The following is a 1,101,923-nucleotide window of genomic DNA, read 5'->3' as shown; positions in this document are numbered from 1 at the left end:
AGCTTTATTTTTTTCTCGTCTCCGTTTCTGAAATGAGCATTATGATTAATCTGGCCTCTAACATTTCAGTTGTGCTTGGATGTCTGTTTTGCTTGATGCCACACCTTCTATGTGAGGTTGACTGAAGAGCACTATGCCCATGTGGCAGGTAATGGTTCTAAGGGGGTTCAGCTAGACCAGCAGCCTCGTTTCTCAGCTTATTTTCCAAAACCCAAGAGATTTAGTTAGGGAAGCTATTCCACAGAAGAGAGGACCGACCCTGTAATGCTCCTGCAGGGTTGGAGCTGGAAGATAATTTCTGTCTCATTCTGAGGAATAGAAGCCACAAACTGGCAGGCAAGATCTCACAGAATTCTCAGGTCAACCTCTGCGAAAGCATCTCTGCCCGAGGACTTGTAGTCTGTACCCAGTCTCTCTCTCGTGGAACTTCAAAACGTGGAGGCCTTGGGTCTACAATGACCAACTGATTCCATATTTCAGGGGAAAACCCCAGGCCTCTGTATTTTAAGAGTTTGATTTAGATTCTGATAGATACCAGGTTTAGGAACTAAGCGCTAAGTTTCCTTCTTTCTAAATCACAGCTCTGATGATATCATTTCCTTGCTCAAAAAATCTTTAACAGCTTCCTATTGCCCCAGGAATTAGGTACTGACTGTTTAGGTTGCCATTTGCCTTCCACAATATCATCTAGAAAGCTCTGTTTCCCTGTCTCATATCCTATAGCCTTGTGACAGAAGCCCAAGGGCACAAACTGAACATACTCTAATCTTTCCAAACGCCTGTCTCCAAATCAATGGCATGAGATCACCTGGAGCGCTTGTTACAATGGCAGTTTCCCGTTGCTGCTGCCACCCTTCCTCAACTCAGTGGGTGTAGGGATCCGCCTTTCTAACAAGCAACTGAGGTGAGCCTGGAGAAGGTCTTGTTACTTACTCCTCATGCTGATTTTGGTCCTGCTGTTTTCAACCCAGGTATGCCCTGCTCCACCTGTCAGACTCTTAAGGCTCAGCTCAGATTCACCATCAACTGTTTGACCACCCCTCTGACTAAGTAAATTTCTTTGACACAAGACCCTAATATATAGCATCTTTGGTCTTTTATTTAATGTCTCTTGTGCTCTCCCTGCTCATATATCCCTGAGGACAGAATCTGTCTTCCCATTTTTATAGTCTCCATAATGCTTATTATAGTGCATGCTTCAAGATGAGTGTTCAATCAGTTTCTCTGGAATTGAATAGAATACCAAAATGGGATGGAGCCTGGCCTGGTAGAGTGTGGCAGAGCTAAAACGGGTGCCGGGGAAGGGGTACAGAAGGAGTCGGATTCTCAGGCGGTGGACGGGGGCAAGGCATTTGGCAGAGCTAGAACTTCTCTAAAAAAGTTGACATTGTCTATTGTCCAGGAAAGTGGGAAACATACACATACATAATGGTGGTGAAAATAACTTCAATTACGTATTCAGTCTGCATTAAAGGAGAGAAATATGCCCAGCCTCAACAGTGGTTATCATCTCTAGAACTATGGTGGCTTTTGTTTTTCCAGCTCTGATTTTATATTTTTTCACAAGTTTTCTTCAATAAGAAACATTTTATTTTTACAATCATATGAAAAGTGGTTTTTTTTGTTTTTTTGGTTTTTTTAGTTAATCATTGGATAATTTTCCATTTTGTCCCAAAGTTACTCTTTTAACTGGGGGAAGATTACCTACAGCTTACAGCAGTTTAACATTCAGTCAGCAAACATTTACTAAACAACATCAGTTGCCAGGAACTTCGCTAGACCCTGAGAACACCGCGATGGCTAACACAAGGTCCCTGTTCTCATAGAGGTAACAGGCTGGTTGGGCGCAATCACAAGGGTAGAGCAGTTCAATATTATGTGTTAAACACAGCAACAGAGAAAGGCACAGGGTTCTAGGAATCACCTAGCTGTGCCACCTAATCCTGGCCCCCCTGGTGGAGGCTTCATGGATGCGGAGGACTTGAGGGGTTCCAAGGACAAATAGGAGTTAGTCAGCTCTAGAAGTAAAGAATAGGAATTCCAGGTAAAGGAAAGCATGAAATGGGTAGAGGCAAGAAGCAGCATTCCAGCTCTGGGGATGCTTCTATTCAATTGGGTTTTGAGGAGGAAACAGTGAGCGATGAGGTAGAAAAGCAAATGGGTGTCGGCCACCAGAGAATGCTGGCAGTCATAAGAAGGAGGTTGCATATTAGTTATCTATTTTATATATAGTAGTGTGTATATGTCAATCCTAATCTCCCTGTTAATCCCTCCCCCTGCCATTACCCCCCGGTAACCATAAATTTGTTTTCTACATCTGTAACTCTGTTTCTGCTTTGTAGATAAGTTCATTTGTACCCTTTTTTTAGATTCCACATATGAGCGATATCATATGATATTTGTCTTTTCTGTCTGACTTACTTCACTCAGTATGGCAATCTCAAGGTCCATCCATGTTGCTGCAAATGGTATTATTTTTTCTTTTTTATGGCTGAGTAATATTCCATTGTATACATGTACCACATCTTCTTTATCCATTCCTCTGTATAGCACAGGGAACTCTACTCAATACTCTGTAATGGCCTATGTGGGAAAAGAATCTAAAACAGAGTGTATATATATATATATATATATATATATATATATATATATATATATATATATCTGATTCACTTTGCTGTATACCTGAAACTAACACAAAATTGTAAATCAACTATACTCCAGTAAAAATTAAAAAATAAAAAGAAGGAGGTTGCAAACACATTTCTCTATTTTTGTTTCAAAATCTCATTAAATCTCATTTTGCTTTTTGTAGTGGTCTGGTATTTAAAACATCACAGAATAACTACACCACAAAGCTCCTGTATAAAGTCTTCTTTATGTAGCAGATAATTGAGAGAGAAACTCTAAGTTGTTTCTGAACCTGACTGATAATCAGAATCACTGTGAGTTCTTGAAAAAACACAGATTCCCTGCCCACCCCAGACAAGATATTTAAATTCTCAGTTAATTCTAATAATAAATCCTGTTTGGGAACTATTCTTCTAGATGCTCTGTTGTTTTCAACCCTTTCTGCCGTTAGAATCACCTGGAGAACTTCTTAAACCTGTAGATGTCCAGGCAGGTCCATCACCAAAGGTTCTGGTTCATTGATCCCAGGCGAGGCCAGCCATCTGCATTTAACAAAAAATTCCCAGATAACACTAGTGTGCAGTCCGGCTAAGAACCACTGCTGAGTCTCAACTCTACTGCTGCACCAGATAAGATGTACTGGCAGAAAGGCGGGGGAGAGGAGATGGACATATAGAAACAGGCAGGTGGTGGGCAGGATGGCATCCTGGTTAAGAGCACTAGCTTTGGAATCAGGTACACAGGGCTTGGGCTTCACCAGTTATGAGACAATCATCAGGCTACTTAATCTCTCTGAGCCTCAGTTTCCTCACCTGTAAATGAAGTTGATTATGTGGCTGTAAAGTTCTTAGCATCATGTATGTTATATGTGAGCTATTAGTATTAAGAAAGTATTTTAGGCAGAAGGAAGTATTAAGTGTTGCTGGAGGATGCGATGAGATTAGTCCTAAAGATTTTCAATGAAATTAGCAACATGAAAGTCATGGTAATCTCATCGAGAGCAATTTGGGTACAGTGATAGGGAGGAAATCCAAAATTTATTCTGAGCTCTATTTCTATAATCATTTAGATCTCCAGAAAACTACAGACTTGGACTCTGTAACTTTACTGTCTGGTAGAAAGCCCTTCACATACTTTAATATTGTCCTCATTTTTATTAAGAACTCATAAATGAAATGACTGTATTAAAACATTTAACATTGTGCCCTCCATTTTCAAAACGAACCTTTATTTTTAAATGGTTACATGTGTAAGACTTGTGCTTTTTTTGTACATCTGCTATCAAGTACATCATTATAACGTTGTATAATCACCCCTCAATTTTTTTTCTCCTTAGAGCTCAGAGCCAGGATGGTTCCCCTGTAGAAGAGCACACCAAGTCCTGAGAAGCAGTGCAGGCAAGGCAGGTATTAGCACTGGATCTCAACTCTATCCAGACCCCCCAGTACATTTCCAGTCTTGCCTCTTCCCTGTAGCAGGTCCTTCCTTTACGTTGCATTTTGTTTCCTCAAACCTGGCATTTGCACTTTCCTCTGCCTTCCAAGGCATGGATACAGGCTTCCCTTTGCTCCCTGAGCCAATCAGGGCAGCTGAGGTCCCCCACACACAGATTACAATAGTGATCAAGCCAAGATGTGTCTAGAAAGTACCATTTCCCAAGATGTAAAATTGACAACAGCCCAGATGACTAATGTTAAGGGAATAACTAAAAACAAAGTAAAACAGAAACAAAAAGCAAAAACCTTAGTCTTAACACACTAAAAATACATTTAAAATGGCAAGTATTCTGATACCTACAAAATATGTATGTCGCAATATTGCAATACATGGCAAAGGGTTCAGTTTAACATATGTACACTGATTATTAATATGTAGACTGAAGTCCATATACATTAACAAAGTAGGAAGGTAATTTAAAAAGAGGTAAAAAGTTAGAGTTTAATATGTGTCAAACTTCCTTACTCTGCAAAAATGGCCTGCCTATGTGAAGAGAAATCAAGCTGGAAACTGCTTGACCTGTTTATGTTAAATCAGCCTTCCTAAGACTCTTACTAAAGAAAGCAATTTGTCCATCAAATCTTTCACCAAGAGCTCAATTACTTTTTAGGATATGCAATGAATAAACATTGTTTTCATCTCTTAAATCAGTTTCACTCTTCTAAATAAGCGACATTTTTGACTTCTGCCATTTGCTAATCAGAACCATAAAAATTAAACCTCAGCAGGTCAAGCAGATTTGTAGATGGGAATTCAAAGACAGGTTCTCTATCTCAATGAAACATAGAATCGGCTGCCTTATAAAATTAAACATTTGACATGGAAAATAAATTTTAAAGGAATTATAAACCACTCTGTATTTGCCATGTATGCTTGTACTAAATAAGAAGGTAAATAAATTGACCCTAATTATCATTTTCCATTTAACTAAAAATAAACACACTGACTTGCCTTGAAAATTCAACCACTTATTCAACTGGACACTCTCTAGAAAGCAAATGGTTTTTGCTACATATTTGTATGTCTCCAAACCTTAAAGATCAAACTTAATACTTCCATTTCACTTGTTGGCCTGACCATGGGCATGACTGCCCATGCCCTGTAGAAGGGGCCTGACTCTGCATATAAACTCCTTGGAGGTCTTACTCCAGGCTTGGTACCCCATATCCATTCCAGAATATGTTTACTCTCTTCTGAGCTTAAAGCCTGACAGACTTTTACCCAGAGACCCAGTTTTTGCCCTCTGCCTGTGCCCTTTGAATTGGATGAGTCTTTTGGACTACTTGCTTCATTCCATACTCCTGCTCTGCCTCTGGATGGTGTGCTTAGTTTTCTCTTTGCTCTTTCTTGGCAATCAAAGGCTAGACTCACTGCACTTCTGTACCTCCATCAGCTCCTGGCATCAAAACGTAAGGATCCCTGCTCAATTTGGTTTAAGTTGAGTATATATCGAACTCCTCAACTGGGTGAGCAAGTGGGCCTTATAATTTTTTACATTCTTACACACACACACACACACACACACACCCCAAAGGATGAGAAAAATATATAATACCCTAGCATAACAAGTTCTTGAAATCCAACTTCCTTTCCAATACTTATCCCCACCCTCTCCCCTTAAACTTGATTTCTCCCTCTCTTCTCCTTTAGGATTTTACACCATCAATTAATTGTTCTTTTTTTTATCTTCAATAATTTCTTCTTTACTATCTCCCTAATTTGTTATCATTACATTATTACTGTCAATAGTACCAGTTGCATGACCCAAATCTTAATGTCATCTTTACCTTCTATACCATTCTTCTCCTCCCCTATGTGTAGACCAAGCCTCTCTTTGTTCCTAACTGCACAGCTGAAATAACGCACTGACTTTCAGTGAGGCTTTAGTGAGAGGTCAGAATTATGGAAGTGGGGTCTTTTCACCTACTAGACACTGTGGGGATGACACCTGTCAACCAAAAAGCAATATAGGAGGCTGCAAATAAGAAAAGTGTTTGAAGTCTTAGGAATTGCAATTTGGGAGACAGATTTGGCTAAAGCCTAAAGTGTTCTGGGGAAGGGAGAGTCAGAGGTTTATAAAGACAAAAAGCCAGGAGGTTGTTAAAAGTTGCCTGGTGAGAACTGTGATTGACTCTGACTCCAGCCAGGAAATATTTGTCCTTAAGGAATCATGAGTTATTTTAGGATAGGTGGTCCAATAGGTATCTTGAGCTTCTGGCAGATATTCTGGATGACTTCATTAGGACAATAAGTAGTCAAAAGGTCATATTCCATCCAGGCTGAGATGTGCATAAGTCACACTTCCTTAATGGCCTACCAGCTCCATTTTAGAGAGCTCTCAGTATTTCTCAAAGTGTGAAGTATTAGATAAACAACAAAACAACTCTATTAACTGGGTGGACTCCCTCTCCCCTTCAAAAATTTTTTGAGTACTAAGTCATACAACTCTCATTTACTTAGGCAGAGAAGTGGGGGTTCTGTTTGTATGTTTGCAGAGCAGTATTCTAGAAGACAGAGTGCTACACTAACCCTTGATGAAAGCAGCTCTTTTGCCCCTTTCCTGTTTGCCCATTTTTGTCCCCCTCTAGCCTTGAAAGAACCTAATTATAAGAATGAGATCACTAGGCAGTTTAAACTAACTCCTGACTTGTGCTCTCCTGAGTGTACACGATGTCTTGCCTAACCTGTTGATTCTTTTCCTATGTTAAAAGAAGTAGAATGAAGAATTAAGTAGTTAAAGAATAACTAGCTCTACCCACAAAAGCCCCCTTAGCCATCCTGTAGGCAGATCACACAGGAAAGAAATCATGTGAAGAGAGAGTCAGCCAGCCTGCATGCAATGGAGCAGGATGCACAATCCAACCTCCTGCTTCCATGATTCACTGAGATTCTTCACACTTTTTTCCCTTTAAAAACTGTCAAAGCTGAGCAGAATCCACCAGAGGGCAGACAGCAGTAGCAAGAAGAACTACAATCCTGCAGCCTGTGGAACAAAAACTACATTCACAGAAAGATAGACAAGATGAAAAGGCAGAAAGCTATGTACCAGATGAAGGAACAAGATAAAACCCCAGGAAAACAACTAAATGAAGTGGAGATAGGCAACCTTCCAGAAAAAGAATTCAGAATAATGATAGTGAAGATGATCCAAGACCTCAGAAAAAGAATGGAGGCAAAGATCGAGAAAATGCAAGAAGCGTTTAACAAAGATCTAGAAGAATTAAAGAACAAACAAACAGAGATGACCAACACAATAACTGAAATGAAAACTACACTAGAAGGAATCAATAGCAGAATAACTGAGGCAGAGGAACAGATAAGTGACCTGGAAGACAGAATGGTGGAATTCACTGCTGTGGAACAGAATAAAGAACAAAGAATGAAAAGAAATGAAGACAGCCTAAGAGACCTCTGGGACAACATTAAACGCAACAACATTTGCATTATAGGGGTCCCAGAAGGAGAAGAGAGAGAGAAAGGACCCAAGAAAATATTTGAAGAGATTATAGTCGAAAACTTCCCTAACATGGGAAAGGAAATAACCACCCAAGTGCAGGAAGCACAGAGAGTCCCATACAGGATAAACCCAAGGAGAAACATGCCAAGACACATAGTAATCAAATTGGCAAAAATTAAAGACAAAGAAAAATTATTGAAAGCAGCAAGGGAAAAACAACAAATAACATACAAGGGAACTCCCATAAGGTTAACAGCGGATTTCTCAGAAGAAACTCTACAAGCCAGAAGGGAGTGGCATGATATAATTAAAATGATGAAAGAGGAGAACCTACAACCAAGATTACTCTACCCGGCAAGGATCTCATTCAGATTTGATGGAGAAATCAAAAGCTTTACAGACAAGCAAAAGCTAAGAGAATTCAGCACCACCAAACCAGCTATACAACAAATGCTAAAGGAACTTCTCTAAGTGGGAAACACAAGAGAAGAAAAGGACCTATGAAAACAAACCCAAAACAATTAAGAAAATGGTCATAGGAACATACATATCGATAATTACCTTAAACGTGAATGGATTAAATGCTCCAACCAAAAGACACAGGCTTGCTGAATGGATACAAAAGAAGACCCATATATATGCTGTCTACAAGAGACCCACTTCAGACCTAGGGACAAATACAGACTGAAAGTGAAGGGATGGAAAAAGATATTCCATGCAAATGGAAATCAAAAGAAAGCTGGAGTAGCTATACTCATATCAGATAAAATAGACTTTAAAATAAAGAATGTTACAATAGACAAGGAAGGACACTACATAATGATCAAGGGATCAATCCAAGAAGAAGATATACAATTATAAATATATATGCACCCGACATAGGAGCACCTCAATACATAAGGCAACTACTAACAGCTATAAAAGAGGAAATCAACAGTAACACAATAATAGTGGGAGACTTTAACACCTCACTTACACCAATGAACAGATCATCCAAAATGAAAATAAATAAGGAAACAGAAGCTTTAAATGACACAATAGACCAGATAGATTTAATTGATATTTATAGGACATTCCATCCAAAAACAGCAGATTACATTTTCTTCTGAAGTGTGCATGGAACATTCTCCAGGATAGATCACATCTTGGGTCACAAATCAAGCCTCAGTAAATTTAAGAAAATGGAAATCATATCAAGCATCTTTTCTGACCACAACGCTATGAGATTAGAAATCAATTACAAGGAAAAAAATGTAAAAAACACAAACACATGGAGGCTAAACAATACGTTACTAAATAACCAAGAGATCACTGAAGAAATCAAAGAGGAAATCAAAAAATACCTAGAGACAAATGACAATGAAAACACGACGATCCAAAACCTATGGGATGCAGCAAAAGCAGTTCAAAGAGGGAAGTGTATAGCTGTACAAGCCTACCTCAAGAAACAAGAAAAATCTCAAATAAACAATCTAACCTTACACCTGAAGGAACTAGAGAAAGAGGAAGAAACAAAACCCAAAGTTAGCAGAAGGAAAGAAATCATAAAGATCAGCACAGAAGTAAATGAAATAGAAACAAAGAAAACAATAGCAAAGATCAATAAAACTAAAAGCTGGTGCTTTGAAAAGATAAACAAAATTGATAAACCATTAGCCAGACTCATCAAGAAAAAGAAGGAGAGGACTCAAATAAAAAAAATTAGAAATGAAAAAGGAGAAGTTACAACAGACACTACAGAAATACAAAGCATCCTCAGAGACTACTACAAGCAACTCTATGCCAATAAAATGGACAACCTGGAAGAAATGGACAAATTCTTAGAAAGGTATAACCTTCCAAGACTGAACCAGGAAGAAAGAGAAAATATGAACAGACCAATCACAAGTAATGAAATTGAAACTGTGATTAAAAATCTTCCAACAAACAAAAGTCCAGGACCGGATGGCTTCACAGGTGAATTCTATCAAACATTTAGAGAAGAGCTAACACCCATCCTCCTCAAACTCTTCCAAAAAATTGCAGAGGAAGGAACACTCCCAAACTCATTCTATGAGGCCACCATCACCCTGATACCAAAACCAGACAAAGATACTACAAAAAAAGAAAATTACAGACCAATATCACTGATGAACATAGATGCAAAAATCCTCAACAAAATACTAGCAAACAGAATCCAACAACACATTAAAAGGATCATACACCGCGATCAAGTGGGATTTATCCCAGGGATGCAAGGATTCTTCAATATATGCAAATCAATCAACGTGATACACCATATTAACAAATTGAAGAACAAAAACCATATGATCATCTCAATAGATGCAGAAAAAGCTTTTGACAAAATTCAACACCCATTTATGATAAAAACTCTCCAGAAAGTGGGCATAGAGGGAACCTACTTCAACATAATAAAGGCCATATACAACAAACCCACAGCAAACATCATTCTCAGTGGTGAAAAACTGAAAACATTTCCTCTAAGATCAGGAACAAGACAAGGATGTCCATTCTCACCCCTATTATTCAACATAGTTTTGGAAGTCCTAGCCATGGCAATCAGAGAAGAAAAAGAAATAAAAGGAATACAACTTGGAAAAGAAGAAGTAAAACTGTCACTGTTTGCAGATAACATGATACTATACATAGAGAATCCTAAAGATACCACCAGAAAACTACTAGAGCTAATCAATGAATTTGGTAAAATTGCAGGATACAAAATTAATGCACAGAAATCTCTTGCATTCCTATACACTAATGATGAAAAATCTGAAAGAGAAATTAAGGAAACACTCCCATTTACCATTGCAACAAAAAGAATAAAATACCTAGGAATAAACCTACCTAGGGAGACAAAAGACCTGTATGCAGAAAATTATAAGACACTGATGAAAGAAATTAAAGGTGATACCAACAGATGGAGAGATATACCATGTTCTTGGATTGGAAGAATCAATATTGTGAAAATGACTCTACTACCCAAAGCAATCTACAGATTCAATGCAATCCGAATCAAATTGCCAATGGCATTTTTTACGGAACTAGAACAAAAAAATCTTAAAATTTGTATGGAAACACAAAAGACCCCAAATAGCCAAAGCAGTCTTGTGGGAAAAAAACAGAGCTGGAGGAATCAGACTCCCTGACTTCAGACTATAGTACAAAGCTACAGTAATCAAGACAATATGGTACTGGCACAAAAACAGAAACATAGATCAATGGAACAAGATAGAAAGCCCAGAGAAAAACCCACGCACCTATGGCCAAGTAATCTATGACAAAGGAGGCAACGATATACAATGGAGAAAAGACAGTCTCTTCAATAAGTGGTGCTGGGAAAACTGGACAGCTACATGTAAAAGAATGAAATTAGAACATTCCCTAACACCATACACAAAAATAAACTCAAAATGGATTAGAGACCTAAATGTAAGACCGGACACTATAAAACTCTTAGAGGAAAACATATGAAGAACACTCTTTGAAATAAATCACAGCAAGATCTTTTTTGATCCCCTCCTAGAATAATGGAAATAAAAACAAAAATAAACAAATGGGACCTAATGAAACTTCAAACTTTTGCACAGCAAAGGAAACCATAAACAATTAGAAAAGACAACCCTCAGAACGGGAGAAAATATTTGCAAATGAATCAATGGACAAAGGATTAATCTCCAAAATACATAAACAGCTCATGCAGCTCAATATTAAAAAAAGCAAACAACGCAATCAAAAAATGGGCAGAAGACCTAAATAGACATTTCTCCAAAGAAGACATACAGATGGCCAAGAAGCACATGAAAAGCTGCTCAACATCACTAATTATTAGAGAAATGCAAATCAAAACTACAATGAGGTACCACCTCACACCAGTTAGAATGGGCGTCATCAGAAAATCTACGAACAACAAATGCTGGAGAGGGTGTGGAGAAAAGGGAACCCTCTTGCACTGTTGGTGGGAATGTAAATTGATACAGCCACTATGGAAAACAGTATGGAGGTTCCTTAAAAAACTAAAAATAGAATTACCGTATGATCCAGCAATCCCACTACTGGGCATATACCCTGAGAAAACCATAATTCAAAAAGACACATGCACCCCAATGTTCATTGCAGCACTATTTACAATAGCCAGGTCATGGAAGCAACGTTAATGCCCATCGACAGATGAATGGATAAAGAAGATGTGGTACATATATGCAATGGAATATTACTCAGCCATAAAAAGGAACGAAATTGGGTCATTTGTAGAGACGTGGATGGATCTAGAGACTGTCATACAGAGTGAAGTAAGTCAGAAAGAGAAAAACAAATATCGTATATTAACTCATATATATGGAACCTAGAAAAATGGTACAGATGAAGCGATTTGCAGGGCAGAAATTGAGACACAGATGTAGAGAACAACTGTATGGACACCAAGTTGGGAAAGCGGTGGGGGAGTGTGGGTGGTGGTGTGATGAATTGGGCGATTGGGATTGACATGTATACACTGATGTGTATAAAATTGATGACTAATAAGGACCTGCTGTATAAAAAATAAATTAAAAAAAAAAAAAAAACCTGAGCAGAATCTTTGGAGTTCATTTTGGGACATGAGTCATCCTTCTCCCCAGATTGCCAGCTTTTCTGATTAAAGCAACTTCCCTTTCTATTGACAGTTGCCTCTTGATTACTGGCTTTTGAGCAGCGAGCAGCCAAACCTGAGTTTGGTAACGTTGAGTGTTGGGAGCTGATTTACCTATAGAGAGTTTTCAGATTTTGCTTTTTCGGCTCTGTTGGAAAGGCTTTGATCATTTGCAAAGGAGGAGAAAGTGCATTGACATCATTATATCAATTAAAAAAATACTGTCAAGGGAAAGCCTTTAAGGGATTCCCTTTCACAGATGGCCTTAACAGATTGAAAGGTTACATTAAACTTTATTAAAATCATGGCCTTAGGCCTATCTAAAGGAAACATCCCCAAATTTAGCCCTGTCAGTATTCCCATCCCACCGAGGCACTTGTGCCCAGTTTACTGACGGATAAAACTGACTCCAGAGAGTTTTAGCATTGGAATGACTCAGGAAATTGGACTAATTTCTCCCAGTGTTGCTAGAAGGTTCCAAACATTACTTAATGAAAGTTGCTTTAAAATGTGACCAATGGGCTTCCCTGGTGACACAGTGGTTGAGAATCTGCCTGCCAATGCAGGGCACACGGGTTCGAGCCCTGGTCTGGGAAGATCCCACATGCCGCGGAGCAACTCGGCCCGTGAGCCACAACTACTGAGCCTGTGCGTCTGGAGCCTGTGCCCCGCAACAAGAGAGGCCGTGACAGTGAAAGGCCCGCGCACCGCGATGAAGAGTGGCCCCCACTTGCCACAACTAGAGAAAGCCCTCGCAGAGAAACGAAGACCCAACACAGCCATAAATAAATAAATAAATAATTTAAAAGAAAATGTGACCAACATACACACGCTGAGGCATTCTTCTCTTGACAATTCTCAGAAGCTTTTATTATAATGCAGAGTCAGAGCAAACACAGGAGGTCAGATGTCTGCTGTAGGGATTTCTTAAAAGAGCTCTTTTGAGCCATTTTCAAAAGGAAAATAAGACCAGGAAATGCCTCAGGGTAAATACTACTTGTTAAGTCTTATTGTCACCACAGGAATGAGTCACATTTTTAGAATTGTCCTCTATAATTGAAACCCTTGTCTTTCAACTGACAAGATATCTCAGTCTGTGATGATTATAACAGTCAGTGGAACAATCTGTTTGCCTTAGAAAAGTGTCTTCCAGTTTTTATCAAGTATGTTTATTACACAGTTTTATTTGGATACTGAGAATTGGAAAATTAGTATTTTAATATAGTTACATAGAAAGTATTTGCCACACTGCAGCACCCTCCCAACATTTTTTTTCTCTCATTAAAAACTTCTACTACTTCATTAGTGTTTTATGTATTCATTGTCAAAAACAATAGAGTATAGAAATAAGCAAAAAGAAAAATATCATCTATGGAAACACTACCCTGTTATCCTGGCTAATATTTTGGTGTATAATATTTTGTTGTATGTTATTTTACTATAAAACATTCTAATCCTTGTTTATGCAATACATGTGTGTAAATTTGCATTAAATATGTTAAATAAGACCATTTTTTTCAGTAACATATTGTAACAATCTCTTCAAAATATAGTCTGACGTTAAAATTCTTATTGACTACACAGTGTTCCAAGGTATGTTATATCACTAATTATTTAACTAATTCTCTACTGTGTAATATTTTGGTTAGTTACAGTTAAGATAGGCTGGGTTACGCTATGGTAACAAATAACTCCTGAAGTGCAGTAGCTTTAAACAGCAAAGTTTATTTCTTGTCATGATGCATGTCCATTGCGGGTTAACCGGGGGCTCTGCTTCACAAGGACTGCACCCCAGGACCCAGGCTGATAAAACAGCCACTATCGGTTTTCTGCTTGCAATGAGAGAGGCAAAGAGAGCTCAGGGGAAGTTGCACTAGTAAGGAATATTCTGCTTCTCACGACTGATTGGCCAGGACTTGTCACATGACTCCACTCAGCTACAAAGAGGTGAGGAAGTACAATCTTACCATACTTTCAAAACTCTCAGATTGAATTGCATTACACTGTTGAAAAATAAATTAAAAATGAATAAGGAACTGGAAAAAGAGTGCAGCATTTATGACACACATTTTAAGAGACTCAAGCCCAGAAATGCTTGGAAGCTGGTCCAAGGAAATCAGCTGCTGAATGGCTGAGTCAAGACTCAGTGTGGTGGGGGCTGAGAGGGTGGAGTCAGTCACAGTGCTGCTTGGGGAAGAAAAACTGATCAGCCCTGTCTGTATTTCCTTTTAAATTTTTATTTATTTATGTCTGTGTTGGGTCTTCGTTTCTGTGCGAGGGCTTTCTCTAGTTGTGGCAAGCGGGGGCCACTCTTCATCGCGGTGCGCGGGCCTCTCACTATCACGGCCTCTCTTGTTGTGGAGCACACGCTCCAGACGCGCAAGCTCAGTAGTTGTGGCTCACGGGCCCAGTTGCTCCGCTGCATGTGGGATCTTCCCAGACCAGGGCTCGAACCCGTGTCCCCTGCATTGGCAGGCAGATTCTCAACCACTGCGCCACCAGGGAAGCCCTGTATTTCCTTTTAAAACTCTTTTTCCATATACTTAAATTTTCTCATTGCTCCAATTGTTTAGAAACTATTATCACCAGAGAAAATTACTTAATTCATAAATCACAGCCTGAGCTTTGTTTCATGAGTATTTAATCAGCTCTCAATCTCTAGGTGCATAATTTTCAACTTTTTGATTACATTTAATTACAGCAATAAAAATACTCTTCCTTTAGGGTTTTAAATTTAGCATATTTTCTTTCTTCTTGAAAAATTCTATTTTAAAAGGCAGAATGATAAAAAGTTAATATTTATCAAAAATCCTCAAATTGAGCTGCATTCTGAGCATTCCAAGACAGTCGGCTTCTGGTTTTTGAGCTAATTTATTAAGACTTAGCTCTCTTCTGTTCTCAGTAAATTTATTGAAAATTTTTATCTTGTTCTATGAAATGTTTTTATTTTGACTGACTTTTTAACTTTTTTTATCTTCATATTTTCCCATGTGGAATTTTAGGCTTTTTCCTTATATCTTGTTTTATTATCAACTTTCTAGCTCAGTAGTAAATATTTTTACTAAAGCAAAATCAAGAGAGTTAAGTTCAAATTTGGGCCCTTCTCATTATTCAGATTTTTAAATATGTATACTACATACACAATTTCTTTTTTGTGATTACAAAAGATAATTTGGAAAGCACAAAAAAATATTTTAAAAGAACAAAAATATTATCCATGATGTTATTAAAAACCAGAAAAAAAATGCAGTTAATATTTGGTATATATTTTCAGGACTTAAAGAAATTTTTTAAATAGTTGAGATTATATCATCAATTAAAATGTATTATTCATTGTTTACTTACAGCATTACCTCATATTATAAACATTATTGTAAATATAAACTTAATGGCGGTATGATATTCTGTTACATGACCAGGCCTAATGTTGAGTATTACCTAATGTTGAGGCCTAATGTTGAGTATTACCTAATGTTGAGTATTTAGGATATTTTTAGATTTAAATTAAAAAAACAAGTATTTTAAAAAAATAATATTTTACACATACATTGTTGAATATCTTTCTGATTATTTTCTTACAAAAGTCTTAAATGTGTGAATCAGAGGGTATACATATTCTTAAGGCTCCTGATCCTTGTTTGCAAACCTTTTCTCTAAATAGATTACACTGCCAGATGAGAATACCTATATCACTCTATCAGAACAACACTGAATACTGTTCTTTAATTATGCAAACGAGATTAATAAATAATGAAATAACTGGCTTTAATTTCCATTTCTTTGATTATTATTTAGGTTAATCAATTGTTACATGCTTTTATGCAATTCGTATTTCATCTTTTATGAATTATTGCTTCTATCCTTTGCCCATTAGCAATGGAACACTAAGATTCGCACATTTTCCCTTTAGAATTGTGTGACTGCTTTATACTGAATAATGCTAACCAGGTGTCATAATGGTGGTAAGCATATTTTCCTAGATTGTTGATTGTTTTTAATTTTGTTTTAAAAATGCTATTCATGTCACCGCTTCCATGGAAAGGGAAGATGGCGGTAGGGCTCCACATTATAGATGCAAAAAGTGCTTTGGACAAAACTCAACATCCATTTAACACCCATTTCATACTAAAAACTCTCATAACTAGGAAGTGAAGTAACTTTCCCCAATCTGATAAAAGGCATCTATCAAAAACTACAACTAACATCATACTTGCTGGTGAAATATTGAAACTTTTTCCTGAGATTAGAAACATGGCAAAGATGTCCATGCTCACACTTCTTCTTGATATTTACTAGAGGTCTTACTTATTTACTAGTAGGAAACCCCATGAAATCTACCAAAAAGCAATCCTTTACAAGAACTAAAATTTAAAAGATTGACAACACCAAATGTTGACAAGGATATAGAACAACTGAGACTCTTTGCACATTGTTGGTAGTAATGTAAAATGATGCAACTTATTTGGAGAATTGTTTGGCAGCTCTTAAAAAATTTAAATATGCCTCTACTCCATGACCCAACAATTCCACTTCCAGATGCTTACCCAAGAGAAACAAGAACATGTGTCCACATAAAAACTTGTACATGGGGACTTCCCTGGTGGTCCAGTGGTTGGGACTCCATGCTTCCATTGCAGGAGACACAGTTCGATCCCTGGCCAGAGAACCAAGATCCCACATGCCTCACAGTGTGGCCAAAATAAATAAATAAAAAAAAAAAAAAAAAAAAAAAAAAACTTGTACATGAATGTTTACAGCAGCTTAATTCATAAGGGCCAAAAACAATCTAAATATTCACCAAAAGGAGATGGGATGAGCAAATTTTGGTACATTCATCTAACACAATACCATTCAACAATGAAAAGGAATGAACTACTGATACACCAGCATGGATGATTTTCAAAAATATTGTTTTGAACCAAAAAAGCAGTCACAAAAGAGTACTTACTGGATGATTCCATGTAGATAATGTGTAAGAAAAAAACAAAACTTATCTATGGAGATGGAAGTCAGAAATCGGATGGCTTTGTTCATGTGGAATTGACTGAAAAATGGAATGAGCTAAATTCCTGGGATGATGACAATATTCTCTATCTTGTTTTGGTGTGCTGGTTATACAAGTATATACTACTGCTAAAACTCATTGAACTGAACACTTAAGATTAAGTGTATTCAAAAATAAACTCAAAATGGATTAAAAACCTAAATGTAAGGCCAGACACTATAAAACTCTTAGAGGAATACATAGGCAGAACACTCTATGAAATAAATCACAGCAAGATCCTTTTTGACCCACCTCCTAGAGAAATGGAAATAAAAACAAAAATAAACGAATGGGACCTAATGAAACTTAAAAGCTTTTGCACAGCAAAGGAAACCATAAACAAGACCAAAAGACAACCCTCAGAATGGGAGAAAATATTTGCAAATGAAGCAACTGACAAAGGATTAATCTCCAAAATATACAAGCAGCTCATGCAGCTCAATATCAAAAAAACAAACAACCCAATCCAAAAATGGGCAGAAGACCTAAATAGACATTTCTCCAAAGAAGATATACAGATTGCCAACAGACACATGAAAGGATGCTAAACATCACTAATCATTAGAGAAATGCAAATCAAAACTACAATGAGATATCATCTCACACCAGTCAGAATGGCCATCATCAAAAAATCTAAAAACAATAAATGCTGGAGAGGGTGTGAATAAAAGGTTACCCTCTTGCACTGTTGGTGGGAACGTAAATTGGTACAGCCACTATGGAGAACAGTATGGAGGTTCCTTAAAAAACTAAAAATAGAACTACCATATGACCCAGCAATCCCACTATTGGGCATATACCCTGAGAAAACCATAATTCAAAAAGACACATGTACCACAATGTTCATTGCAGCACTATTTACAATAGCCAGGACATGGAAGCAACCTAAGTGTCCATCGACAGACGAATGGATAAAGAAGATGTGGCATATATATACAATGGAATATTACTCAGCCATAATAAGAAATGAAATTGAGTTATTTGTAGTGAGGTGGGTGGACCTAAAGACTGTCATACAGAGTGAAGTAAGTCAGAAAGAGAAAAACAAATACTGTATGCTAACACATATATATGGAATCTAAAAAAAAAAAAAGGTTCTGAAGAACCTAGGGGCAGGAGAGGAATAAAGACGCAGACGTAGAGAATGGACTTGAGTACATGAGGAGGGGGAAGGGTAAGCTGGGACGAAGTGGGAGAGTGGCATGGACATATATACACTACCAAATGTAAAATAGGTAGCTAGTGAGAAGAAGCTGCATAGCACATGGAGATCAGCTCGGTGCTTTGTGACCACCTAGAGGGGTGGGATAGGGAGGGTGGGAGGGAGACGCAAGAGGGAGGAGATATGGGGATATATGTATATGTATAGCTGATTCACTTTGTTATACAGAAGAAACTAACACAACGTTGTAAAGCAATTATACTCCACTAAAGATGTTAAAAAAAAGTTTAAGTGTATTTTACTGTATAAATCTTACATCCCAATTTAAAAAATTAATAGAGATACCAAATCCATATATTCAAAAAGAAATTTTTTTGGTAAACACTGAATCCATCTACAAATATCTGCAATTGTTATACTTCCTCAATACTTTATGTTCTACTGAATCATGTTTATTGGAATTTTGCCCAAATAAATAGCATCCATCAGTTCAATAGAGTACATCATGACAGAGTACCATACATATATTTGGATCCCCCAAATTTTAAAGGACATTTTCCTTCATTCACAAAATAGCTTACAAATGTGCTAGCAAGTTGCTCTACCTATTGGTTTTCATCTCACCTGGAGAGATTTTATCTATGTACATCATATCTGTTTGGGTTTTTTTTTTCAGTTATAAAATAATTTATCCCAGATAAGAACAGTTTTATTAAATTGGATGAAGATATCATGTAAATATTTGTTCAAAAAGAGAACTCCCTTTCCTGCAAAATAATCCAAAGGAGGGTTTTTTTTCCTTTTAGTTAAAATTGTTTTATTACAAAATATAGTGCGATGATATGGGACATAATTAATTAAGAATGCACATTACAAAAGATAGTTAACAAAATAAATCAGTGATATCTCCTGCTTTGTGCTTGCCCCAGTGGTTGCATATTTTAGATTAAGAACTGTTCAAGTTTGAACCTAAGAGAGAATGGAAACTCCGAGAAATACAATTTTCTTAGATTTTCTTCAGTACAATTTAGGAGGTTAACTTTTCTAGATAGCAATTCACCTAAAATACTTTTTTTTTAGCATAAATATTTGACTTGAGCTTGAATGTAGATGCCATCTGCCAAGAGGACTAGTTTTCTTTGGCAAGGAAGAGTATCTGAGAAAACCTTTCAGAGGAGAACCATTGAGAAATAGATGTGCATGTATGAGATTTTTAGTTTTAGTTAAAAACAAAGCTGTCTCTAGACATTCCCACTTATAAAATATTTCTATTTTGTAAGAGAAAATATTTCTATTTTGTAGGGAAAAAGTGGACTTGGAGGTTGAAGACTGGGTAGGGTAATAATACAAGTGTTTTTGAATTGCTGTCTTGAAAGTGATAAAAGAAGTTGAAGTGAACCTTGGAACTTCATTCTGATACTTCTGGATGGTTAAAAGCAGGAACAAATGAAGCAGGTAAAAAGTATCTTGCTTTATTCTGATGTACTGTGGCATAAAATCATAAGCAAAAATACAGCAATATAACGTCAGGTGCTGCTTCAGAGATAAGGTTATATGCATTTACCTCTGTGGTGAATAAGAAGGTACAACTGAGAAATTCTCTCTTAGCTATCCCGAACACTACATATGAAGAAAAGGATACTGGAAGCTATTTGTTTTTTCTTTTTAAATGTTTTATTGTTTTAGTTAAATGACATATTTATTGTAATTAGTGTAACCATGCAAAAATGTCTAAATAACCAATGATGCACTCCTTATCCCCCTGAGGTAACCAAAGTTAGCCTAGTGTCTTAGGTCGAATTCTCCCAGAAGCAAATGCTGAGACAACAATTTGGGTGGAAGTGATTTACCAAGGATTTACTCCCAGGAGAAGCCAGTAAGGAAATGGAAGATACAGGATAGAAATAAGGAAGGAGCCAGGCAAGGGTAGAAGTTCAGAAGAAGTGCCAAACTCCACCTGCTCTCTCAGAAAGCTCTGGAGTGTAAATTATGCCTTGAGAGTCTGTCTGCCTGGAGACAAAACCTTTGTACTCAGCCCAGTACAAAAGCCCATGGAGGGATGGGGGTGAGACAGTGGTTCTAACTCCCAAGTGTTTCTAGCTCTCTTAGGAATGAGTTAGCCCCTGTGTCCAAAGCAATCTTTTCAATGTCATAGGTAAGTCTTAGCAGCAGAACATGCCAAAGCTGGGATGCGTGCACAGAGCTGATGCAAAGACAAGGGCATCTAGGTGGGGAATGGACATTGCCTTCCACACCTTTCTCCATATGAGTATATATACACTTATATATTTGCACATACAAACATATACTTCCAAATACATGTATATATGTATATGTGTTTTTAAAATACTTGTGTGTATATACAAACACACACACTTGTGCTTTTGCTAAGAAATGAAATATATTTTTCACTATTCCTCAGCCTGCTTTACTCACTAGCTAATTCATAAGAACAGATGTATTTGTCCAGTTCAATAGATATAGCACTAACTTGTTTATTAATAGCTGCATAATATTCCATAATTTAGATGGGCTATAATTAATCTAACCTTTCCCCAACTAATGGACATTTAGTTTTGCTGTTCTTGCCACCACGAAGAATTGAAACATAAAAAAAAAAACAAAACCTTGTTTCTACAGGCTGCCGTTTCAAAAGTGGGACTGCTAAATCAAAGATATGTATGTGCCTTTATAATTTGCAGATAGTGCCATATTTCTTTTTCAATGGTTAGATAGCTCAAACACTTCCTATCTCTAGCATCCAAAATGTCCTGATTCTGAAGTGCTGACAGGAATTGAGGTTGTTGTTCATAATATCCATAGCACTGGTCCTCTTTGTATGTCTGTCCTTGCCTGCTATCTTCCTCCTTCTAGGATCTAGTCTGAAAAAAAAAGAGTCTTGGGACTATTTTTCTATATATCTGTAGGAGACATTAAGTAAATAGTCAATAATGACGTCTAAGTATCCAATTCATGATGGAAAACGACAAATCCTGAATTTTCTTCTTTCACTTAAGTGCATCTTGGAAAAATGTAAATGCTAACACAAAAGGCACTTAAAAGCTATGTTAAGAGCATTTCAAGAAAGAGGTGTACTCTGCTTCAGAAAGATCACTGTGGTAGTTTGGATTCCTGGGAAAGCAGTCTCTGAGATGGCAGTTTGTCATTAGCAAGTAATCTTGATATCAACACGTGCTGGAGAGTAGAAGTAAGCAGGATTGGACGGAGGGAAAATTGGGGTTAGGAGATTCCATGTCAATAAAGGCATGAGCTGACGTCACGGGAAGCTTGAAAGCTGGGTCAGCCTACCGAGTGGTCAGTTGCAGCAAGGAGGCTGGGCTTTATCCCCCCTCACTGACCTGGCGTTGGCTGCAGGCTGCCTCAGGGGAGCTGGGGACAGAGAGAGTGGCTCTCCAGCAGAGAGCAATCACAAAGGAGTGTTGTCAGTAAACAGCACGCTGAGAAGTTGGCGAGCAAGTCTTTCAGTCCTGAAGGGGGCTCTAGGTGGTGCACCTGAGTACCCACCATAATTAACAGAAGCCAAAAAAGCAGTTCTCCTTGTATCTTCACATGGTGGAGAGACTGGGAGAGCTCTTGGGGTTCCCTTTTATAAAAGCACAAATCCTATTCATGAGAGCTTTATCCTCATGACCTAATCACCTCCCAAAGCATGACCTTCTCATACCATCACGTCGTGGGCTAGGATTTCAATATATGAATTCTGGGGTGACACAAATATTCAGTCCATAACAGAAAGTTCAGATAAACTTCTTGAGGAAAAAGTTGAAGAGATAAGTGAAGAGATTAAGGGAACAAGCAAAAGTCTCCCTAGAAACATAAATCTTATTTGGAGGAACTAAGAATACAGACACAGGAATAATGGACCACTATCAATAATATTTTAAATATCAAGAAAAATATATATGATATGAATAAATGTTTTTCAAATTTTTTAATGAAATAAAAAATGGATTTAGAAACCTACAAAATGGTAAGAGTTTTTTTTTTTTTTTTTTTTTTAAGAATTTCAGAATGGATTAAACTCATTTTTACCCATCTAGAAAATCATGTGGAGATGATTAGGAAGTAGTGTATGGCTTCAAGAACAAATGACACCTTTTTTTCAGAGAGTTACTAAGGATAGAGAAAACCTTGCCTTTGAATAGCTTCCTGTGTAATAAGATGATCACTTTTTTTTTTTTTTTTTTGACTGAATAAACTCAAACCATGTATTTGGTTTGGGATCTTGTATTTATTCCTACCTTAAAAATAAAGCTAACTGTGAATGAGAAAAGCTTTGAATATTCTGGTGATTACATAGTAAACTGAAGCTGTTTACTGAGTTTTTGTTTCATACAAACATTCAAAGTTACTGAATCTGGGTGGGATTGATTTTGTTTTTTGCTACATTGCAAATAGCAGCAACCTCATAGAAGAATGCATTGTATTTACATGACATTGGATGCAGTGTTTTCATACTTCAAAATTTTTTCCAGGCAAGAATTGGGCATAATAAAAAATATCAGTTGATGAAACCCCCTGTCACCAACACCCCCATCTTATAAACCTTCACAATATTTAGGACAGTGACATTTTTGTAATAATCCATTGTTTGCTATATATGAATCTAATTTTTTAATTTTTATTATTCCATGTCATACATTTCTTGTCTATTGGTTTTTCTCACTCAGTATTTCTTCATATTCTCTCAATCTTCTTTTAGCTTGAAATCAGGAATATAAAATTCACTGTGAATTTCAGACTTTTGTAAACAGAACTACACCCCAGGGAGGTTTCGTTCAGATCGCTAATGCTCTTCAATTTCTGTTACTTTATTGGTTACTAAATTAATGAACAAAATGGCTCAGGAGTACTTTAGTACTACATTCAATACTGTATTCTTGAAAATATAAACAAGATTTAAGGGAAAGGTATAATCTATAGCGAACTATATTCAATTACTAAATAGCGTAAAATCCAAGGTTATTATAATTATCTTAATATAATCACAGAGCCTAGCTCAGAATTTTGTGCCCTCAAAAGCTATGTTGAACAAATAAATGAATTCATTAAACAGTTCCTGCAGCTACTTCTTGAACACTATTGATTTTAGTCTTCACTATGTTGTAACAAAAATTGTATTGAAAACAAATAGAAGGCCTTTGGATAACACAAAATGATGCTCTAAGTAATTTGAATTATTAAAGTTTTTCTATATGTAGGAAACTTGCCAACCATTTTACACAGTTCTCAAACCTTTGAAACTGAGAATTTCAATTATGTAATACAGACTTCACTAAATATTCCCCTGTGACTATGGCCCTGTCAACTATGGCACTACTTTTCCTCAGAGAAGCAAAAGGATGCATTCTTTACCCATGTTTATTTATCCCTGGTGTTCTTTTTCCTTCTCTCTCTTTTCCATGGTAAAAATCTATTCTTGCATTTTGCTCTGTCTGGTTTTTACTCTATTGCTGACTTGCTTTTGTTCATGTGTGCTGCATTTGCATATCACCTTTTCTCTTCTCGAGACCAGATTTCTCTGCTTGCCCCTCAAATACACAAGGTGTATTGTGTCTGACCAGCCTCGGCCTTAAGTATCCTCACCTATAGGTAACTTTCTACATTTTTTGTATCTGAATACACAATTCCTAGGAAGCACTCAGATTGGTTCAGCTTGGTCATGTTGTCCAATTGTACTTGGTCAAATTGTCTATTTGTCTTTGGCCAGAAGGATTGGTGATGTGTGGGTTACTGTCTGCTTGACGGAGCTTTGGAAGTAGTCTGAGACAGGCCTGGGGCAGATTGCTAAGAAAGAGTGTTTCTGCAGAAAGAAAAACCATTAAATTAAGAAATATCAAATAAAGTACTTTTGACTTTGCTAAAGGGTTTAATAATTTAATACAGCACTTAATATAGTACTTAATACAATATTATAATAGTGTACCAGCAACTTAATCGAACAAAGACATTTCTATTATTTTTGTTTCATTCGTCTTTTTTGATTGTAATCAAGTCTATGAGACTAGGTAGAGGAAAAAAAAACCTAAGGTCCAACATGACAAAAAAAATTTTAAGTAACACATTAATGGGAAAATGAAAACTCCTGTTATTTATGGAGCATTTGGCATGTGCATACTTGTGCCCATCTTGACATATGTTTTTTATTAAAAGTATCCTATTTTCCTGATCTTTTCAACTGAATGTGCTCTAACCTTATCAAGATCTTTGATCTCTGTTTTAAGGTCTGGTGACCAGAAGGGCAAAGAACATCCCTTGCATATAAATGTATCATTTTAAGGAAGAATAATAATTTATATCTTACTTCTAGCCACTCCTCTTGTTGATGCCTAGAATGTATTTGACTTTTGGGTCTACCATGTGTCAGGCACAATGTGAAGGCCTTTACATGAATGGTCTTATTAAATTCTACCCCAAAAAACTGTGAGCTAATATGAGGATTAAAGAAGTTTAATAACTGGTCTGACATTATACAGTTAGAAAGGATTAAGGTAAAAGTTAAACCCAAGTCTTTTGACTTCATGGGCTGAAGTCTCCATTAAGATATGGGGAGGGGGAAGGGTAAGCTGTGACAAAGTGAGAGAGTGACATGGACATATATACACTACCAAACGTAAAATAGATAGCTAGTGGGAAGCAACCGCATAGCACAGGGAGATCAGCTCTGTGATTTGTGACCACCTAGAGGGGTGGGATAGGGAGGGTGTGAGGGAGGGAGATGCAAGAGGGAAGAGATATGGGAACATATGTATATGTATAACTGATTCACTTTGTTATAAAGCAGAAACTAACACACCATTGTAAAGCAATTATACTCCAATAGATGTTAAAAAAAAAAAGAAACTCTATTGCCTCTCAAGTACTTTGTTAATCGGCATTGCTTTAAATGCCTAAGGTCTGTCAGTTTACTACTAAACATTTTTCTTGCGCCAGAAAGTAAGGCAGTGCTTAAACTACAGTAGAGTCCATTCAGAAGGACACAGGAGCTGGTTTTTCAGTGGTCAAATCTGGAAAAATTTGAACATAAAATAATGATAGTAAAGATTATAAACTGTTGAATAAAATAAGAATTAGTGAGTCAATGCTAATATAATTAATGAATAAATAAGAGAGAGAGAAGGGAAAACTCTTCCTAGATTAGAAAGCCAAATAATACATGTGGAAAGAATGGCAAAATTAGAAAAGCACCATTTGACAGTCATCAGAAAAATTATATATTTAGGTAACAATTATCAATAGATATAAAAGCTAGCAGGAGAAATTTCAGGGAATAATAGGATATTTACACAGTCTCAAAATATCTCCCTCCAAATTACTTCTTAATTACAAAGAGAAAGACGGTAACTTGGAAATGGAGAAAACTGGCAAATACATTTTAATCCAAATGATTGAGATAAATGACACTGTAATGGAACAAACTGGCATCATGCAACTACTGATAGATGCACTGAGAACAGAGCATCACATCCTGTGGTGTTCCTGCCAAAAACACACAAACTGAATCTAATCATGAGGAAATTTGGATACATTTAAACTGAGGGAATTTCCACAAAATAGCTGGCTTGTTACCCTTCCAAAGTGTCAAATGTCATGAAAGAGTAAAACTGAGAAAATCCTCAGGAAATCCTCCAGATTAAAGGAAACTACAGAGACATGACTTTTGAATGGAATATTTGAGCTGGAATTTTCTTATACTATAAAGAATAAGTTTGGGACAATTGATGAAATTTCAATAGGTCTGTAAATTAAGTAATAATATGGAATAAATATTAATTTCCTGATTTAAATAATTATATTCTGATTAAGTGAGAGAATGTTCTTTTTTTTAGGAAACATACACTAACATACACCTAAAAGGTGATGAAACATTATATTAGATAATTTTTCTCAAGTCATTCAGAAAAATAATTTAGTATAGATAAACAGTGTGAGAGAACAGGCAAATGAGTTACCATTTGGAATATCTGGGTGAATTATTTGAATTATTCTTGAAAATTCTGTGTTAGTTTGAACTTATATTAAAATATAAAACTAAAAGGAAAAAAGTTCACTATAGAGAAGTAAATCTACTTTATACTCACATACATATCTGAGTTATTTTCTACGGTATAAACCTAAATTTGAGAGTTCTGTTTAAAAGACATGTAGATTTTCTATTTTAATGCCAAATTACTCTCCAGAGTTGTTTCATCAATTTATATTTCCAGCAGTGTAGAGAGTTCCTAAAATTCTGTAACTTTCCCCAAACCTGATACTATTACACTTAAATGTTTGCCACTCTGATAATTATGAACTTATTTTGATTTACACTTCTCTGATCAGTCTTATGTTTCAACATATTTTCATGTGTTTTTAGACATTTGAATTTTTACTTCCATGGATTGTCTATTAATATCTTTTGCCCATTCTTAATGTTTTCACTGTCTTCTTATTGATGCCTGTTTCTTTCTATACTATCTTTATTTCATATGTAAACTGTTTTTTTAAAAATATATACATGTTTGTCTAAACATTTTTACCTTTAAGTGTCAGAATAAGGGTGTATAGGCTGAAAATATCAATTAAAGCTCACCATTCATGAGTCATGTGCTGTGTGGATGCATGGGGGAAGCTGAGGTATTGCCATGGTTACTCTGCAGCTCATTTCAATAGTAGCACTCCTCAGTAGATTTTTTTTTTTTAATTATCTTCAAAGTGTCCTATTCCCTGATTCTAAATTTTGTGGTAAAAAAGTCTCAACATTATCAATTCTGAAAATCCAGCAGAATAATTCATTTCTAATTCAACCTATTGCCTCCTGGAAGACATGTTTAAATAACACTCCTAGCAGTTTGTGATTTGCTCTGGGATTTTGTTTTAAAGTGTATGTCCCCCTCCTCACATCTTCATGACAGGTTAGTACAGAAAACTGGTTTAAACGTGGTGATTTGATTGTTATGGATTTAAAGGGATGTAAAAACCCAACACAGTTGTTTTGGAATACAAGCCAATCGATTTTCATTTTTCCTAAAAGATTTAAATATAATTTATAAAGCTTGATGTCCACAAGCTGAATGAAGATTTGCAGAGGGCAGTAATGAACACCTTCAACACTGTACTTCTAAATTAAATATGACATTAATGGGAACCATTTAATGCAGTTCAGCTCTGCTCTGATGGTCATTTTAATTGGATTGCTGCTGCTGTGAATAGAAAAGCTGCTGACAATGTTAGAAAAACTGGGCTTACACTATAGTACCACCTATGAAGATGTTGGATTTGAATTTGCATGTATAATCAGTCAAATTCACTCATCGTATCCCTCTTTCAGAAGTGCAATTTGATTCAGTGGTCCGCCAAAAACACAGTAGCTCATTGTCAATTCTATGGCTTACATTCTGATAACAAAAGTCCTTTTCCTGAACCAAACTTCATATCTGCTTGCCTGCTGTGGCTTCTAGTTACATCACATAATTACCAGACAGTTATTTCATCCTAAGGTGAGACTTTTTATTGTTGACTATGAGTATTAAATGAGACCAGAGTTAAACACAAAATTGAAAAAAGATGAAGTTCATGCCAGAGCAGAAATGACTGTATTAAGCTTTTCCTGATAAAACACTGTCCTATGTAGATCATTCTTTCTTTTCTTTTAAAAATTTTGTTAAAAATTATTTTTCAGTTTTACTGAGATATAACTGACGTATAACATTGCAGAAGTTTAAGGTATGTACACATAAATATTGTAAAATGATTACCACAATAAAGTTAGTTAACAGATCCATTACCTCACATAATTACTTTTTTTTTTCTTTTGATGAGAATATTTAAGATCTACTCTCTCAGCAGCTTTCAAGTATATGATACAGTATTGTTAACTGTAGTTACCATGCTGTATATTAGATCCCCTGAACTCATTCATCTTATAGCAGAGTGTTGTACCTTTGACCAACATCTCCCCATTTCCCACCCTCCCTCCAGCCCTTGGCTACCACTATTCTACTCCTTATTTCTGTAAGTTTGGATAAATGAGAACAAACAGTATCTGTCTTTCTCTGTCTGACATTTCATTTAGCATAATGCTCTCAAGGTCCTTCCATTTGCAAAAATTGTAGGATTTCCTTCCTTTTTAAGGCTGAATAATATTCTATTGTACATGTATGTACCATATCTTTATCTTCATCCATTCATCCACTGATGGACATTTAGGTTGTTTTCATGTCTTGGCTATTGTGAATAAGGCTGCAATGAACGTAAAAGTGTAGTTATCTCTTCATGATAGTGATTTTATTTCCTTTGGATATATACTCAGAAATGGGATTGCTAGATCATATGATAGTTCTATTTTTAATTTTTTGAGGAACCTCCATACTGTTTTCCATAGTAGTTGTACCAATTTACATTCCTACTAACAGTGCCCGAGAATTCTCTTTTCTCCACATCCTTTCCAACATTTGCTATGTCTTTCTGTTGATGCCATTCTGACAAGTGTGAGGAGATATCTCTTTGTGGTTTTGATTTGCAGTTCCCTGATGATTAGTGTTGTTAAGCATTTTTTTCATATATCCATTGGGCATTTGTATGTCTTCTTGGAAAAAAATTGGTTCATGTCCTCTGCCCACTTTTTAATTAGATTAATTTGGGAGATTTTGCTACTAAGTGATATGAGTTCCTTATATATTGTGGATATTAACCCCTTATCAGATCTACAGTTTGCAAATATTTTCTCCTATTCCACTGGTTGCCTCTTCATTCTGTTCATCATTTCTTTTACTGTGTAGAAGGTTTTTAGTTTGAGGTAGTCCCACTTGTTTATTTTTGCTTTGTTGCTTGTGTTCTTGGTATTATATCCAAAAAATCATTGCAAAGACCAATAACAAGGAGCTTTCCCTCTATGTTTTCTTCTAGGATTTTTACAGTTTCAGGTCTTATATTTAAATCTTTAATCCATTTTGAGTTAATTTTTGTGAGTAGTGTAAGATAGGGGTTCATTTTCATTCTTTTGCATGTGAATATCAGTTTTCCCAACACCATTTATGGAAGACACTATCTTTTCCCCACTGAGTATTCTTAACTCCCTAGTCAAATATTAGTTGACCATATATCTGTGACTTTATCTCTGGGTTCTCTATTCTATTCGGTTGGTCTATGTGTCTGCATTTATGCCAGTACCATACTGTTTTGACTACTACAGCTTTGTATCAGAAAAATCAGAAAATTGATGCCTCAAACTTTATTCTTCTCTCTTAAGATTGCTTTGGCTATTTGGGGTTTTCTGTGGTCTATATGAATTTTAGAATTATTTGCTCTATGACTGTGAAAAACGCCATTGGAATTTTGAAGAACTCCTTTTAGCATTTCTTGTAAGTCATATCTTGTGGTAATGAACTGCCTTAGCTTTTGTTTGTCTGGGAATGTCTTTATCTCTCCTTCATTTCTGAAGGACAGTTTTTCTAGGTATACTATTCTGGTTTGGCAGTTTTTCTTTCAGTACTTTGAATCTATCATTCCACTCCCTCCTGGTCTGCAAGTTTTCTGCAGAGAAATCCACTGATAGCCTGATGGAGTTCCCTTGTATGTAATGAGTCATTTTTCTCTTGTTGCTCTCAAAATTCTTTGCTTGTCTTTTACTTTTAACATTATAGTGTGCCTTGAAGTGATCTTCTTTGGATTGATCTTGCTTGGAGTTTGAGCTTCCTGTACCTGGATATCCATAATCTCTTCCAAGATTTGGGAAGTTTTCAGATATTATTACTTTAAATAAACCTTCTGCCCCTTCTTTCTCTCTTCTCCCTCTGGGATTTCCATGACTCAAATGTTTTGTCATTTGATGGTGTCCCATAATTTGCATAAGTTTTCTTCACTCTTTTTCATTCTTTTTCTTTATGTTCCTCTAAACTAGCTAATTTCAAATGGCCTGTCTTTGAGTTTGCTGATTCTTTTTTCCTACGTGATTAAATCTGTTGTTAAAACTATTGAATTTTTCAGTTCTGTCATTGTATTGTTCACCTCATGGGTTTTAGTTTGGTTCTTTATCATGACTTCTATTTCTTTATTAAACTTATCATTTTGTTCATGCACTGTTTTGTTTAGTTGTCTCTCCACAGTCTCTTGCATTTCATTCAGTTTCTTTAAGATGAATATTTTGAATTCTTTGTCAGGTAAATTGTAGATTTCCACTTCTTTGGGGTCATTTACTGGAGCTTTATAAATTTCCTTTGGTGGTACCATATTTGCCTGATTCTTTGTGATTTATGTAACCTTGCTTTGAGTCTACACATTTGAAAGGGCTAACTCCTCTTCCAATCTGTATAGACTGGTTTTAGCAGACAAAGACCTTTTCTTGGGATTACCTCTGGAATCATAGTCATGCTGGGTTAGAGCCAGTTATGTTGCAGGATCTGCAGTGTGATCTGAAGTTGAAGAGCTTGGTACCAGGGACTTGGATGGGCATGGATCCTGTCTGGTGCCTGGGTAGATGGGATTGCCTCCAGTACCTTGTTCAGTGGGGTGGCACTGGGACATGGATCTACTTCAGGATCCACAGTCGGGTCCTCAGACAGCAGGCTTATTACCAGGTGTGTAGTCTATGTGACTCCCACCAAGTCCCTGGGAAGGCTGCTGCCTGGTCACTGGATGGGTCCCTGTATGGGCAGGACTAACCCTGGATCATGGCTGAGTAAGCCTGGGTCCAAGCCCCAGGGCCATTGTAGGTTCCACAGCTAAGATTAAGTTCTGCAGACATGGCTCTAGAGGCATAGATGGGTGTGTCTCCCGCCAGGTTCCTGAATGAGCTGGCCTGGTCCCTGACCATGGCTGGAGCCAAGTATAGGGCCCTTTCAGGATCTCCTGAGTTGCAGACATGAGTGTCTCCCACCTGCAGACCATCCTTTCAAAGTCAGTTTTGAACTCTCCTTTCTAAATCTGAAAAAATAAAGCACCAGAAATAAAAAATTATTTCTTTAATTCCAAAGAATAAGGATCAGGACTATTATTTTATCTAGTTTGCCTCCGAAAGAAGTTGTTGAATTTAATGTCAACTTATAAACTTGGGGCTATATGCAAATGGCAGAACTACGAGGTTAGAGAGGATTCAGGTCAGAAATAATCATTCTAGAGACTGCTGAAAAGCTGTTTTCTAGTATACCACCATTTTTTTGTGTTAAATTTATTTTATTGTAAGCTACATGAGTGGTTATTACCAGTTTACAACTTTTCCTCAGTCTAATTATTCCTTCAGTATTATTTGAAATTGACTACCCACGAACATTAATTGTTTGTTAAAAATTCTTGGGGGGAATATTTAATAATGGAGAAACCTCTGCACACACACACACACACACACAAAACCATTGTATATTTAAATTCTGTTTATATTTAACACCATGAAATATTCAAATAATTTTCTTTCTTCTTTTTCAGATTATTAATGCAGGCCTCTTTACTGTTGAAATAATATTTGTAGCCAGAAGCCAAAGGCTGTTGCTGACAAAGGCTGCTGCTTTTTTTTTTTTAAATTAATTAATTAATTAATTAATTTTGGCTGTGTTGGGTCTTCGTTTTCTGTGCGAGGGCTTTCTCTAGTTGTGGCAAGCGGGGGCCACTCTTCATCGCGGTGTGCGGGCCTCTCACTATCGCAGCCTCTCTTGTTGCGGAGCACAGGCTCCAGTCGCGCAGGCTGAGTAGTTGTGGCTCACGGGCCCAGTTGCTCCGCGGCATGTGGGATCTTCCCAGACCAGGGCTTGAACCCGTGTCCCCTGCATTGGCAGGCAGATTCTCAACCACTGCGCCACCAGGGAAGCCCAGGCTGCTGCTTTTTGTACAACCAAAGGATTTTTTAAAAATTTGATTAGTATGAAAATGAACTAAAGCCACTGTTTTTTATCTTCTTCCAGAACAAGAAGGTGGCCATGGCAAGGTGAACATGTAAGTTCCTAAATAATCTAAGCTAATACACAGGAAGCCTCAAATAACTCTTTTCTTTTCATATAAAAGATTTAATACAATGCTAGATCTAGGGTTCTAATGGTGGTGCTTCAGAATAAGGGTGCTGCTACTGAAATTGCATCTATTATTGTCATTTAATTTCCACTCTTAAGGAGGCAACCATGACATGTGAAAGTGATAATAGGAATAATATCTGATAAATGCTCTAGCAAATGCATATACATAAACGAGAATTGCCTGTTATCTGACTGGAATTCCTTCCTCTAATGGCAGCTGCGAAAATGTCAGATAAGATGCAAGAGCTGGTCAGGTGGTGTGAATGCAGTGTAAGTAATGGCGTTGAGTCAGAGACAGTGGATTTTCTAGGGAAATAGAATGTCTCAGGAATAGGAGTAATAAATGTTTTGGCCAGTATTGGTTTAGGGAAGAAACCTTCCCAGGGATAAATGAGATTGATGGTTCTCAAAGTGAGAACCCCTCACCAACAGAATTAACCTCACTTGGGAAATTATCATAAATGCACATTCTTGGGCCACATTCCGGACTTACTGAATCTGAAACTCTGGAGTGCAGATGTGTTTTAACAAGCCCTTCAGGTGATTCTGCCAGACTCAAGTTTGCAAACCACTGGTATAGAAGAAGCAATGATTTTCCAAAAGAAAGGAATGGAGACTTGCCTGGAAGCTCAACTAGGAAGGAGCTGGGAGAGTGCTGGGAAAATCAGAATCATGCCCAGTGGCGATGCGAAGTGTGCAGATACTGACAGCATGATCTGTGGCTGAACCCAGGGTTATATTTCACTAGTCATTGTCTTAAACAGTAAAGTTCCCCAGATCGGAAAAAGAAAAACTGCTCTACAGATGATAAGAAACATTTGAGATTTGTTTCCAATGAAATTATATTCATAAATCTGGCCGAGGTACATTGAGACAATTGACATGCACTAAAATCATTTAAAACATTTGCTCTAATTTGGGCAATCTCAGGCATTTACACTAAACCAAAGTACCTGTCTTAGGCAAACTACAATCACTGAGCATGCAACCTGTCAGAGACTACATAACCCTGGAAGAGTCTCTAAAATCAGCCACATAATAAGGAATATTTTATAGGCTTATCATGTCACATTGACATAATGAGAGCAAATCAAAAAAATTTTAAAAGGCTACAGCATAAATGCATATATACTGCAAGTTCTGTACACCTATGCAAAGTATGAGAAAATTACTAGCTTTCCTATAATTGTGGAGGATTATCACAATTTAAAATTGTGAAAGTACCACATGAATTAAACTAAAATGCCACTTAGCAGATTTTTCCAAGTTATGTGTCTAAAAATATTTCCCTTTACTAGCGTTACATAAATTTTATAGTTTAAATAGGAAAGATGTTTTAGTTGTGTTTGTTACTAAAACGTGAACCTTTATTCATGTCAGACATGAACTAATACTATTAAAATTATTCTAAAAAGTTGTCATCAAGTCAAGAAGTTATAAACGAATATATAGAGAATGCTGTCAGTTTATTTAGCATCTAAACTGTTGAGTAAAAAATCAGATTCTTATTTTTTTTTTTCTTCATTCTTTTCCAGTGTGTAGACTTATTAGATATTCTGGGCTTCGTGATGACGATAATGATGTTAATGACAATAATAATGACACCTCCCATTTGCATTACACTTTCCAAAGTACTGTCACGTACATTATCTTATTTCATTCTGAAAATGCACCGAGATGATTGTGACTACTTTGTTCATGACTGAACCTCTTACAGCCCATATTGGCTCCTCTGCTTCCCAGTTGCTCTGCCACAGACACTCCGTAGAGAGCTACAGCCCTGAGTTCTGCTCAGGTAAATCTCCAGGCTCCCAAGCCCAGTAGTTCATGCTCCTCTGACCCAAACTGCAAAGCTGTTGATTTGGCTCCCATTTTTGCTCTTCACCCGTTTTCTAGACCTGACCGGGTCACTTGCTTCTTGGGCCTGCCTTACTCCATAACACAAACTTTGGTTCCACTTTGCTCTGTGCCCTCTAACCAAGCACCATCACAACCCACTCTCAGTTGCAGAGCTTGAAATCAGTCTTGACCCTGCTTACTTAGGGAGGGAGGTCGTCAGTAATGGCCAACAGGAGTAATCTAAAACCCCCAGTTCAGAGACCCTACAGGAGTTACTACTTTCTTCCCACATGGAAGCATGCTTCTAGGACACAATACCCTCAGTGAAGTCAGCCCATCATTCTGAATGCCTATGGTCATTGCTGTTTTTAATGTAGATTTGTTGTTGGCACAAAATGAAGTCAATTTTCCAACATTGGTGATGATATTAAAGCATGACCATTGGGACTATGTTAGGTGATGTCCAGTTTCCCACTGGCATTTCCTCAATGGTTTTTCTTATGAAACTTGACCACTACTAGTTCAGCTTTTGTTTCATAAAGGATTATAAAAACAGCTCACTTTGAACCACAGTAGTGCCGATGACTTGCAAGAACTAAAAACCGAACAGATAAATACAGGGATGGCAGAAAGCCCGAAGGATGGGGATAATGTTGAGAGATCAGACAGCTGAGTGTTGCCGCTGCAGGAAGAATTTGCACACGGCATGCCTTTAGTCTAGACAAGGGTATTTCTATTTTAGAGTAAGTCATCCCATATTTCCTGAGGGAGAACTGTTCAGAATGCTTTTACTTATAAGTTTAGAGCATTACAGGATGTGCTTTTATTTTTGTTATTAAACTATAGGTGATTTGTTATAAAATAGGCAAACCAACAACACTATGAAGGTGATTTATGTTTAGAGGTTGTAGGAAATATAAATTGATTTCTTCCTTTTTTTTCTCTTTTTTACTGTCACTCTATTCCCAGAATAAGTGCATTTGGTGAAAAGAATGGTAGAACAAAACAAAAAAATCTATAAAAAGGGTTCCTACAGGATGTTTGGAGGACAGAAAAATTCTCTCTGTTGAAGAATTGAACTTCTTCTTCTAATGGCTGAAATCACTCTCCTAGCCAAGCAGGCTTCGCATTGGCTGAGGCAATGTTAAGACTAGGTTGGTGTTGCCTACAAAGCTTAGGGAGCTTGTCAGGGTGGGTGTGCAGTCGGGAGTTTAGATAAGATTTCCCAGGGGTTTTAGTTACTCTTCACTTATTTCAATTTGGCTTTCTTCTTAGCTGGCTCCTACTTAAGAGTTTCAAGGTCGTGTTACTATCCTGGTTTTCAGTAGTAGCAAATCCTAAGGTAGTCTATAAAACTGTACTGCTATGATTCACATGGAAAAACATACTTTTGCATCTCCTGCCACGGAGTATGGTTCTAAAATTGGCAATCTCACAAATGCTTTGACCCTTTAGCATTCCAGGCAGTTGGTCTGTCACTTTTCTTTCACTTTAGAGCTTTTTAAAAATGGAGTCCTGAGTTAGTCAGGCTTGGAGGCTAAAATTCTCTTCAGTAAGTGTGTTTTTTCATAGCATAGTGCATTCATAAATGCCGGTAAAAGAATAACCCTCCCAGAAAAGAACTGTAAGATGGATGTGCTAGATGGGGCTCCAATATAATTTGACTCTGAGTGCAACTCAAGGCAATAACTGATCAATTCTTATCACTCATTTTTATATTCATATTTTTTGATATTTTCTTAACCTGAGGGAGTGATTTTTTTCTCAATTTAGACTTTGCTCCTGTCCTATCAACATTATGCCCATTTCACCTCAGCCGCACACATGAATTGGCTGCATCCAGACTCCATGCCTGGACCCTCAATGGCAAAAGTCCTCCCTGTGATCACAAGTCCTGTGGCTGCTCACAGCTACATCCCGCACACCAAGAAGGCGGCTCTTCGACATGACAGCTTCTAGCTGCTGACCTGTTCCGTGCCCCAGCCTCTTTCAGCTACCTTCCACATGGACCCCATAGTCAAAATGTAAACTGCATTCACACCACAATCCCTGAGAAGTCACTATTCCCACTTGGTCCTTCACCACTCAATTCCAGTTTCTCTTCCCCTCACTCAGCCTCATGAGAAGAAGAGCAGAACTAGGAGACAATGGTCTAGTCCCCTGGCCTGGTCCTTGCACATTTCTGACTTTCTTCTGGGACAGGCTACTCGGAACCTTTACATCACCTCTAGTTGGCTGCATGCTGGCTCCAACGCTCCTACAATTTCTCCTCATGTAATAGGGAAGAACAAGTCTGACTCCATATTGGATCTGTTTTTTTTTAATTTTTTTTTTACTTTAACCTTTGTATTCTATTGCTTTTGCTACAAGTTAATCACTAAAGGGATGTTGCCTGTAACTTAAAGTAGACATCATGGCCCATCTCAGGGAACCCTGCCTCTCATGCCTGAGCATTAAGCTAAATTACCTTTGTTTAGCTCACAGGAAACATCCTGACCAGGCCCACCTGTGAATGGCTGTAGGAAAGAAGTAATTAACACTTTCCCTCCAGAGTATGGCCAGAATCAGGAAATAGTTGCAACAATTTATTGCCTCTTTTACTTTACTTCCTCACCTCCCCCTCTTTGTTCTATAAAAGAACCCGGGCAAGATGTTTCTTTGGGACACTAGTCCACCATCTTCTCCGTCTGCTGGCTTTCTGAATTGAGTCTCTATTCCTTGCCTCAACAACTCGTCTCTCTATTTATTGGCCTGTCGTGCAGTGAGCAGTGTGAGCTGGGGCTCAGTAACACTCAGTCTATGCTCTAAGTGAGAAAACAGAAAAGAACTGGCAGGAATTCCCACAAATTCTTCCTCCCCAATGCTAAATGTTTTCTGTTCAGTTTTTGTTCACTCTCATTTTATTCCTTTCCATAAAACTTCTTTCCAGGAATACCTCCTCCACTGTGTGCTTTGTCCCATCTGTTGAGTGGGGGCTAAGGGGAAGGAGGATTTAAGTGGGAGAATGGCATGAGTTGGGGAAGAGAATCTCTGCTCGTGACCACAGCACAGGCATCTAGAAAGCATGCCAGGAATGACTGTCACCAAAAAGCAGGGTTTGAAGACTCTGCTGAAATGAGACTTCTCACAAGATGGGCGCTGTTGAGTGGACAGGTGTTGCTCTGGCTGTCTGCTTTCAGTCCATCCTTCCTTGGATATTAACACCCTAATTTTTATTTAGGAAGTCAACCCATCTTCAGTTTTGGGATTCCTGATCAAGATACCCCCACTCCACTCCTGCCAAAAATGAGCAAGAGACCCCAGGTTGTTGGCTGAATTTAATTTGTGAGCGAATGACATATGAACTGTTGACCTGATTCATGCTGGCCAGTGAGAGAACATCTCTTTGTTCCTGAGGGCAGGTGCCCAGAGCTACTCTGAAGCCTGCTTCTTGCATTTTACTTTCAATTCCATGAGCAATCCTATGTACTTAAAATTTTTTTCTTTTTGAATTAAATTACCCAAAGTCAGTTTATATTGCTTGCAAAGAAAGAAATCTAAATTTTATGGGACTTGAATAAGTGAAGGTAACATGGTATTGAAGAAAGGGCATTAGATTAGGTTCAGAACACTTTGACTCTAGTTTTATTTCTGTTCTAGACAACTGGGATTTATTTGCTCCCATGTTGTTTTACCTAGAGAATGAAGATTCTCAGCTGAGGGGACATTCAGATCTCTTGGGTATCTTTTTAAAACCATACACACTCATTCTCCATGCAAATTCTGTTAAAAGTCTTGCCCTTCTCCTCACCCTTACCATGCATCGCCTTACCATTGAAAATTACAGTCCAGTGAGCCTCCATTCCTAACAGAAGTTATAGCCCTCGGATGTGTTGGATCAAAAAATATTCTACTGGACTAGGATATTTCTAAAGGTTCTTCTAGGGCTAATATCCTTTGAGTTGATGAGATGCTTTTTAAAATATATAACTGTTTTAGACAGGTTATGAAAGAAAATTTAAAGTGAAAGCAGATGGAGATCTATGAATAGAAACAGGAATCAAATCTCAAAAATTGGAGGAATAGTTGTGAAAGATTTTGATGTGAGTTGCCTTAAGTACAACGATAAACTTGTAGCAAATATATTCATTAGGACTCATGAGACTCATATTTTAATTCACCAGCACAGAGGGCTTCAATTTTTTGGAAATAAAACCCACTTAATTTGAAAAAAAAACTTGATTTTTGTTAACACACTCTGAGTTTAGAAAATTTCCATTGCACTAAATATTAAGACCATCAATGTGGTCATATAACAACTAGAATTCAGTGTCCAAAAGAATAGGTTTCTGAGAAGTTTAACCAAATGCTACTAATCTAAAAGAACTTGATATCAAAACTTTCTGAATAATTTGTTATTCATTAATGAAATATATAACAAATGTGAATGATACAAAACAGAGAAATAGTCCAAATAAATAAAATATACACTCATGAGCTAAAATGAAACCTGAATTAAACATTAGTTAAGATGTTAAAAAATATCTGAATAAAAATTTTAAAAATATTTTTTATGAGTCAACATTTCTACTCTGCATTACTGGCTTCTTTCAATGGAGAAATATTAAGAATACTGAAATCAAAACCATGGTCTCTAACTGCCAATGAGCTTTGACATGATCAACTCCTAAGAGTCCAATTAAATATTTATAATAAATATACTTTAATTAAGTTGTCAGTTATTTTTATAGTCTCTTTCTCTTTAACACACTCACACACACTTACACCACCACCACCATAGCATTCAGGCCAACAATATTTAACATTGCTCTATTTTGACACTTAAAAGAGCATACTCTTTCATATGATATTCTCTGCCCCTAAAATTGCTTCAGATCATATGGAATAAACCCATATGCAATTTCTGCAAACTGCTTACCATATGGTAAGTTCCTACTGGAAATTTTAAAATTACGTTTTATCCTTGCTCCATCAATAATTTTGGAGGCTCTTGCATGCATATAATTATGTACATTATAACTTCATCCTCTTCATTGCTTTTTGTATACCTTTTATAAGTTCTTTTTATATAAACAGGTAAGAAACATTTGTTCAAAGAAATGAGATAATTAAAATTTAAAAGTCGATTATGAATTTAACTAGGTCCTTACCTTGGCAGTGAACATCCACTTAGAAAACTTCTAATTATTTCAACAATAATTACATTGGCAGGAGGACAATGGAGTATGAAATTTATGATAAGAATTATACCATTAAACTGTATCTTACCTAAGAAAATCTTCGTGAGAACTGATGCTTTGGTAACACTCTGGCTTATTTCACAGTTGTATCACTCAGTTTGTTTTGCAAGTTTCATTCACTGTTTCATCAAGAGGAGATAAAATACAGTATATAACATGCTGGAAATGGACAATGAAGGACCAAACAAGAAGCATGATACTTTGTGAGAACATTATATTACTTACTTTCACCCATGAGACACTCAAATCTTGGGTCTTGCTACTTGCTTGACATTGAATAACAAGAAAAGAAGAAAAAAGAAAGTAAAGAAAAAGTAAACAGAAAACTAAAATAAGTTAACATAAATAAGTTCAAATATGCCAGTAGTAACAATAAATATGGATGAGTTAGGTTTTAAATGTAGGTAATATCAATTTGGATTAAAAATAAGAGTTAAATTCTATTTATGAGAAATATATCTAAAGCAAAAAGTTAGGTTTAAAACAAGATAACTGTGAAAGATACAACTGACAAACACTAAACAAAATAACATTACTATCAGATAAGGTAGTAATTTAAGGAAAAAAGTTACTAAAAGAAACAAAAGGAGATATTACACCATGATTTTTAAAAAGCCACTCAACCATATCTTCAAACTATTGTTTGTCAAGTGAAACTGATAGAATTACAAAGATTTTTAAAATCTTAAAAATTTAAAATCTATATCTTAAAAAATATAGATTTTAACTCACTTGGTAAAAATAGTAGATTAAATAGAATATATATAGTAGATTAAATAGGATATATATATCTAATCATATCTATATATCATATGTATATATGTTCAATTAGTTTAAAATACCTGAAAGTACTACCTTTGTACCTTTTATAATTGGGACACTTTTTTTTTTTTTCTATTTTCTAATTCTCTTCTTTATGAGTCAGTCAAAGGATTTCTCCTTGTAGATATGACATAAAGACATACCATATATGTCATCTTTTGTGAAAAAGATCTGAAAAATTGGTTATCTTTATGTCACTGGAAACCAGAAATGTTACTCAAACTGAATTGTATTCCATGTCACTTAAACTTGGGCCAATTCACCTTCCTCAGGAAGCTACTGACCATCAGGAAAATTGCCGACTCCAGGGAAGGGTCAAAATGTCTTCAGTCACCATCACCAACTCTATTACCATCATTCTTTGACGTGTGTGATTGATGTTTTCTCAGTTCATATGCAGTAAAATAAGAAAACAATTTTGTTATTTTTATTCTACTTTCCCTTCCCTTTCCAACTAAATTGCCTTCCCACTTCCCTTCCTAAACTGAAATTCTGTGGTCACCAATGATGAACAAGGTGGTACCCACAAGAGTGCCGTTGTTTTTAACACTTCATCACCAAAGACTTTGTCCTATGCATTTCACCCAAAGACTAACTCACTTTTACCCTAAAACGTTTAACCCTGGTTATATTTTATAAGAATGAATACTGGTCCCATATTTTCACACATAATAAATTATAGTCACTTATAGTTACTATTAGTTAGAGCCCATTTTACTAAGCTGAAACAGGGATTCAGAAAAGTAAAATGTATGGGGTCTTTCCATACTCTACTTCCACATTTTCATTATTGTTTCTTTTTATCCTTACTCCTATCTCTTTTTAAAATCTCTTCTCCACCTTCTCTGTGTCCCACAGTGATTTTCAACAGAAAATCATTTTTTAACCACTTGATTTAAGCCTCTCCAATCTCTTCCAAAATTTTATTGTTTTTATTGCTCTGGGAGAGAAGATATTTCCATCTAGAAATAGAAGCAATTTCTCAGCTTGATTATCAGACTTGCTGTTTTGTTTATTTGTTTTTTTCCTCCCTAGCATGTCAATGAGTATCTCTCTGTGTAAGTCATTGTCTGAATTTTCTATTATTTTATGGAAGTAAAATTACTAGGCAGTAAGAATGAGCATTTTAAAAATTATTGAGATAGTTTGCCAAATAGTTATATTTTCTTTATCTAAACCAACCCATTCCCATAAAAAAGCCAGATATTTGGGAATGATACAGAACAGAATAAGAAACCATATCAATTAAGTATGGCATTTGTTGTCATTTTTACTTTCATTGTTATGAAGGCCAGATTTCAGGGGATTGATTCTTCTGAGGCATTTGCTCCTAACTGAAGACACACAGCCACTTGCTGGAAGGTAGCACTGTGTATTTGCCTTATGTTGTCATGTCTGTCTAGCTCAAAGGTATGTCTTTCCACTTAAATAGACTATAATTTGTCTAGGTATCAATATTATGTACTTTTCCCACCAAGTCTCAAATGCTATTGATTGCATGAGGCTCATGAAGATTAATGCTTTCTATTCAACCAAAATCCATTAAGTTAGACATTTAAAATTCTCTATGTAAAAACTTATGTAAGACTTTGAAAAAATTTTTAAATAATAAAATGAAAAATAATTGTTAATGACTTCTGTAAAGAATGTAGCAATATTTACTATATTCTACCTCTAGGAGTTTCCATTGAATTATTCTATGGTTGATATTCCAGGCATCAAGCAGCAATCCTCACCCTTTCAGGAAAGAATCAACTCACTATTGGCTAAAGTTCACAGAAGGCCAAGATAGGACAAATTTGGAACCATTGTTTTTTCTTCCTTGTTTCACTCTTTTCTTTCCATTAGAATCATGGCTGCCTTCACACTCTTCCCTTTGCATATATAGTACATACTATGAGCTGGTAGGTTTATATACAGTTTTCTCTGTTGGCTGTACAATCTCTCAAAACCAGATTCATGTTGAAATGTCTTAATTTCTACAATTAACATTGTAGCACACATTATTCTAAATATTTAAGTGGGTTAGTCTCATTTTAAAAGATGTGATAGTAGAGTGAAGAGCTTAATGTATAATGCAAAAACAAATACAGCTATGCATTCAGGAAATCACAAAGAAGGAAACTATACATACGTGTATACACAAATTTTTCTCAGGTTGTTTTTTTGTTTTTGCTAGTATACTATATAAAAGTTTTAAGAGCAAGTTCTTTTACTCTAAAGTTTTCTTAAGCATAAAATTGCAAAAATTAGAAGGGCCAAAATCAAAATGCAATTTAATTTTTTAAAAATCTTCTAAATATTTTACATGTGACATTTCAATCTTTAATGCCATTTGTATTTCCTTACTTTCATCAATTTTCTTAATTGGCTTCAAAGAGACTGTATTTTATTCAATATCTGTTTACATTTTTCAAAAATTCCTGAATCATCTTCAAAATGCCCTCAAAGGATGACCTTAATGATCAAAAAGATTTCTTTCTCTTCTTCAGTTTAAGTGCATAGATATACATTTCACTTTGAATAATATCAAGCTTAGAAAAGGGAAGCAACTTTTTTCCTTTCTACTTGGGGGAATTTTTGCTTAGTATAGTCGTTTGTGGAGTTCTAAGAAATTTTCTTCGACAGAGCATGGAAGAGTTCTTGACATAGCATCCTTCAAATGAATTTCATCTTGCGCTAACTCTGACAGCCTCAGATAGCCAGCATCATGTCCACACCACTGCATTCCCTCCTGTAGCTAATATATATAGCTTTTTATAAGACCAATGAATAAGACATAACGAAAAGGGAATCAAGCATGTAGAGTTTTAGTGGGGATGACAGATAATTTTAAATAGAGTAGTAAATTCTGAAGAAGGTAAAGGAGTTAGTCATCTAGATGTCTGGGAACAGGGTGTAGAGGCAGAGGGAACAGCTAGTGGCAAGGATACAATTATCTATCATCATACAGAATTACGCAATTGTTTTTTATTAGAATTTATAGTGTATACACACTCTCACACACATAGTTTATCGTGTGTATTTGGGCTGTATTTGAGGAAAAGAGTTTTTCTTTCCTTGCTGTGGCAGGTGGTTTTACACGTTGCTTTGTAAACATGGTGAGGAAGAGAGGGTAATTCAGAAGACTTTAACATCTGCGTGCAACACAGATTGCTGGTCTTCTTCATTGCACATTAAGAGCCTCCAAGAACCATTTGGAAGACTGCAAAGGCAGACACCAGATTTTCCTTGCCTCAGCACTTCCTTTCATTAAACTAGAAAGTTTTCCAGCTGTTAGTGCTGAAAAGTTATCCTTAGGGAGGTATTTCTTTCAAAGGGAGCAGGGTTTTCTTGAAGCCACATTCGCAGATTTCTATTCAGTACAAGAGAGCTAATAATCAAAAGAAACAAAAGAACCAACTCAATTTTCCATTGACAAATGATCGAGTCCACGAAGTATTTTAGATGATTAGATTCTCAAATTATTTTCAAATATTATCTCCACAAAAACTAATTCACTCTAATTTGATAGTGTCAGTATTTTTTAAAAGACCAAAATTTATAAAGCAAAAAAAAAAAAAGACTCTCTTCATTTCCAGCCTTTTTTTTTTTGGCAATACTGGCCATCTTTCTGTTTCTATTAAGCTGTTTCCTGTTCCCAGAATGTTCTTCACCTAATTCATCCAATGTAAACTAGCCATTAGTTATCACATTGCATCTTATTTTAATTCTTAAACAAAACATTTACCACAGTCTGGTATATTTTATTTTATCTGTTAATTTACTTATTTGTTTATCTAATCTCTGTTTCCCTCTTCTCCACATTATTTGCTTCCATACTCCATGTACCTAGAACAAGGCCTGGCATATATAGTACATGCTTAATATATATATATTTCTCAAAAGATAGAGAATATTACAATAGTCTGAAATAATGAATAAACTTTATCACTATAAACCTAGAAAAAATAAAATGATCAGATTAAATATCCCATATTTTGTAACATTTTATTAAACATTTGCAGAACTTAGAATTATTCATTCATTTTAATCATCTTTAAGATGGAAAAAATATAAGATTTTAATATATTATAAGGAACAAAATATGTACACCATTGTGGAATGAACAAGTGAGTCCTATAGAAATTATTGATGATTTTTTTGTAAAATAGAAAAATGTTTTTAACCTTTTCTTATAAAAGAGTTAATCAGAAGATTTATTTTTTAAGTAAAAAGCATATATGACTGTGATATTTTGATGGCTCAGGTGAAAGTCAAATGCCCCCGTGTGACTAGTAGAATTCTGCTACACAGGTTAAAAAAGATATTCGAGGGAAAACAAAAGACAAATAACCCCCAAAGGTCAGAAATGGCATTTGTATCAACAGCTCTCAGGGGAGAAACTGGAAGTTAAAAATAAATCATTGATAGCATACAAGGCAAAACGTAGATACAACAGAAGATAAGTGGAATGAAATTTCTTCTTTCTCCATCTCCATCTGTCTGATATCTGAGATTAGATTTTTTAAAAGCAGTGAATTCATTTGTCTTCAATTAAAAATGAATATCAAAAACGAACTATGAAAATTACTGCCAAATTAACTGGTGCTAAGGAACTAAATCTAGGTGCAGAAGAATGAGGGAAAAAATATTCTGTTTCAACCTTAGGCAGAGGCTGTTTTTAGCAAAATACAGAATTATAATATAAAACATGAATGCCAAAATCATGATTTATGCAATTTGAGGATTTTCCAGGTATGTTTCCAGTCTTCTGACCTTCAAACAGCAGCACCTAAAGAAAAGTAGAGCTCTGGTTTCCCGCAGGCTAATTATGGCCACCTAACTTCAAATTCTCCCACATACGCTTCTCCCAAAAACATTTATATGAACAAAAAGAACAAAGGCAATCACCCATAACCTGTGACAATAGCAGGGAGGCAGAAAGTTTTGAAAATTTTGATTCACATTTAAGTAAACATTCTCTAGATTACAAACCAGGGCAGAGGGTGAGACAAGGATTGTGCAGAAGAGAGCAGAATACAATAGGATCCTAGTAGGAGTAAAGTAGAGATAATATTGACTGTGATTTATCCCCAGTAAAGGAGGGCTGTATCTTGAGTGGGTGAATACTGAGAAAATATCTGAAGTCTGGGAGATGAGAGCACTGACAATAGGGGAGTAAAATGAAGTCTTCTTAGAAAGTGCATAGGACCAGCAAAGGCACTCTTGGGAAGGCACTGCTTCTGGGGAAATAGAATGACAGTTTTGTTGAGACAGCGCTTCCTAGAGGCTTAGTGCTGAAGAGGAAGAAGTAAACATCTAGAGATAATGGCTGTATAAAAACAAAATATTATCCAAGAATAGAGGAAGAAAGACTCTGCCCAAAAGGTACCCTTTGTTAAAGAATTTGCACTTCACATACAATAGTGCTCTTGAATTAAGAAGCCAAGTAAGCCACATCTTTTCAGTTCAAATCCATCTTTCTCAGTCCGTAGAATGACCTTTTATTCCTTATGCAAGAAAATCCAATGCAGCTAAAAGTAAACAAATAAACAAGCAAAATTCCCATCATCTATACAAAATGACTGTAAGAAAAAGAGAGAAAATGAGAATGAAAAGTTTGGGGTATGTAAAAGACACCAAAAAATAGTTGGAAGGAGAAGAAAAACTGTAACGCGACACTGTCACGCACAATTCACTAATTCAACCATTTATCCTTATTCTCACGGCCTAGTCCTGGGTTGTCCACCAGAGTCTCACTTCCTTGGCAGATTCACAGTTTTTTGGTTTTTTTTTTATAGTGCAAAAATCTCCTCTTAGCTTTTTAGCCCCTTATCACTGCTCCAGCGTGGTTTCTTAGAAAATCGTTCCAAATGTACATAACTTTGGAGTCGGTAAATGACTCAAAAGGATGCCTCAAAGTGGAAATTGTGCAGTGTGTCACGGTCACATCTGTGTGGTATCTTTTTCCTCTAGAATCTTAGAATCTTTTTCCTGAAGTCACGGTTACCTTGGATATTCTGTGATGTCTTCAAATAGTTGTTTTTTTATGCTTTTTCAAAAATCCTGCTTTAACAGGTGTTTATGATGGGAGAACTAGTTTGATAGCAGTTACTACATCACAAATCAAAGTGGAAGTTTATCCTACTGTATTTTTTTCCCTCCATAACGTGCTACATACTCTGTATTTACTTGTTTATTCATTCTATGTCTCCTTAATATAGTGCCTTGAAGGTAGGAACTCAGTTTTGTTCACTGTGTAGTCCCAAAGCTTAGAAAAATGGCTGGAATAAAAAAGGCATGCAATAAATATTTTCAAAGGAAGGAAAAAAGGAAGAAACCAGCTTGTAGCTCTCCTAATGATTCTTTCATCCAGGTACACACCTGGTAAACTTGATTTAAGGACTTCTATTTATCTTCTTTGATCAATATTTTTAAACTTCTCCTACTCCTCAACTCTGCACATCCAATTAGCTGCCAAGTTCTGCTAATTCTATATTTTTAGTATCTTTCCAATATGCTCTTCCCTCTTCATCCTTGCTGTCTCAAGGATGAAGGATGAAGGATGAAGGGTGCTGTCTCATCATCTCTCGCCTGGTTACTAAGTCTGTTCATTAACGCCGTACTTCTACTTTTCCTTCTGATCATTCTGTCTTTCCCTGACATACAGTTTTTGGTGTTTTTCTCAAACACAAATATTATATTTCAGGAGTTTAAAAATATTTTAAAATGTCGTTGGCTCAACGAAAAGATACAAGGATAAATACAAAACTTTTGTTTTCATGGAATACAAGGAACTTCAAACATGTCTTACCGTGACAACTCGATATCTTCAATAAACAGTGAAATCATCATAATGTTCATCTTAAAGTGTCTAAAAATCTGAGAACATAAGCATGTCACCATGATTTTATGCATAACTCTTGATGGCCAAAAATGACTCAGAGGTATGACTATTAGACTGTAGATATTAAGGATGAGACTGAAGAAGAAAGCAAGATATAAGCACAATATGTAAATATATGCTTTTGTTGGTAGCAAACAAAGTTTATATTCATATCTAGTTTTTGGAATTTTTGAAGACTTACAGTAAACTATTAAGGCTTCTTATACTAATAAACTATTAGTATTATTTTATTTCTTGAATATTTACTGAGATGCCTGCTCTATGTTAATTGCTCTGATTCCTTAGGACATAAATATATATTAGATCATTTTTTCTCTCAAAGGGCACAGGGAGTAGTGACTCCACATAATTGATTAGTTAAAGAAAATACTGTGTTGTGATTATTTTTCATTTTTTAATTTAAAATGTTATTTTTTTAAATGTGAGCAAAATATTTAAGATCCTTAATGAAGTATTCTTTCATCAGTCATCAGCTTCTACATGTAATGGTGGATTTAGCGCTTTCTATCTGATTACCCAAACTTATAGGAAACCATAACATAAGTCAAATTTTCCATGGAGACTGTAAGAGGAAAAAGACAATAGAATTTGGGAAACAACTGCTTTGAAAGGGACAAGCAAAAGGGACGTTGAATGAATATTAAAAAGGAAAAGGAAAGGGATGTAAACTTTTTAAGCCTCGGTTTTGTTATCTGAAATATAGAAATAATATATTTAACTTGTATAATCATTGAGAAGAAAAGAAGATTAATGCAAGCAGACCTGTTAGTGTGACACTCAATGTTTAGTAAACACTCATAAATACTGTTGTTTTTGTTTGATATAAAACAACAATAATTTGGTGCTTAAGGAACTAAATCTATAGCTAAACCATAAGCTAACTTACTTATCACCAGTGGTGCCTGAGATACCTATTCCTTGAATCATTGCTCATCTTATTTACTTAAATAGAAAAATGAAAACACAGAGATGATATATATGTTTAAAATGTGAAATTTAACAGATGATTTGTTTCAATGTACTTCTACCTAAGAGACACAATCCAAAGAGTCTCCTCCACTTTTCAAAACATTCCCTTGGTCATTTAACTCATGAGTTATTGTGATGTTCTCTGAAAATGAGTGGCATGAGAATTGCAATGAAAAATTATAGGTCTCATCAAAATGAATAATACAAAATGTAGGAGGCAGAAGCATCAGGGCCAGGGAGCTATTTCAGATCTATTTACTTTGTGATATTTTGTTTTATCTGGGAGGTCTCACAGGCTTTGCCTTTACCTAAGAGGGGAGGTAGAATGTCTAATGATACCGATTAGCACCCTTTTCAGGGCTATTCTGACTTATGGGCACTTTATGGTAATTGAGATTATGCTGATGGCATATTTAGACACCCACTACAATTTTTTAAAATATTTAACTCAAGCCAAACATAAGGCTTCAGGTGGTAGAAGTATTTCAGGAATGACAGCACCAAAGGAAAAATAATTAGCAAACCCTTTCATGACAGCTAATTTTCACTGGGCCATGTGCAGTCTATTTTTGTACCACCAGATGCCCCCTTCAGTGTAGTCTTATTTTTATTTACATAGTGAAGTTATTTCTAAATTTAGCAGAGGTCTGTCAATTTGTTCTAATTTTGTTGAGAGAAAATTTACCAGTGTCATGTGACAGCCTCTTCTGCCCCATGTATCCAAAGGTCTCACTTGCAGAGGTAAGTTGGTCTAACATCAAAGCTGGAAATAGCAGACCTCTCCCACAAGCTCATGAGGGGAAGGCTTTGCTATTCAGCTCATTTTGAGATCTGATCATCACCCACTGGCCAAATAAATCATGAGCCGAATTACTCAGTTTGGTAAAGTATTTCCAGCTAGTGCAATGAAGATTTTCCAAAACTACTTACTAAATAGTGTTTTTCCTAAATTTCAGATTTGCAGTGGACTTTGCCCAAGATAGTCAAACAACTCTGATGGAAAATTTCCTCTAAGCTTTGATTTTTGAGTGTATTATTTCTAAGAAGAAGGAAGTTCTAAGTCAATAAAACAAGAAATTGTTTTTCATTACAAAGTAATTTTAATGATTAGTTATGCCATAATGATGATGTGAACAAAGCCAATGAACATATAAAAAGGAACTCGATTCCATTGTAATCAGGGAAATGCAAATTAAAACTGAATGAGGTAATATACACCAGAATGACTAAAATAAAAACGATAGACAACACAAGTGTTCAAGAGGATGTAGAAAAATGGAAACCATCAGTGGGAGTGTTAAATTGGTGCAACTACTAAAGATGAACATTCCGTAGCCTCTCAATTCCACTCCTACGCATTCACCCAGCAGAAAAGTATATGTGTACTGCCCACCCCAAAGGGAACATACAACAGTGATCACAGCACTGTCAAAACCTCTAATCTTTTGGGGTGATTCTTTCCCTGACCTTGGGTAGGTTTTTTCACATGCGAATGCTGATCAGTAAGCAGCTGAATGTTCTTGGAGAAGTTCTCTACAGATCTCCAGGCTTCCTTGTACAGTTCTCCTTTCCTATACTCTGTCCTACTAACTGGAGCCACCTCGTTCTGCCTGAACTCTCAGCTCCATGTCCTCAATGGGGGTCATCTCACAGGCTCTTTCTCGGTTTCCTCTATCTGCACCATGACCTGGAAACTCTCTAACGTTGTAAGCTGGAGCAATTACAGAGGCATATCATTTGCTTTCCATCTTTCAGGATTCTGTTCCAATGTCTTGAAAACTGTTTTTTTCATATACTTTGCCCATTTTAAAAATCAGGTAGTTGGGTAAATCCAGTTCCTGTTTCTCCATCTTGTCCAGGAGCTGACATCCTTAGGAATACCATTTTTACCTGAAAGAAACAAGTGAGGGCCAACCTATGGTTCTTTGGGATTGAGTGTTTGGCAAATATTTTCTGTAGAATCAACCAAGTGAGCCTGTAACTTCAAGGAAAACAACTGATAGCATCTGTTGTCAATGATAACATTTGAGCTTTCAAGCAAAATTTAGAATTTTAGAAAATGTGTATCTGCCACCTTTAGTCTGACAGCACCTGGCCACATGAATACTTCCCTAATGAAATCAGTGATCTTATCATATGTGATTTTTGAATATTGTATAATGAAAAGTGTCAATTTGGGAAAGGCTGCATTACTCACTGCACTAATATTTTCCAAATGACCAATGCATGATATTACAAAATCTTGCATGGGTACAACATCTATTTTAAGTACAAGATAGACAAATGGATTTTAATGTAACATCACTGATTTGGTTGCAAATTCTACACTTAAGTTTTAAGGAACTACCACTACTTGAGTTTTGGTATAATATTAAAGATAATATTCACAGTTATTTGAAAAGACTATTATAATATTTTTCCCTTTTCCAAATTTGTGACCAGATTTTCTTCATATTCTTCAATAAAAAATATGCTGTAACAGACTGAATTCAGAAACAGATATGCAAATCCATTTACTTTCTATTAAGCCAGACATTAAACAGACTTTCAAAATGTAAATCAAAGTCAGTCTTCTCACTATATATTCTTGTTTTAGAAAATATGCTAATTTTTCATAAAAAATAAGTTATTTCTGTTAACTTGAATTGGATATATTATTGTAATTTTTAAAATGAATTAAGAAGTTTTAATTTTCTTAAATTTTAATTCCTATTATGGAAAATATCAAGTCATACCGCCATGTAAATTAAAGCCTTTTGGGAGCTCCAAAATCTTTAGGTGTGTAAAGGGTTTTGGAGAACAAAAGGTTTGTGAACCCCAGGTGTGGAAAACCACAGGTTAGAAGACTTCTCGACAACTTTTTTTCTTATTGTTTCTTCATTTAAAATTCTCTTCCCAATCTTCTGCTTTCTGTGTCAGTCCAGCCCTTGGTTCTTCTGTAGTCTGCTACTGTCATTAACACGCTGGCTGTCTTAACAGGGTCCTGCGCTGATGCCCCTCAAGGTTGAGAATTTATTTCTATATCCCACTCTCCAAATCCAGGCATCAGCCACTGTTGCTCAAACGATTGCATGCAATTGTGGGCCCACCTGATCTCTGTCCATTGGCCCCCTAATAGGTACATGTCTGACTCCATAGCATTGCATTCCTTCTCTTTACTTGTGTGACTTGCATTAACCAGACATCTCCAAGGGCAGTTTTGGTTCTGTGTTCTTACTGCTTGCTATGAATGTCTGCCTTTTTCTGAATTTCAGATGTTGTTCCCTACTTTGCCAATAGAGATGAACTCCTAATTTTGATAGATAAAAATATTTGCATACTTCCATGAAATGTTTGGATTTAAAAGTATTTCCACAGAAGACTTGTACATCCTTAGTGGATCTCTAGTAGTAAAATATACCTTCCAGTAGTGCTGGGCATGTACATAATGGGAATAGAAAGCTGTCTGGGGATATGGGAATTTTCCTGGTGCTTTATAAACCAAACAAACACCTGTGTACTCTGCCTATGTGAAACTTCTCCTTGCCTGTTCAATTGCAATGATACAGAACTTATGTTGGACTTCAAGTAGTAGATGCTCAGGACTCCCAAGCATTTTGTATATTGTAACAAATAGCTGAAAGACCATAATCTTGTATTTCTTGTTTAAATTGTTTGCCAAAGCCCCTTACTTTTGAAGTGTTGTCTCTAAAACTTTCCATACCATCTTCTTGTCCAACAGGCTCACAATCTCTCCCTGCAATTTATCCCAACACCGACAAAATTTATTACCCAGAAGAACACAATGTTATTTCTCTGAAGTTACTTTCTATCCCATCATTTAGAAAAAATATTACATAAGATCAGTTCTTGGGGTTGGTTGAGGGAGAGGAGGTAGGGAAGAAGAAAATCCTTCTCATTTAGAATTTTCCATCCAGGTAGATATCCCATTCTATGTTGTCCTGAAAGAAAAAGAATTCTCAGGTTTTTGAAAGGGTAAATTGTCTGCTTTTTCCCCCAAATAGATGCAATGTCATGAGAGTAAACATAAAAAAAATTTTTTAACTCTCTTGCTATAACTTGCCCCTGGTGCTCCTTGACTGTGTTGTAGCTGTGTAAAGAGTGGATTAAGAAGAGTAGGATTGGGACTTCCCTGGTGGCGAAGTGGTTAAGAATCCACCTGCCAATGCAGGGGACTTGGGTTCGAGCCCTGGTCTGGGAAGATCCCACATACCGCAGAGCAACTAAACCCATGCACCACAACTACTGAGCCTGCACTCTAGAGCCTGTGAGCCACAACTACTGAGCCTGTGTGCCACAACTACTGAAACCTGCGCACCTAGAGCCCACGCTCTGCAACAAGAGAAGCCGCTGCAATGAGAAGCCCGCACACCTCAACGAAAACCCAACGCCTCCAATAAATAGATAAATAAATAAATAAATAAATAAATTTATTTAAAAAAAAAAAAAAAGAAGAGTAGGATTTCCTGAGGAAGAGATTTCCTTTTTAACTTCGTCACTGTTAGTGTTTCCCTCATTGTTTGAGAGTCTGGCAGTCTCGGGATAAGCAGATCAAAAGGTATTTCATTAATGAGTAGTTTTCACTTGGCATATGGCTCCATGGTTATTAGCTCACAACACAAAGTAAAATACTCAAAAACCATGTTCATCATCATGTGCTCCTGTTACTGGGGCTAGTTTTCAGTAAGAGGCTCTCACAGTAATTGCTTGGAGCTAGTAGTTGTGCTCCCTTAACTTTACAGATTATTTTTTAATCTTTAGTTGGTGTTTCCTTCAATAAATTTATTCTCGTTTTTACTCTGTCTAATGTTGTCTCCATTTAAAATAAAAAAGGAAAAAAATAAACCCTTAAGCACATCCTATAAGTATATTGTCCAATTATTCCAGTTCGAAAAGGATGACACTCATCAGTTTTTGACACGTTTGTGGTGTTGATAGCCTCCGTGGGTATCTAATAATATGCTTAGACTATTAAATCAGATTTGTATTCTGTGAAAAACTCTCAAAATTCAGTATGTCACTTCCCTAAGAAGATGTTCAGGTGCTCCTGTTTCCAATAATATGGCAGATTAGTCACACAAAATCGTCCTCCAAAGTGCTGGTTGTGCCTGAAGAAACTAAATTGCTGAAAAAATTTTTTGTTAAAATATATAAAACACCTTCCTAAATGCATTTTTAGAACTTTCAGGAAATCAGTAAATCCTCAAAGCTCCTAAATAAATGAAACAATGAAATCTTACCAGGTCAGCAAGCCCCAAAGCTAATTTTTGTCTTGAGGATGATTACTCATCTCTAGTTATTTTGAGCTTCCATGGTGGTATGAGGTATGGGAAAGAAGACATAAAACTCAGGATGTTTCCAAGGTAGGGAATCTAATAAGAGATTGGACTCCATAGAGCTTGGACCCCTCTCTATGGGCTACATGCACAGTAAGAGTAAGAATTAGAATTAGGCAAGAGATAAACTTTGCCATGCAAAGGAGATACGGGGGAAATTTTCCTATCTCAGGTCCAGGACTAAGTGGAGGGAAAAATTCTCCTTTGAATTTTTGTAATCCCATACTGGCCCTGGCAGTGCATTTGAGATCTGAATTCATACTACCTGGGTGATTCAAAAATTCCTCTTAGAGAGAATTTAAAGTTGTATCAGGCAACTGGCAGAATCAAATGCAAATCTCTGTAGGGATTTAGTTTCAATCCAGGTCTCAGAGAAAAATGAGCAGCTCAAAGTCAAAAGTCACAAAGCATAAAAGGAAATAAAGAAATATGGGTGGGAGCTAGCAGAAACAACAGTCAACAGATTAAAAAATTTTTAATTAATTTAGATATTGAAAATATCTGACACACAACTTGTAAAACAATGTTTAATAAAAGAAAAACTTGAAAATATCAGGGAATAAGCAGATTTGAGAAGAAGCCAAATAAAGCTTCTAGAAATGAAACAATAAATATTAAAATAAAACAATAAATAGAAAATTAAACAGCCAATTAAATACAGTTGAAGAGAGAATTTGTGAACTGAAAGACAGATATGAATAAAATATCTAGAATATAGTCTAGAAAAAGGCAAGCAGATAAATAGATTATAAGACATAAAAAATATAACACACATTTAGACATTATTCTAGAGGAAAATAATGTAGATAATAGGACATACACAATATTAAAAAGAAATAATCATCAAATCCACAAATTTAAAAAAAATCCCAAGAACATAAATAAATACAAATTCATTTCTAGTCTCACCATAAACAAACTGCAGGACAACAAAGAAAAAGAAGAGATCTTAAAAACAGTCGAAATGACATGTTCCTAAAAGAATGACAATAAGACTGACAACTGAATTCTCAACAATAGAAGCCAGTAGTGAAGGAAAACAAATATTCAGTGAGTTGAGAGAAAATAGTTATGAATCTAGAATTGTAAACCTAGTGAAACTATCTCTCAAGAATGAGGGTAAAGTAATTTTCAGATAAACAAAAACTGAGAGCTAAATACTGAATACCTTCACAAAAGGAAAATGTAGGGATGTATTTTAGGTAGCAGAAAGAGAGAGAGAGTATGAAAGACCCAAATGAGGGTGATGAGGTGGCATGCATGAGGGGAGTGGTATGCAAAGAAAAAATTTCAGCTGTGTATTGTCTATAAGGGAAACACGCAAAATGTAAGGACACCAAAATAATTAAAGCAAATGATGAAAAATATATACCAAGCAAATACTAACCATAGGAAAGCTGATATAAGGCAAAGAAAGGGCTCTAAAATGAAAACAAGCAGACAAAAGAGGATAAAAATGATTTTAGAAGTGTTGGTTACTTTATTATGATTAAAAGTTTCAACTCACCAGTAAAATATAATAGGCTCAAACTATATAGAAAAACTAAGACATCTTCAGGGAGAATACTATCATGATGGAAAATTTCAACAGATCTCTTTCATTAATGTAGGGATAATTCAAATAAGGCTGTAGAAGATTTAAAAAGGACAATGAACAATATTGATGTAATGGAGATGTATAAAATTTTATACCCATTAATGAAAAAAATATACTTTTTTAAGGAAAAAAACATATGGAATATTCATGAAAATTGATTCCGTACTATACTCATAAGTATAATCTCAACAAATTCCAAAGGATCAATATATAACTCACCTCCTTTGACCTCAGTGATATTAAGTTGGAAATAACAAAGAATAACGGGAAAAACTGATTATGTTTGGCAATTTCACAATTTTGTGCAAAAATTTCATATATGCATGTGCCTATGTGTATGTATGTGTGTATATAAACATACATTTGTGAATGTGTGAATATATATACATACATACATTTATTTATGTTTTTCAGTGGTTGAAGAGAGTATGATGATATATAGGAACATTGTTTCTAAACACGTGGGCATATGAGATTGTTTAAAATTGTGTAGTGATAACAAGTAAAATGGAAAATATAGAAATATCATTTAGATGTATTCCCCTTCAAATCATTTTGTATCAGATTTTGATACTAAATGTATGTATGTGTATGCATGTACTTATAAATGAATAAATAGTGGCTTCAAATGTAAAGGTAAAAGAATGAAGAACTATAAACTTACATGATTTAGACAATTTACTTTTAAAGATACAATTAAAATTTTTTCACTGCATATGATCACCTTATTTTACTTTCTTCTTCAAAGAGCCTTCCAAATATTTCAATATTGGTTTTTGAAAATTTTATGTGTTAAAACATTTATGTCTGAGAATGTGCATTTATAAACTCTATGAATGATTCCTTGGGACCATCTGAATATTCATCTCTAATAAGCAAAATGTATGTAAAATTTATCGTAGAATGAACTTTAAAATTTCTCTAGATACTCTTCAGAGAATGTAAGTCATTTACTTTTGTAATTACTATAGGATATTGGTATTATTCAGTAAATTGTTGTGGGTTTTTTTTCAATGAAAATCCTCTGTATAGTGTTATTCTAGTAGTATGCAAATGTGCACACCAAAGTGGATTGAGGAGACAATAAGTTTTCACTAGAAGGGAGATACTGAAATAAGTTACCTGTGACATTTCACTGTTAGAAGGTGATTGGGGAGGTAAAAGACCAAAGGTAAATTTGCTGTTAAGATAGCAATGACCTGCTTATTGCAAATAAATGTAGAAAATAATGTAAAGCATAACAGAAATTACCAATTGCCAGATCATGGTGGTTACCCAAACCTCAAAATATTATACTCAGTACCCAGCCACCAGGAGCTAAATAAATCTTTTGGGTGAATGAACAAATGTGTGCCTGCATGCAAAGGAACTAATCTATAGTTGGGCCATTTGCAACCCCTCCAAATCTTTATAAGGGAAAAGAATGAGACAGAGAGAAAGAGAGAGAGACAATAGGAAAGCAACACCTTTCCATTTTATCAGAAATCCATAGTGTGTTCCTACTGCCCCAAAGCCTTGATCATTTCAATTACATTTTTTCGTCTCTTAACTAATAGTGACAAAAGGTACAACTTATTGGGGGATTACTGTGTGCCAAACAAAGGAAAAAATTAAGACAAAGTTAGAGAAAATGGGGATGAGGATTGAAGAGGACTTATTTTTATTTACAAAAATATATGAAAAGATATATTTCACAATTATATGAACAAAAGAGGTAATAAGGAAATAAGAACAGATATGTAGATTCTTATTTTCCCGTTAAGTTACATGCTACCATCAGGTAGCATTCTAAGCTATGTTTATTCATATTTCTCTCCAAATGTAGATCACCCTGAAATTTTAAATGTATATATTTTAGACATTGTAGGTGATATCAAAAGATCATAAGACAACATTATAAAATGGAAATATTCAAATAGACTCTATGAGAAAACAAATGTTTTAAAGTTGAATAAATATATTTGATTATTATGCACTAAGCGAGGTTTATTAGAACTTAAAATATATTTGCTCATTTAATGCTCACAATAAACAAATGACTTGACCATAATCATTATTCCTTCGTTACAGATAATAGAGGCAAAAATTTAAATAATGTGTGCAAAGTTTTGTTGCTAGTAAGCAGTAGAGTTAGGATTCAAACCAGGCAATTTTGCCTTTACTGCATGTGTCTCCCTTCTCCATTTATATCACCTCATTTATTTACTTAATTTTTTATTGCATACGTAGGACAGTAATGATCATCCTAAGAGGCCAGTCAGAACCTGAGGCCAGAGAAATGAGGTGATTCACGGAGGTGCAGTCAGATGGGTATGGGGCTGGGAATGAAACTCCCCTTTCCTGACTCTCAAATGTGGGTTGATTTTTCTTCTGAGCAGCCAGAGGTTGAAGTGTGATTCTCACAATGAGTCCTACTTCTTTGTGATATTTGTCAAGATAGATTTGTCTGAATGTAGAGAATTATTAAGGTCTATTCAAATACAAATGTAATACTGAGTAGAATAAATAAAACAAAAAACTCGTTAGACAATACTTATGAAATCTGTGTAACTTGAAACAGTGATGCCTTTAATATAAATGCTTAACATTCCGAGCCTCTGAATCCAATGACAATTGCATTAATACTAATACTCAAAACCAGAGAGTTCCGACGTTCCACTAACCCCTGCGGGAAGTCCAGACCCTTTTGGTGTTCCCATCCTGAAAGTATTTCTGGGAATTTCCAGTGTTCCATTTAAGTATGTGTCCATGAGCCAGTCTGTCATTAGTCACTTATTCAGGGTAGTCAGCCACCACTGCTCGGTGCCAGTCCCTGTCTGTTCTCTCACTGCAAAGATAAATGCTCTGGGGAGGGGGGGGATGGCCCCTCCCTCTATGCTGAGCTTGTTTGGGACACTGTCACTAACCAGTTGCATGATCTTGATTTCTTAACTTTCCTGATCGCCGTCTCTTCATCTACAAAATAAGAGGGAAGAGATCATTACCTATGTCCCTTACAGTTTAAAAATCCTAGTTTTATCTTGGATTAAACTGGGTGGGGTGGCTAAAATCAGTATATTAAAGAAAGCAGCTCCCACTCAGCTGGTGCACAGTAAATCCTCAAAATAAAATTAACCCACTTTCTCTTTTCCCTCCTTACTCTTTCTTCCTTTCTACCTTCTTTCCTTCCCTCCTTCTTTTCTTCAGGTGTGAACGGGAAGATAGGCACTGGAGGATGATGGGAAGGATGGGTGGGCAGGTGAGCATTAGAGAGTAGACTGCAATAGACCATAGACTACTTACTTGATTGGAATTTTAGAATATGCTACTTTGATCCTAAGGGAAAACTGTACAAAATAAGTTTTAAAAAATTCTTAACCATCTAACAAAAGGAATATTCTCTTTAGCAAGTCACCAATGTAATTCCTTTTGTAGCTTTGACTTTTAAGAGTCAAATCCAGATGTATTCTCTAAAATGTACCCCTGATTTGACACATCAAATATCCAACATGAACATATCAACATAAAATATTAATGTACAACTGGTAATTAGTGTTTTTTATTCCCCATTCAGTGGCCTTTCTAACCGAAGATCAAACACTATGACTGCAGTATGCCCTCTTTCTCACCAAACCCCTCATTCATCAGCTCAGAGAGAGTGCAGTTAAATCCCATTCCTGTTCCAATTCTTATCAGTTATGCTCTTTCTTTTAAAGTGGGATCTAAGTCCACTTAGAAGACTGACTAATATTTTTATCCCAAAGAAATACTCCTGCCTAATTTGAGAAGCTGAGCAAAAATCATAGGCAATGAGTTCGGTTTTGTGTAGAAATCTGTCATTTGGGTTTGATTGAAGCAGGTGACGGGCTTTGTTTTCAATGCACTACAGTCAATACAGTCAGCACTGGAGAATGCACGTGAATATGAGGCAGCTGGGGAGGTTTTCACATTCAGGGAGCAATTTTAAAAGGCAATGTCAATGTTATGTATAACAAAGTGCAAGCAGCCTCTGAGAAAAGCAGTGCATAAAATAGAGACGAAGAGATTAAAAAAGAGACACAACCTGTTTTCCTTCTGCACTGGATTAAGCTCCACTTATATGTACCTTTACAGTAAAGTTGAATATTGAGCAATAACTAGAAAATCCAGTGCCATATGTTGTGTGAGGTGTCACAGGAAAGAGTCCATTAATTGTCTGAAGAGAAAAGGTCTCCTGAGGAGAGAAGAGGTAACTTTCTGGAGGAAAGAAGGGAGAGATAAACAAGGTCTCTGAAACAGAGAACACGGAAAAGATGGTGAGTGCAAGTGAAAAATAAATTGGTTTCTTTTATACCCAACAAAATATTTGAGTTTGGGCGATGCTGAGCCCTAGCTACAAGTCAGCACACCATGTCCTTGAGGAGCTGGGGCAGGCATTTCAGGGGGGCCCTTGAAGGGGGAGAAACTTCAAGGGCAACCAGAAGCTCAACCATAGCAAAACTATGTGAAGACCCTCTCTCACCTTAAAGCTGGGCTGTGGGTGTATAAATGAACTAGGGCTTAACAGTCCATCTATCACAGTACTCAAAAGCATAGGCTCAGGAGCCAGAGTGCCTGGGTTCAAATCCCAGGTCTGCTACTTACCAACTGCGAGACCTTGGGCAAGTTCCTTAATTTCTCATTTCCTCTTAGAAGAGTGCTTAGCACTGGTGTGTGCTGAGGACATATTAACTATTATTTAAACACCAGTGAGCAAACTTATGTTATTTTATTATTTCATACATATTTATTTTACCAATATAATATAGCCATGGTGAAGAGTTCTTGTCTTGTATTTTGAATATTTCCAGCAATGTCCAACAGGAGAAAGGAAAATATGGCAAGCTGTCTATGGTACTTGAAACTACCCAAGGGACTTTATGAGATTGTGTGTGGTTGGATGAGGACAGGCGCTGGGGGACTAACCCCTGTCTGACATACATGTCATTCCTCTTTGCATCAAGTAGGAAATTAACTGAAGAGATATTGTATGCAAAATTGTACGCGTAAGTATATTTTTCCAAGGAGAAGATCCTTTCATCAACTCTCAAAAGATTAGATATTTCTAGCTTACTCATCCATAAACATTTTTATAAAGAATTTTTTATCACACACCTACCTTCAGCAACTAATTAAAATTTATGTTGCTCATAACTTAAAATATAGCTTGGTATTCAACTCAGCTATGACCCCACAGATGTCTGTTGGAGTTTTCACTGAGGTCGGAATGACAATACAGCCAGAACTCAGAAGTCTGTGCATGGAAAGGCCATCTTGCATTCTCTCCCCAACAAGTATGACACAGTGGTGACCCATTGCCCTAAAACCCAGGGCAAGAAATCTCTAGGCCCCTCAATTTATCACCATCAACAACTTGTTAATTTTTTTTTAACTTCAATAAAGAGGACTCCTGCTTTTGCTTCAAATGCGAATCAAGTAGGTAAATGCAAGGAGTATGATATATTGTGTTATGCTATAGTTGATGTAATGCTAAAATTTCTCTCCAGGTATTAAACTATCATACTCTTTTACTTACATTTTCAGTCACTCTCTTTTTACGTCTGTTTTTGGTTTGTTTTTAATTAGGTAAGAAAATGTGTTTTATGAAAACGATTTAACCACAGAGACATTACAATGTAAGAATGAATAGTCCGATTTGACTTCTTGTGCACATACCTGAATCTCACGCCCCTCTCCCTAGGTAACCAGGGTTAATAGTGGATTGTGAATTCCCCCAGGTCACTTTCAATGCAATATGTAAGATATATATATATGTATAAATTTATATGTACATATATACATACATTAATTTTGTTTTTAAACAGTTCTCTAAATTACATAATTATATACTGAGTATCAGCAATTCATTTTTTCCACTTCCTAATATGTACTGGCTATCTTTCCATGTTTATATATATAGAACTATGTGACTCTGCCCAAGGACACAAGTGCTACCGTTCAACTAGTCCGTGACCGATGGATGTGTAGGTTGATTTCGCATCTTTGGGCAAATGGGAGTTATTTCTTTAGAAAAGACATTTGTGACTTGTCTTTTAATTATTGTGACTTTTGTCATTTTAAAGTTTGTAATTTTTACATAGGAAAATACGACAACATTCTCCTTTATGATTTCTGAATTTAGAGCCATTCTCAGGAAACCCTTTAAGACTCTAAATCATAAATGAATACTCTATTTTCTCAGCATAATTTTATATTTCTGTTTTTATGTATAATTGCTTGATATGTTTCAAAACAATTTTGTGAGGATGTGAGGTAGGGCAAAACTTATTTTTTTCAAATTGTCATCTAATTGTCCCATGACTTCTTATTAAATAGTCCATGACTTCCCCACTAATTTCCTCACAAGGTAACATCTGACATTGCCTTTGTCATGTGTTAAATTTCCCTAATTATCTGGATCTGATCTCACGCTCTACTTTTCTATGCTATCAAGCTGTCTATTCCTGAACAATTACTTATAAAGTTTTACACTAGATATTTTTAACATGATTGAAGAAATACCATTTTTTGATCTTTAAAAAAATATTCCTGGCTATTGTATTTTCATCTTCAATTGAACTTTAAACATTCCAAGCCCCATAAATAGCTCTTTTAGGATTTTATATGGGATTGCATTAAATTTATAGATTAATTTGGGAAGAACTAACATCTTTTACATGTTAAATGTTCTCTTCCAAGAACATGCTCTCCCTCTGCATTTATTTAGGTTGGGTTATATATCCCTCAGAAAGTGTTATGTTGTTTTATTCAGTGGTCTTTCAGATCTTTTGTTAGGTTTAATTCTCACTGCTTTTTGGTTTCATTTGTTATTGTGATTAGGATGTTTTCCATGATGTGTTCTAATTGGTTACTGACCTTTGTAGAAAAGCTATTATGTACTATTTTGTATACAAGCACCTTATTAATTTTAATAGTTTTTTCTGATTGATTGTCTTGGATTTTCTAGGTAGATGATTACATTGTGTACAAATGATAGTTTTATCCTTTCCTAATTAGTACATACATATGCGTGTGTGTGTCCTGTTTAAATTCAGTCCTTATAAAATTTTGAATAGTTATGTTGAGAATAGATTCTATATATTCCTCGTGATTGCATAATGGCCATTCACAAATAAATAAGACATGATATTCCAAAGCTTCAAATTTCCTGTCACCTGTTTTATTCAGGGGACATTTGCATTTCTATAGCTGCAAAAATAACCACGAAATATAATACTGTGCATAATAAGCAATACTTCAAATCTCTTCCATCGCTGCCCATTGTAAGTTCTTGGTAAAAGCCACCAAGGCTAAAATATCATGTCTTTAATAAATTTTTATTGACTTATCAACTGAAATTATTATAATAAAATAATTCTGAAAAAACTTGTTATATGTTGTTCCATATTATCATATTTATACAGTATTTATAGATACAAAGATATACATAATAGATATAGAAATTAAAATCATAATAGCAAAGTAACTACTATGAAACCATATTCAACTTAAGAGCTTCCATGTTTTTGAGATTTATACAAATGAATTCATGATGTGTGTAGTCCTGAACATTTTGCCATTCTCAGTGTTATGTCATATATTATTGTAGTTCATTCATGTGTACTGCTGTTTAATATTCCATTGTGTGAATATTCAACAATTCATTTTCACTTTTAAGACACTGTGTTGTTTCTAGTTTTTTGCAATGTTAATAATGTTATAGATATAGCTGCACATATATTTTGGTGCATATGTGCAAGAGTTTCTCTAGGACAGTGCTTAGAAATAAAATTTGTAGGGTATAGGGATTATGAATGTACAAATTTCCACAATACTTAGTATAGTTTTATTGGAGATACACTTTATGCAGAAAATGAAATTCTCTTTTATTCCTAGTTCACTAATAGCCTTGCATGAATAGTTGTTAAATTGTATTAAATGCTTTTTCTACAGTGAGTTAGCTATTGTCAAAATAATGCTGCATATCAAACCACCCCAAAACTCAGTGACTTTAAACGATACTTATACTCATTCATGTATCTGTGGGTGGGCTGTGGTGAAGCTGATCTAGATAAAGCCTAGGTGTACTTGACTCCAAGCTACAGGTAGAGTCTGGTCTGCTCTCTGAACTACCAGGTTAACTGGTGAAGCTTCTTTGGGGACAATGACAGAAACATAAGAGCCAAGTTTGATGTCAAAGTTATATTGACCTCATAGACAGAACATGCAATCATAATGTGAAAATTTAAGGTAATATTCACCTGCAACACTGTTGGGAACTAGTATTTTCTTTGTTGGAATATTTTATCTATTGACTCTATTTATTTATTGGTAATAGGACAATTTAGGCATTCTTCTTGAGTCAGTTCTGATGAATTCTATTATAGTTGGAATTTATCCATTTCATAAATTTTCAAAAATTTCAGCCTCCAGTTGCTCACAGTATTCACTTACTGTGTTTTAAGTGTCTGTATTTGTAGCTATATTTCCTTCTTTTTTTCTTTTTTTTTTCTAATACTGAGCATGGGCCAGAGAAAATTTGCATTTTCTTGTACTGAAAGTTAAAAGTATTTGTGTTCTGGGACAAATCTCACCCCTTGAATTTACGTGTACTAATGAAGAATCTCAGTATCAGCTTTCCTGCCTTGTATCTTTCAAAGATTTGGTCTCCCAATAGATGGTAGCACTAGTATAATCACTAGCCCTCAGAGCAACCTTGGCTGTCTGTGATTGCTTCTTGTTCATTCTTTATATCCATTTGGCAGTGGTCAGGAATGCCCTCAAAGATTTCCTTAACTTCTTACCTTGAGGCCAGAAATAAATTAAAAGACTTATTTTATCCAGACAGAAGCTATTTTTTCATTTGTTTGTTGGTTTTTTTTAAGCTGGAGAATCTTTAGAAAATTTATTCTGTCATACTGCCAAGAAGAAAAGGTCCAAAATGATTTACTTCTGAATATCACACTAATTCAAGGAAAAAGCAGATTGCTGTTTCAGGAAGAGCATACCAGATAGCTAACTTTGATAGGCTTGCCAAATGCTAGGTTCTGCCCATCAGGGATATTCAGTCAGTAACCTGATCGTTACAATTCACTGTAATTAACCACCCTAGTAATGGATCCTCCAGCCACAGTCAAGCCTTCAGGTGATTGCAGCCAAAACCAAGATCTGAGGACAATCTCGTGAGAAACCCCGAGCCGAAACTGCTCAGCCACACTACTCCGGAATTCATGACACACAGAACGATGGATAATAATTGCTTGCTGCTGTTTTAAGCTGCTGAGTTTGGGGATAATTTATTATACAGCAATTATAACTGATACACAATATCTCTGTTAAAAAACTAAGATCCGTTATTTGTTCTGACAGAAAATGTATGTATATGATCTCTAAATTAAAATCAGTCTGATGCTTTAGTTTCTTCATGGATAATATAATCAGATGATAAGCAACATGTTTGGAATAATAAATAATAAGACCAAACTATGGGCATTCACTAAGACAATCAAACAAACGCACAGTAGCAAATCTCGCGCCTAACTCTCCCTGTGAAGAGAGGCACTATATGAAACCGACAGACATGTTTCTCATCTTCTTTTTCTCTGGGGAATTGTGAGCACCCACCTGACAGAGTTCCTGTGTTTTATGTGTTCACATTTACATTTTCTCTTGGAAAACAGAGCAATACAGAATTTGCAAATAATAATTTCAGATTCACTGTGATTTCAAGTAGCACTATTAGCTGAGGTAATAATTAGAAATAATATCCTTTGTTAACAGAATATTATTCAGCAATTTCTCCAGCTTTAACTTCGAGGCTTAAAAGAAATAATGTTGGAAAACTATAGTAGTTTGCAATGAGGTTAAATAGGTCTTCTACAAATTGAATATAATGATCACTGTTAATGCTTGGAATATATGACAGTTTTTGAAAATGGAGCTCTCTTTCTTTGCTTGATCTACTTTTCATTACAGTGTGCAGGAGACACTAAAGGCTGTTCAAAGGTACTATGTTTGATTCTGGTCCACAGTACCAATGAAGAGAGCCTCTTCTTATCTTTTTTTAAAAAATTTATTTAAATAAAGTAATTGTTGCTAGTGTAAAATGAAAAAATTACTTCATATAATCTTTTCTTGGGCAAAATGAGAAACTCTGGCCCATAAATAATCATATTGCATGAAAACCTCACATGAACTTGGAGGAAAGGTTTTGCACAGATAAACAGCGACATTCAGCTATTGAATGCAAAAATGTCCTCAAGCCAGATGACAGAAAATACAGGAAGAACCCATTTTGCTCAAAGAATCTCTTTGTTTTAGATCAGCTTTAATATCTAAAGTCAGCTTTCTTGTCTCCATTTGTCATCCATACTCTTTGTTTCATTGCATTGATTATTTACATCTTAAATTATAGCTCTTCTTTCTTTTTTCTATGACTTAAAGAATAGCTTCAAGGGCAAGTGTAAAAAGTAATGTCTGAATGGGCTACTTGGCAATGCATGGACTGCTCTATAAGAAATAAAACTGTGGGTGTCGTCTTGACACATGCTTTAGGATCTATCATTTTGTTAGCTAACATAATCGTCATCAGTTTATTTGCTGTATGTTGTAGTACTGGCACAATAGTAAATGTCAATTAGAAGAGCAAATGGAAAAACAAAAGCTCATCAGATTTCTTTCTTTCCTTTTTTTTCAAATCAAAGTATTGTCACTTAGCATGAAATAATCCCTTTTATTTAAACTTGCCTTCTAAAGTCGAAAGTAGCTTCTAAGATAACCCAGTTAAACCTACTCTCTGGCGTTTGAACACTTGCTGTACCATGTAAGCCAAATGTCTAGCTATCCATGTTGGAACTCTTCCAGTGTCAGTCAGTCTCAACAAATCTCAGTCTTGGGCTTCCCTGGTGGCGCAGTGGTTGAGAATCTGCCTGCTAATGCAGGGGACACGGGTTCGAGCCCTGGTCTGGGAAGATCCCACATGCCGCGGAGCGGCTGGGCCCGTGAGCCACAGCTGCTGAGCCTGCGCGTCTGGAGCCTGTGCCCCGCAACGGGAGGGGCCGCGATAGTGAAAGGCCCGCGCACCGCGATGAAGAGCGGTCCCCACACCGCGATGAAGAGTGGCCCCCACTTGCCGCGGCTGGAGAAGGCCCTCGCACGAACCGAAGACCCAACACAGCCAAAAATAAAAAAAAAAAAAAAAAAAAAAAAAAAATCTCAGTCTTTAGTCGGCTATAACTGGAAGAATGTTTCTACATCTTTCTTGAGCAAAGAAAGTTAATTTGGTTTGCTTCCCCCTTAAAACAAGGATGGAAAATTAAGTAAGATTTTTTTAGCCTCTTATTTTTGAGGTTGGAATTTAAGTAGGCAAGAGAATCATCGATCTGCCATTTCCCTGAAGACTTGAAATACAACCGGTGGTATTATTTCATTCATTCTCTTACCCGAAAGTAATGACAAAAAGGACCTCACGCTGTTAAGGAAGTGAATCATCCAGGCATAATATTTGTTGCCATGTTGCAGGGTGACTTTGGATCAGAACGCCAGAGAAAAGTAAGCAATTCTGTATCAGCTGAGAACAAGTTGTAATGGTAAACAAGGGTGCCTGAGCACATAATGGTTTTGAAAATGCTAGCTTCTTAATAATTTCTTTGCTTTGAGCCTAATTTATCTTTCATGCCATTCTGGCTAACACCATGATCAAACCCCTCAACTCTAGTTTGTTTTCAAGGTATCACTCACATCTAGTGATGACCTCTGCTCATTAGAGGCTTGCCTCGTGGAAACGATCTTAACTGCAACAATAGTTCTACTTGGGCTTCTAAAAGTCTGTCTGAGATGGATAAGGAGCATTAAGAAATTACAGTAACAGGCATATCTTTCTTTTTTTATTTTTATTTTAATTTAATTTTTTAAACATCTTTATTGGAGTATAATTGCTTTACAATGGTGTGTTAGTTTCTGCTTTATAACAAAGTGAATCAGTTATACATATACATATGTCCCCATATCTCATCCCTCTTGCATCTCCCTCCCTCCCACCCTCCCTATCCCACCCCTCTAGGTGGTCACAAAGCACCGAGCTGATCTCCCTATGCTATGCAGCTTCTTCCCACTAGCTACCTATTTTACATTTGGTAGTGTATATATGTCCATGCCACTCTCTCACTTTGGCCCAGCTTACCCTTCCCCTTCCCCGTATCCTCAAGTCCATTCTCCACGTCTGTGTCTTTATTCCTGTCCTGCCCCTAGGTTCTTCAGAACCATTTTTAAAAAAATATTCCATATATATGTGTTAGCATACGGTATTTGTTTTTCTCTTTCTGACTTACTTCATTCTGTATGACAGACTGTAGGTCCACCGACCTCACTACAAATAACTCAATTTTGTTTCTTTTTATGGCTGAGTAATATTCCATTGTATATATGTGCCACCTCTTCTTTATCCATTCATCTGTTGATGGACACTTAGGTTGCTTCCATATGCTGGCTACTGTAAATAGTGCTGGAATGAACATTGTGGTACATGTCCCTTTTTGAATTATGGTTTTCTCAGGGTATATGCCCAGTAGTGGGATTGCTGGGTCATATGGTAGTTCTATTTTTAGTTTTTTAAGGCACCTCCATACTGTTCTCCATAGTGGCTGTACCAATTTACATTCCCACCAACAGTGCAAGAGGGTTCCCTTTTCTCCACACCCTCTCCAGCATTTATTGTTTGTAGATTTTTTGATGATGCCCATTCTAACTGGTGTGAGGTGATACCTCATTGTAGTTTTGATTTCCATTTCTCTAAAGATGAGTGATGTTGAGCATCTTTTCATGTGTTTGTTGGCCACCTGTATGTCTTCTTTGGAGAAATGTCTATTTAGATCTTCACCCACTTTTGGATTGGGTTGTTTGTTTTTTTGATATTGAGTTGCATGAGCTGCTTGTATATTTTGGAGATTAATCCTTTGTCAGTTGCTTCGTTTGCAAATACTTTCTCCCATTCTGAGGGTTGTCTTTTCGTATTGTTTATGGTTTCCTTTGCTGTGTAAAAGCTTTTAAGTTTCATTAGGTCTCATTTGTTAATTTCTGTTTTTATTTCCATTTCACTAAGAGGTGGGTCAAAAAGGATCTTGCTGTGATTTATGTCATAGTGTATTCTGCCTATGTTTTTCTCTAAGAGTTTGATAGTGTCTGGCCTTACATTTAGGTCTTTAATTCATTTTGAGTTTATTTTTGGGTATGGTGTTAAGGAGTGTTCTAATTTCATTCTTTGACATGTAGCTGTCCAGTTTTCCCAGCACCACTTATTGAAGAGGCTCTCTTTTCTCCATTGTATATCCTTGCCTCCTTTGTCAAAGATTAGTTGACCATAGGTGCGTGGGTTTCTCTCTGGGCTTTCTATCCTGTTCCATTGATCTATATTTCTGTTTTTGTGCCAATACCATACTGTCTTGATTACTGTAGCTTTGTAGTATACTCTGAAGTCAGGAAGCCTGATTACTCCAGCTCCATTTTTCTTTCTGAAGATTGCTTTGGCTATTCGGGGTCTTTTGTGTTTCCATACAAACTGTAAAATTTTTGTTCTAGTTCTGTGAAAAATGCCATTGGTAGTTTGATAGGGATTGCATTGAATCTGTAGATTGCATTGTGTAGTATAGTCATTTGCACAATGTTGATTCTTCCAATCCATGAACATGATTTATCTCTCCATCTGTTTTTATCGTCTTTCTTTCGTCAGAGTCTTATAGTTTTCTGCATACAGGTCTTTTGTCTCCTTAGGTAGGTTTTATTCTTTTTGTTGCAGTGGTAAATGGGAGGGTTTCCTTAATTTCTCTTTCTGATTTTTTGTCGTTAGTGTATAAGAATGCAATAGATTTCTGTGTATTAATTTTGTATCCTACTACTTTACCAAATTCATTGACTAGCTCTGGTAGTTTTCTGGTAGCATCTTTAGGATTCTCTATGTATAGTATCATGTCATCTGCAAACAGTGACAGTTTTACTACTTCTGTTCTGCTTTGTATTCTTTTATTTCTTTTTCTTCTCTGATTGCTGTGGCTAAAACTTCCAAAACTATGTTGAATAATAGTGGTGAGAGTGGGCAATCTTGTCTTGTTCCTGATCTTAGAGGAAATGCTTTCAGTTTTTCACCATTGAGAATGATGTTGGCTGTGGGTTTGTCATATATGGCCTTTATTATGTTGAGGTAGGTTCCCTCTATGCCTGCTTTCTGGAGAATTCTTATAAATGGGTGTTGAATTTTGTTGAAAGCTTTTTCTGCATCTATTGAGATGATCATATGGTTTTTCTTACTCAATTTGTTCATATGGTTTATCACATTGATTGATTTGCATATATTGAAGAATCCTTGCATTCCTGGGATAAACCCCAATTGATCATGGTGGATGATCCTTTTAATGTACTGTAGGATTCTGTTTGCTAGTATTTTGTTGAGGATTTTTGCATCTATATTCATCAGTGATAGTGTTCTGTAGTTTTCTTTCTTTGTGACATCTTTGTCTGGTTTTGGTATCAGGTTGATAGTGGCCTCATAGAATGAGTTTGGGAGTGTTCCTCCCTCTGCTATATTTTGGAAGAGTTTGAAAAGGATAAGTGTTAACTCTTCTCTAAATGTTCAATAGAATTCGCCTGTGAAGCCATTTGGTCCTGGGCTTTTGTTTGTTGGAAGATTTTTAATCACAGTCTCAATTTCAGTGCTTGTGATTGGTCTGTTTATATTTTCTACTTCTTCCTGGTACAGTCTCAGAAGGTTATGCTTTTCTAAGAATTTGTCCACTTCTTCCAGGTTGTCCATTTTATTGGCACATAGTTGCTTGTAGTAATCTCTCATGATCCTTTGTATATCTGCAGTGTCAGTTGTTACCTCTCCTTTTTCATTTCTAATTCTGTTGATTTGAGTCTTCTCCCTTTTTTTCTTTATGAGTCTGGCTAATGGTTTACCAATTTTGTTTATCTTCTCAAAGAACCAGCTTTTAGTTTTATTGATCTTTGCTATTGTTTCCTTCATTTCTTTTTCATTTATTTCTGACCTAATCTTTATGATTTCTTTCCTTCTGCTAACTTTGGGGTCTTTTTGTTCTTCTTTCTCTAATTGCTTTTGGTGTAACGTCAGATTGCTTAATTGAGATGTTTCTTGTTTCTTGAGGTAGGATTGTATTGCTATAAACTTCCCTCTTAGAACTGCTTTTGCTGCATCCCATAGTTTTTGGGCTGTCATATTTTCATTGTCATTTGTTTCTAGGTATTTTTGATTTCCTCTTTGATTTTTTCAGTGATCTCTTGGTTACTTAGTAGCGTATTGTTTAGCCTCCATGCGTTTGTATTTTTTACAGATTTTTTTCCTGTAATGGATATCTAGTCTCATAGCGTTGTGGTCAGAAAAGATACTTGATACAATTTCAATTTTCTTAAATTTACCAAGGCTTGCTTTGTGGCCCAAGATATGATCTGTCCTGGAGAATGTTCCATGAGCACTTGAGAAGAAAGTGTATTCTGTTGTTTTTGGATGGAATGTCCTATAAATATCAATTAAGTCCCCCTTGTTTAATGTATCATTTAAAACTTGTGTTTCCTTATGTATTTTCATTTTTGTTGATGTGTCCATTGGTGAAAGTGGGGTGTTAAAGTCCCCTACTTTGATTGTGTTACTGTTGATTTCCCCTTTTATGGCTGTTAGCATTTGCCTTATGTATTGAGGTGCTCCTATGTTGGGTGCATAAATATTTACAATTGTTATATCTTCTTCTTGGATTGATCCCTTGATCATTATGTAGTGTCCTTTGTCTCTTGTAATAGTCTTTATTTTAAAGAACATTTTGTCTGATATGAGTATTGCTACTCCAGCTTTCTTTGATTTCCATTTGCATGGAATATCTTTTTCCATTCCCTCACTTTCAGTCTGTATGTGTCCCTAGATCTGAAGTGGGTCTCTTGTAGACAGCATATATACAGGTCTTGTTTTGTGTCCATTCAGCCAGTCTATGCCTTTTGGTTGGAGCATTTAATCCATTTACGTTTAAGGTAATTATCAATATGTATGTTCTTATTACCATTTTCTTAATTTTTTGGGTTTTGTTATTGTAGATCTTTTCTTTCTCTTGTGTTTTCTGCCTAGAGAAGTTCTTTTAGCATTTGTTGTAAAGCTGGTTTGGTGGTGCTGAATTCTCTTAACTTTTGCTTGTCTGTAAATGTTTTAATTTTTCCGTTGAATCTGAATGAGATCCTTGCTGGGTAGAGTAATCTTGGTTGTAGTTTTTTCCCTTTTATCACTTTCAATATGTACTGCCACACCTTTCTGGCTTGCAGAGTTTCTGCTGAAAGATCAGCTGTTAACCTTATGGGGAGTCCCTTGTATGTTATTTGTTGCTTTTCCCTTGCTGCTTTTAATATTTTTTCTTTGTATTTAGTTATTGATAGTTTGATTAATATGTGTCTTGGCCTGTTTCTCCTTGGATTTATCCTGTATGGGACTCTCTGCGCTTCCTGGACTTGACTATTTCCTTTCCCATGTTAGGGAAATTTTCAACTATAATCTCTTCAAATATTTTCTCACTCCCTTTCTTTTTCTCTTCTTCTTCTGGGACCCCTGTTATTCGAATGTTGGTGTGTTTAATGTTGTCACAGAAATCTCTGAGACTGTCCTCAATTCTTTTCATTCTTTTTTCTTTATTCTGCTCTGTGGCAGTTATTTCCACTATTTTATCTTCCAGGACACTTATCCGTTCTTCTGCCTCAGTTATTCTGCTATTGATTCCTTCTAGAGAATTTTTAATTTCATTTATTGTGTTGCTCATCATTGTTTGTTTGCTCTTTAGTTCTTCTAGGTCCTTGTTAAACGTTTCTTGTATTTTCTCCATTCTATTTCCAAGATTTTGGATCATCTTTACTATCATTACTCTTAATTCTTTGTCAGGTACACTGCCTATTTCCTCTTCATTTTTTTTTCTGGTGGATTTTTACCTTGGTCCTTCATCTGCTGCATATTTCTCTGTCTTCTTATTTTGTTTAACTTACTGTGTTTGGGGTCTCCTTTTTGCAGGCTGCAGGTTTGTGCTTCTCATTGTTTTTGTTGTTTGCCCCCAGTGGGTGAGGTTGGTTCAGTTACTTATGTAGGCTTCCTGGTGGAGGGGACTGGTGTTGGTGTTCTGGTGGATGAAGCTGGATCTTGTCTATTCTGCTGGGCAGGCCCGCATCCGGTGGTGTGTTTTGGGGTGTCTGTGAACTTAGTATGACTTTAGGCAGCCTCTCTGCTAATGGGTGGTGCTGTGTTCATATCTTGCTAGTTGTTTGGCATGGGGTGTCCAGCACTGGAGCTTGCTGGCCACTGGATGGAGCTGGGTCTTAGTGTTGAGATGGAGACCTCTGGGAGAACTCTCACCAATTGATATTACGTGGGGCCAGGAGGTCTCTGGTGGTCCACTGTCCTGGACTCGGCTCTCCCACCTCAGAGGCTCAGGTTGACATCTGGCCGGAGCACCAAGACCCTTCCAGCCACATGGCTGAGAAGAAAAGGAAGAGAAAAAAGAAAAAAAAAAAGCAACGAACAGTTAGAACCCCAAACTAAATGGTAAAAGCAAATATAAACAGACAAAATCACACAAAGAAACATACACAGTCATAAAAAGAAAACAAACAACAACAAAAAACAAAACAAACAAAAACAAACAGAACCCTCGAACAAATGGTAAAAGCAGACCTAAACAGACAAAATCACACAAAGAAACGTACACACACACACTCATAAAAAGAGAAAAAAGGGAAATAAGTAAATAAAGAAAGAAAGAAAGAAAGAAGAGAGCAACCAAACCAATTAACAAATCCACCAATGATAACAAGCACTAAAAACTAAACTAAGATAAACATAAAAACCAGAAACAAATCAGATGCAGAAAACAACCCCCAAGTCTACAGTTGCTCCCAAAGTCCACTGTCTCAATTTTGGGAACATTCATTGTTTACTCAGGTATTCCACAGATGCAGGGTTTATCAAGTTGATTGGGGGATTTATCCACTGCTCCTGAGTCTGCACAGAGAGATTTCCCTTTCTCTTCTTTGTTCGCACATCTCTGAGTGTTCAGCTTTGGTTTTGGCCCCCCCCCCCGCACGTAGGCCAACCTCAGGCTTCTGTTCCCCACCCAGACAGGAGGGGGTTAAAGCAGTGGCTGATTCAGGGGCTCTCTTCCTAACTCAGGCTGGGGAGAGGGAGGGGTATGGTAGTCATAATTGGAATGCAGGGCGAGCCTGCGGCAGCAGAGGCAGGAGTGACATTGCAACAGCCTAGTTGCGCCATGTGTTCTCCTGGAGAAGTTGTCCCTGGATCGTGGGACCCTGGCAGTGGCGTGTTGCACAGGCTCCTGGGGGGTGTGGATAGTGAGCTGTGCTTGCACACAGGCTTCTTGGTGGCTGCAGCAGCAGCGTTAATGTTTCATGCCCATCACTGGGGTCCAAGCTGATAGCCATGGCTCACACGTCTCTGGAGCTCACTTAAGCAGTGCTCTGCCTTCTGTGGGCAGATGGGAAAGGAATCTCTTCTCCCCATGCACCCCAAAACAATGGTCTCTTGCCTCTTCAGCAAGTCCAGAATTTTTTCTGGACTCCCTCCCAGCTACCTGTGGTGCACTAGCCCCCTTTAGGCTGTGTTCACGCAGCCAACCCCTGTCCTCTCCCTGGGATCTGACCTCTGAAGCCCAAGCCTCAGCTCCCAGCCCCCATCCACCCCGGCAGGTGAGCAGACAAGCGTCTCTGGTTGATGAGTGCTGGTCGGCACCGATCCTCTGGGTGGGAATCTCTCTGCTTTGCCCTCTGCACCCCTGTTGTTGCACTCTCCTCCATAGCTCTGAAGCTTCCCCCCCACCCATCCCTCATCCCCACCAGTGAAGGGGCTCCGTAGTGTGTGGAAACTTTTCCTCCTTCACAGCTCCCTCCCAGAGGTGCAGGTCCCGTCCTTTTTCTTTTGTCTCTGTTTTTTCTTTTTCCCTACCCAGTTACATGGGAATTTTCTTGCCTTTTGGGAAGTCTGAGGTCTTCTGCCAGCATTCAGTAGGTGTTCTGTAGGAGTCGTTTCACATGTAGATGTATTTTTGATGTATTTGTGGGAAGGAAGGTGATCTCCATGTCTTACTCCTCCACCATCTTGAAGGTCTCCCCAGCTATAAGATTTTTAAGGGCAATGTTCAGGTCTGTTTTTAGTCATCATTCTATAGAAGCATAAACACTGTGCCTGGCACATAGAAGGCAATCAGAAATATTGTTTCATGCATGCATGAATGGTTGAATGAATTATTTTTAGCTCAGTGGCTTTTAGATATGAGTTTTTGCTAATGGAAGACCATAGCTTCCTTTTTACTTATTTCACAACTGTCTTATGAAGATCAAATAAAACTCTCCAGAGGAAATCCTTTTATATACTATTGTCTTTATCACAGTTATAGAGGAGACGTTGACAAAAGTATGTAGTTTGTGAAAAGGAATTAATTTAACCAAGATAAAGAGTTCCGTTAGGGATCAAGCTGACACTTGTAGTGGGCTCTCTTCTGGGTCTTTCCTCTCTGTTCCTTGGAGCATGAAGGCAAAGGAGCCTGATTGATGACTGCCTTTCCGCTTCATCCTGATGGCATAAAATGTTCCTTGGTAACATCAAAAGATGATTCTTTTAGCCCACTGGCATATGAGTTCCCAAGTGAAGTAGACTTCGGTGTAACAGACATGTGTTTATATAACCATTTATGTAATTAGAGCTGGGTAAAAAGAACTTGTGAGCTGGTATGAAAGAATTTTCTTTTAAGTTGTAGAACAATCATTTACATGAATGTTCCAACTGTTCAGAGATATACTCATCAAAACATCCCTCATCAAAGTCCTTTGACTGAAGTAAATAAAACAGGAGCAATAGTCTTGATTCCAGAACATGTAAATCCTGCTCTGTTTGATGTTCTACAGCTTGCATTTTGAGGTTAAAGCCCCAGTAAGGTTGAAAAAACTGCAGAAAGGAAATTGCTTAGAAGTTATGTATCCAGTTACACAACCTAAGCAGTGAAGGCAGCTAATTATCTATATGAATATCTGATAACTGTACAAAGACCTGTGGAACCACCAGCAGGGACACAGAGAGCTACTGACCACCCTTGTCCCATTGGTCTACCACCAAATGGTGTGGTAGTATTTACCAGGTTAGTCAGTGGACAAAAGTGAAATGAGAAGAGCAAGGCTGTTTTGTTCCTATGGATGTTACTTCAGATTTGCTCATGTAAATATCTGGGTCCTGAGATTTGCAGACCTTACATTATACATATTTCTGAAGCCCTCCCCTGGCTCCTACAGGCTCAGATTCCTATGTATGAACGGAGTTTATACATTTCAATCTGGCATGGGAGAAAATGACCTTAAACTATAATTGAATCAAGGGTAGATGTGGAAATTTGTCTTCAAAAATTACTTGCTCACACATTTCATCTTGACTTTCTCTCTCCCCTCTAGCAAATGTCCTCAAGTCTAATTAGACTAAGAAACACTTAAAGAACCCATACCCACTTCTCCACCCCTTTGTAAAACTCAACAGAAGGGGAATAGAAAGGAGAATCAGAGTGTGCTGGCTTTATTGAAAGAACTCAGAATATAGAATTATCACATGGTTCTACCAGATTTCTATGTGACCAAGGTTGGTGGGCCAGCATTGATGATTGGGGCTGGTGCAGGTGTGGTTTGTGGGGAATGTCAAGTAGGTTAGATGTGTAGATTCAACTTATTGATAACTGTATAAGGAAGGGCGCTGGAGTAATCTGACTAGGTTCATCAAGCATTTATTTCACGTGTGGTAGTATTCGATGATGATATGACATTTGTAATAATAATAACAACTAACATTTTCTGGACACTCACAATGTATCAGGCACTGTGGTATTTGTCATTTAACTTTTATAAGCAGATGTTGAAAAGTTTAGTGATATAAAGAGTCAGACTCTTGTTACTACTGAATAATAATGAAAATCACAGAAGTCTTAATATTCAAATGAATTTGGAACAAACCTGGTAGACAGAAAAAAACTTTGAAAATTTTCTGTGTGCCCCAATTATGGATCTGGAAATAATCCCAGGGGCACCAAAGAAGATTGTGTAATACCCAACTTGTGTGGCCCTGGATTGCAAGGTAGAATAGCTGTGAATGGCCACAAATGTTTTTACTCTTGTCTTTTTGTTGTCCCAACTAATTATATTATTTCCTGAATCTTGCCTGTCGTAGTATTTTGTGGCCATCTGGTGGAACTCAATGCCATTGCCTCCAGTTGTACTGGTATATAAAATTGAGGTAACTGGTAAACCCATCTGTCCCAAAGCACAAACTGAATTTCACTCCAGAAACTCTGGAGGAGTAACTTCCCATGTGGCTGCAATTATATAGGGAATACCTAATATTATTACTTCATGGGAAAGAGTGGGCGAGGAAGGAGTGTCAAGAATATTTGTTCTGTTAGGTAAGGACACATCTATACAATGCTTAGGAAAGTTTTCTTTTCTGTATGAGCCTAGACCAATCCTTACCTATCTCCTATCTTCTGAGAGATATAATAAGGTTAGCGAAATCTCTTAAGTGTTTGTGTCTTGTTTACGTCTATGTAATCCAGAATGTCAAGGGCAAGGTCTTAAAAAGGACAGGTACAAGTAACAGTTGTTATTATTATTCTCATTTTGTAGACATAGAGTCTCAGGCTGCAAGAGTGTAAATAATTGTTCAAGGTCTTAGAGCTGGAATAAATGGAAGAGTCCAGAATTGAACCCTGAACCACTGAACTCTAAAACTCTTGCCCTTGAACACCAGGAGAAAGAAGGCGACTTTTTACCTGATTGAGCACTGAAGGAATCGTCCTAGGCAAGGCAACAAAGGCATGAATAGAGGTAAAGGGAACACTTTGAAAATGGCATAAAGCACACAGCTAAACCTTTGGGAGTCAATGAAAAGAAAGATGTTGTGAATTGAGGTTAATCAGGGAAAACTCTTTGGAGTAGGAGAGCGTCAGGCTGGATTAGAGGGGCTATGAGAGAGGAATTCCCCTGATGTCTGAGCATCTTCTTGCTGTCCAGGGTTGCCCGCCAAACTGAGCGCAGCCCAGCTCTTGCCTCCCATAGCTGCCATCTGCCGTGAACTCCAGCCAGGGCCAATCTCAGACTACATCTTTTCCAGAGTTCCCTAATTTTGCAAAGTCATCCCGAGGTGAGCCACAGAAAAGCGTCCTCTAAATGACTGCACAGCTCCAAATAAATGTCTTTCTTGCAGAAGAGATGACAGCTGAGGAAGCTGCTTACAGGGAGGAGGTATGCACGCCCTCACCTGTTCTCTCTTCTACATCCCCAAGGAGCACACGTCATGGGCCCACTCCTCCCCAACTGGAAGAAGGAGGAGAGGGGTAGCAGCCTTATTAAAACCTGGTGCAGTGCCAGCCTTGCTCTGACTGTCTTTATTATTCAATCTTAGGAAAGCACCTTGAAAATAAACAGGGACTGTCTCCTATCATGTATGTAGCACTTAGCAAACTGGAAGTGCTTCATTAAACTCAATGAACCCTACATAAACCATGACTATTAATATATATGTTTGATAAAAATTGCATGTGCAAATCAATAAGAAAATTAACATCTTGGGATCTTCAGGCTTTCACTGAATAATCATTACATTGAATTGAACAATGATTTTAATGCAGATTCATGGGACTATTCATTACGAATATGCATTCAAATAATTTTGAATGCATAATTAGTTTGCAAGGCACTGATTCTAAATGAAAGGACAATTAATTTTAGCTTATCTTTGCCACATCCCATTTAAATGTTTTCTAGTGATGCTCCTATAACCATGATACCACATGATTTATAAATAAAAACCCTAATCTGCAGATTATCATCTGTCCTTTCTATTAAAATGATTAAAGAAACGCCAGTACTAAAATTACACAATGGGTAGAGGAAAACTTTAGTGTGGGAGAGTCTTTTTTCTGATCCATTTATTATTTGCTCTTGTAATTTTTATTTTAAAATAATTTCAGATTTATAGAGAATTTGCAAGAATAGTACAAAAAAATTCCTGTATATCCTGCACCCAGATTCCCCAACTGTTAACATTTTACCATGTGGGCTACATCTCTCTCTCTCTTTCTTTTTCTTTCACTCTCTCTCTTTCTCTGTATATATATGTGTGTGTGTATGTGTATATATATATACACACACATATACATATATAAGAATATATATGCATATATATATATATACAAATTAGTTTTCTGAACCATGTAGGAGTAATTTGCAGTCATGATGCCCCTTTACCCCTTATATAACTACTATAATTACCAAAATCAGGATATTAACAGAATATTATTCAATACTATTATCAAATCTTCAGACCTTTTTATATTTCACCAGTTGTCCCAATAACCTCCTGTAAAGCAGAAAAAGTTAATCCCCAACATCAATTAAAAAAATAAAGTCTTAGTTGCATATTATATCTCTATCTGTCTAAAACTAATGTTTGGATTAATATAAAATGGTATTCAACCACGTATCACTGACATGGATTCAACAAGGTATATGTGACTGAAAGATTAAGTAATGTGATTATTTCTTTAATAAAAATCACAAAACGTCATGATTGAGTCCCTTCCTCTATTAATATGTGTAGTTGTAACAAATAAATGAGCAAAAAAGCAATTAAAAGTTGATGGCACTACTTTTTTTTAGACATTTAAAGTTATCATTTACCTCTAAAGACAAAATTCTTTTCAAAAATCTAGTATGGAGTTTTCTTAAAAACTAAAAATAGAACTACCGTATGATCCTTCAATCCCACTCCTGGCCGTGTATCCAGAGAAAAACATGGTTTGAAAGGCTACATGCACTCCAATTTTCATTGCAGTGCTGTTTACAATAGCCAAGGCATGGAAGCAACCTAAATGTCCATCGACAGATGAAAGGATAAATAAAATGTGGTACATATATACAATGGAATATCAGCCATTAAAAAGAATGAAATAATGCCATTTGCAGCAACATGGATGGAGATGGAGATTATCATACTAAGTGAAGTAAGTCAGAGAAAGACAAATATCATATGATATCGCTTATATGCCGAATCTTAAAAAAATGATACAAATGAACTTATTTACAAAACAGAAACAGACTCACAGACTTAGAGAATGAATTTATGGTAACCAGGGGGAAGGGAGGGGGGAGTGATAGATTGGGAGTTTGGGCTTGACATGTACACACTGCTATATTTAAAATAGATAACCAACAAGGACCTACTGTAAAATTAAAAAAAAAAAAATCTAGTATGAATCCCTAGTTGGTCGAATGTCAGTGAGAAAGAATTACATGAACAGAGGGCCACTAGAAAGGGCATCACAAGAGGAGTAGGTTGGCTTTAATCTCTGCTGTGAAATGAACTTCCTACAAGCAGTATTATCACTTACAACATGCAGTCTACTGTCAAGAAGAGTGACGGAGAAGGCGACGGTCCCATGTTAGAGGACATCGCCCTAAATAGTGAAGCTCCTTTCAGTACAGGCAACATGCCTTCATTTGCGTTACAGGGGAGTATGGTATGTAACGTTATTTTTTCCTCTTTATTGGGCTCCTTATGGTATGAAGAGAGGAATCTAATCACTGATTTTGGCATAGCCGTTATCAGATCGCTTCTGGAAAGAATTTGCAGTGTTTATACAGCAGCCTTTTCCTTTGATCCATGGGTTCCATTCAGCATTTCTCCCCCCACAAAATAGTCTTAACTAAAACAAAGTCTTAGACACAAAAGTGTTCATGACGTCATGACTAAGAAGAGTTAAAACAGAAACAGAAACAAAAACAGGGGTTTTACCTGGTTATACAAACCTCCACAGGCAGTGAGCAGGCCTTGCAGGCTTGGCTCAAGCTCCAGCTGGAGTCCATGGTCCGATTAGCAATGATTACGCCAAGGTGGCCTCACCAACTGGCCCATTTCTGATCTTGTTTCAAATTGGCCCACTCTCCAGTTCCTTATTTTGTGAAACATAATGAGAGCAAGCAGATCACAAACAAGCAAGTGGGGTCCAGAATGCTTCCTGAACACATTGCAAAGATTGACTGGGCCATCTTTAAGCAGCTACTGAGTGGTTGGTGGGTGAAATTGCTGAGCTTGTTTAAAGATACAGAAACTTAATAGACAGTGTTGGAGCCCTTAGAGGGGAAGCCAGGTTCCCTTGAGGAAGGACCCTAAGACACTGCCACATGTTTATACAGAAGCTCCTCCTCCAAGCCTCCCCAAGGGAACATGCATTCATTTACCACAGTGACTATGCATAGGGGGAAGGGGACAAACCAGTGCTTTTTGACGATTACTCGTCATTGGCCCTGAGATGACACAGACACCTAAGGATCCAGTGCTACTAGGAGCTAGTCAGAGTGAAGGCTTATAGAGGCCAGTGATAACTGTTTTTCCCTAACAGGACCGCCAACCAAAATGACCACGTTCCTGGGAGAACTGCAGGGATCACTGCCACCTTCCCTGGCTTACAAGGTGTAAGGGTGGAGATTTCTACCACAGCCTCGTTAACGCACCAATCTGAACATATGAATGTTCATATGAGATGGGGAGAGAAGTACCATAAACCCATTCAGGTGGCAACTGCAACTGTAGCTACTGTTACTTAAGCAGGGTCGTAGGGAAGGTGAAAGAATTTCCAGGAGAGGAACTGAACCTGTGACCAAGTGGAATATTTCAGAGACCTAAGTAGAAGCTGCCTTTGCCTGTCTGTGAACCTGGCAGCCAAGAGAAACTAAGAGCCCAGTTGATGCCTAGTGATAAAATTAGGGAGGGGGTATGGGAATTCCCTGGTGGTCCAGTGGTTAGGACTCTGAGCTTTCACTGCCAAGGGCCTGGGTTCGATCCCTGGCTGGGGAACTAAGATCCCACAGGCCGTGCAATGCAGCCAAAACAAAAAAAAAAAGTTAGGGGGCATGAAGGCTGGCCAGAAAACAAGAGTGATCCCTAAAATCATGGTAAGGACAGAAGAACAGAAAGCATCAAGGAGACAAATAGCATTTTAAATTTGTGCCAGCACTGTGAGACCATGGGGCTGGCTTAACTGTATCACATGTGCCCAGAGATTTTTCTCACCTGCAAATACAAACTGTGTATGTATAGAGCCTCCATGGGACTCTATTAGGGAAGAGTGTAACCAAAGGAAATAGGCAATAGCCCTTGGATCTAAGGACCTGAACTTCACTGGCCTTAGTCTCCCAGGCAGAGGCATAAAAGGGTTGCCTGAGCCAAGTGGCAATGTAAATCTTCCCAAAGGAACTCCGTGCTTGGGGGTCCCCAAGGACCATCTCACGTTACTACAAACAATAGTTGCCTAGATATGACATTCTCAAAGACTTCATTATTTTCATATAACCCATTATCACAGATAGAAGAGTTTCAAAGGGCATAATGTAAGAACTATTTAAATGGCAATAGACATAAATTATTTTGGTCATTGTAAAAAAACTACCTAATTTATATGATTAGTAGGCAGTATTTTTAGCATGTTCAGTTCAGCAGTGTCTGTGGAAGGGAGACAACTGAAGCACTAAGTAGATAGTGCATTATCCCCCGGAGTCAGGCAGGCACTTAAAGATACACATTAAAAATTTCCAGGTCCTATCTGGACAGAAATACGGGTCTTCTAGGATTATGGTGGATTATCATAAACTCAAGTCATGACACAATAGTATTATGTACGACACTACCATGATTAGACTTCTACTTCTGTATCTAAAGGACACAAAAATAAAGCTCGGGACACTAGATTTAGAGAAAAACATCATTTTAGCCTCCAAAGGGGAGATCCCTAAGGCCACGCCAGTTGATGGAACCACTTAAAAGATTTGCCCCCATTATTATCGTAACACTAACCAATGTTTCTCCAAAGGCTTGAAGGACTTTGTAAAGTGTCTTAAAATCACGACTTCCTTCTAGAGAGTGAGCTAAGCACGAAGGTGAATGTGGTTAATGTTCTATATACAATGAACAATTTATCACTTTTCCAATATCCCAGTTACACACATTACAAGTTTTTGGTTAAGATAAAGGTCAGTGTCTAGTGTTCTCAGCAAGAGAACTTCAGCTGATTCCAGAGAAGTAGAGGAATGTACTTTGTTATTGGGGTGATTTATTTGGGGCAACTTAATTTTTAGCCTTCATTCCCAAATGGACTCATCTCATCATTTAATAGCATCCTACCATTCAAGCTGCTCAGCCAATTCTGAGAAAGGATTAATCTGTGTCAGCATCAGCAGCAAGATGGACACTCTGGTGGAGCAGATGTGCACTCTTCTCTGTAATTACTTTCAGCTCTTGCTTTGCCCTTTACTGTCTGTTTGAAATTTAACTTTAATGGAATCAGAATGGCATTTACCCAGGGATCAGCTCCAGGTTGTGTGAAACTCACAAAAATAAAGGTTATGACATAGTAAGTCTACTAATCACTTTTTTCGTGTTTGGAATTGACTAACAGTTATCTTTGAGTAGAAGAGATTAAGGATGTCACCTATTTATCCTGAGGTAAGAGAAATGAATCATTCCTTTACTCACTTTGCCCCCTGCCATCAACTACCATGTGAGCCTATGCTATGACCCCAGAGTCACAATCCAGAACTCCAACATAGCATAGCATAGGGAAGGGCCCATTCTATTGAAACATAAGTGGCGTAACTGTAAGATGCCAACCAGACATCCAGAGGTAGAGACTGAGTTGGCAGCTGGAAAGGCAGGGCTGGAACATGGAAGAAAGGTTTGAGTGCCCAAATATGGCAAAAATGGAATCAAGAAGTGCTGTAAGTATTCCACACTCTGCTGCCAGAGCCCAGGTTAGGATGAGAACTGAATGCTCCTTTTCCTTCTAATAATAATAGCGAGATTTGCTAACTCAGGTACTTTATAAATGTCATAGGATGAAGAAACTTTTATTTATTTATTTATTTATTTTACATTTATTTATTTATTTATTTTTGGCTGTGTTGGGTCTTCGTTTCTGTGCCAGGGCTTTCTCTAGGTGCAGCAAGCAGGGGCCACTCTTCATCACGGTGTGCGGGCCTCTCACTATCGTGGCCTCTCCTGTTGCGGAGCACAGGCTCCAGACGCGAAGGCTCAGTAGTTGTGGCTCACGGGCCCAGTTGCTCCGCGGCATGTGGGATCTTCCCAGACCAGGGCTCGAACCCTTGTCCCCTGCATTGGCAGGCAGACTCTCAACGACCGCGCCACCAGGGAAGCCCCAGAAACTTTATTATTTAAATAGTTGGCTTCTGAATTTCTCTTAGAAGAATTGTCTTCCTTTGGAGGAATATCTTGATAAGTGATTAGGGGGAAAAGCCCTATTAGGGCTCTATTTTGAAGTGTCTTCCAGACTTCAGAGGAGAGAGAAAGCGTCCCTGTATAATCTACTGTGGAGATTTAACTCCTGAAAGGGAACAGAAGAGCAAAGGAGAATGGGAGGGAGTGAGGAGTAGCAGCATGGAGACAGACTCAAGACTCGGAAAAAATGCAATACGGCAAAGAAATAGTACAAGAGTGCCATTGACTCTTCCCTCCAGGAAGAAATTGCTAATATAATCCCCCCTCCAGCTTCACTCTTCTCCCTACTGGTTTTCTGTAAAAATCACTGAATGATTTTTTTTTAATAATGGCTTTTAAGTTATACTTTAAAATTAAGAAAAGTTTTCTTGAAGAAGCCACAGAAAGAAGAGAGGTCCTCACTGGAGCTTATACAGTGTAGGGCAGCTAAAGAGCACACAGAAGGGAGCCAAGTGACCCCAGGATGTAAGATCCCAGGGGATCAAACAGCTCTGGAGAAAGCCTTCAGACTTTCGCATACTGTTAAAATGGCAAAGGTTTAAGCCAATCTGCCCTAGACTTTGAGGGGCAGGTAGGTCTCAGGTTGGCATCCAGATAGAAAAGCCATCTCACTCAATTCTCGTAATACCTCCATGGGGAAGATTCTATTGTCAGCTGCATTCTGAAGATGAGGAACTTTAGACCCAAAATCATTTCCAAGGTCACATATCTAGTAATAAATTTCAGGGCAGGACTACATTCTGAATTCCAACAGTTGGTACAATCTCAACCAGTATAACATAAACTTTGCCTCATATTTTGAGATTGAATACTTGCATAGCCAAATCCTCCCCACCCTTTAAGTTTAGTTTTCCTTCCGCAAACTACACTGATCTCTCTCACTCTGAGATTCCGCATTCTTCACTGACTCTACAGCCCCTTCTCTTCAGCACTTAAACATGATCCGATCTTGCCCATCTTTGTAACAAAGAAGCTTCGTCGACTATGTTTTCCTAATTCTTTTTTCTCATATTCAAATGTCTTGAAATGCTGTCTGTATTTTTTCTCTGCTCTCTCTTTTTTCATTCACTTTTCTCCTGCTGCATCTGCCTGTTTTCTCTACCTAGGTGGGTGATGGCCTCCTAATCCCAACACTCAGTAGACACCGTCAGCCTTCACTTCATTTTCTTTCTCTGCAGCATCTGACACTCTTCCCAAAGCCCCACATCTATCTCTGTGGCACCTCTTAGATTTGATTTTATACTTGCATCTCTGACCCTCCGTCTGTCTCCTTCCTATATTCCTCTTTTTTCTAGTCATTCCTAAAATGGTAATGTGTTCATTGGTTTCTGCTACTCTCAACCTCTACCTGGGGTACTTATCCCAGAGTCTATAGATCAGCCTCATATGGTGCTAAGGGAGCCTCCTGAAACTGACACGAATTATTTTGCATATGTATGTTTTCTCTCATTCAATATTATTTATTTCCATAAATATTTATGGAGAATCTGCATTGTGCTAGGCATTCTTCTAGGTCCTTGAAATAAAGCAATTAAAAAAAACCCCACAAAGATACCTGTGAACTTATAGGCAATAAGCTATGAACAAAATAAATAAATAAATCATATAATGTTTGAAGACGTCAAAAGCTACAGAAAAAAATAGAACAAGGTAAAAGGGATCACAAGGACCAGGGGAGTGGGGGGCAGGCAGCTGGTAATCCTAAATAGGGTAGTTAGGGTAGATTTCATTGAGAAGATAATAGTTAATCAAAGACTTGAAAGATGTGAAGAGTTAGCCATGTATATAACAAGTAAGGCAGAAGGAACAGCAAGTACAAAGGTCCTAAGGCATGTGCATGTTTGAGATGCCCAAGGAACAGCAAAGGAGCAAAGGGAGCATACATAGTAAAGGATGAACTCAGAAAGGTGATGATGACTCAGGTCATGCAGGGATTTTTAGATCGTTATAGTACTTTTATGTTGAGTGAAATAAGGAGCCATTATAGGGTTCTGAGCTTAGAAGGTTTGCAATCAAGCTTATGTTTTAAAAGGATCACTCTGGCTAGTATATTCAGCATGGATGTAAAGAGGCAGAGGTAAAGTCAGGGAGACCAGTCAAGAGGCTATTGCAGTTATCCACACGAGATGTTGGTGGTTTGGACAAGGATGGGAATGATGATGTGTGAGAAGTGTTGACTCCCCTATTATGTTTGGAAGTTATATCCAACAGTATTTTCTAATAAACCAGATACAGGATATGAGAAATAAAAGAGTTAAGCACAACTCAAGATTTTTGGCTCTAGCATCTGGTAGAACAGAGCTGCCATCAACTGAGATGAGGAAGTCTGTGGGTCGATAATGTTGAGAGGGGAAGAAGTGTCAGGAGGTCAGTTCTGGACTTGTAAAATGTGAAATATCTATTACACATCTAAGTGGAAATATTGAGCAAGTAGTTGAATATACAAGTCTGTATTCAGGAGTATGGTCTAGACAGAAGTCATAAATTTGGGAGACATTAGCATATAACCAGTATTTAAAACTAAGTAACAGGATGATATGACTAAGGAAATGAGTTTTGATGGGGAATAGAACAGAAGCAAAAATTGAGATCTAGGGTACTCAAATATTAAGAGGTAAGACACCAGAAAAGACAATTTAGAAGGAGCAACAGCAATGTTGGAGAAAAACAAAGAAGGCTGGATGCCAAAGGAAGTATCCAGAAGGAGGGAGTCATCAACTATGTCAAGTGCTACATAGAGGGACAATGAGACCTGAAATGGATTTGACCACATAGAGGCTGATGGTCACTTTGACAAGAGCAACTTTGGTGGAATGGAAAAGATGAGGGCCTAATTGGAGGAGGATTAAGAATGAACAAAAGGAGAATCAGAATTCTGCAGCAAAGAGGAGCAAAAATGATGGTGAAAAAGGTTATTTTTAAAGTGGAGAACTATTTCAGTTTGTGTGTTGGTGGGAATGATTGAGCAAAGAGTGAAAAATTGATGAGATAAGAGAGAAAATTGCTGCAGTGATGTCCTTGTGTATGCAAGATGATAAAGGGCCTAATGTGCACACATTTGGAATGTCTGGTTTGCAATAGGAGCGTGAAGACTTTATTTACGATAATGGACAAGAAAGCAGAGTATGTGTGCTGGATCTGATAGATGTCATAGAGGATTCTGTAGATATTTTCATGTATATTATCCAATTATCTAATTTTCTCACTGAAATAGAAAGCAAATTCATCTCCTAAAAGTGAGGAAGGGACTGGGGTGAGGCCATCTAGTGTAATAAGAGAGAAGGAAATCTTACCTGGTTGCCAGGCAGCTCTTGAAGGACCCACTTGCAATCCAAGGTCAAGAATGTTAAAATGAGACCAGTCAATAAAGTTGTGTGTTCTTTCCAACCACAGTCGGTTGCACAGGTTCAGGCACTTGTAGTGGGCAAAGGGTTGGATGTAACCAGTGCTGTTGTTTATCAACTAAGTGCAATGAAGCAAGAGGGAGTAGGAAAGTGATTAGAAGGATTGACCGTAAATTTAAGGTGTACAAGCAGGGATCATGAGCCATGAAGGAATAAGTTATAGTGAAGAAATGGTGAAACACTTTAATGAAAAATATGTAAACATGGACCAGTTGGACCTGGTGGGGTAGACACATCATTGGAATTAATATACTAGAGGAAGTAAGCTGTCAATATAGGAAGTAGTGGTCAGAGAGTGGAATGAATGAAATTAAGATTCTGGAGGAGTTGGATGTATTGAGAGTGACAATGTCTAGAGTATGATCATGTCAGTGATCAGGTTGTCAAAGAATTTAATACCTACAAACTGGTGAAGATCCACGTTTCCACATCGTTTCCACATTAACTACCCTGGTTCTAAATATTGCATGTTTTGAGATGATTTTCTGTCTGTACAATCAGCTTAGATACTCTCTACCTGTTGGCTGTCCCCACTTAGATGTGGAACAAGTACCTCAGATAGAACTTGTCCTGGGGTGAACTCATCATTTTACCCTTCCCCTGCCCCTCCACCAGCAGAACCAGAAAATGATGTCATTTATTTAATCTACCTAAGGCAGAAACAAGGACTTACTAGACTTCTTTCCCAACCAGCAACATTAAAATAATTAACAACCTTTGTTGGTTTAATCTCATGAATCTATATATTTTTTAACATCTTTATTGGAATATAATTGCTTTACAATGGTGTGTTAGTTTCTGCTGTATAACAAAGTGAGTCAGCTATACATATACATATATCCCCATATCCCCTCCCTCTTGCGTCTCCCTCCCACACTCCCTATCCCACCCCTCTAGGTGGTCACAAAGCACCGAGCTGATCTCCCTGTGCTATGCGGCTGCTTCCCACTAGCTATCTATCGTGAATCTATATATATATATTTTTAATTTTATTTATTTATTTATGGCTGTGTTGGGTCTTCGTTTCTGTGCGAGGGCTTTCTCTAGTTGCGGCAAGTGGGGGCCACTCTTCATCGCGGTGCGCGGGCCTCTCACTATCGCGGCCTCTCTTGTTGCGGAGCACAGGCTCCAGACGCGCAGGCTCAGCAATTGTGGGTCACGGGCCTAGTCGCTCCGCGGCATGTGGGATCTTCCCAGACCAGGGCTCGAACCCGTGTGCCCTGCATTGCCAAGCAGACTCTCAACCACTGCGCCACCAGGGAAGCCCGAATCTATATTTTAAACTGTCTTCTTTCTCCAGTCCCACTTCCACCGTCTGGAATGCATACCCTTACCATGTCAAAACTGATTACTGCAGTAACTTCCCAGCCTCTTGGCTCTGGTTTTGTCCATTTTCAAACCCATCTTCCATATTCCTTTGGGAGTATTATTCCTAAAATGCAAACCTCCTTTAAGTGTTTCACTGGAGGAGGATTTCAGGACAAAATCCACTCTCCTTTAGCAAAGCTAGGCAGCTGAGTATTATCTCGTGCTGCCTAACTCCAGCCTTGAATTCCCCTACCTGCCCCACCCCACATTCAGCTGGCACTCCAGCCACATCGAATTACAACCAATTTCTCCAAGACACTCTCCTTATTCATAAATCTTCACCTTTGCCAGTACTTTTCTGTCTTCCAGAAATGCTCATCCCCATCCCACCACCTTCTTCACCTCCTTAACTAGGGCTCATCCTTCATAGTGAACTCAAGCAGGTCCTCTTCCAAAAAGCCTTCTCAGAGTTTCTTAGTGGGTTTAGGATCTCATTATATGTCCCCAAAGCCTCCTGTTGATGAATGGATAAAGAAGATCTGGCACATATATGCAATGGAATATTACTCAGCCATAAACAACAACCAAATTGAGTTATTTGTAGTGAGGTGGATGGACCTAGAGTCTGTCATACAGAGTGAAGTAAGTCAGAAAGAGAAAAACAAATACTGTATGCTAACGCATGTATATGGAATCTAAAAAAAATGGTACTCATGAACCTAGTGGCAGGGCAGGAATAAAGACACAGACATAGAGAATGGACTTGAGGACACAGGGTCTGGGGGGAAGGGGAAGCTGGGGCAAAGTAAGAGTAGCATTGACATATATACGCTACCAAATGTAAAATAGGTAGCTAGTGGGAAGCAGCAGCATAGCACAGGGAGATCAGCTCGGTGCTTTGCGATGACTTAGAAGGGTGGGGTAGCGAGGGTGGGAGGGAGGCTCAAGAGGGAGGGGATATGGGGACATATGTATGCATATGACTGATTCACTGTGTTGTACAACAGAAACTAGCGCAGCCTTGTGAAGCAACTATACTCCAATAAAGATGTATATTTTTAAAAAAGACTTTATCATATTGTAAATTAGTTATTTTTAATTTGTCTTTCTCCCCTCTGAACTGTGAACTTGTTGAGGGCAGAACATTGTTTTTTAGTCAAACTTCCCATACTTCTTAACATAATATCTGAGTACACAATAGGTAAACAGTATGGGCTTTCTGAATGAATGATTGGCACTTAATTGAATCCTACTGTTATGGTGGTTGAAGTATTTGTTCACATCCTGGGATCCCAATTACATGAAAATTCCTAAGAATAGCAATTATTTTGTAGTCCCCAAAGTATATAGAAAACTGTTGGCATAGATAAGGTACAATGGATTGGCTTCATTCAGCTACAGCAAATATTTGGCTCTTGGCTCAGTATCTACCTTTCTGGCAACTGGACAAAGTTGTTTTTCTACATTAAATTTACATGAAACAAAGAAGCACGTGTATTTGATGACTGAAATAAAATACCAAAGCTCCAAAAATGAAATCTTCTATTTTTTTGCAAGCAAATTGCATGAGGTTATCTTAACTATGTGATAAGTTTGGCAAAAGACTCCAGAGAAGGAAAACTTCCAAACAAAAGGAAATAATCATCACTTTGATGTTAAAAAAAAAGAATTAAATTCTCTGACTTTGTGCCATTGCCTTATTGCAGCAAATCACCTTCACTTACTTAGCCAACGGTTCTCGGCTTCCAGCTGCTCGTCCCCCAGCAAGCCAGTCGCAAGCAGGCAGCAGCTGCCGCCAGCAGCTCAGCTGCCCTCCAGCACCAGCTCCCCTGTTTCTGCCTCTCTCCTGATCAAGACCTGCAGTGGGATTCCAGTAGAGGGACCAGTATGGGTGTGAACCATCTAGGATATCGCCTCTAGATCCACAAATGGAATATATTATCAGAAACAGGAGAACGATGGAGCAATTGAATAGCAGGCTGTTAAGGTCTATCACTGGAGCTTTGTTTTACTTCATTCACCGTTATGGAATTTCTGGTTAGTACATGCTTGATGCCGAGCTGTGCTGAGCAGGCACCAGGGTGCAGAGCAGAAGACACTGAAGAAGAAGTGCAGGGACAGAAAATGTGTAGCTTAGAGTCAGGCAGACGTGAGCTGGAATCTCAGCTCGGCGTTCGACCCACCACCCACATTACTGTATGTCAGTTAGCCTGTTTGAGCCTGGATTTCTTCATCTATAAAATAAAGAAGATTATATCTCCCAGAAAGGGCTGTTGTGAAGAGGTACTGAGATCACACGTAGAAGGTGTCTAATAAAGAGCTTGACAGAGTCGACAATTAATAAAGGAGACCTGTTCTCCCAAAGAGTGTACAATTCACTTGGGAGACAGAAATTTACATAATTTACCATGATAAAATGTTACAAATATTATTAAGCAAACCCTATGGTTTGAAACACGAGAATAATTCATCCTGCTGGATGGGGTGGTAGGAAGATGTTACAACCAAGCCTCTGGATTTTGCTGTCTGACTCTAGCATTGACCGGTTCACCCCATAACCATCAGCTGAAAAACAGGCTCTGGTAGCTCTGTCATAAAAGTAAATAAATAAATCTTCCTTTGACCTCACACTCCCCTCCAGCTAATTGCTCCTCTCTCTCCCCTTCGCAGCAAAACTTATGGAAATATTTGCTGCATCCACCTCCCGTTTTCTCTTCAACACACTCCCATCTGGCTGACGTCCTTTCCACTGAAATATCAAGTTGCTTCCACTTTGGCCACTCTTTTCAGGCTTCGTACCATCTCTTCCTCCCCTGCCAGGGTCCAAGACAGGTCCTCTTCTTTCCTCCCTGAATCTTCTCCTTTAGATGATCTCATCTAGTCCCTTGACTTTAAATACAATTTCTTCACTGATGATTCCCAGATCTACATCTTCAGCCCAACTCTTTCTAGAGCACCAAAAATCTTTTCCACCCAGCTGCTGATTAACTGATTAACCCAGTTAACTGGGTTAACAGTTCTAACACAACTACTGATCCCACCAAACCTCCCCCACAAAACAAAAAATACCTGTTTCTTTCTTATTCTTTCCTGTCTTGTAAATGTTGATTCCACCGTCGGTCACCTTTGATTGCCCTTGTTCCTTCACCTCCTGTTTCTGGTCCATCATCGAGGCCTGTTGACTCTACCTCCTTGTTCGTTTCCCTCTGTGTCCACTGCAACCACCATCGCCCAAGCCACAGCCAGCCCTCACCTAGACCACTGCAAGGGCCTCCTAACCCATCTTATGGCTTCCCATTCTTCCTGCCTCCTCTCTCCACAAAGTCTCCACTAGTCTCCACCAAGTAGTTCATGTGATTTCATAAAATGCACTCCCCTATTTCACAGCCTACCATGCCTTCCCGTTTCACCTGGGAAAAAACCTCAGTGCCTTACCATGACCTCGGAAGCCTTGCACGGTCTGGTCCCATGAACCTCTCTTCCCCTCCTGCCTTTCTCCAGTTCCCTCACTATGCCCCAGGCACAAAGGGCTTCTTTCCATTTCTCAAATGCACCAGTTTATTCCTGTTTAGGGGAAAAATTAAATTTGTTTTTCGCTCTATGCCGCACTCTCCTCCCAATCTCTGAATGGCTGAGTCTTTCTCATGGTTCAGGTATCAGCTCAAATGCACCCCCTTCAGAAAGGTGACTCCTCAGCTGCCCATTATAGAGAAGCCTTGCACCACCCCCATCACTGTCTAGTATGTTACCCGTTCTGTCTTCTTCACAACACTAATTCCTTTTCAAATTATGTTATTCGTGTGCTGGTTTATTGTTTATCTCTCCCCCTCTAAAATTTGAGAGAGAATGGATTTTTAAAATTAATTTTTAACTAATTTTTATTGGAGAGACTGGATCTTGAGCTGCTTTGTTTATTGCTGTGCGTCCAGTGCCTGGATCAGTGTGTGGCACCTGAAAAGCATTCACACAATATTTGTTGAATAAATTAACACAGTTTTGGAAGAGGAGTTATTGGATTGACTAATTAAATCTTAAGGAGGGGGAGGGATGAATAGATAGGGCACTGAAACTACTCTGTATGATACTATAAGGGTGGACACATGTCATTATACCTTTCTGCAAACCCATAGAATATACAACATCAAGAGTGAATCCTAATGTAAACTATGAACTTTGGATGATAATAATGTGTCAATGTAGGTTCACCAGTTGTAATAAATGAACCACTCCAGTAGGGTATGCTGATAATAGAAGAGCCTATGCGTGTATGGGGGCAGAGAGTATATGGGAAATCTCTGTAACTTCTGCTCAGTTTTGCTGTGAAGCTAAAACTGGTCTAAGAAATAAAGCCTACTAAAAACATTTAAAAACTTAAAAAAATTTTTTAACTATAATACTCTTTATGATTTCACTTACTTATGCCCCCTTATTCCACTTGCAAATGTAATTGAGAATCTGCTGAATGGTAAAAGCATTGCTTATGCTAAAATGATTTTACTCGTAGACCATCTTTGTGCTTCTGCAAGAGTAGTGCTCAGTTACTGGTAAGCAATAAAGGCACAATTAGGGGTGCCAGCGTACCTCACCCACCTCTGAAAGGAATCATACACAAAACAATATCCTTGAGGCACTTCTCTACCTTGAGTGAGGGTGAGGGCGCATATTATCCTGAAACTCTTTTTTTTTTTTAATTTAATTTTATTTATTTTTTTATACAGCAGGTTCTTATTAGTCATCAATTTTATACACATAAGTGTATACATGTCATTCCCAATCTCCCAATTCATCACACCACTACCCCCACCTCCCCACTGCTTTCCCCCTTGGTGTCCATACATTTGTTCTCTACATCTGTGTCTCTATTTCTGCCCTGCAAACCGGTTCATCTATACCATTTTTCTAGGTTCCACATATATGCATTAATAGGTGATATTTGTTTTTCTCTTTGTGACTTACTTCACTCTGTATGACAGTCTCTAGATTCAGCCACGTCTCTACAAATGACCCAATTTCGTTCCTTTTTATGGCTGAGTAATATTCCATTATATATATGTGCCACATCTTCTTTATCCATTCATCTGTCAATGGGCATTTACATTGCTTCCATGACCTGGTTGTTGTAAATTGTGCTGCAATGAATATTGGGGTGCATGTGTCTTTTTGAATTATGGTTTTCTCAGGGTATATGCCCGGTAGTGGGATTGCTGGGTCATGTGGTAGCTCTATTTTTAGTTTTTTAAGGAACCTCCATACTGTTCTCCATAGTGGCTGTATCAATTTACATTCCCACCAGCAGTGCAAGAGGGTTCTCTTTTCTCCACACCCTCTCCAGCATTTGTTGTTTGTAGACTTTTTGGTGATGGTCATTCTGACCGGTGTGAGGTGATACCTCATTGTAGTTTTGATTTGCATTTCTCTAATAATTAGTGATGTTGAGCAGCTTTTCATGTGCTTCTTGGCCATCTGCATGTCCTCTTTGGAGTAATGCCTATTTAGGTCTTCTGCCCATTTTTTGATTGGGTTGTTTGTTTTTTTAATATTGAGCTGCATGAGCTGTTTATATATTTTGGAGATTAATCCTTTGTCCGTTGATTTGTTTGCAAATATTTTCTCCCATTCTGAGGGTTGTCTTTTCATCTTGTTTATGGTTTCCTTTGCTGTGCAAAAGCTTTGAAGTTTCATTAGGTCCCATTTGTTTATTTTTGTTTTTATTTCCATTACTCTAGGAGGTGAGTCAAAAAGGGTCTTGCTGTGATTTATGTCAGAGAGTGTTCTTCCTATGTTTTCCTCTAAGGGTTTTATAGTGTCTGGTCTTACATTTAGGTCTCTGATCCATTTTGAGTTTATTTTTGTGTATGGTGTTAGGGAGTGTTCTAATTTCATTCTTTTACATGTAGCTGTCCAGTTTTCCCAGCACCACTTATTGAAGAGACTGTCTTTTCTCCATTGTATATCCTTGCCTCCTTTGTCATAGATTAGTTGACCATAGGTGTGTGGGTTTATCTCTGGGCTTTCTATTCTGTTCCATTGTTCTATATTTCTGTTTTTGTGCCAGTACCATATTGTCTTGATTACTGTAGCTTTGTAGTATAGTCTGAAGTCAGGGAGCCTGATTCCTCCAGCTCCGTTTTTTTCCCTCAAGACTGCTTTGGCTTTTCGGGGTCTTTTGTGTCTCCATACAAATTTTAAGATTTCTTGTTCTAGTTCTGTAAAAAATGCCATTGGTAATTTGATAGGGATTGCATTGAATCTGTAGATTGCTTTGGGTAGTATAGTCATTTTCACAATATTGATTCTTCCAATCCAATACCATGGTATATCTCTCCATCTTTTGGTATCATCTTTAATTTCTTTCAACAGGGTCTTATAGTTTTCTGCATACAGGTCTTTTGTCTCCCTAGGTAGGTTTATTCTTAGGTATTTTATTCTTTCTGTTGCAATGGTAAATGGGAGTGTTTCCTTAATTTCTCTTTCAGATTTTTCATCATTAGTGTATAGGAATGCAAGAGATTTCTGTGCATTAATTTTGTATCCTGCAACTTTACCAAATTCATTGATTAGCTCTAGTAGTTTTCTGGTGGCATCTTTAGGATTCTCTAAGTATAGTATCATGTCATCTGCAAACAGTGACAGTTTTACTTCTTCTTTTCCAATTTGAATTCTTTTATTTCTTTTTCTTTTCTGATTGCCGTGGCTAGGACTTCCAAAGCTATGTTGAATAATAGGGGTGAGAGTGGACATCCTTGTCTTGTTCCTGATTTTAGAGGAAATGTTTTCAGTTTTTCACCACTGAGAATGATGTTTGCTGTGGGTTTGTCGTATATGGCCTTTATTATTTTGAGGTAGATTCCCTCTATGCCCACTCTCTGGAGAGTTTTTATCATAAATGGGTGTTGAATTTTGTCAAAAGCTTTTTCTGCATCTATTGAGATGATCATATGGTTTTTCTTCTTCAATTTATTAATATGGTGTATCACATTGATTGATTTGTGTATACTGAAGAACCCTTGCATCCCTGGGATAAATCCCACTTGATCATGGTGTATGATCCTTTTAATGTGTTGTTGGACTCTGTTTGCTAGTATTTTGTTGAGGATTTTTGCATCTATATTCATCAGTGATATTGGTCTGTAATTTTCTTTTTTTGTAGTATCTTTGTCTGGTTTTGGTATCAGGGTGATGGTGGCCCCGTAGAATGAGTTTGGGAGTGTTCCTTCCTCTGCAGTTTTTTGGAAGAGTCTGAGAAGGATGGGTGTTAGCTCTTCTCTAAATGTTTGATAGAATTCACCTGTGAAGCCATCTGGTCCTGGACTTCTGTTTGTTGGAAGATTTTTAATCACAGTTTCAATTTCATTACTTGTGATTGGTCTGTTCATATTTTCTATTTCTTCCTGGTTCAGTCTTGGAAGATTTTACCTTTCTAAGAATTTGTCCATTTCTTCCAGGTTGTCCATTTTCTTGGCATAGAGTTGCTTATAGTAGTCTCTTAGGATGCTTTGTATTTCTGCGGTGTCTGTTGTAACTTCTCCTTTTTCATTTCAAATTTTATTGATTTGAGTCCCCTCCCTCTTTTTCTTGATGAGTCTGGCTAATGGTGTATCAATTTTGTTTATCGTCGCAAAGAACCAGCTTTTAGTCTTATTGATCTTTGCTATTGTTTTCTTTGTTTCTATCTATTTCATTTATTTCTGCTCTGATCTTTATGATTTCTTTCCTTCTGCTAACTTTGGGTTTTGTTTGTTCTTCTTTCTCTAGTTCCTTTAGGTGTAAGGTTAGATTGTTTATTTGAGATTTTTCTTGTTTCTTGAGGTAGGCTTGTATAGCTATAAACTTCCCTCTTAGAACTGCTTTTGCCACATCCCATAGGTTTTGGATCGTCGTGTTTTCATTATCATTTGTCTCTAGGTATTTTTTGATTTCCTCTTTGATTTCTTCAGTGATCTCTTGGTTATTTAGTAATATATTGTTTAGCCTCCATGTGTTTGTATTTTTTACGTTTTTCCCCTGTAATTGCTTTCTAATCTCATAGCGTTTTGGCCAGAAAAGATGCTTGATATGATTTCAATTTTCTTAAGTTTACTGAGGCTTGATTTGTGACCCAAGATATGATCCTGGAGAATGTTCTGTGCACACTTGAGAAGAAAGTGTAATCTTCTCTTTTTGGATGGAATGTCCTATAAATATCAATTAAATCTATCTGGTCTATTGTGCCATTTAAAGCTTGTGTTTCCTTATTAATTTTCTGTTTGGATGATCTGTCCATTGGTGTAAGTGAGGTGTTAAAGTCCCCCACTATTATTGTGTTACTGTCGATTTCCTCTTTTATAGCTGTTAGCAGTTGCATTATGTATTGAGGTGCTCCTATGTCGGGTGCATATATATTTATAATTGTTCTATCTATCTTCTTCTTGGATTGATCCCTTGATCATTATATAGTGTCCTTCCTTGTCTCTTGTAACATTCTTTACTTTAAAGTCTATTTTATCTGATATGAGTATTGCTACTCCAGCTTTCTTTTGATTTCCATTTGCATGGAATATCTTTTTCCATCCCCCCACTTTCAGTCTGTATGTGTCCCTAGGTCTGAAGTGGGTCTCTTGTAGACAGCATATATGTGGGTCTTGTTTTTGTATCCATTCAGCAAGCCTGTGTCTTTTGTTTGGAGCATTTAATCCATTCACGCTTAAGGTAATTATCGATATGTATATTCCTGTGACCATTTTGTTAATTGTTTTGGGTTTGTTTTTGTAGGTCCTTTTCTTCTCTTGTGTTTCCCACTTAGAGAAGTTCCTTTAGCATTTGTTGTAGAGCTGGTTTTGTGGTGATGAATTCTCTTAGCTTTTGCTTGTCTGTAAAGCTTTTGATTTCTCCATCAAATCTGAACGAGATCCTTGCCGGGTAGAGTAATTTTGGTTGTAGGTTCTTCCCTTTCATCACTTTAAGTATATCATGCCACTCCCTTCTGGCTTGTAGAGTTTCTGCTGAGAAATCAGCTGTTAACCTTATGGGAGTTCCCTTGTATGTTATTTGTCATTTTTCCCTTGCTGCTTTCAATAATTTTTGTCTTTAATTTTTGCCAATTTGATTACTATGTGTCTCGACATGTTTCTCCGTGGGTTTATCCTGTATGGGACTCTCTGCACTTCTTGGACTTGGGTGGCTATTTCCTTTCCCATGTTAGGGAAGTTTTTGACTATAATCTCTTCAAATATTTTCTTGCATCCTTTCTCTCTCTCTTCTCCTTCTGGGACCCCTATAATGAGAATGTTGTTGCGTTTAATGTTGTCCCAGAGGTCTCTTAGGCGGTCTTCATTTCTTTTCATTCTTTGTTCTTTATTCTGTTCCACAGCAGTGAATTCCACCATTCTGTCTTCCAGGTCACTTATCCGTTCCTCTGCCTCAGTTATTCTGCTATTGATTCCTTCTAGTGTAGTTTTCATTTCAGTTATTGTGTTGTTCATCTCTGTTTGTTTGTTCTTTAATTCTTTTAGATCTTTGTTAAACATTTCTTGCATCTTCTTGATCTTTGCCTCAATTTTTTTCCCCGAGGTCCTGGTTCATCTTCACTATCATTATTCTGAATTCTTTTTCTGGAAGGTTGCCTATCTCCACTTCATTTAGTTGTTTTTCTGGGGTTTTATCTTGTTCCTTCATCTGGTATATAGCCCTCTGCCTTTTCATCTTGCCTATCTTTCTGTGAATGTGGTTTTTATTCCACAGGCTGCAGGATTGTAGTTCTTCTTGCTTCTGCTGTCTGCCCTCTGGTGGATGAGGCTACCTAAGTGGCTTGTGCATGTTTCCTGATGGGAGGGACTGGTGGTGGGTAGAGCTGGCTGTTGCTTTGGTGGGCAGAGCTCAGTAAAACTTTAATCCATTTGTCTGCTGATGGGTGGGGCTGGGTTCCCTCCCTGTTGGTTGTTTGGCCTGAGGCAACCCAACACTGGAGCCTACCTGGGCTCTTTGGTGGGTTTCACGCTGATGAGTACTTCCCAGAACTTCTGCTGCCAGTGTCCTTGTCCTCACAGTGAGCCACAGCCACCCACCACCTCTGCAGGAGTCCCTCCAACACTAGCAGGTAGGTCTGGTTCAGTCTCCTATGGTGTCACTGCTCCTTCCCCTGGGTCCCAATGCACACACTACTTTGTGTGTGCCCTCCAAGATTCGAGTCTCTGTTTCCCCCAGTCCTGTGGAAGTCCTGCAATCAAATCCCGTTAGCCTTCAAAGTCTGATTCTCTAGGAATTCCTCCTCCTGTTTCCGGATTCCCAGGTTGGGAAGCCTGATGTGGGGCTCAGAACCTCCACTCCAGTGGGTGGACTTCTGTGGTATAATTGTTCTCCAGGTTGTGAGTCACCCACCCAGAAGTCATGGGATTTGATTTTATTGTGACTGCGCCCCTCGTACAATCTCACTGTGGTTTCTCCTTTGTCTTTGGATGTGGGGTATCGTTTTTGGTGAGTTCCAGTGTCTTCCTGTCGATGATTGTCCAGCAGCTAGTTGTCGAAACTCTTTTTTCCTAGACTAATGAGAAGTTCAAGAACAATAAGCATATTTTATATCTTTCCAAATGCTAAGGAAAACCATACCCATTTAATAGAGGACGAAGCTCCGACAGTTAAAGGGGGTGGGAGAAATTAAGAGACGATCTAAAGCAGTCATTTCTACAAAAATATATTCTAAGTAAATCAGGAATGCAGAGCCCTTTCTAAATATTCACTTCTCAGGAGGCTTCAAATGCTGTCACCAAATGTGTCTGTTCAAGGAAAGTTCCAGGCAATGGGAGCTCAAAGGCCAGATCCCCTGCCACCTTAGGAGAGGATTGGTGAAGGAGCTGGCACTCTAGCTTTCCTCCCCTAATTGCCCAGGTACTGAAGGTTTTAGACAGTCTAGTCACACTGTTCTGATTTATTCTATTCTGAAGGTGATCTTTACTCTATTTGTGATCTCGTGAATTCTAAAAATCTGAGTCCCTCATGAAGAGTCACTTGGTGATATCTCTGCATCCAAATCTGAGACCTCAGAGGCCCAATAAGTGCAGAACCCAGGTCTCTAAATCAGTTTCCTAAGGCTTTCTCTAATTCATCAATGCAAAGGTGCCACCACATCTGTAGGTCCCGTGTCCTTTGGGTGGTCTCTGGCAATGGTGAAAGAACACTGGACTGTCTTACAGAGCCAGCATGAGATACTGTGTCCTCACTGGCCATTCAGACAACCAACTTGGCATATGATCACTCATCAACTCTTTGCCTCCTATATGAGGCTGATCATTTTCATATTGAAAACTGAAGCAACAGAGAAGTAATCCATGAATCTGCCTTCCACATCCTATAATTCCAAGTCAGGTGACCCCACCACCACCCCCTTGGGTCCTGGGACCCACAGTATTGAAAAAAACCAGGCAAGGTTCCAGATACTCCGGTTTGTAACTCTGTGATATGATCACTTTAAAACGGACAAGGTAAAAGTTGCTTTATTAAATTTTGACAACCCTCAAACAAAGTGAATACAATTCAAGGTGACACTTACTGTCAAGGAAATCTTGCTTCTTCAAGGAGAGTGTTTTTTCAACTCTGTTCCCATTAGAATCACTGGGGAGCTCTTTTTGAAAATATACTGAGAGGTTATGATTTAATTGGTCTGAGGTGGGCTGGTTATAATGAACTGCCACGGTTAAGAACTACCAACCTAAGGGGGTAAGTAGGAGCCTCCAGATTTCTAAAGCCCCAGTGGGGGCTCCCAGCACTGCAGCAATGACCCTTGTAGCTAATAACACACAAATAAGAAGCAATCAAGTAACTGAAGAAATACAGCTCAATTAGCACTGAAAATTAGTGAGGTAAGGAAGATCCATTCTACAGGTAAAAGGTCTTAATCACAATTGTGTTGTGTCTACAGTTATTTTTGGTAAGTGAAACTGAGTGAAAATGCTCTGTTATTAGTAACTTCTATTGGGTTTTGTTTCTTCCAATGATGCTTTTGTAACTGCACTTTTACTTTGTGAGTTTACCTTTTCCAAATTGACTTTCATAGTACTGAAACTCCCTGAGTTATCCCTCTGCCTGAAGCCCTGCTTTGATGTGTTTAAGGTAGGGGGAAAATCCTTTTAAATGAATTTCAAGGCTATGTCAAAAACAGTTTAAAAGTTAGAAAAATATTGTCATAAAATTGCTATAGTCAGTAGTGTTTTGAGATTTCACAGCAGTACATTGAACACTTGAAAGTACTGCTCAGTTTGTATTTTGTGGTTCTTTGCAAGCTATTGACTTTCCAACTTAATCCTCTCAGAGTCCTGGAGGGGCTGTGCTGTTTTGTTTTGCCATTTCTATACCCAGTCTCTCAGGTTCATTGATAAGATATGAGCTTTGGTTGCCCGCACACATTCAGGTCTCTGTGTTCACCCACTTGCACACAAACACACTGGGCAGTCCACTTAGGATGCAGATGCCATTGGCCAGTCTTGGAGGTCACTGAGTTCTCCCCTGGGGGTGGTGGAGGAGAAGTATTTGTATGGAACCATCCATCCTCAGCCCTCTTGCCCTTAGAACTATGGAAGTGAATGAAGACCAACCAAATGAGGAAAGCAAAGGCAATTCTGAACTTGCTACAGCAAGGGTATCAGCCATCATCACTTGGTAGACACTCAAAGGCAGGCAGAGGAGTGGGAAAACTTCAGAGTGAAAAAAAGGGAAGACTTCAAGCGTACCCAGATTGGAGGATGTTGGCACAGAGAAGCCGTGGGTGGGATAAGCAGAAGTGCTCTCTGATTGGTTAGAGGTACATATTTAGCTTTCTCTGGTTGGTCCTAAGTTGAACATGGGAGCAAAAATTAGGGAAGCTGTCAATTATTTTATTTTATTTTTTTAAATATATTTATTTTATTCATTTATTTTTGGCTGCGTTGGGTCCTCGTTGCTGTGTGGGTCTCCTTGTGGTGAGCGGGGGCTACTCTTCGTTGCGGTGTGTGGGCTTCTCATTGCGGTGGCTTCTCCCGCCGCGGAGCACAGGCTCTAGGTGCGTGGGCTTCAGTAGTTGCGGCTTGCCAGCTCCAGAGCACAGCCTCAGTAGTTGTGGCTTGTGGGTTCTAGAGCGCAAGCTCAGTAGCTGTGGCCCAGGGGCCCAGTTGCTCCGCAGCATGTGGGATCCTCCCAGACCAGGGCTCAAACCCATGTCCTCTGCACCGGCAGATGCATTCCCAACCACTGCACCACCAGAGAAGCCCGGGAAGCTGTCAATTATTAATCATGTCCTGGCCATTTGGGGCTGATTGTTACAGAAGTTATTGTTTAGCTTTGTGTCTTGTCACTAGAGCTAGAAATCTGGCTTCCTTCAAGTGTGACTTACTGCAGGCCGTGTTCCTCCTGCACTGCTTATTTTTAATTAATTAGTTAATTAATTAATTAATTAATAGCTGTGTTGGTCTTCATTGCTGCACGTGGGCTTTCTCTAGCTGCAGCAAGCGGGGGCTACTCTTCGTTGCAGAGCACAGGCTTTAGGCGCAGGGGCTTCAGTAGCTGTGGCGTGCGGGCTCAGTAGTTGTGGCGCACGGGTTTAGTTGCTCCGCGGCATGTGGGATCTTCCCGGATCAGGGATCAAACTTGTGTCCCCCGCATTGGCAGGCGGATTCTTAACCACTGCGCCACCAGGGAAGTCCCTGCACTGCTTATTGTTGATAAGGGGTTGGTTTCCTGGGCAGGTTGCTTCAGGTTGTGGGTCGAAGTTCTGCTTTTGTCTGTGGTCTGGCCATTGTCTGTTTGTATATTCAGTCTCTCAGAACCAACAGAAAGTGGATTATGGGGCTTATTTAATTCTCTGCTTCCCAGTCTGTCCCACATCCTGACGGTAGTGGTTAGCCACAGATATACTGATAATATTAGTCATTAAACATAACTTGTTTTGATATCGCAGAATAACTAGGAAAAGGTCCAGGAGTATCCTATTAGCTGCTTCATTTACCATGCTATTCTATTGGTGGGTAACCCTAAACTTTGGTTTAAAAGATAAAGCAGAAGCTGCCCTACGACAGGGCTTTCTTTACTTGCTTTGTGCCGTGCACCGTGAGAGCTTAATACATGTATAATAATAACTGGGAAATAAGAAGGAAGCAGCTATGGCAAAATCAAGATGCCTTGGCAGTAAATTCTTGATTTCTTTGAATGCAAATCAGAGAGTACTCACAGCTCTTCATCAAGAGCTCTTTGTGGCCCACTCTGCAGCCTCTCCCTCTCCAGCTCCTCGAAGCACCACTTATCTGACGATGATGAAGCCTGAACCACAGTCAGCAGCCCTGGCGCCATGGAGAGGAGTATCTCGTACCGTCAGGCTTGATTACCCCTCCAGTTCGGCTCAAAACACTTGCAGCTGGCAGGAAGACGAGCCAACATGTATTTCAGAAGTAAATCTCTGTCCAATTTCTTTTGTCTCTAGAATGTCTGAACGTTGTAACAAATATTGTGCCCATCAATCAGTTTCAGACACATGAAAGTGTTGATTACGCTGAGATTTAGGTTGTAATTGTACTTGAGATTAATTTAGCCAGAGAATGGTAACCACCAACAGCACTAAACTTGAGGCTAAACACTTTTAAATACATTCTTTGGAGTAATTCATGCAGTCATGTGATCCAGGCGTTATTTCCATTTCACAAATGAGGAGATTGTGAGCCTCAGTCAGGTCCAAGGGAACACAGCAAACAAACCGCACAGCTTTTATTCCACGGATCAGGAACGCTTGCTCCCAGTTACTCAAGTATTACTCAGGGTTCTCCAGAGAAACATAACCAACAGGGAACTAGGAAAGCTGGGGGTGTAAGTCAGTTTGAGTCCAAAAGACTGAGAATCCCAGGATCACTGGTTGTCCCAGCTCGGAGAGCAAATTTGCCCCTCTGCCTTTTTGTTTTCTCCAGGCCCTCAGAGGAACGGATGATGCCATCTCACACGTGAGTGTGATCTTTATTCAGTCTACCAAGTCAAATGCTAAATCTCTTCTAGAAACACCTTCACAGACACACCCAGAAATAATGTTTTACCAGCTATCTGGATATCCTACAGCCCAGTCAAGTTTACACATAAAATTAACCATCACATGTGCCTTATGTGGGCAGATATTTATACTCACAGAGATACTTTATACTCATAAAGATACTCATAGGTTGTTTTCTGGTTTTCGCTTGGCCCAGAATAACCAAGGGCACAAGTTGTACGCAGTTATAGAAACAGCTACACACCAGGCAGGGTTTGTATGCCCAGGAGCCCTTTCCCGTGCTGTCTAGCAAACCGTCCTTGATTCCCCCAAAACGGTAACACAAATTGCATTATAATAATATAAGCACATACAATAAATTCCGTCTACATAAGCTCACAGACCACATCCTGCCTCTGGGAGCAAAGTCATGGCAGGTTTATCAACACTGCTGCCAAAACTGTCACTAGAAGTCAACACTGCCTCATTCTGCACCTTCACTTCAGTTTCACGGTTAAAGCCACTTCTTGCTTTTGTTACTTTCGGTTCTCCTCCAACCATCTTATCAGTGTGATGTTTATATATGTTTTGATGTTATCAGTATGAGATAAGGAATTTTTATTTTCTTAGCAGTCGACAGAAGCATTTATCATAAGGAGAAGTGATCTACCAATGCTCAGAAAATTATTTGAAACCCCTGGTTGTAGTAGAAACTAAGACCTTGGAGGGCCTAAATGTAAGGATTTGCCCTACCGGAGGGAAGGAGGGGGAAATTGTTGTTTGCACTGGACAGGAAAGAAGGAGCTAGAAAAAGACAGTTGTTTATAACTCCTTGTAACTTCCCTTTCACGCTTTAAAGACTAAACTAACAAAATTCTTGGTGTGATGAGAACTTTTGTGGGAACTGATAAAAGGGCTATACTTCTGGCTCAGGTCTTTAAGGGGAAGAACCAAGATAGGGAGTTGGACCTAGTTGTTTGTCCTTTTGTTTTCGGTATTCTGATGCTTTGACATCTGGGGTCTTGCGGGCCCTCCCGGAGTTAGCCCGTTCCTGGAGACAGTCAGCAACTCACCCAGGAGTGGGCTTTTCAAATGCAAACCCACCAGTCCGGAGTCCACACCACCAGCCACCTCCTTTGTGGGGCTCTCGTACTCTGGGCCACTGCCCATCTGCTCTCTCACCCCAATGCCAGTTACCAGACGACTAAGAACAGTTCCTAACCCCCAGAGCCTGCTGCAATTTTTCAAACTAGCCAATCCTAAGCCTGCTTACCCTCCCTCGCCTGTTGTTTCCTGTGAAACCCCAGTAAAGGCCCCTGCTCACATCCGTCTTCCCACCAACTCCCCGCCTTCCCTCGGCTTCATGCTGACCTTGATAATTCCCCAAGCCATCTCCATGGCTGGGCATGACTCCTCCTCTTGGGAAATGGGAGTAAATATCTTTGCCATGGCAACTATCTCCTGACCTGTTGACCTTACTGTATCTCAACTTTTCTATTAATACACTATATCTTAAAACACTAATGGAAAAAAGTCCAGAGGAAACAACAAGGGAAAAAAATATGTCAGAAGTTACTGACATGGTGAGAAGGGCTCTAAATTCTCAGACACTCAAGCTGGGGTTCAGACAAACTTACTTAAGTCTCTGAGGGTCAGAAAAGCCCCACACTTGCTTCAGAAGGATATGTCTTTGCTTTATTCTCAGCGCTACCTATCTCCCTTCTCCTTTTACCTGGAATGAATTTGTAATTCAAAAAAATCGACCCCCAGAGATTTTCTTTCATGACACCAGGGATTCTCATACCCATGTGAGAATCATATAGTAGGGAGAGATCATAAAAGTGCATATTTTCAGCTCTGAACCAAAGCAAGGATCTCTGGTCAAGTTTGATCTGAACTGAATGGTGAGTAAAGAATAAAATGTTTTTCTTTTTAAGGAAATTTGTCTTTTAGGTAATAGGCACACATTGTATAACCCAAACTTTATACAAGAGAGGAAGGAAAGAAACATGAAAAAAAAAATAGTATGAAAACATTCACCCTTTCATAAGATCTCTTAACATCTAGCTAAATGTTTAGGTTGTTAGAAATCCCCTATACCCACATCCTGAGGCTTTAAAAAATGTACAAAGTAAGATTAAAAAGTAAGTGTATGGTGAATGCAGAATCCTAAAATCACTTAGAAATTTGGATAATTTAAAAAGCAGGCATATATATTAGAAATTATTTTCAATTTCCACTTAAAAGAATGTATTAAATTTTAGAATAACTATAATTATGCCAAGTCTGTTCTTATTTCTGATCTATCACAAAATAAAAATAAGCAATTCAAAGCCAAATATAAATTTTGGTCTATAAAAGACAGAACTGGAAGCCACTTTGACTATATGTGAGGATGCAACACTCGTAAACACACGTATGCACGCGTGCACACACGCACGCTCAAATTTTTTCTAATTTAAAGGTACGTGACCAGTTTCTTGTGACCAAGAAATTAAGCATGTATGAAAACAGTTTTGTGAAGAACTAAAAATAATTTAAAACTATATTTAGGAATTAATATATTCCTAGATATTGAAATATTGAATATATATATTCATATATATGTATTTGCTCTTCTTTCTTGGAATCAGTCTTTAATGGTAAGCTATTCCAATAAATGAAAATACTTTGGGCTATTTTTATTCATTAAGCCAAAATTTTCTAGGACCATATTTGCATGAAAACAAGCTATGCAATTCATGTAGTAAAAATTAGAGATTTTATAGGCACTTGACCTAATTTTCAGCAAATGCCTCCATATTTGCCAACTGAAGGAGTCAAAGTGAGTCAAGAACTCAGGATTTTCATCTTTGTATTCTCAGCACTGGCACAGTGCCTGTCGTATTTTAAGTATTAAATAGATGTTTTAAATAAATGAATGAAGCAGAATTAAGGATACAGCTGTAATGATGGCTATTAAATGCTAAAGCTCCTCCAAAGGTAAGCAATGGTCAAATTAACATAAATTTCTCTAAGTGTGATATATTAGAGGAGATTATTGTGCACAAAAATCTACTCAGACCACATTCTGCTTGGTTTCTGTCCCTTGAAAGTCATAGAAAATTACATGGCAAAATACTGTACATTTACAAGTAATTTGCACCATGTTTTGGACTCTTTTTAAACACCTTTACTTTTCTTTAAAAACTTAGTTTTATATATAAAAAGATGGTGGTAAATAAACTAAGGCTTCTTGAATAAAACAAGAGTTGTTGCAAAGAAATCTGAGGCAAAAATTGTTCTGATGAACTTAGGGGCAGGGCAGGAATAAAGATGCAGACATAGAGAATGGACTTGAGGACACGGGGAGGGGAAGGGTAAGCTGGGACGAAGTGAGAGAGTGGCATGGACATATATACACTACCAAATGTAAAATAGATAGCTAGTGGGAAGCAGCTGCATAGCACAGGGAGATCAGCTTGGTGCTTTGTGACCACCTACAGGGGTGGGATAGAGAGGGTGGGAGGGAGATGCAAGAGTGAGGGGATATGGGGATATACGTATGCATATAGCTGATTCACTTTGTTATACAGCAGAAACTAACACAACATTGTAAAGCAATCATACTCCACTAAAGATGTTTAAAAAAAAATTTGCAATTAGTGGAAAACATTTTCAGACTACAAACATAAAACATAACCTAAAGGAAAACAGTCAGAAGTCAAAGTCTACATTGTAACAAGGATGTAGTTACCAAAGGTTCTGACCTCTTACCAACCACGAAGATTCTCTGCTAGCCAAATTCCATCTGGCATCACTGCATTTCACCTTCCTGACTTCCCTTGGCCGTTACAGCTATACAGATTCACTTCTTCCTCTTTAAAAGGCCACAGTTAGGGCTTGTTGGCAGAGGGTCTCTTGGCCTTCTCCCAGAAAGTAAATGGATTTCAGGTGTAGGGGAGGAAAAAAATCTTTTCCTCTATTTTCAAGTTCAGTGGCTGGGGCCTGTGAATTGAATTGACAAAATACATATTAACAGTAGGAAAGGCATACAAATTTTATTAATGTTTTTAATTCTATGTGCATAGGGGTATCACAGAAAAGTGAAAACCCAAAGAAACAGACTTGGGAGCTTATATACTATTTTAACAAAGGGCAATAAATTGTGGAGACATGACTAGATAAAGGAAGGGGGTTTGGGCTTCTAGGGATGATAAATTGTGAGAAAGTGACTAGGAAATATATGGCGGAAATGAATGGAATATAATTATTTTAGTAAGGTTTGTTTACGCAGACTAATCTTGGTGTGACTCTCCACCTCCAGTGATAAGGGTTTCTTCTTCATCCTAGATAGTTGGCGGGAAGGAATTTATGACCTACTTTCAGGCAGACAGGAAGAGGGCAATGAATTCTTCTTGTGTCTGTTATTTCTCAATTGCCTTTAGCTGAAAAATAATCAATATGCCAAAGTGGCATAAATCGGGGTAGTACATCTGGACTCCTTCACAGAAATGGGTGAACATATCCTGGATGGAGGCTGCTGAAAGTCATCTTCAGTTCTGTCTAAAATGTCCTTCAGGACACCCAGATAAAGGGCATCTTAAGAAACGTACAGGTGAGCAGTATGTGAAGAAGATAATGAAGTCAACTGCTAAGGTGAAGAGATTTTACTGAAAGGTCAAAATAGCCAGGAAATGAAACACCTTTCACAAAACCAGTGAGATCATCTTCACCTGATGTCATTTTGTGGGTAATTTAAATCACAGTTCCTTGCTAGATTCCTCTAAATCTTGCTTTGGATTTTTTAGCCTCTGATATTAACCTTTATTTTTTGTTGGTTTGTGTGTTTGATTTTGTCTTTGTATTTTATTCTGTTTGTTGTGTTTGCACTTCTTAGCAATTTTCATTCCTAGATTTATGAGATTAAAAGGATGAGACATATAGCCTCAAAAAATATGAATAGAATGGAGGCAAAGGACACACTTTCTTCTTAATCATGAAAAATGAATGGCACTTATTGTAATCAATATTATCAAAACAAATTACCATCAGGTCAAAGAATGATTAGTGAATTCTGAGAGTTGTCTACACAAGCAAAAATATTAATATGAAAACAATAGATCCAGGCTCGTGTAAATTGCAACCCATGGAATGAAGAACATAGCCTTTTGCCTAAAATGATCTTCATGGAGGTCACCCAAGAAAACCTTCTCATTTACCGGATGAAGACTCTGCAGCTCAGAAATGTTAAGTGACTTGCCCAAGGCCATACAATGAATTTTTGGCAAAGCCGGAACTAGACAAACACAAAGTTTATTGGTTCCAAACCTCCTGACCTTTCTGCTGAAATGGTATCTTTGTTAAGTGAAAAGCAGAAAAAAAGTATTTGTTTTGTATTTGGTTTTACATAAAAGAAGGAGCTTTTTTTTCAGGACATGGGGGAAGTGAGGATGCTAAAAACATATCCCAGGTAACTCTTGAACAGCGAGATGTTGATTATATTGGTTACATGGCTTGTGGATTTTCTAGACCACTTTCTACATTGATCTTTGTCCTGTCCTTCCTCCATAGGCAGCCATATTTCCCCTAGACTTCCAAGAACTATGAAATGAAAAAGACAGAAATACCCATCAGTTAGTATATTTTAGTATTTGTTAGCTGCTGCAGTGAAAATCTTAAAGGAAAATTGAACATGGGGAGCCAAAATGGGGTATTGTATATCTCATCTTTTCCAAGTGATTATGACACATTTAAGAATTAACTTCTAATTAATCTTTCTAATCCTGATGTCAAAAAGTGAAGTTTTTGGTAATCCCATAGTGGCTGGGCTCTGTTGAAAGAAGAGGATCAACAAACCATTAAGCTGGACTTAAATTTAACAGAGGCAAATTCAGCGGGCAGAACCCAGAAAATCAGACCCAACAGTCCAAACTGCCTGATAAATGAGTCACAGCGCTTCTGATTCCCTAACCTCCATCAGAAAGGCCACAGCAAGAGAGCTGCTTACAGACACCTAAACCCCTCTGGCTGCCAGGAGAGAACAGTGAAAGAATGAGTCAGTCTTTGCCTGGATTAGTGACTTTTCTGGAGTTCACAACCCCATTATCTCAACAACTGGGCTGCCAAACATTTATTTACTCACTAATTTAATAAAAATCATGCTGTTTGCAGCTCACTAACATTGGACAGAAAATGTCTCATTGCTTCCTTGGGAAAAACAAAATAAGCAACCATTAGGATCATCCAGAACTAATCAGGAAATTGTGTGGCGAAAGGACAGGCTATAAAGCTGCGGATCCAAGTTCAGGCACAAAGTGTGCCTTAGGCAGAAAGCCTGACAAGCATCCTGCACTAAAATATAATAAATCGGGGTTTTTTTTTGCTTCCTTGTAAAAGTGATAGATTTAGTGCTTCTTAACGGCAGCAGCTGGCATGCCTGTAACAACCCCAAAACCTTAACAGGACATTAGATACCAATCACGTCAAAGTGAAGGCTTTTAGCCCATTGGCAGCAGGTCCTCTGAAACCTGGGCTGGTACTGCTTTCTCCGCGAGGAATGGTAGTAAATACACAGCAGCCTGGATCCTCCCCGTGGACTCCCAGGGGAAGGGACCGTCACTATTTAATTTTGTCACCAAAATAATAATCTCTATAGTCACAAATAAAATGACATACATCACTTGAAAACTCTGGGCATATTCAATGGTCTTTAGGATCATAAAGTTGAACAATATTGCGAGAACCTCCAGTTGAAACACCATCTTTGACGTTTCCTTTTCCATTAGTTTTGCGTTCAATCAGTCATCCATATTACCAATTCTAAAGCCTAAATATCCCTGGAATCTATTCCTTCTATTTCCTTCTATCATCTCCACACTGCCATTATTTTAGTCCAATGCACCATTATCTATTACCTAGAACACTAATTTGTCTCTTTGCTTTCATTCTTATACCTTCCTGTCTGAGTTAGTAAAAGCTGCAGTGAACTCTCAGTGGCTTACGGCACAAGTCATTTGTTTTTCTCACTTGAGGGGTGTGGGCTGGCTTAGTTCAGCTCTGTCTATGTGTCTTTATGGGACCAGTGGTTGCACGAGCACGTTCTTCTCATGACTGATGTCGAGGCAAGAGGCCAAGATAACCGCGCCTGCGCATCTAAAGCTTCTACTCCAGGCACACACGCTAACATTCCATTGGCCAAAGCAAGTCACACGGCCAGCCTCGGATCAAGCAGGTGAGGAAATATCCTCCCCCCAATCTAGTGGGAGGGGGTGTAGTCACGTGGTAAAAATCAAGGACCTATTATTCTACAACTGAGGAGGGAATGCGGAATTAGAAGCGTGAATGCAGTTCACGTTATTATTATCTATTCTCTGCATCAAGCCAGAGAGGTCTTTTACGTAAACAAATTTAAATGTACTTGTCACTCCCCTTCCCATACTCTTTAATGGCTTCCTTACCATTACAATAAACAATAAACGAGCCCTGCAGGGCCCTGCAGAACTGGACTCTGCTAGTTGCTCCAACCCAATCTCTCACCATTTTCCTCCCCCATTTCTACACTTTATCATCCTGAAGTTCTGTTGTGCCAGCCTCTCTCCCACCTCAGAGATTTGCTCAAGATATGCACTCTGCCTGGTATAACTTCCTCTCCCTTTTCTTTCATTTAAACTTATATCTGAAGGATGTCACTTCTTCAGAGAAATTTTCCTTGGCCGAAAAGATTGGGTCAGATCCCCTTATTTTTTTTTTTTTAATTAATTAATTAATTTATTCTTGGCTGTGTTGGGTCTTCGTTTCTGTGCGAGGGCTTTCTCTAGTTGCGGCAGGTGGGGGCCACTCTTCATCGCGGTGCGCGGGCCTCTCACTATCACGGCCTCTCTTGTTGCGGAGCACAGGCTCCAGACGCGCAGGCTCAGTAGTTGCCCAGTTGCTCCGCGGCATGTGGGATCTTCCCAGACCAGGGCTCGAACCTGTGTCCCCTGCATTGGCAGGCAGATTCTCAACCACTGCGCCACCAGGGAAGCCCCAGATCCCCTTATTAATTATTAATTCCTTCTGATGCTTCTTCATCACACGTCACAATTGTAATTAATGGATACTTAGTAGTCTAATGATTGTTTCCATAGCTAAAATGTAAGCTCCATGATTGTACAAACATTGTTTAGTGTAGGGATATATGTTCTTAGCCTCTGTGTTCTATCATAATAAACATTCAACACACACACACACACACACACATGCACACACACACGTACACACAGGAAGACGTGTATGTGTGTGGGGGGTTATATATATATGTATTTAAATGTACTCATATTAATAGTTGTACACTTTTTCCTTTAATGATCTCCCCTACTCATTCTGCCCCTTCAACACTTCTTTGCTTAGCAAAACAGAAAGAGTTTGGCCAGTGTTTACTCTCAGTTCTGCCATTTAGTAGCTGTGTGGGTTAATGATTTAATCTTGCTGAGACTTATCTATGAAATGGCGATGATAATTTTTACTTTGCAAGGTTGGGGGACTTAAATGAGCCATGCGTGAGCAAGCACTCAGGACGCTGTTCCTATTCCAGTGCCCTGGCCTAGTCACCACGCCTGACTGTTCCAGTTTCTACTGGACATTTTCACCCGGATTTGCTGACAGCCATGCATACCTCCAATCAAACCTATCAACTTTCTATCAAAACTGACAACTCATCCTAATTCCCTACTTTGGTTAATTTTTCAATAGGTTCAGATTGAAAACCTGGAAATCATCATCCACCAAGCCTTCCTCTGCCCCAGTCTTGGCCTCCAGCATGCCCATCAGCTCTGCTTGGTCTTTCCCAGTTTCTCTGTGCTGACCCTGACATTTCCTCTCTTGAGACTTCTTCTGGGCTTTGCCAGTATCCAGGCTCTGGTCTCTACAATCCAGCACTTCATTGCAACCACATTTATTCACTTAGGGTAGGTTTCTAATCCAGTCTTCAATGATAAGTAAAGTGCAGCTGCTGACAAAGCAGTATGTGCATCATAATGACATTTTTACCTTTTAAAACCTGTGTCTATACACACAAAAAAATTCCAGAAAGAATACAACAAAATATAGGTGGTAGGATTACCAAAGCATCTATTTTCTTTTTTATGCTTTTTCTATATTTCTTGGCTTTACATGACAAAAATGCATTATTTTTAGAGGTTATAAAAAAAACTTATTTTATAAATCTAAATTACCACCCCAAAAGAAATATTCTATGACTCTCCTTTTTTTGTTTTCCTAACAAATGAGACCCAATTACTTAATCCTGGCATTGAGGTCTTTCATGCATGAAAGGTCATTCATACTTTGGCTCCAGATTATTTTTCCAGCCTTGTCTCTTACCACTTTCCTTATACTCCGCCATATTACAATCAAACCATACTCTATTTCTCTCTCCACATGGAGCTGAAATGGTCCTCCATTCCCATAACTCTTTCACAAGACTCCTCAATTTCCACAAAGGCACACCAGCTTTACTCTGTATGCACCCTCTATAACATTTTAATGAACTCTTAATCAAGAAACCAGTTTATTTGTACTTTAAGCACTCAGGAGGAAATACAGCCTCAAGCATCTGCTCTCTAACTTCTATTAAGAGCCCAAATAAGAAAAGTATTACCCTTCACTGTCTTCACAGTCCTATCCATTAAGAACCTGTGAACAACAGCCTTTCTACTTAATTCATAACAGCCTTGAAGCAGGGCATTGATAGGTCTAATTCTAAAATATGTTAATAGTAAGTAGATATCTAACCAAATATATTGTGAAAAGAGGAGAAAGATTCACATAGTAGAAACACGTACACAAAACCCAATGTGATTGCCCATTGACTTCCTTCTTCCTCCCCTAAAATCCTCTCCCCCCGAGACACCTCATCTGTCTTCCACTTCTTGCCCTCTACTGACTTTAAAAATCCTCTTTATTTTCCTAAGAGCTAAATTCAGCTCACACTCACTTTGCTTGCTATGCTCAGTAAATCAAAAGCATGATACATAATTTATGCCTGCACCTTGGTGGTCTCTGGTCCCCACTCCAGAAAGAATTATCACAGTATCCATCAGACAAAACAAGGCTCTTCCTAGAGGAAAATTCTATTGGTTAAGAAAATATGTTTTGTCCACATTAGTGTTCATCCTTCAAAGACTGATTCAATGGCGTGCCCTTCAGGAAGCCTTCCCTGATTCATCTAAACAGATAGAATATCTCTCATCCAAACCCCTGTATGGTGGGTTGAATAATATACCCCGTAAGATTATATTAAGAATTTTTACTGTATAAACTACACTGAGGACTGGAGACACCTGTACCTGATTTGGCACCTCCCTAAATATTACTTTTAATTCTCTCTTGCCATTGTACACAAAAATGCTCCAAAAATAACATTTAAAACTTCTGGGCAAAATTACACAGCAAGAGGTCACGACCCTAAGAAATGATGAAAGTGCATGTGTATGAGCCATAGACACTAAGATTCTTCCTCCCCTGCTGAATTCTTTAGATGTTATTATCTGTTAGATTTAAAGAAGACAAAAGGCAATTTTATTTCAAATGCCATCCTTATTTTCACTTTAAAATGTACAAGGCTGCTTGTCATTGCAGAATAGTATAAAGCAATATGACATTGTTTTGAAGAATTAGAATCCTAAAAGTGTTTTTATGGTTTAAACAAGGTATTTTATCTGCAGTGATATAATTCCATGTCAGAATTTTACTGACGGATGTTGGCTCCGGACTCAAGTAACTGGAACAGGGTATTCATAAGCGGAAGTGAGCTAAGAGCTCAGAGCAAGGGAATAGTTTCCTCTTCAAATTCACTGACAATGAATTGGCACACTTCTTAATTCGTTGCCAAATAAATAAATAAATAAATCCTAACACTATTCACACTGATATTACAAAATATTCCCAAGGAACAGATGACAGAAACCTATCCATTATGGTAACAGAGCCAAGCATAGGAAAATTGCTAAGGAAAATTACATCTGGATAAGTTGCCCCAGGTGGTGTCCTGTGACGAGCAGCCTCCCCTTCCTAGCACAAAATTATGGTCACAGGTCCTCCATCCCAGAGGGAGAGTGTATGTGTGGCATAATAGTGTTAAGAAACTTTGCAAAGCCGTATGGCCCTGTTTCTCTGCTGCTACCTCATTTACCATCCACTTCAATATTCTCCATCACCTGCCCTGACATGATCTGTCATATACAGGTAAGAGCTAATGGTAGCCAATCTGACTCCAGGAGCCTGTTAACTAGAATTAATGTGAATTCTCCTATTTTCATTCATTGCAAAGTCCAGTACAACAGAAAGCTCATGAAGTGGTATGTGCATTTGTAGCTTTCATAGAGAATCAGAGGACTGGAACGTAACTATGAAGAAATTAGGTGTAGAATATGAAAAATCGAGAGAAAAGAGTGACAAGAGTTTTAATAATGCCTATTCAAAGATTCAGAAAAAGGTAAAGAATTGAGAATAGACAATATGTGAAGGTAAAAAGGCTGAGAACTTTCAAGAAGTATTAAAAGATCTTCAGATCCAAGAGGCTAAAATTCAATTTTAGACACAATACTGAGACTGAAGAATGACAAAGAAAAGCAAAATATATTTAAAAGATTCCAAGAAGAAAGAGCAGATTACCTGCAAAGGAATGACGACTGGATGGATTGCTGACCTCACATCTTAAAGAGCAGAAACCAGCAGGCTGCAGAAAATAGACAGCAGAAAATCACTGTCAACCTGGATTTCCAAACCATGAAAAACTGTCTTTCAAAAATAAATAGAGGGCTTCCCTGGTGGTGCAGTGGTTAAGAATCGGCCTGCCAATGCAGGGGACACGGGTTCAATCCCTAGCCCGGGAAGATCCCACATGCTGTGGAGCAACTAAGCCTGTGAGCCACAACTACTGAGCCTGTGCTCTAGAGACCGCAAGCCACAACTACTGAGCCCATGCGCCTAGAGCCTGTGCACCACAACGAAGAGTAGCCCCTGTTCACCGCAACTAGAGAAAGCCCGCGCACAGCAACAAAGACCCAATGCAGCCAAAAATAAAAACAAATAAGTAAGTAAATTTATAAAAAAGAACAAACAGGAAACAAAGACATTTTCAGACAAAAGAAAAAGTTAAGTGAGTTTACCACCAAAATATCCCTACTAAAGTGAATTCTAAAGAATCTATATATTTCAAACAGAAGAACAGCCATTCCAGATGGAAGGTTTGATGTGCAAAAAAGAACAGTGTGCAAAGATATTAATAAATATGTGAGTAAAAGTAAGCAACCATTAACTGCTTAACACTATGAAATTAATGTCCAGTTTATGGTGAAATACAGGAGAAAACTGAAATACTCCCTAACGATAGTATATATTTCTATCCTGGTATAGGCTTTGGACATGGGCCCTGATGACTAATTCTTCTGGTCCAGCAAACATGTTCCTAAAAGTGTTGGTTAATTTGATTGATTTTATCTGATTTTGGTGATTAAAGGGAAAAAAATGATGGAATATGCTATAAGCTAAAGACAGCGCTAAAGAGATTAATCTTCACCTAGACACTGAGAATGTTTTACCTGTGATTCAAGAAATTTATTTTGGTTCCCTTTTAAACTGAACCATTATTCCTCTTCTCCTTCTCAACAGCAAGCCTTGCTAATTCACAAAAGCACCAAGAGGGCTAGCCTTGTATTGCTTAAATCAGGGCAGGGAACAAAATGGCACTTGTGCTGCACACACCCAATCCTTTGGCCAGGTGGGAGCTTGCTTGTTAATCAAGGCACTCTGTGCTGAGGACCTGACTGTGGTCTCACAATCTTCTCAAGTGCAGCAGGCAGCCAACACCAATCAATCAGAACTAACATTTGACATCAAACCTAGTTGCCTTTCTGAGCTTAAGGCTGCTGACTTTACCCTGTATGGAAGAGGGTCTGTGATTCCTACTTCTTCCTTCAGCTGTTAGGGAGAGAAATACAATATTTTTTTTTATCCTGGAAATATTGCTTCACCCCTGCTTGCTGGCAAAGGCTGAAAAAAGCTTATCAAGTAATAACACCATCTTAAATTTTCACACTGGCTTATGCACATAGTCAGACTTTTAGATGCATACATTCTATATTTGCTTATAAATAACTGTACAAGAATTATGTGTTTGCCTCGTAACAGAAACATCTCATATTTTTATTGTGCTTTACGGTTATTGAGCACATAGCCATAAATATTTTGTCCCCAATCTAAAACAAATATGTGTTGAGCAATGCCATGTGACAGGCATTGTGCTGAATGCTGGGAATAAAAAAAGTTCTTGCCCTCTTGCGCTTATAGCTTAGACGGGGATGCAAACACATTAACAAATGATGCGAACACAGGATGACACCTTCTATAATGAAATAGAAGGGGATAGCATGAAGCAGTGATTAAAAATATGGACTTTGGAACCAGGAAATCCTGTGTTCTTGTCTCTGCTCTATAATTTATCAGCTCTATACTAGTTAGGGTTCTCCAGAGAAAAAGAACCAATAGGATGTGTACATATACATCATATATAGAAAGACAGAGAGAACGAGATATTTTAAGGAAATGTCTCGTGTGATGGTGAGGGCTGGCAAGTCTGAAACTGAAATTCTGGCAGGCGTTAATGTTGCAGCCTTAAGTCTAAAGGCAGCCTGGAGGCAGAATTCCTTCCTCATCAGGAGATTTCAGTCTTTTCTCTTAAGGCCTACAACTGATTTGATGAGGCCCACCCACCTGATGGAGGGTAATATGCTTCACTCAAAGTCTAATAGTTTATATGGTAATCCCATCAACTTAGCACTATAGCCTAGTCAGTTGACACGTAAAATTAACCATCACAGGCTCAGTTCTTCATCGGTAAAATAACAATAATGAGAATACTGAAAACTAATAACACCTGCTTCACAGGATCCTTGTGAGGTTGTACTGAGAGCTGTTCTGTCCGGGCTTGGCACAGCGTCTGGAAGAAAGCTCATGCTAGGTGCCACCATGTTGGCTTCATTGGCATTTGTTCATCTGCCGCTCGCCCTTCTGGGTAACCTCTTACCAGCCACAGGACAGAGGCCCTGGTGGTGCCCCGTTTTCCTCTCCTCGCAGCCTACGTGCATGAGGCTTCCTCTGCCTGGAGCATTTAAGTCTCAGTCTTTGTGCGTGAACTAGCTAACTCCATATGTGAGGTGGACCATAAAATAGGATGAACCAGGAAAAACAACAGTATTTGACCATCTTTGACGTACAAAAATCAGCAATTTCATACGGCTTAGCTTAATAAAACTAAGCTACTTTGTAGCACTGTCAATGCAGTTTAAAAAGAAACCCCAGGCCAATATTAAAAAATAATTCAAAGTAAATGAAGGCATTGAATTTTTAATCCAAAAATGAAATCTCTAAAATTCCTTTTCTTCTTCTTTGTCTCTCAAAACACACACACACACACACACACACGCAGAAAGTTGTGTGTGTGTGTGTATTTCTATATAGGGAATGCATACATACATGTTATGTATTTCTGTATCACATGGGCCCCTAGGCCAATAGCTCAATCTCTTCCTCTGGCCTGACCTTGGCTCGGCACTCTCATCTTTCTTTTTTCTCCCCTCTCACCTTCTGGATTTATTCTTTTGCTTTCCCATAAGTAGTTCCCTGACCTTTCTTATGTAAACAACTCTAATTTGTTGTACTTACCTAATAAAGGTGCTGCCTAGCAAAGGAGGAAATTAATTAAGTTACACATTAACCTTTTTTTTGCAGTCACAGCGTGCTATGCATACATAATCTATTTCTGGATTCCATTACTTTTTTATCTGCTTACACTTTGTGTTCCACAACTAAAGTCACTCTATCAAATACAAATTTTTTTTAAACTTAAATTTTTATAAATTAGTTTCTTTGTCCCAGCACTATATTTTTTAACAAATAATGCTTGTAAATAAAACATACAAAAGCATGCCAAGATTCCCCATGCCTCGAACTGTATGCTTGCAGAAATATCTTCAACCGACAAATCGGAGAATATTCCCTTCAATTCTTCTGGCGGGTGGGGAGGCGTGATCACCAACTATTTTCGTATTTCCTTGTGCAAAGCCAGAAGGTTCAAATTCGTTTCTGATGAGCAGAGATACTTGCAGCTTGACCCTGACGTGATAGAATTTTCTGAGCTCAGAAAATGAGTAGCCCTTCCAAATTCCCCTACTGGGTTCCCCATGGCTTTAGGGTTAATAAGGGAGTATTTAGAAGGCAGAAAGTATTTAGAGCTCTGGGAAGTGAGGTTGCAAGAGGAGGAGGAGAAGCACTTATAAATGTAAGGTAGCAGTGGTCCCCCAAATTTTTGGCACCAGGGACTGGTTTCGTGGAAGACAATTTTTCCACGGAGCGGGGAGGGGTGAGGGGGGATGGTTCAGGTAGTAATGAGAGCAATGGGGAGCCATGGGGGGGCGCACATAAAGCTTCACTCGCTCCCCAGCCCACTGCCGCTCACCTCCTGTTGTGCCGCCCGGTTCCTAACAGGCCTGGGGTTTGGGGACCCCTGCTGTACGGGAAAGGAGAGTCAGCCCATTTCATTACCCAAGAGCAGCCTTTGGCCTCAGGCTATATGAAGGCTTCCTGGAAAACTCTTGAGAACTTGAAGTTCTCAGTTCACCTTCTCAGGTAGTATCATCATCTCCCTGGAATGATGGTCACCTGTTTGCTGAAGAAATCTGACTTTCCCCTCCTTAAAAGTATACGCAACCATAACACAGAACTACTTATGTCTCTGATTTCCATTCCCTAGTTGAATATGTTTGAAATATTTACAGTGATTTTTGTTGAGACTTTTAGTGTTTGTATTTAAATTTGTTCATAGCAATCATTTAAGAAAGTCTGGTGGTACATATTAGCAAATATTGTACATAGTCATGTAAAAAAGCAAGACAGACAGCCTTTCACTCATAGAACATCATGTTATATCTTGGTTCTAGTCTATCTCCAGTGATATGATACATTCATATGAAAACAGAAAATAAAAGTTTAGCAAGCTTAATAGATTATCTGTGCATATGTCTCTACATATAAAAAAGATGTTTCTAAATATGCAAGCATCATATCATTACAACAGTGTTTCACGGAATCTTTAAATTCAGAAACGATATATTTTGAGGGTAATTTTCCATCCATTTTCTGGCAGGAGTTCCTTAGAGCTGTAGGGAAGGAAAACAACATTTTCCTCAACCCTCTTAGGGATCCTGGCTGGGTCTGAAAATTAAACTGACAAAGATAGGTTAACAGAAGAAAAGTATACAAGATTTATTGCATTTTTACATATATGTGGAAGTCTTCACAAGAGAATAAAGACCTAAGAAGTGACCAGAGCAGGAAGCTTTTATACCTTTTAGACACCAGAACAATACATTTGTGATGATTTGACAAGGCAAAGGGGTTTGGGCTGGGGGTAGTGAGTGGTGAGGAAGATACTGAGGGTTAGTTTAATGAAGTTTGTTTGAATGGCTTCCCCATCGCTGGTGAAAACCATGTCTTCCCTCCTCTGGATACAGGGAGGGTACCTTTCGCGTGGGAAATTTACCCCTGCTTTCACGGAAGACGGAGGGGGTGGGGAAGTCAGAGTAACTTTCCTGCTTCTACCATTTTCTCAAACTTCTTCAGCTGAAGACAGTCCATATACCAAGGTATCATACTTGAGACAGCATGTCCTGAACCCCATCAGAGCCACTGGCTAAACTACAAGCACGATGATAGGGCTACAGGAAGAAGTGGAGAGAAGATAACAGGAAACAGATTTAAATCTCACAACTGAAGGGGCACCTGACCTCCTGCTTTGCCAAAATTGTGACTCTAAATATTGTTGGAGAAAAATAACTTATTAGGCTACCTTACAAAATTTAGATTTAAGAGATAAAACTTGAGAAAGTTCCAAATTACTAATATTGTAGGCATGGTAACAGTCTAAAATGGACTGTTTTCTAACAGGATCAGCCTTAGGCAGAAGCAAAGTCCTGTTCCTACAGGTCCTGGGGCACCTTAGACCCCTCACCCCACCCCTCTATTATGGTTTTATGAGGCTGGCAGGCTGGTGCCTAAAGTTTCATCGTTACAACTCTATCCCTCTTAAAATAGATATACCACACAGGAGAGATAGTATAGGGTCATGATTTGTCCAGTAGACATGTCTGTGAGCAAAGAGCTCCCTGAGGACAGGGATGTGGTCTTCATTTTTAGAATCCAGAGGCAGGCAGAATGTGTGGTAAAAGGAGGTCATCAATAGGGCTTCCCTGGTGGCGCAGTGCTTGAGAATCTGCCTGCTAATGCAGGGGACACGGGTTCGAGCCCTGGTCTGGGAAGATCCCACATGCCGCGGAGCAACTGGGCCCGTGAGCCACAACTACTGAGCCTGCACGTCTGGAGCCTGTGCTCCGCAACAAGAGAGGCCGCGATAGTGAAGAGGCCCGCGCACCGCGATGAAGAGTGGCCCCCGCTTGCCGCAACTAGAGAAAGCCCTCACACAGAAACGAAGACCCAGCACAGCCAAAAATAAATATAAAAATAAATAAATAAATAAAAGAGCCTTCCCTAAATTAAAAAAAAAAAAGAAATCAAGTAAATGAAATGGGTTCAGGATCTGAGCTACAAAGAAATTGGTATTGCTCAACCATCATATAAAACTCACATCAAAAAGAAAAAAGGAGGTCATCTCTAACTCTTTGTAGAATATAGAAATGAATTAGTCCCAATCAGTCCCAGTGTGAATTAATTTATCTTATTTCTGACAGTCAACAACCTATCTGGGGGCTGGTTTGGTGAGAAACAAGAGAGGAAGGGTAAACAGGAAATGCCTAGAGCCATGGGAAATATCAAAAAAGACCAGGATTGAGTGGATGGTCCTGGAAAGCCAAGAGACACCAGAGGCAGAGGATTTGGGAAAAAAAATGAAACCAGGATTCATCCCAGTTTCTATTTCTTGACTATGTGATCTAGACCAAGTCTCTTAGCTTTCTTAGTCTCAGTTTCTATTATAAAAATAATAGAATTGTGAAAATTAAAGATAGCATAAGCCTATATACAGCTAATAAATAATGGATGGAGATTAAATTGTAAGAATGTTAAATGATTTATAATAATTATTACAGTTATCTTCAACATCATTAGTGTCAATAAAGAGGATAATCATTTCCAGGAAAGAGAAAGTTTTTTTTTAAATGATGGTAGAAGGAAGACAAAGAAATTTACTCTCATAATTTTGTCTGGGGGCGGCCCCTCTTTCCAATGATACTTTCTCCCTAAAAAAGACGGTCTTTTAACAAGTAAACACCAAATCAAGAAGGTAAATTAGTTGATCCCAATTTCATAAGAAGCAAATCCTTTCGCCACGATTAATCTGAGACTGATTTACATAATCATTACTTTAAGAAGACATTATCTACTCTACTCTCTGTGGTCATAACCCAAACTCCTAAGATGTGCAATTCATAAAGCTTTGCAATCTACGTTGTTGTACTGAAAGAAGGAAGAAGAGGAGGAGTAGGAGGAAGAGGCTTGATTCAATTGTCGCAAGGAGACAGCCCTGAGAAACACAAGACCCTGAAGTCTGAAAGGCAATTGAAGGCTACTCCTGGAGCATTAAAATCCATTTGGTGGGCTCCTGTGCACATCGAGTACTTGTACAACAGGTACACGATGCTACAGATAGGCCTTAGCCTTGGAAATCATCCCAGAAGACAACAGGGAAATTCAGCAGTGAAATTCATCTGGAAAGGACAGTTTGCTTCAATTGTAGCTCTCCTCTCAGTAAATCATTTCAGTTCAGGGTGTATTCTACCAACTTAGAATCATCTGATGCAATTCACACTTTTCTAGGAACTGAAATCATCAGAGATGTCCCAAAACTTATGAGTCATAGAGTACTCGTATAATAAACTGGATGGTATTTTTCCAGTTGTTCAAGGGACATTCAGATCAATGTTCTAAAACAGGGTTGGGCAAACTTTTTCTGTAAAGGGCCAGATAGCAAATATTTTAGGCTTTGCAAGTCATACAGACTCACCTCTCTGCCTCTGTAGCACAAAAGCAGCCATGGACAGTACGTAAGTAAAAGGACATGGCTGTGTGTTTACAAAGACAGGTGGAGGACAGAATGTGGGCCACAGGCCATAGCTTATCAACGTCTACAAAATCCATGTCAACATCTAAATCATGCCGTAAGATTATATACCAATTTATCAGTCTTTCTGGTTGGAAATTTTATCAAAAAACTGTGTGATTTTTTTACCAGCTTCAAGTAACTTCAGTGATTTAGAGCTAAAACTGTAGTAGGCACTCGTCGTAGATGATCAATAACTACTCGTTGGATGAATAAAGAGATGTATCAAAAAGTAGCACCTCAATCATGCTATATCTCCAGATGCTCCAAGTTTTTTTTCACTCTCTGAAGCACATCTGCCACTGTTATGCTGAGGTTTTCTTTATTATGGCATGTTGATTTTTTAAAGTTTTGATCATTACCATGAAAGTAGCTTATTTAAGAAAGTGTACAAGGTACCTAATTGCCTACTCCAAAAACTTAAGGACAGATATTTTGGGGGAATTTAAAATTTTTCATACTTTACAAAGTTTATACAGTACAGACACTGTATTATATGTCCCCACATTCCTCAAAGTCTTGGGCAGCACCGTTAATCAAACATAGTATTTCTCCTGTGAAACATATAAATATTCATATTAAATGAGATCAATAAAGATTATAATAATCCAACTGTTTTCAAAGTATAATTTAGGGATCCTTGGGAATCTTCAAAACATTTTCAGGGTGTCCATGAAGTCAAAATTATTTTTAGAAAAATACTTTACCTTTTCACTCATTCTTTTATGAGTGTATAGTGAAGTTTTCAAGGGGCTAATGATGTGTGACTTTATGGTAGATTAAATGTAGAAGCAGACATGAGAATCTGGCAGTCTCTGTTAAGCAAGACTAAAAAGAGATTTGCAAGAATATTAAATACTACCACTTTTCTTATGAAACTTTTGGTTTGGAAAAAATATAGTAGTTATTTTCATAAAATATCACTTATATTAACATGTAATGAACTTATTATTGTTATTTTTAAATAAACATAAATTAATACTTTTTAACTTTCCATTTTAATTTCTAATGTGGTAACTGGATAGATACAACTCACATAAGCACAAGAACTTTGGGGTCCACAATAACTTTTAAGAATGAAAGTCCTGAGACTGAAATTTTATAACTGCTGTAAAAGGTTAACATCATTTCAGGGCAAATTTAGCTGCCAAATGAGTTCTGCAAAAACTTTTGGTTCTCTGAGCATACGGATGTCCCTTTTAGAGTTGAGGGACTGTTGGCTTTTTAGGAGATCTGATGTTAGAAGTTTGCCTGATGCTTATTCTAAAGCAAAGTCCAAACCCTGGTGTCTTGGACTTAGAGGGCTTTCATAGATTGGAAGTTTAAATGCCTTCAGGATCCAGGCAGGTGAGTGAATTGTGTGAAACAAGGCAGCTGGGGACTGTGATACCTGGCCTACGTGATGCCTTGCAGAAGAGCCTGGTTTCACCAAACCTTTAGAATTCAACAGAAACTGGAAATCTAGTATTTTTATGTAAAGTTTCCTCATTGCATTTACTATTTAAACAGTTTTTCGAAAGAACACTTGATAAATCAAATCAGAAACACCTGCCGGTTCTTGTCCGCCTGACACTCAGCACTAACATGGACTCAGGGCCACATACGGCGCCTGCCCGCCTTGAGAGATGCTGAATAACGTTAGTTCCCTTTATCTCAAGGGCATGGACAGATGGAAGTGATGGCCAGATGTGGGGAGCAAAAAGCCTGGGGAAGCTCTACCACTGACTCTACTTTTTTTTTTTTTTTTAAATAAATTTATTTATTTATTTATAGCTGTGTTGGGTCTTCGCCTCTGCGCAAGGGCTTTCTCTGGTTGCGGCGAGCAGGGGCCACTCTTCATCGCGGTGCGCGGACCTCTCACTGTCGCGGCCTCTCTTGTTGCGGAGCACAAGCTCCAGACGCGCAGGCTCAGTAGTTGTGGCTCACGGGCCTAGTTGCCCCGCGGCATGTGGGATCTTCCCAGACCAGGGCTCGAACCCGTGTCCCCTGCATTGGCAGGCAGATTCTCAACCACTGTGCCACCAGGGAAGCCCAGAAGACTCTACTCTTAATGCTGGCTCAGCTCCAAGACCATATATTTTAAAAAATCAGCTTTGTCAGATTAGTTGACCATAGTTTTCATTTTGAAACGATTCCTTTGAATTTTGTCTTTATATATCAGTTAGAGAGATATAAGAAAACTGCTATATCTTCTGAATATTAGTTATTAGTTATTGATTTCTAAATGTTAGTAATACAATTCAGAAGATGTTTCACTAAAAATATTCCGAGGAACACAGATCGTGGGGTGACAATAACTGAACGTGTATAATTATTGTGATTGTTCTTTTCCCAGTTCCATGTCATGTGGATAAATACTGTGTTAACTGGGTTATAAATAAAGTATTGGTCAAAAATAATGCATCTTGCCTCTCTGTCCGCTTGCCTTTTTAATAACTGAACCATCTACTGTTTTTTATGATTATTTAAAAATGCATGTTCATTGTGGAAATTTTAGAAAATATAGAAAACTATAAACAACATAATAAAAGTCATCAAGGATCTCACCATCTAGAGGTAACTAGGATTAAAGTTTATAGATATAAATACAGGTATAGATAGATATATTTACACGCATACCCATAAAAATATTTGCATGTGTGTGTATTCTCCAAATACAAATATGTAGATATACAAACAATAATATTAGGGTAATACTCTATATTCAATTTTGTCTCCTGCCTTATTTTATTAATGAGCACTTTTGAAGATTTGATTTCAGAGCAGCATTTCTCATTTTACTGACATACCGCTCTGGAACAAAGCAAGGGGTGACTGCAGCAGAGCCCAAGTCAGTAAGGACACACAAATGGTACCTATTATTATAAATGATAGCCACGAGTCAGACCATCCCTAAAAACTGTCTGTTTTTTCTCCTACTCCCTGACTCACCTATCTCCTCTTATTTCTATAATAACTGTTGGGTTACTGAATGCATGTGAACTACTTCCCACTTGGACTATTTATGAGGACAATGATTACCAAGAGACTAAATTCTCTCCACCAGACAGTGTCCCTAGCTTTCCTGTACACAGAAACCTGGTTGTATTTACATGCAGCAAATTCTACTTGAGACTGAAATGACACAGTCCTCCAGGAGCTTTTGATATAGCTGGGGAGATGTAATGCAAATACAAAGAAGGATGAATATCAGTGATAAATATCATGCTAATTTAGTAAGTTAAATAAATCGCTAGAGTAGCAAGTATAAAATAATAGGTGTGCAAGAAACAGAACATATCTTTCTTTTCTACATCAGCCTAATTCTGGCCCAGATTGAAAGAAAATTCAACTTGAGTCAATGCCAAGGGCTCCCCTCCCTGAGTTGATGTGGCATCCAGGTCTGAGGAGGCCACTAGTCACCTGTTCACATGAATTATTTTGCGACACCATTTTTCACTCTGCGTGATTCCTTCAGGATCGAGGACTCTGCCACTTTGAAGGTCTGCTTAGGGCCTGACAGTTCTTGGAGAGGCTGCCTCCCTTGACATAACCCGCAGCTAAGCCCCGTCAGTTTGCCCCTGACCCTGGGATGTTGCCTCAGAACTGCTACCCAGTCTCCACTGTGTTGTGTGCCTTGGCGCTCTCTCTCTCCCCTGTCCTATTTCAGAGGACACTCACCTCTCTCTCTAGCTTCCTCTCAAAGAACATCCTCTCTCTCTCCTGCTACTCCAGGGCACTAATACAATCAACTCAAAGGATTATGTTTTTACAAAACACAGGAAAAGCTGTTGACTTCAGGCTCTCCTACTTTCTCCCTTGGCAAAATTCCTGAGGGTCTGGCTACCTGCTTGAAATGAATGAAGAGGAAAGTATAGGGAGAAACCATGGCAGCAAATATTTCTACAAGAGTTGAGAAGTGGGAGTAATCACTGAGCTTTGAAGTCATTTAGCAGGGTTCATGGAAGAAATAGTACTAAATCTGAGGCTTGGTGGATCGATCAGTCTTGAACAAGTAGAGAAGAGTCAGGGCTTTCCAAGTAAGTGGAATTGCAATGAGTAAGAAGATAGAAAGGAAATATCCTAGTCAGGACCTGCAAAGACTAGTTATTTGGGAGCTCATAGAGCAGGGTAGACATGTTTGGAGATGTAGTGGTCAGTCTGTAGAAGGCACTGAATATCAGATTACTGCTACTGTTATTTTACTTGTTTTGCAGACAACAGAAAGCATTAAAGACTTTTTTGAGGAGTATGACATAGAAAATGTGATGAGATAGACAGTTATGGGCAAAGCCATCTTAGGATGATTGCTAGAGAAGCCTTCTCTGGGGAAGTGTGTCTTGGGGTTTGCACCACAGAGGGTAAGATCAAACCCCTTCCACAGTGGGTTTCAATGTGAGGATTGATGAAGTCACACAGGCACTAAGATTATATGAAAAATTTATTACTCACATAATGAGGTTTTGTGGGGAGAGCAAAAAAGATACCCAAGCCAATTCAAATGGCTCAAGCAAAGGGAGGGCCACGTGGCTTTGTTTTTGTTGTGGTCTGGAGGCGGGGCTGGGGTGAGTGTTCCCACGCATGGGTTGGGGTTTGCGTGGTTTGGACGTCCCACCCGTACATGTGCCCAGGGAATGAGGGTATTGGCTTTCTTATTGGCTGGCCCAGAGGAGCAGGGCTTGAAGCTATGTAGGGTCAAGCATCAAAAATAAAGTCAGGGCTTCCCTGGTGGTGCAGTGGTTGAGAATCTGCCTGCCAATGCAGGGGACACGGGTTCGAGCCCTGGTCTGGGAAGATCCCACATGCCGCAGAGCAACTGGGCCCATGAGCCACAACTACTGAGCCTGCGCGTCTGGAGCCTGTGCTCCGCAACAAGAGAGGCCGTGATAGTGAGAGGCCCGCGCACCGCGATGAAGAGTGGCCCCCGCTTGCCACAACTAGAGAAAGCCCTCGCACAGAAACGAAGACCCAACACAGCCATAAAAAAAAAAAAAAAAAAAAGTCAGACTCTTCATTCCAAGGTGATAGTTCAGCTGAAACCAAAGGATGGAAGAGGCAAGGGAAGAGCTGGAGAAGAGCCTCCCAGACAGAAGGAATGCAAGCAGAAGCTCAAAGTTGTAAAAGGCCTTGAATGTTTGAGGAACAGAAAGAGGCCAATCTGCTTGGAACGTGGAAAGTAGAGGAAGACTAGATTAGGGAGGCCAAAGGAGGCCAGATCATGCCATGAGTTTAAATTTAAAGCAAGCATAATGGGAAGTCATTAAAAGATGATAGCTTGGAGAAGTGAAGCCAGAATTTTATTGCAAGCCTCACAAAACCTGATATCTGGATATAGTGAAAGAGAAAAAATAGACAAATCAATGGAACATCTCTAACATTATTTTATTCATTTAGATATTGTACACCTAAATAAACCTGACCCTCATGCACCAAATGGTCTAGGCTAAGGTTTAGGACACGTTTTGGATTCCTGCAAATATCTCTCCATCATGCTCCTACCCTCACCAGGGTGAGCACAATACTCTATGGGTACTGAATAAATAAATAAACATGAATCCAAAAATAAGAAAAAATAGATGATATAGAAAAGCAACAAACACTTAATCATCCCTTCCTTAGTGTTGCTGAAAAGATGCACATCAAGTTTCAGTACGGCTTCATCCGTTTCTTTCCCTCTCCATGGTCACATTCCGTAGCTCCAGTCTATGAAGCATCCCTTGGAGAAGCATGATTGGAAGTCAAAAGGGAAATTCTGAAGCCGGAAAATCATCATTAGGCATCTGCTGGAGGAAATCATGTACTGTTTGTTCTTTAATAGGAATCTCTGCAACAAAGCTCACGTCACTTACTTTCAGCTAAGACAGTTAGCCTTTAGTGATAGATTTGAAATAATTGCCCATTTGTTTTCCAAAGCAATTGTTGTTCAAAACCACTATCCCTTTAATAAGAATATAATGTAATGGTTTCCTGTTCATTTAATTTCCTATTTGGATAAAATGTTTATGACCAAAATGATTTCTAGAACCTCCAAAATGATTGCACTACACATTCCTTACGATCAGAACATTGCCTTTGCACTCCTGACTTAGGCAAGGTGACAGTAAGTCACCAAACATCAGCATTACATTCATCCATTAGGACCTGGAAATATGCAGATTCCACCTCAGTGGTGACATACGCCCATGGAGATGTGTGTCCCTGGGAATCTTGTAAATTTTGCCTTTAAAGCAATTAGTCTATTTGAGAAATATATTTGTGTCTTTGATCTCACAAGCTTTATGTTCTTGATTGTCTAATTTTATATCTTAAATTTATCCTTAATACCATACTATTTCAGAATTTCTATTCTACAAAAATAAGATGAAGTCAGGCCAAATCAGTATTATTGTATGCCCAACTCTCTTCTGTTGCTATTACCCAGAATCTTTTTTTTTTTTTTTTTTTTTTTGCTGTTTCAAAACTGTCATGCATTAAGAAATATCTTGACAAATAAACATGTCTTATGTGGTATTTTACATTTTGACTTAGCAAATGAATTTAAGACCTAGGGTGTCCCCAGGTTAAGACTTAGAGTGAGCAGATACTTATAGAATGTGATTCTGGAGACAAGAAATGAGGCCATCTTTTCTTAGGTGGGTGAGTTTTACCAAAAGTTATCTGCATAGTACATCTCCAAGGAATGTATCAGTGGTATAATACAAAAGGCAATGACTGGAAATTGGGGGGCTTGAGTGTTAGTCCTGGATCACCATGAACCACTTCTTATCTTTGTCTGCTGATATTCAAGCTCCTGAAAATTGGGGAATTTGAACTAGAAGAGCTCGAAGCTCATTACATTTTATTCCTTTCTGAAAAATTGTTTTGGTTTAAAATAGAAATGCTAAACAACCCATTGGACAGTTCCTGAATTGTTGGTGGCCGGTCCTCTTATTTAGGTATGTTATGTTTGCACCCGACTGACTTGTTATCTTGAATTTTCTCTACCTCATTGTACAGGTCCCAGTCCAATCTCTCACTCGCCTACTGCCCCTAACACCTCTTTCAAGGTGAGAACCACAGTCTCAGTTGTCTGCTGAGCGATGATCACCTTGGCCGCCATGTTACCTCCTTTCCTAAACATAAGCCAGTGAAGGTTATTGAAGGTGAGTTGCCTTTATAGGGCCTGAGAGTAAGAAAGCAAAGAGCCATTACCAACACCCTAAACAGCAAAGAACATTCTGAAGGTACCTCAGGCCACCTTCCAAAATGCTAGTCAATCTTTTGTTTTTCACTGGGGTCAAAAGAAACTACTAAAGTTTGAATCTGTTAAAAGATGAGCTTCTCTGAGGTGTTTTAGACCAAGGGCTTTAGGCTGTTGCCTGGCAACAATCCTAAAGGCAAGAGATCTCTAAGGCCTGAAGAGATCTAGTAAATTAAGAAAGAAAAGTGCCTGCTGCCCATGTCAGAGTCATTCTGCTTTAGTAGTCCGAAAAGGACAGTGAAAATCCAATAAGCCGAGTCTGGAGTCTTTTCTTCCCTAGAAATCACAGAAGAGTGAGTTGACTTTGGTGAAGGGAGACATGCTGGGTACACTTTCCATAAACCCCCATTAATGAGTTAATGCTGTCCTAGACTCACGTAGCCTTTCACAGGCATCATCTTATCTAGGCTCCTGATGGTCAGGGGACCAGGGGCAGCAGGAAGATCTCGGCAGCTACTTAACAGCATCCTTGCACGCAAGCTCTTCTTAAACACTGTCCTGACCCAGAGCTTACTGTCTCATTGGATAGGTCAATATTTTTTTTCTTGACCAACCTATTTTTGAAAAGTTCTCTTAGAACACTCTTCCTTAAGAACTGAAATTGTTTCGAGGTAACTTTCAAATACTGGTTCTCACTCTCCCATATATTTTACCCTGTTTTAAATGGGACAGTTAACACTAGCTACTGCAACAGACAAGCCCCCAAATTTGGATGACTTAAAACAACAAAGGTTTATTTCTCGCTCAAGTCCAGTTCAGGTTGGAGAGCCAGCTCCATCTTAGAGCTCTACCATCTGGAACGTGTTGCCAAGGCCGGATAACAGAAATTTGGTGGGAGCAGACTAGCTCTTAGTGCTTCAGTCTGTCAGTGCCAACACATCTGCTCCAAATTCATTACTCAGAACTGCAACTGACAACCCCCAAATTTGGATGCCTTAAAAACTGAGAAATGAAGGAAAGCACTAAATGTAGGAATTCAGTGGGTGCCAACTGTGTCTGCCACATCCTGTATCCCGAACCAAGCACGTTGATGGGAAGGATGAGGCATGTACCACGATTTGATCCATCACGGTGATATTGAATCCTGAAACCAGACTGTGCAAGGCATAGCTGGTGCTTCTTTGATCAGGCAGAGATGGCCCAGCGGTCATTCCTTCAGAGTCTAACATCTGGCCTTCCTCTGTCTCTGTGCAGTGTCCGCAATATGTGACTTTCTCCCAGAATAGGCTGGCTGTTTAGAGGGCCTAGCAGTGCAGATTCCAGCCGTTCACATTTGTTGTTGACTGGAACATTTGAACTTGTATCTCCAGACTCAGAGATTAAGCATTTGACAGCATGAAGGAAGGATGTCACGTAACCATGTCATTTTATGTTAATTAAAATTATGTTATCCGTTCTGCATTTCAGATACTTCCAAGGGGCTGAAAGTGAGACGATATCTAGGAAATACACATAAAATTTCTCCAGCAGGCTGAAACTCTTATTTTGTCATCTCACTCTGAAACGGGAAACTGACACTCAGAAAGATTGAGTAAATTATCTGTGTTTACATGACCTGTAAATGGCAAAGCCAGAATAAGAGCCCGGGATCTGTGACTTCTAATCCAGCGCCAAATGCTATGTTAAGGGCACGCCAAGAACTAGATTACAATCACCTCCACGCTTTCTCTTTTCAAATGTCAGAATACCAAGCTGACACTGCAGGGAAGAAAAAGATAGATAGCCAGGCCCTCTCTGATAATGGCACCCGTGGTGTCAGCACCAGGGAAATAATAGGCAGTGGCAAATGCCCATTTAAGTCATGCAGAAATCAGTGGCATGATGAGGACAAGAGGCCCCTGACGGAATAATTGCTTCCCCACGGGGTATTCAAGCAGCTCGAGCTTGCCAGTGCCCAGACTATAGATGAGTTTGCACTGGAGGTGCCACCGCAGCCAATACAATGGAATATGAAGGGGGAGGGGGCAGCCACAGGCATGGTGTTTTCAAAACCAAATGATACGTGAATTGCTGAAATGCTGTTCAGGAAAATTTACACCTCTTTAAAAGCTTTACACTTGGAGGAAGAAAAGGCAAAATGGCACTTCAGCAATGACTCTGCCCTGACTCCTGCAAGGATGGTGTAGTCAACATTCACTTTTGTAATAATAGCCTAGACAGGTAGTTTTAAAAAACTGTTGTTAAGCAGCCATAAATTTTGCAAACATGTTTTATTCTTCACTGGTACTAGAATTATTCCAGGATAGTGTCTGGGAAGTGTACAATGCTGTGGTGCACGACTACTGAAGGGACAGAACATTCATGACAACACAGGGGACCTCGTCAACCTCCAGCAGGTCATCCTGCAGCAGCAGATTACAGAAGCTTTTGATGAAAATTCGCACAACCTTAGTGGCAGTGGCAAATGCATTATAGAAAACAAATGAATTGATTTTCATCTCTGGCATTTTCATAGTACCCTTGCAATCTCAAACAGCTTCTTGATCATTCTGGAAGGCAAAGTAGTTTCATTTGTCCCAGTTCAAAAGCATATATTCAAATGCATTATTTAAAATACCCTTCGACTTTTGTAGTCCCTATCCTTCTATGCAGAGTAATCATTATTTACATTTGACAGTTTTTGCACGTACACAGCCAGATTTTAATAATGTCTTTTTCGAGCCTCATACGGTGCTTGTAAAGTAGATTGGACAGATATTATTATCCCCATATTTAAATATGAGGAAATGTGAGACTTGGAGAATTTAGGTACTTTGCCCACGATTACACAGCTAGCAGGAAATAAAACCAATATTCCTAGCCAAGACTCACTTCTGCTTCCTTTCAAAAGGATACAAGACTACATAGCCTCATTGTTCCAATGTTTACCAATCAGACTCATTTTAAAAAATACTCCTGGGAGCATAGATTGTGTCCAGTGCTCCCAATACCCTGAAACAGCCCTGAGGGCATCTGAAAACAAGGTGATTGAAGATACAGGATCTGAGCCTGGAATCCATGAGCACTGGGGGCTGCTTCTGTAGAACACTTTCACGTTTACAAAACACTAAGTCTTGTTCATTTTCCTGGGGAAAGGGCCTCTGACTTTCCAAACTCTTCAAAAAGTTAGGAGCCAATAGTTCAAAAGTAATAGGAATATCCTAAAATAGTATTTCCCAATCTTTATAAACCTTCCTCTCTTTCATGAATCAAAATAAATTAAGAAGCATCATAAAGAAAAATCATAAATAGGACATAGATCTGCTTTGTTTTTAAACTACATGCATCATCCTACCCTCCAAAGATGTTAATATTTTCTTGCTCTCCATCCTCTCCCCATCTCTCCCACCCCACAATTCCTGCCCTGGAATAAGGTCTCCCCAGATTGATTAAAACTACTGTCCTCAAATTTAGAAGCAACACTAGATGGGGAATGGAAAGAATTAGTAATTATGGATTTCTGGGGAATGCTGCCCTCTTCTGGCCACACTTTCTTGTCTTTTGTTGTCCGATTAAGGAGAGATTAGCTGGGGAGAGACTAGGGGTCAGATTTAAGTGGCAAGAAATATCCTCATCAAGACAACATAGCAACAGTTTACCCTAATTTATGAAATAGCCAAAGCAAAAATGTAGCAGTTTAAAAGCTAATGCACAGGAATAAATAGCAGTTCTTTTTTTAAAAAACAACTTTATTGAGGTACTGACACGTAATGAACTGTACATATTTAAAGTGTACAATTTGATAAGTTTTGATATATGTAAACTCCATGAAACCATCACCACAATCAAGATAGTGAACTTATCCTTCATCCCCCAAAGTTTCTTCATCCCCCTTTGTAATCTCTCCCTCCTGTTCCTTCGCAGCCTCAGGCAATCAGTCATCTGTTTTTTATTTAGATTTTCTAGAGTTTTGTATAAATGGAATCAGTCATACACTATGTGCTCTTTTTTTGGTCTGGCTTCATTTGCTGAGCATGATTTATTTTGAGTTGTTGGATATATCAACAGTTTATTCTTTCTAGTGTTGAGTAGTATTCCACTGTATGGATATGCCACAGTTTGTTTATCCATTTACCTATTGATGGATATTTGGGTTATTTTTGATTGGGGGCTATTACAAACAAAGCTGCTGGCAATGTTCCTGTAAAAGTCTTTGTATGGCTTTCATTTCGCTTGGATAAATAATTGGGAGTGGAATGACGGGATCGTATGGTGGGCATATGTTTAAAATTTTAAGGAAGTGCCAAATTGTTTTCTAAAGTGTTGGCACCATTTATATTCCCAGCAGCTGTACATAAAGTTGCAGATCTTTCACATCCTCTCCAACGTTGGTATGGTTAAATCTTTTTCATTTTAGGCATTCTAATAGGTGTGTAGCAGTACTTTATCATAGTTTTGATTTGCATTTCCTTAATGGCAAATTGTATTTAGCATCTTTTCATGTGCTAATTTGCCACTATCTTTGGATGATCTTCTTTGGTGAAATGTCTGACCCCAAATTTTGCCCATTTTTTAGTTGTTTGTTTTCTTATTGATAAGTGTTGTATTCTTTGTAGAGTCTAAGTAGAAGTTCTTTATCACATATATCATTTAAAAATATTTCCTCCAGTTTTGTGACTTTTCTTTTCATGCTCTTAATAGAGTCTTTCAAAGAGCAGAAGTTTTAAATTTCATGAAGTCCAATTTCCCTTTTCTCTTTTTTATGCATAGTGAATTTGCTTCCGGTCTAAGGGATCTTTGTCTAGCCCAATGTCACAAATATTTTCCCCAATATTTTCTCCCAGGAGTTTTATATATTTAGTATTTCTTTGGTCTATTGTCCATTTTGAGTTAATTTCTTATATGGTGTGAGATATAGATCAATGCTTTTGTTGTTATTCTGGGATTTTTTTTTTTTTTTTTGGCCTATATACACCCAATTGTTCTAGAACTATTGGTTGCAAAGACTGTACTTTCTCCCCTGAATCCCCTTTGTACCTTGTTGAAAATCAGTTGTCATATATATTTGTGAGTCTATTTCTGAACTCACTATTCTGGTTCACTTTGTTTGTCCTTTTCTATGCCAATACTACACTGTCTTGATAACTGAAGATTTATAGTAAGCATTCATGTCAAGTAGTCTTGGTCTTCAAAATTTGTTCCTATTTTCCAAAATTATTTTGCATTTCCTTATGAATTTTAGAATCAACTTATCTATTTCTACCAGAAAAAAAAAAAAAAAAGGCATGTTGGCTTTTGAATAGAATTCCTTGAATCTATAGAACTCTTACATGGAGAATCAACATTTTAATAATATTGACTTTTCCAGGCCACAAACCCTGTATATCAGTCCATTTGTTGAGGTCTGTTTTAATTTTTCTCAATAATTTTGTAGTTTTCAGAATACTAGTTTTATATGTATTTTGTCAGATTTATCCATAAGTACTTCACTTTTAATGCTATTGTAAATGAAACACTTTTTAAATTTTAGTTTTCGATTGTTCATTGCTTGTACAAAGAAACACAATTGATTTTTGTATTTTGAGTTCTACAATATTACTAAATTATTAATTAGTTCTTGAAGCTTTTTCATAGATATCATCAGATATTCAACATAGATGACCACGTTGTCTACAGATAGCAACAATTTTGCTTTTCCCTTTCCAACCTGCAGTATTTTAATCAAGTATTTTTTTTAAATACTATCCTTATTGCACTGGCTATATCCTCCAGTACAATGTTAAATAAAAATAATGAAAGTGAACATACTTGTCTTGTCCCTGACCCTGAGGGGAATGCATTCAGTCTTTCATCATTAAGTTATGATGGTAGACCAAGTTTTGGTAAATGCCCTTTTTTTCATATTGAAGCTTTTATTCCTATTTTTCTGACAGTTTTTATCAGAAATCGATCTTGGATTTTGTTAGATATATTTGTTGCATCTATTGAGAAAATCATATAGATTTACTTTTTGCTTTGTAGTATGTGAATTACCTTCAATGATTTTTGAATGCTGAACCAACCTGAAATTTCTGGAATAAACCTTACTTAGTCATGATGTTATACTCCTTTTATATATGATTAATTCAATTTGCTAAAATTTTGGTTAGAAAGTTTGCATCTATGCTTATGGGGTATATTGGTCTATAGTCTAATTTTTCCTGTTAGATCTTTGGTTTGTTATTGGAGTAATGCTGGCTTCATAGAATGAGTTAGGAAGTTATTCCCTCCTCTTCAATTTTCTCAAAGTGTCCCTGAAAAATTAGGAATATGTCCTTAAAATTTTTTGTAGAAAATAACTATGAAGACATCTGGCCCTGGAGTTTCATTGTGGAAAACATTTTGCTTATAAAATTAATGATTTAATTAATTAAAAATTAATTAATAATTTAATTAATAAGATTATCGGTTGTTAATTGTAAATTAATAAATTAAATTATTCTATTTAATTAATTATAATATATTTAATTAATATATTCTATATTATTATTAAATATAATAATAGATTATTCAGATAATCTATTTCTTCTTGCATGAACTTTGGTAGTTTGTATCTTTTAAGTAAATTGTCCATTTTATTTAAATTGTCAAATTTATGGGATAAGAGTTGTTCATACATTTCCTTTAATGCTTTTAATATCTGTAAGAATTTATAGTGATGTTACCACTTTCATTACTGATCTGATTAATTTGTTTCCTTGTTTTTTCTGATCACTCAGGCTAGAAGTTTATCAGTTTCACTGATCTTCTCAAAGAAACAATTTTGGTTTAATTGATTTTTGTCTGTGGTATCTCTGCTTTCTATTTCATTGATTTCCAATCTAATTCTGTTACTTCTTTTTTTCTGTTTACTTTAGGTTTAATTTTCACTTATGTTTTTAGTTTCCTATAGTGGAAGCTGAGGTCATTGATTTAAGATCTGCTTTTCTAATATTGGCATTTGGTGCTATTCATTTCCCCCTAAGTATGATTTTAGAGTCATCCCACAAATTCTGGTGTACTGGTATTGAGTTCAAAATGCTTCACATCTCTCTTTTGATTTCTTCTTTGACCAATAGGTTATTTAGAAGTGTGGTGTTTAGTTTCCAAATATCTGGTAATTTCTCAAGGATTTCTTATTGAGTTCTAATTTAATTCCATTGTGATCAGAGAATATATCAAAATATTGCATGACCCGACTCTTTTTTAACGTATTGAGATTTGTTTTATGGCCCAGAACACGGTCTGCCTTGGTAAATGATTCATGTGCACTTGAAAACGAATGTTCTGCTATTGTTGGATGACGTGATCTATAAATGTTAGCTCAAGTTGGTAGTGCTGTTTGTGTTTCTACATCCTTACTGATTTTCTGACTACTTATTCTATCAGCTATTGAGAGAGAGATTGAAATCACTAGCTATCATTGTTTGTCTGTTTCTCCTTGCAGTTCTATCAGCCTTCTCCTAATGTATTTGAACCTTTATTTCTAGATCCATAAACACTTAGGATTGTATTGTCTTCTTCAGTAATGTCTTCTTGACCAATTTACCCCATTATTACTATGAAATGATCTTGTTTACCCCTTGTAATATTCCTGGCTCTGAAATCTACTTTGTCTGACAGAAATACAGCTACTACAGCTTTCTTTTGATAGTGTTAGCATAGTGTGTATTTATCTGTATTTTAACTTTTTACCTAGTAGTGTCTTTTTATTTAAAAGCCTTTCTTGTATGCAGCATATAATTGGGTCTGACAACTTTTGCCTTTTAATGGGATATTTAGGTTATTTACATTTATTGTGCTTACTGATATGGTTAAGTTTAAACCAAGCATCTTGCTGTTTTTGTTTTTTAATTGCCACATTTGTTTCCCTTGTCTCTCTTTTTTTTCTGTCTTTTGGATTAAATGAATTTTATTTTCAATTTGTTTTATCTTTTTTGTTGGCTTATTAGCTATTATTCTCTGTATATTTATTTTTGTGGTTGCTTTAGGTTTACAGTAGACATCTCTAACATATAATAGTCTATATTTTAGTGATAGTATACTACTTCATGTATAATATAATAACCTTACAGTAGAATACTTCCACTTCTCTCTTATCTTGGTCTTTAAGACTTTTACATAGGTTATAAACCCTAGACTACATTTTTATTATTTTTTTTAGAGTCAATTTTTTTCAAAAATATTTAAATAATAATAAAAAGTTCTTATAAATTTACCCCGTGTATTTACTATTTTCAGTGCTCTTTATTTCTCTGGTTAGATGTGTATTTCCATCTGGTATCATTGTCCATCTAATGAACTTTATTCATTACTTCACATAGTGTAAGTCTGCTACCTGACTATAATATAGGTATCTGTAAATATTTTCAAGGATTTTTTTGGTATAAAATTAAGTTACTTGGAAACAGTTTGATCTTTTGGGGTCTTGTGTTTAAAATATTTCAAGCAGGATAAGAACAACCTTTAGTCTAAGGCTAATTTTGCCTCATTATTGATTGCAAATCTCTTCTAAGTACTTACCCAATTTCCCATGAATTATTAGGTTTTCCATTCTGGTTAGTAGGAACAGGCACAATTCCCAATTTTGCATGAATGCTTGAAACTTTCACATCTCTTCTTTTTCTCTCGATCTAGTTCTTACCTCTTCAGTACTCTGTCCTGCAAACTCTAGCTTCTTTAATCAGCCTAAATCCTCAGTCCATCTCCTCAACTCAGGGCATCTGCTCGGCTTCCTAGATTCCCCCTCCCTGGGCTGCAGCCTGGAAACTCTTTTAAGGCAGTATTCTGGGGCAGTCACTGGGCTCAAACCACTTGTTTCTCATCACTCAGGGTCATTTACCTTCATTACCTGATGTATAGTGTCTTGACTATTTTTTCATGTATTTTATCTAGTGTTTTGCTTCTTTAATGTGGGATGATAAATCTTTTTCCTGTTATACTATATTCACAGTCTTTTTTAAAAAAATCTTTAGTTTTTTTTTTATAGAGAGCTTATTCTTTCTATATTTTTATGAGCTAAACTTTAGCACTCAGAATGGGGGCTTGCCCTCAAGGAAGGAGCAATAGAATTTAGTTGTAATAGCAAGGGGTTATCAAATACCATAATATCCCTTCAGAACTATTTATGCTTTGAAAATATATTAACTCTGTGTCATTAAGGCTATAGCCCAGGCATCTATTTTTTGAACAGCAGTGAATGCCACTATATTTGAAGATAAAGTGATATGGTAAATTATGTACAAGATACACACTCAAAGATCTATCCCTTTATTTAGATTTTTGTATGATGTGGAGACAATCCCTTGCCCCCCAAAATGATCTTTCCTATTTATTTAGTAGTAATTTCTAAGCATCCTCCACAGCCCTAACCCAACTTCCAAACAGAAAATTTTAGAAATTAATATGATAGGAATATTTCCAGATTATTCCCAATCCAAAGAAATGCATACTGCCTACTCTATCTGAAACAAAACTCCAAATGAACTCTGATGGTCTTTAATGCCAATCTCTTTGAAAGACTAATCAGTAATAAATCTCTATCCTTTGTAGTATGGCTCCCAAGTGTACTGAAACATTACCAAAACCTTCCCAATTGCCAAATTTAATTAGAGTTCTTAGGTTAGGTTTTTTTTTTTTTTTTCTTCTATATATGACTTCTTTGAAGTATTTGAAACCCTTGAAAACTTTTATCTTCTTGAAATTTTCTTATTCCAATCACTTTTCTTCTGGTTCACTCTCATAATATCTCACCTAGACTATTACAATAGCCATGTAATTATGAAAGGCATGAAGTAATTGGTAACAACATAATATAGCAGAATATAGAAACAGCCAAATCAGGGATGTCCCATTTTGAAAGAAATATTCCCACCTTAACATGATGTTCTTATGATTAATGAGAAAAGTAAACTCAATCCATGTTTCTATTTTGTCCCCATTTTATTCAATAAAGAACTGTATTGCACATGGCTCAGAATATATGAATTACTAATATGCCTCAAAGTGTTATTCCTCATGCAGGGAGAGGAAGAGTGATTGCCTGATGTTTACTCTCACATACACACTTTATAATCCACAACAGAGGACAAAATATTGAGAAACAAGTTGCACAAGAGTGAAAAATATCCTCTGCACAGGCTGCTGTGTTTATTCGCCTGCTGTGATCCATTAGCAAAGAGCTGTTCCTTGACTTCTGTAGATAAGAATTCTCTCAGTACAGCAAGTTGGGGAAAGAAGGGAGTTATTTTTTTTTTTCAAACTGGTGAAGCTAGGACCAAAACATATTTGTAATTCCTCGCAATGTATCACACAAAATGAGTACCCAATTAATATATTCTAATTGTCATTACTGAGCATAATTCTCAATTTACCCAACTCATATCATTCCCAAGAGGAGAAAAAAACAAGAATTTGAGTAAAGGAACTTTTGATGAGGTATAAAACATAACAAAATATCTAAAACCTTGAGGGGTATGCCATTTTTCTTAAACAAATCCATCTTACTCTCTATAATTCAATTTATCAAGAGATTTGAAAATGTTAGTGAAATCTCATAAATAAAGCTTCTGAATTAAATATAAATTATATATGCACAAATCAGATAGTAGCCTGTTTGGAAAACTGCTTACAGATTTAGCTGTCATTCACTCTGTTGCAAAATGTATTGAGGGCATGCTTATCAACTGCTAACAATGAACACCAAAAACCTCAGGATAAGTTTCTCTGATGAACCATAATGAATTACACAGATGACTGGAATGCCTTAATAATGTGTCTTCATTGCAAAATACAGGATTTTTTAGACTTCATTGAGTATAGTATTGACATATTTATCTTCTGGGAAAAAAATATAATCTCACAGTTTAACATTCTTTAATATTGGAAAGAACCTAATAAAAAGCATAAGTGCTGTAGTGAAATAAATTAGTTTTACTTTAGAGGCCTAGATATTTCTTCATTTAACAAGAATGGACAAATCATGCAATTCATGAATTTATTCCTAGAGAACAGAAGTTAAATTCCTCATGTAGGACATGCTTAACTTGGAGAATTGAGTTATTTTTGAGAAAGTGCCTTCAGGAAACTTTATTCAATTTGAAAGTAATTCAAATTTGGGAAAATTTTGAAGTATGAAAGTTTTAAAATAATCATGTTAACTATCACTCATTGCTCTAAGTTGGTTTTCCTTTTGTATCATAAATGTATATAAACATCCCCAGGTTATTGCTAAAAAAAATCATCACCATTATTCATTTATTTATTTACCAAACGATTTTTTGAACACTTAACTGCATGCCAGAAATAGTGCAAGATGTTAAACATTAAAAGATGACCAAAATACAGTCTATGACTTATGTTTTATAGTCTTTAAACTTAAACTTTTAGTATCATAAAGAAACAGGTAAAGACTCAGAAACAATGCATTGTGACAAATGGATTGGGTCCATCAGGATACAGAAACCACACTGTTATTTGAACAGGGAAATTGTACTACAAGGAATTATTAATTAGGAGATTAAAGAGAACTGTAAGGGGTCCACAGGTAGCAGATGCAAAAGTTACTACCCCCAGGCTAAGGAAGAGTAGAAAATATGGAAACTAATGACTAGGAGAGGACCTTGCCCCCAACCAAGGCCGAGATCTAGCCCTCTTCGAAAAGGGTATGTCTATGACAGGAACACAAAATCTGCTGCTGACAAAGAAACTTGCCAGAGGGAAAGGGACAGTGCCGTTCTGTAGAAACAGCCCATGTTTTGGAGTACGAGGGCAGCCTGGGGTTGGTTTACAGAAGCCGCCCATCACTGTGAGAGAGTGCGGATGGATTAGACCTACTTGGAAGTGGATATTGGTGAGGAAAGGATGGTCAGAAATGCAACTGCACAGAGTATTTCATTATTTTCCTTCTCATTTACAAATGTGCTTCGTTCCACAAAACAATATATTTTATGTGTAGAATCCAAATTTTACTAGAGAAATGGAAGCTGAGTCTCATTGCTGGGGAGGGTATGAAGGGTATGAAGGGTATCCAGGGGACCTGGAAATAGGCTATCTGACGTAGCAACAAAACAGATTTTATAAGAGATGTGTTCAATGGAGATTTGTCTAGGAGCAGGATGTGTAGTGTGTGACTGTCATCCTTTTCAGAGCCTCTATAAATCTTAAGTAGAGCTTACAAAAATAAGAAGAAAAAAAAAAGAATGATGATGAATGGTTAGTGCAACTGGATTTCATCTGAAACTAAGTGAAGGGTCAAATTTCATGTAATGATTGATGTTAGGCCAAAAGAGGATCAACTTGAATGGGTGAGAAGACCGCTAATATCTGGGTTACTCAAGCAATGTGTGGTCACTGTACAATTCAAATTTTTCAAAGAAAGAAGCATGACAAAAGTAAAACAAAACTTTCAAAAAGCAATCCCAACTTGCAGTTTCCATTCTGACATGTAAAGAGCTTAGAAATTGTCACTCCCATCCTTAAAATTAAAAAAAAAAACAAAAAACAAAACTCAAAACCAATGACTTCCGTCAGAAACTTGAGGTCATACGGCAAACTGCCGCACTGAAGACTGGAGACACAAGAGAATACAGAAAACCGCAAGTTTTCCATAATTTCTTCCAGAAAATAGAAGCAGAGGAAACACTTGCTAACTCGATCTATGATGGCAGCATTACCTTAATACTACGATCAGACAAACATCATAAGAAAGGAAAATTACAGGCCAACATTGCTCATGAACATACATGAAGAATCTTTAACAAGATATTAGCAAATTGAATCCATAAATACATTAAAAAGATTATACACCATGACCAAGTTGGATAAACATCTTTGTATGTATATTTTTGTGTACTTATTCAATTATTTCCTTAGGGTAAACTCCTAGAAATAGAATTGCTAGATTACAGGGTGTGTATATCCTGAAGAATTGTAATGATTATTATTAAAATTACCTTCAAGAGAGCTGACCTAATTTTTATTCCCACCACAAGAATCTAAGACAGCTATTTGAGCCTGTATGTATCCTCTCTGGTGATTTTGTTTTATTTCTGTTAGGTTTTCTCCCAAGTTTTAAAATAATGACTTATACAGTAAGGATTTATAAGAATTTTTCATATTTTGTACCTGATTTTTCCTGCTTTGTCATTTGCCTTTCAGCTCTATTTTTGGTGTTTTTGCCATAGGAAGTTATTTTTTTAACATGTATGTAATTTAAAATCTGAGTATTTAATGCATGGTATGTTCTGGAATAACAATTCATCTGTTTCCCCCACTGACCTTCATCTTTGAATTTATTGTTACTCAATTATAAGTTTAGGGATCTGTTTTGTATTTTCTATTACATTCTTTTGATATACCTTTCTTCTCTGACATCAGAACCATCTTGCTTTAGTTATGGAAACGATATATTACCTTTAAATTTCTTTAATTTTTATAGCTACTCAGATTACTTTATTCTTTCAGATTGAGTGTAAAATCATGTAATAAATTCTCAGAATGTTTTACATTGATTTCTGTTTAACTGAATTGCAATTTAGAGAGAAGTAACAGCTTTAAATATACACTCTACATCTTTTCGTTTGTTCAATTACACAACGGTGTAACATGTGCATCTTAGGTTGAGCTTTTATTTCACATTTTTGTTGCTCTTTTAAATAACAAACATATTTAAATCTTTGTTTTCTAGCCACTTATTATTCTAGGTAGAGAGCAAAGCTATTGTTTTTTTCATATTGATTTTGAAACCAGTCACATTTCAACTCATTAATTTCCAGAGAATTTTTTGAAGCAGTTATTTTATTGCAAATAACAATGATTTGCCTTCCTTTACAGTAGTTTTTATACCTTCTTTTTCTTCTTGTTTTCTCATCCTTAGTGCCATGGGTAGCATTTCCAGAAAAATGTGCAATAGTAGCAACAATTGTCTGCATCCCTGTTTGCATCTTGATTTTTTTAATGGAAAAGCCCTCTGACTAATGATGCTGGCTGTTGGGATCTGGCCTCTCGGAACACAATGCAATAAAATTAGGCACTAATAAAAAAATGTTAATCCCCCAAAATAATAGCATAATGATTATATAGTTAATAACAATAATAGAAATTAAAAGCTCTATAACAACTAATAATATTCTTTAAGAGTTAAGGAAGTATCCTTCTCTTAATGTTCTAAGGCAACATATCAGTAATGTATGTTATGACCCATCAAATATGTTTATTAGTGTTGAGACTGACAAATAATTTTTATCCTTTGATAAAATAGATTAATAGATTTCCTGAAGAAACATTCTTTCATGGCTGGTCATTATACAATTTTCAATTTAGTAGTGCTGTATATATTGCTGAATAAAATCTGCTAATGTTTTACTTAGAATTTGACTCTGTATTTGCAAGTAAAATAAAATCAGTCCTCACGATTTGTATATGTGCATGTGCTCACACTTTCCATTTTAGTATTATTGTTGTATGAAAAACTTTCCAATTCTTTTTATAAAAGATTTCCAATGCTGTAGAAATATCTATTCCTTGAAGTTTCCTAGAACTCCTGTGTAATATAAGCTTAGTGTGTATTTCTTAAATTGTGTGGGTGTATTTGTTTGAAGATAAGTTTTGAATAATACATTTCTCCTTTTCTTTGCAAAGTGATTTTTCTTGATTTCTAATTTTTCGTAATTTCAATTTTGCAAGGAAAATCATGTTTCATTAAAATTCAAATGTGTTTGCATAATATTATACAGCATTTTCATTTTTAAAAGTTATCCTATAATCTGTAGTTATATCTGTTATTTTCCATGTTATAATATTTGTGTTTTCCTGATTTTTTTCCTTTATTATCATTGCCAGACAATCATTCTTTAGTCTTTTGATCTTTTCAAAGAGCCAGTTCTTGTATGTATCAATTCTGCTTTTTCTTCTAATTCATTAATTTCTCTTTAAATCTTCATTATTTTTTCTCTATTTTTGTTTTTCTGGTTTCTTGAATTGAATGCTTAATTTGTTTACATTTATTGCTTATATTTTATAATAAAATGGCTTTAGTGCTATGAGTTTTCTTCTGAGTTCAGCTTTCTCTGCATCCTACATGTTCTACTTATTTTTATAATTAGTTTTTATTTTTTTAAAGGAATATAACAATAGCTTTTAGCTGCAAGTAGTGCCACTTCCCTTCAGAGAGCTTTAGAAAAAATATAAGTGTATTTAGATTTCTCACAATGAACAGGAGGTGGTATTTGCACTAGATATCCAGTGATTAGGTGTGCCAAATGTCCTATGATGCATAGGTATACCCCACAGAAAGAAGCATTGCCACCTGAAATGCCAATAATGACCCTATTTGGAAACACTGGAAAACATGTACTATATAGCATACACAGCAAATATTTTCCCATGCCTCCCCCCACTATCCAAAAGCAATCACTTTCTACTGCTTTCATTATTTATTTTGAGATTTCCCTACACCTCTATATAATATACATCTAATGCATATTGTAAACATGTTCCTATTGCTTCCTATTGCTTATTCTGTTAGGTGAAAATCTCTTAGGTTTCTTCTTCCTCTCTTCCCATTTTTCCAATATTGTTATATCACAAGTCTTATAGTATATATATTATTTTGTTATTATAACTATGTAGACTTTTTACTCTTGAGTGTATTACTATTTAATTCTGCTTCCAATGAATCATTTGTTACTTACTGGAATTATATAATGTCTCTTTTTTATTTAATTTCCTTTCTTTTCTTTAAATCTGTGAATGGCTTCCTACACCTTCCACAATCTTGTAAAAATACCTCTCAATATAATTTTCTACCCTGTTGTCAACCTAAATAAAGAGGTAAACTGAGGGTAGCTCGAATTACCAGAAATTGAGTTTATTCAAGAACAGCAGAGGAACTGTAATTGGGAAACACAAGCAATAGCAAGCTACAGGTGATGCCATTAAACATTTGGGACAGGCTGTGTTTATGGGCAAGGAGTCCAAGGAGAGTGTAGAAATCCAGACAGAGTCCAAGCAGTAAGTTCATTGACTTCAGGATAGAAAGAGAGTCTTGGCAGAAGGTCATTGATCAGGAGATAAATTCTGGTTTTCTGTAAGTCAGGAATTTATGGGAAATCAGTCTCTCAGTTGTTAAATTTTGTTTCTCTGAGGCATATGTGTAAGATTCTTCATTTCATATCCTCTGTTTCCATTTCAAACTGAAATTCTTTCATACTATCATACTAAAAATTTATTAGTTCCATTTTTTAACTGGACACACTCACAGCCCTCTTGGAACTCCCTGACCTCCTGGTATCTTTTGGACTGGAATCTAGCTAAGCCTTCAACACAGTTGTCATCCTCGGACTTCTCTTTACTTTCTTCTATGTTGTATCCTCTGTTTATTGGATCTTATATCTTCCTCATTCTTGATTTATTTCTTTGTTTTGATAGGAGCACATTCTTCACTAGATTCTGGAGAAATGCTGCATAGGAGGTAAATTTTTAGAGACTTCATGCGTCTGAAAATGTCTTATTCTACACTTATACTGATTGCTAGTTTAGCTAGGCATAAAATTATTTTCCCACTAGAAGACTGCTTCATTGTTTTCTACCTTCTAGTATTGATCTTGAAATGCCATTATTATTTCAAATCCTTTGTAAGTGACCCTGTTTCTTTTATTCCTTTTGGTAGCGCTTAAGAGTCTGCTGGTATTTTAACGTATCATGATTAAAAGTTGATATCGCTCTTTTCTAATTTCTTGTGCTGAATATTTGGTGGATTTTTTTCAATCTGGAAATTTATGTCCCTCAGTTTTGGTTAATTTTCTTTTACCATGTCTTTTATCATTTCCTCCCCAATGTTTTATCTCTGCTCTTTCTGAAATTTCTATTAGTGAGATGTTGTACTTCTGGTGTTATTTCTCTAACTTTTGTATTTTTCCTCTCTTATTGTCCAATCTTATCTATTTGTTCTTTTTAGTGAAGATATTTTTTACTTTTATTTTTCAAACCCATTATTGAATTTAATTTATCTTAATTTTCAGGTATTCTTTCTATTTTCTGAATAATTCTTTTTATAGCATCCCCTTTTTTCATGTCATAATTTCTCTTATCTTTTAAAAATATTAGCTATAATTTCTTGGAAAATTTCTTCTGCTTTCTGTATTATTTGTTTCTGTATGCTTTGATCTCTTTCTTATAAATTGGAAGCTTTTCTTTATATGGTAATTCTTAGCTCTTCTTACACTTTTAAGAGTGAAACACTGATAATCTCATTAGACTCTGCCTTATATGTACAATTGAAGTTCTTTGAGTCTGGACTTCATTCTAGGACATTCTAGGTTAACTTTCTTTTTAATGAATCACAAATATTAAAAGCAAACTGTATCATTTGTAAACATAGTAAAAGTCTCCATTTATATAAATTTCATTTTATTTTCTTTAACAAAGTATTATAATTTTCTGCATAAATTGCATGCATTTCCTTTTGGTAGATTAGTTCCTAGGCAAAGAATAGTTTTTTCTTTACATAACAAAAGGTATTGTTTTTCCTTTTATATTTTCTAATATTTTATTTCTGGAATATAGAAATGCTACCAGGTTTTATCTGTTGATCTTATAATTGGCAACCTTGCTGAACTCTTAATTGTTCTAAGTTTCTGCATATTCTATTTTATTTTTAGTGTGGGCCATCAGATCATCTGAGAATAACAACCATGTTATTTCCTTATTTTCAATCCTTATTATTGATGATTGACTGACGATTCAATCCTTATTATTTCCATGATTATCTTATTACTTTGGCTGTGAAAACCATTGTCTCCTTATATGTGTTTCATGCAACAGATTATTATTCCTTTATAGGCAATTGTTGTGTAGCATTTTATAGGATGCATGTTGTTTTATTCTTACTTATCCATGAACAAGGCAAGTTCTGTCCTATTTGGTGTTTTTCACATAATAAAATCAGTGGATTTGCCTCAGTTCTTTTCTCTGCACACTGTTTTCTACAGTGAACAGATCTATAGCTGGAAGGCAGGTTAGTGTGACCAGATCTGAATCCACTGCACAGAGTGGCTTTCTTTCTTTTTTTTTTTAATTTATTTTTTATTGAAATATAGTTGATTTACAATGTTGTGTTAATTACTGCTGTACAGCAAAGTGACTCAGTTATACATATATATACATTCTTTTTCATATTCTTTTCCATTATGGTTTATCACAGGTATTGTATATAGTTCCCTGTGCTATATAGTAGGACCTTGCTCTTTATCTCTTCTATATATACCAGTTTGCATCTGCTAATCCCAAACTCCCAATCCATCCCTCTCTCACTCCCCATCACCCCTTGGCAACCACCAATCTATTCTCTATGTCCAACAAGATGTATTTTAAAATAGACTTGTTGTTTATTCCAGTGAGAAGTCTTTTGTCCACTGGGAAAATGTAAACTTTAAAAGATGTTGATGAAATAATGACTTGTCTACTTATATAATTTAATTTATTATTTTACCTACACATATATTTAAATTACATTTTATCTAAATAGAGTAATTTAGAAACATTGTTTTTTTCCCTCAGTCACACTTAAAAAATACCCAACCTCTTTAGATGCATCTTTGACATCAGTGTCTTTGTCATCACCAGAGAATTTTAAAATCATCATAGCAGCATCACTTATATCTCAGTTGTTTTGAGATACAGCACTATGTGATTGTGTGTGTGATGTGGACACCGAAGGTTCCCATTAACACACATCAGTACAATTTCATTTTCATTTTTATTTTTCCTCTAAGTTTATATTCCTAAACTTCATAATGTAATAACCTTTATTGCTTTTATTTTTTAAAACATCTTTATTGGAGTATAATTGCTTTACAATGGTGTGTTAGTTTCTGCTTTATAACAAAGTGAATCAGCTATACATATACATATATCCCCATATATCTTCTCTCTTGCATCTCCCTCCCTCCCACTCTCCCTATCCCACCCCCACAGAGTGGATTTCTAACAGAGCTCCTCCTATCATATCTGCCTAGTTCTCTGTCTTTTCCCACAATAGAAAACTGATGTTTCTGACATGCAATGATAACAGGGTTCTTCACTGGTCATCTCCCAGTCCATTCTTCACTCTCCCAATCATACCCTTACCCCTACAGTGCTCTCCTCTCAAAGTACACTTGTGATATTACAATTTATAGTAAGAAATAAATATTTGGTCTTTGTCCATGGTTCCTGGCACATAGCTCCTAGAGCCCTGTAATCTCCTATATAACCATAGGGGCATCTTTTGTTATAATATTTAGTTTTGTTCCGAGTTCCTGAAAGAGCCTTAGTGTGATAAAGGTGAAATGAGTGTTTTCTGTCCTTCATAACAAGCTCCTTCAACCACATCTGACTTTATGTTAATGCTGTGATTTTTGGAAAGCCCACAGGATAAAGCCTGGTTGCCAGGGGAACCAACCACGTGATTAAACGCTTAGAACTTTCAACCCTCCCTCCACCTCCTGGGACCGGAGAGGGGCTGAAAGTTGAATCAGTCATCAATGGCCAATGATTTAATCACTTGTGCCTATGTAATGAAACATCCATAAACAACCCAAAAGACAGGGTTTGGAGAGCTTCAGGGTTGGTGAACACGTGGAAATGCTTCAAAAGTGACACACTCAGCGAGGTCATAGAAGCTCCAGGCCCCTTCCCACAAACCTTACCCTATACATCTACTCCATCTGGCTGTTCCTTAGTTATCTCCTGTTACAATAAACTGGTAATATAGAAAGTAAACTATTTTCCTGAGTTTGTGAGCAGCTCCAGCAAAATTAATTAAACCCGAAGACAAGTTGTGTTAACCTCTGATTTATAGCCAGTTGATCAGAAGCACAGGTTGGCAGTCTGAAGTTGGGGAGGGGAGCCATCTTCTGGGACTTAGCCCTTAACCTATGGGATCTGATGCTATCTGCAAGTAGGTAGCGTCATAATTGAGTTAAACTGTAGGACACTCAGCTGGTGTCACATAATTGCTTGATGTAGGTAAACCCCCACACATTGGGTGACTGGAAGTGTCAGAAGTGAAGCAGTGTTGTAGTAGAGTATGGAAAGTAGAGGAAACATACAGAAGGAGTGTTTTTTCTCTTTACTACACTAAACCGTTGGTTTCTACTCTTTATAGTTTTTTTTTTTTTTTTCTGGGTTTTGCAACATCTGCCTGACTTGTAGGTTATTGGCAATGACATTTGCTTAGGGGTGTATGCTAGTTTTCAACTTATTGCTTCTCAGTTCCAAATCCACCCTTCATTGCCTGCTTGCAACACTGAAAGAATTTTCCTTTGTCAGTTGGCTTGATGTTGAGCTTGGTCAGTAGAGAATGCTGGAAGGACACTGACGGAGGAAAGGGTTTTTCTTCGAGGTGCCAGGTTAAGCTCTTCTCGGTGTGCTCCTACAGCATCCTGCAGCACAGGACACCCTATGGGCAGCTTCTCCTGAGAACCCAGAGGGCAACATCCCAGCTGGTGGCTTCTCACCCGGTTCTTCAGCAGGGCACCTTTCCGTGGATGGCTTCCCCTGCTCCCCAGAGGACAGAGTTCCAACAGCACTTCAGGAAGGTCCCCACCATGCAGTGGGGCATGGCTGCACCCTCCCAATGAGGTCTGAATCTCATGGTAGGGAAGAGGAGAGGAAGGTGGACTCTTCCATATTTGTTTCTTCCTTGGATGCTCTATCTCAGCCCTAAAGGTGGGTATTGCTCCCATGTCCATTACTCTTATATTCCTTAGACTTTTCTTTCAGGAAGCCATTCCTATACCAGGATGGTTATTAATAGTTTAACTTTTCCTAGAAGTGCCTGAAAACTACATAAACACACCCCATTAAATGTAAATTAAATACCCCAACTCCACTGAATCTCTGGGGCCACTTCAAAACCATCTGACACAGGAAGTGTGATGGAGGGGAAGTTGGAATAAAAGAAAACAACAGTCTTAATTTGTTGAAATTGAAGTAGTTTACTTTTCCAAATTTTACAAAAATATGTGACCCAAATGAATACATTGTCATACCCAGGGCGTGGCAAGTGAGCGGCCTTGAGCTTAAGCTTCAGTAGCTTCATGGCAATTCTGCCTCTATTCTTAAGACTTCAATTTTGGAAGGTTGCAACATGAAGACGTAAGCTCCTCCTGGATTTCTGTTCAGTAGAGTGGCCAGAGACGTCTTGGGTCCAGGGACAGACCAACAGAAGTCTTCCTGATGGAATACATGTGCCATGTTGGCAGTGCAATCTGCGGTGTCCATACTTGGCCATGAAAACAACAGCATCTCTGCCAAAGCTGCCCAGTGGTGCAACTGGGACATCACTTCTGGCTGTGACTCCCCCAAGCCTGTGAAGCTGCCAAATACGCCTTAGTGAACACCTTTAATGCACAATGAAACTATCTAGAAGAGAATCCATTATTTCTAAATAAAAGAAAAATTTTAACTTAACTGTTAAAAGTCAGTGAGCCTGACCCCTTCAATTTGTGGGTTATCCCAGGGACTAGATGAGAGGGAAGCATTTCCTGAACCCCCAAGCTAGTCAGATTCTTTTGTTATGTGTCCTAGAACTGCATTCAAGGCACTAATTTTAGTTTTCATTATACATTTTATGCAATTAGTTTATTGACATCTGTCCCCCAAAAGACTAAGCAGCCTGAGATCAGAGACCATGTCTACTTTACTTCACCAGTACTTATCACCTGTAGGTGCCCAATAAATGTTCATTGAAGAGAAATAAAATTACTTATCAAATGAATCCATTCTTCTGCTTTTATGCTTTCATCCTGCACTTGCCTTTTTTTTAACCATATTTAACACATTCTGTTGATATTATCTATTACTGGTCTGCACACCCTATTAGAGTATAAACCCCTAGAAGTTCAACATTATTTCTCAATTATTTAAAAATCCCCAATAACTACTCAATAAATGTTTGTTGAACTGATCTGTGCCCTGAACTGGGAATTAGTATTTCTGCCATGTATATCAGATGGCTTACATAGCCTCTTTGAGATTCAATTTTTTTTTTTAATCTGTAGAGTGAAGAAGTTAGAATAGAAATAATCTCTTAGGATCCCTTCCAATTAAAAAAGCTTAAAGTTACATGACTCTAAATATAAAATACATTCTCATATCTCAAATCACTAGCAATATCTTAAGCAATTTAAATGAGAAAAAAAGGTCTTCAGGGTAAATTTGAAGATGTGGGGAGAAATTCCATAAAAATATATAGGATAGAATTTTGTCAATTATTTGATTTTTACTCAACAGAATTATAAACAATAAAATGTTTATTCACAGAAGCCAAATTGGATAACCATAAAGAGTTTACGTTCATCTGGGGCCATGCAGAAAAATCCCTAAAATGTGTGTGCATTTTTTAAAGCTTATCATTTTAGGAAATAAAGTAGTTTGTACTTCTTGGGAATTTGAGAAATGTGATTATGCCTTCTGGGTAGTATTACTGTGCACAAAGATTTAAAAGTTTCCTTTAGGAATTTACTATTATACTCAAGGGAAATATATTAGACATTCGGGCACATTGGACCATTTAGCATAACTCTCTTTTAACAAATGTGATTTCTGGTAAAGAATAAAACATGTATATTTGAATGATTCTGTTTTAGCTTTTACCCTGCTCTTACATATGTAAATTCTATATTGAATCTACACAATGCAACTACTGGAAAATCTGTTTATCTTCAAAATAAATAATTTATTTAGTGGCATTTGCTCCAGAGCCTGAGAATAATTTTCATAAATCAAATAGTTCATCAAGATGTTTCAAAGAAACAGAAAAGGAAGGCAATTTGAGGACACTGGGTAAATGAAAGTAGCTGCTTTCTCATATCCTCATACAAAATACATCCCTTAATCAACAAGATTACTTCCTTTTGGAAGAATAGAATAAAGTATATTACCTACAACTCCTTCCAACCTCTACTTTCAAATGACTGTGTGGATCTAAAATATAAGTATGTAGAAAAAGATCTAAGTCTGAGAAACAGTCATGAGGACCACTGGCCTCTAAAGATGAACTCAGCTAGACTGTCAGAGTACCAGACATTTCACTGCTAGGGATTCATTCCTTGGGGATTTTTGCCAAGTGGAAGCAGGTCCCTTTTTGGTGTCTAATTTGGGGGGGATCACTAAATATATCAAACTTTTACTATTCAATCATGTTGCACCTATAACTTAGAATACTGTCAGCCCAACCATGAAAGTAAGTCACAAGCAGGAAGGAATATCAGTTAGATTGGAGAGATGAGGAGAGAGGACCTATAATCAAGTAGGGCAGGCCTAGGGGACCAGAGTGAGGCATCTCTGCATTCATATTGTGGCTTATTGGTATCACTGGGGTTGGGGAGAGGGAAGGAAGGAACAGAGAACAGTAATGGATGCTTAAAGGAACAGCAAGATGATGGCAAAAATTAAATTTACAACTTTGCCAGGGACAGATTACATGTTTTGTGGTCCACTTATTACAGAAAAGTTGCTTCTGAAAGTCAGACAGTGGCTTTGACTGTCAACCTGGAGTTCACCTTCCTTTGAGAGACCGTTCAGTATTTCTAACAACAACAACAACAGCAGCAGTTATTCACAAGTTATAACAATTATACCAAAACGCCATACATGGTAAGTAAAATACTCTTTGGTTTAGCATGTTCTCACTTGAGTATTTAAAGGTTTTTTTTTTAATCTTTTATAGAAACATAGAAAAACATACTCTGAACAGTTTGGGCACTACTCTAACTTTTGATATCACCAACCCCCAGTAACTGGCCCTGTACAAGGACATGTGTGCTCCATAAGCTCAGGCTCTTCCATTAACCTCTTCTCTGAAGCTGGGATGCTAAATAGGATTTCTTCATTCTGAAGTTCAGCCACAGTGAAAGGTAAGAGTATGATTATGCAGACTGCAAGTCTCAAAAAGGAATAGATATGGCTCCTATATACGGCTCAGAGGTAAACCACCTTCACTGTAATTCAGGAAAACTGACACTCAAAAGAGAGTGTTCTCAGGCAGAGAAAGACACATTGCTTACTAATAATGCTGGCTTTCCAGATACAAAAAGGGAGTGGTAACCTTGGCATCAAATTTTTATATTGTAATTTACCATTTATGTACATTAAAATTAAAAAGATTTAAAATTAAAAACTCCATGGTCAGAAAGAAACAAAAAATACGCTTTCAGACTCAGAAGAAATAACTCAAAAAGTGATACACCAAACGACAGCATATTTAATATGGTTAAGAAGAAATTGTGAAAAAAAAAAACTACAGGAAACTTTCATCACACCTTAGGTTCATTGATAACCCTAAGTATTCATCATACAGCTTTTTATCCCATGGGATACTTCTCAAACCAGGTGACTAGCTATGGAAATTTACTTCTGCCAATTGATTATTCCTTTAGCAATCATCTAAATTCTTATTCAGTTTCATAACCACCAAAGAGAAAAAGAAGAAAATGAAAATCAAATCCAGGAACAGAAGTAGAAAAGTTTGACTCTACATGAATAGAAACCCAATTGTTCATGGTTCTTGTGTCCCCTACTCAGCTATTTCTGTGCCCTGCATGAACTTCTGGAGGCAGCACACATGTATACTTTAATTTTTCATTTCTTAACTGTGTAATTTATTTTATTTTTTAGACATCGTCATTCTTTTTCCTCACTGGTGCACTTCTTATATGTAGAAAAAATAATACTCAATACCCTGGTATAAATAAAAAATATATATGCTTTTTAAAGTGTTTGTTTACATTTTATGTTAATTTTTCATGTTTAAATATTTATATATTATATTAAACTTTTATGCAGAAAGCATTTCTAAATTACGAACCAGAATCCATTTGAGCTATGCCAAGACATAAATATTTGCTTCATCGTTTTTTATTAACGATTTTAAATGTTATTTTTCTATTTAAAAAACCATGTGTACAGTTTGAGTTGTCTTCAATACAAATTTAAAAATTAATCAGCTATAATGGCAATGTGGCATAGTGATTAAGAGTGGGGTTTGTGGTATCAAAAAGCCTGATTTTAATTCTGCCTCTAACACTTTCAAGCTGTTTTACCTTACAGAAGGTATTAACCACTCTGTATCTCAGCTTCCTCGTCAGCAAATGAGAACAATCGTAGCAACTACCTCAAAGAATTGTTATGAGCCCTGTTCATTTAAAGCCATTACTGTTACTATTGTGTCTAGTGTCAGCCGAGGAGATATCTTGGTATCGTTTTCACTATCATCCCCAAGAATCAGTTCCGCACTTATAGACACATGATGCTTTGCTAGACACTAGGTACATGAGTTCATCAATTGAGTCCTCTCAAAACCTGCAGACCCACACATGTGCACACGTACACACATCCTGCAACAGAACGGCCTGTACCAAACTCTGAAATAACCAATGAAGAACATCATCTACAGATGTGCTGTGCTGACATTAGAAACAGGTCAAAGGTAAATGGGAAGGGATGTGGAGATGCCCGTGGAAGTCCCTGGGAATTCTGTATTTCACAAAGAAAAGTACAGATCCCCTCTGGTTAATGGCTTCACGGAAGAGCAGTGACAGTGACAGTTTTAAGGGAAGAGAGACACAATTGGGTGGATTTGAAAGAAAAGAACCTTATCTAGGCTTACAAGGCTGTTATCTTAAAGACTTGGCATTTGGACTGGAATGACTGTATCATGGGAGTTTGAGACAATTTTGTCTAACATGATTAAAGACTCATGAACCAAAGAATAGAAACTAAGGAAATGAAGTTCAAGGCTTGTCCCTGACAGGCAGTGAAGCAGGGTATGTGGATCTTAGAGTTCTGAAGAACATAATCAGTGACAAGACACTATCAGGCTTTGGGGGGAGATAAGCAAGAGCATTTTAAGAAGAATTTCAAGAGGCTAAGAGATGGATGAAGAAAACAATGCTGACCGCAGGATGACCGTGAGAAGTGCAGGACAGCTGTAGGCAGAGAGCCCAGAAGGAGACTAAAATTGATCAAGACACAAAATTGAAAGTACTCGGGACAGGTGGTAAAAATGTGGGACAGATACGAGGGGAAAGCATGAAGCAGAATAAAGTTTAGTTTAGCAATAAAATGCATGAACAGAATGCAGAGGAGGTGAAATGACACTAGTTTGCGGCTTGAAATGGGAAAGAGATATGATGACACAGCTGCTTTGATTGACAGCAGGGTGGAACAGAGGATTTGAAGGAAAACATAACATTGTTCTTGAATCTTCAGCTGACATGGGATCTCCATCACAACTCATCCTATGTTCAGGGAAATATAAATCAAGAGTGGGAGCAGGCAAAAGGAAAATTACATTTGTATTTCAAAGTTCTTGATACCATGTGAGGTCGGCACTTACTATCTAAACTCTCTGCTGCTTCTCTCCTTTTCTTAACCCTTTGTCTCTATCAGTTACCCAGTAGTTAGGCATCTGGCCTGTGCAGGGGGAAGACAGAACCTAGGATTCAAAGATAGTTTTATGTACACACAGACTGAAGCATGCACGCACATACATACACCTTCCAAAGCTAGAAAACAGTATCAGAATTCAACTTAAGAAGCTATTTCATTAATGAAATAGCTTTCCACGTTGTTTTCTTTTGTAAAATGACTCTTGCTTTCTGCACTTACTCATATAAAAATATCTTTGTTATTCCTTACATTTGTTTCACACGTATCACTTCATAAACAGTTGAATTGTGGTAAATAAGAGGAAATGTTCACAATACCTCCTTAGTTGGTCATCTCTCTTCTCCCGTGGTACTAAAGAAAGTAGTAAAAGCAACACATTTTTAAACAACAGACAGTACAGAAGAAGTGCTGCTTTGAGGACCCATTTAAGTTTGATGTATTTTCAGAGAGCCGTAACACGGTGCTGAAGAAATAGATGCAAGTGTGCCACGAAGAAAATAGCAAAACGAAAAGTTACTCTCAGAATGAGCATCTGAGAGCCAGCTCCCATCCTGAGCTAAGTACCTCCACTTCAGCACAGACAACAAATATCTAATTAACACAAATATCTAATTGCTTTAACAGAATAGGCAGTAAATTATATTAAAGGGAAAAAAAATAAACAGCAGGGAAAATAGGGAGAAAACTACTCAGGAGATTATTTATTTGAGAAATGTGATTATACTCACAAGTGTTCTTCTCTTTACTTTACTTGGCTAAGACACCGTCTCAGCAAACAGCTCTCATCCTATGAAACAGTAAAAGGAAGCAAGTTCTCCCAGGGAGAGGGAGGGGATGGTGGTTAGCCACAAGACCAGGTAATTAGTAAAATCCTGGCATGTCTAATACACTTGCCTTGAGTAGTGTTCTGAGTCAGTTAATTGATCTGACATATTGCTTAGCTCAAAGTTAAAATACCAAATGAATAGGTGAGCAGGACTTGACCAGTCTATACACCTAATGTAACATAGCCCATAGAACTGTCAGCCAATAAACTAGAACTGTGTCCAGGAATGATCAAATTTAAATTTGCTTTACTGACACCAGACTGGATTTCTGTCAGAGATGTTTTCAAGTGAAATTTTCATGAATTCCGAATAAAAATTTTACGTGGAAAATGCGTGGAGAAGATAATGATGTATACTCAATCAAGACAATTACATGAACTCTAAATGATTTCAGGGGTTTATTCTTGTGGCAAAGATGGCCTCTTCTCTCTTGCAGGCTATGACCCTCTTTTTCCTTTAAAGTTCTTCTCATTGGAGAATCTACCCACAGCTCATTCCATTTGGCCCACGGTATGTTATTCCAGTGTTCCCTACACACATAATGTGGACCCCTGTGTAGCTTCAGAAGGTTTACACTTACTTATTTTTTATCTGTACATTCATTCATTCATTCATTATTCATTCATTCCTTTCCCCTATCTTCTCCAACATCACTAGGAAGGAGCAAGAGCCAGTTGAGCATTCAGCTTTCTCTCTGAGCACTGTAGAACATTTTTACTGTCCTCTCAGGTCCTTTGGTTGCTTTGGTAAATGCCAATTTGTAGCTTTTTAATGTTCAAGGGAAAAGAGGAAATTGAAAGTTGACACAAATCACTAATTAGAAGCATAGATTGTTAACTTTGGAAAGGACCTCAGTAGTCATAGGATCAAGTCTTCCATCCAGGAACCGACCCTCTTTAAAATATTTGTAGAGGGGGTTTTTCAACTTCTGGTTTAAAATCATTTAGTGGCAGGAAGCTCATTATCTCACAAAGCAATCTATTTTACCACTTTCCAATTCTGTTTGGAAAGTTCTTCCTTAAAGGAAGCCAAAACCTACTACCCTATAACTCCCAGCCATGAATCTTTCTTCTGCCCTCTGGAGCAGCAAGTGCAAGGTACTTGCCTTATTTATATGTCAATTCTTCAAATATTTTGAGTGTTATTTCTTTCCACAGTCTTCTTTTCTCCAAGTGAATTGTCCTAATCTCCTTTCTATATATTTTGATAATTACATCCATTTAACAAAGCCATTGTATTAAGTGAAAGTCCCAAATGGTGCCTGGAAAATAGTAAGCATTTACACGATTGTTCAAAAAGATGAATTTACTAGTTCAGAAAGATCTCTGGGTTTGAGGATACGGGGAGGGGGAAGGGTAAGCTGGGACAAAGTGAGAGAGTGGCATGGACATATATACACTACCAAACGTAAAATAGATAGCTAGTGGGAAGCAGCCGCATAACACAGGGAGATCAGCTCGGTGCTTTGTGACCACCTAGAGGGGTGGGATAGGGAGGGTGGGAGGGAGGGAGATGCAAGAGGGAAGAGATTTGGGGACAGATGTATATGTATAACTGATTCACTTTGTTATAAAGCAGAAACTGACACACCATTGTAAAGCAATTATACTCTAATAAAGACGTTTAAAAAAAAAAAAGATCTCTGGGTCTTGTTTTCTCCACCTATACTTTTAAAGAAATCAGAAATCCTCTTTGGAAAACTGTCTAATCTGTAAACGTCAATATCCTTCTGCAAACTTGTTGACAGAACAGAACACAATACTTCAATTAGCTAGTGGTCAGAGCAAAAATTCTGCACTATACTTTTACGTGGTCAAGACCTAAGTGCTCCTTGTTTGTATAATTTTGTGTGTAAAAAACCAGCCCATCATTTTGTTAGCTTTTTTAGCAACAACAGCAAATGGTGGGCTCATTTAAATACCCTAGATTTTTTTCACTTGCACTATTACTAAACCAGGTTTCTCCCTTATTTATTTTTGGAAAGTATCTCATTGATAACATTTTTATTATGAGCTGTGGGAAGATTGACTCCTGACTAAAATGTGGATTTTGTTTATGTATCCTCTATTTCTGTCATTAAAAGTGACAATCAAAAATCATATATCATATGGATCAAAGAGTTCTTCTCTTTGAATTGAAAGAAAATAGGCCACTGAGGGATAAAACATATTCTGTGCTAACAACAAATATTTTTGTGCAAGTAATTCCTGGAGAAAGAAGATTGGCAAATGCTTCAGATTAAACTGGGACATTTACCTATAGACACTTAAAAGCGCTTGTCAAAGAGACTTGTTTTATATCAGTTGTTATTCCTCATGCATATTCAGAACTATTTAAATAACTTAAAAATAAAACAAATTTTCTTTACACAACTCTAATTACTGTTTGCCAGTGATTACGTGCAAGCGTCCTTTATTTAACTGGTTTACATATGCAATGATCTTATTATCTTCCAAAGAATATCGCCTCCATTTTCAAATAATCAGCTTAACATACTTAAAACACTGAAAAATTTTCTGTGTACAGAAATTTGAATCTTTTTAGCTAATAAGTTAACAAATTTTGATTACCCTTGGAGAAAATAATATACTATAAATAGGAAAAAAATTAAAACTTTGTGTTTATTTCATAAGGGAATACTGTGGATGTCATAACAATACTATCAGGTATGCAGTTTTCTCTGGAAGAGAGAATTCCACTCTGCAGACATCTGAAATGTAACAGGTCACTAGGTTAGCCTAATCTTTTAGTTGTGACTTTTATTTATGACTTTCAGAGGGCTGCAGCTGTTTTTTCCTTTTTGTCAGCATCTTTATTGGAGTATGATTGCTCTACAATGGTGTGTTAGTTTCTGCTGTATAACACAGTGAGTCAGCTATACATATACATATATCCCCATATCCCCTCCCTCTTGCCTCTCCCTCCCACCCTCCCTATCCCACCCCTCTAGGTGGTCACAAAGCACCGAGCTGATCTCCCTGTGCTATGCAGCTGCTTCCCACCAGCCACCCATTCTATATTTGGTAGTGTATACATGTCCATGCCACTCTCTCACCTCGTCCCAGCCCACCCCTCCCCCTCCCTGTGTCCTCAAGTCCACTCTCCACGTCTGCATCTTTACTCCTATCCTGCCCTTAGGTTCTTCAGAACAATTTTTTTTTTTTTTAGATTCCATATATATGTGATAGCATATGGTATTTGTTTTTCTCTTTCTGACTTACTTCACTCTGTATAACAGACTCTAGTGAGTTGGACTCTATCCACCTCACAACAAATAACTCAATTTCGTTTCTTTTTATGGCTGAGTAATATTCCATTGTATATATGTGCCACATCTTCTTTATCCATTCATCTGTCGATGTGCACTTAGGTTGCTTCCATGTCCTGGCTATTGTAAATAGTGCTGCAGTGAACATTGTGGTACATGACTCTTTTTGAATTATGGTTTTCTCAGGGTATATGCCCAGTAGTGGGATTGCTGGGTCATGTGGTAGCTCTATTTTTAGTTTTTTAAGGAACCTCCATACTGTTCTCCATAGTGGCTGTATCAGTTTACATTCCCACCAACAGTGCAAGAGGGTTCCCTTTTCTCCACACCCTCTCCAGCATTTATTGTTTGTAGATTTTCTGATGATGCCCATTCTAACTGGTGTGAGGTGATACCTCATTGTAGTTTTGATTTGCATTTCTCTAACAATTGGTGATGCTGAGCAGCTTTTCATGTGCCTCTTGGCCATCTGTATGTCTTCTTTGGAGAAATGCCTATTTAGGTCTTCTGCCCATTTTTGGACTGGGTTGTTTGTGTTTTTGATATTGAGCTGCATGAGCTGCTTGTATATTTTGGAGATTAACCCTTTGTTAGTTGCTTCATTTGCAAATATTTTCTCCCATTCTGAGGGTTGTCTTTTAGTCTTGTTTATGGTCTCCCTTGCTGTGCAAAAGCTTTGAAGTTTCATTGGGTCCCATTTGTTTATTTTTGTTTTTATTTCCCTTTCTGTAGGAGGTGGGTCAAAAAGGATCTTGCTGTGATTTATGTCATAGAGTGTTCTGCCTATGTTTTCCTCTAAGAGTTTTATAGTGTCTGGCCTTACATTTAGGTCTTTAACCCAATTTGAGTTTATTTTTGTGTTTTGTGTCAGGAAATGTTCTAATTTCATTATTTTACATGTAGCTGTCCAGTTTTCCCAGCACCACTTATTGAAGAGGCTGTCTTTTCTCCATTGTATATTCTTGCCTCCTTTATCAAAGATAAGGTGGCCATATGTGCGTGGGTTTATCTCTGGGCTTTCTATCCTGTTCCATTGGTCTATATTTCTGTTTTTGTGCCAGTACAATACTGTCTTGATTACTGTAGCTTTGTAGTATAGTCTGAAGTCAGGGAGCCTGATTCCTCCAGCTCTGTTCTTCTTACTCAAGATTGCTTGGCTATTTGGGGTCTTCTGTGTTTCCATACAAATTATGAAAATTTTTTTCTAATTCTGTAAAAAATTCCATTGGTAGTTTAATAGGTATTCCATTGAATCTGTAGATTGCTTTGGGTAGTATAGTCATTTCACAATGTTGATTCTTCCAATCCAAGAACATGGTATATCTCTCCAACTGTTTGTATCATCTTTAATTTCTTTCATCAGTGTCTTATACTTTTCTGCATACAGGTCTTTTGCCTCCTTAGGTAGGTTTATTCCTAGGTATTTTATTCTTTGTTGTTGCAATGGTAAATGGGAGTGTTTCCTTAATTTCTATTTCAAATTTTTTGTCATTAGTGTATAGGAATGTAATACATTTCTGTGCATTAATTTTGCATCTTGCTACTTTACCAAATTCATTGATTGCTTCTAGTAGTTTTCTGGTAGCATCTTTAGGATTCTCTAAGTATCATGTCATCTGCAAATAGTGACAGTTTTACTTCTTCTTTTCCGATTTGGATTCCTTTTATTTCTTTTTCTTCTGATTGCTGTGGCTAAAACTTCCAAAACTATGTTGAATAACAGTGGTGAGAGTGGGCAATCTTGTCTTGTTCCTGATCTTAGTGGAAAAGGTTTCAGTTTTTCACCATGGAGAACGATATTGGCTGTGGGTTTGTCATATATGGCCTTGATTATGTTGAGATAAGTTCCCTCTATGCTTAGTTTCTGGAGGGTTTTTATCATAAATCGGTGTTGAATTTTGTTGAAAGCTTTTTCTGCATCTATTGAGATGACCATATGGTTTTTCTCCTTCAATTTGTTAATATGGTTTATTTTATTGATTGATTTGCATGTACTGAAGAATCCTTGCATTCCTGGGATAAACCCCTCTTCATCAGGGAGTATGATCCTTTTAATGTGCTGTTGGATTCTGTTTGCTAGTATTTTGTTGAGGATTTTTGCATCTATGTTCATCAGTGATATTGGCCTATAGTTTTCTTTTTTTGTGACATCTTTGTCTGGTTTTGGTATCAGGGTGATGGTGGCCTCATAGAATGAGTTTGGGACTGTTCCTCCCTCTGCTATATTTTGGAAGAATTTGAGAAGGATAGGTGTTAACTCTTCTCTAAATGTTTGATAGAATTCACCTGTGAAGCCATCTGGTCCTGCGCTTTTGTTAGTTGGAAGATTTTTAATCACAATTTCAATTTCAGTGCTTGTGACTGGTCTGTTCATATTTTCTATTTCTTCCTGGTTCAGTCTCAGAAGGTTGTGCTTTTCTAAGAATTTGTCCATTTCTTCAAGGTTGTCCATTTTACTGGCATAGAGTTGCTTGTAATAATCTCTCATGATCCTTTGTATTTCTTCAGTGTCAGTTGTTACTTCTCCTTTTTCATTTCTAAATCTATTGATTTGAGTCTTCTCCCTTTTTTTCTTGATGAGTCTGGCTAATGGTTTAAAAATTTTAGTTATCTTCTCAAAGAACCAGCTTTTAGTTTTACTAAAACTCCTTCATTTCTTTTTCATTTATTTCTGATCTGATCTTTATGATTTCTTCCCTTCTGCTAACTTTGCAGTTTTTCTGTTCTTCTTTCTGTAATTGCTTTAGGTATAAGGTTAGGTTGTTTATTTGAGATTTCTCTTGTTTCTTTTTTTTTTTTTTAACATCTTTATTGGAGTATAATTGCTTTACAATGGTGTGTTAGTTTCTGCTTTATAACAAAGTGAATCAGTTATACATATACATATGTTGCCATATCTCTTCCCTCTTGCGTCTCCCTCCCTCCCACCCTCCCTATCTCTTGTTTCTTGAGGTAGGACTGTATTGCTATAACCTTCCCTCTTAGAACTGCTTTTGCTGCATCCCATAGGTTTTGGGTCATCGTGTTTTCATTGTCATATGTTTCTAGGTATTTTTTGATTTCCTCCTGATTTCCTCAGTGATCTCTTGGTTATTTAGTAGTGTATTGTTTAGCCTCCATGTGTTTGTATTTTTTACAGTTTTTTTCCTGTAATTGACATCTAGTCTTACAGTGTTGTGGTTGGAAAAGATACCTGATACAATTTCAATTTTCTTAAATTTACCAAGTCTTGATTTGTGACCCAAGATATGATCTATCCTGGAGAATGTTCCATGAGCACTTGAGAAGAAAGTGTATTCTGTTGTTTTTGGATGGAATGTCCTATAAATATCAATTAAGTCAATCTTGTTTAATGTGTCATTTAAAGCTTGTGTTTCCTTATTTATTTTCACTTATGATGATCTGTCCATTGGTGAAAGTGGGGTGTTAAAGTCCCCTACAATGATTGTGTTACTGTCGATTTCCCCTTTTATGGCTGTTAGCATTTGCCTTATGTATTGAGATGCTCCTATGTTGGGTGCATAAATATTTACAATTGTTATATCTTCCTCTTGGATTGATCCCTTGATCATTATGTAGTGTCCTTCTTTGTCTCTTGTAATAGTGTTTATTTTAAAGTCTATTTTGTCTGATATGAGAATTGCTACTCTAGCTTTCTTTTGATTTCAATTTGCATGGAATATCTTTTTCCAGCCCCTCACTTTCCATCTTTATGGGTCCCTTGGTCTGAAGTGGGTCTCTTGTATACTGCATATATACGGGTCTTGTTTTTGTATCCATTCAGTGAGTCTATGCCTTTTGGTTGGAGAATTTAATCCATTTACATTTAAGGTAATTATTGATATGTATGTTTCTATTACCATTTTCTTAATTGTAGGGCTTCATTGTTATTGTAGGTCTTTTCCTTCTCTTGTGTTTCCTGCCTAGAGAAGTTCTATTAGCATTTGTTGTAAAGCTGGTTTGGTGGTGCTGAATTCTCTTAACTTTTGCTTGTCTGTAAAGGTTTTAATTTCTCCGTCAAATCTGAATGAGATCCTTGCTAGGTAGAGTAATCTTGGTTGTAGGTTTTTCCCTTTTATCACTTTCAACATGTCCTGCCACACCCTTCAGGCTTGCAGAGTTTCTGCTGAAAGATCAGCTGTTAACATTATGGGGATTCCCTTGTATGTCATTTGTTGTTTTTCTCTTGCTGCTTTTAATATTTTTTCTTTGTATTTAATTTTTGATAGTTTGATTAATATGTGTCTTGGTGTGTGTTTCTCCTTGGATTTATCCTGTATGGGACTCTCTGTGCTTCCTGTACTTGATTGACTATTTCCTTTCCCATATTAGGGAAGTTTTAAACTATAATGTCTTCAAATATTTTCTCACTCCCTTTCTTTTTCTCTTCTTCTTCTGTGACCCCTATAATTAGAATGTTGGTGCATTTAATGTTGTCCCAGAGGTCTCTGAGACTGTCCTTAATTCTTTTCATTCTTTTTTCTTTATTCTGCTCTGTGGTAGTTATTTCCACTATTTTATCTTCCAGGTCACTTATCCCTCTTCTGCCTCAGTTATTCTCCTACTGATTCCTTCTAGAGAATTTTTAATTTCATTTATTGTGTTGTTCATCATTGTTTGTTTGCTCTTTAGTTCTTCTAGGTCCTTGTTAAACATTTCTTGTGTTTTCTCCATTCTATTTCCAAGATTTTGGATCATCTTTACTATCATTACTCTGAATTCTTTTTCAGGTAGACTACATATTTCCTCTTCATTTGTTTTGGTCTGGTGGGTTTTTACCTTGCTCCCTCATCTACTGTGTATTTCTCTGTCTTCTCATTTTGCTTAACTTAATGTGTTTGGGGTTTCGTTTTTGCAGGCTGCAGGTTCATAGTTCCTGTTGTTTTTGGTGTGTGCCCCCAGTGGCTAAGGTCGGTTCAGTGGGTTGTGTAGGCGTCCTGGTGGAGGGGACTGGTGCCTGTGTTCTGGTGGATGAAGCTGGATCTTGTCTTTCTGGTGGGCAGGACTGTGTCCGGTGGTGTGTTTCGGGGTGTCTGTGAACTTAATATGATTTTATGCAGCCTCTCTGCTAATGGGTGGGGTTGTGTTCCTGTCTCGCTAGTTGTTTGGCATAGGGTGTCCAGCACTATAGCTTGTTGGTTGTTGAGTGGAGCTGGGTCTTAGCGTTGAGATGGAGATCTCTGGGAGAGCTCTCGCTGATTGATATTACATGGGGCCAGGAGGTCTCTGGTGGTCCAATGTCCTGAATTCGGCTCTCTCACCTCAGAGGCTCAGGCCTGACAGCTGGCCGGAGCAACATGACCCTGCCAGCCACACGGCTGGAGAAGATGGGCTCTGAGTTGTGTGTCAGCCACTGCCCTGTGTAGCTCTGTCTCAGCTGTCTCCAAAGGTCACCCAGATACATTGGGTTATCCCAGCATTCCTCAGAACTTGCACATGCCAGTCTGGGATTTGTAGTTGTCCTCCTGATACTCTTCCCTGAAGTACTAATTATAGGCCCATTAGTCAAAATTATGACCTCCAAAATAGCAGGCTTTCGAAAGTCAGCTGAAGGTACATGTGTCACAGGACAAAGCTTGCATTCATGGTGGTGAGAGATAGGCTAATAGTGTTGGTTCTCTTCAGTTCAGACACTGGGACAGTCTGAGCCTTCATGTAGCCAAGTCAGGAGCAGCTGGTCAACGGCCCCAAAGTGGTAACATGTTAGATTCCAAGAAGGCTTTCTGTAGCACCCGAGCAGTAGTCCCAAGCAGCCACTCTGCTCAGCTGCAGCACGCTGACCAGGGAACTCGGTGGGACCCTCAAATGAGGATTTCTGCTGGCCCTAGAGCCTGACTTGCCCACCCAGGCAAGGAGCTGAGGAGGGCATCTCCCAACTCCGTCTCACCAAAGGAGCGGACACCTGGAAGCTGTGCAGCCAGCAGCGCTGGAGCTGAGAGGTAGGCAGGCGGGGCTGACAGCCTCCCGAGAAAAGCCTGAACTGCGTGGAGGGTTCCGGTGCTACCGCCCAGGTAGGGGAATTTATTCAGAGCTGAGGCTGAGAGTAGTTCCCAGCCCACCCTGCCTGGAAAACCTGGTGTTACCCCACCCGGTCCTGATAAGGCAAGTTGCTGCAGCTGTTTTTATGCTCAACAGAATGTATAGAGGAAGAACAGGTGTTCACATCTGATTATTTACTCCATCGATTATAAATGAAATTATGGAGATGAGGCAATTTGTTGGATTAATCACAAAAAGAAAAGAAAAACACAAAAACACATCCCTCCCTCTGTAAAGTTTTAGACATACAGGAAACTTATGATGATGACCTGAATTCTAGCTCATCCTTGCTTAATCATAAGAATGCATCTATCAATCAAATCAACACATAGGCAGGAAGACAATCTGTGGGTTGAGACAATCGTCTGATATTTGTGTCCATGAGGCAAAGTATAAAGGATGATGCTATTTTTAGAGTATCTTCATTTCCAAAATATGGAATCTTATCCTGAAACATATATGACATTTCATGACATTTCACCACTTTTTGACATTTTTACAAATAGTATTCATATTCATTCTTTATTGAGCAAGTGTTTTAACATGGCAGCTATTTTATTTGTATATTTATTTAATCCTCTTTATCCAAAAGGAATTAAATATGACACTTATAATGAATAAAACAATATAGCAAAATGAAAATAAAATTTTAAGTAAGTAAGAAAGATGAGGCAATGGAGTAAAAATGGGCAGAAAAACAAGGCAGACCATGGAGTAAATTTAGTTCAAGAAATTTGTACTACATAATCCTAATTGTTACTGAGAAGAGGAAAACAGTTATTTGTAAGCTTCACACTTTCATAAAGTATTTTTTATTGCTCACGAAAACAAGAACTGTGCCTCATTCCTTGGCCAGAAGGAAATTTCTTCCATGAGATCACTCATTGTGAGAATACTGTGCAGTGCAATACAATCAATAATATTCTTAGTACACTTAGCAATGTATTTCATAAGGCTGTTCTTTTTTGAATGCCATCAGTATTAGCCTATGATGGCAAACCAAAGGGGGATTGAATAAATGCAATTTTCAGCAAGAGATTGGGTTGAAAATGCAATATAAAATTTTATAGAATCATGGCTTTCTGCTGTTGACATATATTTGTTATGATTTAATACCATTAAATACTAGTGGTATATATAGAAATGGATATTAAGCAAAAAACAACAAAAGGAAGCCTCTGATAGTACTTTTCAATAAATTACCCAATCATTAACTTACATGAAAAAAAGTTATTCTGAAATGTTTTCTTCATATTTCTCTTAGGTTAAAATATACATCAGATCTGAGCACAGGAGCCAAAGAAGTATTTGGCTTAAATGATATCTGAGAATGTGCAAAAGCCTGTGCTGCTAAACACTATTTACAATTCCTACCTAAAGATGTTATAGTGCAGTGTGTTAAGTGCTTGAAGAGCAGCAAACGTGGGTCCTATGAAAATGCCGGGGAGGAGCAACCTTGAGGACCCACGAAGACATCTCAGAGAGGGTGACCTTGGAGAACAAAGGACAGGCCAGACATAGATGGGAGGGAAGAGGGTTCCAGGCAGAGGAAAGAGTATGTGCCAAAACCAGAGGGTAAAAAAGTTCATAGAACATTGAAGTAATTCACTGTGACTGAAGTGTACTCTTGGAGGATAGTTACACGAGTGACAAGAGACACTGGAGAGAAAGACATGGTCTGGATCATAAGGGGCCTTACATGTCCCAGTAAGAACTTTTTAACTTTTTCCCTAGAACGATGAGGAGACATTGAGAAACGCTGAGCAAGGAAGAGACAGTATCATATTTGAATTTTAGAAGGGTTTCTCTGGTAGCCACATAAAGAATGGTCTGGAAAGGGGTAAGAATAACAGTAGGAAGATAACTCAGAATGTTTTAATAATCTGTATCAGAGCTGATAATTGGAAGTGGACATACTTAAGAGATATTTAGGAGGTATAAGTGAAAGAACTTGCTGAGTGATTAGAGGGATGGTGAATGGGAGGAAAACGGCAGAAATGACATTCAATCTTCTGACTTGAGCAACTGGGAGAAAGATGTTGTCACTGCTTGCCCAAAGGAGAAAATGTGGGAAGTTCAGCAAAAGAAAGAAAACTTCATTTTGTGGCATGTTGAATTTGAAAGCTATCCTGGGAGATGTCCAAATGAAAATGTTCAGAAAAAAAATTGATATATGGGCCTGGCACTCAAGAAAGAGCTTTAGAATTGAGATTTGGGTGTCACTGGTATAGATGATGATTGAGAAAATTCTGATTTAAAATGGCAAACATGGGCTTCCCTGGTGGTGCAGTGGTTGAGAGTCCGCCTGCCAATGCAGGGGACACGGGTTCGAGCCCTGGTCTGGGAAGATCCCACATGCCGCGGAGCAACTGGGCCCGTGAGCCACAACTACTGAGCCTGCGCGTCTGGAGCCTGTGCTCCGCAACAAGAGAGGCCGCGATAGTGAGAGGCCCGCGCACCGCGATGAAGAGTGGCCCCCGCTTGCCGCAACTAGAGAAAGCCCTTGCACAGAAACAAAGACCCAACACAGCCAAAAATAAATAATAAATAAATAAATAAATTTAAAAAAAAAATAAAATAAAATAAAATAAAACAAAACGGCAAACAGGCTATCCCTCCTGACATCTGAATGGAAATTACAACATAAAATTTGAGGATAGAAATCCACCTGCAACAATGAATAGAAAAGTTAAGAAGGATGACCAGCAGGTAAGACATTTCATCACCGAATGAGGAGATGCTGTACTGCAGGAAGATGGGCAATAATGTGCTCATTGGAACCTTGAGACTCACTGAGCTTAAAGTTCTCAAATATAATGGAAGTTGTGAGATATAGGAAGTTGGCAAAAATGAGATGGGGTGGTAATTATAAGTCTGGCAATAAAGAGTATGTCCTCACCAACATTTGCTTTGCCCTCCCTAACAATTAAAAAAAAAGTTAGAAATATAAAAAGGAAAAAAGAAAGTATATCTAAAACAATTCATAATTATAATTGTAATAATGTCAACAGGAAGGAGGGATAAACACAAGTGGCTGTAGGTCAACATTAATGTTCTTTCCTTTAAGGAAGAGGAAATAATTAAAGTCAAAACTAAAAGCAAGAAAGGAGAAAATAAGGCATAGAAAAAGCAGAAAGATTTTGAAATAAAAACTAAACAATAGAAACAAGTTCAAATATATCAGTAATCATAATAAACAGAAATGGCTTAAGCCCCTGAAGCATGTGAGGTGCTGGGCAGACATAAGATTTGTTTGAATACCATTCTATAAGAAACGGAGGACACTTATCTTGTTTGTCCACAGTTGGTACAAAATCTTCACTGCAATTATCTGGACCATGAATCCATCTTTGGATTTGTTGTTCAACTTTAAGAAAGCAACAATAAGGATCTCTATTAAATGAAAAATATATTCCATTTTCTTAAATAATTATATACAGCAAACTAAATTTTATTCAGTGAGTTCTGAGTTTTCTCTCACTAGAAATTGATGAAAGCCTTGATAGGTGTGACAATGACAATCATCTGTTCTGTTCTGTGCTAGGTCCAGCTCTTTACTCTTTCACTGTCCAGTTTCTTCTGAATTTCTTTTTTGTAATCCATACCACTTTGATGCTAGGCCAGATCATTTAATACTAATTATTTATAGTTCAGGTTTTAAATGACAACAATCTTATCCACTGAATGCTAAGTAGTATTTCCTTTAGTAATATTGGTATAATGCCTGATACAACTATAGTACAGGAATTCATCCTGCCTGTTACTTGAATGGCCCAACATTTTCTGTCTGCCTCCGGCTATTCTTTCAGCTGTCTCTGGATTTTCTTCTTGGGTTTCTGTCCTTTGGGCCAAATGATAACTTCCAGATCATATTTGAGCTTAAAGCTTTTCCCCCATTGGACATATTCTTAGATATTCTATATCCTCTAGCTACAGGAGCCCAGAGCTAGTCCATGCCTACTATAATGTTAACTAACCACATATTTTATGTTGACACTAAATTAATGCTAAGGAATCAAAGAAAAACAAACAAGACTAATGGGACATCTTTAGAAGGTAATAAAAGAGCTGCTCAGTAGAAGACTAATAATATGAAACACACAAATACATTTTTACCAAACTCTAAATGATCTCACATAATAATAATAGCTAATTATGCAACCAAAGAAAGTTTTGAATGTGTTTTGTGTTAGGGTTTTGAATATAAGTTTTATTAGATTAAAAACGTGGTCCAAGTTTACAGTAAAAGTATACAACTAGAAACACTGAACATTGTCATATGAATCATATTTTAAAGTTTCCCTCATCTAAATTACCTACTTGAAAATTCTACTTTTAAAATGTGAAAACCCAATTCATATATTAAGGGGCTAATGATTCCATTTGTGAAAGTCCATTATTTTTACTGCTTCTTCCTTTACATGCTACTTTTTTCTTTTGTCTCTTTTCTTCTTTAAAAAAAAAAAACTTTATACTCAATATAATTTATGTCTAAAGGTAGGGAAAAGAAGGCATAAACTTCAAATCAGCCCAGTCCGTTTAATTTTTCACCATCTACTTGGTTAGATATTAAGATTACCTGGCTCACATAAGGTGTGGAGACTATCTGAAGGTGTAATCCTGCGCAGTATATTTGTTTATTGCCAAGAAAAATGGTGGGTTTTCAATATCTTTCATTTTGGGTTGGCTTTCGGTTAGCTGGGTAAGAACCACTACTCAAAGTACAATCACTGGAAATCACAAATATAAAAACGTTCTAAGAAATTCATCACAAACTACTTTTCTCTGTAACATTTTCACTTGCAGATCATCATTTAAGAGCTTCCATCTTCCTTTTAAGAACTATCCTCTGAAACCCAGTAGTGAAAACACTGCTATTGGGCAATATCCCAGTAGCAGCAAATATAAAACATAAGCTGTTTAAGTGACATCAGAAATCAGAATACATTTTAATGCCACAAGTTATGACAAAAATATTTTTTTGCCATAAAACTAGAACTTATGTGTTGGAAATGAACCAAATACAATGCCTTCAGCTGTAAGCAATAGAAAACCCAGCTCTCTGGTTTATACACAAATAAGTAGTCACACACAACTGAAGTCAAGAAGTTGGGAAGACTTCAGGCTAACTTTTCTAGTAGCTCCAGCTTCACCACTTCTCTTTTCTCTCCTTTTGTGTTATTCTCAGGCTGGTAGGAAGATGGTTCCACTAGTCTGGATCACATATCTACACAAAACAACCGCCAAAGGAAGAAAGAGCATCTCTTCCTGTAGTTCTTTCTCAAGAGGGAGAAAACTTTACCCAGAAGCCCCCAGAAATGCTTTATGTATGTCAGGGACCCGTGTTAAGTCACATATTTTTCCTGAACTCATCTCTATTGCCAGGGAAATACTTAATTTTACTCAACTCTGGGCTCCTGAACCAAGGAGGGGAGTGCTTCCTGTCAAGTGTTTTACTGGGACTGTGGCCTGACATCAGGGTAAAGCGGTAAAAGCAGGAAACTCAGTCCATTCTGAGCCCTTCTTCCACATTTCCACTCTTCTCCAACCTGCCTGGTTTTTCATTCACCATAGTCTACTGGAAGTTGTTTTCTGTAGTGTTATGGTTTGAATTGCGTCCTCACCAAAATTCATATGTTGAAGTCCTAACCTCCAGCTCCTCAGAATACGACCTTATTCAGAAATAAGGTCTCTGCAGTGTAACTAGTTAAGACAAGGTCAGACTGGAGTAGGGTGGGCCCCTAATCCAATGTGACTATACCAGTCCTCATAAGAAGGGGAAATTTGGACACAGACACACACATAGGGAGAATACCATGGGGAGATGAAGGCAGAGGTTGGGGTGATGCTTCCACAAACCAAGGACTGCCAAAGATTGCTAGCAAATCACAGAAACCAGGTGAGAGGCCTGGAGCAGATTCTCCCTCAGAGCCCTCAGAAGGAACCAACCCTGCTGATACATTATCTTGGACTTCTAGCCTCCAGAACTGCAAAACAGTACATTTCTGTTGTTTAAGCTACTCAGTTGGTAGTACCTTTTTATGACGGCCCTAACAAACTAATACATGTGGTGTGCCCAGAATTCATATAGGCGCTTCTCCACCAAACCAGGAGTGAAGCTGTCCTATTTGCCTTAGAATAAAGTCACATTTTTTTTTGTGCTTTCTTATCTGTCAAATAGGGATAATAATAATATTTACCTCATAGGATTTGCCGGGAAGATTAAATAAGCTCCCAAGTATAGGTAAAGCACTTGGAGAAAAGTACATGGACCATATATGCTCTCAATAGTTACTAGCTATTCTTGGCCTTGACTCACTGAGCTACATGCCAAGCTCCATTACAGGCACTGTAAGTACATCACCAAACAAAACAAATACAAATTTTGGCCTTTATGATTCTTACATTGGTAGTGAGAGGATGCAGAGAATAAAACAAATAAGCAGATTATGTGATATACTGGCCAGTAGCAAGTTCCATGAAGAGAAATGAAGCAGAGAATGAGGAGAGGGAGGGCTGGGATTGGGTGTGGCAGTTTTCAGTAGGGTGGTCCAGAGAGGCATCCCTGGAGGAGGGATGGGAGTGAGGCATGTGCTCACCTGGAAAAAGACCATTCCAGGCAGAGAGAAGAGCAAGTGCGAGTGCCCTGAAATAGGAGCCTTCATGGAATAATCAAAGAGCAAGAAGGCCAGTGTGGGCAGAGCAGAGTGAGGTGGAAAGCAGTAGGAGGTAAGGTCAGAGACATAACAGGGGACCAGGTTGTGTAAGTTCTTAGAGGTCTTTGGTTTTTATTTTGAGTGACATGGCAAGACATTGGAGGTTTTGAACATGGGAATGAAATGATCTGACATACATTTTCAGAGAATCACCCTGGCCACTGTATGAGGATGGTGGAGGCAGAGGGAGAGGGAAGGCAAGACACAGGCAGACCAGGTAGGAGGCTGTTTCTGAAGTCCAGTCTAGAGATCATGGTGGCTCTGCCTAGGGTGGTTTGGGGGAAGAGGTAAAACACAGTCAGGCTATAGATATTTTAACAGGAGAGGTGACAGGTTTTCCTGATGGAGTAAATGTGGTATTTGAAAGAAAGAATGGAGTTAAGAATGTCTCTGAGGTTTGAACCTGAGACTCTGGAAGCATATTTCCATTAACCGAGTTGGGAAAGACTGTTGGAGTAATTGGGGAAGGAAAGAACAAAGTTGTTATTGTTGTTCTTCTTCTTCCCTTTATTATTACTGCCATTATTATTGTTGTAATGAGAGGTAGCTTCATCAGTCCTTCCCATTTTATTCTTAGTCCCGTCTCCTATCAGATTTTCTCTTTCTCCCAGCAGGTAATAAACCTCTGTGCATCCCTCCCTTCTATTTGGTCAGCACATTACATCAAACTGGTCCCTTTTCCTACTGTGATCTAGTCCCAAAGAGAAGTATTATAGATGGATACTTAGCATGACCCTCTATCCTGGGAACATAAACTTGACCCTAACTGCCCGTTTCTACATTCACATCTTCCTTCTCAATCCCCCCAATAGTATCATTATGAAAGGAACCACCTGCTTTTTCTTCTTTTGGAAATTTTGCTGCCCTTTGCTTTTTCTCATTTTAGCCATTTTTCTTCCACTTACTCTAGTTTCCATTAATCTTCCCACCAACTCTTCCCCACTAACAATACTGTCTGCTCTCACTCCCATGAACTTTCCTATGACCCCTCAATACCGCAATAAATCTCCTGACCTATCTCCCTAGCTCATCCCTTTCCACTGCCCTCAACTAAAGCTTTTTGCTGCAGGAAGAGTCATTTGAGGTCTCTGAGACTTAGTTTGCTCCTCTGTAAAATAAAGGAATTAAACAGATTATCTCCAAAGATACTTTCAGTTTTAACTTTTGATCAAACTGACTCTACGTTTAGCAATTCAGTATTCTTTCATGTGTGGAAGTTCTCATTTCCTAGCTAGCTCGTCCTCGATGTTTCCTTTCATTACTTCTTTACAGGTTCCAAAGTCCTAACCACATTTTTTCATCATTATTTCTTAGGCCAAGGCAAGTGGTTTTCACCCACACCTTAATGTTGGTCAAAAGAGTGTTTCTTTTCTTAATTTTTTCCTAACATTAGCACACAAAATAATTGAAGGATAATGTTTCAAGTCTAAAAGAAAGTAAACTTATTGGGACATCTCTTTACCCTGAGTGAGATCTTATGTTGTTCTTTGAAAAATCTGTGACTGGAAAGTTTTGTTAATGCCAGTGACAAGCAGCTAACGGCACAATATCTGCTTTGATTTTCTCTGACACACCCTTGAGCTTTCCATCCTCACTTCTTTGTGGTGCCCCCACCTTTGACTTTCTTTTGTCCTGTAACTGCCAATTTTGATCAGCTAATGAGAGCGATAAGGGAAAAACAATTTAGCTCAGCCGAATGCCTCTTTTAACAAATAAGGAAACAGTTTGTTCTTCTGGATTTCAGACTAAATTAACAACATTTTAAAAAATCCTGTACACAGAGGTCATTTTTAATGCTTTTATTTAGCAAAAGTTCCAGGTGATTTTGAAATACATTGGACATTCCATTCACTGAGGATAAGTTTTTCCAAAACATTTTTAATAGCCCTAAACTGATTTTGTCTATCAAAGCAAAAAAGGCGAAAATCCACCCCAAAAAAGTCTTTCTATAGTCGAGGTTACATAGCTGGACTTCGTAGACATTAAAGAAATTCTCACACACACACATTTATATAATTAGTTAGAAATATTCCATTTTTAAGATTAAATTTTACATAACACATTATGACTGTGGGTTACTCGAATACCATAGGTATTTCTACTTATTTTTAGCAAGAGAACTAGACTTCACATTACTTAATCCTGGCTTATAAATGTAACTTTGTAAAATTGTAGGATACATGTGTCCTGTCTAGCCTTCTCTGCCCAAATTAAATGCCATCTCCTTTGAGTCCCATTTATAAGATGCCTCTCCCTCCTCTGAACTCCACTGGGACTTACCTTTCGCCCTTCTTATCCCCATACTTCCTAAATCAGAGTCTCTCATATCTATCAATAAGTGTTTATGGAAGAAAAGGAGGAGGAGAAAAATAAATAAGCATTTTATTTTAACAGAAAAAGTATGGGCTTTGAGTCAGACAAACCTAGTTTTGTATCTTATTTCATCTATTTATTCACTGTGTGATAGAGGACAGTTGATTTAATCTCTCTGAGTCTTAGTTTCCTCATCTATATAATGGAGATAATAAAATCTCCCTCATAAGGTACCGTGAAGATTACATTAAATAAGATTTAAAGCATCTAGCACATAAGAAGTACCCAATAAAAGTTATTTCCCCTTCCGCATTCCAGCAAATCATTACTAGTTCAACCCTGCAGTGCACCTGACTGAACACAGGGCTTTTTCTAGGCTATGAGCTTTTTGAAGACAACATCTTTTTTTTTTTTTTAATTATTAATTTATTTATTTATGGCTGTGTTGGGTCTTCGTTTCTGTGCGAGGGCTTTCTCTAGTTGCGGCGTGCGGGGGCCACTCTTCATTGCGGTGCGCGGGCCTCTCACTATCGTGGCCTCTCTTGTTGCGGAGCACAGGCTCCAGACGCGCAGGCTCAGTAATTGTGGCTCACGGGCCCAGTTGCTCTGCGGCATGTGGGATCTTCCCAGACCAGGGCTCGAACCCGTGTCCCCTGCATTGGCAGGCAGATTCTCAACCACTGTGCCACCAGGGAAGCCTGACAACATCTTATTAATCTTCATATTTCCTGTAGAACCCAGGATAGTGAGTTGCATAGTCTGGAGGCATAGTAACTGTGTTTTGTATTAAACTGGGGGATAACGCAGGATCACCCCTAAACTGTGGAACAGTTGTCTGTGGACTTCGGCACTTGGGGCTCTTTTGCGAATACAGCTCCTCTTGTGAGCTCTGTATGGCTCCGGCCACTCTGGCGGTGAGACAGCCCCCATGGTTTAAATCAGGATAACTACCTTCCTGAATTCTATGACGACTGATCAGAACACTGTTCCATTTCTCACTGTAGAAACTCCTGCAAACAAATCGACCTTCCTCTGAGAGGGACTGAACTTTGTGCTGGCAAAACCACAGGTTGTGTTGAAAAAGCACTGAGTCAAATAAACCTGGGTGATAAACTCCAGCTTGTCCCTGACCAGCCATGAGACCTTGGGCACGCTCCCTCTGCTTCCGGAGCCTCAGCTAAAACAAATAGGGATAATAATGCTAACTGAGGCTGTCACACAGGGTTGTGGGTAGAGAAGGAAGGCGAGGCCTTGGAACACATTTTAACAACCATGAAGCAGAATGCAAAAAAAAAAAAAAAAAAAAAGTCTAGAAAGTCATCGCTTTGGGTCATATGAGGCTCTTACTTTATCATAGCCTAGGCTCCCGCCCACCCTTATTCCCTTCTTTGGTCAAATGACCAACTCTTACTTCATAATTCCATCTCAGTTCAGCAGAAAAGCTGTGCGTGTATGTACGTGTGTGTGTGTGTGTGTGTGTGCATGGACACACGCAGTGACGCCATCTACATAACTCCCAACCTTTTCTTCCGCAAGCCAAGTCACAACGCAACAAGCAAGGGCAGTCGTGCGGTCACAGTACCGCAAAGCAGCCAGCATGCTGCAGGGGCCGAGCTGCCTGCAGGCACAGAACTGCACCCATTCACCTTCTGTCTGATGCCAGAACCACACTGCACAGTCCAGCTGCTTGTGGACTCTTCTTGTGTGTCAGTTACAGCTTCCTTTGTAAAATATTCCAAGGCAGATACAGTTCAACCAAAGCGTAACCAAAAGTCAGTGCCAGACTAAAGAAGGCAGGTCAGGGGAGAAGCCAGGACCCGTCTTTCCAGTTGAGGAAGAATCTTGGTTTCTAGGTCATTTACAAGCAGCACTCCAGGCTTCGTAAGGAAACCGGGAGGGAGCGGAGGCAGATCATCACCTATACACCGCATATGGAAGACCGAACCTTCCCAAATTTCTGATAAAAGTCTTCCTCTGCCTGGGCCAAGGCGTCTTCATCAATGTACACAGCCGGCCTTTTGGCCACGAGGAAGTACTGCACCTTCCTGCGATTCCAGCCCAGCACGTACTGGAGCCAGCCGCAGATGGCGGCGGTGGAGCGGCCCACCCCGGCGTTGCAGTGCACGTACACGGTGTGTCCGTTCTCAAGCAGCGCGTGGAGGAGACACACCGCCTGCGGCAGCATCTGGACGCGGCCTGGGATTGAGAGAGCACAGCACAGACCAGTGAGAAGTGAGCCCCGTGTTGCCGCTAACAGTCCCTCCTCCAGCGCACCGAGAAATCACAATGTTTTGGCGGGAGGGGCAGGGATGTCGGAGCTTGCTTCACTCCTTTGTTTTGAAAGAAAAGGTGAGACAATATCAAAACCTGCTAATTATAAAGTGGAAAGAGCAGCCAGAGGCAATAGGTCAGCTCTGAATCTTCACTTGATTTTCCTTTGAATGATGTCTGCATCCGTGCAAATCTCCCTTCAAAGATAATTTCACTACCGCCTATCCTCAGGAGAATGGATTTTTACATCCATCAGAATGGTCTGTACAGATTGGGCAGAGGTTTAAAGGATTTCAAAGAGAAGCTCACAGGTCCTGTCACCTGAATTTCCTTTAATCCAAAAGGATCTCCCAGGTAAATCCAAAACAGAGTTAGTCCATATTGGTTAAAGGAGTCCATCTGACTCTTTCAACATAGGCTAATTTTAATTTGTCCAATGAAAAGGCTAACTTATTAATTGATAAATGTGGGATAGCCAGTCATTCATGTATTCCTTCATGATGCAGTGTGTATTAAAACTGATTCAACTTCTCCTTTACTGTGCAATTATGATTATAGGTGTTGCTGCTCTGTGGCTACTATCTTGATGATTAGATGATCCAATGTCTTCCCCTCGTCCCACTGAGACAGGATATACAATGCTCTGCTGAGGCTCGTTGGACTCAGGATGATGAAAACATCATCCTAGGGACAGAGAGGCCCCTAAAACCAGCAAACTCCTGGATGCCTGGAGTTTCTTCTGCTCACAGATTCTCAGAGCAAAATGAATTTAGTGGATTTTTTTGGAGAGTGGAGGATGGTCATTATAAATTACTTCAAGAAGCGATTAAAGAGGGAAACTATACAGAGTCCTGGATGAAAACTCTGTGCTATGACCTCACATTCTCCAGCTGCTCTCTGTCCTCAACCACATGGAGACACCACAGCCCTGGGGCGACCTTCCGAGGGCCACAGGGAATGCCCTGTCCGGCCCTCACATTGCCATCCCATTGGATGACGGCAGAGGTGGGAAAAACCCCTCCCTCAAATGATTTCACGAGGCCTGGAATTCTCCCATGAGAGCTGCTCAAGTAAGTTTAGACTTTCCTTAGATGTCCCTTTTTAAAATGCCTTGAAGGGACCAACACAACACATTGCAATCAGGCATCACCACCTTAGAAGGAGAGAGTTACCAAAATCCCATTGTGGCCTGAAGGCACCTCCCTGCTGGGGCAGGGGGTGCGAGGGGGTAGCACTTAGCTTCAGGCTCACCCTGCTCTGAGATCAGAGCAGGAGATCTATATGGAGGCCGGATAATATTCTAGTTGCTCCTGGTGCTCTGTTACTCCCTCTGACTAAGGGATCTAAAGGCCCCATGCGGCAGTTTAGAGATGCTTTTAACAGGAATGCTTGAGGCAGAGCACACTTCGAAGTTCCTGAAGCTCCATCTCTTGCCAGTACCTGTTGCCACACTTCCATGTTCCCGGCCTTGTCCCTGAGGGCATCTGAATTGGAGACACACCAGCTCCAAGCCTTGCTTGATTTCTCAGAGTCCAAACTGAGCCATACACTTTAATTGATCTGTGCTTCTGTGCTTGGTTGCAGGTGCTCTGAGGTTAGAGCTAGGCGGGCCTGCCATTCAGTCACTCATGGCCCTCTCCTAGAGCCAGTAAGTATCACCGGAGATGTAACAAGGCAGAAGACACCATACGTACCAGAGAGGTGTCTCTCTGTATGTCTCAGGGAAAGGGCTGTGTATTTGGTCCACCATTTGAGTTGAGAGATCAGAGGAGGCAAAACCTCCAAGGTCTGTTTGAGTGACCCTGCTGATAAGGGCGAGGCCTGTTCAAGGGCACAGCTTTTGTTCCGCTGAGGGCATGTTAGAGGTTTACTTTAAGTAATGTTGTCCAGGAAGGGAACTACCAGTGACGGATCTGGGAAGCTTGGGTTACTCCTGCTCCTGCCACAGCTGGCATCACTTTTCAAGTTCCCTGTCACGGCTGCCTCTCCAGTTACCATGTTCGTGGCCAGGAAATAAACATGAACATTTTTAATATGGGTTTTCATCAAATGCCAAATACACAAGTAAACCACGGTGGACATTTGCAGGAGGAGCTGCTGCCGAGTCCCAGAGTCAAGGTTCAGCTTCTGCAGCATCAGTGGGGCCAGCCTGCCCCGGCCACGTCTATATGGACCCATCGGGATCCCTTCCGCTGACCTTCCTTCTGGCCAGAGGTTCCCCAAGGAAGGGTCTGCACCAAATGGCCGAAATGACCTAGTATCTCCCCCTCTCCTTTTTATCTGTAAAAGATTCTTCAACAGGTATGTACACAGTTTAGAAGTTGAAAAGGGATTTGTGTTAGTTTAAGGTTCAGTGAGCTCAGACACATAATCCTGGAATGTAAATGTCAGCTGCCACGTGGAAACTCCAGAAGGCTCCCAGTTTAAACACAGGTCTCACCCACCAGTGGTCTTCTCCTAGAATCACTCAGTCGTCCCACTTAAGAACTGTCACACAATTATTTAAATAACATAAAGAATGAATAAAGAATAAAAAGGAGAGCCAGAGAAGCAGTCAGTCTAGGGGGCCCACCCCTCTCAGCCTGGCTTCAGCTGGAGCCCTCCTTGACTTTGATCCTGTTTTGAGTGATGACAGCTAACACGTACTGAGCCTTTTCTACCTGCCAAGCACTGATCTAAGCACTGTGTGTGCAATAGCTCCTTTATAGCTACCTCTCAACAGCTCTGAGGTTGGTACTATTATTATCCTCAGTTGTATCTGAGATTTGCCCAAGGTTATTCCCTAATGGCCACCTCCAACCCAGCCATCCAGATTCTAAAGCCTCTGGTTTTAACCTCTGTACTATTGTCCTTCCCTAACCTACCTGGTCAATGGCACTTGCTGGCCACTATGCTGTCAATCTGAATTTTCAGTCAGTCCCTGCCCCCACTTACCTGGTCATGCTGCGGCCCTCACTCCTGGAGGATGGTAACACCCTCCGTGGGATTCAGCACCTCTGCCCCTACCCTCGAGGGGCCATCTGTGCCCTACAGGCGCATGTCCTTCTGCTTGAAAACCCATTCTAGGGAGCCTGAGCGAATATGTAACCCACCAAGGAATCACAAGACGGTCCCCAGGGTCAGGGCTCACACAGTAAAGCCAGCGTCAACCAGATACCCTAATTTTTATGTTTCATATATTTAGATGCCATATAGAATTTAATTTGATAAAATGTTTCCATTTTTAAAAACAATAACACCCCAAGGCAAAAGAGAACCACTGATTTTTTCATGTAAAATATTCCAAATTTTAAGTGTTGGCAACTAAGTTGAAAATTTTAAAGCCTGTGCAGGTCCAACAAAACACTCCACCATCTGTGATTCTTACTTTGGAATTTAAAACAGGCCTTGACTCTCCATAGATGCTCAATAAACATTCATTAAATACATGAATTAAAACAATGTAAAAAAACCCGTTAATACCGATTTGATCTGAGACAGTCCGAGACCCCTCTTATCTAAATTTCTGGTCCACATGTCCTCCAGGCTAATCCAACTCTAGAATGATTAAAAGCTACCTGAAAACATGCAATGAGCAAGCAAGCACAGGTGAGAAGGGGGACAAGGGCATTGTGGGGCAGCCTGAGGCATGAGGGGGCCTGAAATAAGTGGGAGTGGGGAGTCCCTAAAGATATCTGAGGTTGACCTAAGGCTGACCCTGAAAGAAATCATTCCTGGCACAACTTTCAGCCTTCCAACACACACACACACGCACACACACACACACACACACACACACACACGTCTTTCCTTTCTTAATCCAGAGGCAGATTTATGGCTGAATATATTACTATTTTATTTGAGCATATCTTCTTTTCCTGAATATTGATAAGGTCTATGTTATCTGTAACGCCCTTTGGTAGAAACTGAAGAACTTGGCACTAATATTATAGTCCCAACTTTGGAATTTTCAAAGCACTTTCATATCAATTATTTTATTCTATTGTTATAATCGTGTAAGTCTGCAATTATTATTCCCCATTTTCCAAGTGCAGGAACGAGCCTGCCCGTATCACGTGATGGTGATAAGGCTCAAGCCCAGGCGGAGTGGCTCCAAGGCCAGTGGCTTCGCCTCATGGCAGCACTGAATTTAGCATGCTGAGCCAGAGAAAGAACTAAGACTGTCACCACAAAAGGGTGGCTCTGGGGACCATGTTAACCCATTTGGGAGACAAGGGTAAACCATTTGTTATAAACAGCACTGCGCTTACAGGGGTCAAAACCCAATCTGAGTACTTCCTGTGTGAAGGAAAACTGACTTTTAATGAGCAGATTTTATGTTTTCAGGTGAGTGCTAGATTTGGGAGCTTTTTGTTCCTCAGGTGAAAGACACAAACCAAAAAAAAGAAAAAGAAAAAAAGAAAAGAAAAGGAAAAACCTAAACAACCCCAGCCCCACTGCATATGACAAAAAGTACAAGAGAAAGAATCGACGGCACGATTGATTGTACCAGGTCTGTGACAACCAGTGGTGACAGTCAGGCCTAACAAACTGTCTTCTTTCTCAGACTTTATCTGACAGCATTATGCTGCGGCTCAAAACACTTCCAGATGGATTTTTCTCTAGAGTTCTAAAAATATTCAGCTGAATTAATCTGTGTGTTCATTGTGCTAATGTTGTGAGCCACAGAGATTGATCTATTGGTCAGAAATTCCTCGGCGACTCAGGAGTGTTGTTAACTCTTTGATTATCACCCCCAGGTTATGCTGAACCAAAGAAACCCTTTATTTAGTCTTGGGGTTTGGTCTTTTTCAAGTGGGAGCTTTCATTTTGCTGCCATTTCATGTTTCCAAAGTGCCTCAGGGTGGAAGACGCTCTGTTGTATGACTGGGTCCTGGTGACTCTGTAACCCACCCACCCCTCCCCGACAAAGGTTTTAATACCATGACAGCGGGTCTTTGGAGGTAGAATTTTCCATCAGGCTTCTGTATATTCCCAAACTATCAAGCAAATTGCCTATCAGTCATCAGGGTTTTGGAGAATCAGTGCATGGGTTGCAGCAGGCCATATTTATCTCAGCTTCTCTGAGCCTCGTCTCACATCCTACTCCAACAGGATAACAGTGCTCTAAGATGACAACCAAAGAAGCGAAAATCAAAACACTCCCTAGAGGCTACAGGCACACTGTCCTAACGACCTTCTCTATTTTGAAACCAGAGAAACAAACTGGACAGGGCAAATATGACCTAGATTCGACCACTGCTCTTCTCTGCAAATAAGGTGTTTGTTTTTTTTTTTAATTCCTTGAAAAAAGACAGAGCTCTTGCAGCTGAATCAAGCTCCTTTGGATCAGCATTAATTGCCAAGAAGAGTAACCAAACTATCTCCTCCTTCAGGAAGAAAAATTATACATCCCCAGTGATAGTTCAGTTCAGACGGACCCACAAAGGGGTCTAGCCCGGCCAGGAGGACCATAAAGATTCATTAAGAGCCAAGATGGCCAAGGTCCTGGACACTCTGGGGTGACAAGCTGCCTCCCTGGAAACTCATGACTTTGTCTAACTCCAGTTGACGATGTACGTGACAGGCTGAAAGTGCAGGCGGTGGTCTGCAGAAAGGGCATGAAGAGTCCACGTGAGCATGTAGAGAAGCTTCATCATATGGTGTCAGGAGCAATGCTCTGCGCCTGACTGCCTGGGGTGGAATCCAGCCTGTGTCTCGGCTATATGACATAGGCCAGGTTACTTAACTTTTTTGTACCTCATTCTCTTCCTCTGCAAAATGCAGATAACTACAACATCTTCCTGGACTCTTGTCTTGAGAATTAAATGAGTTAATGTATGAAATTACTGAGAAGAGTGTTTGATACGTAATGTACTTTGCGGGGAAGAGGGCTGATCGTAGAGACGCTTCCTCCCTGGCCATCACTGTCTTCCTTCTTTCCCCCAGAATAGCAGTTCACCAAACTCCCTCAGCCTGCGCCAGTCCATAGCTCTCTGCTGCCCCCTGGTGACATCTGGTTGATATTATTCGTGTGACTTGTTCCCTTGGCTCCACTCCTTTCTACAAACAAGAACCCTCCTCCACAGCCAGGCTGAAATTCAGATCGTTCCTCTAAAACACCATGCTTCTGTGCCTCGGTTGTTTCTTCCACCTGGCACGCTCTTTCTCCCTCTACCTTGACCTGCCACGCCCACCTCAAATCCCAGGATACTCATGTAGCCTCCCTGCGCTCTGCCGTAAAAGTGCTCCTCCCACGCCATAACCCTCGTAGTGTGCAGGATTCATCCCTCTCATCACATTCTTCTTTCTACTATAATTAGTTTTGAACTTGCCTTACTGCCTCTTACCATGAGATCAAAAGTGTGCCTTTGGCTTCCTTGGTGGTGCAATGGTTAAGAATCCGCCTGCCAGTGCAGGGGACACGGGTTAGAGCTCTGGTCCGGGAAGATCCCACATGCCGCGGAGCAACTAAGCCCGTGAGCCACAACTACTAGCCTGCGCTCTAGAGCCCGCGAGCCACAACTACTGAGCCCACGTGCCACAACTACTGAAGCCCGCACGCCTAGAGCCCATGCTCCAGAACAAGAGAAGCCACCACAGTGAGAAGCCCGCACACCGCAACAAAGAGTAGCCCCCGCTTGCCGCAACTAGAGAAAGCCCGCGCACAGCAACGAAGACCCAACGCAGCCAAAAATAAATAAATAAAATAAATTAATTTTTTAAAAAAAGTGTGCCTTATTTATCTCTGTTTCCCTGGCAGCATCCGTGTCACACCCTACTTCCTTCTTCACAGACAGGCTCAGCCAGTGTTTGTGCGGTAAATGAAGCATCACTATTGCCACCCTGCCCCAAGCTGCGTTCTCTCTCGTTATCTCTCACCTTACCTACTGCAGTCGCCTCCTAACTGGCATCCCCAGATCGGCTGGGGCCCACTCCGACATACTCTACACTGCAAACGAAGGGCACTTTTAGAGGGAAAAAAAAAGTTAACTTGACATCTCTCAGCCTCCCGCCCTTTCAACTGCTTCCCACTGCTTTAGGATAGCATCTAAAGTTTTTATTGTGCCCCAAATCCTGCAAGACTCTGCTCCCTCCTTCCCAGCCCTGCAGCCACACTGGCCTTCTTTCAGTTCCTCCAACACTCTGTGCTCTCCTGCAATGGGGATTCTTCCCAAGCTGCTCCCTCTGCCTGGAAGCCTCTTTCCCACCTCACCCGTGCCAACCCCTGCTTCAGATCTCAGCTCAAACACACCCGAGAAAACCTTCTCTGGCCCTTCTTCCTAGGTCTGATTTGCCTGCCTAGGCTCTCATAGCAATATCTATGTATCTTTCTAACCGAAAAACTCATCATAGCTTTACAACTCTATCTGTAGTCATTTGATTAATGCTTGTCTGCCCTACAGAGCTAGAAGCTCCATGAGGACAGGAGTTGTGCCTGCTTTTCCTCACTGTTGTATTCCCAACCACCAGCCTAGGGTCCCACACACATAGTTGATACACAGTAAATACATGTTTAATGAATAAATAAATCGAAGGACCCATGTTAAACAGAATCTTAGCCAAGGTGTCAAAAGATATATATATTAAATATATTAAACCAAAAACCTTATATTTATTCCATATCTGTCATTCACGTTTAGGTCATCAATTATAGACAGCAAGGTAGGCAGGTAGAGGCAGACAGACAGACAGACAGACAGGCAAAAAACCAGCAAGGGCTTCTTTGAAACACATTCAACACGGAGCCAGAAAGCTCCTTCTCATGCTTACCTTCAGTGCTCATATCCGGTGTCGGCATCCAGATGTAGGCCAAGCCTTCTTCCTTATACAGCTTAATCATAGTGTCAGGAGTCATGGGTTCTGGGTAGCGGTTACAGCCTGAGGAATTCTGTACAATATCCCATTCCGTCTGGAAATTCATTACAGCCGTAATCCCCAGTTCATGCTTCAGTTTGATGGTTACATGTTCCACTTGGCGAGGGCAGCTACCCAGCCAGATATTTGGTAGAATTCTAATAAGAACACATGGAGTCAACTATTACTATTGTTGGTGTTATAGGAGCTGCATAAAACATGTAGTATTAAACCGCAATTAACCTTTAAAGCTGGAACAGGAAAAGCTGTATTAAGAATATGAGAACCAATATTATTATCAAAAGACCGAAATACTGGTGGTGGTGTTTTGGAGGAAACAAATAATTCAATTAACTAGAACGCCAGGAAATAAGCATTAGCAAACCAAATCTAGCAATATATTAAAGTAAGTCCACCAAGTTATACCTATTCCAGGAATGTATATGTGGTTCAATATTAGGAAACCCGTCAACATATTTCAAATACTAACAAATTAAATGTAAAACTCCTATGATTAATTCTGGAAAATATGTGCTAAAATTCAGCATCCATTCCTGTTTAAAACTCTATACAAAAATTTCAAATGGTATGAGATTAACAGAAACTAATAATCAACAATCTTCTTTTAAATAAAATCAAAGTAAAGATTATTTCCATTAGTATCAACATTGTATGATTCACCTAATGCTACAATGTAAGAAGAGGAAATGTAACTCTGAAAAAGAGATTAAACTACAAAAGCTATGAAAAATATTAAAAGTATTAAGATATCTGGATGAAGGAAAATATAAAAATACCAAGCAACCATTCTCTGTACTACCAATAGCCAGGTAGAAATAGAATGGGAGGAGCAGGGAAAATCTCATTCAAAAATAACAACAAAATTATAAAACATCTAGGGGGGCTTCCCTGGTGGTGCAGTGGTTGAGAGTCTGCCTGCCAATGCAAGGGACACAGGTTCGAGCCCTGGTCTGGGAAGATCCCACATGCCGCGGAGCAACTAGGCCCGTGAGCCACAACTACTGAGCCTGCGCGTCTGGAGCTTGTGCTCCGCAACAGGAGAGGCCGCGATAGTGAGAGGCCCGCGCACCGCGATGAAGAGTGGCCCCCACTTGCCGCAACTGGAGAAAGCCCTTGCACAGAAACGAAGACCCAACACAGCCAAAAATAAATTAAAAAATAAATAAATAAAAATAAAGGAATTCCTTTAAAAAAAAAAAGAAAGAGAAAAAGAAAACTGAGCTGATTTCTTAAAAAATAAAAAATAAAACATCTAGGAATACCTTTAACCAGAAAGCACTATAAAATTTTATTAGAGGACATTACGAAAACAACAATGAATAAATAGAGAGACATACTGTGATATTGTGATTTATAATAAGAAATATATATTTGCTCTTCATAACCATTTCTGGCACAGAGCTCCTAAAACCATTGAAATTTCCTAAGTGATGAGAGCCGTAATGGTGTCTTTCGTTAATGAGGTAACTTTTGGAATACACCTAAGCATGGGGGCTGGTTGCCAGGGGGCACCAACCTTGTGATTAGAGAGTTGGAATTTTCATCCCACCCCCTGACCTCCTGGGAGGGGAGAGGGGCTGGAGGTTGAACCAATCACCTTTGGCCAATGATTTTATTAACCATGCCTATGAAATGAAGCCTCCATAAAAACCTAAAAGAACAGGGTTTGGGGAGCCTCCAGGTTGGTGAACACGTGGAACTGAGAGAAGAAGGCCCTGCCCTTTTCCCCATGCTTCCCCTAGGTGTCTCTTATATCTGACTGTCGCTGAGTTACATCCTTTTATAATAAACTGGTGATCTAGGAAGTAAAATGTTTCTCTGAGTTCTGTGAGCTGCTCTAGAAAATTAATCAAACTCAAGTCTAAGGAGAGGTATGGGGAATCTCCAATCCGTAGCCAGTCAATCAGAAACACGGGTAACAACCTGGGTTTGCAACTGGCCTCTGAAGGCAGGTTGGGGGCTGGCTCTTGTGTGACTGAGCCCTTAACCTGTGGAATCTGATGCTGTCTGTAGGGGGAGGTAGTGTCAGAATTGAATTGAACTGCAGGACACCAAGCTGGTCTCTGGAGAATTGCTTGGATGTGTGAGAACACTCCCTCCCCCACACATTGGAATTAGGTCCCAGAACCCAAAAGATATACCATGCTCTTTAGTTGCAAGACTTAAAATCATAAAATGTTAAGTATCTTAAAACTGTAAATATTTTCCAAATTAATATATAAATTGAACACATGTTATTATAATCTGTTGCATATGGTATATGTTGTCTTGTTCACTGATTATTTCACATGCGTACATTCTCTCCAGAACTAATAGGTGAATAATCTATTTCAAACTTTACTTGATTCATGTAACCTAGAACCTTACTAGGTTCATTACAGGGCGTTCAGACAATAGTTCTTAGATGACGGTGGCAGGCATCACGGATGCTCACCAGTGTTCCCAGGTATCCCCTTTCAAGCATGGAGGACTAAACTTCCTCTCCGCCTCAAAGTTAGATATGGCCACGTGACTTGCTTTTGTCGATTAAACGTAAGCTGAAGTGACCGGTGTGACTTCAGAGGGACATACTTGAGACCTTATGCATGATCTTCCACTCTCTCTTTCCCTGCTGCAATGAGTATGAAGGCACATGTGGATGCTGAGCTTCTAGGAGCTGAAGTCACCTGGATGGTAACCTAACTCAGGGAGGACAGCAGCCCAGAGAGCTAACAGCTCATTGTGTTAAGCCAATTTTGGCATTGTTTGTTACCACAGCCTAACCTGACTTGTTCTGACTAATACAAAGCCTAAATAAACTAATTGCTTAAAGTCTCAGAAGAAACAGAGCAGAGGGACTACACTTTTATTTAGTTACTTTCATTTTAAGTTTAGAGCAGTCATTCTCAATTGGGAACAGTTTTGCTTCCCGAAGGATATTTGACAGTGATTATGGAGACATTTTTGATTATCACACTGGGTGGTGCTACTGACATCTAGTAGACTGAGACCAGAGATGTTGCTAAGCATCCTGCAATGCACTGGACATCTCCCCACAACAAAGAATTATCTTCTCCAAAATGTCAATAAAGTGGAGGTTAGGAAACCTTCGTTTAGGGGAAGAAAACTGGAATAGAACTCTTTACTTTCTGTAGAAAGAAAAGGAATGTGGAGAATGAGTAAGATCAACATATCTGACACAGAGTTTGTGGCTCATCAGCTACAATATTCTGATGATAATATGATTCCATGTCATATTTGAAAATATGTAAGTATGTATGTATGTGTGTATGTGAAGAGAGATTATAGAGAATGAAGCAAAAGCCTAGTATTAGATAGCTGAACAGCAGGATAACATGTTAAGTGTGGCATAATGGAAAGGCATTAAACACAAGCTAGAAAAACTGGGTTCAAATACCAATTTTAGCACAATATTTTTAAAAGCACTTGGTAATAACTGTTTGACCTTAGGCCAACCTATTTATCATCTCTGAGCCTTTGGTGTGCTCATCTTTAAAATGGGTCTAAAAATAACTAATTCATAGGAATTTTATAAGGAGTAAATACAATTAAGTAATATATTTGAATAAGTCTGACACTAGTGGATACACAATAAATACTAGTGGAGTTTATGTCTAGTTATTATAATTTACCTATTTTAGTAATTTATTTGATATTGAAATGTCTATTCATATAATTTTCATTATTCTATGTATCCTTCATTTGAATGCTGCAGAGCGTAGACTACTCACCCTATTTTATAATATGAAATCCAGCTAGTTATTCTCCTTTGGTTGTTGTTGTTGTCATTGTGGATGTTAACATTAAGAAGCCAACTGACTAATCCTCCAATGTGGGTATTATCCATCCTCAATGAAAATATCTTACAAGATCAAGCATCATCTTTCTAAAGCTTGAACCCTACTTACTCTCCAGGAGAGGATAAACCAATTTTTGTTGCCGCTTGGGTTCTAAGTATAATGGGTTATTAGGAATTTCCTTGTGGATATTGATGATTATTATGGAAGCAATAAAAGGATAAAATTTAAAACAAAGAGAAACCCAGGTGCTGTGAAGAAGGGCACAGGATCTAAAGGTTTATTTTAAACCTTATTTCTGACTCCAAAGAATTCTCAGACGCCCCATTGAACTGAGAGAAAGACCACCAGCAGGGACACATTTAGAGTACCCCAGAGCTATGCTTGGCCAGGACACTGTTAGCTGAGTATTTGGTCTTTGCAGGAATGGAAACTTCACATCCCCTGGGTCGTTGCCCCTTCACTCCGGCTGTTCAGTGAGAGTAGGAACCCTCCCCCATGTAGATGTTCCATCCTTCCTTCCATTATTCCATAAAGATTCCTCCTGCAGCAACCTGCTGGATGCCTAGTAGGTAATAGTGTTGGGCTGCTTTACCTATACTTTGGGGTTTAACTGAGCATACTTAAGAACACTCAGCTGGAAAAAGAAGGAAGTGGACACCTCAGTTATACAACCCTCTGAACAATAGTGTACTTTTACTGTACAAATTTTGAAGTGGACTGGTTACATATTAAAATGAATATTCATGACAGGTAAGCTAAATTCCAAATGTTATCCAGAGTTCTCTTGAGTACTGTACTCTTTGAGTGGGAGCATTTAGTATTTAACTAGTAAATAAATGCCAAAACAAAGTGGCTGGCATGCAAGATTTGCACAAATACCAAAGAGTAGTTCATAGAGATACATAAAGGGTAAATCAGGATATTTGACCCTATAAAATAAGAAATCAGAATCCAAAACCATACTCAATATATAGATCACATTGTGTTGCTAAAAAAAATGGTGTTATTTTATCATCTCATTCAGCCCTGGTCTTCAAATGTATTTAAACTAGCCAGTAACCTTAAGAAACTCAGAACAAATCAAAGATAAATAGGCCCAAAGTTGGTACCTCAACATATATATTTCCCACATCAAGTTTCTAATGGAAATAAGCCCTTGAAATATATACCCACACATACTCACACACAAATAACACCAGTTTCTATACCAGATACTTCCAACTTTTACTTAACATAATTAATTCTTCCTCTAACAATTCTGGAAGTCAGAGTACATATTTAAGAAATTAATATAAAATAATTCCTGATTTTTTTAGAGTAAGATGTTCTGAACCTAGGAGGTGGATAACTAAAGATAAATTCTGAAAACAAGCAGTGTAGTGAAGGATAGAGAATTGAAGTTGTAAAGTAAATTATACTGAACCATTACATGGGATATAGAGACAAAATACTGGGCTTGTTGGAAACAGACAGATCAATAGATTCTACTTAATCAGGCAGCTAAAGTGCCCTTTATATGCATCCTATTTCAGTTTTTTGTCTCAATAGTGGGTGATACATTTCTAGTTACACGATACACTATAGTAATAAGATGCATGATGTCCCTTCTAAACAGTAATTAAACTTTTACTTCATTCAAAAGAGAATGATTTGACACCATTAAAAATCAATTTTTACTCATCTCATCTTAGTTTTAATCTTCTTTTGGTGTCAATGATACTTTAAATGATTTTTTAAATCAGGATTTTTTTGTAAAGGTGATAAGAAATTTGTTGAAATATAAGATTTAGGGAATAAAAAATCTTCTGTAAAGGTAGTTTTAATGCAAGACATACCAAACTTCAAAGATACAATAACAGAATAAAAAGCATAGCTTACAATTATATTGTAAATGACATCATAAAACTTCCAGAGAACTATTTTATGAATAACTCACTATCAATCATGAATTACAGCAGAGATTTCTGGCAGCTCCACTATAGATTATTTGGAAAGGTCAAAGAGAAACCACTGTACCAAATGGGCATTGACACTCAGTCAACCCAGAACAGAAGTTCCCAGATCTGGCTTTGCATTCAAGTCACATGCAGTGCTTTTATAAAAACTTCTATTACCAGGATCTACCCCAGAGATACTCATAAAGTGGCTCTAAAGGGAGGCCTCAGATTCTGTGAATTGATTTTTACTTTATTTTTTTAGAAATTAACCATATTACATATATTGCATATGTAGCTAGATTCCAGAACCACTAGCCTAGCAGATCCCAATAAACATGCAGGAGGAGCTGAGTATATAGATCTCAATACCTTTTAGTAGTGGTGAAAAATATGGAGATGAGAGGATGTGGACTTGCTCAGCTCTACACATGGACATATAAAGTGAAGCCCTTACTTTCTCCAAAAATAGTTTCAAGACTGCAAATGATTCCTAGACAGAGAGTGAGGAATGGGAAACTCTGTTATAAGAGAGTAGTTGTGAGACCATGTGTCCTTATGTTTAATGCATATTATCTTCCAAAACATCAAAACTAAATCTCTTTCTGAGTCATGCCAAATACTTAACACAGTTATATCCACTAAGAATGTACTATTGTAGAAAAAATTATTCACTTGGGTTTTGACTATTGCCACTATGATTCAACAAGATTGAATTTAAATAAAATCCATCCTAGTCATATCACAACTTGGTTAAAGACCAGGGGAAAGAAATGGATGGCTGACATTCTGGAACCTTACTTTCTTGGATTGCAAATCAAAATCAGTTTCATTCGAGTGAATCTGGATTTGTGGTTCCAGGTAATCACATCGCAATACTACGCCGATTGCTTCATTTGTCAGGCTAGGACCTACAGTACAACAGCTACTGAAGCATATGAATCACAACTCACTTGCTCCATCTCAGCTGTCAGTCAAAGGAGGCCTCACTGGCAGTAATGAGTACATCAAGCAGAATGGGCACCCAAGCACTTTGCAAAAACATCACAGGGTACTGACAGGAGGAGGGAGCATGGAAAAGACAAGAGATATCAGGAAAGGAGACAGCTGCATAGACTCCACATCGCAGGTTCCATCCTTAATGGCCACAAGAAATGGCAGAATAAACTTTTCCTGAAGGTGAAAATTAGCATTATTTTTTGTCCACAGGAAAAAAAATTAGGAAAACCACAGGAATGGTGGGATCAATGTATGAACATAGGCTTTTGTTTATTTCTTATCACACCAAGAGACCACAGCTCTGGAATTGCAGCACCCTCTTCTTAGCCATACAAACACAGCACCATTTCAAAGACAGACAAAATGGATTTTGCTGAGGTTCTTCACAAAATCTAGCTAAGAATTCAGGAGCAAAAAGAGATGAGCACATTTCTTAAGATGGATAATTGTGCTGCATTTACCTTATTTATTATTTTATGGGTGATTCGATGTGAAATTAAAATGTGATTTGGCTTTTAAATAATAGGTGAAGGGGCTTCCCTGGTGGCGCAGTGGTTGAGAGTCTGCCTGCCAATGCAGGGGACACGGGTTCGAGCCCTGGTCTGGGAGGATCCCACATGCCGCGGAGCAACTAAGCCCGTGAGCCACAGCTACTGAGCCTGCGCGTCTGGAGCCCGTGCTCCGCAACAAGAGAGGCCGCAACAGTGAGAGGCCCGCGCACCGCGATGAAGAGTGGCCCCCGCTTGCCCCAACTAGAGAAAGCCCTCGCACAGAAACGAAGACCCAACACAGCCAAAAATAAATGAATTAATTAATTTAAAAAAATAAAATAAAATAATAGGTGAAGAAAATAAGTCTATTAGTACTGTAATTTAGATCTCATTAGGGAGAAAGCAAGAGAAACATTAAAATCAACCTCTAGTAAGCTCCAAGCTTCATTAGCACATATAGCTCCTTCCGCTGAAAATTTGTTCTCTGGTGTCAGGTGTTATTAATGTCAAATTTCTACCCCAAAAGGGTGCTTATAACAGACTCCAGTTAAGGCTGAATAACTGCTCAAAGACAAATTCCAATTTAAAGAGTGATGCTAATTAACTTCCTCAATAAAAAATTTTTTTTTTTTTAAAGATTTATTTATTTTTATTTATTTATTTGGCTGCATCAGGTCTTAGTTGCGGCATGCGGGATCTTTCATTGTGGCATGCAGGCTCTTCATTGTGGCACGTGGGCTTCTCTCTAGCTGTGGCGTGCGGGTTTTCTCTCTCTAATTGTGATGCGCGGGTTCCAGAGCGCGCGGGCTCTGCAGTTTGCAGCACGCGGGCTCTCTAGTCGAGGTGCGCGAGCTCAGTAGTTGTGGCATGCTGGCTTAGTTGCCCCGCGGCATGTGGTATTAGTCCCCCGACCAGGGATCAAACCTGCGTCCCCTGCATTGTAAGGTGAATTCTTTACCATTGGACCACCAGGGAAGTCCCAATAAAAAAGTTTTATTATAGTTTGCTTATGGGTCATAGACTATAGTCTATATAGAGCATATGTGAATTTCTGTAAGTGCAGTTAGTTTCTTAGATTTTTGGGGATGTGCTGTGTAGCTTTTGGCCACATAAAGCAAATATTTTTGACATGTTCTTTTATTTTCTATATTATAAAATGCCATTTAAGTAAATTAATTATGAAGGTCTGTTATGGGTTGAATTGCATTTCCCAAAACTTCCTGTGTTGAAGTCCTAATCCCTTAAAATGTAACTTTATTCAGAGAAGGTTCTCTACAGAGATAATCAAGTTAAAATGAAGCCACTAGTGTAGGCTAATTCAATAGGAATGGTGTCCTTATAAGAAGGGAAAATTTGGACACAGACACATATGGAGAGAAGATGATGTGAAGTTAAAAGGAATAAGATGTCAATCTCCAAGGCAAGGAAAGAGGCCTAGGACAGATCCTTTCCTCACAGCCCTCAGAACAAATCAATCCTACAGACACATTGATCCCATACTTTTAGTCTCCGGAACTGTGAGACAATGAATTTCTGCTATTTAAGCCATCTGGTTGGTGGCACTTTTTTATGGCAGCCCCAGGAAATGAATATAAGGTCTAAAATTCAGACTTAAAATATATACTATTATCCAGACTCTTCAAATATCCATATATCAGGTGCACTTAAAGTTAAGCATTTGGATAGATATTTTTCACCTTTCATCCTGATGTTTGGAATTCTACAAATGCAACTAACATTTGATTGCGGTGCCAAATTGTTCTTCATACACAATACTATCCACACTCCTTCCTTTACTCAGGTCCTTCAATCCATCACCTGAGCACCTCCAACGTAGGGGAAGAGACCATCAGGCCCCTGGCTGGGCTATTTGTCTTTTTTCTTGATCTAATAACTCAGTTCTAAAGTCCTGAGGTATCTATCAATAGTTTTGATAAATACAGTAGAGTCTTGGGCCCCTTTGCTTGGCTTTCAGGGAATGCGCCTCAATGGAGAATTACCTGAAATGTATAAGAGCACAGTCTCTCAGACTCATGATTTCTTCAGACTCTTAGTCGTATAGAGTTTGTTCTTCTTATTTTTGCATATGTGTTGGCCTGAAATTTGGTTTATATGTCATATTGACAGATTGTACCGGTAAATATGGCAACTAGCACACTTCCCTTTCTTAAAGTCAATCACAAGGTGCTACAGACTAAGACAAATAACTAGGCTAGCAGCCTCAATTGGTTACCTTGATACAAATTTCAACAAAATGCTCCATTAAAATATCCTCTTGGCATGTTAATTTTGTTTCCAATGCTGAGCATTCCTTGAAAGAGTAAAATGTCATGTTTAATATTTCTTCACATAATGAACTTGAAAGGATTTCTTCAAAATTAATCACTTGCATAATGAATTAGGAATCACAGAAGATCAAGGAAGTAATAAAAAATTAAGCATGTGAAATTTTTTATATTTATTTTACAGTCATCCTTTCTAGTCAAGAAAAATGTAATGATGCCTGCTTTTTGCCAGGTACTCAACAACTGGTGGTGAGCAAGACAGTCAAGGTATGCCCTTATTGGAGCCTACTTTCTTTGAGGAAGACAGGCAATAAATGAATAAATATCCAAAATGTATAAAATTTATAAAATTAATTTGTAATGTGCTACTGAGGATTTAAACAGGGAGTTAAAATAGAGAACCACAGAAGAATCAGAATTCAAATAAGACAATCAGGCAGGTTCTTCCTGAAAAGGTGACATTATTTATTTTTTTTAATTGAAGTATAGTTGATTTACAATGTTGTGTTAATTTATGCCATACAGCAAAGTGATTCAGTTATGCATATACATACATTCTTTTTTATATTCTTTTCCATTATGGTTTATCATTGAATATTGAATATAGTTCCCTGTGCTGTACAATAGGACCTTATTATTTATCCATTTTATATATACTAGTTTGCATCTGCTAACCCCAAACTCCCCCTCATCCCTCCTCCACTCCCCCTCCCCCTTGGCAACCACAAGTCTGTTCTCTATATCTGTGTCGTTTCTGTTTTGTAGATAAGTTCATTTGTCTCATATTTTAGATTCCAAATATAAGTGATATCATATGGTATTTGTCTTTCTGTTTCTGACTAACTTCACTTAATATGATAACTCTAGGTCCATCCGTATTGCTGCAAATGGCATTATTTCATTCCTTTTTATGGTTGAGTAGTATTCCATTGCATATACGTACCACATCTTCTTTATCCATTCGTCGATGGATATTTAGGTTGTTTCCATGTCTTGGCTATTGTGAATAGTGCTGCTATGAACATAGGGGTGCATGTATATTTTTGACTTACAGTTCTGTCTGGATATATGCTCAGGAGTGGGATTGCTGGATCATATGGTAATTCTATTTTTAGTTTTTTGAGGAACCTCCATACTGTTTTCCATAGTGGCTGCACCAACTTACATTCCTACGGACAGTTTAATGTTCCTTGAAAAGGTGACATTAAAACTGAGACATGATATAGAGGGACTTCCCTGGTGGTCCAGTGGTTAAGACTCCAAGCTTCCACTGCAGGGGGCACAGGTTCTATCCCTGGTCGGGGAACTGAGATCCCGCATGCTGCTTGACATGGCCAAAAAAAAAAACCTGAGACATGATGTAGAAAAAGGAGCAAGACATACAATGTTTTATGGTGAGAAAGAGAAGTATATACTTTAGGAACCAAGAGAAATGTAGAGACAGGAGTGAGGGGAATAAGGAAGAAGTGTGGCATGAGACAGATTGAAAAGACCATGCCAGGCCTCACTGATGTACTAAGGAATTTGTATAAGAATATAAAAGCAATGAAATGCCAATGAAGGATATTTAAGTATAGGAGTCACATGGACTTATTTCATAATTTTTAAAAGGTGGCTCTGGCTGCTATGAGGAAGAGGGAAGACCTTTTGGATAGTGACAGCTTGGAATATAATTAGTGGTGCAGACAGAGAAGTGGATTAATTCAAGATGTACGTTAGCAGTGGAACCAACAGAACTTGCACATTGATTGGATGAAAGGATTGAGAAAAGGGAAGATTATAAAATGACTCTAAGTTTACTAAAGTAATATTATAATTTACAATTGCTTAACCAGGTCTGCCCTCAATGAAGTCTATCTCTCTAAGTTTCCTTACTACATATTTTTACAAGTTTCAGATTAACCAACATTTCATTGACTAGACATCATGCTAATGGCATCCATATGCCCAAAGTCTTGAGAATATCAAACTATTCAAACTTCCTTTCAGTTTTCCACTCAACTCTTTCATTTCTATTATGGAAATGTTAATAAGGTAGGGTTTTATTTTGTTTTTTTGATGTAAGAACTTTGTACACAGGATATGTTGCCCATCAATTAGATTTAACTCATATCAAGGAAATATCCATTGTAGGCAAAGTGGTACACAATGAAACTGATTGATTTATTTAATCAGTTCTCTAAAGAGTTATTTTTTAAAATTTATTCTTTGCACCTGTGGGTCTTTATTTCAGCTCTGGAAAAATGAATTTAGAAAACAAGACGGTTGGAAAATGAAAAAAATGATTTTTTTTCTTTTTTATGTTAATTCTTCATCATTGACAACTAATCATTTGATTTATTGAAATACAAGGAAGTTCTATTGTGAAAGGAATTCTATTATGTACTTTGAGCCACAGTAGGCGCTTTCCTTATAATTTTCTTGATCAAAAAAAATCATCTGGGGTATTTGTATGGTTATTATTCATCTAGACCAGTGTTTCTTAAATATTAATGTACAGGGCTTCCCTGGTGGCACAGTGGTTAAGAATCCACCTGCCAAAGCAGGGGACACAGGTTTGAGCCGTGGTCGGGGAAGATCCCACATGCTGTGGAGCAACTAAACCCGTGCGCCACAACTACTGAGCCCGCATGCCACAACTACCGAAGCCCACGCGCCTAGAGCCCGTGCTCCACAACAAGAGAAGCCACCGCAATGAGAAGCCCACGCGCCACAACGAAGAGTAGCCTCCGCTTGCCGCAACTAGAGAAAGCCCACGCACAGCAACAAAGACCCAACTCAGCCAAAAAATAATTAAATAAATAAATAAATTTATAAATTAAAAAAAAATATATTAATGTACAGAGGAATCATCTGGGGATTATGATAAGATGCAGATAGTGATTCAGTAAATCTAGGTTAGAGCCTGAGATTCTGCATTTTCACAAGCTCCCCTGTAATATCAATGCTGCTGGCCCTTGGAACACACTTTGAGTAGCAAGGAGTACTCTAATAGTGATATTTAATCTATATGCTATTATGATATCATTATACAATAGATCAATGCAATTCATAATGCTCAGGTGCACTGAGAAGTAAACAAAATAAGGTCCCTCTTGCAAGTAGAAACAAAAAGAGAAGCATTTTATCTCTATTGTTGATACTAATACTAGAGGCCTAATAACTGTGCAGAGAGGCTTGCTATTTTTAAAAATTCTACTAATTACAGAAAAAAATTTAAATCTCTTTAGCCCTCTTTCTTGATTTCTCAGTGAAGAATCTGTAGGAAGCCAAATGGTTGTATTTACATAATGACCTTCCTTGGTTCTAAAACATTCCTCTTTTCTCCTTATTTACAGTGCTCATTGGCCTCTTGATAGGGGGGAAAATTCCCTTTTGTGTTATCTTTTTAAAATGAAGCTTGAGCTTTTTTACATGTGGATGCTGAAAACTGGGGATGATACACACAAGACTTGAAATTTAGGGAACACCAAGGAATTTAAATGGTTGAGAACTCTGATGCAATTAGCAGTGTTGCAGTCAGGAGTGTCAGAAATTAGATAAGCTTCCAGAAAGACAAACAGTAAACACCTCCTCTCCCCTATGAGGTGTAAGTAGTTTGGATGACAGGTACAGAAGAGAGATTCATAGCTACAAATACTGTAATATTGGGACTGAGAAAATCCCTGGGAAGTTTTGCTTCTTTCATTCAGCCTGGAATCAGGGCACATATGTTTCATGAAGACCAAAACAAAGTCATGACAGTCAATAAACCCACTTAAGGAGGTACAAATCAAAAAGGCCTCTGTTTACTTCATGTTACCCACAGATTCTGAGAATCCATAGATATGGAAAAAAATCCACAGATATGTCAGATATCAGTGACACTTGGTCTACTTACGTTATTTCTAACTAGGAAAGGTCTTAAATAAACAGTCGGGCATATATTCTAATACAATTCACAAAGAGAATTAAACACCAATAATACCCAAACTAAAACTGTCATATTTAAAGTGGTGAATTTCAAATAACCCTAATCATCACGAGAGAGCATTCAGTTATGTGGTGCCCTTATATGAAGTTAATTCATTCTGGCAAGACCTTCACAATACAGATTTATTTCATATCATCCATTCCACTGCATATATTAGCTTCCATTCATTGAAGTGCTTAATTGGGAAAAACTGGTCTTACATTTTTTAAGCTAAGATTGCCTCTTCCATGTTTCATGGTCAAGGACATCATCGCCTCCAACTGCTGTGCTTAGATGTTTTCAAGATTTTTCAGGAACATTATTCTGCATTCACAACTGGGCTTAAGTGTGCGGAGAAATGTTTGGATTTCAAACTTTTGAAACATATCTGATATCTAAAACATCTGTCCCTTAAATAATATAAATCATCCATAGGCTTCTACTAAGAGAATTCAGTCCAGCAGCCAGAGACCCAACACCTATCAAGTCCCATCTGACACAGTTGATATTTCACAGTTTAATGTACACTTTCTATCTCTGTCTCAAATTACCTCCCTATTACATCTATCAAATTACCAAATTACATCCCTGTTATATTATCCCAAATTACATCTCTGTCCCAAACTACATGTATCCTATTGATCACTTCTACTATCCCACATACTCCTAGTTTATTCATACTTATGCTCTGTTTCCCTCATAAACTCTGTGTCCTCTATAAGCCTTAAGTGTGAGTGTTTCTCAGGTTCCAAACTCTGGTCTCTCTTCGATTTATATACTCTTAAGTTATATCACTAATATACGTTGCCATCTATAATTGCCATCTACATGCTGGTAAATTCCAAATCTACTGCCTCCAGCTCAGACCTCAAGGCTCTATTGGAATTCTCCACTTATAGTCCCGTATCACCTGAACTCATTTTCACCATCTTCCACTCTTTGCTCCTGACCCACAAACCTGATTCTCCCCAGTTGCTCTAGATTTCCATGTATTGTGCCACAAGCTGCCCAGTCACCTAAGCCAGGAAACTTTTCTTCCTTCTTTCTGCTTCCCCTCTCTACAGTCATTAACCCAGTCACACAAGCCAAACTCCTGAAAAGCTGCAGAATCGGCCCCCTGTTCTCCTTTCCCATTGCTTTCCTTCAGAGCCTCAACACTCAAGAAGTGAATTACACTAACAGCCTCCTAAGTGATCTCCCAGTCGGTCTCCCTTCTACATTGTAGCTAAAGTGATCTTTCTAAAACACAAATCTGATCACATGACCCTACTGCCAAAAATACTAAGGTGACTACCCATCACTTTCATATGAAGTCTCAAGTCTTTGGCCTGACCCTTTGGAATCTGACCCCGACGTAGGTCTCTCATTCTGAAGCCCCATATGAACCCCACCGTCCAATTTAGGGGAGATACTTGTAATTCTTCTGAAGCACCATGCACTCTCCCTTCCCTGCAATTTATCCTGCTGTTCTTCCTCTTGGAATGCATTTTCACTGCTCATCTATCTGATTAAACCTATTCAATCTTCCTTGGTCCTCCACTTAGGTCCTCCTTCTTTGTGTTCCCATAACATATACACACCTTTATTTCAGTCTCTGACCTCTCTCGCTAGAAATTTTGGGTTTTCTGAGCATTTCTCCCACTGTACTGTGTGCCCCTTGAGAACAAGCATGACATCTTATTGATCACCTTATTTCCAGAACTTAACATTGTATCCAGCATAACGTTAGCAATTAAAAGCAAACAGGTGATTGAATAAATGAATGAGTGAATGAACAACTGTAGAAATGTCTTTACTTACTCAAAATATTTGGTTCATTCAACTACATGATGGTTCTTACAACTATCACCAATTGAACAGCATTTCTATAACTTTTGCAAAACTGTGGTGAAGATATTTTTAATTGTGTTATCCCAAGGATATATGTTAAATTGCTGGTTGAAATTAGTTTAAAAATAACAATTTTCTCTGCAGACAAAGTGAAAGCTGTTTTTAGCCAAAATATAAAACAATATTTATATCCTTTTTTTTGCCTTAACTACCAAAACAGTTAAAGACAAATTTAGTGTTCAACAGTAGTAATTAGACCATCTCAAGTCCCTGATAATTTCTATCCCATTTCCTCTCATAAATGTTCTATTTCTATCCTAAATTATTTTACTACACATGATTTATTCTCTAAATTCTTCTATTATAAATGATTTTAATATTTGTAAGTAGGTAGAGAATGGTGGCAAAACCTAATCCTTCAAAATATGTGTTTCTTCCACCTTAAGTCCCAGGCATTGAAGAGCCACATCAAAGTGAAGACTGAGGGCGGGAGGCGGACGAATTAGGAGTATGGGATTAACAGATACAAACTACTATACATAAAGTAGATAGGCAACAAGAATTTACTGTATATCACAGGGCATTATATTCAATATCTTCTAATAACCTATAATGGAAGATAATCAGAAAAAAATAACTGAATCACTTTGCTGTACACCTGAAACTAATATTGTAAATCAACTATACTTCAATTTTTTAAAAAGTCAAGACCAGCCTCTATCTGAGCCATACAGACTTCTGGCAACCTATCAGAATCTGAGTTTTCTGGTTAGTCTGGTTCTGCAGCTATGCACGTCAATCCAAACGTCCCACTCACATAAAACTGCATATTACAGCCACCAGTACAATTTATCTGCAATACTAAAGTTCCACTCATGCTTGGAATGTGGTCACATTTTTATTAATTATAACCCATGGACCATAGCCGTAAGTTTCATTTCATGCCATGTAGCATTTTAAATGTTAGCTGTTAATGCAGGTGGACAAATTTAGCAGACGATAACAAACGTGATTCACAATCCAGCTCCATACAAGAACCTCCTGGGGGTAGCTTTTGAAACACTTACACCAGATCCTCAATTAAAATGTAATTTCTGAAGCAGTAGGGTGGGGCTTAGCATCATTTTTTCCAAGTACCCCAAGTGATTCTACTGTACATTGAGACTTGAGAATCAATGGCTCAGCGCCTGGGAAAGAGGTCCAAGTTACAGATAAATATTTGTCATATTTCTCTTAACAGAAGATTGCCTATCAGATTTTTTAAAGTGAAAATAATTCTACTTTCTAAAAATCAAACTGTATTTACCCCATTGAAATGAAGCTGGTTATAAAAGCCTGAATAAAAAAGGGAAAATTAGAGACGATTACTCATTTTTAAAAGGATTTCTGGGGCTTCCCTGGTGGCGCAGTGGTTAGGAGTCCGCCTGCCGATGCAGGGGACACGGGTTCGTGCCCCAGTCCGGGAAGATCCCACATGCCGCGGAGCGGCTGGGCCCATGAGCCACAACTACTGAGCCTGCGCGTCTGGAGCCTGTGCTCCGCAACGGGAGAGGCCGCGACAGTGAGAGGCCCGCGCACCGCGATGAAGAGTGGCCCCCGCTTGCTGCAACTGGAGAAAGCCCTCGCACAGAAACGAAGACCCAACGCAGCCAAAAATAAATAAATACATAAATTTATATATATATATAAAAAAGGATTTCTGTCTTTATAAAGGATTAATTCGAGCATTTCTTCAAGTACCAGGTGGTGATTTAATTGATTTGTAGACTGGTCTCAGTTATTAATTATACTTGTGACCTTTGCAAAGTCACCTGAATCTCTCTAGACCTTGCTTTTCCAATGTGTTAACTGAGAGAACTGGATGAAAGAAGCACTTTCTCAGCTCACACTGTTTCCCAGAGGTGTCTAGATAGTACACAGAGGTGGAAGGGTAGCTGAGGGCACAAACCCTGGAGCCAGGCTGCGTAAATTTGTATCCAGGCACCACTAATTATGCTACCTTGGGCAGATTAATTAACCTTTCAGTGCCTCGGTTTCATCAACTATAAAATGGTATTAACAATACTCATACTTCATAGGGTTTTGAGATTAAATGAACTAATATATGTAAAAGCATTTAGAATAGTTCTGGGCACACAGTAAGCACTATTAAAGCATAAGTTATCATTCTTATTACTTATATTCCACCCCCTGAAGAAAGTCAGGGCCTTGAGTATCGCTAATGTATTGGTGAGCCTCTAAGAAGGGGGGACATCATGTAGCACTTCAAAAATATATTTGACCAGTTAACCTTTGATTGCAGGGGGGCAGCTGTCTACGGATCACACATTGGGGAAAGCTGGACTACATGATTGCCATGTCCCTTTAAACACTAGTATTGTGTGACTCATCTCCATGCCTTAGAGACTCAGAAAACTATGGCCCATGGGCTAAATCCAGACGAACATCTGTTTTTGTAAATAAAGTTTTCAGGGAACACTGCCATTCTCATTTGTTTACATATTTCTATATCTACTTTCACACTACAACAAAAGAGTTGAATAGCTGCAACAGAAACCATATGGCCCACACAGCCTAAAATATATACTGTCCGACCCTTTGCCAATCCCTGCTTTAGATGTGTAATGTACTGCAAAGCCTTCAGCTCTTCTCCATGGTAACTTAATCGAGACAAATTTCATTTTATGAATAGGCATTTCTATTCCATCGACCCAGTTGGCTGGAGAATGAGAGGAAACAGTCATCAATGTGGGATGCAAAAAGGGACTGGGTATGGGGGTGGGAGGTTCTCGATTATATGGTCTGGAAAGGATAAACAGCAAGGATCATAGAGGAAGAACTGCTGATGGCAAAAAAACAGAAAGCAATTGGAAAAACAGAAGGTGACCCAAAGACCTTGACACTAGTTAAAGGTGCTAACATAGATGGGCATCTTCTCCCATAACCTTCCAAAAGTCTACTCATCCTCCCCCAAATATTAGATTTCCTTTATAATTAGTACTATTAATCAAGTACAATCCTAGAAAATGCTTTTGTTATGCTATTTGTTTCTTTTTTTATTAATTTTTATTGGAGTATAGTTGCTTTACAATGCTGTGTTAGTTTCTGCTGTACAGCAATGTGAATCAGCTATACATATACATATGTCCCCACCTTTTTTGGATTTCCTTCCCATTTAGATCACCACAGAGCACTGAGTATAGAGTTCCCTGTGCTATACAGTAGGTTCTCATTAGTTATCTATTTTATACATAGTAGTGTATATATGTCAAATGTTATGCTATTTGTTTCTTTATATAATTATTATCCTAATTTTATAGAGGAATAAACAGCAAAGTTCAAGCAACTTTCCCATAGCTGATCAATGGTTGAGCTCTTAGTCAAAACTAGTTTTACTGATATCAGATTTTCCATTATACCCCAGCTGAAGTTATTTGGTTTTAGAAATTCTCTTAAATGCAGATAAATGCTAGATAAAATTCTGATGACCAGAATTTTTTATGCACTATTCTAAATAATTGTTTATCACTGGGCAAAGCTTTACTATTTCTACCCATACAAACAATCTATCGCTCTCCACAAGTTTAGCTCTTGGGTGGGGGTGAGGGAGGGGGGGAATGGATAGCAAGGTGATATAAGGAGTCTGACTGCATTCTGCATAGATAGGCAACCGTGCTGAAATTTATCTTATCAAGAAAGATAAAGAAAGGAATTCATTCAGGATGAATAGAAACACAGGAAGCTACTGAAGAATAGACAAAAATGCACTGTTTGAAATGGCAGCTGCAAATCTTATCACTTATATTCCACTGCTACAAAGACTAGTCAGCTTTTCTTAGCCAAATGTGAATTAGAAGAAATATAATTCAGTGTTTAGAAAATATGCCTAATTTACCACCAAAGCTATATAGTTTTGTCTTGAAGTAAGGAATTCTACATCAGCTTTTTAAAATGATGGTGATTAAGTAGACTACAATATACTTCCAGTGTTCTGTTCTTTTCATTATTTGTGGCACCCTGATGAAAAGTAATTATGCTTTGGCAAATTTTCCTCTTAGATGTAATTTGGACCACTTATCTGAGATTCTCAGAAGGGAGCTGACTTGACAACTAAAAGAGAACACCTGTTTCTATCAATGTAAAGGAAGCCTTCCTGAGAACCTTTTCCTCTGCTTAGCAAGGCACAACATTTCTACAACCAGAAATACTGAGTGATGCATTAATGAATTGCCTTCTCTATTTAGCAAACAGAATCAGGAATTAAACGGTATATCTTTATATTTACATAAGGAAAGAAAGAATGGTCATGAATATAAAATAACAAAAAGAGAAAAGGGAGTGTGACAGTGATTGAGAGGAGTGAGCTACACTGATGTCTGCCCTAGTGACCCGCCCACCTGCAATGAGATCTCTCAGCTACTCAGGTGCTTTAAAAAAAGTTCACAATTTGGGATTCTGTTATTTTATTAAATAGGTCAAAGGGGATCTACAGAAAAGGTTCGTGTATGTTTTATTGTTTCCAACACACACTGTGCGTGTGAAAATTCCATCCATCCTCTTTTCACTGACGTTAAAAGCAGGCAGCTGGCACGATACTAACAGTTCATAAAAAGAGGATGGTCCCACTGCTTTATTGAAATACTAAATAATTCCATTTTCTGACTAGGACCAGTGAAGCTTCAAATATACTTTTAAGAGGCTTTATTTATTCCTTTTATGATCTATAAAAAGGCTACACGGCTATTACTTTGGCTTTTCCATCCTGTTTTAATGAACATCAAAAAGCACTTTTACAAATACAATCTTTTGGTCTCACTGCATTCTTGAGATGAACATCAACAAGTAAAATAAATACAGTACCAAAGATCTAAGGCACAATTTATGTGGATCTACTGAGAATCAGTTAATGGACTTCAAGGAAATTTGTTTTTCTTTGCCTATAGTTTACCATCCCTTTTTGTTTGCCTCTAATGGGAATCGAATTTTCTTATGGAATAGTTTATGGAAACTATTGAAGGGAAATTCTGCAACAAGTTATTTTGGTTGTTTATATTTGTAACACATTAAGAGCTGGCACCCTATCAATTTTTCTAAGTATCTGCAAGACTGGGTACGTGAACTCTTTTTTTTTTAAACTTTTTTTTTTTTGTAATTTTTATTTATTTATTTATGGCTGTGCTGGGTCTTCGTTTCTGTGCAAGGGCCTTCTCCAGTTGCAGCAAGCGGGGGCCACTCTTCATCGCGGTGCGCGGGCCTCTCACTGTCGCGGCCTCTCCCGTTGCGGAGCACAGGCTCCAGACGCGCAGGCTCAGTAGTTGTGGCTCACGGGCCCAGCTGCTCTGCGGCATGTGGGATCTTCCCGGACCAGGGCTCGAACCCGTGTCCCCTGCATTGGCAGGCAGATTCTCAACCACTGCGCCACCAGGGAAGCCCTGGGTACGTGAACTTTTAAAAACTTTTTATTGAAATGTAATATACATTAAAAATACACATATGTGTACTACTCAATAATTTTTTTTACAAATAATACATTCATATAGCCAGCACCCAAATTCAGAAACAGAACTTCTACCAGGCCCTAGAAGACTCTCCTCACACTCCTTTCTACTCCTCACACTCTTTCATCATAAAGATAACTACCATCTGAACTTCTCCTAACCCTAAAGATGTCAGTTCCATAGGGTCAAGGATGGGCACATTAAATCTTACAAATCGGGAATTCCCTGGTGGTCCAGTGGTTAGGACTCCATACTCTCACTGCCAGGGACCCAGGTTCAACCCCTGGTCGGGGAACTAAGATTCCACAAGCTGCATGGCACAGCCAAAATTAAACAAATAAATAAATAAAATAAAATAAATCTTACAAATCCTCATTGATCCCCCAAACATAAGCCTGGCCTCAAAATTCTCCATAGTAATAATCAAGTCAGGAGATTAAAAACAACATCTAAATATATTTGAAAGTAATTCAAAATTCTATATCTAATCAAGTTGCCATCTATGTATAAAGACAATATGAAGACATATTAAATATGTAAAAGATTTAAGAAATAAAGTCTCATGAATCCTTCTTGAAAAACTACATTGTGACATTGTGACTTAAACTAACCAACCCAGTGATGACTTTAAAAAGACTCAGGAAAGATAATGCCCTTATATGAAAGATATGATGGTCAAGCAATTTATTTAAATATGTAATTAAATCTAAAGAATTGATTATAGTGACAAAACAATGTGTTGTCACTTATAAAAGTAAAGCTATACAATATTAAAAATAAAAATAAATAATTATAAGGGACAGGGAAAAATCCCAATAATACTAAAAACTGAGGTTGTAGCCAAGGGAGAGTGGGTTCTTTATTTATCTATGTAATAATGGCTATGGTCTTTCAAAAGGAGGCCTCTCTGGGTGCTTTCAATCGATTAAATTGAATTTGAAGTAACAGTATGTTCACATTCAAAAGATAACCTACAGTAGAACAAGAAACATTCTATATATCTTCTAATTATCAGAAAGATGATCGTATATAAAAGACAGAATGACAGGAAATGTTTAAAAAGCATTAAAAACAGGAGACTTAAAATAAGATGGTATAATTAAAACTGAGCATAACACTAAATATTAATGGGCTATATTTACCTATTAAAGAAAAACTACTCTCCCACTGATTCAAAAAACAAATCTAACTACATATTAAATATAAAAGGCAAAGTAAAAACAATGTGATTTGGAAATGGGTAAAGTAAATAGATAGACACATGTTTATCTTTTTACTATTAATTTATCTGCAAAAATAAATCAAGGAACAAGATTTTAATAGAAGGCAAGATTGAATTCAAGGTAAGGATATTAGAGGATTTCATTTTATATTAAACTGAAAGATTTGATTATTTCAAAGGAGCCAACCTTCTGAGTAGAAAATTAAGATTGTATTTTATGACTTAAATGAATATAGAGCTTCTATTATCTATAAATGACCAAAGAAATTATTGACCTCCCCATATTTTTATCCAGGGAGAATTTCCCTACTGAATTCTGGAAGACAAAATAAAGCTGTTGCTTGTTTATAATGCCAGTTATGAAAATAATTAAACACATTTGGCACTTACTGTCTTAACGTTTTATCTCATTTAATCCTAGCAACAGCCTATTAAGGTTTAAATTTACTATTAACATTCTCTTACAGATGATGCACAGCACTTAAGTAACATACCCAAAGTCCTACTGCTTAGGGAGTGGTAAAGCTGGAATTCAATCCCTGGCAGCCCAATTCAGAGCACATGCTTTTAATGACTACATTAAAATACAGTGGGGAAAAAAAACAAACCCATTCACACAGAATAGGATGCATGTACCTGGGATTTGCACCAAGATGACCAGATACCAGTCTAAGGCTAAAAGTCTACCTGCACCTCTACTGATTGGTGGTGAAGGGTCTTCTGAGAGCCTGCAGTCCTAGCCAGAACTGGCTCAACACATTAGCTAGGCTGAATCCCATAAAGTGAATATGTCAGGGCTCCTCAAGATCACTCCAGGTTTGGTGATTTGCTAGGTGATTTCACAGGACTCAGCATATAGTTGTACTCGTACTGAGATTTATGACAGTAAAAGGACACAAAGGAAAATCAGCAAAAGGAAAAGGTGCATGGGAGAAGTCTAGATGAAACTAGGTGCACGCTTCCAAGAGTCCCCCAAACACATAGTGTAATTGCATAGGACACGCTTAATTCCTCCAGCATCAAGTTGTTATAATAAATGGGAAGTATTGTCTACTAGGGCAGCTCATTAGAGACACCACCAATGGTTTTTATTGGAGGCTGGTATGTAGGTATCCTCTGCCCAGTATGTACCAAAATTCTAGATTCCCAAAAGGAAGGCAGGTGTTAACTATAAACATATTCTTTGCACAGTTTAGGCACAGTGAGCCACAATGATTATTTAGGGAGAGTTTTATATCAGAGTGCGGGACTGTTTACTAGCCAAATTCCCAGAGACCAGCAAGAGAGCCAACCTTGCAAGCAGCCTTTTCTAAGAATAGGCAATTTCAGACCTGCACTATTCTTTTTCTGCCCAGTGAACATGAAGCATTCAACTACCTCATTCTGAGTTTCCCTCTATGATTTGTGAATTGACACTATAATATTCTACAGTTCTATATTTTTAATTTTCTTATAATTTAGATTTCTTCACCTTTCTCTACTCCCACCTGCTTACTCACTCTATCCACTGAAATGTGTACTCATCATCATTAGTTACTTCTGAAAAACACCTCCTCTGAATTGCTGACATTACACAGTCAGACCCTCTGGCACTCTAGATATTCAAAGAGGGGAGAAGGCATTGTGCCTGCTGGTGGCCAAGCTATGACTCTGTAGCAATTCAGTTGTCATTTCCTCCACCCCTCACCCCCCACCCCAGCACTGCACACAACCTACCGAAGAGTTGCAAAACTTTTGGATAAGTTCTTAGATGGCAAATAATAGTGAGCCACTGAATGAAGTTCATCATTCAATCTATACATATAACCATCAGTTATGTGCAAGGCATTGTGTTAAAAGCAGTGAATAGATGTGACGCTGAATTCAGACATATATCCTACATTGAAGGAGTATATAGTCTTATAGGATGCATCATTAAATAACTTTTATATGAAATAAGAAGTGATGGATTACAAAGTGTAGGCACCGTAACTGGGAATACAACAGTGACTGAAATAGACAAAGTCTTTACTCTTATTACCAGAGAAAGGGCAGGTGGCATCAGAGAATGGGCCTGATCAATATCTGGATATGTCAACATGATGACACAATGTCATCATCATGGAAAACAGTTGACACAGGTACAGTGATGTTGCCAAAGGAGCCATATGAAGCCGGATGGGATAATTTCCTGATCCAGTGTGACTGACTATGTTCTATCTGCATAATGCCATTCATAGTATTCGAAGTCTCAAAAACATCCCTGCTCTCCAAGGCTCTTTAACACTCCTTTGACAGTGTGGCAGCATGAAATTTGCCCAATCTTGTAGATAAAAATGGGTGCAATTCAATATTGTACTTCTACAGGTAAAATAATCTCCTGAATCTTATGTTTATTAGTTTATTTTTAGGAAATGTTAGAATTTTTTTCAGTGTCCTCTCATAAAACAAGGCAGGATTCACTTTAAAGAATGTTTATAATAGATTTAGAATCAACAATAAAATTTGAAGAATGATAAATTACAATAAACAAAAGAATATGCTCCAACATTTTTTTTAATTTGAGAAATTTCATCTTTCTGATTCTTTTTTTTAATGGAAGCTAGGCTTCCTATCGAACGGACAGGATTTATTCTCATCATTAAGTTGTATTTAGGTTTTTCTTTCTGACCTTTGCTTTTTTCATTTACAGCCTTTATTCCTTTTCTTCCACTTGCTCATGCTCCTTCTGTGCTGGCTTCTCTGAACCACTTGATCCATAATCAGAGATCTGACTTTCAATTTAAGTGGCATTTTTGGTCAGTTTGGTCAAAATCTGTTTGGTCAGTTGGGGCCTCAAGCTACTACAGGGCAGGTTTTAATTAGAATTTTAGGAACACAAAGCAGCCTTTTGCTAAGATTTTCAAGTTCATTTTAAGGGCCAATTTCATGCTCTAGTCAAAAGACTATCATTTCACTCTTAAAATAGCAGAAGATTTACAATCCCTGTTCCCAGAGTCTGCTGAACTCAGACATACGGTCACTCAGGTGATGCATCTCATGGGACTGCCCTTCAGCTTTGTCCTAAACTGATAATACCGAATTCCCATCAGCTTAGTATATCATAAGACTATGTTTGTTCCTTCAACTGTCTGGAATAAAACTTCGTTTTCTTAATTTTTCTTAGTACACTAGCTACCTTTATGTGCACTCTATATTTGCTATTTTAATTTTCCCAAAAAAGCTATTTGCATTAGCAAGAGAGCAGCCTAAGACAAACATCTTTAAATAAGCTGAAGAAATCAGCCACTACATTAAGCCAAAATTGCATAGTAAATACTGTCTGCATCTGTCCAAGCATGCAGTCATACTTTACTATCTCTTTATTTTGCATTTTATTTACAGATATGCTCCATTAAATGACTGACCTGTTCTGTACTACCCCACAGCATTTTTTAAATTTATGGGCTTCTTATTTTTAATGATGATCTGTTAGTTTGGATTCACCATTTACAATACAATAGATGGATTTTGCTCCTAAAATCATTATTTCTCCTTCTCATTACAATTACTAGAACTCTGAGATAGTTTCAGTCAGAGAGTTAGTTGTTCCTTACTTTTACTTCTAAGCCTAGAAGAGGACTTTCCTATTCCTTTTCATTTAAAATACAACTTATTCTGTAATGGCATAGTTCACTGAATTCCAGATGAAAGTTATGTTGTTTTCATTAAAATTCATTTCATAATTAAGCAATAAAAAATCTACTCTGGGATGACACATGCCTTATAAGGCTGTTTCAAAAACCCATATATGTAGAAAAATCTACTTTGCCTTTTATAAGTTAATGTAGTGAAAAGCCATAATGGTTTTCTAAATTCAAAAATCTAAAAGTGGCTTTGATTTTTAATTAAATTAATGTCAACTATTAATCCTCCCAGTACATTAGGGGTCTTCATATAATTTTTTAATCTCCATTTTCAAATAGTGTTTAGAAATATTTGTTTCTAGGCTTAGATACTTTTCCCTACACAAATTCTAGGAAGATTTTTTCAGACTGTTGCAGGGGAGGAATAAATTCTTTTTCTAATACCCTTCTAGGTTCTCTGACTGGAGTTCTATAAATTAGACTCACAAAAGACAGATTAACATGAGAAAGGCATACAAATTTATTTATATTAATATATACTTACTTAATATAAAATTTACAAGACACAGGAGCCTTCACAGGGACACGAAGACCTGAAGAAGTGGTTAAACCTGAGCATTTTTTATGTTAGGTTTGATGAAGAGTGGAGAGCAGTGGGAAAATGTAATAGAACAAAAGCATGTGAGCTAAGGGTGGTGAACTGGGGGAAACTAGCAAGGTATGTGCATTTGGATTCCTCTCAGTCTTCAGAGATAAGGATGCTCCTTTCCTCCAGGTGTAGGGGTATAGGGAGGGCACTGTTCACACAAAGGTCTTGATACCTGTTTTAGGAGAAGGTCAGATACATGCTGTTTCTCAAACTCCTTCAGCTTAAAATATTTGATATCCTAAGGTGCCATATTTGGAGCAGCGTATTCTAAACACCATCACTGTGAAACTGGACATACGCGAAGATTAAATAACATGAAGTGTAACCAACCAGGACCTTATGGGCCTTCCCGGGACAGGCCACCCCCACTCCCACCCTCTGCTTGAGCTCCTCTCTGAAGTACGGAGATAACAGTATCAGATGCACATTTCCCGGGTAGTTTTACAGATGCTAAAACCCCACCAGGTGGAAGAAATTAACACATCCCCTCTGCAATGTGGCGGGAACCAGGTAATATTTGCAACGACTTATCTGCCTTTTTACTTTACCTCACCATCAACCAATCAGAGGATTGTGCAGGAGCTGATCATACCCTGGGACTTCCATCCCTTGCCTGGCCTTTAAAAATGCTTTGCTAAAATCCATCTGGTAGTTCGGGCTTTTTGAGGACTAGCTATCCCAGACTCCTTATAGGACACCCTGCAATAAATGTTGCACTTTCTTTAACCACAACCTGGTATCAGTAGATTGGCTTTACTGCGTGTGGGCAAGTGGACCCAAGTTTGATTTGGCAACAATAGGCCTTAACTCACTCAGAGTCCCTTAGGAAATGTGATGGAATATCAGTCAGTTGACTTGCAAACTAAATAGTTTAACACAGGTAATTTCTTAGAAGTTATTACATCTGGGTCCAAAACATACTATAAAGTTTTTAAGTACATGTCAATCCAAAAGATTATAATGCCCACCACATAGATTTGTGTGTACTGTCTAAAATTATTACCCAACCAGGACCACCACATGTAGCAAGGCAGGCTTTGCACTGCACAGAGTGAGTGGTAGCAGGGTGGGTGGAGAGGGGATTCACGTAAACTACTATATGAATCATATGTTCTGGAGTTGTGCACAGAAAAGCTCCTAGACCCAAGCCTCTATGAAAATTTATTTTGAATAGTGATAAAAATCGAAAGCCCAATTTTAAGACAGTGCTGTACTTTACCCAGAAACTTTTTCTGTACTTCAACAGAATAATTATTTAAAAGATTTTATTAGGGTAAGAAAATAAGAATGTGAGGTAAATAATACTTTTATTAATTTCCTTATTTCATAAAATTTTAAGCATCATGGTCTCTCCCTTTATTAAAAAAGTTTGTTCCTGAGAATTAAATATTAACTAAGTTTTTGTAAGCAAAGTCACATTTTACATGTAGAGAGATTTCAGCAGGAATTCAAGACCTTAATTCACTCCAAGCCACTTAAAGAAAATAGGGTGAAAAATCTCAGAAAAGTAAGAACTAAATTAATTGGATTAAGGTTTTCACAGTAATACATATTTGTTTTGTCTCTACTGTGGGACTATTAGCTTTTGAAGGAGAGACATTAGGTCGTGTTTAACTTTGTACCCCCAGTATCTGGCATCTGGCAAAAAGTAGGCACTCGAAAAATAGTTGAATAAATGAATGGAGACAGACCAAAGTCAGCTGATTACCACATTAAGAACAGAAAGTACTAAATGTTTTAAATATTTGTTTAGATATGGACTTCAATTCCATATTGTGGCCAGTTAATAAAGTATCAAGACAAAAATGAAGGAATGGAACAAGGACATTAAGATAAGAAAAAAGGGGACAGGAAAAGACAGAGGGAGGGTAAGGGACCAACAGGGAAACAGGCACAGTGTAAGAGACAGTGGGGAAAAAAAGGGAAGTGGGGGCAGGAGAGGAGTAGACTGGAAATACAGAAAACAGTAGAGAAATAGGAAAGGCGGCAAAGAATAAGGGCAAAACCTAACAGACAAAGGTGCATTTGTACCAAAAAATTTATAACTGCCCTCCTGCAATCTGCAGCTCACCAGGGCCATGAATTTCAGAGTCTAAACTTCTCATCACTCATCTTTGAAATGTGAGTTGGCTGGTTAATTACTGTTCACAGTTTTGGGGTTGTTTCCCTGTAATTAATTTTTCTTAGTCATAGCGGCAGAGGCCAAAACAAAAACATTCCTCAGGTATTATTAATTCAGGCCAGGGAGTGATCCTTCCCCATCAGCTCTATCCTGATACTGTCTACTATCTAAAAGCAAGAGAATCCTTTCACAAAAGGAAGAACACTTTTGTGATATAAACAAATACCACATCATTTCATTATTATTTAAGTTGAAAAATTTTAACAGTACCTAACACAGTATTGGGCACATGGTATACAATCAAAATGATACTTCTAAATTCAGCTTTTTAGGTTGTTGGGTTTTTTTTTAAGTAGAGAATGTTAGTCTCATGAAAAGAGCATTCTGAAAGTTGATCTGATGTTCAAATCTATTTCTATAATCGATTACTTACACGTATTTTCCACTTCTGTGATACCATTTTTATCATCCTTTTTACTCCATCTTGACTTAATTAACAATATATGATTTGAATATCCTGAATTAAAGGGAAGCTCTCAAAACCCCAGCAACTGTAAATAGCTATGATGATGGCTGCGGATCCTTGAACAATGCACTGCTGACCCCTCTCAGAATGGTTCTTTCACTTTCACTGCATCCCTGAGCTTTGTTTTTTTTGTTTTTAAAGATCTGAAGTAATAAAAGCTCACTGTCGTGGCTAAAAGCAATGAGACACAGAAGAGGCCCTATTTTCAAACCTCTGATAACGTCAGAAACAACAGATTAATCAAGGTGAACTTCAAAGGGACAGAGCGAAGGAAAGAAATGGGACTAAGAAAATAATCCATGGTTCCCCCTGTTATCATAGAATAGCTAAGTGACAAGTGGCCAAGTCTATGTTCCTTCATTCTTTCCACTTTCTTCTCCATCCTCCCTCCTTTTTTCTTTCTAATTTTTCTAGGATATGATGAAGAAGCAACTACAAACATACAAGTAGCTGTATAAATATAGATATATTTCACTTTGCACAACAAAATGGGCCCTTAAAAAGTTGTATAAACCTATTATTTTGTAACAAATTGATCATGCTTCTCTTTAATTTATCATTTTTGAGATGCTTAATTTTCATTCCTGATTAATCAATTTTGACTTTAGGTTTCTCTTCCCTCCTAAAACTAGACCGAAAAATAAAAGTCCGGAAACAAACTCTTAGATCCTTGGGGAGGTCACCATTTATGTAAATTCTCTGGTGACTTCCTGTTTAATGCAAAAATGTCTCTTTGAGCTTTGGGATTTTATACATTGTTTCCATAGAACTTAGCATGAGGAGTCACACCAACTATAACTAAGCTGGAGTAGCAGCAGAAAAACAATGTGATGTAGTTTATACTGGAAGATCCTCTCATAAAATGTCTTCCTCTACCATCAATAAGCCTATTCATAATGGGGCGGGGGGGTAAACATGCCTGAGGAGAGGGCGTAGCAATGGAAATGCCAGTGATTAAATTAAGAAGATAAATAATAATTGCTGGAGAAAAACAAAACAGCCCAAACAAATGAATCTTTTGGAAGAAAGGAGTGTTGGGACAGGATCTGCAATCTAGGAAAAGGGAAAATGAGACAAGCAATTAATACCACAATTTAAGATTATACGGTGAGGAAGGATAATGAGGTAAGTTGATGCCTGAATAAATAGCAATTTCCAAAAAATGGCATAAAGGTGCTGGGGGAGAGAAAAGGTTTTTAGGTACTTTTTATAATTAATTCAACTTATTTTGACTTATACAGACTATCTAAACTTTAAACGTTGATTCGTGAAAATAAGCAGGAATTTTTGGTCATTTATTTGTGTCCAGATGTGTATTTGGATCAGAAGTTGATGGCAGAACGCGATGGTAGAAGAAAACGGAGCCCCCATTTCATGAGGAGGAAACAGAGGCACGTGGAGGAGAATCTGAGAATGGGGTCAGCTGTCGTGACCTCAGAGCAGGACCTTGTAGAGTTGGTTCCCATTTTGCTTCTCTACAACAGGAGGGGATACTGTGTAGGATGCCTTTTCTCTCATAGTCAGAAGTAGCTCAGGGTTGTAAAGCATTATTAAGGTTTTACTTGCCCAACAGAATCCTCAGACAACACCTGAAATCTGCCCCCTGCTTTCATTAGCCTGAATCTGAGAGTTGTGCCCCAGCACTCTGTCAAACACATCATGTGGCTGCGGGTAGAAAACAATCCTTTCCTTATAAAATGGAGAGCCTGCAAAGTAGGTGTTACCAGTGTGTGTGTGTGTGTGTGTGTGTGTGTGTGTGTGTGTGTGTGTGTGTGTTGCTACACCCAGTACTTTTTTTTCAGAGTATTTATCAACTACGTGGTGAAACACTTAGCATTTACATATGCTAATCAATTAAATTATTGATTCATTTATCAGGAACGATAAGTCTACAAGACATTCAAAGAAAAAAATTAAAAGAACTTTGAGAAAGAAGGTTGAGAAAGGCAATTCACAATGTATCAAAGCATGAAAATAAAGATCTTGCTTTTCAAAAAACGTCCGTGAACGTACAAGTCATTATAGGACCTTTACGATATAGAAATAGTCAACAGGAAAACTGATTATCTTATTTAGTATGTAACATATGCATTTTCACTACTCTTTCTTCACTGACCCCTCCTCCACGGGTTTCACAATCTTTGCATTCTGTTCAGCCAAAGATGAGACTATGTTCTAAGAAACTAATCATTTTCAGTCAATTTAAATGATCACAGTGATTGGCAAAGTGATAGAAATATATCAACCCCTTGAAACCAAGAAAGGAGCATTCCCCAATGTGTTCACTGACTCCAATATAAATAGATCCATTGTTCTTCCAGAAGTGGACCTTCCATAATGGCCAGCATAATAAATTTAATTCTAGCTCTGAAAAATATGTCATATAATTCCCAATCTACAAAGCCTCCATTTTAGCATATTACTTAGACTTCTTTCTGATCTGGCTAGAGTCACACAGAAAACTGTCAAAAATATTCTGTCTGTCTTCTGTACTCATTTAAAATGAGAGAATAACTTCTTTGTTTGTCATAGTCACTGTAATATTGGAATTGGGAGAGTCTTGTAAAAATAAAAATTCATGAGTCAGTACATTCACATTCCATTAGTTACCCAGTGTATATATCTCATTCAAACCTAAAATTCTTCTATCTTCTCACTCTCATCTGATGACCTTGCTTCCTATTTCATGGAGAAAAGAGAAGAAATCAAAAGACGCAGATGTAGAGAATGGACTTGAGGACACAGGGAGGGGGAAGGGTAAGCTGGGACGAAGTGAGAGAGTAGCACTGATATATATACACTACCAAATGTAAAATCGATAGCTAGTGGGAAGCAGCCACGTAGCACAGGGAGATCAGCTCAGTGTTTTGTGACCACCCAGAGGGGTGGGATAGGGAGGGTGGGAGGGAGATGCAAAAGGGAGGAGACATGGGGATATATGTATATGTATGGCTGATTCACTTTGTTATAAAGCAGAAACTAACACACCATTGTAGAGCAATTATACTCCAATAAAGGTGTTAAAAAAAGAAAAAGAGAAGAAATCAGAAACTGAACTTCCACATGCCCTCACTACTTCACTGACATACCTGCACCCATGCCCATTCTCTGCTTCCTCAAGGACAATGAACTCTTTGTTCTCCTGCATTCAGATCACTCTTGTTTACAAAAAGATTTTGCCCCTATGACTCTCCCCTTTCTCCTCTTAATCATTAATTTTTCTCCACTCTGTGAGATCATTGTCATTAACATCCAAACATTCTTTAACAGCACCCACCTTATAAATTACCTTCCCCTATCCTATATTTCCTTGCTTCTCTGCTCTCTTTTGTAGTAAAAATTCATATTTTTACAGTAAAATTGCCATGTTTTCCCCACATAATGACTTAGGAATCCAAATTGCTTAACTTATATGATAGAATAGTCCCTTTTTCTTACTACCATTCCTATAGACACAATCTGAGATCTGAGAACCAAGTTCTCTCCTTTAATCAAGCTTCTCTCTCACTGGCCTGACCAAGACATTTCAATCATAATTTAAATAACAATGCTGTTGATAATATAAAGGCAGCAAAGAATCCAGCTGCTTCCTTTATAATTGTACTGAACCCACAACAGCACTATCAGCAAAAACTGACTTCTCCATAAACTTTAGCAAATACGTTTTAAATAACTTCTAAGAAACAAGAATTAAGGGGTATGTTTACAATTAGTTCATATTACCATTAGGATGCTAATATCTATCACTAATTTTTTGACATGATACTGAAAATAAATCATCTCAATGTAACTATACATAATATAAAATATATAATCTATTTTAATATATTTAAATGTTTTATATAAAAATATGTATTTTAATCATAAGAAAAAGGGGACATCCATCAATTAAGTTGACCTCATAAAATATGAACAGCGTTATTTATTTAGGAAAAAGGAACTCTTCAAGGAAATCTCACACACTCAGTTAATACTCAATACAAATCATTGCCCAATCAGAAGAACTCAATAAGAAGGAAGATTATGCTGTTTTCCTTTCCTAGTAGGATGAACAATTATAATCTTGGTTGTACTGTTTAGAAAAATCTCAAATCATTCAATCAGATGCAAATAACAACTGAAATTAGATTCTTCCTTTGGCCAGTAATTTCTTGATTGTGAACTACAGAAGCAGGACAATGTAGTTAGGTCCTGCTGCACACAGAATTTTGTGACTATTCTCTATTTAGTCCAAAAGAGATCTCTTGTCAAAATTTGATTATGAATATGAGCAATGTAAAATATCATTTTATAGTAAGTATTTACATACTTATTAGGGATTAATTGTAAAATGAATATAACATATGTATAGTTCCAAATATTTCTGTAGTGTTGGACTGAATGTATGTCCTGGGCTACAAAAATGAAGGAAAGTGCCACCTAGAGGCAGCACTGGATTGCAGGCATTTGATGGCTGAATCTGAAACCAAAGAAGCTGATACGGAGTATAGTCACTGTTAAGTCAGTATAATATATTGGCAAAATGTTGAATAAGGCTTAGCTTTTTAAATTAACTTTAATCCTTGATTATTTCCAGAACTGACTTCAGTATTCATCTAGTTTAACCAACTCACTTTGCAAACCAGGAAACTGAAATTCAGAACTGTTACAGGATTGTCCCAAGGTTGCCCTGCAGTAAATGAGAGAGCTGGGCTGGCACCAAGTTCCTCACTCTTTCTCGAAAGTAATTAATTCCATTCATTTGGAAAATGTGTTAGACAAAACAGTATAAAAAATGTGTGAAAGTATTGTTCTATAGTGTATAAAATAATTTTGAGATTTGAAAATTACTGTATATCTTTTCCTTATAAGCCAAAGAGGCTGCAAACAATAAATGAGCTTTTATAATACATTTTCTAAACTGTAATATTTTTATAAGAATATAAGTGTGACTTTCATAAACTCTAATTTATGGCTCTTGAAATGTGTTTAATTGGCAGTAAGCTTTTTCAAGATACAGAAGATACAGTCCCTTTTCACTAAAGTCTCATTAAATTAGTTATCTGTGTCTTTAATGCAAACATTCACTCTTTTGCATAAAAAAATCTATTGAAGAGGAAGATGTAGTTTGATACCAAGTATAGGCTGAATATGGAAGTACACACTGATTTTTAAAATCTCATTCTAACATGGTAGCATCTTATCTGGGTCAGAGTAACAGAATACAAACTAAATGTTAGAAATAAAGAATGTACTTACTATTTATTGAGCTACTCTTTACGAAGTTTTATGTTAGATACTTTGAATACTTTATTTCACTTTAATTTTATTGCAGAAAATTTGATTTCACACATCTAACTTTCACCAAATCCCTTTAAAACAAGCATAAAGAGATTTTGTGGAAAATTAAACACATAAAACCCCAAGAAAGAGAGAACAGGAGGAAAGATAACAAAAAAAAATTGTGGAAACTGTAAAGCAATTGGTTGATTACTGAATAATTTAGCAGACTGAGAAAAACTAAGTCCTAAGGCCAACAGTGGAGAAAGCTGAGAACTGTCTGGAATTATACTACAGAATCCCCAACAGGCTCAGAAACTGGGATTTCCAGGTACTTCTGGATGTGGGTGAAAAGAATAAGGAAAACTGGCAAGTCTGTTTAGGACGCAGCCAGACCCTTAGACTCATCTGCCCACTCTCCTCAGCTGGGACACTTTCCCTCCTCAGTCCTGACAAAAGACTGGAGGTTTATTCTCTGGGGAAGGTTAAACAAGTCTCTGGACTGGAAGACACTCAGATAATTAAATGAAGAGCTCCCAGAAAACAAAATATGATAGCAGCAATTAAAAACTAAATAGTAGTGATGGATGATTAAGTAAGTTGAGAAAATCTGTTAGAAAGAAGAGAAAAACAAACCCCAAAGATATGCAAAATATAAAAGACTCAGACCAAGATTCCACTATCTGAATAACAGGAGGTCCAGAAAGGGAAATAAATCATCAAAGAAATAATTTGAGTAATTTACCTTTAAACATTTGAAGTTGCAGAATTTGCAGAATTTACAGAATTAAAAAATCTACTCACTGAGAGGTTAGCAAAATGCATAAAAAGTAACCACATCAAGACATTCCATTATGAAATTTCATAATATTGAAAATGAAGACTCTGACAGCTTCTCCAGAGTGGGGGGAGGGAAACTCAGCTCAAACATAAAGGGTTAGGAGCCATAAAGCCCTCAACTACTCAGCAGCAAACCAGAAAGCTATACATTCTTCAAAGAAGACTTAGACATGTGTGAACAGTTAGGGGGTGTTAAATGGAATTTACACAGGCATACAAATAAACATGTGGCATACCGATCTCATCAGAATGATGGCATAACTATGTTGGGAGGATTGAGCAATAGAAGGATGTCACTGAGGTTGGTGGGGGAAGGGGAAGAAAAAAGAGCTAAATTTTCATTTTTCAGGTGTGAAATCAATAAATAATACCAAAAACTAAAATCAAGAAGCAGTAATATAATCATATTATTTATCATTTACCTGAAAGTAATTAGCCAATAATCAGCTTAAAGATGTGAAAGTGGTTGCCTGTGGACAGACCAAATGAGAGGAGGTGTGGAGGCAGGGGGAGCGGCAGACTTCTCTTCCTAATAAAGCTTGTAGATCTACTAGATTCATCAAACATGCGCACGTACACCTTGAGTATGAAAGACTCATTTATATTCGCTAAATTAAATCTAAGTTCTATAACCCTTGGAAATGTAAAAGTAATGAAAAACAGGAGTTAATGGGTGGAAGTAGGTGTGGAGGAAAATATAGGGGCAGTAAATCTCTTATCTTACACAGTAGGAAATCAAGGGGCTGTCAAAAATGTACGAGTCAAGAAATAGAACTTTTATGAAGCTAAATAACAAAAGAAGTTTTTTCATGAGCTTGGTAGGGATTGGAAGTGGGGAGAGAAGATAAGTGAGCTAAATTTCTCTCATGTCATAGAGGGGAATCAAAAGCTATTTTTAAATTGACATATTAACAAATAAAGTATATGCATATTATTTAAGACTTGGATTTAAGCTCCAGAAAAACTAACCATAAAATGGTTAAAAATAAACACTTTTGGTGAGTAGGAATGAAGGAAAGTATATTGAACCTTACTTTACATTTAGCATCCTCTTTGGTGTTTGAATTTGTATTATGGCACATGTTGTTGGTATAATAATTAAATAGACAAATAAAAATAAATCTATTAATAAACACTGGGTGGGTCAAAAGGGTCCTTCGGTTTTTTCCGTGAGATGGCCCTAGTAGTGCTTAGTTGTCTTTAACTTCATTCGAAACAATTTTGTTAGATTGTATGTAACAGCTGTCACATCAGCATGAATTTTAAAAAAAGACATCAAAATTGGTGAATTTTTGTGTAGCCATTTTAATATTGAAGATGGAAGAAAAAAGCAATATTTTCGGCATATTATGCTTTATTATTTCAAGAAAGGGAAAAATGCAACTGAAATGCACAAAAAGATTTGTGCAATGTATGGAGAAAGTGCTGTGACTGATTGAATGTGTCAAAAGTGGTTTGCGAAGTTTCCTGCTGGAGATTTCTCACTGGACAATGTTCCACACTCGGGTAGACCAGCTGAAGTTGATAGCGATCAAATTGAAACAATAATTGAGAACAATCAATGCTATACCACGCGGCAGATAGCCAACATACTCAAAATATCCAAATCAAGCGTTGAACATCATTTGCACCAGCTTGGTTATGTGAATCGCTTTGATGTTTGGGTTCCACATATTAAAGTTAAGCGAAAAAAACCTTCTTGACCATATTCCCTCATGCAATTCTCTACTGAAACATAATGAAAATGTTCCATTTTTAAAACAAATTGTGACGGGCAATGAAAAGTGGATACTGTACAATAATGTGGAATGGAAGAGATCGTGGGGCAAGCCAAATGAACCACCACCAACTGCACCAAAGGCCAGTCTTCATCCAAAGTAGGTGATGTTGTGTATATGGTGGGATTGGAAGGGAGTCCTCTATTATGAGCTCCTTCCAGAAAACCAAACGATTAATTACAAGTACTGCTCCCAATTAGACCAACTGACAGCGGCACTTGACGAAAAGTGTCCAGAATTAGTCAACAGAAAATGCGTAATCTTCCATCAGGATGACACAAGACTGCGTGTTTCTTTGATGACCAGGCAAAAACTGTTACAGCTTTGGCTGGGAAATTCTGATTCATCCGCCGTATTCACCAGACATTGCACCTTTGGATTTCCATCTAGTTTGGTCTTTACAAAATTCTCTTAATGGAAAAAATTTCAATTCCCTGGAAGACTGTAAAAGGCACCTGGAACAGTTCTTTGCTCAAAAAGATAAAAAGTTTTGGGAAGATGGAATTATGAAGTTGCCTGAAAAATGGCAGAAGGTAGTGGAACAAAAGGGTGAATACGTTGTTCAATAAAGTTCTTGGTGAAAATGAAAAATGTTTCTTTTATTTTTACTTAAAAAACCGAAGGCACTTTTTGGCCCTCCCAATAATAGAGCAGATGATCACATCCTATCTAGTTTTATGTCTAGATTTTCACACATGTTTTTTGAATAATATTTTATAAAGAGACAGTAATTTTTGTTTCACAGCTGGTCTGTAGCATAAAAGATACAAATGCATGCTGGGCTTCCCTGGTGGTGCAGTGGTTGAGAATATGCCTGCCAATGCAGGGGACACGGGTTCGAGCACTGGTCTGGGAAGATCCCACTTGCCGCGGAGCAATTGGGCCCGTGAGCCACAACTACTGAGCCTGCGCGTCTGGAGCCTGTGCTCCACAACAAGAGAGACTGCAACAGTGAGAGACCCGCGCACCGCGATGAAGAGTGGCCCCCACTTGCCACAACTAGAGAAAGCCCTCGCACAGAAACGAAGACCCAACACAGCCATAAACAATAAATAAATAAATTAATTTTAAAAAATTGTCTAAAAAAAGATACAAATGCTGATTTATGATATTTTAGTCTGGTTTCTATTTTTAATCCACTATGTAAGTACAAAGATTGGTAAACTACTGTCTGGTCAAAATATGTTGATGCCAGGGTATATACTTAATAAAATAATTCTATAAAAAGGATCCTTCACATCTAGAACCAGAAAATCTCACACAGTAATTCACTGTAATTTACCTCCTCAAAGCACTGCAGGCCTATATAACCCTCCAAAGGGAGATGCTGCAGTTTTACACACAGTGAATACTTCCATTGTCCTAATGCTACTCTTGTCCTACTTCTATGCTTATAAACATGGCACTATTTTTACCTTGAATAATGCATGGCTTGGTGGCCTGCAATATTAAAATAGAAGTCTGTTGTGTGCTTCATCTCATTGGTGTGCCCAGTGGCCTCGATCCAGTGTCCTACTGGGAGACAATAAACACCATCCACCAAGTTGTTTTCATTATAAATACAGCAACGGTCGTGGTGAGGCCCATTGCCTAGAACAAGAAGAAATGACAAACAAAGCAGTTACATCAATGTTTTGCTTAAACAGCCACAGAGCTGCTGATACAAAATTAATAGTAAGATGAAAATAAATACAAAGCTGCATAATCTACACATTTCAGTATAAACAAAAATAGACTAGAGTAAGAGGGAACACAGTAAAAATTTGTAGAGTTACTTATGAATTTCATAGAGTCCTATGCTCCCTTTGAATACATGGATATTTCCAAAAGCATATTAACTCAGAATTTCTTGGGACCTTTCAGTGCCTTAAGAGCCTGTTGTGAGTCATTTTGTAGCCTGATAAGCTGCTGAAAAGGGTTTTTAAAGCCATTAATGTCCCTGCGCTGCATACTTTTATCTTCCTGGTATGCAAATTTATGACTAAGATCAGTAATAAAGTGTTGCAGTATCAGCTCAAGCAATAAATTTTAAAAAACAAATACATTAAGAAATAATAAAACAAATATCACATCCAATCCAGTTTGCATGTAAATCAGTGGTTAGTATTATCTTCAAATGGGAAAACTAAGTATCACAGAGATTAACTAGCTTGTCCAGGGTCACAGAACTAATAAGTGCACAGCTATCAGTAAACTGATACCCCTAGACCCCAACTTTCAGGCACCTGACACCTTCATGCTGTTTTCTGCCTACTTCACAAGCACCAAGACACACATCCTCTTTCCAGTGAGTGGAGCAAAAGAGGCAGAGACAGAAGAACATGTCTCTGAAAACACTACTTGCCTACATCACAATTCTGCCCAGTATCAACTACACTAGTAAACAGACCTTTTATTTCTATGAAAATTGTAATTCGTACATTATTTTTATTAGCCCTTCTTATGTGACCACCCCATTTCAAATAATTCTTTTCCTTAAACTACCTAATTTCCATATATTGTCATTTATAAGAAAAACATGTAAGCAAAATAAAACAGGAAAAGTCACATTTATTATGAATATGAAAATTCGACTCATTTGTTCCTTGCTCTATCTTACAAAACATTTTACCTAAGGTTATTTGGCATAAAATCTATTTTAAAAAATCCTTAAGTCATTGGGCATTTCTTTAGAATGTAACTCCCTTCCATCAGATAGAAGGTACAGGATGGCTCCTTTAATAAATCATCATTGATCTTCCTAGCTCAGACTCCTCTTTTTCTCTTGATGGCTACAAGGCACTACACCAACTGCCCTACTAACCTTGATATTTAATAGATGAAAATCAAACTATACTAGCAATTTCATTTCTAGAAGTATATCCAACAGAAATATAAGATTAAAGAAAGATACATAGATGCATACATGTGTGTGGCAATACTATTTTAATAGCAATATGGTAAACTACGTAAGTTCATCTATACATTTTTCCACAAATATTTATTGAATGTTGACTATATGACAGGCATTATACTAAGTCATGTTAAAGATTTAGGTATTTCCCATAAGAGCAATGAAAAATTAAAATATTTTAAGCAGACAGGTGACATGACCACATTTTTATTTTGAAAATATCTCTCTGGTTATAGAGTAAAATATTAATTCAAGCACAATGAGATTAGAAATAGAAAGTCCATTTAGGAAAATACTGCATTAACCCAGGAAAGAGATGGTAAAAGCTTGGATGTAGAAATGGAAAGGAGTGGGAAGATTCAGTAGGGAAAAGCCACAGGACTTGGTGATTAATTTGATATGGGAGGTGAAGAAAAAAGGGAACCAATAATGACTCCTAGCCTTCTGGCAAATACAACTCAATATATAGTGGTACCAGTCACTGAGATGTGAAATCTGGAAGAGTTGGAAGGAAAGATCATCAGTCTGGTTTTGGCATTTGGGGTTTGAAGTGCTATTTAGATACAAAAGGAGATGTCAAGTAGAGAGTTAGAGTTATTGATTTGACACTCAGACCGGAGATCTAAACTAGAAAAATAAGTTTATGAGTCATCTAAGTATAAATGGTAATTGAGACAAGGATATAGGTGAGTCACAAAAAAACCCAATACTTTATACATTCTTTTTTAAAATTTTTATTTATTTATTTATTTTTGGCTGTGTTGGGTCTTCATTGCTGCGCAAGGGCTTTTCTCTAGTTGCGGCGAGCGGGGGCTACTCTTCGTTGCGGTGCATGGGCTTCTCATTGTGGTGGCTTCTCTTGTTGCGGAGCACGGGCTCTAGATGCGTGGGCTTCAGTAGTTTTGGCTTGCGGGCTCTACAGAGCAGGCTCAGTAGTTGTGGCACACGGGCTTAGTTGCTCCGTGGCATGTGGGATCTTCCCAGACCAGGGCTCGAACCCATGTCCCCTGCATTGGCAGGCGGATTCTTAACCTCTGCGCCACCAGGGAAGCCCCGAAAAACAATATTGATTGAGAAGAAAAGGCTTCTAGAACCAAGTTTAAAAGCATCTCAACATCGAAAAGCTGGACAGAGAGGGATGAGCTTACAAAGGAGGCACAGAAAGAGAAGCTGGAGAGGAAAACTAGAAGTGAGTAAGTGAGGTGGGGGAGCATGACTGAAACTGTAAACATAGACTAAAAACTTGATGGATGCATGTCTGACTGTTAACAGTAGTTACATCTGAAGAATGTAATTGGGATGGAAGGACTACTTTAAACTATTTTGAATCCATTGATTGGATTTGCTACAAAGAGAAGGTATTACTTTTTAGTAATAAAAGAATAATATCTATGGCTCCTACTGTTCAGTATAAGAGACTTACAACAATTTAAATGTTGTAACTTAAATAAATTTAATTATTGAGGAGCTCAAATATACATAAACTACACTGTTGAAGAAAAATTATGTATGTAACATTGACTTCCTAAGAATTCTTCATTCCTAGAATTAGTTTTCTGAATTATTCATTTTTACACATACATGTTTTAGGAGAAGTAACAAGACACATCTAGCTCTCTCAGCCAGGGAGGTATCAGTGCAGGTGTAGGGGAGAGCAGGAACTCCCACCCCATTCAGTAGTAATAAGGAGTCCAGTCCCTTCAGCTCTCAATGCAGATTGGGTGAGGAACCTGGGTAATGAGGTGGTACCTCCACTCTCCTGCTGGAGCAGCATCAGAGGAATCCAGTTAAACCAAAAGGGATTTGATAAGATGCACGGTCTCATTATATAATACTCAGAATGTCGAGGTTTCAATAAAAAGTCACTAATTATATCAAGAATCACAATGATCTCAAACTGAATGAAAAAAGAAAAGCTCAAAAGATGCTAACATCAAGATGACAGAGATGTTAGAACTATCTGACAAAGATTTTAAGCTTCAACAATCCATTGAACACATTTGAAACAAATGGAAAATCACAAAGTCTCAGCAAAGAAATAGAAGATGGAAATAAGAACTAAATGGAATTTTAGAACTGAAAAATATCAGTATTAACAATTGAAATAATAACTTCAGGGGATAGGCTCAAGAGCAGAATGGAGCGGACAAAGGAAAGAATTAGCAAGCTGCAAGACAGAACAACAGAAATTACCCAATCTAAGCAACAGAGAGAAAACAGATTAAAAAAAAAAAAAAAAGGGACAGAGACTTAGGGACCTGTGAGACTATAACAAAAGATGTAACATTCCTGTAATTGGAGTCCTAAAAAGAGATGAGAAAGAGGGTATGGTGGAAAAATATTTGAGAAAAATAATGTCTCAAAACTTTCCAAATTTGCCAATAAGCATAAATCTACAGGTTCAAGAAGTTGCACAAACTCCAAACAGGGTAAACAAAAAGAAATCCATGCCACAACACATCATAATTAAATTTCTGAAAACTAAACGCAAAGAAAAAATCTTGAAAGTAGCCAGAGAAAAATAACAATTTAGGAAAACAGCCATTCTAATGTCAGTAGGCTTCTCAAAAAAAATGGCTAAACAGAAGATCTCTATAAACAGAAAGGAAATTGTTGAACATCAGGAAAGAAGAACATGGTAAGAAAATATATGGGTAAATACAATAGACTTTCTTTCTCCTCTTGAGTTTCTAATAAAAATTACAATGCTCTCTGATGTGGCCCTACATGGATGTAGTGGAAATATTTAAGGCAGTTATATGGAGAAGGGCAAAGAAATAAAGAGGGAAATAAGATTCCTCTAATTCATTTAAACTGGCAAAATGATGAAACCAGTTAACTATGACAAGTTATGTTTGTATAATGTAGGTAAATCAAAACGGAATTCTAAAAAATGTTTAAGTATGAACCATATTGCCATAAGAAGGCAGAGAAAGGAAACAGAGAGAGAGAAAAAAACCCTCAGAAACGAAAAATAAAATAGCAAACTTAAGTCCTAACATACCAATAATGTCATTAAATGTAAACTGTCTAAATACACATTAAAATACAGAGATTATCAGAGTAGATTTTTTTTTTTTTAGTGAACAAGCTATTTGCTGCCAGAAGAAACTCACTTCAAATTATATAGGTTAAGTGGAAGGTAAAAGTACAGAAAAAAAAGTACCATGCAAACATTAATTAAAAGAAAGCAGAAATGGTTATATTATTATCATGTAAAGTAGAACCTCAGAGCAAAGAAAATCAGAGCTGGGGAGGGAAACGATATGGTGGCAAAAGTATCAGTCCAACATGGATGGACCTGGGAGGCATTATGCTAAATGAAATAAATAAGACAGAGAAAGACAAGTACTTTATGATTTCACTTAAATGTGGAATCTACAAAACAAAAAACAAAACACAGAAAAAGTGATAAGATGTCTTTCAATGACTGAATGATTTAACAAATTGTGGTACATCGATACCATAATTTAGCCAAAAAAAGGAATGGCCTATTGATAATGCAATAACCTAGGTGAATCTCCAAAAACTTATGCTGACTGAAAAAAATGCCAATTCCACATACTGTATAATGCCATTTATATAACATTCTTGAAATCAAAAAAAAAAAATTATAGAGATGGAGAACAGTTTAGTGGTTGCCCGGGGTTAGAGGTTGGGGAAGGAAGAAAGCAGGTGAGGCTAGAAAACAGGAACATGGGAGATCCCTGTGGTGATGAAAATGTTACCATTGAGGGAACTGGTAAAAGACACACAGGATCTTTCTGTATTATTTCTTACAATTGCATGTGAATATACAATTACTTCAAAATAAAAAGTTGAATTAAAAAATAAATAAATCTTGGTTTGTCTGTTTTTTCCAAATAGACTGTAGAATTTTTAAGTTTCCAACTCACTTTCTTTTCCATAGGACTGGCCTAAGAGTACAATGTATAACACATTGTTTACTACCGCAGTGATTTACACCTAGAAGTTTAGTTGACTTTTCCAGGTCTCTTCTACCTCATAAAGGAGTCAGTTGGCTGTGCTGTAACAAGGTTAAAGGAGTAACTTCTTTGGAGGGGGGATGGGGGTGGGGAGCGAGCCTGTAGGAGGTGAATTATCCATTCCATTGGAGCCGCCCATTGCCAGTCATTCATTAGCATTAAGTTAAAATAAATAAACATACAAACAACTCACTAAGGCAGGATAAACTAACATGTGTTATTGGCAGAAAAGCAGAAAAGGGTTGGTTTAATTAACAATAAACACCTATTTCCTTAGAGCAGATTTGGCCATAATATTATTTGTTCACTGAGGCAAGTTAGGTAAGTTAAAATAAAGCAAATAAATGTGAAGGAGTAAGAGGCCTGCTTTCTGGCACTCCAATTAAAGCCTGAGAAGTAAGAAACCTCAAAAATTTATAAACCTGGACTAACACATTATTTTAAATAGTTCTATAAGTTTGAAAGTTCAAGTTAAAATGACTTTATTTTTTATAAACTCAGAAGGCTTGAAATTATATTGGACAAGCAAAATCTATTGGATAGTGTAGTCTACTTAAAATTAAAATTCTAATTATTTTGCATATGTTATTTTATTTGAATCTATCCTCTTTGGAGTTTAATTACCTTGCAGTTTTTATTTCCAGCACACGAACATCAATTTTGAACCTAACACATTAATCTCTAATTTTAGCTAGTAATTCACCCAAATCAGATCTCTCTCATGCCCCATCTGTTACTTACTGCTTCAGAAACTATTGGTGCATAAAGTTGTACAAATATGGTATAATCATTACCAACTCTGGTATTTTGATTTTCTGTTCCAATGGCAAAAGCAAAACAAACTAAAATGCAAAAAATCTTTTTGTTCAACCAACTGCCTCTTTGAGAGAGTGGATCCTGTTCCACTTGAGCACTTTGGTAAATTGCAGTACGCAACGGTAGAAAATAGCTGAGTTTGGGAGTAGCAATGGGAGACAGGTAAACTGCATGATAGAATAGAGGACACAGGTGCGATCAACAAAGGAGAAGATGGGGGAAAAGGGTGTGAAGATTGAGAAGGAGAAGGAAGGGTGAGATGGAGAAAGAGAAGAGAGAAGGCAAGATGCAGCTGGCAAACTACATAAAGTGAAGTGATCAAACACATTGGTCATGAGACCACCAGAGAGCAGGTAAAAGCAAGCATTTTAATACTTACTTTGAAGTTGTTTGCCTTTCTATAATATTCCTCTCTACTCCTCCCAACCAACCTTCAATATAACCTACTGCATTCACACACAAATTTCTTGCATGGAGAGAGAGAGAGGATAGTCCATTAACGAAAATTTATTTAAAAACTCAATTTCTAAAAAAAAAAAAAAAAAAAACCTCAATTTCTTGCCTGTGTTGACGATGTATAACAGGGCAACAACAAGCTTTATCTGCTAAGCAGAGCAGAAGCAGGAAAGCAAATGTAAATCCTTACAGGAGGATTTAAACCTTCCCTCCTACACAGGCATCTTAGAGAGGGTTCCATCCTCCCCAATCTATAGGAACAGGGACTTAGATAGATATACATAGATATATAGATATATAGATGTATAGATATTTAGATATATAGATATCATAAGGAGGAAGACCACAGTTAAAATCTAACTTATGTAATTATACAGTCTTTACAAGCTTTCAGAATCTGTACACACACAACAAAATTAAATTTTAAGAAAGAAAACAAGGAAAGCTAATAAGAAAATAATAAATAATACAAGATTTAGGAAGAATATTTTGATTTACAAGATTTTTATCTCATTTGATTATAGGAACGCAAAAACCTTAAATGCAAAGAGTTAAGTAGACAACACTTCATGCTAATGGTAAAAAAATTAAATTTGGGTAATGAAAATTAGGAAATCAATGACTACCTGTGGGCATGAATAAAGTTCTATACTAACTCAGGTAGGTATGTAGACAAGAGCCCAGTTCCTGTATAATAATACTGCATTAAAATAATAGGAGGTGTATATAGTCAAGTGCCATGCCAAGAGTAAAAGCTAAAATAACTCCTAGGGGGCTTCCCTGGTGGCGCAGTGGTTGAGCATCTGCCTGCCAATGCAGGGGACGCGGGTTCGAGCCCTGGTCTGGGAGGATCCCACATGCCGTGGAGCGACTGGGCCCGTGAGCCACAACTACTGAGCCTGCGCGTCTGGAGCCTGTGCTCCGCAACAAGAGAGGCCGCGATAGTGAGAGGCCTGCGCACCGCGATGAAGAGTGGCCCCCGCTTGCCCCAACTAGAGAAAGCCCTCGCACAGCAACGAAGACCCAACACAGCCAAAAATAAATAAATAAATAAATAAATTTTTTAAAAAAATAGAATAACTCCTAGGAAAAATCCAATACAAAACAATCCAACAAATTCAGGAAAGAGCTCCAAGAGTTTTGGTTTAAAATAATTATAATGACTACAAAGACACTTAGCAATGATGAAAATAGGAACTAGCTTTAGAGATAATAAGGTTTTTCTACAATAGATACGAAAATATTATTGTTAAGGAGGCTAGAGTTTGGAGGACCAGAAAGGAAAACATCAAATGTGACAGGATGATTATGGTAATGAATCAAACATCTGACTCAGGGGTGTGCGTGTGTGTGTGTGTGTGTGTGCGCGTGCATGTGCGTGCACGCATGCAAATATGTATATGTGTGTGTGACTGTCTTTCAAGGTAAAAAACTGATTATTATTGGTGATTGTTATTTTTATGGTGAATAGTAAGTTGAAATGTGATACATAAGCATCATCCTTTCTGTAAATCTGTACACTGTCTAACCCTTTCAGTCAAAATTTAGACAATTACTTGATAGAACCACAAGTCAGGGGTCTCCAGCCTTTGTACATAATAGGTCTGGCCTGACTTGCTCTCATTAATAATCAGACTTAAAATGATTCACATATTCTTCAAATTCTATGAGATGACAAAAGTCCTTCAGACAGTTGTTTAGTAGGCAGGTGTGATGTGTTGGTTCTCTCAAAGGTGAGCTTGAGGTGTGCGGAAAACAGGAACAGCAGGAGTGATTAATAAAGCTTAGCCTTGGGTTCACTCTCTACCAAGTCTCCAGAGGGGATCTTTTACGCAAAACTCCCCGAAGAGGCTTGATCAGTTCCAGCTAAGAATTTTAAAGAAAAACTTAACACCTGCCAAACCATACAGAACAGAAAACATTAGAAGGGAAAATTTCCATGATAATAAGAAGATATAGGTGAAGTGGAGGCTTAGATCAAGCTAGGTTGAAGAAATATAATTTAAAAATGGTTATGGGAAAAGCAAAATTCAATAGTTCTTTTCTTAAAAGATTTACTAATAATTTAATATCTCATTGTTATTAACTAAATTATGTACCCCCAAAATTTATGTGTTGAAGCTCTAATCCCCAATGTGCCTGTAGCTGGATATAGGGCTGTTAGGGAGGGAATTCAAGTTAAATGAGATCATAAGGGTGGGGCCCTAAACCAATAGGACCGGTGTCCTTATAAGAAGAGGAAGAGAAACCAGAGATCTTTCTCTCCATGCAGGCATAGAGGAAAGGACACAGTGAGAAGGCAGCCATCTGCAAGCCAGGAAAAGAGTCCTCACCAGAAACCAAATCTGCTGGCCCCCTGACCTGGAACTTCTAACTTTCAGAACTGTGAGAAAATTAATTTCTGTCATTTAAGGCACTCAGTCTATGGTATTTTGTTATAGCAGTCTGAACAGACTAATGCACTCATATATGTGAAATATTCTAGAATTTAATACAGTTAATATCCAAGTATTATTGAGAGCTTGTTGTATATCCAGTCCTGTGGTAAACTGAGGTAGACAAATGAAATTTAAAACATGATTGTCACAATGAATTGACTATTGTTGATTAGACAAAGGTTACACAAAGCAATTAGTGAATGAAACAAAACTAAACTAAATGGTGAAAATAATTTTAAAACTACGCAAGACACTGATACATGAGCAGACTGTTCAAGGACTGCAAATAAGCTGCATCTCCAATGACATTTTTCAATGTATGATGACTGGAATGCTATGTTGAGATTTATTTTAAGGATCAATTGGCTCACTAGGAAAGGAAACTATGATAGATTTGCGGTGTGTACATGGATATAGAAGACTGAAAATAGAGTATCAGTATGAGCTACATCTACTGAGAAAAGTTTTGTGATAAAGGGGATGGGTCTCAAGCTGTGATGACAACAGAGTATGCTTTAGATACATAACAAAGAGCACAACAATGTATGAATGAGTATGATTCGAAGAAGAAAACAGATAACAAGAACAAATGTTTACTTCAGTGGGTAAAGTGACAACATAATATGGACTCATAGGGGGTTCTTATTACTTACCAAATTCTAAAGCAAGCACTGTAAAACAACTGGATTTCATGACTTGGAAAAGCAAAAAAGAGAATTACCACTCTTCTAACCATTATTTAGGAAGTCAGACTTTTTTTATTGCAGACGATTTACATTAATTAGTGATTCATGAGGATACACACATCTTAAAATGGGAAGCATCTCAGAGATTGAAGATTCTCTTTAAAAACATCTCTAAAATGTCATTACCAGGCAATTATGCTTCCATTTAAAATTAAATACAATAACAGAGCTCTCCTTTTTATATAACTTTTAGAGAAAATCTGAAACTTAGATTGTTCTTAATAGGCTTACTCAAAGCACCAAGACTGAATTATTAATAATTCATTCAATGTGATGATAATCTAGAGAGAAGCCAAAAGATTTGACCACCTGATTTGAAGTGATCAAATCTTTTGGTAGCTAATAATGCCATGACTCAAGGGATTAAACAAGAAGATTGGAATATTAAAATGCTCCATCTCTGCATAATTGGATATATTTCTACATACTGCATTTACTTTCTATAGTCACATGCAGAGATGTTTATTCATGTGTTTAATGTATTTTTATTTGATTTCTCTAATAATTTTTAATGTTGATTTTCCTCCTGTCATTTAAACAATTTTTATAATAGCGTCTAGACTTCTGTTGTTAAATTGTCAGGTCAATTTTTCTCTCCATAGCACTCTCAGAATTGACTAGAAATTTCATTGTGTTTCATTGTCTGAACACAAATCCAAGTCACACTATTAAAAATAAAGCATCTATATTAATATTAGACTCACTATATGAAGCAAATTCCTCTAACCAAATTTCACTACTTCATTTGACACACTGTGATGCCCACGACAAAAGCTTTCATGTCACCTACCTTTGTGTACTTTAAGTCAAATCATGCTGAGGCAGAAGGCAATACCTTCCCTAGTAGCCATATCTCATTTGGATGCAAAGAACATAAAATAATCATATTCATCCCAGGAACTCTGAAGAACATTGAGGATTATTTTACATTTAACCCCATCCTAACCCAGCTCACCCAGCAGACAGGCATTTTAGTAGTTTCACAGTAAGTAAATGCTTTGGCATGAAATCTCTCTTCAATTATGATTTTCTAGAATGTGGCCTAAATGGTTTAATGAGACATGCCCTTGAGCTGATCTAGATCTGATGTGAAAACCATCTCTGCTTCATGCTTTGGTTTCTTCTATGGCAAAAATATTTTTTTGATAGGATAGAGATACAGCTGATGTAAACAACATAGAGGCACTGCTCTAGTTACTGAAAAGAAACTAGAAATGAACAGCTAATTGAATAAAGTGGTCAAATAGTTTTAAAGACTGAATTGTTTCTGAAATTGATAAGACAGATTAAAACCTTTTTAATGAGACATATAGGCTGTAAAAATAAAAGAGTGTCAATTAGGTAGATTATCTTAAAATTTACCAAAGCCATAAACTACACATGTATAAGAAAGAGTTGATAAAGAATTTTGCTTCTCTGAGTCCTACATCTGACTACGAGCAACAGAAAAACTGACTAACAGTGACTTCAACAAATACACATATATCTCTCATGTAGCAAGAGGTACAAAGCCAGGCAGTCCAGAACTGGTGAAATACCAAGTGCCTTCTAAATGTCTGCTTTGCCATCCTTCACACATTGACTTTGTTGTCATGCTTGTCAACCCATGTTCAAAGGGTGACCTCTAGACATAATGTCTGACACTCCACTAGCCTTGAAGAAGAGTGAAGCGCCCTTGTTCCTTTTCATGAGAAATTGAAAGCTTTCCTGGGAGCCTCACCCAAAAGACTTCTCACATCTCATTAGCTAGAACTAGGCAACACGGTCATCCTTAGACCAATTGTTAGCCAAGATGAATAAGAGTACCATAACTGATTAAAGTAATAATGTTTCATCCTACTGCTACCAAAACAAATCAGGATTTCTGCTATCCTGGGAAAGCTGGGGAAAACAAATGCTAATTAGGCCATGGATGGTGATGGTAGTGGTTTGGAACACATCATCTTTCTCCAGCAAATCATTTTGGAAGATAAACCACATTTCTTTAGGTAGCACTTGTCTCTACCTGATTTAATTCAATAGTACCCAATGCATTAAATTTTTAATTGTAAACTATTTTTAAATAAATCAACAGGAAAACTAAAAGCATTCTGTGGTATTAAAACCTTAAAAATTGCCCACACATGCCCCCCACACACAAAAAAAAAAAAGAAAAAAGAGAGAGGGAGACTACAGGCCGTCTAGTTCTTGACTGTGTTTGTCTTGTATAACCTCTTTGCTATCACACAGACTCTCCTCCCTTCTACTCCTAGCCTTAAATCTCTCCACATCCCTCCTCTTCAAGTTTTCCTTTAGTCTCTGCCCCACCGCCATCTCTGATAACCTTATTTTTCTTCTAACTAGCCTGGTCCCCAACAAATACCCTCATTTCCCTATTCAGTCTTCAGGGGCCTACAATTTGGCATCTGCCCTCATCACCCCACTTGAAAAAAAACTTTAAATGAAGTCATCTCATGTCAGATTCATTTTTCACCTTTCTTTACCTGCCTGCAGCATGTAATGATAGTGGCCACTCTGTTGAAAGTCTCCTCTGTGGGCTGCATAATACTCTTTCCCTGGACGGCAGTATATTATAGCAGTTAAGTGCATGGACTCAAGGTCCAGACTCAGACTCCATCCCACGTTATACCATTTACTGTTTGTAAGTCGTATTAAGAAAACCATTTAAGCAATCTGTGCCTCTGTTTTCCTGTTGGTGAAAAAGGGATTGTAGCACTATCTACCTCATAGGGTTGTTGTGAGGAAAGTCGATTAGATGATCCTTTTAAAGATTTAACACAGGACCTACCACAGTTGGTGTTCAATAACAACTCAATAAGAACTCTTGACTAGTCTTCTCTTACAACTCTTCCACTCCTAGTCTGTTTGCAGAACTGTTTACTGATTTGCAAAACAGGTATACCCCTAAAATAAGTTCAAATTGTTTTAACAGCTCTGTCCAGACCTACATGTTCCAAAGACAAGATCACCCATTTTTTTCCAGCAACTCACCTAGTTTACAAATTCTGATCAATCTCTTTCCAAACCATGCTAACTTCTCCCTAAAACCAAAACTAATTGAAACTCCCAAATCTTTTCACTTTGAATTGTTCTCAAAGCAAATTCTCTAGTTCTCTATTTTTATAAAATAACTTACAAATACAAGACTTGACTTTTATTAATTTCTTCTCACTGGTTTATTCCTACTTTGGGACTTAATATTTTTGAAGACTGCTGCTTTCAAATGAAATAGCAACTCTCTCTCCCAGTTTTCTCTCATCAGCAAGATTGATAAGCATGCTTCCTAAATTACTAATAAAAAGATTTAGCAGGAAAGGACCTAGAATAAAGTGACTTGTGAAATGCCAGTTGCATTCACCCTCATGTTCCTACTGGTTTATTAATCGGAGCACTTTAGGTTCAGTTGTTCAACTTGCAATGAATCCACCTAACTAATCTATTATCCAGCCAGTCGCTTCCTAATTTGTAGACAAAGAAATTGAGAGGTTTTTCTAAAATCCTTAACTAAGATACACTGCTCCTCCATTTCTTCCCTTTGTACAAATGAGGATTGATATTTGATGAGGTAAAACTTCTAAAACAATTTTTAAACCTACTTTAAAATATGTAATGATGATGAAATACCAGAGTTTTTTTTTTTTTTCTTAACTACTGTGGGTCGTAAATCCTTTTGATAAGCAGTAAAAAGCTATCGATCATCTTCCACAAAAAAATTTTTTAAATGTTCATGCACACAGTGCAAACAGCTTATCACTATCCTGTATATTAGAAGAGAGGAAATGTGATTCATAACTATGACCATAAGAGAAAGAAATGAAATTTTCATTAACATATCAATTCAGGTTTAGACATCTATCTTTTTAACACTTTTTTCCTCCGTGAAAACAGCAACAATTTATTTGGCACAAAATTATTAAAATTTTCTATCAAATGTCAGCCATTTAAAAATAAGATTTCTCTATCCACACCATTTTATAAGCAATTTTTCAACAGCCTAATTTTCAAAGCAGCTACTTTCTCTTGTACAGAGTGCAGTGATTATGGCAGTTTAAAACTGCACTGATGGTCTCCTTACAACTAAAAACTAGCAATCCATTATATTGCTAAAGAATCTTTATATTTTTTTCATGCTACAGGGAAAGACTGCTCTAGTAGACCTAGGCCATCACTTACATGGAAGCCTTAATATCAACAGAAGTCAGCAAGGAATAACTTATCAAGCTTTACAAGTATACTTTTCCTATTTAACTCATCTTGTAGAATTAATTTTCTAAGAAATTCTGACGCAAAGTAAACTGATATGGAACCATGACAACATGTTTCACAAACATGTCATAGACGTCAAAAGATTCAGCATAACAACTTTATCATCTTAGGATACACAGGATAAAATAAGCATCGGCGGTATTATCAGTCAAAAACGTCTACATGAGTTTATTGAAAAAAATTGTTAAAGCAATCACAAAAAAAGCCAATGGCAAGATATTTGTAGGTGATTTTACTGATTTTAATTACCTACATCAAACTAATTTACCTACATCTGGGCAAAATTACGCTATCTAACACTTCTTCCCAAAAGACGCAAAAGTTCTGGGTAAATTGCTAAGTCTTAGTGATTGTCGTCACACGTATGTCATTAAATCACTTTTAAACAAATGGTAACCGTTTCTCAGAATTGTTTTGGGAGATAGGGAGCGCACAGGATGGGAAAGGGGAAAGATAAGGTTGGGAGAAAATGAGATGGTGATTAAATTCTTTTCTTCGAGATTAGATACAAACTATAAAATTATAGTTGAGTACAAGTGAAATACTGCCACCCAGTGGACTTAAAATATAAATAAAATCTTCAAATTTGAAAAGATTGCCAAGAATTTCATATCACTTTTCAATTGGAAAAATAGAGCTTAATAAGTTTCAAAGTACTTTCAAATATATTATTCCTCAAAAAAAAATCCAGTGGGACAGATAGCAGACATGTGAGTACATTTTTTCCTGAGTCTGAGATTCTAGCAGATTACATGACGACTAAGTCCTATGCTTAACCAGCAGCAAAGCAAGCGCTGGAGCCCAAAGCTGCTGGCTCTCAGCCCACTGCTGCTTACACCACACAGCTCCTCCTAAAGAGACTCTGACATCTCTACTTTTGTCCAAACCCTGTATTTCATAGAGGAGGAAAGTGAGACTCAGAGATTATCAGGGTTTCTCAAACATTTCCAATATATAGATTGGCATATATAATCTATAGGAATATAGATTAAAGTGAACCCTACTGTCATAAAAATTCTTATATTTTTTCCTTATAAAATTCCTGTGAAATCTGTGTTCTCTTCCATATCATATGCATGTCTGTTTTAATCTGAAAATAATGAGGTTTTTTCCTCAAAGATCTTTTACAAAAAGTGTTGCTTTAAGACAATGGTGCATTTCTATCCTGTGCTACAGACTCACCAGTCCAGGACCACATCAAAGATCGGAAGACAGAGAGTATGAGTGTACTAGTTCGAGACACCGGGAAATTGCCTTGTTCGAGTTCATTCATTCATCAAGTACTTAATGAAAACCTGCCAAATGCCCGGCATTGTTTTAGATCCTAGGACATACTGTGATAACAAACAACTCTAAGTTATCAGTGGCATAGAAAAGCACTTCTCTCCCATGCTAGAGCTTATTGTAGATTGACTAAGTAAGGGCTCTTCTTCACATTGCCAGTATCTTCATATTGAGACCATCAGACAGAGCAATCATTTTTAGAACATCAATAGTAATCTCTTGTCAGAGAGAAAAAAGTGAGGCAAAACAACAGGAAATGACACACATCATTTCCTCTTACACTTTATTGACCAAAGCAAGCCACGTGACAAAGGTATACTTCTTCAACGGGCAAAGAAGAATAATCCTCCCACAGGGAGAGGGTGTGGAGATTGGTAAACGATAATCATCTACACACCCCAACTTTTCCAAATATGCTGAGAAAAGGTGGTGCTGGGTAACACAGAGGAAAGAGGTCAGATCCCTCAATATATGGGATGGGAATTCAAGCAATTTTACTTAAATATCAAAAGAAAGGGTTATCACAGAAGCCTAGAGGACTCGGAATATTGATGCTTCAGATATGTGAGATATAAATGAGTATGTATTAAACAAGTAGACAGAGAAAAGGGATTTAGAATATTTGTAAGTATGAATTACAACTCTTAGTCTTAGTTCTGGACATAGCACTTTATCAGTACAAACTGACAGAAGCTGCCTGTGTTCAGTGAAGGATACCATATCTCATCAGAAGCAACATGGCAGGGTTACTTAATTTACATAAACACAAAACTATAGCCAAGTGGGTGGGGTATCAGAGCCAGATGTATGCAAATTATATCTAGTGTCAACTCAAATGGATGCTTAACTTACATGTATGTAAAACCCACAACCAGTTAAGTGGGGGCAACAGAGCCAGCAGGTGCCCTAATCACATATATGACCAAAATATATGAGTTCACTAAACTGCATGCTATTTTCATAGCTCAAAAACACTTGCTCTAGCAGGAGGGATGCATATTGTTCCTTCCCTCTGCCAATGCTGGAAGGTTAAGTCTCTGACCAGAAGCTCTAAAATGAAAACCTTCATACTGAATCTAATCAACACTGATAACCTAGACAGCTGCCAGAGAAAAAGAAAGCAACTTTACCTACAAATGCCACCAACGGACTGTGAGAGACACCCCTTAGAGAGTAAGAAACTCGTCCCCTATATCCCTAATCCAAAGAAGTATATATATGCACGTGTGAGTGTTGTGCATTAGTCATAAGATTTTTTTAAGATAGATTCACTAATTTTACATTATACAATCATTTGTTGTACTTAAGAATTATATAATAAATGTTATTTCAAGAGGTTACCTCTAACTGGTTTTCATATTATTCTACTAAAGCCAATGGAATAATGTGGCATGGTTTGTTGCAGATCTAAGACTGCCATGGTTTTGACAGAAATCCAAGAAAAGGGTACAGCACTAATAAAGAATTGCATAAAATATTGGGGAAAAATAAGAGTCTAGGTGGCTGAAACTTAGACTTTTTTAGGAAGTGGCAGGAAAAGTACAGGCAAAAGTAATTTTTTTTAAATAAATAATTGCCAGATTATAAGGAACCTGAAAGGTCATACTAAGAAGTTTAGATTTATTTTATAGGTAATAAGAAATCATCAAAGAATTTTTAATCACACATGGGACATTATCCAATCTGTGCTTCAGGAAAATAGCAGCATGGAGGAAGGAATGAATAGAGAAGGGACACAAAGGAATTAGATCTGTAGAAGGCCACTGAAATGCAAAGGAACCAAACTATAGCAAGAGGCAGGAAGATGAACATAAAAAGGGATGGGGTGCAGATTGAAATATTTCAACTGCAGAAGCACTTTCAGTGGTTTCCCAAGCCACTTGCTTATCAAAAGCACCTGGGGAAATTGTCAAATTCTTATTCCCTGGACAATTCCAGAATTATTAAATCAGAATCTTTAAGGATGTGGCCTAGAAAATGCCCAGGGGCTCATGATGCAGGCAGACCAGGCTAAGAAGTACATATGTTTCCATATACTTGAGTGACTAAGCTATATTGTCTTTAAATTTGGCAACAAAGAAAAACAAGCTTTGCAAAGGTTGATTATAAGCTGAGGTTTGAATATATTGAGTTTAAAGTACTTGCAGGACATCCAGATGAAAAAGTCTTGTAGACAATAGACTATATAAGCTTGGAACGTAGAAAAGGGATTAAGAGGACACCTTCAAGATGGCGGAAGAGTAAGACGTGGAGATCACCTTCCTCCCCACAAATACATCAGAAATACACCTACATGTGGAACAACTCCTACAGAACACCTACTGAATGCTGGCAGAAGACCTCAGACCTCCCAAAAGGCAAAAAACTCCCCCTCATACATGGGGAGGGCAAAAGAAAAAAGAAAAAACAGAGACAAAAGAATAGGGACAGGACCTGGACCAGTGGGAGGGAGCTGTGAAGGAGGAAAGGTTTCCACAAACTAGGAAGGCCCTTCACTGGCGGAGACGGGGCGGGGGTGCAGGGGAGCTTCGGAGTCACGGAGGAGAGCACAGCAAGGGGGCTGCAGAGGGCAAAGCGGAGAGATGCCCGCACAGAGGATCGGTGCCAACTAGCACTCACCAGCCCGAGAGGCTTGTCTGCTCACCTGCTGGGGCGGGCGGGGGCTGGGAGCTGAGGCTCGGGCTTCGGAGGTCGGATCCCAGGGAGAGGACTGGGGTTGCTGCGTGAACACAGCCTGAAGGGGCTAGTGCGCCACAGCTAGCTGGGAGGGAGTCTGGGAAAAAATCTGGAACTGCCTAAGAAGCAAGAGACCATTGTTTCGGGGTGCGCGAGGAGAGGGGATTCAGAGCCCCGCCTAAACGAGCTCCAGAGACGGGCGCGAGCCGCGGCTATCAGCACGGACCCCAGAGACGGGCATGAGACACTAAGGCTGCTGCTGCCGCCACCAGGAAGCCTGTGTGCGAGCACAGGTCACTCTCCACACCTCCCCTCCCGGGAGCCTGTGCAGCCCGCCACCGCCAGGGTCCCGTGATCCAGGGACAACGTCCCCAGGAGAACGCACGGCACCTCAGGCTGCTGCAACATCACGCTGGCCTCTGCGCCACAGGCTCGCCCCGCATCCGTACCCCTCCCTCCCCCCAGCCTGAGTGAGCCAGAGACCCCGAAGCAGCTGCTCCTTTAACCCCGTCCTGTCTGAGCGAAGAACAGACGCCCTCAGGCGACCTACACACAGAGGGGGTCCAAATCCAAAGCTGAACCCGAGGAGTTGTGCAAACAAAGAAGAGAAAGGAAAATCTCTCCCAGCAGCCTCAGGAGCAGCAGATTAAATCTCCACAATCAACTTGATGTACCCTGCATCTGTGGAATACCTGAATAGACAATGAATCATCCCAAAATCGAGATGGTGGACTTTGGGAGCAACAATATATATATTTTTTACCTTTTTCTCTTTTTGAGAGTGTGTATGTGTATACTTCTGTGTGTGATTTTGTCTGTATAACTTTGCTCTTACCATTTCATTTGTCCTAGGGTACTGTCTGTCTGTTTTTTTTTTTTTCTTCTTTTAGTACAGTTGTTAGCGCTTGTTATAATTGGTGGATTTGTTCTTTGGTTTGGTTGCTGTCTTCTTCCTTTCTTTTTTATTACTTCTTAATTTTTTTATTTTTAATATTTATTTTTTATTTTAATAACTTTATTTTATATTACTTTATTTTTTTATTCCTTTATTTCTTTTTTTCTCCATTTTCTTCAGAGCCATGTGGCTGACAGGGTCTTGGTGCTCTGGCCGGGTGTCAGGCCTGTGTCTCTGAGGTGGGGAAGCCAAGTTCAGGACAGGCCTGTGTCTCTGAGGTGGGGAAGCCAAGTTCAGGACATTGGTCCACCAGAGACCTCTAGGCTCCACGTAATATCAAATGGCAAAAGATCTCCCAGACATCTCCATCTCAACACTAAGACCCAGCTCCACTCAACGACCAGAAAGCTATAGTGCTGGACACCCTATGCCAAACAACTAGCAAGACAGGAACACAACCCCACCCATTAGCAGAGAGGCTGCCTAAAATCATAATAAGGTCACAGGCACCCCAAAACACAACCGGACATGGTCCTGCCCACCAGAAAGACAAGATCCAGCCTCATCCACCAGAACACAGGCACCAGTCCCCTCCACCAGGAGGCCTACACAAACCACTGAAACAACCTTAGCCACCGGGGGCAGACACCAAAAACAACGGGAACTGTGAACTTGCAGCATACGAAAAGGAGACCCCAAACACAGTAAGTGAAGCAAAATGAGAAGACAGAAAAACACACAGCAGATGAAGGAGCAAGGTAAAAACCCATCAGACCAAACAAATGAAAAGGAAATAGGCAGTCTACCTGAAAAAGAATCCAGAGTAATGATAATAAAGATGATTCAAAATCTTGGAAATACAATGGAGAAAATACAAGAAACGTTTAACAAGGATATAGAAGAACTAAAGAGCAAACAAACAATGATGAACAAAACAATAAATGAAAATAAAAATTCTCCAGAAGGAATCAATAGCAGAATAACTGAGGCAGAAGAATGGATAAGTGACCTGGAACATAAAATAGTGGAAATAACTACTGCAGAACAGAATAAAGAAAAAAGAATGAAAAGAATTGAGGACAGCCTCAGAGACCTCTGGGACAACATTAAACGCACCAACATTTGAATTATAGTGGTCCCAGAATAAGAATAGAAAAAGAAAGGGACTGAGAAAATATTGGAAGAGATTAGAGTTGAAAACTTCCCTAATATGGGAAAGGAAATAGTTAATCAAGTCCAGGAAAAATAGAGAGTCCCATACAGGATAAATCCAAGGAGAAACAGGCCAAGACACATATTAATCAAACTATCAACAATTAAATAAAAAAATAAAATATTAAAAGCAGCAAGAGAAAAACAACAAATAACATACAAGGGAATCCCCATGAAATTAACAGCTGATCTTTCAGCAGAAACTCTGCAAGCCAGAAGGGAGTGGCAGGACATATTTAAAGTGAGGAAAGGGAAGAACCTACAACCAAGATTACTCTACACAGCAAAGATCTCATTCAGATTAGATGGAGAAATTAAAAGCTTTACAGACAAGCAAAAGCTAAGAGAGTTCAGCACCACCAAACCAGCTTTACAAAAAATGCTAAAGGAACTTCTCTAGGCAGGAAACACAAGAGAAGGAAAAGACCTACAATAACAAACCCAAAACAATTAAGAAAATGAAAATAGGAACATACACATCGATAATTACCTTGAATGCAAATGGATTAAATGCTCCCACCAAAAGACACAGACTGGCTGAATGTATACAAAAACAAGACTGATATATATGCTGTCTTCAAGAGACCCACTTCATACCTAGGGACACATACAGACTGAAAGTGAGGGGATGGAAAAAGATATTCCATGAAAATGGAAATCAAAACTAAGCTGGAGTAGCAATTCTCATATCAGATAAAATAGACTTTAAAATCAAGACTATTACAAGAGACAAAGAAGGACACTACATAAGGATCAAGAGATCAATCCAAAAAAGAAGACATAAAAATTGTAAATATTTATGCACCCAACATAGGAGCACCTCAATACATAAGGTAAATGCTAACAGCCATAAAAGGGGAAACTGACAGTAACACAATCATAGTAGGGGACTTTAACACCCCACTTTCACCAATGGACAGATCATCCAAAATGAAAATAAATAAGGAAACACAAGCTTTAAATGATACATTAAACAAGATGGACTTAATTGATATTTATAGGACATACCACCCAAAAACAACAGAATACAGTTTCTTCTCAAGTGCTCATGAAACATTCTCCAGGATAGATCTTATCTTGGGTCACAAATCAAGCTTTGGTAAATTTAAGAAAATTGAAATCGTATTAAGTATCTTTTCTTTCCACAACGCTATGAGACTAGATATCAACTACAGGAAAAAATCTGTAAAAAATACAAACACATGGAGGCTAAACAATACACTACTAAATAACCAAGAGATCACTGAAGAAATCAAAGAGGAAATCAAAAAATACCTAGAAACAAATGACAACAAAACACGATGACCCAAAACCTATGAGATGCAGCAAAAGCAGTTCTAAGAGAGAAGTTTATAGCAATACAATCCTACCTCAAGAAACAAGAAATATCTCAAATAAATAACCTAACCTTACACCTAAAGCAATTAGAGAAAGAAGAACAATAAAACCCCAAGCTAGTAGAAGGAAAGAAATCATAAAGATCAGATCAGAAATAAATGAAAAAGAAATGAAGGAAACAATAGCAAAGATCAATAAAATTAAAAGCTAGTTCTTTGAGAAGATAAACAAAATTGATAAACCATTAGCCAGACTCATCAAGAAAAAAAGGGAGAAGACTCAAATCAATAGAATTAGAAATGAAAAAGGAGAAGTAACAACTGACACTGCAGAAATACAAAGCTTCATGAGAGATTACTACAAGCAACTCTATGCCAATAAAATGGATAATCTGGAAGAAATGGACACATTCTTAGAAAAGCACAACCTTCTGAGACTGAACCAGGAAGAAATAGAAAATATAAACAGACCAATCTCAAGTACTGAAATTGACACTGTCATTACAAATCTTCCAACAAACAAAAGCCCAGGACCAGATGGCTTCACAGGCAAATCTATCAAACATTTAGAGAAGAGCTAACACCTATCCTTCTCAAACTCTCCCAAATATAGCAGAGGGAGGAACACTCCCAATTCATTCTACAAGGCCACCATCACCCTGATACCAAAACCACACAAGATGTCACAAAAAAACAAAACTACAGGCCAATATCACTGATGAAAATAGATGCAAAAATCCTCAACCAAATACTAACAACAGAATCCAACAGCACATTAAAAGGATCATACACCATGATCAAGTGGGGTTTACCCCAGGAATGCAAGGATTCTTCAATATATGCCAATCAATGTGATACATCATATTAACAAATTGAAGGAGAAAAACCATATGATCATCTCAATAGATGTAGAAAAAGCTTTTGACAAAATTCAATACCCATTTATGATAAAAAGCCTCCAGGGAGTAGGCAGAGAGGGAACTTACCTCAACATAATACAGGCCATATATGACAAACCCACAGTCAACATCGTTCTCAATGGTGAAAAACTGAAACCATTTCCTCTAAGATCAGGAACAAGACAAGGTTGTCCACTCTCACCAAAATTATTCAACATGGTTTTGGATGTTTTAGCCACAGCAATCAGAGAAGAAAAAGAAATAAAAGGAATCCAAACTGGAAAAGAAGAAGTAAAGCTGTCACTGCTTGCAGATGACATGATACTATACATAGAGAATCCTAAAGACTCTACCAGAAAAATACTAGAGCTAATCAGTGAATTTGGTAAAGTAGCAGGATACAAAATTAATGCACAGAAATCTCTTGCATTCCTATACACTAATGATGAAAAATCTGAAAGAGAAATTCAGGAAACACTCCCATTTACCACTGCAACAAAAAGAATAAAATACCTAGGCATAAACTTACCTAAGGAGACAAAAGTCCTGTAGGCAGAAAACTATAAGACACTGATGAAAGAAACTAAAGATGATACAAACAGATGGAGAGATATACCATGCTCTTGGACTGGAAGAATCAACATTGTGAAAATGACTATACTACCCAAAGCAATCTACAGATTGAATGCAATCCCTATCAAACTAACAATGGCATTTTTCACAGAACTAGAAAAAAAAATTTCACAATTTGTATGGAAACACAAAAGACTCCGAATAGCCAAAGCAATCTTGAGAACGAAAAACGTAGCTGGAGGAATCAGGCTCCCTGACTTCAGACTATACTACAAAGCCACAGTAATCAAGACAGTATGGTACTGGCACAAAAACAGAAATATAGATCAATGGAACAGGATAGAAAGCCCAGAGATAAACCCACGCACATATGGTCACCTTATTTTTGATAAAGGAGGCAAGAATATACAATGGAGAAAAGACAGCCTCTTCAATAAATGGTGCTGGGAAAACTGGACAGCTACATGTTAAAGAATGAAATTAGAACACACTCTAACACCATACACAAAAATAAACTCAAAATGGATTAAAGACCTAAATGTGAGGCCAGACAGTATCAAACTCTTAGAGGAAAACATAGGCAGAATAGTCTATGACATAAACCACTGCAAGATCCTTTTTGACCCATCTCCTAGAGAAATGGAAATAAAAACAAAAATAAACAAATGGGACCTAATGAAACTTAAATGCTTTTGCACAGCAAAGGAAAACATAAACAAGACCAAAAGACAACCCTCAGAATGGGAGAAAATATTTGCAAATGAAGCAACTGACAAAGGATTAATCTCCAAAATTTATAAGCAGCTCATGCAGCTCAATATCAAAAAAACAAACAACCCAATCCAAAAATGGGTAGAAGACCTAAATAGACATTTCTCCAGAGAAGATATACAGATTGCCAACAAACACATGAAAGGATGCTCAACATCACTAATCATTAGAGAAATGCAAATCAAAACTACAATGAGGTATCACCTTACACCAGTCAGAATGGCCATCATCAAAAAATCTACAAACAATAAATGCTGGAGAGGGTGTGGAGAAAAGGGAACCCTCTTGCACTGTTGGTGGGAATGTAAATTGATACAGCCACTATGGAGAACAGTACGGAGGTTCCTTAAAAAACTAAAAATAGAACTACCATACGAGCCAGCAATCCCACTAATGGGCATATACCCTGAGAAAACCATAATTCAAAAAGAGTCATGTACCACAATGTTCATTGCAGCTCTATTTACAATAGCCAGGACATGGAAGCAATCTAAGTGTCCATCGACAGATAAATGGATAAATAAGATGTGGCACATATATATAATGGAATATTACTCAGCCATAAAAAGAAATGAAATTGAGTTATTTGCAGTGAGCTGGATGGACCTAGAGTCTGTCATACAGAGTGAAGTAAGTCAGAAAGAGAAAAACAAATACCGTATGCTAACACATATATATGGAATCCAAAAAAAAAAAAAGAAAAAGAAAAAGGTTATGAAGAACCTAAGGGCAGGACAGGAATAAAGATGCAGATGTAGAGAATGAACTTGAGGACACAGGGAGGGGGAAGGGTAAGCTGGGACGAAGTGAGACAGTGGCATGGACACATATACATTACCAAATGTAAAATAGATAGCTAGTGGGAAGCAGCCGCATAGCACAGGGAGATCAGCTAAGTTCTTTGTGACCAACTAGAGGGCTGGGAAAGGGAGGGTGGGAGGGAGATGCAAAAGGGAGGAGATATGGGGATATATGTATATGTATAGCTGATTCACTTTGTTATAAAGCAGAAACTAACACACCATTGTAAAGCAATTATACGCCAATAAGGATGTTAAAAAAAAAAAGGGATTAGAGCTAGAGCTATAGCATCACAAGATTGGAGGAGGTCTTCCAAAGAAAGCACATAATATAAGAGGTGACCCAAGGAAAGAAGCTTAAAGAGCACTTACACTGAACAGTAGTGCACAGAAAGATGAACATGTTAATATTAGGGTTGGCCAAGAAAGGATAAATGTATTTAACAGATAATTCCATTAAACCAAATTGCTCCACTTGTTTACAACAAAGTGAAGCACTATACAAAACCAATTCATGCATTTCAAAGTAAAAGCTTCAATGTTCAGCCCGAATTAGATGTATCAGCTGCCTATCCTATAGTTTTCTATTATCCATCCAAATATCTGCATCCATGCCACCTCAGGAAGCAAGAGGGAGGCGATATGGGGATATATGTATATGTATAGCTGATTCACTTTGTTATAAAGCAGAAACCAACACACCACTGTAAAGCAATTATACTCCAATAAAGATGTTAAAAAAAAAAGAATGCAATAGAAAACAAAAATAAATAAATAAAAACATGGACTCAATAACTCAACATCTGTAAGGCAAATAGCCCAATTAAAAATGGGTAAAAAGATGTGAATAGACATTTCTCCAAGAAGATACACAGACACGTGTATCTTCTGATTGACAAATGGCCAATAAGCATATAAAAGATGCTCGAGATCATCAATCATTAGGGAAATGCAAATCAAAACCACAATGAAATACCACTTCACGCCCTCTGGGATGGCTAAAATAAAAAATACAGAAAATAACAAGCATTGTCAAGCATGTGAGAAACAGAAACTCTCATACACTGTTGGTGGGAAAGTAAAATTCTGCAGTCACTTTGGAAAAGTCAGTTTGGTAGTTCCTCAAAAGTTAAACAATGGAGTTATCATATGATTCAGCAATTCCACTTCTGGGTATACACCCAAAAGAAGTAAAAACATCCATCCACACAAAAACTTGCGCACAAATGTTCATAGCAGCATAATTCAAAAAGTGAAAATAACCCATATGTCTGTATGGGCTGATGAATAAACAAAATGTGGTGCATCCACACAATGAAATCTTACTCAGCAGTAAAAGGAGATGAAGAACCGAGACATGCTACAATATGCATGAACCTTTGAAAACATTATGCTAAGTGAAAGAAGTAGGTTATACAGGGCTACATATTGTATGGTTCCATTTATATGAAATACCCAGAACCGGCAAATCCATAGAGACAGAAAGTACATGAGTGTTTGCCGGAGGATGCGGGAGGGAGGAATGGGAACTGATTAGTAATGAGTACAGGGTTTCTTTTTGGAGTGGTGAAAATGTCGGGGAATTGGTGTTGGTGGTTACGCAACTTCGTGAATATGCTGAAAATCACTGAACTGTACAATTTAAAGGGGTGAAATTTATGATATGTGAATTATATCTCAGTAAAACTGTTAGAAACATATGGACGTGTGGACACAGGGGTGAAGGGGGGGGTGGGATGAATTGGGAGATTAGGATTGACATACATACACTACCATGTGTAAAATAGATAGCTTGCGGGAACCTGTTGTATAGCACAGGGAGCTCAGCTCGGTGCTCTGTGGTGACCTAGAGGGGTGGGATGGGGGTGGGAGGGAGGTCCAAGAGGGAGGGGATATATGTATACGTATAGATGATTCGCTTCATTGTACAGCAGAAACTTACACAGCATTGAAAAAGCAACTATACCCAAATAAAGAAATTCAGTGGCAACAACAACAAAAAAATATGGATTTCCAAGCTTCATCCTTGGATATTCTGTAAGTCTGTGATTGACCCAAGAATCTGTATGTTTAAAAAGCTCCCCTGGTGATCCTAATGCTCAGTCAGGTTGGGGAATCATTTATGTACCTAGAAACTTCACCAGAGAGTTACTTGAGTTACATTTTAAGAAAAAGAAAAGATGCCAACAGAGACAGCTTAAAATGAGCAATGCAGCAGGAAAGACTATCTCTGCCCAAGTCCTCCAGGTCCCGAGAAAGAAGGCCCTCCTCATCACCCCACAGTGGATGCCCCCAGACCCCTGCAGACCCCATTCCCACCCTCCTCACCAGATGCCCCTAAAGCACCTCCCTCAGGATTCCTTTACCAAAAACTGATGTTCCTCCACCTCACCCCACGCCATCCCAGGACTCCCAGGGAGCCCCTCCACAAAAGGCTGAAAGGCTTACGTGCCTCTGAGCCCTCAGATTTGGGCTTTTTCCTTCTCACTTTAGTAAAACCATGACTCTCACTTGTGGAGGATAAACTCAGGACACCAATTTCCTGCTGGATTCACATCAGGCAGGTTTTTTAAAAATAATTTTGTTTTTATTTTCATAATTACAGAAAGAAAATAAACGAGGGAAGATTCTATTCTTTAAATACCAAGTTCAAAATACTGTGCCTTCTATAGAGACTTTCCCATCCTCCTCCCTTTCCTGAATTCCCACCAGGATGAACTTGCACCACTACACTGCATATAGATTTTCAGATTTCTGTTACAGTCCTTACTTGATTGAAAGCCTTTTTTTTTTTTTCCTCTGCTAGAATATGTCTCTAGACCTGTGATTTTTCATCTTTGTTTCCCAGCACTTATTGCAATTCCAGGTGGATAACTGAGCCTCAAAATTGTGTTAAATGAGTTGAATAAATGAATCAATACTGATTATGATTTCTTAGGGGTTGTTTTTCCTAATTGAGGGAGGGAAAATAAAGAGATCCTTTCTCAAAGGCTAAAACCAAAATAAGGTTTTAAATAATACTAAAATTCGAGGTTTAATGATATTAATATATTTTTATTTTCATGGCACTTTTTTCCTTTGTAATAGCAGACTACCTAGAAGAGTTACTTTTTTAAGTTTGATTTGGATTATGTCTCTCTACATTGCCCACACCTAATTAGTTTGATCCACTAATGAATTCTAAGTACATCTCTCTGAGAAATAATAAAACCTCTTCAACCACAATCAAAAGACAACATTATCAAGTGAAAATTTCAGATTCAGATTACTAAACAGATTAAGTAAAGACAGAAGTCTGTGCAAAAAAGTATACACACCTCGGGGGTAAAGGACTTTTAAAAATTTTTTATGGGATACTCCTTCATTGAAAATAAAATGTGAAATGTCACCAAAAAATAATAAAGATAAATAAACTAATGACAAAACCTTGTCAATATTTTTAATACAAAATATTTATCACTTCCATTTACAAAGAATGTTCCTATATATTAACTCAATTCTTCCTCATAATTATTCTGAACTACTAAGTTTTAAAGCAACACTTTAAACCGATGTCTTTTGCACAACATTCAGAATTTGCACAACTTCAAAATTCAGTAGGTGATATATAGAATAGTTCTGAATCTAAGATCATGGAAATAACAGTGTTAACTCCCAAATATAATTTTCTGTATACGGGAGCCTGAATTATTCTAGTTCTGGATAATGACTTTCACACTCAACAAATAGATTTTTAGTGATTGCAGTCAATAAAGGTGGCAGTAAACTGGTAATTTATGGCAAAAGACTCAAATGTAAATGCTATATTAACCTTTTCCAAAGGTACAAATCTACAAATATGACATACAGAAATTTTGGCAATAACAGATCAAATGATGATCTATTATTTCTCCTAGAAATAAAGTACAGCCTTTTACAACTAAACTGAAAAAGGAAATGATTTCAAAGTTACCATTCCTCTGACTCTCTATGGTTTAATTAGCTAAAATTCGGAATAAAGCTCTATGTTAATGTGACATTATGATTTAACATTTAAAAACATGAAGTTCATAGAATTGAAAATGTTAAGCTTCTCATTCTGTAGTATACTGGCTGTACTACAGACCTCAACTAGCTGGATACTGGCCCATGGTCCCACCATCAGAGCAGAAAACTGAGAAAATGTTCTACATAATGAAACTCAAATTGATGATCATCTTGGAATAATGAAACATTTTAAGGAGGTTACTAGTTATGGAAGCACTGGCACCAACACTGGTACGAAGACAGAGCCACCTCTCACGCCCAGCAGAGACCCACACAACTAGTCAGACCTGACCTGCCAGCCAAGCCCATCTCTTTCACAGAAAGTTGAAATCTCCTCAGGCTTCTTTCATCTCATTAAGCTATCCATCTCTGGCTTTCTGCAAATCACAATTTATAAATCGTTTTCTCATTCACTCTCATGTCCCAAACACTCATGAGCATTATCTTTACACAAAGAAACATAATTAATGAAGTATAAAATCTGCACCATAGGCATTTCATTTCCCTAAACTCTCCACCACAAAATGTTATACTGGTTTAAACTAATGCTTTATCCAGCTTATTATTTTGTCTCTACAGGAGTACAAAGGAACATTTGTACAACATTTAGTTGTTCTACCACTTTTTGAAAAAAAAACTTTCCATAGCATCTCTCCCTCCCCACTGTGTGAGCATGCGACAATATTTTCTTTAATTTTCCCTAAAATTAGAACCCCATTCTGCTTCTGGGGACATGAATAAGTCATCTAAAAGCAGCAAGGATTTTCATTTCAGCTCCCATTCAGCTCTCTGGCAAATGATGGAGGGTCAGGTACTGGGGAAGATGGAATGAGAAACGGCAGTAATATCTATTCCTGGATTATTTTAGTCTGGCACAACTTATTTTGGATATATGGTAGACCGTGGTTTGGTCCAAGAGCAGAGGAAAAAATGCTGTTTATTCTGATTTAAATATCATTCTTATTGATGTTCTAGAAACTTTGGGTCGTTTTAGCTGAAGCAACACATTAAATAAATGCTCTGAAGAAAAAGAAGGCGGGAAGAGGATTAAGAGAATGTTAAAAGAAAGAACCATTTGGAATAGAGTCTCAACTCACTTCTCCATTTTTTCTCATTTTTCTCCATCAGTTCCCTTCTCACTGATCATGCAGAGATATCCCAGATATTACACAACCACCATGAACTTCTTCTCACCTATGAAGTCCCAGAGCTCAGAGTTTATATACAGGATATTAAAATTCACTCACCAAATTTCCATGCCCTGCCTAGCAGAGGTGATGTAATCTGGAAGGAAAAGTGCTAAATCATGACACCAGCCTTCTAGCCCAGTGTTTCTCACAGGCTAGCAGTGTGTGAGCTTAACCTCTCTGGGTCCCACTTTCTCCATCAAAAAATAAGAAGGGTTAATTTGATGATGTTATGATTCAACATAGATTCAGGTTTCCTTGGATGGTTTCAGGTGATCAAGAAACAGTAAAATTAAACCTATTGTAATTTTTAGTGAGTAGCATTTTTCATTCAACAGTAATAAACTATTGTCAAGATGAATATTTCTCTCTTGACCATTTAATGCGTCACTCTTCAAAGTTTTACTTATACTTGTCTTTCATAACTATTTCATTAAGCTATCTCATGTAACTCTCTACCAGGTACCAGTTTATATTCCCTTTTAATGATTCCTTTGATAGTTTGAGTGTAGTAAGCATAGTCAAACCCAGTCTTCACCAAGGCGTAGCACAGTCAGAGTAGAAGCACAAGTAGACATGGTCAATGCAAGTAATTTTTGACTTTGCAGCATGGTCTAGAATATACTGGAACATTGGTATAGTTTGGGGTCAGTGTATGGAATAGTCCAATATTACATAAAACTGATGCCCCTGTGAACATAAACTGCCTTTAAGATCAAGAAATTTCATCTTAGTAAAAATGGAAAGGCAGAGGTAATTCAGCTGCCAGAAACTGCTGGCTATCTTAAAGTTATACCTACTACCTTGTTCTAGACACCTTACAAACTAGTCCTCACAACAACCCTGGTGTGGTTGTCAGTCATCCCTTTTTAGGAAGAAAGAAACAAACTCATGTGGTTAAGTAATTCATGTAAGGTTATACAACAAGTCTTTGGCAGAACCTGGAGTCTAATCTGGGTTTATCTTATTGCAAACATTTGTTCTTTATACTATGGTGTCCCTCCATATTGCCTTCCAAATAGATGTTTTTATCTAGAATACAGATAACAGTGAAGTAGCTCTAGGGTAAGTTTTTCTACCCAAAGGCAAATGATAACCTTCTTTAATAATTTAGAATGTAAAGAACAATTTGATGAATGAAATAAATATTGGAAGAGATTTGTTATTGGTATCGGTTGAATTGTGTCCCCCAGAATTCACATGTTGAAGCCCTAATCAATTCCCAGTTCTTCAGCGTGACCTTATTTGGAGAGTCTTTACAGTGGTAATAAAGTTAAAATGAGGGCATTGCGGTGGACTCTATTCCAATATGACTGGTATCCTCATAAAAAGAGGAAATTTGGACAGAGAGACACATAGAGAGAAGGTGATGTGAAGACACAGGGAGGAGAAAACCATCTGCAAGCTGAGGAGAGAGACCTAGAACAGATCTTTCCCTCACGGACCTCAGAAGAAAGAAATCCTGCTGACACTTTGATTTTGGACTTCTAACCTCCAGAACTGTGAAATACTAAATTTCTGTTGTTTAACCCATCCAGTCTGTGACAGTTTGTTATGGCAGCCCTAGCAAACTAATGCATTATCTTAACAACATAAAGTTGCATGTTGATTTGCTTAATCTTCTTAAATTATAATAATAGATTATTTAAGGATTAGAAATTTTAACATGTCAATTCTACTGTAACACAATCTTTGTAGTGGCATGAAAGGTAATATGAAATGAAGACAAATTACAGTTTTTGCAGAGGAATAAAAGTTGAGTAAGGAATAGTGATAATTTGAATGTTGAATTTATGGCCATTAAAATCTAAGACTAGGATGCCTAATCCAGAGTGTAATTGAGTGGAAACAGAATTTAATGCCAGTTAATAATTAAAGACTTAGAAATCTTCAGCATGAAAGAAGATATTACCAAATAAAATAACCTAATTTTAACAAAGATACAGGTTAGACTATACATATATGTGTGTGTGTGTATACACATATATACATATATACACACATACATAAATATATTAGAAATAAATTAAACAAAATCAGGAATTGCCGTTTCACAAAGTTTTTAATAATATGCTATAAAAATATCTAACAGTAAACTTTTAAAAATCAGTCAGAGGGCTTCCCTGGTGGCGCAGTGGTTGGGAGTCTGCCTGCCAATGCGGGGGACGCGGGTTCGAGCCCTGGTCTGGGAGGATCCCACATGCCGCGGAGTAACTGGGCCCGTGAGCCACAACTACTGAGCCTGCGCGTCTGGAGCCTGTGCTCCGCAACAAGAGAGGCCACGATAGTGAGAGGCCCGCGCACCGCGATGAAGAGTGGCCCCCGCTTGCCGCAACTAGAGAAAGCCCTAGCACAGAAACGAAAACCCAACATAACAATCAATCAATCAATCAATAAATAAATCTTTAAAAAAAAAAAAAAAATCAGTCAGAGACTTCTCCTGCCTATAAAAGCAACAACTAGAAAAATGGCAAAATATATGAAACAACGGTTTTTAGATGTTGAACAAAAGGCAGTGCAGGAGTGAAATCTCTGAGAAAAGAAAAACAAAGCAAACAATATGAATGCCACAGATTTCCGCCTGTAGAGAATTTCTGAACCATGACACAGGGATGGAATCCCAAAGAGAACCCAACGGTGTCACTGATCGAGGAACTAGAAATACAAATTTGGGAGAATGAAGTGACTAGAATTTGTAGGGTCAAATTCTAGAGATGAGAAAGCCATGCAAAGAGGTCCATAAATCTTCATAAAGGTCTCGGGCTTCCCTGGTGGCACAGTGGTTAAGAATCCGCCTGCCAATGAAGGGGACACAGGTTCAATCCCTGGCCCAGGAAGATCCCACATGCCGCAGAGCAACTAAGCCCGTGCACCACAACTACTGAGCCTGCGCTCTAGAGCCTGCGAGCCACAACTACTGAGCCCGAGTGCTACAACTACTGAAGCCTGCACGCCTAGAGCCCGTGCTCCACAACAAGAGAAGGCACGACAATGAGAGGCCTGCACACCGCAACGAAGAGTAGCCCCGCTCGCCGCAACCAGAGAAAGCCCGTGTGCAGCAACGAAGACCCAACGCAGCCAAAAATAAAAACAAATAAATTAATTAATTTTTAAAAATCTTCATAAAGGTCTCTTAGATTCTTTGGTTTCATGCCTATCTGTGGATGCATAAGTTGGAATTTGACAGAGCCATACAAAGAACAAATGACAAGAAAAGAACAATTTCTGAAAATTGTAAGCCAGAGAATTGGCAGAGCTCACACAGAACTGGGAAACATTTGAGTTTCCACCAGATAGAGTGGGAAGATCTTGTTTAATATGTGAAGCATCCAGCAGAGAACACAGAAGGATCATTGCTTAGTAGTGGGGCTAAACTAGCCCTACAGTAAAAGCTACTGCAGTTATGCTCTTATAAACCTTCAAAATAACCTCAAAAGGAACAAGCTAATCCATAAATAACTTAACTGCTTTAAAAAATCCCAAACTTTCTTTGAAACAATGTAAAACTACAATGTCTATGATCCAAACAAAAATCAATAGATATATAAAAGTCGATTTATTTCCTATATGCCATCAATGAAAAATTGAAATTTAAAACTAAAAAAATTTTAAATACACCATTAAAAATAGCACCCCCCCATTTAAAAAAACTTATGTATAAATCTAATGAAACATGTACAGGCTCTGTATATGGAAACTACAAAACACTGATAAAAGAAATCAAAGACCTAATTAAATGGAGATATATTCCACGTTCACAGACTGAAAAACTCAGTAGTATTAATATGTCAATTCTTCTGAACTTGATCTATAGATTCAATGCAACCCTAATCAAAATTATAGCAAGCCATTTTGCAGATTCAACAAATCGATTCTAAAATGTATACGAAAAGGCAAAAGACCAAGAAAAGCCAACACGATACTGAAGAGGAACAAACTTGGGACACACACACTAAACTATTTCAAGATTAGTATAAAGCTACAGTAATCAACACAGTGTGTCACTGGTGCGAGAATAGACACAGATTAGTGGAACCAAATAAAGAGCCAAGAAATAGACCTATGCAAATCGAGTCAACCTGTTTTTGATTAAGGCAATTCAAAATAGACAGGACAGTATTTTCAACAAATGGTGCTGGAAAAGTTGGACACCCATATGCAGAAAAAACAAAAAAAGACCTAGTTACAGACTTTACACCATACATAAAAATTAACACAAAATGGATTATAGACCTACATATAAAATGCAAAATTACAAAACTTGTAGAAGATAACATATGAGAAAATCTAGATGACCTTGGATTTGGGGAAGAGTTGTTTATTCAAAACCACAAGCACAATCCATGAAAGAAAAACATGGTAAATGGGACTGTATTAAAATTAAAAGTTTTACATTATAAAAGACACTGTTGACAGAATAAAAAGACAAGTCATAGACTGGGAGGAAATGTTTGCAAGTAACATATCTCTTAAGAGTTTGTATCTGAGATACACAAAGAATTCTTAAAAATCAGTAATGAGAAAACAAACAACCCAACTAAAAAATAAAGAACTGAGCAGACATCCAATTAAAGAAGTTATACAGATGGCAAATAAGTATATGCAAAGATGCGCAACATAATTTATTTTTAGAGCACTGCAAATTAAAACAGTGAGATACCACGACACACCTATTAGAATAGTTAAAACCCAAAAAATGAACAAAACCACCTGATGAGAATGTGGCGCAACAGGAACTCTCATTCATTGCTGGTGGGAATGAAAAATGCTATGGCCACTTTGGATGATGGTTTGGCAGTTTATTACAAAGATAAATATAGTCTTATCATATGATCCAGAAAATCCACTCCTAGGTATTTATCCAACTGACCTGAAAACTTCAGGTTTATGTAAAAACTTGCACATCAATTGCAAACTATTATATATAGAATAGATAAACAACAAGGTCCTATTTTATGGCACAGGGAACTATCAATATATTCAATAATTCAATATCCTATAATAAACCATAATGGAAAATAATACAAAAAAGAATATATATATATATATATATATATATATATATATATATATATATATATATGTGGCTGAATCACTTTGCTGTATACCAGAAACTAACACAGCATTTTAAATCAACTATACTTCAATTTTTAAAAATGTGAAAGAAAAGACACCAAACAAAAAAAAAAAACTTGCATATCAATGTTTATAGCAGCTTTATTCATAATCACCAACCCTGGAAGCAACCAAGATATCCTTCAATAAGACAATGGATAAACAAACTATGATGCGTCCACAAAATGGAATATTATGCAGCAATAAAAATAAATCATCTAACAAGCCACAGAAAGACATGGGTAGATCCTAAATGCATATTACTAAGTGAAAGAAGCCAGTCTGAAAAGCCTACACACTGAATGATTCTAGTTATTTGACATTCTGGGAAAAGCAAAACTATAGAGATGGTAAACAGATCAGTGGCTACCAGAAGTTTGAGGATGGGGGAGGGTTGAATAGACAAAAGACAAGAGAATTTTGAAACTATTTTATATGATATTATAATGGTGGATGATATACAACTGTGCATTTGTCAAAACCCATAAAACTTTATATTACCAACTGTATATCTGTTCCCCATATATACACATACATATTTCTTTGTTCTGTTGGCTAAGAGGGCCTACAAGCAGCAATATCCCAGAAGCAAGGAGCATACTCAGTGCCCAGATCTTGGTTTCTGATACAATTCTACAATAAAACAAACCAGAGCTCTTTGGAAAAATGGCTGATTTTAGCATGAGGGCAGGAAATACAAAAGATGAGCCTGGAGTACTTTGCAGTACCAGAAAGTAAGAAAGTGCTCAAATTGAACAAGCAAACAAAGAAATAAACCACACACACAATGATGCGAGCAGCTCAAAGAGCCACTGGAGCCACTGAAACAGCTCTCAGTGGCCAAAGCTGGATCAAACTGAGCAAGAAAATAAATAAAATACTAGAGGCGGGGGTAGCGGATGGATGGGAGTGTGGGCAAAATGGATGAAGGGGGTCCAAAGGTACAAATTCCAGTTATAAAATAAACAAGTCATGGGGATGTAAGGTACAGCATGGTGACTATAGTTAATAATACCATATTGCATATTTGGAAGTTACTAAGAGAGCAGATCTTAAAAGCTCTCAACACAAGATAAATAAATTTTGTAACTAGGTATGGTGACAAATGTTAGCTAGACTTATTGTGGTGATCATTTTGCAATATATACAAATATTGAATCATTATATTGTATACTTGAAACTAATATAATGTTCAATGTCAATTATACCTCAATAAAAAAATAAATACTGAGATTATAACCCAAAGTATAAAATACATATCTATGAATCCATACCAAAATCAAAGTTATTGAATAAATAAATAATTGGAGGAGACAAATCCTGCATGCAGATGGATTCCAAATAATTTATGTAGATACCCCATCCTTAAGGAGGAGGAAAATAACTCCCCACTCCTAAAGTGTAGGCTGTACATAATGAATTCTTTCCAAAGAGTACAGTGTTGAAAGAGAGGGGAAAAGGGTAACTTTACAGGGGAGAAGACTAATAGACAACTTACCTCAGCCAGGTGATCAAGGTGAATATCAACAGTGGTAAATCATGTTCAAAGTATGTACCCTTGATATGATGTGATAAGAAAGGCAATTTACCTCTATGATCTTCTTCCCAAAAGCCCACAACCCCAGTCTAATCGTGAGAAAAACACCATAAAAATTCCAGTTGAGGAACATTCTACAAAATACTTGATGAGTTCCTTAAAACTGTCAAGGTCATCTCAAAAACAACTGAAATCTGAGAAACCAACACAGCCATGATGACTAAAACATAATGTGGTATTGTGGATAGGATCCTGGAAGAGGAAAGGTATGTTAGTTAAAAAAAAATTTTTTTTTTGAATGAAGTATAGACCCTGGTTAATAATAATGTATCAACACTGGTTAATTAATTTTGACAAGTATACCATACTAATAAAAAATGTTAACAATAGAAGAGTGGGTGCGGAGTATATGGGAACTCTGCCCTATCTTTGCAACTTTTCTGTAAAGCTAAAACCATTCCAAATACAGTTAACATTTTAAAAATACATGCAGTACGGTCCAAAATGTGTAAAAATAAAATCCACAAATAAAGCTCCATTATATTAGGGAAAAAGGCATGAAAAGAAGCAGAGAAGTATTATTAATAACCAACAGGAAAATTAGTCAATAGAAATCAGACCCAAATATAAAACAAATATAAGGGGACTAGAAGATACGGACTCTAGCTATAATTTCAATGTGGTCAAGAATTTAAAGAAAAACATAAACTAAATAAGAACAAAAGGAAAATATGCAAAAGAGTATGAATGAAACTTTCACAGAAGAAAAATACAATATCTGAAAAAAAAATTTCACTGGATGAGGTTAATAGCAGATAGCAGACTGTAGATTAGACCCTGCAGAAAGCCTCAGTCTCCTCATTTGTGTAAGAGGCAATTGAATTTCTTCCTCCTCACAGCGTAGTTGGGGAGAACAAAGGGTAATTTAGTTGAAAGCACCAAAGAAGTAATTAGCACACGATAGATACTTAAGGAAAACTTTCATCTTTCTGTTTGTGCTTCACTCATTCAACCAATATTTACTGAGCAGCTACTATGTGCCAATTACAATTGCAGGATATAAAAGAGTGAATAAAGCAGACATAGTCCCTACCCTCATAGAGCTCACAGTCTGGTGGGAAGGTATACATTAAACAAATAAATATTGTAGTTGGTATCTTTTGTTTAAAATGTAGCAGACATTGTTAATTGCCTACCTAAAATCAATTCTACTTATTCTTGGTAAACAGAATCATAATTTTCCTCAGGGCAGCAATGTGCTAGGCTAAATAATGTACTTTTCCAGTCTCCTCTGCAGTACAGGTAGCCCAGCACAACCGTTCTGTCCAAGTCTAAACATGAAAAGAAGTATTGGCATACCTCAGAGACACTGCCAATTCAGTTCCAGACTATCAAAATAAAGTAACTATCAGAATAAAGCAAATCACATGAATTTTTTGATTTTCCAGTGCATATAAAGTTATGTTTACACCATGTTGTAGTCTATTAAGTGTGCAATTAGTATTACATCTTAAAAAATAATTTAAATACCTTAACTAAAAAATACTTTATTGCTAAAAAATTCTGACCATCATCTGTGCCTTCAGCGAGTCATAATCTTTGTGCTGGTGGAGGGTCTTGCCTCGATGCGGACGGCTGCTGACTGATCAGGGCGGTGGTTGCTGAAGGCTGGGGTGACTGTGGCAATTTCTTAAAATAAGACCACAGTGAAATTTCTCACATCAATTGACTCTTCCTTTCATGAACAATTTTTCTGTAGCATGCAGTGCTGTTTGATAGCATTTTACCCATAACAGAACTTCTTTCAAAAGTCCTCTCAAGCCCTGCTGCTGCTTTATCAATCAAGTTTATCAAGTTTATGTAATATTCTAAATCTTTTGTTGTCATTTCAACAATCTTCACCAGGAGTAGATTCTATCTCAGGAAACCACTTTCTTTGTTTATCCATAAGAAACAACTCCTCATCGTGAAAGTTTTAACATGAGATTGCAGCAATTCAGTCACATCTTCAGGTTCCACTTTTAATTCTAGTTCTCTTGTTATTTCCACCACATTTGCATTTACTTCCTCCATTGAAGTCTTGAACCCTTCAAAGTTATCCACGGGGTTTGGAATCAGCTTCTTCCAAACTGCTGTTAATGTTGATATTTTTACCTCTTCCCATGAATCACAAATGTTCTTAATGGCATCTAGAATGGTGAATCTTTCCCAGAAGGTTTGCAATTGACTTTGATCCATCAGAGGAATCACTATCTATAGTAGCTATAGCCTTATGAATTGTATTTCTTAAATAATAAGACTTGAAAGTCAAAATTACCCCTTGATCCATGGGCTACAGAATGGATGTTGTGTTAGCAGGCATGAAAACATTAATCTCATTGTACATCGCCATCAGAGCTCTTGGGTAACCAAGGTGCATTGTCAACAAGCGGTAATATTTTGAAAGAAATCTTTTTTTCTGAGCAGTATGTCTCAAGAGTGGGCTTAATACATTCCATAAACCATGTTGTAAACAAATGTGCTGTCATCCAGGCTTTGTTGTTCCATGTATAGAGCACAGGCAGAGTCATTTTAGCATAATTCTTAAGGTCCCTAGGATTTTCAGAATGGTAAATGAGCATTGGCTTCAATTTCAAGTCACCTGCTGCATTAACCCCTAGCAAAAGAGTCAGTCTGTCTTTTGAAGATTTGAAGCCAGGCATTGACTTCTCCTCTCTAGCTATGAAAGTCCTAGATGGCATCTTCCAACAGAAGGCTACATTGAAAATCTGTTGTTTAGTGTAGCCACCTTCATTAATTATCTTCCTAGGTCTCTGGATAACTTGCTGCATCTTCTACATCAGCACTTGTTGCTTCACCTTGCACTTTTACGTGATGGAGACGGCGTCTTTCTTTAAATCTCATGAACCAACTTCTGCTAACTTCAAACATTTCTTCTGCAGCTTCCTCACCTCTCTCAGTCTTCACTTCTCAGTCTTCACTGAGTTAGGGCCTTTCTCTGGATTAGGCTTTGGCTTAAGGGAATATTGTGGCTGGTTTGATCTATCCAAACCACAAAAACTTTCTTTGTTTCAACAATAAGGCTCTTTCACTATCTTATAATGCATGTGATCGCTGGAGTAGCATTTTTCATTTCCTTCAAGAACTTTTCCTTTGCATTCACAACCTGACTAACTGATGCAAGAGGTCTAGCTTTTGGCCTGTCTTGGCTTTCAACATGGCCTCCTCATTAAGTTTAATCATTTCTAGCTTTTGATTTAAAATGAGAAATGTGACTCTTCCTTTCATTGGAACACTTCCAGGACATTGTAGGGTTAGTAACTGGCTTAATTTCAATACTGTCGTGTCCCAAGGAATAGGGAGGCCTGAGAGGGTTAAGGTAGGGGAGGATGGCCAGGTCAGTGGAACAGTCAGAACATATTTATCCATTAAGCATTAAGTTTGCTGTCTTATATGGGCACTGTTAGTGGCACCCTAAAACAATTACAATAGTAATATCAAAGATCATTGACCACAGGTCACCATAAAAAATATAATGATAATGAAAAAGTTTGAAATATTGCAAGAATTACCAAAATGTGACACAGAGATGTGAAGTGAGCAAACGCTGTTGAAAATGGCACCTAAAGACTTACTCAACACAAGGTTGCCACAAACCTTCAATTTAAGAAAAAAAAAATTGTAATATCTGCAAAGCTCAGTAAAGTGAAGTACAATAAAACAAGGTATACCTGTATGTATGTTGAGGGGTGGGGAGAATTCTGGCAAAGTTAATGTTTTCTAGAAAAATGGGGATACCCATGGCTGACATTTCCATCCTTCCCACTCCTCCCATGTTCCACTGAATGCACATGTGATGATTAGAGCAGCAGCTGCTGCCTTGAGGGAAAAGCCGAGAAAATGCAATGACACCTCACCTGACATCCATGAGCTATTGCCCATTACCACTGCCACCTACCTATGAACTTTTTACAGCAGGAAAACAAACCCTTATTTTTTTAAGCAACTGCTTGTTGTGTTTTCTGTTAACCTGTGGCCCATTGCATTCCAAACTGCCTCTGAAACAGTACCTGCTTTCTGGGGCGGAGGGAGGGATAGGGAGGGGGAGGGGGAGGTGTTCCTCCTCCCTACTCCAGGAAGTGTTTGTTGTTGGAAATGCTCATCACTGTACCCCCACTTCCTTGACAAGAGTGATTGGTTCCAGCAAGGTGAATTCCAGTCTTTCCCCCAGATTTTTCTAACTAGAGCTGGCAGGGAAGATTATATTTTTCTTCTCTGGTTCTAAGTATGTAAGCCCAGAGCTCTCTGTGGGGAACCTAGCTTGACAGAGTCAGTAAGCTTCAGAAAATGAAGTTCCTGAGTAAAGCAAAGGCACAGGGAAGAGAGAGAAAACTAGAGGGCAGAGGAGGAAAGAGGTTGGACCCCATGCTTCTTTAATTTGGTTATATGAGTTAATAATATTTCTTTTATAGGCCTGTTCATACTCATTTTCTATTACTTGCAATTAGAGTCCAAGCCAACATAACGAATGCAATTTTAAACTATAATAAGAGATATAAGGAAAGAAACAGGTGCTGTGAGAAAGAATAAGAAGGTAGTTAGGGAAGACTTATAAGAGGAGACTTAACGAATAGAGAGATGCCAACCTGGAAAAGTGTTGAAGGAAAGGTTTCCCACCTGCCTCCTTCCACCTCACCTGATCCCTAACATGAAATAAGTGTGCTGTAAACACAGTAGAGAATGGCTTTCCTGGAAAGGGCCCTAGTGTGGGTATAGGGGCCAGATATCTGAACAGAACAGATCTTGAGACATCTATGGACCCATTGACAGACCTGGAGATGAGAGTAAAAGGCAACACCATTCAGGAATAAAACAGACTGAAATATCTCTTCCTATAGTCAAGTTTTTTGTTTGTTCTGTTTGTTTTACTTTGCTAATGATAAGGACCTGGAGCCTGCTAGATCCTCAGCCATTAACCCTAAGTGAAGAAACTTTCCCCTCCACAAAATCTGCCAGATTACATGGTATCCCATGAGTGTCCTCCCATTTAGAGAAGATTTTGGATAAACATAAGCAGCTTCAACAGGGAACCAGCACAGCTGCCTATACAAATCAACATAACCTTTTTTCATAAAAATGAACGGTCACCTAGGGATTACCAGATACTTGAGGAAAACCCTTAGCATTAAAAAAAATTGACTACAGAGAGGGAAAAAAAATTTAATGCAAGACAAAAACAACTTTTAATCAATTCTATTTAATGTTCTCAGAAAGATTCAAGTATAAATTATCCATATAAGAAGAACAATCAGCTCTGGAAAAAAAGAAATCAGAGAATAACAGAAAAAAAGGTGGGAGATTAAAAATACAATTGCCAAAAATTTCAAAAATATAGTGTAGGAAGTAAATGATGGAATGGTTAGTATTAAAAACCAAACGGTGATCTGGAAACACAGCCAGGGAAATCTATTCAAACAAAAGATGGAAAATACAGGAGAAAAGTTAAGAGATATTCACATAAAAGCAGAAGGTACAATATATGGCTAACAGACATTTCAGAGAAAAGAAGAGAGAAAACAGAGAGGAGGAAATAAAGGAATAATAGAAAATTTCCATGAGTTGAAAAAAACAATTCCTAGAATCAAAACAGCCAACCAATTGTCAAGTCACAAGAACAACAACAACAAACTCAGATACATCCTGGTAAAAAAGTGTAAGGAAAAGTGTTAAAGCTTCAAAAGAGAAAAAAGAAGTGCCTACAAAGAAATGGGCTTAGTTTGACATCAGAAATATCAGCTACAACAGGTGCTAGAAGGTACTGTGGCAGTTCCTTCAAAGGGAAAATTATTTTGAGACTAGAATACTCTACCAGATGACTAATCAAGTGTGAAAGCAAAAGAAAGACCTTTTCAGGCATTTAAAGACTCAGATATTTTATCACTCACTTACTGTTTCTTCAAAATTATTTGAGGGGAGATGTTCAAGATGGCAGAGGAGTAAGATGTGGAGATCACCTTCCTCCCCACAAATACATCAGAAAAACATCTACATGTGGAACAACTCCTACAGAACACCTACTGAACGCTGGAAGAAGACCTCAGACTTCCCAAAAGGCAAGAAACTCCCCACATACCTGGGAAGGACAAAAGAAAAAAGAAAAAACAGAGACAAAAGAACAGGGATGGGACCTGCACCTCTGGGAGGGAGCCGTGAAGGAGGAAAACTTTCCACACACTAGGAAGCCGCTTCACTGGTGGAGATGGGGGGTGGCAGGGGGGAAGCCCCACATTCTGTACCCTTCCCTCCCCCTGGCCTGAGTGAGCCAGAGCCCCCTAATCAGCTACTACTTTAACCCTGTCCTGTCTGAGCAAAGAACAGATGCCCTCAGGCGACCTACATGCAGAGGCAGGGCCAAATCCAAAGCTGAACCCCAGGAGCTGTGCAAACAAAGAAGAGAAAGGGAAATCTCCCCCAGCAGCCTCAGGAGCAGCGGATTAAATCTCCACAGTCAACTTGATGTACCCTGCATCTCTGGAATACCTGAATAGACAACGAATCATCCCAAAATTGAGGCAGTGGACTTTGGGAGCAACTGTAGAGTTGAGCTTGCTTTCTGCATCTAATTTGTTTCTGGTTTTATGTTTATCATAGTTTAGTATGTAGAATTTACCACCATTGGTAGATTTGTTTGTTGATTTGGTTGCTCTCTTCCTTTTTTATATATATATATATTTTTTTCCTTTTTTGCTTTTTTGTGAGTGTGTATGTGTATACTTCTTTGTGTGATTTTGTCTGTATAGTTTGCTTTTACCATTTGTCCTAGGGTTCTGTCTGTCGTTTTTTTGTTGTTGCTTTTTTTTTTTTTAGTATACTTTTTAGCGCTTGTTATCACTGGTAGATTTGTTTTTTGGTTTCGTTATTCTTTTTTTTCTTTTTTATTCTTTTTTTACTACTTCTTAATTTTTTTTATTTTTAATAATTTTTAAATTTAATAATTTTCTTTCTCTTAATAACTTTATTTTATTTATTTATTCTTTTTTCTTTCTTCTTTTCTCCCTATTCTTCTGAGCCATGTGGCCAACAGGGTCTTGGTGCTCTGGCTGGATGTCCCAGGCCTGTGCCTCGGAGGTGGAAGAGCCGAGTTCAGGACATTGGTCCACCAGAGACCTCCAGGCTCCATGTAATATGAAACGGTGAAAGCTCTCCCAGATATCTCCATCTCAACGCTAAGACCCAGTTCCACTCAACGACCAGCAAGATACAGTGCTGGACACCCTATGCCAAACAACTAGCAAGACAGGAACGCAACCCCACACACTAGCAGAGAGGTTGCCTAAAATCATAATAAGGTCACAGGCACCCCAAAACACACCACCGGAGATGGTTCTGTCCACCAGAAAGACAAGATCCAGCCTCATCCACCAGAACACAGGTGCCAGGTCCCTCCACCAGGAAGCCTACACAACCCAACCTTAGCCACTGGGGGCAGACACCAAAAACAACAGGAACTACGAACGTGCAGCCTGCAAAAAGGAGACCCCAAACACAGTAAGTGAAGCAAAATGAGAAGACAGAGAAACACACAGCAGGTGAAGAAGCAAAGTAAAAACCCATCAGACCAAACAAATGAAGAGGAAATAGGCAGTTTACCTGAAAAAGAATTCAGAGTAATGATAGTAAAGATGATACAACATCTTGGAAATAGAATAGAGAAAATACAAGAAACGTTTAAAAAGGACCTAGAAGAACTAAAGAGCAAACAAACAATGATGAACAACACAATAAATGAAGTTAAAAATTCTCTAGAAGGAATCAATAGCAGAATAACTGAGGCAGAAGAATGGATAAGTGATCTGGAACATAAAATAGTGGAAATAACTACCACAGAGCAGAATAAAGAACAAAGAATGAAAAGAATTGAGGACACTCTCAGAGACCTCTGGGACAACATTAAGCACACCAACATTTGAATTATAGGGGTCCCAGAAGAAGAAGATAAAAAGAAAGGGACTGAGAAAATATTTGAAGAGATTAGAGTTGAAAACTTCCCTAATACGGGAGAGGATAATCAAGACCAGGAAGCACAGAGAATCTCATAGAGGATAAATCCAAGAAGAAATATGCCACGACACATATTAATCAAACTATCAAAAATTAAATACAAAGAAAAAATATTAAAAGCAGCAAGAGAAAAACAACAAAAAACATACAAGGGAATACCCATGAGGTTAACAGCTGATCTTTCAGCAAAAACTCTGCAAGCCAGAAGGGAGTGGCAGGACATATTTAAAGTGAAGAAAGGGAAAAACCTACAACTAAGATTACTCTACCCAGCAAGGATCTTATTCAGTTTTGACGGAGAAATTAAAAGTTTTACAGACAAGCAAAAGCTAAGAGAATTCAGCACCACCAAACCAGCTTTACAACAAATGCTAAAGGAACTTCTCTAGGCAGGAAACACAATAGAAGGGAAAGACCTACAATAACAAACCAAAAACAATTAAGAAAATGGTAATAGGAACATACATATTGATAATTACCTTAAATGTAAATGGATTAAATGCTCCAACCAAAAGACATAGACTGGCTGAATGGATACAGAAACAAGACCCATATATATGTTATCTACAAGAGACTCACTTCAGACCTAGGGGCACATACAGACTGAAAGTAAGGGGATGGAAAAAACTTTCCCATGCAAATGGAAATCAAAAGAAAGCCGGAGTAGCAATTTTCATATCAGACAAAACAGACTTTAAAACAAAGACTATTACAAGAGGCAAAGAAGGACACTACATAAGGATCAAGGGATCAATCCAAGAAGATATAACAATTGTAAATATTTATGCACCCAACATAGGAGCACCTCAATACATAAGGCAAATGCTAACAGCCATAAAAGGGGAAATTGACAGTAACACAATCATTGTAGGGGACTTTAACACCCCACTTTCACCAATGGACAGATCATCCAAAATGAAAATAAATAAGGAAAAACAAGCTTTAAATGATGCATTAAACAAGATGGACTTAATTGATATTTACAGGACATTCCATCCAAAATCAACAGAACACACTTTCTTCTCAAGTGCTCATGGAACATTCTCCAGGATAGATCATATCTTGGGTCACAAATCAAGCCTTGGTGAATTTAAGAAAATTGAAATCGTATCAAGTATCTTTTCTGACCACAACGCTATGAGACTAGATATCAATTACAGGAAAAAATCTGAAAAAATACAATCACATGGAGGCTAAACAATACACTACTAAATGCCCAAGAGATCACTTAAGAAATCAAAGAGGAAATCAAAAAATACCTAGAAACAAATGACAACAAAAACACGATGACCCTAAACCTATGGGATGCAGCAAAAGCAGTTCTAAGCGGAAAGTTTATAGCAACACAATCTTACCTCAAGAAACAAGAAACACCTAAAATAAACAACCTAACTTTACACCTAAAGCAATTAGAGAAAGAAGAACAAAAAAAACCAAAGTTAGCAGAAGGAAAGAAATCATAAAGATCAGAGCAGAAATAAATGAAAAAGAAATGAAGGAAACAATAACAAAGATCAATAAAATTAAAAGCTGGTTCTTTGAGAAGATAAACAAAATTGATAAACCATTAGCCAGACTCATCAAGAAAAAAGGGAGAAGACTCAAATCAATAAAATCAGAAATGAAAAAGGAGAGGTAACAACTGACATAGCAGAAATACAAAGGATCATGAGAGATTACTACAAGCAACTCTATGCCAATAAAATGGACAACCTGATAGAAATGGACACATTCTTAGAAAATCACAACCTTCCAAGACTGAACCAGGAAGAAATAGAAAATATAAACAGACCAATCACAAGCACTGAAATTGAGACTGTGATTAAAAATCTTCCAACAAACAAAAGCCCAGGACCAGATGGCTTCACAGGCGAATTCTATCAAAAATTTAGAGAAGAGCTAACACCTATCCTTCTCAAACTCTCCCGAATATAGCAGAGGGAGGAACACTCCCAAACTCATTCTACAAGGTCACCATCACCCTGATACCAAAACCAGAAAGAGTTGTCACAAAAAAAGAAAACTACAGGCCAATATTACTGATGAACACAGATGCAAAAATCCTCATCAAAATATTAGCAAACAGACTCCAACAGCACATTAAAAGGATCACACACCATGATCAAGTGGGGTTTATCCCAGGAATGCAAGGATTCTCCAATATACGCAAATCAATCAATGTGATAAACCATATTAACAAATTGAAGGAGAAAGACCATATGATCATCTCAATACATTCAGAAAAAGCTTTTCACAGAATTCAACACCCATTTACGATAAAAACTCTCCAGAAAGTGGGCATAGAGGGACTCTACCTCAACACAATAAAGGCCATATATGACAAACCCACAGCAAACATCATTCTCAATGGTGAAAAACTGAAAGCATTTCCTCTAAGATGAGGAATGAGACACGGATGTCCACTCTCACCACTATTATTCAACATAGTTTTGGAAGTCCTAGCCACGGCAATCAGAGAAGAAAAAGAAACAAAAGGAATACAAATTGGAAAAGAAGAAGTAAAACTGTCATTGTTTTCAGATGACATGATACTATACATAGAGAATCCTAAAAATGCCACCAGAAAACTACTAGAGCTAATTAATGAATTTGGTAAAGTTGCAGGATACAAAATTAATGCACAGAAATCTCTTCCATTCCTATACACTAATGATGAAACATCTGAAAGAGAAATTATGGAAACACTCCCATTTACCACTGCAACAAAAAGAATAAAATACCTAGGAATAAACCTACCTAGGGAGACAAAAGACCTGTATGGAGAAAACTATAAGACACTGATGAAAGAAATTAAAGATGATACAAACAGATGGAGAGATATACCATGTTCTTGGATTGGAAGAATCAATATTGTGAAAATGACTATACTACCCAAAGCAATCTACAGATCCAATGCAATCCCTATCAAATTACCAATGGCATTTTTTACGGAACTAGAACAAATCATCGTACAATTTGTATGGAGACACAAAAGACCTCGAATAGCCAAAGCAGTCTTGAGGGAAAAAAACGGAGCTGGAGGAATCAGACTCCCTGACTTCAGACTATACTACAAAGCTACAGTAATCAAGACAATATGGTACTGGCACAAAAACAGAAACAGAGATCAATGGAACAAGATAGAAAGCCCAGAGATAAACCCACGCACCTATGGTCAACTAATCTATGACAAAGGAGGCAACGATATACAATGGAGAAAAGACAGTCTCTTCAATAAGTGGTGCTGGGAAAACTGGACAGCTATATGTAAAAGAATGAAATTAGAATACTCCCTAACACCATACACAAAAATAAACTCTAAATGGATTTGAGACCTAAATGTAAGACCGGACACTATAAAACTCTTAGAGGAAAACATAGGAAGAACACTGTTTGACATAAATCACAGCAAGATCTTTTTTGATTCACCTCCTAGAGTAATGGAAATAAAAACAAAAATAAACAAATGGGACCTAATGAAACTTCAAAGCTTTTGCACGGCAAAGGACACCATAAACAAGATGAAAAGATAACCCTCAGAATGGGAGAAAATATTTGCAAACGAATCAACGGACAAAGGATCAATCTCCAAAATATGTAAACAGCTCATGCAGCTCAATATTAAAGAAACAAACAACCCAATCCAAAAATGGGCAGAAGACCTAAATAGACATTTCTACAAAGAAGACATACAGATGGCCAAGAAACACATGAAAAGCTGCTCAACATCACTAATTATTAGAGAAATGCAAATCAAAACTACAATGAGGTATCACCTCACACCAGTTAGAATGGGCATCATCAGAAAATCTACAAACAACAAATGCTGGAGAGGGTGTGGAGAAAAGGGAACCCTCTTGCACTGCTGGTGGGAATGTAAATTGATACAGCCACTATGGAGAACAGTATGGAGGTTCCTTAAAAAACTAAAAATAGAATTACCATATGATCCAGCAATCCCACTACTGGGCATATACCCAGAGAAAACCATAATTCAAAAAGACATGCACCCCAATGTTCATTGCAGCACTATTTACAATAGCCAGGTCATGGAAGCAACCTAAATGCCCATCGACAGATGAATGGATAAAGAAGATGTGGTACGTATATACAATGGAATATTACTCAGCCATAAAAAGGAATGAAATTGAGTCATTTGTTGAGACTTGGATGGATCTAGAGACTGTCATACAGAGTGAAGTAAGTCAGAAAGAGAAAAACTAATATCGTATATTAACGCATGTATGTGGAACCTAGAAAAATGGTACAGATGAACTGGTTTGCAGGGCAGAAGTTGAGACACAGATGTAGAGAACAAACATATGGACGCCAAGGGGGTAAAACCGCGGTGGGGTGGGGATGGTGGTGTGCTGAATTGGGTGATTGGGATTGACCTGTATACACTGATGTGTATAAAATTGATGACTAATAAGAACTTGCAGTATAAAAAAACAAACAAAAAAAAAACCAACTAATACTAAACTTTCTTTGGGTTATTTGTATGGAAATATATTAATATAAATGTTTCAGACATTACATGAAATTTCTAAAAATCTTATATGTTCTGGTATAATGTTATAAGTCATAATTCTAGTTATTACTTTAAAATGTATATCTCAAAAATAACTAAATTTCCTTTTCAATTGCATTATTATGAACTTTCATTAAATCTTTAACTGTGGTCATTTTTAAGTCTTTTGTCATTTGCAGACAGTTCTGGGTGTACTCTGATGCTTTTGCAAATGTATTCCTATAAAAGGGTTTCATCTTCAAGGAATTCATGGAAAAGACTCTGACAAGTACAGGTTTCTGGTAACTGACTATACTGCTGAACTGAATGAATAAGCATTTTCAGAACTCTAATGGAAAACTGATGAATTCATAAAAGTGCTAACAAAAGATCAAGATTAAAAAAAATTAATTACATGGGACTGAGTGAACTGATGAGGATGATTATAATTTTTGTGACTTTCTGTTTGAATAAAAAAAAAAATCCCACAAAGACTCAGAGGCAAAAAATATACAAATCAATTTTCACTGCAAAGTAAAGGAGCTGTTACAGTGGAGGATTACTGGACTGAATGTCAATATTATAACATAGTATGAGTGTGTTTCGTGTTTGGTAATTGCAATCATTGTTGCTTTTGTTGTGGTCATCCATGTACAATGCTTGGTGTCAGTTTATTTATCTCTTGTAAAAATAAAATACAGGGTGTCTGTGTGAAAAAAAAATCCCCTTAACAAAAAAAGTATAAAAAAACCAAAACAAAAAATTATTTGAGGATACAATCCAATGAAATGATTAAGACATTCAAGAAAGTGGAAGATTTGGAATCCTTCACAATGCAACAAACATCGGAGTTCAATTAAAAACAACAACAATAAAAGTCCCAGATAGCTGTGCTCAGAGAGCTATATATTAGTGAAAATTGGAACAAAAATCCCAATTCTTCAAGGAAAAGAATGTTTTCAAAAAGTGAGGAATTTGCATTCATCAAATACTGCATTTAAGCTAGGAAATTTTGAGGATCAATGTGCTGTTTCTGTTTTTAAAAAGTAACTAGAAAGTTTGAAACAAGGTGTAGAACACTGCCACCCAAATATGAAGTAAAATGAACGCTGGTATCACTTTAAATATAAAATCTGAGCATGATTTACAGTGTAAGAGAAGAGAGCTTTTCCTCCTGGTACACAGGTTTCATGTCACAGAATTATATTTCCAAACTTTTAATGAGTGTAACTGAACTACTTAGTTCCACACTAATTATTTCCTAATCATAATAGTAAAAATAACAATAACAAACACTTATTTAACACTTAATATATGTCTTATTCTAAGCTCTTTAGATTTATTAGCCAGTTTAGTCCTTTCAACAACAGCACAGTAAAGTGACTTGCCCAAGGTCACACACTGGTTGGTGAAGCCATTCTGGCTCTAGAATCCTTGCTCTTAAAGATAGGCTATGCTGCTCCTCGTGATACTCTTTGCTAACTTACAGTTCCTAGAATCAACCTATCCACCTAAAACAAGAAGGCACAGCAACAATTATAAAACAGAATATAAATTACATATTAATAGAACTTAATGTAGAAATGATGATTCACCAAAGTAAGGAGAAGGGGCGGAATGCGTAGGTGAGTTATTTTTCTTATCCTTTTATATAGGAGTAACTTTCTATGTAACAGAAGCATAATACAGAAATTTCTATATAATAGAAAGTCAAAAATAAACTACATATATGCAGTATGAAATAATAATATAAAAACCAGCAGGGAGGAGAGAGATAATGAACTTGAGCTAAATTCCTCATATTTCACAGCAAGTATGATGGTTAATTTAATGGGTATACAGCAGCTGTCAATAGATATTGTCTAATTTTAATTTAAATGTAATACATAACTTGTATGGTAACTCTCAGAAGATCTAAAAACAGAAAAATTCAAGTTGATATATTAAGAAATAGCAATATAAGCAAATTATTCAGAACTTTGGGAAGAATATCAGAAAAACTAAAAATAGAAAAGGAGGGAGACTGGGGAAAGGGAAGAATCTTTCTTTTTTACCATCCTAATTTTTATTAAAATTATCAGATATTACTTTATTATGAAAAATAATTATATAATACTATTAATAATAGTAATATCCTGTAAAGAAGGGCATAATTGATGAGAGTACCTTTCAGTTCTGGCATGGTAATACAAAAGGACAATAAATGCCACCAGACCATGAAACTCAGTGGGGTACAAAAGAGGAACAAGGATAATATATATATATATAAACATATTACAGAACACTCAAGCTCTTTGCAGATTCTTTGATTCCACATCATTATGGGCTAAGTGGCCCATTTTTGTCATATAAACTTCCACAGAGACATTTCATCCGCTTTAGACAACTCCTGAGCCACACATACTCCAATCCCCAACTTGGCACATTTCATTTAAAGAAAGGACTGTCTAAATTCACACATCGCGGGCAGGATTCTACACTGGCATAAAGTTTTCAGGGAATTATTTGGTAGTCCTTACTGAAATGTAAAATATGGCCACGCTTTGACCTAACAGTTTCACTTCTCAGAAATCTACCATACAGGAACATTCCCAAATGCTCAAAGATAACTTTATACACGGATTTCCAATTAAGCTATTACTGTTTATAACAGAGGAAGACGTAAAACAACCTAAATGCACATTGGTAGATGCAGAATATTTCGTTGCCATTTAAAAAATGAAATATACATTTATACGAGTGACACTAAAAGGTATCCGCAACCTTTACAGAGCAAGAATAAGCAGGATAGAGAATAATATATTAACCAATTTGTGTGTGAAATAGATACATATGTCATGTATTGGTCAGTGTGCAGTGGACTTAGAGTGTATGGAGGACACAAGTTTTTACTTTGTACATTTTTTGCTTTTGTTTTTGATTTTTTACAGCCAGCATGTATTGTTTTTATAGTTTAAGAAATCAGAGCATATCTCAACTGTCATATATTCGGGGCTTTAAAAAAAATCAAAAAGAGAAACGCTCAACGTTTTTCCATTAGTTCACTCTCAAATCGAAAAGAAGAAAAAAAAAAAAATACACTAAACAGCACGTTGCAGTTTAGGATTAGCGAAAAGGCTAGCTTCACTGGTTGGGTCAGTTTTTAGTGAATCGGGGGAAGAAAATGAGGGCACAAAAACAGTCGACAGAGTTGAGGAGCGAACCCAGGAGCGGCGGGGGACCTGGCAGCCCGGGGACCCGCGCAGGGAGGACGCGGAGGGCGAGGGGGACCGAGGCCCGAACCGGGTCCCGTGTTTGTGGGAAAGAGGTCGGAGGAGCAAAGACCGAAGGGGCGGGAGGCCGGGAACCCAGCCTCCATCTAGCGAACCTGTCGGGAGCGGGAGGCGCGGCTGGGGCGACAGCTGGGCGGACAGAGAAGGGTCAGCCCAGGGCGCCCGGGGAGTTCAGACAGCTTGCGAAGCCCGAGAGCCGGGCAAAGCGCCCGGGAAGTCGCAGCGGGGACTGTGGGGCCCGCCCCAAGCCGAGGCCGAGGCCAAGACCAAGGCCGAGGCCGGGGTGCAGGCCGGCGCAGCTCCCAGTACCTTCCCAGGAGAGCTCTCCTCCCGGCTCGCGCTTCAGGAACTTGTACCAGAACGTGTCCACGCGGCCCGGCTCCGCCCCGTCCTGCGCCGCCTCCTCGGCCGCCAGCTCCACCTCCCCGAGCCACAGGCCCGGCTCCTGCAGCGCCAGCGCCCCCGCGCCCGCCGCCGTGCCCGCCGGCCTCAGGCGCACCGCCCCGCGCGGCTCCCAGTGCCCCAGCTCAGGCCGAGACCCCACGACCAGCAGCTCCGGCCCGGCCCCGGCCACCGCGGGCGGCACCACCACCCCGAAGCGGAACCGCATGGCGGCGGGCGGCGCGGCTCCCGGGCTCCCGTGTCCCTGCGACCGGCGGACGCGACCCGAGCGCCAGGCGGCCGCGGCGATTGGGCGGCAGCGCGCGAGGCCTGGACGCGCGAGGCGCGGACGCTGGCGGGGACACGTGCGATGCTGCACCTTTTTTGGGATGCATCACGCGGCCCAGGAGCCCGAGGATGATCCAGGCCGGGGCCTTTGGCCGCGGGAAGTGGTCAGCTGGGGCCACCACCCGTCTCTCCCGGAGAAGGAGCCTGGCCCTTGCCCGCTGCCTCTTCCAGCGGCTCCGCGGACGGCTGGGGACGCATCGGAAGCAAGGAAAAGGGGTTGGGAAAGGAAATAAAACATCTCATAAGCCCCGAGATTTTCCAGTAATCTTTCCAAAAAACTGGAATTTATTTTTGTGAGGATCGTAGGAAGAAGAGAATGGCATATAGAAAGCAGCCTCCATAATAGTGAAGTTGGGGAAAGATCCTGCAGCGGTGTCTGGAGAGCTCCGGACCTTCAACAGGTCATTTACTCTCTCTGGGCCTCAGGTTCTTACCTGTAAACTGAGGGTATAAAATAATGATCTTTAAAGACCCTGCCGGCTCTAAAGTTTTTCTGATTAGTGGAAGAGGCGCCATTCAGAGCCCAGAGCTCGTGCAAAAACACTGAATACTTTTCCCTTGCCTAGACCAATTTGATGCCTGAAATGACACATGATCACATTCTTTTTTCGAAAGAGTGTTATAATACTTTTAGTATGTATAAAAATGGGTTTAAAGTAAATAGTTTCAAGCCTTTCCAAGGTAAAACAAAACCCAAAAAAGGTAATTCTATGACTATAAATATATGACTGATAATTTTTAAATGGCATAAAATAAAGCTTTTTGGTTTAAGTTTGCTTTCAGTAAAAGTCAGCAATATTTTTTCAACTTAAAACATCATTTTGTGTCCAGAAACACAGGCTTATAGTTATTTGATCAAAAGAAAACTGTTAGGGGTAGGGTGGGGAGGAGGGGGGCTTTAATTTTGGTCACTGCCTTAAGAAAACCACCTGTCCTGTTTACATAATGTGTTACTTTTTGATTCTTTATTAAAATTGTTCTCGTGGTCTTAACATTTCTATATTCATCAGCACTTAACATAGCAATCTTATGTGAACTAAAGACACACAAAGACATGACTTTACCAGTATTTGAAAGCTTGTGAATAGTGGGGGGAAAGTCAAAAATTTCAGACATTCAGAATATCATAAGTAGAACAGAAAGAAATACAAAAATGTAAACCATACAAACTCAGTCTCTCTGTGGAACACTTAGTAAACTATTAATACATTTCACTTTTAAATATCGATATTCCACTCAGTGTTTGGTTAGTTGCTAAGCTTAAGGATAAACACAAAGAAAAATGCGAAGACAGCAGGGCTGGCCAAATACGGCTGATTCAGTAGCAAAGCAGGCATTAAATCACAGTGACAAGTGAGTCCGTTTATTCAAATTGCTGCTACAAAATATTCTTAGAGTAATTTTAGGAAAATAAGAGTCATTTGGCCATGCAAGGACCCTGGAAGCTGACAGTTCAGAACTTCCTTGTGTTCTGCCATGCTGCTGTGTTTTGTACTTTCCAAATGGCATTATTCCCATCAGCTCTTCCAAAGGGAATACTGCCCATTCTGTAGATGAAACAATGACAAAAAAGAAAACAATATATTTTTTCAATAGACATTATTTCCTTTTCTCTTCTCTCCTCGTAAATAAGTTGAGTAATTTTAACAGTTGGAAGCACCCTTTTTAAGCCTGTAAATAAAATTTATAACAGCTTATTTTATGGCATGCATGGATTTAAATATAGTACGAATGTGATGGCTACATTGCGCCCCAAGTAAAATGCAATTGGAAAGAGAGAAATACCAAAATATAAAAATACATATTTTAAAGTCTCAATCATACTTTGACTGTCAATCATTTTAATTTATTAACTATGATAGTTATAATAGTTATTGAGCCCTTTTTATGTGCCAGATACATGGTGTTCATATTCATATTATCTCATTTAATTCTCTCACCAATCCTATGAGATAACTGTAATTGTTATCCCTATTTTTATATGCTAGAAAACAAGCAAGAAAGGTCCAGTAAACAGCCCACAGCAAGGAAGGGGCAGAGCCAGATGCTAAAAGACATCCATTCATCTTATAGTTAAAGATAAGATAACATAATATAATATAACACAATATTTGATTTCTGATAAGTAAATCATTTACAGAATGCATTTAAATCCCAGCATATTTAAATAAGTTATTCTCCATTAGTTCTTAATAAAAAAATGAACTTTCTGTAAATATTTCCTGTGACTAAATTCATGCTTAGGAATGATGGAATAGAAGATCATAAGTGGCAGTCTAAACTGATCAATGAGATCTGTAAAGACATAAATATCTTGGTATCTAAAGTGGATTTGACCTCAGGTTCTAGAAAATGGTCATTTTTATGTCTTAATATGCCTATCTTGTTGGCAGTAGTAACACAGATTTAAGAAGGCAAGGTGAAAACATTTACCAATTATTAAGCTGTGTTATTCCCAACTCGTTTTCCTTGTTGAGTTCTCCATGTAAGATTTCTTTTACATTTCAATGACTCAGGATATTTATTAAAAGAGATTAGTTATGAAATCCATTTGGGGTCAGATTCTTGATGCTATAACAACAAGCTGAATTTAGAACAAGAATTAGCCCAGCAGAGTAACATAATTCTGATAATAATTTTTAAAAGACCAAACTAATTTGTTGTCATTGAATTTCATTTCTATAGTGCTATCTTATATATAACTACAATATATCTTGAAGAATGGGTGATAAGTTCAAATTTAGAGTTTCAGGATCCAATTCAAATGCAAATTCTTTCAAAGCCCCCCTCCCCCAGGGAAAGGTCTTCCTTGGATCTCTGGTAATTTATGTTTTCTGAAGCAATCTTTCACTAGTCAGTGAGTTATCATAAGTCTTTCCTTATAATATTGTGTATGTATTCACACACTCACTGATGTAAAACACATTTCAACCAAGTAGTTTAGGAACCATTATAAGTATTAGTTTATTACTTGTCAGAACATATTGAGTTAAATGTGTCACATATACTATTTCCAATTTTGTAGCTTAAAAAAATAATAATAAAAGCAAAACCAGACAAAACATTCCAGGGAGAATTTGAATACAGCTTAGAGATGTTTGCATATTGCAACTGACTTTTTTCTGGCTTGGAAAATTGTAGGTTAGGCTACTTGAAATCCCTTTGAGGATCTGGAACAGTAAAAGGATTTGAGCTATACCAAGGCTTTGTTCAAAAATCCCACAACATTTCTCAACTATTTAAAAAATCCATGTCCCTTTTTGGTATATATAAAAATCTTCTATCTCCAGGAGATTCCAATAATTCGACTTCCCACCCCACACAGTCATAAGGAAGTACTGCATTTTCAGTGCATCACCAACAGCCAGTTTTGTCATGCATATTTCTCTGTAATTTATACGATCAAAAATGTTAATTGTTAGAAATGCTCCAAGTATAAAATTACAATGAAATGTATGCCTTTTCCAAAGACATTGACTCTGCCCCTCCCCTCAAACATCCCTCCCTCACACATCCCTTCCCACTCTCCACATTGTAAAACCCACCTGCCTACACTTCTCAGTTGGAAATCTCTACGCAACAGGTCAGTCGAGCCTGGGTTCTGTTAGGCAATGACCTCAGCTGACTTTTCCTAGGGAAAGTAGTGGGCCAAGCCAGGTGCCCAGACCTTGAGGTTAGAGACACCAGTTTAGAGCATCCTTCAGTGGTAAAAAGATCCTCCTAGGTCTGGGGTAACTTGAATGGCAGGCTCATTAACACCTTTCTCAAGGAGGGTAGAGGGCCTGATAACTCAACCCTTGGGAATAAAAGAGTCATGGCTGGAAGGGACGATCTGAAACTCCCAAGGGAACTTTCAAAGAGTTTGAGAAAAAGGAAGGAGGTTAGCTGAAAGCAGAGCTGACTCATTTATCCTTAAATGGAGAATGGAGACTAAAGTGGAGGAGGAGGGCAATTGTTAGTGGGGAGGCCAGGAGGCAAACCTGAAAGTACTTTTGAAGAATTTGAGCACACTGTAATTTACCCTTTGCTTATTTTTCCTCACCATTGTATGTGTTTGCATTAAGAATAAAAGTACTTTAAACATCAAACCATTTAGGGTGCCTATTTCTAAGATTGGGAGAGGAAGGAAGGCAGAAAGTTGTTTAGAAGACATTCCTTTACTACATCATCAGCTGCACAAAGACCAGGATCCCAGAGAGGAAAGTAAGCATTGGTGGGAACTATAAAGGAGAAGCCTGAGGTGAAACCCCACTGGCCTTCAAGAGGAAAGAAAGGATAAAGCAGGATCTGAGTAAATGCTCTGGGCCTTCCCCGAATCTCTAGTTCTTACTAGGACCTCAGGAGCTCCCTGGAAATGCAGAAAGAAGTTAGAAGGAGGGGGTGTCCTTGTATTTTAATCAATGGAACGAGCCACTTTTTAAAAGATATATATTTGGGCTTCCCTGGTGGCGCAGTGGTTGAGAATCTGCCTGCCAATGCAGGGGACACGGGTTCGAGCCCTGGTCTGGGAAGATCCCACATGCCGCGGAGCAACTGGGCCCATGAGCCACAATTACTGAGCCTGCGTGTCTGGAGCCTGTGCTCCGCAACAAGAGAGGCCGTGATAGCGAGAGGCCCGCGCGCCGCGATGAAGAGTGGCCCCCGCTTGCCACAACTAGAGAAAGCCCTCGCACAGAAATGAAGACCCAACACAGCCATAAATAAATAAATAAATAAAATTTAAAAGATATATACTTGTCCAAGCATGCATTATGGACATTGTCAAAGTATAATTTTCCAGAATGAATCTCTTGCTGATTAATGAGGGAACCAGCAGGATGGTAAAGATGGTTCAAAAAGAATTCAAGATGCAATGTATATAGACACTGAAAGACTGCTAGAAGTTTACTAGGTTAAACACAAAATTGATTAATTTCCCACGAGGCAATAAAAATGTGACCTTTGGGTTTATCTATTCTACCACACAGAAATCACTTGCATCTTTAACAGACAAACATTTACAAAATTTAATATATAACTTTGGGAGTAGGGCCCTAATCAATGGTAAACAGTAACATAAATCAAGACATGAAGAATCTCATAAAAAGTTGAATAATTCTTGAATGCATCTGGTGGACACTGCTCCAGATTGCCCGACATGCAGTCAACCTTGCATCTTACCTCTAAGTTTTGAATACTTTTTCTTAACAATATATAATAATAATAATAATAACGTCTCATTTATTGAGTTCCTATCTACCATGAGGTAGGCACTGTGCTGGGTGTCTAACACACCTTATTTAACCCTCTCCACATTTCCATGACATAGTTATGATCTCCATTTTACAGAAGAAGGATGAAAGTTTCTGAAACATTAACTGATTTGCCTCAGGCCATATAGCTAATAAATGACAGAGCCAGGAACTGTACCCAGGAATGTCTCTCTAGCCAGGGACTCAGCATATGGTTGTGCAGCTCAGGTACTGCACGGAAGCGCTGGGCTGGAGGGATCAGTGGGGGCTGAAACATAGCCCATGCTCCGCTTGCAAAGCCTTTTCCTCTGGGTGCTTTTTTCTTCCCATAAGATACCTGCTCCTGGGTAAGCCTAGTGCCACAGGGTAAACCTGTAGAAAGCCATGGGGGCTGAGAGTGCCCAGGGTTGACATATGTCACTACTTCCTTCTCCCAGAGGGAAATACTCCCAGTTCCCACAAAGGTATATATAAGCTAAAGCCCTGATTCCAAAAGTATAAAAAAACAAACAACCCAATTAAAAAACGGGCAGAAGAACTGAACAGTCATCTTTCTAAAGAGGAAATGCAGATGGCCAACAGGCACATGAAAAGATGCTCAACATTGCTAATCATCAGGGAAATGCAAATCGAAACCACAATGACATATTACCCCACACCTGTCAGAATAGCTATCATCAAAAAGAACACAAGTATCTTGTATTGGCGAGGGTATGGAGAAAAGGGAACTCTCGTACACTGTTGGTGAGAATGTACGTTGGAAAACAGTATGGTGGTTTCTCAAAAACCTAAAAATAGAGCTACCATATGATCCAGCAATTTCACTCCTGAATATATATCTGAAAAAAAAAAACCCCACTAATTCGAAAAGATACATGCACTCCAATGTTCATAGCAGCATTATTTATAATTGCCAAGATATGGAAGCAACCTAAGTGTCCATCAACAGATGAATAGATAAAGAAGATGTTTACACACACACACACACACACACACACACACACACACACACACACAATGGAATACTATTCGGCCATAAAAAAGAATGAGATTTTTGCCATTTGTAGCAACATGGATGGACTTAGAGGGCCCTGTGCTAAGTGAAATAAGTCAGACAGAGAAATAAAAATACCATATGATATCACTTATATGTGGAATCTAAAAAATACAACGAACTAGTGAATATAACAAAAAAGAAGCCGACTCACAGATATAGAGAGCAAATTAGTGGTTACCAATGGAGAAAGGGAAGTGCGGGACAATATAGGGGTTGGGGTTTAAGAGGTACAAACTATTAGGTATAAAGCAAGCTACAAGGATATATTGTACACATGGGAAATATAGCCATATTTTCTAATAACTATAAATGCAGTATAACCTTTAAAAATTGTGAATCACTATATTGTACACCTGTAACTTATATAATATGTATATCAACTATAACTTTACTTCAATTTTAAAAAGTAGCCAAAAAAACAAGAACAAAAATAAAGGCAGACCAGACAGTCTGCCACATAATATTGTCATAGACACAGTACCACAGTGCAAAGTTTGTGTAAGAAGGAGGGAGGGGAAGGGGACAAGAAAAAATACTCTTTAAAAAAATGTAAAAAACAATTAATGACAAAAAAAGGGAACCCTCATACACTGTTGGTGGCAATGTAAATTGATACAGCCACTATGGAAAACAGTATGGAGGCTCCTTAAAAAACTAAACATAGAACTACCATATGACCCAGCAATCCCACTACTGGGCATATACCCTGAGAAAACCATAATTCAAAAAGAGTCATGTACCACAATGTTCATTGCAGGTCTATTTACAATAGCCAGGACATGGAAGCAACCTAAGTGTCCATCAACAGATGAATGGATAAAGAAGATGTGGCACATATATACAATGGAATATTACTCAGCCATAAAAAGAAACGAAATTGAGTTATTTGTAGTGAGGTGGATAGACCTAGAGTCTGTCATACAGAGTGATGTAAGTCAGAAACAGAAAAGCAAATATCGTATAATAACACATATATGTGGAATCTAGAAAAATGGTATAAATGATCTTAGTTGCAAAGCAGAAATAGAGACACAGAGGTAGAGAACAAATGTATGGATACCAAGGGGAAAAGGGGTGGGGTGGGAGGAATTGGAAGACTGGGACTGACACGTATACATTATTGATACTATGTATAAAATGGACAACTGATGGGAACATGCTGTGTAGCACAGGGACTCACCTGATGCGCTGTGGGGACCTAAATGAGGGAAGTCCAAAAGGGAGGGGGTATCTGTATGTGTACGGCGGATTCATTTTTTTGTGCAGTGGAGGCTAACACAAACTTGTAAAGCAACCGTACTCCAATAAGAATTAATTAGAAAAAATTAATGACAACTGTTTAGACACAGTTTGGTAAATCTCAATATTTTTACTCATTAGCACAGATCCTTAGCAAAATTACAGCTATAAGCAGATCATATATAACAGCATGGACAAATACAGATGTATCTAACTAAATGTAGAACAGTAGCCTAGACTTTATATTCATGCACTGTGACGAGATTGTCTGGCTGTAGGGGTCTGCCATGTGGCGGCTTCCACTCCCTCTGCTAAGACCTAGTTCTGCAAGAACTTCACAGGAAACTTCACAGCCGTTCTGTCACTCTGGGAACTCTGAGAGATGAGTGAAACGGGAAACAAAAATTCTACTGCTTCCTTCCTTAAAAGGAGGCCAGAGAAGGCTATGATGAGGGAAACAGTTTACTGAACCCGACTGAGCACATTTCACTTCAATTTATAAATATTACCAGATGGAGGGAGGCACTAGTCTCTCTAGGCCACCGCACAAAAAAGAACTTGCAGAATGTACCAAAAAAAAAGCAAGTAAACTATTATACCAGCTTATATTGCACATTTAAGTCACTTGAGTTTTGAACCCCTGCTTTTCAAAGGAAAATACACATAAACCTGGTTCCTAAAAATCTGGAAGAGAAGAATTTGTTCCCTTCAGCATACACAAAGGTACTGATTTGCACTTTGCAGTGGTGGATAGGAAAAAAGACTTTTTCAGATTTTTTCAAATCCTTCCAAAAGAGGCAACTAATTCACATCAGACAATCAATATACAAATAATGTTGAAGTAGACAGCATTGGATGAGGTGACTTGGACCTCACAAATTAAGATGTGATCCTTGCCCTCAAGGAGTTTCTGGTGTAGTTGTTAGAGATAAATACACATGACAAGTTGAATTACATCACAGATATTCATTTTTTTCAATATAAAGATACTAAATTATTTGTCACAGAGCAATGACGGACAACCAGAAACAGGAATCATAAAGGTCAGAACAGGACTGAAGCACCAAGGACCTGGATGGTTTGGTCCTTGGAAGCATAAAGGTCATAAAGGACCTTGGAAGCAGAACGTGGGAGAGACAATAAACAAGAGATGAAGGTGAGGGGACACGGGTATTCCAAGTCAGAGAACTGCATCCACAAAAGCAGAGGCAGAAAACCTCAAAACATGTTTAAGGTAAAGTCATTTTAGAGGAGCAAAGGATAAGGATCCCAAAAATCATTTTTCTCAGATAATTATATGACAAACATGTATTTTGCCTTAGTTACATTTTAGAGAAATCATGCACTTTAACTCATATGTTTCACATTTCACAATTTGTAATAAAAAATAATGGATAAAGAGACAAGCATGTTATGGTAGTTCTATAAGGAAGAAAGGGAAAATAAAAGAGGAAAGAAAATATTTTGGGTGTTTAATGTCCATAGAGAGAATATCAAACCTATTAAAATCAAGAGGTGAGGCATTTCATGTACCTTAGTTCAATATGAAGACGACTTCATTTATGCTATTTCATAACAGCAGAAATGAGTAAATTGCAAACTGTTACAATTTGCTCATTGCCTTCTTCAGTGAGTATGTGAGTACATCACCCACCAGCTTATCAGGCTAACAGTATTAATCATGGCAAGGCTCATATACATTTAATAATCTCATTTAGTTATCAAACTTTTTGAAGTATTAGGTTAGGTACATGAGATTTCTTTTTTAAGTAAATATCTTTGGGATGCAGTAACATTCTTTTTAAAAAGTGTGATTTATTATCACTTTGAGGGAAGGATCAATTTTCCAGTCTTTAACTTTCAATAAATGTCCAGCTCTGACATAGTCACTGCCGGGCCACTAAATTCACCAGAAAAAAAAATTCTGTAGTTTAATTAAGTTTGCATGTCCCAGGTGGAGTAGCAATTGATTCTATAATTCAATTTAGAAATTCCTCCATAGAATAAATGAAAACATAATTTGTTTCACCAGATTAATGGCTTTAATATTCAGTCAGTTTAATATAGTTAGTTTACCACATTGCCCCGAGTTAGAAAATTCAAAGAACTGTTATATTTGGAACTGCAGATTTTTAAGAGCCTTCTGGACCTCCATGTTCCAGCCTCTTTGTTTCATATACGAGCAAACTGAAGCTCTTATAAAACCATTTTTTAAAGTTTCCATTCATTTGTTTTCACCTATAGATCTAGATTCCTAAAACATGGATTATCTGAGAGACACACGTCCTCTTTTTTTTTTTAATTAATTAATTAATTAATTAATATTTTTGGCTCTGTTGGGTCTTTGTTTCTGTGCGAGGGCTTTCTCCAGTTGCAGCAAGCGGGGGCCACTCTTCATCGCGATGCGCGGGCCTCTCGCTATCGCGGCCTCTCGTTGCGGAGCACAGGCTCCAGATGCGCAGGCTCAGCAGCTGTGGCTCACGGGCCCAGTTGCTCCGCGGCATGTGGGATCTTCCCAGACCAGGGCTCGAACCCGTGTCCCCTGCATTGGCAGGCAGACTCTCAACCACTGCGCCACCAGGGAAGCCCCACACTTCCTCTTATTTCCATGCTCTTCATTCTCACTCCCTTTCCTGAAGGACTAACTATGTGGTAACCTCATGTCAATGATATATCCACCGGAACATACCCAATCCATGACTGATAATAATGTATTCATTATGTTGTGCGAGCATCACCAAAATCTTAATTCCAGAACTTTTCATCAATCCAAAAAGAAACCCCATACATATTCATATCAGTCTCAATTTCCCTCTTCCTCCGTCTTCTGGCAATCCCTACTCAACTTCTGTCTCTATGGATTTGCCTGTTCTGGAAATTTCATACAATTGGAATCATCTTAAGGGTTCCACTGTTGTCTTTGAGATGTCTTTACAAGCCACTGATATCCAGTCTACAAACTTTGATGCTGGTACTTTCCTTTTTCACTAAACTTATAGTTGCATTGTTTTCTCTCAACTGAATCACATGCCCACCTTTTGTTTAAAGCAGTGGATAGTTTTTGAAATTTGAAGTTTGATACCTTAGTGATAGTTGTTCACATCAGCCTGTACCTGTTTTAAATATTGTATAATTATTTGAACGGGTATGGCACCTCTCTTGCCTTTAGTTGCATCACCTGGCATGTGATAATCAAGCCTTTTGCATGTATCTTGGTAACAAAACAACTCTGCTTCACCTACTTGTGGCAATCTTCATCAGGTTCCATAAAGCACTTGGATATTGCTTTGCATGAATTTAGGGAATTGTGATCTTTCCACTAATGATAAATACTTGTTTCAATAGTATAAAATTTACATTTTGCTGATTCCTTGCCTTTCTTGTACACAAGAAGTTTTCAGATTCTAGACTGGATCATACTGTAATCTTTTTGAAGATATTTTGAAGGGCAAACAACATGTGTAGTAACAACCAAGCACACAGTTCAAATGAAGTGGCAACAATATGAAGAGCTATGATTAATTCACCACAGTGGTTGCCCCAAGGCAGAGGTCAGCAGACTTTTTCTGTAAAGGGCCAGATAGTAAATATTTTAGGCTTCATGGGCTATATGGTTTCTGTCGCAGCTATTCAACTTGTAGCACAAACACAGCCGTGGTCAATATGTAGAGATAATGAGCATGGTTGTGCTCTAATAAAGCTTTATTACAGAAACAGGTGCAGGGTATTGATTGAAGGAACGGGCACATGATCTAAGCTGGTCCAATAAGATTTCTTCCCCAAGTGGAAAAGGAAAGTTCTTTAAATATCAGACTCTAAGACTAAAACTGAGAGCTACTTGTATCAAAGTTTCTAGCCTCATGAGGACAATTAGTCTGAGAGAATGGAGCTGACACACTAAGAGAAACAAAGACAAGAGACAGAATCATCTCAGTATTCAAGGCTGTAAATCCATTTTTTCCTGAGGTCAACACTTCCCCTGCCTTCTGTGCTTTGGTCATAGGTACCTACCTAGTCACTGTTTAGGCATAAGCTGATTCAACTTGTTTTCTTATGCTTATGATCCCAGGCTATGTCACCTTGTTTAAGTTCTCAAACTCTGTCTCACTTTCTTCACTAATAAAATGGGAACAAAAATGAACCTGCTTCACCGGTTAATGAGGAAATCAAATGAGATATCATATACAGGAAAGGGCTTAGAACAATGCTTGGCAGATAATAAACCCTATGCAAATATTATCATCATTATCATCATTACCATTGTTAAGAATTTGGTTGCTTGCAAGAATATAACATAAATCTAGAATGCTACATTTTCATTAAAAGACAGAACAGTTCACACAGGCAAAACTCCTTGGCAAATCTAGCTTATTAATTTTTCCCTTCGTAATAAGGGTTATGATGGCGGAGGAAGGAAAGAACTGTCAATAATATGGATTTTAAGGCTGATCTTTTCAGAATTCAGGAATACATGGGCCATAAGAATAGGAAAGTGAAGTCTATGTTTAAAATGCAAGGGCTTAAAAGTCAGATTGCTTTATTTCTTAGCTAAGTTGCACAGATCACCTAGCTGGCATATGTTCATTAGTAAATTGGATATTCAATAATATGTCCCCATTAACCTTTTTTTTTAACATCTTTATTGGAGTATAATTGCTTTACAATGGTGTGTTAGTTTCTGCTTTATAACAAAGTGAATCAGCTATACGTATACATATATCCCCGTATCTCCTCCCTCTTGCGTCTCCCTCTCACCCTCCCTATCCCACCCCTCTAGGTGGTCACAAAGCACCGAGCTGATCTCCTTGTGCTATGTGGTTGCTTCCCACTAGCTATCTATTTTACATTTGGTAGTGTATATATGTCCATGCCACTCTCTCACTTCGTCCCAGCTTACCCTTCCCCATCCCCGTGTCCTCAAGTCCAGTCTCTACGTCTGTGTCTTTATTCCTGTCCTGCCCTTAGGTTCTTCCCATTAACCTTTAAAACATATTAATGTTTCAGCAGTTTGACATGCCAAGGAGAAAACTACCTGTGCAAATCCAGACTAGTCTTAGAACTAGTTAAATAATTCCTATCTATTAAAGAACATTGAAAACTCTCATTTTGTGATAATCATTTCCTTATTTCTCTTTATAGTTTTATTTCCTACATACACATCCATAACATAGTGTGGCAGAGGTTACTAGTATCCCACTCATATCCCCTAGCAATTACTAGGGTTAAGTCTCAAGTCTTATCATTTCATGATAGGAAATGAACTATTCTTCTATGAGAGGAAACAATTTATCAAATGTGCTACATGGCCTAATACATACAGGCAGAAATTGAGAGGATATGCCTGAAAATGAGGGGGTGGAATATAAGCTGGATATAGTATTGGCTTATTAATTTTAAGGCCCTCTCCTGTGATTCAGGATGTACCGTCTTTAGCAAGGACTCAAGAGGTCAGTCCCAATACACTGTTGGAATGGCTCCTTCAAATTTGGGGAAAAAGATGGTACATAGTGAATGATGTGAATGTTGAAATTGCCTTGGCAGAGAGAGTATTGAGGAAGGGATCAGAGAACTTAACGGGGTGAGCAGGCTAGACTAAATATTTAGAATATAGGGTAAGAGAAGCCACCAGCTGACCATGCTCCTTGGGGGTGCCCAAAGGATATCCTTTTACTAAAGCAATAAGGAATGCACTACTAAGGGAAGCATCAGTATTTGAGAATTTCTGTGGCAGCTCTTCGTTGAAGCCAGGGCTAATGGTAGAAGACACTGCTTTGGAACTGAGCTTTTCATTGTCAATGAGAAAAATAAGAATCTGGAAGAGAAAATGGCAGGTGGCAGCCCATTGACATCAGAAGGGAAGTGGATGTATCATCAACTGAAGGGGAGACATGTCCCCTCAAGGAAGGACTTTTCAGTGCCTCAGCAAGTACTTACATAGTGATTTCCAAATCCTTCCACCAAAGGGCCATACACAAGTACACTGCAGAAAAGAAAATACCTATATCTTTTAAGAGCTCTTAGCTATTGGATCTGACTTGAAATTGTCAGGAAGCCAAAATATCATGGATATCCAGTCAGAAAGGGGGCATCCAGAGATCTGTTGACAATTGGAGTCCTGGTCCATGTCCATTTCACAATGAGTCCAACGGGTCCATGAAATCATCCATGGTCATTTCTCCAGTCCTTGAGTATATAATCGGAAGGGAGGTACTTAGTAACCGGTAGAACTGGTGAAACTTAAATTGGCTCCGTAACTGTGGAGTGCCATAGTTAATTTTATGTGTCAGCTTGACTAACCACGGGGTGCCCAGATTAAACATTGTTTCTGGGTGTGTCTGTGATGGTGTTTCCAGATGAGATTAGCATTTGAATTAGTGGAATCAGTAAAGTAGATTGCCCTCCCCAGTATGCGTGGTATCATCCCACTGAGGGAGGGCCTGAATAGAACAAAAGGTGGAGGAAGGAGGAATTCTCTCCTTCTTGCCTGGATACTTGAGCTGAGACATAAACCTCCTGCCCTCAGTGCTCCTGGTTCTCGGGTCTTCAAACTCAGGCTAAATCACACCACTATCATTCCTGGGTCTCCAGCTTGCAGATGGTAGATTGTGGGACTTCTCAACCTCCATAATTATGTGAGCCAATTCCTTATAATCAATCTCTTCCTCTCTCTATATATATCCTATTGCTTCTGTTTCTCTGGAGAAACTTAACTAATAAATGAAGTAAAATCATAATTGTATAAAAGTTCGTAGAAAATTATGTATGTACTTGAATGCCTTCACTTCAGGCAAGACAGACTCTTATCCTGGAAGAATGGCAGAGATGAGTGTCTCCCTCAAAAGTGTAAAGGATGCAGGGACACGACTCCATCATATCTCCATTTAATTCACTAATCTGGCCCTTGAAAAAATCATATGGATCATGACGGATGATAGCAGAATACCTCACAGCCTTCCCAGAACTATGATAACACTCCTGATCTTGAGCACAACATAGTTCAAGGGTACCTCAGTCATCTGAACTTTTCTCAGAACTCCACTATATTTGATAGTAAAATAATTGGAACTGAGGATCAAAAAGTTGTAATACTCTGGATGCCTTTGTAAGGCAAAACGCACACCAGAGGGTTGGAAATAATTCCTTCAAAGATTCAGAGGTCTGCAATGCCAAAAGAGTGTTTTGAGATTCAGTAGTCTGAGATATGCCAGCATATCCCCTTGGAAGTAAAGAACTGCACCTTGCAACTCCTACAACTAAGAAGGTGGCACGGACTTTCGTAAGCCTCTTTGGATTTTGGAGAATACATACCACACGAGAATGTTGCCTCAACCCATTCACTGGGCAACTTGGAAGGTTACCAGTTGCAGTTGAGCCAGAACAAAAAAGGTCTCTGCAGCAATTCCAGCATTTGGTACAAGTGACAATGCCTTTTGTAACATAGGTCCCATCTGATCCCATCAAACTAGAGATGTCCGAGGTAGACAGCAATGCTGTGTGGCATCTCGGCAAACCTTGGAGCAGTTCTCCAACAAAAATTAACAGGAAAAGGTGCATAAATATCTTAGCTTTGCCCCTAAAATAAGTTAATTCTGGTGCTTTTTCACTGGCTCCCTTGAGTTCCCTAATGGGACTAAGCTCTAGTCATCTGTAGTGGTAGCTGGCTTGAAAAACACCATATATTGTCTGCTTCCACTTCTTGTCTATTTATTTCTCCACTTCCACTGCTATTTTTCTTTCCTTCCCAAATAAACTATTGGATTGACCCATATTTGCCATTTTTGCAGGTCAAAAAATGAATATCACTAGTTTCATACATTTCAACCTAATATTTGAGCTTGAATCCTTGATTTGGGATCTGCTTTTGGGGACACTCATACTAAAAAATTGTTTCACCTATTTTTTGAATTTTGTATAAATGAAACCATACTGCATACACTCTTCTGTAACTTAAGTCTTTTGCTCAACACTATGTTTTTGAAATACATTCATATTGGGGCATGGAAGTTCAATTAATTTTGTTTATGTACAGTATATTTCATTGTTTGAATATCTCACATTTTATACATTTTGTTGTTAATGGAGAGAATCATTATTTTCAGTGTGGTCCAATTATAGACAGTGGAGCTACTAAGAGCCTGGTATATACATCCTGATGTACATGCACAAGTTTCTCTGGGGTATATAACTAGAAGTAGAATTGCTAAACCACAGCGTATGTTCGTATTCTACTTGTTCTTTAAGAATACTCAAAATAAGAAAAAATAACCTTTACTAGGGTACAATCCATTGTGTACAGTATCTTCCTAACCCTTGATTTCTACACAGCTTATCTCCGATGTGAGAATTTTAATTCTATGCAGCCCTGGGTGGGAAAGAAAACAGAGGCTTTTGTTTCCTCTTAGAGTTATCTCCTTCTATATTTTCTCCTCGAAGAGTGTAATCTCCCTAAGTTTTCTCTTTTCTTACAAATAAATAAACCCAATTCCTTTAGTTATTTCTTCATAGAGACTATTTCCTATGCCTCTAATTATTTCCATTAATCTCTTCTGGACTGCCCCCAAATTTTTGAAATCTAGGGTAACCGTGATATGTATTGTCCAAAGCAGGTCAATTTTGAGAATGGAAAGAGGTGTTAAAATAATTAACAGTGCCAACAACAGTGTAAACAAGATCCATCTTAGGCAAACCGGAATGTACTTTATTCATATCACACTTTATGTGTGTGTTCTCGAACCAAATAAGGAATGCTTCTGGAGGACTGGCTCATATTAACTATTAAAGAGAAGGGGTTGGCTACATGACACATTCTCATTTACAATCCCAGTCTCAGAGGCATTACTGTGAATTTATTATGCCTGAGTAACAGCACATAATGGTATTCCTAAACAGCAAGGGCAAAACATTGATCTCTTAGCAACAACGTAAAAATACTAACTAGGTTTCAACTGTGTCCTTTAGAGAAACTGTGACTGCATATTTGATCTTCCATTTAGTAATAGACACAAATCTCATGGTAATTTAGTATTCAAAGGAGATTTTTCAAAAGTATTAGCTGGTTGCTAAGTAACGATAGGAAAGAAGGTAAAATGGGGGAAATTTTGCTAACTTCCCTTGTATTCACTGGCTTCAGAAAACAGTTCTCTTATAGATAGGACCCGTTTGACAATTTGTACCTGGGAAACTGAAAGTGTGACACTTTTCTGCAAGAAGAAATGTGCAAAACAAAACTATTTTAGGCAGAAAGAAATTTCACAGTGTTAGTATTTGTTTATATGGAACAGCCTACAATGCATCTCACCGCTTAGATAAGTGAAATATCTGAATAAAAAAGTAAAATATTTGGGGAAAAGTCTAATTACCTCAGAAATACTTGGATTTTCTCAAATAATTTGGTAATAATAATAGAAGTGGCCGTTTAATAGGAGCTGCCTTGTGGTGGTCACTAAGCTTCAAACTTCAGTTACATCACCTAATAAAATCTCCTTAATTTTCTTAACTAGAAATTATGATCCCATTTTGCTGTTTAAGATACTGAAGCTCAAGTGGTTAAGTAAATTCTAAGTGGCTGAGCCAATATTTGAACCCAAAGCTTTTTGACTCCAAAGGCCTTATGTCTTTTATAAGATATTTGCAAGGCTTTGATTTTATTTGCTACCACATAAAAGATGCTACAGTTCAGGTGACATTAAGTTAATAGAGACAGAAAACATATTACTGAGACTTGAGGATATTAGTTTACCAAAACAATTCAAAATAATTTAAGCAGAGATTTAGGGGCCCACTTTAAAAACCAATCTACACTTTGCTTGAAAGTATATTTCTAAGCTTAAAAAAATTAATTATTAATACTTAAACATTAAAGAGGTTGATGCAATCTAGGAAATAGAAAAAATTCTATTTTAAAATAAATATTGAATTTCATATTCTTCGGAAGTCAATTTAAACAATGTCAATTTAGGAAAAACTATGTATTAATTAGTAGAATAATGTAGATAATCAAGTAGGAGGAATTTAACGTCCAAATTTACAGAGGTAAGACATGTTTTTTGGTTGCCTCTCAAGTCTATCCAATTTTTGTTATGACAAAATTTCACTTTGGTGGTAAACTTTTAGTTCATCTTGTATTTTTGTATTTTAATTTAGTTTAAAACTAAGATAAATAGAAGAAGGTGGGCCAGATGGTAAGAAGATTAGAGAAAAATAGTGATTAATTTATGGAAATTAGATGGAAAGGATAAAATGAAAGAGAAAAAATTTATTATGCATGATGGGCAATAACATCAAAGTCTGATATTATTCTGAAGCAGAAAACTTGAAACCATTGGAATAATGCCCCTGTATAAACTTTTTCAAGATGAATTGAAGTAGAAACTATTCTTTTTCACTGTTCTTCTGCTCATTGCCCATCATGCGTAAGAATATTTTTCTCTTCTATTTTATTCTTTCCATCTAATTTCCACCTAATTTCCATAAATTAATCACCATTTTTCTCTAGTCTTATTACCCTCTGGCTTACCTTTGTTTATTTTATTTATCTTACTTTGTAACTTCTAGAAAATTCTTTTGAAATGCCTGAACCACATTAGCTGTCTTTCTTCATAGTAAAGTGATCCATTATTAGAAAAAAAGGTCATACTTTAAAGAACTATATTTATTTTGAACTTTGGCCTTACTGAGGATAAATACAAAATAAATTATTATGGTTTAAGGAAAAAAGTTTTCAGTAATAAAATTACATATAAGTTCCCAAATGTAATACATGCCACATCTTCAGTGGAAAAATATTAAAAATGTCAAGATAACTTTTCTGCTCACTGTCTAGATATGATTCTTTTATTGCTATCTAAGCTAAAGATAACACATGAAGGAAACTCTGGACAATATTACGAACTTAGTGTCTCAAAATCAAGAATGATAGATTTCTGAGACACTCATATGATTTTAAAAAGCAATGTTAGGTAGCATTTTTCTCGATTTCTGAAAACTGTAAAGTAATAAAGTAAATTTAATTGTCTGATTCTGCAAAAGGAATATCATTTCAATCCCTGACCAGTGAAGATTTGATTTTGAATGCCTTAAAGATTTGGTTAAATTATAATATCATACGGTTTGGGATTGGCAAATCCTAAAGAGAATTTGTGAGTCTTTTTCAATAAGATGGCAAAGACACACATCTCTTAGGATGTGTGTCTGCTGATTAATAACTAGAAGAAAAGTAAGCCATTAGAAGAGTAATGAGGTAGAACATAAATAATGACCTTTCAATGTAGTTTGGCTCTGTGTGTGGGGGGTGGGACGTGTATTTAAGAGAACTAACAGGCCTAGGAATGGAGAAGAGAGATCCCTCTAGTTGTGGGAAGGAGCAGACATGAGCAGCTCCAAATCACAAGGACATGGATAAGAACAGTGGCTACTAGGAGATCACCTCAGGGGGAAGAAATGACAGGAGGATATTTAATCTACAAATTGTGAACAAACTGGCTTTTTTTTTTTTTAACATCTTTATTGGAGTATGATTGCTTTACAATGTTGTATTAGTTTCTGCTGTATAACAAAGTGAATCGGCTATATGTATACTTATACCCCCATATCCCCTCCCTCTTACCTCTTCCTCCCACCCTCCCTATCCCACCCCTCTAAGTGGTCACAAAGCACCGAGCTGATCTCCCTGTGCTATGCGGCTGTTTCCCACTAGGTATCTATTTTACATTTGGTAGTATATATATATCAATGCTACTCTCTCACTTCGTCCCAGCTTACCTTTCCCCCTCCCTGTGTCCTCAAGTCCATTCTCTACATCTGCATCTTTATTCCTGTCCTGCCCCTAGGTTCTTCAGAACCATTTTTTTTTAGATTCCATATATACGTGTTAGCATATGGTATTTCTTTTTCTCTTTCTGACTTACTTCACTCTGTATGACAGAGTCTAGGTCCATTCACCTCACTACAAATAACTCAATTTCGTTTCTTTTTATGGCTGAGTAATATTCCATTGTATATATGTGCCACATCTTCTTTATCCATTCATCTGTCGATGGGCACTCAGGTTGCTTCCATGTCCTGGCTATTGTAAATAGTGCTGCAATGAACATTGTGGTACCTGACTCTTTTTGAATTATGGTTTTCTCAGGGTATATGCCTAGCAGTGGGATTGCTCGGTCATATGGTAGTTCTATTTTTAGTTTTTTTGGTTTTTTTTAAAATTCAAACAGAAAGTCACAAAAATTATAATCATCCTCATCAGTTCACTCAGTCCCATGTAATTAATTTTTTTTTATCTTGATCTTTTGTTAGCACTTTTATGAGTTCATCACAAACTGGCTTTTTACTTAAATATATAAGTGGGAAAAACTTTAGGTTTATTAGTATTAAACCAGTGGTTATTTATAATCAATATCTGAGGCAATTGTAGACAAGCAGATGGGCTGATGACATGTAGCTGAATATGCTTTAAAAAATGAAATTATTTAGTAAATGTCAATTGTCAGGAGCTAGCAATGTGATTGTAACATAAATATTACATTTGTGCTTGATAAGATCAAACTTTTTGATGCTTAATAGCTATCTGTATCTCTAGATAAATAGAAAGATATTTTAAAAGATACTTTTACATTTTATTATATATGTGGCAAAATGGAATTTTTTCTCTCCTTTCTTCTCAAATTTTTTCACTTAATGATGTACACACACACACACACACACACACACACACACACACACACTCTTATCCCACTGATCCCTTCAGGCTCTGGTACATCCCAAAACAGAATAATCCAAAATGAAATTTTAGGATTTGGCAGAGCATAGAAAAGATTCAGAGACCCATATAGGTTATGCTATAAAAAGCAGTCTATTAGTAAGAAAAATATTTGTCTCACGAATGTTTCTCTTTGAAAACTAAAGGGATCAAAGCACTCTCCACTCAAGAAGAAACTAAATGGGAAAAGGGGTAATCTGGTCACAGCATCTATGCTGCTAACAACTGATCGATATTCATATAGATATAAAGAAGTGATTTTGAAAGGAAAGATGAGGAAAGCTTTGTCCATGTTGAACTGTGGTACTTGCAGGCCATCCAGGAGATGTTAACTGAAAGACAATTAGGTCAGTCACTATAGAGTTTAAAGGAGGTTTAGATTTGAAAGTCACCAAATCCAGAGTGCCTGAAGGTGAAAAGTGAATGTAATTATCCAGTTAAATGGTTAGAATGAGTGGAGAAAGGGCCAGCTTCAAGGATGAAGTTCTGGTGTGCCCCGGTATTAGAGAAGAGCCCTGACACTGAGAAAGAACATTTATTCATTCATTTGACAAATATTTGTGTGTCTGCTCTATGTGATGCAGGAGCTTGGTAATGGCAAGACGAAGAAGATATAGTCCATGCCCTTGAGAAGTCCAGTTAAGAGCAGCCAAAATAAATTAAAGGAAAAGTAAGAGGAAGTAGTTAAAGGAAGATATAGGAAACAAGAGTTTCAAGTGTCACAGAGTTCAAGTAAGATAAAGACAGAGAAATACCCGAGTGGAATTGGCAATTAGAAAGTCTTTGCTGATGAGACGTCCCTGGTGGTCCAGTGGTAAAGAATCAGCCTTCCAGTGCAGGGGCTGTGGGTTCGATCCCTGGTTGAGGAACTAAGATCCCACATGCCACAGGGCAATTAAGCTCGTGTGTGACACAACCACTGAGCTTGCGTGCCTCAACGAGAGAGCCCGTGTGCCAGAACTACAGAGCCCACGCACCCCAACTACAAAGCCCACGCACCTTGGAGCCTGCGTGTCACAACAAAGAGCCTGCATAGCAACAAAAGATCCCGCATGACCCAATGAAGATCCCGAGTGCCACAACTAAGACACGACGCAGCCCCCCCAAAATTAATTAATTAATTATTTAAGAAGTCTTTGCTGAGAATGGTTTCTTTGCTATTGTTGCAAGGAAAAGTAAATTGCTCAAGATGGCTAGTGAATGAGGCATGAAGTAATTAATACAAAGTGAGGGTAAACTATTCTTTCAAGGGGCTTGCCATGAAGAGATATGATGAGATAGAGAGAAGGAAGGAGGGCAGTGAAGCACATATGGAAGTTTCTGTTTATTTTAAGATGAAGAACACAATCATATTTACGAGCTGAGAGAATGTTCAGTATGGAGATGGAATTTGAATGTACAGGGCAATAAATGCTGACTGATGGAGCATATTTCCCCTAAGGGGTAGGAGAGGAAGATGGGACCCAGAGCACTGATATAAGAGATTAACTTTGTAACCAATTAGGAATAGTATTTTAAGAAAAAACAAGGGGGAAGAGAAATAAAGATAAGTACACATGCAGAAAAAGTTAGAATAAATATGGGAAGGAAAATACTGGGTCTTGTTACTGAGTCTTCAGTTTCCTGTGATGTTACAAGCAAGTCTCCTGACTGAGAGTGAAGGAATGGAGATACTCTAGACAGGGAATGCAGAGTGGCTGAGTAGCTCTGCCTGCCCTTCGGTGTTTTGTTTAGAAAATACTTTCTTGACATTGACCCTCAATGAGAGCAGTGAGCTAAAAGTTTCCACACACCCTTTGATACCAGGAGTTTCTAGGGTTCACAGTATACCTCCTTAAGAAAGCAGTGATTAAAGTTGAAAGAAGAGCTGAATAATGGTAGAGAGCAGCAATGCGAATGCCATAATACAATAAAGAGTTACTATTTTTAGGAAGTTATTTTAAGAGGTAAATGTTTCAGTAACCCAAGGCTTGTGCTGTCCTCAAGTTCTCAACTCCAGTGTCTCTTATACTACTAATTTTGCTATGGTATCAAAGATCCAAAGTTTGACAATAATGCACTGTTTAAAGTTCATCACTATGTAAACATCATTTCCACTCACTGGCTTTCCAGAAAAGTTTGGTTGAGTAGGAAAAAAGGAGAGGACATTACAGTCAACATGAAGAGGATGGTAAATAACCTAAGTCTATTTCTGTGCCTCACTCATTAATGGATAACTCTCACTGCTGAACCATTTACTGTTGCAGGATTATCAATTATTAAGTGCTTATGAGTTGTGATGCTGAAATCAGTTTTTTTTTAAAATTTTACCCATGGATAAATTTTTAATGCAGAAGAAAGCAAAGATAAATGAAGAAATTATGGTTGTTACATCTACTCTGCAGCACACACATGAAATTAATGTTCTGAACATTTCTGTTTGTAACAACACACAATTTTGATGATCAAATTAAGAGCAGACAGAACAAAGCACACGTGAAAATTTCAAAACCCTATGTAGGTTAATGGTAATAAACTCTGTGAGTGGATATTTTAAATTGAGATAGGGCTTATGCCACAAAATTACCCTTTTTAAATGTAAAATTCCCTGCTCTTTAGTATACTTACAAAATATTTCCACCACCCCAAAAAGAAACCCCATACTCATAAATAGTAACTCCCCATACTCCTTTTATCTCAGCCCTGGGAAACCACTAATCAACTTCCCTTCTCTATGAGTTTGCCTATTCTGTATATTTCATATAAATGGAATAATGCAATATGTGACCTTTTGTGTCTGGCTTCTTTCACATAGCACAATGTTTCAAGGTTCAACCAAGTCATAGAATGTACCAGTACTTCATTTCTTTTTATTGCCAAATAATATTTCATTGTATGGATATACCACATTTTAAAATTTATTTATCATTGACAGACATTTGTGTTGTTTCCACCTTTTGACAAATAATTATAAAGTTCCTGTGAACATTTCTGTACAAGTTTGTATGTAACCATATGTTTGCAGTTCTCTCAGATATATACTTCAGAGTGGAATTGCTGGGTCATACAGTAACTCTATTTTTAACTTTTTAAAATTAAAAACTTTTAAACATTAAAATTAAAACAGAGGATAGTCTCTTCAATAAATGGTGTTGGGAAAACTGGACAGTCACATGCAAAACAATGAAACTACACCACTGTCTCACACCATACACAAAAATTAATTCAAAATGGATTAAAGACTTGAATGTAAGACCAGCTACCATAAAACTCCTAGAAGAAAACATAGGCAGTGCACTCTTTGACATCAGTCTTAGTGATATCTTTCTAGATATGTCTCCCCAAGCAAGAGAAACAAAAGCAAAAATAGACAAATGGAATGACATCAAACTAAAAGGCTTCTGCATAGCAAAGGAAACAACCAATAAAACAAAAATACAACTTACCAAATGGGAGAAGATATTGGCAAATAATAATTCGATAAGGGGTTAATATCCAAAATACATAAAGAACACATACAACTCAACAACTAAAAAACCCAACAACCCAATTAAAAATGGGCAGAGGAGCTGAATAGACATTTTTGCAAAGAAGACATAACAGATGGCCTACAGGCACATGAAAAGATGTTCAACATCACTAGTTATTAGGGAAACGCAAATAAAAACTGAAATGAAATATCACCTCACACCTGTCAGAATGGCTATTATAAAAAAAACAAACAAACAAGAAATAAGTATTGGTGAGGATGTGGAGGAAAGGGAACCCTCATACACTGCTGGTGAGAATGTAAATTGGTACAACCACTATGGAAGAGGTATGGAGATTCCTCAAAAAATTAAGAATAGAACTACCATATGATCCAGCTATCCCACTTCTGGGTATTTATCCAAAGAATATGAAAACACTAATCTGAAAAGATTTATGCACTTCTATGTTCATCGTGGCATTTGTAATAACCAAGATATGGAAACAACCTAAATGTCCATCAAAGGATTAACAAGATGTGGTATATATACACAATGGACTACTACTCAGCCATAAAAAAGATGAAATCTTGCCATTTGCAACAACATGGATGGACCTTGAGGGTATCAGGCTAGGTGAAATAATTCAGATGGAGAAGGACCAATATTGTATGATTTCACTCATATGTGGAATATAAAAACGGATAAAAAGATGAACAGAAAAACAAACCAAAAAACTGAAATAGATGAACAAACCAAACCAAACAAAAACAAACATGTACATATAGAGAACGTAGTAGTGGTTATCAGAGGGGAAGGGGGGGAGGGTGAAATGGGTAAAGGGGATCAACTGTATGGTGATAGATCAATGGAACTAAATTTTTGGTGTTGAGCACACTGTAGGGTATACAGAAGTGGAAATATAATGTTATACACATGAAACTTATATAATGTTACAAATCCATGTTACTTCAATAAAAATTTTTTTAATTTTCAGAAATACAAAAAAATACAAAAAATAAAACTGAAAACAAAATTTCCAAACTTTTTCCAAAATGGCTATAGCATTTTACATTCTCATCAGCAGTGTATGAGGGTTCCAATTTTTCCACGTTCTTGCCAATGCTTTTTTTCCCCCCTACTTTTTATGTACAGTTTTTTGTTATAAACTTATTTATTTATTTTTATTTTATTTTTGGTTGCATTGGGTCTTCATTGCTGCACATGGGCTTTCTCTAGTTGCGGCGAGTGGGGGCTACTCTCCGTTGCAGTGTGTGGGCTTCTCATTGTGGTGGCTTCTCTTGTTGCAGGACATGGACTCTAGGCTGCGTGGGCTTCAGTAATTGCAGCACGTGGGCTCAGTAATTGTGGCTCACAGGATCCAGAGCGCAGGCTCAGTAGTTGTGGTGCATGGGCTTAGTTGCTCCACAGCAAGTAGGATCTTCCCAGACCAGGGCTCGAACCTGTGTCCCCTGTATTCTTAACCACTATGTCACTGCACCACCAGGGAAGTCTTTCCCTACTTTTTAATTATAGCAATCCTAATGGGTGTGAAGTACTCTCATTGTGGTTTCAATGTGCATTTCTCTAATGACTAATGATGTTGAACATCTTTTCATGTGCTAGTTTGCCATTTGCATATCACCTATGGAGAACTGTCTATTCAAATGCTTCATCCATTTTTTATTTGGGTTATTTATCTTTTTGTTTTGCATTCTTTACATATTCTTGATACTGCATGTATCAGATACATGACTTGCAAATATTTTCTCCCATTCTGTAGATCATCTTTTTCTTCTCTTGATAGTGTACTTCGACACAAAAAGTTTTTAATTTTGATGAAGTCCAGTTTATCTGTTTTTAATTTTATTGCTTGTGCTTTTGGTGTCATATACATAAAACATCACTTAACCCAAGATCCAAATATTTATGCCTATGTTATTTTTTCTTCTAAAAGTTTTATAGTTTAGCTCTTATATTTAGATTGCTGGTCCATTTTGAGCGAAATTTTGTGTATGTTGTGAGGAAAGGGTCTAACTTCCTTCTTTACTGTGTGGATATTAATTGTCCCAAGACTATTTGTTGAAAGTCTTACCCTCATTGAATTATCTTGGCTCCCATGTTGAAAATCCTTAAATGTAAGAGTTGATTTCTGAACTCTCAACTTTATTCTATTGGTCTATATTCCTATCCTTATGCCAGGACCATACTGTATTGATTACTGTAGCTTTGAACTAAGTTCCAAAATTGGAAAGGGTGAGTCCTCCAGCTTTGTTCTTTTTCAAAATTGTTTTGGCTATTCTGGGCCCCTTGTATTTCCATATGAATTTTAGGATCAGCTTGTCCATTTCTGGAAAAAAAAAAAAGGCATTTTGGAGATTTGTTAGGGATTATATTTAATCTGTAGATCAGTTTGGGGAGTACTGCTATCAATATTGTGTCCTCACAGGATGTTTTTCTATTTATTTAGATCTTCTTCAATCTTTTTAACAATATTTTGTAGCATTTTAACATATGTTTTGAACTTCTTCAGTTAAATTTATTCCTAAGTATTTTATTATTTTAATGTTACTGTAAATGGAATTGATTTCTTAATTTCAGATTCACATTGTTCATGGCTACTGTATATAGAAATACAGTTGATTTAAAAAAAATTTTTATTCAACGTATTTAAACTTGATCTTGTACCCTGCAAACATGGTGAACTCATTCATTAGTTCTAATAGTTCTGTGGGAAGTTTTTAAATGAGTTTACTTGTTACAGGTCTACTCAGATATACTATTTCTTCTTGAGTTGGTTTTGTTAACTTGTGTCTTTCTAAGAATTTATCCATTTCATTTAGGTTATCTAATTTGTTGATATAAAATTGTTCAGAGTGTTCCCAATTTTTTTTTTTTTTTCTGTAAAAGAAGCAGTAATGTTCTCTCTTTCATTCTTTGTTCTCGTAATTTGAGTCCTCTTTGTTTTTTGCTTGGTCAGCCTAGCTAAAGTTTTGTCAGTTTTGTTGATCTTTCCAAAAAACTAACTTTTGGTTTTGTTGATATTTTCTATTCTCTATTTCATTTATTTCTCCTGTAGAGTTTATTATTTCCTCTTTCTATTTGTTTTGAGTTTAGTTTGTTCTTTTTTTTTTTCCCCCTGAGGTTCTTAAGGTAGAAGATTAGGTTATTGATTAGACATATTTCTTCTTTTTTGATGTAGGCATTTATAGTTATAAATTTCTTTGTAACACTGCTTTAGCTGAATCCCATTTGTTTTAGTATTTTGTGTTTTTATTTTCATCCATCTCAAATAATTTTCTAATTTCCCTTGTGATTTCTTATTTGATCCATTGTTTATTTAGGAGTGTGATGCTTAGTTTCCACATATTTGTGAATTTCCCAAATTTCCTTCTATTATTGTTATCTAATTTCATTCCATTGTGATCAGAGAATATATTAGGTGTGGTTTTAGTCCTTTTAAATACATTGCTTTATGTCTAAATTATGATCTGCATTGGATTATGCTCCATGTGCACTTGAGAAGAATAGGTATTCTGCCATTGTTAGATGGAATATTTCATAGGTGTCTGTTAGGTCTCATTGATTAATAGTGTTTAATCAGGTTTTCTATATCCTTGATGATTTTCTGGGATACTCGTTCTATCCATTATTGAACGTGAATTATTGAAGTTTTAACTATTATTGTTCAATTGTCTATTTTTCCTTTTAATTCTGACATGTTTTGCTTCATGTATTTTGTGTTTCCCTTATTAGATGCGTGTATGTTTATAGTTGATATATCTTCTTGATGGATTGCTCATTTTATCATTATAAAATATCTTTCTTTGTATCTAGTAACACATTTTTATTAAAGTCTATTTTGTATGGTAATATAGCCACTCAACTCTCTTTTGGTTACTGTTTGCAGGATATATCTTTTTGCATTACTTTATTTTTTAAATTTTATTTATTTATTTATTAAAAATTTTATTAGGGTATAGTTGATTTACAATGTGTTGTGTTAGTTTCACGTGTACAGCAAAGTGAATCAGTTATACATATACATATATCCACTCTTTTTTTATATTCTTTTCCCATATAGTCCATTATAGAGTATTGAGTAGAGTTCCCTGTGCTATACAGTAGTTCCTTATTAGTTATCTATTTTATATATAGTAGTGTGTATATGTCAATCCCAATCTCCCAGTTTAACCCTCCTCCGTTTTTACCCCTGGTAACTATAAGTTTGTTTTCTACATCTGTGACTCTACTTCTGTTTTGTAAATAAGTTCATTTGTACCGTTTTTTTAGATTCCACATATAAGTGATATCATATGGTATTTGTCTTTATCTGTCTGACTTACTTCACTCAGTATGACAATCTCTAGGTCTATCCATGTTGCTGCAAATGGCATTATTTCGTTCTTTTTTATGGCTGAGTAATATTCCATTGTATGTACCACATCTTCTTTATCCATTCCTCTGTTGAGAGACATTTAAATTGCTTCCATGTCCTGGCTATTGTAAACAGTGCTGCAATGAACATTGGGGTGTGTGTATCTTTTCGAATTATGGCTTTCTCCAGGTATATGCCTAGGAGTGGGATTGCTGGGTCATATAGATCAATGGAACAGGATAGAAAGTCCATAGATAAAACCACATATGTATTGTCACCTAATGTATGGCAAAGGAGGCAAGAATATACAATGGAGAAAAGACAGTCTCTTCAATAAGTGGTGCTGGAAAAACTGGACAGCTACATGCCAAAGAATGAAATTAGAACATTCCTTAACACCATACACAAAAATAAACTCAAAATGGATTAAAGACCTAAATGTAAGGCCAGACACTATAAAACTCTTAGAGGAAAACAGAACACTCTATGACATAAATCTCAGCAAGATCTTTTTTGATCCACCTCCTAGAGTAATGAAAATAAAAACAAAAATAAAAAATGGGATTTAATTAAACTTAAAAGCTTTTGCACAGCAAAGGAAACTATAAAGAAAACAAAAAGGCAACCCTCAGAATCAGAGAAAATATTTGCAAACGAAGCAACTGACAAGGGATTAATCTCCAAAATATACAAACAGCTCATGCAGCTCAGTATCAAAAAAACAAACAACCCAATCAAAAAATGGGCAGAAGATCTCAATGGACATTTCTCCAAAGAAGATGTACAAATTGCCAAAAGCACATGAAAAGATGCTCAACATCGATAATTATTAGAGAAATGCAAATCAAAACTACAGTGAGGTATCACCTCACAGCAATCAGAATGGCCATCATCAAAAAATCTACAAACAGTAAATGCTGGAAAGGGTGTGGAGAAAAGGGAAGTCTCCTACACTGTTGGTGGGTATGTAAATTAGTACAGCCACTATGGAGAACAGTATGGAGGTTCCTTAAAAAACTAAAAATAGAACTACCATATGACCCTGCATTATTTTATTTTTAACTTATGTATGTCTTTGAATCTAAAAGTGTCTCGTGTATCACTGGATTGCGTTGCTTTTTACAATTTCTTCCTTCTGATTGAAGTGTTTAGACTAAGTCTACCATTTTACTATTTGTTTTCTAAACATCTTTTTATGTTCCTCTATTCCTCCATTGCTGCCTTCGTTTATATTAAATATTTTCCAGTGTACCACTTTTCCCCATTTTTGTCTCTTTTATTGTATTTTTAGTTATTTCTTTAACTAAAAGATTACTCTGGGGATTACAATTAACATTGGGTTGAATGTCTACCCAGACATTTATGTCTACTAAGAACCTCAGAATGTGACCAAATTTGGAAATAAAGTCTTTGAGATGTAATTAGTTAAGATAATGTCAGACTGGATTAGGAGGGGTCCTAAATTCAATGACTGGTGTCACTGAAAGGACCCACAGAGATAGACACAAGGAAGAAGACCATGTGATTGCAGAGGCAGAGATTGAAGTGATGCAGCTACAAGCCAAGGAATTCCAAGGATTGTCAGAAGGCACCAAAAGCTATGAAGAAGCAAGGAAGCCTTCTTCCCCAGAGTCTGCAGAGGGACCGTGACCTTCCTGACACCTTGATTTCAAACTTTCAGACTGCAGAACTGTGAGAGAATACATTCTTATTGTTTTAAGCCCTTCAGCTTATGGTAATTTGATATGAAAGCCCTAGGAAACTAATACAGCATCTTAATTTATAACAATCTAGTTCAGAGTAATATCAACAATATCAAGCATATACAAAAACTGTGTTCCTATATATCTCCTTTCCTTCCCCTTCCATTGTGCTGTTATTATTATATAAATTACATCTTTATACATTGTATGCCTTTGAACACAGATTTATAATTATAGCTTGATACAGTTGTCTTTCAGGAGGAAAAAAGTTTACAAGCAAGAGTTACATTTTTAATCTCAGTTTCCTACTTGTAAATGGGAATAACAGTTCTACTTCCTCAGCACAAAGGACTTGAAGTCATCCCTGATCCCTCATTTTCTCATGTACTTCACTGTTTCCACTGCTAACACCCTGGCCCACATCATCCTGTTCTTCTGCCTGGATGACAGCAATAGGTTGCAAACAGGTTTCCTTGCTTTTAGCCCTCATTTCACTACAACCTACTCTCAAATCAGTAGCCAGACAATCCCTTTAACATGAAAGAACATGGAGTAAGCCATACTTAAAGGCTTGTCATGGCTCCCATTTCACTAAAAGTCAGAAGAGTCTCACAAAAACCCCCCAGGCTCTACCTGATCTGGTCTCCCATTACCTCTCTCATTGACTCTCCTACTGTTTTCCACATCACTCACTCCCCTCCAGTCACTCTGGCTCTCTTGTTACTCCTTGAAAATACTTGGACACTCTGGTTTCAGGCACTTATACTTGCCGCTATCCCTTGCCCGAAGCACTCTTCCCCTAGATAGCCATATTGCTAATGTTTTCAAGATAAAAACTCCATTTGGCAAGAAGACACAATAATACTTCTACATAAACAAAGAATGAATCATAGGAGAAATCAGAAGATATTCTGAATTATATGATAATGAAATACAACATGTCAACATTGTGGGATGCAACTGAAGCAGTGATGAGAGGGAAATTAGTATCTGTACAAGCCTATAGTATAAAAGAAAAAAGGTTTAAAATCAATGATCTAAGTTTCCACAATAAGAAGGTGGTAAACAAAGAGCAAATTAAACACAAGGTAGAAACAAAGGAAATAATAAAGAAAAGAGGCAAAAATAAATGACAGTCACAGACAAACAAGGGAGAAAATTAAGAAAGCCAAAGTTGGCTCTTTGAAAAAATTAATAAATTCATATACCCCTATCAAAAGTAGTAAAAAAAAAAAATCTTACAAGTTACTAATACTAGCAATGAAAGGTGGTGGTGACTACAGATGCTGTAAACATTAAAAGTTTAAGAAGTCACTTTTCTACCACAATGCTCCCCACCTGCTGCTGTTCTCTGTCCTGTGCAGCCCCTCCCTGCTGTCCTTACAAAACTTGATGTTCTCCTCCATTTTTGAATTGGTCCTTCATTTTTGAATAGTTTTTAATATTTAGGGGATTTTGCTAGAAAACTCTAAAGAGGAAAGGTGGGACTATCAAATTAGAAATTTCCTGGGCATGTATGGTAAATTTAAATGGACAGATTCTCCCCATTCCTATATACACACTCATTTGCAACATGATTTTACTGCTTCTCCCACAGAGAGGTAGAGTCTATTTCTCCATCCCTTGCATCTGGGCTTAGCCGTGTACCTGCTTTGGGAAATGGGACATTCACAAATGTGACAAGCAGTGGTTTGCACATTGGGGCTTACTCTCTTGCTGTTCTTGCTACTGCCACGTAAATAAGCCTGGGCTAGCCTAATGGATGATGACAGACATGTGGCCTAATCACCCCCTTCACCCCAGCCAACAGCCTGCCAACTGCCAGACATGCCCGTAAAGCTGTCTTAGATCATCTAACTTCCAGCTGACCCATCAGCTGACTATGGATGCATGAGCCAACCAGACAGAGATCAGCCAAGTCAGACCCGACCAAACTAACCTAGCCAACTAATCATGAGCTAATTAAACTTGTTTCAAGCCATGAAGTTTTGGGGTGGCATGTTATGCAGCAAAAGCTAACTGAAACAGCATTTTAAAATATTGTCATTTTTCATGATTAGTTCAACAGACATCTACTGAATGCCTTCTGTGTGTAAGGCCTTTTGCTAGGCACAGAGATCCAAAGCCAAGTGAGACATGGTTTCTGCCTAAAAGGGTCCACAATATATAGCAGTGTACAGATATCAGCAAATAGATAATGGCAGTGCAGTGTGATGAATACTGAAAAAAGGTACAATTTTTTAAAAAGGGGTGGGGTCATAGATGAGGGCGACTCACTGTCTTGGGAAGGTCTAGGAAAAAAACAGGTGACATCAGTATTGGATCCTCACCAAGTATCTGAAGTTTACCAAAGAATTTGGGGGAGGCCATTCTAGGCCAAATAAAAAGCATATGTAAAGGCTCAGAGACATGAAAGGATGTAAAGTGTTTGGGAAATAGTGCAGAAATGTAGCCTGCAAGAGGACAGAATAAGAGGTGATGACTAAGGAAATCTGGGTCAAATAACCTATTTGATAAAAGTCCTAACTCTTGTAGAAATATCACAAAATTGCTAAGAAATCACTAAAGTAAAAAAATCACAACAAATATAGAGTAGAATTATCACAGTTATTTCCCTTCCTCCCACTCCTTGACTTTGGACCTTGTTGCAGTGTCTAAGTAGACCTATTGTGGTGTAAGTCTCCTCTTGTCTACTCTGTTTATCGTGATAGTTTAGATCATACTATCAGCCTCAATGTGTTCAGCTCATTTAATTATACTTATTGTTGTTCAAGGAGCACACACACACCTTAGCTGGCATATACACCCCCAATCATATGAGAGGCACAGTTATTTGCAAAGCAATTTAACTTTTTAAATATTGATTTTAACCAACAATTTTCTAGTCAGCTCCTTAGAACACAGTGGAAAGTAATTGGCTTAATGTAATCTAAAAATACCTCCTTCCTAAAGTCATGAAAGCAAACTTAATTGTTAATAAATGCATTCCTCAAGTAATAGACTATTTATAATCATGTGTATTTTACTGTACTAAAGAATATGTCTTTAGTGTTTGAGGAAGATACATATGAAGAACCATTTAAAGGGCCTAAAGCCTTTACTTCTTTGGAACTTGTCCATTTGTCCACGTTACCAGATACATAGTAGTCATAGGAGGAGGGGGAAGTAGTAGTAGCTCATGAGGCATGTCACAACCTTCCAGAATCAAGCCTACACAGTGCCTGGCATCAGTGCTCAAGAAATTCTTGTTGAATGAACAAACACTGACAAACTCAGCTTTGATTTCTCCAAATATAAAATGAGAAACTAAATGATCATTAAAGTACCTACCAATGCCAAGATTCAAGTATTTTCCCACAAGACAATTCAAAAGAATACAAAATGTATACATCAGTTCAATTTATTTAGTCTTATCTAATACATCAGTGTACTTGCTCTTTAAAAGGAACATGAAGTATAAAACCATAAAAAATGATCATGAAAATTATACACATTTTTTTTCAAAGCATGATTTTAAATACGGATCTTTAAAAAATGTGATTGAGATGTGCCACAAGGAATCATAAGAAAATGTAAAAGGTGAAAAATGAACATTAACATGGAAGCCAATTACTCACTGTTACAGTTGTATTAAATATAAGAAAATCGTGATGAATTACAACTTTATTTCCGCTGCTGTCAGCAGTACTTCTGTGATGGAATTCATGAATTTCATTAGGACTTTAAACTGAATAAATGTGTTACATTACTAATGCTGTAATTTAATTCTAAACCATAGCTTAAGCATTTCACACTTGAGAACACTGTACTTTTTACCTTTAGTAATGACGGCAAATACTCCCCCTTTTTTAAAAAATTGTGGTTAAATACATATAACGTAAAATTTACCATTTTAACCATTTTAAAGTGAACAATTCAGTGGCATTTAGTACATTCACAATGTTGTGCAATCAACACTATTTTTGTCCTAGAATATTTTCACCACCAAAAGGAAACCAGTATCCATCAGGCAGTCACTTCCTACCATTCCCTCCCCACAACGCTTAATCTGATTTCTCTCAATGGATTTGCCTATTCTGGATTATTTCATATAAATGGAATCCTACAGTATGGGGCCTTCTGTGTCTAGCTTCTTTCACTTAGCATGTTTTTCAATAAATACCATATTCTTTTGCAATTAAGATAAAAAATGACTTCATGTTAATCATGAGAAAAAGAAGATACTTTGGAAACTAAATGACATCTGAGGTAAGTTAATGAGTCAGTGCAATTACCTCTCAGAATCCAATTCAAGTTTTCAGGACTGATTGGTGCTTAAACACTGATCAAATGAACAATACAGCTTTAACATTTTAAATGCAGCATAAAAATCTTTAGAATTCATATCCACCGAATTATTAACCATTTAAAGCAACTTATTTCATATGTCAGAGTTTTTAATCATAAAACTACTGGAATGTTGTAGGGAATCAATACCATTCTCTATTTTTATTTCAGATCTCTAATACAGGTAACAATTTTAATTAATTTTTATTGGAGTACAGTTGCTTTACAATGTTGTTCGTTTCTACTGTACAGCAAAGTGAATCAGCTGTTATGTATACATATATTTATTAGGAATCAAATATTCTAGACAACAATATATTCCAAAATAATTTCCCTTCTCTTTCTGCGTTTGTAAAGAAAAGTCAGAACACATTGCTCTCAAATACTCCAATACACTCATCAATACCTAAACTTTGAGTTATCTATGTATAAAATAGATAACTAATGAGAACCTACTATATAGGTCAGGGAACTCTACTCAATGCTCTGTGGTGACCTAAATGGGAAGGTAATACAGGTAACAATTTTTTAAAGTTATCAGTTGATAAAAAAGACATCCAGTTGACATAATTAAATATTCACTGGGTAATTTTACACTTGAACAGATGTAGTACCCTATTGTTTCTATTACTATGGTTTGATTTCTTTTAATCAAATAACGTGATTAAACCTGAATGCTGATATTTCAATTTTTCAACACTACAAACTTATTTGTGAGCTGAGACTTTAAAAGAAGCTAAGTTACTTAATCAAATCTAAACTTTATTGATCAAAACTACTAAACATAGGCTGATCAGCAAAACAAGTTTTTAAAAACTCTGTGTACTTAATCTAGGTTTTTTGATCACCTGATCAGAAAATTGAAGTCATAGGATAAACAAGCAATAATGACAATTAATGTGGAAAGGAGGACTTCAATGAAGAAAAAATTCTAGGAGGACAGTCGAAGGCAGGATCTCCTTTTTTCAACTTCAACCTTTTGAGCAATCACAAATTATTGCTACTGTTCTTGTATCATTAGACCACCGAATAATAATCTAACAATGTTACTCTCTGACTGGAAGGGGTATAGAAAGCCATCTAACTCTAGTCAGTTGCTCTGCCCAAGGATGAACCAACACATGTATCAACCTGTTTACCTGTTTGAAGATCTTGTCTGAGAAAAAAATTCTAACAATTTACATTAGAAAAAGGTAAAAATTAAACCTGAGGAATTTGCTTTTACTGGGAAAGGACAATTTGACCTGATTAGTTGGTCAGTCTTAAGAGTTCAACACAAATGCATTTATATTACTTTCAAACACACACACTATTACCACCACTAGAACTACCCATGTAGTTCCTTTCCTATCATATTTGCATGCAAATCGGTTAATAATATGATCTGGAGGATGCTTAAAATTTTACTGGTGTTAGTGAAAAGGAAACAGATTTCCCTTGTTTCTGTTGTCAGTTTGCTTCAGAAATGCTCTTCATAGTAAATAACAGATGCTTCAGTACAGCACGTCAAAGATAAAAAATTATAAAATAGGAGATTCATATCAATGAGTTTTTACTGTATTTCTATAGTTTATGAATCATCCTTGTAACTCATTTCTTTGTAGTCTATTAAATTAATGAAAAGTTACTCCCCACATAATACATTGGAATGTCAAACATTCTGAATACAAGATGTCAGTTTTGAAATGTTCTAAGGTAAAATAGCACTTCGAGATGTATCTCCATTAGTATATCTCAAGATGTATTAAAATCTACTTGGCCAATTTATGGAGATAATACATGCAAATAAATATATGTATAAACAATACACTTATAGACTTTACCAATCACAGATGTAATAAAATACTTGTAAAAATTCAGCAAAAGGCCCTATTTTTACAAAGGATTTTCAGAGCAGCATACGGTACTTAATTTCTACTTTGTTTCCTTTTGGTATTACTCAATAACTCTTTCCAAAACACTTATTCGTAATCAAATATTCTAGGCAACAATATTTTCCAAAATAATTTCCCTACATCTAAACTTCCCTTCTCTTTCTGCATTTGTAAAGAAAAGTGAACTGCATCCAAAACGCTCATCGGTACTTAAACTTTGAGTACCTAGGTTTTTTCATCCATACAATGGAAACTTAAACTTACTTTGATCTTTTAAATCAAGGAAAATTGTGAAAAAGGTGACTTTAAAAGAAACCATTCTTCCTCTCCCCTTATTTTATTTAAAATGGAGTTTACTAGCGTTAGCCTTTACCTGTACATCTTGAACTTTTTTGTTTGGAAATCAGTTTCAGATCAAATCCTAAAAAAAAAATCACTGAATTATTTTAAACACAGTGGATGAGTCACTGATTAACTGATTTTCTTTAACGGCATCACTAATACACTCTTGCTTTCTAGGCCTCACAATCATGTTAAGACTACTAAGAGCTATATTTAGATAACCAGCCAAACACACATCAGAGAAATTATTTCCATCAGAAGGATTTATCCAGCCTTTTGAGAGAACGAAGGCCAATCACTTTCTTTCCACTGTAATTCTAAACACCCACCTCTGCAGGTTCCAATTATATCACTTTCCAATGTGGTGTGTCATGCATGAAACAAACATATTTTTTAATGTTTGTATAAATATTCCTTAGAAAATTTTTAAAATAAATAAGCTCCATGTCTTTTTAGGTTGGGATGCAAAACATGAAACCTGTTTTGCTTCTGAACACCAAAACCTACCTTCAAATTGCCAGAGATTAAAAACCTGTTATAAATATGGTAGTATAAACTACCATATCTTCAAGGATTCCAATGTTAAGGGATAGTTAATAATAGCAACAACATTGTTGGGACATGTAGCACAGGGTCAAAGACCAAAAAAGATTCTATACTACTGATATACCAGAAACCCTATCTTTAATACCTCTTATTGATAGTGTTGAAAGAATTCCTACAGAATTCTTGTAGAACTTAATCCAGTATCATTTTACCTCTACTCTGTCCATCCTAGAAATCTAATATGTTCACATGATTCTGCAACCACTCAACAAGAGAATGAATGATGACTAGGCTAAATGTTAGCGCTAATGAACAATCTGCAATTAACCTTGACCAGAAGAAACACTAGTGAAATACTAAGAGTAAATTTAAGTTACTAGTAAATACTAACTTTTTAAAAAAATGTCCAACAAACATGGTACCTCATGTATTTTGTCATATGGCTGTAAGATTGTGACAACATATATCATTAAATTTGATCATTTAGGTAATACTAATAAATTACTATTACTCTTAATTTCGGATCATACATGTAGCTACATGCACACATATATCTGTTCCAATAACACATCATTCAGGAGAAGAGCTGGCATAGTCCCAGGCTTTCCTCTGAATTCTCATACTTTACCATGCATCAGAATCACTTGGGGAGGCCTTTGTTAATAGATTGCTGGTTCCCACCCCATAGTTTCTGATTCTCGAAGTCTGTGAAGGGGCCCAAGAATTTGCATTTCAAACAAATTCCCAGATGACGCTGATGGTCCAGGGACCACACTTTGGGAACCACTACTCTAAGTGAACTGTGATTCTCAGAAGCTACAGAAAGAGAGAAGGACAGAGAGAGAGACAGACAGACAGACAGAGTGGGGGGGGGCATTGAGATTAAGCTAACAGGCAGTTCTGGGGAAAAAGGCAGAGGATAAAAGTGAATTCAGATATTTCCCTCCTTCCTAATACCTGCCCTTTATCTTGCTGGTTAGCAAAGACTAAGGTATCAACAAAGGCTTCTCAAATGACAACTTACTTGGCCAAAACACAAACCTTTTCATGCTTAAAAGGCTAGACAGATTGTTCCTATTACAAGTTTTAGAAAAATAATATTACCAGAAACTCTTCAGCCTTTCAATATCCCTAGGTGGGACTACTTTCAAGAAGACACTGAAGGGGCAGAGAACGCTAACTGATGAGTTTTCTATATTAAAAAAAAAATTAATGTTCACCAGGAAAACATGGGCGAGCAATGATAATCAACAAGCAACTCCTACAACATGCAGAAACAATACTACAGAAACAATATGACTGTGTTTGGAATTTGTCAATCAAGGATTAAAATTTTATTTAAATGTAAGTTTTTTCTTTTTAAGTTACTGAGCCATATAAAGGAAAATATTAATTTTATTAGAATTTGAACAAATGCACAAAGAAAACATTTTAACAAGATAGTATGGTGGCATAAACAAAAAAGAAAACAGCCAAAGACGTGTAAAAGAAATAAAAGGTAGAAAATGTTAAATATCTCATGATCCAGTGTGGAAACATGGAGTCTAAACTTAAAAAACAAGGATTTTAAAAAAGCACAACCATAAAACAAAAAGTTAATGTTTGTGCTATCCTAACCAGACACATTCTTCAGCAAAACTTTAAAAGGCAGAGTTATATTTTACAGTATTTGATATCTTATTTCTGACTGTTTATGCAATTCAAATCTCACGTTGAAAAAGTTGGTTTAAGCACTAAGAAATAAGTATTCTTCTAATTAAAATGACAGGTGGGGCAAAACAATTGATTAGTCTTTAACGCTGTATTTTTCAACTGTAATAAGGCCTTGATCCAACCAAGTCTTAAAGCAATTCAGAATTCTTTTGTAATGCCCAAGGAACGCCTCTGCCCTGCCCGACTGCCATACATGGGAATCAAGAACCTAGTTAATAGAGCATTCTCAGGGACAAATGTAGGAAGAGAAGACAAAATAGTTTTCAAGTTTTTTTTAGCAAAGTAACTTGTAACCATTTCAGACAACCAAATGCCACAAGTTACCTAAATTATTTAAGTACAAGTCTCCATCTTTGCAATTTATTTCTTAATACTGATATATTCATTTTTCTAAACTGACCATATCAGGTTAATAACAGTACAAATCAATTTGAAAACTATAATAAAATACCTCAAGAATAGTTCTTTGAATATCTTTGTTATATTTTGGTTTTACACAAAGATGCAATTCTTAACTTTTTTGGTAGAGAAGTCTATGGAATATTAACCTGGAAATGTTTTAAAGAGACTGTCAACCAGGACAGGTTTCTCCATTTCATGACTGTCATCTTACAAAGATAGCAAATGTCACATTTTTAAATGTCTTAAAACAACATAATTGTGATTTTTATAAACATCAAAAGGCAAAAATTTTAAACACTTGTGATAAAAAGTTAAGCCCTTTGCATTCTGAATATCTGAAATTTATTCACGGAACATGCCCAATTCAAACTTAAAATGAGGTATACAGTCGTCTCTCAGTATCTGCAGAAGATTGGTTCCAGGACCCCGCTACGGTCCCAAAAGTTACAGATGTTCAAGTCTCTTATATAAAATGGCATAGTATTTGCACATAACCTACGCATACTTCCCATATACTGTAAATCATCCCTAGATTATTTATAGTACCTAATGCAATGTAAATGCTATGTAAATAATAGTAAAATAATGTAAGTGCCATATAAATAGTTGAAGATGAGTGGCAAATTCAAGTTTTGCTTTTTGAAATTTCATGGAATTTTTTTTTCAAATATTTTCCATCCTTTGGTTGAATCCATGGATATGGAACCTGCAGATATGAAGGGCCAACTGTATTTTCTTCTCTCCAAATACCAAATACCTAGCAAATATATAATACCATATACAGTTTCAAATTAAAGTAAATTCACAGGTTTTTTTTTTGTTGATTTTGCTTTAACCTGTCACATAACACACTGCCATGAGTCTCTGGATGTGGCATCTAACCAAAAAAAGCTGCATATGGTCAACTCTCTGTATGAGAGTTGTAAATATGTAAGGCGAAAACATTTTTGTGGACTATTTTTAAAACATGATAAATGGCATTATCAACATTACTCATGATTTTAAATATTATGTATATATTAGAGATCATCGACATATCAACAATTTATAAGGGGAGCACTAGAAAATAAAAACTTTATAATGGTCTTATGCAGTGTTTAAGCAATTGAATGTTTTCTGAATCTGAAAAGCCTATGATGTAAAAATTAGAATCAAAGTTTTGATTTTTGAATGCATAGGTTATAACCCATAGAAAATGAGGAATAAATTGTTTGGTCAGGATCTTGTTAGTTTAAGAAGCAAAAAATTTAAGAACCAAAATATGCACACCACTAAAAATACTAATTCTGAAAATTATGTAGCTAAAAATTAAATCACCCTGTCCAGCAAGTTCCAAAAAATTCACACATTTCAAACATTAAGGCAACTTTTTTCCCAACTAAACAGTACTTTATAAAAATATAGGTCACTTCAAAACATTATATACATAGTGACAATGAATTTAGCTAGCTGTAATCTTTAATACATTAATAAAGTGTCACATATTACCAAGAAATTATACTAGGCGCTTGCATGTATGTGCAAGTGGAATTACAGTTTTTAAAGTACAGGTTTTAAAACTGAGCGAAGTGAACGTCCTTCTTTAGTGAGTTCTCGTGTCACACACATACACGGCAATGGGATTGCTTCCTCCCGTTTCTCTACAATATTGTAACTGCATTTCTTCAAGTGGTCAGCCATGCTTAGGATGTCAGCAAATTTCCATTCATTGACAGAACAAAATGCAGTACTGAATCGCCATACCTAGAAGAAAATTCTACTTCAGATTTAAACAAGTCAATTTACAAGAATCAAAACATACTTCTTGCTCTAACTGCATACATTTCTAACTGTTAAGAGAAATATCTAATATAAAGTTTCAAGTAGTTAGCTACAAAACTGGAAGTAGTAATCCATTTGGATACAAATCTGTTTATCAAATATTTGTAAGATAAATCATTTCTATGACATTATAACTTCAATAAATATAACCAAAAAGAAAATAAAAGACAAAACTCAACATTGAAAATCACATCCAACCTGGCTTACTTATTAAGCAATTTTTATAAAATATTCAGAGCTACTTCCTAAAATAATGCATATTGTACACCAGTCTTTCATCCTATCCAAATGTCTCTCTCTATATATATAGACCTACCCATAGTCTGGAGATATTGACAGTACAAGTGTTATTTTTTTCTCCAAGTTTTTCTCCCATTCCTATTACACCATATGAAGTATACTAAAAAATACTCTAGAATATTGTGCCAAGGTACTTTTTCTTTTCATTATTTATAAGTAGTAAACGCACTTAGTAATAACGAGGAACACAAGTGCTTCAATTTGTTCAACATGTTTCTGGTAATTTTTATAGAGCTTTTTGTAAAATGAATCATTTTTTAATTCCATATCATTGTAAAATACATTTCTGGGAAAAATATTTACATGCCATCCCTGTTCTGGTAAAAATAAGAACTACTTTCCCTTTTGCCCACTCAGCAGCTCCAAGCCCTGAAGCACTGTCACCTTATAGGTCCAGCAATGACTGTGGTGGCCCCCTCTCATCTTTACAATTTGAAAATATAAAGTTACGTGAACATAGGTAACAAGCATGAATACAGCAAGACAGGCCTAGGCATCCTAGCTAAGCTAATCAACAAGCAAATGTCTAGAGAACCCTGAACCCATGGCAAACAGCAGATACTCTAGAAAGCAGCTGTGAATTTGAGAGAAGCCCTCAGCACTCATTACAGCTTCTCAGAAAAGAATGCTACGAATTCTGGGGTGGCCAGATGCCTTCAAATTCTGAACACAATTATTTTTCAGCCAGCAATAGAATAGTTCAGCACATAAGGTACTTAATCGCTATACTTCTTAAGGTTATATCAATTACCCTGCATGGAGTCATTTCCCAGATGTCAGTGAAGGCCTGGAGAGTAGCTAACAATAGACATTATAGATTACAATTCCCCATAACCACAAAACTATACTAAGAATTGAGTTTTTGTTAAGCTTCACAGAATGAATTTGCTTTAAGATTCAACGGTGGCAGACAGCCTCCCTACTTCCACACAGTCAAAAGAGTCTGGTGAAACAAACTCAGGAAAAAATGGACGGCTCCCATCTCCTGATGACAAGGTTTCTTAGTAATGGGCCAATTTTGCATCCAAGTATACATCAAGTATTTACTTAGTGCCTGCTATATGGGAGGTGCTATGCTAAGCAATTAATATTTTGGTTCCCAGAGAGTCTCACTTCTCAATGAACTTAGTCTAATGAAAGAAACTGACAATTCGTCAGTGAATTTCCAAACAGCATGGTCAGTGCTTCAGTAGGGGTACATAGGGTAGGAGGTACATAATGGAACACCACAAGAACACAGAGCAGTGCACCTCCCTAAGGGCTTCAACGGGGTCGGAGTAGGCTTTCTTGACAATGTAAGATCTGAAGAGTAAGCAGGATATAGCGATGAGATGATGATCACAACCCCCAGAAATAGGTTCCCAGGGTCTGAATCCACCAACTGGACAAGTTACTTAACCTCTCTATACTTCAGTTTCTTCATCCATGAAATAGGGACAGTAGATTAAATACATTAACGAAAGTAAAGTACACACTGCCTAGAACATCTCAAGTGTTCAGATGTAGGTATCAGGGACAGTGTACTCAAACACCTTAAGGCAAGAAGAAAACATCAGACAACTGTAAATAAATTCCATGGTTGGAATATAAAGTGACAAAAGGAAACTGAAGAGGTAAGTGAGGACAAGATTATGAAAAGTCTTAAATGTTTCATTAAGGAGTCTGCCTCTACCCCAGGGCAATGGACGGACATTTAAAAAGTTTTCAAGCACTACAGCATAAGAACTGTATTTAAGAAATTATTTATCACTCTACCTCTTCTATAGAGAATATGCTGGAGAGGGACTCAGTTGGAAACAGAAACCCAGTAAGGAAGAGGCTACTGTGGTAACCCAGGAGAGAACTACAGGCCGGACTAATTAGGGAAACCGCAGTAGAAACAGTAAGCAAACCTGACAGGTATGAAGAAGGGAGACAACAGGACTTTGTGATTACCTGGATATGGAAATAAAGGGGGGGAAAAAAAGGGGTCAACCTTAACTCCCAAATTCCTAGTTTAGGCAGCTTCAGAGATGAAAATGCCATTTTCTGAGATTAAGAGGGGTAGAAAAGTGGAGTAGGTTGGACCTGTTGAGTTTGCTGAAGCTGTGACATAATCAAGTGCAGATGTCCAGTAGATGCTTGTATATAATGGACTGGAGTTCAGAGGAGAAAATGGCCAGGATATACACATGTAATTTGAATAAATGATGGCAATTTAAACTCCAAGAGTAGATGAGGTTTTCTGCAGCAATAAAATCCCCAGAAAATATTTTACCTCATAGGTCAATACTAGTGGGCAAGGACAAAAACGGGCCATGCTCTGAGTGTCTCATCCCAAATGGCAGAGAGACACCAAATCATGTAGAAAATGAAAATACACACATACCCACATATATGCAGCAAGTATGAAATTTTCTACATAAAATAATTAGTGTGCTCATTTACTGGTCAAAGCTTCAGGAGAACACAAAAGCAGATGCAGAATTCTGAAAAACTGGAGCAATAAGTGAAAAAAAGAGAAAACCTAAGGGTGGCAAAAACAAAGTAGCCAGAAATGTGAACCCTGTTCAACCAATGTGAAGTTTATCAAATTTTTTTCTACTTTATAAAATCAAAGTTTCATATTATAAATGTTCTAAAATGAAAAAACACCTTCAATCAAAGGTATCTGTAATGCCTTCTAGTTTCTATTGCATAGTACCTCAGACAGAAGCTGGCCAAAAGTAAGATATCACAGGAGGAAAATGGTGGAGCCAGGATTTGTCCCCAACCTCCAGCTCAAGCTTCCAATCTGCAACACTCCCTTGTACTGTACTAAACGCAGAGTCAACAATATCAAATCCTACTGCCCTTATCTCACCTCAGCCTAATACATTTCCACATCCATCCATTTACATTCTCTATACCCCAAATACTCCATTGGTCACTTACTAGTAGTAGATTTTTTTTCATGTCTCCTTATTTAAGTTCTACCTGTAATAACCAAGTTCTAAGAAAGAAATTGCTAAGAATGGACCAAAACTGCCAATTGCAAGCAGTAGAAAACCTTCTCCTTGCTTCCTCCTTTGTTCTATGGTGAAAATGTTTCAGACGGAGCCCAAATTAGAAGGTGGCTAACATGGACTCAAGCAAAGGGAGTTGTTACAGAAGAAGTAAACAGGTACAGAACCCCTCAGCTGAAGAACTGGAAGTGGCCTCTGTCATATGACATTAGAATCTAGTTCTAGGATGTCTGCAGTAAATATGTGATTATGACTAACAATTCTAACTATTCTTGCTTTTATTATCATCATAAAAAAGCCTGTCATCATACTGAATTATTAAGTTTTAAGGACGGTCAATTTTGCAACAAGGTTAATTTTATTAATTCAGCAACAACATTATTAAGTGCCTATTATATGTCAAATAAGGGACTGATACAATTAAATTAAACCAACCTTTTCTTTTATCTGCCATGATGAATTTCCTTCTGGATACTTCCTTTTCCCCCACTGCAGTATGACCATTCCACGAGACTGAAGAAGACTGCCACACACATCCCTCATTAACTTGGATACACATGAGAGCTGGCATAAACTGAAGCCATCAAGAAAGCCTGCAATATGTTGCAGGACTTCAAAAGGAAGACTACTTAGATGGTCACTATGTAATCCCAACACACAGTTTCTAGCAGGCTCTACTAACACTGTAGATACAGATGGCTGAACTCCAAATGACCTCAAATGGCGGTCATGTATAATCTTTGCTCCTTGTGTTGATGGACAAAACCTACGCTGAGAATAGGTACAACCATAATATGCTAAAGGACACCTCTGTTCCATCCAGCCATTGAGTCCAGCATGAATGTCACCATGCACGTTCTTAAAATGGGATGAAAATTCTTTTCTTCTGAATAACTGTCCACAAACAAATGTAAACATTGGACGCTGCTTGGGTTGGTACCTAGCGACACATTCCAATACTAAATCCAGCCCAAGTGTCTGAAAAGGACTTGGATTTGAAAGCTGAGGGTTGGCATGATCACAAGCTGAAGCTGAAGCTATTTCCCCAACCATTGTATTTGTAGCTAATATGGCAGACGGAAGTGAAAAGGTCTGCGTCCCAAAGTCGATGTGATAAACATCAACCATGCGACTATCAGATATACCCCTCCCACCTGGAGAATCTCCTAGACAAAACAGTAATGCTGCTGTGATTAGATCTATTCCTTGGAGACCCATTGGATCTTCTGCAACTTCCAAATCTGATGTATCTACTGCTTTATCTTCCTTTGGTTTAGACCAACACGAATTAGAAAGAAATTTGAATGAAGGAGGATGACTGAAAGATAAGACATCCACATTCCTTAGGTCCCCTAAGTCTACTTTTTTCCAACACAAGTCTTCATCATCATCTGGCATGAGGATATGCTGAACTGTGCCATTAGGCAAAGCATTAGATGGTATTACTTCCCTAACTTGTGCTGCTACTGAAAGTGAACTAGAAGGTTCCGAAGGGCCATCTGATGCTACACATTCTCTATTTGTTAAGTTATTTTGTTTTGAGTCACTATGTAAATTCTGATTCTGCTCAATGACCTGTGTACATATATTTTCCAAAGGAAAGCCATTACAAAGAGCAGAAGTGCCATAAGAACTGGCATCCAAGTCACATAATAAATCACTTGAACCATTTTGTTCAGACTGGGCATTCTGACTTGTGTCATTATGGTCAATCCCACCTACTGCTCCTATCTCATCCTCATAAAGATGGTCCTGGTCTTTCAAGTTTCTGTTCTGTAAGCTTTCTCTGGCATTTTCTTCTTCTTTCATTTCATTTGCGGAAGCACACAGACTCGTACTTAACGTGCCAACGTCTCTTGTGGCGGTATTCAGGATATCTAAAGCAACAGCCAAACTTCTGGTTGTTTCAACAGTAGCTTGATAAAGTGCACCATAAGAGCCTTCATCAACAGACACCAAACCATTAGTATGTGGTATTTCTGGGACACTTGATTTAACTGAGATCTGTTCTCTAGGTTCTGATACTTTATCAGTTGCTTTTGACATCATGGTGGCTACTTTGAGAGACTCTAAGAGCATCCTTTGGTCTTGAAGGGCCAAGGCCATATCTAATTGTGCCACTTCATCAACATCTCTGCTTAGATTTTCATATGATTTCCGGTCTGCATAACTAACTGGCCATCGGTTCCACTCCATAGTACAGCACACCACACTTGCAGGACACATTTCTAGATGTTCGGCAACTTTATTTCGAGCCATTGTAAATGGACATCCAAAGTCACTATTTAAGCAAGGCACTCGTTCCAATGGACATAAAAGTCGATGCTCATCAGCTTTACAAGAATGGAAAACTGCTCCACAAACCAATGGACAACCTATCAAGTCACAGGAGATCCCAGGCTCTGGTCTGGTCATACACCGTCTACTGACACAATTCACGCAGTGCGAGTGCTGCAGCTCCTCCTCCATAATGGCCAGTCCAGCTCTAGTTATTGAGATGGAAAAGAAATAAGAAGTTAGGCAAAAAGTGGTCGCTTTTTAAAAATTGTTTTAAGAAAAAAAATCAAATCATGAAGGTATGTTGGCTTATATGAGGATGAACTATATAAAATAAACATTTAACAAGTTTATTTGACATATAATCAATTCATCTTGAAACAGCTTAAGCACTTCAATTCAAGAAGCAAGTCAAAAGTTCATTTTTATATACCATATAACAATCTGCCCAACAGGCCAAACATTTCAAAATATAATACTTAAATTCTAGTATATTGTGTAGTATATAAACTAATGCCAAAGACCAGTTAATGAATATTTACCTTTTAGATTTCAGAGAATGCTTTAGCTTTTACCTTTTTAATTTTAACTAAACTGATTATGATGTACCCCACAGTGCAGAGACCTCATCATATTCCTAAAAGAGAATAATCTGAATTTCATGAATATACTTAACTAAAACCTGATTAGATGTTTTCTTTAATATTCCCTCCAAATACATAAATTCATGTAAGATTTCATCTATTGACCTCTCTTTCTACCTAGGCCTTAATAAATTCTACAACAAATAGAGAGTAAGCCTTAATTAAAACAAAGAGGGCATTTATCCAAAAAATATAAGTTGTAGCTCCACTTCTGTGGCAGTGGGCAAATCACTTACTTCTGAGGGCCACAGTTTCCATTCATTCATCCAACACCTATTTATTGTTTAACTGCCATGTACCAGACCCTGTGCTTGGTACGGCAACGTGAAGATTAGAAGACATGGTGCCTCCTCTCAAGGAGCCTCAGCAGGAGGTCAGAGATGAAAGTAAATCATGTCACATTTTTATATGATCAATATGACAGAGAAAATCAGTATGGGTGGGGGGTAGAGAAGAATTCACAGTAGTCTTGAAAGATGAGAAGTCTTAAGTACAGGAGGGTAGGGTTAGAAAGGAAGAGAGGCATTCAATGCTGAAGTAACAGCACATGCAAATACAGAAAAGCAAGAATTCGCAAAACATGTTGAGGGAACCTCAAGTTTCCCAGTATTGCTGGATCACAAGGTGAAATGCAAAGCAGCTGTGAGAGATGAGGTGGGACAGTAATAAGAAAAGTTATGGAAAGTGTGTTATATGCTACTCTAAGGAGTTCAGACTTTAAGTAGTTAGAAACCACTGAGGATTTTAAGCAGAGAAATAGTATCCATAAAACAACATGAGAGGATTACAGATAACTAATGTTCTTTCCTGCTTTTAGCAAGAAAAATTTTATACAAAAAAGAGAAAGTGTTGGCACAATGCACTGATTTACTTATAATTACTTAGCCTATTCAATGTCTCATTTCTATAATCTTCAACTTCTTTCTTGGCTTGCTCCTACTAGCAGCAAAACCTTAAAAGACTATTTCATCTTTAAAAACATATATAATAAAGCAATATCCCCCTTTTGCTGTTTCTTTTCCTATACGGTCAAGCTTTCAAAAGAAAAACAACAAACAAACCCTGTTAACTTCCCATATACTCTTCAGCCTTCTAATGTGGCTTTACTTTTACCACCACTCATTAAAACCGCTCTATCAAGATCCTCAAGGCTAAATCCAAAGGGCATTTTTTCCAGACATCTTCCTTAGCCATTATATCATTTTGTTGACTAATTCCTCCTTTCTGAACTACTATCTTTCTTTAGTTTTTATGGTCTCACGTTTCCCTGGTTTTCCCCCTACCTCTTTGGTTATTCCTTAATCTTTTCTTCTAAAATATTACTCTTCTTCAGGGATCCATGTCACTTCTGGTTCATTCTATACATTCTCCCAGGGTGCTCTCAATTTCTCAAAAGCTTCAATTACCACTTATATGCTAAAAACTCATCTATACCTCCTGCCCAGATCCCTCTTCCAAACTTCAGGTCTCTACAGCTACTTACTTATTATATATCTCTACGTGTATATGGCACAGGCAACTCACCTCAAAATTTTCCAAATTAAATTAATAATAATTTTCTGGATAAGAAGCCGATTCTTAGCCTATTTTCTTCACTTTAGTGCATAAAAGCTTGCTAGTTCTCTCACATATTCTCTTCCATAAATTCTATCTTACTTCTAGGTGGCTAATGTAAACTAATTATTCCCCAAATTGCTATTTCTTTTTCCCCAGTCCAGGCTTGATTTTCCTCAAACTCAAACAGCAAAAGTCTATTATTGACAGAGCTTTGTTGATTAAGTAGAAAAGTTCTGAGTTGATATTATGGTGCAAACTGATGCCAGGGACAGAAAAAAACAAGGTACACATTTAACAACAAAACTACATTTTAAAACTGTGTTTAAAAATTACAAATGAGTTAAATACTTCTTAATGTTTATCCCTATAAATTTTAAAGCTAAAGACAGAACCTATAAATTGAAGATAGACATGCTAAAAAGGGTCTAAATAGAAGAAATGACAGACTAATGATGACATTTGTAAGTTAAGCAAAGAGAAACTTTAATAAGAATTAAGACAAATTTTACTGGGTGATCAGATTGTGAAAACGGCTGTAGCTTTCTTATTTTACAACAACTAGACTGAGTTCATCTCATGTGCTGAAGGTTATAAACGTGATTGTTACTAAGAGAGAAACCTAAAAACACAAGCAGTTCCAACAGAAGTGACCAAGGCTCTCAGAACTAGTAGGAACACCTTATGTTACATGCATAGCACATGATCATACCAGGCAGAACACATCTCAAAACATCGCTTAATTCAAAAGTGTTTAAAATAGCAACTGTTACAAACAACTGAGTTAAATGCAAAACAGCAACAACTTTGAAAGGTAAATAGAAGTAGAGGGCTCTCAAGATTCAAAATAAATACCCTCTTCCACACTATTCCCCCTCTGAATAAAAGAAATGACTAAAAAATAATAATAATAAAAATAAAAGCATCCACAGCAATGAGTCCACAACATTTATTATTTACTGAAGTAGACTTTAAGGAAAAGGGAACACTATGTACCTACTTTATCCTTCTTTGTAGAATCATGTCAATGTCACTTAGTCCTCATAACAACCCAGAGAAAACTGAGGTACAGAGAGGGTAAGTGACTTACCCAAGGTCATCTACCTAGTAAGTGGCAGAGCTAGGACTGAAATCTATATCTCATCAATACATATGGACGATAACAGATATGCTTACTTATAAAGTTTAAGAAAATAAGACAGCACTTCAGTAACTTGGTGATCCAGTTTTAAGATGGTATTTGAGGTATGGAGGTTACACAACTTTGCTTGTAGTTTATTCCAACACTTAATCACCCTTGTGGTCAAGAAAGTCTTTTTGGTCCTTTCTAATTATAATAGCACATTACTTTGCTTTGAACATAAGTGTTTTAAATTATTTTTAAAATAACTTACATTTATAATGCTCAGTATAAACATATGAAATAGTACAAATTTAACCATTCTCAAAACCGCTATACAAAGAAGGAATCAAGTTTTAAGTCCATTTTACAATTAAATATATTAAGAAATAAGTTTTTTTAAAATGCAGTAGACAATACTCAAAAAGTATTCTGGGGTACTGTTTCAGAATTTAAAAGTTCCAGATCCACCCTCTTTCAAGATCGCTATTATCAAATTAAATATGCCTCCAAAAAGTATTGCACAATTGCTCACAAATCCTATGAAACGGGTTTAAAATGTCAATCCCTGGTTTATCAGCTGAACAGTGACACAGCACGTCCAGTAGAAAACTTGCTGCTAAAGCTGAGGCTTCAAGTTCAAGATGAGCTTAATTTAAAACTCCTCAGTACTAACTTTTTTTCAAAAAAACTCTCTTGAAAAAGAATCTTAACGTTCCAAATAACATATCTATTTACACTTGAAGTTGAATGACTGGAAAAAGTTTCATTAGACTAGAAAATACTGTAAAAGATTAAATGCTTTACAATAGTTTCAATTTTCTCTAACAGAAATTCTAGGCCAACTCATATAATCTGTGGCTGACAAGCAATCCATAAAAACAATTTAAGGCTATTTCTAGACAGAAAGATATTGCCCTCAAAAAAGAATTCCTTTATTTTTCCAAATTCATTACAATACATAAGGCGATAAATAAATAAAGCACTGCAAATCAGCACGATTTTAAATATGCTAAATCAAGTCACCCAAATATTCAACACAGCTTGCTCAGGCTGTTCTTAATGTCTGCCTCTGCCTCCAAGAGACAGACAGACACACACACACATACACACTCCTTTCCTTCCCCAACTGTTACCTCAAATCTTTATCAGCTTAAATGTCACTTTTCCACATACCCAAAGGCAAGGTATGGTATGGATTCCGTATTATACTTATGTGCTCATTACACACTGCATTTTTCCTTGGTAATACGAGTCATAACTTGAAGTAAATCATTACCCTGTTTAATGTCTATCTCCACGGGAAAACTATAAGCTCCACAAAGGAGGCACCATCTCCGTCTCATTCATTCCTGTGTTCCCTGTATTCAAAACTGTGCCTCAATTAGAGCCTCACTTATCGAAAAAACATGAATAAATGAAATTATTATAATACAAGAAATAACCAGATGGATTCCAAAACAATTCTTGACTTCATGGAAAACTACATACTTCACAAAAAGATACTTTATAAATCTCGAATTAGTCAACCAGATTGAGTCAAAATTACCTCATTGTACCAGCTATAAAAAGTCAAAAGTACTCAAACATTTACTGAGTATCTAGGTGATATGTTCCAGGCATTTTATATGAAATAAGCTAAACTGTCCATCAAAAAAACAAATCAAAGGGAAAAGTAAATCAAGTAAAATTAATTTCAATATTCCATTGTTTTAAAATCTTAAAAAATAATAGTAATAAAACACACAAAAGGAAACATCTACCTGTATATTGTTGCATTATTTAAATTCCTTAATCAACCCTGCAGTCTCGTTACAGGTTACTGACTATAGAGGCATTAGATTCAAAAAGAAAAGCAGAGGTGGAGGTGTCTGCACGTGTGCAGCTGCCTGAGTACATAGAGGGTGAGGAAAGGAAGCTCAGAAAAGGAAGTGGCGTCAGCCTACTTCTTTAATATTACAATTAATATGATATTAGATAAAAAAGAGTTCCACTGAGACAATAAAATGTTGCTTCAATGTAAGGCTGAAATGGAACTATAGACAGACTTGTTCAATTAGTTAACCATAATCACAAGTAGGTCTATGACTGAAACTTCATACTTAGCAATCACTTTTAATTCCTCCAGAGCAAGTCTCATCCTTCTTGTATAGTTGGAGGTGCTACTGCATAGTAAATACAAACATTTGCTGGCTGATTTACCGATCAGGTGCACTCAGTTTTAAAAACCATAATAAATCTACAACCTCAGTTGGACGTTTTATTTCATTGGTTTAAAAAAGGGGGGTGAGGTGCCTAGACAAGATTGAAAATCCAAGATCATTAAACTCCCAACTCAAAGCAGTGCCCTATTGCTGAGTCCAAAATGGCTAAATTGGTTACACTGTATACATTCTTTCATTAAATTTGGTTCTGACTTTTTATTTACAGAATGATGACCTAATTATATGGAATTTTGTTTTCAACTTTTCACCCTTCCATTTATGAAATAATCACAACATACCTCCTCCATTTCTAAATATGGACATGGGTAGCTTATTCCAAAGTGGAAGTCCTAACTATGTGCAATTGTTCTCCACTAAATAAGCAAACAAAATTACTGCAGACTTACATCAGAAATTAAAATAACATATATTAATAAATATTTAATATTCATACCAGAAGCTATTTGAGCTGAGACTCAGATAAAAATAATCCACCCAAATGATGGAACTCATATTATTAAAAGGGGCAGCATGGCACAGGGGAATATGGGCTTCCAAGGAATCTCAGCTTTGTGACCTTGAGGCAATTACTGTGCTGTGAAAACAACCTCGTACTCCACAAAAGTCGGCTATAGTATGCGTGTGTCCAGTAAGATACAAACACGCATTCCTCAGCAAACGGACGCACCCCGCTTTACACAACCGCCCCATCCGCACGCACAAACCGTTACGTACAATCATTTTTACATCAGGTCATTTATACTTCGGAAGCTGATTAAAAGCAATCATATGAGGAACTACCTGATGCTAACATTACCCACTCTTAAGAAAAAGACATAATACCCTTTTTGTAAAAGATTTTCACAGACTGGGTTGTAATTAAGAGATGCTCATCTGTATTTAACTATCTAGCTATCTACAGTGTAAAAACCACCAGTCCAAGGTCAATCCCACCTATTTCATCAAAATAAATTTGAAATTAAATAATATTTTATACAGCCTTTTGACTGAAGACTTTAATATTGATGAATTCTACAAATACAATGTCATTCCACAGCATGGTAGTCATGGTAACCTAGTTAAAAGATTTATCAAAAACCATATAGAATAGCATAAGGCTGATGCCATTAAAAGTCACATTTCAGTAATATATCAAACAGTAAACACATTAAAAAAGGCCTATTTTGGTGACCTTAAAGCACCTCTCTAACTATATACATTATCTCAAAATACGTATTATTTTTCTTCAACAGCATATTTTATTAGGACACTTTGTATATATTTTTTAAAGTCTCCAATGCTAACCATAGAGAAATACTGGATTGAAATTAAATACCCAGTACACTTGGAATGCATAAAAGTTTGCTATATCGGAAACTTCAGTTCTCTGATAACACTCACAAAACTCCACCCACTAACATTTCCAGAATCACACACCAAAAAAAGCTATGTCACCGCATTAAACTACCAGATAAAAACAAACTGACAATTTAAAAAGTTAGCAAAACACCATATTATCCCCAATTAAACTTCTGTAGTAAGAAACAGTGACTAAGCATAAAGAACAGTGATTCAGCGAAAACTGCATACTGAAAAACTGAACCCTTAGAAAAACCCTCATCTTACATTTTATGCTACTCTTTTCCCTTTTGCCCGTCAACAACTTTGGAAAAGCTTAATAAATATGAGCAAATGCAAAATTCTGTTAATATAATTTACTAGGTCTCTAAACGACACAAAACTGTACTGAAATGTAGCAAACAGAAATGAAAAGCTAAGAAAGCTTGGGGTTTTGTATTTAAAGTTTTAAGTCAATCTACACTGATACCAGCATGCCCATAAATAACTTCATCTTGGATCCCAGTCAAGAAAGTAATTTTGGAATAAAAGGTCAATTCCTTCCCAAGCATCTTTTATCCGAGACTTACGACATGGCTCAGAAAGAAAAACAAGACACAGGGAGAGGGGAATGGAGTACCAGAACCATGGTAAACAACACGCTGTTCTGTCTCTATTCTCTAAATACAGGTGTAAAAAACGTACTCAAAGGAGATTAAATTCAACGTGCACTCTATGGCCCCCTTCCAAGCAGTGCACTTCCACGACACAGGACACAAATAACTTGGAAATGGTCACACGCCTCAGATCTATAAAATCAGGATGTTTCTCTTTAATAGGGGCTGAGGCTAAGACTAAGATCCTCTCACTTCCATGAATGGAAAAGTTACCAACTTCACTCATCCCGGGGAGACAGTTGATGATGCCTCCCAGTCTTACTTTAACCCGTCTGTCCCCAAACAAAGCAAGTTTCTAAAGGGCAAAAGGAAAGAGAAGCCAGGTTTTCGAGGTTCCTGTGGCTCCCTAAGTTTAACTCCGGCTTCACCCCTCCCCAACACACAGACACGCGAGCCCGGGTGGCACGGGGGTCGGCCCTCGGGGCCTGGGTCGCCATTTGCTGGAGGCCTCCACGGCGGGCCGGGCAGCGGGCTGGGCGCGGACGCCCACGCCGCCGACTTCCTCTCGGCGCCCGGACGGGGCCGCGTTTACTCCGCCCCAGGCCCGGCCCGCCGGCCCCACGGCCGCCTGCGCCCCGGCCGCGGGCCTCGCACTGCCCGGCCACCGCCCCCGGCCCCGGCGCCGGCCTCCCGGGCAGGCCTCCCCGACACTCACCGGCCGGCCCGGCCGAACCGCGGCCCAGACCCTGGCTGCCGTGGCCGCCGTGCCCGGCTGCTCCCCGCTGTCCCGGCGCCGCTCCGCGCCCCACACCCCCGTGCAGCCCGCCTCCTCCTCGCCTCTCTGCCCAGCCGGGCCGCCGCCTTTTCCCTCCCCCGTCTTCCTCCTCCTCCTCCTGCAGCTCCTCGGCCTGCTCTCCCGGTGGTGGTCCTCCCCACCCGCCCCACCCCGCCCAGCTCTGCCCCGCCCACCCGGCCGGGCCCCGGGGCCCGTGGCAAGCCGGGCGGAGACGCGCACGCCGAGCCCGAAGGAGACGCTCACGCCGAGCTCGGCGGGGACGCGCACGCCGCCCACCGACACTCCCCCGCCTCCCCGGAAGGGCCGTGACCGAGAGTCGGGTCCAGAGAAGTGTGGTCTCCGCGCCTCCCCGTAGGGGGTTCCCACCGGACCCCACGTGGCTCCTGCCCAGCAGGTCTACCAAATCCTGTTCGATTTTAGGATGCTGTATTCCTGAAAAGAATCCTAGACAACGTAGTTTTGGAAATGAGGAGAACAGGCCCAAGAAGAGTGACTTGTTTAACTCCCTAAATGGTAGGAGAAGTAGCCCAAATCCCTTAACTCTGGGTGCATCGGTCTTCCCATTAGGTCACATTTAGGAAAAAACGGGGCAGCTGTCCTTGAATCTTTGATGATCAGGCCTTCCTGCCGGCTTACCAAAAGTTCCCTAGTCCTGTGACTTAGTGCCCGGATTCTTGTAGGTTCTACCTGCCCTGGGACCGAGCTCAGCCCAACAGGATTCAGGCGTCGCGAATCTCTTCTGGAGCCCTGGCAGGGCAGCCCACCAAGGTCTGCTTCTGTGAGGGACTGTAATCCTCCACACAGACCACAGCAGGGAGGTTGTCTACGTGGGAAAGACAACGCGATCTAGCGGAAAGGTGGCTTGAAGCTGATTTTGCAGGATATTTTACGAAAGGATTGAAGAAATGTCACAGGGCCATATCAAAGAATTGGGGTCCACTTCCCCGCTACTACTACCACGCCTTGGTCTAAGGCCAAGGAACAGAAGGGACAGTGATTCCAAGTGCTGGGAACAGGTGTCCCTCACCCCCTCACCTCTACCCCCGTGTCCATCCCGTGGACTCCTGCCCAGTTCTAAGGCAAGAAAAGGATAAAGGGAAGACGGCTGTAATCCTACCCTTGCCGACGGGGGCAGAGGCAGGAAAACACTGTTCTGTAATCCTTTGTGTGACTAGGTTTTTACCCACAACTGGTGTGTCTTGGAAAAGAGATCACACATGATTTGTCATGCTGAGAAATGGCTCTCAGACATTTAGATTTTAAAGAACTTTTTTTTTTTTTTTTTTTGAGCTGGAAGAAGCACTTCGATTACTAGTTTTGAATTGTGCTAAAAAAAGACAGTAAAGGTTGTACCAGTCGTATTAGTGCCTCATTTCCTAAATGAAAGGAGATTGTAACACCAATTATTAAGCAAGGACATAATCCCCCAGTAAAGGTTAGTTCGTTAAATGAATAAACTGAGCTTTTTGAAAAATTCAGTCTATTTTTCTTATTTTGCCTAATTTGGCTGCAGATGCGCCCTGGTCCTTAGTCCCGAGTTTGAGAGCCACTGTGCAGAGAACTAGACAGAACAGATAGTGAAGCAGGCAGATGACGCTGCAGGAGAAGACGGGGGTTCCAGCTGCTACACTTGTCCTCCTTTGTTCACTGGCCTAGACTGAGTCACACGTCTGCCCTGTGCCTTAGCCGTCCTCCTATCAAATGAAGGGGCTAGCATAGATGACCTCTGAAGCCCTTTCCAGCTTTAAAAGCTCTTGATTCCATGTTTATACTTATTGAAATCTGGGGCTTTCCCCTTTACTAAGTCACCTAGCTGACACGGGATCACCCCCCCACCCCGACTCCCTCAAGCTGAGTCATTCAGGCTGTAAACCTCACAGTCTTCTTTGCCCCCTCCATCTCAATAATTTCCTGTGTCCAGGCAATTAAAAAAAAAAAATCTTTCTTCCTGTCCTGTCCATTCATTCCTGTTACCATCCTAGGCAAATTTGGACTTCTGCTGGTGCCGAACCAGTGCTTCCCACTTCAAACCCTCCACCAACATCATTCTTCCTAAGACATCCATTTCATCTTGTCATTTCTGTATTCAGATATCTATGATGGCTATCTAATTTTCATGGGGTAAAGTCTCAACTCCTGTCTTCAATTGCTCGAAGTAAATCTCTCATTCTAGCTTGATTAGTTTCCATGTTTTCTCCATCAAACACTGTACACCGTCCAATTCCAAGTCATCTGTGCTCGTGTAATAATAATGCCTGAACTTCCTCCCTCTTAACTATGCAGCTCTAACCCCATGTCCTCTGTGAGGGGCTTCTGTAGCACATACTACCTATTTTCAGCACTTTGACCTGTGCTTCATGCCACTGTTACCTGCTTCACAAATGTATGTCAGCTTACAGATATCTCCAGACCCACGGAAGCGTGTTTTGCATTACTTTTGTATCTCCCCTCAGTATCTAGCATACCTCCTGTATAATGTAGATGCTTAATGATTGTCACTTCCAAAACAAATAAATGTATGCTTCTCTCATTTCATCCTATCCCCATTTTCGCTTTCTGTCCTATGTTCTAACTCCTCAGAGACTCTTCTCTTGGTAACTTTTAAGAAAATGTGTCTTAAAGTTTAGTGACAAGCAGAAAGAATGCCAGCAATCACAAATTTCCTCAAATATGCTCTGTTCTCTACTATGCATGTATTTGACATGGACTTCCAGAACAAAGCTATCATCTGTGTGGCTTAACCACAGAGAGAAGTGACAGCAACCCTGGCAATTTAAAGTAAAAAAAGAAGGAAGAGCAGTATTAGGTTTGACCTACCAACTGCCCTAAAAAAGGAGGGCCTTGCATCTCCTCAAATCACACTCTGCAGACCATCTCTCACAGGCTTAGCTCCTAGTGGCTTTTTTTAGAGGCCATTTTCAAGTTGGAGAAGGTGTAAAAACCATAAGAATAAAAATAACACCAGAAATATAAGTACAAAGCCTAGACACCGGACTAGATTGTAAGAGAGAGAAGTTGTCAGAGAATGCAAATTCAGTTGATAAAGCAAATTCAACAAGCAGACAAATTGCTCTTCCCTTTTTTCAATGTCAGGCAAATAGCATCACCATTAAAGTAGGTTTTCTTTCCCAATTAGACTGGCCTGCACTCAGGTAACCCAAGGACCAGAGCAACAGACAAGTTAGGACTAAAGTTTGTCATGTGCTAATTAAAGAAAGCATCCTTGGCCTGAGACAAGTGTGAGAGGATGGAGCCTGATTTGCGGCTGTGAAATCATGGGACAATCGGAGTTACCAGCTGGGGCTGTGGTGGGGAATACCATTCCTTTTCTATGACGTGCTCCTAAGGAATTATAAAAGAGAAAGAGCCAATCTGAATCACCTAATTGCCAGAATTTAGAATCTAATAGCTATAATTATATTTCCTATATAGTTTATTTGAAGTATGGAGAATATGACAAATAACATACAATTATATGGTAATTTAGAAACAGCTTGCCAAGGATAATGTTCATAACCCCAAATCAACCTTGCAGTTTTATATAAATAATCAAGGGAATGTGAACCAAGGCAGCTTGGAATTTTGGAACAAGTAGAAGACCCAAGTATTGTTCCTGTACACCAGAGACTTGCTATGGGATGTTGTTGGTATTATCAATCATGTAAATTTCAATGTTTTGCAATTTGAGCTATTATAACTGACCTATTAATATAGCTCCTAGCATACAGATTATATGTCCACTGACCAAATAAAGGAACAAATGAACAATTCTATTTCCCAAAAGGCTGTTGAGTACCTCTAAGGTGTTGCATTTATATTTCAGGTGGAACTAGTTTGTGCATGAGCAGATAAGCAGGTAGCCCTCTCTCAGGTGATGTTGTCATTATCAATTGTCTACAAATATATATGTGACTTTGTTAAGCTGACAACACATCTTGGGGGTGATATTTAATTTCTATGTATAAATCGCACATTATTCAAAGAAATTTGATATAGATTAGATATATGGGAGAAACCACTTTTAATTTATCCCATAAATGGGCTAACTATTCAGTGGTCAGGCCTACTGTGCTCTCTATTCAATTGCAATGGTAGTAAAGTCAAATGCCTACAGCCAAATGGCATGCTAGTAACAGGAAGTGGGCTCAAAGGGAGTTGTTGGAATCAGACAAGCACACTGTTACTAAGCTGTTACTTAGCTCTAGTCAATAGTTGCTGCAACCTGAAAATGAAGGAAATAGGGTTACCACATCTTCTGATTATTTTTTTAAAGCTCCTGGAAATCTAGATAATTGGGTTAAAGTCACATAGTGTTTTAAAGTCATATAGTGTTTTCATGTTTTTTGAAAACTTGTATGGGAAAAAAAAAAATCAACAACCACAAAAAAAGTCTCCATCTTCAGCAACTCTTATTTTAATGACTCATCCAAAAGGTGATGAAAGAACTACATACTTGTTTCTATGTGTAGTGTAATTTCCAAACCATTTGAGTCTCACTTTCCTTTGGCTCTAGGTTTCCTGTACTCAAAAGCTGACTTATTGTCTCTTAGTTGTTAATTCTTGGGTAAGTGCTATAGATTGAATGTTTATGTCCCCCACCCAAATTCACATACTGAAACCTAATCCCCAAGGTGATGGTATTAGGTGTTAGGGCCTTTAAAATGTGATTGTCATGAAGGCAGAACTCTCATAAATGAAGTTAGTGTTCTAAAAGAATCTCTACAGCAGTCTCCTCGCCCCTTCCACCAAGTGAGGGTACAGTGAAGTGGGCTCTCACCAGACACTGAATCTGCCGGTGCCATGATTTTGCCACTTTCCAGCCTCCAGAACCATGAGAAATAAACGTCTCACTTAGTCTGTGGTATTTTGTTATAGCAGCCCCAAAGGGCTAAGAGAGTAAGTTACTTAACCTCTCTGTATGTGGCATACAGACTCTAAGATGACCCCCAATGACTCATGTCTCCTAGTATGGACACTTTTGTGTAATCTTCCCATGAGTGTGGGCAGGAGCTGCGACTTGCTTCTAACCAATGGAATATGTCAAAGGGGTTGGGCTATCACATCCACAATTAGGTTACAAAAGATTGTGACTTTTGTCCTGTTGGCAGACTGTCTCCCTCGCTGGCTTTGATGAAACAATTCATCCTGTTGGGGAGGCTCACATGGCATGGAATTGAGCATATTCACTGGACAACAGTCAGCTAGGAACTGAGGCCCTCAATTCAATGTCCCAAAGGAACTGAATCTTACCAATGACTATGTACAGGAGATCAGAAGCAGATCCTTTCCCAGTCAGGCCTTCAGATGAGACCTAAGCCTTAGCCAACACCTTGATTGCAGCCATATGAGAGACCTTGAAGCAGAGGCACCACTAAGCCATGCACTGACCCATAGGAAACGTGACATAGTATTTATTGTTTTAAGCCACTAAGTTTGTGGTCAATTGTTGTGTAGCAGTAGATGACTAATATACTACACCTTACTTTTCCCATCTTTAAAATGGGAAAGATAATAGCACTGCCCAGCCCTACCCGCAACATAGTCTATTGTGAGGCTTAAATGGGTTCACCATGTAAAGTGCTTAGAACAATTCCTGGCACATATGAGCAATTGGTAATGGCAGGCATCTTTTCCTTAGGCAGATTCTAGAGGTGAAGTCAGGCATCTTAGCCAGGAAGGTATAGTAGCAGAAGCTGAAAGAGCTGTTTCTGTACTGCTTCAAGCCCAAGTGACAAATTGTGACATCGTGGTGGGCAGAGGAAAATTCATTCCCACCTGTGTACAACCATGGGGAAACTACCGAAGAGCCTGACAGAGCGACAGGGCTACCTATGGAAACCGGGGGGCAGGGGGGCCATGTCCTCACGGAGGGCACTGGGCATTGAAGAAGAACCAGTGTAGAAGATCATCAGTGGATTTATTCTTGAGCACATGTGACAAACTCCCTGGGAAAACCCAGAAGCAACTGAGCCAGCCTGTGAGATAAGCCTGTGAAGGGTGGTGAGTCCTACCATCAAGATTTATAGCTGAATCCTTCTAGTAAGCCTTGGAGTACCAATCCAAATGGTCTAGAGGCATGGTCTGTTGTCTATATTGCTTATTCTCCCAGAACCTAGGGGATTATGATACAGATGATGTTAAATAAATGTGTGCTAAATGACATTTGTGTTACCCCAATAGTAGTAAATTGTTATTATTCGGTACTTTGAGATGGCAGAACAGTTTTCACAGCCTGACCTTAAACACTGACAATAAAGGAAAGAGGATGCATAATGACATTAGGCTAGACCCTCACCTGCACACAGCTACCTGGGCATATTTCTGGGAGCAGAGGCAAGCTGGTCCTCAGGATCAACGGATTATTTTCAACTCCAGTGAAATATCTGAAATGACCATGCCAGTTAATTTATCTTGCTAAGACAGAACATTTCCTGAATAAATAAATTAACCAGCATTACTTCCATTTCTCTTTAGGTAGACAAACAATTCAGAATGTGTTCAGAATATAGAAGATGAGGCTGGAGGGAAGATGTGTGTAAGCAAATCAAAAAGTGTGAGTTGATACTAGTGATCACTCAAGTAGGTCAGCAGGAAAGTAGGAAAGACTTGCAATAGGAAAAGTTCTATCACATAAGTATTGAAAGATAAAATGTAGACTTAGGGGAGTTTTCCCAGTAAAAGAAGAGTTAGATGTCTTTCAGAGTGTAGATGAGAGAACAGTAAGACCTAGAAAGCAAGAGTGGGCCTTTCTAATTCTCTCTTCAAGAACTCAAAGGATTAAAGGGTAAGAGTCTTCTCCATTCCCATCAGCTTACAAAGCTGAAGCTAGTGTCTGGCAAATGGCCTCCTGGTTCCTCTCTGGACTGACTCTCCTTTGAAGAAAACAAGATTCTAGCAGAGAATGTGTCTTCTTGTCTTCTTCAAGGTTGGGAAGCCTGAGGTCTACACAGCTGTGTGAAAGACAAGTCCTCTGGGTGGGACACCAGGTTATCAATGTGTTTCTTTCTTGACTATGAGGTCTTCTAGAATCACCTATTAAAAGATAAATAACCCTGGACTAGGCAGTACTTTATTTAGAAGGATTATTGACAGTTGAAGGTCTGAAAAAGAAGGTCTGAAACATGGAACTAGGAGAGTCTCAGGGTCTCAGGATGGTGAAAGGATTAAAAGGAGAGGTGGAAGCCTCCAAATTTAGCTCTGAAAGTTTATATCTATAACATATCTGTTTCACCTATGGACTCTGGTGAGAGGTTAAATCTTTCACCCAACAATCGCAAGCCTAGGTCTGCATCTGTTTCTTTTTTTCATATGAATTGCACATTAAGTTATGGTATAATCAGAACCGCATAGGGTACAATTCTGACATCCTCCTCTTAAATTTTCCTTGACGTTGCTGGGCAAGTCTTGTTCCATGTAGAAGTTTTATTGAGTTTCTGGACACAAAGGAAGAACTCAAGTGAATTACCCTTGATATCCTTCTCATGGAAATCCTGGAACTAGCTTCACTGGCATTTTATGTTCCCCAAGGCATTATGGATTTTCATATCACCCATATTTTGTAAGTAGAAAGGACAGTAAAATCAATTTGTGAGCCAGGACCCGAGTCTAGGACCTGACTACCACACACTGTGATTTAATTAACAAGATGTTGAAAACAAACACACATAAAAAATTAAATTAACCCTAAATTGACTTGCAGTTCATTTATCAGAAGCTTAATTTCATTTCCAACCTGAAATGGAAAGATCTAGAGCAAGCCCACATAGGTCATTCATTAAAGCCTATATCACCACAACTCAGATGCCTCATCATCTTTTTCAGGTGCCTCATCTGTGTCCAGAGTTAAACTAGCCACGCCCCAATTCTGCTTGCCCGCTGCTCCGCATATCTTATGCAGAGAAACATGACAAACAGTGTACGCTTCTATCTCTTCCCTTCCTAGTGAGGTCACACAATAATGTTCCTTGGAGAAACAGAACTTACTGATGCCTCAGCACTAGAATAACTTTCAGTTGCTTCCCACACTTGATTAAATGCTTTCAATGTTTGTTAAAGAACATAAACGTGAAATAGAGGAAAGCAGGCTTTGGAAAGAGACAGAAGGAAAATACAGTTAACCATGGAACAACATGGGTTGGAATTGCGTGGGTCCACTTGTACACAGATTTCTTTCAATAAATACAGTACTACAGGATCTGGGGTTGTTTTAATCCAACGCAGATGTGAAACCGTGGATGCAGCAGGCCGACGCTGCGATTTGAGCATCCTCGCATTTTGGTATCCACAGAGGGTCCTGGAAGCATTCCCGCATGGATATGAAGGGACAACTGTAGTACTTTTCAGGGCTGGCCATAATGCAAAGTGCATCAAAGTAAATGCACCTGATCTAATTGTTGTACAAGCTTATAGTTAAGAGGGCCCTGGCTTGGCATAATATAAACAGCAACATTAAAGCATCCTTGAGTTTGACCTAGATGTCTAAGAAGATATGGACCTCAGGATCAGGGATGGGAGCGGGTGGATGGTAAAAGAATTGGCTGAAGAGGGAACTGATCAAGAAAGTCTTCTTTATTCCCTATGGGTCTCTGAGGCACAGGCAAACCTGGAAATATCCACAGTAACTTCCAGCCTCAGCCAGACTTTGGTTCATTCAGAGCAGGTGCCCTGAGCCAGAAGGGATGGGACTGGCCCACACACTGGGTCAGGAAAAATATCCTTACCTTCACCCTCTGCTCTTGCTTCCTCCCTTGAAGTCCTGACTTAGACACCATTGTTTTGCTCTGCTTTATTCACCAGCAGAGACAAGTCTTTCCCCCCGAAAAAGTCAGGTGAATCTACCTTGATAAGTACAATTAAACGAAGCTAATTTTAAGTGAAGAGCACCTTACATTTGTATAATACATTTTAAATTATTTCAAACTGTTTTTATGACCAATTATTGTAACTTCACTCTCAATCTCATGAGTAACTCAAGTTGTCCCTACTTAGCATTTGGGGAAATAGGGACAAACAGCGTTCAATCGAGCTCGATCTCCAGGTCTCACAGCACAGAACCACAGAACAGAAAGTAGAGCTGGGGTCTGCTGATTCTGTATTTGCCCTCTTCCAGGAACAAGACAAGCAAATAAGTTGGACCTTAGAGATAATTAACCCATCATTTTATAAATGAAGACACTAAATGCAGACACTGAATTCTTGTCCAAGGTCATGGTGTTAATCAGTGCAGAATCAGAACAGCTGGAACTCAGCAAACCAACTGTCTGACACCCGTACCACTTTGAGGCAGCACTTCACGTGAAAAAGAGCAACATACCGTGTGGAACTGATGCCTCCTTTTTCAGAGTGTTTAGAAGGTTTTCTTTCTGGAGTTGTGCAGCTCACAACCAGCAATTCCAAATGAGGTGGCCGGTATGCCCTACCTCAGTATAGCTGCTACACATTATATACTATACAGGCTAATGAAAGATCGAGTTTCTTTACTGATAAGTGATATTAGATCTTCTCAGCGTGGCAATGAAATCAGCGTTTCAAACTTTGTACATGGAGAGAAGAGGCAAAGGAATTACCTACTTGGGAGGTTTTGGTGATGGGAAGATTAAGAACTAGGTCCTAAATCCATTCTATAGGCATCAAGGATTTGTGGGTTAAGGACAAGGGTGTTCAATGGAACGAGAAAGATACCTATGGTGATTGTGGGGATAAGTAGATCCTGGAAGGGGAAACAAAGCAAACACTTTCTTCATATTTTTTACAGTAGTGCCTAGATTGAAGTCGATTAGAAAGGTAGTTTAGTTTCTAATTTTAGATTGAAAGACACCTCAAAAAGTCATCAGATTATAATACTGTTTTACTGTATTTGTGATTTAGAGAACAATGGCTTTGTGTCCCATTTCATTCATAAATCCATTTAAATAATAAAGCATTCCATAAAAGGCTTCTACGATAAACCACACAGGAAAGAAACTACTTACTATGTTTTAATACAGGAAAAAGATCATGTTTGGAAATGAGGCATTTAAGCTTAAAAAAAAAATCCCACATCTCTCGCAGAAGTCAGTCAGTCCAAATTGCTTACTGATAGTTTCTGCAATTTGCCCTGATTAATATTAGTTAAATATTTGATTAATATTAACAGCAACTTTAGACTCAGAATGAGCTGCTGAAAGTGCGAAAATCAAGGAATTTAGTGTCGTTCAGAAGTGTTGGAGGCGAGGAGAGAAAAGCAAGGCAGTTAGAGGCAGTGCCTGAAATACAACCACTTTACAGATGCCTGCTCACAGGAGAAGGCAGGGCCAGGGCCAAGCTTCTGTCCCGTGAGCTCTGAGAGGCCTTGCTCTGCTCTGACCTCCCCCAGCCTGTCTGCCTCTGGCTGCATGGCCCACGCTCCCTCGCCAGCTCTTTCTGGAGTGGCTGTTGCTTGCTGCCTCCTGCTCTGGCCCGAGCCAGGCTGGCCCTGGTCCACTGGTTTCGTGGTGATCCTCTGCCTGTGGCTCTGACCCTCTTGCCCAGACCCTCGTCCTCCCTGACTTCCTTAGGAATGAAGAACGGAGGCATACTAAAAACCCGAAGACTATATACAATGGGAGGATTTTTTTAAAATAAAAGTGACTCCATTATAAGAGGACTATGTAGCATAAAACTATTAAGTACTCTGTAATAAGATCCTATATATGTGTCTACTATCTTCCCCTATGAATACGTTTGCATTTTCAAGGGTTTGAGGCAAGATTACATGAATTAAAATTTGTGCAATAGGTATAGTCATTCTAAATAGAAGAGACAGAGCTCTAAAACCAGAAGGCAAAGAACATTTCTAAGAACAGACAGCAACAATGACAGAAATTTACAGAGGTCTACGGTTTGTATGGAACACCTTAAATATTTTAAGTTAATGTGAGAGTATGAGGTAAATCCGTGATAATAATGGCTAAGAAGCTCAGGACTTCATAAGTTAAGATCAAACTAGAACTAGCTTAGAGGTTGAGCATTAACATTTAAATCAGTAGACTTTGGGTAAAGCAGATTACTCTCTTTAATGTGGGTGGGCCACGTCCAATCAGTTGAAGGTCTTAATAGAAAAAGACTGACCTCTTAAGGACAAAGGGAATTCAGTCAGCAGATAACCTTTGGTCTTGAACAGCAACTCCTCCCTGGGTCTCCATCTTGCTGGCCTACTTAGCAGATTTTGGCCTTGCCAACCTCCAAAACTGCATGAGGCAATTCCTTAAAATAAATCTCTCTCTGTTATATATATCAGAAGAGATATAGATCAGAAGAGATTATATATATAATTTCTTATCTATATTTCATATGAATACAATTTGTATGGTAAATTATATATATACAATGTTACATATTAGATAAAAATTTAATATATTTTTATAAAAAAAATTTTTTTAATATACATATGTCTCCTGTCGGTTTTGTCTCTCTGGAGAATCCTGACTAGTACAACTGACTTTTTATCCTATTTGATCAGTGTAATCTGAATAGCCTCAAGGAGTAATGCCAAGTAGACTTCATTGTTGTTGATCTGCTTTCCTAATGTGTTATTATGTATTAAACACCACAGGAAATAGTTTGTTTAAAGCCAGAAATATATTTTGTTTATTTATTTAAAAAATTAGGCGTTTCTGCTATGGAGCAAGTAATTGCATGAATACTGACCAATGTTCTTTTCTTTGGGTTAACAAGTGTTTATTAATTGCATAGTTTTCTTTCCTCCCTGCAATTCAAGTGGTGATTATGGTTTTAAACATTCTGATGGTTTTAGTTGCGACTATGAGTGTCCCAGCTGTAGTTTAGACAACAGAACAGACCCACTGGCGATGCCCTCATTCCATCAGGAACTTGTTTCCCAGGTGATGCTCACCTTTATGCTTGCACTGCAGCTTGCCTTCTACTCTTGGAAGTAAACAAATGGAGGGAGCAGGAGGGGGGACACGAGGAAGAGTTTGCCCTGGACGATTGGTGTGATGTTGGGCAGAGTGTATTCTAAGCTTGACCGAGGCAATATAAGTGCTTTTAAATTCCCCACCCCTTGCCACAGGCACAGGCTGTGACAAAACAGGCAGGAGCAGAACCAGGCAAAGGCAGCTTTTGATTTCCTATTACCTCTTCCCTCCCCTCTGCACTCATCACTTTGTAATGACCTCTGGGTTCAAAAACATGTGCGTTCCTTCCCAGAGCTGATATTCTCCCAGCTCCTCTGGTTGGTGCAAGCCTTCCCCCTGGTTCCCAAACAGCCCTGTCTTCCCTGAGCACCTGTGTGCACACTGTCTCTTGTCCGGGGCCCAGGGGGATGGGCAGGCAGGTTAAGTGGAAAATGTGGACAAGATAATAGATCCCTGATTATCTACAGGCACAGGTCAGAGATACTGCAAGTTGGGTTCCAGACCATCAATAAAACAAGTATTGCAATAAAACGAATCACAAGAATGTTCTGGTTTCCCAGGGCATAGAATCGTGATGTTTACACTAGACTGTAGCCTGTTAAGTGTGCAACAGCATTATGTCTAAAAATACAATATGCATACCTTAACTTAAAAATACTATATTGCTTAAAAATGCTAGCCATCGGGCTTCCCTGGTGGTGCAGTGGTTGAGAATCCACCTGCCAATGCAGGGGACACGGGTTCGAGCCCTGGTCTGGGAAGATCCCACATGACGCGGAGCAACTGGGCCCGTGAGCCACAACTACTGAGCCTGCGCGTCTGGAGCCTGTGCTCCGCAACAAGAGAGGCCGCGATAGTGAGAGGCCCGCGCACTGTGATAAGAGTGGCCCCTGCTTGCTGCAACTAGAGAAAGCCCTCGCACAGAAACGAAGACCCAACAGAGCCAAAAACAAATAAATAAATAAGTAAATTTATAAAAATGCTAGCCATCATCTGTGCCTTCAGCGAGTCATAATCTTTGTGCTGGTGGAGGGTCTTGCCTCCATGAAGACGGCTGCTGACTGATCCGGGTGGTTGGCGGCTGCTGAAGCCTGGGGTGACTGCGGCAACTTCTTAAAATAAACAAAAAATGAAGTTTGCTGCATCGATTGACTCTTCCTTTCAGGGACAATTTCTCTGTAGCCTGAAATGCTCTTTGATATCATTTTTCCCACAGTTGGACTTCTTTCAAAATTGGAGTCAATCCTCTCCAACCCCACGCTCCTTTATCAACTGATTTTGTGTAATGTTTTAAAGCCTTTGTTGTCATTTCGACAATCTTCCCAGCGTCTTCACCAGGAGCAGTTTCCACCTACAGAAACCACTTTCTTTGCATGCAGAGCAGCACACTCATTATTTCTTGTGGAATGTATCGCCATAAACCTTCAGTTTGTAAAAAATGCAGTATCTGCAAAGCGCAATAAAGTGAAGTATGCCTGTGATATGTTTTCAGACTTTTGATTCATTGCAATTGCACTAATCCCTTATTATCAGGGAGCTTTTGTGTATGTCACAGTATTTAACCATGTCCACAGAATGCAAGAGTATCTTTTAAAATATTAGTAGGGTTGCTTGTAGAGTGACCTTATATTTTATCATTCACACCAGAACTCTTCTGAGAGTAAAAGGAGGCACTGTTAGTAATTATTCAAGACAAAACAGCATGTGCAGACCTCTGGTTACCAGGCACTAACTTTTCTTGCTTTCTCCACTGTTGGCCAAATTTCTCTTAATAATACCATAAGCTGCTCTATGAGAAGGAGGTATTGTGGTTCTTTTATATCTAAGCACCCAACTGTCTTTTGCTAAGAACTGTTCAAATAAAAGACAAATTGTAATTATCAAAGCCTATATGTGAAAAACATCTTCCAGTGGACTTAGTGGTATACATAGACCAGGGTTCTGACCCAGAAACCAGTCTTTACCTAGAAAAGCTCAGGCAGGGTGAAATTACACTTAAATACATTTAGGAACCCAGCAGAGAAGTTGGGAGTAAATGGGAAAGCCCACCATGCATGGGTCAGCTCCTTTCCAGGCAGCTCACATCTTTTAAATCTATGGACCTCACTTTCTGTTTGGGGAAGAGTCCACGGTGTAGCCCAATCGAATCTAAAGATGGAATAAAATTACCTTTAATTTCATGAGAAATAGTATATCACACTTCTAGAAGGAATGAGGGATTGGAGAGCATGTCAGGGAATCAAACTCATGATGATATTGAGATTCAGCCTCAAAGATACTGGGAATTTCTGTCTTAAACAATACAGAAAGAAGAGAAACTGCTTCCTTTTTTAGTCTCTGGTCTCTTTCACAACCTTGACGGTTAGGGGATTGTTTAACTTGTGAAATGCCTTTTGTACAATCTGCTCTGGAGGCATTTTGTTTATGGTCTGATACTGTGCCAGCTTTTTCACAAATCAATCTTTTTTTAAAAATTTTCTCCCTTCCTTCCTTCCTTCCTTCCTTCCTTCCTTCCTTCCTTCCTTCCTTCCTTCCTTCCTTCCTTCCTTCCTCTCTCTCTGTCTCTCTCTTTCTTTTCATCTGTCTAACATGAAATTACTGGCTGTTTTCTGTCTGCAGCCTTTTCTCCCTCCCCACCCCTGCTCCTGCTTCTCCCCTGTCTCCACTCTCCAAGTTGACTACAAGACCAATAGATTAAGAGTAAACATGTATTTATTTAACAGTAATTGAATAAAGGTTTCTTCCACTAAGTTATACATAAAGATATGCTTGTCAATATTTTATTAAAAGCATCTTACGTAAAGAAAATTCTGATCATAAGAATTTTCAGCAATAAGCAGTGGGTTTGGTTATATAGCAAAATGTATAAGTTTCAGAAACAGAGACTAGCCTTTTAATTTAGTCAGTTCCCAAAATGTCATTCTGATTCTTATTGGATTTTTCTTTGCCTTCTATGTCAGCCAATTAACTTCCATTAAGATATATTCTGAGCGAAGTATTTTTGTTTTTGTTTTCACTGCAAATAGTATGTCAATTGATAACCATTTGAATTTAAATAAACTAAGTCTATTTTAAGATATGTTTTAATACTAACAGTGCAGTGGGAAATTCTTTGCGATTTTAAACAATCTGTCGGTAAAAGAGAGAGACAAATAACAGCATTATAACGTATTCTTCAAATGTATGGACAGAACTGTGGAAAATTATTTTCTAAAGATGCTTATATATTTTAGCTATTGATAAAGAAAGTTTTTCTTTATTTGACTTGCCTGTTTAGAAGACATCTGCAACTTATTTACGTATTTGGTTTTTTGCTCACTCTGTACTTTTTCTTTCTGGAGAACCACCACATTTACCCACTCCTCATTCATCCAAGTTCAACGTAGCATGTACCTAGGCCAGATCAGTTGGGAGATCCCAACTTCACTCCCCTGCACACAGCAGAGAGTTCAAGGATGGGAAAGTAATTCTAATTGCCAAGAGGAGAGGTGCTCCCTTTCACTGGGACCTGCAGCCATAAGGATAATGGAGCCTGGAGTGGCCAGGTGTCATCTTTGCCAGCACTTGGAAAGAGGCTGACTAAGAATGAGAACAGCACAGCCAGAGATGGAGTAACGAGCCTGACGACAGCGCGTATTCTTCTGAATCTGTTCACAGCCACCCTGCAATAGCCTGTCTGGTTACTTAAGACAATAAATTCTTTCCTTTTTTTAACCACTTAACGTGGTTTAAGATCGATTTCCAACCTAATTTTGAGAAAGTTCCAATGTACCATTAATTTTTAATTGAAATGCAAAGTCACACAGTCATGTTTGTCTTAAGACAGAATATAATTTTTATTTCTTTTTGCACCCCCAACTCCAGTGGGAAGCGTACCAGTTTGCTAAGAGCAGAACTGTGATATATTTGAACTGTGATATGGAGTACAGATCACTATAAGAAATCTCAACAAACCTAAATATCTGCATTTGTTTTCTAGATGTTTTACTGATTATTTTCAATGGTTGTTTTATTCTTCCCAACTTGAAGGCAGCTAGAAAGAACTGAGAAGACATAATGCCATAGATTATACTTGATCAAAGATCAGGAATCCTGCTGTTGCCACATATTAATTTAAAATGTCTTAGGCGTTGTTTTATAAGGCTGAAATGGGGACCCTTGAAAAATGAGCAATAAATGCAGAGACCCAGACAGAGTCCATGTTAATTTTATATTACTTAAAAGCCTCTTTTGTCTGGATTTAGCTTAGCATATGTCACACCTGGTGACCAGTCACTCTTATGGAGAGGACAGTCAGGTCACCACATTAATCAACCATTGTATGAGCTTTGTTCTTAACCTTGCCAGCTTGTTGTGACTATGCAATTTATACTCCAGGGAAATTTTGGTTTGTCATTCTTACTCAGTTAACTTACCCATGCAGTTTGTCATTATAACTTGAATTCTCTGGATCTAATACCTTTAAAAATAGAAGCAAGAATCTCAGGGTCCTAATTCTGTCGAATGAGTCACTTTTTGTTTCTGCCAACGACCCCCCCTGGGAATCGGTCTAAGGTCTAAATCCTATAAGAGTCATGGATGAATTTCCTAATGGTTTATGCAGGTGTGGAAATCTGGGGCTTGGGAACAAATTGTGAGTTGCAGAATGAAAGGAAACATTCCTTCCTCAACCACCCAACATTTTAGCATCAAAAGGACAGTCTCATGCACAGAATATAGAGAACCTTTATGAAGTAAATGTTAGCAAATCACTTTACTCTGAGCCTTAATCTCTCTTTTATAAAAATGACAATACACTTTCTAAGCATGTTTGTCGTGGAGAATAAATGAAGAGTCAGTATACATGAGGAAATTTAGAAATTAAGGCTTGACAAATGTGTCCTTCCTTTGGGATCTGGTCCCATTTGCCTCTCCAGTCTTACCTTTCACCATCACCTGCCCTCATCCCTCCAAACTCTATACTTACTTAACCCTAAACGCTATCCGGTATCTCTTGCTTCAGGAAGCTTTGCAAATGCAATTCACTCTGACCCAGCGTTTTCCCCTTTCCCCAAACCCTGCTGAAATCTGGCTAATCACCCCTCATTGTTTAGGTTCCAGTTCTTATCCTACTTTTTTACTCTCCCCAAACTGGATTTGGGTATTTCTTCTATTACAGAACTTCATATATGATGTGGTACTTGTCTGTTTTTTTATTTGTTCTCTTCACTAGCAGGGTTTTGCATATCAAACCTGGCATTATGTGAAGGATACCTCGGCAGTTTTCAAATTGGATAATTATAGACCTAAAATCTGACTAAGAGAAGTAAATGAATATGACATGAAAAGTTTAATGTTGAATTCTTCATAAATAATGTTCCATATTCTCAACTTTTTCTTGTATGATGATCTGAACCCAGATGAAGAATTGAACTTGAAAATAAGGAACATAACTTAGTAACATCTACCATATTAGTAATGTTTCTTCCTGATTAGAAAGGGATGCTATTGTATATGGTCTTTAAAACTGAAATATTTCCACCTTATCTATTTGAAACAATGTTTCAGAAGATAACAGTTGTGTCTAGTCAAGTGGGCTAAACTTATTTGATCAGCATGTGCATAAAAGTGTGCTGGGGTACGGTGGAAACCAAGAAGATTTCTTCTGTAATCCATACGGTCTTTAATGACCCCTGTGGGGGAGGCCATGCACCTGGCATATTAAAGAACAGATCAAAAATTGAAAATAGCCCAAAGAATCCTATATTTTTTGCTTCCAGGGGCTCCGACAGTTAACCACATTTTCAGGTCTTATGCTTTTCTGGTTGCAACTTGACTGTTAATTTTCTCTAAATCAACCTTCTGTGTGAATATGGAAAAAACTGATTAGGTTTGTTTTTTAGGTGTACTACATAGTGATTTGAAATTTGCATCTGTTATGAAATGATCACCACTGTAAGTCTAGTAACCCTCTATCCTCATACAAAGTTATTTGAATATTATTGACCATATTCCTTATGCTACATATCACATCCTGGTGGCTTATTTATTTTCTAACTGAAGATTTGTGCCTCTTAATCCCTTTCATTTATTTTGCCCTCCCCAACCCTCCCCTCCCCTCTGGCAATCACCTGTTTTTTCTCATCTATGAGTCTATTTTCATTTTGTTTTGGGCCAACCCAGAAGGGAGCTCTGGTGGAAAGATTGGCTGAAGAGGAGTTCCACGTTGGAGAGAGATGGCGATTGCCGTGCCCAAGCAGTGCCTGAGAGCCGTCCAGGCTCCTGAAGGTACCAGAGCTGGAGGATGTCAGCTCACCGCACTTCTCCACCTGAACGGCAGTTTCTTTGTATCTGTGTGGCGCATCTCGGCTGTCCTATTAGTAATGAGATATATCTTAAATTTTATGTTTAACTCCTTCAAAAGTGCCTTTAAAGATTTCTTTTGTAGTCTGCACTATCCTTACCAACTATAGGGACACTGTGAACATATTGAATAGTACAAGAGTAAAGGCTGTTGGGCTCCTGAACTCAATCCACTTGAGAGTCATATCTGAGTGTCCTGGGGGCCATAGTCTTCTAATGGAAAGCTTTGCATGAGATGATGAGGTACATTTATGACACAAACTCGTATTTCTCAACTGGAGGAAATAAAGCAACACTGTTCAAAACGGTAATATGTACTAAACCATCTCACGGATAACTGTGGCAAAGCTGAGGTTATTACAAAAAGATGTTTGATGTAGTACCAGGGACATTTCATGCCCCTCTGCACTTCTGTGACATCGGTTTGGATTCTGATATTCTTGCTTCCTCTTTCCCTGCTTCCCTATCCATCCATTCTCTGCGCACGACTTGATAGAAAAGCCATCTGGATGAAAATGACAGTGGTGAGTGGTCAGTTTGCAATAGCCCCTGTTATTAAAAAGACAGAGAAGGGGTAGGAGAGCATTCTAGGTAAAGAGAACAGCATATTGACAAGGCACTCAGGTGTTAAGAGGATAGCAAGTTTAGTGTAACTGGAGTTTTGTTAAGAGAAAGTGGCTGTCTTAGTCTGCATGGGCTGCTATGGCAAAATACCATAGACTGGTGGCTTAAAGAGCAGACATTTATTTCTCACAGTTCTGGAAGCTGGGAAGTCCAAGATCAAGGAGCCAGCTGATTCAGTTTCTGGTAAGGGCTCTCTTCCTGGTTTGCAGATGGCAGCCTTCTCACTATGTCCTCACGTGGGCTTTCCTTGGTGCATGCTTTGGCAGAGGAAGGGTGGGGGCCAAGCTCTCTGGGTGCCTCTTCTTATAAGGACACTAATCCCATCATGAGGGCCCCAACATCATGACCTCATCTAACCCTAACTACCTCCCAAAGGCCCCATCTCCAAATACCATCACAATGAGGGCTTCATTAGGGCTTTAACATATGAATCTGGGGGGAGAGCACAATACAGGTCATAGCAGTGGCTGAGATGGGACCAGATATGTAGAGATGGGCCAGCTAATAAAGGACAGTAGTGTCCTGTTCAGGAGTTTGGGACATTTCCACTGTCAACAGGAGCTAGCAAAGGTTTTTTAAGTAGGGAGATGACGTGATCAAAGTATTTTTAGAAAGGTAACTTTGACAAGCAGCATCTTCTGGCTGCCGCTTCCTGCTGCTTTTAGTGACTCGTTAAGTGACTAGTTGTCAGGAAGCAGGGCCTACAGTCAGTAGGATACAGGGTATTGAAGAATTACTCATGGTGTATTATTGGGATATTGTTGCTAAACAGATTGTGTTAAAATCTTGTGTGATAATCTTTTTTACTTATTATTTATCCACATAAGTAATTTGAATCATAAGAGTGTCTGCCAATGGTTCCATGAAGCTACAAAGCATTTCTTTGTATGACTGGTTAATTCTTACATCTTGTTGACAGATTAATTTACCTCTTCTTCTCTTGCTGTTATGTGACTATAATTTAAGACAAATCCCTCAGGGCTGTCGCCTGAAACCCTATCTTCTTGTTTCATTACTCTTCATTTTTTACCTTTCCTTGCTTTGGACCTTAATTTGGGGGTCTTCACATTTATTCCATAAGGACATTTATTACTGAATAACCCTCACTATTTTTACTTATGCCAAACATTTTTAAGCTGAAAAAGATCCTTGAAAAAGAAATGGAAGATTTTTTTAAAGTAAAAATAACAACAATTACAACAAAACAAAACAAAAACCAGAACAAACAATAAAGTCTCTGGCAATAAGGCAGAACTTTGTTACCTGGTGCAGAGATAAAGTCATTTAGCTTATGAATAAGTTTTTAAAAGGCTTGGAGCATAAAGACAACTTTCTAAAAAAGGCACAGCATTCTTTGCAAATGAAAAGCCCAAAGAGACCAAAGCTTGATGATGTCCTAGATTTCTGAGACAGTTTACACTGAAATGATTATTTGTTTCTTTTTGAGTTGCCACATTTTTAGGTCTTTAGTGGTAGGCAAAGTTGTTAATGGCACTATCTTTTTTTTGTTAATGTCCTTTTCTTCAGCCCAGTATATCAAATAAATAAAATTTGAAACACAAACATAATCTGAGACTTTAATGCTTTTCTATTTATTTCTAGTATGGAATGTTCAGAACCATAAACTGCCACATCTTTTGTAAACTGCTATAGTTTTATTATTCTGGGCTGACTATTTTCTTTCCCATAGTTATGATCATCCCATGTCCCTGACTTAAGCCCCTTTCTGAGTTCACATTTTGGTACCTTTGACCCCTCTTATGCTCTTCCCATCTGAATTTGGAAGGAAACAAATGGTTACTTTTCAATCTAATTCAAGCTGTCATTCCGACCGCAGTGAGAAGCAGTGGATGTCTGAACAAATTCCAAAGCTGGTTTCCCTCCGGGGAGTTGTGTCCTGGTATGAGGAGAGTCTGGGCAGTCTCCCCAAGAGTTGGGTTCGGCTGCATCTTGCTACATTGGCTGCTTCAGTGAGCATTTCAAGACAAAGCAGGCCTGATTGTATAGAACAGGAGGTCTCTAAACTGGTGCCAGGGAGTCTAAGATTCACACGCAGGCCCTATTTGGGAAACCCTGTGTATGTCTATATATCCTTGAGTTATTTGATTTTGATTCCATGGGAGCAATTTTACAACTCTGTATACTGTAAGTGGCAGGCACACAAATTCTGTCCTGTCTGGTATGAGTTCTATTGACTTCCTTCAGTCTCCCTCTGCCACCAACGTGGGGGTGGGGGTGAAGGGGGGGGTGAGGTGGGAACAGTTTTGTTTCCATCTATAATTCACTTCAACCTTCCTTTCTTTGTTCCCCACAAATATGTGCTTCTAGACTTTTTTTTTTGGCCATGCAGCTTGTAGGATTTTAGTTCCCCAACTAGGGATTGAACCCGGGCCCTTGGGCAGTGAGAGCGCAGAGTCTTAACCACTGGACCGCCAGGGGATTCCATTGACTTCTTTTTTGAACCAGCTATAACATCTGCCTGGTTCCCACTGAATGATTTAAACAAAATCTTTAACGCATGTCCATTCTTATGTCTGTATAAAAGTCACAATTTTACCTTTTTTTTTTTTTTAAATAAGCTTTTAACCCTAAGCTCCCTCATTTGGAGAATGCGCATAGCAATACCTCTCTCACCCTCCTCCCTGAGTTTTTGGGTTTGAATGAGTTATAATTAACTGGGTTGAAATGATGCCTAAGGTCTGAAAATGTGTCTTCTCTGCTTTTGTATTTCCAGCATCTGGAAGGCAGAACCTGCCCCAAAGTGCTCTTTGGTATAAAATACTAAACTAAATAGGAGGCATTATTATTATTATCAGACATTGTTGGCAGCCCAGGAGCCAGCAACCACTGCCTCACCTTGAAAGTGGTAGAGGGTTCATCTTAGGTAGCATTCGTGGAGTCAAAGGAGCAAAGCTCATGTGCTGGGCAAATGGGGACACGGACACACCTGGTGGTTTCCGATTCCTGGGAAGAGGCCACAGGTGACAGAAAAGGGTTAAAGGAGTCTCAGAGTTGCCTCTTCCTTTCTGGGCCCTTTGCCACCAGAGATTCAGAGGTCAAAAGTGCTGTTCCCACACAACCATGAGCTGCTCTAACACACAGTCACCTGTCTCCTGTGCCTCTGAGGTGGGAGGATAGGCAGAGGGAAAGGGCAGGATTTCTGGTATGCGAAGTCCTATACCGAATAGCAAGACTGGCTACAACAGTAAAAGACTGCCGACACTTATCGGCTGGATCTGTATCCTACTTTTACATTCAAATTACTTATTTCCATTCCAAAATATAAACTCTAACACTTTAAAATAGGAGGCTAAAGCTCAAAACTGAAGTCACTATAGAAATATTCTGCAACAGGTTTTAAGTCTCACTGTTCTCTTTTCCACTCTTCATCTCTCCCTGATCTCAACATGAGCAGGTACACTGAACATCTTGTTCATTAAGCATTACTAATGCAAGGGTCACAGGAAGGCAACTTGTGTTCGCTCAGTGAGTATCTGAATGCATCCCCCTATTAGGCTGAATAATGGCTCCCAACAATGGCAGATCCTAATCCCTGGAATCTGTAACTTGTACCTTATGTGGGAAAAGGGTCTTTATAAAAGTAACTAACTGAAGGGTTATGACAAGGGGAGATTATCTGGATTAACCTGGTGGGCCCTGAATGCAATTACAAGTATCGGTATAAAAGAGAGGCAAAGGGAAGACACAGACAGAAGAGGTAAAAGCACATGATCACAAAGGCACAGCTTGGAGTGATGCAGCCATAAGCCAAGGAATGCCGGAAGCCCCAGAAGCTGGAAGAGACAAGGAAGGGATTTTCCCCCAGGGCTTCCCGGGAGAGTACAGCCCTGCCAACATCTTGATTCCACAACAGTGAAGTTGATTTCGAACTTCTGGCTCCCAAACCTGGAAAGAATCCATTTCCATTGTTTTAAGCCACCGAGTTTGTGGTCAGACTGGGTAACTTAAACAACACAATTTTATTTTCTCACTGTTTTGAAGACTAGATTTTCAAGATAAAGGTGTCAGCAGGGTTGACTTCTTCTGAGGCCTCTCTCCTTAGCTAATAGATGCATCTCCCCCTGTGTCTTCACCTGGTCTTCCTTCTGTGCATGCTTGTGTCTGGGTCCCAATCTCCTTTTCTTTTAAGGACGTCAGGCATATTGAATTACGACCAACACATATGACCTTACTATACCTTAATTACCTCTCTAAGGACCCTACCTCCAAATACAGTTACATTCTGAAGTACTGGGGGTTAGGACTTCAACATATGAATTTTGAGGGGGATGCAATTCTGTCCATAAAATCAAGTAACATCATTATTTTTATTTCTACCCATGAGGAAAGACTGAAGTCCAAAACTTTGTTTAATATCACACAGCTGAAAAATCTAGGAGCATAGATTTGAAATCAAGTTGCTCTGATTTCATTACTGAGTTCTTAAAACAACGACAACAACAACAACAAAAAGTAAAGACTCAAAGAGAGATAACGTGGATGTTTTAGAAGAGTCTTGTTTTTTACACCTCACCTCTCTAGTTTCTTGTCTGGTAAATTCAATCTGAAGGTGAAGAAGGACATACAGCCTAGGCAGTCAGGATCATTACTATATATATATATATATATGTTTTTTAAGTCTGCTATAAAATAATCACCCTTACAGCTGATTTCTTGAAATATCATTTTGGAAACAAAAACATCTACAATGAATTATCAGAGTTATTTTTAGGAGAAAGTTAGAAATCTTGCATCATAATAGTTTGTTTTTATTCTTCTTCAGTAATAATGCCTCTCCTGTCTATTTCATGAGACATCATCCTTTTTCTTAACAAAAAATTTGATCAAGTTCTAAAATGTTTGTTAATGGGGAAGAATTTCCAAACATAACATCATTTGTTGAACAAATATTTATTGAAGATGATCTGCCAAATATTGTTCTAAATATTGGGAATAAGGTACAAAAAACACCCCACAGGAAAATCCTGAATGAAGCCTACATTTTAGTGGGATAAAGCAGATAGCAAACAATTACATGTCAAAGATTAAGTACACAGTACATACCAGTCACGCCTTAAAGTGACTGTGCCCGCAGTCCACAGAACACAACCTCATGAGAGTGGTTACCAGACTCCTGACCCACAGAAATCATGAGAGATTAAATAAATTATTATCATTTTTTAAAGTCATTAAATCTTGAAGTGATTTGTTATTCACCATTAGACAAATAATAAGATTGTAACAATAATTCAAGTATCTTCTTAGTACCTACTTTGTAATAGCTTTGTGTTTTCAATTGGTTGCATGATTATTTTATGGTAAATGTCATGATGTCACTAGAAAATATGCATTTTTCTCCAGGCAGTGCTTGGAAAGCAGTTGTTAATATATAGTATCATTCTTAGAAGAGCCTGATATTTCTGAGGAGCTACAGATATCACTAAATGATCAGGCTCTTTCAAAGGAATGTGAATTCCTATCCAGAGAACCTAATTTTCTGTGCTGCTTAGCCTCAATTACTCCTTAACATTCTTTACCTAGAAAGAATGCTTCTAGGTAATTACAATACCTGAACGGTGCTTGTCACAATAGATATTCAAAAAGAGGATAAATCTCTTCCCCTCATTTTCTTTATTTTTCATAGGTTAATTCTAACTTTCAACAAATAAGACTAATGTTGACTTTAATAGATTTATATCTAGACAATAAAAGTATCTGTTACCTGTTTTCCAAGCCATTAACTGACTTGAAGGCAATTTAAAAATGCATAGTACGGGGCTTCCCTGGTGGCGCAGTGGTTGAGCATCCGCCTGCCAAAGCAGGGGACACGGGTTCGAGCCCTGGTCTGTGAAGATCCCACATGCCGCGGAGCAACTGGGCCCGTGAGCCACAACTACTGAGCCTGCGCGTCTGGAGCCTGTGCTCCGCAACAAGAGAGGCCGCGATAGTGAGAGGCCCACGCACCGCGATGAAGAGCGATGAAGAGTGATGAAGAGTGGCCCCCGCTTGCCGCAACTGGAGAAAGCCCTCGCACAGAAACGAAGACCCAACACAGCCAAAAAAAAAAAGGCAAACAATTAATTTCTTTTAAAAGGCGGAAGATTCAATGCAATCCTGTATGGTTCCATGTAGAATAATTGCAAAGGGTGGGTGGGGATGTTAGTTTTAGTGTCTCAGTGGTGCTTATTAAAGGAGGGAGGGAAGGAGGGAGGGAGGGAAGGAGGGAGGGAGGGAGGAAGAAAGGAAGACAGAAGGAAGGAAGGAGGTAAGGAAGAAGGGAGGGAGGAGGGAAGAAAGTTAGGAACCATTTAACCCTAGCTTCTTAAAGGCAGAGGCATCAGGTCCACTTATGGTCCTCTTGAGGCAGGTGAAGACGTTTTAGTGGGAAAACTAATGTCACAGAGTGATATTATATTAATGTTATGACATATTCAAATGTGTGGACAGACGCTGTCCACACACCATAGTTTCAGAATGCAGTAAATACACATTTAAAACCCTTGAAGTACGATGTATCAAAACTTACAAGATTACATCCTTTTTTCTTAGATGATTTAATTGATAGGCTTGAAGGACAACGAAGGTGAGTTCTGCCATGATTAGCTGGTGTCCATAATGATAAAGACATCGAGTGTATTTGCAAATTCTCTGTCAGTGGATAGCAAATCTTTTGCTACATGGCAAAGTTGATTATACAATTACATTTCAATTGCTTTGAAATGTTTCCATTTATGTGTCCAAGGGCAGTCTTTTACTATAATACAAATATAATTCTTTCCGTGGCTCCACGCTGGCACTTCAACATCAGATTCAAATTTAAGAGCAAAATATGACAATCTTCCAAATATACTTGGCAAATAATATGGTCACCTAAATTTGTAATATCAGTGACACCACTTATTACACAATATTCTTTTTTTTAAAAAATGTATTACTGTTGTTGTTATTTATAGGGGTTTACACAAGTTTTCTGTTTTTTTTTAAAATTTTTATTTATTTATTTATTTTTGGCTGTGTTGGGTCTTCATTTCTCTGCGAGGGCTTTCTCTAGTTGTGGCAAGTGGGGGCCACTCTTCATTGCGGTAAGTGGGGGCCACTCTTCATTGCGGTGTGCGGGCCTCTCACTATCGCGGCCTTTTTCTTGTTGCGGAGCACAGGCTCCAGACGCGCAGGCTCAGTAGTTGTGGCTCACGGGCCCAGTTGCTCCGCGGCATGTGGGATCCTCCCAGACCAGGGCTCGAACCCGTGTCCCCTGCATTGGCAGGCACATTCTCAACCACTGCGCCACCAGGGAAGCCCCCTACACAATATTCTTAATATTACAAACCAACAGAGCTTATACTAGTGAAGTAAAAGTCAAATATATGGAATTTTCCTTTTGATACGTGGTCTGTGTTATTAGGAAAATGATTAAGTATTTCTTGACTTATTGTTCTCAATTTTGTACCCCCCAGAGATATTTGGTTATGCCTGGGAGCATTTTTGGTTGTCATAATTTTGGGGGTGGGGTATGCTAATAGCATCTAGTGAGTAGAGGCCAGAGACACAGCTAAACATCTTATGGAGCACAGGACGTTCCCCACAAGAGTTATCTAGCCCAAAATGTCAGTCAATAATGCTGAGGCTGAGAATCCCTGACTCATGCCGTTGCTCACAGCTCATTCCACAGCTCACACCACAAATGCATTCCTTTAGCTGAGCCTTACAGTTCAACTGTTCAACTCAATATTTGAGTGTCAAAGGAAGATTGGCACTATATTGCGTTTCTATGATGGGAAGAACCCACTAGGTTGAAGTTGTAAGACTTACAGTCATTAGCTGAGTTGGAAGACCATATGATTTTTTATTGGAAACTGGCAAGTGTGCCAGATTAAGGCTTTACTAAGAATATCATGAGGGTTAACGAGTCTTTGAAAGATAATAGTCACCTTTGTTTCATGTCTAAGAACTTTATCTATGCATTCTTTATTCATTCCAGTTCCATGGCTATCTATTCAATTGAGTGTCAGTTACAGCTAGCTATTCAAGATGCTCCACACACACACATTCTAACTGTGGCTGCCAGATATCAATGAGATTCACATGCCCCCAGTACAATATTCTCGACAAAATATGCCTGATATTTTGAAGACCATCTGTCTCATTTTAATCTAGAATAGGCTCTGCTAAAGCTTTTGCATGCCAAATGACTTAAAAAAAACCAAAAAACCCTTGTGCTGTGTTAAAAAATGTTTTAAAATGTTTTTATTGAGATATAATTCATATACCATAAAACCCAGCCATCTGAAGTGTACAATTCAATTTTTTAAGTATACTCACAGAATTGTGCAACTGTCACTACAATCTAAGTTTAAAATATTTTCATCATGTCATAAAGAAACCTCATGCCCCTTAGCAGTCACTCCACACACCCCAGCACCCCTGGACCTAGGCAACCACTAATGTACTTTTTTGATTCTATAGATTTGACTATTCTAGACATTTCATATAAATAGGAGCATATAGTATTTTTACTACTGGTTTCTTTCACTTAGCATGTTTTCAAGATCCATCCTTTTGTAGCATGTCTCTACTTTTTTTCTTTACTGTGTCCAAATAATATTCCATTGTAAATATATACAACATTTTGTTTATCCATGTATCATCTGACCGACATTTGTGTTGTTTCCACTTTTGTATATTGTAAATAATGCTGATAAGAACAAGTTTTAGGGTGGGGCCCTAATTCAATATGACTTGTGTCCTTATAAGAAGAGAGACATTAGGGGTGGATGCACACGGAGGAGAGACCATGTGAGGACACCTTCATCTTCAACCCCTAGCCTCCAGAACTCTGAGGAATAAATTCCTGTTGTTTAAGCCATCCAGTCTGTGGTATTTTGTTATGGCAGCCCTAGATGACTAATATTCCTAGGAATGGAATTGCTGGGTCATGTGGTAACTCTATGTTTAACAATTTGCAGAACTGCCAAATTATTCACATTCAAGTCATTGTATGGATATATGTTTTCTGTTCTTTTCAGTAAACACTTAGGAGTGGCATAGCTGGTAAGTGTATGTTTAACTTTTTTAAGAAATGGACAAACTGTTTTCCAAAGTGGCTATACCATTTTACATTCCCACCAGCACTATATGAGGGTTCCGATTTTCCATTTCCTTGCCCAAACTTGTCATTGTTTTGATTATAGTCATCCTAGTGGGTGTGAAATGGTATTTCATTGTGTGTCTTTTTTTTTAAGAGTTTATTTTTTTTAGCCATTTTAGGTTCACAGCAAAATTGAGCAGCAAGTACAGTGTTCTCAGAAACCTCCCACCCATCTCCACCTACCCCCAACTCTCCCACTATCAATATCACACATCAAAGTGGTAAATTTGTAACTTGTTACAATTGATGAACCTATTTAGTCACATCATTATCACTCAAGGTCCATAGTTTACATTAGGGTTCACTCTTGGTGGTGTAGACTCTACACAGGTTTTGACAATGTATAGTAGCATGTATCCCCCATTGTAGTCATCATACAGAATTGTTTCACTGCCCTAAAAATCCTCTAGGCTCTGCTTATTCATTCCTCTCTCCCCCTCCACCAACCTCTTCATTAGGGTTTTGATGGTTTTGATTTACATTTCCCTAGTGACTAATGCTGTTGATCATCTTTTCATGTGCTTATTGGTCACTTATCTATCTTTCTCAGAGGGGAGATATATGTCAAAGTGTACAAATTTTCAGTTATGAGTATGTACAGTATGATGACCATAGTTAATAATATAGTATTATATACTGAAACTTGCTGAGAATGTATCTTAAGTCTTCTTACCACACATACACACAAAGAGTTAATTATGTGAGGTGATAGATGTGTTAATTATCTTATTTGGTATTTCACAATGTATATGTATATCAAATCATCACATTGTATACCTTAAATATATACAATTATATTTGTCAACTATTCCTCACTAATGCTGGAAAAAAAAAAAACCCTTAAGGTTAAAATGGCTACTGTTTGTACTGACTACTTGATAATCGTATTTGAGGGCAAACATGTTTAGTGATATTATATTGTGGCAATACAAAATATACATGATGTTTTTTGAAGTAATTTTATAGAACTCTTAGACTTCTTAAGATTTTGATGTTTTTGTTTTGAAATAAAAATATTTCTATTGAAAAAATCCTTTGCCCATTTAAAAATTGGATTATTTGTCTTTTTATTGTTGGATATCAGTGCTTTTTAAGGTCCAGTTTGCCTCCAACTGAAAAGGAAAACGACCCACGATTTTGTCTAGTATAAGAGACACACTATAGTGTCTTATCCTGAATGGTAGTCTCCTCAGCAGGTTTCACTCTTTCTTTATATCTGGGATCCGCTGTTGCCTTGTGATTTCAGGGCAGAGGCACCGCTTTTCTTGGCAGCTGGATTCATAGGAGTCCAAAAGAAACAAATAGCTTTAGGCAATTCTCAATCAATCTTAGATAATAGTGTAACCATTCGTTCCTGATATCACAATCAAAGAACAGATTCAAACAGCACTTCTTACAATTAAATATGAAACACACAGGAATAGTGCAGTTATAAGAGAAGTATTAAATTATTTCTCAGTGTTTATTAGCTAGTGCTCTTTAACGGACAGGACGCTTGCAGATGTTTTAGTAACCCACACAACTCTGCTCTGGTGTGGACCGTGTTTACCAGTTATTCCAACCAATTAAATTCAGCAACTATTTACTGCACACCCAAAGAGAGGCAATGCCTTTTCTACTGAATTCACTGAATTCTTTGATAAATTTTTAAAAAGAAATAGTTGTATGTTTACTAACTTTTTAGAAGAGCAAATAGCACCCTCCCTTTTTTGTTATTTATTATTCACTTGGCTAAAGAGATTCTGGAACTTAACACCACGTATTCTGGGAGAAAGAAAAATCTAAAATGGAAAATACCACAGTGCTTCATCTACAAGATTTAAAAGAGCCTTAAAGTTCACTTGTACTTAAAATCTTTCAGAAACGATTTCACTATCTCCTTTGAGAACTCACTTTGTGTTTAAAATTTCCTTTCTCATGGATAATCAAAATCATGCTGGATGCTTCAGGCCTGTCCTCCTCTGCATTCAGTAGACTAGCTCCTCCCCGCTGACATCTTATAAGGATGAAATTCTTCACACCTTCTTTGCCTGATAGTTTAGTAGCTCCCATATTCACTTACACAGATGACATGTGACTGCCATATAAATGGATGGGGATAAAGGTGTTGGTGTTGATCTGCATATTAAATAAGAGGAAGCTTAATTTCTCCTTTATAAATAACCCTCCACTCTGTGTAAGTTCCAATATCTTCTTTCCACATCTTAATGGATTTCCTTGCCTATCCCTAGAATGTGTACATGCCACACCAGAGGCCACTAATGAGCCAATGATACTCATAAACTGTCCTTTTTTTTTGGGTGCAACCATTATTCTTTGATGTTTAAGTCACGGCTAAACACTTTGGGGTATATGTTTTCTTAGAAACATTACGATGCTATTTAAAAGTGGTAGCATAAATAGCATAAACCGTATCACCCATTTGTTTCCCCAAGGGTAGTGTATGAGTCGGAGTTCAACCAGAGAAACAAAACCAGGGTTTATGGCAAGGTATTGGCTTATGTAACCGTGCAGGCCAGTTAGGCAAGTCTGAAGTCCATAGGGTAGGCTATCAGGAAGGGCAGGATGGAACTCTCAGGCATGAGCTGAAACTGCTGTCCACAGATGGAATTTCTTCTTCTGGGAAGTTTCACTTTTGCTTCGAAAGCCGTTCAACTGATTAAACCAAGCCTGCTCAGGTCATCCAGAATAATCTCCCTTAAAGTCAGCTGATTATGGACTTTAATCATACCTGTAAAACACTTTCACAGCAACACACAGTGTTTGATTGGATAACTGGGATTACAGCCTAGACAAAATGCCTCATAAAACTGAGCATCACAGGAGACAAGTATCTCTGCGGTCATAGAGCAGTCACAGAATATCAGTTTACTTTGTATTCATACGGAGAAGGCTTTTGGTTTAAGGTCAGCTGTTATAAGCAACCTCAACCGTTTAATTTTTTTTAAAACAAAGTGTAAGGTGCAAAATTAAATGGAACTCCTTGTTCTACAGTCTACCAGACTTGCTGTCGCTGTGTGGGTAGACTTCTTTCTACAGTAGGTCTTTGCCTATGATCAATAAAATTGTGTATATAGCAACTTACCACAAACTTGGCTAGAAAAATTTAGCCCATTCCCTGCCTTGTTCTTGATGAGGAGACATTGAAGATAATTTAAAAATAGGCTATTGTAGTTGTTCTCAAAATTTTTGGTCTCAGGACCTTTATGTGCATCAAAATTATTGCGGACTCTAAAGACCTTTTGTCTTTATGGGTTACGTCTTTGCCAGTTTGGGCTGCTACAGAACTCTCTCCAGGGAGCTGCAGACTGTGTACAGTTTGGGGGGCTTACCCTCTGAAGCTCATCTGGGAAACCTCTTCCTCCCAAGGGCCCACTGACTCCAGGTTAGGACACTGGGTGGGGGTCTGATAAGTACCCTTTTACGTGATGGTGAATAAACTGCTCTTCCAGTACCTAGACATACAGTTTTAAAACCAAGGAGGAAAAGAACAAAGAGGAAGGAAGGGAGAGAGAATTAAAAAGTGGTTTACTCAGTAAAGATCTTTATGGTGATGCTTGAAAGACCAAAGCCATTTAAGTAGGAAACGTGCTAAGCTTTTGCTGTATGTATATGGAAAGATCATGAGTAAAAGTAATCCTCCCTTAAAAACAACTCACTGCATAAATTGGATGTCTACTTAATTGAGTCATCGTTAACAACTTGATAGGAAGGTGAAGTGCTATGTGACATCTTTACTTGTACTGTATCATGCTGGTAGACAATTCTCTGGGAAGCTGAATGAGTTCAGGGTAGAAATGGTCACCTGCAGCATATAAGCAGTAATCTGATTATCAATTAAAAAGTGAAAAGCACTGAGGAAGTTTTAATTAAACAATATTCCACAATGATGCTTTTAACAGTTTAATAGCTAATCGTTTATAAACATTCTAATACAATAAAGCGAGATCAGGCACTAAAATACATTCCCTTTTAAAACACAGGTTTGCACTGAGCAAAGAAGACAATATTCTGTGATAGCCAAAGGAAAATATACTCAGTATGGTCAACAAACAGTAGTGTTTTCATTTTAGTTAATGGACAGTTTTACAAACAGTCTGGAAAAAAATAACTGGGTGTAGCACTCATTTGATTGGGAAGCGGGGAAACAAAGGGCCTTTGTAATTCTGAGCTCAGAATTAGGGATGTGGCAAATATACACTAAATCGTCTTGAAAGAAAATAAGCGCAGGCCATCTCAGTAGCTATACCCAAAATATATTATTAATAAAGTGAGGAGGAAGTAGTTTCTAAGGAAATCTGGGCGCAAATGTTTGCTCTGTATGACACGAGAGTTCAGGGATCAGAACCGCGAGGCATACAAATCACGGATCTGAAAAGATCCCACGTGTTGAAAACAGGTCCTCGCTCAAAACTGTTGCTTGAATAGGCTCTATCAAGGATGTGGCACATAAGAGCAGGTTTATTAGGAGACAAAGATACCAAAGGGGTTTGGAGAGGAAGCTCTTTAAGTAAAGGCTGAAGGTATGGAATATCTGAAAGGCAGAAAGCAAAAGTTACCTAATAATCTAATAATAATAATAGTCACCCGTACAAAGAATCATTACACAGATAATGGAGGTTAAATTTTATTTCTATTTTGCAAGGAAAAAGCATATGCTGTAGTACAAAGGATTTGGTTTCAATATAGCAAAGTCAGTTTTAATGGACAAAATCAGTCTTGAGAGTCACTGATATTAAATAACGGAATAGGGTTAAGGGATGGTACGGGAACTTCAAAGACAAGGTATGCAGGTCTCTGAAACGCTGACTGAAGGCATGGGGAAGCTGGAGATGCCCACTTTGGTCCCAGCCAAGTTCTGCTATTTTCTGTATGTGATACTGTCTGTTATTCAACTCAGAGGCAACACCATATACCCACTGTGAGAACTGAATTCCCTTTGGGGTTATCAATTACTCACACAGCCTTCCTCTAAAGGAAGGCTTGCAAGTGGTTCAAATTCAAGCCTTATGTGGGATAGTATTTATATCGCATTCACAATGTAACAGAGGTACATGGAAATTCTTGTAAGTTACATAAAAATACAGAGTTGATTGGTCCCACTTTGAAGAAGCATCATTGAAGATTAGATTTCCTTTGTCAGAGAAGACAGGTTTAAAACACATTGCTTGTACGGTACCATTTTAATAACATTTCATTTTTATATTGATATGCCAGTTCGAAATTAAGAAGCGGCATGTAATTGTGGGATTTCGTTTAAATTCTAGAAAAACTGAAAGATACTTTTTATTCAGCTTAACTAAGCCTGAGGTCTTCTAGCACAGGTGATTTTTGCATTTCTCGAAGATTATCCTGTAGTTTAATAAACATAAAGAACTCAAGCACACTAAATCTTGGGAGGACTAGTAAACGAGAGCAGAATATTTAAAAGACATCATTTCTTCCTTTGTCCACTTAACAAGGTAACTTGAGTTGATGATTAATCTTGCATTGTTAAATTCAAATCCTAAATATTTTGACAAGTATCGTTAAGTTTGATAATTGTTTACAAAGAATTTGTGGTTATATGTTGAATTATCAATGTAGAGAGTTTTCAGTTTGTTGTTATTCGTATGATATGAAAGGGACCAATCCCTAATATCGTATCCCTAAAACATGGGCCATTCTACTGAGATCACATGCAGAGAGAAAAGTTGAAGCTGCAATAGACATAGTAAAGCTACCTGGGTTTGAAGCAAAAGACTAAGGAATTAGGTGTATGTATTTCTCACTGTATATAAATAAGTCTTTTCAGTCCTAGTCAGCTCACCTGGATTCCTTTAACAGAGACATGGCCCCAAATCCAAATGCATTTCAGGTCTCTAAGGACTCGAATTACCTCATTTTTTTTTTCTCACTGGTTCATTAATAAAGCACCCATTTAAGAACAACTATTTATAAGTATAGTGACATTTCAGAGAATATAAAATGATGGAAGGAGGAATCAAAGAAGTCCTTTGTTTGCAGCCAAGATATGGGGACTAGATCTGAATTTGTTCTGAACAATCATTTGGGAGAAGTGTCACAACAGTTTTGAAGAAATAATAAATGTCTATAAAATATAGGCTTCTGTGGTATAAACAATTTTGACACCTTTTGTTGAGAGACCAAAACAAACAAAAAACAAAAACCACGCAGTATGTTCTATGGACCAGAAATTAAATAAATCCCCAAATTTCAATTTCCACTAAAATATTTATTCAATTGATAATATTTTACAGAAATAAATAAGAGCAGGTTTTCTCTAATACAGATAGGTATATTTATATTTTTATATTTCTTTTTTTTACAAAATTAAAGCATATCAAATTGTTTTCCCTAAAACTGTAGCGCGAAAAGGAATACTAGGAAACAAACAGAAAGAAATACTGAAATATGTTCATCATTAAATTATAACCATGGGCCTTCTGAATCTCAACAAGGTATATGATTTAGAGAAAGAACATGAGATTTGCAGTCAGGGGACCTTGGCTCCACTGTTTACTTGCTGTGTGTCATAGGCACATTTCTCAATATTTCTGAATCTCAGTTCTCTACCTTTAAAACAGCAATGATATTAATTATATCAACTTCACAGGACTGTTGGGCAAATTAAACACGTGAATCTATAGGAAAGCTCTTTATAACATGTAAAGAGCTACAAAAATAATAGTTCTGTTTAATATTTCATATAAAAGAATCAATGCATATCTTCCTTCAACTGAAGAAAATAAGCACCAAAAATGTGTGTGTGTTTTCTTCAGTTGAATTATGTCACCCTATAAAGCAGAATAAGAAAATGCACCTTAACTAAGCACCAAAGCCTCTCGGACAAATGTGATCCAGGGTATATTTCTATTACAGTTTTCTGGGCAACTAAGTAGGAGCTAATGAGTCCTGAGGGTCATCTAAAACTCTGAAGGCTCAAAGAAAACAAATCAAGAACATCTGTATTACATCAAATGGCTAGGATACAACAAGCTACTCCTTATTTAGCAATTTCAAAGTCCGTTAATTCTTCACAGAAGAAGAAACACTAGGTTATTATCACTTGCAATTATTTGCTTATGTGAATATGACATTCTCTTGTTCCAAAGATCAAATACTAGTCCTTGAGGAAAGTACTAGTGGAATGAAATAAGAAATCCTATCATAAATTTAGATATTAGTGGTTAAAAGTCTAGTTACACAAGAACATGGGAAAGGAAAAGAACCCAGGACATTAGTATAATAGCGATAAAAAAAACCCTGCCATATTGCCATGTTATAATGATAAGAACTGAAATTATAAACATTGCAATATTTACAGATACATCAATCTTAAAACAGGTAAAAACTCAGTAAGACAAATTAAAAGTAGAGAAAGCAGTTTAGATAATTTTAAGGAAAGTAATAAACATCAATACACTTAGGCTAAAGTTAACTGCTTACACTGATAATACTTAACATAGAATAGAAATACTTAAAGTGTGCAGTGTTCTGATTTTTAGTGGCAAGATACAGAGAAAAGAAATAATTGCCTAAGATTAACTTACTGTTAGGAGTTGCATTACTCTAAAGTTACTATTTATGGAGTTACAGTCTATATCTACTCAAAGAACTAGGAGCTAACATAATTCACCATCTTTTAGAAATATCACTAATAAGATATTGGTGAATCATGTGCTAAAGATACTGAAGGCTCTTTCAAAAATGAGATCTAGTTGGTAGAGTATACCAGGTCATGTACAACTAGACTAGTTGACTTACTCTGTTATTCTAACTCTTTTTAAGACTGATCTTACCAAAAGAAAAGTACACATTACCTCTCTTAATTCCCTCAGATAGAGGTACTCTTTGGAACAAAAATAAATATTTTATTGGGAGTGTAAAATTAAAAATCTTTATAGGCTATTGTGGAAACAGTATATTGGAAAGGACTCAATAACTACTAGGACACTGTACAACTGAAAAAGAAATAAATTCATTCAACTAAGAACACTGTTTACTGACATCTATTGGATTGTTTAACTTATAACTTTATTCTATAAACTATGAAAAATTTAAAACACATTAAAGTCTGTGGATTGAATCAAGTGTACTTCATTCGAGGTCTTCAGTTTCTTTGGTAAATAGGTCTGCCAGATCAGCCACGGTCAAGACAGAGGCCTCGGAATGTTTCGCTGATGGGTTTGTGTGACTGTAGGATTTTGCAAGTGAGCAGAATCAGAAAGAAACCCCAAGGAATAAATTATTATATTTGTCTTTATATACTGTCTGGTCTTATAATAATAATATAAGACATAATAGTACAATAATATTATATTCTTATATAAGAACATACTTGTTCTAAGTTTTTGTAATTGAGTTATAAGAAACTCCTGGAAGAAAGTAGGCAATGGGATCATTATTACAACTTGTTAAAATTAGTGAAGATTTCTATATACCATTTTCAAACTTGGTCATAAAATGTCTTTCTCTGCACAATTAATAAAACAAAGAGACAAAACCCCTGCCAGCTAGTACTAAAGCTCTCACCTTACAACTTACCTTCTTAGTATCCAAAGTTCATTTGTTTCAAGAACAATTCAACAGCTCTTTTAATTGCTGTTTTATTGAGGCAGCTTAAATATAAGCACTGAATTCTGTGACATATGGAAACACCACTAACAAGAAGCCTTCATGTTTGAGGCAAAAAGCTCTTGTGGTAGCCTTTCTTTCCCACAGACCACCAATGAAAGAAAATTTCTGGTTTCCAATGGCTTCTTTGCTCTGCAAAGTACCTCTGTGGAAACAATCCCTTCTAAGGCAATCATCTCTTCTGAGTGTATCTTCCAATCATACCTATCTCACAAGGATTCAGTTAGGTATTAGTTTATGTTTCAAAATGACTTTAAAGAAAATAAATTAGGAAATAAATGTTAGGAAGTTTTATGATTCCAAACCTAAGTTTTCAAAATTTAGGCTGTTCTGGTCTCTCTGCTTCTGTTCTGCCTTTGAAATTAATGCCACAATTACCAGCCTAGTTTTAAGTCCAGACCTTTCTACCTGCATGTGACTAACCAGTGTGATGTATCAAGCAGCGCTCTAAATTTCATGTTACAGCTATCAGACTAAAGCTTTTAGGTTGGGCATAAAGATAGATTTCATTTAAAAAGTAATCCAGTGTGGCAAAGAAATGTAGGATAGTTCCTCCCTCCACCCCCCCGCCCCCAATACACATGGGTGATTCAAAGTATACTAGCTCTGAAGTGAAGTTTCTTTAATAGTAGGACAGTTTAAATATTTTTATATATTACAATCCCTATTAATAAATTAAGTCAAATATAGAATGCCCAAAGTACTAACGGGGAAATTCTGGAGAGGTAAAATGTCATACCTTGCTTTTAAAAAGCATTTGCACTTATATCTTTTGGTTGACTAAGTGGTCATCTAGGTGAAGAAGTTCTACACACGTATACAACCTTTTATGAACAGGAAAACTTCTCCTGTCCACTTGAAGTAAACTGTTACCTACCTCCTCTCGGCAGTTTTCAGCATTGCTTGCATTCTTTCTTCTATTGTTGCTTTAATTAAGAATCTGTGTACAATAGTGGGTCTAGAAGGTATATAACAATTATAAGTTTAAAAACACCTTAAAACAAATTAGAACAAACAAACTTCATATATTATATGTTATATTCGTCAGTCAGTTGGTATCTACCGTGGCAGGGACTAATCCAGGTGCTGGCGGGGGCAATGGTCAACAGTGAATACAACAAATGATTTAATCTGAATGAACAAATATCTACTGAGGGGAGACACACAATAAACACACACAAAATAAGGTATTTTCAGGTGCAGACAAGGACATGAGGAGGCTGACACAGGACCTGAAGCATGACTGGTGGGGATGAGACGGCTAATAAGCAAAGGAGGCGTGGGAGGAGCATCCAGATAGAAGCAGCAGGGAATAAACGCAAAGTCCTGGGAGGAGAACGTGCTTGGCCCAAGCTGAAAATGTTTGAGGGGCAGAGAGAAGGCTAGCATGGCCAAAGCATATTGTAAGCAAAGGGCAGGGAGGTCAAATCACATAGGGTCTCGTAGGACATGGCAAAAATTTGGATTCTTGCCATCAGTGGGTTTAATGCATGATTCGAATTATTCTTGGCTATACTTTAGAAGTCCTTTTGGCTGCTGTGTGGAGGACGGACTATTAGGCAGAAAGCGGAGCCAGAGATGGCAGGTATCTGCGTGACTTTCTCTCTTTTTTATCTCATTTCACATTTCTTTGTTCAGCTGTTACCTTCTTCATAAGAACTTCCATGCCTTCCTGCCCAGCCACCTGCACTCTTAATCCTCCTTACCCTGCTCCTAGCATAGTATATATTTTACTTATTATGTTTATTGTTTACCATCTGTCTCTCTACCAACCCCCTACAACTAGAATTTAAGCTCTGTGAGGGCATCTCAAGTACTTAGAACAGTGCTTGGCACACAGGAGGAGCTCAGTAAAAACTTACTGAATGAACTATGTAGGTATTGATGCAGGTAGACTGTTCAAGCTGGTGATGGAAAGATGAGGTACTTCTAATCTGACTGTATCTGTTTTCTCTGAATGAGGCACGATCGTCCTCAAAGGGGAGGAGGAAGATACAGGAGACTTAAGAGAGTCTCCTCAGAAAGCAGAAAAATCTATTTACTAGGGAAGCATAGTAGGATTGTTAAACAGTGTTGAGTGGCTTTTTTAGACTTGTGGCCTTACATCTGGGATGAGTCCACTGTATGCTTTAGAAGATAATGATAAGAACTCAAATTTAAAGATACAGGACAAAACCAAAAAGCAAAAAAACCAACTCCCTGCTCTCCCCACCCCACTGCCAAAAACCCAAACCAAACAAAAAGCAATAACCCAATAAGACATAACTACGTTTTAAATGCTACTTGTTAGTACTGTAGAACAAGCTGGCATTTATTACAATTATATTACTTTGCCATATTTTGCCTGATGAACATGTCTCTTTCTTGCTTAAAGTTAAAAGTCATCATTTGCTCTCCCAGCCACTGCTTACAAAGCAGGCCATGTTTCTGAGTATGGCATACAAGACCTTGTCTCCTGCCACTCCTCTCCACATACTTTATACTCCAGCAATTTCACTTCTTAGGGTCCCTAGAAATAGCATGTTATCATGTTATTTATTTCCTCTGTGTTTCTGCACAGGCAACTCTGGCTGTATGAGCATCCTTTTCTAGCCCAACTTTGGAATAATTATTCCTTTAAGAGTCAATCTAATGAAGCCTTTCCTGACTCTCTAGGGCACAAGCGATCACTCCCTTCTTTTGTTACCACAGTATTTCTATTATATTTTCTCACACTCTACTATGTTAAATCATGTTTCCTGTACCACATAGTGATCTCCTTGGGGAAACAAATTATGTCTTATTCAATGTGAATCTTCAGTATTTAGCATAATGCCTGACATATAGTAAGTATTCAATCAATATTTATTAAATGAGAGCTTAGTATGGATGCATTTAAAAAAAAAAATTCAAAGCATCTAACATCCAGGAGGTAATACATCTGAGAGGCCTTATAAAGGATAATTGTCCATTCTGATATTTGAATAAAAGTAGTACATACTACATAATATCTACTATTAGGATTACTTTGTGCCTTAAACTAAACTAATTGTCTCTTAGAGTGGACCTGGAAGGCTGTATTTTCCTAAGGGGAAGAATTTATAAAAAAGCTATTTAGGGCTTCCCTGGTGGCGCAGTGGTTGAGAGTCTGCCTGCCGGTGCGGGGGATACGGGTTCGACCCCTGGTCTGGGAGGATCCCACATGCCGCAGAGCAACTGGTCCCGTGAGCCACAACTACTGAGCCTGCGCGTCTGGAGCCTGTGCTCCGCAACAAGAGAGGCTGCGATAGTGAGAGGCCCGCGCACCGTGATGAAGAGTGGCCCCCGCTTGCCGCAACTAGAGAAAGCCCTCACACAGAAACGAAGACCCAACACAGCCAAAAATAAATAAATAAATAAATTTAAAAAAAAACAAAAAAAAACATTTAAAAAAGCTATTTGTTTTCAGTCATGTACGAAATATACCTTCTTTTAAATAGAGGCTACTTTAGCCAATCAAAAGTCAATTCTTCTCAAAGTTATGATAGATGCCTTCAACTTAGTAGTTGTCTTAAGTATTATAAGAAGCTGTTTTGATGAAATGATCAGGGTAGTTTCTGAAGGAGGAGACAAAAATCTGGGAGAATTTGGGGGTTTGCTGCTTGGAGGAGGGAGGGTTGGAAATCTCAAAATGTCTTCTGGTCATCTAATAACACTTGAAAATTTAATACATAAGGAAGTAACTAAAAATGAATAGGTTATGATGAACATAAATGAAGAGTTTAAATGCTGATCTGTATCTTAGAAACTGGAGCAAACATTACTGATGTTAACTTTAGCCCTTACTTTGTTTGTCCAATCCGGTGCACCCTTCCTATGGCCTGAAGCTCATGGGCAGGGTTCAATATGGGCTCCACCAAGAGAACATGAGTTGCTTCGATGATAGTTAATCCATTAGAACCTGTGTGCAGGGGCAGCAGCAAAATATTGATTTGGGGATCATGTTTAAATGCTGAAAGGTTCTCCTAAAAAAGAAAGGTACATTTAAATTTTAGCTGGATAGTTAAAAATAAGAGCAGTATATTATATGCAGCTCATATTAAAATGCCTAACGGTATCCAGGTCATTGTGAAATGTAGTGACTAAGAAAATTAAATGTAAAATTACCAATTTTAGAAAACATAAACTTATTGCTTGATTTTATGAAAAAAAGTGTCACATAACCTCTCTTGTTCTTTATGATATATAATGGAATCACAAGATACATGTATGTGATGTATGCAAATTAAACTATATGAGCTTAGAGGAAAAAGAGAGTGAGAGAAAGAATGTGCAAGAGTGAGTGTGAGGTAAGAGACATGAATCTACTAAATTTTCTCTTGGTGTTATTTTTGCTGTTTGTCACTTAGGTGTGCACGTGTCATTGTGCTGAGTGTGATGTAAGCATAGTTTAACCATACGCAGTTTGCCTAATGCAGTGATTTTAGAACTTAATCCCAGGGGCATGAGGCCTCTGTCCATTCAAAAGGTGCACCACAGCCATCTCTTCCTATATTAAAGAAACAGACCTCAAATCAGAAGATCTTTAAATATGGTTTGCTATGGGTATAACTGAATAGATGGAAAATAAATGCAATTTCTTTACTTTGCCTTTAAATGTTAATTTTATAGTTAATCAAGAACTCAAACCATGTTTTTGTGGTTTATACGACACAAGACAATAAATGCAAGTAAGCTAGTTAAGAGCAGTTTCAATTTGCAACTGAATCCACTCCAAAAAGACATAAGTAAAGTCTTTTGACATACCTGAAATGTCTTAACACGACTGATCTGTGCAAATTCCATGCTGTTATCAGTGAGAGCTTTTGAAATAATGTCTAATACATCTTGCCACTAAGAACACATAAAACAATAGGAAAATAAATATTTACAAACAGCTTTCATATAAAAAAAATTTGAAAAGTGACTAAACCAAAATATCCTTTATACCTCAGAATTAAGTAAACAAAAACAAAATCTTCAAGTATAATACCATTAATATATTTTGTTCTATCCTGAAAGATTTTTTTGTATCAAATGCTGGTCAAAGATAGGGTAAAAAAAATGAGCATCTTCAGTAAATGAATTATGATAAACATAAACAACAGAAAACAAATTACAGAGTACTTAATGGACGTGGTTAATTATCTTCCAAAAATGAAAACTAGAAGTTTTACTCAATACCTTTTATTCAATAGGTTATTTTAATTTTCTTTTCCTTAACCAAGTTCATCTGTGAAATGACTTTAAAGGTTAGAGATTCCAATTTAAAAATATTAATATAAGAAAATCCCTAAGTAAAATTAATATAAAAACATGAAATGTAGCTATAGGAATTGCCTTGTGAAGCATCATCAAATTTCTCTAAAAATAATTCTATCCAATGGACATAGAAAAAAAATCTAACATGGAGAAATCTATCAGTAATTCTAAATCTCAATTATATTTTGGCAAACATTAACAATTATTTCTCAGATACAAACTGATTTGAAACAGAAAGCCACTCCAAGTTAACAATGAGGATGAAAATGTTGATTGTACCGTTGAGAAAACAAGTGCTTTAGCCCCTGGATCTCTCAGCTGGATTCTCATCAGAGTTCTGACCACAGCTTCCACTTTTGTAGAATGGCTGCCCTTTGAACACAAGGAAGAAAACACATTATTACCAAATAAAATCTGGTTAACAGTGGAATGGAAAACTAACATAAAACACTTATTATCAAAACTATATGATAGGTACATATGTGTTCATCCTTTTTCATTTTGTATCTGCTGGAAATTTTCTTTAGCCTCAAACTGTACAAGTTACGGATTTACACCCTGAGAGAATCAAATATAAAAATGCACACCAGAAAGTCATACAGTGATATGACCCTAAGATAAGATTTTTTAGTTAAGTGGCTGCATTTTGTAGGTACAAAATTTTGTTACTTTAGATAAGCAGAATTTATATTAAAAACACTCTTCATTTCATATATTATGGCATTGAAAATGTTCAGAATATAATGCATCAAAACTCCAAAGTAAGCAAATAGTAAAGAATCTAACCCACAAAGAATCCTTTCTTACAAGGGCACTACAATGACAGAGGTACAAATGATGTCCACTTGGACGGAAGCAGATTTATACAAAGCTAGATAAACACTGAAAGAGTGCTTTTTGTACTTTCCATGACCATTTCCAGGATAAGAGTATGAAAATGAGAAAAAGTGAAGAAATAAGAAAATGAAGAAATAAAGCAAGTGTTTTTGTAGCCATCACTGAGAAAGTCTTCCTCCTGGAATGCTCTGGGAGATGGTATGACACGGAGATTAAGGGCATGAGATTTTGAGTGAGATAAATCGAAATTCAACTGCCAGTACAGCAACTCCTGAGTTACATAGATTCTAACTTTTCTAAGCCTTAGTTTTCTTATCTGTCAAGCAGGGATGATAATTACATCTATTTCCAAAGGTTGCTGTGATGGTTAAATGAGAAAACGAATACAAAGCGTTTGGCCCAATAGTTGGCAAATAGTAGACACCCAATAACTTATTATCTTTCAGAGACATTAAATATGAGCACAACAATGACAGAGATTATCCTACAAGGGGGGCAGATCTAACCAAAAAGAAGTAAAAATATTCCCATACTGCTCTTCTCCTCAAATCACACCCCCTTACTACTTTTACACAAGGAGACACTCAAAGGTAAAAATATAAACAAAACAAGGAAGAAAGCTTTACTAATTTTAAAGTTACCAACAAAGAATTATGGGAGAAATTTAAAAATTCTCGTATTAAAATCCTGGATCTACATCTATTTCTCTGGATATGCAGACTTTCAATTATACTTGAAAGGTTAAAAAGTATAAGGGACCTACTTCAATCTAAAAATTATCTTAAATAAGAGCAAAATTATCTCAAATAAGAGAAAACAGGAAATTAGCATAATGTGATCATTTAGTAGTTTAGACAGAAACTTCCATGTTCCTTGCAAGGTCTCATTTTCAAAGATATTTTCAAGTGAAATACCAGGATAACTATGAATGCTTCTATCAATTAAGCTGCTTCTTACAAAAATTTCAAAAGAAAACAGAATAGTCTTTTATAAGCAACATTCCAAACTGGAGTGTTAACTCTATGAAGGAAAAGACTAGAATATTCCCTTTTATCAAAATTTGGCCACTTCAGTGGTAGCTCTCAGTGATCCCTTCCAAATGCTACAATTCTGAACCATTTGGTCCCAGTCCAGTTACTTCCTACTATGAAAGAAGAACAATAAGGAAGTCTGGAAATCCAAAGCTCTGCTTGGCAGAAAGCTACATGGGGAGTGAGATGGCCTTAATACGCTTTTCTTCCAGATGGACAGAAAGTGGCTATTGAGAATGAGAAAACTGAAGAAAGAAGAGGGTGGCTCATAAATATCTGTGGTCCTTGGTTTGAGCAGGCATGCCTTACACAGTTTTTGAAAACGAAGCCAAAATGCATAATCCTTATGTTAGACCAATGTGTTAAAGCAGATTCTCCCAAAGATTTCACATTTTAGACTACTTGAAGACATTTAAATTATCATAAATTATCATTACAAATGTTGCTTCAAGTTACAAGATGCTGTGTTGAAAATACACTGCCTTTGTGAGTCTATTTTAATAAAAATTCATAATGTGTTGCTAAATGAAAAGTTAATGCCCTAGACAGTGAAGGATTACCAATCTAAAAAGCATTACTGATCTTTCTAAAAAGAAAGGCAGTAAAATGTAGGCGAAAAGCTGAATAGAAGTTAAATAAGGATGTGGTTTCTGTCCTATTTGCTACATACAGCACAAACACTTTTTGGATAACTTTTTTTTTGGCCTCACACACGGCATGTGGGATCTTAGTTCCCCGACCAGGGATCCAACCCGTCCAACCCGTGCCCCCTGCAGTGGAGGCACGAAGTCTTAACCACTGGACTGCCAGGGAAGTCCTTGGATAACTTATAAAAAATTACAAAAAAGCAATGTATGTTCATTGGACAACTAAGTTAATAGAAGTTTAGGATTAAAAAATTTAAGTCTATTATTTTATGCCTTACTCTTTCTAAACACCACTAAGAATTTGGCATTTATTCTGTTAGACCTTCTTGGGCATTTTAGAAGCCTCTATAAAAATGCACACACACCCCACAAATAGTTTTAAATGTGTTTTATAACATTGGCCTTTATATTTAACATTGTATCTTGGCAATCTTAACCATGTAGGACCTCTATATATACCTCACCTCAATGGCTGCACAATATTTAGGATACAACAATTTATTAAATATTTGTTTATTAATATATATTTAGGTTGATTTCATTCTTTTTTGTTCTTACAAACAATACTTCAGTGACTATGCTTATACTTATAGCTTTGGGTACCTGTGCACATATTTTTGTTGGAAAGGCATATTAATGTGGAACTGTTGGTCAAAAGTTAAAGAAAAACTGGTTTGTAGGACCTCTCATATACTGTACAGGTTAAATTTATGTTGTAAATATTTTCCTAACTTTCTATATGTAGTTCACATTTAATTGTATTAAATGCAGTAATGTAAGCAAAAGTGCTATATTATATTAGCTTTAGTAACTCACAAATGCTTGATGAATGATATGTGGATTTAAAAACTAAGTATTCTTTGACTTTACTACTTTATTAGACTTTTCTGTGTTTGTTTGACATTTAAATTTGTCTTTCATAAGGGAAAGATGAGAGATTTTATTTGGAGAAGAATAGCTTTTTCCTCAATTAATTGCCCTGCCATGATTCTACCTAGTATGATTTCATATATTATATCATATCTCAGAGTACAGTATATTCCTGTCATTTATGAGTTGATATTTGTTTGAAAACAAGGACCAAATGGCATTTACTTTTATATCACCTAGAGCCTAGCATGGTCCTTTGTAAATAGTATATACTCAACCAGTTTACTTAATGTAAAAAATTTTAATATGTATGTTTAGGCTTCTCAATCCCAAACACACCTGAGTAAAACAATGAATAAACAAAATAAAAATAAAAGCAGGTTAGAATACAATTAAAAACTCTCAACATATTTTTTTGGTCATTCAGAATGATTAACAAAAGGCAAATCAAATCTTGCAATTAATCTCTTTTATAATTGAGATTATAAAATTATAAAAGCTAGAGAGACTCAGACAAGAGCAGTCTTGAAAGACGAGCAGATTTAACCTAACACAAAGCAGACCTGAGGTGGATTTTGGGTTAGTACTGTGTAATGAAATTCACTGGAACTGGTCTAAAAAGAACCTACCAATTGGAGGGTGGTGCCATCTCATTCTGGTCTATCAACACTCATTTTTCTCTCTACCTATCAGCAGTGATAGGAGAGGTTAATAAAGTCAGCAAACCCTGTGGACTTTTATTTCCAATCTTTAGAATCAGAGATAACTACCACAATAGGCCCTTATTCTTAACTTTTTTTCTCTCTTCTGCTTGTGTTTTTACACTTCCAAGTAAAAAGCAAAAGTCCCCAAATAATACTGAAAAGACCATGGTTGGTCTAAGAGCAGAGTAATAAAAGGGATCAAAGAGGTCACTCAAACCTTCTAGCATTTCAGGTAAGTTCACGTTTGATTATTCAAATCATTCAACAAAAACTTTCTGTGCACATAAATGACAAGAACTACACTAGGCACTGAATATACAATGATGAAAAGATACTCCCTTATTCCCAAATACATACAGTCTAATGCATGTTACAGAATATGGAGAAAAGCAAAGGATGGTTTTATACTGCTGGGCTGGCCTGGAAGCGATTTAAGTGAATGCTTTATTATACCATCTTAATAAGCATTATGCACATTCTACTGTTCTTTTTAATGTTTCTTTCTATCTCAAATACATAAATGAACTTTGGCTCAGATCTGCCAGTTTCTGAGATGACTACTCAATGTGGTCACTGCTACAGAAAAGAAATATTCACTTTGTTAAAAAGATTAAAACAGGAAGGAGATGGGTTATATCTATATAGGAGAGGATCACAGAAAAAGCAAAAAAGATATGGATGAGGAAACAGATATCAGTCCTTCCCTGTGCAAGGTGTTAACTGAGTATGAATATTCTCAAGACAGGTACACTGGCAGCCTCAATCCAACCCAGTTTATGTTTTAGCTGTATCAGCAAACACACAGAGGCAAAGTTAGGCTGGAATTATGAAGGGGGGTGTATGGGAAGAGAAATCCCCCAAAACTGCTAGATCATTTCATAATATGAAATAGAGTTGATAGAGTTGGATTTAATTATAAGCAGCTCTGCCCTCTTCCGAAGTTCCTGTCCCTTTCCTCATTTCTATCCTTTCTTGGTAGTCTCTTCAGTTTTTCCACATGTATATCTACCAACCCTACTCTATGATTAATGCTTGGTTTTTCTTCATATTTCTGAAACATCGAAGACCAAGGCCCAACTTTGGAATGAAGACCTATCATCTGTCTTCTGCCCGCCCTTGACTGTATCTTTGTGGCTGTTCTCTCTGAGGCACTAGTTCTCTCTAAGGCCAACTAGGGAACTATGAAAGGAGACATATAAAGTGCTACCACTCAGATCAACTTAGTGCCTCTCCTGCTCTTCCTCTCATGAGGTAAGTAGCCAAGAGCATTATAACAGTTAACACTGAAGGCAAAGGATGGGATTTTCCTTCTTTACAACAAAAGAATCTTACAAAATGTTCTTTATGAAGATCTTTGCTCCCTTGCTTGTAATTTAATGAACAAAACCAAACTAGATCTCAAAGCTACACATATAGGTCTTTCCCTTTCTGGAAAATTAAGTACAAAGTTAAAAGCTCCAGACCATTCAGGCAGTCAAGGCAATGAAAAATCAGTAGAGATCCATTAGCAATAAAGGCCAACAAAGAATTTCTCATGAAATCTGGCCTAGAGTTTGTCTAATAGCATAACTAGAAATCAGAAATGTCTCATAGCCTCTTATCTGCGCTAAATAGGTGCAACTAACTTATTTTTATCATAGATTTAAACTTGATTGGAATAAGCAGCTATACATTTCCAGACTCTTGTTAAAATCTGAGAACCTAAACTTTGAGTTAAAAGCTGTTAAATGTGTTAAAAGGATGGAAAATTCAGTTTTGTTTCTATTGTATATTCAGGAGAAGAAGAATTCTAATAAAGCAATCAAGTAGTATTTGATTTAGACTTTGATCAACCCCTCTCCTCCAAAATAGGTCTGAATATTTTACCAGTGCATCTTAGAGTGAGGTACTGCTTTTTTCTCTGAAGTCTTGTTATTAGGGAAAGAGGAGGGAACGATAGGAAAAATCAATGAGTATAGCATAGAAGACATACTGTAGCTAGCTTCACCCTATTCCCTTCACATCTATTTTCTATCTGTTGAGACTCCTTATTTAGGGAAGGAAGGAAAGGAAGGAGAACAGTTATGACACCTCCCAAGTGTAGCAGCAAAGCACTACTTCTACTATAAAATAGTGCTCTCTATGACTGGAAAGTTATTGTTGAAAACTGGGAACTCTGAAGCAGGGCTTGGCAATCCATGACTCTGAACCAACGGTTTGCTACCCATTATATCGCTTCTTCACCAGTCTAGTCCTTCTTCCTTTGGCCCCTTTTATCTTCTCTGTTTGCCTAATCTGTCCACAGTGCTCTCCCACTCCTTTTTCTTTGTAATATATATGGATTCTCATGGTCATGCTCAGCTCCACTGGCAGAATTAAGGGCTAAAGTGGCCACTGTGTTCTGAAGAACATCAGAAAAAAGTCAACACAACGGAGACGAGGAATGTACTGAGTCTTATTTTTCATCAAACATCAGACAGAATTTTCATGTTTATAGGCTACTTTATGTCAACAGGCAGACTAAATCTTTAGGGATTTTATAGATACTATATATTTATATATTATCTTTAATGTATCTTTATAATATATTAATATATGATATATTAGTATATATGTTTATATATTATATATATTCCATACATATGAAATACATACACACTAATATATATAAAACATGTCAAATAATGTCTTACAGTATGGGGGTTGCCAGTCACTTATGACTCTAAAGTGAAGGCAGAATGAAGTCATTTTCAGAAGTGTAGAAACTCTGATTTTCCGTTCACATGCTTATCATGTTAAAATTTCTTGATGCAGTAGATCACAGTGAAAAAAGAATTGTAGAATGAGGATTACATGAATAATGGTGCCAGATAAGGTTGACACAGAAATGAAAGAAGCTAGCAAAAAAAAATGAGAACTTCTACTACACTGGGGTACTTAGAAGATTCTTCCTTGAAAAGCAAAGTTTAAATGAGAGAGGATTAGGATTACATTCCTTTCTGTATGACTTCAATCACTCTGCTTGGTTCTATAATGAAAAGTATTTACATTATAATATTGTACACACCATTTACTGATTTTTTTTCTAGATATGGAAGTCACATCTACAATTAGATAACAAAACATGAAAGTTTAAACATTATAATATAAAAATGATACTATAACAAAACTTAGAATGCGGAAGGGAAAAGAAAGAATGAAGGAAGAATAGATGCACTAATTTCCTCCTATTTTGAAGTGAGGACTATCAGCAGATACTATCTACAGCTAGTACTTCAAGAAACAAAATTTATGTATATTACTGAAAGTCATAGAGGTGATCTCTATAACTAAAAATAGAAATTGGCAATAGAAATAGGTAAAGAAGGAAGAATGAAGGAGAACATTACTTTTCACTGTGAGCCGTTTGTTTTATTCTGAATTTATTTTTATTCTTTTGTGCAAATTACTTCTACTAAAAAATGATATTACACTTTTTGTTTACCCTGATTTCTTACAGATGAATAAGGGTTTTAGGGGAATGGGTGGGAGGCTTGTAATTCCGGGACCTTTTAAACTTACTACATTCGTGATACAATTGGGATTGTGTTTATCACAAGTGAACTGGTCTTCTGAATTATGCCATTACCCTAGTGCTGCATGCTATTGTACCTGCAGTACCTCTCACTGGTCTAGGGTCAAATGGATGCCTAACCTGTGCTAGCTGCCCCGGATAAGAAGTTTCAGCCTTGTCAGAAATGGGACAATCACATCTGAAACAGAGCAGGGATAACATTTAAATCTTCCAGTTATTACTTGTATTGGTTTTTTGCAATCTTTTAAACGTACTACAAGAATCAAAGATCCTGAGATTAGAGATTTTTTTTAAGATTCATTTAACTGAAGAACATCACTTTAAAAAAGACAAATTTACACAATTTAGCTCTGCCTCCCCCCGCCCCAACAAAAGAACTATGATCTCTAATCAGTTGTATGATAGATCATAGATTTTTCTTTAGGTTTCCTTGCTGATTTGTAACTTGATCTGTTTCCTATTGTTTAGTATAGAGGAAGTCATTTCCTGTCTTAGTACTTTCTGACTTTCATTACTTTTATTCTGGACTTTTCCTTTTGAAGCAGAGCTAACTCTTTCAATTTGCCTGTGCTGTCCATAGTAGTTCCTGCTGAGTAAGATCAGTTAGCATTGTTTTATTTCTGTCTGCACCGGTTCACCATGTTAAAAATCCATGTTGATAGTGACAGATACAATTTAGTGCAGTTACACAGCTTGTATGATTGATCTCACAAAGTAGGAATACTTTTCAAGCATATGCCTGGGTTGGGTTCTTCACATGTTACTTGAATAAAGTTCAATGGAAACTCCATTCAGGCAGCCTATGTGGGAAATTGTACAAGTGCACTTAGCCACAAAAATATTATCCTGTTCTTTAAAATACTTTGAATGATTATTTCAAAGAGATAAAGTTAGTAATTGCAAAAAAGTTAAAAATTTTATTTGGAGCCAAAGGTTTTTGGGGATATTATATGTAAATGCGAATCAGTTGTTTACTTGTCCGTCCGTCCATCCATCCATCCATCCATCCATCCATCCATCCATCCATCCATCCATCCATCCACTGAGTACCTGTTACATGCCAGGCATTGTTCTAGATAATAGGGATACAGTAGCAAATGAAACAAAGTCTTCACCTCATGAATAATGTCTTTTCCACATTTTAATGGAGTTTATACTCCACACAGTAAACGTGTTCATAAAAATAATTTATAGTTTATATCTTAGAAGTCTTCACTGTATGTTCAATTTATTGTAATCTATTGCTAACTTCAACATGAGACTCACTAACAGTTCAAGAGCTAACTTGGCTGGTGAATAGAAATGGTTTTTTGCAATTATACTTATTCATGACATCTTCTAACAAAAACACTTAACTGTGTTCTAAATTTACCAGTTAATATTCATGTATTAATGTTACACTATACATTAATATTATATTATACATAATATTAATTTACCAGTTAATATTATAAGATATCACATATCGTATATGAAAATATTTAGATAAGCATATTTAAATATAACCACTGTGGATTATATTTACCAAATTATTTTATGTCAACTTTAAACTCAGTCAGAATTTTACAGTTTTATTCCACCCAGATATTTTAATTGTATTTAGAAAGTAGAAGACAGACTTCACAAGTCACCTTTGAATCAACTGAACAGAAAGTCAAAAAAAAAAAAGAAAGAAAAAGAAAAGAGAAAAACAGAAAGGAAACAACAGGATTCTACACATAGTAGAATATGACACATGGTATTACTAGGATTCTCTGAGAGTTTTAATGTAGAAATACAGTATTTTTTTTCTCTACAAAAAGGCTGTATAAAACATCTCTACTAGCAATAGATTTGCTTGTTAAAAATGTAGATTCCTGGACCAGATCCGAGATCTAACGAGTTAAAATTTATGGGAATGGAGCCTGAAAAAATTCTTTATTTTAAAAAGCAGACCACTTGATTATTAGACACTCAAAAGTTTGAGAAGATGAAGCATTGTGGTGTGTGTGTGGGACAGGTGGGAAGGCTTTGCTATGGCTATATCCATGTATTTTCTCCTGGATAGAAACTTATGACATAAGAATCGTGTCCATTATGGGGTCATGGTTTCCACTGACAAAGATGCTTTGTATGAAACCTAGCCAAACTGAGGACACGGGGAACAGGCCACGTGGGGCATATGTTCTGCCAGGAGGCCTACTTCACCCTCTAAAATGCCTGGCAGCTGTCAGAACTTGCAGGGGGAATTTTGTTTACTTTGTGAAATGCCCAGTAGGTTCCAAGGGTCATTCAGGAATACTGTCACACTGCTGTTAGGGTAGATACAGTCTTTAACTTAAATGCATCCACTAATCCACTAATGAACATTTTACTCATTTTATTTATATGGTCAGTCAATAGGATTCCTTACATTGTGAAATACCAGTAGAAAAAAATGTCTTATATTAGTTAATTCTATATTTATGTTCTCCAAATATCTTTTGTCAGAGATCAGCTATATGATTAAGCACCATGTATGATATTACACTGCTTGCTATGTCCGAGAGCCTTGACATGAATGCTTAGAGTAAAATAAACATTTCAGATAAAAACTTTAATGAAATAAAAAATTAATTCTCAGGAGTGTTTAATAAAAATCAGGGATTGGATAACCAACAATAAAAAAGAACCCCTAAGTTTAGGAATAGTATGAACTAATATTTATAAAATTTCAAAATAATGCCTTCATTATTCATATAGAGTCATCTTTATATCCCTCAACTCCAAGACAGATGATGTGACCATTTAGTGGGATAGTTTCAGATGGTCAGAGTACAGTGAGAGTCTGTGAGAAAACAATAAGCACATGCTTTAAGGAGAAGGTGGCAGAAATGTGACAGGCAGCAGAAGGCAGAAGTGGCAGACAGAAATGGTGACAGAAAACAAAAGTTAATGTAGCAAGAAGCAACGTGAGAATGTGGAAAAGTGATAAAACTTGCTTGCATAGTAAGTACAATATTCAGTCATGTATTTAATGGAAAGGAAATGTAAGTATTTATGCATCAGAAAGAGAAATTAACTTTAGTGAATTCTGTATTCTTTTAATTTTTTTACAAGATCCTTCAATTAATTCATGTGTTTATCAATACCCATGAAAGACAGGAAGAAGTCAGAATATAATAAACAGAATTTGTACAGATATCCCTGTCCCAACAGGACAGCAAACGTAACTGTCCTGATCTCTCTCCTGGGTGTCTAGGAAAGCTGCCATAAAATGAACAGGTGTTTGGCTTTGATGGGCTCAATGACTCAGTTTCATAGAGGCTGTGCTGTTTACTGGTAGCCAGAGCAATCACTTCCTAAACCTTACTGCATGAAGCCTGACACAGCAGTTCTTCCTTATGCTCGTTCCCCATACTGTGATGAATGCTTTCACCTAAGGGTCAGCAGCCCTGCTTAGCCGTGAATGCTATCTGTGGCCCTTGGGATGCCTGAGGCCAGAGGAGAAGATAAAAGGGAAGAAGAAAAGGCTATAAAAGACTTTTTATGGGAAGGAAAAGGAGAAAGAAACTATAAGAGTAGGAGGAAAAGGGGAGGGGGGACTGAAAAGGAAAGCAGTTCTTTGTGTGGTGAATAGGTTAAAGTATACTAACTCCGGACATTATATACCGTCCACTTGGACCACCTATTCAACATTCAGATCTCATTGGTTCAGCTTCTACCACCTTTTCTCCTCCATCTCGCTTAAGTCACCCACTTCTACAGTCACATCTGGAGTACCGAAAACCTGTCCCTCTGGAAAGAACTAATACAAATATTATATGATATCGCTTATATGTGGAATCTAAAAAATGGTACAAACGAACTTATTTACAAAACAGAAACAGAGTCACGAATGTAGCAAACAAACTTATGGTTACCGGGGGTGGGAAGGGAGAGGAGGGATAAACTGGGAGATTGGGACTGACATATACACACTACTATGTATAAAATAGATAACTAATAAGGACCTACTCTATAGCACAGGGAACTCTACTCAATTCTCTGTAATGACCTATATGGGAAAAGAATCTAAAAAAAAAAAAAGAAAGTGGATATATGTATAACTGATTAACTGTGTTGTACTCCTGAAACCAACAAAACATCGTAAATCAACTATATTTCAATAATAATAATAATAAAAAGATCTCCTATTCTCTGATAAGGACCCCTATCCTTATAGCTTGGTGATGCAACAGCCCAACCTGCACCTGTTAATTATTCGATTTCAATGAGATCTCTACTTTCTCTCTACATATCAACACTCTCCCTGTCTTTTCAAGAATCTTGGATTACGCATTATCCTTTTTCTCTCCTATATCTTCAATCTATTCTTCTTTATTGAAGATTAAACATGCTCAAGAATCTTTTATATTAAACAGAATAAAACAAAAAAACACAAAGCCTTTCTGCACTTCATATCCACTTCTGGTTACAACACTCACTTTTCTACTTCACAGCTAAATTTATTTTTCTCTCTTGACCTATTCATTTCCTGTTCACTTCTCATTCCCTCCCAATCTGCTTTTTGCTAATACATTTCCACTGAAAGGGCTCCTTTTCAATGACCTTCAGTAGCCAAATTAGTCCATCTTGTTGTTGAGCCACCTTCAGCATCAAGGGATACAGCTGATAACCGCCTCCTCCTTGAAGCCGAGTTTCCGTGGCCTCTGTTGGCAGCATGTTCTCCAGGACTGCCTATGCCTCTAGTTGCTCTTTCTTGGTCTCCTTTTTCAGCTCCTCTCCCTTTATTCCACTTTTTAAAAAGCTATGGAGTGCAGCAGGACCTGATCTGAAGCTAAATTTTGTTTCTTTCCTTAGGCCAGCTCATACACTTTCATGGCTTCAAAGATCACTTATGCCAATGACTCTGAATTTTCTCTCTCCAGCTCCACATATTAACACTTTGCTGGAAAGTTCTACGTGGATGTCTTAGGCACTTCAAATATAGTATATCTAAATGTACCCTTCTTCCAAGTACCTTATATAGTAACTGTACTTTTAGCCACCTGATTTTTCACATCAGAAACCAGGGGTCACCTACGAAATCTCCTTCTTCATCAACCCCTCCGATACTGTATCTCACTCATCAACTCTACTCCAAACATCTCCTGAATATATCCACTTCTTTCCATCTCCACTGCCACCAACCTAATCAAAGCCACCATCACTACTGTTGTAGCCTCCTAAACTGGTTTCTCCAAATTTTTTTCTACTCTAGTCTTTTCTATTCCTGCTAATCTAATTTCCATACTGTAGCAAGAGGAATCTTTTAAAAATCCAAGTCTGATCATGATACTCCTCTGCTTATAACATATAACATGTTAATAGCTTTCTTTACATGAAAAGAAAATTCTCAGATACTCAGATGGCTCTTCAATATCTGGCCCCTCTTTGGATTCCAGACTCATTTCATTCCATTCGCCTTTGTATTTTCTATACCGCAGCTACTCAGTTCCATTTGAGTTTCTTCTTGTCTCAGACCTATTCACATACTGGGATTTTTGGTTGTTTGTTTTTTTTCTGTCTAGCAGCCTCCTCCCGACAAGATCACTTTTACCCTCTCTCCAGGTTGGCTGATCCATTCATCCTTTAGACATCTACTTAACTGCCATTCCCTCAGAGAAGCCAGGTTTGATTTTCTTTTGTAGTGCTTATCACATTAATTATTTGCTTAACGTCTGTGCTTTCTGCCTCAACTCAAACTCCTTCCCCTGGCTGCCCATGAGGGCAGCAATCATACCTGTCTTACTCATGAGTGTGTGTTGCATCTGTGAGGCCCAGTACACTGCCTGGCATACAGTATGTGTCCAGTAAACACGTACAGGAAGAATGAATGAATGAAAGTTCATCCCAACTTTGGGATTCTGTTTACCTCACTCAACACACTTGAGAGCACTGTGACTGATATTTTCAGGTTTTACTCAAATGACAGTGGGAATAAATAGCAATTAGGTATTCTTTAATGGAACTCCAGTGTTCTCAGGAGGGGGCATCCTAACAACTGCCTAACTCCTGGCAGTTTCAACTTGTGGTTAATTCTACTCACAAAATACAACCCTGAAAAATAAGTGAGCAGAGAGCATCAGGGACCCAGAAGGAGAAGAAATGCATGAAAAATATTCTACTACCTCTTGCTTATGAGCCAGCTGCCCCATTCTCCCAACCACTCCTTCTGGCCTATATTCCCTACTATACTCATACACTGAGTTGTCCTTTGTCTAAGTTTGGTTAGAGAGAAAAAAAAAAGCATGCTTAAGTAAAACAAAGAACAAAAAAGTCTAGTGAAGGCTGCTCATTAAATAAATACCCCTTCGGCAGAAAGTCCAGTTACAGATCCTATTTGGATTTTAAATTATAATCTTATTTCTTAAAGTTCTGAATGAAGCATGGGAAAAATATTAGGAAAATAAAGCGAAGTTTTGGCTAAACTCTGAAATACCAATCCAGGCCATCTAAAAGTGCACTCCCTCCTTCTTGTGATAGTCTTCACTAACTTTAATAATCAATTTATTTTATCCTTCAATTTGGTGGGGCACATCTTTTTTTCCTGATACCCAGGGCTGAATGGAAGAATGAAGAAAAAGAAACCTTAAATTTAACCAGAGCTCTATCAATTTGTAATGGACAGAAACATTGCAAAAGTAGTAAGGGACTGGAATTCTAAGATGTTACTTTTTTTGCCACGATGGGCATAACTATTACTAACTATGTTTGAAAAAGCGTTCTTGTGTTCCTCCCACGAGGAACGAGTAGATGGTAAAGCTGAGGCTTTCAGGCAGTGTATCTACAGACAGACAACAGTGGTTGCTCCATAGTCACTGGGCCAGCCTTGTTCTTATTTTGATGCTCTCACTGCCAGATACTGATTCCTATTATTTTGCTCTGACTATGCATCTACATGTTCTTAACCGACTTTACCTTCACAGGGATGTCCTCTTCCTGGCTGGCTTTCTCTGAGGTGAAGACATATGAGATTTCTTTATGAGATGTGGTCTGGCGGCAGATGGCACACTTAATGGAGCTTCTGTGAGACCCCACGCTGTACTGTTCGATAATAATTGAAACGCATTCATTACAGAAACAGTGCCCACAGGTCAGTACTGCCCACTAAAAAAGAAAACACATAGAATATGCCTCAGTGAGATGCTATCAAAGATGCCTTCCAATCTATAAACATATTAAAAGGAGAAGAGAGTCATAATTTCATTTCCTAACTATTTCATGATATAAATATCCTTTAAGTCATAAAAACTAAGTTATACTTTTAAACTAACTATTTTTTAGTCCAACCAGACTAAGCTTTCATAGTCTTTAGTTCTGTTCACCCTAATAGGAGGATAATAGTCAGTCAGTCATCATTATTTTGTAAGATGCTGGTGTTCTCATTTTAGCATTTAGGAAAAATGGAAATTACTCTTTAGCACTTTCGCAGTAGAGTAACAGAATATACTGACTACAACATTAATTTGGACATAATGTCATATTCAATATATTCTACACAACTTACTAATAAGCAGATTTACATTTTCACATGTTAAAGCATTTATTATATAGAAAATGAGATGGAAATGTTAAAGATAATAAAATTTCTGAGACAATCTAGTTGCATGAATCTCATCAAAACTAAAAGCAAAGAAGAAACTACTTACACCATGATCCTTTCCATTTTTATAGTAATTTTTATCAAAATGTTTTTATCATTGATTTTTAACAGAAATTGCCTGTATCTGTACATTACTATTCTTCTGCTCAATTACCAATCTGTCCTTTTAAGATTTATTATCAATAAAATATCCTTTAAAATCTTATCTTCTCCATGAATCATGGAAACTAAAAGGTATGTTCTTTCTGATTATTGCTGGTCAGAATATGGAACTCATATATTTAGGCTTCTACTCTCAGCTCCATAGGAAAAAGTGCCAAGGACACTTTTACTCATTTAATAGTAATAGACTTACCTTTCAAAATTTGAAAAGCAGTGAATATACTGATATTACATGTATTTATTTATCATACAAAGTAGGAACTTATAGTATCATAAATCACATTTCATAAAGTAAAAATAAGAATCTCTTTGAGGAAAACTAATACAGTCCCATTAAGTTTATAGACATTTGTATACTAATAGTCACAAAGAAATATACTTAATTGATATAATAGTCTTCTAAAAATCACATATGAATTCCCTCAGGATTGCTGTTATTTGCACTTTAAATCCTGGTACTATTAGACAGTAATAATGTTAAGTAAGAACTACGTTACTATACCTTTGCCATAACTTAAGTAAATCTGTGTATGCTGTATTATATTTCTGTGCAATTACCAAATAACCATGGTAAACTGACAGACTCAAGCGACTGGAAACAATACGTAAAATTATTCACCTTTAATGAAAAAGATGGGGCTATTCTAGAAATATGTTTTCACCTATCACTTAAGGGAAAACACTGCTCAAACATATTTGGCACTAAGCCTGTCAGTTAACCTTTGGCCCTACCTTTCAGAGAGAGGTAGTATTTGCCTTGCATACAAAGTGTGAGGGTGGGGTGAGTTGTATGTAAAAGCCTTTGAAGACTGTAAAGTATTTTACAAATGCATGTAATATTTATTATAATTTCACCTGTTTTCCCAGTTGCCGAGCACAGATTGGACAAGGTTCTGGATTAATACCTCCTGATGTTTTGTCCTGAGACTATCCAAAAAAGAATTAAAACATATATTAGTTATATTTTAAAAGCCGCTACATGTTTTACAGCTCATTTATAAAAGTAAATGTTGGCAATTAAAATAATCTAGTCATTGAGATGACCTAATAATTCATATATTAATACTATCATTCCTGGGATTTAAAAATAACATTTATTCAAGGAGTGAAGAAAAAAATGGACACAATTTTTAACACAGTTTGCTAAAGTTCTCATATTACTGTATTTGTGATTATGATAGAAGGCAAAATAAAAAGCAAAATATGATGTAATTTACCTAAATTCTCAAATTTTACTTTCATGTTAGATATATTTTTTTAAAAGAGAAATAGATATTCTGCATGTCCACTTGGAATGGGATCAAAGATATTGGGAAGAGGCAGCATTTATTCACATAACTCCTTATTAATACTGATTTCTTCTCCATATCCTTTTTCTAATCTCACTAAGGCAAAGCAAATAATTAGAAACCAGAAATATTACTGATTTGACACCTATCTATGCCTGGAAATTATGTTGAAGTATAATAGCTTTACAAAGTCTCTTTAAAAACTGAAAGATTTCCAAAAAAGTCATCAAATGAACAGGTTTTAAAACTGATGAAAACATAAAGGAAAGTAAATTAGACTCATAGATTACTAAATTGTTCTTGATTATCCTTTGACTCTTATAAGCAGGAAAAAAAAAGCTAAATTGTGCATGGATTCAGAAGTTCTAATGGTTAAAACCATTCCATTAACTACAATGTAAGTATGCAGCATTTAACAAAAGTTGGACTGAATTATTCTTTTCCTCTGTTAATTATTGATTTGTTTCAGGTAACATACAGCAAACCACCTAAAACCTTAGTGGCTAAAAAAACATGAATTTCTCCTGATGCTACAGGTCACCTGGGTTATTTTGGGATGCACTGATTTGGCTTGGGCTGGACGGTCCAGGACGGCCCACACTCATCTAGCAGTTGGTGGGCTAGCTGGTCTGGGGAGAGGGCTAAGCTGAGGTTTTTACCCCTCAAGAAAGGTAAGCCGGGCTTCTTCATATCGTCTCAGAGTTCCAAAAAATGACACGATTGGGAGAATTCCGAAGTGCATGGACTTTTCAAATCTCTGTTTGTGACACAAGGCCAAAAACAAGTCATCTGACTAAGCCTAGAGTCAGTGTAGGAGGGGATTAACCAAGAGCAAGCACACAAGAGAAGGTATTACTATAGCATTTTGTAAACAATCTACCAGAATTTACAATACCTTTTCTAATTTATTTAATGTAAGAATTAGCATTTTTTCCATAAAGGGCATGATTGTAAATATTTTAGGCTTTGTGGGCCATATGATCTCTGTTGCAACTCCTCAACTCTGCTATTATAGCACAAAAGCAGCTGTAGACAATACTTAATGAATGAGTATAGCTGTATTCCAATAAGACTTTATTCACAAAAACAGGTGATGGGCTGGATATGTCCTATGCTTAGTAGTTTGCAGATTGCTTATTTTCCTTCATTTATAGAGTAAATATTTTTTTCTTATATTTTTTGCCAAATGGGTTTTCCTACATAGATTATATCCTTGGAATTTTAATTTTTTAAAAAATAATTCAACATATAGAGGATATCAACTTACGTTCCATAACTAAAAGAATCATCAACTATCTCTTAATTTTGACTCTCACATTTAAAGTACAGAAATCTTATATTTTAAAAACTCATGTCCAGAAATATCAAGACTTTTTTTTCCTGAATGTTATTTTTCTATAGCAAGCATTTTGCAAGATTGACTTAAAGTTCTTCTCTTTTTTTCCCTGCCAAAATAGTAGTCATCATTATAATAATAGTAATAATATAATAATATTAATAGTGAATACCTAGAAGGTGCTTAATAAACCAGTAAACACTCTAGCACTTACATATATTAATTCATTTGATCCTCGAGAGAGCCCTACAAGATAGTGTTACTTTTCTCATTTTACAGATGGGACAAAGAGAAGTAAATAACTTGAATAAAGTCCTATATCTAGAAAACAGCGGCATCATGATTCAAATTTGCACTATCTAGGTCCAAAAGTCTATCTTCTTAACTACTATGCTATTTTACCTATAAAGAATGTCCAACTTTTTCATTTTGTCATTGCTGAGATTTAATGATTCACTTAAATGTATTTGGTACCAGTTTTCAGGACCAATTGTAGTCTACTGCTTTTCTTCATTTGCCCTATCCAAAAATCTACTATTATATGTTGTTCTGATAAGTTACTCTGCCACTCTCATTTATTCCTGCCAGAAAATGGAATTATATTCATCAATGTCTAATACAGTACTTTGCTTACTAATAAGAAAATATGTTGTGAATTACATTAAATAATTAATTACCATGTCCTTCAGCAGCTTTCCAAACACACTTCACAGTTTCAAATAACAAATTAAAAAAATCTGTGTATGCGTTATTGGATGCATGCGTTTATCTTTGCTGAGTGGTATGTTGTAATACTTTCACTATTCAGGGCTTCCAACTACAGTCTGTTTACATTGTGCTATACTATATACTGCATACCCTTTACATTATCTGTACAACATATTTTCTATAGATAGCATCTTCTTTTGTGATCTGTGTAGCTACTGCAGACATAGCTAGTGTTCTGACTCATATAATTAACACAAACAAATAAAAGAATGATTAAAAAAAAACACCTATACCATTAATTAGGGGACTAATAGATTAAATGAAAGGAGTCAGTAAAGTGGTTTATTGATAATACAGTATGGGAAAAAGTAGCATCTTTTAAAAACAGTACCTTCTCCAAGTTAGTTAGGTAAAGAAGCTGCCCAAGTTTTTTCTGAAGCTGTGATGTAGCAACAGCTTTATCATTTAGTAGTTTTATACGATTTTGTTCTACCTAAAAACAAAACAAAACAACTTCTTTATTCTAAGATGGTAACATTATATTAAACATGCACAATTCTTCTATTTTAATTCTTTCTTAAAAAGTGTCCTATTTTATGAAAACATATTTACATGTGAAAACTCAAATTTGCAAAATGGATACTAGATAATATTAACATATTTCAAAAAATATATATATTTTGTTGTATAGAAGACAAAACTCAATGTAGAATTCTTTTAAATAAAAAGCTTCCCTATATACCTGAAGTAGGTTAAAAATCAATCAAAGGCTATTTGTGGATGATTTTTCAGTAATACATTTATGGGATAAAGAAAAATAAAATGGTATGCTACTTTGGCCATACAAATGAAGTGATTTTAAGAAATCCAAGGAAGAATCTCTCTGCTCCTCCTTTCTGTGCCCCCCACCTCAGTAGAATACAGTAACAGAAAAAAAAAAATAATAATAAGAGGAATTTGTTTTCACTTAAAACTTATTGAGAATTCTATTTTAAAAATGAAGTGAAATAGTATATAATGAATATTTCTAAGTTTTTCTAAGTTACAGTCTCCAAGCTTTATAGAAAAAAAAAGATTTAAAAGATTAAAGGAATAAAGACAAATTCTAAAGAAAATAATATTTTTAATATGAAGAAAAAAAGTTGGTGGAGTTATTTTTTTAATTCTGAGATACAAAGAGGAATTTAACAGATGATAAGTTGTCAATATCTGTTCATCATTAGCAAAGGAAAACAGTGCAAAATCAGTTCTTGGTTGTTCTTATGGAAGATTTTTTTAGTTCTGAAAAAGCTGAAGTAATAGGACATATGTCTAAAAACTGACCAAGAATATCTTTAGGTTTTGGCACACAAACGATGCTCAAGAATAGATGAATATGCAATGTGGAGAGAAACAAATAAACGTGCAAATGCACCCAAACAGTGAATGCTAAGCATGTATTAGACATGAAATTGCTCATCTCTGACCTACAAAAACAAACAACTTCATATGGCTCAAACTAAGAGCAGATATGAAACACTTATTGAAGACATCACTGCCCTGACTCTATACCTTCTATGGATCTTGGATTTTTGTGACATCTATTTGCTGTGTTCTTTTCTGTGATTCATTTGCAAATTACCTCATGTGGTTCAATGATATGAGGAACTGGTGGATTGGGCTTTGGCTCCCTAGGATCACGTACTCTTAGTCGTTCTGTAGCCATTGCAAGTTCATCAACAGCAGACACACGATTCCTCAGAGCCATCCAATATTCATGAAGCAACTGAAGGAACAGAAAAGACAGACAGTAGTAAAGCACATGATTAAAACTGGTTAAAACCACCAAGATGTCCCTTGGTCAAGAGTCTTCAGTGAGGTCTTAAAACATACACAGTGTTTTCATTACGGGTCTAAGGTACAAGCAATTCTTGGGCCATTTTTAGGATGAGGAAGTGGGACTGAATAATCTCCACAGGACACTATAGTGTACTGCCTCTTCAGAATCTCAGGAACAGCACACGCCAAGATCTCTTGGTAGGACCAAAGATCTTTACAGATCAATACTAGACTGGTGGAATCTCTGCTTTATTTTTTAAAGAAATACTTTTTATTATAAAATATTTCACATTCTCAAAATAATATGTATATATGATAATGAGAATACTAAAGTATACAACTGAGTCCACATCATGTGAATTAGGAAAGAGAATAATGCCAGTTCCTTAGAAAGCCTGTGTTCCTTCTCAACTGCATCACTCTCTTGCCTCACACATTCTTCCTTCAACCCCCAACAATGGGGTAACCACTATTCTGAACTGGACTTACTATTCTGTACTTTTTGCTGGAGTTATACTAATCTATACAGCCTTAATAATAATTTTATATGTTTCTGAAATTTATAAAAATGCTATCAATCAGTATAAAATTTTTTGATATGCCCTCTTCACTAACTAACATCATGCTTTGAGTTAGATCCTGATTGATGTGCGTAGCAGTAGCTCATTCATTTACACTGTTGTTAAAGGGTTTAGTCTGCAATGTTATGGAGAACAAATGAACAAAGATCTGGGTGGACTGCATGATAAGCACTCCTCTGACTCAGAGCATGTGGCTAAACTGAGCTCAAAGGAAGAACGTAGGGGCAAATGAACACTGTATATAGTTTTGTCTCTTCCATGACTTGCTGTAATTAACTGTGTTAATGTGCTTTTGCTTTTAGAGTAGTAATGTGAAAAGAAAAATATTATTATGAACCAATGATTTTGATGCTATAGAAGTATCATTCTTCAATCTATCAAATGTATGAATTGATATTATAGACAGCACAGCTTCTCTTTCTTGAGAGAAATTTTTATCCTGCTTTAAAAGGCAAGAACTTTAGATTAAAAAAATAAAAGATATCAAATGGAATATAACATTATAAATAAAAAACCCACTTCTTTTATTTCCTCACCCATCTCACTTGCAAAGTAGGACAAGGGATTAAAAAATCCACATATAAAGAATAATTCAAAATTAATGAATTCTGGACTCTCAAGCATAGAGTTATAATATGATGAAATTATTAAAGTATAAATATGAAGAGTCCCTTTGTGCATTATTAATTGCAATGGTTTCTAGTCTTGTATGTTGAGAAATGTTTACTATGTTCTCCAATCTTTAAGGTTGTTGATGTTTGGTTGTTATTCACAGAGCAAAAGAAAAAAACAAAAAAGGAAACAAAGCCACACTCTGATTTCAGAGAACAGCAGTGTAAGACCAAGCTAAGACTAGAATAACACACTTTCAAGGAAAAACAAAAGGTTTCATATAAATTTCATTTTAGTAATGATTTTTAGTAATTTAATAAACAGAAACTTCTCATTTGTTCAGTATTATTGTATTTATTATTCATCATTACAATCATTACATTTTAGGGAAAGATAAATTACGATCCCTCAACTCTCTAAAGCAGATTTTGAAAAACTGAAGAGAGAAAAAGGAAAGTAGCAACTAAAATTAATGTAAAGGAGGAGAATTTTTAATATGGGAAGGAAGTTTTAAATTACTGTTACCTTATATTCTTTCTTCCAAGCTTCAAAGAGATCCATTGAAGCACTTCCCTCATCAATGAATTCAACATCAAATCTATGTGATTTTCCAAATGATAGCAGAGCTTTCATGGATCGCTCTGTCTCACTTACTGCCCACAGACCCCGGTTGGTGGTAGGTATTCGATCATCCACCAGTCCTTCTTCATCTTCTATCATCTCCTCAAATATTGCAGTCTGGCCTTTGACTCTGAAGACATTCGAGAACAAAACCACAGTAACTACTGTCAGTGGGTAACAAGTACTATAAAAATGATATTGCCAGAGCTAATACGAAAGCAAGGTCCAAAACAAAAATTTCAAAATTTCATCAACATCTTTCAATGTCATGTCTACAAGATCGTGCTTGCAAGTTTTTGGAAAAACCATACCAACTCTGAAAATGCTTGAGATATCATACATTTGACAAGTGCTTTATTGAGAGCAATCTGGCCTAACAAAAAATGGCAATAAATTCCAGGCTAAAATCTTGCTCTGAGAATTAAAATAATACAAAACACAAATTACCACCACTATCAACCATGCAAAAATAAAACAGAAAAACCACAAAATGACCTAAAAGTACACTGTTGATTTTTTATTTTTTTGAGGCAATCAGACTTAAGTCTTTTCTCAATTTCCATGTTTGTAAAATAGGAATAATTTTGCTAAATGTACTCACTAAGTAGCTTAATCCCTGACACAAGGATGAAGACTTCAAACCTGTGTTGGAGAAAGTGTATTACTAAAAAGAGCTAACATTTTTATAGAACATTTACCATGTATCAAACACTATGCTAGAGAAGAGACCTTCAAGATGGCAGAGAAGTAAGACATGGGATCACCTTTCTCCCTACAATTACATCAGAAATACACCTACATGTGGAACAACTCCTACAGAACACCTACGGAACGTTGGCAGAAGACCTCAGACTTCCCAAAAGGCAAGAAACTTCCCATGTACCTGGATGCAGGGGGCAAAGCGGAGAGATTCCCGCACGGAGGATCGGTGCTGACCAGCACTCACCAGCCTGAGAGGCTTGTCTGCTCACCCGCCGGGGTGGGCGGGGGCTGGGAGCTGAGGCTCGGGCTTCGGAGGTCAGACCCCAGGGAGAGGACTGGGGTTGGCTGGTGAACACAGCCTGAAGGGGGCTAGTGCATCACAGCTAGCCAGGAGGGAGTCCAGGAAAAAGACTGGAGCTGCCAAACAGGCAGGAGACCATTGTTTCGGGGTGCGCAAGGAGAGGAGATTCAGAGCATCACCGAAACGAGCTCCAGAGACGGGCGTGAGCCGCGGCTATCAGCGCGGACCCCAGAGACGGGCATGAGACGCTAAGGCTGCTGCTGCAGCCACCAAGAAGCCTGTGTGCAAGCACAGGTCACTATCCACACCTCCCCTCCCGGAGCCTGTGCAGCCCGCCACTGCCAGGGTCCCGTGATCCAGGGACAACTTTCCCGGGAGGACACACGGAGCGCCTCAGGCTGCTGCAACATCATGCTGGCCTCTGCTGCCGCAGGCTCGCCCTGCATCCGTACCCCTCCCTCCCCCCGGCCTAAGTGAGCCAGAGCCCCCGAATCAGCTGCTCCTTTAACCCCGTCCTCTCTGGGCAAAGAACAGACGCCCTCAGGCGACCTACATGCAGAGGCAGGGCCAAATCCAAAGCTGAACCCCAGGAGCTGTGCAAACAAAGAAGAGAAAGGGAAATCTCTCCCAGCAGGCCCAGGAGCAGTGGATTAAATCTCCACAATCAACTTGATGTACCCTGCATCTGTCGAATACCTCAATAGACAACGAATCATCCCAAAAATGAGGCGGTGGACTTTCAGAGCAACTGTAGACTTGGGGTTTCCTTTCTGCATCTAATTTGTTTCTGGTTTTATGTTTATTTTAGTTTAGTATTTACAGCTTAATATTATTGGTAGATTTGTTTATTGATTTGTTTGCTCTCTTCCTTTTTTTTATATATATATTTTTTCCTTTTTCTCTCTTTGTGAGTGTGTATGTGTATGCTTCTTTGTGTGATTTTGTCAGTAGAGCTTTGCTTTTATCATTTGTCCTAGGATTCCGTCTGTCCTTTGTTTGTTTTTTTTTTTTTAGTATAGTTTTTAGCGCTTGTTATCATTAGTGGATTTGGTTTTTGGTTTGGTTGCTCTCTTCTTTCTTTCTTTCTTTTTCTTTTTTTTAATGACTTTATTTTTTTATTTTTAATAGTTTTTAAATTCTTTATTGTAATAACTTTTTAATTTTATTTAATCTTTTTCTTTCTTTCTTTCTTCCTTCTTCCCTCCTTCCTCCCTTCCTCCCTCCCTTTATTTCTTTCTTTCTTTTTTTCTCCCTTTTCTTCTTAGCCGTGTGGCTGACAGGGTCTTGGTGCTCCGGCCGGGTGTCAGGCCTGTGCCTGTGAGATGGGAGAGCCGAATTCAGGACATTGGTCCACCAGAGACTTCACAGCTCCACATAATATCAAATGGCGAAAGCGCTCCCAGAGATCTCCATCTCAACTCTAAGACCCAGCTCCACTCAACGACCAGCAAGCTACAGTGCTGGACACCCTAGGCCAAACAACTAGCAAGACAGGAACACAACCCCTCCCATTAGCAGAGAGGCTGCCTAAAATCATAATAAGGTCACAGACACCCTGAAACACACCACCAGACATGGTCGTGCCCACCAATAAGACAAGATCCAGCCTCATCCACCAGAACACAGGCACCAGTCCCCTCCACCAGGAAGCCTACACAACCCACTGAACCAACCTTAGCCACTGGGGGCAGACACCAAAAACAACGGGAACTGTGAACCTGAAGCCTGTGAAAAGGAGACCCCAAACACAGTAAGTGAAGCAAAATGAGAAGACAGAGAAACACACAGCAGATGAAGGAGCAAGGTAAAAACCCACCAGACCAAACAAATGAAGAGGAAATAGGCAGTCTACCTGAAAAAGAATTCAGAGTAATGAGAGTAAAGATGATTCAAAATCTTGGAAATAGAATGGAGGAAATACAAGAAACGTTTAACAAGGACCTAGAAGAACTAAAGAGCAAACAATGATGAACAATACAATAAATAAAACTAAAAATTCTCTAGAAGGAATCAATAGCAGAATAACTGAGGCAGAAGAACGGATAAGTGACCTGGAAGATAAAATAGTGGAAATAACTACTGTAGAGCAGAATAAAGGAAAAAGAATGAAAAGAATTGAGGACAGTCTTAGAGACCTCTGGGACAAAATTAAAAACACCAACATTCGAATTATAGGGGTCCCAGAAGAAGAAGAGAAAAAAGAAAGGGTCTGAGAAAATATCTGAAGAGATTATAGTTGAAAACTTCCCTAATATGGCAAAGGAAATAATCAAGTCCAGGAAGCGTAGAGAGTCCCATACAGGATAAATCCAAGAAGAAACACACCAAAACACATAGTAACCAAACTATCAAAAATTAAAAACAAAGAAAAAATATTAAAAGCAGCAAGGGAAAAACAACAAATAACATACAAGGGAATCCCCATAAGTTTAACAGCTGATCTTTCAGCAGAAACTCTGCAAGCCAGAAGGGAGTGGCAGGACATATTTAAAGTGATGAAAGGGAGAAACCTACAACCAAGATTACTCTACCCAGAAAGGATCTCATTCAGATTCGACAGAGAAATTAAAACCTTTACAGACAAGCAAAAGCTAAGAGAATTCAGCATCACCAAACTAGTTTTACAACAAATGCTAAAGGAACTTCTCTAGTCAGGAAACACAAGAGAAGGAAAAGACCTACAATAACAAACCCAAAACAATTAAGAAAATGGTAATAGGAACATACATATCGATAACTACCTTAAATGTAAATGGATTAAATGCTCCAACCAAAAGACACAGATTGGCTGAATGGATAAAAAACAAGACCCGTATATATGCTGTCTACTAGAGAGCCACTTCAGACCTAGGGACACATACAGACTGAAAGTGAGGGGATGGAAAAAGATATTCCATGCAAATGGAAATCAAAAGAAAGCTGGAGTGGCAATTCTCATATCAGACAAAATAGACTTTAAAATAAAGACTATTACAAGAGACAAAGGACACTACATAATGATCAAGAGATCAATCCAAGAAGAAGATATAACAATTGTAAATATTTAGCACCTAACACAGGAGCACCTCAATACATAATGCAAATGCTAACAGCCATAAAAGGGGAAATCGACAGTATCACAATCATAGTAGGAGACTTTAACACCCCACTTTCACCAATGGACAGATCATCCAAAATGAAAATAAATAAGGAAACACAAACTTTAAATGATACATTAAACAAGATGGACTTAATTGATATTTACAGGACATTCCATCCAAAAACAACAGAATACACTTTCTTCTCAAGTGCTCATGGAACATTCTCCAGGATAGATCATATCTTGGGTCACAAATGAAGCCTTGGTAAACTTAAGAAAATTGAAATCGTATCAAGTATCCTTTCTGACCACAACTCTATGAGGCTAGATGTCAATTACAGGAAAAAATCTGTAAAAAATACAAACACATGGAGGCTAAACAATACACTACTAAATAACCAAGAAATCACTGAAGAAATCAAAGAGAAAATAAAAAAATACCTAGAAACAAATGACAATGAAAACACGATGACCCAAAACCTATGGGATGCAGCAAAAGTAGTTCTAAGAGGGAAGCTTATAGTGATACAATCCTACCTCAAGAAACAAGAAACATCTCAAATAAATAACCTAACCTTACACCTAAGGCAATTAGAGAAAGAAGAACAAAAAAACCCCACAGTTAGCAGAAGGAAAGAAATCATAAAGATTAGACCAGAAATAAATGAAAAAGAAATGAAGGAAACAATAGCAAAGATCAATAAAACGAAAAGGTGGTTCTTTGAGAAGATAAGCAAAATTGATAAACCTTTAGCCAGACTCATCGAGAAAAAAAGGGAGAAGACTCAAATCAATAGAATTAGAAATGAAAAAGGAGAAGTAACAACTGACACTGCAGAAATACAAAGGATCATGAGAGATTACTGTAAGCAACTATATGCCAATAAAATGGACAACCTGGAAGACATGGACAAACTCTTAGAAAAGCACAAGCTTCTGAGACTGAACCAGGAAGAATCAGAAAATATAAACAGACCAATCACAAGCACTGAAATTGAAACTGTGACGAAAAATCTTCCAAAAACTAAAAGTGCATGACCAGATGGTTCACAGGCGAATTCTATCAAATATGTAGAGAAGGGCTAACACCTATCCTTCTGAAACTCTTCAAATATAGCAGAGGAAGGAACACTCCCAAACTCATTGTATGAGGCCACCATCACCCTGATACCAAAACCAGACAAAGATGTCACAAGGAAAAAAACTACAGGCCAATATCACTGATGAACATAGATGCAAAAATCCTCCACAAAATACTAGCAAACAGAATCCAACAGCACATTAAAAGGATCATACATCATGATCAAATGGGATTTATCCCAGGGATGCAAGGATTCGTCAGTATATGCAAATCAATCAATGTGATACACCATATTAACAAACTGAAGAAAAAAACCATATGATCATCTCAATACATGCAGAAAAAGCTTTTGACAAAATTCAATGACGATTTATGATAAAAACCCTCCAGAAAGCAGGCATAGAGGGAACTTTCCTCACATAATAAAGGCCATATATGACAAACCCACAGCCAACATCGTCCTCAATGGTGAAAAACTGAAACCATTTCCACTAGGATCAGGAACAAGACAAGGTGCCCACTCTCACCACTATTATTCAACATTGTTTTGGAAGTTTTAACCACAGCAATCAGAGAAGAAAAAGAAATAAAAGAATCCAAATCAGCAAAGAAGAAGTAAAGCTGTCACTGTTTGCAGATGACATGATACTATACATAGAGAATCCTAAAGATGCTACCAGAAAACTACTAGAGCTAATGAAGGAATTTGGTAAAGCAGCAGGGTAGAAAATTAATGCACAGAAGTCTCTTGCATTCCTATACACTAATGATGAAAAATCTGAAAGAGAAATTAAGGAAACACTCCCATTTACCACTGCAACAAAAAGAATAAAATACCTAGGCATAAACCTACCTAAGGAGACAAAAGTCCTGTAGGCAGAAAACTATAAGACACTGATGAAAGAAATTAAAGATGATACAAACAGATGGAGAGATATACCATGCTCTTGGATTGGAAGAATTAACATTGTGAAAATGACCATACTACCCAAAGCAATCTACAGATTCAATGCAATCCCTATCAAACTACCAATGGCAGTTTTCACAGAACGAGAACAAAAAATTTCACAATTTGTATGGAAACACAAAAGACCCCAAAAGGCCAAAGCAGTCTTGAGAAAGAAAACCGGAGCTGGAGGAATCAGGCTCCCTGACTTCAGACTATACTACAAAGCTACAGTAATCAAGACAGTATGGTACTGGCACAAAAACAGAAATATAGATCAATGGAAAAGAACAGAAAGCCCAGAGATAAACCCACGCACATATGGTTACCTTATTTTTGATAAAGGAGGCAAGGATATACAATGGAGAGAAGACAGCCTCTTCAATAAGTGGTGTTGGGAAAACTGAACAGCTACATGTAAAATGAAATTAGAACACTCCCTAACATCATACACAAAGATAAACTCAAAATGGATTAAAACCTAAATGTGAGGCCAGACACTATAAAACACTTAGAGGAAAACATAGGCAGAACACTCTATGACATAAATCACAGCAAGATCCTTTTTGATCCACCTCCTAGAGAAATGGAAAGAACAAAAATAAACAAATGGGACCTACTTAAAAGCTTTTGCATAGCAAAGGAAACCATAAACAACATGAAAAGACAACCCTCAGAATGGGAGGAAATATTTGCAAATGAAGTAACTGATAAAGTATTAATCTCCAAAATTTACAAGCAGCTCATGCAGGTCAATATGAAAAAACAAACAACCCAATCCAAAAATGGGTAGAAGACCTAAATAGACATTTCTCCAAAGAAGATATACAGATTGCCAGCAAACACATGAAAGGATACTCAACATCACTAATCATTAGAGAAATGCAAATCAAAACTACAATGAGGTATCACCTCACACCAGTCAGAATGGCCATCATCAAAAAATTTACAAACAATAAATGCTGGAGAGGGTGTGGAGAAAAGGGAACCCTCTTGCACTGTTGGTGGGAACGTAAATTGATACAGCCACTATGGAGAACAGTATGGAGGTTCCTTAAAAAACTAAAAATAGAACTAACAAAAGGCCCAGCATTCCCACTACTAGGGCATATACCCTGAGAAAACCATAATTCAAAAAGAGTCAAGTACCACAATGTTCACTGCAGCTTTATGTAAAAGAGCCAGGACATGGAAGCAATCTAAGTGTCCATCGACAGATGAATGGATAAAGAAGATGTGGTACATATATACAATGGAATATTACTCAGCCATAAAAAGAAGTGAAATTGAGTTATTTGTAGTGAGGTGGATGGACCTAGAGTCTCTTATACAGAGTGAAGTAAGTCAGAAAGAGAAAAATAAATACTGTATGCTAACACATATTCATGGAATCTAAAAAAAAAAAATGGTTTTGAAGAACCTAGGGGCAGGACAGGAATAAAGATGCAGAGGCAGAGAATGGACTTGAGGAGATGGGGAGGGGGAAGGGTAAGCTGGTATGAAGTGAGAGAGTGGCATGGACATATATACACTACCAAATGTAAAATAGATAGCTAGTGGGAAGCAGCCGCATAGCACAGGGAGATCAGCTCGGTGCTTTGTGACCACCTAGAGGGGTGGGATAAGGAGGGTGGGAGGGATATGCAAGAGGGAGGAAATATGGGGATATATGTATATGTATAGCTGATTCACTTTGTTATAAAGCAGAAACTAACACAACATTGTAAAGCAATTATACTCCAATAAAGATGTTAAAAAAAACCCCCAAAAAACCCCCACTATGCTAAGTAATTATATGCCTTTTCTTATTTAATATACATAAAAGAAAACTCAGTGAGGTGTTATTATCTTCATTTCACCAATGAGGATCCTGAGGCTTAGAGAAGTAACCTGTGCACAGTAGTGAGCAGGGCTTTGTGGTCATATCTGTTGGACTGCAGAGTCTGTGTACTCCCGTAAACTGTCCCTCAAGCACCTGTTACTACACGACAGGAGCATTTGGGGGTAAACATCAGCACAGGTGAAACTGAGCATGTTAAATGGGCAAATGCTAAAGTTTAGTAAATTGACTGGATAAGAGAAAAAAATATAAGAAATGTTACTGTGAGGAAAATGTAGTTGTATAAATTAAAATACCAAGTCTGGTAAAATGTTTCATTTTCCTGATTGGAAATAATCAATCAGAGAACTTACGTGTGAGAAAATAGCTTCGATTCATACTCTGTGAACAATTCATCAGCCTTACAAAAGACACAGCTGGAAAAAAAGAAATTATCAGAGAAACATTCACAAACATAACCGCAATCAGGTAATTTCTAAAAGAGGCTTAGTATTTTATACTTCACATTTTCTTTACAACAAATATGCCATTTTAGAAAAAAAAAAATACGTGGTCCTCAGGTATGTGGTCCTAGAGAGGTTTTTTTTTTTTAAAGTTAGATTAATAATACATCTCTACTTCTGTCTGAATTCAAATGAAAAATGTTTTATTATGTGAGCCAGTGTTTCTTCTCTCAGGAGAAATCTAGCTCAATGGAATGATGCCATTCATTGGATGATTTCTCCTATTACCTACCAATTGAGGGGAAGCCTGATTGGCCGGAGGTGGCAGATTGTTGCGGACTCAATAACATGACGAGATGGAGGTCCCTCCAGATTTTTTACAGCATCTCTTACTTGCTTCTGGAACTTACTTAGCTCTTCCATACGTGTTGTAAGTAAGAACTGAAGACCTCTGCAGTCATGGAACCTGATTCCCATCACCAGCACCACACACAGCAAAGAAAAGAACAGTAGGTCAATTTCCTAAAAATTCAAGAAGTGGTTGGCAAAGTGTTAAAGAAACTGCAACATTTTACCTAGTCACACCTGAGTGAGTTTACATTAGGAGTATATTCAATTGGTATCTACTAGTAAACAAAGAATAACAACATTGGGTTGTCTACTACAAAAGATAACAAAAACATTTGATAGTGCCTGCCCTCAGAACCGAAAAAAAATATGCAAAATCTATGTCTGTGTCTGATGTCTTTGAAAGATCAGGATTGCCACATTCTTTCTTTTTAATACTGATTGACTACAGATGTTCCCCTGACACCTGTGCTCTATGTAGAGGTGACTGTAGGATGAAAAGTAGAGACAGAAAGCTGAGAAGAAAGGAGAAAAGTAGCCAAGAATTATATTCCATATTACAAGGAACTTATACATATACACATATATTCTTATTAAGCATTTACTAAATGCCAGGCACTTTGCCAAGCACTTTTCCTGTATAACCTCAATAGATACCCAACTGTGCACGTTATAGATGAAGATTAATGAATTAAAGTAATTTAACTAAAGATACAAAGTTATTATGTGGTAGGGCTAGGAGTTAAACCCAAACACAATGCTCTTACCCATTCTGATAAACTATAAATGAAATGGGTCAAGAAAAAAAATGTATGGATGTGTGTGTATGGGTTTTTGAAAGGAAAAAGAAAGCCTAGATAATAAGAAATTAAAAAACAAAAAATATAAACAAGATTTGTTTGCTTTTTAAGTTAAGAGTATATCCTTCTTCCTAAAATGCCATATGCCATTCTCTCCAAATTGTTCAAAAGAGCCCACTTTCCTTCCTAAAAGGCTTTCCCAATATTTCACAACACTAATCTATGTTTCTTTCTGTTCATGGAGTTTATTAACAACATTATTCATTTTAGTACTTTGTTTAGTTTTTATACATACATTTCTCAAATTATTTATGACTCTTGTCTTCTCATTAAGCTAACTTTTAGAAGGTAAGAATTAGATTATACCCCTTTTTCAAAAACATATATAATAGGCATAGAATAGCTGCTCAGTAATTTCAAAAAAAATTTACTTTGAGATACTTAAAATTAGGTTAGGTATCAATACTATTCACAAAAAGAAAACAAAGTTTTTTATTTGTAATTTATTACAAATTTGAACTGCTCTTCGAAAATTAACTTTGAACCGATGGGAAGAAGTGGCTTTGGAAAAGTTCTCTCCACTAACTCAGGTCTGAGCATGTGAGTAAGGGCTGAAAAATATCACAGATCAGCATTTAACATGTCTTAGCGATGTTCTCTCTTGCAGGTCCTTTAAATGAAAGAGAAGAAAACATAGTAACAGAAGGTAACTCTTACACACCATACTAATAGTAGGTACTATTTTAAGTAAGTACTTTCAAAATTAATTTACTAATCCTCACTATAATGCTGTGTGGTTTTATAGATGAAGAAACTAAGGCAGAGAGAGCTTATATAACTTTCCCAAGTTCAAAGAGCTAACAAGTGGTGGCAATGAGGTATGAACACAGGCAGTCTGTCTTGAGAATCTACCTGTGCTCTTAATCACCAAGCTACATAGTCTTCCCCAAGAATCATTAACAAGCAAACATAAGTAGTTTGGTGTCTGAGATATGTCTCATTAAAAAACACAGCAGCAGTGTTAAGATGATCTCTGAATACATGTAATATAAAAAAATTTAACTTTAAAAATGTGTTTTCTTACTTTCTATTTATGTCTAACGTTTTTTAAAAGCATGCTTATGTAATGAATTATACATTTTATGTTTCCTGTTGGTCCTTTTACAGCCCTGGGACCTCAAAACATTTAATAGGGGATATATTCTAACATGGAGATTTACAACTTTTAAAAGTAGTTTCTAAGAAAAAAAAAAGAGTTTCTGTGTGATTTAAGAAAAACAAGTTCAAGATATTTTAAAATATTTTTCTTTATCAGTTGATGTTACAATGCTGGCAGAACACATAATTAGGACATAGCTTTAAAACTGGATAAGATAAATTCATGACATAAATGACAACTTATCCTGGAACAGTGATTCTTGGGCTTAACAGGGAAAAAGAGAGTGCACTCAAAAGCATAATATACTGCATATACTTCAGAAATGAGAAGCTCATCAGGTTCTGAATGGTGAAAAAGATGATTACATTAAGGTACATCCAAGTTAATAATGACACATAGAAAATGTAGCATATTTTTTAGGGTGTTAGCAGACACTTGAAAAAGTTTTTAGAAGAGCAAATGAAAACACTTTAAAACATTTCAAAGATATTCTTATACTGAATTTTTCACTGAAAACCAACTTTAATCCCAAGGCTGACGTTATACTGCGATATGATCTGAGAAGCAATAAAGATCCTCCTCTCTGTCCCCCTCCCTAGAATCAACGGGTCTGCCACAACATCTACATTCCCCACATTAGACAGACATTCCTTTGGGTTAAACCACTGAAGGTACTTTTGATAGGGTATATTTGTTCTCTGGGAAGAATTATTCACCATTCTTCCTTCAAGAGGAATAACCCAACTTATCTATCTTGAAGAATGGTGATTGTTGCTGAGAAGAAAGATGGGGAAGACAAAGCAAACTCTACAATATAAAACCTGGGCCACTGTGGCACTATGAGCTTAGCCCTTAGAGAATGAATGACATAGGGAAATATGAATGCCTTACCCCAAGGGCAAGATTCTCCAAAACAAAGTCTATTTCAAAACTTTGCTTAAAGAGCTGGCTTTAAGCAACTTTGCCCAAAAAAGATACAAAGAAAATACTTTAAGCAGATAAAAAAATAGAAAAAAAAGCACTGAAAAGAGAACAGTTAAAAATGACTAATATACAGGAAAAAAGCATACCTCATATTTTGGTTTGAAATATACGCAACAATAGGTAAAATGTAGATGTTCAAAACCACAATATGTTATGACTTTTAATTGTAACTCTTAATACCAAATGATCTGAATATTTGGGGTGACTACTCATATAACTATTCTGTTTTGTGCTTTTTTCTTACTTCTCTGACATAGAAAGCTTGCCAGTTTGTTGCTTGTAGTTGCTGGTTATTTCATTTCGCACTCTTTGAACAAGTTCTTCTTCAATACCAAATTCCATTGCTCTGTGTATCACATTCAGCCACCAAGGAGAATTAGAATAAATCTGTAAACAAGACAACAGCTGATCAATTAATGTCTTTTTAGTACTCACAACGTTTCTATCACTGGAAAGAGTTCTGTGAAAAATTAAAAGGAGGCAATAAATGCAACTCTCAAGGGAATCACAGTAGTGGGGAGACAAGTATACAGGTTGTATATACAAAGAATAAGTACAACTTCTGCATATATAATTAAATAGAACACCTATTTCATGATTACTCTGAATGAGTGAGAATTTATTTACATACATTTATAACAAAGCTGTGCTAAAAAAAAATACCTAAAACAAAATAAAACTTCAGTATTCACTCTATATATCTGAAAAGGTAACAGGTTTCTTTCTCAGCGTAATAAAGTCATAATGCTTATCCTCAACTAACTGAACTAGATTCTACTCAATGAATAATCTTTGATAACTAATAAAATTATATGCTTGAATACTAAATAATTAATGAATTAGGAAGAATAAAATGTGGAGTAACTGGTTAAAATCAAAAAGTAAAAGTATTCTGTGTAGCCTTCTCCTTAAACTTTGCTACTGATTTCATGAAAGAGAAATTTTAGAAATGACAAATGGCACATATTTCATAAGGAAAATACTTATGGTTCTAATATTCCAACATCTTAAAAGAAAAAATTTTGGAAACATGCACATCTAAGATCAAAAGAAGGTTATGGAAGTCTTCACTTTCTTCAAAAGACAACTTCTTATATACCGAAGGTAAGAGGAAACCCCATTATACCTTAAAAGAAATGAAAGAGAATAACCTCAAAATAGGTGATTTATCTGTGTATCTGTTCATCCAATCAATAAACACTGCTAACAGCAAATACGTTTTTATTGTGGCTCAGGTACTGTAACAGGTGCTAAAAATTCCAAGATGAATAAGACAGTTCAAGTTTCTCCCCAGAGCAGAACAAAAACCAAAATGTTAGGTGGAGAAAAACATAAGGAAAGTCACATTGGTGGCCATACCTTTCTCTGGAGGTCACGTATGTTCTGCTGCACTGGCAGCAAAGCTTGTTGCGCTTCAGCAACCTCTGTATTACACTTGCTCATATAATGCTCTCGCAGCTGTTTGGCCTGTGTTGAAACAGGAAACAAGTATAAACTTTCACTTCAGGTCAAGAAAATAATTTAGTATGATGTTTCCAGAACAGTGTACTTTATTTATTTAATCTATTTAACTCAATTTAAGCATTGAACTCTACAAGTATACTGTAGAGAATATAAAAGCCATGCTAGAAATTCATAAGATGTATATTGAAGAGATTTTACCTGTAAGCCACCTTGACTTACATTTACCTGTCAGTCACATAATTTAAGAAATTCCAGGGCTTCCCTGGTGGCGCAGTGGTTGAGAATCTGCCTGCCAATGCAGGGGACACGGGTTCGAGCCCTGGTTTGGGAAGATCCCACATGCCGTGGAGCAACTGGGCCCGTGAGCCACAATTACTGAGCCTGCGCGTCTGGAGCCTGTGCTCCGCAACAAGAGAGGCCGCGATAGTCAGAGGCCCGCGCAGCGCGATGAAGAGTGGCCCCCGCTTGCCACAACTAGAGAAAGCCCTCGCACAGAAACGAAGACCCAACACAGCCATAAATAAATAAAAATAAATAAATAAATTTATAAAAAAAAAAAAAAAAAAAGAAATTCCAAGGATTTGCTCCCCAAGTTTCTAATTTTTTAATTTTAAAAAATGGGAGGGGAAAGAACAGTAATATTTCAAACTATAAGGCAAAACAAGAATACATTTTAGAATTTCTTGTCTGATTCAGTTATTATAATTTCTTGGAATTACTTCAGTTTAGAAATAATACTTTGGGTTTTAGGACTGAATTGTGTTTCTCAAAATCTATGATGAAGTCCTAACCACCAACGTGACTATATTTGGAGATAGGGCCTTTAAGAAAGTAATTAAATGAGTAAATGTAGATAAATGAGATGATAAGGGTGGAGCCCTAATCCTATATGACTGGTGTCCTTACAAGGAAAGAGAGACACACCAGGGATGCAAGTACACAGAGAAAAGGCCACATGAGGACACAGTGAGAAGGCAGCCGTGTACAAGCCAAGGAGAGAGTCCTCAGGAGAAACCAACCCTGCTGACACCTTGATCTTAGACTGCCAGCCTCCAGAACTGTGAGAAATACATTTTTTTAAATTAAAATAAATTTTATTCAATTTATTTAAATTAAAAAACCCAATAGTTTACCCATTTCTCCCACACCCAAGCCCTACCTCTTTCAACCACCAGTCTGTTCTCTGTATCTATGAGCATGGTTTTTTTCTTTTTCTTTCTTTCTTTTTTTTGGGATTCCTCATATAAGAGAAATCATACAGTATTTGTCTTTGTCTGACTTATTTCGCTTAGCATATAATACCCTCAAGGTCCATCCATGTTGTTGCAAATGGCAATATTTCATTCCTTTTTATGGCTAAACAATATTCCATCATATATGTATACAACATCTTCTTATCAATGGACACTTAGGTTGTTTTCATATATTGGCTATTGTAAATAATGCTTCAATGAACGTAAGGGTGCATATATCTTTTCAAGTTAGTATTTTTGTTTTCTTCAGATACATACCCAGTAGTGGAATTGCTGGGTCATATTATAGTCCTATTTTTAATTTTTTGAGGAACCTCCATACTATTCTCCATAGTGGCTGCAGCAATTTATATTCCCATCAACAGTGCACAAGAGTTCCCTTTTCTCTCATCCTCACCAACACTTTTTATATCTTGTCTTTTTGAAAATAGCCACTCTAACAGGTATGAAGTGATATCTCATTGTGGTTTTGATTTGCATTTCCCTAATGATTAATGATGTTGAGCATTTTTTCATGTGTCTGTTGCCCATCTGTATGTCTTCTTTGGAAAAATGTCTATTCAGATCCTCTGCCTATATTCTTTTTCTTTTTTAAAAATGTATTTATTTATTTCGACTGTGCTGGGTCTTAGCTGCAGCACGCAGGATCTTCACTGCAGCATGTGGGATCTTTAGTTGTGGCACGTGGCCTTCCTAGTCTTAGTTGCGGCACGCGGGCTTCTTAGTTGCAGCATGCATGCGGGATCTAGTTTCCTGACCAGGGATCAAACCTGGGCCCCCTGCATTGGGAGTGCAGAGTCTTACCCACTGGACCACCAGGGAAGTCCCTCTCTGCCTATTTTCTAATCACCTAATAAGGGGTTAATATCTAAACCCCTGATAAGGTGTTAGTATCTAAAATATATAAATAGCACATACAACTCAATATCAAAAAAACAAACAACCCAATCAAAAAATGGGCGGAAGACCTGAAAAGACATTTTCCCAAAGAAGACGTAGAGATGGCTAACAGGCACATAAAAGATGTTCAACACTGCTAATTATTCGAGAAATGCAAATCATAACAATAATGAGGTATCACCTCACACATGTCAGAATGGCTACCATCAAAAAGTTTACAAATAACAAGTGTTGGGGATAATGTGGAGGAAAGGGAACCCTTGCATACTGTTGGTGGGAATGTAAATTGGTGCAGCTACTGCTGCAAAACAGTATGGAGGTTCCTCAAAAAACTAAATATAAACTACCATATGACCCAGCAATTCCAGTCCTGGGTATATAGCTGGAAAAAAAATGAAAACACTAGTTCAAAAAGATACATGAACCCCAGTGTTCATAGCAGCACTATTTACAATAGCCAAGACATGGAAACAACCCAAGTGCCCATCAACAGATGGATGGATAAAGAAGTTGTATATATTTACAATGGAATATTATTCAGCCATAAGCAAAAAATGAAATTCTGCCATTTGCAGCAACATGGATGGACCCAGAATATTATGCTTAGTGAATGGGTCAGAAAGAGAAAGACAAGTATCATATCATATCACTTATATGTGGAATCTAAAAAATAAAACAAATAAATGTATGTGTAAAACAGAAACAGACTCACAGATGTAGAAAACAAACTAGTTGTTACCAAAGGGGAAAGGGAAGCGGGGAGGGACAAATTAAGGGTATGGAATTAAAAGATACAAACTACTATGTATAAAATAGATAAGCAGCAAGGATATATTGTATAGCAGTGGGAATTATAGCTATTATCTCATAATAACTTATAATGGAGTATAATCTGCAAAAATACTGAATCACTATGCTGTATACCTGAAACTAATATAATATTATAAATCAACTATACTTCAATTAAAAAAAGAGTGACTGTCCTTTCCCCATTGTCTAATCTTGGTTCCTTTTTTGTAAATTAACTGACCATATATGGGTGGCTTTATTTCTGGGTTCTCTCTATTCTGTCCCATTGATCTATGTGTATGCTTTTATGTCAACACCATACTGTTTTCGTTACTATAGCTTTACAATATAGTTTGAAATCAGGGTGCATAATGCCTGCAGCTTTGTTCTTAATCTTAAGACTGCTTTGGCTATTCAGGATGTTTTCTAGTTCCATACAAATCTTTGGATTGTTTATTCTATTTCTGTGAAAAATACTATTGGAATTTTAACAGGGATTACATTGAACCTGTATATTATTTTAGTTAGCATGGACATTTTAACAATATTAATTCTTCCAGTTCATGAGTGTGAGAAATAAAATTCCTGTTGTTTAAGCCAGTCTGTGGCATTTTGTTATAGAAACCGTAAAAGACTAATACAAAAAGGATTTAAAAATTGTTCCTCTTTCAACTTTTCAAGACAAGAAGGATCATGTTATTTGCAAGTAACAGAAGTACTGAAAATTTTTATTCTTATAAGTTACCATTAGGAAAAAGGAAAATTCTTCACTTTTGTCCATTTAACTGAAATACTTAACTGACTCTTGAAACTATTTTATGAATGAAGAGAGGGGATGATCAGAGGCTATATGGGACAGTGGGAGGAAAACTGGAAAGACTACTGAACTGAAAATCCCAATGCTTCCACTTAGTAGCGGGTTGAGCCATATGAAATTGCCAATACTAGACCATTTTTGCTTTACAACAGTGGCAATTTCATGAGGTCAACTGAATAGATACAACTCTTTTGACTAGCCATTTTTCTTCCCTAGGCTTCAGTTACTCCATTTGCAAAAGGAGGTGGTTGAAGCAGATGATTTCTCGGATCTTGTCCAGCTTTGAAATACTGTGGCTTCATGTACCGTGAGAGTTAGGCAAAAGTGATAAAGCAGTCTCCTTGGAAATACATCTATATAGTATGAACCCTCCTCCTCATGATGCATTATTTTTCTGTCACAACCTTCCAATTAATTTCTATTAAAATTCATTGGCTATAATTAGTTGGTCATTAGAGCTGTCTACTAATAGATGGGACTATCTCCCAGAAAGCTTCCTGTCACTGAAGGCATTTAAACAGAGTGACTAATTACATATAAGATGATGCCTACACTGGGAATAAAATTTCACTTGAAAATTTCCAACACTTAGACTGCCATCTAGCATCAAGAAAGGGCTGTACATACTTATACAATCTCATTTTTTATCCTGTTAATTCAAATAAAGGCTTCATTTACAGGTTTAATACATTTCAAACATACTTACTACTCTTTTGCTTTTAGGTTTGCCACCTCTCTTTGAGTTTTAAAGCAAAAATCCATGGGGGAATTGGCATAATAAGCATATTAACAATAATTTATAATAACACTGTTTCTAACGAGAGGCAATACTCATTGCAGAGGGAACTTCTTTGAGAGGACATAAGAAATACAACTGAAAATTTAAGTTTATTTATTGACTTAAATAATACACTGAAGGGTGGAGAAAGTACAAAACTTTTTATTTTTACTAAATTACATCTTTTGCAGATCTGTCATGAGATCAACAAGATTTCCTTTTTTCATTTGTTGTTTATTTACAATCCTGTGCTGTTGGCTACCAAAAGCCATATCTACAACAAGCAGTTGCCATATAGCTGCAGGCAGATCATCAGAGAAACAAAATAATATGGAGTATTGCTATTCTATGCCACCCAAAATCAACATGGCAAAGTTTAGAACAGCAAAGCAGTGAGAAAACATGGTTACCTTTATATGCCCTAGGAAATATCAATTAGATGGAGCATGAAGTCTGAAAAAAAATTCTTTTATAGACAGAATGAAAAAATAATAATTACCTCTTCCTCAAGTCTGCCATCTCTCAGGGTAGGAGGTATCCCTGGGTGCTTGGCTATCAACAATTCCATCAGGTTATGGGTAGCATGAAGTCTCTATAAAACACACAAAAGGCAACAATTATGACAGCCAACGCAGTGAACTCTAAGGGGAGAACCTACTATTATTAAGGCATACAGAACACTAACACCGCATTTAAGATTTAATCACCGAATTCTTTTCCTTTAAAACAATTTGAATACCAACTTTCTCAGAGTCAGTTTTACAGTAATTATCTTAACTCATAATGACATAAATTTTTAATTAAAAATATACAGTTTCATGAAACATGTCTATGTATTTAACAGAGTATGTAATATAGGTATATTTCTTCTCTTATACATGCACTTGTCTATATGGGGAAATATGAGTATGCCAAGTAAGTCCAGTAAAGTAGAAAGGTTGACTGCACAGACTTGATTCCTCTTCTCCTGGGAAATGAGTCCGGATGAGCCTAGCAATTATATTATGATAAAAACAAAGATAATGAAATACATTAGAAAACAGGGCTGTGACCTGGATCTGTTGAACTTAAGGGCTGAAAAGGGGAGGAGTCAGAGGTGAAGATGGTGTAGAATAAAGGAGAAAACTCCATCTTAAATCTCTGTATTAAATATAAGCCAGGCATCTCACTGTGGTATTGAGTCTGTGACTGGTTTGAGGCTCCCTCTGGAGTAAAGGGCTGTGAGAAAAAATAAAGTGAATGTAGTTTCTATCTAATCTGAGTCTTTATTTGAGAAGACAGCTAAAGGCTAAAGGATGATGGGAAAGGAGTCTTTCTGGTAAGGTCTGATTTGGTGTCAGTGGTTTGAGACTATAAGGGTTTTATTCTGTTTTGCTACAAATTACGGGCCGTGGTACAGATCTTTGTAGAGTTAATCTTTGAAGAACTACCTCAAATGTCTTAGGTCTTTTCATCATACTTTCACAGATGACATAATCAGTAGCACTATCAGATGTAATAGCAAAAACAAAAGTATAAATACCATGAAAGAAAAAATGGTAGAAACTCGGCTCCACTTCTCTGTGTGCACTTGTGGAAGAGGACTTCTGTTGCTTTCTGCACAAGGTGGTGGAATGAACTGGGAGGAATACTTGTCTCTCTCCATTCCCTTACACATTTTATCCCAACACAGCAGGGTGGCTAATCTGACTTGATACAGCAAGACATTTGGTGGACCATGCTTTATCAGCAGCTGGGGTTACTGTGAGTCAAAACCAAGAACCAGGCTGACTGATAGCTTACTCTTCACTCTTGAATTCAGGCATACTGGACCTACCTGTCCTACTTTTGTTTCCTTTATTCAGGAGCACGACACCTTTGTACTTGCTCCTTCTCGCATGTGGTAAATACATTTGCTAAAGGTCCATGACCTTCTGTAATCCTTACCCATGCATAATATAAGTAGACTGGTATTTAATTTTCTCTCTTCTTCCCTCTCCCCCCATACACTCCTCCTAATACCTGCTCAGGCACAGGTGAACATGTAGGTCCCAAGGTTTAGATTCTGAATGGTAAAAAAGAAGCCTCACCTGGGACTCAAGCCTAAACTTACCAAGATTCATAAAAGTATCCTTATTTACCATTTAGCTAGAGAGCCTTGTCTATATGATCCACTGGACTGAACCAGGAAGAGGAAGATATTTCACACTTAAGTAAGTGTTATAATTCAAATATCCAAATCTCCCTAAAAGACCTCCAAAAATTAAACTAGAAGATCATTGGATAGTTTTTATTATCACTTAGTTTCATTTTTGAGTTTAACTCAATTTCTCTTCTTTTTGGTGAATACCATGTGAATAAATATGTTGATGTTAATATGTGAAGTGATAAAACTGACCCCATTCTTTGAAATACAAATATTTTGAGCTGCTTTTCTAATGTAGCTTAGGCTTATCTAGTCAGCCTTGTGGCCAATATTGACCTGAGCAGACAGAATAGTGATTCTAAAACTTTTGTGTATATACAAATCACCTTGGGTGCTTATTAAAAGAACATGATTTCCAAGCTTCATCCCCAGTGATTATGACTAAGTCCATTTGTTACTCTTTGTCCTCTTAAATATTCAGAAAAATTATTTTATAAAAAGCAAATATTTTGAAACTTTTTACTTACTTGCAGTGAATCAGTTTTGAGCTTTCCCTTGTGTTCCTCAGATGAACGCAGCACTTCTCTGTACAGTTCTGCTGCCAAGGCATACTCACCTGAATAATCAAAATATATTTAAAGTATAAGAAAATCATGTATTTAGTTCCCAATGTCATCTAGTTATCTATAATCTAAAAACACCTACTGTAAAAATATAGCAATTATTACAATTCACTAATTTATTTTTTAAGAAAAGGAATTTAACTTGGTATTAATATGACTGCCCCAGTAAAAAAAAGCTGGTAACAGCACCTTTTTTTTTTTTTTTTGGGTTAATTTCACAGACTAGAACACCAAACACAATGTTTTAAAATTATACTGAAAAACAAACTCTGAATTAACTTTTAATTTAAACAAACGGTTTTCTTCTTGTTAAAGTTAGTGACTACCAATCAGTAGTCATTAGGATGTTTGAAATTAAGGACAAATTTGGGGTACTTACATGTATTTATAGACAAATATTCAAAACACTATGACCAACGTACACATAATTCTCAGAAAAATAATGCACTCTTCTTGATAGGAATTGTTCTTATTGGTATTTGGCCAGAATGATTTACAGTTAATAACTACATTTCAAAAACTTAGGAATTCTTTCTATTTCTGGTCACACAAATCACTATTAGTCTGAGATTTATGCTGTTTTTTATTATACATAGTTAGCACCTTATTCAAATAAAGTAATTAAAAAAGTACCAAAGCACAGGTTGGCAAACTATGGCCCACGGGTCTAATCTGACTGCATTTTTGTAGGGTCTACAAGCTAAGAATTTTTTTTACATTTTTTAATAGCTGAAAAAATTAAAATAATAATAATATCTTGTGACATGTGAAAATTACATGATATTAAATTTCAGGGTCCATGAATAAAGTTTTATTGGAAGTCAGCCATGCTGACTTATTTATGTACTGTCTGTGGCTACTTTTGCATTACAATAGCAGAGCTGAATAGTTGCCACAGATCTTACGGTTCACGAAACCTAAAATATTTATTATCTGGTTCTTTCAGAAAAAGTTTGATGAGACTTCACTGAAGAAGAGATGAAACATTTTTAATGGCTTTGAGTAATGGAACCTATGTTATTTGCTGCCTGGGGAAAAACTCAAAATTGTTAATTGATACATACAATTAAAATAAAAATCTAACAGTGGCAAAATCATGGAATACAAGGGGAAAAAAGGTAAAGAGATGTTCTGGTTTTAGTTTGCTGAGGAAAAAAGGTTTTTTCCTGATCATCACATACACTTGCATTTTTATTTTTTTTAACTTTAAACTAGTTTCATTAATATCATGGATTCAGAACTTTGCTCATGGCCATAATGAGTTTTCCATATATACACCTTTGTAAATTTTGTTGTTGGCTCTCTCTCTCTCTCTTTGTTAAAGTTGATTTTATAGATGTAAATTTTATTGTGGTAAAATATACATAAAATAAAACTTATAATTTCAACCATTTTTAGAAGAGTGCAGTTCAGTGGCATTAAGTACATTCGTTCATACTATTGTGCAAAACACTTGCTTTTATACCACTGCTTTATATCTAATTCTACCAGTTATCTAATATAAAGCTTTCTAAAGCACACGTTTTCATAGTACTTTACAGTCATCCAATTTCTATTCACTTAAATAAAGGAGAAGATTATTTTTGCAATAATAAAATTGCATTACAATGTAGGAGTAACATAATTATCTTCACACAATGAACTCTCTTTGAAGAGTTCAAATTTTTGAAGATTTTTCTAAAGCTTTTCAAAAGACATATGGATTCTATTAATAGTTATACTATCATTTATAGAGAATAATTCATTTAACAATTTTCCCCTCATAATTATTACACCTTTTAAAGAAGGTACAATTACTAGACTATAATAAAAACAGTTGAAACTGAACTAGTCATTATAATGTTTTTTTTAATGCTTAGTAAAAAAAAAAAAGGACCTTTTCTGGGGAAGACATAAAAATATGCATATTCAATAAGCTATACAAGTTTAAGCCAAATATGGAAATACCTGTTCTTTGCCACTTGATGGCACTAACATTTCCAGGTAAACAAATTGTACTGGTTCCATATTGCCAAACTAATTTTCTCCAAAAAAACACAAGTAGAAATGAAAAATGTATGTGATGATCAGGAAAAAAGTTTTCTTTCCCAGAAAACTGAATCTAAAACACTTCTATACCATATATGTGTGTGTGTGTGTGTGTGTATGTATATATATTTCATGTATACATTGTACAAAATTGAAATAATACCATGTTTTTAATACCATAATCAGTGAGGACCGTAGAATATACATTGTATATCATATATATATGTTTGCATATGATATAAACAAATCCCTTTAGAGTTTGATATTAATTTTAGATTTCTTTTAGAAGTCAGATCTTTACTCTCTGATCTCTAATATTAGAATAGTTTAAATTATATAAGTTAAATATGTAATGTTACTTTTAAAAATGTGTATCGTTTAACATACTACTATGAGTTAAACCATGGAAACTAAAAGTAGTTAATCCTCCACAATTAAGTTCATAATTAAAATTAAATGAAGAATAGACATACCATTTATTAATGGACTTTCTAATAGGAACTTCTCTTAACAATTAGCAATAGTTTCCATCCATAGATAAATAAGTACAGTGGGAAGGAATACACTGGAAACTATCTGAAAAGAGCAGTGAAGCACCTCCTGTTACACCATAGCACGGTATTTTGCCACATAGGAGCCAACGACATGCTGATCCTGCTGGAGTGTTACAGTGTTTGGAAATGATCAGATGAATAACCTTTTCTCCCAATTCCCATATTATGCATAACTTTACCACAGGGAAAAAGAGACAACAAATCTGACAAGGAGACTAGAAAAAAGGCCAAGTGAAGAAATTCATTTACTGTCTTAAGCTTCTGAGTCATAACAACATAGAATAAAATGAGGAATGCAGTTTTAGAATTAAGATGGGAAATCTGAAATTTATTTTTATTATTGTGACCATCTGCAAGTAACATATTACTCCATTTCAGAAATTTTTGATGGTGAGTTTCAACCGACTATAGACAGTATAATATTGAGGTTTACAAACGCCTGTTTGATAAAGAAGCAGACCTAGTATAATAAAAAAAATTAAATATCTGATTTGAAATCAAAAGATCCAGGGCCAATTCTCTGTCACTTACTAGCTGTAATCTTGAGAAAGCAACTAAGTCTTGTGAACTCATTTTCTCATATAAAATAGGGATGGTAATGCCTCAACTATTGGGTAATTATGAGGATAAAACAGAATATATACATATGATGGTGTTAATGCATAATATAAAATGCTTGCAGAAAAATGATCATTTCTCAGATATGAGGCTAGATTTTAATGACCTGACAATATTTTAAACAGCATATTCATTATTCCTGTATTTTTTAAGACCAAGCACACATATTTATTATCTGTGATAGTCACTTATTCTGTGGATTTTTATCACAATTATTCCACTCAACTAATTTGGGGCTGTGAGAAGCTGGTATTAGATACTAATTATTAGATAATTTCCCAATTTTTGCCTATTTCCAGGTTGAAATAAAGGAAAGTATGTTTCAAAAAATATTTTCTATTAAAAGTTGCCTTACTTAGTCTTTCACTATGGATTGTAAAGCACAGATCATTTTAGATTTTAGATTGATGCCTGGAATACTACATAGTCACAGGCACACAGCAACTGAGATGGCATTGATGATGATGGTGATGATTAAGAATTACTAGAGAAAATCCAAACTTGCAAACACTGCTAGCTAAATTGAAACATAAATTTTTCTGGGTAACTGATTTATTTAAGGTCTTAATAGGTAAATGAGAAAAATGGTAAATTTTCTCCATAACTGTGCATCCAAGTAGACTAACAGATTAGTATCTTTGTGGGAAGGTTGAAGGAACTGGAATTTATCATGAAATGCCTTTCCAGCTCTAACACTATGATGAGCTAACTCCACAGATTTTGTGAGGAATATAGAAATAAAGAAGCATCTGTACATCCTAAATTATCAAAAGTGCTTAAAACTGTACATTACTTCACCATTATGAAATACTAACATGATGTCAAGGACTATAGCCTACTTAGTTTTAGAAAGACTAAAATCAAATTATCTAAACCTAAGCTATTAGAGGTTTAAAAGTAGCTTTATAAAAAGGTACACTTACATCAGTAATTTCCTCATTATTATAAGAAAACTCCTAAGAATCACTATGGTATAAAAGGTACAAAACTGTACAATCTCTCACTACATTACAACTACAATAAATTGAAATAGTTGTTGAAAAGAGCACTTAGTGATTCACTGAAGTTGCAAAAAAAGTAACACTTGATTTAAGATAGCCAGAAAAGTTATCATGAAAAAGTCTAGAATAAACTTATGCAAAGAATGAATGATTTTTGCAAAGAATGAAAGGTAGAGGCACTGAATTAATTCCAGGTTTACTGTAAAAGTAAGTTGAGATAATGGAAATGAAGCTAATGAGTAAATAAAGTAACAGAAAACTGACTGTACAGTTTTACATTCTCATCAGCAGTGCATGAAGGAGAATTCCAGTTGTTTCCACATCCTCACCAGCATTTTATCTGTTTAATTTAAGCCATTCTAATGAGGGCATAGTGGTATCCCTGGTGTTTAAATTTTACATATACCCAACAACTAATGATGAATATTTTCATGTGCTTTTTGCCATCTCTACATATTTATTGAAGTCTGTTCGAATATTTTGACTATTTTCATTAGGCTGTCTTCTTCTTATTGGTTTTTATTAGTTTTTTATGTTCTAGGTACAAGTTCTTACTCAGATAGGTGATTATTCTCTTGAGAGTGCCCTCAAGAGTAGAGGTTGTTAATTTTGATGAAGTCAAATTTATCAGTTTTTTCTTCTTTTATGCATTGTCCTTTTGGTGTCATATCTAAGAAATCTTTGCCTAATTTCAAATCACAAACATTTTATCCTTTGTTTTCTTCTAAAAGTTTTACAGTTTTTTTTTTTTCTTAACTTCATGGTTGGATTCTATTTTACTTTGAACTTTTTTATACTTGTAAGTGTTCAGTTTTTAAAAAGTATGCATACATACAAAAATAACAAAGGCACATTAAAATCAGAATACACTAGAACTCATAAATAAACTCAAGTTTGTTCCTTGACAAAAAACAACCCAGACACTGTTCTAGATTCTGGGGGCACAGCACTGAATAGAATCACTCCAAAATCCTGTCTTCAAGGAGTGACTTCATCCCTGGAAATTCCTCTGGATGAGAGATGTCCTGGCAGGGGATCTGGCCTGAGTACTGAAATTTCACATTATATAGCACCCTCTTTTTTATTTTTTGAACATATTAAAGTTTTATTGATCTCACACATATTTTCACACTTACCAAAGCACACAAAACACCTATGTATATATAATGTCTACATAGTCAAGAAGGTCGAAGCTTGATGATTCGCTCTTATCACTTTCTAGATAAACACTCCTTTAATACCAGCAAAAATAAAAACATACTGATTGAAGCATCCATAATTCCTGAGATGCTCCTAGAAAATTAGTAGTTATTAGCTATTGCTGAATGATACATTCTAGCATGATAAAAATGTACACAGTAGGAGAGGTCTATTATAACACATGGGGTAGTACATTTCCAAGATTTTGAATCAACCAAATGTTTTTTGAAATAGAGTGAAAGTGAAAAGAGGCCCTCCTATAGTGCCTAATATAATTGTGAAAACACAATGTAGGGGGAAATGTAAGAAAACAGAAAGAGACTGCTTAATTCCTTTCAAACAGAAACTGAATTGCTGCCGCAGTTCTCACCATCTTATTTATATATCGGACTGCTCGCAAATCATGTCACCCACCAGGAAGCAATGCATCAGGAAGAGTGCAACAGTGTCACAATCCCGAAGAAGGGGAGAGAGGTACAGCCGAATGACAAAAAGGCACCATCAACTCCAAAAAATGCAAACGGTTTTATGGATAAATATCATATAAAAGCATCACATGGGAGTCAGAAACTAGTTTCAGAAACTGCCTACAGGCCAAAAGAAAAGATGCTTATAACAAAGGACTCACATTTTGTGAACTGAAACTTGGTATTTCTTGAATACCAGAGATTTAGAGATGGTCAACTACCATATCTGTGAGATAAGCAACTAGCTTCTCATCCTCCTCCCCACCAAGAAGCAAACAGAACAAAACAAAACCTGGCCCTGTTTTCTATTTAAAGAACACATTTTTTTCTTTAAGACATACAACTGTCTGTGGAAATGTTTGTGAGGGAATACAGACTTCCCGTTTTACTTTGGAATGTAACTTTCAATCAGTCCTTGGTTACTGTTGTCTTTAAAGAGCCACTTCCTACAGAAGAAGCATTAACTACTGAAGTCTGAAGCACACAGTAGCTTTTCCTAAGGTTATAGTTGTCTATGATTTTAAAGGAAAGAACCTATATATTTCTTTTTTTTAAAATGTAATCAATCAATATTTTTCTTATTGAAGTATAGTTGATTTACAATATACATTTCTTTATAAAAATGCTTATAAAAGTTTTATGGTTTTAATTTCAGTTTAACATCCTCTTTATTTTGAACTGTTTATATAGTGCAAGGTTAAAGTTGAACTTTTTGAATATGGATAACTAATTGTTCCAGTACCACTTACTGAAAACACTAACCTTTCTCCACTGAAATGCCTTTGCGTCTTTGTTGAAAAATCAACTGATCATAAATAAGTGGGACTAGTTCTGGACTCTATTCTGTTCCATTGGTCTACTTGCCTATCTTTATGCCAGTATTATACCGTCTTGATTATTATAGCCTTAAAATAAGTGTTGATTCAGGTAAATCTTCCAACTATTTTGTTCTTTTCCAAACTTGTTTTGACTATTCTAGGTGAATTTTAGAATCAGCTTGTCAACTTCTATAAACAGCCTGCTAAAATTTTTGTTTGGGAAAATTCTGATTGCATTGACTCTGTATATCAATTTGAGATGAATCAGCATCTTAATAATATTAAGTCTTCTGATCCATGAACATGGTATAACTAGGTATTCTTTAATTTCTCTCAGCAATATTTGTACTTCTCAATGTTTTCGTGATTTTTGTATGGGTCTTGTACATCTTTTTTCCAAGTTGATGTCAAAGTATTTCATATTTTTTTTGATACTACTATGAATGGTATTGTTATAATTTCTTATTGTTCATTCCCAGTATATAGGAATAAAATAAATTTTTATATATTCATCTTGTCTTATGCAACCTTGCGAAACTCATTTATTTGCTCTAGTAGTTTTCCTACATAGACAATCACATTGCAGCAAATAAAGATAATTTTATTTTTTTCCTATTCAATCTGATTAATTGTTTGTCTTCCTCTATTAAGAATTTAAGGTCCACAAGATCAGAGACTACTTTATTTTACTGTATTATTTTTAGTGCCTAGATCATACCCAGCACACAGCAGACATTCTAATATTTGTTGGGAGAATGAATTTATAAACACTATTACTTTGTAAATCAATGATCAATATTCACTTGAATGTGTCAAATTTTAACCATTCTTCTATTTCTAGGCATTTTGGTTGTTTCAGTTGTTCACTACTATGGACTAAGATCAATAATTTATTGCCAAATCTTTGTTCACATTATAATTTCCCTAAAAAAACTTCTAAAAGTGGAAATGTTTGGTGAAAGCATATGTAAACTTTGAAGGTTTTTGAAGTGTTCTGTATAACTGCTCTTCATTAAGCTGAACCTATTTAAATTACGATTAGTACCGTGTGAAAGTGTCTTTCTTGGGAAACTTTGATTTCTACTATAACTAATCTTCCTTATTAAGTGTTTAGAAGAACCAGAGATAACAAAGCAATCACCTTCTACCTTTAATGATGTGGATGCCTGCTAAGCCATTGAGGGCACAAACTAGCTGCCGATGTGCTTCTTCACATTCAGTTCCACATTTCTTCTGCAGAGATGTCAGCAGTTCCTCCATTGTCATGGTGCTAAAAGAAAAGGGAGATTGTTCAGAACTAGAAAGAATCCTAAGTTATAGTATTATATTACATAAGATCAAGAGTACCAGACTCTTACAGAGTCTTTATGATCTTCAGTATCTTTCTGTTTACCCCCATTTTCACCATTATCACTTTTAGCTTGATTACCTCTTACTATTCTAGCAAGCATTCTTCTGATCCCATCATTCTTTAACTTTCTCTCATTTCAGTCAGTGAAGACCAGAACTAGGAAAATCTTCCTAAAGTACAAAGTACACATGATATATTAGAAACAGTATGGGTGTGAGAATGTAACACTGAATCTGCATCCTAGCACTAAACTTAATTAACCTCTAAGAGCCTGATTTTTTTTAATCTGTAAAGAAAATGAATATTCTCCAAGGATCAGCTCAAATGCCATTTCCACCAGAAGGCTGTCTAACATTAACTACTTTATATAGAAATTACTGTCATACTCTAATTGTCCATAGCAATTCATATATACCTCTTGTGAAATACATCATGTTTGCCTTACGTTATAAAGATCTATAATCTTTGTCAGCTCCTTTATTTGTCTATAAACTGCTTAAAGGCAAGGACAAAAGTCAAATTCCTCTTTATGTTTCTTACAGCACCTGAAAGGGTATCTTTTTAATATCAAGTGCTAAAAAAAAGGCCAGTTCTTGAGTCACAGTCTGATGAACAAAAAAGTTTCTGGGACAATAGAGTATTGTGGGCATAAATAACCTTAATGTATTAGAAAGGAATAATCAAAGAATATAGCTAGCACGACTATAAAGAAAATATTTAATGGTAATCTAATTCATCTAATTCCTGATGTGGGAACCAAAAAATATAATGCAAAAAGAACAAAAGCCTTTCATATCTGGGGTGCACCAGAAAACAACCCCCCCCAAAAAAACAACAAAACCCTACAATAGTTCTAATTTTAAAGAAATGTTCAAAACCATGAAAATAATTTTGATGTGATTCTCTTTCACAAATGGGGTTCCATATCAAAGAAAAATCACCACACTGCTTTAAAAATAGCTGACAACTCAGTTATAATACCCTGAACGAAACTGTGGGCTAGGAAGCTAATTGCTTAAATATTGTCTATTACTACTGTATTACCAATTGCAGTATAAGAAAATTGGTAATAAAACCTTTTCTGGAGTGGCAAGAACTCCCCACGAACAGCCTGTGGGTGGCAGCAGGCCTGCCTGAGCCTCAGCAATGGATACAGGATGGAGGTGACAGTCCTTCTGTCCAGGCTGCTGAGCTTCAAAGCCCAGTCAGAAATCTTCCTGAGTTTTACTACTGCATCCTGGCAGCACACTTCATGTTGACGGTGATAGAAATGTCTTTCCACTGGAGAAAAGTGGAGCCAGTGGATTTCTTCTGTCTGAGGGGGTATCTGGATCTATACAGAGGAGAAAAAAGAAGATTTCACCTGGAAATTTAACTTTCTACCAAAATTCTGCTTTTCTTCTTTTTTTTTTCCTAATACCCTTAATCAATAAAAACTTATCCTACTGACTTGGTCAATCACATCTTTCTTTGCAGACCTCCACAGTATCTTGGCAATAAAGCTGTAGAGGAGCTGAGGATTCTTCTTGCAGTAAGGACGATAGAGAAGTCGAACCCACCAGTGTTTGACACAGTAAGGTTCAATACCAAGAAAGACCACTAACCCAAAAAGATCTGAAAAGAAAGAAAAAAAGCACACTGAGAATATAGACGGTGCCCAACTTACAATGGTTCGACTTACAATTTTTTGACTTTACCATGGTGCAAAAACGAATGTTGTTAATTAATAAATCATCAAATCTGATTTATCTCTATCAGTCCAGCATAGTGGATCTCAACTGAGGTGGAGGTGGAGGGGTGCAATTTTGCCCACTGGAGACATTTGGCCATGTCTGGAGACATTTGTGGGTGTCACAATTGCAAGAATGCTACAAGCATCTAGAGGGTAAAAGCTCAATATCCAAAATGCCCAGAACAGCTCCCCCCAAAAATGAATTATCTGTCCCTAAACATCAATGGGGCTAAGGTGGAGAAACCCTGGTCTAACACAAAAAGAAAAAAAATGAGACTTCTACTTCCAAATACAACATAGTAAGTCACGTCAGGCTAACATTCCCATTGCAACAACTACAAAAAGAACAGATGTATTACAAGAGTCATAGTATTAAAGATATCAGCGAATCATGGAAGCAAAGATGAAAGATAAACTAAATTTCTAGAAATTTGGGAAAGGCTATTTTTTAAGGTAATTTGGGCATGAGAAAACTTTTGGGGGTGATTATACTGATTGTGGAAATAAACTCACAGGTAAATACATATGTCAAAAATTTATAAATTTTACATTTTAAATATTTACAGTTTCATTATATGTCATTTATACCTCAATAAAGGTGTTCAAAAAAATTAATAAAAAATTTGTTGAATGGTGGCAAGTGCTCAAAACACCTGCCAACATCTTATTCAACCAAAATAAACTAACTGCCCAGGGAACTGAGGAATTATTGCTCATATTTTTTCAATATTAAAATTAGAAAAAAAGTAACTTTGATAGTCATTTTCTTTTTTCTATACCTTCTCAGCTAACTTTTGAGCTGAATGATATCTTATTAACACCTAAATATCATAATTGGGCAGTTTCCAATGTAACAGCAGACCACTAAATTTGGCCTTTTAATTAGTCTGATATTATTCTATAAATATGTTTCACAATGTAACTTACTAAAATTACACAGGTATTTAAATATATACCTAAAATCTTCCTAAAAAACATTTTTCCCCTAAAAATAATCATCAAAAAAAATTGTTTTTCACGTCATTGTAATGGATGTTGATATTTTTATTTTAGCAGAAAGATAAGTTATTCTGCTAGAAACAAACAATATATGAAAATTTGAATTTTCAGAATGATAAATTTTGAGGATGAATATTTGCCACAGGACTCCAAGAATATTTATATTTTATAATTTAACCACATTTTAATGACAGCTTTTCAGGAAATTTATTATGTAAAACAACACATACTTAAACTTTTAGTTTTAAATATTTGCAACTTGAACAAAAGTTTTAAAAATGCAGTCTATGTTCTATGGAAAAAATAAGTTAAATGAATGAGATTAATGTAGAAGCATGAGTTATACTGTGTGAGCGGGAGGTCCTTATTTTTATAGACACGGCCAAGTGAAATTAATTCCTTTTTCCTCTCTCTCTGGCTCTTTCCCTCTTTCTTTCTTGTCAGGTTCTTCCTGTTTTCTACTCACCATCTGGAACTTTGAGTTCAAGTCAGGCCTATGTCTACACTGTTCAAGCACGCACAGTAACTGCTCAAATTAGGACAATGGGACTACTCATCATATATCTATCCTCATATATACAAACAAAAATCACTTGATTCTATTTAAAAAGGTAAGTGTTTGAAACTATTAGGAGTCAAATATAAATACATATATAATCACTTAAGTAAGGATTTTAGCCAAAGGTAAACATAAAATACTTCTTGTTCAAAAAAATTAAGCTTTTCAAATATATGCAATAAATATGTGAGAAAACCATACATTACCCTCCAATCCTCTCTGTACTGGAGTGCCACTGATGCACCAGCGGTTAATCCCACTTAAGCGCTGAGCCATTTCTGCAGCCTGATGGGAGAGAAATATGAAATAAAAAATAAAAGAAAAAAGAAACAGGAAAAACTCAAAAGTCAGGAATATGTTTACTTATGAAAATAGCCCATGACAAGCTATGTTTCAGGTCAGATGCATCTGCTCTTATCAAACACTTATCACACTCAATATTGAATGTCATATTCAACGGGCTATCTTCTAGTACAGTGGTTCTCATTAGCAGGAGGCTGCCATGTGTCCTTCCAAAGAGGAAAGGTAGTTCAAGTATGTGTAGAATGAAAATACCCCCTGAATGACTGATACATTCCCTAGACCACCCCATCCTCCAGATGTGAACCACCATGCTAATAGACATGATTTATAAATTCAATTCAGGTTACAGACTGGCCAATGAAGACAGAATAAAGACATACAACAAAGTCTGAATAAAAATTCTGTCCTCTAGAGTAGTATTTTTCTATTACCATTTGGTCTCTCTGATCAAAAAAACTGCCAAAGTTATCAGAGGCTATATGATGAGCCTTCCACATAGCAGAAATGCTTATAAAAGTCCCTAAATACTTTGATCTGCATCACACAAAAACTGCCATCTTATTCAAATATACATGTGCATTGCATTTAGAGCAATGATTCACAGATTACCAAAATAATTCCTAAGGATTATATAGTTCATACACAGAGAAAAGCAAATGTTGAGTGTTCAAAGGCAAACTTTTGGCCAATGTCAATGCTGTGGGTTAACTACACTTAAACTATTAAATTTTCTATGGACAGTCTCCTCCAATTCCTTTCCCTTTTCTCTTCCCCAGCCCTCAGAAGGTTCTGCAGAAATTCTCACTTTTACAGTAGGACATTCAACCATCTGAGCTTCATCAAGGCAAATCCTCCACCACTCCACAGCTACGAGGGGGCTGGGAATGGCCATATAGCGCTTCTGATTCCTTAAGCGACGTCCATCCTCACTATTGCTGTGTGGGATATCTACATAGTTTAGTTCTGAACGAAGGACATCGTAAGTAATGATGACTATATCCTGTTCTGCCAAAAAATGAGGCTGTAAAAAACCATCTTTCTTCACTCCTTGATATACCTAGGAAATAATCAGCATAGACATAGTTATTGCAGAAAGGCACATCAAAGATACTGAAATAGTCATTTATTTATACACTTACTGAGCCCTTTCTATTTGTTTAGAACCAAACATGCTATAAGATACATCCTATACCTGTCTAGAGAAAGATGCATTTTAGTGTGTAAGACTAATAACATAAGTAATGGGAATGGAACGGTAAATGTGAAGTAAATGTGAAGGCTCACAGTGGAAAGACCAATTCTATGGCTAAGAAGGTAAATTCAGAGAGGAATTCAAATTTGCGGTAGATCTTGAAGTACATTTAGGAGTCCTCACAGGTGGAGAAAAAGGGAAAAGGACTTACAGGTAGGTGGGCAGATGGAATAGCTTGTACAAAAGCACAATGGTGTGAAAAAGTAGAACAATAAGAACTATTATTTACTGAATGCCTTTTATATTTCAGACACCATGCAAAGTTTTATCTCCTACTTTCAACAACAATCCTGTTAGTTGTTATTATTTCTATCCCACACATAAGAAACATGAAGTGACTTGCTCCAAACTGGTAGAGTCAAGATTCAAACCAAGGTTTGCCTACCCTACAGAACAGAGCTCCTCAATGGCAAAGATGGTGTTTTACATATTACTGTATTCTCCATGCCTATCATAGTGGCTGAAATCTAGAAAACATACATAACATTTGTGTGGAAAGAAGAACAAGGAGAGTAAAGAAAACTAACAGTAGTGAACAACAACATTAAATGACCACTTACTATGTGCCAGCACTTTATCAAATCATTTAATCTTCACAAAAAGTCTGTGAGGGGGTACTATTTTCAGAACTTAGCACAATTCCTGGCACATAATAGGTACTCAATAAATATCTGTTGAATGAGTAAATCCTTATTTTACAGATGGGGTAACTGAGGCTTCAGAGGAAGATTCTGGAGCTAAAAGTTGAAAGATCATACAAGTTCATACTATTACACAATGCTGCCTTTGAATTGCATTTCTCTCAGAGTATAAACGCTTATACAAAGACTTTTTCATTTATATGATCAAGATTTTTTTCAAAAGCTTTCATCTTTCCACCCAAAGTGCTTTAACTTCTGATGTCAGAAAAGAATAAACAGTCTACGGTTCTATTTCTTACTCTCAATTTCCTCTTCAAGTTCTGATTTAATATTATTATTATCTCACTAAGTTAATTTTTGGGATAAAAAACAAAGTGACAAAGATTATAAAAATTATCATGGAGTGAAAATTTACATTTTCCTATCCCTTTAAAGAGTCCAAACTACCTTACCAAGACACGAAGAGATGATGACCTCACATGTCTGTTGATTTCATCCACCCATTGATGACAGATGGAACTAGGGGAGATGATCAGAGTTGCTCTTGTTGATACTGGCTCCATCGCAACAAGGCAGTGGGGGCAGTAGAAAGGTTTAATCTTCAGATTCTTCTCTTCATAATTCACACATTTTGCGTGCTGCCACAAGTGGCATTTCAGGCACTGAACACGAGGCTTACGGTCTACCTGGTCAACTTCACCACATATGCACTCAAAGTGATAATCGGAGGAATTATAGGGACCCATGATATTAGAATGTGGCATGTCATGACCAACAGGATTTAGAGATTCAGCTTGGTCCTTTGCTGCATGTTTTTGCTTGACTTCAAAGACACATGTACTTTCAGATGTGGTAACATCAGTAACTGCAGAGTCACCGGCAGCTGGACAGAGATCCTGTGAGTTGAGGTTGATGTTAAGCTGACTTTTTTCCTTTTTTGTGGATGGAACAGGCTTTTTCCTCAATTTACTACGATTTCTCCTGGCCTTATAGTAATAATAGTAAGGATCATCATCATCATCAGAGGTGTTTGATGGCAAGTATTCAGAATCTGTGTCCTTGCTCCCTGGTTTTCTGGATTCTTTCTGAATTTTCCTTGGACTCCCCACAGCCTATGAAAAATACTATTTATTTAATTTATTTCAACAGAGTGACATATCTGAAATGAAATGCCCAACTTCATGTGCTTTACATAAAAATCTAGTAGCCAGTCTTTGTTACCCCTTCCCTGAGGAGAATCACTCTTGATCAGTGGCTTTCAAGTTGCTCTAAGAACTCCCCTCCCTGATTTTCCCTCCAAAAGCAAAAGAAAGCTCTACTGCTGTATCATTAAGATTTGGAGTGAACAAAAATTAGAAAGATAAAGGGAGCTACTAATTTTGACATCAACTTCTTATAATTTATAATCTGCCTAAATCAATAAAAGACTGGTAGTTTATAATACATAAATATACAAACTAGGGCAATTATAAAAATACCAAGTATTAAAATATAGCATTTAAACAAAGTGAAAATTAATCTACTAGTTACTGCAATTAGCAAATAAGTTCCTTCTTTCTTTCTCCTTTCTAACTGTGTACCCTCCTGCAATTATTTATTGAATGCCAATTCTGTGCCAGGTATCATGTTAGATGCTGGGGATATATATATGAGAAATATTTAGCTCCTGGTCTCAAAGGGGTCTGTTGGAAAAGACAGAACAGTAATAAATAAAATGATGCTATAGGAATGCATAAGAGGGTTATATAACAGAGAGGGGCTGTGATGGGGAGGTAGGTGCCAGCAATAGCTTCCTAGAAGTGATGTCACAGTCAAGGTTGAACAGAGGAATGAATGACATTAACATGGAATGACTGGCATTAACTGAAGGAGATTTTCTTTTTTGGGTAGCAGAAGGATTATTAAAAGCACAGAAGTTCATTGCAGTCTTCTAACCTAGCTGGGGAGAAACTGGTGGAGACTCCCTGCTCTAGGAAATGAACTTTTTGGTCTGTCATTTCTTTCACAGTAGCTAAGCTGGTAACTCTACATTTTGAATTGTTGTCATTAGTCTTTTCTTGAGTTATGTTTGCCAATTTGTAACTATTTTCTCAAAGGCAAACTGAACTTATTGGCCACAAAGCAGCAGTTTTATAACAAAATATAAACATTTTATAAGGTGATGACATGGGAAAAATAAAAACTTATGTAAAAGATTCATTGTATATAAAGAGCTATGCAAATGTAAGGTATCAATATTTTTATAAAGTATGGAACATGCTTTTTTAACTGCTGACAACAACATGAGGGTAAGAAAAGTTATCTTAAATTATAATATGCTTAACAAACTAATTTTATAATTCACTCAATAAATATTTATTGAGTACCTGACATATGTCACGCACTCTTCTCCAGGCTTAATGGTGACCAAAATAAAGTTGCTACTCTGATGGAACTTATATTCAGGAAGTAGAAAACATACGTCACAGCCGTATGCGTTTTTCCTAATGTTTGTTTTTTTATCATCAGACTGTAAGAGCTTCAGACAGGTGGGGTCTGTCAACTTATTCTGTAAAGCATCACATAAAACTACTTAATAAATGCTCTGTTACCTGCTTTTTTGTTTTATCGTGTATATCCTCTTCTTTGTAATTCTTTCCCAGTGTAAAAGTACCAGAAAAACCATGGCCTTTGATCTGTTTCACAAGACCTTCAAAAATTAAACATTTCAGCATCCTTTTCAGAAGACTCCTGTTCCGTTGAACATCGTATCTATATATAGAACTGACATACTTGTAGATGGAAAGAATGGAAACTCCTTTTTTTCCATTCATTTCTTTAACAGCTGTCAGGATCATCACACGAGTAGCTAAATGCAAAAGGATATGCTAACTCAGTCAAAACAATTAAAATGAAAAGAAAAGAAAACTCAGTTAATCTTAATGTGTACCGAGGACCAAGTTAAGAAGAAAATAAATCAAAGATTTATTAAAGATATGTTGTCTGTACATCATCATTTTGAAGAATATGTAATAAAAATTTATCTCAATAATTAAGAAATAAATTACTGTGATGGAATAATTTAAGGAAGAATTATATTAATTTGCTAATCTTACAAATCAACTATCATTTAAAACTATATATATAAAAAAAAAAACTTCTCACAGTTATTTACATAAATGCTACCATTAGCAAGGGAAACATTCATTTGCTAGCAGAATCTGAAGTAGCTACTCTTTATCAAAGCCTGGTTTAAATTGTAAGCTAAAGAAATTTAAATGTAACAAATTAAGCAAAAAACTGTCTGGACCAAGTCAAACCAAAGAATAAATGTTTATTTTTGTTAAGATAATATGCCTTGTAATTGAACTTTTATGCAAAGTATAAATAACTGTAGAAACAATTATTCATAACAATTACAAGATATCTCTATATAATGATTATAAGAACTAGAACAAAGATCACTGTAAAAAGGTGTTATCTTTAAGAGATTTCATACTTACGGGGGCAATGAATTTTTTCTTTTGGTTCAAATTCCATATTCTGGGTTTCTGTGTTTTTTACATTTCCTCCAGAATAATGTGATGGAATGAAATAATTCACCACTTTTCCCTGATATAAACAACATTAAGTAGTCACACAGTGTTTTGCTTTCAGTATTCTGAGTTGCTTAATAAAACAAACCCTCCTTCTACTAAGGAGATGAAAAAGTTATAATAAATTATGAAAGAAAGGGCTAAATATGTTATGCACACATATAAACCTTATTTTTTATTTCAGAGTTTACAGCTAGCCATCACTTTTTAAAATTGTACATGTTATCTTAAATTACCTAAATTTTAAGTGTGAAACTTCTGAAATTAACTTTTCAAGCCTTGTTTAAAATAGTAATAACCCACTGAATTTGTAATAATACTCAAAATAACTTAAAATTAACACAGCTAATGAACAGAAAATATCCAAAGGAAGTTACCGATAGTTAAAACTGAATACTCCAACTCATTTTCTACAAAGGAAATAGACATTCCCTACTCTAACCCTTACTCAAATCTGAAAGGTTAATTTTGCAAACTTTACACTACTAAAAGATCACATAACCACTAAGGTTGTGAGAATGGTGGGCCCTACAGGTAATTACAGTTATGCCTTTAACTAGTGGCCTCATTTCGGCAGGATTTAATGGGCTGACTTCAGATTCCATTACTGGAAAATATGAACTGTGAGCCATATTTGCCTCACTGAAGTTTTTTCTTTTTCTTATAAACTCTAAAATTTGTATTTTTAAACACAATTGTATTTTGGAATAAAGACTCAGAGTTTGTTTCATCTAGCAATCTAATTACTAAGCTGTTTATCCTGTAACAAAGTTCTAATTATTGATATTTGACTCTAAGATTTACATATCTGAGATTTGCACAGTTTTTGAAAAATAGCTCTCAAAAATATTTAGCAGTAATATGGAGACTTGAAGTAGTGACAAAACATTTGAGGAAGTAATGAAACTTTCCTAAGGGAATTTCTCTGCCAGCTAGAAGGAAGCTTGGTAAGTGACAGCATGTCACCTTCCTAGTTGGCCAATATCACTTTAAAAAACCCCTCCAGGTCACAAACATCCCATTTTCTGTGCCTACTTGAAGTTAACTAACAACTAATATAAATCATTAGTCACAGAGTAAATTGAAAGTGTTGACTTAAGTGCCAAGCAAATGTTCGATACATGATGCTTTTGGAGAACATATGTCCCCGCTTTCCCAAGCCCTATAGTACTCCTACTACCTCAGGAAGAGTGAGAGCATCTTGTCTGACATCTTGTCGAGTATGTGTCAGAATCAGAGCCAAAACCTCTACTGTCTTTCCGAGACCCATCTCATCTGCTAAGATTCCGCCAAGCAACTGTGGCCCAGCATTTGGGTACTCACGGATGATGCTAAGGAAAAAACAAGAAAAACACATCATAGGAATGCAAATAAAAATTACACTGTTCCTAAAGAGAACTGGGAGAAAGGCATAGAAGGCTAAGCTTTTAAAAATTATATTTTAGGTTGCAACAATTATAATCCCTAGATCATGAATATAAGAACTGTGATCAAAAACCTGCCTGAGCTGACAACTAAAGTCTGCAGAAACAGAATTGGTACTGTCATCATTTTTCTCTTCTATAAATAAAAGGAAGCATGTCTGCCTTCTTTCTGTGACCTTTATGAATCTGTGAATAAAAAAATAAGAATGGCAATAACTACTGATTCACTAGTCATATTTAATGATTCCTAAAACTCTTTCATAATAGAAATGAACAAATTTAATGAACTGGCCCATAACAAGATGACATTTTTACCTAAAATTATAATCTCTTTAAATATCAATAACTATGCATCTTCAGTCTATTATACTACATTTATCTACCGAAAAATTACAAGTGCTATTAATTCTATGTCTATCTATAAAAATGTCTAATGAGACCTGGACTTAGTATTCCTTCTTGAGGTACTGCTGAGGCTGAAGACTTATGCTACCAATCTCATACAGGTTTTTGTAATATTTATTTTTACTATCAAGTACATAAAGTTTTGCCTTACCAGCCTGTATACGGATTGTAGTAGAGTTTCAAACCCTCAGATGTAACAATTTCTCGCCATAGGAAGTGCAGGGCATTTTCTAAAGAAAAATATAATCATAAGAACAAGATTCTGTTTGTTTTCCTTTCTGCCAGATAATCACATTAAAAGAAAAGTAAGCTAACAGTCAGGACACCCTGGAAAGGCACATACACATGGGAAAAAGGCTAGGACTCCTCTCATTCTTTTCTTCAGATATTATTCTTTAGCTTCCTTTGCTTTGGGCACCAATATGTTCCATATAAACAAGTGATAAGACAGAAAAAGCATAGCAAATTACAGAGGATTAACAGGAAAAGAAAACTAATACATATAACCAAGTCTTACCCAATAAAGGAAAGTAGCTTATCTTTTATAAATCCTTCAAGAAGTTACCTGATGTCTTTAAATAACTCAACAGATACATGATACTGGACTAATACATTAATGTAAATCAGACCTAACCTTTTATATGGGTCTGAGTGGGAGGAAAGGCTTAACTGAGGAAATAATATCTAAAACTATAACACTGAAGTACTGAGTTTATTTCAGCCAGAATCTTCCACTAACCCTTCCCTTAATATTTTAAGTTGTTCAAACCAACTGCTAAGTAGGAAGTATGTCTCTACTCACCAGTGAAATGGTAAGCCATTTTTTGTTACTTTCTTTAGGGATTAATAGATGAAGTAGGAATACAGACACATAGGTTTTATAAAATGAAAAAACTTAAAAGATAAAAAGCTTTAATTTATGGGAACCAAGGGAACAGAAAAACTACTAAATGACACATGGGATTTAATCAACAAAATCCAGCCTGTGGACGAAAAACAATGAATCACTGACACATGCAGCACGGATGAACCTCAAAAACATTATGTTGAAAGAGGCCAACTCCCTCCACCCGAGTGTACACATTTTATCATTCCATTTGTTTCAAAAACAGGCAAAACTAATTTACGGTGACAGTGGTTGTCTCCCGAAGGGGTTGAAGTAGGAGAACTGACTGGGCAATTATGGAACTTGCTGGGGTGATGGAAATACTTTGTCAGCCGTGTATGATAGAAATATTAAAAGAAACAGATAAAATTAATTTTAATAGTTGTTTTCATTTAGCCCAATATGATCAAAATATTATCATTTCAATATGCAATCAATATAAAAATTAGTAGTGAGATATTTCACATTCTTTTTTTGGTACTATTTGAAATCTAGTATATATTTTAAACCTACTGCACATAATTTGGACAACCACATTTCAAGTCTCAAGAGGCATGTGTGGCCAGTGGCTACTTTTGAGAAAGTCTGGTTCTATGTCTTAACTGAGTTGCTGGTTTCACAGATGCATAGATTCATGAAAACTTATCAGACTGTGCCCTTAAGGTCTGTGCATGTTACTGTATGTAAGTTACACCTTAATCAAATTCCTTAGTTGAAAAAAATTATTTCATTTTGGAGAAAAAATAATCCAGTCTGTGGTAAACTCTACAGAGCTAATCATTTCTTAAACAAATATAAGAAAAAAATACAAGAGAGAGGAGATAAAACCTATGGAGTAAAAGCAACTTAAGAGACAGCAACTAATTCCAATATATGGATGTTATTTGGTTTCAGATTTGAACAAACTATAAGAGGGAGAAATAGAGAGAAAGGAGGGAAGGAAGGGAGAGAAATTTGGTGATATTAAGGAATTACTGGGTTTTAAAATGCATTGTACATATATTTATATCTGTTTAAAAGCTCCTTTATCTTTTAATGAAATAAACTGAAATATTAACAGAAGAAATGATACAATATGTGGGATTATTATTTCAAAATAATTCAAAATATTGGAGGAGGAGGAAGAAGAAGAAATAATATTGGCTATGAACTGATATTTCCAAAATAAAAAGTTAAAAAAAATAAAGTTTGTTGGATAAAAAAGTGGGAGAAATAAGAGCTATTCATCACTGATTAAAATAAATCTATATAGGAAGAATGAGAAATAGTTAACACTTTACTTCCTAGAGTCATGTAAAAATCTCATCTTGTGTCCATGCCTTTAAAGACAATGATAAAGAAGTGCACAAATGACTCCCATAAATCTACTACTTTTATGAAAACACTTACTAGATGGTGTTTCATTTTATTATTTATTTTGTGGAGTAAAGAAAATAAATGCAAACCTAGGAAAATTAGATTAGTCACACGTAAGTCTCCTACTTTTGTAAATTTGCTTTCTGTCCCTAACATTCATGATTAAATTGTAAAGCCTTTTACATATACTAGGAAGATTCCATCTGATCAGGTTACAAAAGCAATTCCTGGTTGAAAAGGCGTGTAAAAAATTTCTTGGTTTTTAAAAATTCCAATCAAGGCAGCCTTTACTTTGGCTGGAAAAATCAGTTCGAACTTTTACGGATGAGGGAACTCATAAATGAATTTCTCTAGATTTCAATTTTGAAGGATTTCTTAGAAAATAATTTTGTTCATAGTAACACCCATTCTATCCTATGTTTTCAATATGATTTGTTTACTGATCGATTTCCCCCTACCCTCTCTCTCATATAATCCCTCTGATCAATTTGCCTTTCTTTAAGCATCTTATACTTGCCACTAGCAGGGGTGCTTTTGAAATGCTCTTGTTGTAGCATCCAATTGACAGCCTCTCTTTGGTATGGTCTCAACACAGGGGTCAGTGCAGGATGCTGGACATCCACTTGGATGGACGGAGTTTCTTGCTGATGTGTTCGCTTCACAAAGTGATAGAGCTCATCGATGTCCTGTCCCTCTGGCTCACTCTCTGAATCTTCCTCATCCTCTTCCAACACATCTGTATATCCAAGAACAACAAATGTACTCAAAACAACCCCATCCACATTTATAAGCAATTCTTATTCCAAGAACATACCATGCATTCTTCCACCTCTGGGGCCTTGCTTAGTATGTTTTTTGACTGATCAAAAATTTACCCATCCATCCTTCAAGATAATTCAACTGATACTTTTTCCATGACATTTTCTTTTGTTTTCCCTGATCAGAATTAATATTCTCCTCTGTGTTCATGCAATACTCTTATACTTTGGATATAGTAACACATTGCAATCTGTCTGGTAATACAATCACTTGTGTGTATTCATCCCTTCCCCACTGAACTGTAATGCTCTTTGAGAGCAAAGGCTGTCTTGTTTTTATAACTCCTCAGAGCAGCTAGCACGTGCTTGCGCATTGTAGATGTTTAATAAACGTCTGAGGAACTGAACGTGAATATCTTTTGCAGTTTGTAAAAGGATAATTTATTTCACTTTTACATCTTAACATAAAAAAAATCCATATGCAGACAATTTTTCTATGTCTAATAAGACAAGGATTCCCATTCTATTTCTTATGCTAAAAAGGATAGGTATTTGGTAGCAGCACCAGCAGCCAATTAGGAGATTAAGGGCTTAAACCATCAATACAAATTAGTAAGAATTTCAGACTCATTTGTTGGGCACAATTGCCCTGTGGAAGAAGATTCATGCCTACAACATGAAAAAAAAAATTCAAACTCTTGAACAAATTTACAAACCCCATTAGCTAAAGCTAATGATTTATTACTGAAAGGTTTCAAATAGGCCTACACACATTTATAGAACAGGCCTCACTCATATGCCCTCAAATAAAAACTGTACCATAAAATACATAATTTACTTTTTTCAATAAAAATTATGTCATATTAAGATTTTCAAAAGTTTACAATTAATGTGTAGTTACATGCTTGGTTATTTCAGACTGTTAGTATAGGTGTATACTCTAGTATTAATAACTAAATTTGAAGTTTTCCTTTAAAATCCTTTAAGTTTTCCTTTGAAAAGTTCAAATTTTATTATTTTTAAAAGGCAGAATAATGGAATTCTTATCCTAACTTTAAAAATTCTAGGTGTACCTAAAATCATTCCTTCCAATTGTAAAACCAGTGATTTTCCTCCTTTTAAGTCTTTAACATGCAAAATGATTTACTATTATTAGTTATTATGAAGCTTTGCAAAGAATGTACTGCAGAAACAATTCAATAACCAAGCTCAGAAACTGATTTCCCAAATATTCCAGTATAAAAATGTTCTATAATTTGCACCTGAAATAAGGCTGACCCACCATGAGCAGGACTTGGAGAATCTGAGCCGTTTTTCCAGTAGTGTTGATGGGCTGCATCAAGCCATCCACACTCTCCCTTGGGAACCAACGGCAGACAACTCTGCAACTGCAGTCCTGACCAAGGATGCAACGTCTTGCCAAGAAACAGTAGCAAAGTTAACTGGTCTTTATGGGAAGCAGGCTCTTGAGATTATTTGTCAGACTGCAAAGGAGAGGTGGAATAAAGGCCAGCCAAGAATCTCTGGCCATGACAAAATAAAAAAGCACAGGAATAATGCAAAAATTCCAATCAGCTCAGATCCCTTTAAATTCTGCCTATTGACTCCATAAACATTTCTTGAGTAATTACTATAAGCTAAGCACACTATTAAGCAAATAAAGACAAAAATTATAGAAGTAGGGGCATTTCGGATAAGTATAATTTTGTCATATAGCAATTTTATGAAGGTTTAATTTTTACTATGGTTTTAGTAGCTGTTTTTCTGGTTGTTATGTATAGGATTTGGGGGAAAACCCACAGTTCTTCAGTAGTAGCAATTTTAAAGTTTACTTTAAATATTACCTGGAATAATAAAATTGTATAACTTTTCCATCACTCTCTTCATGAGTTGATTGAACTTTTTCATTCTTGAGTTTGCATCACTCAGAAAATCTAGTTTTGCTAGGCCACCTTCCAAAAGATAAATTCCAACCTACATAGAATTAATCAACATAAAAAGAGTTTTGATTGTACTATACCATTTTTGAGGATATAAGAAAAACATTTTTTAACATCATCATTTTTAAAGGTATTCACAGTATTTACCCCACAAACACTAAATATATACCTACCAAATCTCCCTTAGATGTTTTCACTTTCAATAACAAATTCATTCTACAAATGCAGTACCTACTATGTGTGATGCACCATTTAAGTAGCTAGAAAAAAAAAATATTTCCTTAACTGGAACTGAACCTGGGAGACTGTGATGAGAACACCAATTCTACCAACCAAGTCAATGATTTCCCAACTGGATGATCATCAGAATAATCAATGAAGCTGGTTAAAAATGCAGATTCCCCCAGAAGATTCTGATGCACATGACAGGATTCTTAAGCACGGTTAGGTTTGGGAATCCCTATTACTAGATCAAACACTAAAATGTATAGGAAAACAGACCTTGATTAAGGTTATGTAGCTTGAGTCTAGTGAAACAATGTAGTATGAAGTTTTGTAGTCAAAATACTTGAATTTTAATACTGGCATTGATATTTAAGAGCTAAATAAACAAACAAAATGATTGATTTATTCTGACCCAAATGGGGAGAAGCCTATATGAGATAGCCCACTTAGTACAATTTTAAAACTTCCTAATGGTAGATAATCAATAAACACAGTTTCCTTCATTTTCCTGTATTATCCTGAGCTTGATTCCCTAATCACTGAGATTCTCGTATTTTTTCACTAAAGAACAAGAATCAACCAGCATTATACAGGAATAAGTGGCAAAGATTATTTTTCACTACTTATACTCTGCTTTGTACCTAGAGATGGCTTGCTATAGCAGCAAAAAGTGTTTAAATGTTTATAAAAATTGGGATTAGGGAAGACAGAACAGATCAAGATTTGGTGTGTGGGTGGGAGAAGTGGACAGAACACAGGCATACAATCCATGAATTCTTACATACTTGTTATCCCTGAGCCACAATTTTTGGCACTCACTATCAGCAAAGAGAGGGAATGCTTGGTTGTATAGTTAGACTGTACAGGGAAGAATTAATTACAATCTAATGCTTCTAAATTTTCTCCTTTCCTTCTGTCAATTCTGAAACTATAAATAGGGCTATCGATATAATTGCCTTTTAAAAAAAAATTTATTTATTTTAATTTATTTATTTTTGGCTGTGTTGGGTCTTCGTTTCTGTGTGAGGGCTTTCTCTAGTTGCGGCGAGCAGGGGCCACTCTTCATCGCGGTGCGCGGGCCTCTCACTGTCGTGGCCTCTCTTGTTGCGGAGCACAGGCTCCAGACGCGCAGGCTCAGTAGTTGTGGTTCACGGGCCCAGTTGCCCCATGGCATGTGGGATCTTCCCAGACCAGGGCTCGAACCCGTGTCCCCTGCATTGGCAGGCAGATTCTCAACCACTGCGCCACCAGGGAAGCCTGATATAATTGCTTTATAATGTAAGAAATGTGTAACACAGTTTTCAACTGAACAGAGGTGAATTTAACATTTTAGAATTTCTTTTCAAGTTTTAGCATGAAGGCATATAAACCTGCTTCATAGTTTACAAAGTACATTTACTTACATTACCTCACCTGATTCTCAACACAACTGTATGAGGTAAAAAGAATGAGTACTATTTACATTTCGTACAAAAAGAAGCTGAAATTAGGGCCTTTAAATGATTCACAAAAAGTTACTTGGCTAGTGAATAGCAGAGACTGAAATGAATGGTAAATTTATTCATTCATTTACTGAAAATCTGCTTAGTACATGGTATTTTACTGGGCTGTGAAGACAATAAACTTCATAGTCTAGTGAGGGGAAAAGATATAAAATGTAAGTACACTACAAGTGACCAAGGCAAAAATAAGCATATGTGTTAGATATTATGGGGGAAGAGCATGGAACACCGTCCATGGAGTTTAAGAAAAGATCTCCTTAGGTGAAGTAAACTCTGAGCTGAACATTAAGCAATGACCAGGAGTTAGGGACGAGGAAGGAACAACCCAGGCAGAGGGAAGTGTGAGAGCAAAAGCAGAGATGCAAAAAGACAGCAGGGTATCTGCAGGAAACAAATTAATTTGCACTTTCTGGGGCAAACTAAAAAGCAGAGTGATTAAGAGTTGAGGCTGGAGAAGGAGACAAAGGCCTATCAAAGGAGAGACTTATATGCCAGATTATCATTAATTCTAGAGGCAGTAAATAGACTAGAATTCCATTTGCATTCATATCATACCAGCCCAGAGACAAAGGAAATGAAGGAGTTGAAAAGGCAATATTAAAGGATTGCTACAGGAAGAGAAAGAGATAATGAGGACCAAAACAAGTCACTGAGAGCAGAACTGGAAAGGGCGAACCAGGAAGATCCTGAAAAAAGAGCAGCCTGAAAATGATTAGCTATAATATACATTTTTTATAGTTATTGAATGTCCCAAATAAAGCGTACTTTGACACTTAATAATGAGAGGCTTATTGCTGGCTTTCCAGACCTTCCTTCTAAGTTAATTTCAAAATGGGCTGTCTGATGCAGAAGAACCTTAAAAGACACTACAGAAATTGCATACCTTGATAATGTGATTTCCTTCTGGTTTTTGGTAAAGTTTTATTCTTTTCTTCTTTTGCAGCCACCCCAAATCTTCTAACATTTCACCACTGAAGGATGATTCCACTTGAATACCTTTGTCACAAATACTGATTGGCTCGTTGAGTCCTCTTTCTTTTTTCTCTACATCTTCGCATTCTGAATGAACATAGATCACAAACTGATAGCTCGACTCTGAACTCATCAGTGTAAAACTCGTTTCAGAAAAATTTTCAATTAAACTCTGTTCAGGAAGAAGCTGAAGAGTTAATTCCCCTAGAAATGCTTTCCAAGAATTATCAAAGTGATAGGGAGAAATCACAATATTCAGCTTTAGAGACAAAGGGGAAAAAATGCCACCAGTCTCTTCTTCAACTGATTTTGAGACGCTCACCACTTCTGAACACCTCTTCTTATCTTTGTGAGCCACTTCTTCCTTTAGACTATCATCTAGGATGATGCAGTGAGCAGAAGAGGAGTCCAAGCCTGGGCAGCACTGCTCGTCATCAGTTAAGGTGAGAGGTTCATTCCTTCTGTCCTCATGCATATTCCAACGAAGCTGCTGTTGCTTCTCCTCATCTACCCTCACTGGAGGAGCACGTTTCCGTCGGCTGCTCATTTTCAAGTTATCTTGGTAAATATGAAGTCTAGAAGACAAACGCAACAGTAGGCATTCTAAGAGAGGATTTTAGTATTAAAATACTCCCAGATGAGAAATTCAGCATAGAAAAATAATCCCACACATAACATGAAATCTTCAGAGACACACATAAAGTAATGGATAATTTTTTTAATAAGTCAAATACGGCTTTGGAACACATTGACTATAATCTCATGTATCATATAAATTCTAATGGTCTTATTGGTCTTCTACAGATAAATTTAATATAGATAATTTGTTGTTTAAAATAAAATAAATTCTAAAAATACATTTAAGGAGCAGCATGAGAGTAAGGTAGATCTCTCAGATATCCTGGAAATGCTTATTTGAAAACTTTTAGTAACATTTAGATTCATATCATCACCATAGAATTTCAATTTTGTTTTATAATCCCAAAGAGTTAACAAAACTTCACTTGACTCTTACATAACTTAAAAATCCCTAAAAATATATCTTCTTTTTCAAAAGAGGAAGAAGAAAACATAGAAATGTATTTCTTTTTGTGAATCAGCATATAAGAAGAATAAGAGAGATAGCTGGGCAAGAAATAAGGTGGTGATGGTAACCAGGGGAAACAAGGCAGAGACAATAAAAGAAGAAAACTTAAAAATATAGGGAAAAAAGAAAAGAAAGCTTTGTCATCTCAAAAGAGGAAACTGGGCTAAAAGCAGCCTATATAAGGTAGGCCCTAAACTACATTTCCCAAAAGAATAGCCAATTCCTATACGTAGCATAAAACAACTCAGAGAAGTTAAATTACAAAGTCATAATGATGGTTGGTGCCTATTCCAATTTATTCTAACCATGTAGCTGGGGAAAAAAAAAAGGATGTATAAACAAAATTTGTCTTCAAGTGCAGTTTAAGAAATATTCTCAGAAAAGGGAACCCTCCTGCACTGTTAGTGGGAATGTAAATTGATACAGCCACTATGGAGAACAGTATGGAGGTTCCTTAAAAAACTAAAAATAGAAGTACCATACAACCTAGCAACCCCACTACTGGGCATATACCCTGAGAAAACCATAATTCAAAAAGAGTCATGTACCACAATGTTCATTGCAGCTCTATTTACAATAGCCAGAACATGGAAGCAACCTAAGTGTTCATCAACAGATGAATGGATAAAGAAGATGTGGCACATATATACAACGGAATGTTACTCAGCCATAAAAAGAAACGAAACTGTGTTATTTGTAGTGAGGTGGATGGACCTAGAGTCTGTCATACAGAATGAAGTTAAGTCAGAAAGAGAAAAACAAATACTGTATGGTAACACATATATATGGAATCAAAAAAAAAAATGGTTCTGAAGAACATAGGGGCAGGACAGGAATAAAGACGCAGACATAGAGAATGGGCGTGAGGAAATGGGGAGGGGGAAGGATAAGCTGGGACGAAGTGAGAGTGTCATGGACATATATACACTACCAAATGTAAAATAGATAGCTAGTGGGAAGCAGCTGCATAGCACAGGGAGATCAGCTCGGTGCTTTGTGACCACCTTGAGGGGTGGGATAGGGAGGATGGGAGGGAGACGCAAGAGGGAGGACATATGGGGATATATGCATATGTATAGCTGATTCACTTTGTTATAAAGCAGAAACTAACACACCATTGTAAAGCAATTATACTCCAATAAAGATGTTAAAAATATATATATAACATATATAGAAAAACAAAAAAAAGAAATATTCTCAGTAATTCCATTTTTAAATAAAATCCAGTCAGGTATTCGCTGAGTCCCCAGTAAGTATTCAACACCGTGCTGTATTTGAGGAGAGGATATAAAAGAAGTATAGATCAAACCATGGTCTTTAATTCAGTACAGACGACAAACTGAGCACACAGAGCAGCCTATATCCCTCTACTTCCACTAACTCCCCATCCTTAATTACTCTGCTCCAAATCTAGCCCTGTTTAAGATAATACAAAACAAGGGGAAATCTCAGCTGACCAGAAACTTTGAGGTATTCCTAAAGAATGATACAGAGGGAATCAGACTGGAAAGCTGAGTGACAGCGTGAATGTATTAGCACAAAAGATGGGAGCATCATCAAGAGGGCTGCCGTGCTCAGTGGTGGGGGACCTGGCAGTGGAACCCAAAGCGAGTCCAGGGCTACAGCACAGATAATAGCAGAACAATAAAGTGGGAACCCACAGGCCCTTACCTGCCCTATTTTTCCCAAAGGCAAGGTAGCTGTGATGGGGGTATCTATTTTCTGGTGAGAGCGGTGCCTAAACCGGAAAGATGTCCTTTGCCACTGACTAAAGAAAAAAAGGCAGATGGCAATGGACTCTGCCTGTATGGAGGTCTCACCAATCTCCCATCCTCACTGAATACAACAGAAAACAAGTCTTACATCTGCTTCTGAGCCCCCCCTTAAGCAAACTGTAAAAGCAGAGACAATGAAAGGTAAAGTGGGGAATCTGAACCTCAAAGATGAGTTCACAATCAACAAACATGAAGGGATCTCAAACAGGAGAATAAATGAACAAAGAAACTTTCACCCAAACAGATGGAGCAATCTGAATAAGAACTTTATAAAACAGTCAACATCATTACATCCTCAGGGAGATAACATATTGTTTTCATGAAACAGAATCAGGAAGTCATAACACAAAAAGGTGGCTATTAAAAAAACTGATTGGCAATTTTAGGAAAGCAGATTATATTACTGGATATTTTCGATCCACAGTTGGCTGAATCTGTGGATGCAGAATCTGCAGACATGGAGGGCTGACTGTATCTTTAAAGAAATGAAGATGAAAAAAATGACAAAAGCCAAGAGAATTCACTTGCAGACCCACATTTACAAGAAATGTTAAAGGAAGTCCTCACGAAGGAAAATGATATTAGATGGAAATCTGGACCTACACAATGGAATAAAAAGCATTGTGAATGAAAAATATGTGCATAAATATGTCTTTTTCTCTTGTTTTTACAGTTCTTTAAAAGATAACTTTAAAAATTTTTATTCTGAAAATTGTCAAGTCTACATAAAAAGAGAGAAAATAGCTTAGTAGTATAATCATAGAGATATACATACTATGTACTATGTTTACGGACTGGAAGACTTGAGATGCCGAAATGTCAATTCCTCAATATTGATCTACAGAGTCAAAGTAATCCCATTCGAAATCCCAACAGGCCTTTTTTTTTTGTAGATACTGACAAGCTGATTCCCAAGAACTAGAAGAGTCAAAATAATTTTGAAAAAGAAGAGTAAAGTTGAAAGATTTAACAATGACTCCAGGACTTAACACTGACAGTAATCAAAACAGTGTGGTAATGATATAAAGATAGACATATAGACCAATGGAACAAAATAAAGTGTCCTGTAACAGACCCACATAGCATGGTCAATTGATTTTTGAAAGAAATTCAAAGGCAATTAATGGGGAAAGAATATCCCTTTTAATAGATACCTCTATGCAAAAAAAAAAAAGAACCTTGATCTTTACGTCCCCACACACACAAAAACTAACTTGAAATGGATCATAAACTGAAATATAAAAGCTAAAACTGTAAGGCTTCCAGAAGAAAACTGAAGAGAAAATCTAAGTGACAGTGGATTAGGCCAAAAAAAAAAAAAATTTAAATAGGACACAAGAAGCAGAGACTATAAGAAAATGATAAATTAGGCTTTAATGAAATTAAATACTTTGGCTCTTCAAAAGATATTCTTATGAAAATGACAGGGGAAGCTGCGGATGGGAAACAATATTAGTAAAACAAATACCTGATGAAAGATTTCTATGTGGAATATATAAACAACTCTTGCAAAACTATAGTAAGAAAAACAACCTTATTAAAAAAATGGACACAAATTTTGAACAGTCGTTTCACCAAAGAGGATCTATACGTTGCAAATACTGTAAGCACATGAAAATATCTTCACCATCATCAGTCATTAAGGCATTTCAAAGTCAACCCATAAACCACAATGAGAAACTACATATCCAGTAGGATGATTAAAATTTAAAAGACTGAGGATGTAGAAGAACTAGAACTGAACTCTCCAGCATTCCAACAGGAAAAGTCTGTCAATTTCTTACAAAATTGAATATACATTTTCTGTGCAGCCTATTAATCCCACTCATAGGCATTTACCTAAGAGAAATAAAAACACAGAATCATAAAAAAGACTTAAACTTGAATTTTTAAATAGCAGTTTTATTAATAAAAGCCTACAACTGGAAACAACCCAAATGTCCATCACCTGATGAATGGATAAACAAATGGAATACTACTCATGATAAACTACTGATACATATAACAACATGGATGAATTTTTAACACATTATACTAAGTGAAGGAAGCCAGAAGTGAAAGTCTACACAGTGTATGATTCCATTTATATGAAATTCTAGAAAAAGTAAAAATCTAGTGACAGAAAGCAGATTAGTGGTTACCAGGGGCCAGGAAGTGGTAAGAGGTGACTGACAGCAAAGAAGCAGAAGGGAAACCTTTGGGGTGACAGAAATGTTCTACTGGTGATCACATGATTGTACACATTTGCCAAAATTCATCAAATTGTATATGTAAAATTGTTGAATTTTATTGCATGTAATTTACCTTAATAAAACTAATTTAAAAAGCAGGACTTCCCTGGTGGTGCAGTGGTTTAGAATCCGCCCGCCAATGCAGGGGACACGGGTTCGATTCCTGGCCCGGGAAGATCCCACATGCCGCGGAGCAACTAAGCCCATGCGTCACAACTACTGAGCCTCTGCTCTAGAGCCCGCGAGCCACAACTACTGAAGCCCGCGTGCCTAGAGCCCGTGCTCTGCAACAAGAGAAGCCACCACAATGAGAAGCCCACGCACGGCAACGAAGAGTAGCCCCCGTTCGCCGCAACTAGAGAAAGCCCACGCGCTGCAAGGAAGACCCAACGCAGCCAAAAATAAATAAATTAATTAAAAAAAAAACTAATTTAAAAAGCAAAGACAAAAAGTAGGTGCAGAAGTGATTTAAAAACTGTCAGAGAATATTAAGAATAGCTTTATTCTAATAAACTTGAAAAATCTAGATAAAATGTGTAATTTACTAACAAAATGTAATGAATAAAACTGGTCCAATAAACAGAAGATCTGAATAGAACAATAACCATAAAAGAAACAAATAATATTACTTATCTACCTAAGATCTACCTCATTTCCTTGTTGACAGAACCTTTTTCTTATTTAGGAACACGTTGGCCTTGTGACTTAAAAGAAGAGTGGTTTCCTCCGTAGTCTCAAGGAAGTTGTTTGTGCAGTCCAATAAGGATGCCACTAGCTTCCTGTGGCTATTTAACTTTAAGCTAAAAAAAGATTTGAACTCAGCTCTTCATTCTCACTAACCACACTTCAAGAGCTCAAAAGCCATATGTGACTAGTGGCTACTGTACTGGACAGTGTAAATATATATAGAACATTCTCATAATTGCAAAATGTCTATCAAACATTGCTGGTCTAAGTCAATCATGAGAATTCCACTCCCTCAACCAGTGCTTGGTTTATGAATATGCAGGTGGTGATCTATCTCTGACTATAGTTAACTACTTCTCAAGCATCTTATCGCCTCTATTATCTTGGATAAGAGATCAGAATCATATAGGGAGCCCTTAATAACCTAAGTGCTTATCTGTGTCCGGTTCTCCTCAGAGCACAGGCTGGAATACTGGAATTGGGTCACTGTGCTGAAGTTAGGTTATTCCAGTTTATCAGTTAGCTACTGTCATAAATATGCCGTATAACGCGCCACCCAAAGCTCTGCCTTGAGACAGCAGTCATTTATGCTCACAGATGTGCAGGTTAGCTGAGGGCTGGCTGAGCTAGGCTAGGTTTCGGGAGAAGCGGCCCGGCTCTGCTTGATGTAGTCCTCATCCTTCTCCTGGGACCAGAAAAAAAACCCAGGAATGTTCTTATGGCAGTGACTGAGGTGTAAGAGTACCAATCCAACCAAACAGGTATTTTTCTGTATTTGGTCAGGGTGAAACCACTAAGGTTCCACAGGCCAAAGCAAGTCACATGGATGGACTCAAAAGTCAAGAGGTGGGGACATATATTACACTTCTTTATGGGTGGAACCGCTCATGGCAAAGAGCATGGATATGAGGTAGGGGATGGGGAGGGAACTGGGCCAGTTACACAATCTATCACACCCATCACAGTAATATCAGTAACATGGTAATTACGGAATCATTAACTCTAAAAGCCCCCAAAGCAACTGGCTAAAGTGTCTCACATCTGCAAAGCAATCTGGTTTACAGGAGAGAATGTGGGCTTTGAAGTCCTATCAATAGCTTCTAATTCTAGCCTTGGCACGTACAAAATTATCTAGCCTCTGTGTATGTACAAGAGCACAGCAACAGAAATTTAGCATATATTCAGTAAGTGGTAGTTGCTATTATCATCACCCTGAGAACACTATAAACTATATTTTACAATAAACAAACTTTAAAGTGGCAGGATGGGGGACTATAGATCAGCGTGTTTCAAATTTGACTTACATTAGAATCACCTGGAGGAAATTTTAAAAATCCTGATGCCTGGTACTACCCCAGCCAATTAAATTATAATCTCTGGGGCAGGGCCCAGGCACTACCTCCATTATTTTTTAGGCTCCCTAGGTGATTCCAGCATGCAGCCAGGTTTGAGAAACCTCGTTATTGTTAGCCAGCTGCCTACTAAAATCCACTTCTTTCTTTCCAAAGTATAGTATAGATGGGAAATGTCTGCTCAACTGGTGCTGCATCTCTAGTAATCCATGACCATTTTGAGCGAATCAATTGCGAAGAGAGGTTAACATGTGCCCTTTCTCTTACAACAGTCTTGTAATAGAGATATTATTGAATCAGAACACATTCCTTCAACTCTCTGTTCTTTTCTCTGATAAGGCTCATCCAGTATCTTTTAAGTGATATATACCACTATAATTTGCACATTCTTTCAGATGTTTGCTTCCAATCTGATTCTTCTAATATTATAGAAGTATTTGTCAATTACAATGATAAGTTGAAGAAAAATAAAGACCAGGATTTCTAGCAAGGCTCTCGTTTTGTTCAGTTCTCTACTGAGCAAACGTTCATGATCTGCCTTCCCTCCACCCCACCATCCTCTTTTGGTTGACTCTTTTTCTAGCAGATCCTTATCTAGGGATAACTCTTGAACCAAAGAAGATAATATTTGATCAAAGCTACTTATAACCATAATGTTAACTGGTAGCTAATAAGTCAAGTACTGGTAAAATTCCATATATCTCCAATCATTTTCCAATTCTAAATCTTTCTCCTTGTTTTCTTCATACTAGATGAATCTCATCTTTGATGATTCTGCTTCTTCTTCCTCCCCCTTAAATATCAGTGTTTGGGTATAACATGATTATATGCAGCTTTCTATATGGACCACATTTTTACTGTCCCTCACTTAGATGTAAAAAGCCTTTTGCTTGAAATGCCCTTTCATGCTTTTCTGCCTATCGCTGTCCTAATCTCCCCACCCATGACCAGGTATGCTGAGTTAAGGGCCTCTCCTCCTTGATCCCAACTGCCACAGTGTTCTTAACTGTTTGACTTTGAACTGCTTGAAAGCTGGGCAGGAATAGTATCCTATTCAGCATTGTACTCCCAATGCCAGGTCAGTGTCAGGATGGAAATGATATACAACGTAGTGTGAACCAAAGATCTCTAATTCCCTGAATACCCTCTCTCTTTTTAAGGACCTAGTATAGTACTTTACTCATATTTCTTTTTGGAAAAATCTCTCTTAACCATATTCTAAAAGACTATAGGTAGTGTGAAACTACTCCTTACTATTTCTGGCCCAGAATGAGACAGAGAAAACTGACTGACCTGTATCTTTAACAGAAAACAAAGATAGATTGCTAGAAGAGTAAACATAAAATGTTAAGTTACTAAGACAATACAACAAATGGATATCAATTAAACTTATTCAGGTTCTTTCCTCTCCAAATTATTAGCTCTTCATTAAAAGACACATACCAATCCTGAATTACCACAAATCCATGGCAGGCCTGGGTTTAGGCTATTAGGGGAACAAAAAGTATATACATTTGAGAGATTGCTGTCCAAGGTTAGCCTTATGCAAGTGAAGCCCAATCACTACTGATAACTGAAAAGTTCTCAGTGACCTAGCATTACCACAATCTTCTTCTGCAGTGATAATCCCAGTAGGCTGAGAGTATTTTCATCTACTGAACTCTAGAACATATGTTAGTCACAGATACTTAGAAAATGCCCTCATAAGATTTTTCACCAGCAGATTGTTTCCCCCAAATCTTTCTAGCCTGAACTCTTAGTAAAAGATTTGTTTTAATAATCCTGTAAGTACAGTTCTTTAGGCTGGACAAGAAGAGGATATATATACATATATATAGCATCTTTCAAAACTAAACTATTTTATTCTCAACTGCCAGCTTATTGGCTAAGTGGACCTTGTAAACTCCAGGAAGTGCCAGCTTTTGCAGTACAGGAACACTTATCCCACAACTGTTCACTACCACACTGCTTCCAGCATGATTACTGATCATAAATCAACTAGTCTTTTTGGTGACAGTACAGATACTATGGATCATTTCAATTCATGGGAGTTTCATCATTCTTGCTATCACCCAACCGAATAGTAAAAAATAGCTTTAATGACTTTAAAATTATTATTTTTTTGTTCCGTTAAAGCCACAAGTTAATTTAAACACAAGTAGCAAAACACCAAACATCTAGGATTTTTACCTCATGGCTAATGTCAAGTCACTTAGAAAAAAGACACAAGCTTAATGGCCATTATTTAATAATACTGTTTATCTGACAGTGACCGTCAATCATCAGAAACCACATCTTGGTTCTGGAAAGTAGCAACTACCACGGAGTCAAAGTGTACAACGTGCACTGGTGGTTTTGAATGCGAATGTAATTAATATGACTCCAGAGGCAACTGAGAACTTTCAGACTAACTTGGCCTCGGCCTCCCCTTTACTACATTACAACTCCGCCCACCAAGAAGCTAGGCAGCTGCCCAGTTCCAAGTCTCCAGGGGCATATCTGCGGCGAATAGTGATACCCACTCAGTTTTCTTCCTAAAGACTCAAAAGCGGTTCGAGGAGTCTGAGGAGGGCTGTCAGCGCCGATCGCTCCCAGCAGGCCGGGCAAACAAGCTGCCGCGAGGCGGAGGAGCGCGATCACAGCCCCCGGGGCGCTCGAACAAGACACTGCAGGCCCCAGCCCCCGGGGAGAAGCACAGCCTCCTTTCCCACGGCCCCACCTCGTCCCGGGGGAGCCGCGGCGGTCCACGGGCCCACACGTCTGGGATGGGGAAGGGTCGGGGGGACCCGCGCTGCGGCTCCCTCTCAGCCTTTTAGTTTCCCGGACTCCAGAACAACAGAGTCCTCCCTCCCTGGGACCTCCGTCTCTGTGCAGAGACGTCTTCCGTCCCCGACCTCTGACCCCTGACCCTCCATCACCCAAGCGCCTACCTAGACTCGTTCTCCAAGCCCCTAGAGCTTCTCTGCACCAAGGCCCGGGGCCCTCTAATGCGCCCGCAGGTCCCGGGCACGCATTCGCCACCCAGCGAACATCCGCCTGAGGTGGGCACGCGCGAATTAGGCTGGCGTGTGTTGCGGTTCCTGGGGGGGGCCCAGAAACCACAGCTCCTAGGTGCCGGGCGCGCGCTGGAGCGTGGGGTCAAGGTGAACGCGCACGTAGGAGCGCCCCGCCCCCTTTGTCCGGCAGTGGCTTCATGAGTGTCTTCTGCGCAAGTCCACACGGTTAGAGACTCTCGAAAGACACGGTTGAAGTCTCGCGATAGCTCGACACCAAGACAGTGGAGAATACAGGATTGGCTGGAACCTCTAAGGAGGAGGCGGGGCTCTAAGCGGATTTAGAAGTGAGCGGGGTTCCCGGCTGAAGGGGCGAGGCTCCCTGCGGAAGGGAATGGGACCAGCTCGAAGCGAGTGACAGATGTAAGAGTTGTGGCTTTAATAAAAAGACAGAAGAGAATTCTGCAAATGCACCTTTTAAATTGTTTCCAGAAAGCAGCCACTAATTAGTTACGGATGAAGCTTATCTCCCTCAGAAAAGTGATTTTAAAAGACTTTCCAGGGAGATGTGAGTAAATATTTTAAGATGAGGAAAAAACTACACGTATTGTGCTGAAGCTGGCCTTCCAATATCTTAGTCTTTTTCCTTCTCTTCACTGAGTGGTAGCCGCTTTTCTTGGAGGTAGGCTTATGCCTAGATAACTGGCATAACTGAGAGGCTTCGGGGCCAAGAGCCTGAAAAATAACCCTCAGGAACATGGGGCACTCAATGATTGAGTACCTAATAAGGACTCAGCATTATGCTGTGGAGTGGCATCTTGGCCTGTGTGATCACAGAAGGACAAAAGTAAGTTCTTGCCTATGGGAGCATCCGTTAGCTGCGGAGATAGTCCAGAGTGGTCCATATTCTTTAGACCTCTAAAATAGCCTAAGAGAAGCCATTTGCATAAACGAAACCACGTAGAATTCAGTGGAAATCAGTGACCTTATCCAAGTCTTCATAAGGCAAGTTGAAAAAGAAGTGCTAGTGCTGGAGCAGTAGGCAAGCAGAGTCCCTCTTCGTTGGAGAACTGATCCTTTTACTAAGTATTGATACAAGACATAATGGAGCCTTTCTTTTGGAAGTGTAATTTGAAACTCCGTATTTAAACGTTTATTGTGCTGTAAAAGGTTATCTTTGATAGTTTTATGTCACATTTCACCATTGGAGCAGAAAATTAAGCTCATAATTTGACGGAGTTCAGCTGGTACCAGGCAGAAATATTTAAAAATAAGCACAGCATCATTTCATCTTTGTTCAGCTTGATCAGGGTAATTAATCTCTACAGACGTTATTGTTATCTTGTACAAAATATTAAATTATAGATCCAGTTGTGTGTCTGGAGATGTAATTTCACCTACAGAGATGGAGTTCTATACAGTATCCTGTGCTTACAATTAAAGAAAATTCTTCCTCTTGAATTTTCCAATGGTGTGTTCAATCCTGTATTTGCAAAGTGCCCTGTGTAGTCTTTGAAGAGTTCTCTATGGAGTAATGTTTTTTCATATTAGAATCACCAGAGCTAATGCTCATTTTTGCACCTTAGCATTCTGGAAGCTCCCAGCTGTGAAATAGCTGTTCACCCCTGACAACACTCAATTCACCCACCCATTAGATGCTAAAGATCTAATAGCATTCCTCAAGTGGGAATCAGTTGATCAGACATCAACCAATCAGGGAACCACTCAGTGTACATAGAGTTCAACTGCTTCTTCTTGAAACTGTAAATGTAGCTGAAGTCAGACCGCTTGCTTCCTTGTGTGGTGCACTAGGCCAAAGCTATAGATCCAGTTCCTTTTGGGGACAGTAGCTTTATTCTAACCTTGCCCCTAACTCAGGTCATCAATTTTAGAAAAGAATTTTATAAGTTGTTCTCAAGGAGGAGGAATGGTTGAGAGGGAGTAAATGTAAATTTAACTCCCTTTGGAGGCAGAAAAACATGACTGATGATTTAGGAGTAGAACTTTGTTTTGCAAAGCCCTTTCATGTTCGTTTTTCCATTTGATCCTAAAATGATAATATGAGATATTTAAATTTTTCATTTAAAGAGGAATCTGTGACTCAGAGAAATTTGGTGATTTGCCACAGTTTAGCTCTCAGAGAACAAGAGAATCTAGAATTCCTCTGGATTCTCTGTCTAGGCTATTTCCTCTTATTACTAAGGCATGTTGTCTATCAACTAAAAATGAACAAATTTTCACCAAACTTTCTAGGTTGCCATGGGAAAAATGAAGGCAAGTGGTGTGTAATTACTTGATGACACAGGGCAGTGTATATCAACAACAAGGATCATTCAGACCCAGCACTCCTTAATAGAAAGATCATTAATAAAATTGCTTGAGAAGTTTATTCCATATTCTACTTATATTTGCCTGCTCTGTGGAAGTGAAGTTGATAGCCACTCAGTGTGATTGAGGCTTGCCAAAGATGACTTTTTGCCAAAAGTGACTTTTTGTTTCCATTTTCCTTACTACCAATCTGTCTGAGGATTGCTTTTCCTCCTCCTGACAAAATGAAAATATTAAGGTCAAAGTCACTATTTCAGAATGAATCACAATGTCCAAAGCCATTGTTAAAGTGTGTGTAGTACTAACAGTGAGAGGAAGAAACATTGTCTTGGAAAATTGGTGCCGGTAGAGGTGATCAGCTGTGTTGAAGTGAATGAGTGCCAGGTCAAACACACAAGAAATGGTATCATAGGGACTGGGCATGCTTTGCTGTAGCTTGACCACGTTGGGGAGCAGGAGGTGTGTGACTTGAACACAATGTTTAGAACTTCACAGTTTTTGCTCAGGCTAGTCATGGATAGGTTTAACTGTTAACTTTCAATTTAATTTTTCCTTGGTGATTTGCAGGTCAAATTTATTTCAAAGTCCAAAGTTTGTTCTATCTACCCTGCTGCAAGCTCAACCTGCAAACTGAAAACTCTGCCGCTCCTAATTTGGAAAGCAAAATTTGGAATCTGTACATAAAATGCTGCATTGGACATGAACTTAGGACATAAGGAAACGGGAATTCACCATTTCTTTGTAAGTACTTGTTTTGGGTGTTAATAAAGCAATGCTTGTAAATTAGGTAAGCACAAGGAGAAAGTTGAAGTTGGGTCTGTTGGGTAAGGAAAGATATGAGATTATGTTCAGTGTTTATCAATGAAGATAGTATAATCTGTATCCTTGGTACCCGTCTGAGTCCCTCCCCAACTCCATTCCCAATTGTTACTTTTCCTAATTGCATTTTTTTCCAGCTGATTTTGTCAATATGGCCTCTGAGCATTAAGGAATAGTAATATTGTAGATAAGTCTCTTGATGCTTATGACTTAAGTAATATTTATTATGCAATTCTGACAAAAATAGAAGTGAAATACTTTTTGAATATTTAAAAGGTTTCTAACATGTGTCATTTTAAAGTACAAATGTGATGTAGCACTTTCAGAATGAATCTAAAATCTCAGGGAAGGTTAATCATAGTAGTGTTAGCATAAAATGATGCTTGCCAGAGGATAAAGAACCTTTCTGAAGCTTCCATCCACTAGAAGGCTAGCACCATTCTCAGACATCAGCAATGGTGTATTTTTTAGGTCAATTTTGGAGACAATGGCAAAATTAGGTATGAGTTTCACTTCCTTTAAATCCTGTAAATTTGCTGAATTCCTCTTCGGGCTCTTAAACTTAAATACTTTACATACTGCATGATAGTAGTATATAATGATCAGTTATGTCCGTGTGCCATAAATTCCCCTCTTGACTATTAGCTCCTGAGAGTCAATTTTTAAAAAACAAACCAAATCCATCCAACCATCTCAGGTAACTCTAGTGAAACCAATTTAAAGACAGATATTTGGAAACCACTTGAGCAAATGACCTCCAGCTTATGAACTAATTGATTCCTGGATGCTTAAAAAACAAGTTTATGTAAATCAAATCCTTATTTCCCATATACATAATGTTATAAACCGGGACACCAATCCTGGAAACCATTTCATACCTTAAAAATACCAAAATTACCTTCACAAGAATTAACTCAAAATAGGTCACAGATCTAAATATAAAATACAAAACTATAAATTTCCTAGAAGATAACACAGAAGAAAACCTAGATGGCCTTGGGTATGGTGATGATGGTACTTTTAGATAATATACCAAAGGCATGATCCATGAAAAAAAAATTGATGAGCTGAACTTCATTAAAATTAAAATAATCTGCTCTGCAAAAGACAATATCAAGAGAATTAGAAGACAAGACACATACTGGGAGAAAATATTTGCAAAGGACTCATCTGATAAAGGACTGTAACTACAATCATTAGTTAAGGGATACACAAGATAAAAAGACGTAAGATGTAACTTCTAAAACTTAAAAAATTGTTGGGTGGGGGAGAGCAAAAATGTAGAGCTTTAGAATGTTATCAGCCTTAAGTTCTTACCAACTTAATGTAGACTGTTACAGATGTAAGTTGTTATATGTAAGCCTCATGGTAACCACAAAGCAAAAACTTATAGTAGATACACAAAACTTAAAGAGAAAGGATTTTAAACATACCACTAAACAAAGTTAGCAAATTACAAAGGAAGAGAGCAAGAGAAGAAGAAAGGAATAGAGAGGAACTATAAAACAACCAGAAAACAATTAACAAAATGACAATAAGTAAATACCTATCAGTAACTGCTTTAAATATAAATGTACTAAATTCCTCAGTCAAAAGACATAGAGTGGCTTAATGGATAAAAGGCAAGACCCGTCTGTACGCTGCCTACTAGACACTCACTTCAGATATAAGGAAACACACAGACTGAAAAATGAAAGGATGGAAAAAGCTATTCTATGCAAATGGAAACCAAAAGAAAGCTGGGGTAGCTATACTTATATCAGACAAAATAGATTTTAAAACAAAGACTATAATAAGAGACAAAAAAGGGCATTACATAATGATAAAGGGATCAATCCAACAAGGGGATTTGACATTTGTAAATATTTATACACCCAACATAGGAGCACCTAAACATATAAAGCATATATTAACAGACTAAAGGGAGAAATAGCAATACAATAATTTATATCAATGAATAAATCATCTAGACAGAATATCATTATGGAGACACCAGCCTTAAATGACACATTAGATCAGATGAACTTAACAGAAATACACAGAACATTCCATCCAAAAGCAACAGAATACACATTCTTCTAAAGTGCATATGAAACATTATCCATAAGTGATCCTATCTTAGGCCACACAACAATTCTTAATAAACTTAAGAAGATTGAAATCATATCAGGCATCTTTTCCCACCACAGAGGTGGGAAATCAATTACAAGAAGAAAACTGGAAAATTTACAAATAAGTGAAGATTAAACAACATGCTGCTGAACAAGCAATGAGTTAAAGAAGAAATGGAAAGATAAATTAAAAAAAAATACCTTGAGACAAGTGAAAATGGAAATACAACATACCAAAATATATGGGATGCAGCAAAAGCAGTTCTTAGAGGGAAGTTCCTAGAGATAAATGCCTACATCAAGAAACAAGAAAAATCTCAAACAACCTAGTAATAATATATAATAATTATATCAAGGTATAATAAGTATTTAATATAATTGTATAATAATCTCAATAGATGCAGAAAAAGCATTTGACAAAGTTCAACATCCATTCATGATTAAAGCTCTCAAAAAAATATGTATAGAAGGAATTACCATAACACAAAATAGGCCATAAGCCATATGTGAAAAGCCCACAGCTAATATCATATTCAGTGAGGAAAAAATGAAAACTTTCTCTTGAATATCTGGTACAAGGCAATAATGCCTACTCTCACCACTTCTATTCAGCATAGTACTGGAAGTCCTAGCCAGAGCAATGAGATAAGAAAAGAGAAATAAAAGGCATCCAAATTGGAAAAGAAGTAAAATTATCCCTATTTGCAGATGATATAATTATATATGTAGAAAACCCTAAAGACTCAACCAACAAAACCTGTTAGAGCTAATAAATGAATTCGGTAAAGTTGAAAGATACAAAATCAACATAAATACAAAAATCAGTCATGTTTCTATATACAAACAATAAACTGTCTGAAAGGGAAATTAAGGAAACAATTCTATTCACAATAGCAACAAAAATAATAAAATACTTAGGAATAAACTTAACAAAAGACATAGACTTATACACTGAAAATTATAAAACATTGATGATGGAAATTAAAGAAGACACAGATAAATGGAAAGACATCTTATGTTCATGAATTGGAAGAATTCATAAAATGTCCATACTACCCAAAGCCATCTGTAGATTCAATGCAACCCCTATCAAAACCCCAATGACATTCTTTACAGAAGTAGTAAAAACAATACCAATATTCATATGGAACCCCAAAAGAATCTTGAGAAGGAAAAGCAAAGCTGGAAGTATCATACGTCCTGATTTCAAACTTTATTACAAAGCTATATCAAAACAGTATGGTACTGGCATAAGAAAGGCTCTCTCAGAATAGAGAGCCCAGGAATAAATCCACACATTTGCAGTCAGCCGATCTTTGGCAAGGATGCTAATTACCCATAATGAGGAAAGGATAGTCTCTTCAATAAATGTTGGGAGAACTGGATATCCCCATGGACCCTTCTCTCACACCATCTACAAAAACCAATTCAAAGCAGATTAAAGGAATAAACATAATTCTCGAAACTGCAAAACTACCAGATTAAAACATAGAGAAAAAGCTTCTTCACATTAGTCTGGGCAATGATTTTTTTGTATATGACACCAAAAGCCCAGGAACAAAAGCAAAAACAGACAATGAGATTTGTCTGTTTTTCTTTGAGATTGCATCAAACTAAAATGTTTCTGCACAACAAAGGAACCAATCAACAGAGTGGAAAAGCAACCTACAGAATGGGAGAAAATATTTGCGAACAATATAACTGTTAAGGGGTTAATACCTGAAATATATAAATAACTCAATCAGTTAAACAGCAAAAACAAGCAAACAATAAAAACCAAAAATAAACCCGATTAAAAAATGGGCTAAGCGCATAGCACAGGGAGAGCAGCTCTGTGCTTTGTGACCACCTAGAGGGGTGGGATAGGGAGAGTGGGAGGGAGGGAGATGCAAGAGGGAAGCAATATGGGGACATATGTATATGTATAACTGATTCACTTTGTTTTAAAGCAGAAACTGACACACCATTGTAAAGCAATTATACTCTAATAAAGATGTTTAAAAAAAATAAATGGGCTAAGGACCTGAATAGATACTTATCAAAAGAGCACATACAAATGGCCAGCAGGTATACGGATGAAGGGGTGCTCAACGTCACTAATCATCAGAGAAGTGGAAATCAAACCTACAAGGAGGTATTACCTCAAACTTGTTAGAATGGCTATTATCAAAAAGACAAAAGAGATGTTGGCAAGGATATAGAGAAAAAGGAACCCTGGTACACTGTTGGTGGGAATGTAAATTAGTACAGCCATTATGGAAAACAGCTTGTAAATTCCTCAGAAAGTTAAAAATAGAGCTACCATATGATCTAGCAATCTCATATCTGGTTATATAACCAAAGGAAATGAAATCAGTATCTTGAAGAGATATCTGCACTTCTATGGGGTTCATTGCAGCATTATGCACAATATTCAATACATAGAAACAACCTAAAGTGTTCATCAATGGATGAGTGGATAAAGAAAATGTGAATATATATATAGTTCAGCCTTAAAAGAAAAGAAAATCCTGCCATTTGCAACATGGACAAACCTGGAGAACGTTGTGCTAAGTGAAATAAGCCAGACACAGAAAGACAAACTACTACATGATGTCATTTATCTGTGGAATCTAAAACATTTGAACTCATAAAAGCAGAAAAGTAGAAAGGTATTTGCCAGGGGCTGGGGGATGGGAGAAATGGGGAGATGTTCAAATGGTACACATATTCAGTTATGCAGGATGAATAGGTTCTGGAGATCTAATGTACAGCATGTGACCATAGTTAATAATATTGTATTGTATACCTGCAGTTTGCTAGAAGAGTTGATCCTAAGTGTTCTCACTACAAAAAATATAATAACCATGTGAGGTTATGGATATGTTAATTAACTTGATTGTAGTAATCATGTTACAATGTACATGTATATTAAATCATCAAGTTGGATGCCTTAAATATATACAAGTTATATTTGTCAATACCTCAATGAAGCTGAAAAAGGTGGTAATTGAGAAATTTCAACAGTTTGAACTACCCTCATCAAAAAATGATTCATTTGTAATCAAATAGGTATTATATATCTCATTGTATTATTTTGATCCTTTGAAAGGCAATTATCCATGTAGAAGAAATTCTTAGCCAAACAACATTACAATAGCTAGAATGCTTTGTGTGTCCCAAATATTTTTAACAAATGTGGGTTTTCTAGATTTTGTTTGACAAGGGGTGGGAGGAATGTCACCTGTTCTACCAGAAACCAATAAAGGAGTCCTGTTGCTTTAATGCCTATTTCTCCTGTGCAGAATATTTGTTCAATTTTTTCCAGTTAAATTTAATATATGAAAATCAACTTGAAAAGCATAAATGTGTATCATTAAGGAGGGTAATTCATAATGGATATACTGGCAGAAATGAAATATTTAATTAAACATTGAAAATAAATCCAAATCATCAGTGAGTATTACCCTGATTACAAAAGAGTCATCTTCTTATGCAAAATAGAATATTTATGAATGTGTGTTTTCAGTCATTTTGAATACAGATATGTATTTGGAAAACTCTTCAGATTTATCAAAGTTCCTCTGCCCTAAAGAACCAGTTTTGGTTAAGTTTTTTATCATCCTCATCCCTTTTACAGTGCAAGCTTAAAGAGATGTAATATTTCTATAGTGACTGCTGGCTATATAGTCATTAGAAAATTCAAAATACTGAAATGAATGATGGAAAAAATATGTTTGTATATATAAATAAATCTCGCTTTTAGTTTCTCTGTACTATATGCTTTATTTTCTAATTAGAGATAAATATATAACTACGTGGAAGCTACAAAAAATGTTTCATTGCTATTATGTCATAAGGGTCTCTTTGCTATTTTAGAGTGTGTTTTTAAAACCTGGTATGTTAAAATCTTTTGTGGCAAGTATCAAAATATTGGTTTAGACAGATTTCCTAACTTAGTCTGAACTTCTCTTTATAATTTAATATCCTTCCATTTCTTGGAGAAACATGAGTGCTTTTCTACTGTAGGATAAGTCTCATAGGAAAATGATCATCACCCACATTTTGAAGGAAAATGCTGTTGCTTGGTAGAGACACTGCCTGAAAATTATAGTAAGCTTTGCTAGTTTGAATGAGGTTTTAAATAGTGCACAGAAAAGGTAAAAATACAGACCAAATTCTGTACAGAGTTGACTTCTCTGCTACCTTATTGCTATATAATGCAAAGGAAAATTTATGAAGTCTGTGAGGCAGTTGTACCCTAGGCAGACGTAGTAGAAGCACTAACAATATGAGAATAACTTAAAGGATATAGAAACCAACTCTCCACTCCTCCATATCTAAAATATCCATTCACAGTTGCTTTGGTACTTGAAAGTATATAATTAGATATTTATTTCTTTGGATAAAGATATTACATATGCAGGAATTTTTTTTTTTTTACTTTATATATGATACATTCTGTTCAGCAAATATTTTACAGAATTTTATGTCAAATGCTTTACAAATTGTGGGAATATAAAGTTGAGTGAGATAGAGTCCTTGTCAATTCTCTCACTGTCTAGTAAGAAAAGAAAGCTGTGTTAAGATTAGTGTAATGAACTTTTGTATGCGCTATGATAGAGTGCTGATTATTGTGAGGGCATAAGTGAGCGAATGACAAACTATTGGGATGGTTAGAAACTGCTGAGGATAATTGAGTGTTGGGTAATTGAGTGTTGAAGGATTAATAGGTATGTTCCAGGTAGACGAGGAGATAAGGTATCCTCAGTAAAAAGAGCCTCTTGAGTATGAAGGCTTGGAGGTGGATTTTTTGAAGAAATTGTAGGCTGTTGCACATAGGTGGAATGAAGGGTGAAAGTGAATACATGGTAAGGGAAGAGCAAGAAGTGAATTAAAATGGGAGAGTAGCCAAGGGTTTGATTATGGGAACATTTTATACCTTGATAAGGCCCTTGGAATTTATTCCATTATCAATATGGGGGGCATAGAATGATTTTAATCAGGGAAATTATATGGTCAGATTTGTGTAATAGATAATTCTAGTTACGCTGTGGGGGACAGAACGGATGGGAAGACTCTGGAGACAGAGATTAGAACATCATTGCAACTAGTGAACCCAGATATGGTAAGGAATTGGACTAAGGCAGTATCAGGAGGAATGGAGAGGAGGGGAGCAATCTGTGAGTCAGGTAGTGCCTTTTATAGAGATAAGTAGTACATCAGTAGGTAGATAAGGAGTACATCAGCAGGTAGAGTGTGGAGAAAAAGATGATTTCAGTTTGGGTCTTGCTGAGTTTCAGATGCCTGTGGATGGAATGCACAAAAGGGGCACTTGATTTTGACAAGTTGAATAATTAAATGAATGATCACATGAGAATAGGACTAGAGAAAAAGTCTGGCCTGGAGATGGAGATGAGCACACAGGTGGTAGATGAAGTCAAGGGAAAGGATAAAATCACTCAGAGACCGCTTGTAAAGCAGGAAGAGATGAAGGCCAAGAATAGAGCCCTGGGGAACACCACCATTTAAAGAGCAAGTATAAGAGAAAGAGCTGAAAGGGAGACTTAGAACGCGTGGGCTGAGTTGTAAGATGGAACACCCAGAAAGCATAAAGTCATAGAAACCGAGTGAGGAGAGAGTTTTAATATTGGGGGGAACAAATGCTGAAGAGAAATCAAGTATCAGAAAACGAAAAAGATTCTATGGGTCTCTCAGGAGGTCATTAGTGACTTTTGCTTGAGGAGTTTAAGTAGTGACGAGGGGGGACTTGCTTGCAGTAGGGTGAAGAGTGAATGAGAGGTGAAGAGAAGTGGTCATCCAGTGTAGATTTTCTTTCTAGGAGGTGGTTGTGAGTGGAGAGAAATGTAGGAGGAGGTGACGAAGAATCTAGGGTCAAATTTTTCTTTACTTTTTAATTGTTTGTTTATCTTACTTATTTTTAACAGCTTTCCTGAGGCATAACTGACATATAAACATTGTATATGTTCAAGGTGTGCACCTTATAGTAATTCTTGCCTTGTGTTTGATGTCCATTCCCACCTTTAGCACCACTGTCTTCCCAAACAGGGATCCATTCTGCATTACTCATTCTGTTCCTCCAGCAAACCTACCCAAAACAAGCACTGAACTAGGAACCAGGAGACCTGCATTCTGGTCTCATCTTGCCCCAATGAGTTTTATGATCCTGGACAAGTCACTTAATTTCTATGACTTTCAGGTTACTTATTTTTAAATCATAACAGCCGAAAAGACCCTTTCCATCTCCGTCTTTCTATATGTCTTTGACCACTCTTGCATACAAAGGTGTAAACATACTTGTTAATTGATAACAACTTAAATGGCATCTGTTTTCAGGATCATTTGTATTGTAGTAGTATTTAAAACCTTTAAGAAAAGTTCAAACAATTTAAATTCCAGACACAAACAAGAGGTGGGGGATTTTAGAGGGCATTGTACTTCCCTGGTACTTGGAAATCATGCCACATAGACACCTTTTCCATGTATAGAACTCACCCTTACTGATTATATTGTTTAAGATGAGAAGCTAGCTAAGAAACAATAACCAAAATTTGTTCCAGGCCGTGGTAATGAGGCAACTTTTAAACCCTGCTGGTAGTAACAGTTGATTACAACTCCATCCTTTCAGAAATTCCTTGTCAAGCCCCCAATCTTAGAGTCATCTATGATTCATTTTTAAAAAATTCCACTCCACATTCATTCCTTCAGAAAATCCTATTGGCTCTACTTAATAATCTTATTGACTCTATCCAGAGGCTGACCATTTCTCACTATCTCTATTGCTACCGGCCTGGTCTAATTCAGCCACTATTATCTTTTGTCTGTATTATTGCACTAGTTTCCTAACTGGTCTCAGTACTTCCACACTTGCCTCTCTACAGAATATTCTTCTCAAAGTAGTCAGAGTAATCTTATTAAATCATAAGTCAGATCATGTCACTTCTCTGCTCAAAACTGTTCAATGGCTCCCCTATTTCATGCAGAATAGAAACCAAATTCCTTACAATGGCTTGCAAGGCTCTGTATAAACTGTTCCCCATTTGTTTTCTGACCTCATCCCCTACTGTTTTCTCCCTCATTCACTTTGTTCCAGCCAGAAAGACATCCTTATGTGTCTTCAGTCACACCAAGAACCCTCAAACCTCAGGGCATTTCACTGGATGCTTCCTCTGCTTGGAACACTCATATATATCTTCAAGGCTCACTCTCTCACCTCCTTCAAATATTTGTTCAAATGTCACCTTCTCAATAGGCCTGACTATCCCATTTAAAATTAAATCTTACTTTCTGGTCTCCAATTTACACTTCTGTACCCTAATCTGCAGTTCTATTTTCACTAGGGTACTTGTGACATATATAATTTACTAGTTCATTATGTTTAATATTTATTTTGTTTCTTCTTGATAGAAGGAAATCAGAGATTTTTTTGTGTAGTTCACTGATCTATCCCAAATCACTTAGAAAAGTGCCTGGTATGTGGTAGGCACTCAATAAATATCAATTGTTGTTGACTTGACAACAATAACATCAACAGTGACTATTATGGTCTGAATGTTTATGTGCCCCCCACAAATCCATATTTTGAAATTTAGCCCCCTAGGTAATGGTATTAGGAGATGGGGCCTTTGGGACGTGATTAGGTCATTAGTGTAGGGGTCTCATGAATGGAATTATTGCCCTTATGAAAGAGGCTCTGCTTAGATCTCTTACTGCTCCTTCCACGTGAGGATACAAACAAAGTTTGTAACCTAGGAAAGGGCCCTCACCTGGCTGTGCTGGTTCCCTGATTTCAGACTTCCAGACTCCAGAACCTTTAGAAATAAGTTTCTATTGTTTATAAAGTACCCAGTCTTTTGTATTTTATTATAGCAGCCTGAACAGACTAAGACAATGGCCACCTATATTTACGTAGCAACTTAGAGTTTTGAAAATATATTTATTTTCGGGAGGCTGTAATAAATATGGCAATGGCGTGGGGCTCCTCCTAATGAAACCGTGTCAGCTAGATTAGTATGAGATTCACCAGGGAAAGCAGAGCCTTAAGGAACTGGGAAAGAAGGTATATACAACACATATGATAAGCAGCGACCCTGCAAAGTCCATTATGCTCAGCTGCCTTTGTGAGAGTGGCCAGTTGAATTAATGATTTGTTGGTTGGGGCTATAGAAAATAGAAAGTATTGTTCCAGAGGTGAGGTAAAGAAGCCATTAAAAAATGAACATTGCCTAAGTCACAATTTCATCTGTATCTGTCTCTTTAAGAGCATTATAATCAGAGAATATTGTGTTTGGTTGGCTAAGACACCAGTTAAGAAACAGAAAAATTTGTTTACTTTTCAAGTTATTCCCAGATTTGTGTATATGTGGTTTATACATTGTGGATACAATGGGGAAAAATACCATGCAAGCAATGAGAATAGATATACTGGAAGACCAGGGCCTTTCTTTTGAAATGTGCACATTTAGTCTGTGATACACAGCTTAATGATTCCCTAGTGGTAACAGAAGAAAATCCCAAACGAATTTTGTTTTTGAAATATTAACAAATTTAGCTTAAGAATAGTAGCATCAAAAATATCTGTCTTACATAACTTGTGGGAAACAAAGCTGCTTGAACCTGCATAAGCAAACAAGTATTTTATTTCTCCCTGAAAAATCAAATCTCCAACCAGAAAATAACCATTTACTTTTAGCTGCAGTAACTAGACTATAAAGCAACTAAAGGACCGGTATACCTCCCTTGGGCAGAAAGAGAAAGAGGCTGTATTTGTAAATTCTACTTATGGTTATCTATCTCATTTAATTAGTTAAGTAAAATTAAATAAACATGATTTTGTAACTGGAACATATGTTGTGATAGGAAGATTAAATATAAAAGAATTAGATTTCAGGATATAGGAATATGCAACTCTGTTTCTAAAGTAAATCTGGAATTAAAAGTTGTATAGTTGTCTAGAAAGATATTAATTATGTATTTAAATAAATAGAATATGGAAAATAACACAAGTTGAAAATATGTCATTAATATAATGAATTACCAACTCTATTGTTCTTGTTACATGCATGATAGGCTAAATTTAATTTTTAAAAAGATTTTCCTTGCAAAAATATGCGTGATATAAAACTGTTCTTGTAAGCTCTTCTAAAAGACTTTATTGAAATTACCTCTTCAGCAAATAATAGTAGAAATTAGTGTCACGTAGCAGTTTCTCCCAAGTTTAACCATCTATATCTCTGCCAAGACAGATGTTCAAATTATGGGGATTCTTTTTATGTCATATATTTACTTAAGTTAGTCTAACTCTGATTTTTCCATTTGTGACACTCTTTAGAACTTTATTTCATTTTTTACTGACTCTCTAGCTCCAGCTACAGGAACTAGACACTTGATAGGAACTGTTTAGTTATTTTTAAAGAAAAATTATTTTTTATTTCCAGTCCCTTGAAATCACAGCTATTGAAGATAATGAGACCAGTGAGTAATTATTCCAGAAAGCAATATTTAACCTCTCATACTGGTAGAGAGATTGTCATCAAGGTAGAGTGTGTTTACATGTCCTAATATCTGGGAGGAAATTATCTGGAGGTAAATATAATTTTTTAATGAAAAATGCATGGCCGTTAATAATTTAACCGTACATTTTAAAAGCATTAATTTTATCAGTTGGGAAGGAATTTATATGCAGTTAGAAGAATTCCTGATGCATTGTGGCTTCTATAACAAAGGCAAGAAATCTGGAAGAAGATGATGACAGGTTGCGTATAGCAGCTCAAGGATAACATTTCACTTTGTTAACATCTCCATGCTCTCTCGGTGGCCTTCCAGACATCGTCTCAAGACGGCTGCAGTAGCTGCAGGCACCAAAACCACACAACCAGTATCCTGAGTAGAAAGGGCCAGGGACATAAAAATTTCTTCTTGCAAAGTCTATCTTTTTATATGGGGACAAAAATTTTCCCCAAAGTCTCCTAGTAGACTTATGTCTTGTTGAGCATAACTATTGTGATATGGCCACCTCTATCTCCAAGAAATTTGCGAAGAAATATTTAATGAAGGAAAGTGGGATAATAGGATTTCTGTGACTAGTTGTTATTAATCGTGGGTCATTTTCTAGGGCTAGCAAAAGACTTACCTTCCCTGAGATGAAGGAACCTTAGCCGGCTACCTGAATACAACTAAGATTCTGTTAGGGAAGACTTGACAAGATATGGAATAAGATTTTTCCTGATGTTCTGCAATTATGACTAACACCCAAAGCTGGCAGTAAAAACAAAAAGTATTACACCTATTGCAATCTATACCTATAAGCAATTGGGGCTGGCCATCATCCTTGGGTTTGTATGTCAAGTACACGGTTGTGGTCATATCTGTGCTATAGTGTGTGTCTGTTTATATAAGTATAGAGGTATGTACAAATTACTTAGTAGTTATGAACTCAAAACAGAAAATAGAAAACTTATATTAAAGGACAGCAAATATTTGAAACAAGTAAAGGTCAATACTAAAAGCCAAGCATCAAGAAATATAACTGTGTGGAAAATTGATGCAGTTGATAGGATATCAGTGTTACACTGATACAGTCCAGGAACTTTACTCATGGAGTAAGCATTGTTCTTATGGAGCATATATTCTCCTTATTTACTTGCTGTGAATCAATCACAGATTTTACTTTGAGTTTTCTAGAAGCCAGTGCAAAGCAGAAGCATATTTTAATATGTGATTCAAGGCAATATAATGTAGGAGTTAGTTACTTGCTTAAAATATGGTCATCACTTAACACAAAGACCAGAAAGAGATGTCACCTAAGTGTCTCAAAAGAACACTTGTACTACAGAAACAATATCCTCATTATCATCCTTACTGAAGAGCCAATGATGAGTTTCCTAAGGTGCTATAAAAAATGAAAATGTAGATGAAATAGAGCAGCAATAGCCATTTTGATTACAAAAATAAGTGTATCACCTAAGACAAACATACTGTTTTTCAGGGGGATCTATTAGGATTTTTCTCATGGCTCCTGATTTTATGTTTGAATGCCAGGGTTATCTGAGATTGAGGAGATCACAAGTAAATTTGGCATTTCCATTGTAGTTTCCTCTCCTGAAGGGGAGCAATGTGTGTTGTTAACATAATGTATAATCTAATTTGGAAAGAAACAAAGCTCAACTGACTTTTATTCAGAGTTAAATGCTCACTTGTTTGTTATTTCTAGTTCTTAAAGCTCAAGATAGAGACTCCCCTGGTGGCGCAGTGGTTAAGAATCCACCTGCCAATGCAGGGGACACAGGTTCGTGCCCTGGTCTGGGGAGATCCCACATGCCACAGAGCAACTAAGCCTATGCGCCACAACTACTGAGCCTGTGCTCTAGAGCTCACGAGCCACAACTACTGAGCCCGCGAGCCACAACTACTGAAGCCTGTGCTCCTAGATCCCATGCTCTGCAACAAGAGAAGCCACTGCAATGAGAAGCCTGTGCACCACAACGAAGAGTAGCCCCTGCTCTCCGCAACTAGAGAAAGCCTGCGCGCAGCAACAAAGACCCAACACAGCCAAAAATAAATAAATTAATTTAAAAAAAACTAGAAAAAATAAAAATCAGTATGAGATAAAAAAAAAAAAAGCTCAGCATATTAGAACTGAAAGCATGTGGTTTGATAATCATTGATCACTGCAAAAGAGTTTGGAGTGTGTGTGTGTGTGTGTGCTTTGACCTTTAATAAATATTTGTTGAGTAAATGAAAGGATGGATGAGTATATTGCTTTTAGTCGTTCAATGGACTGACTCAGGAATTTTCTGGTATCATGCCTTATGTCTGAGACAAAATTTGAGCACTTCCTATTAAAATAGAGACACTGAGCAATATTACTAGAATGCTTTATAACATGGCTTATAAAATGACACAATTTTTAATAACTTGAATACAGGATAGATATGTGAGTGCACAGTAACTCTTTTACTTTTAAGCTTCAAAGTGAAATCAATAATTACAATAAGGACCTGGCCCAAAATTAAGATCTGAAAATACTTAGTAACCAGTCATTAAGAACAACATATATCTAGAAGCTATTTTTTTAGCCGGCTGTTTCTGTGTTGAAATCTATAATTGGCAAAAACAAAGCCAAACAAAATTACAGGCACAAGGGAAAATAGTAAGCCAACTGAAACTCCTTTGTACGTAAGAGACTTTCACTCCCTTTTTGTTACATACCCTGGAGCAGGCTACCAGGACTTGATAAAATTTCTGATTTGGAAATCCTAAAAAACAATAAACAAATAAACAAGAACAGGTCTTGTATCTTTTTACTTATATCTTATGCCTTTTACCTTATCTCTTTTTACTAAGTCATGTTCCTTTTCTCCTTTAAAATGAAGCTCAAAATTTGCTGCCTCTGTCAAGTAGTCTCTGACTCTTTGACCATGATCCACTATTGAGTGTCATTTCAGCTCTTAGGGGTTTAATGAAACATTATTTGTCATTCATGGTGATGTTACATCACATTGTTCTTATACCTTTCTTGCATTTTAAAATTTGGAATCTTTACCTATTTTTGAATAGAAAACCCCAAAAGTAATAAAAAAGTGATGTATCACTTAGGTGATTTGGATTTCTAGGATTATTTTGTCAATTGGTTAACACTAAAATGATTTGATTTTGCAAAATATGCTCCTTAGGGTTTATTAAAACAATAGATCCTGACCAGGAATACTGGGAGCACTAGAGGTTCCTCAAAGATCACTTCGTGGGCAGCTAGAAAATATAATATTTTTTTCTTTTTTTATTGAAGTATTGTTGATTTACAGTGTGTTAGCTTCTGCTGTACAGCAAAGTGTTTATATATATATATAATTTTTCATAATCTTTTCCATTATGGGTTATTACAGGATATTGAATATAGTTCCCTATGCCGTACAGCAGGACCTTGTTGTTTATCTATTTTTAATATAGTAGTTTGTGTCTGCTAATCCCAAACTCCTAATTTATCCCTCCCCAACCCCTTCCCCTTCGGCAACCATGTTTGTTTTCTATGTCTGTGAGTCTGTTTCTGTCTTGTAAATAAGTTCATTTGTATCACATTTTAGATTCCACATATAAGTGATATCATATGATATTTGTCTTTCTCTGTCTGACTTCACTTAGTATGATAATCTCTAGTTCCATCCATATTTGTTGCAAATGGCATTATTTTGTTCTTTTTTATGGCTGAGTAGTATTCTGTTACATATATATATATATATATATATATATATATATATATATATACCACATCTTCTTTATCCATTCATCTGTCAATGGACATTTAGGTTGCTTCCATGTCGTGGCTATTGTAAATAGTGCTGCTATGAACATTGGGGTACATGTATCTTTTCAAATTAGAGTTTTCTGTAGATATATGCCCAAGAGTGGGATTGCTGGATCATATGACAACTCTAGTTTTAGTTTTTTAAGGAACCTCCATACTTTTCTCCATAGTGGCTGCACCAGTTTACATTCCCACCAACAGTGCAGGCGGGTTCCCTTTTCTCCACACCCTCTCCAGCATTTATTATTTGTAGACTTTTTAATTATGGCCATTCTGACTGGTATGAGGTGGTATCTCATTGCAGTTTTGATTTGCAGAAAATTTAATATTTTTTAAAAAGTCTAATGGAAGTTTTGTTTATCTGAAGTAAAACCCCTTAGGCTAAATAAACCATTAGATTTTCTTTGTTTTGCCTAGATTATATCAATTCAACAGCATAATTTTGCATTGTTGTAAATAAAGCCTTTTAATTCTTTGTGTCCATGATGGGAATATAGAAGGATTGGTTACCATTTGGATAGACCCTCTTCAGGTCTTTATTAAAAGTAGCATATATTCTACACTTTAGATATTCCATATATGATAATTTATATTAAAAAGCATACATCACCCCAATTATTGCTTTCTATAAATGTAACCATAGGAATAAAAATATAATTTTAAACTGTTTTCTCTAATAACAACAATCACATATTGAGTGTCTTCTTTGTGAGAGGCAGTCTTAGTCACTGTTCATTCATAATCTTGGTCTTTAAAATGATTCCATGCTGTTATTATTTGTATTTTAATATTAAAGAAATGGAGACTGATAAGGCACAAGTAACTTGCTAAATGTCACCTAGTAAGTAGGCAGAAAATCTAGGATTCAAAAACAGATCTGCCTGAATCCAGAATGCATACTCATACATCTATTCTACGTTGCCTTTCAATGAAAAATGAATGGAGATACAAATTATTATAAGATTTAGAAGAAATATAGCATGCAAGCAAGAGTGTAATCCCCTGTTAGCTTTAAATTCTATGGTTTTCTCATGTCTAGGTAAGTGTTGCTTTTCTATCAAGGAGCTTGATTTAAATTCTGTTTCTGTCCTTTCTGTCTTTTAAAAGCATTTCTTCATCTCTGCCTTTTCCTGCATTTAGAGTTCTTTAGTTTATGAGAGATTATTTTAGCCTCATACTATTTTCTAATGAGTGATTCATTATACCTAGGCCCTATATATGACAGCCTGGGTCTCAGTGCTGTTTATGAAGTGTTTTACTCTTTTCCAAGTGAAAACTGAAAGAATAAAATGGAAAAAAAAGTATATCTGATCTTCCTATTAGAGCAAGCTTTTGCCCCTGTAGTTATGTCCTCCGATAAGTTACAGTTACTCATGGCAGAATCTGTTTACTACCAAAAACTATGACAATATTATTACGCTAACATTGCTTCTTTTTCTCTCCCCAAGTCAATATTTGTAAGATATGATGCTTTATTTTAAAAATTAAAAAATTCAGCCCATTTTGAGTTCAGCTGTTCTTAGTGTTTCACAGTCTCCTTTCTTCTCCCTTCCTTTGAATAATATTTTTTAGATTTTTTTATGATTCCATTTTACTTTGGCATGATACTCCACTTAAAAAATTTTTAATTAGTTGCTCTAAGGTTTATAAAATGCATCTTTACCTTATCACAATCTACCTACAAAAATGTTGTAGCACTTCACAATAGAATGTAAGAAACGTTCAAGAATATGCAACAGTGTATTTCCATTTTCTTCCTTCCATCCTTTGTACTGTTCTCATACATTTTACTTCTGCATTTATTTTAAACAGCATAATACATCATTACACAATTATCTTTTAAATAGATTAAAATAAGGATAAAACTGCTTTTATAATTGTACATATATTCCCCCCACCCCCTACCCCCTGTATCTGGCGTACTTTATTCCTTTGTATATACCCAAATTTCTGTCTGGTATCATTTCTTTTGCCTGAAGAGTTTCCTTATATATTGCTTGTAGGCCAGGTTGGCTGAAATAAATTCTCTCAGCTTTTGTTTGTGTGAAAAAGTCTTTATTTTGCCTTCATTTTGAAAGATATTTTCCTTAGATGTAGAATTAAGTTGGCAATCTTTTATTGTTTGGTTTTGGGCTTCAAAGGTGTTGCTTCATTGAGTTTGGGCTTACATATTTTTTGATAAGTCCGCTGTCATTCTTTTATTCATTCCTCTCTATGTTATGTTGCATTTTTCTCTAGCTGACTTCAAGATATTCTCTTTACTTCTGGTTTCAGTGTGCTTAGATGTGTTTTTCTTTGTGTTTATCTTTCTTTGGATTCCCTGAGCTTTTTGGAACTGCTGTTTGTTGATTATCTTTCTTTGGATTCCCTGAGCTTTTTGGAACTGCTATTTGTTGATTTTCATTAACTTTTGGTTCTTGGCCAGTGTCTCTTCAAATTCATCTCTGTGCCATTTTCTCTCTTCTTATTTAGTTCATATATATAGGATCTTTTGATATTGTTTCAGAGCTGTTGGATTCTATGTTGTTTTTTCTCCACTTTTTTTTTTTTCTCTTTGTGTTTCAGTTTGTACTCTGGCTACTTTCAGTTGCCCTGTCTTCAAGTTCACTAATTTTTTTTTTTAAGCTTTGTTTTTTCTGGTCAGCTGATAAGCACCTTGAAGAAATTCTTCATCTCTGATTTTTTTCTGGATTTTCCATTTGATTTTATATTTCCTAAATCTCTGCTGAAATTTCCCACCTTTCCATGCATATCATACACCCTTTTGACTAGATCCTTTAATCTATCAGCCATAGTTATATTAAATTATTTCCATAATAGTTCCAGTTCCAACATATGGGACATCCCTGTATCTGTTTCTGCTTACAGTTTATCTCTAGGCATTGAGTAATTTTTTCTTGCCTTTTTATGTCTAGTAATTTTTAATTAAATATCTGATATTATATGTAAAAGAACAGTTGAGATATAGGTAAATAATATTTTTACTCAGAGTAGGCATACTTATTTTTCTGTCAGCAGAAGACTGAGTTAATATAGTCAGGAGTTGAACCAGATTTAGGTTTTGCTATTGCCCTAGTTATCTTTAGTGCACTGCAGTCTTCATACTAATCACTAGGGACTGCTATTTTCTTGTGAATATCGTGAGGCCTGGAGTAAGGGGGCATTTTTCTCTATATTCCTGCTGTACCCTCAGCTTTCAACAGGCCTTGAACAATTGTGTCTCTGAAGAAGTCTCTCTACATGCTTCCTTCCTCAGCAGTAGACTGCTGTTTCTTATGCCTTGATGCAAGGCTCATGGAGTAACTGTTTGTTTTTTTCTTTTTTTTCCATTTCTCCTGGATCAGCCTCAATATTAGTCAAGTCCTATGTTCCTAAGCTTTAGGAGTGGGGATTTTTCCACATATGATGTGCTTTTGAAAGAGTTGATTCCTTGACAAGGTCCTTTCCCCCCCTTTCAAGCTTTAAAATATATAAATAATCATTTTTATGTGTTTAATCTTTTCATTCTTATCAAGGATTTGAAACTAGATTCTAGTCTCTTATCTTTATATCAGGTCTAATCATCCTGGGTGGCTTAGATACACAGCTAAACCTATCCCTGCACCTATTTTATTCCTCATTTTGCTCCATCTGCCTCTCCCACTATTTTCCTTTTCATCACCTTAACTTGAGTTGTTGGCCAATGATAGAGAAAAACAAATAGATTGGTGCCACAAAATTCATAAATTCCACCCTGAACTGAATCCTCATTTTGTCTTTAAATTTCCGTATTCAGTTGTCTTTCTGTTTATCTAAGTGGTATTTCAACTTTAGTTATGCTCTACTTTACCAACTCCCTGGCATTTAGTAGGAACTAAGGATGTGATCAGATAGTCATTGACCTCACAGAAGTTTTAGACCAGTGCTGGATATTGATCAGATTTGGCAATAGCACCTTATATTTGCCATCCTTCATTTCAGAATAGCATCTCGTATTCCTCATGTCTTGCTATGAATCTGTTCGTGCTTATCTTTCTTAGAGTTTGTTCATCTTCTTGGATGTGTAGATTAGTGTCTTTTATCAACTTTGGGAATTTTTTGACCATTATTTCTTCCAATATTCTTGCTGGACCTTTCCCTTTCTTCTCTCCTTCTGGAACTCCCATTATTTCATGGGCTTGTACACTTGATGGTGTCCCACAGGTCTCTGAGTCTCTGTCAATTTTTCTTTATTCTTTTTTCTTTGTGCTTCTCAGACTAAATCATTTCAATTGAACTAACTTCAAGTTTGCTGATTTTTTTTCCTTCTGCTTGCTCAAATCTACTATGGAAATCCTCTTGTGAATTTTTGTTAATTGTACTTTTTAGCTCCAGAATTTTTTTGACTCATTTTCGTAACTTTTATCTCCATTAATATTCTCTCTTTGTTGAGACATTGTTATTACAGTTTCTTTAGCTCCTTTCAGTTGTTTCCTTTTGTTCTTTAAACACATTTAAGACAGTTGATTTAAAGTTTTTGTCTAGTAATTTCAATGTCTGTGCTTCTCAGGGATAATTTAGTTAATTCTTCCTGTGATTAAACCGTACTGCCGGACTTCCCTGGTGGTGCAGTGGTTAAGAATCCGCCTGCGAATGCAGGGGACACGGGTTCGAGCCCTGGTCTGGGAAGATCCCACATGCCGCGGAGCAACTAAGCCCGTGTGCCACAACTACTGAGCCTGTGCTCTAAGAGAGCCCATGAGCCACAACTACTGAATCCCATGCACCTAGAGCCCGTGCTCCGCAACAAGAGAAGCCACCACAGTGAGAAGCCCGCACACCACAACGAAGAGTAGCCCCTGCTCGCCGCAACTAGAGAAAGCCCGCACGCAGCAACAGACCCAATGCAGCCAAAAATAAATAAATAAATAAATAAATAAATTTATAACAAAACAAAACAAAAACCATACTGCCTTTTTTTTGCATACTTTGTAATTTTTCTTGCAAAGTGGACATTTTAAATATTATAATGTGGTACCTCTGGAACTCAGATTCTTCCCCTCCTCAGGATTTGCTTTTGTAGTTTGTTGTGGATTGTAGTTGTTTGTTGTTTGTTTAATTACTTTTCTAAACTATTTTTGTAACTTCTGTACTCTGTTTTGTGTGGTCTCTGAAATGTTTAGTTTGCATTCAGGTCATGTTTTGATAGAGTTTTCCTTGAATGCCTGGGGCCAAGAGGAAAGAAAAAGAAAAAGGAAAGGAAAGCTAAGAAAAGAGAGTCTCCTAGTTTTTGCAGATTTGCTCTGTGTGTGTTGGTGACACTACTTCCACTCAGCCGGGCTGTTTACACCTCTTCCTTAGCCTTCACTTCCTGCTTGTGCTAAGCTTAGAGATCATCCAGAGGTGAACGTATACAGTCTTCTTAGGTTTTTTTCTGAGCATGCATCCTTCCCTGGTCATGCATGTGGCTTTTTATATTCCCCTGTTTATGTGATACTTTTCAGTGTTCTAATTTTCCAAAGAAGCTCCACTGCTTTTCTTCCCAGGCTTTCCACGGCTCCATTGTTCCCCTCAACTGTAATCTCTGGCTTTAGATGACAGTGGATTGTTTATTTGCCTTACAAAGTTTTCAAGGAATTCTCTCTGCATAGCATCTTTTCTACCTCAGATTTCTGAGTTAGGTGAAACAAAGGCAAGTATCCTGAATCACTGCTTCAGGTAGCCCTCAGATAGGTCACAATGGACAAACACAATTCTTTGAAAGCAGGGTCCTCTTTGCTCTTTCATAAACCAGGGGCCGGTGTCCCACAGTGGGAATATAGGCTGCTATCTTCAGTATCACTGCAAGCTGGGGAGGGGGATGGGGCAAGAGCAAGTATAAATGCAATAAAGGTTTCCTACCATTTTAAAGTTGCCTTTTCCCCACCTTGATACAGTATTCACTTGATTGCTGTAAATCTTTGGTTCTTTTTCAGAGTTCTGACAAAATTGATTTTGACAGCTTTTGCATTACTTTCTGGTGTTTCTGTGGAGGAATGGGCCCTTGGAGTTAACTGTTCCACCATTTTTGCTGACATTGCCTCTACAAATGGTTTTATATTTGAAATGTTTTTAAAAACCGAAAGAATACTATTTCATGGTTTGTGAAATTTATATGAAATTAAATCTCAGTGTGCACAAATATTTACTAGAATACCTCCACACTTATTCTTTTACCTATCGTCTGTGTCTCCTTTCACACTACAATGGCACAGTTGAGTAGTTGTGTCAGAGATAGTACGTTATTCAGCCTAAAATATTTGTAATCTGGTCCTTTACAGGAAAAGCTTATTTTCCAACCCTTGTTTTAAAATCTCTCAGCTTCTAGTCTTCTCTTTCTCTCTTCCAGCCTCCAAATTGTTGTTATAAAAATCTCATCCAAAATTGTTTTTACTTGTTTGAAATCTTACTTTCGCTTATATGGTGCTTCTCAGTCTGACCTCAACTTGCTGCTTAAGCCTTAGCTACCATCCCTTCTCCAGGTTCATCCTAATTATTTTACACTTCTTACTTCTTCCCCTTAAATGGCATGCTTTTTCATAATGTCTTTGCATTGGCATATGCCATTATTTCTTAGAATGCCCTTTCAAACTTTTCTCACTTGTGAAATCCCAAACTTTGAGAAGATAAAATTCTGTTGTTTTCAGCCACCAAATCTGAGGTAATCTGTTATGGCAGCCAGCCCTCACCTTCTAAAGACCCAGATCAAATGTTACTTTATGAAGGCTTACCTGATTCCCCTAGACCTAGACAAAATTATTTGCTCATTCTTCTTTTGTATTTTGGCATTTGCCACATTATACTTCAATTTATATGTTTAAATATTTATCTCGTCTAACAGCTGTGACCTTGTCCAGTGTAAGAACTTATACTTTTGTCCTTCACACTTAGCATGTTTTGTGGCATACAGTAGTACTCAATGTTGAATGAATGAATCATAGTAGGATATCAAGTGACATATCAAGCATTGCTTGGAGTGAGGTTGTTAATATACTACCTTTGGTTCTGCCATTTAAAGGCTCAGTCAGATGCCACTTTGGTCCTTAGCTTGCTCATTGATGTACTATGAGAGTAGGACTAAGGCTTTTCCCAGCTCTAAAACTTTAAGATGTATTGTTTCTTTTGGGTGATTTCTTTGATGTCATTCTGTTTTTACGATTAAATATGGAGAATAATATCTTCTAGATTCTTTTAAAAAATTGCTACACTACTAACACTTTAAAAGGACTTTAAAGATTTACCTCCTTTTATTTGTGGAGCAAAACTGGAAATAATTTGATAGGGATATGTGAAAGAATTTCTGTTGATACTTTCATGATATGCAAATTTTTAGCTTTAAGAGATGAAATTTTTATGTTTTAATAATGAATCTAAATTAGGAACTAAAGTTTTTACAGAAAATATTTTACAATAGTGGTTATTTATCATTCGAAGTGTACATATAGGCGTTAAAAAATAGATGCATATAAAATACATCAAATTTATTATATAAAAGACAAACAACTCTAATATGCATGACTAATTTATTGTTTGTAATCAGCTCTAAAATTAGTTTTCTTTTTATATATAGCTCAAATTATGTATTTTCCCCCCACATTGTCTGTTTTCAGTATTTCTGTTGTGGTAAGATGCTAATATATCAGTCAATTGATGATATATGTACTTTGTATCCACATGTTAGGAAAGCCACTTAGAAGCCAACAAAACATGTTATTTGTACATTATTTGCATCAATGAAGATGCAAATATATATAAGCCCTTCTTCAAAGTTCTATTAAAACTTTGACTCATCAAATCACTTACAAGGAAATTATCCCCACAGAGAGATAGAAAATAGAATTGTCAGTATAGTTACGGAATCAAGGCTAAAAGTGAAGCTGAATTGGAGTCAGAAGTTGAGAACCCAACTTCACAGTGAAGCCAAGTGTTGTTTTGAAAAAGAATTAGGAATCCCTATAAAAGCTCCTTAATTTGGGAAACACTTAAAGGCACTTTACCTGCTTAAGCTGGAAGGAAACCTAGTAATCCCTTGCATTCCATATTTAGGTTTTTACCTCCCATGTTGTTCTCAGAATTATCTCTTGGGAATTCCCTGGCGGTCCGGTGGTTAGGACTCTGTGCTTTCACTGCTGAAGGCATGGGTTCAATCCCTGGTTGGGGAGCTAAGATCCTGTAAGCTGTGCATGGTGTGGCCAAAAATTAAAAAATTAAAATAAAAATGAAAGTATAAATAAAAATAAAAAAAGAATTATCTCTTTCACTATTTTTCAATACAACACATTTTTATTGAGAATCTATTATGTGCATGGAACTGTACCATAGGTTACATGAATACAATTTGATCTGATTCTTAAACTCAAGAATCATGTAGTCTTTCCTCTTGATCATGTAAGAGATGTACAGTAAAGATATTTTCTTAGTGTAAATATATGTGACACAGTTCATAAGAGATCAGAAAAGGCAGCAATTAATGCAGGTCAGTGTTTTCTGAAGCCCTCCAAACAGGAGATGAGACCAGAGTTGGGCCTTCCAGGATAGGTGAGATTGGCATGGCAGGAAGAAGATAAACTTGAGGTAAAGAGATAGTAGTAAGAGTACCATTCGTAAGGACAGTGGAGAGTGCATTGATAAATGGTTATTAACTGTGGGATGTGAGTCAGGCTGGAGATAGCTGCATTTAAGTCATCTTAGAAATATAGTGTTGTGTCCTTTAAAATCTCATGCAAGATTGAACTCTACCAATTGAAAGAACCTTATGGTTCTTTGAAGTAGAAAATACCTTTATGAAGTCCAACCCCCAGCTTTATAAAATGTTGGGAACAAATTATTAGGCTTAAATAAGATTTGCAAGTGTGATACATACATCACGAGTCTCCCTACACAGGTACTAAGATATCTCATATTGAATTGAAACCGGTAACTTCATTTTTGAAGTTGCAATGTACTTCAGTTCATTTAATCTCACTCTCCTACAATGTGTAAATTACTTATTTACTTAATCAGTCTCGGTATTTACAGTTACATATAACTGTACTGGCATTGGTATTTTCTTATTTCTTTGTAGAAAGATCAATTGATGGATTAATCTATTGATTAATTTATAATTTCCTGTACACTGACCGACTACAATCTTCGAAAGATAATTGAAGATGTTCTTGGATGTTAAGGGACCTGGGTTGGGAATCATGGCCTACCAAATTTCCATATCCCCATTAATGTCCCTGTTGCATTTGCTTTTATTGTTTCCTGCTGTAAGAGAGCAATTTTCATCTAAAGTTTGAATTGCTTTAGGAACATGAAAAGAGTTAATGTTATTCACAGTAATTGTCAGGGAAGAATGAGACGCAACTGTTACCGATTTTTTTAAAAGAAAATCTGTGCATCCACTATGGAAAACAGTATGGAGATTGCTCAAAACGTTAAGAATAGAACTGTCATACAATCTAGCTATTCCACTTCTGGGTATTTATCTGAAGCATACAAAACCAACATGAATTTGAAAAGAAATGTGCACCCTGATGTTCATAGCAGCATTATTTATAATAACCAAGATATGGAAACAACCTAAGTGTCCATAGATGGATGAATAGATAAAGATGTGGATATATATACACAATGGAATACTACTCAGCCATAAAAAGAATGAAGTCTTGCCATTTGAGATAACATGGATAGATCATGAGAGTATTATGTTAAATGAAAAAGCTCAGAATGTGAAAGACAAAAACCATATGACCTCAGTCATATGTGGAATATAAAAAAAACAACAAAAAATGCAAAAAATAAATGAACAACCAAAGCACGACAAAAAAACCTCATAACACAGAGAACAGATTAGTGGTTACCAGAGAAGAGGGTTGAGGGTGGGTGAAAAGAGTGAAGGAGTAAATGGGTTAATACATATAAAATACTTAGAATTCTTAGAATAGTGCCAGCATTCTCCTACCCACTTGGCCAAATCTCAAGCCTGGTTAAACCCATGCAACCACTTTCTGTATGTTTGCTTCTCATAGTTGGGCATCATTGGTGAAAAGTACTCAACCAGTCAGAGTGGTACTCAACTAATAGGTAAGTGACCTAGTAAGCCTACTGCTAATTAGTGCTGTCTTCTGGTAAAAAGCTGATCAGAAGCTTTGATGATCATTTGATACTCATCTGTGTATTGCAGGGTACTTGGGCTTGGCTTCTTTCTTGGGGACCCTCAATATAAGCATTATTTTTGGATCTGTCACCCATCAGATTACGCAAAGAAACATCTTCCAATTTCCTGCACAGAAAGCATAAACCCGGATGCGAATTTTCAGAGTTGAGGAGGAGAAGAGAGCAAGGGAGTGGGTCTTATCATCATCAGATCTCTATTCCCCTGCCCATCCCCTGCGACTTGGCTATATGGAGTGAGTAAGGGGATCTTAGGATCTAGCTGCTTCTTAAACTTTCAACCAATTCTCTTATTTTTAGCCTCACCCTCATCTCTACTCTTGGAGGTAGATGGTGCCTCCAATTTCTGAATGTGGGTTTTGTGGTATAACTGAAAATTGCTTATGGATTTTCTCACTGCCAACCTATGATTAAATGTGCTTGAATCTTCTCAATCAGTTGCCTTTCTTCTATACACATTTTTTTTAGATTACTTTTTTTCTAATTTCCTGTTCTCATTGCCTTATAGATTTATGCCTTAAACTTTTCTTTATTGTCATTTTAATGAGGTTTATTGAGGGAACAAAAGTAAACTAATGTGTTTAGTTTGTCTTTTTTATCCAAAACTAAATAGCATTTTTAATTAGATTTTTTTTCTGTAACCTGTTAGTATCTGGGAAGGAAGTTGGTTTTGGTATATTTGTTTTATATTTCACACCTGTGCAAAACTCTCTTATTAATTCTAAAAATTAATTTGGGGACTTCCCCGGTGGCGCAGTGGTTAAGAATCCGTCTGCCAATGCAGGAGACATGGGTTCGAGCCCTGGTCAGGGAAGATCCCACATGCCGTGGAGCAACTAAGCCCGTGCACCACAACTACTGAGCCTGCACTCTGGAGCCCGTGAGCCACTACAACTGAGCCCGTGTGCCTAGAGCCTGCCTGTGCTCTGCAACAAAGAGAAGCCACCGCAGTGAGAAGCCCACGCACCACAACAAAGAGTAGCCCTTGCTCTCCGCAACTAGAGAAAACCCACATGCAGAAACGAAGACCCAATGCAACCAAAAATAAATAAATAAATAAATTTATAAAAATAAAAAATAAAAAAATAAAAATTAAATTGGCTATACTATATCTAATTAACTATTCAAACCACTTCAGTCTGTCCTCTGCTCCCAACACTTGACCAAAATTGCTCTTGCTAGGACCACCCATTTCCTCCATATTGCTAAATACAAAGGACACTTTTCTGTCTAATCTTAATTTATGTGTTTCAGTAATATTCCACACAATTTATCCATTCCTCCTTTTTGAGGTACTCTTTTTTCTTAGCTTCTTCAACATATCGTCCTTCCAGGTTTCCTTATACTTTTCTGGATGCTCTTACCCTTAGATAGGCTCTCCTCCTTCAGCCCACTTGGAGTTTCTTAGAATTTGTACCTGGGCTTTTTTCTGCTACTATTGTTATCATTGTCACCACTAACAACTGTCATTGTCATTATTACTACCATATAATTCGTTTTGTAACTATCACAACTGTTTTAGAACACCGTGTTTCTATGCCATAGAGCTTGAAAAATCAAGACTATAAATTTCCTAACTGTTCAAGGAATCGACAAATCTACAGACATATCATTTCTTGTATGGTAGGAAAAATGAGGTTTAAGTAGGAAAAATTATTAATTGCAACACATGCAGTAAACTTCTAAGAAATTCTTATATTTCAGTCTTTAAGAACTTGGCAATAATAAGCTTACTTCAGAGTTTCAATCTGGCCTGATAGATGGCCAACCAAACTAGACATTCTGGTTTGCTGGGGTCAGATACTAGAATCAATAGAATTGTTTCCAACTATATTAATTATACAGCATAGTATACTGATTGTTAAGTACTTCTGTGGTGAACTGGATTGACTGGTTTGGCCATACAAAGGGTTTATATATTGGTATAGATCCAATATATCCGAAAGACTTAAAGAATCTTATTTAAGTATGGAAAATAGCTTTATTATTAAGCCTACAAAATAATTCTTTCCATGAAAATGTTGAACTTTAGTGAATTACTTATACCCAAAGAATAGACCCTTTTGAACCAGATGTTATCTTCTCTAGCACCTTATATTATAACAATAATTATAATGATATTGAAAATTATTTATATTGAAAATTATGAGTCAGCCTACTAAGCATTTTCATGTAATTTTCAAAACAACTCTACCAGTGTAACTATGATTATCCCATTTTCTTGAAGAGGAAACTGAAATTTGAAGATGCTGCCACTTTCTCATGGTCCTACAATTAATAAGATATGGAGCTGGGATTGAAATATAGGTCTGATCTGACTGCAAACCCTTCTAATTTGTCAGCTATGCTGCTTTCCTTCCTTTTACATGTAGCAGTAGGATATATATGTAAAATTATATATATTATATATATATAAAATTTCCTCCAGGTAATCTTCTTTTATAGTTAAATTTTACATTAGGGGACCATTTGCTTTTTTTTTTTTTCCTTCTGAATTTATATCTGTAATTTGACCTTAATTTTGTGTTTAGAATACATTCTATAATATAATTCTAAATCTCAAACAGTATTTATCATTTGTGTGCAGAATTCTGTGTGTGTGTATGTGTGTGTATACAGTTATTTTTGTTATACCACAGTTATTGGTAAATAAATGTAAAGGCATTCAGACACTTAAGTAATAAGACTCATTTTCTGTTTCCTCACTCCCATTTTCCACAATCTGATGTCATTCCTTATTGTAAAACTGCTTTGGAAATATCACCAGTAAGCTACTTTTTGATAAATCCAATGAGCTATTTTTGGTCCTTTGCTTTCTTCAGTTCTTAGTACTCTTGATTGCTCTCTTCTTGAAGGATTCCTTCTCACTGGTTCTTTGACCTTACATTTCTTATAGTTCATCTGTTTCTGCTGTTCCTTCTTCATCAACTTTGTGGGCTCCAGTTTCTCTACTTTCACCATAACTATTATTTTTTTCTTACTCTGGGTATTCTGTGGGTCATTTTATCAAGTTCTGTTATTTTAACTTATGCCAAGTGTCCCCACAGATATTTCTTTTATACATATATCATTTTTACCCCTATATATGTACACATAGTTTCTTATGGGGGCGTTTCCTTTGGAATGTCTCAAAGATACTTTAATGGGTCTCAAATGAATCTCATCATCTCCCCCTACTCCAAAATTCTTCTTTGTCCTGTTTTCTTTTTCAATAAATGACACCACTATCTGCAAAACTCCACTTAAGTCCAAAGTAGGGAACTATTTTGACTTCCTTTTCTTGCTCAATCTTCACAGCATCCTCTACCCAGCTCTCCCTCTAATGTTTGTCCTTTTATCCATCCTCACTGCCAGTGCCTTAGTTTGGTTCATCATCATCTCTCACTTGATTACTTGTAATAACTTCTTTTTAAATTAACTAATTTTATTCAGATATCATTTACATACAGTGAAATACACAGATCTCAATTGTACCATTATCAGATTTATGACAAACGTATATACTGTGTAAGTAACATTTGCATCAAAATATGGAACATTTCTATCACTCCAGAAAATTCTTTTTTTCTCCTTTCCGGTTAATCCCCCCCCATCCAAACATAATTACTCTTTTTTTTTTTTTTTTAATTTATTTATTTATTTATTTTTGCTGTGTTGGGTCTTCATTCCTGTACGAGGGCTTTCTCTAGTTGTGGCAAGCGGGGGCCACTCTTCATCGCGGTGCAGGGGCCTCTCACTATCACGGCCTCTCTTGTTGTGGAGCACAGGCTCCAGACACGCAGGCTCAGTAGTTGTGGCTCACGGGCCTAGTTGCTCCGCGGCATGTGGGATCTTCCCAGACCAGGGCTCGAACCTGTGTCCCCTGCATTGGCAGGCAGATTCTCAACCACTGCACCACCAGGGAAGCCCCGTAATTACTCTTCTGATTTCTATTTGTGCAGATAAGTGTGACTATACTTGAACTTTATATAAATGGAATCAAACAGTATGTACTCTGTTGTCTCTTACCTAAAATAATGTTTTTGAGATTCATTCATGTTGCTTCATGTATCTGTAATTTTTTTTTTATTATGGAGTAGTGTTCTATTGTATGAAGATATTACAATTTTAAATTCATTCTCTTGTTGATATTTGAATCCAGTTGTTGTCTACTATGAATAAAGCTACTATGAGCATTCCTATAAAAGTCTTTTTCAAACATATGTTTTTATTTCTTTTGGGTAAATAGCTAGAAGTGAAATTGTTTGATCACAGGACAGGTGTATGCTTAAATTTACAAAAAATTATCAAACATTTCCCCAAATTTTCTGTATCATTTAACAATTCCTTCAGTATTTTATGACACTTCTGTTTGAGTCATATTCTTATCGCCATTTGGTGGTTTCAGTCTTCATAATCTTTATAATTTTTACTGTTTCATGTGTGTGAGGTGTTACTTATGAGGTTAAAATTTGTATTTCTCTGATGACTCATTAGTCATGTTGAGCACTTTTTCAGGTACCTACTGACCACTTGTATATCTTTTCTTGTGTGTGAAGCGGCATTCAAGCCTTTTTCTTATTAAAAAAAATTGGGTTATTTGTCATTTTATTATAGATTTGTGGCAGTTCTGCAATAGTCTAGGTATGACCTTTGCCATATACATCTCTCTATATATATCTGTCACATATTTCCCACCTGTAACTTGCATTTTCATTTTCTAGTGATGTATTTGAGGAAGAGAAATTTTTAATTTTGATGAAGTCCAATTTATCAGTTTTTAATTTTATGGTTGGTACATTTTGTGTCCTAAGATTTCTTTTCATATCTCAAAGTTACAAAGATACTTTTCTCTGTTTTTTCCTTAAAAACTTCTTTATAGTCCAGCAGCTTTTAAACCATTCTTTGTTTCTCATATTGTTCAGGCCCATAATTTCTCTCCAGTTTAGTCAGAGTCACTTTTCCAAATCTTAAGTATAGTGATGTTACTTATCCTTCACCCACCAATTTCAACTTCCTGAGCGTTATTTGATGCCATCTCTCCAAACTCCTTAACATGGTTTATAAAGCCCTTCATCACGTCTTTCTTTTTCTTTTTTTTTTTTTAAACATCTTTATTGAAGTATAATTGCCTTACAATGGTGTGTTAGCTTCTGCTTTATAACAAAGTGAATCAGTTATACACATACAATATGTTCCCATATCTCTTCCCTCTTGCATCTCCCTCCCTCCCACCCTCCCCATCCCACCCCTCTAGGTGGTCACAAAGCACCGAGCTGATCTCCCTGTGCTATGTGGCTGCTTCCCACTAGCTATACGTCTTTCTTTTTTGAAAGACCTGCCTTCCCCTATCCCCACCCTCAACTATTCTTTGCATTAGTTTTGCCAAACGATTTATACTTCCCTCAAAGCACTACACACTCTTTTTCTTCTGGGCTATTGCACTTTCCCTGCCTAGACTGTCTTTTTGCCTACTCACTCCCCTCTCCACCTAGGTAACTCCTATTTGTCTCTCACTCGGTTTCTTTTTTTTTTTTTTTTAATATTTATTATTTTTTTGGGGTATAGTTGCTTTACAATGTTGTACTAGCTCCTGCTGCACAGCAAAGTGAACCAGCCATATGTATACACATATCCCCTCCCTTTTGGATTTCCCTCCCATCCAGTGTCACTTTCCCTAAGCAGACTTTCCTGATCTTTGAACACTGGTGCCCCTCCCACATGGTCCCAGAGTACGTTGGGGTTTCTACTCTTATAGTGGTTTTCACTCTATTCTATACTGGTTGTCACTAAATTCCAAGTTTCTGGAAATCCAGAGCTGTGTCTTGTTCACTATGGTATCTGCAGTACTCAACAGAATTCTTATCACATAAAAGGAGTAACAGAATATCTTAGATGATGGATAGAGCAGGTGAAGATAGCAAATGTGACCCAGTAAACTTTGATTCCTTGAATCCATCATTATTTATATTAGATATTTGATAACCATTTGATTTGTTTTCCATCTTAGTGTAATATTTTAATACATCAACACATATTCATTACAAAAACTTTAAGAAAGAATACAGAAAAATGAAATTATTTATTAGGCCACCTTCTACAGCTAATAACTGTTAATATTTTGATGTAATTTCCTTCCAGTCTTTTTTAGTTGTATATGTGCTTTGCATGCTATTTAAAAATAAAACAAATTGTATATGTAGTTTTAAATTTTAATAACTTTCTTAAATAGCCACTGAAATGAATGCATACACAGATGTGATTAAAATAATGATTCAAAAAGATAGACTCGTATTTTTATATTCAAGAGATTGTTGTTTCCTTCCAAAAGCCAATGATTTTGCAGTTGTTCAAACATTTTTGGAGCCACTCTTCAGAAAGGCCTTTAGAACCAAAGAAATATAATTTCTTCAGAATCACACCTGATTTTTTATTCAAAACTTATCAATTTATTGAACAAATACTTAATGAGTTATAGATACTTTTTTTAGGTTCTGGAGATTCAACTGTAAGCAAGACACAGTTCTCTTCCTTCAAGGATCTTGATTACTTTTTATTATTTAAGAATTTGCATGACAGTTTTCCTCTCCCAGAAAATTAAATCTGCATGCAAAGATGATTATTTGCTATGATTAATGATTTCAAAAACAATACATTGCTATTTATTAAGGACTTTCATAACTATTCCAAAATATTTTTATTAACTGCATTATAGTTGGATTAAATCACTATTTTGAAAGTGATCACAGCAATTGTGAATGAGACTAGGTGAAGCACAAATTTTTAAAAAATCAGTAATATTATTTCACAGTATTATCTCATATAAAAGTGCCACATAAGCACTTTTTTCATGATTTCCTTTAGATCTGGAAGCTTTCATGGATAAGTTGAATTTGACATAAATTTTGAAGAAGGACAAATACATATAAAAGAAATGAAAGGTGGGTGAATTTTTTTTGTGGCGTAAAAAGCATGAGCTGAGGCATGGGAAAATGTAAGGCTTATTTGGTTAGAAAAAGTGTGAGTAGGAGAATGGGATGAAGTTTTATCAGTGGCTTTCAACTAAGGGTCAAATCAGAATTAGCTAGGAAACTTTAAAATATGTCTTTAAATATGTCTTCATTATTCTGATAACCCCTTGGGCATATCTGAGCCAGAGTCTCTTTCTCTTAGGACTTAGAGAAGGGAAGGGTTGGTTATGAATAGTTAGCATATTTTGCTTCTGTGAACCTCTTCCCCAGTCAATGGACTTTGGGTACCAGGTTAAGGAATTTAGACATCAGTCTGTTGGCAACTGGGACATATAAGTTTTGAACCATGCCACTGAAAGGATAAACGCTATGTTTTGGGTAGATCAATATTTTGGTGGTTTGCTTGCTGGATAGCAGCCATGTAGCTTTTTGTTACAGTGAGATGGGAGTACAGCATATTGTTGTTAAAACAGGAAAATAATTTAATTTGTTGTGTTGGTGAAACTGTAGTAAGGTAAAGCCTTTTCTAATGAAGATTTTTACTGGATCTGAAAATTTAGATACTTTTTTTGCTTAATTGTTCACAGTTGACTGTGAGACTGTGCAAGTAGGTTACTGCCATTATTAGAACTGTTATAAAAGATGGCTATTTTAAGCAAATAGAACAATCACCTGTAATGCTTATGCCCTCAACAGATGAAAGGCCCAAAGGAAAGGAATTCAAATTTATTTTCTTTATAACTTAAGCATTTTCTGAGAAGAGAGCCTCAGTTCAAAGCTTAAGGAAAAATGAAGATAAGTAACATTTAGCTCAGTTAATGTAGTCAGTTTCTATAAACTTATGAATTTGGAATAAAGCTAGTATCATGAGACAGTGCTCCTAATTTGTTCACTAAGCTCAGGCAAGGATCAGATTCTTGGTGCCTCAATTTTTCCATCTGTAGGACTGGGATAATATGCCTCTTTTATGCATCTCATGTGATGGTTCTGAAAATCTTTTCAAATGGTTATTCTCAAATCATATAGCCTCAACATTAGATAAGGTTTAGTTTCCATTTATGTATTCTCTTCTTTTTACCTTTATAAAATTTCTAAGTTTTATTTGATATTGGTTAACATATGCAGTACAGTAATGAAAATGGTTTCTTCACGCTGGGAACAAATTTTAATACTTCACGTGTAATATAGTTTGTAGTATAAATATGTTTCTAAATGATTTAATACTAATTAGGCTGGTTAATTGCATTTGAGAAACAGTTGCAAAATAATTACTCTCTCTACATTATATGAAGAATAAATTAGAAATATCAGTAAACTGCCTGGCTTTGATCTTCTTAAAGAAAGTCATTAAAATGAGGTGATATTTTTAGCGTTCAGGGAGAATGTATCCATTTATTTATTCAACAAATATTTTAGCAACTATCATCAACCAGATGTCTGTATTGTTTTAGACACTGGGGATACCGAAGGGAATAAAACAGACAGTAATTGTGGCCCTCACTGAGCTTCCAAAATAACTGTGCTTGCCTTATTTGCCTCAATTGTATTTTAATACTTTAAAAATAAACGTTTGGACAGTTGTGGCAGAACAGCATGTGGCCAAATGTATGTTTTCTAGTCCATCCACATTAGTCCACAGAGCCATTGATGAGTTCTAATTGCTTATGGAAGCTGATATTTTTGGTTCTATCTCTGCATAAATGGTTATAGCCTCATTTATCAGGTTAATGAAACAATTGAATATATGTAATAAATTTGGCTTACTTTAGTTCTTTTAAAATATTTTGTTTACTTTTTTAATCAACCATGTTTTATAAAAATGTTTTGAATTTCTGAAAGGAAGAGGTTTTATTTTACAATTTGTATTATTTTGGATCAGAGCATGAAGTCAATGAAGATATGGCAATTTCCCTCTTGATTTAAGCAATGTAGATAGCCAAATTGGATAAATAAACTGAAAATTCTCACTGGGGCTTAAATTATCTTGCTGAACCCATGAATTAAATATAAGAATGTAAGAAGTGTCACACTAGATTAAGTCAGTTGTCCACAGAGCATGGAATTTTATGGAGAAGCATGATGTTCTCTCCCACAACACAGATCTACCTTGAACATCCATTATATTCCCTTAGTAATGCATTACATATCAGGAATCGACAAATCAGTTTTCTACAAAGACCTTCTTTAATCCTATTTTTATTTTCAGTCAGTGCTACCTTTTCAGTAGTGAGTTTATTACCTGTTGTGTATACTTCACTTCCATATTCCAATGACTTTGTAAACTTTAGTTTTCAAAATACCCATTAGCATACCCTCAAATTTGGAATATGTGCCTGGCTTATCCCTTCTTTTCTTTCTCTGTCTTTCTTTCTTTAAGCCTTGTTCTTGCTCACCTCTTATTTTTCTCATTTGAAGAGTCTGAATTTTTAACTGATTTCATGTGGAAAACTTTACAACCTTTTGTTCATTTATTATCTAGACCAGCTGCTCTATGATGTTCTTTATGGTGGAGAGCAATGAGAATTGTGCACACATTCCTAAAGAAAGTGATCACAGTTTTGTTTATGGGCAATATCTGTTTTATTACCATATAAAGCTAATGAGCATTTTGTTGTCCTTATTGCTATAGCAACACATTTAAATCATTGTCTTGAGATAGTATGTTGGATATTCTTCTGCTCGATCTCCAGTATATTTTTTTATTAAACGGATTTCCCAAACCAAATTACTCCTAACACTTTTTGCCCTGCTGCAGATCACATACTGAATGTAAGATAGTACCCTACCAGCACTGAATAAATATTCATACTGATAGTACTTCTGGATTCATACACTTTAACATTCTGTAATAGAGTAGCTATTGACCTATATTTGTTAATTTGTATGTAATTCATTCTTTTCCGTTCTACTAATAGAACCTTCTCTTACATATCTCCACATGTGTTACATCATGTTTTCCTTGGTAAAGTCTTAATTTCCAGAAATTAAGCATCTTTGGATATGAAGCATATTTGTATCATCTTGTCTTTTACTTTCTTGTGCCTTCTTCTTGACTGATTTTTGTCTTTGTGCCTTCTAAAGTTTGGTCTTAAATAATTATCAATACATTTAAATGATAATTTCGAATTGACGCAGTTGAAGTTAAAAATTTCCTTAACATCTATCATACATAGTTCATGCATATGCATAAATACTCTATGTTATGATTCACAAGTTGTTCTCTTTAAATTGTTTTGTTTCAGCCAACCTGAATGTATAGTTTTTACTTGGACTGTATTGAGAACAAATAAGTCTGAATATTTAATTATTCCTTCAGTAGCAGAATCTTTTCTAACCTATGTCAATGTGGTATATTAAAAATATTTCTTTGAGGAGCATATATTAGAGCTAAATGTGGACTTCAGAGACATTCCTTTTTCTAATCCTGCAAATCATATTTGATGGTTTATATATGCACTGAAATCTTTGTACATTCATTGTATCTATGAAATATTCCAGGAAAATCATGTTTAGGGCTTAACTTACTAGAATAGAGTTATCTAAAATGGAGCTTAAATGGCTAATAGACGAAGTGAGATACTGTGGGACACCGTGAACACCTGTGGCTTGCTCTTAAAGTTGACATCTTCCTAAGGGTACAAGCAGAGAACTATTTTACCCTATGTGTGAGACAGAAACTTACCTCTTATTTTCCTTGAATAAACATATAGTTACTTCCAAAACTGAGATCTTTTAGGCCTAAAGGATGTGTACCTGGTTCCATGCATTATTTGCTGAGAAAGAAAAAGAATTCCTATACTCTTTAGGTAACTTAAGAAAAATCCAGAAAAATCTGACATTTGGAAAAAAGACCAGAGTCAGAACAAGAAAGAGCTTCTGTTCCTGACTGGAGGCATTTCCTGTCCTGTTTCATGGAACATGCTAAAAAGTTTTTAAAACTGCCTCATGTGGTTTGTCCCCTCCAGCCTGACCTGAGCAAGGCGATTATAAAGGGACCCAAATATGCTGATCTCTGTTCTCTGCACATGGCACAAATAGAAAGCTTTGAGCAAGAGAGGAAAGGCACACTGTCTTTCTCCTCTGAAGAAGCTGGGACACATTCTGCTCAGCCAACATGTTCCCAGAGGAATGTGATTTAACTTCCACTTTTCACACTGTAAGAAACAACACTGTAGACCTCTCCGGGAGGGTGATGGCAGCCTGAGAGGAATTTGGATAAGTGTTTTTCACTCCAGTGTTTTCATGTGATCTGACTCTCATTCTCAATTTAGTTACATCTTGACCTGGAAAATGTAGCCAAGGTTTGCCTCTCTTCATTTGGCTTACCTTGATTCATGTTGTGCCTACCTCTCCTTCCCCTACTCCCACCCCATGCAGCCTCTTCCCCCTTTCCCTTGCAACCTACCAGTAGAGCCTGTATAGATGTCTTCAAATGCATTTACTCTATTTCCCTCAGTAGGGGTTTTACTTCCAGGGAGATAAAATATGTTTGAGTCCCTGAAATACATACAAGGAATATCCACTGTAAAGCAGCCTAAGCCATTCCCCACTCCTTTCTCCAGATCTGACTATTCATATAGCTGGCAGCTTCTTTAAGAACCCTCTAGTAGTAAAGGAATTAATGTTCTCCACTTATCCCTAGATTTTATCCCCTCCCCCCTCCATTAAACGACTGATTTTTATGCGTGAGATAATAGACAAGCCTTGGGTGACCTGTTTTTGTTTGTTTGTTTGTTTTTTCCCCTCCCTCCTCCCTCTTTTTTTCCTTGCGGTAAAATAGTGCTGAAGAAAGAGGGCACTAGTGTACAGCCCAGATCGCATCCTTTCACCGTCTGGATTAGAGCTGAGGCGTCTGCGAACCGAGCTTGGCCGCGGTACTCTGGCCCGGGGACCACAGCGCTGTCTACCCGGACTCAGGTCCGTCTCAAGTCCAAATTCTCCAAGCAGACCCAGGTGAGCAGACACCTCCCGGCGGGGGAACCCACCCACACTGGCAGACACAAGTCCCAATCTATGGGATTTTTCTCCTTGTCCCAGAGGCATCCTCGATTATGTATGTCTTTTAGTCCTGCTTTCCCGGGAAGCGTCGGGACGCATGGATGCCTGGGTTGTCTTTCCTCTTTTGCCTGCCTCACCGCCCGTGCTCTTGCTCCTCGCCCGCTCCCTTTGCTCCTTTCTCGTCTGACTCTCACCTTGAAAAAGGGAGCCGGAGAGGGACGAGAGAGAGCGCCAACTTCAGCCCCGCAGGCGGCTGAGATTTGGCGCCTCTGCCCCCTAAGTGGTAGGGTTTGAATATACCTGGAGGAGCTCTAGCTGCAAGGCGAAGAGAATGAGGATGTAGGGGTATTGGGGAAACGAGGAGGGGTGTGTGTGTGTGTGTGTGTGTGTGTGTGTGTGTGTGTGTGTGTAAAGAACGCAGGGAGGGGGGTTGAAAGAGTGAAGTCGGGGGTTGGCGGGGTTGGGGGCTGGGGGTTAAAGAATTGCAACTCGCTGGTCAAAGCGTCCGCAAACGGCCCTGCGGAGGAATGCCTCAGCCGCTTGACCGAGCACTGTCCAGGGTTCTGAAGGCGGCAGGGCTGAACTGCCGCCGCCTGAGCAACCCGGAAGCTCCCCTCTGTTCCCTTTCTAGCAACTATGCAAAGCCAAAGGTCTGGATTTAGGGAAGTGCAGGGGCCCCTCCATTCCCTCCCTCCATCCTGGGTCGCGGGAAACAAGTTATCTCATCTGTACCCTTTCCCCCTGAACGTCTACAATAAGCTGACTTCTTGGGCGGGGGGGAGGGAGGGGGGATGCACCAAAATCCGACATGCGGAGACTTTACCAGGCGTTGCCTTAGTAACTAATATGGATTTCCTCAAGCTGGCAAATTTATATTTACTACTTGGGTAGTATGTTAGGGTCTCTTCAACCCCTCAAAGTTAAAGTAAAATGTGCACCCCTGGTTCGAGTTTATTTTGAAGTAGCGCTTCCGCCTTCATAATGAAAGAGTTTCCAAATTTCTTCTGGGGAAAGAAGTTGATCTTTTCAAATCCGGAAAGTTCTCTAAGGTCGAAAGACGTAGCTCCTTTTTCTCCCTCTTCCCTCCTCCCCCTCAAGTCAGTAATCGTGAGGGTATTTGGGGACCTGGAAGAGACTTGGAGCTGCAGGAGGGGACGGGTCGGCGAGGCTCTGCGCCTCCCGGGACGGAGGAGGGTACTGGGGGCCGAACGCACCACCTTACGCCTTGACCAGAGCTGCCGCCCAAGCTGTCCCTCCAGCCGCTATCATGATGTCCTTCCAGCCCATATCATGAAATGGACCGGGCAACTCTTAACCAGCACTGACCCCAGAGTTTTGACACAGGTCCTGTAATAACGGAGCTTTGGTTTCCTTCCTGTTTTGCCGGCAGCGTCCAGCTCACCACAGCCACCACGACTCCCATGGTACCATTGGTCAGTTTACCTGGATGCACCAGTGAAGAAGGGGGACTCGAATTCCCCTAGGGACGCCGCCAGGGCGTAAAGGTGGTCGTGGAGGACCAGGAGGAGGAGGAGGAGGGGAAGGAGGCGGGGGTGCAGAAGCTCAAGTCGTCGGACGAGCGGCATTGGCGAGGGGGGAGAAGCAGGCGTCAGGCGTCGGGTCCGCACTGTGAGCGCGCAGAGCCTGCTGGCTGGACCAGCGTGGGAACGCGGCTGGCCGGCTGTGGACGGCGTCCTCAGCATAATGGTCCGGCTCCTCTTGGTTTTCTTCCCAGCTATCTTTTTGGAGATGTCCCTTCTCCCCAGAGGCCCCGGCAGGAAACTGTTGCTGGCAGGAGCCTCGTCTCAGCGCTCAGTGGCCAGAATGGACGGAGATGTCATCATTGGGGCCCTCTTTTCAGTCCACCACCAGCCTCCGGCCGAGAAGGTCCCCGAGAGGAAGTGTGGGGAGATCAGGGAGCAGTATGGCATCCAGAGGGTGGAGGCCATGTTCCACACGTTGGATAAGATCAACGCGGACCCGGTCCTTCTGCCCAACATCACCCTGGGCAGTGAGATCCGAGATTCCTGCTGGCACTCCTCTGTGGCTCTGGAGCAGAGCATTGAGTTCATCAGGGACTCTCTGATTTCCATGCGAGACGAGAAGGACGGGCTCAACCGGTGCCTGCCTGACGGCCAGACCCTCCCCCCAGGCAGGACTAAGAAGCCCATTGCCGGCGTGATCGGCCCGGGCTCCAGCTCCGTAGCCATTCAAGTGCAGAACCTGCTCCAGCTCTTCGACATCCCCCAGATCGCATATTCCGCCACAAGCATCGACCTGAGTGACAAAACTTTGTACAAATACTTCCTGAGGGTTGTCCCTTCTGACACTTTGCAGGCAAGGGCGATGCTTGACATAGTCAAGCGTTACAATTGGACCTATGTCTCCGCAGTCCACACGGAAGGTAGGCATTGCATTTGGGGAAGAAAAGTGCACAGAAAGCCAGGGCATTGCTTGATGTGCGCTTGGGATCATAGTGTTGTTCCTGTTTATTTCTAGCACTGTGGGAAGAGACTTTACCCTTCTCCGTACATGCCCATTCAGGCATTGCCTTGTGTCCTCATCCTCCTATAATTATAGTGTAGGAAAACTGTCCCATGGTGTTTCCGGGGGTAGCAGGAACCAAAAAGACACCAAACTCTCCATGAACAGTGCCCAGTTGTAGTTTTTGGACTTACATATTTGTTTGCCCTGATATTCTGAGTTTGTGTTTATTTGCCCAAGGTGTTATACTACCCTTAAGTGATGGGCTATGATTTTCCAAGCTTAATAGACTAATCCATTGTGAGCAGTTAGAAAAACAAAAAACAAAAAGCAAACTGCTGTCCTCTAAACTGGACTTGAAAGCTTTATCTTGTCATGAACAGCTGAAGGCGCTTCTTTGTTCTGGTGTGCCCCCTTCTTACACATTCATATCTTACCTGTAAATATTGGATTAATGCAGTCATCTCCCTCAATATATCAGAAACTTATGTTTTAAATTCTGGGGTTCCTTAGATACAAAGGAAAAGTAAATAATTTAAATAGTTTATTATTTTTTTCCTACTTAATATGTTAAAATTGTCCATATGCCCTCACTCTCCCAAAGAATTATCTTGTCTTATGAGCAATAGCACTGATGACCTCTTGGATTTGAATTTTGGTTTCTAGTTTGTTTGTTTTCTAACACAATGACTTTGCTTATTAGAATTTAAAGTTAGACAAATTATAAATTACTAATAAAATGATAGTAGATATCATGTTTAAAATAGCTTTTAAAAGTGAAATAGATTTTACCTGAGGTTAAAAACTTTGATTTATACAGAGTCTTACAGACATGAATTCTCGAATAATTTATTATATATAGATTTTCTTTACTCTTCTCCTCTTACCCTATACTGATTGTTGGATAAAATGAAACTTTTGAGTCATCTACTTTTAACTCCCCCAGGTTTATAGAGAAATTGAGACCCAGGTTACGAATTAATGTCCAGGACAATTCACGTGTATATGCTGGCATATGGAAGAGAATCTTAAAGGTATTGCTGCATTTATATTTCTTAATATCAAATTATTAACAGAAAGGCCATAGGTATGACTTCACGTTCTTTTAACAGTTACACAGTATTCAGTTGCTGGTGTGAAGTCTGATACAGAAATTAAGAAGCATTCTTACTGAAATGGTGATATGGTTATGTTAATGAAAACTGATGCTTTAACTTAAAGGGAGCAGAGTTTTTAGGACAAACAAAAATTGTGTAGAAATTTCAGACTTTGATTTTGGAAAAAAACAAAACAAAAAACCTTCCTGTTGCAGTGTTGTGAGTTCTAAAAACTGACTCCTATTTCTGAATCTTGATTTTTCATAGTGAACTGCCTACCTCTTTTTCAACAAAATTACATATTACTCTTTTAAGACACAGATTTAAGTTCAGATTTTAACTCCTTACATTTTTATGGTTAATGTTAATTTCCTACATTTTTTTGTTTAGTATAGTTTCCTCCAGTGCTTAAATGGACCATCTTGAAAGCACAAGTTAAAAATGTGTTAATTATCAGCATTAGAGCGATCTCTCTAAAAGGGAATGGCAAAAAGTAGATTGAATGTGATTTATTTAATTATTTAATAGTTCTCCCTCAAATGATCTAGGTAATTGATTATAGATATTAGAAGTGTAAATACCTCCTTCAAGAAGAAGTAATACATCATTTTTACGAGGTAGTTTTATTTTCTATATTTTATTATGTCATTTTATTTTGGGGGTGGAGAGGAGTGGAGAAAAGATTCCCCCTCCCCCCTTCAATATGTTTTCCAGTTGCATCCTTTTGCTAAAAATAATTGCTAATAGTGCTTTCTGACAACTAGAGTTGTCTTTTTGGAAAATTAATTGGACTTGTGTTTACAAATTTTGTTGAGGAAGGGCTGATATTAAAATTCCACCCTTGTGTTAGTTTGGATTACTTTGTTCCCTTCTGCCTTCTGACTTGGGTTGTGTGGCAGGGATAATGTCCGATAGCATTATAATAGTTGATTACAGACTAGATTGTGTTCATAGAACAGCATCAGAGCTAACTTTGGTGTCTATTTTATTACCAAGAAATGATGCCATTCACCTTGCCTTTTATATATATCTTATTTCTTCTCAAAGAGAATTTGTTTCCTCTCTTGTTAGATATAATTCTGTGGAAACTAAATTGCTTTTATTTTCTTCTATCTGCAAAGAAATATAACAGTGTCCTTTGTATAAGCTCCAACTGAAAATTTATTTTTTCTGAGGTTCTGCCCTCCTGCTTCTCAGGGACCCATAGTGTACTGGCCTGCAGGCACTTTCTTGCATCATCTAGTAATTTTCCTGTCTTCAGACTGATGGGGTCACCTACTGGTGACAGTTCCCTGTCAAAAAGCAGCTAAGACCACATATCAGTGTTGTCTCTGCCATCTGGGCACTATTCAGGAAGGAAGCTAGATTGTCTGGATATTAGCAATATGGAGTTTAGAAATTCTGGGACCTCCAGTGACCTTCACCTCTCCTTTCCGAATTAGCCATTCTCTAGTCAGTTTATCATCACAGTTTCTTTTATTAGAAGTTAGCCTAGTATAGTTAACATCAAAAGTAATAGGTGACTAGATTAGCGTACCTTCATTTCTATGGTTAATATTGCTTGACTTTAAAACCATAGATGGGGCATCCTATTCTTTCAAAAGTTTTATATCCCTTTATTATTTTACTTTATATTGAAGTTAAGCTTGGAGGTGTTTTCTGGTTTTGTTTTAATCAGTTAGAATTCACTTGTTATATTCTTTTACATACTTTTCAATCTTCTACCACGTCATTTGTGCCACACTTGTCCTCTTGTCATAACTGTCAGTTTACCTGACATAAAAAGAGGATCAGTTCACATGAAGTTACCAGCAACAGGCTCTCCAGAAAATTTTTCAGGATTATTTCCTGAGAGGAATATTGAATTAGGATCTGTCAAAGGGAGGGTACTGAAGCAACAGAGCCTTATCCACAAAGAAAAATCGAGTGCACTTTGGAGCAAGCTGCTCACCTGGCATGTGTCTTTAAATATGCTAATCATAGAATACAAAAATAGCCTACTTCTGTGAAGAATATCTCGGCCAAGGACATTGTATTCCATCCTTGTGATAAAATGTAGATTCCCCATCAAAAACCAAATTTATCATTTCAAAAACTTGTAGAAAACAATACTTAAAAAATAATTCTAGTTGATTAAATCAAAGCTTGGATGAGTCCAAAAAGATTATTCTTTGAGTTTGTAGCTTCAAAAAGTTAAGTTTTTGGATTGAATACATTTTCATTTGTTTTACATCTTTCTCCCTTAATATTTTGTCTCGTAGTGTCAGAGGAGTATATGATAAGGGATTTAGTGATACTGCTGTATGCTTTTGTTTACAGTTATGTTTTCATTGTGGTGCACCTTTTTTTTTTGACATTTGCTTACACTTTACATGAGATTGGCCTTCTTTGGCTTCTTTTCAAAATCTGATCTTTTTCTTTTTAGAAGCTTTGCTCTATTTGATATAAAACACTCTAAAAGTCTAAAGGCATCAGAAGAAAATCCTCCTAAATCATAAGAACATCAGTTAACTATTACTTTAGCTAATGCAATTACATATAAGAATTTTATTTCTACTAAATATCATGTTTTTCTATATATGCACCAGAAAATTTCTTTATACCATTCTTATCTCGATTCCAAACTATTTTCACAGTAAGTCACCTTAATAACTGTTCTGTTTGATCACAATATAAGGAGTAGAATGTCTTGAAAGGTTATTTAGGCCAACCAGTTAAAGATGCTTAAAACACCATTATTACATCTTTGCCCAGAAGTCGTTCCCATATGCTCTAAGTTTCCTAATTATGATTAGGATTTCTAATGAGAGTTGGAGAATATACAACTTAAATTCAGAGGCAGAATTTCACCTATTAGTCAGTTTTTCTATTTAATGACCTGACTCCCTGAAGTTTCTATCGACTACTGGGAATCATCCAAACAATTCAAATTTCTCTTCCATGTGATATTTATTATCAATGAACTCTCTCTCTTTTATGCTGTACCTCACCAGTTCCTTCACCCATATATTCTAAGTTTTAGTTCCCTTATAATCATAGATAACTCAAGTAGATCTTAGATAAGTTATTATCCAAAAGTCTTTTTAAAAATATGAGCTGATACTAGGCTACATCTCCTTTCTTTTATGCTTGGGTAATTTTTAATATTGTTGTTATTATTATTATTCTAAGAGGAAGACTTTGTTTTTTGTTTCCTTTTAAATGTAGAATTTTTAGCTTAAATCTGCCTTATCAATAAGTTGTGGGACTTTGATTACTTAATTCATCTTAGCATCCCAGCTTTGTGTCCTCAAGATTTGACTATATATGATAAAACTGAGTAAGAGAGAGTCAAGTGTAAATTCCCATAGCCCATTACCAGAAAACTACTAATCTGGGTGGTCACTCAGCCTGTTATGAATTTCCTTGACAGTAAGTTTTTTCATTACATACTATACCACTTTATAGATAAATAAATAAATAGCATAAAAGTAGAAAAATTATCACAGCACGTTTACAACTCTAGTAAAAAATTTACTATCCCAAAAACTGTTTATAAGAAATTTGAAGACTTGGTCTCAGTTACTAAGTTCTTTACACTCTAAAGGGATTACAGTTTGAACACATGTAAAATGAGTAAAAACAAATCATTACAGTATAGACATTTAGAAACATGAGTTTATATGTGTTTAGGGAACACTGAAAGAAAATATTGGTGAGTGTAATTAGCTAGAAAAAAGCTGGAGAAAAGGGAATTTTGATTAGTTTTTTAATATGGCATTTGTAAAAGATAAAAGCAGTAGTAAGAATGTCCCCATGGGGAATAAAATAAGCAGGTCTTCTTGGCTGGAGTGGAGAGTGTGGGCCGGGAGCTAATAATAAAGATAGCAACTCAAATGTGGGTTCTTACATTCTGTGATTCCATGACTGTTTATCGATATGAAGGACAAATAATGGAGAATCTTGAAGCATGAGCCAAAGAGTTTTGATTTTAAGAAAGAAATGTCAAAGCAGAGTTTGATATGATTCAAAGATAATTAAAAGAAAGTGAATTCTTACTGAAATGCATAGGGAAGATACATTGGATGGGGAGGGAGAAAACTAGCCATGAAAGTTTATGTTTGTAGAATTCTAGGTACTAGGCTGTTAAAATAATTAGGAAGAATAAAAGTACTTCAAAGGAATACTTTATAGGAGAATTCAATGTACCAAAGAGTTAGAGACAAAGACTCAAAGATATCTTCAGTTTTGCAATCCTGAAGGACCAGGAGAATTTTGCTGTAATTAACAGGCCTGCAATAAGTAGGTTTTAAAATCACGATTCTTTATGTTTAAACAACATGGACTTAGATTTAATATGTTCAACTTGATGTGAACTTTGGCTAAGAGCACATACATTACTAGCAAGAGTGGGTGTCTGGACAGAATAAATCCAGGCACAGTCATAAGTTACCCTATTTGTGATTTTAAAAAAATGTTCGCATCCTACCTTGTTTACCGAGAACCTTGATTCTCTTGACTGACTAACCTGGGTACTTGAGAGTTGACTTCTTTAAACTCCAACCTTTTACACTTTAAACATGTTACAAGGTGGTCTTTGCAAATTATATTATATAGTTCCCTGGCATCTTTTAAAGAGAGTGCTAAATTTAATAGGAACTTTTCTTGAATATACGAAGTAATCATTGTGAATGTCAACTGTTACATATGCTGGGATACAGTGGTAATCTTGAAGCCTGTTGAAAAACATAAAGCCACTCACTCTTATCAAAAATGGCCCAGATTGTCATACGTTTGAGTTTCTGTCTTTGTTATTTTTTCTATATTGACTAGACTTATTAAGCCATTTTCTAAGTTATTTAATCAGTATTTAGTTAACAGGTTCTATGTACAAAGGATTAAGGTGAAATACAAAGATGAAAAAACGAGACACCTTTATTATTTTGAGAAATCTTGAACTCTTCTTGATTCTTCTGCCATACCATCAATCACCCTGTGACTTCATTTGGTCTGGAACAAATTTTACAAGTAGCTGGCCTGCATAGGGTAGATGGTGATGGCAACTTCTATTTTGTATTTCTATCATGTGGCTTGGCAGTTGCCATTCCTCTTTAAACACTGCAATTTTTTTCTCCTGGTGATCTATGGAGCTAATATATAATGATGGGTTTATGGATTTTTAATAACTTTCTGGGAGGTGGCTGGAGTGGTGTCATCATAAAGAAATATTTTCAGCATGCCCTGTAGTGAGACCACAGAGGGCTGGGAAACCATAGCTGAGGACACAATAGTTTAGTAAGCACCTACAACCACTGAAAAAATCAGCTCATAGTGCATGCTGTTCTGATATTATTTTGGAAGCAGCATCGCAGTAGGAGAGGTTGTCAGTTTTCAGAGAAGCTGTAGTTGAAAATCAGAGTCAGGCTGAGACATAAAGTCTTGTCAAAATGATGTAGCTGTCTTATCCATCAAAGAGCTATCATTAGATTTTAAACTTACATAGAAATATTTATGTACTTTATGTGTGCAAGTTCTACTAATTTTCATGCTTAATTGTCTTCTATAAATGTCTACATTTTAAATTTTAATTTTCATGAAAAATTATAATTTTAGTTTTCTTCAGTCTCATGGGAAGTTTTGCTTTCTTAAACTTAAGGCATTGTGGTACCAAATACAGCATTAATGTTTTTATGAAGAGTATTGGCTCAAGCAGAAACTTGGTGATCAGAAACGATCATTTATCGAATTTAGGATCATCTATTTTAGTTACTTCATGGCCAACAAATTGAAGATTCAAGGCAATTATCTAAATGATTCAGATAAAAGCCTTAATTGGCAATTGAAGGACAAGAAGATTTTGGGGAGCATTTCTTTTTTTGCCAAGTAACTTATTTTGCTTTCTAATGAAGACATGACCTTTTATTCATTGATAAATTCATGCATCTGCTATGTGTCAGGCATTGGTCTTGGCACTAGGAACACATAAATTAAAAGAATAATAATAAAAATTATTATTATTATTTCATTACCGTTATTATTATTGTCCTCAACGGTACTATAGTCTGTTGGAAGAGACATAGAAATATATAGGTAGTTAAAGGCTTACGGGTTACAGAAAGTACATTTAATCACTTAAAAGAATAAATACATAAAAGACTATGGGAAATAATATACATTCATCTCAGTTTTATTTATAAAATGGGAATGATAATCACTACCATGTTATTTACTCACAGCAGTGTTTCAGAGAACAAGGAAACAGTATGTATAACTAGCTTTCATTTGCTTTTATTAAACTGCCATCAGTTAGCCCTTCTTAGCTGATGAAAGTTGAACACGTACATGAAATCAGTTAATAAGGTGAAGACTTTTGAATCTAAAACTTAGTAACATAAAATAAAAATGCAATTCATGGTTAAGATAAAAGTTCAGCTTGTGCTATAGGTTTTAGGAACCTTTCTCATGTTGCAAATGAGAAAACAAAGGCCCGGGGAAATAAAATGACCTGCCTAAGACCATAACATTCATTAGTAACAAAGCCAGGACTTATTCAAATTTGTGTTAGATACTTTCCTAACCCAAGGATCTATTGATTGTTTATTTTTAAATCACATGGGCCACCCACATGCATTCCTCTCTCCTGTGAGGTAGGTTTATATCATCTGGCCCAGCTATGTTCTTCCCAACATTGCTGCAGTCATTTAGCAGCTTGCAGGAGACTCTTCTGTCACTGAAAACTCATTCTCACTGCTGAGAGTCTTCCTTTCAATACTCTTGGGTGATTCCAGCATTCATGTGTGTGACCCATTGATACCTGCCCTCATAGGTCGTTGATTTCAACTCTGTGTCCTTCACCTTCACTTCAGCAGCCCACCCACTCTGTCCACAGTCTGGCACCTTGAACTCACCAAGAACTCATAGCTCTGTTCTCTTAAACACCAAAAAGCTCTTGAACAATACAAGCCTACTTAACTTCTCTTGCTTCCAACTCACCTGCTCTCCACATTCCCCTGGAAAGTCTGCGTCAAGCATTTTCTCATTTGATCTGATTCTTCCCTGGATCTGAGCAACTCTACCTCTATATTTGTGTTTGTTACCAACTTGAAATAAAGGTCCTTTCTCAGAAAAAATGAATTTCCAGCTTAAAGTGTCTACTCCACTTGAAACTTTAGTTGAGGAGATTATAAATATGTCATTTCCCCCCCAGCTCCTTCAGTGCAGAAAAATAAAGACCGCAAAGGAGGACTTTTTTTTTTTTTTTTTTTTAAGAAAAGAAAGAAGGAAACATTCTATCCCTGTGAGGTCTGTGGTCAAGAGTGGGAGATCACATTCACTCAGACAGCTCTGTGGTACCATCTCTATAACAAGTAACCAGGGGTGCTGAATAGTGAATGAGGATGCGAAAATTAAAAAAGGATGGGCAGGGGTGGATTCCAGGGGTCAGGGATAGGACTGACCCAAAGTTTCATGGAATCAACCATGTTTAGAGAGCCATCAGGGTAAAAATGTCCAAAAACAATCCCTTAAGGCTATTGTGCAGATGAAATGAGACAGTTCTGTGTATAGAGCTCAGTAAATGTCAGACCTCATTATTCTTACCAGGCCATTGTAACCTTAAATAAGAAGATGTCCTTAGTGCAGGAGAGCCTGTATGAAGTAAATACGGGAATGTCTTGGGGTGAGGGTGTGCAAATAAAGAGAGAAGGGGTATATCTTGCTAATTTGCTAACTCTGAGCAGCACATTCGTCTTCTTATTCTCTTCCTTCATAACAATTGCATCCATAGCAAGTAGCTATAAGTGAAAGCTTTTTGGTTGTATAGTTTATTCTGCAATTATTGCTGGATACACTGAGGCAGTTTCCTCTGTTCTTTTTGGTACTCTAACACATTATATAATTTGTACATTATAAAGGATAGAACAAAAAATATCAATAGACAAATTGCAGACAGTATGTTCAAGAGGAGAAACTGTTTACAATAGAATTTAACAGGTGATTCGAGGATATAGAAACAGTAGAAACAAATTACAATAAACAAATAATATCACCTTTTCCTGGATAAATAAATATACAATGTATATTTTCACTTTTTGGTCAACAGGTATTACACTGTTGGGAAAAAAGACATTTTCAAATCTCTATTTTAATTAAGTAAATGTTAGTGAGCATCTTCTCTGGGCCAGGCCCTCTGCTATAGTCACTGATGACCAGAGATAGATGAACTATAGATAATCCCTCTATCAGGAAGCTCACCATATGGTGATTACCATTCAGTTTGATAAGTGCAACCATAGGAGTAGGTATGAATTAGAGAGGTGACAGACAGAGGTGTGACCAGCTTTCTCTGGGCTAGGGAAAGAAGTGAGGAAAACCACATAGAATCTTCCAAAGGAGGTGACATTTGAAGTTCACTTCGTTAGAGGAATCAGAGGAGGACACCGAGAATTGTGAAAATATTGATGAAAAAACTAAGTATGTTCAGGAAACTCTAAATATATCTCTAATTCTGGAATATATGTTCAGGGAAAGGAGTGGGGAAGGATCAAACTGAAAATGCAGGAAAGGCTGAGGTCATGAATGGACAGACTTGACAAGCCAAGGAATTTAGATTCTATTTTGTAAGTTTGGTAAGCCAGTGAAGGATTTTAAACAGGGAGGAAACATGATCAGATTTATATATTGGAAAGGACATCCTGAAAACTTTGGTGAGGACAGATTAAGAAAAGGTGTCAGTTTAGAAGTTAGCACACAAGTTGACAGGCCATTGGTAGTTGGGGGAGTGATGGAGAAAAAGCAGTTTAATCAACTTATTCAAGATATGATAAGAGCTTTACTAAAGGAAGTGTCAAAGGGAATGGACAGGAAAGAATGGATTTGACAGCCATTTAGTAGGGAAATTAGGATTTAGTGACTGATTGGCTCTGAGGATCAAGGAGAATGTCTAGAATGACTCCCATGTTTCCATTTTTTACAACTAAATAGGGAATAAAAAGAGGAAGCACAGATTGGGAAAACATGAGTTTTAGACTGGTTCAGTATGAGGTATCTATGGGACAATAAAGTTGAGTCATCTCATAGGCCAAATATCTGAAAAGGGAGGTAGATTTGAGATTTGTCAGAAAATGGCTGTGGCTAATACCACAGGCGTAGATGAAATTGCCAAGGGAGAGAATATGAGTGAAAAGAGAAGAGAGCTAAGGGCAGAACTTTGAGGAAGGTTAAAATGAGGAAGAGGATCCAGAAAAGGGATGGAGAAGGAACAGTTAGAAAACTAGGAGGAGAAAGAGGAAGAACCAGGAGAGAACCAGACATCACAGAAGCCAAGGGAGGAGAAAGTTTCAAGAAGAAAACAGTGACAAATATCACTGAGCTGACAGGGAAGGGAGGGTTACTGAAACAGTGCTCCATACCAGTAACCTCTAATTCCTCTTAGCTTCTGCCCTTCAAGAATCCCTTAGTTTCTAAACCCATCGGAAGGGCAGAGGCCAGGAGGAAGTGGAGGCTGCAGGTATACACCATTGTTCCCAGAGACTGAGAAGGGAAATTGAGAGATAGGATGGTACCTAGACAGAAATGCACTTCCAGGTGAAAACATTCTCTGGGATGCAGAAGACTTAAGCAGTTTTAAAGGATGATGGAAAAGAATGGTAGAAAAGGAAAGTTTGAAGATAATTGATGAAGCAAAGTTGCTGAGGAGGCAAGAAGAAATCATGGCTGGGCCACACGAATGGGAGAAGTCTTTCCCCTGGGTGATGGTACTGTTAAGTTTGGGGAAGGAGAGAAAAGAAGGGGCAACCTTTGTTTTCTCAATTATTCAATGAGGCAGATGGAAAGGGATAGGGAGTAGGTCAAACACAAGTAGAGCAAATTTTTAGAGGACCCAATTGTTACTAGAAACTACGAATTTCTAGTAGTGTCAGTTTATACTGTTTTGATATTCTTTCCAGTAGTGTATAAGCCCCAGATACAAGGGAGGAGTCTCAGCTTTCATAGCAGTTCATTAACTTGGCCACCTGCTAGCCCAATGTCCAAAACACCAGAATATTTCTCTAGTTAATTACATAGGATACCAGGTGATCACCAGAGATCATAGCCTAGAATTATCCTTTATCCAGCTCCTGTCACAAGGCCAGATGAGGGAACTGTAACTTAAAAATATTGTCTAAGAGATCACTATCAACCACTTTGCATAAATTAGTTTTCCAGAATACCAAATACCTAACTCTATTTACTCTTCCTAAAGAATTGCATTTTCTAAATTGCATTTTAATACTGTCCCTTTTCATTTCTTAAAGGTCAGAACAAGAATTGGAAGTGTAAATAATGCTTTATAATTTTCACATTTTTTGTTGTTGAAGATATTGATTATTATGTTGTTCAATGCCCCTTGTATAAAGTCCGTTGTTAACAATTCTTTTTAGACTTTAAATATGATGAAATAATTTCTCTCTTGAAGAACTGGCATGTTTCATCTTAAATGATAATGAGAGTATTGCGTTTTCCCTTTTTCGCTTTGCCTGCCAGGAAGCTCAAACCTAAATTTGATGCTCAAGCACAGAAAATGTTTAGTTTATCTGCGTGGATATTAGCGTCTTCCACCTTACCTCAACAGCATTATTTTTTACTTTCTATAATTGCAAAACCCCTCAACTCCATTTTAAGAGGAATGAGGATATTAATACACACATGTATAAATGAAAGTGCCTCTAATGTAGATACAGATCCCTACTGAAGTTTCTGTATGTTATGAAACAGACAGTAATAGAGGCTGAGAGGTTTTCTTAAATGTAGAAGGTCGGGAGGTTATGTTACACTCATAGCTGAATATGTGAAAGATGGAAGAAAAATTTCTTGTATGTTTAGTGTGACAGAAGAATCTTTGAGCATTGATCATAGACCAGAGGAGAATCATACTCCTTCAACTTAGTGAAAAAGGCCTTCCTCTGGCTCACGGATTCTCTGCTCACTGCTGTCTTTTCCTTTTTTTGGTCTGTTCTGGGTCTGCTCAGTGGCCGTGCTGGGGTATCTTGCCCCATTTTGGCAGGGTGTGTACTGTGGGTGAAACGTGCTCTCTCTTTTCCGAGGTCAGCGCTGAGTAGGGCTGCTGTGCCTCTGTGAATTTTCAACAGCCTCCTTTCCTGCTCTCCCCTCTTCTTATTCTTAGGAAAAGATAAATCTGTTTATAAAGTGACTGTTAAACGGATAGGCAGCCTGCTTTCTACCCACTTCCTAACTTTTCCTGGTGTTCTCGTCATGTGCCTGCCAGACCATAATTCCTTGGGAAACTAAGCTTTATGTAGGATGAAACATCCAAAAGACCCTATGTCTCTTATACCTGTTAGGGAAGATGGTCATTTAATCACAGTGTAGAGGGAGGCCCTACGCATTAATATATGTGAAGCATGAACTGCCCTTTGTTTTTGGTTAGCTATGGTAGATTTGAAACCGTGAAAAGGCAAATTTCATTTTTTCTTCTATGTTGGTACATGCCAAAGGAAAGCTTAGTATGTAATATCCTTGATCTGTCATTTTAAAAGTAAAATTTTACTTGAAAAGAAGCGACTTCTTTTTTTTTTTTTTTAACATCTTTATTGAAGTATAATTGCCTTACAATGGTGTGTTAGAGAAGCGACTTCTTAAAAATAAAAAACAATATTGAGTGAATGATTACTTTTTGAAGTGCTTATATTCTCCTTTTCAGAAGATTATTTTTAGGCTCTCCTAGGTGCAGAAGCATGCACTAGAGCAGTGCTTCTCAAACGTTAGTGTGCATACAGATCACCTGCAAACTCGATAAATTGCAGATTCTGATTCAGGAGTCCTGGGATGGACCTGAGGGTCCGCATTTCTACTAGGCTCTCAGGTGGTATTGATACTGCTGGTCCATGTACCACAATTTGGGTAGAACCTCTGGAAGCCCCTTCTGATAATATATACATTTTATGCTAGTGCACTGTGATGGTTTATGAATTATTTCCTTCAGAGTCATTTATACGTGTCTCAAGGCAATACTCTATGCTCCTGAAACAGGCAAAAAATGGCTTTTAAAATGTACATATTTAGAAAATGATACTAAAGATATTTATCTATTCATTTCTTACATTCAGTGATTTTTAGAACTATGCATTAACTAGCCTGAATAATTGCTAAATGTAGCATTGTAGTTAATCAAATTTCTCGTTACATGTATGCCTTCTCCTACTAGAATATTCTGCCCCAATAGAATATATCCCCTGATGGAAGGTAAATTTTTGGAGTGTGGGTTCTTTGTTTTGTTGTGTTCACTGATGTATCTCCAGCAATTAGAACAGTGCCTTGCACACAGCCGACACTCAACAAATATTTGTTTAATTGAATTAAGTGAGGAGGGTTGTTTCAGTCCCTTTTTCTGCCTTAGTAAGAGGTCTGATGATTTAAGAGCTTGCAGGGCTTCACATCATTTCTCATTGCCTAGCCCTATCAGTGTAAATGAAACAAGATAGTAGACTATTCAGTTTCCAAGGACCAACAACCTTGAAAGTGTTTGGTTGTTACTAAATTCTTCATAAATAATTTTTCTTTTTGTTCGCTTCTTTCTTATAACAGTGGAATAAAGCAAAGAACATATCCAATTAATTGCATGTTTCTTGGGTAAACTCTTCTTTATTAATATCCCTCTTTGCCTTTCACCTTTCTAATTATTAAGGAAAATCACTACATTTACTGTCAATTAAAACTCTCAAGTTGTTATATTTTTCTCATTTTCTTCCTTTTTATGAATACTGGTGTCCGGTACTAATATTCCCTGTAGCCCCCACATGCAGTAGGAAGTGTACTGAGTGGGAGGAACAGGGTTTGGTCTCACTTCCTCCATCGGCTACCCATGTGACTTTGGACAAGTCAACAAACCACTTTAATTCTGCATTCTCATCTGTAAAAGGTCAGGCATGCCTTTCCTCTAGGCCTCCTATGAGGTTCATATGAACTGATGTGGAAGTGCTTTTGAAACTGTAAAGTTTCATATAAATATAGCTAGTTGTGTTATATTATACCATAGCTTATATTATTATTTTCTCCCTTTAATTATTAATAACTGCCTCCTGGCTCCTGCTTTTCCCCCAAAGTTATAAGCAATCACTTCTATTTAGCATTTATTTAGAATGATAGAGTTTTCATTGAAGGAAACATTTATCTAAGTCCCTGATTTGAAAAGAAAAATTAGATGACTTACCTGAGGTTGCATACAGAGGAAAGACTTTCACTGCAGCCCAGCTTTTGCTCTCTCTAAGCCCTGAAGCATCTCCAAATCATTTACCTTCATATATTCTGCCTACTCTCTAATTTTCTTCCATCCTTAATCTTTCTCTTTTGCCTTGAAGGGCAAGTGTCAGCTTTATATCAATAAGCCAACCAGTTAATTCACTTATTCAACAAATAAAGATCCTACTAATCATCCGGCAGTGTGCTAGGCATCAGGTATCAAAAATGAATCCAGATTGCAGATGTTAAGTTTGGTGACGTAGGGAAACATCCATAATAAATTATCAGCTATTTTATTTATAGTAAAAAAGATATATATGAATATATATTCATATTGTTATACAGTAAAATAATATTGTCTGTGTGTGCAAACTTTGTGGATATTCTGTAGCTCCTGCCATTGCTTATGGTCCAGAAGGAGAGATAGAGAAATAATTATTGCCACATCAGTGGGGCATGGATGAGAAGAGGATGAGGGGAGGGTGTGGAGTTGTGGAAGAGTTGATTTGAACATTAGACCCAGGTGTCAGAGTGCTGAGAATGTCAGAGTTTGAATTTGTCTTCCATCTGTTAATTTAGTCAAATAGAGTGGACCCTCTTTTGCAAATTTCTACCGAAGAATGATGAATAGGGACTTATTTTTAACTTTTCCTGCCCACTCATTTTTCTGGTCTTTTTCCCCTCCTTTAGGCATTTGTGCTAGAAAGTGATACCTTTGCAGGGAAGCCACCTTCTTTGTTTGTCTGGCAATATGTCATTAATCATACAGTCCATTTACATTTTCTTAGCAATATAAATATTTGATTGTAAGAAGAATGCATTGCAACGTTTTACAGCTAGAGATGCGGCCTCTGTGGACATGTGGGCCGCCTCTCAGTGAACCAAAAGGCATATTACAAGCTGGTTTCTCAGCTGTGAAATGCCACTACTTAGGTCATATGCCTCAGTTAAAAAAACTGCCAGGAGTAATGCCTTCTTCTTGGCGGAGAGGCGTGCCACCTGTCACCCAAAGCTGCCGTCCCCTCTGGCATCACGCACGGATAAATTTGATTCACTTCGGCATATGGGGAGGTTGTGTTCTCTGCCTTTTGCCGCATATTTCTCCGTGGTATTTATCTAAGGTAGAATTCACTCTGTAACTCATTGGATTGAGGATTATTGCCCATCCATATAGGGGCCAAATCTTAAACCAGGAGAATAGTTGTAACCTTTGGGAATAGCACTTGATGAAAAATGTGAATTGTCTTACATGTGAAAGATGGCATATGCCAGGCATATTTCCATATGACACCTAGCCCTGAAGCCACCCTTGTTGACATGACAAGATCACACCTTATGTCACTCCTTAATAATGCAAGGATTCCCGGAAATTGGCCTTAGAGAACACACATTCTGGATCCACTGGAGATATTGTCCCATAATTCTTAAGGCAAACAAAGCAAGAAACATAATTCATATCTTCACAAGCAGATAAAACACTTTTTACAGCATTTACCTTATTTTAGATTTCCTCCATACCTCTGTAAGGTCTGACAGGGTGTCAAGCACCAAGTAAGTACTTGATTAATACATGTTGAATGAAAAACCAAATGGTGGTCTGTTACAAGGTAATCTAATTGGCATTTGGGCTGGCCATGATACTGGAAACCTTTGGCTTCCTATTTCTCTAAGAAGGATATATTGAAAAACCAACAATGCCTTACTTTTATGAAGAGATATAGGTTCCTTCTGCCATAATAGTGCCACCTTGACACAAGTGTCATACTTAATAGTTTACAACATGTTTTCTCTTGCATTTTTGAGTGGTTCAAGAAAAAACTATATTAAAATGCATATCTTCCAAAAAATTTTCAAATATAATTCCTATTTTTGGGCATATCTTTTTTTTTTCTGGGTTGAATTGTATCCCCCTCAAAAGTCTTGAATCTTAATACCCAGTACCTCAGAATGTGACCTTAATTGGAGATCAGGTCTTTGCAGAGATAATCAAGTTAAAATGAAATCATTAGGATGGGCCCTAATCTGATATGATAGATGTCCTTATAAAAAGAGGAAGTTTAGATTTAGAGAGAGACAGGCAAACAGGGAAAACACCGTGTAAAGATGAAGGGAGAGTTCAGATGATACATTTACAAGTTGAGAAATGTCAAAGATTGCCAGCTAGGAGAGAGGCATGGAACAAATTCTCCCCCATGCCCCTCAGAAGGAACCAACCTTGTTGACATCTTAATACTGGACTTAGAATAATAGATTTCTGTTATTTAAGCCACTTATTTCATACTTTGTTACAGCAGCCCTAAGAAACTAATACAGTTCTCCTCAGATTATCATAAACCTGGTTTAGGTTTAGGTACTTCCTGAATGTGCTGAGAAAAGTTAGTCTTTATGGTACAACTGATGCTCATCTGGTTTATAGACTGTTAGTTGCTTAACCTTTAACCTTCTCCCACCATCTGACCCACTGCCTTCTACTCATAAATAGTAACATGACTTAGATGTCTGTTATTATTGAAAACTAATAACAATGCCAGTACCATTGATCGAGCATTTATTGTGTGCCAGGCACTGTGCTGTGATTTTATGTATATTACTTCATTTGATCCCCCTAATAATCCTATAAGTTAGGTACTGTTACTATTCTGGAAAAATTAAAAATGTCTTTCTGAGTCACACAGGTGAAAATGACAGACACAGGGTCAGAATGAGTGAGTGAGTCTCATTCCAAGTGTCTGACCACTATGTAATCTGTATGATAAGGCGCTATGGTACGTAACAGGCTTATGACTTTTGGGCTAGATATTGTCAGCATTTGAATTCCTACTTAAATGAGTAAGGAAAATGTAAACAGCCAGAGCCTAGACTGTATTAGTATGAGTCAGATGATATCTTTAAAAAAATCAGGTCCTCGAGTCATGTTGTATCCAATATACCTGTCCTACTCAGCCAGGAGGACCACATATCCCAGCCCATTACTTCACAAAAGGATAAAATAAATGCACACCAGCGCTTCCTTTTTAGTCCTTTTCATGTTCTGAAATGAGCGTTATTCCACACTAAAGCTTGCCCCTGTTTGGCTGTAGGACAGGCAGAGGCAGATATTAGCAGAGCATGAAGGTGGCTACATATTGATTTATTTTAAAGCATAACCTGATACTTCTTGGAAAACCTTCAAATTTGTAACTCCTGGAAATGATGATGAAAAGACATGTCTTCTTTTTGTGTGTGTCCAGAAAAATCCTACAATAAAAAAACAAAAAAACAAAACATACCTATATTTCTAAAAACAAGTGATATTTTTCAGTGGGCAAAGGGGAAGAAAGTTTTTATTTTCTCTGGAAATTTCTAGGGTTTTAGTCCTGGGGAGTTTACTACATTTTTAAATTTAACAAATGCTCTGAACTGACTCATTCTCAAAAGCAGAAAGCACACACTGCCAATTGATTTTCCAGTAGAGTGTTAGTTCATTTGGAATCTATCCTCTCTTGTTTGGTCTCTAGTGTGATTATGGGCACATGTTTGTGAAATTCTTGGATTGTTGTAGGAGGAATTCTGGTGTTAAGTGGAGTTGGACTGAATGAGCCCAAAGACCTGAGAAGCTAGGATTCTATGAATAGGGGTTCATGGAATCTACGGCTTTGTAATAGAGTAGTATGACCATCCCTTCCTGGGAGAAGTGTACCTCTTACTTTGGCTTACCGATGGGACTATCAGCCTTTTAAATTTTGAATCCTCTCTTTGTAGTTAGTGTTCAAGTAGAGGCAAAACACGAAGGGTGTGTCTAAAGAGGGAGACTCGTGGTTAGGAGGGAGGCCTCTGGAGTTAGACAGACCTGGCTTCTTTTCCCATCTCTGTCATATTTGAGCTTTGTGACTTTAGGCAAGTCACTTAACCACTCTAAATCTCACTCCTTCAATCTGTAAACTGGACATTATAATTATATTTATTTCTCATGGGATTAAACAAGATAATGACTGGCAATAGTAAGAATTCAGTGAAATACATATGTATGTACATATAGGCTAATAAGGTGATTGTGTGATATGACATATTCTACTTTGGTTAGCTTCTCTTGGTAGTGACCTTTCCTCTCTTTGTAAATATGATACGTTTCAGAGCTGGCATAGAATAATTTGGTAGGGGGCAAAAAGGAGGTGCCATATAATTCCCCTCCCTTAACTACTTTTCATCCGGGGCATTTTCAGTGTTTAATAAGCTCCTGGTAAAAGGTAGTATCTTTGGAAAGTGTAGCACTAAAACCTATTTTCAGTTATTACCTCAGGATTATCAGATAAGCATTTAAGGTGGGCAGAGGGGCCAAGAGGGGAGAGCCAGTCCTGCACGGGCCAGTTGCAGGACATCAAAGGTTATTTCTATTTTAAAAATTTTATTTGCTTATAGCTATGAACACATGTATAACATGTGTTTCCTGAAAGTCCCTGATGATCATCTTTAATCATCATCACTATCATTTCCTAAGCACACTTATATAATCTTGGTTTATAGAAAGTAAAGGCTTCTATTCTCTGCAAGGTTGAAATCTGAAATGGATGACACTAGGAAGGAAGTGGTGAGGTTCAAGTCATGTCCATAAGATCATGAGGCTGGAAGTAGATGTTTGTAGTCCTGGTTGTAACTTTCTTGAGGGTAGGATCCATTTTATTGTTTTTGTGATTCTTATAGCACCTATTAAGACTCCTTGCACATAGGTTGCAAATGTTAGTTGAAATAAATTGATCTTTGAAAAGTAGGACTTGTTTCTCAGAGTTGTGAGGCTGTGAGGAAGAGATATTCTTTATTTATCCTAGGAAAGAGGTTAGTGATTTGGGATTGTATTCTGTGCCCAGATGTTCCCAAACATTATTTTGACTTTATTACATTCCCTTTCCTTACAATTTTCTGGGCCATAGACTCAGCCCCTCTTCTGTTTTTATATTAAATCTTCACTTTTCTGCTTAGGGCTGTACATTAGAATCTTCTGGGGAGCCTTAAAACCTATAGATGCCTGACTTCACCAGCAGAGGTTCTGATGGAGCCTGGAAAGCAAGTAGAGGTGTACACACACGTGTGTGCAAGGCTTTCCATGGGATGAGGGTCTGGAGGTAGAAAGCAAAACGGGGAAGAGTGGGTCTGGCCCTGCAAATGTAAAGGGTGAACCTGTTCTGGTATCATCTAGTATCACCTGTCCCATTCTTCCTCACACTCTAGCCATGGGCCTTCTTGCCATCTTTGAGCACATAAAGGGTGCCCCCTCACAGAGGCCTTGGTGTTAGTTGTTTCCTCTGGCTGGTATCCACCTCAGATCTTTTAGTGACTGGCTGCTTCTTTTCATTTAGGCCTTAGTTCAAGTGTCATTTCCTCAGGAAGGGCTTCTCTAGCCAGTGTATCACTCTTCTCCTCTCACTTTCTATCCTATTGCTTCGTTTTATTTACTTTATGCCACTTAATGACTATCAGAAATTATCTCATTTATGCAATTGTTTACACATTTATTCTTAGTCTCACCTACTAACAGGACACTATTGTATTTCCAGAGCCTAGAGCAGTGCTTGGCAGCCAAAAGTCTTGCAATATATATTTTTAAATGTTGAAGGGTTTATGTTTACAACAGGATTGATAAATATGTCTAGACATTGCTAATCGACTGTAGTATCTTTTCTCCTGGGTTCAGTAGCATAGTTCTTCCAACACAGTTCTCAATCATCCACAGTTAGCTTCAAGATAAAACCCTTTTTTATATCCCTAGTTTAAAAGGTAATTTTTGTACACAGATTTTTTTTAGTTGAGGAAATTGAGACTCAACTAGGAAGCAATGTCTACTTGTCCATTCATTCTTTCGTTCATTCCCTCAAAAATATTTATTGAGAATTTAGAATACAAGAAGCAAGAGTCAGGTTTTTCCCAACATATTTCCAGTGCTTGGATCTTGTGCTATGCTTGGTTATAATATGTTTTTCAATATATGTTTGCTGAATTTAATTCAATAGGGACCTTAAAAAGATGCACAATTACTTTCTATAAGGCTCCATATGACAAATGCAAGTAGAAAGATTACAGTGTAGATTATAGGGTGGAATTAGAGGCTGAAGAGTTTTCAGATCATCCATTCCAATGGCCTAATTTTGCAGATGAGGAAGTTGAAACTCAGAGAGGATAATAGTTTATTTTCCATGAGTGCTTGCAGGATGTATAAAGGACTAGCAGACTGAGTGCTGCTCAAGGTCAAGTGATTACTTTGTGGTGCAGCAGGTATCAGAACTCCCTTGTCAGTCCAGGGATCTTTCGTCTCCACCAGTGAACCCCAAATATGAGTTCTTAGAACCATCTGAGGTTCTAAACTTGCTGGGGATGGTGTCCTGGGACTTGAATTTTTACCATCCTTCTACCCCAGGTAATTCTGTCGTACAGTCAGATTTGGGGACTACTGTATAAACCATACTATTAACACATGAATTTGCCTCACCTATACCTGCAGAGATGAAGAGGTTACACTTAATGTATGGAGAGCTTTTATAGAATATTTACAGAACTTTAAAAAAAAATCTAATTTTTGCTTAGCTGCACCGTATCAGTCTTTGAGCTAAATCTCAATAAACTCAAGACTTGCTTCTGACATTTAATTAAATTCGACAGTTATTGAGTGTGAGGGATAGAAAAATGAGTAAAACATGCTTCTTAATAGAGTCTTTAAATCCTGCTTAAATAGAGAGAAATAAGTCAAAGATTCCTGGTATTCTCTGAATTTTAGATAATCATGATTTGTCTGGCTTCTAGCAACATGTCTTGTACCTTGTAAGGTATACAGGGATGCTTAATTTGTTCTGATATACTGTTAGATGAAAGTATCAGCTTTTTACTTACTCAAACTATTGTGGAATTATCCACCAGTTTATAAGTACTCAAAGTATTCTTTTATTATTTACATCTTATGGTTGATTGGAGGAGGAATGGGAAAGAAACACCATATTTTGTTCCTCCCATATTTTCAGATTGAACAGTAATGTCATAGATTTAATTATATTATTGATATAACAATTACATAACAGAGGTAATTTTTCTATGGAAGTAAAGCCTTCATAGCACACGTTGCTTTTTCCTAACCAGTTTTCACTTTCTATGCCTTATATTTTAAAATATCCTATCCATAGCAGTTCCCTATATGATCTCCACAGAAGGCTGGGCCTGACATGTTTTATTTCAGGAGACATAAAAATTCATTTCTCACATTTATGGGAAAGAAGAACAGAAGAGAAAGACTGTAGAGATTGTCATTAGACTTAAAGAGGCGTTGGGAAATTCAGTGTACACTGGGGTGCAATATATGTTTTTATATTTGCTTTTTAATGGTCTACCAGAAATGTTTCATAGCAATAGCAGGACAAGGATTCAACTTCCAGAACAGTGGATATTTATTTATTTTTTCCCTAGAGGCTTACTGGGGCTTGGCAGTTGTAGGAGAGGGATGTCTGGGTCACTATGAGTGTCACCAACAGTCCTCTCCCTTGTCTTCTGTGGCAGGGAAGATGTATGGGTAGGTGTGGAAGGCAAGTGACAGGCAGGGGTGATTGTGGTGTGTGGGTGAATGGGGAGAGCTGAGCCCTGGCTAAATGAAGAGATAGGAATGAGGAGGAACAGACTTGTCTTGGGCTAAGCTTCCAATACAAACAGGGACCTACCTGTCTTGTTTATGCTGTATTTCTGGAGACCAGTACAGTGCCTGGCACACATCAACTACAATTAAAAACATGTTAAGGGACTTCCCTGGTGGTCCAATGGTGAAGACTCCATGCTCCCAATGCAGGGTGCTCGGGTTCAAACCCTGGTCAGGGAACTAAGATCCCACATGCCACGTGGTGTGGCCAAAAAAAAGAAGAAAAAGAAAAAACTTAAAAAAAAAACAACACGTTAAAGGAATGTTTATATGAATAACTGTTTGCACAATTATGCCAACTATTTTGAAGAAATTGGGATTTAATAGATAGGATTAGCGATGTTCAGATTAATTTCTTGGTTCTAGCATACTGCCTTGCGTGTAGTTGGCACATAAGGAAGTTTGTGTCAAGACTCTAGCATTGATATTGAGATAAGAATTATAGATTTTAATATTTTAAATACATCAGAAAGGACTGAGAACACGATTTTTAAAATTTTTCAGAAAACACGTTTTCTGTTTTCATTTTTTATTTTTTAGAATAATTTTTCCTGAGAAAGAGAACTCATTCCATTCAAAATTGAAGTTACTCCAAAATTATGGTTTCCAGTTCCTAACATATTAACTTGCTTATTTCTTCTTTTGTAAACACCAAATTTTGGATTGAAACTCTAAGTACAAATCTAATATGACTATGATGAAGTGGTGTGTGTTTGTGTTCATGGGTAGGTGTGCTTATTTTTTGAGCGCATGTAGGCAGCATGTAGAGCAATAAATGATTTCCCTCGGTAGCTGTAAAGATGCATAATCTTTTGTTTTGCATTTGTAAATAAAATGAAATAAAAATGGTTGCCAACAAAAAAGGGGAACATAACTGTATGAAATAACTTGGAGAAATGGAAACAGGATTGCCAGTGCTAAAAGAAATGTCTGTTTCCTCTATTTAGTGAATTTTAATGATTTTTATTTATATACAAGCTCATTAAATAAAAAGGCAAAACAATTGACTTTAGTCAGTCACTAAATTAATTTGAAGGGAAGCAGTTAGAGACTAATCAGTGAGAAAAACCTTCCAACTGATTCATTAGTTATTAACATATCTACTGTTTATATAAATTCAGTCTCACTCAATACCATACAAAGAATGCTTTCAAATAATGTACTGTTGTAATTTTTCCCCTCTTCTCCCTAAACCTGCTTGCGTGTGTGTAACCACTGTCAGATTAGAAATCCTATTTCTTGTCTCTGTGACATAATGGAAAAGTTGATATTGTCTGGGATATTGTATCTTTCTATAAAATTAGTTAGTTTTTAAATTTGTTTTAAAAAAACCAACTGCATAGCAGCAGGGACCACAAACTCTAATGTCTACGGAGGACAAGGGGGTGGGGATAAAGGGTGAGGCTCAGTATGTGGGAACCTGAGGGGGTAGGAGAGCGGGAGTTACGTCATCTCCAGCCAACTGCAGCTGAAGGAGAATGTGGGCTGGCTGTTGCCAGATCTCTTATTTCAAGAAAAGCTATAAATTGGAATTTCTATGTGAAGTGTCTCTGTCTTTAAATTTCAGCAGCTAATTAATTTTTTAAAACATCATGTAGACCAAGCAAAGCCTAAGTATGTCCTGGCAGCCTGTCTGTGGCCACTGCTTTAGAGGAGCAGCTGTTGTCCGACCAGCACCGCCCCTAGGCCTGGATTCTCTGAGTTCTAAGTAAGAACTAAATGTGGGGTCCTGGACAAGTCACTCTCATTTTTAAAATTATGGAACTTGGGCCAAACAATATGTTATTTAGTATCTTTTCAAGTTTCACAACATCTATGATTTTATAAGGCGCAATAACTGATCTTCACATTCATCACCATTCTTATTTTCACTGTGACTTATGTGATTTCCCCAAATATTTGAAATCTGCCTACTATTGGCCTCTCTGAGAGTTGGTTATGAACATTTGTTGAAACTGACCAGAGAAAATACTGTCAACTTGTCTCTGAGTTTAAGCACATTGTTAGCAGAGCTGCAGAACTTGGCTATCTCCTGCTGTAGTAAACATACTAATAAGTTCTCGCCAGAACTGCGAACAGATGCAGTTCTTGAAAACACAGTGTCCTTGTCACATATACTTGTCTGTTTCTCTTAGTAAGGCAAGAGTTGCTTGTGCTACCCTAGCAGATACTCTCCTTTTTGTCATAACTGGATCATAGTTCAGGAATTCAGTAGAAACATCACTGTAACCGGTATCTTTTAATACACAGATCCAAGCCCTAAGGGTAGATACACAATAACATAAAATGACAAGTTTTCCCCCTCTTTTCATTCTGTCACATAATTTTTTTTATTCTATCACATAATTCCTTGGGGCCAAAAATAAGACTAGTACACTGCCTTTGTAGTCACTTTTGAGTGTGAAACTTTAGGTGGTTTAAATATTATATAATAAATGTATCCACACAACATCTTATGTGGTAAATTGGGAACCATCCCCAGTGTAGTGGAACAACTTAGGCACGACACTTAAGCACCTCTGTCTTTGCTGATATCTAGCTGCATGACCTTGAAAGTTGCATACCTTTCTGAATTTCTATTTTTCATCTATAAAAATGCTGTTTAAAAAAATCCCTATCTCATAGAGCTGTGAAGATCACAAGGGAAGCAATTAGATGTGAAAGTGCTTTGCAAAACATAAAGCGCTGTATGTCAGTGAGATAACATGCTAATCAACCACTTACCTCATTCCAACATGAGGAACAGAAGTACAAATTGAATAAAGCAGCTTGTATATTGCATGCTGCAGCTGTAATTCTTTGGCATTTGGAATTGGCCTCAAATTCTCTCCTATCATTCCTGCTTCCCTCCATTTAAAACCATCTCTCATATCTCAACTGTTTAATTAATTTGTCACTGGATATATGGAATCAAACTTGGAATCTCAGAGAAAAAAAATTTTGTCTGTTCCTTGAAGGACTTTAAAAATGTTCCATTGGATTTATTATTTAAAAAGAGTTGTGTCCAATCTCCACTTTTTTCCCTTCTCTCTGGACTTCTTTCAGTTTTTCTACATTAGTGTTAGAATTGAGGACCTTGGGTGATTGTAATGTCATATACACAATTATTCAGAGAAAACATTACTATCTTCTTTTCACGTAATCTTACATAATAAACAGTTTTCTGAATTTCTACCTAGTCTCAATATCTGCAATTTAAAATGGTGCCATGATATTTGAGAACTGGATGATTGATACTAAAATTCCCTTAATTTTAAGCATTCAGGATATTTCTGGTCTGTTTTGTTTTTGTTTTTCCTCAAACACATCCAGTAGTGTGCTGCTCTCTAGAAAACTTCTCAAAAAGCCCTGATTTGCAGCATTTGCTGATTTCCATAGTGTACATTCCCCTACTATATTTGATGTCAAGCTAATGAGTTTATGTCACTGAACTTGGAGTTGGGAAGAGATGCCCAAATGGATCTCATGAGCCAGTATGAGCAGCTCCAGCCCATAACTACACAGTGTTATGATGAACATATTAATAAACATGGAAAAGAAAAAGCTCTAAGTAGTGTTTTATCATTGACTTCCTATTATTGATAAACTATATTAATGTTTATATAGTATTTTATGCAGTGAATACTAAATATATTCATTATGTGTATATCTATATAATTCCATATTTTTATAAAAAGAATAAAGTAAATAGATTATTAGATTTCAAGATTAACTTCATTTGATTTTTCTTTAGTTACAAAAATTATTTATACTCACCAGTCTCAATCTTTTTCTAATTTAACTTATCATTATACCTTTAAAATATTTCAAAACTTACCTCAGTCATATTCTATCATCCATTTCCTCATGATGTGGTTCTTACTTCATCTCATAGTGTACATCATTGAGAGAATTTTGCAAAAAAGTTACTTTGATATTACAGTTTCTGAGATGTCACGTATCAGAGAGTCTCCCAAACCTTTGACTGTTGCTTCATTGTCCTTTGGTAGACACAGTTACAGGAGAAAAATCTGTGGAAATCCCAACTGGATTTCTTTTGAAGGTGAGTTTTGTTTGTTTGTTTGTTTTTTTCAGCCTGGATGTTTGTAGTGTTCTTGACCTTTGTGGCAACGATAAAACTTACCAGTATGTATCTAGATTGTCTAAGTTGCCCCATCCCATTTTGTAAATCCTCTCAGTTTCCAAGTCTCCCACTAGTTCTGGTTTTTGTTCTCTCATTGTTTGTGATAATTTCTGCTACCCCGTTGTCTTCTTTGCTGACAGGCATTGCTAGTCTATGTCTTGTTTTGCAAATATCTTTTAACTTTTGTCTTTTATTTTTCATCATTTAAAATTTATTTTTGTTCTATATTTAGGTTTATATTTAGGTTTGTTCACTGTATTATCAGTTTAGTTTTCTACCATGCCTGTTTCGGTATTTTTATTCCAATGTGATTGTTTTCTTTTTCTTTTTTTTTTTTATTGGAGTATAATTGCTTTACAATGTTGTGTTAGCCTCTGCTGTACAATGAAGTGAATCAGCTATATGTATATGTATATCCCCTCCCTCTTGGACCTCCCTCCCACCCTCCCCTTCCCATCCATCTAGGTCATCACAGAGCACTGAGCTGAGCTTCCTGTGCTTTATAACATTTTCCTGCTATCTGTTTTATGCATGGTAGTGTATATATGTCAATCCTAATCTCCCAGTTTGTCCCACCCTCCCCTTCCCCCCCGTGTCCACATGTCCGTTCTCTACATCTTCGTTTCTATTCCCACCCTGCAAATAGGTTCACCTGTACCATTTTTCTAGACTCCACATATATGTGTTAATATATGATATTTGTTTTCAGTGTGATTTTTTTTCATCTGTTACTCTATGTTTTATTTGGCTATAATCTGTTCTTATCCTTTTCCTTTACCTCAGTCAATTATTGTTTAATAGGAATGATATCCTTTTAAAAACCTCATTTTTAAACATCAAGTAGATATTTTCTAAAACCACTTTACATTTACTCAAAAAACTATTTTTGAGGCTCCCTACCCCCTGTCATGCCTTTAGAGAATTGTTCCTTTTCTTCCTGCACCGCAAATTTTCTTTCATGGACCCATGCTGCCTATTTTTCCCATTGTCCATCTTTGAGTGAGGCTAAGTCTGACCAGGTCTGATAGGTCAAGGCAACCAATAGGCAGGACTTTCCTTAGAGCTGCCATTGTCTGCTCCTCTTCCAGCAACCTCCATGTGCAGACCTAGGATTGGAGGACAGGCTGCCTTCAGAGCACTGGGCATACTTCTACTACGAAGTGTCAACAGAGCAGGTATTCAGCAAATGCTAGCTTCTCCTCCTAGCTATGAAAGGAGTGGTCAGAATTCAAATGGAAGGGAAAATTCCTTAAAGTGGATGAGCAGAGCTTGGATTGCTACTTATGCTGTTTCCTAATTCAGTCCTATCAATCTGAGAGTTTGTAGAAATGTTGACTAGATTCTAGAAGTTCATTTTATTTGTGTTAACCGGTTTCCAAACTTACTGAGAACATTTTTTTCCTTCAATTCGGACATTTTCTTGGACTTTTCATGGGGATTTGGGAAGGGAGCTTTCTGTTACTTTCATTTCCAGATCTATGTAACCTCTGTACTCAGTTTCTACTTAGAAAAAAAAAATCATTGATTGTTTTTTGTTTTGTTTCCTACCTCATATTTTACTTATGCAGTTCCACATACATGATGAAGCCAGATGATTTTTTCAGGGCTATGTTTTAGACTTTTATTTTAGCACAGGCTAAATGATACATCATACCATGTGTCAACAGTATGGACCCTTATGTATTTCTTATGTTGCATACTTAGGTCAAGGACAGTCACACATACTACACTGGAATCACTGCAAAGCCTGTATTAAAAGGATAGGAGTAAATGACATTTAAATAAATTGCATACTCAAGTATAGTCAACCTATTATCTATGCCAATTAAGAGGTGCAACGAACAGAAATATAAAGCAATCCAGAAATCATTTATGCATTATTTTGAATTCATATGCATTACAACTTTTCCCTGTTTCATATTTGCATAATTACAATTTCACCTAAACTTATATGCAAATTAGCTTGGATTCTCTGAGAACATACCAATTGCCTAGATTAGCATGCTGGTTCATAACCAAGAAGAAAAAAACAACCCAGGATATAAAATTCAAAGCAGATAATTCTCATAACGGATAATCTGCAAATAGTTCAGAATTGGCAAGTCTTCGCTAGGAATCTGTAAGAGTTCCTGGAATGATGTACGTGTGTGCATAAGTGTGTGTGTATGTGTTTTTCTGTGTTGAAGGTGTAATTAATATTAGAAATAATTGTATTAATTCTAATTGTGCTATATATTTTTCTGTAGCGTCAAATTGAACATTAGAGTTGTTACATGGCTTTCATCTAAATTCATTGTTTGTTTTTATAGACTACTTCAATCTAATTTAAAATACTTAAATTAATAAATAGATTAAACAATATAAGATTTAACACTAAACTCTGCAATTCTGTACCAATGTTCTATCCATGCTTTCTCTATTTTCAGAAAATATTCAAACATATGACAACATTTGAATCATTTTTTACTAAAACGTGATGTTTTTCCTGATTCTTACTGTAGAATACCTGTCTGACTTCCTTGATCCACTAATTTTAAATTTCTCACAAAAACAAAAAAAGGAGGGGTCAAGTCATAATACCTTTGAATCTCCAAATAACTCTTTTTAGACTCCGTGATGTGATAAATGATGTCAGTGCATTCAATTTTTCTATGTGTTTTTTTTTTTTCCTCCTCCTCCTGAGGTTAAAATTAAAATCTGTTTCCAAGGTAGGGAGAGAAGACCCAATGTGGCATGTTGTGAAGAAAGTCTATTTGGAGTTAAAATTCATGCTACAGCCAATCTGAAAAGTGGATAATCAGATAGTTGCAAATGATCTGTCTTGAAAAACGTAATTGCTGTGAACCCATGGTATAGCCTACCCAGTTGAGAGTATATCAATAGAGGAAAATCTGTGTCATGAATTAGAAAGTATTGTGAAGTAGTAAAGGCAAATAATTGGCTTGAATTCTTGAGATTCTACTTTGAAGTTATAATTACTTACCTGCACAAAATATGATTTTACCCAATAGCATCTCCTTATTAAAGAAGTAAATGTTACTTATTTAACCCAACAATCCTTGAACATCAGCTGATAATTATATGTTTTTTAAAAACGTATTTTGAAAATCTAGGCTATGCTTTCTTTTAAAATTTTATTATTAAATTTTTGTTTCAGGTTGGCTGTTTGGAATTTCTCTGCTTCTTGACCTATATGTTTCTTAGGAAGCTTCTAAATTCCTAACAGTTTTTGAACTATTGAACTCATAATCTTTCTATATCAGTGGGGTCCCAAACATCAAAATGACATGTGGAATTCTGAAATACAGAGATTATCAGACTTCTTTATAGACCTACTGAAGGAGAATATCCAGAAGTGGAGTCCCAAATTATATTGTTTTTCAAACTTTCCTGGTGAATATTATCACTTTTTATGTTTGGGAACCCTTGATCTTATACAACTCTTAGGACACTTGTATCTTAACTTACTGGTTATTTTTGCACATTTAATTAAATCTCCTTTGCCAGATTGTAAGCTTCTGAACAACAATCCTCACATTATATTACATTAATGCTGAGGTTTTAAAAAAATCTTCCTAAATAACTTTTGCATGTTAAATATTAAAAATATTTTTATTACTGAGTGATTCTAGATTCCTATTAGGAATATGAGAATGTTTTTTAAATATACAGATAAGATTCTAATATATTAAAACATTTCCTGTTCCCTTTATAATTTTTAACAAAAATTATTCAGATTCCCTGAGGGCCAGTTTCCAGTCTCATTCACTGGGCTTCCTTGTAATCAGTGTCCAATCTATAGAATTACCTTGATAAAGTCCATGAGTTAACTAAATTTCTTTCTACCCTTAGCTGTGTTTAAATAGAAACTGGGATTCCAAATTGAATTTAAAATGTGGACTCAACATTTTCATATGATGAAAGGTTTTTTTTTTCTTCCATACAAATATTTTAATTGATTCGACACAATTTATTGAACATTCTTTTCCCACTGCATTGCCATAGCGCCTTTGCTGTAAATTATATGATTATATATGTGTGGGTCTGTTATGTTCTATCAGTCTATTTGTCTATTTTTATGCCAGTACTACACTCTTCTGAGATTTTTAATAGGTCTTACTGGATGTAGGTCTAACTCTGTTGTTTAGACCTTGTTGTTGCTCTTTTCGGACAAGATTTGGAAGACATTTTCTGTCAAGGGCAGACAGTAAATATTTGCAAATCATAGATTTTCTGTTGCAACTATTCTGTGTCGCAGTGCAAAATAGCCATAGACAATAGGTAAACAAATGGGATGGCTATGTTCCAAAAAAGTTTATTTACAAAAACAGGCAGGGAGCCAGATATGACCTGAGGGCTATAGTTTCCTGACCTGTGTTCAAGACTGTAATCAGCCTGTCAATTTCCAATAATATATTGTCTGAAATTTTGAATGAGATTGCATTCAATCTATAGTTCATTTTGGGGAAAAGTGACTTTACACTGTTGAGTTTTTTGATTCATAAACATGGTATAGCCTTCCATTTATTCGGGAGGCCTTTAATTTCTCTCAGTAATAATTGAAATTTTCTGTATGGAGGTTTAGCACATCTTTAAATAGACTTAATTTGTAGGTATTTGATGTTCTCCTGTTGTAAGTGGTATCTATTGCTGTATAACCAACCACCCCTAAAACTTAATGGCTTCTTAAAACAACAAGGTAAATCTTCTGGTCTTGCCTAGGGTCACTCATGAGTCTACAGTCATCTGATGGCTTGACTGGGGCTGAAAGTTCCAAGCTGGCCTTCCTCAAGTGCCTGACATGCTGGCAGTCAGCTGGATGCCTCCACCCTCCTCCACATGGCCTCTCATCCTCCAGAAGGCTGGAGGTCAAATAGTTTTCCAGAGTTTGTTCCAATTTACACTCTGACAAGCATGATGGCAAAAGTAGAAGCTGCAAAAGACCTCTTAAGTGCTAGTCTCAGAGGTTGCACATCATCACTTCTTAATTTGATTGGTCAGAGCAAGTCACAAGGCCATCCCAGACTTAAGAGGTGGGAAAACAGATTCCATCTCTTGATGGGAGGAACAGCAAGTCATACTGCAAAGAAGCGTGGACACAGAGGAGCATGATTCATGGGGACTATTATCACAGCAATCAACCTTCTAGGATAGACAGAGATTGATGAAAGGTTTTTAATGTTGTTTTATGAAAGTATGGAAGATCCTGGGAGGCCAATGAAGCAATCTACATTGAGGTTTAGTATGCTTTTTTTGGTATTATCATCACCATCACGACCATTACTTCCCCTCCCACCATTGTTTACTATATGCTGAATGCTATGCAAGGTGCTTTAAATATATAAGCTCATTTACTCTTTATAACAACCCTACTAGGGAGGAAGAAACTGAGGACTAGAGAGTTTATATAGTTTGCCCAAGGTCATGCAGCTATAAAGTAGGGGAGCTGGAATTTGAACCATAATCTCCAAAGCTCATCTTTATCTGCTATGTTTTTCTGTCATAATAAACACCCCCCAAACCTAATAAAAGTGTTTATTTGCTATGATCCCTTGTCTGTGTTTGGCCTCAGGGAAACCAAAATAAATAGGACCTGATCACTACCCTTGAGGAGCTTATAATCTCTGAGAAGGCCCTCAAAACACTTCTCCATCTTTCCTCCAGTGCTCTTACAGTTATTTTTTTCTTTAACGAGTTTATTCCTTAATTGTCACCTGGACCAATTTTTAAGGTCAGTTAAAATATCCTAGAAAGCTCTCATAAAGCTTAAAGCATAAAAATATAAGTGAGAGAATACATAAGGGAGAGAATGGGCACATTTTGAGCCACTTAATACACGTGATTTCAATGAACACTTATAGCAATCTTGTGGTATGTATTTTATGTAAGATTTATTAAGGGAAAAAGTGAGACTCATAGAGGTTTTAAAAGATATGGTGAAGGTCACTAACTTGTAAGTAGAAGTGCCAAGATTTTAATCTTGTCTGGCATCCAAAGCATTTTTGCATTTCCTTTGGAATCATGCCCTCTCTGTCTCCCATGTGGTTTAGGTGCCTGATTTCTAGTCTGGCAACTGCAGAAAAAGGAGGGTTCCCCAGGGGATATGAGATTTATAGAGCAGTAGCAAGTTTTGCTATCATACCAGGTAAATTACTAGAATCTATGTTAAAATACTTTTAAGATGTAAAAGTAAGAGGTACCAAACCAGACTTAAACTTTGTTCTGACATCCATCCCATAAGAAATGCTGCTAAACCTATTTGTCAATGCTTGGCAGCAGAATCCTGACCTTATTAGTCATCCACGAATCCATTTGGTTCAAATACCTCTGTAAATGATTATCAGGAAGGATATTAGCCTGAGACCTTATAACATAAATATTAGTTGAAAATGGCTAAACTTGTACCACATAATGAAAACTATCAACATTTAAGTGAAGCGTAATTATATGCAGCAATTATAAGTACTATAAGGCAAGGTTTGATATAAACGTCTAACTTAATTCACTAAGGAACTATTGAAATATTTAGCTTTATGGGGCTGGAGGAATCACTTTGCTTTTGGTGTTTCTGGATTTTTCTTCCAAATTTGGGAGTCATTCTCTTTGTTCACGCTGTTCTTGCTCACCCTGGTCTGCTTTTTGCATCCAGGTTATTATAACATTGATGGGAAATTCTTGGGCTCTGTCCATGTGATTATTATTCAAAGGTCACTTTAAGTACAGAGTCTTTCTCTATTGTTTTTAAAGGGAATTACTTCTAATATACTTCTGTTGGATAACTTCCATCTTAGTTCTTCTCTTCGCTGTAGTGCTTTAACACTGCCCTGGACTGTTACCCACTGTCCCCATGTTTTACTCTGTGGCAGAAGGAAGGGATTTTTACTCTGTTTATTTTCTGGAAGAAGAAATTTCAAATAGACGTCTACCTAGAAATGGATCTCCTGTCATACAAAATTATGGATGCCACATGACTTCATGCTTAATACTGCTGCAGATCTTCATTCTCTTAGGCATTCTGGAGTTTTGCTCTTTAATCATTTTTTTTCTAAAATCATTTGGGCTTAAAAAGCAAGACTTTTTGGAAAAGGTAGTGTGGTCTCTTTTAAGAGGAATGAAGCATTATTAAGATCTGTTTTTTTTCTGTTCTCTCATGTCAGGTCCCAAGGAAGCAGACTTTGAGACAGAGATTAGCCTGCAGGAAAGCTTATTAGGAATGCTTTAGAGATCCACATCTATGAGGGAAAGTGAAGGAAGGAAACAGGATTGGGTAGAGGGATGTGGTGCAGTAACATCAAAGCCTTGGTCAACATGGGACAGGGAACTCTGCAGGTGGGATATTGTACCCATCGGAGGTGTGTTCATTTAGGCGGAGGGCCTCGGCATTCATACCTCTGCATTATCATTGGTTGCAGGCTGCCCTTGACATTGACCTTGGGTAAGGGAAATCTTTCAGTGGAGGCAATTCTGGAAAAAGGTTGACAGCTGAGAGCTGGCTCAGTAGCTGAGGAATAAATCCGTCATTGCTAAAGACAGGATCTTGGCAGTACAATGCAACATCCATGACACTAGTATTTAATGAAGAGGAAATGATGACATACATTAAACCAATCTTTCTCAACCTTTTCAAAATCATTCTACCTTTTGTTCAACATAGAATGTGACTCTGCTGTATGTGAGGGAGGGGTAGTGTGGCTCTTGGTTGATTATCTGCACACGTTGCATATTCCCACTGGACAAGAGTATATTCTGAGCCCTGCTGTTCATTAGGAGATATTTCTTTTCTTTTACTTTCCTCCTCTCCTAAATTCCCTTCCCAGCCTCCCCTATTCAGGAGTCTGAACAGTGACATATCCTGATATTTTCTGCAAAACATCAGGATAAAATCTGCACAGCAATGTTGTGATATCCCTTTCTCCTCTTGTGCATTATTCTATAACATCCTGCACAGTGCCAGGACCATACCAAATGCTCATAAACATCTAGTGATTGATGTGAAAAGGCAGAACCAATGGATAGTATTCATTTTTACTTTTAAAAATTTTAAGCAAGGGTCTAAATCAAAATCAAAGCAAATGAATAAATAGAACTTAGACTGGAGTTTTTTTTTGATCCTGAAAAAAAATTGAATTGATACTAATTCTGAGGTCAGACAGCATATATAGCTATCAGATACATATCATACATAATCCGTGTTGAAATATGGGAGTCACTAATTTGTGCCAGATAGAGAAAGGAAAAAATCTTGTAGATGAAAGAAAATTAATTCTAAAGCAAAAGGCAATGTTAAGGGATCAAAGGAGGAATTGATGACAAAAGCAAAAACTCTTTATAAATTTCTGAACACACTTGATATATTCACCAGTGAGCATTCATTCAGTTTTTATGATATGCTGGGTCATATGCTAGGTACCTGGCATACAAAGATGAATAAGGAATGTTACCTGCTGTCAAGCAACTTGCAGTCTGGTGGCGATGTACAATGAAGATGTGCATAATGAAGATGTGCAATGAAGGTGTCTCAGTGGCCACCTGAATATGCAGGTCCAAATGCTTGCTCTCTTAGGTAATACTCCTGTAACTCTCGCAACTAATACTCTGTCCCTCATTGAGATTAATATTATAGGTTAGTAAAATAGCTATAGAGTAAATGCAATTACATATTATCAATAATTATACTTACATATCTCAAGTGTGCTTATTAGGACTAGGGATATTTATTACTGTGATTGGAGGGACTGAGGAGAAATTGATGGATCTGTAAGGGAGAAGATTAACTGATTACGTGCCAAACCCTATGTTAAGTTTGTTGACTTTGGCGGCTAGAAGTGGGTAGCTTGCACCAAAGCTTAAGAAGTCAAAACATTTTTAGTGTGGGTTAGAATGTTATAGAGGTTTAGATGGTAACATTTTAAAATATTCTTTCTTAAAAGGAGAGGCTTGCACTTTTGAATACGATGTGCTGTAGTAAAATGTGGAACTAGGATAAGGGTCAAAGGCTCCACCACTTATTAGCTATGTGATGGGCAAGTTGTTAAACTTTACTTTTCATTTGTATTTGGGGCTAATACTTGGCTTATTTATATAACCGAATTAAAGGGTACAGCCAATATAAATACACTATAAAGGATAATAAGATGTGATAAATTTTTATAAAATTATAGGCTATAAACTATCAAATGTGAGCTAAAAAGGAAATCTAGGAGTCATTGTAGGTTGTTTCCTACAAAACTAGAAATGGTGGGGGAAAAGCACCTGAAAAGCCTTACAAGTATCATCAATAATAATTTTAAATGGCCATAAGAATATTAAACATCATCTAGAAAGGCACTGGGAAAAATAGTTACAACTGAGCAAAACCCTGTGTATATGCACCTGGAAAGATAAAATTCTAGCACTGAATTTTGAGAAAAAATTAAACACACGTGGATCGCAAAAATAACCGGTCGTGAAGACAATCAAGTGTATATAGAGACATACATGTACAGAATGAGTAGAAATATTGATAGTATTTAGTCTTGAAAAGTTGATGACTAATGTAATCTATGAATTAAATTCTGTAAAAATCACCAAGATTAAGGATTGTATGGATGTTTCATCATTACAGGAATGCTAGATTTTGGGAGCAGCTATCCTTTGAAGTTTGAAAGAGGTGCTGAGATAAAAAGATGAAAATTCTACTTTACCTAGGAGGTCATTATCTTGAAAGAGCATATATGCTGAAGATGGGCTGGGTGAGAGGTGTCGTGCCCAGATCATCTCGTGTCCCTTCTTATCTTCTCTAGAGTGGGGTTGTAGTGGGAGTAACAAGATCCCGCAACCTTTACTTTCTAAAGGCGAGGGGTGCCCCATTTCTGAGTTTTTGTTTGGTACCTTTCTAGTTACCTGATTTATCCTTGGTGGAGTATAAGAAGTGAGTAATGGGGCCCCCAATGTGTGGCCACTGTGCTCACTTACCTCTCAGCCCTCAGGCATCTCCCATGCCTGAGAACGTGCAGGGTTATCAGGATTCCCTTGAATTCAGGGCCACTAGTCTGCCTGGATTAAGTTCCACCCAGAGATCTGGACGTCTTTTAATGAATGAACCAGTCAGTCGTGGGCTATTTCGTGACCATTTCTCCTGTGCCTATGGCTGTGCTCACCTTTGGCCTGAGTACACTTAGCCATTTCCTGGCAGGTTTCTTCATTAGTCAATTGTTGTTTGTTTTTAGATGTTGGGTTCAGAGCAATATTGCTTAATTTGCTTTGGCTCCTTTTGCTTTTCACTGTAATTACTTGGGCTTCTCTCTTTTATTAGTAGCAACAATGTTTTATTGAATAGTTCAGAGTAATAAATCTAGCAAATATTCCACAGAAAATGCCTATTTACTTTCACGTAACAGTTTAATGACATTAAACCTTGGTTCTGTGACAAATAGAGAAATCCAAAATACCTGCCAAAATTATACATAATCACAGGCTGTGGCAGCTTAGGGAAAAAAGTTATGCTGCCAAGTAAGAGCATTTTAATTTATAGAAACTATAATTTGCTTTTCTTCCTATGTCTCCTCTACATAAGTTTCCATTTTATCATTTAAATAAGGATCTATTTTTCCAGAGTTCATATATTATAAAACTACATGATCATATTTCCTCAAATTGGATTCCATATATCTCAGTGCTTTGATTGGTTCCTGATAGTGTTCTGTATGGAAGAAATATTAGATGTTAATCCTTTGTAAATAACAAGGAGATACTTGAAACACTCCAGAAAAAATAATATACTGTTGCCTTGATTAACAAAGCAATCCCATAGAACACTTCATTGTGAAAAAGCCCAGTGTCAGACTCTAAAATGAAGGAAGCACAACTATTTCTCCTCATTTATTTAGCAAATATTCATTGATTACCTTCTCTGTGCCAGGCACTGTGCTAGGTCCTGGGAACACATCAGTGAACAAAATAATCTGTCCTCAGAGAGCTGCTATCCTACTGGGAAAAGACAATAAAAATGATAAATAACTAAATTATATAATATGTTCAAAGCTAAGTGCTTTGAAACTATAAGGCAGTGTTATGATGATGTGGAGAACCAGAGTGGGCTAGGTCTTAAATAAAGTGGTCAAGATAGGTTACACTGAGAAGGTAATATCCATACAAAAAAATTAGAGACGAGTGTATTAGTTTCCTGTGGCTGCTATAACAAAATACCCCACACATAGTGGCTTAAAACCACAGAAATTTATTGTCTTACAGTTCTGGAGGCTAGAAGTTCTAAATCTTGGTATTGGTAGGGCCATGCTCCCTCTGAAAACTGCAGGTTAAGGACACCAGTCATGTTGGATTATACCCCACTTTAATGACTGTTTTTTTAACTTGATTATATCTGCAAAGACCTTATTTCCAAATAAGACCACATTCACTGGTAGGAGGGATTAGGACTTCATATCTTTTCAAAGGACACAATTCAATCCATAACAATGAAATAATCAGTCATGCAGATATTTGTGTTTTGAGTTTAGGGTTCAGTACAAAGACCCTGAGGAGGGAACATGACTGGTGTATTTGAGAAACAGGAAGGTGGCCATTTTTCTGGTACAGAGTGAGTGAGGGGGAGAGTAAAAGGGAGTGAGGTCAGAGAAGAACCAGGGAACAGCCCATGAGAGGCTTTGTGAGCCATTAGTGGGACTTGACTTCTTAATGCAGGTGAAATTGAGAACTTCTGGGGTTTTATTTTCATAGAAAGTCTGGTAACTATATGGCAACTATATTGAGAATACATTATGGAGGCAAAGGAGGATACCAGGAATCTGATTAGAAGCCTATTGCAATATTCCAGGTGAAACAGGATGTTGACTTGGATCAGGGTGGTAGCAGTGGAAGTGGCAAAAAGTTGCTGGATTCTGGGTATGTTTGAAAGGTACAGTCCAAGGATTTCCTGAGAGTTTGGATGTGGATGTGAGGAAGAAGGCTCAGGGATGATTCCAAGTATTTGGGCATGAGTAATTGGAAGTATGAAGTTTGGAGGCAGGATTAGAGGCTCAATTTAGGTCATGTAATGCCTTTCAACATTGGAGCGGAGATTTTGGGTGGTTAGCTGTGTATAAAATTTTGGAGCTCGTGGGAGAGACTGACAGATGAGCTGCTTCTTGGCAGATGGTATCTGTATAAATTAGGAAATGGTACCTCTTCTGGAGAACAAGGCTGTGGACCAGGCATTTTAGCCCCCACCTTCTCATCTGCCTGGGAGATGCATGCAGTGTTAATGATATATACACTGTTGTGAGAATGGTGTCCACCAGGCCATTTCCGTAGGATAGTCAGATTCTGATTTTTCATTCCTATAAGACAGAGTGAACTTGGACAAGGTATGGGGAAAGTAGGGGTGTAAAAGTAGGGAAAGAATGTGACTGATGCTAAGATATTATTTCTAGGGATGCAGGGGTCTATTCTTTATTGGCCTTGCCTGGTGCTGACAGATTCCTTGTGGGAAACCAGGAACCTTCCCATGGATCAGGGACTAGTTAGAACATGCAGATTTTTATTTGTTTGTACCTACCAATGACACACACAGTTACATATACTCTCATTGTAAAATTTATGAGTGAGAGATACTTACTGGTTATCTACAAACTGTTAAGATTACTAGGTTTTGATGATAAAATTTAAACAAGGGCATTTCAAGGCTTATTGAGAACTCTAACTCAGTATTCTGCTAGGAAGTGTGGTAGCTGCTCAACACTTGGCATGCTGCGAAGCCTTTTCTGTGCAAGCCCTCACATGAATTATTAGACTTACTGCAAATTTCAAAAAGGAACCTTTGCTATGCATGTATTATCAGCCTTGTCCTGAGTTGGTCATGCTTGTCAATTGCTGTTCTTTTGGCATTGTGATTAAAAATGACCCATAATTTACCTTTCTCACTTTCAATTAAATTTATTATGCCTATTGTGATTGAAGCCACAGTATGGAGTGAGTGATACATATTTAAAACAGAAATACAGAAATGACACCCAATTTTCCAGTAAATAGACTTGAAGACACTGAGCATGGTGATTTAAATAGAAATATGAATTATCCATACCATCATTGCTAAGGCATGTGCAGACAGGTACACACAATACATCTATTCCTTTCATATTTTACTTGGATAGTAGCCCCTCATGGGGGTACCGGAGATGGAAGAGGGCAGCAGGATATTTTACTTCCACCCAAGTGGGTTTTAGTCCGTTGCTGCTCTGTTCCAGAGGCTAAACTTACCCACTCCTCTTCCTGCGCTGTCCTTCTTACCTCCCTTTTCCATCTCCTCAATCACTGCTGCTCTACCTCAGCCCTGAGGAGACAGAAATTTTCCACAACACAAAGACAACTTCAAGGAGCAGACGGGTGCAGTAGAACAAACGCCGTCTGGATTGAGCATCAGAGAGATCAATAGGTATCTGCTGAATTTCAGAAGGAATAAAAATAATAGCCAATTATCCTCTGCTTACGAAAGTTAGAGAATAAATTTCATATCTAAATAGTGAAGAGGCAAAAATCTAGCTTCACCTAAATTTTTACCAGGAAATTCAGAAGAAATCACCTCACCTTCAAAAATTATTTCTAAATTAACTGGCTCATTTTTTACATCCACACGGATTTACTGAATGCCTTCATATACCAGGCACTGGTCTGGGCACAGAGCTAATTGTCTACTTCACGTAGGCAGAAGGACTTGGACTAAGAGGTCAAGGCAAGGCAGAGTGACTCAGTGTTTGTTGTGCTGATCAGAGGAACGAGAAGGGCAGCTGATGAAGACGGCCCAGAAAAGAACAGTTACTAAGCCAAGTGGGGGAGAAAATGCAGACAGTGGACAAAGGTGTTCCATATTAAAACGAGACACTGGGTTTTGCTTTAATTCCTTCCACAAAGCAGATGCTAGTTTAGTTGACACATTCAACAAAATATAAGCAAATGGACATTATTAGGAAAAAGATTTCCTTTTTTTTTGTTCTGTTTTGTTTGTTGTGAAAGGAGTAGGCATTGTCAGCAAAAATTTTACACAGGTTGGAAATGTTTCCTAGTGTTTAGTGTAACATCACATAAAGTACCTTCATTATTATTCAGGTTGAGATCTGCTAGTGTGATGGAAGATGAAAGACAGGATTTTTCTTGCTAAATTCTTCTCCTGTGCTGTGTCTGAAATGGCTTCTTTATGTGTTGTTTCTGATGGCAGTCTGAAAGACCTCCAGATGAATAACTCACTTGAGATAGCAGCTGTGGAAATACATTGTTTTAAAAAATGAAAGATACTGGCTGTTCAGCCCCAGTGCTAACTAAGACCGGTATTTGGATATGTGTTGGTTCAGCCAGTGTCTGCTGGGAGTCACTGATAGTCCTAAAATGCTGGGACAGAGATATTAAAGAAAATGAAGGGAATGCATTTATCACCATTCCACTGGCATGAATTGTTGATGTAGAGGTAAAGAAAGGTTTATATTATCACTAGATTTAGTACACTTGTATGATGCATGGGGCAAAATTATCTTATTTATTATTATTTATAGTATTTAAAACTATTTCAGCAAGAACTTAGAAAATGAATGTTGTTGGAACACTTTAATAATCCCAATCTCATGTTTTGTTTCATAGAGCCTTTCTTATGGTTCTAAGAACATGGTACCATTACCATTCTAATAGATGTTGCATAGAAACACTTGTTGCAAAGCTCATGTGCTGGATATCAAGATGATAATATGCAGTTTCCAGGGCGATTCTTAGTTTAAAAGCAGCATCCCGCTCAGTGCCTTGGATATGAGATTTGTGCAACTTTGAGGTGATGGGTGGGATAGGAAGGCCCTCTGTGAATACAATGGGAGAGAAGAAAGCGGAGAAAGAAGAAAGGAGGCCAACTCCTCTGAAGAAAAGCCTCAAAATTAATCTTCCTTATTGGAGCAGGTTGTTGGATAACAGTTATCCTGTTTATTTGTTTTTAAATTGTTGAAACTTTATAAGAAACACTCCCATTATTAAAACTTATCTTGTTCCAATACTCAAAAAATAATACTTTTTTTTAGCTATATGAGAGAAAACTAAGGCACAGGTAGGGAGTCTGCCCAAGCCCACACCCTCTTGCCCTTCTATATGGTACCCAGAAACGCAGAGCAAGGACTCTTGAGTGCAAAAAGCATTGAACATGTCTTTTCTTTTTAAGCGATCAGTGAGAGCCATGTCTTCTCAATTGTGAGGATATATAACGTTGATAGCTCATGGATCATCAGAAATGAAAACCAGACTGATGTTGTCTTTTAAAGCCAAGAGTTATAGAGGAACTATCACCTAGAATTTTCGTTTTCATTGCCTGTTGGTTCACATCCATCAAATCTCTTTAAAGCTTTGGAGAGGTTAAGAAGCGGCTAAGGGTGGTGAAACAGAAAACTGGATTTCACTGTGTACTTTGTTCTCATTCTCTTCAGTGAAAATGAGGCTTGAGAGACTCTCATAAGTCTTCTTTAGAGATTTGCCACAGTGACAATGCATAATTGTAAAGTGAGCATGACATTGGCTGACTGCCACCAATAAAGTTGGTAAATGTGTGAGTTTGGTGGCTCAGAGAACTACAGTACCTTCAAGAAATTATGCAGAGACAGTCATTGCTTCCACGGGGGATGGTGATTTTACTTTGTCAGTATGTACAAGAAGCTGATGTTGAGGTCAATGTACCAGTAAGTTTACTCACTATTTTATGCGTTTTGCTAACATAAAAATTTTATGTATACTATCATATGGGTGGCGTGATAATACTTTGAACTATTAACCAATTACTTTCCTCTCTTTCTTCTGAGTATACAAGCTTCTGGCTACACTGCTTCAAAGAAGGAAAGATAAAAAACACATAAGCAAAGATATTAAATCTTACCTTTTGTGTTTCAAAAGCTTAGGTCCCGGTGGGGGGGCTGAGGTGGAGACACAAAACAGAATTATGATGCAAGGAGAGCCAGTTCTTCATTCCTGAAACTGGAAAGCGTCCTTATGTGATGAAAGAAGGGAGAAAGCTACAAGGTAAACAAAAGGGTTAGATGTTGTGGGTTCCCGAATAAGGACCCTCTACCCTACTGTACTCCCCTGGGCTGAACCTGCAGCCCTCAGATAGTTTTGGGGGATCTCAGAGCAGAGAGGATCTAGGTTTGAGAAAATGGGGTGGAGCACAGGGAGTGGAAAGAAGAAGGGGGAATGCAGGCAACAAGACTATCTTTTTGTGTTCCCAACCGTGTCTTGGAAGCAACAGAGTAGAAATGGCTGTTGGGGTCCAGGCATACAGGGCTAAGACAATTTTATGATTCTCTGTACCTCAGTGAGGGTGATGAGCACACTGCTATCTGTCTGCTCGTAGGTAGCTTTGGACTACCTTACACATTCCCGCAGAATTTCCCACAATCCTCAGTGGAGTGGGAGCAGCTAAATGTTTTCCAAGTGCCCAGGAGGGATGTGGGGATGGCTGGGAGAGCAGCACCTGAGCAGCCTTGCTCTTGGTGGTAGTGAAGGGTGATGCAGTAGCATCCCATGAGAATAGATAACCAAGGGCCAAGCAGAACAATGTCCATCATGGCAAAGCATCATTTAAAACACATCGAGTTACTAAAGTTCTTTGAGATATAGGGGCATCATGACTGCAACTTGCTCACAAATGGTTGGGGGTGGGAATGGGAAAACGGTAAAGCAATTGGGATGAAATGTTAACACTTGGGGAATGTAGGGGGGGTCTGCAGAAATTATTACTGTATTCTATACATCTGAAATTATTTCAAAATAAAAAACTAGGGAGAGAGAGAAAGAAAGAGAGGGAGAGGGAGAGAGAGGGAGAGGGAGAATGATAACCAAGAAATAAAAATGAAAGCTTACAGAGAGGTCTGTGTTGTATTAAAGATATGCAGATTCCATATATATGTGTTAGCATACGCTATTTGTTTTTCTCTTTCTGACTTACTTCACTCTGTATGACAGACTGTAGGTCCATCCACCTCACTACAAATAACTCAATTTCGTTTCTTTTTATGGCTGAGTAATATTCCATTGTATATATGTGCCACATCTTCTTTATCCATTCATCTGTCGATGGACACTTAGGTTGCTTCCATGTCCTGGCTACTGTAAATAGAGCTGCAATGAACATTTTGGTACATGACTGTTTTTGAATTATGGTTCTCTAGGGTATATGCCCAGTAGTGGGATTGCTGGGTCGTATGGTAGTTCTGTTTTTAGTTTTTTAAGGAACCTCCATACTGTTCTCCATAGCGGCTGTATCAATTTCCATTCCCACCAACAGTGCAAGAGGGTTCCCTTTTCTCCACACCCTCTTCAGCATTTATTGTTTCTAGATTTTTTGATGATGGCCATTCTGACCGGTGTGAGATGAAATCTCATTGTACTTTTGATTTGCATTTCTCTGATGATTAATGATGTTGAGCATTCTTTCATGTGTTTGTTGGCAATCTGTACATCTTCTTTGGAGAAATGTCTGTTTAGGTCTTCTGTCCATTTTTGGATTGGGTTCTTTGTTTTTTTGATATTGAGCTGCATGAGCTGCTTGTAAATTTTGGAGATTAATCCTTTGTCAGTTGCTTCATTTGCAAATATTTTCTCCCATTCTGAGGGTTGTCTTTTCGTCTTGTTTATGGTTTCCTTTGCTGTGCAAAAGCTTTTAAGTTTCATTAGGTCCCATTTGTTTGTTTTTGTTTTTATTTCCATTTCTCTAGGAGGTGGGTCAAAAAGGATCTTGCTGTGATTTATGTCATTGAGTGTTCTGCCTATGTTTTCCTCTAAGAGTTTGATAGTGTCTGGGTATACTAACACATATATATGGAATCTAAAAAAAAAAAAAAATGGTAATGAAGAACCTAGGGGCAAGACGAAATAAAGATGCAGACCTACTAGAGAATGGACTTGAGGATACGGGGAGGGGGAAGGGTAAGCTGGGACAAAGTGAGAGAATGGCTTGGACATATATACACTACCAAACGTAAAATAGATAGCTAGTGGGAAGCAGCCGCATAGCACAGGGAGATCAGCTCGGTGCTCTGTGACCACCTAGAGGGGTGGGATAGGGAGGGTGGGAGGGAGGGAGACGCAAGAGGGAAGAGATATGGGGATATATGTATATGTATAACTGATTCACTTTGTTATACAGCAGAAACTAACACACCATTGTAAAGCAATTATACTCCAATAAAGATGTTTAAAAAAAAAGCAAAAAAAGAATTTTATTTTAAAATTAAAAAAAAAGGTATGCAGTAAAACATTTTTTCGAAAATAGTTGCCCTGAAGTACTGAATTAGTAATAACCAGGAGCCTACCTCTTTTCATCTGAAAAGAGAAAAGGAAGAGCAGACTTACAGAGGCTTAAGCAAGGAAAGGTCTTGTGGAAGAGGTGGCATTTCAGCTGGGTTTTGACAGATCAGTAGGATTTTAGTGGATAGAGATGGGATGTTAAGGGTGGCCTTTATGAAAAGATGAATATACGGTAAAGTATAGACACAGGTGAGGGTTCTGAGTACTGGGTGGATAGGTGTTGTACACAGTGCTACTTTGGGAACCAGGTATGGTGGAGTAGGTAGGTACATAGGCAGATTGGAGCATATTTCGGAGGTCCCTGATTCTTTAAAGGAATTCGGTGGTTTTATCTTTTTAAACATTTCATTTCTTTTTCCATCTGGAGGTTGTTTTGATATCTGTTTTGAAGTAGGATCCTTGTAATACTCTCCGTCTGCCCTCCACCCCCATTACCTAGTCTATTGTCCTAAACACCATTCATTAAATAATTATCTTTGTTTCCTTCCTTTCTCTACCCTCTTACAAATCCCACAAATCACTGAGTTCTATCAAATCTACTGTAAATAGTCCTCAAATATTTCTATTTTCTCTATTGTCATTGTCAACACTTCAAGCCATAATCATCTGTTACCTGAACTACTTGAACAATTTCTCCAACAGCCTTCTAGCTAGTCGTGGCATCTACCTGTTCCCCCTCTGATCCATTTTAAAAAAGAAAATCTGATCATTTGTCTGCTTAAAATTCTTCAGTAGCTTCCCAGTGCCCTCATATAAAGTTCAAAATCTAATATATCACAGAGTCTTGCATAATTTGCTCCTACCTACCTCTGCAGATTCATTTTTTACCATATTCTCATTATTCTCTGTGCTCCAGTCACAGGGAACTTCTTTCTGTTCACCATGCCCTTCTCTATGCCAGGATGACTCTTTATCTACTGCTTCAGACCTCAGCTTGTAAGCCACTTTCTCATGGTAGCCTCCTTGGATGCCCAAATATAGGTTGGTTCATGCTTTAAAATACTCCCATCGTGCCCCACACATCTTCCTTTACCGTGTGTGTAATTACTTATAGTACCATCTTCCCCACTAGACTATAGACTCAACGAGGCAGGACCTTGCTTGTTTTCTCTTCCCAGCACCCCGCATGGTTCCTAGTACATGGAGATGATACAGATATATTTACTGACTGATCAAAGCCATCCCTTCCCCTATTGATTTATGATGTATTCTTTATCATATATTAACATATTTATTTTAAAGTCTGTTTCTAAGCCATCTATTCTATTACAGTGATCTTGATCTCTCTCCCCCCCCATCAGCTCTCTATCTTCTGTTTATCATCATTCATCTACTTTTACTGACATTACTACCATTTATGTTAGCTGCTACAACTATTTTTTTTGCTACGACTTTTAAATATGTTTTGATGTCATCTTAAAAAATAAAAATTCATTGAACCTATTCTTTCCTGCTTTTTATTTTGCGAGATTAGCCTACAAATCCTTAGAATTTTGGCTAGGATTATGTAAAGCTGTATTTTAGAAAGAACTGACACCTTTACAATACTATCAGTACTTTGCAATACTTTTCCCATACAGAAGTATGATAAGCTTCTCCATTTAGTCATGTGTTTCTTCAAGTCTCTAAGAAATGTTTGCAATTTTTTTGTAACTATAAAAAACCTGGAAGAAAATACAAGTGCATGTTTATTTAATATCTGGACAGAAAATGATTTTCTAAACATTAAAGCAATAGAAGAGCTAACAATGGAAAAGGAGGATTGATATAACTACATAACAATGAAAACAACAGCATATGTTTAAACACATTATAAATAAGATTAAAAGACAAGTGAGAAACTGAGAGAATAATTGCAATAGAGATGCCAAATGGCTTCTATCCTTACCAACTAAGAAATGACACAAATTGATAAGAAAAACACTAGTTTTTCAAAGAAAAATAGACAAAGAACTTGAGCAATTTTCAGAAAAGGAATTTAAAATGTCATAGACTATTCTTTTAAAGCAATTCTATTTGTGACATGTCACTGTTTGCCTCAGCTGTTTTTAGATCACATGTAAGACTCTTTGGTTGAATGATACCTACCAGGTATTTAAGGTAACTAGATCCTTTGTTAAATATAGGTTACAAGCTTTAAACTTTTATTTAAATATCTTCTTAGTGCTTTTCTATTTAGATATACAGGGTAAAATAGATGAAAGTAGCATTTTCTATATTTCATAGAGAGAGGAGAAAGACTTTGGTACTTAATCGACTGTAGACATGTATAAAACAGTGTTCTTTTCAGTGTATGTTGATTTCATACCCTAAGTGTTTATTAGCATTTTCTTTTATTGTCGTTAAGCCAAGTATTATGCTTTTAGTGGCTTTGGGGAACAAGCACCTGAGTTTTCTGGGATAATTTCTCTTGTTATATACTTTTAAAACTGAGAATGATACTTTGATGTAACTGCTGAAAATTATCGTGGAATTGGTGAGTTTATTTAGCAAAAATTGACCAAGTTATTACTTTATGCTGGGAATACAAAAACAGAAGACTGTGCCAGCTATCAAAACAATACTGGAGTGTGTGAGTGATATATCTTGCTTTGTTATGATAGGTGATATATATTAGATTTGAAAGAAGCCAACGCATAATACCCCTCTTCTCTTTCCAGCTCAGGAATGATTACGAAGGAATCTGAGAGATAGTAATCAAAGTATCACATTTCTTTTTTTTAAGGCGAAGTTAGAGTATTTGGTTCAACCTATGGCGATAATAAATTACACAAATTCTGATTTGCTATTCCTCCCCTCAGCTCCCCACTGAATTGAATCCATCCAATCTAAAACTGCAGCTTTCTCCCCGAAGGACAAAACTTGTCCCAATTAGCTTACAACATAGTGGCAGAAAAGTGTGTCCCGGAGGCAGACCATTCTGTAAGAGAAAGTGGCTGAGCTGCGCATGCTCAGTCTTCCCCAAACCGCTAAGCAGGTAAGCCAGTCATCCTACCTTGAAGAGAGGCCTGAGAGAGGGGTCAAATACTATTTTTACCCCAGGAGTAGAGTTTTCTCTCGTGTATAAATGTGTAAAAAGTAGGAGATAAGCACTACCTCTAACTCTCCCCCAGCTTTTTGTTTTCTCAGTCCACTGAGTTTAATACCTAACCCTGTGGTCATCAGGGGTGTGACTGTCTCCCTCAGAGTGAGGAGATCATAAATTTATCCTACTCATACCTTTGGGAACTCCTACGCCCAATACCACCATCGTTCCTAGTCTGTCTTCCTGAGATCACTGGTGGGCAGTGTAGATGTGCAGTGGATCCAGAACTGCACATCAGTTGAATCACTTCTAAGACCTTGTTGTTATCTAAGCCTAGCAGTCATTCCCTATTCTAATCCCAAACCCAAATTATGTCTAGCCTTGTGATCAACGTAACTCCCTGAAAGTTATTGAGGGAAATCAAATGGCAACAAAAAGGTACTCTGATAATATTACAATGGCAATGTAAAAGTATCTACAAATGTGGATTTTTCCCTCTTTATAAAATTCACATGCCAAAGAGATATCAAAATCACCTTGTTTTTGTCTGAAACATTAAGGTCCACAAATTTTAAGCCAAAATTTAAAGGAATTAATTTTCAAAAATCATGTCACCCATTTTCTGTTTATGTTTAGTCTCAGGTAGAGGCAACTACTCCACGGTCAAGATAGAATTGGATTCCTTTCATTGGCTGCAGCTTGAGCTGTCTAGTATTGGAATGATAAGGTTCTTTTAACCTTAACCCTTCCTTGTGCCTCAATATTTTAATCTTTTTATTTGACATGATTGTAGATTTTCTTGCAGTTGTAAGAAGTAATTATGGAGAACTCCTATGTATCCTTCACCTAGTCCCCAGTGATAACATCTTACATGGCAGTTAATATCATATCAAAACCATGAAACTGACATTTGTCCAATCCATAGATATTACTCAGATTTCATCAGTTTTACATGCAGTTGTGTGTGTGCGTGTGTATAGTTCTGTGAAACTTTGTCACATGTGTAGATTTGTGTAACACCACCGCAATCAAATTATGGGACTGCTTCATCATCATACAGATCCCTCATGCTACCCCTTTATAGTCATACCCACAATCTTCACCTGTGTCATCTCTAATCCTTGGCAACTACTAGTCTGTTTTACATCTCTATGATTTTGTCATTTTGAGAATGTTGTATCCGTGGAATCATACAGAATGTGACCTTTTGATATTGGAGTTTTTCACTCAGCATAATGCTCTTGAGATCCATTTAAGTTGTTGCGTGTATCAGGAGTTCATTCCTTTTTATTGTTGAATGGTGTTCCATGGCATAGATATATACAATTTGTTTAACCATCCCCACTGAAGGATATTTGAGTTGTTTTTAGTTTTTGGAACTTTACAAATAAAGTTGCTGTGACCATTTGTGTGCATGCTTTTGTGTGGACAAACAATTTCTTTCTAGGGTAAATACCCAGAAGTGCTATTGTTGGTTCACAGGGTAAGTATCTGTTTAGATTTTTTTTTTCATAGAATATGCATATGATGACTTTATTAAAACCTTTATGAATAGTATTATTGTAATTCAAACATCAACAAACCCGTGATCTGCAGAGTCACTTGTTTGTTTGCTTGTTTATGATATCAACAATTATTTACTGAGTACTTGTATTGTGCCTCAGGACGCATAGGGAGGGTAGTACTGTCCTTGCTCTTGAGGAATGCCCTGTAAACATCTTAGAGATGGAACAGCTGAAGCTCAGCAAGGTCAGGTGACTGGCTGCTGGCCAAACACTGGTTGGCCTGGACCCTAGTTAAGATTCTTTTAGACACTGCTGAACTATTTTCCATTTGCACCATAAGTGTATGAGTGTTAAATTTTCTCTACATCTTCACCAGCATTTGGTGTTGTCACTATTTTTTTAAAAATTTTAACTGGTCTGATAGATGTTCAGTAATAACTCATTGGGGTTTTTGATTTGTGTTTCCCTAAAGGCTAGTGATGTTGAACATCTTTTCATGTGCTTATTTTTCATGTGTATATCCTCTTTAGTATAATGTCTCTTCACGTTTTTTTGCCCATTTTCAAATTTGTTTTTTACTGTTGAGTTTTGAGTCCTTTGTCAGATATGTGATCATATGCCTCATTTTTAAAGTTCGATAAATAATTAAACACTTGACATTACAAGACCAAACCCACAGAGATGAAAGTAAAAATTTGAGCTACTAGAACTGTAATTCCAAGCTAAATAATGTTTCCAGAACCCAGTGTTTAGTCTAATGCAGATTCCTACTATTGTGGCCCAAGATCACAACAGAAATTCCATGATGTTTGAGGAAAAAGGTAGGCAGAAGCAATCTGGTCAGGATATCAGTGTAGGCCAGTGGTCCAGACACCATGATACATAAATTTAAACTCAACTGGGGGAAAGTGTTCATCAAGATGTTAGTTTGGAAATATGCATTTACTATAAGTGGGGAGAAAAATCCACTTATCTATGAGCACATCTACTTTTACAGTGACTGCCACCTATGCCTCTGGCTATGAAATAGACCTATGAAACCCATTTCCTAGGAGCAATTTCCCACTGTTCCCACATCTGTTTCTCCCTTAGCTGACACCTTAGGAAAAGTTGCTGTTATTTACTCTAAAAGCTGAGCCTTTAAGAGTCCATCGAGGGGGGTAGATTTATTGTTTTATAAATTGAGGATAATATTATTCAACTTTGTTGCATTTGCTTTTCTCATTCAACAATATCTTTGGAAATCTGTCAAATCAAGTGATAAAAATTTATTCTTTACAATGACTGCATAATATTCAGTGGTATAAACACATGACAATTTACCTAACCTTCCTTAATCTACACAATTTGATTTCTGTGGAGGCACAGATGGCATTCTTGGTGTTCATACTTTTGTATAATCCCCTCCCCTTGAATGTGTGGAGGAGCTGTGGCTTGCATCTAACCAACAGAATATGGCAAAGGTGATGGATGTCACTCCAGTGATTGTTACATTATATAAGACTATCTCACTAGCAGACTCCCTCTAGAGACTCTCTTTACTGGCTTGATGAAGTGGCCATGTTGGAGAAGCCCATCTGGCAAAGAACTGCAGGGCTCCTACAGATAACCAGGTGACATTTGAGAGATGAGGGCAGTGCCTAGCCAAGAACTAGCAAGAAGCCAGAGACCTCAGCCCTGCAGTCACAAGGAAATTAATTCTGCCAACAAACTGAATGAGACTGAAAATGAATTCTTCCCCAGGCAAACCACCAGATGAGAATGCAGCCTGGATGATACCTTGATTGCAACTTCATAAAACCCTAAGCAGAGGAACCAGTTAAGCTGTGCCTTGAGTTCTGACCCACAGAAACTGTAAGATGATAAGTGTGTGGTGTTTTGAGTCACTAAATTTGTACTAGTTTGTTACCTAGCAATAGAAAACCATAGAACTTCCCCCACTAGACTTTATTTATTTATTTATGGCTGGAAATAATGCTCAATAAATATTTTTGTTTATATATCTTTATATATTGATGTTTTTATTTTATAGGATAGATTTTTTTCAGGAGTGTGATTGCTGTTTATATTCTTTTTAATTAAACAGATATGATGCCAGATTGTGTTCTAAAGAAGTTCTAACAATTCACACTTTACCAGCAATGTGTAAGAGTATACCTTTTCCTTTAATGAGTAATAGTTATTACTACTAGTAATAAGTTTATAATTCTTTCCCATCTGATAAGTATAGAGATATTTCATTGTTACTTTAATTTATATTTCATTGCCCATCAGTGAGTTTGAAGATATTTTTATGTTTCTTCATCATGAGGGTTAGCTCTTCTGTGAATTTCTGTTTCATATTTGCCAATTTTCTCCTCTTGGTATTTTTTTTTTGTCTCCATTTTATTTTGTAATAGGTCTTTGTGTATTATAGATATTAACCTTTAGTCTTGTATGTTGCAGATTTTTTGTGTCCTAGTCTGCTCTCTGTTGACTTTGCTTATTAGAGAATTTCATGGTAAAAATTAAAATTTTTGCTAAAACAGATATTTTTCTTTTATTAATAACTGCTTAGTCTCCAATTTTGTCTAAGGAGATCTGTCCCCTTATTTCCCCCACCTCCAGCCCAAAGATATTTATGCTTTTAAGACTTTATTCTATCTAGAATTTCTTTTTGTACCTGGAGTAATTAAGATTGAGATTTATTTTCTTCAAGGTATGTATATAAATTGCCAATTTAACTCAAGAAAATTTAGAAAACTTGAATAAACGAATTATAACAAAAGACATTAAAAAATTAAAAAATATACTTTTGAAAAGCCCCAGTGGATTTATAGCTGCATTTTAACTGCCTGTAAATAACAGGTAATTCCAACGTGATTTAAACCTTTGTTAGTCAAAATGTGGTCCTAGGACCAGCAATGTCAACATCACCTGGGAGTTCATTACTAATTAATGCAAAATCTCAGCTACCAACCTGACGTATGAATCAGAACCTACATTTTAACAAGATCCTAGGTGATACATATATACATTAGCGTTTGAGAAGCACTGATTTAAATCATTGCAGGTGATAGAAGATTTGGAAAGCTCCCTCTAAGTTTTCAAAGTAGTTGCCATAGAGTTCCATGCAGTGATCACTTTATATGGTTTTAATTGCTCCTGCATCCTACGTTTCCTTTCTTCTTCCACACTTTGGCTACTTTGGTTTATTATTATTTTCCCTTAATTATGCTTATAATAGATTTATCGATTTTACTGGTCATTCAAGAAAGAACCATCTTTTTGATTCTGCTACTGTGTTCTCTCATTAATTTCAGCTTTTAGCTTAATTAATTCTTCTAGTTCCTTTTGGTTTAGCTTTTAGCTAATTTCAAAATAAATATTAAGTAGCTTTCTTTTTTTCTCTTCTTTTTTTTGCACAATGAAGGCATATAATTTTTATGCTTTCCTCTGAGTATAACTTTTGCTCTGCTCTTTAGGCCAAAGTTTTCTTTTACTTTTTTTTTCTCTTTTATCTAAGTGTAATCTAGAATTATGATTTTTAATTTTAAGTAAATAAAATATTTTTTATGTAACATGCTTGTTTTATGATTAGACTGAGTCCTCTTTAAAATAGCTCAAGATTTCATTTGTGTACAGTTATATATTTGAATTTTATAAATGTTGCATGGACATACAAAAATTATATACTCTCTATTTCTATTGAATCGATGACTATTCAATTCCTCTGTGACTTTACTTTTTAATTTTATTTTTGTCTCAAATCTGTGCAGAAAAAGTCCTTATTTAGTGCTCTCGTTATAGATATAGAAAGAGATCAAAGATTGCTGATTACTACTCTTTTTTCATCTTCTACCCTGAGATCTCTTTTTTGTTTGTTATTCGATTAAAAAGATTCTTTTTCAGACAGTGCACTTGTTGGCAAAGTCTCCGAATTGTTTCATATTCATAAAAAATATTCGAGATGTGAATGTCTTCTTTCCTTTACTTTTTCTTTGTTTTCAGGCCCAGGTATTTTTTGTTTATAACATATTTTGCCATTGCCCCTTTGCTTGAATTTCTGTTCATAAGATCAGGATGTGTTCTCTCATGAGAACCATGTCTGAATGCAAGTTATTGCCCTGCCTACCTTCCCTTTACTATGGTGCATCTTCCTTGGTCACTGTCAATTGTCCAAATTTCATACATTTCTTGGTCATGTGCCTTCAGGACATAAACAATAACTGCATTCCTATTATAATAACTGTGTTTCCTTAAGCCTCATCTATATGATTCCCCGTAATAGCCTGAGATTGCTCAGATTTTTGAGAGTGTTTTCCCACTTGCTTTTACTGTAGATTCTCTATAGGCAACTTTAAGAGTGTACTTCTTAGTTTCCTGCATCATAGTTCCTTCTAGGGAAGCCTTCCAAATTGCTCTCTGAGATCTTGCTTCTCTTGCTCTATTAGATTTCATTGGGTTTTTATGCTGTCTGCTCTGGTAAATGCTAAAATACCTATTCATCTTCAAGCACCCTCTTTATGAGCTGTTAGACCCAGGTTCATTTTTTTAACTTGCTATTTTTCTAGCCTGGCCTTCAAGATCTCATTTTTTTCTTTGACAACTGTCTAGCCTGTACTCTAAGATCTTAACATTCCATCTTAGGAAAACTCTTTTCCTCCAGCTTATTCAGCATCATTTTTGTTCACTATCTCATTGCTTCTGTTTGCACTAACGCTGTAGTATAACTAGCCAATGTAGCCCCTCCTTGGCTTCCTCAGTAAGCATGATTCTTAACAACAATATGTTCCAGGCCCGGGCATTTTAGGTTCCTCTTAGTCTCTGAGTTTGCAGTTATTTCATTTGTGGCCTATTTTTCTTCATGCATAAAACACTTGTTCCTTTTAAGTTTTTGCTAATAGCATCCATGTCCCTTCTGTGTGTGAGGCCCTAGTAAACCTCTGAAATGCAAAGCTGGTGTTTTAGTCACTTCAATAGCAAGTTACAGCCTCTTTGAGGCCATTAGTTTGGAGGATGATCCTCAAAAACTTGTGAAAAAGCTATATGAATCCAATAGGTTAGTTTCTCCATAGTTTTTAACTCTTGTATTTCAAAACATACAAAAATGCAATTCGGGGCAGCATATTTAGAACTATATTACCTATGCCTGGTTTGAGACCTACTTTAGTAGAAGTCTGTGGCCTGGAAGTAACTTAGCTGCTTCTGTACTTTAGAGACTCAGCCTATGTATTTGACTGAGAAATACAATAAAACAAGTTAAATGTGATTTACCCACAAGTGCCTAAAGAGCCTGTGTGCTAAAGCTCTGCTTACTTTAAAGTTCGCCTTTACTGGAACAGAAGAGACTCTTTTACCCATAATGTAATCCCTGTTCCATTGGTCTTTTTTAAGCCATAGCTGTGCTGTATAAGTCAGGTCAAGTTTAGCCACAAAGAAACACACAGACCATGATTACTAAGCCCCACATTCCCTCAACAATTAAAGTCCAGGCACATAGTTACAATAAAAGCCATGGTAAACCACTGAGGTAAAAACCCAGATGGCTTAGAATTCCTAAGGCATCAAAGGTTTCCAATTTCATCCCTGTCTTTCCATGCACTGCCCACATTCTGTCCAAGGGTTTATTACTCTGTATTTCCAGACCATGAACCAGTAAGTTAGGGCTAGAAAAGGCCAGTCAATAACATTCCTCTTCTCCTCCTGCGTTTGGGAAAAAAAACCCAAAAGTACATTCAGGAATTCAAAATGATGTTGGGAAGAATATCTGCTTTTATATTGATGGCAATTAGAGAATGTTGCTTGACCTATAGCTGTACTCTGCTCTCGCTCATATGTTCCCTCAACCTGTGAATTGAACTTATCTACTCATAACCTCAGGCCTTGTAAAGACAGAACCTTCCTAGTAAAGTTACTAATGGATGAGAAGAAGAAATGTGTGTCCTAAAGATTTTGCATTCTGAAACAGACAAAAGAGCTGAACTATTTGTCTCAGTTGCTTCTTCCCCTTATCAAGATCAGAGAAGTCTCTCCTCCCTTGTGAAAGTATAGGTGCAGAAGCAGAGAGAGCCCTCCCAAGAAGTAGAGCTCTCTCTCCACTATGGAAATGTGAGGAGTCAGGGGGCAGGTAAGCTCCCCGCCTAACTTTATGACAGTGTTCATATCAAAGCTCTTCATAGCTGATGAAGTACTTAGCTCTCATTAGGACTTGGGTTGAGAAACAGGAGTGTGACATGGAGGCTGAGCCATGTCAGAGGAGTAGAAACGCGCTAGATTTTTGGTAGCTGGAAAAGTATTTTAGAGACAGGAACAGCATAAATGAGGAGAGCCATGAAATTGAAGGGTGTGTTTAGGGAGCAATGAGGGGTCCAGTACATCTAGAACACTGGGGAAAGTGGCTAGAGATGAGGGTGGAAAGTCATGCTGAAACTAGGTTTTCAAGTGCACTTTCTTTTCATACTAAAAACTTTGGAGTTTATTGTATAGTTACTTAAGGTTTTAAGTAGAAAAATGATTTTGATATTTACATTTATGAAGGATAATTCCATCAGTAGCTACAATGGTGAAGGGACAGCTTTGAAATGCAGATATGGAGTTCAGCAGATAAACATGGTTGTAGTTAAGAATTGTGAACAATTCTATGTCTGCTATTTTAATAGAATTAAGAAACAAACACCCTGATTAATTTAGAGAGTTGACTATACTTCAATTAGTCCCATATGGATGAACATTGCAAACTCAGAGAAGGGACAGGCTAGAAGAGGTCCAAATACGGTGGCATCTTTGTTTTGTTTTTTTTTTTTTTTTTACGGTGGCATCTTTGAATTGTTGAGATTGCATGCTGCACCCTCCATTTACCCTATATCAGTCACCCAGGCTATGAATTTTCCTTTGAAGTAATTCCAAAGCCCATGATTCACTTTTCAATTTCCCAACTAACTCCATTTTTTCCAGACCCTCATTACTTTATACCTTGGTGATTTTGGCCTGCATTAATCATTTGATGATCTTAGCATCTTCATAGAGTTTTGGTTCTGTATTATCTTTCAGGATTAAATTTATGGTGTGATCTCTTCTCACTTGCATGGATCTGGTTGAGAGTTTACACATACAGAGCCATATGGGGACATGAAGTATTGGCTTTATTACAATGTGTGTATAGATGAAGGACATATACAGGCCTTCTGATTCTCTTGCAAATTTAATTTATCTGTCTTGTCAAAGGTGAGATGCTCTGACACACATTTGAGGGGGCCTACTGCCTGGAAACTGGAAGCCCAATGCCAAACACATCTGAAGAAGCAGAACCAAGAGGATAAACAAAGGAAGAGAATAGACCTTCCTTCTAACTTTTGAGCCCAAATGACTCCCACTGGCAGAAAGTTAGGCTCTTACTGATTTCACCAAACTGATTATTTTTCTCTTTCCAAGAGGAGGAACAGCTTATAAAGTCTGAAATGTTTCTAGTGACACCAACCTTCCCCTTCCCAGAGACTGGAATAAAATTTTCTAAACTTTTAGTTGGGGAATGAATTTAGGGGTAAGCAGGAGTAGGACCTTACACTACATTATTCATCTTATGTATTATTTTCTAATGTTTTAGGGTGTGTGCCTTTTATTTCTAGTTTGGAATCTCTCTTGAGATCAGAGCCCATGTATATTGCTTCAGTTTCTTCTCACATCCATGAATATTCTGAACAGATATATTTAGATTTTGTTGGAAACATGCAAAATGGGATGTCATTTGGGAAAGTCTCACTGCTACTCAAGATCTAGGTAAGATTGGCTAGAACTCAATAATTCCATATTTTTGCAAGACTTCTGTCAGTTTCCAGGGCTTTATATTTTCATGGTCTTGTCTGAATGCTGGTCTTCTGCTTCCACATGTGCTGTCTTAGTTGTGCATGAAATTAATTCAGAAGTGGCCCTCAAAATATTTGTTGGTTTATACACACTCAAAGCACTTGTGAGTTTACTAGGTTAGACTGGTGAGCTGATAGTCGAGGAGAGGCGTCTCGATGCATAACTCAGTCAAAACCTAAGCATCCACGTCATGCACTCCTGTTCTCTAAAATCCTTTGCATTTACTCTTTAGATAGAGATTTGCTGTCTTAGTCCCAGGCCCATGCATTATGTTTTATATCCTTCTCTGAGCCTCATTTTTTCCTTTTTTTGCTTCCCCTGTTCTCCTTTCCATATTTCCCTAGAAATTCTAAATAAGTAAATCTCTATTTTACTAAAAAAATCTAGCCTTCTCCAGCTCCTTTTCCTAAATACACATAACCAAATCCATTAAGGTGCTCAATACAGGACTGCCAGGCATCTATGATCCATTAAGTCTATGATCTATTTTGAGTTAATTTTTTATGTTATAAGGTACACAGATGATATTTTATAATTTCATTTTACAATTCTTCAGTACTAGTATATGGTTATATGATATATAATATAATAATAGGGTCTACCCCCTTAGGAGTGATTTATGATATAAATAGCAGATTATTTTTTCTGTTAGACCTTGGATAATATTCTTTCATTTCTATGTTAATTTTTTCCTACTTTAATGATAGAAAATGCATATTAAAACTGTATTAAGAAATCTCAGCATTCATATCACATTAGGTCTTCTAAAATGTAGAATAAATGTGAGTCTGAGAATAAGTAAAATTTTGCAGAATTTTATTTAGGGACCCAAAATTTAAATGTTTGCCTCTGCTAATAGTGCTTATAAAAAACCAAACCAAAAAAAAAAACCCCAACGTTTTCCAATATTGATTGGTCATGTGCCTTTCTTGTATACAGATACATCTGGGATACATAAAGATACAACCAGGGACAAAGAAGTCTAGTGGAAAAGTTAACCTTATTAAGTTAGGGTTAAACACAATGAACTCCAGGTCTCTACAAACAGGAGAAAGTGAGAGGGATACCCAAAATATACAGGCAGTGTGTGTGCTGGGAATAGTAAATCTAAGGTGACTATCCATTTTCCTTATCTGAGGAAACTGCTCCCTCCAGGTAACTAACAGTCAGTAGTCCTGGTCAAGGGCATAACTTTTTCCGGTAGTTACTACACTCAAATAAACTTACAATTCGATCTCTTTTTTTCATACTTGTATTATTATCATTTCTATTCTATAAGTTCCTGGAATTAATTACAATATTATCTTATCTTCATGTGACTGCTACAGCACATATTACTATATTTTTTATACTATATTCATCATTTCATAAGTTTGGTAACACCAAGAGGTCTGCATTTCAAACAAGTTCCTTTGGTTACCCTATGTAAGCATAATTAATCATTTCATTGTTAATGGAATGATGTCAAATTTTGGAAAAAAATTTATTCTAAATGGCATGTACTCAAACACAGCAAAGACTTGAACACTCATTTGAAACTATAATTACTTGCACTGGAATAGGGTAACAATCCATCTCATTGAGACTTGCAGCTGAGGATCTACTCTAGGCTCATGACTGAACTCTCAAATCTGAGAAGATGCTCTAAGGATCATGTACTAATTGAAAAAGGGGGTTCAGGGTAGTGGTTATGTAAAATAAAAGCTGGCATCTCGTATGAGCAGCCATTAGACAATTCCTCCAGAGAGTCAAAGGTAAAGTTTCACTGGTAATCAAAATTAAAAGCTACTAATGAATTCTGATGTTTAAATAGGAGTACATTGTCCAACTAAATGATCTGTCTGACCAAGGGGATAGAAGTGCACATAAGGTCAGCACTATATTGCATGTGTTTTTATCATTGGAATCAAAATTTCAAGCCAGTGTCCATAGAATGAACGTATTATATAATCCTACAATGTCTTTTTAAAACTTGGTCTTACCATAAAAATTGCATGTGATGCCTTCAGTTTGCTGGCATCACCCAAAGATAACCATAATGTGATCCTGATTCTACATCTAGTGTGAACCCCTGTCCTGGTCTGACTTCTCCTGATAGCAGGGTGTACCCCCTTGGCCCTTGCCTGATTAGCCTAACGGGTGAAGGAGTTGGCAGACTTGGCACTTTGAGGTAGGAGAACTAGCATATCTATGCTCATTTTCATGTCATTCTCAGCTATTTGTGAAGCACATGGAATCTCAGGAATGGAAGAATCTTAGAAGTCATTTGTTTTCCTTCTGCATCCCTTGCCTTTCTTCAGGTCTCTGCTCCACTTTCATCTCTTCCATAAACTCTTCATTAGTGCTCCATCTTTACTCTGCAAACTTCAAAGTAATTTCTCCCCGCCTCTGATCTTTCTTGATTTTTGTGCTTCTTCTGTGCACTCATCATTAACTGGTAGCTATCACATTTCTCTCTTATCCCTCAGAAGTGTATTCTCTGAATCATCATTGCATGCCTTATCAGACTTGCACAGTGCATGGTCCAGGGTAGGGCTCAAAAAATGAGATACTGTGTGGGATCCATGAGAGCTAAGAACACGGGATTCTGGCATAGCAGCTTATAGTGACATTTTGCATCCTGTTTGGAGAAGATCTTAGAGCTTGATTTACAAGCTCCTCAGCATCCCTACCGAGTGAGCTCCCACCCTCTCCTTGAACACCTCCCATGATGATGAACTCATCTCTTCTCAAGGCAGTCCTTTCCATTTCAGAGATCTCAAGTATGACTCTCTTCCATTCTTTCCTGAGAGTATTCTGACCTCAAGACTTAGATTCATTATCAGCTGAAACTGCTTTAACTTAACTAAGCTAAAAATATTCTCTTGTTTTAATCAATCTAAAGCCTTGAGCTGTCCACATTCTACCTGACTTTGCTGGAATTTTCTGCAGCTTTTTCCTTTTAATTGTTATTTCTTTCACAGATTCAGAGGGCTGGAAGAGACCTAGAGAGTAGCTAGTTCACCCTACTTAATTTTCAGAGGATCAAATTGAACCTCGAGAGAGGAAGGGACCTGCTGAAGGTCACACAGCTTCAGTGGCCTTAGTTGCAGTCATCAGCCGCCCAGGAAGTGTGGGTGCCTTCTCAGCAGCTGGCCTGCTTAAAGGAGCCAGTAGCTATTTATGCCCACATATTTCACATAGGCAGTAATGCCATATGCCATAACAGACGGTTTTCACTTTTGAAATACAATATTAATGGCATGAACTTGGTTACAAACATAAAAAAACCATCTCCCTCCTCAACCCCTTACTTGTTTACTTGCTGGCATATCGCCCATGACCAGGCAGACCACTCTGTCTTCTGACAACTGATTGAGGAGTGATGTTGGGTGGGTGGAATTCTTAGGAAGAAGAGAGAATCAGAAATTCACCATAGGAACATGCTTGAGTAATAAATTTGATGATATAATTTTTAGCTATGAGACAGTTTTGATTCTCAGAAAGGGATAATTTGTTATAATGTTAAGTAGCATTTAATGTTATCCACCGAAATGCATTTGGATTTAGCACAGGAAACAGATGATATTTGGTCTGAAAACACTCTGTGAATTTACTTTATTTCACAGATTGTTGCTTACTTTTTAAAAATTTCATGTTCTACTATGCCAGGGAATAACAGTTTTATTAGAGTATGTAACTGACAATAGTAAATTGGGGAAATAAATGGTTTGGGTAGAAAGGTGGTTCTGTTTATGTGGAACATACTCAAAAAGGTTCATATTGTCCATGTTTTAACTGTGTTCTGGAACTAAAATATGGACAATATGTGGGACAATCTGCTAAATTTTAGGGAGACTTTTGCCTAATGTTGGGGGGAGGTTCCAAAGTGAATTCTGATTATACTCTTTTCCTCATCTCTCTGACATGCTGCTTCAGAAAAACTCTTTATATCTGTGTATAAGGTTGTTTTATTTTAAATTCATGTTCTGACTGAATTAGTTGTTTCTGATAATTTCACAATTTTTAGTAGAAAACAGTTTTAATCCTCTGCAATAGAACAAATATATGAAGATACAGGACTGGTATTTGCTAGTACAGAATGGGAAGTACCTCAAGGAACTGGGTGAGGAAAATTTGTTAAACAAAATTTCATCAAGGTTTATAATTCTGGAATGTATTTGCAAAGCTGTGTGATGGACCACATTTTTTCTGTCTTGTGCTAGAGTCACTTTAACCCAGTTACTTTGTAAAAGCTAAAGCCACTTCTGTGTACTCAAACGTGGGTTCACATTGCCTATTCAGTAGTTTCTTCCTTTACATCCCTCTACAAAGTGAATGTTCCACCTTTATCCGTCTCTTTTACAATCTTTGAGCATATCTAGGACTTCTATCCTTTGCTTATGCAGTTTCCTCATTTTGGAGTGCCTGAGGAACTTGTTTGAAATCATGAACTGGTAAGGGCCAAATCTGGATTATCTGTCAATCTCCTTCAAATGACAGTCTGTCCTGATTTACCCAGCCTGAATGAAATATTCCTACAGCATATTACTTACACCTCCATTAAGCATTTATATCAACATCATTTTATTCAGTTAATTTATTTATTTTTGTACTTTGTTTAGTTTTTTTTTTAAATATCTTTATTGGAGTATAATTGCTTTATCATGGTGTGTTAGTTTCTGCTTTATAACAAAGTGAATCAGCTATACGTATACGTATATCCCCATATCTCCTCCCTCTTGCGTCTCCCTCCCACCCTCCCTATCCCACCCCTCTAGGTGGTCACAAAGCACCAAGCTGATCTCCCTGTGCTATGCGGCTGCTTCCCACTAGCTATCTATTTTACATTTGGTAGTATATGTTAGTCCATGCCACTCTCTCATTTCGTCCCAGCTTACCCTTCCCCCTCCCCATGTCCTCAAGGCTATTCTCTACATGTGCCTCTTTATTCCGGTCCTGCTCCTAGGTTCTTCATAACCATTTTTTTTTTTAATTTTAGAGTCCATATATATGTGTTAGTGTACGGTATTTGTTTTTCTCTTTCTGAGTTACTTCACTCCGTATGACAGACTCTAGGTCCATCCACCTCACTACAAATAACTTAATTTCATTTATTTTTATGGTTGAGTAATATCCCATTGTATATATGTACCACATATTCTTTATCCATTTGTCTGTCAATGGGCGTTTAGGTTGTTTCCATGACCTGGCTATTGTAAACAGTGCTGCAAAGAACACTGGGGTGCATGTGTCTTTTTGAATTATGGTTTTCTCTGGGTATATACCCAGTAGCGGGATTGCTGGGTCATATGGTAATTGCATTTTTAGTTTTTTAAGGAACCTCCATACTGTTCTCCATTAGCTGTATCAATTTACATTCCCACCAACAGCGCAAGAGGTTTCCCTTTTCTCCACACCCTCTCCGGCAATTACTGTTTGTAGATTTTTTGATGATGGCCATTCTAACCGGTGATACCTCATTGTAGTTTTGATTTGTATTTCTCTAATAATTAGTGGTGTTGAGCAGCTTTTCATGTGTCTCTTGGCCATCTGTATGTCTTCTTTGGAGAAATGTCTATTTAGGTCTTCTGCCCATTTTTTGATTGGGTTGTTTATTTTTTTTTAATACTGAGCTGCATGAGCTGTTTATATGTTTTGGAGATTAATCCTTTGTCTGTTGATTCGTTTGCAAATATTTTCTGCCATTCTGAGGGTTGTCTTTTCATCTTGTTTATAGTTTCTTTGCTGTGCAAAACTTTTTTCATTAGGTCCCATTTGTTTATCTTTGTTTTTATTTCCATTACTCTAGGAGGTGGTTCGAAAAAGATCTTGCTGTGATTTATGTCAAAGAGTGTTCTTCCTATGTTTTCCTCTAAGAGCTTTATAGTGTCTGGTCTTACATTTAGGTCTTTAATCCATTTTGAGTTTATATTTGGCTATGGTGTTAGGGAGTATTCTAATTTCATTCTGTTACATGTAGCTGTCCAGTTTTCCCAGCACCACTTATTGAAGAGACTGTCTTTTCTCCATTGTGTATCCTTGCCTCCTTTGTCATAGATTAGTTGACCATAGGTGTGTGGGTTTATCTCTGGGCTTTCTATCCTGTTCCATTGATCTATATTTCTGTGTTTGTGCCAGTACCACATTGTCTTTCTCATTGTAGCTTTGTAGTATAGTCTGAAGTCAGGGAGTCTGATTCCTCCAGCTCAGTTTTTTTCCCTCAAGTTCGCTTTGGCTATTTAGGGACTTTTGTGTCTCCATACAAATTTTAAGACTTTTTTGTTCTAGTTCTGTGAAAACTGCCATTGGTAATTTGATAGGGATTGCACTGAATCTGTAGATTGCTTTGGGTAGTATAGTCATTTTCACAGTATTGATTCTTCCAATCCAAGAACATGGTATATCTCTCCATCTGTTTGTGTCATCTTTGATTTCTTTCATCAGTGTCTTATTGTTTTCTGAGTACAGGTTTTTTACCTCCTTAGGTAGGTTTATTCCTAGGTATTTTATTCTTTTTGTTGCAATGGTGAATGTGATTGTTTCCTTAATTTCTCTTTCTGATCTTTCGTTGTTAGTGTATAGGAATGCAAGAGATTTCTGTGCATTAATTTTGTATCCTGCAACTTTACTAAATTCACTGATTAGCCCTAGTAGTTTTCTGGTAGCATCTTTAGGATTATCTATGTATAGTATCATGTCATCTGCAAACAGTGACAGTTTTACTTCTTCTTTTCCAATTTGTATTCCTTTTATTTCTTTTTCTTCTCTGATTGCCATGGCTAGGACTTCCAAAACTATGTTGGATAATAGTGGCGAGAGTGGACATCCTTATTTTGTTCTTGATCTTAGAGGAAATGCTTTCAGTTTTTCACCATTGAGAATGATGTTTGCTGTGGGTTTGTCGTATATGGCCTTTATTATGTTGAGGTAGGTTCCCTCTATGTCCACTTTCTGAAGAGTTTTATCATAACAACTGGAGAGTGTTGAATTTCGTCAAAAGCTTTTTCTGCATCTATTGAGATGATCATATGGTTTTTATTCTTCAATTTGTTAATATGGTGTATCACATTGATTGATTTGCGTATACTGAAGAATCCTTGGATACCTGGGATAAATCTCACTTGGTCCTGGTGTATGATCCTTTTAATGTGTTGTTCGATTCTGTTTGTTAGTATTTTGTTGAGGATTTTTGCATCTATGTTCATCAGTGATATTGGCCTGTAGTTTTCTTTCCTTGTGACATCTTTTTCTGGCTTTGGTATCAGGGTGATGGTGGCCTCATAGAATGAATTTGGGAGTGTTCCTACCTCTGCATTCTTTTGGAAGAGTTTGAGAAGGATGGATGTTAGCTCTTCTCTAAATGTTTGATAGAATTCACTTGTGATGCCATCTGGTCCTGGACTTTTGTTTGTTGGAAGATTTTTAATCACAGTTTCAATTTCATTATTTGTGGTTGGTCTGTTCATATTTTCTATTTTTTCCTGGTTCAGTTGGAAGGTTATACCTTTCCAAGAATTTGTCCGTTTCTTTCAGGTTGTCCATTTTATTGGTATAGAGTTGCTTGTAGTAGTCTCTTATGATGCTTTGTATTTCTGCGGGGTCCATTGTAACTTCTCCTTTTTCATTTCTAATTTTATTGATTTGAGTCCTCTCCCTTTTTTTCTTGATGAGTCTGGCTAAAGGTTTATCAGTTTTGTTTATCTTCTCAAAGGACCAGATTTTAGTTTTATTGATCTTTGCTATTGTTTTCTTTGTTTCTATTTTATTTATTTCTGCTCTGATCTTTATTATTTCTTTCCTTCTACTAACTTTGGGTTTTGTTTGTTCTTCTTTCTCTAGTTCCTTTAGGTGTAAGGTTGGATTGTTTATTTGAGATTTTTCTTGTTCCTTGAGGTAGAATTTTATTGCTATAAACTTCCCTCTTAGAACTGCTTTTGCTGCATCCCGTAGGATCATTGTGTTTTCGTTGTCATTTGTCTCTAGGTATTTTTTTATTTCCTCTTTGATTTCTTAAGTGATGTCTTGGTTGTTTAGTAATGTATTGTTTAGCTTCCATGTGTTTGTGTTTTTTACGTTTTTTTCCCCGTAATTGGTTTCTAATCTCATAGTGTTGTGGTTGGAAAAGATGTTTGATATGATTTCAATTTTCTTAAATTTACCAAGGCTTGATTTGTGACCCAAGATATGATCTATTCTGGAGAATGTTCCGTGTGCACTTGAGAAGAAAGTGTAATCTGCTGTTTTCAGATGCAATGTCCTATAAATATCAATTAAATCTGTCTGGTCTATTGTGTCATTTAAAGCTTGTGTTTCCTTATTAATTTTCTGTCTGGATGATCTGTCCTTTGGTGTAAATGAGGTATTAAAGTCCCCCACTATTACTGTGTTACTGTCAATTTCCTCTTTTATAGCTGTTAGCATTTGACTTATGTATTGAGGTGCTCCTATGTTGGGTGCATATATATTTATAATTGTTATATCTTCTTCTTGGATTGATCCCTTGATCATTATGTCATGTCCTTCCTTGTCTTTTGTAACATTGTTTATTTTAAAGTCTATTTTATCTGCTATGAGTATTGCTAGTCCAGCTTTCTTTTGATTTCCATTTGCATGGAGTATCTTTTTCCATCCCCTCACTTTCAGTCTGTATGTGTCCCCTAGGTCTGAAATGGGTCTCTGTAGACAACATTTATATGGGTCTTGTTTTTGTATCATTCAGCGAGTTTGTGTATTTTGGTTGGAACATTTAATGCATTCACATTTAAGGTAATTATCAATATGTATGTTCCTATTACTATTTTATTAATTGTTTTGGGTTTGTTTTTGTAGGTCCTGTTCTCCTCGTGTTTCCCACTTAGAGAAGTTCCTTTAGCATTTGTTGTAGAGCTGGTTTTGTGGTGCTGATTCTCTTAGCTTTTGCTTGTCTGTAAAGCTTTTGATTTCTGTGTTGAATCTGAATGAGACCTTGCCAGGTAGAGTAATCTTGGCTGTAGGTTCTTTCCTTTCATCACTTTAAATGTATCATGCCAATCTCTTCTGGCTTGTAGGATTTCTGCTGAGAAATCAGCTGTTAACCTTATGGGAGCTTCCTTGTATGTTATTTGTCATTTTTCCCTTGTTGCTTTTAATAATTTTTCTTTGTCTTTAAATTTTGTCAATTTGATTACTATGTGTCTCAGCGCATTTCTCCTTGGGTTTATCCTGCCTGGGACTCTCTGTGCTTCCTGGACTTGGGTGGCTATTTCCTTTCCCATGTTAGGGAAGTTTTCAACTATAATCTCTTCAAATATTTTCTTGGGTCCTTTCTCTCTGTCTTCTCCTTCTGGGACCCCTATAATGCGAATATTTGTACGTTTAATGTTGTCTCAGAGGTCTCAGGCTGTCTTCATTTCTTTTCATTCTTTTTTCTTTATTCTGTTCTCTGGCAGTGAATTCCACCATTCTGTCTTCCAGGTCACTTATCCGTTTTTCTGCCTCAGTTATTCTGCTATTGATTCCTTCTAGTGTATTTTTCATTTCAGTTTGTATTGTTCATCTCTGTTTGTTCTTTAATTCTTATAGGTGTTTGTTCTTTAATTCTTTTAGGTCTTTGTTAAACATTTCTTGCATCTTTTCGATATTTGCCTCCATCCTTTTTCCGAGGTCCTGGATCATCTTCACTATCATTATTCTGAATTCTTTTTCTGGAAGGTTGCCTACGTCCACTTCATTTAGTTGTTTTTCTGGGGTTTTATCTTATTCCTTCATCTGGTACATAGTCCTCTGCCTTTTCATTTTGTCTATCTTTCTGTGAATGTGGTTTTCATTCCACAGACTGCAGGATTGTAGTACTTCTTGCTTCTGCTGTCTGCCCTCTCCAAACCACTTATTTCAAATAGATAACATGTAATCAAGTGCCTTGATAAGTTGCTTATCTATTTGAAAAGGAAATAAATATTATTGCTCTTCTGTAAGGAAATCTACAGAAACGGGCTAGGATTACTGGTAACCACAAGTAGTCCTAAAGTGTTAAAATATATCTTGCAGTATTTCTGAATTGAAAGAAAAAATCCAGCTTTTAACAGCATTTTTCTTTTTTTCATATTCACTCTTCTTTACAGGTACTTTAATATTATAATTATTACGCTTGAGCATGTGCCTCATCTTAGGTGTATAGCTAAGCATGTTTATGGATTATGTTCAATTCTCACAATAAGTTACTAAGTAAATGTTATATTTTTCCACTATTGTGTAAAGTTAATCTCACCACCTATATTTTTCCCCCAAGTCTTTTCATTGAGAAATATAACTTGCACATGGAAAAGTACATAAAAACCCATATGGACAGTTTTATAAATAACTATAAGGCAAATACCTGATTAACACTATCCAGACTAAGAAATAGAACACTTTATATAGAAGATTTGGAATAGCTACTGAAGGCAGAGGGAGCAGAAACCAGCCAGGCAAACTCATGCCAGTTGCAAACTCATTCCTTTCCCCTTGTGTTTATACTATCTTGATTTTTATAGTAATACTCTCTTCGCTTATCTTTATGATTTTGCCAACTATGTATGCATCCCTAAATAAAAAGGTTAGTTTTTCTATTTTTCAACCATGTATAAATGGAATCATATTATATGTATTCTTTTGTGCCTTGTTTCTGCTTAACTTTATGTTGGAAAGTTTCATTCATGTTGCTTGTGACTTTGTCCATTCATTTTTTAATATTTCATAGTGCTGATTAAATGAACAGTCTATTTATCCATTCTACTGATATTGGGATGTTCCCAATAGTTCTCATAGTTTTGGGCTATGAACAATGCCTCTTGGTGCACACATTTTTTTAAAGTGTGTATGTAGCAATGGGATTGTTGGGTCAAAGTGTATGTGTTCTTCAACTACACTAGATAATACTGCATTGTTTCCCAATGGAGTGTATGTGTTTATATTCCCACCAGCAGTGTATGACAATTCCTAATGTTCTAAATCCTGGCCAGTGCTTGGTATTAGACTTTTATGCTTTTCCAATCTTAGGGATGTTTAGTGTTAATTCATTGTTTTAATTTTCACTTACTCTAATTGCTAGTGATGTTGAGTACCTTTAAAAAAATAAATTTTTGGTGATTTGAATTTTCAATTTTATGCAACTCTTTCAAATTCTTTGCCTATTTTTTATTGGATTGCTTATGTTTCTTTTTTCATTTATTTGTATTTCTCATTGAGTTGACTGTGTATTGAGATCTACTATTATCAATCTGCAAGTATCTTCTTCTGCTCTGTGGTTTATCTCTTTACCTTTTCATGAGGTCTTATAATAAGCAGACGTTCTTAATTTTATTGTAGCAAAATTATCTATTTTTCCTTTATAGTAGTGTGTTTTCTGTTTTATTAAAAACCCCTATCTCAAGGTTGTGAAGATATCCACCTATATTCTCTTCTAAAAGTTTAAAAATTTAGCCTTTTCCAGCTATATTTTTAATTCACCTGCAAGTGACTGGTATATATGGATACTCATTATTATAGTTACATTGGTTGAAAAGTCTGTCCTTTCTCCACTGCTCTGGAGTGCTAACTTGTTATAAATCAAGTGTTCTTTTGTGTGTGGAGTTGCTTCTGGACTTCAGTTATATTCCATCAATATAAATGTCTACATTTGCAATAAAAATTCACCATCTTGATTACTGTAGCTTTATGTAAGTGTTGATATCTGGGAAAGTCCTTCTTAGTTTTCTTCTTCAAGTGTGTCCTGGTTATTCTTGGCCTTTTTAATGCACAAGTAAATTTGCTTGTTAAGTATCCCCTCACACACAGAAATAACCTGATGATATGAACCTATAAATTAATTTCCCCAGAGAAATATTTATACTAGTGAACTTGCCAATCTGTGAATTTGATATATATTTCAGTATTTTTAAAAAGTGTTTATGTACATTTCCAGATACATTTTTCTTTTCTTTTTTCCCCAGTTTTATAATATATGATTGACAAATAAAAACTGTATATGTTTAGGTGCCACAATGTAATTTTTTAAAGGTGTACAAGTGATGATTTAATGTACATATACACTGTGAAATGAGATTATTTCAGTTTTTGGGGGCCTTCTTTAATGTAATTGTGACACTCTATACATTTTTGTTAGACTTTTTCTGAGGCACTTGGTATTTTTTGATATTGTTATAAATCCACCTTTGTCCTTGATCATAGTCTGTCTGAATCTTCCAAGACCTCGCTCGTTATTTCTTCTAACTCGTATCCTACTTCTCCCTCCACTGAGCTAGCCCTTTTATTATATGAGCATACTCTCTATGCATTTAAAAAAATCTTCTAGAAGCTCCCTATCTACTCTCCTGTCTCTTTCCTTTTATGGTCAACAATTTGGACATGATAATCTGCATTCGAATGTCTTCTTTCTTCCCTCTCAGGCAGTCAGCTCCCAACCTACTGTGATCTGATTCACTGCCACCACCACCACCAGCACGTTGCATCTGTTCTCTTCAAGGATCTCTTGAAGATTATAGACAGGGGCCATTTATTCAAAGTCCTTATGTTGACGTTTTTGGATTATAGAACATTATTGATAATGATAAAACTATTAGTAATAGTCATAATAATTATAAAACTGAAAATAATAATATCAGTGATAAAATTTATTGTTGAGTGTGTTTGCATGGCAGGACTCTATATCTGTTATTTTTGAAAACCAGATATTATTATCACAGATGAGATGGCACGTTCCATTTTTCAACGTCGTGATGAGTAAGTTCTACAGGGAGGTCTGCCTAATGCAATAGTCTAAACTCCGTCCAGTACTTCTCTCTCCCTTAAATTCAGAGCTCTTCGTCTCCTCTGGTTCTTCTTTTGCCCACCCAGCCTCTTTTTCTTAGTCTTTTTCTCTTGTTTCTCTTCCACTGCCCATATCTTCAATGTGAGCTCCTCCCCATGGTTTTGACATTTGTCCTCTTCTCACTCATCCTATCTCTCCCTCTGTGATTTCATCCTGTCCCACAGCATTAGCTATCATTAACCACACTAACTTCTTTATATCTAGGACCTAGGTTGGTACCTAGCTCATAGCTAATTGAATGATAAGTGAATAAATGAATGAATAAGTGAATGAGTCTATACACTTATGTCTGCCAAATTCATATTCCTAGCTCAGCCCTGAGCAGATCTAAAACTATCTTGTACCTTTACTGGATGGTGTCCAGGTATCTGAGCTCAATATTTACAAAACTGAGCTTATAATCTTTTCTTCCCCAGCCTGCTCCTCCTCCTATATATCTTTCCTGGTTAAAAACACCACTCTTCATCTATTTGCTCATTCACGAAACCTGGCAGTCACAGAACTCTTTTTTTCTCATGTCAGCCTCAGAACTCAGCAATCAAAATCTACCAATGTAGATTTCTTACATTCTGGTGTTTAGCACCCTATCTCCTGGTGCCCTTTTTTAGAACACTTATATGCTTCATATGTTGGTGATTTTGATGGACTCTTCTAGAAGGGATAGAATAACTACAGATTTTACTCTTTCTGGGGTAAATAGAGTTACTATTTTTCCATGTGAAGAAAATGAATCCTTCTAGTTTGACAGCTTTTTTTTTTTTTGAGGTTGCCCAAGACAGAGTCATATAAGTATCCACTCCTTAAAATTGTTTTCTTTTTTAACACTTTTAGGTATATAAAATAATGGAAGAAAAAACTTGGGAAGAAACTGAAATATTCAGCTGGAAGTTGGATATTCAGATGCTTTGGCACTTAGTTAAGATTTTCAAATTTTTCATTTCCAGTGTTCACATAAATGTGTCTGAGAATACTAAACTGTGCACTTCACTAAAGTTAACTGGTGAACAAACCAAATAATCTAGTTTTCTGTTGCTTAAGTCTTCACAAATGGAGTCACATTAAATTCTCACTGCAAGGGTCTCTGTGTACAGTTTCTAGGATGTCCTTCTTGGAGGAGGGTCTCTGGGGAAATTGTCCATTGGGAATGCTGGCACAAGGCTAGAGAAAACAAACAAACAAAAAGCCTAGAGAAAACAAAGAAAGTGAAGTCAGAACAGAAACTTTTATACCAAGCATGGTAAAATTGGCAATTACCATTTTTTTCTTAATGATATAAGTACATCTTGAGCCACTGGAAATCCTACCTAATAGACATTATACATAACTCAGGAGGCTGATTTATGAAATTCTTTTTAGCAGAATTTTATACTGTGATGGACACTGTGATGCTAGGACCAGCTGGCGGTATCTCTTTTGGCTGTCAGAGCCCTCCAGGGATTGGCCAGGCTAAAGAGTTCATGCCCACCTCTGATGCAGATGAGGGAACACAGAAGCCCAGCTCTCCTACCCAACCCTAGGACATTCCAGCCTCAAAATTCCCTGTAGTGTCAGCTAAGTCTTCCATTGCGACAGCATCATAGCTTGACATCTTCCTCTGCACAGTCTTGCTTCTTTCTCTTTTCATTTCCTTCCACTGGTGTTGATCCCAAGAGTTTTCTGTAATAAAACATCCTGCATGTTAATCTTCATCTCAGAGTCTGCTTCTGAGGAAACCCAATCTTTAACACCCTCCCCATATAAAAGTTTGATGCATCTTTGGCAGACAAGCACAGCACGAATGTGAATGCTGTAAGCCTTCCCTAGCATAGGAAATTCATAAAGGTTACCAAATAAACAGATTCTTTCATTCTGGCAGCATTTACCCATTGAGCACTCCCAGGGATATAGAGATGAATAAGACAGGATTCCTTGTCCTCTCGTGTAGAAGATAGACACACAAATGTTCACAATAGAGCAGAATAAGTGCTGTAACAGAGGACTTCACTATGTGCTCATGGAATACAGATGAGGGAGCAATTAAAACTGCTAGAGTGTTCCTGAAGATTTCACAGGAGGAAACATTTGATCTGGAAATTAAAGGATAAAGAGGGGACAGGGAATTCCTGGATGGAGGAGTGGCATATGAAAAGGCATAAAGGCAAGAAGGAAATGACATGTTTAGGGGGTAGCTTTTTCAGCAGCTGTGTAAAATGTCTAGGGGGAAAAGAGGGGCCAGGCTGGAATGAAGGTGAAGGAAGGCAGGAAGTCATGAAAAATCATCCTAGAAGAGTAGTTGGGGCCCAGAGCTAAGGAAGGAATGGTTGCCTAGTGATAGTGTGTAAAAAGAGGAGATAAAGAAAGATACCTAAAGAAGACCAATATTTCATATGGGGAGCACTGAGGAATAGCTGTTAGTGAAAAACAATGAAGAACCATCAAAGTGATAGAAGGGAAACTTAGGAGAGTATTGCTGTGAAAGGTGGGAGAGAAGAGAATTTCAAAGAGGCAATGGTCAACACTGTTACATGTTCCAGAGATGTTCACTGGGATGAGGACTTCAAAATAAGCCACTGAGCCCACAGCGGAATGGGCAAACAAATGGAGGTATATTTATAAATAGAATTCATGCAAGAGAAAACAATAAATCTTGCAAACGTGTTGTTGGGGATTAAGGTCAGATAAACTATGAAGGCAGGTTTAGTTAAACCTATAGTGCTTAGAAATACCTGCTTAGTTGGTAAGAATGTAAAAAAAGCTAGAGGAATAAATAAATTAGGATAGTGGTTACTTGAAAGAAGAAGGATAAGGACCTGGAGTAGGCATGAGGGGAGCTGCTAGGATCTCTTTCTTGATCTGAGTGACATTTTTATAGGTATTTCCCATGGGAGAAATCTTTGGGCTGCACATTTATATTTTGTGAGCTTTTCTGTGTTGTAGTTTATATTTTACAATAGGTAGGGTTAAAAAATAAGCAACTGGGATGATTAATTTCAGAGTTGTGGTGGCTTTAGTGAGTAGTTTCAGGAGAGTGGTGGGTGGTGAAGATCTAATTGTGCTGGGTTGAGGAACTAAAAGAACAGAATCCAGAAATGAAGATTATCTTTTTCACATACTGGTGGGTGATGGAAAGAGATAATCTGCCATTTTAGAGTAAGTAACCTTTAAATTAGTAATATTACTAAGCTAAATGCCTGTACTTAAAATGTGTAACACAAACAAGTAGACAGGAGTGAGTTATAAATAACTGAAGAAAACATTGTAATCAGTAGTTAAAAATCATGGTGACAAGCAAATAACCTTATCTTTTTAAAAGCAGGTATTTGAAAGCCTTGTTTATAACTGTTATTTAATGCAAATGATTCTTAGAAACTTGGAGTTATAAAAGGGACTACTTGAAAAGGAGACAAACTATTTAAAAGGACATGCAACTCACAAACATATGTCATTAATAATTTGCCTCTAAGGGACTGGAATCTTTGGTATATTAGTATTTTTCAGTTTTAGCATAGTATTTGTATTTTGTAATAGTTTTTATACAACAAATTACAATATGTTTAACTTCATGAAAACCAGAATTTTGAAGTTTGCACTATTGCAAATGTTAAGAAGTGTTAAGAATAAGAAGGGACGTAGAAGATAACTCATTCAACTGGCTTATTTGACAGACTGGGACTTGGAAGCTTTGGAGACTGAATGTCGGCACCCAGGTCACACAATGATCGGAAAGCTTAGCTAAAGCCCAGATCTCTCACCTCTTAGTCCAGAGAGTCTTAGCAATAGCTCATACATCAAATCTTTGTGCAGCAAAAGAGTCCAAACAGTCTCTGAGGTTTTGTTACAATGGAATTTGGTCTGCACCAATAACAGAATGTTCTGTATTTGGAAATTGTTTTCTTTCAAGTTATAGCTTTAAAAGATTTAATATATGGCTAAGTGGTCTTGGAATGGTATCATTTATTTAGGGAGAACTCATCTCCTTTGCAGAATGTGATTGGAAAATATCTTGATTAATGGACATTCACTGTAAATGCAACTCCTAATGCAAGCCTAGATTCTGAGACAGAAGGTCAGCTGCATAGCCTTGTCAGCTTTCATTGCAATATGAGCACAGTTATGTTGTCTTATTACAGAACCTCAGATATCTTTGTGGATGACCAGTGCTTCTGTTCTCATGGTAGAGGGAGAAAGAAATCTCTGGCTGATTAAGCAGTGGTTCTCGGGCTGTATTCTCATACAAACCCTGGACTTCAGCGAGCTTATTCTTAGTCTGCCCTTATTCTTCTTATAGGAAAGTTACCCTCCTTGAACAGTAGTGTCCCTTGTGACACACCATATGGTGCAGGGGAAATTTTTTCAATTTAGTTCTCATTAGGATTTTTATTTTTTTATTTTATTCTGCCATTGATCTGTCATAAGGTTATGTCTCCCAAACTGAGGAGAACTTTGTCTCCAGGCAGACTGTAGATCTTTATAGCCATTGACCAGTTCTGTAACTGTTAACGGAATCTTCTAGTTTATCACCTCAATAAACCACTTTCATCATCTGTAACTGTCAACTAGCTTAAATCTAGACAACCTTGTGGGATTACTCCTTATGTATCAGAACTGATTCCTCTACTAGACTGTATGTACCCTGAAGGCAGATTATGAGGCTGGGTAATTTTGTGCACACAGTGCACCTAGAATGGTGATATGTGCAGAGTAAGTTCTCAATAATTATTAGTTAAGCAAAGATAAATGCTTTCTAGCCTTATCACTTTATTGATTTAGTACTTCCAAGGGTAGCTAACCTGCTTTTTAACCTCTAGGCAGAGGATGAAAATATGATTATAAGTGCTTTCTCCTCTCCTGGCCTCAGTGTCCCTCTAATGTGCCTTCACTCCAGTAAGTTGAGTTTGCAAGGTTCCCCTTGACACTTTTCCTGCAGTGTACTGTCCCTGTCACCAGGAGGATGACCTTCTTTGACTCCTTTTATTCTTCCTCTTCTAGGATTAAAAGCATTTAGCATGCTTTTGAAATTTTTTGGTATACATTTATTTTAAATAGTATTACTCTCCTATAAGAGACAAAATACAGAAATATAATAAAGGAGCAATATATAAAATAAATAGAAACATCCAGGCAAAATGTAGTAGTATGCTAGCTTAAGCAGTTATTTTGCTATTGTCAGTTTCTCTGGCTTTAATATTCATGTACTTACCTACGGTGCTTCCAGGCACTGAAAAAGAGCCCCAGAGCTTGGCTAGGCGGAGACTCCTTACAGGCTTCCTGCAAGCAATTGGAGACTTTTCTCCTACTGGCCTGAGGTGACTTCCTGGAGCCTTCACCTTTCGAGTCTGAAATGGAATTGAAATTGTCCCAGAAATTCTGTGCAGGCCAGGGAACTCACTAAGTCCCTTTCAAGTGGTTGTTTATTTTGTTTCCTTTAATCACCTCTCAATTACATTTATCTCACAAAATGGTAGCTATTTGTACATTTGACAAGAAGGTTTTGGGAAAATGGACACAAAATATATCCGTGGAATCCAGGAGGCATGCTTCCTATCTCTCTTACCTGAGAACCTAATTTCTAAATCAGGACGTGGTTATCTTACTCATATATGGGGATGCATTTTTCTCCTTGTAAGTCTCTCCTTGATCTTCTAATTACTGGGTCATAATCATAAAAGTTTCTCATTTATGTAATTGTTTACTTATATTAACTGGCATTAGTTAAGTTTTCTGCTATTTAATTTGCTTTCTTCTATTTATGCTACAGCTGTCTTTTGCTTTCAGACAGCTATACATTTTTCAAGTGCTTTCACATATACATTTATACACATATATTTATATATATGAATATATGCTATATGTTATAATTATATTATGTATTATATTATATTATATTATATTATTATATTATAATATATTATAATTATATTATAATTATAATTATAATATAAATATAATTATAATTATAATATAATATAATATTATATTATATTATATTATTACATTACACATTAGTAATATATTGTATATTATTCATATATATATATTTCCATTAATCATATTAACACGGTGAGGTAGAGCAAGTTTTACTAGTGTGAAAATTGAAAATCAAAGAAGTTAGATGATTGCCAAGCCACCTAGCTGATAAATGGCAATGTTTGTACTGAAATGTGGGTACAATAATTCAAAATTCAGTGTACTTCAATCATCTTCTACCAGAATGTTATCCCTACCATCCCAGAGATGGCATGTGTGTCCCTTCTGTCTGTGTTCACCCAGTTCCTTTTTTCTGCCAATCACAAGATGACCCATTTTCCAAGGCTCAGTTCAAGGCCAACTCCTTCTTGAAAGCAGTCTCTGACAAGCCAGTCTGGAGTTATTTTTCTATAAATACTTGTTATTATGCCATTTACTTTATATTTACTCATAAGCTCTTTGTGTCACTATTTGGCCATGCCAAATTAGATATTTAGAGATAAGGAAGAAAACATGGGCTTTGAACACCTGGACTTGGGTTCAAGTCTTGATGCTGTGAACAAGGGCTGTGATCATACTGGTAGGGGTGAGGTTGCTGAGGAGGGGAGGGATCAAGTCATGTGGAGTCTTTAGTGGTAGTAAGGAGTTTGGGTTTTAATTGCTATAGGAAGTCAATAGAGAGAACAACAAAGCCCCCATATAGTTGAGGGTGCTGAATGGGTTGACACAGAAAAGCAATTAGCATAATGCTTGACAGTTAGGTGTTCGACATATTTTTATTCCACCTTCATATATATATTTTATTATTATAACTGCACTGTAAGCTTCTTAAATGCAGGGGCTGTTTTCCACTGTACTCTCTATATAATGTGGCACACTGTGACACAGAAAACCTGATAAAGTTAGTTTTATATGAGTGTCAGCCTAGTGTGCTACTCAGCAATAGCCACCCATGCAGAGACTTCCACTGTTCTGAGTAATTCAACCAAACTGCCTGATACTGTCTGTGCAACATTCCCTCATACACATGAGGTTACCAATGAGTTTTGTAATAGCAACTTGCGTATGGTGGAGTATGCAAGTATGCATAATTCTCACCTCAATCTATATTTAATTGCCATTCTGGAAAAACATTGACTTCTATATGGTTATCCAAAAAAGAAAAAAAAAAAAAGGAGAGAGAGAGAACAACACAAATATAAGGGATGAAGAATCCATTTAGCATTTTGGAAAAGGAATATCTTCAGAAAAGTTTTTTTCTTTTTATTTGCCACACCATCTGCTTTTCAGATAAGCAGAACTAGTGAGTTCTTTATTGAGATACATACTGTTACTTAGACCTTGGAAATTTCTTTCTTTTTGGAAATGCCAAATCGTATGAAACTTTCTGTGTTTCAGAGCATGTATTCTTTTTCTTTCTGACAGAAGAGAGATCAAGATAGAAACCCCTCTATCTGGACTTCCCTGGTAAAGGGGTTTCTTTCTGAAGGACAGCTTCCCAAGAGCCATTTGTCACTGTTTCTATGCGTTCAAGAAGTGGGAAGATTCTTACTTTTTTCCTTTGTATGTTCACATTCAGATCACTCAGGGACATGCACAGGTTTTTTAGCTATCTATGTAGCGGTAGAAATAATCAATCGAGAGAATAAAACTTTTATAGTTTAAAGGCAAACCGTTATTTGATGAAATTCTCTTTTCATCTCCTTAAGTCTTCAAGCTCCATATTTCTTTTTGACAAAAACATCAAATAAAATCTACCAGAAAACCATGAAATCAAAAGTACTTTTCTTCCTTTGATTTATCCAGTCTTTAATTGTTTTAAGTGGGATGTAATATTTGTTTCCCAGCCCAAATTGAAACTCCTTGAAGGCACAGCTCATGCCATGTAGTCCTGTCTCCTCCATAGTGCCAAGATCTCTTTAGACACTCAACACACATATAGTAAATTGTACAGAATATTTGGAGCCATTAGACTTGTATTGTTGTTTGATGACTCCTTCCTGCAGCTTAAAACCTTACAATATTCCACTTGTGACAGTAATTAAACTATATTTAGTCAAGATACGGACCTGTTAGTCTTATGAAAATAAAAATATATGGCTCATTTCTCTCAGGTATATTGTGAAAGATTTGACTGCAAACCATTAGCCTGTAGCCATTTCATATGAGAGAGTGGGTCTGGGGCAGGTGTTTTGAGTCATCAGTCCTGAATCCTCTCTCTGGACTGAGAAATGCTCTGCATTGGGCATGGTTTCTTGCCATCAGTCTCAAAAATTAAGCTAGGTACTCCTCCCAGATCTTAGCTACCCTTAGTAAATTTTTGGATCTATATGTTGAACTCCTCAAATAATTATTGCATTTGTTGATAACATGTTGAAAATGAAAGAAGAGGTATAGAGGATGCTTATTTAACACGTTGAACTGTGGACTCTACAGCTTAATTTTACTACCTCAAGAATTTGAAAAGGAAGATCTCATTTCTTAAAAACAGCTATGTTATTAGGGACATTGTTTTAAGATTTCAGTATAATAATGATATTTTAGAGCCTATTAAATTGGGAAAAGTCTATTAAATAATGAATACTGAAAGTTGCAAAGAGTTTGAAACTGGTATTCTTCTACTTTGGTGGTAGATTGCTCTTCCACAAACTGGAAAGCAATCTGGCATGTGAATTGAAAATAAAAATATTTATAATCTTTTCTTAGGAATTCCATTTTCTATAGAAATAATTGGAAATATGGAGAAAATTATATACTTGAACAAATTCATTGAGGTGCTATGCATAATTACAAAAAGCAAAAATAACCCCACACCTCAAAATAAAGAAACAATAGCTGTGGAATGCTTATGTAAATTAGGATAGCTCCACTCAGTGGAACATTATATGGCCTTCAAACTCATGGTTAAATGGCAACATAAACATGGTAAAAAATGTTTATTATACAGTAGTAAGTGATAGTAGGCTGCCTCTTAAAATTATTCTTTATTAATATTAACAGTATTACTGGTTAGAAAGAATGTATTATAATTACAATATTAGTTGTATTTGGATGATAGGATTATTTATTTATTCACCCAACAAATAGGCTATGTAAATCACATATATTCTCATGTAATCCCTGAAATAATGCATTGCTATTCCCATTTTAAAGATTTGGAAAACACATAAAAAAATTAATATGCTTTAGACCAGAATTTTAGTCTTTAAGTCTGTTGTTTAGTCATTATTCCAGTACTTTGGATCCTGAAGATATTCTAGGATCTTTATTTTTCCTTAAATCTTATTCATTTTATCAATTGCATGATTAAGGACTAAACCACATGAAGATTCTTTCAATAACCCAGAAAATCCACACTTCAGATGTAATTATAGTTCTCGTAAATTCCTGATTGACACAGTTGCTATTTAAGAGAGAAAACTGAGCAACTTCCCTCAATCCTATGGATTTTTAAAGTGCTACCTGTGTGATTTTAGGTAGGTTACTTAACTTTTCTGTGGTTCATTTCCTCATCTTAAAAAGGTGATAATAATCATACAGCTATTTTGAGGATTAAATGAGTGAGTGTGTGTGTACATAATATTTAGAGCAGTGTTTGGCACATAGTGAGTTCTCAATATGTGGCAGCCAGTACTGCAGTTCTGTTGATCTGTGTGTAGCTTTATATTCCTATTATTCATTCTCTATATTTCGTGATTATATTATCTGCTTATTCTTAAAATTAATTTCAGTACTAACTGTTAAATTTCAGTAAAAAAAAAAAAGCATTGAGAATTAAGCTATAATTTTATAATATTGTGTTCCCATTTATATAGGTTTGGCACATTTCTTATTCAGTTTATTCCTAGTAATTTTAGATTTGCTATATCACTTGTGAATTAGAGTTTTTTCATAACATTTCTTAACTGGTTATTAGAAAAACTATTGATTTTGGTTGAATGATCTTGTATCTGGTCAACATTATGTGCTTTTGTTTTAGTTCTAACTAGTTTCCCAGTTTTTCTCTGGTATTAAGTAGCACACATAGTCTATAAAATAACTATTGTTGCTTTCCAGCTAATATTTAATGATTCATCTTTTTTGTCTTGTTGCATTGGCTATGAATAATTTCTTTTCTTGTCTTTTGCATTGACTATAAACAATGCCACATAATTGCACTGTAGTTACAGTATGTAATTACATTTCTACAAAGAAACAAAAGTATCTGTGTTTTGTTTAAAATCTTTTCAGTGTTTACCTCTTAATATTTTAAAATTTGTATTTGATAGGTACCATTCATCAACTTAAGAGAAATTTCACCTATCTTTAACTCAGTTTAATTTTTAAAACTCAAGAATAAGTTTGAATTTTATTAAAGATTTTTTCCTCATGTCAGAATGTTCATGTAATTAGTTAACACAACGACTCATTAATACATTTTTTAATGTTGAATGATTCTTTTACTTCTAGAATCAACCCTGGTTGGTAATTAAATAATATATTCTTTTAATATTCTTCTATATTTTGTTTGCTCATATATTATATTTAGGAATTTTTATTTGTTTTTCATGAGATAAGCATCCCTAGTATATTGTGTGTGTGTATGCACACGTGTGTTGCTTTTTTTTCAGTTTTGTGACCAGCTTTGAATGCTTTTCTAGAACCAAACAAAAAGTTTACTAACTTTCATTTCTTACTATTGTTTAAAGCCTGTAGCTTTGATAATATTTACCTGGAAAGGCACCTGAGCTTAGCATATTTTGCAGGGAGATAAATCTTTAGTTTTATTTTCAGTTCCTTCTGTGGTTATTGACCTATTAAAATTTTTTCAACTCCTGTTAGGTCATTGTGGAAATTCATATTATTTCCCATTCCATATAGATTTTAAGGTTTTGTCATAACACTGTATTTTATTTAAAAAAAACTTCTGTATATATATCACTATATCTCTCACCCCTCACTTTGATGAGCCCAGTGTGGTTCACTTGTGCTTTTATTTTCTTTCTTTGCTTTTTTCCTTGATCACATCTGGAAGAGACTGGTCCATTTTCTATTTTTTTTTAAAGTCTGCCATTGGTTTTATTTTTGTTGTGCTTATTTTGGTATGTCATCTATTTTATTAATTTTCTGTTCTTTTGTTCTTTTTCAAAATTCCTTGGTTTCATTTTGCTCTATTCTTTCCCTAGACTTTTGAGGTAGATGCTTATCTATTAATATTTTGACATTTGATTTGGATAAAAATAATGTTTTTTATATCCTCTTTCATATTCATATAATTCTTTTTACTATAAACCAACTTTGCTATTAATATATTGCTGTTATTCCTTTTAAAGTTATTGTTGTTGATATATATGTCTTGTGGGTACATCTATCTCTTCATTTCTCACCTTTCTGTGACATTTTATTTATTTATTTTTGTATCTTGCATATAGTTGGATGTTTGTTGGTCCAATCTGAAAGTTTCTGTTTTAATAACATCTAATTTACATATTTTTTACATTATGTAGTTCTGCCATATTATTTTATGATTTCTTATTATTTTCTTGTTTATTTTATTTTTTAATGTTTTTGGTCAGATTGATTACATTGCATTTATTCTCTAGTCAAGAACTGTCTTGATATTCTTTTATTTCAGTTCCACTAATAAATATATTTATATAAACATATTTATCTTATGTTTTCCTGTCAATTTCAAAACAATATCTATAGCCTCCAACCCAATAAAAAAATCAGCAGAAGACCTAAATAGACATTTCTCCAAAGAAGACATACAGATGGCCAACAGGCACATGAAAAGATGCTCAACATCACTAATTATTAGAGAAATGTGAATCAAGACCACAATGAGGTATCACCTCACACCTGTCAGAATGACTATCATCAAAAAATCTACAAATGCTGGAGAGGGTGTGGAGAAAAGGGAACGCTCCTACACTGTTGGTGGGAATGTAAATTGGTGCAGCCACTATGGAAAACAGTAGGGAGGTTCCTTTAAAACACTAAAGATAGAGCTACTATATAATCCAGCAATCTCACTCCTGGGCATATATCCAGAAAAGATGAAAACTTTACTTTGAAAAGATACATGCACCCCAGTGTTCATAACAGCGTTATTTACAATAGCCAAGACATGGAAACAACCCAAGTTCCATCAACAGTTGATTGGTTTAAGAAGATGTGATACACACACACACACACACACACACACACACACACACACACACAATGGGATATTACTCAGCCATGAAAAAGAATGAAACATTAACATTTGCAGCAACTAGGGAATATCATACTAAGTGAAATAAGTCAGACAGAGAAAGACAAATATTGTGTGATATCACTTATATGTGGAATCTAAAAAATAATACAAATGAAACTTTATACAAAACAGAAACAGACTCACAGACATAAAAAACAAACTTTTGGTTACCAAAGGGGAAAGGAAGAGGGGGAAGGATAAAATAGGAGTATGAAATTAACAGATACTAACTACTATACATAAAGTAGATAAGCAACAAGGATTTGCTGTATGATACAGGGAACTATATTCAATATCTTGTAATAACCTATACTGGAAAATAATTTGAAAAAATATATAACTGAATCACTTTGCTGTATACCTGAAACTAACACAATATTGTAAATCAACCATGCTTCAATAAAAAAACTATAGCCTCCATATCACTTCCCTTCCCCTCAAAGAGACTGAGAACATTCATTTTCCTTTTTCTTTCCCCACTCCAGGATTTTGTTAAAAATTAAGAATTTAAGAGACTTCCCCAGCAGTCCAGTGGTTAAGACTCCACACTTCCAGTGCAGGGAGCATGGGTTCAATCCCTGGTCAGGGAATTAGGATCTCACAAACCACGTGGTGCAGCCAAAAAAATAATTAAGAATTTAAACTCTTGGGTGTCTTTTTTTAAGCAAACTATATATATATAATATATATATATATAAAATATATATATTATATTAAAATATATGTTATATATGTTATATAATATATATTAATATATACACTGTATTAAAATGAATTACTTATTAATAATGATTTATGCAGCTTTTTATACATTTTACTCAATTCTTTACCACTGTTACTTACATTCTATATTTTCTTTTTTCTTGAATTCATTTTTAATTTTAATATAATGCAACATGGATTTTTTTTAGAAAAAATTACATGGGTAGCAAATTTTATGTGTCTTTATGTATCTCAGATGTCTTTATTTTTTTACTTGAATTATTATTTAGATCAAAATGTTTTTCTACCAGCAACTTGTAGATATTGTTCTTCTTTCATCCAGACTCTTATTTTGTAGGTAACATAATAATTCTGATGCCAGTCTGATCTCAGCTCTTTTGCAAATATTTTTCCTTCCTTGGTAAGGTATCAGGCCTTCCTCCTTATTTTGGCACTTGCAATTTTTTTAAGTGGTATCTAGATTATACTCCACAACTTACTTCATCCACACCACAACATTTCTGTAAAAAATTCATCAAGTCCTGCTATCTCAAGATGCTAGTACTTCATCAGCTCAAGTAAATTTTCTTTTGTTATTTTCTACTCCTTACTTCTTTTTTCTTTCTTATTAGGTAGATGTTAGGTCTCCTGGATTTATTCTCTGCCTGTCTTTCTCTTATAATTTTCACCTCTTTGTCCTGTTGCATTGAACACTGGAGGATTTCTCAGCACAATCTTTTATTTCACTATTTCAGCTTTAAGCCTATATCATTCTGATATTTTTATTTGAATTTTTCATTTATATAATCTTAGTTTTCATTAAAAAACCACTTTATTGAGGTATGATTGCTATGATTGCTACAACAAGCTATGCATATTTAATGTATACAACTTGATGAGTTTGGTGTTAAGTGTATATCTGTGAAACCATCACCACCATCAAGTCATAAACATATCCAATTGCTTCTTTTCTATAGTATTGATAGATTCATTGTTTTTTGTGTATGTAACATCTTTTCAAATCTCTAAGAATTCTATTTATTTTAAAGATATCTGCTATTTCTTATATGAGCTTTGTTTCCTCAGATATTAGTCCCTTGGTTGTTATATGCCTGTTTTGACATTGCTGGCTTTTCTGTGGTATTCGTATTTATAATTGAGGGCTGAGGTTGGTAAGTAATGATAGCTAGAGATGGTTTCCCCTACAAAAGTGAATAAAATAATTCCTTCCCTGAGTGAATTTAAATTTAGTGAATACTTTCTTCTTTGAATGAACTGAGGGAGGAGCTTTGTGTAGAGAGAGGGTGCATGTTTGGGACCAGAAAGATAGTTCTGCTAGATTACCCAGAAAGTTTGCTTAATAGATGTATGGGCTGCCATACCTCTATTAAGGGAAGCAGAAGTTACCTGGAGTACCTCTGAGATACTCTTCTTTTCTCCAATAACTTCTGGAAGTTTCTTATGGCAATCCTTTATTTTATTTAGAGAGCTTTTCTTGAGGCTTTAGTCGGAGGGTCATGATACAGTCAGCAGTTCAGCTTTCCATCCAACTGGAGCTCACCATTCCACTCCCCAGCTGTGCTTCCAGTACCTGCTGTCTTTGATCTTGGTGTTCTTCTTGGATTCTGAAAAGAAAGAACACGCTTGTTTAGTACTTTCTCTTACGCATTTTCAGGGCTACAGGTTCAGCTCTATCAGATTTTACTATCAATCGGATCCCATCTGCCTATATCTTCTAGAAATTCCCCGCTATTCTGGTCTGCTGCTGGCACCCTTCCCGGGTTTCTAGTGCTACCATGGATTCATTCTTATTTTTATATCTCTTCTGTTATTTCAATGGCATTATGGGAAGTAAGAAAGATTAATACATATGCTCAGATATCCATCATAAAGCAGAAAAACCGTTTTTAATATTAGCAAAAACATTTCTTCTGAGGAATCAGCATAGTCTATGTTACAAAACTCATAATTTTTCTTTCAGTTTAAGCTTTGACTGTTCAGAAATATTAAGTGCCAGGTACTATACCACATGATTAGCACACATTTTTCTATTTCTTTATAGAAATTCAATATTATTTTCCTATTTTACAGATTAAAAAATACCTGAGGAATTTGAACTAGTAAGTGATTTTAATCAACATGATGCTTTCCAAAGCCATATATTTTTAAAAGGACAAATTGATTTAAATATGGAACACTGGGGACTTCATAGCATAACTTAAAATACTGTTTTATGACTTTGTAATTTGGTTCAAGACTACTGAGAAACATAATATTTTCCTTATTATAGATTTCAAAGAAGACCTTAAATGTATGTATTGATTTTGGAAGAGATTGTCTCTAAATCAACTAAATATTTAAATTCTCCAGATATATTATTCTATTGACAATTTTGCATATCCCTTTTGAGACAGTGATTACTATAATACATTAGTAAACGTGTATATATTTATCTACATTTATTTCTATATCATATGTTGGCAACAATTATTTCCATGATCTAAGTATCAGCTATACTTATTTCTGTGGCATAGGGATTTGTCATACTATACTAAATATTTCTTTTAAAAAATCAACAATGGTTCAATGATAATATTCATGAATAGGGATGAAACTGAGGGCATTTTGGTCCCCTCCTAATTTTAAAAAGCACCTTATCTTTTAAACTAGTCATCTGTGGTCATTTATAATTTAGAGAATCTAGTCCAATGCAGTTCTTCAGTTTGCACTAATGGCTGCAGAGCTCTGGGGAAAGAAAAATTGCTTAGGATTCTCGAAGTAAGGAAATTAAAAAAATTCCAGTTCATTATTTAAACAAAAAGAGAAAACTATCTACTAGTGATGTGAGTAAACTTACTTTAATTATCTAATGCTAATGACATCATTTAATTGACAAAAGAATTCTTTAAAATATTTTAACTTGGTGTAATTTACAGTTACTCCAAATAGCTTTGAGCTTTAAGAATGATCCAGACTACTTTTTGTATTTCTTCTCTAACTTACCTTTGGTAATTGCCACTTGCCAATTCATAGAGTCTAGAATTAGATAAAAATATATCTTTACCATTCCCATCTCTGAAAAGTTAATTTCACTTTATTTTTAACTGATATTATTTCAATTGGGGCAATTAAATATGCACAGAGAATACTGTCTGTATCTTAGTTCAGTTATTATATGAGACTATATTTTCTCTGTGTTCTGGCTATTTTTGGCCATTTGCAAAGTCTTCTTTGTAGTATAGCTGATACTTAGATTATAAGGATAATTTCCCCCTCTTCTCTTCCCTTCCTTTCCCTCCTTTCCCTTCCCTTCCCTTCCCTTCCCTTCCCCTTCCTTCCTTTCTTCCTTTCTTCCATCCTTCCTTCCTTCCTCTTCCTCTCCTCTCACTGTATTTTTTTCTTTCTAGTTGTCATCACTTTATTCTTAGACCGAAGATGTAATTTATAAACTGGGAGTTTAGGTCAATATTCTAAGTATATCTGAGGCTGAGGTAATAATTTTGTCTTTTTCACCTTTAATAGCTTTTTTAAGCAACTAAGCTCTTTTAATTTTTTCCTCTTTTCTTATTCTGAGTTGCTCTTTATGCAAATGCTTATCATACTTGCATATGTTCTCAGATTTTTTCCATTTCACTTATTCAGACTCCTAATTAGTGTTGAATTACTCCTTCATTTTATCACATAGTTCTTGAAGGAAGCACCCTATTTTGAAAATGTTTAAAAGCAATGAAGTCAAAACATTAAGTGAAAATGAATTCGTGATTTGATTTAACTGATGAGAGTATTTATCTTAACTTCTTAAATTTCAGATTGTTTTATAATCACTTTTGTTTTTAATCTGCTTTTTAAAAAAATTTTGAAGTGATATATTCCTACCCATTTCTACTTATAGCCATAAATGAGGGAAAAATAATTTTCACTTTCAAAAAGTTTCTACTTAATATTTTTATGTAGATCCTTAGGGAGGCTCCTATAACAGAGGGACCAAAAGCTGACCCAAACTGTGGAAAAAACTGAATTAATTAAGCCTGAACTAAATGCAAATATGATTTTATTTGGACCAACACTTGAAAAAAAAGGGATTCTTGACAATGAATTTTTATCTTTTATTTCTGATTATAAACATAGTCCACAGTTACTATAAGACATTTCTAAAATAAAGGAAAGAAAAATCAACCATAATCTCACCACCAAGAGATATTTACTGTTAACTTTTTGATATATTGCTTTACTATATTTTTTTGGCATATAGATGTTTGTACACAAATATACACATATTTTAAAACATACTATGTATATAGTTTAACCTTTAAAAATTATCAATTTTATCAATTTAAAATGGAGACAAGCTCATTTTCTAAAATGACCGAAGCAAAGCATCAAAACAGTCTCTGAACTAAACAATGATCTCATCTCAAACTTATCTATTACAGAAGAGTTTTCAAATACTGGCATGTTCTAAATATATCATTAGTTGTAGCATATCACTTGAATTTGTAATTATTGGGGGATAGGGGAAAGATTCCCCTGTGTGTTTGGTTACTGAAATCCTGATTTTATTCCTTAATTTGAGAAGCTCCAATAAACTTTACTATTGAAGAAAGTTCTAAACTTACTATGAATAAGCTGTTTTAACTTTGCTGTTACAGAGTGTTTTAAGTTTTTAAGTTAATGCAAAAACCACTCCTATATAGAAATAGAAGTTAACAGCTCTGGTGTGTGCTCCATTTTGACTAAGCCACTCTCAGGAGTAAGGGAAGATTCAAGGTTGTTGAAAATATATTGTACTTAGCAAATTTAATTGAAAAAAGTCCATAAGTACATTGTTACAGCCCCTCCCAGAGTCTTGGAAGGAGCCTATGTAAGTGAGCAACCCTGAAGCTTAAAGCTTCATTAGCTTCATATTAAACTTTCCTTGGCTCAGAAGTTAGCATTAGTTTTCATTTGAGAAGCATAGTTACATTTCACAACATTATGTTACTAAGTGTGGATTTATAGTTACTTAATTCCGTGGAAAGAGACAGTGGGGAGAGTTAAGGGATATATTAAAGGTTCAGCAGGCCGGTACTAACAGAGGGCTTCGTACGTACCTGAAACTTCAGGTGACAGCCTAATGGGTGGAATATTATTGTTGCATGGTTAGTCCAGGTTCAGAAGTCAGGAAAGGCAGTCTAAGCTGGTAGCCAAATGAGGAGAATATCAGAGCAGAAACAGAAATTCCTAACTCAGGAGCCAAGAAAATAATGGGAAAGGCAGAACAAGGTGGATATAGGTGCTGTTGCCCATGGATGGAGTTTGCTTCTGAGATGTGGTGGGTGGAAGGCCACCTGGGTTCAAATGATCGGAGATGGGATGAGATCAACTTACAATGTGACAATGAGCCAGGCATATACTCAAGACGTTCTTGCTTAGGACAACTTTCTGAATTTGAAATTGTGAAAAGACAACGTGATTTGGAATCGGAAAATCTGCCTCTGAGTTCACTTGCTACCTCTTAATATATGTGTAATCTTAGGCAAAATTCAGTTTCCTAAAATTTAGTGGCTTAAAATAACAAAATTACTTTTGTTCATGAATCTGCAGTTGGGTGGGGCTCACTGGGGACAACTTGTCTCTGCTCTACTTGGCATCAGCTGGAGTGGCTCAAAGGCTGGGGGCTGGAATGATCTGTAACCTCACTCACTCACCTGTCTGTCGGTTGATGCTGGCTGTGTGCTGGGACCTCGGGCTGTGGCTGGAGTACTTAAACACCCCCTCTCCACGTGGCTGCTTGGCTCTCTCATGGTGTGGTAGCTGGTTTCCAAGGGCAAGTATCCCCAGATGGCTGGGCAAAGCTCTATCACATACATGACTTAGATTCAGAAGTCATACAGGGTGACTTCAGGGGAGGGAACACAGACTCCATTTCTCAATGCAGAAGTGACAATGTCACATTGTAAGAACACATGGATGGGATATATTGGTGTCACCATCTTTGGAAAATACAATCTTCCATGAGGGTAATAACAGCACATGTTTATTGAACACTTAGTAAGCACCAAGTGCTAAGTGATTGACATACATATATTATGCCATTTAATTTCTCACCATAACACTCTTAGGTAGGTAATGGTACTGCCTCTATTTTACAGATGAGGAAAATGAGGCACATTTGAGTCTTAGATCACCAAGAATTCAGCTGATGAGGAGTGGAGTCAAGATTGGAACCCAGGTCCTTAGAGCCCATTCATGCTGTTAGTCCCTAAGAGCAGAATTGTTTTCAGGATTAAACAAGGTCACACACATGATAGAGCTTTGCGAATTATGAATTTGCTATGCAAATTTAGGTCTTTTTGAGGAAAAACTTTGGGAAATTTTCAGAAATATTAATATTTCAGATTTAGTATAGTGAATGTGTCTGCATAGGCTGCAAAATTACTTTAATAAAAACTATTAATAATGGAGTTATTTGATGTTTCCAGAAGGTAAAGCTTCTGAGTGTCTTCTTTTCTTTTATACTCTCTGATCATTTCATTCCCTCACCCAACATCTTTGGCCATGCCCTGTATTTTCATTGTGAAATCAGGGGATGTTAAAACTATGAGAAGTCTTATGTATTATATGGCCCAACTCCCTAAGGTGTTCATAAAGTCTTTAGTTGTGGCCTTTAGAAACTTAATGACTTTCGAGAATAAATACTGATGTAGAGTATTTTTTCCTCTGATGTTCTCAAAAATGTAACATTTTTTACAGTTTATACAATCCTAAAGAATGACAGACTTGGGGTGACTTTTTATTTTATTTTGGAGGTTAAATATTTGGGTATTTTTATTATATTATTTTGCCATCTATTAATATTTAATAATGGCAATATGTGGGTAGTACAGGAAGGAAAACAGAATATAACACTCCCCATGTTCCTAGAACTTGCGTTGCATAGGAAACAGCCTCCAGAAATAGTGACTTATTTCAAACTAGCAGAGATTTAAGTTAAGTTAGCAGAGATATTAAGTTAGCAGGGATATATACCTTTCTTCTTAAAGTGTAGTTGTTCCATTAAACAAGACAAAGAATGCCTGTGTGTGTGTGTGTGTGTGTATGTGAGTGTGTTTGTGGCAGGAAATCAATTTCAATTATTCTATGAAACACTACTCTGCATCTGTCCTACATGAAGCCTACTGAGAATAGTTTATGGGTGGGACAAAGGCAGAACCTCCCTTGGAGGCATTTCTGTAGTTAACTGAACACAGAATAACTTGGGAAGATGGCAAGGATTTGTGGCCTCTGGTTTACCTCGAGATGAATCGCAAACTCAGTTCTTACTTAAGCTAGGCCACTGTATCCCTGTTTGAGACAGAAGGTCAAGTTTTTATGGCAGTTTCATGTTGTTACAGGTCGCAAGCTCTAGCTCAGTACTGTCCTGTGTGGCCGATATGAGGATCTCCGTATCACAGAGTCTTCTCCTGCAACAGAAAGAGCCCAGCTTGATTTCTGTGTGGGTGGGGCTTTCTAACTTTCCGGGGAATTTGGGTTTTCAGCTCAAATCATGATTTGGCCAGAGCCCAGATCCCTAAGGCTAGAGGAAAAGATGTCAGGAGCTTTTATTTTTTTTGTTTCTATCCAGAACAAAAAAATCACTCAGAGCACAGGCATTCATTTGGCAAGCTAGACATTTCTATTGGTCAGACTATAAGATGTCAGATACGTTGGGTTTAGCAAGGTAATTAAAGGAAGAGAAATGGCAGTTGTCAATACTCAAACCTGATGTTGCTTCAGTATATAGTTAAGATGATTAGTGTAATTAGAAATCATGGAGAACTTTACCACAATATAGCTTCAAATTGCACTGTTATGGCTCAAGATTTTGAGAATTGGTTAAAAAATGTTTAATTTTATTCCCAGTGTTGTTTCCTGAGGTTCTAGGGTTTAGTTTTTCCTCCCACTCCCTCCCTCCTTCCCTCCTTCCTTCCTTCCTTCCTTCCTGAGAAAAAAGAAAATAGCTTTATAAGGCATTGTATCAGTCAGTGCCTTATAAATGAGTTATAACTTTTATGTATTAAATGTAAATGAATAATAATAAAAGTAAGTAATAAAATTTCTTAAGAATAACACTTGGAGGGTGTCAGACAGCAAAGGGAAAGTAAATGTTGAATAGTTGAGCATTAGTTAACTACATAGTTTGGTTTTATGTTTTTTAAGTTTTAATATTATTCTTTAAAGTTTCATGGTAGGGAAAGCCTAATACCATGCTAAGATTTAAAGAAAACTTTGTGATGAGCTATTTCCTCCTTTAGTGAACTCATCTTTTACTACATTTTATTAATAATAAATTTATTTGGTGTTTCCAGAAGGTAAAACTCCAAAGATTCTTAGTTTCTGTATTAAATCATCATTAGTTGCAACAAGAACACCCTAAGAAAGGAGGCAACTAATTTCTGAGATTTTCAATATTAGGAAGCAAGGGGTTTTACCTGAGCTCAGGCTGTGATGTTGTGCAGAGTGATGCATTTTTTGGGCTGATCCTCTCTAAAGTTCATTCTAATTATCAGAGGGAGATTTCATGCACAGAAGTTTATCATCATCATAGATTTTCATCTTTCTTTGTTAAATAATTCTTCTTATAGTGGAATTAGCACTCCTAGAATGACTGATGACCTCAGATGAAAGTTCTTGCCACTTTTCTATCCAACCTCATGATAGGAGAGCCTAGTTAGCTCTGTTTCTCCCAGACCTATTGTTCCTCTCTGGAAGAAAGTTAGCTCCATAATGATTCTACTAGAACATTACATATGTTTCTGAAGTTAGAAAAGTTAAACACTATCTACTCCTCTAAGTGCCTATTTAATCAATTAAGACTTGGGGACTGAGAGGACAGCACACATTTCATGAATGAATTTGTCTCCACTGTCCCAGAATGTGATAGTATTAAAGTAGATTTCAAGACTGATTTTCTCTCACTTATATTTCTTTTTTTGTGTGTATAATTCTCAATAATAACCTAGAATTCTATTTTATGTGGTAGAAGGGGTGGTGGTAAAAGGGGTGGTGTCCCCAAAATTAGGAGCCCCGGGTTTTGATAAGATACCACCACTATCTTTCTTTGTGATTTTGGGTAGGTTTATTCACTTTTTTGGACCTCACTTGTAAAATGAGGGTCATAGACTAGATAACGTCTAATGTTCCCTAAGTTCTAATATATTTTATATATATGTATATATATGGTGTTGTATATAATGTAATAATTACAATATTTTATATAATATAATGTTGTATATAATATATACTATTATACAAATAAATATATAATACTTATATATTTAACTAATTAAAATTACATATATATGTAATTTTTAAATGAAACGTAGAAAATACACACTGTCACTTAAGTACACACTGTCACAGCCTGTAAAGGGGCAGTAATACATGCCTCCCAAATTCCTCTTGTACTTTTAATCCAACATAATCACATTCCAGTGGGACAAAGAGTTTATCAGGCAGACTAATCATGTATTTACTGCTTGAATTGGACAACAATTACTGATGAGTCATCCAACAGAGTTATTGAGTTGAAACAGGCACTGTGCTGGACAAAGGTGGTACAGACACAGCCCTTACTTTCACCAGGTACACACACTAATGGAGTATACAGACATTAAGCAAATAACCACACTAATAACTACATGATTACACATTTATCCATATCTCACCATAAGTGCTATAAAGGGAATAAATGGAGTTTATTGTCATTGTGATGAGGGAGCCAAGGTAGGGCCACTTTCTATAGGATGATTTGGGAAAACGTCTATGAGTAAGAGATAGAACTGAGGGGCTGAAACCTGAATGATGAATAGAAGTAAGTCTGGCTAAGGCAGCGGGAAGCAAATGAGTGGAGCCTCTGAGCAAGGAAAGAGCTTTACACATTTGAAAATGAAAAGGAGTCTGTTGTGGCTGCAAAAGTGAACTGGCAAAGTGACAAGAAGTGAGGCCAGCCTGGCAGGGAAGCTGGGGGTCATGTGAGACCTTTCAGGCCATGAAAGACTTGGGGATTAAATCCTAAGGGTTGGGGGGAAACCACTAAAGATATCTGAACCAGTAAATAAATTGATCCCATTATATTTAAAATAACCGTGATTTCCAGGTTTGGAGTGGATTGAAGAGGAATAAAAGTGGACCTAGGGAGACCACAAAGGTGATAAGGAGAAAGAGACAGTGAAGGCTTGGATTAAAGTAATGGTAATTGGTAAATTCAACATACATTAGAGAACTGATAGATTATTAATGAGCAAGAGTAAGAAAGTAAAATTGTTTCATTTTAATGGACACAAGAAATATATCTAAACTGATTTCCATTAATGACAGCTTTTTGATGTATCATGCACACACACATATATATATGCATGTGTGTGTCTGTGTATGTACATGTGTGTATTTGGAATTGTCATACATTTTATTGTTTATTTCTTCCTCTTACTTTTTTTTAAACTTTAAAGACCTCTAGTTACTCCTACATTCGAATGGGTCCAGAGAACAGACATATGAATAAGATATCATTTTAATACCCTTACTTTCTGATCCTGTAGATGCTCTCTCCTCTGGCCTGCACTTCAGCACCATCTGTAATCATCCCTTTGCATGTACAACTCTTCCAAAAGCCTAGGTTTATCTAGCAGATGGACTCTCTTCCATTCATTTGTTTGCCCCTAAGGGCCTTGCTTTGCCTGGCACACACATATGTGCTGGAAGATATTGAACAACAAAGTGATCATGTTCATTCACAGGATGTAATACTTGTTTTTCTATGTCCCCTGGTGATGGTGAGAAAACTGGAGACTAGGGAGCTGCTTATTTGAGTTTCTACATTTCTGCTCTCATTTCTCTGTAATGAATCAGAGATATTGGAGAGCTGTGATTTGGCAGCCATAGAGCTTGCAGAGTGTCATTGGAAGAGCTAAATCAACAATACCTGTGTGGTTCATCAATTTAAAACTCTTGGAATTGGAAGAAAGCCCAGAGGAAATCTAATCCTACAACAGATTCACTCTGCCCTGCAATGTCATAATTGAAGGTTATCTAAAATACTTGATTCCAAATATTGGGCTTCTCAGAAATAATGTCTCCTTTCTTAGTTTTTATGGATGAAAACAAATGATGATTTAATACCAAAATGGGAAACGGGACCTTGGCATATTCTTATTTTTTTAAACTAATAATTGAATTATATATTGTATTAATAAATAGGGATAAGGAAATGTATACCACATATAGATGAAGGGAAATTACAGTGGATGATTTCCACTCAGGTTCTTCATGAACTCTTCCTTTATATTTTATTTATATATAATATTTAACCCTAACGTTGTCATTAAATATTCCCATCTTCCGTGTTCATCCAGTTCCTTCTTGGTGGTCCTCTTGTCAAAATGTACTGTAAAGATTTTACATAATAGACATAAGAATTATTCACCACTAGAGGGTGTTTGTAAATGGTCCAAGGATAATGGTGGGAAAGAACCCAGGACCTAGTGTATTGTGGGATTGACATGCTCTGCCTTCTGTGCACTGCTCTGCTTTACAACCCCTCGTATCCATGGCATCTTGATCCCTCCAGTTGCCCACTGCTTTCAGAAAGATCTGCTAAACCAAATCAAATTAGGGTGTCAGGGTTTTAATGGGTTATCTTTCCCAGGAGGATTTTTCTTTTTAGGAGAAAGAGAAGTCACGTGTTACAAATGGTAGAATTTCAGGTATCAGTGTAGGAGGAATCCTGAGCTAGAGCGGCCCAAGTGCTTTGCTTACACTTTTAATAGCATTGTATGTAAGCCTTATGCCAAACATCCTGGCCTGAAGAGCAGATAAAATGCCCAGTGACACTTACTTGGTTATGTTCTTAGTTGGCCTGTCAATGATACTACCTTGCTCACCATCACACATAGATGCAGCCTGTCACCCTTCCTTGAAGTTTCCCTGACCAGCTGACTCATCCCTACAGGCTCATATTCACACATCTGGTGCCCCTACAGCATGTCAAATAGGACTATGGGCTCTGGACTCTAATTGCCAGGCCTGAGTTTCCTTCTCTCTCATTTACTGTGTGTGGGAACATAAGCAAACTTTCCAAACCTCAGTTTTATCATGTGGAAATGCCCTGTTGTGGGTTTCTGAGGACAAAAGGATATACTGGTTGTAAATGGCTTCTTCTGGTGCCTAGCACACAGAGCTCAAGAAATGTTAGCTAAATAAATAACAAACTCTCATATGCTAATATTTATATTTTTTAAATCATTTAATTCTTACAACAACTCTAAGAGGTGCTTTCCATTACTATTTTTATTGTACAGATGAACCAAAGCACAGTGAGGTTAACTGACTTAACAAAAGTCCCGTGGCTAATACGTGGGGGAGTCAGAATTTGAGCCCAGGGCCCTCTGGTTCCAGAGTACCTGCTTTTTACCATTCTGCAATGCTACCTCTCCTATAAACAAATGATATTACTTCAACAGCATTGGCAAAGCCACTGGAAAAGTCCTCGTATCCTCAGTCCAGGTGAAACACAGGTCAAACTAAGGCGCTAGAATGCAAAGTGGTATGGAATGAGTCTTTCCCACCATGGTACAGAAAACTGGGGCTAGCCTTACAGCCTGATAATAAGAGCCCTCAGATATTATCCAGTGCCACTCCTTCACTTTATAGATAAAGAAACTGGAATCCAGGGCAGTCCAGGTATTTGCACACGGTCATAGTTAGACCGAGGCAGAACTGGTTAGGTTTCATAGGCACAGATCCAAGGGACTTTTAATTCACTACATTTTCTGCACGAGGCTCTCATGTCCTTTGAATTAAAGACAATTTTTCCTTCATAGGCTAATTTCCTTTTGACCCAAGGTAAAACCTATTTTGACTTGGTTCAATGGAAAATTTTACTGATGATGTAAAGATACAAAAGTGGGGTTAAATAGGAGGAGACCAAGGGCTTAGTAACAGGGTTGGGTTAATTCCACTGAGCAAAAGGTGGCTAAAAGTAGCTACATGGAGGGGTAAGGGAACAGCTGGCTCCTGCTGAATGTCAGTCCACTGATGCTGGACAGTATGTCTCTCTATTACTTTGGGTTCACCTAATGAGCTTGTTCTGTAAGCAGCCTTTTTTTCTAATATGATGGTTGTTTTTGCAGGGCTGTGTCTTGTTCCCTGCTTTTTAGTGACTGTATACCTAAAAGTGAGTACTGGCAAAAAATAAACCTACAGGCAAGATACATTTTAAATGGTTATTCAACAAATGCTTTCTCCTCCCCTACAGTAATGTACTTGTAAAAGAATCAGACTGGGGAAGGAAAAAGCTGTTGAAAAAAATTTTGCTAAGCAGGTGCTTACTCTGGGTACTGAGAATATGGAACATGTTTTGACATGAAGCTCTAGATTATGAAAGAGTGCTGATTCATATTGTTCTAGAATCACCAAATGCTTATGTTGTAAGGAAGTTTAAAGACCTAGTATGAACCCCATACTTTGAACATGAGGCAAAGAAGACAATGACAAACAACTCAAGGTCACAGCTGGTTAGAGATAGGCAAGACTTTTTGCTCTCATCCTGGAATTCTTATAGTGAAATATCATATAGAGGATCAAGAATGTGTTCATCTGCAAGTAGCAGAACACCATTCTAATTGTGGCTTTGCAGACTGGGTTTCACTTTTCTCATTCAAGAAGACATCCAGGGGCGGCCAGTGCACGGCTAGAACGAAGTGTAGTGATGCTCCTGGGTAGCTGGGCTGTTATGTTTTCTGCTCCCCCAGCCTTCATGTGAAGGCTTCATCCTCATAGTTGACCCCTCATTGTGACAACATGGCTGCTGCACATCTAGGCCTGGGTCCACGTACTGGTGTAAAGAAAGAAGGGACAAAAGGCCTAAGAAGCATGCCTGGCATCTGACCTTTTCAAAAATTTCCCGGAAGCTTCACCTGGCAACTTCTGCTTAAATCTCATTGTTTGGAATTGGGTCACTTCTACATCTCTAGCTGCAAGAGAATCTGGGAGAGTAGGTACTTTTGACTCTGCACAGTCACCCTAAACAAAAAGGGGTATTTTTTTATTAAGGAAGGATGGGGGAATGGATAATGCATAGAAAACTGCTAGAGTATGAAACATAAAGGATGTTGTAGGTAAGTAATTAAGGGCTATAGGCTTCAGGGTTAGACACATCTGAGTTCAAATTCTGACTCTGACAATTTTTGGGCAAATTACTATTTTCTCAGGCCTCAGTTTTCTTTATAAATGGGTAAAATTATGGCAAAATGAGGCAACAAGGTTGTAGTGAAGTTAAACAAAGATAATTGTAAAACAATAAGATCACTATAAATTTTCACATTATACCACTGCTTTAGGATCTGTAACATTAGTGTTGCTTACCCTCCCTCGACCAAGTTATATTTTGATTTCTTTTACCTTCAATGAGACAGAATATTCAGGACACCAAGACACAGAAACTGGTTAAACAGATTTTATTCACCTTTATTCCCTATTAGAAATAATGCCCAAATGATACTTAGACATCTTTCACACTGCTTCTAACCCTTTACTCAAAGGGAGAGACTTCAGTGGGCCACCCATCCTGGCCTCAACCTGAAGTGCTTCCTTATCGTGGAGAAGAGATGACCAGGCCTGCAGCCCAGAGCTTGTAGGGAATTTACATCAGAGAGTGTGTTCTGAGCCTTTTATATCTTTTCTTAGGGCAGAAACTCAGTAGAATTGAAATTTACATCTCCCAGACTAAATCTCATTGACTTTTTTTTTTTTTTAAAGAAGTCATAAACAGCATTTATTACCTTGGTATATCATACTGGTTTTATTGCTGTTCAAATCTCACTGACTCTTAAAGAAAAAAATAAGTGGAGACTAACTACTTCTTTAATAAATTAAGGGTACTCATATCAGATTTTGGAATTTCAAACAGGAAATCGGTATATATTAAACAGACTCTCTCAATCCAAGTAGGTAGGTATCACAGGAAATGGCACACGGTTTATGGTCAACTTTGTTTAAGAGCAGTGACTGTAGGGAATTCCCTGGTGGTCCAGTGGTTAAGACTCCACGCTTCCACTGCAGGGGTCACAGGTTCAGTCTCTGGTCAGGAAACTAAGATCCTGCATGCCCCACTAAGTGACTATAACATTGGTATTTCTTCTTTCTTTTTTTTTTTTTTTTTTGGTAACATTAACCAGCATTTATTATCGTAAAACTTAATATATGCTTAAGAATTACCACCACACAACCACTACGGAGAAAAGAATTTCTAAGCTTTTTCCGTTCAAAAAAAAACCTCAACACTAACGAATTTTTAAAAATTGCTTTACTCACGACATGAACAAAACTGCCGATCCTACACACCGACTTTATTTTTCAGTAAGTACACCACGCCGCTACAAGCAGTTAATCTCTACCCATGAAAAACGCACACTAGAGAGTAAGATCGTCAGAAAAATTGTTACATTGTTCTTGTGAGAGGTTCATTTCCCTTCTGGCAAAGTTTCCTGAATACACCATAATAGCTATGCTTGGCATGATAGTCAGATAAAAACTGTACCCTATGTATTTTTATTTCAACCATTTTTATTAACAAAATAATACATGATTATTTGGATAAATTAGAAAACAAAGATAATAAAATATAAAAACATAATTATATATAATTCTGAAAAAACTGTTAATATTTTCTTGCATATTCTTCAAACTTTATATATATACACATATATTAAAAATTGGCTTTATATTTTACACACTCTTTTAAACTTTTTGTACTTAACAATATGGCTTTCCTTTTACGTTGAGTACAACTTTATATCACCCTAGAAAACGGTTGCATATCTTCTCTATACCATTACATAATAATTATTTAAACATCAACATCTCCTATTGCAGAAAATAGTTTTTTTCTTGTTTGTTTTGGGTTTTTTTTGGTTTCTGTTATATTTTCCAATTGTGTGCTGTGATGGAGATCCTTGTAACTGGAACTTGATGGACAATGAAAGTATTTTCTGAAAACTAAATTTCTGAGTTAAAAAATATGAATGTAATTTAAAACATTGTTACTACAAATTTTCCACCAAAAAGGTGGAACAGTTTATATTACCATTAGCAGTATATGAGTGCTCATTTCCATGAACTCTTGCCAACACTAGGTATTATCTAAAAGGAATACTAGTGTGTGTGTGTGTTGGGGTTACTTTTTCTCAACTTGTTACTAGATACAATTTTCCCAGTTGTGATTGTATATTCAATATCACATAGGCAGGGATAGTGGACCGGTATGATAGGGGCTGCTTCTGTGAACCTGTCTTCTCCATGTGAAAACTGAAATGGAAAAATGCCACTTTTCTGCAAGAAGGATGATGTCCTTTTGTATTTTTATACCACTTACATTTTGCCTTCTCTTAACTTCTTTCTCCATATCATAAAGAACTTGAGTTAGAGAAGCAACAAACTGGGTCATTGCATAAAGCTCTGAAATAGATACAGTGGCTGAAACTTAAAGATACAGTGGCTGAAACTTAAAGAAGACTGAGTGACAGAGACTCAATATAGACAAACACAGACTTTTGAATGCATTGTGTAAACACCAATAGTCCAAAAATAAAATGGAGAAGGAATTGCTTTGGGCAAGTATGACAGAAAAAGTGATCTAGGAACAGCTTGGGAACAAGGTGACCATGAATGGAGAGCTGAACACTTCAGTTAAAGAAACAGTCACAAGCTTGGGTTTTATAAATAGGAACACAGAAATAAAGGAACTTAAAGCTCTTGAGTCAATGATAAAGCCTTATGTCCAATTTTAGATTCTACAACTTTACAGAAACATGGAGAATAAAAGTAGACACCATCCCCTGAATTTTTCTGTGTTCCAAGAACTTTACATTCATGAACACATATAATTCAATAATCATGACAAGTCTTTGAGATGTATGTTATGACCCCCATTTGCACAAAACCTAAAGAAAATACTTTAAGGCTATCTCCTCATCTAGGACCCAGGATTCAAACCAGGTTGATCTTCCTCCAAGGCTCATCCTCTTATTTACTCAGCTGTAAGGCATACCTGAAAACATGATGGGGCAAAAGGACAAAGATTAATCAGTCCTATTGCATAGAGATGACAGTCACCTTTTGGTAAATCTCCTTCTTCCACTTGGATGCTATAACTCTACCTGCCCAAACTGGGGTAATTAAAGGTGGGGTTGTGAAATTTCTGATAAAAAGTATTCTCTTCTGTTTTCTCTGATCGCCTTGTGTCAAGCAGTTCCTTCCCTGACCTTGCATATAAAATCCCTTATGTGCTTCTAAGGCAGGTGATGACTCATTCACCTCTGACTGACCAGACCCATAATGCTGACTGCAGGTGTGTGGATGGAAGCAGGGAAACATAACACTTTCTACGTATTAAGTGGGAGAACCAAACAAATTAAAAGGTTGCCAGGAAAGGTTAAAATAATAGGGGTTGTTTCCCTGGGAGGAGAGAAAGCTGAACTGTGGCTTCCAGAAAGACTTTTTAAAAAAAAAGAAAGAAAGAATTCAAAGGAACTGATACCTGCCTCCACTGAGAGTGAAGGGGATATGGATTTATATTTTGTTGTACAGGATTTAGATCAAAAAGAAGAATTTCCTGATAGTGATGATTGTTGAATATTGGCGGTAGGTTTCCAGAAGGTGCTGTGAAATCAATTCCCATCAATCATAGTTCTTTCAAAAATGGGATATTATCTTATTTGTCCAAGATGTCCCAGGAGGCAGAATGATCAGTTTTCAGGACCTCAGATAGGGACTGGCCCATAACGCAAGGGGTATATCATCATCCAGGGAGCCTAAGACTACCAAAGAATACCAATAAAGGGATATAAGCATGAAATAAGGCAGAGATTAAGGGAGTCTAGAGCATAAGACTAGTGAATCTTTGAAAGTAATACTGTTCCTTCTTTAAGGAAAGTGAAGAAATATCTACCTATTTTCCCTGTATAAATGTTTCCCCTCATATAACTGAGGTGTACATACGTAGGGATGAGATATGTTGAATGCTGTTGTTTTACCAAGATAATTTATGAAGATGCAATAACGGGATTTGGACTTCATTCAACATAATGGCTGAAGTGTTATTTTAGCCACCAAATGGAGTTCAGATTGTTTCTTAAATATATCTTCAATATTTTAAGAGTAGAAGAAAAAGCAATCAATATAAAGACTAGCCTTAAGTGCCTCCTTTTTGCTATGATGACAGTTCATACAGGTGATTATGAAATGCAAGACAATTTTATTTCATAGCTTGTTTGCTCAGTGTAACTTACCACCAAATCACTACAAATCAATCTTTTATGAATGAATATCTGTTAATATGGTCTGATAATAATCATATCTAACTTCTTCAAAAAATCATATGTAGTTTAGAAAATTGAGTTTTAGCCATTTTCTTTTCTCTCTTGAGATAGTTCTAATTTTTACTCCTATTTTCAGTACCTTTATTAACTTTGCCCTTGTACAATGTCCACTTCTATTATGTTTAAATACTTTTATTATTCAAACTATAGGGATTTCTTTGTAAACCCCATGTTTTCTCTCGTTAATCTCCCCGTAAGTTCTGTTTAAAAGCTTGTTTTATAGAATATCTTGATTTACTCTCCGTAAATCTTTTTCTCATATGTTTCAATATATTTCAATTTTATATTTTATGGGCTTTGTCAGATGCCACTCTTCCATCTCTCTCTCTTGCTCTCTAGGTTTTAGGCAACATCATAACAGTGATAAAGTCTGTTACAAAATCTGTTACAACACAGCAACATATAGCACGTTTCCATGTTGCAATCCTGTAGTGGTATGCCAGATACTTCACTAGAGATGTGCTATACAGAGTGGCATTCTGCAAACCATGAACCTTCTGCTCCAGTGGAACTTCTCTAGTCATTGCCTCTAAAAATACCTTTTATGGATTCTCATTCACTTCCATTTACCCTGAAAGCCAATCCCTTGCTTACATTCTTCAAGAACTCATTTTCATTCCTACTTTTCCCAAGAGGTATTCTCTGATCATCCCTGCTCTCTCATTCTGAAATTTAGTATTATGGTATTTTTCATTTCCCATGGAGCATATACAGCTTAGTATTGTTGCTGTATTTTGTGTGCTTGTGTCATGCCTTCATAGGTGTATTATAAGTCCATGTAGGAGGCAGTATAAAATGGTGGTTATGAACAGGAACTTCTGAGTTAGATGTTGAATCCTATATTCATCACTGTTTGATCTTAGGCAAGTTACATAACCTCTTAGAGCTTCCACATCCCCATCAGAGACTTATAACTTCTATATGGAGTTGTAATGAAAAAATGAAGTGCTTAGGTATTTAGCACAGTACCAGAGACAGCAAATATTCATCAAATTGAAGGCAAAGTCAATGTCCGATAATTCTGGGCAACTCTTTAAAGAGCAGAGCCTAGGGATTTTTTCCAAGTTGAGGGCTCGATAATCTATTTGATAATTGAATAAAAATATGCAGCTCACTACCAGACCTGAGTGTTAACATTTACATAGTACTTTTAAGAGTTTTATTATGTCAGTTCTTTATATATTTAGAACTCCTTCCAGGGTTACACAGAGAAGTATCTAAATAAATTCCTCACTACCAGGAAAGGCAAGAGGAGGTCTGAGTGGTCAGATGGAAAGGAGAGGGGAGACAGAGGGTAGGTTCTGTGCTGAGTGTTTTATTTTAAGTCTGGCATCGCTTGATCATGACCAAGGAGTCAGGCAAAGAATACATGTCCTCTAGTTTTCTTTCTATCTGTGGAAAATCTGTTTATATTTTAAGATCCAGAATAAAAGCACTTTCTTTTTTTCCCAGATTTTTGAGGTATAATTGACAAACAAAATAGTGTATGTTTAAGGTGTGCAATGTGGTAGTTTTATATATATATATATATATATATATATATATATACATTGTGAAATGATTACCACAGTCAAGTTAATTTACACATCCATTACCTCATAGTTACCTCTTTTGTTGTTTTTCTGAGAACATTTAAGATCTACTCTCAGCAAATTTCAAATATACAATATATATTATTAGCTGTAGATTATTATATATGATATATATATTATATATATAATTACCTGTGTAGTCACCATACTGTACATTAGATCCCCAGAACTTACCCATCTTATAACTGAGATTTTGCATTCTTTGACCAACATCTCCCCAGTTTCTCCATTCCCCCACTTCTAGTAACCGCTGTTCTACTCTCTGGCTCTATGAGCTTGACTTTTTTTAGATTTCACATATAACAGATATCATACAGTATTTGTTTTTCTATGTCTGACTTATTTCACTTAGCATAATGTCCTCCAGGTTTACCCATGTTATTGCAAATGGTGGCCTTACCTTCATTTTTACAACAAATATTCCATTTTATGGCTAATATTCCATATTTTATGGCTAATATTCTATGGATAATATTCCATTCCATATATATGTTATATATATATGTATGTATATAATATATATATGGAATATAACATTTATTACATTTTCTTTATCCATTCACGCATCAGTGGACATTTAGGTTATTTCCGTATCTTGGCTATTTAAGATACTGATTACATTTCCTTTGGATATACACCTAGTAGAGGGATTACTGAATCATATGATAGTTCCATTTTAAGATTTTGGAGAACTTCATATTGTTTCCCATAATGGCTGTACCAATTTACATTCCTGCCAACAATATACAAGGGTTCCTTTTTCTCCACACCTTCCATACCACAAGTACTTTCTTTAGGCAGCTCTTCCTGATTCCTAACCCATAGCATCTCTATTAGATATTTACATTTGAGTTAGTCATGTCATTGCTACTAAATGAAAGTAACATGATTTTAAGCTTCCTAGAGGTGATTTTCTTCCTTTTTTGTATAGTATTTGTATGTAGTACTATCATCAACATAATGAGTACAAATAAGATAAAATTTATGAATGCAATGTTTAAAATATAAAGATTTATAAAAGTACAAGTCATTCTTATATTAGAGTTACTTTTGTAGAAATATGTATGCTAGTTTGGAGTCTCGTAGGCTTCATAAGAGAAATGAGCAGTTTAAACATGGTCTACCACATCATACTCAGCTCTCAATCAACTTGTATAATGAAGAATTGCTATCCAAACAAGAAAATAAGAATAAAGTAATTGAAACAAGTATTTCATAGAACCAATTGACCTATGCTGACATTTTCAAAAAAAATTATGAAAACATACGTGTTTAGTTGCTTGTTGCTGTTAAGAGAAACAAACAGTAACTTAGGAATCAGGTAGACTGTTCCAGTTCTAACACAAACAAGCTTCATGCCTACTGGTGAGCCACTTCACTTGGCCCAGTTTCCTTGCTGTAACCTGAAGGGTTTGCACAGAGTATGTCTAAGGCCTTTACTAGATTTAAAACACAAGGATTTTCGTATTCAAATGCATAGAATATTTTTGCTCCTTTAGTCTGCATGTATTTTGATAAAAGAGTAAAATCTTCTGTGATTGTAGTCCAAAGGTGGCACCTTAGCAATAAAGTTGTTCCCCTTGCAACACCATCTTATGATGCCTTTTCAGTGCCTTTTTTGGAAAGAGTTGGCTGGTGATGTCTTTGTACCTTGTAGATTCCTGAACCTGCATTTATTGTTGTAAGCGGCATCTGATTTCCTTCCTCGTGCCCTCTTCTGCAGGCAGATGAGGCATTCACTTACCAGCGGCAGTCTTCCCCCTTATAATCGGTCAGTGCCTCTTGTCTGAGCCATGATGTGTGACCAGTCCATGGAGCTGAGGATTTTGTCATGTGTTAAATCTTCCATTCGGGCTTCACTGGACTGTATTAAGCCACTGAAGGTGGTTAACTGAAGAGGCAAAAACATTAATTTGGTAATTTAATCTTATGAAACAGGAAACGAGAACTCTTTTCTTGTTTCAAAAATACAGGAAAATCTTATAAGTTTCATAACAAAGTCCGTGAAACTTTTATAGATATTGAGATTTAAAACTTTTATAGATACTGAGATTTATAGCTGGTTTTTGTCTGCGTATTCTGGCCTGGCCAGGTGCTCCATTTGCTTTGCTTACTCACTCTTCACGGAAATGTTGCAGGACTTGCTATCACCATGAGTGTCTGCTCTTAACCTGGCAGCCAGCTGAAGCAAACCCTCAAATGAACATGTCTCATCGTGCTGGTTGACCTCCTACCCCAATGTTCTGACTTCTCCCACGTTGCTAAAATCTGGAACAACCACTAGTAATCATGGTTGTAAAACAGGGCAGCCGTCCCTCATTTCTCAAAACCTGTTTCACTGTGGACACCCTAGTTATATAGTTTTCCATTATTTTCACAGAGTTGATAGTTTGATTACATTTGATTATTCTCTTTAGTCCATCCAGATCTTCCTTCAGTCCCTGTTATATATACAAATTATTTGGCAAGTCTGTCCTCTTCATTCCCTGTGACTAATGAGTCCTTTTCCTAGCTTGTTACTGCTGCTGCTGCCAGGTTGTCTTGAACATCTGCTGATTGTTTCTGGACAGGGAATTACGGGGAGAGCGGAATGGATGCTTTCAAAGAGCTGGCTGCCCAGGAAGGCCTCTGCATCGCCCATTCAGACAAAATCTACAGCAATGCTGGGGAGAAGAGCTTTGACCGACTCCTGCGCAAGCTCCGAGAGCGGCTTCCCAAGGCCAGAGTGGTGGTTTGCTTCTGCGAAGGCATGACCGTCAGAGGCCTCCTGAGTGCCATGCGGCGCCTGGGAGTCATGGGCGAGTTCTCCCTCATAGGAAGGTAAATCTCAATCTCTCTCTCTCCCTCTCCTTCACACACACACACACACACACACACACACACACACACACACACACACACTTTGGCGCACATATACTTGCTCTCACAAAACTGGACTTCCTGATTCCAAAGCGGGTGAGATGTGCATTCCTTCTGGATCTCACTGAGAGTGGGGCTGTTTCTATTTTCATGATAGACAAGAGCAGAGCAGTCGATGACAAGATGATGAGACTATTTCAGAAAAAGGTGGGAAGTTTTTGCTAGAATGTTTTGTCCTGGCGAATTATTCTTTTCATTTGCTTCCCCCCTTCCACCCCTCCTCCTCCCAAAACCACACGAATGCTTTTCTCTTCATATTCCTAAACATAGATATCTTAATGAGGTGTTGGTGGATGGAAGGTAGTAGTGAAGATGGAAATACACATTAAGATCTGAAATTTAAAGGGCTAGTTGAGTGCAGGTGAAGACATGCAGCTGAACTCTGGTACTTGATAGTATAATATCTTACACTTATGGGGTGGCTAATAGTGATGTTTTCAGCATGTAATTTCTGGAATTGCAGGTGGTGGGTTCCAAAGTCTATGTTCTTTCTAAACCATATGTACTTGTGCTGGAATGGAGATTTTCAGTATCATTGTATTTTTCATAGGGTTTTTGACCTAATGGGTATCTTGTTTGATTTGATTTACCATCTTCTAATACTACATAAAGGAACTGATCAATTTTTCCAAGGAACCTACGTAAACCTAAGTTTACTTGAATGAAAGCTTCCACTGATCTATGACTCTGTCACACTCATCTTCCAGATCTCTTTTTCTTCTCCATCTTCTCTTTTGGCTAGAGTACAATCTTTTCTCACCTTTTGAAGCACCTTAACCAGTGACCCTTTTCTCTAGGAAACAGGGCAGTGGTGGTGTGGATATCCTCCCTGGACCTTTCCCTTCTGGCATTGCACTTGTGATAATGACTGCAATGCTAATAAAACTAATCTCACTTTCATCTGTAACTAGAGGTACAGGACCTATCAAAAACTTTTCAGTAGAAGGTAGGATAGAAATACAGCTAAATGAATAAAGAAACAAAGAAATGATCTCTAGGCATGAGGAAGTATGAAGTCAAGGTCAAAGAATAATTCAAGATTAAGAAAATTATTGAATTTGGGTGAAATTGGCACACTGCCGTAAATGTCTTTTTGGCTTCTTCAACATGATGCAGTTGTGTGAGGCCATTTAAGAAAGCATCTCTAAAGAAGGAGTATTTAAAGAAGGAATGTTACTTCCTTCATGAGTGAAAAAGGATGTAAGCAGCATTGTTGAAGTGTTACATGGAATAAGGTTCTTAATATACGCATCAGGACAGGTGGCATATAGATATTCAATCTTTTAATTGATTTTGTAAAAATGACTGCTTTTATGAAAGGTGCTTGTTTTTTAAAAAAATCTCATGTTTACCATTTTCAAAAGAAGAAAAGTCTGTTTTGCAGGTTTCCTTCTGTTTAATATCCCCAAAGAGAGGCTAGCTACCTGGATTCTGGAAATCTCAAACAGATGTAGCAAATATGTGAGCTTTGGGGTATAAAGAAAGCCTAATTGTGAAATATATTTATACAAAATGCTGCAGTGAGTAATTGGAGTGTAAAGAACTCATTCTATTATCATTATTTTAAAGCTGGTCAAGAATAATAATGTAAACTTATCTCTCTGGCTCTTGCTTACCTGCTAATAATGCAGCTGAGTCCCTACAGGTATTTCTGAGTCTCACATGTGCTTGTCCGTGGAGATATCACTTCCTTTACTCCTCTCTTTCTCTACCTCATATCTTCTGGGTTCTACTGATGTATCCTAGAGACACTATCATCACAACAAACACCTGTGCTCCTGAGGACACTGCTCCCTGTACCAGTGGTCACTCACAATAAAGCATGGAGCCCTGGAGATGTCAAAGCTATGCCACGCAGTGCTTCTCTGGCTTTCTGGGCTATATTCCATGAGGGTCTATCAAAGTGATATTGGCTTTTACTCTCATATCTTAGAGGATTTTGTGGAAAACAGCCTTTTTTTCATTCTTTTTTCACAGCTCTCTCCCTTCCCTGGGAGAGATATGAGTCCAGAGGGAGCTGAGCTGGCAATAAAGACAAGTAGTAACACTACAACATACCTAGTATCAGCTTTTCCTTCAGAGGCTTGATTCTCCTACTTCCTATGGGATGAATTCTAACCCAAGCACTCCTCTGTTCCTCATGCCAATGGACATTTGGTGAGCTTGGTTCCCTAATTTCAGCAGACGTGTCCAGAAGGGTTCCAGTTTAACACCAAGTTGCAACTTCTAGCTACATTTGTAATGCTGTCAAATATATCTCCTTCCTATTTAAAGGAGGTTTAATTTACCAAGTGATAAAATCCTTTGAGGTCAGGAGCCATTGTTTAATTTCTTTCAGAATACGTGGTATGATTCTGGCTGCTGCCAGATTCACAAGAGGGCATTGTGTAGATGGTGATGGACCTCTTTTCACAGAGGTGAAGATAAGTAAATCATGGTGTAGATTGCAGCAAGAGACATTTAATTAAGAAAAAAATTAGAAATTCCTGAATGGAGGTTTGTACTCCTTTGCCTCCTGTGACTCCTCTTTTCTCTTACACTTCACATCCAACGCAGAAGGAAATGTTGCTGGTGCTACAATCAAAACATATCCAAGACTTTGACAGCTTAATACCTTTCTTGCTGCTACCATCCTAGTCCAAGCCAACATCATCTCTCACTTGGGTTATGGCAATAACCTCCTAATTGATCCTTGCCTTGCGCTTCCCTGCCATTTATTCTTTTTTTTTTTTAACATCTTTATTGGAGTATAATTGCTTTACAATGGTGTGTTAGTTTCTGCTTTATAACAAAGTGAATCAGTTATACATATACATATGTTCCCATATCTCTTCTCTGTTGCATCTCCCTCCCTCCTACCCTCCCTATCCCACCCCTCTAGGTGGTCACAAAGCACAGAGCTGATCTCCCTGTGCTATGCGGTTGCTTCCCACTAGCTATCTATTTTACGTTTGGTAGTGTATATATGTCCATGCCACTCTCTCACTTTGTCACATCTTACCCTTCCCCGTCCCCATATCCTCAAGTCCATTCTCTAGTAGGTCTGTGTCTTTATTCCCGTCTTGCCACTAGGTTCTTCATGACCTTTTTTTTTTTTCCCTTAGATTCCATATATATGTGTTAGCATACTGTATTTGTTTTTCTCTTTCTGACTTACTTCACTCTGTATGACAGACTCTAACTCCATCCACCTCACTACAAGTAACTCCATTTCGTTTCTTTTTATGGCTGAGTAGTATTCCATTGTATATATGTGCCACATCTTCTTTATCCATTCATCCGATGATGGACATTTAGGTTGCTTTCATGTCCTGGCTATTGTAAATAGAGCTGCAATGAACATTTTGGTACATGACTCTTTTTGAATTATGGTTTTCTCAGGGTATATGCCCAGTAGTGGGATTGCTGGGTCATATGGTAGTTCTATTTTTAGTTTTTTAAGGAACCTCCATACTGTTCTCCATAGTGGCTGTATCAATTTACATTCCCACCAACAGGGCAAGAGTGTTCCCTTTTCTTCACACCCTCTCCAGCATTTATTGTTTCTAGATTTTTTGATGATGGCCATTCTGACCGGTGTGAGATGATATCTCATTGTAGTTTTGATTTGCATTTCTCTAATGATTAATGATATTGAGCATTCTTTCATGTGTTTGTTGGCAATCTGTACATCTTCTTTGGAGAAATGTCTGTTTAGGTCTTCTGCCCATTTTTGGATTGGGTTGTTTGTTTTTTTTGTTATTGAGCTGCATGAGCTGCTTGTAAATCTTGGAGATTAATCCTTTGTCAGTTGCTTCATTTGCAAATATTTTCTCCCATTCTGATCCATTAAGGCAAATGGATCTTTAAAAAATTTAAGTCAGGTAATGTCTTTTAACCTTACATGCTCAATACCTGAAAATGGCTTTCCATTTTTCTTATGACAATGTCCTTGCAATGGCCTTCAAAGTCACACATTCTGTCATTGGGACTGAGTTTTTTACAATGGAGTAATAAACTATAATGACAGAAATAGAATTTTTAAATAGAAAGTTCTCCAAGATATTAAAAATATCCTATATTTAATGAATGTATGTAATGGAAAAACAAAACAAAACATGAGCTAAGAGTTCAACTCTGCCACAAAGTAATCATGTGATCTTAAGTCACGTTTTGTCTCCGAGTCTATTTTTTTTTCTATAAAAATTAATGACTTGGCTCCAGATCATCTTTAAATATTTTTCCAGTCCTAGAATTTATCATATATTAAGACCATATGACTGAACCATGTTCAAAAGAATGTATTTATAGATTCATTTTTTTCTAAAGTTATTCATGAATTTGGATTAATCAATTTACACTTTTCACAAGTCACCTTGTTAAAACCAGGAGAATTCATTGAATACAACTACTCAGAATTAGTGTCTTAATCTGTAGTCATGTAATGTAGCCAGCATATCCACATGAAAATCAAACCTTTGACTCTGAACAAACTGGAATAATATTCTCACCAAGTAAGTTAATTAACCATAGTCAAGTTAATCATCACACAGAAGAGCCATTCTTTCTTGTTTCTATGAAACTGCCTCTTTCGAGATCCTTCTCAAAATTGTGTACAGCATATCTATAATTATATTTTAATTATGATGGTGATGATGATGATAACATTTATTTAGGACTTACTGTATGCCAGGCGCTGTTCTAAGCACTTTTTATACATAAGCTCATTTAATCGTCGTAAAAATATGATGAGATAGGCGCTAATATTATTTCTATTTTAATGTATGGAGATGTAAAGAACTTGTCAAAAAGTGTCACAGTTGGGATTTGAACCTAGGCAATGTGACTTCAGATTTCATGCTCTTATTCACTAAGTTATACTGTGTGTGTCAAACTATGATTGTTTTGTTTAAGAGATACTATCTTTACCCTTAGTTTTCTTTCAGTTTGCTCTCTCTTCTTGAGATTTATTTCATTGTTTAGACCCACATTCTTTGGAAAAATAAACTGAGGTATGTTCATGAGAAAATTATTTTACATTTCTAATTATTCTCTACATCTATGAATCCTTTTTTATTTCTCTCTTAGTGCTAAATGTTTTATATGATACTTCAGTAAAGGGGCCATTCTTTTCAAGCTCAATATTTTTATTTTAACACGAGACTCCACAATATCATTCTCTATTTGTATACAGTCTATATCTATGGAACTATACCCATGTAAAAGCTAATTTGGAATAAGTGGGTGATATTTCTCTGAAATCCTCAGTAGTAACTATCACAATTCTAAAAATTAACTGATGGATTTGTTCTAATTCCTATATTGTTCTTTTATTTGAAGAAAGTGAAAATAAGCATGGTTTACATGTGTAAACACATAATAGCTATGATTTATTGAAGTTTTGGTATGTACTAGGTTAATAATATATGATATCTCCAGTCCTAACAACAACTCTGAAAGGTTGATTTGGAAGGTAAAGAAGTTAAACAATTACCCCAAATTCCTAAATTAATAAGTGGTGAAGACAGAGTCAAACTTCCTACTATACCATAGCATCATGCGGATATGTAAATATCGAATTGTAACCTCCTCAATGATAGGAACCACGTTTCATATACTTTTTATTTTCTTATCATGCCAAGTGAAGAGTTTTGATGTGTTAATTATTTAATAACTATGTCAGAAAGCTTGGAGTGTCACAGTGAAAGCAGGTAGCTTCATTGTGTGACCCTGAGTTCCCTTTCATTTTCCAGGATCAGTAAGTTTTACCTAGTGTGGTAAAGGTTGATGTTCTTCAATCAGCCTCTATTTCTAGAATTTTTCTGTAAAATTGGGACTAATATTTTCTTACCTGTCAGGTTGTTGTATTTGTCTAAGCACAAAATGCTTACTTGTCTGTTACACCAAAGCTGAGCGTCAATATTGGGTCCCTTAAAGATACACTATTTTCTGAGGGCGAGTGAGAGCTTTTTGGCTTTAGTCCTATGCCTAGTGTTGGCATTATCCTGGGCTTTTACCCTGCCTTCCTCATCTTGGGAAGCCCTTCTACTAGGTTTACATTCTACTTTTTTAGGAGTCTCTGTATAGATATACTTAGGTATACCATATTTAAATATGTATTTCCTAGCCCCTTCTACTGCATTATGACATGTTATTTCTCCACTGTAAGAAATAAGCATCCAATAAAGATAATTAGGTCAATAACTTTCCATCTCATCCCCTCTCTCTACTGTATCCTGGTCAATCAGTTTATAAGTATATGGTACTTACATTTCAAATGCCTATCCCTTTCTTATTGGTGTGTGCTGTTTTACCTGTCTTCCCTCCCAACTCTGTCATCTTCTCACCTACTAGACCCACTTTCCATTATCTGTCACTGCAGAGAAATCTGCACCCCCCCCATCTAAAACCTGATCCATGAAAATACTAACACCATGATTTATGAGTTGAAAGCACAATGAACAACTTTAGGCACATATTCAAAAAACTGATTGAAATGAAGCAGTTACTTTATCTGGAAAGAAGCTTACAGTTTCATTTTAAAACAAAGGAAGCTCTTGTTTTTTACAACGTACATTTTGTCTTTTTCTTCCAGAACCTAAACACATATTTAGAAAAGTGACCTCTATACCCTTGAAACATAAGATGATATACCATTGTGTTATGTTCCACACAGTTATATTTTTAATGAAAAATGAGTTGTTTTAGATCCCATCTTTCCATTTTGGAAAAAAAAGGGGAAATATCTAAAGTTTGCAGCCTTCAGGCAAAATTGCAAAGGTTATGTGTTTTAAGTAAATGTGGACTTCCAGTGAAGTGTGACATCCCCCAAAATGGATTATAATCAAGTTGCTGCCAAAGCTGATGAGCATTTTCTGACGCATAATGGTCACAACTTGTAGATTCGCAACCTGGCCTTCTCTAGGTTCCCAAGGGTGAAAAATGATTACTAACCTGCTGACAGACTATCGCTTCCTTAAAACACTCCTGCTCCAAAGGCAGATTAATGAGAGCTTTGTGGAAGATTACACTGTTAGAAAAAGACCATGAGAAATGTGTGCTAAGGAAGGAGAAGGGATTTAGTTTAGAGTACTCTGGAGAATAAACATCATTTGTAGGATATTTTTTTTTTAAACATCTTTATTGAAATATAATTGCCTTACAATGGTGTGTTAGCTTCTGCTTTATAACAAAGTGAATCAGTTATACATATACAATATGTTCCCATTTCTCTTCCCTCTTGCATCTCCCTCCCTCCCACCCTCCCCATCCCACTCCTCTAGGTGGTCACAAAGCACCGAGCTGATCTCCCTGTGCTATGCGGCTGCTTCCCACTAGCTATCTGTTTTACATTTGGTAGTGTATATATGTCCATGACACTCTCTCACCCTGTCACATCTCACCCCACCCCCTCCCCATATCCTCAAGTCCATTCTCTAGTAGGTCTGTGTCTTTATTCCCGTCTTGCCACTAAGTTCTTCATGACCTTTTTTTTTTTTTTTTCCTTAGATTCCGTATATATGTGTTAGCATACTGTATTTGTTTTTCTCTTTCTGACTTACTTCACTCTGTATGACAGACTCTAACTCCATCCACCTCATTACAAATACCTCCATTTCATTTCTTTTTATGGCTGAGTAATATTCCATTGTATATATGTGCCACATCTTCTTTATCCATTCATCTGTCGATGGACATTTAGGTTGCTTCCATGTCCTGGCTATTGTAAATAGAGCTGCAATGAACATTTTGGTACATGACTCTTTTTGAACTATGGTTTTCTCAGGGTATATGCCCAGTAGTGGGATTGCTGGGTCGTATGGTAGTTCTATTTGTAGTTTTTTAAGGAACCTCCATACTGTTTTCCATAGTGGCTGTATCAATTTACATTCCCACCAACAGGGCAAGAGTGTTCCCTTTCCTCCACACCCTCTCCAGCATTTATTGTTTCTAGATTTTTTGATGATGGCCATTCTGACCGGTGTGAGATGATATCTCATTGTAGTTTTGATTTGCATTTCTCTAATGATTAATGATATTGAGCATTCTTTCATGTGTCTGTTGGCAATCTGTATATCTTCTTTGGAGAAATGTCTATTTAGGTCTTCTGCCCATTTTTGGATTGGGTTGTTCGTTTTTTTGTTATTGAGCTGCATGAGCTGCTTGTAAATCTTGGAGATTAATCCTTTGTCAGTTGCTTCATTTGCAAATATTTTCTCCCATTCTGATGGTTGTCTTTTGGTGTTGTTTATGGTTTCCTTTGCTGTGCAAAAGCTTTTAAGTTTCATTAGGTCCCATTTGTTTATTTGTGTTCTTATTTCCATTTCTCTGGGAGTTGGGTCAAAAAGAATCTTGCTGTGATGTATGTCATAGAGTGTTCTGCCTATGTTTTCCTCTAAGAGTTTGATAGTGTCTGGCCTTACACTTAGGTCTTTAATCCATTTTGAGTTTATTTTTGTGCATGGTGTCAGGGAGTGTTCTAATTTCATACTTTTACATGTATCTGTCCAATTTTCCCAGCACCACTTATTGAAGAGGCTGTCTTTTCTCCCATTTGTAGGATATTGACAGCTATTTTGAGCATAGATCTCAGCCACAGAAATGCTCAGGATTTCCACAAAATTGGGGCAGCTGATTTGCATTAAAATTAGTAATGATTAACTCTTCCTTTATACCAACACCTATTTCCATGTTTCAGAAAATGGACACCTGAAAACTAAAAGACTACTATCATGGTCTCTATTTGCCTAGGAAGTATTAGAAACACTGAAGGAAAGGATTTTGGGTGCCTTCTGTATCTATAAGGCACTGGCTCAAATTTGAATGAATGAAAAAGGAGGTCATTATGATTTACCCAAGTTTGTGTTTGAGGCTGATTGAAGACTACAGGGAATTTATCTTAATGAATTTTCATAGTTCCTATGACAGTCAGTTCTCATCCTGGCTGCACATCACACTCAGTAGGCGCTCTTAAAAATGTGGATCCCTGGATCTTACCCCAGGCCATTAGTAGAATTTCGTGGTGAGGGATTTGGATCTTCTTCTTTTTTTAAAAGGACTAAAGATGAGTTAAATTTCAGAACCACTACTCTGTGATGCCTGCATCAGTGTTTTGCACTCAGGTGGTGTTCACTATGAATGAATTGCTTACAGGATATATTTGAAAGGGAAGATGAAGTGAAAAGTTTAACTCCACTGCCTGTCAATCCACCATTTTATCTTCCGTTTTCTTTTTTGGATTGTATTTTGCTTTATTATTTCTTGAAATTTATTTATTTTCAAAATTTTCTTTAGAAATTTTTTTAGGAATTTGAAAGTAGTGTATAATAGTAGTAGTAGTAGTAGCAGTAGTAATGGTAATAGCAATAAACACTTTGCAACTCTGCTTATTTCCTGTGTTTCTGTCTCCTCCTGATGCCCAAACTGGCCTATTGACCTGCCCCCTGAAAACACTGCCATGTCCCAATTCTCAGACTTACCAAAATGCAGAGTAAGGAGCACATACACTTGTGGCAGATTTAGCCTCTGCCATCTCCAAATCTAGGGTTGCCCGTGGCTGATCAATGAACTACTATTGTTGAGTACAATTGATCCTTGAACAACACAGGTTTGAACTGCACAGGTCTACTTTTACATGGATATTTTTCATTAGTAAATATTACAAGTACTACGTGGTCGGTGGTTGGCTGAATCTGCAGATGGGGAGGAAATGCAGATATGGAGTGCCGACTATAAGTATATGTTATATAAGTGGATTGAACCCCACGTTGTTCAGGGGTCAACTGTAGTATTCTATGGCATGAATATGCTTCAATTTGCTTATCTATTCTCCTATTGATGGACATTTGGGTTGTTTCCAGGTTTGACTATAATGAATAATGCAGCTATGAATATGATTTGTGTAAGTGTGTGTGTGGACACATATATTTAATTCTCTTTAGGAAATATCTAGAGTGAGATTATGGGTCACATGGTAAGTGTATATTTAACTTTATAAATTACTTTATAAGAAACTGCAGAACTACTTTCCAAAGTGGCTGTAAAATTTTGCAGTTCTACCAGCACTGTATGAGAGTTCTAATTTTTCCACATCTTCAAAATAGTACTGCCAGTCTTTTCAGCTTTCAGCTATTCTAGTGGGTGTCTAGTGGCATGTCTTTGTTGTTTTAATTTGCATTTCCTAAAGACTAATAACGTTGAAAAATTTTATGTACTTATTTGCCATTTTAATATCTTTTTTTGGTAAAATCTCTTGCACACATCTATGTCCATTTTATCAATTTGTTTGCCTTATTATGAAGTTATAAAAATTCTGTATAACTTCTGGACTCAAATAATTTATAATATATATGTATAGCATATGTTTTCTCAGTATGTATCTGAAAATTTAATTTTGTTCATAGTATCTTTGAAAAATGGAACATTTAAAATTTTGAAAGTTATCAGTTTCTTTTTTTATGGTTTATGCTTTGTGTTCTATCAAAGATGGCTTTATCTACTCCAAGGTTACAAACATTTTCATAGAAGTTTTATAATTTTTACTTTTATAGCTAGATATGATTAAATCATATATTTGGAGTTAATTTTCACATATATTGTGAGATGAGTGAATACTTACTTTTTTTTGGACATGAGAGTATCCAGCTTTTCCAGAACTATGTATTGAAAGGACTATAATTTCCCCATTGAAGTAACCTGTCATTTAGTTGAAAACAGTTGACTATATATACATATACATTACTTATTTCCTATCCCTCTGTCCTATTTTAAATTAATTGAATATGTATATATAGCATTCCATTTTATCTTTACTTTTTTACTTAACTAGCTATCATGTTATTTTATGAATAGTTGATCTCGGGTTTACACTATGCTTTTTAAAGTTATTATTGTCCCCACCTTCTAAGAATATTATACCACATCACATATAGTATAAGAACTTTGTAGCAATATATATACATTTCTCCCTCCTGACCTGTGTTCTGTTGTCATGATATATTTTACTTCTAATTCTATTCCAAAATTCAAAATACATTGTTATTGTTTTTGCTAGAGTGGTCAATTAGCTATCCAAGAAATCAAAAGTGAGAAAAATTATCTTCTATAATTACCAGTATAATTACTATCTGTGATCTTCTTCATTCCTGTGTAGATCCATATTTTCTATGGATTATTTTCCTTCTGCCTGAGGAATTTCCTTTAACATTACTGGAGGAGCTGGTCTGCTGAGATAAATTCTCTCCACTTTTTTTGTCTGTGAATGTTTTTATTTTGCCTTAATTAAAAAAAAATGTTCTGGTATAGTAATCTAGGTTGATAGTTGTTTTTACTCCCAATGCTTTAGAAATATTCAAATATATTTCTGACTTGCATAGCTTCTGATGAGAAATCTGCTGTAATTCTTTTGTTCCTCTACTGTGTATTTCTATTATTCTTTTAAGCATGTCTCTTTATCACTAGTTTTCAGCAATTTGAGTATGATAATCCTTGATGTGTTTTTTGTCATATTTGTTTGACTTGGGGTTCATTGAACTTCTTAGATATGTGGGTTTGTAGTTTTTTTTAAAATCAAGTTTGGAAGGTGATTAGCTATTCTTCCCTAAAATATTATTTCTGTGCTGCCCATTCTTTTCTTTCTTTCTTTTTTTAACATCTTTATTGGAGTATAATTGCTTTACAATGGTGTGTTAGTTTCTGCTTTATAACAAAGTGAATCAGCTATACATATATATTTATCCCTATTTCTCCTTCCTCTTGCATCTCCCTCCCACCCTCCCTATCCCACCCCTCTAGGTGGTCACAAAGCACTGAGCTGATCTCCGTGTGCTATGCAGCTGCTTCCCACTAGCTATCTATTTTACATTTGGTACTGTATATATGTCCATGACACTCTCTCACTTTGTCCCAGCTTACCCTTCCCCCTCCCCATGTCCTCAAGCCCATTCTCCAGTTGGTCTGCGTCTTGATTCCTGTCTTGCCCCTAGGTTCTTCATGACCTTTTTTTTTTTTTTTTAGATTCCATATATATGTGTTAGCATACGGTATTTGTTTTTCTCTTTCTGACTTACTTCATTCTGTATGACAGACTCTAGGTCCATCCACCCCACTACAAATAACTCAATTTCACTTCTTTTTATGGCTGAGTAATATTCCGTTGTATATATGTGCCACATCTTCTTTATCCATTCATCTGTCGATGGACACTTAGGTTGCTTCCATATCCTGGCTATTGTAAACAGTGCTGCAATGAACATTGGGGTGCATGTGTCTTTTTGAATTATGGTTTTCTCAGGGTATATGCATAGTAGTGGTATTGCTGGGTCATGTGGTAGTTCTATTTTTAGCTTTTTAAGGAACCTCTATACTGTTCTCCATAGTGGCTGTATCAATTTACATTCCCACCAACAGGGCAAGAGTGTTCCCTTTTCTTCACACCCTCTCCAGCATTTATTGTTTCTAGATTTTTTGATGATGGCCATTCTGACCAGTGTGAGGTGATATCTCATTGCAGTTTTGATTTGCATTTCTCTAATGATTAGTGATGTTGAGCAGCTTTTCATGTGCTTCTTGGCCATCTGTATATCTTCCTTGGAAAAATGTCTATTTAGGTATTCTGCCCATTTTTGGATTGGGTTTTTTTTTTTTTTTTTAATATTGAGCTGCCTGAGAAGCTTGTATATTTTGGAGATTAATCCTTTGTCAGTTGGTTCGTTTGCAAATATTTTCTCCCATTCTGAGGGTTGTCTTTTCATCTTGCTTATAGTTTCCTTTGCTGTGCAAAAGTTTTTAAGTTTCATTAGGTCCCATTTGTTTACTTTTATTTCCATTTCTCTAGGAGGTGGGTCAAAATGCATCTTGCTGTGATTTATGTCATAGAGTGTTGTGCTTATGTTTTCCTCTAAGAGTTTTATAGTGTCTGGCCTTACATTTAGGTATTTCATCCATTTTGAGTTTATTTTTGGCTATGGTGTTAGGGAGTTTTCTACGTTCATTCTTTTACATGTAGCTGTCCAGTTTTCCCAGCACCACTTATTGAAGAAGCTGTCTTTTCTCCATTGTATATTCTTGCCTCCTTTATCAAAGATAAGGTGACCATATGTGCGTGGGTTTATCTATGGGCTTTTTATCATGTTCCATTAATCTATATTTCTGTTTTTGTGCCAGTACCATACTGTCTTGATTACTGTAGCTTTGTAGTATAGTCTGAAGTCAGGGAGTCTGATTCCTCCAGCTCCGTTTTTCTTTCTCAAGATTGTTTTGGCTATTCGGGGTCTTTTGTGTTTCCATAGAAATTGTGAAATTTTTTGTTCTGGTTCTGTGAAAAATGCCATTGGTCATTTGATAAGGATTGCATTGAATCTGTAGATTGTTTTGGGTAGTAGAGTCATTTTCACAACGTTGATTCTTCCAATCCAAGAACATGGTATATCTCTCCATCTGTTTGTATCATCTTTAATTACTTTCATCAGTGTATTATAGTTTTCTGCATACAGGTCTTTTGTCTCCTTAGTAGGTTTATTCCTAGATTCCTAGGTATTTTATTCTTTTTGTTGCAGTGGTAAATGGGAGTGTTTCCTTAACTTCTCTTTCAGAATTTTCATCATTAGTATATAGGAATGCAAGAGATTTCTGTGCATTAATTTTGCATCCTGCTACTTTACCAAATTCATTGATTAGCTCTAGTAGTTTTCTGGTAGCATCTTTAGGATTCTCTATGTATAGTGTCATGTCATCTGCAAACAGTGAGAGTTTTACTTCTTTTCCGGAACACAATGCATTCCTGTATTTCTTATTCCTCTCTGATTGCTGTGGCTGAAACTTCCAAAACTATGTTGAGTAGTAGTGGTGAGAGTGGGCAACCTTGTCTTGTTCCTGATCTTAGTGGAAATGGTTTCAGTTATTCACCATTGAGAACAATGCTGGCTGTGGATTTGTCATATATGGCCTTTATTAAGTTGAGGTAAGTTCCCTCTATGCCTACTTTCCGGAGAGTTCTTATCATAAATGGGTGTTGAATTTTGTCAAAAGCTTTTTCTACATCTATTGAGATTATCATATGGTTTTTATACTTCAGTTTGTTAATGTGGTGTATCACACTGTTTGATTTGAATATATTTAAGAATCCTTGCATTCCTGGGGTAAACCCTAGTTGATCACGGTGTATGATCCCTTCAATGTGCTGTTGGATTCTGTTTGCTAGTATTTTGTTGAGGACTTTTCCATCTGTTTTCATCAGTGATATTGGCCTGTAGTTTTCTTTTTTTGTGACATCTTTGTCTGATTTTGGTATGAGGGTGATTGTGGCCTCGCAGAATGAGTTTGGGAGTGTTCCTCCCTCTGCTATATTTTGGAACAGTTTGAGAAGGAAAGGTGTTAGCTCTTCTCTAAATGTTTGATAGAATTCACCTGTGAAACCTTCTGGTCCTGGACGTTTGTTTGTTGGAGGATTTTTAATCACAGTTTCAATTTCAGTGCTTGGGATTGGTATGTTTATGTTTTCTATTTCTTCCTGGTTCAGTCTGGGAAGGTTGTGCTTTTCTGAGAATTTGTCCGTGCCTTCCAGGTTGTCCATTTTATTGGCATATAGTTGCTTGTAGTAATCTCTCATTATACTTTGTATTTCTGCAGTGTCCCTTGTTACTTCTTTGTTTTCATTACTAATTCTATTGATTTGAGTCTTCTCCCCTTTTTTCAGAAGGAGTCTGGCTAATGGTTTATCAATTTTGTTTATCTTCTCAAAGAACCAGCTTTTAGGTTACTTATCTTTGCTCTTGTTTCCTTCATTTCTTTTTCATTTATTTCTGATCTGATATTTATGATTTTTTTCCTTCTGCTAACTTTAGGTTTTGTTGTTCTTCTTTCTCTAATTGCTTTAGGTGTAAGGTAAGGTTGTTTATTTGAGATGTTTCTGTTTCTTGAGGTAGGATTGTATTGCTATAAATTTCTCTCTTAGAAATTTTGCTGCATCCCATAAGTTTTGGGTCATCATGTTTTCATTGTCATTTCTTTCTAGGTATTTTTTGATTTCCTCTTTGATGTCTTCAGTGATCTCTTGTTTATTTAGTAGTGTATTGTTTAGCCTCCATTTGTTTGTATTTTTTACATATTGTTTCCTGTAATTGATTTCTAGTCTCATAGCATTGTGGTCGGAAAGGGTACTTGATACAATTTCAATTATCTTAAATTTACCGAGGCTTGATTTGTGACAAGATATGATCTATCCTGGAGAATGTTCCATGAGCACTTGAGAAAAAAGTGTATTCTGTTGTTTTTGAATGGAATGTCCTATAAATATCAATTAAGTCCATCTTGTTTAATGTGTTGTTTAAAGCTTGTGTTTCCTTATTTATTTTCATTTTGGATGATCTGTCCAATGGTGAAAGTGGGGCGTTAAAGTCCCCTACTCTGATTATGTTACTGTCGATTTCTGCTTTTATGGTATTTAGCACGTGCCTTATGTATTGAGGTGTTCCTATGTTGGGTGCATAAATATTTACAATTGTTATATCTTTTTCTTGGATTGATCCCTTGATCATTATGTAGTGTCCTTCTTTGTCTCTTGTAATAGTCTTGATTTTAAAGTCTATTTTATCTGATATGAGAATTGCTACTCCAGGTTTCTTTTGATTTTCATTTTCGTGGAATATCTTTTTCCATCCCCTCAGTTTCAGTCTGTATGTGTCCCTAGGTCTGAAGTGGGTCTCTTGTAGACAGCATATATATGGGTCTTGTTTTTGTATCCATTCAGCCAGTCTATGTCTTTTGGTTGGAGCATTTAATCCATTTACATTTAAGGTAGTTATCGATATGTATGTTCCTATTACCATTTTCTTAATTGTTTTGGGTTTGTTATTGTAGGTCTTTTCCTTTTCTTGTGTTTACTGCCTAGAGAAGTTCTTTTAGCATTTGTTGTAAAGCTGGTTTGGTAGTGCTGAATTCTTTTAGGTTTTGCTTGTCTGTAAAGTTTTTAATTTCTCTGTCGAATCTGAATGAGGTCCTTGCTGGGTAGAGTAATCTTGGTTGTAGGTTTTTCCCTTTCATCACTTTAAATATGTCCTGCCACTCCCTTCTGGATTGCAGAGTTTCTGCTGAAAGATCAGCTGTTATCCTTATGGGGATTCCCTTGTATGTTATTTGTTGCTTTTCCCTTGGTGCTTTTAATATTTTCTCTTTGTATTTAATTTTGGTAGTTAGATTAATATATGTCTTGGTATGTTTCTCCTTGGATTTATCCTGTATGGGACTCTCTGCCCTTCCTGGACTTGATTGAATATTTCCTTTCCCATATTAGGGAATTTTTCAACTGTAATCTCTTAAAATATTTTCTCAGTCTCTTTTTTTTCTCTTCTTCTCCTGGGACCCCTATAATTCAAATGTTGGTGCATTTACTGTTGTCCCAGAGTTCTCTGAGACTTAATGTTGTCCCAGAGTTCTCTGAGACTGTCCTCAATTCTTTTCATTCTTTTTTCTTTATTCTGCTCTGCAGTAGTTATTTCCACTATTTTACCTTCCACGTCATTTATCTGTTCTTCTGCCTCAGTTATTCTGCTATTGATTCTTTCTAGAGAATTCTTAATTTCATTTATTGTGTTGTTCAACATTATTTGTTTGCTCTTTAGTTCTTCTAGGTCCTTTTTAAATGTTTCCTGTATTTTCTCTATTCTATTTCCAAGATTTTGGATCATCTCTACTATCTTTCCTCTGAATTCTTTTTCAGGTAGGCTGCCTATTTCCTCTTCATTTCTTTGGTCTGTTGGGTTTTTACCTTGCTCCTTCATCTGCTGTGTATTTCTTTGTCTTCTCATTTTGCTTAACTTACTGTGTTTGGGATGTCCTTTTTTCAGGCTGCAGGTTCATAGTTCCAGTTGTTTTTGGTGTCTGCCCCCAGTGGGTAAGGTTGGTTCAGTGGGTTATGTAGGCTTCCTGGTGGAGGAGACTGGTGCCTGTGTTCTGGTGGATGAGACTTGATCTTGTCTTTCTGGTGGGCAGGACCGCATCCAGTGGTGTGTTTTGGGGTGTCTGTGAACTTATTATGATTTTAGGCATCCTCTCTGCTAATGGGTGGGGTTGTGTTCCTGTCTTGCTGGTTGTTTGGCATAGGGTGTCCAGCACTGTAGTTTGCTGGTTGTTAGGTGGAGATGAGTCTTAGCGTTGAGATGGAGATCTCTGTGAGAGCTTTCGCCATTTGATATGTGGGGCCGGGAGCTCTCTGGTGGACCAGTGTCCTGATCTTGGCTCTCCCACTGCAGAGGATCAGGCCTTACACCTGGCCAGAGCACCAAGACCCTGTCAGCCACTCAGCTCAGAAGAAAAGGGAGAAAAAAAAAACAAGAAAGAAAGAAAAATAAATAAAATAAAATAATTAAAGTAAAATTTTAAAAATTTATTGAAAATAAAAAAATTAAAAAGTAATTAAAAAAAAGAAAGAAAGAAGAGAACAACTAAACCAAATAACAAATCCATCAGTGATAACAAGTGCTAGAAACTATACAAAAAAAAAAAAAGAAAAATGGACAGACAGAACCCTAGGACAAATGGTAAAGGCAAAGTTATACAGAGACAATCACACAAAGAAGCATACACATACACACTCACAAAAAGAGAAAAAGGGGAAAAAAATATATAAAAAAAAGGAAGAGAGCAAACAAATCAATAAACAAATCTACCAATGATATTAAGCTGTAAATACTAAACTAAAATAAACATAAAACCAGAAACAAATTAGATGCAGAAAGGAAACCCCAAGTCTACAGTTGCTCTGAAAGTCCACCGCCTCATTTTTGGGATGATTTGTTGTCTATTGAGGTATTCAACAAATGCAGGGTACATCAAGTTGATTGTGGAGTTTTAATCCGCTGCTCCTGAGGCTGCATGGAGAGATTTCCCTTTCTCTTCTTTGTTCACACAGCTCCTGGGGTTCAGCTTTAGATTTGGCCCCGCCTCTGCGTGTAGTTCACCTGAGAGTGTTTTTTCTTTGCTGAGACAGGATGGGGTTAAAGGAGCAGCTGATTAGGGGGCTCTGGCTCAGTCAGGCTGGGGGGAGGGAGGGGTACGGAATGCAGGGCGAGCTTGCGGTGGCAGAGGCCAGCATGACGTTGCAACAGCCTGAGATGTGCCGTGTGTTCTCCCGGGGAAGTTGTCCCTGGATCATGGGACCTTGGCAGTGGCAGGCTGCACAGGCTCCTGGGAGGGGAGGTGTGGATAGTGACCTGTGCTTGCACATAGGCTTCTTGGTGTCTGCAGCAGCAGCCTTAGCATCTCACACCCATCTCTGGTGTCTGTGCTGATAGCCGCGGCTCACGCCCATCTCTGGAGCTCATTTAGGCGGTCCTCTGAATCCCTTCTCCTCACGCACCCCAAAACAATGGTCTCTTGCCTCTTAGGCAGTCCAGACATTTTCCCAGACTCCCTCCTGACTAGCTGTGGTGCACTAGCCCCCTTCAGGCTGTGCTTACACAGCCAACCCCAGTCCTCTCCATGGGGTCTGACCTCTGAAGCCCGAGCCTCAGCTCCCAGCCCCCACCTGCCCCAGTGCGTGAGCACACAAGCCTCTCAGGCTGGTGAGTGCTGGTCGGCACTGATCCTCTGTGCGGGAATCTCTCTGCTTTGCCCTCTGCACCCCTGTTGCTGCACTCTCCTCTGTGGCTCTGAAGCTTCCCCCCGTCCACCCCCCGTCTCCATCAGTGACAGGGCTTCCTAGTGTGTGGGAACTTTTCCTCCTTCACAGCTCCCTCCCCGAGTGTAGGTCTCATCCCTATTCTTTTGTCTCTGTTTTTTCTTTTTTCTTTTGCCCTACCCAGGTACGTGGGGAGTTTCTTGCATTTTGTGAAGTCTGAGGTCTTCTGCCAGTGTTCAGTAGGTGTTCTGTAGGAGTTGTTCCACATGTAGATGTATTTTTGATGTATTTGTGGGGAGGAAGATGATCTCCACATCTTATTCCTCCGCCATCTTGAAGGTCCCTCCATTCTTTTCTTCCTATGTTGTACTCCAATTATATGTATATTTGACTGCTTAATATTTTTACACAGGGAAATTATGTGTTTAGTCTGGGTATTTTAAAGTCTTTTCTCTCTTTGCTTCTTTTTTTTTTTTTTTTACAGTTTCTATTGCTATGACTTTGAGTACACTGATTTTTTTCTGCAGTGTCTACTCTGTTCTTAATCCCATCATGTGTATTTTTTATTTTAGATAATGTAGTTTTCATCTCTAGAAGTCACACTTAGGTCTTTTATTTACCTTTTATTTCTCTTCTTAACATGTTCATGTTTTTCTCTACCATTTGGAATACATAGAACATCTTTGCAACAAGCATTTTAACGTCCTTGCCTGTCTTGTCAGAGCAGCCTTTCTACTAAGGCTTATGAGGGTATGAGCTATCCTCAGTATTGTGTACATTTCAGGATTTGTTTGGTCTATGTTTTTTAGTGAGTCTTTCTCCAGACTCAGGTAGTTTCTTCTCACACATGTGCACAGCAGAACTTAGCCAAAGACTTGTAGGGATCCCTCTACATATCCCTGTTTCAATGCACCTCTCTCCTTTCTGGACCCTGTCCCGGTAATTCTACATTTTTGACCTTCTTGAACTCTGATCCCCGTTTTTTTTTTGTTCTCTGTTTAGTTTCATCCTTCTTTCTCTGCAGCCTAGAAACTACCACCAGGCAATAACATGGTAAATTAGACTCACTGCATCGATGCATTGATTTTAATTTTCTAAGGTATCATCGTCTTATACTGATATTTATACAATGTCTCACAAGAGTTGGTTAATATATTTTGTTTTGTGTTCTAATTATTGAAGGCAGGAGGGAACCATTTTACATTTCTTCTAGCAGTGTATGAGGTTTCCAACTTTTCCACATTCTTACCACATTTTGTTATCATCCATTTAAAAATGTCTCTATCTCTATCTAGATCTCTCTCTCCACCACAGTGGGTGTGAAGTTATATCTCGTTTTGGTTCTGATTTGCATTTCCCTTAATGACTAATGATATTGAGCAGCATATTTTCATGTGCTTATTGGTCATTTGTAATCTTATTTGAAGAAATATCTATTAAATCATATGAACATTTTAAAATTGTGTTATTTGGTTTTTTTACTGTTGAGTTGTAAGAGTTCTTTATATATTCTGGGTATTAGACCCTTATCAGATACATTATTTGCAAATATTTTCTCCCATTCTGTAGCTTGTCTTTTTTACTTCTTGATAGTGTTCTTTGATAAGTAAACATTTTAAATTTTGGTGAAGTCCAATTTATCTACTTTTAATGTTGTTGTTCGTAATTTTGGTGTCATGTCTAAGAAACTATTGCATAATTCAAGGTCGTTTACATTTACACCTGTTTCTTTTCTAAAAGTTTTATAGTTTTATCTCTTATATTTAGGTTTTTGATCCATTTGGAGTTAATTTTTTAATATGGTGTGAGTATGGGGTCTAATTTCCTTCTTTTGCATGTGGAAATCCAGTTGCTCCAGCATTATTTGTTGAAAGGACTATTCTTTCCACATGGACTGTTTTGGTAGTTCTGTTAGAAATCAACTGAACAGAATGGTTTATTTCTGGACTCTCAATTTTAATTCATTGATCTAAACGTCTAGCTTTATGCCAGTACCACCTTGTCCTAATTGCTGTAACTTTTTAACAAGTTTTGAAATTGAAAAGTTTGAGTCATCCAAATATTCCAGAATTGTTTTATTTTAGATCCCTTGCATTTCCATATGAATTTTAAGATCAACCTGTAAATTTCTAAAAAAAAAGGGCAGTTGGAATTTTGATAGGTATTACATTGAATCTCCAGATCAATATGGGGAGTATTACCATTTTAGCAATATGAAATCTTTCAATCCATAAACATCAGATGCCTATCCATTTAAATCTTTCTTAATTTCTTTCAATGATGTTTTCAGGGTACATGTATTGCAATTATTTTGCTAAATTTGTTCTTAATTATTTTACTCTTTGTATGCTACTGTAAATGGAATTGTTTTCTTAATTTTATTTTAGATTGATCATTGCTAGTGTATAGAAATATAAATGATTTTTATATGTTGATCTTGATCCTGAAACCTTGGTGAGCTCATATATTAGTTCTTGTAGTTTTTAGTGGATTCCTTACAATTTTCTATATACAAGGACATGCTATCAACAAATAAAGGTAGTTTTACCCCTTCCATTCAGATTTGGATGCTTTCTTTTCTTTTCTTTTAAATTTCTCTGGCAGAACATTCATTACAGTATTGAACAGAAACAACGAGAGTGGACATTCTTTGGTTTCCACCCACAACTTTTCTGCTGTTGTCAAATATATTACATTTCTATATGTTATTGGTCCCCAAATATAATTATTTGCATATCATTTTATACAATTGCTTTTAAAATCATTTAAGTATAGAAAGAAGAAAAGATATGCATTTACACTCTTTTATTTTTATAATTATCTAAGTACCTTTACCTGTGCTGTGTGTGTGTGCTTATGTGTGTGTGTGTGTGTGTGTGTGTGTTTCAATTTTCATCTGGGTAACTTGCTTTCAGACTGAAGAATTTCCTCTCATATTTTATTTTATTTTTTTGTAACGTGGCTCTGCTAGGGATGAATTCACTCAGTGTTTATCTGGGAATATCTTTATTTCACCTTCATTTTTGAGAAATAGTTTTGCTGGGTATAAGATTTTTGTTTGATAGCTTTTTATTTCAGCACTTTGACTATGTCATTCAACTGCCTTCTGGCCACCTGTGTTTCTCATAAGAGACCATTTCTTAATTATATGGGATTCAACTGCATGTGATGAGCTGTTTTTCTCTTGCTGCTTTCAAAATTTTCTCTTTTTCTTGGCTTTCACCATTTTACTATGATGTACCTGCATCTGTATCTTTTTGTGTTTATCCTACTTAGAGTTCATTCTTGCATGTGGAGATAAAAGCTTTTCAGTAAATCTGGTAAGTTTCCAGACAGTTTTTCTTTGAATATTTTTCTGCTCCATTTCCTTTCTCCACTTCTTCTGGGACTCCTGTTATATGTATGCTGGCATTCTTCAAAGTGTCTCACATTTTTTCTGAGACTCTATTCGTTTTTAAAAATTCTATTTGCTATCTCTTTGTTTTCTTAAATTAATTTTTATTGGAGTATAGTTGATTTACAACATTGTGTTAGTTTCTGCTATACAGCAAAGCGAATCAGTTATACATATACATATATCAACTCTTTAGCTTCTTTCCCCATATAGGTCATTACAGGGTATTGAGTAGAGTTCCCTGTGCTATACAGTGGGTTCTTATTAGTTATCTATTTTATATACAGTAGTGTGTATATGTCAATCCCAATCTCCCAATTTATCCCTCCCCCCTTTCCTCCTTGGTAACCATAAGTTTGTTTACTACATCTGTGACTCTGTTTCTGTTTTGTAAATAAGTTCATTTGTACCATTTTTTTAGATTCCACATATAAGCGATATTATATGATATTGTCTTTCTCTGTCTGACTTACGTCACTCAGTATGACAATCTCTAGATCCATCCATGTAGCTGCAAATGGCATTATTTCATTCTTTCTATGGCTGAATAATTTTCCATTGTATATTTCTCCAAAGAAGACATACAGTTGGCCAAGAGGCACATGAAAAGATGCTCAACATCTCACTAATTATTAGAGAAACACAAATCAAAACTACAATGAGGTATCACTTCACACCAGTCAAAATGACGATCATCAAAAAAATCTACAAACAGTAAATGCTGGAGAGGGTGTGGAGAAAAGGGAACCCTCCTACACTGTTGGTGGGAATGTAAATTGGTACAGCCACTATGGAGAACAGTACAGAGATTCCTTAAAATACTAAAAATAGAGCTATCATATGATCCAGCAATTCCACTCCTGGGCATATACCCATAGAAAGCCATAATTCAAAAAGATACATGCACCCTAATATTCATTGCAGCACTATTTACAATATCCAGGACAGGAAGCAACCTAAATGTCCATCGATGGAGGAATGGATATTTTTTATCTCTTTGGACTGTATAATCTGTATTGATATAGCTTCAAGTTCAACTATTCTTTCTTCTGCCAGTTCAAACCTACCGCTGAGCTCTTCTACATTTCATTTATTGTACTTTTCAAGTCTAGAATTTCTTTTTAATTTTTTCTATAACTTCTATATCTTTATTGATATTTTATTAGACATTTACTTCTTTAAACATGGTTTCCTTATATTTATAACAGATACTTTGAAGGCTTTGTTATAGCTGACATCTGGACCATTTCCCAGGCAGTTTTTGTTGCCTGTTTTTTAAAAAATATGTATGTCACACTTTTCTTTTTCTTTGAATATATCACAATTTTTTGTTGAAAACCACACATTTTAGGTAATATATTGTAGCAACTCTGGATGCTGATTTCCCTACCCCCTCCCTGGGGCTTGTTTTTGTGTTTTTATTTGTTTTGTGTCTTGACTAGACTATTTTAGTGAAGCCTATTTCCCTCACAGTGTGAAGTGTTTGGTTTTGTTCCTCAGAGGATGCATGCAGCCTCAAGTGAGTGCATAACTCACTTTGGGATGATGGGGTTGTTTAATCAAGGCACTATTGAAGGTCTCTTTTCCTGGTCTCTCTGTTAAGCTGTGAGCATTTGTTATTACACTCAGATGTTAGACTTTGTTAATTACTGACTTATTGCTCTATTGTTTTAAACAATGCCTGGGGGTATACATTCTCCATATTCTGATTCAATTAAATTTGGGCATGAGTAATTTTTGAGGCCAATCTTTGGTTTGTTCTGAGTACAGGAGGTGATCAGGCTGGAAAGAGGGGTGTTCCAGTGTGATAATTCTTCCTACTGGGAAGCCCTTGACCCTTGGCAACCCTAACCTTGTCCCATCTTTCTTTAATCGAATTTTTATGGATAGCAAGATAATGAAGAATCACTGACTTAACTATTTCAGTGATTAAAAATAAATAACTTATTCTCATTGGTCAATTATTCCAGGGATTTAGCTATAAAAGGTTGACAATTACACAAAAGAAATTTACATTTTTTTCCCCCTGAGGTACTCACCCAGAGCCCTTATTATAGCTATAGTCAATGTCAAGGATGTTCACATATTTGGAAGAATTTGGCTTCTTGCTTTTTATTTGACATCACTTAGAAATGAGCATGGATTCTACATATTTCTAAGATAATATTGAAAATTGAAAGAAAGCCTGCTCTGAACATTTCTTTTAGTAATTTTTACACTTTTTTTTCATAGTAGTAATCCTCCTCCTGTACATGTATATTCTCTAGAAATTACCTTGGCAATTTTTCAAAATATAGATGCAGCTTCAGTAATTTGTGAAAATACTATACAATAACCAGGGAGTTTGACTTGAAGGGCTTTTGAGTTTGGCATTCCTCTCTAATGAGGAGACGGGCAGGTATATTTTTCCTTCCTTGCTCTCCAAATGTAGCACATTGTATAGTTTATTAAAATCACTCCAGTCAATGCCTATGGGGATTGCAAGCTTAGCTAAAAACTCAAGAGAGCTGGAATTGCAAAAATTGTGTCAGTAACTAAGTACAGAAGAGCAGCGTGCTTGCATGTTTTGCCAAAGTAGAATATTGAAAATTATTAAACTGATCTATTGGCTTTGGTCTCTACCATTGGAAAATATTAGAAAATTTTACATTGATTGATATAAAATCACTTAATGAAGTTTAAAAATTCAAAAGGATACCCTGAGTTCATTAACTACATTTCCAGTTATGAAATTAGAGCTGTTTATACTTGAGTCCCAAAGGCTTTGTGTCTTGAGTTTTCTGTGAAGAAGAAAAGATGTTTGCTGAGCCTGACTTTGTGTAGAGAACGACTTGTGAAATGCACACAGTTTTCATCTATCCAAGATCTTGTTATCCCAAGGCTCAACTTGGGGAGAATCTGCTTCCAAACTCACTCACTTTGCTGTTTCCAGATCTCAGGTTCTTGCTGGCTTTTCGCTGGAGATAACCAGTTTCTTGCCACCTGGGCCTCTCCATGAGGCAGCTTACATGACACCTGGCTTCTCTAGAGCAAGCCAGCAAGAGGGAAAGAGAAAGAAAGAGTGAGAGTGAGAGTGGGAGAGAATGAGAGAGAGAGAGAGAGAGATGGAACTAGTCATGGTCTATTTGTAACCTAATTGTGGAAGTGCTATCCCATTACTTTTGCCAAATCCTGTTTATTAGAAGCATTATCACTAGGTCCAGTGACTCAAGGGGTGGGGATTGCATAAAAACAATGAATCCAGAATGCAGGACTATCTTAGAGACTACTACAGCAGTATGAACAGAACCACAGTACTTGCATTTGTAATTCACACTTTTTTGATAAGAATTTGGCCTTTAGTCATTTTATGATCTTGTTTTTAAAGCCATTATGCTAATAAGGTTAAAGCAGGAATCACAGTGAAGTTTTTGCAATGGCAACATTAAAGGACATAAATACCCTCTGCTAGCATTATCACTTGTGTTTTCTGAGATTTTTATCAGATACTTATTACTACGTCTACTTTTCTTAAGTGTCATCCTTTTGAAAAGCTTTAGGAAGGCCTGTCAACATTTGTCTGGATATACCTATATAGATGATGTTTCTTGGCTGGATTTATTATATTATCCATAGGACCTTAAGAAGCAGTATATTTAAAAGAGGAACATTTTACTTTACAGAATTTGGTTTGACTTTGTAGCTTTTTTGTTTTCAAAATGGTAAATAGTAAAAATTAAGCAACACAATACACATAAATACAAAAGTAGAATCCATCTCATAAATCCAAAATATCCTCTTTTGGTTCATTGGAAAAACATTTTTTAAAAAAAATCACAAACTGGAGTTTTCAAGTCTTTATGAACAATTCTTATGATAAGAAAAATAACATGTGAAGGGTATATCCTCTTAGTGGAATAAGAAAGACCTAGTGTCTTTTCTAAAGATGACATGGGTTATATTAGGCTTTGAAAATATATTGTTGTATTTCAAAGAACACGCTGTAACACGTGGTTTATGTACACCTATATGTTATAATATCAAAACCATTGTGGCTATAGGAAAACATCTAACCCTCCTTTTCACTTGTAGAAGGGAGACAAATAATGCTACTAAATATAGTACCTATCTCATAGGTTATTTTGTTGATTAAATGATGAACTATAAGCATGTTAAGGATAGGGTCATTTTTTCGCTTATTGCTGAATCCCTAGTACCCCTATAACAATGCCTACAACTTAGAAGGTATTCATTACATACTTGGTATTAAGCAAATATGTCCAGTTTAGTACCTAACACATAGTAAACATTCAATAAATATTGGCAACTGTGATTATCTGTCCAACAACAAAATAAATTTTTCTAAAGTCAGTGAGGATGTTTTAAGTCAAAAAGCAGAAGTTGTAGAACCACCTGTCAGGAAATGAAAGAGATGACTATATTAGAAAGATTTATTGGTCTGCATGATTTTAAGTCATGATATGTTGTAATTGCTCTTTTAGAATTGATGGACTGATACACTTACCACCCTTTTGAGCATTAAAGAACATAGTTATAGTTTTACTGTCTCCCTATGGGCTTCTCTGGTCAAATTAGGATGAGGAAATCAGTACTAAATACTCAGAGATCCTGACTTACTAAAATTCTGGTTTAGATCACTTTGATCTATCTCCTCTAGAATCAACAACTCAAAAATATTTGAAAGGAAAAAAATATGTAAGTTTCCCTTCAAGATAAATTAAATATTGTAGTTCTTTCATGTTTTCTAAGCAACAAGGAAATTATATCTGATATATACCAAAATAATTAGTTGGTTCAGTAAATTCTTAGAAACAATAATTAAATCTTTTAACTAACTTATTTCTCTAAATTGACCAGTAAATTACATCAAATAATTACTCTAAAAAAATAGATTTTATATAAAAGGATCTGAAATACTTGGATTCTAACCCCAGCTTCCCCATTTACTGCTAAGAGACCTTGAGTAGGTTTGTAATCTTTCTACAAAGTGGCACCAATACTAGTACCCATTACATAGAGCTATTGCAACTTTCAATGGAGGTAATGGAATTTAAATGCTTAACAGAATTCCCCTACGTTGTTATTAAACCAATACATGTTAGCTGTGAAATGTAGTCATATTACTAAATGGACACAGTCTGAGCATTCGTTTCTTCTTGAAGCATTAAGTATTTGGCTTCAAATCTGTTGTTATTTTCCTAACGCAGCACCAGGAGAGGAAGCAACAAAGTAAGTGAGCCCTCTATGTCTGACCTTTGGACCATTGTTCCAACACATGATTTCCTAATCCCAACCCAGTGGAGTAACAAGAACTGACATGTATTCCCACTGTGACTTTCTTTGACAACTCACAGCAGGCTAGAATAGGGTAAGATAGAATAGGCTGAATCATTTTTTAATCTTAAAAATTTTAGATTCTCTTCATTCTCTGTCTGCTTGATATACTCTGAAAACAGTTTGCACAAGTTAAATTTCATCTTTTTCCTTCTAGAATACTATTAAATGTGAATTTTAAAAATCTGGTTCTCTTTTAATTTCTATAAATCTATAAAACATGTACATATATATATTCACATGTTTAATGTTCCTAAATTTCTGTTTTGGAATTTTTATATCACATTAAAATCTGATATTAACATATTTGCAACTATTCTGAGCTAGATAACTAATGAGTGATATTTTGATATCATTAATTTCATTAGTTTCTCAGTTATTTTTTACATGGCATCTTTGCCTTCATTGGATTTTTTTCACTGATATTCTCATTAATTGTACTTTTGCAACTTCAGCTTGGTCATTTATAGTCCTTGCCTTGAAAAATATATTTTAAAACAGAGATGTAGCCAAGAAAAATGATTGTGAAAAAGACCAGTTTCTCATAGTCATATAAGTACTGTTCTTTATAAGTCTACAAATGGTAATTTATTTTTATAATATGCCAAAAGAACTCTTCCTTTTTGTGTATTATTTTGGTAAACTTTACTTTTTTAGAATAGTTTTACTGTTTTTAGAACAAATATACCGAAAAATTGCTGAGATAGTACAGTTAATTCCCATAAACCCAGCTTCTTTTACTAATATCTTATGTTAGTATACTTTGTTACATTTATATCGTTTACTAACTAAAGTCCATACTTTACTCAGATTTTCTTAGTTTTTACCTAATGTCTATTTTCTGTTCTAGGCTTCCACATTACATTTAGCTGTCATGTATTCTTAGGCTCCTTTTGGCTTTGATAGTTTCGTAGATTTTCCTAATATATGATGACCTTGACAGTTTTGAGGAGTACTTTGTATTCTGTAGAATGTTCTTTAACTAGGACTTGCCTGATTTTTTTCTTCTCATAATTTGACTGGAGTTATAGGTTTTTGAAATTAAGACCACAGAGGCAAAGTACCATTATTCTCATTATAGCATATCAAGGATAAACACTATCAACATGACTTATCACTGTTGATATTAACTTTGATCATCTACATTTTTTTTTGATCATCTACATTTTTGATCATCTATATTTTGTTATTAACTTTGATTACCTATATTTTTTAAAAAATAAGTTGCTCATTTAAAGACCATTCTCATTTGGATACCAAATATTATGCAGACATTGTGTTGATGTATTCATGTTTGGGAATGTCTGCTCTAGACCAACTTTCCCACTGTTTCATTATGTGCATCAGCTTAAGGTGAAGTTGAGTAAGGGGCAGGCTTCTGATTTTAATTCAAAGCCATTAGCCCATCCATGGAGGGAGGGATACTAATCTGGGCTGGAGATATAGGAGTGAAAGTGGGGGTTGAATATAATGACTTGGAAGAGGGTCTTGTAAGAAATAGTCAGTGGTCAGAACCCAGACACATGGACTCATAGTAATTTATTTTCAGATAGGAAATAGAGTACCAGATTACAAACCACTGGAGAATCTCAATTATGAAAATTGGGAGAATAGAGTGTACTGAAGAAAATAAAATCAGCACTCTTGTGTGCACATGCTTTCTTAGGACTAACGCTGGTACTGCAATCTGGACCTAAGGCAGCAAGACTGATTTCAGACCCCACTCTCAGAATTGCACTAGTTGCTCTAGTCAGGACAAGGCTTGGTTGGGCTTGCAGAGAGATGACCTTGGTGACCCCAGCAAAGCATTTGGAGAAGGAATGGACTGGTTTTAATATAGTGTCAGTAGATGGAACACTCTGATCATTCATTTACATGAAATAAAATTGAAGGACAAGGTGCCCATTGTTCAAATTGTACAGAGTCAGTAGCAAGCCCAGAATTAGAACTCAGAACTCTCAATTTTCCTGTTCTTTATTCCTTTATAGTTTGAGTTTTTATAAATCTCTATAAAATGTGTTTTTTTACATTTTTTGAGTTATTTCTTTGTCTATTTTATCCAGATATTCTATTTTAACTGTTTTTTTTTTCACATTACAGTACCAAATCATATAAGGACTTAACTAGATTTTGTTACTTCTTATATCAAGAACCAGATTGCTGAATTACATATTAGTTTATTTTCATTGGAGATGAAAGGGCAAAGCTAAGCTTCAGTCTATTTCTACTGACTATACAGGAGAGAAAAATAGTCTTAACTGATTCTCAGATCATAGGTTATACTTAGAGAATTATCTCTTTTAAAGCAGAAAAACATATATATATTTTTTGCCTTTACACACAAAGCAAATTATATCTTAGAGCCCTTGTGGGAATAAATATGAAATACATATTGTGTGAGGTGATATCATTTGATGGAATTCCTTTCTAGTCTATCTTAAAAAAAAAAAAACAGTTTTCTTTTGCTTTTGTCCTATAGGTTTTACAAATTTATTAATTTTTACTTTTTGAAAATCAAAATAGAATATAACATCCAAATGTCATAAATTTAAACTTTGTTAAAATTAATTTCTTCATAGGCTCTTTACTAGCTTTTTATGGTTTACTCTTTCCAGCCCATAGCCTGTTTTTTATTTTAACACACTGAATTTTAGCTGTAAAATGATCTAATACCTTAATATGTAACCTGAAGCAAAAATGACTCGAGTAAGAATTCACTTTTAACAAGTGTTTTAAAAAGTAGACCTTTCTAATTAGCTCTTGTTATAATGGCAGAAGATATATAATCCTGGTCTAACTAGAAATAATCTCAATGTGATAACACACATAAAATCCATAGGGTTATGAAATGTAAAATTATACTAAAACATCAGCTAAGGAGCATATAAGCCAAGAAAAGGATGACAGTATGACACTGTTTTCACTGCCCATCAACCAAGGATCATTTGCAATAACACACCTCAGGTACACAAATAGATGTGTAGTGCACATGGATAACAAATGCATTTCAGCAAGAGATTTCAGTGAATACAAAATTAGCTTAGAAGGAGGCTAGAGGACTTAAAATGTTCACGCATAACTTTCCACCTCTTAAAGAAAAAAACAACAAAACAAAAATCCACAAACTCTTTAAAGAACAATGTTGAGAAATGAAGTGTTTGAGGCACTGAATAATGACGTCTTCGCGATAGCTTCAATACACTAAACAGAATATGTCTTATGTCATCACCTTAAGTTATGAACATGTTCAAGATCAAGAAGCAAACCCAGAACAAGATCAAGAAGCAAACCCAATAACTGCCAGTTTTCAAGTGAGAAAAGAAAAGGAAAAAAAGTGGATGTATATAAAATACAATTTCACTCTGCCGTGATTACTATTGTATTCCCAGTATATATACACAGCACTTAGTATATAACAGTCACTTAATATATTTTTGTTGACTGACTTCTGAAGAAAAAAATATCAGTAGAGATCAGAATGTAGCAAACTATTAGAAATTCATAGGTTGACTCAAAATGTCATTATACTTCAAGCTGCCCATTTTTCCCTTTTCCCAAACCGCTAGCAAGTATAGGAGATTTTCTCCTGGCCCCTCCTTTGTCAAAAGCGCTATGAAATGAATGTCTGAATCTAGTAACAGGTAAGAAGAGGAGGTGGATAAATATGGGTCAGGTTGGTTGGCAATAATAATAAATTTGTAATAATTTTTGAGTAGAAGTTATTTATTAGATAAAAGCAGAAGGAAAGAATATAGTTAATAAGAGTAAATAAGAGATTGTTCTTAGAACACACAGTAGTAGAATTATAGGGATATAAAAGAAGCATAGGGACATCATTAACAAGGAAAAGTGATTGAAAAGGAGTAGATGTTTTAGTCATAAAAAATTGTGTAAAGTTATATCAAGCATTTCTATAAGTTATCCAAGAAGGTCTCAATTCATTGAAAGTAAAAGAAACCGATTGTTCACAGCATGAAAAATTATTGATCTACTTTGTTACTGTGAACTTTAACCTTTTTGCCCACATCTCATTTTCATAGAATATGCTTTAAAAATTATTTTATGGTGAATCATAGTTTTATGACCTAGGGCTTACAAACAAATTTATTTCATTAATAAGCAGGAAAGACAAGAAACTTGATTGATTGCTAGAGTGATTTTCTTTTTCTTTTAGCAAATTGTTTCTTTCTGAAAAAATATGTGTTCTAGAGTCCTCTTTAGTAGAATTTCTAAATGACAGGTGGGTGAAATTTTTCCTCTTTTGAATTTGTCTTGATTACAAGAAATTAGCTAATTCCATCCCTCAGTTCCCCCCAAGTCAGTTACAGCTGTACATGCAGCATTATCTGAATTGGAAATATCCTTCAAAAAATCATTCATTTGCATGTCCTATTACAAGAACAGGCAATAATTACTTGCCCTTTCTTGTTGCTCTTTAAATAAAATACTTGACAACACTCTACATAAATATGCTTTAAACTTTTGGATTAGCTCATCCATGTAGGATCCACTCAGAAAAAAATTTTCTTAGCTTTGCTAGATGGCTAAATGGAGGACCCATTTCTAGCACTGCAGATCTGCATATCAGTTTTATTTTTTCTGGACCAGAATGAGACATGGCAGTTGACAATATAAAACAAGTCATATACACTGAGGTTAAGTCAACAAAATATTCCACTCCACTTGCTTTGAAAAGAGGCACTAACTAGTGACCAACCATTCTAAGCAAAATGGGTATCAATATTTCCTCATAAAATTGGTAATAAAAATACCTGTTTTGCCTTATTAATTAGAGTACAACTTTGGTTACCACAATAAAAATGAAACTAACACTTAACAATCTGGAGGTAGGCAGTTCAAGGCTAGCAGGGCTACTCTCCTGCATGAAGTCTTCTAGAGATTCAGGTTCCTTCCAATTTGTTGTTTGATTATCCCCTCTGATGTTCTTCTCATCTTCAGAGTTCAAGGGGGCTATCTATGCCATCCATGTTCCAGTTTCGGAAGGAGGAAAGGAGATAAGCATAGACCTTCCTTTAAGAACAAGACATGGAAGTTCTACACATCCGTTACTCTCCTCATATCCCATTGTAACTTTGTTACAAGGCCATAGGTAGCTCCATGAGAGACTGAGAAGTTTGTTCTTTCTTTTGGTTGGCCATGTGTCCAACTAGGAACTCTTATTATGCAAGAAGGGGAGAATAAATTTTTGTCAGCAACTATCATTTTCTGTTCCACTTCCCAGATCTTAAAGTTGCGTAGAGGGTCAAGTAAAGTGATGGATGGAGAGGAGCTATGAATGTTAGCTGATAAAACAGTAAAAATGGTAGTTACTGGTCTTGAAGTCAACTACTAAGCCCTGAGTGAGAAAACAGCTAAATGACCTTAACAAATCCCCGAATTTTGGTTTCTATCTATAAAAAAGAATTAGGTGATATTTATGTTCCTTTTCTATTCCTTGTATTATGATCTTAAAATTGTTTTTGTGCCTTCTGTTAAGCAGTTCTCTGGTCCTTATCTAGGGTCTTTGTGCCTAGGATGATTGCTTGGCATTATCTTGTCTAATTCAGATACTTTTCTCTCCTTACTCATTTTTTCCTCCTTAGTCTGACTCCAGATGTTGGCCATTCCAATTACTACCCTCACTTCTGTCTCTTGCTTACAGCATAAATATTTACATTTTGGTAAGTTCTTTGTGTGGTTTCTATAAAACTAGGAACAAAGTTGAAAACAAAAAGATATACCTCAGGAATTATGGCAATAATCAGGCCATTTAGTCTGGAAATCACAGTTGGAGTGGGCAATTAAATAGGTCTCCTCCCTACTGAGAACCCTGAAGCATTGTAAAATGTAGGACCTGGAACACTGGCTGGATTTAGCCAAGAATTCAAGATTAAAATGGGTCACCTGAGACATATAATAACACTTGTCAGGGGATAAATTTTAATAACATTATCATAAATCTTGGGTTCAGCCTAGGTACTTAGCTTCTACCTATCTTGTTTTAAATAAGTTTGAAAGAGACAGAAGGGGAGACAATTACAGTTGCAGAATCTTTGAGTCAGAGTAAAACGTAAAGGTCATTTCATTTAACTTCCCTTCCAAAGCAGAACTCTCTTTTCATCTTCTCAAACGTGTTCATTCTATTTTTGTTTGATTGGAAACTCACTGCTTCCTGAGACTGCCTATTGTTCTATTGTTTACAATATTGAGAAATCCTCTAGTCTTGTGCTGATATATCTTTTCTGTTTTCTAATTACCTATATGTGGATTATCTGAATTAGACCTCATTGAATGCTGTGAGAATCCACAAAATTTCATTCTCCTTGACTTGGAGTTTTGTTACTAAACACTAAAATGCCTGCATGAATTGTTTCATTACCAATATTGAGTGCATGAGGTAAGCCAAGCACTGATTTCCTATAGCAGTGTGTCTTATGCTAGTCAAATGGGTTGTGTTATGGTGCAGTAACAAACAACTCTAACATCTTAGTGGCTTAAAACAAAAAAGGTTTATTTATTGCTCTCATTACCTATTGTCTCAGGTTTATGGGGCTCTGCTTCATGTTGTTTTCATTCAGGGATGTGTAGCCTGATTAAGCTTTCATTATCTGTAAGACTGCTGGTTAACATGGAAAAACGATAGGAATGTGTTAGAATACTTCCTTTAAAAACTTTCACCCTACAGAGACCACACAGCGTCCACTCACATTTTACTGAATAAACTGTCTTATTAAAGAGAAGTACAGCCCTACCATGTACAACCCTACTTCTTGTCTGAAAGAAGGCAAGCCAGAAATATTCATTCTCCAATAAAGTATTGATGAAAAACATGTAATATTTGGTAAACAAATGGTCAATTTATTTTTATTATCATGTTCAAAATATACTTTACTCTTCTCAAGGGAGACAACCCAAAAGTCGCATCCAGTGATAACATAAATCTCATAGACTAGGACATCTGGATAATAAGCAGTAGGCTGTACATCAGGTCTGAATATGGCTCCCTTTTATCTGGAGACATATAAATTAAAGATATGTTAGTTTCCTCTTGCACTCCAATATACTCTGGTCATAGTAAAATAGGATAACTTCAATAAGCATTCTGATTTGGAAAGGGAATACTGAAAGACATACAGCAGATGCTAGTCTGGTCCAGAACAACTCTACTATCCCATAGAGTCAAAATTGTAAAATCTGCCTACCTTGGGGATAGAAAAATTCCTTGTATAGGGCCCTGGTTCCATTACCTGGGAGTATCCCCCTTGCCCAGTAGTCCTCTGGGAATTCTTTCTTTCCTGTGATTCTTTGCGAACACATCTGAAAAATTGGGAGAGAGTATATGCCCTCTTTCAGAACTGAGTAACTTCCTAAGCCTACTTTCTGCCTGTAGATGATTGACAGTTCAAGGATTGACTTAAGCTTAGGTCAGTGGCAGTTTTTTTAAATCCAGACTGGTGATTCTTTTTTTTTTTTTTATTAATTAATTAATTTATTTTTTTGGCTGTGTTGGGTCTTCGTTTCTGTGCGAGGGCTTCCTCTAGCTGTGGCAAGCGGGGGCCACTCTTCATCGCGGTGCGCGGGCCTCTCACTATCGTGGCCTCTCTTGTTGCGGAGCACAGGCTCCAGACGCGCAGGCTCAGTAGTTGTGGCTCACGGGCCTAGTTGCTCCGTGGCATGTGGGATCTTCCCAGACCAGGGCTCGAACCCGTGTCCCTTGCATTAGCAGGCAGATTCTCAACCACTGCGCCACCAGGGAAGCCCCCAGACTGGTGATTCTTAATGTCAATAAAATTCTCTGAAAACACTGTGAGTATCTAATCTAGTTGATTCCAGTCAGTACATTGTGCTAGCAATCCCTCCCACAGTTCTTTGTAAAACATGGTTTTTAGGGTAGCTGTATTCTTTAACTTTCTCATTCACTTATCTCTAAATCTTGAATTATTGCAGATACTTTGTACCAGTTGGGCTTGGAGGAGAGCAACACTATTAAGCTCATTTTCTGGGAGATCCACCTTTAGTTCAGTCTCACTCTGAGACACATTCATCCATTCAGAAATTTATACGAGTACCCTTTACATGATCGTTGCCAGTGAGGCTGGGTTTTACTTGGCTTATATTGCTCAAAGACTATAAATTTTATTTTGGGCTGGGGAGCATTTGTCTCTTTTCTCTATATTCCTGAATTTGGGGACAACTTGCATTCCTTTTTGTTTCCAAACAAATATTTAATCCAAAAGTTAATATTTTCCTGACCAAATCTCTTTCTTATAATGCCTTGCAAAGTGTAGCTAATAGCTACCTATATATGCCAAATATTTTTTCTCCAACTTCTTTTCCAAGAGTTTGAAGTTCATTGGGTACATGATCTGCCTACCAAATTATTACAAGTGGCAATTTTACCAGATGTTTCCCACTGCTTAGCAGATAATAGTTTCCGATAACAGCTTCTTTTGTACCTACTGCCTACTAGTTGCTAAACCAGTGCCACATTTTGCAGCTTTTCTTGTTACAGCTGTCTTCTCGTCTTGTTCAATGTCTGTGTCAATCAAGATGTGCTAGATTGTGCTCTGGTAAGGAACACCCACAAAATTTCAGTGGTCTATAATCACAAGGACTTACTTTTTGCTCACGCTATATGTCACTATATGTACATTGGGCTATAGTGGTTATAATCTATATTGTCCTCACTTGAACATATAAGTGAGGGAGCCTATTTGGAGTGTTGCTGAGTATCATGACAGACAGATGGGAACTTTAAAGGCTTCTGCCCAGAAAAGCAAATGTTGGTTTTACTCATATTTTATTGGTCAAAACAAGTCACATGACCACATTTAACTTAAAGTGGGGGAAAGAAATGCAATATTACTATATGTCTAGAAGCAGAACCAGAAATACTGTTTATCAACACTAATGACTATCCTGCTCCTTTTAATTTATATAAAAGATTAGTTTGTTTAAAGTCTAGAAGGTCTGAAGCTCTAACTTTTGCACATGTAACATCTGAACATGATTTTATTATTCAAACATTTGTGGAGCTATAATATATTAATCAACTAGCCATAATAAAATATTTTATTGATACCAACTACATTCAGGATAAAGAAAAAAATAAAGGCATTGAAAAATAAATCAAGATTCTCCATCAAGAATATTTATTTACTAATAGGGATCTAGAAGATATGGTATTTTCCAAATGAAGACATTCATAGTTCATGCCACTCCATGAAGTCTTTGATCAAGTAGAATTCATTTCTAATTTTCCTTTACTCCCCTTTCTTGTATGTGAGGTATGCATTGGGGCACATTTGTGAAGATGTCATTTAAGGGGCTTAGGATTTTATTAATTTGTTCAGGGCAAAAGACCGTCTTCTTTTTAAAAAAATTCATGGTACCCAGTAATGCACGAAGTACATGGAGGGGCAGAGACATTTCATGAACAACAATAACAACAAAAAATGATATCCTTTTAATACAGAGGTTAATTTCATTGAAATGTGATTTATATTCACTAAGAAACAGAAGAAAAATAACTGCAAAAGAACTAGGCACAAAAGGTGTATCGGATGAGCTGTTTGCTGTAAAAAGCAAGAACAAAATAAAACAAAACAAAAGCCAAATAAACCTAGAAGATTTTGACAATTATTTTCTATGGTTAGTAAGGATGACCAGGAAAATCATCATTTTGGGGGTTAGTAGCATAGTTGTTTTCTTATTGCTATTCATGTTCTTATTTTACTCTTAAAAAAAACACAGTTCTCAAAACTGATGTTCAGTTGGTTAAATAGCAAGCCTTTTGTCTTACACAGGATGTCTTTTTTGTAAAACTAAAGTCCATTATGTTTATCTCTGCACATAGTTATTGCAGCCATTTGAAGTGTTTCAAAAAGGGATTAGTTTTCTCTTAGAGCCCTCATGGGTCATAGAATTAACAGGAATCTCAGAAACTCCTGTGGTCACTCTACTACTGCGATCACTGCGATAACATTTCTCTCATTTCCTTTCTTTCAGACTTCTTCTCTTTCAAATCCATCGTGCACCCCACTGTTGAATCGATTTTTCTTGAAACCCTTCTTTGTCCATATCAGTTGAAGACACAAACAACTTTGATTCCATATTGTTTACAGGACAAAGTCCAGATTTCTTGTGCTGGCATTCAAGATCCTTTACAGTGTTTACAACAATTTCTTTTCTCTTCCAAGAGAATAGAAATTCTCTTTATCATTTCTTCAAGATGCCACAGACATCTCCATTTCTGGGGACCTGAAATATTCCCCCTGCCATGGCAATTTGTACCCAGACTCAAAATCCAAGTGATTTTTCTCCATGAAGACTGCCTCATATTCTCCTACTCTTAAAATTGATAGTAGATTTTTTTTATTCTCTCCCCTCCCCCAATAACTTACATATGCTGTTTGTACAAAGGGGTGCAATTATCAAGTAATGAAATGATTTCATGAGCCAAAGAATATATTTTTTAAATTCCTCACAAGACCAAGCTTATAATAAGTGCTGAGTTAATCCTTGTTTATTGACCTTGAGACATTGGTTTAGTCTCCATCTCCTGGCAAATCCATAAATTAGCAAAAAGTTTAGACTAGATTATTTTCTTATTCTCTAAAGCCAGAAACTCTTTTTAGTATTCTTCTCACTCACTCTCTGTCTCATTTCCAGATTAAAAAGAACTTACTTCAAAAATTCTCGAGAAATTTTTTCTTAACTGGATAACACCTTGCTTGTTATTCATGAATGTGAATTATAATCACTTCTGATGTTTTAAAAAACTGGACTTGACTTCCAAATACTCTAAGTCAGCAAATAAGTGTGAGGACAAGCATCTGTACTTTTAAAAATTCCACAGGGAATCCCAATGGGGGCTTATCTATTCAGAACCACTGCTCTAATAGCTTGGAACTCTCGACCTATATTTTTTAAAAGAAGAGACCAATCTAGTCTTGATCATCTAAGGCTCATTATAACCTTCATCTTCCTCTTTTTCACTTTACCTTTCATACAGTGGTTCATAGCACACTAATTTTACATACAAAGTATTGGTGACTCTAAGACTGATTCTCATCAGACACAATTCAGTCTTATCACCATTGTTCCACAACTCTTCAAAACATCTCTTATAGACCACCTGAAACGGAACCATCCAAGTGGCTTTGTAAATACCTCAGTTCTTGGGCTTCTCAACAGACTTATTCTCATGTATACTAAAGTTTGAAAACCACTCTAAACGTTATTCGCCATTCTATGATGTAATTGTAATCAATGGTAACAAACCTGAAATCATAGATTGACGTGAAGCTTCATAGGAGAACCTTGAAAGAATGAATAGTTGTAGCACACTTGCTTACTTTGATAATTTAATTACTTAAGGTGCAAGCTAGACCAATACGTAAGTAGATGATCAAAATATTCCATGGCTTAAATAAGATAAAAGCTTGATTCTCACTTAACAGTTCAGATGTGAGTGGTCCAAAGCTGACAGAGTGAATGTGACCCATGAGATCATCCAGAGACTCATGCTGAGGAGAGGGTTTTCTCTGTCATCCTGAACATGTGACTGCCCCAGATGTTGCCATTTCTTGGTCAGCAAGAGAGAAAAAGACTTCTCAGAGCAAGTAGACTTTTCTTCTAAGAAACTGAAAGTGGCATATATTAGTTCAGCTCATGATTCATTGGCATGCACTTAGCCACTACTCACACCTAGCTGTAAGGGAGGCTGATAGCCTCTCACTAGGTAGCCATGTGCCAAGCTACAACTCCAGGATTCCTGATAGTTAAACAGAGAAGATGGAAGTGGATACTAGTGGTCCATTACTGGTTTCTGCCCCAGATAAGCTCTATTAGTTTTTGTCTTTGCCTTAACTTCTCACAAGAAACTAGAGTTTGGGGGAAAATATGTGATATCTGAAAAATAAAGTATGTAAAGTTTATACTATATAGTATATGTAATATATAAAAATATGTCTTTTAAAGTGTTCTGAGAGCCAATTTCCAATATGTGTGTGTGTGGTGGGCTGGGGGGTTCCCACACCAACGCAATTCTCAGACACCAGCTGGGTGTCCTACCATTCAACTCAATACTGACAGCATCTACCTGGAGATAGTATCCGATTCCATAGGCTAAGGGCTTAGTCCTACATGACTGCTCCCCCCTCCATTTCAGGCTCCAGTCACAAGTCCAGGTGGTCACCTGGGCTTCTGATCAACTGGCTATAGATCAGAGGTTCCAAGACTCCTTCCTTGGGTTTGTCTAATTTGTTAGAGTGGCTGACAGAACTCAGGGAAATTTTTACTTAATAAATCCCCAGTTTATTATAAAAGGCTATAACTCAGGAACAGCCAAATGGAAGAGATGCTTAGGGCTTAGAGCTTCTGTGCCTTCTTTGAGCATGTGCCCCTCCCCCAATCTCCACCTATTCACTACCCTGGAAGCTCTCAGAACCCTGTTCTTTTGGATTTTATGAAGGCTTTATTACTTAGGCACGATTGATTAAATCATTGTTCATTTGAGGGTGATTCAACCTCCAGCCCCTCTCCCCTCCCTGGAGGTGGGAAGTGGTGAAGCTAAGAGTTCCAACCGTCTAATCACAAGGTTGGTTCACCTAGCAACCAGCCACTATCCGCCATCCTTCAGTGACCAAGGGGTTTTCCAAAAGTCACCTCCTTAACATAACAATAGGCACATTTATGGCTCTTATGACAGGAAATTGCAAGGACTTTAGGAACTATGAGCCTGGAACCAGTAGACAAAGACCAAATATATATGAGAAGTATATTTTGTCATTTGAATGACCAAAATACATTTCTTATAAATCACGATATCACAATTTTAATATTTATTTATATTAGTTACTTTATATTAATAATTTAAGTAAATAATTTAAGAAATAATTTATATTTCCTCCTTGTAGTTTGGAGCATCATTAAGCAAATTATCCAACTGACAGATAACTATAACCTTGAATCAAAAGCCTCACTAATATGTAATTAAATTATATTAGTTATTTCTTTGATCTACACACCCTGCCATTTCATTGCAAAAATAATTTTATTTGGTATGATTTACTCTTTCCAAAGCTGGTCTAGTTCTAAGAGTCTTCACTCAAGGCCTCATAATACTTTTGTTTTACTTTTCTCAGTAATCTGGCTGACTAGTGTGAGTTGCTAAGTTTGCCCTCTTCCACTCTCTTTGAAGAAGAGCACTCACTCCTCTGCTTTTCTCCACTTTCCAGAGGCCTCCTCTGTTCTCTCTGTGCACTCAAAGGTGGAGCTTGTGACTCTGTAATATCACCTGCCAATTCCAAGTTACCAGAAGATTGTAGTATAGATGCTCTGTTGATTTGTGTAAATCCTGATTTTGTTTAACATAGCACATGCCTCTTTTCCCTGCCTTTTTGCCTTCTTATCATATCAACTTTCTTATTTGTCTATTCAACATTCAGTTGTTGAAAATGTACTTTATACTAGGCCACTGCGCCAAGGGCTAGAATTGGAGAAGCTGCTTCTGCCCTTAAAGAGTACATAAGGTAGTAGTAGAGACAGAAGCTAAGCCAATATGTACAATAATGTTATGAGTGTTGAGATTAAAATATAAATAGGTAAAATGGGAAACATTTGAAGTTCAGTAGAATGACAATTCCAAAGCCCCTGCTTCTTAAGTTTTGATATTTTTTCCTAAGTACCGTTTTCCTGCTTTTTGTACCATTATTGTTTTTCCTGTTTTACTTAGTTGAAGAAAGTTTTCTATTAATTTTCTTATGTCTCTTCAACCTTAAGATCCTTGATATTGTTCCTATGCAAGTGGACTATTTTTCTGTTTTCCTCAGTGACCTGGCCTGTTTTCAACTTCTCGTAGGATTCCCACCAGCCCTTTGAGCCACTCACAGCTCTAGATTGAACCACTATGACATCCTGCTGCTTTTCCCATCTGTCCCCTATTCCTGTAGAAATTCCTATTCCTGCTGAAGTATGAGTTTAACGCATGAGCTGACCTGTTAGACTCTCTTGCCTCTGAACTATTCTTCCATCTGTATGCTTTCTGTAAGTATCCTGGCATGTCATTTTGAAATATTGGCACTTTTACTTCCTGATCTCAGGTTCACAAGTAAAATAAACAATGTTTTCATATCATTATCATTATACTTCACATTTTAGAGGTTTTTACATATGTCAAAATCATTTCTACTCTCCACATTTTATGAATAAAAAGCAAAAGTGCAGTAAGGGTATGCGATTTGATTGCAGTGCTATAGTTAGTAGGAAATTAGGATTTAAACTCAAGCATTCTGATTTTAAACTCCCCGAGTCTACTACATTCTTTGCAGAAGCAACATTTTGGCCTTTTCCACTAAGGTTATATCTGCTATGAAAAACTTCACTCAATCTTTATCACCTGAGATATCATAAATCATTTTCCTGCTATTAACAAATAGAAATTATGGATATATTTAAATTTTATAAAAATTATGAGTGTTAAAGAAAGGAAGGGGATCGCTGGTGCTAGAATCAAAGGGAAACTTAAAGCCAGAATGGTAAGTTAGGCGGTTTGCTTTGGTAGCTCTAAGACTGGAGGGCAAGGATGTCAGATTATGTCTGAGTATAGGACCTCGGTGCTAATAAGTAGAGTTGACTGATCATTGTTGGAATAAGATATATAACCTTGAAATTGAGTAAAAGAAAGGGAACTAACAGCCATGCTAAAGTTGCACCCCTACAAAAAATGGAGTTAAAGAGGAAGTAGGAAAAGTTTACTCACCTGCACAAGAATGTAACGAAGAAATAGTCTCTACCATAGCCCTCAGTAGGAAAAAGATATTCCATTGAGAAATTGAAGCCCAGTTCAGAAACACAAATGGGCATGGAGTCTGAAGTTATTTTGCAAATGTTTTGCTGGACTCCTCAAGACAGACAATTAATTAAAAAAATATTCTGAACTAGTGAACACCCTGAGGGTTTGAAGAAGCAAAGACAAAACAATTACATAACACCCAATCCAGGGTGTATCAGACTTGTACAGGAAAAAAATTCTCACTAAAAATGAGCTCATGAGAAAAAATAGAATGCACACAAGGACATATTACACCTTGAGGGAGTTAGCCAACACATATTTAAGGACTAGCTCTCTTGGAACTTGAGCTATTAAAGCAATTGCATAGAGGTCATGTAATAATCACTGCACTATTAAAATGATTTAAGAAGCAAAAGGAGGTTTAGAGTCATAGAGAAATAAGAGAAGACAATGACAAAGTAGCTTTCAAATTTGACAAAGAGCAAAATAAAGCATCTACTAATGAAGAAAGTAGTCACTGAAACTAAAATTCATGAAGTGGTTATATAGAACATTATACAACTGAAGAGATTTTCAATGAAATAAATCTGAGAATTCTACACAGAGTGAAGCACATAGGATAAAGAGTTGGGAAATATGAAATAGAAGGTAAAAGAGGTAGAATGGAATGAGAATATGATGATCAATATGAACCACCTCTAAGAGTGCAAGTGTGTAAAAGTTATCATTCGCTCTGAATGTTTAAATGCATAGAATAACCCTCTGTCTCAGATTCTAAGATCATGATGAAACCTTCACCTGATGCAGGATTGTGGGCATGGCTGGAAATTTGGAATGAGAGTTTAAGTGCACTCAACTTTCTGAGAATGGGATGGGGGAGGTGTGGGTTTAAGAAATCCCAGAATTCATTTATTTTATTTTATTGCTGTAAACTTTAATAGCTCTAACATTATTTTTATCTTTCATCTAAGATATATATGATTGTGTCTTCCTGTGTATATCTATCTAACTCAAGTCTGACTACTTGTCTGGCTCGTCATTACATTTGGAATCTGATGTTTGAAAACTAATGCTTAATGTACCTAGAAATTTAAACTTCTTTTTCTGCCAGTCAGACGTGCCTGGCTGGCACAGTAGAACAAAAAGATCATCTACCTCTTGACATGAGCTTTTGAAGAATTTTTCTCCTTAACTAAGAATGGAGAATGTAAATATATAGAGCAACTATTAACAGATTAACAGATCAATACAGTAATAGCAGGGGACTTCAATACACCACTTTCAACGATGGAGAGATTATCCAGACAGAAAATCAATAAGGAAACATTGGACTTAAACAACTCATTAGATCAGATGAACCTAACAGACATATACAGAACATTCTGTCCACAAGAAGAAGAATACCTATTCTTCTCGAGTGTGCATAGAACATTCTACAGGACACATCATATGTTATGCTGCAAAACAAGTCTTAATAAATTTAAGAATACTGAAATCATATCAAGCTTCTTTTCTGACCACAGTGGTATGAAAATAGAAATCAATTACAAGAAGAAAACTAGAAAATTCACAAATACTTAGAGATTAAACAATATACTCCTGAACAACCAAAGGGTCCAAGAAGAAATCAAAAAAACAAAACAAAATCTTGAGACAAATGAAAATGTAAACACAACATGCCAACACTTATGGGATGCAACAAATGCAGTTCTAAGAGGGAAGCTTACAGCAATAAATGCATACATCAAGAAGAAAGGAGGATATCAAATAAACAATCTAACTTTATACCTCAAGGAACTATAAAAAGAAGAATAAACTAAGCCCAAAGTTAAGCAAATGGAAGGATGTAACAAAGATCAGAGCAGAAATAAATGAAATAGAAACTAAAGAGATAATAGAAAAGATTAATGAAACTAAACTCTTTTTTTAAACATAAAGAAAATAGACAAACTGTTAACTAGACTTACCAAGAAAAAAAGAGAGTTCAAAGTAAATAAAATCAGATATGAAAGAGAAGATATTACAAGTGATACCACAGAAATACAAAGGATCATAAGAGACTACTATGAAAAATTATACATCAGTAAATTGGACAACATAGAAGAAATGGATACATTTCTAGAAACATACAACCTTTCAAAATTGAATCATGAAGAAATAGAAATCTGAATAGACCAAATACCTGTCAGGAGATTGAATCAGTAATCAAAAACCTTCCAATGAGGAAAAGTTCTCTCCCTCCCCACAGGTTCTTCCTCTTAATTCACTGTCTTAGAGAAAAGTACCCCACAATACTGCTATGTCACCCAAGTCACACACCTGAACTTTCACACACACACACACACACACACACACACACACACGCACACACATCTATACATACGTTTGGTCACCATGTTTTGCTATTTTATCTCTTTAATAGTTTTTGGCTCTGCCCCTTCATCTCCATCTCCATAGCTCCAACCTTACTTCAACCCTTCATCATTTCTCATTTAGATTACTGCCACAACACCTAACTGAATTTCTTCACTTCATCCTTGCAGTTTTATCTCCCCCATTCTTGACTCTATTTCCACTTCTTCCTCACATTGCAGTATCAAAACATGCCATTCCTCTGATTTAAGTGTTTGAGGTGGCTTGTAGTCTTTGGGGTGGAGTCCAAATTTCTTGGCATCCTATTCATGGCTCCTTTTGGTCTGACCCCAAATTACCTCTCCAAATACCATCATACAACTGCCTTATCCTCTGTGTACCTGTAATTCTCTCTCTGCCACCTCTGTGTCTTTGCATACTCTATCCCTGCTGTTTTGAAGAGCCTCCATGCCCCCTTTGTGTAAGTAACTCAAAGATTTTAGGAAGTTTCACTGATTCATTCTCTCCCAAGCCTCTTCCTTAGTCTGAGTTAGGATGCTCACGCATATGGCCTCATCCCCTTAGTGTCTCCTTTTATAGCACCTTGTGCATTTTTCTGTCTTAGCACTTACCTCAATGTGATGTGATGATCTGTGTACTAGTATGATTCTCCCAAAAGAATTGTTAGTTCTTTGAGGGCAAGCACCAGGTCTTATCTGTATTTGTTTTCCAAGCATTCAGTAGAGTGTCTGGCACAGACAATGAAGGCCGTCCCATAAATGAATGAGGTGGTTACAGAGTTATTTTCTTTGGAGGGGTTCCTTCCTCTCTTGTCAGTCCTTTTATTGCTTTTATTTCCAACTTAAACCAGAGTCTTTCTCTCTGATCCCTTTTTCTAAAGTAGTCAAAGTGGATTTGATTTGCTCCTAATAGCCTTTCAGTTTCAGAATCATATCACTGTCCATTTAGGCTCCTCTACATGAGGCCACAGTCAATGATTTTACCTAAGTGGCAGGGAGAAAACATTGAATTCTCTTTTTATTTTCCATTTTTTATTTTTATTGTTTCTTTAATTAATCTTTTGGTTCAGTATTGCCTCTCTGACTTTTCCCCACTTCTCTCCTCTTTCAGATATTTTATTTGTTCCTCTATTCCTCTTTGGTTTGCTCCATTTTCTCTTTGCCTTTTCTTATGCTGAAGCTAAAAGCAGTCTGTCACCTTTTGTTTTTTCCTATAGGTCAATCTCAGTCCATGACAAATTAATACAAACTTTTGTATTGAATATGTAATGGTTTCTCTCTGTGCTTAAAAAGGAACACACAGCACACAAACAAAGTTGGAAAAGGAATATTTATCAGAAGAGAAGTTGGAAAAATTGGAATAAACATATTGATCTACCCCAGTCTTTTGATGATTGTGCTAAAATGAAACCAAGTAACTAACCATCCAGAATACTTACTAGCCTCTTCACACATAAAACTGCTTAACTTCCAGCATAAGCAAGGTTTACTGCTCTCTAAGTCAATATCCAAATGCTGGAATTTGCCTTATGAAAAGGGAAAATCTGTAGAATAATAATTTTATGAAATACTCCTTTTAATGCGAACATTTATAGGAAAATTTTGAAACAAAAGTTATTCACACCAATTACATGACAGCAAATTGAAATAGAAAAAATGGGGCTATTATCTGGGTTTTTAAATTAATACAAACTATTTATAGAATAATAATGGAACATACACAGAGGAAATATGTTATCCTGGTTACCGAGGAGGGGCAGTGAAATCATACGGAGCTGGGTTAGAATTCTGGCTCTGCAACTTTTGTCATTTGACCTTGGGTAAAACTTCAGTTCTTCATATATCAATTTGTCTAGGATTAAATGCATCAAAGCATTTAGTATAGTTCCTCATGTGTAGAAAATACCTAATATATGTAAGTAAATCAGTAATATAATAATTATAATGAATTGTTTTTCTTATTCTCCTTTTCTCTTCATTCTCATCATCTGACTTACCTACCTAGTTTAAAAACTCTCACTATTCTTACCTCTTCCTAAATCAGTACTTTTCAAAATGTGTATTGTGACCCATTTGTGGGTCATGAAATCAGTTTAACGGGTTGTGATCTGCATTAAAAATGTAATAGAATTAAAAAATTAGTGAATTGTATGTACTAAAAGTATTTTTTTCTGAAAAATTTTAGTTATACATATGATTTGACTGATATTTTAAAAGGATTCTTCTGGCTGCTGTGTGTAGAATGGACTCTAGGTAGGTACGGATGGAAGTAGGAGCCTATTGCAGTCATCCAGGGGAGAGATAATGAGGAATCAGTCTAGGATGGAAGGAATAGAGGAGGTGAAAAGTGACCAGATTATGGACATATTTCATGAATAGAGGCAACATGTTTTGTTAATATAACTGGATATAAGGTATGAAAGAGTTTTTTGTACCAAGCAACTGAGAGAATGGATTTGCCATTTTATAAGATGAGGAAGTCTACAGGAGTGATAGGTTTGTGGGGGGTGTGGGTGGGACAGAGAGCTGGAGTTTTATTCTGGACATGTTAAATTTGAGATGCTTATAATTATGGACATGGAGATGTTAGGTATGCAGTTGCATATAGAAGTCTAAATTCAGAGGCAAGTTCTGGGCTGGAGATGCAAATTTGGAAGCCATTAGGATATATATGCTACTTAAAGTCATGAGTTTGGATGAGATAACCAAGGGTGTGAGTGTAGTTAGAGAAGGGAAGAGGTCTGAGGTCTGAACCTTGAGGCACTGTGACATCTAGAACTTGGGAAAATAAATAACTGCAAGTAAACAAAGAGACTAAGACACTGCAGCCAGTGAGAGAGAGGGAAATACTCAGGAGAGTATGGTGTCCTAGAGCCAGGTGAAGAAAGTTCAACAGGAGAGAGTGATTACCTGTGTCTAGGGCTATCAGTAGGTTACTCTGGCGGTAGAGTATAGGTAGTATACACAGCAACTGGTGGTCATTGATGACTCTCACAAACACCATTTTTTTTGAAGTGGAGACAAAAGCCTTCAGTATATGTTTTGTGAATACATGGGTTTTTAATAAGTGTAATTGTTATGCTCTAAGTCTCTTTGTTCTTTTTCTTTCAATGGCATGTTTTAAAAACTTATTCTAGGTTGTGTATCTAGGTTGCCTTTTACTTGTGCATTCTACCACATTTTAAACTCCATTTTCCTAATGATTGAGACCTAAGTAGTTTCTAAGGCACAGCTATAATGAACATTCCTGTCCCCTTTTGGACCTGTGCAAGTACAGTAATTCTTCGAGAGAGATACCTTGAACTGTAATTACTGTGTCATAGGGCATTTACAGACTCGACTTTCACAAGATATTGTCAATTTGGTTTCTTGAGTAACTGACCCAGTTTACCTTCCCACCAGCAGTATATGGGAGTTCAATCTCTTCATAACTTTTTTTTACACTTGGATTTAGCTCCTTTTCTGATCTTTTTTTATCATTCTAATGGGTATTCTGTGATTCTCTCAATGTTTTAATTTGCATATCTCTCATCATTAATGGCTTAAAATATTTCCATATTGATGTTGGCAATTTGGACTTCTCCTTCTATGCATTTGCCTAGTCATATATTCTTTGTCTAGTTTCATGCTCTTTCTAAACCACTTGTTTCTTTTTATGATGTCTAAGTTACCCACTAATGACATTTTCTTTGTCATTATTTGCCAGCTTCCACCGCATATGTCTACCTTTCTTTGGGACTTCAGAGTCTGTGTTATAGTTTTCCTCTTTATTTTATCTTAAGCCTTCACATCAATTGGATTTAAAATCCAACTGACACTTTGATCTTATATTTCTCTCACTTTCTCAGCTCCATTGACCAGGTCTGTAAATTCAACCAGCAACTGGAGCATCTTTCAGAATTTTCTACCTTCAATCTTTCAAAATCAGAGCTTCTCTCTTTTACTACAACCATTGTATCTTCCAGTTATCCCACTGACCAATCCCCTATTGAACTTCCTAACACATTGACTAACATCCCTCAGTCCCCATTTGGCACTCAGGTGCGGACACAGTTCTGTTCAAGAAAAATCTAAGGATCCTTAAGCCAAATGTTTCACTCTTCAAGAAACCACATAGTCCTGCATTGAACTCACATGGCATTAAGTTGGTACTACCCTACATGTCACTGTTTCTGGCTTAAGTGTCCTATTAGGTTGTTAAGTTGTTTGAGGGCAAGCATGTCATCGTATTCCAATATAGCATGTGAGTTTAGAACATAAGCCTGCTGGTCTTGGTTCAAATCTTGGCTCTGCCCCTTAATAGCTGCATGGTTATTATACCACTTTGTCCCTCAGGTTATTATACCACTGTTGTGAGAATTAAACAAGTTACTATATGCACAGCTCTTAGAAGAATGTCTGAAGATTGTGCTGCTCAATAAATGTTAACCATTACTATAAACATCACTGTCTCCTCTCCTTCCATCCCAGTAACTTGTTGTATATGTTAACAATGCACATTTTAAAAATGACTTGAATATGAATGCAATATACTATAAGTAGTAGGTGAAATGACAGTTGGGAGTAAAAAATGGGAAGAGGCAACCATTTTATATCACTCTTTCTCTGTACTTTTGCTTGGCCCATAAAATGAGAACTTCACAGATATTGGGAGGAAGCTACTATCTCTCCACCGCCTCAGGCCTGCCTTCTAGCAGAAAGGCTATCTTGATTGGTGAGATGGAGAGAATCACTAAGCATGCCTTCTTGAGCTTTATTTTTGCTCTTTCTTTTTACCCACACTTCCTGCAGACCAAGACCTTTGTTCTTCTCCTTATAGTAAGCATACTGGTGCAGGACTGGAGAAATTACCATTGCCTGGGTCCTTGGACCTAGTGGGTCCACTGTAAACTGGACCTTAGCTGGGACTTCACTTATTACCTGGCCATCACAAGCCCCCAGTCCAACAGAGAGGCCATAATGATGGTTTGGGTTTCTGGGTATCAGTGTCAGTTCAGACCCTATGTCCAATAGTCCTTGAAATGTATCATTATTCCCTTTCCCCAGTGTACAGTTACATGAATATATGGCTAAAGGCCCCTTTGGGAAGAATCAGAGAAATGCAGGGTCCTTCCTTCTAAGGAACCAGCTAATTCTTCAGTCAAAAGTTTCTAGATCTGAAAATTGGCCGAAGTCTGTGAACTGAGCAAGGGATCGTGGCTTTTTACTGAGACTATTCCCTTCAGCCTTCTGCTCTTCCATTCTTGCTTTTTTGCTGGTTCTGGATATTAATTAAAGTGTATCCTTGTTAGCTTCCAGTCTGTTTTATCTGGAAATGCCATACTCTAAAACCATCTCCACAACTCCTTCTAAGCCCCTTGGCTGATCCTCCAATCATTTTAGTTGTTACAGTAATTTTAGCCTCCTGGCTTCTGTAGGCAAAGCACCATCCCATGGCCTCTAATATTCAGAGCTCCATCATCCCCAGTGATATTAACAAACCCATCTCTGACTGCCTCTCCTATAGTCAGACCTAGTCAGCAGAGGAGATACACCACTGAACAATTATGTGGTGCTGGTATCCCTCTTACTAGTGCATTGCTGGTAGTCGTTGGTGTGTCCACTGGGATTCCTGTGGAACATAATTCTTTAGAGGATTGTCTGAACGCATGTAATGTGTCCATGACAGAATGCTCACTTTCCTCAACCTCTTTATTTCTTCTTCTACCATCTGCCAGGTCAAGTCAGCCATATCCATTTCACTCAGCATTGACTATTGCTTTCTTCAGGCTTCTAAGAGCCACCGTAAAGCAAAGCACATTTTCCCTATCCCCTGCTGTCCTTGCCAAGGTGTTAAATCCCATGTCCCCAAGCCAATGAATTCTTATTTATCCAGTCTTGTACTAAGACCTCTCTATTAAGCCCCCTCAAAATTCAGCCCCAGGGATAATTCCCTGGCTCCTTGCCGTGCATGCTAGCTAATTCTTGCAGCTCCTTCATATATAATCTTTTTTCTCCCTTTTCAGACCCAGCCTGTCCCCAGCAGAGTTATGCTGGAATTTCTACAGCATTTTTAAGCATGAAAGAAGTGCTAGCACTTTCTATGGAAGAGTGGGCTACCTTAAAAAGCTTTGAGCATTCTGGGGTGTCTGAAGAGCAAACACCCTCAGGGGCATTCATCCAGATGTCTTTATCCATGTTTCAGGGTCCCAAATTTTCCCATTTAGGGCCTTAACCTCAATATAACAGACTTGCCTTGGCTGAACATTGAAGCATTCCTGGAGCTCTGCAAGCCTGTTAGGTCTTCAGCCGGCTGCTCATTTGTGTGTGCCTTCCACTGCAGGAGGTAAGGGCCTCTTTACGAGCTACCAAAAAGGCTCTCTTGCTCTCGTACTTTGTTATGGCCTTCAGTTTCTCCTTGTCCTTCTGCATGGCATCAATCCAAGGAAGAAGTACTCAGATAACTCTCTGTCCTAGACGTTGTTCTCATCCTCTCTTTCAAAGGCCTGAATGCCTATACCAAGAGCATTCCTCCCTGTCACCATTAATAAAGTCTTTAGCCATTTGACCATCACCTCTGGCAGGAAATCCCCATGGCCCCCACAGCATGCGGTATGCTACATTCTTTTTTCTGCTGGGCAATGAGTAACTGGGTCTCCAAACTCCTTCTTTCCATCTGTTTTCCCATGTCACTCCTGTTCCCAAGTATGATAGTTCATATCCTCTAAGAAGTAAACGCCAAGATGAGAATAGACGTTCAGGAGATTTTTTTGGGGGGGAGTTATAGCCCATGAAGGACAAAGGGGAGGGAGAAGGAGAAGGTAGGAAGAGCCTTCAGACCACAAGGCAGTCTGAATCTATAAAGGAGAAGGAGAAGTAAATAGAAAGAGTCTCAGATTATAGTGAAGTTCTAAGAAAATTTTGTCAGATTGATGGAGAGTTTCAGGTCTAAATTGTCAATCAGAGGGCATTGTGTCTTGTGTTAGTATTTTTGCTGTGCTAATTTCTTGGCCATGAGCAGCTCGTGGGAAGCATTGCCTCAGTGCAAACATGATGGTGGATCTCTGCCCCTACAACAAGAGATATGAGTGGTGCATTTCATGGCTTCCAGGGGTCATGTGTTTCCAAACTTATTTGATCATAGGCTTTCTTTGTAAAAATATCTTCAGGAGATGTTTTGTGGCGTATACTGTGTTAAAATTTGAATTACTGGTATAAATCACATTAGGAATGCATGTGACACTTCTTTAATGTCTTTGGTTTTCATTGCTTTTTTTTTTTTTTTTTTTGGTCAACAGAATGCTCTGCATTTTTTTCATATTTTTATACAAATGTCTATATAGCAGATTATCATGTGCCAGACACTGTTCAAGGCTTCTATAAGTATTAACTTGTAACAGTACATTTAAGATGGAAACTGTTATTATCCTCATTGTACATATGAGGCTTAGGGATGTTACATGACTTCCCAAGATCATGTAACCAGTAAGTGGCTGTGCCAGAAGTTGAACCCACAGAGTCTGGCTCCAGAGTACGTGCTCTCAACCACTGGGCAATGCTGACTTGTAGGCATTCTTGTGTGTCTGAAGCCTTACCAAAGAGCCTGGGGAAGCTAATGCTAAACTACACCTAGCAGGCCGTCGTGGATGAAGGATCCTCGGTGCCTGGATGACCCAAATAAGCAGGACTCTAGTAGCCAGAGAGAACATTCCCCAGTGACCATGCACACAAATATGCACACTCTGAGTACATATTTTTTGTACCATGGATCAATATATATACAAACCTATACATACATGCCCCATATACACCAAATGTGTTATGTAGCTATGCCTTGCCTTATAATATATGTTCATTATAAGTATACACAGTCAGAACTTTTCCAGTATTCTCATGCATGCAATAGTAGCTGATTAGTATGGAATCTTTGGGGTTTGAAGCCAGACAGAACTTCACTCTTATTAGCAGTGGGATCTTGAGCAAGTTCCTTTCCTTCTTTGAGCTTCAGTTGTCCCATCAGCATAAGTAGCTATTATAATACCTATCTCACAGGATTTCTCTGAAGATTACATCAGATAGGAGAAGTGAAACTGCTTAGCACAGGCCCAGTATTCAGGAGTTCAGTGAAGTTTTGTTAAATTGAATTAAATATTATCTACCATTCTTAATATGAGTTTCTAGTGATTATTAATGAAATGAGCATGGATCATATTAACCTCAGCTGGCTTCAAAATATACATCTTGCTGGTTTTACTATGACATCCAGTCTTCTTGTTTTCCTTTAGGCTGAAATATTCAGGGGGGCAGAATTATCTTCCTAGCTCTCATACTGTTTAGCTGTGCAATTCCGGACAAGTGACTTTCCTCTGTGGACACCAATGTCCTCTCATTTCTGGGATGAGATTTACAAACTCAGGACCATGGATAGATGCCGGGCTGGCAGCATGAAACTCAAAAGAGAACTTAAAAAAAATGCAGTCATAGGCTCTCCCATAAGGATTCTGTTGTGTAGCATTTTGTTAATTAGGGTTAACAGTACCTACTATAAAAAATAAATCCTTGAATTTTAGTAGTTTAATACAGAGAAGTTTGTTTCCTGGTCTTGTTAAGTGTTCGATGCAGGGATTCCTGGTAATTATACTGCTCTCTTCTCTATGGGAGTTTTATCTTTAATCTTCTTGCTCTGTTATCTCCCAGGACATTGGAATCCCATACTTCCATCTAACAGACAGACAAAGTTCATGGAGTAATGCATGCAGGATGTCGCTCGTCCCTTTCTCTTAGATCCCATTGACCAGAACTTAGTCAAATGGCACACCTAGATTCAAAGGGCTGTAGGAAAGGTAGCACCTAACTGCAGAGCCGCATTGCAGTAATGGCTTTATGCTGGAATGAGGAGTACTCATTTCTCCTGTGGACAGCGACGTCTTTCTACTATAGTCAAGTTTGTAAATTAGTGGACTCAATGGCACCCAAACTCCCTTCTGGATAAGATCAACTGAGCATATGTCTGAAGCGTAGTATGTCACAAGAGTCTTAGTTAACCTTTATTTAACAAGGTTCTTAAGACTTCTTGAAACTCTGAAACTAGAGTCTATATTCTTAATGTTATTCCACAGGAAAAAAAATACAGAAAAGATTATGCAGAACTTTATCTCTCACCTAAATTTCCCAAAATTTGGATGTTGGAGTATTAATTACTAATTGTCACTCTTTGTTAATTCCCTTATCTTTTGAGTGTGTGTATGGCAAAAATCTTTCAAATCAAAAGAAAATATATTTTTTCAATCACTATTTTTACTAAACTTTTCATCAGAATAAAATCCCTTGTCTTCAACACATGTAGATTATGTGTTATTTTTGAATATAATGTTCTTATTGAGTGTTAATTGCATGCACCTACAGCTTTCAAAGAAGTGATAACTAGATACTGTCAAACTGACAACAGTCTTCTCTCTACCATTACACATGTGTTAATTTATAAGGTGCATTGGCAGGAACTTCACAAAACCTTTATTTTTGGACTACTTGATGATGTGAGTGAAGAAAGAAAAATGCAGAGATACTGCTCCCATTTAAAATGTTGTAATGAGGCAATGGGCAGTAGTGCTCTAGCACAGAGGTTTTTATTGATAAAAGATTTTACCAATTTACCCTAATTTCTTGAGCTTTCAGAGTTAGCACAGGAAGTACATGTAAACCCAGAAAAATCTCTATCCAAATGTATTTTCCTTTAATTTTCTTAATATACATGTTCTCATTTGGAAAGCTCTCATGTAACTATAGTTAAAATCATTTGCAAATACTCAGTCTACCATTTATATTTCTGTGTAACTTCATAGGGTCCCATGTGATGGGTGTGGTTAGTATAGGCCAGAGCATCAAATTTATAGGTGAGTCTAATAGTATTAGGGTATGTAGTGTCCCTGTTGAGAACTTCATCTTTATAATAAATTTTATTAATTTTGTGGTAATTCAGAAACAATTAAGATTTAATTTAAATGTTCTTTATAAAAGAAGAGTTTACTAAATAAATTAATAACACAAAAAGTTACAAAAGAAACCCTGTTTATTAATAATTTAAAAAATCAGGGGATTCCCTGGTGGTCCAGTGGTTAAGATTTCGGGCTTTCACTGCCGTGACCCAGGTTCAATCCCTGGTCGGGAAACTGAGATCCTTCAAGCCGTGCGGAGCGGTCAAAAAAAAAAATCAGACTTTAAAGCAATTTAGAAACCCTAGTTATGTGTGCTTTGTGAATGCTCACCATTACAAACATTCAGCAGATTTTTTTCATGTGTGTTCAGAGTTCTGGAGTAGCTACAGGGAACAAAGCTAAGGTCTAAGGCAGCAGCCCTGTTTTAGCCAAACTACAGCCTGCCTTGAAGTTCATGTAACATCTTAAGACATATCCTCATATCCTCTGAGGACAGAGGCTCTGTATAGGGTTCTTGCATCCTAGCTCCTAACACAGAGGTGGCCCCTTTACACTGTGTTATGTAATATTTCATTAATGAATGAATGAACATGTGAAAAATACATGCATTTAAAAATATTTAGTGAGTCCATTATTTTGAACACTTAAATTATTTCTAATTAGTGAAGTTCAAAGTAATGTGAAAAGTGGCTCTGGGATGCTTTGGGGTTCAATTTAAGGTGTGTTTGAAAGTACTAAATGTTTATAATAAGAAATTTTGTTTAAAAATGACAAAGGAAGTCATTGAGTTATGGTTCCTTTTCCTACAAACTAACTTCTTTTTTCCTTTTGAGCTACTGTTTTAAATTCTTTCATAGCATACAACATTTATTTTAAAAGTAACATTCATTTTATGGAAAACTCTACAGTGTTCTGCCTTTTTCTTTTCTTTTTCTTTACTTCTTTTTGAGGATTTATTTAACCCAGCATGTATATTTCAAGTAAGTAAAAAATCTAAGAAGCAAATTCTTAATGGTTAGCTGATCTGACAGCTGACTCAAAAGGTTACAGCAGCAGAAATAGCATGGTGATAGCTGCAGAGGGTTGGCCGATTCTTACAAAGAAAAATTTTTTAAACTTTATTTTCCAGTTAAATAAGTTGGACCCCGAATTGTTATCATCACAATGCAGTATATTCTTCTCCTTGAGGAGTTAAATGCAGAAAGACAAAATAACTGTACTTAGAAATGGAACATTGAAATTAAATTTCTTTATTTTTTTCCCTTTGTAAGTTAGATGTGGCCCTTTGTCTACTTTGAATCCTTTTCTGAGCCACATAGGTTTTCTAAAGGCAAAATGAGAGCACTACACTTGGATTGTAAACAAACTGAGAGTCAGCCTCAGCTTTCCCCAATCAGTATCTGTCTACTTACCTGGTTCTTCTCCCACACGCTCCACACAAAACATGTGGGCACGTGCAAAGCCACGGGTGTGCTTTCCCAGGGCAGTGGGAGCAGAGGTCCCTTTGTGGGCAGCATAATCATGTTGGGCTAATCTCTATAGGATGTGGGACCTTTTCAGCCCACGTGGAAAGAGCTCAAAGGAAGGAGCATGCTGATTCCCACAGCAGAAGAAGAAAAGGGTGGGTGTCTATAAGGCATGGTCAGCATGGTTGTTTCTATTCTAGGAAACAAACTCAGGGCTGTAACTCTGAGACCCTTATACTGGGGGCTGTTTTTGCTGGTGAGTAAAAGGCAGAATCATTTGGTCAGGAGCAACAGGCAGAGAGGCAGGAGGAAACATCACTGCTGTATGGGAGAAGATAGAGCCTATACTGTGCACCAATACGGAAGGGTAGTTGTATTCCTTTCTTCCCAGGCCAGTCCTACTTATAATCCTTACCTTCTTCACAGACACTCCCACTGAAGGGAGAAGGAGTTGCTATTCCAGGCCTGAGATCTTGACACTAGCGGTGGGCAGTGTTATTATTCCTTAAAAGGTACAAAGCTATGCCTATTTATTATTCTCTTTCGGTTTCTTGTGGCTGGCTCTCAGGGCCTCTTGGAGCTTGCTTAATACACACACTCATATCTCCTCTACCCCTTCTCTCTCTGTCTCTGTCTCTCTGCCTGAAATATCCTTCATCCCATTGGTCCTTAGACATAGACTTGGAAGTTGTTAGGTCCTTCAAGTAATCTTTTACCAGAGCTCTATTTTAAGTATTTGCGCAGTTATTAGTTCAGTAGTACTTCATTTCTTACTTCCCTGCCGAGAGAAGTAATAATGGGCAGTACAAAATGTAGACATTTCTAGATACCTGGTCATAATACTGTCAACCACCACCAAACCCTCATCTATACAAAATAAAAAGGCAACTCAAAATATAGAGAGGCAACTTGTTTTGGTGAGAGATTAAAAAAAAGGCATTTGGGGTCAAACAGACCTGGGTTTGAATCCTAGCCAAAACAGTATCTGTGGGACTAAGGCAACTTATTCATTTAACATTATATATATTAACTTATTTGTCTGAGCTTATTTTCTATCTATGAAAAGGAGTTTATAATATTTGCCTTGAAAACTTCTTGCAAAAATCAGAGATAATACACAGCCTTTGACATATAAGAGTAGATACTCAATATATAGGAACTTTTATTTCTAATCAGCTTCTGATGATTTTCCTCCTTTCTGCTGTCCCAAATGACCTCTTTCTCTCTTTCATACACAGCCCTCAGGCTCCCTGCCATCTTTCTGTTATATCACTTTTTCCCTTAAAGGTTACCTTGATTTACTGTCCTCAGATATTACCTGTGCAGAACTACAGTTGGTTGAAGTTTGAGTAAAGAAAGACACAAGTCCTGTGGGGTTATGGTGACTTATAGCTACAGGCATTTTATATAGGTAATCTCTCATCAAACACCGTGATGATCCTAGTTGATAATTCAAGAAAGCTAATAACATGACACTTCTATAGTGATATTTCTTAAATACGTTTCCAATTTTTACTTAGAGTGAGCAGATAGAGTGTCTGTTAAAAAACTGTACATAAATTTTTTGTGTGTAGAAAATAAAAGATTTGTTATATACATTGAAAATAGCACAAAATGTTAACTTATTGGAATGATCTTTCTTTACTTTTCACAACTTTAAGTCACACGTAAACAAGATACATTAGTAATTCACATAGAGAAACGGTGTTAATAAGACTAACATCCTTTATTTCCTTTATTTTTTGTCTGTTTGGTTAAAAAAAAGTCTTTAAAACATACAAAAAATTACAAGGAAATTATAATAGCAATACCATATCATCACTGAACATAGTCTAATGATGCTAATATTTCCACTCTTTTAGTTTGTTGTATATATTTGAATATATGTATATATATATGTCCATAAAATTTCTCCTCTTATTATAAATACATTATACGTTAATCTAAAACCTAGGATAACCATTCTCATTCCCAGTCTTCTCCCTTCTTTCGAAAAGGTAAATTCTGAAAATAGATTTTGGTATATGCGGTTTTACCTTGGCAATAAACATGTCTTTAAAAAAAAAAAATAGTGTCTAGATAAAAATTTACCTTGTCTCTGCCCCCTGCCAATTCTTCTTCACTCTACTCGTGTTGGAGTAAGACTTGACTGGCTTTATTTTTGTTGCTGTTGTTGTTGTTATGCATTTTGAAGTTAAGATATAGGACTTTTATCTTTTTATTGTATATATTATATATACATCACATATACATATATATTATATTACATTTTACATAGACTTCTCCCTAGAGGAAACATAAATTACTGCTAGTATTTTGTCAATCATGGTCCTTCATTTTGTGTTACAATTCTGAATAGTCTCCAGCTCTCAGTTTAAATCACTTTCCCTCTTAAATTTTTATAACTGCCAATAATTATGAGCAATATAGTGTATTTTTTAAAAAAATATAACTTGACTAAAACAATAAATTTTTGAAAGATTGTACACTGATATGAAAGTATCATCAATGGGTAAAAAATCTTAATATAATCATTGTATATTACTTTAAAATTTTCTTACATTTTACTAAACAGTTTTATAACTATTACTTAATTAATCCTGACAGAAACCCTATAAATTAAGTACTATTAATACTCTAGTCAAGATAGAGACTCTAATCACTTCGTTTACCCAAGAGTATGAAACTGTAAGTTGGAGTAGCCAGAGCTGAAATATGAATCCTTTAGATCTAAATCCTATGCTCTTTCCTGTGACCATGTTGCAGTTAACAGTAATTTTTAATTTTAGAATATTGAACAAATGCTCCAAATGTTAGGTTAAGAGTCAGAGAGGCAAGAATAGAAAATCATCCACCTGGGATGATTTGTCCTAGAGAGTGCAATTAACTTGGCCCCAAATGCTTTAAAGATCTGGGACATTTCTGACTAAGTAGGTGAAGGTTGGTAAAATTTGGCAATTTTTTTCACTCTGACTTCATTCACGTCTTTGTACTTTAAATGTGGTTTCATAGAACAAAGACGCAATAGAGCCTCACATAAAGGTTGACAGTTCATGGATGGCTCCAGGCATTTGAAATACCTTTTATTCTACTACAAAATGTTTTAGAGAAAACATAGATTTCAAGGTTTCATGGAAAATGGGTTGGAGGCAAGTTACACAAAGGAGGATGATGGTTTGAGATACAAGAGTGTATTTCATTCATGGAAAGAAGATGTTAAGAAGGTCTGAGACATTATCATTGAAATGGGAGTATCAGTTCATTAGGATCCTGCTCATTTACATTATAAATCCAATTGGTATTATTAATTTGGCTTCTATGATTCAGTGAAATCTGGTGTTGCTGATGGGTAATAGATACTTTACTCTCAAAACATTTTTTAGAATGTCAGGAGGGAACAGGGGCAGGAGTACAGGGAGGGTAAATAAGCCTTATGTTGAAATAAGCCTTTTAACTTCATGGGTCTTGTGCTTAAGGAATAGAGTGATATTAAAAACTGTTTTAAATAGAAAGGGATCTTGAAGAGTAGAACATTTCTATTTTGCACAATGTGATTATATGCAAAGAACAACGATGCTGTATTTTCTGAAGGTACTGTTATTTTGAGATGAAAGATTAGGGTAGAATTATAAACTATTACATTTTCGGCTGCAATATCACAGGGGTTCTCTTGGCTTTTCTATGTTCAGAATTTTTAAGTGACTGAGAGCATATTGAGTTGGAATGTTTGGGGAAGTGGGGAGAAATCAAAAAGAAGGAGCTTAGAATTAGAAACAAGACCTTAAGAAGCAAAAGAGAGAAAAATCAAGTCAAAAAGCTTTGTAATTTGTCCCAAATTTTACAGCTTCTATATCTATATTCTTGAACTCTATTTCCTCACAGTTCTATAAATTCTACAAAATAAAGAGGATAATAACCCTAATCTATAATGTTAATATAGTGTTAAACTAAAAAATAAGTGCTTAACACAGCATGAAGCATTCACACTATAAGATACTATAATACTATAATGATGATGATGGTGATAATACTAATAATAATTCTACATCCTATGTGTTTTCTTTTTACCATACCACACTGTTGTAACACAAGATGATTCAATGGTGAGACCAGGGTGGCAGAAAGCTGCTTCTTCTTTGTTCCTATAATGCTAGGAAGTGGCTGAATTATGGATAGGCTGGCAGAGATAGAGAAGGGCGATCTAGGTGGGTAGAAGAGGGAGGAGCATAAATAGAACAAGAGCCACGAGCCTGCCTATGGCACTGTGGTGGAAGTTAATATCCTTTTAGCAGACATCCTGAGGTCACCTCCTACCTCATCACTAGGGAAAGTAGTGGAAAAAGGGCTTTTTACTTACCAATTCTTTATTTGTGAGTAGATCTACACAAATAAAAGAGACCCATTTCAGGGCAATCCAACAATCCTTCAAATGCAGGGGTTGCTTGCATGGCACTGAGAACTATACTTCTGACTCCCACGGTGCACAGGCAGGCATGTGTGTGCTGAAGAATGAAGACTTATAGCAGGAATGGGAAAGAGCTTTTTAACCTCTCAAGTTAAGCATATGGGGTAAAATAGAGTGCCTGTTCTACACACCACCCTTCTGATGTGACTCTTTCAGAAAAAAACTTCTCAATATAAAGTAATTATAACGTATTCAAATCCATCTTCCCCCCTGCTCTCAGCCCTATTGATTCATTCAGCTTCTATCAGTGTTACTTTCTGTTTGAGTTATATAGAGGGAAAAAAACATTTGGTTTAACTTGCTATAGCACTTTTCAAAACCCAGGCATCACTAGAGTTCTTGGAAAGTAATGACTGTTGAATTTGTCTTTGGCCCAGAGAGTTTTTAATCCCTGCTCTTGGCAGAAGTGGATAGTTCTGACATTTGGCCATTAGTATTTGGTGACCTGTGTGCCTCCAGTAAAACTTGAAGAGACAACCCAGTCTCTTTCTGATGATAGAAAGAAAACAAAGTGAAGCAAGGAAAAAAATTACCACTTGCTGTAGCAGATGGACAATTTTTATTTTAAGATAAAAGAGAATTTTTTTAGTAAATGAAATTTTTTTTGGGTCTCTTAGATGGGAGAAGTCTGATATCACTTAATCAAATAAAATCAATTTGATTATCAGGAGACATTTTTATTGAGATCCATTTAAGGCTTCAGTTTAATTGCTGAGTAGTGTGTCAAGTGGCTAGAACAGAATCCATTAAGATTTTATTTAAAAAGCATCCACAGACTTTCATCAGACACCTCAAATTATATCTTTGAAAAATCCATGACGATACTTAACTTTCTATGAGCTAATAGCTCAGATAATAAACAGTACGTAAGCTATGAACAATGGTGTTTATCTTTAAACTTTTCCTAAATGTTAATTATACAATTCTTTTTTTTTCCAATTTCATTTTTACATTCCACTGACTAGCCTGGCTCCTAGAAAATTCCCTAGTAATCCAGAGGACAACATGCATATTAGGGCTAAACTAGAGAAACCAGCCATTAGGATACGTACGTATTAAGAGATTCATTGCAAGGAATTGGCTTCTGTGATTGTGGGGAAGGGCTAAGCAAATCCAGAATCCACAGGGAAGGCCATCAGGAAGAAGAGGCTGGAGCTCTTGGACATATTCTTTCCACAGGCAAAATTTCTTCTCCATTGGGGAAGCCTCAGCTCTGTTTTAAGACCTTTAAACTGATGGCATCAGGCTCACCTAATTATCTAGGATAATCCCCTTACTTGAAGTCAACTGATTATAGACTTTAATCATACCAACAAAATAACTTCATACGAACACCTAGATTGGGGTTTGATTGAATAACTAACTGAGGACTGTAGCCTAGCCAAGTTGATACATGAAAAGATTATCAATCACAATGTGTCAAAATACAACAGATCCATTTAAATAACAAAGAATTAGTATTCATCGACTGCTTGAATAAAAAAAGAGCTTATCTGTGCATTTCTAAAAACATAGTTTTGAAGATGCTTCATCATTACCTTCTACTTTGCAGCGTAGTTCCAAATAAATAAATTAATGCATGACCTGGGTGAGTTCTTCACTTGGACACAATCTCTGAATTACATAAAATCTGTTTATTAATGCCTCAGGACTATAAATATCAGTGCATAGCTCTGATTTGGAGAGGAGGGAACATGGGCTTATTTTCTTCTTTTCCTTCCCCATTGTTTTTCCAGTTCTAATGGAGAAAACTGTTCTTTCATTGAATTAATTATTTGCTGCTGCAGTAAAGGATTTTTTCCCCACAAAATCGTGTTGAATACATGGTGGTTAAGTTCCCAGGCTAGCTCCTCAAAGTCCCGTTCAAAGATCAAATACTATTCTCATTAGGTATACATTCCCTAATTTAGAGATTTCTTCCTTATGGCAACTAATTTTAATTTATAGCTGCCTTATAGGGTATATATACTACTATCTGTTCCTTCCTATACTCATTCATTAACTTATTATCCTATTCCTAATTGGATAATTATTTCTATTTTTTTCTCATAAGAAAACATTCACTGAGTTTCTACCATGTCCTAGACTTGATACCAGATGTTGTGGTATAAAACTGCAAAAGTGAGGGAAACAGCCTCACGGAGATTAATTTATATATTCAATTCAAGGTCGTTGGTACTATGATAAAGGAAGTAAGATTCTATGGGAGAATGTAACAGGGAGACCAGGGGGGTGTTTTTGAAACTCCTCCAGGAGGAACAAATACCTAAAGAGATATTAGCCTGGTTTAGGACATGTGAGAGTGTTGAAGAGCAAGAAGAGTGGAAACACATGCACAAAGGCCAAGAGATGAGAGAGAGCATGGTGGGCTATGAATGCTGAGAGAAGTTTTATCAGGCTGAAGAATAGAACTCAAATGACAGTTTTCAAATGTCCAGAGATGAGACTGGGGAGGTAAGTAGAAGCTAGATACTGGAAACCCTAGCTAGCCATGTTAATGAATTTTGAACTTCACCTGTGGGACATCAAAAAACCATCAGAGAGTTAGAAATAATGGAGCCAGAAGCATTTTAGAAAAATCCCTCTGGATATAACACAGACAATAAATTGGAGAAGGGGACCCTATACATTCAGCAAGAGTAGGGATGTTTCTATTTTGGTCATGGCTGTATATATTCCAACTGACTAGCTCATTGCTTAGAATACAGTGGGTGCTAATTAATTAATTCATTCATTAATTGAATATTGATTGATTAACTGTGTATAGTTTCCTTGCTACTTGCAAAGGAGACAATGCTGAATGAGCCTGGCATGATCTAAGCCATCGTGGGTCTGGTAGGGAAGGGAGAGAGATAACATCAATACTTTATAAATAGAATAATTATATACTGTTCTAAGTGCCATAAAAGAAACCAAAGAATTGTTCTGATAGAGAACAACAGGAAGTCCCTACTTTAGGTAAGTTTGCCAGGAAAGACCTGCTTAAGGAAGTGGCAGCCTAGAGATATAAATTGTAAAATATATATTTTAAAATAACTAGGAAAAGTAAGGTCAAGTGGAAACTATTGCAGTGATCCAGGGAGCATGTGATGGGTGTCTATGCCAGGGTAGTAGAAATGATCATGGAGAGAAGTGCTGGATTTGAGGACATTAATGATCCTATAGGACCACGTCATTAACTGGATGTGGAGACTGAAGAAGTGGGAGGGGTTAAAGGATATCAGCAAGTGGATGGTGGCACCATTTCTTGAGGTAGAGATTCCAGAAGTAGAAGTAGGAGGACATTCTGTGTTGGAGTGATGATAGATTCTGTTTCAGACACTCGGGTTTGAAGTGATTGTCAGATATCCTTGTAGAAATGGCCAGATGGAAGTGGGATATACAGATCTGGAGTGCAGGAGAGAGGTCTGACCTGGGCAGAAATAGGAAGGAAGCAAAGAGAGTAACGTCACAAAAGCCATAAGGAGATGACATTTCAAAAAGTAAGTGGTAAAGTGTCGAAGTTTGTGACCCAATCAAGTAAGATAAACATTAGAAACTAGTGCAAATTGTTGAATATGGATTTTAGGATAGTGGCCAGTTGAAATCTTCTGGAGTTGGAGTTTGCCATATGAGTGCTTCTGAAAGATCATGGGGCAGAAGGGAGTTGAAAACTCTAACTTAAATAAGGAAAGAAGTGAAGGAAATAGATTGGGAGCAAATGTAAGGACCAAGGAGTGTGCATCTTGAGGAAGTAGAAGAATTCATGTTCTAGAAGTAACTGAGGGGAGCAGAAGAGATACGACATTGTTATCATAAAGTGGAGTGTCTAAATATTTGATTTCATTGGTGAGTAACTTTGAACTGATTATAAGGTCCAGAGTGTGGTTGTGAGAGTTCTTTTTGCTGGGGAGCATTGAGGCCTGCTCAGAAACAGCTGTGGTATGATGGGCTGAACCTCTGAGATATCCTAGAGTTTAAAAGAAGGAGTAAGCTTCCACCTGGATTCATTGTGAAGGCCCCCAGAAGCAATACATGAAGTCTCCCAGTGCTCAGGCCACGGCTGATATACACAGGCAGTCAGGGAACTCTGGCTGGGCCTTGGCTCACATCCAGATGCATAGGCTGCACACCCACCTTACACTGATGGTGCTATTTCTAGGTGCTCACCAAGCACTGCATATTTTGTTATTTCTGGAATTTGCTATAGTTAAAATTTACTTAGTCCTTTCTTTTATTAAAAATCATGTATTGAGCCCAGAGACAAAGATGTAGTCACTGTCCTCAGACAACTCTCAGTAAGTAGAGGGGTGGAGGATAAGTAAAAAAATAATTGTGGGGCTTCCCTGGTGGCGCAGTGGTTAAGAATCCACCTGCCAGTGCAGGGGACACGGGTTCGAGCCCTGGTCCAGGAAGATCCCACATGCCGTGGAGCAACTAAGCCCGTGCGCCACAACTACTGAGCCTGTGCTCTAGAGCCTGCGAGCCACAACTACTGAGCCCGCATGTTGCAACTACTGAAGCCCATGAGCCTAGAGCCCGTGCTCCGCAACAAGAGGAGCCACCACAATGAGAAGCCTGTGCACCGCAATGAAGAGTAGCCCCCTCTTGCTGCAACTAGAGAAAGCCCGCGTGCAGAATGAAGACCCAATGCAGCCATAAATAAATAAATAAAAAATAAATAAATTTATAAAAAAAAAATTGTGCTGCAGTGTATGAATAATTTAATGGGGTTATGTCCAAAGTGCTATGGGAGAGTAAAGGAATAACCACTTCTTTTGGATATAGAGTGGAAGTCTTCAGAGAGGGTGGAATTAGCCATGTTTTTGAAGAATGATTAGCTCTTCACCAGGGGAAGAAGCAAGTGGAATTCAGGAAGGAATTGTCTGAGGTAAGAGCATGAAAAGAGACAGGAGAGAGGCAAAAAAGAACACGATATTCATGGGAAATAGTGACAGGACTGGATGAGGTTTAGCACAGAGGAGACAGAGGAACTGAGACTAGGAACACAGCGTGGTGGCACCTTGTGGTCTGCCTTGCTCCAACAGGGTATTCTGACTCTGCTAACCCAGAGTTCCACTTTATAATGTATTTTGAGGACTAAATCAGTCCCATTATATATGAGGATGACTTTATTTCCCTTCCATGGTCTTGCTGTGCTGCTGCTACTCGAAGTTTGTTATTATATACTTGTTATTTTTTCTGTAATGTTCACTCAAACCACTGTTTCTGCCTTATCTAGTTGTCTTTTTTCCAGAAGGCCAACATAATCAATGTACCTAAATCATGATCATTAATAATTTCAATTTAGTTTTAACAATATAAAGAGATCTCAGAGTCTTCTAATTTGGTTTCCTCCTTTAATGACAGCTAGTCCTAGGAGGATCAAGCAAGTACTTTTTCCCCATCTATATAGGATTTCTCTTTTTATATCTTTTCTATCTGGCCCCCATCTCTTTTTTCTCAGCTATTTTATGCCCCCTTTCTCTATTCTTTTTCTCCATCATACTTCCTATTATACAAATCTAAAACTGCCTTCCTCCTGCAAAATTGTCTCTCAAATAGCTACAAAAATATGTGAATGATGTGGTAGAATAATCCTAATTTTTGTGCCCTTACTCTGAGTTCTTACTAGGATGTTCTTCCTGTAAAGAATGATGTTTTATAAAATACAGAACAACCACTATTACCATTATTCTTAAAATAATTTTCTATTTTTAAAAATTTACAACAAAACTATAAGTCTTCTCGTCTTAATGGTATTGTATATTGTGGAAAATTATTCCAATACTCTTCTGTACATCTGACCACAGTATGTATTAGATTTGTTCATATGAAAAATGTGCTAATACCATTGCGCTTTAAAATTGTTTTATCTTTTTAGGTAAACATAACTAACTCTAGAGACTGAAAATCAGAAATATACCTACCACCATTAAAATTGTACTTTTTTTCTTTTCAAATTTACTTTTTAATAAACTTATATCCAGTTTTTTTGAAACTGGAGTGGATAATTTAGTGGAAGAAAAACATAGTAGGCTGCTACTTTGAGAACAGTATCAAACATTACTGTCTCAAAAATGCCACTTAAAATCACCTGGTCTGCTATTGTCATTTTCTTTTGAATGGTGAAAGCTTCTGTTGCCATGTCAACTGCTTGATGTAAAGTTCAGTATTCCCTGTTCTCCAGTGAAAAAAGATATTCTTCAGCTGACTGGCTCCCTTAGAGAAGTTTATTAAAGCTGGCTAGAGAGTTTAACAGTGTAATGGAAATGGGGACTAATGGAAACTATGGCTTGAAAGTGCAGCACTTAACATGGAAGAAGCATGTTCCTCTAAGCTGTAAAACATTCACATCAGAGTTACCGTACTCTCATGAGCTGCCTCACACACTTTAGTCAAGTTATCACTCAACAAATTGTTGGGAATATTCCATTGACATTGGACTCTTTTAAGAAACCTTTCCCAACTAAGCAGCACCTGCTGGAGGCTACCTGTTTTCTGAACAATATGGTACTCAGACAAGCAGCCCACTTAGTTTTAGTTTGTAAAGCGTCTTCCCAGATCCTATAGCACTATAAAGCTAGGGAAGATTGGTGCTAGAAACATCTAAATATTCTGACCAACAATCATTTATTGAGGAGCTAGTATTATATGCCAAGTACTGTGCTAGGCACTGATTATAAAACAATGAAAAATGCTGGGGAGTCTTGTGGGCGTCTATAATTCAGTTGAGAAGACAAGTACATGTAATTACCAAGTGATATGGGTTCTTGTATTTAAAGAGTATAAATGAACCACAGGCCAGAGAAGTAAGGGAGGAGAAAGCAAAGTAATGAAAATCATTCATTGTGGCACACAAAATACCTACTAGAATAAGTTAACCGTTCTGTATATTCTTGCTGAAAACCTTTGCAGTGTGGCTACTAAATGGTAGCTTGTTCATTGCCAAATATTTTCACCCAGAGAGCAGTCCTTTCAATCGGTACATTGACTTCATTAATCAATATTTCTTTGGAGAGGTCTGTTCAGAATCATTGTCTTAAAGACTTTGATGAATTGGCCTGATTCTTCTTTGACAATTATTTGAGTTCAAAATGAGTTGGATGTTCCCTGATTTAAGAGTTAATATGATATGGTGGCTTTTTTCAGTGTTGTAGCTAACCCAATGGTGCTTCCAAATAAAAGTGAAGAATCACAAAAGTTATTTGTTGTTACCCATTTAGAGATTAGTTAACATCTATATTTCCTTTGTGTCATGATACCAGTAAGACTCAGGTAATCCAATTTTCAGACGTCAGAAACATATTAGGATTCTGACACAGTGTTTCATAAACACAACTTAGGGCATCCTTCTGAACTGCTCACACTGTTTCTCTTACTGATAAAATCATGATACATAAACGTTAGCACAGGTGCAATAGACCTCCCAATTACTAATATTTTAAGATATTCATTTAGCAATTATATAATGACATGACCTATCATGAAAGATAATATTTATTGTGGTATCATAATAATTAGAGTAAGAGACAGATAATGCCAACAATAGACTCATTCATTTATTCAATAGGAGAAGAATATAGGTACCTACTCTACACTAAGCACTGTAATAGAGCATAGAAATGTGACGTTAACTAAAATATAGTCCCTACCGTTAAGGATTCCACAGTCTATATGAAGAGATAGATAGATTCCCAATAGTAACAATACAATATAAAAGTACTGATAGGCACATGTAAAATGTATTTGGGAGGCATCAAGAATAGAGGAATATTTGCAGGATGAAGGCTTCACAGATAAGGTGATTTTCAAGCTGAATCTTGAAGAGAAGAATAGTTTTTGTAAGGCAGATAAGCTGTATTGTAATAGAAGCAAAATTCTTTTATCATATACATTTTGTCAACTATTTTGCTATACATATCTCATTTCTTTGCAATATAATCAAAATAACCCTGTGATTATTATCTCCATCTTAGAGATAGAAAAATTACCAGGTTTAGAGAGTTTAATAATTTGTCGAGGTCCTCATCCAGGGTATGGGGTGGGTGGCACTCACTTAATAACAATCTCTTACCTGCCAAAATGAAACCATTTCTTACTGTGGTGGTGAAGTACTGAATAGACACAATACAGACACAGACTTCTTTTTGTGTGTGTGTGAAAATATTTTTGAAGCAGAAGATCATTTGCAGATGCACACTTATACTTTAAAATATTAGTAATAAAGATATTCTCTGAAGCACGTGCCCTGCCATTGATTCATGAGTAAAGAGTCTGAACTTTACTAAGGAAACTTTGAGAAATCATAAATGGTGTATAAATTAGTGACGTGCTTGCAAGATTCTGACAAATTCAGTTAGTATCAGAAGAACAGACATAAATAAATGAATTCCTTGCTGAATAAAACATATAAATAAATCAGAAGAATGAACCTGGAAGGGTCCAGATCCTGCTTTAATTAAACAGGTGGTAGAATATACCTGCCATAAAAAGTTGGCTTCTCTGAATACATCTGTAATTCCAGATATAATATCTTACCTTTTGTTAAGACATTGTGTGTCAATTTCTGGAGACTTACTAGGTAAATTTAATATTTAATCAAAAATGAAACTGAGAAAATGCTTTCTATCACAGGTATAGTTTGTTTGTAACTTATATCTTTCTTGAAATAATATTATAAGGAAAACAACATGGCTTTAGTCACAGTTAAATCTGTTCTCTTATTTCTTTCTCTTATTTCTTTAGTGGAATGATTTGGAGCCACCTACCCATGGTTTGTCTGATTTCTCCATCTTCGAAGAGCCAAATTACATTATGTTTTAGAAATGATTTTGTGACTTCTTTTTTCTCTAATTCCCTTGATTGCTCAAGGCTTGGTTATTTTTAAAAGCTTTAGATTTTTCTTTGCACTCATTTCTCACTTAGAGTTTGAAATGATATGATCAAATACATCTGCTTTAAGAAAGAGCATTCAAATCGCAATCTGGGTGGATGGGTTTGAAGTATTTTTTTAAGTAGAAAGCATTTTATTAACTAAAGTTTCTGCCCATGGTAATATTTTACATGTGTGAGACTAAAGAGAATATGTTATCTTTGTAGCAGCTGGTGTGAGAAAGTCTTTGTAGGAAGAGACCAGCCTTGTTGAGAAGAGGCTTTGATAAAAACACCAGAGGGTAGGAGCAAGACTTTGGAGACTCAGGTAAAACTTGCTCCCAGGTTTCATGCAAAGAAGAGAGCAACTCTGAAAAATGAAGAATGAATGAAATGAATGAATGAATGAATGAATGAAATGAATGAAGAGGTAGGGCAGTCAGTCTGTGGGGCAGCCTGGAGCAGTAGTTTTCAAACTACAGGTCACATCTCGTTAGAGGGCCATAATCTCAATTAATAGACAGTGACCAGTCATAATAAAAAAAAAATGAAAAGAATAGAATAGAAAATATCACTGCATAACATAGTAAAGATGAAGTATTGTTTTTAGGAAATATTAACATATATATATCATAAAGATTAAGTATTGTTTTGTAATGTGTTCAATTTTATGTGTATCCATAGCGGGTAAATATATTTCTTATAAAATCTTGGTAAAAATAAATTATGAATAATGATCTAAAGAGAAAAGGAATTTGTATTAATGGCAAGTTAGGGGTTTACCTTGGGGAAGGAAAAAACCAAGAGCTTGCAAATCCTCTCCATCTCCCTTGCTAAAGCTTGAGTAAATTCTACTTTGTTTACAAATACTTTCATGCAAATGAAATGTGTCATTGTTGTTTTGTGTGTGTGTGTACACATGCACCTGAACACACATGCAGGATTATGTAGGTGAAGTATTATGAACAAGGAGGGTTTCAAGAAAGTAGGAAAGAACCACTTAGGATTTATATAGGGAATATATATGTATATTTGTTAAGTGTCTTCCATATATCCACATAAAATGTATACTGCATTTAAATTTTTGGACACATTTAAGTATATCATTTTGAGATCAGAAACTAATAAAATTCAAATACTTATATTAGGAATGGAAAGGAACATAGACATAGGTAGTTACTTCATTAAATTATCAATTTGATATTGAATACCCTCACTTAATGAAATGTATATTTAATTGAATGTGTAATATCAGGTCCAATGCTAAAAGTCATTTTATTTTTAATAAATTTTTCAACATTTGCTGAATTTTAATGTGCTATCAGACTGGCAGAGTCTGTGATTTTTTATAGTTAACAATATTGTATTATATATTGAAAGTTGCTAAGAGCATAGAATTTTTTATCTTTTTTAAAGTATAATTGACTTACAATATTATATTGATTTCAGATGTATGACATAGGGATTTGATATTTTTCTACATTACAAATTGATCACCATGATAAGTCCAGTTAACATATGTCACATACAAAGTTATTACAGTATTATCGACCATAATCCCTTGTTGCACATCACACCCCTGTGACTCATCTGTTTCATAACTGCTTAAGTTTGTACCTCTTAATCTCCCTCACCTATTTCACTTATTTCCCTACCCTCCTTCCTCTGGCAACTACCAGTTTGTTCTGTGTATCTATAAGTCTGTTTCTGTTTTGTTATGTTTGCTTGTTTTACTTTTTAGATTCCACATATAAGTGAAATCTAAACATACAGTATTTGTATTTCTCTGACTTATTTCACTTAGCATAATAATCTCTAGGTACATCCATGTTGTTGAAAATGGCAAGATTTCATTATATTTTAAGGCTGAATAATATTCCATTATATATATATATATGTGTGTGTATATATATGTATATATTCTTTACCCACTCATTTATTGATGGACACTTGGGTTGCTTCCATATGGTGGCTACTGTAAATAATGCTGCAGTGATCCTAAGGGTGCACATATCTTTTTGAATTAGTATTTTTGTTTTCTTCAGAAAAGTACCCAGTGGAATTGCTGGATCATATGGTAGTTCTATTTTTAATTTTTTGAGTAACCTCCATACTGTTTTCCATAGTGGCTCTACCAATTTACATATCCGCCAACAGTTCACCTGGGTTCCCTTTTCTCTACATCCTCACCAACACTTGCTATTTGTTGTCTTTTTGATAATAGCCATTCTGACAGGTGATATCTCATTGTAGTTTTGATTTGCATTTTCTTAATGATTAGTGATACTGAGCATCTTTTCATGTACCTGATGGCCATCTGTGTGTCTTCTTTGGAAAAATGTCTATTCAGGCCATCTGCCCATTTCTTAATTGAGTTGTTAGTTTTTTTTTGGTTTTTTTTTTGATGTTGAATTATATGTTTTTGGCATATTTTGGATGTTAACCCCTTGTCAGATATATTGTTTGCAAATATCTTCTCCCATTCAGTAGGCTGCTTTTTTGTTTTTTTGGTAGTTCCCTATGCTGTTCAAAAGCTTTTAGTCTAATATAGTCCCATCCATTTATTTTTGCATTTGTTTCTCTTGTCTGAGGAGACATATCTAGAAAGATATTGCTAAGACTGATGTCAAAGAGCATACTGCCTACATTTACTTTTAGGGGTCTTTTGGTTTTAGGTCTTACATTTAAGTCTTTAATCCAGTTTGAGTTTATTTTTGTATATCATGTGAGAAAATAATACAGTTTGATTCTTTTGCATGCAGCTGCCCAGTTTTTCCAAGACCATTTATTGAAGATGTTGCCTTTTCCCCATAGTATAATCTTGCCTCCTTTGTCATAGAGTAATTGACCATATAAATGTGGGTTTATTTCTTGGGTCGCTTTTCTGTTCCGTTGATCTATGTGTCTGTTCTGTGCCAGCATCATACTGTTTTGATTACTGTAGTTTTGTAGTATAGTTTGAAATTAGGGAGCATGATTCCTCCAGCTCTGTTCTTCTTGCTCAAGACAATTTAGCTATTTGGAGTCTTTTGTGTTTCCATACAAATTTTAGAATTATTTGTTCTAGTTCTGTGAAAAATGCCATTGGTATTTTGATAGGGATTGCATTGAACCTGTATATTGCCTTGGATAGTATGGTCATTTTAACAATATTAATTCTTCCAATCCATGAGTGTGGCATATCTTTCCATTTGTTTGTGTCATCTTCAATTTCTTTCATCAATGTATTATAGTTTTTTAAGTACAAGTCTTTTATCCCTTTGTTTAAATTTAATCCTAGATATTTTATTTTTTTTGAAGCAATTGTAAATGATTGCTTTCTTAATTTCTCTTTCTGAGATCTTGTTGTTAGTGTATAAAAATACAACAGATTTCTGCATATTAATTTTGTATCCTGTAACTTTACTGAATTCATTTGCTAGTTCTAATAGCTTTTTGGTGGTGTCTTTAGGATTATCTACATATAGTATCATGTCATCTGCAAACAGAGACACTTTTCCTTCTTCCTTTCCAATTTGGATTTCTTTTTTATTTCTTGTCTAATTGTTGTGGTTAGGACTTTCAATACTATGTTGAATAAATGTGGTGAGAGTGGACATCCTTGTCTTGTTCCTGATCTTAGAGGAAATGCTTTTTGCTTTTCACTTTGAGAATGATATTGGCTGTAGGTTTGTCATATATGGCTTTATTATGATGAGGTATGTTCTCTCTATATCCACTTTGTTGAGGGCTTTTATTATAAATGGGTGTTGAATTTTGTCAAAAGCTTTTTCTGCATCTATTGAGATGATTATATGATTTTTGTTCTTCAATTATTTAATGTGGTATTTCACATGGATTGATTTGCTTGTAGATGTTGAACCATCCTTGCATCCCTGGGATAAATCCCACTTGATCATGGTGTTCGATCCTTTCAATGTATTGTTGAACTTGTTTTGCTAACATTTTGCTAGAGATTTTTGCTTCTATATTCATCAGTGATATTGCCCTGTAATTTTCTTTTTTTGTGGTATCCTTGTCTGGTTTGGGTATCAGAGTGGTGCTGGCCTCCAAGAGTCAGTTTGGAATTCTTTCTCCAAATTTTTGGAATAGTTTGAGAATGATAGGACTTAACTCTTTCTTAAATGTTTGGTACAATTCACTTGTGAAGACATCTTGTCCTGAACTTTTGTTTGTTGGAAGTTTTTAAAAATTAATAATTCAGTTTCATTACTGGTAATTGATCTGTTCATATTTCCAATTTTTCTTGATTCAGTATTGAGAGAGTGTATGTTTCTAGGAATTTTTTCATTTCTTCTAGGTTGTCCCTTTTATTGGTGTATAATTGTAGTAATCTCTTATGATTCTTTGTATTTCTGTGGTGTCAGTTGTAACTTCTCCTTTTTCATTTCTGATTTTATTTATTTGAGCCCTTTCTCTTTTTTTCTTGATGAAGGTTGATAAATTTTGTTTATCTTTTCAAAGAAACTGCTCTTAATTTCATTGATCTTTTCTATTTTTTTAGTCTCTGTTTCATTTATTTCCACTCTGATCTTTATTATTCCTTTTCTTCTACTTACTTTGGGTTTTGTTTGTTCTTCTTTTTCTAGTTTCTTAGGTGTAAGGTTAAATTGTTTATTTTGATATTTTTCTTATTTCCTGAGATAGGCTTTTATCACTATAAACTTCCTTCTTAGGAAGTTCCCACTTCTGCTGTGTCCCACAGATTTTGGAATATTGTGTTTCCAAATTCACTTGTCTCCAGGTATTTTTTGATTTCCTGATTTCTTTGTGACGCATTGGTTGTTCAATGACATATTGTTTAGCTTCCATGTGTTTGCATTTTTTGCAGTTTTTTTTTTTCTTGTAGTTGACTTCTAGTCTCATAGTGTTGTGGTTGAAAAAGATGCTTGGTATGATTTCAGTTTTCTTAAAATTATTGAGACTTGGATAAAGAATTTCTCCTCAAACAATAGCAGGGGTAGGATTTAGCAAGGGTATATCATCTATGAAGACAAAGCAATGTTCAGGTATAATTGTCTGTACTGATTAACATTATATTTTGTTTCACTTGGGACAATATTTTTTCCCTTTTCATTAGATTTATTTTTTAGAGCAGTTTTAATTTCACAGAAAAATTGAGCAGAAAGTACAGAGTTATAATCTCCTGTCCCTTACCCTCAAGCACAACCTCCCTCATTATTGACATCCTACACTAGAGCCGTATGTTTGTTAGGATCGATGAACCTACACTGACATCATTATCACCATAGTTTACATTAGTTTACATTACATTACATTACATTAATTTACATTCCATAGTTTACATTAGTGTTGTGCATTTTATGGGTTGCACATCAGTGTTTCATATTCTGTGGGTTTTGACAAACGTATAATGGCAGATCCACCATTATAATATCATATAGGGTAGTTTCACAAGAATATTTATAATGCATATATCATTAACTTTTGATCCAATAAGTAAGCACTAATGAAACTTAGAATTTTGAAGCCTTAGAGATCACATCAACTGACTATGTCCTGATCCATTGCAAGCTTTATATGCTACCAACTTACCAATGTTTCTTTGGGGCCAGTCTCAGCAATAACATGTATCAAATGACCAGATATGACAATTCGGTGAATTGCAACCATGGCTTCATGTGAAAGGAAACAGAAACATGGGCAGCCTCCTTTAAAAGATGAGGAATTCTTTTATTTTGAAGGGAGCTCATCTTATGCAGTAGGAAGCACCACACATTCATTGCATCTAAACCGAAATCACTGTGTCAGGAAGTTGTGCATTGCCATTTATTTTGAAGGTACTGGATATTTTATTTGGCAAGACAATTCATTTAGTTTTAAAGAGCATTCGTATGTGCCCATCAGACTACAGAGAGCTGGACTTAGAGATTTTTTTCTCTTATGGTTGTCAAATGAGACCAAGAATTGAAAAACTTAGCCTGCGAGTTTTTTCTGACATTTATCTCTTGCATGGTAAGTAGTACAAAATTTTAGGGCCTCATATACATCTGCAAAGCATTTATCAACTGTTGATTAAAACCCAAAACTGCGTTTGATCTCTTTTGCATTACTTTTTTAGCCCACACTTTTTGATAATTGATCGGGAATCTCTGTTTGGTTCTTAAACTTGAACAGCGGAATGACAGTTGTAACTCTGAAGAATACAACTCTCCTTCAACTGACAACGTAGATAAATTGCATTATAGGTGCATATAAAAGAACTCAATCAATCATAAGTTTACTGTAGTCTGTACCCTGTCAAAGCCTCTCTTGAGATGTCTGATCTTTGACAGACAGTCTACCAGGCATATGAATTATTGATTCCTGTAGCTTCTCCAATTTATCTTTTTATTCAATTATACCATTTATAAACACATCTATAAACTTTATTATCTTTGTGGCAATCCCTTATTCCTATCCTTGCTCTATTATGATTTCCTACCTTCCTCTACAACTTTAGTAAATATATGTGTTTATAATTTCCACCTGCCAGTCTAGAAAACTTATTCATTATTTAGAAGTTGGGAAAAGAAATTTTAGTGTAGGACTGAGTGTGTAGAGAGCTCATAGACATCTTATCGTAAGCTTATCAACGTTAGACCTTAAAAAGAGAAGGTACACTTTAATAGCACATGAAGGTCAGTTTTAAAATTTCATTTTTTTTTAGGTTTTGGGAAGTTGTGTTCTCTGACACTAACGAAAAAAGATGGAGTTACAGTTTCAAGGATATGAGCATTATTTCAGATTCATAAAATTTATCATTATGCTAATTCACATAGACCTACCTTTGATAGACAGTCTTCTAGCCTCCCTGAAAGTTTTTAAAGTTATAATTGAACCTAGTGTAGCTCCTTTTATAGGAGATATTTATAATACACATTTTGCATTCATGTGAGTCTTGAGGGTAGGGAGGGCTCCACCTTCTATTACAGGAGTCTCAGGGGCCCAGACATTCCTGTTCTCTGCCCCCAACAGAAGAGGGTCAGATAGTGATAACTGAGAGTGATGGCAGAGAATCCGAAAAGGACTGTTCTGGTGAATAACTCTTTGCTGTCTGGCCTCTCTTGACTCCAGCCCATTCCTGAGCCTGTCTCGTAAGTCTTTTGTTATACGTGAGCCATCCAATAAACTAAATAAAATACTTTTTTGCTTAATTAACAGGTCAGATCCTGTTGCTTGCCACCAAAAACTCTGAGTCAGCATTTAGTAATTCTCTGTAAACTTTGACATATTAAAGCTGCATGTTGAGGAAATTTAGGTACCAGATAGCATAAAAAAATTCCTGGAGAGGAATTCTAGTCTGAAATGAACCTCTAATGATCTGAATTGTATGGCACAATTTAACTTCTTCTTTTACTTTTAACCTATCTATGTTTTTATACTTGAAATAAGTTTCCTATAGATAGCATTCAATTGGGTCTTGGTTTTATATCCATTCTAGCATTTTCTTTTCTTTTACTTAGCTTGTTTAGACCACTGTAATAATTAATGTGATCATATTAACATTTGTCATCTTCTCAAATGGTTTCTATTTGTTTCATTTGTCCTTTTATTTCTATTTCTTTTTTCTCTTGAGTTTTTAAAAGATACATTTGTATCCACTATTGTCTTACTTTTTATATCTATTTGAAATATTTTTTGTGTTGCCCTTCCTTAAGTTTACAATATTCATCTTATTCAATAAGAATATGCCTTCAAATAACTTTATACCACTTCATATGTAGTGTAAGGCATAATAGTGAACTCCTAATTTTTCTTCCCATATTTGTATCATTTTTGTCATAAATTTATTTTTACATATTTTATAAATTCATTGCAGTTATTTTTGCTTTAGACAGTTATCTTTTAAATAAATTAAAATGATAAAAAATGAATCTTAAGTTCATCTTCATTACTAATTCTCTTCATTTCTTTTTATGGATCCAAATTTTTCTCTGTCATCATATTCCTTTGCCTAAAGAACTTCCTTTAATGTCATAGTGAAAGTCTGCTGGCAATTGATTTTCCACTTTTTTTTACAGAGATATGTCTTTAGTTTTCTTTTATTTTTGAAAGATGTTTTCATTGGGTATAAAATTATGGGTTGATAGATATTTTTTGTCTTTCAGCACTTTAAATTACATGTTCTGGCTTGCATAATTTATGATGAGAAATCTGTAATTCTTATCTTTGTTCCTTTGCATGTAATATGTCTCTATCTCTGTGGCTGGTTTTCAGAAGTTTAAATGTGAGATGTCTTGGGATTCGTATGTGTGTTTTGTGTTTATTCCAGTTGCTATTTCTGAGCTTCTTGGATTTGTGTTTGGGTGTTTATCACTAATTTTGGAAAATTCTCTGCCATAATGTCTTCAAATTTATTTTGTTTTGTTTTCTTTATCTTCTCCTTTTGGGATTCCAATTACCAACATGTTAGGTCATTTGATATTTTTCCACAGAAAAATTCCTTTTTCTATTTGTGTTTTAGTTTGGTTAATATTTATCATCTATCCTCAACTTCATGATTTCACTTTAATTTCTAGCCAGAGAGTTTTTCTCAATGTCTTTTCCACCCTCACCATGAGAGTTTCTTAATGACTGTGCCTTAGAGAAGTTCTTTCTCTATGCTCTTGTCCTTCCCCTAGTAGTACACTGCTATTACTTAACTCAGGTGATAGGCACTGAGGGGACATTCTCTGTTGTTCTGGTTCAGCCCTTTTCGTAGGCAGCACTTTGTCCCTGCATCTCAGGGGTGGGACCATCTCAGTGACTCTTCTCCTCTTTCTAATGGTCTGGGCCCAGTGTCTATTTCTGCTCCTCCCCCAGGGTTAGAGAATATTATTTGTTCCATTCTCCCAACTACACTGGGTTTTTCCCTGTGCCTTAAGTGTGATGGTGTTTCTTCCATTTCCCCAGAGACTTAAGGTGTTTGTTCCGTAAGAAAGATAAGGGAAAAAGATCCAGGTAGGGCTCTGTGTCCTTCCTGCAGGGATGCTGTTCCACTACCTCAGGCCCTTCCTGACACTTCCTCAACACTCTTGTCCTGTGAGGACATCCAGTGAGGTTTGTGGAGAGGAGACTGACAGTGGATATGGTTCTTTGGTGTTTTGGTTCCCACTAGCTCACTTTCTACCTTCAGCACACTGGTAAATTTTAGTAGAATTACTCTCACCTTCATGTTTGGCTTTGAGTATCCAGCATCTGCCTCAGATAATCGAGGGCTAGTGTGCTGTTTCTCCTTGGAAACGTTTGTTTTTCCCTAGATTTAAGTTTGCTTGCTTGTTCTGTGACTCTGCTATCTAATGGATTCAAGAAACATGGTGATTTTGAAGATTTGTGCTTTTTTTTTTTTTTGATGTAATGGAGGAAGTGACATTATTTTCAGCTTACTACATTCCACGCAGAAGCTGGAATTCCTGATGCTTACTTTTCATAAATATAACTCTAATTCCCTTGCAATCTCTAATGCACCTCAATGAAAATCACTGATATACAGAGAGTAAAGTCTTACTTTTATAGAACTCTTTAAGTCATATTTTTATTATGCTTCACTTTGTATGGAGAAACAGTATATTTAGTTTATTTTCCAAATGTAAATTATAGTATCTTGCTAAATATCCTCTTTTATATCATACTGCCCCTTCCAGAGAAGATGGTGTCTCAGAAAAAAGGGAGGACTGCCCACTCTTACCACTTCTTGCACATATTATCAATGACACAGACATTTCTTTGTGACTAGAGTAATGCGGGTTAATTGGTGTCATAGTGAACAAGCAAATAAGACTAAGCAGTGGCAATCTCTATATCTTTTCAGGCATGAGAAGCCATGCTTTCTGATAGGGTGACATAATTGGGTGTCCAGTGTTGATATATCCCATTGTTTTACAAGGGAATGAACTCAGACCATATATTGAAAATTTATGCAGCCAGCTATGCTGGACACTAAACACATATGTCCAAAAAGCATTTGGAATAAATTGTTTCTAATCTGACACTTTTATATCCAGGTATGGATTGCTGAAGTGCCCTCAGGTTACAAATCACAGCTACTAACTAATGGACACTATGAGCCTGTGGCTTCCTTGATGCCCATCATTCTGTGTGTGCATATCATGTTGCTTTTTGCTGAAGCTTGCTGTGACAAGTTAGATCCCATCTGTCTGCTCAGTAACAAGCCAAATGACAAACATAACACAGGAAACATTGTTTAGATATCCAAAATTGTTTTCTACCATTTGGTTTTACTAATATGCTAACATTTAGAGCTGATAAATAAATGAAAGATGGATAGACCTTGAAATTGAGATGATCTTTATGAGAAATGCAAGATGGCAGCAATATATTTAAATGGACATTTGTTAGCATTCATGTTTGTTAGGCATTTTATACTTAATACGCTTACCTCTCTCCAAAAGATTCCAATGCTGTGGAATAAATTATCTGTCATATTTTATAATAGTAGGGAGCAAAGGAGCTGCCTCCCTCTCTGGAGCCGGGTTTTTACAGGAAGATGTGGACATGTGGTATGATTGATATTTTGTTTCCTGATCTGAAATTTTTTTTAATGAAGAAAAAAAATTCACTCTTCACTAGACATTTTTTCTACTATGATTACTGGAATACTGTGGTAGGAAAATTTCTCTAGAAGTTAGAGTTGGGTTTGTGTGAATTTTATATCCTTAATTATTCCTAGTAGGAGGTGAAACATTTTTTCCCCTATGACTTCCCATTACTTTTTCCATAGTGGTACAGCTGTACTTTAGAGATGCTCTGTATTTTTTCTTTAAGATGAAATCAACTGAAAAGATTTAAGAGTTTAATAAAATATCTTAATCGCAGGGAATATACATTTGACTAATTTTGTGCTCCTTCCCTAGCATATATCCCTGCTTCTCTTCACTTTTCATAAAAACCTTGTATATAGAGGGTTAAAGATAAAAAATATGCTAATAAATGCACATCAGATTCATAAAATCAGATCAGCTCACTGTTGTATATTCTCCTAATGATGGTGTTTGACTATGACATTCTCCCCCAACCTTCTTACCTTTCTAAAAACTGCCTAACTTTGAATCCAAAGCATGCATGAACTAAAACATTATGCAGTTCTTACACAAAAGATTTATAAATACCCACTATTATTGCTGTTATTAATATTCTTTTGTTTTAAAGAGAAAAGTACCAGCTCCTCTCATTTCATAGCAAATAACACAACTGTAAGAGCTGTTGCCAAGCAACCTGCATTCACAGCTCAGATGGGCTGAATTGTTTATATTCATATGTGGATAAAATTGACCCACTCCTTCTCTGAAAAAAATATATGAATTCTTTGAGATAGTTCTATTTAGATATTAAAGTGTGGGTCATGGCATTATTGTTCTGTTGGAGGTTCTGAAACTGACATATCCAATGTACATATCTCCTTAACTACTTAACTACACTTGTCACATTACAGTATAAGTATCTGGGTTGGGATCTGTATCCCCATTAGACTATGAGTTTCTTGAAAGCAAAGATTGTGTTCTACTTATCACACAGGAAGGGGTTCTATATATAGCCAGCATTCTATAAGTGTGTGATAGATGCCTCAAAAATAATTTTATACGTGTCTGTTCTATATTCTTTCTACAAAAACATTTTCTTACTACAACATAGAAGGAAGAAAGAAAAAACACATTGAAAAATACAGCAATATTAAATTATGATAAGACAAAACTGAAGCAATAAGTTAAAAAATACTGGAATTCAACATTTTAAAATTAAAAGAAATTTTATGGGACATTTATTTCAGTGGTCTCAACCTTAGTTCTCATTTGAATCATAAAAGGAGCTTATAAATTTAATTGGTGAAGTTTTGAGTTGCAGTATTTTTAAAGTTATCTAGCTATAGAACCAGGATTGAGAACCACTGATATAGTCCAACAGTCTCTTTTATCGTGGAGAAAATAGCCCCAGAAGAGTGAGAATTGTGCAGTGGTGGAAAGAGCACAATCTTTAGAGTCACCTTCCAATGTCTGATTTTAGCCATCAGTTCCTTACTGTAAAGTGGAGATAATAATATTTAGTTGTGGTACTGTTAAGGAGGTTGAATGGGATGACATGTATAGTACACCTAGAGCTGTGCTTGGTGGGAGCCAGACAAGGACCGACTCTTCCCTCAGCAATCTGAGTTGCAGACATGATGTGAATAGAACCTTGGTCCACTGACTTCCAGAAATCTTCAGTACCATGGAAAGCAGCACAGGATAGCTCTAGTCCTGATGTTCATACTGGAATGGAGCAAGCATTAATATATCTGTCAAGATCCCTTCAGGAAACACATGAGGCATCAAAATGGGTAAATGAAGATAATTCAATGAAGAGACTTTTTTCCAAAGATGTGGCAAGGTTAAGGGAACCACCAAGAAACTATGAGACAAGGAAGGGCCTGCCAGATTAAGGGGTTGGGGGTGCTACCTGAGGCTGTAAGAAATAGGCCACGTGGTAGAAGCTGCATCCCAATTAGAGGAACAGAGCTAGTGGCTCAACTGCAGCCTGGCAAGAAGGGAGCTGGAAATGAATCGCTCTCCTCCTACTCTCTAATTTTCTGCTAGTGATCACAGTGGTTAAGCCAGAGGACAAGAAGCCCAGTTGCAATTCATAAGGCTTAGTCTCCTGGGGCCCAGAGCAGGGCGAGGAAGGATGGAGAAACCTCTGGAAAAGCAATCAGAAGGTATCCAGGCAATTACTGGGCTTCTACCCCAGGCTGAGCATTTTATGAGCGTGATGTCTTTAAAGGCTGTGCTGCTTTGGGGCTAATCCAGTTCAACGTAAAAGGCCCCAAATTAATGACATTCTCTGTGGCAGAGCCTTGGTTGACAGAAATTCATACATATTCCTGTTAACTTTGCCCTGAAATAAGCTTTCCTTTGGCAGTGAGACCTGAACTTGACTACTGAATGTGGATCCACTACAGAAGAGGCACAACTTCCACTCTGGCAAATGGCTGCTTTGGTGGAGTCAACTGAACAGGGAAATCAGCATGCAAAGCCTGCTAGCCAGGGACACACAATAACCAAAATCCACTCCTGCTTCAGCAGCTGCCTGATTTTCCTGAGCCGTCTGTTCACCTCTTTGTTTTGTAATTTATCCATCTAAGAAATGAGAAGAACACCTGCTTCTCATTATGAGATTGAGATGTTTTGAGGGAAATGAGGCTCATTCTTATAGAAGAAAAATGCTGTCTACATAAATGCAAAGTTGAAGCAGGAGTCATTCTACTAGCAGTTATTTTCATCAATAAATGGGACACATAGAAGATACCTGACATTGTATTTCTTTTAATAAAACCTTTCTTGATAATCACCTGAAGAATGAGAGGAAAATAAGGCAGCCTCTGTCTGCCTTTGAGGAGTTTGCAATTTTGTGGGAGGAATCAGAAACGAAACATTTATTAAAAGGGAATAATATTAGATGGAGGTTTTAGTATCCTTTTAAAATTTGCTCTTGTGTATATCAATCTATTGATATCTATGTCTGTCTATCTATCTATCTAAATTTTGTTTGTAAACTGTGATCTACATACACTCTCTCCCCACTTCAAATGCATCAGAATCCTGACCGGGAGTCCCTCTTGGTTCCTCTCCTACCTGACAATGCTTTCTCTTAGATTCCCAGGGTTTTCCATCCATTTACATCATACCTTGGTTCTTTCTTCAACACCAACTGATTCCCCATTGACTTGCACCCTTGTTTTGAATAATTTTTCCTATCTCAGTTTTTCATTCTTTTATGTTAAATTGCTCTATAATAGCGCTACCCAGCGTCCTCAACCCCATCACCACCTGACTGGAGAGAGATTTTAATCAATAATTTTATAAAATATCTTTCGAGGACCTGCAGACAGTAAATATTCTGTTGCTCTTTTCTCTTTGTCCAATGCTGAAGGGCCTGGCTTATTCAGTAACCAGAATGTTGGGACCAAGAACCAGAGAAACCTTAGGCATATGAAAAATTCTCAGATTTAGGACAACTTAGTTAAGACGTCTCTCATAACAATATTAAGAGGGAATGAGAACCTCGTAGTGGGCTTGAATCTGAGCTGGAGGTAAAAAGGGATAGCATTCGCAGGAACAGCTTAAGCAAATATTCAGGGTCAGGTATTGTCACGATGTGCTCTGGAGCACAGTGACAACACTGTCTTGCCGAGGTGAAGAGTTCCTGGTGAGATGTGATTCTATCACCTACGATTTATTGTGTACCTACTGTGCATCTGGAGCTCTGTCAGATCGCTTAATATACCACCTCTGTTATGGACCAAATGGGTACCCCACTCCAAATTCATATGTTAAAACTCTACCTTGTAGTGAGGTGGATGGACCTAGAGTCTGTCATACGGAGGGAAGTAAGTCAGAGAGAAAAAAACAAATACCGTATGCTAACGCATATATATGGAATCTTAAAAAAAAAAAAAGTATTGATGAACCTAGTGGCAGGGTAGCAAGAAAGACATAGACATAGGAGGGGATTCAAGATGGCAGAAGAATAAGACATGGAGATCACCTTCCTCCGCACTAATACATCAGAAATACATCTACATGTGGAACAGCTCCTACAGAACACCTACTGAACGCTGGCAGAAGACCTCAGACCTCCCAAAAGGCAAAAAACTCCCCACGTACCTGGGTAGGGCAAAGGAAAAAAGAAAAAACAGAGACAAAAGAATAGGGATGGGACCTGCACCTCAGGGAGGCAGCAGGGAGGGAGGAAAGGTTCCACACACTAGGAAGATCCTTCATGGGCAGAGACTGCGGGGGGCGGAGGGGGGAAGCTTCGGAGCCACGGAGGAAAGTGCAGCCACAGGGGTGCGGAGGGCAAAGTGGAGAGATTCCCGCACAGAGGCTCGGCGCCGAGCAGCACTCACCAGCCCGAGAGGCTTTTCTGCTCACCCGCCGGGGCTGGCAGGGCTGGGAGCTGAGGCTCGGGCTTCGGTCGGATCCCAGGGACAGGACTGGGGTTGGCGGCATGAACACAGCCTGAAGGGGGCTAGTGCGCCACAGCTAGCCAGGAGGGAGTCTGGGAAAAAGTCTGGAGCTGCCGAAGAGGCAAGAGACCATTGTTTCAGGTGCGCGAGGAGAGGGGATTCAGAGCACCACCTAAACGAGCTCCAGAGACGGGTGCGAGCTGCGGCTATCAGTGTGGACACCAGAGCCGGGCATGAGACGCTAAGGCTGCTGCCGCCGCCACCAGGAAGCCTGTGTGCAAGCACAGGTCACTATCCACACCGCCCCTCCCGGGAGCCTGTGCAGCCTGCCACTGCCAGGGTCCCATGACCCAGGGACAACTTCCCCGGGAGAAGGCACCACGGCGCGCCTCAGGCTGCTGCAGCGTGACACCGGCCTCTGCCGCTGCAGGCTCGCCCCGCATCCATACCCCTCCTTCCCCCCGGCCTGAGTGAGCCAGAGCCCCCGAAGCAGCTGCTCCTTTAACCCCGGCCTGTCTGAGCGAAGAACAGATGCCCTCAGGCGACCTACACACAGAGGCGGGTCCAAATCCAAAGCTGAACCCCGGGAGTTGTGTGAACAAAGAAGAGAAAGGGAAACCTCTCCCAGCAGCCTCAGGAGCAGCGGATTAAATCTCCACAATCATCTTGATGTGCCTGCATCTGTGGAATACCTGAATAGACAACGAATCATCCTGAATTGAGGAGGTGGACATTAGGAGCAACAATATATATATTTTCTTCACTTTTTCTCTTTTTCCGTGTGGATAACAGGCTCTTCCTGCTCCGGCCAGGCATCAGGGCTGTGCCTCTCAGGTGGGAGAGCCAAGTTCAGGACATTGGTCCACCAGAGACCTGCCAGCTCCACGTGATATCAAACGGTGAAAATCTCCCAGAGATCTCCATCTCAAAGCCAAGACCCAGCTCCGCTCAACTACCAGCAAGCTACAGTGCTGGACACCCTATGCCAAAAAACTAGCAAGACAGGAACACAACACCACCCATTAGCAGAGAGGCTGCCTAAAATCATAATAAGGTCAGAGACACCCCAAAACACACCACCAGACGTGGACCTGCCCACCGGAAAGACAAGATCCAGCCTCATCCACCAGAACACAGGCACCAGTCCCCTCCACCAGGAAGCCTACACACCCCACTGAACCAACCTTAGCCACTTGGGGCAGACACCAAAAACAACGGGAACTGCGAACCTGCAGCCTGTGAAAAGGAGACCCCAAACACAGTAAGTGAAGCAAAATGAGAAGACAGAGAAACACACAGCAGATGAAGGAGCAAGGTAAAAACCCACCAGACCTAACAAATGAAGAGGAAATAGGCAGTCTACCTGAAATAGAATTCAGAGTAATGATAGTAAAGATGATCCAAAATCTTGGAAATAGAATGGAGAAAATAAAGAAACGTTTAACAAGGACCTAGAAGAACTAAAGAGCAAACAAACAATGATGAACAGCACAACAAATGAAATTAAAGTTTTCTAAAAAAAAAAAAAAAAGTTCTCTAGAAGGGATCAGTAGCAGAATAACTGAGGCAGAAGAACGGATAAGTGACCTGGAAGATAAAATATTGGAAATAACTACCACAGAGCAGAATACAGAATGAAAAGAATTGAGGACACTCTCAGAGACCTCTGGGACAACATTAAATGTACCAACATTCTAATTATAGGGGTCCCAGAAGAAAAAGATAAAAAGAAAGGGACTGAGAAAATATTTGAACAGATTATAGTTGAAAACTTCCCTAATATGGAAAAGGAAATAGTTAATCAAGTCTGGGAAGCACAGAGAGTCCCATACAGGATAAATCCAAGGAGAAACACGCCAAGACACATATTAATCAAACTATCAAAAATTAAATACAAAGGAAAAATATTAAAAGCAGCAAGGGAAAAACAACAAATAACCTACAGAGGAATCCCCATAAGGTTAACAGCTGATTTTTCAGCAAAAACTCTGCAAGCCAGAAGGAAGTGGCAGCACATATTTAAAGTGATGAAAGGGAAGAACCTACAACCAAGATTACTCTACCCAGAAAGGATCTCATTCAGATTTGATGGAGAAATTAAAACCTTTACATACAAGCAAAAGCTAAGAGAATTCAGCACCACCAAACCAGCTTTACAACAAATGCTAAAGGAACTTCTCTAGGCAGGAAACACAAGCGAAGGAAAAGACCTACAATAATAAACCCAAAACAATTAAGAAAATGGTAATAGGAACATGCATATCGATAATTACCTTAAATGTAAATGGATTAAATGCTCCAACCAAAAGACATAGACTGGCTAAATGGATACAAAAACAAGACCCATAATATGCTGTCTACAAGAGACCCACTTCAGACCTAGGGACACATACAGACTGAAATTGAGGGGATGGAAAAAGATATACCTTGCAAATGGAAATCAAAAGAAAGCTGGAGTAGCAATTCTCATATCAGATAAAATAGACTTTAAAACAAAGACTATTACAAGAGACAGAGAAGGACACTACATAATGATCAAGGGATCAATCCAAGAAAAAGATATAACAATTGTAAGTTTTTATGCACCCAACATAGAAGCATCTCAATATATAAGGCAAATACTAACAGCCATAAAAGGAGAAATCGACAGTAACACAATCATAGCAGGGGACATTAACACCCCACTTTCACCAATGGACAGATCATCCAAAATGAAAATAAATAAGGAAACACAAGCTTTAAATGATACATTAAACAAGATGGAGTTAATTGATATTTATAAGACATTCCATCCAAAAACAACAGAATACACTTTCTTCTCAAGTGCTCGTGGAACATTCTCCAGGATAGACCATATCTTGGGTCACAAATCAAGCCTTGGTAAATTTAAGAATATTGAAATCATATCAAGTATCTTTTCCGACCACAATGCTATGAGACTAGATATCACTTACAGGAAAAAAACTGTAAAAAATACAGACACATGAAGGCTAAACAATACACTATTTAATAACCAAGAGATCACTGAATAAATCAAAGAGGAAATCAAAAAATACCTAGAAACAACCAACAATGAAAACACAATGACCCAAATCCTATGGGATGCAGCAAAAGCAGTTCTAAGAGGGAAGTTTATAGCAATACAATCCTACCTGAAGAAACAAGAAACATCTCAAATAAACAACCTAACCTTACACCTAAAACAATTAGAGAAAGAAGAACAAAAAACCCCAAAATTAGAAGAAGGAAAGAAATCATAAAGATCAGATCAGAAATAAATGAAAAAGAAATGAAGGAAATGATAGCAAAGATCAATAAAACTAAAAGCGGGTTCTTTGAGAAGATAAACAAAATTGATAAACAATTAGCCAGACTCATCAAGAAAAAAAGGGAAAAGACTCAAATCAATAGAACTAGAAATGAAAAAGGAGAAGTAACAAGTGACACTGCAGAAATACAAAGGATCATGAAAGATTACTACAAGCAACTATATGCCAATAAAATGGAAAACCTGGAAGAAATGGACAAATTCTTTGAAATGCACAATCTTCTGAGACTGAACCAGGAAGAAATAGAAAATATGAACAGACCAATCACAAGCACTGAAATTGAAACTGTGATTAAAAATCTTCCAATAAACAAAAGCCCAGGACCAGATGGCTTCACATACGAATTCTATCAAACATTTAGAGAAGAGTTAACACCTATCCTTCTCAAACTCTTCCAAAATGTAGCAGAGGGAGGAACACTCCCAAACTCATTCTACGAGGCCACCATCAGCCTGATACCAAAGCCAGAAAAAGATGTCCCAAAGAAAGAAAACTACAGGCCAATATCCCTGATGAACATAGATGCAAAACTTCTGAACAAAATACTAGCAAACAGAATCCAACAGCATATTAAAAGGATCATACACCATGATCAAGTGGGGTTTATTCCAGGAATGCAAGGATTCTTCAATATATGCAAATCAATCAATGTGATACACCATATTAACAAATTGAAGGAGAAAAACCATATGATCATTTCAATAGATGCAGAGAAAGCTTTCGACAAAATTCAACACCCATTTATGATAAAAAACCCTCCAGAAAGTAGGCATAGAGGGAACTTACCTCAACATAATATAGACCATATATGACAAACCCACAGCCAACATCATCCTCAATGGTGAAAAACTGAAACCATTTCCATGAAGATCAGGAACAAGAGAAGGTTGCCCACTCTCACCACTATTATTCAACATAGTTTTGGAAGTTTTAGCCACAGCAATCAGAGAAGAAAAAGAAGTAAAAGGAATCTAAATCAGAAAAGAAGAAGTAAAGCTGTCACTGTTTGCGGATGACATGATACTATACATCGAGAATCCTAAAGATGCTACCAGAAAACTACTAGAGCTAATCAATAAATTTGGTAAAGTAGCAGGATACAAAATTAATTCACAGAAATCTCTTGCATTCCTCTACACTAATGATGAAAAATCTGAAAGTGAAATGAAGAAAACACTCCCATTTACCATTGCAACAAAAAGAATAAAATACCTAGGCATAAACCTACCTAAGGAGACAAAAGACCTGTATGCAGAAAATTATAAGACACTGATGAAAGAAATTAAAGATGATACAAATAGATGGAGAGATATACCATGTTCTTCGATTGGAAGAATCAACATTGTGAAAATGACTCTAGTACCCAAAGCAATCTACAGATTCAGTGCAATCCCTATCAAACTACCAGTGGCCTTTTTCACAGAACCAGAACAAAAAATTTCACAATTTGTATGGAAACACAAAAGACCCCGAATAGCCAAAGCAATCTTGAGAAAGAAAAACGGAGCTGGAGGAATCAGGCTCCCTGACTTCAGACTATACTACAAAGCTACAGTTATCAAGACAGTATAGTACTGGCAGAAAAACAGAAATACAGATCAATGGAACAGGATAGAAAGCCCAGAGATAAACCCATGCACATATGGTCACCTTATCTTTGATAAAGGAGGCAAGCATATACAATGGAGAAAAGACAGTCTCTTCAATAAGTGGTGCTGTGAAAACTGAACAGCTACATGTAAAAGAATGAAATTAGAACACTTCCTAACACCATACACAAAAATAAACTCCAAATGGATTAAAGACCTAAATGTAAGGCCAGACACTATCAAACTCTTAGAGGAAAACATAGGCAGAACACACTATGACATAAACCACAGCAAGATCCGTTTTGACCCACCTCCTAGAGAAATGGAAATAAAATCAAAAATAAACAAATGGGACCTAATGAAACTTAAAAGCTTTTGCACAGCAAAGGAAAGCATAAACAAGACAAGAAGACAACCCTCAGAATGGGAGAAAATATTTGCAAACAAAGCAATTGACAAAGGATTAACCTCCAAAATTTGCAAGCAGTTTATGCAGCTCAGTATCAAAAAAACAAACAATCCAATCCAAAAATGGACAGAAGACCTGAATAGACATTTCTTCAAGGAAGATATACAGGTAGCCAACAAACATATGAAAGAATGCTCAACATCATTAATCATTGGAGAAATGCAAATCAAAACTACAATGAGATATCATCTCACACCGGTCAGAATGGCCATCATCAAAAAATCTACAAACAATAATTGCTGGAGAGGGTGTGGAGAAAAAGGAACCCTCTTGCACTGTTGGTGGGAATGTAAATTGATACAGCCACTATGGGAGAAAATTGGGAGAAGAGTATGGAGGTTCCTTAAAAAACTAAAAATAGAACTACCATACGACCCAACAATCGCACTACTGGGTATATACCCTGAAAAAACCATAATTCAAAAAGAGTCATGTACCAAAATGTTCATTGCAGCTCTATTTACAATAGCCAGGACATGGAAGCAACTTAAGTGTCCATCGACAGATGAATGGATAAAGAAGATGTGGCACATATATACAATGGAATATTACTCAGCCATAAAAGGAGTGAAATTCAGTTACTTGTAGTGAAGTGGATGGACCTAGAGTCTGTCATACAGAGTGAAGTAAGTCAGAAAGAGAAAAACAAATATCATATGCTAGCACATATATATGGAATCTAAAAAAAAAAAAAATTCTGAAGAACCTAGGGTCAGGACAGGAATAAAGACGCAGACCTACTAGAGAATGGACTTGAGGACACAGGGAGGGGGAAAGGTAAGCTGGGACAAAGTGAGAGAGTGTCATGGACATATATACACTACCAAATGTAAAACAGATAGCTAGTGGGAAGCAGCCGCATAGCACAGGGAGATCAGCTCAGTGCTTTGTGACCATCTAGAAGGGTGGGGTAGGGAGGGTGGGAGGGAGGGAGACGCAAGAAGGAAGAAATATGGGGATATATGTATATGTATAACTGATTCACTTTGTTATAAAGCAGAAACTAACACACCTTTGTAAAGCAATTATACTCCAATGAAGATGTTAAAAAAATATATGTTCTAGAACATCTTTCTTTAACCCTCTCACAATCAGGCATCTTAAACATCAACTCTTTGGCATTATCCCTTCTTTCTCCCACTCTAATTTTAATTGACTTAAATCCCTAAAGCTCCATCAGCAAAATAGCTTCCAAATTAGTTTCCCAATCCTCTTTGCATAGTGCTTTTCTAACCCTAAGATCCTTTTATGTTTGTCCTTGAATTAATTTTATTTGCAGATCTGAGTGTCACATCCACAAATGGGCAGCCCTAGAGAAAGTAGATCATACATTATTCTCCTTTGAATTATTCGTGACCTAAAATTCAAATATTAGAAGTAAGGGACAGACTTGCTGTATTTATCTGGCAGTTCTTAGTTGGAAACTACCTTAGGCCCAAAGCAGCAGATGCTCTGTTTTCACAGTTGTTCATAAGTATCAGAAGAAAGTAAAGGCACCTTGTCTGTCTAATCTGGTCTCAGCATTTGATTTGGGCATATGGATGAGGGCAGAATTTGTGCAGAGTGATCTTTATAAATCAACTCAGTTCATATATCTCATCCACTTGCATCTCTGTAATGGCTTCCCATCTCATTCAAAGGTCATGCCAAAATCCTCCATGATCCATTTCCCTCTGACCACATCTTTTAACCCTCATTCTAGTCTCTCTTTCTTGATTTTGCCCAGTGCATTCCTACTTGGGCACCTTTGCATTTATAGTTCCCTCTACCTGAAACACACATCCTCAGACACTCCCAAGGCTCACGACTTCATCTCATTTATGTCCTTCCTTAAATGCATCTCAGTGAAGCTTTCCCTGACCACCCTCACAAATGATCACCCCCTCCCCTGATATTTCCTTCTTTTTTCCCTAAGAAGTCATATCTGTCTTACATTTGATATATTTTACTTATTTTTCTTATTGATTATTTTGTCTTGTGAAGGTAGATATCTTTGTTTTTATTTTTCACTAATATATCCCGAGTCTAGAACAGTGCTTCAGTAAAATATATGTTGTAAAAATGGATGAACAACAAACTGTATATGAAAGAAATAGAGATAATAAGGGAGAGTGTGATTAATTTTTTAGTGGTAGTTCAGCTGAATTATCCAGTCTCTTTCGTTTGTTGACACTGTTGCATTTCTTGGGATAATTCCTGAGCTGTTCATATTCATTTCATACATCTTGAGAGTTCCAGAACTCCGGTTTATTGCTAAGGGGATGCAATTAATAGGATGATATAACTTTTTTTCCCTTAAAATCCATGAAAATATTAACAAAACAGTCTAAGCTGTATTTTCTCTCAAAATGCATAATCTTAAAACCTTCTGTAAAATCTCAAGACTGCTGAACTTTATCTTGAATTTAATAGAAAGCTATTGATTTTGATTCACTCAAATAAAAGAACTATTCCCTGAAAAATCTGCTGCATAAAATTATTCTGCATGTGAAATATATCACTGTCTGCTATTGCCAGCTCAATGTACATTATTTAATAGAAAGCACATAAACTTTAAAAGTCACTGTGACCTGGTCTGAATTCCATACTTGCAAGATAACCTTTGGCAAAATTACCAGATCACTATGAATCTCATTTTTCCCACTAGTAAAATAAAAATAATACCTACATCACAGAATAGTTTTGCGGTTTAAAAGAGACAACACATATGTATAAATCTAGGATCCTTTAATTAGAATAACAAAAATCAACTCTGGCTAATGAGCAAAAAAAGGATTTATCAGAAGGAAGTCAGGACTTAACATATTGACATGAAGCTAGAGAATGGGGAGCAATGGACAGAAACTAAGGGAGCAGGGACCATAGAAATAGTCTCGTTACCTAAACAGAGTGGTCTGGATGCAACCACTAGAAAGGGTATGTGCCAACTATTTATGTTTTTCATCCTTGTGTCACCTGCTCAAGTGTCAGCCTGCTCCTGGCTCAAGTCCCAGGAGAGAGTATTCAGTTGGCTGATTTGGCCCCTTCCAGCTTCTATACCAGGAAGCCAATCTAGGAATTTCTAGCCCAGCAAGACCTCAAAAGAAAATTGGGATGCTGGGAAAAGTGGAACGGATTGATGACTTTAAGGGGACCCATTAAATTGATGACTTTGGAGCTGTTTTGACCATAATCCACAGCAAGAAATATATTTTACATCATGGCCTAGGGTTCACAAATGTACATATGTATTTATATATAACTAAGACAAAATTTTCTCTAAACTGAACTTATTATACTCTGTTTTGTATTACTTTATTCTCTTCCACTTTTTAAAAGTCAGTTCATGGCCCACTAAGTTGATTTCATGACTTAAGAATGTGTTGCAATGCACAGCCTGAAAACATTTTCTTATAGTATATATAGTATTAACAAATCATAGATACTCTGTAAATGTCAAGTTCTCTCATACCATCTTTCCCCCTTTATTCTGTCTCCCACTCTCCCATCAAGTAAAACTGCACACAGTGGCTGAATGACCAAGATATCTGAAGGCTCTTTCATTTTATTTACCTAATGACATAATGTTAATCGTATTTTCCTAAACAGTGGAGTTTACAAAAAAATCAGGAGTTTTAAGAGACATAGAGTATAAATAAAAGCAGTATTGAAGAAGAAATAGTAAAATGAAGAGAATAAGGTATGACTTAAGTCTCAGCAAAACTAAGATTCTCTTCTTGAAATAGCATAGAATAATTTTCTGTTGCTGTTCTCTGGAATAAGACTTAGAAGATTCAGCACTCCTTTTCTTAATTTTCCCTGTATTGAAAGAGCTATTTGGCTTTCTTTCAGGACAGAAATATATTTTGATCTAAATATTGAGTTAACTGGTTTGGGGGTTTAGGAGCTGGAATTAGTAAAATAATTGGTTCAGTTCTTCATTTCATTTGTGTGTGTGTGTGTGGTGAGACTATCACCAAAGCGTTAGGCTCATGACTTGAATGTGTGTTTATATGCTTCAAATATAAGACAATTAGATAATTTATAGGTTTAAAATGTTATGAATTAAATTTTGGTCTCTGTATGTTATTTAAACTGTCTCAAAAGGGCCTCTTTCCCCAAATGACAGAATCCACTATACCTCCATATTAGCTTGCCTCCTCTGGTCTTCACTTCTCAGCAATCTCTTATTTATTTTTAATTGATTCTCTATCCCATTTCCAAGGAGAACTGTGACAATCCCCTTGTATTCAAGCCTTTGGTGCTTAATCTCTCCTTGTCAAGCCCTGGAGTGGTTTCTCTAACTTGTATTTGAGGCCTGCCTAGTTGAGACTCCTCTATTTCTATCTTCAGATAACTCCGTGTCTCTCCCCTGGAAGAAGCCTCTGATTTCAAGCCTCATATTTTTCTCCTGTTTCTCAATCTCATTTCCTCTTCCCTCTTCTGGAACCCAAGTCCACTAATTTTGTCCCCTCTCATTTGCTTCTTGAAATTGTCCTTCTCCCCTGGAACTTTCTTCTCTTTTTATAAATGTTCTCAGATACCCTCAGCAGCGGTCCCCAACCTTTTTGGCACCAGGGACCGGTTTCGTGGAAAGCAACTTTTCCACTGACGGAGGAGTGGGAATGGTTCAGGCTGTAATGTGAGTGATGGGGAGAAATGGGGAGCAGCAGATGAAGCTTTGCTGGCTCGCTTGCCTGCCTCTCACCTCCTGCTGTGTGGCCCGGTTTCTAACAGGCCGTGCATTGGGACTGGTCTGCGGTCTGGAGTTGGGGACCCCTGAACTAGCAAACTACCTAAAACACCTTGGCTCATTTTTCTGGCCCTACAAGTGATTGTACTTTCACTCCCCTTTCCTTCAGATGCTACTTTTCTTGAAAATGTATACTTGTTGCTTCTACTTCTTCATATTCATTCTTTCCTGTGTCTCTAATCAAGCTTTCACCTCCAGCAGTCTACTAAAACTCTTCTCTGGGTCCTCACAAGAAGATCTAAGAGGTGTTTTTGTTCTACTCGAGGTCCTTGATGTTGCACTATGCCAGTTCCTTGACTCCTTCCTGGAATCCTTGTCCTCAAGCTGTACCCCAAGGAGCACGCATTTCCCAAAGCCCTCTCCTGCCATCTCTTGCCCTAGGTGTTAGGTACGTGGACCGTGGAACCGCAAGGCCTCAGGTTCAATTCAGGATCTGACACTGTGGGTTGTGCTGTGTTACCAATTTACTTATCATTTCAACCCTGTAAAATGGAAATAATAGTGCCTATATACTAGGGTTTTTAAAATATTAGATGAAACAGTAAAGCACTTAGAAAGTCCTTTGTTGGTAGTAAATGTGAGCTATCTTTTTTTCTTCCCAGGAAAATAGAAGCCCTTTTGTTGGGGATGAAGGAACATTTTTTGCCAGCTTCCTATAGGGAGAGCTCCTGCACTATAATACTCTAAGCCTCCATCTGGACTTTCACTCTCTCCTCCTCTAGTATGTTTGGGAAAGGGCCCCAGCATTTAGTTTAACCGCTCCATTTTTTTTTTTTTTTTTTTGCCTTTCTGATTTCCTCCTTTATACCCTAAATTTTGTAGAGCATTCTGCTTGTAGAAAAGTCTATCTAATGCTAGGAATCCATATTAGGAAGTTCATTGTTGCTGCACCCTTAAACCGTGATCTTCAACACTTTTTCTATTCATCTGCCATCTTCTTTATCAATTTCACTTGATCCAGAACTTGACCAGAGAAAAGAGGGTGGCAACTCATGGGGCCCCCTCAAACCTCAAAACTGAAATGTTTTATTTTTGTCTATTACATTTGATTCTAAACTCCAGTCTTTTCCTGCTGTAATCCATCCTACACATAGCTGCCTATAATCTTCCTAATGAAAAACTCTTATGATGTCATATCTTTTACAAAAAATACAATTGTTCTTTGTTATTTAGAGAATTGTGTGTGAATTTCACTGGGATATTCATGGTTTGATTCTCCCACTGCTGCTTTTGTGTTACCTAGTGCTCCAGATGAGCTAGATTTTTCCCTGAAGAGCACATGAGTTTTCTACCTCTGTAATTTGGCTTATGCTGTTTCTTCCAACTAGAATAGTCTTTTTTTTTTTTTTTTTTTTAGCACAGGGAGATCAGCTCTGTGCTCTGGGACCACCTAGAGGGGTGGGATAGGGAAGGTGGGATGGAAACACAAGAGGGAGGAGATATGGGGATATATGTATATGTATAGCTGGTTCATTTTGTTATACAGCAGAAACTAACACACCATTGTAAAGCAATTATACTCCAATAAAGATGTTTAAAAAAAAATAGAATAGTCTCTTATCTGTCTTTACTTTTTAGAATTCTAGTAATATTCCGAGACCCTCTCCACTGTTATCTTTTCAGTAAAGACTTTCTTGATCCCCCAATCTGATATAATTTATTCCTTCTTTTGCATGTATTTTTCAGTTTTATTATGAAATATATATCTCCTTACTTTAAAATTTATAATAGGATTATTTTATTTTCCCTTGTAAAATAAAATTATAAACTATTTAAGGGCATGAACTACAGCCTCCTCTTCTTTTTAAGCTCTGTGGTGTCTACTGAGCATGGGACCCTGTAATTAGTAAGTGCTCAATAAATATTTTGTGATTTAAATTTAAATTAATAAATAATAAGAGATACTCAAGGAACACTTTCTATCAATTTGCTCTTTTGTTAAGATGGGTTTTTTTTTCCCCAAGAAGATAACTGTGGGTTTTAGTTGCAATAATAAGCCATTTCTTAACTAAATGGCACAGTGGTTACAGTAGCATGAATAATCTTGAAGTTTTCAGGCTGAAGAAGTTGATTTAGGGTCCTGAAACTTACAATGGAATTAAAGGCAAAAGGGAGCATTGGAATGCTGGTTTGAAGACAGCTGGTTTTCATGGCAGCAGTCAGATTCATGCAAAATTTTTGTTGAATATGAGTTCTAAGCACTCAAAAAGTACCCTGCAAAGCTTATTTTCTTTAATTCATCCCATGAAATGTTTTTCATGCACCTATATGGACAAGGCACTGAGCTACGCATACTAGATGTTCAAACCCTAGTTTAGAAAGACCATAATGTGAAAAGTAGGCAGCCTATTATATCGGAGAAAAGTTTTCATGGCACTTTGTCTTTCTCATCATAAATATGTTATTTCTGCTCTCTTTCTCCCTTTCTTTCTTTCCCTTGTCTCAGTTCCCTTCTTCCTTTTTGTTTATGTCATTTTAAAATATCCTGCCCTCTTTTCTTTCTATGTATTTTATTTTATTCTCGACTTACCTACCTGTGGGTTTACTCCATCAAAATGTTCCACCAAATTGACTTCAGAGAGGTCACTGTAACCAAATAGCCTACAAGCAGACCTCACTACATGCAAAGCAGTAGTAAAATCCATGAGAGCAGGAAGCATACCTCCCATACTTGGTATTGTAGTCCAGCATCCTGTTCTGCATTGAAATATTAGATACAGTTGCTGAATGATTAAATTAACAATAATGTTAATGCATGAAGAAGCCCTCCCCATCACATCTAGGATAGTGAAAGCTTCTTGCTCTGAGAACTGATGTAGATGTTTCTGTTCAAGTGCCCACTAGCTGTCTACCCAGAAGAGTTGTGCTGATCTCATTACCTGGACAGGATCATGGTTAAAGGTTAATGGTTCTATAAAACTCTTTCCCTCTCATCAATTGTCTTTGCTTACTCCTACTCAATTCATCCATCAGGTACTAGTTTAGACAGTTGATTTTCATAAAAGTCAAATCTGGGATGGGTGCCCGATTTCAGTTAACACTGCATTTTCCCACACCATGCTTATCACACTATTTTAAAAAAACATGCTTATCACGGTTAGTTGACTTGTCTATTTCTCCCTTGACTATTATGTCCATATAAGCAGGGACCTATTCTGCCTTGCTCTCTGCTATATTTTCTTTCCTTTTTTTTTTAACATCTTTATTGGAGTATAATTACTTTACATTGTTGTGTTAGTTGCTTCTGTATAACAAAGTGAATAAGTTATACATATACATATATTCCCATATCCCCGCTCTCTTGCGCCTCCCTCCCACCCTCCCTATCCCACCCCTCTAGGTGGTCACACAGCACCAAGCTGATCTCTCTGCTATGCAGCTGCTTCTCACTATCTATCTATTTTACATTTGGTAGTGTATATATGTCAATGCCACTCTCTCACTTCATCTCAGCTTACCCTTCCCCCTGCCCATGTCCTCAAGTCCATTCTCTAGGTCTGCATTTTTATTCCTGTCCTGCCCCTAGGTTCTTCAGAACTTTTTTTTTTTTTAGATTCCATATATATGTGTTAGCATATGATATTTGTTTTTCTCTTTCTGACTTACTTCACTCTGTATGACAGACTCTAGGTCCATCCACCTCACTACAAATAACTCAATTTCTTTTCTCTTTATGGCTGAGTAATATTCCATTGTATATATGTGCCACATCTTCCTTATGCATTCATCTGTCGATGGACACTTAAGTTGCTTCCATGTCCTGGCTATTGTAAGCAGTGCTGTAATGAACATTGTGGTACATGACTCTTTTTGAATTATGGTTTTCTCAGAGTATATGCCCAGTAGTGGGATTGCTGGGTCATATGGTAATTCTATTTTTAGTTTTTTAAGGAACCTCCATACTCTTCTCCATAGTGGCTGTATCAATTTACATTCCCACCAACAGTGCAAGAGGGTTCCCTTTCTCCACACCCTCTCCAGCATTTGTTTGTAGGCTTTTTGATGATGGCCATTCTGACCAGTGTGAGGTGATACCTCATTGTAGTTTTGATTTGCATTTCTCTAATAATTAGTGATGTTGAGCATCTTTTCATGTGCCTCTTGGCCATCTGTATGTCTTCTTTGGTGAAATGTTTATTTAGGTCTTCGACCCACTTTTTTAGTTGGGTTGTTTGTTTTTTTGATGTTGAGCTCCATGAGCTGTTTGTATATTTTGGAGATTAATCCTTTGTCCATTGTTTCATTTGCAAATATTTTCTCCCATTCTGAGGGTTGTCTTTTCATGTTGTTTATGGTTTCCTTTGCTGTGCAAAAGCTTTTAAGTTTAATTAGATCCCATTTGTTTACTTTTGTTTTTATTTTCATTCCTCTAGGAGGTGGGTCAAAAAAGATCTTTCTGTGGTTTATATCAAAGAGTGTTTTCCCTATGTTTTCCTCTAAGAGTTTTATAGTGTTTGGTCTTACATTTAGGTCTTTAGTCCATTTGGATCTGTATCCTTTTCCTGTAACGAACTGTAACCATAAATGTAACAGGTTTTTGCATCCCACAGGTCCTTCAGGTGAATCATCGAGGCTGAGGGTTGCTTGGGGACCACCCCCCACCGCAACACAATATTGTGCAAGACAGTTCTATCCATTAATTTAAAATGGCACTTCAGAAATATTTCCTAAATGCTCCTAAAGCCAACAAGACTTTTTTAAAAATTAAAAGCCTAATATTTAGCTTCTAATTACATTGAGAAAAAAATACGATCTACTAAAAGTAGATCCTATCCTTAGACCATCTGAAATATTTTTATACCTATTATCAATTTTTCAATTTTTAGTGATTCCAGATAAATTAGAATCAAGATTGAAGTGATTGCTTTTTCTCTCATTGGTTTATTAGCATAATACCCACTTGATAAAAATCTCCCAAAGAAATATCATTATGTACCTTCAAATAATATTATTTGGAAGACCCAACAAATGCCATATATACTTTATATATATTATCTTTGGTTTTTAATTTTCAGTACAACAAGGTGATGTATTACTAACCTTGCTTTACACAGGCATAACTCGTTTCATTGTGCTTCATTTTATTGTGCTTGCAGATATTCTGTTTTTTACAAATTGAATGTGGTATTAAGTCTACCACTGCCATTTTTCCAATAGCATTTGCTCACATTGTGTCTCTGTGTCACATTTTGGTAATTCTTGTAATATTACAAACATTTTCATTATTATTATATTAGTTACAGTGATCTGTGATCAGTTATCTTTGATATTACTCTTGTAATTGTTTTGGAGTGCCATAAACTGTGCTCATGTAAGATGGCAGACTTAATTGATAAATATTTTGTGTGTTCTGACTACTCTACTGACTGGCTATTTTCCAGTCTCTCTCCCTCTTCTGGGACCTCCTTATTCCCTGATACATAACAATATTAAAATTAAGCCAGATAAAAACCCTACAATGGCCTCTAAGAGTTCAAGTGAAAAGAAGGGTTGCACGTCTCACACTTTAAGTCAAAAGTTAGAAATGATTAAGTTTAGTGAGGAAGGCATATCAAAATCCAAGATAGGCCAAAAGCTAGGCATCTTGCACCAAACAGCCAAATTGTGAATGCAAAGAAAAAGTACTTTGAAGGAAATTGAAAGTGCTCTTCCAGAGAACACATGAATGATATGAAAGTGAAAGAGCCTTACTGCTAATATGGAGAAAGTGTTAGTGGTCTGGACAGAAGATCAAAACAGCCACAATATTCTCCTTAAACCTACGTCAGAGCAAAGCCCTTATTCTCTCCAATCTATGAAGGCTGAGAGAGTGAGGAAGCTGCAGAAAAAAAGTCTGAAGCTAACAGAGGTTGGTTCATGAGGTTTAAGGAGAAAAGCCAACTCCATAACATAAAAGTGCAAGTTGAAGTAGCAAGAGCTGAGTAGAAGCTGCAGCAAGTTATCCAGAAGATGTAGCTAAGATAAGTAATGAAGTTACCTACACTAAACAACAGATTTTCAACAGAGACAAAGCAGCCTTCTTGGAAGACGATTCCCACTATGACTTCCATAGCTAGAGAGAGGTCAATGCCTGGCTTCAAAGCTTCAGAGGAAAGGCTCACTCTCTTCTTAGGGGCTAATGTAGCTGGTGACTTTAAGTTGAAGCCAATGCTCATTTATTATTCTGAAAATCCTAGGGCCCTTGAGAATTATACTAAGTCTACTTTGCTTGTGCTCTGTAAATGGAACAACAAAGCCTGGATGATAGCACATTTGTTTACAACATGGTTTATGGAATATTTTAAGCCCACTCTTCAGACATACTGCTCAGGAAAAAAGATTTCTTTCAAAACATTACTGCTCGTTGACAATGCATCTTGGTCACCCAAGAGCTCTGATAGAGATGTGCAATGACATTAATGTTGTTTTCATGCCTGTTAACACAACATTCATTCTGCAGCCCATAAATCAAGGAGTAACTTTTACTTTAAAGTCTTATTATTTAAGAAATACGTTTTCTAAGGCTATCACTGCCATAGACGGTGATTCCTCTGATGGATCTTGGCAAAGTTTATTGAAAACCTTCTGGGAAGAATTCACCATTCTAGATGCCATTAAGAACATTTGTAATTCATGGGAAGAGGTCAAAATATCAAAATTAACAGGAGTTTGAAAAAAGTTGATTCCAGCCCTCATGGATGACTTTGAGGAGTTCAAGACTTCAGTGGAGGAAGTCACTGCTGTTGTGGTAGAAATTGCAAGAGAACTAAAATTAGAAGTGGAGCCAGAATATGTGATTGAACTGCTGCAATCTCATGATAAATATTTAATGGATGAGGAATTGATTCTTATACATGAACAGAGAAAGTGGTTTCTTGAGATGGAATCTACTCCTGGTGAAGATGCTGGGAAGATTGTTGAAATGACAACAAAGGATTTAGAATATTACATAAACTTAGTTGATAAAGCAGTGTCAGGGTTTGAGCGGATTGACTGCAATTTTGAAAGAAGTTCTACTGTGGGTAAAATGCCACCAAACAGCATTGTATGCCATTGAAAAATCGTTCATAAAAGGAAGAGTCAATTGATGTGGCAAACTTCATTGTTGTCTTATTTTAAGAAATTGCAGCAGCCATCCCAGGCTTCAACAGCCCCCACCCTGACCAGTCAGCATCGAAGCAAGACCCTCCACCAGCAAAAAGATGACAACTCGTTGAAGACTGAGATGATGATAAGCATTTTTAGCAATAAAGTGTTTTTTAGTTAATTGTTCATTTAGACATAATGCTCTTGCATACTTAATAGACTACTGTATATTGTAAACATAACCTTTATATGCACTGGGAAACCAAAAATTTGTGTGACTCACTTTATTGTGATATTTACTTTATTGTGGTGGTCTGGAACTGAATCTGGAATATCTCTGAGGTATGCCTGTATTTGAGAAAAATTTGGCCTAGAAAGTTAAGGAAATTACACATGTCATACAGCTGGAAAGTGGCAGAGGTAATATTTGGAATTAAGTTTATACTGTTCTATTACAACATAAATTAATTCTTAATGATGTTACCTATTCCTTGTCTAGCAATAGACAGAGTAAATAACTTGTACATTTTATTTCTGCCTTAAATATTTAATGGAAATCACCAGTGAAGTTGTCTAGGACTACAGTTTTCTTTGTGGGAATCTTTTTAATTAGTTAATTAAAATTAATTTTTATTAACAGATATAGGACCATTTAAAAAGTTTCCTCTTGTGTCCGTTTTTCTATTCTGTGTCTATTAAGAAATTTTCCAATTTCTTCTAAGCTGTCAACTTTATTGGCACATGATTTTTTTTTTTTAACAAAACCCTGCCAGTACTGTTTTAGAAGTGTTTTTTTTAAAATTAATTATTTTATTTATTTATTTATTTTTGGCTGTGTTTGGTCTTCTGTTGCTGTGCGCTGGCTTTCTCTAGTTGTGGTGAGCGGGGAATACTCTTCGTCACAGTATGCGGGCTTCTCATTGTGGTGGCTTCTCTTGTTGCAGAGCACAGGCTCTAGGCACGTGGGCTTCAGTGGTTGCAGCACGTGGGCTTCCGTAGTTGTGGCGTGCAGGCTCAGTAGTTGTGGCTCGCAGGCTCTAGAGCACAGGCTCAGTGGTCTTACTGGTACACGATTTTTTAGAATAATTTCTTATCCTTTTAATGTCTGCAGAATCTGTAGTGATATTTCTTTTTTTCATTGCTGTCATTGGTGATATATAGTCTCTCTATATTGATTTTTCAAATAATCATGTTTTGGTTTTTTCGGTTTTTCTTTATTATTTGTGCTTGTACCTCAGTTACTTCCTTTCTTCTACATATTTTTGATTCAGTTTGACATTCATATGCTAGTTTACAAAAGTGGAAACATATTATTTTTTAATCTTTCTGTTTTTCTTTCATATTTTCTTAGAGATATAAATATGCTTTTACCCCTGCTTTAATTACATCCCATAAAATTGACTATGTTGTGTTTTAGTTATCATTCAGTTAAAAATCTTCTAATTACTCATGTGATTTATTCTTTAATTTATGGATTATTTATAAGTGTGTTGCTTAATATCAAATATTTGGTGATTTTCCACACTTCCAATTGTTATTGATTTCTGAATTTAATTCTACTATGGCTAGAAAACATTATCTGTATTACTTGGAGTTTTATTGCAGTTGGTGCATGTGGCCTAGAAGTGGTCTACCTTGGTGTTTCATGTGCACTGAAAATAATGTGTTATCTGCATTTGTTTGATATAATATTTTATAAATGTCTGTTGGGATAAATTTAGTTGATATTATTTGTCATTATTTTACATTCTTGCTAAGTTTTTGTCTACTTTTTCTATCAGTAACTGAGAGAGGAGTTTTAAAATATATAACTATATTTGTGGATTTGTATGTTCTCCCTTTACTTCTGTCAGTTTTGCTTCATGTATTTGGAAACTTTGTTATTATCATTGTTGTGTGTACTTGGTGAATCAACAGTTTTATCATTATAAAATATCCTGCTTCATTTGGGGGGAATATTCCTTGTTCCAAAGTCTACTTTGACTGATATTAATATACAGTTGACTTTTGAACAACACGAGTTTGAAATACATGGGTCCACTTATATGCAGATTTTTTTCAATAAATACATTCTACAGTACCACACGATCTGTGGTTGGTTGAGTCTGTGGATGCAGAACCGCAGATACAGAAGGTCAATTGTGAAGTTATACACAGATTTTCAACTGAGCAAGGGTCGGTGCCCCCAGCTCCCATGTTGTTCAAGGTTTAATTGTAGCTTTTTATGCTTACTATTTGTATGATATATATTTTTAAGTCTTTTTGCCCTCAACCTATTTCAAGCTTTATATTTAAAGTGAATTTTTAAAGACAACTTAGAGTAACATCCTATTTTTAAAATAAAAACTAACAATAATTTCCTGTTAATTAGAGTGTTTTCTCCTTGTACATTTAATACAACTATAGATATGGTTTGGTTAAAGTCTGCTACTTTGTTAAATGTTTTCTATTGTCCTCTTTGTTCTTTGTTTCTTTTTAAAAATTTAAAGTTAACTAAAAAAAATTTGGTAGAATATACATAACATAAAATTTACCATTTAAAAGTTCCTTCTTCTTTGGAATGAAATATTTTTTTGCATTCCATTTTATCCGCTCTATTGACTTTTTGTTATGCCTATTTTTAAAGTGATTGTTCTAGGGATTAAAATGTGCACCTTTAATTTGTCACAGTCTACCTTAATTTAATTTTATATTACTTCCTGTATACTCTTAGAACCTTAAGACAGTATACTTCTATTTTCCCATGTCCCATTCTTCATTATATTTTTCTCATATAATCAACTCCTTCATATGTTATGACTTTCCCCTATACATTGTTGCTATTTTTGTTTTAATAGTCAATTGTTTCTTAAAGATATAAAAGACAGAAAAAAAAAGCCTTATACATTTTCCCACATACTTTCCATCTCTGGAAATCTTTATTTCTTTATATATATCCAGGTGGTTTACTTATTTTCTTTTCAGCCTGAAAAACTTCACTTAACATTATTTGTGATTGAGGTCTGTTGGTGATAAATTCTCTTGCCAAAAAAACTTATTCTTCTTATCTAAAAAGACTTTTAGGAACTTTTTAGTTTATGAAGTCCCACTTGTTTATTTTTGCTTTTGTTGCCTGTGCTTTTGTGTCATATCCAAAAACTCATTGTCAAGACAAATATCAAGGAGATTTTTCCCTATATCTTCTTCTGGAGTTTCACAGTTTCAGGTGTTACACTTAAGTCTTTAACCCATTTGGGATTAATTTCTGTGAGTGGTGTAAGTTAGAGTTCTAGTTTCATTCTTTTGCATGTAGATATCCAGTTTTCATACCACTGTTTATTGAAGAGACTATTCTTTCCCCATTGTGTGTTCTTGGTGCCCTTGTAAAATATTAGTTGACAATATATGCATGGATTTATATCTGGGCTCTCAATGCTGTTCCAATGGTCTATGAGTCTATTTTGATACCATACCATACTGTTTAGATTGTTATAACTTTATAGTATAGTTTGAAATCAAAAAGTGTGCTGCCTTCAGCTTTATTCTTCTTCATAAAAATTGCTTTAGCAATCTGATATCCTTTGTGTTTCCATTTTAGGATTGTTTCTTCTATTTCTATGAAAAATGCCAATGTACTTTTGATAGGGACTGCATTAAATCTGTATCACTTTGGGTGGTATGGACATTTTAACAATATTAATTCTTCTAATCCATGAGCATGGAATAGCTTTCCATTTGTTTGTGAAAACATTCAAATAGTCAATAGGTACATAAAATGGTGTTCAACATTACTAATCATCAGGGAAATGCAAATCAAAACCACAGTGAGATACCACTTCATGCCTGTTAGGATGACTTTTATGACAAAAACAACAGATATCAAGTGTTGGCAAGGTTATGGAGAAAAGGGAACTCTTGTCCATTATTGGTGGGAATGTAAATTGATACGGCTGCTATGTAAACAGTATGACGTTTCCTCAAAAAAATTAAAAATAGAACTACTATATAATCCAACAATCCCATTACTGGGTATATATCTGAAGGAAAGGAAATCACTACCTCAAAAAGATCTGCACCCCCATGTTTATTAAAACACTATTTACAATATACAATGTTTGAAAACAATGTGTTCTTCAATGGACGAATGGATAAAAAAGATGTGGTCCATACATATACTATGGGATATTATTTAGTCATTATAAAGAAGGAAAGCTTGCCAAAAACATGGATGAATTTAGAGGACATTATGCTAAGTGAAATTGGCAAGACAGAGAAAGACAAATACTGTATGATCTCACTTATGTGTAGAATGTTAAAAAAAAAAGGTTGAAGTTGAACTCATGGAGAGTATAATGGTGGTTGTCAGAAGTTGAGGGTGGGCAGGGATGGAGAGATGCTGGTCAACACGTACAAGCTTCAGTTATAAAATGAGTAAGCTCTTGGAATCTAATTACAGCATGTGCCTATAATTAATAATATTGTGTTGTGTAGTTGAAATTTGCTAAAAGAGTAGACCTTAAGCATTCTCAATACACACACATAAAAGATGACTATGTGAGGTGATGGATAATTAATCTAATTGTGGTAATCATTTCACAAAGTATACGTGTGTCATATCATCTTTTCATACTTTAAAGATATACAATTTTATTTGTCAATTATACATTAATGAAGCTGAACAAGTTAAAAACAAAATAAATGCAATGCATGATCCCAGATTAGTCCTGGGTTTAAAACAAACAGTAAAATGACATAGTTGGGGAAATTTAAATTGCATTTCAGATTTATTACTTGATAAAGTCTCAAGATTAAAATTTCTGATCATTGTATTTTAGTTACAAAGGAGAATGTTCTTATATTCAGAGACACCTGATATTTATGGATAAAGTGTCATGATATCTTCCATTAACTCAGTTCAAGGGAAAAACAGATAAAGAAAGTGAGTCAAAATGCTGACAACTAGTGACTCTAGATGAAGAGCATTTGTATTGAGGGTTCGTTTTACTATTCTTGCAACTCTTCTGTGAGTTTGAAATTTTTTTCAAAATAAAAATTTGGGGAAAATACCTTCAGTTCATCTTTTTTATTCTAGATATAGAAATCTATGTGAATTTTTTTTTTCTCATTACTGGTCTTCTGCCTTGTGTTATTTTCCGATGACATTGGCATGGTCATTCTTATTATTGTTCACCAGTATGTAATGGATCTATTTTTCTCTGGCTGTTTTCAGAGATTCTCCTTTGTTTGGTTTACAGCAATTTGATGTGACTAGGTGTGGTTTTCTTTGTATTTATCCTTTGTATTTTGTTGAGCTTCTTCAAAGCGTGAGTGGATATTTTTTTTATCAGATTTGAGAATTTTCATTATTACTTTTTCAAATATGTTTACCATTCCCATCTCTCTCATTTCCTTCTTGAACCTCAGTTACTTGTATATGAGACATTTTAGTATTGTCTCACATTTCTCTGAAGCTATTTTATTTATTTATTTTGGTCTTCTTCATGCTACGCTTTATAGTTCAGTGTCTATTGCCATGTCTTCAAGTTCACTTTTTTCTCCCTTTTGCCATGTCTAATCTTCTGTTAAACTCATCCAATGAATTTTTTAAATTCTGGTATTATATTTTCAGTCCTAGAATTTACATTTGTTTCTTTTTTATAGTTTCCATTTCTCTTCTTAAATTCCTTGGGAGTTTCCTCATTATGTTCATCTTTTCTTACAAATACTTTTAAGGTCCTTGTCTACAAATTCCAATATTGGTGTCATTAGCAGGCTCTTTTCTTCAGCTTATGTGTCACATTTTCCTGTTTCTGCAAATGCCTAGTATTTTTTGTTCTTTATTGTAAGCAGGTTATTACTGTTACATTGTTGAGGTTCTGGATTTTGTCTTTGAGTTGTTCTATCAGCTAGGTAATTTAGTCATGGATCAGCTTTATCCTTTTAAGGTTTGCTTTTAGACTTTATTAGGGTAAAGATAGAGCAGGAATTCTTGACTGCACTCTTGACAGTTTGGACTGGGAAATTATTTGTTTTGTTTAGTTTAGCATCCCTGTGCAATTTAACATTCCTGTTCTCTGCCCACTAGATGCCAGTCACACTCCCCCACCAAACATAACAAATACCAAGGTCTCTAAATATTGCCAAAGGTCCCCTGGGAAGGGGTCAAAATCACCCTAGTTGAGAACCACTGATCTAGAGTAGCCATTTCTCTGGGACCAGAATAGCTCTTCTCCTTATATGTGGTCTCAGTAGAATGATCAGGATATTTAGTGAGGTATCTCCACTCTGGCTGGTCAGAACTCCAAGACCTTTCAGCACTGTGTGGTCTCAGTTCAGCTCATATCCCCTCAATAGCTGTATTCTGTCAGGCTTTATGGAATCTTGCCTAGAGCATTTTCAGTTTAGTATTCAGCCAAAGACTTAAGAGGAGCAGATTTGTGGAGTTCCTTCTCAGTGCAGCTCCCTCACAAATGTTACTCTGCCTTGCAAATTCCACCAGCACCCACTACCCTGAACTCTGAATTTTATTTCTTCCACTCACCAAGACATCAGCTCTCTGTTTGGGCTCTACTGCCCAGTGCAGTGATTTGCATAATGCTCCCCAGCAGAAAGCTGAGGTTATTGTGGAGATTGTCTTGTGTGGTTCCCTGCCTCAATGACCATTGCCCTGAGCTGTTTTCTCCTATGCTGGAAAGCAGTTGCTATGTATATTTGTCCAGTTTTATTGTTGTTTACAGTGAGAACTTAGCACAGGATGATTACTAATCTTTCAAAACTTATTCTCATAACTGTCACTCTCTTTGCAACCTGAATATTTCTAGTTGGCTAACATGGTCTCAAGAACTTTTCCACTTGTTTGTTTGTTGTCAGGTTGAAAAAGCATCATACCATACCATTGACTGTGTTTCTTTGACAGCCTTACTGAGTTAATAGTTATATCCCTTGATATACTCAAGGAATCATGGACCCTGAATTATATGATTTTTCTCTCTTGAACACATGAACATTTTCCATGTAATGTATTGTATCTCTTTTCTCTTAAATCTAACCCACAACTTCTTTTACATTTTTATGTATTTATTTTTAATACCAACCTCGCTCACCTTTTCTTGCCTTTGGGAAATTACTTTACACTAAAAAAGCTACTTTCTTTGACTACAGTTATTTTATTAACTAACATTTGTAAATAGCACTCAGTTTTTTTTTAAAATACAACATCAGCAACAACAACAACAACAAAACTCTGGAAAAATTAATTTCTGATGAGTACTGTTTTCCCCCATTCTTTTTGCTTATGATTTCTTCTGAGTCTACCTTTTGTGATTTCTAATTTCATCATAAACCTAATTCTCGGCCTTTTTATTTTAATGACTAGTATAATAGTGAGTAAAGTAATAAAGGACTCGGGGACCAGGATTCCAGCCACGGCCTTAACACATTTGGTCTCGGCCTCCAAATCCTTAATGGGCTAGATGCTCTCAAAAGTCCCTTCCAATTCTAAATTCTATCTTGGATCTTAAAGTCACCTGAAATGTCTCTCTTTTCCCAAGCTAGCTAACTTAGGCTGTGAAAGATATTATAGTTATTAAAAATGCCCTTTTATATAGTCAACAAAGGACAAAATGTGATAATAAGTTTGAAAGCAATTAGAAAATGTTTAAAGTGCTTTAGTGATATAATTTTCTATTATAATTATTATGATTTCAGAAGGCAGAATACAGTCTTATTCACTTTTTTATGTTCCTGTGTATCTTATACATGATAGATCTTGACTTCTTTCACATTTTTATATTTCTGGAAACGGAAAATGAAAGCTAAATCACTTCATGTGACAAAAGAAATATGGCTTCAAAATGTGGCCTTTTCTGTGACTCTCTCACTGCCCCTTCCATCCGTTTCATCCGGATTGTAAATGACTTGATGCCCACCTTGGGCCTACACTTATTCTTAAACTGTAAAAAGTTGGCTTTTGTTCATGCGTGCATGTGCCAACCTTGGGTCGAATGGAGCTCTGTACTAGGTGCTATAAAAAAGAAACTGCCAAGATACAGATATCTGCACCAAAGGAGCTGAAGTTCCAGTGGAAGAGTTTGACAATTATAAATCCAGGTGATCAGTGCACAAGGTACTAGGGAATCAAAGGCAAGAAATCAAATTCAAGAAATTTGAAAGGGTTTTTCATTTCAAGCTTGGAGTTGAGAATACTTTTGGCACTGGCTTCTTTCTGGACCTCAAATAGGCCAAAGCTCTTTCCTGTCTCAGTCTTTGCTTACGCTGTACCTGTGGCTGGAATACTCTTTCTCTATATCTTCACTTGGTTGGCTTCTTCCATCATCCAAAATTCAGCTCAAATATCACCTCCTTTAAGTCCTTTCCTGTTTACCTTATCCAAAATAGTCTCACCTCCTTAATGTAATTCCTCTAAAACTTTACTTTTCAGCTATTTACCATTATCCACAATTAACTTATTGTGTCATTGTTTATTGTCTCCCTCCCCAAATGGTAGGAGCCTGACAATTTTGATTACTTCTAGATCCTTATTACCTAGAACATGCCTTACTCATAAAAGCCACTCAAAAAATTTTGGTTGAATGAAGGAAAGGCTGAATAAATAAAGTAATTAGAAAATAAGTGTATCACCTACACTGCCCCCCCCAAAAAAGTTGGGCTATTAGTGCAAAAAACTTACCCTCAATATTCCATATTATTAATTCAGAAAATATTTATTGAGTCAAGTACTGTCATGGGCCAGAATTCATTTTATATAGTAAAGAACACTCTCCCTTACTAAGAAAAACATTGTGTTTTGTTTGTTTATTTCTACAGATGGTCAGTAAACTTGAACTATACAAAATCTTAGGTCTCAAAATGAATTACTTAAAATGTAAGCATACACAACATTCACAAGAATGATGATAGCATTACCAGTAGCAAAATCTATTGTGATAGATTAGATAACTGAAAGACATATTCACTTACCTCCCTCCTTGCTCCAGAAAAGGATGTGTGTTTCTCTGTCACATTACTTGCTTAGGCCAGTGAAACATTAGCAAATCTAACACATGAGGAGATTTGAAGTTGCTTGCACAGCTGGGCTTGTTCTCTTGTGCTTCTGCCATCACCACAAGGAGAGCTTTCGCAAATAGCCACTACTCCCTTACCCCCAGACCATGTCCACGATGAATACATAAGGAGCAGACCTGAGCAGCAAGGCGAGCTTGAAGCAGAGCATCCCAGCAGAGTCCAGCCTAAATCAGCTGAACACATCCCACCTGCAGATATATGAATGATAATAAATGACTGCAGTTTTAAGCCACTGATTTTTAGGGTGGTTTGTTTTAATTCACAAATAACCCATATACCTACTAGAATGTAAAAGTCAGCCAGATACAAGTCCCAGAGTGCTTTTAATTCCTGAGTTAAGAAATTTAAATATACGTGTGACCCTTGGTTTTATGCTATTGGGTATGCTATGGAAATTATTTAGGAAAACATCAAATGGGCCTGTGAGCTAGAAAGGCACAAGAAGGGGGATTTTACATATTTATGCAAGAAAAGAAGCAAGTTCTGCTTTCATTCGTTATATTTGCCTTGTAATTTAACGTTAGTTTAGCATTTTATACAAGAGCTTTGGGTTGGCCTGTGGTTTTTATCTCCTGTATTAAATCATGCATCCTTAGAAAAAGACTGGGATAAAATTATAATAATGCATATTTATTGAACTCTAGCAATGACAAGCGCAGTTCCAAAAGCTCATTATTCATTTAAGACTCTGCAAAGATATAAGATAGGGATATTAATCCTATTTCACAGATAAGAAAATTAGTATTCTAATCCCTTAGATAATTTGTCCAAAGTTACAAAGCTGGACAGTGGCATAGATGAAACTCCACTCAAGCAGCATGGTTCCAGGATCTATATGCTTAACTGCAGCCTTGGAGTATTTCTGGCCTATGACTCATATATTACTCACATCGTATATTACTCACATATGATACAGAAACATCTGGCTTCTCAGTACTGTTTCCTTCAAAAATTCTAAATAGCTCAAAATTGATTTTAAATGCATGCAGTTTTGGCAATTGAAGGTTTGCTAAGTGCAGGTGTTCTGAGTGGGTTCCCTCACATTGAGTCTTCGTGGACTGCCTGCTTGGGCTTCCGTCCATGAGAATAGTGAAGGCAGCAGAATATCAAAGATCAGCACATGGGAGATGGGATCTGGGGGGCTCAGGGCCTCAAAGTGAGGTGGGGATGCCATGAGAACTCTGATCGTCACCTATCTAGCCTCCTCTTTGTAGCTGATCAGGAAATGTTGGTTTAAAATTAATAAAATTAAGATAGTAATAATGTGAATAACCTGTTTAGTAATAAAGATGGCAATGACATATTTAAAGTTGTTTTTAGAAAGAAAGAAAAATGTTATTTTCTATAGTGGATATGTACAACTTTTTTTATCTACAAACACATACAGTAAAGAGAGCACTTGTGCATAATTGAGTATTCTTTGTCCCGGATGCTAAAATAATAATGCGCGCTTCATTACAACAATAATGCACAGAGAGGATTTGAAAATTAACTGGTGTGAATTTTAGGTTATGTAGATACTGGAAATTTTAGCTTCAGCTAATCTACTTTTTACTTAGTGATGGATAAGTTCATGGGAACAAATAAGATATAAAATGAACAAGTCCTGGTCCCAAGCACCTCACCTAACAAAAACAAATTTAATAATTCACAACATTTCCTTCAGCTTGCTCTCTTTTCCACTTTCCATACAGTTATAACATTTTAAAGATGGAGGAGACTTTCATGTCATCTAGACAAATGTCTATTCAATTCTTGAACTTAATCTGATGGAGGAATGTTGCATTTCTGGGGAATAACCAATGCATCACACCTGATGCATTTGCTTCACTATCTCAAACTTAACATGTAAACCAAACCCTTAACTTCTCCTTTCTTGACTTTCCCCATTACTGTAAATATCACTGCTATCCACCTGTTGCTCAAGTCAGAAATAGTCATTCTTGCCCCTCCCCCTTCATCCTTCACATCTAGTTCATCACCCAGTATTTCTGACTCTATTTCCAAATATATCATGGATGTCTTTTTTTTTTTTAACATCCCTATGTGTCTGCCTTCCTATCACAAACTGAGTCCCAGGCACCATAACCCGTCATCCGTATTGATTCAGTAGCCTCTGACTAATTTCTCTGGTTCTGTCCCTACAGCTCTTTAATCTGTATCCCTGCAAGCCAGAGTGGCTTTTTCCTTCAATGTAAATCAAATCCTTTACGCTCTTCTGTAAAACCCTTCGCCCTTCAATAGATTCATATTGCATTTAGAAATAACTATAAACTTGGGCCCTGCATCCTCTGCTATCCTCATCTCTTTGCACAGTGCTTATCTATGATGACCTTCTTTGATTGCATTATGTATTATTCCCATTACCACTTTAGGTTAAGAATTAAATGATATGATGCTGTTTATTTATTCCATGCTTGCTAGAATTTGAGAGCAGGGCCTGTATCTATTTTATTCAATGGCTTATAGCACAATAACATAATACCTGGAAAATATGATATGTGTATTTAATATTTTAAATGTATGCTGACCGAAATCTATATTTAGAGAATTCTAGCCTATACAAAGTTATTGAGTTGAAATTTATCTCTCATCCAAACGTTGGTCCTGTTATAACTTTAAGACATATAAACTAAGTTATATTCCTTCATATAGTTATAGATTGTTGCATATATCTTAATCTATCTTTGCTATCACAGCCAAATCAACATTGCATTGATCAATAAGTCTCTTGTAAAAACATTGAATTTAGTTTTAGAAGCTAAAAATTCTATACATTCTAATTATTTTAAAAAGTCATTGTCATCTAAATTTCTTCCAAATTTCCAAAAGTTGTCTAGTCTAAGAAAACTCAATATACAAAAAGGTACAAAATGAAAAAGGGCTTATGAAGATGCATTTTAAAAAATTTACCAAATGACACTTTGCTGTAAAAGGACTTTACATTTAAATAGCATGTTACCTCAATATAACATCTCTTCTTGCTTATTTTTTAGAAACTTAATTCATTGATAAATGTTTAGGATTTTCTCTATAAACTAAATCAAAGTACTCCTGTTTTATTAATACAGTAAATTCAAATCCTTAAGTGAATCACTGGAATATTTGTAAGAATGAATGCTTAGATTTTGCAAATGTGTCAGCTTTCAGTTAAGTTTACAATGTGGTGACTGAAAGGACTGCATGTTTAGATATAAAGAAGGAACAGAAAGATTGGAAAGCTCAGTTGTTAACAAGTTTTTGCTTGAAGGGATTTGGAAGTCGGATTTTAAAAACTGTTCTCAACTGACATTGATGGCCTCTGCTAGTTACAAAAAGCATAATGAAAAAAATGTCCTGGCAGAATGTGCTGCTCCTGAAAAAAAACTCTAAAAACTGACAGCCTCTTGTATAGATTTTTGAGAAATAGTAAAGAACCTCAAATGAAAATAATGTTAAATGGCAGGCATATTATCCCTCTAGGGGAAAATGTAATGAAAATCAAATGTTTCAGTGTTGTATTAATGTTAAGTGAGATGGTGAAGTGAAAAATTATTCTTTATATTTGATTCATGTGGACAGGCAATCCAATAATTTTACCCAGAAGAAAAAGAATACAGCATCAGAAATTTTTAGGAAAAATTTTGCTCAAATAATCTAGATTATTGCTTTAATTTTGCTATGAAGTCACTGGCTGTTGGCCAAGAAGGAGCTTCTTTTTAATGAAAAGAGGTGTTTTCTGTAATAATAAAGGTTTAAAGATTCTTCCCTGAATTTTAGCTGGGGGATCTATGAAACCAGTCCAGTGCAACCCCCTTGGCTTATTCTACTTTTTATTACTTCATTTAACCATTTTGGCATTAAATCATTTTACCACATTTAAGAGGGTCTTAAAGTACACATACAAAATCATGTTACTTAAATTAGCTCAACTCATAAATCAAACTATTTATGGCTATTTGTGTAGGCTTTGATATTCTGACTTTATCTATCTTCTGTACTACCACCTAAGAGATTTTATTGTGCACTGTCTCTAAAACAGATTTTATTATGTTGCTCTCGTTCTTCAAAACACTCAGTCTCCCACTGCACCTGGCATAAAATGTGAGCTTCCTAGCCTACTGTGCTACCCTTTTGATAATGTGGTCCCAGCCTATGTTTACAATACAACTTTGAGCTCTCAGCTTTACAACCTCTTTTAGGCCCTTACCCTCCAGACATGTTTTTCCTTTACATAGCTTATTTATCTATACTATCCTCTCCTTCTGACTTGTATGACCCCCCCCCACAAGTTGTCTAACTATATGACTCATACTCTTGTTCCAAGACCCACCTCTACAGTAACCTCTCACTTGCTTTCTGTGGTAGGCAGAATAACAAGTATAAATAAATAAATAAATAAATAAATAAATATGTCCCTGTCCTATCCCTGGAACCTGTGAGTATATGACTTTATATGTCAAAAAGAACTTTGCAGATGTGAAATTGAGGATCTTGAGATAGAGAGATTATCCTGGATTATCTGGGTGAGTTAATTAAGAGTTGCTATAAGGGAAAGAGGGAGGCAAGGGAGTTAGAGAAGGGGGTCTGATGACAGAGTGACAGGTCAGAGAGAAGTAATTTCTGGCTTTGGAAATGGAAGAGTGCTACAAGCCAAGAAATGCAGCCAGCCTGTATAATCAGGAAAAGGAGAGGAATTCATTCTTTCCTACTGCATTCAGAAGGAATACAGCTCTGTTGACATCTTGGTTTTAGCCCAGTGAGACCCACTTTAGAATTTTCCAAAGCTGTAAAATAATAAATTTGTGTTGCCTTTAGCCACCAAGTTTGTGTTAATTTGTTACAGCAACAATTGGAAACTAATACAGAGTTTAATACTTGGAAGTGGGTGCTGATGTGTAAGAAATATGTAAAAATGTGGAATGAACTTAGAATTGGGCAATGGGCAGAGACTGGAAGATTTTTAAGGAGCATGATAGAAAAAGACTAGACTGCCTTGAATAGACTCTTAGTAGAAATATGGGTGTTAATGATTCTGCTAGTGAGGACTCAGAAGAATGTGAGGGAGCCTGGTAGGGAAAGCACCTGTTGTCTGTCTTAGAGAATACTGAAGCCATCGAGAATAGCTGGTAGAAAAACATTAGAAAGGCAGTGCAGGTGAAGGGTCAAGTGGAAATGAAGAATATGTTATTAAAAAAGTGGAGAAGAGAGGATTTTTTTACATATAGTGGCAGGGAACTTAGCTGAATTGTGTCTTGCAGATATATGGAATTAAAACTTGTAAATTATGAACTCGGATATTTAGCTGAGGAGGCCCCAAGCAAAATGTGAAAGGTGCATCCTGGTCTCTTTTGACTGCTTATAGTAAAATGTGGGAGGAGGGAGATAAATTGAGGGAAGAACCGTTAGGCAAAAATAAATCATTTGAGAAATTCGCAGTCTATCTAGATTGAAAATATGCTAAAGTTAGGAGATTCACTGTCTAGAAAGTGTGCTCTGGAGAGAAAGCCAAGGGTGTGGCTGTATGACCTTTTGCTAGTGCATTAGAAAGATCAAACGATCAGACTATTCAGTCATACTGAGGGCTTTTTGAAGAGATTAGACATTCTGCTCATGGATCCCCTCAGCCATATCTGAAGGAAGCAATATAGAGATGAAATTACATAGAAGAAATATGTGGAAGAGCCTCATGTCTAATGGGACAAATTTCCTTGACATACACAAGAAATCTACAAGGTTTTTGAGTATGTTCCACAAACAGGAAACACTGACAGCTTTGACTAAAAGGGACAAAGAGAGTAAGAAATGAAAGAAAACTGTCAGACTCACAAAATTGTACAGGTAGGAAATAGGAAGATCAACTTTTCAGCTGCAAATGTGCTATACTTCATACAAAAGGAAGACTATCTCTAAGGGCAAAGAGCCTCAAGACAAAAAGGCAGAACCTTGGACCACAGAGGATTACTCCCAGGCTTTGAAACCTATGTTGTTTACTCAGCTAGATTTTTAATTTGACTTTCCTTCCATTTTTTTGAATGGGGATGCTTATGACTGGTACCCCATGCCTGACCCAATATTGTATTTTGGAGCAGATAACTTGTTTTCTAATTTCACAAGTTCACAGATGCAGAGGAATTTTGCCCCAGGATAGATCAGATCTTATTCATACCTGATTTAGATGATTTAAATGACCAGACTTGGGAATTTTGAGCTGATGAGATTTAGATGAGATTTTGGATTTAAGTTGATGCTGTTAATGGGTTGAGACTTTTGCAGATATTGGAATGAAGTGAATACATGTGGGATTGATGTGAATTTTTATGTACTAGAGGGCAGACAGTGATAGACAGGATAATGGCCCCCTAAAGATGTCTACATCTAAATGTCCTAAACCTGTGAATATATTATGTTACATGACAAAAGGTAATTAATGTTTCAGATGAAATTAAAGTTGCTAATCAGCTGAATTTAAGATAGGAGTTTTGCCTTAAATTACTCCTTCTCTAATATTAAAATTATGTTACATCATTTCTTGTTTACATTTATCTGGTATGCTCTTGCACACCTTTTTATTTTCAACTTTTTGAAAAATTTTATTTTAGGTGAGTCTGTTTGATCTAGCATAATTTTAATTCTTTCTTTGGAATCCAATTTAATATTTTGTTTTTATTATAATCAGTGAATTAAGCCAATATTCCTTTAATTAAAATGACAAATATATTTAGTCCGATTTATTCCATGTTATTATTTTGTCAATTTTATACTTTTTAAAGCCTCTCACTGGGTGTTTTCTTTGCTTTGATTTTTTTAGTGTGGATGTGTGTATGTGGGTGTGCATGTGCAGTTCTTCTGATATTTAGGAAAGTTTTCATTATTTTTCTAGGAGTTGATTTTGTGTTTTATTTTTAAAATATAATTATTTCTTCAAGTATGACATATATACAAAAGAACACATGACATGTGCACAGCTAAGTAAATTTTTACAAAGTGGAAACAGTCATTTAATTATCGCCAAGCTAAGGAAATTGAATATCCCTAGCACCTATGAAGTCCCCCTATATCCTCTTCCAGTTGCTACCACGCTTCTATATATACCTATGATTCTGACTTTTAAGACTATAGATAATTTTTGATTGTTTGGAACTATATATAATTTGAACCATATAGAAGTTACTCTTTTGTGTTCTTTTGTTCAATGTTATGTTTATGAGATTCATCCGTGTTACTGCACATAGAATAGTTTGCTTATTCCCACTGTAGTATTCACTGGTACAACTATAACACCATTTATCTCCTTTACTTTTGATGAACATTTAGGTTGATTATAGTTCTTGGCTCTTAGAAACACCGATGTTGTGAACATTTCTGTTCATTTCTGATGGTGCGCATATGTATACATTTCAGTTGAGTATAACTAGAAGTCAATTTCTTTGCATAGTTTACACATATATTCAGGTATGAGGTTTTATGTATATTTTCCTGATAGCTTTTATCGATTAAAGTAATTTTTCTCAATTTTATTTTCTGTTTATGTGTGTGTTCTAAATATTGAACAGATACTAAGCTTTATGTAATATTTTTTTCTACATCTATTTCGATAATCATATGAATTTTCTCCTTATATATGTTATTATGGTGCATTACACTGATTAGTTTCAAGAATTAAGCCATCTCTAACAAATTAGGTAATGGAGACAAAATGGAAAAAAATCCGAGAGACATACAAAGTACCAAAATTGACTCAAAAAGAATTATAAAATCTGAACAAACCTATAATAAGTAAAATGAGATTTAATCAATAATCAAAACTTCCCAACAAAGATAAGTCCAGGACTGCATAGCTTGACTTGTGAATTCTACCAGTCCTTCAAGAAAGAATTAACACCAAATTCTTCTCAAACTCTTCTGAAAATGGAAGAGGAGGAAACACTTCCTAATTCATTCTGTGAGGCCAGAATTAACCATGATGTGAATTTAGTTATAACTACTGATATATTTGGAATTACTGCCATCACCTTATTTTGTGCTTCCTATGTGTCCTACCTTTCCAGTACTGTACCTTGATCCTACTTTTCTGCCTTCTGCTGGATTGCTTAGGAGTTGATTTTTTTTTTAAGAGTATTTAATTTTGTTTCTACCATTTTTCTAAGAGTAGGATCTTTGACCCCTTTCCTTTCAACCATTTTATAACACTATGTTTTTGGAATTTCTAATAGCATAGAGCTAGGTTTTTAAATGTAGATTTAGAATAATTGTCTTTTAAAAGGAAAGTTTAATCCTTTTGTGGATTTAATGTTAATTTAGTAATCACTGTGGATTTCATATGCTCATTTCTTAGTCCTTCTTTCTCCCTTCCTCCCTCTGTTCTTTTCTTCCTTCCTTTCTTCCATAAATATTTACTGAGGACACAAAGTTATATTGTCTGTAGCACTGAAGAATTATTCTTGTTGCCTGAGGCCTCTCATCTGGAAGTTCCATTCTAGTTGTCCAATGGCCCTGCAACTCAAGAAACTGCCTATCCGCAAACGATTGCTGAGAATAACTCAAGATGTTCAGAACTCATTCATTCTCTACTTCCACTTTATAAATCTTTGTCATTATTATTCATGATACCTACTTCTCTGCCTCCATGTATACTTATGTGCCCTTTCCCCATGTGACATTACATCAAATGTGGTTAGAGTATCCACTGTCTTCCATCAAGGAACGCTTCTTTTTTCTCTCATCCACAGAAATGTGCCTAGCTCTTGCTTTAGTCCACAGTTTTTAAGCAGACCCTTCCCCTCAACCCCAGGACTGCTTTAGAAACAGCGGCCACTAAAAATAAATGGTAATGAAAATTTTAGTGAGGAAGCAAAACCTGTTGGATAAGCTCACTTTTAACTCTAGTGAATTAAGAAACAAAAGCTTCAGATTCCATTCAAACTTTGCAGAATTTAAGCTCCAAATGGGTCTGCTCTGACTTAGTTGTCTGGAATTCTATGGTCAATAACTTGCTATAACACAAGATGATTTTGGAGCCACATTGAGTTTTCTCAGAACATGATTCTAAGATTTTTCTGAAGGCACTTGAGATAGCTCTGTGGTTTGAACAGTGATGTACTTCTAGGCTCCTAATTACATAAAAATAGGGTGTGCTAGATGAGGTGCAAGTAAGAGCTGTGACTTGCTCTAAATTGCAATGGCCTCACTGATTTCTCCAGTTTTGCTCTCAGAGGTCACTCATCAGCCTAGGTAATCAAAATGAGACCACCTTCATATCAGCTTTATTTCCTAACAAGGACTTTAAAAAAACTGAAAACACTTAAAATTTTAAGATATCTTAGAGAATAGCAAATATATAGTAGACAGCTGAAAAACAAAAAAGTTTCTATTCATATGTCTTCTGTTCTGATAAATGGAAAGATTTTGAGCCTACGTTTCTGTGGCAAGTGGGTAATGTTCAGCCACAGCTGCTTTCTCCTGCCTCAGGGCCTTTGTGCCAGCTACCTAAAGCCCTCTTCCCTCTGATCTTCATGCAGCTCAGGTCTCAGCATGAGGGTTGTCTCTTCAGAGATGTTTCCCTAGCAACCCAATGCTTTCTCTGACCAGCAATGTAAAATGGTGGGCTCTTTGTTCATATCATATGACTCTTTAAAAACTGTCTACCTAAACTGTATCACCACGTGAAAATTTTTTGTTATTATTTGTCATTTTAATATCTCTTTTCTCCCTCACTCCACATATGAATTTATGTGCCTAATAATGTTTATTAAATGCCAGACATTGTAAATTATACCTTATTGATTACTTGATATTTTGTATTTCTAAAAATATTCTTGTGCTAGTTCTTGGAGGAGGTAAAGTTATTTAGAAATAATTTGTGTTTTTTTTGTTTTTTTTTTTTTGCACCTTGCTTCTAAGCTTTGTTAGATAAAACCAGAATAACCGTTCATCTAGGGCAAATTTTCTACAGCTACTGAGGCAAGATCTTTCTTAGTATCAATACTTTAGCCACCTCCTTGTGAAACATGATATATTCCATTCTAGCTATTGAGAATAGTTACTATTCCCAACTCTGTGTGACCTCCAGGCACTATTCCCTCAAATTCTTTTGGTTGTTTGTTTCCTTGGGCTTAGATAATTTCCTCACATGCATGGGCTGTCTAATATTCAACAAAATACTTTTGGGAGCACTGCAGACTGTTCTCTCCGGGCAGCTTTCCCCTCTGCAGTACTTTGCCCTGTGAAATCTGGCCACTTTGGTTTCCCCTGACTCCCAGCTCTGTTCACTTGTCCACTTAACTCAGTGACTCCACTGGACTGTGCCTGAGTCCATTCTTTCTCACTCCCCCATCTCGCTTCTGTGTTGTGACTTGGAAACCTCTAGGCAGTAAGATCAAACAATTGTAGGGCTCATCTCATTCGGTGCTCACTTTTCAGAGATCACTGTCCTTCATTGTCCAGTGTAAAATGTTTTGAGAGCCATTGTTTTATATATTTTGTCCAGTGTTTTAGTTTTTTCAGATGGAAGACTGAATTTAATACTTGTTACTCCATTGTGGCTGGAAGTAGGAGCCCCACCTATGAATTTAAATTTAAGTTTAATTTAAAGAGTAGGGACATTTCTGGTTCTTATTAATCAATGTGTTCTCAGGATCTGACAGTGCTTGGTGCTAAGTAGGATATCAGCAAATATTTATTAAATGAAACAATGCAAAAGATTTGAATCAGCTAATACTGAAAGATCTAAATTTGTTTTTCAATGGATACTCTAAATTAATTACATGAAATGTAAAATTAAAAGTACCATATACACATATACCATCTTTGTATTAATTTTCTTGTATTATTAGAATGATTTACTAAGGTATAGTTCCAGGTATAACTCAACTTATCACTTATCATTAAGATCTCAAAGCTGAGAGGTCTAAAGCATTCATAAGTACATATGTCTGTAGCACAAAAGGGGCAAAAATAGTTCTCCAATTCAAATAACTGCATGTATAAACTGTAAATCTGTTTTTAAAATTAATAGTATTTATTAAAACTATTTTGGTCTGTTTTGGGGGTGTTTTATATTTTCTGATCCTTCTTAGAATGTAGTTATCTATTCTTGAGAAAGAAAAAGTAAGGTGATCCAAATGCCTAAAACATGTAACAGTATCTTTCAGAAAAAATAGCTGTTTATTTCAAAAAAGAATAGCTTTTAATTTCTATTATGGATATTTTAGGACTAAACAATAATCATTTAAATAATCTTTAGCTCATCTAACAGGTTAGAAGTTCACAACTAACCCTGCATTTCAGAGAAAATGTCACAGCATGTTATAGTTAGTGGTATGCTGATAGATGTTTAACAACTGCCTCTCTTAAAAAAAAAAAATGAAGCAAAGCAGAACAATAAAGTCTTGATTTGTAGTGTTTGCTCTTTGTTATGTGTTGAATTGTGTCTTCTAAAAAGATATGTTGAATATGTTGACTCCTGATCCCCAGTACCTCAGAATGTGACCTAATTTGGAAATAGAGTTGTTGCAGGTGTACAGTCAAAATGAAGTTATACTGGAGTAGGGTAGCCTTTAATCCAATATGACTGATGCCCTTGTAAGTGGAGAAGAGAGACAGTGGCACAGACACACATAGGGGAACACCATGTGACAACAGAGGCAGGGATTGGAGTGCTGCAGCTAGAAGCTAAGGAGTGCCATGGGTTGAGGGCTGCCACCAGGGACTCAGAAGAAGCAAGAAAGGAGTCTACCTAGAGTCTCAGAGGAAGCATGGCCACAGGGGACCATGATTTCAGACTTCTAGCCTCCAGAACTTTGAGTGAATAAATTTCTGATGTTTTAAGCCACCTGGCATTATGGCCAGTTTCAACCTACTACCATGAAGTCACTTAATGCGGATCTGGGAAAATATGATGACAATGGGTTCTTGCCAGTTGTATGAGCCACCTCTAGCATACCACGGATCATAGTATTTTCTATGAATTCTTGAATATAAATTAGTTCACAGAGTCTTTTATCCATTAATTCATGTCACAAATATATAATGAACACCTACTGTGAGCCAAGAACTAGTATAAATTCTGGGGTTATATAAATGAACAAAAAAGATAAAATCCTCTCTGCCTATGTGGAGCTTCCATTTTACTGGAAGGATATAGAAAATATATTTATATGGTATGTCAGATAGTGATATTTTAAGGAGGTAAAGGGAGTAGAAAAGAGGAATAGAAAGGACACAACTTTAAACAGGGAAAGACCTCTATGAGAATGTGATATTTGAGCGGACATGAAGGAAGTAAAAGAGAAAGCTATGCAAATATTCAAGTGATGAGAATTCCAGGATTCCAGGCAGAGAAAATAGCCAATGCAAAGATCCTAAGGCCAGGGTATCCCAGTGTGGCTGGAGCAGAGCAAAATGTAGAATAGTAGAGATGAGAGAGGTAATGGGGATCAGAGTGTGCAGGGTTTTTTAAGGTACTCTTTGAAAAACTTTGGATGAGATGAAAAGGCACTTGTGGGTTTTAAGCAGAGGAGTGCCAGGATCTAGTTTATGCTCTAATGAGAATCCGTCTGCCTCCTTATTGCATTCTTTTTCTAATAAGTCTCTTGCCTCCCTTCAGTTGGTTCTTAACAATTATCTGGGAAAGTGCAGCCTTTCACTCAAATGGCATAGGGACCTGAAAAATAAAGGTTCAGCAGCAATAAAACTGCCAGGGATTTAAATGAGAAAGTGAAGAATGGTAGTTTCAATCTGTAAAATTTTGCATGTTTCCCTACAAAATTAAAGTCTCTACTGGTAGTCATGACTTCATTTACCACACACATTAGGATAGAGTTTCTGAAGTGTCCTTTTTTGAACTGTCATAATAGCATAGTCTTTACCTTAACAATTTCTAAGGCATAAAGGATAGAGTGTCTAGAACAGTGACTCTCAAACTTCTATTTTTTTTTTTTTAAGTCCCAATCTAGGGCGGAGTTGTACTTTGATAAAATACAAAAAAAGGTAAATTACTAAGAAATTAAATATAGCATAAAGACATGCGAATACAAGCCCAAAGTTGTATTATTAGATTTAACAGGCATAAAATCTCATTTCAGTAAATATAATAAAAATAAACGAAACAAAGGAGAAAAGAAAGTTACAAAAAATGTATCCATTGTTCATTGAAAGTGTGTGCCTAGGTGATTAGTAGAGAAAATTAGTTACACTTGTAACTTTTAGATGTTCTATAATTATAAATAAACAAAATGTTGTAAGTGAAGTAGAGGATACCTATGTTAAATACTTATATACACACTTTGAACAAAAACCAGGCATGTCAATATTTTAAAAATTTAATATGATAAGTGAGTTTATTAAATTATCTAATCTTGGTTGGATAAACAAAGATACTTGCATGGGATTATGCATGTATAAACTGCTTCTTTATTTTGTTTTCATAAAATTCCTAGTAGAATAACCAGCCTCACATCAGCTTACTGATGGAAATGGAAGAAGAGATTTTATAGCAATTTCAGCAAGTTTGGGATATTTATTTAAAATTTTTGAACCAAGTAAAGCAAGTGAGGCTGTAGTTTAAAAAGTTATCTTCAATCCTTTAACAGTAGCCAGCTCCAATAATTTGTTCCATAACCTTTTAGTTCAATTTAAATTATCTTTTGATGAAATATGTGAATTCTGGATTCATTAATTTTTTTATATTAGGATTTTTCAGCAAATGATAACTTTAGTGTTATTCCATCTGCCATGAACTGAATTGAGTGCCCCCAGATTAATCTGTTGAAGCCCTAACCTCTGATGTGACTGAATTTGGAGATGGGACCTTTAGGGATTTAATTAAGGTTAAATAAGGTCATACAGGGGGAGCCCTGATCCAATCGGATTAGTGTACTTGTTAGAATAAACACCAGAGAGATTGTTCTCTCTCATTGTGTCTCTATATGCGCCAAGGAAAGGCCATGTTAGGACATAGTTGGCAAGCCAGGAAGAGAGCTCTCAGTGAAACTGAATCAGTTGGAACCTTGATCTTGGACTTCTATTCTCCAGAACTGTGAGAAAATAAATTTCCATTGTTAAAGCCACCAGTCTATGGTATTTGTTAGGTAGCCCAAGGAGACTAAAGCAATCAAATTCATAGTGTTTGCTGATAACACTTTGCAGATGATAATATCAAGATCATTTCCTACTTATTGACAATTATTTTAAAATTAAAACTGTGATATAGCAATCTGCAAAAACATCTTGTTCTTCAAAATTTCTAACTTTTAATTTTGCTCTTTGATCTTAGCTCCCCTTTGGAAAAATAATCGAATTATTTCTTCTCATAGAAATATAAAGATTACTAAATATATCCAAGATATCAGTCAATAGAGCAAGTCAGGCTTTCGTATTAATATGTTTAAATATTGGAACCAACCTTATTTCTTCTCCTGAAGAAACATTTAAGAGTTTATTTTGCAGTTCAGACACTCTTGACACAGCTTCTTTCTTTAATACCAAAAATAGCTGTTTATGGTCAGTTTCCATATTATCATAACTGGTTGTGTGGGAAAAGAAAACAAGAAAGAAGAATCCCTAATTTGTAGCATTTACTGGTTTGCTTGAAGTATGTATCACCATCATGGATAATTTCAATCTACCAACATGAATTTACTGAATACAGCATTCGGAAAAAATGCTAACAGTCAGTTCTAATGAGCCAACTTTGGGTCTTACATAACTCAAAATTTGTGCTGTGTCACCAGCGTTGTTTACTTCAGCTGACATTTTTTAAATCAAGACTTTCTCAATGAGGGAAGCATTGCATTGATTTACATTCTCTCACAAGCTCCTTAACTTAGGTAACTACTTCAGAATGTTTTCCTGATGCTGGCAGTTGCAGCATCAGAACATTCCTTTATATAAAACATAAACTGTCAACCAGATTTCTTGACAAAATAATTCTTCATAATTTTATAAAATTTAGAGCTACTTGTGTTTCTCAGACATAAAGCTAAAAGAGAATTTTTTTTAAATTAATTTATTTTATTTTTGGCTGTGTTGAGTCTTCGTTGCTGCACGCGGGCTTTAATTGCGGCGAGCGGGGGCTACTCTTTGTTTCAGTGTGCGGGCTTCTCATTGCAGTGTCTTCTCTTGTTGCAGAGCATGGGCTCTAGGCGCACGGGCTTCAGTAATTGTGGCACGTGGACTCAGTAGTTGTGGCTCATGGGCTTAGTTGCTCCGCGGCATGTGGGATCTTCGCGGACCAGGGCTGGGACCTGTGTCCCCTGCATTGGCAGGCAGATTCTTAACCACTATGCCACTAGGGAAGTCCCACTAAAAGAGAATTTAAATCAGAGCAGAGATTTCTTTCTTCAAATCTTTATCATTTTCAAACTGCGCATATACTAAAAGAACTGCCACAAAAAGCAATATCTGCACATTCATCAACTTACAGTGAAAGAATGCTTTACCAGCTTTATTTATTCAGTGAGTTGGTTTTCCATATCATTAGGCAGTTTTGGAAATCATCCAGCCATGATGGCATCAGAAAGTAGTACTTGAGTTACCGTTTTACCAAAATCACTGAACATTTCTAAGTAAATACCTCTAACGTAGTCATTCATAATGTCTTGTCAACTGTATATATATTTAATTCTTAGCAATCGCAAATGCCACTTCATATAAAACCCATGAAACACTAATGTTTATGTGTAGAATATTGAACACATGCTTTTATCGGCTTTTAATTCAATGCTTTTTCTTTCAAATGATTCTTTTGGCTTAAAATTTTAATCCTTTATGTTTTGTGTATACAGTAGTCCCTCTTTATCCATGGGGGATACATTCCAAGACCCCCAGTGGATGCCTGAAACTGCAAATAGTACTGACTCCTATATATACTATGTTTTTTTCTATACATACATATCTATGATAAAGTTTAATTTATACATTAGGCACTGTAAGAGATTAACAGCAAAAACTAACAATATACTGTAATAAACGTTAGGTGAATGTGTTGTCTTTCTTTCTTTCAAAATATCTTATTGGGGCTTCCCTGGTGGCGCAGTGGTTGAGAGTCTGCCTGCCAGTGCAGGGGACACGGGTTCGAGCCCTGGTCTGGGAGGATCCCGCATGCCGCGGAGCAACTGGGCCCGTGAGCCACAGCTACTGAGCCTGCGCGTCTGGAGCCTGTGCTCTGCAATAAGAGAGGCCGCGATAGAGAGAGGCCTGCGCACCGCGATGAGGAGTGGACCCCGCTTGCCGCAACTGGAGAGAGCCCTTGCACAGAGACGAAGACCCAACACAGCCAAAAATAAATAAATTAATTAATTAGTTTAGAAAAAAAATCTTATTGTACAAATGTATTGCTTTTTACATCTTAACTAAGCACTTTTCATACACTGTGGTTGTAACTTTTGCAGTTTGAGGTGTAATAGCAAAACTATCACAAATTTCTTTTTCCTTCTTCACAATTTCATGGAAAGAAGATTTGTTCTTACTGTAGATCTTAGCAACTTCAGCATACAATTTTTTTCTTTCCTTATTAAGTTGAGAACTTTTCACTTAAAGGAAACATCTTACTCCTTCTCTTTGACATATCGCAATTACCAACATCACCACTCTTGCACTTTGAGGCCATTAATAAGTAAAATGATACTTGAACACAAGTAATACCTCAACAGTCAATCTGATAACTGAGACGATATGGCTACTAAGTGACTAACAGGTGGGATATCCTGGAAAAAGGTTGACTCACACCTTGGGCTGGATGGAGCTGGACCCCAAGCGATTTCTTCACGCTACTCAGAACAGCATGCAATTTAAAACTTATAAATTGTTTATTTCTGGAATTTTTCATTGAGTGTTTTCAGACCACAGTTGACTGTGGGTAACTGAAACAGAGGAAAGCAAAACTGTGGAAAAGGGTGGCAGGGCTACTACAAATGACTAATACATTTTGATGATTTCACAAATTCATTAACTAAAACAGCCCCACAGATAATACACTATGGTTTCAGCACTTCACCATCAATTAGGGATAAATTCAATATATAAACCAACATCTTTTCAGGTAAATTTCATTGGAACTCTTTTTGCCCTATTTCTATGGAATCATTTCCGCTGTCCACATTCAAATACTATTGCCACATTCAGCAAATTGTATCTTTTCTTGTAAAAAAAAAAAAAAAAAAAGTCTGGTGAAGCTTGTGCGGCCACATATAATTGGAGTTAAAGTAAATAATGAAAATTTTATTTCTCTGCTATAGAAAGTAATGTTATATGATAAATTATAAAACAGTCTTGATTAAAATTTAATGTGATTGTAAAAACAAATTGATAAAAATAAGTGCTTATATATTCTCAGATATTTATATAATTTGGGGTTGTATTTGGCAAAGTAACCATAAAAGCTCACACAGTGTAACTGAGTTCTACTGCATATGACTGTGGATAGGCTTGAGGCATGGGCAATTCACCATATGAATTGGAAAACAAAGTGGTTAAACCCTGTTTATTCAAAGACATGAGTCCACCAGTCATGTTCTTAGACCTTGCAACAATGTCTAACTGCTGTAGGTTTTTCTAAATGCTTCCTCTCAGTCTCTCCTCATCAACTGGTAAAAAATAGATAATGACTGGCACCAATCTTTGGACCACACTGTGAGCAGCACTTTTGTAGAGAAGTCTCTCCTACCTGTCGATACAGCTCAGTACATTGGTTGGATCATGAGAAGATTGATGATAAAGAACTGTTATGTCTAGTAAGACTTCATCATGCCCTACGTACTGTGATAAGTGTTTTATATGGATTATCTAGTTTAATTCTCACACAACTCTTAAGAAGTTGATAACCATTTCCATTCCCATTGTATAGGTGGAGAAACAGAGGCTTAGAAAGTTTAACTAACCAATTCCTATTTCATATTGTCTCTTCGGGTTAATTGAATGAGAGACAAAATGGGGTGCTACCTTGGCAGTAGAATTTGAAGGAATTCAAAAGACCTACTTGTCCACAAGTAATTCCGCATTGGCCCACCCTTCTTTCACACTGGCTTGAAATTGTAACTGATACATGAGAAATGGTCTGTAGAAGGTTTAGGAGGGGCCTCCACACTTGCATGGCTGTGTGCAATGTTTATCAGTAGTTGCCCTACATTTCTGCTAGGAGAGGAGGATAATTACAAGTCTCCGGGTGGCAGATGATTCCAGGCTCAGGATGCCAGAGGTGGGTTAGTGTTTAAGGGTCAGGAGCAGATGGAAAGTAAGGAAACCTGATCTGACCTTGATCTTTACATGGAGCTTCAGCTCCTTGAGAATTAATTCCCTTCATTCTTCCTCTTTTGTCTTTTGATACCTTCCCATTCTCTCCCCGGCCTCCGTTTTCCACTGAAACAGAGTAGCTTTAGAAGTAAGGCTTCTGTTTGAGTTCTATAATAATTCCAGATGTATAGGACAATAAAAGGTGACTCCATCCCCTCATCCTCTCTTGTGTTTTTCAGTAGGCTGAGTGACCTCTAAATGCCTGTCCTAGATAATTAAATAAAGAGACCTACATTTTGTGTTAGTTCTACATTCATGGTGAATTGGCAGTAACTAATTTTAAAATTAAATATAAACTAATTGTGACCACTACCCCAATTCCTGATTCATCAACACTGCCACTGTGCCTTCATAATACAATATTATTAGCCTGTGTGTGTGCATGTGTGTGTGCACATGTCTATGTGTTTGTTTCTACAGTTTCTGCCTCAGAATTATAGAACCAAAGAATCTTCACAAGTACTTACACTCTAGGTACTTTCTAGAAAAACCCTCTAAAACAAATCTAATTGTGTCATATTCCTGCTGAAAATCTGAGTAGTTTCTTACCACCATAAAAATGAAATCCAAAACCCTTAACAAGGATGTTAAGGTTCTTCCAGATCTCACCCCTGCTTGTCCTATCTTTCCTTACCTTGAACACTCTAAGTAAACTGAAAGCCTTGCTGTTGTTTCAAAGCTTTGTTCCCTCTTTAGCTGGCCTCTCTCCCATCTCCCTCTTTACCTGTGCAACTTCAACTCCTCCTTTAAGTTCCATCCTAGATGTTATTTCCCCTTGGGCAAAATCTCCCTTGGCATGACTCCTTTGCCCCATCTCTATGCTTCTGTAGCCTGTCTTCCTTTTCTTTCAGGGATTGCAGCTCTGTGGCTATTGTGTATTCAGCGGCGAGACTATCCCACCCCTGTAATTGCCTTGATGGCAAGGGCCTTGCCTCTACTTTTGAGCAATGTATCAAAGCAGTAAGCAAATGCTTAACTCATATAAGACTCTTAGTGAATGAGCGTTGAATGAATAAAACCAGTCTCAATTATTATTGAAAAAGATGCCGTTACCTCCAAAATATTTCTCATAATTGGCATCACTTGACTTAAATTACATTATCCTACATTTCTTCAACCTTTGTAAATATAGTTAGCATTTTAATTTATGTAATGTTGTGCTTGTTTACATATGTTTTTGAAAATATTGTTTTTATTATGCTTTTATTCTGTCCCTGGTTATGTGGTAAACTTTGGATTATTTTTAAAGAATTATAGTTTTATTATCAGGTATACACAGTCACTTGAATTCATTATACAAATCAAATTGCTTTACTCTCTAGACTGTAATTATTTTAATTGAATGTAAATAAGATTTTCTAAAATGTTTTTGTACAATTTTTTAAATGAATACTATTGCATTCTTTTTTTTTTACTATCAATTAGCTTATTAAATTATTTTAACTGATATAATGCAAAATAACACTCCTGAAGCTCCTGTCAAGTTGTAATAGGTAGAATTAGAAATAATATTCCCTTGTTGTTAATATCAGAATTTACTGAGTGGAAGAAATCTTATTATTATAAGTTTGGATTGTGAAATTTCACAGGACTAGAGCCATGCTTTTGTGGGAAGTGAAGAACAATCTTGTGAAAGAATTGTTATGTAAAAATGTTGAGGGGGATAGGAAATAAGGAGTCTTGTATATTTGTGAGGAATACTTAAGACGTGTAGCTTCCTGTTAAATGTTCCCCCCATTTATTCACATTATGCAGTTTCATATCCAGACCCCAGATAGAAAATGAACTCAAAATTGGGAGACAGATGGAGCAGCAGAGGCTGCTAGAGGCTGTGAATGTGCCTCAGAAGAGCTCAGCCCTGCCTAAGGCTGACCAGCACCCAGCCCGGCAGGATTCACTGCAGACACTTGGGGTGAGCAGGTGCCTGCAGGTCATCTCTGCTCGAGCACAGTCTACACCACCACCGCCACTACCACCACCATCCTACCACCATCAACAGGGAAAGAAAAAACCTATACCAGGTATCAGGAGAGCTGCTGGCTCTCCGTTCCCAAGTGTGCTTCACAGAGAATTCACCAGAACAATATCCTTGTAAAAAATCCCAATACTATAACTAAAGAGCGAAAATCTTTCAAAATCCTCAAATATATACATTTGACAAGTGGTACATAAAAGAAATGATTAAAATATATACAAACCAGGAGTTGCTTTATGATTGTTTTTCTGTGACTTTTGATTTGTTATCATTCCCTTATACCTCACCTGTGATAGATTTAAGATCTCATACCAAACTTTAGCAATTAACACTTCAATATATATTCACCGACTAATCCGACTAATCCTAGTTGAATATTTTCTCTATCACATCTCGGTTGTCCCTGATTTTATAACCTCTTGGATCTAACACCAACTCTAATTTCTAGAAGGGAGTCATCTGTGGTGAGGGGGGAAGGGCTTTGACCAATGGCAAAGGGGATTTAGGGCTTCACCCCACTAAACCATATGACTTCAAGTTGTCTATATTCATAGACAAGGGTTTACTCCTATGATGCACTCCTCTGTGTTGGTTGCAAAAGGGCAGGAGGTCACACTTTCTCTGCTTCCAGCACTGACACATGATACTCGCTTTTATAAACTTAATGATTTTTCTAAAAAATGCAAATAAACACTAGGGAAGACATTTCATACACTTTTAAAAATTGTGGATTTCTTGTTCAGACTATACATGCACATAAAAGTCTCGCATAATATTAAACCTTGGGGAGAAACACACTTCAAGCCTAACAACATCAAAAAGTAATTATTTCCTTCAAGTTATGTCATCTTGATTTTAAATATATACTCATAGGCAGAATTTCTTGAAAACCTAACTGGTTTTATTTTTACCCTCCTTTTCAACATGACATGAACTATAGCTCTCATCTTCAAACTGCTATAGATGTAGTTGTGAAATAAATGTGAATAAATCCAAACAAACTAGTTCAAACATTTCTAACCAGAATGAGGATATAGAAAGATAAATGAGTGGGCTTTTTTTTTTTCTTTTAATCAGTTTGATTGGCCATCATGTTCAGTGATGGTGAGTAGAGGACTTGTCCCCCAAAATACTCAGGTCATTTACCACCAGAGGGTAGAGCTGAATGACCTCATTAAGTAATAGCCTTACAACACTTTGAGGATCTCCTGTAGTCCTTAGGCTAAGAGTTCCTAGGGTGGAATTTTGCCCACATCCCCATCTCCTGCTAACTTCTCTCTGTGCTCCCATGAACAGACACTCTAAATTCTTTGAATGAGCCTTGTTCTTTCCTATATGTTAGATAATCTATCAGGAATTTTCTTTAGCAATCCCTCCTCCTGTCTGGACCTGACTAATGCCTACTCATCCTTTGAGTCTCAACTCAGACATCACTTTCTTAGGAAAACCATTCCTAATCACACCTTTATTCACCCACACTCACATACATACACACAAGACTAAGTTAGACCCAAGCCCCTCCTTCCCATAGTTTTGGTCACTTCTCCTTCTTTACCTTCACAGTGTTTCAAATTCTTGTTTAACATCTGTTTTCCCACAAGTCTGTAACACTAGGGGGAAGAGAATAATATTTCTTATTCTGAACTGAATCCTGAGCATAGCAGAGCATCTGGTACATAGTAGGTGCTAGGTAAATGCAGAAGGAAGGAAGGAAAGAAAGAAGGGAGGGAAGAGGGAGGAAAGAGAGAAAAGAAAGATCCATGCAAAATATTAAAATTTATATTCTAGCAGATTTAGAAGAAGCATATAGATATTCTCTGGTCTGGCTGGTTAGACTACACCTTACCTCAAAAGTCCTTTAGTTCTGGATCATATTAAGTCAACTTACCTTCTGTATTTGATCTGTTGAAAGTGTAGCTCCTGTGTGGTTCACTGGGAAGATTCTGGAATGAAGTTATACCAATTAGCTCAGCTAAGTGGAGGACACATTTATCTAAATTGGTCTCAGGTAACAAGGAGAGGAATGAGCTATGGTCTGTCATATGTGTTTGGCCCAGCTCCCTGCTCTGTGAGAAGCAAGTGATAAAACACTTTCTCTGGCAGAGACTGAATGGTTGTGTTCCAGAAACTGCAGGGCTACATGCAGGGCTACCTCTACCTACTCTGTGGGTAGAGGAATAGATCCACTCCTTGATCAAGGCACTCTTAATGTTCTCCAAAGCTTGACTAGGATTTAGGCAAATTTCTTCCTTACTTTGGGCCCCGAGAATTCCCTTTTCTTAGAGCATTTTCTTTTTTTTTTTTTTAACATCTTTATTGGAGTATAATTGCTTTACCATGGTGTGTTAGTTTCCGCTTTATAACAAAGTGAATCAATTATACATATACATATGTTCCCATATCTCTTCCCTCTTGTGTCTCCCTCCCTCCCACCCTCCCTATCCCACCCCTACTAGGTGGTCACAAAGCACCGAGCTGATCTCCCTGTGCTATGCGGCTGCTTCCCACTAGCTATCTATTTTATGTTTGGTAGTGTATATATGTCCATGCCACTCTATCACTTTGTCACAGCTTTTTGCTTTTAAAGGCACGCCAGTGTCAATTCTTTCTCTGCCCCTTTGAAATGTAAAATTTCTCCCAGCCTCTTGCTAGTTTTACAACAGAGAAATTTTTTTCTCAGGAGCCTGGGAGCCATCCCTTTAAAATATGATCGTTAAGAGTGATAGCAGACCCCTATCGCCCAGTTTCTGTGGGAAGGTGGGAGCCTAATTTAGATAAATGACAATTATCAAACACAGATGGTTTAATCACATTGACCAAGCTCCACTCAGTGTCAGCCAGCACTTCCTCACTAGCTTATCCTAGCACTTCCACCTTTTGTTTCAGCAGAATTGAGTTCAGTATCTTTGGCCTATTGAAATAGTCTTGAATAAAGTCTTCTTTGCCTCTTTAACTCTGGTGCAATTTTTCTTTGACCCCCTCTTGGGAAGGGATCATAGCCACTCACATGAGGTTGGGCCTAGCTCATAGATACACTTGAATTAAACTGGAGATATATCCCTCTTGGCAGATGTGAATGTTCTAGAAAGTGGACAAACTTAAAAAATTTGAACCTACAAATGAAATGTCAGTGAACTGCCATTTAGAGAGCAGGAGGATTTTTTTATTTTGGGGAGTCAGATTGTTTTCTTTTAATGCTGTTATTTTGAAATAACATTAGGAAAAAAAAAAGCATCTGGTCATTTCTAAGAGATGCAAATTTGAACAATGTCCAGGAACAAAATCTGTGATTGTCATGTTTCTAAGCTAAATCAATTTTCTACGCTATATAATGCAGCTCGTATAATGGTCTTGATTGCAACCTTGAAACCTTGCCTAGCTCTTATTGAGAAGGTCCTGAGTACCTGGGTTTTATTTTCTTTGGGTTTGGAAAACAACCGATGGGCTTTGTGGTCTAGTTGTAAAGAGCAATGGGCTTGGGAGCCAGACTGCCTGGATCTGTATCCAGGATCCACCAGGACTCAGCTATTTGCTGAACATCTGACTCAGTAAAATTGAGTAGTGCAGAATCTGGTGACTAGTAAATGCTCAATAAACGTTAGTTCTTGTAATTGTTACTGTCATCATCTTCATCATCACTTTCACTACTGTGAAAAACAAACAAGACATTATGATTGTTTGTTTTTGACATTATGACACTGTAATTTTCTATTCTCCACAAAAATAAAAAAAAGTCATTGATAGTTAACAATGTTGGCTTAAAATAGACTTTAAGTCTTGCTGAATTGCTTCATTCATGCAAAACTCATAGCTCTATTTGTGAGACTTTTGTCTTTCTCTCTCCCCACCCCAATCCCTGCATTTTTTAGTGATGGCTGGGCAGACAGAGATGAAGTCATTGAAGGTTATGAGGTGGAAGCCAACGGGGGAATCACGATAAAGCTGCAGTCTCCAGAGGTCAGGTCCTTTGATGATTATTTCCTGAAACTGAGGCTGGACACTAATACGCGGAATCCCTGGTTCCCTGAGTTCTGGCAACATCGGTTCCAGTGCCGCCTACCAGGACACATTCTGGAAAATCCCAACTTTAAAAGAATCTGCACAGGTAACTCATGTTTACAACATCACAACTCAGATTTTGGTCATCTCTTCCAGTTTGTTCAATAAGTATAGAAAGTGCCAAGGCTGGAGATACAAGAATTAAATTGCCAACTTAATTTCTAAAATAGCTAAAATGAGGAGGGAGTGTGTATTGCCCCAAGGATTCATGTTTCTATATTCTGGAAACATGGAGACTGCTTTGGTCTCTGGTGGGACAAGTTATAAGAAAAGATAAATAAAGGAAAAGGAAACTGAGAATTCAGGTATTTAGTATTCAGGCCAGAGGAAGAGATTGTATTGCACGCATGCTTAGGAGATGCTAACCGCAGACATAAGTAAGCAGCACTGGTTTGATCCCTTTTTCTTCTTTAGGACTTGCTTTGATATAAAAGTCAGCAGAAGATAAGATGTCACCTAGGGCCACACCACCAACATGGGTGTATATGGGCACAAGAGACAAGAAGGGACAGATACTTCCCATGCACTACTCACTAGAGGCATGCCAAAGAAGGGCGGCGCATTGTTAAAGGTCTTTCAGGGCTTGATGAACTCCACAGGATGTCTCCCTTCTCCCTGCCACCAGGAACTACCAGAGCATTAAAGACTCTATCCATGACCAAATTTGTATTGTAGCACAGTGATGTGACACATATTTCCTATAATTAGGCTGAGAAGATTTTATTCAGAAATGTCTAGACCCCATTCATTCACACAGCACATACAAAGCACTGAATACACCCCTCCCCCAAAAAAAGGACAGGAAGATGTATAATTCATGACTCTTGACCTAGAGAAACTTGTGGTCTCTTTGGGCAAATCAAAACAGATAATACGCATGATATAGATAAATAACAACTGAAGAAATTTAGTTTTTATAAGACAGGGTAAGAATAATGACAAAAACTATTTCTACTTTTAATAACATTCACATTTTGATATTAGAAAATTATTTTAAAATACCAAAATATTTAAATGCAGTGATTTGTGTCTAACTTGATAAAATTCAGCAGAATTCACTGGGAAACTGCTTGGTGTGAATCTATTTTCAATCAATCAAGGTTTTTAGAACTTCTTTGGTATGGCTTCTTAGGAAGCTAAGAGCCAGGAGAAGAGGAAAAGAGTTGCTGAACAGCTAACCACCTCTGTCACATATCTCTACTGACTTCTCTCTTCTCTCAAATAATAGACCAATAGAAGTTAAGAATTCTAGTGGACCAGTAAGCCACCTAGTGCATTCTCCTTATCTGCAAAATGAAGACATTGAGGATAAAGGGGCAACATTTCCTTAGGTTCATTTAGTTAATGGCAGCAATAGGATTAGAACACTCACCTCCTAAATACCACAATGCTTGACTACTTTGGACTTAGAATTTAGTAATAGATTGTCTTTTATTGTTTTCTAATGAATGTTGTTTTCTTAAACTGTAAGATCTTTGAAGATAGGGAGTTCTTATAACCCTCATAGAACCTGTACACCACTGATCTCTGGAATCTCAGTCATTTCTTATTAATGTATTGATCAGTTAATTTATGTTGTTGTCAATGAGTTTTACTTTATTTAAGGAAAAGTTAGGACTATTATTTTTCTAAATGAAATATATTTCACTGATTCAACGTTCAACAAAATTTATTGAGCACCTAGTATAAGCAAGGCTTTATTCTAGGAGATGGAAATACAGCAGAAAACAAAAAACGAAAAGAACTGTTTCAATAACCTTACATTTCAGTGCAGGGAAATAAATAGAACAAAAATAAATTAAGCAAAATATATTCTCATTTAAGTGATCATAAGAGCATGTTAAAAGGGAATGGCCAGAGAAAGCCTCACTGAGAATGAGACATTTGATTAAAGATGTGAGAGTGAGCCAAGCAAACACCTGGGAAGGGCATTCCAAGCAGAGGAATAGCAAAAAGATGCACCGGCATGCCCGGCTTAGCGGGAGAACAGTAAGGAGCTCAGGCTGCCTGAAGCCAGTGAGTACATTGAATAGCAGGTGATAAGTCAGAGAGGCACCCAGGGGAACAGGTCCTGCAGGACTTAACTGTCCCTTGTGAAAACTTTGGCTTTGTTCTGAGTGAGATGGAAAGCCACTGGGAAGTTCAAGCACAGTAGAGACAGGATCAGCCTTACTTTTTCTGAACAGAATTACTCTTGCTGCAGTTTTTAAGTTTTGACAAAAGGGGGAAAGTCAGAAGAAGGAAGCAGAGCACTTAGGAGGTTGCTGTAATAATGTAGGTGAGAGTGTGGTGGATTGGGGCATGGTTGTGGCAAGCAAGATGGAGAGAGGTGATTGAATTCTGAGGATATTTTGAATGAGGGCTGAGGGGATTTGCTGATAGAATTGTGAAAAATGACTCTGGTCTGAGCAACTGAAAAAATGGTGTCGCCATTGACTGAGATGAGGAAGACTCCAGGAAAAGCAGGTTAGGGAAAAATCAGGAGCTAAATTTCAGATGAGTTAAGTTTGAGGTGCCTGTTAGTGATGCAACTATATATGTCACTTTGATACTGTGTTTCATTAGTAGAGTTCAGAATATTACTTTTTAAACATGTTTGGATGTCTTTATTTAAGGATTTCCAGGAAAATATCTTGAGACCTGAGCTTTCAAAACAAAAGTTAGAATTCTGCAGCCATGTACAATAATACTTTGGGTTTTCATTTGTCACAGTATATGCAAATGTCAAGGTTAAAATCTAAACTTGGTTAATATTCATAGCAGGAAAAAAAGATTGGCACATTCATGAATTGTTCTTATATTATGCTTGACTCTCAAAGCTATTTTTAAGAGCTTCTTATTTGATTATAAAATTTGATAAACATGTTTTTATTTGCATTTCATTCTGGAGTCAAGTTCAGCAAATATTTCCCTTTGTTCTTAGTTCTAAGGAAGACAGAAGGCTTATTTAACTTCTCTACTTGGAACTAATTCATAAAAGTTATTCATCTTTTCTCCTGCAAAAATCCTAGAATTTTATGTCTGTGTGCATACATTCATGTAAACTAACTCTTCAGTTTTAGTCTGTGTAGGGAATTGGCTTCAATTTTATTGCAGATCGACAAAAAATTTCACTTTATGTATCATTCTTATCTACTTGATATTCTTGAATAGCAAATGAATTCTGTAGTCTTCTAATGAATATGCAGACACACTTATGAAAATTAATGTAAAGAAATAGAAGTAACCTTTCCATACTATTCATAGCTACACTTTCTGACATTTATTTTTACCTCTTCTAATTGGGTCATTTTTGTGTTTTGCAAAGTTTTGATATTGCAGTTAGTTTCCATAGAAACCTTTATTGAGCTTAATTTCAGATGTCACTATTTAAATAAAGAGTTTACATGCTCTGGATTGTCAGTTTAAATATTAAGGGTCCTGAGCTCAGGCTGAATAATTTGGGAATCACTGTGGCTAATTAAAAAGTACTTCATGAAAAGTCTACATCACTGCTTAATTAGCTGAGTATATCAAGGGACTGGAGATGTGTTGGAAAAGCACTAACTAAAACATCAAAGTCTAACTTCTAAAAAATTAATCATTGTGAGATCGATTGGTTCAAGATGGTGGAGTAGAAGGACGTGCTCTCACTCCCTCTTGTGAGAGCACCAGAATCACAACTAACTGCTGAGCAGTCATCGACAGGAAGACACTGGAACTCACTAAAAAACATACCCCACATCCAAAGACAAAGGAGAAGCCACAATGAGATGATAGGAGGGGCTCAATCACAATAAGATCAAATCCCATAACTGCTGGGTGGGTGACTCACAAACTGGAGAACATTTATACCACAGAAGTCCACCCACTGGAGTGAAGGGTCTGAGCCCCACATCAGGCTTCCCAACGTGGGGGTCCAGCAACAGGAGGAGGAATTCCTAGAGAATCACACTTTGAAGGCTAGTGGGATTTGATTGCAGGACTTCGACAGGACTGGGGAAAACGGAGACTCCACTCTTGGAGGGCACACACCAAATAGTGTGCACATCGAGACCCAGGGGAAGGAGCAGTGACCCCATAGGAGACTGAACCAGACCTACCTGCTAGTGTTGGAGGGTCTCCTGCAGAGGCGGGGGGTGGCTGTGTGTCACTGTGAGGACAAGAACACTGGCAGCAGAAGTTCTGGGAAGTACTCCTTGGCGTGAGCCCTCCCATAGTCCGCCATTAGCCCCACCAAAGAGCCCAGGTAAGCTCCAGTGTTGGGTTGCCTCAGGCGAAACAACCAACAGGAAGGGAACCCAGCCCCACCCATCAGCAGACAATCGGATTAAAGTTTTACTGAGCTCTACCCACCAGAGCAACAGCCAGCTCTACCCACCACCAGTCCCTCTCAGCAGGAAGCTTGCAAAAGCCTCTTAGCCTCATCCACCAGAGGACAGACAGCAGAAGCAAGAAGAACTACAATCCTGCAGCCTGTGGAACAAACACCACATTCAAAGAAAGATAGACAAGATGAAAAGGCAGAGGGCTATGTACCAGATGAAGGAACAGGATAAAACCCCAGAAAAACAACTAAATGAAGTGGAGATAGGCAAACTTCCAGAAAAAGAATTCAGAATAATGATAGTGAAGATAACCCAGGACCTTGGAAAAAGAATGGAGGCAAAGACGGAGAAGATGCAAGAAATGTTTAACAAAGACCTAGAAGAATTAAAGAACAAACAAACAGAGATGAGTAATACAATAACTGAAATGAAAAATACACTAGAAGGAATCAATAGCAGAATAACTGAGGCAGAGGAATGGATAAGTGACCTGGAAGACAGAATGGTGGAATTCACTGCTGTGGAACAGAATAAAGAAAAAAGAATGAAAAGAAATGAAGACAGCCTAAGAGACCTCTGGGACAAGATTAAATGCAAAAACATTCACATTACAGGGGTCCCAGAAGGAAAAGAGAGAGAGAAAGTACCTGAGAAAATACTGGAAGAGATTATAATCAAAAACTTCCTTAACATGGGAAAGGAAATAGCCACCCAAGTCCAGGAAGCGCAGACAGTCCCATACAGGATAAACCCAAGGAGAAACTCGCCAAGACACATAGTAATCAAATTGGCAAAAATTAAAGACAAAGAAAAATTACTGAAAGCAGCAAGGGAAAAATGACAAATAACATACAGGGGAACTACCATAAGGTTAGCAGCTGATTTCTCAGCAGAAACTCTACAAGCCAGAAGGGAGTGACATGACATATTTAAACTGATGAAAGGGAAGAACCTACAACCAAGATTAGTCTACCCGTCAAGGAGCTCATTCAGATTTGATGGAGAAATCAAAAGCTTTACAGACAAGCGAAAGCTAAGAGAATTCAGCACCACCAAACCAGCTCTACAACAAATGCTAAAGGAACTTCTCTAAGTCGGAAACACAAGAGAAGAAAAGGAGCTACAAAAACAAACCCAAAACAATTAAGAAAATGGTAATAGGAACATACATATCAATAATTACCTTAAACGTGAATGGATTACTGCTCCAACCAAAAGACACAGGCTCGCTGAATGGATACAAAAACAAGACCCATATATTTGCTGTGCACAAGAGACCCGCGTCAGACCTAGGGACACATACAGACTGAAAGTGAAGGGGTGGAAAAAGATATTCCTTGCAATTGGAAATCGAAAGAAAGCTGGAGTAGCAATACTCATATCAGATAAAATAGGCTTTAAAATAAAAAACGTTACAAGAGACAAGGAAGGACACTACATAATGATCAAGGGATCAATCCAAGAAGAAGATATAACAATTATAAAGATATATGCACCCAAGATAGGAGCACCTCAATACATATGGCAACGGCTAACATCTATAAAAGAGGAAATCAACAGTAACACAATATAGTGGGGGACTTTAACACTTCACTTACACCAATGGACAGATCATCCAAAAAGAAAATCAATAAGGAAACACAAGCTTTAAATGACACAATAGACCAGATAGATTTAATTGACATTTATAGGACATTCCATCCAAAAACAGCAGATTACACTTTCTACTCAAGTACGCACAGAACATTCTCCAGGATAGATCACATCTTGGATCACAAATTGAGCCTCAGTATATTTAAGAAAATTGAAATCATATCAAGCATCTTTTCTGACCACAACACTATGAGATTAGAAATCAATTATAAGGAAAAAAACGTAAAAAACGCAAACACATGGAGGCTAAACAATATGATACTAAATAACCAAGAGATCACTGAAGAAATCAAAGAGGAAATCAAAAAATACCTAGAGACAAATGACAATGAAAACACGACGATCCAAAACCTATGGGATGCAGCAAAAGCAGTTCTAAGAGGGAAGTTTATAACAATACAAGCCTACCTCAAGAAACAAGAAAAATCTCAAATAAACAATCTAACCTTACACCTAAAAGAACTAGAGAAAGGACAACAAACAAAACCCAAAGTTAGCAGAATGAAAGAAATCATAAAGATCAGAGCAGAAATAAATGAAATAGATAGAAACAAAGAAAACAATAGCAAAGATCAATAAAAGTAAGAGCTGGTTCTTTGAGAAGATAAACAAAATTGATAAACCATTAGCCAGACCCATCAGGAAAGAGAGGGAGAGGACTCAAATCAATAATATTAGAAATGAAAAAGGAGAAGTAACAACAGACACCACAGAAATACAAAGCATCCTAAGAGACGACTACAAGCAACTCTATGCCAATAAAATGGACAACCTGGAAAAACTGGACAAATTCTTAGAAAGGTATAACCTTCCAAGACTGAACCAGGAAGAAATAGAAAATATGAACACACCAATCACAAGTAATGAAATTGAAACTGTGATTAAAACTCTTCCAACAAAAAAAGTCCAGGACTAGATGGCTTCACAGGTGAATTCTATCACACATTTAGAGAAGAGCTAACAACCATCCTTCTCAAACTCTTCCAAATGATTCCAGAGGAAGGAACACTCCCACACTCATTCTATAAGGGCACCATCACCCTGATACAAAAACCAGACAAAGATACTACAAAAAAAGAAAATTACAGACCAGTATCACTGATGAATATAGATGCAAAAATCCTCAACAAAATACTAGCAAACAGAATCCAACAACACATTAAAAAGATCATACACCATGATCAAGTGGGATTTATCCCAGGGATGCAAGGATTCTTCAATATATGCAAATCAATAACTGCAATACACCATATTAACAAATTGAAGAATAAAAACCATATGATCATCTCAATAGATGCAGAAAAAGCTTTTGTCGAAATTCAACACCAATTTATGATAAAAAGTCTCCAGAAAGTGGGGATAGAGGGAACCTACCTCAACATAATAAAGGCCATATATGACAAACCCAGAGCAAACATCATTCTCAGTGGTGAAAAACTGAAAACGTTTCGTCTAAGATCAGGAACAAGGCAAGGTTTCCCACTCTCACCACTATTATTCAACATAGTTTTGGAAGTCCTAGCCATGGCAAACAGAGAAGAAAAATAAATAAAAGGAATAAAAATTGGAAAAGAAGAAGTAAATCTGTCACTGTTTGCAGATGACATGATACTATACTTAGAGAATCCTAAAGATGTCACCAGAAAACTACTAGAGCTAATCAATGTATTTGGTAAAGTTTCAGGATACAAAATTAATGCACAGAACTCTCTTGCATTCCTATACACTAATGATGAAAAATCTGAAAGAGAAATTAAGGAAACACTCCCATTTACCATTGCAACAAAAAGAATAAAATACCTAGGAGTAAACCTACCTAGGGAGACAAAAGAACTGTATGCAGAAAACTATAAGACACTGATGAAAGCAATTAAAGATGATACAAACAGATGGAGAGATATACCATGTTCTTGGATTGGAAGAATCAATATTGTGAAAATGACTCTACTACCCAAAGCAATATACAGGTTCAATGTGATCCCTATTAAATTACCAATGACGTTTTTCACAGATCTAGATCAAGAAATTTTACAGTTTGTATGGAAACAGAAAAGACCCTGAATAGCCAAAGCAATCTTAAGAAAGAAAAACAGAGCTGGAGGAATCAGACACCCTGACTTCAGACTATACTACAAAGCTACAGTAATTAAGACAATATGGTACTGGCACAAAAAGAGAAATATAGACCGATGGAACAGGATAGAAAGCCCAGAGATAACCCATGCACCTATGGTCAACTAATCTATGACAAATGAGGCAAGGATATACAATGGATAAAAGACAAACTCTTCAATAAGTGGTGCTGGGAAAACTGGACAGCTACATGTAAAAGAATGAAATTAGAACACTCCCTAACACCATAGCCAAAAATAAACTCGAAATGGATTAGAGGCCTAAACGTAAGACTGGACACTATAAATCTCTTAGAGGAAAACATAGGAAGAACACAGTTTGACATAAATCACAGCAAGATCTTTTTTGATCCACCACCTAGAGTAATGGAAATAAAAACAAAAATAAACAAATGGGACCTAATGAAACTTAAAAGCTTTTGCACAGCAAAGAAAACCATAAACAAAACGAAAAGACAACCCTCAGAATTGGAGAAAATATTTGCAAACGAAGCAATTGATAAAGAATTAACCTCCAAAATTTACAAGCAGCTCAGTATCAAAAAAACAAACAACCCAATCCAAAAATGGGCATAAGACCTAAATAAACATTTCTCCAAAGAAATTATACAGATTGCCAACAAACACATGAAAGGATGCTCAACATTACTAGTCATTAGAGAACTGCAAATCAATGCTACAGTGAGGTGTTACTTCACACCGGTTAGAATGGCCATCATCAGAAATCTACAAACAATAAATGCTGGAGAGGGTATGGAGAAAAGGGAACCCTCTTGCACTGTCGGTGGGAATGTAAATTGATACAGCCACTATGGAGAATTGTATGGAGGTTCCGTAAAAAACTAAAAATAGAACTGCCATACCTCCCAGCAATCCCACTACCTGGCATATACCCTGAGAAAACCATAATTCAAAAAGAGTTACGTACCACAATGTTCATTGCAGCTCTATTTACAATAGCCAGGACATGGAAGCAACCTAAGTGTCCATCGACAGATGCATGGATAAAGAAGATGTGGGACATATATACAATGGAATATTACTCAGCCATAAAAAGAAATGAAATTGAGTTATTGGTAGTGAGTGGATGGACCTAGAGACTGTCATACAGAGTGAAGTAAGTCAGAAAGAGAAAAACAAATACCATATGCTAACACATGTATATGGAATCTAAAAACACAAAACAAAAAAAAACACAATTCGTTTTGAAGAACCTAGGGACAGGACAGGAATAAAAACACAGACATAGAGAATAGACTTGAGGACATGGGGATGGGGAAGGGTAAGCTGGGACGAAGTGAGAGAGTGGCATGGACATATATACACTACCAAATGTAAAATAGATAGCTAGTGGGATGCAGCCACGTAGCACAGTGAGATAAGCTTGGTGCTTTGTGACCACCTAGAGGGGTGGGATAGGGAGGGTGGGAGGGGGGGAGATGCAAGAGGGAAGAGATATGGGGATATATGTATATGTATAACTGATTCACTTTGTTATACAGCAGAAACTAACACACCATTGTAAAGCAATTATACTCCAATAAAGATATTAAAAAAAAATGAACACACACACACACAAATGACTAGAAGAAAAACAGAAAACAAAACAAAAAAACACTAAATATGGTACAGAGAGTTTTCATGATTTTTGTTGTTACTATTTTTGGATTGTTCCCTCACTGTAGGTTACTAAATATGTAATTATTGTTCTATGAACATGACCATTTTGTGCTCCCTTGAAAACAAATATTACCATTTTCTTGAAATATGGCAATATTAAGATTTGCTGCGGCTGGCAGCGTATTGACTGTATGAATATACCAGGTTCATTATTTCCTCACCAGCTTTTTTCGTAATCTAGTATATTTACAGCCATAATTTTACTTTCTCCCCTTATTCTTTGTACCAGTGGGGAACAGATTGTCACAATGCTTTTTAAAGCTAGTATATCCTTGTACTTGGTTATTATCCAAGACATAATGAAAGAATTTTGATGGCATCTCTAATGCTTACCAATAGCTGAGCACTAGTAAGATAATGACAGCCAGTCTGACTTGACAAAATTTCAAGACCTTCTGGGCATGTGTATTATTGCCCCAGTAGTTTGGAGACTGCCATTCACAATTTTTAGACTGGTACTAATTTTTATAATATTTTTGCCTCATCAGGTTTTAAACTTTATGAACATTCTGTTTTGAATTAACTTATTATGTAAGGTTGTATGAAATTGGTCCATTACAGTTTGATTGAGATTAAGATCATCTATGAACTGAAATAGGTTCCAGTTTACTTCAGCCCATTAGGTCCCAGGGTAATAACTTCTCTTTGCCTTTATAAGCCCAAATACCAGTATGCACTCCTGAAGTATATCACCAGCCTTTAACCATGACCTCCTGAATCTGGATTGACCTTACAGCTTATTAGTTCCAAGTCTAGGTCTCAAGAGGCTTGACGTACTCCCATTCTCTTTCTTGGAGTCCTCCCTCAGCTATATGTACAAGCCTGAGTTAGCCTTCCAGAAGGTGAGAAATAACATGGAGCAGAAATAGGATAACTTCTCTACTGAGGTCATTCTGGGTAAGCCAATTCCCAGCCAATCCACTAGCTTACTGTTGATATATGAACAAGCCCAGCTGAGATGAGTCATGTACAACCCAGAGCAGCTGAACACCCCAGTTGACCCCCCAGATTCATGAACTAAATAAATGCTGTTGTTTTAAGCCACTGAGGCTTGGGGTAGTTTGTTATGCAGCATTGTTGTGGCAATAGATGACTGATAATGGGTCTCCATAGCCCTATATCCCATGACCCTCACATGGAGCAATAGTTGGTTTAAATAAACTGAGGAACATAATTCCTCAACTCAATGCTGGTAGAATTCTCAGTCTTTCCTCGCTGCAAGAAGAATAGTACAATATTGCGCCCTATATCTCATGGAGCAAAGCCAAACATTTTTATAGATCCTGCAATGAAGATTTCAAAGCCCCCTGATCCAAGGCAGTAAAACTATTCTTAAGAATTCTGTTGTGCATACAGAAATTGCTGATGAATGGGTCACAGTTACAGCTGAGCCAAACAAACACCCTTAAAACAAAAGTGTCATAGGTTCTTAGACTGTGCTGGTAGAAGTTGCCTTATGGAAATAAGTTTCAAAGGCCTTAGAGGTTCTTAGTCCTTTTTTTTTTAAATTAATCAATTAATTAATTAATATTTTTGGCTGTGTTGGGTCTTCGTTTCTGTGTGAGGGCTTTCTCTAGTTGCGGCAAGCGGGGGCCACTCTTCATCGCGGTACGCGGGCCTCTCACTATCGTGGCCTCTCTTGATGCGGAGCACAGGCTCCAGACGCACAGGCTCAGTAGTTGTGGCTCATGGGCCTAGTTGCTCCGTGGCATGTGGGATCCTCCCAGACCAGGGCTCGAACCTGTGTCCCCTGCATTGGCAGGCAGATTCTCAACCACTGTGCCACCAGGGAAGCCCCTTAGTCCTTTTGAGTTATAACAAGTTACCCTAAACTTGGTGGCTTAAACAATGAACATTTATTTCTCATAGTTCTGGAGGCTAGAAACTCTGAGATAAGGGGTGCCAGGATGATCAGGTTCTGGTGAGGGCCCTTAGCTTGGTTTCATCACAGAATGGAGAGAGGAAGCAAGGTCTTTTCTTCCAAGGGCACTAATCACATCATGAGGGCTCCATACTCAAGACCTAATTATCTCCCCAAATCCCTATCACCAAATGCCATCACATTGGAGATCAGGGTTTAAACATAAGAATTTTGAGGAGACACAAACATTCAGTCCATAGCAGGTGTGTTTATATCTTTTGGTTGGAAGAATGAAAATAAACTGACCTGTTTCACATCCAGACATTATAATTTCTCAGACCAATCTCATTAGACATAGATGAAGTCCTGAAAATAATATTGTACTATAAGCATAGTCTTGGTCTGCCTATTTCTTTTCTGTTTTAAATTTTGGTTGATGGGTCTGCCTATTTCTTTTTTTTTGTATTTTTTAATTTAATTTTTAAAAATTTTATGCAATTTTTAAAGTTACTTTTCATTTACAGTTATTACAAAATACTGGCTATATTCCCCATGTTGTACAATACATCCTTCAGCCTATCTTACACCTAATAATTTGTACCTCCCACTCCCCACCCCTATATTGCCCCTCCCCCCACTCCACTGGTAACCACTACTTTCTTCCCTATATCTGTGAGTCTGCTTCTTTTTTGTTGTACTCACTAGTTGTTTTGTTTTGTTTTTTTAGATTCCACATATAAGTGATATCATACAGTATTTGTCTTTCTTTGTCTGACTTATTTCACTTAGCATAATGTCCTCCAAGTCCATCTATATTGCTGCAAATGGCAAAATTTCGTTCTTTTTTATAGCTTCATAGTATTCCATGGTATGTGTGCGCGTGTGTGTGTGTGTGTGTGTGTGTGTGTGTGTGTATAGATATAGATATAGATATAGATATACCACGGCTTCTTTATACATTCATCTGCTGATTAACACTTAGGTTGCTTCCATATCTTGGCAATTGTAAATAATGCTGCCGTGAACATTGGGGTACATGTGTCTTTTCAAATAAGTGTTTTGTTTTTGTTTTTATAAATATATATCCAGGAGTGGAATTGCTGGGTCATAAGGTAGTTTTATTCTTAGTTTTGTGAGGAGCCTCCATACTCTTTTCCACAGTGACTACACCAACTTACATTTCCACCACCAGTATACAAGGATTCCCTTTTCTCCACATCCTCACCAGTATTTGTTATTTGTGTTCTTTTTGATGATAGCCATTCTGACAGGAGTGAGGTGATATCTTATTGTAGTTTTGATTTGCACTTCCCTGATGATTAACTATGTTGAGCATCTTTTCACGCACCTGTTGGCCTTCTGCATTTCCTCTGGAAAACGTCTATTCGGTTCTGCCCATTTTTTAATTGGGTTGTTTGTTTTTTGATGTTGAGTTGTATGAACTGTTTATGTATGTTAGATATTAATCCTTTATTGGTCATATCATTTGCAAATATTTTATCCCATTCAGTAGGTTGTATTTTCATTTTGTCAATGGTTTCCTTTGTTGTGCAAAAACTTTTAAGTTTAATTAGGTCTTTTTGTTTATTTTTGCTTTGATTTTCTTTACTTATGAGACAGATCCAAAAAGTATTGCTGTGATTTATGTAAAAGAGTGGTCTGCCTATGTTTTCCTTTAGGAGTTTTATGGTATCTGGTGTTACATTTAGATCTTCAATCCATTTTGAGTTTATTTTTGTGTATGGTATTAGAAGATGTTCTAATTTCATTCTTTTACACTGCATGGAATTTACCACTAGGAAACATACTCAGGTATGTTGTCCAGTTTTCCCAGCACCACTTACTGAAGAGACTGTCTTTTTTTCTTTGTATATTATTCTTGCTTCCTTTGTCATAGATTAATTGACCATAAGTGTGTGGGTTTATTTCTGGGCTCTCTATCTTGTTCCATTGATCAATGGGTCTGTTTTTTGTGCTAATAACATACTTTTTTGATTATTGTAGCTTTGTAGTGTAGTCTGAAGTCAGGGAGCATGATTCCTGCAGCTCTGTTCTTCTTTCTCAAGATTGTTTTAGCTATTCCAGGTCTTTTGTGTTTCCATACAAATTCAAAAACTATTTGTTCTAGTTCTGTGAAAAATGCCATTGGTATTTTGATAGGAATTGCATTGAATCTGTAGATTGCCTTGGGTAGTATGGCCATTTTGACAACATTGTTAAAGAACACAGTATATCTTTCCATCTGTTTGTGTTGTCTTCAATTTCTTTCCTTAGTGTCTTAGAGTTTTCCAAGTATAGGTCTTTTGCCTCCTTAGGTAGATTTATTCCTAGGTATTTTATTCTTTTTGCTGCAATGGTAAGTGGAATTGTTTCCTTCATTTCTCTTTCTGATACTTTGATGTTGGTGTATAGAAATGCAACAGATTTCTGTATATTAATTTTGTATCCTGCCTATTTCTTATTAATACATTTGACCTGCACTGTCAAATGTGGTAGCCACTAGCCACATGTCTGTTTATATCAATTTCTATTTGTTTATTTATTTATTTACTTACTTATTTATAATTTACATAACATCATGTTAGTTTCAGGTATACAACTATGCAGGTAATGGTTTAATATTTGTATATATTATACCTATACCCACCCCCATCAGCAGGCAACCACTTATTGGTTTTATGTCACTAGAGTTAATTTGTAATTTCTGCACTTTAATGGAATTGTACATTGTGAACTCTTTTTTGTCTGCCTTCTTTCACTCAGCACAATTGTTTTGATATGTGCACATCATTGTGCTGCATGTACCAACGGTTCATTCCTTTTAATTGCTGAGTAGTGTTCCACCATATGGATATATCACAATTTGTTTTATTCATTCACCTGGTGATGGGCAATTGAGTTGTTTATAATTTTTGATATTACAAATCAAGTTGCTATGAACATCCATCTACAAGTCTTTATTTGGACATATGCTTTCATTTCTTTTGAGTCAAGTCCTAGGAGTACAATGTAGAAAAGTAACTTCTTTTTATTTCCTCCATGGTCTATTCATTATGGAGATATGGAAACAGGAATATGAATCAGTTAGGATAGACTGGGCAGTAACTAATGACCCCAAATTCCAGTACCTTCAAAGTACAGACTTAGTTCTGGCTCAGGTCCCATTTCCTCTGCAGGTTTTCTGTGCATTTTCTCCAGGTTATCTTTACTGCAAAACCAAGCTGACAGTGAAGATTCTGTCTGGAACATTGCCCATTACTACAGAGGAAAAAGAGGGTATGGAAAATCATGTGCTGGCTCTTAGAGTTTCTACCTGGAATTAACATACACTATTTTTAATAATATTTCATTGACCAAAGAAAGTTACATCAGCCTGACCTGATATCAGTGAGTGGAGAAGTATCATACTTTCCTTGGAAAAGGCAGCAAATATTGATATTTTGTGAACAACAATAGATCTACCATACTCTGTCTTTCTGGTTGAAATTATTTAGATAAATTATTTAGATAAATCTAATTTCTTCCTGCAAAATACATTCATCTACTCTCCAACAGAGACAATGCAAGTGACCCATCCAATGATCAGGCTCAAAGTTTAGGATCATATAAAATTCTCTACAACAGGCTGAACATGGCTCTTCTTTCATGGTCCCGTGTGGGAGAGAGACAAGTTAGCTGTCCTTCTGCACCCAGTGCATAATGGGGGAGAAATGAAAGAATTGTAAAAATAATCATTTTGGAAAAGGCAAAGTCTTAGAGATACACAGCAGTGATTGGTCCACAGAAATTCTAAAATTCCACTCAGAAGGTATCCCAAGTGTCCCTTACTGGCATTGGGAAACATTCTCTGAGTGAGCTCTGATGTTTTCCCTGGGAGAAGTTCCAAGTCTGGTGTTCTTCATGGACTTTGCATACAGTCTCAGTAAGGTCCCTCCTTTTCAATCATCCTTTTTGGTGTCTTCTGATGAGGCATTGGGCATTGTCTTCTTTGGGGACCAAGCAACTTTTTCAGTCTGCTTCCTGGCCCTAAAATGTTGGGGCACAAAGACCATTTTAAGTCTCCAGTGGTCACAATATCTTTTAGTCTAAGCTGGTAGCTTGTTTTTTTCTCTGTAAAACTCTTTCAAAAAATGTAGCTTTCTTTTTAACTAGGTTATCCATCACAACATGTGCCAGTAGCTATGCCTACAATTCTTTTTTAGAGAATCCTCACCTTCTAGTCTTAATTTTAGAAACATTGAGCCTAACCGACTTCTAATGAAAAACCAGTCTTTGCCTCTTCTCTCTTAGCAATTTTGTTCATCTGAAAAATTTATGGGTGCAAATTAATTCCTAAAGAGATTTTAGTATAACAATATGAGTTTTGATTTGGTCTTTGTCATGAAGCTGAATTTTCATTTGTCCTTTGTAGCATAAAGACCTTCTCAGTTTTATCTTTTAAGAATTGGAAATGAGAATCCATTTTATTTTCATCTCTGTACATTTAATTTTCCTACCTCCTTACCTAAATATGAAAGCTCATTTGATAAAATACCTGCCTTTCAAGTTATTACAAGTCACAATGTTATTGAATGTTATATCACTGGATAATAGTGAATTTGTGTCCTTTTGGATCCTGGTCATAGTTTCCTTGCCACCTGCTACCTGTTTCTATAAGCTTCATGTTGTATGGTTCATTGTTGTTTTTGTTGTTGTAGCATCCACCTAGTTTTAGGTACCAATTTACTTTTTGGTCAGAATAAGTTAGGGTATACTGTTATAACAAATGACCCTTAACTTAATGTCTTATATCAGGAAATAGTTATTTCTCATTCGTGCCACATGTTCATTATGTGTTAGTTAAGACTACTCCATGTCTTTGGCACTCTGGGAGCCAGTCTTATAGAACAGCTACTAACTGGAGCATTAATAATTGTAGCATGATCAGTGTGGTCTAGATTTAAAGCTTCTGCTAAAAGTTGTACGTGTCACTTCACTAACATTTAATCAATCAAAGCCACTGCTATGGTCCGGCCAAATACCACTAGAGGGAGGAAATATAATCCATCCCAAGGGAAAGGCATCTAATATTTGTGAGCAATAATACAATCTATAAAACTATTAAACCAAGATTAACACTACAGCCATAATCTTATGTGCCTAAAATATATGTATGGCTGAAAGTTTTGGAATTTTAAACTCAAACCTTTAATTGGCAGAATTACTGTGTCAAGATGCCTTGATATATTTTTGCCAAAGATGAAGAAAAATTTCCTTCCTCTTTACCAGGGGCTAAATTAATTGTAGGTCATTTTTATTAAAACAGTGAATGAAAGATTCAGAACTCCAAACAGTGAGACATTAGCCAGAAGGGCGTGTCAACAACATGCCTTTCTTTTCTAATTAAGGTAAGATTAAGTAATAATTAGGTATTACTATACAGAGTTTTTATGTTTCCACTAGTGAAGTCTTTGTTTAAAGGCTCTGGAATTGGAGTTTATTCCCATCTTAGAAAGGACAAAAAGAAAGTGGTTCCTATATAGTCAGACACGGCAAACTGCTCTAACCGAGGGGTCTTTCTTCCTAGATTTGACCTAAGATGATTGACATTCAAGGGCAGTGATAGGATTTCCTTTCTCATGTGGGGCATGAGAGGTCAATATTACCTCTTAGCAACACAGTTATTTCTTGCAAAATAACAAGCATGCACAAATTCTTTTGATATTGTAAAAAGGTTGTTAAATGTCTCAGGGTTATATTTCCCCCTTCTCATAGTAATTTATTTACATCAACCCCTAGGTATAAAATGGCCTCAGCCTGGCTGCATCATCTTCTCTTAAGTGACAGTTTTCCAAGTCTCTACGTTCAAAGGGTAAGAAGATATTGTGATGTAGCAAATGGCTAAGAATTCTCAGCTGCAACCTTCTTCACGGGATTATCCGAGTCCCTGGCACACTGTTATTAGGCATTATACTTTTAAAAATTCCTAAAATAACATGTGAAAATTAGTGTCATTTTAATTTTTACCTTCTTATTATCACTGAGGCTGAATATTTTCTCAGATTTTATAATTTTTAAAACTTTTATCTTCCAAGACGTCCTTTATCAGAATGCCCTTTCTTGAAATTAAAATTGTTTTACTTTTTAAATTCTTGTTATAAAGCTTGTACTTTCTCATTTTAAAATCTGTACACAATAAAGGAAATCAGTCTTGGCCTTTGAGTCTTTAAAACATGTCATTAGTGACTTCTTCAGTTTGCAGGTAAGAGTAAGTCATGAGCGCCTAAGTCCTAGACTGTAAAGTGATGTGATCAAGTTAGAGGTGTGGTTATATAGCTATTAGAATTAAGTTTATTGAAAAGAAAGAATACAAACAAAAGTCAAATAGTACTTTTGAGGATATACCTAGGTATCATTGTTTAAAAAAAATAGGTGATATGAATAAATAATAATGAAAACACAAACAAAAAATATACAAACTTCCATTTATAAAATAAGTCATGTGAATGCAATGTACAGCATGGTGACTGTAGTTAATAATACTGTACTGCGTATTTGAAAGTTGTTAAGAGAATAGGTGTTACAAGTTCTCATAACAAAAAAATAATAAACATGATAAATAATAGATGAATCAAGATGTGTAACGAAGGAACTATGCAGAAGTCTTCTAGTTATTTGGCACAGCACATATAAACTAAAGATATTATGAAAATCTGTACATAAGGCTAGACCATTTAACCAAAAGTTTATGTATACGTGTCTGAATGTGTTTTATGTATTAATAACTAGCTTTTTTCCAATAATTATTTAAGGCAATCTACAAAAGTTTCAACAATATGACTTTTAGTGAAATAAGCAGAAAATAAATATTCCAGAAAGTTAGCTATGGTATAAGGTGACTTATATATGCCTTGATTTTTTAAAAATAAACACTTTTGTAGAATAGTTCTAGACTTACAGAAAAATCGTGAGCATAGTGCAGAGATTCTACATACCTCACAATCACTCTCCTCCATTACCGACATGCTATATTGGTGGCTTAGATTTGTTATAATTAATGAAACAATATTGACACATTTTATTAACTAAAGTTCATATTTTATTCATACTTTCTTAATTTTTATCCAATGCCTTTTTTTTTTTTTTTCTGTTCCAGGATACCATTCAGTGAATATTACGTTACATTTAGCTATCATGTCTCCTTATGCTCATCTTGGTTGTGACAGTTACAATATGACTTTTTACAAAATGGAAATTTTGTAGAATAAGGGCAGGGAAAAATGAGATAAAGTCAAAGTTGTGTTTAGAAACAAAATACATGTCATGAGCTTACGTTCTGTGGCTAGAGATGGACAACACCTCTGACTTTGAACCACAGTGTCCAAAAGACACAGATATACAAGTTGCTTATCATCCTTCATAAAAATGAAGCTCTTCCTGGAATGGAGTCCTGAGATAACTTCCTCCTCGAGCCGTGATTAAGAGACCACTTTAGGACCAATCATTTCTACGGAAAATAAAAAATGGCTTATTAGGGCTAATCCCTATAACATATTGAAGGTAGGCCAAGGTCATGATGACTACATGCATCTCAAGTGTGAGGAGGAGGGAAGACAGTGGGGTCAATGCAGTGAGCTATGCAAGCTCATTGGAGGATTGAGCATTTCCCCTGTTTTTTTTTTTTGGCTGCGCCACACGGCTTGCAGAATCTCAGTTCCCCAACCAGGGATTGAACCCAGGGTCCCAAGCAGTGGATGCAGAGTTCTAACTACTGGACTGCCAGGGAATTCCCATGCATTTCCCCCTAAAGAGCTGCTCCTATATGGCTGTTCCCGACGCTTCCAGGGACAACAAGGTAATTCAGTAGATTTCAAATTGGTTGTTTCAGGTTGGACCCTCCTGACCCCATCTCACCCCATTCTTTCCCCAGCTTCTTCTTTGATGAAAGACAAGCAAAGGACTTTAAACATAGGCACTGCGTGGGGGCATTTAGCAAAGGAAGCCTAAAGGTCGGAGTTGTTGAGGCCGGTGGAACTATGAGGGCTGGATTTGACAAGCAGGTATTACAGGCACCCCGCAGATTGTGGGATTACCACCTGCTTCATCTCTGCCTGCTTCACACTCTGTTTGTTCATCTTGGTCAGGGGCAGCTGCTCATAAAAATGAATAATATTTTCTTTGGTCACATCATGTCTACAGTGCAAGGTTGCCAGAAGTTTGAAAGTACCATCTCTATTCAATTATTATATGTCAAAAACAAGATGGGATTTTCTGTAATTGAAATTATTTATATTGTTCTCTAGTTTAAAATTCCTCTGTGGACAGTATTGCTAATTAAAGCACTGCTGTGACTAAAATAAAAGTGTGACCTACTGTCCTCAAGCTCCTTTAAAATATCACATACACACACACACACACACACACACACACACACACACAAAGACCTACTCTAGCCTAGATGTGGGTTAGTAGATCATTATTTGATTTCTGGCTTTACTCCTTGATATAGGTGGCTCTGGAAAAATTTTTTTTAATATTTTGAGGCCTCACTTGCCTCATCTGTAACATGGTAAGTATATACCAATGTTAAAGTGCAAATATTAAAATTAAGTGAAATAAATTATGTGATGCTCTTACACAAGTATTTAAATAGTAATATTGTCTTAATGATATTAACTCTCTCTATATATACATGAATATAATACATTTAAAACCATTTTACTTACCTAAACATGACATGTGACATCTATCTTATATATCACAGTTTTTAAATCATTGTGTTCTTTCTTTTTTTTTTTCACATCTTTATTGGAGTACAAAAGCTTTACAATGTTGTGTTAGTTTCTACTGTACAACAAAGTGAATCAGCTCTATGTATACGTATATCCCCATATCCTCTCCCTCCTGAGCCTCCCTGCCACCCTTCCTATCCCACCCCTCTAGGTGGTCACAAAGCACCGAGCTGATCTCCCTGTGCTATGCAGCAGCTTCCCACTAGACATCCATTCTACATTTGGTATTGTAAATATGTCAATGCTACTCTCTTACTTCATCCTAACTTCCCCTTCAACCCCGTGCCCTCAAGTCCGTTCTCTGCATCTGCATCCTTATTCCTGCCCTGCCACTAGGTTCATCAGTACCGCTTTTTTAAATTCCATGTATATGCATTAGCATACGGTATTTGTTTTTCTCTTTCTGACTTACTTCACTCTGTATGACAGTCTCTAGGTCCATCCACCTCACTACAAATAACTCAATTTCATTCCTTTTTATGGCTGAGTAATATTCCATTGTATATATGCACCACATCTTCTTTATCCATTCATCTGTTGATGGACATTTAGGTTGCTTCCACGTCCTGCCTACTGTAAATAGTGCTGCAATGAATATTGTGGTACATGTCTCCTTTTGAATTATGGTTTTCTCAGGGTATATGCCCAGTAGTGGGATTACTGGGTCATAGGGTATTTCTATTTTTAGTTTTTTAAGGAACCTCCCTACTGTTCTCCATAGTGGCTGTATTTACATTCCCCCCAACAGTGCAGGAGGGTTCCCTTTTCTCCACACCCACTCCAGCATTTATTGTTTGTAGATCTTTTGATTGGCCATTCTGACCGATGTGAGGTGATATCTCATTGTGGTTTTGAATTGCATTTCTCTAATGATTAGTGATGTTGAGCATCTTTTCATGTACTTGTTGGCCATCTATATGTCTTCTTAGGGGAAATGTCTATTTAGGTCTTCTGCCCATTTTTGGGTTGGGTTGTTTGTTTTTGTGATACTGAGGTGCATGAGCTGCTTGTATATTTTGGAGATTAATCCTTTGTCAGTTACTTCATTTACAAATATTTTCTTCCATTCTGAGGGTTGTCTTTTCATCTTGTTTATGGTTTCCTTTGCTGTGCAAAAGCTTTTAAGTTTAATTAGGGCCCATTTGTTTATTTTTGCTTTTATTTCCCTTACTCTAAGAGGTGGGTCAAAAAGGATCTTGCTCTGATTTATATCATAGAGTGTTCTGCCTATGTTTTCCTCTAAGAGTTTTATAGTGTCTGGACTTACATTTAGGTCTTTAATCCATTTTGAGTTTATTTTTGTGTATGGTGTTAGGGTGTGTTCCAATTTCATTTGTTCACATGTAGCTGTCCATTTTTCCCAGCACCACTTATCGAAGAGACTGTCTTTTCTCGATTGTATATTCTTGCCTCCTTTGTCAAAGATAAGGTGACCATATGTGTGTGGGTTTATCTCTGGGCTTTCTATCCTGTTCCATTGATCTATATTTCTGTTTTTGTGCCAGTACTATACTGTCTTGATTACTGTAGCTTTGTAGTATAGTCTCAAGTCAGGGAACCTGATTCCTCCAGCTCCGTTTTTCTTTCTTAAGATTGCTTTGGCTATTCAGGGTCTTTTGTGTTTCCATACAAACTGTAAAATTTCTTGTCCTAGTTCTGTGAAAAATGCCATTGGTAATTTAATAGGGATTGCATTGAACCTGTAGATCGCTTTGGGTAGTTTAGTCATTTTCACAATATTGATTCTTTGATTGCAGGAGCATGGTATATCTCTCCATCTGTTTATGTTATCTTTAATTTCTTTCAGCAGTGTTTTATCGTTTTCTGAGTACAAGTCTTTTGCCTCCTTAGGTTGGTTTATTCCTAGATATTTTATTCTTTTTGTTGTGATGGTAAATGGGATTTTTTCCTTAATTTCTCTTTCTGATCTTTCATTGTTAGTATATAGGAATGCAAGAGATTTCTGTGCATTAATTTTGTATCTTGCAACCTCACCACATTCATTGATTAGTTCTTGTAGTTTTCTGGTGGCATCTTTAGGATTTTCTATGTATAGTATCATGTCATCTGCAAACAGTAACAGTTTTACTTCTTTTCCAATTTGTATTCCTTTTATTTCTTTTTCTTCTCTGATTTCTGTTTTGGCTAGGACTTCCAAAACTATGTTGGATAATAGTGGCGAGAGTTCATATCCTTGTCTTCTTCCTGATCTTACAGGAAATGCTTTCTGTTTTTCACCATTGACAGTGATGTTTGCTGTGGGTTTGTCTTATATGGCTTTTTTTATGTGGAGGTAGGTTCCCTCTATGCCCACTTTCTGGAGAGTTTTTATCATAAATGGGTGTTGAATTTTGTCAAAAGCTTTTTTGCATCTATTAAGATGATCATATGGTTTTTATTCTTTAATTTGTTAATATGGTGTATCACATTGATTGTTTTGCATATATCGAATAATCCTTGCATCCCTGGGATAAATACCACTAGATCATGGTGTATGATCCTTTTAATGTGCTGCTGGATTCTGTTTGCTAGTATTTTGTTGAGGATTTTTTCATCTATGTTCATCAGTGATATTGGTCTATAATTTTCTTTTTTTGTGATATCTTTATCTGGTTTTGGTTTCAAGGTGATTGTGGCCTCACAGAACGAGTTTGGGAGTATTCCTCTCTCTGAAATTTTTTGGAAGAGTTTGTGAAGGATAGATATTAACTGTTCTATAAATGTTTGATATAATTAGCCTGTGAAGCCATCTGGTCCTGTACTTTTGTTTGTTGGAAGATTTTTTTTTTTTAAGTTGGGTTTATTTATTTATTTATTTATTTATTTATTTATTTATTTATGGCTGTGTTGGGTCTTCGTTTCTGTGTGAGGGCTTTCTCTAGTTGCGGCAAGTGGGGGCCACTCTTCATCGTGGTGCGCGGGCCTCTCACTATCGTGGCCTCTCTTGTTGCGGAGCACAGGCTCCAGACGCGCAGGCTCAGTAATTGTGGCTCACAGGCCTAGTTGCTCCACGGCATGTGGGATCTTCCCAGACCAGGGCTCGAACCCGTGTCCCCTGCATTGGCAGGCAGATTCTCAACCACTGCGCCACCAGGGAAGCCCCTGTTGGAAGATTTTTAATTACAGTTTCAATTTCATTACCTACGATTGGTCTGTTTATATTTTCTAATTCTTCCTGGTTCAGTCTTGGAAGCTTGTACTTTTCCAAGAATTTGTCCATTTCTTCCAGGTGGTCCATTTTATTGGCATATAGTTGCTTGTAGTAGTCTCTTATGATCTTTTGTACTTCTGTGGTGTCAGTTGTAACTTCCCCTTTTTAGTTTCTAGTTTTACTGATTTGAGTCCTCTTCCTTTTTTTCTTGATGAGTCTGGCTAAAGTTTATCAATTTTGTTTATCTTGTCAAAGAACCAGCTTTTGGTTTTATTGATCTTTACTATTGTTTTCTTTGTTTCTATTTCATTTATTTCTGCTCTGATGTTTATGATTTCTTTCCTTCTACTAACTTTGGGTTTTCTTTATTCTTCTTTTTCTAGTTGCTTTAGTTGTAAGGTCAGATTTTTTCTTTGAAATTTTTCTTGTTTCTTGAGGTGAGCTTGAATTGCTATGAACTTCCTACTTAGAACTGCTTTTGCTGCATCCCATAGGTTTTGGATCGTCGTGTTTTCATTGTCATTTTTTTCTACATATTGTTTGATTTCTTTTTTGATTTCTTCAGTGATCTGTTCGTTATTTAGCAGCGCACTGTTTAGCCTCCATGTATTTGTGATTTTTACTGTTTTTTTTCTTGTGATTGATTTCTAATCTCATAGCATTGTGGTCAGAAAAGATGCTTGATATGATTTCAGTTTTCTTAAATTTTCCAAGGCTTGATTTGTGATTCAAGATGTGATCTATTCTGGAGAACGTTCTGTGTGCACTTGAGAAGAAAGTGTATTTTCTGCTTTTGGGTGGAATGTCCTAAAAATATCAGTTAAGTCTATCTGGTCTATTGTGTCATTTAAAGCTTGTGTTTCCTTATTTATTTTCTATCTGGATGATGTGTCTATTGGTGTAAGTGGGGTGTGAAAGTCCTCCACGATTTTTTGTGTTACTGTCGATTTCTCCTTTTATGGCTGTTAGCATTTGCCTTAGGTATTGAGGTGCTCCTATGTTGGATGCATAAATATTTATAATTATTGTGTTTTCTTCTTGGATTGATCCCTTGATCATTATGTAGTGTCCTTCCTTATCTATTGTAACTGTCTTTATTTTAAGGTCTATTTTATCTGATATGAGAATTGCTACTCCAGCTTTCTTGTGGTTTCTGTTTGCATGGAATATCTTTGTCCATCTCCTCACTTTCAGTCTGTATGTGTCCCTAGGTCTGAATTGGGTTTCTTGTAGACAGCATATATACAGGTCTTGTTTTTGTATCCATTCAGCTAGTCTGTGTCTTTTGGTTGGAGGATTTAATCCAGTTACATTCAAGGTGATTATTGATATGTATGTTCCTATCACCATTTTCTTAATTGATTTGGGTTTGTTTTTGTGGGTCTTTTTCTTCTCTTTTGTTTCCCGCTTAGAGAAGTTCCTTTAGAATTTGTTGTAGAGCTGGTTTGGTGGTGCTGAGTTCTCTTAGCTTTTGCTTGTCTGTAAAGCTTTTGATTTCTCCATCGAATCTGAATGAGATCCTTTCTGGGTAGAGTAATCTTGGTTGTAGGTGTTTCCCTTTCATCATTTAAAACATGTCCTGCCACTCCCTTCTGGCTTGCAGAGTTTCTGCTGAAAGATCAGCTGTTAACCTTATGGGTATTCCCTTGTATGTTATTTGTTGCTTTTCCCTTGCTGCTTTTAATATTTCTTCTTTTGTATTTAATTTTTGATAGTTTGATTTATATGTGTCTTGGCGTGCTTCTCTTTGGGTTTATCCTGTATGGGACTCTCTGCACTTCCTGGGCTTGATGGGCTTAAGTTTCCCATGTTAGGGAAGTTTTCGACTATAATTTCTTCAAATATTTTCTTGGGTCCTTTCTCTCTCTCTTCTCCTCTGGGGCCCCTATAATTCAAATGTTGGTGTGTTTAATGTTGTCCCAGAGGTCTCTGAAACTGTCCTCAATTCTTTTCATTCTTTTTTCTTTATTCTGCTCGCTGGCAGCTATTTCCACCATTTTATCTTCCAGCTCACTTATCCATTCTTCTGCCTCAGTTATTCTGCTATTGATTCCTTCTAGAGTATTTTTAATTTCAGTTATTGTGTTGTTCATCACTGTTTGTTTGCTCTTTAGTTCTTCTAGATCCTTGTTTAATTTTTCTTGTATTTTCTCCATTCTGTTTCCGAGATTTTGGATCATCTTTACTATCATTACTCTGAATTCTTTTTCAGGTAGTTGCCTATTTCGTCTTCATTTTGTAGGTTTTTACCTTGCTCCTCATCTGTAACATTTTTTTGACGTTTCTTTTTTTTTTTTTTTTTTGATGGGTGGGGCTGTATTCCTGTCTTACTGGTTGTTTGGCCTGAGGTGTCCAGCACTGGAGTTTGCAGGCAGTTGGATAGAGCTGGGTCTTGGTGCTGAGATGAGGACCTCTGGGAGGCCTCACTCTGATTGATATTCCCTGGGGTCTGACGTTCTCTGTTAGTCCAGCAGTTTGGACTCAGAGGTCCCACCACCGGAGCTTGGCCCTGAATCTGGCCTAGGAACCAACATCCCACAAGCCACGTGGTGAGGCAAAAAAAAAAAAACCAAGAAAAAAAAAGAAAAAAAGGAGCAGTACAATAACAAAGAATAAAAAAACAAAATAAAATTAGAAAGATAAAAAATATATTAGGAAAATTAAAAATATAATTGAAACAACTGCAACAAGGTAAAACAAAACCACAACAGAAAATAGAGAAAAAAGAAAAAGGGAAAAAAGGGAACAAGCCAAAAGGAACAGAACAATAACAAAGTATAAAGAATAAAACAAAATTAGTAAAATAAAAGATTTATTAGAAAAATAAAAATATAAATGAATCAACACCAATAAATCAACAAGGTAAAACAGAACTCCAATCTAAAAGAGGAAAAAAAAAGAAAAGAAAAAAAAGGCCTTGGCTATGGGAAGTGGAGTTTAGGCAGGGGCAAGGTTTAGGGTGGAGCAGGACCTGGGCGGGGCGGGGTGGGGGGGCAGTGACATTTGAGTGTGGGGTGAGGCCTAGGCTCAGGACCTACGCAGCAGGAAAAGGCCTTGGGTGCTGGGCCTAGGCGGTGTGATGTTCAAACGTGGGGCGGGGCCTCTGCTTAGGACCTGCCTGGAAGCAGAGAGGCAGCACGTCCTGTCCTGTCCATCTGTTGGTAAATGCCATGTCGGTGGTTTCAGTGTGCACACTTCTGACCCCACCTCACCCCACCTTGGGCCATCTGTTATCATCTGTTACCTTTGAACTTCCCCTGAGGCATCTCTGTATTTCTTGTAGCTATTGTCAGGCTACTCTCTTAGACTATAGTTTCCTTACAGGTTGTGAATGCAGGATACACCTTTGCATCTCCTCCGTCACCAAGCACAATAACAAGGTGGGTGTGAAATACATTGAGCTGAATGAGTGGATGAAGGATGAGATTGAACATCACTCAGAGATTCCCTGGCCCAGCAAATCTCTTGTTGCATTAAAGCTCCTATTACCTATTATAAGACCAATGATGTCTTGGATGTACGCACACAATTAACTTGAACGCTGCTACAGAGACCATTGCTTTATTTAAAATTCCTTGATATTCAGACTGCAACAAACAGGGCTTAAGACATATATTCTGTAGGAGGACAGGGGTCTGAGGGAAGAGCTCCACATTTTGTGGAGTTAAGATTCTCAGATGTCCCTTCCTCTTGACTGAGGTAGGGTGCTGTGAAGAGAAGACATCGTGAAGGCAGTGATAAGAGTTTGGATGCTTTGGAGGGAATAATCAAAGACATAGATATGGAAAGAGGCACCAAAAGTGAATCTCTGCAAAATTTTAAATGTAACTTTTAAATGATTTCCCTACAAATTATTCCTCAAATTTTCTAAGGTTTCTTACTGACTGGCCTAACATGCTAGTGCCAAATAGGCTTTTTATTAGCTTCAGGGGGAAAAAAACAGTGCAAAACTATATAAACTGTAAACATGGTTTACCAAAGTGCATGGCAGGAAGTCTCTTGAATGGCAGAAAGGTTGGCTGTGTGGTCATGACTGGGTAGCCTGAGGAACACTCTGTCTCCCTTTTTTTTTTCTTTTTCTTTTTTTTTTTTAAATTTATTTTATTTATTTATTTATTTATTTATTTTGGCTGTGTTGGTTCTTCGTTTCTGTGCGAGGGCTTTCTCTAGGTGCAGCGTGTGGGGGCCACTCTTCATCACGGTGCGCGGGCCTCTCACTGTCGCGGCCTCTCTTGTTGGGGAGCACAGGCTCCAGATGCGCAGGCTCAGTAGTTGTGGTGCATGGGCCCAGTTGCTCCGCGGCATGTGGGATCCTCCCAGACCAGGGCTCGAACCCGTGTCCCCTGCATTGGTAGGCAGATTCTCAACCACTGCACCACCAGGGAAGCCCCACTGTCTCCCTTTAAAACTACTGGTTGAGAGGAAAAATGTTGAAGACTGATGGTACATTCGTCTTCATTTTTCCTGTGAAAGGTATTTTTGTTGGTTGTTTTAGACACAGTCATTTTATTTAGCTTGGAAAATAACTCAAGAGAGAAGTTTTCGGAGAGAATCGGTGTACTTTTTTGTTTTTATGACCTTCTAAAAAATTTGGACTGTTTTAAAGAGAAGTTTAGGTTACAGCAAAATTGAGAGGCAAGTACAGAGATTTCCCATATACTCTCTACCCCACACATGCACGGCCTTTCCCATTATCAACATTCCTCATCAGAGTGGTACACATGTTACGATTGATGAACTACACTGACATTATTGTCATCCAAAACCCATAGTTTACATTAAGGCTCAATCCTGGTGTTGTACATCATATGGGTCTGTACAAATGTATAATGACATATATCCACCATCATAGTATCATTCAGAGTGTTTTCATTACCCTCAAAATCCACTGTGCTCCTCCTAGTCATTCGTCCTTCTCCCCCCCTCCTCCTGCCCCCGGCACTGGCAACAACTGATATTTTTACTGCCTCTGTTGGAATTCAGGTACTTTCAAAAAGTTTTTACTGGGAAAATAATATTAAAATAACAACAGAAATCTATGGGAAATTTTTCCACATTCCCAATACCATATTAAATTTATTTTCACTTGCCCTTTTTACATTATAAACTTTATCTTATGTATAACCAGTTCCTACATGTTGTAGTGATATTGTTTATCCAATATTATAATTTAAATTTTCAATTTTATCTTAGATTAAAATAATCTTGTTTCTTCTTATCTCTGCTTCCTTCTCTTACCCACATCTAAACACTGCATTGTCAGCCTGATATTATCCCCACTCTAACAGTTACTTTTATTTTACAATGCTGCTTTATTTAAAATTCCTTGTTGTTTAGATAGGAACAAAAAGGGGATAATACATATATTCTGTAACAAGGGCAGGATCAATCAACTATTTGATTAAGTCTAAGTTAAATATAAGTAAATCTACCGGATGTTTATTCTATACTATTATGTCCCAAATGCTGTGTGAGTGTGTAATGATAAGCTATGTGGTGCACAAGCTTAGTAAAATGATAGCTGCGCTCACAGAAATTTATAGTCTGATTGAGGTGATGGGACATTCACATGATTCAATTAACTAACATGACCTAAGCATATATAATAGCACGATAGGCTGAAATAATGAAGTGCTAAATTATGAGATACGGAAACTGATATGAGATCTAGAAACTGACAGGACAGGAAAGTCCGAGCTATAAAAAATGTGCTAACTGTGAAGTTTAGATTCGTGCAGCAAGAGAGAGGCCAGAGGGCCCTGCAGCCACGCCTCTCAGGAGGAGGGCTCTCAGAAGAGGAACTGATAAGGGCACCACTGTGGCAGAATTTAGACACCAATAGGAATGGGTTTCAGGGAACTGCCAGGAATGTTCCATCAGCTGTCCTGGAATGTTCCGTGGAATGTGTTCATCCTAACTTAGAACCCTCTTAGAACCATATCCCACCCCAGCCAGGGCATAAGGGTTTGCCCCAGCCCAGAGAGAAGGCTCTAGGAGAGGAAGAATCAAACTCTGTAGAATAAGATGATATTGTGTTTTTATACTTAATTTTTTTCTAGCTAGGGAAAAATGGATAATAAATAGGAAACAATGGGAAAAGGTATTGTACAAACCAAAGAACAGAGTCTAGTTCACTGTTGTGTGTGTGTGTCTATATATTTTCAAATCCTGTTAATAAATTCAGAAGACTGTCATAAGCAAGGGATATAATTAATTCTTACCTGGAAAAGTCCTTTTAAGACCCCATGCTTAGGAGACCAACAAATGAATTTCTATCTCTAGCGTGTTGCTTACTAGTTATGGGGTCAGGAGCAACCTTAGTTTCTTCAACTCCAGAATAAAGTCTTAATAAGCAGTGTACAAATAGATGTCAGTTTTGTTCCATTTTCTTTTGAAAGAAAGCTTTCTAACCTCATACATGTTTATTTTTGAAGATGACTTTAAGCTTCTATAAGTGACAGTAAAAAAATAACGGTCTGGCTGACAACTGTCTTTGAAGGACAGCCTTAAAATCAGCTGGTTGATAGAAAAATAGGCTTTCAGACTGTTCAATAGCTTGGAAGTTGGAAAAAATCATAGAACCAGAATGGAGATAGCACACTGTCTGGTTATCATTTCAGGGAAATGAGCATTTCTTTATTTCTTAAATATTCAGAGAGAAGTACTCTTTGAACACTACAGTATTTATTGAGGTGGTAGATTTCATGAAATATAAAAGCTAGTTGTCTTCTCCTTGTGGGTCTCTTATTACCTACTTTCTGTAGTTGGCTGGTGGCTAATACACCATGTGTATCAGCCAGTGAGAGTTGTATTCGTTTTCTACTGCGGCCTTAACAAATGATCACAGTTAGCAGCTTAAAATAACATCCAGTTATTATCTCACAGTTGTGTAGGTCACAAGTCTTGGTATAACTGGCCCAACTGAGCCGTGTGGAGTGTCTCACAAGACTCTGGGGAAGAATCCTTCCTAAGCTCATTTAGCTTGTTGGCGGAAATCTGTCCTTTGCAGCTTGTCCTTGTATCTTTGCTTCCTGTCAGTTAGCAGTTGTTCCTATAGGTTTCCCACATACTTTTTCCTGCTTTCCATATGACTGCTTCAGCAAGGATCAATCAAATCCCTCTCACACTTCAAATCTCTCCAATTCGTCTTCTGCCACACTTCTCTGACTCCAGCGAGCCAAAGTTCTCTATTTTTAAGGCTCATGTGGGTTAGATTGGATCTACCTGGATAGTCCAGAATAATCCCCTTATTTTTAAGCCCCTCAACCTTAATTACAGAATACCTTTGCCATGTAACATAACACTCACAGGTTCCAGAGATCTGGACGTCTGTAGGGGGACCCTTCTGCCTACCACAAGAAATTAAAAGCTATCACTCCTTATCCATTTTCAGAACATATTGTCTTCATGAAAGACAGTTTTAAAATTTTAGTTAAATGATCTTGAAAATATAACCTCTCCGAGGAGTAGTTGCTGGCAGTTGAACAACACTGATTTACCTCAGATATGTGCTTACTGGTTGTTTTTTTGGATTGTCTCCTATAACAAGTCTTTTGCTCCATCTCTGTTTTGGTTCTTTAGGACAATGATCAGGAAAGAAACTGCATATAGATTTTATTACATTTCCTGGTGGTGATGTGGGCAGGCATAGATGCTGAATCATCTGGCATCATTTGGTAGGATTCAGCTGGTAGGAGAGTCTCTGGTCGTCTGATAAGAGACCATTCCTGTCACTCAGGATGTGTTGCTCCCAGGAAGGAGTTAATGTTCTCCTCACATGGGTGCAAATAATGGCTGCAATGGCTACAGCTGCTCAAAGACCCTAGAGACAAAATCCTAAATCCTGAGCTGCTGATTCTTACATCCATGGTTTATTACTCATCATATTTTTTTGCCTAGGTCAAGCAAAAATCTCTGATATTCTTTCTCTCTTTCTCTCTCTCTCTTCCACCCCCCCCATGTTTATTTCATTCAAGCCTAGAAAAATACAATGGGAAAATATCAAATCACACATTATTATTATAAAATCCTCGCTTTTCAGTCTGATTTTCTCTTCTTCCTCCCTTTGCCTTACTCGTCCTTCAGCCATTTCACTGCTAATTAGAACTTCTACCAGGAAGTCAACAGTGGCAGAGAAGTGAAACATAGGTACATCTGACCCTAATTATTTGCCCCAATGTAAAGTTTAGGAAATGAGAAAGTGAAAAACAGTGACCAGAAAGAATTAGGCTCTTCAGTGTTCCTTACTAGTCCCCAGAATGCCAGTGACAATCATGGGTAATTGGGTGGCTTCATCGTCAGCCAGTGGATTACCTTTAGTGTGGAGATCTGCACATACTTCGAATTCATATTGCAAATGTTGGCGTTTACCTAGATCATCCTTTCTTATTTTACAAGATGAGGAACCTTGACCCAGAAAGATTTACTGTCTTGTGCATAGCCACACAGCACAAATACCGTGTAAATTTTCTCATGCAATATCTACAAATTTGACCCTGTTATCCTCCTGAAAACATATGGAGAAGCTAAGGCCAAAATTTGTTAATGACTTACAGTCGCACTGGTTAATATCAACAGGCTAAGACCAGAATGCAAATCTGCTGTTCTCTCTTCCTACACACTTCCCATCAACTTATGTCTGGCCAGGTGTGGAAAAGTCCCAGGGAAAGCATGTGTGCTGTAATAGAGTGGTTATATGGGGTGGAAAGCACCTGATGTATCATTATCTGCATCTTCACATGCTATTAGTGTGCCATGATGTCTTTGTCCACTAATAAATCACCATAAGCTTGAGGCCTTTGTCTTGACAACCTAATTTTCTCTCAGGACAAGACCATTCCATGGTCCTGGTGATATATGAGCAGACCTCATCCTTGAGTAAATTCCTGTGTAAAGAACTTCTCTTCATTTGAAAATCTTCTTCCCTTTGGAATTCAGCCAACATTTAATGAGAAAAATTATCTATTATGCAGTCTCGCTCTTAAAGCAAATATAAGTCTCCAGTTGCAGAATTCTTGTAGGTGCTATCTGCCTTCAGTTAGGAATAATTTAGAAATTGAATAAGAAATCCCTTTCATTGACTGACATCTTGCAGATTAAATCTGAAGCCTCTCGAACTTCATTACAGCTTCATGAATATTGTAAGGCTTTAAAACTTGGCTGTGGTTTTGAAACTCAGCCAAGAAGGTATTAATGCTTGTTAGAACTTGTATTTATGTAATGCCTTTTCTTCCAACTGATTTAAAGCACCTAGCACATTGTTTCAGTCTATCTCCATAACATGCATATGGGTTGTTAAGTGGAGGCTTCATTATTCCCACTTTATAAGTAGGAAGCCTAGGGGTCAATGAAGTGACACCAACTAACAAAGGACACTAATTCTCTATTACATATTTTCCAGCTCTGAATCCCTGTTTGGGAAAGCTGCTTTCACTAGTAACATGCCTCTTATTTGCATTACATTGCATTAGCTATGCATTAAATCTCTACTTCTGTTTCAGCCTTATTCCCAGCTCCTGCGACCCTCTCCCCTTCATTTGCCTACCCACTTGATTTCCATCAATAACTTCCTACTCCAACTCCTAGGACATCATTCTTAATCTTTAAAGTGCATGAGAATCTCCCAGGGTACTCTGGCCTCAGTAATGGTGATTCTTTTTTTAATAGATCTAGGATGGAGACCAGGAACCTTCATTTTAGCAGATACCTTAAAAAAATCCAATGCTGATAATAATTGAGAGAAGTGCCTCACAATCAATCCTGATGTGGAGTAGAAAAGCCAGGAAGAGTTTTAGAGTCTTGAACATATTAACTATGGTCTAGTACATTACAGGCCATTTGTCCTGTTAGGTTGGGTATCTGAGAAGCAGAGCCAGAGGCAAAGATTCTTTTGCTAATAATATATTGAGGCATGCTCTCAAGAGGAGAGCGAGGGATTCGGGATAGGGCTGGGGAATAAGCTAGCAATGTCTCAGCTGGAGTCTGAGCCAGTCTGATCCCACAAGGATGCTCTGGAATACAGATTGACCACAGAGTTAGCAAGGAGGCCAGTTTTTTGAACTTCAGAGTCAGTCAGTCATTGGCCAAGTTCTTATATGGAGTCGGGATGGTGGGGAGGTGTGGTCTTCCTGATGAGGCATCTCCAAGTTGTCTGAGAGCAATTCTTCACCGAAGGCAGCTGTGGGTTGTTATCCGTCACAGTGCAGCATCTGGGGTATGTGTATTCTGGCTGGTAAAGGTGATCTGGGCAGGGCACTAATAGTATCTGCTACAACCCTCAGCTCAACAAGGATCACCTTTACTCCTCCTAGTCTTGAGCACCTTCAACCACCCAATCTAATACCTAACTCTATATATTTCTGTATCTGAGTCCCCTCCCTGGTACATTCTATAGTCCCAGAGTTCCTTATTTGATTGTTCTTAATAATCCCTTTCCTAGACAGAGAAATCCTGCCTTACAACCTGCCCATTGAAAGAGTGCTGACTCTGGCCACTGTCAGGTTGCAGGTATCTGCATGGCTCTTCCATTGCTTCCTATTTCCGAAGTCCCAACATGAGTTCTCCCTTTCCTGCTAAACTTATTTGCCTGACTCTGTCCCTGGTTTTAGGAGGGAATTCCACATTGCACAACTCCAGGGGCACAATTATTATTGTGCTCTCTGAGCATGATGCCTTCCAGAGACTTGTAATCTGGTAGCCCAGGCAATACTCCTTGGGTACAGGGTTATGCTTCCAGACTAGTTTTCTGCAGGCAGGATCTGGCAGCCCACTTCCCAGTTTCAGCCCCTCCCAGGCTATCATTTCCCAGGTTCTGTCTGGAGATATCCATATGATATTAGGGATGCTAGGGCTGTTTTTACTTCTCTATGCCTGTTGCTTTCTACTAAATTTCCTCTAAGGTTGTAAAATTATAAGTGGCCATCAGATGTTATTACACACTCTAATATATGGCAAACTGATAATGAAATTGAATGTTTTAACAAAATTACTTGGTAGAGATATTGCTAAAATGTTCACAGGACAAAATAAACAAAGGAACTAAACTAAATGTGGAAAGAGGGGCAGTTTCCTAGACCCTGAGATTGCTTCCTGCACATGACTTGGCCTTTTCATAGAACTATGCACTCTGAGGTGTCTGTGTGCTATGGCAGAAATCAGAAACACTGCTTCTAGCAACTCTCCTGCCAGGAAATTCTTGTTCCAAAGACACAGCACAGTGATGTGCTTGGTAAATCAGACTTATAGTTTGTACTTACTTGCAACAAAATTCACAAAAGTGAAAAAATTATAACTACTTGAAAATATTACAATAAATATCATTATTTAAACTTAAAATAATGAGGAAATAGGAATACACAATTCAAAATAATGAAAAAGTTTTACTCCCCCTTAGCAACCAAAGAAAACAAAAGGAATAATTTTGCCTCTATCAAACTGTCAAATATTTTACAAAATGGTAGTAGGCAGTGTTGTTCAGGATGTGTTAAAATGGACACTCAAATATGCAGCTGATGATAGAATAAATGGTACAATTTTTTTGGAGGAAAAATTTTCAATATGCATCAAGAGTCAAAAGAAACATCTTGAGTGAACAATTTTACTGCAAAGAATTCTTACCAAGAAAATGATCAGATATGCAATCATACAAACATTTGTGTACAAACAAGAAAAGTAAAAACTTCCCTTATTTCTAACCCTTAACAGATCAAATATTAGTTAAATGCTAGTATATATATTTTTAAACACTTAATTTTTTTAGAGTAGTTTTAGGTTCACAGCAAAATTGAGAGGAAGGTACAGAGATTTCCCACATACTCCCTGCCCCACACATGCACGGCCTCCCCCATGATCAACATCCCCCACTAGGGTAGTACATTTGTTATAATTTATGAACCTGTGACACATCATAATCACCCAAAGTCTCTAGTTTACATTAGGACTCACTCTTGGTGGTGTACATTCTGTGGGTTTGGACAAATATATAATGACCTGTCTATTCCTATTCATCTCACCGCCCCCCATCCCCAGACTGTGGCAACCACTGATATTTTTACTGTCTCCATAGTTTTGCCTTTTCCAGAATGTCACATGTTGGAATCATGTAGTATGTAGTCTTTTCAGATTGGCTTCCTTTACTTAATAATGTGCATTTAAGTTTTCTTCATGTCTTTTTATGCCGTTGATAGTTCTCTCTCTTTAGCATGGACTAATATTCCATTGTCTGGATGTACGACAGTTTATTTAACCAATTGCTGGCATGCTTTTATCATGGAAGGTAACAGCCTCATTTTACTGACCTCTGTCAGGTATGCTATAAGTTGATTTTTTCAACGGTGATATAACCCAAGCTCAAAGTTTGGAGGTTTGGAGAACAGAAAAGTTTGGGGTTGAGTGGACATGAAAGAGATGGAGCAGGGTTGAAAGTACTTGCGTCTGACAAGCTTAGGAATAACAAGACTTCTATGTGGCCTGTCCCCGCCTGTTTAAATTCTGAATTTTATTTGGGGCCCAAGCCCCAACTAATAGGAAAGCATTAACTTTGCTTTCTTTGTCTGCTTAGTTTGCCTGTCTCCCTCCGAACCTCATGGGTGTCTATGGCTTAGAGTAAAACTCATGAATTCATGCATGTTTAAAATAGTCACTGATGTCTGGACAACCATCTAGGAGATGAGTTCTAAAATGGAGTGATGGTACCAGGAAGAAGCCTGAGCCTGCAATGCTGAAAGACTGTAGGAACTTCCTTTGGCTTCTGGCTTCAAGTCTAAAACTCTCTACTGGCTATTTAAAGTTCAATGAATAATAGCTGTTATTATTGTCGTCTTTATTAACTAAGTTAATAAAGGTGTGGATATTTACTGGCTCATCCACACTCGGTGTCTGCACCCTATCAATGTTTCTGCTACATAGGAAGCCCCTTCTTCCTTCTCTTTTCTTTACTCTGTGTCTTACCGTTATTTAACAGCAGTCTTATGTCCACCTCCTGCATGAAGCTTCCCTATAATTCCACAGTGATTGATTTCTTTCCTCAATTTCTGTCTTGGAGTTAGACCCACACATTTTGACTTTTTAAAATATACACATAGAGGTTGACAGGTGGAACGTGCGCCATAGATGGCTGAGTGAGCGATTTTCAAAATGAGAATGCAATCACTGCAGTATTAAATTCTTATTCTGTTAAATAACCTAAAGGAATGAGCTGGCATTCTCGTTTTAATTTTATTCTAAAAGGTATTAAACATCCCTATTATTCCAGGTACTGACATCTTCATTCCTCTTCATCCCATAAGAGAACCAAATGGGTATGTGCCTTGAACAGCTCTCTTCCAACAGCACTTAATCCACAAGCTTAAATACGGAACATGAATTTGGTTCTACCTTTTAAGAGATTTGAAGAACTTTCTCATTTACTGCTTCAGACTGAAATAATTGCCTGAACTTCCCCCCTTCATTTTGTGTTCCATTTATACACAGCTTGTTATTTTATTCCTACAGAGGTTAAGAGCTCCTAATTTGACTAATATGTTAAATAGACACTTCATTTATATTAGTTTTATTCAGTAATTTCAAGTAATAGCTTGTAGTCATCATATCAGGTTTCCTTTTGAGTGTTCTTAAATGTATCCTAGTCTCCATCAATAATAATTAAGCCTCAGTTAGATCATGATCCTATTCCTGAGCTGTCAGTCATTCACTATGAGAACAATTGAGATCATGTAGATGACAATTGTCTAACTCTTCTTATTGCATGAAAATGAGCAAGGTATGATTTCATTGCAGGTGGAGCCTATTCTGACAAGATGATGGTGGTTTTGCAATTTTCAATAGGAATCGGGGATGTTTTATGGTGGATTTCTTGCAGCAAAATGACTCTCAGCCATCCTTGCTCTTTGCATCACAAGATGATCTGGACTTCTAAAGCTTGTATCTCCTTCACATTCAGGAAGCCAGACAAATAGAAACTCACCAATAAACAAGAATATCCCTTGGTACGCAAAATAATGCTTTTCCCCCTGGACCAATGTAACTTGAAAAAATCCACCAATGAATTTTTATGCTGTTCCAGTCTATGTGAGTAGTTGTTGGGATTCTGATTCAGCAGTTGTTGAGGCAGAAAATCATTGCTGCCTTTACTTTATAGTTCTATGAGCTTTCAGGGGGCATGACTGAAAAGTCAATGCCAGGTGTTCATAGAGAAGATGCTTTTAATGGTTTTCCTGTTGACCTCATCACTAAAAGAAGCTGTCATATTTGATCAATGTGGCAGTGTCATCCTGATCAATCTCTGCCTTGGTTTTCTCTTCCCATATATTTCTGATCGCCTACAGGGTGAATATACATGCCCTGGTTCCAGTGCTCATTTCTCAGCAAACTAATCTCTGTTTTGGCCTTCTTATCTCTAGTTAAGGGTAGAATTCACCTCTGCTGTGGCCTTTTTCTTCCTACCTGTGTAAGAAATCAGTGCGGGGGTACCAATGCCACATCTCTAATCTCACTCAGAAAGCTGTGACAGCTCAGCATGCCCTGTGTTACGTAGGAAGCTTCCTCTTTCTATGTTAAGTTCATTTGAAGAATGCTGCAAGATATCAGGCCTTAACATAGTACCGTGCTTTGAATACACACATACAGTTGTTTAATCCAAAGCATGTGCAAACATACACACACACACGTATGCATAAACACACGGTAATAAAGAGTTCTGCTATCACTGAATTTTACACCCAGAACCAGACTTGCCCTCAAATAACACAGGCTTTGGTATAAATCAGCCTAGATTTCTTCTACCTTTACAGTGAGTTACAGGTATCTATTGTTCGTTCTTTCAATCTAGCCTCGGTTGTCACTAACCCCGTCCATCAATTCTGCTATCTGAGTTTTGAACCTTAGTGGTTAGTGGGTGCCAAGTTCTCTGCACTCTTCCTTCTTTCTAGAGTTGGCTACTCTTTTATGGGTGTTTGAGAATCAAGTAGATACATTGAAAGGTGGGGAGACACACCTATTTTATCTAAATTCCACGTCCTAATTGAAGTTAATTGTCTTTATTACACTAGAAAAAGTTCAATCTGAGTACAAAAATGAACAAGTGCATTTGTGTACACAAGTGTAGAGGAAGAATCATCTTGACCCCATCTGTGTTTGTCTCATATCCTCATCTAAGAATAAGTTGAAACCACCAGGGAAAAATCCTGATATGTTGTTCAATTATTTCAGTAGGACAGAATCCCATGATTGAGGCATCATCCAAGTAGGGTATAACTAAAAGAGTCGCATAGTCAACAGAAATATTATCTCAGAGATGCTAAATTCCACATGTTCTCAAGTGCACTTTTTTTTTTAATTTAATATTTATTTTTGGCTGCGTTGGGTCTTTGTTGCTATGCACAGGCTTTCTCTAGTTGCAGCGAGCAGGGGCTACTCTTCGTTGTGGTGCGCGGGCTTCTTATTGTGGTGGCTTCTCCTGTTGTGGAGCATGAGCTCTAGGCACGTGAGGGCTTCAGTAGTTGTGGTGTGCGGACTCAGTAGTTGTGGCTCGTGGGCTCTAGAGCACAGTCTCAGTAGTTGTGGAGCACAGGCTTAGTTGCTCCGGGGCTTGTGGGATCTTCCCGGACCAGGTATCGAACCTGTGTCCCCTGAATTGGCATGCATATTCTTACCCACTGCGCCACCAAGGAAATCCTCAAGTGCATTTTTGATGAGTGTGTTTTGATAAGCTTGAGCAAAGTCAGTTTGCAAAGACTTGACCCCAGCAGTCTAAGTTAGCAGACTAGGTTAACTACAGGCACTGAGCATGGGTGTTGCTTGAGAGAGTTCCTTGTGATACTTTGGAGCTTCTTCAAAGTCTGTTCTTATGTTGTATCTTCCAAACTGATATTACCAACCAAGACTGTATGCCTGCCTCAAGGGCCACTTGTTTAATTAGATTCTTCAGTTAACTTTCTGTGGGTATTTCCCCTTAGAAGAAGGTTTACTTTCAACTTTTTAAATGCATGGATGACATTTATGCCCAGAAGAATTGACCCTGCAGCAGTCTGGAACCTCAGATAAAAGCCTGGGGAATCAGTTAATCATTTCTTGTGGCTGAGGGTCATAGAATCTAGAATATTGATTCTTAGTGATGGGTTTCCTCCCAAATGATCTTTATCTGTCGGGTTTAGCCTTCTCTATGGAGTGTTGAATGGAGCATCTATAGGAAAAAGTCATGCAAAAAAAATTCTGCCTCTATATCAATATCATCCATGTGAAATAAATCATGACAACCTCACCATGTGATGGAATGTGTGGATGTTCTCTTTATAGATTATATATAATCTACAATCAGGGGCAAGTTTCATTCTGCACACATGAACATTTATTAATATAGCATCAAATGCAATCTGTCCATGAGCCTGCTGAGTAGAATGTCACTCTTGGGTTACAACTGAGCAAGAGACAGAGCAACATAGTACTTCAGAGTGAGAGCTCTAGAGTCAGCTGGGTGTCAGGCTAGTCACCACCACTGTCCAGCTGTGTGATCTTGGACAATCCTTGGATTTTCCATTAGTAAGCTGGGCATAGTAATATCACCCATTTAATAAGTCATCATGAGGTGAATAGATATTATATGTAAAGCACCTGATTAAGTTCCTGTCACATAGCAAGAATTCAATCATGTTACCTCTTGTTACCTGACACTAGTCCAGGTTGGATGCTAATGTTTGTATATTTTTTAAAAATAAAGTTTGTATTTTAGAAGAGTTTTCAATAAAAGTTGCAAAGGTATATCAGGGAGTTCTCAAATACCCTGCACTCAGTTTCCCCTGTTGTTATCACCTCATATTGCTGTGCTACATTTGCCACAATTAATGAGTCAACATAGGTGCATTACTATTAACTAAACTCCATATTTTTTTTTTCTTATTTCATCAGTTTTCCTTTTTCTGTTCCAGGATCTCATCCAGGGTATCACATTATATTTATTTTTCATGTCTCTTTGGCTCCTCTCAGCTGTGATAATTCTCAAATTTCCCTTGTTTTTGATGACCTTGACAGTTTTTAGGAGTACTGGTCAGGTATTTTGTAGAGTGTCACTAAATTTGAGTTTGGCAAATGTATTTCTCATAGTCAGACTGAGATTATGAGTTTTGGGAGGAAGACCCCAGAAGTGAATGGAGTTTTTATGGCTGAGTAATATTTCTCAACACAATGTACGAGAGTACACCCTATCAATTTATCACTGATAATGTTAACATTGATCACCTGGCTAATGAAGCACTTACTAGGTTTCTGTTTCTATCTGGTTTTTTGTACTGTACTCTTTGAAAGCAAATCACTAAGTGCATCCCACACTTAAAGGGTGTGGAATTATGCTCCACCTTCTTGAGGGCAGATTAGCTACATAAATTATTTGGAATTCTTCTGTACAGGACATTTGTCTCTTCCCCATTAATTTTTTTATTTAATTATTTATTTATATCAGTTGGACTCAAGAGTATTTATATTTTATACTTTGGCTTATAATCCAATACTATATTATTGATTTTCTTGCTCAAATTGTCTCAGCTTGGGCCATTGGGAGGTCTTTTATTTGATTCTAGAGTTCTTTTGACATATCTCGATTGTTTTATTTTTTAAGCAACTTCCTTATTTTCTGGCACTACAAGATGTTTCAGGCTCATCTTGTATACTTCCTGCCCCAGCCCTACAACTGGTTATTTCTCCAAAGGCATTCTGATCCTCTTTATTAGAGAATGGTGTTAGAATCCAAGATCTGGGCACTGGGCGTGCTTGTTATGATTAGGGTGTTTTTGCTTCAGTGGGCAGAGTTGGGAAGTATATAAATATATACCAATCCACATATAAACATATGTATGATTATTTCTATATTAATTCATCAGTACATATATTAAGCTAAATTTAAATTCATACTTATGCCTTTACCTCGGTTCCAGTACCACATGGTTTATTTTAGCTTTTTCCCTTTGCTTATCAGTAACCTTCCCCACTCCAACTGTGATAAACTTGGATTCTATCATCTGTCATCCATTTATTCATTTTTTTCTGTTTTGCTTTTTGTTTTTTTGGCCACGCAGCTTGTGGGATCTTAGTTCCCCCACCAGAGATCAAATGCGGGCCCCCAGCAGTGGAAACTCAGACTCCTAACCACTGGACCACCAGGGAATTCCCTATTCATTTATTTTTTCAACCTTGGTATATGTGTACAGCTATTTCAGCATTGTTTACCCATACCCTATGATAAACAACTTTACCAGTTAGAATATAGAGCTTATATTCCACTCCTGAATATAATTTTAATAGATTTGGATCAGCCCTGTGACCTCTCAAGGAGTCCTTCTTAATGAATCTATTTGTGTCATTCTTGTTTCTGTAAATATACCCTTCACAACCTGAGCAGAGTGACTGACATATCCAAGCAGATTTGCATAAAGTCTGAACCCTGTATGTGTTTTAGCAATAGACCCTGTTCAGAGCTTTTTGCCTGTATGTGCTTGACAACGTTAATCTTAGGAGCTACTCTTTTAATTTCTGTGACAGATATTGATTGAAGTCTCACTAGCCATGAGTTCCTATTAGGCTCTTAGGAATTCCAAATTTGATTCTTTCAAGAGATGCTGTTGGGAGACACCACATAAAAGGCAATATGTCATTCAAGAAATCCCAACCAACATTGGGACAGATAGCGTTTTGGTCTACATGAGCTGTAAGTCTACATAAAATATCAGTGTAAAATATCAACTAAGAGTGCCCTGCAGAAATGAACTTTACATGAAAATCCACAGTATATCTCATTCTTAGGTGATGCGGGCATGGTAATAAACCTTATGGCCTGTATTTAAACCTGTATTTAATCCTGTGCAGAACATGGAAAGCTTCTATTCCAAGTTTCCATTTTATCACTTGGCATATGAATTCCAGGAAAAAGGCTGAAGGATAGGATATCCTTAATATATCCCAAAGTAGACATTTTTAATGGTACAGCATTTTGTCAAGTTATAAATACTGTACTGTATAAATCAGAAGCCAATCATAAAAGTGGATTTGCAATACTAATGCCATATAACTTTTAAGGTTTTGTTTTGTAATAAACAAGACCCTATATTGGTTATCAGAAGATGCTGTTAGACTCTAATAGGTCAGAGATAAGTAGAGTTTTCACAAATAGTTCTTATATTTCTGCAAAATCCACTCTGATTTATTAGCTCAATCTAAACACTAAAGCATGAAACTAGAGATACTACAAAAGGAAACTTGAAATGGACCATAATAGCATTAAATCATGGAACTACCTTAAATTTGTAAAAGAAAGCATGTTTCCTATCACCCATAAATAAGTAGAAGTGGAGCTATGAGCATAGATATGCCTTCTTAGCATTTAGAAGAGACCAAGATGAATAGGCTTGGCAAGGATTCTGACCCAGCAGGTTGTTGAGACAGGAGTTGGTTCCTGATGAATTTTAACAACACCCTAACTTCCCACATTGGCTAAAGCAGCCAGCTCTCTGTAACATACTCCTTCTCTATGATTACCTGCCAAATGCTTATTGCAGACCCGTGGGGAGTGGTTTATAACTCCATGACACTGTTTTGTGCCAGATCAATAAAGGCAAAGGCGCATGAGAAGCTGCCCTTATTTTCTCTCTGTAGAGAAACAAAGAGCCCCACAGTTCAACTGAATGTTACTGACTAATCCTCAGCATCTCTTAAACTCTCCGGGGATTGTCCTCATTTGTTTTTCACATAACACTATAATTTTTTGAAATGTGAATTAGCTAAAATGCAATTGTATTTTCAGGGAATTGAAGGCTTACCATACATTATCAGCAATTTTCAGGGAGTCGGCTGTGTGTGTGTCATATAACTGGGGGATTTCTCTCTTTAACAATAGATTGTGATGATGTATTTAGAAAAATGTCTGTATTGTTCACATATGTTAAAACCAGGTGGGTTTAAGCAATAGAATTTCAGCTAATAACACACGCTCAAGTAAATGACCCTTACTTTCTTCTTTTCCATCCTACATAGGAGTTAATTTACATTTTAATAAACAGAATAGAAAATAATGGAGGGGTCATATTTTTCTGTGATGTGAGCTGAGAAAATTTTTAGGGAAAGAGGAAAGTATAGAGCCAGAGGAAAAAAAGAATTCAAAGATTTTAAACTTGAGCATGAACAAGGCTGGACTGTTGTGAATCTTACCACAAATTCTTCCTGGAAAAGCATAAGGAAAATTTAATAGCCAGGCCTTCAAGAAAACTTGACGACACTTCAGTCCTTTGAGGTCATTATTTTAAAAATGACCTGATTAATTTTCTCTCAATTAATCTGATACTCAGGTCATTTAAAGGAACATGAATTTCATTTTCTTTGCTTGATATGTTAACAATATAAAACAATTACAGTTCTTTCTATTTTGATCTGAATGGAGATTGTATCAAATTATGTATTGAATATATAATGCTCTCAGATAAAAAGAAGCAGTGGAGAGCTACAAAAGCCAAGAAACCAGAAGAATGTTTTCTCCAGGGACAGTTATGTTTACTAATGTTTCCCAAAACATTTCCTTGTTATGATGAGATAAAAGAATGCTTGTTTTGTTTCTTTTTATTTTGAATTTCATGCTGAGGGTCTAGATTTAAAAAGGCAACATAACTAGACCTACATGCATAGTGGTAAGGTTGTACTAATTAAATAGAAAGAATAGGCATCAACAAAGTACTCTATTGGAGTTCAACATTCTTTCAATTTATTTACTACGTTTTTCCACTTTGGACATTCAAACTGGGACGATATTACTAAAAATTCAGAACTAATAAACATCAAACTAATTGTTTTTCCTAACTGATGTCTCGTTGTCTGTTATAGAACTGCTCCAGCAGTTGGGCAGGGCTGCTATTGTATGCATAGTGTCACGTGGCAGGGACCGGGTCCAGCTCTGGAGGCCACTGCCTCTGTCCTTGGTAGCTGTGTGACCTTGAATTCAGAACCCCTGAGATTTCAGTGGCACAGCCAATGTATTTCCTTCCCAAATTTGAACCCAACTAAGGAGTAGACCCAGGAGTGAAACAGATGGAGATAAAATATAAGATATGTTTTATTAATAATGTGACTGCATACATAGAAAGCTCAAAAGAATTTATAAGAAATTAGAATTAATAAGTAAATTTGTCAAGCTTGCAGGATACGAGGCTGAAACACAGATATCAATAGCATTTCTCTATACTAGCAACAAATAATTTAAAAAATTTTCAAGTACACCAATTGTAGTGGTACCATAAAAATCAAATACCTAGTATCTGCATACTGAAAAATTACAAAACATTGCTGGTATAAATTAAGGAAGCTCTAAATAAATGGAAGCCTCTGGAAATGCTCTATATCATGATATGGGGAGCAGTTACATGGGTATGTACATATGTAAACATTTATTAATAAATTAATAAACATTTATTAATATTATAATGTACAGTAAAGATTTCTGCACCATATGAGTTATACCTCAGTGAAGAAGTTTTTAGAAGTTAACAAAAAAACTAACTGACAAACAAACAACAACAACGACAAAAACACAACAAACTGGATTAGGGACATGGATCAGATATGTGACCACAATAGACTTTTCAATACTAGATTAACCTGTCTAGCCTACTGGCACAACTGTCGACTACAGCCCACATTTTCCAAAGGCTGGAGAATCAACCAGAACCTTTGAGAACTGTCAAGTGCAGGCCTCCAGATGAGAGAGAAAGGAGCTGAGCTAAGCATGCCCAGTTTCTTTTTCTCAATCCTGCAAAAAAGATGAGTCACTCCCCTCTTCCCATTGAGTAAGACAAGAGGCCTGAGGTGGTACTAAGTAAGAATCTCTTCACAAAGAAGCATTAATAGAAGGGAAAGGGAAAGGTAAACATTTCTCCCCAACCTTGATTTCACTTATCTGTGCTTTAATCTTCTCATTTGTAAAATGGTGATAATAGAACAAAACTCATACAGTTTTGTAAGAATTAAAAAAGATAGTATATGTAAAGGACTTTGCTAAGTACCAATAAATGTGGAATTGGAGAAGCAAAGCATAGGAACTTTAGAGGGGGAAAGACATCTTCAGAAAGATAATCTGATCTACTTGTGGTATTTTTTAGATTAGGAAACTGAGACTCAAGGAGGTCTAGACACTTGTCCAAGTTCCATGGCTAGTTGGATATGTATCGTTGATATATTATAGCAGAACTGCCTCTAGTGTTACTGACTGCAAGTTCATGTACCCAATGCACAGTGAGGCCAAACAAACTGACACATCAGTTTGGAGCTGAGAAAGGTTTATTGCAGGGCCAAGCAAGGAGAATGGGTGGCTCATGCTCAGGAAAAAACAGAACTCCCCAATGGTTTGGTGGGGAGAAGTTTTTATAGGCAAAATTTGGGGTGAGGGCTACAAGGTGTGTGACTTTCTTCTGATTGGTTGGTGGTGAGGTTACAGGGCAGTGTTCCAGGAATCTTGTTCTCAGCCTAAAGTTACCATCCTCTACCTGGGTGAGGGTCTGCCTGCAGAAGAACTGGAGGATATTGTTATGTATATTCCTTAAGGAGGAACCAGGACCCTGCCCCGTGGCTGCACTATTGTTTCTTTCTTTTTTTTAAATTAAAAAAAAATTTTATTGGAGTATAGTTGCTTTACAATATTGTGTTAGCTTATACTGTATAGCAAAGTGAATCAGCTATATGTATACATATATCCCCTCTTTTTTGGGTTTCCTTCTCATTTAGGTCACCACAGAACACTGAGTAGAGTTCCCTGTGTTATACAGTAGGTTCTCATTAGTTATCTATTTTATACATAGTATCAATAGTGTATATATGTCAATCCCAATCTCCCAATTCATCCCATGCCCCCCCTTGCCCCTTGGTATCCATATGTTTGATCTCTACATTTGTGTCTCTATTTCTGCTTTGTAAATTTTGTAGAGACATGGATGGACCTAGAGACTGTCATACAGAGTGAAGTAAGTCAGAAAGAGAAAAACAAATATCGTATATTAACGCATATATGTGGAATCTGAAAAAATTGGTATAGACGATCTTATTTATTTGCACTAATGTTTCTTGACTGCTCCTCCTTTCTTTTTGCATTTCCTCCCTTCCCTGATAAGCAACTGTTTGAGTCTGCACTTTGGAACTCAGGGAGGGTCAAGGAGGCTGAATGAAGCCTATTTCTTTCAAACAAGAAACTGGGGACATGGAAAGGATTCAGAGCCAGGAGAGCCCCACAGGGTCCTGCTCCATTTCACTAGGTCCCAGGTGTTTAAGTGCCTAGTTCCGAGCTCTTTCTTTCTGTTACCACTCTGTTACCACTCTGCTGAAGAGCCATCCTAAATGGCAGCAGATGGAATTGCCAGCCCTTCTCCCCACCACCGTGGATTTCCTGTTTTCAGAAGGTACACAGTCTGTTTCTGCCCTCATGGAGGCTCTGTGTGCTGCCATACTCAGGCAGCAATTTATAGCCCTTGTGTTTTGCAATAAGAACAAGATTACTATTTAGAATCAAGGTAGCTATTTTCACAATCTGCTGTGAAGTAGTTAGGCAGGTATTCTTTTGAAGGTAAATAAACACAGTCAACTACAATCATTTGATTCCATTTAGTATATTAGAAAATGTACTAGTTTAATGATACCCTAGTGGCCTGTAATAGTTAATGCACCACAGAAAATGAATCATAAAATCCCCTTCTTACTAATAACTCTGAGACTAGTGTTATTAAAAAGACACTAAACCCCAGGGAATCAGAGTGTTTTCACCTTCCCACCAAGTGACAATATGATTAGCTTGGATTCTCTATTCGCTGGTCATGAAAATATAGGATCTTTGGGCAGAAGGAAAACCTGTATCATATTCTGTTTGTTTGATGATAAATTCTTGCAGCATCATCTGGGACTGTTGCTATGGCAAAGAAAATGGTCCTGTAAAGGCCAGGTGATTTTCTAACTCTGTCACGCCTTCCCAAATGCTAGTTCATCATGAACTGGGATAGTAGCTGAAGAGAGACTTCTTACTGATGGGAGGTAGCCATCCCCTTCATGTGCAGACCCAGGGGACTGGAGGGGTAGGGAAGTGCATGTGTCGCTTTAGATTTACACAAACACACCAGCTGTTTGTGTTTATTTGGAAAAGGGTTTGAGTTACAAATATTCCCTGAAAACATGTGCCTAGCCTCCTGGTTTTCTGTATGATGAATACTGACAGGATGGGCTTCTTTGTCTTAATTTGCAGTTCATAGATTGAGTGCTAGTACTTCTACTCAGAGAGACAGCTGTGCACATTTGGAGCAATCCCAGGGAGAAGCCCTCAAAAAGCTTGAAAATGATACTGGTGCACAGAAGGATGCCCTGTCCTCAGTCGCCAGAAAAGTGTCTCCTCTGTAGACTTCTATATCTACACCCATGTTTCTGCCAACTTACAGAAAGAACAAGTATCAAGGGGGCATTTTGATACCATTGCTCTTTCCTCACTTATAAACGGTGGGATTCATGTCTCTTTGGCAGGATTATCATGATATCATTATTTGAGTATTGTATATAATAAACACAAAAAATAGTAGCCAGTATTACTATTAATGTGTATGTTTCCCATTAAAATAAGACAAATGTAAAATTAGTTTAAATTAAGAAGAATATTCCACTAATTGTTTATTGTGTATATGTATCAATAAATATACATATGTATACATGAATGTATATATATTTACATGTGTTATTTTATGTATTTTCCATATATATATACATATATACACACATATCTTACTCATAACATCAGTAAATAGATACAGTTGGAAGTCAGCATGGCTCAAGAAACACATCACCATTTGACCAGTTTGCCTTATTTACACCAGTGTTTCTGGAATAATTATTACTCACTTCACTCAGAAAAGTAACCCAGTTTGGACAATAAGTTATATGATAGCCCTAAATAAGGATCGAAAGGAAAACATTGATCTCAAAGAAATCCAAGACCAGTTACAGTCTGAATGCTGATGAATAAGGCATCCACTAGACAAGACAGCTTAAGAAATTTGTACTGGGGGCACCAAAATAATTTTTAAAATATATAATACATCTTTAGTAGCAGTTACCAAAACAAAAACAAAACAACAGACTCAGTGGTCATAAGGTTTGTCCCTAACAGAGAAAAGAACGCATATTTTTTGACAGTTTGCTCCTAGGGTTGACTTTAATAGCTGCCACTTCAAGTAGATGGTTTTAGTAGAACCCTTTAAGTAGCTGCTAGAACCCTTTCAGTAACTGCTGCATTGAAGGTTATTTTGCCATCCAATATTTGTCTATTATTTTTCTTCTTTAACTCCTGGTAATTTCTCTAATTCTAACAGCTTTAACATTTAGCTCCAGCACTTAGAAGTTTCGGGCTGTATTTAAAGGCTCATTTAAAACTTATCAGACCGATGGCATTAATTTATCTCTTTTATATCCCAATATAAAAAAGAGGGAAAGCAAACTAACATTTAAGACCCAGGGGTTCTGGGTGGCAGACATAAATTACCTTATTTCAATGACTTTGCAGTTTTTTCAAGGAGGGTGTTTGTTTGCTTTCTGCTTTACGTAACCTTCTAGACTTATTCTGTGCAGTTTGATTTTAAAATGCCCCTTCTGCCTCTCTTACTCCTATTTCCTCTTGGGATGTGTTCTTTCAATTAGGAAAATATTACTTTAGCAAATCACACTTTTAACAAGTTCTTATTAAGCAACACTGGAAGATGAGTTAAAATTGAAATTGTCCCCCCTTCAACCTGGCCTGGGTATTTTGTATCTCATTCTTAGGGTAGATGCACATGTACCTTTTTTACATTTTCAACTATACCTAAATAGATTAGCCTTAAATAGAACTCTTTGGAAATGTCTTATTTCATCTCAAGCTCAACGGCAAAGTCAAAACTCTTTACCATTTCTTCTAAGTACTTCAAGCTCTCTAAGTTCCTAAGATACTCTGTTATTCTCCAGCCCAGACACCTTAAGGTTCAGTGACCTATTTAGGCTGTCACCTGTGACATAGGTGGAAATGGTTGCAGAGTATTTGAAATTCACAGGTAAAACTAAAGGTTTAGATTAAATGTGTAGTATGACTCTTCCATCAAGAAACATTTTACCTGAGTTTCTAATAATTAGCAAATCTTATTCAAATATTTCTGTACCACCGACCGTATGGAAGAAGAAATTCATACTACCTAGTTCTTCTTTTTACTCTAGGTTTTTTTGGTCCTAGAGATGATAAAATTAGTGGACTCATCAAGAGAAAATATTGGGGTTTAGATAATGCACAAACTGATTTACAATGGATTGTGGGTTGTCACAAAGGGTATAAAAAATGCTTTTCCAGGACTGTGATATAGGGAGACTTTTAATATAAGTCTCCGTGAACCCAGAGGAAATAAGAGCTATTTTCATTGCTCCTTAAGGATTTCCTTGCAATATGTGAAAGTTCTTTATTTTCACCTCTGTGGCGTTTGTTTTATATGTTATAAAGCTGTTATTGAATTCAGAAAATAAAGTTGAATAAACTATTTGCAGATAGAATACACCAGAGATAGTCACAAATACAAAGCTTGAACAGGTAGGTTTGGCTTTCCCTTCTTCTGAGAGGCCTGAAAAGCATTTGAGAATTAAACATGCAGGTTTAGACTTCATTACTGCAACCTTGGTAGTGATCTGTTTTTATGTTACAGGCAATGAAAGCTTAGAAGAAAACTATGTCCAGGACAGTAAGATGGGGTTTGTCATCAACGCCATCTATGCCATGGCACATGGGCTACAGAACATGCACCACGCCCTCTGCCCTGGCCATGTGGGCCTCTGTGATGCCATGAAGCCCATCGATGGCAGCAAACTCCTGGACTTCCTCATCAAGTCCACGTTCATCGGTGTGTCTGGAGAGGAGGTGTGGTTTGATGAGAAAGGGGATGCTCCTGGAAGGTAAAGCAGTCTTTTCCATAATGGATCTAAATAACCCTGTGATCCTCTTCGAGCCAGACAGACGGATACTCTGGCTCCCTTTGGTTTCATGGTTTCTGGGTGCCATGAGGACAGACGCAACGAGATAGCTAAAAAGAAAGGGCTAATGTTAGATGGAAATTACATTATAAAACATTGAAGAACTTCTTATTGGTAAATACCCACAATCCTGCATCCTACAAGTGCCACCCCCCTACCTCCCCCCACACACATACAGCTATCATCCCTGGTCTTCCCTTAGAATGCCTGGGACCTCCCTGCAAGCCCAAGATACTAAGGAGATTACATCTGACCAGCAGGACCCTCCCTGGCACTGCCAACGTCAGGTCAGCCTCCTTCTAACTGATTAGTCCCAATACTATACTGGTTGTGGAATATTTTAATATTATTCCTGCTTAAAGAGCTTAATATATGACGAGAACCAGGTCTTACATATGTATCCCTTTTTTTCAGGTTAACTTATGTTCCTGCTAACGTGTTTCATGGAACAAGAAAGGAAAGAATTTTCTGTTTGTTATTGAGTCTCTTTGGCTTCCAAAGAATTAATCAAGAAGCAAAGGAAAATTAAATCTAACTAACTATATATATCTTTCCCAAGTCATTTTATATACAGTCTCTTCTGCAACACTTGCTTTTATAGTACCAGTTAGCTCATATGTAATTGGTATGCAGAGAATGATATCAGTATAAACAGTAGTTGTGTTCTTTCATAGGAATTTTCTTAGGCAAGGGGATGATCAGAACAGTGGGATAAAAATTAAAACCTGCAACAGGAAAGAAAAAAGGCCCTCAGTCTGGCTACTGCACAGTGTGCCCACAATCTTTTTGTTTTTTCCTCCTAAGCCCTGTTATCTTTCAGTACATAATTTTGCAAAATGAGAGATTTTAGAAAAGCATATGTTGTGATAAAACAGATCATCAAATCATTTAATCCTCATTGCTGTAGGCATATCATTATCTTCTTTTACAGATGATAAAACTGAGTGTCAGAGAAACTAAGAAACTCACCTAAAGTCACGCAGAGAGTAGCTGGTAGAGGCAGTGCAGTCCGAATCTGACACTTGTAATCTTTTTGCCACATCGTGCTGCCTTTTAGCTAATCCTAAAATTAGGCAAAGTTGCTGGCAACCTTCTTAATGTCATTTCAAATGTACTGTAAGAGACTATTTGACCCTAAATAATTCTCCACATATCTCTTCCTTTCATGTAAACTTAAAGTTCTACATTTAGAGAGTGCCTTGCGGGGCCTAAGTGGATTCTCCCTGTCAAAATCCAACAGCTCCAGGAAGGATAAATGATATAAGTAACACTCAGCAATTAAAGCGATGAATTTATCAGATTGCTTCCAAGCTGCCAGTGAGGTGGGAGCAGCTTTAGATGAAAATGAGAGTGGGAAGGATGGAATGATGCAGGGCCTGGGCGTGTGGAAAGCTTCCAGGAGCTGAGCACCTTAAGAAATGGTGCCAGAGGAAAAAGTGATTCAGAGCACTGACGGCCCCCCCCCCCGCCCCCCTTTAAACCCGTGGTTGTAATCCTGGATTCTACTGGAAACCAGGTTCTATCAAGGATTGGATTTGGAATGGAAACCTTCCTTCTTGATTCTATAACATACACAATGTGCCTAGGATAGGGCCAGATGCATTTCCCACACAGCGTAGACATGAGTTTCCTCCTCCTCTCTCTATTTGTAAACTATCCAAAATATAGGCCCACAATTTTAGCCTTTTTCTCCTTCATCTTTAACTGCATATTTAAATCAAGAGTTTTCCCCTGGGTCCCTTTTCAAGGATCATTTCCACAGGCTTGAAATTGGTCAGCTTCATCTGTATTCAATTTCTATTTCAACCACTTCCCTCTGTTTCTGTCTCCTGTCACACCATCATTCATGCTTTTGGTCCCTCTTGTAATTATTTTAGTTAATCATCATGCAACATAGATTGAATGCATTGAAAGGATGCTGTAAAGTTGTAATTTACAGCATGAGGATATTCCAAATAACCGCCAACGTGCGAGAAGGGACTCTGGGGTCAAGAGAAAAGAGCAGTGTTCATTAACATACACAGCCCTGGGGAAGGCCTCTTCTCAGTAAGTCAGTATTTTTCCCTTGGTATTATCAAGCATTTTTTTTTCTCCAGCTTTTGGGACTTTTTAAAAGTATGTTTTTATACCAAAATATTGTGAATTTTTCAGTTCCTAAATGCTAATTAAGCGTGAACTGATTTCTCCTATTGAAATGAGGAAGTTGAAATAAAAGTCTTAGGAAACTGATTTACAGGAAAAAGATATTCTAAAGCTAGCGTTACACCTAAGCCTGCATTGAAAGTATGTAAGGAGATTTAACAAGGTAATATGGAGTAAAACATAAAGATTAAAGGAAATGAAAAAGGGAATTACTCATACCAAACACTCACAGCAGGCTCTGTAACCATAAGGAGTTTAAAATGGAAAAATATTGGAGGTGTAGATTAGTGTCCTTGATCAGCAAGATGAATGCGAGCCGTCAGCCCACAGTTAATACCCACATGGATATCACTCAGAGAGCTACTCTGAGAACATTCTGGTTTGTCTCAGCAACCAGAGGAATGAGAACCCTCTATTAACCAAAAATCAGAAAGCAGAGAGGTGAATAACACGCTCCAGTTGCACCTTTCTCTCTTCTCACTCCACGTAAGTTTTGTTCACCTGGAAAAGTAGGGGAAAGACTTCCTTTATGCCCCGAGAGTCCCCTTTCCCTTTAGGGAGCTGCTATTTATAGAAATTGCCAGGATCTGATTGTGGAGAAGCCACTAGCCATCCTGTGGGTGACAGGATGCATTTGCACATTAAGAACAGGCAGCAAAGCTATTAAAAGATTTTAGTTGTCTAGATAAAGAACTAGGCCAGATATAGCCAATAGGTTTCAGATGCCAGCTAAGGTTGACTGGTAGTAGCTTCCTGGAGTGCTGGGCTGAGGAGGATTCTGAGTGTGTATCAGGGTTAGAGGGAAAGAATTCCAGGATGGGTTAGGTAGGGATATTATGGAGAGGAGGAAGAGAGCTGAGGAAGAGGAATATGTGTTAGTTAATTGCCATCTATTTCTTTGGGTCACACACAAAGAGTAAGAGATATTGCCTCATATTCTAGTGCAGGAGAGTGAAGAATGCACAGGTACTGCAGGAAAGAACCCCACTTTGCAGAGCCACTGAGGGAGAGTCAGGCATCCATTTCTGGGCAACTGCCACTTGAGTTATAGTTTCCTTGGAGTAAATAGCAACATGGAAAGAAGATTGAAGAATACCAGAGAATTGTCAATAATCGAGAGAGAAATAACTATGACAACACAAAGATGTTCTCATTTTCTTATAGTATGGAAATAACCAGAGTATTTTAGCGCATTAATAGTGCTACTAATGTGAATGATATAGTGATATTGCCTTACATATGTATTTCTCCCAATTGCGAACAGCTTTATGTTAGTAAATTCCCGCAAGAACCCCATGAGCCTTACAGAGTTTAGTGACATTCCTAAGTAGTATAATCTACTATTAAAATATTAGGAAAGAGATTCCAGCTTATACATTCTAATGTCAAATGCTGTGTTTTTTCCACCAAATTGGAAAATGCTGTCCACTGCCCACACTGGGAAATGATGTATCTGGTCCCCAGAACACACTCTGGCTACAGTGAAGATTTCTAAATGTAGATTTTACCATTGTGCAGCATTGCAGCATTTGAAATAACTGAAATAACTGACACCAATTACTTGGATTCAGAAATGTTTGTCCTGATCAAGGAAGAGACCAGTTTAAATGTCAATGCTCAAGATGTTAAATCCCAAACATCCTTGCTAATTAAAGGTGCATTTCTCAGATTTTGTGCTCTATTAGCACCTAAAATAAGTTCCAGACTTGGTAAAACTCACCTCTTTTAATCCAGTGTAATTAAAATGGCAACTGAATGTGAAAAAGGAATTTGGAATAAAAGTACTTAAGCTAAAAATTAGTGTTCTGAAGAATTGTTACTTGATCAAAGAATAATCTAGTGAATAATGATTTGAAGGATATGGTGATCGACTCAGCACATATAGAATTTTTTTGAGAATAAGCAGAGAGAAAAGTACAAGAATAATATATTCTTTAATGAATATGGATGATACACAAACAGAGACTGAAGGATGGAATACACATTTTGGAAAATCAGAGGATACATAACTAAACTAAATAAACTAAAATACTGACCGTAGCTGGCATTAGGACATGGGATGATTCTAACTTTTCTCTTTCTTCTCTCTATTATTACCTATTTACCAAATTCCTTTGGTTTCTACATCATGTCCATATTCTCCAAGACACACATGTTGTTTTCTTTGTAGGTATGATATCATGAATCTGCAGTACACTGAAGCTGATCGCTATGACTATGTACATGTTGGAACTTGGCATGAAGGGGTGCTGAACATTGATGATTACAAAATCCAAATGAACAAGAGTGGAATGGTACGGTCTGTGTGCAGTGAGCCTTGCTTAAAGGGTCAAATTAAGGTAAGCCAGCCACAAATGCATTCTTGGATGGTGTCCATGAGGAGACCTCCTGCCTGGGCATAAGCAAAGAAAAACACAGACATTTTTCTTTGACCAGACTGTCCAGAAAGGGTGCGCCAGGTGTACTGTTTCTGTTCTTGTGTTAAGCAAAAATGAGGAAGACAAAGAAAGATTGGGAAATGGAATAGGCAAACCACTGGGATATTTAGAATAGTCTTTATTTGAATCGTAATGATGAGCTGCAGTCTTAAATACAATATAGAAAGCAAGGGGATGAATAATCAAATTAAAAATTAAGACAGGAGTAAACGCGGAAACCAAAGCCAATGATACTGCTTACTCATAGTTCTAGCTATTGTTAAAGAAAGCAGAAGCTGAACGACGCCAAATAAATGTGTAACTAAAGTAAAAGAAGCTGAAATGACGTAACACAAAAACATTGCTTACCACTTCTCTTTTCTCTACCAAGTTCTTTGAATTTTCCTGAAACTGGTATTTTCCAGCCAAGAGAGAGTCTTCACTTCGAATTATTCCCAGAAGTTTGTTTTTTTTTTCCAGGTTGGGGCAAGTGAGTGATCATGATATTATGGTATACTTAAAACTAGAGTAAATAAACATCATATACTGGGCATTTGGCTGAATGGAGTAGAGAGAATTCTTGGTGAAGAAGACATGGAAAGAGCACTGACTGAATCCCATGCTATTTAAAAACCAGACTGGCTGATGCACTAGGAAACGGAGCATAGGGGAGTGATTGTGAACTGGCAAGAGTGTGGATTAAATGACCTAATAGGTCTTTCCCATCTCTAATTTTCTGTGATTCATCTCTGGGAGCAGACAGGCTGTCAAGTGAACGTCACAAAGCACAGCTGGGGCTGGAATGTGTACTGTGTGAGGCCCCTGCTGTCTTGCCACGTGGCCACGCCGCTCTGCTGTTCGCAGGAGCCGTAGATCCAGCCGTGCAAGGGAAAGGCCCTGAGAAGTATACTTAGGGGCCTTTAGGGCAAGAGTCTAGCAGTGCTGGTACAGCAGCTGGAAAAGCTTTATCACTGCTGATCAAAGAACGTGGAGGATCTGGAACCTGCAACATCTCTCAGCAGCTGAGAAGAGCTGTCCGTCTGGACTCAAACTCTGAGTCGAATCAGCCACTTTGAGCATGAAAACCACTCCTGAGGCGACTCTCCCTACTTGCAAATGTCACTGCCTCCTCTGCAGATGCGATATTAAACATATTTAATAATTGTCATGGTAACCCACCAATCAGAATGAACTCCATCTTAGTGCTACGACAGGGTGCTGGAGGCCTCCTGCCATGCCCGCGGTTAACCCTTGAGTTGTTGGATCATGGGAAGATTTAGGTGAGGAATCTTACATGGCTAGGGTAGGATGGGGCAGTCAGGGGGCTTGGAGAGACACCATTAGTTTCCGCCCAGTACAGAAGCATTTCAGTAGTGTGAGAATGACTCCAGCCAAACCACGGTGTATGGGCCGTACGTCAGTGCTGCTTCTCCCCAAGAATCCACTTCTGATTCTTATCCAGATGGAATTTTTCACATGGGGCTGTCTGGTGGTATTAGGAATATATCCTCTGAAGTTGAGAGGCCTAAAACTTCTCCTTGACTCTTACCACAGGATGCCAGACCAATGGATTCTGGGTTGGTTATCTTCTCTGGATGGTAGGGAAAACCAGGGAGACCTGAAGTCATATGATTGGGACAGCCCAGAAGCCCTGGGCTTTATGCTCTTCTGTGACCCAAAGGGTGTCACATGTTCATCTCAGACCTCCTCCCCGGCATGGGTGGCAGCATTGAATATTTAGTGCAGACAACTGCTGTGAAAAAGTTTATGAAACTACACAGTTTGGTTATTCAGAGTATAAGAAAAACAAACAAACAAACAAACAAATACAACACTGGCAAGAGAAAACAAATCATTCTAAAGATACTCTGCACTCCAGCTCCGTTTCAGAATTCCCTGCTGTTACTCTGACTGCTGGCAGGCCATGAATGGGAGCTCGCAGGCCATGTGTAGTCCCATGTGTATACTCCAGAAGATAGACTTTCCCCCCACCCCCCAAGTTCAGAGGAAAGGCTGTCTGTGTGCATCTCTAAGCTAGATGCTGAAGTATTTCTGGCATCACATTTGCATTACACCCATGCAGTGTTATCGAAGGAGATCCCAGAAATCTTTGCTGAGCCATTACAGAGCACTTGCTATAAATGCAAATCTCTTGGGGTCCAATTTTCATAATATTGTGTACCCTGCAGGATAAAAGTTTGCCCGTTCTCAATAGCACCTGGAGTGGAGGTGAGGGGGGATGTTTGTTTGTTTCCCATAAGTACCATGGGAGGTATGGAAACAAATGAAATCTGAATCCCATTTACCAAATAATAGCACTTATATTCTTACATCGTCAATTTGCCACCTACCAGGTTCAGGATGCAGAGCCAGGTCTCTCCGTAGCCACTACAGAGACTGGAGGGAAGCAACTTAAAAGGTGATTGTAGGACCTGCACTTGTATTAACTGAGAAACATAACCTTTAGGAAAGGATTATTCATTTTAAATATCAAATGCCACTTAAAATGTCGAAATAACCATTTGACTTCTTTTGTGATAACCCATAAAACTTTCTTATGGTAATTTCCTTTGAAGTAGTTAAAAGTCCAGTTTTCTTATGTTATTGATTTTAGAAATATAAATATAATATCTTATAAGTATAATATGTTATGGAGGAGAAATTGATTTCAGTCATACCACAAACAGTAGTAAATAAAATCAAACTTTTATTGTTGGGTCTTATATTAGTCAGGTTTCAGTCAGGAAAGAAAGAACCCATGCCAAGTGGTTCAACAGAGGAAATTTAAGGTAAAAAACTGGTTATAAAAGTAAAAGGGGGCAATGAGGCAACTCAGAGATGAGCAACAGTAGGAATCATTCCCACCTCTGGGCTAGAGGGACACAGGGAAGGTCACAGATACTACCTGAGACCCCTCCTGAGGTGGGAGGGGAGGATACCTTGGTACGAGGCTTCTCTCTCCAGCTCTTCAGTCTCCCATTAGGTCCTTCCATTCTGCCAACCGTATGGAGAAGACGCCGGAAAGAGAGCCTGAGCAATGTAGTGCGCAGATACTTAGCTCAGGTTCCCTTGAACCCTGAAAGCTAAGCAAGGTTAAGTGCTAATGCATTACTGGGAGATACAATCCCAGGGAAGCAAGAGTGAGAGGAAAAGGGAAGGGAGGCATGCAAGCATGGCGGAACACCTCTACCACTAAGGTGAGGCATCACTGAGCAGGGCGCTGCCTCACTGAGCACAGCTCAGCCTCACGGAGGTCTCTGGACAGGCTGCTCGGACTGTCTGGGGGAGCAAGGAAGGGAGAAAAATATATGCACTCCTGCCATTCTATTTTCTGCTTCCTGTGGTCAGCGTTTGCTCACAGGAAGTGACGTCATCTGACCCCTTTAGACAGCTGCTGGGGCAGCCAGTGTCCATGTCCTGCTATGTGGACCTTCTTTGAATTTGGAAGCAGCAGGGGGAGAAGTCTCTGTGGGTCTTACACAGTCTGGTCTGGGCTCCTGCTGTGCTGAATTGCCAAGGAGGCAGTTCTGGAACCCAGTGCCTCCTCCGGGGGAGAGAGAGTCACCCGGAGATGCCAGAAGATGACACAGTAGTGGTAGGCTCTGAGGTAGGAGTTGCAGAAGCATCCAGAGCCCTCAAGAGCCAGGGCCCAAGGGCCTAAGAGACAGGTCAGGCAAAAAGAATTTGAGGCAGCACGTAAAATATGGACAATGGATCTGCAAGCAAACAGCGAGGGCCTGGCACGTGTATTGGTCTCCCACACCAAGCCTGCTGCTATTTTCCTTGGTGTGGGGAAGGCGGGAAAGAGGTAAGAAGGGGTGGGAAGGCAAGGGGGAGAAAGTGAAAGAAAGGAGAAGGGAGGCAATAGAGATCGGGAACTAACACTTATCAAGCATATTCTTGTGCAAGTACAAGAATGGATGACATCGTTTCAATTATTCCTTAAAACAACCCTTTTAAAGCAGATATTCTCACCCCATTTTATGATGAGAAGTCAGAGGCCCAGAGGGCTTGAGTCACTTGCCCCAAGCTTTCTCAGCTAGCAAATGCTGAGCTGAGCTTGGAGCCAATCCAAAGCTCTTATCGACCCACAGCCACATGTTGTTCAACCATCTTTCATTATATGAACTGGCATATTTCCTACAAATGCAAGTTTCAATTGATAAAGCTGATTTTCTCAATAGTTTACAACAAAATTATAAATAGAGATCCACTTTAAAATTGCTGAGGGAACAGAATCTAGAACTAAGCAGGCAATAAATATTAGTGAAGGTGGTCGGGAGAGTCTGACAGAGATGGGGAAAGTGGCAGAGAATCCCAGGGAAAGGGTCCTGGGGATTGCTTTCATTCTCCTCCTACTCTTTCTTTTCCCCTCTCTTCTCTTTTATTTTTTTCTTCCATTTAGTTCGTTTTTGGATTCTTTACTCCAAGATGATGGTTTGAGTCTGGGAGTTTAGGCATGGAAAGTAGAAATCACTACTTCCCCCCTTCTTACCTGGCCGATCAAGATAGAATTATGGAGACCATATCATAAATGGTTCTTCATTACACATGCCATATTGTCATATAGTAAAATACACCCTATATATGTGGAGAAAAGCCCAGATACACATATTTTTACAAACTATATATTTCAGAATTGGGTTAACTATTTTTTCCCTGAACCATCTGAACGTGAGGTGCAGATATCATGAAACTTCATACCGCAGCTTTTGTCTTCTAAGAATAAGGGCAACTCTCACATGGCCATAAGACCAGCTAAGAAAGTTAGCAATAACATCAACCACAGCTGTCCTGTTCACCTCAACTTCCCCTTTTTGTGAATCAAAACAAACTACCCATTTAACTTGTTCATAATTAATGCAACCATTTTGGCAACCAATGAAACAATGACATAGTTCCTTCATTATGTAATATTTTATAAATTCCACTGCAGGATGGCAGGTTCTCAACAAAAATTGTCCACAGGAATATCAAAATTCCTTATCTGAGAAGCTTATGATTACATAATGATGATGTGATCTGCCCCAGCTACTAAAAACATACTGGCTAAAATTTTGAAATAAGTTGAAGACAAAATACTGGGTTCCTTTTTGTATTTTATTATGTACGTGAAAGCATGAAATTATTATAGTGTCTCTGGATGAGAGAAAACTTTGCAAGCACTGGTCATAATGAGAAATTCTATGGAATCATCATTAATTTATTCACAGCCACTCTGAGTAATACCTACACCTTCACCTCTCATGCTTTGACCAGTGTTTAAGCTGGTCTCCTGGTTACTGAACTTTTTGGTGATCACCTTAGCCTCAGATCTAGCTTGTCTGCCACTTTTGGGGACAGGTGCCGATAGGACCTGCTGCTGAATCACAAGACACCGGGCAGAGAAGGAACGCAGCAGAGCTGTTGTGTTTTCCTTTTTAAGTAAATATTTATTGAAGTATAACACACATACAGAAAAGTAGAGAAGGAAGGCAATAGCATGAGTACCCATTGGACTCTTACTTCTGGGTCTTTTCTTTAGCTGATGCCACTGCCTAGAACTCTCTTCCACCAGATATATTCAGGACTTACTCCCTTTCCCTCTCTCAAGTCTTTAGTCAAATGGCATATCTTTGTGAAGCCTTACCTGACCACCATATGCAAAATTGCAATCCCCAATTCCAGGTGCCTCCCTGTCACGACTGGGACTAAGATGAGGCAAGTGAAGAACTTAGGGCACAGACCCTAAAGGGGCCCCCCATCAAGATCCTGCAAGTGCAGGGTGGGCATGTGCACAACGCTGAGGGTTTTAAGGGCCTCTTTAATTCTGGTCCCTAGGCACTAGGCTTGCCTCACCTTGGTCCCTGCCCTGAACCCTATTCCTCTTTCTTGCTGTAGTTTTCTCAAAGCCCTTTTCTAGGATGCGCTCCTCAAGGATGGGGATATGATCTGTTTTATTCACTGATTGTGAATGCATAATGTGAATGAATGAATGGATGAATGATTGAAGGCATATGCCCTGCATAAGCATTTCATTCCTCCTTCTAGCAGTATACGTATTATATTATGTCAGATTTTGAGCTTCTTAACCTCAGTGATCATCAGGTCTTTTCATTTATTTGTCCCCATGCATAGCACCGTGTCTGGCACACTGGGCCACTAAATAAATGTTGGTTAAGTAAATATATATCTGCCAACTTCTGAGATATAATTTTGGTTCTCAGCATAACATGTCATCATTCTGACAGCTGTTTTTACACAAGGAAGAGCTTAGTTCTTGAAACTACCTGGTGATAATGTGCCTGAGGTTTGCACAAGTTACTGATCCCCTCTGCAGCTGTTTCTTCATCTGCAAAATGTAAATAATTAACTTCACTCCATGGAGTGGTTGTGAGGTTTAGTGTAATTCTGTACAGAGGGCCTTGCACATGGTCTCATTCAATGTATGTCCATTTTTGTGATCATTTTCTATTCCTATATGATTTTTGTTACATTTCCCCTGTAATAAATTACTACGTAGGGATTTTCCTAAACTGATATTTTTCTATAATTCTTTCAAGGCTCTCTTCAATTTCCTCCTATTTTTTATTCTCTTTGAATTCTTCATTTTCATTTCTTTTGTTTATGTAATATTCCATATTATTTCCCTCTTTTCTTTCACATACATTATTGAGTAATTACTGAAAAATTAATATGTACCAATAACTATGCTAGCACTGTGAATGCAAAAGAAACTTAAACATGGCCCCTTCCTTTGAGGAACTCATAGTGTAGCTGGAAAAAATTGTATCAGCAATTACAGTCCATTGTTGCCCAAGCTCTCATACTGGGTGTCATGGGGACACAAGAGGGTAGGACTAGCCCTCCTCTCCCTCAGCTGATTTTCCTACAGTCCTAATTAGGTAGGACCAGAATCTTTATTCTGTTTAGTCTTCCAGGCATTTCCCTTCTGAAGCAAATTTCTCTGTTTCCTTTGATTTATCATTACTTTTCCTTCATTATATTCTTTCGATGCTGTTTTCTTTCTTTTGTCCTTTTTCTAAATAAAGCCTAAATTTAAAAAGTCCATTTCAAGTTACTTCAGAAACGCAGTCATAAAGTTAACGCTTGATTTCCTATGGCATAAATACTTTAAGACTCCTACAGTGTATATGGAATTGAATCATAACCTTGTGTGAAGCAGCAGGTCATCTAGTCTTACTAACAATAAACAGAGCACCACGTACACAGGATGTAAAAGGAATCAAAACAGTTCCTGTGTCTTGGGAAGTCTTGGTCTTTCAAGGGCAATTTCAGAGAAATATCAAATCTCTTATCATGACTCAGAGCTGTCATAAAAAGTGTTTTACAGTAACAAAAATGAGACAATACATTCAGTTATTGAGTGTATACTACATGCAAAAGAAATATCAGTTAGTATAAAAATATAAAAATAATTTAAAATATCAATACCTGTGATATGGGGGAGATTAAAACATAGAGACAGTAATTTAAGAATTTTTTAAAAAGTATCTGAATGAAACATATCTACCATATACATGTGAAACAATTAGAGGACAAAAGCTAACTAACTTGTGGTAATAAGATACCAACTATATTTTAATTATAGAGAATTCCAAATAAGGTAATGTTTCAAAGGGCTCACTGCACCAGAAATACTTCCTGGAGCATGTGTCAGGACTCGAAAGTAGTGACATAGATGGGCTGATGGAGGAAAGATGATATTCTAAATGGAAAGGAATATCCTTTCTTTTATTAAAATATATTTATTTCTTTATTGTTGCATGTTAAAGCCATGGATTAAACAACACACACACTCTCTCTCTTTTGTCCTTCTTAAAATCTATTCTCTAAACAGCAGCCATAATAATCCTTGTAGAAAGCAAGTCAGATGGAAAGCAAATTAGATGATGTATCTGCCCTACTGGAAACCTCCCTCCAAAACAAACATTAATGAGGATGTAAGCAGGGGATGGCACAGAGGCTGCTCTTCCTTGTTTGGCGGACTTATGTAAGAGATTATTAACAGTCAAACTTAGGTGCAGAAACAAGGACCAGGAACTAAGTGAATGACTGACCAAAGAGCTTATATTTCAAAGGTATTAGAAACGGGAGACACTGACATTCCTTGAGTGACCGAATTACATTTTTAAAAAAGATTCAACTCAACACTCGTTCATTGGCCGGCTACTGTGTGTTCTTGGTACATTTATTGATGACTATGATCTGAAAACAATGAAAGTATGGCATGATTCCCTTCTCTTGAGGAGCCCACAGGCCATCGAGATGATCTTGGCAGCTGTGTGCATGTAACTCTGGAGTGAGAAGTAATTAGAGGCACATTATATGATTAGGAGACAGGGACCAGAATTCATCTTTCTGAGTCTAGAGGGGTGACTGAGAGATAGAAAAGACAAATGCCATATTTTAGACATTGTACGGCAAAAGTGCACATACTTGGTGGCTGAATAAGAAGTAATAAGAAAATAACTCCATTTGAGCAGTTCCTTTTTCATTATTTATTAGAGGTATAAGCCAATCACTTATTCATTCATTTATTCAGTCATTCAAAGCCTAATCTTAAATACTTTCCATGTGCCAGTTACTCATAGGCTCTACCTTTCACCAGTCATTCTGCGTAAATAAATTGTGTAGCATTATTATCTTTTGAAGTTGTCTCATTCATAGTATTCATTTTATAGTTAGGCAAAAGATAAAGCGGACTGAAGAGATATACACTATTTTGTACTTCTTATACTCATTAATGTAAAAGGCAGTACTCATTTATTCAATTTTTCTCATGGCACTTAGAAAAATTTATAATTTGGAATATAGATTTCTCATGCTTATTCTGAGGATAGGTGTGAAATTTTCAAAAACACTTAATCTGAGTCTACTTTCTAAAGTTATTTGGAAGTAAAAGAAGAAAAAGGAAACCTTTTACAGTTTCTGAAAATATAATGTCATTTGATATTTTTCATGTAATTCTAAAATAGTGGTATAAATTTCGACCTGATTTGCAAGAAGATAATTTTATTTTCACAAAGGATAGAGTTTGTATGATTTTAAGGTATGGCAATATTTACAGTTTAATTTCTGACTTTACATATGAGAACATTTGATTATGTCTAATGTGTTGGGGAGGGACCTCTGTTTCTAGCCATGAGGGAGTAACAGAGTTCAGACTTTGTCTTCTGCTGTAAACAACAAGAAAACTTGACACAATATATGAAATAACTATGTTCAGACATTGGAAAACAGTGCATGACCTTGAATTCAAGGAATTGAAAGGAAACAAACAAGGTGAACCTTAAAATCACTCTGGCTTTCTGTCTGGAGGCAATTTCCTAGTTGTTGTTTAGTGAGAAAGAACACAAACAGAGCTTGGCTATCTTGATAATTTAAGAAGACAGAAATCAGAGTTTAAGAAGGCCAAGGCAGCCAGAATTTGTAGTGCAGAGGAAGGAAGAGGATGGATCTATGCAGAAAAGGAGTCCCAGAAGTTGGCATATGAGTTTTCATGAGTATTTGACTGAATCTGTATGAGCAGGGTAGAATTCAGAATGTCCAGGTAAAGAACAATTAGTGGGGAGCTGGATTCCCAGAGGTCACACAAGGCCAAGAATTGTCCCAGTTTCTACAAGCCCTAGTGGAGACGCTTTGCTGAGTACACAAAGAGTTAAGTAGAGATCCCAGCAGGGTCATAGTTTATAATGAGGCTAAACTATTCCTAGAATAGAGACTATTCTAGACTTGCCCTAAAAAATGAAAAACAAGACTCAAACTGAGCCACAGGTGACTTAGCTGCCTGCCGGAACAAAGGCCAATACTACTTCAAGAAAAAAATCCAGCACTCTACACCTTATGTCCAGCATCTGGTTAAAAATTTTTAGACATGTGACAAAACGAGAAAATGTGACACATTACCTGAAGAAAAAGCAAGCAATAGAAACAGTCCCAGATATTATATTGATGATGGAATTAGAAGTCAAATTAAAATACCTACTGTAAATACATACAAAAGGATTTAAAAGAAAACATGCATATCACGAGACGACACATGGAAATATAAGAACATAAAATAGAATTTATACAATGAAAACCAAAGTATATTAGAAATAATTTTTTAATGGATGGGATTAACAGCATATTAGACATTATGAAAGTAAATATCAGGGAACTTGTAACAATATAAAAAGAAAAATGTATTTTTACTTTTCTATGAATTATTAATACATATTAATATACATAATGATACGATTCAGCCGTTTAATTCCTTTTATAAAAGAAATTATTATTGAAAAGCTTCCAAATCCAACATGGAATGAACTGAAATCCACATCTGAACTCTGGTACAATAAGGTATATCCCAATCCATGTATTTAAAGTTCCTGGACATATACAATTTTTTGAAAAGTTACTTTTCTAAAAAAATCATAGTTTGAAAGCAAGTCCTCACCTGAAAAAAAAAAAAAAAAGTCTTTCTGGAGAAACGATCTGTAAGGCATATGAAATATTGCTATGTTATAGGTCATACGGAAAGGAGAAGTCAGTTGCTGCTGGATTTGCACTGCCTGCAAAGAGAATGAATATGTGCAAGACGAATTCACCTGCAAAGCTTGTGACTTGGGCTGGTGGCCCAATGCAGATCTAACAGGTAAGCACTGCCTCACTTGTAAGCCCTGCCCCTGACTGTTGACCTTTCCGATGTGCCTATTGTTTAAAATGATAGTGATTAGCTCATGTCTTTTTCAATGTTTATTTACATTGTTACTGCTCATGTCAAAGTGTACACATAAACCTCTTATACGTTTTCCATAATCTATATTAAAAGTTCATTTAAATGTAAAAGTGTATTCAAAGGTTATTCTTGTATACCAGTTGTTCCTGTTTTTCTTTTTAAAAATTTTATCTGAAGATATTTCTAGTCACCTGAATTTATATTTGCAAATATTTCTTGAACATCTGTATATGAGGCACTATTGCAGGACGTAAAGGTTCAAAAATAAGTGAAACACAGCCCCAGCTTTATTTACTTAAAATATATCAGGGAAGAAACATGTAAAAGTATAAAATAAAATAGTTATTACTACAATAGAGATATTTATAAACTACTGTAAAGTTTGTTAGGCAGACAAGGAGATGAAAGAAATTCCAGACAGAAAGTAGAACATGGGAAACATGAAAGCATGTAATACATTTGGAGAAAACCATGGAACAAGTATATGGGGTTGTTTGGTAAATGCAAGGCCTAGTAGATACGTGGTCAGAAATGAGACTGGATGAGTACGCTGGCAGCAAATGGTAAGGAGCTTCTGTAGGACCTTTTTATAAATGTTTGGATTTTGGCTTTAAGCACAGAAGAACCACTGAAGAATTTAAAGCGGTGAATAACATCATGATATCTGTGTCTCAGAAAGATGACCCTGGCGGTAGTATGGAGGAGAGTAGTGAGCCTAGACTAAAAATAGAGAGAAGTTAGGAAGCTATTATGTTTGTCCAAGTGAGTAATTTCAAAGGGTATGAACTAGGGCAGCTGCTACAGCAATGGAGAGCAATAAATGAATGCAGAGATGATTTACTCATAAAATCAATGGGACTCCTGTGGATGGATTACATGAGTTTATAAGCTTCCCAAGAGCAATGTTCAGGTATATGAGTTTTGATTTCCAAAGACCCTGGTATGAGTTCACAGATGAGAGGTGTTTCACAGGTACTTTTCACAAATTTGAAAAGTGATAAAGCCATAGAAACTTTGTCTTTGAGTTCATAGAGACCTTGTCATCTGAGTAATGCAATCCCTCATTTTAGAACGACAAAGCTGAGGCCTAGAGAGGTGTACTTGTGCCCAAGGTCATGCAACTAGTTAGAAGCAGGTCGTAGCTCATTGACTGCTGATCCTATGCTTCCCTGTGTGCTGCTGAAAATCATTAGGGTAACATTCATGATTGTTGTTTACTTTTTGACTTGTTCCCAAATAAGAATATGAAACTAAGAAATTGTGTGGCTTGTTCAACGTGCATCAAAAATGGCTGGCTGAGTAGAATCAGGTCACATAATTAAAATTATACTTTGTGAGTGAGAGACCTTGTAAAATGTTAACCCTGTTAGAAAACAGACTGAGTATCAGAAAGCTTTTAGAAATCACCTGGTACAAAGGCCATTTTTAAATGAAAAGAAATTAGATCAGCATATTTTTGAAGGTACAAACTATACCTCACCTGTTTCTTTATTCTCTAGCTGAAAACTAGTTTTCAACTTCAATGTGCCTAAAAATTACCTGGGAATTAACCATCTACAGAGATTCCCATTCACTATTTCTGAGACAAGACCCAGCAGATTCTGAAGCACTTAGTCCCTGTTCCATCCCTTGAGAAACATTACTCTCTGGCTCATAGCCTGGTGCCTTGAACATAATTGCTGCCTGATAAATATTTGTTCTATTGAAAGAATTAGAAAGAAGAAGGAACTCACCCAAGTTCATCTACATCAATACAGATCATCAATAGGAGAAGCCACCACTAGAATCTAGGGGTTTTTGTCCCTGGGTCGAATGCCCTTTCACTATGCATTTATCTCATGGTTGCGTGCAATGGACTGACTTGGAAAAGCTTTTCCAACCTCATTCTGGACACAGGCCTCCTTTCCCACTCGTACTGTGTCTCTCTTCACAACTTTACCCTCCTTTGTAGTGTGTGCTTCCTGCCGGTCCTTTTCATCTTGAGAAAGCCGTCCCCTTAGATCACCATTGTGCTTGAGAACTGGGCTTGATTTCAGAGTCAGCCCTCAGCTATCTGACTGAGACCACAACTGATGAGGAAGAGGCTCAAAGACAAAACCATCACCTTTCTAAGGTTAATCTTAAACGTCAGAAGTCCTGGCTTTGAGGTACAAGAGTTTTCCTCTTGTCTACACTTTTGGGGCTTCCCCCAACTTTTCCTACTGCTTCATCTTCCCTTTAAATGGGGGCTTATCTCATACATGATAAAGAACTTCTATCCAACTTTAAAACATTAAAATACAAAAAAAATTTTAAAGATCTAAATGTTATAATAATGGAACTCAAAGTCATATGTTTTATTCCCTAGAGATCTTCCACTGTGGATATATAGTCTGCCCACTGCCAAATGATCACCATCATTGATTAAGCCTCTTTGACTTAGTAAAATATTAAAAAGTATCCTCCTTGATTATAAATAGGTGAATTTTAATGCAGTTATCTTTCTAGAGAATTTAATCTACTATCATCCATCATATGTGTAAAAATCACTTTAACATTCAAATGAGTTGAGCAAAGCAACAGCTCAGACTGCCTTTATCTGATAACAACAGGCAAGTGGCTACTTTCGGATCATGTATCCAAATTATGTTGTGACTCTTATACTTAAGGTCTTTCAGAATATGCATCTCGTACTCATTTATACTTTTTTTTTTAACGTCTTTATTGGAGTATAATTGCTTTACACTGTTGTGTTTGTTGCTACTGTATAACAAAGTGAATCAGCTCTACGTATACATATATCCCCATATCCCCTCCCTCTTGCATCTCCCTCCGACCCTCCCTATCCCACCCCTCCAGGTGGTCACAAAACACCAAGCTGATCTCCCTGTACTATGCAGCTGCTTCTCACCAGCTATTTTACATTTGGTAGTGTATATATGTCCGTGACACTTTCTTCGTCTCAGCTTACCCTTCCCCCTCCCCGTGTCCTCAAGTCCATTCTCTACGTCTGCGTCTTTATTCCTGTCCTGCCCCTAGGTTCTTCATAACCTTTTTTTTTTTTTTTAGATTCCATATATATGTGTTAGCATACAGGAATGGATAAAGAAGATGTGGTACATATATACAATGGAATATTATTCAGCTATACTTAGTTTTAATGACACCTACTGTTTCTGCATCCCTTCCAGTCTTACACATGAATGGAAAATGAGAACTAATTTGCCACTTACTTGGTGCCATGTCAGGCTCAGAGCAAGGGCGCAGTACATGGCAATGTGTTTTTGATTGTTGCCATGGTAGCAGTAGTTGTGAAAAGAGAAAACTCACAGAGAGAGAATACCAAAAAATCAGTAAAAATATTCAGAGGAGTATATGCATTGCCTTTAAGTAGGTATTTTATTTTCATGGGTGGATTTTTTTGACTGAATTTTAGTTAAAATGAGAAATCATTCTCTTTGGAAAATAGTGTTTTTTACTGAAGGTGAAGTTTGTTTAAAATATGCTTAAAATCATTTTATGTGATAGCTACTTTTCATATATGCGTCAAAGACTCTAATATTAATGAATAAAAACATGTTAGTGAGTTTTTGTTTTCATAATAATATGTTATTTTTTGGCTATGAAGAAAAATATTGTATATTTCTTAGAGGAAGTGACTTCTGATGCTGTTTTAATAAATTTTTCATATTTTCTTCTTGGGAATATACACATTTTAATTCAGCATTTAAATTTCACATTTTACTTTATATGATGCATAAACAGGGATCTCTTCTGCCATGATATACAACTTGACAGTAGTTTAACAATCTATGGGCCAATTGTATGTAATCCAATGCTACTTATTCCTTTTAAAAAGTCAAATAGCATAAAATAATTCCTCAGAAAGTCAGACTGCACTAAATCTCAACAATAAAAAATAGAAAATACTAAGTTATAGAAATTAACTTTTTAACTATTTTTCCCCATCCAACAGTTACTGCCACCTCTCATATTATCTACTCATTTATTCACTTTTATATTATACACTACCACCTACTTCATGCCAGGTATTTTTTTTTTTTTTTTTTGAGAAACTGGGACATATGGGTGAATGAAACAAGGTTTATATCCTGGAAGAGAAGCTTCATATGAAACCAGACATGTAAACAGGTAATTATAAGCCTTGCAACAGGAGTATGTACAAAATTTCATATAAGTACAGAGAAAAAAGCAATCATTTTTCCCTGGGAAGAGAAAAACCTTCACAGAGGAAGGGACATTGAGTTAAACATTAAATAATAATTTCACCTTGTAGGTAATTTATATTAATGTAATAATGTTAAAGAAAGCATTTCAATGAACCCTTATGCAATCATGAAGTACTACTGTAAATGTTATTAAATGCCCCAACACACTTTAGGTAGAATAATTGTGGCCTATCTTAATTTCTTGATTCATATTAAATTTGTCTTTACCTAATTGGAAAGAAGTCAGATATTAAATTTTAACCTCCTCCAATGCATTTGGATCTTGCTAGTGAGCCAATGTTTGTTTCAAAAATTAGGAGTAACCCGTTGCCCTCAGATCAGAGTTATTACCACTTCTCTTGTATTTTGCTCAGTAGTTTGTAGTCTGCTTGAAGGAAACTGACTTGTCCAATGGTTCTGAATTGTCTAGGGTCCTTAAGTTCTCTGCGCTTTAGATATAGTATGCACAACTCCCGTTAAAGTCTTCTCCTTTTGGGTGCTGGGGGTCAGGTAGGCTCAGGACACTTACTCTTTACCACTGATTGAACTTAACCGCCATCCCTTCTAGTCTTGGAATACCCAAACACACTTGGCGGTTGGGCAACTCTTCTCTTTAAACCTCGAAACAGGACAAATAAGTACATTACATCACATATATGAACAATATGGATATTTTGTCTAATTCCCTCAAGATATCAAACCTAGCACTTCTCAGATTTAGGGTGTCTTAAAAAATAAAAAAGAAAGGAAAGGAAAGAATAAAAAAAAACTTTTAAAAAGCTTATTCAAAATGTAAATGATCAGTCCCAATCCCCAGGTGATTCTGTTTTGGATGGTCCTGGATTGGCCTTGAAAACTTTGGTTTCCACATGGGGAAAATAATCTAGGATCTTCACACGAGATAAAGTAATCCTAGTGGTGGTGTAGGTATATTGCTTTGGGGTGTTGTTATGACAAACTGCTACTGTTACAACACAAGAATATTTATACTTCTATAATAAGGATGTTTTTCTTCATTTGTCTATAGTATACTACATAGGATAGGCTTAATTTACAACTAGACTTGGAAGACTCTATGATTATCTGTTGAGATGGCTGAGTATCAGTCTTTGGTTTCTGGCTACATTAAGGGCACTGGGATTTATGATATACAGTTTAAAGTTTGAAACTCCACTGATGACAACCAAAGTCAGTTCATTTACTGATGGATTTCCCCTGGCATATTTTATTAGACAGGTTGTCTTGGCTCTATGACTTGAGGGTCATAAAAGACTTCACTGAGAACTTCTATCTTGAGCTGTCTCAAAACCAATGTTCATTGTGCAGATTTTGGTAGCTCAATCCACAGATGAAGTATACGCTTGTAGGAATAAGGGTCCTAGAGAGCTTGCATCTCGATACCTCTTGATCCCTGGCTGCTAAACTGCACTTTCTCTTACTGTACTTTCCCTTTTGCCTTTAAATGAAAACATTACATAAGCATGTTCTGTGAGTCTTCTGAATTCTTTCAAATATTGAACTTGTGAAATATTTGCATATACAAAGCTTATTGTTATAACATACTTAACAATAGCTTGATATAATTGAATTACTGAGTTAGAGTAATGATTGTCTCTAACAAAACCCAGATTTAGGCAAGTCCTTATTACTAGTGAGGAGAACATTAAAGACAAACTCAGGTTTGTATAGCTTTTAATCAATAAAGTAGAAAAGTATGAATAAGCAAGAACATATAAAGGAGAGTATGATATATATAAGAATCTTAAGATAATCTTGCACAGAAGACCACTGTGTAGTCATCAGCTTGCTTCAAGGTTCTTGGGTTAACAGTTAATTTTCATGAGCCTTCAGCTTCTGGAGGCTCTCTGCAAACCTCAGTTTAAAATCACTAAGGGATGTTACCTTCAGCAGTATTAAGTTTCCCTTTTACTTGTCCAGAGGTTTGGGAATGAAGACAGCCTTATATAATTTAAATTCATGAATAAATGTTCCGATGAAAAGTTCCCATATCACTAGATTGGCAAGTTGGAACATGCTTGCTAAGACTACACGTCTGATCATATTTTTGCCATTATAAGTATTGTGGCTTTTCAATAGGGGAATGCTTCAACCCATCCAGAAGATAAATCCACTATTTAAGCTAGTATATATTTATAAACTACAGGAGACAACTGTATGCAATGCATTTGGAGTTACTCAAAGGATTCTTTTGCAATTGTATCAGTCAGTGCCCCCGACCTTTACAATTTTTCCAGATTAATTTAATTACAAATGAAGCATGAACTGGCCACATCTGCTATCCTGGGAATGTTTTCCCACTAGTGTTTAATTTTGTGGCCAATTTGTTTCTACTGAAATGAGTTCTTTCATTTTTCCCATCAGAATTTTATCTAGTGTATATTGGATATTTCATCTGGTGCTACGAGATAGCCATCTGGTTTTGCCAGAATTATCCTTATGGATCTTACAACACAATCATTCTGATATTTCTTTTAAGAATCTCTTTTCTGGCTAGAGTTTGTGTACCTACAATTGAATTCTTGAACTTCTCCATGGATTTGTTATTATTAATAAATTATTTGTCGTTCTATATGAGACTCTGTAAGGACTCTTAGAGCAGTCTGTTTAGCATGATTGTCTCAAATATTTCTATTATCTTTCATAGTACTAGAACGGTATTAGCTTTTATAGTACCTTTTTTTCTAACTGCAGGTCTCAACCTTTATGGCAGCAATTATTTTATATAACATCAACACGTCAAGAAATTAATTATCCTTAGGCAAGGAGACTAAGCATTGGCTATAGAAATAAGAGGTTGGGTAAATTTGCTTTTAATAGGTAAATTTGTTATATATTGCTGTGTAACAAATTACCCCTAAACTTAGTAGCTTACAGTGACACACATTTATTATCTCACATTTTCTGTGGGTCAGAAATGCACAGTATAACTGAATTCTCTGCTTCATGATCTTTCATAAAGCTAAAATCAAACTGTCAGCTAGGGATGGGGTCTAGTCTGAAGGCTTGATTGTGGAAGGGTACACTTCCCAACTCAGTTATTGGCAGGATATAATCCTCAAAAGATTGTTGAATTGAGGGCTTCAGCTTTCTTTTTATTTTTTTAGCTGGCTATTGCATGGGGACTGTTCTCGGTCCCTTGCCATGTGGACCTTAGCAGCATAGGAGGTTGCTTCATCAGAGCCAGCAAGAGAGTCTGAGTCTGCTACTAAGATGGAAATTATCTTATGTAACCCAATCACAGGAGGGGCATCCCATCAACTTTGCTATATTCTATAAAAAACAAACAAGTTATAGGCCTAGTTCATACTCAAGGGGAGAGTATTATACAAGGACATGAATCCCAGGATGTGGGGATTATTCGGAACCATTTTGGAAGCTGCCTACCACAATGAACAATGGTTGTTTGACATTGCTATGCTGTTAATACATATAGATCATGGTGTAGCATTTTCATATTTATACAAAAAAGAAAGATTTGTGATGATCTAGGTATCTATGATAATCTGTATACTTATGTGCTCTGTGTCAATCCATCTTCCTATTTCTGTGGAGTCTTTCATCCATAAGAATTCTGAAACAAAAGCTGTTACTTGGATAATGTCTTAAATTATACATTGTATAGGTATTTTCATGACTAAATCAGATATAATTTGATCATGTGTAAGAATTATAACACATCTTGTCTGGCAGTAAATCCTGTATGTTAAAATTGTGGGTTTTGTGTCACCAAGAATAATGTATTCTTATAATAATAGTCTCAAAGTCCCAGTTATATGTTGGAGCATAGGATTATCAAAGATTTTCACTAGTTGAGTGGTTTTATTAAACCAAGGTATTTGATGTTCTATTAATAGTGAGATGATTAGTAGACATAAAGGCATCTATATCAATAAGAAAGAGATATTGCTTCCCCTGGGAGTTCAGAGAACAGACAAGGAGTTCTTGGGTGCCAATGTCTCCCCTGGAGTTAAGTCATTAGACAGATTTTAGGTAGTTATCCTGAGTTTTACTAATATGGGGTAATGGTTCTTTAAATTATGCTTTTATTTGTGATATCTATAGGTTTTCTTATCTATAGGTTCCCAAATCACAGAGAATAGAGGCCCTTTTAGATGTCTTACCTAAAGATCCATGATTATGTTGATTTCTTGTTTATTTACTATATAACTCTATCTGGAAATGTCTAGTCACATATTAGATATTTTCTAACTTGGTTACTTTTAATTTTAACTTTTTTTTTTTGTTTGATGGCCCTAATTCAGGTCTGAGCCCACTTGTAGAGAGGCTATAGTCCTTGTTATGTCAGTTATTGAGTCTAACCCAGAATTGTTTGAAGGTTTCCTAAACTCTATCTTCCATCCTTATTTTGAATCTTTATTGAAAAAAAAAGTCTGAAATTGCTTTACGTAATGCATTTTCTATTTTTATTTTTTAAATGTTACACCACTGGGTTATTTAAATCTTCCCTTTTGTAATGTGCTGCTTTTTAAATATTTTCCTACATGAGGCTAACAATTAATTGATTTAGTTGGTACATATCTGTAGTGCAGTACAATAAGTATCTAATACAAATCCTGAATTCTGCAGAAAATATTTTGCCTGTGTCCCTGAAGTTTACGAAAATCATTAATTATAGCTCTCAATTTGGCTCTAGACCAGGGTTTTAATTCAAATTCAATAGATCTGACTTATGTTCTAGAAATTTAAAATGCAGTATCCTTTTCTAATAAAAACTCCGAAGACAGAATAGCTCATTTACAAAACCAGATTGCATAGAAAAAGAGGAATGCAAAGAGGGTAGCTTTCAGAAGGTTACAAAGGCCTTGACAAAGACTCCATTGGAATTTGAATTTTATTTAGCAGCCTCAGTATGCCAATTAAAGGAGCTGAATATCGACTATTAAGTATTTTATCTCCAAATGTGTCTATAGCTGTTCTTAAATATTTTAATTTATTGATTGTGTTACATCAAAAGTTCCCCATAATGGTCATTGTTATTCTAACTATGTATCTATCTAATCATCTTTCTAAACTTTATCAAGGAAACAGGAAGATTTAGAATTAAAATGTGACTTTTTTTGGAAGCAGAAGTTCTTCCAGGAAGAGGCTGAGACTCTGACACAGACAAACCCCTGACACACAAAAGAGAGAGGCCACTATGATCAGTCAGGAGCGTGTGCTTCTGAGTGGTTTGCACTCATGTATTAAATGTGAGTCTGATCCCAGCTTGTTGAATGACTGAACAGGTTTAAAACAGGTTCTGGTGGTTCCTCACTCTCATAGCTACAGAACAATGAGTCTCTTCCTAAATTTATGGAAATACATATTTTTATTCTCACAATTTGGGAAATATGGCCCAGACCAATCACAAAATTCTGTGAAGGGGTTGTTGCCAGGACTTGACAAATGTTTTTCTCTCTGTGAAATACAAAAGAGACTTTATTCTAGAAGGAAAAGATAAGCCAGGCATTTAGGAACACAGCGCTGTCTCTCCTTTCAAGAGATGGGTGAGGGGAGATTTCATTCTTCTTTAGTATGTCTATTAGAGGTTGATAACTCAAAGGCCCTCAGATGCCACGTTCATAACTAAAGAGGTGAGACTTAGAGTGAGTAATAGTATATGTGGCAAATAGGAGAATGCAGACTCTTCTAAAGAATTCAAATGAAATTTATGTTTAAAAAGTTTGCTGGCTGGCCAAAAAAAAAAAAAAAAGAAAGACTAGAAAAGAAAGAAAATGCTTGTCTATGAGCTGGACTTGCCTCTGGACAATAGCTGCATACAAATAAAAATTTTGTTAGTTTATTTCTTACGAACTTATTCTATTACACTGTGACCATTTAACCTTCAATGGAAACACAGTTTGGTTTCCTTCTTTTTCTTTCATTTTCTGAAAGTGTAGAACCAAGTTCCATCCACGGAGCAGCATCCGTTTATAACACTGGAAGCAAAGATTATATTTATAGGCTTAAGTATGTCACATTAGGCTTGTGATGAGATTAGGTTTGGGAACATGATTGTCCAGAGAAGACAATGTTGCGTGTCTATTTGTGTGATAGAGAGGCATTTTTTAAAAAATTAAAATAGCATAAATCATGGAAGATGCGAATATAGCTATGCCTCTGGTAACTAGTAAGCACTATTATTGATCAGCAAAATCTTAGATTCATTTTAAAACTGTTTTTCTCATCACAGGCTGTGAACCCATTCCTGTCCGCTATCTGGAGTGGAGCAACATAGAATCCATCATAGCCATTGCCTTTTCCTGCCTGGGCATCCTTGTTACCTTGTTTGTTACCCTTATCTTCGTGCTGTACCGGGATACACCAGTGGTCAAATCCTCCAGTCGGGAGCTCTGCTACATTATTCTAGCTGGAATCTTCCTTGGTTATGTGTGCCCTTTCACTCTCATTGCCAAACCTACTACCACATCCTGCTACCTCCAGCGCCTCCTGGTCGGCCTCTCCTCTGCCATGTGCTACTCTGCTTTAGTGACCAAAACCAATCGCATTGCACGCATCCTGGCTGGCAGCAAGAAGAAGATCTGCACCCGCAAGCCCAGGTTTATGAGTGCCTGGGCCCAGGTGATCATTGCCTCAATTCTAATTAGTGTGCAGCTAACTTTGGTGGTAACCCTGATCATCATGGAGCCCCCCATGCCCATTCTGTCCTACCCAAGCATCAAAGAAGTCTACCTTATCTGCAATACCAGCAACTTGGGTGTGGTGGCCCCTTTGGGCTACAATGGACTCCTCATCATGAGCTGTACCTACTATGCCTTCAAGACCCGCAATGTGCCCGCCAACTTCAATGAGGCCAAATATATCGCCTTCACCATGTACACCACCTGCATCATTTGGCTGGCTTTTGTGCCCATTTACTTTGGGAGCAACTACAAGATCATTACTACCTGCTTTGCAGTGAGCCTCAGTGTAACGGTGGCCCTGGGGTGCATGTTCACTCCCAAGATGTACATCATCATTGCCAAGCCCGAGAGGAATGTACGCAGTGCCTTCACCACCTCGGATGTAGTCCGCATGCACGTGGGCGATGGCAAGCTGCCCTGCCGCTCCAACACTTTCCTCAACATCTTCCGAAGAAAGAAACCAGGGGCAGGGAATGCCAAGTGAGTTATCTGACCCGGGTTTGCCTCCCCCCACCCCTCTCTCTCTTCTATTTTCTTCTATTTGACTAAATCATGTTCTTCCATTTCCCCACTGTTTTTCCTGTCCTTTCTTAATCTTTTCTTTTTTTCAAATCTCACATTCTGTTGCAGTAAGAATGTAGTACTAAAGGTCTTCGTTGTTTTCATGTCTTTGAAAGAGCAAGGAACGTGAAGCAACAACCAGCTGAGCATATATTTATTCTTACCTGCAATCTGCAGATTCGGGTGTGTCCCTAACGTTTTCCTTTTGCATGGGTCCTCCTTCTGTGGAACGTCAGTACATCTCTGGGGTCTGGTCAGAGATGCAGCCTCTAGTTCTAATTTCTAGTTTAGATCATGGTTGAGATAGTTTCTGGTTTATTTTTATTACTTTGGAGCCACACCATTACTCATCTGGGATGGAGAGGAAGGAAATTAGGCACCTGGGGAAGTTTGACTATTTCAAAATTTGAGTGCAGCTGAGCACCAAGTATGTCCTGAAATAAGTTCCCTTAAGCAACTGTCTTACCGTGCCCCTCTTATTTATTGAACTTTAATGTGTACTGTAAACTTCCATAATGCTACACATGAATTGACCTATCTCTACTACAAGGTTATAACCAGAATGGTTTCCTAGCCATAAAGTACCAAATGAAATAAGGAACCAGATAAAGGTAAAGAGCCCCAAACTTGAGAGTCGGCATGAACATCAAAGTCCAGCTTATTTCTATTTTGGTAATTCTTCTGAGTAGTTTATGTAATACACAGATTCCTATCTTTTTCCTGACTCTATTTTGCAAAGAAGCATATGCTAAAATTTGCGTGTGTCATCTCTTTCTGAGACCCATGAAAACAGATTTCATGTCACATTTACAACTTTTAAAATAACATGGATGCTTGAAGTTCTAGTGGTAGTTGAATTATCCAAAAATTAAACGATTTTCCCCATTAGCAGTATTAATTTCACTTTTTGAAACAACCCTTTGAAAGTGAAGAATTTTAATAGTAATAATTATAACATATACATTGTTTTAGAACTATTCTGTGCACCTGAACATGTCAGCAAGGTAAGGGGAGGGGAATGGGTGTTGTTTTCCCCAATTTTGTAGGTGAGGACACCAAGCCACTGTGGATTTGTGTGACTCTTAAGTAAATTCCACTTAGTTAGCCATTCTTTGCCTAAGTCTAAACTGGCATGACATTTCTCATTTTAACATATGTCAAAAAATCTACATGCCTTAAACTTCTGGGTTTTTTATCTTTACTGGTCAAGCAGCACCATGGGCATCTTTTACAAAAATCATATAAGGCTTGAGTATCAGATGAGGGAGTCTACGGGAAAATATATTTTTGAAGTCCATCAAGTTTGGTTATTATTTCAAATAAAGACATCCTTAAATTTTTTCAGTGTTAAGGATGAAGCCAATAATTTACACCTACTTCTTGCAGTATCGATTTCAAGTTCTTCATGAGATGCTGATTATAAAAGTTGCTTAGCCGGTTTTTTTCCCTTGACCTGATTTTTCATTCCTGCCAACATCCTCTCAGTTCTAGTGAGCATGAAAGCAAAACAACAGTGCCATGAAATGAGGAAAACAATTAGACCATAGCCACAGAGTCCAGATGTACAATGGCATCATGACAATTACCATTAAGAGGGAAGGAATGAGAGGAAACAAAATGAAAAGAAGGGAGAAAACACTCTTTAAACTGGAATGTTTGTAGAGATTAAGATTTCCTTTATCACTTCCCATATGGCTTTATGAGGGTTCCATTCCAACATCCATCATTACCCAGAGCCATGTTTTCTAACTGCCTTTATTATGGTTCTTCAGAAACTTTCATATGATTTTTGGTCATGAGTCATTTCTGAAAGCTGTTATTATAACCATTTAATGGAAAGAGAGAATCTACGTGATCAAGATATCTTTTGGTACTCAGGATTATGCATTTTTGAAAGCTCTCTCCGGGATTCTATGTACAGACAGATATGGGCATCTGTCCAAGAGAGAGGTGACTAATCATTAGTACGCATTGCTTGGCTGCTGGGATAAAATGAAGTTAGCTTACCACTTCTATAGTAGCCAGGCACTGTGTTTATTCTGACTACCTTCTCACACCTGGAACTTTCCTTAGAAGTTGAGAATATTCCCTTAATTATTATGAATTTAGAAATTAATTTCATTTAGAATCACGCTTTTGAGAGAAAAAGCATCTTGGTCTAAACTGGATTGGTTGTCTAGGAAGCGCTGCTTTCACCAGTTAATGCATTGCTCAACTATTAGCTGTAGTTTATCAAGCACTATCAGATTATTACAGTAAGGAATAATACTTCTGATTAGTAATTCTAACATGCAGCTTTCTTTGTACAATTGGTAGCTTCTCCAAAGTGTACCATACAGCTGAGCTGATCCACAGAGGGTATTTGAGACTAAAGTTCTATGGAAAACAACCATTGATTTACTCATTTTTCTCCCTTACTCTGCCATTGCTTCTCTTGTAACTCTCTATGAGATTGTACTTTTGAAATATAAAAATAATCCCAGCACCTCTGTCTTTACCGTTTAATTGCTGTTTTATGATTTCCTGATCTGTCTCCAAAGTTACAAAAACCACAAACAATCTAATATTTTCTACAGCAACAAAAACCCAGCAGAGTTTTGCCAACTGAAGCAAGGGGCTGAAAACTCTGGGGAACATATCACCCAATGAGTTTATTACCATTCTGGATGTGTAATCTCTACATTTATGGTGCACTGTGGGTGTTCGGCAGTCTGCATATGTAGCTATAAACACAGAACAGATGCTGTAACGAAGAGCTTCCAACTGATCTCTTTGATATTATTCTGAGGAGTTGCAAGTCCAACTATATTCTCATACCAGGCTGTTTCTGAGATATAGGAGAAGGATGATGTTGTGTGTCTGCTTTTGCAAAGTTTACTTCAATTTGTTATTTTGTTCACAGCCAGATATCTGACACAACCAAAGGTTTGGGCGCTTGCATTTATATTTTCTGAAATATAATTTAGGAGGATTTTAATCAATAAATTGGGTGTTTGGATTACTTGAATTACTTATAGTTAGAAATCCTATTAGGCATAATCCTGCCCTGGAAGATCAACTGAATTACAAAATTACAATACCTTTGACATTGCTAATATCTTTAGCTGTTAATGTATTTGCATGGGAAACTATTCAGACCTAAATTAATATAAAGATAGTGGGAAGGGCTTCCCTGGTGGCACAGTGGTTGAGAATCTGCCTGCCAATGCAGGGGACACGGGTTCGAGCCCTGGTCTGGGAAGATCCCACATGCCCCGGAGCAACTGGGCCCGTGAGCCACAATTACTGAGCCTGTGCATCTGGAGCCTGTGCTCCGCAACAAGAGAGGCCACGATAATGAGAGGCCCGCGCACCGCGATGAAGAGTGGCCCCCGCTCACCGCAACTGGAAAAGGCCCTCACGCAGAAACGAAGACCCAACACAGCCAAAAATAAATAAATAAATAAATAAATTTATTAAAAAAAAAAAAAGATAGTGGGAAAAATTCTCTTTCTTGGCAGTAGAAGAAACATAGAAATCCATAGACATTCATAAGTAAGCAAGTTATTTTGATCCAAGTTACTTATCACTTACCTTTAAAGCAAATTGAGTTAACATTATGCAACTAAAAAATTAAGACATTATGTAAATGACATGCTTTCTTTAAAAAAAAAAAGTTATATCAATGGCTAAAAGTCAAACTAACACTTCTAGTCATTTTTTTGATAAATAACTCAACGAGTGCCAATCAATGTGAGGGCGCGTGGAGCTGAAATGTGACAGTACACGCCTATGACTTTTTGGGTGCATAATTGCAGGCAAAACTAAAAACAATTACAATCACCAAAAAAGGGCATTAAATTGATGCAAGGAAGTAATTTTAAAATATAGGTTTCTAAGTAAATAGTGTATGAGTATGTTCTTGCGACTGTTTCTTAAGCATTTGTATATATGTTTTTTTTTCTTTTAACATCTTTTTTTTTTTTTTTTTTTTTTTGGCTGTGTTGGGTCTTCGTTTCTGTGCGAGGGCTTTCCCTAGCTGCGACAAGCGGGGACCACTCTTCATCGCGGTGCGTGGGCCTCTCACTATCGCGGCCTCTCTTGTTGTGGAGCACAGGCTCCAGACGTGCAGGCTCAGTAGTTGTGGCTCACAGGCCCAGTTGCTCCGCAGCATGTGGGATCTTCCCAGACCAGGGCTTGAACCCGTGTCCCCTGCATTAGCAGGCAGACTCTCAACCACTGCGCCACCAGGGAAGCCCCTATTCCTAGGTATTTTATTCTTTTTGTTTCAACGGTAAATGGGAGTGTTTCCTTAATTTCTCTTTCAGATTTTTCATCATTAGTGTATAGGAATGCAAGAGATTTCTGTGCATTAATTTTGTATCCTGCAACTTTACCAAATTCATTGATTAGCTCTAGTAGTTTTCTGGTGACGTCTTTAGGATTCTCTATGTATAGCATCATGTCATCTGCAAACAGTGACAGTTTTACTTCTTCTTTTCCAATTTGTATTCCTTTTATTTATTTTTCTTCTCTGATTGCCATCACTAGGACTTCCAAAACTATGTTGAATAATAGTGGTGAGAGTGGACATCTTTGTCTTGTTCCTGATCTTAGAGGAAATGCTTTCAGTTTTTCACCATTGAGAATGATGATTGCTGTCGGTTTGTCGTATATGGCCTTTATTATGTTGAGGTAGGTTCCCTCTATGCCCACTTTCTGGAGACTTTTTATCATAAATCGGTGTTGAATTTCAACAAAAGCTTTTTCTGCATCTATTGAGATGATCACATGGTTTTTATTCTTCAATTTGTTAATATGGTGTATTGCAGTTATTGATTTGCATATATTGAAGAATCCTTGCATCCCTGGGATAAATCCCACTTGATCATGGTGTATGATCCTTTTAATGTGTTGTTGGATTCTGTTTGCTAGTATTTTGTTGAGGATTTTTGCATCTATATTCATCAGTGATATTGGTCTGTAATTTTCTTTTTTTGTAATATCTTTGTTTGGTTTTGGTATCAGGTGATGGTGGCCTCATAGAATGAGTGTGGGAGTGTTATTTCCTCTGCAATTTTTTGGAAGAGTTTGAGAAGGATGGGTGTTAGCTCTTCTCTAAATGTGTGATAGAATTCACCTGTGAAGCCATCTGGTCCTGGGCTTTTGTTTCTTGGAAAATTTTTAATCATAGTTTCAATTTCTTTACTTGTGATTGGTCTGTTCATATTTTCTATTTCTTCCTGGTTTGTCTTGGAAGGTTATACCTTTCTAAGAATTGTCCATTTCTTCCAGGTTGTCCATTTTATTGGCACAGAGTTGCTTGTAGTAGTCTTTTAGGATGCTTTTTATTTCTGTGGTGTCTGTTGTAACTTCTCCTTTTTCATTTCTAATTTTATTGATTTGAGTCCTCTCCCTCTTTTTCTTGGTGAGTCTGGCTAATGGCTTGTCAATTTTGTTCATCTTCTCAAGGAACCAGCTTTTAGTTTTATTGAACTTTGCTATTGTTTTCTTTGTTTCTATTTCATTTATTTCTGCTCTGATCTTTATGATTTCTTTCCTTCTACTAACTCTGGGTTTTGTCTGTTCTTCATTCTCTAGTTCGTTTAGGTGTAAGGTAGATTGTTTGAGATTTTTCTTGTTTCTTGAGGTAGGCCTGTATTGCTATAATCTTCCCACTTAGAACTGCTTTTGCTGCATCCCATAGGTTTTGGATTGTCGCGTTTTTATTGTCATTTGTCTCTAGGTATTTTTTTATTTCCTCTTTGATTCCTTCAGTGATCTCTTGGTTATTTAGTAATGTATTGTTTAGCCTCCATGCGTTTGTGTTTTTTACGTTATTTCCCTGTAATTGATATCTAATCTCATGGCATTGTGGTCAGAAAAGATGCTTGATACGATTTCAATTTTCTTAAATTTACTGAGGCTTGATATGTGACCCAAGATGTAATCTATCTTGGAGAATGTTCCGTGTGCACTTGAGAAGAAAGTGTAATCTGCTGTTTTTGGATGGAATGTCCTATAAATCTATCTGGTCTATTGTGTCATTTAAAGGTTGTGTTTCCTTATTAATCTTCTGTTTGGATGATCTGTCCATTGGTGTAAGTGACGTGTTAAATTCCCCCACTATTATTATGTTACTGTCGATTTCCCCTTTTATAGCTGTTAGCAGTTGCCTTATGTATTGAGGTGCTCCTATGTTGGGTGCATATATATTTATAATTGTTATATCTTCTTCTTGGATTGATCCCTTGATCATTATGTATTGTCCTTCCTTGTCTCTTGTAACATTCTTTATTTTAAAGTCTATTTTATCTGATATGAGTATTGCTACTCCAGCTTTCTTTTGATTTCCATTTGCATGGAATATCTTTTTCCATCCCCTCACTTTCAGTCTGTATGTGTCCCTAGGTCTGAAGTGGGTGTCTTGTAGACTGCATATATATGGGTCTTGTTTTTGTATCCATTCAGTGAGCCTGTGTGTTTTGGTTAGAGCATTAATCCATTCACGTTTAATGTAATTATTGATATGTATGTTCCTGTTACCATTTTCTTAATTGTTATGGGTTTGTTTTTGTAGGTCCTTTTCTTCTCTTGTGTTTCCCTCTGAGAGAAGTTCCTTTATCATTTGCTGTAGAGTTGATTTGGTGGTGCTGAATTCTCCTACCATTGCTTGTCTATAAAGCTTTTGATTTCTCCATCGAATCTGAATGAGATCCTTGTCAGGTAGAGTAATCTTGGTTGTATGTTCTTCCCTTTCATCACTTTAAATATATCATGCCACTCCCTTCTGCCTTGTAGAGTTTCTGCTGAGAAATCAGCTGTTAACCTTATGGGAGTTCCCTTGTATGTTATTTGTTGTTTTTCCCTTGTTGCCTTCAGCAATTTTTCTTTGTATTTAATTTTTGTTTGATTAATATGTGTCTTAGTGTGTTTCTCCTTGGGTTTATCCTGCCTGGGACTCTCTGCGCTTCCTGGACTTGGGTGGCTATTTCCTTTCCCATGTTAAGGAAGTTTTCGACTATAATCTCTTCAAATATTTTCTCAGGTTCTTTCTCTCTCTCTTTTCCTTCTGGGACCCCTATAATGCAAATGTTGTGTTTAATGTTGTCCCAGAGGTCTCTTAGGCTGTCCTCATTTCATTCTTTTTTCTTTATTCTGTTCTGCGGCAGTGAATTCCACCATTCTGTCTTCCAGGTCACCTATCTATTCTTCTGCCTCAGTTATTCTGCTATTGATTCCTTCTAGTGTATTTTTCATTTCAATTATTGTATTGTTCATCTCTGTTTGTTATTTAATTCTTCTAGGTGTTTGTTCTCTAATTCTTCTAGATCTTTGTTAAACATTTCTCGCATCTTCTCAATGTTTGCCTCCATTCTTTTTCCAAGGTCCTGGATCATCTTCACTATCATTATTCTGAATGCTTTTTCTGGAAGGTTGTCTATCTCTACTTCATTTAATTGTTTTTCTAGGGTTTTATCTTCTTCCTCCATTTGGTACATAGCACTCTGCCTTTTCATCTTGTCTATTTTTCTGTGAATGTGGTTTTTGTTCCACAGGCTGCAGGATTGTAGGTCTTCTTGCTTCTGTATATATGTTTTTAATGAAGGCAAAAGCTAAGTGAAATACTAAATGAAATGATGCTTTGACGACATTTTCCTCTGGGTCTGCTAGAAACTTTTTGTGTGTGTGTGTACAGAAAAGGTAAATAAGCCTACAACACTAGTGCTTATGCCCTGGGTAAGCCTCTTCATTTGTCTTTCCTCCTTTGATTAGGAAAGGAAACATGACAGTGACCCAACAGACATCACAATCAAATAGAGATAACATGTTCTCTTTCATACAAAGAATTCATTCACTCTTCTAGCTTGTAAATGAGAAAATCTGTCATTTTGAAATTATTTTACCTTTAATCATACAATAAAAGGCTTTAAAAGTTATTATAATTCTTCACTTGATTTTATAGTAAATATCAGAAGATTTTATTGAAGTACTTGTCGTAGAATTTCACACCTGAGAGTAATACTTATGGTGGATCTACTGTTTATTCATTCACTTCTTTAATCAATGATTGTTTCAACAGTAACATATGCTTCATAAAAGCATGTACGTACTTGATATGGTGCTAGATAATATTTAGGATAAAAAAGATATAAGAGGTAGTTACAGAATGCACCAATCTTGCAAAATAGTAAGGGAGACACTCAAAAATAGAACTAAATATACTGGGTTAACTGCCATAATAGAGGAGCAATATAGCATTTTATGTGTCCAGGGAAGAAAGAGATTCATTCAGTCCATCTAAATGGAGTGGTATCTGTGGAAGGATGGGGAAGGACTTATTAATAAAATTATAAAAGTGGCATTTAAACTTAACCTTATGTTTTTCAACAGGAGAAACTGTGCTATGGCGAGACCATTTCACATGTAGAAAATAACATAAATGAAGATTTAGAATTGTTAATGCACTTTTGGGCTAAAACATGGAATCTCTTATGAGTGAAGTACATGGAGAGGTGTAGTGGTGGGTAAATTTTAAATGCAGAAAGAGGACAGATTATAGATAATGATCAATGTTCTAAGAAGAAATTTGGATACTTTTTATATAAACTGCAAGATGTATTAATGACTTTTGTGAAGTTTTATGTTCATGTGTAAGCTTTATGGGAAGAGATTGACTATAGAAAGACTAGTTAATAGAGTGCTACAAAAATCCAAATGACAGGTTGAAAATAAAAGGCTTAAACTTGAGCAGCGAAATAAAAGTCAAATCCCAGGCATGCATAGGAAAACGTTTTCTGAGCTTGATTCATTAGAACTGGAATACTGATTTTGGGGGGTGGGGGGGAAGAAAGAAATGAACAATAGAATACAACTCTCTTGATTTGAGTCTGGGTAACTGGAAAAATACAACTACCATAAAAACTGATAGGGAATACTCCTGTATTCTCCTGTCAGAATAGGACTGGGGAAATGTTGATAAGTTGGGTTTCAGACTTATCAACTGAAAATCCAGTAAAGGCATTCAAATAGAGGCATCCATAAAGTACTGAAAATTTTAAGTCAGAAGCTTAAGAGAAAGGTCTGAGCCAGAGCTCTAGATTTGAGGCTTAATTGTCAGAATGTTTACAGTGGCCAAAAGAGTGATTAAGACACGAGAAAAGAAGAAAGTAGGAGGAAGAACATTAGGGAACATTTACATTTAAGAGATAAGATAAATAAGGAAAACCTGAAAGCAATAAACAACACAGAATAAAAAAGGGGAGAAACAGAGGGATCACAGTATCAAGGAAACCAAGGAGACTCGTTCAGTCAGCTCTGTTGCCATAGTAAAATCCCACAGACTGGGGGCTTAAAAGACAGACATTTATCTTCTCACAGATCTGGAGGCTGGAAGTCCAAGATCAGGGTGCCAGCATGGTTGAGTCCTGGTAAGACCTCTCCCATTGGGTTGCAGACAGCTGCCTTCTGGCTGTGTGCTCACATAACCAATTTTCTGTGCAAGCGTGCGGGCAGAAAGAGAGAGAGAAGGGGAGAGGAAGGAGAGTGAGCTGTCTGGTGTCTCTTCTTATAAGAGTAATAATGAGGATCCCGTTCTCATGACTTCATCTAACCCTAAATACCTCCCAAAGGCCCCACCTCCTAATACCATCACGTTGGGGAGTTAAGATGTCAACATATGAATTTGAGGGGACACAACCATTCAGTCTATAACAGACTGTTCCAAGAAGATAGAACTTGGGATCCTTGGGATCCCCAAGGATGGAGACTCTATGGTTATCCTTGACTCGTTTCAATGGTGTGATGTGAGTAGAATTTTTATAGCTGTAAGTTGAGGAGTTTGTCATTAAAAGAATTAAGAATTTTAGACAGTATCTAAGGAAGCCAAGGAAAGAGGGAGAAGTGGTATAATAGAGGAGAAATTTAAGCTTGTTTGTAGTATCTGAGAAAGGAGCTGACAGAGAAAGAGAAATTGAAAATATAAACTAGAGGTCATACAGGTTTTGCTGGGCAGTCTGACCCAGAGCTGTGCCATTGCAATAGAGCCATTGGACATCAATTGACAAGTGTCATAATGAAGCACCAATTTTGAAGACTATGTTGGTTGTGGTTGATGCTGGTTCTCACTTCACTACATGTGTGTTGCTTTTCATTAAAAAAAAAAAAAATGGAAAAATTAAGCTGGAAACTTAGATGAATTTTAAGTAAAATCCTAAAATACAACTCTTACTACTGATTTTATCAGATCTCTGGGCTTACAAGCATTGATTGTAAGATTTGAAATGGGACAAATGAGGGAAAGCTGGAAAGTAAGGTATGCTGTCCTGGCAATATGGGTGGAGTTGGAGGAGTCACAGCTCCTAAGTACAGGTTGTTTGTAGAAGAAGGGTGTTGTGTGTTCAGAGCCAGACTCAGTTGAGAATGAAACAGTTACCTTCATTCAGCTGTGATTGGAAGGGGCTAGAAATCCAAATCCTTGACTCTCTTCCTGACAGCCAGTCATAATGCCTGAGCCTGCCAGTGTGAGGGTATTTTGTTTGGGGTAAAACCTTATGCCCCCTGAAAAAACAAGATGAAATGCCTTTACTCTCTGAAATATGTAACACTATGACCTAAAAGCACATTAGCCATAATTTAGAATGAAAACAGATAAGTAAATAAGTTGTGTGTTGAGGAGTTGCCGTGGTGAGAGACCACCTTCAGAAGACATGGACTTAAATACAGGAGGAGAGATGAATGACATGAGGATAGGGAGGTGGGGACACAAATTTACAGTCACCATTATTTCCTTGTTTTTTCCCTCTTGTGAATAATATACTCATTCTACAAATAACACAGAGATAGCTACATTTAATACTCATATTTTATGTTTTCAAGTTATACACTGAGACCATGGGGCACAGATTTTGCTACAGCTTCAAAGAGAATATATTCCTTTTGAATATAGGCCACCTTTTATATTTCTTTCAAATTCAAATGAACTTGCATGACATACATATTCAGGTTCTCACACTTAGTGTTTTATTCTCCTATATTTATAATGTGTAGCTTCTGAACTGAATTCAAAAATATTCCAGATGAATATCCATAATGACCCAAAGTAGGTACACATAACACCACTGTGTAAATAAAGAAACTAAGGCTTGGAAAGTTCAAGGCCATTTTTATAAGAGGAAGAAATGGGACTAAAATCATTGTTTTCTGGATAAAATCATTTGTTTTTATCACTTTAACTAAAATATAATTTTCATCACCTTTATGTTTGTTACCTCAATAATGTATTCATTCATTCATGTATTCAATAAAATGAATAAGACACGGAGTCTGCCCTTAAGAAGGTCATAGTTTATTGGTATAACACATCATTACAATAAAATCCAGTGAATGAAATAGAAAATGGTATAATGTGGTGATTCAGGTGGGTGGGTAAATTTAGAGTCAGAAGTTTATTGAGCCTGGGTTTGTTATTTTTGCAAGATCCCACTCTACGTAACAGATACTCTTTTTATCCTGGTCCTACTGTATGTAACAATCACCTGTTAGATGAAAGAAACTATCAGAGGAGACACTGGAGGCCTGCAGGCTAAACATGACCATGGATGTTCTTAGATCATAAGAACAAAGCTTATACATTCGTTAATTAAAACTCTCTGGCTTCAAGTTCTAGAAGCCAACCTAAGCTAGCCTAAGCATATTTATTTTCCCTTTGTGTAAGTAAATGGGAAAATTTATAGAGTATAGCGCAGTGCCTAGCGTATAGTAAAATTTCACTAGCTGTTAGCTAGTGACATTAAAATTATGAAAATAGGGGAGGAGGTATGAACGTTCATATACTAGCATAAAACTCTGCATTACACCTTCATGTAATGACAGTTGTAAAAACTGGGTATACGCATCATTACTCTCAACTTGTGATATCCACGCTGTGTAGAATGGTGGAGCTGTGTGTCTGCGGAAAGCCCAGGCGCGCGGCGTTACTGTGTGAGAGGTGTGAGAAGAAGCACACCCTGTCTGACATGACTTGGCAGCCTGTCCGTGCTTGGCCACAGCTAAAGAAAGATGAGATCGTTTGCATGCCATCTGTTAGCCTTAGAGTCCAGTGTAAAGTGCTACCTACTCAAAAGGGAAGCAGGCCATGTGAGCAACACGTTCGTAAAGCGGGTTCAAGAGCAAAAATATTAGCAGCCTGCACAATGAAGAAACAGAAGAAAGTACCAGTGGATTTGGAAGCTTCATATCATGAGAACGGTGCCTATAGGCTCATTAATTAGAACTCTTCCGCTGCAAGTTATAAAAGCCAAATGAAGCTAGCCTAAGCAAAAGGCGGTGGGATATTTAATAGAAAAAATATAAGGAATAATTTCAGATATCTTATAGTAACAAGATTTGGGACGTTTCTGGGGCACAAGGGGGACCGGGCTTCTGAGGAAAATGGTTCCAGGCATCTATGTCATCTTCTGGCTCCCTGCACGCCTCCTTCTTCTCCTCATACATCTGCTTTCTCCATTTCTTGCGCCCTCATGGTCAGTCCGAGGACAACCATCCCAGTGCTCCTGAGTTTACATGCTATCGGTCCAGTTACCAAAGAGACAGCTTCAATTCCCTCAACCCACGTGGTTCTACATAATACAGACAGACACTGATTACCTCAGCCTGACTCAGGTGTCTATCCCGGGTCAAGGAGATGACGGACAAAGATGATGTGAAGTCACAGAGTATAAAATTATCTTGCAGGGGCCCATCACTCCCGTCCTCCATGGGTAAGATCAGGGAGGCAGTTCTCAGAGAAGGGGTATGACTATGACGTGAGCAGAAGCCCTGCAAGTGTCTCCACCAGAGTAATTCCAACTACCACCCATTCTTTCTTCTTTGGCATCTGAATAAGTAACTTCTAAGCACCAGCATTTTATATTTAGAAACGTTGATGAAAAGAAACTTCAAAACCTGCAGGTGGTAACCAGCCAGCCAAGTGATCACCTATCTATGCAAAATGTGAGTGACTGATACAAACTCCAGCAGATATACCAATGGAGGGGCGAGAAAATGCATCACGCTGACACAGCGTTTGTTATGAAGGTGTGAGGTGTAGAGTCAAACAAATTTAAAAACTGGGCCTTGTCTTTGCTACCTTATAGAGAATCCTGGCTGTAAAATACTTCTAAGTCACCTCAAGATGAACAAAGAGGAGGGGAAAAGGTGTTTTGTTTTGTTTTTGAAGAAATATGGGTCGTTAGGACATTGTCTTCTGAATGAATTAAAATACATCATAAATTACAGGCCAACAATAAAATATTACTTATTGTTAACATTGGTCAATAGAATAGAAGAGGAAAATCAGCAAATATTTAATCCAGTTAACCCAAAAATGTGTCTATAATTTTATTTTATTTCGAAGGGGTAAGGGAAATCTCCTCTAACTGAGGGCAACTTAGCAATACCCTCTATGCAGATTATCTTCCAGATGAATGACGAGTCTGCTCCTAACGAAATTAGGCAAAGTCCCTGGTGATGCTGCTAAAGATATTGAAAAACAACTGCTTAGGAGAAATCAATAATGATAGAAAATACTTTCCTTTCCCTGATTTTTCAGTTATAAAAATACATACTGTTAGCTTGTTTCTAGTAAATGCTCTCAAACACTGTGGGAATTAATGTCATTTTTCACTTGATTAAACTTTGCACTGCTTATGTTATTTGGCTTAGGTGGATGTGGGATAGGGGAGTAGGAGAAGTATTAACAAAGAAAAAGGAATGAAGACTTACATGAGCAAAGTAGAATAAAAGAAGTTACGATAATGGGGCATCTGGGGGAGGGGTGAGGGAGTAGGAAGGATGGCTGTAGATCCGTCACCAGGCAGCTCTGTGACTTTAGCCACTGATTCCGTCAGTGTCTGATTGTAAGAGATAGAATTGCAAGCAATTTTAGTAAGGTTTTGTTTAGCTCCAACTGTTTAAAGTCAAAAGTTATTCTAGGGCCGATCCTAGTATAAAGTCTCTTTTGCTCTCATGGTTAGAATGAGCTCAAGGCCTGATGCACCCCTTTTTACATTGGGAAGAGAAGCACTGATGGCTAATTGATTCAAGCACCTACATGTGCTGGCCATTGAGACACGGGCAGGGAATACAGTGGTGAGCAAAATAGATCCAGCCCCTGCCTTCGTGGAAAATTGGATTCTAGCCAGTAGACCAAACATTGAACATGTAATTACAAGTGTAGTGAATGTTTGTAAGGATAAGTACAAGGTATTACAGGAGTGTTATTAAGAGGACCTAACCAGTCCCAGTGTGTGGAGGCTGGAAATGTTCCCAAGACTAAGTATTATTTAGACTGACTTCTGAAGGAGAAAAGGGGTTAGCTAGGAAAGGAAGGGAGCTAAAGGGGTAGACCAGTCAAACAATCACAGTGTAAAGGCTCTGAGCAATAAAACACACTGATGGCTGAAGGACAGGAAGCAATTCCAGGATGCCTGGAAGTGAGAATAAAGGCAAGTGTGATAAGTAGACAGGAAGGGCGGGCTAAGACCAGATCACGCAGGGCCTCCTTACAGACCTCAAGAGTGTGGATCTCATCCTCTGAACAATGGAAGTCACCACAGTCACAAAGCAGGGGCACACTGTGATTAGTGAGAAATGTGTTTTAGAGCTAATACTCCACCCTCAGTGTGGAGGACACAGGAGAGCAAGGTGGGAGGTGGGGCGCTCTGGGAGGAGGCTGTAGCAGGGTCCAGGTGGGAGTGGCCTGACCTAGGGCTCTGACAACTGGGGAAGAAGATAGTGAACAGAAAGAAATGCTTAAAAGGTAGAAAGAAAAGTAAAAGTAAGATTGCTCACAAAATTCAGAGTAAATAGAGATGTGCAGTCACCTCAGGGTAGTTTAGCTCCAAAGCCTATAATATATGGACTATTACCAGATCAAATGGACTATCACATCTAAAATGTGGTTGATTTTTAAGAGAGGGAGACTGATCAGACACAAAAGCAGAGAAAAGCAAACAAACAAACATTGGAAATGGCCGTAGACCTCTCTGATGCTGAGATGAGTGAAGGGGATGGTGAGTCACGGGCTCTGAAAATTTCGGTACAAATGACAAGGTGATCCCTAAGACTAAAAGGATGAAGTAAGCTATATTGGCTTAATGCCATCAAATGTTTAAGTACTGACATTTTCCACCCTCCACCCCTTCTTCTGATTCCCTGTGAGCAAGTAACTATTAATTATTGGCTTCCCCTATTTATATACATTTTGGTATTCTAAATCCTGTATGTTATTTCCTACTGCAAATGAAATTGAAATTCTGTTATATAACAACCTCACTATATGAGCTTGTTTAATATAAGTCTCACCCTGGATGATATATTATCCTTATTGGGCAGACAAAATAAGTTGTGCTATGATATTTACCTGGGTGGTGAGTGATGGGAAGAATGACTGCAAGTCTGAGAACCAGATCCTCATCGGTCCCTGGGAAGATGCTTCCTTAGGAATGTGCACTCTGTGTGGTCCATACGATCACACTATGTTTCTCACATTTACCTTTCTACAGACTTCAGTTGCTTTATCTCTAACAGTGGAGATGACAATACTCACATTCTATGTACCATACTCTACCAGTGAATAGTATAGTTGGTAGGTCTTAAGAAGTAGCTTAAAGTAAGTGTTCCATAGACTCCCTACTCTATCTGTTCTCAGCTTTTCTGATCCAGAAATTCATGGACAGCTCATGTATTATCAGGTACTACATATATATTACATTTATGCCACAATAAGAATCCTAGTTCCCGAGGAAACAGGTGATAGAATCAGAATATAAGTATATGTTTATGTTATTCCACAGTAGCCATAGAAATGTCTAACAATTAATACTACTGCTACCAATTAATCACTGGGGAGAGTTAAAACAAATTGTTTGCATATGCTCTCCTGATCTCCCCATTTTAAAATAGTTTCACTGTATATACATTATGAGCCATCCTTTCACACAGCGTGAGACTCATCCATGTTCCCGCATGTACCAATAGTTTATTCTCTTTAATTGCTGAGTAGTGTTACCTTGTATGAATATACTAAAATTTATTTAATCTATTTCATTGATGGACATTTGGGCAATTTCCAGCTCTCGATATTACAAATAAAGCTACAATCAACATACACGTACGTCTTTATGGACATAAATTTTCATTTCTTGTGGGTATATGCCTAGCAGTGGAATTACTGGATGATAAGGCAGGTGTATGTTTAACTTATTAGAAACTGCCAAAGAGATTTCCACAGTGATTTTGTCATTTTACACTCCTACCAAGAATGCATGAGATCTATTTTGTGTTGATGGTCTTTTACATGATAGCCATTCTAGTGGGTGTGTAGTAGTATTTAATTATAGTTTTAATTTGCATTTTCCTGATGATGATGATCTTGAGATCAGGGATTTTAAGAACCTGAGTCCTCACCGTTTACTTCATTTCTTCATTCTTTAAATGTCTTTAACTCCTATTTTGATTCCTCAGTGCTATGAGACTACCTAAAACTGCACTGATTTTCAGCAGCTTTCTGCTTAGCTTTGTATCCTGTGCTTTGTGCAGCCTAAAATTTGCAAAAATTTCTAAAGGAAACCCACCAAGTGTTGGTCTCACTTTTCTTGACCTCCTTCTCTTCAGGGTCTTGGCTCCTCAAGTCCTGGCTACCTTGGAAGACTTGAACTCAAATTTTTGTGTCTGTAGCCCTGTAAATATTTGTTTTTCTTGCTTCTTTACCTCTTACTTAAGACCCTCTGCCTGGACTCTCAATCTGCTCTTCTGTATCAAGAATCATCAAATGTCCCAATGAGAAAAATAGCTTGAAGGTTATCTACTTACCTCTCTGAAGTTCTCTTCTTTCTGACTTATTGGTCCCTTGGATTCTGGCTGCCATGACAGAATCCCAATGTCTTTAAATGGTTTTTAAAAATATTTTGTCTGTTTTTTTCTAGTTGTTCTCAGTGGGAGAGCTGGTTTACCCCAAGGAATTACATCTTAGCTGGACACAGAAGTCCTCTTATCCCAGTTTTAATATCTCCCCTTCCTCTTTCTCAATAGGTTATGATATGACCAAGATTTCTTTTAGGGCTATGGTGACTGTACTTCTAATACTGTGAAAGAAATTCTGTGATAATTGCCTATCAGTTTCTTTTCAGGTTTGTTGGGTGGTGACATGGGGATACTAATGCCTCTGCTTAAATAGAAGTGATGGCATAAAATAAATTTTAGTGGAAACATATATCTAATATTAATGCTTTAGCCAAGAATATTAAAAGCCTCACAAAGTTCTCAAGTGATCTAAGTCCTTTTTTGTTATCATGAATTTTAAGCTTCTTACCAAAGTAATAATTTCTTTCTTCAAAACATCCTGAGGTGAAGACTTTAGTTTTTGGCAAGTTGTTTTCATCATCTCTTTCTCTCCCCCTCTGTGATAAATCAGAGCAAAATAATAAAAAGACTTACTTTGGCAGTTTGGCACCTAAAGTTTATCTGGAAACATAGCAGGGTATTTTTTTTTTCCTTTTATGTAACAAGTTTTTTTTTTTTTTCTAATCTTGAGCTTTTACTTTCTCATTAATAAAGATGCCTATATGTGAGAATAAACATTGAAAATATACATACAGTAAATGTTTATTTATAGTATAAAGACTAAATTTACTATAAAATTTTGAATTAAGATTTCAGTACATACAAAATATTAGTATAACTTCCCAAATTTTTAATTTATGTTTGATATTTCTCCTTAGTAGCTCCTCATATATTTTAATATATATTTAGAATTTTTACTTTAATTTTTTTTTCAGCAAAAAAAAATATATTCACAACTCCCATATAATACCTTAGTTTATTGGGGTAAAGCTAAAAGAAGAGGGAATTTTACTTCTGAATTATATATTATAAATTTCTTTTTGTAATAACAGTTACTGCTTATTTTTTATATTTTAAAAAATGATAAATATTAATTGTGGGGAATTTGGAAAATATAGGAAAACACAAAACAGCTAATAAAAATTATCTACAATTCTACCAATACACAGAGAAAAACACCATTAACATATTTATGTATAGTCTAGTTTTTGCACACACAAATACATATACACATTATTTTTACTATTTTATTTTTTTAATGTAAATTTTGCTGGAGATTTTAGGACAGTCAATATTGAATATGAGAATTAATTTAGGAATTAGTAACAAAATAATAAGTGCTTTTGATATTCCTGCAATTACCAAAGTGATAAAGAAGCTCAGGACTATTTCTGTATTATTTTCATATTAGGAATATTTCTTCATTCTGTATTGTTTATTCAATCACTTGTTCAACATTTAGTGTAAACAGATGACCATATGTCTCTTTGTATGCCCAGGAAAGTCCCAGTTTATGTCTTTTGTCATGACATAATTTTTAAGAGCACTTCCTTCACTCTTAAAAGTAATCAGTTTGCATGAGAAATTACATGGTTTCCTTTTATTTCCAAGAATTGGGGTAGGTAAAAGGGGGATAAACTAGCACACAATGGTAAATCAGCCATGGATCCTGCCCTCCAGAAACTATGACTTGCCTACTGTTGAAGATAAGAATTAACTTATGTAATAAGAAGGGAAAAGGATCACAGGAGAGATGCAAAGATATAATATACATTGCAGTGTGGTCAAGAACTTGATAAACATTTTAGAATTCCTGAAGGAAATATGTGCAAAATGTCGTGAAGAATAAGAATAGGTTTAGAAAACAGGTATGAAAGACAAAAGCTATCTTTTTTTTCAGCATCAGGGAGCTGCTGTAGTGACAGGGATTAGTGAGAAGTAAAATACCAGAAACAGGAGAACTAAGAAGTGAGCAGATGATCTGCAGATGCTTTTCCCTGGAGGCATCTGCCAATTCCAGGCTCTGGCAAAAGGACGAGTATCCAGACTTGGTCCAAGCAGAGTGTCAGTGGAGGGAGGAGAGAAGACAGAAGAGATCTTGTAGTCACTGGAGGCTGAAGTGATAAAATAAAAGGCATGAGAGGCTTCAATACATGTCCAGCTTCTCCCTCAAAACATCTGCTGATGTCTGCAGTTGGCTGGATCAGAAAGGTTAAAAGATAAGCCAAACACCTCTGACATGGAGAGTCTATTTTCATGGAGCCTTTCAATGCTGAGGAGACAGACTAGAAAACACTATTAGTAATCACCTGAAGCTGCACTGACAAGACTGGAGACTCAAAGTTCTCAAACACCTGATACAGGTTCCCTGTTAAGACACGTGCCTAATTCTGAAGTTGTGTGGGGTGGGGGACCAAAAATCTAAACTAAAAGTCTTCGAAAAGCCAGCCAGAATATCCCACAGTTTCTCAATGCTGAGGAGATAAAGACCCACCAAGTGAGCTGTACTAGTGCACAGCCAGATGCTCTGTTAAAAGTCTTGAAGCGATATACCCTACAGTAGACTGACTCCTATACAAACTGCAAAACAACTTTGCTCAGCTCAGTTTCTGACTGGATTGAGTTGATCTTTCCCATTCTACTTAGCAGAAAAAGTGGTGAAGTAACTCTGGTAGAGATAACCTAGAACCTCTAGAACCTCTACAGAATCTTATTTTATATATTTATAATGTCTTATCTGATATAAAATGTGTTTAGGCATGGAAGAGTTAGAACCATATAACAAAAAAAAAACAAAAACAAGGGAAACAGACAATAGAAACAGACCCACAGGTGATACACTGATCACTGTTGCTAGATGTTAGAAAACTGAATCATCATTCTGAGCATTGACAAAGAAAAGACTCATCCATTTGGCTTGTGTTTTCTGTTTGAACTTTATCTCAGAGGAATTAAATAGCTGATAAGAATAAGTTCTTCTTTTAAAAAGAAATCTAGTCGACAAATACAGAAGGGATGATAGAATGATAATAACATCATTTATTAGTTTTGTAATAAAATAATTGATCTATATAATGTCATCAATTACTGCTAAAACCATTAGATGAAAGATCGATGGGGAGTTTTATAATGTGTACATCAGGGTGACAACATCTGAACCCACTGATCAATCTTAATATGACTAATAGAAAACACAACTTATGTGCTTCTTTGTGTGGTATAACAGAAAGAAAACTCTGTCTCCAACAAACTATTCTCCCCATACAATTAATCATGAAGCTGATCAAGACTTCAGATCTAACTATCAAATCATAGGAAACATAAGTAACAGAGAAACATGTTAAATGACACTACAGGGACTCAATCTGTAAAATCTATAATCTGGATGTTTCTTCAACAAATAAATAGCAAGCAAAAAGGAGGAGGGAACATCTACAGATTAAAAAAGACTTATAAGACTCATCAACAAAATACAATGTGCAGCTCTTATTGGGATGATGTGAAAATCAAGAGTAAAATAAATATACATGAGACAATCAGGGAAATTCAAATATCATCTATTTAATATCAAATATTTAATATCAAATATTAAGGAATCACTATTAATGTATTTTAAGTGTGACAATATTTTTTCCTTTTATTATAAAAATGTGTACCTATATTGTAGAAATATATATGAAATTCTTTATGGATGGAATGACATAATGTTTTAGATTTGCTTTAAAATAAATGGCAGGTATAGATGAAATAAGATTCACGAATATATTGATTATTATTGAAGCTGGATAATAGGGATATGGGGGTTCATTTTAGCATTGTTTCCATGTTTATATATTTAAAATAATTTTCATAACAGTCATTTTTAAAGATGTCTGAAAAATGAACTGAATTGGAAAGAATAGTAGGAATTCTCACATACCAGTGTAAATTCTGCAAGCATTTTGTAGAGCAATTTAGCAATACATAAGAAAGACAAATGTGCATTCACCACAATCCATCAATTCTGCTTCTTCGTCCACACCATAGAAAAGCTCTCTCATATGTGTGCAAAGAGACATAACCAAGAATGTTTACTGCAGTATTGCTTAAAATAGCAGTACGTAGGAAACAACCTAAATGGCCATCAGTAGGAGAACTGATTATATTCTTGATAGTGTGGTATTTATTCAATTTAGTTTAAGTGAATGAACTAGAGCTATATCTATTAACATAATACTATGCAAAAGGGCAAATTGCTGAATGGAAATATAGTGTGACGCTATGGATCTGAAATCTAATAACATGCTAAACACTACCACATATTATTTATTAACACATATGACTACACATGTAAAAGTATTAGCATATGCCAAGTGATGATATATACCAAATTTTCTCTTGAAAAGGAGAGGATTAGTATTAAGAATAATATACAGAGGGCATCAAACATATCCCTAATGTTTTCTGAAGGAAAGGAAACTTAATAAGACAAAATGTTAATATTTGACAAATCTGTGATGGTAATTGAATTGAATTTTATTAAATTGTTCTCTATAGCATCTCTCTTAGAAATCTTTACAATTAAGGATTTTAAAATAGAGAAGTATTTCACACTGCATTGTGTTTATATAAAGAGCCTTACTGTACTATGTTAGATGTGCATGTATTAAAAGGAAGAGTGGAACAATTACCATTTACAGCGGGCCTATATATACAGTCAGAGCTCCATTTTCCACTCTGATGAATGAATGTTGAGAAATTAATATTTAAATTCAGATAATAGAAAGAATGCATTTGGCTTTGGAAAGCAATCAGAGGCACAAATTATCCTATTTATTTATAACAACAGAAAAGATAGATATCTTCTGCTAAAATGGTCTTGAGTGGTTGCCGTCAGTCTTTATGGTTACTTTGGACAGCTGCCACAGTGTTTCCATGGTGACCATCTGGAATTGTATAGACCATTTTATCTCTGCTAAAAGTCTCACCTCCAAACCTGTCATAGACATGCAACTTCAGATACAGACAGCTAACCTGACTGTACCTAGCTTTTACCCGCTCCTGACATATCCACTCAATGTCTCTAATGTTGCTGGCAAAAAAAAAAAAAAAAATTGCAAGAGAGAAAATTATTTTCTAATTTCTTAGTTTTCTTAGAAAACTATTTTCTTAGTTTCTAGTAGAAAATAGTTTTCTCCTAGAAGTTATTGAAATTCTTGAATAAGGAAGTGGTTAAAATCCATGAGTAAAATGAAGTTGGAGATACTATGAATTAGTCTAACCTAAATACACACTGAGATTTAAAATATCAGTCTTTTGTCTGTGCCTTTGCTCCTCTAATAGAGTTGTCTTAAGCTGGGATAGCATTTTGCTATTTGGAAGCATTTTTACATGTACTATTTCAACAATCCTTCTTTATGGATGAAAAACTGAGTCTGAAAGAGGCAAATACTCAGTTGGAGAGTAGCTGGTTTCCTGAATCCTTGTCCCGTGAGCTTATTGCTACACTATAAGGAGTAAAACTTGTCTGTAACAACTTCTCAAGTTCACATAAAGAATCATTCTTAGCATAGAAACCAATGTAGGGGTGACTAGCTGTAAAGCAAATAACACACCAAAGCAAAGTCATATGGCACCAAGTATACTCAAAGACAGATAGTCTCTTATACAAAGAAAGGTTATTTGGACAATGGGAATAGATGGGAGAAGGTATGCATACACCAAGAAGGGACTTGAAAGAAAGAAAGAAAGAAAGAAAGAGGGGGGGGGGAGGGAGGGAGGGAGGAAAGAAGGGAGGGAGGAGAAAGGAAGGAAGGAAGGAAGGGAAGGAAGGGGGAAAGCGAAGAAAGAAAAGAAAAAAAAAAGCTTTGCATTTTCAGAAGAAATTGAAGATGAATCTTTCTAACTAAACTTCTGGGGTTTCATTAAATCCACAGTTTCTGCCAAAAGATTCAGCACAGATTTGGGACTTATATTTGACAAGCCCACATATGCTGCATTTTCCCTCCAAGCTTTTACTCTGGCTTGCGGACTGTGGGGTTGATTGAATAAGTGGTTCTACAGTTATTAAAAATACCCCAAAGTCCAACTCCTTCTCTCAGATTTTATGCAGTTGATAAAATGGCCACTCTGGAATCAGATTTTTCAGGTCTTGACCTGTAACCTTTAATAATCCTCTTCTTTCATAAAAGTAACATCTGTATGCAAAGGTCATTTGCATCTCACTTCAACACAAAATCAGAGACTAAAGAAACGGAACCATGAAGGAGATGCTGTAATTTTTTCAACTATTTCAATCAATAGTTAAAGGTGGCTTTGGGATTGCTTGGAGTTACTATGTGAAATTTGGCTGTCAATATGGTTGAAACCCCCAAAGCAACCACAGAACTGTCCGTAACTGCAAGAGTATTTCCAAGTCAGCTACAGAGGCCACAGAGCTTGCTGCCCCAGTCCCCAGGAGACACAAGTGCTGAGCTGTCCCTCATGCCACACTGTGTGCACCTATGCTAACGTCAGCAGTCAAGTCTCTAAACTGTCAGGACGTTTCCCCATGGCTTTTATCATCCCTCAGCCGTACATTCCAGCAGACAGGACCAGCTGTATCAATTGCATGGCCCAGTGCAAAATGAAAACCCGTAGCCCCTGGCTGAAAACATAGAGGGAAAAATGTTAAAGGTACTAAAATATAAAGCCTTTTCCTTTCTTCTACTGTCTCTCTGTAGACCTGTCATTTTGGTTTCTTATTTGCCATGTGACGCTGTACTCCCTCGCGGGGGGTATTTGACGAGCAAGCACAGACCCTGCCAGGCGCAGCAGCTTGCCACCCAGTGACTCCGCATACACGCTCAGGCCGCCAGGTTCCCCTCCAGCCAGTCACTGGGTAGATGCCACGGAGAAACTGAACCAGGCGTCTCCCCTTTCCAGGTGCCTCCTGCCCCAGCCCATGGTAGACCGGCAGCCCTCAAGGGTGTCGCAACAACGGTACAGGGGCTGGCAAGGTACATGCATGGAGGACGAGCGAGAGGCTCGCCCCCGCCATGTTCCTCACCAGATGCGCCGCAAACCTGCCAGCTCAAGGAGGAGTTGGCCACGGCCATCGGCTGCCTTGAGACGTTATTGGGCACGTTCACCTGATCCTGATCTGATCTTCCCACACCCGTTCCCACAGTCCCCTGGCAGGGGAGGAGGGTGGCAGTGATCTTTGGGCAGGGGTGGGTAGTGGGAGGCTGGATGGGCTCTGGTCCCCAAGGGGGGCTGGGGGGGGTGCAAGGAACAAGAAACTGAAAACCTGTCCGGAGAGGCAGGATCATGCTTGAGGTGAGGCTCTAAACCTGCCGTGCGTGCTCCGTTTCCACGAGGAACATCACTTACAAAACACAAATTAAGTGATAAAATGATTACGAATATCAAAAGGATGACCACACAGCACTAAACCCTGAATACAGGGCCCTTCTGATGAAGGACCCACCGTGTGTCTGTATTGGTCACGGGGACAGGAAGCCAGCCCTGCCAGGGTCCTGGCTTCCCAGCACCCCTGGACCAGGCCACATACAGACATTATCTAAAGGCGAATTAATCGGAGGATTCAAGGGGATGCAGGCGGTTTCGCAAGGCAAAGCCAAATGCTTTGAGTGTATTTTCTGCCTTCTTTCATGAGAAATGAAGTTGCTTTAACATTAGTTTACAGGTGAAATGCCCTTTTCTACCAGTAACTTCATTATATATTCAAGCATCATATTTTTATTCCTGGGCATCTACTACTAATGTTTTCATTGTTTTCATGATCTTTGTAATTTCAGGTGGGCATATTAAATGTCATATTACTTTGCCTCATTCAGTAACAAACATCATCTCTTTGTCTAATTTTCTTAAGTAAATTGATTATTGTAGTGGTAATAAAATTATACCGAGGTGTTTCAAGTTCTTATCTCTGGATGAGGATTTCAGATTGTTCTGGGTAGATCATGTACTTTCAAATGGTTTATTGAATGGTCCAAACTTGATGGAAATATACATATTGATCAATTTTAATTTTTCTCCTTCACCTTCATAACTGTGCTATGAAAAATCTTTTTTCTCACCTTCTGCATTCATACTAGATTCCTTGCTTTCAGGTATTAAAAAGATATTCCACTGTATTCCTGTCTCAAACCTCAAACTCACATCTCTCCTTCCCAGAACAATGTCAGGCTTCAGCCTGAAAGACTTGGACTGGGAAGGGACATGGTCTGCTCCTGAAATATCTCTGCCTCTTTCCTCTTCTGAATTTCCCTTTTTCTGCTTGCTTTGATGGGAAGAAGAGATAGGAGAGTTGACAAAGGTCTTTGACTTGCCTGGAGCTGTTGCAGTCCTCTTCTGATTAACACTGGATAATTGTCACCAGGATCTTGGGGTCGGTGGCCCAAGGATGATTGACAGAACGTTTGTGAGTTTCTAGAAAGCCCTATAGGGGCTTCATGACTGTCACCTTATCCACACCACTCACAGCACCTGCTGATGGTTCACCTTTAGCATCTTGTTCCTCAAATTCTCTTCTATGATTGGCTGCCCTCTTATGTGGAGCGACACTAAGATGGCTTTATCCCACCACCTAATAAAGTGGGAAACTCATGTGTCCTGAACTTGGGCAAAACCCACGTATCCTCACTCCAACAGATGCTGGAAAGGCCACCTGCACATGGCCGCCCCATCATCCTGGTCATGTCAAGTCAGGGCTCTTCTCCCCTTACCACACACACACTCTGTGCTGTACAAGGAGACATCCAACCAGGGAATGAGATGACCTTCTTCCCTGGTGGGAGGCTTACCCAATCTCTCGCCACTTCCCTTCTTTCCACCACAAGATACATTCCATCTTATGAGGGCCAAGAGAAACATGTGACTTTATGCTAAGTGACAGCACTGCTTTTACGATAACATAATATAGAGTAAAATTATCACTACAAGTCACAGTGTAAGACATAAACCCATAAGCATCCTTTAAGAGGGATGGTGGGTGGGAAGATTCAGGTGGAGTCCGCTGCCTCCAAGAATAAAGGAGAGTGTCAAGAGTGGAGGGGAAAGAGGCAATTTGGGATAGACACATACACACAGCAGAGAAAGCATCTGCCACTTGGAAAGAGATGGTCCCACAAGGTAAAAGAAAGAATGCACTCCACTGATGTGACTTTCAGAATTGGGCCTGGCAGTAAGAAACAGCTGGGCAACACAAGGAAGAGCCAGGATGTGAAGGTGCAGGTGACGTGGAGAAAGGCTCAGGAGCCCAGCTAGGCCCTACCCCAGCCCTGGCACCGCCCAAGTGGTGTGATCGCCATCTCTATATACGTGTATAACCGCTCACTCACTGGGTATCTTTTTCTTTTCCATCTTCAGGAAGAGGCAGCCAGAATTCTCGCCCACCAGACAGTGTCCGTCGGCACATGTGCAGCTTTGAAAACCCACACACTGCAGTGAATGTGTAAGAGAAGCTGCATGGAAAAAATAGTGGTTTGCCCCTTGCTTTCTCTCTCCTGGGTTTTCCTACTTTCTAACATGGAAACAGATGTGGTGCATGCCATCAAGAATGAGGAACCATTTACGTGCCATGGTTTGCACGACTGCCTTAATTTGATCGTCCATCGTTCTTAAAAGGACACTGTCAAGCTGTTAGTCTTTTTGCTTTTTTATGTTTTGATGCAAGAGGCAACATTTTTTTCCCATTCTAGAGATTCACTTTTGTTTGTGACTCCCACTCACAAACTTGAAAGTGAATTTTCCCCCTTCACAAATTTGTCAGCTTCTCCTTGGCAAACAGAGCTCTTTCTTTTGTTTTCTTTCTTTGCCTTTTTTTTGCTGCTACACAAATGTTTGATATGATCCTGTCTGCATTAAAGTAAAAGCCATAATTTGAACTTATGGAAGGATTCCATAATGTCAGTTTGACGAGGTGGACACCAGCCTTTGCTGGGTGCCTCCTATGCCCTGGGGAGCACAAAACAAAAGTTCTGTGAGTCCCACAAAAAGTGAGTTTTGCAAAAAAAAAAACCAAAAACCAAAACAAAAAACAAACAAACAAAAAAGGAAAGTAGCTATTTTCCCAGAACTTTAGTGCTTTTATCAGATTTTCTCCATCTGATAAAACCGGTGCATGTTTGGTCCAATTTTTGACCTATAGGTCTTGACAGTGTCTCTTTAAGTCAACAAAAGAACATAGACCATGTTCAATTCATTGTGCACGGAGTCTGTGGTCATTTTTAGCTGTTCCTTTACAGCCCTTCAAACTCCTGGGAGAGTCAAAGGTACACATTCCTGCAGCAGGAGGGAGCTCACTGACCAGGTGGCTGTGGCTAGAATAGCTCTTCAGATGAGGAGCCCAATTTGTTCAAATGTTTGCTGCTGAACCTGGCTGTGGAGCCTGGTGAATGGCGCCCTAGCGTCTCTTCTCTTCACTCAGTGGAGTGCATTGGGAAGTCGTGTTCTGACATTCCCTGGAAAGGCCCCAATAGAAAGTGTGTGGTCTCAATCAAATCGTACTGACTCTTGGAGGGAAAAATAAGTGGTGGTTGGGAGGACTCTGCACATCTAGATCGGAGCCGCTCTAGTCTGCTTGGATGCGTTCTCTGTAATTCTCCGAAGTCAAAAAGCGTTGAGTGTTTCTTGCACCAAGGGTTGAGTCTGACCAAGAACACAGGAAGGGCATTCTGATTATGACAGCTGCTGGCTGCCTGTCAAAAGGGATTGATGGGACTAGTAGATGTGCTTGTCATGTCATGACAGCAGGGCCAGAGAGAGAAGAGAGTCACTTAACATTTCATGACTTAAAGGTGAGTGCCTAAAAGCAAAAACAAAGGCTGAAAGTGGGTCCATCATTGGCAGGTGACAAAAAATAATGCAACGGTCAGCAAAGCTAACAGGTTGGTTGTAAAGAACTTTTGAAATAAGATCTACTCAAGCTTTCTGGAGATAGTAAAGGATCAGGAGGAGATTGGTAGCTTCCAAGCTGTGCACCATAGACTAAGACTGACTATTTTTAGCCTTGGTTGTTCCTGCAAAAAAAAAAAAAAAAGATATGTTCTTTTTGTGACCTTCAGTTTCCACAGCTTTCGTGAACAAGCAAGGCAAAGGGACTAGTGATAGAAATAAAGCTGCCTACTGAATCATTATGGTCTGCCTAGATCTCTCCTGCCTCTGAGGAGTAAGCCCTGCAGGGCAATGCAACTGTCCTCTATTTCCAGGGGAAATGTGAGGACTCCAAGTATTGTTGAAGAGCATCGAAAGACTTGCTATTAAAATTATAGGTCTGGAAGCATGGAGCATAGAAAAAAATGATAATGCTTGACCTGAACTTTCTTCAAAAGGAACATAATTAGGTTCATCTATACCTCCTGGAGGAATATAATTACACCCGGTATACCTCTGCTAAAACAGTGCTGCCGTACCAACGTGATGTCGTAAATAAACTTTGGCACCAGAATTTCTCTCCTCAGCCAGCAATCATGATTAGGTTGAGCCGAAGGCCATTTAAAATGTACTTAGAAAAGGTTTAGTAACCATCAGAATTCTACTCTTTAGTTTGAAATAGATTTGTCAATTTTCTCAAGACAGTAGACCCTACACCCGGACACAGTTTATGGGCTCTTACGTACTTTATTGATGAGGTGATTTCAGTTGTGGATGTCTTCTTCTTTATTAATTCATTGGAGAAAGCACAAGGCTTAATAAAGGCAAACTGATTTTCTTTATGTTGTCTTTTATCCTGAATCATATAACCTTAGGATATTCAAGGTGATTGATCTAAAGATTCTAAAAGGAGGACTGTATATTTAGACTTTGTGATATTGTATATTTCAGCAAGCCAAATGGTTTTCTGATTAGCTTATGATGAGGTTAGAATGAAAGAGGAGAGGGATAAAATTCACAGTGCCATTTAAGATTTAAAATCATCAGAAACTACCATGTTCTCATGATATCGAAAAGCGTTTGTCTTCACCAACGCATTCAGAGATTCTCTACCTTACAAGAAGTGGTGATTCAATAAGGTGAGAAATTTTAAATATGTTCAGATAAGCTTCCAAAGATATATAGATATATACATACTGAATATATATCTTCTGTGTATATATATATATATATATATATATATATATATATATATACAGAATATATACTAAATACGCATATTTTTTCTGGAAAGCTTTCAAGAAGGGAAACTGGAGTCAGTGGGAGTTCTTTGTGTTGAAGACTAACTTGGGCTTGCCTGGGAAAACAGGAGTCTGACTCAAATGGTTTCAAATAGTCCTATGCCTGATGTGCTACAAGAATCACTGTTGAAACTGCATTCTGGTAGCAGCTTGCTGAAGCAGGTGGAGGTGAGATACCTGGACACGGCGGCTCTGGCACCCCATCTGAAGCGTCTCAGGGCAGCACCACCTCCTCCTTGAAAGGCCAAATGTCCCAGTCATAGCTGCAGGGCCACAGCAGAACTGTCTGCAAGCCTGTGGCTGTAGCTTGTTTACTTGGTGAGCCACTCTCTCCACGCTGTGACCCAATGGCATTTCCTGTTTCCATTTTCATTTTCAAAGAAAACAAATGCTACCCTCCTCAGATTCCAAGGAGCTAGACTTCCCTCCTCTTGGGAAGGTCCTGCCTTGTCTGGGCTCTCCGGATGCCATCCTCACGTCTGTTGTGCAGCTATTAAGCCTAGTGGCAAAGACTTGCATTGGACATAATGGAGACAGGTGTTGTGCAAGCTTCCCCCTCAGGCAGCTTGTGCAGGATGCGTCCCTCCTGATCTCACACATCCACCCACTGTTATTCCCATTTTAGACATCTCTGGAGCAGAGAGCAGTGTATTCTGCAGATGGAACTAGTACTTACCGAAACAGATAAAACAGACAGGATCACTCTGAATGCCAAAGGTAAACTCATCTGAAAAAAAAAAAAGATACACTAATCTGTTTACACCACCCACTTCCAACTATTCTCTAAAGTGCTGTAAATATTGGGTTTTCTGTTTGGGGGGATTGTGATACTTATCTAACGAAAGAAAAACCAAAGCAAGATCCCAAGCCTGCTGGAGCTGGAGCCGCTGCCCTCCTCCTGTTTAGCTCTACAGGACTCTCAGCGTATATCATCCTCCATGTCTCTAGTTCCTCCTAGGCCTCACGGCGATTTCCTCCAATCACTTCAATATCAGTAAATATATTTAGCCACTCGAGGTATTTACTCCAAACACTACTGCATTTGATCTTCAAATATAAGATTGTTCAGTCTGATGTCTGTCTTTTGAAGTCAGAGCAAGAAAGGTCAGGTGCTTTGTGACAATTTTGTGGTGTTTCTAAACCAGGTTGCTTTTCCTAAGATTAGGGAACCAAGTAAAATTAAACAATAGAATGAAGAAGCTGATGGCTGAAACGCAATGTATTAAAGTGATCCGGGTTTAAATAAAAGTCTTATTTCATAATAATATTGCATCTTTATAATGCATTTATTCCTTTTTGCTGCCCCATATTTTATAAATTTTTCTCTTCTTAATATCACAGCAATGGGTTCCCAACCTTTTCAAATAGGATAATCACTTTTCACGTGAAAATGGTTATTAAACCTTCACCTGAATCTGTGATAGTAATTGTACCTTTATTAGTGGCCACTTCAACACAAAACATGAAAAAAGGCTGCTCAGAACTTAGTTACACTTGTATCTAGAAGTACCATTTATCATAACAGCATTTTGCATTTAAAAATAGCAGCCCATAATCTACAAAAACATAATATTGATTCAGCCTAAAAACAATGCTTTGATGTACATGTAGATTCATGGACCATTCAAGCTGTCTGTGAACCATAGGTTAAAAATAACTAATCTAGAAAGACCAAAGTTTATACCCTGTGATGCAGTTTCTATGAGATGGTGCCTTTCCTCCACTCTGGTTTTTAGGAAGCAATTTATTTTGTCCTTGAAAAAAAAAGGTTAATCTAATTTTCTTCATCTGATAAAATTCCCTAGGGCATTATAACTGTTTCCTAATTAAACAGCACTTTACAGAAAATCTAGAGCAAGACTCTGAGGGGAAGGAAAGCTGCTAATTTTGACAGCCAGGGTGAAAATCTTCCATCCCAAGAATAAAATTGCTATTGGATTAAATAGAACTAAATTGTGATCATATCTGTCTGCAAGATGATTAATAATGCCTTTTACATGATTTGAAAAGAGGCTCATATAGGACCCCTGGACAAGGCGGAAAAGTACCCATGTGAGGGAGCCAGAGAGTGAACTAAGTCCCAGCAATACAAGGTTACCTTTTTTGCTGGCATATTTGGAGACGGCAATGTTTTGTTTGGATATCTAAGCCTAGTGTTGAATTAGGTCAGACTAGCTGTCAAGGGAATTGGTTTTTAAAACACACACACACACACACACACACACCTAAATGACACAAGCAGCCTTTTAGTTTAGTGATTTTCTTAATGAGCATGGAGAGGCAAGCATCTGGAGAAGGAAAAAGTGTTTCCATTGCAATTGAAAGGGATGCAAAGCATTGCAGTTGGAAATTACACTAAAGCATATTTATGCAAGGCAAGAGGCAACTGGGCAGTCTTTTATACTTTCTGGAAGAGGCATATTAAATGCATAAGGAGGGAAAATGTGTGAGTAGGGTGGGAGATGGAGGAAACTGAGAAAGGTGAAAGTGGGAGGTGAGCTTGCCTGGAATTTCAAACTCAGAAGAGGAGCTCTGGGTTCTGGTCTTGCCTTTGGCTGGTTGACTGCTCTTGCCAGACACCACCGGCTCATTCTTCAGTTTGCTCACCTCAGGAGAGAGTCATCTATTCTAACAAGAGAGTCTAGAAGTCGATAAGTCAGTAATTTCACATTTATAAGCAGATATACATTCTTAGAGAATATATTAAGATATATTAATATATTATTATTAGTAATTAAATATAATAAATATATTAAATATTAATAATATAAATATAAATAAAATAATTAAATATATTATTATATTATTATTAATATATTAAGATATATATATTAAGAGAATATATTAAGCATACATTTGAGTGATACAGTATTTTGATATAGTATTTTAGAGATGAGATTTTTCTTAGACAATTAAAAATACAGCATAGGTTATCAGATATATGGAGGAACTGCCTTCTTCCCAAATAATGAGAAAATTTTACCTGTTATATCTATTTTAAAACTTTTATATCCAGAATTTTCTATAATTGATATCAGACTTTCAACACAAATCTGTATTTATTTGACTCACTTCACTTTCAGGATTGTAAAATTTGAAATGTCAAAACACTACCTTCATCATAAATGTGGAACTCACATATAATTTTTGAAGTAGTCATTCTTGTATTTTCAAAATGATTAAATAAACCATTATGTTAACTATTGATCATTTCCTACATTTTTCCAAACAAAAGAATCCGCTATGAAATAGTCTATTTCACATATCCACCTAAGAAAAAAATACTCATTTTCCCTCTTCCTTTTAATGTCAAAAATGTGTCATTATTGTGCTACTTTCTCTGTTGTTTTCATGGACACAAAGAAAAAGCAAACTCCTGAAAAAAAATAAAAGAAGAAACAAATGATTTCCCGATTTAAGTATTAACACTATTGTTATTAATAGTATGCTACGTTAAGGTACCACCATCTGCTAAAAATTATACTGAAAATAAACTGAGTCCGAAAGTAAGACCAGAATTATTAGAACAGACAGAATAGAATTTGTAGTATATGCACCCAGTACGTCTCATTTGTTTTTTCTTCAGAGGTATATTCTATTTGGTTGGTTTTATGAGGATCCCATGAAAATGAAAGTTGGTAAGTGTGGAGGATTGCTGCTGCCCTAAGGCTTTTCTTCACCAATGCTCAATGAGGAAAAGGCCCCGGAGAAGTCTGGTCTCAGTAACTTCTCCTTTGTCTGAATCTTAATTTTGTCAATTTACATCAAACTATGTGAGAAGACTAAAGCAGGATACGGGTATTTGTATTTTTCTGGGCCTTCCAGTTCTGTCTCTTTCAAACACACCTCATTAAATGCTGCCAGTGTGAAAATCCCAAACTAGCTGCTATGTGAATTGTGATCCACTGCGTGTGTCAGGAATAATACTTTGATATGAAAAGAAAGCCGAAAGTTAGGAAACTCCTAAGTGAAGCATAGGTCTGGGTTTTTCTGTCATCTCCTTTTTTTCCTCTTCTGCACAGATGCCATGTGCATAATCATGCCACGCCTGTTAACACAGGAAATACCTACATATCAGAATGGGCAACTGAGAGGATGTATTTCATAACTTCACAGGACAATGAGAGTAGCTTTATACGTGTGTTTTAATTTGTTCCAGGGACTAAGAAGAAAGGGAGGCAATAGCTATGGTCATTATGCTCTGTTGTCCATGTGTAACTAAGATTTTATTTTTAATTTGTTTCCTCCATCAATTTTGGAATCTTTCAAAGGCTTGCACTGAGCAACAATTTTATCATTGCCTTAGAGTGTGTGTGTATGTGTGTGGGTGTGTGTGTAATAGCTGTGAAATCATAGACCTAAATGAAAATAGCTACTTCTACAACAAGCTGGCTCTTCTCCCCTGCAACTTTTCTCAGGGTCAAAATGTCCTACCTTGTCTTGAGGTGGATGGAATCCCGGGTTGCTTCAGAGGCAACCTGTGGTCGCTGCAGATTTTGGTGTTGGATGTATAATAAGGAGAGAGTAGGGGTGCGGAGGACAGGCATACATGCCGTCGAGGGGGGAGTCAAATTGCTTTGAGCTGGGCTAACCAATGTTTTATATGTATGTCATCCTCTGCGCATGATACATCTGCAAGTAAACCTATCTCTATTTTATTCATAGTTTTAATGGCAAGTCTGTGTCATGGTCTGAACCAGGTGGAAGACAGGTGCCCAAGGGACAGCACATGTGGCACCGCCTCTCTGTGCACGTGAAGACCAATGAGACGGCCTGCAACCAAACAGCCGTCATCAAACCCCTCACTAAAAGTTACCAAGGCTCCGGCAAGAGCCTGACCTTTTCCGATACCAGCACCAAGACCCTTTACAACGTGGAGGAGGAGGATGCCCGGCCGATCGGCTTCAGCCCGCCCAGCACTCCTTCTATGGTGGTGCACCGACGCGTGCCGGCCGCGGTGAGCGCCCCGCCTCTGCCGCCCCGCCTGACCGCGGAGGAGACGCCCCTCTTCCTGGCCGACCCGGCCGTCCCCAGGGGCTTGCCCCCTCCCCTCCAGCAGCCGCCGCCGCCGCCCGCGCAGAAATCCCTCATGGACCAGCTGCAGGGAGTGGTCAGCAATTTCAGCGCCGGGCTCCCGGATTTCAACTCGGTGCTCGCGGTGCCCGGGCCTCCGGGGAACGGGCTGCGGCCCCTGTTCCCGCCCCCGGCGCCGCCGCAGCCCCTGCAGCTGCTGCCGCTGCAGCTGAGCACCTTCGGGGAGGAGCCCGTCTCCCCGTCGGCCGACGACGACGACGAGGACGACAGCGAGAGGTTCAGGCTCCTGCAGGAGTACCTGTACGAGCGGGAAGGGAACACGGAGGAGGACGAGCTGGAGGAGGGGGAGGAGGAGGAGCTGCAGGCGGCCAGCAAACCAGCCCCAGAGGATTCGCCCGCCCTGACGCCTCCGTCCCCCTTCCGCGACTCGGTGGCCTCGGGCAGCTCGGCGCCCAGCTCCCCCGTGTCCGAGTCGGTGCCCTGCAGCCCTCCCAGCGTGACCTACGCCTCTGTCATCCTGAGGGATTATACGCAAAGCTCTTCCACCCTGTAGGGAGGAGGTGTCCGCAGGGAAAAGCAGGCGTGGTCAGGGCGCGCCAGCACCTCCGGAGACTTGCAGGAAGCTGGGGGAGAAGCGGGGGCTGGAGGTGAAGTCAGGAGCAAGGAAGAGACCGCGGCTGCCGTCTTAGAAAGGCCAGCGCGAGAGGCGCTGGACCCCGCAAGCAAAAAAGTGATCCAGGCGAAGATTCTGCTTCTTGAATTATTCAAAAGCCTTCTCTGGGAAGAAAGGGAATTCTGACAAAGCACAATCCCATATAGTATGTAACTGTAATCACAAAAATGAACAAAGTCAACCAACATCATCTCTTCGGACCATTGTGCATAGATACGCATGCCCACACCCTTGGCCCGTGTGGAAGGGGACAGCCTGGGAGGACCGCCCAGTTGAATCATTAGTTCGTCATCATGGTATTCCCAGCGAGCATGGTGGAGTCAGGCAGAGCAGGTGGGCGAAGGAGGGGCAGGCGTGGAACCACCCAGAGAACAGTGATGGACAGCAGCTCATTTCCCTCAAGCCCTTCTCCCTGCTGGGCCCGCAGACCCCTGGTCTTCGGGACACTCGGGAGCTGGCCCAAAAAGGGGCCTCTGTTCGCCGACTGCACCCCATCCAGTGCCAGCCTTGCTGTCACGCTTGGAGAAAGGTGTGTGGATGCCTTGCTGCTTTGTCATCTCCCTCTATTTAGAAAACAGGAATAAGAGCAAAATTATCACCAAAAAGCGTTTCATCAGGAGTGCTAAGGGAGGGCGGAGTGAGAAGCAAGACAGTGCATAAGCTTGGGGCTTCGAACAAAATCAGTCAGCAAAAATCAGCTTCCCATATCTGATGCTCGCTTATTGGTGATTTCAGAAGAAGTCCAGACAAGAGACTGTTTTGAGAGTGGCAGAAGACTTTTTGTGGATTTACTTGTGTGCCAAGGGGGCTCTCTTTGCCCTTATGTGAAAGAGAACAAACCATGTGGCAAAATTGTTACCTTCCATTTACTGTAGCAAATAATACTTACCAGTTGAACTTCTAAGATGCAGTATGTGTACTTGGTGCCATTGTTTCTCCTATGTGCTACGGAAACAAATCCATCTTTGAACTTAATGGTGTACTCATAGCAACTATTATTGGTTTAAATGACAAATAATTCTTTCTAATTGTCACTGAAGTCCCTGTAACTAGCAAGTGAATGTGTTTCTGTGTCCTTATATACCTGTGATAATGAAATTTGTGCAAAGTAATGTCAATCTAACTGCAACGAGAAGATTGTCTTCCGATATAGTGTAGATATATCTATGTTCCAAATAACGTTTTATATACCATTGCCATCAGTATTTACAGGAGCTCTTTGAAGGTTTGACTGCTCTGGTCCAATGTTTTTCATATGCTGCTCAGATGGTCCCTCTTCTTCTAAGAGGAAACTTATTTTTCAGATATTTTATGATGTGGAAATATATTATTAATGAAGTGGTTTGAAAATTTGTTATACTAAAAGTTCGCAAAAACTGTGGGTAACAATAAAAAGGTACATTTTATAAACTTGCACACATCATTATTAAAACATAAGATTGAAATGGCAGTATTTACATTATTTCAGGTTTCTTTAGGGTTTGTTTGTTTGTTTTCTTAATTTTCCACAGCTTCTTGAGCTTTATGTGCTTAAAGCATGTACTAACTTCTAAGTCTGGTCATGATTTCCCAAATTATTTATTCATCACTTTTTGATCTCTTTTAATTTTTATTTCCACATTCTTTTATTCCTATATTTTCACTCATAACTTGTCTTTTTATTTTTGTTATTTGCAGTGTATACTATCTACATACATGTAATCCAGTTGTTTCATTTTTGCTCCCCTTTTTTCTCCCCAGTAAAAGAGATTTTTCTTGCTGTTTTGATTTCTTGTATTACTTGGGAATGAATCTTATCCCCTTAAGTATCTTTGTTTATGCCTTATGTTCAGTCGTGTTTAGTATGCTTCTTTCATGTTGAAGCTGCTGATTTCTCAGCCAAAATGTATCTTAGACTCTTTAAATACTCACTGCATCATTTGTTCAGAATTTAACATCCACTCCAATGTTTGAGGCTCGTATTTCTTATGTCTTTCCATATTCTACTGCCAAGTTTAGTCAGTTTTATATCAAGAATAGACTGTCTTTCCTTTTAAAAAATTACTTTATTACACCTTTGGTAGAAAGACCTCATGACTGAAACATGGATTTCAGTTCCATATTTTCACTGTCATGAAGCAGAATGAGGTAAATGGGTGGTTCCAATGCTTAATATATGGTCCACTAATTGACAAACTAGCAAGGGAAAATATACTATCTATTATTAGTGAAACAGGTTTCTTATCTTAATGCCACTGACATATGTTCTTAAGATCAGGACTTGTGCATTCAAATACTTTTAAAGTAAGACTGGATCAGGAAAACTGCTTCTACTATTCAAATACTATGTCAGTTTGTCCTGAGGTTTTAGTCTGAGACATTGGGTGAACACATTCAACACCAGTCACATTATTACTCTGAATGCCTACTATTATCATGATTAAAAGTTTTCCTGAATACAATAGAGTACTAGCTCTTAAATTATAATTGTTCAAAATTGGAAATGTACACATACATACTCTATAAGAAAAGGACAGAAACTTTCTACCTTAATGTATGTGCTTATACAAATTGTATAGCTCTTGTAAAAGTGTTTTCCTTTGGCTTGTTAACTGTCTGTTGTCAAATAATCTTGATACTGCTGTATAATAAATATTTTCTATTTATTAAATGTGTATGTTCCCTCTCTCTACTTTGTAAGAGTGACAATAATAGAAACAGACTGACTGGTATAAAAAATAATTTCAATGGTTTTGTTTGCTCAGCACATGTCTTCTAGGTGAAAGCTGGGGATCACCACACAAAATCTACCGACCAGGTAGGTGACAAAGTGGAGTATAATTTGATTATGAGGAAGGCTGTATCTCTAACTCTAACATTTAAAATGAAATCCAGAATTTAAATTTTCAGTGTCGTGGCAGACATTGTCATCTACCTTTTTTGATAGAATACTTGAGGCTTGACAAACTCCTGCATCTCCAGCAGAGATTTAGAGACAGAGGCATCTGAAAGCTCCATCTTTGTTTCCTTTGTGCCCCGCACAGATTTTCTCCCCTTGGCTCACACTCTAGGGGTGCCTGGTTTCTTACCTTGGTGATATCCTCCCGCTCATCCCAAGTTCCATTCCTCTATATTTCAATGGAGACATCACTGGTCCCCAGAACAAGGGAGCCTCTTTTATTCACATCTCTAGATAAGATGCCTACAAAGTAAGGCATCTACCAAGTGTCATTCAAAGAGAAAACTTGGTGGTACCAGGGCCACATCCATGAGAGTGTGATGCATTTAGATGGAAAGAGCAGCCTCTATCCAGGAAGACTGATGTTGAAGAAATTACCAGAATCAGGAGCTGAGACATCAGGGGTTTCCTCTTTGTGCCCAGAAAATAGAATAAAAAGTTATGAAATGGGAGCTTGGTCTCATGAGGAAAACCCATGGGAGAGAAAATGAGAAACAAAGAATAGGGGAAAAAAAGAAAAAAGAAAAAAAATGAAAATATTTTGGGTGCGCAGTCCAAAGAAACACCCATATAATAAGGTAATAAGGGGTAATAAGGGCTTCCACTTGGAAAGTCCGGAAGCTGCATCACAATGGAGACATTTGGAGAAGTTGAAATTGGGATCCAGATACCACAAACATTGTATGAGGATGAGGAACTGCCCCAATAATTTCTATCCTGAGAAGCAATCAAAGAGAATGGAAACAACATTTTTTTTAACCTACTCTGTGCCAGAAATTTTGCAGGTCTTTTGCATTCCTTCTCCTTTAATCTTCCCAGTACTACTGCCACAAGGAATATCTTAGAGAACTGAAATAACTTGCCCAAAGTCTCTTAGCTAGTAAGTGGCTCAACAGGGAATTGACCCCCATCCTAAGCCAGCACAGAGCCCATGAACTCATGTTCTTCTCCAGAACCCAGGATAGTATGTAGGAGTTTGTGTCTGTTGTGACTGCTCCCCATTTTGTATTCCTATAGTATATTATACACATCCCAGATTACATTATAACTTATATGTCTCTTTCCCTAAATAGATTTTTAGCTCCTTTTTGCTTTCTAATACCTGATTTCTGAGGCTTCAAGGCAAAGCAGACACTCAGTAAATGTTTGTTGAGAAAGTAAATGAGTATTGGAACACCGTATAGTTTTCCCAGCCCAGTTCTCTGAAGATTTGTTCCAAGATCCTTATGGGGTCCAGAGCTCTGTATTTCTACCTACTGGTCTTAAATCTGCCAACAGGAACAACACATGTTTTCATCATGAAAAAGAAGCTCTCCATTTGGCATCAGAGAGAGCTGTCCCACTGGGCAGCAGGTCTGCTTTGCCTGCAGAAGAGGGTGGCAATACTCAGTATCCGCTGAGCCCAGCCAGAGGTCTGGCAAGGCAGTGCTCGGTGTGGGAAACAGCGTCCTCTGCAGGAGAATTGCAGGTAAGACACAGTCTGCTGAAGAAGGCACCAGTTAAAGTGAGGGGAAGTAAGTCATCCATGGGGAAAGCATGGTCTGGGGGTTCCTTCCTTACAGAAGTACATCCCTTTAGACAAAGTAAAAGGCTAACCCAGTCACCAAGGCTTGGGAGAACATGGGAGAAAAGGAGAGCTTAGGTAGGGAGTTGAAGTACTGATGCTATTAAACTGGAAACTGGCTTGATTTTCCCAGGGTAGCTGGAGAAGCAATGCTTATAGATTAATAGACAAGGAAAAAAAGCTTAAGAGTGAGGATAACAAAAACTGAGAAGAAAAATACTCATAGAAGTATAGAGCTGGAAGTGAATTTAGAAGTCACTTAAACTCTCACCTCAGTGAGGATTCTATTCCCTTGTGTCCTGTTCTTCTTCCCATGTCAGGCAGGGACCAGGTGAGAAGCCATCGCTATCTGGGGTAGGACAGCGGCAGGGGCTGGGGTAACAAGGCCTACTGCCAGCCGCTGTGCAAAGAGAGAGCGCAGGTGGCCCTGGACTCTGGAAAAGCAAGTCCAAAACTATGTTGTTAACACCCAAAGCTGGCCGGAAAACAGAACTACGGTGCAAATCCAGAGTGAAGGTCTCTGGGGAACCAGAAAAACTAAGAGGTAGGACCAGCAAGGTACGCAACAGGCCGGCAGTCTGATGGAGTTGCAGAGACAAAATGCTATTGACCGAAATGAGCTTTTGGTGAGAATCACAGAGGCTTGTGTGGCCTGGTTTATTTTAAGGGATGGAATGGATTTAGATGACTTTTGCCCTCTGCCTAAGTATTTCCAGGGACTAGGATCTTGCATTAGATAAGGAAAGGCTCTAATTGTTAGAAAATTCTTCATTTGCCAGGGTCAAAATTTGCTTTTCTCTAACTTTTGTCCAATCAGAGTTCTGCCTTCTGGAAAAAGACTAAACACATTTAGTCCACTGTGCACAGGACTTCCCTTCAGCCACTTGAACACAGTGATTATGCCGTTAGTTAGTGGTTTATTCTCCAAGCCAAACTGCTTTACTTTCTTTAACTGTTATCTTTGTTATTAGGTTCCTAAACTGCTAATCAGGTTACGGTCATATTCCAATTTTGGAATATTTTTTTTTAAATGTTGCATCCAGAACAGGACAGATACATTGACTCTTTTGAACCATTATTCTAGTATTGCTGCCTAGTAAAATGTTCATTTTGTTAGCAGTCTTGCCACATTTTGAGCTCACACTTAGCTCTGAGACAGCTGTAACGTTTAAGCCATTTTCATGTGAACTGCAGGAAATAGATATGAATGAAGATTTTTTTTAGGTTGCATTTTCCCTGGAACAGACCCTGACGGGAGGATTTGAATGCAAATGTGTACTGGGGAAGTGTTCCCTGGAAGAACTAGTATGAGAGTGGGGAAATGAGGCAGCCAATATGGCTGTATTGCTGGACTCAGTCCTGCTGGAGTCTCTGGGAGACAGTAGAGAACATGACTCATAACTGTCTCCATTCCCCAAAGAGCAAGGGAGTTGGGAGCATTGAATCACCAATTCCTGTCATGGTTAAGGACTGCTGGGGAGGGAGGTGCATGTCGATTCCAATTACTTCCAGTGTGTCTCACATGCAGGCTCCTATCTCCAGAGATAGCCTTCAGGCAAAGAATCGCAGATGCTGGCAGTTGGAAACCTAAGAGTTGGCCTATGTGGGGAAGGTGAGTGTCAAGATTGGGCAGGGCACCAACAATACCTGCTATAGATATGATATGGAGATGATGATGGATAGATAGATAGATAGATAGGCAGATAGATAGATAGGTAGCAAGCAGATAACATACATGCCCACAAATACAGATACTGGTACAGATAAGAATATGAGAACAAGAACTGCAGAAGGCAAGGCAAAGGTGTACTGAAGGACTTGAAGTGAGAACAAATGCTTCTAGAATCAGCCAGACTACTGTTTTTTTATAGCAAAGGAAAATCACAAAAGAAAGTTTAAGTGTGACTGTCCTTTAAATAAATTTGTTCCTAGTCTCTGGGTTATTTCTTTGCAATGATTTCTTAAATTGTGTCATTTTTCTATTAAAAAATAAATTGCATGGTAGAAACAGAGAATTAAAGAAAGAAAATAAGCTATAGTCACATCACCCAAATATTAACATTACAGATATTTTGATTTTACCTTCTAGTGATCTTCATGCAAGCAAATTTGTTTTTAACAGAGTTAGGATCATCTTTCATTTATATTTTTTTCTATGCTTTTTTTATTTAGCAATATGACTTAAGCAAGGATTTGCACTTGATCTGAGCTAAGGAATCACCTGCTCATGGAGTTGGGCAAAATTCCCAATCCCCATGGACCTGAATCCAGGAAACTTTTGGGTTCCCATCTGAGGTTCACATATACAGCAAATTCCAATATATAGCAGCATAGCTGATAGGGCAGGTTATGGAGAGGCGCAATAGATGACCTGAAAGAGGAAACAAAGTCATGAGTAAGGAAAATGGAATCTGAGCAAGAATCAGCAACAGGGCTGGAGCAGACAGGGGCAGTGATTATGTCCATCAGAACCTAGTGCACTTGGCAATGGAAAGGGCTCTGTGGCTCAATGGTAAGAATGGATCTCTAGGGGCTAATGAGTCTTCCAGCCCCCTCCCCCAACTCCTACATATAAGAGTTAGAATAAGCCACAAGAAGGGGCAGGGATCTCCTTGTAAGCCAACAGGAAAGATAAGTGATGGAGATCATGAGGGTCAGAGCCCCAGTTTTGGGACAGCCGAGCAGAGGGCTGGCCAGCCTGTGGCAGTTTAGTGAAATGGTACAGGGGACATCAATAACAAATCAGAAGCAGGTGGTACTGAGCTTTTAGCAACAGCAAGGAAGAGAGCCTCAAAAGATGTTAGAGGTCAAAGCTGGGGCAGGGCCACTATGTGGGCAGTACGACCCAAGAAAAGATGTGGATAAATGGCTGTGGAGAGATGCAGGGAACAGCAATAGGGGCAAGTAAAGTAACTGCAGCTAGCAGCCAAAACAGATCACAAAGCAGCAGCTGAAACAGAGGAAAGCAGAGGTGCAGGCAGTATACAAATTATATCAAAGTCAATGCTCTCCCTTCAACGACTCAACAGAATTTAGAAATGCCATGGTATTTGCCATGTAGCAGGCAGGGAGTTGAGGTAAATCATTAAAGTGACCTACTTAGTATTCACAAGCAACTCATAAAACGTTTCTTACTGACATTGACAAAGATACTCCATAAGCTTTATTATATGCGCACCTTTCAATTTATTTAACCATTCTCCTATTAGATACTTAGATTGTTTATAACTTTTTGAGCCCTGCAAATAATATGAGGAATTATTTCACACCAAAGACTTTTTCTATATATAATATTCCTTTAGGCTGGTTTCCAATAATGTATTATCAGTTATTTGATTATAATTATTATTTATTCCCTCCCAAACAATATGCATTTTACATCACATTTAACTTTGAGGTAGGGTGTATTCTCATATTCTCATTTTATAAATGAGAAAACTACAGCTCAAAAAAGGTGAAGTAAGTTGCCTAAAATTGCAAAGCTAGTGGGATATCCATAGAGATGGCAGTACATTTCCTGGGTTCCAAAGCTCACACTCTGAACCACCATACTATGCTGAGAATTATGCTGAATACTATGCTGAAAATACTACACTGAAAACTGTTTTGAAAATTCTTGATACAAGTAAGCACACTTAGTTTGAATAGCAAAATGATGGAAAACTTATATTGCCCACTCTAAAATCACCAGTTGGGAACCGGGTGTGAATTATCTCCCAAAGGGCTTCAGGATTCCTTAGAGCTGGGGAATTTTTCTCAACTCCACCAGCAGAATTACCACACATTGACTTACAATGGAAATCTACCAATAGAAAAAAGATCTAACTCAAAATTGCTGTCTAATTATAGTAATTTATAAAGGTATTAGAAAAATACTTAAAGTAAAAAAGTATAATAATTATGGTATTCTATGGTTCTGCAATTTAATAAATGACATGTCATTCTAATTTAAAGTAAATGTACTGGGAATTTTTTAAAGGGCCACTCTGTTTTTCAGATAGGTAATTATTATTTCCAGAATGTTTACTAAAAGAATTTAGAGTAAAAAAAAAGTTAGAGAGGGAATGACCCCTCGCCTCAAAAATGTGAAATATTTCTAGTAGATTTGAAGATAATTAGCTAAATTTCAAATAGGTGCCACCTGACAATTATAAGATTGAGATCAGCATTGTTCAGATATCACTGAAGCTTCAACATATTAGTTACCTTCTTTAAATAAATTCAGCTCAACAGATTTAAAGCATCTAAATGTTTCTTTCACTGAAAGGGTACATCTGGTTTAGGGGAAGGTTGCAATATATTTGAAAGAACCCCAGATTGGAAATCTTTAGCTATATATACCCAAAATTAGCTGTTTCCTTGTGGTTAAATCACTTAACTCCTTTAAGCCTCAGCATTTTTAATCTCTAAAATGATGAGTTTGAATTATATAAAATAATAATATATGTATTAAAGACTTATTATGTGTCCCTATGTCCCCAGCATTGTATCCTTGACATTGTTTAATCCATACACCTTTGAAAAGTAGGTGTGACGTCTGTATTAATCAGGGTATGCTACACTGTGCTACAGTATCAGGAAAGAAGGAAGGGAGGGAGGGAGGAAAGGAGGAAGTGAGGGGTAGGGGAGGGAGAAAAGAGAGAGGAAAGGAGAAGGGAAGGATGGGAGGGAGGACCGAAATCTCAGTGCCTTAATAAAACAGCACTTATTTCATGTTCACATAAAATCACATGCAGGTTGGGCCACCCTCCTTCATCCTGGTAGCAACTCTAGCTGGATCATGGTCTCTAAGTTACTGCAGTAAAGGAAATGCCGGAGCTGGAGGTTCGTCCCCTGAAATCTAACTGCAAGGGAGGCTGGAAAATGCGTTCATCCTAATGCCTGAGGCCAATGGTTAACAGGTTTCATCGTCTCTGCCACAGTCATTATCCTCAATCTACAGGTAAGCAAACTGGGGCTTGGATATACTAAGAAGCTTGCCTAGAGACACAAGGCGAATAAGCGATAATGACTAAATTCACAGGCTCGCCAGAATCCAGGGTTTACCTTATTGATCACTAACCATGCAAACCCCTAAGTCTCCTGGCCTTTTCCACACTTTCACCACCTTGACTGCACACAGAGTACTTGCTAGTGCAGATTCTTTTCATTTGTTATCCTTTTTCAGGTTTTCACTACAATGCATGATCTGCTTTCATGTAGCCACATAGACTAACACATGGCAGAAATTTTTAGCACAGATTTCCGTGACCAATCCTTACCATTTATCAAAACCCAGTGTGGGGCTTCCCTGGTGGCACAGTGGTTAAAGAATCTGCCTGCCAATGCAGGAGACACGGGTTCGAGCCCTGGTCTGGGAGGATCCCACATGCCGTGGAGCAAATGGGCCCGTGAGCCACAATTACTGAGCCTGCGCGTCTGGAGCCTGTGCCCCGCAACAAGAGAGGCCGCGATAGTGAGAGGCCCGCGCACTGCGATGAAGAGTGGCCCCCGCTTGCCACAACTAGAGAAAGCCCTCGCACAGAAATGAAGATCCAACACAGCCATAAATAAATAAATAAAGCACACCTAGTATACTGTAATTAAAAAAAAAAAAAAAAAAACCCAGTCTGATGGTGAAGAGTGCCTCCAGGACCTCAGGGAAGGTTCTGCCACCTCAAGTAACTAGATGTGACTTAAAATAACCTTCATCCTTCTGTAATGGGATACTTAATTTACCATAAGCAGTGGTGATGCAAGGGTAGCATTTTTAAGTGGTTGAGAACATCATTAAACTTCCATTTTTATAATTTTTAACTAAATAAAAATTAACTTCTCTTCTTACTGCCTTTTGTTAAATAACTGGTTAAAACATTACGGGATGAGAACAGGTGAAATTCATACATTTCCAAAATTACTGTAGAACCCTAGTGATAGAATGAAATACTTTTCTAAGAGAGAGAACTTTTAATCAGTGAGCAGTTTCTGCTCACTCAGGCTGGTAATATCTGACTTGACAAAATACAATCTATTTCTCCTGTAGAAGTAGGTATCATTTATTCCTTGATTAGATATGTTTTATTTCTACTTAGTGGAGACAGTGGCTGCAGCCTCCCCAGCAAAAGACAGCCTCAGAGGCACAGTATCTGAGACTCAGAGAGATGGAAGCTATAAACGACCTCTGACATTTGACCCGCATTCACAAGGCACCTAGTGACCCCTGTGGGTTGACATGACTGTTCCCAAGATACAAAGAGGGTGTAATTTATGGCATTATTTACACTCGCTTTTCTGATCAGGATCTCTGTTGCACAGATTTTCAGAGAATTCCTTCTTATCCTAATAGGTAGTAAAATACTAGTCAAATGGTGTATTGTTTCAGCCTGTTCTACCTACCGAAAGACTCTAGATCCTCATTGCTTCTTGGTTGCAATGACTCTCCAGGTTTAATTCTCCTGATCTGAGTTCTGAAACCCCAGAGACGGTAAATACTATCCACCTTCCCTTTCACGCTCCGCCATTCTAAATTTGCCTAAATATAAAGGGTACGCTAAAGGGAAAATGTGCACTCATGAAAGATTTAGTTTTCCCTGATTATCGTCTCTCCTGTTTACCATTTCTGTTGGAATAAGCAGATAAAATTGAATGACAAATTTCATTTTTGTCTGGTGCCTGTGTATGAAAAATAATAATACTGCAGGTCATTATGTATAATGTATAAAGCAGTTTCACTTCAAATCAAAAGTATCTATATTCCTCTTCCTTACAACCAACATGAACGGGTTTTAATTTTATGTCCAAAAATGTTTATCAAAAGCTTAACAAACACCATCTTCGTATACTTAAAATTTAAAAAACAAAAACAAAAACATTCTTTTCAAGCTGATTCTCTTTAAGCTACTGTCTAGAAACGGTCCGGAACCACTGCTGAATATTTTTTGAAAACTTCACCTCCACTGCCAAAGTGAAAGGAGGGAGAGGAAAATCTTTTTCACATTTTGGAAATCATAGGATCCCTCAAGACACTGGAAATCCAGCCTAAAATATCAGTGAAGTTAATTCTTTATCAAATACCATTGTTCTTTATATTAAAAATAAAGTTAGAAAAGTTATTTATGAGTATACCACTGCCCAATTTGACCATATAGCTGCTCAGAGAGTTACTGCAGTTTCTTTCAAAGATTTTAAATAAAATGTCAATAGCTACTTTGTTGTGTCACCTGGCCAAAGGCAGGATTGAGGTTCTTTTCTTTCTTGAGTTCTTTATGGTATAAAGGAGTATCACAGTATTTTACACATTTAGTAGTTTGTTGCTGAGAATCAGGGGTCAGGATGGGAACCTCACAATCTAATGATTTTCAACTGTGCTTCTTCCAGTGGAAGTAAACCCACATTGCTGGAAACACAGAAAATCAGCATCGTAGGGATATTTCAAGCCCCCAGGTTTTAGGTAAATCAGTTAACAATAACAGATGTTATTCTAAGGCAGTGGTCCTGAACATGGGCTGCACTTTAGAAGCACCCAGAGAGCTTAAAAATAAATAAAACATACCTGGGCCTCATGTCCCGGTGTTTCTACTGTGCATCCAGGCTTGAGAATCATTGTCTTAAGTGTACAAGTATAGACTCTGGATTAAAAAAAGAAAAATAGAAAGCAATCCTCAAGAGTTGTAGAAAAGTCTATTTAAAAATATCATGCTCCTGCCTATAACCCTGTCTCACATTTTGTATAACAAACCAATAGTTCACCCCTTGTGGCTCAGGAGGCCCCCATAGAATCCTCTGCGTGAAGGAAGAAAAGCTACATTAAACACTAAACAACAATTCTTAAGGAAAGGAAGAGCTTTCTTCTCTCATCTTCAACGCTCTTCATCTTCCAACTGGAACCAGCATCCTCCAATATGAAAGAGCCGGATTTAGACTGAATACCAAATGAGGAGGGTGGGAATCTGAGAGGCGATTTTGGAAGACGAACCCTATGTGCCCCCAACAACAACAAAATCACCGGCTTTATTCTTTATATTTCCCTTTATATGTATATTTATATTCCCTTTATATTTCCCTGCAGACGTGGATAATGTGTTCCATCAGCCTCCCTAAGGTTCCTGTATTATCTGTGAAGAATCCCAATATGTGATTCATTAAGGAGCTGGTTATAAAGAACTGAAAGCCAGGCATTGTGCTCTGTGCTAAGAATTCACAGGCAATTAAAAAACCAGACACGTATACAAAATGTCCAGGGACACAAGAGTGGGAGTGACCAGTGCTGGTGCAGTTCAGAGTCTCCCCTCTTCTCAGCAGGCACGGCCGCCTCTGCCTGGGTCTGCTCCATTGTCACCCACCTGGCTGTCCGGAGGGAAGAGAGCTGTGCAGCAAGAGGCACTGCAGTCAGTCCGTAATTAAACCATATATACAATCAATAAATAACAAATGTTGAATTTCAAAGGGAGATTGTCATCAATAGTTTCTTCGTATTCTATAACCATTAGTAATAGAAAAAATGCAGAGGAGATTATCACCTTAGGTGGCATTTAATGTTTCTGACCTATGATTTGTGAAATTTTACTACTATTTTGAAAGAAGAAATATAGCTAGGATCATGGCTTATGGGTGTTTTGGTTTGGGTGTGTGTGTGTGTGTGTGTGTGTGTGTGTGTGTGTGTGTATAATAAAAATTATCCTAGGTTCTCCTGAGGCTACAAAGATGAAAAAGAAAGAAGCCCACAGCATCGGGAACTATAATTGACACATTACATATATGATGTCGTTCAATTTATTATTACTTATTTTATTTATTATTTATTATCTCATTTGACTTAATCCTTCACAACAGCCTCATGAGTTTTTATATTACTTTTTCTTGGATTTGTAACCAGATATTACCCATAGGCCCATTCTCTTTTGTATACCAGGATTACCTCACCCTCAAATGTGTGTATAAAAACAGAATATCAAGAGTATTTTATGTTCAAATAATTTTGGAAACCCCTAGTTAAATAAAGATGCTTCTTTACCATAGAACATCTTAGCACTTTTAAATCCAGCATTCATTGGAACTCTCTAAGAGAGAGTGATATTTACACAATGTGAGCTCAACTGGTTCGACCACAGAAACCCTTGTTAACATGACCTCTTTTGGCGATGCTATCTAGGGAGAAACCTTTTGTGTATACTGCTTTATACTGTCTGCCCTCAGAAGCTATAGTCTCCAAAGAGCGTTGAACGAAGGCACAAACACCCATCTTAAAGGCGGAATGTGGTCAGTGCTCTCAGAGAGGTAGAGATAGAAGCCAGGGCAGTTCAAAGTAAAAAGAAAAATACCTCCAACTGCTAGAATAGGCTGCCCAGGAAATGTGACATTTGGATTTTATCAACGGTGGCATCAATTTCCTCCCAGGAGCCCACTCTCTTCTCGAACCGAAACCCAATGATTAGCAATGCTAGCTGCAATTTGGAATCCCTGGGAGGCTTTAACAAATGCTAATCTCTGGGTTTTACTCCCAGAGAGTCTGATTTATCTGGTTTGGGGTGTGGCCTAGACATCAGGATTTTTAAATCTGTCCAAGTGATATAATGAGCAGTCAAGGCTGAGACCTTGGCAAAATCTGTGACTTGCCTTATCCAGAATAAAAAATGGATGCTTTCTCTGCAAAAATTCTCATGCCACACCTCTCAGCTGTTCCCACAGTCAAAAACCATAATCCAGGTATAGGTTTGAACCTTATTTATATCTGGGCCAGTATCACGGATGCTTCCAGATTTGCCTCCTTCTTTCAGGTTTTCCCTCTTGAGGTATGCGTATCATTTAAAATGAAGCCTACGGAATCATACCAGCATCAGGATAACAGAGTTGCTAAGAGCACAGGCTCAGTGTCAGACTGCCAGAATTCAAATATATTTACTAGGTTTCTAAACTTAGGTAAGATACCTAAGACTTTTTAAGCCTCAGTTTGTAAAACAATATTAATAATAATACCAACCCTTACAGGATTGTTCTGACGATTTTAACGAGTTAACCCTGGAAACACCCTGTGCAGTGCCTGGCACATATTTGATATTCATTAAATGTTAGCTACCTTCTTCCTCTGCTCCTTCTCCTTCTCCTTCTCCTTCTCCTTCTTCTTCTTCTTCTTCATTATCATCATCATCATCATCATCATCGTCTTCATCATCATTTTCTTCATCATCATTTTATTACATTTCGATTAACTCACACAATAGCCCAGAAGTTAGAGGAAGCTTGTTAGGACGCTGTTAGGAGCTGGAAGCTTCTTAGAGATGCAGAATCTCAGGCTCCACCCCAGATCTGCATTTGCAAGGTGAATTATACGCACATTTAAGTTAGAGAGGCACTGCTTCAGTTCAGTGATTCTCAGCTTTGCTCAGATTAGAATCACCTGAAAAGAGCTTTTAAAAATTTGATCCCAGACAATAAAATCAGAATCGTGGGGATGGGACCCAGGCATCAGTATTTTTAGCGTGTCATAGGCAATTCCAGAGTGCAGCTAAAGTTGAAAAAACTGTGATTTAGGTCTAAAGATTACCAATAACCTCCAAGCTTCTCATTCTAGGCCAGCCTCGTTTTTTCTCTCCCTCTCTCTTCTTGTATCCCTCTCTCTTTCTCCCTCCCTCTCTTCTTCTGCAGCCAGATTCTACTTTCCTTTCCAAATTTATATGCTTATTCTTCCCTCAAACTTGCTTATGTTCAGGTTCTGAACACTGACTTGAGCATTGATAACTCTCTCATTAGAAAGAGGCTAAACTGGTATTCCAAACTCAACCCTTCGCCGCTTCCTAGATAAGCTCCCAGACCTGTGATTACCTTAATTCCGCATACAGCCTGATCCATACCACCTTCGTTTTATGTCCTTTACACTCACATCTGCTAAAATGAAAGGTCTTTTAATTCCTAGTAAGTGAACATTTCTGCACATAAAAAAATAAAAACTTTCTTTGAAAAAAAGTTTGTCTAAAACATTTTACCAAGAAGATGGATTGTGATTCCTAATTTTTATAGCTTTCAGACTTCTTTTACTTTCACGAGCACGTGTGAATCTTACAACAGCCCTTTAAAGTATTCTAAACCCCATTTTGCACTCATATATAGTGAGGAGGAGTTAAATTACTTGCCCATGTCCACAGAGCTAGGAAGTGGCTAAGCCCGGTCTTAAACACTCACTTTCTGGTGTATTTCAGGCTATTTCTATCAAACCACACTTCAAGTCAGAAGGTCCAGAATGTGACTCATCAAACCCAGTGCCAGGTAGTGCCAACTAATGAGAATAAAGTAGGAGCCTGTGAGCTGTGCCTCTCTCTATCTTTGCCTAATTATCTCAGGATGCCTAGCGATACCTGTTCTGTGGCTTAGAGAAGTTCTACATTAAACAGAAAATAGAGATCTATGATTTTGAATCTAGTTTTCTTCAGTATTCTTTGCTTTCTTCACTAAAAAAATTTACTAGTCTCTGGTCAGGCTTCTGTGCGAAACCACTGAAATATTTGCCTGGATAATGAGGTTTCAGCACGTCTTTGACCTGGACTTTACCTGTTTCCCACAGGCTTACCAGCCTGCCACCTCTCACTGAACACGGCTCAGGAATAGAATGGAGAGAGGAGGGAGGAGACCTGCAAATAATAGAAAAACAAAACGAACAAATAATAAGTAGGGAACTGCACCACTTACCTCTTAAGAGCTTTGAATTAAATGACAAAGCACCTCTGAAAAAGCAACAAACCATTTCCACTCAAACAACCATGTTCATGGCATTTTTCATTTCATTCATTATATTATTTCTTTAGCTCCAGAATTTCTGTATACTTAAAATTTACTAAGAGGGTAGATCTTCATATTCTCACCACACAAAACAAAAACAACAACAAAGGTAATTATGGGAGGTGGTATATATGTTAATTACCTTGATTGTGGGGATCATTTCACAATGCATATGTATAGCAAAACATGAAATCATACATCTTAAATATATATAATTTTTATTTGTCAAAAAATTAAATGTAAAACATGTCTATATTCATTTTCAGTAAAACTAAAAGTTTTTGGTCATATACCCATATATGTACATGCTATGTGCATAAAATGACAGTTGCCCTGTAGAATAGAATTGGAGTTATTTATTTTTACCTTTCCTCTTTAAATAAAAATTGAATATCAAAAATGGAGGAATAGACTAGAAGTTTCTCATCAGTCTGTCATGCTTTAAATAAAGACTATTCTTAATACTTTTAAAAATGCTCTTAACTTTGTGATGAATGCCATTTTGAACACAACCCAAATCCAGCTTTTTAAGACATATGCGCAAAACACATAGCAGTTACTTCAAGCATTTTATTGCAGCCAAATGAGAGTTTTAATGAAAGGAAAGGCCCAGAGCCTTTAGTTAGAAATTATCTCAGTCACCCTTTATATCAATAGTATCTCATCTGTTTCTCTATTCTTGCACAGCTTGTTCGAGAACAATATGGGTGTGTTTGTCCCAACCAATAGACTAAGATATCAGGAGGGCGGGTGATATGTCTTACACTTCTTTATATCAGAGCAAAGCCTTGTTCAGTGCCTTGTATATTACATACGCACATATTAAATGCTGAATACTTTTAACTGACTTGAAAATACATTTAAATGATTGTACAGATTTGTTGTCTCTATCCCAATGCCTAGAATAGTGCTTGGCATCAAGTGGGCATTCAATCATTATTAATGAATGAATAAACATTTGCTAAGTGAATAAATGATTTTTTTTAAAAAGTAAGTGTGCTTACCAAAGAACCTAATTTATTTAGCAAGTTCTCGGGTATTGAAGGAATTAAGATTTGCAAAGTGAAAGAACAGCCATGAATAAGTGAATAAGTTTTAGTCTTGTTATTCTGGATATTTTCTCGGAGTTTATTGCTATATCTCAACTACCAAAGTTTGATATCTATTGGACAAGGAACTTTCAGGCCTTCAAGTCCCCCTATGACAATGATCAAGAATGAATGCTTTTCAGCTGGTAGTACCCAAAATTTCCAAAGCTTTATGTTTATTCATGAGCAATTTCCTGCAGTAGGAAGTATCATGGAGCATTTTGCAAATGCTAAGCATTTGAGTTTGCATCTAGCAGAGCCAGGGCCTTTAATAAATCCAAAAAATATATTTTGTTGAAATAACATTCTTAAAATACCATTTAGTTTTTGCATAAGCAACTAACATACCTGAATCTAATTGAGTCTTAGCCAGTTTTCAGGAATTATTGGGGGGGGTGGAGGGCGGAAAGAGGAACAAATTAAATGACACTATGAAGAAGTAAACGGATAAGTCCACACTGTGAGACAGGAAATTGACTTAGTTACTTTAACAAATTAAGGGCATGAAAATCAAAAAGGTAGAAGATATTGCTTTAGGTTAAGAGGTCTTAATGGAGTTAATGTTACCTAAGTCATTAAATTGAAAGAAATACGCAAACTTTTTAAAAGAGTTTTTAAAAGATAAATGAAGACATTTGAAAATGGCCTAGATATTGCATGATATCAAAAGTTATTGTTGACTTCCGTCCAGCTCTGCATACAAGGAACTTGGAAGTTGTCAATCCACCCTAACAACAAGTAAAACAAGTAAAAAGTTGACAGACTGAAAAATCAACAACTCTTCTGAGATCCATACGAAAGATAAGGCCACAGGTCAAGCCACAGTCCTCAAGATAGGAGAGGAAACTGGACAGGCAAATACAGAGAATAACAATTTACCAGAGCAGAGACTCATGAGTGGAAACTACTCTGGGAACAAGTGCTGGGGCAGAAAACCTTGAATGTATTTGATCAATTGCTGGAGACTCTGTGTGGACAAGTCTGATAGTTAAAAGCTCCAATGAGACCCAATCATAGTGGAGTCTGTCCCCATCCCCTGCCAATTTTATGAGATTTAATTCCAGGAGCTCATGCTTCCATTAGAGGGAGGGGGAAAGCAAGAATTTTGAAATATGCCAGAGCATTCTGTTCTTCTTAAGAAGACTCATCTCAGAAGAAACTAGTTAAACAGAGCCTAAACTGCTGGGGTATTTTCAGAACTTAACTGATGGGGAAGGTGAAATACCTAACCATCCCAGCCTAACTATCCCCTTCTACCTAAGGTTGTGGGGGGGAGTGTGGTGGTGAAAAATACGAAGAATGTTAGTGAAGACCACAGTCCAGAGGCATAGTCTCACTAAAAGACTGAGATCAAATCACAGGACTATAGAATGCTTCCCCTCCCCCAACATCTCACCACTGCATAGCTAAAGTCTTATTTACAGCAGTTTTTTTTAACCCCGTATATCATGTCCAGCTATCTAGAAAAATTTACAAGGCATATAAAAAGGCAAAAGAACACAATTTGAAGAGACAGAGCAAGCATCAGAACCAAATATCACAGAGAAATTGGAATTATCAGAGGGGGGTTTTAATATAACTATGATTAATATATTAGGTACTGTAATGGATAAAGTAGACAGCATGTAAGAACAATTGGGCAATATAGGCAGAGAGATGGAAATCCTAAGAACCAAAAGGAAATGCTAGAGATCCAAAACACTGTAATAGAAATGAAGCATCCTTTTGATGGACTTAATAGTAGACTGGACACAGCTGAAGAAAACGTCTCTGAGCTTGAGGATATCTCCATAGAAACCTTCAAAACTGAAAAGCAAAGAGAACAAAACAGAACAGAATATCCAAGGACTGTGAGACAACTACAAAAGATGTGAGTTGCATAATGTGAATACCAGAATGAGAAGAAAAAGAGTAACAAACAGAAGAAATATTTGACACAATAATGGCTGACAATTTCCCCAAATTAATGTCAGACACAAAACCACAAATCTGGGATCCAGGAAGGTCACAGAACACCAAGCAGGATACATACCAAAAAAACCCCAAAAAATTAAAAAACCAAAACAAAACAAAACAAAAACTACACACTACACCAAAGCATATCATTATAAATGATAGAAAATCAAAGATAACTTTAACACTCCTGAAAGAAGACAGAGGGAAAAAATATCTTACCTATAGAGAAACAAAGATAAGAATTAAATACAACTTCTCTTCAGATACTGTGCAAATAATAACAGAGTGAAATATTTAAAGTGTTGCGAGTTTGTTGCTAGTAAACCTGCCTTGCAAGAAATGTTAAAAGAAGTTCTTTAGAAAACAGGAAAATAACATAGGTCATAACTTAGATCTACATAAGGAAAGGAAGATCATCAAACAACGATTATGTAAAGGTAAAATAAAAACTTTTATTTTTCTTATTCTTAATTGACCTAACAGATAACAGACTGTTCAAAATAATAAAAGCAACAATGTATTCTATCATATATATATTATATATATGATATATGTATCATATGTATACATACATATAAATATGCTTATATATAAATGAAATAAATGACAGCCACAATACAAGGGACAAGAGGGAAGAATTAGGATTATTTAGTTTTTATAAGTTACACTACCTGTGAAGTGATATAGTTTTATTTGGAAATGGACTTGGATGAGTTGTAAAAGCGTATTGCAAACTCTTGGGCAACCACTAAAAAATGTTTTAAAAAAGAAGTGCATCTGATATTCTAAGAAAGGAGATAAAATGGAATCATATAAAATACTCAAAAGACAAAAGGCAGAAAAAGAGTAGAGGACAAAAATAAAAACAAAGAACAAGAGCAACAAATAGAAAACTGTAACAAATATGGTAGATATTAATCCAACTATATCAATAACCACTTTGAATGTCAATTGTCTAAATGCACCAATTAAAAGAGAGATTGTCAGTATGGATCAAGAAACATGACCCAACTGTAACCAAAAGTGGGGTCTGGCTGAGCACCGCTCAAAAGCCAGTAAAGAGGCAAAGTTGGTGGAAAGGAAAGTTTGCTTTATTTTGGATGCCGGCAGCCAGTAGGGACGGTGGACTCCTGTCCAAAGGACTACTCCTCCCACCACCCCAACAATCAGGGGGCAAGAGCTTTTACAGACCGAGGGAGGGGGCTACACACAGAAACAGCACAGTCAGCTCTGACAGTCATCTTGAAATTGGTCATCTTGATTGTTTTAAGTACATTTAATCTTCAGTTCCAGGGTTGGTTTGTTCCCATTTATTTAAGGCCAATTCTCGGAATTGTGGCAGCTTATATGATGGCTACAGTCTGGTCATCATGTAGTTAACTTTTTCCACCTGGTGGGGGTTTCAGTATTTACAAAACAGCTACAGGATATGGTTCAGAATATTACCTATAGCTTAATCTCCAAAATATACAAGCAGCTCATGCAGCTCAATATCAAAAAAACAAACAACCCAATCCAAAAATGGGCAGAAGACCTGAATAGACATTTCTCCAAAGAAGATATACAGACTGCAGACAAACACATGAAAGGCTGCTCAACATCACTAATCATTAGAGAAATGTAAATCAAAACTGCAATGAGGTATCACCTCACACTGGTCAGAATGGCCATCACCAAAAAGTCTACAAACAATAAATGCTGGAGAGGATGTGGAGAAAAGGGAACCCTCTTGCCCTGCTGGTGGGAATGTAAATTGATACAGTCACTATGGAGAACAGTATGGAGGTTCCTTAAAAAACTAAAACTAGAACTACCATACGAGCCAGCAATCCCACTACTGGGCATATACCCTGAGAAAACCATAACTCAAAAAGAGTCATGTACCACAACGTTCATTGCAGCTCTATTTACAATAGCCAGGACATGGAAGCAACCTGAGTGTCCATCAACAGATGAACAGATAAAGAATATGTGGCACATATATACAATGGAATATTACTCAGCCATAAAAAGAAACAAAATTGAGTTATTTGTAGTGAGGTGGATGGACATAGAGACTGTCATACAGAATGAAGTAAGTCAGAAAAAGAAAAACAAATACCATATGCTAACACATATCTATGGAATCTAAAAAAAAAAAACAAAGGTTCTGAAGTACCTAGGGGCAGGACAGGAATAAAGATGCAGACACAGAGAATAGACTTGAGGACTCGGGGAGGGGGAAGGATAAGCTGGGACGAAGTGAGAGAGTGGCATGGACATTTATACACTACCAAATGTAAAATAGATACCTAGTGGGAAGCAGCTGCATAGCACAGGGAGATCAGCTTGGTGCTTTGTGTCCACCTAGAGGGGTGGGATAGGGAGAGTGGGAGGGAGGAGGTATGGGGATGTATGTATATGTATAGCTGATTCATTTTGTTATACAGCAGAAACTAACACACCATTGTAAAGCAATTATACTCCAATAAAGATGTTAAAAAAAAAAAAAGAATATTATCTATTGCCCTTGAGAAGGAACTAAAGGTCCTTGACTATGTTTAATGACTAAACTATTAATATTTGGTCTCCTTTGACTGTTTCCCTTTGTTTCTGCATTTTCTCACTTCTCTGATTAAACTTATCCTTTGGCTAAAGTTTGTCCACAGACAAAAGGCAGGTGGAGGACATGGAAGAAAAGGACCATAGGATCCTGCTCCGTTTCACAACTGTACGTTATCTATTAGAAACCGACTTTAAATATAAAGTCACATGTAGATTAAAAGTAGATGGATGGAGAAAAATATACCATGCTTGAACAGTAACCAAAGGAAATCAGGAGTAGCTATATTAAGACAGAGCAGACCTCAGGGCAGGAGAGTTGTCAGGGCTAAAAAAGGGCGTTATATAATTGTAAGAAGGTCAGTTATCCAAGAAGACATAACAATCTTTAACGTGGATGCACCTAACAACAGATCATCACACTACATGAAGAAAAAACAGATAAAACTTTAAAGAGAAACAGATGAATCCATTATCATAGTTAGAGACTTCAACACCCATCTACCAGAAATGGACAGATCCAGTAGGCAGAAAATCATTAAGAACATAATGAATTCAACAACACCATCAATCAACTGGATATAATTGACATCTATAGACAACTTCATCCAACAAAAGCAGAATACGCATTCTTTGCCAGCTCACATAGAACATTCATCAAGGTGGACCAAATTCTGAGCCATAACGCATACCTTAAATTTTTTAAAAGAATAGAAACCATACAATTCCTGCTGTCAGACCACAATGGAATTAAACTAGAAATCAACAGAAAAATAACTGGAAAAATACCAAAACATATGGAAGTTAAACAACACATTTCTTAATAACACACAGGTCAAAGGAGAAATCTCAAGAGAAATTAAAAATATTTTGAACTATATGAAAATGAAAGCAACAAATTACCAAAGTGTGTGGGATGGAGAAAAACAGTCCTTAGAGGGAAATTTATAGCACTGAATCCATATATTAGAAAAGAAGAAAGATCCAAAATCCCCCTTAGGAAGCTAAAAATACAAAGAGCAAATAAATACCAAAGTAAGCAAAAGAAAATAAATAATAAGAATTAGAGCAGAAATCAATGAAATAAAACAGAAAATCAACAGAGAAAATCAGCAAAACAAAAAGCTTGTTCTTTAAAAAGATCAATCAAATTGATAAGCCTCTACTCAGGCCAACTAAGACCAAAAAAAGAGAGAGGAAACAAATTACAAATATCATAAATAAAAGAGGGGACATCATTACAGATCACATGGAAATTAAAAAGACCAATAACAGAATTCTATGAACAACTCTATGCCCACAAACTCAATAATTTAGGTGAAATGGATCAATTCCTTCAAAGGCACAATCTACCAAAACTCACACAAGAAGGAATAGATAAAATACTCTCAGTGAAATCAGAATAGAGGGAGACTTTCTTAACTTGATTTTTAAAAAATCTACAAAATACCTACAGCTCATATACTTAATAGTGGGAAACTTGAAGTTTTGCCACTAAAATCAGGTACAGGGCAAGGATATCCTTTGTCACCAACCCTTTCAACAGTGTACTGGAAATCCTTGCTAATACAATATGGCAAGAACAGGAAATGAAAGGTATACAAATTGGTAAGGAATATACAAAACTGTCTTTGCAGATGAAGTCATCAGTGGTTTCTGGGTCACAGAGGAAGGATGAATAGGTGAAGCATAGAGGGTTTTTCAGGATAGTGAAAGTGCTCTGTATCATAATATAATGATGGATACATGTCATTATACATTTGTCCAAACTCATAGATGTAAATATAACATCAAGAGTGAACACTAAGGTAAACTACGAGTTTTAGGTCATGACATATGTTGATGTAGATTGTAACAAATGTCCCAGTCTGGTGAGGATATTGGTAACGGGGGGAGGCCGTACATGGGTGGTGGCAGGGAGTATGTGGGAAATCTCTGTACTTTCATCTCAATTTTGCTGTGAACCTAAAACTGCTCTAAAAAAACAAATCTTTAGAAAAAGTTATTGTTAATTGTGTAAGGAGAGATAATGGTATTGTGAATATAAAAGTTAAAAATATCTGTATTAGCGATGTACATTGAAATACCGATGAAATGACATAATATTTAGAACATACATTTAAAATAATTCAAAAATAAAATAGAAAAAAGAAATGATAAGATGCAAGTACAGAAAATTCTGATAACTATTGAATATGAATGATGAGTAATAGGTGATTATTATACCACTCTCTATACTTCCATGTTACATTTTGTCTAATGTTACATTTTTAACAACAAGATAATGGTTCACGATAAACACGGAGCCCAGAGTTACAGGTCTCCCTGAAGGTTACCAATTTCATCCAGATCTGTTTATCTTTTAAGAATTATTCTACATATCAGTTATACTGATATATTACTATATATTCTATGTATGAGACCATGCCATCTACTCTGTTTTGTACTCTGCTTTTACAGCTATCTTGGGAACTTGCATAACATTACATATAGAGCTATATCATGCTTCTTAATGTCTGTCTATGATTTTATCTCACAATTTTAAGGAATGTTGTTTTATCCGTTCATATGCATAATAGAGAAAATGAGTTCGGGGGTAAAAAAAAATCAATGGAAACATTTTATTCCCGCTCTCTCATGGTGCATGCCTGACTGAGACAGCAGAAAAGAGGGCTTTTAGCCAGAAGGCCGTCACTAATGGGAAAGCTGACACATTTTCATCCCTTCCTGGTCTTTGCTCACCCATACAGAACATCGAATACCTCATGTATATGGGTATGCCTGGGTATCTGATAAAACATGTTTTTTCTTCTCAAAATGAATGAAATAACATTACCCAGTAAGAAGATGGGAAAAATATTTTCAGAGGAGAAAATGCATTTTTTTCTGAGGTGAAAAGGATATAACTCTAAATTAAAGATTAATTTAAAAGAATTTGTATTATTTAGAAAATTATAGATACAAAATAACTTTCAGAATGAAATGCAAATTTTTCAGAGGTTGAAGCCAAAATAAGAAAGATAAAGCTATTATTCTAGTTTAACTTCCTCTTTCCTTCTATGTTCTTCTAAGGTAACAATAATCATTGCTTAAATATTTTTAAATACTAAATTATAAAATATGAAACATTGTAATTGTTAAGATTATTTTCTAGAAAGAAGGCTAAACATTTAACTGTAAGGGCAATTTGTACTTTATAGTTTTAATATATTTACATTCAATCAGGAAAATGATTAAATGACACCCAGGAATTCAACCAGAAATAATACATTATGAAAAATTTTGTTTTACTATTTCCTAGCAGACTGTTATATGGGGTAATAAAATTGACCTCACTATAAAGCAAAGAAAAGGAAATTTTACTTTTTCTATTAAGAGCCGTATATAATGTTCCTTGTGATCCCATACCCACACACATAAAAATCAGAAAAAAAATTCTATATATCTCGTATTTTTCTACTATTTACACAGCAATTTAACAAGAATTATGTGAAGTAGAAAAATATAAAAATTTAATATTTGTATATCTCTGTAACCATTTTCTCTTCCCAATAAATCTCACTCCCCCAAAGAATACAATGTTCTTTGTGATCTTTATAGTGACATAATAATCACAGCTGAATCCATAATAGAATTTAACATTAGTATTGCCCTTTTTTTATAATTTAAATACTTCCTGACTTGCTTCTGGAAGCCCTTGCCACGCCAGCGCACAGGTCCTTAGGGCATTATTTCTGTTTTTGTTTATTGTCTCTATCTGATTTTATTACTCAAACACCTAAAATAGAATAATGAAATTATTTAGACAGGAGGCACCTCAAGATGTCCAAACATAACTCTTTCTTCATGGTACTACTACTAATTACCATTTATTGAACAACTATTTTGTACCAGGCACTGTGCTGAGAACTTTTCCTATATTGCATCATTTAATGTGATAGATAAACTGTAATTATCTCCAATTAATGGTAAGGAGAGAGTGGTTTATAAATGTTAATTATCTTGTTTAAGCTCACTGTAGGAACTAGTTAATTTTGTCTGCTCAGTATCCATTTGCATTTCTCCTCATACCTCAGTTTTCCTTTAGGGAACCTACATGTCATCTGTCATCCCTGCTCTCAGTCAATGTAATTGAGTTGAGGCTGACTCTGACCCCTGCCTCCAGGGACAGAAATCTGCCCAAGGCTAGGCAAGCTAGAAAGATTTATTGATTCAAGAGTTGACTCCTGTCCTAAATTGGACCAGTTGAGTAAACCCCAGGGCCCATGATGGTGCTTTGGGAAAAGAGGTGCCCTCATTCTGGGGAGGTTGCTGAACTGGTAAGGTGTAAACCTGGAGCTCATGGTGACCCTCTTGCCACAATACAGGGAAAAGTCAAAAGTAGTAAGACAAATTCCTAATGAGATGGATCATGCCTGAAGTCTGAGCTCCTCCTGGATTTAGGGTTATATAAATGAACAAATTCTACCCTCAGAATGGGAGAAAATATTTGCAGATGAAGCAATGGATAAGGGATTAATCCCCAAAATATACAAACAGCTCATGAAGCTCAATACCAAAAAAACAAACAACCCAATCAAAAAATGGATGGAACACCTAAACAGACATTTCTCCAAAGAAGACATACAGATGGCCAACAAACACATGAAAAGATGCTCAACATCACTAATCATTAGAGAAATGCAAATCAAAACTACAATGAGGTATCACCTCACACTGGTCAGAATGGCTATCATCAAAAAGTCTACAAACAATAAATGCTGGAGAGGATGTGGAGAAAAGGGAACCCTCTTGCACTGTTGGTGGGAATGTAAACTGATACAGTCACTATGGAGAACAGTATGGAGGTTCCTTAAAAAACTAAAAATAGGATTACCATATGATCCAGCAATCCCACTACTGGGCATATACCCTGAGAAAACCATAATTCAAAAGGACATGTGCACCCCAATGTTCACTGCAGCACTGTTTACAATAGCCAGATCATGGAAGCAACCTAAATGTCTATAGACAGATGAATGGATAAAGAAGATGTGGTACATATATACAATGGAATATTACTCAACCATAAAAAGGAATGAAATTGGGTCATTTGTAGAGACATGGATGGACCTAGAGACTGTCATACAGAGTGAAGTAAGTCAGAAAGAGAAAAACAAATCTTGTACATTAACACATATATGTGGAATCTAGAAAAAATGGTACAGATGAACCAGTTTGCAAGGCAGAAATAGAGACACAGATGTAGAGAGCAAACATATGGACACCAAGTGGGGGCGGTGAGTTGAATTAGGAGATTGGGACTGACATATATACACTACTATGTATAAAATAGGTAACTAATGAGAACCTGCTGTATAGCACAGGGAACTCTACTCAGTGCTCTGTAGTGACCTAAATGGGAAGGAAATCCAAAAAAGAGGGGATATATGTATACATATAGCTGATTCACTTCACTGTACAGCAGAAACTAACACAACATTTTAAAGCAACTATACTCCAATAAAAAATAATAATAATAATAAAAAAAAATAAATGAACACATTCTTTTTTTAAAGTGTGTTTGTCTGGTTCTGTCTTTTGGAATTAGTGATGAATGATTCAGTCACTAAGCTGATACATGGCAGAGCCAGAAATTAAACCCAGGTTTCCCGTTCTAAACCCTTTACAACACAGTACTGGGATTTGATTTAATCTGTCATTACCTCTAAAGAACTAGAACAAATTGGAACGTGATTTAGCCACAGAAGGTGACCTAGAATCAGACCTGAAGTCAAAGATTTATATGGAATTAATTTAGTAAGGACATGCCACCAAGGGAAACTAATAAGGGAAGGGGATGCCAGAGCAGAAAAGGAGAAGAAGCCAAGAAAGGGTGAAGTTTCAGGCAAAGCCCCAGCCTCAACCTGATTTCTGAGGGGCTCTGAAGTGTAAATTACACTGTGGTTTGTCCTACCTTGGGCAGGGGACTGGGCTTCTGGATTGGGTTCCAGTCAGCCACTGGCAAATATGTTACCTTGGGGGGAGGGAACGCACATTCCCAGGTACTTCCCCTCTCTGCACATATTGGAGACAGAGCTCCAGGAACCCAAGGGCCATCCTCTGAAGGACTACTATAGGAAGTAAATCCGAATCAGAGGAATCTTTCCTGGTTCTCTGCAATGATCAACTTCTCTGGAGTAGGATCCCAGTTAAGTCAAAATTACAGGAAGGTCTCAGTAAGGCAATGTGAAATTGAAGTACAACTTGTTTCCTTGTCTTCTTATAACATTCCCTAATCCATGGACAGAAACTTCTCCAAGTCTATAACTTTCTCATATTTATTTTGGTACCAGAGACTACTTCCCCATCCACAAAGCTGCGACCCCACCAAATATCCTTAACTTTACTCAGCATGAATTTTCTCACATTTACAGTGGGGAAAATAATAGAGCCCATAGCAATAAATTGCATTAAAATTACATGATGAAATGCATTGTTACAAAACCTAGTACTGAGCTATTTGCATGTTGTAGAAAATATAGGCTGAATTGAGTCCTTGCAAAATTCCTATGTAGAAGCCTTAATCCCCAGTATCTCAGAATGTGACTTTACTTGGAGATAGAACTTTTAAAGGGGTAATTTAGTTAAAATGAAGCTCTTAAGGTGAGTCTTAATCGAATCCGACTGGTGTCCTTATAAGAGAGGAAATTTGGACACAAAAAAAAACACCAAAAATGCTGGTGCACAGAAGAAAGACCATGTGAGGACACAGTACAAAGGCGGCCACCTGCAAGCCAAGAAGAGAGACCTCAGAAGAAACCAACCCTGCCAACACCCTGATCTTGGACTTCTAGCTTCCAATAAGGTGAGAAAATAAATTTCTGTTGTTTAAGCCATCCAGTCTATGCTATTTTCTTATGGAAGCCCTGGCAAACTAATATACATGCATATAAAAACTGTCCCTTCCTTAGTTTCTCATTCCAGTAATCCATCATTCCTGTGTATGCATGAGTAGACGGTGGTATCAGGAAAAAAAAAGTGTGTCCTCCTCACAGTGTTTTGGGCCTTCCAAATTGAGCATTTCAAAAACAAACCCTAGAAGAGAATGGAATAGGTCTTCCAGAAAGAAATGTTAAATAGACTCATATTCCATATTCTTTGACACTGTAGTATCAGCATGAAGGAAACTATTCTCAAGGCTACAGCCCAGAGACCACAGTAATGTAAGCATGAGGATAAGATGGAATAAAACCAGGGCCCAGAGTCCAAGTGCATTTATGTTCAGAGCATTAGTAAGTGACGGGATGGAGTAAAGGTGAGATCTCCCTTTGGTCTCTTGGGTCTAATTTTGGTTCACCAGCTCTACAAAAGCTACTCAGGAACACTAGGTACTTAATAGAAGCTAAACAATCTCTCCATATCTTGTCTATGATTCTGAAAAATGAATCTAGAAAATCAAAGCCATAAATCTCTTTATAGCTGCCTTCCAAAGGAAACAATTTCTGAAATGATTTTTATTGGAATAGTAAGTCCAACAAATAAATCCAGAGATGCAATAAAGCCTTTCAAGATGGAAATAAAAAATGAGTTAAAATATTAGAGCAGAGAAAGCAGAAATATATGCTCCTCTTTTTGAAATCCTACTCAATGTTCCTGCAGTGAAGAGAATGCCTGGTAGTATACAAAAAGCCTCTTTATATACATTATCCCATTTGAACCTCACAGTAACACAGGATAAATAGAAAAGATAACTTAAGATCAGAGAGGTCACCAAGTATTATGCCTGAGATCAAAACAATAAGTGAAGAGGAAAAAAATCAAATTTTATAGAATTTCTTATATTTAGGAATTTGATGCAACATTTAGAAAGATAAAGGTAAATTAGGTTCAGGTCAATAAAGAAGACTTGATTTAATGCACTCTTCTATCAAAAATATTGTCATTGTTCAATAGAACGTTAAGTTGTATTCTTCATAATTCATGGACAATAATTAAATACAAGAAGCCAAAAGCAGGAATAGAATCAGGTTTCCTAAATATTGGTCACTGTATATAATATTCCAAGATAAAGAGCTGGAGCCAGCACTTTAGATCCACAAGTGATCTAGTTTTGTAGTCTCTTAGGAGACATAGAAAGATAAATTCTCCCAGCAGTTCTTTCTAGTTCAGCCAGGAAAATCCAGCTATCTACACGTAGATGAGGGTCTATGTGAGTTGGAGACAGGTGAGGAGACAGAAACCATATCAGCTGTGAGGTCTTTGGCTGTGTCAACTTGGCTGGGCTACAATCACCAGTTAGTCAATCAAATACTCACCTAGGTGTGGCTGTGAATGTATTTTGGAGATGTGATTAAAGTCTATAATCAGTTGACTTTGAATAACAGAGAATAAATCTGGGTAGACCTGTTTCAATATGTTGAAAGGCTTTAAGAGCAGAGCTGAGGCTTCCTTGGCAAAGAAGAAATGCTGCCTGTGGATAGCACTTTCAGCCCATGTACAAGTGTTCCTGCCTGCCATTCCTGACAACATGCCCTGTGGATTTCAGATTTGCCCAGTTTGCACAGCGTCCACATTCATGTAAACCAATTCCTTGTTTTATATATATAGCATCTCCTACTATTTCTTTTTCTTTGGTTGAACCTTGAGTCATATACCAGTTATTTGAACAGTAAAAAGTTAGAACAAATAATTAACTAGGTTAAAAGTTATTAACGAGGAAACTGAAAGGGTAAAAAGAGAACTCTGAAATCTGAACTTGCAAACGAAGGAAGCAGTGACCACCTCTAGTGCTCAGGGCACAAAGGACAGAGAGGCTGGAATTATGACAGTTTAGCAACTTAGAGGAGAGAGCCTGTGGCCTGGCTCTGAGGAGGCAAGGCTAGCTGACGTGCTCGTGTCTTTGAGTAGGCACGGTAAGGCGGGTCTGGAGAACGGAGGAAAACTACACTGGCTACAGCGGCTCCTTTGGGACGGCACTGTTAGCGCCAGAACGAAGAATCAAGGTGAGGGCAACGCTCAGGGGAAGCACCTGCAGACAAGTAGGAAGCAAGCGGGAGGGGTGCGTCTGTTCTTTCTCCTGCAGCTTTCCAGGCTCATTCTAGTGCCTTCTATTGTTGGAAACTAACAAGGATTGAGTTGGCAAAGCAAATTTGTGGTTTGCAGCTAATGCAAACTTTCAGAAAGATAAAGATGAATTAGATTTGGGTTGATTACAGTCCTATCAGTCAAGAAGACCTGATTTAATACACTGCTCTGTCCCAGAGGGAGGTTTGGCACTGAGAGAAAATGGCTTAGTAACTGGAACAGGGTTTTCATATTGCTCAGAATATATACATATATGAAAAGGTGTATTCTCCCAAAGAAGAACCAGAAAAGCATATGGGTGGGCGTACCTGTAGCATACCACTTTTTAAGTCTTCTATTCTATTAAATACAGCTAAATCAAAATTAACTTGTTGAGGAGGGGAATATTCCCCCCTACTCTTCTTGAGTTCTTGTGACTGGAAATAAAATCAACACAAGACATTAACAGGAGAAAAAGATACAAATTTTAATTCATACACACAGAGGTCTCATAGAAATGGGACCTAAAAAGCAGCCAAAGGAGTCAGCTTTTATACTTTTTAGACAAAGAAACAGTACATTTGTAAGAAATTGACAGGATAAAGAAACTTAGGCTTTGGGTGCTTAACTAGTGAAAAAACTGAACAGAGTTTGGGCTTGGGGTAGTAAATTAAAGAAGTAATAAGTTTTAATTCTAAATCTTCTTCACCCCAAATTCCCTATTTCTGGCAAAAAGGATGTCCTTCTACCTCTAGATGCAGGGAGTGTACCTTTCATATAGGAGATTTATTTCCTGCTTTCAGAGAGACAGAGAGGAAGGTCAAAGTGTCCCTCTCATATTGGCCATATATAAGTACCTTTAAATTCAAAGCAATCCATATGCCATTGAGGCATACTTTGTGGCGGCCTGCCCTGGGCCCCAACAATCTATTGCCATATTTCATTCTTTAAAAAAACAGCCATTTAAATCATGTTCTACTTAAAACCTCACTTCATATTCAAGACTTGGTAAACTGATTTTCACCCCTATCAGACCACTTAAAAGTCAACAATAATCACACCAATTGCGAGAACACTTTTAAAAATACTCAGCCAAACTAATTATACTCTTTAAATTAGGTCAGAAGTGGGGACAGAGTAGGAGTAAAAACTATCTACTTACGAGTTATGCAAAATCCCCACTGTGAGTAAAAAAGTGCTAGTAGGAATTGAAAGTAACATGATAAAGTGGTGGATATTAGAAAGTACGAAATGATAAGACTTGGAGACCAGCTCGCATAGAGAACGAGGTAAAGAGGAAAATCTGGGTCACCCTGATGTTGTGTTGTTTTGTTTTGAGCAAAACTAGGCAAAAAGCAATAACAAAAGATCAACAGGTCATTGAGTCTGGTTCACAGATGATGCCTGCAGAAAAGCGCCCACATGCCTTCGGCTCTCACCTTAGAAAACAGCCTGATTTCTTGAAAATGCCTCATTGTTTCATGTACCTATGACTTCACAAGTTCTGACTTCTGCCTAGAATGCCTTTCTTTCCTTATCTTTCCATGAACAACTTATTTAAACTTCCAGTCTTATTCACACTTCTCCTTCTCAGTAACATCTCCTCTGTCTCAGGGCTGCAACACTGCACAGCTCCAGGGAGATAATTCACAAGTGCTTTATAAAAATAATGTCCCTTGGAGTTGTGTAACTTGACAGCCTTCCTCTGACCTTCCCAGGCAAAGTCTGGGTAGGACATGCTGCCTGTCTATCTATATCTATCTATCTATCTATCATCTATCTATCTATCTATCTATCTATCTATCATCTATCTATTGATAACTATCTTCTATCTATCATTATTAGTTCTCTAGGGCTGCTATAACAAAATACCACAAACTGAGTGACCTAAACAACAGAAATTTATTTTCTCACAGTCTTGGAGGATAGAAGACAAAGATCAAGGTCCTGTCAGGGTTGGTTTCTAGTGAGACCTCTCTTCCTAGCTAGTAGATGACCACCTTCTTCCTCTATTCTCACAAGGCCTCTTTTCTGTGCACTCATGGGGAGAGAGAGAGATCTCTGGTGTTCCTTCCTCTTCTTATAAGAACAGAAGCCCTATTGGATTAGGTCTCTACCCTTGTGACCTCACTGAACCTTAATTGTCTCCCTGAAGAAACTATCTCCAAATACAGAAACATCAGAAGTTAGGGCTTCAATATATGGATTTTGGAGGAACACCAATCATTTCATAACACTATCTACATTGGAGCCCTTACTACTTCAGATTTATATTCTCATGTCTGTATGTCTTATGTCTCATTCTCATACCCAATGAGCCTGATTTCTTTAAGGTAAAAGATCATATCCTATATATCCTTGTTGTCCATTAAAAATGGCCACAAATACTTTGACATTTCTATTGGGAGATGGAATTTATTTTCCCTCTTTTTGAATTTTGACAGGATCTGCAACTATTTGGACCAATATGTTAGAGAAGAAGTAGCATTGTTTCAGGTTCCAGATCTAGGCCTTAAGAAACTAACAGCTTCCACTTCCTATCTTTTATAACAATTGCTTTTAGATCCAAGCCCCCATGATGCGAGGAAGCCCAAGTAGCACCACGAAGGAAACTACATGGTAAGAAATCAAGGCTGACTATGCTCTCAGCTGACAGCCAGCACCAACTTGCCAGCCACGTAAGTGCATCAACTTTGAAGTGACCCCCCCAGCTGTGCTGATACTATGTAGAAGAGAGACATATTGCCCCTAGAAAATCCTGGTCAAATTGCACATTTGTTAGTAAAATATATGATCACCGTTTTAAGCCACTAAGTTTTTGGCTGGCTTGCTACCAATAGATTACCCTCTGCCCTTTGTGCTCCTGTTCTCTGTGCTTAGCACAGGGTCTGGAGCATTGTGAAGTTAACATTTAATATATAAAGAAATAATGGAGGGCTTCCCTGGTGGTGCAGTGGTTAAGAATCCTCCTGCCAATGCAGGGGACAGGGTTTCGAGCCCTGGTCCAGGAAGATCCCACATGCCATGGAGCAACTAAGCCCGTGCGCCACAACTACTGAGCCTGCACTCTAGAGCCCGCAAGCCACTACTACTGAGCCAGTGTGCCACATCTATTGAAGCCTGCGCGCCTAGAGCCCGTGCTCCGCAACAAGAGAAGTCACCGCAATGAGAAGCCCGGGCACTGCAATGAAGAGCAGCCCCCGCTCACCACAACTAGAGAAAGCCCACGCACAGCAATGAAGACCCAACACAGCCAAAAGTAAAAATCAATAAAATAAATAAATTAAAAAAAAAAAAAAAGAAAGAAAGAATGGATATGCAAGGTCCCAGACAAGATGAAATGAATGTTAAAGACATGCTTGATATATAGTTTTGCAGGCCTGAACTTCTTGCCAGATGGGAAATAAGACACATATACCATTACACATAGATAAGAACAAGTGACACAAAAATTAAACCAACAAAATGTCACAGTGTACTAAAAAAGAAAAACAAGATGTTTGAGAAGTGTATACTTTAGGAATCTTTATTTTGCAAGCAATAGAAAACCTGACTCAAACTAGCTCAAATGATACAGAAAATTTATTGAATAATATTGATGTAAAATCCTGGAAAAGGGTAGGCTTCTAGTCAGTCATGGTCTAGTGGCTCAACAATGTCACTCAAGACCTAGTTTCTCCCCAGGTTTCTCTTGACTTCTTCTGGTGTGTGTGTTTAAGCCTAAATCTGCATTCCTTGTAGTTATAAGATGGCAGCATCAGAATGTGGAGGAATTATATGCTTTCTTTCTAATTTCCAAGAGAAAAAGAGATCTCTACCAAAGTAATGAAGCTACTTTCCCAGAAACCCCCATCAAGCATCTGCTAGCATCTCAGACATATACCTATTCATCAGTCAATCTCTATGGCCGAAGGGATTGAATGTGTTAGTTGGTTTAAGTCAGTCAGGAGCCACTCCTGGAGAAGGACTATGAACTCCATGAGGGAGGAGTGAGTATTTCAGCAAAATAAGGATACTATTGCCAGTATAAGGGAGGATGGATGCTGGATAGTCAAAATCCCCAAGTACCTATTTATGGATGTGATATTTGAGACAGACTTTGAAGAATAGGTGTGTATGAAGGAGGGGGTTTGCTGGTGAGGGGGACAACATAACCAGAGCTCAGTATTAGGAAGATACAATGAATATGAAGGAAACATCAAATGGTCTAGATTTACAGGAAGAACAAAGGGATGTTTAACTTGGGCAGCATGACTCATAGGAGGTTTATTGCAACTTCTTTCGATATCCTTGAGCTCCTTACAATGGTGTAAAAAGTGCTGGGTTTATAGATACATGGGTATCCTCCTGGGAAGAAGTCTCCAGATCGTTAAAGGTGTTAGTAACAAAGAACAAAAAAAACAAAACAAAAAGCAGCAGTGACTAGAACAGAGTATGGTAAAAAATTTGGGGTGCTAATGTTGAAGTTCTTAATTGCCAGGGTACAATGTTTATACTTAATTGAAAGGCTAGCACAGGTCCCTTAGGAAGCAGATTAGGAGAATACACTGATTTGGATGGAAGATAATAAATTCAACATTAGGTATATTGATTTTAAGATAATGGTAGGACAGTGTCTAAACAGGAAATTGGAATGTGGAACTGAAGCCCAGGATAACCATTGAGGTTGAAGACACACTTGTGGAACTTTAGAAACAGAAGCCAACATAACTATTGGCATGTAGCCACTATCAAAACAACAGATTCCACCACATTCTTTTATTGTAGCTCATGTTATTGTTCCAGTGTGCAATTCTCAGGCTCTCGGCTAAACTTAAGTTCTTTCATCTAATGAGGGCAGTGTGCAGAGAAGTGAAATTGGCTTAGCAGAATTCATTTTGCATTAGCAGTGTTTCCTTCATAAAAATTCAAGTTTAATTCCATACTGCTTTAAAAAATGGTACAGTGCCAGTGAGTCAACATGTTTCTCCCATGGGATTCTTAGCTCCCCAACATGCAAACTGTATCCTGATAATACCTATTAATTTTACGAGATGTATGGTTTAGTAAATGCCTTTTTAAATCTATTAGGAAAAAGTAGATTTTATTTTGGGGAAAAAACCCTGCAGATTTGACATTCTGTGTTTTCTTTCTAATTTGTGGTTAAATAAGATTTAAATTCTATTCAATCACTGCTAAGTAGTTTTGTGCAGTAATAAATCCTTCAACTGGATAGACCATGATGCAGATAAACCACTAGCACAGGTTAGAGTTGGAGGAAAAAGGAGTAGTATCATATACTATTTGGTGATATTTAATTGCAATCATTCAGGTGAAACTGGATATAATTGGTAGGTAATAAGCAGACTTGTTCTTCATTAGGCATTTAGGATTTGTCTTTCAATAGTAATGAGCATAAGTAAGTAATTTCAGAGTATTCACTAATGAATACTTATGTATTATTGAGTATTTGCAGAATGACATATGACTTGGAAGGAAAAGGAGAAGTAGCAGTGTACCAAATAAATAAAATACACTAAATAGAACAAATAAAAAACAAAAATTGTAAAAGTTATCTTCATTAAGCACTATTTGAATATTATCCCAATGCCCAAATTTCATTAGCCCCATTCTTCACTTTTATATATCCTTATAATATTATATTTTATCCTTACAATAGAAAAAAGAACTTAAAAAGCTGTGGTGCATATAAGATATTATAATCCTAATATGCATTGCCTTCCAGGAATGTCTGTGAATCCCCATTTACTTTTTTGCAGAGTCCAGATTAGCTCCCATTCTGTTGATATTCTAAATTATAGTATTTAAGATTCATCTTTATCTTTACTAGCAGCTACCTTCTAATGAAAATCTTTTTATAGAAGGATTCTTTAGTGGTTTTATAAAGCTATTATCTCTCAATTCTTTCTCTCTCTCATTTTGTTTTTCAATTAGACAGTCATAGAAGAGCAGCAGTGCTTTGAACCATGGCTTGCAATATGTGTCTTTTGTATAACAATCTTACAACAAGAAGACTATAGCAAGCAAAATGACATCAAGAACATTTATCAAATTGCGGTATTATTCACTGGGGCTTAGTGAAACAGCTGCCCAAATAAGTATAGTAGAATATTTAAGGTGTTGTATGAGGCTGTGGCTAGCCTCGTAAGAATTGACTGCATCTTATGCAAGAGATTCTCTGTCTCCAAGAAAGTTACATTAGTTTAGAGCACACTTGGTTTCAGTCAATATTGGTTTAAACATTGGTTTTTTGCATCTCTAGACACAGCCACAAATGTGGAAGCCAGCTTAAGCTGCATTTCTAGAGTTTTAGAAGACCAAGTCTACCACTATTAGCCACAGATGGCATGTGCCAAGATTAGATAATAACAAAAGAAAGAGGTTTTATACAGAATAAATAAACAGACTTTCAAAAATCCGTTTATAACTAAGCTTAAAAACTACTGACAGGGATTTCCATCAGTAAGCTAGCTTTTGTTTCGTGAGGTGTAGGTTCCTTAGAATAATGATTTCTAAATGTTTACTTACAGACCCATTTTTTTTCCCACAGGGTTTCCATTAGTCTGTAGTAAAATAAATCACATACAGGCAGTGCAATACTTTTATTACGTAATTAAATTTATTTCATTCAAAAGAAAGTTTTTCTCCTTCAAATGTAGGTCTTCCAAAAGTTTTTAGTATCAAAATGGTTTTGTATTATGAAATACCAATAAAGATGTAGGGTTTTTTGTTTATGTTTTTTATTATGTTTTTTAATCACAAAAATTGGCAACCAGACACTTATCCTCTTCTATTTTATTTGAAATTGTACATTTTATTTGAAATTGTATCCGCTTCTATTTTATTATAGAATCTTAGTGTCTGGAACCTGCTTAGTGTAGAGAACCCTACCAAGTCTTTTTTTTCTTCTGGCGGCGCCATGTGGCTTGTGGGATCTTAGTTCTCCGACCAAGGATCAGAACCCGGGCCCCTGCAGCGGAAGCGCGGAGTCAGCCACTGGACCGCTAGGGAAGTCCCGCTACCAAGTCTTTTGAGATCAGCTGGTCTCCTTGCTCTCCCCCGAAGGGCAGCCCCTTTTCAGTGTGTGTTCTCACGCAAACACCCTGTGATCTTACAGAATCTTGCAAACAATGGGAGCGACCCTCCCTCTAGGCATTACGCCCGAAATTCTAGCATGGGCCATCAGAAGGGTGGCTTGACATCTAGGGTAGCAGACCAAGGTGGAAGTTAACCTTGGCCAGAAAGAGGGGCAAGAGAAGAAATCTACCTCTGTCCTCATGCAAGGACAAAATTATCTTTTTATTACTTAATCCTTACATCCCATTTACAGAAAAACATAATAATAAGATTCAGAAGGCTCCTGTGGTTTGTTTATGATCTCATAGCTAGGGGCAGACCCGGAATTCACAAGTCAAAAATCTCTGACTTTTCTGAGTTCCAAATGACTTCAGTTTTTAAGAAAAGGAACTGTTTGGGGAAGATTTGGGGCTTATCTGCCGAAGCATACAGATTGCAAAGAATTCAAGTGTATTTTATGGTGATTACAAGGACAAGGTACCTGACAATATAAATATTATTTGTGAAATATGATCCTAACATGTAATTTCATGAAATGATCCTTGGTTTACCTATGCCCTGAAATGTTGTGCATTTATTTGCAGCTTGTTATTCTGCTAGAGATAAACACAGTCTAGTTTCTCTACTTAGTTCCACATGATTAAATGACTCCTCCACTTCACAGCCATTTTTTAATTAAAGGATATGCCTGCTCCCTTTTGGTTTTGCTTCTCAACACTGAAAAAAGTCATCTAAGTGAATCAAGGCAAGATTATACTGCATAACCAAGAGCTTTCCGATAGCACATTTTTCTAAGGATACTGTGTTTGGCAATTTTGTAGCCAACAGACCTGTGCTGACTTTTCCAAAAGAGAGGATGCAAACAGCTTGTAAATTTATATGAAAAAGAAAACAATTGGGAACACAGGGATTAGATGGAATATCTTAAAGACATCCCTTCACCCTTCAAAATAACATCAGTGCCGTGAAACAGAGTATTGTGTGAACCATACCTGTCAAGAGGCTTAAACCTGAAAACTGATTTAGAATAAGATTTTGATCTATTCATTTGATTTCCCATTGTTTTCTTCAATACCTTTAGCTTTCTTTCTCTTGCAAGACATTCTAGGCATTATTAATTCGTGTTTTTAAGGTCTCCAGATTGTTATTACACTGTGGGCCATTACACCTCAAATCCAAATAGGCCTTTGCAGACACCATTGTTATTCTCAACAAAACTTGTCTGTCTAGATTTTATATTGGCTGCAGATATCTGCAAAGATTAGCCCTTTTATTTAGATTTATACCTTTGTCTTGTGCACTTCTTTTATTTCATCTTCCCTAGGAGAACTTTTAAAGAGGAACAAGTACAATATATATGCTACTGAGCTCCGGTGAGTTCACCCATCCGGAGATTGTAGATTTGACGTTTTGTTTTGATTTTGAATCTGGAAGCTAGAAAGAGGGGAGTCATGTGGATGGTGTGGGAAACAGCGTGGGGAAGTGGCTGTTATAGGGGCCAATGATGACGTCAGTTAGGATTAGTTCATTTATCTCAATGGAAAAACATTGAATATTTGCAGAAATAAGAACCTTGAATACAGAGTTCTTAATACTGTCTAACTGCGCAAATTATTCTTTCTGGGGATAAAAAAATAATGACGCATTCTAAGGAGAGTTGATGATTGTGATGCAAAATCCTAAATAACCAAAATGCTCTACATTTTCATTGCTATGTCTCCAGAGGGTCCTAAGAGCAGGAGGGCTTCAGAAGGACCAAGCGGAAAAAGAGCTGTATATTTGAGGAAAATTGGGGATCCCAGCTGCCCTCACTTGGGAAGTAGATATTGTAATAAGATAACTATAAGCTATTTTGTGATTCAGGCTCAGCTACCCTGGTCCCTGTTTTCCACAGCTCCTTGCATCTAGACCCAGCTTCAGGCCTCCTGATTCCTGGGCCAGTCCTAGAAGAGGAAGGGCATGAGCAGGAACTCCCATGGTCCCTGTTTACCGGGATGAGAAATTGAGTCAGTCTTCAATGTTGAGCTCTGAGGTCCTGACACAGTTGTTGAAGTCGCATGTCTTCCTGAGTTTCTATGGCTGCCTCTCAATCAGAACAAAGATCTGGACTCCTGGGAAGAATGCAGTGGTCCTGTCTTTGCCTCTGGTCCAGGGTCTGGGTCCAAGCTATTGCCTTGAGGTCTACTCTGTACACTGCCCAGCTATCCTGCCTGATGATCTAGTGTCTCTGGCATTAATAAATATTTTGTATGGAGATACTTTGGGCCCTGCAAATATCTCATTCTTCAGCCCAGTTTAGCATTTAGCCCACAATAGATTCAGCATTTATTGAATTAATTATTTCTATAATAGGTACAAGTGGTGGTTTTTCAAGTTATATCACCTTTTTCTATATTTATTATTTGGTATTCCTTGTAAAGAATAGTTTTTCTTATCCCTATTTATGTATATATTCATTTATATTCATTCAACAGTTTATTACCCATCAGTATGGTTATTTATTTTGATGCTCAAATTTTCCCAAATTTGGACAATGGGAGCTCCTTCAGGAATACATGAGACCAATCTAAGGAAGCTGGTGTTAGGTATTGTCATTTTTTTCTTTTACAAGTGAGTTTCTACCATTGATTATTTCGGGGCAAGGTTCAGGAGTCTGTACTTTTAACAAGAGTCCCAAGTGATTTTATTCAGGTCACACTTCAAGAAAAACTGATATATGTTTCCATGTCCTTGATTTCAAGTTTAAAGAGAGAATTTCATTCTCCAATGTCACTGTTAGAGTACTTTTTTGAACGTTAGAAACACTAAATGAATTATGTGTTTTAAAAGGAGCTGAGATGCAATCTTAATTACCTATTCACCTTCCTGGGATGCAAATTAACACAGCATGTTTTTTTTTTTTTACTCTATAATGTATGCCACTTAAATACTTTTTTGCATTCTCCCAGAGAGCACATTATTGTCTATGCACTTCGCATCTGAATCTAAAATGAAACTTCCTGTCTCTAAGAAATATGAACATACTGATACTCTTGATTTATAAGAAGTAATAGGCAACCTTCTAGGACTGCAGGATTGTTAAAGCCTGACCACAAATCCAATGGGCTCTACAAGTATTGATACCGAGAAAACAATTATAAATAACCTACGCTCATATGCTATGTACAGGACTAGAAAAATGGCAAACATGTTCTTGCTATCATGGCACATTTTTCTTTTCCAAGTACTCAGAGTCATATGAATAGATTATATTCTTTTCTGCACAGCTGGATTTCTTTATATCCTCTGTAACTGAATAATCCTATAAAGAAAGTAAAGAATTCTTTCCATTTCTCAGATCATTTGTTGAATTAAAAACTGACAGAGTTGTGAACGTTGCATATAAATTCCAGATTCTTTTTGTCCATGAAGATGTACAGTGGTTGCATCTGAAGAGAAATAATAAGAAAACAAAATGACCTGTTTATTGTCTGTGATCTCTACAAGTATGAGCACATCAGCTGAGAGGATGTGAAATCTGAACTCCCTCCCGGGGAGGAGGGGCGGGGGGTGCCCTCACTTTGGATGGAGAGTAGGGTCTTCAGTCACATGGTCTACCCTGGACCTGATCAGCCAGGCACTCAGATTACTGCCATGCTACTTAAGTGGCTGACGTAGGTGAGGTCAAGGGTTTAGCCCACGACTTCAAAACCCAATTTCTCTCCTTCACACATAGCCAGACTCACTGAATCCATCACATTTCTTTCACATCTGATGCCAGCAGTTGTCTGCTCTACTTAACTTCTAGGCCTTTGTATCTTGTCATTATACTTAACATCCTCTAGTCTTTTCTCGAGCCTCCTCTTTCCTGCATTCTGGCATTTGCACATTGAAGTTTATAATAGAACCCCCCCGGGGCTCTGAATAAATGGGCCATACTTTTAAAGTATGATGTGCATTTGGTAAGAGGACTCTGAACCACACTTCTCCTACACTGACTTACAGAAATGAAAGAAAGGACACTGTCACAGATGAAATCTGTGACTCAATCTCTCTCTCTCCCTCCTACTTTGAAAGAAAAAAAGGGGGGTGGGGTGAGGGAGACCAATATAGTGAGAGGAAGAATTTTTCTTAAGTATATCCCAATAGAAAAAGTGGAAATGAACCATTTATACCCCAGTAACAGCTGCTCCAAAAGAGTTGGTATATCTATATCATTTCCCGAACAATAACAAAAATATTGACTACTTGCACAATATTGATAGGATTTTTAATGTCAAGCAACACCAGTGCAGAGTGAAATTCAGAGGTAAGCAGCTATTATTCAACAAAGATTACCCTCTGGATGGTCCATTCTCCCAAAGACTTCTCTGCATTAGTAGGTATGGTTTCAGAGTCCAATTATTCCTGAAATTCTCTGCCTGTGCAAATACATGTTTATCCTCCATCATAGGTTTATCAGTAAAGTGTTGTATATTTTGCTGAAACTCGGCCTCTGTTCACCGGTGCTAAATAGAAATGTGGAGATAGAGTTTTGGGTGAAGTAAAGAAGAGAAGCTTTTATTGCTTTGCCAGGCAAAGGGGGCCACAGTAGGCTAATGCCCTCAAGACTGTGTGACCCAGGCTGGAAGGGGGAAGTGAAGAGTCTTATAGTGTTCAAGGAGCAGCGCGTGATCAGCTCGTGGACATTCTTCTGATTGGTTGGTTGTGAGGTGATCGGGAGTCAGCTTCACCAACCTTCTGGTTCCAACCGGTCTGGGGTCTACATGCTTGTGGGCAGCATGCAGTTAACTTCTTCCACCTGGAGGGGGTTTCAGGATCTGCAGAACAGCTCAAAGGACATGGCTCAGAATATTATCTACAGTCCTTGAGGAAGAGCTAAAGGTCCTTGACTTTGTTTAATGACTAAAGTATTATGACTTGGCCTTGCTTGTCTGTTTTCCTCTCTTTCTGCATGTTCTCACTTCTCTGATTAAATTTAGTCTTTGACTACAGCTTTTCTAGAGACAAAAGGCAGGTGGAGGACATGGGGGGAGGTCTATTCTGGGAAGGCCTCATAGGGTCCTGCTCGGTTACATGTACACATGATTACTGAGTGAGTGTGTTTAATCAATGCTCACAAAAGTAACAGAATTTGGCTCCAAGTAGCAGTAATGTTCCCAAGAGAGGAATGTGCTCTTAAGACAGTTCATTAAGATCAATGCAGGCCAAGTACTCTTTCAGACTTGAGTCCACCTATTCAACCATGACAACCAGCTAAGCTGGTAGTCAACGAAGAAAAGAGAAAGAGTCTAGGCTACAAGAGTCTTAACTCTGCTAACTTGTTTTTCACAGCCTGGGCTACGCCACTGGCATTCCTCAGAGGAATTAACAATGTAATTGCCACTTAATTACAGGGCTCTATCATAGATCAATCTTTACTTTAGAGAATTATGCTGGGAAATGTGCCTTTGGAGTCTTATTTCTCTCTACACATCTAGGAAGTTTCTCTCTGCTATCTTAAAATAAATATTTCATAGGAGAGATAGACTCAGGCTGTTTGAAAACATCAGAAAAGCCAGAGCTGTCTAGATGCCCTTAAATTGATGTCTTTAGAAATGGAAACATTCACAGCACAATGGGGCTGGGAGAAATTTATAGGAAGCTGCTCACCGTGAAAGAGAGGAGAGGAAAGTCTTAAAGCTCGAATTCTATGAACAAGGAAGGAAAGACAGGCATGTTTTCTTGGGGAAAGGGAGTAGAGGTGTCAGTTCCTTACCTCCTCCCAGTTCAGATCCCAGATTGTGCTATTGTCCAGAATGCATCTGAATCAACTCAGGGACAATGTCTCATAGTAGATTTGGACAAGATTTCCTTAATGAAAGGAAGTGTAGTTAAAGCCAGCCTCACCACATACTTGTTCTGTAACCTTGGGCAAATTTCACAACATTCCTCATCTGTAAAATGGGAATAATACTAGTATTCAGTTACAACATAAAAGTTTGTTGTAAGAATTAAAGAATGTGCATGAAGCTTAGAGTCTCACTCAGGCTCTTACTTTTTTGGCTGATATTGTTTAGTAGAAATAAACATAAATTAACTTGTCTTAATGACCTGTTTTGGCTTAGTATTATAGCTATCAATTATATTACTGAACTATAATTGTCATTCTTTTGCTCCTTTTCAACAGTAATTTCTGCTAGCAGTTTGACTTTTTTTAAATTAGTCCTCTTTCTGCTGATTTGTTTAGGAAATCAGAATTGTGAGTTGATAAATTTGATTTTAACTTGACAATTCACCTTATAGAGCAAAGCCAGGCTTCTGGTACATGTGTGGAAGGACAACTGAGGAAATTAACATTTATTGAATGCCCTCAACAACCACTACATGTCTACATGGTAGATGGTAAAATTTTCATTCATAGAGAAAAAAACCTAGACTCAGGGAGGTAAGATAACATTTTTAATATATTGATGATTGTCTAAACTTTTCAAAGATATAAAAATGTCACAGATCACCTCATAAAAATAGTTGTAAGTATTGTATTTGTTGACTGAGAAAATAATTGAGAATAAATGCGTAGCATATAAGTTACAATTGGAACAAAATTAAAATGAAAGTGGGTTGTTTATTTTTATTCAGCTTATAAATTATCATATGTAGATTAGTCCACATCTTGGCTTCTTGCAGCAACTCTACAGACTTCTAGGATTTCTTAACCAACAGTTTAAACAACCACACACTGTATAATCCTTTTTCATTGATTATGTAATATGCTCCACAGCAGTTTTAAACATTTTTAGGTATTTGATTTTTTCACTGCCTTACTTACATTAGTTTACTAAAAATATAGTATTTATAGAAATTGGATTTAATAAATATAAACTTCAAGGGACACTTTCCCTGCCATTAAAATAAGCACTTGCTTACTCATCTAGAATATGTGTGTTTCAGGGAAAATTGTTTGTGGAGCCCCACATTAACAAGAACTTACTTTCGTAAGCAATGAGTGACAATATTAGAACCAACAATACTCAGAAAGTTGTTTTTAAACAAAAGTCCTTTATATTCTAGTCATGGTAATATTAGGAAATAAGTATCAATAGTTCTCACCAACACTGATTGAGAAATCATCAGCACTCTATTGATGAGCTCTCTTTGAAGAAGAACTGGAAATCTCATCCCCTCTGGCTCTATTTTAGAAACTCCCTTTTAATACAGCACTTGAGGGCAGACTGCCTCTGTCTTTATTACCTAAAATGACTGACGGTGATGACTTTCAGACACCACTTCCTTTTTTTTGTTTGTTTGTTTGTAGCAAGTGGGCAAAAACACAATTATGGTAAAAAAAAAATAGAGACTGTAAAACTTCTTTTATTTTGTTCTTTCCATTTTTATAATTTATATATATAAGAAATGGAATATAGTAAGACTTACTGTACTGTGCTTTCCTGAAAGCAGTTTACGAAATCCGTATGTTCAGAGAACAGGCAGTATTATTTCATGGAAAAGGGCCATGTCCTTATTCTGATACGTAAAGTTGAGTAGGCTACCAAAATATTGTATAATGACTCAACTAAAAATGAATTACTTCCTTTTTGTGATGAGTTTGCCACCAGAACACACGTGTCATGAAAACAATACTAAGTATGAGCCAAAATGGGATAAGACTCATATCAGTATTGCTAGCACTGGCCATTTGATCTACAAATGTGGTGGAATCAACGAAACAACCATCAGAAAATTTTAGAATGAGCCTGCTGAGATGAGAAAAGCCTTCTTTGAGTATACTTGGGTCTTGGAAAAACTTAACGCTGAATGGGAATATGGTATCACCATTGATCTATCCTTGTGGAAATTTGAGATCAACAAGTATTATATGACTATCATGATGCCTTAGTACACAGAGATTTTATCAAAAACATGGTCACAGGCACATCTCAGGCTGACAGTGTTGCTGCTGATATTTCTAAATTTGAAGACGGTATCAATAAGAATGTGTGGACCCATTATCATGCCCTACTGGCTTACATGCTAGGTTGGAATCAACTAATTTTTGATGTTAACACAATAGATTCTACCCAGTTACTCTACAGCTAGAAGAGATATGAGGAAGTCAGCATCTATATTAAGAAAAGTGGTTATAACCTCAACACAGTAGCATTTGTGCCAATTTCTGGTTGGAATGGTGGCAATGTGCTGGAGCTAAGTGCTAAAGTAGCTTGGTTCAAGAGATGGTAATTTACCATAAGGATGACAATGCCAGTGGAGCCACACTGCTTAAAGCTCTGTATTGCATCCTGCAAACAACTCATGCAACTGCCAAGCCCTTTTGTCTGTCCCTCCAGGTTGCCTACAAAATTGGTGTTATTGGTACAATCCCTGTGAGTTGAGTTGAGACTAGACTGGGCGTGGTGACCATCTTTGCCCAAGTCAACACTACAACTGAAGTAAGGTTTGCTGAAATGCATTTTGAAACTTTGAGTGTAGCTCTGCCTGGGAACAACATGGTCTTCAATATCATGAACATGTCTATCAAAGATATTTATTGTGACAACATGGCTAGTGACAGCAAAAATGACTTACTATGGAAGCAGCTGGCTTCATTGCTCAGGTAATTATCCTGAACCATCCAGGCCAAATCATTGCTGGCTGTATAATTGAGCTGGATTGTCACACTACTTATATTGCTTGTAAGTTTGCCAGGCAGAAGAAGATTGATTGCTTTTCTGGTAAGAAGCTGGAAGATGGCCCAACTTTTTGAAATCTATTGATGCTGCCATCACTGAGGGTGTTTGTAACAGAATTATGTGTGTTGAGAGTCTCTCTGACTCTCCTCCTCTGGGTCATTTTGCTGCTCATGACATGAGGCAGACAGTTGCTGTGGATGTAATAATGACAGTGGGCAAGAAGGCTTCTGGAGCTGGCTAGGTCAACAAATCTGCTCAGAAAAATCAGGTGACTAAATGAATAGAACACTGAGCTGTCTTAATTGGCTGTGGAAGAATAGCTCAGAACTGTTTGTCTCATTTGGCCATTTAAGTTTAATAGTAAAAGGCTGGTTAATGATATAAATGCACTGTGAAACCTTCAGAAAGAAAGGAACGTTTTGTCGACCATTTTTTTTTTAAATGTATGTTGTTGCTGTTTTGTTTTTGTTTTTTATTTTTAATTTTATTTATTTATTTATTTATTTATTTATGGCTGTGTTGGGTCTTCATTTCTGTGCGAGGGCTTTCTCTAGTTGTGGCAAGTGGGGGCCTCTCTTCATTGCGGTGCGTGGGCCTCTCACCATCGCGGCCTCTCTTGTTGCAGAGCACAGGCTCCAGACGCGCAGGCTCAGTAATTGTGGCTAACGGGCCCAGCCGCTCCGTGGCATGTGGGATCTTCCCAGACCAGGGCTCGAACCCGTGTCCCCTGCGTTGGCAGGCAGATTCTCAACCACTGTGCCACCAGGGAAGCCCAACCATTTTTTGATGTGGTAGTTTTAAGTTGCTAGATTTTTAAATCAGTACTTTTAATGGAAATATCTTAACCAAAATCTGTCAGAGAATGTTGAAACCCATTAAAACAAAGTTGAATAATAAACCGGTGTCTTCTTTTGGCCAACACCAAAACTTTCCATAAAATTGCTTAGGAAAGAGGCTTAAGGGGAAAAGTTGCCTGTGACCTATATCTGGTGTTCCATTCGCTGAAACTTGATTAATTTATTTCAGAGTTAACTGATTATTTTCAGAGCAGGGATGGAAGTGTTGTTTTGTTTTTTGTTTTTTTGTTTTTTTGACCTATATACAATAGAGAGGATTGTCTCTTAAATTGATTTAAATACACAGTGAAATGTTACAGATGTGATCTATCATTTGTAATATCTCATATTGCTTGGGATAGAAAAGTAAAGAGTAACTTATGTGAGTTACTCTCTTATAAGAGAGTCAAAGTTCTGCAATATTAAAACTCATATGTTATACACAGGGTATTTAACTTCATGTAGTTCTATTAATATTGAGGAAATGTGTTGGTATAATCCCTTAAACTTAGTTTCCCTGTTCTTGAATGCATTCTTACATTTAAAAATCACACGTTAGAGTTTGTTAAAACAAGAGTCTGAATTATAAGGTTTAAGATATTGAGGAGTGGCCTGCTTCGAAGAGTTAATTGTGTCCAGTTCTAGGAAAATAAAGATACTGAAAGTTGAAAATGAGAACTGTTTCAGAGTTGCTTAACTTGTAATGTTGGAGTAACTCATTACAGAGCAATACCTCCACCATAAATGGCTGGTGAAGAAACAGAAAAATTGGGAAAAAAAAAAATCTGCTTGATACCATTGAAGAGATACCAAGGAAGCCAAGGCTTCAACAGTTAGGGTCCTGGAATAAAGGAAAACAAACTGGAGTGAGCACCACATTACGTTTGTTTTTTCTTTTTTTTTAAATTTATTTATTTATGACTGTGTTGGGTCTTCGTTTCTGTGCGAGGGCTTTCTCCAGCTGTGGCAAGTGGGGGCCACTCCTCACTGCAGTGCACGGGCCTCCCACCATCGCGGCCTCTCCCGTTGCGGGGCACAGGCTCCAGACGCGCAGGCTCAGTAGCTGTGGCTCACGGGCCTAGTCGCTCCGCGGCATGCGGGATCCTCCCAGACCAGGGCTCGAACCCGGGTCCCCTGCATTGGCAGGCAGACTCTCAACCACTGCGCCACCAGGGAAGCCCGAGCCCCACGTTACAACTACTTAACCCCTTAAGGCATTTCTAAGCACTTTGAGCTAGAGAGGCTAAGAGGACAAGCAGAGTGTGGTGGGTAAGAAATTAGCAAGATGAATAGAAATTCTGGCAATCTTGTGGGACCATAAAGACAGAAATTACAGTTCAGGGCTAGGCAAGGATATCCTAGTTTCCAGTATGGAGCCTGAAAGATATATACTCTAAGGATCAGTTCCGACTAGAAAGAGACTCACCCTCACAAAAGGGTGAAATCCAGCTTTGAATCCTATATGACCCTTCCCTACTCTAATAGCTTTCCTGAAAGCAAAATTACATTCTCTATGAGAAAAGATAATGTCAATAAGAGCTTCAATGTACATATTATATATTTTATACAAATTATCTGTAATTAAATCAAAAAAATGGTCAAGCATACCACAAGAGTAACTGACCAAAAACCAAGAGGAAAAGACAGACAATAAAAACAGACCTATAAGTGACATATATATGAGTTATCATTTACAAACATTAAAATAATTGGTTAACGTATTCAATACAAGATGAGAAGACAATGACAAGATGGAGGGTGTCAAGATGGAAAAAATTCAATAGAAAATTGAGCTGTATGAAAATGCTCTAGGAAAACAAAATATTTTAAGATACAGCAAATGACATAATAAACTCCTTAAGAGGGTAAGAGTTTAATAGTAAATTAGATGTAGCAGAATTGAGAATTATGAACTAAAAATCAAGTCACTAGAAAATATACAGATTAAAGCATGGCAAAAAAAGATGAAAATATAGAAAATATCTTAAGCCATCCAAAGGAGAAAGTTACAAATATATATGTACAACTGGAATCTCAGAAAGAGGGGAAAATGCAAAAAGGCAGAGACAATAATTGATGAGATAATAGCTAACAATGTTTTCAAAACGTAAGAAAATAACAATCCACAGATTGGAGAAGTTCTGTGAACCCCAAGAAGGGTAAATCATGTATTTCTGTTCTTCCAAATGTAATAATTTCTCTTCTACGTGAAGAACTTCCTGTAATTGTGTGTGTGTGTGTGTGTGTGTGTGTGTGTGTGTGATTATTGCTAATTATTCTCCCAGATTTTTCTTGCTTAAAAGTATCTTTGGTATGCCTTAATTTGAAGGATGTTCTCCCTAAGTTAATAGCTAATTCCTTTCTGCATTTAAAATTTATGATTCATTGTTTTATGGTCTCCATAGTTTTTCTGGAAAAGTCAGGCATTGTTCCTATTTAAATGTAAATGTGTCTTTTGCTGCCCTCTGCCTTCTTCTAAGATTTTTCTCTTTGACTTTGGTTTTCACCAATTTTAATATATATTTTAATATTATATATATTTAAAATAAATATTTAGTGACATTTAGTTCTTGTCATATGGCGGATACATTCATTATCAAATAATGATCACCTTGTCATCATAAATCCCAGGGTAAACAATTCCCTCAATATTTATTGCTAAATAAACTTATGAGATTTGGGTGCCCCAAATATGTGGACCAGAAAAGCCACACACCTTAGAGTAGGTGCTTGAATCCCTCTCTAGAACTGTGGGTATTTTAGAGATGTCAATCTCAAAAACATGGAAATGGTCTCATATCTCTTAAGTGAAGAGAAACTTGTTGTTGGGAAAGCATGTTATTTTGGCACCATAAAAAATGGAATTTACGGGCTTCCCTTGTGGCGCAGTGGTTGAGAATCTGCCTGCTAATGCAGGGGACGCGGGTTCCAGCCCTGGTCTGGGAGGATCCCACATGCTGTGGAGCAATTAGGTCCGTGAGCCACAACTACTGAGCCTGCGCGTCTGGAGCCTGTGCTCCGCAACAAGAGAGGCTGCAATGGTGAGAGGCCCGTGCACCGCGATGAGGAGTGGCCCCCACTTGCCACAGCTGGAGAAAGCCCTCGCACAGAAATGAAGACCCAACACAGCCAAAAATAAATAAATTAATTAATTTAAAAAAATCTTTAAAAAAAATGGAATTTAATATATTACTTTCTAATTTCAATGCTAAACTTTCTTAAACTTTGTAGGAGTAGAATCTTCTCAAATCCTCTAACATTCTGGGGGCTTTTCCTTTAATAGCCAATAAAATTATTTGATATTTCATCTCAACTTTCTTGAAAGCTCTAGCATGCTTTGTAAAATTTCCAGATATTCAGAAAGTCTTTCCATTCTCTTGGACACCTCAAGCTTTTATTACTGTCCTGACTGAGTCTTTGGTAAGCCTGCTTTGGCACTTCACTCTCTTGCTGTGTCCTCTGTCTGCATAGCTTTACTCCAAACCAATCATCCAGCCTTCCCCTCATTTCCCAAGGCACCGCCAACTTAAATTTCACTGAAGATTTGGTAGTAGTATTGCACAGAAAATTATTTACAAATAAGAATTTAGACATCACTGTTCAGAAGAGTAACTTGGTGTCTCTAGTCCTTCTCCTTAGGCCTGATTTCCTGCTGTGTTGTTGGTCACCTTCTTTCTCCCAAGACCACTCTATAATCTTCCAAACATTTTCTAACAGCCAGAACACAATCCCCAAATACTAGTTACTCTATCATACAGAGAAATGAATCTCTATGTCTTCTTATTCCTACTCATCTTGACCAGTCCTGGCCAACAGGTGACTCCAAACACATCAACCTCTGCAAGACACACACACACACACACACATATGCTTGACAATCTAGTATAACAATTTATTTGTAGGCAAATAAATCAGGGCTTCTACTTTCCAGGATCTCACACACTTTGGGAGAAATATGTAAAAAAGTTATTACATTTCTTTGGAGGAGGAGAGAATAGGGAGATAAGAAAAGTTTACAAAAGTAAGTCTTAAAGGAATTGTTAAAGTAAATCATTAATAGATAAGTGGGATTCTAGCAAGGGAATTCAGAGAGAGACAATGAGGTAAGAAAGTCCCCTTGTTGTCAAAGACCATGACATGTTCTGGACATAGCTAGTAACTTGAGGTTGCTGGGAACAGAAAGTGTGTTTGTGTGTGTGTGTCATTTAGGAGACAGCCAAGTAAAGATATCCATGCAGGCATCCTGAAAAAGGGGCTGGAGCTCAGAAGAAAGATGCAGACTGAAGATCATGAAAAACAGAGCCTTCTAGCACAAAATCAATCATCTCAGAAGTACTCTAGCAGTATACCACTTAAATGTATAATCTATACAATTTCTTAAGTGATGAGAAGACAAATAGACTAATCTTAAAAGTACAAATTTGCCAGTAGTAGCGTTCATCTGCTTAGGTTGATTCTGCAAACAGGTAAAAATCATTTCTGTCATTATCAACTTTGTTAAGGCAATGAGTGTTGCAAGTATAAAATTAAAGTATTTAAGGCCCATCTAGAGAACTCCTTTGTCCACATCTTTTTTAATAAGAGAGCTTGAATACAGCCTTATATAAAATAGGGCTTTATCTAAATAAATCAAGTGATTCATTATAACATAAGTATATATAATAAAATTGCAAGCACTTATAAAACTTTCCAATAGCATATGCATTATTTAGTCCTCCAAAGTACTGGAATGTTAAGTTTCAGCTATAACTTTTAATAATAAAACAGCACTTCCTTTTATCAGTGTGACACAAAAAGAATTTTAGAATTTCTTCCTGATATATTTTTTCTTTTAGTAATGTAGTACGTTTTTCCCCCTTTTCTATAGTGTCTTAAACATCAAGACTAAACTGTGCAACTTAAAATTTTCAGGAAAGAACAGTGAAGGTCCAGTCTAAAGCCAGGCGGTTATTGTTCAGCCTACTACGTTTGAGTCCTTATTTGACAATAGTCTTTAAAACCAGAGTTTGTCAAAAGATTCTGCAAATTTTAATAGTTTCCCTTACACAACAAGTGGAAATCGTTTCATTCTCAACATAAAGTTTTACCATAATTCATAAGTAGAAAAAAAAATGTATGGGAATTCACACTCCTCCAGGAAGAAAGTGGAGCTAGGGATTTGTGCAGGGCAAGAGAGGAATTTGGAAGGGGTGAGACTAGGATGTGAAAACTCATGGTTTCCTTTTCTCCCCAACCACCCCACACTCCTTCTCAGCAGGGCTGATGTTAGAACAAATGGGTTCCGTGTAAATTAAAAAAGAAAAAGAAAAAAAGCAACATAGACTAAAGAAAAAGCCAAATAAGAGGAAAAGACTGGATATCTTATTTACAGTTTCAGTGTTCTGGGGTGACCATGCAGAGTAGAACTGATGACATGGTATGTTTAGGGGCTCCTTTAAAAGCCAGCCACATACATACCCTTCACTCAGAGACCTTCAGTTATAGGAGGAGCATGGAAAGAGAGCGTGATAGAAGACTCAGTTACTCTAGCTTAACAGGAGGCTCCAGAGACCTGCAGACACAGCAGCGTAAAGATCAGCCCCTCCTGTAACACCTTGAGGAAATAGAACCTCCTTTTCCTGGTGCCTTGGGGGGATTTGGGGGAAGGAAGAGGGTAGGAAATTTAAATTTTTGATGGATTATTTTTCGTTAGTCTCATTTAAAAAAATAGACTTGGGGGAGACCTTCAAGATGGCGGAGGAGTAAGACGTGGAGATCACCTTCCTCCCCACAACAAAAATACATCTACATGTGGAACAACGCCTATAGAACATCTACTGAACGCTGGCAGAAGACCTCAAATTTCCCAAAAGGCAAGAAACTCCCCACGTACCCAGGTAGGGCAGAAGAAAAAAGAAAAAACAGAGACAAAAGAATAGGGATGGGACCTGCACCTCTGCGAGGGATCTGGAGGAAAAGTTACCACACACTAGGAAGACACTTCACTGGTGGAGAAAGGGGGGTGGGTGGGGGAGGGAAGCTTCGGAGCCACGCAGGAGAGCGCAGCCACAGGGGTGCAGAGGGCAAAGCGGAGAGATTCCCGCACAGAGGCTCGGCACCGAGCAGCACTCACCAGCCCGAGAGGCTTGTCTGCTCCCCCGCCAGGGCAGGCGGGGCTGGGAGCTGAGGCTTGGGCTTCGGAGGTCGGATCCCAGGGAGAGGACTAGGGTTGGCGGTGTGAACACAGCCTGAAGGGGGCTAGTGCGCCACAGTTGGCCAGGAGGGAGTCCGGGAAAATGTCTGGACCTGCTGAAGAGGCAAGAGACCATTGTTTCAGGTGCGCGAGGAGAGGGGATTCAGAGCGCCACCTAAACGAGCTCCAGAGACGGGCGTGAGCCGCGGCGATCAGCGTGGGCCCCAGAGACGGGAATGAGACGCTAAGGCTGTTGCTGCCACCACCAAGAAGCCTGTGTGCGAGCACAGGTCACTCTCCACACCGCCCCTCCCGGGAGCCTGTGCAGCCCGCCACTGCCAGGGTCCCGTCACCCGGGGACAACTCCCCCGGGAGAATGCACGGCGCGCCTCAGGCTGGTGCAACATCACACTGGCCTCTGCCGCCGCAGGCTCGCCCCGCATCCGTACCCCTCCCTCCCCCCGGCCTGAGTGAGCCAGAGCCCCCGAAGCAGCTGCTCCTTTAACCCCGTCCTGTCTAGGTGAAGAACAGACGCCCTCAGGCAACCTACACACAAAGGCAGGGAAATCCAAAGCTGAGCCACAGGAGCTGTGTGAACAAAGAAGAGAAAGGGAAATTACTCCATGCAGCCTCAAGAGCAGCAGGTTAAATCTCCACAATCAACTTGATGTACCTGCATCTGTGGATTATCTGAATAGACAACAAATCATCCCAAAATTGAGGCAGTGGACTTTGGGAGCAACTGTAGACTTGGGGTTGGATTTCTGTAAGAATTTGTTTCTGCTTTTATGTTTATCTTAGTTTAGTATTTAGAGTTTATTATCATTGGTAGATTTGTTTATTGATTTGGTTGCTTTCTTCCTCCTTTTTTTTAAATATATCGATATATATATATTTTTTCCTTTTCCTCTTTTTGTGAGTGTGTATGTGTACACTTCTTTGTGTGATTTTGTCTGTATAGCTTTGCTTTTACCATTTGTCCTAGGGTTAGGTCTGTCCGTTTTGTGTTTTTTGTTTTTTTTAAGTATAGTTTTTAGCGGTTGTTATCATTGGTGGATTTGTTTTTTGGTTCGGTTGCTCCCTTCTTTCTTTCTTTCTCTTATTATTACTTTTTAATTTTTAATTTTAATAATTTTTATACTTTTTATTTTAATAACTTTTATTTTATATATTTATTTTTTCTTTCTTGCTTTCTTTCTTTCTTTCTTTCTCTCTCTCTCTTTCTTTCTATTTTTCTTTCTTTCTTTCTTTCTTTCTTTCTTTCTTTCTTTCTTTCTCTCTCTCTCTTTCTTTCTATTTTTCTTTCTTTCTTTCTTTCTTTCTTTCTTTCTTTCTTTCTTTCTTTCTTTCTTCTTTCTTTCTTTCTTTCTTTCTTTCTTTCTTTCTTTCTTTCTTTCTTTTTTTCTCCCTTTTCTTCTCAGCCGCGTGGCTGACAGCGTCTTGGTGCTCCAGCTGGCTGTGAGGCCTGTGCCTCTGAGGTGGGAGAGCCAAGTTCAGGACATGGGTCCACCAGAGACCTCCCAGCTCCACATAATATCAAATGGCAAAAGCTCTCCCAGAGATCTCCATCTCAATGCTAAGACCCACTTGCACTCAACGACCAGGAAGCTACAGTGCTGGACACCCTATGCCAAACAACTACCAAGACAGGAACACACCCCCACCCATTAGCAGAGAGGCTGCCTAAAATCATAATAAAGTCACAGACACCCCAAAACATACCACCAGACATGGTCCTGCCCACCAGAAGGACAAGATCCAGCCTCATCCACCAGAACACAGGCACTAGTCCCCTCTACCAGGAAGCTACACAACCCACTGAAGCAACCTTAGCCACTGGGGGCAGACACCAAAAACAACGGGAACTATAAACCTGCAGCCGGTGAAAACGAGACCCCCAAACACAGTAACTTAAGCAAAATGAGAAGACACAGAAACACACAGCAGATGAATGAGCAAGGTAAAAATCCACCAGACCAAAGAAATGAAGAAGGAATAGGCAATCTAGCTGAAAAAGAATTCAGAGTAATGTTAGTAAAGATGATCCAAAATCTTGGAAATATAATGGAGAAAATACAAGAAATGTTTAACAAGGACTTAGAAGAACTAAAGAACAAACAAACAATGATGAATAACACAATAAATGAAATTTAAAATTCTCTACAAGGAATCAATAGCAGAATAACTGAGGCAGAAGAACAGATAAGTGACCTGGAAGATAAAATAGTGGAAATAACTACTGCAGAGCAGAATAAAGAAAAAAGAATAAAAAGAATTGAGGACAGTCTTAGAGACCCCTGGGACAACATTAAACACACCAACATTCTAATTATAGGGGTCCCAGAAGAAGAAGAGAAAAAGAAAGGGACTGAGAAAATATTTGAAGAGATTATAGTTGAAAACTTCCCTAATATGGGAAAGGAAATAGTCAATTAAGTCCAGGAAGCACAGAGAGTCCCATACAGGATAAATCCAAGGAGAAACATGCCAAGACACATATTAATCAAACTATCAAAAATTAAATACAAAGAAAAAATATTAAAAGCAGCAAGAGAAAAACAACAAATAACCTGCAGGGGAATCCCCATAAGGTTAACAGCTGATCTTTCAGCAGAAACTCAGCAAGCCAGAAGGGAGTGGCAGGACATATTTAAAGTGATGAAAAAGAAAAACCTACAACCAAGATTACTCTGCCCAGCAAGGACCTCATTCAGATTCAACAGAGAAATTAAAAACTTTACAGACAAGCAAAAGCTAAGAGAATTCAGCACCACCAAACCAGCTTTACAACAAATGCTAAAGGAACTTCTCTAGGCAGGATATACAAGAGAAGGAAAAGACCTACAATAACAAACCCAAAACAATTAAGAAAATGATAATAGGAACATACATATTGATAATTACCTTAAATGTAAATGGATTAAATGCTCCCACCAAAAGACACAGACTGGCTGAATGGATACAAAAACAAGACCCATATATATGCTGTCTACAAGAGACCCACTTCAGACTTACAAACACATACAGACTGAAAGTGAGGGGATGGAAAAAGATATTCCATGCAAATGGAAATCAAAGAAAGCTGGAGTAGCAATACTCATATCAGACATAATGGACTTTAAAATAAAGACTATTACAAGAGACAAAGAAGGACACTACGTAATGATCAAGGGATCAATCCAAGAAGAAGATATAACAATTGTAAATATTTATGCACCCAACATAGGAGCACCTCAATATATAAGCCAATGCTAACAGCCATAAAAGGGGAAATTGACAGTAACACAATCACAGTAGGGGAATTTAACACCCCACTTTCACCAATGGACACATCAACAAAAATGAAAATACATAAGGAAACACAAGCTTTAAATGATACATTAAACAAGATGGACTTAATTGATATTTATAAAACATTCCATCCAAAAACAACAGAATACACTTTCTTCTCAAGTGCTCATGGAACATTCTCCAGGATAGATCAAATCTTGGGTCACAAATCAAGCCTTGGTAAATTTAAGAAAATTGAAATTGTATCAAGTATCTTTTTCAACTGCAATGCTATGAGACTAGATATGAATTACAGGAAAAAATCTGTAAAAAATACAAACATATGGAGGCTAAACAATACACTACTTAATAACCAAGAGATCACTGAAGAAATCAAAGAGGAAATCAAAAAATACCTAGAAAGAAATGAAAATGAAAGCACGACGACCCAAAACCTCTGGGATACAGCAAAACCAGTTCTAAGAAGGAAGTTTATAGCAATACAATTCTACCTCAGGAAACAAGAACCATCTGAAATAAACAACCTAACCTTACACCTAAAGCAATTAGAGAAAGAAGAACAAAAATACCCCATGGTTAGCAGACGGAAAGTAATCATAACGATCAAATCAGAAATAAATGAAAAAGAAATGAAGGATACGATAGCAAAGATCAATAAAGCTAAAAGCTGGTTCTTTGAGAAGATAATTAAAATTGATAAACCATTAGCCAGAGTCATCAAGAAAAAAAGGGAGAAGACTCAAATCAAGAGAATTAGAAATGAAAAAGGAGTAGTAACAACTGACACCGCAGAAATATGAAGGATCATGAGAGATTACTACAAGTAACTATATGCCAATAAAATGGGACAACCTGGAAGAAATGGACAAATTCTTAGAAAAGCACAACCTTTCAAGACTGAACCAGGAAGAAATAGAAAATATGAACAGACCAATCACAAGCACTGAAATTGACACTGATTAAAAATCTTCCAACAAACAAAAGCCCAGGACCAGATGCCTTCACAGGCCAATTCTATCAAACATTTAGAGAAGAGCTAATACTTATCCTTTTCAAACTCTTCCAAAATATAGCAGAGGGAGGAACACTCCCAAACTCATTCTATGAGGCTACCATCACCCTGACACCAAAACCAGACAAAGATGTCACAAAGAAAGAAAACTACAGGCCAATATCACTGATGAACATAGATGTAAAAATCTTCAACAAAATGCTAGCAAACAGAATCCAACAGCACATTAAAAGGATTGTACACCATGATCAAGTGGGGTTTATCCCAGGAATTCAAGGATTCTTCAATATATGCAAATCAATCATTGTGATACACCATATTAACAGATTGAAGGAGAAAAATCATATGATCATTTCAATAGATGCAGAGAAAGCTTTGGACAAAATTCAACACCCATTTATGAAAAAAACCCTCCAGAAAGTATGCAGAGAGGGAACTTATCTCAACATAATAAAGGCCATATATGACAAACCCACAGCCAACATCATTCTCTGTGGTGAAAAACTGAAACCATTTCCACTAAGATCAGGAATAAGACAAGGTTGCCTACTCTCACCACTATTATTCAACATAGTTTTGGAAGATTTAGCCACAGTACTCAGAGAAGAAAAAGAAATAAAAGGAATCCAAGTCAGAAAAGAAGAAGTAAAACTGTCACTGTTTGAAGATGACATGATAATATACACAGAGAATCTTTAAGATGCTACCAGAAAACTACTAGAGCTAATCAGTGCATTTGGTAAAGTAGCAGGATACAAAATTAATGCACAGAAATCTCTTGCATTCCTATATACTAATGATGAAAAATCTGAAAGAGAAATTAAGGAAACACTCCCATTTACCATTGCAACAAAAAGAATACAATACCTAGGAATGAACCTACCTAAGGAGGCAAAAGACCTGTATGCAGAAAACTATAAGACACTGATGAAAGAAATTAAAGATGATACAAACAGATGGAGAGATATACCATGTTCTTGGATTGAAAGAATCAATATTGTGAAAATGACTATACTACCCAAAGCAATCTACAGATTCAATGCAATCCCTGCAATGCAAACTACCAAACTACCCTGATTCAATGCAATTCAATGCAAACTACCAATGGCATTTTTCACAGAACTAGAACAAAAAATTTCACAATTTGTATGGAAACACAAAAGACCCCAAATAGCCAAAGCAATCTTGAGAACGAAAAATGGAGCTGGAGGAATCAGGCTACTGGACTTCAGACTATACTACAAAACTACAGTAATCAAGGCAGTATTGTACTGGCACAAAAACAGAAATATAGATCTATAGAACAGGAGAGAAAGCCAAGAGATAAGCCCATGCACATATCACCTTTTCTTTGATAAAGGAGGCAAGAATATACAATGGAGAAAAGACAACCCCTTCAATAAGTGGTGCTGGGAAAACTGGACGGCTACATGTAAAAGAATGAAGTTAGAACACTCCCTAACACCATACACAAAAATAAACTCAAAGTGGATTAAAGACCTAAATGTAAAGCCAGACACTATCAAACTCTTAGAGGAAAACATAGGCAGAATAGTCTATGACATAAATTGCAGCAAGATCCTTTTTGACCTACCTCCTAGAGAAATGGAAATAAAAACACAAATAAACAAATGGGACCTAATGAAACTTAAAAGCTTTTGCACAGCAAAGGAAACCATAAACAAGATGAAAAGACAACCCTCAGAATGGGAGAAAATATTTGCAAATGAAGCAACTGACAAAGGATTAATCTCCAAAATTTACAAGCAGTTCATGCAGCTCAATATGAAAAAAACAAACAACCCAATCCAAAAATGGGCAGAAGACCTAAATAGACATTTCTCCAAAGAAGACATACAGATTGCCAACACATACATGAAAGGATGCTCAACATCACTAATCATTAGAGAAATGTAAATCAAAACTGCAATGAGGTATCACCTCACACCAGTAAGAATGGTCGTCATCAAAAAATCTACAAACAATAAATGCTGGAGAGGGTGTGGAGAAAAGGGTACCCTCTTGCCCTGTTGGTGGGAATGTAAATTGGTACAGCCACTATGGAGAACAGTATGGAGGTGCCTTAAAAAACTAAAAATAGAACTACCTTATGACCCAGCAATCCCACTAATGGGCATATACCCTGAGAAAACCGTCATTCAAAAAGAGTCATGTACCACAATGTTCATTGCAGTTCTATTTACAATAGCCAGGACATGGGAGCAACCTAAGTGTCCATCAACAGATGAATGGATAAAGAAGATGTGGCACTTATATATAATGGAATATTACTCAGCCGTAAAAAGAAATGAAATTGAATTATCTGTAGTGAGGTGGATGGACCTAGATTCTGTCATACAGAGTGAAATAAGTCAGAAAGAGAAAAACAAATACTGTATGCTAACACATATATATGGAATCTAAAAAAAAAAAGGTTCTGAAGAACCTAGGGGAAGGACAGGAATAAAGACGCAGATGTAGAGAATGGACTTGAGGACACAGGGAGGGGGAAGGGTAAGCTGAGACGAAGTGAGAGACTTATATATACTACCAAATATACAATAGATAGCTAGTGGGAAGCAGCCGCATAGCACAGGGAGATCAGCTCGGTGCTTTGTGACCACCTAGAGGACTGGGATAAGGAGGGTGGAAGGGAGACGCAAGAGGGAGGGGATATGGAGATATATGTATATGTATAGCTGATTCACTTTGTTATAAAGCAGAAACTAACACACCATTGTAAAGCAATTATACTCCAATAAAGGTGTTAAAAAAAATAGACTTTATTTTTAGAACAGTTTTAGACTTGCTGAAAAATCGGGCAGATTGTACACAAAGTTCTCATGTACCTCATACCCAGTTTTCTCTATTTTTAACATCTTACATTAGTATGGAACATTTGTTACAATTAATGAACCAATATTCACACATAATTATTAACTAAAGTCCATACTGTATTCAGATTTCCTTATTTTTTACCTAATGTCCTTTTTCTGTTCCAGGATATTACGTTACCTTTAGTCATCCTGTCTCTACTTAATTTTTTTAATACATAGAATATATTTGTAGTAATTTATTTTAGTGTCCTTTTCTGCTAATTCTACCATATGTTTCAGCTCTTGGTAGATGTTTATTAATTTGTTAAATGCATACATTACCCTATGAAACAGGTTACTATTATTATTATTCCCATTTTTCACAGACAAAGAAACAGGGCATAGGGAGATCAAGTAGCTTGTCCAAAGGCAGACAACAATAAGTGATGAAACCATGACATGAACCCAGGCAGTCCGGCTCCATAGAAGTGAATACAGACCAAAAATCTGTTGGTTCAAATCATCTTAAATTTCTTAATGAGTCTCTGAAATTTCAGTTTTCATCATTCAGAGCTTCAGAATTCTTGGGCCCCTATAAAGAAATGGAGAAAAATGAGCCCTTGGCCATGGTATCTGACATTTAATGCAGTCTGGTGTCTAGTTTGAGCTTGATATTCTGCTGTGTGATTTCTGCCTCTGGCCTTACCTGTCAAGTGAGAGGAATGGACTAGTTTGTGAAAAAAGTCACATCCAACTATTACCTTTGGTAGCCAATGATAAGATGAAATGCGATTCTCTTGTTTTAGGCACTTTCAGGCAAGATCAGCTCAGGCTACTTAGAGACTTGGTCTTTGTCCCTAAAGAATTTTGAACAAATTGTTGAATTTATCTTAGCTCAGTTTGTTTGTCTATAACATGAGGTAACCATAGGACCTACTTTACTTGGTTGTTGTAAGAATGAAAGCAAGTACATATAGAATGGTTAACATGCTAGTTTCCTTTTGTCCATCATCTTTATACATGGAGTAGTCAGAAGACAGACCTCTTCTAATCCTCCTCACCCTATGACTTCATCAAAACAAGATCCAAACTGGTAGAAATTTCTCTAAAAAAATTTGTCATAATAAAACCATAGGAAGTTCAGTGCTGCAGTCTTCAGGAACCACAGGTCTACAAGTGGCTCATTAATTTATACACCAAGGGCCTTCTACAGTATCCAGAGTCAAAATAAAGCACTAGCAGAAATACCCCATTTAGATACATTAGTCTCCTTGGCCTTCATTCTGTTTATTGGAAATCCCTTCAGGTGTGCTTCTTTCCAGGGCTATCCCTGAAAACTCCTTTAGGTTATAGGAGCTCCCCTATAACTATGATGCAACGGTCCTAGGCAAAGTTAAATTTTCTATGATGCAAACTGTCCGAGGCAAGGTTAAATTTTTGATTAGTTACATATTAGTACAACCGTGTCAATATATCACTACCCACCATAAGGAAGTGGTTTTGACAGATGCAGGAAGTAGGGGAAGGAGAGAATTTAGGGCATTTGAGGACACCAGCAGAGGTCAGGCTCCTCAGTCTCTGGGGACCCCAGATGTTACATCCCCAAAGTCCTCCACACATCTTTATTATAGGTGTGGGAGGAGTCTGCGTCTTTGGAAATTTCTTCAGAATTCTTGACCATGAATTCTGAAGGCTGCTGCCTTGATACATCTGCTTCATATGGAAAACATGGATTCTGTTATAACTTAAGTTTTCTGATATTCATCATTTGAAATAAAACTATTGCTTTTGTTTTAATATCTGGTTGATAGAGGTGGGATTTTCTTCAAAGGCTTGTAACAAAAGAATAGATCTTTTTGACTTTGCCCTGATGCTGAGATGGCAGCCCTACCTCCATCTTCTTTGGAAACCGATTTGAACGCATACAGATGAGTTGGCTGAGCACTACAGAAAGTTAGGTCACATCTGATACATTTCTTTCCCTCTGGGATGTCAAAAGAAAGGAATTTCAAAAGATGAATCCGTTGTAAACAAAACTACTCCCCAAGAATTTGAGAGAAGAAAAATCTTGCTTTTTACTATTAAAGAATGCTGATGTTACGTTAAGAACATATGTGAACTTACTATACAAAGGTTAGTGATTGTAATTTTGCAGCATAAATTGTTTAATTTTGTTCAATAATCAGGATTAGGAGAGGAGAAGAAGAAGAATGTGGGGACCAAGGGAAGTCCATATAATGAAACTAGGTATTCACTTCCATTCAGAATCAAAATGGTTAAAGTTACTACCGTGTCATTTCTTCACACTACATAAAGCAGCAATAGAATAGCCCATCTTCTTGAAATAATCAGGCTCTGCATGCATTAGTACATATAGATTTCAAATAGCAATCAGATTTATTGAAATTATAATTATGTTCCAGCAGAGATTGTATAACATTTGAAGAAGAGCTACTGGTTTAAATGACAGGCGAAATGTGGAAGGGAAAGACTCAATCTAACACTGGAATTTTGCACCTAATTCATCAGAAGTAACATTTTCATAAGACAAGGTAATGAAAATTGTAGCAGAGAAAATGGGAAGCATGAAACATTATCATTTTAAAGCCTTTTCACAGTTGCGCATAAAAAAAGAAAAAGAAAAAAATTGGGGGGCAGAGCAGATGGCTTGATGCACGCTACCAATGATTTGTGTACACACAGTTTAAAATGACAGTCTTTATTGTCCCCTGAACATGGCTTCTGATGACAGAAGCAAAGTCAACAGGCTTAAAAATATGCAGACGTGTTAATATAATTTTATAAATGGAGATTGCACTTCATCTATTAGAAAAAACTCAAGGTCATTCCTTACCATATGTCATAAAGATACTGGCTTTACTGATAGATGAAAAATACAATCTGGAAAGAGCTATGAGACATCAGCCACCGACTTCTAAAATAGATGCATGAAAGAAGGAAGTACTGAGGGACATTTATCTTTAAAAATATATTCTGGTTACCATTAGAATGAATCAGCCCCAGCAAACTCCTTTCAATTTGGAATGACTAAAACAGAAAAATAAAATAAAATACAGTTTAAAAAATTAGAAAACAAAACCAAAAAAGCATATAGCACAAGACAGCTTGCAGAGTAAGTGCCTGATTTCTTTAAAGAAATAATTCAATAGAAGATTTTGAAAGTATTTAGAGGGAAATCCAGGTGTAAAACTGAAGTAAGAACTTTTTTTTAAATTAATAAGACTGAAACTATGATGGAAAGAAGTTAATCCAAGTCTGCCTATAAATTGGAAGCACTCTTTTGGCAGGGGTGTTGGATGAGGAAGAGGGGTCAAAGTGAAGCATATAAAGGTGTGAGTATGTAAAATTCCAAATAGGGAATATAAAACATATTCAGTAAAGATATCAGTAAACCCAAATTACATTTTTCTTCCATATTGTGTTCAGTTAAAAGAAAGAACCAGAGAATTCTAGAATAAAAGGGAAAAAGAGAAAAGAAAGCTGGGGAGAGAAAGAAAAACAGGGAAGAGAAAAGACAGTAGATTTTCACATGTGGATGAATAATGGACTGCTATTGGACACCGAAGAAGCTGAAGTCATATCATAGATGGTGCTGGAATATCAAAACACAGTATGCCCTTTGCCTGGTTACCAAATGGGGCAATTGGAAAATAAATGACAGAACTTTTTCACACCTTGCCTATTCTCATTCCCATCCAGCACATGTCCACAGAGAACAAGAGCACCTACGTGTCTTAAGTGTAAGAGCTAAGAACTCCTGGGGCTGTGCTGTGACCTGCAAAGCTGGAATGGATTTAGGCTTGGGGCCCCAGAACCCAAGCGGAAAATAACGCATATGCAATCTGAATGTCTCCCTCCTTCAGGTAATGCTGCAGAGATAGAGTCAGGGATGGGCTCTGGGAATCCATTAGCCTCTTGAAATTGCATGCAAATTTTTGCTTTGCATTCTTCATATGCATTTTTCTAAAAAGAGAGAGCATGCTTGCATCAGTTTTTCACAAAGCTCAATCAAAACAAAAATGTTAAGAACCACTGCAGTGTAAAACAAATTGAACTTTGTACACAGAGCAGGGGAGAAGGTAAGCCGATGGCTATGCACAGACTATAATGCTAAATTTATTAACTGTCTACCTATGTCAGGTGCTATTACAATCCTATATTTATTCCTCAATTTGTAAATGATAAAAGTAAGGTGTGAGATAAATAAAAAGGAAAAAAAAAGAAAACATAAGCTATGTCAAATGTCACACAACTGGTTGATTCTCCAGATTCTCCATTTAGTCTCCATTGTAATTGTTGATGTCCCACAGGGCTTTTCCCTAAAGCCTGTCTGATTTCGCAACTTCTTCGAGCATTCTCTTCCTCTGATTTCAATTGCTATGGGTATATTGATACTTACCAAATCTATATGTTGAGGATACAACTTCCTCTGAAGCTCCAGGCCAGTGAATAAAACTGCACATGAGACTTCTTCTCTTGTCAGAGAACCTCAAAGTCTGTCTGATTTTCATTCATAATGAGATGATTTTCCTCTAATCTTCCCTTTCAAAGCATCTGGAATCATCATTATCAACTATCTAATGGCACAGACAGAAAAATTTTAAATAGAACTAAACAATAGAACCATTAAAATTAGAACTACCTTTGATGCCTTATTGTATCTTTTTTTTTTTTTTTTAATAAATTTATTTATTTATTTATTTTTGGCTGTATTGGGTCTTCGTTTATGTGCGAGGGCTTTCTTTAGTTGCGGCGAGCGAGGGCCACTCTTCATCCCCGTGCGCTGGCCTCTCACTATCGCGGCCTCTCTTGTTGCGGAGCACAGGCTCCAGAGCGCAGGCTCAGTAGTTGTGGCACACGGGCCTCGTTGCTCCGTGGCATGTGGGATCTTCCCAGACCAGGGCTCGAACCCGTGTCCCCTGCATTGGCAGGCAGATTCTCAACCACTGCGCCACCAGGGAAGCCCCCTTATTGTATCTTAACACACAATCCATACACTTATCCTGTTTGTCTGGCTTCCTAAATGTTTTTTCTAGTTCTGTAAAAGTGCCATTGGAATCTTGATAGGGATTACATTGAAACTGTAGACGGCTTTGGGTAGTATGGACATTTTAACAATATTAATTTTTCTGATCTATGAACATAGTATTTCTTTTCACTTATTTGTGTCTTCTTTAATTTCTTTCTTTAATTTCTTATATTTTTCAGCATACAGTTCTTTCACCTCCTTGGTTAAATTTATTGCTAAGTATTTTATTGTTTTTGATGCTCTCGTAAATGGGGTCATTATTTCTTTTCCAGATAGTTCTTTGTTAGTGTATAGAAACACTACTAATTTTTGTATATTGATTTTTGTATCCTGCGACTTTACTGAACTAGTTGATTACATCCAACAGTGTTTTGGTGGAGCCTTTTGGGGTTTCCATATATAAGATCACGTCATCTGAAAATAGAGATAGAATGCCTTTAATTTTTTTCTTGCCTAATTGCTCTGACTAGAATTTCCACTACTATGTTGAGTAGGACTGGTGAGGGTATGCCCCCTTGTCTTGTTTCTGATCTGAAAGAAAATCTTTCAGCCTTTCACCACCAAGTACGATGTTAGCTGTGTGTTGTCATATACGGCCTTAATTATGTTGAAGTACATTCCTTCTTATATCCAATTTGTTGACAATATGTATCAGGAATGATGTTGAATTTTGTCAAATGCCATTTCTGCATCTATTGAGGTGATAATAAGATTTTTATCTCTCATTCTAGTAATGTGATATATCACATTTATTGATTTGCTTATGTCAAAACATCATTGAATCCCAGGGATAAATCCCACTTGATCATGATGTAAGATCCTTTTAATGTGCTGTTTATTTGGTTTACTAGTATTTTGTTGAGAATTTTTGCATCTATATTCTTCAAGGATATTGGTCTATAGCTTTCTTTCCTTGTAGTGCTTTTTTTGTGGCTTTCGTATCAGGATAATGCTGGCCTTGTAAAATGTATTTGGGGGGTATTTCCTCTTCTTCAATTTTTTGGAAGAGTTTGAGAAAGAAAAGCATTAATTAATCTTTAAATGTTTGGTAAAATTCATCAGTGAAACCATTTGGTCCTGGGCTTTCCTTTGTTGGGAACTTTCGATTACTCATTAAATCTTCTTATTCATTATTAGTCTGTTCAGACTTTCTACTTCTTCATGATTCTGTCTTGGTAGGCTGTGTGTTTCTAGTTATTTACCCATTTTTTTCTAGGTTGTCCAATTGGTTGCTGTATAATTCTTCATAGTAGTCTCTTCTAATCCTTCAAATTTCTGTGGTATCAGTTATAATGTCTCTTCTTTCATTTAAAATTATATTTATTTAGGTTCTTTCCCTTTTTTTTTCTTGGTGAGTCTAGCTAAAGGTTTGTCATTTTTGTGTTTGGGCTATGCAGCTCCCTGGGTGCTCTGGTTAGGCTACCTCATTGAGCTGGACTGGTGGCTGTGCTCAACAGTAGACAAGACTTCAAATTTGCTTCCCTGACAAACACAGAGCCAAAGAACAGGCTCTACAAGTCCGTACAGCTCAGAATCAGGCAGAACCACCCACTGGACTCCTTGGTCAGACAGGGCCACAAGCTTGGTTCTGCAGAGCCACTGGCTGGGACCTCTACTAGGGCACAGCTGAGAGGAGGAATGTAGCCTGCCAAGACCTGAGTGTTGGTTGCTGTAACCCACTCCCCCACTTCTCCAGCTGAATCTAATCACCAGTGGTCAAGTCCCACCAATTCCCCCTGTGATCCCTGCGAGACGAGACTCCAGTGGACCTCCCATGTAGTGTTCCTCAGTACTGGGGGACCTGGATGTACACCTCGGGCTCTCATTTTCCCACTGGAGAAACCTTAGGCCCAAGGGGGCCCTCTCGGTACAGCTCTTGCTGGCCTGGAGGGAGCGGCAATCTGGTTAGAGCGTAGCCATTCCTCTTACCCTTCTAATGCAGTCCTTCTAAGTCTCTGTGATCCAGGGGGTTGCTTCAGCCACACTCCCATATTCTGGGATTTTTACATGGTGTCTTGCTCTATGAATAGTTGCTAGTTGGTCTTCTTGTGAAAGGGAACTGCGGTCAGAGGTGCCTATGTCACCATTCTAATGACTTACTTATATCTCTTATTCAAATTTGATCACATGATCTCCCCCATATCTATCCTTGGCCTGATGAGCCTTCTGGAGATTACCATTTCCCATAGGATAGCATCCAAATTTTCTGCTTCCAAGGTCCTTCATAATGTAGTTCTTGCTCCAGACTTATCTTATGTAACTCTCCAAATTGCAATTTAAACTCCAGTCTCAGTGAAGTATTTGCATTTTCTTGAATGATCCATGCTCAATCTCATACATTTGCTGTTTCCTCCACCAGTAACACTTACACTGCTCTTTCCTCTGACTAACTCCTACAAATGCTTCAGATCTGGGCTTTAGTCATACGTTCAAGGAAGATTTTCTGGCCCCTCTGGAATGAGTTGGATGTTTCTATTGTGTGCTCACATAATACCCTGTGCTTCCTCCATCATAGCACTTATATAATGGTCTTATTCTCCCACTAGGCAGTAACATCATTGAGCAGCAAAGCTATGTCTGTCGTGGTCATTCTTGTATTCCCAATGCTAACATAGTATCTGGCAAATATTAGGTACCCCATTAATCTTGTTGAATGAATAAATCTAACCTGACCCTGTGAATGGATCCCCTTTACACCATCCTGACTGATGCTCATCTGGTTAGGGTTGCCAGATAAAATACAGCTTACCCAGTTAACATTGAATTTCAGGTAAACAATAAAAAACTTTAGTATAAATGTGTCCTATGCAATATTTGGGACATGCTTATACTAAAAAATATTTGGTTTTTTATTTGAAATTCAAAGTTAACTGGGTGACCAGTACTTATATTTGCTAAATATGGCTACCCCATTAACTTTGACATCTGTTTGGTCCTTTGTTAGGGGCTTTGAAGGTCTTTTTATTTCATACTAATAAGGCGTTTCTTACAGGCTTCAAAGGTACCTGTGTCTGTCAATAAACTTCATCATGAACTTCCTGTACTGCTGAGGTTCTTCCCCTGACTCATCTTTACCTTTATTACTGACCCAACTTCTGGGTTTCCTCTTAGCTCACAGGGCTCACTTGCTTTTCCACTACTGGCCATGGCCTGATGTCTGCACCCTCATGATGTTTGGTCATTCACTTGTGTCTAGTATTAAACAGTTATTAAGTCCATTGCCCTAGACTCTGCTTCTACTATACCCATCCTGGAGAATTACAGCTAAACTTAGAGATGAGAGCTCACAAGACTCCTTGTTACATTTGTGGATAGTTCTAATTGTTAGGGTATCAGTCTTTGTGTTGAACTGAAACTGTCTTCCTTGAAGCTTTCACCTATTTGAGTTTCAGTAGAAGTTTGCTTCTTGAGTGTAGAAAATGTCTTATTCACTTTGGTATCTCCAGCATCTATGACAGTGACTGGCACATAGAAGTGTCTCATAAATGTCTGCTGAATAAAAATGAATATTATTGCTTTTGGAGCTACATTGTGTAAAGTGAATCTCTTATCTACAGTCAGTTTTTCAAATATGTGAACAGTGTTATAGAGGTCTACATCAATCTTGTCTGTTATAGACTAGGCAATCTCAGTTTCTTAAATCATTTTTCATTTGAGAAGCAGTGTACCTGGCATAGAAAAAGCACATGGTGAATGTTTGTTTGTTAAGAATTTATCCATATTTAATTTACAAGGGCAAATACTGATGATATGAGAATTTAATGTTAGATATAGCTTTACATGACATAAACAATACTGTTGGGTTTACATTAAAAAAAATAATCGTCAAAGTGATCATTGTATCCCCTAAAAAGTAATACTATGCCAACCTTTCAGTGAAAAGGGGACTTAACAGAATATATATTGCCTAGATCTTTTGAAAATGTATGTGTGTGTACATATGGCCAAGTATGCCCGTAATTTGAGATTTTTAAATTTTGAAATACAGTACTCTAGTTTTTGTGCTATATTTTGTAAAACCCCTCAACAATTCTCCAATCTCATTACTTGTCAATTCCTATGCTTACATAAATTGTCTAGATATAATTGGCATCAACTTTTAATATGTTATAGGATAGAGTAATCCAGTATTTTTTCAATGAAACACATTTTTCCATTTTTATTGCAATAATTAGCAAAGGGAATGATTGTTCCATCCATTGCAAAGAGATCTATAGAAAACAAAATAAAGGAGGAGAAACCAATGATTCAATCTAGAAGAAAAGTCATACTAGAAAATGGTAAGGGCCATATCTAGGTACTAGTTCCACCTTAATTATGTTATTAAAAGGGGCGTAATTTTCAACGTTTCTTCAAAATGCATATCTTCCTTCAGTTGCCTACTAAACTGAAAGCTACATTTGATCATTTTAAGCAAGGAGAAAAACTAAGATTTTTTTTATTATTAAACTGTATTTTTAAAATCAGAACTATTGCAACTTGTGCACAAATACGTGCAACTTAACCTGCTTTTTATTTAGACCCTGTGCTAGTTTCTAAGATGGCATTTTGACTCTACTTTCTCTATTTACATTCGACTTAGGTTGTGTAATAGCCTGTCATCTCTATGGTCTAAGCACTATGAGTGGGGTAGGAGTTGGAAGAATCTTATTCTACATTAAAATTTGCACGTGGCCACACTTCCAAATCATGGCTAGATTAGCTGCTGCGGAAAGTTTGCACATAACTAAATGGATGGGAAATAAAGGGGATTCCTCTCAGCAAGATTCCCTAAAGGAGGTGTGTCTTAAACATTAAAACAGGGAAAAGTGCTGAAGAAAGTTGGTTGCATCTTGTCCTTAATCAAGGGGTTCTCCATTAAAAACAAGAGCTTCTGGGTCTTGTTTTAGAAAGTATATATACATGTGTGTGTATGTGTGTGTGTGTGTGTGTATTTATACAGAAAGAGAGAAGGAGAGGGAGGTTTTATAAGCTACCATGTTGGTTTCAACCCACATGATAGCTCAGAGTAATACTGAGATTCTGCAGTACATAAAATTGTTTTTGTTTTTGTCTGTCCAGGCTGCTATAACAAAGTGCCATAGACTGGGTGGCTTATAAACAATAGAAATCGATTTCTCACAGTTTAGTTCTGGAGGCTGGGAAGTCCAAGACCAAGGGTTTGGCAGATTCAGTGTCTGGTGAGAGCCTTCTTCCTGGTTCTGAGATGTCCGTCTTTTCCATGTGTCCTCACGCAGTAGACATGGATGAGAGAGCTCTCTGGGGTCTCTTTTATGAGGGCACTAACTCCATCCGTGGAGGTTCTGCCCTCATTACCTAATTGCTTCCCAAAGCCCTCTCCTTCCAATATATCACAATGGGGGGCAAGGATTTCAACATATGAATTGTGGTGAGGGGCACAAATATTCAGCTCATAACAGTTTTTTCCCCAACAAACACCATGACAGCCACTGTGTGTCAGAATGTTGGGATTCCCTGTGTTCTAACTGCAGATCACGTGTTTATCTTCCCTAAGGAAGTAAGCAGTGGTCTTCCCCTCTCCATCACCCTCACATCACCTCTTCTCCACTTGCTGTCCATTTTCCTAAATAGCAGATTTGAAGGGAATCCCTGGAGTAGGTTAAAATACGTTGCCAGAGGAAATAATGCTTCTATTTTGAAAGAAAAAGCAAGAAAAGGAAGATTCTGCTGGCTCCATTATATGCCTTCCACCAAGCTGCTGTTTAGAAGACAAATCTATTGCCACCTCCAAGCATTTCTGGGAGACTTTTGTGGAAGAAAATCCTCTGTACTGAAGCTTTTTCTCTTCTAGAGGTACCTCATGTGAAGAGTGGTCACTCTCCCGTAAGGCAAAAAAGATGAGGGCCCACGCCAGAACACTCATGAGGAGAGACACTCAGAGGCCAGTAAGATAGAAGATACTGGAGTTCCCTGTGCCATTTGTCACAAATGATGGTGAGATTTAAATTGCCTTCCTTCTTACCTGCCTCTCTGCTGTCAGAAGCCAGGGAGCCTGAAATACTTGGGGTTTTCTTTATTTGAATTGTAGCATTTGTTCAAACTGTATCCCTAAACCCCTGACTAAGCTACTAAAAATAACATGACTCCTAAGACAAATAATGAGTAATACTCTGCACAGAGCTATGGGAGAGGGAGAAGAATGTTTGCAGCTGAGATCTGAAAAGAATCCGTGAGGGTTAGAGAACACAAACGACTTCAGAGCCGATGTAAGAGACACTCTGCTGTCCAACTGTCTCCCATTTTGTCTATTCCCACCGACAAAATGAACAAGCTTCAGAAACATTTGAAGATATTGAAGAGATTCTCTGAGAGTTGCCCTTGGATGGCTTAAAATTAAGAAAGAGTCATGTGAAATGATTCTTAAAATAAAAGAATAATATCCAGGGGAATTGTACAAGACCACATAGATTAAACCACAGCTGATCTTGTAAACAGGAAAAACATGTTAATTGAAAAAGGTTTAGTTCCCATTTGAACAGTTTGATGATGTCAGTACCGTAACAAACAAAGAAAAAAGTTTGCCCTGGAACTTCGTTTCACACCTTCTGAGAAGCAGGAACAGTCTAAATATTCCCCAGCCTAGGTTCTTCTGAGCACAAAGCCATGAAACAAAACCCTCAGCTTTTCATCACATTGGGACAGTTGAAAAACTATCCTATCTCCCTTATGTTCATTGTGGGTAATTCTAAATTAAGCTCTAAATAAAGAATGCTAACCATCACTAATCAGGCATAACCCAAATCAATTAAAATAGATGGGATTATTTTGGCAGTTGGCATGATTTATTAAGATCCTGAAGCTGGAGGTGCTTTGGTGTCAACTAGTAAAATCTTCTAGGGGAACTAATTCAGATGATACTGTGTCAAATGATTTTTGGAGTTAATGTACATCAGATGATTTTGCAAATTAAACTCATAAAGTTAATTCTCATAAAGCTAATTTAATTTTGATGGTTCAGAAAAAAAAAAAACAGCCATTTTCATCAAAGTGAGTAACATTTACCTTGAGGGCAGTTGTCTTTGGATTTTAAAACAGAAAAATACCTCCAGCCCTCACTCCATAAATCCATTGAGATCTATCCTTAACACCGTCCAACAAAAAATCTACTCCAATGATTGTGGCAGCCATTCCAGAACATCCTGCAAGGATTTATTATTTATCTTTAAATTGTATTAAGATTTAAATTTGATAAAATTGTAGGAACTTTTCTCTGCCCTCCACTTCAAATGATACTACATGAAAAACCTGTCCAATATTGTTGTTATTACTATTTGTAGACAGGGAGAGACCCACATTTCCCCAAACACTAAAGATTGATTTTTAAATCAATAATCTACCGGTAAGGGATGGATGGGATGCTCTTTTCTCAAAACATCAAGTGAGGGTTTCAAAGAACATCACAGAATAATAAATCACTGACAGAATGTGATAACCTCATCCAAGTCTAGTCACCTTTACAGCCTCATTTCAACAGTAGAATTAGGGTCACAGATAGATTCAGAAAGCATTATGTAAAAAGTTAAGTTTGGGGAAATGACTATTTTCTATCCAGCCCACATTGACCTTCTCAGGAATTCTGGTAAATAGAGAGGGGAGGGGTTAACTCTGACCCCATCTAGTACACTTGTCCAAAGCAATGATATTAAATCCTGTTTAATGGTGAATCAGTGAGAATTCCCCCCCCCAAAATAAACCAGCTCTCCCTAGATTATAGCCCATGAGATAAAAGTTGTCTTGTTTCACCCAATCTCCAGACCACATTGAGATTTAGAGTCTGGCTCCAAACAGAGTTAGATCTGTGGTGGGAGACAAGGGCAAAGTTAAAAGGTCAAGAGTTTATCAAAATATATCCAGATATTCTGGCAAGAAAATGTGGATCTCCAGGGGAGATCTCAGGGAGTAGGAGCCCTGAGACATGCCATTGGCTTCTTAGAGAATTGGATCTGCAGGGGAAAGAATAGGTTATTTTTTGCAAATCACAATAAAGTCAGAATCTATGATCCATTATGCCAAAATGGATCAGGCCAAAAAAAAAAAAAAAAAAAATCAGGTGGAGAGAAATGGAAATTCCAGTCTCTAATTTCAGCAGTTCTTTAGAAGTGGCTAACAAATTTATTTTACTTAACAAACATCTTTAAGCACCTGACTTGTGTACTGTGGTAAAATCAATTCTACAGTTAGGCAGAGAAGCAGAGGGAGAGAGGGCATGAAATAATAATTTAATTCTATCAATATATATCAAGTGCCTTCTTAGGGAGATGCTGGGATAAATACTCTACTTGTGACCTGAGCCCCCTGGGTATGAAATGATTTCCCTTCTCATAGGAACACAGGAGGTTAACAGGTCCTGTCCTTGTGTCCTTCCTATCTGCAGTGAGGGAAGAAAAAGGAGTGTCTGCAAAGCTGTAGAAAGATTTTTTGTTGAGAAATCATGCTTGCTGGTGTTTTATACTTCTACAGATATGAGGGAAAAGCTTGTCCCTTTGTAGCTCAAATAAGGCAATCGGAAATTATAATTGCATGCTACCATGGAAGCCCAGATCCTACCACGGGGGCTATAAATAGAAGTGATGAGAACACCCTCTCCCTGCTGGAACTACTAGTGGGCTTCCCTGTGGGGTTTGGCTACAGACTGGGAACATAGCAACAGCTTTATCCAAGGCAGCTCCACCCACCCTGAGGTGTCGAAGCACATGTGAGCTTTGAAGAATCTCCCCCGTGGCAGGGGGCTGACAGCATTGCCAGGGCCTGCTGTGGAGTATTTAGCATCGTAGTTAGTGGGGAATAAAGAGAATGTATAGGCCTTTGGTTTTTCTTTTAATATCCTGCCATTCCTGTCTCATCGAGATCCGAGATCCTAAAGAACCCAAGAACGTCTCACACAGGCAGCTTACAAGAGTGAAACACCTTCTAGGATTAGAGGTTTACAAAAAATGAACGACAGTCTTTGTCCTTAAAGCACTCTCTGCTGGGACGAGAGTCATAAACGTCTAAAAATGAGGCCAGGTACACATGTAAGAGTTGAAAAGCTAGTAATAATAATAATAATACAAAGCCAAATCTGGTCATTGTTGAAAAAAAAAAAAAGGAAAAAAACAGAAACACACTATTTGGAAAAAAAGAGAAGGGAGAGATTACTTCTAAGACATTCAAGGAACAATTAGTGATCACTGTTTTGAAATTTAAAGTTTCTTCAATATCCAGATATTACCAAGAGAGGTACAAAAACTAGGGATGAAGTTCTAAAAGGGAAATAAAAGCAAGTAAAATAGAGAGGTAATTATAGCATACCAAATAACTGAGTAAGCCATTCTACCAGCCGATGCTTTAGTTCTATCATCTATAAACCCAACATAAGATGAAAATCAATCCGGGAATCACCGCTTCCTTCCTATTTAATGGAGAATCTTATGAGGATGACTGAATTGATCCCAATATGATGTTTTATGCTCTTCAACAGAAAAAGCGATGAAAAGGCATTATATTATTGTAAACAGGTGCTTACCAACATAAAAAATTATGGTCTACTACCTAGTCTGTGTTTCTGAGATAGGAAAAGAGATTATTCTGATGTATCGTGTTTCATATGAACAGGTTTGCATTATGTGATATTCTAGGATCTTTAGAAATTTAAAACACACTTTATAGAAGACATCATATTTAAGGCTATTTTCTTAATTTCAACAAAGTTATGAGAAGATATTTCACTATCAGAGGACATTAGGTTGGATGCTGGAGGCACAACAATAATGAAAATGTTTCTTATCCTCAAGAAGCCAACAGAGATGAGGTAAAGTCACAAGCCAGTTAATGCACTGAGTTTCTGTAATAGACACACGTACAAATGAATATGATGACAGAGGAGAAAAAGCAACTAAATCGATCATAGGATTCAGAAAAGAGTTTACCAAGAAGACTGTATTGGAACTGGATCTTACAGACAGAATTTGGGGTAGACAGGTTATGGGGCAAGGGCAGACCAAGCATAAAAGTACATGTAAAAGTTCAGAGCTATCAAAGAAGACACAGAAAGGTAAAACATTCCATGTGGCTGGTGCTTAGGTGGTGGTCAGTCGGGTAGTTGTGGCTAAATAAGAGACCAGTGGTCTAAAGGTGGAACAATTGACAGGACAAATGGCCCTGGCTTTTCCATACATCAGGGTCAAGAAAAGAAAGGACTGGCCTGCATTTAAAAAAAAATCAAGGGACAAAACACCAGATCCCGGAATGGATTTGGCTGTGAAAAAACAATTGTATAAACTCTTGAAGGACAATTGAGCAAATTTGATTATGAACTGGGTATTAGATGCAAAGAATCTACTTTTGGTTACGTTTAAAGATATTCTGTTTTTCTTAAAGGTTTATACTGAAATATTTGGGGGTGGAACATCATGATGTCTGTAATTCACTTGAAAATACTTAAGCATGTGAAAATAAAGTAAAAAGTAACATGTCAAAAAAAAGAGACCACTGGTCTGATTGCATGAATACTCTTTTTATTTAAATTAGTCCTTTCAGGGCACCCAAGTTATTTATTTATTTATTTATTTATTTTCTGAGAGTATCTGCATATGGAGCCTTTTTATCCAGGATTTCTCAACTGCTCTTGCCTTTATGATAGACTGAAATGGTGTCCTACATAGTTCACTATCTAAGAATCAAAGTGCATGCATTTATCCCCCTTGTACGTAGTTCACCTGCCTGCATGGTGTGTCCACATGTCTAATTTCGAGGTGATTAATTTAATTCAAGGGTTATAAATCACTGACTGCTAATTACCTGTACCACTTCCCAGGGACTTTGTAACTCATATTTACAACAGGCTCTTTGTTTAATAGTTTAGCTAATATGAGAAACTAGTCACAACAGAGAGATGGGATACTTCATCTTTAGATTTGAAAGTTTACACTAAATTTTGATAGAACAGAATGTTACTGAGGTCACAGGGCATCTGAGTCTCTCTGCTCCTGAGCTGTCAATGGCACACTTATCTGGTATTCGCTGGCTCGCAAATGCAGTCCCCAAAGGGACTTTATGTCAACACACTTGTAAATTAACAAATTATAGGATTCCAGGACAGAAGATAATTCAGTAAATATTTCTTGAGTGCACACTATTTTCCAGGCACTGCTCTGGGAGATGCAGATACAGCAGTGAGCCAAACAAAGTCCTAGCTTTCAAAGGCTCACATTCTAGATAGAAGAGGTTGCCAAGACGTACATACAGACAGACATAAAACAGGGAGGGGAAATACAGAGTGTTGAAGGTATGAATGCTCTTTTGTATTAAAGATAAGGGAAGGCCTGCTCAGTAAGGTGATGCTTTAGGGACCATCTGAAGTGTGGGAATATGCCATGCAGCAAGAACTAAGGTCATGTGCTATGGGTTGTTTAAAGGGTTGAGAGGAAGACCAAGGAGGCTGACTTGACTGGAGCAATGTCAGAGAAGGGGCGGGTGCTGGAGGGGATATTGGAACTACAGCAGGACCCAGGTCATAGAGAGCCTTGTGGGTTTTGTTAAGGACTTTGGATTTTGCACTAAGTGAGACGAAGAGCCACTGGAGAGTCATGAGCAGAGAAAAGGCATGATCTGATTTATGTTTCCAAATGATCACCCTGGCTAGTATGGTAAGTAAAGACTATGGGGGACAAGAGTGGAAGCACGAGGCTGCTGCACTATTTCAGGGACATTTGGGTGGCTTTGTCTAGGGTGGTTGTGGTGGTGATGTGAAGGAGATGAAAGATGGCTGCATCGTGGATCTTTATTAAAGTCACCAGAACTTGAAGGCAGGGCTCTCATCTGCTTTATTCTCTTCTGTATCTGCAGCTTCCAGAACAGTAACAGATACATGGCAGGTAAATGTTAGTAAATATTTTTAAAATATTGAGTGAAGGTAATGACTGGAGGATTATATGCGGGGAGTGAGAGAGGAACAGAGTTGAGGATGGCTCCAGGATTTGGGGCCTGAACAACAGAAAAATGGGGATGACACTTGCTGAGACGGTCAGACATTTTGGAAGAACAAATTGTGGTGGGAATTGAGAGTTTGGTTTAGGCCATGGCAGGTAGGTGGGTGGATATAAAAGAGTGGAGTTCAGAGCACATGTCAGGCGTGAACATTTGAGAGTCAACAAAATACAGACAATATATAAAACCATAAGACTTGATGATGTTACCTAGGGGGTCGTGTAGGTAAAGAAGAGAACCAGGATCCCAGAGGAACACCGCCATATCGTGGTTATTGAGGGTGACGGAGAATCATAAAAATTTGAGAGAATGACTGAAGAGAGAGGAGGGGAACCAGAGAGAGATGGCCCAGTAGGAAGAGATGAGAGTGCGTCAGTGAGGAAAGCTCCTTTGCTGCTGCAAACGCAGAGAGAGGGCCAATGAGATGAGAACCCAGAGCTTCCCAGTAGACTAATTACGGGAAGGTCACTGTTATCCTTGCAACAGAGAATAAGAGAAGTACAAGTGGAAGAACTAAGGATAGACAGCTTTTGTAATTTTTTTTTCTATAAAGGGGGGAAAAAAAGGAAAGAAAGAAGGTGGTAGCTGGAGGAGGGTGTGGGGTGGAAGGAATGGTCCAGTAGTGAGGAAAAACCTGATGATCGAAGGACATGCTAGATAAAATTCAAGTTCAGCTAAGGTAATATTCCATGAGTAATACAAATTAAACATTGAAGTAATAATCTTTTGAATCTCATAATATTTTTCTACCTACTTATGTCCTTACTCAACAAAAATGACTTAAATACATTTGAGGATTTGTTGCCTCCAGCAATACCCCTAATTCGAAAGTGTGTTCTTTATTCCTGTCCTGCCCCTAGAGAATGGACTTGAGGACATGGGGAGGGGGAAGCTGGGACAAAGTAAGAGAGTGTCATGGACATATATACACTACCAAATGTAAAATAGATAGCCAGTGGGAAGCACCCACATAGCACAGGGGATCAGCTCAGTGCTTTGTGACCACCTAGAGGGGTGGGATAGGGAGGGTGGGAGGAAGACGCAAGAGGGAGGGGATATGGGGATATATGTATACGTATAGCTGATTCACTTTGTTATAAAGCAGAAACTAACACACCATTGTAAAGCAATTATACCCCAATGAAGATGTTAAAAAAATAAATAAAGTGTGTTCTTGCCTGTGTGACACATAAAACAAACAGCATTATCATGTCCTTCTTCTCCTTCTCTCTCTTTCCTCCCTCTTCCTCTTCATTCATAGGCAGGGTAGGTCAAAAGTGAGTAATCCAGCTGAGTTCATTTAACGAGGATATTGCTCACCAATCTTTTGCTCATTCCTGTTTCAGCACTTGTGCATTTCTGGATAAGCTGGCCCCTTGGCTGGGGAAATGGCCTCTTCTCTTGACCTCCACCTCCAGGTCCTTTCACTCAAAGAGGCAGAGGAGGCTCTCCTTTGTTACTACTCCTTGACAGGAAGAAACCTCATAATTATCAGCCAGAATCGAAAGCTGGGGTGGTGTCTAAACTGTTACAGAGTTTTACAGAAGTTAATATGAAGGATGAATTATCTAAAGCCAAGTAAATTGCTAGAAAAATTTTAAAATTCATGCTATTATTATTTCTGAAACACTGTCAGCAGAGATACCTAAGCATATTAATTGGGATGGCTCTATAAAATAAACTTATCATGCAAAAAAAGCAATACACCTTAACATATTTGGGAAATTAAAATCTAATGAGAAAGCATCTTCAATTTAATTCATTTCATTGAACTTTACTGTGCACAAGACACCATGAGGGGTTGTGTGAAATATATAATTGAATAAGAAATAGTTCCCACCATTGTAAAAGAATAAAAAAACAAAACAAGTATATAATTATTTACAGCAACCTGCAACAGACACACACACACAGACACAAACTGACCACAAATTAGTTATTCTCTTAAACATACCAAGCGTTTTCATATCTAGTATTTCTGCACAGTCATCACAACTCCCTAGTCACCCTTTCTCCAACTCTCTGTCTTTGGAATGCTACTCATCCTTCCAAACTCAGTTTCCTGGAGACCTTTGGATCTCTACATTAAGAATTAAACCTTTTCTCCCCCCATTTTGCAACTGTTTATCATTTTCCTGCTAATAAGTACATGTCTGTTCCCCCCATCAGACTGTGAATACCTTGAAGACAGTCATGATGTTTTATTCCTCTGTGATTCCCCTCAGTGTCTAGCCCAGTGCCTTGCTCATAATTAGAATGTAATATATTTTGGTGATCTAAATTATTTCATTCATCATCAGCCTGAGAAAGCTTAATCAAGACAAGAAGCCTAAATAATTGCTGGAGTCCTGATAACATTGGCTAGAATTTATTAGACTTAGTCTATACCAGCAACTATGTTAAGAGCTATATATACAGGATGTCTAATCCTTACTTTAATCCTTATAAGACCCCTTGGAGATGTATTTTATTAAGCTTCTTCTAAAGATGAGAAAAATGAGGGTAGTAAAAGTTACCTAACATGATCAAGATCTCACATATGCAAGGGGCAGATCTGAATATGGCCTAGGTCTAAATCAATCTGGACTTGAATCTAGTTTTATCTGACTCAAAGTCTGTGCTTTACCCACCATTCAAGTTGCCTGTCATTGTGAGAGATAGCAGGAGCTCATCATCTGTTGAGCAGCTACACTGTGTCAGGCATTGAGCAATGGCTCAATCTGTTTTATTTCATTAGATGTTCACAAAACTTCTAGAGGATAAACTCAAAGAAGCTTAAAGAGTGTAAGTAAAGTGTTCAAAATTGCATAGCTAGAAGTGGCAGAGCTGAGGTTTCTACCCTAGGCTAACTAGGGCACATTAATAAACCTTTAGACATTAAGGCTGAGGCCTTTCCCACCTCCCTTCCCATAATAGCTCAAGGCTTCCCTCCTCTGGATGTGAAACAGGAGGAATCAGGGCAGGGCACAACCTTTAAAAGAATGACATAGCGATAGAACCTGACAAAAACTTGTTAGAACCAACTAGGTCCAAGATAGCAGAAGGTTCGACTTCCAATGGACCTTGAGCCTCATCATATGCTCATTGTAATACATTAGCATATGCTAAACGACACATCCATCAGCGCCATGACGGTTCTGAGGCCAACCATAAAAGGTCAAAAAGTGGGCAGTGGCCCAGTTCCTGGAAATTCCCCCACTTCCCGAAATAGTTGGAATAATCCTCTCACTCACTGGCCTGTGAAGTTACCCAGCCCATAAAAACTAACCACCCCATACTTCAGGGCCTCTCGCCTTCTGAGATGGCCCACACTCTGTCTGTGGAATGTTTCTCTCTAAATAAATCCACTTCTTGCCTATCACTTTGTCTCTCACTGAACTCTTTCTGTGAGGAGACATCAAGAACCTGAGCTTCATTAAGTCCTGAGACCAGGTGTGTTATCTCAGTTAAAAGACCATGGGTTCAAGTCCCAATCTGTGTTGCATGGTTTCAGATGCAGGGGAAGAAAGGGTTTTGGTCAATAACAATGTGTTTTGGAGGGTTTTCCCCTCATGACGAATCAATTTTCTGACACCAGCTGGGTGCCCTATAATTTAACTCAATCCTGACACTATCCACCAGGAGATAGCATCAAATCCCACAGGTTAAGGGCTCAGTCCCACAAGACTGCCCCAAAACCGAACTTCAGTTGCCAATCAAAAGCCCAGATTGTCACCTGGGCTTCTGACTGATTGTCTAGTTCCAACAACTCCCTCCTTGGGTTCAATTAATTTGTGAGAGCAACTCACAGAACCCAGAGAAACATTTTACCTACTAGATTACTGGTTTATTATAAAAAGAAACAACTCGGGAACAGCCAGATGGAAGAGATGCATAGGGCAAGGCATGGGGAAAAAGGCAGGGCTTCCGTACTCTCTCTGGGCTCCACACTCTCCCCAAGTGTCCACATGTTCACCAACCCCGAAGGTCTCCCAACCCTGTGCTTTTGGGTATTTATGGAGGCTTCATTACATAGACATAATTGATTAAATCATTGGCCATTGGTGATTGAGCTCAGTCTCCAGCATCTCTCCCTCCCAAGAGGTCAGGGCTGGAACGGAAAGTTCCATCCTTTTAATCCCCTGGTTGGCTCCCCTGGCAACCAGCCTTCAACCTTAGGCATTTTTAAAAGCCACCTCATTAATATTAACAGTAGACACTTTTACTGCTCTTATCACTTAAGAAATTCCAAAAGTTTTCGGATCTCTGTGCCAGAAACTGGGGAGAAGACCAAATGTACATTTCTTATTATAAATCTCAATATCACAGGAAGCCTGTCTCCTGGGGACTTCCAGGCACTCAGTGGGGGAGCTTCTGGTGAATTCAACCTAGAGGATATTTTCCCTCTTGAGTTACACAACTCTACTTCCTCCCTACCCCAAGTCATAAAGAAACTGAAACTTTCTCCCCTCTGTTCTTTCCCCAAAATTTCCACCTCTCTCTAAACTGCTCTCCTGCTCATAGATATTTTTTCCTTTTTGCTGGTTTTTCAAATTTTACTCTTGCAAGATTTTTCCAATCAAGTTTCCAGATTCTGCCCTACCCAATGTATATTTTTCTTTACAGGGGGCAAGTGGGGAAACTGGCTGGGGGAGGGGGCGGTGAGTCAGAGTGAGGAATCATTGCCCTCAATCGACACAGGGAATGCTGTAATTTCCAATAATTGACCCTAAGAGTAGAATGTGGGGACTGATTTTGACACCTCAGATCAGGAAAAGTTGCATGGAGGCGTAAAAATTTGATCAGGACAACAAAAAAGGAGTGTGATTTCAAACTGGGTGACAGGCAGAACCTGCCTAGAGGGTAGAGTGAGCCTGAAGTGGTGAGATTATACAGGGAGAGGAATAGGGATGAGTCACTATTTGCTAGTTGTGAAGGCTGATGGCAGAAGGAACAGCATGATATGAGTAAAGGCTCAGAGAGAAGTGAGCTGATTGATATTGAAGAGGAAATAGCACTGAGAGCCTAAATGCTCCTGTTTGAGAAGATCATCTTTGCACCCTCTCTGCTTTCCAAACAAGGAATTAAACACGTGTTTCACTCAATAACAATCCCCAGGATCACGAGTGGGTGTTTAAAGAACATGCATACTTTATGTAGCTTATAGTCATTTACTGGGCCAAATTATGAAGTCATACATTGACAGAGAATCACACTCAGGCTAAGGAATCTCCACATTTTAAAAATCATTCTTAAGCTGAAAAATAATTGAGATATTTAAATATTAAGACACAGTCAAATCAGAAGTGTAAAACAAGTTCATTCCAAGAGACCACAGCTCATAACTTGAATAAATGAGCTGCCCAGTGACCTTCCAGCCGGCTACATTTTCAGAAATCCTACTGCTTGTCATTTATATGAAAGATGCCCTTCTTTAAACCTATTCTTTATCATTCACTTTGTTTCTGCTTCAGAAACGGTTTGCGCTTATTTCTTTTTTAATTTTTAATGATTTTTCTGTAGTAGGAGTTTTTCTTTGAGTTCGATAGGATTCACTTGAATCAACATTGCAGAAAACCCATAAAGTGAGGGTGTTTCTGTATCTTGCAACCATTCAGACAACATTTACCTGCATGTTGAAGGCTTAGCAGCATTTTTCACAAGTTTTCCCTCACACAAAGAATATTATCTTTTCTTTCCTCTTGATCTGCTCTGTAGTTCTCTATATTTTAGTTCATTTTTTTTCCCGTGGTGACTCAGAAATAATATTCGACACTCTCTGTTCTGTGGGTTCCTATCATTCCTTCCTTTCTATTGCAGGATTTCTATCACTTTTCTGAGAGCTCTGTGGGTGAAGTACCTCCCTCTGAAGAACTACAAGCCCTTCTATCAGAGTACTTGGTTTAATTACCTCCTATGCAATTTTATATTGAATTGTCTCTTTGATTCACTAGACTGTGAGTCTCCTGAGAGCAGGATCTTTTATTTTTATATCCTCTATAACTAGAACAATGGCTGTCACATAAGAGGGGTTCAATAAACACTAATTAATATTTATGAATCTGGAGTGAAAGGACATCGATTGAGTTGTCTCCCTGACATTTACTCCCCTTGTGATATGGACGAATCATTTTGCCTTTTTCAACTTGTTTCCTCACAGTCTCTTGTAGTTATTTTAATTGAGATGAAGCCATGTAAAGTGCTTTACATAACTGTAAAGTATGTATGCATGCATGTTACTGTGTTAACTCTAGGTTTGGTATTGAAAAAGTACAGGAAATAGTGCAAACCAGTGGTTCTCAGCCCAGGGTGAATTTGCCTTCACGGGGACACTTGGCAACGTCTGGAGGGATATTTGGTTCTCACATCTGGGTGAGGGAGGGGTATTGCCTACTGGCATCTAGTGATTAGAGACCAGGGTTGCTGCTAAATATCATATAATGCACTGAAAAGCCTCACAATAGAGAATTATCAGGTACAAATTGTCAATAGGGCCAAATTTGAGAAACCCTGGTTCAAACTTGAAAACATATCATAGGTAAAACACTTTTCTTAATATATCTGTCGCTAGACAATTGTCTGAGTTTTAGCTTTTGTATACAAAAATAGCGCTCATCATATTAATGCACTTATAACTATTGGTATAACTCCCTTTTATAATATAAATGTGTTTGCTTACTCTCTGTTTAGTCTTCTAGAAACAGTAATCTACACATGGGAGAAACTTCTGATTTCCTCTTTTTTAGGCACACAATGGGCTTATACTTTCCTAACCCCCTTCTACGTACACAGGCCTTCCTGACTAGTTTTAAACAAAGCCTTGTGAATAGAAGTTACATGTGTCCCTTCAGAGCCGAAGCATTTAATAGCTGATGCAAGACTGCCCTGTTCTCTTCTGCTCTGATTTGATGAAGATGGAAGCAGCCTGGATTCCAGAGCCTCACATGGTAGACAGCTGCCTAGAAACTCACCCAGATCCATATCAGATTTTATATGAGCAAAAATAAACCTTTTCTATGTTAAGCCACCACCATGTGAGGCTTGTTTGTTAAAGAAATTTAACTTAGAGTCACCTGACCACTACACTAATGAAAATGAGAACAATATTGGTTGCATCAAGCACTTTATACTCAACTTGAACAATTACTGGAAGAGAACTTGACCTCAATAAATATTTTAATGCGTAATTGCTGGAAGAAAGGAAAAGAAAATCATTGACCCAGTATCTTGCTTTTCAGAGTACCTTTGTCCAATTATGACAACTACGCTGGTTCTGGACTCATGGTTTTGTTTTCAAAGGTCAGAGTCCAGAAATTTTGGCTAAGGTACTTTGTGATATGTAATCCTTCAACCACTAACACATATTTGAATAATGTGTAGCAAATCTTGAAATCCCCTTGATATCCTCACTGACTCAAAATGCCATAAATGCAGACACTGGACAACACACTGCTGAGACTTCGTGGTCTTTTGCTACAAGGAAACTCTTAGGTTAATTAGTTATGAGCGCCAGGACGTTTTTCTGTCACTATTCAGCAGGACTGAATTTGCAAATCTTGCCCTCTTGCGGCCAAGCAGTTCCAATTGTTATGGATGACAGAGGATTGTTTACTTGCCCCTTTAAGCTGCTAACTGATGAGGGCAGGAGTCTGCAGTACTGCATAGTGAGGAGAAGGGACTCTGGAATCAGATGTCTGGGACCTACCACCTCTTACCTGTGTCGTTTAGGACCCATACTCTCATCTGTAAAACGTGGACAGTAAAAGTACCAATATTACAGAGCTATCCAGCTAAACAGGTGTTACAGGTTTTAAAATAATATTTGCCAGAGAGCAAATGTTCAAGTAAAGTGAACTTACGTTATCTACAGTGACTTTGAACTAGTATATGCAGTTTCCTCAAAGTGCTACGTACATTAACTAGACAAGCAATTGCTATCTAGTGCAATTGCAAAGGGGCACCATGCTTTACCAACTGAATATTTCAAAATGTATTCGAAACAGATAAAATAGTTTACAAACATGACATAATCTGTGTTGAAATGTGCCTTTCAAGCCATATCTTTGTTATAAAATTCTCTATCAAACCATGAAGACATTCCCATGAAGACATGAGAATGCAAGATTTGTATATTCACATCTTCTCAAATGAATTGTTCAGAGAAAAGAGGCATTTGTTAAATATTTTTTCTCCTATCTTTTCCATTTCCTTTTAAAATTTCCAGGCAATTGAATAAACATTGGAATGACTAATTTGGACATGAAAATCATATTGCAGATTAAAAAAAGCAGATAAATTGGTTCAAAATGGCCTTTGGTGGATTCCAAGAGGATATTCAATTCAATATAAGAATCAGTCATAAAGTTGATGACTGTGCATTTCCTGGCCGATCATGTCAACTAACTTTCTGAAGAAATAGTTAAAAGTGCATCCTGCCCCCAAACAACTGTAGGGCTCCCAAAGAGTCTGGAATATAAAATACTATCTCCTACAAACTGAGAAGAGATTATAATTGCATTTGGCTCTATGATCTCATGAATATTAGATTATCCTGCACAATGTATAAACAGAAGGCAATAAAGAGAACTGTCCAAACTGGCTAGAATTTCATTTATATTTTGCCAAGCTGTTCTACATTAGCCATTGAAAATTATATGAAATGAACATGGAATTAAAATGATAATTGTTACATAGTAATACATAACCTATGGAAAAATATTGCAAAATTTTATTGCCTGATATACCTAAAGTATTTAACACATTTATAATTACTTAAAATTATATTAATAATAAGGGCACTTTGTGCTTTTGTTCTTAATCATATTATATTACTATAGACATTTAAGAAAAATGAGAGGTTGCTAATTTAAACAGAAGTGCACACAAAAAACACACTTACACATGCACAGCAAAGAACTTGGCAAGCAGGGAACACAGTACTAGGTATTCAATAGCTTCTTAAAGTAAGATCTATTTTTAGCATATTTTGTACATTTATAAAATGCACTGCATATTTATGAATATTATCTATATATCACTTTGTGCAGAAAGCAGGACCTATATTTTTAACTCCATTTAAAGCTGAGAAAATGGAGACTGAGAGGTTGTGACCTTTTGAGATCACATAAGAAATAGTGGAGCCAGAAATTCCTCTAAATCCTATGCTCTTTATTTATTAAAAGATCACAAATTTTGTCAATGGATAAAGCTAGAATGTGAACTCAGGTCTTGGAATAGGGTCTAGTGGTCACTCAATAGTCACTCATCAAATTTTTTTTTATTGAAGTATAGTTGATTTACAATGTTCTGTTTCTCGTGTACAACAAATATATTCAGTTATATAAATATATTCCTTTTCATATTCTTTTCCATTATGGTTTGTCACAGGATATTGAATATAGTTCCCTGTGCTGTACAGTGGGACCTTGTTGTTTACCTATTTTATATATAGTAGTTTGATTCTGTTTATTCCAAACTCTTAATTTATCCCTCCTCTACCCTCTTTCCCCTTTGGAAACCATAACTTTGTTCTCTATGTTTATGAGTCTGTTTCTGCTTTGTAAATAAGTTCATTTGTACCATATTTTAGATTCCACATATAACTGATATCATATGGTTCTTGTCTTTCTCTTTCTGACTTACTTTACTTTGTATGATAATCTCAAGGTCCATTCATGTTGCTGCAAATGGCATTATTTCATTCTTTTTTATGGCTGAGTAGTATTCCATTGTGTATATATATATATATATATATATATATATATATATATACCACATCTTGTTTATCCATTCATCTGTCAATGGACACTTAGGTTGCTTCCATGTCTTGGCTATTGTAAATTGTGCTGCTATGAACATTGGGGTGCATGTATCTTTTCAAATTAGAGTTTCCTCCAGATATATGCCCAGGAGAGGGATTGTTGAATCATATGGCAATTCTGTGTTTAGTTTTTTAAGGAACTGTTTTCCATAGTGGTTGGACCAATTTACATTCCCACCAACAGTGCAGGAGGGTTCCCTTTCCTCCACACCCTCTCCAGTGTTTATTATTTGTAGACTTTTTGATGATGGCCATTCTGACTGGTGTGAGGTGATACCTCATTGTAGTTTTGATCTGCATTTCTCTCAGAATTATCAATATTGAACATCTTTTCACATGCCTATTGGCCATCTGTATGTCTTCTTTGGAGAAATGTCCATTTAGGTTTTCTGCCCATTTCTTGATTGGATTGTTTTTGTTGTTGTTATTATTGAGTTGTATGAGTTGTTTGTATATATTGGAAATTAAGCCCTTGTGGGTCACATCATTTGCAAATATTTTCTCTTATTCCGTAGGTTGTCTTTTCGTTTTGCTTGTGGTTTCCTTTGCTGTGCAAAATCTTGTAAGTTGGATTAGGTCCTATTTGTTTATTTTTGCCTTTATTTCTATTGCCTTGGGAGATGGACCCAAAGAAAACATTTCTATGATTTATGTCAGAGAACGTTTGCTTACATTTTCTTCTAGGAGTTTTACCTTATGTCTTATATTTAACTCTTTAAGTCTGTTTTGAGTTTATTTTTGTGTATGATGTGAGGGAGTGTTTAACTTCATTGATTTACATGTGGCTGTTCAGCTTTCCCAACAAAACTTGCAGAAGAGACTGTCTTTTCTCTATTGTATATTCCTGCCTCCTTTATTGAAGATTAATTGACCATAGGTGTGTGGGTTTATTTCTGGGCACTGTATTCTGTTCCATTGACCCATATCACTCATCAATTTTTTAATGAGTACCTGCTACATAGATACTGAGTGTTGATGCTCTTATAGTGAAGAAGAATGAGACCCTGCTTAGTCTTCATAATGCAGAGTGGGACACAGAGTTCTTAATGTACATATAATGCAGACTAGCATAGTACAGGGTGCTATAGCAAGGAAAAAATGAGCATCCATCCTAAGAAGTGGAAAGAGCAGATGATAAGCTGAGAACTGAAGACTTTTAGGTTCTAGAAAAGGAATAGAGGGGAAAGAGGAAATTCAGAACAAATGCCCCAAGATAAAAGAAAGCATGGCATCGTAGGAAACAATGAATTTCAGTAATGAGTGATAGTGATAGTATGAGTGGGAGTAGCGTTGTTGACAAGCAAGAAGTGCCATCTTACAAAGTTTAGACTTCAAATTGAGTTTTATGTGGAGCCATTGATGGTTTTTAAACAGGGTTGAGATATGACTGACTTGATTTGAATTTTAGAAGTATCATTCTGTTCTGATTAAACATGGCAAATTAAACACATGTGTTTCTCTCTATTTGCTCCTAAAATTCCAGTAACATGACAACAGATGAATTTTAAAAGTTTAAAAACCCAAAAGATCAAATAGATGGAGAAAGGAGACAACAGGAAATGAAATGACTACAAATATTTTGGAGGTGGAAAGCATACAAAGAGTGGTAACTGACATAACACAGATGAGAATGCAGAAATCTAGGCACTTGCAAGGGAAGAGCCTATAAGAAACAACATAATTCATAGTGCAAACCTGGAAAAACTCAGGAACTGGAGAAAAAGATTCCCTTGAGGACAATGGTAGAACTCTAAGGTAGACTCTGAACAGTTTAAAGTTAGTTTAATGTCACTTAAGTTCAGTTCTTTAGTACAGGATGATGTTTCTCTAATAGCATCTTTAATGGGATGATCTCTGCAACCCTGTACAGCAGGTTATTACCCATCCCCATGCCTATAGAATGCATAAGGCTTATAATCAGGAGAAATTATACTGGAAAGGATACCATGCATGATGTAATAAATGAGGGATGTCATCCTGAAAAGAGGGAGAGTGGGTGCATATCTCCAGGCTGAACATGGAGACTTCCATTCTCTCTAACTAGCAACCAGGCTTATATTTCCCAGAAAGGAGACTGGAAAATTAATCTCTGGAAAGCTTGAGCAGACAAAGAGACAGGCTCTACAGATACTGACATGGAAAGAGGCAATAAAATAGCTGGGCCTCCCATCCAATAATCCTACAGTGAACCCCACCAGTCAATAATCCCTACCGACATTCACAGAATTCCATTTAATGACAGTGTCTCACTCTTAAATCAATGAAGTGTTATTAGACATTTAAATATTGCCTCCAATATGTAAGACAGAGACATAATAAAGAGGAAAAAGAACTCCAAGAGAAATTTAGAAAGCAGAACAAAAATTTTTAAAAGAGAGAGAGAAAGAGAAAGAAAAGAAGCCAGTCAAAAAGGGGATATATGTATACATATTGCTGATTCACTTTGCTGTACAGTAGAAACTAACACAATACTGTAAAACGACTATACTCCAATAAAAATTTTTTTAAAAGCCAATCAATTTTTCAGGTAGTTATGAGAATTTTTTCTGTTTGTTTAAAAAGAAAACAATACTTTTATAAAATGGAACAAAAAACAAAGAAGAGTTCTTGGAAATAAAATATATGATTGCAAAAAATAGAGAAATCAAGAGAAAATCATTCAGAAAGAAGAAACTTCCCCAAAAATGAAATATAGTGTAAGTGTGATAAATTAGATTATGTTTTCAGAAAATATTTCTTCCTTTTCCCCCATAGAGTAGAGCATATTTTCCCACTCCATTGATGTTGGGCTAGGACTACAAGACCAAAAGAGTGTGTATAGAAGTGAGTGTGTTGTTTCCAAACCACAGTTTTAAGAGGCACATGAGTTTCTATTTGCTTTATTGAACATCTGCCATTTGAGAAGTCACTGGTCTAAGGAAGAGAAGAAGTACATGGAGCAGATGACCCTGATCTGCCAAGTCCAGCTGACTCTGGTCAAAATTTATGGAGCCCCAGCCAACTACGGACTAATGAGCAAGAAAATGAATACTTGTTTTTGCATAACACTGAGCTCTAGAGAAGTTTGTTATGCAGCATTATTGTAGTAATAACTAATGTAAAATAAAAATAAAAAATCAAAAGAAACAAAAAACATTCCATCCCGGAGTTTAAATGACCAGATAATAGAAGTTTCACAATGAGAGAAAAAAGAACATTAAGAGGGAGAATTTAGAAAAGAAATAATACAAGAAAATTTCCCAGAACTGAGTGACAAAAATTTGCATATTGAAAGGGTCCAATGATTACAAAAAGATCTACACTGAGGTAAATCTTATGAAATTTCAGAATATCAAGAATAAAGAGGAGAATAAAAGCTGCCATACAAAATAAATAGGTTACATATGACAAAATGTTGATCAGAATGGCATTGGACTTGATAAAGCAATGCCGAAATTAAGAATTCAATAAACAAATGTCTTTGAAATTAAAATTGAGAGGGTAAAAATTCTAATATAGAGTCATATAACTATTCAAACATTAAATCAAATGTAAGGGTAGAGTAATAGTATTTTTAGGCATGTAAGGACTTAAATATTTACTTTCAAAGCACCTTTTCTCAGAAAGTTATTAAAGAATATGCTCCAGTTAAGATGAGATAGACCTGAGATCCAAGACGTCAGAGCTCCAACATATAGGAGAAATGAAGAAAAAATCCAGAATAACAGCAAAGGAAAGTTCCAGAACAGCTGTGCAGCCAGTCTAAAAACTCTCAGTCCAAATTAGAGAAAAGCTCCAGGATGAATATCTTCATGGAAAATCATGGAGCTAATAGTTTACCTGATACTATTGTATGAGAGATTTTACAGGTCTTTTTGAGAGTTTGGAGGAGATATCAAAATAAGGACATAGAACATAAAGAAAAAAAATAAAATGAGACATAATAAGTCACAGAAAGAAAACAAGATCCTTTTGAAAGGACTGGGGTTTCCTTGAGTATATTTGCATACATAATATTTTTTACTTCATATTTGAATTATGCATAACACATGAATTAGTTTGAATTTCTTCAAAGCTAACTTAAAGATAATGTTTCAAGTGTGAGTAGTTTATTTGGAAAGTAAAGGAGACACTGGCAAGGGAAAGGGGAGGTGAGAGGAAAGGAAAGAAGCTCACAAAACAAGGGAAACCAAAAAGTAACTGCAAACTGTTTTCTGCACGCCATAAGGCTTCATACCATCAAAATAACTTTAAAACCTACTTTTTCCACTCAACATTATACTTTTGAAGATTTCTCCATGTATTCATGTTTCATTTATTTTATCTCTTGTGAGTTATCCCACTGTATAAATATATGAATCATAGCTTATTTATTTATTCCTTTTGTTGTTTCTATTTTTTCCATATTACAGTCAATGGTGCATTGTACATGACTTCTTGTGAACATTTATAAAAGGTGGAGTTTTGTTTTGTTTTCCGTTTTTGTTTTTAGCATAGATATTGGATTATTAGGTGTGATGGTTAATTTTATGAGTCAACTTGCCTAGGCTACAGTACCCAGATATTCGTCAAACATGTCTGGATGCTGCTTTGAAGGTATTTTTTAGATGAGATAAGCATTTAAATCAGTAGACTTTGAGTAAAGCGTATTACCCTCCATAATGTAGTTGGGCCTCATTTAAACAGTTAAAAGCCTTAAGAAAAAGACTGACCTCCCCTGAGGAAGAGGGAATTCCATCAGCAGACTGCCTTCAGATTTAAGCTGCAACGTCAACTCTTCCCTAGGTCTCCATCCCGCCAGCCTTCCTTACACATTTTGGACTTGCCAACCTCTATAAACACGAAGTAAGGCAATTTCTTAAAATTAAAGAATCCCTCTCTCTCTCTCTTTATATTTATAGTGTATATGAGCCATAATTGCTCCACATCTTTGCCAACAATTGGTATTGTAAGCACTTTTTAATTTTAGTCAATCTAGAAAGTGTGAAAAGATTTCACATTGATTTATGGTTTAAATTATCATTTCCCTGGTGACTAATGAGGCTGGTCATATTTGCATATGTTTGTTGGCTATTTGAATCCTCTTTTGTGAAATATCTTTTCAAGTCTTTTTCTCTCTTTCTTCTGTTTTGTCGTATGTGTTTTCATAATAAGTTTTATAAATTATATGTTTCAAAATTGAGCTTTTAAAAATTTTATAGCACATATATTTCCCTATTCTGTTAACTTACCTTGTACTCTCCTATTGGCTTTTTTTTTTTTAATAAATTTATTTATTTATTTATTTATTTGGCTGCGTTGGGTATTTGTTGCTGCATGCGGGCTTTTCTCTAGTTGCAGCGAGCAGGGGCTACTCTTTGTTGTGGTGCGTGGGCTTCTCATTGGGTGGCTTCTCTTGTTGCAGAGCATGGGCTCTAGGCACGCAGGCTTCAGTAGTTGTGGCACTTGGGCTCAGCAATGGTGGCCCACGGGCTTAGTTGCTCCGCAGCATGTGGGATCTTCCCAGACCAGAGCTTGAACCCTTGTCCCCTGCATTGGCAGGCAGATTCTTAACCACTGTGCCACCAGGGAAGCCCTCCTATTGGCTTTTTTAAGGAAAATTTTTTAAGTTTTATGTAGTTTTAACATATTTTCCTTTGTCATGACAGTTTTTGTGACTGCTTAAAAATCCTAACTTATTCTAAAATCATAAAGATATTTTCCTATGTCATGTTCTATAACAGTGCTATCTGAAATAGAACTTCCATATGATCCAGCAATCCCACTTCTGGGTATATTTCCAAAGGAAATGAAAACAGGATATCTCAGAGATACCTGCATTCCCATATTTAGTGCAGTGTTATTCACAATAGCCACAATGTGAAAACAACCTAAGTGTCCATCAGTGGCTGAATGGATAAAGAAGATGTGGCATATATATACAACAGAACATTATTCAGCCATGAGAAAGAAGGAAATCCTATCATTTGTGACAACATGGATGGACATTGAGGGCATTATGCTAAGTGAAATGAGTCAGAGACAGAGAAAGACTGCATGGTGTTACCTATATGTGGAATCTAAAAAGGCCAAACTCATAAAAACAGAATATAATGATGGTTACCAGGGGCTGAGGGTGGAGGAAATGGGGAGATGTCGAGATGGACAAGTTCTGGGGATCTAATGTACAGCATGGTGACTATAATTAACAATACAGTATTATATATTTGAAAGTTGCTGAGAGAGTAAATCAGATGTTCTCACTACAAAAAAGAAATGGTAATAAAGGGATGTGATGGAGGTGTTAGTTAAAGCAATGGTGGTAATCATTATGCAGTGTATATAAGGGTATCAAATCAGCGCAGTATACACCTTAAACTTACACAATGTTATATGTCAATTTTATCTCAATAGAGCTGGGAGAAAATAAAGAAATTTCTGCAATGATAGAAAAGTTCTTTATGTGTGTTAACCAATACAGTAGCCACTAGGCCACATGTGGCTATTAAGCACTTAAAACATAGCCGGTGAGACTAAGGAAATACTTTTAATTTTTTATTTAATTTTAATTAATTTAAATTGAAATTTGCATGTGACCAGTGGCTGCCATACTGGATAGAAATCATTCAGTTATGTTCTCAGACTATAATAGGATTAAACTAGAACTCAGTAACAGAAAAATAGTTGGGAAATCCCAAAATATTTGGAAGTTAATATACTTCTAAATAATACATGGGTCAAAGTAGAAATATCAAGATACATTTTTAAATATTTTGAACTAAATAAAAGAAAACACAATTTATCAAACTGTAGGATGCAGTGAAAGCAGTGCTTAGAGGTAAATGTACAGGATTAAATTCATATGTTTGAATAGAAGGAAGATCTAAAACCTAATCTACCTTAGCAAACTAGATACAGTAAATTAAGCCTAAAGCTAGAAGAAAAATAATAAAAACTAGAGCAGAAATCAATGAAATTAAAAATAGGAAGTCAATAGAGAAAAATGAATAAAACCAAAAGCTAGTTCCTTGGGGAAAAAAGTCAATAAAATCCATACATCTATCCTCACTACCAAGGAAAAAATAAACAAATGACTGGCACAATAAATGAAAGAGGAATCATTGCTACAGAACCCATAAAAAGAATAATAAAGGAACACTATGAACAATTCTATGGCCACGGACTTGATAATTTAGGTGAAATGTTCCTTAAAAGACTCAAACTAGCAAAACTCACATAAGGTGAATTAGATAACCTGACTATCCACGTATCTATTAGGGAAATGAATCGATAGTTAATAAACTTCCAAAAGGCAAAGCACAAGATCCATAGTTTCACTGGTAAATTCTACTAAATATTTAAGGAAGAAATAATACCAAGTCTCCATAATCTCTTACAGAAAATAGAAGCAGAGGGATAGTTTCTATCCCATTCTATAAGTCTAGAATTATCCTAATATCAATTCCTGATAAACTGATATAAATAACTGAACAGGTAAATAAATGGGAGAAAAGACAAATCTACCATGCAGAAGAATTCCAAATAATTTATGTAGTGATTCTGCCCTCAGGGAGGTGGAGCACATCTCCCCACTCCTTAAGTGTTGGTTAGTCACAGCAATTTCATTCCAAAGAGAACAATATGGAAAGGGAGGTGAGGGGTTGGGGGCAAGCCTTTGCAGGGAAGAAATCTGAAAAACGTTACCTCAGCCAAGTGATCAAGATTAACATCAAGAGTGGTAAGTCATGATAGTATGTACCCTTGACCTATGAGAGTGGCACTGGACCTTTGTGGTCTTCCTCTCCCCAAAACGCATAACTCAAAATTTAGTCATGAAGAACACATCAGACAATCCCAGTTAAGGCACATTCTACAAAATATAGCTGACACTTAAACATCAGTGGGGCTGGGCCGCCAACCCTCCTCACAGTGGAAAGTCCAAGTATAACTTATGGTCGGCCTTCTGTATCCACCATTCCAATTAACTGCAAATCATGTAGTGCTGCAGTATTCACCACCGAAAAGAAATCTGCGTATAAGTGGACCTGCACAGTTCAAACCCCTGTTGTTCGAAGGTCAGCTGTACCTAGCCAGTACTCCTCAAAATCGTTAAGGCCATCAGAAACACGGAAAGTCTAAGAAGCTGTCACAGCCAAAAGGAGCCTAAGGAGACATGTTCACTGAAGGTAATGTGGTGTCCTGAATGAGATCCTGGAACAGAAAAAGGGCATTACGTCAAAACGAAGGGTATCTGAATAAAATATAGACTTTAGTTAATTGTATCAATATCAGTTCATTAATTGTGACAAATGTACCATAATAATGTAAGATATTAGCAACAGGGGAAAGCAGGTGAGGTGCACAGGAACTCTCTGTACTATCTTTGAACTTTTCTATAAATCTAATACTATCCTGAAATGAAAAGTTTATTAAAAAAAACTTAATGGGGGGACTTCCCTGGTGGCGCAGTGGTTAAGAATCCTCCTGCCAATGCAGGGGATAAGGGTTCCATCCCTGGTCTGGGAAGATCTCACATGCTGTGGAGCAACTAAGCGTGTGCGCCACAACTACTGAGCTCATGTGCTGCAACTACTGAAGCCCACGCACCTAGAGCCCATGCTCCACAAGAGAAGCCACTGCAATGAGAAGCCCGCGCACCGCAACGAAGACCCAATGCAGCAAACACACACACACACACACACACACACACACACACACACACACAAAACTTAATGGGGATATCTTGAAAACTTCCTCTCAAAAGCTGGGTTGCCTACTCTCTCCAATTTTATTCAAAATTTTATTGGCAGTCCTAGCCAGTGAAATAAAATACGAAAAACAAGATGTATAAGGATTGAAAAGTAAGAAAAAAACAATATGTTTCTACACATAGAAAATGCAATTCTATAAAATTTTAGAATTATCAGGGTCATTGAATCTAAACTCATTCTACACAAATCAATTTTATTTTTATTTTTATTTTTAAACCAACTACACACAATTCAAGACCTCTTCATATGATGGAAAGGTGTTAAGACTTACATAAATGTTAGATATACCATGTCAGTATTTTTGAAGGCTCGATGTTTTCAGTTTTCCTCAGATTGATCTACAGACTCAATGCAACCCCAACACAAGTACCAGCAGGTGCGTTTGTGAACATTGAGATGCTGATTCTAAGATGTATATGGAAACGCAAAGAAACAAGAATGGTTATAACAAACTTGAAAAAGAATTACAGAATGAGAGGTTTGATTTGCCAGAAAAGAAGGCTTATAATAAAGCTACAGTAATTAAGGCAGTTAAGAATTGGTGCAAGCACAGACAGACACATAGACTAATGGAAGAGAAGAGAGTGTAGAAACAAACCCAATCTTATATAAGCACTCAAATTTAGACTAAGGTGGCACTGCAGAGGAATGAGAAAGGGTGGTCTTTTCAATAAACAGTCCTGGGACCATTGGTTATCCACATGGTAAACAAATGCAACTTGGCACCTACTTTCAATATTTCCTTTAGGGTAGGCCTGCCGATTAGTGTAGCTTTTATTCTTCATTCAATGATTACTCATTAAATGGCATTTTCCTATTTTTCTCATAAAATTTATAACTATCCTAAATTATTTTATTTATTTAATTGCTCTTTAATTACCTATCTTGTTTCCAGTATAGTATAAGGCCCTTGAGAGGAAGAATCTTCTCTATTCTGCTCCTATCATTGTACTTGGAGTATCTAGAACATTTCCTGGCACCATCAGAAGCTTTTTAATAAATAAATGAATGTGTAAATCTGCCAGGGAAATTCAGAGAGAAAAGAGCAGGTAATCCCTTGATCTGGCACTTGAATGAAGAGGAGGGGTTTAGCTGGGAGAGCCCGGGGTGGGGTAAAGGGTTGGAATATATTCCAGATGGAGAGTATAGCATGCACAGAATATGAATAAATGTGAGAGGGTATCACAGGGTGACTTTCTGAATGGGCCATCCCTACAGGCAGTAAATGGAAATGTTTGTTTAAAACAGTTTTATTTATTCAGTCACAAGTCTCAGATTACTTGTATTATTTTCTCTTCATTTTATGTATGAAAAAAAACTTGTTTCCCCACGAAAATAGCTCAGGATCCTAAGACTTATTCATTCTACCCACCCAACTCTCAACTTTTTCCAATTTAGGGCTGCACAAGCAGACGCTGTTCTGCTTACTTACATTACTTGGCGTTATTTAAATCAGTAGTTCTTGAAGTCAAGTGTGTGTGCCATGCTCACCTAGGTTTTTTGTTTGTTTGTTTGTTTTTGTTTTTGGTTGTTGTTGTCTAATACAGCTTTCTGGGCTCTCCTTTTGATAAAAGATTAAAAGAGAATGTCTGGGTAAGTTAGCTAGCTAGCTCCCCAGGTGTCTTAGCTCTGGCTGATATAACAAAGTACCATCAACTGAGCGGCTTAAACAACAATTTATTTCTCACAGTTCTGAAATTGGAGAAGTCCAAGATCAAGGAGACAGCTTCAGTGGCTGGTGAGACCCACTTCCTGGTCCATAGGCCACTGTCTTCTTGTTGTGTCCTCTTTTCCAAGGGCACTAATCTCATTCATGAGAGCTCTACCTTCATGACCTCTGAAAGGCCCACTTCTTAATCCCGTCATATTGGGGGCTGGGATTTAAACATTCAAATTTGGGAGACAGAAACATTCAGTCCATAACATGAAGTGAGTCAGATACAAAGCAAATGTGGGAACTACTGAATTCTAATCTAAACCCTTACTGATCAAAGTGTGGTCCACTCACAGCATTCACATCACCTGGGAATTTATCTGAAATTCTAAATCTCAGGCTCCACCCCTCATACACTTAATCTGCACTTTTACAAGATCCTAGATGATTCATATGAACTTTTAAGTTTGAGAAGTAAGCACTGGTCCAAACCACTGTGCACCTTAACCTGCAGCATTAGCATCACCTAGGAACTTGTTTGAAATGCAAATTATCTGGCTCCACCCCAGATCTACTGAATCAGAACCTCTCTGGATATGGGCCTACTGTGCAATCTGTTGTAAGAAACCCTTAACACTCAAGTTTGAGAACCACCAGATCCAAGCCATTATCCTTCCTTTAGCTGGGACAATTTCTAATTTTAAATCATTTACCACATGTGATTTTTAGCACCACAATTCTATTTTTAATGCCAGTGGAAACCTAGGAGGGTTAAAGAAAAAAAATAAAAGCCATAAAAATTTTTGGTAATACGTATGTATGGAACCATATGCTGCACTTATGGCAGTAATTGGAAGATTTCCTCTTTCCCCAAGCTGGAGATGTACTGGACGGGCTCTAGCTGAGTGAGCATAAAAGCCATAAGCTATTTGGCCATAAAACGTCCTTAGAGACATAACCACGATTTTTCAGTAGCTATTCTATTGAAGGTTTTACTCCCACTTTGACTTCTAAATTTTAAAACGCCTCCACTTCTGAAAAACATTTTTCAATGATTGCCAGAGTGAGGATAGGGTGAGCAGCCGCTTTATTTAAGGAAGCTACCAGAGGCTATCAGCTCCAGGTGTTTCTAAACCTTATGCAGGGCAGCCCTCAGTTTTATAAACACTGCAGGCAACGTAAGGCTTCCTATCTTTCTTCTTTTAAATAAAAGTCCTCAATACTGTATTTCAGTCCATTCCTAGGATCTGTTTCAGAGTCTCTACCACCGGAACACTTAAAAAGGCTTTTGTGGTTTGTTGAGGAAGTAAAACAAGATCGTTTTGGAGACCTTGTGTCTTCTTCCTCAGACTCACTCCTTCGTTTATACAAAAGCGTTTTCAGTCCTTTGTCGAGTTCTGAGTCATCCGTCCACTCTTTTTACTTCTAAAGTGGGCCGCTGGAGATCAACGACAATGATCTCCAGGTGTTAAACTCCCTCAGGGCGGGGGCAGGGAAGGAGGCTGATTCCCAGGCCCGCGCCTTCCAGGCTGGGGTCGGCCCCCTGGACAACCACCTCGTGCCTCTCCGTGCTCTGCCCCGGGGGCGTTCACCGCCGGCCTCGGAGGCCTGACCTTGAACCGCCTGGGTTCACAGCGGCTCTGGGAAGGCTCGCCGTCGGCCCCGGGTTCTCGGCTCCCCCGCGGCCACCAGGGGGCGGCCGAGCTCAGCGCCGCCCCGAGGAGGGGACGCCCGGGGAGAGGAAGTGCCCCGCGTTCTGGCCCGGCCCGCCGGGAGCGCAGACGGCGGCGGGCAGAGGCCTCCTCAGCCCGGCCTCCTCACCCCGGCCTCCCTAGCCAGGCCAGCCCTCGGCCCTTTCCCCGCCCCGCGCGGGCTGCGAGCGGCGGCGGGTTCCGGGTCCTGTGACCGGTCAGGCGCTGCGGCAGCGCGGCGGGGAGGGCGGCCGGCCTCGGGGAAGTTCCGACGGCCGGCGGGGGCTCCCAGGGCGCCGCGGGGAGGGTGCGTCCGGGCGGGGGCCCCGGCGCGGAGCCCGAGCTTGCCGAGAGCGGCCGGCCGGCTGAGCGAGGCCGGGGCGCTCATGGCGGGCGGCGGAGCCGGGGACCCGGGCCGGGGGGCGGCCGCCGCCACCGTGCCCGAGACCCGCGAGCACCTCTTCAAGGTGCTGGTCATCGGCGAACTTGGCGTGGGCAAGACCAGCATCATCAAGCGCTACGTCCACCAGCTCTTCTCCCAGCACTACCGGGCCACCATCGGGGTGGACTTCGCTCTCAAGGTCCTCAACTGGGACAGCAGGACGCTGGTGCGCCTGCAGCTGTGGGACATCGCGGGTAAGCGGGTGGCCCGAGCCGCGGACGCGCGGGGACCCCACGGCGGGCAGGAGGCGCCCCGTCGGGAGCCAGGGGCCGCTCGGCTGCTTTCGGTCTCCTTTCTTCTTTCTCTGTCCTCTGCCCGAACTCGCCTGCCCGTGTCAGTTTAGAAGAAAGGGACTAAACCACTTAGAAAGATGGAAAGGGATGTGGTCGCGTGGGCTCCAGGGGAATCAGGACAGTGGAACAGGCAGTAGTAGTCGGAGAATTTAAAAGCAGGACAAGGTAAATAAATGCATAAATGAATAAGCCTGGTTAGATGCCTCAGCTCAGTGTGTGGAGAGCTGTCTTGTTTTTAAGAGATGGAGGAGAGGCCCTGTGCTCCCGCGCTCTCACCTGACCAGAGGTGAGAAAGCCATGGGGGCTTTTCCCCGAAGTTTTAACTCTGAATCTTGGCAAGGAAGAGCGAAGGGCGGGGGCTGGCTCCTCTCATTCGCCTTAACGTTTCACAGGTGAGAACTGAGGTTAAGAGTGGTTGAACGACTTACCCAAAGCGACGCTCCTGGTTAGTGACACAACCAAGACTAGAAAGCAGGTTCCTTCTCGGAAGGTTTCTCATCGCCCACCTTGGGTCTGAGACACTTCCTTGTGAGCGAAACCCCATTCTTCATAGACCGTGCTCTCATTCCCGGGGCAGGCCACCCAGGCGAAGATTTGGGAAAGTTTCTCTTGAAACCGGCACCTAGCCCCACTCCTGCCTCCGCAACCGCAATATATTATTTCCCTGGCATTTGCTTTCAGTTGTCATTTGGGAGCATAATATCCCTGGTTGAGGGGTACCTATTCTCCTTGCTCTAATGTATGAAAACTTGAACTCTGGCTGGTGTCATGGGTGGGATGTGCACATGGAAAAAGACGTTAGCTTTGGGAAAATTTAAATATGGAAGTGGTACCAAGAGTTACCTTGTTCAGTCATCATCCATGTTAAGGTCAGTCTGCATTAGAGCGTTTGGATGGGAGCATGTTCAGGGTTGGAGAGACCGTCCTTCATCCTCCAGTTGCATAACAGAAGCCTGTAGGTGTGGCCACCCACCTGGTAGCAGAGTCAGCGGCACAGGTCTGTCTGCTGGGGAGTGCTCTTGTCATCAACAGCTTATTACATATGAGAAGGTATTGACGAATTATAACTTACATACTCATTTATTTCAGAACAGGCTTCTCTACTTCAGATATGAGAATAAATTGATGTATGTCACCTCAGAGAAAGGAGGATAATCAGCCTCGGGCTCAGCTTTTTGTTGTTCTTTTTGTTGGTTACAGAAAACCAAAAGTTCGTTTGAAAAGTCATCTTTTGAAGCCAGAGGCTTCTTTCGAAACACTTCCTGCTTTTTCATAGAGCACTTATGAATAATAGTATTGCTTCTCGACAAAGTCATGGATTCTAAAGGTTGCCTTACCATGTGATAGTCATTCTGCAGGAATCTTCAGTGTAGCCGTGAATTTCCATGAAGATGATTTTAAATCCCTGCCTAGGAGGATTGTTGACTTTGCCTTATTCTTCATGTAAAATAATGTGGTATTTAGCGATTAAATTATGATTGGGTCCTTCTGCAGGTAAATAAAAGATTTTTATGATACAGCTGTGTTTTTAAGCTTCAAGGAAAAAAGCTTATATTTGGAGACTTGGGAAAGCAAAAGCATGAGTAAGCGTTTTCTTCCTGGGTATCACCTCTTTTTTCATCCTTCTTGAAGAGATCTATTTAGCCAGAAAGGGGACATAGTCTTTACCAGACTCTGGTATATAGCGGCCTAGATGGAATATCCTTGCACTTTTGCCTAAATCCAAAGCTTGAGCTTTTCCAGGAAGGAAAGCAGACCTTTAAGATCTCCAAAAGGGATTCCATCCAGCAAGTACACACCAGCAATTATCAAGATTAGAGGTAAACTTATGCGATAACTGCAAATTATTAGGCTCATCTTTTAAATAAGGCTTTCAGTGTTAATATATAAGGAAACTAAGAGCAAAAATATTGTGGCTTTAACTTAAGGTTTAGGGAGCTACATCATTAACTAGGTTTGGTTTGAATATTTGAGCTACTAGTGAATCCTAGCTCATACCATTTGAATTAAGTAGTAATGGTGTAATGAAGGCAAATTGAAGGTCACTCCAAAAAGTTCCCCATGGCTAAACATATTTGCCTTATGTAGTAACAAAGTTGAATCATATTTAATTCTCAAAGGAGGGAAATAGTCCTTGATGGCAAAATAGTAGGTGGAGCTGGCCACTTGATAAGACTAACTTAAGGTGTGGTGTTACTACTATGTAGCTTTTTTGTTGTTGCTTTAGAGATGGGAAAGGTGCTAAAGAAATTATACTTGAAAGCTTTGGCAAGTGTGACAGGCAGGAGTTATCCACATGTTTTCTGTAAATGTGACCAGTCAGTTTAAGCTAAACACTTCAAATTGAGAACCATAGTGACTCTTGGTTACGGGCCTTACAAATCCTTATTACATCAAATGAATGTAGCTTTAAAATATAGATGCAATTTAATATAATTTTTGTGTTAGGCAATTGCTGTCTTTTACTTAATATCTGCTTTAAGACTGCTGCTCAGTACATACTGAAATATACTAAAATAGTGAAGTCTTCGATAAGATTTTAAAGAGAGTTTACCTAATGCATACTGAATTAGGATGCAGCATCTGATCTTCCTTTTAACGTGTATTATAGATGAATTAGTATTTGGCCCACTATTTATTATAAGCCTATTAGCAACTGTAGAATTTTCCAGGTAGGTTGAATGGCTGGTCTAGGCTAAATCTCTCTTTTTTTCTTAAGTTTGTCCATTTAGATCTAATATAATATAATTCAGTCTTCATGTATTCATTGTTTTTGTAGAGGAGGCAGAATTTTATCTCTGCCCTCCTAAAGCTTTCAGCTGGGCCTGAGAATTAATGTAAGACAGATTAATAGCAGAAATTTATTTAATACAAGCTTTATGTGACACAGGAGCCTTAATAAGGAAAGGAAGACCCCAAAAAGTTCAACCTAGTATAAATGCTTTTATACTAGGTTGAACAAAGAGAGGCAATTGTAGAAAAATAACCAAACTCTATGGGAGGCTAAAGGAAGACAAAAGTTATTTTAACAAGATCTGTTTCTATAGAATTCTCTCAGCTTGACTCCCCATCTCTGGTGATGAGAATGTGTCCTTCCTTCCGGTACAGGGAGGACATCTTTCACATGGGAGTTTTATCTCCCCATTTAAGGAAGAAGAAAGGGGAGATTAGAGCACCCTTCGTGCACTTGCTGTTTTTCAAGTGCCTTTAGTTCAAATAATTCTTATGCCAAAGTGGCATTTTGGGGGGTGGGCTATTCTGCCACCCTTCACTTTTAAGGATCAAAATTTCTTTATAAAAATCTGAGTAATACACCTTTGGGCCAAAGAACAAATCAGGAACAATGTATTCTGAATTCATGTAAATACTGTTTACCAAAGCATAAAATGCATGCTTGGAAGACGTTATAAATTCTATAAGCCATAGTTAGATTCACTTTTGTTTTTTGATTCACATCTGAAAATAGAATGTTGATCTGTCTTTCTTGTTCTCTCTTGCATATTGCCAATTACTGTATCTAGTGATCTCTTCTTGTCTTCTTTGATAACCCTCCAACTCTTTACGAGCAAGAGTCTGGAATATTATCTCTGATGCTTTCTTGACCTTCAGAGTATCTGTCAGTCAGGGAGTATTAATATTCAAGTTTTTTTTTTCTAAATATGAAGAAGCGGTGCTTTGAGAAATTAGTCTCTGTTATTTGTAGTCTCTGTCTTACCACTACAGTGACTGTCTTAGGGCTTATTGGGGGCCAATTGCTTAATAACTCATTTAAAGGAGTTAAAGAAAATCTTTGTTACATCTGACCCGTACAATCTTGCCATCTTCAGCCTTATTCTGGCTCAATTTCTGTGCTGAATTACAAGCAAAGCCTGTCCCATTTTACATCTTCAAATCTTCCTCAGTTCGTGAGTCCTGACACACCTTTGGGTGCCCCAGTATGGACTGTGCTTTCACAATTGCCCAGGCAGCAGGAGTTTCAGCTTAGCAACATATTTGTGTTATCGCACATGAAAATTCCCCTGATAATGATATGCCTGTTGCCTTTCCTCCTTTTGAATATGTTACCATTCTTAGTTGCCTCAGTTAGTCCAAGTAAGCTAAAAGGTGCTCAGGTTAGAGGTAGAGACAGCCAAGTGCTGATAAGCAGTACTGAAATTTGACTTGGCTCCCAGCCATTTGCCTAATCATTCTATTGTTTGAACTGGATTATAGGCTTTCAGAGACCCCATGGTGTAAATACAGGGAGGTTTGGTAAATTGACCAAGAAAACACAGGTAATCCACGGCACCTTACAGAGACAGGACTCGTGTCTCTGTCAAATAGCACAGTGTATTTTTGGTTCACTGGATTCAAAACAGTAGCATTAACTTTTCTCTAAATTTGCAAATGTTCTGGTCATTCCTATTTTAGAGCATATGACTCATATTTAAATAATTACCATCTCTTTATGTCATCAATCCAGAATTTCCAGTTCTTATACTTAATTATGAAGCATACCGCTTCCAAAGCAGACACTTTTTGATTGGCTGCATCACTTTTTTTGTACATTTTGAAAGACTGTTTCCAAACTGTGGACTTCTCTGAAGTTAACAAAGCTGTTTTATTGGTATATGGTTGCAGAGCACACCCTGGAAAAGCAAGGTAACAATTACAGATATTTGTCTGGTCTACTCTGATCTCATGGATTGAGCCTGAATGCCATGCGTTATTCCAGGGCTGCAATGTTATTTTCAGATATATTTTAGGAGAAATTTGATCCGTCATGTATATGTTATCCTGACCTTCCAACTTTCTTAAGCTTTTGATATATAAATTTTAATGATTCTTGTTCCCTTTTAAATTGTACTCAAGATTTTGTTTTTATTCAAGTGTGATGAGACCAACGCATCAGAAGACAATTGCCATTGAAAGAAATAGTTTGTTACTCATAGTTCCCAAGAGGAGGGACCATGCCATACCATGCAGGACCGTGTAGGGAAGCACCAGGGTCATTCAGGAGGCAGAAGGAGCTCGGAAAAAGCAAAGCGAGGGCTAGAGCCTTTACCGTGGTTTTTGCAGGAAGGAAAGGACAAGGCAGTGTAGGCAGGCTGAGCAAGCTTAGGATTGGATAGTTTGAGGGATTGCAGTTTGCTCTGGGCTATAGGGATGGTCCCTAGTTGTCTAGTACCTGGCCATGGGGTGATTCAGGGCAGGAGGATAATGTCCTGGGCTGCAGGAGCCTGGAAGAAGAAAGCGGGTAGAGGATAAGGACTCAGGATTGGTTGGTTTGCATATCGAAGACATGCTCTCAGCAAGTTGTTTGCTCTCTCTAAGAACTAGCTAACCCTAGAAGGGGCAGTCCCTCCCCTGGTCCACAAGGCCCCAAGATGTCAAAGCATCATAAAATATAGAAAATAAAAAACCTATTAATGCATATTTCTAAGCACTTATTAAAATAGATTGAGAGAAAGCACTCTTCCAAACAAGAAAACTTTGAAGACCTTTGATTTGGAGGCCAAGAATAGCGTATCCTCAAAATAGTGAGGATTTCACATTTAATCAACACTTAAGTAATAGAGAGTGGGCTAAGTTGACAAGTTTAAGTTGTATTATGGTTGTAGAGATCTTGGATGGTGAAAAAAGTGCTGACATATGTGGGGAGATTTCTGAAGGGTGAGACAAAAGATCAAGAAAAAGTTGCTTTAGAATTCTACTCAATTATATTTTCAAAAGAGCTTTTTGCACTTTTTGCAATCGATGCTAGAAACATGTGATTTCTTCACTCTTATTTTGAGAGACAAACCGCATAAAAATAAATGGATAACAGGGCTTTAGTTTAAGGCTCTCTGTTGGTCTTTCTAATTGACAGATGATCTTACATTCTCTTCTTCCCCATTCTTTTCACTCACTTCTACCCAGATATTTTCCTCAGGCATCTTCCGTAGTGATTTTTGATTGCTTTGAAGTTAAGCTAAATATATTGGGGTTTTTAGTGTGATTATATGGGACCTCCTCCGTCAGACTCATCTGAGGTGCTTAAAAGGCAGATTCCTTAACGTCAGCTATAAGCAGAATTGGCTTCATCTGTCAAACATCCCCAAACATCATGGTTTAACAAGAGAGAAGTTAAGTCTCTCACCTACTAAGTCTGTAGTTGAGCAGTCCACGGCTGGTGAGCAGAACCGTTCATTCTTCCTGGACCAAAGCTGACATTTCACCACTCAGCTATTCCCTGGCCATATTCTTTGTCTTTGTGGTCCAGTCAAACTATTATGACTTTGGACACAAACCAAAAAGATATTTTGATTTTTTTCCTTCCTTTAAATTGATTAAAGTCAGGTGTTATTTTTATAGTCACCACAGAAGATGTAAATAATTGAATAAAAACAGACCTTACACTGTGACCTAAATGCCACAGAAGACTGCTCATTTCAAATTAGCAAAAAGAAAAATCCAGACTCTGAACTGGCATGTATTTGGGAATAGGTAATTTTGAAGACTACTTAGTGATACTGCTACCATCTCAAAAGGAGTTTGTTTTCCTTTTAGTTTAGGTATTTAAAAAATTTTTCTTTATTCAGTTTTGTTACTCTTTTGCTTGACAGAAGGTGGTATGAGCAAAAATGGTGCTTTGTACATGATTTAAATGGCAGCTTTGCCTCTTCCCCTATAAAGCTTATTTTTCCAAGTGGAAATACATTTCCAAATGTAAGCATAGAATCCCAGAGTTAGGAAATTTTGGTATTTGACCCTCTTACATAATAAGAGTTAACATTTATTAAAAGCTGTTTAATAGTCACTGTCATTCAATTTACTTTTATTCTCATTTATACTTACGATAATCTGGAGAAATGAGAATGATTCTCAGTTTACAGTTGAGTAAACTGAGACTCAGGAAGATTAAGGGATTTTCCTAAGGTCTGTACACCTGTAACTTGCAGAGTTAGGGCATGGATCCAGATATTTTTCATTCCAAAGGTTTCATTGTCATGTTATATTATCTCCCTCTCATCTACACATGATAAAAAGGAAAACCAGACAAATGAATGGTATTGTGTAAAATCATGTGACTCCTTTTACCTTCTTCATGGTACAATATTAAAATATGAAATACAGTACATATCAAATCCAAACTCATATGGTGCTAATTTGATGCATTAGCTTTTAGACTTGTTGTATCTGTGGAGAATACAGCCACTTGCTTTATGGAAAATTGCATAAGCCAGTGGGGGGAAAATGGGCAACTAGCAATACGGTCTGTTTTTAGTTACATTGTTTTATTGGTCAGTATTATGGTAGTTCTTTCATGTAAGAAAGTGTTTTTTCTTCTAACAATACCTATAGTTTTAGCATGTTAAATATTTAAGTGTAATGCTGGGGCACGTTTATAAGGGTTTTATAAAGTAGTAGTATAATGAGTCGTTAACTAGATGCCCTAAAAACAACAAAAACCTATGTGACTACAAATTGTAACCTCTTACATATAAAACCCAAGACCCATTATGACATCACATTATTACCTGTATCAAGCTATAAAAATTTTTAGTGGATAGATAATTATCCTTCTAGAACCAATGACTGGACTTAAATTAAATTTTGACTGGGTCTTGATCTGTTACCCACCACCCACACAAGCTTGTTAGAAGCGCTTCATCTCTGAACTGCACACTGAATTTTAAGGATTTGTTTTTAAAGGACTTTATACGCACTGACTAGAAACTATACATTTTCTCCCAATCACCTTGAGCAAGAATATGTAGCTCAATAATTCTTGGTGGGAAAAGATAAGCATTTATACTTGGAAAGCTAAGCACTAATTGTCCTATTGCTCAGATTTATTTTTCATTGTGTAATTTATATTTTGAGTTTCAAATAACATTAAGAGACATTTAGAATGTTTATCAAATGGGGGCATGAACATAAAATACTGAGACAAACGTTTAAAAAATAAAACCAGTGATTAAAATCATAAGAGAAAACATCTCTGGCCTGTGTTTCTGATAGCAGTTCAAAATGCAGTACTTTCCTTTTCAAATCAGAGAGGAAATACTTCCCTTTTCAAAATTTGCATGCGCTATAAAGAGATAAGGCACACTGTTTTGTGGGGTTTTTTTCCTTGATTGGAATATGTATTCCTGGAAATATACTAAATTATCTCAACTCCTTTTCAAAGCCATTAGTGTTGGATACTCCAAATATTAGATAAGCATTTTAATCCTTTTGCCAGCATATGTACCTTACAGGTCATCCATTTCAGTATGTAAAAGTCGTGCATTTTTAAATGTCTTCGAGTCTAGATGACTAACACTGTGCTCTTTTTTTCCCTTTCTCATTGCCAAGATATCTAGCTATAATCAGGGTTCCTTCTTCCAGAGAAGGAAGTAACACATCTTTTTAAAGGATAACGCATTTCAGAGCCATTTGGAATATTCAGGCAATGTGTCCACAGCAATATGGATGAAAAACCCTGTCCCTAGAATCAGCATAACTAACGCAGTCAGCAGTGGGGCACTTCCTTAGCTGCTGTGGTAAAGCACGAGGGGACATAGAGCAAGGCTGTAACTTTTGTAGCAGGGCTGTGCTGTCCTGAAGGAAGGTCACTCCCAGGCTCATCGTACCTTGGATCTATTTGGAAACACAGGGCCATGTGGAGCAATATATACTGCAGAAAATACTTGGCTGACAGATCAGACAGTACATTTGATGACAAGTCAACCTAAGAAATTTGAGTAATGTCATCTCCCTGGGATTTTATTTTCTCATCTATAAAATAAGAGAGGTTGGACTAGATGATCTGGAGTGTCACCTTCCAGTTACAATGTTGTCCGTTACAGTGTTTTGTCAGGAAAGCATAAAGTGGTCCCTCCCCTTCCTGTAAGAGAAGCTTACAGCTCTGGTCACAGAAGGTGGTGTTGCTTAGCATTCTCCCCACCCTGTCTGAACTACTTCTACAGACCTAGTAAGAGGGAGGTCTCCCAGGTTCTGCTGAGTTTCCATACTGCTACACGCTTTAACTCTATACACACACGGCATGAAACAGAACATGTGCAGCTGTCTTTACATTTAATAACTCTAGACTTTCCCTTCTACCCAGTCCACTCCCGTCACAGGACACAATCCAGGAGCATTCAGCATGGCAGAAACCTCCTGCTTTTATATATGTATTTGCGGAAAGTAGAATCCTAGAATAATAAAGAGTTCTTAGGCTAAACTTAAAATGGTTGATTGGCTGCCCCCTCAGAGTATTTTTTATTTTCTTTTCTAAAATTAAAAAACAAAAAAAATCTAAGAGTCTGTGGAATTCTAATGCAATTCTAGTTTGGATGTGAAAGTCTTTCCCATTTGTTTGATCCTTAGCCCTTCTTTGAACCTAGGAAGGGCTGACTTCTGATGTGCTGTGAAAGGGGAAGTAGGAAAATTTGTGTTTCTCCTGGGGATGACTCAGAGCTACTGGGAAACTGCCTCGAGCAGTTAACATGGCTTTGACTTGGCTGGCCACCCCCATGGGCGTGCAACCTGAAAGTCACAGCATGGAAATAAAGTTTATGAAGATACTATATTTTCATGATGAGTTAGCATTTGAATGGCATTTCTTGATAATGTATCTTTCAAAAAGACTCGTAAGATTAGCTCACCTCAATGAATAACAAACATCCCCTTGTTTGATACCATAATATGCTCTTTGTATCCCTGATTATACCTGACACATCATGGTATCATTTTGTCTCTTTCCTCAAATAGACTGTGAGATCCTTAAGATCATATTCACTGTTTCGTTATTTTCATCAGTGTCTAGCACAGTGCCTGGTATATAGGAGGAACCTAATACATATTTTTTAGTTGAGATCAGATCTAGATAGAAGAGATAAAAAGATATTTGGGAGTTGTACCAGCCAAGATAGACTAGGTTATGTTGGGGGGTCAACAACATTAAGATGATTATTTCTTGTGCTTTTTACTTGTCCACAGTGGGGAACAGAGGTGGGAGGGATGGTGAGGAACGTGAGGATGATTTTTCACTGGAGCCACTTGAAGACCCAGGCTAACAGAGGCCCTACCATCTGATACTATCATCTCCAAATTGGGGTCCCGCCTTATTGCTGCAGGACAAGTGATTCTGCTGGGAAGCAACGCTTGCGTTCACATTTCATCGGCCAGGACTGGTCCACGGACACGACTGATTTAGTGGGGGCAGAACGCTGTGCTCCTCCCTGTGTTTAGAAGTGGAGGAGGATGGAATATCCATGAACATTGGTTTTGTTTTCCACTGGAATCCTTTGTTTTAGACAATAATAAAGGAATAGCTAAAATTACCCAAAGATACAGGATGCAACTCATACTCTAGTAGCAAAGTTTACTTTACTTCCCAGTTTAACAACTGAAAGAGCTTAGCAAATCGGTGCATTTAAACCTTTAAAACAGCATAGTTAAATCTAGGTTTCAGCTTGTTAGGTTTTTGGAGAAAAACCTTTAATTTTATGTTGAGATGATTATTTTAAATGAATTCGTCTTATCTTCTCCACTCCCTAATTAAACTTCATATGTTTTAGAAACTTTTGTTTTTTACTTTTTTTTACCAGTTTGAGAATATCTCTGAAGCATTAATGGATTACTTTTGAATTTCAAAAAAGAGATTATGAACTCAGTAGAATAGGAAATATATTTTATTATTCTTTTGGAGAATAAGCTAAATGCATGGACTTGGCCTTGTGATGCTGGGTCATTTACATTTGATCCCCATTGCTGTCTAGATTTGGTGATTGCAGAATCTTTAGAAAATCATTTTAGGATTAAATTTATAATACAGAAACCTAAAACATCAGAAGTGAGAGCTGGGTGGAACTTTGATGACCCCTAAAGATCTCTAAAGACAATTAGCTGATTTAGGCAGAGAAAGTTATTTCCTGGGGTAACTTGACTGTTGGGTGCTTGCTATTTGATTCTCTAATACAGTTGTGCTTTCCTCAAGTTCATTTTCCTCTGCAAGCTGTTTTCACCACTACAAGGTACAACACATAACTAGCTAATAGTTTAAGTCTTTGCCATGTGTAATTGGCACCATTTACAAAAGGATACTCAGGCTTTCATCGTGCAATACATTTATTGAGCACTTAATGATAATGCTTAGCTAATAGTTATTCAGTGTTTACTGTGACCTGGCTTTTTACACTCTTTGAACTTGAAGTATAACCTACATGCAGAGACCTTAAGTGTATACCTTCATGAATTTTTATATACCACTTCCAGTTCAAGGTATAGACTGTTCCTAACCCCCTAGAACAGAAATCATTCACTTCTTTCTGTAAACTTCCTGATAGCAATTATTCTAGGTTTTGTGAGCCACTTACTCTCTGTTGCAACTACTCAACTCTGCCATTATAGAGTAAAAACAGGCATATAATACATGAACGGATGAGGATGGCTATTCTCTAGAATTTTATTTAGCTGGATTTGGCCATGAGCTATAGTTTGCCAAACTCAGCCCTAAAAAAATCCCAGGCAGGCATTTTACATTTAACCCTTCCAGTGACCATATGAGGTAGGTATTATTTTTTATAACTTTATTGTTGTGTAGTTAACATACAATACACTGTACAATTTTATAAGTTTTGACATAAGTATACCCTTGTGAAACATTACTATAATCAAGATTGCAAATATTTTCATCACCTGAAAGCCATTTGCTCCAGCTCTTTTGTAATCCATCCTCCTGCCTTGCCCAAGGCAATCATTGATCTGCTTTCTCTTACTGTATCACTATAGTTTCTGATTTTTTAGAATTTGATATAAAGGGACTCATAGTATTACCTGTTCTCTCCTTGGTCTGGCTTTTTTGACTCAGCATAATTATTTTGAGATTCATCCATGTTGTTACTTGTATCCATAGTTCCTTTCCTTTCTATTGTTAAGTTGTATTCCATTGTATGGATATACCATAGTCTATTCATTAGTATGTAAATAGACATTTGAGTTGCTTCCAGTTTGGGACTATTAAAAATAAAGCTGCTATGAGCATTCATGAACATGCCTTTTTATAGATGTGTGTTTTCATTTTGTTTGCAAATACCTAGGAATGGAATGGGTTTGTTGTATGGTAGGTATATGTTTACATTTTTAAGAAAGTATCAAATTGTTTCCCAACATGGTTGTTCTATTTTAAAGTATTATTCTTACCAGCAGTATATGAGAGCTCCAGTTGTTCCACATCTTCACCAACACTTGGTATAGTCAGACTTTTTAATTATAGCCATTGTTGTGGGTATAAAGGATCAGCTCATTGTGGTTTAAATTTGCATTTCCCCAATGGTTAATAATTTTGAGCATCATTTCTTATGCTTATTTATCATCATATAAATTCTTTGGTAAACTGTTCCAATCTTTTGCTTACTTTATTAAATTTTTTTAATCTTCTTACTTTGGAGTTTTGAGAGCTCTTTATATTCTGAGAACAAATTTTTTTAATCAGGTACAGGATCTGTATTTTTTTTTCTCCCAGTTTGTGCCTTTACTTTTCATTTGCTTAACAGTGTAATTGGCACTGTTTTGATTTGTCACATATGGTGATGTTAGAAAGCACACCCTCTGCTGCTGAGACTGTCAGGGAGCTTCGAATCCTGGCTCTGAAACCTAAGGAAATGGATATTCTAAGCCACAAGGTCCTCCTCAAAAATGCCTTGCCACATACATTTCTGGTTTTCTTCTGCTTTAACAAGAAAGTTAATATGAATACAGACTTGAATATGCTTTAGCGTGGTTGGTAAAAAGAAATATTTGAAGGGATTTATAGATGATTCTATGAACAAAACAAAAACAAAAGCCACTAGAGCTTAATAGCTCTTTATAACTTCTGGATTTCTGTACGTTTACTAGTTTGGCACCCCACCCTCTATTCTAAATTAAAGGGGAAAACCATAAAATAGTGGGTTTGCATGTCTGCCTTCTTACAGGAGAGCAGTCTTGCATTTTGAATCGAAAGCGGGTTTGGCTGGAGATGTGAAGGAAAAAGGAGTTAAGAACATGAGTTCCTTTATCTCATGTTCAGTCCTAATCTTTTTGACTCACATTTTACCCACCACACTTATCTCCTTCCTGCAAGTCTTATTTTCTTCTATTCTTGTCTCTTCCCTCCACTCCCAACTTTCTTTTTTCTTTTAGTACCTCTCTTCTCTTAGACCAAGAAGAGTGGAGGGGGAAATGATGGACTCTGTAGCTTTACGAACTGTCATCTCGGTGTTTATGGAGAATGTGGGGTACATGCACAGAACATAAAACTGGGTAACTGTGTACTCGGACCACATGATCAGCCGCTTCTGCTTTGTGGTTCGTGGTTCTGTGTGTATGTCCTCAATCCTACCAGTTTACGGTGCTATGGAATGACAGATATGTGTTTATAGCATTATTCTTAGGGTCAGAAGGATTATAACTAAATATCGCCTCTGTCCAAAGTATAAGTTTTAAATCTCTTATTATACTTATTTCTAGGACAGGAACGGTTTGGCAACATGACCCGAGTATATTACAAAGAAGCTGTTGGTGCTTTCGTTGTCTTTGATATATCGAGAGGTTCCACGTTTGAAGCCGTTTTAAAATGGAAAAATGATCTGGATAGTAAAGTCCATCTTCCAAACGGCAACCCTATTCCTGCTGTCCTCTTAGCTAACAAATGTGACCAGAAAAAAGACAGTGGCCAGAATACTCCCCAGATGGACCAGTTTTGCAAAGAACATGGCTTCACTGGATGGTTTGAAACCTCTGCAAAGGTGAGGTCTGCTGTGCGTTTGTTATCTGCTCTGCTGTTAATTCGAAATCTGACCTGTAACTTTAAAGTATTTAGATGGATTTACCTGAGTGGTTTTTGGAAACCTACTAAAAGGTGAGGCTTAGCATGGATATGTTATAGCTTCTTTCACTCAGCAGCAGGAATGCTTTCAGAATTGGCTAGTGGAGAGGTGAATAGAAGGGCAGATTTTACATTAAAATAAAAATGACTATTATTAGAGCAAAGAACAAATGACATTTTCTATGAGTTTGAGTCCTTAAATGAAGTACTTTTCATGTACCTGGAATTTGTGGGGTATGAGGTATATTGTCAAGCACAACTATTTTTGATTTTTATAGAACGCTTAATAAAACTAAGGGACGTAGTTGTCCCTAGTGAAGATGTAAGTCATGTGCAGGACTAACAGACATTGAAAAGGTCAGGGAGGAGATGTATTCAGATGATGTTTGAAGAGTTTTAGATCAAATGTGTAGGAAAATTTGAACAAGAGGAAATTATCAACATTTGTGACATACTTCTTCATGAATAGTAGAGTGAGAATTTTTTCTTTCAACCATTATGGGAAGCTGGATAAAATGTTTTTTGAAGAAAAACAAAAACACGTTGACTGTTGAAAATCTTAACAGTCTAAATATACACTAAAGTAAAGGTGACAATACCAAGCACAAAATATTGTGCTGGAGGGGGTTTATGTGCATTGGAAGTTTCACTTTAGAGGTCCAATAACAATCAGACATGAGAGGATGATGAATTATTAGCAAAATTCTGTGATGGCAGACTCAAAACCATGAATTTGATATAATCTTAACACAGTTCCAGCTTTTAGTATGCCTTCTGTGAATTTCTTGTATATATCAAAAAAAAATGCATTGTTTCTCCAAATGACCTACTTACTTATTACCGAGTTACTTTTAGCTTTACCAGAAACCCATCCTAAAAGTGGAAGATTATTTGCTGCCACTGATGATCAGAATAATGAAAGCAAAGCTATGGGAGACTACACAAAAAGTGCTCTGAAAATATTGTGATGGTGGGGTCATTGGAAAAAATAGTGTCTGCTGAAGACAGAAGTGTTTACTCCTAAGCTAAAGGCTATTTGTTTAAACAAATATATTCTAGTATCTTAAAGTTTATTTTCATAAATAAAAAGTAGTAGTGGAAGAGAGATGAAGACCAGAGTTGCTGCATGAGCACTTAGCCAAACAGGAAGGAAGAGGTTGCAGAAGGCAAGGCTTTTTATAGAGGCACTTGTTTTGGAAGTCATGCCCTCTGTCTGCTCTCTGCATCTGTGGGGATTTGCTTTACTTCCCAGCTTTGTTAGAAAAAAATTAGTGGTATGTGTAAGTGTTTATTAGAGCATGAGATTTGGTGGAGAAGATGAATATATTACAGATAAAATTTCCTCTTCTGGTTTTATTTGAATTAATCATTCAGGTAATAAATCCAAATTTCTCCCCAGAGTCTAGAAGGAAGATTCATAAACAATAGTATCATGTGGCCTGTCACCTGAGACTGTATAAGTCATCAGCTTCATGATATCTATGGACAGGGTTACATGCAGAGGTGAAAAGAAAAACATTCATATGTTCTGTGCCTTCCTACGAATATATTAGAAACACCTTCTGCAAAATTTCCTTAGTGGTAAACCAGGAGTATTTCAAGAGAGTAACAGTAATATAAAATTTTTGTTAAAAATTTTAGTCAAGGCTTAAAGTACTGCCCAAGTGTCACTAATACCTATGCTTCTGAGCTGGCCAGCAGCTAACTTCAAATCTGATTTCTGCTAGAATTCCAGTGATCTGAATTCTGATACAAACACAGCCAAAAGGCAAGTTTGAATTCATGAACTTCATCTTTTCACCTTTATGGAAAATAATGGATTTCCAATATGAGAATGTATGACTAATTACACTACAATATGGGACTTTCTGTTCCTAATCAATTACAATTAAATACAGTAAGAGAACATTATAATTATTTGGAATAATGGGGATGGTGGGGACTGAGGGACATTTGGGCATTTAACGATCAATACTTTAATTAAAGTTAATGCTTATCTTGGGAATGGAGTTAAAAAAAGCTTGTGTTGGTGCTAGAAAAGATACCTGAATAAATAGCAGAGGTCTTGCAGAGCTCTCACTGTCTGAGAAAGGTATAACAAATAAGGGAGAAGGCTAGAATGAACCTTGTGGTATTGGATGGGAATTGGAAAAGTCAATATATATGTATATATATACACACACACATATATAAATTCTGTATTAATGTGTATATGTGTGTGCATATACACACACATGCACATACATGTACACATACATATATGTGTAAACAGATAAACATAGAAGCAGATACCAATATGTGTATGGATACACACATATTTACTAGGTGTGTCTGCTGAAAAGGATTAGAAGCAATGACAGCACAGAACCAATGAGCTTTGCAAGTCCTTAGAATTTGGTTTTTAAATACTGTTATCCAATAAAAAGAACCGAGTCTCCCTGGAGAAATGACTGATTTCAGTACTAGTAGGACAAGGAAAGTAAAGATGTGCCTGAGATATTTTGTGGTGCCGGAAGCTAAGGAAACGCTCACAAAGTGACGGAGATGCATCAGAAAGACACAGGAGCCTGCTTATAGGAGCTCCAAAACCTAAGACAGTTTAAGCGACAAAATAAGTAATTATTGTAATGGACTTAATACATAGAATAAAATAATGATCCATGATATGAATAAACAAATGAATAAATGGGAGAGAAGAGAAAGCTCTTCCTAACAGGAGAATTCCAAATCATAAATGGAGAAGGAATGATGGAAATAGAAAGTCACCATTAAACACAACAGTAATAATTGTTCTAGGGAAAAATTAACTGATGCCAAAATGAATAGGGAAAGGTATGGTGAAAAACAGGATATTTACATATTTGTACTAACTGAGTACAAAGTGAAAAAGAGTAACTTTTCAGTGGAGAAGCCTGGCAGACATGACTTCAAGCAAGTGTGCCTCCTCATACACTGAAAAGGGCACATCCTGTATGTCTTATTCCTGCCAACAATGCGTGACTTGAATTTAATGATACGGAAACATCAGACAGATCCAAACTGAGGGATAGTCTCTGGCCAGTACTCTCCAAGAGTGTCAAGGTCATGAAAGGCAAGGAGACTGAGGACCTGTTCCAGATTCAAGGAGACCAAGGGGACAGATCGCAAAACACAGCTGCTCACCTGCATCAGAAACAGGACAGTGAGACAGTTGATGAAATTCGAACAAGGTTGATAGAGTAATGCTGGCACAGTACTGTCATCTAATTTCTTGATTTTGATAGTTATACTCTGGTTACCTAAGATCTTAATGTCTGAGGAATATGGGTGAAGAATATATAGGAACTTTTACTACTTTTACAATGTTTCTGTAAATCTGAAATTATTTTAAAATGAAAAGTTAAATACTTTTAAAAAGAAGCACAGTTTTTGCTATATGTTACATATCATGTATTTAATGACAGCTTATGAATCAGTCACACAAATGTTGTGATAGCTGGTGATTCCTTAGAGCATCCTTAACGGGCATCACACCCACAACATTGTTTCAGCTCAGTTTATACATGTCAACTAAAAGTCATAATTTGTACTCAGAGATGGGGAAGCGACATGTTGCATTTATCATATCTTAATGTGGTTTGAGCCCTTCAGCATTTTTTTTTCACAATGTATCCTGAATACGTGAAGTAGATGTTCAAGGGCAGATTTTTGTGTTTTTTGTTTTTATCTCTGTGCTTTCACTTACGTGGCTGGCCACCTACAGCAGGATGAAGACTCGTTTACCGTGGAGACAGTTCACTGAACCTCAGTGGCAGAAGTTTAAAACATTCAAAAACAGAACATCAGAAAGAGTGATCCTTTGTAAAAAGAAGACTGTCTCAGTCACATTACTCAGCAGCATTGAACTCTTAGCAAACACTTTAGTATTGGAGCAGGAGATGGAGCTGGCGTACTTATAATGCCCCCTCTGACAAACTTTCCTAGCTCCTGGTAATACTCTAATGCTTTCCTCTAAGAATATTGATCCTGAGAATTGATCCTGGTTGTTTCTGCACTACAGGATAACATAAACATAGATGAAGCATCCCGGTTCCTAGTGGAGAGCATTCTTGCCAACCACGAAAGCTTCCCTAATGAAGAAAACGACGGCAGAATTAAACTGGATGAGGAGACCGTGAAAAAAGAGAACAAATCCCAGTGTTGCTGACTCAGCGTCTGCTTCTCTCCTGCGGATGCAGCCTGATTCGGTTGGAAGCAGATTCCTGAGAGTGGATCATGGATGGTGGATATGCTGCTGTGTGAATCTTCAGGGCTGTGCCTTAAAATAACAAGGATGGCACCCCTGGGAGCCTGTGACGAAAGGGGACGCTGGTGAAGGAGTCCTGCCGGTGGCTCTGCCCCTTCACCTGTGAACACTTAGGCTTCTGTTGTTGTTGCCATCATATTCAGGATAATGTTTATGTCCTTTTTAACATCTTTTAAAATGACAGTTCTTCTGGATTTGTTAAGACTTGGAAGTTGTGGCTTTCAGTGTGAACACTGGGCTGGTAATAAACTTTCCCTGCAGTCTCACTGTAGTTTCATGAGTCTGTATTTTTGTCTCCCGTATCCTATCCTCAAGTTCGAGGGAGGCTTTTAGACCCTTTTAGCCACAGAAAGCTGGAAGTTTCTGTTTAGCAATTTATTTTTCTAGTCAAAACTTTGAACTTCATGTAAAATTGTTATCCTTAAATATTGTAATTTAACTAGTCCTGGCTAGTGTGACATGTGGTTATTCCCCTTAAATACATTAAAATCCCCTTCCTAATGAGTCAGGAAGCACTCACACCACACTGGTACTCTGATCTGGTTGGTACCAGTTGGAAACAATATAAATGAACATCTCTTCTTTTCTCTCCCTAGTCCATTCTCTCCTTTCTTCTTCCTGTGTGTTTGTTTATAACTAAGAGCCTGATAGATATTACTGTTGCAGTTGTAACTAGTCTTTTCAAATCTGTAATAATAATCGTTAAGGAGTGAATTTATTTCAAAACATATACAATTAAATCGAGACTTCTATAGTAGGCATTGTGAAAGAAATTAGGTCGTGTGTGGTTTTATACAAAGTTTTGAACATTTAAAGTATAGTACATGAGAAACAAAGCAGGCTCACAATATTTGTATTGTCATTTAACCCAATTAAGGAAAAGAATAAATATTTTGACTGCAACTTTTGTTTTGAATTCATGTAGTTCTAGAAAGGTAATATGGGCATACTTTTCTGCCTTAGAAAAGTCTGTGTCTGTTCACTTTTGCCTTTTATTTTTAAGGGGGTTAATGATATCATGTGAAAGGTCCAACTTATCCCTTTCAAAAGAAATTTAGAAGTATTTGTGACATACCAAAGACAATGCAAAATGAGGTCTTGTACATTAAGTATGAACTTCGATAGGAAATATCTGTACATTTATTGAGCAGGGGGAAAAAAAAGACTAGCAAATTGCATTTACTCTCACAGGTGTACTCTGAGAATAAGTCGTAACTATCATGGGCCATAAAATGTAGCTTGCCCTTCTCATGTTAAACCTGAGCCTTGGCTAGGAATCAAATGTGTTTGTGTGTTATATATTTAAGTAAATCAACTCTTCAACCTCTTTGGACACGTATTCTCTGTAGAAGCAGATTTTCCTGAGGCCAAGGAATAGAAAGCAGACCCTGATTTAAGTAATACTAATTTAATTAATACAACCCTCTTAAGTTTTTAAAAATAATGTATTAAATCTTGCGTTCTAGGAAACGTGTCATACTTTAAATTTTTTTCTAGTCTAGGTACAAAGTTCAACTTTTTAACCTTTTTTAAATTCCAGAGTCCAATAGTGTAAGTATTATGAAATATCTGTGCCCAAACCAAAATGTTAGAAATATAAAGCTTATTCTAGGTAGTCACTGAAAGACTGAATGTTCTTTTTCATATACTGAGTTTTATTTTTTCCAGGAAATTCATCATGTTTACATTGATTTAGCTGTGGATTCAGAATCAGTAGTATTGCACTTTCTTTGCCCATCTTTACCATATTTGTTTTCTTCTCTTAGAATAATTTTAAGGATTGACAGCACCTTAAATAATTTTTTTCTATAAACACTCAGTGTTCTGTTTGTCAGTGTGAGGTAGTGTATTCTATTTATTATTTCCTACACTTTAGAAGTAAAACTGAGTAACTGTTTTGCTTTACTCCTAAATTCTCACTATAATTTATTTTTGCAACTTGAACATGAAACTTGAAGTGAGGGTGCTGGGGAAGGACAAGTTCTCCTCTACCCTTTCTAGGTTCTTCTGGCTGGTCTAAGAATTAAGTTGACATGAAACAGATTAACAGGAGAAAATCAAATTTAATTGCATACATACAGGGCCCCAAAAGAAAAATGAGACCCAAGGACAGGTTGGGCAATTGAGGCTTATCTACCATCTGAGAGAAAGAGAAGGGGGTAGGGGTTTGTGACTTCAAAGGGGAGGAAAGCAATTCACTCGAAGATGGAAAATGTTTGGTAAACAAGTATTTGCTCTGCCATGCAGAGACAGTGGGACACAAGGAGGAATCTGGTCTTCAGGCTCTGCTGAGTGCCCCACCACACCTGGCCCATGTTCTTTGTAGGTATCTCGGGTGCAGAAATAAGCAGTAGGCCCTTTGTCTAAATTCTTTTAGTCAGTTAAGGGGGAGGTAAAAAAGACTTCCTGAGTCTCGGATTTCTTAAAAATAATCAGCCTAACATCATCCTCATGCCAAAGAGATATATTCTGGGGTGGCAAATTTTGCTCCCCTACAAGGGTAAGCTACATAAATGATTAAAAGAAAGAAGAGAATACTTTGATATTCCTTATTCACTTAATTGCTGAATAAAAACTCCTCAGCCTCACTTCAGAATTAAATAGTTTTCTGGGAATGGAGCTCAGAAATCTGCTTTAAAAAAAATCTGGTGATGTCCATTTTGAAAACCCTGTGGAGTGGGTAGCAATAGTTAAAGTGTTATTTAGTTTGAAATCTGTGTTTTTACATAAACCATGAACATGCTTAAAATATAGCATTTTCATTTCCATTTATAAATCAGTGTTGTTCAAAAGTCTGAACTCCTTAAACAGTGGACCAGCAGAATAAACTCACTTTCGTCCACTGCAGACCTGAGGGTTCTGACAGGCTGGACTAACCTACAAGTAGTGTAGCCATTTGGAAAAAGGAAGTCATAATCTCTGTGGCATATCTTCATTACACTGTTCTCCAAAATGATACAATCTGTAAATTAATAAGTGTGAAAACAAGAAATAAAACTACAAAAACTTTAGCATGTATGAAAAAACTTTGATGTTGGGCTAAGAAAATCTTTAAATCCTCAAATGCTTAAAGCCAAAGAGGAAAACATAGATACATTTGGTTATATCAGTATATCTTGTATAGCAAGATGATATAAGTAAAATTATTACAAATGACAGCAAAGAAAATATTTGTAATTCATTCAGTTGGGTAAGGATTAATAAGTCAAATAATAAAAATAAGCACTGTATAAGACAATGAGTAAAAATGAGCAAATAATGTAAAACCAGCACTTACAGAAGAGTCAATTCATGTGTCAAGTCTTAGTATACAGGAAAATACACCAAAAATGTATGAGTTTGATTATATCTCTGATCTGGATGAACATATGGGAAAATAGATATTCATAATCTGCTGTTAACTAGATCTGCCTTGATAGATACCTCCCAGTTTTCCCTCACGGGTTGCTGTTCACTTTACACTTTTAGTCCACATCTTGCCTAGAAGTGGAACTGCTATTGATGGGGAAACAGAATTAAGAACACACCCTCCTCCCAACCCAGAAAACCTCCCCACAAAGTTAGACCAGAATGAAAGCAGTTATTATTGAATAAGCATGAAATCAGAACGTGTTCGTCACAGGCAATATGCTAAGAGATTGTAAAGACAGGAAGAAATCTTACCCTTTCATATAGCCCAGCAGATCCGACCCGTTCCATGCGTGTTCTCAGGGTACACAATAACTAGTCCTCAGATAAGAGGGCTTATCAGCCCCATTTTTCTCACATAACGAATCTTCAATTCACTTAGTAACTGGGGTGACCGTTTGCATTAGCTAACTGAGTTTATCCAAAGGAAAAATGAACTTCTTATGTCTTTATGGCAGGAGGAAGTTTTACAAGTTGGCATGAGGCTTCCACCAAAGTTAGGCTTCCCCCTCCCACAGAAACTGGGAGACAGGGACCCTATCTTCCTTGATGATCACATTTCAAAGAGATGGCTCCTAGGTCCTTGAGCAAGCTGATGAGAGACTTATTTAGCTTTAAAAATGATTTACATACATTCCAAAGAGACAGAGAAAGAATTTACAAGTCTTCAAGTGTAAATACTCTCAGATAAAAGGGAGAGCACAGGCAGGGAGAGTCTCTTCCCTTATTTTCCACAGGGAGAATCAAGCCTTTTAATACTTTTAATTTGTATTTGCCCTTACTGTCAACTCTGGGTGAACATTTGCTTATGTGTACAAAGGAGAATATGCAGGAGCTTGTTCACTGCAGCATTGATTGGATAGACATGCAAAAAAACTAATCTGAATGTTTATCTGTAGTGGAAAAATGAAATGGACGATTGAATACCCATACAAGGAGACACTGTACAGCAGTATAGCAACAGTTATATAAAAATATGCATTAAGAATTTAAAGACTTTGTACAGCTAAATACCAAGTTCCTGATTATAATTACCTCAGGGAAAAGCTAGAACTGTGGATATTGGTCAAGGCTGACTTGAGCTTTTTAGATAATGTTTACAGTTTTATGGTACAGTTCATTTTACATTGGTCAGTATGTTCCCTACACTACCACTGAAATGAAGAGGAACATTTCCATTTAAAACATAATACTTAAGAAAATAAAAGCTGCTTTGAAGGATCTTTACTGTTTACTACATTTAATAACATCACTTATAATTTGGTCCTTCTTGGATCTTACATATATTTGTTTACTTGCTAAGTCAGTTAACTTTCCTAAGATTAATAGCTGGACTTATTCAGCTCAGAGTTTAACATGTCCATCTACATTCACATGAGGTGAATTTTTGCTGCTCACTCTTGCCAGTGTTCAAGAATAAACAATTGTGCAATTTAAAGAACAAGATTTATCCACACATGAAATCATATGAACTACCCATTTCTTTTCCAAAACTGGATTTTGTTTTGAAATTTGAATATAGAAAACCACTATTCTTTTTATTTCTGATTCTCCAAGTTTTGTGTGTATGGTGGGATGAGGAGGTAGGAATGTAGATGATAGGTTAGAGTTACATATAAAATAGTGCTAGAACTACATACATATTAGTAAATCAATCTATTGCCTCTGAAAAGTCACCTGAATACCATCTGGCATTGTTCTACTTGTCCATTAGCATTTCCCAAATCAAACTAATTATCTATCAATCTTCTTCCCACTGCCAAACCTGCTCTAGAGGTTGAAGTGTTTATGTATTACAAATTTTATGTTCACTCTAAGTTAACATGTGATGCTATCTTTTAGTAGTATGATTATTTTGTTGATCTTTGTGAACCACGCTAGATTTATACCTGCCATTTCCCTCCCTTTAAGAAAACTTTGCTTTTGAGTTTTTAGTATAGCTTCAGTCATACTGTTAAACTGTGATTTGAGAACCTACAGAACTTTAAAGAAATACAGTAATTGCTTTAAGTGAAGTCATAATAACATTGGTTGAAACTGGCTTCAATTTCAATTCAACGTACTGCTTCACTGTCTGTCTGTGGTTTAGAGATGAAATTCTGAGGATTTCTTTTATTCATTACAAACTGAGATACTCTCCAAATTTTTTTCTCTTATGGAAATTTAGTACTGTAAAGTACTGTAGTACTTTCGAGCCGGTTTGATTCAGAATGATTATAATAGCTGGGAGTAGAATCTAATTTTTGTAGCATAGCACCTTTAAAAATTGAATATGTACTCTAGGTATTTTTTGTTGTACTACTTGAGCATATTTCTATTCAATTCTATTTAACAAGGTGATTAATGATAAATTCATTGCCTGTTGCAATTGATGTGTAATATGTATAATAGTTGTCTCTGCAAAGAAAGGAATTATGATTAAAATAGGAACTGATGACAGGATAGATAAATGAGCCATTCCTTAAATACATATAAAGCTAAGCATATTATATTCTAAAATAATGGTCACTGTTAACCAAAAATCAACTTATATTCAAAAATTTAAAGACTCATCTCAGTATAAAATGAAGACTGATTGGTAAATCAATGTTAAGTTTAAAATATTATGTTCCTATGATTTTAATTTATATATTATAATATTTCAATGTTTTGTCACCATACACTTTAATTTACCTATAAAGGGAACATGAAATGAACACTTCACTCTGTAGCAGACTTTTACATGACTCAATGAAGGACCCCAAAGAAGAATTTACTTCCTGTAAATTATAAGATAGTTCTAGGATGAACCAACCTAAGCTGAATCAAGAGTATATGAAATCCACTCCTGTACCCAGCTCTTTAACTCATTGTTATTTAAGACTATCCTGAATTGTGGGTGCCAGACAGAATCTGATGTGATAACTAAGACTTTACTCAAATCAATGGTCATGCGCAGGCATGTGCTACCATTGGAATGTCAGCACCAAAATCCTTACTTACAGTTCAAAGGAGACAACTAAAAGTTTTCTGCTCTCCTTTAATTCCCCATGTAATATATTAAATCAACAGGTAAAGAAGGGAAGCCGACATTTATTTTCTTCTGAAGGAGCTGGACAATCTTCCAAATGGCTACTTCAAGTAGTGATATTTTTGGAACTGCATATTATGAAAGAGTTAGTCTGTTTTTTAACCTTTACTAAATGACATATTTGTAAGTACATTTTTGAAGCCTTCTTGTTCTTTTCAAACCAAGGTTAATGGTGAACTTGAAAGAGAAAATGAAATAGGTCTGTCAAATGGAATTACCTACGAGCTTCTCCACCCACTCAGTCTGCTTATATTCGAGAAGAAATTTAGCCAAATCCTGCTAGGTCCTTAAATGTAATTTTTCTTTCTGTTCCCAGGCCCCGTGTTTGAAATAAAATATCCAATATGCCATAGTTTGTTAACTCTGTTCTAACATTAGTTTTATAAGTCACTTTAAAAAGTTGTAGTTCATTATTTCTAAAGCAGCATTAGTTTACAGGAAATTAATGTTAACTCTTTAAAAAATAAGTCTGAAATAAAGATGAGACATTATACGTTGAATTCAAAATCATTGTCCTATTTAATAACCATGATCGCTTGCTTCTGAAAAAGCATTTTGATGTATAACAAGATAATTTGGCATTTTTAAGAAAAATCACATTGTTAACTATGTCAGAACTTTATAACCAGATCAGAATTTATACAAAGATTTCAGAAAAAAAAAAAAGATAGGAAGGAAACAGCAGTGAAAATTTTACCAAGGAACAACTATATAACCAACCATATTTCCAAGATTTATTTTTTAAACCAGAGATGCATCAGAATTAGGAACTTAGGGCAGATGCACCCTGTTATTAATTGAATTAGGTCCCCCGCAAAAGAAATGTTGAAGTCCTAACCCCCAGCACCTCAGAATGTGACCTTATTTGGAAATAGTATGGTTACAGATGTAATTAGTTCAGATGAGGTGCTGGCATAGGGTGGGCTCCCAATACAATATAACTGGTATCCTCATAAGAAGATGGCCACATGAAGACATAGACAGGGAGAATGCCATGTGAAGACAGAGGATTGGAGTTCCTTGACAGCTACAAGTGAAGGAACACCACAGATTGCCAGCAAACCACCAGAAACTAGAAAGAATCAGGGAAGGATTCTTCTACAGGTTTTGGAGGGAGCACGGCACTGCTGAAACCTTGATTTTGGACTTCCAGCCTCCAGACAATAGACAATAAATTTCTGTTGTTTAAAGCCACCCAACTTGGGATACTTTGTTACAGTAGCCCTAGGAAATGAATACACACTCCAATACCACTTCCACTTACATTATTGGTCAGAGAAAGAAGTGGAAGTGGGAAAAAAATCAAAACACTGAAGGTCAAATTGAAAGCAGTACAAAGAACAGATTGCTGAAAGGATGATAAGGGATATAGAATTCAAGATGGCAAAAAGAAATGGAAATAAAGTTATTTTAAAAGAGAAAGGGAGAACGGATAATGGAGGTCTAACAATTGGTATGCTCAGAATATGCTGAAATAAAGTGATTCATAGTTTGAAAATAACAGGATGCTGAAGACATATTAGGAAAATGCAAACAAACAAACAAAAGGCACAAATACCAATCAAGGTGAGTTGTGGGCAAAAAGTACCAAATGAGACATAGGAGAACATTTTATTACAAAAGGAGGAATCCATAATGGGAATCTAACAGTAATAAATGTATTTATCATCAACATTCATAAAACAAATGCTAGGAAGTATTAGGGGAAAAAATGTAGTACAAGACTTCAGCTGAACTTTCCTCAATCAATTGTGAAATAATATAAGAAAGATCCTCTGCAAGCACACACATACTCCCCACTCCCACAGAAGGATATACCTTATTTTCCAGTAATCATGGAAAAATCAATCACAAAAGTCACCATGGACTAGCCACAAACAAACCTCAAATTCTGAAAGAAATAGAGTCGACAACATTCATCACAAAGCAATAAGATCAGAAAACAGCGGAAGGCACACAACCAAACCAACTAAACAGAAACTAACTGGACATATAACTCAGACCAAGGAGAAAATCAAACCTAAAATTACAAAATATCTGGAAAATGACTATGATGAAGGCACCATATATAGAAACTACCAAACTGCAGATAACAATGCCAAAATCAAAATGCTTACTTTGAAATGATTAAAGAATAAAAGTGAATGGAATAAACCTTCAATACAAGAATTTAGAAGACCAGTGAAGGAAGAAATTAATGCTAACAGCAGAAGTTTGTTTACTAGAAACATAATAATTTTTGTAAAAGTTTTTGTGGAGGGAGAGGATAAAATAGATAAACCTGAAAATTATGGTGTAAAGAAAATAATGGCATTTAAATGAGAAAGTAAAGGATGCTAACTGAAAATTTTGCTCAACACTATGCAGATTAATTCAAAGGAAAACAATTTCTTAAACTTCCCCAGGGAGAAAAGTAGTCCAATTTTTATATTTGAGAAATAAGTGGTCAAAAAATCTAACTTTCATCTAGCCCAGCCCTCTTTGTAACTTCCATCACCAAAAAATGCACCAGGTATAGTATATACCACGGGTAACTTGAAACATTTAAAGAACTCATCTTCCCAATGCCATTTAAACTGTTCCAAAGTATAGAACAAAGAAAACTCTCCATTTTTAAAGGAAGTTAGCTTTGAAGTATGAAAAACACCTTGTTTCTTGACTAAAGTTGAGCAAGCAAACGATGACAGTGACTTACCAACCAGTTCGTGGATGGTCTCTGTCAGACTGTAACTAGAAAAAGACTAGTTACTGGTGATTATGGAATCTGAGAAGTGCTGCAAGGTAATTTTGGCAATGCAAAGAAAGTGAGTCCCAAGGACCCTGAGGAACATTGACCTCCTGCACACCCACATTTACATTACTACGTCAGAATCAGAGGAGAGGGATGGGCTTTCTATAAATGGAGAGGGTAAGACAGAGAAACAGACTCTATGAATTCCATGACGTCAGTCTTGCTGGTGTTTTATTATAATTCCAGGCTTACTATCAAGAATGAAACAGTGCACTGTTGTGTGTTGATGATTATATAAATATTGAAACTCTCAACCATCAAAGAAATGTTATTTGTTAGAAAGGAAGCCCTTTTTAATAAAAATGACCCAAACATGAAGTTTTTCCAGGATTAAATAGTATATATAAATGAAGTTAGCAAGATATTTATACTGAAACCTGACAAGGGTGCCCAAAAATAGCAAACTAGCTACCAATCTTAAAGTGATGGAAAAACCCTATATAAATAATTAACAAATAAAATCAACAGCACAATAAAGATCAACTTAAGATGCCCAGGATGGGTTTATACAGTTGTTTCTATTAAGATTGTTAAGAAAGCTATTAATGAGATTTACCATGAAAGCAAATCAAAACAGGATGTTATTTTTCCATAAATGCTGAAAAAGAATTTATAAAAATTAAGTGTAATTATTCTTTCATTCAATAAAAAAATTAATTGCAACTTAAAAAAACTAGTAATAAGTAGATATTTCCTGAATATGATTTTTTAAACTAATGTGCCCCAAAGTTAACATTTAGGGAAAATGCTGACATTGGTGAGTATCCAAAATCTGAGATGCAGATAAAAATTGAGAGAATTTTATTATTTTGAAAAACAATATTTTTCCTGGAGCTGACAGATTAAAATGATTGTTATAGCAAATATCGTATAAAGCATGTATACGCTCTCAAGAATATTAGTTTGCTTACCTCTTCAGCAGGTTCCAGCAAACTGATTAATTCTCTGCAAACAACCATTGATTCTTAGCAAGATGTAGTTTACTTAATAATTAAGGTTTTTTTGTGGTTTTCATTCAGCTTCCCTTTATAGCATGTACTAGCTTCTATCTTGTTTAAACATCTCATAACTAATGATTGTGAAAACACTTTTACGTAGAAAACGGTTATTAATAAATGTCCTTTAAATATAGAAATAGATTGACAGTTGATACCAATATTAAAAGACTATAAAAGGGTTATGTCCTTTTTAAAGTAATGAATTTATAACAGTGTAATATGAGGCAGCATACTTATTAATATAATGTTTGTAAAAATTTAATATGACCGAATAGATTTTTAGAAGGAAAGCGTTAATGCTGGTTTGGTAGCATTTTTTCCAGCCTTGATGACACCTGATCATTTTACCCTTGGTGAAATCCTCCTTGAAACACTAACTCAAGAAATTATTAAGGGTGTGCCTACACTGGATCTAAGATAAATCAGACTTTTACCAAGAACCGTGTAGGACACAGAGCTACTGGGCTTCATTGTCAATATTCTTTATAAAGAGTAACCAGTATTGATGAGGCAGCCACATGGAGGTATAGGTTCTTGTAATTCCAGAGCGGGCAGCAGGATTAGGTAGGAATCAACGTTGAAGGGCTTTCTGAGACAAGATAGCGCACACTCACTCAGCCTCTTCTCCTAGGATCCTATGAGTGCGGAGTGACTGGGATACTGAAAAATTCCTGGAAGTTCCAAGACCACAGTCATGCCTTTGTAAGCATTCTGTGCTGTTGTCTATCCTATATTCTTTCTTAAAGCTACATAAACTTGATGCTGAATAAAGCCTCTTTTGTCTCACAACTTCTCTTTTTGAACCCAAGAATGTTGCTGTTAGTAGCAGAAGGGCTTCTCAATTGCAGACTTCTGATCATTGTAGAGTTGTTTAATCTACTATTTAGTATTCATAACAATAACAAGTTATTCTTTAAGAGCTTCATTTAAGTTTTATTTGTTTGATTCAATTTAAAACAAGGTTCCTTCAAGAAAAAAGTTCATTTTGAGAAATCTTCAAATCTTCTTAAGATAAAATTTTAAAAAAAGATGTTAATTTTGCTCCATGTGGAATTGAGATGACAAAAACTCCAAAATCATGTACAATGACATCTGTGATAGATAATCTTGAAGCCAGATATAACAAAGAATCTAAATAATAATAGGAAAAATAAGTCTTAGAGAAAAACCGAGTGTTCAAAACATATTTTTTCCATTAATCAAATTTCAAAACAAAAGACTTGGCTAGAATGTTGTAATGAGGCAATTTTCTAGTTTTGAGTGTGTAGAAACTAAGAATTTAAAGAACAATGTCATTGAAAAGAGTTCTGTTGTCTTCCAACTATTTTCAATAATTGAAGAGGAGAATTTTTTAGATTTTCACAAGTTATGAATTGTAGTAAAAATTCCTTTTAGAAGACATTAGTGAAGAAGCTTTTTTTATTTCCTGAATTACATTCTGGTGTGCAAAAAAAAAAAATTTTTTTTAATGTTACTGCTATTAAGTGTACTCCTGAATCTTATTCTGAAAGTATCTTATTTCATGATATAACGTCAATGAAATATCATCACCACCATAAGTCAAGTCTTCAAGTCCAGAAATTGTGGGGGAAATAAATGCATATTTTAGTTATTATTTGAAAGGAAAAAAAGCAACATCACCATCATCAGTAACCTATACTGGAAGAGCAGGCCAAAAAAGAAAAAAAAAAAAGTTCAGTTTGTTTAGTTGAAGTGAACATCAATTTTGTATGACGGATTACATATAGTAGAGTAGACAGGAACTATCTAGCTGCTGGTGATACCGACAAACTATTTCTCTGCACTATAATATTAAACTTCTAAAATTTGATTACTAAAACATTTTTAATAATAAAATTGTGACCATTACATTTTTGATGCAATTTTATATGTAATTCTACATACCAACATTTCCTTCTGTGATGATAAAGACTCGGGTTATTCAATATTCTGCTGAAGTAAGTATTCTGTATACCTTGAAATTAAAAAAAAAAAAAAGATATTAGCATGAGAATAACCAGATAGATCACAGGGTTAGAAAGTCCAAAACTGGGTCTAAAAGCATTTGGAAATGAAGTATATGAAGGGATGTTATTTCATATCAGCAAAGAAAATTTGATTATTAATAAAATGTGTTGAGATAACTGAGTAGTCATCTAGGGGAAAATGTTGGCTCCCTAGATCTAATTTTTTATCCAAATTAATTTCAGATAGGTTAATGATTTAAATGAAAAAAATTACTAAGATAAAACATGAGATTTTTAAAAAATCTTGGAATTGGGGAAGTCTTTTTAAGTATGACACAAAATCTCATACTTTCAACCACACAAAAATAAATAAATACATTGCCAAAACTCACCATAAGTAAACTCAAAAGATGGTCCTGGAAAAGTATTTTATGTTCTAGTTAAACTGCTATTATCCTTGATTTTTAAAGAACTCCTCCTACAAGTCAAAAAGACCAGAACAATGAACAACAAATAAGCAGAAACAACTAACTGAAGAGGAAATAAAATGACCATTAAACAGATGAGAAGATGCTGAAACACACTCACAAAGATGCAAATCCAGAACTACACTAAGATACCATTTTTCATCTATTAGATTGGCCAAAGAAATATTTATTAAAATTACTAGGGTGTGATAAAACAGCATCTCATATTGCTGAAGAGAATGAAAGGTGGCAAAATGTATATAAAGGACAAATGGACAATACCTATGAAAATTACAAATGCCATTTTACGTTGAATTTCCCATAGCCATTTATCCTGCAGATATGCTTGAAAATTTGTAAATTTAGTTCATGTTGCAAGGATATTCATTGCAGCAATGTTTATAAAAGCAAAAAACTGGAAATCGTGGATTAGAAAAAGAATGCTGTGGTGGTATTACTTTCACAATCAGATAAAAACATTGATATACAAAAGGTATGAATCCTTTATATGGGAACATAACAATTTCATAAGTTATTCAAAAGTTCTTTGAAAATTAAGTGCTAAAGCAACTCCAGTCTATTCTGAATGGTAGAAATAAAACCTTTCTTAGGCACTGTACATCCTTGATTTAGCAGTGAGGGATCAGTTATTGTCGTGGTGGCTGTTATGTGGCAGCTCTCAACTGTGGAAGCAGAAGATAAAAGCTAAGGAAGAATTTTAAACTTCGTGGTTTAGTATTGAAGGCAAACCTCTTGGCAAAGACTGGGCTATTTTGTGGCTCCAGGACTTTAAGGAAATCTCTGTCCAGTCATTAGCTAACTACTAACCTAATGGAATAGATATTTCAGCGGTCACACATGACAAAAGATACATACTTTCCAAAATTAGTTCAGAATAATCATTAAACAAACAATAACTACAATAATCAGCAACATCAACAAACCTAGCTGGAGGACTGGAAAGGAGAGAAATTGATTTCCAGAGTTTCCCCATTATAAGATTCACAGTGCTCAGTTTTCAACAAAAAAATTACAATGCATGCAAAGAAATAAAAGAAGTATCTCGGAGAAAACTCAGACATTGGACTGTCTAAACAAAAACTCTAAATTAGCTATTTTAAACATGTTCAAAGAGCTAAAGGAAACCATGAATAAAGAACTAAAGGAAAGGATGAGACTGATGGCTCATGAAATAGAGAATATAAATAAAGAAGTTGTAAAAAGGAACCAAATAGAAATTCTGGAATTGAAACGTACAATAACTGATATGAAAAATTCATTAGAAGGTCTCAACAGCAGGTCAGATTTGAGCAAGCAGAAGAAAGAATCAGTGAACTTCACAATTGAAATTACCAAGTCCCAGAAAAAGAAAGAAAAAAGAATGAAGAAAAATGAACAGAACCTCAGAGACCTGTGGAACATCGTAAAATGTACTGACAATCATAAGGGAAGTCCCAGAAGGAGACTAGAGAGAAAAGGGCAAAAAAGAATATGTGAAGAAATAATGGTCCAAACTTCCCAAATTTGTTGACAAACATTAATCTGTAGAGCTCAATGAACTCTAAGTAGAATAAACTCAAACTCCATACCTAGACACATCATAATCAAACTGTCCAAAGCCAAAAACAAAGAGAATCTTGAAAGCAGCAAGAGAGAAATGATACGTCATGTGTAAGAGATACTCAATAAGATAAACAGTGGTTTCTTATTAGAAACTGTGGAGACCAGAAGGCAATGGGATGACATATTCAAACTTTCAACTAAGAAATCTATATCTGACCAAACTATCCTTTGAAAATGAAGGTGACATTAACACATTCCCAGATAAACAAAAACTATGAGAGTTTATCACTAGCAGACCTCTCCTAGAACAACTGCTAAAGTTATGTTTGTTGAAGTCATTCAGGCTGAAATAAAAAGACATTACACAGTAATTCAAATCCACATGAAGAAATAAAGAACACCGATAGAGATAACTAACTACCTAGGTAAATATAAAAGACAGTATAAATGTATTTTTGTTTGTAATTCATTTTTTCTACTTGACTTAAAAGACAACTGCATAAATCAATAATTATAAATCCGTGATAACAGGCACACAATGCATAAAGATGTGATTTCTGATAACAGCATGAAAGTGGAGGATGGAGATACACAGGAGCAATGTTTTTATATATTATTGAAATTAAGTTGGCATTGTTCTAAACTAAAGGAGAAATACAAAATCTTACTACAAGAGAGTGATTTAGTGATCAAACAATTGCCAAAAAAGAAAAGTGTAGGACCAGAGGGCTTTACTGATAAATTCTACCAAATACATAAAGAAGAATTAATGCCGACCTTTCACTAACTCTTTCAAAAAACAGAAAGAGGGGACTTCCCTGGCGGTCCAGTGTTTAGACCTGTCGGTCCAGGGTTAAGACTCTGTGCTCCCAATGCAGGAGGCTTGGGTTCGATTCCTGGTCAGGGAACTAAGATCCCTCATAATGCACGGTGCAGCCAAAAAAAGGCATACACGTCTCAGCCAATAAATAAATAAATAAAACATCATGATATTTAAAAAAAAAAAAAACAAACAGAGAAAGTCGGAACACTTCCTAACTCATTCTATGAGGCCAGTATTACCCCAATGCCAAAGGCAGAAAAAAGCATCACAGGAAATGAAAACTACAGACCAATATCCCTTGTGAGTATAGATGCAAAAATCTTCAAAAAAAAAATTCTAGCAAACTAATTCCAGCAGTATTAAAAATAGTTATATACCATGACAAGTGGAATTTTTCTCAGGAATGCAAGATTGGTCCAACCTGCAAAAATAATCAAAGTAACATCATATTAATAGAATAAAGGGAAAAAAACACATGACCATTTCAATATGTGCAGAAAAAGCATATGACAAAACCCAATACTATTTCTTGATGAAAACACACAACAAACTAGGAATAGAAGGGAACTTTCTCAACATGATAAAAGCCAACTATTGAAAACCCACAGCAAACATCACGATTAATGATGAAAAACTAAAAGCTTTCAGGAACAAGATAAGTATGTCTGCTTTTGCCACTTCATTCAACATTGTACTGGAGGTTCTAGCCAGGGAAATTAGTCAAAAAAAAAAAAAAAAAGAATTAAAAGACATCTAGGTTGGAAAGTAAGAAATAAAATTATCTCTATTTGGAGAAAACATGATATTATATACAGAAAACCCTAAATAATTCACTAAAACAATAGTAGCTTTAGTTTTAAATAAACTAGCTCCGCAAAGTGTCAGTGTTCAAGATCAGTGTACAATATACAAAAATTAGTTATATTTCTATACCACATCAATGAGCAAGCTGAAAATGAAATTAACAAAGCAGTTCCATTCACAATACATCAAAAAGGATAAAATACTTAGGAATAAATTTAACCAAGGAAATATAAGATTTGTACACTAAAAACCACAAAATATTATTTTAAAAAATGCAAGATCTAAATAAATAGAAAGACATCCTGTGTTCATGGACTGAAAGACTTAATATTGTTAAAATGACAGTAACCACCCCCCCCAAATTATCTACGGATTAAATGCAATCCCCGTGAAATGTCCAATTGCCTTTTTTGCAGAAAAGGATAAGCTGATCCTAAAATTCATATGGAACTGCAAGAGATATCTGATCCTAAAATTCATATGGAAATGCAAGAGACATCAAATAGCCAAAACAATCTTGAAGGAGAAAAAAGTGGGAGGGCTTACACCTTCTGATTTCAAAACTCACTCCACAGCTACAGCAATCAAGACAGTCATAGGGTCAGTACAGAGTCATAGAGTAGGTGCTGTGTCATATAATAAGTTCCTCTACACTACACACAATAACAGCTTGGTGGACTTTTTAAAATTGAATTTCCCAATAAGAGGTAAATGTTAATGAAAGGGAAAGCAATAAATCTTTAATTTAGATTTATCATTTATAACTTTGTATACTGAGTTTGCTCGTACATGAGCATACCTGCTCTGACACTTCAACTGCTCATCTTTGTGAAAAAGAAAAGGAAATTATGTCTGTGCAATTTGCAGAGCTCAGTATTAAGCTGCAAGTATGACATTGTAGCTTCTCTCGGTTGCTATGGGCAAGTTACTCGAATGACTTCAACAGATTCTTAAACTGAACAGAAATTGCTTCCCACTCAGTTATAATTTTACCATGCAGAGGCTAGAAATTGGGAATAAATAATGAAGGAGGTCATCCAGGTTCACATTTAATGCTCTGTGTGGGATGTAGCTGTTGGAGAGGGGAAACATAGCCTAGTGGTAGAGAGATCTTTCTTTACGATCTGAAAGAAATTCTGGCAGCTCTGACTTTACTTTCATAAAAGTAAATGGGAAAGAAAAACCTGTATGAAGGAACAAATATGGTTGCTAAAATTGTGCTTTTAAGGTTGTACCTTACAGAAAGAAGTAATCAATCACCAATTTTTAAAAAAAGCATAGAATGTGGACTATAGATTGATTAGGAATGTGGCATTATTTGCCATATAACATTATTGAGATAAAGATTGAAGAAATGGAAGGCATAAGAAGTGTTTTTCCTCAAAACACCTTTTATGTAATCCATAGCTTGATTCATTGACAAGAGATTTGGTGGATTAAAGATGGCCACCATTTCTTTGTAACGCTTTCCTTTGAGAAGTAGAGTTTATTTTCCCTCATCCTGCATCTAGTCTCATCCTGTGACTGCTTAAGTAATAGATAATGGCAGAAGTGACACCGTGCCAGCTCTAGGCTTAGCCTTTTAGAGCACTGACTGGCAGCTTTTGCTTCTGTCCTCTGGGAACACTCATTCCTCAAACTCTGCCTTCTAGAGCCCAGCTGCCATCCGTGAAAAGCCCAAGCCACCTGAGGGTCCATGTGAGGTGCTGCGGTCCACATGCCCAGCTGAGCTCCCAGCCTTCAGCCAGCATCAACCAACAGCCATGTGAGTGCGTCATCTTAGATGTTCAAGCCCAATAGAGCCACCCAGTAGCTGTGACCCCAACGGTGGCAGCTCTGGCCCAGAACTACCCAGGCGATCCCAATTAACATGCAGAACTGTGAGAAGTAATCAAATGGTTGTTTTAAGCTGTGAAATTTTGGCCGGTTTGTTATGTAGCCAAACATCAAAACAATCATCTTGCATAATGATGTTTGTTAAAAGTTAGGTGTCACAGATGGCAGAATGAACAGAAAATTAGTAAATTTGACCTGTATCAATGATTATGTCTACAGTCTCTCCTTAGAACTTCTCCAGGGGAGTTTTAGCAACTCAGAAGACTGCTTTCAGACCTGATCCCTTTTCTAGAACTAAATTTACATCCCACTGGGTTCTAGACAAAAAGTGTGTGAAAAATCTGTAAGTACTTTTAATTTATTGAGAATGCTATCTTTTCTTTAAACTTCAAGCATGGAGACAAAGCTTTTACTTAGAACGTCCTTAGTAAGAGTGTTCATTTGTTTGTTTTGAATAAGATGAAAACATAAGAATGTTAAAAAGTTTTAACATTGAACTTTTATGATGTCACTGATATATTTTTAACATTAGATTAAAACAAAGCAAAACAAAAGCAAACCACCCCAAAAGACAATAAACCCAGCAGCCCTAAAAGAAAAATTTAGGTTCAGTACACTATGAATAGAAATTCCTGTATGTTGAATTAATTTTTGAATTTGGTTTCTGAGTCTTTTGTAAATAATAGGTCAGAATGAATTAGTGGAATAAAATCGCATTGGTGATTTCCTTTTAGATTAATGGATTTTACCTCAGATCCCAGTGTTGAGTTAAATGTAAACATGCGTTTCTGTGGATTGACAGCACACATTTTTCAATACATACAGTCCACTGAGAAGCACAGTGCTGTCAGAGTTCAGCCTGTCTTCTGGGAATGGTTTTGAGGAAACACCTAATTTTGAGCAAGTTACCAACGCACTCTTCCCCTCAATATCTGAATCAGTAAAAAAAAAAAAAATTAAAAAAAAAAAAGAATGATAACCATCCCTGCCCAATTTATCTGGAAGGACTGTTCTTCAGCATCAAGTGATCATATATGATGAACATACTTAAGGAGCAGACAGCTTTTTTCAAAACTAAAATCATTTTGTTGTTGTTCTTGATAATTTTGCTTCCAGTAATTTCGTATTTTTTCTTTCAATTCTGGAAACTATTTTAATACACTTTTCTGAGGTCCAACGCTGTTCATGTTTTAGATTGTGGTGTCTTTGCCTGCTTTGCTTATATGGGTCTCTAAAGTTAACTGATATTTAACTGGAACATAAACTGTGGCAGAAATACTGGGGAGAGAAGAGAAAAATAATCATATGTAGAGAAAATAAAAGCTAAGGTGACAAATTCAAGCATTCAAACTTCTAACAAAATCTCCTTTCTTTCTGTCTCATTTCAACCCACCGAGGACCTGTACACACCTTTACTCCGCTGTCTCCATTTCCTTGTATGTTTCTCCGGGAACTTTATATACATGGGATTCCATGGTAAATACTGTTGTATCTTGCTTCATTCACTAAACCTGAAGTTTTTATGATTTATCTAGTTATCTATTTATATATTCATTATTATTATAATAATATAATTATTATATACATTTATATATTTATCTATTTGTATATTATATATTTATATATTTATTTATATATTTGTTGTTCATTCCTTTTTATTCCTGAATGGTATTACCAAATATATCACATTTTGTTTATTCTCCTGTTGATGGACATTTAGCTTATTTATAATTTTTGCTGTCATTAATAGAGCTGCTATGAACTTTCTTGTTAAAATCTTTGTGTGACTATGTGTTTTCATTTCTCTTAGGTAAACATCTAAGACTGGAATTTCTGGATATTACGGTAAGTGTGTGTTTAACGTCATAAGAAACTGCCAAACAGTTTTCCAGAGTCATTTGCCATCATCAGTGACTAAGAGTTGGAGTTGCTTGGCATCGTCTCAACATTTAATATTTGTACTGGTTAGTTTTTGCTTCATAACAAATCTCTACATAACTTAGTGCCATGAAATAACACCAATCTGAGCCAACTCGCTGGAACTTGACAGCTTAGGACAGCCTCACTTGTGTGTTTGGTGATTACCTCATCATCAACTGGGATGACAGGCATGACTTGGCTTTGTGTGTTTCAGAGGCTGGCCAGGACTCATCCACATGGCTTGCTGGTTAAAGTCAGCAGAATAAAGCAAGCTCCATTCCACTTCCACTTTCTAATCCTCTGCTTGGTTCATGTTTGTTAATGTCCTAGTAGCCAAAGAAAGTCATGTGGCCAAGAACACATTTAAGGCATGGGGAAATGGATTCCACCTTTAATAGAAATAACTGAAAAATCACATTGGAAAGGAGTATTGCTGCAGGGATAGGAAGTATTTGAGGCCTTTTAGCAATCTACCTTTCAGCAGTCTTTGATCACAAAGAATTTATAGTCTCTTCACATGAAAAAATATAATCCTGTCGTTCCAGAACCCCCAAAGTTTCATTTCAATGATGGCATCAGTCTCAGAATTGAGAATATAGTTATCTAAATCAGATTTAAATGCAGGTGAGTTTCCAAGAACTGTAGTCATCAAGCGTTCGTCTGGGAAACAGAGCTAGCATGAGTGTTAGTGGAATAAGGGATTCATTGTAGGAATTAGACCTTGCACAAAAGTGAAAGTAGATGAAGTAAATGGAAGGGTTGGGATCAGAAAAAGAGTCATTAATGAGTCTACCTAAAGTACTGGTGCAGGTAGACAAGTTAGAGCTTGCAGGGAAGTCTGAGAAGCTAAACATCCACTGCAGTAGGACCAAGAAAAGGAAGTTCATGGCAAGCTCTATGGGAACTTGTTGTCTTTGTGTAGCTACCAGTTTTGTGGGTCCAGAGCCAAGCATGGTGGACCTGGGGCTGCTGTTGATCACCCTGGAAGATGAGTTGGACAACCTTGTAAAATGAGGTCATGCCATGACTCAGTGAATACATCTACACCAGTCTGGCACTAAATCTGACACCGGCAAACTTTTGAGAGTAATGGCTACTGCTTTATTTATATAAATTATACGAAAGTTTCTCTTTGGGCCAAATCTAAAACAGAAAAGGAAATTCTGGGAAATATAGTCTTCGGCTTAACCAGGTTGACATAGAAAAATACAGTATACTGTTATTAGTTTTATTTTTTCATTTTAGCATTGTACTAGGTATGTATATACTCATTATATCTCATTGGGTTTCAATTTACACAACCCTAATGACTGTGCTTATTGGCCATTAATATTCCTTATTTTGTGGTTGTCTATGTTTTATGCGAATTTTTATTAAGTTTTTTGTCTTTTTATTATTGATTTTAGCAAATCTTTACATAGTCTAAATACAAATCCTTTGTTGTATAAATACATTGCAATGCTTTTATCCCATCGAGGTTTGCCTTCTAATTTTCTTAGTAATGACTATTTTTGAAAAGAAGTTTTTACTTTTAAGGAAGTTCAGTTTATTAAACTTTTTATTATGTTTAATGATTTCTGTGTTCTAAGAAATCATTGAACACCTGAAGTTTGCAAAGATATTATCCAGTATTTTCTTTAAGGAGACTTTTAGATTGAATTTTTATGTTTAGATCTATATCCCATCTTGAGTTAATTTCTGTATATGGAGTGAGGTATTGGTCAAGCTTCTTTTTTTTTTCATGTAGACAGCCAGTTCTTCTGGTACTATATATTGAAAACCATATATAATTTCTTTGTCCACGTTAAATTTCATTGGTGCCTTTATAAAAATAAAATTACCACATTTCATTGTGTGTATATCTCTTTCTGGACTTCCTGTTTTTACTAATCTATTCTTCTGTTCCATATCAATAATTATTACAACTTTATAGTAATTCTTAAAATAATACAAATCTTGCAAATTTTTTCTATTTAAATATTTTAAAAAATTATTTTGGGTCATTGGCAATTCTTTATAAATAGTACCAGATTGTCAATTTATGCCAAAAAATAACCTGCTTGAATTTTGGTTGGAAATGTGTTGAATCTATAGAATTGGGGGGAAATTGACATTTTCACAATATTGAGTCTTCTAATCTGTGAACATGATGTATTTCTTTTTTTTTTTTTTTAGAGAAGGGCTCTTTTTTTTAAAATTAATTAATTAATTAATTTTTTTTTTTGGCTGTGTTGGGTCTTCGTTGCTGTGCGCGGGCTTTCTTTAGTTGCGGTGAGCAGGGGCTACTCTTCGTTGCGGTGCGCAGACTTCTCATTGTCGTGGCTTCTCTTGTTGTGGAGCACGGGCTCTAGGCATGCAGGCTTCAGTAGTTGTGGCACGTGGGCTCAGTAGTTGTGGCTTGCGGGCTCTAGAGCTCAGGCTCAGTAGTTGTGGCGCACGGGCTTAGTTGCTCCGCGGTATGTGGGATCTTCCCAGGCCAGGGCTCGAACCCTTGTCCCTTGCATTGGCAGGTGGGTTCTTAACCACTGTGCCACCAGGGAAGCCCTCTTTTTTTTTTTTTTTAATTCACATTTAAAAAAATTTTTTTATTGGAGTATAATTGCTTTACAATGTTGTTAGTTTCTGCTGCATAACGAAGTGAATCAGCTATTTGTATACATATATCCCCTCCCTCTTGGACCTCCCTCCCACGTCCCCCATCCCATTCATCTAGGTCATCCCAGAGCACCTCATTTATTTAGTCGTCCTTAATTTTAGCAATAAGATTTTCCGGTAGAAGCCTTATACAGCTTTTCTTATATTTATTACCAAGAATTTTTCTTGCTGGCATGGTAAGTGACATTGTTTTTAAATTCTCACCCCCATCCCAGACTATAGTCAATAGGACAGCCAAATTATTATTATTAAAAATAAAATTAGATGTCACTCTTCATATCATAACCAACAAATGGCTTCTTCTATTAAGCATAACAAACACCACAATCATTTTAATAGCCTAAAAGTTCAGCTTGTCTCACCTCCTACCATTATTCCCCTGTTCCCTCTCCAGCAACCACACTGTTTCTCCACATGCCGCCCTCGTCAGAGGCTTCATTGTCGCTTCCTTTGTCTGTGGCAGCCAACTGCAAATATATGCATGGCTTCCTCCTTCACTGTCTTCAGGCCTCTCCTCACATGTCACCATGTCTTCTGACTCCTGACCACTTTATGTGGAATAAACCTGACTTACCCCCTCAGCACCACCCCATCCAACTTACCTGGGCAACCTTACATTTTCATTTGTCCAAGCTGGATGCCCCAGCTTATGCCTGCTGACCTGACTTCCCATCTAGTTTTCAACCCCTTTTATTCTAAAAAGTGTCCCAATTTGAAAAATAAATTACTTATCACCCTATCCTTATCTTGATTCACTTTTCTTCATAGCACTTATCAATTATGTGCCATATTGTACATTTGCATGTTTGTTTTCTAGCTCCCCCAAAGGGACTGTAAATTCCGTGTGACAGAGTCTTTATTTTTATTGTTGACTGTTTTATCACCAACACTTAGAATATCACACAACTTAATTTGTTGTGTTAAGTAAATAATTGATAAGTACACTAGCTGAATGACTTTGGGAACTGTTTGAACTTCCGTTTTTTCCTCTTTCTGTAAAATGAAGTCCTAGATTAAATGAGGCCGTTAAGGCCATTCCAGCTCTAAAATACAATAATTGCTTGTGAAACCTCATTCCTTTTTGATACAAGTTTCATTTAAGTCAACAGTGTAGAGGAAGAACACTAGAGCAATAATTTTCATAAGCTAGAGTAATCCTCCAAAGCAATAAAAGACATCGTTCTAAAGTAGAATTTCATTTAAGCAGCATAGATTGATTTAAAAATAATTACCTGGGTGACAACTTGCAGGAAGACTCAAGCATAAATCCTTATTAATCATTTTCTGACCTAATTGAGTTTTTCCATACATTCCTGTAATATTTAAAAATATTTTTATGGGATGGGTAAAGTTATTTATGGAATTCATCTTATGATAAAGACTCCCCAAAATTTCTATCTCCAGCCCAGAGCTGTCACCTGAATTCCAGACTCATTTATCCAAATGCCTGTGAACTCTCTGATTGCATTTCTAATAGGCATCTCAAACTGAACACATTCAAACCTGAACTCCTAATTTTCTCCCTAAACTTTCTGCTCTCAAAGTCTTTCTCACTTCAGTGGATGGGAGTTCTGTTTTTTCAATTGCTCAGGCTAAAATCCTTGCTGTCATCCTTGATTCCTCTTTTATCTTACACTCTGTATCCAGTCTATCAGCAGATCCTTTTAGCTATTCCTTCAAATGCACCCAGGATCAGACCGGTTCTCACCCTCCTATACTTTTGCCCTAGTGTAGCCAATACTGCATTTTTCTGAATTACTGCAATAGCATTTTTTTTTAACATCTTTATTGGAGTATAATTGCTTTACAATGGTGTGTTAGTTTCTGCTTTATAACAAAGTGAATCAGTTATACATACACATATGTTCCCATATCTCTTCCCTCTTGCGTCTCCCTCCCTCCCACCCTCCCTATCCCACCCCTCTAGGTGGTCACAAAGCACCGAGCTGATCTCCCTGTGCTATGCGGTTGCTTCCCACTAGCTATCTATTTTACGTTTGGTAGTGTATATATGTCCATGCCACTCTCTCACTTTGTCACAGCTTACCCTTCCCCCTCCCCATATCCTCAAGTCCATTCTCTAGTAGGTCTGTGTCTTTGCAATAGCATTTTAACTAGTTTTCCCTAGCTTCTGCCCTAGTCATCCCTCAATACCCACCCATGTGTATTTTCAATAAAGCACCCTGAAGGATCATTTTAAAGCCTAAACCAGGTCATGTCACTTCTCTGCCCCAAATCCTCTATTTGCTTCCATCTGACTCAGAATAAATGCCATGCTCCTAATAGGAGCCAGTAGGATCTGCCACCCTGCTGCCTCTCTGACTTCATCTTCTCTACTTTTCTTCTTGTTCTATTTGTTCTAGTCACAGAGGCAGAGAACACACCACATAACCTCCCACCTCAAAAAATTACTTGCTATTGACCTTGCTTAGAATACGCATCCCCTCAGAGGTCTGCATGGCTTGATGTCTTATACACTTTAGGTCTCTCCTCAAATGTCATATTACCAGAGTGGTCATTCCTGCGCCCTCAATATAATATAGCAACTTCCTCCCTAGTTCACACATTTCCTATTTCTTTTACCCTACTTCCTTTTTTCTGCTTAGTAGTTAGCCCCACTTGACATACTGGAACAACATGATATATTTTGTGTCTGTTTGTTGTCTCTCCCCCTCTCCTAGAATGTAAGTTCATGAGGTATATAGCATTGCTTCAATAAAGCTAACTTACTTTAAATGAGTTATCTTTAAATTAATGCTCATTTTGAAACTGTTTTTTAGAAACTTGTTTATGAAACTGAGAACTTCCCTGGTGGTCCAGTGGTTAAGACTCTGCACTTTCACTGCAGGGAAAGTGGGTTTGATCCCCGGTCAGGGAACTAAGATTCCATATGCCATGCAGCATATGGGATCTTATTATGGGATCATACTTAAATTTAAAAAAAAAATTTGTTTTTAAACTTGTTTATGAAGCTGAGAATATGCACAAATGCAAACAGGGTAAAATGCCCCGTTACACTTGTAGGCGTCACCCTCCAATTGAGCAACACACGCTTGAAGTCTAGGGGGACGGCAAGGTTGGATGTCAGTCCTTCTTAGCTCTCAGAGGAGAGGAAAGGGGCGGCAGAATCAGAGGGGTTTTGATGCTTTCCCACTTTTTCCAGTGCACTGATCACTTCTTGCTGTTTTAGTTCTGCAAACGACCCAGAAAGTGTAGACCTTACACTACCTTCTAGTTGTTTAGAGTTCTCCAGTGCAGCACCCTACTCAAGACCTTCCCCACCAAAGTGTTCATTAATCCTGCAAGTGCTGGTGTCTATGTTAGCACAGAAGAGGATCTGGAACTTCATCTAGTTCAGCCCTACAATTTTCTAAGTGAGGAAACTGGAACTCAGGGAGGTGAAATGACTTATCCGAAAGCACTCAGAGGTGGCCCCAGAGTCCAAGCCTCCAGTTCCCCATTCCTGTTCATCTGTACTGCACTGTATTTTATCAGCCTGTTATTCACATTGATTAAATATAGGAAAGTACCTAAAAGTTCAACAGTAAGGCAATGGTTACATATATTCATATGATGCCTTACTACACAGCTATTAAAAATCATCATGTAGAAAATCATTAAAAGACATGGGAAGTACTGGCAGCATAGCTAAGTGAAAAAAAGTTAAATAATATAAACTCAATTATATAAAATAGTTGTGTAAATGATGACACATCAAAAACACATCAAGAAATTATCAGTGGTTACTTCTGGAAGATGGGACTAGAGATTTTTTAAACTTGTTTTTACACTTTCATAATTCCAAAATCAAAACATTTAAACAAGAGTCCATTTTGAACTTTTTCCCTGCATTTCACTTCCAATGAACTTTAAGGTCTACATTTTTAAGCACTGGAATATATTTATATGTGCTAACTTTTTTTTGTATAAATAGCATGTGTAAGATATATGTGAGGTATAAATGTGTGGAAAATTCAACAAGCTTCATAGATGTATAGAATTACTAGCAATTAAGTCAAAAGAGAGAATGGCTTGTAACTATCTTAACCAGGTTTATAAGGTAAAGGTTTTGCGGGGAGAATAATATACCTTATTATAATCATGAAGCCTAACTATTTTCTTTTTAATTCTCATGTTTAAAAATTATACTTCATTATTATACAAAATTATTTTCTTACCCTCCAAAAAGTTTTTAAAATTATTTGAAGCCCTTATAAATCACCATAACACAAAATTCTGTTAGTCTCTTCTTCGCAGCTGCAGCTTTTGCCAAGTTATTTTAGAATTTTCATATAGACAAATAGTGCTGCTTCATAGGAGAAGGACCATACTTAGTTTTGTTTTGCTTTGTTTTTGTTTTTCAAAACATATGCATCTCAACCAATTTTGACAACAATCAGTTTATAACCATTGTTCAGATAAGTAAAATGACTTCAGAGTCTAAATAGCTTGCCAAACATCATACCTCTAGCATGTGATGGAGCTAGGTTGGAGCCCAAGTCTACATGTCTATGAACTCATGTAATGCTGTTTATACAGAATATTTTATTTTATTTTTATTAAAGTATAGTTGATTTACAATATTACATTAGTTTCAGGTGTACAGCATAGTGATTCACTATTTTTGCAGATTATACTCCATTATAAATTATTGCAAGATAATAGCTATAATTCCCTGTGCTATACCATGTATCCTTGTTGCTTATCTATTTCACACATAGTTTGTATCTGTTAATCTCATACCTCTAATTTTCCAAAATTTGGAAAAATTTCAATCATTATTTTTGCATCTATTTTCTTCTGGATCTTCTTCTCCTAACCCCCACGCCTGTCCTCCTTGCCCATTTATTCAGGGACTCCAGCTGCATGTGTATTAGTCTATTTAAAGTTGTTGCACAGCTCCCTGATGTCCTATTCTTTTTTGTTTTTTTCCTCTGTGTTTCACGTTGGATTGTTTCTGTTGCTGTGTCTTCAAATTAACCAATCTGTTCTTCTGCAATGGCTAATCTGTCATTCATCCCATCCAGTGTATCTTTTCGACATAGACATCATATGTGTAGTTTTAGGTGTTCTTAAGAGGAACTTAACATATTTAATCTTTCTTCTAGCTTCTTGAACATTGGCATGCCGTGATAACAGCTATTTTAACGTCCTGTCTGCTAATTCTATCATCCATGTTTTATTCTGAGTCATTTTCAATTGGTTGATTTTTTTCTCCTTTTAATGGGACATATTTTCCTGCTTCTTTTTGTTTATGCTTGGTAAGTTTTATTGGATACCAGTCTTTTTGAATTTTACCTGTTGGGTACTAGTTATTTTTGTACTCCTAGAAATATTCTTAAATTTGTTCAGGGAAGCTGTTAACCTACTTAGAAACAGTTTGATCATTTCAGGTCCTGCTTTTAAATTTTGTTAGATGGGAACAAGGAGGAGTTTTGTTTAGGGTGAAATTTTCACCACTATGGAGGGGGCAAAACTCCATATTCTGTCTCCTGTGAATTCTGAGGTTTTTCCAGTCATGCTGGTGGGAACAGGCCCCATGTGAGCTTATGCCCCTTCTAACCCTTTCACATGGTTCTTTCCATGGCCTCAGGGCATTACCACCTGTGTTTGTGCAGATCAGCGCTCTGACAGACACTTAGGGCCTACCCTCTGAGTATCTCCTCTCTGTGCTGCTCTCTCCTCCACATACTCTGCTCTGAGAACTTCAGCCTCCTAGCCCCGCTGGATTCCAGTTCCATTTCCCTAAACCGGGGACACCATCAGGCTCTGCCTGGGCTCCCTTGCCCTGTGTCAAGCCCTCACAGAAAGCTGGGACAATTATAAAGTCCGTCAGTTTTTTTTGTTTGTTTAATTGAAGTATAGTTGATTTACAATATTATATAAATTACAGGTATGCAATATAATGGTTCACAATTTTTAAAGTTTATACTCCATTTATAGCTATTATAAAATATTGGCTATATTTCCTGTGTTGCACAATATATCCATGTAGCTTATTTTATGCATAGTAGTTTGTACCTGTTAATCCTCTACCTGTATATTGCCCCTCCCCCTTCCCTCTCCCCACTGGTAACCACTAATTTGTTCTCTATATCTGTGAGTCTGTTTCTTTTTAGTAATATTCACTAATTTGTTGTATTTTTTAGATTCCACATATGAGTGATATCAGAGTATCTTTCTTTCTCTGACTGACTTATCTTATGTAGCATAATACACTCCAAGTCCATTCATGTTGCTGCAAATGGCAAAATTTCATCCTTTTTATGGCTGAATAGTATTCCAGTGTGTGTGTGTATACACACACACACACACTACATATTCTTTATCCATTCATCTGTCGATGGACACTTAGGTTGTTTCCATATTTTGGCAGTTGTAAATAATGTTGCTATGAACATTGGAGTGCATGTATCTTTTTGAATTAGTGTTTTTGGTTTTCTCAGATATATACCCAGGAGTGGAATTGCTGGGTCATATGGTAGTTCTATTTTTAGTTTTTTGAGGAACCTCCATACTGTTTTCCACAGTGGCTGCACCAATTTACATTCCCACCAACAGTGTAGGAGGGTTCCCTTTTCTCCACATCGTCACCAACACTTGTTATTTCTGTTCTTTTTGATCATAGCCATTCTGACAGGTGTGAGGTGATATCTCATTGTGATTTTGATTTGCATTTCCCTGATGACTAGCAATGTTGAGCGTCTTTTCAGGTGCCTGCTGGCCATCTGCATGTCCTCTTTGGAAAATGTCTATTTTATTTTATTTTATTTTATTTTATTATTTTATTTTATTTATCTTGCCACATCACATGGCTTGCAGGATCTTAGTTCCCCGACCAGGAATCGAAACTGCACCTTCAGCAGTGAAAGCGTGGAATCCTAACCACTGGACCACCAGGGAATTCCCTATTCATATTTAATTGGGTTGTTTGTTTTTTGATATTGAGTTTTGTGAGCTGTTTATATATTTTGGATATTAACCCCTTATTAATCATACCATTTCCAAGTATTTTCTGCCATTCAGTAGGTTGTCTTTTCACGTTGTTGATGGTTTCCTTTGCTGTGCAAAAGCTTTTAAGTTTAATTAGGTCCCATTTGTTTATTTTTACTTTTATTTCCTTTGCTGTAGAATAAACATCCAAAAAAATATTGCTATGATTTATGTCAAAGAGTGTTCTGCCTATGTTTTCCTCTAGGGATTTTATGGTTTCCAGTCTTACATTTAGGTCTTTAATCCATTTTGAGTTTATTTTTGTATATGGTGTTAGAGAATGTCCTAATTTCATTCTTTTACATGTAGCTGTCCAGTTTTCCCAGCACCACTTATTGAAGAGACTGTCTTTTCTCCATTGTATATTTTTGCCTCCTTTGTCCGTAAGTGCATGGGTTTATTTCTGAAAAGCTCACCTTTGTTTGTTTTTCATCTCTGGGATCACTGATTTCATTGCCTGAAGGCCAATGTCTTCATATATTTTATTCATTTTATTAGCCATTGCGCGTGAGAAGGTAAATTCATTCCCTGTTACTTCATTTTGTTTGGAAGCTGAAGCCTTACCAAGTCTCATTTTAGAGTCTGCTTCCTGCAGTCAAACCTGCTATTAACTGTTCTAGGCTAGTTCCCAGGAAACAGACTCTCACACTCTGAGATTTGTGTACACGATGTTTATTAGTGAGTGTTCTCAGTAGTATCTCTAAGAGGGTAAGGCAAGAGGGACTGGGCAGCAGAAGTTACACTGCAATGCTGTTGGGAAAGAGGTCTCTGCCAATAAATGAGGGAGCTCGAAAGACAAAAGGATCTTTCAGAGTTGTCCCAATTATATCCCTTTTCTTACACATACACCACTGAGGTGCAGGAAGCTCTCAGGGAGAAGGCATAACCTTGCGTTGAGTGAGGAGCTTTCTCTGGTAGGGAAGTGAGTACCTCTGTCCAGGCTGAGTACCACCACATCCAGTGCCTAGGTGACTGCAACCCTACACAAATGCACGTCAGTTTGCATCCTGATGAAGTGTTTTATTACAATCAGGAAAACTTGTTTCTTATTTAAACAGCTTATCAAAATGGAAAGTATTTTTCAGCTAGTATCAGGAAAATATCTTTTCCTTATTATCCCACTTTTTATGAATCTCTCTTCAGAATTTCCTTTCAAAGACAATTAAGACTGTAAGTTAAGCTCTGCCCAGCATAATGAGGCTTTCTCTGGCAGGGACAGGGAGGTTTCGTATCTGCCGGATCCAAATCCTCGATAACTAGAGGGCCCTGAAGAGGCTGAACATTAAGGGACAAAACTGAAACTAAGTTGCAATTTATCATAAATTTTTCTAGGACCTATAGTAAACATTTTTCTGTACTCCTTCTGTTTGAAGGATGCAATGTACCGTAGAACCTGAGAGCATACACAGGTAGAAAGTTTCAGCGATGCAAGATGAATAAGCTCTCGAGATCTGCTGTACAACATTGTGCTTACAATTACCAACACTATATTGTGCTCTTAAAAATGTATTAGAAGGGTAGGTCTTGTATTAAGTGTTCTTACCACAATACATAAAATAAAAATCATAAAATAAAAATCAAGTAAAATAAGTGTGCACTCTGAAGCCAGATGGCTGACGTTTACATTCTGGCTCTACCCTCTCTGTGCTTTGGACTTCGGGCAAGGTGCTATGCTATTTAAAGCTCATGTTCCTTCTCTACAAAATGGGCTAATTATAACCCCTTACAGGGTTGCCACCACTGAGGCAGTCAGAAGCAGAATAATGTGGTTATAAAGAGTGTGGATCTGGCACCAGACCACATGGGCCTGAATGCTGCCTGACACTTACTAATTTAATTTAACCTCTGTTTTCTTATTTACAAAAGAGCGATTGTAATAATAGCACATCCCTAGGACGTTTATGGGGATTAAGTGAGTTATTACAGAAAAAGCGTTTAGTAGTGCCAAGCAGATGGTAAGTGCTCAATAAATGTGAGTTCTGATGACGAGATGTTGAAGAGGTTTGCAAAGTTTGATGTGAATTTGGTGAGGAAGAGTAGAACCGGTCCTGCTTTAAGTGCCCTTACAGTTTAGTAAATGAGAAGGGCCGGGGCCTAAGTAACAATAAGAATAAGGTGGAACATTATCAGAATTTTAAAAAATGAACAAATAAAGCTCTGTGGAAAATAAAGGAGAAGGATATTAATTTCTAAGGAAAAGTGGCAATTGAAAGACGGAACTTGTAAAGGCAGTTAACCTGAGCCATAAGCAGAACAGGCAGAATTTACACTTCCTCATTTATTTGGTTAAAAGTAGGCAACTTCATAACTGACCTCATGGCAAAGAGGTGGCTGAGCAGCACCATCGTGTAATTTCCCGAGGCTGTGGAACCAAGTGTCTAAAGCTGCCCAGAGCTATGGCTTCAAGAATCCGAAACACTGCCCCTCTCCCTGCCCTACCTCCTACTCAGCTCCAGTCATCTAGGGCTCCCAAGGGTGGGTAGAGAAGTGGTTACCAAAACTCACTTCCCCGTGCAGTCCAAAGAGAGAGCCCCTGGTTATTGATTCTGCTGGCATGAGGAAGTAAGTATTTCTAACCACTTCCCTATGGAGCAGGGGTTACTGTTGTCTGAAGTCGTAACTCTTCCTCCAAACGTTAAGTACAGACTAAAGAAAGGCTCCGGTCTGTGTAGCTCTAATGAAACACAAGCCCTGTTTCTCAGCCCTTGAGAGTGGTTGAACAGCAAGAGACCTTGGACATCCCTAAGCTGAGTGGCAGGGCAATCACCTGAATTTGCTGTGCTCAGGAGCATGTCCGAAAGATTACAGCCTGGGTGGTTAGTCTGGAGGATTGCAGAGGCAAAGGCCACGGAGGAAGGCTGCTCTTGCTGTGCCACTGGCCCCGTGTCAGACAAGTCCCTTTACCCCTCTGCACTTCAGTTTTTTTACCTGTGAAATAAGGAAAGTATTAGCTATCGTTGTTTGAGTGCTGATAATGTTCCAAACACAACATTCCAGGTAGGTAGTAGTATTCTTTCCTTTTCGCAAATGAAGAAAATGGAATTCAGAGAGTTTAAATGACTTACCCAGGGTAACTCAATAAGAGTCAGTATTTAAATTCAGGTCTGTCTCTAAAGCCTGTGCTCTAAGGAGCTAGCAGCCCTCCCGAAGCCTGGCATGTCATAGGAACTCAATAAATCACAGCTATTATTAACATTTCAAAATGACATTGACCATAATTACCACCTGCACATAAGAATACGGATTTAAAAAAAGATAGATATAGGGCCTATTTTCCTTTTTGTACTGGCACATACAAATGCCATCTTATAGTTTATAGAGGAACATATTTGCTTCTTAGAATCATGACCTGACCAGAGTTTGGCTTCAGAAAAAAAAAGAGAAATTCCATTTCTGCATGCTGCATGCATAATGTAATAATGGAGAAAAACACTGGACGAGGAATTAATAAGCACTTCATACTTTAAAAACAAATTTTTATTATCTCATTATATCCTGATACCAACTCCCTTATTTTATTTTTATCCTAATTTAACAGATAAGAAAACAGTCTCTGAGTGGAGTAGTAATATGTCTGGTTGAAACCTGTGCTCCTGTTTTTAATGCCTTTTGTCCAAATTCTACCCCTAAGTAGCCAAGCAACTTTTGGCAAGGCATTTCTCTTCTCTTTGTCTGGGGTTCTTCGTCTGTAAAATACGTGTGGGCTGTAGATCACCTGATTTCTAAGACATTTCTTCTCTAATGGCCTTGGCATCTTGCAGCCATTAACTATGGCTTCAGGGATGGCCCTTGTTCAAGAGGAAACTCACCCGTCCGTGGGTTGGTTGCTTAAAATTGTGCTATTTTTACCCAATAGTCTTTGTATATGCCTATGGCATTGCATTGATGACTCTGATTAGATTTAGTATTAAATAATATTTTCTTGAAGTTTGATCCTTTACTTTCATTCAGTAGAGCTCTCTGGAAATCTCAATCCTGGGATAAATGAGGCAGAGTTCTCAAGGTGTCTTCACTTTCTTCACACATACAGCTAATTTGTAGGGCATTTCTTCAGTCATAACATTAACACTGCTGATCTAGAAGTTATTTATCTTGCATATAGAATACAGAGAAGTTGCTATCTGATTGTCATCTATGTAACATCCAATAATAAGATTGGGATAGTCTGACAAAGAAAAAGCTACGCTGAGCAGAGTGGTCTAGGCATTCATTCCTCAGAGCAGTTGAAAGATTTGCTTTGCAGGAAGCTGCTTCTCCCTTGTAGAGTTGGGCCACTGAACAGTTCCAAGAACAGAGGGAATGTCTTTATTTAAAGAGGGTTAATTATCTCTAGGCTAATGGAAGAGACCACCTAGTGACAGGGGTTCTATACCTCAGGCCTGTGCACAGTTAAATCTCTCTGAAGTGAGGTTGTATTGGGCCGGAGCAATATTTGGTTTTATTTTAATGCACTTAAAAATTTTCCCAGTCTAAGCGTTTCTCAGCTTCATTCATTCATGTTATCTGCCTGGTCCTCAAAGGCATTTTGAAATAAAGGCCCTTACTTTCCGTGCTTTCATTATGTTCTAAACATTTTACATACATCTTATTTATCCTCAAGATAGAATTGTGTTAGCTATTAGCATCTCCTGCTTACAAATGAGTAAACTGAGGCTCAAAAGGAAAAACTTGCAAGATCTTGCAAGGCAAGATCACTTACAGATACCACCAGGATTGGCTGACCATTAAGCTAGAGGCTTAATGGGTCTTGGTTTGCTTGGATTCGTGTCATCTGGCTCCAGTGCCTTCTCAAGTGAGCTTATCAAGGGCCACTCCATTCCGTGACCTGGATTTATTCTTTCATGTGAACAACCCAAACCCACAACTTATTTAAACTTATTTAAACTTATTATTGACTTATTTAAATCATTAGCGAAACTTAAGCGACTGAGGGTGTCATGATCTTGCTTTCGGTACAGGGATCCCCCTGCACCCACCGTATTCACTACTGAACCCACGATTTTCAAGCCATTGGCAAATTACTGTGTCTGTAATGTCTCTTAAATTATTGCTAAAGGAACTTGTTCAGCGGAGAGAAGACTTGGGGAAAGGGGACTTGCATAGTACACGTCTTCAAATCCAAAAGAGAGTCGATGTATGTCTATGGTTCCGAAGGGCAAAGCCCGGCAGAGTCAATCTGATAGAAAAACTCCGGTTTATCAGAGCTGCCCATAAATCCTACGGACGAATCCATGCCCGGGGAGCCTTCCTTCCCAGACACTCAACCCCTAGGTTACCACCCGCCTGTGGAGCGCCCGAGCTCGCATCCCCACTGCGACGTAAAGCCGCCTCCGCTAGAGCCGCCCCTGCTAAAGCCCTGCCAGCACCTGCCCCGCCGCTGCAGGAAGCGCACAGGCCGTCTCCTGGCAACGGCAGACGCGGAGCCAGGGTCGCAGAGCCGGCTCCTAGCTCAGAGCTCAGCCGCTGCCTGGGTCCGCCTCTGCCATGACCACCAAACAAACCAGAAAGAAAGAGGTGCATCGTATCAACTCGGTGCACGGATCGGATAAATCTAAAGAGTAAGGGACCTCTGCCTGCCCATCCCACCCCTGGCCTGACCCCTTGGCCTTTCCACTCGTCCTGGCGCTGCTTCACTGTAGCAAACTATGCCAGGGCACGAGTTTAGATGGCCTCTTGGCAGCTTCTTTCCCTTCTGTGGGAACCCAGACTCGGGAGATTCTTGCCCTCATTCTTCCTCCATGCCTGCCTCGATCCACCTCCTCCCAGGTTTCCCTATTTCAGCTGCTCGGCGGCTGCACTCTGGCTCCGGTCCATGAACCTCCCGCCCCTTCCTGCCCCTCCTCTCCTTCAGAGTCCACCCAGGCACTTAGAAAGGCTGCTGCTTCCTTGCCAAAGAGGCGAGGCTCAAAGTTAGGGCCACGTGTGCATGGCCCCAGTATTAGCAGAAAGAGACAGAGACAGAGAGAGCTTTCACCTCAGTGATGATTCCCTAGTTTGTATCTGCCCCAGTGCAACAGCTGGAGACTTTTAGTCAGATTATATCAGACATAAAATGGTTTTTAAAAGGTAAAACTATATATATATGTAATTCACGTTACTAATGTTTACTCCAAGATAGTGTACAGACTTTAGCTCATGGAATCTACATGATGCCTCTCTGACCTGGGGTGGTGTTTGTCGTGTCTGTGTATGTACCTCCTTATTACTTTTTGTCCTCTGGTGTTTTTTTTTTCCCCCCCTCTAAAAATACCTAGTTATTAATAACACAGATTTGGGGCTATTATTTGAACTTACAAATTTCTAAAATGTATTCCAGCTATAAGAGAGTGCCAGCTGCTAAACCTAACTCAGTGGGGTCATTCATGTTTTCCCACTATGCCTGTGAGGGGTGGACAGTAAATTCTTTTTAGTCGGGTTCTTCGATTTCGGTCGCCTAATTCTTCATCTCCTTCTTTACCTAAAGAATCCCACATTGAACTTCTGTTCACTGATGCCTAGTATTTAAACTCTTTCCCTCCCTGAACTCCTCTCCCGCACTTATTCCCATGTCTGTGATTCTCTATTCCTAGTTCTGTTTTCTCTCGTAAGCAAGCTTCCAGCTTCCTGGCAGATAATCCATTCATTTTTATTAGTAACTTAAATTTCAGATACTATATTACATACGTAAGTGATTTTTAACAGAATTGCTCTCCTGCTACGTACCAGTGTAGGGCAGGTCATCTCAATATTTTCTAGTTGCTTCCATTCTTAAAGGTCCAAGTTCTACAAGACCCTACAGGATCAAGGTCTTTCCCCTTTTCCCCTATTCCTTTTCTGACTTTACCTCCCCCCTGTTCACATACTGTCCTCCTTTTCATATCCTGGAGCACCCCAGGCTTGTTCCTACCTCAGGGCCTTTGCTTTGCTATTTCCTCTGCTAGAAAGTCATTTCCATATGGTTTTCTCCCTCACCTCCTTTAGGTATTTAGCTCAATGCCATTTTCTCATGTCAGCTTCTTTGGCCAACTGGTTTAAAATTGCTATCCCCACTTTCCTGCCAAAACCAAAAACTCCCTCTTTTTCTTTTGCTGCTTTATTTTTTGTCATTAATTGCTTTGCTCATTAACATACTATATATTTTGCTTTAAAAATTATGTTTATGCATATGTCATCTTAATAAAATGTAAGTTCCATGAAGGCAAGGATTTTTCCTCTTCTATTTTATACACTATTGGGTCCTTAGTCATATTTGGGTCATATGTAGTAGGCACTCAAAAATGTTTATTTAATGAATAAGTGAATGACAGTGATTAAATAAAAGACTATAACAGGGTTGCAATACACCAAAAAAAGAAAAGCAAACTTAGTAATGGTTATAATTAATGTACATCGAAGGCTCACAACTCTTAAGGAGTTTTGATTTTAAAGAGTTTATATCCTGAAAGAGATAAGATTGTTAACGCCCATTTAAAAAAAAAACAAAAACAAACTGATCAAACCAGATACCATAAAACACAGTACCTGGCCTGGTTTTGTGGTGATTTTATCACATGATAGAGGTAAGATCCCTGCTGATAAGATGTTAACTCTTTCCGTACTGGGATGTCCCATTTCTTTTTGAGATGATGTTATTTCTAACAGGTTTTTTTTCCCAGAAAATGTCTGAATTGAGTTAAATCAATAAAAGTACATGTATATGTTTATGAAAATAAAAGAGTAAGGGCAAATAGTTATACAATATCTAGGCTTTGCTAGAAACTAGCTATTGAGTATTAAACATCAAATCATTAGGTTCTGCTGTAGCATTATATAATAGAATGTGAAGTCCACTGTAAATCATGTTTATCCTCTAAGTTTTACTGAAGAACTAATTATAGATATCAGGCTAAGTCATAGATATAGGTGTCACCTAGCATGGGGCCCAGGGATCAAAGTCTAGCAAGGCTCCAGTGTAATTGTCATTTGACATATACTAGGGACATTTAGAGTAAGTTTTTGTATGTCATTATTTTACCACACCTTGTGGTTATACATCCAATAAATGCAACTAACTCTACATGGTCCTGAGTACGGAAATGAGAGAAAAAGTTTTCAGAGCCTTGAAAATGGCTGTCCCATAAAACCTTATTCTCCTACAGCTGCCATCTGTAGCATATCTCTTGTATTCCCTAAACTTATGTGTCAAATTGGGGACAGGACCAGGTCTGGCTTTTGCCTAGTCTGGTGGCTGGCACATAATAGCCACTCACTATTTGTTTATTAAATGAGTTCATAGTTTAGTTACCTAGCTTGGTTTTCATTCCTTCTAAATTTGATTGGAGACTGGTTCTCCCTCCTTTTCTGATCTGATCCACTGTTGGCAAAATTCAAAAACTGAGATGTTTCAACTGAGAAAGCAGAACCATCTATGTCCAGCTGTGACCAAATTCATAAGTAAATATGACTTTGAATCACCAAGAATAAGTATGCCAGGTAACTGAGCTGACAGTTTTTGCATTAGATTAAGGTATTTCTATTTTATGTATTCTGTATTTCTCTGTATCAGCAAGAATGAAATCTCTGATATAGGGTTCACCCTTGCACCATTTTTTGTGACATTAGATATGTCATTTTTTTATTTTGACATTCAATTTTTTCTTCTTTAAATGAAGGACCATCTACTTAAAATTGTTCCCATTCCAGCATTCCCTGTCCTCCCTTCTCTACTTTATTTTTTCCTCCAGCTCCAAACTATCATGATTCTTTCAGATGCTTTTTAACTCTACTGAATCCATAAGTGAGAGAATTTTGTTACAGTAAAGTGTTCAAAACTTTGATTTAACTTATTGTTCTAATTGGGGGTGTCATCTTTTTAAAATTTCATCTTTGAGAACAATATTTTTATTGTCATAACAACTGTCACAAATTATGTCTTTCATTATTAGTACCTGATGATAATTGGAAATTACAAACCAATTTAAATTAATCAATTTGAAAACTAGTGTGTACTGCAAAGATACCATGGAAGGATTTGTAGTGACACAAGACAAAAATTTGATCTTCTTAGAAGTACTGAATATAAGTTTTGGTGTAGATGATAGACCACTTAAAAGAGGGAAGAGAAGGCATGCAATTTAACTCTTAAGGGTTATTAGAAGTGTTAATGCTTACACTTCAAAGGCTAAAATATTTGAACTTGAATGGGAAGTTTGAGATAGGAATACAATTTGGTGTTTATAGTCACAAAGTTTTGTTCCACTTCCAATAGCACATTAAAATCAAGATCAAACAGATAATTTGTTGAACTAACAAGAATTACGCAACCTTCTAGATTCTTATAGATGATGAAACATCATTAGACCTCTTTTTTAAAAATGTATTTTATTGAAGTATAGTTGATTTACGATGTTGTGTTACTTTCTGCTGTACAGCATAGTGATTCAGTTATACATACACATATATATATATATATATATATATATACATTCTATTTCATATTCTTTTTCATTATGATTTATCACAGGCTATTGAATATAGTTAGACCTCTTTTCAAAACAGAATGAAATATATTTCATAAAGCTCAAGTTAATCTATACTTACTGAAGTGTGCATTTAAATTTCATAGAATTCTCAAAAAAGATCAACATATTTGTCTATACAAAACTTTGAAAACAAGACTATTACAAGAGTGGAATTATGATTAATACTATGAGAGCAACATAAAATAGAAGAATACATATCTTACTGAGGATTAAATTAAGTGAATTCTTGGTTATACCAAGTCAAAGAGAGAGCTGCTTCAATGAAACCATGCAACAGTGGTTGATAGATAATAGATAATCTATTCCTCTACCACCAGAAATCAAAAAGGAAAAAAATGTGTGTGTGCACAAGAGAGAGAGAGAGAGAGAAAGAGAAGGGAGATGCCTTTTGTAGCTCTAGGTATAGTCCTTATAGCTCCACAGAAAAAGGCAGAGAGGGAAGAGGAGAAGCAGAGCAGGAAACAACCCAGGGTTCACACTGAGTTTTGTGATTTACCCAGGTCACCTCTGAGAACCTCAACAACTAAGGTCATAAGTACTCACAATTTAAAAGATGATCTCTGGTGACAAAAACTTCCCTAGAGGAAAGCCAATTCTTTATGCTCGTTTCCCAGTGATTCATTGAGCGCTTCTCATGCCCAAGTCACTGGTTGACTTGGGAGAATAACGAATTGCAAAACAGAGTACAAGTCCAGGGATTTGTAATCTAGGGGAGAAAAACTAAGATTCAAATAGAAATAACTAGGAAATGTACAGTAATGTCAAAATTGTCAGGGAGAACTTGTTGGAAATAATGGAAGGAACCACGTATTGGCATAGGGTTAGATTAGAGAAATCATGACATGTCTAAAATGATGGTTATGTGAGTTAGAGGAGAAGAGGGTCACTTCCAACTGGAGCTGGTCTTTCATCATCTCCCTCTAACAGCCACTCTCCAACTTCGAAAGGCACAAGCTGGTGAGATGGCTAGGGCAGGTGATGGAGATGTTTGAGGCACAGAAAGTCATCCAGGTTGGCTGGAGCAGAGGGATTTCATATGAACGTACCGGCACATAAAGCATCAGAGGTGAGTATGCAGCATGTGAGAAGGACAGATTAAGGAATTTGAACTCTATGTGATGGGGAAACATAGACTGTTTTAAATGTCAAAATGATGATTTATGAGGTACAATTAAACAATTGTCTGAATGGAATTCATGCTGAATTAAGAATCAGGGTAGCAAGAAACGGGTGATGATAATGGGAGATAATGGGGGGATGCTTGCTTCTGGGAACTCTCCATGAGAGTGAGGAACTTTTTTAAAGAAGGGTGAGTGGGTACAGAGCAGACCTGTAAGATGATTGTGTCAAAGACCACAAAGCCAAGTTACTGACCTTCAGTGGCAGCGGTGATGATGTCCAGGTGATGATGCCACCATGTCTGAAAAGAGAAGGAAAAAAAGTGTAAATGAAATTTAATGACAAATTTCTGAGGGCCTTCCCTTGCTTATTTTTGCACTTTCTTCAGGGCCTGGCACGATTTAATAAGGGTGTGTGTACTTTGAGCTAAATAGAAACCCTGTGTGGCAGCTTGGCCATAAAACCCTCTGTCTCAGAACCAGAGAGAGACTATGAGACCCAGAGGGAAGAGGCCCTGTCAATCATCCCCAGGACACCAGGCAACACTCAGCACAGATTAGGGCATCATATAAATGTCTGTTGCATATTTCTTAAATATAAAAATCTCAGCCAAAAAGCCCTGCTTAATGAGGCTAGGAATAACCTGTTAGTCTTAGTGGGGTCTGCCACTAGTTCTTCCTTTGAAGTAATCTTAATCTGAACATTTATCTAATAATTTGTTAAAACTTGACATGGGTTAACAATTATTTCTGACAATGAAAGAAATTGTTTTAATCAACCAATTTTTATTTTGTTTCCTTTTGGAGGAGAAATGGTTCCTCCTCAGTTTACTCTGTAGCATTATTAGAGGAATAGAAGATGTTAGATTAAAAAGATTTAAATTTACAAACTCATGGAATTCGTACTTCAGCGTTACCTAAAAACAAAATCAAATTTATACTTTGAAACTCACAGCACTGTTGCTAGTGCTTCAAATGAGCAAAGTAATATTGCCTCGATCAAAAGTGGTTATTTAAAAATATTTTAGTTGGCTTTACTATTATTTTGACATTTCCAGGTCACAGATTATTGAAATTAAGGGATTAAATAATCTATAAACTGATTAGGCTACTTAATGTGAGATAAAAATGACTAAAATCTGTATCCAAGATGTTAAAAATATACCTTTGATATGATTTGTATAATTTGATATAATTTGTATAATATGAAGTATTGGATAGAAATATTACTAATCCTTCTCACTTTGACCCTTGACAAAGAAGACATGCATATGTTGTCAGAAGAAGTATTCAACTAGGTGCTTTGAAATTTTATTACATTCTTTCCTAGGGTAGGTTCAGGCTAATTAATTCCAGGGTCTAGGGCTATAGGCATGCTGATCTGTATGGCTGAATTAACATATGGTACATTTTAAAAGTAAACTTTATATATAAAGTATATATATATATATATATATATATATATATATATATATACACACACACGTATAATGTATGTATATAAATATATATATAAGGTATATATATATATAATATATATATATTTATATTTTTGCTGGTGCCAAATGAATAACATAGTCTAAAGATTTTGTGATTATTTTTATTCCATCCTCTGATGTGATGGGTATCATAATTACATATATTACTTCAGTTGAAGTCCTCAAAAGTTCAATGTGCCCTTTCTGCTCCCATTTCTTCACCTCTCAATCTTCAATTCAGGGAAGAAATATGTCTAGTTTAGTTATAAATTAATAAAAAAGGCTACTACAGGTCATCAAACCTTGTGGATACACAGGCAAAAGGAGAGGAAGCAGGAACAACTGTGGCCTGTTTTGCCTGCTTTCATCCCAGGTATGAGCCAGAAACACCATGAGAGTTTAACCAGGTGAGGTCATGGTCAAAGATGAAGCCTGTGCTGTACAGTCTGCTAACAGAGCTCTTTCCACATACTATTGTAATGAATTAATTAGAAATTAGAGACAAAGTCACATGTTTGCTCCACCTTTTTTTTTTTTTTCTTAAAAAGAGCTTTATTTAGATATGATTTATATTCCATAAAATTCATCCTTTAAAATGTAGAATCCAGCGATTCTTAGTATATTTGGAGTTGTGCAGATATCATAATCTAATTTTAGAAGTTTTTTTTTTTTTTCCACACACACACACTGTATTTTATTTTTACAAGAGATAAATAGACTGACACCAAGCATTGTACATGGATGACCACAACAAAAGCAACAATGATTGCAATTACCAAACATGAAACACACTCATACTATGTCATAATATTGACATTCAGTCCAGTAATCCTCCACTGTAACAGCTCCTTTACTTTGCAGTGAAAATTGATTTGTATATTCTTTGCCTCTGAGTCCTTGTGGGATTTTTTTTTTTTTTTAAATTCAGACAGAAAGTCACAAAAATTATACTCATCCTCATCAGTTCACTCAGTCCCATGTAATTAATTGTTTTTTTTCATCTTGATCTTTTGTTAGCACTTTTATGAGTTCATCAGTTTTTCATCAGAGTTCTGAAAATGCTTATTCATTCAGTTCAGCAGTACAGTCAGTTACCAGAAACCTGTACTTGTCAGAGTCTTTTCCATGAATTTCTTGAAGATGAAACCCTTTTATAGGAACATATTTGCAAAATCATCAGAGTACACCCAGAACTGTCTGTAAATGACAAAAGACTTAAAAATGACCACGGTAAAAGATTTGATGAAAGTTCATAATAATGCAGTGGACAAGAAAATTAGTTATTTCTGAGATATACATTTTAAAGTAATAACTAGGATTATTACTTATGTACTTATACCAGAACATATAAGATTTTTAGAAATTTCATGTAATGTCTGAAACATTTATATTAACATATTTCCATACATATTTCCATACAAATACAAATATAAGATTTTTAGAAATTTCATGTAATGTCTGAAACATTTATATTAAAATATTTCCATACATATTTCCATACAAATACAAATATAAGATTTTTAGAAATTTCATGTAATGTCTGAAACATTTATATTAACATATTTCCATACAAATAACCCAATGAAAGTTTAGTATTAGTTGTTTTGTTTGTTTTTTTATACTGCAGGTTCTTATTAGGCATCAATTTTATACACATCAGTGTATACATGTCAATCCCAATTGCCCAATTCAGCACACCACCATCCCCACCTCACCGCAGTTTTCCCCCCTTGGTGTCCATATGTCCATTCTCTACATCTGTGTCTCAACTTCTGCCATGCAAACTGGCTCATCTGTACCATTTTTCTAGGTTCCACATACATGCATTAATATATGATATTTGTTTTTCTCTTTCTGACTTACTTCACTCTGTATGACAGTCTCTAGATCCATCCACGTCTCAACAAATGACTCAATTTCGTTCCTTTTTATGGCTGAGTAATATTCCATTGTATATATGTACCACAACTTCTTTATCCATTCGTCTGTTGATGGGCATTTACGTTGCTTCCATGACCTGGCTATTGTAAATAGTGCTGCAATGAACATTCGGGTGCATGTGTCTTTCTGAATTACGGTTTTCTCTGGGTATATGCCCAGTAGTGGGATTGCTGGGTCATATGGTAATTCTATTTTTAGTTGTTTAAGGAACCTCCATATTGTTCTCCATAGTGGCTGTATCAATTTACATTCCCACCAACAGGGCAAGAGGGTTCCCTTTTCTCCACACCCTCTCCAGCATTTGTTGTTTGTAGATTTTCTGATGATGCCCATTCTAACAGGAGTGAGGTGATACCTCATTGTAGTTTTGATTTGCATTTCTCTAATAATTAGTGATGTTGAGCATCTTTTCATGTGCTTCGTGGCCATCTGTATGTCTTCTTTGGAGAAATGTCTATTTAGGTCTTCTGCCCATTTTTGGATTGGGGTGTTTGTTTCTTTGATATTGAGCTGAATGAGCTGTTTATATATTTTGGAGATTAATCCTTTGTCCGTTGATTCATTTGCAAATATTTTCTCCCATTCTGAGGGTTGTCTTTTCGTCTTGTTTATGGTTTCCTTTGCTGTGCAAAAGCTTTGAAGTTTCATTAGGTCCCACTTGTTTATTTTTGTTTTTATTTCCATTACTCTAGGAGGTGGATCAAAAAAGATCTTGCTGTGATTTATGTCAAAGAGTGTTCTTCCGATGTTTTCCTCTAAGAGTTTTATAGTGTCCAGTCTTACATTTAGGTCTCTAATCCATTTTGAGTTTATTTTTGTGTATGGTGTTAGGGAGTATTCTAATTTCATTCTTTTACATGTAGCTGTCCAGTTTTCCCAGCACCACTTATTGAAGAGACTGTCTTTTCTCCATTGTATATCTTTGCCTCCTTTGTCATAGATTAGTTGACCATAGGTGCGTGGGCTAATCTCTGGGCTTTCTATCTTGTTCCATTGATCTATGTTTCTGGTTTTGTGCCAGTACCATATTGTCTTGATTACTGTAGCTTTGTAGTATAGTCTGAAGTCAGGGAGTCTGATTCCTCCAGCTCCATTTTTTTGCCTCAAGACTGCTTTGGCTATTCGGGGTCTTTTGTGTCTCCATACAAATTTTAAGATGATTTGTTCTAGCTCCGTAAAAAATGCCATTGGTAATTTGATAGGGATTGCATTGAATCTGTAGATTGCTTTGGGTAGTATACTCATTTTCACAATGTTGATTCTTCCAATCCAAGAACATGGTATATCTCTCCATCTGTTGGTATCCTCTTTAATTTCTTTCATCAGTGTCTTATAGTTTTCTGCATACAGGTCTTTTGTCTCCCTAGGTAGGTTTATTCCTAGGTATTTTATTCTTTTTGTTGCAATGGTAAATGGGAGTGTTTCCATAATTTCTCTTTCAGATTTTTCATCATTAGTGTATAGGAATGCAAGAGATTTCTGTGCATTAATTTTGTATCCTGCAACTTTACCATATTCATTAATTAGCTCTAGCAGTTTTCTGGTGGCAGTTTTAGGATTCTCTATGTATAGTATCATGTCATCCGCAAACAGTGACAGTTTTACTTCCTCTTTTCCAATTTGTATTCCTTTTATTTCTTTTTCTTCTCTGATTGCCGTGGCTAGGACTTCCAGAACTATGTTGAATAATAGTGGTGAGAGTGGACATCCTTGTCTCGTTCCTGATCTTAGAGGAAATGCTTTCAGTTTTTCACCATTGAGAATGATGTTTGCTGTGGGTTTGTCATATATGGCCTTTATTATGTTGAGGTAGGTTCCCTCTATGCCCACTTTCTGGAGAGTTTTTATCATAAATGGGTGTTGAATTTTGTCAAAAGCTTTTTCTGCATCTATTGAGATGATCATATGGTTTTTATTCTTCAGTTTGTTAATATGGTGTATCACATTGATTGATTTGCGTATATTGAAGAATCCTTGCATCCCTGGGATAAATCCCACTTGATCGTGGTGTATGATCCTTTTAATGTGTTGTTGGATTCTGTTTGCTAGTATTTTGTTGAGGATTTTTGCATCTATATTCATCAGTGATATTGGTCTGTAATTTTCTTTTTTTGTAGTGTCTTTGTCTGGTTTTGGTATCAGGGTGATGGTGGCCTCATAGAATGAGTTTGGGAGTGTTCCTTCCTCTGCAACTTTTTGGAAGAGTTTGAGAAGGATGGGTGTTAGCTCTTCTCTAAATGTTTGATAGAATTCACCTGTGAAACCATCTGGTCCTGGACTTTTGTTTGTGGGAAGATTTTTAATCACAGTTTCAATTTCATTACTTGTGATTGGTCTGTTCATATTTTCTGTTTCTTCCTGATTCAGTCTTGGAAGGTTATACCTTTCTAAGAATTTGTCCATTTCTTCCAGGTTGTCCATTTTATTGGCATAAAGTTGCTTGTAGTAGTCTCTTAGGATGTTTTGTATTTCTGCGGTGTCTGTTGTAACTTCTCCTTTTTCATGTCTAATTTTATTGATTTGAGTCCTCTCCCCCTTTTTCTTGATGAGTCTGGCTAATGGCTTATCAATTTTGTTTATCTTCTCAAAGAACCAACTTTTAGTTTTATTGATCTTTGCTATTGTTTTCTTTGTTTCTATTTCATTTATTTCTGCTCTGATCTTTATGATTTCTTTCCTTCTGCTAACTTTGGGTTTTGTTTGTTCTTCTTTCTCTAGTTTCTTTAGGTGTAAGGTTAGATTGTTTACTTGAGATTTTTCTTGTTTCTTTAGGTAGGCTTGTATAGCTATAAACTTCCCTCTTAGAACCGCTTTTGCTGCATCCCATAGGTTTTGGGTCGTCGTGTTTTCATTGTCATTTGTCTCTAGGTATTTTTTTATTTCCTCTTTGATTTCTTCAGTGATCTCTTGGTTATTTAGTAACGTATTGTTTAGCCTCCATGTGTTTGTCTTTTTTACGGTTTTTTCCCTGTAATTCATTTCTAATCTCATAGCGTTGTGGTCAGAAAAGATGCTTGGTATGATTTCAATTTTCTTAAATTTACTGAGGCTTGATTTGTGACCCAAGATGTGATCTATCCTGGAGAATGTTCCGTGCACACTTGAGAAGAACATGTAATCTGCTGTTTTTGGATGGAATGTCCTATATATATCAATTAAATCTATCTGGTCTATTGTGTCATTTAAAGCTTCTGTTTCCTTATTTATTTTCATTTTGGATGATCTGTCCATTGGTGTAAGTGAAGTGTTAAAGTCCCCCACTATTATTGTGTTACTGTCGATTTCCTCTTTTATAGCTGTTAGCAGTTGCCTTATGTATTGAGGTGCTCCTATGTTGGGTGCATATATATTTATAATTGTTATATCTTCTTCTTGGATTGATCCCTGGATCATTATGTAGTGTCCTTCCTTGTCTCTTGTAACATTCTTTATTTTAAAGTCTATTTTATCTGATATGAGTATAGCTACTCCAGCTTTCTTTTGATTTCCATTTGCATGGAATATCTTTTTCCATCCCCTCACTTTCAGTCTGTATGTGTCCCTAGGTCTAAAGTGGGTCTCTTGTAGACAGCATATATATGGGTCTTGTTTTTGTATCCATTCAGCCAGTCTATGTCTTTTGGTTGGGGCGTTTAATCCATTCACGTTTAAGGTAATTATCGATATGTATGTTCCTATGACCATTTTCTTAATTGTTTTGGGTTTGTTTTTGTAGGTCCTTTTCTTCTCTTGTGTTTCCCACTTAGAGAAGTTCCTTTAGCATTTGTTGTAGAGCTGGTTTGGTGGTGCTGAATTCTCTTAGCTTTTGCTTGTCTGTAAAGCTTTTGATTTCTCCATCAAATCTAAATGAGATCCTTGCCGGGTAGAGTAATCTTGGTTGTAGGTTCTTCCCTTTCATCACTTTAAGTATATCATGCCACTCCCTTCTGGCTTGCAGAGTTTCTGCTGAGAAATCAGCTGTTAACCTTATGGGAGTTCCCTTGTATGTTATTTGTCATTTTTCCCTTGCTGCTTTCAATAATTTTTCTTTGTCTTTAATTTTTGCCACTTTGATTACTATGTGTCTCGGCGTGTTTCTCCTTGGGTTTATTCTGTATGGGACTCTCTGCGCTTCCTGGACTTGGGTGGCTATTTCCTTTCCCATGTTAGGGAAGTTTTCGACTATAATCTCTTCAAATATTTTCTCTGGTCCTTTCTCTCTCTCTTCTCCTTCTGGGACCCCTATAATGCGAATGTTGTTGCGTTTAATGTTGTCCCAGAGGTCTCTTAGGCTGTCTTCATTTCTTTTCATTCTTTTTTCTTTAGTCTGTTCCGCAGCAGTGAATTCCACCATTCTGTCTTCCAGGTCACTTATCCGTTCTTCTGCCTCAGTTATTCTGCTATTGAATCCTTCTAGTGTAGTTTTCATTTCAGTTATTGTATTGGTCATCTCTGTTTGTTTGTTCTTTAATTCTTCTAGGTCTTTGTTAAACATTTCTTGCATCTTCTCCGTCTTTGCCTCCATTCTTTTTCCAAGGTCCTGGGTTATCTTCACTATCATTATTCTGAATTCTTTTTCTGGAAGGTTGCCTATCTCCACTTCATTTAGTTGTTTTTCTGGGGTTTTTTCTTGTTCCTTCATCTGGTACATAGCCCTGTGCCTTTTCATCTTGTCTATCTTTCTGTAACTGTGGTTTTTGGTCCACAGGCTGCAGGATTGTAGTTTTTCTTGCTTCTGTTGTCTGCCCTCTGGTGGTTGAGGCTATCTAAGAGGCTTGATGGGAGGCTCTGGTGGTGGGTAGAGCTGACTGTTGCTGTGGCGGTCAGAGCTCAGTAAAACCTTAATCCACTTGACTGTTGATGGGTGGGGCTGGGTTCCCTCCCTGTTGGTTGTTTTGCCTGAGGCAACCCAACACTGGAGCCTACCCGTGCTCTTTGGTGGGGTTAATGGCAGACTCTGGGAGGGCTCACGCCAAGGAGAACTTCCCAGAACCTCGGCTGCCAGTGTCCTTATCCCCACGGTGAAACAGAGCCACCACTCGCCTCTGCAGGAGACCCCCCAACACCAGCAGGTAGGTCTGGTTCAGTCTCCCCCAGGGTCACTGCTCCTTCCCCTGGGTCCCGATGCACACATTACTTTGTGTATGCCCTCCAAGAGTGGGGTCTCTGTTTCCCCCAGTCCTGTCAAAGTCCTGCAATCAATTCCCACTAGGCTTCAAAGTCTGATTCTCTAGGAATTCCTCCTCCCGTAGCCGGACCCCCAGGTTGGGAAGCCTGACGTGGGGCTCAGAACCTTCACTCCAGTGGGTGGACTTCTGTGGTATAAGTGTTCGCCAGTCTGTGAGTCACCCACCCAGCAGTTATGGGATTTGATTTTACTCTGATTGCGCCCCTCCTACCATCTCACTGTGGCTTCTCCTCTGTCCTTGGACGTGGGGTATCCTCCTTGGTGAAGTCCAGGGTCTTCCTGTCAATGATTGTCCAGCAGCCAGTTTTGATTCTGGTGCTCTCGCAAGAGGCAGTGAGAGCATGTCCTTCTACTCCGCCATCTTGGTTAATCCTCTCTGCTCCACCTTGGATCAAAGTCTAGGAAGGATTTGTGATCAGTTTGCTCCATAGACAAAGAATAAAGTTAGGAAGAAAATAGTTGGAGTTGTGTAAAAAGGAGAAAAAAAAAGTTTAACTGGAGCTTGTGCATGTACTCACCCAGGGTGCTGAGGACCTGTTGTTTCTTTCATGGATTTTGGTTAAAGTCATTAAGGACATTATGTCATGTATTTGCATATTATGTTTTTTCCTTGCTCTTTAGAATATCAGCTTTGCTGCTGGACAGTGTTAGATTCCAGTATAAGGCAGAAGCTTCAGATACTAGGGACCTGTGTTCATCGGGATCAGAACAGCAGAAGAAGCCGCCTCCTATTCTGCTCTCTCCCTTTGTTCCTCCATCTCTCAAGAGGGCTCAGGGGAACATGTGTCAGTCCAGTTAAATCTATCCTCTCCTATCCTTTCCTGGAGTTTTCCTTTCCTTCTGACCTGCCCCTGCTTTGTTTTCTTTCTTCTACCCCCCAAATTAAGTCATTCTCTGATGGTCTTGCTTCACTCCCCTCTCCTTTATCCCTTTTGATTATCTAAAACAATGATGATTAAAGATAACTGAATTAGCACCCGTGGTCCTTGCCATGTAACTGAGCTCAAGTTCAAGGGGACAAATCCACTTGGATGTACTCTCCTACTCCAAGTTAAATATGTCCAAAATGGAGGTCATCATTTTCTCTTCCAAATGTGTAGATTTCCCATGTTTATTTTAGAGAATCTTACTACCATCTTCCCTGCCACCTTAAGTTTCAAGCAGTTATCTTTGACCTTCACCCTCCTTTGTCTGTTATGTCCAGTTGGTTTCCATGTTCTTTTGATTTTCCCTTCAAATTGCTTCTCTACCCTGGCTCAGTGTTCATTTCATAATGATTTGACTTACATACATCGTGAAATGATTACCACAATAAGTTTAGTGAACATCTGTCATCTCATGTAGATAAGACATTAAAGAATTAGAAAAAAAATTTCTTCCTTGTGATAAGAACTCTTAGGATTTAATCTTTTAACAACTTTCATATACTGAGTTGACCAAAAAGTTTGTTCGGGTTTTTCCATAACATCTTATAGAAAAACCTGAATGAACTTTCTGGTCAACCCAATACAATGTACAGCAGCGTTAATCATATTTATCATGCTCTACTCTACATTTCTAGTACTTATTTATCTTATAACTGGAAGTTTGTACCTTTTGGCTACCTTCATCCAGTTCCACCTCTCCACCCCCACCTATGGTAATAACAAATCTGATCTCTTTTTCTATGAGTTTGGTTTGTTTGATTTTGAAGTATAATTAACCTGCAACATGCTGTTAGTTGCTGATACACAGAGTAGTGATTCGATATTTCTATACACTTCAAAATGATCACCATGATGAAGATGTTACATAATTATTGACTATACTCCCCACACTGTACATTTTATACCTGTGACTCATTTATTTTGTAGTTGAAAGTTTTTACCTCTTAATCTCCCTCACCTATTTATTTTCGTATTCACACAAGCACAGTATATTAAAAAAAATAGATAAATGTTGAACTTTTAAAGTTAAATACCTAATTAAATAATTTTCATCAAACCAAGAGAATAAAGGTTGACATAACAGTCTGACTTTAACTATTTTTAATTTTTACATTTTTTAGAGGTTGCAATTTATTTCCTCACATATTTAATATTTCTGAAGAATATGCCTCAGAATGCCCCTAATGCAAATTAAGTCAATTGTGTATTCTGATTCCTTCAGGGTATTAGCTGATGCTACTTAATAAGGCATGCTGATTACACATTGCATAAATAAACTACCTCCCACTATGAATAAAATCGTGTCTTTACCCTGAGCAGCATGCTCAAAGAAAATAATAGCAAAATTCCAGACCCTCATTTTATTGAAATTTTAACATCCTCGCAGTGGAAGTAATCTAATTAAAGCATATATAGGAGTGTGTATGGCCTGTGTGTAAATAAGATTCTGCTTCTTTTAAAACTTTTTCTTAGAAGTCTCTATGATTTTGTGCCAGCTAAAGTTTTCTTTGGTTTTCAGCTCTTATATTTTCTGTAGTATTATATAATCTTGTTAATTGACCTAAGAATTTTTTAAAAATCATTTTGTCATCTTTGCTAGGTATGTGATTAACAAGTGCTTTTAAGTTTTAAAAAGTTATTTCATTAGTGTTTTATTAATAACCAGATTATAAAATATATATTAATGCAAATATGGACTACTTCTATGACATATAAAGACAATTTTGACTTTTTCCCGAGTCCAAATTATACACGGTTTAATCTACCAGGAATAGGTATACATGAAAGACAGACAAAATACATTTTGTTGAATATGACTTGGCAGTCAAATATATCATAGAGTCTAGATTTAATTTAACTATGTATTATGACTCTAGAAACAGATAATACTGCTATCACAAGGTGATGTTTGGATTTTCCTAAATTTGCCTTTTAAAATCCCCAGGTTTTCTTTTTCTTTCTTTTTAAAAAACAGGTTTATTGATGTACAGTTGACATATAATAAATTGCACATATTTAAAGAATACATTCTGATAAGTTTTAATGTACATCCACACACATGAAAGCATCAACACAATCAAGATAATGAACAGATCTACCGTTCAAAAAAGTTTCCTTGCCTACCTTCTGTCTTTCCCTGACCCCAGTCCCCAGGCAATCACTGTTCTATTTTCTGTCACTATAGATTAGTTTACATTTTCTAGAGTTTTATATAAATGGAATAATAAACTTCCTTTTGTATGGCTTCTTTCACTCATCATAATTATTTTGATATTCATCCATGTTGTTGCCAATAATTAGTGTAGAATTAGTATTATTTCTTCCTTAAATATTTAGTAGACTTTACCAGTGAAGCCATTTGGATCTGGACTTTTCTTTGTAGGAAAATATTTAATGCTAAGTTCACTTTATCAATAGATACAGACAAGGGTATTCAGTATCTCCAGTCCAATCTATCTCCTCTTTACCAAGGATTCTTAGTTTGTATTCTTCAGGGAACTGATCCATTTCATCTAAGTTATCAAATATATGGACATAGAGTTGTTTGTAATATTTCCTTATTATCTTTTTAATGTCTATGGGATCAGTAGTGATGTCTCTTTTTTCATTCTGATTGGTAGTTTGTATCTTCTCTTCCACATTCCTGATCAACCTGACTAGAGTTTGATCAATCAAAGAACTGGCTTTTTGATTTATTGATTCTTCTCTATCATTTTTATGTTTTCTATTTCTATTAACCTGCTCTAATTTTTTATTAATTTACATTAGATTTAACTTGCTCTCTTCTTCCTAGTTACTTAAGGTGGAAACTGAGTACATTGTTCTGAGACTTTGATTATTTTCTAATGTAGATATTTTGTGCTATAAACTTCCCCTATCTATTGCTTTAGTGGCATCCTGTACATTTTAATGTGTTATATTTTCATTTTTATTCACTTCAGATACTTTTATAACTTCTTTTTTAATTTCTTCTTTAACACATTGGTTAATCATAAATATTTTATATAGATTCCAAATATCTTCAAATTTTCCAGGTGTATTGGTTAGAGATTTCTAGTGTAACTTCCATTGGTCAGAGAACATATTTTGTATGACTTGAATTCTTTCACATTTATTGAGACTTGTTTGATGTCTCAGGTTATGGTATGACTTGGCAAATAAAATATATGTTCTTGAAAAGAACATTCATCTGGAGCATGAGGGGCAGAGCCTCAGGTGCTCCAGCATCATCACAAGTTGTGGCAGGAATAGGGGAGGATGGGGAAAATGGCTGCTTCTTCTAGACACTAGGGAATGCAGCTAGACCTGGATCCAAAGCAGGCTCTCCATATCAACCAGGCTCAGAAGACAACGTCTGGCTGGAGGACCGAGCAGATGCAGAAGGCCAGCCACCCTATACCTTTGGATTGGAGAATTTATTTAACACATTTACATGTAATCCGTGTGGCTGACAGAGTCTTGGTGCTCCGGCTGGGTGTCAGGCCTTAGCCTCTGAGGTGGGAGAGCCGAGTTCAGGACACTGGACCACCAGAGACCTCCCAGCCCCATGTAATAACAACTGGGGGAACTCTCCCAGAGATCTCCCTCTCAACGCTAAGACCCAGCTCCATTGACCAACAAGCTACAGTGCTGGACACCCCATGCCAAAAAACTAGTAACACAGGAACACAACCCCACCCATTAGCAGAGAGGCTGCCTAAAATCATAATAAGTTCACAGACACCCCCAAACACACCACCAGATGTGGTCCTGCCCACCAGAAAGACACGATCCAGCTTCATCAACCAGAACACAGGCACCAGTGCCCTCCACCAGGAAGCCTGCACAACACACTGAACCAACCTTACCCATGGGGGGCAGACACCAAATACAATGGGAAATAGCCTGCGAAAAGGAGACCCCAAACACAGTAAGTTAAGCAAAATGAGAAGACAGAGAAATACGCAGCAGATGAAGGAGCAAGGTAAAAACACACCAGACCAAACAAATGAAGAGGAAATAGGCAGTCTACCTGAAAAAAAGTACAGAGTAATGATAGTAAAGATGATCCAAAATCTTGGAAATAGAATGGAGAAAATACAAGAAACATTTAACAAGGACCTAGAAGAACTAAAGAGCTAACAAATAATGATGAACAACACAATAAATGAAATTAAAAATTCTCTACAAGGAATCAATAGCAGAATAACAGAGGCAGAAGAATGGATACCTGACCTGGAAGATAAAATAGTGGAAATAACTACTGCAGAGCAGAATAAAGAAAAAAGAATGAAAAGAATTGAGGACAATCTCAGAGATATCTGGGACAACATTAAATGCACCAACATTCGAATCATAGGGGTCCCAGAGGAAGAAGAGAAAAAGAAAGGGACTGAGAAAATATTTGAAGAGATTAGAGTTGAAAACTTCCCTAATATGGGAAAGGAAATAATCAATCAAGTCCAGGAAGTGCAGAGAGTCCCATACAGGATAAATCCAAGGAGAAACACACCAAGACATATATTAATCAAACTATCAAAAATTAAATACAAAGAAAAAATATTAAAAGCAGCAAGGGAAAAGCAACAAATAACATACAAGGGAATCCCCATAAGGTTAACAGCTGATTTTTCAGCAGAAACTCTGCAAGCCAGAAGGGAGTGGCAGGACATATTTAAAGTGATGACTGGGAAAAACCTACAACCAAGATTACTCTACCCAGCAAGGACCTCATTCAGATTTGACAGAGAAATTAAAACCTTTACAGACAAGCAAAAGCTAAGAGAATTCAGCACCACCAAACCAGCTTTACAACAAATGCTAAAGGAATTTCTCTAGGCAGGAAACACAAGACAATTAAGAAAATGGTACTAGGAACATACATATCAATAATTACCTTAAATGTAAATGGATTAAATGCTCCCACCAAAAGACATAGACTGGCTGAATGGATACAAAGACAAGACCCGTATATATGCTGCCTACAAGAGACCCACTTCAGACCTAGGGACACATACAGACTGAAAGTGAGGGGATGGAAGAAGATATTCCATGCAAATGGAAATCAAAACAAAGCTGGAGTAGCAATTCTCATATCAGATAAAATAGACTTTAAAATAAAGAAAATTACAAGAGACAAAGAAAGACACTATATAACGATCAAGGGATCGATCCAAGGAGAAGATATAACAATTGTAAATATTTTTGCACCCAACATAGGAGCACCTCAATACATAAGGCAAATGCTAACAGCCATAAAAGGGGAAACTGACAGTAACACAATCATAGTAGGGGACTTTAGGGGACTTTAACACACCCCACTTTCACCAATGGACAGATCACACAAAATGAAAATAAGTAAGAAAACACAAGCTTTAAATGACACATTAAACAAGATAGACTTAATTGATATTTATAGGACATGCCATCCAAAAACAATGGAATACAGTTTCTTCTCAAGGGCTCATGGAACATTCTCCAGGGTAGATCATATTTTGGGTCACAAGTCAAGCCTTGGTAAACTTAAGAAAATTGAAATCATATCAAGTATCTTTTCTGGCCACAACGCTATGAGACTAGATATCAATTACAGGAAAAAAAAATCTGTGAAAAATACAAACACATGGAGGCTAAACAATACACTACTAAATAAGCAAGAGATCACTGAAGAAATCAGAAAATACCTAGAAACAAATGACAATGAAAACACGACGACCCAAAACCTGTGGGATGCAGCAAAAGCAGTTCTAAGAGGGAAGTTTATAGCAATACAGTCCTACCTCAAGAAACAAGAAACATCTCAAATAAACAACCTAACCTTATACGTAAAGCAATTAGAGAAAGAAGAACAAAAAAACCCCAAAGTTAGCGGAAGGAAAGAAATCATAAAGATCAGATCAGAAATAAATGAAAAAGAAATGAAGGAAACGATAGCAAAGATCAATAAAACTAAAAGCTGGTTCTTTGAGAAGATAAACAAAATTTATAAACCATTAGCCAGACTTATCAGGAAAAAAATGGAGAAGACACATCAACAGAAATAGAAATGAAAACAGAGAAGTAACAACTGACACTGCAGAAATACAAAGGATCATGAGAGATTACTACAAGCAACTATAAGCCAATACAATGGACAACCTGGAAGAAATGGACAAATTCTTAGAAAAGCACAACCTTCTGAGACTGAACCAGGAAGAAATAGAAAATATAAACAGACCAATCACAAGCACTGAAATTGAAACTGTGATTAAAAATCTTCCAACAAACAAAAGCCCAGGACCAGATGGCTTCACAGGTGAACTCTATCAAACATTTAGAGAAGAGTTAACACTTATCCTTCTCAAAGTCTTCCAAAATATAGCAGAGGGAGGACACTCCCAAACTCATTCTACGAGGCCACCATTACCCATATACCAAAACCAGACAAAGATGTCACAAAAAAAGAAAACCACATGCCAATATCACTGATGAACATAGATGCAAAAATCTACAACAAAATACTAGCAAACAGAATCCAACAGCACATTAAAAGAATCATACACCATGATCAACTGGGGTTTATCCCAGGAATGCAAGGATTCTTCAGTATATGCAAATCAATCAATGTGATACACCATTTTAACAAATGGAAGGATAAAAACCATATGATAACCTCAATAGATGCAGAAAAAGCTTTCGACAAAATTCAACACCCATTTATGATAAAAACCCTCCAGAAATTAGGCATAGCGGGTACTTACCTCAACATAATAAAGGCCATATATGACAAACTCACAGCCAACATCGTTCTCAATGGTGATAAACTGAAACCATTTCCACTAAGATCAGGAACAAGACAAGGTTGCCCACTCTCACCACTATTATTCAACATAGTTTTGGAAGTGTTAGCCACAGCTATCAGAGAAGAAAAAGAAATAAAAGGAATCCAAATTGGAAAAGAAGACGTAAAGCTGTACTGTTTGCAGATGACATGACACTATACATAGAGAATCCTAAAGATGCTACCAGACAACTACTAGAGTTAATCAATGAATTTGGTAAAGTAGCAGGATACAAAATTAATGCACAGAAACCTCTTGCATTCCTATACACTAATGATGAAAAATCTGAAAGAGCAATTAAGGATACACTCCCATTTACCACTGCAACAAAAAGGATAAAATACCTAAGAATAAACCTACCTAAGGAGACAGAAGACCTGTATGCAGAAAACTATAAGACACTGATGAAAGAAATTAAAGGTGATACAAACAGATGGAGAGATATACCACGTTCTTGGATTGGAGGAATCGACATTGTGAAAATGACTATACTACCCAAAGCAATCTACAGATTCAATGCAATCCCTATCAAACTACCAATTGCATTTATCACAGAACTAGAACAAAAAATTTCACAATTTGTATGGAAATACAAAAGACCACGAATAGCCAAAGCAATCTTGAGAAAGAAAAACGGAGCTGGAGGAATCAGGCTCCCAGACTTCAGACTATACTAGAAAGCTACAGTAATCAAGACAGTATGGTACTGGCACAAAAACAGAAATATAGATCAATGGAACAGGATAGAAAGCCCAGAGATAAACCCACGCGCATATGGTCACCTTATCTTTGATAAAGGAGGCAAGAATATACAATGGATAAAAGACAGCCCCTTCAATAAGTGGTGCTGGGAAAACTGGACAGCTACATGTAAAAGAATGATATTAGAACACTTCCTAACACCATACACAAAAATAAACTCAAAATGGATTAAAGACCTAAATGTAAAGCCAGTCACTATAAAACTCTTAGAGGAAAGCCTAGGCAGAACACTCTATCACAGCAAGATCCTTTTTGACCCACCTCCTATCGAAATGGAAATAAAAACTAAAATAAACAAATGGGACCTAATGAAACTTCAAAGCTTTTGCACAGCAAAGGAAACCATAAACAAGACAAAAAGACAACCCTCAGAATGGAAGAAAATATTTGCCAATGAAGCAAATGACAAAGGATTAATCTCAAAAATATATAAACAGCTCATGCAGCTCAATATCAAAAAAACAAACAACCCAATCCAAAAATGGGCAGAAGACCTAAATAGACATTTCTCCAAAGAAGATGTACAGATTGCCAACAAACACATGAAAGGATGCTCAACATCACTAATCATTAGAGAAATGCAAATCAAAACTACAATGATGTATCACCTCACACCAGTAAGAATGGCCATCATCAAAAAATCTACCAGCAATAAATGCTGGAGAGGGTGTGGAGAAAAGGGAACCCTCTTGCACTGTTGGTGGGAATGTAAATTGATACAGCCACTATGGAGAACAGTATGGAGGTTCCTTTAACAACTAAAAATAGAACTACCATATGACCCAGGAATCTCACTACTGGGCATATACCATAATTCAAAAAGAGTCATGTACCTCAGTGTTCATTGCAGCACTGTTTACAATAGTCAGGACATGGAAGCAACCTAAGTGTCCATCGACAGATGAATGGATAAAGAAGATGTGGCACATATATACAATGGAATATTACTCAGCCATAAAAAGAAACGAAATTGAGTTAGTTGTAGTGAGGTGGATGGAGTTAGAGTCTGTCATACAGAGTGAAGTAAGTCAGAAAGAGAAAAACAAATACAGTATGCTAACACATATATATGGAATCTAAGGGGGAAAAAAAAGGTCATGAAGAACCTAGTGGCAAGACGGGAATAAAGACACAGACCTACTAGAGAATGGACTTGAGGATATGGGGAGGGGGAAGGGTAAGCTGTGACAAAGTGAGATAGTGGCATGGACATATATATACTACCAAACGTAAAATAGATAACTAGTGGGAAGCAGCCGCATAGCACAGGGAGATCAGCCCGGTGCTTTGTGACCACCTAGAGGGGTGGGATAAGGAGGGTCGGAGGGAGGGAGATGCAAGAGGGAAGAGATATGGGAACATATGTGTATGTATAACTGATTCACTTTGTTATAAAGCAGAAACTAACACACCATTGTAAAGCAATTATACTCCAATAAAGATGTTTAAAAAAAAAAGAAAAGAAAAATAAAATACTTATGAACTAACTTAATCAAGGAGGTGAAAGACTTGTAAAGTGAAAACTACAAAACATTGCTGAAAGAAATTAAAGACATAAATGGAAACACATCCCATGTTCATGGATTGGAAGACCATTTTAATGTCATTACTACCCAAAGCAGTCTACAGATTCAATGCAATCTTTATCAAAATCTCAATGAATTTTTTACAGAAATAGAAAAACACATCCTAAAACTTATAGGGAATGGGTGACCCTCTGAAGATTTCAGGAGTTTTCTGTCTATGAAGCTCTCTTTTCTAGTCCTCTGTCCTTCAAACTCTAGCTGCCTTGGTCTCCCCTAGACTTTCTTTCATCTCCAGCTCCTCTATCTAAGGAATATGCTGAGATATGCCTAGGTTAACTCTCCCTGCACTGCAGCCGGAAAACTCTCTCATGGCCATAAGCTGAAGCAATTATAGGGCTCACCTCATTTGTTTCCTATATGTTGGTAATTACTGTCCTTCATCATTTTATGACTGTGTCTTGAAAGCCAGTTTCATGTGTTTTGCTCAGGTTTTTAGTTGTCTTAGTTGGGAGGATCAATCCAGTCCTTGTTACTCCAACTGAAGTGGACATGGTATGTCTCAGGTTATTAAGTTCTACATTTTATTTCTAACTATTAAGATGAGAATTTTTAAAGCAGTATTTATAGATATATATCCACAAATAATATATTGCAAGTATGGATAGAATTCTTTCCTTAAAAATAAAACTCCAAATTAGATATAATTGCCAGTATATATTATATTTTTTAATTGGTTTTTGATGTAGTAGAGACATCATGATACAAAAGTTTTAATTAAAAGAATGCAACTTCCAGATCTTACGAACATTGCCTTAAATAAAATTTTCATAATCATTATATTGTGCTCACTTTTGAGTTGTATTTCAACTTCAGTATTCCTCAAACTTCCTATGTTAAACCAGTGGTCTGTTAAGAGTAAATGTTAAATAATATGTATCTAAAAATAAAATGTTTGTCTTAGTATAATGAGCAAAGTCAGCAATAACTACAAAACAAGGTTCAAGCTCCTCAACAAGACCCTAAGTGGGAACTGCCTACCTATCTTATGTTTCTCTCCAGCCTAATTTCCCCTCACTTTATACTACATGCTCACCCAGTCCTTGAAGAGCTCATAATTCTCTGCACCCACTCTGCTGTTTCTTACCTCTGACTGTCTTGTATGCTGTTCTTTCATAGTGATGTTCTTTCTCCTTTTTCGATATGGAAAATTTGTAGTTATCCTTCAAGACTGCTCAGATGCTATCTATTGCAGGAAGTTTCTCCTAATTGCCTCGTATTGGGCACAATTCCCCCTCTACCACCTGTGAATACTCCCATCCCTGCACGTACCACATTATATTGAAATTTTCTGTTTATCTGTTTGCATTCCAAAATAAACTCAAGAGTATAGATATATATTTACATATCTGTAACCCCATCATCTAGCACAGTGCTTGTCACAGAGCAGGTGTTCAATAAATGTGAGTTAAAAATAAGTGAACTGTTTGTTGAGTGAGATTCCTTTCTCATTCTGAAACAGTGTTTTTCTAAAATGTTTTAGTCTCCAGTCATATTGGTTAATTTGACCCTAATTTTTAAAATTCTGCATTCCCAATTTCCCTTCTACCCAAATTGTAATGAGTTGTTCCCTAATGTCAGGTCTACTCTTTCTCTTCTCTCTCAGTTTGGAAGTTTTATATTTTATTTATTGGAATATCTTTGCAATGGACTGAAAGTCTGCATTCCCCAAAATTCATATGTTGAAACCCTTATCCCAATGTGATGGTATTTGGAGGTGGGGCTTTGGAGAGTAATGAGTAATGTGAATTACTCACATTTGGGAAGTAATGTGAAGCCCTCATAAATGAGATTAGTGCCCTTATAAGAAGAGGCCAGAGAGCTACCTATCTCTCTTTCCTCCATGTGAGGGCGCAAAGAGAAGTCAGCCATCTGTAAAACACAAGAAAGCTCTCATCAGAACCTGACCATACTGGCAACCTGATGTCAGACTTCTAGGCTCCAGAACTGTGAAAAATAAACTTCTACTGTTTATAAACCACCCATTCTATGGTATGATGTTATAGCAGCCCAAACTGACTAAGACAATCCTTAATTTTTTAAAATACCCTAATCTTTAAATATTTTCCTACAAAGTCTACAGTTAGTATTATTCCTAAAGAAAAAAACAGGCACGCTAGTGTCTATCAGAATTCCCTCTCTTTCCCATATCTTTTATTTTGTATACCTTCAAAAGCACAAAGTTATTGTTATTATTTGTTTACAGGAAATACTTTTTAGAATTTTACCAAAATGTTATATTGACTCATTTATTTACCATTACAACTTGTATTCCACACTTTCATTCTGGGTTCATTTCTATTTTCCTGAGATAAATCCTTCATTAATTTTTTTTTTTTTTTTTTTTTGGCGGGGGGCAAGAGTCTGTTATGGTAAACTCACATTTTCAAAATGTTTTTATTTAATTTAAAATAAATGTTTCTACCTCACTTTTGAATAAGAATTTAATTGGGTCTTAATTCCAAGATTGACAGTTATTTTACCTCAGCTCTGAAGACATCACTTCACTGCTTTATAGTGTCTACTATTTGCTGTCAATTTGATTGGTTTTTATTTTTAGGTAACTTGTCAGTTCTTTAGATTTTAATCTTCAACATTGGTCTGTAATTTCAGTTGATCTATCTAGATGCAGAATTCTACTCCCTGACCTCCCATTTGTGCTTTGTTATTGGTTGATGTGCTTTTTCCAATCTGAAGACATGTCTCTCGTCAATTCTGAACATTTTTCAGCAGTTGTATCATCAAATATTTCTCCTAAACACCACCCCCCCACCACCATTTTAACCATTTCATCCTTCTGAGACTTCTATTAGGCATACATTAGTGTTTTTCAATCTATCTACTTGGGTATTCCACATTTTCTAACTCTTTATCTATGAGAACACTTGATTTTTAAAATTCTACCTTCTAAATCATTAGTCCTCTTCAACTTTATTCAGTCTACTCTTTCAACATTTGAAGTTTCCATTACTAAAATTTTCCAATGTCTCTTTTTTATATTGGTCTTATTTTTTTGTTTTCTTGTTTGACATCTTCCTGTTCTCATTGCAAAGAAGAAATTTTATTCCTTTGTCTTTTTGGTAATTCTAAATATACTCATTTTAAACACCTTTTAAGTTTGCTACATTATTTTTCTTTCCTTGGGTGTGATTTCTTTCTTTTGCTATATTTACTGACTGTCCTTTTAGTTTTAAGTTTCTTTTTTTGCTTTGTAATGTTAGTTCTTTAGTTCATATTTTAGTTCGTATTTTAAACTCATGCATGCTGTTTTCTGCCATGAGGTTTGGATGGCTTTTAGGATGATTCCCTCCCTACCCATTCTGACATCCAGTAGGGATGCTCTAGTGAAAAGGACAGGATAGTTGTTACATTATTGAAATACCTCCTATCAGTTGGCAAGTAGCTGCTTTTCCGAACTCCCTGAAGAATATTTCTCTCCCATTGAACTCTGACTCCTTTTTGAGAACCCCAGGACCTATCCACAATTCAGTTACTAAATGGTTAAAAACCAGCTCAGGCCTCTAGCACTCTGTTCCAATACAAGAGCAAAGTCCTTTCTGATTGGTGGGTGCATTTTTATATCACCCCTGCTTCCACTCAAGTCTTAACATGGGGAGGTTGGAGGCTTTTCTCCCACGCAGGAAGTGCTATCCCTGATACCACATCCATGGTGGTAGAGGGCCATCCCCATCCCCATTTTTTCCCATTTGCCCAGACTATTTCCTCATGGAATCATAGGAAAGTGGCATATTGCCTCTGACACCGTAAGCTATAAGGGGAGTTATTCCAGCCTTAGTTCAATGCTAGGAGTTCATGAATACTCTAGACACTTGCTCATTCACAAAGCCTATTTCTGGTCTCCTGACATTTGCAGGGTGAATTCAGCTTCTTTTCCAAAATAGACTTTTAAGCTTGCTCAATTCCAATTCCCAGTACCTGCTTGTGGGTTACACTATTCCAGACCCCAATCCACCACTACAGGTTTAGTCCATTGACTTTTTTTAACTGAGATATAATTGACATATTATATTAGTTTCAGATATATAACATTATGATTTGATATTTGTATTTGTTTTGAACGATCACCACAATAAGTCTAGTTAACATCTGTCACCGTAAGTAGTTGCACATTTTTTTCCTTGTGATGTGAATTTTAACAACTTTCAAAGATACAACAGTGTATTTTTTTTTTTATTTATTTTTTTTAAATCCATAGTTTATTCCGATCGCCTTAGTTTTTTTTTTTTTTTTTTTAATTTTATTTATTTATTTATTTATTTATTTATTTATTTATTTATGGCTGTGTTGGGTCTTCGTTTCTGTGCGAGGGCTTTCTCCAGCTGCGGCAAGTGGGGGCCACTCTTCATCGCGGTGCGCGGGCCTCTCACTATCGCGGCCTCTCTTGTTGCGGAGCACAGGCTCCAGACGCGCAGGCTCAGTAATTGTGGCTCACGGGCCCAGTTGCTCCGCGGCATGTGGGATCTTCCCAGACCAGGCTTGAACCCGTGTCCCCTGCATTGTCAGGCAGATTCTCAACCACTGCGCCACCAGGGAAGCCCCAACAGTGTATTATTAACTACAGTCACTATGCTGTATTTTACATCCTCGTGACATTTATTTTTTAACTGGAAGTTTGTACCTTTTGACCATTGTCACCCATTTTGCCCACCCCTCGCCTCCTGCTTTTGGTGACCACCCACTTACATTTTTCAGTGGCTTCCAATCATGATCAATTCATTTTAGTAATGAAAAGTATATATATATGTATAATTATTTTAACACCTGTGTATCTGTTGCTTACATTATGCACCATTTTCATGTCAGACTATTCTGTTTGACTTTGCCCGCTGTTATAAGTTTGCTTCTTTTATGCTTCCTCTCTTTTCCCCAGGAGTACCTTTATATTTTATATTTCTACTCTGGAAATCAGCCCCTTGCCTGGCTTTCTGGCATTTTTCTTCCCTCTAAACATCGGTTTCCTCTGGAATATAATTTGGCATTTGGAATATACATATTTTATATTTTAAACATTCCTCACTGATTTTATTAAAATTTTTGAAATAACTTTCCACGAATATGTTTTGTTTATAAGTTGCTAGCCTCTCCTAAATGGGTCAGTGACACTTCACTTACCTCAATAGCATATTTAGACCTACTGTGTGGAAGAGAGCATTTAGCCATATAGCAGAGAATATACTTATCTTTGAAATCTTTTATACAACTTGTAATTTTAGTGAATTAAATCATTTACTAGTACTTGGGTATATTACTATACAAATAGAGTAACTCTGTATACTCCTGATTTTTTCAGGGGCTGGTTTGATTTCTTTGCATGTTTGAATTTTCTAAATTTTCAGCATTTATTTCCCAATATTACCAGTTCCTAAATCTTCAAAAGTCCTGGGTTACCTTTGTGTTTAAAGATTATCTTGTTTTCAGAATTGATGAAACCAGGAATAATGTGATTTGAATATTTTAAAGCATCCTGACTATGCTAGAACAGTAGGTACATTCTGGCAATGAAATTCAAAGGCATACTGTGCTGACAGCTTCAAAAGCAACAATTGTACATGATCATTTGAAGTTTACAATATATTTGACATTGGACTGTATTTGACCATTGCTTGTACTGTGTGTGTAGCACAATAGGGGAGCTACTGAGCTGGTATAAGTTACCTCTAATGAGATTCTTTTTAAGTGATCTTCAAGATAGATGGAAACAAATTTGACATGTTACAAGGAAAGTAGGCCAATTAGTAACAAGTCTTCACAGCTTAAGGGAGGGAGCCAGAATATACTTACACTTGACAGAACGAAGAGGAAAGCAAAACAGAGTCTCAACAGAGCCCTTATTTTTTAAGAAATTAAATCTTCCTTTTACAAAACAGCTTTTAAGATTTTTGAGCTTCCTGAATGAGGTAATTTTATCATGGTTTTGATGGATACAAAATCACTAATTTCTTTTTATCTGTAAGGTTGTGCCAACACTCAATAAAACAGAGGTACTGTAATACACTAATTTATGCCTTGATTTTTAAAATTAATACTATGAAAAATTGCCCTTTTTCCCTGAAAACTGTTCTAGTCTTCCTTCTCTTACATGCTACTTAGGACCACCCCTTTACAATGTATATATTATCAGACTTTCTTTTCCAGCAATATGGTGGATCACAATTTTAAAAAATAACAATAATACCTAGAAACACCTACATAAAGAAATAAAAATGTTCAGGATCCAGAAATAAGGACGGAACTGAAAGTCAGAATGGCATGGCTCTGAGCTGAAGCTGCTGCATTGCCTTATCAGTTTATGAAAGTGGACTCTTTTGTTTTATCACATATAAGGCAAGATCTTGAGCCCAAATGAGTAAAGGGATTGCTCCCACCTTAGATAAAGGCATGGCTTTCCACGAGTTTAATTCTCGGTAAAAAGGTGAGTGAGAAAAATCCACCCAAGCACAGAGAGATTGATAATAAAGCTAGCATTTCTCTGGCTGGTGTCTGGCTGAAAAAAAAAAAAAAGATTTTTTTCCCTTGAGAAATGGAAACCCTTGGACTGAGACTTACATTAGTTTGAGATCTGATTTTAAAGTACCTGTAAGTTTCTGGATGGCTTATTCATTTGAGGTCTGTGAAAGAAGAAAACTCAATACTGCATGCAAAGAACATTCTTTCAACACAGGATTGTCTTAGAGGAAGGGGATTGGAGGGAAAGAAAACCCTTATCCTAATAAGGATAAACTCATAATAAACGTGTCCTAAAACACAAGAATACAGAAAAGATAGGCAGAAGTTAGAACAAACAAGAGAATCAGGTGTCACAAATTTGATAACAGAAAAATGATCTTTATGCAATTTACCATGTATATGTTTATAATGATTAAAGATATAAAGGAGGAAATCCAAACCCTAAGAAAAGAATTACACTCTTTATGTTAGTCAATGTTAGTAATCAATGCTAGCTACAGTAACAAAGTAGCAAATAGGAAGTACTCAGTGCTAGCTTCAGTATCAAACAATCCCCAAACCGCAGTGACCTTACACAACAAAAGATATTTCTCATTCATACCAGAGTATGATCAGGAGTTTAGTGGTGCCTTTGCATGTGCTACATAAGGATTCTTGGCACCTTTCATCTTGTGGTATTACCATTTTCTAAAGTCTTCTCGTAAGGACTGAGCCATACATCAAGCAGGAAGAGAGTAAGAAGTATCTCAGGAAATGTTTTAGGAGCATAAAGGTGGGATATGACACATCTCCCCACATGCTATTTTCCAAAACACCATCACAAAATACCAGCTAACCTGTAAAGGAGTATGGGAAACATAGGAAATGGAAAACAGGACTGGTGAGCATCTGGCCAATCTCTACCTATATATAAAAATTTGAAACAGTTCTAATTAGAAATTATAGAAATATAAAGACATATATTCTTCTATTTCATGTAAATAGGTAGATGACAGAGAAATATATAGATTGCCCATGTTGTCCAGGCACTGTTCTAGTTGCTGGAGATAGAGGGAGTGAAGAAAAACCCAGTGTTCCTGCCGCTGGAGAACTTACAAACCCTATGTTTGGAAACATACAATAAGCACATAAATGATTAGTGAGAGAATTGTCAAGTGCTATTAAAGATGAAAAGATGCAGAGAGGTGAGGGTTGCTATATTAGGTAGGGTGTTCAGGAAAGTCCCTCCCAAACTTGACCTTAGAAGATGAAATTTGCAGAGACCTTAACCTTCTTGTTGCTAAGTTCAATATTTATTTGTTAATAATTCATCTTGTTTGATCTGTTAGGAGCATTTGGATCTGTTGCTCTTTCTCTCATTTTTTAAAAAACAGCTTTACTTGGCTTCCAGGGCATCACCCTCTACCGTGTTTTTCCTACCTCACTGTTTCTTATTGCTGCTGTAAGAAAACACCACAAACTCGGTTATTTAAAACAGTGCAAGTGTATTATTTTGCAATTCTGGAGGTCAGAAGTCCAAAATGGGTCTCACTGAGCTAACAAGTGTCAGCAGGCCTGCATTCCTTTCTGGAGGTTCAAGGAGAGAATCCATTTCTTTGCCTTTTCCAACCTCTTGAAGCTGCGCACCTTCCTTGGCTTGTGGTCTCCTTTCTCTGTCTTCAAAATCAGAAGTTTTGCATTGTTCTGTCTAGTCTTCAGGAGTCACATCTCCCTCAGACGTCTTCTGTCTCCTTCTTCCAGTTTTGAGGACCCTTATGATTCCACTGAACCCACCCAGATAATCTGGGATAATCTCCCCATCTCAAGGTACTTAACTTAAAGATATCTACAAACTCTCTTTTACCATGGAAGGAAACATATCCACCGGTTCTGGGGATAAGGATATGGACATATGGACATATTTGGGGGACCATTATTCTGTCTACCACACTCACTGACTGCTTTTCTCAGTTTTTTGGGTTTTTTCTTCTCATTTAATATGGAGTACTAGGGCAGATATGTAGCTGTACTGATTAATAGAATATTGAAATGTTTTTATATTGATTCGTGAGTAGCCTTAACAATAACCTCACCAATAACCCTGATCCCCAGACTTTTCTGATTCTTGCCCTGGGTCCCTGACCCACCCTGAGGACCTTACATCCCCGACCCTACTACTTAAAGTAAAGGATAAATGTCTGGCGGAGCTGGTGGCTTTGAAGACCCTGATCCAGGATCATGGACAGCATCTATTTAGACCAGTCAATGCTCATTCCTTCCCAGTTGTTAGGCATTTTGAATAGCACCCCTGGGACTGCCTCTTTTTTATGTATGATCATTTTCTTGGTGATTTCACCGCATCTTAAGAGTTTAGATATCATTGAAATGCTAATGACTCTCAAATTTTCACTTTTAGTCTATTTCTTTCTTCCAAACTTCAGAATTCTATAACTACCTATTTAACATCTCCATGAATGTATGATAAACATCTAAAACACAACTCATTCAAAATTGAAATGTTGCTTTATTGCCTACCTCAGTTTTGTCCCATCCCATAATCTTCTGTCTTTCAGGCAATATCAACTCAATATCTACTTGTTCTGCCTTTAAAATATACACAAGGGACTATTTCTTGCCTCCTCTGCTGTTACCAACCTGGTCCAAACCACCGCCAGCTCTCACCTGTTGTTTCAATGCCTTCTAAGTTGTCGCTCTTGTCTTTTCTGAACATAGCAACAAAAGTGATTATAAAATTTCAGTTATGTCATGTTATACCCCTGCTCAGAACCCTCCTTTGGTTTCCTGCCTCACTCAGACTAAAGACCCATGTGCTTCCCTTTATTTAGATCACCTTTATTATCTTTGCCCCTCCTGTTACCTCTCTGAAATCATCTCTTTTTAACCCCCTCTTCAGCCTCACTGATCTCATTATTATTCTTCAAATAAGCTAGGATGCTCTTTGCATCTGGAATACTTTTCCTTGTTTGTGGAACATTCTTCTCACAGGTATCCACATAGCTTGATCCTTTATTTTCTTTCACTATTTACTTAAATATAACCCTATTATAGACACTTTCCATAACTACTGTATTAAAAATTGTGCAACTTAACTCTTCAGGTCCCCTTTCCTCTTTTATATTTCCCTTTAGCATTTTTCACTTTATAATATACTATTTATTTTACTCAATTTATGCTGTTTATTTTGTGTCTCCACTGCTAGATTATGAACTCAATAAGGGTAGAGATTTTAGTCTGGTTTGTTCACTGCTTATCCCGGGGTCTAGAGCAGGCTTCCAGCCTCACAAGTAGCTAAAAACTTGAATAATTAAGACGATGCCTTTTTTAGATTTTACAATTCATAAAAATGTAGAAAAAGCAAAAGAGGTTTAGAGATAGGAAAACACCAATATACTCACAGTGAGAGTATAAAATAAGTCCAGCTTTTCTGCAGAAAATTACTCAAAATATATCATAAACTTTAATCCTGCATATATTTTGATTCAGTAAGTCTCCTTATTAAAATCTATCCTAAGGAAATAATCACGTATGCAAAGATTTGGCAACAGGGATAGCCATCACAGTCTTGTTTATAATTGTGAAAATTTTTTTTAAATCAAAACCCTCAAATTTCCAACTATAGAAACTTAGTTAAATGAAAGACAATATATCATACAATGGAAGATTATGCAATCATTCAATTAGTATTTAAACACTTATTGGCATGGGAACTATCAACAATAGACTGATAAGTGGAAAAAAGCAATCTGTAAAAGAGAATATGATGAATGATGTCATTTTTGAGGAAAGATGTATATCCTTGTACAGTGACCTGAGAGGATGGATAATTTTTAACAATGTGGTTTCTAGAATGAGGTGAGTATGCCTTTCTTATTTATCTGATTTGTATTTTTAAATTTTCTTTTAAAATGATGATCATATAGCACTTTTATATTTGGGAAAATCCAAATTATATTTTCACTGATCTTCAAAAAGCAATCACTATTATACATGTAAAGGATTTTCGTTGGGTATGGTTTGTATATAAATATTCCCCTTCGTGGCATCTTCTGTGTTTATGATGAATGTCCTGCCTTAATAAGTAGGGGCTAATGCTCAAAATTTGCTTACAGAATAATCTCTGGGGTATTTCTGTCCTTAGAACCTTAACATGTGGAAGCTGTCCATCCACTGTATTGAAAAATATGTTTAACATGGTTGCTAACCAGATAATTAAATTTACATCATGAAATTAATCCAGTAGTTTACCTCAGAGATTTGAATGAAAACCACCTCCCCCCCTCTGTCTCTAGTCAGTTCCTGTTTGGCAGTAATGTGCAACCCAGTGAACAGAAGAAGGGGAAATTTCCAATCTGGCCAGAATGGAGCGAGGCAGACATAAATGCTGAAAAGTGGGATGCAGGCAAAGGTGCAAAAGAAAAGGACAAAACAGGGAAAAGCCCTATACTTGTAAGTAGACTTGAATATGACTAGATTTCATTTTGGTTTTTGATTGTTTAATGGAATAAGATTTGTTAACGTGTGCACGTGCTCGCTCCTCTCCACAGCCTCCATTCAAAAGAGAAATTTTGTCTTTGTCCACCTTGCCTCCCCCATCCTACCTTGTCTTTCCAAGCCTTAGTCCTGAGCTTTGGTGAATCACATTTGAGTAAATGGGAGGAGAGAAATGACCAAAGAGTCATAATAGAAGAAAGGGAAAATTGCTAGAACAGGCTAGCAAGTGGATTTTTAACAGAATTGGGAACCAGACATTTAGAGATGATGGTTTAGAAAATGAGAGCCCCCCACGAAACTGTGTGCTGTTATTTGGAGATTACAGGGAAGATAAAATTTTAAGAGATGTTACTATAAGAATTGAATCCTTCTTAATATCTGCCCCCCAAGGTATTTGGGTAAAAATCTAGGTTACTCTTCATTTACCTGTAGCTTTTAAACATGTTGCGTCCCTGAGATTGGAGCTGAGAATGGGGTTCCTACATTTTCCAGTTATATTATTTTAGGTTCTTTTGCTTACTTAAAAATGTTTTTTTTCTAAAAACTTCTTTATAGAAGGTACCGGTCTGGGTTGCATTTTAAATATGACCCATTTATTTGGTGCAGTAATTCATTCAACAAAAGTACTTTTAAAACACAATACACGCAGAGGGAGGGGATATGGGGATACATGTATACGTATAGCTGATTCACTCTGTTATACAGCAGAAACTAACACACCATTGTAAAGTAATTATACTTCAATAAAGATATTAAAAAAGAAAACACAATACAATTTTCAGAACACAAACAAAATTGCCGTAATGGCTAGGTTGAACTCTAGTGTCTTTTTTTGCATAAAGCACTCTGAAATGGTACTTATTAGCATTTATATTTTGTTCACAAAATGCAGTCACCAACTGCATGATTCATATCAGTAATTTGTTTACAAAAGATACTCAATAATGATAACTAATTGCTGACACTGTTAGTATTTGAACAATTTCAAATAACAATATGTGAGGGAATGCATTCTTTGTACCATGCCTAAGGTGATTATGGAACTTTTAGATGCAAAGGACTTTTGAACTCTCTGGGTTCAAATGAAAATGGTCATATTCTACATATTTTATAGAAATTCAGATCTTATGGGGATTGTCTGTGAACTTTCATCAGCAAGATAGATTGTGCAAATCCTCAGCTGAGCAGCTGAGCTCTGGAAAACATCCAGAGATGAGTCACTCCAAATTGCGAAGGATCAACGGGGAAGGGAAGAGCAGAAGTACCTGAAAACTTTGAAATAAGAAATAGCATATAAAACAACATTTTAAGAACCTTAGAATGCAAACATATCTTTATTAGATGACTATGAACAGTTCTTACAGATCTCTGGAAGGTCAGGTATCAAATTCTTGAACTTAATGTTACTGAAACAAGGGCAAGTCTGTTGGAAGAACATTTATTGGAGGAAAAGCATTGAGACTGGAGCAGTAATAAGTGTGCTGGTCAAATGGACAGTTGATGTCCATTTCATTTGGGGTCAACATATAGGACTATTGCTGGCTGCTGTATAAAACTGCATGATTTGGGAAGCACTAGCCCTACTCCTGCTGTGAACAGGGGCTACTCCAATGGGGGGTGACACTTCAGAACCTTAACTAACACCCCATTCCGCCGCCGCAGCTTTCACAAGGTAGGAGATCACAGCTCAAGTCCTGGTTATTACGACAGTGCAGAGTGGTGCCATCTGAGATAGAACCTTGCTTTCCACCCCCAGTTCTGTTCCACAGCCTCAGCATTCATGGCTCAGGAAGCAATAGTTTCCCCACTGGAGTGAGTCATGGACACTCCAAGCACTGTGGTTGCATTTCTGTGATATGGTGGCACATTAGCTCTGAGCCATGATTTGCAGCATCCGTATTTTACCAGGATAAATTGCCTTAAGCATGTAACCATGGCAGTTATCCTTGGAATTTTACAAAGGCCACTTCTTTAGATGTGAGACTAGTGATCAGGAAATCAGCCTCAGATGCCCGACCCTTCCCTGTAAATCCAGCGTTATGTCTCACTTCCTCAGCAAGAAAGGGATATGATGGGTGAACCAAATTAAGAGGTATATGATAAAGTACTATAAGGTGGATGTAAGAAATATACCTAAAGCAAAATGACATGGAAGGATTACCATTAACAATATGAGGGGCTCAAATCCTGGAGAAAAGGGAATCACAATGGGATGAGCCCCACTGTTTTTTTTCCTCAAAGACATTTATTAATTCAAGGCATGGAAATTAGAAAGCAAGCACAGAGTATTGGCCTGGGGCTTATGTCAGTTTTTCTGGGCTGAAGGGAAGGAGGATATTGTCTGACTGCCAAAGCAGCCAGAACTTGAACCCAAATCTCAGAGGTAACTACAGAGAAGTGATCTGTAAATTTTGCATACAATTTTATTTTGAGACATTTATCTACCTCCTAAGCTGTGAGTGTGAAGTTTTGCTGCTGAGCAAATTAGTAAAAAGCAGCAGCCTGGAAGCTTAATAATTGAGAAAAGATTTCAAGATGATAGGTAGAGAATGGAATTCAATGTACACCAAGTGAAGGGACCTTGATAAACACTCCAGACTTTTAGTTAGTGCCCCAACATGGCTACAGAATTCCACATTGAGTAAGAACAAACCAAAATCACACCAGTCCTGCCAAATCCTAAGACCCAGCGTTGACTAGGTCAAGTTCATCTTGTGCTCTGCCTGTCAGAAGGGAATAAAATCCTCCTCTCTGGACGAAGACATCATCATTTAGAATGTGTATAAATTTTTATATCCAGCATATATCATACAATCAAAATTTACCAGACGTGAAGAGAAACGGAACCAAGTGACTAAAAATCAAGAGGAAAAGTCAGATAATAGAAACAGATCCAAAGGAGACTCTTTTGGAATTGTCAGATAGGGGACTTTAAAATTACTAAATTAATATTTGCAGGGAAAAAAGCAATGTGAGAGAAACCCAGAAGTCTAGTACAGCTCCTGAAAAGACATCAGTTTGTCTTTTAAGGACTCATTCTTCTATCATTTTGACTAGATGTTAGGGTCGCCTTTATCTTCATTTGAATTATTCCAGTATCTTAAATTTGACAATAAACCACATGCTCCAGATACACATAGACACTTATTATGTTTAACGCTCAGACAATGCCCTAAAATATAACCTATTTCTCAAGCCACACCAGCATTAGGGTAAACATATAATTATGATGAAAATCACAGAACAGTATATTTTCCCCTGTGCCTATTAACTGAGGTGAAATTTAATTACATTTCTTTTTCCCATACAGATAGTTTATGTTCCTTTAGCATTTTGTTTGTAATCCTAGAAATTGTCATGTTATTTCTTGCAAAGATCCCCCAGTCCCCTACCATTTTATGAGCTATGAGAATTTTTACATAGCAGCTACCTGAAGTCTCTCTGACTTGCTAGACTGCTTGCATATGGATATCATTCTTTCTCCAGAACTCACTAATTGACTCATAGTTGGGGCTCAAAAATTAAAGAATTAATTGCATTCTTGAGCATTTATCCCAGAATAATGGAAATTCACATTCACACAAAAACCAGTAACCTATACACAAATGTTCATAGCAGCTTTATTAGTAATAGCTTCAAACCGGAAACAGCCCAGATGACCTTCGATGGGCAGGTGGTAAACAAACAAATATCCATAGCATGAAATATTACTCAGCAATAAACAACAAACTACTGATACATGCAACAACTTGAATGGATTGAATCTCCAGGGAATTAGGCAGAGAGAGAAATAAAGCCAATCCAAAGGGTTATAGACTATATGGTAGGTTCCATTCATAACATTACTGAAATGACAAAATTATATACGTCAAGACTAGCGATTGCCAAGTGGTGGGGATTAAGTACAGACTGGGGAGTTGGAAGGTGGGTGTGGCTATAAAAGGGCATAAGAAGGATCCTTGTGCTGATGGAAATGTTCTGTATATCTTGGCTGTGTCAGTGTCAATATCCTGGTTGTGTTCTGTAGTTTTGCAAGATGGTATGGCTGAAGAAATTGGGTAGAGAACGTAGGAACTCTCTGTATTATTTCATGCAATGGCTTATGAATCATGATTATCTCAAAATAACAAGTTCAATTAAAACAATTAATAAATGAAAGTCAGATCAAAGGTACAAATTTCATTTACATATCATCTTTTTTATGATTCTAACTGAAAAGTAAGTAAATACTTTTCAATCTTCTCTACTCAGATTAAAAAAATATATATTTTCAGTGGAAAATGTGGCCATATCTGTCCCATCCAAAATTGTTTCCCCACCATACCTAATTCACATTCCCAAGCCACTCATGCTTGTTTGAACTGCTTCCTCTGCAGTCAAAATGCTACTCAGTAATCAAGGTTTCATTAATTAAATACAGTATTGTTAACTTCAGTATTCTCCAAGTACTGTAAGAACTAGCTCTGAGAACAAACACACAAATTATTCTAAAAATGCTTATTTATTGATCAGATCAATGCACGTATTCATTTTTATTAGGATAGAGTTGTTTTTGTTTTAATAAAACTATATGGAGAAAATATTTAATACGTTTTTTATATAGCATTTTTTTGAAGACCCTGAAGGAAAGATTGAATTACCACCATCATTGAAAATTTATTCCTGGAAACGTCCACAGGATTTTTTAATTAATCAGGTAAGAGATATTTTTACTATTAAAATATGTATTAACTATGAGATATAATATCCTAGTTATGAAAATTTGCATTTTAAAAGCTTTTTAGGGTAATTTTTTCTTGGTATTTAGTAAGAAAAAGTAATTACTTTTTGGCCTTTAAATTAGAAATAAATATTTATCGATATAGTTTGTACTGGTTTCCAAGAGAATAATGAAATTTTGTTTAGGGCCTCAAGTTTCCTTCTTCTCTTCATGATGTCAAATTTTAACCTGAAATGTTGCAAAAAGTTATTCCTTAATTTCTGACAGACTTTCTTCTTTCTGCTTCTTACATGGTGTAAAGGTCTGTTTACGCTAGTGTTAATAAGCATTTATTTTCCAGCCCAAGAGATCTGCACTTGGATCTCTCTATTCCAGGAATTTTTGAATAATTTTTCACGTGCCACTTTCATTTCTGAACCCCATGTGAATCACACTGACATGGACATCACCCAAGAAAACTTCATTTTAAATAGCACTTATGTACATTAAACTTTAGACCTACTGGTCTATCTTCCTAATTAATAGCTATGTTAGTTTGAATATATTTGGTATTTCCAAGGGTTTAATTATCACTAATGCCTTTTTTCCCTTCTTGAATCTCCCATTTTCATTTAATGCATAGAAAACCAGTAGACTAAATTAGTTATTTAATGCTAGTCAAAAGGTTATAATGAAGCTGATTCTTCTGTAATCATGGAATTCACTGCATCTCTGTTTCTATGCCTAGTGATTTTATTCCTAAGAGTTTTAGCTTTTAGAAGCACTGTTACTAATGTACAAAATACAATTTATCTGTCATGCTTTTCAATTATTGTTATTAGTTAAGAAAGTCAGAAATCCTAAATCCTAAATATTTATTAAAATGAGAAAATAAAAAGGTACATCTTTGTCCATCAGAGTATTTATTCAATGCCTATCTGTAAGACATTTTAAATAAAATAAATCAAATTTACAAAAACCATACCTTTAAATTACTTATAATGTTAGGTAACATCGAAATGAAGAATACAAATTCTGTGATGTTAATATAATACACTTAATATTTATATATTATTAATAACACTCAGGTTCTACTCAGTATAAGTGCAGAGTTTATATTCCATGCAAATGAAGGATATGAATTCCATGAAATGAGTGTTGTAAGTTTGAATAAGTAGGAAAGTTTTATACCTTTTTCTCTTTTAGCATACCTTAGTTCTGGAAGATACACTTATACTAAAAATAAACTGATTCATTGTTGTTAATGACACTTCCACCTGTATTTATTGAAATGCTGCCATCCATCTCCTTACCTCTCCTCTCCCTCTGCGCTGACTCCTTCTCTTGATCCATCATTCTGAAGTGTGAACCAGAACAGCCCAAACTGAAAGTCTAGCTAAGCAGGAAAGTTTTAGAATAGTGCTTGTCAAGTTTTAATGTATGAGACCACAGTGATAAATACATTTTACATTGAGAGTCATTAAATATGGACATACATAAAGTTTAGACAAAAATATTACAAAACAATAATGACCTTTCTATATGAAATTTACTCTATTTATTATAGTCCATATATGTAAAGATATATATATATATATATTCCTGAAACATCTTATAGATATATATATGTGTGTATATATATATGTATATAGTCCGGACCCATTAAATGATTTCATGAATCACTAAATAATTGCAACCCACAATTTAAAGAGCACTAGAAACATACCCCAGGACACTAAGCAAAATATGAAATCAAAGGACATGATTTAAGTCAAAGAGAAACTAACTTATTAAAAAACTTAAAAGCCTAAATTTAAGATATCAGAGTCAACATGGACCATTCCAACCAAGGGGGTTAACACGCCCTAATAGCAGAGTGAATAATCAGATTTGTTTATTTCTGAGAACCAGATATTGGTGGCCCAGGTCCTTCAATGTTGATTATATTAAACAGATGTAAGATGTCTAAAACTTTGTCTTGCCCCAGGTATAGATGTAGGGGATAAAGATGCTAAAATACCATTGCAGAGACCTCTGTCTTAATATTTGTTGTCTTTTTAGAAACTGTCAGTTCCTCCTTTCCATTTGTCAGCAGGTGACTATTAAGTCTAACCCGTCAAACCTTAGATATCTAATACATATTTAATCTATAGTCAATTTTAATGCATTTTGTACATACTGAAAGGTATAGGCATTTTAGAAGTGTTGCGTCACAATCAGACAAACCAGAATTTTATATATATATATATATATATATATATATATATGCAAACATAAAGTTATATATATGTAATTTTATAAATTATATAAATTATGTTTTTAAACTATGAACATAAGAGTCAATTCAGGCCTTCAAGGTAGTTTTAGGTAAATTTTTCTCAGACATATAAAAATATTTTATTGAATTTTCAAGATGCTAGTTATACAGATGATTGAGAGTAATTGATGGCATTAGTTTCTATAAAAATCTATTTTGCTAATCAAAGCAACTTTCATTTTATTTTGATATGTTAAATATATAAGGTTGATATTAATTGTAACTAATTTTAAAAACTGTTACAAGTCATATTTTGGTCTAAATATAAAAGCAAACTTAGATATATACCAATTAAATAATGACCACCAAATTAACTTTAAAAGACATAACAATATTTAAAGTTGAGCAAGATTTTAAAAAGCTGTCTCAGCTAATATTTTTTATCCAAGATGAAGACATTTTTCTAGCTACCAGATGTTAACTAAGCTTCAGGTTTAGCTAGAGTGGTTAATTTAAATTTCAAATCAGGTTTTAAACTCTCAGTTTGTGAGTTTATGCATGCTAAATTTATCTGCATATGTTATATCTTACAACATTTTATTATATGTTAAAATACTGTATTTTTTTTTTTTTGAATTTTTAAGATTTTATTGTGGAACGTCCTCTGGGGACAGAACCAGGCCAGACTAGAAACATCCATCAATAAAATTAATGAAACAAAAAGAGTCTTGTAATTTCTGAGCTACAGAACTGGAAATATAACGAAGAACTGGTGGATTACTATGTTAAAATATATATATTTTAAAGTCAAGAATTTTCCTAGAAGTGCTACATCATCCTCAAACATTCTAAAATTACTATGGCTAAATTTGTATCTAAGAATAGCATATCAATGACTTACAGGCGTTTCAGATACCCTTGGAAGATAGATTATGTCACCCTTGGTATCTTTGCCTCATTTTCACTAGCCACTTTATGCCCTTTATGATGGAGGGAAGATAAAGCCTTTATAAATACTTACCTGCCAATGTCATAAAATACTGTATTTTATAGGTATTACATTATTAAATTAATGTCACCTGCAGCTCTAACAGGGTTATCTTACAGAATAATACGCTTATTTTTTATTTCTTCTAATTCCTCTGGTTGTGAGAAATGAAATCGAGTTTGGCCTGTTTACAGCACATGAAACGGTTTCATTAAGCTACATTTCCTTTATTTTTCCTAAGGAGTAATAGCTCTCTCTCTCTCTCTCTCTCTCTCTCCCCCCATATATATATATATATATATATATATATATATATATATATATATATATATATATATATATTCAGGTTCCAGTGGTTGTGAAAAATGAAATCCTGTTTGACTTGTTTTCAGCAAATGAGCATTTACTCTGCAGTGAGGTAAGTAGAGGAGTATCAACCTAAGAAAAGCCTCCCTGCAGAATGCCTTTGGGACCCGCCCTTAAACAATTCCCAGTCGGTCAATTTCAGTGCTGTCTTGCTCACCTTTAAGTTCTGGTATAACTGAATATTTCATAAGCCAGACTCTCAAAGAGGAAGAGAAGGCTCTTTAATTGAGTAGAGAGAGAACAGGTGGGGGAGATGTTAATATTAGCACTGCTTATGCCCCTATTCTCCCGCCCATGGACCAGGGTAGCCCAGTACACACCATCTAGGCATTTCTCCTCCGGATCCATGTGCCTAGCAATTGACATAAAGTTGTTGCCAGTCTGGCCCTACATCATGTCCAAGAGTAGGGTGTTTGGTGTTGTTTGACTTGCTAATGTGGAGAAATCAGGGGGTGCAGCTCAAATGCAACACCTCATTGAAACAAACCAGATTTTCAGTGCAGCAGTCCTACAGCACGTGGGAACACACCTCCCCACTCTCCACCCGGGGTTCTATCCATCAGAAGCAGACCTGTTCCACTCCCCTAATGTAGTTACATCAGAAACGGGCTTTTTGATTATTTTCTCCTAAGGTCCGGTCAGAGGAGTGGGGCATAATCATTATCCATTTAAACATTTTGTCTTCCTGATCTTTAATATCTTGACCAATATTAAAATCAAATTATTTTTTCTTCAGCCAGGTTGTACTGATTAGTATAAAATTATCTCTGAATTGTTTTATATTTTATAGTTTAGTCTAAAATATGCTTATTTTATGAATTCTAAACCTACATAGACTTTAGCATATCATTTTTCAAGGGAAGTGTAAAATATTTATGTATTGAAATATAGTTGATTTACAATGTTGTCTTAATTTCTGTAGTACAGCAAAGTGATTGAGTTATACATATATATATATATTCTTTTTTATATTCTTTTCCATTATGGTTTATCACAGGATATTGAATATAGTTCCCTGTGCTATACAGTAGGATGTTGTTGTTTATCCATTCTGTATATAATAGTTTGCATCTGCTAAGCCCAAACTCCTACTCCATCCTTCCCCCATCCCCCTCCCCCTTGGCAACCACAAGTCTGTTCTCAATGTCTGTGAGTCTTTCTGTTTCTCAGGTAGGTTCGTTTATGTCATATTTTAGATTCCACAAAGGAAGTATAAAATAATTCTGTAGTAAAATCTCCAGGTATACAGGAGGATATCTGATTTGTCTTTTTCAACTTAACCAAACTTTAAGAAATTTTCTAGATAACCAAATCAAGGAAAACATAAATCTTATGATGTTAGTCTCAAGTATTTAATCTCCTTACAAACCAGGCAGTAAAATGTACTGTGAAGTTCAACTCTCCACTGTGCCTTGCTGCCCGTTGAAAACCCTGCAGTTGGGAGTTTTACTTGGAGCACTTCTGCACCTGCAGATCAACACATGGATATGAGACTTAGAGTAAAGTGTATGTGTAATTTTAATTCTTTCCCACGTCTCGTTGCTTGTCTAATTGGTTTTATAGACTTAAAGGGATCATTTCCTTCTCAAACTTCTCAACATTTACAGAAGAGTAGCTCAATCCTTTATATAATGTTAATTCCAAAATAAAATCATCATTGCTCTCAGAAACATTCAGTCTCCCTCTCTCCTCCCTCCTTTTCTGTCACACACATGCACACAACTAATGTGGAGGTCAATGTCACATCACTGACAGTTTACTCTGGAAGACAGCTCTTAGCTAAGACTTTTTAGCTTGTATTGTGACTATATTTTTTGAAAACAAAAGCAAGATCTATGACCATTCTGTAGGTCAGAAATCAAAATGTGGGATATACTACATGTAGAATCTGACATTACCACTGGAAGTAGATTTTCAACTGTTCTCCCCACCCCCTTTCAAATTACAGTGCCAACAACTGAAAAATAACTAATGAACACTACTGGTTTTTATCTCTAGCTGATGAGATGGATTATCAGCGAAATCTATGCCATGTGGAAGATATTCAATGGGGGTGCTTTGAACAATTATTCTAAAGGGACTGCAGGGGAACCTCCTCTTCTGGTCTGGAAGCCCTGGGAACACATTTACTCTCTGTGCAAGGCTGTGAAGGGTCACATTCCCTTGTTCAATAGCTATGGAAAGTATGTTGTGAAACTTTACTGGATGGTAAGTTTGTGTTCACATGCATTAAAAATTTGTGTGTCTTTCATATTGAAATATAGTTTTCTTACATGCCAATAATGAAGCTAGTAGAAGATGAGGCAGTTTACGAAGGCTGTCAGCTGTCTGGATCTTTCTAATGTCTGGATCTTTTGCTTTATCTACTGTGAGAAATGAAGAACTGGTTTATTTTTTATTCCAAAACCTCAGCCAGTTGCCCCAGCATTACATACTGAATCTTCTACCTTTTAACACTGATTTTAAAAACCACTTTTATCATACACTAATTTCCAATTTGACTGTGTTTGGTTTTGGATTCTATTTTCTTTCACTATCTTCCTTATCCTATTCAGATACCATATTGCTTTAATTATTATGAATTTATAGTTTGTTTTGGTTTTTTAGAATAAAATCCACCTAATACTCTTATTTCAATGTTTTCTTGGTATATATGTTTTTTGAGTAAACATTTTTTCTAGTATTTATCTTTGAACACATATTTATAATTATCCCTTATTCTATATATAAAAGGGTTAGTCCTCATCATTGTTTTTTTTTTTTTTAATACAGTTTCCTCTCTCTTGAGTATTTTATTTTGATTCATCTTTCATTCAGAGGGAGTATGCATTCCAAAGTTTTATTCACTTAGAATATACATGTGATTTCTTTGGGGTAACTTAATATTGAGGTCTATTTTCCTTTATGTATGATTGTTATGTGAATGATAATTTGGTTACATATGGAATACATGGATAATAACCTTTTTGTTTTAGAATGCCCGAGTATCTCCTGGGTTTAGTGTTTCAGACACTCATTCTGAGCCTTTACTCTCCACCCTATCTGAAACCCTGACACTCTCTCCCCTGTCTCTGCTTCATTTTTCTCTATAGCACTGAGCTTGAAGCATCCAGCACCCCATCCACTTAGTGTATTCATTAGTATATGGAAATATATATAAGAAGCTATTACCTTCTAGATGTTTTCTTTTTCCAGGTCTTTTGTTCAAATATATATTTCTTATTTTCACGGTCCAATCTACAGTTCTTTTTTTTTTTTTTTTTTTTAATTAATAGCTACTCTATTTATTTATTTATTTATTTATTTTTAGCTGTGTTGGGTCTTCGTTTCGGGCGAGGGCTTTCTCTAGTTGCGGCAAGCGGGGGCCACTCTTCATCGTGGTGCGGGGGCCACTCTTCATCGCGGTGCGCGGGCCTCTCACTATCGCGGCCCCTCCCGTTGTGGGGCACAGGCTCCAGACGCGCACGCTCAGCAGTTGTGGCTCACGGGCCCAGTTGCTCCGCAGCATGTGGGATCTTCCCAGACCAGGGCTCGAACCCATGTCCCCTGCATTAGCAGGCAGATTCTCAACCACTGCGCCACCATGGTAGCCCTACAGTTCTTTTTGTAAAATAAATACACAAGCCAAATTACAACACTCTCCTGCTAGCCCTCCTCTCCTTTGGTCCATTTTTTAAAATTGGGACTGTAGTCCTAGAAGGATATAGAAGACTGCTGATAGCAATGATAATAAATAGATAGACAGGTGCAATTTTTAAAGAGACCAAAACAAGAACTTTGCTGTTTCAGAGGCTGTGTTCATGTGATAGAGATGGCTACCTGGTTTTCTGGCTGGTAGAAATCTGTTCTCTCTGGGCTGGGAGCAGACATTTCTACCTCTCTCTCCCTAATTCCCAGATGGTAGGGCTGAGTCAACACCTCTTTGCAGATGAGGTGTAATAAAGTATTAGAGTAAATTATTTCTGACAAGATAAAGTATATTGCTACTTTCTTTTCTTGTCCCTTTCCAGACATACACAATTTAATTTTTCATTTTTTTCCTCTTCCAATTCTAATTCACTATTTACATGTATATCCTTTGGTTTTCACTGCAAATATTTAAGAAAGGTGTTCGTAAGAATATTCTTTGTTACCCTCTACTGCTTGATTCAGGATAATGTACGGGAGATACATCCTCTACCCTACATCTATTTTCCTTCCACTGTCCCATCTTGTACACCTTAAGGCATACACCTCACTGTTTGTTTTCTTCCATTTATTGATACTTTCTCATTTGTTTCTTATTGGACATTGATTTTTCCTTCTCTGCCTTATTACATATATTCTTCTCCCCCTTTCCTGTTGTCTCTTGAAGCAATCACCTTAGTCATTTCTTCAAAGTAAACCAACCAATGAGAGCCTCTAGGCATGACATTTAAAGTTCAGATTTTTACACCAACATATTGTTTTTTCTGTAAAAGTTTTTCCATTTTTTCCAGTGTGGATTGTAAGTAAATAGCCTCAAGGTTCTTTGACATCAATCAAAAATTTATTGGGTAGCATAAAAAACAGTATTATAAAACAGAGAAGTTTTCTCTCTTCTTTCACCTGGCAGTGATAACACTGCTACTGGGCCACATGTGGTCTCCACAGGTGCTTTTCAATGTCAGCATTCCTTGGGCTCCTTGAAAGAAGCAATTAAGTTATTGCTCTCCACTTCAGATAGGTAGTGCTCTTGGCAGCCTTTCTCTGAGTGCTTTCATTTATCTCTGAATAAACAGAGAAACTCACACCTTGAGACCAATACTTTTCCCCTGTTGCCATCTGTCTATCCATATAAAAAACATATTATCTTTTATTTCTGATTAACCTTTGTTAATTAACTTATTAAGTGCTTAACTCTTTAAGCACTATGTTATCGTAGAATTCAGAGTTTCTCAAACTGTGGGGTGCAGAACACACCAGCATCAACATCACCTATCGTGTTTCCCATACCCCTCACCCCACAGTCTCTGGGCAGAGCCTGCAGTCAGCCTTTGAAAGAAACTCTCTCCCACCCAGTGACATTCTGTTCTTTAAACAATGTTTTCAAGGTATATGCCATGACAAATTATTTTTCCATCATTCAATTACATTTTTCCAAAATGGAAATGTTTTTGTTCTCAGTTCATTATTATTAACATTATATATGCTTTTATTAAAAAAATTCAAACATTATTAAAATGTTTAAATTAGCCAATGGAAGTTCCCTATGACTCTACCTACCCAGACAATCATAGTAAATGATTTCTGTATATCGTCCTAAACTTTTTCTTACAAATATATGTAAACCTACTATATATAATCTATACCGACAGTAAGATCATACAGTACTCATCATTCTGTGTTTTTTTTCCTAACCATGGACATTTTTTATGCTAATATTTATTGATCTACCTTGCACTCCATTGTTTAAAGATGACAATAACTATAGTTGACCTTTGAATAACATAGGTTTGAACTGCCCAGGTTGACTTATAAGTGTATTTTTTTCAATAAATACAGCACTATGGTTATGATCTGCCCTTGGTTGAATCCTCAGATAAGGAGGGTCAACTATGGGACCTGAGTATCCCCAGATTTTGGTATATGTGGCTGATTCTGGAACCAATCCCCCACAGATACCAAGAGATGACTCAATACGTATTTTGCTAATTTCATATTGACAGACATTTAGGTTATGACAAGTGTTTTACCAATACAAACAATGCTCTAAAATAACGTCTTCGTGTATATATTTTTTCCCATTTGTGTGACTTTTCTCAGCTTTCTACGTGTGTAATTTTTCTGTCAAAATATATGCAAATTCTTAACTTTGATAAGTATATCCAAGTTACTCTTGTATTTTAATTTGTGTGTAATTTATATTTGATACAATTGGGTCTTGTCCGCAATTTTGTCTACTCTGTTACTTCTGTTACATTTTATATATTTCCTTTTTCTGTCCTCTTATTCATTTCCTGAACATTCTGTAGGATTCCATTTTGTTTATCTCTGGTGTTTTATTTTTTTTAACTATAGTTATTTACAATATTGTATTAGTTTCAGGTGTATAGCAAAGTGATTCAGTTATATATGTATATATATATTTTTTCAGATTCTTTTCCATTATAGGTATTCAAGATGTTGAATATAGTTCCCTGTGCTATACAGTAAATCATTGTTTTTTATCTATTTTATATATAGTAGTGTGTACCTGTTAATCTCATCCTCCTAATATATCTCTCCTCCTGTTCCTCTTTGTTAACCATAAATTGGTTTTCTATGTCTGTATGTTTCTGTTTTGTAAATAGATTCATTTGTATTATTTTTTAGATTCCACATATAAGTGATCTCATATAATATTCATCTTTCTCTGTCTGACTTACTTCATTTAGTATGATAATCTCTAGGTCTATCCATGTTGCTGCAAATGGCATTATTTCATTTTTTATGGCTGATTAATATTCCATTGTATATATGTACCACATCTTCTTTATCCATTCATCTGTTGATGGACATTTAGGTTGCTTCCCTGTCTTGGCTATGGTAAATAATGCTGCTATGAACATTGGAGTGCATGTATTATATCTTTTAGAATTAGTATCCCTAGTGTTTTTGAGTATATCTCTTTGTATACATTTGTTTGTAGTGGTGTCTCTAGGGATTAAATTATACATGCATAGCTTATCACAGTCCACTAATATCAACATTTTACCATTTAAACTGGAATATAACTACCACCTTTTAGGCCCCTTTACACCCCTCCCTCTTTAGTATCGTTGTCTTAAATGTTTCTTGAACATATATTGAGACCCTCATGAAAAATTTTGCTTTTAAATGTCAAAAATAATTTTAAAAGCTCAAGAGGAAGCTAATACTCTATCATTTAGCAATGTGCTTACTCTTTCCTTTGCTCTTTCTTCATTCCTAATGTTCCATTTTCTTTTTTTCTTTTTTTGCCTTTGAAGAATTTCCTTTTGCCACTCTTTTTGAGCCAGTCTCCTGGTGACAAATTATTTTATCTTTCCTTTACCTAAAAATGTTTTTGTTTCACTTTTATTCCTAAAGAATATTTTCACTCGGTTCAGAATTCAGGGTTGACAGTTTATTTCTTTCAGCATCGTGTGCTACTTTCTTCTGGCCTCTGTGGTTTCTGGGGAGCAATCTGCTGTTCTCCTGTAGGTAATGTGTCTTTTCTCATTGGCTGCTTTCAGGCTTTTTTCTTTGTCTTGTTTTTTGGGATTTTGAATTTAACATGTGTAGATTTCTGGATGTAGATTTCTTTGGAATTATCCTGTTTTGGGTGTTCTGAGCTCCATAAATCTGTAAGATTATGTTTTATGATAAATTTGGGAAGTTTGCAGCCATTATTCCTTCAAACCTACTTCAGCCCTACATTCTTTGTCCCTCTTTTTTTTGGACTCCAATGACATGAATGTTATATATATTTGCATTGTCTTACAGGCCCCTGAGGCTCATATTATTTTTTCAATCTATATCTCCCTTATTGCTCATAATTTCTATTGATATAACTTACAGTTCACTAATTTCTGTCATTTGCATTCTGCTATTAACGGGTCTGTTTGTTTATTGTTTAATTTTAAATTCAAAATTACCATTTTTTCCTCTTTCGTATTTTCTATCTCTTTGCTGAGATTTTCTATTTTTCATTTGTTTCCAGAGTGTTCATAATTACTTGTTGGAGCATTTTTATAATAGCATATTTACGGTTCCTACCTAAAAATTACAACCTCTCTGTTATCTTGATTTTGTGGTCTGTAGATTGTATTTTCTCATTGAAATTGAGATGTTCCTGGGTTTTGGTATGATGAGAAATTTTGGACAGTTTCCTGGACATTATTTGTGTTATGTCTTATGACTGTGGTTTCTAATTAAAATTTCTATTTTAGCAAGTAGTCAGCCTGTTTAGATTTGGAATGCACACCCTGGATCACGTTTGTGGGCTTTGTTTCAAATCTCAATTTAGTTTGTAACGCCTGTATAGTGCTATTCTGTTACCGAGAGGATAAGACTCCATCCCACAATCTCCTTATCACCACCTGAGGAGGGGGAAGTGTGCCTCATTACTGCATGGGTAGGGTGTGGAAATAAGAGTTCCTCCAATAGGTTCTACCAGGCCAGGCACCTCCTCTTTACTGCAGGAGGAGGATGGAAGTCAGTTCTTCCCATTGACTCTTCTGGGGAGAGAAACTGCTTTGTTTACTTCAGAGCAAGTGCAGAAGTCAGAGCTCTAACCTGAGTGGGAAGGCACCACCTATTACTGCAGTAGAAGTAGGGAAGCGAAGTCAGAATTCCATCGCATTCATATAATTATGACCATTCAGGTTTTTGCTGAAATCTCTGTCCACTGATTACTCTTTTCTTGATCTTTTGTAATTGTGATTTGAACTATTAATTATAAAACAAATTTTTTTATTTTCCTTTCAGGGTGGTCGTAGGAGGAAGAGGGTATAAATATATGTAGCCATTTAGTTATTGTGATCTGGAATTGAAGTATGGAAAATAATAAAATTTGAACATGACTGTATTCTAAAGTATCTTTTATTAATCTATGTTTATCTTAACAAAAAGGTATCTTTCTTTACAAGCATTCTATAATTAAACATTTTGATGGTCTTTTAAAATTATGTGGCACTAACACAGTAAACTCAGTAAAAATGTCCAATATACATCATTTACATGCAGTGACAAAAAAATACCAAATGCAATAATAATTCAATGCCCTATGATGAGGTTTCAAAAATTATTTGTGTTTATATATACATAACATTTCATTTACTCATAAACTTAAAGGAGGCAACTAACCAATGTACTAATATCAGTGAAAATTATTATAACCTTAGTCAAATTATGTTTTAGATATGTAATGTTGAACATTCATCCTTGTGTATTTTTATGTAACAGCTTTATTGAGGTACAATCCACATACCATACAATTCACCCATGTAAAGTATACAGTTCAACAGTGTTTAGCAATCAAAGCATTCTGTATTGAAATATGTAATCACTGATCAGCTGGAAGCAGGTGATACTTGTTAAACTGGTATAACAAAGTTCTTATGGCTACTTAAAACTTTTCCTTTGTGGGAATCCAGATAGCCCCTTTGAAATTTTTTTTCTGAAAATCAAAGTGTAAGAAGGGAACTACTATTGCTATTTTTTACTGTGGTAAAATATACATAACATAACATTTAGCATTTTAAGCATTATAAATGTACAATTTAGAGACAGTATGTATTTTTACAATGCTGTGCAATCATCACCACTATTTATTTCCACATTTTCATCATCCCAAATAGAAATTCTGCATCCATTAAACAGTATTTTCTCATTCCCCTCTCCTCCAGGCCCTGGTGGCCTCTGTTATACTTTTTGTCTCTATAAATTAGATTTTTCCTGGTACTTCATGTAAGAGGAATCATACAATATTTGTCTTTTTGAATCTGGCTTATTTCACTGTGTATTCTTTTGGGTTGTTTTACTTAAAATTGGAAGAGAGAGTAGCTAAACACCTGTGACTTTAAACCTGTTTGCCCTACATCATCCATAAGGAAATAAAGAAAAAGTCATATAACCACTAAATAAGGCAGTATGAGTTCAGTTACAGGTGTCATAAAAAGAAAGCATTTTTCACCCTATTGTTCCTATCTACCTAGGAAAATTATACTGTTCCTTGAATCTTGAGTTCAAATGTCACCTTCTTGTGAGGACATCCCCCAAGCAAAATTAGTCACACTTTCCTTTCTGGTCCTAGAGCATTTTAAACATATTACATTTTATATTTGCCTATATGCCTTCCCTCACTAGTCTGTAAGCAATTCAATGGTATAGATATAAGTCATGTGTTACAAATCTTTGGGTTCACAATGCTTGCATCACTGCTGAAATATTTCTTGGGGAAAGAAATGAATTCAAACTAAAATTTCACATGTAAAACCAAAGTTTAAAAAAATATTTGAGTTCACAATCATTAATTTTATCGTTTGCCTCAAGCTTTTAATTATGAAATAATATGTATACAGGTAAGTACATAATGATTTTATTAAATACAGTATTAATTAGCTTTATGTTAAAAAATAGATCTTTAAACAGGAGTAGGAGTAATATGGTAATTGGAAGTATAAGATCACTGAGGATATAAGGATAAAAAATAATTACTAAAATTACATTTGCAGAATTTGCATTATGACTGTATTTAGTTATTTAATCATGTCCAAACTTTCCATGATTGTGTGGTATTTTGGTTTTGCTATTTGAAACACTTCAATTTACTGCGTTATGTAGGATGGGGCACCCTAGAATGTGCTAAAAGACCTCACAAATAATCATACTATTGATATAGATATAGGCATGCTATAATTACATTAAATAAAATAATAAGCTAAAACGCTCAGACAGAGTAGTATTGAATACCAGTATGTCAGTCATTAGATGTAAGACGCTAAAATAAAATTATAAAACAGTAAATAATAATGTCAGCAGTGTACAATAATGTATGAGAAAAAATAATGTTAATCACTGAGAATATATTCCTTTCTTCTCATCTTTAGGGTTGCTGGAGAAAGATAACTATTGATGACTTTCTGCCTTTTGATGAAGAAAACAATCTATTGCTTCCAGCTACAACCTATGAATTTGAACTTTGGCCAATGCTTTTGTCTAAAGCTATCATTAAGCTGGCAAATGTGGAGTAAGTAGAATAAAAAATTATCGCTCACTTGTATACAAACAAAAAGGCAAACAGCAACGACAACTATACCTCTGTATTGCATAGCTTTATTTTTCAAAAACTCAATTTTAAGAAGCCTTTTCTCCAAACAACGTAAACTTTCTAATATAAAAATAAATAAGCCAAAGCCACTGATTTGAAATATTGCATTAGCCCACAATAAGACAAAATTCCTCCAAGAAAAATACTAAAAACTTATTCTACATCCAGTGTTTCCTTATAATGAATGGAAAGTCAGTCATGGAAAATCAATCTTCAGCTTAATGAGAGAAAGAAGTTGTTTTGTAGGGGAAAATATTAGTTCATCTAAATACTGAATAATGTGTACTGGAATCCAGTTAAAGTTTTAGGCTCTGTATATGCAGCAGTCGTTTACTCATCTTGAAACCCTGAACTCTTCTGAAGGATGTCAGTGTGCTTCTCACACTTTTGGTAACATTGTTCCTTTTTATACATTCAGGATGAAAACTACTCATGTTTCCTTCAATATTCTTGTGAAATCTGCTTGTGTCTTATATTCCTGCATGACTTGTGAACCAACATGTATGGGACATGTCTGCTACGTTTATTCTCTTAGCTTCCACTTGCAGAGACCTGTGGTCGGTCCTTCCGTGCCCGCCTGAATGATGCAAAAAAGCTTTGATGCCTGACTTGCAAATGCATGGCAACTGTGTGTCTCTGCTCAGTGGGAGAATTCTCACACACACTGCACCAACTTGAATTTGACACCCTTCCCCCTCCTGCAGTGTGTCGCAGCCGCTCCTTTAAGAGGCCACTCCAGCCATTTGCTCAAAGCTCAGCCCCCTCCCCTTCTATTATTACACATAGCACTGTCAGTCAGTAGCCTGGTCTGATTTTTTGTGGATTTTCATTTGGCTCAGCTTCCTTTTTCTCTCCCAAAGCCACACAACGAAAACAACCCCTCCTACTGCCATCCTTTTCATCTCTCTTTTCTCTTACCAACCCTCAATTTTCTATTGGAAATTTGTTTTACCCAGCTTGCAACCCTTAATTTCAATCATTTTTAAAAGCTCAGCTCAGATCATTTTAGGTAGCTGAATACTACCAAGTATTCAAAATGGTGACAACTATGTTTGTTTATTTTTGAAAGAAAATAATGTTCCTAATTCTCAGACCTAACTTGAAGTTCTGAGAATTAGAGCCACAAGGCCAGTGAAGCAGTAAATGCGTGACCTGGATAATTGGAGTAGCATTTTATCTTTCTTAAAACTACAGTTCAGGAGAATTTTGTAGCAACTTGAGTAATAGAATTATTGTTATTTTTGAAAAATAAACAAATCCAACTTGAAAATAAAGGACCAGACTTAATGTAAGACATTTCTTAGGCTTTCCAGTGGAAATCACTACATGGTCCAATTTATATTCGTCCAAAAGTTTTTCTCAGATTTTATAGTAGATAGTAAATATTTTATGTGTGTTTTAGCTTTCTACATTAAAAAATTAATATTTAGTAGTTATTTAAATACCACTATGAAATATGCAAAGGAAAAAGAGTTACTTTTATGGGGTTTGCACAGTCACATCCTGAAAATTAATATGATTATTCCAAGAGGAGTTTAGACTGTGAATTATCCCACTAGATATTAGTTATCTTTGAGATATGTAGACATATCACAATTTATAATCTGTAAACAAGAAGCCAATGTAAATTTTTAAATGATGGAGCATGTGACTAAGATAGTAAGATTTCTTTCTGAAGAAAAAGACACGTATGCCGGTCAATACCATCAGTCGTCACCGTTGGCATAAGGCGGACTGAAGCTCTGATTCCCGAGGAAAACATAGATACGGCATTTGTGTGTGATAATGAAAATAGACTAATCACTTCAGAAAAAAAAAAAATTTTAACAAAAGGATTAAAATGAGAAGAGCAATATTTGATCAATCACAGCCTCATTTGACTTTATGCTATGGCGGCAGATCCACTCTTTTGTACAGGATAGAATGGATGTTTCTGGTTCTCTGAAATTATCTAAGGATTTTATTAAAGATGTCTGATGCCCATCTTGTCCTGCCATGTGTGAAACTGACTTAATACACAGCCTCATAGGAATCTTAGAATAATTACCGAAACTAGAAAGATGAAGGATACTGCCCCATTTTTAAAAGACCATGATAATATATTGAATATAGAGAATAGATTATATGTCATCTATATATATTTCCCGATATATAATATGTATGGATATGTTTATGTATATGACGTTAATGCTTTATATATATGACATTTTAAAATAAAGCTTGTGGGCTTCCCTGGAGGCGCAGAGGTTAAGAATCCACCTGCCAATGCAGGGAACATGGGTTCGAGCCCTGGTCCGGGAAGATCCCACATGCCACGGAGCAATTAAGCCCATGCGCCACAGCTACTGAGCTTGGACTCCAGAACCAGCGAGCCACAACTACTGAAGCCCCCGCACCTAGAGCCCGAGCTCCACAACAAAAGAAGCCACCGCATTGAGAAGCCCGAGCACCGCAACGAAGAGTAGCCCCCGCTCGCCGCAACTAGAGAAAGCCCGCGCGCAGCAACGAAGACCCAACACAGACATAAATAAAATAAAATAAATACATTTATAAAATAAAGCTTGTAAGCATGTTTTGTAATAGATATGTAATTTTATCATTAGATCTATTTAAGTGCCTTATCAAAACAAATCATCTGACTGTTGGAAAAGTATATTCTTGTGCTCTAATGTATAACCAGTAGGACCCCTACATTTATTATTATATCACTGCTTATTAGAGATTCCTGTTTTTTATAGACCTCTCTCTGTTTTCAAATGTTATTGACCATACTATTGTGCATTTGCTTTTTTAGCATCCATGTAGCAGAGAGGAGAGAACTGGGAGAGTTCACAGTGATTCACGCACTCACAGGATGGTTACCAGAAGTCATTTCTCTCCAGTACGTTTGACCATTAAGTAACTCATATATTTTTTTATCTCTTCCCCAGTAAGGTTTCTTTAACTAAAATATTCTTAGTCTTTAAGAAAATTTTAAAAAATTGTCACATTTTACAAAATGTTTGGAGAATAACATGTTATAGTATTATAAAAAATTCCTTGAGAATACCAGGATAAATTCTGTTTGCTTATATATAGTAAATTTAATCCTTAAATATCTGAATTGCAAATATTAAAACAATGTTAATTATTTATTATGATAAAATATTTACAGGTGTCCCTTTCTACTTATACACTTATTCAATACAGAAAAGTACAAGCGACTTTTAATTAGCTACCCATACTAGGGAATGAATAATATTAAAATGCCTATTAGGCTTTAAGCACTTTAATATATTATTCTAATTAATACCCACAGTCCTGAAAAGATTATCTTATTTAATTATCCATATGACCCTATCAGCTAGGTGTTATATGTCATTAGAAATGAGAAAACTGAAGCTCAGAGTGGTTGAATTCCCTAAAACCATGTACATTGTACCTGGAGGTAATATTTGAATGTAAATCTTTCTGGGTCCAAAGCCCACAGTCTTTCTCTCATATGACTCTAGATATATAGAGATTGTTTGTCTATGTTCAAAGAGAGAGCATTTAATGTAATGCTTACTTAAAATTTCACAAATATTTTTTGTTTCATACGTAAAGGTTATAGCCACATAATTTGATCATATTACCATTGATACTGGAAATTAATCAGGTTAAGGTGCATAGAAAATAATTATATCAATAGATCTGAACTTGCCATCAATCCAGATGCTGATTTTTATAAGAAGATCAAATCCACAGTACAGTTATCAATTTGGATCATCTCTGATTTTTGGTGTTAGAAAGCTACCATTCCCAGTGTCCAGGTTAAAGGAGACTGAAGACAGGTCCTAGTAACTTGGATTCTACCACCTAAAGTGTCCTTTCAGCAGGATAAACTAGCCATTGTTTGGTTCAAAGAAAATATATTTGCAGGGAAAAAAATGGGAGGGTGGACAAACTCCTCTAAGGACCACTTTCCCGAAAGAGAGCTGATTTTGCTTTTTACCTTTGGGAAAGGTCCAGATAGCAGCCTTTTAGATCGTCTCATGGAAAATCCTTTTCTGATATCTAAGAGAAGAGGATATTTATTGACATGATATGGTCAATGTTAGTGGAGAGAAATAAAGAGAGAATGGGGTTTATAAGTATGGACTTCTCTAAATTTTTATCTTCAGTATTGATGGAATGCTTAATATTTTGCCTTAATTTTCCCTGCAATAAATATACCAGAGGCATGAAAACATCAGAAGTCTATCAGAGGGTGGTAAAGAAACAGGAGATCAAAGTAATTTGTGACTAGAAAATTAGTAAATTAAAAATTGGGAATTGTCTCTTGCTAGAATCATACAGTGAAATCATACATGAAAACTGAAAACACTATTCATATACTTTCATGATTATAAGACCACTTTATTTCTTTTGTTTTAAAGACTTTTTTTTTTTATATAGACCACTTTTAAAGTCTTTAGTGAATTTGTTACAATATTGCTTCTGTTTTCTGTTTTGGTTTTTTGGCCATGAGGCATGTGGGATCTTAGCTCCCCAATCCTGCACCCCCTGCATTGGAAGGTGAAGTCTTAACCACTGGACCACCAGCGAAGTCCCAAGACCAGTTTAATAATTAAATTAAGTTAAAAATTTGAAGGATTTTAGATGCTCAATTTGCATGAATTTTTATTTTTATGGTTGCTTATAAAATGTCTATGAAAATGATATAAGGGGGAAAAGCTTGAGCTTTGGTGTCAGAACTATATAGCTAAACTTACATTCTTATAATTCCAATTTCAAGCTATGTGAATTTTGCAAGTAATATAACTTTTTTGGGCCCTAGTTTTTTCATATGTAAAATACAGGTAAAAACGACTTATCTTACAGGGTTGTTCTCAGGATTGAGTAGGTAAGAGTGTCAGAAAAAGTAACTGATGTATGGTAGAGACATAATTAGTGCAAGTTTCTTTCCCTCTACTGAGTATCACTATATTATTTAATATTATATAGATATATGTATGGTAGTTAATAATCAACCTTTGGAAACAGAGAAAAGTCTAAAAAAATGAGACTGCCTCAGATGTTCAAGTTTATCATTTTACTTCTAAATGTACCCAGAAAGTAAAAGATATATGCTCTCTTTGATTTATGTCATGATTTGTAGGATTTTTTGTTATGAACATTCTGCCACACTATGCATATAATTTAAAATTACAATTACACTATAAAATCACAAAGTTAATTCATGTGTATATAAGTGTATAATTTTAAATGAAAAGAATGTCATGGAACAATATAATAATGATTGTCAAGAAATGTTTAATTTGAAATCACCACCTGCCAAGGATGCAGGCGGAGGTCAGGTACGGCTTCATGGAGAAAGTTCTGACTTGATCTGAGCCTTTACCATTGACTGGGTTTGATTTGAGGGGACGGAAGGAAAGGGACAGGGAAAGCAGGAGAACAACATGATCAAAGCCATGGTATGTTCAGAAGTGGGATGTTTCTCTTCCTACAAAGGATTCGATTGTGCAGAGACAGCCCCGAGGCGCTTCGCCAGTCATGGTCATGGTTTTACAGAGGTCCAGGAGAATTAGAGTATTCAAGTTTCATACTTGTGTTCACTACTGACTTTTTCTATATGAAAATCAATTAGGGTGAAAAGTGTTTTGTGACATGTTCAACAGACAGCCTTTCCCTTCCCTTTCCCATAGAAGTCCCAAAGGGAGACATTGCTCTATTTGCAATTGTTGACCTGCCTCTTATGTTTTCCTACAGTTAGCACTGTTTTATCATTTGGAAAAAAAAAAAACCCTTCTAACTCTCCATATTATACTAGAAATACAGAGTGGCTATTAGAAGTCTGACAATTTCAAATGAAGAGATGATGCTTTTCTACACAAATTTCTCTGATCTTGGTGTAGTTCATTTGTGAAAAGAGCACTCCACCACCCCATATTTAAGCCTAACTGTCCAAGATGTTGTATAGTCTCATCCTTTGGTGTATGAATATTTCTTTTTCACAGCATAACATTTTTTACATTGTAGGTGGGAAAAAACACAGGGGTTTTGGATTCAGAAAGATCTATTTTAATCCTGATTCTGTCATTTGGTAGTCTATCATTTGTGACTGCATAAAATTTACAACCTCTTAAACTTCAATTAGGATTGTACTACCTATGTTGCAGAGCTGTTATGGGATTAGATACAAAAATGAAAACTGTCTTGGCAACCACTAGCTGGCCACCCACATCTTCATTCTGTTTCTCAAATGTGCTAAACTCATTGTCCCTTAGGGTCTTTATATGAACTGTTCTTTATTTATGCCTGGAATGATCCTCCATCAGATATTTACTTGGTTGGATATGTCATAACATTTAGATATCACCAAGCTTAAATATCAGCTCCTCGGATAGGCCTTCTCAACTATCCCATCTAAATTATTTCTTTCCTGAATGATTCCATATCCCATTGTTTATTATTTTGTTTTCATCATGAAAGTTATAGTTGCCTGTTATCTTCTCTCTCTCCCTCTCTCTCTCAATCTCACTCTCTGTCTCTCTCTCTCTCAGTTGTATCCATCCACTGAGATGGTAAGATGCATGAGAATAGGGACCCTTTTTGTCTTTCTCAATGTTGAGACTTCTGTGCTTAGAGAAATGACACTGAATGGCCATTACACAGTATGTTCTCAATAAATGTTTGTTGACAGAGTAATTTCAAAAATATTTTAAAAGGCTAAACTAGAAGTGTGTAAAAGATTCTTTGGGAATCCAGAACAGGAATGTATAGCTTAATTTCCCTAGAAAGTAATGCTTAAACTGGCCTCAAAGGGTTAGTTGAAATTAGTGCAGCTTATTGAGGTAGGGAAGCCAACTCAGAGAAGAAAGAATAGCCTGAAACTACAAGGGAGCAGGGTGTAGTCCCAGAAAGGCACATTTTTCTGCAGGACTAGATTATGTGCTGGGTTCTGGAGGATGGATGGGTATGGGGTGGAGAGGTATGTAGGAACCAAACAGAGAAAGTTAAGAAGTCTTCACAACAGAATGTCACTGAGGGATTTTAGACAGCAGGATGATCTTATCTTATCAGACTTGTGATTTTGGAGGATGGCTCAGATGTCAGGACTGGAAGAGGGGAACTGGTTTGTGCAGTATTGCAGAAGTCTTTGCCAAGGGCTTCTACAGAGAAAGTGGTGATAGGAATGGAGAAAGGAGATTAATCCTTTGTCAGTTGCTTTGTTTGCAAATATTTTCTCCCATTCTGAGGGTTATCTTTTTGTCTTGTTTATGGTTTCCTTTGCTGTGCAAAATCTTTTAAGTTTCATTAGGTCCCATTTGCTTATTTTTGTTTTTATTTCTATTACTCTAGGAGGTGGGTCAAAAAGGATCTTGCTGTGAATTATGTCATAGAGTGTTCTGCCTATGTTTTCCTCTAAGAGTTTTATAGTGTCTGGCCTTACATTTAGGTCTTTAATCCATTTTGAGTTTATTTTTGTGTACGGTGTTAGGAAGGTTTCTAATTTCATTCTTTTACATGTAGCTGTCCAGTTTTCCCAGCACCACTTATTGAAGAGGGTGTCTTTTCTCCATTGTATATTGTTGCCTCCTTTGTCAAAGATAAGGTGACCATATGTGTGTGGGTTTATCTCTGGGCTTTCTATACTGTTCCATTTATCTGTATTTCTGTTTTTGTGCCAGTACCATACTGTCTTGATTACTATAGCTTTGTAGTATAGTCTGATGTCAGGGAGCCTGATTCCTCCAGCTCCATTTTTCTTTCTCAAGATTGCTTTGGCTATTTGGGGTCTTTTCTCCAAAATATACAAGCAGTTCATGCAGCTCAATATCAAAAAAATAAACAAATCCAAAAATGTGTGGAAGACCTAAATGGACATTTCTCCAAAGTAGACATACAGATTGCCAACAAACACATGAAAAGATGCCCAACATCACTAATCTTTAGAGAAATGCAAATCAAAACCACAATGAGGTATCACCTCACACCAGGCAGAATGGCCATCATCAAAAAATCTACAAACAGTAAATGCTGGAGAGGGTGTGGAGAAAAGGGAACCCTCTTGCACTGTTGGTGGGAATGTAAATTGATACAGCCACTATGGAGAACAGTAGGGAGGTGCCTTAAAAAACTAAAAATAGAACTATCATATGACCCAGCAATCCCACTACTGGGCATATACCCTGAGAAAACCATAATTCAAAAAGAGTCATGTACCACAATGTTCATTGCAGCTCTATTTACAATAGCCAGGACATGGAAGCAACCTAAGTGTCCATCATAGGATGAATGGGTAAAGAAGATGTGGCACATATATACAATGGAATATTACTCAGCTATAAAAAGAAATGAAATGGAGTTATTTGTAATGAGGTGGATGGAGTTAGAGTCTGTCATACAGAGTGAAGTAAGTCAGAAAGAGAAAAACAAATACTGTATGCCAACACATATATATGGAATCTAAAAAAAAAACGGTACTGATGAACCTAGTGGCAGGGCAGGACTAAAGATGCAGATGTAGAGAACGGACTTGAGGACATGGGGGCGGAAGGGGAAGCTAGGGAGAAGTGAGAGCATTGACATATATACACTACCAAATGTAAAATAGATAGCCAGTGGGAAGCAACTGCATAGCACAGGGAGATCAGCCCTGTGCTTTGTGACCACCTAGAGGGGTGGGATAGGGAGGGTGGGAGGGAGACGCGAGAGGGAGGGGATATGGGAATATATGTATATGTATAGCTGATTCACTTTGTTGTACAGCAGAAACTAACACAACATTGTAAAGCAATTATACTCCAGTAAATATATTTTTAAAAAGTAAAAGAATGGAGAAAGTGTTGTCAATTGCAGTAGGAGGAGGTCGGATCTAAGGGACGTACTTTTTATTTGATGAGAATTTCATGGAGAGAGACTTGGTCATTCTCAGTTTTCTAACTTGACTGAAAAGTAGAAGATGGTGGCAGGATGTTTTTATTGATTGATTGGTTTGTTTTTGATTTCTTTTCTATAAATTTATTTATTTTATTTATTTATTTTTGGCTGTGTTGGGTCTTTGTTGTGCTGCGCGGGCCTCTCATTGCAGTGGCTTCTCTTGTTGTGGAGCACAGGCTCTAGGCACATGGGCTTCAGTAGTTGTGGCATGGGGGCTCAGTAGTTGTGGCTCACAGGCTCTAGAGCGCAGGCTCAGGAGTTGTGGTGCATGGGCTTAGTTGCTCCACGGCATGTGGGTCTTCTTGCACTAGGTCTTGAACCCGTGTCCCCTGCATTGGCAGGCGGATTCTTAACCACTGCACCACCAGAGTAGTCTGAGTTGTTTGTTTTTGGATAGATGTCTATTAGGTGGTTGTACACAACCTCTTCTCTTCTGGAGAGAGGTTTGAGCTGGAGCTAATGATTTGAGGGTTACATAAAAGTACAGGTGAACCTAAAATATGGTTGTGCTTATTAACTCACTGAGGAAAGGCTAGAGGCTATCAAGAGCATATTGAGGAGAACTCTGGGGAAGCAGCCCTAATTGGTCAGCAGTGAGCAGAGGAAAGGGAGTGTTCAAAGGAGTCTGCAAGTGATTTCTATAATAATAGAAACTAGAAAAGAATGATGTTGTAGAAGCCTCAGGAAAGAGTTTAGAGAAAGTAAAAATATTGTTAAATTCCACAGAGAAGTAACATAGAGACCATTTATCTAAATGATAATATATAGGAAAGTGCCTGGCACTTAACAGATGCTCAAATACATATTCTTTCCCTGTCATGTGTGTGACATGCCTCTCTCCTCTGCCAGACTGAGTGAGCCTTGAGACTAGGGCCATGTGTTTGGTCTCTTTGTTTATTTTGGTTTCTTTGTTTCTTTGCTTGTTTATTTATTTTTATTGAGATGTAATTGACATATAACAATATATTAGTTTCAGGTGTACAACATAATAATTCGATATTTGTATATATTGAGAAATGGTCAACACAAATCTAGTTAACACCCAGCACCACACATGGCTATCATTTTTTTTCTTGTGATAAGAACTTTTAAGACCTACTCTCTTAGCAACTTTCAAATATAAAGTACAGTATTGTTAACTACAGTCACCATGCTGTGCATTACCACCCCATGACTCATTTATTGTATAACTGGAAATTTGTACCTTTTGAACACCTTCACTATTTTGCCCAAATCCTACCCCTTGCCTCTGGCAACCACTAATCTGTTCTCTATATCAGTGAGTTCATTTTTGTTTGTTTTGCTGTTTGTTTTTAGATTCTGTATATAAGTGAGATCATACAATATTTGTCTTTCTCTCTCTGACTTATTTCACTTAGTATAATGTCCTCGAAGTCCATCCACATTGTTGCAAATGGCAAGATTTCCTTCATTTTTTATGTCTGAACAATATTTCATTGTGTATATGAATACCACACTTTCTTTATTCATTCATCCATCCATAGACACATATGTTGATTCTATGTCTTGGCTATTGTAAATAATACTGCAATGAACATTGGAGTGCATCTGTTTTTTTGAGTTAGTGTTTTCATTTCCTATGGATAAATACCCAGAAGTGGAATTGTGGGATTATACAATAGTTCCATTTTTAAGTTTTTGAAGAAACTCCATGCTGGCTGCACCAATTTACATTCCCACCAACAGTGAATGAAAGTGCCCTTTTCTCCACATCCTTGCCAACACTTGTCATTTCTTGTCTTTTTGATGATAGCCATTACAACAGGTGTGAGGTGATAACTCATTGTGGTTTTGATTTACATTTACCTGATGATTAGTGATGTTTAGCACGTTTCATTGTACCTGTTGGCCATCTGCATATGTTCTTTGGAAATATGTCTATTCAGATCCTCTGCCAATTTATTAATTGGTTAGTCATTTTACTGAGTTAAATTAGTTCTTTTTATATTTTGGATATTAACCCTTTATTAGATATATAATTTGCAAATATTTTCTTCCATTCAGTAGGATATCTTTTCATTTTGTTGTAGGTTTGTTTTGGTTTTTTTTTTTTTTGCAGAAGCTTTTTAGTTTGATATAGTCCACCTGTTTATTTTTACTTTTGTTGTCTTTGCTTTTGGTGTCAAGTCCAAAAAATTATCACCAAGACTGATGTCAAGGAGCTTAACATCTATGCTTTCTTCTAGGAGTTTTATGGTTTCAGGTCTCACTTTTAAGCCTTTAATCCATTTGGAGTTAATTTTTGTGTATAGTATAACATAATGGTCAAGTTTTATTCTTTTGCATGTGACTGTCCAGTTTTCTCAGCATCATTTATTGAAGAGAATGTACTTTTCCCCATTATATTCTTGGCTCCTTTGTCATAAATTAATTGACCGTATATGCATGGGTTTATTTCTGGCTTCTCTATTCTATTCCATTGATCTATGTGTCTGCTTTTATGCCAATATCATCCTCTTTTGACTACTATGGCTTTGTATTACAGTTTGAAATCAGGAAGTGTGATGCCTCCAGCTTTGTTCTTCTTTCTCAAGATTACTTGGGCTAATCAGGATCTTTTGTGGTTCCATACAAATTTTAGGATTGTTTATTCTACTTCTGTGAAAAATATCATTGGAATTTTGATAGGGATTGCATTGACTCTATAGATTGCTTTGGGTAGTATGGACATTTTAACAATATTAATTCTTCCAATCTATAAGCCCTGTATATCTTTCATTTATTTGTGTCTTCTTTAATTTCTCTCATTAATATCATAGTTTTCAGTGTACAGGTCTTTCACCTCCTTGGTTAAGTTTATTCCTAGGTCTTTTTGCTGCAGTTGTATATGAGATTGTTTCCCTAATTTCTCTTTTAGATAGTTCATTATTAGTGCATAGAATGCAAAAGATTTTTGTATATTGATTTTGTATCCTGCAACTATACTGAATTTGTTTATTCTAACAGCTTTTGGGTGGCGTTTCTTAGGGTTTTCTATATATAATATTATATCATCTGCAAATATGACTGTTTTACTTCTTCCTTTCTGATTTAAAAGCCTTTTATTACCTTTTCTTGCCTTATTGCTCTGGCTAGACTTCCAATACTGTGCTGAATAAAAGTGGTGAGAGTGGGCATCCTTATCTTGTTCCTGATCTTAGAGAAAAGCTTTCAGCTTTTCACCATTAAGTATGATGTTAACTGTGGGCATGTCATATATGTCTTTTATTATATTGAGGTATGTTCCCTCTAACCCCATTTTGTTGAGCATTTTTATCATAAATTGATGTTGAATTTGTCAAATGGTTTTCTGCATCTATTGAGATGACCATATGATTTTTATCCTTCATTTTTTTTACTGTGATGTATTACACTGATTGATTTCTGCATGTTGAATCATTCTTGCACCCCAGGAATAAATCTCACTTGATCATGGTGTATGATCCTTTTAATGTATTGTTGAATTCTGTTTGCTAACATTCTGTTGTGAATTTTTTGCCTCTATGTTCATCAGGGATTTTGATCTGTAGTTCTCTTTTCTTGTGATATCCTTGTCTGATTTTGATATCAGGGTAATGCTGGCCTTGTTAAATGAGTTTAGACGTTTTCCCCTGTCTTCTGTTTTTTGAATGAATTTGAGAAGTATTGGTATTAATTCTTCTTTAAATGTTTGGTAGAATTCACCAGTGAAGCTCTCTGATTCTGGACTTTTCATTGTTGGGAGGTTTTTGATTACTAGTAATCAGTCCGTTCAGATTTTCTATTTCTTTGTCTTGGTAAATCATATGTTTCTAGGAATTTATCCATTTCTTTTAGGTTGTCCAATTTGTTTTGTATATTTGTTTATAGTAGTCTCTTACGATCCTTTGTATTTTGTGGTATTAATTACAATGTGTCTGTTTCATTTCTGATTTTCTTTATTTGAGTCTTCTCTCTTTTTTTTGTTGGTGAGTCTAAAGGTTTGTCAATTTTGTTTACCTTTTCAAAAAACCAGTTCTTAATTTCTTTGATCTTTTCTATTGTCTTTTTAGTCTCTCTCATTTATTTCCACTCTAATATTTGTTATTACCTTCCTTCTACTAACTTTAGGCTTCATTTGTTCTTTTTTTTTCTATTTCTTTGAGGTGTAAAGTTAGGTAGTTTATTTGAGATCATATTTCTTGATGTAGACATGTATTGCTACGAACTCTCACAGAGCTACTTCTTAGAACTATCTTTGCTTTGTTGTATTTGTTTTGTTGTCGTTGCATCTGTTGTATTTTTGTTATGTTGTACTTCCATTTTTATTTATCGCAAAGCATTTTTTTGATTTCTTCTTTGACCCATTGGTTGGTTAGTAGCATATAGTTTAATCTACACATAGCTGTGAATTTCCCAGTTTTCGTCTTGTAATTAATTTCTAGTTTCATAGAGTTGTGGTTGGAAAAGATGCATGGTATGATTTCAGTCTTCTTGAACTCATTAAGAGTTGTTTTGTGACTTAACATATGATCTATCCTGGAGAATGTTCCACGTACATTTGAGAAAAATGTGTATTCTGTTGCTTTTGGGTGGAATGTTCTATATGTGTCTAAGTCCATCCTATTTAATGTGTCATTCAAGGCCAATGTTTTCTTTTTTTTTTTGGCCATGCCACGTGACATGTGGGATCTTAGTTCCCTGACCAGGGATCAAACTCACTCCCCCCGCAGTGCAAGCACAGAGTATTAACCACTGGACCGCCAGGGAAGTCCCAAGGCCAATGTTTTCTCATTGATTTTCTGTCTGGATGATCTATTCATTGGTGAAAGTGGGATATTAGTCTCCTACTGGGTGCTCTTCTATGGGTGAGTCCTGGGATGGGTGAGTCCGTGAGAGCCCTTTAAGAAGTCTTTCTGAGTTTGCTATAGCCTTGTGGGCCTCATTGATGCAAGCCCTGCTGGCTTTCAAAACTAGATGTTTTGGGAGCTTGTCTCTGATCTGCAGGTCTTAAAAGTTGGGGTGCCATTATGTGGGGTTCAAACCCTTCACTCTTCAGGGAAAAGCTTAGGGATGTGAGCTCCCTCCAAACTGTGTGTGCCCACACTGTGTGAGGTTTATGGCAAGACCATGTCTCAGCCTCTCCTAGCCACTTCAGTATGTTTTTTTTTCTCATTTGCCAAATATTAAGGAATTCCTCAGCTAGTTTTTTTTATTATTTTCAGAGGAAATTGTTCTGTATGTAGCTGTAGATTTGTTGTGTCCATAGGAAGAGGTGAGTTCAAAATCTTCCTACATCACCATCTTTAACTGGAACTCTGTGTTTGGTCTCCTTGCATCAGCAAAGCCCACCACAGAGTAGGCACTCAATCAAAGCTTGTTGAATAAATAAGCACATAATGGTGTTTTTAACTAACATGTGAAGTAACTATTGTAATTGGTTTTTTGAAATAGCAAGTTGATTTTTTTCTGTCGGTAATTTCTTGATGTGGAATAAAAAACTTAATTTGGAAATTAATGTTGTTTTTTTACCTAAGCCCAGGATATATGGACAAAGTTTGGGAGCTCTTGAGAGAAATATTGCCCGAGTTTAAGCTGTCGGATGAGTCCAGCTCTGAAAGCAAAATAACAGACATAGATGCCAAATTGAAAGAACAAGGGAAAGACATGAAGGATGGGAAAGAAGTGAAAGATGGCAAAGAAATGAAAGATGGCAAGGAATTCAAACCTGAAGGTTCAGCAACAACACTAAAATTACCTGAGAAAAGTGACAGAGTTTTAAAGGGTAAGACATTTTATATCATGATGTTATTCAATATGGGTATTATATATAAACACTTTATAGTTTAGTCATTGCTTAATTTAATGATTATTTATTGTCATTATATTTATTAAGTGTTGTGAAAACAGTCATGTAATTAAGGTTCTTTCTTTCCAAGATATTAGAACTTGCAATGGTGTTTACCATATGTTAATTATTCTACTATATTTTGCTCTCCTTAAAAATCAAAGGCAATTATATATTTTGATGATACTAAATTAATATATTATTAATATAGAAAAACACATTAAGTTTTCAATTTCCCTTAAACACATCTTTCTTATATGTTATATGTAGAGTGGAATGGACCAGAATACCAAAGGAGAAATGTTGTCCTGTTTTCCTTTTCAGGAAGTGTGAAATGGACATAGATTAGATTATGATTTGCAGGTTATTGTAAGGTGAAAGTTAAAATCTGGAAAAAAAATTTTCGAGTTATTTTACAAAGTGTAGGAGCATTTCTTCTTAAGTGGGAAATATATTTAATCATTATTTATTTTATGTTTTCTAAAGTATTTCATATAGCCATACATATGAACAATAATGCTTGTATAGTAGAGTTAAATATACTAGAAAATACTCAGCTTTTTGTGTACTGTGATAGCATCTATAATGATCTTTCAAATGTTTATGTTTTATAAGATATTGATATTTTGTCCTTATCTAGATCTTATCAACCAGCATTTCCAACTATATACTGCCCAGAAATAATTACTGTAAATGTTCCTCAAAAATATACAAAAAAATTGTGTGTGTGATATCTGCCTATCGTCAGTGCCGTTTAAAATGATCTAATGTGCATTCGTTTATTAAAGAAAGCAAAAAAAAGCCAGATTAAATTTGTTTTACCCAGTGTATCCTAAATTAATTTGAACCTGGAATCCCTTTCTCATGTATCACAAGTTAACTTCTGTCTATCCATCCCTCCATTTTACAATCCATTCAACATACTACTTGCTGAGAATATCAGTAAGTGTTCCAAGAATTAGTGATAACTTGATGAACAAAATCAGGTGTGGAACTCACTTCCTAGAGCTAAGGACTAGTGAGTGGGACTAACATTAATTTTAAAAATCATAAATACATACTAATACATGAGTCTTGAAGGGAAATACAGGAAACTTTAGGAGTTCATATGAAAGACCTAATCTGGGGCATCAAGGAAGAATTCCCTAAGGAATTTTGAGCTGTGTTTGCAAAGATGATAGGAATATCTGGAGGAAGATTAAGGACTGAGAAGGGAAGAGCATTCTAGAGCATTCTAGGTAGAGGAGACAGCAGATATAAATATTATGAAGAAGTAGCAGGAATGACAATGATTTGGAAGACCTGGTAGAAGATATGTTTAGCTGGAGGAGAGGATGTGTGGAATAAAGTGGCTTAAGAAGAGCCTGGAGAAGTAGATAGGATAGCGATCATGTCAAATCCTCCAGGTCATGTTAAGATGATTGATCTTTACCAAGGAGCAATTGACGGCTAATGAAGTTTAGGGTTGAGTCATGATCTATTTCACGTTTTCAAAAGGATATTCTGGTTCTCTGAGAAGAAAATAATTTGGTGTGCACGTGGGGGTGGAGAGTCAGTGACATGAGTGGACATAGAAAAAACTATTTGGAGACCTTTGCATCAGCTCAGGTCAGAGACAATAGGAGCTTGGCATAGGGTAATAGGACAGTCATAGTGGAGAGGCAGATAAAGTAAAAGATTGAGAGATATTTAAAATGTAAAAAATGGCAGAATGTGGCAAAGATGATGTGCAGAATTCTGACTTCCAAAACTGGATAGATGGTAATACCTTTTATTGAGAGGGGTAATGCCAAAAGAGGAACGGCTTTATGAGGAGAGATCACAGAATGACTCAGAACATATTGAATTTGATGTGCCTTTAAGAAATCAAGTGTACTTTCATGTCAGGAGTTCCAGGCTGGTGATATATTTTTGGGAATCATTGACAAATGCATGCCAAATTAAACAATGAATGATATTCCCAAGGAGATGGCATAAAGTGAGAAGACTAAGAAGCTTAAGACTCAGCCTTAAATAAGCTAAATATCTGAGAACTGGGTACAAAATAATGAGCTGGCAAAAGAGGTTAAAGGATGACCAGAGAAACAGGAAGAAGACCAGCAGAGCATGTTGCTACTGAAGTCAAAGGAAAAGAGTGTTTTAAGAATCAGGGAGATTGTGTCAAGTAGTGTTGAGAGTTGAAATATGAGGACAATTCAAGTTTCTCTGCTGGATTTTGTGATATGGAGGTCACTGGGCACTGGTAAGTGATGGGAGTGGAAGACACATTGGCGAGGTTAAGAAATAAGTGGGAAGTAAAATAATGTATAAACACCCCTGTTAGAAGTTTGTCTGTGAAGAACAGGAGAGCGACAAAGTAGAAGCTGACAGAGAATGTGAGGGATCCGTGAAAGATATTTAAATTTTTACCTGATGAAGAAGTACTTTTAAGTGATTGCGAAGATGCAGTTGACATGACAGCCGTAGTGTAGGTTTCCAGAGAGCCCAGGTGAAGGGATTGGACCAAACCAGGGAGCAAAGTCTCCTCCATCCTAACGGGTGGGCACAGGGCATGGGAGAGGACAGATGCACATGTCAGTGGATGAATGGGTTTGATAGGGAGAAGCTGAGGGTTTCTGACTAAAGGCTTCTATTCTCTACGAGCTGAGAGTGAGGTGGAGGTGGAGATGAAGGTTCTCGTTGTTATTTAAAATAGATGTGGCAGAAGCTTGCAGAACTAGAGGAAGGCCATGTCTAGTAGGAGTCAGCTGCTACTTTTATTTAGAGGGGTTGGCCAGATGGGTGAAATGAGGTGACAGAGGAGCAACAGATTTACTCATGGTATTGGCAAAAACACATTTTGATAAACATTTTTGCATACTTTCCAAATTTCTATGTGAAAAGTGTGTTTTTCTATTTATAATTTTTATTATATACTATATTATTTTAAATTATGAATTCTGAATAGGCATTTAAAGGCTTTTAAAATCCCAATTTAAAATCATACATGAAGTCATATATTATTACCTATAATTAGTTTTAAGTCAAATATTTATAGAAAAGCCACAAAATAAAATTCTGATAATCTATTTTTTATACTTGATTCCCAATAAAGTATCTCATCCTACACTTAAAGTTATAGTTATCTTTGCCTTTGTGTCTAACATAGATGTTAAATCTACTATAAAAGCTATGAGATAGATTTACTTTAGAAGCTAAGGAACAGTACAAGTTGTTAATGTTATAGTTTTTATTTATGCAAATTAAAAAAAAAAACCTGATCAATGGTGATTACAAGTTTAGCAAATGATGAACGAATGAATGGCAGAAATTTGAAATTTCTGTTTTAGAATTGGAAGGGATTTATTAGGAAATAAAAAAGCTTAGGGGTTTTTTTTTCAGTTGAAGGAGAACATGTTTCATAGAAATGTAAATGTGAATGGAAATTCAAATGGTAGATGGTTCTGGGTACTGGGTTTTACTACACACAACATGTGGACAATCAGATGTTGGTTTGTGGACGTTGGTTGCTGGCCAGTTTCCACCAGAAGATATTCTGGAGGCAGAAAGCTGTGTTTCTTGAAATGCAAGCCCCAAGTAAAGAAGATCTTTTTCTTTTTTTAATTATTTATTATTATTTTTTTGGCTGCAGTCTCCAATATCCTTTCTTTTTTTAAAAATTATTTATTTATTTATTTTTTGGCAAGAAGATCTAAGAGGGCTCCACATTTAGGACTCAACTTTAAGTACTTTCTTTGCTGGTTTTTTTTTTTTTTCTTTTTTAAATGAGAAAATCAGCCTGACACCATGATTTTATATGAATAAATTATATTTAACTGATCATCTACATTTAACATAAAATTATGTGTAATCAATAATAAATAATGCTGCATGTCTTTCACAATACATGTCAATTTTCAAAGTTTTCTTTTGCTTTATTTTGATGTTACTAATTTGAGGTGAGTAGTACTTGGGGAAATTTATGTCTATTTTTTTACACTTAAATAAGTTAAATACTACTATTTAACTTTCTTTTCAACACAATGACTTAATAAGCAACATACATTGAGGTTTTGTAGTTAAAAGATTTATTACATTTTTTTAATGTGTTGGAGAAAGCCGATGCAAAAGACCTTGGAAAGAAGAGGAGTAAAGATGGAGAGAAGGAAAAAGAAAAGGAAAAATTCAAATGGTCTCTTCATGGTTCAAGGCCCTCATCAGACGTACAATATTCTCTACAGTCTCTGTCAGATTGTAAGTTCTCAGTCTCCTAGAATAATAATTATTGTACTTATTTCCTAAAATGCTGGAAAATATTGGAGCATAGAAATGTATTTCCTGTTTAGACATGTCTAAATAAGCTTTTCAAGGTTGCCCATAATTGTTAGGCCCTCAGATGGTTATACATAACAGAGCAAGATCCTACATATGAGACAATGTTATCCAAGTTCTTATGGTACAACAGTCACAGAAGTGTTTACATGAAGGAGGATATATAATACTAATAAAAATATATATTATATGTTAGTACACATATTTTTATTATAAAATATATAAATATATTTCTATAAATATATAATTATATATTAATATGTATTAATATATGTCCTCCTCTGTGTAAATTTTATATATATGTTGATATATAAAATATATATTTTAAACTTTATAGTCCTAACATTGGGTCATCTATCTTGGTGCTTCCAGAGTGTATATCATAATTCTCAGTTCATCCTTCTTTACATGAAAACATGTCCATTTACCTCCAGCACTATGCTTTATCTAGTTGTTTTTTTTTCATTTTGTCTTCTTTCTTAATACATTACTGTGTTTTTTTGTGAGAGCATTTTCATAGTTCTGGCTTTGTATTTTTACAGAAACATGTCTGGTGGTTTGGTAGAGAAAATACAAACGCTAGTCATTATATTTTTAATTTTATATAAAAAATTATTTTCTTATAGTGATGCCTTAAGCAATCTTTTTTGATAGTGGATGACATAACAGTCCCAAAGTTACTGATAATTATTCATGTTTGTGAGAATGGCTAAACCTTTCTCTGAGTTTCTTTCTTCGTGAAAATGATGGTAACAATGCCTTTTTTCCTACCAAACTCATAGTTAAGTCAACCTCTAGATACAGAATGTGGTTCAAAGTTTGGGTTGTGGAGTAAAATTGCCTGGGTTCAGATCTCTGCTGCATGAAAAATATGTGTTAGAGAAGGAAAAAATTTCCCTCTACTCTCTCCAGGTTCTTTTAGCTGGTCTAAGAATTAAATTGACATGAGACAGATTAACAGAAGAAAAAGAATAATAATTATGTATGTATGAGGCCTCATAAGAAAAATGAAACCCAAGGACAGGTTAGGCAATTGAGGCTTATCTACCATCTGAGAGAAAGAAAAGGGGGTCGGGGGTTTGTGACTTCAAAAGGGAGGAAGGCAATTCACCTGGAGATTGAAAAGCAAATGTTTGGTAAACATGTTTGCTCTACCATGCAGAGGCAGTGGGACACAGAGAGGACTCTTGTCTCTAGGCCCTGCCCTACCACACTTAGCCCATATTCTTTGTAGGTATCTCTGGTGACAGTGCTCTTCCTGGACCAGGCCCTTTATCTGAATTCTTTTAGGCAGTTAAGGGGGAGGTAAAAAGAAAGAATTCCTGAGTACTCTGTTCTTAAAAAAAAAAAAAAGCCTAAAATAATCCTCATGACAAAGAGACACATTTTAAGGTGACAAATTTTGCTCCCCTACATATACAAAGTTTACTTTTTAAATGTTAAAACATATTTTTACAAGCTTGGCATATTTCACATCTTAATCCATTTTAGAGTGATCCAGGGTTCACATCTAATTTATATATTGTGGTTCTAAAGATATTATTCTTCAATAAACATATTATCTAGTGCAGTGAAATGTAAGTGCGTGAATTTTTTTCTTTTTTAACATCTTTATTGGAGTATAATTGCTTTACAATGGTGTGTAAGTTTCTGCTTTATAACAAAGTGAATCAGTTATACATATACATATGTTCCCATATCTCTTCCCTCTTGCATCTCCCTCCTTCCCACCCTCCCTATCCCACCCCTCTAGGTGGTCACAAAGCACCGGGCTGATCTCCCTGTGCTATGCGGCTGCTTCCCACTAGCTATCTATTTTACGTTTGGTAGTATATATATGTCCATGCCACTCTCTCACTTTGTCACAGCTTACCCTTCCCCCTCCCCATATCCTCAAGTCCATTCTCTAGTAGGTCTGTGTCTTTATTCCCGTCTTACCCCTAGGTTCTTCATGACCTTTTTTTTCTTTTTTTCCTTAGATTCCATGTATATGTGTTAGCATACAGTATTTGTTTTTCTCTTTCTGACTTACTTCACTCTGTAAGACAGACTCTAAGTCCATCCACCTCACTACAAATAACTCAATTTCGTTTCTTTGTATGGCTGAGTAATATTCCATTGTATATATGTGCCACATCTTCTTTATCCATTCATCTGTTGATGGACACTTAGGTTGCTTCCATGTCCTGGCTATTGTAAATAGAGCTGCAATGAACATTTTGGTACATGACTCTTTTTGAATTAAGGTTTTCTCAGGGTATATGCCCAGTAGTGGGATTGCTGGGTCATATGGCAGTTCTATTTTTAGTGTTTTGAGGAACGTCCATATTGTTCTCCATAGTGGCTTTATCAATTTACATTCCCACCAACAGTGCAAGAGGGTTCCCTTTTCTCCACACCCTCTCCAGCATTTATTGCTGGTAGATTTTTTGATGATGTCCATTCTGACCGGTGTGAAATGATATCTCATTGTAGTTTTGATTTGCATTTCTCTAATGATTAATGATGTTGAGCATTCTTTCATGTGTTTGTTGGCAATCTGTATATCTGCTTTGGAGAAATGTCTATTTAGGTCTTCTGCCCATTTTTGGATTGGGTTGTTTGTTTTTTTGATATTGAGCTGCATGAGCTGCTTGTAACTTTTGGAAATTAATCCTTTGTCAGTTTCTTCATTTGCAAATATTTTCTCCCATTCTGAGGGTTGTCTTCTTGTCTTGTTTATGGTTTCCTTTGCTGTGCAAAAGCTTTTAAGTTTCATTAGGTCCCATTTGTTTATTTTTGTTTTTATTTCCATTTCTCTAGGAGGTGGGTCAAAAAGGATCTTGCTGTGATTTATGTCATAGAGTGTTCTGCCTATGTTTTCCTCTAAGAGTTTTATAGTGTCTGGCCTTACATTTAGGTCTTTAATCCATTTTGAGTTTATTTTTGTGTATGGTGTTAGGGAGTGTTCTAATTTCATACTTTTACATGTAGCTGTCCAGTTTTCCCAGCACCACTTATTGAAGAGGCTGTCTTTTCTCCACTGTATATTCTTGCCTCCTTTATCAAAGATAAGGTGACCATATGTGCGTGGGTTTATCTCTGGGCTTTCTATCCTGTTCCATTGATCTATATTTCTGTTTTTGTTAAGTGCGTGAATTTTAAAGGAATAAATCAAAACCTTTTAATTAAAAATAAAAACAATAGAGGAAAATAAATTCTATTATTTTGGCCAGAATCTTTAAAGAGCAAAAGCATCATGAATCAAATGGGGTAATTTCAGGGATATTAAGGAACACATGAATAAATATTGATGTTCAGGAGCAAATCTACAGGCATTAAACATTCCAAACTAAGTTACCTTCTTAGTTCCCTTCTTCATGGGAGGATTAATTTATTTATGTTTTCTTTCTACTTGAAATGACATAGAAACTCCCAGAATTCCTTAAATTCAAAATAAAGATTCTATGAAAGCTAAGTTACATTGACAGATCGCTAGAGTGAGTTTATGTAATAACTGTTTTACAATGAAGTAAAATGATTTCTTAATGAATTATATGGTACTATTGTGAAGGTAACACTGATGAGACATTCTATAAAATAGATGCACATTTGAGATTTAACATTTATTAAATGCATGTAGAGTCATTTACCTATATTTCATCAGCAAAGGTAAGTTCATTAAGGAATTTGAACAGTCTACCACGACCTGCCAGTTCCATTTTGGCTAGAATTTCCATGACGCAATATGTGTTTGGTTTTACAGGTTCTTCAGCAATACAGTCCCCTCAGATGGTTGTATATGCTACCTTTACACCTCTCTATTTGTTTGAAAAGAAGATCTTTTTATTAGAGAAGATGGTAAGTACTCAAGGCCAAGAAATTCAGTATAATTTATGGTGTGTGTGTGTGTACGTGTGCCTGTGTGTTTGTGTTTACTTGTAGTAGAAGGTATATCAGAATTTAATCAAAATTGCATTCCTGAATTTTAGTCTTGTTATCTCTATAATTAGGCACTTAGGTACAGGGACCTGGAACATCCAAAATTTTCTTAGATGATTGCAATAGTTTTAACTACAAAAAAAAAAAAAAAAAGGATGTAGTCTCATATATTTTTATCAATTCCTTTCATTGTAAACAAAAGGCATCAAATTATATATTTCAGTGAGAAGTGTGTAAGTCATTCCTAAATAATAATAAATCATCTTTCTATAAACAGCTCATACACATATTCTTAACCTAAGACAACTTAAATAAATGCATATTGAGGGCTAGTAAACCACTGCTATGAGCTCATTGTATCTTAAAGTAATACACACAAAAATGTTAATTGCTTTTTTCTTATAAATCTAACAACTTATAGAAAACTTAGAAAATATGGACAAAGGTAATAAAATTAAACTATTCATAGTATAAATACCTAGTCATAGACACTATTAACATTTTGGCATATACACTTTGACTTTTTTTCTTGTCTGCATATTTTCTATGTGTACATGTGTATAAATTTTTTTACACAGGGGAATTCTATTTTACTTTCTGTTTAGAAACCAGCTTTTTCACTTGACACTGTATCATTAACATTTTCCCATGACGTGAAGTATTTGACAACATAATATTTAATAGTTACATGGGATGCATTGGTTTGCCATAATTTTTTAAGTTATCTTTGGTTCTGGAACATAAAAATCATTTTTCTCCTTCCCTTTTAAAGAGTAAAGTCAGATTACTCTTCAGTCTACTTAGAAAACAACCTATTGTATTTGTATTGATTCCTAACACTTTGGGGAACTTTTAGACATCCAACATCGTATTGCTAGAATTCTATATGTTTTACATTGTTTCAATTGTATGATTATTGCACTTTACTATGTGCATTACATTTATCTTCTGGATGATTTGCCCAAGGGGCATATAGTGTTACCATTCCTTCTTCTTCCTTTCCTTCCTTTCCTTCCTTCCTTCCTTCCTTCCTTCCCTCCTTCCTCCTCCTCCTGCTCCTCCTCCTTCTTTCTCTTTAGATAGAAACCATTCCTTCCTGCGAAAATCTGTAATATACCAAGGGTAATATTGTCAAAACAATAGAACGTAATGTGCCATTATGAATGTAGAGAAAGGGGCAGTGTCTCTGTTTTTAATTCAAAGTTATTTACCTTTAGCCATGGTTAAATCCTAGTGTGCTTCCCAGGCTTCCGAGCCTTCCGAGTTAGGATTTGAGCTGGCTATGTCAGCCCTGATTTTTTTTTAATCTCCTTACCCAGCCTTGGCCTAGGTGTTGTCTTAGATATTCCAGTAGTCTAACACCATGGACTACAAAAGACCATGAGCCATGCTTTATGGAGTGTCCTGGCCTCACGTATGGGAAGTACTTAAACACTTTTTAAAACCGAAAAATATAAAGATAGAATTTACATCTTCATTACACAAAGAAGGTGCGAAATAATCCACTCGAACTTTTTGCTGTCCTACTGAAAAACTAACCTGTAAACACAAAATTTTTAATTGAAAAGACAAAGAAACTCTCATGTTTATTCATTAATTCAACAGATGTTTATTAATTATCTATTATGTCCTAAACAATGAGCTGGGATCTGAGGACACCATGATGAACATGATTAATAAGGACGCTCCCCACAAAGTTAAGAGTCAATGAGAAAGGCAGATGAGCAACGACAGTAATAAAGTTAGAAGACTCGCATAACAGAGGGCGCCTGGAACATGGTAGATGTAGCATTCAAATAAAATAAAGTTGAATGAGTGACCAAATAAATAAATTAATGAAGGAGTGGAAAAATGAGTATTGGACACATAGCAGAAACACATCTTTCTCTCTAGTGGGTGACTAGGGAAGTCTTCCCAAAGGGGGAAAAAAAAATGTTTAAGCAGTGGCTTTAAGATGTTAGCCTGGAAAACAGGAAAAAGTGTGCTTGAAGCAGAGGGAAGCTTATGTGGGAAAGTCTGAAGGTGAAGGAGAACCCACTGGGTTCGAGGGACTGCTAGAGGTTGAACAGATTGCAAAGGGAGAAGTCTTAGAGGCAGCTTGAGATGTGGGAGGGAGCCAGGATGTGCAGAGTATTATAAATCCTCCTTTTGGGGGTTGAAATGACTTAAAGGGCCCAGAGTTTCAGAAATGAGCCCAGTGTCTATAAGAGTAATGAAATGAACTTCAAGGCTGTAATGAATTGACTACAACGTTACAGTCTCCTGCTGATTCTTTTACATGAGTTATTAGGATGAACACATTCTCCTGGTAAAAATCAGAATGTAAAGATGATAAAATATTTTCAAGCTGAATCTACAGAAAACAAGTTCTGTTCTAGTGGAATTTTGTTAAATGGCGTACATTGCAAAAAATTCTAACCCCAAAGACAATGAGACCAGCCTGTAAAAATAAAGTCAATACTTTTCCTTTATTTAAAGAATTGGTAAAGAATGCAAGAATAAAAAAAAAAAAAACTTGGGAAGAAACAAAGTGTTAAGAATTACCCCACATTATCCCCCATTCTCTTGCTCCTGGGTCTTCTAAATGGTTTTAGTTTTATTTAAATGGGTGAGCTGGGAGTTCTAAAAAAGCCTCCCCTATCTGCTCAAAACCCTACTTTTAGAATGTCTGAGGTGGGATGGGGTAAGGGAGTGAAAGGGTTTTATGGGCAAGGAAACTTCTAATTTGTCTTACATAATGAATTATTCAACAATATTTCTTGAAGGCCTATTCAGTATTTCACTAGAATGTTTCACTATTCTAAATTTCTCTCTGTCCCTAATTCTAATCTAAGGAAATTTGCGACCCTTGAACAAAGTTTCTCAATATCGAACTATAACTATTATTAATAGCATTACTTTATGTCATTCAGAAGTATTGTGTAGTATGTTGGAAATAAAACAAAGTATGAGAAACTGGCTTACATACCTTACATCAAGCTAGTACTTTTGTGGATTATTCAAACAATACAATAGGTGAAAATACCATACTTAATTATTTGATACAATATCTTACATTTTCTAAATGCCTTAAATAGTTTTATTTTCTGATGCTCTGCAGCTCAAAAAAGAAAGCAAACAGACTACAATTGTGGTTGCAATTGTAAGAAGGAGTTGAGATACATAGACCAAATTTTTGAACGGTAAACTATCTGGGAATTATCCAACTTATAAATACTACTTTGGATATTATTTAAATGTAAATTTTACAGTAATGTATTTTTATTACTATACCGAGACATTAACTTAGTGAATAATAGCAATATATTCTTCCATAAATTCTTATTGGAAAGGGTTCCTTACAGGTGTTGGGAAACTTCTAAAATTTGACAGAGCTAAAGTTATACAAAAAAGGTTTGGCCTTTATAACATCTATGAAAAAAAATTTTTAAGCCACTCTAAGGCATAATTCCAGGGGTTTCTGAATTTTTTCAGTGAATTGTTAACATTCACAGATGGGATAAAGGGGATGTGACATTTTCCTCTCCTTTAAATTAGGCCTTTTTAAAAAAAAAAAAAAAATTGAAGTGCTTTCCTCTTTATTTCCCATATTTATAATGCTTTTAAATGGCTCTACTGGAGTTAATAATGCACTGTTAACTCTTTCTTACAATTATTAATTATTACAATCATAATTAATCTCTGGATTCAGGAAGAACTGTTCTAGCTCATGGATACCCCCGCCTATTTTGTACCTCAACTATAGACTGAGCTATAGTTTGAACTATAGAAAAACAGCCACAACAGCAAGGCATGTTGTAGCTGAGGCGATAATTTAGAATAGGCTAATAGGTGGGTTTCTGATCCCAATTTAAATGACTGCTTTATAAATTTACATTTTCAAACATTGCTATTTACATAGAAATCAATGATGCAAAATCACTAGGAAGAAAAATAGTTACTGGCAAAACTGACTTTAAGGTAGTTAATATTTTATTTTACTTTGAATGTTTCAACATTTAGACCGTGAACATGAGAATTTGACTACAGTGTACATTACTTTAACTTTCACATACTTTTTGATTACTTATGGTATATTTCAGCCATCAGTCAGTAACTGAATTTCTACTTAAATCTTACTCTGAATTGTTCCAAAGCCAAGTGGCTTCAGGAGATCTGAACCGTCGAATACGGAAAGCATCTGCCTGGGAAACGACTTGGTCTGGCAGGACACAGGGCAGCCTCTACCCTCTGTCCTTCTGTGAATGCCTCCATTGTCAGGCGTGATCATGAGGATTTCGTGTGGGGGGAGCCTGAGGACATAAACTGTAGACAAGGCAACCACTTACCCTCATGGACCTGACGCGCTAAAGGCAGTGGGTTTATTTTGAACACTATGTAGCAATTGCTGGTGCTTAAAAAACAAACTAACAAAGACTTTACATGTTAAGTACTGCATCAAAGCTTTAACCTATAAAAATAGTAGCTGATTAATTTTGGACCAAGACTGATGTACTAAGACTTCTGCAATCTCAGAGAATCTTAAACTCTTAGAACTGAAAAGTGGCTTCTCGTTCTAGTCTCTCATTTTGTAACTAAGGAAAGGGGGCCCCAGATAACTTAAAAGATGGAAAGAAATACAAAGAGTAATAGTGCTCATGTTAAGGAATGTAGAAATACGGGTGGTTATTTTTTTTCTTATTACTACTATGTCTCTCTAGTGGTGAGAGTATTTTTATAATGACGAAAAGTATTATCTTAAGTGCATGAAGCAAATACAAGAATCCTTTTAAATCTGCCTTCCACCTTTTAGGCTGATTCTGCTGAGAAGCTTAGGGAATATGGGCTTTCCCACCTCTGTAGCCATCCTGTGCTGGTGACAAGAACTAGGTCTTGCCCCCTTATAGCACCACCAAAACTACCTCCTATACCTCCGTGGAAACTCCTTCGTCAAAAAAAAGAAACTGTTATAACAGATGAAGCTCAAGGTATGAATCATATTGTCTGAAAATCTTATTAACATTTCTCTCTATGAAGTTCTAATAGTTTCATTTGTAATGAGATACATATCAAGGCAAACAACCCAACATTACAGTTAAAACCTTCATTTAATTTTATGTCCGAATTTTGTCTTTAATCCGAATTTAATCTTTAAAGCATTAATTCTGCACATCTCAGACGCCAAGCAGTTTGGTTTTCATGTCTAAACTGGTCAGATATATAAAGGCCATTCTTTGGGTGACGGCATTGTGATTATAACTGTGATAGTAAAGTGGTTTGTAGTAAATAATATAGAAGGTTAAGCAGCATATATGTTAGGCCACTGGTGTGAATTTCTAACATGGGCATCATTCTACAGTGCCCTGTAGGACATAATCTTTGAATTGACCGATTTCTGTTTGGAACTCCTATAGGAATAGGACTTTTACCCTGGGCTGGTTCCTGTGTCAGTGTTGTCATGTAGCCACAGTGAATGGCAGTTGTGCTCAGAAATACACAGGTTCACACAGGCTGAGAATGGGGCAGGGAGGCTGTTCCCACCTTGTTCTTATTCTCACCTTTTGTTTCTAAATTCTTCATAATCCATGTCTAATTCTTTACTCCTTCAATCATTTTCTCTACAAGTCTTCATTTTTGCTCCTTTTACCATGAGCACCACGTTTGAATGGAAGAGAGACCAAGATGGCGAGAGAAGAAATGAGCGAGACCATAAATGAAAAATCATAAGGAGAGGGGATTAGAAAAGAAAAACTAATAATTAAAAAATTATGGCTTAGAAGAATAACTTGTTTATGTTAATTCAACATAAACATATGGCCTTTCCATAGCTAATTTATACTTGCGATTTTTAATGAAGGGTGATAAAGAATTGTGGTGCTATGGTTTACATATGTATATGTGTGTATGTGTGTATATATATTTCCCATTCTGAAAAGTTTAAATTATCTTTGTTCAAAAACAGCTTTTTTTGTTATCTTTTTTGTGTTCATTTCCTTGCTTTCGCGTTTTCTTCCTTTGTCTTTTCCAATACCTCAGTATCTTCTAATTGTATTCATCCAGTAACAGGTCATCACAGTCTAGAAGTTGTTGCATTAGGGTTCACAGGCCTGTCCTTGAATAAACAATGAAGACAAAGCCACGATGAACATACCTGGTGCCAGTTTACTAAAGGCATCCCCGAGAAGCATATAAATAAGCTTTAAGTGGCTGGGCTTATGAACCATGTCTTGTACCCTTATTGATGGTGCTTGCTGTGGCTTCTGCTACCAATTCAAGTGTTGCTTATCCTTCAGTGCAGGGGAAACATATCTCAGTCACAGGGTAATACGTAAGTCTCGTTGGTACTCAGGATCCTAAAACCACAGTAGCCACAGAGATTGGAGTATTTACCTGTTCCTTGCCTCCTACTTCCAACCATAATTTACATGTTTTTAAGATATAAATAACAACTGTTAACCATGTAATTTTCCTCACATTTTCTTTCTGCCTACGTTTATACAACCAGTACAGCTGGTGGCAAAGGTTTTCTAGCACAACATGTTTTATCCTGGCCAGAAAAGAACAAAGATTAAAGAAATATCTGGTTTAGATATACAGGAGAAATGGTCAGTTCATCTTTTTTTTTTTTTATTAGACTTGTCTGCCTCTCTCCCTCCTGCTTGATTATTTCAGTTATTTCCTTACATTCCTTGAGTTCCTGCAACAGGCTGTTTGTGCCACCAAAGTGCCAACTGTTGCTTTGGATTCCAAGAACTTTCCAGTTTCCTCCCTCCCTCCTTCCCTTCCCTCCTTCCTTCCTATCTTCTTCTGTCTTTCCAACCAAAGATCAGCATTCACATGATGCTTGAAAGAAAATCTTTTACCACTGAATGCTATATCTTAGTTAAATGCATAGAGCCACACAACCATTCTTCATTCAGAACATCAGGAATAGCTGAATGAAAGGAAAAATACTGGACATTCAGCTACTTCCTGATTTTGATATTGACTGTTGTGTAATTCTGTGTAATTTGATAGCTCCATTGTAAGCTGGGAAAGAAAACCTACGGATTGATGGGATTCCATAACCGCAGTGTCCTGCTTTGAGGCTCACCACATCATTGTCTTTCTTCTCTCTATTGGATTTAATATTTTAAGTGAAATTAACAGGAAACACAGAGCGAGAGAGAGAGGGAGGGAGAGAGAGAGATCAATATAGAGGTTATCACAGAACAAGCACAGAGAAGTCACATGCACTGTGTTATAGTCTCGCTTCTCTTCGTCCTGTGGTCATCCTTTCCACTGCTATAGGAGCTTATTTAAAATAATTATGCCTAATGTTTAATTTCAATGTTCACCGTGTTAGTGCGTGGGTTGTGTGCTATATCCATTGAGAATTTACTTCTATGTCAGCTTCAGACATCTTTAGGAATACCCACATTTTTCTTGGCTACTGCTTTCTTTTCTACTTATGACCCTTACTTTGTTACGTTTTCTGTTCTTCCACTATCTCCATGTATTAGTCCACATTTTTTTCATGTCCTGAGCAATTGTGTTGTAGAGGTTAACTAAAAGAACACATTTTTAGTAAAAGAGTTTTATAGAAAGTCTTTTGTGTACTTGAAATAGCAGCAAATGCCAAGTAATAACTCCAGAAGACATTGCTGACTTTCTCCCTTGAGACTTCATTGTTTCACGTTGTAAATCTGGAAAGCAACTGAGAAATAGACTAAAGAAATCTCATATTGGTAGGATCTATAAAGTCCTTTTTAATACAAAACTTTATGTATCGTAGTACATTTCTACTTAACTCTATTGAAATTTGCTGGGTAAATAGTTAATCTAATCAGTACTGCATTAAATGTCAAATTTTACATACAATCTTGAAAGATTTTTTAAAAAGTACATCACACTACCTTTTTCTTTTTAGAATTAGTAATAAAGAAGCCTGACCAGTTTCTTGAGATTTCAAGTCCGTTTTTGAATTATAGAATGACTGCATTTACAATTCCAACAGAAACGTAAGTATAGAACATTCTTTCCCATGAATTCATCTTGTTAACAGATGAAGCATTTTGTGATTTGTGCAGTTAAAAATGTATCCCTTGGTGACAAATGTATTAAAGTTTGTGTCAATGCAGTGATCATAGGAAAATAAAATTTTTAGGTTCTATTTCACAGTAATAAACAGTTAAGATAAATTTTGAATTGGTCAAAATGAGGCCTAAATATGTCTGGCTTTACAGTTTTGGCTTCTGTTTTAGAACAACACAGTATTTTGTTTTACTTTAAACATTAACACTGGGGAATGTTTTTGGTTATTACCTGATAATTAAATCACAAGATCAAATGATTGTCATAAGAACCTGGGAGGTGAAGTCTGTCAGTCCTAGAGGAGAAAAAAAGAGCTAACTAAATACAACAGCAAAGACAATGAAGAAGAAAAAGGAGGAAGGGGAGGAAGAATCCAAATTTACTAATATTTGAATGTGACAATAGGGGTAGAAATAAAAATTATCATCCTGGGTCTAACGTTTTTAATGAGTACATAGTGGTGAAAAGGAAGTCCACAGATAGCAATAATGAGAAGGAATAGTGGGTGATATGATTATTACCACTAAAAGTGTGGTGATTTGTTATGAAGCAATTGATAACTAACACATGGATATATACATATATCAAGGATTATCAAATCTATTCTTTAAATTTGTGCAGTTAAATGTACTTCAATAATCCCTCAGTAAAGTTGTAAAATATAAAAATAAATAATAGTATTTAAAATGGTTAAAAAAATAGGGATTCTAGAACCAAGGAATATAATAACTGAAATTTTAGAATTCAGTGGATGTGTTTAATCACAGATAAGATACAGCAAAAAAAGACAATTAGCAAAGTGGAAAACAGGTCAAAAGATAATATCCAGACTGAAGTATGGAGACCAAAAAAAAAAATGAGGAAAAGTATAATAAGGACATGTAAGAAAAGTTGAAAAAGACCAACATACTTGCAAGTGGGTCTCAGAAGTAGAGGATAGAGAGTTTGGGGAATAATAATGAAATAAAAATATAATGGCCAATATTATACCAAAAGTTAAAAAAAATCAAGTCAAGATTCAGCAAGTTCTGAAAAAAAGTCAAGTAATGTAAATGGGGAGAAAACTGCCGCTAGATAATCATAGTAAAACCATAGACAAACATAATACAATAATATATAGATATAAAGCAGAAGAAATACTGCAAAAAAAATCAGCGTGGATAAATGTCACACACAAAAATATTAGACCAAAGAAATCTGGTATAAAAAGTATACAGTTTAGTTTTAATTATTCTATGAATATAGATTTTTAAAAAGAAAAAAAAAAGCAATATATGGTGTTGGAAGTCTTGATAGTGGTTACCTGTGGCGAGGAGTGCTAGCTGTGATTGGGAAGCACATCTGGCAGGGCTTGTGGAGTGCTGGTAATATTAATATCTCTTGATCTGAATGGTGATATGGCCATATTTACTTGGTGATTTTTCAGCAAGTTTTACATTTATGATGTGTGTACTTTTTTGAACTTTTTTTTAAACTTTGCTAGAACATCATTAAAATTTTTGAACGGCTTATAGGTCACAAATATAATGACCATTAGGTACGTTTCATCCTTCTCTTAGATATATTAAAATCCACGATAAGAATATAAGTTGATGAATAAAAGCAGTCAAAATTTAGATCAGAAGTCTGTTCATTGCACTGTCCTACTTTTAGAGCTTCTTTACATCATAGCCCGTTAATTTACATTTTATGGACTCTAGTTAAGTTGAAAATATTAGAAACATTATTCAAATGTTTTAACTTAAAGCTCCTGCAGTTCTGTGCATCAACAATGCACTGAAAAGTGGGTGAGGAGGGACCCCCTAGGCAGCGCTAGTAGACAAACATGGCATTTAGCCATGTCGAGCTTTATAAGCAGAAAAAACAATTTGCTGCTTCTTTGGTTTTAAAAATTTGTTCTGCTATGTATTTGCAAATCTAGTTTTCCTCAAACTTTCATTTTAACTCATAAAAATTCTTATTTTATACATAAATTATTAATTTCTATACAAGTTTTAAATAAATTTAGTTAGCAGAATTTATTTAAACATTTTAAATTGTATTTACAACAGTACTGTATTTTATTTTTGCTTTAAGTAATTCTTGAAAAGCCAAAAATCACAAATAAAATCTTGCCAATTATATAAATCATCATTAAAAGTTCAAATAATCAAAATGTTTTTTGGTAACCTTGGTTTTTCCTATGTACACTATTAGTTTTTACAAACCAAAATTTTCTTATAACTTAATTATAAACCTAAAATTAAATATAAAGCTACACATTTTATAGCCTAATTTGTTGGATTATGTAACATGCTACACTTCTTTCACCTGTTACCAATACAAAATACCGCATAAAGACAGAATTTTCTTAAACTTAACATAAAAATATTAATGCTTTATACTTTTTCTAATTAATTTTATAGTTAGTGTTATCCACTGAGATGATGATTTTACCATTCCAAATAATTTTTTATTATCTCTTAGCTTATTGAGTTTGCATATTACTCAAATATTTTGCGGATTGTATGAACCAGAGCTGCATACACCACCAGGACACATTTTCTCAGGATTCAAACTGTCACACACAGACTTCTAGAATCCCTATGCCAAGAGAGACCACAAATGCGTTGGTTTCATAACCTGAATTTCCAACGTTGACTCTCTTACTTAATTTTCTTATGCTTTCTTTCAGCTTTTTAACCTAATTAAGTTGGATGAAATTCTTTAACCCAGGTCTAGGTGACTTCAACACTTGATTGGATTCAACTAATCTATTCACTGCTTGAACCTGTTATGAATTCCCTAGTATATCCATTTTATCTGGCAGAGCCAAAAGCAAAAACATGTGAATGGCATTTCCTTGTACCTGACTGCTGTACCGTCAGAGTTCTCAGGTCAGCATAAGAGCAAGCCGGTTTTTTGGCGAGCCCTGGAGAATGAGTGCTATGCAACTACCTTTCCTTGGAACACTGTCACTGTAGCAACAACATGCCCAGTTTGCCCAGTCCTGGCTCCTGGCCTTGTTTTAGAGAATCAGAGCCTCACAGATATGTTTGTGCTACCCTCTAGTGGCAGTTTCAGAGACATTTAGCTTGAGGTGAACCAAGTTTTACAGAACACTAGCAAGGAAAAATCCAAAAGTATGGGAAGTTCTATATACATGAAATTTAATTTTATCTTTGAAACACCTAATATATTTGTACTATAACAAATATCTTTTTATTGTACCCATAAACTTCTAGCTGTGGCAACATTGATTTGGGGTCATGTCAGCAATAACTTTTTTTTTTTTTTCCAACTTTTTGGGTTTGTTTATTTATTTATTTATTTATTTATCTATGGCTGTGTTGGGTCTTTGTTTCTGTGCGAGGGCTTTCTCTAGTTGTGGCAAGTGGGGGCCACTCTTCATCGCGGTGCAAGGGCCTCTCATTATCGCGGCCTCTCTTGTTGCGGAGCACAGGCTCCAGACGCACAGGCTCAGTAGTTGTGGCTCACGGGCCTAGTTGCTCTGCGGCATGTGGGATCTTCCCGGACCAGGGCTCGAACCCATGTCCCCTGCATTGGCAGGCAGACTCTCAACCACTGCGCCACCAGGGAAGCCCATGTCAGCAATAACTTGAAAGAAAATACTGTATGCTTGGGTAGCTAGTATAAATATCACAGTTGTAAACTTAAGGGCTCAACGTGCATCATTAAATTTTTGACTCCAAGCCCTATTTCACTGCTACATTACTCTGATACTTAATTAAATCACTTCTAAATGCCAGGTTCCTATGTGTTCTGATCATCAACATTCAAAGATGGCCACCATAGCTTTACAATAAATAGCGTTCCAGAAAATTTTTACACCATTCCAGTGACTGATAGAGAATATTGCTTCAGTAGTATATATAGCAATTAAATATTTTTTAACATGAAGCAAAAGAAATTACTGGTTGTAAAAGAATGAGAATGATAAAATGAAAAAAATCAGAACTTTCTATGGTTGACCAAACATCACTATGCAACGGAATATTATTCAGCCATTCAAAACGAAGGAAATCTTGCCATTTTTGTGACAACATAGATGGACCTTGAGGATATCTCAAGTGAAATAAGTCCGACAGAGAAAGACAAATACCTTATGATCCCACTTATACGTGGAATCTAAAAAAGACAGACAAGCAAACATGCTCATAGATACAGAGTACAGGAGAAGAGACTGATGACTGCCAGAGGCAGGGCATGGGGGTGGATGAAATGGGTGATGGGGGTCAAAAGGGACAAACTTCCAGTTGTAAAATAAGTAAGTCCTGGGGCTATACTGTGCAGCGTGGTGACTATTGTTAATAATACTGTGTTGTATATTTGAAAGTTACTAAGAGAGTGGACCTTAAACGTTCTTATCGCAAGGAAAAAAAATTGTAACTGTGTGTGGTGGTGGCCTACGTTAACTAGAATTGTAGTTATCATTTTGCCATATATACAAATATTGAATCAACATGTTGTATACCTGAAACTAATATAATGTTATATGTCAAGTATATCTCAATAAAAGCTGCAGTTATTTATTAGTAGCTTTAAACAAGAGATTAAGGTAACAGAAGTTTTTTTCTTTTTTTTCCATTAGTCATTTTGTACGATCTTTGATTAAGAAAGGGGTGCTTCCAGGATCTGGTTTATCTTCCCTTACTGAAAATGATGAAACTGCAACCTTTAGCCAGACAGGCTTAAGTCAGTTGACAAGAAATATGTCTCAGGTAACTATGTTACTCTTATTATTAGCCTGATTCTTAACTATAAAAAATTTTTTTCTTAAATTGTGAAATATATTATACATAAATGCATTTGAGCAGAATAAAGAATACTGAAAATAAACTTCTTACGTACCCATCTTCTAGATTAGAAAGTGGAATATTCATCTCTCATAGATGTCTCCTGTGTTCTCTTTTTTTTGGGGGGGTGCACTGCATGGCATGTGGGATCTTAGTTCCCCAACCAGGGATTGAACCCGTGCCCCCTGCAGTGGAAGCACAGAGTCTTAAACACTGGACCACCAGGGAAGTTCCACGTGTGTCTCTTCTGAATTGTATCTCCTACCTGCCATACAAGGTCTGGTATTTGTCCGCTCCACACTCTTCTAATTTTGTCAGTTATGTACACGTTTATGAACAATATATAGCTTGGTTTCATTGTCATCCTCATTTTATTTTTGTGGACTCTTGTATTAATTCTTCTGGGATTTCTTAATGTTGTTTATGAGATTTGTCTCTTTTGCCACATGTTACAGTTCGTTCATTTCACTGGTCAAAAGTATTTAATACATAACTAGTCTACCATTTAAAAACATCTTTCACAGTGTTAATGGCTACATTCATTGCTTTTTGTTTCTTGCTATTGCAAGCAGTGGTACCATGACTCATCTTGACTGTCCCTGTACACACATGCAAGAGTTTCTGTAGTTCCAGGGTTTGTGAACTTTTATGTGTTATGTCTCCCTTTTTCAATTTTCTAAAACACACGATGAATACAACTTATCTCTTTCTGCGTATGAGCTGAGTATTGGCAACAGGGAACAGTGGAAAGCAGAACAGCTGTCTGGGTTAGCACCGTGTGAACATACAACTTCACGATTTGGTGGTTGAAGGTATACTAAAGGATAGCTGCCAGATAGTTGGGCAGTTCAGGTTACAGGAGTGTCTGTAGACAGGAAGATGTGACCACATGGAATGCAACAATGGGCCTAATAACTGCTGTAACTTCAAAGTAGTGATCAGCACATGTGACATTTCAGATTTTGCAACAACTCTAATATAATGTAAAATATTGTGATTTCTTTCATGGATAAAGTCACAGTTATTGCCAATAACACTGTAGCTACTCACCTGCATTGATAAATTGAAAACTGAAGAAAACTGAATGCTGAACTTCAGCTAAAGATGAAAATAATCTTTCAAGCAACCATGTTCATGGATTCCTGAAATCTAACCATGGGCCCCAGTGGACACTAGCCTAGGAAGCTCTGTTCTAGGATATGAATCTGGGAGTATCACTGACGGGTCATAGGACATTCACCTTTTAACCTTACAATAAAATGCACTGGATGAGAATTTTCTCTGCACACCACATTCTGGCCAACCCATATATTGTCTGATGTTTCAACTTCTGCCAGTGTGGTAGGTGTGAAAGGGTTTTAATGCATAATATATTTGCATGTTCAAAAATAAAATTATAAGGCATACATCAAGAAGTCTTGTTTCCATGTAAGTACTTCTCCCACTTTCACTGCTTTGCCCTCTGTAGGACACTTTCAGGGTGTCTTTATGTAAATATAAAGAAACACACAATATTCCACCTTTTTCTACTCAAAACTTAATGAAATTTTTTAAAGTTTTTACTTAGTAAATACTGGAGATAATTTCACTATGCCTAAAGAGCGTCTTTGTTCTTAAAGTCACATACTATTTCATTATGTGAATGAACCATAGTTGATTTCTACCAACCTCTATAAATGGTATAAGATACATTGGAGGGTACAGAATCACACGCAGGTAAACACATTTTTTAGAATTAGTTGAAAAGCAGAGACTAACAGATGAGAAATCTTGCAAGAAGAATGAATAGACTTAAACATTGTTAAACTTTTTTTCTTAATTTCAAAGTATTGTATGCAATAGTTTTAAAGAGTCAAAAGTTACCAAAAAGATAATCATAAAATAACCAACCTGTATTACCCCTCCTCATTCTTTAGCCTTCCTCCCCAGAGTCAATCACTTTTATTTAAGTGTTTCTTCTGCTATGTGTCTCCATATTTCTAAGTAGTAGGCTTTATGAAGGCAGAGATCTTGATCTTTATCATCTACTGTTTCTCCCTCAGCACCTGCAAAGACGCCTAGCACATGACAGACACTGTTACATATTTGTTGAATGACTGAATTCCGTTCTTTCTCCATTTATCAATTTAAACATTATCTCTTGACCTCTTGCTATAGAAGATAAGGATTTAGCACTCTCATATTCACTTACCGTCTCATACCTCCACTTTCCTCTGTCTTCAAGATTTTTTCATTTCACAAGTTTTTGTCCAATCAGTACCCTAGCTGTGAGGCTGGATACCAGAGCAGACCCCGTTGAGATTTCCTGAGCTGTTACATAATGCTTCTCACCTAATAGGGATGAAGCTGTTGGGGAAACTAAGAGTTCTACGAGCCATAACAGCTGGAGCCCTAACGGTGGAAGCGAAGGGCTCTGCATTGTGGCTTGACTGGCAGAATCTCTGACTGAGATGCCCACTGCCACCTGGGAGTCTCAGTGCCCCTTGTGTACTTCCCAGGCCTCTCACAGGTCTGGCTCCTGGCTCGTAACTGGGACTGGCTGCGTAACTTGTGGAATGAAAATGCAGGGCCCCTTGTTCAACAATTATTAAGAATGTCAAGAGAGTGACAGCAGAGCGTTAAAACAAACACAGGGCCCTTCTGAGCCCAGCGTCCTGAGTGATTACACACTCATGAAGCCGGCCCTGCTCTTGAGCTTGCCTTCGACACACAATCTGGCTGATAGACTGCAGGCAATAGTGAGGTGTGCCATTTCAGGCCGAAGCACTTAATGAGTCTGCACGTGGCTTTGCAGCTCTCTGCTTCTCCCACAACCATCAGGAAACCGCGTATCCCAGTGGCAAGGCTACAAGATACAAGTTTCTAGATCCCTACATCACAACTGGGAAAGGAATCCTTTGAAAAGGAGCCCCCCAAAATGGGCTGAATATGAGGGAGAAATTAACCCTATGTGTTAAGCCATTGAAATTTCAGGATTGGTTTGTTACCTCAGACTAGCCCAGCCTAATATAGTTTATGTTTTTAAATAGCAAAATTACCCTACCTTTGCCCTTAAAATAGATACAAATATTAGGGACACTAGGCCTGTTTTCAGACTTTCCTTAGGAATTAATATTTAGTGCAAGTCAGGCATTAATTATTTACCTGTTTCCTTTTCCACCTTCATCATTACTTCAGGCTGTAATAGAAGAAGGATGGTAATAAATAAAAGTATTCTTCCGTTAAAAAATATTCTAGCTGTGGAAGGATTTTTATTGGAGAGACAAATTTCTTTTCTTACACAACTTTTTATACAAACCAATTACTTCATTTTTTTTTCTATGACACATTAGGAAGCCTTCCCAAACACTCTTGTTAAAAAAAGAAACACCATTGAACAAATACCTTTAAACCCCCTTTACCACACAAACACATCAGATAACTCTACCAATGCCGCCTGTTTTCCTGGAGATATCACCCTCTGGAATCCTTTGCTCTCTTTCTCTTGTTCCAACTGATGGAAACTTGCACCTGTCATCATTGGACTTTCTTTTCTCTCTCTCCTCTGATGGATTTTCTAATTCTTGGAAACTATGCTCTCCTGCTACTTGATACCCTAATTTAGGTGGTGCACATCTTCTAGAACTCCCTGAGAAAAACTGCATGGGAAGTGAAAATTATGAGGGCTTTGTATGTCTGCAGATGTCTGTATTCCACCCCCTCCCCTGATTTATATTTTGGCGTGTTGTAGAATTCCAGTGTGGATGTTCTTTCTTTCAGAATTTTAACTCTGTTCCTTAACTTTTGTCTTTTACCTTCAACCACTGCTCTTAACAATACAGATAACATTTTGATTCTTGATCTGTTCTGTATGACTCTTTTTTTTCCCCTCTGCGAATGTTTTAAGACATTCCTTCCATTCTTGGAATAAGAAAAATTTACAATGATTGGCCACGTAAATGAGTCTGTTTACATGAACTGTGCTAGGTACTCCATGAGCCCGTTCAACCTGAATACTCACGTTTTTCAGTTCTGGAGGATTTTCTTATACTTTTTCCTCAAGAATTTCCTTTTCTGAGAACAATAATATTGAATACATTCACATTGTTGTGCCACTAACCTCCAGAAATCATTTCATCTTACAAAACTTAAACTTTATACCCATTAAATCATTCTGCATTCCTGCCCCTTTTCAGCCCCTTAAAACCACCATTCTACTTTTTGTCTCTAGGATTCTGATTACTCTAGGTACCTCAAATAAGTGAAATCATACAGTATTTGTATTTTTGGGGCTGGCTTACTTCACTTAGTAAAATGTCCTCACAGTTCATCCATGTTGTACCATGTGTCATAATTTCTTTCCTTTAAGGCTGAATAATATTCCATTGTTCATGTACATATACCACCTTTTGTTTATCCATACATCCATCAATGGATACTTGGTGAATAATGCTGCTATGAACATGGGTGTATAAATGTTTCCTTGAGATGCTGCCTTCAGTTCTTTTGGGTATATACTCAGATGTGGAATTGTTGGATCATACGTTAATTCTATTTTTAGCTTTTTCAGGAACCACCATACTGTTTTCCATAGCAACTGCACCATTTTATATTCCCACAGAAAGTGCAAAAAGGTTCCAATTTCTCTACATCCTCACCACATAACAGTAACAATAACACTTGTCATTTTCTGTTTTTTTTTTTTTTTTTTTCTTTAACAGTAGTCATCCCAGTGGCCGTGAGGGTGGTATCTCATTGCAGTTTTGATCTGTATTCCCCTAAGGATGAGTGATGTGGAGGACGTTTTCCATGTGCTTGTTGGCCATTTGTATATTTTCTTTGGACAAATGTCTATTCAAGTCATTTACCCATTCTTAAATTGGGCTTGTTTATTTTATATTGTTTTTGTAGAAGTTCTTCATATATTCTTGATGTTAACCCTTTACTAGACATATGAGTTGCAAATAATTTCTCTCATTCCATAGGTTGCATTTTCACTCTGTTGATTACGTCCTTTGAATGACAGAAGATTATTTATGTAGCCCAATTTATTTTTACTTTTGCGGTCTGTGTTTTTATTGTCATATCTAAGAAACCAATGTCAAATCCAATGTCGTGAAGCTCTTCACCTATGTTTTCTTTGAAAAGTTTTTTAGTTTTCATCTCTGAGTCTTTTGTATCAACTTTACATCCAAACTTTCTATTGAATTTATTTCACTTTCCTATTTTTAGTTTCTAAGAACTGTCTCTTGTTCTTCATTGTATTTTTATAGTTTATTATTTGATAAATGAGTATCTTCTTAACTTTCTGATATTAATAACTTAAAAATTTCTCCCTATATTATCATTTCTGGTTCCTATGAATCTCCCTACCCACACCCATTAGTTTCTTTCTTTTATATGAGACTCTTTCCTCAATTATCTACCAGTACTTTTGTGTACACATATATTTAAGGAATTTATGAAATTAAAGAGCTGCTGATTAGAAGAAGCTTTATGGCATGGATAGAGCTTGTCAACTGGAAGTTTTAATTTGAGATAATTGGGGGTAAATGAGCTTCATTTGGGGTGGGACTAGCTCCAAATATCAGATTCCCTGAGGATTTTCCCTGGCTCTGTTCAGTGTCTCAGGTTAAGGGTCCTCTAATCTCCCTGCTGGGTGGAATGTGGTCATAAGGATTGCTATATCCTTATCCACCAGAGTTATTAAAGCCGAGCAGCACAGAGTTCCTGAGAGTCTCAAAGTTCAGCATGTGGATGTTCACTTAATTCCTCTCCTCTCTATGTAGTAAACTTTCTTGCTTCCCACAGTATCTGTGAACCCAGATCCGGAGACTTTTCATTTAATTTCTCTACTTGAAGCAACTTCCAGTGTCCTGTTTAGGCAGAAGAAGGATCGATGCTAAACCAGAAGGGATTAGGGAGAAGTGGGGATTTGTCTGTTCCTTATATAGACATTCAACCCATCCCTGTATTTTCAACCTGTATCTCATTCTGTCCTTCCCAGATGCCTGCTAATTGTTTCTGGGCTCCTAAGGCGTGGATGGGCTTGCTTCTCACCAGCACTTAGTATTCAGTTTTGTCTACTCTGTTGTCTTCTCCATATACTTTACATCATCCAAAATATCACCCATCAGTCTGTATAAATTTATACCATTTTATCTTTTATACTTATTTTAATTGTGTCCCAGAGATAACAGAGTCATACATGTGAAGCTTATTTTCCCTGTTAAAAATTTGAGAAAACATTTTTATAATTTGAAATAATCCTTAGGTTCCGTACACTAATTATCAATCATAATCTCATTTTACTCAATCTGTATTAATTATAGGTGCCTCATACCAACTAATATATCTACTTGGGGATATTATTGTTTTTATTTAACTTTTATTATAAGATTCAAATGTTTAATACACTCATATCTTCTGTATTTTAATGTCACAAATTTAAACTGTCAGCCAAATTCACATCTTTTGAGTTTTAAGGTTAAAAACAAATTTCGTTTTGCTGTAGGTTTTAGTAAGTATTTGTAGAAATCTATTTCTTCAATGTTTAAAAGACTGTATTAACTCTTTTAGAAACTGTGGTGCTTTAGAGAGCTGTAATGTTTTGTCGAATTTATAAATGGTTTCTTAACGTGTTCCTTTCATTTCACAGGGTAATGCTGCTTCACAAGCTATACTCAGAAAAGGTAAATTAATAATCTTCTCATGACTTTTTTTCACAGACATCAAAGCACAAAGGGGTCTCTGCTTCTCGACAGCTTCTTGCTCTCCCTCCTCCTGGCTCTTAGCAGCCTCCCTCCAGGGCTTCCTCTGATGTGTTGAGTCTAATCTGCTCTGGGCTAGAAAAATCAGATAATCTCACTTGTTAAATTCAAGCTTAAAGTCAAAATAAAAGACTATCTAATTAAAGTCCCATGAGTAAAGTTCTTGTGTCTTAATGCATGCACGTTATGATCAAAGCACTGGAACCATTGCAAATTCCTCAGATCCTAAATAAAGACTTGACCAAGGCTGAAATCCAAAAAAGTGTTATGTGGCATGTGCGTATATAACATTTTGGTTCAAGAAAAGTGTATGAGAACTTTATGCCATTCCTTGATAAACATAAAATAAGATAACGGAATCACTGACTGCAGGGCTTACAGAAATACATCCATCACAATAGATCTTTCAAGTTTTTGCTTCTCCTTCTGTTGTCTGCATCAGCCCCTCTTACATGAATATGTCTGTTTACAGCAGATTTTAAATACATAAACCAGCTAACTTGTGTTATAACTTGAATCTCTAAAGAATGTGTGCACAAATTTATGAAAGTGATTTCAAAATTTCTGGACACTCTGCATGTAAGTTATGATTAAATTCTCCTGAGGGTATGAAAATGGGTCTTTGTATGGACCTCTACAAATTTGAGGCCTGCATGTAAACTATTATCTCAGTAAATATTTTCTCAAAAATAGATTTTGATATGTGAGCTCTCCTCTACAATTTTTCATATCTTAATAATTTAATATTTAACAATTAGGTTGTTTGACATGGTTGTCTTCTGCTGTACACAGATGAACTACCAGACTATGGATTGAATGATGCAGCCCATGCAGCTGAAGGAATCAGTCTGGAAAGAGACTTGGTCAGCCAGACAACAGCAACACAGGAAAAATCGAAGGAGGAACTTGCAGCAGTAAATAATGGTGTTTCTAAAGAAATATGGTTAGATTTTGAAGAATTCTGTGTATGCTTTCAGTAAGTATAAATTTTTGTGTGCATTTAATACAGTGGGTATATAAGCTATTGATTTTTAGCTTTCATTTAAAAGAGTTAAGCCAATATTAGTCTGGTGTTGATATAATATCAAACAAAAATATTAGAAGGATATTTACAACAGCCAGGTCACGGAAGCAACCTAAATGCCCATCGACAGACAAATGGATAAAGGACATGTGGTACATATATACAATGGAATATTACTCAGCCATAAAAAGGAACAAAATTGGGTCATTTGTAGAGACATGGATGGACCTAGAGACTGTCATACAGAGTGAAGTAAGTCAGAAAGAGAAAAACAAATATCATATATTAATGCATATATGTGGAATCTAGAAAAATGGTACAGATGAACTGGTTTGCAAGACAGAAATAGAGACACAGATATAGAGAACAAACATATGGACACCAAGGGGGGATAGTGGGGGGGTGGTGGTGAGATGAATTGGGAGATTGGGATTGACATAGATACACTAATATGTATAAAATAGATAACTAATAAGAAAAAAAATATTAGAAGGAAATATGGATGAGTTGATTGTTCACATGAAACATGAATAGCCACACCAGTCTCAGGCCAGTTTCAGCTTATCCTCAAAGACTTATTTGTTTATTAAGATGAAGGCAGTTTATTCACTGAAGGAGATCATTTTTGTCCCTTTCAGGCAACTAATTCAATACAGTTATTATTTTTTCTCAGCTTTACTGAGATGCAATTGACAAATAAAATTGTAAGTATTTAAAGTGTACGTGGTGATGAATTGATACACATATATATTGTGAAAAATCCTCCCCCATCAAGTTAACTAACATATCTATCACCTCATATATTTATTTTGTTATTGTGTGTGAGAACATTTAAGTTCTATTCTCTTAGCGAATTTTAATTATACAATATAGTGTTATCAATGATAGTTGCCATGTTATACATTAGATCTTCAGACCTTATTCATCTTATAACTGAAAATTTGTACCTTTCACCAATCTCTCCCTATTTTCCCCAACCCCAGCCCCTGGCAACCACTTTTTTCCTTTCTGAGTTGTTATTATTTTTTTAACTTTCATCTATCTTTACCTGTTTTGCCTATAATTATTTGCTTCTGAGAAACTTAACATGTAGTACTGTTTTGTTGCATATGATGACAATAACCTGTTATAAATTATGTTTTTCAGGAATATATATATTTTCCACAAGCCAAGTTCATATTGCCTTAACTTTCAAAAATCAGAATTCAAGGTAAATAGATTATGATCTCTTTTCTTTCCCTTCTTACATTTTTAATGGAATCATGCTAGTGAAAAACTCGTTCGGATTTATCAAGCATTTCTAAACTTCTAACATAATTATATTTAAAAATTTAAGGGACTTCCCTGGTGGTCCAGTGGTTAAGACTTTGCTTTCCAATGCAGGGGGTGCGGGTTTGATCCCTGGTTGGGGAGCTAAGATCCCACATACCTTGCGGCCAAAAAACCAAAACATAAAACAGAAGCAATATTGTAACAAATTCAATAAAGACTTTGAAAAATGGTCCACATCAAAAGAAAAAATCTTAATTAAAAATATTTAATTCTTAGGGTCTTCTACTAATATCTGATCTAGACAATAAGCAAAATTCTTCTACCTCATATCCCCAAGTGTGATCCATCTGATTGTTTTGCAGTGATTCAATGCTGAGCCGCATTATTATATAAATTCACATAAAGGAAGTTTTGACTTATGAATAAATGAAGGAAAAGCACAAATAAATTCACTACATTTGATTTCAATTAGTGTTTACTGACTTGCGCACAATTCCTAAAATATAAGCACATTTTCACTATCATTTCTGTTATTTTTGCCCACGTTCTTCCCTCTGCCTGGAGTTCATTCTTCTTCATCTTTACTGCCTTCATCTGGCTAACACCTAGAAGTCCTTCAGAACAGCATGGATGTCCTTGACCCTGTGAGACCTCCTTCCCTGCCTGTAGAATCTGGGTCAAGTACCCTGACGCCATGCACTCTGTATGACTGTCCCCACCCCGACACTTCCCTCCCTCCATCCTAACTGCACGGTCACTTCTCTGTGCTCCTCCACCTACCCAGCCACTTCCCGTCAGCATCTTAAGGAGGACTCCGTCCTTTTCTTTACTGTTGTAGTACGCGTCCTGGCATGAGGTGGGAGCTTGGTAAAAAAAAGAAAAAAAAAATTGTTGAATGAATTAACGAGCAAATGTCACATTGAGTGGAACTTTGTGGAAAACTATGAAACATATCCTGGGAAACTAAGTTGTGCTGAAACTTGCATGTCACTTGTATGGGGCCCTGCAAGCCCCCAGTGATACTCCCCCGACATCTCCATGAGCTGTATGCAGAGCTGGGGGAAGTAGGAGGCTTGGTGATCACTTCTCCCTTTGCACTTGTACGAGATGAAAATGCAGGCAGAGAAAACCGTTTGAGCATCCCTCAAGAGGTGCTCTGTAGCTGGTTGCCTGCTCTGAAAGTAAGAATCAGGTCTGTAGTAGTGACTGGGGTGGCGTTTGCAGGGGTGGCAGAATGGGTGACCTGGTTCTGAAGTCTGTCTATAAAAACGCCCAGAGGAATGCTTTGATTTTATGAATATTACAAAAAACAAAACAAAACAAAACAAAAAACCTGTTAATTGGGAATAGCGGAACCCAGAGTACGGTATGAGAATAATATACAGTTTACAGTTAACTTAGGAATGTTGTCATATTCAAAATACTGGCAATAATTAAATGATAGTCATTTACAGGTGCTGACTCTGTTCCTAGCCCTGACCTAGGTTCTTTATTACATCGACTCCTCATAGCAAACTCAATGAAAGGACAATTATTATTATCAATTTTCAGGTTAGGAAACTGAGGCACACCAAGTTTGGATAAAATGCCCAACATCACCAAACTAGTAAGTGGCGCAAGCATCACGAGAACTGCGTTTGTCCGATGTGAAACCTGCGCCTTTCTCACTAGTACACCTTTGGAGGAAGCAGATGAGTGGCTCTGGAGCTAGACTGCCGGGTTTTGAATCTAGATCGCATCTGAGGCGGGACTTGAGCAAGCTATTTAAGTTCTCTTTGCCTCAGTTTTCTTATCTATACAATGGCAGTGAGAGACCAACATCATAGAGTTGAGAAATAAATGAGAGAACATGTGTAAAACACTTAGGAGAATGCCTAATACTTAGTAAGTGAAAATAAATGCTGGCTGTCGTTATTATTACTAAGAGCGGTTTGCATATGAGTTTTTGTTATACATTACCACCCTAATATATAGGTGTATGTGTGTTCGGAAAATGGCCAACTGTTCTTTGTTCCGATCCTATTTTTATGAAGTGATGGTGAAAAGAGAATTGTATTTTCCTTGTAAAGTCCCAGCTTAGCAAAATAAAATGACGGCATCCGTTATGAGTCCCTTCATTCCGCTGAATTTTTTTTTGACATCAGTGGTCTGAGAAAATGATGACTTTTTCTTAGAGGATGTTTTAGGTACCCAGACTTAACAGCCTTTAACGTGGATTGTTCGTGGTCTGAGGCCAGACGG

The 1,101,923-nt window shown here is 37.1% G+C and overlaps 7 protein-coding genes and 4 long non-coding RNA genes across 21 annotated transcripts in view; 7 read left to right on the top strand and 4 right to left on the bottom strand.

Annotated features, from left to right (window-relative positions):
- Nucleotides 1–57,993: 57,993 nt before the first annotated feature.
- LOC309666987 lies at nucleotides 57,994–66,322 on the top strand. The gene is made up of 2 exons (XR_014267451.1): nucleotides 57,994–59,387; nucleotides 61,031–66,322. It is a non-coding gene; the product is annotated as an uncharacterized lncRNA (long non-coding RNA).
- Nucleotides 66,323–96,894: 30,572 nt separating this feature from the next.
- LOC309666895 (uncharacterized protein) lies at nucleotides 96,895–108,738 on the top strand. The gene is made up of 3 exons (XM_082475033.1): nucleotides 96,895–102,575; nucleotides 103,086–103,118; nucleotides 108,695–108,738. The coding sequence occupies exons 1-3, from the start codon at nucleotides 102,291–102,293 to the stop codon at nucleotides 108,728–108,730; spliced, it is 354 nt and encodes a 117-aa protein (XP_082331159.1). The 5' UTR covers nucleotides 96,895–102,290; the 3' UTR covers nucleotides 108,731–108,738.
- A 38,767-nt stretch (nucleotides 108,739–147,505) lies between these two features.
- LOC309666951 lies at nucleotides 147,506–162,894 on the bottom strand. Its single transcript, XR_014267410.1, has 3 exons — nucleotides 157,795–162,894; nucleotides 156,591–156,649; nucleotides 147,506–150,787 (listed from the first exon to the last, which is right to left on the bottom strand). It is a non-coding gene; the product is annotated as an uncharacterized lncRNA (long non-coding RNA).
- A 3,081-nt stretch (nucleotides 162,895–165,975) lies between these two features.
- On the bottom strand, nucleotides 165,976–296,064 carry EPM2A (EPM2A glucan phosphatase, laforin). 3 transcript variants are annotated; one of them, XM_082474894.1, is made up of 5 exons: nucleotides 276,009–296,064; nucleotides 233,186–233,227; nucleotides 223,359–223,533; nucleotides 185,049–185,290; nucleotides 165,976–169,363 (listed from the first exon to the last, which is right to left on the bottom strand). In XM_082474894.1, the coding sequence occupies exons 1-5, from the start codon at nucleotides 276,307–276,309 to the stop codon at nucleotides 169,149–169,151; spliced, it is 975 nt and encodes a 324-aa protein (XP_082331020.1). In that variant the 5' UTR covers nucleotides 276,310–296,064; the 3' UTR covers nucleotides 165,976–169,148. The 3 variants fall into 3 exon arrangements, with proteins under 3 accessions (XP_082331020.1, XP_082331018.1, XP_082331019.1); XM_082474892.1 differs by lacking the exon at nucleotides 165,976–169,363 and adding an exon at nucleotides 174,497–177,221 and having other exon boundaries at nucleotides 276,009–296,042; XM_082474893.1 differs by lacking the exons at nucleotides 165,976–169,363; nucleotides 233,186–233,227 and adding an exon at nucleotides 174,497–177,221 and having other exon boundaries at nucleotides 276,009–296,037.
- Nucleotides 177,217–182,655, top strand: LOC309666937. 3 transcript variants are annotated; one of them, XR_014267376.1, is made up of 5 exons: nucleotides 177,217–177,650; nucleotides 177,855–178,366; nucleotides 179,385–179,597; nucleotides 180,822–180,884; nucleotides 182,391–182,655. It is a non-coding gene; the product is annotated as an uncharacterized lncRNA (long non-coding RNA). The 3 variants fall into 3 exon arrangements; XR_014267375.1 differs by lacking the exon at nucleotides 180,822–180,884; XR_014267377.1 differs by having other exon boundaries at nucleotides 180,822–182,655.
- LOC309666941 lies at nucleotides 241,965–247,091 on the top strand. The gene is made up of 2 exons (XR_014267392.1): nucleotides 241,965–242,638; nucleotides 242,678–247,091. It is a non-coding gene; the product is annotated as an uncharacterized lncRNA (long non-coding RNA).
- An 18,640-nt stretch (nucleotides 296,065–314,704) lies between the features above and the next one.
- FBXO30 (F-box protein 30) lies at nucleotides 314,705–331,209 on the bottom strand. 2 transcript variants are annotated; one of them, XM_082474645.1, is made up of 3 exons: nucleotides 331,139–331,209; nucleotides 320,983–323,032; nucleotides 314,705–317,185 (listed from the first exon to the last, which is right to left on the bottom strand). In XM_082474645.1, the coding sequence occupies exons 2-3, from the start codon at nucleotides 323,014–323,016 to the stop codon at nucleotides 316,982–316,984; spliced, it is 2,238 nt and encodes a 745-aa protein (XP_082330771.1). In that variant the 5' UTR covers nucleotides 323,017–323,032; nucleotides 331,139–331,209; the 3' UTR covers nucleotides 314,705–316,981. The 2 variants fall into 2 exon arrangements, with proteins under 2 accessions (XP_082330771.1, XP_082330772.1); XM_082474646.1 differs by having other exon boundaries at nucleotides 331,017–331,175.
- Nucleotides 331,210–360,144: 28,935 nt separating this feature from the next.
- On the bottom strand, nucleotides 360,145–452,632 carry SHPRH (SNF2 histone linker PHD RING helicase). 3 transcript variants are annotated; one of them, XM_082474403.1, is made up of 30 exons: nucleotides 452,434–452,632; nucleotides 442,283–442,946; nucleotides 439,577–439,706; nucleotides 437,492–437,710; nucleotides 434,884–434,962; nucleotides 434,084–434,234; nucleotides 432,811–432,919; nucleotides 431,920–432,176; nucleotides 429,781–430,440; nucleotides 428,241–428,492; nucleotides 427,339–427,417; nucleotides 425,293–425,456; nucleotides 424,919–425,175; nucleotides 423,640–423,761; nucleotides 415,710–415,798; nucleotides 413,557–413,649; nucleotides 408,416–408,523; nucleotides 407,301–407,443; nucleotides 404,058–404,231; nucleotides 403,676–403,738; nucleotides 395,278–395,503; nucleotides 393,363–393,506; nucleotides 392,133–392,234; nucleotides 389,264–389,335; nucleotides 387,562–387,750; nucleotides 373,278–373,370; nucleotides 372,504–372,590; nucleotides 371,544–371,722; nucleotides 368,617–368,697; nucleotides 360,145–367,299 (listed from the first exon to the last, which is right to left on the bottom strand). In XM_082474403.1, the coding sequence occupies exons 2-30, from the start codon at nucleotides 442,916–442,918 to the stop codon at nucleotides 367,203–367,205; spliced, it is 5,055 nt and encodes a 1,684-aa protein (XP_082330529.1). In that variant the 5' UTR covers nucleotides 442,919–442,946; nucleotides 452,434–452,632; the 3' UTR covers nucleotides 360,145–367,202. The 3 variants fall into 3 exon arrangements, with proteins under 3 accessions (XP_082330529.1, XP_082330530.1, XP_082330531.1); XM_082474404.1 differs by lacking the exon at nucleotides 452,434–452,632 and adding an exon at nucleotides 452,026–452,391; XM_082474405.1 differs by lacking the exon at nucleotides 452,434–452,632 and having other exon boundaries at nucleotides 442,283–442,458; nucleotides 442,694–442,827.
- An 87-nt stretch (nucleotides 452,633–452,719) lies between these two features.
- On the top strand, nucleotides 452,720–855,619 carry GRM1 (glutamate metabotropic receptor 1). Of its 3 annotated transcripts, none has more exons than XM_082474478.1 (11): nucleotides 452,720–455,565; nucleotides 492,943–493,115; nucleotides 494,551–495,564; nucleotides 600,660–600,909; nucleotides 735,501–735,736; nucleotides 785,960–786,206; nucleotides 790,597–790,765; nucleotides 801,356–801,482; nucleotides 811,989–812,919; nucleotides 839,215–839,299; nucleotides 846,687–846,767. In XM_082474478.1, exons 3-10 carry the CDS (start codon nucleotides 494,865–494,867, stop codon nucleotides 839,273–839,275), a joined length of 2,721 nt encoding a protein of 906 aa, XP_082330604.1. In that variant the 5' UTR covers nucleotides 452,720–455,565; nucleotides 492,943–493,115; nucleotides 494,551–494,864; the 3' UTR covers nucleotides 839,276–839,299; nucleotides 846,687–846,767. The 3 variants fall into 3 exon arrangements, with proteins under 3 accessions (XP_082330604.1, XP_082330602.1, XP_082330603.1); XM_082474476.1 differs by lacking the exon at nucleotides 839,215–839,299 and having other exon boundaries at nucleotides 452,732–453,343; nucleotides 455,392–455,565; nucleotides 846,687–855,619; XM_082474477.1 differs by lacking the exons at nucleotides 452,720–455,565; nucleotides 492,943–493,115; nucleotides 839,215–839,299 and adding an exon at nucleotides 496,591–496,678 and having other exon boundaries at nucleotides 495,485–495,564; nucleotides 846,687–855,619.
- Nucleotides 855,620–947,387: 91,768 nt separating this feature from the next.
- RAB32 (RAB32, member RAS oncogene family) lies at nucleotides 947,388–984,913 on the top strand. Of its 2 annotated transcripts, XM_082474973.1 has the most exons (4): nucleotides 947,388–948,010; nucleotides 961,571–961,848; nucleotides 983,757–983,869; nucleotides 984,171–984,913. In XM_082474973.1, exons 1-4 carry the CDS (start codon nucleotides 947,761–947,763, stop codon nucleotides 984,190–984,192), a joined length of 663 nt encoding a protein of 220 aa, XP_082331099.1. In that variant the 5' UTR covers nucleotides 947,388–947,760; the 3' UTR covers nucleotides 984,193–984,913. The 2 variants fall into 2 exon arrangements, with proteins under 2 accessions (XP_082331099.1, XP_082331100.1); XM_082474974.1 differs by lacking the exons at nucleotides 983,757–983,869; nucleotides 984,171–984,913 and adding an exon at nucleotides 965,968–966,479 and having other exon boundaries at nucleotides 947,410–948,010.
- Nucleotides 984,914–1,000,418: 15,505 nt separating this feature from the next.
- ADGB (androglobin) overlaps nucleotides 1,000,419–1,101,923 on the top strand; it is a 167,508-nt gene continuing 66,003 nt past the window's right edge. The window contains 16 exon segments of the mRNA XM_082475050.1: nucleotides 1,000,419–1,001,066; nucleotides 1,035,541–1,035,697; nucleotides 1,040,346–1,040,438; nucleotides 1,044,033–1,044,104; nucleotides 1,046,051–1,046,260; nucleotides 1,054,624–1,054,763; nucleotides 1,057,639–1,057,725; nucleotides 1,069,247–1,069,494; nucleotides 1,073,656–1,073,790; nucleotides 1,077,614–1,077,708; nucleotides 1,082,582–1,082,756; nucleotides 1,085,678–1,085,768; nucleotides 1,090,433–1,090,562; nucleotides 1,097,275–1,097,308; nucleotides 1,098,179–1,098,362; nucleotides 1,099,557–1,099,620. Coding sequence (XP_082331176.1) covers nucleotides 1,000,993–1,001,066; nucleotides 1,035,541–1,035,697; nucleotides 1,040,346–1,040,438; nucleotides 1,044,033–1,044,104; nucleotides 1,046,051–1,046,260; nucleotides 1,054,624–1,054,763; nucleotides 1,057,639–1,057,725; nucleotides 1,069,247–1,069,494; nucleotides 1,073,656–1,073,790; nucleotides 1,077,614–1,077,708; nucleotides 1,082,582–1,082,756; nucleotides 1,085,678–1,085,768; nucleotides 1,090,433–1,090,562; nucleotides 1,097,275–1,097,308; nucleotides 1,098,179–1,098,362; nucleotides 1,099,557–1,099,620 — 1,989 coding nt within the window. The 5' untranslated portion in view covers nucleotides 1,000,419–1,000,992.

This window comes from Balaenoptera physalus (assembly GCF_965194825.1).
Source record: "Balaenoptera physalus genome assembly, chromosome: 9".
NCBI lineage: Eukaryota > Metazoa > Chordata > Mammalia > Artiodactyla > Balaenopteridae > Balaenoptera > Balaenoptera physalus.
Note: the sequence above shows the minus strand (reverse complement) of the source record. Positions and strands in the feature narration are given on the sequence as shown.

What these genes read in the sequence shown, in the direction of transcription:
- EPM2A (XM_082474892.1), bottom strand. Translation starts at nt 276,309, where the DNA reads ATGCGGTTCCGCTTCGGGGTGGTGGTGCCGCCCGCGGTGGCCGGGGCC. An exon ending in CAAGCCATGCATTATTCAAG is followed by an intron (nt 185,291 to 223,358) that starts GTAAAAATAGTG and finishes TGTTCTTATTAG; the next exon opens with AATTCTACCAAATATCTGGC. An exon ending in ACCGGATATGAGCACTGAAG is followed by an intron (nt 177,222 to 185,048) that starts GTAAGCATGAGA and finishes TCTCAATCCCAG; the next exon opens with GCCGCGTCCAGATGCTGCCG.
- SHPRH (XM_082474403.1), bottom strand. Translation starts at nt 442,918, where the DNA reads ATGAGCAGCCGACGGAAACGTGCTCCTCCAGTGAGGGTAGATGAGGAG. An exon ending in ATACAATTTTATTATTCCAG is followed by an intron (nt 437,711 to 439,576) that starts GTAATATTTAAA and finishes TTGGATATACAG; the next exon opens with ATGTGTTGGAAGAGGATGAG. An exon ending in TTCTTGCCACTCCAGAAAAG is followed by an intron (nt 423,762 to 424,918) that starts GTTTTATTACCA and finishes CTTTTCTTTTAG; the next exon opens with CACCATGACAATGGAGGAAC.
- GRM1 (XM_082474476.1), top strand. Translation starts at nt 494,865, where the DNA reads ATGGTCCGGCTCCTCTTGGTTTTCTTCCCAGCTATCTTTTTGGAGATG. An exon ending in CTTTAAAAGAATCTGCACAG is followed by an intron (nt 735,737 to 785,959) that starts GTAACTCATGTT and finishes TTTATGTTACAG; the next exon opens with GCAATGAAAGCTTAGAAGAA. An exon ending in AAAGGGGATGCTCCTGGAAG is followed by an intron (nt 786,207 to 790,596) that starts GTAAAGCAGTCT and finishes TTTTCTTTGTAG; the next exon opens with GTATGATATCATGAATCTGC.
- RAB32 (XM_082474974.1), top strand. Translation starts at nt 947,761, where the DNA reads ATGGCGGGCGGCGGAGCCGGGGACCCGGGCCGGGGGGCGGCCGCCGCC. An exon ending in GCAGCTGTGGGACATCGCGG is followed by an intron (nt 948,011 to 961,570) that starts GTAAGCGGGTGG and finishes ACTTATTTCTAG; the next exon opens with GACAGGAACGGTTTGGCAAC. An exon ending in GGTTTGAAACCTCTGCAAAG is followed by an intron (nt 961,849 to 965,967) that starts GTGAGGTCTGCT and finishes TCTGCACTACAG; the next exon opens with GATAACATAAACATAGATGA.
- LOC309666895 (XM_082475033.1), top strand. Translation starts at nt 102,291, where the DNA reads ATGGCAAAATCAAGATGCCTTGGCAGTAAATTCTTGATTTCTTTGAAT. An exon ending in AGCCAACATGTATTTCAGAA is followed by an intron (nt 102,576 to 103,085) that starts GTAAATCTCTGT and finishes TGTTTTCTCCAG; the next exon opens with GCCCTCAGAGGAACGGATGA. An exon ending in CGGATGATGCCATCTCACAC is followed by an intron (nt 103,119 to 108,694) that starts GTGAGTGTGATC and finishes CTTCCTCCATAG; the next exon opens with GCAGCCATATTTCCCCTAGA.
- FBXO30 (XM_082474645.1), bottom strand. Translation starts at nt 323,016, where the DNA reads ATGGAGGAGGAGCTGCAGCACTCGCACTGCGTGAATTGTGTCAGTAGA. An exon ending in CATGGCAGATAAAAGAAAAG is followed by an intron (nt 317,186 to 320,982) that starts GTTGGTTTAATT and finishes ATTTTCTTCTAG; the next exon opens with GTATGGCGATTCAGTACTGC.